Raw genomic sequence first — 1,074,732 nt, 5'->3', positions numbered from 1 at the left:
GTGGTGGAGAAGCTGGCTGTTCACATGCAGAACATTGAGTCTGGACCCAAATTGCTCACCATGTACTAAGCTAAAATCAAAATGGATCAAAGTTTTAAATGTTAAAACAGAAACATTACATCTTCTGGAACATAAAATAGGTAAAACTTTTAAGTCATAGGCATAAGCAAGGACTTTCTGAACAGAACCCCAATTGTACAAGAAATAGTACCAAGAATCAACAAATGGGATCACAGCAAATTAAAAACCTTCTGCACAGCAAAGAAAAAACCCCACAAAGTGAATAGACAACACTCAGAATGGGGTAAAATTTTTCCCAGCTATTCCTTAGACAGAGGACTAATATCTAGAATATATAAAGAACTCAAAAAGTAGGACCCAAAAAAAAATAAAAGGCTCAATGAAAAACTGGGCAAATGAAATGAATAGACACTCTTCAGAAGAAGTACAAATGGCCAATAAATACATAAGAAATGCTCAACGTTGCTGGCCATTAGAGAAATGCAACTTAAAATAATAGTGAGAGTCCATCTTCCTTAAGAAGAATGGCCATCATCAAGAGATAAAATATCAAATGAGGCCACGGGGAAAAAAGACCCTTCTATATTTGCTGATGGGACCATAAACTAGTATAACCACTATGGAAGTCAGTCTGGAGATTCTTCACAAAAGTAAAACTAGAAATTCCATTTGACCCAGGTATTCCCCTCCTGGGTATCTTCCCAAAAGAGTTAAGACATCACATTACAGTGATCCATACATAACCATGTTTATAGCAGCACAATTCCTAATAGCCATATCTTGGAAGCAGCCTTATGTCCATCAACAGGTGAATGGATCAAAATATGTGGTATTTACACACAATATACAGTAGAGTACAGATAGAGTGCTACTCTACAATAAAGAAGGATAAATTTGAATGTTTGTAGGAAAATAGATGCACCTTGAGATTATGTTATGTGAACTAAATGAGATGTACAAGCTTAAAAATTCCATGGTTTCTCTTATATGAGAAGCCAAAAATCTAAGTAAAAAGCAAGATAAAATGTAGATAATAGAAAGCAGAGAGATGGATCATTTCCAAGGGGAAACTGACCAAGATATGGAGGGAGGATCGGGTAGGTGAATGGCCGCAGATGAAAAAGGATTAAGATGTGTTGTGTTGCATGGACCAACTCCCCACAGGGGTGTGATCATTATGCACTGTAACATGTACCAATAAAAAACTGACAATAAATAGATAAGCTATTTTATCATAGTTTATTTATAAACCTCAATCTAAGGCATTTTGTTATGGTGGCAGGGAATAGAGTAAGACACATCAAGAGGGAAAATGAGCCTTTTGGAAAAATAAAACAGCCAATATTCTTCACATAAGTGATACTGACATGAAGAGACAATGCATATGCATAGAGAGAAAAAGACATTGGCCTAAGAAATGGAAAGCCAATTTCCACTCTTTCTGCCCCTGCTCAGCTATAAAACTGAATTTCTTGCAGGCTCTTTTTTCTGGTGGAATTATTTACAATTTCAGATTATTATCCGCTAAAGCAAGTAAGGGTTATTTCAGAAGGAATCATTGAGAAATCTGCTTTCTACATCAACCAATACTTTGGAAGTCTTGTCATGTACTGAGAACAGATGCTAATCTGGCCCGCTGGCTGTTTCAGGTCTGTGGTGGGTTATACACCCACTAGGCCACCGCACCTGCACTTGCTGCTTTAGTGTGCCACTGTTTACCGCAAGGAAGCATAAGCCATCCCAGCTCCAGTTACACACTGAAACCAGGACTCAGATACCATTTCCTTCTCTGATGAAAAGATGATGAATGTGGTGTAAAAAATGGCAAGAGAATGCCCATTCCTAATGGGGAATCTTGACAATCCATTAATAATCGATTTTTCATGGATTTTCCATTTGTTTTCCTCCAAAAAAATATGACTATGGCTTTTTCCACCAAAATTCAAAAATTTGTCACTTCTAGTACTCTTCTATTCGTATAATGTATCTTTTGTCAAACTGCTTGGCGCTGCCTAAAATAAAGGATGAAAGAAATAACTTTTAGAAGATCTTAGTAGAGTTTGCCAAAAGGAAATTCCTATCAAAGAAACTGTCTCTTTCCTTCTTCTATTTATTTATTTGTTGCTCTGCTCTTATAAATACTAAGTGGCAGGCTTCGCTGATCTCACAATAGCTCCAACGAAGAAGTTTAAGGCAATTCCTGAGCTAGGCTTTGTCTCGTTGCCAGTTCTGAAGGCCCACCATGTGCAGAGGTGCTCTAAACTGACCACTGATGCAGAGAGCCTGAAGGACACATCCAGCTGAGCATGCGTAGCTGCACTTCAGCCAAAGTGCTCATTTACGCTTTCTGAACATAGTACCACTAAGCAAAAAGACAGTATATTCCAAGTCCACATAGGTAATTGTGTCTCGTATTCAGGAGACTGACATTTGCTAGGGTTTTCTGGTGGCCTTTGCTGTGACGCTGACTATAAACAAGGAGACGGACCTCAGCAAAATGTTCTGAGACTGTAAGTGGCTATAAAACAAGAAGATCCCCAGCTAAGGACGTGGGAAAAGAAACAGGAGCTGTTAATGTTTTTCGTGGCGAGTCAGAGATGGGGTTGGTTATTGTGCTGTGTGCATAGATTTGTCTAAGAAGTCAATTGTGGTGAAGCCTACTTCAAAATAAGCTCAGTGTGCTGGAACAAACCCAGTGCAGTGACACCCCACCCCTGACCTACTGACAGAGACAGACTTCAACCCAAGACTTCAACTATGCTAAGAAGGAGCTATTTTTGAAGATTAGAAGCAGGTAGGACTCACTCAGTTCAGCTGATGCTAAAATGTATATCAAATATTATGGTGTCTTCAAAATGTAAACATAGAATTATCATAGGAGTCAACAATTCCATTTCCAGATATACACCCTAGTATCTGTGCATCCTCATCCATGGCAGCAACATTCACAATAGCCAAAGGCTGGAAGCAACCTAAACATTCATCAGCAGGTGAATGAATAAGTTAAGTGTGTGTGTGTGAGTGTGTGTGTGAGAGAGAGTGTGTGTGTGTGTCACTGGTATATTTCATGCGCACAATACGGAATATTTTTGAGCCTAAACGGGAATGGAATTCTGACACATGCTACAATGTAGATGAACCTTGAAGACATTGTGCCCAGTGAAATAATTCAGTCACAAAAGGACAAGTGCCATTGATTCCACTTTCAGGACAGGCAAGGAAGATAGTCACAGAATGGAGGCTGCCAGTGGCTGGGAGAGAGAGGGTGTTTTAGGTGTTTTAGGTAGGGTTCGGCAGTCATGTCGTGAGAGTTGCAGCCTGGGAGGACGAGGTGGCTCTGGACCGGGTGGACGGCGGTAATGGTGTGCAACCACGTCAGCGTAATGACCGTCGCTTTCGTCGCTGCACTGTATACTTGGAAGTGGTTCAAAGGGACAGTGTACGCGGTGTCCATTTCACCACAATTTTTTTAAATTGCATGGAGTTGTAAATGCTAGCCACATTTTAAATCTTTAAAATCCAGCTAGGTATCAAAGTTCCCCTAACTGTAGAAACATAACCCCTTTCACGATTGAGAGGACAACCCTGATATTCCTGACTACAAATGTTAGAAGGTTGCCACAGCTTGCACCTGGATGTTCCCCAAAGGCACTCACAGGTGGAGGTTTTGGACGTGGTGGCATCTGAGGTGTGCAAATGTGGGTTGTGTGATAACTGGATTAGCCCGCTCACTGGGGTGGGGCAGGTCTGGGCAGGTAACGGGAGGGCCCACCTGGGCGTGGGAGGCACCGTCCAATGGGCTAGTATTCTGGATGGGCTCAAAGCCTCACTGCTCTGCCTGTCCTGTCAGACTGCTTCTCCTTGCCAGGGCCTCTGCCACGCTGCCCTGCCTTGGAGCCAGCCAGCTATGGATTGAAAAACCTCTACAAGCTGTGAGCTAAAGTTCGCCTTTCCTCCTTTAACTTTGGGTGGTGGGTATTTCATCTCAGCAATGAGAAAGTGACCAAGACAAATACTATCACATTCCCCAAGAAAACAAGTAGAAAAAGTGAAACAATTTTCATTTGCATTTGGAAAAATTTAAACAAAACGAAGCTGGAAGGGATCTTAAAACTCTTCCCTTTTACACAAAATCGCCAGATGATTAAGAAACTTTTCCCAGTTTCACATAGCTCAAAATACATTCAGATTCTTAGCTAGTGCTCATTAAGGCAAAATCTATTTTATAAATATTTCATCCTCCATAGGAACAAGCTGAGTGGTAAAGTTCACTCTACTGAGATGGCCAATGCATTTCACATGAAGTCTAGCTGAATAGATAAAACAGCACAAGGCTCTTTGCACTTTGAGTGTTGGTGGGCAGCAAGGGGACAGAGCACAGCTTGGGCGATAAGAGGTCTCCTCCTCAGCACACTGCCCTGGGAATTATGTTCACTGGAGTCCAACACTCTTATTGTGTTCTATTCTCATCTCTCTTTTTCCCCACACATGTGGATTACTCATTATTCCACGGTTTCTCAAAAGCCTGAAAGTTACTCTCTGCTGCGGGAAGGAGCTGATTAACCGTGGGCATGTCAAGAGCTAGAGGAAGGAAGAATCGATCTGATTTACAGTGTGACCCATGGACACCAGTTTGACTTGAACTGAGGTAAATGTGTATACACCCTACAGCCCAGACAGGATGAGTGTTCGCTCATGAAGAAGAGGCTGTGGGTGTTTTGCTTGTAAAACACCTTCACCGCCCACCTAACAAACACACCCCAGCCTGCTTTCTTGTCTGTGTGGATAATCCCGTTCACATTTTATATCCCAGAGAAAGCCTGAGGGCCTTGCTACTTGACAAATATCACGATGACTCTGCTGGGCTAGGTCCCGCCACTATGGATGCCTGAGAGCTGCTGTCATAACTTTTCCAAGAAAGGAGCAGGTTTCCTTCTTGGTGATCTTTGACCTCATTTGTGACTGCTTCCTCCTTCCTTGGATGCTTGCTATTCCCGTGATCCCGAAGGGAAATGATTCATCTACTCAAAGGCAAACTTCCCAGGGAATCGGAGATCTGGCTGATTTATGTTTACTGCCTTTCCTTTATCTCCTTTTACTACTTTCCTGAGCGTGATTTTCTCGCTCCCCTGATTGGCCATGCCTCCCCTTCCAAAGAAATGCCCCCGAAACCCCACTTTCCTGGTGAGCACCTGTCAGTCCTAAAATTCCAAGCTAAGAGGAACCCTCCTCAGGAGGCCTTGCCAGGTCTTTTCCCCCTCTCCCTGGGTCGGCCACACACCTGAAACAGTACTGAAGATCTCCCAGTTCATTTTCGGTAAGTGCAGCTAGAGAGGCTGAGATTTAAACCTAGTTTGTATCCAGGCCCATTATCGCCCCCTCCCACATGCTGACTCTAGCTCCCACACCTCAGCCTCCCCTCCTGACCGTAAGGCCAGACAGCACCCCCAGCCACACAGAGAGATGTGAGGTGCGCTGCTTTAGGCCCCTAATAATAGCGTGCCAGTCTTTCACCACTGACTCTGTCCTCCCGCTGTCGCTGGAGGCCTAAGGTCTGGTGCAGGCCCGGAAGGAAAAGGCCTGGGCCCCTGCTCTCCATGAGGAGGAGACCAGGAACCCTTACGCAGAAGTGAACAGGGAGCCATCTGCACACTGCCGAGCTGCCGGGATTGTAGAAATGAAGCCCTGGGCTTGCTGGAGCACACCTGCAGTCCAAGCCTGCTGGGAGGCTGAGGCAGGAGGACCACAAGTCCAAGCCCAGCCTGGACAGCTTACTGAGACCCTGTTTCAAAGTTTTTAAATGTTTTTTAAATGTTTTAAAGGGGGGCTGGGGATGTGATTCAGTGCGAAGGCCCTAGGTTCACTCCCCAGTACTCAAAGAGCAAGTGGGGAGAGAATTTACGATGCATAGTTACAGTGAGTCAACTAAACGATACGTGGTAGGCGTCTCCAAATGCTTCTAAGACACCGCCGGATGTCACGTCACCGACACAGCTGGGCTGGCTTCCAGATGCGTCCTGTGACCTAAGCTCACGTCTTTTCCTCACGTGTGTGCTGCTCTGCTCGGGGCGGTAGGGAAGGCCTAAGCTCCCGTGGTCACACCCGACTTGCTCTGCTTATCAGCATCACAGGGACCCTCACTTCCCCCGTCCGCCTCCCCCAGGGCTCTGTCCCGAGGGCCCCTCGGTCCCCAGAGAGAGCTGTCTTCAGCAGTAAGGGGTGGGCAGGGACAGGGGTCTCCTGCTGCCTCTGTGATCTCCCGTCTGTCTGAGGCCTGTGGAGAGCCTTCCTGGTTTGTAGCTGCCCAGACCCTCTGTGCATCTCTGGGTAGTAACCATGCGGCATGGCCGACCACGCCACCGCCTGAGCTCTGTGCTCTCTGACCGGGCCGCCTCTGGTCCACACTTCTCCCCCTGCACCCACTGCCGTGGGAGGGCTGGGAGGGGAGGAACCACAAAAGGTGTCTCTCCACATCCTTGAGGCGAACTTCCAGAAGTGAAATCTGCCTCAGTTTAAACGAGACATTTAAATGAGGTGTGATTGAAATATTTGAATGTTTACACTTTTTAGAATTTATTACAGTCAAGGACACATTTCCCTTAACCCCCTCCAAATCCTCCCCTCTCCATGAGCACGTTCATCCCATGGTCCTCGCCACTTTCTAAAGCAGCTCTGGAGTTCTCCTTCCTGAGTGTCCAGTTGTGCTGTCCTGGCCACCTCAGTGTCCTGAAGTGACTCAAAGTGAGTGCCTCTCGAGGTCGTCTGGACTCAGGAAGAGCCAGCGTCCCCTGCTGTCCATGCTGACGAGCAGGCTGTGAGGACGCTCGGCGACGCTCCCGCTGGCGGCCCTCGGCAGCAGCATCCGCTGGAGTCCTTTACCAGATCTCGTAAGGACGCTCGTGAAAGGGCCTCAGAACTGCTTCAGAACGCGGCAAGAATGGCAGGCTAAGTGTGTTCAAGGTGAGGGTAGCGTTTGGAGGGGATTAGAGGCAATGTGTCTTTCACTATAATAAATTCTTTTACTCAAACACTCTATATGTCAATCATGCCTTTTACCTTTGATATGGAGCAGTGATGCTTTCTTTCTAAGACGGGTAAACTGAGTTACGCTTCTGCTAGCACTGTGGGAGGGGAGTCGGCCCCAGGCATTCTCGGGAGCTGTGATTAGTAATCGGCCTCCCTCCACGTTTCTCCTGACCAGGTGAGAGCCCTGCACTACCTGCCCCTTTCCTGGAGGCCTCGCTGGGGACAGCAGTGCAGAGAGCGCGGCGTGGCCCTGCCGGATGCCGACCACCTCCTCTTCCTGTTGCTCCGCCTCTCTGGGCCTTCACGTCCGTGCATGACTGCAAGCGCACCTGCGAGGCCTGAATTTTTACTCCACAGGTGGAGCGGCAGGTCCACCTCCTGGCCGTGGACAATGGGCCAAGGTCGTGTGTTACAACCAGGGGCGGGCTCTTCCCTCAGTCCTGGTGTTTCCCTTGCATTTTAAGGACAGTCGTCCTCCTTCCTCATTTACCCCAAGGGCAGGTGGAGATATTTTCTGCTTCTTATACCTGAGAAGAAACTACCGGGCAGATTCACCGTGACGGCGCCAGGCATCCTCTCAAGAGCCAGCCATCCGGGAGCACAGACCTCTGCTTTCTGCACCGCCCGCAAGAGCCTCAGCAGGAAGGAACGGCTGCGGGACAGACCTGGGCCAATCTGCCCGGCCCCGGTGGCTGCTCTACCACACTCCTGCGTCCCACTATCCAGCCCTCCTTGCTGCCACCAAAACAGCCCTCCAAATTCCCTTTCACCACCAATAGGGTGGTGTTTTGTGTCTGAACCTTGTTGGTACAGACATGTGGCCCGGGCAGCGGGAACCCCAGACTTTCACGTGTGACAGGGAGAAAAGGAGGGGCCTTGCTTCCTACCACACGCCTGTATGTTTAGGAGGCACCAGAAGGAGGTGCCAGAAGGAGGCTCAGCAGAGAGAAAATCTGGGTCCTATGGACACTCAGGGACTTCCCGAAACCGCTCACGCCTACAGTGTGGCCTTCCCGATTAATGCTAACGGACTCCCTTGTTTGAGTTATTCTGGTAAAGCTGGATTTTTGGTCACTCTCAGTGGAAAGAGCTGCTGCACAGAATTACCAACAGGATGCGAAGTGAGTCAGCACTGGGTGTGAGAAGGAAGGTTCAGGGGGGGGGTGAACGTCACCGAGAAGCCCTCAGCTTAAACCAGGTACAGTCTCAGTCGCTGATCACTACTGTATACTATGGCATAAGGTAAACAAAACAGGCCTCTGACCTCGAGACCGTTAGCAGAGAGGAGGTGGCCCTGTGGGAGGTCGTTTCCACAGGGGTAGGAGGCTCAACAGCACAGCGGGTCAGGCAGGCACAGGCCCCGGGCAGCAGGACCGGGGGCTCCAGGTGACACCCCTCTCCCAGGGCCAAGTGGAGGGCTTTCCAGACGGGCAGTGGGAGGTCGGGGGGCTGGGTGCTGACAGCGCAGTGGGCCCTGCGGGATGGACAGGAACACAACTGTGCGACAACACACTTGGAGCCCAGACACACACAAGGGGGGAGCTGGAATCACACTGGAAGGTGGAGAGCACCCAGAGTTTAACAACCACATGTCCACAGAGTCCAAGAAACAACACAATAACAAGCAACAGGGTAAAACTGAAGCAGCGCCTCTAGTAGATAACCACAAGAAAAGCGATGTTTAGAAAAGTAATCTGGCCAGTCCTTGGCATGGATTGGATGGTAAAATTCAGTTAGAAATGACTGCACTAGTGCAGGTGAGTGGTAATGAGCATGCTGAGAGGGTGGGGAGACCTGAACTTGAGGGCAGGGGCTGGGAAGGGACCGGGGACAGTTAGAGAAGGAAGGCCACTTGCATGGGCCTCCAATGTGAGAGTGAGCTCAAAGTGGATATCAGGAAATACTTTTTACCTCTGCTTACACGAAGGTCGTGGATGACACATTTCCCTCTACCTGCTTGTTAAATTTCTCCAGAGCAGGAGCTAGAGCTGGTTCTTTGTGTTTCTTTCGCAAGGTATTTAATCATTACTGCAGACTTCAATTAAATTGTCTCCATTTTGCTGAGTTATCTTCTTCAAATATGTGCCTAATGTTTAACTGGCAGAGTTATATTGTTTGCACTGTTATGTGAGTCAATAGGAAAATGAGTTCAGTGTGGAACTGGCCCAGGATAGAAAAGCCACAATGACTCCATTATTGTCTACTAAAGAACAGTAAGAAGATATTGGATCCCATCTACCTGCTGAAATCTCCCAAGGTGAAAAATGAGACTATTCTTTTCTGAAACATCTGGATACTTTAATTTAAAAGACTAAAGAGGAATAAGAAACAGAGCCTGTCCTCAAGAGGTGGAAATGAAGCAACCAGAGAAATGAGCACAGCAAGGTAACAATATAGATCATCCTCTTAACCTTAGGGCTCCAACATTTCCTAAAGCCAGGAAACGGAAAGGAAGAGACCGGTGGCTTAATTAGTAAAATGGTTTAATAAGTAAACTCTCGCGAGGCCCAATTGATAGTGGAACCATGCCTTTAAAACAGAAGGAGTGGTTTCTCTACCATTGACTGTGTGACTGACACCTAACACCAAGCCCGCGGCCCTGCTGCTTTGACCCAGAGCCTGGGTCTCCCAGCAGGCGTTCTGCCCCTGCTCGAGGCTCAGGGAGGGGTGGCCACTCCACTGCCGTTTCCATTCTACAGCTGATAAAGCAGTGGGCTCAAACCTCACCGACTAGGCTCAGGCAGAGGTCCAGACCCTGGAGACCTGGGCTGGGCGCTCCAGTTCCAAGCCCTGGACTTTGGGGACTCTGAAGCAGGAGGTCTGTGGGCCAGGTGTGCAAAATCACTTTTGAGGCTCCTGAGGCCACAAGGGACTGGGCTCAGGGTGCAAATCTGACACTGTGATGTGGCTCTGGTTGACATTAGTGTAAGAGAAAGATTCGTGGTGCCCCATGCAAAGGGAAAGCAGGAGGGTAGGAGAGATCCCCAACGGGAGGTGATATTTGGCCTGAAACTTAAAAGAGGGAAGGAGCTTTGCAGCTCAAAAGGGGCAAGAAGAGAAAGAAGAAGATCGAAAAGTGCGGGTATAGGCAGCAAAACATGAAACTACATGGACAGAGCCGAGGGGCTGGCTCACCCTGTACACTGGTGGTTCCCCAAGCACCGTGGCTGCTCCAGAAATCTCCTGGGTGCTAATTAAAGTACAGATTCCAGACCCACAGAATCCAGGCCCTTGAGAAGAGCCCTGGGTATCTGGACTTCGAGCATAGTCAAGAAGTTCCATACGAAGGTGAGAGCTAGGTAAATGTGCTGGCCCCCAAAAAGCAGAAACCAGCCAGGGAGAGGCATGGACGGCAGTTTGTAGAAATAAAGACAAAGTAGCCAGAGAAATGTCCCACAGGAAGGAGGTCGGAAGCAGGCTGAACCTTCAGGCCACTGCCGGGCGCTGGCTTAGTAGCTGTGATGTTTGCCTGGAGTTGAACACGCATTCTGTTCAATCAGCAGTTGGAAGGAAATCAAGGAACAAATCAGGAAAAAATTCAGGGAAGTCATTGCTCAGTAGGAACTACAAGAGCAGATGATGCTGCTTGAGGAAGTAAACACTGGCTTCTAAGGGACGAAGTAGAGAAAGAGGCACAGAATCATGAAGAAGACAGCAAGACGGGCTGTCTCCACGTAAATATGCGGGACGCGGAATTCACCTGCTAATTCCCCCTAATCCAAGCATCCAAGGCTATTTTTTAAAGGGCCAGTAGATGGCGCCATGGTTTTTGAAAATGATAAACATAAACACAACTACAGTAAATTTTTAAAAGCTTATCTTTTAAAAGGCTAAAACCAAATTACGGTACCAGAGTAATATCTGAGTCTTAGTGTGCAACACTCCTATCACTCAGAAATCTACACAGTCCTCTAGTTTTAACTTGTGACCAATATATTGCACAGTCTAACCAGAAATACAAGATGGTTCACACCGTTTCAAACCCACAAACATAAAAACGCTGAAGTATATCAATATGATTGTCAGGTAAGAAATGTTATTTGTTATAAAGCAGCTAGCTGTTTTCAGTGTGTATATAACTTTTGTGGGCTCTAGATAGCCCTTGCCTCCATTAAACATAAAAATATATAGTTATATGGTTATAGTTATGATTTCTGACTGCTTTGATATATACTCCAAGCTGGGTTAATTATTAAATGTCCTGGGCCGGGGATTTAGCTCAGTGGCACCATGCCTGCCTCGAAGCACAAGGTCCTGAGTTCGATCCCAGGTACCAAAAAAATTTTAAAAATTTAAAAAATAAATGTCTTTATTGTATTCTTTTTCCATAGAGATTTAAAATAAAATTCGACTGTATTGGAGGCCCCTGAAGTGTCATGGCCCTGCTCACTGTGCCTAGTGGATCAGTCCACAGAAAAGTAAGTCTGGCTATCTTAAGATACATAAGAAATGAAACTTAAAAGAGAAAAACTAGAACAGTACGAGTTTGAGAGAGAATATAGCCCAAGTTGTCTGTACCAAAATTCAAATACCTTTGAAGCTTCACATGTCCTTTTAAAATTGTATTCAAATATCACAGGAAAATATTTTTATGAGTTGCTTGTCATCAAGGAAAAAGAAGAAAATGTTTCTTACCTGATTCTCTGGGCCATGACTAAGTCACGGTTGGAGGGCCAATTTATCTCTGGGAAATTTCACTCAGAAGCCTACGCGAAGGGAAGCAGAATTGAGTGTGTACCGAGGGTACTGAGAGAGTACAGTTGTAAAGGAAGTAGAACGAATTTATGGGAAAGAATAATTTCATTCTGAGAGTTGTGGGTTTCTGCTTTTGTCAAGAGGGGAAAGACAGGAGCAGAAGAAAGCTGCCATTATTTTCTCCAGATCTAATCTGAAAAAGGAAGTATGCTGCTGAAATGTTTGAGGGCTCTAAAGTTTCAAGTAAGAGTCTACGTAGTACAACAGTAGCAACTTTAAACAGAATCCAAAATGCAAGGTTCAGAAAGCTGGCAATTCGTGGGGCTTGATGGTGAAGCAAGGAAGGAGCTGCTCTAAGAGACATAAGGTAGACAAAGCAGCTTTGGGTGTGTGGGGGCCATTGGGCAAGGCAGGAGCAGGAGCCTGTGTCCTAATGGGCAGCGCCTGTGAATGCCACCTTTGCTGCAGAAATTGCCTCAGTCGAACCTGTGTCCTGCAATATCTTCCCTAGACTTTGAGTGCAAGCATTTGATGGGGAATGTTTTAGATTTAATTTATCCTTGATGATTTTCACATTAAATAATTCACCACTTTCTACACTGTCAAAACAAAAAAGTCCTTCATTCAATGACATGATTTGCTTTGTAAAAATTTACCTCTAATTTTCTGTCAGTATCCGTGATTTGTAAAGATTGATGTGACTGTAGTGGGGAGATGTTCGTTTATATTTTTGATCCGCACCAAAGCCTTTTTCTAATCCTTGAAGCTACAAGGAATAAAGTATAGAAATAGCGGCTGTGTGGATTTCCAGCTGTAGTGATAATGAGCTAAAGTCAAACTGGGATTTATATAAACTGCAAGACAAATTGTTATTCGTCCTCCGAGACTTGGGGCACAGAGGTGGCGGTGGAGGAAGACTGCCCGAGCCTCCTGCATCCCTCTAGCCTGGGGGAGACAGGCAGGTACCACGGTCGACTCCGCGTAACTCGGAGAGGCTGCGTCTAGTTCAGCGTCCCCGAGAGACTCGAGAAGGGAGCTGCAGGCTGTCCACCAGCTCCTGTGCTCTCAGAGGAACGGGCCACCACTGGTGCCCACGCACAGCCTGCTAACTGCATGGGGCAGGGGCGGAGCTCTCGGGGAGCGGCCTGCGGGGAGGAGGGGCAGCAGGAGCGTTGCACGCACTGCACCACTCCCAGCTCTGGCTTCCCCGGGGACGTCCAGTCGGGGTCCTGTTTCCCCTTCTACCGCGTGGCTCACGCTGCTTGCACCGGAGCCCTGAAGGGGGCCGAGAGGGCGGCAGGGCAGGACTCCTCAGCTCTGCTCGCTGCCGTGTGTTAGCCGAGCAGCTGGAGGCACAGGACTCGGCTTCTCTGAGCCTCAGGTGCTCCATCTGTGAAATGGAGAGGATGCCCGCCCATAAGGCCTACATTGCAAATACCTGATGAAGACCGGACGAGATGGCCCGCACGTGAGTCTCAGCCCCTCGCAGTGGTGCAGAGCAAGAGCTCAGTCAGGTGCCAGCCACCTCCTCGCCACCCCAGGACACCGGCTCAGGAGGGGCCTCAAGGGCCACCCGAAGAGAGTTCGGGCCAAGGGTCCTTCCCGCTGCCCCAGCAAGAGGCAGCTTGAAGGTTAAACCTCTGTTTTTGACTCACAGAGGCCTCATGGCATTGAACAAAACATAAAAGTCAACAGCCGATTCCTGTGAAATCTGCTTGTGATTTGACGTCAGGGAACTGGCTCAGCTTCCGGGTAGAAATAAACAAATCTTCCTCTCTCAGCATAGGTGCCTACTTTTATTCTGTCCTACATTTTTACTCAATTCCTACTTTTCAGAAGTCTAAAAAAAAACTTCCCTGTGTAAACTGGCATTTTTCAGGCTCTGAGTAAATTGACATTTTAAAGATCTGGTTCTAAACAGCAAGGGTTTGTGTCATTCTTTCACTACTAAAACATCTTGATTTCCATTACAGGCTTTTATGACACAAAGGTCCCTTGGTTTAAAATTGACCCGTTTCCTTTAACACACCACTTTTCATTCCTCAGTGTGTTACTCCACTAGTATTTCTAATGCACTCTTAGTCAATATTTGACTCAAAAACCTTGTGAAGAATAGATTTAAGTTCTCCATCATTTTAGTGCTACATGTATTCTATCCTACATCAGATAAATGAAAAGATACCTGTTCTGACAATTGCATCGCTCTGTTTATTAAGTGAGGATGATGCATTTTACATGTGTCCGTTCAAGATGCTCCCAGACCAAACATCGGAGCAGGAGCAAGGCCTATTCTACAGTCAGTATCCAGCTCATATTCACCAGGACCACTTGGAGAATCTTATTAAATCCCTTATTTCAAGCCTCTGCTTTTATCCCTTAATATATGCTGCACACCACCTAGACCACCCTTTCCTGTATGTTCATCCTCTAAACTGTTCATTCTCCCTCTCAGTCTTACTAGCGTGGCAACATCAGCCATAAGTAAAAAATTGTAAAAGAATCTTCAGAAACACTGTGAGTATTCTTGCATAATCAAACAAACATTTTGGTTTATCCACCGACTCAGAAGGCATTCGCTGGATGCCGCCTGTGGGAGGCGTTAGCAGACGCTGCTGTTGGTGATGAATAAATACATGTGTCTTGCGCTCCTGGAGCTAACCGCTCCGGGGAGGAATCAGACCTGAGGAAAGCCCAAGTCAATGAACATGATTCTAATATACTCATTAAATACACAAGCAAAATATATAGTTACAAAGTACAATGAGCAAGAAGCAAAAAGAAAAATAAAGGGGACATATGCAATTGTAATAAGAAGGCACCCAACCTGCTGAGAGACCAACGGTGGCCGCGCCCAGATGAGGCATGCAATGTGAGGACCCCAGGATCGCAGGTCAGCTGGGGGCTCACCGGCCAGGCGCTTGGACGGCAAAGCGCTTGCCGCACTAGGAGGCTGGGAAAGCCCACTGTGGTGGCACTTAGAGAGCGACGGGAGAGCTGGGTAAGATGAACCTGATGTCATACTTCTGCGTTTAAATTCCCTTTTAGCCAGGCATGGTGGCAAACGCCTCCAATTCCAGGACTCTGCGCTAAGCCCAACAAAAGGAAACTTAAAAGGTGAACTTCTGTTTTTGAATTGTAGAGACTTAATGGCATCGAACAAGAAGTCAAAGTCAACAGCCTAGCAACTCAGTGAGAGCTGTCTCAATCTGCTTTTACAAAGGACTGTAGCTCTGAGTGAAGGCCCTGAGTTTCATCCCCAGCACTGCCAGTAAGAAAATTATCTTTAAAATCCAGCATAGCATATCTACTTTAGAAAACATATTGCTCTGGGGCCAGGGATTTAGCTCAGTGGTTCTGCCACCTGCCTGGCAAGCGCAAGGTCCTGAGTTCAATCCCTGGTACCAAAAAAATAAGAAAACATATTGCTCCATAATTTACAACGGAAATTTAAATTTCAGTTCCCAGCAAAAGTATACAAGTCAGCATCTTCCTAGTCTCCCCCCGTCATTTTCCATGCACTGCCCCAAGGCTCCACCGAGTTCCATCCCTGTTAAATAGTGGCCACCTCTTTGAACCAGAGGTACACAAAGCTCCTGGGGTGTTTTTCCTTCTTTATCCTTGCTCCATAAAAATGTCTTTCCCTGTATTTCAACATCCTGAGCAGATGATCTAGGTTGGCAGTCACTTCGCGTTACTAGTGTCTGGTCTATTGTGATTTTTAAAACTCCAAGCTCTGCCCGATTTTGTGTTGCTTTCTTTCCTGTCCAAGCACCAGGCAAATCTGGCCTGAGTGGCCAGAGGGACATGGGCAGCTGCTGCTCATGCAACCCTCCTTCCCTGTTCTCTGTCCTGGTGAGAACGGGCTTCTGAGACAGCCAAGGGCCAGACCTTGAAGAGCCTTCTACATCAATCTAAAGATTTGGGTCACCCAAGGCTTCACACTGAGCTATAGCTCCATCCCTTTTTGTGCTTTATTTTGAGAAAGGCTTTTGCTAAGTTACTAAGTTGCCCAGACTGGCCTTGAACTTAAATCCTCCTGCCTCAGCCTTCCAGAGTGCTGGGATGACAGGTGTGCACCACTAGGCCTGGCACTGTGTCTCCTTTCAAGGATAAAGCCTAAGATCTAGCTGGTCTATGACCACAGCATTCTGGGAGGCTGATGCAGGAGGATCATGAGTTTGAAACCAGCCTGGGCAATTTAGCAACTTGGTGAGACCTGCCTCAAAAATTTAAAAAGGCCTGGGATGTAGCTCAAGAGGAAAGCCCTGAATTCAATCCCCACTGGCACAGAGTAAATAAATAAATCATAGGAAATATTATGGAAGAATTGTACAAATAAGTTTTCCTTTCAGAATGGCCCCTCAGCCATCCACTGAACAGCGGATCGGCGAGGGATGAGGCAAGGGATTGGAAACAAGGAGAACACAAGCGTCTTTTAGGGAGGTTAGGACCTGCTTTCCCCCTCCAGGCTCTTTTCACGAACTTCTCTGAAATCCAACCTGGTCAATCTTGAAACTCCTGAAAACCCTCTTCTAAACTTGGCCACGCCTGCTCCACCATTCCTAGGACCTACAAAACAGTGTTTCTGCTTATTAACCTTGACCTGAGGGTATGGGGTACCCACATAGGGCTCACTCATCCTGGGGCTTCATCTGTGGCTGCAGAGTCGGGCGAAATCTGAAGGAAGGTGCTGGGCTTCTCGAGTCTGATTCCTTTCCATCTCAGTGTCAGGAAGCCAGGAAGCCAGCGGAGAGCTGCCTGGGGAGGCTTCTGGGTGCCCGAGGGGATGGGTGTGGGAGGGAGGAGGAAGCTCCCGAAGGCTGGCCTAAGCCTCTGAAGACCGAGAGACCGAAAGGCAGGGCTGGGACCAAAGGAGCTGGCTGTGCGCAGCCCTGCCCAGGACCTGCACTTCCCCGAGGATGGAAAAGGGGACCCAGGTGCGGACCTGGGGGCAGTAAGCTGCCTGGTGCCCCAGAGCTCAGCCTGTGGAAGACATGCCACACAGCGCAGGCTGAAGCGGGGGTGAAGGAGGACCCTGCTTGTTTAGAGGGAGCTGCAGTCCCAGGCCCTCCAGCAGGAGAGTCTCCCAGAGCCTGCACATGTCCTCTGTCCCCTCCGACTTGCCTTCTACCTGTGTCGCCTGGCCTTGACCAGGCGTGTGTGCAATTAATTTTTAACCAGTAGGATGAGCAGAAGTGACTTTGTGTGACTTCTGAGCCCAGTAAGAAAGGGCAGTACAGCTTTCTCTGTTTTGCCAAGGCACTAACTTCCCAAGCCCAGTTAGGCTGACTACCCGGAAGTCGCTGGCCACAAGGTGAGGCTTCAGTTTGACACTCCGACGACACTGCAGCCAACAAATGTCAAGCAGCAGAGCAGCAGTGAAGATCCCTCGGGAGGCCCCGGCCCTGCAGCCCTTCAGCCTCTAACTGAGCTGGTCTAACCAAGACCCCATGACCAGCAGACGTGAGCCATTGCTCTGTCCAGGTTCCCAGTCCACAGAACTGGGAGGAGCAGGACACATGTTTGTTGTATGCTCCTGGCTTTGTCATAATGTTTTACACAGCAAGAATAAGTACACAGAAATTTTGCAAAATATTGACTGGCCCAGATAATTCCTAGAATTACAGACTCTCCCTGGCTCTTTAGTTTTCCCTTGTGGATCTGTTATGGGTTGAATTATCCTCTCCTCTCCAAATTCACAAGGGGCCCCAGCCCTCAGCGCCTCAACAGGCAACCTTGTGTGGAAATAAATTCTTTATTGAAGGAATCGACTTAAGGTGCAGTCATTAGGATGGGCCCTAGTCCAGGATGACTGGTATCATTATGAAAAGAGGAAATCTGGAGAAAGACACCACACACACACACACACACACGCACACACACACGCACACACACAGAGGAAATATGGAGGCAGAAAGCCATTTAACATAAAGACAGCCATCTCCCAGCCAAAGAGAAAATCAAATCCTTTGCTCACAGCCCTGAAAAAGAATTGATCCTAGAAATTCCATCCAGCCCACCTATTCCCCTTCTAGGCATGTCCCCCAAAGAGTTAAAGACATCATATTGCAGTATCCATGCACACTCATATTTACAGCAGCACAATTCAGAACAGCTAAATCTTGAAAGCAGCCTACATGTCCATCAACAAAGGAACAGATAAAGACATATGGTATTTGCACACCATGGAGCACTACTTTGCAACAAAGAAGGATAAACTTGAGTCATTTGTAGGAAAATGCATGCACCTTGAGACCACAGTGTTAAGTGAAGTAATCAGACACAGGAGTTTAACTATCACATGGTTTCTCTTACATGAGAACCCAGAGTATAAATAAACTAAAGAGAGAAATAGAAGATAGATCCTAAGAAAAGGGGAGATCGATCTTTCACCAGTGGGAAGAGGACCAAGAGGCGGGGGAGGGAGGAGGGAGAGGCAGGGAAGGGGAGGGAAAAAGGACGAAGACGTGTTGTGTGCCTGCAGCAACTCTGCACCGTGAATGTAATCTTTATATACTGCAAACATGGACTATAATTTTTTTTCAAAAAAAGAACCAACCCTGCCAACAACTTGCTTTTAGACTTCTAGCCTCTAGAACTACAAAGCAATAAGTGTCTGTTATCTAAATCACTATGTTTAAGGTAATTTTTTACCAAACTTAGAAAACTAGCCGAGCATCCAAGCTCACAGCAGTGGGCAGGGAGAACTCCCAGGGCTGGGACAGATGGATGCTGGAGAGAGGCAGGTTTCAGGGACTCAGGGACACGTTGTTGGAACTGGACCAGTGCCTGAGTGTCATGTGCAGTCCTCCCACAGGTGGGCTGCTCACCTATTTATCTCTGCTGTGGTCAGGCAGCCCTGACTGCAGCCTGAGCGACCACTCCATCCTTCACCAGCAAGGTAACGACTCACTTCCTATGCCTAACCCATCTAGGGATTGTACAGATAGAAGCTGATGTATCTCAAACAGGATGACCCTTCACATGGTATCAAGACAGCTCTCTGTCTCCCCTGAGTAGTCTCTTCAATAGAAGAGACACTTCTCAGGAGAAATCATAAATAAAAGAAGTGACAGCCAGAGGGTTGGTTAGGAGCCATTAAAAATGAAATAAAGCCTTTAATATAGTTTAAAAAAAATAGAAGAGACACTCCCAGAGTCAGGCAGGTAGCTGGACGTCAGCAGGCAGAGGAGCCAAGAGGGGCTGCCGGCTGTGGTTAGGGAAAGACACGAAGACTCCCCTGCACGATACATTGGTAACAATCTGTTAGGTCTCAGACCTACAGGGATGAGAGCAGAGCACAGTGATGTTCTAGGGTTATACACGCTGTGTGTTCCTAGAGTGTGACGCTGGGTGTGAGCAGTGGGGATTCTCACACACTGCTGATGGGAGTAGAGTGGTACAGCTTTGCAAATTGCCTAGAAATGCCTACCGCACTGACTAGATGAATAGTATGACTCGGCAGGTCCACCCCTAGGTATGAACCCAATAGAAATATAAATGTATGCTTAGCAAAGGGCATGGGCAAAATTATTCATTGCAGCGCTATTGGTAATTGAAGCTTAGAAATGACACATGCTGGTTTTCCAGTTTTTTCTCAGCTCCAAAACTACCTTCCCGTACTCTGCTTTTTAATGCTGGGGCTGGGTTTCTGCAGTCCATTTTTCCACCTGGCCAGATAAATGTATGTTAGGTCCTACCCATGGGTGCTAAAGAGAGACCGGAGGACTCCAGGGGGACGGCAAAGTAGCTTCCTTCCTGTTCTCTCCTTGTTCCTATCAACCCCAGCCTAGCGGCCCTTCCCTCCAGCACTGCCGATCAGTTCTGGTTCCAGTTGATTGCCCACTCTCAGAACCAGCTCCTCAGACACGGGAGCGGCGTGCAGACCCCTCGGACACCCTGCTGCGAGGCCCTGGGCTGGCAGACCCTCCACGCTGCTGGGTTCTGAGGGCCTCAGTCTCTTCCCTTTGCCCACAGCCTGCAGGTGCTTCCTGTGGTTCTCTCTCTAGGGTCTTCAAGTCCTCTTCACCTTCTGGTCCTCTGACATCTACTCAACCAATTCATTACACTAAGTTCTCTCTTTAAAAACTGATATGTGTATAGTCCATCAATGGAATAGATTAAGCACAATATATCCTCAATGTGAAATACAGAGAGAGAGAGAGGACTGCTGTACCTACAATGTGCATGAGTCTCATAAACAATAACAGAAGCCAAACAGGAAAACCATGTATAAAGTACAATTCTATTAAAATAAAGCATAAAAACCAGTGCCACGAACCATGATTAGATGGTGCAGAGAAGCTGGACTGCGGTTTTTCTGGTGGGGACAGTGGCAGGCTTGCAACACAAGCAGCATTTGGGCAACATGAGGGGCTTTCAGTGCCTTGGCCCGGGATTCATGACCCTGGAGTGTCCCGTCTGTGGAACCTACTAAGTTTCACTATTAAAATATAATTGCTTTACTACATGCTTATCATGCCTGCATAAATGTATAAACAATAATAGCTGTCAGGGCCCGGGGATTTAGCTCAGTGGCACTGTGCCTTCCTCAAAAGTGCAAGGTCCTGAGTTCGATCCCCAGTACCAAAAATAGTAATAATAATAATAGCTGTCAGTTGTGAGCTAAAGTTTGCAGTCCAACTGGACATGGCTAGTAACTGCATGACATGGAACTATTTGTATACATTCAATAAAGTAGAGGAATTAAATGGTTTAAAATACAATATTACACATATATAAGCACAGTAATTTCCCTCTCTCTATATATATATTCTGTCTCTGTCTCTCTGTCTCTGTCTCTCTCTCTCTCTCTCTCTCTCTCTCTCTCCCCTCTCTCTGAGGCAGTGTCTTCCTATGCCACCAGACTCACCCCCACACACCCAGCACAATGCTCTCTTGACAATCTCCCTACTTACTGGATTATACTGGAGTCCACGCTCCCCCTACTTATTCTACAAATTACATGCACTAACTAAACATCAGTCCTGCCTATATAGCAGCCAAGCTGACCTCACCACTGTGGTTTTATTAAGATGTGAGAACACTGAGAAGGTTTAAAGAATGGGTTGTAAATGTCTTCTCAGAAAGCCTGCCAGTGTTCAGATCTCGATTTCTATCTTCCCTCTCAGAGGTCAGCCTTGCTTCCGTTAACAATTTACTCCATGCTCTCCATTGCTTTGACTGCACCTTTTCGTGTTCCTCTCCCACACTCCACCTTTGGAGACTAAACTGGTTCTCTTTCCAACTTCCCCATGCAAGTCATACTCCCAGGCTGGGCATGTGCAGATTTTGTTTTCTGGGCTTTTTGTTTTTTGGTTATTTTTTGGAACGCCTTTGGGATTCCGTGATGCAGCTGTGGACCGTGCGTGTTTCCTGCTGCTCTTCTTGGACACTAAGCACCAAGCATTGTTTGTCCCTTTCAATTTCAAGCCCTGACCCTCCCTGGTCTTCCTAGTTTTGCCCTTTCTTGAGATAAGAAATGTCTGAAAACTAGAATCCTTGCAAACTGAACACAGCTGTGAGGTAAGAGCCCGGGTGGAGGCACAGACTCAGGCCGGCACCTCGGGCAGCAAAGCAGGGTCTGGGGAAGCCCCCGCCCCACCACCCACTCATGTTGGGCTCTGCAGCAGGCCCAAGAGCCACTCACCAGCAGCCGATGCTACGGGGAAGTTCTCGGACCTCGCTCATAGTCCTGACGCTGCCACTTTCTATCTGAGCTGGACACATTAGGATTGCATTACTTACATAATGGACACATTATTTAATCTTTCTGATGCATTATTTAGGGAAAGTCAAATAAATCATGGAGACGATATGGGGATACGGGTCAAGGGGGAAAGGTACAGACCCCCAGGCAGCACACGTGAATTCAGCATATTTCTTTTGTTGGTTTTTTGTCTTTTGTTTTTTGAGACAAGGTCTCACTGTGTAGTCCAGATTGGCCTTGAACTCTCAGAGATCCTCCTGCCTCAGCCTCCCAAATTCTGGTATTACAGGTGTGCACCACACCCAGAATTTCATGTATTTCTATGTCTTCTTATTTTCTTAAGTCCCAAACTGTGAGGAAAAAAGGGAAAATTAAAAGGAGATAAAGCATAAGGAAAAAAGGAATAGACCTCAGCAGATGAGAAACACTCACCAAAGTTGGTGGAGAAGACAGGGCAGAAACAACTGAGTCAGCAATGGAAGTTCAGGGTCCGCTCGGGGTACTGGTGAAGCTGACCAATTTCTTCTCTGGGATTCGGAACCGGGATATACAGGCTCCCAGGGGAAGCCGGCCGGGCTCAACATGAAATCAGGGCCTCCTTGAAAGTCCATATTTTTGGGATGACAGAGCAGCCACCACATAGGGCAAGGGCGAAAAATTAACTCAGAGAAGCCCTGAACTCAGGAGACCAAAACACGGTACTTAAAGCTGAGACCTTCAAGCAACCTCTTTTCTACCCCGCTTTCGGGGCCTGAGCCCTCGTTGCTGTATGCCAGCGCCTCGCGTTTTCATTCCCTCCCCCACCCACATTTAAATATATTCAAAACACTGTGAGAGGCACGAGACAGACGCGTGTAACAGCTCGAGGAATCGGCAGGAGGCCCTAGCAGAGCTGGCGAACGCCGAGGTAGGGAGTTCTGAGGGCAGACGGTGCCGTGGACTGAGGCCCAGCAGCCCTGGGGTGGCACAGCCCACTGGGATCGCACACCCCACTGGGAACTGCACCCGCTATGCAGCTGCTGGGCTGTCCCGGGGCTGTCGCTCTGCGGCCTTCAGGACACCGGAGCCGGGCAGCGAACACCGACCACATCTCCCCAGGCTCCCTGTCCCGGCTCTGCATGCTGGTAGCTGAGAGGCACCAGGGGGTGAAGGCCGACAAGGTGGCTAGGCTGACAAGGTGGCTGGGCTGACAGAACATTCGCAGGCCTGGCTCGCAGTGGCCTCTGCCCACTCCAGGGCTCCCGCCCGCCCCAGGGAGTCTGCAATTGCCTGATCCTGGCTTTGAGCCGAGAATGAGTCCAGTGCCACTAACCGGACCCTGACGGAGGGAGGAAACCGGATCCCAGGTGTGACAAACTGACAGCCAGCAATAGGAGCACAGGCTTTGGAAATCTAGAACGACCAGGGAAATGCACTAGCCAAGTAAAGGTGATCATACTTGCAGAGCAGGTTAGGATAAGTACAAGTGAGGTCAATTTGTAAATCAACCTGCAGAAACCCCGAAAACATGACTTGGATTTGGCCTGAACTGTCTAACCTCCTTACAAGACTGAAGATAATGTTACATGGAGAAGCTTTAAACATACACACGATAATTCTCTTTTCTAAAAGTTTTCTTGTGTCAGGTTTGTAGCATTAACCTGGCCAAAGGAAGAAATATGTCTGAGTCTTTCAAAATATACCTTCCCGCCAGGTGTGGAAGCTGAGGCAAGAGGATTGCTGCAAGTGTGAGGCCAGCCTGGCCCTCACAGTGAGGAGTTCAAGACCAGCCTGGGCCTCACAGTGAGGAGTTCAAGACCAGCCTGGGCCTCACAGTGAGTCCAAGACCAGCCTGAACTTTGTAGCGAGACCCTGTCTCAGAAAACAAACAAAAAACGCAGCACATGCCTTCCATATTCCTCCACAGACCTCTGAAAACAAAATAAGCTATCAGTGTCTGTTAAGACGAAGATTTTTTTCATGGTGAGGATTTCTAAATTGTTTATTAGCATGTGTTTCCAGTACATAGTGATTACATCTATCACGGCGGGGGGGGGGGGGGGGCACAACATATCTTAGTTCTCCTTTCGTCCCCTTCCCCTCCTGTCCCTCCCTTCTCCAACACTTGTTCCTCTTCCCAGTTGAAAAGATCTCTCTACTTTCCATTACCTCTTTTATTTTGTTCTTTATTTATATCCTGGATTTATCGTATAAGAGAAACCATGTGACAGAAAGCTTGTATGTCTGATTTATTTCAGCTAACCATTATGGTCTGTTTACTTACAAACACCTCAAGTTTTTCCTTGTTTATGACCAAGTGATACTCCATTGTGTATAAATACCACATTTTCTTTACCCATTGATTCACCAAGTAGAATGTTTTGATGCTCTACTCTCCCTCAGATTTCCAGGAGTTTTTTGGAAAGCTTACATCTCTGCGACCGTGTCTGGTCTGCTTTAACTCCATGGCCACTCTGCCCGCTCCCTCCTGTCAGCCTGTGTGGATTCTCACAGGGGCCCACGCCTTGCTGGTCTCCAGCCCCCCTGGGGGCCCCATAACAGCACACTAGACACATGTTTTCACACGAGCTTTTTGGAGAAGTTGCTTCTGCTAAATTCTGGGGTAGAGAGGGCGCCTGCCATGGAGAAACAGAAACATCTAAAACAACAGTTCTGAGACACCTCCTCCTCCGATCCTTTCCACAACTTGCCTGACCAGCTCTTGTGGTGTTGCTCAGACTCCTGGGTTTCCTGGCCCTTGAGCACCTCCCCTCGGGGAGAGATGCAGGGCATGCTTTCTGCTACAGAAATGCGAGTCATCCCACACATCTCAGTGGCCTCTCAGGGCCTCCAGAATGCAGGCGGAGCAGGCGGGAGTGTGGCTGCGGGTCAGCCCAGCACATTGCAACACTTTCCCCATTTCTGGTCCTGGGGAAAGAGAGACTAATGGGGAGACTAATTCAACCTGTGTAACAAGTGGCTTTTTAGTTCCTTTCTGTGGTTGAAACTATTCACTGTATAGACAGATACCCCGCCTCTTGCTTATCCACTCACCAGCCATGGACACTGGGTTTTCGTACCTTTTGGTTATTATAAGTGCTATGCACATTCCAGTGCAAAGGGCTGTGTGATGCACATTTCCAGGTCTCTTGGCTGTGCACCAGGAGTGGAATTGCTGCACCGTATGGTGATTCTATATTTAATTTTCTGAGGAACTGCCAAATTGTTTTCCAAAACCATTGTGTCATCTTTGCATTCCCAACAGGAATGGATGAGATTTCCCATTTCTACACATCTTAACAAAAGCTTCATAAAGTCAGTCTTTTTTATTATGGGAAATAATATCTCGCTGTGACTAATGGCTAAAGATGCCGACCATCTGCACGACCTTGTTAGCCCTTTACACATCTACTTTGTGAAGTTCCTATTCAAACATTTCATACATTTTTAACTGGATAGCTTATCTTCTGATTGTTGAGTTGTAAGTATTCTTTACATAGTATGGATGCGAATTTTCACCAGTGCTATTACTTGCAAATATGTTCTCCCAATCTGTGGCTTTTTTTCCTCTAAAACTTGAGGGTTTTGGACTGAGGAAAAAAGTGTAATGGAATCAATATTATGTGAAAGGTACTTCATCTCATCTTTTAAATTCTTAAACACAAACTATACAGTTAATGAGCATTAATACAGACAAAAATTTGGAAGCTGGAATTCAAGTTTACTCTCCAGAAGATAAAGTGTAACACAAGAAAAGCCCTTTGATAACAATGTATTTTGATACAAGACTAGCGGTTTACAGCTGACTGGCTCAGTAGGGGAAGAACAGTCCTGATTTGTAGTATTTTCCAATTTTCATGATATAAATTGTCCCTCGTGGACAATCACAAGATGCTAGTTGTTTAAAAACTATCTCTTGAAGCACCCCTGTACCCCCAGTACTCCGGGAAGCTGAGGCAGGAGGACCGCAAGTTCAAAGCAGCCTGTGAAACTTGGCAAATTAGTGAGACCCTGTCTCAAAATGTAAAAATAAAAAGCAGCTGGGGATGTATAGCTCAGTGTGAAGGCTCTGGATTCAACCCACAGTACCACACAAAAAGAGGAGAAGGGTGGAGGGGAGGGGAGGGGAGGGACAGGAAAAACAACTCGGAAAATTCCTGAGTACTTGTCCATGAACTCCGGAGGCCCAGAGATACTAGCTCTAGTTCCTGTTAACCACGACTGGCAATAAGAAGCCTTGCACAGAAAAAAAAAAAAAAAGCACTGCTTTGGAGAAATTTGTAGATTAATAAGAAAGAAATCACTGCTCCTTCATATAAGAGTAAAAGAAAGATGAGTTTTTTAAAATCCAAGTCAATAGATTATTAAAATACACAGAAGAGAAGCCCTACAACAGACGAAATGAAATTACTCTCTGGAGCAGACGGCGGCAGGGTCCTGCGCAGCGACTCGCTGTCCCGGGCCTGGGCGTCCTTCCACGCGCTCCCGGCCTCCCCGCACCGATAGCCCTGAGCAGGGCCCCGCAGCGCCTTGGCCCCTCGGGGCATCTGCTGGAAGGAGCAGAAGGACAGTGCGACCGGAAGTGGTAGTTTTCTCGAGCGCTAAATCACTCTCTCTGCTTCTCAGCTGCCCGGGATCTGAGGGACAATCACACAAACCGTTCTTCATCTCTGTCCAGTGCCCGACGTCCCCAGCTGCAGGACTGGGCCTCAAGAGCTCCAATCAAGCCAGGCCAGGACCTTCCGTCGGTGGCGAACTGTGTGCTCTTTCCCAGAGAGTGAGTCGGGAGCCGCTGGTGGCCCTGAGACAGGTCATCTGGGATGAAGCTACCAAGGGGGTCCGGAGAACCCCGAGAAAGATCTAGGCCCTGGTGAAGCCCCTCGCAAATGGTTCTGCCTTCTCACACTTTAGACGCCCGAGCAAATGAATCCCTCTTCTCTAACCAGGTTAAATTCTGCTTTCTGCGGCACCAAGTGCACCCTGCTGGGCTCAAGTAAGTTCGGTGAGGTTTTAACCGTGAGGAGCCATTTGCTTCTGCTGACAAGTTGTGTCCTGCGCTTCAGCCACCTGCTCCGCTCCTGCAACCTGCTCTGCTCCTGCACCTCGGCCCTGCATCATTGCGCGCACGAAGCTGGAAAGACACCGGCCCTAGCACGCGGCTCCTGATGGGCTCCTCTGTCCTGCGGGCCCGGTGCCCCAGGTGTGGAAGGCTCACCCTCACTGTAACCTCGACGCCATCGGAGCACTGTGTCCGCTAATGACAGCCGACTCCAGAGCTCCGGCGCTCAGGTAAGCGAGAGCGACCCCTGCCTTGGAGCCGGCCAGCAGGACGCCCCTGTCGACAGAGCGAATCAGGCAGCTATGGTGACACTGTCCCACATCCTCTGGGGTGTTTCTGACAACTATTTGAATTCTTTTCAAAAATGCTATTGGCTACACCTGTCCCTAAAATACTAGTCTTTCCTCAGGTTTAAGTCCCACCTACAGTAGTAACCCCAATTTTAACTCCAGAGAAAGTAAGTGCTCTGCTCAAATGCACAGTGGCAAAATCAGGCACGGAATTCGACTTTCTAGAGTCTGGGAGTGTTTGGTCACTTCACGTAATGGCTTTCACTGAACAATCCAAAGTGCTTTATAGTTTGCCTCTGGAGGCAGCATTTTAAGCAAATATTGATGTGTAAATCCATTGTAAGAGGGATTAACCCAAAAAGCATCATCAAAGGGGGAAGCAAAGGAGTAAGAATGTTTTCTTGAAAATACAAATTCTTAGAACGGACAGCTATTTGGACTGTATGAACGAAATTAGATTGATTAATTTTGGTGTTTTGAGACAGTCTTGCCATGCAGTTCAGGCTGCTGTTGAACTCACTGTATGGCCCAGGCTGGTCTAAGCTCACCGCCATCCTCCTGCCTCAGCCTCCTGAGTGCTGAGATCACACATGTGTACCACCATACCCCGCTGAAACTAGATTTATTTCCTGCTCTTTATGGGAAGGACTGCAAACAATGAATAAAGGGAGTGATTAGTTCAACCTGGATTAAAGGTATAATAAAAGACATTTCCAATAATGAGAATTGTTCCTGGGCATAAGAGGTTGATGTGTGAGGTGTGAACTCCCATCTGTTAAAAAGTGCCGACCAGCGAGAGGGGCCTGTCTAGCAGGGGTGCTGGAGACACACATTCCTATTTGGACTCGATCAGATGCCTCTTACGATCTCAGATCCTTTTTAAAATCTAGAGCATGTCCAAAGTGAAATGCAATGAGTAAAATCATAATTAGTGCTTCACACACTGTTGTGTGCACAAGAATCACCAGGAAAGCAAGTTAAAACACACACATTCAGGCCCAGTTGCAGAGACTGCGGGCGGAAGTCCAAGGGCGGAACCAAGAATTCACTTTCTCATCAGCCCCAGGCACACTGACTCTGCCGATCAAGGGCCATGCTCGGAGCAGACCCAGAATCACAGTGGTCCATTAGGTGTTTGTGAAGAGATGAAGGAAAATTAAGAGGCTCTGGCAAGCAAAAAGGGAAATGAAAAGTAATGTGCATTTGGCTTCCATACAGGAAGTAAAACAGTGCAAGGACGGCTTCAGAGGAAAAGAATCCTCCAAACACAGCCACCTCCACCCCACAGTATGAAAACATTTGGAGAGGAAATTAACTGGTACATATGGCTGTGGGTGTTCATTTCCTTTAAACATTTGGTTAGGAAATTCCGAGGAGCTGATGCGATTTAAAAATCTCCCGTTTGCGATCAGGAGCTGCTCAGGCTCAGGTATTTCTCCTGCCATCTCTAGGGCCTTCCTTGGCAGCTCCCACAGCCCAGTAGCAAAATCCAGGTGACTTTTCAGTTAGGAGTAGAGGACTCGCTCTAGACAAATAGTACAGCTCAGTTTGCAAATATCTTAACCCTGGAAGTCAGAGCTGAAGTGACTGTCGTAGAAACACAAGCTCCCCAGTGCCAAGTTTAAAGGTAATCCTTGTCTAGCCTCCAAGGCTGTGTCAAAATGCACTCCCTTGTTAAGTCTGTCCTGATCCTGTCCACGGACCCTGGGCTCCAAACCTTCATCTCACTTTCAGCTCTTAAAATGCTGCTTCCTGAGCTGGTGTGGTGGCTGTAATCTCAGTGCTATGGGAGGCTGTGACAGGAGGATCACAAGTTTGAGCCCAGGGTGGGCAACTTAGTGACTTAACATGACCCTGTCTCAAAACCAAAAAGGACTGGGGCAGCTCATTGTGAAGGCCCTGGGTTCAACCCCCAGTACTGTAGAAAAAAGAAAAGGAAAGGACTTACTATATTCTCGTTCATAACTGCTACTTGTTCTATTAGTGTAGGTCCAATCACACAGTAGGTTGAACAAAAGAAGTATAAAGATTTTTTAAATTCTGACAAATATACTGAACCTATTGCAGGACTTAAGAGACTGGAGAGATCCCTGGGCAGCAGGAGGATTTTATTCCAGGGTTTTAGGTGAACACCAACTCAAGGGACTCAAGTCCAAAAGTTGAGCTCAGAACAAAGGACAGACTCCAGTTTTACACATTTGGTTGAAGGGGGGTGGTCTCTCTAGTGAGGAGAAACGGGTGAGTGGAGGGAAGCAAGATTACCGAAGCAAGACAAAGCAACTAAAAGCATTAATAATTTACCCTTGAAAGAAGACAGAGCCTTTCAAATCTTATGAGAAGCAGATGACATAAACTCTGTTTACAGGACATAGTTGCCAGTTTTATCCGCACCAGAACAAGGAGTTACAGCTATTGGGGGGGAGGTGGGGGAGCTGCCCAAGGCTGGGAAAAACATGTTTTCTTCTTTAAATCCTGCTTTAAACCAAGTATAGGAAAACTAGGGCTGAGGGAGAGTAGCCAAGGAAGAGCAAAGCCGAGAGGGGGCTCCCTCCCCAAGGTGGGGTTAGGGTCTCAGTGGAGAAAGAGAAGGTTCAGCCTGATACGGGAAACGAAAAGCTTCGCTGGTTTGCTTGCCAGGGTTGGTCTGGAGTCACCGGGAGGGCGGGCACCGGCCCTGCAGGGCACAGGGCACGGGGAGGCCACGGGGCGGCACAGAGAGGGAAGGCAGTGTCTTAGCGCGGCCCTGCAGCCCACACGAGGAGTCGAGGCGCCCGCCGGGAACCACGCTGTCCTTATACCCACCTGCCACCGCGTCCTGCAGCAGCAGCTGACAGCCTTCCAATGGTTCCTCCTGGAGCTTGGCATCGTGCTAGCTGTAAAGGAGAGATGCTCCTAGGAACTCTGCTGCCTCTGAACATATATTGAAGAGTGAATTTGAAGTCGAGAGGCAATAAACTGATAATTGACATGTTTGTATAATTACTGAATTATTGATTCTTTTAAGAGTAAGGATTGAGTTTCATCTTTTTAGTCTCCGTGGTGCTCAGGTATTATTATTTTTTATTATTATTTTGAGGCTTTTGAGACAGGGTCTTGCTATGTAGTCCAGGATGGCCTTGAACTCATTATGTACCCCAAGCTGACCTCAAACTCGAGGCCATCCTCCTGCCTCAGCCTTCTGAGTGCTGGGATTACAGGTGTGCACTGCCTTACTATGCTATGCTGCCGCTTCTTCTCCTTCTTCTTCATATTATTATTATAAACTATTCCTCAGTGAATATTGAGAATTCCAAGCTAACTTCTTAAAATAAAATTTTGCAGAAACTGAAAAGCTGATCCTAACATTCATGTGGAAATGTGAAGGGCTCAGAATATACAAAACAAGCTCAAGCTAAAGTACAAGGACTCACACTTCCTGATTTGAAAACTTACTACAAAGCTTCAGTAATCAAGACCCTGTGGTACTGACATAAAGACAGAAATATAGATAGGTGGACGAAAATTAAGTCCAGAGATATGTCGTTAACTTTATGGTTAATTAATTTTTTGTTTTTTCTCACTTGTATTGTTATTAGTACACGTCTGCAGTATATAACGAATACTTCCACTGTGGGAAATTAGAACATGGACAGAACACATCTTGAATATTTTTATTCCACCCCGCCCTGTGAACTGATTTTTACTGTAGGTGCCAAGATCATTCAATGGAGGAAAAAAATCTGTTCAATCAATGATGCCAAGACCACTGAATAACCATGAAAAGGAATCTGGACCCCACCTCACGGCAGGCAAGAGTGACTCTAGGCCGGTCGGGGCCTCTGGGGGCGTCGGGCGGCCGCAGGTCAGCCGGCGAGCACGGCCCAGCGCGGTCGGTCGGGCAGTAGGGCCGGGCCGTGTTCCAACAGGGGGAAGCGGCCGCCGCTCCCAGGCCCCGCCCCACCCCGCCGCCATGATGGAGCGGAAGTGAGGCTGCCGGCGCCGGCGTCTGGAGTCCCCCGCCACCCCGGTCAGCCGAGCGCGGACCCGGCCGCCCACGCGACCCTGAGCCTCCGCCGCAGCCGCCTTCCTCCGAGACTGAGCGGCGGAGAGCGGCCCCGGCAGATGGCGGACCGGCCGAGTGCGACCTCAGCGACGTGTGGCCTCGGGCCCCTCGAGAGGCGGAGGTGAACCGCAGCGACAAGTTCGTCTCCAGGTTCCAGGGGGACGCCCGGTCGTGATCGCGTCCAAGCCTTATGCTTTTGATCAGGTATTCCCGTCAAGCACATCCTAAAAACACGTGTACAACGGCTGTGCAAAGAAGGTTGTGAAAGATGTACCTGAAGGATAGGATGGAACAATATTTGCATACGGACAAACATCCGCTGGGAAGACACACACGATGGAGGGTAAGCTTCATGACCCAGAAGGCATGGGAATTATCCCAAGAATTGTGCAAGGTATTTTTAATTATATTTACTCCATGGATGAAAATTTGGAATTTCATATTAAGGTTTCATATTTTGAAATATATCTGGATAAGATAAGGGACCTATTACATGTTTCAGAGACCAGCCTTTCAGTTCATGAAGACAAAAACCAAGTTCCCTATGTAAAGGGTGCACGGAACATTTTGTATGTAGTCCAGATGAAGTTATGGATACCATAGATGAAGGAAAATCCAACAGACATGTGGCAGTTACAAACATAAATGAACATAGCTTAGGAGTCACAGTATATTTCTTATTAATGTAAAACAAAACACACAAACAGAACAAAAGCTGAGTGGAAAACTTTATCTGGTTGATTTAGCTGGTAGTAAAAAGGTTAGTTAAACTGGTGCTGAAGGTGCCGTGCTGGATGAAGCTAAGAACATAACAAGGCACTTTCTGCTCTTGGAAATGTCATTTCTGCTTTGGCTGAGGGTAGTACGTACATTCCATATTAAGATAGTAAAATGACAAGAATTCTTCAGAACTCATTAAGTGATAACTATAGGACCACTATTGTCATTTACTGCTCCCCATCATCATATCACAAGTCTGAAACAAATTCTACACTCCTGGGCTGGGGATTTAGCTCAGTGGTTCCGCTGCCTGCTGCTCAAGCACAAAGACCCGAGTTCGATCCCTGGTACAAAAAAAAAAATCTATACTCCTGTTTGGTCAAAGAGCCAAAACAATTAAGAATACAGTTTGTATCAATGTAGAGTTAACTGCAGAACAGTGGAAAAAGAAGTATGAAAAAGAGAAAGACAAAAATAAGACCCTGCAGAACACCAGTGGCTTGAAAATGAACTCAGTCGGTGGCGTAGGGGGACAGTGCCTGTACGTGCACAGTTTGACAGAGAGAAAGCCAGTTTGGAAGCTTTTACAGTGGATAAGGGTGTTACCCTCACCAATGATAATTGGAGTCACTGAAAGTTTTACTGATGGCAAGAGAAGAAAATGTGCAGAAGAAATTGCTAAATTGTACAAACAACTTGATGACGAGGATGAAGAAATTAACCAGCAGAGCCAACTGGTAGAGAAATTGAAGACACAAATATTGGATTCAGGAAGAGCTTCTGGCATCTACCAGAAGAGATCAAGACAATATGCAAGCTGAGCTGAACCCCCTTCAAGCAGAAAACGATGCTTCTAAAGAAGTAAAAAGTTTTACAGGCCTTAGAGGAACTTGCTGACAACTATGATCAGATGTCTCAGGAAGTTGAAGATAAAACTCAGCAATATGAATTGCTTAGTAATGAATTGAATCAGAAATCGGCAACTTTAGTGAGTGCTGAGCTTCAGAAACTTAAGGAAATGACCAACTACCAGAAAAACAGAGCAGCTGAGCTATCATGAAATCAACCAATAACAAATGCTGATGGCGTGTGGGGAAAGAGGAACCCTGCTCCACTGCTGGTGGGAGTGTAGACTGGTGCAACCACTGTGGAAATCAGTATGGAGATACCTCATAGAACTAGGACTGGAAGTCCCATTTGACCCAGCTATTCCCCTGCTGGGGATCTTCCCCAAAGAATTAAAAGAATCATACCACAGTGATATATATACACCCATGTTCATAGCAGCACAGTTTGTAATAGCTAAAACTTGGAAACAGCCCAAATGCCCATCAACTGGAGACTGGATAGAGAAAATGTAGTTTTTTATAAAATGGAATACTACTCAGCCATCAAAAATGAGAAATTAGAGACATTTATTGCTAAATGGATGCACATTGAGGCCATACTCTTAAGTGAAATAAATAGGACACACGTGTAAATACCAAATAGTTTCTCTAGTGTGAGAAACTGAAAGTGTAAATAAGGACTAAAAGGTATAATAGATAATGTGAAATAGGAAGAAAAGGGGCAAAGGGGAAGTGGGAGGGTTAGGGGAAAGGAAAGAAGGGAATGGAATTAATATGAGAAAATGAAAAAAAGGAAACAAAGTCTTTGTAAATAGGGAGGGATGGAGGGGTTGAAGGGAGGGCAGGGGAAGGGAGAAAAAATAAGAACCAAGAGAGTATGTAAAGGTGCAAATGATGTAAAGCAGCCTGAGGGAACTGGCATGATAGACGAAGAATTCACTGTCACCAGGCTATACACTAGCAAGATGAAGTCAGCAGTGAAAACAGTGGCGAAGCACTGCAAACAGCACATAGACTGAGAGCAACAAGAAGATGGAAGAAAATGAAAAAGAGCGGCATGCCACCTTCATATTTCTCAGCACGAAGCCAAAATCAAGTCGTTGACTGAGTATCTTCAAAATGTGGAGCAAAAGACAGCTGGAGGAGTCTGTCCATTCTCTCAGTGAAGAGCTAGTACAGCTTCAAGCACAAGAAAAGGTCCACAAAATGGAAAAGGAGCACTTAAATAAGGCTCAGACTGCAAATGAAGTTAAGCAAGCTGTTGAACAGCAGATCCAGAGTCAGGGAAACTCATCAAAAACAAATCAGCAGTTTGAGAGATGAAGTTGAGACAAAAGAAAAACTTATAACTGATCTTCAAGACCAAAATCAGAAAACGATGTTAGAGCAAGAATGTCTGAGAGTAGAACATGAGAAATTGAAAGCTACAGATCAAGAAAAGAGCAGAAAACTGCATGAACTTACGGTTATGCGGGACAGATGAGAGCAAGCACGACAAGACTTGAAGGGTTTGGAAGAGACAGTGCCCAAAGAGCTTCACACTTTGCACAGTCTACGCAAGGTCTTTGTTCAGGACTTGGCTACCAGAGTGAAAAAGAGTTCCCAGATTGATTCTGATGACCGTGGAGACAGTGCTGCTCAAAAGCAGAAAATCTCCTTTCTTGAAAATAATCTTGAACAACTCACTAAGGTGCACAAGCAGTTGGTACGTGACAATGCAGATCTTCGCTGTGAACTTCCTAAGTTAGAGAAGCAACTTCGAGCCACAGCTGAGGGAGTGAAAGCTTTGGAGTCAGCACTGAAAGAAGCCAAAGAAAATGCATCTCGTCACAAGCGCTATCAGCAAGAAGTAGACCGCATCAAGGAAGGAGTCTGGTCAAAGAACATGGCCAGAAGAGGGCATTCTGCACAGATTGCTACACATATTCATCCTGGGCAGCATCCAGCAGCTTCTCCAACTCATCCAAGTGCAGTTCGTGGAGGAGGCGCCTTTGTCCAGAACAGCCAGCTGGTAGCACTTTGAGGTGGTGCAGGCAAGCAAGTGTAAACGTGTGCATATTCACAGGTATTGAAAAAGAATTGAAGCATGAAGAGGACATAGCATCAAACAGTCATTCAGTGACTATAACCTCCATTCCCTTGGGATTATAGAATTGTAACTCTAAAAACTGTATAAATGACACCTGGCCTGTACAGCTATTTCCAACCGCTCTTGTAAACTCTGCTCTTCCCAAGGCAACTAGAGTGCAATTTAGGCATCTTGGAGGGAGAATGGCGGTTTACAGCTGTGGCCCTGTTTATTACATAGTTCATCTTTTGTGTCTTACATTTAGTCTTCACTGTGCCAAGCAGACTGTTCCTTATAGGACTGTGCTTTTTTGTATTTGCTTTTTGCTTATATGTTTTTTTTTAATTTCAGTTGAAATTACCTAGCCATTGCTGCTTCTTGTTTTTCTTTTCCTACTAAAATGTCTTCCTTTTTTTAGGGAAAATGGAACATTTAGATTAAATGTCTTAAATTTTACCACTTACAACACTACATGCCCACAAAGTATATTAGGTCAGTACTGTATTTTAAAATTGTTTGCAGTGAAATCAGGGTTGAAATGATTTGTATCGCCTCTGGCATTTGCTTCTGAAAACTGTTGTCTGAGCATGGAAACCTTGCAGCTGCCTGACGAGGTGTTTCAGACTGAGCAAGCAATCGTGTCTCCTGCAGTGCCTGTTGCCCAATTATTTGGGATGGGAAGATTTCACATATCAAAAGCAAGTCTCAGTTAAAGAGAGGACTTGGAAAAGGAATCGCATCTCTCTTCTTCCTATTCTGTACTTATCATAGTTGATGGAATGAAAATGCCCTGCTTCTTTCTGATGAGCCTCCTAGCTAATAGAGGAATTGGGCAGGTAGTAATTTGTCATTTTTAATATAGTAAAATTAAGATATTATGGAATTAAACATAACTTTATATTGTTAGATACCATATTGGCTGATATAAATGTATAGGCTTTGAAAATTGAGGAAAATTTGAAGAAACAGGACAGATACACAGTAAAGTTAAAAATACATAGGGTAAATTTTGATCTGAAATCTTTATGAGATGTTTTTAACCTGCTACACTAAATCATACACTATAATTTATCTTGCTTATTATAGAAATAATAAATGGTTTGCACGTCACAGGTAATCCTCTAATAAAGTATATTGTTGACCATTGCTCGTGATTTCCTAATTAGTACTGTGTGTGCCTATTTTGCCACTTCTTCCTCAGATGATTAGACTAAGTCAGCAGTTTATTTTCAACAACTATAAAAATAACAGGGAAACGATTTCAATATGTGCTTCATCAGTGGTGGAGGTGACCATAGCTCCGTAGCAGAAACTTGCAGACAGTGGGTTTATAGGGTCATTCAGTCAATTCAGAGACTTGGAAAGTTCTGTGTGAGAGTCTGGCTGGCAGAATTAACTTTTTTGAAAAAGTTTTATAAACAGATATTTGTATTAATAAATTGGAGCCATAGTCAGAAGACTCAGATAACAATTGGCTTATTTTTCTATTTGCTTAACTATTGTAATTTCCACTTTTATAATTTTAATTTGAAAGATAAATTTATTTATTTTTTTAACAGTCAGAAATTCTTGCTGTTGTAGTCTGCAGCCTTTAAAATGATTCTGTTGCTTTTAGGGTAATAAAAAAATAAACCTCCAGAAGTTGAAAGCATGGTGCAGCAAGATCGAAGTAATACAGTTAACAAGGAAAGTGCTACAGCCCCTTTATGATGATAGTTTCCTAAATGCAGAGACATTTGGCTGTATCCACATAGACATTTCTGGGTTTTTTTAATGAAAATTTGTTTCTTTGGCAATATTCATAAAGGAAATGATTTTGTTCCTCTTACCTGATTCTGTAGTTGTAAGATTTATCATGGGTATTGGTGCTGTGTAACAATGGATTGTAATGAGCATGTGATTCAGAATGCATGATGCTAAGTTTTTTAAATACATTAATGGTTCTTTTCTGTTTATAATTTCAAACTTTCATAAAGTATACCAAGAGTTTCATAAATTTGTTTTCAGTGAACTGCCCTTTTTGCTGAGGTAGGTCATTAAACACAGGATTTATTCTTATGAATGGAAATTTCTGATAATCTAGAATATTGACACATTTCAATTTGTGCTGTCTTTTTTTTTTTTTGGACTGGATATGTTAACGTTCCTCTGAATGGTATTGATAAGTAGTTCAGAAGAGAAATTCAGTGAAATAGAAGTAATATTTATTCATGGTGATCAGTTAATTGTTATTTGCTCAACTTAAAACTACTGTGCATAATTCTCAATTTTTTTGTAACTCTCAATTTTCCATGAGGTGACAATAGAGAGTCTGAGTATACCTGTGGATATGTTGGTTTATTTTCAGTGCTTGAAAATGTACTCAAAGGTAATTGGTTTGGGAAGATGCCATATAATTTTAAGTTATACATGCTGTAAATGTGTTTTATGTCTAAATAAAAAGGAAACATTTTTGAAATGTTAAAAAAGTGACTAGACAATAGATCTACCTGTAAAAATAAAGACTATAGAACTCCTAGAAGAAAAGAAAAGATAGGAGTGAATCTTCATGACTTTAGATTAGAAAATGGTTTATCAGTTATAATGTTAAAAGAACAATTTCCAAAATAAAAAACTCAATAAATTGGACTTCATCAAAATTCAAAACCTTTGTATCTCAGAGATTATCATCAAGAATGTGAAAACACCACCCACACAACCAGGGAACACATTTACATGCCTGAGGGACACATATCCAGGGTGTATAAGAAATTTTACAGATGAACAATAAAATACAATTTTCGAAATAGGCAAAGAACTTGAATGATATTTCTCTAAAGAAAATATACAAGTGATCAATCAGCACCTGTAAGGAGGTTCAATATCATTAGTCATTATAGAAATGTGTATCAAATCCGCAATGATCTACATCTTCCTATCCATTAAGATGGCTATAATATCATCAAAGAATATCAAGTATTGGAGAGGATGAGGAGTGGGAACCCCCTTGTGTTTCTGGTGGAAATATAAAGTGGTACAGTCCCTGTGCAAAACAGTCTGGTAGGTTCTAAAATGTTAACATAGAGTCACCATGAGATCCAGTAATTCCACACGTAGGTATTGACAAGAGAATTAAAAATGTATCTTCACACAGAAATTCATACATGAGTGTTCATAGCAGTATTATTCACAACAGCAAAGAAGTAGAAATAACTGAAATGTCCATTAACTTAAGGGTAGCTAAGCAAACCGTTATTCATCCATACACTCGAATGCCATTGGCATTCCATGCCCATGGCTTCCACACCCATGGGCTCAAGTAACTGCAGATCAACAGTATTAGGGAAACCTGGCTCTATGTTGAACATATGCAGCCTTTCTTCTGTCCTTGCTGCCTGATGATGAATGTGGGCTACAACCTCACACTTTGTTTCTCATAATCATTGTTTATATACCATGTACACTGTAGTAAGTATTATGAGTAATCAAGAAGCTTTAAGGTATGTAGGAGGAGGCACTTAGTTATACACATACAAATACTATGGCATTTCATATATGGAATTTGAGGTTCTGTGGATTTGGGGATCCAAGCAAGGGTGATCTTGAAACTAATGCCCTAAGGACACGGAGTGCTGAGTATACTTTAAGACCACCAAAAGCAACAAGGTGCTGAAACATGCTACAACACGGGTGAGTGTTGAGGTTATTCTAAGTAACAAGTCATATTCAAAGGACTGCATACTGTACAACTCCATTAATATTAAATGTTCAGAATAAACAAATCCCGACAGAGGGCTGAGTAGTGGTTCTCAGTAACTACAGGGAAGGAAGAATGAGAAATGACTGCTAATGGGAGGGCTCATGGGGAGGAAAACATGAAAATATTCTAGAAATAGATACAATGATGTATGCACAATACAGTGCATATACCAAAACCCCATGAGTTGTACATTTCAAAGTGGTGTTTTATAGTGCATGAATTATAGCTGAATAAGTTGTCTAAAATTGACAAATAGACTTGAATATTTACTTCCATTTTCTTCTTAACTTTCTAAGTGTAGAGTTATATCCAGCAAACTTGTATTAAAAAAAAAATTTTTTTCTTGGAACAATCTGGGAATATAGGAAACTTGAATGTAATCAATCATCTCTGACTTCAAGGCTGACACATTTTTTTTTTTGAAACAGAGTCTCCCCATACAGGCTGGTCTTAAATTCATGATCTTACTGCCTCAGCCTCCCAAGTGTTTATAGGTGTCCACCACCATGCCCGCCTGACACTTTCTTATATAAAAAAACTTACTTGTTGTCATGAATTTTTAAAACAAGTGAGATAACGTAGAAGCTATGGTGCAAAATAACCAATGGGGAAGAAGACATGAGAGCCACCTCATCTCTTCCAGGACTTCCAATTCCTCCTGTGAGATAGGAAAACTGATAGATGACCTCCAACATCTGCCTACTTGTCATTTACCCATAAATTTACCTTTAAAATAGAAATTTCAAAGACATTTAAATATTGATAAGAATTATTTTGGGACAGAGAATAGCTATTAAGTGTCAGTAGAACTATATTCATTATGTGCTTTTCTTTTTCTTCTGAGAAAGCCTGTGTCTCCATATCACTAGATTAAAATCTATAATTCTAACTGCCCGTGTGTATAAATTATTAATTAATTGAATTTTTATACATTGCTTGAAAGAATTCTTCACCCACTTACCAAGTTAGGCCTAAGTCTATACCTACTTGCACATACTTTGATTACACAGATTTCACTTTTCTCTGTGTAAAGTTAAAATACAGGCAGCTAAAAAAAAGCACAAACTACTTCTGTCAGCCCTCTCCCGGGACTCTGTTCCCTAGTTAGGCAATTACTTAGAAATGAGCAATTGCACTGTCTTTTTTCCTAACACTTATCATTTTAAAAGCTCATGGTGCTTTTCTTTAAGGAAACAACAGAGAATAAAGCCAACTGCCTTCAGCTGGCCAGGGCACTCTCGACAGGCATGGCAGAAACTCTCTGATCTATATTTAGACTGAAGCAGCTATTTCCACTCTTTGTCCCAGGAAACTGAAGGCTTTGCATTCTGAGAGTGTGTGATCTTCTGTTAGTCATTTTGAGAAATCTTTTCTACATTCCCACTTGAAAAAAAATGCATGAGTACTAAGAAAAGAGAAATAATCTAACTAAGAACAGGAAGAAAAGATAACCAGTAAGAAAGAATCAGAGCAAATCAAGACCAGGTCTTTTCTCTCCATCCACCTGCTCTCCACAGGGATCCAGTTGTTCAGGGCTGCTCACCACATTCATCTTGCTTTTCCAGGATGGTCTCACTGTGTCGCTGAATACCTAATTGACTCTGTTGTGTGTTTTACTAGTTAGCTAAATATTTGACTCTCCACCCTCCAAATTCATCTAAAATGGCGAGGGAAGAATATTACATGAACAGCTTCCTGTATGATGATTTCATAAACAAGGGTCTCAATAGAAGTCATTGAATTAAATTTATTTGTGAGATCATTCAGTTAAAACATAGGAGACAGTCATTCCTTCAGGTCAAAAACTGTTGAGGAGTCTGTTATCCTGGCTTAAAAGGGTCCCACTGCTTAGGGTTATCCTTTTCCCACCTAGAAATGGGCTCTCCTCTCTAGCACCTTCCCCTCCCTGGGGTTTTGTCAACGTTTCATATGCTTCAATTAAATAATCTTCACAGAAGAGCTTTAAATTAATAGAAGTATGTTAATTGTTAATTGTGAGAATGCAGTTGAAATCGATTTCCTCCTGTCTCTTACAGATGGGGTAATGAAAAGGACAATGGGACCAGGAACTTGTGAAGTACACAAGTGGAGTGGTGGCCCCTGTACTTAGGACAGGTGCTCTGCCACTTTCAAGGCTGTGACAGAAAATGTGGACCCACTTCCCGAATCACACACACTTGTCACACAGGGTCATCAAGTTAATCTTTCCATCACCAACCATCAATTTAACACTCTCCCTCTAGCAAACTACAGCCAGAAAATGAAGAAAATGTTGAGCAATTGTCCAGCATCTCCAACTATTCCCCTGTTTAGAACAAGAAAAACGAGTAATCTATTTTGGGATCTCCCAGTCCACAATTTACCAGATGGTTGCGGCTCTTCACCTATATAAACACAATTAAACAGGAAGAGCACGTGATATTTTACACAAACAGATATTTCTGAAGGTGATAGGGGTATTCACTATAATTATGTAAAGAGAATAGGACCATAGTCTATATAAGGAAAATATACAGAAACCTTTTTAGGTGAAACATTTCTGACAAGAATCTTTGTTCTCAGTCTATTTATAGAATGAAGCTTGACGAAACCTTGAGAGCATCTATTCTACCTTGGACTTATTGGTGAAGAAACTGAGCCCCACAGAATTTAACCTACTTTAAACTGAAATCTGAAAAGCAGAACAATTGTTGAATTTGATCATTGTTCTTTATGATACTGAACACTAGTTTTTTATGGAAAGAGGGAAATGGGACAGGGAAGAATCTTGGAGATGAGGAAGAGGGGGAGAAAAGAGGGGAAAGGGATTGCAAATGATCGACATGTGTTATGTTATACACAGGTACGAACTCCCCAAAATGAACATCAGTATATACGAAAAGAGATCAAAGGGAGTAAGCATGCGCCAGAATCACATAACCACACGTTTTCAAAATACAGGTTTCTGCCTATAAAAAGTAAAGAACTTTTATAATTGGAGCATGTTTGTAAAAGGCAAGTAAACTTGATTGATTAAAAATCTCTCATAGCTTATAATCAAGATCATGAGCTACAATATAAATAATCAATGCATCATTTTAGGGTATAAATTTAACTATGCTAAGTACATCATGGATTTTTTCCTGAAATTTCCACCATGAAGTGAGTGACTTAGTCCCGCTCTCTAGCCAAGGAAACAGAATTTAGAAACTTGACTGAGGATACAGTGCTGGTCAGTGACAGACTTGAAGTTAAAACCTAGTCTGGCTGCAGAGCTTGGGTTGAAATTCACAGCTGAAGCTCACACCTTTACTCAGCACATCCCACTTTGAACTTGTCTGGCCTCCTACCTATGTCCCTGCCATATCCAATAATGCCATATTTCCTGCTTTTCACATCAGATATCTCTCATTATTATCTCACCGTGGCTGAAGCAGTCACTTCCTGGTTTGTACAGGGGAAATGGCACGGCAACACTGCAGAAGCCACCTGTCTAAGGACAGTTCTGATTGGACCATGGCCTTGAATATGAAACAGCTGCCATTGTGAGGGCACTGACTCCACCTAAAAGAATTTTCAAAACAACCACCTAAAAAAGACAATCTGAATCTTCACATGTGATACTTAATGCCACCTGCATCAAGGTTTTTAAAATATAATTTGAAATATATATATGGGGGGGTTACCAGGGATTGAACTCAGGTCCTTGCATTTGCAGGGCAGGTAACAGCACCACTGAGCTAAATCCCCGGCCCTAAATACATGTATTTAATACACTTAATATAAAATTGTCGATAGCCTTCAGCATTGAGAAAATATTTTAGCACAACATGTAGTATTATTATCACTACATCAAAAGACACAACCTTGTATTACCCAAGCACTACTTTTTGTTCTGTTTGGGGGGGGGGGGCGTGTTTTTGGCAGTGCTGGGGATTTGAACCCAGAGTCTGGAGCAGGCTAAGCATGTGCTCCACCACCGAGCCACATTCCCAGGCCTAAGCACTATTTTGGAGAAAGTCATAGGCCTCTATGAATTTTTACATTTAAATGTTTTAACCTTGAAACTTAATACTTTAAGTCAGCATGCAAGATTTTCTTGGCAATACAAATTTGGAAAAGTAAAAAAAAAATGGGAAAGGATATTTTTACTAAATAACCAAAGTGAACTCACTTCACTAACACGTCAATAAAAATTGCTGAATCTGTGCCAATTTACATGCTCAGTGCCATACAGAGAACAGTTACCAAGTGTAAATAGACTGTAGGTTTCTGCCTGAAATTGCTGTCCGGTCCTTAGTGTGGATCGGCCAACTTAAGTCTGGGACAGGACAGGATAAAGATGTCCTTTCAGAATAGAAATCTGCAAAGATGCTAGACATGCTCCAAAACTTGTTTTGACATTTTCTCAACTACAAAATATTTATTCCTCTTAGTTGTTAAATGCTTTATATTCCATTAGATTTAGGTACCTGAGAACAAGGAGGATCTCTGAATTGAATGCACTTTGCTATCTAGCAAAAACACAACAATTTCTGGTGCACTCCTGCAATCCCAACACTTAGGAGGCTGAAGCAGGTGGATCACCCTGACTTCAAGGCCAGTCTGGGCTGCTTATTGAGTTTGAGGCCAGCCTGAACTATGTAGTAATACCCCGTCTCTCTCTCTCTCTCTCTCTCTCTCTCACACACACACACACACACACACACACGATGTAAACGTTAAATTAATATATTCTAACTAGTCTCTTCTTGGTGAGTTGAAAGCTATAAGCCTCAGAAAATATTTTAGAGAAAAACATGTATTTTGTGCTTTTTATTTAGAATATAACTAAGATCATGTAAATTGTAACACTAATGCAAACTATGATATTCATTTCCCTCCAGTTAAGGTGAAAAATCTTATAAACTTCTATGGGGAGGCCATTGGAGTTGTACCAAATTCTATAATCAAAATTAAAAGTAATAATCATTCGCATAAAATGTATCTGATGGCAAAGCAAAGCTGGAAATAGACTTGTCTTACAAAATCCATCAGAATAATCGGTCCTAAACCAAGGGCAACTTTTAACACAGATCTGAAATCCTATGAAATCCAAGGCAAACCTTGAAGGCTGTTCCAGGGTGCCGTCCGGGACCCCAGCGGGGCGCAGGGCAAGAGACTGCGCTTTCTGCAAAACCACCCACGCCGTGCTGTCCCGCACGGGGTCCGCCGTGGACTCGGCCGCCCTCTCAGCCACGCCAGCTCGGCCCCGGGCCCCAGCAGCCCCCGGACACCGCCGGCGCCAGGACAGCGGGGAGCCGCCCAGGCCCAGCGCTGCTGGACCCCCAGGCGCCGCGAGGCGGACAGAGCAGGACTCAGGCCCAGTCTGGAGCGCCAGGCAGGAGCCGGGCGAAGAAGTGAAGAAAGGGGAAGGATGCTGCTAGGAGACATGAATGTATTTTGGAGGACGAATTGTTACAGTGCAGTTTTGACAACAAATTTAACCCTTGAATGCAAATCTTTCCAAAATCTATTACACGTGGCTTTGGCGTCTTTAACGCGATTCTCAAAGGCACATGAGGGAAAACACTGTGCAGATTTACAAAGCCAGCCTGCGAGCAGCTCGGTCGACTCATAAGGATCAGGTGAGAAACATAAAATATAGAGAAAAGACTCCGATTTGCTAGGATATGAGCCGAGCCCAGAAATCTGAGCTTTTTTTTTTTTTTTTTTTTTTGGTACCAGGGCCTCAAACTCGGGCCCTTGTGCTTGTGAGGCAGGCAGCATCACCACTGAGCTAAATCCCCGACCCAAATCTGAGCTTTTCAAAACCCCTTTTGGTGACTGATTCACGGGCAGTGTCGGGAACCAAGCGTAAGAGGAAGAACATCTGCCTGAGCGTTAGAGCTCGGGTAACGTGACTTCTGACAGCCCTGCACGCGTTCAGCACGCAGTAACGAGCGTCTAATTTGTCCTCCTAACGGGCACTGCTGTGGTCCGTCCAGGCCGCGGCGGCAGAACACCAGAGAGGGCGCCTGTGAACAACACTAACTCGTTTCTCACAGCTCGGGGACTTGGAGGGCCAAGGCCAAAACACCAGAAGATCTGCGTCTGTTCAGAGCCCGTGTCCTCCCAGGGTGGAAGGGACAAGGGAGTTCTCTGGTGTCTCTTTGATAAGGACACTAATCTCATTCCGGGGGTCTCTGCCCTCACGACCTAATCACCCCCAGAGCGCCCACCTCCAAATGCTTCCCTCTGGAGATCAGGTTTCTCCATATGAATTTGGGGCGTACAAGCTTTCAGTCTGCAGCACACGTCTAATAATGCTCTTGACATCCAAAGGTGAATAAAACCTGGTTATCAGAATTTGCATCCACGTAGGGGAGCCAAATGCGTACTGATAGCGTGGTAAGGCCAATCTAATGATAGGATACAGAGGAAGTTTGCCCCGAAGAGGGAACGCTTAGCCTTTGCCTGGGCTTCGTGGTGGAACTGACAGCTGAGGGGAGTCCTAACAATTTAGTCAGTTTGGAGAGGGAATGAAAGGTGCAGGGGACGATGTTCCAAGTCCCCGCTCCACAGTATCATATAATAAATATTAGCGATCGATGGTAGAAAGTGCAGGAAAATGGACAGGAGTTTGCAGTGTCTCTTGCAGGCAGTGAAAGTACAAAGTCAGTGAGTCATCATCAGATTTGCGTTTCCATCTGATGATTCTGGCTGAATACATGGAATATATATTTAAGAAGAATAAGAAATGGTAGGAGAATTATTATAGGAATCCATGGAAGAATTTCAAGCAAGAGGTATTGAAGTTCTGCTAAAAGGCAGTGAAAACTGAAATGGAAAAGGGAAGACAAATGTGAGAGAAATGGAGACAAAAAGACAAAGCAATTGACAGGAAGGAAAGTGGAAGTAGATGGGGTGGGAAAGGTAAGGGAAAAGCCAGTGCGGTCAAGGACGATCCCCCCAGGTCATGTTAGGTCACTCCCTTCACAGGTGTCCTGAGGGAAACGTGGCACTGAGGTGGCTCTGAGAGCTTCCCATTCCAAAGCTTGTTCTTTGCTGGTGGTCTCAAAGCCTTTTAAAGTTTGCCCTTACACTAAGTGGCCCCAGGCTTCAGTTCAGACACTACTCTAAAGCGCTGTTCTTCTCTCCTGATGTTAACTTGTCACCTGTCACAGCCTGTCTGCCTGCACGACTCTTGAAGTGGGTTCAGGCATACATGGGAGGAGAGGAGTAACCACCCTCTCCTTTGCACTCATAGCACTTCCTGTCTAAGACCAGTGTGATTTCACCATCCCATGCTGCTTTATTCTGAGCTGTGTAAATGTGGCAGGTGTCCCTCAGGGTTTAAAAGAGAGAACAAGAAAGATCCCTTAATATTCTTCGTGCCTCTTCAAATAAATTGCCCCATATGGTGCCTTGCACACACAATTTAATACCTGGTATCTCATGCACCAAGTGCTGCAATTCTGGGTAGACTGAATATGCAGACTCCACGTGAGGACTGCAGAGCGCTGCTGTCCCCTAGTAGATGAATGATCATGCTTAGGCGGAAGGTAGGTGCTCAGCTGCTTGTCCCCAAGTGTGTTCTAGATAGATACGGTTACTAGGAAGCAGACAGGAAAGAGCAAATCATCCCTAAAGCAGGAAAAGTGGAAGCTAACTCAAGTACAATTTGAGAAAAGAGGCAACTTTAAAAGGAAATGAATATAAGCCATCATCTCCTTTTTTTATACGATGATTTTGGAAAATTTACATGACAAGTTTGTAATTCTCAATAGCCTACAAACTATGAAATCCTTTAGGAAATATTATGGTGTAATTTGGAGATCTATGTCTACTCTTTAATCTTGTTACATTCCCTGATAATTAAACTACACAAATAAGCGAGTTAAAGATGAAAGTGTGCTGCTGATGACAAATTAGGCCGTGAGGATATTCCTCATGATTTTGACCTTTGCTCAGCTGTGATTAAGTTTATGAGACCTATACTTCTTACTCGTATACCAACGTTTATTTTTCTAGAACACTGCCTTTTGTATCTATAAAAAGTTATGACAGGGCCGGGGGTGTAGCTCAGTGGTTCCACTGCCTGACTCGAAAGCACAAGGTCCCAAGTTCGATGCCGGTACCAATAAAAAGATTATGACAAAATTCAGTCATCAACAGAATTTTTTTCTAGTACATTGCCTTTTGAATCTATAAAAATTCATGACAAAACTCAATTAAATAGTTAAACTGTCACTATTATTCAGAAAAGTAAGTGATGGAGCTGAAGTGAGCTATTGGCCCCCTTTATTTATTGGCTAAAAACAGTCATTCACAGCTGCTAAACACAACATTCACATTTTATTCAGGAAAGTCAACTAATGTGGAAAGTTCAACTTGGGCAAGTTGAGAGCCAAGAACTGCCTGTAATTTAATTATTTAAGAAGACAGCAATTATAGGACTTCGATTTTGTATTTCAGTTACTTAATAGATATCTAATGGGTTTCCGAAGCAGAAAGAAATTCATTAGCATTCACAGATGGCCTAAAATTTATGTCTCTGGGTCTTCATGCCTCTCTACTCCTTACGTAAACTCTGTCCTACAATAATTCTGAAAAACACCTTGGCATCATACCCAAGTTGCTCCTTCTCTGGTGGATTAAAACTGGACTACCAGCCAGACCTGGTGGTGCACACCTATAATCTCTGCATTTGGGAGGCCGAGGCAGAAGAATTGCCATGAGTTCGAGACCAGCCTGGGCGACATAATGAAACCCTGTCAAAAAAAAACAACAACTTGACAACCATCTTTTTGCTGTTAGTTTACTTGATACAATATTGAACTTCTCCAAAGGCATTTTTATGAAGAAATTAATCAAAACAAAAGCTTTTAAAATAAGCATAGAAATGGGGTGAGTTTAACAGGGTGAAGGCTTTCAGCCCAATCCTCATCAAAACTAGGATACAGTGGGGTCAGCTCTAATATTGATCATGTGCCATTACGTACCTGACATTTCATAAAACACGGACGATGGTGAATTTTCCTTGCAGAAACTTATGGTCTAGCCGGAGAAAGGAACACACGAGTCATTCAGTGTGGTAAGTGCTAGAATAGTGTACAGATATGTTCCTAGTTTACTAACAGGCCTGGCAGGATACTTGATTCGACCCACTGATTTTTCTCTCTCCTCTTAGCCTTGACAGTATTTATCAGTGCGTTGTCACGTTTCTGAAACTCACTTTCTTTGTCTTTCTTATCTAGAGCAGAACTGGCAAGAGCATATGCCTTTGTACTTTTGTCCTGCTGTAACAAAATATTTGGGATGACATCATTAGAGAATAGTGGAGATTCATTTCCTGCAGCTCTCAAGGAGAGGAAGTTCAAGCTCCAGGCCCAGGCTCATCATCTAGAGAGGCCTGGTCTCAGCTCCCAAGATGGTACCTTGCCCTCCTTGTCCCACCCTGCAGAAGGGTTGGAAGGGCAAAAGAAGCAATGCATGGTGACCTCAGGTGGCAGAAGAGCACAAGAGAATCCATGCACTCCACCAGGCCCTTTTGTAAGGGCGCTAATCCCACCAGGAGCGATCTGCTCTCCGGGCTTAGTTGCCTCGAGGCCTCACTTCTTCATCCTGTCACACTGCTGCCACGTCACAGGATATGAACGCAACGTGGCAAATGGGGAGTGGGGGCGCCCTCAGACCACAGCAACCAGGCCGTGGCTCACGGCTCCTGTGGCATGGGTCCCTCTCCCGGTAAGCTCTCGCCAGCCTCTTTATATGCTATGCCAGGCAGCTCCTGCCAGTAACTGGCACAGAGATGAAACCCATCCGCCCCCCGGATCTCGCTCACATCCGCTAGAACCGTATTGGCAGATGCTATTTGGGGTCTGATTTCTTGCCCAGCTAGAAATACACACTCTTTCATTCCCATTTTAGTATTGTTCATTCCCTTTTAAGCCAACCACTAAGTTATTTCTACATGAAAAAACTCAAGATGCAAGCTCATTTGCAGAACAGAGATATAACTAAATTTTCCCTTATCCAGTGAAAAATCAAGCTAAGTTCACATTATCAGTTCTATTCACAAAATATTGATATTAACTAATAAGTTTTAAGTATGAACTTTGGTGCCAATCATACCTGGTATTTTGCAAACATGAATTGGAGAATTAGAGAGCCAGGATTGGAATTCGGGCAGATCAAGACTCTGTCTGTGCTACTTCTGCCTCTCCAACCCCTAAATGTCCAGGGAAAGAGTGGTCTTCTGCTCAGCAGCCCTTCTCGTCTTAAAATGCACAAAGAGTAACACACTTGCTCAGGAAATACAGCACAGGAATGCAAATATAGCGAGATATTAACTAGACAATCCAGGTGATTGCTCTGTGGATGTTCATTGTACTATTGCAACTTTTTGAAGGTGTGAAATTTCTCAAAATAAAACTTCGGAAGCAAAAGAGTGATAGGCCTACTTTTACCCATTAAAACGGGGTTATTTCACTACAGAGTCTTAAAATTATATATGTATTAGAATTATGATAGGAACGCTTATATGCACAGCAAAGCATTTTAAAAGATTCTCTTTTCTGCAATTAGGAGGATGGGGAAAATAAACTTTTGTAATTCAGTAATGAGTGACAAAGGACGCTGCATCATGAGAACATTGCTTCTGTTCTTTAGCTTTTAAGGATTGACCACTCCGATAACAACTTGACTAACTGGAAAAGGTGCAGAGGACAACAGCCGAGGTGCTCAGGTTAGATCTGGAAGCAAAGTCACACAGAAATCACAGAATTCTGAAGCAGGAAGAGATTTTTCAATTGTCTAATTCAACCTGCTCATTTCACTGAAGATGAATGTCCAGAGAAAGTTTAAATGAACTGCCCCAAACCTCTGCAGGCTGACAGTGACAGAACTGCTAATGTCTCCCGGATCCCACTTTAGAACCTGGATCATTCTGACTCTTTTAGTAAGTGATGAACGGCCAATCTGACGTGGCTGATGAGAGAAAAGGAGGGTGGCACTGCCTGGGAGGAGCGGCTCACGTCCCTGCAGAAGGCACAGGGCAGCAGCTCCGGCCGGAGCCACAGCTGAGACTGCCCATTTCTCCAGCCCACACTCAGCCGGGCTGACTCACTCTCGGGCTTGCTGAAGCGATCCTCTTGCAGTTCCAGCCTCACTTCATAGGCATCAGTCGCACAGATGAGGCTTTGCTTTTGCTGCTACACAAACCAAAGTTCCAGAACTGAGTCGCATGGGCCCTGACTGCCTGAGTGTTCTTCACCAGTCCTTGAACAATCATAGAAGCCACGGAGATGAAATGCATTTAGGTTTTTAATAAATGTCATATTCTTCACTCCTGGACCCAGGCATAGAATCATCTTCATTGAAGTCTCAGGCTGAGGGTAGGAGAAAGATGGATCAATTGTTTTTAAAAGCTGGGTACTGTTAATACAAGAAATAGGTACATCTTACTACCTCTCTGTGAGTAATAAATATGTTTTGCCTAAAAAAGGAGGAGGTACACATAACAATGTCAAAAATCCAACACCATGCACAAATAACAATTGAAAGAATAAAGTCTAAGAGATCACAGAAATCACTTTTAAGAAGTATGCTCAATGGATTTTTGGAGGTGAATCTGTTAACTATGCTTCAGGAATAAATTAGGGCTGGTAGACAGGAGGTACAAATACGGATTCAATTCGGATGGGAGGAAGATTCCCATGGTTGGGAGCTTCCAAGCACCGAGTGGGTGGTGACCATGTGTCAGAAATGGCAGAGGGACCGCAACGCTGGTGGAGTTTGCTCTAAACTGCCTCTTACACTCCAGCTCTTGGAGTCTAAGTTATGGAGAACAGCACGAATGAAAGAGCCAAACCCACTCAGCAACTCAATTATTCAGCAAAAGGTGATAGAATTTTCGGCTGTGAAGTTGAACCAACCAGACTTAGGTGGCATCAATCCCACTTTGTAAGGAAAATAGATACAGATCTTTAAAAATGATTTATTTTAAAATTACAGCAGTAAAATTAATTTTAAAGGAAAATATATAACTCATAATTACATTGTATAAAGGAATTTTTAAAATTTGACTTCCAAATTTGATCTCTATGTTCATACATGTTCACTTTTACCCTTTTTATCTGCCTTGCTCCTGGGATAAAGGGTAACTGAGTGACTATTATCAGTTTGCACCTTTTCACTTAATATTATGTTAAAATGTTTATCATAGAGATTCAAAATCTTCTTAACCATTGTAAGGTCTTACACATTTCTATTCCTGAACCATTTTGTTACTAGGGGACATGTAAGCTAATTTCAGTTGGTTGCTGTAATTAAATTTTGTTTTTAATGTATATGTATTTATGATGTACAACGGGATACTTTAATATGTGCATCCACTGTGGAGTGATTATGTTGAGCTACCAATCACACTCCACAGTTAGCAGTTTTTAAGTTGTGAGAACATTGTACATGTGCTCTCTGGCAAGTGCGAAGTAGACGATGCACTGCTATTAACTGTCATCAGCTATCATCACCACACCGTGCAACTGACTTGAAAAAGCTATTCCTCCTGTCTCACTAGAGCTTTGTATCCTTCAAGCTTTGTATCCCCATATTCAAAGGGGATGGTTATCTTTATGATTCAGAATTTTTATTGCAAAATAATGAAGAATGCTATCAACTTCAGAGCTACTAGCAAAGTGAATTTAACCATTTCCTCAAAATATCGTCCACGTTAGATTTTAGTCAACATTCAAAAAAAATTTTTTTCAAATACTTAGTGGTAGTTGATTGTTGTTTACATTTGCATTTTTTCCTCCACTAGTGAGTTTGAATATCCTTCTCAAAGCTTTTTCATGAATGTAGCTCTTAGTCTACACTCCCAGTGTAGGGAGAGAATTCAGTAGTGCATCTGGGTACAGAGGTCACAAGAAAGAAAGAACATAAAGCGGAGAGTATGAAAATTAATTCCAATGAAATTAATTTCCAAGCAAATTTCTCCTTCTCCCAACCAGTGTATACTCTGAGGAAGGCTATGGAAATTGAGAGGCCATGGGTTCAGCATCTTCCTGGTAGTTTCCTTAAACTGAGGGAGTAGGAATTCTCCAGTAAGTTCCTTCCCCTTTAAATTCACATATATTCTCCACAAGCCACAGCTGCATTAGTCAGCTTTCTTTCTCTGTGAGAAACTACCTGAGATAAGCAACTTATACAGAGGAAAGTTTGATTTTGGCTTACAGTTTCAGAGGCTTCTGTCCTTGGTCGGTTGACACTGTTGTTTGGGGACTGTGGTGAGGTAGAGTAGCATGTTGAGGAGTGTGTGTGGTGGGGAAAATCGGCTCACCTCATGGCAGCCAGCAAAGGGAAAGAGACAGACAGACAGACCAGAGTGCAGAATCCCTTTAATGGCACAGCAATGGCCTAACTTCTCTCCTCCAGACCTCAGCTCCAAAAGTTTCCACTGCTCCCTACCAGTAGCACAGGTTGGCAACTAAACCTTTAACACACAGGCTTCAGGGGCTACTTCAGACCCAAGCTATAGCAAGAAGATTTCCTGGAATTTCCATAAAGATTTCAAATATTTCCAAAATAATCCCCCATTCTGAAGGTTCTGCTAAATAGGAATAAAGCAAATGAAAATTGTATAAAAGTCAAAAATTAAAACATAGGGAGTGTATAACAAAATAATATCATTATAAGCCAAAAATAAAACACAAATGAAGCTTGAGGTAGTTTCCACAGATCACTGGATTTTTTTTCCTAAGGTTATATTTCTAAGTGAGTACAGTCGTCTGGTTCATTTTTCCATCTGGAAACATGTACACATGAAGTAAGGGTGGAAGCACAGTAAGAATAAGGCCAAAGGTACTGAGGAGGAATTAAATGCTTGTTCTCATGACAACCACATGAGACACACGAGTACCACCCAAGCCGTTTCTTAGACATTTATGAACTCCTGAGAAAACACAGGTACCTTCATTCCTAACTAAACTACATACAATGTGAGCCAGTGTGTTAAACCATCTCACGTTTCCCAGGGGAACATGGCGGCCGTGCTGTGTGCTCACATCACACAGTAGTGAGGGCAGCCACTCTCCCCTTGGAAGTGTTTGGTTCGGGGTAGAATCGGCATAGTGTCCTCCGTGTAAATGCTGTTATTAGCTGTGTTTGAGGAAGCAGTTCTCTAGATCACCAAGAAAAAAATCTGCGGCAACAAAACAATACCTGTTCCAAAAGGAACACAGCACAATAGACAGTACTAAAACAAGGAAAAAGAAAAAAGACTCCCGTTCTAGGTGGGGGTCAGAGGGTGTGGCCACTCCTGGGGAAAGCTCTTGGCTTCTGTCAAGACCAGCATATTAAAATTCGAAGACTCAGCCCAAGTTCTGTGGGTAGGAGCCCAGGTCTGAGCCAGTGCCCAGTGGTACCCAGTTATACACCCACGGCGACTACAGAACACACTTCTCAAAGGACCAAGACGCTTGATGCGACAAGAGGCCAGGCAGTGTATGCTAGGATGCAGGACTCTTTCAGAAGTGCTCTGAGTGAACACAGCTAGTGTTAGTAACCCTCCTTGCTTGTCTCCATGTGCTCTGTGCCTTCTGAAGCCTCATTTCTAAAAGACAAACTCTCTGCTGGTTGAGCATGTGCAGCGGTTTGACTTACCAAGTTACCATCAGCAAGTTAACAGACACATGCAAAAGAGGGAAAGCTGCAAAATGTGCCCTCAGCTCGCAGGGTTGGCAGCAAGGGGCTGGTGTTCTCTGAGCCACTATTCATAACCCTAAAGTTTTATTTTAAAAATAAGGTTTCTTCTAGAAGAACAATAGCCAAAACAAAATTTCAAAACTGTTGCCATTAGAAGAAAAGAATGAAGCCCATCGGGATGATGTGGGCCCCTATGGTGGCATCTGTTTCTCACTATACTGTGCTGTCCTTTAGAATTTGCTTCCTGTTGTTGGTCCACGTCTGCAGTACACAATGCTCCCATTTGTCACAGAGTCTGTACACGTCCATAACACGTCTTCATTCTTTTTGGCCCCTTCCCTCCTCTCCCTCCAGTCCTCCTCCCCATTTGCAAAAGCTCTTTCCATTTTTTCCTTCAATTCTTTTATTCCTTTAAATCCCTTTTCCCTTCCTTCTCTCCCCGTCCCTCCTTTCGGATTTTAAATGCTTTTAAGAAAGGAATTAAAAGTTTTGTTTTCTAATTTGTGATATCCTAAAGTATATTTTCCAGTCCCCAGGGAGACTGTAGGTGTGGGAGAAACTATTAGGGTTTGTGAGATGGTGTGTAACAGATTGTGTGTGTATGCAGAAGAGACCAGGTGTGAGCTGCAGACTGTGAGAGATCGTGTTTGTGATAGAGATCGTGCGTGTGCGTGCGTGTGTGTGTGAGACAGTGTGTGTGAGAGAAAGCTGCAGGGAGTCTCCGCACGACCGACCGGAAACAGGAAACTGGTCTTTAAACGAGCCTGGGAGCCTCCTATTTTAGTTCCTTGTCTGCATCTGAAAACATTTTAGCAAAAGTTCGCATAACTCGTATTCTTTTTCCTATCTTTTCACTTTCTGTCGACAGCCTGATATTTACAGATACAAAGGCCCATCATTTCTCAGTGCATGGATAAAAGACTCACACGCCCGTATCTTATTTAAATGCCCCAGGGCGGCGTGCAGCTCGGGCCCCACAGCGCCTGGCCCGCAAGCGCGGCCGGCTTGGATTCCGGTACGAAAATACATACATAGATAAAATAAAGCAAATATCCCTCCCCGACAAGAGAGGTGGGCTACAGAAGGGGACTGAGTCCGTGCGCTCCTGGCTGTTACAGAAACACACGCCAGCCGCCACCTCCCCACCCACGAGGCCAGCAGGGCGGGCGAGGGCGCACGCAGGGAGCACGGCGGGCGGAGAGGCGCAGGGCGGGCGGAGAGGCGCAGGGCGGGCGGAGAGGCGCAGGGCGGGCGGAGAGGCGCAGGGCGGGCGGGCGCGGGCGCGGGTGCACGCGCACACACACGCTCACACACGCGAGCCTGCACGCGACCAACGCTCTCGCGCACGTGCAGTCCAGCTGTCCACTCAGGCTCCTCTCAGTCTCCCCGTCTTACAGAATGTTTCAGAGCTTTTCACACACAGTGTCCCCCACGCACCCTGTCACGCCCACTCAATCCCTCCCGTAGACTCACACACTTGCCGCTGGCCCGCCCAGGCCCTCCCCCCACCGGGCCCCGCCCTCCTCCGCCCCCGCCCCGCCCCTCCCGCCCGTGCCCCTCCCCATCAGGCCCCGCCCAGTCCCCCGCGCCCGCCCCCTCTGCCCCCAGCCCAGGCCCCGCCCATCTGGCCCCGCCCAGGGGGTCCCGCCCTCCTCTCCCTCTGCCCCCCCCCCCGCCACCGCCCAGTCCCCGCCCCGCCGGTCCGGCCCCGCCCCGACGCCGCTGACAAGAGGGCGCGCTGGCTGCCCTGGGCTGCGGGCGCCTTGGAGGCTCCTGGCGGAGGCGGCGGCGGCGAGCTGGCGGTCCTGGGCGAAGGCCGCTGCCTCGCGCGTGGCGGCGGGGCCCTCCAGGGCATCGGGGCGGCGGGAGCCGGCGGCAGGATGTACTCCGCCGGGGAGCTGCTGCGGGACAACGGCGGCGGCGGGGAGCCCGACGAGGACGCGGCGGCGGAGGCGGCGGAGGCGGCGGGCGGGCGGGAGCAGGTGAGCGGTCCGCGCGGCCCTAGCGCCGCCAGCGGGCCGAGTCGGGCTCCGCAGGGCACAGGTGCGGGCGCAGCTGCTTCATCTGAGAAGTGAAAAAGCAGGAGGATAGCTTTCAGCCGGAAGCAGAGGGAAAGACGTCTCAACGGCCAGATAGGGGAAAGTCGGGTTTTACGCTCTCTGGGTTGATCTCACTAACTGGACTGCGAGGATGGTGTGACCAGGTATCTCCAAGGCGGCCAGCTGCGTGATAGAAAGCGTGAGTTGCACGCGCGCCGCATTCTCACCGGCAGGTACAGTGATGCGCCTGTCAGTAACAGACCGACCTTCAGAGCCGCAGTGAGCAGCGGGGGTTAAATGACTTCGCCTCTTCGCGCCCCTCCTAGGGGGACAACCAGTGCCTGTCGCTTTGTCCCTCTCCATCTGTGCCTTTGTCACATTTCACAAACTCCAGGATCGTCGCTACATGTACACTATAATTTCTATTCCTTCGGTGTGTTACTTAGGAAACAGAAATGACAGGGTGTAATGCGCAAAATGTGCCTAGCAGTTCTGCTCGTCGTATGTAATATAATTGTTCATCTGCGTGGCAGGGTAAGACACGGGGACTGAGGCAGATACTTGGCGGCTAGAGATCTTCCTGATTCCCTTCCTGGTGGGTTTCCCCACTAACTGTGCCATGCATGACTCAGTAGATGAAGGTCTTGGTTTCCTCTTATCTTAGTTGCTTAACTGGAAAAGTAAAGAAAACAGCTGCAAGAGCTCCCTTGGGGGCTGGGGTGCATTTGAACCTAAATTTCCAAAATAAATTTTCAAATGGCTGTCAGGGAGGATATAAAATACCTCCTTTAAGATTCTGTGGACTTCAGCAATATGAGGATATGGACCTCATCTGTAAGTATGATCTTACCAAAATTGTTACAGTACAGTGAGAAAGGATGAAGAAAATGAAACAAATACCTAGAATCTAGGGCATAGGTACAGATAGCCCTTGACATACCTGCTTCTTCATGTCACTGTAGCTCATGAAATTTCATTTTCCTGTACTCCCTTGAAAGTGTTATTTTTATCATGTTTTACCTCATGAATTCTTTAAGCCTATGGACACAATAAAATCACACCTGAAATATGCATTTCCTTATTACATCAAAACCAAAACAGAACTTCTTAATCAAGAAGTGAAAAATAAAATTGGTGCAGCGCAACCCACTGATGTGAGAAGTGAGGTTTTGTGATAAAAGCCACTGTTTTCACATCCTACATTGAGAATGTTTTTGGGCACTGCCTTGTAATGATGGTAGAGATAATTCTACACATACAAAGATATTTGAGAGACCATGAAATGAAGCTCATGACTATAAAACATTCCAAGGAGTCATTCTGGTTTTTCCTTGAGATGTTTCCTTGTTATGTTGTTTGTTTTATTGGTTGATGTAAAGACTCAAGGACTCCTATTGCAAATAGAATATTTTCACATTGCTTCCTAAGCTGGTGGTTTAGAACTTACAGTGAACTTTCCATAAAAACAATGATGTACACAGAAACAGAACCAAAACTAATTAGCTGGAAATGAGGCAGAGGCGTCTTCCTGCTGCCCTGTCTGCTGTGTGCACTGCCTTCCCCTGGTGGCCTCATGGATGTGAGCAGGAAATTGGAGGCAGCAGGGCTCCTTGTCTTGTACCCTGGGCTGAGCAGTTCCAGAGGCACCTGGCCTGGGCTCCTCAGCTCTGTGTCAGCACTCATTGTTTGTATCGGATCCCTTTCTGTGTCTCTTTCCTTCACAGAATTTCCTTTTCTGACAATTGTATGATGTAAGTTTCTTTGCTGGGCCCCTCTACCCACAGCCTTCCCTTCTACCCTCCTGTCTGAAAGGCCCTCTCCCTTCCCGCAGCCTGGAAGGCGTTTGCACAAGCTTGCACTACACCAAACCTACCTTTGGCTCATCTTTATTATAATACTAGACCAAATTGTATCCATATTTTGGTATTTCTTTCATGTAATGTGGAAATACTGGCATTAATACAGGTGTTTCATTAATAGCTAATACATTGTTTGCATCCTTCCACAATTTGTTCTTGGCTGTTTCTCTATTTGAGTAGAATCTGAGTGAATTTCCTGTCCCTCTGGCCTGAGCCTTTCGGGGGATGATTGACTGAGGAGGTCTGGTTAAAGTCAAGCAGCCCTGGGGAAGAGTCCAGGAGAGAAGGAGCAGTGGGGTTGGAATAGGAGCCAGGCCTCCAGTACAGATAAGCCAGGGAAAGAGTGCTCTCCCAAGCTCTCCAGGGAATGAGGGCAGCACATGCCTATGCCGTGTGCATGCTACTAATTTCATGCATGACTTATGACCCACATATGTTCGTGCTGGGGAATGCCAGGGTGCCCCTGCTGCATAGCAGGGGGCTGAGGATCGCTGGGCTTTTCCTCTGTGTCTGTAAGGTCAATGGCATCTGCTCAGATGAGACACAGTATAGTGTCTCTAGATTGACTTTAGAATCATTAATTCTAGTTTTTTGCGAGATGCTGGGGGTTTTTTGTTAGTGTATCTGTTTGTTTGTTTGTTTGAGACAGGCCTTTCTATGTAGTCCAGGCAGGCTTTGAACTCCAGGCTAGCCTCAAACTCACAGTCCTCCTGCCTCGACCTCCTGAGTGGAGGGAGTACAGGCATATACCACCATTTAAGACCTCTCTTTATGATTATAAGAGTAATGTGTGTACTTTGGAAAATTATAGCGATATATCCACACTTGATATTGTTGTATCTCCATCTCTGTGTATTTACATATATTTGTACATATATGTTAGTGTTTTGATATAAATAGAATTTTACATCTTCTTTCATATACTTTGAGTTATTTTCCAACATTACAAAACTATTGTAAAGACTATTTTTAGGGTATTTAACAGTGCATGTTTAAAATGCCTCAAATTCTTTTATAAATAATGCTGTATGAAAAATCTTTCCTTATAAATCCTCATACTACTACAGTACCTTCAAATAGATTCCTACAAGGGGAAGAACTGGGTCAGTGAACACACTCTATGGAGCCTCTTGAGACACCCCAGAGCACTGAGCTCAGGGACAGTCGGCCCATGGTCGTGTCCAGTACTGGTGTGAGGGCCCCACCTGGAAACCAGCCAGCGACCTGTTTGTGCCATGCCCACATACCTTCTCCTTCTGGGTTGGCAAATGCCTGATAGTACTGTTGAAGAGATTCACTACACCATGTATTTACTGGGCATTTCTATTTCTTTTAATTATATTCTTTGACATTAGAAGGATATTAATCCCTTATTTCACATTCATTATAAATCTTTCCTGCTTTTACTTTACAATTTTACTTAGGATGTTTTTGATATAGAAATGCTTTAACTTTTTATTAGTGAAAGGTATTTCTTTTTTGGTAATTTTGAATGCCAACGTATACACACAAATATATTCATATATAAAGTAGTTTTAAATTCTTTCTCATCCTATAATCATTTAAATAGCCACCTGTATTTTCTTCATGTGTGTGCATGTATTTTGCACTCTGTATTGCTAATCTATGTTTGAAAGAGCTGTTGTCTGCCACGCCAGGGACTAAACCCATCTGCACCTGCCGTGCACCTCCCACTGCGCCCCCTCTCCCACTATGTTTACCTGCTCAGAACAACTTTCTGAGTTGTATGAGGTACGGAGCTAGGTTTTCTCCATCACTGCATTATGCACTTTCTCCTCCACTTTATACTCTTACAGTGGTAGAGTAGTGTGTGTGTGTACACACACATATATGCATATACACTTCATACATAAACCCTAAAATCTGCAGTAAGTTTTTATAGGAATTTTTACCACATGTTTTTTTCTTTTTGCTACTGGTTTCTAGCTACTGACTTTTATGAATTTTTAAGTGCTTAGTTTTAACTTTCTTTCTGAATTCTTTTATTCTAAAACTAATAAATACTAATCTTTCTTATACTTGATTCCTTTCCAGTCCACAGATGTGAATGACTTTGCTTCCTTTTAAATTATAGTGCCTTCTTTGCATTTGCATTTGTTGCCTTTTGCAGTGCCTGGAATTTTCCAAATAACAGTGCTGGCTCCAGATACTTAGGTAAATAAATGAAGGAAACTCCAGGTAGCAGTGTTTACCAAAGCCCTACATGAGACAATCTGTATAGAGAAGGAGAGGGTGTGCTGTGTGTGCTTTGTGAGCTATCATTAGAAATATGGTTAGATTCTAGACCAAGAGTGCCTCGGTCTGCACTTATTTACTGAACTTCAGGTGAGTTATTTAGCCCTCCTTTGGGCTTCTGTTTCTTCATTTGTATAATGGGAATCATAATTATATCAACCTCATAGGATTTGGGGGAGATCACATGAGTTAATGATGCATGAAAACATCTTAGAGACGTCCCTACACAGCAGGTGTGTAAGTGTTGGCTTTAGACCTAGTTTTCAGCTAAAGTGCTAACCTAAAAGAAATATTAAAGTACAGTTTTTCAGATTTCCAACCTCTGTAGTTAGAAAGGAACCCTTAGCTCAAAGAAGGCAGAATAGAACTCTGTTCCCTTAATGTGCCTCGGTATCATTTCTTATTAAATGCAGATTTTTATGTAATTGGTCTGAAGCTTTGAAATTTTACATTGCTAACAAACTCCCAAGTGATGCCGATACTGTGCTCCCCATCTACGCATGGACAGGCAAGGGAATAAAGGGTGGTTGAGCAAAGGAACACACAAGTTCACCGGGCTTGCCATTCACCACAGTACAGATGGATCTAAAGAAGTTGCTGAGCTTGTTTTTCCCCCAGAAATGTGTATTTGAAGTCTTGGTAAGGTATAAGAAGCCAACAGGCCAAGTGATTGGCTCTAGGTCCTGCCACTAATTGTACCAAAGCAAACCAGAGCCCAGATCACCTAACTCCAAGGCCAGTTCTTTCACACGGGAAGAGAGCGTGTCATGGCACAGTGTCTGGCAAACGTGCTGCTCTCTGTAGACTGTGTGGCTCAAAACTCCCGCTCACCCACTTCCTTTCGCTTCCCTTAAGCCACGTGCAGCAGTGCCCTGCAGGTGCCTGGAGCTTAGGTAAGCTCTGCCCTCATTTAGTCTCATCTCCTTCTGAACAGCAGCCACCCCAGTCACTCGGGAGTAATGTGCACATGGCCGGTGCCTGCTGCCCGTGGCACGGGCTGCGCTCAGATCCTTACTGCTAAATGCCTGGTTTTCAGCTGGGAGCAGTTTTGCCCAGAACAAAATACTGTATCATCTGCTCCAAGATGTCAGTCAGTGCCAAAATGGGGGCCCCTGCTCAAAGTATATGAGTGTTGCAGTGCTGAGTTGTCAAGAGTGATCAATAGCTGTTCCAAAAGAGAGGTAAGGGTTGTGTATTTTCTTGAACTCTGCGTTGCTCGTAGCTGCTGTCCTGGGTTCCTTCCCCGCTTTCCCTTCTGCTCCTCTCCTTTCTGTCCCCGTCCCCGTTGAGGCTCTTTGTCTGGCTGCGCCCTACTCTCCCTCCCTTCGCAGCTGCCTCCTTTTCCCTGTCCACGCCCCCTCCCCACGTCCGGTCTCCCTCTTCTCTGGGGAAGGTCAGCCTTACTGAGAAACCCTGGCGACGCCTAGGGTGTGGCCGTTCCTGCTTGAATCCTGGCTTCCTGCTATCCTAGCTTGGTCCTGACCACTGAGTCACACACAAACAGTGTCTTCGTTTCTAACAGGTAGCAACACTCCACTTCTTAGAGCTTCTAGGGTTCAGTGCGATCTTGTATGCAAAACGCCTGGTGCGCAGTAGGCTCTCTAAACTTTAGCCCTTATTTCTTCCTCATTTCCTTTTCATCTTTTTACCTGGTTCTCTTTTTCCTAATCTCTGCAACTAGCCACATCATAGAACTCTATTTTTAGCACGTGTAATTTTCGGATTCCCAGAATAAGTAGTATCTATTTTTTGAGTAAAGTATTAAGATTTCCTAATCTAAAAAGCCAGATAAGTTAAGTGTTTTATAATTATCTTTAAAAGCCCTATCAATCTAAATTATGTTGTTTTTAACAATGTAGATCGTTGGCTGATTTTTTTACCCCTGTGGATCAATGATGTCTAATAGGAAAAGAACCCTCCTCTGTACACATTTTCCTCAATTCCAGAGAAGTGAGAACGCAAAATTGAGGGCAATCAGCAACACCATGACATCTTTCTCCCCAAGAGGCATAAGCAGAGGCTGCGTCTTCATTTCTGTCTCTTTTCACTTTAAGCCTCAGTCAGACTGTCCTTATTTTTTGTCTTTTTCTCTTATCTTGTAGTAGCAGCTGCCCATCTTGAAAACCCTTGTGAGTTCCTAAGATTTGTTTTATGATTCATTGTGTTTGTGTATGTTTAAGGGAGTTTCACTTGAGCAGAGAAACTGAATTTCCAGTTAACTTGATGCAGAACCCTGATCTAACTTTTTTTTTTTTTTTTGCATATCCAGGTTGTTTGTTTTGTTTTGTTTTTCCATCTAACCTCATTGGCAGCTGTGCCTAGTCTTGGCATAGGGTGAGGAAAAGGTTGACCTTTTTTATTACCGTTTTGTTATAGCTGCAATTATAGTTTATCAGAGTTCTAATCAAAAAGGAACACCTGGTGCAAATGTTTTGCACTTCATAGAAAATGAAGGACAGAATTATTAATATGTAAGCATAAGTATTATGCTTAAGAAAATTAAGTAAATTTCCATTTGGGTTTTTTGTTTCTTTATAATAAATGTTTTCTAATCTTTGTGTTCAAGAATTTCCCCATTCCTTTCAATTAATAACAAAAGACTTTTGTTGTTTATCTTCACAATCACAATTGTACTAGAAATGTGTACAGACCATCTACAGAGGCAGGGAGCTTAAGTTTGAGGCCTTGCACACTGAAAATTCCCTCAGTCTGGTTCAGAGTTCCTTATTCGATGGCTTTCAGAGGTAGCAACTTTTAGTAGAAGTTAAATTTTCACACACTAAAAAGGATAATCTTTTTTCTTGGCCTTTTTTGTTGCTGTTTTCTCATAGCAACTACTAAGGAAAGTTGTTTGATTTGACCACTTTGAATAGAGATGCTTACTTGTCATGAGGTAGCATCAGCATGGTGTCCTGCACACAGAAGGCAGTCAATAATGTCACTCAAGATATTTTTAAAAGAAAATAGATCTTAGGAAAATTACAAAACCATATTAATATGTTTAATGAATATCAATGAAAGTGAGTGCAAATTTTGAATATCTGTTTGTTTTATTACTATGTTTTGCAGTATGACTCACTATTTTTAAAATACTGAATACTATTAGTAAAAATGTAAATTTTAGTATTTTTTTGTTTATAATCACTTCAAAAACTAATTAAGCTTTGTCTGGTATTCTCATTGATTATTAGTTCAATGTAGGTTAATGGGAAATATGTAAAAATCAATGCTATAACTTTGAATTTAATGATAAATGACAAGTTGTAAATATGACAAAAGATTACAAATTACATAATACATAATGCTATTACATAAAGCTTTATATAGTTAGTAACATTTTATACTATGTTATTTTCATACAATTATGAAAATTGCAACTATATTTAGTGTCCAGTAAGTGAGAAAACATGTCCAGCCTTACTAGAAACAAAAGAAATACAAATTAAAACAATTAATGATTTTTCACCTATAAAATTATCAAAGATTTAAAAGATGAGCGATATGAGTTTAGAGAAATAGGACATAAAATAAGAATGTGCTGAAAGTTCAAAGTATAAATTTGTGTTCAGTCTTTCTGGAGGGAAATCTAGTATCCAACTGTGTGAACGTGGTAAATTTCAGTGTTAAAATTCAAACTCATCTTTAAAATCTCTTAACCACAAAGCCAGTGTTTACCCATGAAGTCAGTTTAGTAGTTTGAAAACAGGATAGGATAGGATGGCATAGGGGATAGGATAGGGGATAGGGTAGGGGATAGGATAGGATAGGATAGAGGAGAGGAGAGGAATTGCTAGAACACATCACACACAGCATGAGTATCATTTTGTGGAACTTAGGTTTATGTGCATTGGTCACATATAAAATATATTTTGTACTGTGATCACGGTCATGATCACTGCACTAGCATAGCCAGCTCAATTATGTCTCAGGGCCTCTGCCTGAAGTCTTCCCCAGACTTCACATCATCAGCTTAACATTGCTTTGTGAAAGATCCCAGCTCTGACTGTTCTATGAAAAGAACCTGCTGCTGCACACTCCTCTGTTTCACTGACCTGTTGTATTCCCTCATAACTTTTCTCACTACAGGGAATTATCTTATTGTTAACATGTTCATTCTGTGCCACTTCCCACTCCTCCCTCGCAGGCACACCCTAAGACAATGGCCATGAGAGTTCAGATGAAATTATTTGGTAAATGCTTCCAAAAATTATTTTGGCATTTCTGAGCTAGTATAGCATTGGTCCCAACTTCTCTCCAAAGACACTGATGGCATAATCTCAGTTGATGTTTTTGCCAAAGCAGTGTGTCTTCTCAGGCAAAATTACAGAAATTGGTCCTGGTAAAAGAGGGAGAAGTTCATGCTCTATATATAAGAGAGACGTACTCTCTTGCCAGAATCAACAGAAGAGAGGCTAGTAGTTAGCTGTGCATTGAGGGCCCTGTGAACCCAATGTCAAGGTTTAGGCAAGGATGGTAGTCATTGATATGCTCTATTCAAAACCACTGCAATCGAAAGAAGGTGAGAAGCTGTCAACTCTAAGATCTGGAAATACTAAATGGTATATATTTGGTCTAAGTTTGCAATTTTGTTTTTGCTTTTCTTGAACATAAGATGGTGAGAAACCCAGATAGTAAATGAAACTCAAAGTAGACAGCAAATGAAACCCAGAGCTACAATAAGGTAAAATTTAGATCTGCCATTTCACTTGTGTCAATGTTAAAGCATGATTTTCAAAGAGAAGAAACTGTGGCTCTCATTAAATGTGAAATATACACATAATAAAAATTTTATTTACCTCACCATTCATGGGAGAACCCAACACACATTACAGCCAATTCAAAGAAGAAAAATCAAAGAACCAAAATTGTTTATGGGGAAAAGATATGGTGAAATATATTTACAAATGGACATGAAACTGGCTTATTCCACAGCCAGAGAGGAAAGTTGACCTCCACTGTGACAGAATTTATTTTCATGTAGAGAATAATTTTGCATTGCTGCCAGTTATCTGTAATTTACTGACTTGTAAAGTAGCCTAAAGAGCACGAAAGCTGAACAGCTTTCTAGGTAATATACCATTTCCCATGGAGGCACCCAGTCCTGTTTTCTCTTATTCTAAGTCGAGTAATAGAGATGAACAGTTTCTAAAGTTTGCTGCACAGTGCAGACGGTGATGGAGGGCAAGAGCACTAGGTGTCTCCCTTGAGAGTCCTGTGCTGCTGTAAAACCCTACCCGGTCTTCCGCGGTGCTTTTGAGAGCACATATCTCGTGGGAAATGCATGATTTAGATACACGGAAAAAGCAAAGATTTCTTTTTAATGTTCCCTCTGTGAGGTTATATAATGAAAATTAACCTGACATGGAGGACATCCCTGAGAAGAAAATTTTGATGAGAACAAGATCACTGCCCCAAAGATTCCATATTTAACACAGAAGCCTCAACTGCTTGTTCGTGCCATCGCAGCATATTTTCTCCATGTTGAGGAGTCATTGGTTTCAGAGACACTTTTATGATTTTAAATTTTTTGTTCATATCAGTGCACGTTGGAAGGATGTAATGATTACATTCGTTGTGCACATAACACTTCTTAATTCCTTTCCCACCCCCTCCCCTCCCTCTCACTCTCCCCCTCCGGACAATTTTGCCTACAGAGTTTCACAGCATTTTGAACACGTTTACTTTAAGCTTTTAAATTTGAAGAAGGCAATGATGAAATGATTATTTAATTGACAATTAACAATTAGCATGACCTTTCTTGTCAATAAAAGTAATTCTCAATAAAACATTTGAGAATTATATGGACACAAAATTAAATTCTAAATGTTTTTCTTCATTATTGAATTCATTAATTATAATTTATTATTATAATTTATTTGACACTAATGTAATGAAAACAGCATAATGATTCTGCTATTTTCTGGATGATTCTACCATCTTTGGGGTTTAAATAATTACCTTTTATAAACTGAAGTCTTCTGATTCTCTATATTTGCTATTTTAAAACTTCAGTTGATCTGACAGCCTGGCCATATGATGAAAGTATTTTCTTTATATCATTTGGAATAGTAATTCCTTAACAAATGACAATAATCATTGTGTTACAGAAATGCTTCTGTATTTTTTATCCTTTCTAGCTAGCATATACTTTCTTAGTAGCTTTTCATCTGTTCATTCAGCAGTTTATTGGGCTCCTGCTATTTTCTAGCCCTTGCTGTAGGCTAGGATATAAAAAGTAAATAAAAATAGGCCCAAATTTCTCCCTCATTAATCTTGTCCTATAGTTGGAAGTGCATCAGTGGATTACAAATGCTGCTTAGATGCAAGGCAGAGGGCCAGGGAGTTAGCTCAGTGGCGCCTCACCTGCCTTGCAAGCACAACATCCTAAGTTCAATCCCTGGTACCAAAAAAGAGAAAAAGAAAAAAGCAAGGCAGAGAAGATGGGAGAGCCTATGAATAGGGCTGTCACTTTCCATGAAGTACTCATGGCAGGGCTCCCTGGGGTAAGACTTGAGCAGAGACCTGAAGGATGTGAGAATTACCTGCCGGGCTGTGCCCTACTTGTGTTTTGACTGTCTGAGGGAGAGGGCCAGGTTTGAGGCTCCGTGTTAGTCATTATTGTAACATATCTCTCCTCAATCTAGAGTCTCAATTCTTTCATCTAGTTCTCTCTGTATTTCATTACTCTTTTATTCATTTGTTCCTACTAAGCAAATCTTTCTGGAAATTCTTTTTGGAAAGTTCAAAGGAAAAAGTAAATAGTGAACTTATTCAGTGGGCAAATTTTATCTTTTAAAAAGTACATTTCTTAAGGAGGATTATATAATCATACCTTGTATGGAATTTGTTTAAATACTTTGCTTTCTTTTTAATACCCAGTTCAACTCCTTTGGCTAAGGGATTTGGAGATTTGATTACTTGATAGGACGGGTTAAGGATGAGAAAGAGGATGTAAGTTATTTTTAAGCAAAACCCATTTCCAAAAAAGGCATGTTCTGATAAACTGTAGAACTCTTTCCTGGAATGAGATCAGAATTTGCTGTCAGAGTATTCCTGCTTTCCAGTCCCAGCTGGCTGGTTCTGGGGCATCCTCTGGAGTCTAACAACACCCACATTACAGATCCCTCATGAGCACAAGTGCTTGGAATTCTGTATCTAATAAGTTCTCAAGCAAATGGCAAATAAGCAAAAATATGGAGAAAGTCACTGTAAAAGATCAAAGTAAAACTGAAAATTTTCCTGAAGAGATTAAAAATATTTCACTAATAATTTTCTCTTGTTTAAGTTATGATTTAGAAATTGAACATCTTCAGCATAGAAACTGTGTGTTAATAAAAGAGAGATAAAGTCTCCATCAAAAGAGTATAAAGTGATAGATCAGACAGAGCAAATGAGCCCGCATGAGCCCGCAGTCTCGGAGGGGAGGGCGCCAGCAGGAGGACAGGGCGAAGGCAGTGAGAATGCGGAGTGATTCCCAGTCACTGAGTCAGGGGACCCTGGAGAAAACTAGGCTTAGGTGAGATTGTAAATCTGATAACAGGGCTGTTGAATTTGGCCCTTATGTGGAACATCCACACAGAAATGTTGGATTTGTAGTTGAGCATACAAGTCTGGAAACCTGAAGAGCTGCTTGAGCTGAGAAATAATTATCAGAAAGACAAGAAAACTACGAAATTTTTATGAAAGTAAGGATCATTTTGACCAAAAAGGCACAGAGCAGAAGTGTATAAATATGGGGATTTGTGAGCATCCTTGTGTATTAAGCAGCTTAAGGGCAGAGAGCATGGGTTATTTAACATCTCAACAGCACTTACGTTGTCCATGGCACAAAATCAACTGTTATTTGCTGAATTCCACTAAATTGACTAGAGGGTTTGTTTTGCAAGCCCATGTGTTCCCTGAATCAGGCTAGTGAATTATCAGAGTTAAGTACAGTAATCAAAGATAAGCTTTACTGGGAGAGAATGTGACTCACACCTAGGACCAGTGTGGTTTCCTGAAAGCAAGCAGCCTTCAGTCAGCTGGCACACCAGCCTACTGTGTTCGGGCTTCCCCGCGTAAGGCACAGCGCTGTCCCAGAATGCAGGTGGAAAACTGCTGAGGAGAGGATCAGAGCCAGCGAGACAGCTACAGATTTCATTAGTCATGTTTCACTGTAGCACTGCTCGCCTACAATGAAAGCAACCAAGATACTCTCAGAAAATCAGATGGCTTTATAGAGAAGCTATTTTTCAAAGAATTCTTCCATAAGAAATGTCATAAACCCACATATTTTTATCTACAGGACTAGATTCCTACAGATTTTTTTAGTGCTGTAATGAAAAGCTGTTAACCGCCCCCCTTACTCCAAGTGATTGATAACTTCAAGGACATTTTATTTAATAAGAATTGCACAACAGTGGTTATTTAAGAACTACCAAGAAAAGCACCAGCCAAGTCACTGGCTTTGACAAAAAGATCAGTGTGTGAAACAGGAAGCTTTTACTGTGCAAGGCACAATGACCAACTCCCGACATTTGCTGTGTGAATGGCATTTTCATAGCTTCTTAAACATTTGTCAAATTCATCAGTACTGCAACTTTACTACAAGACACTCTCTGTAAGAAATTGATGAGAAATTGATTCGAAAGAAAATTTAATTCTAACACCGTTTGTGTATATTTTCATGCTTCCATTAGCCATATGAACATTAACTCTTCAAATATAATATAGAAAAGATAAACAGTATAAGTATAAACAAATAGAGTTTTCATACTTCCATAAGGCACACTTCCTTGGCCTAGCACAAACTTAAAACTCCTATCCCTAAATTTAATTTTAAAATAAAAATAATGTTCACAAAGTCATAAACATTTACGATTTTTTTCAATGGATTTTGATCAAATAACCAGAACAGCATCAACGACAGTCTCGGTGCCTGGGAGCCAGTCCTGGTCTAGGTTCTGTTGGTGCTTCTGATTTTGCAGCATCTTTGCTTTTCTTGGTTTCCTGCTTTTCTGTTTTGTTGTTTTTTGAGACAAGATTTCCCTATGTAGCCTTGGCTGGCCTGAACTCACAGGGATCCCCCTGGCTCAGCCTCCAGAGTACTGGGATTACACGTGTGCTTCTCCATGCCCAGCACATTTTTCTTCTTTTGCTTTAGCAATGAAAACGTGTATGTGTAAGATCCATTTCTGTACTTAACATATGAATGAGAGGATTCAGGATTAAAAATTAACCTTAAAAGGTGCTGCTGCCTGCCTTGCAGCGCAAGGTCCTAAGTTCGATCCCCAGTATTTAAAAAAAAAAAAAAATTAACCTTAAAAGAAATCGCAACGCTTCTGGGGAAAAGTTAAAAGTGAAGACATTATGAAACAAAACACTTGAGGAACTGGACGGACAGTTCCCGAGAGGCTCCTAGGGGATTTGGAAGTGTGGAAACAGTGCCAGCAATGCCAAGACCACATGCTTTTATAACAAGGCACCTGAGCAGTTTTTCCAGGGCATGCAGCAGCCTAGAAAAAGAAGAGGGGATCAGAAGCTGCTGAAGGGGCAGAGAAGAACATGTGACTCTGAATCTATAGCTCAAATGAGAAGCTCTGGATTCTGAGCCGCAAGGAGAAAATACAAACCGAAAGGGGTGAGCATATAGCCTAGAGGCTTTCAAAATTTGGAGCTGTTTCTTTCACAGTATAGATTGTCATGCGTTTGTCTTCTCTTTTTGTATATTCTGTGTCTTGCTGGCATTTCACAAATGAGAGACTTCTGCCCTTTTAAAAAGAAAAGATGACGAAGTCTTTTCAAACACTTTTGTAGGGTCAAGCAGGATGCTGGAGCGTGCTAAGCGGGGCAAACTCCCATTAGCTCTTTGGGAGAAGGATTTTCAGTATGAAAGTCCTCAGAGACTAACACCCAGCTCATCTCTCATTCTTCTTTCTCTGCCTTGAAGTGTCTATGTTCAGTCAAAAGTGTGTCATCCATGAAGGCAGCCTTTGTACAATCACTGGAGCACATTCTGCTCACATTAGAAGTTTGCTCTTCCTTGTTCAGTCATCAAGCTCATCACTACAAGGCAAGAGCATTTCAGAGAGTGGGAGGTGGGAGTTTCTGACCAAATAAGATACATCTTCTCCTTTCCCTGGATATAGTTAGAAAGCAGAAAATAATATCTGCCTTAGAAGTTTTCTATGTGTCTAGTCTTTATGCCAACTCCTCTTGTGTTTTTCTGAGAGAAAAGCCGAGATTAAAGTTTAGATCTTGATTTTGGGTTTTATTTTTAAGAAAAATATTTTAAATCCTGATGAAATTGTAAGCATGACAATTGAGTTTAGGCACTATATGGTTCAGCCAAATGTGGACCACAAAACCATTTTAAATTATTATTTTTATTGAGTAAAGTAAATCAGGTGTTTAAATTTCTGTCAGAAACTGATTATTGAGTAGGATATGAATACCACAAGATTGATTTTGTGTGTATTAAAAAGCACCATAGCCTTGTAGCACAGGTACCACAGCAGCTGTTTGCATCACTGAGAGCTCTAAGAGGTTCGCCATCACTGGCCTAGGGCTTAAGAACATTTAGAGGCCAACTGCCTAACTAAATCTGTCTTTCCTCTCTCAGCAGTTGTTATGTGGTCCTAACTAAATGGCGTGATATCTCCTCCTCAGTTCCCTGTTTGTCTAAATATCAGTGCACTTAAAGCAGTGCCCAGCACATACTAGTTAGTAAATTATACTTTCCATTAATACATGTGGTGTGAAATTCATTAGAAGATTCATTTAAATATTATCTGCTTGTTGTTTTCAAGACTTACATATTTCAGAGCATTTCTACAAAGGGCCAGCATTTGTGATGAAGAGGAATAAAAAGAAATGATTTTTTGTATGCCGAAGTAAAGGTGTTTTTGACAACCACAGAATCAGTTTGTGGTATATCAGTGCTGTAAACATCTATATAAAGAGTGCAGAAGTGGTTAAATGCACCATATTATTTTTCAAAACATCATCTAACTACATGTTTGAAAGCACTCCATTAATGTTTTTTGCCAGCTCCCCTAAATCATTTTTTGTCCAAATTGAACCAAAATGCCAAAGTATCTTGCAGCTCTTAAACACTTAATCACATTTTGGTGTCAAATGTACTTATTAGTATATAGATGCTAACACCCACCCTAGGGTGTTAGCTTCTTAAAGTTAAGATGTAATCATTTATCTAATACAGTGTTAGTACCAAGAAAATGTTTTATTAAATTAAATTGATTCTATAAATATTTTTAAGGCACAGAATTATAAATAAATGTATTGAATATGTGTGATAGCAAGGTAGTTTTATTTGCTTATATGTTAATATGTCTGTTTATTTTTATCCTTTGGGCTGCTGAGGAATTATGTGGGGAGTAGGAAGGAGAAGATGACTTTAATGCTCACAGAGCATTCTTGATTTAATCCTGACACTTCTGCGCTTTTCAAGAACTTTTCTAGATGATTATAAGTACTAATAGAAAGTATTTTAATTGTGCTACAAATTGTTTTAAATTACTGACTTGGGTGTAACATTTAATGTATTGAATGCAACTAAGGGAAAAATAGAGCCGTTCTGCACTTTAAATTTCCCATTAACTTTCCTTAAGCTTAATGAAAAAAAAATGAGTTAATTACTAGCAAAAGTACTTGGTCTTCGGAGTTTTCTGCTGAGCAAAAGAGAAAAATTGCCTATTTAATGGTATGTGCAAGAAATAATGAGGAAGGAGGGAAAGGAAGTCGTTGGTTTTATTCATTTACACTTTAAATACAAGTAAATATTTGAAGACTTTAAAAAGTCTGAGTAGAAGACCATGTGATTACATGAATCTTCAAAGGTCAAACTTTCCTACCCAGAGGTTGACCATCGTAGGACATATAAAGAACGATAAACGCCTCAGAGTCCTGAGGACCGACTTCAGCAAACCAATGTCAGTCAGCAGCCTCCTCAAGCTCAGCCTTCCAGAAAGTGCCCTTCGTCCACCTTCAGAGTAGCTAGTGTCCAGAGTAGCTAGTGTCCGGTAGGGCTTCAGGAACAGTGAAGTCAGGAATCCAGCAGGCTCACTCCCCAGAAAAGCAGCAACTAACTAGTGGAAATTATTAAGCAAAACATAATAAAACCATCTTTCAAAGCCTCTGGGATCATCCTAAATCCACATAGCAAAAGAAAAAACATTCATCCAAGAAAACCTACTGATCTCAGGATCAGTAGGATTGCCTGAGAGGACTGTCTTTATTTAAAAAGAGAATGGAAGACTCTGTGTCTAATTTTGTTGAAAAGATCTTGGTGAAGAGCAGCTACAAGGAGGCAGGTGACCCCATAATGCATCAAAACAGAGCAGCCAGATGATTTAAAGAGAGATTCAAGAAAAGAGTCAACCAACAAGAGTCCTCCTGGGTCACAGTCAGCGCTGAGGATCCAGAAAGCAGGGTTCATGTGCTGTTCTGTACCTACTCAGGAGCAATCATAGCAGGATGTGGGGTAGACTTGAGAGCTTTCCACATGCTGCATACCAGCTTGTCAACCCACAACAGAAGCCTCCATCCCCAAGGGCCTTGGCTAACCTGTGATCACCAAGCACAGACTGAGCTATAAGCCACTCTGGGTAGGGCCGCCTCTAGGAAGGCAGGCTTCCCGCTAATAGCACAGTCACCTCTGGCAGTGTGCAAAGCCATGCACGTGCCTGAAGCAGTACCCTCTCAGGAGCTGCCAAGGGGAAGCCTGTAAGATTCTAGTGCCATGTCTGAATAGCTAAAGAAATACAATCCATGAACTATGGTAGCAGTCTCCAGGCCACCCATGCATCCAGTGATAGAGTGAAAACCTGCCAGGGTTCAGGGGCTTAAGCATACCTCTGGACCAGTAAACGAGTTATGCTAAGCCAGGGCCATCTCTGCGTAAGTGAGCTGAAACAGAAAGGGGGGAAGTGTGAGGGAGAACACCGGAGACTGATACTCAGGGGAAATGAACTGCAGAATTAGCCCAGCCCAGTCCCTAAATAAATAATCTAACCACCCTTGGTGATGGTGGGGACTGGGAGGATCAATATCCAGTGCTGCTGAAATATACTGTCTAAAATATCTAGTTGTTAACTAGATATCAGATATGGAAACAGGAAAGTATGATTCATAAATAGGGGCCATAGATACTGCCTTTGACAGGGCCCATGTGATACACTTTGATACCAAAACTGCAGAGCAGCCATTATAAACCCCTTTTGTAAAAGCTGAAGGAAACCATGCTTAAAGAATGAAAGGGAAGTACGAGGACAGTGTCTCTCGTTGTTAAAAAGAATTTTTAAGAAATGGAAGGACAGTCCTGGAGTTGAAAAGTACAGTAACCCAAGTGAAAATTATTTCACCTGGTAGGAGAAACAGATCAGTGAATCTGAAGACAGCCCAGTAGAGGTGTACAACCTTAAGCGGAGAAAAAAGGAGAACACCTCAGAGTAATGTGAGGCATGACTAACCACATCAACACACAAATAATGGGACTATCATGGTGAAAATGTATGCACTGAAACACCCCAAAAATGTGCCACTCAGGAGGAGGGCAAGGCACCGGGCTATAGGAGGTGGAAATGACCAAGTTATGTCCATCTGTAAATCTGCCACAATGAAGCTCATTAATCTGTACAACCAGTATGCACTAATAAAAGATGTGAAAAAGAGAAAGGGTCAGAAAAATACAACATTTAAAATAAAATATATGACAGCTGAAAAACTCAAATTTGATGAAAAGAATTAAGCTATACATGTAAGAGATTCAACAAAATCCAAGTAGGATAAGCATGAGGAAATCCACGCCCAGACATGTCACAGTTAAAATGTTGATAGGCAGAAAATCTTGAAAGCCACAAGGGAAAAAAACAATTCATGACATGCAAGGGAACTCCAGTCAGTCTTATATGTGATTTGTCATCAGAAATGGTGAGCGAGGGATGTGAAGAGAGATTGACTGATTGATAGAGAAAAATAGAGATCACTAAGCTACAGTCCCATTGAAGTTGAAAATCCAAAGGAATAATTAAATAAGCCAGTTAAAGGGAGAAGGTGTAATGATTTGAGTTGGTTTTCATCTATTTCATGCATTCAAAACACCTCCATTCATAAACTAATATGCTGTCCAGTGCTGATTTCCCTTTTTCTTGGTATGTGCTATGGCATGAATGCTGTGTTGTGCCCCTGACCACCATGGGCTTATGTTTTTTGCACTGCTTGATAGCTAGGGAAGCCAACCTGGGTGAGGGAAGCCTCAGTTTTTTACTCTGGATTCTTGGTGCTGTCTGAATGTTTACAATAACCATTTATCCAAATATCCTTATGTAGTCTTTAAAAATAGCATTTAGAGGGCCAGGGATTTAGCTCAGTGGTGCCGCTGCCTGCCTTACAAGCACAAGGACCCAAGTTCTATTCCTGGTACCAAAAAAAAAAAAAAAAAAAAAACAGCATTTAGAGACAAGGCAGTGGCTGTCAGCCCCCAGTGCAGACTCAAAAGCAGACTTGGATCTCAGAGACCCTCATGAGAACCTATTTCTACTCCTAGTACTGTAACTCCTTCAGTCATTTCTGAGCATTGGCCTCATCACCTGTAGAACAAGGAAGTTGCATTCTGATCATTAAAACCTTTCCAGCCCTGCCATTTGATGATCAGAACTTTAAATCTGATACATGTTTTCTAAAAATTGGAATACTTGATTCCACTCTGTGAGAATTAATTGTGGAAGTTGCACCAGCTCAATAAGTAATTCAATAAAAAATAAAATGAAAACAGCATTTAGAAAGTTAAATCTAAAAGTTTCCACTTTCCTAATCCCCCTTGTTTAATATTAATACAGTTTCACATTAATCATTGCTAGTAATAATAGAACAAAATTAATGAAGAAATAGTGAACACTGTAGTTAAGCACAGAGATTTTGGAATTAATATTTATTAGAATAAATAGAGATTTAGTAGCATAATAAATGTAAAGTACTTAAAACAATACATAAAACATAGTGAACATTAGATTAATGGTAACTACTAGTATTGTTTTTATCATTGTCATCTTCTGTAATCAGAACTCTTGGTTCCCAGTGACAAAAATTCCCTCCTACCAGCTTTTACAAAATGGGAAGTTATTGGCTCTTCTTATTAACAGGACCATAAATAAATGTACTAGACGACTGCTCAAACTATATTGTTTTTATTTCTTGGCTTTATTTTATATTGACTTCATTCTTAGCAGGAACCCCCTCATATGAATAAAATGTCTGTATCTTACTAATTACAGTTTTTTTTTAAGTGTCTCTTTTTCAGTGGTTGCAGCAAAAGTCTTAAATACAGCCATCATCAAACTTTCTTAGGTGACATTCTCCTTCCCTAACTGTGCACGTGTCCAAAAGTATAGATCTTCTCCTTGGCCAGGGCTGGAGCTAGGCATAGACAACATCTTCAACCAACACCTGGACTAATAGCAAGTAGAGAATGGGTTCCTGAAAGGCAAGTCGAGGTGCTGCTACTAGAAGAAACTGGAGCAAGTTGTAGGCAGGCAAAAACTGCATAAGTAAGTGTTGTGATACTGCACACAAGAAAACCACTAGAGTGACTCATGAATCGTCCCCCTCTCTGGCCGGGCTGTTTATAGAAATGGCTTGTGCTCATCTACAAATGAATTCACAGAGCCTCCACCAAACTAATGTATGCAGAGTGTCCCGTGGGTAAGGAGGTAGCACAGAAAATGAGCCACCTCAATTTCTATGTAATTAAATTGCCACAACACTTGAGGAAAAATACAACTGAATTTAATTATCATGAGAAAAACGGTCACTAAGGTATTAATTATCCCAGGCAACATGGCACAGTAGAAAGAAGTAAAATCACAAGACATTAATTCTACCAAAATGCAGTAGTAATAATAGATGCCATGAGTGCTGATTGCATATATTCAGAGAGCTTTTATACATTTTCTGCTCTTGTCATCACAATAACTCTGTGAGGAAGTGGCATTCTCCTTCTATAGATGGGGAAACTGAGGGCCCACAGTTCCGACTTGCCCTATGTCATGCAGCTGATACACAGTGGCAGGATTAGATTCTGTCCTGTTTGCTCCCAAGCCCTGCATTTTTCCGTTAACAGGCTGTGTGACTTAACCTCTTTGCTCCTTGTTTTTAAAGGGCTTGGACTTAATTATCTTTAAGGATCCTTCTCAATCCCATGATTATTTAGAGATTCACCTTTTTGAGTGTCTTTTTAGAAGAATTTGAGTCAATCAGAACATCCTTCTTATGTATGTTTTTAATCCTGCACAACAAGGAATGGTATCCCTGTTTCGGTGAGAACACTTTTCGGGTGCCGGTAATGATGGGTGCCGTGCACCACGAGGGCAGCTGTCCACTGGGTGGATGTTCTTCTATGCGGGCCTCGCACACAGTGCACGCATTTGGCAGAGACACGAGTGACTGATGTCAGGATGAGAGGGAACTTCCCCTGCATCTCTGCTCCAGTGTGCCGTTAGTGTGAAGTGTTACGGGATTGATTTGGTTTTGACATTTGAATTTTAGTCACTACTTTCAAAGCTAAGAAAACATACTAATCTGCTGCAGATAGCTTTACTTTGATTATACAGGAGGAAAATGAAAATTGAGTAATTTTGCTACTTTGATAAACTTTCACTGTGAGGAAGATGTAAAGCAAAAATGATACTGATGTTCCGTTTCTGCATCAAGTGTTCTCTTTCTGTATAAAATGAAAATGTGTTGCCATAGCATTAATAATGTCAAAATGTTGCTATTTTGTTTGAAATTCCTCTGAAAACTAAGCAGCGTAAGACACATATTAGCCATTGGTACTATAATGAAACTGGAAGGATCACAGCTGAGGGTTAATGGTGTGGTCCCTGGAAAAAGAATGTCCAGTTCCATCACAGACCCTTCAGCTGCTCAGTGGAAATCGTCTTCCACCTCTAACTCCTTGGAAATTACGCCTTTCGTCTGCAGATGGAAGAAGTAATAGTGCCTCCCTCACAGGCTGGGGGAAGATCAAAGAGGCAGCACCTGTGGTCGGCCGTCCTGGACAGTGGGCACTCAGCCTTCAAAGCGTGCCAGACCATCGGTGGTGTTTCCGCCACTGCTGCTCCCTGAGGTGGCAAACATCTGAGAGTCAGGCGCCCGAGGCGCATCTGCTCCAATCAGTGTCTGCCTAAGATACAGGGTGTGAGCATCCAGCTGAGCAAGCGCATCTCACAGCCTATCAGTTAAGCTGGGATTTACAAATACTTGAAAAATTTACATCCGTGCTCAAAACAAATACTGATATTATGTTTAGGTTTTGTTTTTATCTTGGGGTTTTTGGCCTATTATAGAATATTTCTATTGTTCATTCAACATATATTTATTATATGCTTGCATGGGCCAGGCATAGTACCATATAATAAGTACTAATGTTATAATCTCTAAGACATGTCTGTTGTATTTAGTGGCCTTAATGGGTTCGAAGCTAGTGATGGGAAGTAGATATATAAATAAATTATTCTGTAATAAAACACTGTGGTAGGCAGAATAATCTCGCGAAAGTCATCCACATCCTGATCCTCAGAACCTGTGAATGTGATGCCTTAAATGGCAAAAGCAATTTGCTGATGTGATTAAGTTTAAGGACCTGAGAGAGGGAAAGCACCCTAGATTACCTAGGTGGGTCAAAGCTAATCACATACGTCCCTCAAAGCTGAAACCTTTCTCTCCTGTGGCCAGAGGGAAACGTTACCTGCTTAAGAACAGTCAGGTGCCACCATGCTGGCTTTGAAGACGGTGGAAGGGGTCTAGGAGCCAAGGAACATAGGCAGCCACAGGAACTGGGGAAGGTGAAAACAGTCTCTTTCCTGGAGCCTCCAGAAAGAAACCGTCCTGCTGACATAACTTCTAAAGTACAGAACCATAAAATAATCCGTTTGTATTGTTTTAAGCCAATATATTTGTAGCTAGTACCTTTGTAGAGCAAAACAACAGCAAAAATAGATATTACCCCTACCTCACGGGGCTTACAGTACTGTCAGCAGTAATCACACATTTGCATTAAATTATACTGCATTGGAAAAGCTTTATATGACGCTTTGAGCCAGAGCAAAGGTGTAAGCTGAGGCTGAAAGAACACGCCCCGACTAAGCAAAGGAGACTGAAGAGTGTTTTGGCAGAGAAAGCAGCGCGCGCACATGCTCGTGGCCTATTCAGGAAGCTGAGAGGACCCGCGGACTGAAGCAGAAAGACCAAGGAAGGCTGATGGCAGAATAAGGCCAGAAACTGATGGGAATCAAATGAAGCAGGGCCTCGTAGAGCATGTTCAGGATTTTAGCCTCAGTGCGGAAGGTGGTGGAGGTGGCGCGGGTGGGCGGCTGCCACGTGACACTGGGGTTCGGGGAGCTCGTGGATGTGTGTTGGAGCAAGCAGACCGAACAGTCAAGGCAAGGGTGTCAGGACTTTGTAATAGGGTTATAGTGATAGATAGAACAGGCCAGAACCTTAAGGAAATTAGAAGTAAAATAGATACGGTGATGAGCAGGACGCGGGAAAATGGAAGAGAAAAGGAATCGAGAATGCCTCAGATTTCCACCCTTCTCATCTGGCCATGGATGGAGCCATGACCCACTGAGCTAAGGAGCACTGAAAAACCACCTCTTTCTCACATCACCCAGGCAGTGTAGATGCTACTGTAAACAGGTCTAAAACTACTGAGTTGTGTGCTTTTCTGCATGAGATAGATCCAAAAAGCAAACACTGTTCCTTCTTGTGGACGTTCTGTGCTACTGTGTGCAGTCGGTCTTTCTAACCACATCCACTGCTCAAGACATAGTTGAATGCAATTTTCCCAGTTTCAGTTTGCTTGTAATGTTTCTTCTACTAAATCATCCCAACTTGTCATTCTGGTAACCTTAAAAAAACACACATAAATGTACACCAATTGATGAAAGGAAGGAGGATGAAACCCACTGATTGTACTCATATAGGTCTTTATCTCAACTTACCCAGCTCCCAGGCTCCAGCGGAGTGCTAGTGCTGCTGCTGGCAGACCTCAGATCCAGTTTCTAACTTTACAGGAACCTTGCAAGCTGCCTGTTAGTAACTTGAAATTGGCCACAGTGGGAATACTAATTCAGAAATTGGAAAGCACTAGAGAATTGGCAAATGCTACAAATCAGGGCCTTCCCACCACTCTTTGTACCCTTCAGAACTATAGTATTTAAGAAGATAGTTTAGATGCAGAAAATACAGTAATGAGATTGATGAAAACTCACTGATTTAAGAATACTACCCATTTTCTTTAACTCATTTTCCAATGTCATCTGAATTGTTTGAACCCTCTGTTCAGTTCATTACTAGGTATTTTTGATACTTCTACAGAATTTCCTTTGTGAAGATGCATTACTTGAAGGCATTCTTGTAGTGATTTTTCTACTTTATTAGCTCCGTTTAAGTACAGTAGTGTGGTGGCAAAATTTTAGTAAGAATTAAATCTAGTCAATAGGTTCATTTTCTCTACTTCTATGTGTAACTTCAGAAGAGGAGAAAGAAGCAGCAAGCTCCTGGTGATCTACCTCCATCTCAATCCCACCAGCTGCTGTAAGCAGTCATCAGCTGAGTACTGAAGGAGGGGCTGTGCAGAAAGCACTAAGATATTGGTTTGCAAAGGTGGTCACCAGCCCAGCGTCACAGCATCTCCTGAAAGTTGAGATAAAGGGAAATTGGAGAACTCGGCACCTCACCCCAGTCTTAGGCCAGCAGTCTGCTTTAACAGGCCCTCAAAGGGAGCCTAATGTAGGCTGAAGTTTAAAGACCACAAAGATAGCAACCACCAGAAGTGGCCCCCACTCCTAGGACTAGGGCAGCAAAGCAAAAGACAAAGCTTACTGAAACTGAGGAGACCGAGGAAAGGCCTCAGCGTGCAGAAACTCAGTGTGGAAACTTCTGAGAACAGCTCCTCTGTGTTCAGCAGATGCCAGGCTCTGAGTTCAGGGGAGGCACGCCAGGAGTAGGGAACCAGATATCACAGGAGGAGGAGCCCAGGGCTGCAGCTAGACTCTAAGGCAGCACATTGAGAAGGGGTCTGTGGACGCCGAGAACCTCCCGGAGCCATCAGCTGTCCCTGCGGGAAGGAACTGCTGCTACCAGAGCAAAGGACTGTTGGTCAGGGGTCGGGAAACCCACCCAAAGCCAAAAAGAGAGCAAAATCCCTACTTCCTTCTCCACCTGGGCAGCATCTCTGCTCCCTCTGTTGGCAGAGCCTGCCCGGGAGCCAGAAATATTTGCAAAAATCCCAAATGTGGAGATGTTTTTCACTACCATAATAAAAGACCTGAGACAGGCTCACTTTGTAAAGAGAAGAGGTTCTTTGAGCCCACAGTTTGGGATGATGAAGTCCAGGAGGCTTGGTGAGGGCTCCCCTTGGGCTGCCTGACCTCAGGGTGGATGGCATAGCAGGAGCTTGTGCTGGAGGAAGAGATGATGTGGGGAAGCCGGGTGGAAGGGCGCAGGCCTCCGTACCAGTGAGTACGCAGGAAACGCCTTAGTCCCTTTGAGGGTTACCCGGGGTGACTTACAGCTCTCACCCCCACACTGAGAACCTAGTGCCCAGCAGGTGCACCTGTGAAGGGGGGACTCGGAGTCCAAACTAGAGCTGGGCTTGAAGCTAAGAGACAGTGACTTAATAATTGGCATAATGGCTTTACATGATTAAGAGCAGAAGCAGTAAGCATCTGATATGTATAACTGGGTATACATGGACATTTTGTATGGCACTGACTTTTAGATAAGACTTTTGCCCTTATTGTACAAATTCTTTTGGTTTTTGGTTTTGGTTTTGTTTTTGGTACCAAGAATTGAACTCAGGACCTTGCACTAGCAAGGCAGGCACAGTGCCACTGAGCTAAATCCCTGGCCCTGTACACATTCTTTTAGAAACTGTTTGGCTGGGCCTAGTGGTTCACGCCTGTAGTCCCAGTGCTCAGGAGGAGGAGGAGGCAGGAAATCACCTTGAGTTCAAGGCCAGCCTAGGCTCTATAGTGAGTTCAAGGCTAGTCTGAACTACATGGTGAGATGCTGTCTCAAAAACCAATGACAAAAAAATAAATTAAAAAATAACTATTTGTTCTGATTAGACTAATAAGCATTTGGGACTTGGACAGCATCTGGACAGGAAGCTGGACAGGGCCCACCCGAAGTCTACTTCCCTGAGACTGACACTGAAAGATCACAGCAGTAATGACTGAGGATCGTGCCTAGTAACAAGACACTCTTCAGCAAGCCAAGGTGCTATTTATTCAAGTCCTAGTGCCAGAGGAATGGGCCACAAGGTTACTGGATGGCAGGCAGGGGCCCAGCTTCATGAAACCGGAGCAGCAGGAAAGGTGGTTCTGAACACATGGTCCCTGGCAAGAGAAGCACCAACGTGAGCCTTCATTTAGGCATCCATCTTTGTGCAATTCCAGGGTACTAGAATCAGAAAGAGTTAGCTGTTTTCTTCATTTGTAAATCAGTGTCTGGTAGTTGAGGGGTCAGTGGGTGTTGATTCCGCAGAAACCGACGCATCAGTGGTTCCCGTTCCACTCTCAGGAGGCGGTGCAGGAGCAGTGCTCTGGGTATCAGTCAGAAGCGCTCTCCCTTGGCATCAACAGGCGCCTGTCAAGTGCTGGGCAGAAGTATGCCCAAACGTTTGGAAGACAGGAAGAGCCATGTGAGACCTGGTACCTTTGAAGGCCTTTACGTACTCATTTTATGTTCTTTTCTATTTTCTTTTTCAAGGCTATTGAAGACTCACGAAACAACCCTGCCGAGCCTGTGGCAGATGATTACAAGAAGATGGGAACGCTCTTTGGTGAACTGAACAAAAGCCTCCTCGGCATGGGCTTCACAAGGATGTACTTCGGAGAGCGGATTGTGGAACCAGTCATAGTCATTTTCTTCTGGCTCATGCTGTGGTTCCTCGGCCTGCAAGCCCTGGGGCTGGTTGCTGTTCTGTGCCTTGTGATTATTTATGTGCAGCAGTAAGACGTGGCCACCTGAGTTGTTGGGCGTTCATTAACCAACCATGTGTGTGATGCATGCAGCTTTGCATTGTGGCTGTTTGAAGGACAGGAAAGTTTCACTTGTTTCAGATTGTGTGCAGCTGTTTTGTAATTAAATTTCTAAGTGATTGTTGTTTAAAACTAAACTAACTCTTAGTTATGACAAATTTGGATATATATTTTGAATATACACTAGCTTATTCAAAATTCTTGTTTCCCTCCTGTGATCCATGCCCGCCCCACACACCTCTGTTACATACCACTTCTTCATTAGCACTGCCAGACAGTGAGCAGGGAAAATAATCTATGAAGTTCAAATCAGGCAATACAGTTTTTATAAAGTGTTCCAAGCAAACATTTTAGAAGAAAAAGGAGGAAATGAGCTCAAAAGTTTTAATTGGAAAGCTGCACAACTCCCAACTTCATCAAGTGATCCTGCATTATTTCAGGAATGTTTGTATTGGGATTGTCCCTGCTCAGCCCAAACCAAGACAAACGAGAGTTTTCATACACTGCCTTACTTAGTGGCAAAGATGAACAAAGCTAGCACATTTGCTACAGATTGAAAAGACTATGCTTATTACTGCTGGACAAAGTTCTCAGGTTACTTTTTGTTAATAGTGTAATACCTGGGCCTGGAGTTTCTTCAGTTTATTATTTGATGTTTTATACGATTTTGGTGCTAATTACTTTTTGTGAGTTTTTTAAGTCTCAAAAGCCAAGTCCATCTTTGGCTGCACCCTATGGTAGGTAATACATGGTGTGTTGTATCCAACAAGTTGCACATTTTTCCTAGAGAGACATTTTCAGTGTATTTTTTTTCAAAATTTTATAATTTTATAGTTTTTTTATAACAGTTGTTCTAAGATTTAAAACAATATGTTTACTATCTTAACATGGATTTTTCTCTCTCCCCCCAAAAAAATTGATCTGTAATTTACAGTTATTCTAAGAAAAACTTCAGATCATTTTTCTTTGATATCTGTATTGGAAAGGACAGTACTATACCATAAAATCAGATCCCTAAATTTGAAACTTAACAGCCAATTGCAATATTCTTCCAAAGCTAAAGCCGAATCACCAAGCAGTTGGCTAGCCATGTTATAAATGTGTATTAACTTAGCAGTGTGAGATTTTATATTAAAATAAGCATTTCTTTAAATACATTTTGAAAATGAAATTTGGCTTTAGTGGTATTTTTGGTTTTGCTAGAGAACCTAGAATCTTTACACTTTGGAGAATAATGGAGTGGTAGTCAAGATAATTATCTAGAAATGTAAGGTAAGTAGGCGGTGGGCATTTTGATCTTTGGTGTTGCAGTAACTAAGCGTGTAGAGTGTTTGCTATTCTGTTATGTGAGGTTTCTATCCAGACCAGTTTTGAAAATGTCTTCTGTGGGTTCTTAGTGTCTTTCATTCTGAAGAAGAAAATGATAAAAAAGAAAACATTTCACTTGGATTTCTAAAATCAGATAACCCTAAACAAAAATACCAGTCAGGGGCAGCAGAAAGCATTTTACATTTGTATGAATATAGGCCTTTTAAAATTTGACTTCTAGGACCGGAGACTTAGCTCACTGGTTCTGGTGCCTGCCTCACAAGCACAAGGTCCTGAGTTGGATCTCTGGTATCAAATAAATAAATTAATTAAATTAAATTAAATTTGACTTCTAAAAACAAAAGACTTTGTACAATAGTGTTGTGTTTTTATTTGGTTTGCAATATTTTTAAAACAACCTTTATGAGCTCAGTGTAAGTGCAAGTTGTTTGGAAATGTGTTTCCATTTGTATACAGTAGAATTGCAAGGTTTTCAATAGAAGTGAGATTTTTGGATATCTGCATAAAATATTAATAAGTGTATTCTTTTCTAATGCTACCTGGAATTTTAATTTCCCTTGGGAATGCAAAAAAAAAGATACAGTATACATAATAATAGCTCTGGTTCCAGCAGTGCCTATTGTTGAAAATATTTTACAAGTGAGTCCCAATATTATTATTTAGTGTGCTGTCAGGACTGTACATCTGCACATTGGTGTTAATAGGGTATTATAAATTGTACAGAGAAATGAGGAATGTGTTGCTGCTCTCCTTTCTACATGTGTTGCTGGTTCGTGCAGTATGCCATCAAATCTTTTGGTGTGATATAGGAGAAAATTATGTTTACTTGAGGAAGATAAAATATTTTCTTTAATGAAATAGATTAGACTGTAGATTGTACTTTTGTCTTGAAATGAAACTTAATTTATTTGGTTCATGGTATAAGAAATTAGACTGAAAATTATTCTCAGTTATTTCAGTCTCAAATTTAAGCCAATCAGAGAAACTTAAACTGCTTATGAACAAGAAATAAAAGTTAGAATGCTCGGGTTATTAGATTATTAATGTATACATCCCCCTAGTGTTCTCTCAGTTCCGGATCTGGAAGAGGTCCAGATCTGCAAATAAACTGACCGTGCACGAGAAAACCAACTTTTGCTACCGGACAAACCCAGTGTCCTCTCGGGCTGGCTGCTGCATCTGAGGTGTTTCCCACACTGGCGGTCACTCAGCTCGAGCTCAGTCCCCCCGGGCACTGGCAGCCTGTCCTCGGCCAACTGTGTACACGTTTCCTTCCTTCAGTGGCATGAAGTTGGTAGCTTAAATTGGCTGTGGTGGGAGTAGTTACGCCACAAAAAACTGGCAAACCCTACAAGTCGGGCTGTTTTTTCCTGGAGAGATGCTTGTTAAAGACACATCACACCACTGGTGTGACGGAGTGAGGTGGGAGCCACTGTCCGCCTCTGCTCCTGTGCATAGGGAAGAAAAGGAAGAGACACCGCAGGAAAGGAAAGCACGTAAGGTAAACCCCACAGACCACCCCTCGCTCTCTGGGTCCTTCCCCACCTGGGGGTTAATGGGCCACGACTCCTGAAACGTCGAACCACGGTTAGGCACAGAAAACTTCTCAGGCTGTCACTGAGTCATGGTGCATAAAAGAGTGTCTGGGGTCCAAGCAAGGAGGAACTGACAGGAAAGAACCAGACCACAGAGCATAGCGTGAGTGAGCTCTGCTGTATGTAAGAAGCTTGAATGGGCAAAGCCAGGCATTAAGCAGTCAAGGGATGCTTGTAGATTACATTTTAAATTATTTTACAAATGTTTATTGATTTCAGGTTAGTTAAAATGTTTTTGGTACCAATGTATGGCTTCACAAGGTGAAGGAAGAAAACGAATCAAGTAAGACTTTCATATGTGTTAGGACCTTTAGTGCTAACTTGCTAAGAATGTAAGCTAGTGCAGAAATTCATCTTCAGGGTTAGTGGTGGACCTAGGGTCTTCTTAACCCCATATTTCTCTGTCCAACACTTAACAGCTGGCTGCTTGGGATCCAGTGCACAGCCTGCCCTTTCAGCACGGTGTTGCCCGTCTCTTGACTTCAGTGACTCTTCCCTCTCCGGGGAAGAGGCAGCTCCCCTGTCTGCCTCTCTGGCTCAAAGCACCGTACAATCAAAGACCTCTCTCTTCAGTGGCTGGGCCAGTGTTCGCGCTTGATTACCCTGTAGTGCCTCAAGTTCAACATCTCCAAGAGAAGAGCTCAGCACCCTCCTGCCAACTCTTTTCTTTCTGTGTTGCCCTTCTCAACTCGGGACGCAGTCTCTGAATTGCTCAAGTAGGAATGGAAGGTTGCATATTTAACTCCTGTCTCTCCTACACTGCCCACAAATGCCCAATTGTATAGCACCAAGTCCTGTCCATTTTGTTTCTGCCTCTCCTCATCCCCAGCATCAGCTCACCTGGGATGTTACCTCAGAACCCTGGATGTCCTTGCCTTCATTCCCACTATGTAACTACAGTAACATTTCTAAAACATGACCCTGACCATGACCTCTTCTAAGTGGCTTTTGCTGCCATTATGATAAAGCACTTGCTCCATAACATTTTTACAAGGCTCTTCAAGAACTGGTTGGACCAGGGTTTTAGCTCAGTGGTTCTGCCGCCTGCCTCACAAGTGCAAGGTTCTGAGTTCAATCCCCGGTACCAAAAAAAAAAAAAGAACTGGTTCTTTCATACTGAGTACTTTTATATTGCAAAGAAATGTTTTAGTTTTTTGAAAGAAACATGCTTTCCTCCTTTCAGAATGTTGTATATGTTGTACTTTCTTTAAGTCTTCCCCACCAGACTGGCCAACACCAACTTAGAGATCATGTCCTCCAGGAAAACTTCTGACTCCTTTAAATCCATCTTTGGACCTCATTATGTGCTTGGTTGTCCATTGTGTGGAGTCCTGTGCTTTCCCTATCAGTGTGTCTCACACTGTACTGTAGTAACTCATTTGTCAGCTCCTGTATTAGACGGTGGACTTCACAAGACCAGGGGACATGTCTGTCCGGTCCAGAATTGCGATCCTAGTGCCTGACACAACACTGGCACATAAGGGATGCTCAAAACAGTTTTCAGGTGAGTGAATCAACTTCCTTTACTCATGGTCTCTCTGTGGTCCATCAACCAAGAAGATCTAGACTTGGTTGTACTTTAGAGCCCTTGGATTCCAAAAGTATTGTGCATAAAGAGAGTGGTTTGAAGTATACATTACCATTTGTAAGGTTCGTTCACTTTTAATGGAAGGATTTGCTGCTTGCATCCATATGCCATATTACTACTACACACTTGCAATTGTAGGAGAAAATGTGTCTGTGTCCTGCTTGGTTGACTCACTATTGCTCCAAAAAGGATACTTTATATATGGTCACTGATGCTACTAAAATTTCATTTTTTGCAGTATTTTTCAATAGATCTTTCTCTACTAAATTTTAATTTTTTAAAAATCTCTGCCACGGAATTCTTACACGTCTAAGCTTGATATTTTAGGCTGCAGAATAAATTCACTTCCCAATAACCCAGATTGCACATACTAAGTACCATGTATATAAAGTACTTTGCTACTCTTTCTAATAAATGATGTCTTTTCCACCTCTGAGTGCCTCTGACTCTGGCAGTATGTCCTGCTAGCCAGTTCAGGGCTGCCATGTCAAGTTTGGAAATTGCCAGAGCAACAGCACTGAGGCCTGAGGTCGCACAATGTCTGTCTGTCTGTCTTTCTCCACTCCATGTGGGAGTAGGAAGCCAGGCCCAATGTGTCTGGCCTGTGAGCCAAAGCGAAGTGGGGAGGCCAGCATCTGCCTGCAAGCTGCACATCTTCTGTTATCTCGATTGTTACCTAGGTTGGAGCTGCTGCCTGACCTCAGAAGAAGCTCGAGAGGGTCCCGCAGTGTTCATTCAGACACTCAATTTCAACAGTAAAGTCCTATCATTTAACCTTTCATCACCTCAGTTAGAAATTTCTTTGCCAGTTTTCCAAAGCACCATAAAATATGGTAACTTTTATCAGCAGGCTGTGGATATTTTCTTTGATCCATTTTTGTTTGATATATTTTTGTTTAGTACATTTTGGTGGAAGATTCCCAATGGAAGAAAAGTCTACATATCATGTGCTTGTTAATCCCACAGTTGTTTTATAACAAAGCTGTGCAGTAAGTTTTTTCTGGGAGAGGAGGGATGTAAAGGCCTGAGTCTGAGGTCTTCCCATCACGCAGTGGCCTTCTGTGATCTGCCATGCTTGTGCTTAGTATGTTTTCCTGCTTTTAGGTGTGCAGTATTAAAATAGCCATGTTTTTATTGTTTAACGTATTTTCTGGTTTTGTTTTTTGGTTTTTGTTTAGTGCGGTACTGGGGATTGAACACAGGACCTTGCACTTTCAGGACAGGGGCAGTGCCACTGAGCTGCACCCCGGCCCACATATTTTCTGATTTTAAAGGCACAAGATTGTATGTTTAGATACCACATATCAGCAAAGGCTGATGAACAATTACAAATGGAAAACACAGCCCTGGACATTGGTTCGAAAGATGGCTTAAATTGGTCTTGCACAAACTACAGTGATAATTTTTCATATTAAGTGAAGTATTTGTTTAACATGAAGCCAGAGGCTTTCAACAATTTTCAGTTTCATTTGCCTTAAGAGAACTCCTGCACTAATATCCAGTGTACAGACACTTCTCCTTCTCGACGACAGCATGGCAGCACCTTGATAAACACACTTGTGTGCTGCCCTACAGGGCCCCTAGGCAACGGCCTGACACCCTTTGAGGTGCCTGCTGCCCATCTGCTGCTGCTGCCCGGCATCCAGCCCAGAAAGACCAAAAGTCAGCATTCGAGACAAGGAGTCTCCTGAAGACTGCCTTCCACACCACTGTATAGTTGAGAAACTGTGAATGGAACCATAGAGGTCCAGACCATCTGCGCATAAAACGAGGCGCATGAGCCCTGTGACTGAGCTTGCTCTAGGCTGAGCTCCCTGGCAGGCTGACCCAAGAGTCAGCCCTGGGGGACTCTGGGATCGCACTGCAGGAGGAGCGGGCTGGGCAGAGGGTCGGCACCCAGGGCCTGGAGGTGCTCTGAGCCTACCGTGAGACAAGCAGCTCCGAGCTGCCAAAAGCAGTTTGCAGAGGGGCCGATGGCCAGAGGCTGTCGTCCAGCAGCACTCCGGCTGCTATCAGAGTGGATTCTCCGGTTCTGAAGGGAGGATGTGAGAGCACAGCTGCATCTCCTGTAGCCTCTGTTCTCTTCTCACCTCAGCCTCAGGAGGGAGCCGGGCAGGGAGGGGAGGAAAAGATGAAGAGACTGGAGATCGTTATGTGCATGGGCCAACTCCCACAAGGACTGCAATCATTGTGCACTGCAAACACGGACTCACAGAAATATTCTTCTCAATGGAAACGACGAAGCCATAAAGTCATTCGAGCAGGCCGGGGTCTGTGTGGTGCCCGGCCCTCCTCTGGGAAGCAGGTGCCCAGTTGCGGTAAAGCATGGGTTGCCTGCCTGGTAGGTCCTGACGCTATTGGAACAGGTGACAATGACTCCTCTACTAAGGCTACTGCTTGAAGGAGCGGGAAGCATCTGTGACTACATAGGCACCACGCAGACCAGCACCGAGCCGATGAGGCCCTCAAACAGGCCCTCACCCGACAGGCCACACTGTCGTCATCCGAGCACATCCCGGGAGCTGGTGGGCCAAGCCTAGAGAGTTGGCTGTTTCTAGTGCTCTGCTGCGTGCTTCTGGACTCCTTTCTCAGTTTCCCAGCACAAATTTTAATCCTCAAACTTTTGGAGCAATTTGAAATGAAATTCGCAATAGCAGAGCAGAACTGGCTTATAAAGAAATCATGTCCTGGGCCCTGCACCCACATGCAACTGCAACAGATTCATGGCTTGGAAATTTGGCCCCAGTCATGACTTTCCTATTTATTTTTAGCACAAAGGATCTCAGCAGCCAGATTTGGTAAATCGGTAGGCGATTTAAAAGAGCTTTCTTTAGTCTTAGTCCAGAATGCATTCGGGACCCCTAAGAGTTATTCTAACCGCTATTTCACCCCTGGAACTTGAGGCATGGGTAAGATCAAGCAAGACAGTGGCCCCAGGCCAGGTATATACTGAAGCTACAGCTATGTTCAGGCACGATTTTCCCCTCTGCCTATAGGAAAGCATGACAATGTCCAAACAAGCTTTCAGGAAAACATCTCTTTCTGCCACATTCCAATGTAAGGTTGGCTCTGCCAGTTACTAGCTGTAGGATCTATACAAATCACACCTGTATCTCTAAATCCTTTGCCTCGCAAGTGGTAATTGTGACTGAATAAATCATTGCATATGTTATCACAGTGCCTTGCATATACAAACTTTCCCCAAAAGTCATTATTACTAAATATAAACATGCACAAAAAGAAGGATATGGTCTTCTCCCTATCCAGGGAAAGCTCACACACAAGAGCCGTAAAAACTTTGATTACTTGGTTGTTGCCAAAAGATAGGTAAATGTAAGGTAATTCTATAACAATTTTCTGTTTCCAATTTTTCATGTCTGAAATCTTTCTGAACCTGCCTTTTTTTTTTTTTTTTTTGGTGCCGGGGTCTGAAATCTTTCTGCATTCTCTTGTTAATTCCAACTCTTGATGCTTAATGAAATAAAATGATCCTAAAAATAAGAACTCAAAGAGTGAATGCACAGAACTGAATGTGCTCTGTGCGACCCACGTTATAAGTGCTTTGTTTTCTTCATGCACTTACCACAATACAGTGCATTTTCTGTCGCCCCCCCCTTTCCTTAGTAAAGCTGGGTGCAAAAACCACAATCAGCAATGCACACCCAATTCTGTGAGTTTGAACTTTTGCAAAATGAAGTCAATTCCGAAGACAGTTCTAACTTTTACTGCACTGCACGGGCCAAGAGTATCATGGTGCATTTATAGAATCACATGCTGCACTTTGCTTTGTTTTCAAAGTGAATCTTCAAACTAACCCATTCGTCCATTATGTTATATTTTCAATACACACTGAAAATATTTGACCAAATTAAATATAATTTTATCCAGTGTAACTCCTACTCAAAATGTATACTCAGGGATACATTCTGTACATAAGTAGGTTGCACATACTAAGTAAGGTGGTTAACATGTATTGAACACTATTTTCATAAGATCTCATCTTTAGTCTGTAAAAATATCTTAAACACTTATTATGACCCTAGTAGTCTTTCTCACCTGTAGCAAGCCTTTGATACCTTGGTCTGTCCTGGACTCCTCTTCCATATTTCCTTGCCTTTCAAGTAATTCTTCCTGCCTGGAGAGTGGAAGTTTCTCAAGATCCAATCTTATTTCAAATCAGATGTTTATGGATATGAGTTTTTATGAAAAGCTATAGCTTATCTTTAGTGCCATCTCTCAGAATATTTCAAAACTGGTTCTTCCACATTTTCTGTAACTCTCAGTTTATGTTTACAATATTTGTAAGATGTTCAGATGCTGCTGACCTTGGCCAAACACCCCTCTCCTCATGCGTTTCTTCCTGTTTGGAGCCCAAAAGACTCTGCAGTGTCCTGCCACTTGACCTTCAGTCACCTTCCTTCCAATGGAAGGACATGGAGCTTTTCCTTCCCTACCTTATTGCTGACACCAAGTCCTTCACATGGGCTTCCTTGCAGTCAGGCCTGCAAAGTCCCGAAGGCAAGAAAGAGGCATTGTTTTTGCAATAGGAGGAAGGCCTAGATAGAAAGGAAAAGCCGGGCTGTCACACTCTTAGATTACAGGTGCTTTCCTAGCACCACTTCCTGGTGCCGGGCAGGGCCCCCTCACCTCCACCTAATCAAGCAAGATGAACTGCCGCTGAAACCACTCTCTCGTCTTGGTGAGTCCTGTGTCTTCCTCAGTGACTGCCAGAAATGCTCACACCAGAAAAAGCTCACACCAGAAAAACGGGACCAGTGAGTTCACACCTCACAGTGCGCGTGTCCTTTGCCAGCTGGTCAAAGAGTGAGACGGCTACACCTCTGGCCTGAGGTCCTCTCTCTCCAGTGTTCACTGCTTTTGGGTCCTGGGCAGGCCTATGCCTCCCAGAACTATTGCCATGCAACCTAATCTTCAGGAGAGGCCCAAGGAATGGACTCAAGACACAGAGTTTTGAATAGATTTGGACATATAATCCTAGCAAACTGAAATAGAATTTGCTAGGAGATACCATCTGTTGACAATTTTTTTTTCAAATACAGAACAAGGGACATCAGTATGAGCTCATCTTTAGTTTAATAAAGATGCAAATGAATAAAGACAGAAATAGTTACAGATGTGAACATGTGCTAGGGGTGAATTTACGCACATCTTTCCAAGTAGAGCGGGCCTGGAAGCAGCAAAGTTTCAGCTGTGAGCCATCCAACAGTCCCAGACCTCTGACTCTAATACCAAGCTTCAGTACAAGGAGCCTCGCCCACCTCCAGGGAGAAATGGCTGCTTCCAGTTGGGCGAGAAATACGCAAAAAGAGCCTGGAGTATCTCGTGGTACTGGAGGGGAAGAAATGCTCAAATCTCTCTCTCTCTCTCTCTCTCTCACACACACACACAAACACACACACGCTCGTGTGCGGAGGTAATAAAAGCCAACTGAAAGAGCTCCCAACAACCAAAGCTAGAACAATCTGAGCAGCAACACACATAAAGTAGTACTGAACACAAAGTATTCACAGAAACAAATGATTGCACAAGTAAACAGGAAAGAGCAGGCAGATCTCCAAATCACAGCCCCACTCCCTGAGGGGGGTGCCCTTGCTTTCCAGGGGATACAGTGCGGGAGGAGCGGGCAGTCCTGCGGCTGGCTGTGCAGCCCAGAACCGCCCTGACCGAACCAGCGTGTGGTGAGCAGGAAGATAGCACTGCCCTTGATGGGTTCGTGCACAGCGCCTCGTGCCCCCGCCTCTCAGAAACTGGCCCCAGGGTCGGGGAGCAAAGCACCACCAGCCCTCCCCCCCCCCCCCCCCCCGCTGCCGCAGTCCTTCAGAGCCAGTCTGAGAAACTGCCCCAGACCAGTGAGGACAAAGAGGACGCAGGACTGCATGCAGTGTGGCTCCCGGCGCACAAGACGGTCAGGGAGCGCGTCGGCATTCTGGATAAAGCAAGGGCTTTAATGATCACCTATGGATGTGGTTCGGTATTAACAACGGCAGACACGAGTGTTAGATCTACAGGCGCCCCCTTGTCATCTTCGCTACCATTTCTGCAAATCTAAAGCTACTATAAAATTAAAACCTTGAAAGATAATCTCAGTGAATGCCATTTGAAACCTCACTCATGTCAGTAACTATATTATCCTCTGTCTATAAGTGTAATTTGTGTTATCAGACAGTAAGTTCCTAATGACTTCTATTTTCTCCCTCTTTTTTAGATAGTATTTTATAGCAGCAATATAAAATCCGCATGAATGCACTCGTGTTTGAAAAGTATTGATCTGCAACTTTCCATGTAAGCATTCGATGAATGTCCCAGGACGGGGACCTGCTCGGACCGGCAGGGAGCCAGCCCCCCACCCCCGCCCTGCCCCGAGTTCCGGGGACACCTCCCGGCCCAGGTGTCAGGGCGGAGAGGAGCCGGCGCCCTGGGATACCAGTGTCACGGGCCGGGCCGGGCCGGGAGAGAGCGGGTGCCTGGCACCTCCGAGTGTGCAGCCTCTGGCAGCAGCACCTGCGCCCTTCCGCTCGGAGAGCTTCCTGCTAGGAGGAAACATCTTGGCTGCGTCTCCGGGGCCGCATTCAGGCCTTGAGGGTCACAGCCACCCTGCGGCATGGTCCTCGGGAGCGGTGTGCGCCGACCAGGCGATGTGACAGGAGTCCGGTGCTCGCAGATGGGGGCAGGCCCGGGCGCTCCAGCCTGAGATGCTCCCCGGCTCTTTGTATTTTTATACCGAGACAGGGTCTTGCTAAGTTGCCCAGGTAGGACTTGAACTTATGATCCTCCTGCCTCAGCCTCCCCCGGTGCTGGTATTACACCCCCACTCTCCCAGAGCCACACTGGGCCTTGGCTTCCCTATTTATAAACATCAGTTGGATCCAACTCTCAGAAAAGTAAAACATGACTGGATAATTTTTAACACATATCTTGACTTTGGTTAATATTATTTATATTTATTATGTATTGTATTATTATATTTACATATTTTTATTTTCATATAATTTTTTCCAGACAGTAAAGTGTTAACAATGGTAATCTCTGACATACATTTTTACTCATTGTTTTTGCTTAATTTCTTTTCTAGAATGCAGCACATGTACACTAATAATAAAATCAGTTTTTCATGTATGCTGATTTTTCCATTCATTCAGTGAATAAAATTCCTCTATCTTCTACCTCTTACCTGCCTTGCAGAAGTTTCATTTTTTTAAAGAAGTCTATTTAATGAAATATATAAATCCATAAGAAGAAAGTTAACACACTGACTTTCTATTATTAAGTAAAATGCTTCTCAAAGTTTTCCATGAGTTGCTGGCCCTCAAGTTGGAAAATGCCGAAGTATTTTCACTTGTGACCATAAAAACTGCATGAGTGGGGGCTGGGGATTTAGCTCAGTGGTTTCGCCGCCTGCTGTGCAAGCGCAAGGGCCCGAGTTCGATCTCCGATACCAAAAAAAAAAAAAAAACTGCGTGAGTGGTCAGGCGCGATCCCAGAGGGCACCTCGGTGACGCCCGGCAGGGGGCGGCGAGGCCGGGCCTGCTGGACCCTGGGCTCCAGGCCGGTGTCTCTGCCGGCCGCTGGGGGAGCGAGCTGTCTTCCCACTGCCCGTCCCTTAGACTTAGTTTGCATAGTTCTCTGCTCCACGGTTTGCACACCAGGCGTCACTTATAAAAGCTTGAATTCTGGAATCCCTGAAAACACTTCAGAGAGCTCCTGGCCCTGCTGCTGCCCCACCACCCCCCAGCCAGAAGCCAGGAAGGAGAGGGACGCGCAGGCGCACCCGAGGCCGCTTCCCCCACGCCCTTTCAGGGCGCCTGCTGAGCAGTTCCGTTTGTTCTCTCCAGTTACCACCTATGCCTGTCTTAATCTAACCAAAGTTCCTGCTTCTTAAATTTTCATGCTCCTTCCCTGATACCTGGAGCGCCTTGCGGTCCTGCCCTGCGGGCCACCGTGTCATGGGCAGCTGGGCACTGGACGAAGGGCTTCGGAAGGCCATGCATCATCGCCCAACCGGGCCCACCCCGGACTGCTCACCCTCCTTTTGTGGAAACCTGCGTAGAAATTACTTAAACACTACCCAAAAAATTAAAAACAAGTTTAAATAAAGATCTTTCCGTTATTGCTGCTTTTTTCCAGTATTTTCTCAAAACAATGGTCAAAGTTAAACTTTCTCACACATAATCCGGGAAAGAACCCTTTGAGAAGCAGTTTGTGACTTTACTTGATATTTTGCTTCCTGCTTTGTTTTTTTTTGTTTGTTTGGTTTGGTTTGGTTTGGTTTGGTTTTGGGGTAGGTTGTGAAGGTCGCTTTTTCTACTGAATCACTCACTCCACAGACACTAAAACCCACTATTTGCAAAGCAGTGCAGGTATTGTGTGTTATGAGAAATGCAAGCTGGAAGGCCTGGTCCTCACTAGGACAGAGTTCATAATTCAGTCCAAAAAATCAGAAATAAACATATGAATTTTTTTTTTTTTTTGGTAACGGAGATAAAACTCAGGTTCTTGCACTTGTGAGGCAAGTGATAGAACCACTGAGCTAAATCCCTGGCCCAAGATATGAAAATTTTAGCACAAACCACAAGAAATAGTTTGGTTATAAGTCCCATTCTGTGGTGTGATATGATAAATAAATAAATAAATGTTTAAAATGATAAATAAAGAGATGTTAAAATAAATAGATGTTAAATGATAATACTTGAGCATCAAGTAGTATAGAATTAGTTATTAACAAGGTTGATTTTAGTGGACATTTTTATCCATCTGTGATTATTTCCTATCTCTTCTTAAAGGGAAATAAAACCCATCCCAAGGCTTCTGTGCCTACCTTGAGCCTGGAGAGGATGAAGCACAGCACTCTCTTGCTCCCCCCACTTCCCCTCCACCTGATAGCCACAGCTCCTCCTCGCCTACTTTCTGGTCACTTCCTGCACTTCTCTGGACAAGGGGACAAAGATCAGTGGAAGCCACCGTGGTCATCTCCCCTCTGTCAGCAGCTCGGCCACGTGTGGAGATGGTGCCCCAGACTCAAGGCAGGAAGTGGGGCATCTCCCGGGCTGGGTCCCACCTCCACTCGGAGGAGAGGAAGCTCACACAGCCCACTGAGGGAACTTTGACAGAACAGCTCAGCAGCAGCAGATGACCCCAGCAATCGGGTGCTTCCTTGAAGAACACTTCTTATCTCAGTGCCTCTGAAAGGGAGAGAAGAGCCCAGGGCTCCGAAGAGGTAATTATTTTTGGCACTATAGGTAATTTTTCTTTCAAAATTTCTTTTGCAGCTGCCCCAAGCACCTTGCAGCTGTCCATGGCTACATCAGATGCCCCACAGCAGCTCCAGGAGACAGCTGCTTTGGCTGTGTCAAGATTGGGTATCCCAGATGACTCCACCCCTCTGCAGCCACCCTCAGTCAGGCCAGAAAGAAGCCTCCCCCACCCTCACCCACCCTGACCCACGACTAAACAGAAAGTCTGACCCTGAGCATGTGTGAGCCAGCCTTTTTCTTCCATATGAGCAGCCTCCCCATCCACCCTGAGTGGCCAGTCCAGTTCCCCTTCATGCTCCAGCGTAAGTCCTAATGAAGCCTCTTTTGAAGGCATATTTTTGCCTGTTCATGATTTCTACCTCACATGGAACAGTCAGAGCTAGTACACTAAGAACTGGCAACACCAAGGCTATCTGCACTGGCGGCAGCAGCAGCCAGGCCTGGAAATACAGGGCAGCTAGCAGGTGAGGATGATGGCAAAGAACACAGAACTGGTGAACTCTTCCATCTCTTGCTGCCAGGAGATTTCCTGAGGCCTGCTGGTAGGAAGCTGCTGGAGCCAGCTGCCAGAAGAGTGGCGGAGGGCTGCTAACACTAGAGTTGACTCCTACTGGCACTTAGAGTCCAGAGATGTAAACATTAAAGAAGAGCTGCACTGTGTCAATTCATGATTTCTATCCAAATTTAGCAAAAGAACCCTCAGCCAATTGGTGACCTCTCTGTGTCCCTCTCTAGAAAGTGGCAAGCAAGTGTCAGACCAAAATCTGTTTCCACCTGCAGTTGCACAGGCAGAGCAGCACTGGGTCTTGTTTGCTAGGGCCGGTGGTGGTGAACCTATGGCACTCGTGCCACACAGCAGGTTGTTTGTATCACTGCAAGCTCTAAAAGGTCCGCCATCACTGCCCTAGGCTGTCCAAAGACAAAGGCTTTGAAAACTGAGTGAGCTTGTGGCTCTGTAGTAGGAGTTGCTACTTGCCCTCCTTAGAAACACTGACCTTCTTCTCCTACTATTTTTTTTTTTTGGTACTGGGAATCGAACTTGGGTCCTTGTGCTTGAGAGGCAGACTAAATCCCCAGTCCTCTTCTCCTACTATTAAAAATCAAAGTCTAGGGCTAGGGATTTAGCTCAGTGTTTCCTCCACCTGCCTCGCAAGCACAAGTACCCAAGTTCAATCCCCAGTACCAAAAAAAAAAAAAAAAAAAAAAAAATCAAAGTCTAGATGGCTGTTTCTGTACTAATGCTACCAAGAACTATTGTTCTCACTTGGACTAGAGAGGCAGAGTGCAAATTTTGTTTCTGGTCTCTGAGTGAGCTCAGAACTGTTTGTGTTCAAACAGCTGCATAAATGGGGGCAGAGTATGAATGACAAAATAGAACACACCTGGCTTAAAGGTCGGTGTCCCCGCTCCTTATTGCCTACTTGTTGATCTTCTCAATTATATTATCTGTTGAGGACTAACAATAATAAGACTCTTTATACCAATGCCCAGTTGTGCTGGCCATTTTCTGACTCTTTGACTTACTTGATGTATTCAAACAAAAATACAGAAATTATTCCTCCTTTTGTATATACTACCTGAACTCGACAAATTTGATATTTTCTAGTGCTTTTCAACCCCAAAGGACCCAGTCTTGATTTTCTACCACCATCCCTGACTTGAGTTTGCCAGGAGGGAGACAAAGAAGAGACCCTTTCACTTCAGAACCTACTGAGCCATGCAGTTCTGCTACCCGTTACTGTGCCAACAACAGCTGGAGACAGGTATAGGAGAAAGGATGCACCTCAAGACCACAATGTTAAGGCAGTGAATCAGACACACAAGCATAGTTTCTCTTATATGAGAAACCCAAAGTATAAACAAAGAGCAAAATAAAGAACAGATAATAAGAAATAGGGAGATCTTTTTCAAATGAGAAGGGGAATAGGAAATGGAGGGAGGGGAAAGGAAAAGCCATTTTTAAAAACAATTTAAGAAAAATGGAAATAGAGCTTTTTCAAATGAGAAGAACAAGATTTGGAGGGAGCAGGGAGGGATGGGAGGGAAAGGAGTCAAAAACAGTTAAAATGTGTTATGTACATGTGCCAATGCCCACGATAAATGCAATCATTACGTACTGCAAACACAGACTACTTTTAAAAGGCAGGCAAGGAAATACCGCCAGCTAGACTGTGTCTTCAGTCCGTGTCTACTGGCCCCGCCTGTCACTTGCTCTTTCACTTCACTTTGGATCAGTGGCATTAGGGTCTCACTCCCCTCACCTGGGAGCTTTCTTTCTCACCCTATCAATCTTTCTGGACCACAGTCATAACCTCTCAAGTTGAGAGGGACACTGGACACCATCAAGGCCAGCTGTGTCATTTCTTAAATAGCTCAGATTACGAAAATGACTCACCCCCATGAACACAGCTTCCTGCTCAGGGCCTGCGGTCACCACAACCCAGGTCTCTGGGTCATGTCCTAATTCCCTTTCTCCCTGCCACCTTCATATGATGGCTGAAGAAAATCACTAAAGAAAAATGCATGTGACTCAACAGTACGCTTTTGAAATTATTTAAATTTTTTACATTTCTTACTATGCATGATAAAAATTAAGCATATATTAAATATGATTATGCACTCTAAGAGATGATTTTGTTAATAACCAAACTATAAATATGAACAATTAAAAAGTACACTACATATTTATATTATATAGGTTTCCCTCTTTTAATCCAGAGAATGAGCCTCTAGTAATTTATTAAAGAAATTTTAATTTCTGATACCATGAGATGATCAGATATTATAAATTACAGGAAAGGGAAAGCTACAAAGAGAAAATTCATTTTGTAAATAATGGTCTTCTCTTTTTGAAAGAATGAAAGACTTGGAAGAAAAATGAAGGGAGAAAATGCTTCCTCACTTGAAGGTCCGACTCAACCTCGGGAAGATTTCAATGTATCAGCGGCCAGGGCTGGCTTGTAGCTCAGTGGTTAGAGTGTGTGCCCAGCATGTGTACAGCTCTGGGTTCAAATTTATTTATTAAAATGTTAGTGACAAATTCCAGAAATCTAAACTTATTGTCAATTCAAACAAAAATACAGAAATATTCCCACTTCTGTGTATTTTTAGAATATGACATTAAGAATGAAATCATTAAAAGTTAGGCCCCCACGAAGTGTTAATAATTCACAGTCAGGATGACGTCCACGCTGCTACCTGACAGAAATCCATCATTAACTAAGGCTTCATCAAGAAATTACTCCTTTTACCTAAAGAAATACAATTTCAAATACGTTCTCCAATTGCTACAGCAGGCCAAGATAGAGTGCTTGAAGCAGGTTTAAGGGAGCCAGGAAAGGTAAAACATTCTTTGTGTAACTACTGGAGTTGTTTTACAGAGAATGCTGTAAAAGAAAAGTTTCTCAGGAATGCCATCAATAAAAATTCAATACTGTTTGTTTTGTTTGTTTGTTTGTTTTTGAATGATCATGGAGTGAAGTCCAGCAGCATATCAGAGCCTCTCCAGGACCTGTAATCGAGACCCCTGGAAAACAACTTGGGGAAGAGGAAAGGAAGAAGAGCTCGGGGAATCAATAAAGAGCCAAGAGGAAAACTAGAAGTCACTGAGAGACTATGGAAAAGAATGAAGAAAAAAGAGCAAAGCATTTCTGGAAGTTAGCATCACCCCAGTAGCAAAACTGGGCAAGGACTTAACAAAAAAGAAAATTACAGGCCAACCGCCTTAATGAACATAGATGCAAAAACCCTCACCAAGATGCTATACACAGAATGCAACACATTATTTAAAATATCACACATCATGACCAAGTTGGTCTCATCACAGGGATCCAAGGATGGCTCAATATAGAGATCAATACGTGTGGCACATCATAGGGACAGAAATAAGGACAAAAATTACATGATCATCTCAATAGATGCAGAAAAAGCCTTGGTTAACAAACAACATCCATTCATGATTTTTAAAATATCACTGACCAAAAAAATGATATAGAAGGACCTTACTCCAAACTGATAAAAGTCATTTATGACAAAGCCACTACCACCATCATATTAAATGGGGGAAAACTGAAAGCTTTTCTTCTAAAATCAGGAACAAGACAAGTATGTCCGCTCTCACCAGGCCTATTCAGATACTGCTCAAAAGGTTAGCCAGAGCGACTAGGCAAGAGAAAGAAATAGAAGGGGTATGTATAGGAAAGGAAGAAGCCAAACCATCCTCATTCACAGAAGGCCCAAAAAGCTCCACCAAAGACTCCTAGAGCTAGGAAATAAATTCAGCAAAGTAACAGGATGCAAAATCAATATACAAAAATCAGTAGAATTCCTGTACACCAACAATAAACCCACCAAGAGAGAAATCGAGAAAGCAATCCTATTCTCAATAGTTTCCCAAAAATCAAATATCTAGGAATTAACCTAACCCAAGAAATGAAAGACCTTCAGGACAAAAGCTATAGTACTCTGACAGAGAGTGAAGAGGACATCAGAAAATGGAAAGACATTCCCTGTTCCTGGATAGGCAGAGCTAATACTGTCCAGATAGCCAGATTACCAAAACTGAAACACGTATTTAATGCAATCTCAATCAAAACAACAACAGCATTCTTCACGGAACTAAACAAAAAAGATCCCAAAATTCATATGGAACCAGAACCAATCCTGGATAACAAAAGCAGAATAGGAAGCATCCCAATCCCAGATTTCAAGTCATATCACAAAACTACAGTGACAAAAGCAGCACAGCACTGGCACAAAAATGATGTATTGATCAAAGGAACAGAATTTAGGATGCAGAAACAGCCCCGGGCACATTTAGCTCTCTGATGTAAAGCTACAAGCTAGTTAAAAGATCGCCTCTTTAACAAATGTGCTAAGGAAACTAGTTATCCACGTGCAGAAGAATGAATATGGAGCCATATCTCTCACCCTGCACTAAAATCAAATCACGATGGATTAAAGAGTTATATATAAAAATAGAAACACTGAGTCTGTTGGAAGAAAAAATGGTAAAATTCTTCAATACGTAGACAATTCTTGAATACAGACAAAGACATTCTGAATAGAGCCTCAACTGCACAAGAATTAACACCACCAACAAATAGGACTATATCAGAATATCACATTGAAAAGCTTCTGTACAGCAAAGGAAACAACTAACGGACTGAAGAGACAATCTACAGAATGGGAAAAAGGTTTTGCCAGCTATTCTTAGACAAAGGACTACGCTACAAAGAAGACCTGAAAAATAAGACCTGCCAAAATAAAAAGACCCAACCAAAAATGGCCATTGAAATGAATAGACTTCACAGGAAACACACAAATGGGCAATAGTGCATTAAAAAGTGCTCGCCATCGTTGGCCGTCAGAGAAATCCCAACTAAAACAACACTGAGAAGGCATCTTACTCAAGAAAGAATGGCTGCCACCATGAACTCAAAAAGCAACAAATGTTGTTGTGAGCCTGCGGGGGAAAAGGAACCCTTCTCCATTGTAGGAGACAATATAAACTCCTATAACCACTATGGAGATCACTATGGAGATTCCTCAGAAAACTGAAGCTAGAGATTCCATTGCCCCAGTTTTACCGCGTCTAGGTGTCTACCCAAAAGAGTCAAAGACGTTATATTACAGTTATCCCAACCCATGTTTATAGCACCACAATTCAGAATAGCCAAACCTTGGAAGCAGCCTACGTGCCCATCAATAGATGAATTAATAAGGAAAATTTGAGCTATATATAAAATTTATATATTAATTACTCAGCCATAAAGGAGGATACATTTGAATAATTTGTAGAGAAATGGATGCACTTGGAGACCATAATGTTAAATAAATTAAATCAGACACAAAAGGCTAAATATATCATAGTTCCTTTTATATAGGAAGTCCAAGGTATAAATAATTTAGAAGCAAAATAAAAGATAGGTTTAGGAAATGAGGAAATAGACTTTGTGGAGATGGGAGGGGATCTGGGGATGAGGATGATGGGAGGGAGGGGAGGAGAAATGGAAAGGATCGAGACGTGCAAGGTATGTGTGCCAATTCCCCCATGAAGGTATTTATTACGTATCTCAAACAAATACTAACTTTTTAAAAGGAAAGAAAAAAACCTCAATACTTAGTGATCTGAGAACCATACAAAGAGATTAGTATTAAGCAAAAAAAAAAAAAAAGCATCAGTAGAAGTCAAACAACACACATACAAAAAAAGAAATCAGGTTGGACAGAAAAATGGACCAGTATTTAAACTATTTACAATTTATTATTTGCACCAATACTTTAAGGAAGAGGAACTTCACCCACACATAGATGTGCATATACGTGTGTGTGTGTGTGTGTGTGTGTGTGTGTGTGTGTAACTCAAAGATTACATCAGGGGTTGCTTCTGAAGCACAGGAAGTAAGACTGAATATCCTTTTTCTTTTGTTCTCTCTGTGTTAGCTACCTCTAGAAAGAAATTATTTTAAACTGTATCAATAGGATATCTGAAAGGATTCATACCAACATGTTAATAGTGACTTATTCTGAACACTAGTTGTTTTTCTCTGCTCTTTTGTACTTTCATGTTTTTAAATTTTTCCTTTTTTCCATTAAGTTTATTGGTACATTTTAGGTATACACTGTGATCACATTCATCATTGGGAATTTATGACTGTTAACCTTATGATCACAAAAATAGGTACTTTAAAATTTCTATAACAACACAGAAAACATAATGAGTAATGAATAAATCAAAGTACATAAAATTAGTAGTATCAATATTCCCATGCATACTACTATTATTTGCTCTCTATAATTCTACCAAGTCAGCAATATAGACAACTGTGGTCTTCATTCAGTAGTTCTCAACTAACAGCTGGTGCTTTCTCTGTAATTCTATGTTTCAGAGGTCGCGCCAGGATTGTTCCAGACACTTGAAACAAGCAGTCCCAACTCCTGGATATGCGGGTGTCCAGGAAGTGCAGAACTGCATAATCAGCACTCTTAACATCAATACAACTAATTTCTACAAAATACCTACCAAGACTGAACCTATGTACGTGGGTGCAGCTAATAGAAGAATAATAGATAAATCAGAAGTTCATACACAAAGTATCTTTAAACTTTTATATTTCTATGATGTTTAGATTAATAGGAGACAGGAGAAAGTTTTAAATTATTTTCATTTGAAAATGTGCAAAAAGTACTTGAAATAATACTCAACATCATTAGTCATTAGGAAAGGAAAGTTAAAATCATGAGATACTAGTTTATACCCACTAGGATGCTACAATTGGTAACAGACAATAACATGCTGAGTTATGATAAAATTGAAACCTTCATACACTGCTGATAAGAATGTGAAGTCACGCAACAGCTATGGAAAACATTTGGTGGTTCCTCAAAGAGTTAAACAGAATTTCTGTATGACCCAGCAGTTGCACTTTGCCATATGAAAACACATGTCTACACAAAAAGTTGTGCAGGAACAGTCATAGCAGTATCATTCATGACCAGGCTAAAGTGGAAACAACGCTGAAGTCCATCAAGCTGATGAGTGGCCAAACAAAAAGAAGACTGGCTACATAATGGCTATTATTCAGCCAAAAAGAGGAACAAAGTACTGACACATGCTACAACATGGGTGAGCTGTGAGATATCAGGCTAACCAAAAGACATCAGACACAGAAAGTAACATTCCCTTTGACCTCATTTACAAGTGTACAAAGTGTCAGATTCACACAGTAGAGGGGTTCCAGGGACAGAGGCAAGAACAGAATGAAAATAACCCCTAACAGGTCTGATTTCTTTTAGGCAGGATGATGATATGCTAAATAGCAGCTAGATTGTATAATTTGAATTCTTTTTTTTTTTGGTACCAAGGATCGAACTCGGTTCCTTGAGCTTGTGCTTGTGCAGCAGTCGGTGAAACCACTGAGCTAAATCCCCAGAGCTAGATTGTATAATTTGAAGGCATTAATTTTATAGTATGTGAATTGTATTTCAGTGATTTTTTTAAAATGTCTTAATGATTTGCATGTCTAAAGTCAGTGTATCACTGGCCAGGGATTTAGCTCAGCAGCACAGAGCCTGCCTGGCAAGCATGAGGTCCTGAGTTTGATCCCTGGTACCTAAATAAATAACAAATAAAGTTGGGGTATTAAACTGGTCACATTAATTGAGCCATGGGCACAAGGATCACGTGGGCTATTCCTCGAGAGACCATGGCCTAATTACTGCTTATTAAACAGCATAAAAAACTAATATGCTGTCTTGACCACACTGAAGTCTGCTCAAGGAGATGCTTTTACTTACACTTTATTTTGGAATCTGTCACCGAAGGAGAGGTGGCAGGACACAGACATTTTTAAAAATGCTTTTTTCACAGACTTTCATGATAGTAGCATAGTGAGCCTGGCTGTTTTTGGACTTTTTATCATTGAACTTCTTCACAGTTCAATGAATATTTACTGTATTCAGTCGTTCTGAACACCAAATCAGACTCATTACACTAAGTGTCTGAGTTGACAAGAATGACTATCTCACCGCTAATACCCTGTAATACATCTCCCAGAGTGTGCCCACAAATCCCGCAATCCCTATACATTATTAGCTGCTGTAGCTCACACATTATTATGGCTACTCTTAATAGGAGAGCTATTTTTTAATGTTGAGCGTACACCGTACTTATTAAATTGTTAATTACTTAAGTATCCTATGGACAGACCCCAATGAAAAGATCTAAGTTCTATGGGGTTTTCTTCTAAATGATTTGGTTATTTGTTAGTCTAATGGCAAGAGGACAAGAAGATCACGGAATAACCATGCTCAACCCCTCATTTCTTGCTTCCTTCTCTACATTCATGGGCCACTCGTAATTTTAAGTAAAGTGTTGTTTCAATGATTGATTTAGCATTTCAGTAGGAAATGCTGTGCCAGTGAAGTCGACTCTATAACATGCACTCAACTGCTGCTGCATAACCATTCGCCCAGGCCCTGGAGGGGAAAAGGCCTTTATGGCCAGAGGCGTCGGGCCCTGGCCCGGTGCTCTCGCGAGATTTCTGGCGCCGCCAGCTTCCAGGGCGCGGCCTCGCGGGCTCACAGGGAGGCTGGTGGGCCCCTGTGGAGAACACCTTGGAGTACGATGGACTTGTATAACCCCAAGTGTGCTGTGACTTTAAGAGTGCTGTAACCTAAGTACAACACAATCGTAAGAGTGATGTGTAACCCTCAGACACGAAAGGAATGACAGCAGAGCCCTAAGTGGCAGGGAACTGATGAGGGTGCAGGCCGAACTGGACGGGGCGCACCCCGACTTGGGCAGAGTGGGCCCCAAGCTGGACAGCGTGGTAAGTCTGAACCAAGACCACGAACGCCCAGCTAGAACAGCAGAAAAGGAGCCGAAGACCCCCAGCAAGTCGACGATGCGTCCACCGACCAGTCGGCCAGTCGGTCTGCTGATCTGACCACCGACCGGGACGTCTGCGCCCCGACCCCGCCGGGAGGAGCAGCGCCGCCGGCCAGGACCGGACGAGACCCGAGGACGAGGCCGGCGGAGAGGCGGACGCCTAGCGCCGACTCCACGGCCCTCGTCTACGGACCGGACCGGACCTCGGACCCTGCGGGAGGAAACGTCGCGCTCCCACAAGGACTTGCGCAGCGCAGGGACAGGGACGTGGCGGTCGGCAGACTTTTACAGTGCGGTGACCGTACTGAAGCGAAGGAGGGTGACGTAAGGTAAGCGTGTGAACTGCCGTCCGAGTGCCAGTGCGAGTCCTCTTTACCCGCGGACCTGCTCGCGACAGCCCCCGAGCGCCGCCCGGAGCTGCTGCTTCCCCGGCTCCCCCGCGTGCGCGGCAGCCCGCAGGGGCTCCGAGGGGGCCCGGAGGGGCCCCGCCCCACTGCCCGCGTCCGCAGAGGGCAGAGCGGTCGTCGGCCGGCCTGAGCCGCCTTCCGGCCTCACCTCCTCCGGCCGCTCTGGACATCCGCGCCCCAGTCGGGGGCCTGGGAGAGAAGAGGCGTCCTGCGTGGGGCCCTGGGCCTGGGCCGGGAGCGAGAAGGGAGCGTGCGCTCGGTTCCGTGGCTCAGATGTGGGGATTTCTTTCTTTCAGCCTCGGAGCAGAAGATGGCTGATTCTTACTGCTCCACTCTAATTAAGGACGTAGGAGTACACTTCCCTCAGGCCCCAGATAACAACTGTTACCCTTACCGGAAGTGAAGATAATGCCAATCAAGAATTAATAATAGCAACGACACTAGACGGTTTAAATCAAGTCAGTGGGGCCTTGCACTAAAAAACTGTTAGCTGTGATCCGACTATAAACAAAAACTAAAATTAGCCTCAAGCACAAAGGACCCTTAAGGACGAATTAATGATGTCAGTTCACTCTTCAGCAAACCCCCTTCAGAAATGGTGGAGGAAGTTATGACACGGCCGGGGGTTTGGCTCAGTGGCACCGCGCCTGCCTCAAAGGCACGAGGTCCCGAGTTCCCGGTACTGGAAGAAAAAGAACGAAAGAAGTTATGATTTACCTTGAATTCACTCTAAAATGATATTTCTAAAAGCTGCACCTAAGACTTGAAAGATAATCATGAAAGACAAAACGCATCTCCCTAATCTTTGGAGGTCGAAGTCTAACATTTTAGGGATGAGAAGACTTAGGGCTCTTTGCCTACTAAATAACCCTAAATTAAATCCCTAAGCCCAAATCTGGTTTGTTGGGACATTGTGTCCCAGGCATGTTGGGGTATTGGAAGATAGATTTGAAATGGAAGACAGAGATGAGGGGCAAAAGGGTAAGTGAAAGACTTGGGAATTAAGAGAGCTAAGAACAAAGGAAACGCAGGGAAGACGAGTAGCGGGGTTGGGGTAGGAGGGAGAAGGATCATCTTAAAACAAATACAGTAACGAATGCATTTCCTTGAAAAAGAAAAGACCCAGGGAGTTTGTTGTTTTCCTTTGTTGCCTGCAGGTGGCAGCTCCTGCTAAATACAAGTACCTGATGTGCTGGCCAGGTTCCCTTTGTCACCCCGCCTCCTCTCCGACAATCCTGAGAAAGTGAAAAGAGGAAGAACCAAAGTTATATTTCACATTTCATCGCAGAATTAGAATAAGAATTTTTAGAAATAGCTTTAATCCCAAGAAAAATGGAAAACAAATAACTTCTGAGTATGTAATAGAAACAAAATAACAAACTCATCTTTATTTCTTCAGTGTGGCAGATCTCAATTACTTCTTGAGGTTCTGTATTCATTTAGTCTTGTTATTTTTGTAAGTTTTGAGTTGTCTGAACTCATTGGCTAGACTGTAAAAAATTGGGTGAACTGGACATAATGTTATATCAAATATATAAAAACAGTGATGCTTACACAAAGATCATTTTACATCGTTTAAAAGATAATGTATCTCCAAATAAGCATCAGGAGGGTGTATTTGAAGGACATATATTACATGCATTAATTCTCTTGTCTATGGAAGATAAGTAAAGAGATTAAGAATAGAAGATTAAAGAGAAAAATAGTAAAGTAGACTTAGAGGTATTACAAGTATTTCATGATTTCAGTTGATTTTGTAAATAGTATGTTTATTTCAATTTTGAACTGCTTACTGTTAGTATAAATAGAAATATGGTTTATTTTGTACAGTGATCTTTTGTACTTAAATTTTGTATATTTACTTAGTAGATATATTGGTGGATTTATTAAGATTTTCTATGTAACTGATCGTGTCATTTTTTTAAAAAGATAAGGAATGCGTGGCTATTTGAATACCTATTTTTTTTAACTGTATATCCTTTTCTTGGTACATTTTAGGTACACAATATAATGACATTCATCACTGGAAATTTGCACCTTCACATAATCTCTCTTGGTTCTTATTTTTTCCCCCTTCCCTGCTCTCCCTTCAACCCCTCCATCCCTCCCTATTTACAAAGACTTTGTTTCCTTTTTTCATTTTCTCATATTAATTCCATTCCCTTCTTTCCTTTCCCCTACCCCTCCCACTTCCTCTTCCCCTTTGCCCCTTTTCATCCTATTTCACATTATCTATTATACCTTTTAGTCCTTATTTATACTTTCAGTTTCTCACATTAGAGAAACTGTTCAGTATTTACACATGTGTGTCCTATTTATTTCACTTAAGAGTATCGCCTCAATGTGCATCCATTTAGCAGTAAATGTCTCTAATTTCTCATTTTTTATTGCATACCTATTATTTCTTTTTCTTGCCTTATTTCCCTAAGAGCTTCCAGATTAATAGAAGTGTTGATCAGGGACACCTTACCTAGCTCTTGATCTTAGCAGGAAAGTAATCACTCTTTAGGAACTGAGTATGACAGATAAAGGTATTTTAGAGACTTGCTTTATCAGGTTGAAAAAGTTCATCTCAATTCCTAGCTTGCTAAAATTTTTTATCATGCATGTGTGCTAAGATTCGTCAAATGCTTTTTTTCTTTATCTATTGAATCACACAATTTTTCCTTTTTACTAATATGGTAAATATTTTCTCCATGTTACTTTTCTCTACATTTTCCAGATTGTTTTTTCCTTTCTACTGGTGGCAAATTATACTGATTATTAACACAAACCAAATTTACATTCCTGTGATAATCTAACTTGGCTAATGTATTATCCTTTATTCATATTATTAGATTTGATAAGCTAATATTTTGCTGAGGACATTTATATCTATGCTTATGCGCCTTTTTATTCCTTCAAAGTCTTTGATCTATGAATCAAAATTATTCAGGTCTCACTTTTGTCCACAGGTCTCATTGCACATTTCCAATCACTTTCTGGCCGTTTTCATGTTGCTTTCCATTTGCCCCACAAAACCAAGATGTCTGAAACAGAAAGCATACAATTTGTGACATCCCAGATCCCATCTTATATCACAACAGAATGCACAGGCTAAAAAGTTACCACAGGAAACAGCATTGTGTAGAAAACATTACAGTATATTTCAAGTCACTAAAATAATCTATGTACCTCAAACTCTATAAAGTTGTCTATTTTTACAGGGTATTCTTTCCCCATGTCATTGAACAAACAAAAACTACCAACACAAAAACTACTAAGCTTCCTCTCCCTCCCTCTTTCTCTGTTTTTCTCTTTCTCTCCCTTTCTCCCTCCCATTTTGCAAAATGGCTAAAGAATCATCACAGAATATAATAATTGCCCACTATAAGTTGAACATATGATATTGTTATTCCTCAAAACATGAGCTCTTCAGAAATGGGGAGAGGTTAAATAAAATAAGCTTATTTTTAAAATGTTACTGATAATATTCTGTGTTCACCTAATTCCACAGAAAGACCATAACTACTTCTTAATTTCATCAGAGAGTAAAATATAAAGATAATTTTGGAAATGTTTTATTATTGTCTACAATGGTGAATTGCCACATAAGTGAAGAATAATGATCGATATGGGTATAAAACGAGAACCATCAGGTGTGGTGGTGTACGCCTGTAATTCGAGCACTCTTGGGAGGCTGACGCAGGAAGATCACCAAGTTCAAGCCCACCCTGGGCAGCTTAGTAATTCAGGGAGACTCTGTCTCAAAAAACAATTTTAAAAAAAAATACTGAGGATGTAGCTCAGTGCAAAGGTCCTGGCTTCAATCCCTAGTACCAGAGGGGGAAAAAGAGCAATGATCTATCGTATTAATCCACTTTATCCATAGCAGAAAGTATGTTCAAGCTTCCAGTTGAACTTATTTTGTTTTTACAGTAATGACCTGTTTTGTGCTTTTTGTTTGTTTCTTTCTTTTTCTTTTCTTCTTTTTATGGTCCTGGCCACTGAACCCAGCCAAGGCCTTGTGCCTGCTAGGCAAGCACTCAGCCAGGGCCAAAGCTGTCCTCGTTTACGGACCACTGTCCAGTGCCTCCCTCTGCACGCTCGTTCTTCGTGCATATCGAGCCAATCTCTGCCTATCAAGTGGCCTCTGGCATGGGGAAGAACGGTGCTCGAAGGCCTGTTCCTGGATGCCAGCACAGGGATCTCTCCTCTGAAACCAGACCAGACCTCTCGCCGGAAGTGAATGGCGCACTTGCGATACAGCTCCCCCCTGAGGCTGAACAGCAGCATCTCCTGCCACACCTCACAGCTCCAGGTGGAGGAGCCTGCATTTGGCGTCACCTGATGCTCACTGAGGTCTAGAATTTGATTCTTCATTCAAACTGTAAATATGTTTGGTTGTGCCGAAATACTTAAATAAGTGTTGGATACAAATATTGTTTGTGAAATGTAAATTTTTATATATACATTTTTTTAAAATGTATCACGAGTAGCTGGATATAAGGTCAACACTCAAAAAATAATAGCCTTCTTATACACAAATAGCAGACTCACTGAGAGAGAAATTCAGGAAACAATTCCTTTTACAATAGCATCCAAAAAAATGAGATATCTAGGAATCGACCTCACAAAGGAAACAAAAGACCTCTACACTGAAAACTACAGCACTCTGAAAAAACAGATCGAAGATGATATAAGAAAATCGAAAGACATCCCTTGTTCCTGGGTAAGAAGAACCAATATGGTGAAAATGGCCATACTTTCAAAATTACTATATAGATTTAATGCAATGCCAATTGAAATTCCAACAATATACTTCACAGAACTAGAGAAAACAATCCAAAATTCTTTTGCAACCAGAAAAGACCTAGAATAGCAAAAGGAATTGTAGGCAACAGAGACATGGCTGGGGGTATCACAATCCCCAACTTGAAACTATACTACAAAGCTACTGTGATAAAAAAAAAAAAAAAAACAGCATGGTACTGGCAAAGAAACAGACCCAAGGATCAGTGGAATAGATTAGAAGATGCAGAAACAACTTCAGACATACTCAACCACCTCATCTTTGACAAAGGAGCCAACCACCCTCATTGGAGGAAAGATAGCCTATTTAATAAATGGTGTTGGAAAAACTGGATTTCAACCTGCCAAAGATTAAAACTAGACCCATACCTATCACCATGCACTAAACTAAGATTGAAGTGGATTAAAGATCTAAATATTAAGACAGAAACACTAAACTTGCTGGAAGATTAGTTAGGTAGAACTCTTGAAGACATTGGCATAGGAAAAGACTTTATGAACAAAATCTCAGTAGCACAGGAACTAGCAGAAAGAATCAACAACTGGGATCTCATCTTATTAAAAAGCTTCTGCACTGCAAGAGAAACCACCAACAGAGCTAAGAGACAACCTACAATGTGGGCAGAAAATTTTAGCAGCTGTACCTCACACAAAGGTCTACTATCTAGAATGTGTAAAGAATTGAAAAAAATCAGACCCCCCCCCAAATTCAAAGACCCAATTCAAAAATGGGCATCTGAAATGAACAGATATTTCTCAGACAAAGAAGTAAAAGCAGCAAATAAATATATGAAAAAATGGTCAATATTACTGGTCATTCGAGAGATGCAGATGAAAACAAACCTGAGATTCCACCTCACCCCAGAAAGAATGGCTGCTATCAAGAAATCAACCTATAACAAACGCTGGTGGGGGTGTGGGGGAAAGGAACACTTCTCCATTGCTAGTGGGAGTGCAGACTGGTGCAACCACTGTGGAAGTCAGTATGGAGATACCTCAGAGAACTAGGGCCAGAGGTCCTATTTGACCCAGCTATTCCCCTGCTGGGTATCTTCCCCAACGAATTAAAAGAATCATACCACAGTGATACATATGCACCCATGTTCATAGCGGCACAGTTTGTAACAGCTAAAATTTGGAAACAGCCCAAGTGTCCATCAACTGGAAACTAGATAAAGAAGATGTGGTTTTTTTATAAAATGGAGTACTACTCATCCATAAAGAACAAGAAACTAGAGACATTCATAGCTAAATGGATGCATATTGAGGCCATCTTCTTAAGTGAAATAAATAGGACACACGTGTAAATACCAAATAGTTTCTCTAGCGTGAGAAACTGAAAGTGTAAATAAGGATTAAAATGATTAAAACAAATAATTGATAATTTGAAATATTAAAAGGTCCAACGGTGTGGGGGCGGGGGGAGGGGAAGGAGAAAGGAAAGAAGAGAAAGGAAAAATTATGAGAAAAGAAAAAAAAATGGAAATGAAATCTATGTAAATAGGGAAGGGTGGAGGGGGTGAAGGGCGCACAGGTAATGGGGAAAAAATAAGAACCAAGATACATCATGTACAGGTACAAGCACCCAATGATAAATGTAAACATATTGTATACCTAAAATGTACAAATAAATGAATTTTTTAAAAAATGTATCAGTTTGTACAAGGAGCAAAACATTATTTCAATACAGCTACTACCATTTTGTCTTCCATTGTGGACCTTACAGGAGGGTGACTACAGGTGACAACTAGCAGCGTATGTACATAGTGGTAAAGTTTTTTTGTACAGAGCCAGACAGGAATTATTTTAGGATTTGCAAGCCATGCAGCCTCTGACGCAGCTTCTCCGCCCGCTGTTGCAGGATGGAAGCAGCCAGTCTGCAGCGAAGGACCATTGCTCCACTCCAATAAAACCATCTGTGAGCACTGAGATTTAAGTTCTATTTCATTTGAATGGGCTGGGAAACACCCTTTTCCCCCCAGGATTTAAAAATGCAAAACCCAGTCTTAGCTTATGAGCGGAGGGTGGATAAGTGTGGGCCATGGTTGCAGCTGTTTGAAAGCTGGTCTCTTGCTGTGGCCTCTGCCCTGAGCTCTGCAGCCATGTCTTCAGCTTTGTCCTACTCATACTATATGAACTCCCCACTGCATCTCAGACCAAAGCCATTTACATCCTAACTCAGAACATACGTCGCACCCAGACCATCTGTCTGCTTGTCTCAAATCCACTATTTCTGTTCATGGTGCACCCACTCCCAGTCTTCAGATCTGAAATTCAGAACTCACTGTGGACTGAGCCAGTACCCTGTGACAAGTTCTGTGCCATTTCCACTTTGTCTTCGCTTGCAGGCCCACGCTCAGCATCTGAGTTTTGCCCTTCATTCTCCAGTCTACAGCGCTGCTATGGTCCTCTAATCAGTTTCCCTTCCCCAAGTACCCAGCACAGCTGCTATCTAATCCCACTGCCATTCTGGTTCTGCTGCCAGACTAAGCTCTCCAAAATGCTGCTCTCATTATGTCACTATATTATTTTCAAACTGGGTAACTCTGTTGCTTACCAAACATACTATAAACCTCCAACGGGCATTTGAAGGCATCCAAAACATCTCTAACAACAAGAACAATATTTTTAGAGACTGTGAGAGCCACGGAAATAAGGCTACACAAAACTTTGATAGGCTTTCTGGTGGTGATATTTCTGCACACTATGTCAAGGCTTTTCAAGTTGTCCACTTTAAACATAAGCAGCTTATTGTATGTTAATTATACCTCAATAAAATATGTATAAATTTGATGCTTTCCACCCTTATTTTAATTAAAATAATAAAATGAACTCCTATGTGGTCGATATCTAGGTTTAGAAAAAAATTACAAAAATAAATGTAAAGCTCTGTGATAGTACTATGAAGGAAATGTGGGAAACAGTCTAGTATGAATAGTCTTGAGTGACTTAGGGAAGTTAGAGAAGCCTTCCCTGAAAAAGTAGTGCCTAATCTGAAACCAATAACTGACTAATAATATTTTTAAATCAACACATATAGTATGGCTATACACCAGGTAATATTTTACAGGTAGTATTAGTCACTTTTTAATGGCTGGGACAAAATTCCTAACACCTGCAACTTAAAGGAAGTGAAATTCATTTTGGATCTCAGTTTCAGAGTGTTCAGTTCATGGTTGGTTAGCTCCAAGGCAGAAACAGCACAGTAGCTAGGTTTGGTAGAGCAAAAAATGCTCAACCAATGGCAGCGAGGAAGCAGAGAAAAAGAGGAGGAGCTGGGGATAAGAATTTAGCCTTCCAGGTCACACCTGCAGTAACTCATCTTTACTCAGCAGGACCCATCCCCTCAAAGCACATTTAACTATGAACTCATCAGTGGATTAATCCCCTGATGAGTAAAGCACTCCCGTGATCCAGTGACCTTCCAAAAGCCCCACCTCAGAACACATGAGACTTGGGGGGTGCACATTTTAGATCTAAACCAGAACAAATGTATTAACCCATTTCATGCTCAAAACACTACTTAAGGCGGGTTCTTCAATTATCCACATTAATGGTACCATTACTAAAGAAATGGGACACTGGCATGGAGATTATCTACATATTCAGTTGCAAATAAAGAAATTGGTTTTAGCTATCTGTTTAAATTTCCCTGAAGGTAGAACCTGAGATAAGGACTTACGTAAATTTATTTGGGAGTTGATACCATAAAGCTGGGTTGATGGAGGGTGCAGAATGTCATGAAGAAGGTGGAAAAGTCTATTTTAAAGTCAGTGATCAAGGATGGGCATGTATCTCAGTGCAAAACATGTGCTAAATTTGAATGAGATGCTGGCCTCAATCCCAATCTCAATTTCCAGTGCTGCAAAACTAAATTTAAAAATCAAGAATAAAATGTGTTATCACATCTCCACTGTGGATGATGGCTGCACCAGGACCTCCTGAGGAGTTTCTGGAATAATCCACCCAGAATTATCTGCCAGAAATTCAGAAGGAAGAAGTATTATTTGTCTGCTGCCTTCTCCCAAAGGATGAGCATTACCCCCCAAAGCAGTAACTGCACACTTTTGAGCTGTGTTGTAGGTGAGCAAATAGGTTCATGAACCACCAGAAAAGACCTTGGAAAGAGTGTTATTTTTCCCAGCACCCGGAAGGAAGCTCCCCCACTGCCATTCCACGCTCCTAGGGCAGAGAAGCTGAGCCAGTCCCAGCACCTGGAAGGAAGCTCCCCCACCGCCATTCTGTGCTCCTAGGGCAGAGAAGCTGAGCCAGTCCCAGCACCTGGAAGGAAGCTCCCCCACCGCCATTCTGTGCTCCTAGGGCAGAGAAGCTGAGGCAGTCCCAGCATCTGGAAGGAAGCTCCCCCCACCACCATTCCACGCTCCTAGGGCAGAGAAGGTGAGCCAGTCCCAGAACCCAGAAGGAAGCTCCCCTGCCACCGTTCCACGCTCCTTGGGCAGAGAAGGTGAGCTGCATGGGTGCCAGAAGCACTCCTCCCCCTCCCCCCGTGGAAGTGAGAAGACACATAAATAAGCCTCAAAAACAGACTTCCAGATCACCTACAACAACCCCAAAGGGAAATGAGATGGAACAATCTTATACTCAACCATCTGGGCTCTCTGAACTGGCAACAAAAGAGGATTTGGGAAAAATGAAATCAGAAATAATTACTCAGATAACAGCAAAGATTGTGCTCATAGTGCAAGACATGATTAATTAATCTAGAGAGGACACAGATAAAAAATAGAGGATCTGAGGAACATGATGGAATCCCAATATAGGAAACAAATGGAATCCATGAAACAGATGCAAACAGATTTCCAGGAGATTAAAAACTCCATCGAAAGTTTGTGCAGCAGAATGAACCAATGTGAGGATAGAATTTCAGATATAGAAGATAAGATTGCAATTAGTGACCAGGAAAAGAAAAATTGCTACAAAATTGTAAGGGACCATGAGAAATCAACCCAGCAGCTGCTAGATGATGCAAAGAAGAATAACATAAGATTGGAGTCAATGGAGAAACAGGAGAGAGTGCAGATGACATAAAAAAACTGTTCACAGAAGTGATGGCAGAAAACTTCCAAAGCAGGGGAAAAGAACTTGACATACAGATAAGTGAGGCATATAGGACTCCAGCTAGCCTTGATCAAAAAAATCTACACATAGGCATATAATAGTTAGGATTCCAGAAATCTAACAGAAGAATTCTACAAGCAGTGAGAGAAAAGAAACAAATCACATACAAAGGAAAGCCCATGAGAATCACAGCAGACTTCTCAACACAAACCCTCAAGGCAAGAAGAGCTTGGAGTGATGTATTCCAAGCCCTAAAGGAAAACAGCCTCCAACCCAGATTGATGTACCCTGCAAAACTATCTTTCAGAATTGATGGAGAAATAAGATACTTTCATGACAAAGAGCACCTCAGGAACTTCATGAATACCAAACCAGCACTCCAAAAAATTTTAGACAATACCCTAGGAAAAGACAGTGAGGATCACAACCCCAGGAAGCCCAGCAGAATGAATCCATTGGGCATGACAAATTAAAAGCAAAGAGAGAGAATCCAACAAAAAGAAAAAGTCATGACGAGGCTTTTAAAACTTTTAACTTCATCTCCCTAATGAGTGTATAAGTCAATCTTGTTATTGTACTGATCAGTATTTTTCTGATTCTAGAGTTGCACACCTTTCCTTGTGCTGTACTGGCCTTTTATCATCTTCTTGTGTCTACTTTTTAATTGGGTAGTCTATTAATGAGCTCTAAGAATTCTTTATATATTCTGGTCATAGGTTATATGCATTGTAAATATGGTCTGTTTAAGGACTACTTTTCATTTTAATGATGTCATTTAAAGTTCTAAATTTTGATAGAATCTCATTTATTATTATTTTTTTCTTTTATACATCATGTCTTTTGTATCCTAGGAAATTCTTGCCTACCCTAAATTCATAAACATTTTCCCTTATAATTTCTTCTTAAAGTTTTATACTATTAGTCTTTCATATTTAGGTTCATAGATCCCTTCAAGTTATTTTTATGTATGGAAATAAAGGGTTGAGGTTAATTTTTTATATACAGATACCAGGTGTTCTAGTGCCATTTGCTGAAAACACTATCTTTTCCTCTGCTCTTGAATTGAGTTTATGTTCTATAAAATGTTAATGTTAAATAATCTTTCAAAACTCACTGGACCATATATGTGTGGTTCTATTTCTAGATTCTGTTTTATTCCAACGATCTATATGTCTTTCCTTACACCAACACTGCCTTGATTACTGTAGCTTTAGAGGAAGACTTAAAATTAGGTACTAAACATCTTCCAACACTTTTTTTTTTTTTTACTTTTCTAGGTCCTTTGTATTCCTACATAACTTTTAAATTTCAATATCCAATTCTTCATTTATAGCAAGTATACATAGACCTGAATTTTTATATATACCTTGTGTTTTCTAATCCTGCTAAATTCAAATACAAGTTCTAGGGGCTCCTAGAGATTTCTTAGTATTTTCTCTGTAGATGATCATTTCGTCTACATATAAAGATTTTACTTCTACCTTGCCAATCCTATCCTAATTGCATCATTTTATTGCCAGACTATTTTGGTGGGGCCTATGTTTCAAAGTTTAATGGACAGACGAAGAGTAAGCATATCCGCCCTTGTTCCCCACCTTAGGGAGAAAGCATCTTCTCCATTCATATAAGGCATTTTCCCTGGAAGTATGGAGTACATGTCTTTAATCTGTTGAGAAGGTTCTGTTCTACTTCTTGTCTCCTGGCAGCTTTTACCATGAACAGCTGTAGAATTTAGTCCAATACTTTTTCTCCAACTACTGACAGGATCATATGGCTTTTTCTTTCTGCTTTAAATGTTTGATATAATTTATCAGTTAAAATGTATATGAGCTTGTTGTTGTCATATAGGTAGGTTTTCAAGCTAGGAATATACTTTCTTTAATAGATGCTATTCAAATTTTGTATTTCTTCCAGAGTCAGTTTCATTAATTTGTCTTCCAAAGATTTTTGTAGTATGCTTTCTATATCCTTTTAAATTCTGTAAAATCTATGGTAATGTCTTCTAGATCTTGATATTGTAATTTAAAAATGTATAATTGATATCGTGTAACAGGAAGAAAAGGTCTAAAGGAGCAGGGGAAGTGGGAGGGGTAGGGGAAAGGAAAGAAGGGAAAAGAAAAAATATGAGAAAAGGAAAAAAATGGAAACAAAATCTTTGGAAATAGGGAAGGGTGGAGGCGCTGTAGGGAGGGCAGAGGAAGAGGAAAAAATAAGAACCAAGATACTCATGTAATGGTACAATATCCCAATGATGAATGTAACTATTTTATACCTAAAATGTACCAATAAACTTCATGGGGGGGGGGGGGAAGTGGGGCAAATGGTCTTATAGTGTAAAGAATGAAATATTCTATATTTGTAAAGTAGTATCACCTCAGATCAAGAATCCCACCCTGCAGCAGGTTGGTGCTCAGGGAGCTTACCAGGGATGGGAGAGGGAGGAGTCGGATTGGCTGGGGATGGAGCTAAGCATTTGGGGCCGGGACTTTATGCTCCTGTCTGCCCGTCTTGGACATGGGAGGCCCTGGCAAAGGAGAGTGGCCATGGGCAAGGTGGCTCTTTTTGGTTAAAGGTAACTTCTGGAGAGGGACTTACCTGGGAATTGTCAGGTGCTGGGATTCCCAGAGGCAAGAGAATGAGGCCCTGAGGCCGAAGGGGGATGGCTGATTATCCACCATGAATGTATACAAAATATATAAGACGAACAGGACAAAGCAAGTGCTGGTGTATTGGAAAATGCCCTGGCTTCAAGATCTACACATCCCAATTCCCAGAACCAGTGACTTCCTTAACTGCCACAGCAGAGGGGACTTTGTACATATGGTTAAGAAGGACACTGAGATAAGGAGGTTGTTCTGGGTCATAGGTCAGGCTCAGTGAAAGCACTGAGGTCTTTATAATAGGAGGCGGGGGCCAGAGAGAGAGGTGCAGTAGCAGGAACCCAGTACACGAGTGCTCACCCAGCCCAGGTAAAGCGCTAAACACTAATAGCCTTTGAGCAGTTCTGTACCCCCCTCTCGATTCATGTCCCTTCTTCCTACCAAGGGAGACCAGAACTCTGAGTACCTTTTTTGTCGTTTCCTCAGTGCTCCTGTATATGTCCAAGGGCACATTGTTATGTGTTTTATCTTTCTCTGAAACTACCTTGCCACTCAGCACTGTTTTTGAGAGTCATTGAGCTGCCTGTGTAAAGCTGTGGCTTATTTGTTCTACTGCTGTTAGTACTCTAGCTTTAGAAGTATACATGTTTAGTCAACCTCCTGTTGATGGACATTATTTTACCTTCTCATACTTGATGTAACCTAGCAAAAGTTCTGAAAGGATAAGGACAAAACTGAGCAAAAGCATTTCAAAGTTCGATGTTCTTTTCTATTTACCTCACCTTTGTGGCAAATGAATCTCTCTCATTTTCATGACCTAATTCCAGTGGCAAATTCCTATGTGGAAGGGATTGTGATGCTAAGCATATATTTTATATTGTTCGGTACCTTGAATAATGCATTGCTTATGCTGGATAATTATGAAAGAACAGTAGCAACCCATTTATGTGCTGTTGCTGTGGGGAGGTTGGGACTTTTTGGTAAACCACGGAAAATCAACTGAGAACAGCTTAAGTAGAAAACATTAAAAAATTCCATATGTGGAAATTTAAATGGGAGTAGTTAGAACTTTCAGGTTAGGTCAGAAAGATGTCCTTAGGACTCTGCCTCCATGGCTCCCATTGTCTCTGCTTTCCTCACACCCAGAAGGGGAGAGCGCAGTGGAAATATGGTTATTATTTGGCCCTAAAGATCTACTTCATCTTGCACATCTTTTTTACAGAAAAAGAGAACATCTCCCTTCCTCCTAGTGCTGATATGTGGAACCTGTGTTGATTGGAAGATATTTTGATTGGCTTTGTTGGAGTTGTCGTGGTCCTGCCTGCTTCAAATATCCTGGAAATTTTAATATAAAAGGCAAGCATCCTCTAAAAGAAAGGACGCTAGGGAAAAAGTAAATCTCTTGCACCACATCATTCAAATCATCTTCCTACATTTAGTGTTTTTAAACAGGTTCCTCCCCTGTTCACGTCCGCTTCTGAAAAACTAGGGACACGTTACAGATTTCATCACCACAGCACCGCCAGGAGGCCTGTACATCTGGAGTAAGTGACAAAAGGGTGAAAGGACGGCGCGAAGTCACCCCACTGATCCTGGCATTGTCCAGCAGCACGAGCAGTGTCCGCGGTGCCGGTGGCCTCGCTGTGGCAGCCGAGTTGCCCTGTGGAGGCCGGACTCCCTCACCAGACCTACTTTTGCTGACAGGTAGCTGTAGTACTGATTGTTATTTCCCCTTCTGGAATGATTTTTGTTGTCCTCCATTTTCCAAGTCTTGCCTTATAATCTTACTTCCTGCTACAGACTGTTTGTTCTCCTCGATTTCATACTTTGAAACCTACCCTCCGTCATGTTGTTTGGTGGTGAAGCTCTTGGGTCACAAGAGTAGAGCCTGATGCACGGAATTAGTGCTTTACAAAAGTCAAGCCCCACTGGGATCCCTCACAGTGAGAAGCTGCCTTGACCAGTGCTCAGGTTTATATCTAGGTGTCTCCCAAGGGCCAGTGTGCTCAGGGGCAGAGTGTTGGAAGGTGACTGGGCCTCGGGCCATGGCTCAAGGTGGTGTTTGAGATGAGGCTGGTTGGAGGCGCGGTCACTCTGGGACATGACCGGTCGTGTGTCCCTTCCTGCTCCTCCCTTTCCTCTCTGCCTAGCGCTGCCATGATGAGAGCAGCTTTCCTCTGTGCCAGGCCCTTCTACCAGGCCACTGGAGATGAAGGACTGGAACTCGGGAAATGTGAGCCAGAACAAAGCCCTCTCTTTTAAGTTGTGTATGTTGGGTATTTGTCTCAGCCGTGAGGAAAGGAACTGAGACAAGCAGGAAGTCAGTGGAGCGTGGGAGTGAGCCACAGAATGTGGGGAGTGTCAACTTGATCTTGGAATTCCCAGACTCCGAACTCGGGGAATTTGATTCGATGGCATTCTGTTACAGCAGCCTGAATAGACTAAGATACTGTGAACTCCTTAAATCTTCCTGGTTTTGTTTTGCTTTATTTTTTTTATTGTGGAAAGAACACAGCACTGAAGTGTGCAATGCAGTGTTGTTATCTATAAACACAATGCTGTAGAACTCTAGAATTTATTCATTTTGCACAATGAGAATTTTAATTAGCAACTCTCAGTTTTCCCCTCCCCCTGGCTCCTGGCAACCACTATTCTATTCTTTGCTTCTAGGAGTTTGACTGTATGTATGTATGTATGTATGTATGTATTTATTTATTTATTTGGTACTGGGGATCGAACTTGTGTCCTTGCATTTGTGAGGCAGGCAGCAGAGCCACTGAGCTACATCCCTGGCCGAGTTTGACTGTTTTAATACCACACGTAAGTGCCGTGACTCGGAATGTGTCCTTCTGTGACCGGCTTATTTCACTTAGCATAATGTTCTCAAAGTTGATACCTGTTGTTGCCTACAACAACAACTTTGTAGGATTTCTTCTTATTTTAAAGCAGAATAATATTTCATTTATCTTTTACTATAATCAAAATTTTAAATGTTCATTGTAAGTTTTGAACACCCCCCCACACCAAACCTTTAAGGCAGTTTCTGTCAGTGTCCTCGTTGACCCTGGTCACCAATCTGGCACCATGTGACCTCTGGCTCTTCCCCAGGGTCAAACTCACCATGAAAGGGAAGCGTTCTGGATTGATTTGGGACACGGAGGTGGCCACAGCAGCACAACTGAAAACACTCATGAAAGAGGCCTCCGGAGCTGCTTCAAAAAGTGGTGAGAAAGATGGGTCAGTTTGAAGTGATTAATGACACTGTATCTTTTACTGCAGTAAACTTTAAACATTTTAAAATGTAATATATTTTTAGGCCACACCTTGTATATGTATGTTTTTAGATACTTTTTAAACTCCATTATCCACTCATGGACATATAGGTTGTTTCCGATCTTGGCTATGGTGGCTATGCTGCCATGGATAGAAGAGTGCTGACATCTCTTTAGTCTTTATGTCACTTCTTTTGGTGAATACTCAGGACTGGGATTACTAGGTTATATGATAATTTTATTTCTAATTTTCTGAGTAATTTCCAGACTATTTTCCATAGCAGATGCATCTTTTTATGTTCTTTCCAAAATTACCCAAGATTTCCAATTTCTTCACGTCCTCATGAGCACTTGTCTTTTATTTTTGGTACTGGGGATTGAACTCAGGACCTTGCACTTGCCAGGCAGGTGCTGTGCCACTGAGCTGCATCCCCAGCCCTTGTTGTCTGTTTTAAACTACCCATTCTACAAGGGTGAGGTGATACATCATCGTGCTTTTGATTTGCTTTTCCCTCGTGCTTAGTGATGTTGAATATCCCTTCATATATTTGTTGGCTGTGTGTGTTTTTTGAGAAACATCTGTCCAAGTCCTTTTCCTATTTTTCAAGCAAGTTTTTAGGATATTTGCTATTAAGTTGTAGAAGTTTCTTGAATGTTTTGGAAATTAACACTTATCATTGGGATTTGGAAAGAGATTGAATTTGTACATTTCTTAGGTAGCATGGACATTTTAATAATAGTAAGTCTTCCAGTTGATGACCATGGGATATCTTTACACTTATATCTTCTTTAATTTCTCTCATCAATGTTTTGTAGTTTTCAGCATACAGTCTTTTAGTTCCCTACTTATATTTGCTCTTATTTTATTATTTTTGATGCTATTGTAAGAGGGACTTTTTCTAATGACCATTTTCTGAGTCAGTGTAGGTGATGTGCTGGTCCTCCAAGTCACATCCTCTTAGTCCAACTCTGATCTCATTTGCTGCATCCTGTGCCGGCGCATGTGAGATATGATTGGAAAATTATCACAGTAAAAGACATATTGCTATGAATCCCCTTCGAAATCCTTCCTCTCACTTCAGACACTCATTGCATTGTTTTCATCACTTTCTGGAGCAGCTGTGGAGTCCTTTTTTCTGTGTTTTAGTTGTGCTGTCATGGCTGCCTCCTTTTTCTGAAACCATTCAAAACGTTTCTCTTTCATCATCATTTTGACTTTATGGAAGAATGTGTCACATGGTGTGAGATTCTGCAAAGGTGGGTGAGGACACACAGTAGTATTTTTCCAAACTTGCCTTTTCATTGCATGGCATGTTGCAGCAGCATTCACCGTAATTTTGATCATGCCTCATAATGACACTCAGGGAACAGAACTTCCAGAACTGCTTCAGAAAGTGATGAGAACAAAAGGATAAGTTTGTTCAAAGCAAGGGGGAGGATTTTGAGAGGGATAAATGGCAGTGTATCTTCTACTATAATACATTTTAAAAATTTAAACATTCACTGTATATGTTGCTCACACCTCATATTCTCTTTACCACATCCCTCAACATGAGTCATTAAAAAAAATAACACTCTCTTTTTTCCCCCATTAAGTTTATTGGTACATTTTAGGTATAAAATACAGTTACATACATCATTGGGATCTTGTACCATTACATGAGTATCTTGGTTCTTTTTTTTTTTTTTTACCCTTCCCCTGCCCTCCCTTCACCTCCTCCACCCTTCCCTATTTGCAAAGATTTTGTTTCCATTTTTTTCCTTTTTTCGTATTTTTCCCCCTTCTTTCTTTTCCCCTACCTCTCCCATTTCCCCTGCTCCTTTAGACCTTTACATCCTATTACACAATATCAATTATACATTTTTAAAATTAAAATATCAAGACCTAGGAGACATTACCACAGATTTTACAGAATTTAAAAGGATACAGAAAGCATATTTCAAAAATCTGTTTTGAAATAAATTTGACAACGTCTAAGAAGTACCTTGGAAGACAAATTAAAGAAACTAACTCTGGAGGAAACGTAAAATTTGAATAGCACCTATTGAAGAAAGTATATTCCTAGCTTGAAAACCTACCTATATGACAACAACAGGCTCATATACATTTTAAGTGATAAATTATATCAAACTTTTAAAGCAGAAGAAAGAAGGAACACTTCTCCCCTCATTTTAGGAAATCAAGATTGTGCTAATCCTAAAACTGGATAAAGATAATAGAAGAAAAAAGTATGAACATAGATAGAAATTTGTTTAACAAAACAAACTATTAGAAGTCAGATCTGGCAGAATGTAGAAAGTGGTTTTGTTATAGGGATGACAGTGTTGGTTCAGCATTGGAAGATCCACCCCCAAAAGTCATCATTTAACAGAGGAAAGGAAAAAACCATATGATCCTGTCGCTAGTTGGACAAAAAGTATTGGACTAAATTCCACAGCTGTTCATGGTAAAAGTTATCAGGAGACTAGAAGTAGAACAGAACCTTCTCAACAGATTAAAGACATGTACTCCATACTTCCAGTGAGAATGCCTTATATGAGTGGAGAAGATACAATGCTTTCACCTTAAGGTGAGGAACAAGGGCAGATATGCTTACTCTTCATCTGTCCATTAAACTTTGAAACATAGGCCCCACCAAAATAGTCTGGCAATAAAATGATGCAATTAGCATAGGATTGGCAAGGTAGAAGCAAAATCTTTACATGTAGATGAAATGATCATCTACAGAGAAAATACTAAGAAATCTCTAGGAGCCCCTAGAACTTGTATTTGAATTTAGCAGGATTAGAAAACCCAAGGTATATATAAGAATTCAGGTCTATGTATATTTGCTATAAATGAAGAATTGGATATTGAAATTTAAAAGTTATGTAGGAGTACAAGGGACCTAGAAAAGTTAAAAAAAAAAAAACAAAAACAAAAATAAAAAACAAAAGCAGTATTGGAAGACATTTAGTACTTAATTTTAAGACTTCTTCTAAAGCTACAGTAGTCAAGGCAGTGTTGGTGTAAGGAAAGACATATAGATCGTTGGAATAAAACAGAGAATCTAGAAATAGAACCACACTATATGGTCCAGTGAGTTTTGAAAGATTATTTAACATTAACATTTTATAGAATATAAACTCAATTCAAGAGCAGAGGAAAAGATAGTGTTTTCAGCAAATGGCACTAGAACACCTGGTATCTGTATATAAAAAATTAACCTCAACCCTTTATTTCCATACATAAAAATAACTTGAAGGGATCTATGAACCTAAATATGAAAGACTAATAGTATAAAACTTTAAGAAGAAATTATAAGGGAAAATGTTTATGAATTTAGGGTAGGCAAGAATTTCCTAGGATACAAAAGACATGATGTATAAAAGAAAAAAAAATAATGAGATTCTATCAAAATTTAGAACTTTAAATGACATCATTAAAATGAAAAGTAGTCCTTAAACAGACCATATTTACAATGCATATAACCTATGACCAGAATATATAAAGAATTCTTAGAGCTCATTAATAGACTACCCAATTAAAAAGTAGACACAAGAAGATGATAAAAGGCCAGTACAGCACAAGGAAAGGTGTGCAACTCTAGAATCAGAAAAATACTGATCAGTACAATAACAAGATTGACTTATACACTCATTAGGGAGATGAAGTTAAAAGTTTTAAAAGCCTCGTCATGACTTTTTCTTTTTGTTGGATTCTCTCTCTTTGCTTTTAATTTGTCACGCCCAATGGATTCATTCTGCTGGGCTTCCTGGGGTTGTGATCCTCACTGTCTTTTCCTAGGGTATTGTCTAAAATTTTTTGGAGTGCTGGTTTGGTATTCATGAAGTTCCTGAGGTGCTCTTTGTCATGAAAGTATCTTATTTCTCCATCAATTCTGAAAGATAGTTTTGCAGGGTACATCAATCTGGGTTGGAGGCTGTTTTCCTTTAGGGCTTGGAATACATCACTCCAAGCTCTTCTTGCCTTGAGGGTTTGCGTTGAGAAGTCTGCTGTGATTCTCATGGGCTTTCCTTTGTATGTGATTTGTTTCTTTTCTCTCACTGCTTGTAGAATTTTGTTCTTCTGTTGGGTTTCTAGAATCTTAACAATTATATGCCTATGTGTAGATTTTTTTTTTCATCAAGGCTATTTGGAGTCCTATATGCCTCACTTATCTGTATGTCAAGTTCTTTTCCCCTGCTTTGGAAGTTTTCTGCCATTACTTCTGTGAACAGTTTTTTTATGTCATCTGCACTCTCTCCTGTTTCTTCATTGACTCCAATCAGTCTTATGTTATTCTTTTTTGCATCGTCTAGCAGCCGCTGGATTGATTTCTCGTGATACCTTACAATTTTGTAGCAATTTTTCTTTTCCTGGTCATTAATTGCAATCTTATCTTCTATATCTGACATTCTGTCCTCACATTGGCTCATTCTGTTGTGTAGACTTTCGATGGAGTTTTTAATCTCCTGGAAATCTATTTGTATCTGTTTTATGGATTCCATTTGTTTCCTATATTGGGATTCCATCATGTTCCTCAGCTCCTCTATTTTTTTATCTGTGTCCTCTCTAGATTTATTAATTATGTCTTATACTATGGGCACAAACTCTGCTGTTATCAGAGAAACTATTTCTGATTTCATTTTTTCCAGATCCTCTTTTGTTGCTAGTTCAGGGAGTCCAGGTGGTTGAGTGTCAGAGTGTTCCATCTCATTTCCCTTTGGGGTTACTGTAGGTGATCTGGAAGTCTGGTTTTGAGACTTGTTTACGTGTCTTCTCATTTAGGCGGGAGTGGGGTGGGGGTGATGTTGGCACCTGCATAGCTCACCTCCTCTGGGCTGGGAGCAATGGAATGGCGACCCGGAAGCCCCTTCCTCTGGGCTGGGAGCAGTGGAATGGCAACCCAGAAGCCCCTTCCTCTGCACTGAGAGAAGTGGTCGCACTTCTTAAGAAGTAAAATTCACAAACATAAAAAGATGAAATAAAAACTGGAAGCCCAAAATGCTTGGTTTAAGGAATTAGCAGTAGAGTAGAGCCACCCCCAATGCTGAGGAGGTGAGCTGTGTGGGCACCAGCAGGAATTAGCAGTAGATTTTGAAAGGATTAGTGTGATCCAATGTTTCAAAATAATTTTCAATAAGGATTAGCAACTGAACCATTCAGGGAGGTCAGGGTTAACAGTGGTAAACTTGACTTTCAGGTTTAGTTCTATGCCTGCTTTTTAGCTTCTCTGAGTTGTAGTTTCTTTGTCTACTAATAAGATAATTGGTTGTCTAGGCCTAAAATCTTATAATGCGTCCACAAGAAATACTATTCATACCAAATAGAAAATCAGAGAAGTGAGAACTAAACAACTTGATTTTAGAAAAAATGCTGAACCATTTTTCTTTTAACTATCAGGCACTCGAGTGGTTCCCAGGCTCTGGAAAAAGCAAGGAGAGGCCCAGCATCCCACAGAGGACCAGGGGTCATTCAAAAATCTGCATTTGAAGATATTTTCTGCCCCATTGGTAAAACTCTAAACAGATACTGACTTCCATATTCTCCATTGTGTAAATTTCTAATATAAGTTAATGAATGATCAGCTGAATATATCTCCTTATTTACAGCTCCATTTAGGATAGTAATATTGTATCGTAGACCCATGAATGTACACATTCATGTCATGCCCTGTTTTAGAATAATATCTTTTGTGTCTGTCATTAGAAATAGTAAATAAAATATTCTATATTTCTATCATTGATCCCACAAAGGTGAGGTTTTGAATGGCTCAAGACAGTATTTTAAATGAACTGGCAAACATAGGCAGATGTTTTCTGCAACCATTGAGCCATTTGGTTTGGGGCTGACCCTAGGGACACACACCTAGACTACCACTGGCGTGTACACTGGGAGAAGGTGCACTGCGAAGTCCACACTCATGCATCACTAAGTGTGTACAGGGCAGGCAACCTCACACACTGTGTTTGACCTGGAACCCAACCTTGGCCTAAAACCCCAACACAACTTCAGAATGCACTACATACTCTGAACAAAAATAACCTATCCAAAGCCTCAAAACCAGTTGAAAGCCCAACAAATGAAACCTCCTCATAAGATCAGGAAAAGCACTACTTCACTCCTGCTCTTTAATTTCTCATGTCCAACCTGATGATAGTCCCCAGAACCATGAAGAAAAATTGATCTCGGAATCAGAGTTGGGCCCAAATCATTTCGCCACATGTTGGTTTTATGAACTTGGATGGTATCACCTCGCTCTTTCTACTTCAGTTGTCTCATCTGTAAATCTAATTTACCTCATTGAGAAAGAAACATAAACGTGTGTTGTGAAACTGCTTTAAAACTCAGAAGGGCTGTATCGTGTGCTTTTGTCCTTGGTGGGCTTGGTATTTGTGCTCGGGGTGATACCCTGATATCAGAGTCAAGACATTAGAAGAAAAAGGAAATGCTAGAACAATGGCAGGAATAGAGAAGGTAGGACAGCTTGCTCTCTTTCTATTCAATCAAGGACTCATAAGGCAACTACACTAGACATAATACTAGTATTGGGAAGGACTATCAAGTCTTCCCACCTTCGAGGCAGCCATCCTACTTACCTGGTGAACTAGCTCTTCTTCCTAAATTTTTAATTCATAAAATTGTCAATCCAATAAGAAAGTTAATGCCATTCTCATATATACCAAACAACAAAAAACATAAAATCATTAAATTTGTGTTCTCAAGATGTTTCTGATAATTATAGAAAAATACTAGGCACAAGTTCATGTCCTCTCTTCTTATTAATGATTCCAATCAAAGCCAGTAGTTAAAGGCATAATAGGCTTTGCGAATAAGGAAGAAAGAAGGGTGGCTAACTTGAAACACTGTACATGACACAAGGCTAGCTATCAGTAACCTCAATTCACATGCTAGGTCTTTTGTGAATGATTTCACTATGAATAAACCACTTTACCTGCTGAGACTTCTCCAAGTTACAAAAGCATTCATTATTCATTGGGTTTTTATTCAACAAATATTTCTTAATCATATACTAAATGCCAGGCATTGGGCTGGTAACTAGGGATTCAGTTATGAGCAAATATGGACACAGACCCTACTCTGAAGGAATTAACCCTAAACCTTGCTTCACTGGTTTATTGCCAGAATCCAATAAATTAATGTACTTAAAGTATTTTGTTATGATGGATTAAAGGTAGATTCCAAAGAGCCTCAGTGCCCACCACTCTTGTTCAATTGTTGAAGTATTCACAAAAGCATGGGGAGCTGCAAAACAAGCTTGCAGCCATCAGTCCTCAGCCCTAGTCAGTCTGACATTTTCCTGCATGTTTAAACTCATGTCTCTCTATGCCTTTCCAATCTTATTTTCTTCTATCTGTCATCAAGGTTTTTTTGTACTGGAAAAACTTTCAGGCCCGGCCAGGCCAAAGGTAGCCTCCGTGACTGTCTGAAAACTGCTTTCTCTGCTTCTCCACAGCTTTCTCAGGGCCAAAGTCCTAAGGAGATTATGATTTGCACAAATGTCCATTTGAAGGAGTGTCTGACTGCAATAGGTGGTCACAGCACTGGATAGGGACCCAGAGTGACACTGGGCAGTTGCTCAACAGGGGGCAGCCACTGCCAACAGCTGTACAGAGGGCCATGTTGGCCAGGGAGAGGTGTGTGATGGGAAAGAATGCATCGTGTCCACAGCAACCTGGCTTGCAGACCAGTAGGCTGGCAGGCATCTGCTAAACTCCTGGTGATACACACAGCCCTCCTCCTGCCAGGTGACGGACTCAGGCAAGATATAAACCAGTGCGTGGAACATTCCCTGGGACACTCGGAGGTAGTGCCTGGGAGGCAGGACTTGGCAGGTGGACAGGACCCAGCCAAGCAAAAGAGACACTAACCACAAGGGTGGCACAAGTTCCTGAAAACCTCTGTGTGTGCCAAGTATTAACCTTTCAGTTGCTGGAATTTAAAGATGTGGGAAGGGAAGTCCTAAGGAAAGTCTAGAGTGATTATGAGACGAGAGAGAAGAGCTCAACGCTTCCCAAGAGGTATTTCTCCATAGCTGTCTGGAAACCTGCATCTAGCACGTCTGCATCAGGCACCCTGTAGCTGCTCTGTGGATCTTTGCTCTGGCAATGGCTTCCCTTGAAGACCTTCCCCAGATGATCCCAACCTGCAGCCTCTCATTTCCCCTTCTCCAGTCCTCCTCACTCGGGCCCATGAGGGTCCCCTCCTCTACCCATGACCAAACAGGATGTCTGACACTGTTTATACATGAGCCTGAATTTTTTCATTTATAAGCAACCTCCCATACCCCTAGCAGGTTCTGTCCATGCGCTGTTCTTCCTTATGCTACAGCACAATAAAGCCAGTTTCAGATAGCATATTCTTGCCAATTCATGATGTCTATCTCAAATAGAAGATGCTAAGCCTTACACTCAGAGCTGGTAATACCAAAGGTTGCTAGTGCCAAATGCCACCAGCAGCCAGGGCTGGTAACACTGAAGGTGGCTAGTGGAGAGCAATGAGGAATAACTGGGAGCTGCTGTCTCTGGGGGCCAAAGAGTTCCTGAAGGTATATGCAGCAAGAATGGCCACTAGCACTGAAAGAGCTGATACCCACTAGTACTCAAAGTTTAGGGCTGTTACCACTAGAAAGATCTAATAGCTGCTGTCACTCAAAGATTAGGGCTCTTGACACTAAAAGAGCTGAGAGTACTTGTATTCAAAGGCCAGTGCATGAAAACTAGCAGAGCCAGGCTTTGTCAATTCATGATCTCTCTGCAAATTGACCAAGAACCCTCAGCTGACTGGTTACATCTTTGGACCCTGAGTGGAAACCTTCCCCTTGGAGGCCCAGAAGAAGAGTGTGGGCAATGGTCCCAGTTGTCAGAAGGCTCAAGAGCAAGCCCATGTCTGATTTCTATCCTACATGTGGCTATGAACTCATGCTGGCCAGTGACAGTTACATTACATGAGAAGGACACTCAGAGGACAAGGGGCCCCAGCTGTCCACCAACCTGCTTGAAAGTATTTCAATACCTTAAATACAGGAAATGTCACAGGTGTGCCGTTCCCTATGTAGAAGATGTAGGAGATGCCTTTACCTTTCTCTCACTGTTGAACAGTATTTTAGGTGTTGCTTTTTTTCAGCATCCTGAATGCATTGCTTCATGGTTGTCTGAGTTTTATTGTTGGTGCTGAGAAGTTTGTTCAGACGTGTTTCTTCCCTTGTATTCTTTTTAGACTCTTCTTTGTGACTTGCTCTTTAATTTTCATATAATGTATCTAGATGTGAATATCTTTTATTTCCATTAAAAATTATATTTTCTAGTTAAATTGTCATTATTTGCAGATGACATGATATTCTATGTAGAAGACCCCAAGAACTCCACCAAAAGACTTTTAGACTTAATAACCAAATTCAGTAGAGTAGCTCAATACAAGGTCCACACACAAAAATCAATAGCTTTCCTGTACCCAAACAACAGACTCACTGAAAGAGGAACTGGAGTAACAACTCCCTTCACAATAGCATCCAAAAAAATGAAATACTTAGGAATCGACCTAATAAAAGAAATTAAAGACCTCTACTCTGAAAGCTGTAGCACTCTGAAAAAAGTGATCGAAGAGGATATCAGAAAATGGAAAGATATCCATTGCTCCTGGATAGGAAGAACCAACATAGTGAAAACGGCCATACTTTCCAAACTGCTATACAGATTCAATGCAATCCTAATTGAAATCCCAGGGCCACAGGTTTAGCTGAGTGGTTCTGCCACCTGCCTCACAAGCACAAAGTACCCATTTCGATCCCAGGTACCAAAAAAAAATAAAATAAAATAGAAATTCCAACAGCATATTTCATAGACCTTGAGAAAACGATCCAAAAATTCATTTGGAATCAGAAGAGACCTAGAATAGCAAAAGCAATTCTAGGCAACAAAGACAAGGTAGGGGGTATCACAATCCCCAACTTGAAACTATACTACAAAGCCACTGTGATAAAAACAGCATGGTACTGGCAAAGAAACAGACTCAAGGATCAGTGGAACTGATTAGAAGATGCAGAAACAACTCCAGACATACTCAGCCACCTCATCTTTGACAAAGGAGCCAAACACCCTCACTGGAGGAAAGATGGCCTCTTTAATAAACGGTGCTGGAAAAATTCGGTTTCAACTTGCCAAAGATTAAAACTAGACCTATATCTCTCACCATGCAATAAACTAATATCAAAATGGATTAAAGATCTAAATATTAAAACAGAAAAATTAAACCTGCTGGAAGAGAGGTTAGGTAGAACTCTTGAAGACATTGGTATAGGAAAAGATTTCATGAACAAAACCTCAGTGGTACATGAACTAGAACAAAGAATCAACAAGTGGGATTTCTTCTTGTTAAAAAGCTTCTGCACAGCAAGAGAAACCACCAGCAGTGTGAAGAAACAACCTACAATGTGGGAAAAAAATTTTTTACCAGCCCTCCCTTAGACAAAGATCTACTATCTAGAATATATAAAGAACTTTTAAAAATAAAACCTTCCAAACTTAAAGACCCAATCCAAAAATGGGCATCTGAAATGAACACATTTCTTAAAGGAGTAGAAATAGCAAATAAATATATGAAAAAAATGTTCAACATCACTGGTCGTCTGAGAGATGCAAATTAAAACAACACTGAGATTTCACCTCATCCCAGAAAGAATGGCTGCTATCAAGAAATCAAATAATGGGCCGGGGATTTAGCTCAGTGGTTTCGCAGTCTGCTGCCCAAGTGCAAGTACCCAAGTTTAATCCCCGGTACAGAAAGAAAGAAAGAAAGAAAGAAAGAAAGAAAGAAAGAAAGAAAGAAAGAAAGAAAGAAAGAAAGAAAGAAAGAAAGAAAGAAAGAAAGAAAGAAAGAAAGAAAGAAAGAAAGAAGGAAGGAAGGAAGGAAGGAAGGAAGGAAGGAAGGAAGGAAGGAAGGAAGGAAGGAAGGAAGGAAGAAAGAAAGAAAGAAAGAAAGAAAGAAAGAAAGAAAGAAAGAAATCAACCAATAACAAATGCTGGCGGGGCTGTAGGGAAAAAGAAACACTTCTCTGCTGTTGGTGGGAGTGTAGACTGGTGCAACCACTGTGGAAATCAGTATGGAGATACTGCAAAGAACTAGGAGTGGAAGTCCTATTTGACCCAGCTATTCCCCTACTGGGTATCTTCTCAAAAGAATTAAAAGAATCATACCACAGTGATATATGTGCACCCATGTTTATAGCGGCACAGTTTGTAATAGCTAAAGCTTGGAAACAGCCCAAGTGCCCATCAACTGGAGATGGATAAAGAAAATGTGTTTTTTTAATAAAATAAAGTATTAACCATAAAGATTGGGAAATTAGAGACATTTATAGCTAAATGGATGCACGTTGAGGTGATACTCTTAAGTGAAATAAATAGGACACACGTGTAAATACTAGTTTCTCTGGTGTGAGAAACTGAAAGTGTAAATAAGGATCTAATGGAATAATAGATAATGTGAAATAGGAAGAAAAGGTCCAAAAAGGAAGGGGAAATGGGAGGGGTAGGGGAAAGAAACAAAGGGAATAGAATTAATACGAGAAAAGGAAAAAAGGAAACAAAGTCTTTGTAAATAGGGAAGGGTAGAGGGGTTGAAGGGAGGGCAGAGGAATGGGGCAAAAATAAGAACCAAGATGGATTATGTAAAGGTACAAATTTCTGCTGGGGATTTAGCTCAGTGGTTCTGCCACCTGCCTTGCAAGCACAAGGTCCCGAGTTCGATCCCTGGTACCAAAAAAAAAAAAGGGGTACAAATTTCCAATGATGAAAGTCATTATATTGTATACCTAAAATGTACCAATAAAATTAATTTTAAAATTATATTTTCTGAATCAGAAGATTCATATCTCATCATATACTGATACTTCAGATGTTCTTTCCTTGCGTATTTTCCCAAGCTTCTCCTTCAGAAGCATTCGCTTCTCCTTCAGAATTATTTTTATATCTGCCCATTCTATACCCCAGTCTATTAAGCTCTTTCATGATTTCATCTTTAGGTACTAAATCCTGGGTAACTTCTACAAGATTTTTTATTACTATGTAAGTTCTCTTTTTTATCTTTTAAAAATGTTTACTTGTATCAAGGTAAAATATGCAAGTAAATTTATCAAACAGACAACCAATTTATTTTTTATGGATTCCTTTATTTATGACTTTTGTACCACTAAACAACATGCTCTTGTTGCTGGTTTTTACTTTTCACATTTAGATATTGTGTCCATTTTTACTGTTATAATCTAAAACTCAATGGCTTAGAACAATGGCTTTGAACAATGTATTATTTTTCTCCATTGTATCAAGTAACAAGGTGGTTCTTCTGCTTCATAGGCTATCAGCTAAAATTCTGGACCACAAGGTCCACCTGCCCTCGCTTACATAGCTGGCAGCTTGTCCTCACTGCCAGCAGGGAGCTCAGCAGGAGCTGTCAGCTGATCCTGCCAGTTCTCCACCAGTTTCCAGCGTGGCAGCTGGACTCCCAGAGTCCGTCATGAGCACATAACATTCAGGATTGCTACATCTTCCTGATTAACATGCCATCTCATCACAAGGAAATATTCCCCTTGATCACTAGTCATGCTCCCTGAATGGACATCTAAGTGGCCTGATGTTAGTAAATCAAACCAGTTCTACGATTCTGATAAGTGTTCATATGGTGATTTCGCTTCCGCACTTACTTTTAAATCCATGTTTTTATATTAAAGGTGACTATCAGGCTGGGGGTGTAGCTCAGGAGTAGAGCACTTGCTTACTGTACATTAGGCCCTGGGTTTGATCCCTCACAATGAAAAAGAAAAGTGAATCTCTTGTGAACAACATATAACTGGGACTTGCTTTCTTAACCAGTTTGGAAAAAATCCCTACCTTTTCATTACTGTGCTTAGCTCATTTACATTTAAGGTAATTATATGACTGGTTTGGTCTGTTATCTTACAATTTGTTTTTCACTTGTGCCATCAGACCTTTCTTTTTATTATTCTTGTTTGGTGCTTTCTTTTGTGTTAACTTATTGTTTAGGTCCTTGCTTTTAATATTCCCTTTTATGTATTGTATTGGCTTTGAACAACAACTATTTGACGTGTGTGTGTGTGTGTGTGTGTGTGTGTGTCTGTGTGTGCCCTTTACTGTGTGTCTTTTAGCGCCAGATGCTTTCAACAGGGGGCAATATTGATCCCCAAGGGACATTTGGCAATATATGAAGAAATTTTTCACTGTTCTCACGGGAAAGGAAGGTGTAACTGGCATCTAGAGGAAAAGCCAGGGATGCTAATAAGCATCCTACAATCCTACAGGACAGTCACTCTTAACAAAGATTTATCTGGCCCAAAATGTCAACAATGATGAGATTAAGATACCCTGCTTTAGGGATTAATATATGCAACTTTAATTTACTATAGACCACCTTGAAATTACACTAAACCACTTCCCTACTAATAAAAGCTCACAAATATATATTAACATTTAACATCTCCCTTTTATTTTGTTTGTCATATTTTACTTCTATATCTCACGACTCCCACAATACAGTGCTATTTTTGCATTGTAAGACAAATTTTCCCTTTAAACCTTTAAAGAAAAAAATTGTGCTTTATATTTATCTATAGTCTAGTGTTCTGCATTTTTTCTTATAAATCTGAGTGTCCATCTGGTAATGTTTTCCTGCAGCCTGATAAGCTTCCGTTAGTATTTTTTGGTAGTAAAAATCTGTTGCACTAAATTCTCTCAGATTGTGTCTATCAGAAAATGTCCTTATTTTGCCTTAATTTTTGAAAGCTATGTTCCCTAGATTCTAGGTGACAGGGTGCTTTGGGGTTTTTTTGGGGGGGGGTCTTTTTTTTTTTCCTTCGTTTAAAGACTGTAGCCCATACATCTGAAATGAACAGACATTTCTCAGACATAGAAGTAGAAATAGCAAATAAATACATGAAAAAATGTTCAACATCACTGTCATTCGAGAGATGCAAATGAAAACAATGCTGAGATTCCACTTCACTCCAGAAAGAATGGCTGCTATCATGAAATCAACCAATAACAAATGCTGATGGCACTGTGGGGAAAGAGGAACCCTGCTCCACTGCTGGTGGGAGTGTAGACTGGTGCAACCACTGTGGAAATCAGTATGGAGATACCTCAAAGAACTAGGACTGGAAGTCCCATTTGACCCCGCTATTCCACTGCTGGGGATCTTCCCCAAAGAATTAAAAGAATCATACCACAGTGATATATGTGCGCCCATGTTCATGGCAGCACAGTTTGTGATAGCTAAAGCTTGGAAACAGCCCAAATGCCCATCAACTGGAGACTGGATAAAGAAAATGTGGGGTTTTTTTAATAAAATGGAGTACTACTCGGCCATAAAAAATGAGAAATTAGAGACATTTATAGCTAAGTGAATGCACATTGAGGCAATACTCTTAAGTGATATAAATAGGACACACATGTATAAATACTGAATAGTTTCTCTGGTGTGAGAAACTGAAAGTGTAAATAAGGACTAAAATGTATAATAGGTAGTGTGAAATAGGAAGAAAAGGGGCAAAGGGGAAGGAAGTGGGAGGGCTAGGGGAAAGGATAGAAGGGAATGGGATTAATATGAGAAAATGGAAAAATAGGAACAAAATCTTTCTTAATAGGGAGGAATGGAGGGGTTGAAGGGAGGGCTGGGCAAGGGTGAAAAATAAGAACCAAGTGAGACTATGTAAAGGTGCAAATTTCCAATGATGAATGTCATTAGATTGTATACCTAAAATGTACCGATGATTAGAATGAATAATCGATAATGCAAAATAGGAAGAAAAGATCCAAAGGGGTAGGGGTAGTGGGAAGGGCAGGGGAAAGGAAAGAAGGGAAAGGAAAAATGCTGAGAAATGGAAATAAAGTCTTTGTAAATAGGGAAGGGTGGAGGGGGTGAAGGGAGGGCTAGGAATGGGGAAAAAATAAGATGCATTATGTAAAGGTACAATTCCCAATGAGAAATGTAATTGTGTTGTATACCTAAAAGGTACCAATAAAAGAATTTAATTTTTTTAAAAAGACTGTAGCCCATAGAGATACTGTTCCATCATATATTGCAGTCTTTCTGATGAAAAGTCAGATAGCATTTTCTTTGCATGTATGGTATTAGCCCTAGGGTGCTGGCACACTGATGTTTTTTCCCACTCTTTTTCTCTCTGGGTCAATTTATATTGAATTTTCAAGTTCATTAATTCTTTAATTGCACTCTGCAATCCACTGTTGAGCCCAACTGCTACAATATTTATTGCTGATCTTGTACTTTTTACAAAAAAATTTTTTTTAGTTCTAAATGTATGTTTCTCTTTGATGTTTCTATTTCCTGAAATATTATGTATGTCCACCTATTACATTCATGCTTTATTTATGCTTGCATATGTTTATAATACTTTTGTTAAAATTCCTATCTATATATTCTACATTTACATATCTAAGTTTAATTTCGTTGACTGTATTTTCTCTTATGAGTCTATTTCTGCTTATTTCAACGCCCTTCAAAAAATTTACTTACAGACATTGTCTATAAAGCCACAATAAAGATAGAAATATAACTTTTGTTTTGTTTCCTTTTCATTATTCTCAAACTTTTCTCAGTTACGATGAGGGTGATTGCTCATATTCTTCCTATATTCATGTTGAATAGTCAAGCCACATTCTTTAAAGCTTTATCTGTAGTTAGTCTAATTACATAAATTAGACTCTTTCTGTCTCTCCCTCTCTCTCTATTTCAGAGGATGGTTGTACTACAGTTTCAGATTTTTTGTTTGTCTGTTGACTCCGTTTCAGGTTCAGCTTTTTTTTTTTTTTTTTTTGAGACAGGGTCTTGCTATATAGTTCTCGCCCTGAACTTGTGGTGATCTTGCCTCAGCCTCCCAAGGGCTGGGATTACAGGAGGGCACCATCCCACCCCACAAAGTCACCTTAATCTAGACTGAATCCAAGCACCATAAAAATGGAGAGATGCGCATTTTATCTGCTTTCCAGCGTATCTTCCATTATTATGCTTTCTTGGCAATATTTGGATGTGCCTGGTATGTGGAGAAGGTGACTAATTTATTTTCAAGTCTGGAGCTTATTCTGGTCATTTACTGCTCTATCACACATTACCCCAAACTTGGTAGTTTTACCATTTGAAATGAAGACATTTTAAGTGAAATAAAACAATAATGTTTGAAGCCAGGCATAGGGGCACCTGCTTGTAATTCCAACACTCAGGGCCTGAGGCAGAAGAATCTTGAGTTAGAAGCCAGCCTGGACTACATAGCAAGTTCAAGGCCAGCCTGAACTAAAATCAAGCACTTGATTATGCTCAGGGATACATGGAGTAGTCTGGAGGGAACTCAACAGCAAGAAGCAGGAATCATATGGTGGCAGTTGTGAGAACAAGCTCACTGGCTGGTGCTGAGTGTCCTGGAGGCCTGATCAGAAAACAGTCGCGCCATCTTGGCATGCAACCAAGTCTGCAAAATCATGTGTCCCAGGAGGGCTGAGCAGAAGCTTTATCACCTTTAGTTTTGCCACCTATCTTAGAATTATCACACCTTTATTCCTGCCAGTCACGGACTTCACCAAAGTCAAAGGAAGGATCAGACACCCTAACGCTTGATGGACAGAATGTTAACGTCACATCGTAGAAAAGTGAATACAGGAGACATTGTTGAGGCCATTTTTGGAACACTCAGTCTCCTACAGGCTTTGTCTAGATTCTAATGCATCCCACAAACCCACACTGTTGCCCAAATCTTGCTTGGTTTCTCCTCATCCCCATCTTTGGCAGCCAACCCTCTGGCTCCCATATATAAACCAGGCACCTACTACAAAGTAGAAAGTGCTAGGGCTTTCTATTCAATCGTGAATACATTTCCCTTTGAAAATCAGTTCATCTGGGCCTTCTGTGGTCCATTACTCCTCACTGATTTCATAGAAAAATATGATTTTAATTTTGTGGGGTTGTCTTGTTGCTACCATGTGTCTCATGTCCCACATAAGAGCTCAAAGCAGAAATTTCTCCATTGTTTAATTGCAATGCTTTGCTTTTCATTTCTATTAGCTTGGTCTTAATTGCCAGTTTGTTTCTTTGCTTTCTTTTTTATGACATTACTGTAAACATGCTGATTGCTTTACTCTATTTATGCTACAAAATTCATGTTATTTCATAGTTGTTCCATACTGTCAATAGTCATGGCATTTTGAAGTATGTGATTGCAGGCTCATCATCAGTGCAATTTAATATCCTGTGCAACTTAGATAGAGGATATCTCTTCCCCAAAAGCATTTGTTCTTCCCAAGAATCTCAAGGACATCACTGCATCCAAACCACTTTTTATGTTAATTTCTTGCCCAGGGTTCTGAGACTCTGAGGTTAATATAAATTCCACCTCCTCAACTGGAAAGAAAATAGGGTTTTTTTCCTCACCCAGATCATAGTATTATTAACAAACTTCCTTTTTTGCCTCTCTGTGCAGTGAGGAGCTTTTATTTATTTATTTATTTTCTGTCTCTCACCAGTCCCTTAAAGCTGAGTGAAATCCTCTAAAATGTTCTGGCTTTTATAGTGTTGTCTTCACTCCTTCCCTTGTGCGGGTCCCTGGCTTTGTCTCTGTCCCTAAGAGGATGCTACAACCTGTGCTACTTCTTACCCATGCTTTTTTGCCCTGATATTTGGCATCAGAACTGGGCCCTGCAGACTACCTTTCTTTTCTTTTCTTTCTGTACCAGGGATGGAACTCAGGGATGGTGCTTGGGAGGCTGGTGGCAGCACCACTGAGCTAAATCCCCAGCCCCTGAAGACTGCCTTTAACTGGTTGCTTCCTGTAAGGTACTGTAGGTATATTGTTAGGATCTTCCATAGAGGGTGCTGCAGGGATATTTTAATTATGGGAGAACTGGCATTCTTTTCCACTGTTTTGTTCACATGGTAGCAAGTGGTTCAGCAAGGAGTCCTGGGGTGCCCACCTCAGTGGCCCAAGGCCCTGCTTCAGTGATGAGCACCCTCCAGCCCATGGGGAGGGGGGTCAAACTAGGCATCTTCCATTATGGCCTTCTCCACTATCACAGTGGGAGAAAGCAGCTTTCTATGGCATCCATGCACTCAGTTCAGATGACTTCCTTGAAGGCTCTTCCTCTGTATTTCCAAGTTGTCCTTGTTCACTTTTGTTCAGTTTCAGGGATGGCAGCTGCTCCCTGCAGTAGCCACATCTGTTTGACCTTGGCATCTCCTGCTGACAGAAACCACCCGAACCTAATTCGTGATTCCTTTTGTTAAACTGTCCCTGTTGGAGTTGGTGATGTGGTTTCGACTTGGCATGGGAGATTTGGAGCAAACCCAGCCCATGGGTGCACTCCGTATCAATCCTGTAGCTGTTCCTAGTAACCTCCTTGTGAATGCGAATGTTAGGTTTCAGATTATCACTTCCTATACATCACGTGGGGTGATACTAGCCAACTAGAAACTCACCATGCCCAAATCCAGGAGAATGAGTTGCTGCAATTGAGCCAAGATTTACGTTATTTCTGTCTTTTATTATTCAACAAATGTTTGTGGCTATTTTCTTGGAAAACCACCCATATGGGCCATTTAGTTATATAAATGTGAAGTAAAAGACTATCAAGAAATAAATGGATTTGAGAACAGAAATTTAAAAAATTTGAAATATACATATATAATTTTCTACTCTGATTTTTTCACAAACTGTTCAGAAAATGCTTTCTATCTTTCAAAAAATATTTCTGACGGCCACATAAGAATATACCAGAAAATTTAACCATCCTTCCATTGTTAAGTATTTAGTTTGTTTCTGACTCTTGAAATATTTTCAAGTGATTTTTTTAGAATGAGTTTCCCTTCCTGCAGCAGTTTAGGTCAGCGCCATTTCACAGCAAATACTGAGGATTTGTAAATCTTTATTAACTTTACAAGTGAACGATGACTCATCCTTGTTTTGTGTTCTTTTGCTTGCTGAAGTCAATTTTTTAAATGTTTTAGTCATTTGTATTGAGTCTAAAGTTCATTCATATCCTTAACTGAGATCAGATTTACTTCTGAAATTTCTTTTTTTACTGAGATTTACTTTTCATAAAGGTTGTAAGAATGCCCATAGAAACACTCAATGAAGTCAAGTCTACAGCTTACTTAAATCAAGCTTTTTATTTAGTATCTCGAAAACTGTAGCACCTTATCACAACCCCTGCACTGACACTAACAGCCAAGACAGGCTTTCCACCACCTAAGGATCCCCTGCCCATGCTGTCTGCTCTCCACTTCTGTAATTCTATCATTTCTAAAATGTTACATAAATAGAATTATACAACATGTAAGCTTCTGAGGTGGGCTTTTTCATTCCCCATTACTTCCTTTGGATTCAAGGCGTATTAGCCAACAGAGTATTCCTTTTTATTGATGGGTAGTATTCCATTGGTCAGCGGTATGGAGGGACTGAAAGGGGGAAAGAAGTAGTCAGTATTTAGAAAATCAATCATTCACCGAGAGCAGAACACCGGCCAATATTATTCTATGTCCTTCATTACAAAAGACTCAAATGAGAATAGTTAAGTACCAATGCTAATGCCCAAACCCTGGTTGGTCTAGATTTCAAGAACCAAGAAAATGAGTAGTTCGAAGAACACTTTATTAATAACAATTTTTGAAAATACAATAATTTCATTAGGATTAATGAAAACAGGCTATTTTTCCCCCTTTGGTACCGGGGATCGAACTCTGGACCTTGCGCTTGCGAGGCAGGCGGCGGGTTTTTTCTTTTGAAGAGTTTGATTGGTCACCGAGCATCTTAACCACTGGGCTAGGCGTTTACTAAGCCGTGGCTGCCGAAAATCTGACATCTGAGGCCACTTGGGGAAGGGGCCGCACACCAGGACGCTTCCGTTCCTGTCCACAGCAGATGCCGACGAGGCCGGCTGTGCTCTTGCCCACTTTCCCGGGATCCCGGCCCTCCCCCGAAATGACTGAAGGCTTATTTGATCCAAACGAGGCCTGGCCAGCGATGCAGCATGAGTAAGTTTCTCCGGGGCGCGGGGAGCAGGGAGGCCGGCCGCTGCCCGCGGCCCCCGGCTCCTCCCACGCCACCCCGAGCCCGGCCGCAGAGCAGGCGCCGCTCACCTGCCTCGCCGTCCGGTCCCGGCCCCACCATAAGCCTCTCACCGGCTTTCGGTACAAAGTCCGAAGACCAAGCCTTGATCACTCGACTCCGGGTGTGCTCGGAATCGCAAGGCTGTAAACTGCCAGGAAAGACGGAAAACTCCTAGTCGGACCAAAGCCCAGCCACAGCAACACCCACACCCACACGCCAAGCGGGCTTTGAGGCCAAAGTTCTGGACCCAGAGCGGACGGAAGTGGCGTAGGACCGTTCCCCGGAAGAGGCGGGCCGTGGAGGCCGGTTGGCCAATCGGGGCCCGGGAGCGGCGCCGGCCTGCGCGCGTGGGAAGGCGGGCCTGGGCGAGGACTCGCGGGGTCGGGCCTCCCGCGGCGGCTGGAGGCGGTCGTTCGCGCGGGACCCGGCCGGCTCGGGACTGCCATGCGGACGGCGGCGGAGGCCCAGCCCCGCGGCCCGGCGCACGTCCCTCGAGCGGCGGCGGCCCGGCAACCGCTGGAGTAGCGCCGCCTTTGTTCGGAGCGCGCGTCCCTGCGGTGCCCGGCGCTCGGCCGGCGCCCGGTCCATGCGGCTGGGGGCCTGCGCGTGGGCTCCGAGCGGAGGCGGCGGCGCCGGGCGGCATGCGATGGGGAACTGCTGCTGGACGCAGTGCTGCGGGCTGCTCCGCAAGGAAGCGGGGCGGCTGCAGCGCGCAGGCGGGGGAGGGTAAGCCTGGCCGGGGCGCCGCCCGGGTGGGTCCCCCATGTCCCCCGGCGGCTGGGTGGGCATCCGAGAGCTGCGCCGACCCGGCCGTCCCACGAGTGGAGGGGCTTCGTGGAGGCCCTGATGGGGCCGGTCGCTGGGCCTGTCGGCTGGGCCGTGCCTGCCACCCCTGAGTAGCTCCCTGCGGGTACCTGACACGCGGGGAAGGTGTCGCGGGAGACGTCATCTCAGGAGGCTCGGCGGTAGGATGGGTTCTGCCACGAGCTGGACACACCCTGCCCCGAGCTTGGCTGTAATGTCCGGGCTCGCATTTATGCATTTTTGTCGTCCTTAGCCTTGACAGAGCAGGTGAGAGTCTGGCCCCAAAGTTGATTTTAAGCAGAAGACATTTGCTTGCTGGAGCAAAATAAGTCGCTACGCGCCAAGCCTTTGATATTACAGAAAGTTGCCAAATTAATGAATTTCCACTGGGCACTCGGAGTGCTGGTGCCCGTAACTAAAGTATGTCGTTCTTTCATATAATTTTTTTTTTTTTTTGGTCATTTGGAGAGGAGTATTCCATGCCATGATTGCTACCCCAGATTCTAGGGTAAAGCAAAGTCTAAACCTTATTTCTCTTGAGTAAAATTGATATGTACCAGGGTTTTTCTATCCACAGCATCTACAAAATAGTGAAGTTTCATAATTATTCCAGTTTTTGTTTCTTAGAGTATTGAGAAACTGGGGCAGATCCCTTTGGAGTTGGTTTTGTTGTTATTAAGTCTCTCCCAGGAATTCAGACCTGGAATTGAAAATCTGAACTAAGCCACTTTGTGTAAGGAGTAAGACCACTGGACTTTCTGAAGCATACTCTGAGTTTTCAGCATCTTTCACTTAAGCATAAGCTAACTGAAACCAAATGATTTATAATTTGAGTCTTTGGTGATGACAATCTTATATAATGTGATTCCCTATTCATTCATCAGACATTGTGTCGCCTCAGTGATCGTACCTGGAGTGGAAATGTAAGGACGTAGAGATTTTGTGCCTCCTTTAGTACTTGGTTTTCCCTGGTGTGTATCCTGTTACTAAAAGGGCATGGAAGCTGTTTTATTTTGTTATCACGTCATTCTCTAATTGGCTCGTGTTGTTTTTGCACCTCTGTGGTTACCCTGCCTAAGGACTAATGCAGCACAATCGTTGGCTTTATTATATACGTAGTTGCACGATAGGGTATTAAATTCTAACTCCTACAAAAAAGAGGTTCTATCTTCTAAATGAGTAAGCAAAAAAAATTGTTTGATGTTGAGCTACGTTATATGGTGTCGGGGGGGGGCGGTATTTCACAGTGATTTTTATAACCTGTTTCCTTAGAGTGTAGCATTGAAGTTGTGGAATCTACATCCTGAGCTTGGCAGCATAGGGAAGCTATGAGCCAAAGGCCAGAAAGACAGGGAAGTACCACCGAGGAAGTCAGGTGACCAGTGTGAGTTGTGGGTGTAGGTAGGTCATAGACACTTAATAGTTGGATCTCTACTGATTTTTAGCAAAATTTTTTTTTTTTGTGGTGGTACTGGGCCTTGAACCCAACCCTTCCACTGAGCAGCCCTTTTTTTTTTTTTTTTTTTGAGGCAGGGCCACACCAAGTCACTGATTGCCCAAGCTGAGCTTGAATTTACCATCCTCCTGCCTGCAGCTCCCAGAGACCTGGAATTACAGGCATTCACCGCCACACCAGGTTTGGCAAAACGCCTTGAACAAATCCTGTTGTTGGGTTGTGGCTGCTGTCATCTAAAACCACAGAATGATGATATCAGTCCTGTTTCTTTTAATCCATAAACAGATTTGACAGTTCGCTTACTGGAATCTTGTGATTACCTTATTGTTGAGTATTTCTGTAAGCGTGTAGAGACAGGTAGATATGGTTCTTATTTATACAGTAACACTATTAAACTTTGCCTCTCATCTTTGCTGGTTTTTTATGGCCTAGTGGTTTTGTCTTTCTAACTAATCATTCATCTAAGGGTGAAATGTTTGGGATTTTTCACAGAAGCTTGATTTGACTTCACCATAGTGACCACAGGTCGGAAAATAGGCATCCAGAGCTGCAGTAAGTGAACTTGAGCTGTATTTCACAGGGGTGCTTCATGACCCAAGACCTGGTTTTGTGCCCTTGCGGATTTCCCAAGAGTATTTCAAAATCAGATCACTCACTTTATACTATCCAGCTTCAAAACGAGAATTACCAAAAATACTAGAGAACTCTGGTCTATATTCTAGACTCTCTGTAGAGTAGTCAAAATATCAGTGTCAGTGTTGAGGTGTGTTGGAAGCCTTACTCCTAATAAAGTTATCTTGTGATTAAAACAAGGTTTTAAATGTCTTTAAGAAGTGAAATTCAGACATCCTGAAGTTATCTTCCTGTGAAGTTTAGCCTACCAACACATGCCAGAGGGCTCCATCTGCTGGTCGGTTCTATTTCTCTGGACAGTACTAGAAAACTTTCGTATAGCCTTTTACCATGTCCCTTAATTTTATTTTTCTCAAGCTAAAGACCCAGTTATATTTTGTTTTATTATATTTTATTTCCCATCTTTATAGTGATATATAATCTCACACAGGTTCCACTTAAGATGTACTTTTCTTTTTTTTTTTTTGGTACAGGGATCAAACTCGGGTCCTTGCGCTTGCAAGGCCTGCGGAACCACTAAGCTAAATCCCCAGCCCCTTTGTGCTGTATTCTTAATAAAAGTAGGATCATGTTTTGGTCCTTCTCAATATTTAACAGTTCGCCCTTTTGGCTCTAGCAGCAGAGTTTTGGGAACTATCCACAATGATTCACTTTTCCTTTCTGGCACAATGATTTTAACAAACCTGCCACCATTCCGTTACATCCTGTGTGCCAGCACTTTTGCAAGTACTTCGCATTATCTCATTTATTCTTTACCACGCTCCTGTGAAACATTAAGTACTTTTACGGATTCAGTATCTTCTATCCAAAATGCTTGGGATGAGAAATGCTCCGGAGTTTGGTTTTTTGGAGGGGGTCAGATTTGTAGTATTTACATAACTATGATGATATAATAGAGGTGGAAACCGAGTCACACCACAGAATTGATTTCTGTTTAAGGTATATCTTGTACCTATAGCCTGAAGGCTAACACACTTGCCTTTTAAGTGCAACTCTTTGTGTGAAGTCAAATGTGGGATTTCCCACTTTCGGTGTCCTGTTCGTGCCAAGAAAGTGTCAGATTTTGGATTTTTGGAGTAGGGATGTTCAACCTGTCCATTGAAAACTGAAGCTTAGAAAGTTTAACTCGCCCAGATAGCAGAGCTGGGATTGCAGCCCAGGTCCCTCTGAATTCAGAGCCTTTCTTCTTAAGCCCTAATAGCGCGTGGCCTTTCATTCAGTGGGCAGACACGGGGTTGCTGTCTCTCTCCACGCGCTCTCCTGCACTTTGTCACTAGAAGACCTAAGGAAGCCGTCGAAGCAGCTGGGCACTTCCTCTCTGAGGAGCTGTTCGAACGGCTCCTGTCCTCTGTGGCATCACATTGATCTCTTTCCCTCGTTCCTCTCCTGCCTGTTGAATGTGAAGTTTTGCTGTCTTTTCTGTTGTGTATTTTTTTCTTCACCACATACGCTACTTACCCCTGAAGAAAAATTTCATCCATTCCTATAATTTCAACCACTGCCAGTGCTAAATTTCCTCTTCCCACACAGTTGCCTACTGAAGAGATTCTTGCTTGTGGCCTGACCTGCCTCCTTGCACACAGTCGACCTGCCTCCTTCCTTTGTACTTCTTTCGGTCGTACACATCGCCTTTCTTACCACCGAGGTGGCCGTTCACAGACTTCTTCCTTTGGAGGGTCTCTGCCCTTCTCAGGTCTCTGGAGTTGGGCTTCCTAAAACCCGTGTTGGCTCATCACATTCCCTTGTGATACCTTTTTCCATCTTCTTCCTATTTCCTGCAGCTAAATCTGTCTTCCCTCCTGGGACAGCATAATTGCATGATACTCAGATGGATAGCATATCCATTTGAATCCTCAAGATTCTCCACAGTTCTGCCTTTGGCTGTCTATAATTTCACTCTTTTCTGTCCTTCAGAAAAACCATGTCAATACAAATCAATAAAAAAATTTAACCTGGAAGCTACTCTAATTTCAAAAATCTTAGCTCATTCATAAACCTTAGTATTTTAACTGTTTTTGTTAAGTCCTTACTCTTCAGTTAATAGTAGTATGGAGTTGAACCCTGAGGAGGCAGCTTCACCTTGTTTCATTGGTCTTATTCTCTGCCATTCTCTCACTTGCCACGCCTTCCATAGCCTGTATACCAAAAGAGCTGTATTTGTTCTCGTTGTCTTCAGATAGTGTTCCCACCCTGTGCCGTTATGGCTGATATTTTTCTTAAACTCACCACCTTCTGTGTTAAACTTGCTGCAGTCTCCTAAGATACTACTCTTTCCCTTAGAAAATAATATTTTCTACAGGCTTATCTCTGCTCTGTATCAAGGGTAGGCAGCCTCCTTTAGTCTTGGCAGGCTGTACAATCCTGTTGCTGCTTCTCAACTTTGCTGTTTTACTGTGAGCAGCCATGCACAGTGCGTCAGCAGTGGGTAGGGGCTGTTGCCAGTGGAACTCCGCTTACTGAATAGACACTGGGCCAGATTTGGGCTTGGAGCGCAGTCTGTACCTCGATAAGGGCTGAGAGCACCTGAGTGTGCTCTCTTTATCTCTGTTCCATCTCGGTGTCTCATGTTTGCTGAATGAATAGCCTGAAGATGTTATTTATGAACTTTTAGGATCTGCAAAGTAATGTTTTCTCTTGCCCTCCTTGTTTTAGATCTCAGTCCCCTAACTTTGGTGAAAATGCCACGTATTCCTGTACTTCAGCATACATTCTCCAGTACTATATTATGTTGACTTATCCCCCCCACTTTAAAGAGACTATTTAAGGTCAGGTTGAAAATATTTAAAGTAGTTTTTCATAATGTATGTTTCCAAAACACAGAATCAACTGTGTAAATAGTGAGAGATTCATTTGGGCTTTGTGCATGTTTTCCATCTTTGAAACATAGAATGTATAAGACCAGTCTCTTGGCATCTCAGGCAGGAAAGATTTAAATGGCCTACGGGTACCACGTGCTGTGCTTTCTGTATTATATCTCAGAGACTGCAGGGCTGTGCCCTGAACCTTACTCTGTTTCTGCCTTCATGCAGTCTTCTTCCTCGTGTAGTTTTGGGTGATGGTGTGAAAGCGTGCAGCTTTACCTGCTGCCGGTAACTGAAGGGCTCAGGCCTCTCTCTCATGCAGAGCTCTGAAATACATAATTGCCTACTCATTGTTTCCTTTTGGGTATCAGTTAACCTGAAATCATTTTGTAAAGCTGTGCTCATCTTCATTTCCTCCTCATGGGCTCTTTCTCCTTTGCTCTTTGTTAACAGTCCTCCCATTTTCCCAGCTTGGTTTGCTACCTCTGAGTGGTAAAAGACAGTAGGCGCCTAAGCTGTGAGCCTGACAGTGCTCCCTTCACTGGCCCTCAAAGCCCTGCAGAGTGTGCTTGTGAATGTCCCTCCATCTTTGCATCCTTGGCAGCCTTCCTGCCTCAGGACAGACCCTCTGTCTCCTGCATGCACACGTCCACCTTCTTGGTGGTAGTTATGTTTTCGCCTCTGACCTGAAGACTGAGGGAAGAACCACACACCTCACTTGGACTCACGCTTCTCCCCTCAGCTCTTGCCCCCTCTCCTGCCTTTCCCGTTGAACAGCTTGAGGTTGTCCGTGTCCTTCCTCCTGGCCCAGTCTTCCTGGTAAGCTAACGGTCACCGGCCCTGGTCCATGTGTTTCTCCCTGTCATTACATGTGGGAGTTCTTTGGAGCTTGCTCTCCTCACACACTACCCCTCGAGGAGCAGCCTGCCTGTGGATGCCGGCCTCCGAGCTGCCTTCGCCGGGCGTCCCAGCGCATCCTGAAGGCCAACGTCTGCCTGCTAGACAGCTTCTTCATCCACCACTTCTGCTGCCGCCCTCATCCAGGCTGTCCTCATTTGTTACCTGGATTTCCTGCGTCCTGCGTTACCATGTCCCCCCCTCATTTTCTGATCCTGCTTTATTGTCTCTCATCGTATTGACTGCTCCACACCTTGTAGACTGCCTGATGTCTGTCCCCACTTCGTACAGTTTAAATTCCATGAGGTCAGAGACTTTATTCCCCTATCCATAGTACTCCAGCAGCACTTGCCACAAAATAAGCGCTCAGTGGGTATTTGTTAATTAAGCAAACAGACTGCCAAGTGGGTCTCCCCATCTACTCCTGGCCTTGCCCATTGCATCCTGTATGCTAGAGACTAGATAGTCTTCATTGCAAATCTGTACCATCGGTTGTGGCTTAGAATTCATTTTAAAGGTTTACTTTACTTTTTGGATGAAGACTGAAATCTTTAGAATCTTTAATATGACTTTAAAGACCCTGCATTAGCTATTCATTGTCTTTTTTTGTCTTATCTATGTCACTCTTCCTTGAATCCATCCTTCCATTTGCACTTAGGTAACTCCTACTCACTCATCTTTTAGGTGCCAGTTTAAGAATTATTTCCTGCATAATTCTTCCCAAATCACCTTCAGTCCTCTGGAGGGTAAAAGCTCATCCCATCGTGGAACAATCTTCTTTTCTTTCAAATACTTTCTCAGGTTTAGTTATACAGACCTGAAGTACCATGATGATTTGGCTGATGACTCTTCTCTCCAAGGGAAAGAGTCCATACTGAGTTTTGCTTACTGTTAAATACACAGCTCCCATTTAGGGGCCTGGGATGTAGTAGGTGTTCAATAAATACTTGTTGGCTGAATTAATGAAGATAGTTTCTTGTATATGCGATGTTCTTTCCATTTCCCCTCTTCAGCGTCTTAACCCACTCTGTTCTCTCCTTGGAAGCCTGGAAAATTCCTCTTCAAGGTTATTTTGTATACCTTCCTCTAAGCACAGTTGTTAATTTATCTGGGTGTCTACTGTGTGACTGTGAGCCTCTTGAGTGTATGGATCAATTTTTATTCACTTTTGTAATTCAGATACATAGCTGTGCCTTTCATTCAGTAAACTAGGGAAAAGAGAGAAATAGAAGATTCAGTGTCCTGATGTATAGATGATGACAGTTTCCCAAAGAAACTGGTTAGTGATTTCAGGTGGTGCAGTCAGGTACAGATTACAGAAGATAAATGAGAAATAGAAGACCTTCTTATTGTTAGTTTTCCTCCAAACCAGGCTCTCCTTACAAGGCAATAACTCTTTAAAACATGTTCAGAGGAAAGAGGTGTCTCTCTTCCAAGGCATAAAATTAATTTTCTGAACATCCATTCTTTCTAAGTCTGTGTTCATAAAGAAAGAACTTATTAAACAATAGATATTATTACTTTACTCTTTCTACTGATATTGATCAAGGTCTCCACAGAAGTAGAACCAATAGGAGGTAGCTGTAGCCCTACAGAAAGTGTGATGCATGATAAGGATTGGCTCATGCAGTTGAAGCTTAGTCTCCCTGTCTACCATCTGTAAGTTGGAGACCCAGGAAAGCCAGTGGTGGTGAGTCCTGGCCCACGGGCAAGTGAAGACCAGGATCTCAGCTCCAGCAGCCAGGTGGAGAGAATTCACCTTTCTGTACTGTTTTTAGATGGTGTCCACCCGTAATCTCCTCCACTTAGTCCACCAATTCCAGTGCCAATCTGTTCCAGAAAAACCTGGCAGATGCACCAAAAATAGTTTTTAACCAGATGTCTGGGGATCTGGTGGCCCAGTCAAGTTGACACCTGAAATTTACCATGATACCACTTACGTGGACCCGATCCCTGGGAAATGTGTTGATTTTCCCCCTCAGATTTGAATGGTTAAAATTCTGTTCACATATTTAATACTAACTGAAAAGCAGTGTGTCCATCATCATCATCTTTGTAATAGTTTTGGCCAGGGATTTGACTTACAACCTTTCTACTCTTTGTTCAGCAAAAAAGCTGAGGGTCTCAGGAAGCTTTAGTTTTCAGACTTCGGAAGGCCTTACCTTGGTTGCTCATCAGTTATGTATGGTGCCAACCGGAAAATGCAGGGAAGGGCTTTCTTGCTGCATTCTAGCAGATACGACACAGGTCTCGGTACTTGAGAGGGCAGCTCCTTCTGCTGCTCCACTCCTCCCGAAGGGATCCACAGTGTTTGCCATCATCTCTGGTGACTCCAGAGCAGTGAACAGTGCTTGTATTCTGTAGGTTTATCCTGGTCCCAGGACAGCGATTCTTATTCATTGGAGTGATTATTCAAAATCGCCATTTTCATGCAGGTAGCTCTAGTTCACGCACTCATTTCTATTCGTGTAGTGTTTCATTTTGTGATGAAAATGGTCTTAATTAATTTATCCAGTTTATGTGTTCTCCTGTTGATTGGCGTGTCTGCGTTTTGCTGTTACTACTTTAGTTAACACTGCTCAGAGTTCCTTTCCGCACATTCCTTAATATATGTACCTAGGAGTGGAATCACAGGATCATGGCGTATGCATATCTTTAGATGCACTAAATAATGTCAAACTTTTTCTCATTATACCAGGTTATACTTTTACTAACAATGAATTTCCATTGTTTCCATAGAAGGTAATCCTAACACTCTTACTTCTGTGATAGCAATGAAAAATATCAGAAACTAGGACAAAATCAATAATAGGTGAATAAGACTGGGACAACTTAAAAAACTACTGAATAAATGAAGGGCAATACCATGGGAAGACAGAATCATGATGTTTAACATCCCCTGTTGCTATTGACTAGAAATTCCTTCAGCACAATTCCAGTTAAAATCCTAACAGGGTTTTCCTAGAACTTGACACACAATTCCACAAATTTGGAAGGTGTCTTAGTTACTTTTCTCATTGGTGAGACAAAACACCTAGCACCCAAAGTTAAAGGAGGAAAGGTTTATTTCAGCTCACAGTTTGTAGAGGCTTCAGTCCGTACAAGGCTGGTTCCAAGGCAGGGTGGCCTGGCAGAGGGGAAGCCAGGAGGCAGCAGTGAGCCTGCCTTCATTCTCTCCCTTTAGGTTCCATCCAGGCTCTAAGCTTGGTGCCACCACGCCCAGGGTGCACTTCCCTTGTCAATAAATTATTCAGCCACACCAGAACTATACTGATCCAACTAGGAGACTAATCCAGACAGATACACACACTCTTAATTCCATATTCACACACCCTAGATCCAGCCACTTTGAAATAACTCCCACCAGTAATCGCAGGGGACAACTAGAGAGAAGCCATAACAGAAGGTAATTTGTTCTGTGAAATAACAGTCTCTAATGACTTGAGCCCTGTCATACTGGCACAAAGATAAACAGTGGGTAAGCAGTGTGGCATACAGCAGGCAGTCTGAGGGGGGAGCTCAGTAATCATCATTTTCGACAAGGTGATCATTTCATGCCAAAGTAGGAGAATCATTGCTTTACTAAAACAGCTATCAGGACAAAAAGTCTGTTACTGAAGGTGGTGTAATGCATAGTGTTTAATTCAAGGACTCCTAGCCTTTTTTATCTTCCCTACCTCTACTACCAAAGGTGTACTGCAGTCTCCTACAAATAGTAACTTACTGTTGTAGTAAGTTTTGCTCAAGATTGGAGGATGGAAGCCTCCCTGGATTCCTGTTGCTATCCTCTCCTGCTGTTTGTGTGTATCGACAACATTCACACCTCCAGGAATCTGTGGTCTGTGTGAACTTGGAAGTTACCTAAGAGTTGTTATGTTGTCATTGCAAAATAGCTTTAGTCAAATATATTTGTAAAATATTTTGGACTAAAGCTACAGAAGGTAGAGAAAATGGTTTTTATCATCCTATTTTTATGGATAAGCAATTTACATAATAGAAAAATGTTAAGTTCCATATTCATTTACTCTACAGTTTTTGTGTGTGTAAACTTAGGGAGCTTTGTACAGTTTGACCCATTTATGTACACTGTAACAAAAGTTTTTAAAAAGTAGGATGGCCAATCTTTATTTTTAGATTCTTAAGCAGTTACAAGTATAACTGCAAGTAGTAGACTAGATTTTCTTTTAAATGTTGGCAGTTAGCTCCATTTAGTAAAATCTTTATGCGTAATACAGTCGTTATATGAATAATAAAGTAATAAATGTTTCTTGAGTAACCCTAAGTGACTTTTTCTTCTGACAGTGCACCCAAAGCACATGTCACAAGTAGTGATGCATGTGAGCTTCACACTTTGTGGGCTCCAGGCTGGCACTCTTATCAGCTGTAGAACTGTGATGGACTGGGATGAATTGAGAAAAAGCTAATAGTTATTTATCTGCATTTGACCATGGATAGATGCTGAAAAGAGCTCCGTTATTGGAGTTGGATGTTTTACATCTTTTGGCACCAAGTCTTCAAAGTCCAGTGTGAATCTGACACTTCATAGCCTTCACAGTTCTGACTGGCCACATTTCAAGTGCTTGCTAAGCGCACATGGCTAGTAACAAACATGCTAGACAGTGTAGACGTGTCTGACAGGATATAGGAGTACCATGAAAAGGAAGCTTACATAAAACACGTGTGAAAATGCAACTCACTTCCTGGCCCATTGTGGCTACTCAACAAATGTAGGTCTGGCTTTGTTCTCCATTATGCTAATAGCTTGTTATCCTTTGGATTTTGTAATATCATATGTAACTGGAAATTTTAAGTCAGTACAATACTGACTTCTTTAAATTGAAGAAAGCAAAATGTTGTTATTTTTCTAAAGTAACAATAATCAAGACTTTCCTTGAAAGTTGTTGGAAATTTACTTTTAATTAGTTGGTACCAAATTTCTGCTTTTGAACAATATCCCAGCTCTTTTTTCTTTTCTTTTTTTTTTTCCTTTTGCTTTTTAAAAATTGATGCTACAACTGTATACAACTATATACAACTGAAATGTCATCCTTGGAAAAAGATCTCAGCCAGCATCTGTGTACTATAATGAAACATTACAGGACTTGGGAGACTTGACTAAAACAAGCTCTAGGATTTTTCCACAGTGACTAGTTTTGCTGTCCCATTTAACCATAATAATTTTGTTCGGGCAGCCATACTTACGATTTCCCTATGTCCCAGGGTTTCACTGTCAGCCTTACTGGATCAAACATAGAAAATTGGGTGGTAGCTTAGTGATTTAAAGTAATACAGCTGTCTGGGAACTGTATAGTACTTGTATATGTAAGTAAACACATTCTTTTGCTGTGATCCAGAACACAGAAGGTGATTATAAAATCCTAAACTCCTCACTTTGGACACTGCCTGCCCCTGGGGCCAGACCTTGAACCAGGGACACCTCTGGTCTGCAGACACCCTGCCCACATTGTTCTCTGTTTTGCTGTTCTTCCGATTCCTTTTCTTACTATTATTAACTTTCTTCTATTGCTTTTGAGTCTTAAAACCTAGTAGCCATTCTTTTCTTTAAGGTAACTTAGCAGGTGGTTATGGTTTGTGTCTAGAGGCCCCCAAAGCCTCATGCAGATGAGGTGGGACTTCCTTTTTCAGAGGTAGTTGAATCTGGATGTGTGATGCTGGGGTTAAGGGCAGGTGATTACTAAACCACCACATGTGAGCGTTAGTTTGGCAATGCCCTCATCCCAGAAGTCTGAATAAGATGAAAGGGGCAGATAGATGCTGTTAACCTCTCATTCAGTGCCTTTGCTGCCTTGTGTGCACCATGTTGTTTCTTCTCTGCAGTGCCTGTCTGCCATCCATCCACCCTGCTTTGGAGCAGCTGATTATGGACTGAAACCTCTGTGAGCTCTCAGCCAAATAAACCCCTTCCCTCCAACTTTGGGTGTCGGGTATTTTGTTGCAGTAACAAGAGAAGAATAATTAACACACATGTCATCCATTAGGTGTTATTTATAGTTTTAATTTTTTTCCTTCTGCTTGCAACTTATTGGAAGATAACTCATTCAGTCTTCCTCTGTCCCCCAAGAGTAGACTTGTTCCATTCTTTCATAGAGATTAGAAGAAAATTCATAAAAACAATCAGCATCTGTCTATATTAGTAATAACAAGAAGCGAATGTATGGGGGCAAAATTGCTGATGTTGCCGTCTTTGTCTCCCACCAGCACTCCTTGGGACAGGAGGAGAAAGCCTGGGTTTGAAGCAAGGAAGAAAAGGGCTTTTCCTGACCCGGGATCAAGAAGTAGCCTCGGGATTAATTATAGGAAGCAGTGTTCAGGAGTTTTTAGTTGATGCTTCTGTTAATGTTGTAGAGTTGGAATTCTAATCAAGGACAGTCACCCAGGCACAGCTTTGTGTGAATGCCAAGACTGGCCACAGCTTTTGCAGGTGCTTTTCCTTGATTTAGAATTCTTTTCCTCCAGGTATCTCTGGCAGATTGCTTTGGGGCTTTTTTTTCCTGTTATTCTTTTCCTTTGGACTTTGAGATAAGGTCTCATTGTGTAGACCAGCCTGGCCTCGAACCCTGCTGCCGCAGCCTCTTCTGAATGCTGGGCTTACAGGCCTGCACTACCGCGCCCAGCTCTGATTGTGCTGACCAGAAAGGGCCCCCTGGGAGCCTGCGTAGCCCAGCCTCCCGGGCCAGTCCCCACAGCCCAGGCCTCGAGTCCGCTCACAGCGGTACTTGGAGACTTGGTCCGCTTGCTGCAGTCTGGCCGGCTCCTCAAATGCGCAGAGTTGTCAAAGCATAGCCCCGAGGCCGCGTTTAGTGCCATCTCTCCTTTGCTCTCCGGACTGCTCTGCCCACCCTTCCCCTACCGGGAGCCGAAGCGAGGGACCGCAGGCGCCAGGCTCCTTGCTCCGCAGTGGGCCCCGGCGGCCCGGAGGCACTGTCCGGAGCCTGCGGCGCTGAACACTCGGTAGGCTTTGTGCCCGGTACTGTGAAGGATTCTCGTCAGTTACTGGAAGTAGCTCCCCGAAATCTGAAATGCTTTAAACAGTCGGCTTTCTAATCACTTAAAATATGTATCACATAGAAAAATATGTGAAAAGCAATGGTTTTTATATGGCTGCAAGCTGACAAAGCATCCATGAGCAGATTTAATACGGGGCGCCCCTGTCCAGGAGATCCTGTGCCGCCGACGCCAGCAACATTTGCCTGAGTGGAGATAAACGTCTGTAGTTTACAGTGTTTCTCCACTTATTTTCACGTAAATCCAGGTTAAAGCTTTTCTGCTATAAAGGTAGCCCCTGAGTTTGCCAAACTGAATATTTAGCCTCTGGATATAATCGTAGCATTTGTGGTAGAAGCCGTTTGTGAGTAAGGTCGCAGGCTAATCTACTGTAAAAGGCCAGTTCGAGTCGCTCTCTGAACTTGGCCTGCTCCTCTGTTATCTTCCGTTATACCGTTTGCTGCTATTTGTTGTGTTGGCTGCTGCGGCTCTTAGGTCCTGCCTGTTGCCAGTGGTGGGTCAGAAGCCCGGAAGGCACCGTCTGTGTCAGGGGTTTGCTGTGTGGCGGCGCTGTGCAGTCTCCAGCTGCTCGGCCTCTGTGCAGACTGCTGGGGAGCGAGGGCCCGGCAGCCGCAGGCCCTGGAGAGCGAGGCTCGCCCGCTGTTCCCATCCACCCGGACCCCTGTCCGCCGGCAGACGCGGGAGGCTCAGGCGGCAGCGTGGTGGGCGTACGGAGGCACAGACGGGCCCCGGCAGCGCCCCGCGGCCTCGGCCGGGTTGCGGTGCTCAGCGGCGCGGCCCTCGGCGCTAGGCCTCACTTGCACTGGCGGCCACGGTTCAGGGTTCGCTCAGGAAGGCTGGACGGGGAGACAGACGCCGGGGCCGCGGTTCCTTCCGTAAAAGCCAAGTGTCCAGAGGCCAGGCGAGGCGCGGGTAAGACCCACCGCCCTACTGGAAAGCAGGAAAGAACCACCGTTTACTCTTCCGGTGTTAGCAGCGCGTACAGGATAATGCTGAATTACAAGTTAATTAGGACGTAAACAGCAGTTGCAGTTCGGCCGAATGGCAGTCCGCGCCCGCCCTCACGCGCTCACTGGAGGCGCCGCCGTGCCCCTGGAGTCCTGCCTAGTCGCTGCGGCGCCCCCCAGCCTGAAGCGCGCGGCGCGGCGCGGCCCTGCTTCGGTTCACGGCCTGCCAAGCCCGGGGGCCGAGGCGCCGTGTGGGGCTGCACCTGTCCTGCAGACCGTGGAAGGGTAGCGCGCAATCTGCTTTTCCCGGGGAGGGGAGAACCCGTGTTGGCGCTCAGCAGATGAACGTGGCCGCGGAAGAAGCAGCTCGCTCTCAGCACTGGCCTGCCACCCTCGCGCAGCGCGCAGCCCTCAGGCCTGGCCTGCCTGAGCGGAGGCTTGAGGCCCGCACCGCACGTTGCCTTACCTTGCCTTGCCTTACCTGACCTGACCTGACCTGACCTTACCTGGCCTGGCCCGCCCGCCTGCCCGCCTGCCGTAGCTGCCAGCGCTGGGAGAGGCCGGCGAGCAGACGCAGCAGGAGAGCCGCGCTACCGCAGTCTGTAGTAAGAGCAAGGCATTGGTTAGAATTAAAGTCAGGACTGGGCCCTGGCAGGAAAATTAGCAGGCTGTTTGCTTGACGTTATACACGTTGTTGTTCTCTTCTTTGTGAGGGTGTGGGAGAGAATAGAAGCCTTATGTAAATATATATGGATGGCCCCATTATCTTCACATATTGTGTATGTTTAGATTTTTGGTGTTTTGCATATGTGTAACAAAATTGAGGACATACTCTTATATATTATTTAACACTATTTTTAACGAGATAATTTTCTTGATACAGTAAAAATGGAATAAATTTTAAAATGTAATTCTATTTTGTTATAGGTAGCTATGTAAATTGATTTATTGACGGTTTAGTAAATATAAGTACCAAACACATAATGAAGTTTTAAAATCTAGACTATATTCAGAGATAGGTGTGGTTGTTCCTTTTTATAAATAGAAAGTACTATATATTAGAGAATTTAAAGTTGCCCTCAAAGAAATATTTTTATGCCGTCACGTTAATTCAGTTTTAAAGCTAGTTGTGACTTTTAAAGTTGTTTCACTGTTTTTCTCCCCAGATCCAAGTACTTTAGAACATGCTCTAGGGGTGAGCACTTGACTATAGAGGTGAGTCATGAGTTGGATGGGTTTAAAAGTAATTCTAGAAGCCGGGGATTTAGCTCAGTGGTTCCACCGCCTGCCTTGCAAGCGCAAGGTCCCGAGTTCAATCCCTGGTACCAAACACACAAAAAAAGTAATTCTAGAAGGCAGAGGGCCCTCCTTTAGAGGAGCTGAATTTAATAATTCTGAACACCTTAGATTTTTGTGTTTTCTAAACCTTTTGAATTCACATAAACAATATTAACTATAAAACATGTTTTTGTTTATTTCAAGTGGTTATTTATCAAGTTGTTTGTATTTAAAATACAGATATTTTAATGGTATGATTTAATAGTAATGATTTACCATAAGGTCATTTGACATAACAGCATTCATCACATCCTAATCAAATTTTCACATTTCTATCCCTAGGAAGACATTGTGTTTGGGCATAGTAAATACCATCTAGTAGACTTTGAGTAAATAATTATATGAATGAATGGGTAAATATAAACATTGAGAGAAATTTTTATTTGGGTATCTTTTTAGTCCCTATTTCTTAATTTTCCTCTTTACGATTATTAGTTTGTTCTGAACTCAACTGAAGTGGAAAATTCTGGTTTTGTGGGTTAAAATCCATGTATGAAATAGTCAATTCAGGTGAAAGTTTCAGTTATAATACAGTTTCTGCTTTATGTTGAACAGTGCCATAAATACAAATAGCGTACACTTGCCTTGGCTATTTTGTTGGACTGTTGAATATATCAAGCTAGCAGATGTATAAGAAGGCACTTAAGTACTATATCTTCTTAAAACAAAATGTACTATTTTAAGGTGAAAAAAGTAACAGTTATCTTGTTAGACAAATATCCCCTAACACTGTTTTCTTGTTGTTTCAGTTTGAGAATCTAGTAGAAAGTGATGAAGTAAGTATTTCCATTGTGATACAGAACTCGTGTTTGTTATTCTCATTAGTCATTGCATTAGTTCTAACAATTATTTTTTAAATTTTATTTTTAAAATTTTTTTACGTTTTTTCCTTCCATATCATTTCCTAATTTATCATTTTCTAATGTTTACTAATTTATATTTGCAAAGATTCAGAATTTTCTACTATATAGTGTAAGTTTTCAGAAGTTTTAAGGCCTTTTATAGAACTCAAGAAACTTCCAAAAGGGATACTTCTAACCTCTTCCCCTTAAGTAGGTAAAACATTTGAACTAACTAGAGTGGAGATGTTCTGAGACCATAGTTCGCATGGATTTCTGAGGAGTGGTTAATGCTTGCTCATTCTACAATCTATTTCTGGCTTTAGCCATCACTCTTAATGTTGATTTTCTGCATCTTATTTCATCTAAAACATAGAAATGTTAAAAGATGAGAAAAGGAACTCTTTAGAACCAGTGAAAGGTGTGTGCTTCTTACCCACAGACATAGTTGGGAGACCTTTAGTGTATATGCTAATCTCCAACTTCACCAAACAAATTGTGTGAGTGTTGCAGACTACTAGCCCTCCCTGACCTAAAGTGCTTAGGCCAAGAGCACTGCAAGCTTTGACTTTGTCTTTTTTTTTAAATTTTCTGGGAAAGAGGAAAATACATAAACACTTTTCTTTGAAAATTAAAGTACTCTTCAGCCTAGTGTTTCCCAGAGTATGTACAGAATATTAGTCTCAGAATATATGTCAGCATGTTGTGGGTTCTGGGAACTGTTGTTAAAATTATGTAACTTGTCCAACTCACCGTTTCCTAAATCAATTTGGGTATAAATCCTTGTAAAAAGCATACATATTTATTATTTGGTAGGTCATATTTGGGAAAGTCTCAGCCTTTTGTTTTCCCTATAAAATAACACCCAAAGTTTTATAAAACCTTCCCTTCTCCAAGATCACTTTCGTCTCCATGTCTTTCTCTTTAAAGTAAGCAAACACTGGACACATTTTGAAAGCTTCTGATGAGTAAGAGCTCTTTCAGCCTCCAGAGTAGTTAATCTCAGCATTAAAGGACTTGCGGTTTCGTGGGTTTTCCTAGGCTGTTTTTTTGTTAGTTAGGGTTCTTTTTTCTCTCCCCCCACCCCCAGTACCAGGGATTGAACTCAGGACCTTGCACTTGCAAGGCAGGTGCAACGCCACTGACCTAAATAAATCCCCAGCCCTAGGGTTCTCTTTTCTTTGTACTAGTTTTTACAGACCAGTCTTTTCATGTCTTAGTTCACATTTTGTGTGTGGTTTAGTTGAATGCCATTCTGTTCCATAGTGTTGTTTCCTAAATTAGTTTGGACCACTTAGGATTTTATTCCTGCTGTTAACTGAGCCGAGTGTGTTAGCGGTCCTGTTTTCTAGCCGTGTTTTATGTTCCTATACCGGGTTGGCTCGGTCACTCCGAACTCGGCCCGCGGTGCTACCTCCTGCCCATCGTACGGTGTGCTCCAGCCTAAGCTGCCCTGCTAATAGTAAACCAGGTTTTGCCGCTGAAAAACAGTACAATTTTAAAGATTTTTTTAAATTTCAAACTCGTAGTAATGAAAAAATAAGTCAGTAGAAAATATTTTTGTTTGAATGGGGATTTTATTGTTCTGCCTTAAAAATTCAGCTAGTGAAATTTCTTTAATTGTTTTCATTAATTTTTGTGCAGGGAGAGAGCCCAGGAAGCAGTCATAGGTAAGATTTAAAAAAACAAAAACTTGTATATAAACTGAACTTTCTAAGAATTCAGATTTTATCACTTGCTTTTCTAAGTTTTCAACTTTATCCCCCCTTCCCTCCTGATAACGTTCTAAAACTTGTTCTACTAATCCAAAGATTTTTGTCAACTAAAACCTTGAATAGTGTAAGTAGCCTTCTAATATGCTGTTAAAATTGCACGTCCTTCTTGTAATAGACACATTAGTCTTTAAATCAAAAGAGAATATTTCCATGTACTGTTCCATGTTTGAATTATGTCCCTTAATGTTTCAGGTTAGCAAATGCTTCTTAAACATCAGACACGGTTTCTACGTTAGAAGAGAGAACACTGTGGTCCTAGAAATAGATCCCAGAGATGCTATTCAATGTGAGGTGCTAAAAGCCATTAAAAAGCATTTCTAGAACACTGGAAACCCTAGCAGAGCCCTTGCCCAGAATATACAGGGAGAGGTTGTCCAAGGAGACACCTTGGTTAGCAGCCCGGGTGCTGAGGGTGAGGGGCTGACACCGGAGAGCGTCCGAGGCCCCAGTGTGGAGAGGGCAGGGCGAGCTATGTGGAGCTAGCTCGAAAGATGACAACAGGGTAGCACAGGCACTGGAGGGTGTGGGCCTCGTGCCGGCTGAGGCCCACACTGCGCTGCCGGGCTTCCTGGTACCTGCAGCGGAGGGGTCATGGGGATGCTCCAGGGGCAGGGTGAATGTCGTGGTGAGCGTGGTGCACTCACAGTGACACGTGTGGGCTCCACAAGGCCAGGACACTGACCGGCTGGTCCCCGGGAGGAAAGGGCAAGCCAGGGCCTGGAGGCCAGGGCTGCTGCAGGGCAAACAGTAGGAGGCTTCAGGGCCCCGACTAAGAGGCCGAGATGGGGCTCTAGAGATGGGAACTCTTCGGGATCAGGAGCTGGAACACGGCCAGTGGAATCAGCATCTCTTCAAACATGGCTGTGGCACAAAACAAAACTAAAACTAAAAAACCTGAGACAGTACTGGGGTTTTTAACTTACAGACCGGAAAGTTGTATTTTTTTTTTTTTTGGTACCAGGGATCGAACTCAGGACCTTGTGCTTGCAAGGCAGGCAGTGGAACCACTGCGCTAAATCCCCTGCCCTATAGTATATGCCTTTAACAATTATAGTGTCAAATCCAGTTAAGACAGTTTTGACAGTAAACTTGCAGAATTCCACTGGCTTTAGTGTTTTTTCTTTTTTCTTTTCCTTCCCTCCTTTTTTGTTCTTTTTTTTATCTCTAGGCCTCTTACAGAGGAAGAAATTGTTGACCTACGAGAGAGGCATTATGATTCTATTGCTGAAAAACAGAAAGATCTTGATAGGAAAATCCAGAAAGAGGTAAATGGTGTTATGATAGAGCCTGTTCTTTATAAGGGAGAGTTGTCATTAAATAGTGTATTATGTATAGTCATTGGGCCTATATTTAGATATATACAAATAAAAATGACTTCAAAGTAAAAAAAATTACTGCACCCCAGGATAATTTGGGGGGGGCGCTTAATTTATCAGAGATTCTATGTGCCAAAAAATTAAAATAGTACATTCTTTTAAGAATAATTTGTTAATTTGTAAGTATGGGGTACTAGCAAGACTAAAATAAATACTGTTTCACAATAAGTGGTATTTATTTTAAGTTTTTGTTTATCTTGGGTTTATTTCTTCTTGGTGGACCAAGTACTTCTAACAATCATAAATGTTATATTTACTTAGTGTGTGTATGGAAATACCCTGCAACTATAGTTTTGCTATCACTACACTAACTGGAATTAGTTATATGCATCATACATTTAAAAACAGTTATTTTAGTACCAGTTCGTAATTTCAAATGTCCTAACTGAAAGCCACACAATAGAAACTAAAATTATTCTAAAACAAATGTCAAAATATGATATTTAAGTTAAATTTGATAAGCAGTAACTGTCACTAAAGCAGCATGTTATAAATAACAAGAATTCAAATTTGAGCATAATTGTTCAGTAGTTTAATAGTAATAAAATTGAGGAGACGTGTGATAGTGCAGTTAGATGAAGAGACATGGATTTTGTGAAAGTTCAGTTTGTTTTAGGGACAGTAATATGACTGGCCTTAGTTTTAAAGATCTTTGTCTGAGGGGCGCCAAAGCCGTTAACCTGAGGAGGGTGGTAGGTGTTGGAATGATTGTTGAAAACGAAGGTCATTGCAAACTCCAGAGAAAGAAGCAGTGTATTTTTATAAATTCCATGCTGCTGTTTCAAAACTCAGTTTTCTTACTGTCTTTACCATCTGGGTCATTTTATAAAAGGAGCAGTTGAGACACAAAAACATCAATTCTGATATGCGTTGTAGCAATCAATTATTTTTTAATGATTTACTTTTTATTTTAATAATAAAAGACATTTCTGTTTTGAGCAGCTAGACAGGTTCTGGTTCTGTTAACCCTTATTGTTCTGTTCGTGCACAGTTAGCCTTACAAGAAGAGACGCTAAGACTAGAGGAAGAAGCTTTATACGCTGCACAGCGTGAAGCAGCCAGGGCAGCAAAGCAGCGAAAGCTCACGGAGGTGAGGGGGAGACCCCAGCACACCAGGGCTGCTTTTCTCCCTATTTTCTTGGACAGATCCCACTGGGGACTTTTTCTCTAGACTCAAGGGCTTCTTGCTTAACAGTGAATGTATTTATGCACTTATTCTTAGGTATTTTCAGGACTAATTCATCAATTTTTAACCACTGGAAATAACATAAAATTACATGCTTGATACAGAATCTCATTTAGTTTTAAAACAGAAGCTAATTCCTGTTTATCCACAGGTAAATTTTAGTGCCCTAAAATTCAGTATTCTTTTGGAAAATAAACATACTTTTAGAGGAAATATGTTTTAAAACTAGCCTTGAAATATACTTTTCAAAGTACTGAAGTTTTGAGGGGTTTTTTAAAGCAGCTCCTTGACTTGCTGGAATGTCTTGCACTGCACTTAGAATCAGAGGAGCAGTAGGTGTTTGCCCCGCGGGGCTGTTTTCTTTTCTTTTTTTTTTTTTTTTGTATTAAATGCTTTTATTGGTACATTGTAGGTATACAACACAATTACATTTCTCATTGGGAATTGTACCTTTACATGATGCATCTTGGTTCTTATTTTTTCCCCATTCCTAGCCCTCCCTTCACGCCCTCCACCCTTCCCTATTTACAAAGACTTTATTTGCATTTTTTCACTTCTCATCATTTTTCCTTTCCCTTCTTTCCTTTCCCCTGCCCCTCCCACTACCCCTACCCCTTTGGACCTTTTCTTCCTATTTTGCATTATCGACTATTCATTCTAATCATTGGTACATTTTAGGTATACAATATAATGACATTCATCATTGGAAATTTGCACCTTTACATAGTCTCTCTTGGTTCTTGTTTTTCACCCTTGCCCAGCCCTCCCTTCAACCCCTCCAGTCCTCCCTATTTACAAAGATTTTGTTCCTATTTTTCCGTTTTCTCATATTAATCCCACTCCCTTCTGTCCTTTCCCCTAGCCTTCCCACTTCCTTCCCCTTTGCCCCTTTTCTTCCTATTTCACATGACCTATTATACATTTAGTCCGCCTCCCGCGGGGCTGTTTTCACGCCTCGTCTTCACTCCTCTCTGTGGGTCTTGAGAGATCTTCGGCACACCATCAGGAGGGCAGCAGGCTTGCCGAGTCAGTCCTTGCCGTGTGGGAACCTGGCACTGGCACGGCGCCTGGCCGCTGTAAACCGGTGTCGGGCTCTGCTCTGCGAAGCCTCCCTGCCGCTTACCCTCACGGGGTCTCGGGTGGCAGCGTGTTTCATCTCTGCGCTGCAGAGCGGGCCAGGCACAGGTGAGCAGCTGTCCTGAGACCATGCAGCTGGTCCACAGCGGAGCAGTAGCTCCGGCCCTGCTTGGCCGGTCTGCCCGGTAGAGTTGGCTTCCGGCTCCACCTGCTGGATCGCGATGAGTGTTCACCAGAGCGTGCTGAAGTCCGGCACACGCGGAGGCTTAAAGGGACTGAAAAGTCACGTCTGTCGCGTTGCTATGTGACCTCTCTGTGCACTGCCCTTTCTCCCTCCCGGCTCCTGGGTGCATGTGTGCACACCTGTGTGCTGGCAGGGTGTTCAGCACAAATTCTATGGAGAAGTATCTTTATTTTAGTATGTTCTAAATAGGGGGAAAGTTTAAACATTAACTTTTGCCTTCTAAAACATGAAAATGGTTTTGTGGGGGGTTTGGGGTTATAACAGAGGCACTATTTCTACCATAATAAATTCTCTACTGCTGCCTGTTAGAGACTTAAGTGTCTTGAATGCCGCATCCACTTGGACGGTTTCCTGAGTTCTCACTTCCTGACTAAACCTTTGCTACAGGAGCATACAGTCTACACAGTACGCTCTTACACACAGGCACATGCACACACGTCCCAGTTCGTTTGTTTTCAATCCTGAGCCTGAATTTGCTAGGACGGTGACATAGCCATCTGTGAGCCCCGGAAGAAGAGACAGAGGCAAAAGCCATGCCTGAGAAACATAGCTAGTAACTGTCAGGGCTTCAACCTGACGGGGCTTCTCACTCCGTCGAGGCCTAAGAGACCGACTGCCACCATTTTTGGCTCAATCTTTGGTTCATTCCCTCTTATTTGACACTGCCTAGAAGGCAGGTACTACGTTAGCTGTTCCTCTCCTACCCCTCATCCTTCAAGTTACCAGGAAGTGCTTAGGTATGCTAAGAACGTTGAGGACACCAGATCGTATCTGTCTAAAAGTTACCTTTTTAAAACCCTATGAATAGCCTAAGCATTTTGGCTTAGACACTGATAAATGAAGAAAACTTCTGTCTATAAATCAGAGGATGTCAAAGTGAATAGTGATGAGTTGAAGGAAAAACTTCAACAGAATAACTTTTTGTTTTCAGAAACAAGAAAAGCTTTTCAACGTTGCATGCATGGTTTTTAAAAGTATAATTTTGCAGTACAGTGACTTTTATTTCATTGTGTTTCCAAAGCAAGGAAGGCGGAGAGTTGTGCATCAGTATCACCACCCCAGCAATGGTGACCATCCGAGGTAAATAACCCTGTGTGGTAGAAAATTTTGTTCACCTCGGGCTATCTAGAACTGTGTTCATGTTTCTGTGATCCCTGAAAGTCATTTCTTCTCCAAGGCTGGAGGTGTGGCTTCATGGAGAGGTGTGCTTAGCATGCACAAGGCCTTGGGCTCAATCGCCAGCACCAAACAAAACAAAAAATACACTTCTTCTTTAAGACACTGTCTTTAAATTCAGAAGTGATGGTTTATTTAAGTTGACTTCATTCTGTCTTTACGAGTGCTCACATCTTCCATGTAAAGCCACGCAGGAGCCAGTTGGCTGTGGGTAAAGTACATGTAACCTTAGCTGTTTGGTTCTCCTCAGTCTTGTGACAGATTAATGTGTGATTGTTTACTGGAAGAGACATTTCAGTGTCACGTTTCCTCATACAGCCAGCTCAAAGAACCACAGCTAAGCTTTAGGGTTTTGGGGGTTTTCGGGGAGGGGGTGTACCAAGGATTGAACTCGGGACCTTGCACTTGCCAGGCAGGCCTGGCACCACTAAGCTACATCCCTGGCCCAGCTTTAGAGTTTTGACTTCGGAATTAACCAAAATCTGAATACTTTCAGTTTTGTGCTGACACTAAGAAGCTGAAGAGCTGTTTTCATTAGATTATCCTAATTGTACAGCCGTTGTGAATCTGAGACAGGCCTTCAGACCAAAGACACTAACACATTCATTATGTTTCACTTACTACAATTATATTCTTAAAATTCGTTTTTATTACAGCTCAGGACCAGAAGATGACTTTGAATCTTGTATGAGAAATATAAAATCCCAGTATGAAGTTTTTCGAAGTAGTAGTAAGTCTTTTAAAGTATTCTCTGTGTTTTCAGTTTACTTTATGTCACATTAAAGAGAGAACTGGAGACCCTGGCTCTTTCTGTAGAACTTTTTCCCTCCTTTTGTATTGCCCAGCTAAGTTAATTAAGTACTTATATAGTGAGGCACAAGGACTGCCTCAGGCTGTTTTTATAGATCCCTGATAGGGAGTCAAGTACTCCTTTTTCCATTTCTAGGTCACAGCAAGGGAGGTGGGAGGAAGGAGTACAAAAATGTACTTACTTTACTTACTACAAATTCATTTATAAAGCTGAAATATTCAAGTTTCAAAAGTTGCAGCTGCTACCTCCTCTGCTGCTGGGTAGTGGAAGCATAGGAATGGTTCCTTTTGAAAATACCAGCCGCCTTTCATGTGTTTCATCCGTTTTAGTGTTTGTTCTTTGTCCTTTGTAATTGGCTAATAAAAGTATTACCTGGATCATCATATTTGAAAAGCTTATAATTCAATTAAATTTGCATGTTTATTCTTAGATGGCCAAAAAAGGCCTTTATACTGTTCCTACCAGAAACATACCAATGTAATGACTTCAGTAATTGTTTCTTTTGAAGTCAGAAAGCATAGTAATATTTGGAGAGATAGTTACTGCGAAAGAAAATAGCTTTGTGGTGAACAAGTAGCAGTAACAACATTTAATTATGTCTGGGGTGTGTTCTAGGACTCTCCTCAGATGCCACAGCACTGACACCAAATACAGAAAGCAGCAGTGACTTAATGACCAAGACAAGATCCACCAGTGGAAATGACGACAACACGTCCTTAGACCTGGAGTGGGAAGATGAGGAAGGTATTTTAGAATTCACACTTAGCTGAGAAGGCTAATCTGTGCGGATTTATGTAAATCTCCTGTATTTAAACGGAAATGAATGAAAAATAAACCTAAAAATTGTCCTACACTGTTAATTGTATTAGTAATTATCATTTGTTAATAAATTGTTTGACTTTTAATATTTCTGGAGAGTTAGAAAATAAATGTTAAGGTTTTTTTCTGATCCCCTCATGACATTACTCAATATGAGAGCATATTGCCTTGTGGGCAGAGGAAGCCAAAGTTGGTTACCTGGGTTCATCCTAAATGAGCAATTTTATTGTTAGTGATTTTGGTAGGACAAATGTCATTATTCAGATATGAGTTTTAATTTTAGCTGGTATGTCTTCCTAGCTATACATTACTTAAGTTTCTAAACCACAGTTTATTCATTGTGAGAAGGCAAGAATAAATCTACCTTAAAGGATAACTCTTCACTGTTATGTATATTTAGTGTCTAAAGTTGCTTGGCATATAATAACCAATTAAACAATATTTGACTGAATAAGAGAAAGAATATCGTGAAGATAGGCAGCCAGTACAGGGTGTTGCACTATTAAGTACGCGAAATTGTAGCTAATCTGTTTTGTTTTGCTTGGTGTTTTTAAGGCTGTTTTACAGAATGGGGCCCAGATTTTCATTGTCGTGATAAGAAATAGGAAATTGAACAAGGAAGATTATAGAATATAAAACTTTCAGAAAAATAATAAGCATTAAATATTTCATAGACTCCTGAGGTGGAGTGGCCCTTGGATGTCCTGTAGTCGTGCTCATTTGTTTATCAGGAAAGAAATGGATTCAGGGAACTTAGATGCCTTTATCAGAGAAATCCACTTTCTTCATTCTTCTCAGTTAAACACCGTTTTTCCAGTCCTGTACTTACTTCTTACATATTTGGGTCCCAGTCATCCATCTTAAATTTATTCTGATAAATTTTACTTTGGGCCAGGGATTTAGCCCAAAGGGGATTTAGGGGTTCCACCGCCTGCCTCACAAGCGCAAGGACCCGAGTTTGATCCCCGGTACCAAAAAATAAATAAAATTTTACTTTACCCCCAGTTGATTTATGTTCAGAATTAGATGTAGAACAGGTTCCTCTAAAAACATCTGGATTCTTATGGTACAGTTAGGGTACGATGAGGGCATGGGCTTTGCCACGAGACTAAAAGAATTAAATTCTCACTCCAGGGCTGGAATGCAGCTCAGCGATAGAGACTTCCTTCCTACACATGCACAAGGCCTCAGCTCGATGCCCAGCTCCACCAAGAAGGAAGAGAAGAGAAATTCTTACCCTGTACTTTAGAGCTCTGTGACATTGCACAGATCTCTGCCCCATTCCTCAGTCTAAAGTGGGTTAATGGAGCTACTGTAGTCACCAGGACCAAATCAGCTGGTGGATGTGAAGAGCGAGCAGTATTAATAGGAGCCCATGCATGCTGGGAAAGCCTGTGTTGTCATCACCAGGGTGACTATCATTCTCTGGGAACTGCGGTCAGTCATCATCTGGGTAGGGAAGGACTTTGGCAGACAAACCAATTCAGCCATAGAAGACTTAATAGCATTTGAAAACCTCAATCCACTCTGTTTGGTTCATGGCTCTTAAGAAATTTCACTGTGGCCTGTGTTCAGTGTTGCATCAAAACCACCCCTGGGTGAACGCTTACCTTTAATACATCAGAGCTGGACCCCAGCAGCTTCCCCAGAGGGCTCCTTAGGGCTCCAGGACAGAGTCTGAGAATAAAAAGCAGCAGCAACAGCTGCACTGTAACCTGAGAGGGCTTTTATGCAGCGTTTTGTCTTCACAGAGACCTCTCAAACTCTGTTCACATCCTAGGGATGAACAGAATGCTTCCTGTGCGGGAACGCTCCAAGACAGAGGAGGACATCCTTCGGGCCGCTCTGACATCCAGCAGCAGGAAGACCGGAAGTAACCCCACGTCCACCTCGGAGGACTCCAACGGGCTGGAGTGGGAGAACGACTTCGTCAGTGCCGAAGTGGATGACAATGGCAATTCCGAGTACTCCGGCTTCGTAAACCCTGTGTTCGAACTGTCCGATTCTGGCATAAAACAGTCGGACGCCCATCAGCAGATTCGATAGTGTAGAACTGTTTGAGCCTGTTCATCAGTTCTGACCAAAGGTTAAAAACCAACCAGAATGTAGCTGTGGTTGCTGAGCCTTGTGTCGGGGTGAGGAGCCGTGCTGTGAGTGTCCTTTTATGAGAAAGTGTAAGAGTGTAGGATAGATCCGAATTGCTTCAGAATTAAGTGCAATTTTATCATCTGCCTTCTGCATTGTAAGACCAATTTAATGTCATGTTATCAATTAAATTTCTATTAACTCTTTACAGCATCCCTGTTCACTCTTGTAGATTTTCTCATTTTAAAAATCTTTATTAATTTTACTTTGAATGCTTTCCCAAGCCTATTTCTCTATCTATTGTGAAAATCTGACAGTATTTTTTTGTGAATGCTCAGCAGATGTGAAGGGAGCGTGAGGAGGGATTGTCAGGTTCAGACTTAGGACAGTTTCCCTTTCCTACCAGTGTTTATTCTAGGACTTCTTAGAATTCTGTTCTCTAATAGGAAGCACAATTGATTTGAGTAGATGACCTAAGAAATGCTGAAGGATCACTTTCTTTCTCATTTGTTACATATGCTAGTATGATGATACCGATTCAGTCTGAACAAAATATCAAAAATAATAAGCTTTCAGAGTTTGAACATTTTAAGTCGGTAATAATAAATATTTTTAAAATCCATTTAGGATTTATACTTCTTTTATATGCAAATATATTGATTTTAAATTGATATATTAAGTTTTCAGGTGTCATTTTTTTACTTCTGTATTTCCAGTGAGTGATCTTAGAAAGATTTCACACAGAACATTATTCTCTGAATGACTTAAGAAAGGAAAATGTAAAAAGGTAATACGGGTATTTCAAAGTAAATAAAAGCCTTTCTGGTATGAAAGGCCCTGATTTATTACACTCTCCTTTGCCTTGGAGCACGAGGTGCTCTGAGGGGTGGAAGCAGCGTGTCACTACGTATAACTGCATTTTGTGATGGAAATTCAGCTCTCTTTGCCCTGAAGTTTACGCATCGATAGGAAAGTGGAAGATGTGAAACACCCTAACTGCTTTCCTTGATTTTGCTGAGGATTGAGTGTGAGTTTAGTTAGCCAACTCTTTCTGTTTTCCTTCTCTTGCAACAGTGACAGTGCATGTTCTCAAAAATACAGGACGGTCCAGAAATAAATGGTAATTTAAAGTTCTTGCTGTATTAAAAAATCACATGGACTTTCAATATTTGAACTGCTAGGCAATGACAACTGTAGTTTTATTTTGTCCTTTTTTTAATCTCATAGAAATAAATGACACTTTAATATGTAAATACAGTAACTAGCTAATGCTGTTATTTATGTCAACTTAAGTTGCAGCTGTGTCCCTGGAAACCCTTAAAGGTTCTCTGTCCACATTGCCTGTGTGATGCTTTCTAAGGTTTATATACATCAGATGTATATTTTTGGTTGGCATAAGCTACTATTGTAATTGTTTTTGGTTCATAAAGAATTTTCTGATGGAATGGTAACTTCTCAAGGACTGTGAATAAACACATTTTTACATTTAAAAATAAATTAGTTATTACTGGTTTAACTCTAAAAAATGCAGATATTGTAACTCCAGACTTCTTCTTTTATTAAGTCTGATGTGAAACCAAAGGAGTAAATCAGGAAAAGATGTTGGAACTAAACTTGAAAATGTGTTCTGTTTAGTGAGATACACCATGAAGGCTCTGCTTTAGGTTTATAAACTAGAACTATTTCTTCAGCAAACACTGGGTTGGGATTAGAGACGTTGCAGTGAAGTTACCGCCCGAGACCCCTGCTCTTCCGCTCGCCGTTCTGTGTAGAAAGACTCGGGCCAGCAGGCAGCCACTCCAGGCGGGCAGAGCTCACGCCGGCTGCTGGGGACCTGCTGGGGACCGGGAGGCCTCTCCCGCCGGACTGGCGCTCGGCCCCGGGGAGGGACGGAGGGCGGGCGGCCGAGGGGGGCGGCGCCGGAGGAGCAGGCCGGCAGGCGAAGGCCCTGCCAGTCTGGTGCGTTCCGTGCCTGCTGACCCGGTCAGAGCTGCGTTTCCAGAGGTGGCAGAGCGGGGTGCAGCACTCCCAGTGGGACGTGTGGGGCTCTGGCCACGGCGGCTGCAGAAATTGAGAGCAGATTTAGAGGCAGGCTCAACAGGGCTTTCACAGTCAGCTGAGGGTGGGACATCCGGCCCACTCAGGGGAGCTGCCCGGCGTTCATGGGCAGCCGCCTCTGCTGCACCCTCAGGCCGCCCGTGACTCAGTTACTCACTCCGGCTCGGGCCCAGATCCAGGCTGTGGTTCCTCCGGCTCCGAAGCTTCCCTCCCTACTAACCTTTCGCACTGTGTGGCCCCACATCAGGCTCATCGGGGACCCCTGAGGACAGGGGCTGCTGACCACATGCTGTCTGCTGGCTGCTGTCTGCGTGCACAGTGACTCCTGAGGGCCGGCCTCCCTCCTGGGCAGCTATGGAATTGACAGCCGCGGTAGCTGCCTCTCCACGCCCACCCTCGGCTTCCTTCCCACTGACTGGCTGCACTGGCACGGTCGGGTCTGAGACACTGGAGAAAGTCCCGCTGGGAAAGTCCGATGAGGGGCTTGGGAGGCATGGGAGGGAAGGTGTCAGGACGCAGGTATACTCTGCAGCCCAAAGGAGAGGGCCAGGTCCAAGCGTGGGAGTCAGAGGTAGGCCAGCGGCGCTTGGGGGTATATACCAGCTGAGCTCACCCCAAGGAGGTAGGCGGAGGACAGGGCTGACTTCTCTCATGATGGCCAGTGGGGCCTGGGAGCAGAGGCCGCCTGGAGAAGCAATACAAGGGCAACGGGGACCCAGAAAACGTGCAGTCATAGGCACCAGGAAAGAGCAGCCACCTCACCGGAGCTTTGAGAAGACGGTGGCTGGCTGGGCTGCAGCTGCAGGCGGGGGCGTGACGTCTGTGTAGAAGTTGGGTCAATATTGGTTCTGAGTGGTTTGGTTTTGGGGGGTGTTATTTGAGGGTTTTTTGTTTTATTTTGTTTTTTGCTTAAGGACACCAGAAGTGGTACTGCCACAAAAAGGCACGTTGGCCAACGTGGAGTTCCAGCGTTGCACTTCGCTGTGACTGTCCACCCTCAGAGGTGTCTGTTTTATTTGGGCTTTTGAGCAACGATTTCACTGACTGCTCAGCCGTCAGGAGCTGGTTTCTCCCAGGCCTCTCGACAGCCTTCCAGCTATGGCAGAGCTGGAGCCGCTCCTCCCACTGTCATTGCCACAGCTTGGCCGAGTTCCTGCTGGGAGCTGCAGCACAGTGACTCCACAGAGGGGGACAGCGATGAGTGACCAGACTTGGGGACAAGTCAGCGGGACAAGAAGCCCAGCGAGTCCAGCCACACTTCCTAGCGGTCACCCTCAGTCACCACCAGGAATGGAAACTCAGGGTTTCAGTCACGTCACACACAATGAAACAGGCCACACCTGCTATTGTGACAGAGGACAGTTAATACACGGGAGTAAACACGTGTGGAACTGAACTAGCTCAGGGGTCACGAGGATCCCTAATAGTAAGATTGTGGTGAATTTTTCTACAAGACATGCGTGTTATACACATGTGGATAAAATACATTATCTTAAAAGTGACACTTCAGCAAACACATGCTCCATCTCACCTCTGTTGAAACAGTACCACAGAAAAACCAATTCCCAAGGACAAAGGAGTCTTCCGGTGTACGTTTCTCGTGAAATGCTCACATCTTAGCCATGTTGGCTGCTGTCAAACACCAGTACTTCTGTTTGCCACCCCACTGTGGACATTCTCTGAGAAGGTGCTTTTCCTGTCCAAACGCTCGCTGACTGGGGCCGTCTCATAAGATGTGACCAGAGAGTGGACTGACTGCAAGGTGAGCGAGCATGGGACCCACCTGAGCCTTCCCCGGAGCTGCATCCTCTGACGGACCAAGAGCACGGACTCTGCATGCAGAACGGGCCACTGAGGGCAGAGCTGCAGGTGAGTGAACGGCGCCCAAAACCCTCATTCCTCCCTGTGTTGAGACACTTCCGCTGCCCTCAGCCACAGCCCTCGCACTGGGTGGCTATGGCGGAGATCTGGCTTGTGGTCAGTCCACTATTACCCATGGGGACCAGGCTATGAAGTGTTTCTGTCCTGTGGAGAACAAGGTTACTGTTCAGCAACCTTCTCCTTACTTCTCAAGTTTGAAACCTTTTCCGGGATGTACATTGGAGAAGTCATTATTCTGTGTGAACATGTATCACCTAACACACTGTTTGGGTTTGGTAGCAATGACACAGGAATTCCTTAATATTAAAACTTTGTAATTTAATCAGTAATCCAGCCTCAAAGACAAGAAACAGAAGTGAAAATTCTTCCAAAGTGTGACACTACCTACACATTAACATACATTCTCTTCTCTCACCAGCAGCCTCTAAGGAGAAACTCTGCCATAAGCAATTCTGACAAGCTGGGTGGTCTGGTTTGTAAACCCTCAAGCAGGAGGCTACCATGCTAGGAGGGACTATTAGTTTCCTAATCCTGCGTCAACAAACTGCTGCAGGTTCGTGGCACAAAACAACATACTGTATCATCTTAGACCCGGAACCCAGGCCTCCCTGACTGGAGTCTGGCAGACTCAGCCTCCTGTTGGGGCTCGGTCTCCCCCAGTGTCCCAAGGTCCTGGCACATTTTCCAGCTCGGAAGTGGCCCGCACTCTGGCCCCAGCCTCCCTCCTGTCTCCAGAGTCTGCGCAGCAGCTCAGTCTTCATCACGCTTCATGCTGACATCTCCTTCGGCCTCTCCCGCTTCAAAGACCATGGGCTTGGCTGGTCCACATCAGCCAGGGTGGCCGCTCAGTTTCAAGGTCGACTGAGGAGCAGCACTGAGCCCAGCACAGCCCTAATTCCCCTCTCTGGGAGACACTGCGCTGGGTGCTAGAGGTTGGCACAGGAACACCTGGATGCTGCTGGGGAGGCCAGCTATCCTCTGCCTACCCAGGAAGAGGCCAGGAGGCCAGACTTAGACCCAGAAGTGTCTGTCATCCAGGCCACTGTGCATAGGAATGAGCAGTCCCGGATGGGAGAGGGAGGCTGAGGGGCAGATGTCACACGTACAGCCTGGGAGCCCGATTGTCTGAATCAAGAAAAGGTAAAAGACCCGAGTTCGATCCCCAGTACCAAAAAAAGAAAAAAGAAAAGGCTGCCGGGCATGGTGACCCACACCCACGATCCCAGCTCTTGGGAGGTGGAGGCAGGAGGAGCACTACAAATTCCAGACCAGCCTGGGCTACACAGTGAGTTCAAAGCCAGCCTGCACTACACAGTGAGACCCTGTCTGCAAAAGCAAAACAAACAAGAAAATATATACATATAAAAGATTTACTGGGGCTAACATTCATTTGGTTAAGAGGCTGGGAAGTTTATTAACTTATTTTAGAAAGGTTGTTACCAAATTTTAGTTTGTTTGTTTGTTTGTTTCAAAAGAAGATGGATTTCTTATAGTAAGCAGAAAATTCAATTTACTTGGAAAATTATACAGGCAGCTTCACTGCTAGTGCTAGAACTCAACATAACTGAAGTATAATCATTCTTATTTATGTAGCAATCAGTAATATTCATTTTAACTTCACAAAAATTAGTTGAGTGAGAATCTTTTAAAGACAACTGTATTAGAAGCTAAACTTTTAGAAATATTTAAGCATGTATTATAAATATTCACATTTACTTACATAGAGCCCCATTAGAAACAGAGGGATAAGCAATTAAACTTTAACTTTATTATGTGCCTGGATGTTAAAAATTGAATTCATGAAATTTTAAAGTTATGTAAAACACAAAAATCAAATTTGGTAAGAAAATAATCCTAGTCAAAGTGGTTCTTTACAATGTTTAAGTATTAGTTTTAGGTACTGAAGAGAGCCTAGAAGAGATGTCAGTTTAGGGATAAGCTCTATCATTCCACAGTGAAAATTACGGACTTCTCAAGCAGTCTCCCAGTGAGCCGCTGTGATACAGAGCTGCAGGCGCCACCCCAGAGCGGCTCTGGAAACCAGGGGCTGCTCTGAGACAACACGAAGAGATGGGCGGGGACGGAGGCCGAATGCAGCAGCAGCAGAAGGCACAACCCTAACAACGCAGCTCCCGCCCCTTGCAGATGTGCGCGTCCTCGGAGACCAGCAATGCAACGGGCCGCCCGGCGGGCCACTCTCAGACTTCCTGCTCAGCGTGACAGACGCCAGCTCTCGACGTCGCCTCAGACCCCGGGCTCACCACTCATTTTCATCCATTTCTGTGGGGAAAGAGCTCTGCGTGGAGCCAGATGAGAAGTGGCCGTCCTCCGGCACGGGGCTCTGTGCTGGCCAGCTGATTTCTTGCAGGAGGGGTCTTGGGGAAGAAATAAACTGGGTTTCAAAAGACTCCAAGGACTCCCCATCTTCCTTCTCCAGCAGGAACTGGTACTCCCCGAACCGGACCATGCACCGGTAGGGCAGGTGCATCTTGTTGAGGTAGCCCAGCTCCTGGCTGTCCACAATCAAGCTGGTCTTCCTGCTCAGATTTTTAATCTCAAAGGAAAGAACGGAACTATTGAAGTGCTTAAACGGATGCAAAGAAAACTGCACTCTGGATGCCTGCTTGTCCTGGAAAATATAATGACAGGTGCTGGAATTGCGTCCAAATTTCACCACTTCACTGGAAGGGAGTTTCTCCCTCTTGGAAAAATTGATTGATTGAAAAATTCCCCTCTGCAACTGGCTGGGATGGTAAACAGTCAGCTGGAGACAAGTGACTGTCTCCTCCGTGTCAGCATCCTCAAAACTGGACATGATGTCCCGGAGAGCAGCCTGCGACAGCAGGCCACCAGTCAGCTCACACCCACACTGTGCGCTGAGAGCTTCGCTGCTGATATTTGGACGAAAATCTTCTGACAGGTGATTTGTTTAGACTTTAAGAAAACAATACGTAGAATATGTTCAATTAACTAATAAATGTGTGAAATTTTATACCAAGCCCTTTTCCTTACTTTTTTTTGCAGTACTGGGAACTGAACTAAGGGCCTTTGCACTGAGCTACATCCCAAGCATTTTAAATTTTTGTTTATCTTGAGATAGCGTCTTGCTAAGTCACTAAGTTGTCCAGGCTGGATAGAACTGGCCGTCCTCCTGCCTCGGCCTCCCAGGGGCTGGAATAATAGGTGTGTGCCACCACACCCAGGTTCTCTTAATCTAGCTCTAGTTGGAGCATAGAACCATATGGGTGACCTGGATGACAGCAAGGAATGATCACTGACAAGAGCAATGGAGGAAAGCAGCAGGAAGCCACAGTTCCTCTTCCATTTAAACACAGCAAACTGGGCCCAGGAAATAGGACAGTTACACCTTTAAAAGAAAATCAGGAAATAAAGAATCTCTTTGGCTCAACCTCACATAAAGAAAACCTACAGTTTATTAATCACCTTACAATGAGATTATCAGAAACTGCAAAACCTGGTTAAATAAGAAATTTAAAAGTTATAAACAAATAATTGCAGCATTTATCTTATATCCTTAGATTTCTAATCTGTGAATGATTTAAACTACTAAATGCTTTTAAACAGTTATCATATTCTATAATTTTTAAATTTAGACATTGCATTCTTTGAAAACATGCTTTAAAACTGGTAAATACCACAATCTGTACATCTGGCACTGCGGTGACTTGTTTTTGTCAGTGGTTTCTAGACACCCGGTGGCCATAACCACAAGCATCTCCGTCCAACTGCCGCTTGGCACAGCCCATGCCGGCCGGCCCAGGCGCCCCCTCTGCTTTGTGACAAGACCTCGGTGGAGCAGGCACAGCACTGTACTGGGGGAGAATTCGTTCCCAAGGTCTCTGTGAAGTTCTATGACACAGAGCTGCCCACTGAAAACGAATTTAGTTCTAAAACTGCAGGCATCTGATTGAAAACTTCAAACATTAAAAAGGATTTAAAAACCAGACTCTTCCCCCACCCTAGCCCTTTGTCTTTCTCTCCTACTACAAATGTTGCTTTAACCTTACAGAAAGTTTTGTCACACAAGCATTATGTACACACACACATACACACATTCTCTACAGAGAGAAAAATTTTCTTACACAAGTAAAAACATACTATATTTAGTTCCTCATTGTTCAGTTACTAGCGGATATGGATGTGCCCTCCATACCTGCATGTGAGTGGGCCTCACTCCTTAGTGCACACACAGAAGTGCCTTCATCCAGTGTGGCGTCACACCCGGACTGAGACCTGCTACCCTGTGCTTTGCTGTCCCTGAATGACTCTAACCGTACGATTCCATTACAGATGTTCATCCAGAACCACAGTCTCACATGAGGTTGATCTGTAGTCTTGTTTTTTGTTTGCCATCCATATTAGATGTTGGTATAAAAACTATGCTGGCTCAAACAGAGCAAAAAAATATTTTCTTTCCCTTTCTATGACTGCTGCTATTTACTTTTGGTTTGGTTTGGTTTGGTTTTTGTTTTGGTTTGGTTTTGGTACCAGGGATCAAACTCAGGTCCTTGCGCTTTTGAGGCAGGCAGCAGATATTTAATTTTAAAATACAAACTTTCCTTCTGTTTTACAAAGCTTTGCTGCTAAAAAAAAAAAAAAAAAACACTGTTTATTCAATTATTCAATGAATGGCAAAGCTAAGCAAAATTTCTTTTGTCTTGATTTGGAAATAGACTTTTATTTTTAATTTACATTCACTGTATATTCTTGGACATTATTAGATCATTTTGGACTACCTAAGAGACATCTCACTATAGAACAGTTACAGGAAAAGTGAGGGGATACTCCATAAATCTGTGCCAGGCATGGTCAAAATGACTATGAAACCAAACCAGCAAGAATTGACATACAATGGACAATCTGTGCAATGCTGTCATCTGAAGACACCTGAACAGTGATAATAAAGTCTCACCGTTCAAGAAGCAGGCAGCATAAAAGAGAATAATTATAATAAGCTCAGGATGATACAATCAGCAATCGACAAGAAAAGAATTGGCTGTTGGCAATTTCCACTTTTCTCCTAGGTTTTCCTGTTTGTTACAAAATTTTCCACAGTAAGCATGTGTTATACTTACAATAAAAAACCTAAAACAAGAACATTTGCTGTTAACAAGCAAAGAGCCTAAAAAGGAAGCAGAAGGACCTGTCAGCGGTCACCAGAGGGGTCTGGGCTATGCTGCCCACATTCTCGCTCATGCCCAGGGTCCAAAAGGGAACCAGACTAAAACCCAGGGTGCGCTCTGGACATGCAACAGCTATACCTGGGCTCGGGAGTTTATAATTTGATCTTTTAAGCAAATCCATCAGCCAGAAAATTGTCCCTATACAGATGCCTGCCACCCAGGAAAGATACATCACCCACTGTGCTGGGAAAAGCATAGCACTCTGGTTTGTAAATCAGGGGCTATGAGCATCCTGGTGTGAGTTAATTCTGAGGATTTGATGACCCAGGGTGTGATTTTAGTTCCCAACTGGGACTCCTTCCGACAAACACTGAAGTTAATCTTCATGTCACCATGAATGGGGAAGCAGCAGTTCAGCCTGGGGCGGAAGACGGACGCGTGAAGGACCTAGAAGGTGAGAGAGTAAATCGGGCCTCCTTCCCTTCCCTCTCTGGCTCATTGGTTACTGCACTCTGAAGTAACAGGAGCTGACAAGCGACTCTCCTGTCTTATGGGTAGGGAATGACGGCAGACACTCCCACTACTCACAGTACCCCTTTCATCCACCAGGCACCGTGCGAAGCTCTATACGATCTTTTATAATCTTCAAAGCAGCGTTCGAGCCACCACTTCACAGGTAAGGAGCGAAATCTCAAATGACGGCCACCATCACAGACACAGTGTCAAAACCAGGACCCAGACTTACATGTCCCCTCTCTCACTACTACAAGTACGCTGCTAAGCATCAGGCTTCTGTGAACATCACCCGTCCTTCAATCTATGTGCGGAAATCCAATCAAGGGCCTGGTACTCACTAGTAACTGTGGTGGGAAGGGGGAGAAGCCCGAAAGCTCAATAAACCAGGATCTTTGGCCTCAAGGCATTTGGATACTGATCTATTTGTTCCACAAAATTCCCAGCCTTCACAAAGTCCCTCTAAAAACTGGCCCGACTCCCTGGCATTTCAGCATGGTTAGTAGAAAAATAGAAGACAGAAACTAACAAATAGCTAAAATAATAAATGTGAGATCGGTGGATTTCAAAAACAAAAGCCACCCGTGTGCAGAGGTTCAAAAAGCCTCTTGAAAACTGTCGACCGTACACAGCACAGTGGTAAGAGGGGTGCCTCTGGGGGGAGCAGGGAGCAAGCTTTACTTGTACTGCGCACTCAATTGCTGAGGGATTTTACGCCAGGTGCATTAAGAACTACCGAACACTGAACAGTTAGCCTTTACACAATCGCACGTCACTGCGTCTTCCGTGGAGAGTTATAAAGTATCACTGGACGGGACTGATCCAACTCGCACGGCTGAAGCGCCGACGTCCTGAGGTGGGACGCGCGCGTACGGAGGGAAGCACAGCGGCGGGCGGCAGACGCGGAACGGACACAGGTCCGCAGCGGGGGCCGCGTCACCCGGCAGCCTCCGGGGTCAGGGCAGCAAACCCCGCTCCCGGCGCCGGGCGTCTGCAGGCGTCCACTTACCGGGGCTCGGGGCCCGGGGCCCGGGGCCCGCGCTTCCGACGCTCAGGGGACCAACGGTCGGGCGCGCGGATCCCTCCGGTGCAAACCCGGCCGCCGGCGGGGAAGCGGAGTGCGGAGAGGCCGGCGCCGGAGGCCGGGCCGGGCCGGGCACAGCTGCTGCGGGCTCGCTTCTAGTGTCGCCCCCGCCCGGTCCACCGCGCTGCCCCGGGACCGGAAAGCCCCAGAGGGCAGGGAGTCCTCCGCCCGGATCGGCGGGACGCGGGCGGCCTCGCCTCGGAGGCGTCGGGCAGGAGGCGCCCGGCTCTGCTCCTCGACCCCGCGCGGCCGGGCTCGGGACGCCGGTGTAGGGGAGGGGAGGGGCGGGGCGGGGCCGGGAGGGGAGGGGCGGGGCCGGGAGGGGCGGGGCGGGGCCGGGATCCGCCAAGCAACGCTGGACTAGGCGCGCTTGCCACCGTCGGACGAGTCTCTCAGCGTGACAAGCTTTTACACTTGAAGCACTCCCTGTGCTGCTGCACCGCCCCTTCAGGCTTGGGAACGTGCACGCTGATCCCCAGGCCGTGGCACAGACGCCCCCTTGTGCGGACTCTGCCCCTCCCAGAGCCCTGGGGGTCGCTTCCGGCCCGGAGCGAGCGGCGCAAACCTTGCTGCTTCCCCACCTGACACCTGGCGGCCAAGTGGCAGAGATGGAGGGGCGCGTCTGCTTGAAGGCAGATCCCCAGAAGTGTGGGATTGTGTTCGTTAATCATCAGCATTTATTATTTCAGGTCGGGAGCGAGACAGCCGGGTACCTTCCCGGCAAGGAACAGTAAAGCAGGTGGGAGATGAGACATTCGACCTGGTCATGCCAATAAAGTCTTGCAATCAAATAATGATATCAGAAATGGAATTTCCTCTCTTCAGCCTTGAAAACTAAATCAAATAAAATGCTTTATAAACTACAACGGATCAGGTAGGCGGGTGTTATTAATAACATCAATGGAGGGAACACAGTTGCTAAAATACGAGTCTGGAGATCGTTCTTTCTCGGTTTCTATGGGAGGGCGATCAGTCCTCGGACTGCCGAGAAAGGGGAACTTCGAGGGCGAAGAGCAAAGACAGCAGAGACCTGAGTCGTCTCAGAGCACGTGGGGGCGCAAGGCCAGTGCCTCAGAGTTGGCAGACGGGGCTCGGAGCTGGGCACACACAGTAACCGGAGGAGCAGCGGGTGGCGAGGCAGCAGTGGTCCTAGGACAGTGAGGCGCTCACAGGGTCTCTGGCACGAGGCTCTCTGAGGAGGACCAGAGGGAGAGCATTCTAGCAATAGTGGGTGGGATGGCTTCAGCTGGACAAGGACTTAGTCCCTCCTCAGGTGAGCCTTTCTTTTTTTTACTACCCGGTTCTCAAAGACCCAGGACGTCTTCAGCCGATGCACTCCTGCCAGTGAGCACCACAGCGCCCGGGAACCGTTGAGGGCTCAGCTGGGACCCAAGGCAAAAGGGAGCCGTGTTCGCGCCTGCCGTAGCTGGCTCGGGCAAGGCGCACCGGCCCTCAGACAGCTGTGGTCACACTTTAATTATGAAATGATTTCCCCCAAAACTGATGTAGAAATGCTCCCCACACATTCCCTCAGATGGTAAACTTGCTTGATTACTAAATGACTCAGAAGGAGACCTAAATAAGCTTTATTTCTATATTGCAATCTAATCTCAGTAACAGTTGCTTCCATCTGATAGCTGGTTAAAGATAAGGATCCTAAAACTGAAAATGGCCTGTGGGAACTGAGACACTGACAAGGCAGGAGAGCGCATGTGAGAAGTGTCCCTCCCCAGCGCTTGGGGGTTGGCAGCTGCCTGGTTAGCTGTCCCTGACCTGCTCATTTCCTCTGGAATAATTGGGTGTGGTGACTCCTGCATCTTGTCTGCCTGGGTTTTGGGGAAACTGACAGAAAGACTAGAAAATGTCAAAAAATTGAATAGGGCCAGAGCCACAGTGAAATGTGCCTATTTCTTTCTGTCATTTCAGTTTCTTGAATTTTCAGATCCCCAGGATGCGTTTCACAGGAGAAGAGATTTTAGATCACTCACATCTAAATGAGGCAAATAAAGGACCCTGTGCTTTATTGCCATTCCTGTTTGTATAGAGCCATTAAGAATGGCTATTTTTACTAAATGAAGAGGCCACCTTACAGATTTACAAATTTATTTTTACCAAGGTTAAAGTTTAAACACATTGAGCAATGCTAGCTTTCATGGAAAACTATGGACCTCATGCTTTGATCCTGAACATGTCTGTACTGGACAGGAACACGTAGGGCCTTATGCAAGGGACGGTTCCTAAGCAACTGGCCCAGCCCCTGCACAGTCGAGGCAGAGGGCGGGATGCACCGTGCCAGCCAGGCCGCGCCTTTAAACCCCTCTTCCTTGCAGTCTTCTTTTGGAAAGGAACAAAACACTTTTCTGTTGCTTCATCTTGGTTGTCATTTCAACAAACTCATCCATTGGTCCTGAAGGGGCCTCAAAGAGTGACACTTTCTCTGTTACTTAGAGCAGCGCACAGGCAGCCAATACCTCTTGGACCTCAGTGGTTCTGCTACCTTCCCAGGGAGTGAGTGAGGCCTGGGCTGACTGACTCCTCTTGGCACGGCTCTGAGTGACACCAGGCCCAAGAAGCACGGTCAAAACAACTCTTTCGGGAAATGGACACCCCAAAAGTTGGGCGTGGACTGTGTCCCAAGTCGGTACAGAAGAAAACAGCAGGCACGATCTCCTTGGCACAAAAAGGTGGGCTTTTCTGTTTGATCGTGATTGATCGATCATTTAAATTGAAAATAACATAAAATGGTGGGAAGGCATGGGGAAGACGGGAGGGCAGAGGTGGAAATTAAAATGGCCAGAATGTGATATGTTATGTGCCAGTTCCCCAAGATGAAGAGAATTACCATGTATCACAAACATATAGTAATTTTTAAAAACCAAACAGAAAAGAAAATGCCCACATTTCGAAACTTTTCTATCTACCTTTGAACAATCTGACATTTCCAAGCTGTACTGATGTTAAGAAATAAAATTTTGTCTCAGGTCTCCTATTGAGTTGACAGTGTCCCATCAGTAACTGTTCCCCCATCACCACCCCAACCCCATGATACGGGTTCCACATAATTTCTAATTAAGTTATCTGGTTTTGGGGACTACAAAAACAATTTTCCCTGGAAAGAAACTTAATAGTTTTCACATACTTTCTCTAGCTCACAATTAAGACTGTTTATTTAACTTAAAATCAAAAATAGAAGGTTGTTGGGCCGGGATTTAGCTCGGTGGTGCTACCACCTACCTCACAAGCACGAGGTCCTGAGTTTGATCCCAGGTACCAAAAGTATATATATATATGGAAGGTTGTTTGCAGCAATACAATCACACCACATAGAAAAACAAGACAGAGTTGTCTGTCCATGCTGCTTGCTGGTAACAGGGCTGGGTGACAGCCGCTTCTGCTCCCTGTACTCTGTGCCCCTGGACACACCCTGGCATGCCCTGTCCAGCCCATGGAGGCCCTGTGACTCAGCTCACGCTGCCCCACCTCTGTGGAAACTCTTGGAATCACCTGCTACCTCCCTCACCTGGCTCTTTGTCCATGAATCCCAAGAAGAGGGAGGGAAGAAGCCCCGGTGTTTGGATGGGAACCAAGGAAACTCAGTGCAGATTCTGCTTCCGGCCTGAAGCAAGCAACTGTAATGGAGCAGCTCAGACTGGTGGAGCAGAGCTGCAGGGTGCACTGCTGAAGGACAAAGCAAAGCGCAGGTGACAACGCTACCATTTGTGGCTGTAAGTGTGTAACCTTTCTGCAAGGAGAGCTAAGAAATGGGTCTGCTAAGATCCTGAGGTGACAGTAGTGGAGAGGTGGAAGGTGGTGTGGAGGAAACATTTCTCACTGTGCACTTTTCCAGACTGCTGGATTTTGTAACCATTCACACGTGCTTCTCAGTTGTGTGCGCGCGCACACACACACACACACACACACACACACACGGGAGGGGGGGTAATGGGAATTGAGCAGAAGGTTTTCACACTGGGTTACATTCCTAGTCCATCTTCCTTTCTTCTTTCTTTTTCTTTCTTCCATTCACTCTCTGTCTTTCTTTTTCATTTTGAGACACGGTCTCATCAAAGTGCCCAGGCTACACTCAAACATGCAATCCTCCAGCCTTAGCACATGGTCTAAACTTTTTTCTTTTAATTTTTATTAGTGAATCTTTGCAGTGCGTAATGATTACTAGAGAATAGGAGTTGGTACATGTACATAACATATCTTACTTCTTTTTCTGAATCTCTCTCTTCCCCTTCTTCCCCTCTCCCTCTATCTCTTGGTTCTCTTCCCATTTGAAAATTATCTGTTTCCTTTTGTCTATTACTTAGCTTTTATTTTGCTATTTAATTTATTTATAATTTGGGTTTCTCATATAAGAGAAACCATGCAATATGTAAGCCTTTGTGTCTGATTTATTTCACTTAACATTATGATCTCAAGGTGCATCCATTTTCCTACAAATGACAAATTATCCTTCTTTATGGCACAGTAATGCTCCACTGTGTTTAAAGATCATGTTTTCTTCACCCACTTGTCTGTTGATGGGCATTAGGCCACTTCCAAGATTTTGCTATTATGAGTTGTGCCACTGTAAACATGGGTGTGCATGTGTCGCTGTAATGTGATGCCTTTAACTCTTTCAGGAAGACACTAGAAGGGAAATAGCTGGGTTGGATGGAATTTCTAGTTTTAATTTTTTGAGGACTGTCCACACTGATTTCCATAGTGGTTGTACTAGTTCACATTGCCACCAACAATGTAAAGGGGCTGCTTTTTCCCCACAGCCTCGCCAGCACTTGTTATTATTTGATTTCTTGGTGATAGCCCTTCTTTGTGGGGTAAGAGGGGATCTCAATGTTGTTTAATTTTCATTTCTCTAAGGGCCAGATGTGTTGAACATTTTTCATGCTCATTTGTTGGCCATGTACTTCTGAGGAAGCAGGGTCTGCAGGTATGCAGGGAGGTCACCGCTGGGGCTGGAGTTCTCACCAGCGGGCTTTAGTTCGCTGAAGAAAGATGGCCCGGCTGGGTTGGGCTTTATTAGGTGACTTCTTAAAAGGACTGGGCCTCAGTGAAGTCACAGACATGCACTGCCTGATGCCCACGCTGCCCACAGAGGCCTCATACCAGGGAGCTTGGGTGCCAGCGAGGAACTGAGAACAGCTGGCAACAGCTAGAAGAGAATGGGGACCTCAGCCTTCCATCTGCGGTTCTGTCAGCAGCCTGGCCGGGTCCCTCAGCCTCAGTGACCTGCATAGCGCTCAGCTGTGGTGGCTCAGACTCTGACTGACAGCAACCTTGAAGCAGCTGTGCTGTATTGTTGCTCTAAATTCTGTAAGACGTACATACGTACTCTAGTTATGCCATCATTTATTTAAAATGCATCCTTGGGGGTGTGTGCTGAGGGTCGAACCCAGGCACTTCACAATGAACTGCGTCTCCAGCCCTTTTTTATTCTGAGACAGGATCTCACTACGTCACCAGGTTGTCCGGGCTGGGCTCGAATTTCCAGCCCTCCTGCCATAGCCTCCCGCAGTCCTGGGATCATCATGGTACATCTTTGTGGATATATATAATTAAATGGGTACTTTTTAAAGCCTTTTAAGCTACAAAACTTGTGACACTGCATTGCACAACAACAGAAAGCTAACATAGCTGCTTTTGTTAGAGGGTCCCTCTCTGTTATGAGGGCCCCCAGTGGATGCTGGCCCTGTTATGCCCTGTGAAAGCCAGAAATCATGTAAACAGGAAAGAAAAGAGTTTTTGAGAGAGTACATTATTTCTGTCCCTCAAGCCAAGTAACAGTCATGCTCATTGAATCTAAATTTCCTCAAATAGTACCCTTTGTCAGTGTAACTTTCAGTTTTAAAAAACTTTCTTAAATATTATATTTAAGTATTTACATTTTGTGCTTCTCCATTAATTTTTAAAATCTACAAATCACTGGCATTCTAATGTAATAGAATTTTGTGGTACTAATTAAGGAATCATAAAATATACATCCCTTAATTTGTAGCAAATCATTTCTTTCTCTCCTAAAATAAAACAGAAAACGCTGGCTGAGGGAAAGGCCTGTTCTCTATCTCCCCGGTCTGCTTCTCTGTTTGCTCTCACTGCGCCCTGAGGGAAGATGGTTCCGGAAGGCCCCAGCCATAGCCCCACTCCGTCCACCCGTGACACAGTCAGCCTACGCCTCCCACCTGGCCCTCATCCACCCTACCTGCTGTGCCCTCTCACCTCACAGCCAGCCTCCCCACGCAGTGCGTGCTCCGTCTAAACCCTTCCACTTTCCGTGCTGTCAGACAAATCTCCACACTCCCTGGAAGGAAGCACAGGGCCCTCACACCCGAGAGGTGCCTGCTTTTCCAGCTGATTTCTGCCCACTTCCCCAGGACCCGGCTGCAGGTGTGACTGAGGCCGTCGCCTCTGTGCACAGCCTGAGCCACAGCAGCCATGCTAGGCTCCCCACAGACTCACTTCCAACACACTGCTTCATGAACGAATGCTCTCTGTTTGTTCCGGTGTTTTATAATCCAGATTATAGCACCTAGAAAACCAAAACTAATATGACAGGAGAGCAGCTCTCAGTGCATCGTAAGGCGCTGCCTTCATGGGTGTGTATCTCCAGCACTTGTAGCAGGTGAAGCTGTTACTCAATTTCCTGCCCGAGGGACTCTTATCTGGGAAAACTGAAACTCAGCATAAGGTTATAAAGGCGACAGTTTATCTCGCTTTTCCTGCCCGAGGGCCTCAGGAAACCGTCCCGGAGACAGGCTTGCTGCTGTCCAGACAGAGAGGGCAAATGCCTGATTTACAGGCCTCCTCCTTCTTGCATTTCCTTTCAGTATCTTTTCCTCTTTTCCAAGGGTTCAATGCACTCATTAGGGCTCCCGAATGTTCAGTCTTCTCCCCACAAACACTTAATGTTTGACCTTTTTACACACCTACCCCCAAATAGAATTTTAAAATATGGCACAACTCACAGTGAATGCAATCACTGTACACTGCTAACATGTGCTAATAAAAAATTGATAAATGCATACTAAAAATACAAGTTCCTTTTCAACAATTAGAGATTTTCTTGTATTCCTTTATCTCATTAAATATTTATTCCCATTCTACTTCCTGCATGGGATATCCTCCTAATAGAAAATGGTTTGTATGCTTCGCAGTTTTTATCATATTTTATACAATAAAAACATATATAGAGAAATTATTTTTACCTCTTCTGATGATAGGCAGTATTAAAAGCTAAATTATACAAACATTATTCATTCATAACTAATTTAAAAGAAAAAAATCAGGCCGGGGATTTAGCTCAGTGGTTTTGCTGCCTGCTACGCAAGCACAAGGACCCAAGTTCGATCCCCAGTACCAAAAAGAAAAAAGAAAAAATATATTTGATGAATATGAAAAAGAATAAAACTATTATAAATGCATTTTTCAATAAGATTTAAGAAGTTTTAAAAAATTAGTTCAGCCAGGGATTTAGCTCAGTGGTTTCGCCGCCTGCTGCGCAAGCACAAGGACCCAAGTTCCATCCCTGGTACAAAATTAAAAAAATTAGTTCGCGGATGAATGTTATTTATAGTTAGGAAAAACAGTATTCCACAAAATGCATACAGAGAAGAGAGGAACTGCGGTTAGATATAAATAGAACCAAACAGAGCTTCCGTGTAGTTATTTGAGCTTATTCTCAGGTCCTGCATTGAGAACTGCACAGCGATCTCTCAAAGCCATTTCTGTGTCACCCAGCTGTCTCCACTTGATTCTTTCCTTCTGTTTTGCTGGAAGTAGAGTTGGAAACCATCCATCTTGGCAAAGGCTTTGTTACTCAGTTGTTAGAGTCATTCACTGTGTTTCTAGAGAGCTTATGAAAAGCTTTACCGAAACTTATCAAATGGCTACTGATGAAATCCGTTTCCCCTGGAGTAAAGGTCAACACCGCGAGCTCTGAAGGGATTGAGAAAGATGAAATATTGTCTTCCAAAGCATTTTCAGTAAAATGCAAATTGATACACATTAAAAGGTCGTCTCGTGTACTTTTGGTGCTTTTTGGTCAAAGCCTGGAGCAGTCAGGTTCTCCCCAGAAGGACAGATAGTGCCCATCATGTAACCCGTTTCGCCAGTCCTCAGCATCACACCAGGCCTCCTGCCAGGGTTCTCCTAACTTCACGTTCCAGCGCAATAAACTTGCAAACACACGTGTCTCTTCAAGCTCGCTCCTGCACTGAATTCCAAGGTAGAGCATGGAACCGAGCCTTAGCTTGGGTGTCTCCTTACAACAGATCAGAACATGTCATGTCTACTGCTCCTCCCAGACGACCCTTTCCTCACCTCTCAAGGGACTCTCCACGGAGAAGCAGTCCATGCGAGGCCACGTCCTTGCGCTTTCATTCTGAGCAGGGCCCTTGCTGGAGTTGCATTTCTCCCAGAATTCCCCGCACAGGCAGCTCCTGAGGGCGCACCCTGCCCTGCCTGCAGAGCTGCTGCAGTGCAAGTCTGGGACATGGATTGCACAACCCTGTTCTGACGCCAGGACAGGATCTGCCTTCTTTCAGATTCCCTGAAACCAGGCTGCTTATGAGAAACTCTGTATTTCAAGAGGTCCTTCCGGAATGAACTATTTTCAGAGTCAGGTTTGCTGGTCTGCAAGTATTTTTCGTGTTCTTCGAGATAAAAGTGAGTGTCAGCCTTCAAGTAAACATTTGCCGCAGACGTGGGTACAGAGGGTGAGGCCTCGTGCACGCTGAAATATTTCCTCAAGTCGTAGAATACTCATATCATCCTGTTTCCCCCTGTGGTCTTGTCTGCATTTAAATAACTGGAGTTCACCTCTGCCACAGGGAGGAGCAGGGGGCCAGGAAGGGGACAGAAACAGGAGGGAGGGGCTGCCTGCAGTAATCACTGTGAAGAGAAAAAGACGAACCATTTTTATAAGGCTTTAAAGCCCAGGTCCTTGAGTCACAGAGCTTGTCAAACCTGCTGATGAACATCTGACCTCATCTGGCACTGAATCCAGGTGCCTGATGAAAGCACAAAGGAGTTTTGGGATTACTTATGAGAAAGCCTAACCTTGGAACCTTTGCCAGAGTACACAGTCAGTGACCAGAGAACTAAAACTTTTGCAATGGTGTCGGTAATTCGGCAGGAAGCAGATGGATGAAACTGACACCTCATGTACAGGAAGAATGGTCAGCTGCTCTGGGTGTTGACAGCGTTGTGTAGAGAGAAAGCATCTAGAAAAGTCGAATTCCTTGTGTGTCTAGCTAGCAGAGGCCTTCCAGTAAGGTATTTTAGCATTTAAAATTAAGGCTCTAGTTTACTCTACAAAGCCACAAAATTAAACCTTTAAAACTGTTTGGGATTCCCAGGTGGGTAAGGGCGCAGACGAGGCAGGACCAGAAAAGAGGACTTCGTGTCTCAGGATTACAGCATTTCCGTTTGTTATATCCCCTCTAGGTCTTTCCTTCTCTCTACTTTTCTTTGCTTGCTTACTCAGTGCCTTAGATACTCTTACAAGAAGCAACGTCCACGTTTGGTTGGCTGATTCCTGGTCCTTAAAAACATTTTTAATTCCTTCCATGCACCTGCTGTTGTGTCCAAGTCTATACATGAGCTGTAGCATTGTTTCCATGTTTCTTTCTCCTCTGCTCAAACATGACTGACTTTAGAGTGAGTGTTAGCTACTGAACCATGACACCCACGTGACCCACGTCTAGGTGTGGAGCGCCAGCACAGGCGTGTGGAAGGTGTGTCCCCTCTGACAGGGAGGTGTCAGCAAACTCAGCACTGAGGTGACACCACAGACGGGACAAGGGCCATGTCAGGTCTTGTCGCCACTGGACAAGACGACGGACTTCTTTCTCCCCACTTCTCAGCCCCTTCAAACTCTAGCCTGCAGAGAAATGAAATACTTAAAATTAACCTAAAAATAAATTCCTCACCACTTCAAAGATTTTTAAGTCTGGGAGAATCCTTACATTCTTTTCCTAATAAGAACCAAGATTTTATAGCAGCGCTACCTGCATGAGGAAGCCAAAGATTAAAAAAAAATTAAGAATGTTAATAAATATGTAATGATGGATAACCTCATATAAAATAATATTGTGTGGTGAGCATGACAGACCTATTGAGCTCTGACAGTACCCCCACTAAGTGCTGTGGGTGGAAGCTTGGGGTAGAAATTGGAATTTTCCTTAAGAATAAATGTGTGCATTGATGTTATTTCTGGAATTCCGTGACTGCTTCCGTTCCAAAGACTTTCACTGGTCACTGTCTCTGGAACACTTTCTCCTGTGTTGTTTTTCCCATCCCTTAATCTACCTCAGTGAATGATGGCTTCTGGCATAAACAGTTCTTTGTAAATGATTTGCTTCCTTGAAATTTAACCACCTATAGGTTGAATGATTCTTACAGGAACTTACACTGAAGCTCTTGGTATAAACACGTTCCTTATTTTTGTTATTGTATATTTGTACATAATACATGGGGAAGTCTTGTCTCTTGGTATTAATGATGCAAGATGAGATTTGCTATATCTAAGGGTTCTGTGGGGTAGACAGACTTGATAGTAAGAACATTGTTTGGTGTTATCATTCAGACAGAGATTAGTACAAATTTCCTCAAGTACAGCACACGCACTACTGATTTTAGGTGACATGTTGAAATTTTACCTTTAGGTATCTGACTTGTATGCTTAGGTTAATGTGAATTAAAAATACAATTACCTCATAAAACCTCTGATTTTATGACTATTATTGCTTAGGAAGATGCTAAGTAAAAAGAAATCAAGCTAATTTAACATTGATTTTTAAGGAATCAAATACTGTTATAGGTAATATGCAAAAATAGCAAAAAATGTGAAGGTGGCATCTAAAAGGCAAAGTTCTGCTGCACTAACACACTGAGGAGTGGATATTGTCTAAGCTGATGCAATGTCTTTGCACTTCACCGGTCCTGGGTTTCAGAGCTCAACTGATAATACCATTTGTAGATCTACATAATATTAGCTAGATAAACAAGTGCTTCATCAAACTCCAGCCAGATCTGCAGTGCTTCACATCTCCTTATGAATTGACATAGAACTGAAGTGACACAGAAGATGGCCGATATTCTTAAAGATATAATCACAGAGCAGGTGAATTATCCCAGGATAGCACTAGCGTCCATTCTGATGTCCTGAATTAGGGGGTGGGGACCTCAAACACCTTCAAGACCCATTATGTATCAGGATTTGTGCCAATGGTCATTTCAAAGTGGCCATACTTGGTCATTCCATTTCTAGGAATCCATCACGGAAAGAAAATAATTCTAAACAGGAGAAAAATATCACATAGATGTTTGTCACGAAGGTATTTATAATAACTGCAAGCACTTTAACAAAGGAGAAAGTTCAAGCAGATTATAGCCCGCTCACAAAACATGTTGAAGTGAAGAACAGCAGTACTGACACTGGAAAAGCTAAGTGAAAAACAGGTTTAGTATCAATCACTGTACTTAAAACTTGTTCGCCAGGCATGATGGCACACACCTCTAATCCCAGCATTCTGGGAGGCTAAGGCAGGAGAATGGCAGGTTTGAGCCCAGCCTGGGAAACTTAGTGACTTAGAATCTCAAAATAAAAATATTTTTAAAAGGGATGGGGCTCAGAGCAAAGGCCCTGGGTTCAATCCCCAGCACAACAAAACAAAACAAAAACTTGTTACCACATACATAAAATGGTATCCATATAAATTCGGTGTTTTAAGAGTGGCTAGAGTGCTAAGCTGATGTTCTCTCTTTCTCTACTTATCTATTGGATGATATTCTTACACTAGGAGTTTATAAAACATAGTTATGTATTACTTTTGTGAAAAAGTTAATAGAATGCATCACATAAAACTATGTTGCTGTGCAGAACTATGACTGTGCCGACTCTGGGGGACCCTCGATCCTGTCCCTTTACCTGGCACACAACGGTCAGGCGAGAGAAAGAGGAGGCGACCTAGCCTCGGGCCGTGACCGCAGGTGCGGGAGTCGCAGCCACGGGAGGAAGCGAGGGTGAACACTACAGTGCACACCAGCCCCCCGCGCGTTTGCGCTGGGTCTGGAGTATCTGTGCACGCAGGGTGAGCTCTCTGGGGACGGCCCCGTCTCACCACGGAAGCTTTACCCGCGCCGCGTGCCCCGTGTGCGCAGCGGGAGAAACCGTGCCGCCGCTTCCGGGGCGGTGACATCTGCGGCCCCTGCAAGGGAGGCAGGTGTGGATTTCCCGTGGGAGGCACCGGTCAGCGCTCAGCGGGCCTCGACGCTGGACATTCCGGACTGGGGATTTTCGGACTAGGACGCTCAGCCTGCAGTGAGTTTTCTTGTGTTAACTCTCCCACAGCTGGGCTGCAGTCCACTTTCAGTCTGAAGGCAAACAAAGGCGGGGAGGAATGGAAACGCTACCGGCGTCGCTGCTTCCTGTCCTCAAGGCTTGGTGCCCGCGCGAGCCGCCCGCACGCCTCGTGGCTACCGCGTCCCCACGCGCGGGCACCGACACCCGCGAATGCCAAGAACAGCCGGCAGCGCCCGTCTGTCTGTCTTTATTGAGGGTCCGACTCTGTCCCACTTCCTTCCTGCTAGTGTGCACCGTGCAGCCGCGCCCTTCCGGGGCCAGAGCCGGGCCCGCTGGACCCTGGGTGTTTGCGCGCCGGCTCCGGCTCCGCCCCGCGCTCCGCCCCCGCCCGCTCTCCGAACTGCAGCGCCCGCCTCTCCTGTCCGCCCGCGTGGGCCTGGGCCGCGCTCCCTCTGACTCGGGCTCCGCACCCAGCTCCTCCGCATTCTCCTGCGGTTTCTCCACGTTCCTTTCTTTCTTGTACTGGGGCTGCTGCCCACCAAGGTGCATGCCGCCTCCTTTTACTTTTTCTTTTGTGACAGGGTCTCGATACATTGCCCAGGCTGGCCTCGAACCCGCAATCTTCCTGCCTCGGCCTTCGGAGTAGCTGATTCCAGGTGTGCGCCACCACCTGGGCGGCTTTCTTTTTCTGCCCCCTTCCACTGCCCGCTGCACACGTCCTTGGCCTCTCTGCTCACCTGGGCCGGGCCTGGGAGCTGCTCCTGCACCCAGAGCAGACCCCCGCGCCCCGGATCCGAACCCGCACCCGAGCGTCTTCAGAGCCAGGCTCCCTGCTCACACTGCCCGCGGCCTCAGGGCACGCGCGGTCCGGCCGAGCGTGCACTCCCCGCTTTCCCACACTGCCGCCCGCCTGGAGGCCCCAGGGCCGAACCCCGGGTCCCGTGCTCTGCCTGATCCGTCTCCAACCCGCACGCCTCTCGCCCGCCCCGCCGCGCCTGGCCTTCCTGCGGGCCGCACGTCCCCGCTCGGGTTCCCGGCTCCCTGGTCCGGCTGCACGCCTCAGACCTCCTTCCCACCCGTGTTCTCAGCCCCCGGGCCTCTCCTTCCTGGGGTGGCCTCTGGCTTCAAGATACAGCGTAAGCATCACTTCCCGGGGGAACTTGATCTGAACACTGCTCTCGGCCAAGGTGAACGGCCACTTCATCCTGCCCAGCTCGCACTTCCTAGGCCTCACAGCATTCCCCAGCACCCACACTTTTATTATGTTTGTTTGTTTTTGAGGCAGAATCTCACTATGTAATCCAGGCTGGCTTGAACTCATGGTGAACCTCCTGCCTCAGCCTCCTAAGTGCTGGGCTTACAGGTGTGTGCCACCATGCCCGGCTGCCCCAGAACTTAATGGGACGAACGTGATGATTTCTTCCTTGTCTCTGTGTATGTTTCTTTCTGAGGACCAGTCTGTATCTGTCATCTCTGGACTCCTGTGCATGGCACATTGTAGGTGGTCGATACAGATTTGCTAAATAGCTAAGATTTCACCACCTTCTACTCTTCTGCCCTATTTCTTTTCTTTAAAGGAGACTGACCACTGTTAAAACTCCCTAGCTCATTTAACATCATCTAGCAGCTGCTGGATCAATTTCTCATGGTCTCTTACTATTTTTAAGAAATCTCTCTTTTCATGGTCACTAACTACAATCCTGGCTTCCATATCTGATATTCTGTCTTCACATTAAGGCCATACTGTTAAGTGAAATAAATAGGACACACGTGTAAATACCGAATAGCTTCTCTAGTGTGAGAAACTGAAAGTGTAAATAAGGGCTAAAAGGTATAATAGATAATGTGAAATAGGAAGAAAAGGGGCAAAGGGGAGGGGAAAGGGGGAGGGAGAGGGGAAAGGAAAGAAGGGAATGGAATTAATATGAGAAAATGAAAAACTGGAAACAAAGTCTTCATAAATAGGGAGGGATCGAGGGGTTGAAGGGAGGGCAGGGGAAGGGGGAAAAATAAGAACCAAGATGCATCATGTGAAGGTACAAATCCCCAGCGATGAATGTCATCATATTGTATACCTAAAATGTACCAATTAACTTAATGAATAGTAATTTTTAAAACTCCCTAGCTCACGAAGGAAATCATCCTTCCCAAGGGCTAAGTTGAGGGCCGGGGATTTAGCCCAGTGGTTTCCCTGCCTGCTGCGCAAGCACAAGGACCTGAGTTTGATCCCCGGTACCAAAAAATAAAAAAATTTTTAAAAAACCAAGGGCTAAGTTAAAGAAAAAATTCATAAATTTATCGATGCAATTCTTTTTTTTTTTTGGCACCAGGGATCCAATTCGGGTCCTTGTGCTTGTGGGCAGGCGCCGGAACCACTGCGCTAAATCCCCAGCCCTGTCATGGAGTTCTTAAAGCAGCGGACATGGAGATCCATGGGGACTGGGCCTGCCGAGGTGGCTCGTGCCAGAGTCAGGACTAGAGCCAGGCCTCCTGAGCTGGGGAGTGGAGCCAGCCTGGCCTGGGATTCCGGCCTGGAGGTTACCGAGTAGGCAGGACCTACTGAGAGGTCCGAAAGACAAGGCAGCGGCCTTCCCCACCCTCTGTCCCCCCAGGCTCCATGGTGACAGCTAATGCTGTGGTCACCTCTGACCACGGAGGACATGTTGAAAGACGTGTGGACAGTGCCAAACCCGTTTGTAGTACTTTTCCTCTGCAAACTATGTGGTTAAGTTTCCTTAGAAATCGGGCCCTTTAGGAGCACGACAGTCACAGAGCAGTGGCAAGAGGACACGGTCACACCACGTGGATGTGGCCGGGCGCCCACGGTCCTGTGCCTTCTGAGGGCCAAGGCAAGGCCGGGCGGCGCGGTGACGCAGCGCCAGCGCACAGCAGGGCCCACAGACAGCGACCCTGAAGGACAGGCGGGCAGGCTGTGGAGCTCGGCCTCGTGGGGCGCATGGCAACTATGACACAAAGTATGTGCAAGACTTGTGCGACTTAGAACTGAGCAGTGCAGCCCGGCTCAGAACCGGCGCGCTGGGTCTGAGGGAGGTGCCGCCCTCCTGCACGCTAGAGCTCACAGCGCGTGACCGGGAGTCACAGTGAGACAGGCCGTGTGCCGAGGGCCCAGCAGCTCCGTGGCTCCCGCAGAGCCGCGCCCCTGTCTGTCTGGTCTCGCAGGGCGGGAAGAGTTGGGGGCGCCTCCCACGGGCGCCCCGCAGGCCCGGGCTCGCTCTCAGCACCCCCCGCGCAGCGCTGGGGCCTGGAGCCGCTACCTGAAGGCGGCCGCGTGGGGTGCGGAGGATGCCACCCTAGTGGGCCCATCTCCGGAGCGGGAGAAGAGGCCTCTGAAGTGCCAGGGCCGGGCTGTGACTGTCTCCCGTGCCCGGCACCTGGACCTCATCCGAGGGCCGCCCGGGCGGGTGGGAAGGGAGCCTTGCAGACTCACAGTCGGCCTAGGCTGGAGCAGAGGGCCTCGAGAGACTGCTGGGCCTGGGGCACGGCAGGGAGGAGGAGCCAGCGCCTCTCGGCCAGGACAGCCTGACGTGACTGCCTCTAATATCCGAAAGCAAGGGCCACTGGCACGGACACCTGGAAGGGCGCCCATCTGCTCTGCTTCTCGCTGGCACCGTGGAAGTCGGTACAGGACCCCTCAGCGAGCTGACCCAGAACTACCGCCCCAGCAGAACTCGGGGCACCTGCATGCTCATGCGCATTGTGCCACAGGTCACAGCCGCTGAGACACGGGGCCGGCCGAGGCACCCATCTGTGGATGAACGGATGAAGAAAATGTGGCATAGCAGCCACAAAGAGGAAAGAAATGACGACATGGCCGGAAAATGGGCGGGCCTGGAGAGCATCGAGGGAGGTGACGTGAGCCAGACTCAGAAAGACAAGTGCGACATCGTTTAGCTGATAGTGAGATCAGAAAAAGCCCGTGGGAGGAGCAAGACTATTCAAGAGGAAGGTAGCAAAGGGAGGGGGACAGGGCTGTGGGAGAACGGACGATCGAAACTGTTATATGCATGAATGAAAACGCCACGTTGAAACCAATGTTCTGTAAGATTGGTATGCACTGATAAAATATATTTTTAAAAGGAGTAGTAACAGAAGTTCAAGTAGAAACGATTCTTTTAAAGAACTTTACTAAAATGGCACTAATGCTGGTGAAAGTGAAATCAAGACTTTTCTTCAAGATGAAAGAAAGAAGGGTGTGTTTGCAAATGTACGGAAATGAGCTAAGGGAGGACAAGTTCATGAAGTAAGAGAGAAAGGAGAGAAGAAGTGCAGTAATGTCGCCTGTCTTACTCCCTGCCCACGTCACTGAGACACAGCACCCAACACCCGCCGCTCAAAGGAGGAGAGGTCTACTGTGGCTCCCAGTTTGTAGAGGACTCGGTCCACGGTAGGTGGAAGGGCCTGGAGGTGGAAAGCCACTCCCATCATTGTGGCCCGGAAGTGGGGTGGGAAGGGGGGAGCCGGGAGGGAGGCTAGTCCTGCTAGGCCGCACCTCAGGTGACTCTCTCTTCCCCTGATGAGTATAGCACCCCATGGTACATCATCCAGCCCCGTTCCAACACCCCACCTCGCTCACAGAAATCTTTTAGGGAGCACTGGTTGTAAACCATAGCATCCTCAAGCAAAGAGCAGTCTGGAGTTGCTGCACAGAGGGAGAGCTTGGTTTTAGAAGGGAGCGGGTAGGAAGGCAGCGTGGGTCCATCTGCTGTTGGGCGGGGTGAAGTGATGAGAGGGTGTGGTGTCCTCTCCTGGTTGCTGAGAACAATGGTAGAGCAGTATCTAGGAGCGGTCCTAATTGCCCAGGAAGCTAGGAAGACCTCACCCATGTACTCTGGAAGCCATACCCGTTTGTGCCTCTGACCGCCCCAGCGCTGAGGAGGTGAGCCACGTAGACACCAGCGGTGCACATACACACACACACACACACGCACACACACCCTGCTGAAATGAGAAGACACACAAACAAGTCTCAAAACCAGACTTCCACATCACCTACAGCAACCCCAAAGGGAAACGACATGGAACACTCTGGTACTCAACCACCTGGAGCCACTGAACTGGCAACAAAGGGGGATCTGGAAAAAATGAAATCAGAAATAATTACTCAGATAACAGCAGAGATTGTGCCCATAGTGCAAGACATGATTAATAAATCTAGAGAGGACACAGATAAAAAATAGAGGAGCTGAGGAACATGATGGAATCCCAACATAGGAAACAAATGGAATCCATAAAACAGATGCAAACAGATTTCCGGGAGGTTAAAAACTGCATTGAAAGGGTAGAGTAGGAAGAGAGAGAGAGTGTGGAAAGCCACCTACCAGAGTGAGAGGGGGTGGGCCCCAGGACTGTGTGACTGCAGGGCAGCATGAACAGCACCGTTCAGAAATTTGAGGTGAAATCTATTCTTAGGGTAATTTTCCCCCAGTATTTTCATCTGTGCAAAAGCTAGATTTCCTGTGTCATCGTTTTGCTAACCAAGTGTCACAGGGGGAAGAGAGACATGGGAGTGGAGAGGAGAGACGCTCAGGGTGAGCATCCGTGCAAAGGGGATAGGAGCAGAGGGTTTGAGTCCCAGGGGGAATTTAGGGTTGTTGGGTTTGGGGGACTAATGGAGGACAAGGTAGACAGAGAACAGGACCCGTGGATTGGGAACCACGGAAGAGAGGCTTGTGTTGGTGGTGACAACACAACTCTGGTGGACGCCGTGGGAATGAGTGGCTGGGGTGTGAGAGATTGCATCTGTGGCAAAAAGGGCTTCTGGGAGCTGAGCCTCCTGGATCACTCGTGATTACTGGAGTTGTGAGAATAGGGTGATTTGCAGAGAGAGACACTGACCCAGGAGCTAGATTGCCCGAGGAGCTGGCACTGGGTGATGTCATCTGCTGATGCGCGGTTCAAAGAGGCGCAGGCGGCTGAGGTGCTTGGAGGCCAGGAGGTGCTGGCCCAGCACCAGCCAAGGCTCTGGGCTGTGGGAGCGTGAGGCTCCCGGAGGGCTGGGGACAGCTGCAAGTGGAAGCCGCTGTGGAGTGACGTGCTGTCACGCTGGCACGGGACAAAGCAAGCTTGTTTAGCACAAGTGAATGTTTCAGGGGTCCCTGCTTTCCATGTGGCCCCAGAAGTGACAATAAAAAATTTTAAATTCATGAATGCAAAGTTCAGAACATCAAGAGTAAAGATTGATGGAAAACCAGACATGTTTCTCAGCAGAATCTCTTTACTTGTTACACAAGCAAATGGTCAGCTATCACCCCTGCCGGCGGTTTAGACTTCTCTCCTTAAGGCTGAAGAGCGTCAGAAGTCCGGGGAGGCCTGAAAGCCCTGGGCTCTTCAAGGGTGTGAAGAGCTGTGCCCGTGCACCCCGCTCTGCTGTCGTCTGGGCTCCTGAACGGGGGCTGCCTGTGCCCTGTCTGACGTCTCCGATGCCAGGCCCCATGCACCATGAGAACCAGGGCAGGGAATGTCCCTTGTCCTGTCTGTCCTTGTATTAAGCGTCGTCTGTGTTTAATGTCTTCTTCTGAACGAGAATGGACTGAAATACTATGAACACAGGTTTGGTAATACTTTACATAAACTTTTAAATTGTTTTTTTCCTAGTTACATAGTAATTCATAGTCATTATAGTAAACAAGAAAAGAAAGAGAAAATATTTTAAAATATCACTTAGAGGCAAACAACTCCAACATTTTGTTGTATTTTCTTCTGATTATTCTTTTTTTTTTCTTTCTTTTTTTTGGTACTGGGCATTGAACTCAGGACCTTGCGCTTGTGAGGCAGCTATGGTGCCACTAAGCTAAATCCCCAGCCCTCTTCTGATTATTCTTAAGTGATTTTTTTTAAATTGCAATAAAATATACATAACATAAACTATACCATCTTAACCATTCTTAATACATGTTTCAATGATGTTAAGTGCAACATTGTTGGGTCTCTATCACTACTACTGATCCATGAAACTCTTTGCATCTTGCAGAATTGAAGCTCTGTACCCAATAAACAATAACTTCCCATTTCTCCCTCCCCTGAGTCCCTGGAAATTACCAATCCACTTTCTGAGTCTATGAATTTGATTCCTTGAGATACTTCACATAAGGAGAGTCATTTTTGTAAAAGGCTTCTTCAATTTAGCTTAATGTCATCTATGTCCACCCATGTCATAGCATGTGTCAGTTTCCTTCTGTTTCAAGGCTAACATTCCATTACAAACACATAGCAATTTCCCTTATGTCTTCATCCACCAATGGACAGATACAGTGCTGCCACCTTTTGGCTCCTGCAACTGATGCTGCTGTGAATGTTATAGAAATATCTCTGAGTCCTTGATTTAAATTCTTTGGAGTGCGCATGCAGGAGTGGAACTGCTGAATGATATAGTGATTCTATCTCTAATTTTTGAGGAATTGCGTATTATTTTCCATAGTAGCTGCACCATTTCATTTTCTCACCAGTAACACAAAGATTCTAGTATCTCCACATCCTTCCCAACACCTGTCATTTTCTGTTGATAATGGCCATTCAAAGGGGTGTGAGGAAATCTTTCACTGTGCTTTTGATTTGTATTTCTATAATGATTAGTTACATTGAGAATTTTCCATGTTCTCTTCGGCCATTCGTATGTCTTCTTTAAAGAAATACATATTCAAATCCCTTGCCTATTTTTTAAAAAAGGTTTTTCTATTGTTAAAGAGTAGGCGCTCTTTATTTATTCTGGATACTAGTCCTTTTTCAGGTATGTGATTTGCAAATATTTGTGTAATTCTGTAGGTTTTATTTTCACTGTTGACAGTGTTCTTTGATGTACAGAATGTTGTCGTTTTCATGCAGTCTAATTTATCTTTTTTGATGCTTTTGGTATCATATTCACCAAATCATTGCCAAATCCAATATCATGAAACTCACATGTGTTCTTCTAAGAATTTTATAGTTTTGCCTTTTATATTTATGTCTTTCATCTGTTTTGAGTTATTTTTGTACATTGAATAAGAAAAGGGTCCAACTTCATTATTGTGTATGTGGCTATTCTGTTTCCCCAACACTGTTGAAAGACTGTGCTTTCCTCATTGAATGATCTTGGCATTTGACCACATTTATGGTGGTTCATTTCTAGGCTCTATTTTATTCCATTGGTTTATATATTTGTCTTTATGACAATATTACTGTTGTGATTGCCGTAGATTTGTGGTGAGTTTTTAAACTAGGAAGTGTTAGTTCTCCAAATTTGTTTCTCTTTTTCAAGTTTTCTTTAGCATTGAGGGTCTCTTGAGATACTTTAAGAATCTTAGGATGGATTTTTCTATTTCTGGGAAAAATACAGTGATGTGAATAATTTTTTACATAGTTGTCATCACACTGTATGAACAGTTTATATTCTGCTTTTCCTTACTTAACATTACTATATATGTATACCATTAAAAACAAAAAAATACTTTTTATTAAAGCATTTCATAAACATACTTTGCAATGACTACATAAAGAGAAATGGAAATATATAGAAAATTTGAAAACATTATGCCTCAGACCACATGGCCTGTGTATTCTTTAGATATTATGTAAACATGAAAAGAATCTGATTCAAGACATCTCAGAGTGCTAGAATGCAATATTTCTACTGAGTAGGAAGGAGAAAGCAGCAATTGGATTTGTTTAAAAGACTTGAAGTATATACTCATATCACTTTTGAGTAACAACCCTGGAGTTCATTTACCGACTCAACAAATATTTACGGGGCATACAGCTTTTTGAAGCCCTGGGACCTAAAGATTAATCACTAGGTCTTCGCCTGTGGGTAAAAGGAACAAATAGGAAAACGGGCTCCCACCCAAGTACCACCCAGGCCTGGCCCTGCTCAGCCTCCAGGATCAGGCAAGATCGGTGCGTTCAGGGTGGTATGGCCGTAGACACACACCTGCAAATGTGCCGAAAGCGTAAACAGGCTGCGAACCCCCTCCTTCTTACTCGATCTTCGCATCGGTCCTCGGAGGAGGTGCGTGGCCACTGGGCGACGAGGAAACCGAAGTCGGTTTCAGAAGAGCTGAGGTGCAGGTTGAAGGTGACACTGACAGTGCAGTGGGGCGCGGGTCCAAGGCCGGGCTTGTCTGCCTCCCCACTCCTGCCTCCTCCTTCCCCACGCTGCCTCCAGCGCTGGCAGCTTCCCCCAGGAGACGGGAGTGTATACAGCTGTCGGCATGTGAATAAAATACCGTGACAGCAATTGGTTCTTCCCCATGAGAGTGAAGAGATGCTCTGGAGAAACAGGTTTATAGCCTAGGACTAGAAAACTGAGGATCCTGTAGATACAGTGGAGAGATCATTCATTCTGCATTCATTCAGTTGTCCATTCACAAACCTGGCTTGAGCGTACAGTGCACATGACATGCTCAGATACAAAAGAGAAGGGGTGAGACCCATCTGCTGGGTGACACTCGAGTGAGTGGCTTTGGACACATCTGTCACATTCTGCCAGAGTAGAACACGGGGCACTGGAGACCCCACTCCAGTGTGCTGAGGACAGGTCTACACTGGCAGGCACCACAGGGGAGGCAGGTGTGCCGGCATGGCAGGTGGGACCCCATGCCAGGTTCAGGAGATGGATTTTACCCTCTGGGCCACAGCTGGCAGGAGGCCGCAAGTACAGAAGTGACACAGTCAGTTTGATACCTGGCGGTGATAAAGGATTTAGGGTGAAAACCGGGCAAGAGCAGGTGGCGGAAGACCAGGCAGAAGGGACGGTCCAACCCGGAGCGGAGGGAGCCTGGCACAGGCTGGGAGCAGCGGAACTGGAGAGCAAAGCTGTGCTTAAATGGTGAGGTTGGCCAGCTGCATCAGCTGCAGCGTGCAGGCTGAGGCCAGGGAGGCCGCAGGAGGACTACATAAGCAGAGGTGGGGCTCAGGAACACAGAGGCGCTGAATTGCTTTTTGCACATGAAAGACCCCTGGAGCATTTAACAAATATAGAAAGTTCTTTTGACTCATCCACATTTCTATTATCTACATAGCCACTCTAAAATTCTCTAATAGTATAATAGATTCCCCCGAATCAGCTTACATGTGCCCCACCTTGCTGTCTGCACTACTAGATTGGTTAGCAATCTCTTTCTCCGTAGAAAGCACAACTGTAAAAAAAAGAAAAGCAAGCCCAGCTGTAATTTTTACCACTGCTACATCGCAACACAGATGCTGAGACAGTGGGGTTAGTGAATTTTTCCTAAGATAAAGTTCAAGAAATTTAATGTTTTTACTAAAATGACGTTCAAAAAAGGTTAAAGATCGGGTGAATAGTTGGTATTGCTACTTTAATGTCTCACAAAATTTCTCTTTCCTCAGATCATTGCCAACACTTATAAATTATTCAGACCTCTTTTATTCTGTAGAGTGCCCAATTTGTTTTCGTTAATAAGTAAAGACACGCGTCTAGTCCAAAGTACTGCTTTCGTTGTACTGATATGTGCCGCCGGAAGAGGGCAGCAGTGAGGCGTGAGGAAGAAGAATTTATTTAACCAGCTCTGAAGCGCGTTAAAACCCAGGGACAGAAACGACGCCTACAGCTGTTGGTGAGGATTATCCTGACCCAATTAACCAGAATCGACTTGACACTACGCCACAAACATTGCCACAACATTTTCCGAACGTTTGTAGATAGGGAGGGGTAGAGGGGGTGAAGGGAGGGCAGGGAAGGGGAAAAAATAAGAACCAAAAGAGATTATGTAAACGTGCAACTTTCCAATGAGGAATGTCACCATATTGTATACCTTAAATGTACCAATATAATTAATAATAAAAAACATTTTCCGTAACAAAATGACCTATTTATAATGCAATTGGATAACACTTGTGGAGATTTTTAAGATTGGTGAGATTTGACACTAAAAAATATATTCTGAAAATTTTACATTTCAAGAGAAATGACGAGAGGATTATTCAAATTAATCATGTTGTTTCTACATGTCACACTTTTAGGCAGAGAATTTAACAGTTTATAGAAACAAAATTCACCTTTGAACACTACAGATTTACCAGAAAAGAAATGTTTCCAATTTATCAGGAGTGAGCAATGCTTAGGATTAAGCACCTAAGAGAGGTTTACCAAATTTATCCTACATAAACTTTTATAAATATTTAATAATATAAATAAATGCTGTGAATACTAGAATATGTGAGGAATTATTCCAAGTATTGAGACCATAGAAGAGAATAAGAGGCCATTTGTTGGGAAACATACACATTAAATAAAACTTCAGAGTTAATGTATTAGATATAATTAAGAAACACAGTTTACCATAGTGCCCCAAATCAATGAGTTTGGGCTGACCCTCCAAAACTGGAAATTAAGTGAAATTGAAAATAGGACTCAGTTCTTTTTTTGTTGTTTTTTTTGCATAAATTCTTTTTTTGGTACATTTTAGGTATACAACACATTTACATTTATCATTGGGTGCTTGGACCTGTACATGATGTATCTTGGTTCTTATTTTTTTCCCCATTACTTGTGCTCCCATCACCCCCTCCACCCTTCCCTATTAACAAAGACTTTGTTTCCATTTTTTCCTTTTCTTATAATTTTTCCTTTCCCTTCTTACCTTTCCCCTTCCCTTCCCTCTTCCCCTACTCCTTTGGACCTTTTCTTCCTATTTCAAATTATCAATTATTCATTGTGATCCTTTTAATTCTTATTTACACTTTCAGTTTCTCACACTAGAGAAACTATTCTGTATTTACACACATGTGTCCTATTTATTTCACTTAAGAGTATGCCCTCAATATGCATCCATTTAGCTATAAATATCTCTAGTTTCTCGTTCTTTATGGATGAGTAGTACTCCATTTTATTTTTTTAAAAACCCTCACATCTTCTTTATCCAGTCTCTAGTTGGTGAGCACTTGGGCTGCTTCCAAGCTTTAGCTATTACAAAGCTGTGCTGCTATAAACATGGGAGCACATATATCGCTGTGGTATGATTCTTTTAATTCTTTTAGGAAGATACCCAGCAGGGGAATAGCTGGGTCAAATGGGACCTCTAGTCCTAGTTCTTTGAGGAATCTCCATACAGTGGTTGCACCAGTCTGCACTCCCACCAACAATGGAGAAGGGTTCCTTTCTCCCCACACCCCCACCAGCATTTGTTACTGGTTGATTTCTTGACAGCAGCCATTCTTTCTGGGGTGAGGTGGAATCTCAGCATTGTTTTCATCTGCATCTCTCAAATGACCAGTGATGTTGAACATTGTTTCATACGTTTATTTGCTATTTCTACTTCTTTGTCTGAGATATGTCTGTTCATTTCAGGTTCCCATTTTTGAATTGGGTCTTTGAATTTGGGGGATCTGATTTTTTTCAGTTCTTTATATATTCTAGATAGTAGTCCTTTGTCTGAGGTACAGCTGCTAAAAATTTGTTCCCACATTGTAGGTTGTCTCTTAGCTCTGTTGGTAGTTTCTCTTGCAGTGCAGAATGTAATAAGATGAGATCCCAGTTGTTGATTCTTTGTGCTAGTTCCTGTGTTACTGAGGTTTTGTTCATACAGTCTTTTCTCATGCCAAAGTCTTAAAGAGTTCTACCTAACTTATCTTCCAGCAAGTTTAGTGTTTCTGTTTTAATATTTAGGTCTTTAATCCACTTCGATCTTAGTTTAGTGCATGGTGAATAGATATGGGTCTAGTTTTAATCTTTGACATGTTGAAATCCAGTTTTTCCAACACTATTAAATAGGCTATCTTTCCTCCAGTGAGGGTGGTTGGCTTCTTTATCAAAGATGAGGTGGGTGAGTACGTCTGAGTTGTTTCCGCATCTTCTAATCTATCCCACTGATCCTCAGGTCTGTTTCTTTGCCAATACCATGCTGTATTTATCACAGTAGCTTTGCAGTATAGTTTCAAGTTGAGGATTGTGATACCCCCTGCTTTGTCTCTGTTGCCTAGAATTGCTTTTGCTATTCTAGGTCTCTTATAGTTCCAAATGAATTTTTGGATTGTTTTCTCTAGTTCTGTGAAGTATATTGCTGGAATTTCAATCAGCATTGCATTAAATCTATATAGCAGTTTTGGAAGTATGGCCATTTTCACTATATTGGTTCTTCCTACCCAGGAACAAGGGATGTCTTTCCATTTTCTTAAATCCTCTTCAGTCTCTTTTTTCAGAGTGCTGTAATTTTCTTTATAAAGGTCTTTTGCTTCCTTTGTTAGATTAATTCCTAGATATTTCATTTTTTGGGATACTATTGTAAAAGGAATTGTTTCTCTAATTTCTATCTCAGTGAGTCTGTTATTTGTGTACAAGAAGGCTATTGCTTTTTGAGTGTTGACCTTGTATCCAGCTACTCTACTGAATCTGTAAATTAAGTCTAAAAACTCTTGGCAGAGTTTTTTGGGTCTTCTATGTAAAGTATCCTATAGTCAGCAAATAATGACAGTTTAACTTCTTCCTTTCCTATCTTTATTCATGTTATTTCTTTCTCTTTTCTAATTGCTGTGGCTAATGTTTCCAAAACTGTATTAAACAGGAGTAGTGATAGTGGGTATCCTTGATGTGTTCCTGATTTTAGCGTGAACATTTTCAGTTTTTGACCATTTAGTATGATGTTGGCTGTTGGTTTTTCATAGATAGCCTTAATCAGGTTGAGATAAAGACCTTCTATTCCAATTATCTGTAGGGTTTTTATCATGAATGGGTGTTGGATTTTGTCAAATGTCTTTTCTGCATCTATTGAGAAGATCATATGGTTTTTGTCCTTGACTCTGTTAATATAGTGTATTACATTTATTGATTCATGGATGTTGAACCATCCTTGCATCCCTGGGATAAATCTAGCTTGGTCAGGGTGTAAGATCTTCTTGATGACCCTCTGTATTGTTTGCCAGTATCTTGTGGAGGATTTTTGCATCTATGTTCATTAGGGAGATTGGCCTGTAGTTCTCTTTTTGGGTTGGGTCTTTCCCTGGTTTTGGAATCAAGGTAACACTTACTTCCAGGAATGAATTTGGAAGCGTTGCTTCCCTTTCAATTTCTTTGATGAGTTTAAAGAGTAATGGCATTAGTTCTTCTTTAAATGTCTTGTAAAATTCAGCAGTGAAGCCATTAGGACCTGGGCTTTTCTTTGTTGGTTAGTGTTTAATTCTGTTTTCAATTTTACTCATTGTAATTGGCATATTTAGAATTTCTATATCTTCTTCATTTAACTTTGGCAATTCGTATATGTCTAGGAATCCGTCCATTTCTTCTGTGTTTTCCATTTTATTAGAGTACAGGTTCTCAAAGTAGGTATTGATGATCCTCTGGATTTCTGCTGGATCTGTTGTGACTTTACCTTTTTCATTCTTAATGCATGGATTTGAGATTTTTCTTTCCTTTTTTTGATAAGGTTGACTAAAGGTTTATTGATTTTATTTATTCTTTCAAAACACCAACTCTTTGATTCATTGATTTTTGTATCATTTTCTTAGTCTCCATTGCATTGATTTCTGCTCTGATCTTTATAATTTCCTCTCTTGTGCGAGCTTTGGGTTTATCATGCTCTTATTTTTCTAGGAGCTTGAGGTTCAGCATTAGGTTGTTTATTTGAGCCCTTTCTGTTTTCCTAATATGGGCACTCACTGCTATGAATTTCCCTCATATAACTGCTTTCATTGTGTCCCATAAATTCCTCTATGTTGTACTGGCATTATCATTTACTTATAGAAACTGTCTAATTTCTTCTGTGACCCATTGGTTTTTCAGAAGAGTGTTATTCAATTTCCATGTGTTTGTGGGGGTTTTGTGGTTTCTTATGCTATTGATCTCCAATTATATTGCACTACGGTCTGATAATATACAGGGGGTAACTTCAATTCTTTTACATTTACTTAAACATGTCCTATGAGCTAGCATGTGGTCTATTTGCAGAATGACCCATGTGCAGCTGAAAAGAATGTGTATTCTGATTTTGTGGGGTGGTACACTCTGTAAACATCTATTAAACCCATTTGTTCAATAGCTTGGTTCAATTCTAGAATTTCATTGTTGATTTTTTGTCTAGATGATCTGTCTATTTGTGATAGTGGGGTATTGAGGTCCCCCACTACAATTGTGTTAGAGCTTACTTGGTTTTTCATGCCCATTAATATTTCTTTCATATAGTTGGGGTCATTTGTATTTGGTGCATATATATTTAGAATTGTCATCTCTTCCTCCTGGATTGTTCCCTTCACAAGGATGTAGTGACCATCTTTGTCTCTCTTAATTAGTTTTGGTTTGAAATCTACTTTGTCTGCAAATAAGATTGCTACCCCTGCTTTTTTCCGGGTTCCTGTCATGTGAACTGTTTTCCATCCTTTTACTTTCAGTCTATGAATTTTTTTTTAGTTAGTTGTGTTTCTTGTATATAGCATATTGCTGGATTTTGCTTCTTAATCCATTCTGCCAGTCTATTTCTTTTGATTGGTGAATTGAGGTCATTAACATTGATGGTTATAATTGATAGATATTGACTCATCCTTATCATGATGTTTTACTGTTGTTGGCTCTTTTATTTTTTATTTTTCCCCCTTTCCCTTTAGTTTCTAGCCTTGCCTGGTGGCTTCCCTCTCTTTGGCCTCATGGAGTTGTGACCTTCATTGTCTTTTTCTAGGATATTGTTTAGAATTGTCTGGAGTGCTGGTTTAGTGTTCATGAAATTTCTCAGGTGTTCTTTGTTGTGGAAGTATCTAATTTCCCCATCAATTTTGAAAGATAATTTTGCAGGATACAACGGTCTAGGTTGGAAGTTATTTTCTTTTAGGGCTTGAAATACTTCACTCCGGGCTCTCCTTGATTTGAGGGTTTGTATTGAAAAATCTGCCATGATTCTGATGGGCTTTCCTTTGTAGGTAATTTGTTTCTTTTCTCTAACTGCCTGTAGGATTTTGTTCTTCTGTTGGGTTTCTGGGATCTTGACTATTGTATGTCTAGGTCTAGATTTTTTTATTGTGGCTAGTTGGAGTTCTATATGCCTCACTTATCTGTATGTCCAATTCTCTACCTCTGTCTGGGAAGTTTTCTACTATTACTTCTGTGAACAGTTTTTTTAATGTCAATTATACTTTCTCCTGTTTGTTCGTGGACTCCTATCAGTCTTATGTTATTCTTCTTGGCATCATCTAGTAGCTGCTGGATTGATTTCTCATGGTCCCTTACTATTTTTAAGAAATCTCTGTTTTCATGGTCACTAACCACAATCCTGTCTTCCATATCTGATATTCTATCTTCACATTCCCTTAATCTACTGTGAATGCTTTCAATGGAGTTTTTAATCTCCTGGATATCTGTTTGAATCTGTTTCATGGATTCCATTTCTTTCTTATGTTGGGTGATCATGGTTTCCATTTCTTTCTTATGTTGGGCCTTCATGGATTCCAGCATGGTTCTGAGCTCATTGATTTTTTATTTGTTTATGTTCTAGAGCCTCTAATCATGTCTTTCACTCTGCTCACCATCTCTGTAGTTATCTGGGAAATTATTTCTGTTTTGAATTTTTCTAGAGCCTCATTCATCTGTTTTGTTACTTCCTGTGCTATCAGTTCAAGGTGTCCAGGTGGTTGATTACCATATTTTTCCACCTCATTTCTCCCAGGATTTGCCTTTTGTGGGGTGGAAGCCTGAGTTTGTGCCTTGCTTAAGTGTCTTCTCATTTTTGTTTTTGGTACTGTCCTTGGTTTAATTCCTGGCTTGATACTTCAATATTGCTTATTGTAAGTATCTTTGTTGCTTGTGTTTAGAACCCTTGTGGAATGATTGCTTTTCAGAGGTGTCTTTCAGATATAGCTGGTCTTTAGGTTTTGAGTCTCTAATGACTCTGAGGCTGTCTTATTTTCATTATACCAGGAAGGACAACTGATTAGATCAATCACAACACCTTAGTCCCAGTGATACAATCAGGAATACCATAGCATCAAACACAGCTTAGAAAAATGACAATTTGTGGTAGTTATTAATCTATCACCTTTAACTGTGTGAATTACATCAAAATCGAGGACCAACCCACCATATGTTTATAGTGAATAAACTCTTCATTATAACAACTCTACCCTTTGGGATGGGGAAATTAGAAGGAGTTGGGGAGGGAGGGGTAGATAGGTAGAAGGATCAGGAAAGGTTAGCAGGAAGGCCAGAAGACACAGGAAGATCATGCAAACTCTAAGAAACTGTTGAAAGCAAGAGGAAAAGACAGAATGAAAGAACAAAGATGTGAACAGAACTACCTAACAGCAATAAGGAGGCTGGATACTGTACTTACTTTTCTTTAAAACTAATGATAATCAAGAGAAGGAAAAAGAGAAGAAAAGAAAAATAAAGGAGAAATCCAAATTAGGTCCAGAACAGGAGCAAAAAGTAAGACGAAGAACAATGTGGGACAGCAAGAGAATGAGAGAGAGAGAGAGAGAGAGAGAGAGAGAGAGAGAGAGAGAGAGAGAGAGAGAGAGAGAGAGAGAGGGAGAGAGAGAGAGAGAGAGAGAAGAGAAAAGAAAAAGAAGAGAAAAATAAAAATTTGAAAAGAGTAGAAAAAATAAAAATTAAGAATTAAAAATAAGAGAATAAAAATTTTTTTGCAAATAGCAAAAAATAAAATTGAAAGGCCTCCTTCAGGGTGTGTCTGCTGTCACAATAGACAACGTGGGCAGCAGTGTGCAGATAGAAGTCAATGAGCCTCAGCAAGCCATTAGCAGACCTGTGAGATTCAGGCAGATTTCTAGCTGCAAGTCCCAAGTTGAGCTCCCTGTCCTCCTGCAGGGTTGAACTCTGCGAGGTTCTACCGCAGGTTCTAGCTGACTTCCCCCTGGAGATAGTCCAGGTTCTGATGGGAGCTGATGATCCCTCCAACCTACCAAGCACGGTAGTCTGCTATGCCTTTATTGCAGAGATTCTCCGCACTTGTCTACTGGGCTTCAGTTTTCATCGAGGAGCCTGAGAGAGGCCCTCTTCCTGTTGCTCACTTTTTCTCTATCTTGTGGAGCACAGGACAGTGGGCTTTATGACCCCCTGTGCCTCTGTAGTGTGGAACCAGGTGCAGCAGAGCCAGGAGGCTGGGGGCAGGGGGAGATCGGGCCCTGCAGGCGCTCACGCATCTGAGCTGGTCAAGTTGTGTGGAGCGTGGGGACAGAGCGGAGGCTCTGAGCCATGCTGGAGCCCTCAGGACTCAGTTCTTGATGCTCATTTACAGTGTTCATCTCCTCTAGCAATAAAGAACATGGATGTGGCAGAGTGCAGATCTGTGAGGTCAGCCCTGCCTGGGAGTTACACAGCAGTGCCTGGCTCTTGGCTTCACTGTGGCCGAGGGCCCAGGCCCGGCCAGCCCAGAGCCTGTCCTCCCTGCCACCCCAAACCCAGAAACTCGCCTGGACTCCAGATTCACCACTGCCCCGGGACTTGGGGGCTGCACTCCTAGGCAAGTGGGCCGCTGCCTACTGAGCCGAGCTTGAGTTTACAGGGCTGTTAGGACCTGGGCCTGGCCCAGGGCTCCGGGCCAGAAGGTGACCTCCCTCCAGCCCCATCTGCTTCCTGTGCACCATGCCCCAAGCAGCTCATCTGCCAGGCCCTACGCCACCGACTGTGGACTGAAGCTGAGCCAAAATGAATCTCTCTTTCCAGCCGCAGGTGTCAGGTGTTGTGTCCCAGCGACAAGAAAGGTGTCCGAGAACCGGTAATTCTTGTAAGTGTCTTAGATTTCCTTTTGTCTCCTTGACTTCCACTTCCGGGGCCTGGGCTCACCGAGCCCAAGTGCAGACGCCTGGCTGGTTCTGGCCTCACGGGGCTGCAGAAGGCTCGTGGGGTTGTCAGCGTTCTTGCCCACCCTTGATCCGACGTCTTTCCTTTCTGCATGGCACCTGTTGCAACGCAGGAGGCCCCTTCCCACCATGGCTTCCACCACCCTAATCTCCAGATTTGGATTTCCACCTCTTTGGTTTAGGGTACTGGCGTATCTATGGGGGACTCGGGTTTTTCTGAAAATCACTGGTATCCTTTTCTCCTCTCTTGCCTCATGGAAACAATATTCTGCCTTAAGTGCAAGCCTGCTTCTGTTTTCTTCTTTGTTTGTTTGATTTTTGGTTCCAGGGATCAAACTCAGGACCTTGGGCTTGCGAGGCAGGTGGGGTGCCGCTGAGCTAAATCCCAGCCCCTCCTTCTGTTTTCTAAGCCTTCCCTTTTCACCCCCTTTGGAGATTTTTTTTTTCATTATTTATACTCCTTCTCTTTCATCTTTTTTGTTTTGCCTCCTGACATCTTCTTGCCTGTGAACATGCTCGTGTGGAAGAGTCCTTAGGAAACCTTCATTTCTGTCGGGGCTGTTATTCCGTCCTGAATCCTCACCCTTCTGCTCCTGGCCTGACTCGCCCTGGGCCCGGGGTGACTGTCACTCTCGGCCAGGCTCGCAGCCCAGGCCCAGCTCTGCGTGTCCTCCCCACCGGTGGGGAATCTGCTCCTCCAGCTCAGCTGTGGCCCCCAGGCTGGGCCCTGGTTCCTCTCCAGCTCTCCCCTCCCGCGTCTCCGGCAGGGCTCTCTAACAGCCCTGGGTGTCCGGCCTCTGCACCGGCCACCCGGCCACCCCCGCCCCCATCCGGCCTCCAATGCCCCCCGCTTCCGAGCAAGCCTAACTTGGCTCCTCTTCCCCGAACACATTGTGTCAGTCACTTGTGGTCAAACAGCCCCGGAAGTCCCGGGGGAGCCCGGCCCATCTCAGTAGCCTCTGCGGCCCATAGCAGGTGCCCAGAAATTTTGATTGATTGACGTTACTAGAAGAAAAGTGCCACAAACCTTAATTCCAAAGAATTGGTACTATTTTTTTTGTACCAGGGATGGAACTCAGGACCTTGCGCTTTCAAGGCAGTCGCGGTGCCACTGAGCCAAACCACCAGCCCTAGAATTTGTGCTTTTCAAGAGCATAGACTTTACACAACCTTAGGAAAATTTAGAAAATGAAAAAATGTCAGGAGATATTTTATCCTCCTATTTCAGGCAAAATGGGCTTTTAGAGAATTACATACAATTTCACCCTGCATGGCGCTCATTTAGGAGTGACCGAGTTCCTGGAAAGTAAGAGCACTTAGTCAGGCTGTGGGCTTTTGTCCTACTCAAGCCAGCCTCCTCCTGCCTGCCGGGTCAGAGACGGGACTTCGGGACTCACGGACGCGGGCAGCCTGGCCACCACGCTGACGCAGCCCCTCCCGTGGGAGTGAGGGCAGGGAGTGGTCCAGGTTTCAGCCAGGAGCATGTAGCGCAGGGAATCCACTGCCTGACATCGAGGTTGCTGTCTGCCCCAGAAAGTTATTTCAGCACCATCGTCTGGCATTCCTGACCCAGCCCTCCAGAACTTGCGGAAATGCCCAGGTTCTATGGTACCCTCCCTCTCCCCAAACCATTCTACGAAGAAGGATGGTGGTTTCCTGCTACAGCAGAGGGGCTTAATAAGCATTCGTCCCAACAAGCCAGGCCTGGTGGCATACACCTGTGCTCACAGCACTTGGGAGGCTGAGGCAGGAAGATCACGAGGTTGAGTCCAGCCTGGGCAACTCGGAGAGGCCCTGTCTCAAAACAAAAATTTTTTAAAAGATGGGGTAAGAATGTAGCTCCGTGCAAAGGCTCTGGGTGCAGCCCCTAGTATACCTGTATATTTTTCCTCTTGCTTTTTTTTTGGTACCAGAGATCGAACTCAGGACCTTGCGCTTGCAAGGCAGGTGGCGGAACCACTGAGCTAAATCCCTGGCCCTGCCTGTATATTTTTGTTCTATCAAAATACTCCATTAATGAGAAGGGGGAATCGCTGAGAACCAAAAAAAAAAAGCCGAACAGAGTGAATCCCTTAAGAAAATTCCAGGCTTCAGAACTGACTAAGAGGAAGAATCAGAAGGATAATAAGACCTAAGACTTTGTAGATGACCTGGCTTTGTAACAGATAAAGCAGCCAATCACCTTACTGCATGGAAAGCGAGTCTAGGATTTACCATACAAAATAATCACTGACAAAGTCCACACAACCGGAGATGAGACTCGTTCTCAGTGAGCCAGTCCTGCAGTGACTGCAGCTCTTTGAATGCGTAGCCATTCACCACATGCTAAGCCCACTGAACAGTGCCAGGCCTCTTTGGGAACTTGTGCCAACCATCATTTATTCTCCCAGAATGGTAAGCTGCATGACAAAGTAGAGACTACTTACAAATTCTCTCAGCATTAAGCACTTCCTGAGAAATTTATAGCTAACTGAAATGTCATATCCTTTCAAGACTCCCTGGAAGAGAAGGCTTTAACTCAGAATACCTTGTCAGAGCACTAGATGTGAGAAACATGAGACACGTAGGACACTTGAGTTGAAAGTCCAGATGTCTGAGTAGAGTTTTCTTTTACGTTGTCGATGACAAGTCCTGCCTCCTGCACTATATTATATATTAGCCCAGGTGACCCTAAAAGGGGCTATTGGGCAGGGACGTAGCTCAGCGGTAGAGAACTTGGCTAGCTCGTGCAAGGTCCTGAGTTGGATTCCTGGCACCAAAATTAATAAATAAATAAGTGTGAGGTGCAGTGGCACAGAGTTTCATTACTGCATATCTCTACCTTGAGCCTCCACCCTTTTCTGATGCCTTCCAGTCTTCATGACTGCTCAGTGACACTGTTGTCCCTCTGCTGCTGTCAGAGTTGGAGCCTCACACATGTACACACATGATTCAGGGCCTTAGATAAATCTGAGCTTTTAAGATTTGACCTGAGCTACAAGATTTCACCTGAGCTACAAGATTTCTGGGGTCTCCAACAAAGGCCTTGTTTTCACGATCCCCCGCTCCATGCCCTTCCTGCTTTTCCAAGGAATTCCTCACAGGCTTCCTCCAGCCCGGCGAGGGTCATCTGAGTGCATGGTTCCTACTCACCACCTACACTCAGGCTCAGACTAGTGTCCCCAGATGGGCCACACAACTGAGAGCACTTCTATTGTAGTTTAGATCCAAAATGTCCTCATGAGTCCCATGAGCTCGGAAGGTGACTGGCTCATGGAGGCACTGTACTCGTCACTGGAGTCATCTGTTGATGAGTTCATAGTTGAATGTACTGTTAGGAGGTGGGGCCTGGTTGGCGGTGGTCACTGAGGATGCCAGAAGGGTGCATTCTTGTCCCCAGCTCCTCCCTTTGCTCCCTGCTTCCTGGCCATCATAAAGTGAGAAGCTCTCTGTCACGCCCACCCATGGACTGAACCCTCTGAAACCACAAGCCAAAATAAACCTCTCCTCGTTTAAGTTGCCAGTGTCTCACATTTGTCCCAGTGACAGAAAGTGACTAAGACACCTTCTCTACCTCCGAGGAAGTTCTTTGCCTTCCTGAGGCTCTCTCTTCTCCTATCTAAGTTTATGGAAACCATCATCGTTCCTTTTACTCTGAAAGTCATTACAGTAGAGGTGATTATTGTTTGTTTCACCAGTTGCTGTGCTTTGGATCTGAAATGCTCTCACACTCGCGTGCTGAAGGCTTGGTTCTCAGTTGGTGATGTCACTGGGAACTCATGAAAACTTCAGAGGTGGGAACTAGTTGGAAGAAGCAGGTCACAAGGATGTGATCTCGAAGGGGCAGGTGTGTCCCTGGCTCCTCCCATCCTCTCTCTTCTCTCTCCCTCTCTCTCCCTCATGATAATCTGCTTCACCACATCCAGAAGCAATGGAAAAAGGAGCCATGGACTGAAACCATGAGCCACATAAATCCTTCTGATGACAGAAGTAGCAAGCCATGTGATGGGCTAAGCTTTTCATTTTTTATTAGTACATGATTGCAGGACATAATGTTTACATTCTTTGTGTGGAGTTCATAAGTGTAAAATAAGACAGGTTAATTCTTTTTTCATCCCCTTCCCCCCAACTCTTGATCCCTTTCCCATTTAAGAAAGATCTATCTCCCTACTTCCTATTATCTATCTTTTATTTTCTTTTTATTTATACTTTGGATTTCTCATATAAGAGAAATGAAGAGATGTTTAGGTTTCGTGTCTGACTTATTTCATTTAACACTATGGTCTCAAGGTGCATCCATTTTCCTACAAATGACTCAAATTTATCCTTTTTTAAGGCAGAGTAGTATTCTATTGTGTGTGAATACCACATTTCTTTATCCATTCATCTGGCTAACTTATCTTTAAACTAACAATGCTGCAACTATATTCATTTTGCTGAAGGCTTGGATCAGGAGGTTGTACAAACCCATGAAAAGTGGATCAGATCAAGTTACAGAAAAGAATGAGGCAGAGCTTGATTGTTGAGGGGGAGATGAGGAAAGAGAAAGAGAACTTTCCATTTCCTGGTTCTAAGCCTAACAAAAACTGTATTTCCTGTCCTTGCCCAAAAGATAACCCTTTGTCCATCCAATAAGATGCTTTTCCTGTGAAAGCTAATCTGGTTGTGCACTATTCTTCTCAAGCAAATTAACCCAAGAATTTCTAACATGGGGAGCCTATCCCCTGTCCTTAAAGTCTCCTGGTCCCCCGGAGGCCAGGACCTCAAGAAAACCAGAAACCTTAGCGCCCTGTCTGAAGTCACTGAATCCCAACCGTGGTCACGCTTCCACTTCAAGTAAGTGAACCTCACCCTCTGGGGTCAGGGCAAGAGCAGAAACTCAGATTCAACTGAAAGTCAAAGGAGTTATCTCAAAAAGTAAAACCTGGTGGCCTTCTTAAAAAGACAATCCCTGAAGGGAAATAAGACAGGAACCCTCATTTGAGGCTTCTTTGCCGAGAGGGCCCAGACCCGCTGTGGATGTGAACCGGGACTGGTGACTGAACGTGGCTTTGCTTTGTGTCCCCTGGGGCTCAGATCCTGCAGGGCGTTTGTCAGCATCAGCTCCAGGAAGAGGGGGACAGGGCCCTGCTTCACCCAGGCTTCTGGGTGGCTCAGGGGGTTCCCCACGGTCTCAGCACTGTGCCCCTGACAGAGGACAGGGTCCCTCTGTCCTGCTCACGGAAACAGGAGGAAGATGTCCCCACTTGGGAGGGCTTCTGTACACCTCGGGGTGATGGCAGCAGGTAGTGGAAAGAGCCATGGGATTGAAAAACTTGTAGGAAAACAGGTACACCTTGGGAGCATGACGTGAGGTGAAATAAATCAGACACACAAGCTTCAACACCTCATGGTTTCTCTCACATGAGAAAACCAAATATAAATAAATGAAAGAGCAAAATAAATGATAGATAATTGGAAAAAAGTAAATAGATCTTTTGCAAATGCGAAGGGACCAACAGATGGAGGGAGAGAGAGGGAAGGGAGGAGAAAGAGATGAAAAAGAATTAAGATGTGCTGTGTACAACTCCACACAAGGAATGTGATCACTGCGATCGTGCACTAATAAAAATGAATGGGAAAAAGTCGTAAGCATCATTCTAGGTCTCAAAAATTGAAAAATAAAATGCTTGAATGCAGTAGGTGGGTTTGCCTCAAGCATAGCTGTCCAGGAGAGACAGGTGGTGTAGTTTGCACCCCAGCTCCATGGCTCTAACTCTGTGCCGTGGAGCTGCCTGATCGCTTGTAGCCTCAGCCCTCTTGTGAAATGACAGCGACACTTCATCAATCACCGTTGCAGGCCAGTGGGACAGTGAAGTGCTGGGTAAACGGTGTGTTTGCAGGGCTGTTGGTGCCTCTGTAATGCAGACATTCATGAGAAATGTGATGTTTCTATGTCAGTCAGAAGGAAAGGGAATTTGTTTAAAGCTGTGATATGGTGATAAACCATGTATTTGAATGGTTCCTCATGACTACGTGCAGTATAAATCCCTGAGTGGTGAGAAATGCGAAAGAAGAGTCTGGCACTAACAAGGCAGCAAATAGCTGTCGATTGTGGCCGCAGTCAGGAGCAACATAACGTCCCCAAGTGGGACGCCATGTGGATTGGCATCTGTGAGCTCTGGGGACCTTCAGAGCAGTCTGTAAGCTGTGTGGCCTCTACGCGGTGAGTGGGGGTGGGAGCGCGAAGAAGCACTGAGCGCCGAGAGGTGAGCCGTGGGCTTTGTTCCGCCAAGGACAGGGCTAAGGAGAACCGATGTGCTAGCGAAGGCCGCTCATGACAAGTGACGGATGGATGCTTTGAGGAGGCCCGGGCTCGCTGCTCCGCAGGGGCCATCATGCTGTCATCCTTAGCCCTGCGTGCTGTTGGGAGTGGACAGACTGCACTTGCTGCTGGTGGAAACCCTGGCTGCTGGCAGCAGTGTAAGAGAAAGGAGGATCGAGCGGGAAACATAAGTAGCTTTCTTGGCAGTCTAGCGACAGGCACAGCGATGCTATCCTGTCCGAAGACACACATGCAACACTGTAATTACCTGAAGGTGCCTGATGTCCGAGGTGTCTTTCTCTTTCTGTCAGATCGATGCTTGTATCCTCCCTCGCTTGCTTATTGAGTTTTTCATGCTCCCCAGTGCACCTCTTTAGGGACCACTCCCGATCTTTAATTGGCGCCGTTTCGCAGCCTCGCAGAGATCGCCACAGTGCCGTGCTGGGCACGAAGGACTCCCGAGGGAGCTCTTCAGCGCTTTGGTATAATTGCTGCACCCTACCCAGGAAATACGAGGTTTTTCTCCCTTAAAATTTACTTTTAGCACCAGCTTTACCATCCCAGGATTTGTGCAAGAATCGGGGTGACTTTCTGAGCCTGCATGTGCTGCTGCAGGCGCCTGTGAGGTTTTGTTGGTTCTTTCAGCTGTGAAAGAGCCCAGCAACTCACCCACTGTGATAGATGGGTGACCTTTTGCTGCTTTATAAAGCAGGGTCACTGTCCCAAAGAGCCTCTCAGCTGTGGGTCAAGTGTAGGGACGTCGCCAGGCTTCCACGGTGCCCCTGTGCTGTCATTTATCACCAGGCTGGATCGCTGTGCACATGCTGGACTCCCTACGAGTGTGAGCTTTTGGGGTCCAGAAACTGGTGTAGAGAAGAGATGTACAAAAGTGCTAGAGGCACGAGAAAGAATAAATATGTATCCTCGGGAAGAATAAGAAGCCAAGAAGGAGAAAGATCCATTTAGAAAAAGAAAGGGAACTATGAGCCCAGCACTTGTGGGAAATTGTGGCTATGTAAGACAGTGCTACTCCTAACGATCAGAAAGGAAACAAATAATAGTGTTGAGCCCAATCCATGCACGTGGTGTGATCAAAGAATACAGTGAATGTTCAAACTAAAAAAAAAAAAAATGTGACTGTAAAAGACATTGTAATTGGAATTGTAAGATTCCAAATTCAAATCTTCAGGGTAGATTTGAATTTAAAACACCACATCCTGGGTGTGGTGGTGCACGGTTGTAATCCCAGCTATCTGGGAGGCTGGGTAGGAGGATAACAAGTTTGATCCCAGTGAAGTAGAAAGATGCTTTCTCAAAATAAAAAAGGGGCAGGGTTGTATCTTAGTCTTAATGCCCAGGGTTCAATCCCCAGTACAGGAAGGAAAAGAAAGAGAGACAGAAGAAAAAGAGAGAGAGAGAGAACACCCATTAGTGAAAGGCAGACCCTGGAGTTCAGGAGTGGAGAATGCTGGGAAGCAGGCTCTTAAAGAGTCAGAATAAGAGCAGAACCCACTCCTCTAGACTGCTGCCCATGGAACTGACCGGGGATGACTGACACAGGACAACAACACTGTCAAGGACAGGAGGATGCACAGCCCCGAGTTACAGGATACGAGCTCCTGTGTGGCCGAGCTGCTAAGGGGAGTCACACCTTTCTCACCGAAGGCACACTCTGTTTACTCACGTATTTATTTATGGCCTGATAGAAATGTCTCAAAGTGACATGCAATTGGTAAAAATGTGTCTAAACCATCGTAGGAAAAGTTAAGATGAAAACCTGATTATAAACCATTTAGAAGAAGGCAGTGACCTCAAAACCTAGGTGAGCAGCACACCTGGAGGTACCTGCCAACCAAGGGAAAGAGAGGCGTGAGATCGCACTGTTCTCAACAGCCTTGGGGTTACCTGAAAAGGGTTCCCTGTGTTGCAACTGCAGACTCATCCTTGGAACTTAGTTCTAGAAAGAATGTACTGCATGGACACTTACATAAGAGAAAGAAGTTTTGTAAAAGCGTTCGTGTTGTACTGGTGGACTAAGCTACAGAGGCAATCCCCACCAGTATAACCTTTATAAAACACTGGGCGATGGGGAGGCAGAGGGGAGAGCGATGGCGTAAGTGTGCACCCTGCTGCACAAGGGACAGAAGCGCCAGCAGCAGCCCCCGGTTTGCATCTGACTGATTCACAGCCCACTCGATCTGGGGCTCTTGGTAAGCAGCAGAGCGCAGTGGAGAGTTCCGCTCTGCCTCTCCCCTGGATTCCACGCGCGGTCTGTCCTTCGGTGACACCGTGCTTGACGTGCATTATGGATTCCGAGCACGCGGCACTCCTGGAGATCAGCAGTCGGCCACCGGGCGCTCTGCAAGGCCAGCTGCACGACAGTGGACCCTGCGGGAAACGCCGGAGGCCCTGCAGCCAGAGCAGTGTTAGGGGCGACTCCGGAGGACCTAGACGTCCAGGAGTCTACAGAGCGTGTCGCCGGCAGAGGCCACGCAGGGAAGCCAGGTCCATGTGCAGGACAAATCGCCATTCTCGGGAGAAAGCCTGCTATCGAGCCCAGAGGGGCTCAGGACAAGCGGCTGGCAAAGGCAGGCCGTGCTGCCGGCCCAGGCCAGCGCTGTGAGCCGCTCAGACGCCTGAGCTGGGGACCCATGCGCTCGCGTGGTGGGCACCGCACCGGCTGGGTAAGGGCAGTTCAGGTGGCTGAGCCCGCGGGTGACATCGCCCTGCCACCACCGTCGCCTCGCTCTTGAAGCCCCCGCGGAGCTCGCGTGAGAGGGGCCCCGTGGCGCTGGCAGGCCCGCCTGCTTGCCCCCTGAGCGCTGAGCGTTCTCCGCTGCGCGAGCCTAGCGTGGGACACGAGCATCCGCACCCCACGGACTCATTCCCGTGGCCCACACAGCGTCACCAGCGAGCCCCTCGGCCAGCCCGCTCGGCACACCTTCCGTCTCTGTGGAGTCCGCACGGTGGCCTCTTTCCCGCGGGCAGGGCCCGAGCCCCTAGACGTCCCGGAGAAGTTTGGCGCTTTGAGAAAGCATCTGCCACCTGCCTTCCGTGGCCAGCAGCGAGGCGGCCGTATGCTGCCTCAGGTTACCTGTGGAGGGCGTTGAGCATAACCAGTCTTGAGTCCTTGCTTCCCTGACCGTTGAGAAGCCTCCCCGCGGGTGTCTGTGTGGGGCTGGGGAGAGGTGGCATCAGCAAATTAGGTGCCATGGGAGCTTGAGCCCCTCTCCGACGGATAGCTGCAAACCGGCTCTGGTACAGGAATATTTTCGCTACAGAAACTGGCCAGTGCTACTAACCAGAGCTTTTTTTTTTTCCTAGAGAACTGGCTGCTAAACATTTGTCAGCTCTAAGTCATCCTGTGGGTACTTTCATTAAGTTTATTAAAGAAAATGACGTCTTTAAAATGTTAAGGGTTCACTTGGTGGGCGGTTTTGCTTCCGGTCAGTTAAACCCGTCCCTCTGACCTGAACTCCGTCTGCATCGCGCTTCTCGTGGGCGTTGGCTCCTCACATTTCTGAGCCAGGGGAGGGCACAGCGCCGTCCTCCGCAGTCGGCAAGTTCTTCTCTGTCACCGGGTGGGGTATTGATAACAGTGCTCTGTCAGTCTTGCGAAACGAACTATAAACTTTCGTATTTTTCAATGCTATGCAGTAATCTAAATACACGTTCTAGAGGGCTTGGTAGAAATTAACTTTCACAGCATCTGAACCGGGCATCTCTCTTGGAAATAATAGGCAGATTTTACCATTTAGTCTTAATTAGATCTTATTTTTTTCTGCAGTTTTAATCATGCATCAAAATTGCGTTAGAAAATACATATTTTATGCAAATGGTTACTATTTTTGGACTGGATTTGTGTATAATAATCTACTATACTTCTAAAATCTTAGCCATAGTGATGTACTATCCCTTTTCTCATTTTGAAAGGACTCCTTCTGACTTTTTTCCATTAGATTTTTGGAAAATCATTTTACAATTCTTTTCAAACAATTCAATTTTTGACTTATCACCTGTTTTATAAATCATTTTTTTAAATTATGTTTATTTATTTCCTTTGACTTTCTGAGGTTGTTTGTTGCTTCCTTTTGACTTTTTTGAGATAAGTACAGTTGATACTTCTTCATTTTTATTATTGAAGATTACAAAGCTATGAATTTTCCTCTGAATATAGTTTTAGTTGCATCCTTTAAGTTTGAAAATGTATTGGAAAATGGCAAGGTAATTTCTGAGTGCTGTTGAAATTCTCAAGTGACTTGATTTTAAATTTTTATGAATAATTCATAATGATTTTATGCACTGTGACCAAATTTTTTCCTTTGGGGGATTTATGAATTGTGGTCAGTTCTGGGGTGTGGGCCTGCTATATTACGAATTTTCAAAAATACTCAACAGTAATGTGCACCTGAATATGTATTTATTTTGGATAAGATCTGATAGAGGTGCATTTGTCAAGTCATTCTGATTAATAAACTACTTCATGTTTGATTCTTAGGGAGTTCATATTCTTTTGTAGGAAGACTGTTTTTCGTGAAATGCCTTAAATAATTGTAAATACACGGCCTTCTTCTCCTGCCTGGTGTAGATTCAAAGAGTGGGCGGAAGGGGTTCGAGCGGGGAGCGCGGGCCGAGGCTGGGAGCAGCTACATTTCCAGCCGCAGCGAAGAGATCTGGGCGCCTGCGAGGGCGCCCCCTAGAGGCCGGGCTCCGGGACACCGAGAACAGCGCTCGCCGGAGGGAGATGAGCCTCCACGCAAGGGGCAGCACGCGAGCTCCGGCAGCTCCCAGAGCAGCGCCGCGGCGCAAGACCGCAGTTTTAATCGCTCACCTGCCGGAGGGAGCAGTCGCTTCGCTCGGAAAGCGGGTGAAACGCCTGTGCGGAGCGGACGGGGTGCTTCCTCGGGACGTGCGCCCCCTGGCAAACGAAGCGAACCGCGGTGGACCGTCCTTCGGCCGCGCGCCCTCGCAGAGCTCGGGCCTCCCCCTCGGGCGGGGCTCCGGGATGACCGCCCGGGGAGCGGAGCGGAGCGGAGCGGACCCAGCAGCGCCCAGCAGCAGGGCCTCCTCGGTGACGGAAGGACGGCGGCCTCCAGCCCGCTTCTGAGCTTCCGCAGAGCGAAGGAGGATTCACAGATCCGTGTGGCGCGAAAATGCAGGGTCTCTTGCTCTGAAATCATGGAAGAATTTATGTGGAACTTCAGGTAAAATAATGTAAACAGTAAGGTGGACACTTTCAGTAGCAGTTCTTCAGAGTATTTTCAAAATTACAAATAATTTATAAACAAGTTACTACATATGAGTTAGTTACCATAAACAAAACAAAATTAGTCTTATTTAAAAATAGCACTTTCTCTTTTTTAAACAAGCTAAGCATCATTAAGGGAGCATCAGTAGAATAAACTTCATTTATTTCCCTTTGTTTTTAACTCAAAAAGCCACTTACATTTTCTGCAATGAGCTAGTTGGCTGTATTTTGTTGGAATGAGAGGCCTGCATTATTAATCCGCCGCTTAGGTGGAATTGTCTTTGTCTGAGGGAAAGTAAGTGCCTGACGAATTACTGCATCTAAAAGTCTATGCCACCCTGGAAAAAGGAGGAACAGGAAGAGAAAGACCCGTGACATCACTGCATCTCCCTCCCCTGATAATCCAGGATCAGGCTCCCTAGACAGAAGACGTGGTCAGCACTTGATCCGAATCAAAGGACCAACACCGAATGGATCCAGTTCATTCTAATCTCCGCTGAAAAGATGGTGGAGAGACACTTGGGCAGAAGTGAACTCAGCACAATGTCTCCCCTTCAAGTGCGGCCCAGCTTTCTGAGCGTGGCCGTGGGTTTGGGCCTCCTCCTAATTCTCCTTGATGCAAACAGAAGGATTTCACAGCACAGAAAGCAGTGGTGTGTGAGGCTGGGTACTGCCAGCCACACAAGAGAACTCTGTTCAGGCCTTCAAAGTGACACAGCGCTGGCCCAGCCGCTGCTGTGGCTGCAGTAATACAGCCTGCAGCTCTGTAAAGAGGATTAGCCTGAGCGGGCTGGGAGCATTCAGGCTGGCTGTGCGTGGAGCTGACTATGCTAATGAAATGGTAATGTCTATGGCAAACATTGCGTAATATCGAAAACCCTCCAGACCCAGCTTTGTGTCCTGCACAGCGGGGACCCAAACTTTATCATATCAGATGAACAAGTGAAGAAGAAACAACCTTACGCTTTTTGTCTTACGCATCTGCTTTGATAAAAAGTGGGGTTAGATATGTGTGTGCACATATATTTAAACTCAATTAAATTTCAGTGGCAGTAGAGAATCCAAGTGTAGGTCTGTGAACTTCCTAGATCTGTGCCCAGCAATGAATATGAAATAATTCCTCTTTGTGTAAAATGATCTATGCATATATAATATCGATGTTTATACACACTCGGGATTACCAAGGGTTTATAAAGTGGATTTTCCTCCCATTTCACCCTAAAATTCCTTACTTGTGATTTTTCGCTTTTCGCTTGCACCGTGTTCTTCTGTTCAGTGTTGGGAAATGCTTAAATCCTCACTATTGTCTTCTCACAGTGTTTTGCTGCTTCCTAGGGAGCAGTATGACGAGTGACAGGTTCCTCAAGCTACGCAGGCACTTGCTTGGTGGTAAAGTGATTTCCACTTCAGGTGCACCGTGAGAGCATCTTTGCCATTGGGCAGGAGAATCTTGGAAGACGTGTGATTTCAATCCGTGTGAACTTGTGTAGCATCTTTGAATCCACGCACGTGGTTCCCAAAGACTGAAAGCCCCCTGAAAATTTTTGTCTCAATTGCTGGGAAATAAAGATCCCGGAAAACACATGGAACTGGAGTCTCTGGCCCAATTTCCAACGCGTGATCTTTCATTAGTTACTAGCATTTCACTACACTCAGCTGCGTGGCTCAGGCTCGGGGTCTTTGTTGGGCGCTGGTGTGTGTGTTTTCCATCTCGGCCTTGTATTGTTTGTCTCTGCAGACCCGGAGGGATGGCGATGCATATTCATGAACAGGCAATCTTGCAGCCCCCCCAGCTGACAAAGCCTGGCTGTTCCTCACAAGAGCCCACTGGGCGGTGTGGGGCTAGTGCGAACAGCAAGCCCTTCCTCTGCTAGTTAGGCCGGGCCTTCCTGACAATTTCCCCAATTGTCGCTTGTGACAAGGCTGCCATTAGGTGATGCCTTCTTTTGGCCATTTTCAGATAAAGATAATTTCCTTAACTTCCATTTTATTTAACGACAAGCAGTTTGGGAGAGAAAGGAAGTGCTTCGGCAGTTTACGGATTAGGGTTTTGTCACTTCAAAGACATCTTTGATCTAAAAATATGTGCTGTACCAAATTCATTATGTCTTCCCCTAAAGAGCTTTTAAATTTATTGATCTTCTCCTCAATTATTCTCCTTTTACGTCCCGTGTTGCTGTGTGGGATGTGGGGAAGGGCCCGAGGAGGCTGTGAGCCCTCAGCTGCCTGGTCACTTCTAAGGTCACTACATGAACGAACAACAGGTGCTTTTGTTCAGCCTGGGTTCTCTTCCGAGCCTGTGACAAAGGCCTCTCTGCTGTCTGTGGCTGACACGCTGACACTGGTGCCGGCGGTGAGACAAAACTATACTTGGATGGCCGCTCAATGAAGCAAAAGATTCAGTTTGTGCAGAACTTGTGCCTCCAACCATTTCTACCCTCCTCGAGGTGACCCCGGGTTTCTCCAGCGACACAGGAGCACCGGGCAGAAATGAGCGGCTGCTTTCTGGACCCACAGTTTGGCTTCTGCTAGAAGCAGTGTAATTTGTGCCGAGGCTTCGACTAAGCTCCTATCTTTGGATAGTGAGAGGATCAGGCGGAGTGTAAACCAAAGGACAGGAACCTGTGTGAGAAATTTCACTTAAAGGCACAGCGAGATGCACATGTAACAAGCTTGAACAATAGGGTCTCTGGCTTGAAGGTGCCTGCCCCTCTGTCCTCTCTTGGTGGCCAGGGTCTTGGGGACAAGGCTACATGGAATTACTGTGTTTTAAACAGCACCTAGGACAAAAGGGTGAATAGTTTACCCCTGAGCTGTACAATCAACCCCTGTCTTCTACAGCTTCAATATAATAATCAATTTCAGAAGCACAAGCTACCCCTTCCTATTCCTGCAACTGAGAAAAGAGGATTAGAACAAACAGCTTCGTTTCTTTTTTCTCGGTGTCAATGTATTGTCCTACTTGCCTCTCCCCAGTCTACTTCACAATTTAGAAATGTCCACATAGTTTTGATACTTAGTAAGTTCATTTGAAGAAATTTGTCTGTTTGTTGGGGTTCTAGGGATCGAATCTGGGGCCTCACCCATGCTAGACAAGTGCTCTGCCCCACAGCTGTACCCCGAGCCCAGAAATGTGTCATTTTGTTTGTTTTAGGAATATGTGATTTCTGGGCCTGGGATTTAGCTCAGTGGTTCTGCTACCTGCCTCACAAGCGCAAGGTCCTGAGTTTGATCCCCAGTACCAAAAAAAAAAAAAAAAGAAAGAAATATGTAATTTCTAAAGCATCACCTTAGGTTCCTGAATGCAGTGAAAGTCACTTCTTTTGGAAAATCAGCTTACTAAATTTCCAAACACCAGTGCAGTCTAGCACAACGTTAGCCTTTCACTTTGAAAAACGTACTGAGAGCCTCCGGGCCTTCCCCATGGGCCCTGCATCCTCCTCATGGCACTCAGGAAGGAGACGGCCCTCACAGCGCTGCCACGCATTTGCTGGGGTTAGCACTTGTCCTCTCTGAGAGGGAGTTCCGCATAGTTTTGCAGGGCTTCGAGGAAAGTTAGGCACAGAGAACTAGGCTAACTTGCCATCATTGTCTGGGATTCAGGGAAGGCAGAGCTGAGTTCAGACTCCGCTACTTTGGGCCCAAAGCCCTGATCCTAGTGTAGGCCTGGAAGATGCAGGACCAGGCCCGGCTATTCCTGTGCCCTGCCACCCCATCCCCTGTCCTGCCCCCTGCCACACGGCCCAGGCAAATGCCCTGAGAGGAGCAGAAAAGGAGCCGGGCTGCTGCTTTGGTCTCCAGTGTCCTCGCTGCCTGCAGGGAGGCAAGGACTGGCGGGCACAAGCAGACAGGTCGGTTTATGACTGCCGGTGCTGTGTCGTCTCAGGGAGCCTCCCTCACTGCTCCTCAGGACCTCTGAGGTCACTTCTCTCGGTGTGCTTTAACCAGGAAACCTGGACTCGTGATTTCCTGTGAAACCCACAAATGCCCCCTGGAGGGGAGCTGGGGCTTTGGGGGGACCTCTGAGTGTCTCACATCACCTGCTCTGTGACGTGTGTGCTCACCACAGAAGCCAGCAGACAGCAGCATCACTGCCTGCCCAGGGAGACCAAAGTAAACACTCGTCTCAAAGATGGGCACTGAAATATGATATCGGCTGCCAGAGAGGGCCGGCTCCTCCGGTCAAATGAGAAAAATCATATTATCCTCCCGGTGGTATACAAATCGCTTGTAAGCCACATTCCCCATTTGAATGGCCACAATGGAAGGCTAACCTCGCGGCTGCGGGCCAGCCTGATCCCATCTCCAAACACAAACACTCGGCTGGTTTTGGCTGGGGCTGCGCCCCGGCCCCCCATTAATTGGCTGAGACCACCAGAATTTGGCGGACACAGATGTCACTGATAGTTTTCCTAGGGAGCACATTCACGCCCATCTGTTGCAGCTAGAAGGCTGTTCCTAGATCCACAAGGCCTTCATTTAATTCTTGTCAGAAAGTAATGTAAATCCAGTTTACCTCAGAGGTCGCAGCCCAGATTTATGCCAATGAGCCCCCTGCAATTTACACACACTGTAGTTGTATAGGATGAAAAGAAAGCCTTTCATGTGGGTGCATATTAACAAGAAAGCCTGCCTCCAAGAGAGGCTTTCTGATTGAGCTTTCTCCTGATTTTAATACAGCCCTTGCCAGTTGGTATACCCAGCTGTAGAAAAGAGAAAAAAACCTAATCTTTAAACTAAAGTTTCTTCTTTTATAAGAGGCGAAAGAAAAAGGGAAAAACCCTAGCAGTGGCTCTGCCATGTCTTTAATTATCTGATAGGAACAGAACTCCCCCCACTTGGAGAAGTTAGGGTGTGACGAGAAAGCACGTCGGGCCTGAATGACAAGCAGCCTAAGCCCGGGGAGAATGTCAGCAATTATCTTTCAGTGTGCAAGTCTAGGTGGACTGGCTGGATCAGACTCCTGACTTGTCAGCTGTCTCTTTCTAGCACAGTTAGAGGAAACTGTGGAATTGGATCACTTTTATTTATTTATTTATTTATTTATTTATTTATTTATTTATTTATTTATTTTTGGTACCGGGGATCGAACTCAGGTCCTTGCACTTGCACAGCAGGGCCATGAAACCACTGAGCTAAATCCCTGGCCCAAATCACTTTTATTAAAACGAAGCTAAGGAGGAACGGGCCCATCAGTAAAATGGAACAGTGCATGTGTGTCTTTATTTTATTGGAAGTCTACGAGCATTTGAAAGGACCTCCATTGATCCTCTCCGTGTACTAGTACATTTGAAATACTCAGGGCTGTGTCAGTAGGCTAGAAAGCAAATGGTTTTGGAAACACCCGGGGGTCAAAGTCTTGTTGAGTCTGAGTAAGCCTTTCAGCCTGAGCTTGGACAAGTCCCTTCATCTCCACGGCCTGGACTTCGAGTCCCGAGTAGGGTGAAGCCCACACTGTGAAGCTTTTCATGGCACAGCCACCCTAAAAAACCAACGGCAGGGCCGGGGATTTAGCTCAGTGGTTCTGCCGCCTGCCTCACAAGCACAAGGTCCCGAGTTAGATCCCTGGTACCAAAAAGAAAAAACCGACAGCAGCGGCCAGCTCGGGGACCACGCTGCTGATCATCCATTCGTTCCTGTCTCTCCCCACACGGCCACTGTGGGCTCCAGTGCAGGAAACACCTTTCACAGGTGCGCACCATTTTTGCATTATGATGGCAAGGTGAGAGTTGCACTTAGAGAACCGGAGAGGGCTGTGGACACAACCAAACAGGAAAGAATGACGGCGCAGTCCTGCTGCTAACAAAAGGAAGGTTTTACTTAAAGTTATTAAAATGTTTATTGCGTTGGGAAAATCCACTGAGCTCGTAAATAAAGCCCTGCTTCTCAGCTGACTGTGTCGAGCCCCCCTGGGAGGACCTCTGCCGACTCCCCTCAGGGTCAACCTATAAATGCAGTCACCACTGAGATCCCTTTCTCCCCCTTCATTGGTCCCCCTGTCACCATACTGCAGTTCAAATAAGGTCAACATTAGGATTTTTTTCCTCCAAGAAAAGTGCAGTGGTTGTTATGTCAGTAATTAAAATTTGAGGAAAAAAAAAGCACCAGAGTTATTTCTTTAAATAGATGGGAATAGAATCACAAAATCTAGGGCCAGGGATTTAGCTCAGTGGTTCCGCCGCCTGCCTTGCAAGCTCAAGGACGCGAGTTTGATCCCTGGTACCAAATAAAAAAAAAAAAATCTACCAAGATAGTATGTCCTATTTTCAGAGCGATTATTAGTTTCTTCTTCACAAACCCATGACAGAGTGGCCGCACATGCAGCCACAGTGGATGGAAGTTGAAAAGCACATGTCCAACTCCTGGCACATAATTCTGGTGGGTTGCTGTTTGGACTCAACCAGTCACTGAGCTTTTGAAGACTTTGTCTTCAAATGAAGTCCATGTTCCTTCTGCCTTCCTCACTGGAACCTTAGCACAGTGAGATGATTAGCCTGGCTCTTGCATCTTCTTTGTCAGCAGGACTCATCGGTGCCTTTTCCTCCAGACAGCACAGTAGCTGAGGGGGACAGAACGAATGTTCCACTTGTCTGAATTCAAGTAAACTCATCTCCTGGGCCAGACTGCTGCTCCAGAATTTTTCACAAATTGAAATATATACTTAGGATTACTTGCCAAAGGATATTGTCTTTGAGTAGCTAAATCGTTTACTCTGATTCTCTGGGAGTCTTCAAAAGCCCCACATGTAGTATGCAATGAATACTCAAAACCCACTGAGACCATCGAGGAGCTCACAAATGCATCCTACTTTATTTTTCAAAATTCTGAGTTAGCTCTCAAAGCTAAGCACGAAGGAAAGGGTAGGAAATGAAGAAACATTTTTGCCAAGAGCAGGTTGTGTAAAAGCTAATGTGTTTCATTTGCCTATTTTGCTTTATTTAAAATTTTTTCTGTATCACTGTTAGTTGGTTACTGGCAAATATTCCTTCATTAGGCAAAAGCAAAGAATAGAAGGAACTCCAGGTCTCAGCTCGCCTTCTCCTTGCTAGAGAAAGGAGAAAATGAGAGTTCTTCCGCTTGAGGAGCTACCAAAGAAAGTAAGCAGAGTGGTTCAGAAACAATAAAGTTACCCTGAAATCAGGCGGTTGGCACTCTGAGCACCTTTGCTTCACGACCGGGCAGCATTTCCTTCGGAACAGGGTGCTCGTAGACAGTGTAGAGTCCTGAGCTGCTGGCACAGTGCCCCTCTCCAAATTGGACTGAGAAGAACAGGCCTGAGCTGCAGGTCTGGAGGCCTGGGTTTCCAGTCACGTCCTGGGCTGTTTAGCAGAGCTCCTCTGAGCCTCAGCCTTTGTCTACACCATGGGATGCTCACAAGCCACAGTACGAGCTGAGAAACAAAAATTGAAGGTGCTGTCTTTCCTTCATAGACCCACTTTGGGCTTGTTTGCCTTGAGATCACTCAGAAGCAGTAAAATTCTGCTCTGACCTCCTGTCCTAGAGCCCCCGGCTGTTGGGCCACACTTGGTGTCACTTGGTGTCAGGATGCTGATGTGGTGGGTGGGTGTGCAGCCCCAGGGAACACACTTCTGCCCTGTGCCCTTAGTGCCACAGATCCAAGCAGTTCCCCACCGAAGCCGCCGCCGCTTGGGACCCTGAGCCTGCCTTTGTCCCCCAGCCATGGGAGGTGCCCTGCCCAGAGCCAGGCTGGCTGCTGCATGCCTGCCCTGGGAGTCCGGGCCACGTGTGGACTGTGCGTGGCCCAGAGCTCAGGCTGCCAGGCCCCGGCCCAGAGGCCCACACCCGGCACCTTCGATATCCAAGTCTGAAATAAGAAAGGGCTTTGTGTGGGTCATGGAGCAGAAGGAGAGGGCTGGGCTCTGTGAGCTCTGCAGGCCCTGTGTGCACGTGAGGCCAGCCCGCCCTGGGGGGGAACAGCTGATTAAACCCCATGTGGTTGCCTGCAATTCCTTTTCTCTAAAGCAAAAGAAACCCACATCTTTCTCCCTGAAAATTTCCAACTGATCCTCATGTTTTACTCCCTCACTAACAAAATTTCTGTCTATGAATTGAATGTGCATCTGCAGAACTAGGCAGAGAATAATTTCATTATTTATATAGCTTTTTATGAGGAAAAAATTTCAACACCCAGAAGATTTTGCATAGCCAAGCAGTTTCCTGTCTCTAAAACATAAATTGGGAGGAAGGCAAGAAGAAAACCAAATCTAACTAGGGAAATGCAGGGAGAAATTGGGCTACTCTTTAAAAAACATTTTATTTCTTAAAAATTATATTTATAACTATAATTGATACCTACAAAGCACTTATTATCTGATGAGCAATCTTTTGTTTTGCATATATTCATTCAACTGATCCTTATAAATTCTACAAGATTGGCCCTATTATTACCCCTTTTATGCAGATGAGGAAACTAAGACATGATTTGCCTAATATTCCTTTGGCAGCAAATACAGCTAAAACTTATGCCTAGGAATCCTTACTGCAAAGTACATGCCTGATTTGTTTCTGTTTGATTGGTTTTTTGGGGGGGGGGGGGTTGGTACCAGGGATTGAACTCGGGTCCTTGCACTTGTGCAGCAGGCAGCGAAACCACTGAGCTAAATCCCTGGACCCTTTGATTGGTTTTCGGTTTAGGGGTTTTTGTTTTTTGAGACAGGGTCTTGCTATGTCGTCCAGGCTGGGCTGGAACTCAGAGCCAACCTCCTGCTTGGCCTCTGCAGTGCTGGGACTGCCCGCGTGCATCTCAGTTGCCTGTTAATGACTAGGACAGAGAAACCATCATTCTTCCTTTCTGCATTGTCATTTTCCTCTCTCTGTAGCTTTTGAGCCTTCTTCATCTCTTTTCTTCTTAGACTGCTCCTTGCTGGGCTCTCTCTCATGTCAACATCTACCAGGTTTTCTGCAAAGCTAACCATCCTGACTGTGGGGATACAGCTGCAGACCAGAAATGCTTTGTCTCAAATTAACCTTCATCCCCACATTTTCTGACCTCGCCAATGCTTTGCAGTGCTTCGCTGGCATGGCAGCTGTGCGTCAGAGTGCTCCACGCCGTTTCAGGGGGATGCCCTGCCGCCGGCCTCCCCTCTCCATCCCGCAGGACTGTGCCAAGAGAGGATGGACGCTCCGTGCTCCTCCGATTCTCCTCAACTGCTTCCTTCATGCAAAGCTGTCCTTGCTGAGCTTTTCTCCTGCTCACTGCACAGCGAAGAGGCCACGCAGACTCCCTGGTCTTCTCAGCGTGGTGGCTTTGTGAGGAGCCCCGCCCCTCTCCTGCACCTCTGCGGTCAGACTCAGACTTTGGGGGACAGATCTGTCTCCTGGGGAGAACACTGACAAAGCCCCTTTCCTGCCCCGTGCACGGCTCCTGGCGTCATGGTGGCTCAGGACTTGGGGACAATGTGGCGTGAGTATATGTGGGGTGCAGAAATGCAAAGAAAATGCTCTTGGAAGTGCCATTTGGAAGCCACCAGTGCAGGGCCCGGAGCCAGGACCAGATGGCAGGCTTGACTCACCTTGACCTGCACGTCGCTCCCCACGACACCCTGGGTCAGCTGGCTGATGGAGTGGGTAACTGTAGCCGGGAGCAGTGGCGGCGGCCCGCAATCATAGCCTTTCCCCCTTCCTCCTTCCTGAGGCCGCAGTAGCCCTCCGATGACCCGGAACACTCTTGGCGCACCTTCATGCAGGGCTGGGTTTGGTAAACACAGCTCCCGGAACCGGAGCGCCTGAGGCCCTGGGCATGGGTGACAGAGGCAGGGACAGCTCTGGCTCCAGTTTCAGATCCTCCCGCTTTGATGAGGTGTGGTCCTCAGCCAGACGGCTTCAGATGCAAGACACAGCAAAGAAATTAGTTTCACGTATACAACTTGCAAAAATCTAGTCTGCTTTCTTAGATTTTTAGAAAATCTAAACATACCTCTTCGTCTACATAAATGCTTAAAAGTTTGACTTTCTTGGGAATCAGGAGATTGGTAACAATGGCTCAATCCACCCGTCTCATCAAAGATTTCTGTACCCAAGCTAGCTCACAGATCCCCACACAAGAGGAGCAGCCCCTCCTCACCAACTCAACTCGCGCCTCTTGCCTCAGTTAAAACCGGCTTCCTCCCCTGCCCCCACCCCAGCTACTCCAAATCCTAGCGCCCAGTGAGGCACCCTGCTCCTGAAGGCTGTATCCGCAGCCAGGTGTGGTGGCACACGCCTGTTATCACAGCCCTCTGGGAGACTGAGGCAGGAGGATCACAAGTTCAAGCCCAGCCTGGGCAGCAGAGCCAGTTGGCAAGACCCTGTCTCAAAATTTAAAATAAATTTTTTAAAAGCTGGCGATATAGGGGCCGGGGATTTAGCTCAGTGGTTCTGCCGCCTGCCTGGCAAGCACAAGGTTCTGAGTTCGATCCCTGGTACCAAAAAAAAAAAAAAAAGCTGGTAATATAACTCAGTGCAAAGGCCCTGGGTTCAATCCCCAGTACTGAAAAAAGGAAAAAGAAAAGTAAAGGCTGCATCTCTTACCCTCTCTCAGCGAAGCCTTTGTTCCAACTCTAAGGCAGTAACTGATATTTATTACTCATCTGATGCTGCTAGGCTCTGCTTCTTTTTCTGTGCTTTTTCATTTCTTAATTAAATGTCGAATAGATATCAGGAAATTAGGAGACAGGAGCACTGACGTGGAATACAATGGAGGCGCGTTGACCGGTCGATGGATTTAAAGGGAAAGAGTGTGCTGCTTCCTTGGAAGCCTCCCATGCACCTCCTCCCCATTTTCTTCTTTCTTCCAAAAATCTACGGTTGTGGACTTAGCGCTTATCATTCCCCTTTCTTGCTTTTTAAAATGTTTTATTATTTTGGCTGGACAAATTTGTAGGGAATGTGCAGTGTGATATTGACACAACACACATTTAAGGCCTCACCTCCTTATCTTGGTAACTTTACCATACGTACTATGCCCAGTATGTTTGTCAGCATTTGTAAAGGTTATGCATGTGTTCATCTGCAACTTCCTTTGCTACTGCCAAGGCTCACCTGTGTTGTTACGTGTAACTGCAGTTTATTCGTTTGTTTGCTTATTCTATTCCAGTGTATGAACTTTCTAATCAACATTAGCACTTAAGAAATTGTAGGTTGTTTCCTCGTTTGCTTGTTCCAGCAGCAGCGTTCTGGCGCATGCCCAGGACGGGTCTGATCTGGCTCTGACCAGAGCACAGGCCCCAGAGTGAGCGCTGCTCACCATGTGTGGGCACCATTGACTGGACTCCAGAGTGCCGACTCAGGGTTCCACGACAGGAGGGCAGGAACAAACAACCTGACCGCTCTTGACAAAGCCCAATTTAAAAATTTTTTCTAATCAAGAAGCTATAGTTTCTCTTACGGTATGAGCTTGTATTTCTGGGTTACTGAGGTAGACACTTTTCATATGTTTACTGGCAATTCCTGTTTCCTCTTGTGTGACATTTCTGTTCAAGTCTTTTGCCCATTCTTTTTCTATTGTGTTTTCTCTCATTGATTTATAGGAATTCTTTATATAATCTGGATGGAAAGTTTTCTGTCACTTACCAAAGTTACAAATACTTTCTTCCATTTTAAGATTTGTCTTTTCACTTGCTTTATGGTGTTTTACAAATCAGAAGTTTGTTTTTTTAATTGATTAAATATACAATCTTTTATGAGTAGCCATCTTTTTTGCCAATGTTTAAAATTTTCTCTAAAGTTGATAAGAGCATTCTCTTTTACATTTGATCTTAAACAAAAGGCTGAGAAGCTACAGAACATGCTCTTAGTTATGTCTTTTAGAGATTGTGTAGTTTCATTTTTTACATGTAATTTTCGTATTGATTTTTAAAAACAGGCCAATTATCTCAATACTGTATACAGAGCTCTGTGATAAACCAATCGCCCACATCTAGGTGTCTCTTGTTGGACTCCGTATCTTATTTATAAGGTTGATTTGTCTCAGCACCAATAGCTTTCATATAATTTTATAAAATGTTATATTAATTATTGACATTTGGAATAGTACTCTCCTTTTCTCCCTTGACATTTTTTTCTCCAGAGTGTTTTGATTATTCTTGATTTTCACTCTTCCATATAGATTTTAGAATCAGCATGTTAGGTGGTTACACACAAAGACACATAGACACAGCTGTTAAGATTTTGATTAGGGTTGTATTAAAGTTATAATTATTTTAGGGAAAATTTTTTATCTTAATAATATCATAAGTTTTCCACATCACAAACATAGGATGTCTCTTCTTGTATTTAGGTTAACTTTAATGTCCACTATCCCTCTAAATGTCTTGCACATTTATTATAAAAATTAATTATTCTTAAGTTCTTCATATACATGTGACTTTTATTATACCTTTAATACCTTTGTTATACCTAAAATATTATACATATTTTACACCATTGTTGTTCATGCTTATTAAATTACATTTCTAATTATTTATTCCTTAACATATTGCCAACGATTTGATTTTTGGTTTGTTGATTGATTGGTAAAAATTTATTGCAAAAATTGTATGTTCCCAGTGTTTTCTTTATAAGAAAGATTTTAAACTATTGTTTAAATTTCTTTAACATTATAGAATAGTACAGTTTTCTATTTCTTCTTGACCTTTTTATGTTTTATAGAAATTACTCTTTTTTTGTTTTTAAATTTATCAATATACAGTGCTTCCAATATTTTATTGGAAGTGCTCTCGTCGAATTTTCTTTTTTTTTTTTTTTTTTGGTACCAGGGATTGAACTCGGGTCCTTGCACTTGCACAGCAGGCAGCAAAACCACTGAGCTAAATCCCCAGCCCTTCGTCAAATTTTCATACCTATTTCTATTTATTTGTTCTCTGTCTCTCAATCAATTTGCCAGAAGTTTATTTTGTTTGCTCTTTTGAAAGTGAACATTTTATTTTGTTGATCTTCCTGTTGAATGTTTGTTCTTTTATTTCATCAATTTTTGCTCTTTATTTATTTTCTTCTACTTCCTTTTAGTTTATTTTTCTATTCATTTCCTTACTTCTATTACATGAGTTTAACTTAATGTTCCATTACCCTTTACTTCTTTATTTTGTTTTTTTGTTTTTGGGGGTGTTTTTTTGAGAAGTATGTTTCTAACTTCCCATGTACATGGGGTTTTATTCTAGTCACTTTTTATTTATTACCAACTTCATTGCTTTTAGTCATGCAGTGCACTCTATATGATACTAATCCTCTGAAATGTTGAGATTTTACTTTATAGTACAGAAGATATTAGACTGTTTAAATATTCCCGGTCCACTTGAAAATAATGTATATTCTTCAGTTGTTGAGAGTGTTGTTTTAGAAATCTGTATGAGATCAAGTTTGTTACTTGGTTGATCCATCGAGTCCTTACTGAATTTTTTGTTTGCTTTGTGTATTAATTTCGAAGAGAATGTGTCATTGTTCTCCCACTGTGATTATACATTACCACATTTTCTTTCTGGCTTTGTGTCTGTTCTTTGTGGGGGTCACTGTGTTGCCCAGACTGCCCACGCTCGTGGGCTCAGCAGCACCTTCCACCCCAGCCACCAGAGGAGCTGGGGTAGCAGGACAGTGGCTTGTGCCACCACACTTGGCTATTTCCAGTTGTTTGGGTCTTTTGGTTGTCTTTGTCCATGCTGAAAAGTGAGATGCCCTGCTTACCCCAGCTCCTTCCATTTCTGCTTCATGTGCAGTGAAGTTGTACTGCTGGCTGCACACAAGGTAAGAGTTGTTGTGCCTTCCTGGTGAATGGAGCCATGTGGCATAAGGAAGTGATCTTTTCTAGCAATACGTTTTGCCTTAATGCCTACTTGTCTGATATTAATGTAGCTACCCTGGTGTTCTCTTCCCCTTCCCTTCTGGCCTCCCTTTCCTTCTCTTCCTCTTCCTTGCTTTTGAGGCATACAGGGTTGAACCCAGGAAGGAATGAGCTACGTCTCCGGGCCTTTCTTCTTTATTTTTTTGACAGGGCCCCCCAAGTTGCCCTGGCTAGCCTTGAACTTCAAATTCTCCTATCTTGGCCCCTAGTAGCTGGATTGCAGGTGTGTGCCACCAAGCCTGGAGATGTACACTGGCTTTCTTTCAGTTATTTTTCAAATGTATCTTTCCTATCTTTCTATATTTTTCTGTATTCTTTTTTTCACAGACATAATACTTTCAGACCATTATCTTATGCTTCAGCAAATTCTGTGCAGCTATTTTTAGTGCAATGCATCTCCATCTTTTACTTGTGACAGTTACCAGTAGTTCATTTATGTTTATTGGAAATACTGATACATTCGGAGTTATTTCTACCATCTTGCTTTGGCCTTTACATTTATCCTGACTCTTCCTTGTTATTTTTTCATTTTCATATTGCCCCCTTTGGAAACATTTTCTTTCTTTTAGTTTTTCCTTCTACTAGTCAAAGTTACGTGTTTTAATCTCATTTTTTAAAGGATTATCACAGAAATCTTATGACAGTTCAAATTAATATCTCTCCTCCAGTTGGACAATTTAAAGGTTTTAAATCACTTTAATTTCAGTCACTCTCTTCATGATTTATATGCTGATTGTTTATGTATGTGTATTGTCTTCTATTTTTCAGTTTATTTCTTAAACTGACAAAATTTGCATGTATTTCTAGTGTTCAATATGCTGATTGAAGAATGTAAATATGGTGGCATAGCTTGATCGAGCTAATGAACATATACTACCTTATATTTGAGAACACATATAAATCTGTTTAGAATTTTTCAAGCACTGTTATTAACTATAGTGATCATGCTGTATAGCATGAGCTCATTCCTCCAGTCTAACTGAAATTCTGCAGCCTTTGACCAACACTCCAACCCTTCCCCCACCAGCCCCTGGGGATCTGCTACCCTCTGTGCTCCTAGGGGTTCAACTTTTTTTTTTTTAACATTTGCAAAGGTATTTATTGAGAAATAGTAAAGATGTGCATATTTTCACAAGCTTTTAATATTAATTTACATTTCTTTAAATTAGGTAGGCCCCAATAATCTATACTTTACTAAAACATAACAGAATCCCTTGACTTTGACTGTGAGATTTCCACAACGCTACCATAGTTGGGCGTCAAAACCCAACTTTGGCTCATGATGCTTATGTTTGTTTTAAAAGAAATACTAAATGCCATATTCATGGAGAATGTAGGTGTGTCATAAACAAATGTGCTTTACAAAAACAACTTCATAGTGGAGCATGCTATTGACATCATTTTGAATCTTAGCCCACCAAAGACTAAAGGAAAAAAAAAACATTTTTAGAGACAGTTGTTCCTATTTCTTTGTGAATAAACTGTATGATTCTAAAATATTTTTGCCTCTGAATCTGATTTATACATTTTCAGGGATATAGTGGGGGTTCAACTTTTGAGATTCCACACATAAGCGAGATCATGTGGTATGTGTCTTTCTGTATCTGGCTTATTTCACTCAGCATAATGTTCTTTAAGTTTATCTGTGTGATTACAAATGACAGGATTCCTCTTTTTTATTTATTTTATGAAAATAAAGCAAAATTTCATAATCAAATAAATACCCCTTTCAGGTCCTTTTCTTTTCCCTGACCCACTCCCTCGTGGAGATGCTCATTGTCCAGGGAAAAAGACTAAACACAGATGCCCAAAGAAATGGGGGTTTGAAAAAATCTATTGATTCGCTTCTCCTTAATGATGGCTGATTTGTCAACTGTAACTTTGCCACTCAACTAAATTCTAGCTCACCAATGGAACTGAAAAATTATTGTGTCAAAATCAAACACAGAGTATGTGAACACATGACTGTTTGCTATGCATATCCATGTGTCCTTTGAGTATATGGTTCTAATCTGGGGTATCTAATGTCATTTTAGAGTTATTTGCATTTTTTGGTGCTATTGAGCTACATTCTGAGCCCTTTTGCTATATTTTATTTTGAAACACAGTCTTGCTTAGTTGCCTGGGTTGAAATTAACCTTGTGATCCTCTTGCCTTAAGCTTCCAAAGGGCTGGGATTACAGTTATGTGCCACCAGGTCTAAGTTTCATTGCTTTCCTTAATCCCTTTCTATTTGACTTTTACGAAAACAATATGAGATGTTAAAATAGAAAAAAATACAGCATAGTTTACAAAAATACTTAAAGAGACAGAAGCATCTTAACAATTGCTGTAATTACTCCTCCCCACCCGAGAAACACGGATAAGAAGAGTGAGTCTCAGAATGGACTCCTGGGGGTAACAGACAGTTAACTAAAAAACAGGAAGTGCAATTCGGCAAGAGATCTCTGTTGCACACTATTATGTGCATTATTAGCTTCTAGGCTTTTTGTTACCGGGTACTATCACTTCTGAAATCCTTTATAGAAACAGAGCAGGTAAAATTTAATCTGTCAGCATAAGGAAGATTACTTTTTTGTCGATTTTATTTATTCAATGTCAGAAACAGTGACTTGCTCGCAGAATGCTAGTTCAGGGGAGCAAACATTGAAATTGAAAATGACTCTTTCATAAATGAATTTGATCAGAATTTCCAGCAGGACTGTTGCCGGGAGGGAAGTTTCCTGGGCTCCAGCCTGTGCCTAACAATGAACCAGGGAGGGCTGGACAGATGGTTGGATTCCGAAGTGTTTCTCATGTTACAGTATTTTCTTCCTATTGTCTCCTTTGAATTCTACAGCAAAAAGGAAAAATGCTATAAGTTTCAAAATGTATCAAAAGGATCTTCCCTACATTTTGAGAAGTCACAAGTACTAAACATAAGTTACCTTGGAAATCTCACCTTCCTTTTTTAGACATGATTTCTTGGTTAAAATACGATTGCTTTCTGTAGATAATATGACTTATCTTCCTTACTGTCTTATAGCTAGAAATACAAAACAGGAGATGAGTGGATGTATTTGTCTTTTACTAGAAGACCTCCCGTGTGTCCATTGTCTATGTCTGGTGGTAACACCCCCCATTCAGTTTCGAGCTTTGTTGGGGCAGAAACCTGGGACTCATTCTTAACACTTCTTACATCTGCCCAACACCAGCGCTGCCTTTGCTTCCTAAACAGCTCTCGAATCTGTCTAGTTTTCTGCATTGCTGATGCCATCATGCCGGTCCAGCCCTCGCCTCAGTCATTGCTATCATTACCCAACTGATCTAGCTGCAGTTAGCTCTGCAATTCATCTGCAGCACAGTGCTCTTCCCAGTGCAAACCTGCCATGGTCCTTCTGCTACTAGTAGTTGCCTATCACTTTAGGGCCAAGACAGACCCCTTCCTTACACCCACAGCCCTGCCTGGCCCCTTGCTTACCTTCCAGCCTCACCTGCTGTCCACTGTCTCCTCGAATTGCTAGTGTGGCCAGCCTGCCCTCTTCCTTTCGCCCTAGATTTCCTCTTCAAGTGCACTTCCTCTTTCAGAGCTTAGCCTGGCATCACGCCCTCAGGGAGCCTCCCTTGACCTGCCCCAGCTTTACGCAAAAATCAGAGTCAAGTCCTGTTGTTTGCCCGCCAAGGACCTTGTGCTGTGTTACTCTTGCACAGCACCTGGACAAAAGAAAGGGATTTCTGATCTGTGCATCAGAAATAAGGGTTTATGTGAGAAAACAGAGCAGAAAAGTATTTTTGTTTAATAATCAACTTCTTAAAATGCAAGTCAATATTTTTAAACCAGAGAAAAATATACATACAGATTTTATTCTTAAGAGTTCTCAAAAGAGCTGGGATTTTGAATATCAGAAATTCTTCAGCAAATATAACCTAATCTACCTAGGCCGAGAGTGAGTGTGTAACTTAAGAGACAGAGCATCTTAACAACTGCTCGACTACTCCTCCCAACCCGAGAAACACAGGTAAGAAAAGTGAATCTCAGAATTGACTTTCAGGGTGCTCACAGTTGCTATAGAACAGGAAGTGGAATTTGTCAAAAGATCTCTGTTGCACACTACTATGTGCATTTACTTCTTGTTTCTAAGTCTTTTTGTTACCATGTACTATCGCTTCTTAAATCCTTTACAGAAACAGAGCAGTTAAAACTTAATCTGTTGGCGTAAGGAAGATTACTTTTTTGTCTGACTTTTTTTTTGGTACCAAGGATCAAACTCAGGACCTTGTGCTTGTGAGGCAGGCGGCAGCACCACTGAGCTAAATCCCTGGCCCTGATTTTATTTTTTATTCACAAATTATAATCATATATTTATGTTGCGCAAGTTGGTGTTTTGATACAGATATGTGTTGTAGAATGGCTATATCAAATTAGTTGGTGTAAGTAATACCTCATATACTTATTTTCATGGTGGGAGCACTAAATATCCACTTCTGGCAATTTTCAAGTGCACAATATGCTGTCATGACCTGTCGTCACCATGCTGTAAACAGATCTCTTGAACTTACTCATCCTATCTAAAGGAAATTTGTATCCTCTGCCCAGAATCTCCTTCACCCCTCCACTGTTCAGCCTCAGGTCTTCTGCTCCTCACTTCTATAAATTCAACAAAAAGCTACTTTCTACCTTAAGGTAGCACCAGTAAAACATTACTATAAGCCTTTAGACAAAGGGATGATGTGCTATTAAAGTGAAATCATAATGCAGTTTTGTGTCTTTGTGCATGAGCAGCTCTTTGTTATTTCCTTGTTTTACCCCTCTTTCTGGATGAAGTCATTTGAAAAGGGTCTCAAGAAAGAGAGTTCTCTCTTTGCTTTAAGACTTGAAGAAAAATGAGCTCCCAACTTGCTAGTAGCTCACATCAAGCAAAGCTGATGTTTACCTCCTCAATCACCAGATGCATCTCTTGACCTATGTATTAACCTTCTGCTTTAGCCAATCTCTCCCCTCTCTCAAGGAATGGTGAGAGTAGCATAGTTCCCTGGCCTCTGGCCCATCCTCACACACTGCTTAGCCCTCTTCTTAGCTCGCTCATGTTCAGAGGGATGGGCATGTTCTCCTGTAGTCTTTGCAACAGCAAGATGAACATGAAAGTTGACCAGCCCTTGCTGCTTAGTTCTTTCCATAGCTAGTCAGGCTAGTGGCCAGCTTGCAACATGAAACACTCTTATGCACACTTGAGTAAAAAGGGACGTTGGAAACCAGTTATCCCAACAACCCAATTTGTACAGGATTCATATTTACATAAATCTCTCAGCTAGGCATGGAGGTGCACACCTGTAATCCCAGCTCTCTGGAAGGCAGAGACAGAAGGATTATAAGTTCAAAACTTAATGAGAACCTATCTCAAAATAAAAAATTTTAAAAGAGCTGGAATATAGCTCAGTGTTAAGGCTCTGGGTTCATCCCCAATACCAGAAAGAAAATGAAGGAAGAAAGGCAAGAAAGAAAGAAAATCTATCAATTGTTCACATGTTAAATAGCATAAGCAGATCCATCCATCTGTATGATAGATCTAGGAAATTGGGCTTTCTGCAATAGTATTTCTCATTTTTCTTGGCAATGTGCCTGACAGCAAGGGCTAAATTTGGCATCTGTCATTGCCTTTCTGGGCCCAAATTATACCATGCAAAACATCAGGAAGAATTCTGCATGAGGGGATCAGCAGCGGGTTATGGGAGTGGGTGGTACACTTCACATCACCACACGCCTGTATGTGAACATTAGCACTGTTGGCCAGATGCTTGCTGTAAACTTCCAGAAAGGCAGAAAGTGCGGGGCTGCTGGGATCTGGAGGCGCTGAGGAGAAGGATGCAGGAAGTGCATAAATCATGGGCAGATTCACTTCATTTGGCGCCGCGTGGCTCCCCGGCTCACTGTGGGTGACAGGGCCTGTGCTGGGGCCAACCCTTCTGCACACGATGCCTGCAAGGTCCTGCCCATCGAAACCAGGCCCTGGACTCACTTCACACCCTGCCTAATAATGTCCTCAGGCTGTGATGTGTTTTCATGTGTCCCCTATTATCCCTCCCTGCTTGAGTCTTACAGATAATTGATGATGCTTCAGTTAATCATCTTCCTCCCTCTTTTGTTCACCAGGTAGCTTGGCCTTCGAGGGGCTCCTTTCTTGAGGATCGACGTCTCCTCATGGGTAATTGATCACCACAGACCCAGGGACCCTCGATTCACCGTCGAGGGAGGGTAGTCGTCATGAATAATCAGAAAGCTGTCGCTGTGCTCCTGCAAGAGTGCGAGCGAGCGCTGGATCAGCTCTTGGTGACCGCGCCAGATGTGTCTGAGGAGGACATGAGGGAGGACGAGTGATGCCGCGGTGAGGATGGGATGCTCGCAGCAGGGTCAGCCTGCAGCCCACGCCTCTGTCCCTGCCTGGGCCACACGTTCTCTTCTCTGCCCTATTCTTCTTCTCCTGGCAGATGACCACCGAGAGACGGGGAGATTTCTGGGGCATGAATGGGACCTGGGCTGTGGGCAGACGGGCCGGGGTGGACCCTCACTTTGTTGCAGTGAATTGCTGTCAGTTCCAATTTCAGGCTTCAGTAAACATGAGGCTACAAGAAACAGTTTAGTCCAACAGGAACAAAGGTCTGAGTTGGCCGGTGACATAAATTTCAATTATTAAAAATGGCAGCAGCTTCTCCACGGTGGCGCAGACTTTTTCCGAGCAGGGGTTTTGGGCTTCATCAATTTCCACAGACGCTTACGCTTTCCATAGCTGTGTCATCTCGCCGGCGCGGTCACTCTCTTCTGCACTGCCCAGAGGCCTCGTGCCATTCCCTGAGAGAGATCCACGCGTCCCCAAGTCCTCACCACGCGCTGACCAGCGCCTAGGGGTGGCTCTGCCCCTTTCATAGTTTGTGCCGTGTGTGGATGTAGACCAGTCATGGATGGGATGTTTCAATCACAAAATGTGGAAAGTTAGAAACAGTTCTTATTTCTCCTTTAACTGGTTTTGGAGAGGCAACACTCCATCTCTGAAACGGATTTTCCCTCTGTTTCTCTAAGTATGTTTCCTTTACACATTTTCATTTCTCTTCATCTTTGCAGTGCTGTCATTTGATACAAAGTAAGAGCTCCCCATAAATCGCCTATTTCTCATCTCTTCTGTTCATTACTCCCCAGGAAGGTTCTGGGGGGTCTTCTGCCCTCCTTCTGTACATAGGCACACACACTTTCAGACACTTAGGTGTTGGTGGAAGTCTTGATTATCTGTAACCTTTTCATTTTTGCTCCTCTCATGAAATCACCCACATCCAGTCAGTTCACCGCTTCCGTCTGCAAGCTTCCTTTCCCTCCTGCCAGGACCCCTGGGCAGGGTGTGGCTCGCCAGCCCCACGTGCGTGTGGCCCCAGGTCTTGGGTGCTGGCGATGTCAGCCCCATGTGGGAGCACAGGGACACGGCCACTGCCCCATGAGCTCTGCTGCTGCCCCTGCTTCCCCCGGAACTGTGCTGCCCCGGGGTGTTCCCACTCGAGTTTTCTCTTGTGACATCACAGCCGGTCTCGCAGCCCAAATTCCTTTAAGCTTTGTGATTTTGCTGGAGAAGACTGCACCCCGATCAGGTAGCATTTTCCTCTTTTTCTTCCCAAGTACCACAGAATAGGAGAGAGGATCGGTTTAGTCCCAGATAAGACAAATCGAGACTGTAAAATACCTGAGTTGGCCACAGCCCTTCAGGTCAGCTGCGTGGGGAAGTAAGGGATCCAAGAGGGAGAGGGGCTATGGCTGAGTCCGGGCTCGATCCTGTAAAGCAAAGGGAGTGGAATCCTCTGCAGAGCAGGAACTGTGGGTGCTCGAGCACAGGGGGCTTCTGAGGGTCCCTGGCCCCAAGAGAAAGGCCTTGGCACAGGGTCACTAGTGGGCAGGGTGAGCCTGCAGACTTGGGGCAAATGCTGTTTTACTCCTCTCCTCCTCCTGCGCCTCTCAGCCCTGTCCTTCTCCCTCCAAAGTCAGCACGGGTGACCCCGCAACATCCAGAGCTGGAGACAGACAGACAGACAGACAGAGCTCCGTCTGGACAGCCTGCGGTGGAGGCATCTTTTCTTTCAGTGTGCACTGTGGGATTGGCCATGGTCCAGTGGGACCTTGTAGGTGGTGTGCAAGAGGCAAAAGTGAGTTGGGAAGCAGCAGCATTCTCCATTATCGTAAAGAAACGTGAGAAAATCAGAACACTCCACCCCAAGTACAATGCAATTCTGGAAACCTGGAAGTCGCTTTTCTGTTGTCCTGTGATTGCTCATATTCGTGCATGACAGAGTTTGAATAATTTACCAAAGGGAGACTCTTTGGAGGGCGAAAGGGGGCGCTGTGCCAAGTGCACTGGATCTCATGGGACCGCCCTGCAAATGGCGTCCTGCTCTTAGCTCTTCAGAAATGCTGGACGTAATTTTCTCTGCACAAATCCTGGATACACCCTGAGAAGGTGACACCGTCAGTGGAGTAAAACAGCCGAGTGTTCCAGCGGAATGTGACCACACTAGTCCCTAACCCTGAGCTCTGCTCTCTTTGGAGGATGCTGCTGCAGAAGTTCTCAGCTGCTGCATTGGGATGACGATCTCAGTGTGCTGCTGTAAATCATCCCTAGTAATCACCATGCGTGACTCGTCGGCATGGCCCATGAGATATCCCTTCAGTGCCCAAGAGAAACAGCCTTATCTTGAAGCCAAGTTCACAGAAAGTCATGGAGGACCAAGACAGAGTTAGATCTTTCTTCCTTCTTTTCTCTTATTTTTGGTTCTCTCTGCCATATCTTTTTTGCTCTATTTAGCATTTCTCACATGGACATTAAGACTGATCATGTCTTCCATCCATCATGAGATGTGGAACTTCAGGCCACTTCCAACCAGTGAGACAGACATCTAGCTACACCAGAGGTGCCGAGCCTGAGAGGAATTTGCTCCTGAGAGGCCGTGGCAGGCTGAAAAGAAGTGGCAGCATTTGGGCCAGACGTTGCTGGTGGTGGGTCTGAATTTGGTCACTAGGGTTTTGGGTAAGGGCAGTACAACCAATCAGAACAGGATGTGCAAAACTGAAGAATGGAGGAGTTTCATGCAGGGCAATGGACAGATCCATCTTGTTTTCAGGGAAAGAAGATCAGCAATATGGAAGATGGGGTAGATGGACTGAGACTAGAAGCAGTAATTCAGAAAAACATACTGGAAATGTAGAGGAGGAAATGAATTTCAGGAACCACAGGATTTGATAATCAGTTATATTCAAGAGGAGAGAGAGAGGAAGAAAGAGAAAAAATATCTAGACTGGCCCTGGGGTTTCAGATCCAGATGATGCAGTGAATTTTTTTTCTTTTTTTGGTACCGGGGATCAAACTCAGGTCCTTGGGCTTGTGGGGCAGGCGTCAGAACCACTGAGCTAAATTCCAGGCCCTGATGCAGTGAATTTTGCTTCCATTCATCAAGATACGCAAGAGAGAAGGGAAGTAGATCTAGAAAAGAGCTGACAAGTTTAGTCACGGGCAAACGCCGAAATTCGTAGCTGGTGATCATGTCTGCAGGTCTGCAGTCCCTTATTCAGAACCTAGGGATCCGACGTCCCTCAGCACTCAGACTTTTCCTGTGTTGGGAGGTGTCATGCTGCATGGACTGTGTGTCACACTCAGAAGGTTGGGCAGCATCAAAAGTGAACCTTAACATTTTTTTTTTGCAAACTTTTTAACAATCTCACTAAGAAATGTCATCAGGACTATAATGGCCCTAGTCAATTCAAGTCTGGTTTGGGTGTTAAATGTAAGAAAAAACCTTCCAGTGTCCACAGCTTTGGGGTTTCTGAAGTTTGGTATGGAACTGGTCTAAGTAGGTTTGGTGCCCGTCGAGCAATTTAACACAGTCACAGTTGTGCAACAGGGTCACTTCACAACTAAGCACCCTTGCACAGCTTCCTTGCGTTTCTGTGACTGGTTGTCTCTATTCAGATGCCATCCACAGGGAGGAGATGAGGACTCCCAGAAAAGCAGAACTAGGCTGAGCAAGCTGACTCTCCACACAAGACAGCTGCCACCAGCCCAGCATGCCATTCCTCCCTGGTCCGTTCTCGTTTTACAGGGAAAATAATATTTCCCCTATTCCCGTCTCTGATTCCTCATGCAGGGATAGTCACCGAAGTGCCTTCCTTCCTGCTAAAAACCTTTCTCAATGCCTGACTACCCCGATTTACCTGTAGGGCAGAGCAGACCAGGGCCGCCCCTGACAGATAGCCCCTTGCTATTATTCTCTGGGTCACAGCCAACGGCTCAGGGCAGCCAGCCCGAGGTGAGGACAAGTGTTTTTGCGTGGAGGTCTTCGTCATAATGTGGGGGCTCAGCGGCCTTTTCTTCCACTGCAATTTCCTTACCTGAACTCTGACCTTTTCAGCTTTACTCTCTAGAGAGGTAAGGACCCTGATCCAGGAGGCAAAGGAAATGAAGTGGCCCTTCGTGCCTGAAAAGTGGCAGTACAAACAAGCCCTGCGTCCAGAGGACAAAACAAACCTGCAGGACATGATTGGCGCCGAGCTGCTGCAGCTGCTGGTAGGAAGAGCCCCCTTGTCCCCTGACATCCCGAGGGAGGCGCTTAGCCCCTAAGTGGTCTCCTAGATTAAATTTCTCTGAAGCCCGGGGCGGCCCATCCCGGCAAGGGCAGCACCGCCACACTGACTAATGGGGGAGATCGCTGGCTGTCTGGTCTGGTGTTGGGAGGCCAGGCCCGGGGAAGCCACAGAGGGGTGCGTGGTGGGCCCAGCGTGAGCCTATCTCCCTGGAACCCTGACGTACCCTCTGGGGGCCAAAGAAGTCACTTTGACTCCACCAGGCCTGGTAGCATTCGTGTTTTGAAATGGCACTTTCTGAAAGTTGGGTATCTTAAAGGAATCAGTTCGCTACGCTTACCAGTGCGGCTTGTTGTCCAAACCTGAAGTGGGGTCTGCCCCTCCCTGGGTGCCACGGGATCCTGCCCCTCAATGCCTTGTGGTTAGGCTGTTCGGGAAGCATCAAGTCCAAGCCTCTGGCCGCCCCATTCCTCATTTAGCAGAGGTTAAGTTAACGGGCGCCTCACCCTGGGCAGGAGACAGCCTGGAAAATTCAGCAGAGGAAGCAGGCTGGGATGGGGGCTCCAGTTCAGGGGATGTCGCCAGGAGTACCATGAGGTGTGGCAGCATCGCTTCGCTCAGCATTGCCAAGGAAGCCTACTGGGCTTATGTGTATTTTTCTTATGTAAAAATGTGTTTGTCAGGAGCTGAGGCATGAACACAATGACAGCACCCTAAAATGTTTGCTTTAATGTGTTAAATGGACTTCTGTCTTTGCCTGTTGAAGCAAAGCTTGGAAAGACCCCTTAGTCTCTAGGCACACAACAGTAGCTTAGGGACTTGATAGCAACAGTGAAACCTCCATCTCTCTCATCCCCTAAAAAATAAACAAAAGAGGACTGGGAATTACAGGCCAAAGGGAGTAAATACTTGGGAAGAAGCAATGCTGAGCCAGAGGCCTGGGCTGGTATTAGTGCAGAAATAGAGTGTGGTGGTGCCTGCTTTAACCCAGCACTTGGGAGGCTAAGGCAGGAGGGTTGTGAGCTCAAGGCCTCAATCTGCTCCTGTCTCAAAAGAAAAAAAAAACAACTAACAGTAAAAACCCAGAGAAAAGCAAAACACAAGAAAAGAAATAGAAAGAAATAATAACTATAATTTGCGTATCACTATTGAGTTGATGAAGTGTTTGCTTTTGCATTATGTCATTTAACTATCCAAACAGCACCCAGGGACAAGCGCGCCCTTTCACAGTGAGATGAAGGTGCAGAAGGCCAGCAGACGCAGGATGGGGAGCAGACGCAGGACGGGGTCCCGTGACTCAGCTTCCTCTGCTGTTGCCGAGCGCCCTCAGGGCCGGCAGAGCTTAGCCTTGGTGCTCGTGAGAAGAACCGAGTTCCTTGGGTTTTGGTTAGTTGCGAAGTACATACTGTGGCCGGGCACCCGTGCAGGGGAAGGCGCATCTCGGCAGCGGCGGCCCCTGCCGTGAGACTTTCCTGCCCTGGACCAGTTACCTGCACTGGTCGATCCAGTGAAATGTCTGGGGCTGGGCCTGCACCGGCAGAGGCAGATTCCGCAGACGTGCGCGAATCGCTGCTCCCGAAGGACAGGGCCAGGAGCAGAGGCCAGGGCAGAACCAGGCTGGCGCCAGGGCAGAGGGCGGGAGGCCAGCCGCGGAAAGGAATGGGAGTGGGCGTGAGCGAGGAGGTAGCTGCCCCGCTGCTAGCCTCGTGCCCCAGCCAGATTCGTGGTGTGGAAATGGGCGCTGGGAATGAGGAAGGTGACGGGCTCAGGACCAGTCCATGGGCCGCCTTCGTCCCTAAGGTGATTGATTTTGTCTGGGAGCTTTCTGAACTCTGAGCTCGCTTTCCTTAGCCTCCCCAGCAAGCTATAAATTAAGCAACCTCACCTCCTAAGGCTTCTAGGATGCTTTCCTATGGTGCCCACCCCAGTGCAGAGTTGGTGGCCCACTCTGTTTTGTAAATACGGAGAACTAGAGCACCCGTGGGCCAGCCTCTCCCCAACTCCCGCTGCTTTTAACCCTTGGCTTGTTAAACGCACCCTGACCAGATTCTAGACTTTTTGTTTTTTGTCCCAGCTTCATTCTGAGGGTTTGCTGAAACTGGACGGTCATGTTTAGTAAGTGATGAATTGTGAGTCCATTCTTCCACAAAACAATAGTTGAAGGGCCCTGCGTTTGTCTTTTCAGTTCTTATGCTTTCCTGCAGTTTGTTTACTGTTTCTGTGATTTTTTTTCAACCTTGAAGCGAATCTTTCCCATAAAAAATGTCCTGTCCATTTTTTAAATGAGCACCACGCCTAGAATACACATACTGCATCTTTCAGTTAATTCCACAAATGACACACCAGAACTAAAACCACTTAAGAACAATCAAGTCTTTCCCGCAGCCCCTGAGCCATGAGGCTGGGGCATTTGGCGCGTTCCTCTCCCAGGCTGCATGCAGGGGAAATGCTTCTGCTCGCACTTGGCCGGCGCTCCCCCTCCACCCAGTCCTTTCTCCTCTGCAGTGTGGCCACAGACAGAAATTTATGGCAGGGCCAACCTCCTTTACACTCCACACAAAGCTGGCTGACTTGAGAGAGTTTGTCCGCGCTCTCCCAGAAAAAACACCTGCAGGACGCTCCCCGAGGAAGCCGGGAGATGGGAGATTAATGTGGCTGTAATAGCCGGGCAGTGTTTTGGGTATTATGCCCTCGCCCCAGGTAGATGGGTCTTTTCCGAGATGATACCAATTATTTACTGCTGAAACATCTGTTGATAACTGCAGCTGCCCTTGTGAAACAAAGCATATTTCGGGGTCACAGGCGACAGGGACCTAAAATCCTACCTCATGCTAGTTTGGGCCTATTCAGCAGCCCCCTGGGTTCCTCGGCTACCATCATCTTTAATGTCTCATCGTGCCCTGGAAAATACTTTGTAAACACCACACTGCCCGCCCGGGAGGCTTTGAAGTATTATTTCATCTTCATCGGTAATTTATATTCCAGCGCTATTGTGCTGTGGGAAAAAGAGGGGGACCTTTTTTGTTTTCCATTTAATTGTATATCGCCTGACACTTTGACCCGTATTATTAGTATTAGTCCCAAAAAGGATTTTCTCCCTCTCTTATTTAAAAATAAAATTTCAAGGGAAAGCAAGCGCTTTTTCAGCTCCTTTCACGCAAAACAATGTTTACACTCTGAGAGGGGAGATGAAAAGCCAGAGCAACTTTTTTCAAGCGCTGGGGAGGACGCTTCAGTCGGTGAAAGGGAACAGCGAGGCCCTTAGAAATATCGTCCGCAGACCTTTGATGGCTCTCTGAGAAAGGGTGGAAGGCATCAGCGCCGGGCTGGCTGCAGGGGCTGGGCTGCGGGGGCCTCTGCACCAACCTGCAGGCCCGGCCGCACTGTCGCCACGAGGTGCCACCTTGGGGAACTGCTTCTTCAGTAACTTCCACTCTTGTTTCTACACATTCCGAGGAAATGTGGCCAGGAAGAGAGGCGGTGCTTGGGCTGGCGGGTGGCAGCGCGGGCAGAACTGCTCCCTAGACTCCGAGTCTGAGCTCCCTGGGCAGGCCCGGGGTGCTGGCTGCCTGGGCCTGGCCCCAGTCTCTGGCCCAAGGGAGCCCCGGCCAGCGTGGCCCCGCCCCGTGTGGCGCTTCTTCAGCGAGGTGGAGATGCCGCTGAGCTGACGTTTGTGACTTGGCTCCAAAGGCAGTCTGAGGCGCCGGAAGCAGGCTCCGAGGGAGATGTTTTATCATTTCCTTTTCTACTTCTGGTCAGCTCTGTGTGACAAATGTTGAAAAGAACTGTCCTAAGAGTGATTTGGAGAGATACTAGGAAAAATTAGACCTTTCTTTTCTTCTGCTATCTTAGATGAAAAAAATAACTTTAGGGATGAATCTATTTTACGTTTAGCTTCCAAATAGTTTCTTTTTTTTTTTTTTGTAAGCTGTTTCTTCAACTACTCTGGGTTCTTTTAACTTAATATCTTTATTTTTGAACTAAATATATTCAAGGGGCTGGGCACGCTGGGACAAACTCGTAACCCCAGCACGTTGGGAAGCTGAGGCAGGAGGACTGGAACTGCAAGCCCAGCCTGGGCAACTCCATGAGACCTTGTTTCAGAGCGAAGGCCCTGAATTCAACAATCCCCAATCTCTCTCTCTCTGTCTCTCTCTCTCTCTCTCTCTCTCTCTCTCTCTCTCTCTCTCACACACACACACACACACACACACACACAGATATTAAAGGTACAAGAATCACAAATATGACAGTCACTGCAAAACTGTAGAAGACGGTTTTAGGGTCTAGTTTCACTAACCTGGGGGCTGACAGGGTAGAGAAGGGTCTCCAGCAGAAGAAACCAAAGTATGAGTTTATCAGAAGGGGAAAGGTCAAGTCAAGAAAAGACAGCTGGGTGCAGGGAGTGCAAGAGGCAGAGCTCTGAGGGTGGGACGTGACTCCCCACCGCAGCCGCTCCTGCTTGGAAGATGTTCAGCTTCCACACAGAGAAGGCACAAGTGAAGCCAACTTCTTCCACAAATGATTTTCTCAAGTAGGTTTTTCCTCTTTGGGACTTTTGTGACTGAAGCTGTTTCGTCAGTATAAAGAGTGTCGCTGTGTATCCGTCCATCCACGGGGTCACCTTGCTGAACGCACCCTGTCAGGAGGAAGAGGCAGCCCTGGCCAACACCTGCTCTTCAGGCCATTCCTTCCTTCGGTTCACTGGCTGATACCTGACGGGTGCTCAATGTGTGCTCTGCCCATCTTCACAGCTCTTTTTTTACACTGCATTTTATTAGCACATTTGCAGTGCAGTATCTGCACCCCCTGTGGGACTGCACATGTACACATCACTCTCACTTCCTTTCCCATCCCCTCCCTCCCCTCCCTCCCTCCATCTTATCCCTCCAAGAAAGACCTGTCTCCCTACTTCCTCTTACCTATCTGTTATTTTGCTCTTTATTTTTGCTCTGGGTTTCTTGTATGATATTTAAGCTCATGTGTCTGATTTATTTCACTTAACATTGTGGCATCAAGGTGCATCCATTCTCCTACAAATGACTCAGGTGTATCCTTCATGGTAGAGTAGTGCTCCATGTGTGTAAATGCCAGTTTCTTTATCCACTCATCTGTTGATAGACATGTAGGCTGCTTCCAAGAGTTAGCTATTATGAATTGTGCTGCTATAAACATGGGTGTGCATGGAACACAGTAATATGATGTCTTTAATTATTTTGAGAAGATACCTAGAAAGGGAATAGGTGGGTTGTATGGAATTGCTAGTTTTTGTTTTTTGAGGAATCTCCATACTGAATACGTAGTGGTTGGAGAAGGGTTCCAACAAAGGAGAAGGGTTCTAACAATGGAGAAGTGTTCTTTTTTACCCGGCAGTCTCTCCAGCATTTGTTATTATTCGATTTCTTGATGATGGGCATTCTTTCTGCAGTAAGGTGAAATCTCAGTGTTGTTTGAATTTGCATTCCTCAAATGGCCAGCAATGTCAAACATTTCTTCATGAATTTAATAGCCATTTGCACTTCATCCATGAAGTGTCTATTTATTTTGCTTGCCCACTTTTTGATTGCATCTTTGATTGGGGGGTCTTTTTTTTAGTTCTTTGTATGTTGTAGATATTAGTCCTCTGACTGGGGAATCACTGGCAAAATTCTGTAAGTTATCTTTTCATCCTGGTGGTTGTTTTTTTGTTGTGCCGAAGTTTTTTAATTTGCTGTAACACCTTTTGTTGATTCTTGGAATTATGTCTTGTGCAGCTGGGGGTTCTGATCAACAAGTCCTTGCCTATGCCAAGGACTTTAGGAGTTTTACCTGTGTTGTCTTCCAGCAGGTTAAGTGTTTCTTTCTGGTTTAACATTTAGTTCTTTGACACCTTTTAGAACATGGTGAGAGATATGGGTCTAGATTCAGTCAGTCTCCTGCATCTGGACAGCCAGTTTCCCAGCACTGTTTATAAAAGAGGCTGTCTCTCCTCCAGTGTGTGTTTCTGGCCCCTTTGTCGAAGATCGAATAGTTGAATGTACTTGGAGTTGTTTCTGAGTCCTATCTTCTGTTCCATTGATCCTCATGTCTGTTTTTGTGCCAGTACCAGGCCACTTTTAACACAGTAGCTTTGTAACATAATTTCAAGGTTGTGATGCCTCCTGCTTTGCTTTTGTAACCCAGGATTGCTTTTGCTATTCTGGGCCTCTTCTGGCTCTATATGAATTTTAGGATTGTTTTCTTCGGTTCTGTGAAGAATACTGTTGGAGCTTTTATTGGGACTGAATTAAATCTGTATATCAATTTTGGAAGTGTGGCCACTTTGACTGTATTGCTTCTGCCTATCCAGCAATTTTCACAACTCTTATGGTGTAATTATTCTTTTCATAGTTAAGAAAGTTAATGCTCAGAGAAATTAGATAATTTGCTCAAGGTCATAACTTGACTCTCTCTCTGTAGGGATCTCTCTGTCCCTTGCACTCAGGGAAGTCTTTCAGGGTTGTGCTGGCTCTAAAATGCTGGGCTCCCTCAGTTGATGTGACTCCAAAGGCCCTGACACTTTCCCTGGCTGATTCACAACCTCTCCTCCTCTCCATGAACTGAAAACTAAACTGTGGGATCAGAAAAGATCCTACTCCAGCCAAGTGACTGGAGAAAAGGTGCAAAAATTGTGAAATATTTTGAGTGGATTCTCTAGAGGCCAGGACACTGAGGGAATGGGGAGTTAGGAGAGGACACCTTCGTGGTACGGAGCTTGCCTGGCACGTGTGAGGCTCCAGTTCCGGCTGCCGCCACTGCAAACAAAAGGAAATATACTGCAGTGCACTTGGAAGTGCAGGGGGCAGGTGAGCTCCTTGTCAGAGGCAGAGTGAGCGGCATGTGGTGACCGCTGGGTGTGCAGTGGACGCCGAGGGCAGGTTCCCAGCTTCGGTCAGGAGGGCAGTGGTGCCCTTGCTCAGGCTGAGGCGCAGGAGGAGGGCCAGTTTCGCCATCCTGATTCCAACTCTTGGGTGTTTCGCAGACCCCCAACCTCAGGGCCATCTCCACCCACCTCCCCAATGTGGTCCTCTTCCCAGGGCCACTGAGTGGCAGAGCTGGCCATCTACCAGCACAAACTGGGAGCCTTGGGGCCCGTCTGCCACCCTCCTCTCTGTTGCCTGCCATGTCCACCCCATCACCCAACCCAGCTGGCTCTGGCTTTGCTTTCTAAGAATCTCTCCAGTTCTCTACCTCCACCAGCAGCCCCTGCCTCAATCTGTCCCTCTCTGCTGCAACAGAACACCTGAGGAAGAGTCACCTAAAACGAACAGAGCTTGAGGGGGCTCTTGGCTGTGGAGGCCGGGAAGGCAAGATCAAGATCATAACAAAGCTCCTCCCACCACGACCTTAACCATTCGAGGGGCCAAAGTCCTCGTCGTGCCCTAATCGCTGCTTAGGAGACACCTTGGCACTGGACATTAAGTTTGCAGTGCGTGAGCTCTAGGCTCAGCCCGCAGCACTGTCCCTGTCCAGGCTGCAGGCGTCTCTGCCCTGAGCTCCTGCCGCTGCTTTCTGAGGCATCTCCCACACCCACCCACCCAGCACAGCCCTCTGCGTCCTCTCCCCATGCCCAGAGTGACCTGTGCAGTCACCCACTTGTGTCCCCCAGTGAGCCCAGGGACACCTAGCTCTCTGATGAGGCTCACAGTCGCCCCCAGCAGCAGCCAGGCTGCCCGACCTGCCCCCTCCCTCCTGCCTGCGTCTTCATGCTCATGGCTGCTCCCCAAGGCACTGCTCAGTCCTCTCCTTGTCTGATTAATTTCTGCATGTCTCTCACATGTCAGCTGAGGTCTCCAGGGAAGCCTTCCCTGGTCTCTCGCCTACACTGAGCTCCCCTACTCCATGCCCTCCTGAGAAGCACCCCCTCCACAGAACTTCTCCAAGTCCGGGGCACATCCATTTGTGGAGCCTGTCTTCTCCCTCTCTCCTCCACTGACTCCAAGCTCCGTGAAGATAGGGGCCCCATCTGTGCTGACTTTTATATCCCTGATACTTAAAATATCAAAGCTTCAGTAGCTACTCTTTTTTTTTTTTGGTTCTTTTATTGGTACATTTTAGGTATACAATTCGTTTACATTTATCATGGGGTGTTTGTACCTGTACGTGATGTATCTTGGTTCTTATTTTTTCCCCATTCCCTGTGCGCCCTTCACCCCCTCCACCCTTCCCTATTTACATAGATTTCATTTCCATTGTTTTTTCTTTTCTCATAGTTTTTCCTTTCCCTCTTTTCCTTTCCCCTTCCCCTCCCTTCACTCCTCGTCTTTGGACCTTTTTTCCTATTTCAAATTATCAATTATTCATTTTAAATATTTTAATCCTTGTTTACACTCTCAGTTTCTCACACTAGAGAAACTATTCGGTATTTACACGCATGTGTCCTATTTATTTCACTTAAGAGGATGGCCTCAATATGCATCTATTTAGCTATAAATGACTATAGTTTTTCGTTCTTTATGGCTGAGTAGTACTCCATTTTATTTAAAAACCACATTTCCTTTATCCAGTTTCCAGTTGATGGGCACATGGGCTGTTTCCAATCTTTAGCTATTACAAACTGTGCCACGATGAACATGGGTGCACATACATCACTGTGGTATGATTCTTTTAATTCTTTTGGAAAGATACCCAGCAGGGGGATAGCTGGGTAAAATGGGACCTCTAGTCCTAGTTCTTTGAGGTATCTCCATACTGACTTCCACAGTGGTTGCACCAGTCTGCACTCCCACCAACAATGGAGAAGGGTTCCTTTCTCCCCATAACCCCACCAGCATTTGTTGTTGGTTGATTTCTTAATAGCAGCCATTCTTTCTGGGGTGAGGTGGAATCTCAGGTTTGTTTTCATCTGCATCTCTCGAATGACCAGTGATGTTGAACATTTTTTCATATATTTGTTTGCTGCTTTTACTTCTTTGTCTGAGAAATGTCTGTTCATTTCAGATGCCCATTTTTGAATTGGGTCTTTGAATTTGGGGGTTCTGATTTTTTTCAATTCTTTATATATTCTAGATAGTAGTCCTTTGTCTGAGTTACAGCTGCTAAAAATTTTTTCCCATATTGTAGGTTGTCTGTTAGCTCTGTTGGTAGTTTCTTTTGCAGTCCAGAAGCTTTTTAATAAGATGAGATCCCAGTTGTTGATTCTTTGTGCTAGTTCCTGTGTTACTGAGGTTTTGTTCATGAAGTCTTTTCCTATGCCAATGTCTTCAAGAGTTCTACCTAACTTATCTTTCAGCAAGTTTAGTGTTTCTGTTTTAATATTTAGATCTTTAAACCACTTCAATCTTAGTTTAGTGTATGGTGATAGGTATGGGTCTAGTTTTAATCTTTGGCAGGTTGAAATCCAGTTTTTCCAACACCATTTATTAAATAGGCTATCTTTCCTCCAATGATGATGGTTGGCTCCTTTGTCAAAGATGAGGTGGCTGAGTATGTCTGGAGTTGCTTCTGCATCTTCTAATCTATTCCACTGATCCTCAGGTGTGTTCTTTTGCCAGTACCATGCTGTTTTTATCACAGTAGCTTTGTAGTATAGTTTCAAGATGGGGATTGTGATACCCCCAGCCATGTCTCTGTTGCTTAGAATTGCTTTACCTATTCTAGGTCTCTTATGGTTCCAGATGAATTTTTGGATTGTTTTCTCTAGTTCTGTGAAGTATATTGTTGGAATTTCAATTGGCATTGCATTGAATCTATATAGTAGTTTTGAAAGTATGGCCATTTTCACTATATTGGTTCTTCCTACCCAAGAACAAGGGATGTCTTTCCATTTTCTTGTATCCTCTTCGATCTCTTTTTTCAGAGTTCTGTAGTTTTCAGTGTAGAGGTCTTTTGCTTCCTTTATTAGATTGATTCCTAGATATTTCATTTTTTTGGATGTTATTGTAAAAGGAATTGTTTCCCTAATTTCTCTCTCAGTGAGTCTGTTATTTGTGTACAAGAAGGCTATTGCTTTTTGAGTGTTGACCTTGTATCCAGCTACTCTACTGAGTCTGGCAATTAAGTCTAGAAGTCTTTTGGTGGAGTTTTTTGGGTCCTCTATGTAAAGTATAATATTGTCAGCAAATAATGACTATTTAACTTCTTCTTTTCCTATCTTTATTCCTTTTATTTCTTTCTCTTTTCTAATTGCTGTGGCTAATGTTTCCAAAACTGTATTGAACAGGAGTGGTGATAGTGGGCATCCTTGTCTTGTTCCTGATTTTAGCATGAAAGTTTTCAGTTTTTGACCATTTAGTATGATGTTGGCTGTTGGTTTTTCATAGATAGCCTTAATCAGGTTGAGATAAAGACCTTGTATTCCAATTTTCTGTAGGGTTTTTATCATGAATGGATACTGGATTTTGTCAAATGCTTTTTCTGCATCTATTGAGATGATCATATAGTTTTTGTCCTTGGCTCTGTTAATATGGTGTATTACATTTATTGATTTATGAATGTTGAACCATCCTTGCATCCCTGGGATAAATCTGACTTGATCAGAGTGTACGATCTTCTTGATGACCCTCTATATTCTGTTTGCCAGTATCTTGTGGAGGATTTTTGCATCTATGTTCATTAGGGAGATTGGCCTGTAGTTCTCTTTTTGGGTTGGGTCTTTCCCTGGTTTTAGAATCAAAGTAACACTTGCTTCCAGGAATGAATTTGGAAGTATTGCTTCCCTTTCAATTTCTTTGATGAGTTTAAAGAGTAATGGCATTAGTTCTTTTTTAAATGTCTTGTAAAATTCAGCAGTGAAGCCATCTGGACCTGGGCTTTTCTTTGTTGGTAAATATTTCATTACATTTTCAATTTCACTCATTGTAATTGGGGTGTTTAGAATTTCTATATCTTCTTGATTTAACTTTGGCAATTCATATGTATCTAGGAGTCTGCCCATTTCTTCTGTGTTTTCCATTTCATTGGAGTAGAGGTTCTCAAAGTAGGTATTGATGATCCTCTGGATTTCTGTTGGATCTGTGTGACTTCACCTTTTTCATTCTTAATTGCATGGATTTGAGACTTTTCTTTCCTTTTTTGATAAGGTTGGCTAAAGGTTTATCGATTTTATTTATTCTTTCAAAAAACCAACTCTTTGATTCACTGATTTTTTGTATTGTACTCTTAGTCTCCATTGCGTTGATTTCTGCCCTGATCTTTATAATTTCCTCTCTTGTACGAGCTTTGGATTCGTTATGCTCTTCTTTTTCTAGGAGCTTGAGGTTCTGGATTAGGTTTTTTATCTGAGTTTTCTCTGTTTTCCTAATATGGGCATTCACTGCAAGAATTTCTTGCGTAGAACTGCTTTCATTGTGTCCCATAGATTCCTGTATGTTGTACTGGCATTTTCATTTACTTGCAGAAACTGTTTAATTTCTTCTTTAATTACTTCTGTGACCCATTGGTTGTTCAAGAGGGTGTTATTCAGTTTCCATGTATTTGTTAGGGTTTTGTGGTTTCTTATGTTATTGATCTCCAATTTTATTGCACTATGGCCTGATAATATACAGGGGGTAACTTCAATTCTTTTACATTTACTTAAACATGTCCTATGGGCTAGCATGGTCTATTCTGGAGAATGACCCATGTGCAGCTGAAAAGAATGTGTATTCCGATTTTGTTCAGGTGGAACACTCTGTAAACATCTATTAAGTCCATTTGTTCAATAGCTTGGTTCAGTTCTAGAATTTCCTTGTTAACTTTTTGTCTAGATGATCTATTTGTGATAGTGGGGTATTGAGGTCCCCCACTACAATCGGGTTAGTGTTTATTTGGTTTTTCATGTCTATTAATATTTGTTTTGTATAGTTGGGGGCATTCGTATTTGGTGCATATATATTTAGGATTGTCATCTCTTCCTCTTGGATTGTTCCCTTCACAAGGATGTAGTGACCATCTTTGTCTCTCTTAATTAGTTTTGGTTTGAAATCTACTTTGTCTGCAAATAAGATTGCTACCCCTGCTTTCTTCTGGGTTCCTGTGGTGTGGAGAACTGTTTTCCATCCTTTTACTTTCAGTCTATGAGTTTCTTTTTGAGTTAGGTGTGTTTCTTGTATACAGCATATTATTGCATTTTCCTTTTTAATCCATTCTGCCAGTCTGTTTCTTTTGATTGGTGAATTGAGGCCATTAACATTGATGGTTATAATTGATAGATATTGGTTTATCCTTGCCATGATGTTTTACTTTTGTTTGCTCTTTTATTTCTTATGTTTTCCCCCTTTCCCTTTAGTGTCTTACCTTGCCTGGTGGCTTCCCTCTGTTGGGCCTCATGGAGTTGTGACCTTCATTGCTTTTTTCTAGGATATTGTTTAGAATTGCTTGTAGTGCTGGTTTGGTGTTGATGAAATTTCTCAGGTGTTCTTTGTCATGGAAGTATCTAATTTCCCCATCGATTTTGAAAGATAATTTTGCAGGATACAACAGTCTAGGTTGGAAGTTATTTTCTTTTAGGGCTTGAAATACTTCACTCCAGGCTCTCCTTGATTTGAGGGTTTGTGTTGAGAAGTCTGCTGTGATTCTGATGGGCTTTCCTCTGTAGGTGATTTGTTTCTTTTCTCTAACTGCCTGTAGGATTTTGTTCTTCTGTTGGGTTTCTGGGATCTTGACTATTATATGTCTAGATGTAGATTTTTTTGATCATGGCTAGTTGGAATTCTATATGCCTCACTTATCTGTATGTCCAATTCTCTACCTCTGTCTGGGAAGTTTCCCACTATTACTTCTGTGAACAGTTTTTTTTTTATGTCAATTGTGCTTTCTCCTGTTTTTTTATGGACTCCTATCAGTCTTATGTTATTCTTCTTTGCATCGTCTAGCAGTTGTTGGATTGATTTCTTGCGGTCCCTTACTATTTTTAAGAAATCTCTATTTTCATGTTCTCTAATCGTGATCCTGTCTTCTATATCTGATATTCTATCTTCAAATACCCTTAATCTACTGTAGATACTTTCAACGGAGTTTTTGATCTCCTTAATATCTGTTTGAATCTGTTTCACGGATTCCATCTCTTTTTTATGTTGGGCGATCATGGTTTCCATTTCTTTCTTATGCTGGGTATTCATGGCTTCCAGCATGTTTTTGACCTTATCTATTTTTTTATCTGTTTCTGTTCTAGATCCTCTAATCATGTCTTTCACTCTGCTCTCCATCTCTGTAGATAGCTGGGAGATTATTTCTGCTTTGAATTTTTCTAGAGCCTCATTCATCTGTTTTGTTACTTCCTGTGCTGTCAGTTCAGGGTATCCAGGGGGTTGGTTATGGGACTTTTCCATCTCATTTCCCCCAGGATTTACCCTTGGTGGGGTGGAAGTCTGAGTTTGTGCCTTGCTAAAATGTCTTCTCATTTTTGTTTTTGGTACTGTCCTTGGTTTAACTCCTGGGTTGATAGTTTGAAATTGCTTATTGTAGTTATCTTTGTTGCTTGTAAATAGAACCCTTACGGAATGATTGCTTCTCAGAGGTGTCTTCCAGATATAGCTGGTCTTCAAGTTTTGAGTCTCTAATGACTCTAAGGCTATTTCATTTTCCTTATACTAGAAAGGTTCATTGACTAGATCAATACCAACACCTTAGCCCAAGTGATACAATCAGCAACACCACTGCATCAAGTACATCTTCGAAAATGACATTTTGTGGTAGTTATTAATCTATCACCTTTAGCTGTGTGAATTAAATCAAGATCGAGGACCAACCCAACATATAGTGAATAAACCCTTCAATATAACAAGTTTACCCTTTGGGATGGGGAGTTAAAAGGGGTTGGGGAGGGAGGGAGAGATGGGAAGAAGGATAGGGGAAGGTTAGCAGTGTGGCCAGAGGACACAGGTGAGAAGGAAAAAGAGAATAATAGGAAAATAAAGAAGAACTCTGAATGAGGACCAAAACAGGGACAAAAAGGGAAGATGAACCATGTGGGAGAGCAAGAGAGTGAGTGTAAGAGAGAGAGAAAGGAAAGAGAAAAGAAAGAAGAAAAGAAAAGAAAAAAAAGGAGAGAAAAACAAATATTTGCAAAGAGTAGGGGAAAAAATTAAAGATAAGAGGAGCAAAAGAAAAGAAAAGAGAAAAAAGGCAAACTAATAATACTAATTTGGGGAATAAAAAATAACAATGAAAATGAAGGGCCTCTTTCAGGGTATGTCTCTGCTGTCACAATAGACAACATGGGTAGCAGTGTGCAGATATAAGTCAATGGGTCTCAGCAAGCTAGTTGCAGACCCATGAGATTCAGGCAGATTTCTGGCTGCAAGTCCCAAGTTGAGCTCCCTGTCCTCCTGTAGGGTTGAACTCTGCAGAGTTGTATTGCAGGTTCCAGCTGCCCTTCCCCTGAAGATAGTCCCGGTTCTGATGGGAGGTGAAGATGACTCCCACTTACCCAGTACAGTGGTCTGGTGATCTGGTGTCCTCTGCATCTTTGTAGTGTGGAACCAGGTGGCTGTACAGAGAAGAGACCGGGGGGGGGTAGTGGATTGCTACTGGGACCTGGGCTGTTTCGGCATGTTCCGCATGACTTGCATCCTTGCTACAACGTCCACAGACCTGCCTGTCTGCAGCGGGCTGATTCAGCATGTTCTGTGCAACTCAATAGCTACTCTTGAGTGAATAAATACTGGAGAACATTTATGTTTGATGTGCATGTGTAGTGGCATGGAAATGAGGTTGTCCTATGTGTGGCCCAGAGAGAAAACTGCCTGGACAGTGGCCAAGGGACATATTTGTCAGATTTCCTGTGGCTGAAAAAATACCTGACATTCATGACCTAATGGGGGTGAGATTTACTTGGCTCGTGGTTTCAGAGGATTCAGTCCATGGTTGGCTGCTCCAAACAGAAACTGGGCTGGTGGAGCAGAGCTGCTTAGTTCATGGTGACCAGAAAGCAATCCAGAGGAACAGCTCCAGCAAAAAAGTGGCCAGAGACCAGATACAGACCCCAGGGTCATGACCCACCCAGACCTAGAACACCACCAGATGCCATCAAAGGCAGGAACAGAATGAGGAACAGCTCATGTGGATCTTAAATGCTTCCATACAGATGTGAGCATGGCTCACACCTGTTCTCCAAAGAAATGAACCCCTGCATGTGTCCAGGAGAAGAGCCGGAAACACAGAGGCAGACGATGGCCCAAGCAAGATGGCCGCCCGCTTCCCTCCCCCACAGCCAGAGTTTCTTTCTCAAATCGCAATTCAAATCGTCATTTTCTCTGCATAAATTCAAGGAACAGGGGAAATCTCAATTAATTTTTTAAAAGCCAAACCAAAAAAATATATAAATTTCATGGAAGAACCTAATATAAATCCTGAGTGAGAAAATCTGCTAAATAAATCTGGATGGACAGTCTCATTAAGATGATGGGATTACTAGTTATTTGTACTTTGAGTCTTCACAATAAACACATTTTATAATAAATGAAGGAGAGAGTTAAGCAGTTGTCCTTAAATCTAGACAAGATCAAATGTTCAAAACTATAAGCTACTACAAGAGTAAGTATAAATACTGAAGAGCATATTATCCTAACAATGGAGAAGCTAAGGTCATTAATTAAGTGTCTCAGCCAATGTATCTTTTCTCCAAAGAAAGTAGGGACTCCAAACGCAATGTTCCAGTTTCTGAATCTTTCCTCTTCCCATTTCTCAGCCTGCTGCAAGCTATGCATTGTTGCTGTTTTTCTATTTTCAGAGACCCTCTCAGCATGTACCTGTGCACACACATGCATGTGCATAGAATTGGCACTGAGCACGAGGTGTTTCTCTCTCAAATGAGGGAGGGGAGCTTAGAGATCCTCTGTTTCCAACCCCTTGTTGGATGGGTGGGGAAATGGAAAGTCAGAGAGTAAGAAGCTGCTCTTGTCAGAAAGCCAGTCAGTGGGAAAGACAGGACCACAACCCTCAGATTCCCTAAGCCCAGCCTCGGTGTCCCCCCCAGTGGTGAAAGGCCACCCCTGAGTCTTTATGCCAGATGCTGACAGGACAGGGACACCTCTTCCTTCATCACATCGCTGTTCTCTGCTGCCCATGACCTGCCCCTCTACCCTTTCTCTAATATAACTTGAATTTTAATTCCAAAAAAATAGAAGTTTTTAAATTTTCTGTCATCCACATGTACAGCTTTGATTTCTCCTAGAGAACATTATCGTTCTTGTTTTGAAAAGGTGTCTGATAAAAGGCTCCAATTCCTCAGAAATAATTTCTTTTAATAAGGAAAATTTGGTGCCAAGAGAGTGGAGCCTTAAGGAGATGCATGCCGGCCCAGGGCCTGTGTGCTTCCAGACCTTGAGATGGAGCATGATTAAAATCACCAAGGGTTTAAACCCTGCTCTAAAACTCTGCCAAAAACTGTCCTTTTTAATACGGTACTTTCAAGTTTCAATGGAAGATAAATTAAAATGGTGGCTTGTCCTCAAAATCCTACCAAGGAGACTCTGGTTGCCACAGGATCAAGCATGCGAGTTATCCCTTTGATGAGGGCTCACCCTATAGCGTGAATCCGTGTCTCCTGTAATGAGAGAGTGGGCTGAGCCAAGTCAGGGGCTGATTCCACTCAGACTGGGCAGAGCTGCCCCACTCAGAGCCAGCTGGAAATGAACAGGTCAGAGTGCTGGAAGACAAAAGAAGCAACGACCTTCAGAAAATGTGTAATCCGGGGATGTGTTCACTCACTCTTGTCAGCAAACAAGAACAATATCACTCCCACGTTTCCAGTGTTTACGAGGAAGGCGCATAAGTGGCAACATCACCTGCCTGTGTCTGACGTTGTTTGAATTGGTTTGAACCCTATGGAAATGCCAGCTTTGGTTTGGGTTTGGATCGAAAGCTGTCCCCCAGGTCCTCCGTCCAGAGTTGGGCTTCTGTGGGGTAGATCTAAAACGTCCCTGGAAGCTGGGTGTGCACGGAGGTTGGGCTTTCTGAGGGCGAACGGCTCTGCCTTCATCACAGCTGGACCCAACCGTGAGGCCCTGACTTGGCGGCATCATTAGCAGCTGACAGAAACTTAGGAGGTGGGGCTCGCTGAAGGGGCACGAGGTGAGACCTTGGAGACTGTGTCTGTCCCTAACGGGGGTGCTTTTCCTGTGTCTGCTTCCTTGCTTTGCTCCACACACCAGGAGATTGTGCTTCCCACAGCCACACAGTGGTGGAGCCAGCCAACCATGGACAGAGACCTCCGAAACCATGAGCCAAACAGTTTCCTCCTGTAAGTCATTGGCACAGCATTGTGTGGCACCACACATCCCATCCTGGCAATTTCTGATGATTTGATACCAACGCTGTCTTGATGTTGACCCCACAGGGCAGGACTGATTTTGCTCACTTTGTAGATGAGGTGATTGCCCTAGAGCTTGAGAGATGCCAAGCCCTCCCTCAGGGCCTCGCTCCTCCAGCCACAGCATGGTGAGCTGGGCTCTAATGCCCACTCCCAGGGACCCATTCCCAGGCCACCCTTTCATCGTCGGCTGTCACCTCCCGCCTCACAAAACAAGCAAAAACATCTTTTAGCTCAATAATGTCACAGATTCTCAGAATTAATACTCCCTTTTGCAGGATGTGTTTCTATAGCTGAAAGATTTGTCATCTTCCCCTGATAGACTCAACGAAGTACTTGCCTTTAATTTTGTTTTGTTTTGCTCACCCCACTGATAAAAAGTTTTGTATGTGTGGCTTTTTTGTTTCTTGTTGTTGTCTGAGATGAGGGTCTCACTATGTCACCCATGGTGGTCTCAAACCCCTGAGCTCAAGTGATCCTCCCACTTCAGCCATCAGGCTGCAGGGATTACAGGCAGGCACCATGCACATAGCTGCACCAGTGAAAACTTTCCAGCAGCCCATCACACACACACACACACACACACACACACACACACACACACACATTTACATTCTTAACTATATGCATTCTTGTATAGGTTTACTATTGTATCTACATAAGCAGTATACTACACATATAATATGGACACACTGTGTACACATATTTATCTAATTATATGCATTACTGTTTGTAATCTATATTATATAGATTTCTATAGGATAGAAATTTAACAATAATGAAATAAAGATTAAATGAATATATATGTACTTATTTACACATATGTATTTAAAATACATGTATTTATTTACTTATATACACATACTGTGCTTGCTTCAGCAGTACATATACTTACATATACATACGTATTTATATATAAGTATATATCTACATATACTATTTAATTGTAGGTATGGACTATGGATTGTTATATAGATCTCTATGGGATGAAAATTTAAGAGTGAGATAAAGATTAAGTTGATGTTTTAAATAATTTTTAAGTATGTGCTATGGCATAGGAACTTTTTTGTTCAGGTTGGCATTCTGGTTGAATGGGTTTAATTAGTTTTAAATCTTTTGGCTTAGCACTACATTGGAAATGTGGCCAGTCAAGTTATTTCAGTATGAACGTGGTGTTAGTGGCTGTCATGGCTGAAAAATTACGTGTCAAACATGTGTGGATCCAAATGGAGGTGGTCAGGTGTGATTACTGAATCGTCTACTCATGTTTCAGTCCATCTACCACTTACAAGAAATCGCTTGTTGAAATACAGCCTGTAGATTTTCACCTTCCCTGGTGACAACTGCGTGTGTCTACAAGTTCATCAGAGAATTTTATTTTATTTTTAACAAAAGGTTAAAACCCCATCCAAACTCTTCATTTGGAAGATTGTTAGGTTATATTTTTACCCATTTGTGTGACTCTTGTTCATTCACATTATTTTTAGTACCAAAATCGCAAAGAGCAAAACCCTCAGTCCTCATTACACGAAGGTACTCTTCGGGGTACCTGTGGATAGCAGCACACCGTTGTCAGGCTACCTGTTCGATAGCACACCGTTGCCAGTCGTTTGCCATTGCAGAAAAGCCTGACAGATCTGGAGCACTTGTCTTTTTATAAAAGAAAAATGACTAAATTCTACATTTGCTCACTGTCAGGAACTTTGGCCCGGGGCTTTGCGGTCTTTCCTGCTCTCCTGTGAGCTGCTCCGCAGTCTCTGTAACTGCTGACGCCATAGCTGAGGTTAGGCTGCCGCTGCGCAGGAACTGCAGGCGCTGAAAGCCTTCCGGGCGTGGGTCCCGCGCTCAGCTCCCCACACGAGCAGCGCTGCTGCCCGTCCACTGCCTGAAATGTCAGTGGAGCATAGTGTCGTTCTCATTGCAAATTTCAGGTGAAGCTTTTTGAATTTTCTATTTTGAAATTTCAGAGGCTGGTAGCACAGAAGCACCTCTGCCGCTTCTCAAAATGAGAAGGCACTGCTAAGTGCCAGCCACCCCACCTGCATTTTTCTTTAATCTCCTCAGTGATCGGTGTAGGTGTTTTTATCCTAGTTACCAGGTGGAAATATTGGAATCTAAAAATTAAGTGACTCACTCAGAATCGCCTCGTGGCTCCAAGCAGCCCAAGCCCGTTCTTCACTTTCCCACAATGGCTCTGTCTGTAACTGATTTGAACAGCTTCATGAGGAGAGCCGGCTCCGCAGATTGGCTTCTCTTCCAGATATATGAGTAATCTGCCACATTTCGAGAGTTTTACTCACTCAGTTGTGGAACTGTTTATATTTATTCACTGTGTGACACCTGGGGCAAAATATATTCCTTTCATGATTACTGAAAGCTTCTTATCATGGGAGGAATGAATCCTTTCCACCGGCCTCGTGCCTGGAATTGAGACGTCTGGCCCTTCTGGGGCCACTGTCCGGCTGTAGAAGAGTTGGAGGTCAGACTCCTACATCTCTCCTAGTGGCTTCCTCATTTTATTACTTTGACCACAGGACTTTGACAACTTTTCTTCATTCACTGTATAAGGCCATACCTTTACCTAATATGCTTAAAACACACATAACTAGATCTCTTTATGACTCAAATGACCAATGCCAAAGATTCCAAATACTGGTCAGCAGGCTGAATGAATCAGAATAACCTGGGTTGTGTGTGTGTGTGTGTGTGTGTGTGCGCGCGCGTGCGCACATGTCAGGGGGCAACTACTTAAAAATATATATTGCCAAGTCCTGGATCTTTATTAAATTCAGGAATCTGCATTGATAAAATATCACTGTTAACACTAATGTACAACTTGTTTGAAGTACCACTACTCTATTCCTTCACTTTAATACCCATTTGTCATTGCTGGGGTGTAGCATGTGCAAGGCCCTGGGTTCAATCCTTGGCACTGGAAAAAACTTCACTATCTTACTTGTCATTAATAACATATTCATAATTGAACTGTATCTTCAGTAAATTATGGGAACTACTTATGAACCTTATTTTGAGTCTTTCTACCAAAACGAAGACTACTTTGTGAAACAAATAACCTTTCCATAACTTGACACTTCCTAGTTTAGTAGTCAAGACTTCTTTCATTTGAGGTTTTATAAAACAAGGCAATTCCTCGTTGACTGAGCACTGACTTCTGCTGGGCTTTTGTGAACACAACTCTCAGTTTATAAGACCCCATGTGACAAATCAGCACTTGTATTTCTCTCAGTCTGCCCAGCTGTTGAAATGCAACAGGCACATTGGGTTCCCGACCCTTTCAGTGATCAAGATTACTTAGGAACAAATGAAGAACCCCAGGGACCATAGGGCACAGACAGCTTTCTTTGAACGACAAGTCTGTTGCCATGCTGGTCAAAGTAGCAGCGATAGTCTGGAGGCATGTAGGTGGTGCAGGTAGAGGTTATGGAAGTCAATGGGAACAGACATCCAGAGTTTGAATCCCAGCGCTGCCCACTGTTAGCACTGTCAACACTTTGGTTTTCCTCCATCTCTGAGGCTGGTGACAACAGTACCTCCTTTATAGTTTGTGTGGGGGATTAAGTGAGTGGACAACAAGGCAGGTTTAGCACTGTGCCTGGCACTCAGAGAACGATGGTGATTACTACTGCATGAGCAAACAGACAAAAGGACATGGGTCAGGGTCGGATGGGATTGTCGGTCATGAGACAGGACAGACAGAGTGATCAAATAGAGTAATTGAGCCTCTAGTGGGATTTTGCTATTAGTTCATCAAAACTGACTATGATATATTCTCAAAATTATGGGTTAGATTGTAGAGGAGGCCACTCAAAGAATGCAGGCAACTGAACATTCCAAGTAGAGTGTTTGTGATCTGTGTGCTGTGAATGGCTTCCTGGGGCACCTGTGAGGCAAAGTCTGAGATTCCTTCACCTTGACCACTGGTTGTTGTGAGAATACTGTTCATGTAGGGTGGGCTTTGTTCCCAGGAAATACATCATCCTGCCATCAGCTACAAAGGTCTTCTGATTCCGTGTTAGATAAGAAAGGGTTCTGCCTTTGATTTGACTTCTACCCCTTTGAGCAGGGCATCTTCCTACGAGTCCAGGTCTGGGCTGGGAGAAGAGCGCATCACCTTCATCAGAAACCTTTTTCTCTGGAAGAACATCTTCTTGGACTCAGAGCCAGGGGGTTGACTCAGGTTAGAATCCTAAACTTGTGGACTAAATATTTCATTTTTATTTCCAGCTCTGATATTAGTCTATTTTACATTTTCTATTTCTCCCCATCCATCAGAAGGAATTTTCACCTTCAAAATGTTTATAGATCAGATAACACTGTCTTGATTATTAATGTATCTCCAAAGTTTATCTGATGCACGAGGAGATGCCCAACAAAGTCTTGATGAATGAATGAGTGAATGAATGAATGAATGGAATGATTTCCCATAAGATCATATGCCAAGCATCACTAGCTACAGTGCAAAGCTGAGGTGCAGTGTTTCCCCTATTGGCGGAGCATTGCCACAGGGAGTTCTCCCTTGATTTGGGGATCAGAGTTCATGGCCCCAGGGGAGTTAGTTCTGCCATCAGCAACGCTTGCATCAACTGATATGGACCTTTGGTTTGGGTTTCTTTTTTATAGTCATTTCCAATGGAGAGGCCCTCTAAGAAAGTATAGCTTTTCTGTAGATTTATAGGCATTTTCATAGTTAGAAAAGAAGAGCCAAGAGCCCTAATTTCTCAGGCTTCTCTGAAATTCCTTTTATAATACATATGGCCGTGACACTGGAATAACTCATAAGCATGTTAGGACTCTTTACCCAATGCTTAAAAAATATGCTTTTAAAGTGAGCTACTTTAGAAAACAAAACCCTTTCCATCTTTGGTGTTGCCTGCTTTGATCTTCTGTAATTACGCATATTTGATGTTTTACTCTCTGAAAAAAATTTGATCTGCCAAATGTGTTCACTTATGCCTCACATAAATCATTGTCTTAAAACTGACATATTATTGGTACAGCTCTATATAGGTAAAACAACTAATGAACTGAAAACTAATTTATTGTTTTCACAATTTACTCGTTTATCTTTACGACACCGAAGATAAAGTAGTTAATAAGACCAAGGACCTGGACACTGAAGTTCAAGGTAAATGAAAAACTTCCTGTGGGAAGACAGGAAATGAATACGCCTTATGTATAGAGAGCTGGACATAGCTATTATTATGGATAGATATGTCTGGTGTCATGTAAGTGATGTTATCAGATATACCTGAGGTTAAAATATTGTGTATGTGATGTCAATGATATGTATTCGGATATCTGATGAAACATGGGGGAGTAAGAAGGGCTCTCAAGACAGAAAGAGTAGTCATGGGACAGCGAGTGATGTCAGGTGTGTGCACACGGAAGTTCGTGAAGGCTGCTTCTAAGGGGTGACAGGGGCGAGGCCTGCAGGTGGAGACACACAGGTAGCCGGGGGGAGCTTTGCAGAGGGGAAACCTCAGGGAGAAAAGCTCAAAGGCTCGGCTTAACTGTCTGGAAGCTGATGGGAGGCTGCAGAACAGAAGGAAATGATGAGATGAGGAGGAAACAGGCCCGGGAAGCCGTCAACAGCAGGGTCGTGGAAGACCTGTCGGTGTGGTGATAGATTTGATTCCATTTTGAACGTGGTGGGAAGCCAGGTTGGAGTCAATGTCATCGCTGTGTGGGTCGTTGTGTGAGAGAGAGACCCAGGCAAAGGGACAGGTGGCAAGAAGCAGGACTCTGGCCAGCAGGCTGTTACTCGTATCCAGGCAGGGTGACGATGGCTCGGACCGAAGAGGTGGCTCCGGAGGAGACGCAGAGTGGTCAGGTCTTGCTGTGCATAAAGCTTTTGCTGAGGGTTTGGATGCTGCCTTTGAGAGGACAGGAGTCACAAGTGGGGCTCGAGCCTCTAAGGCTTCCTCCTAAACCAATGAGCAGATGTGAGGTCATTCTTGGCCTGCTGAGGAAAGTGCCAGGGAGAAGAGAGAGAGCTGTGCTTTTGGGTTTTTGATTTGGGGGGGGGGCTGGGGTTTCTTTCCTCCGGTACTGGGGATCAAACTCAGAACCTTGTGCTTGCCCAGCAGGTGTGGTGCTCTGAGCTTCATCCCGGCCCTTGAAAGAGCCATGTTTTGGCCAAGTTAAACTTGAGACCCCAGATCATAGCCGAGTTAGGCTGTGGTGGGCCGTGCCCCGTGCAAAGCTGCATCTCCTGAAAGAGACTCACTCGGGCAGATTTAAATTTGTTGTTTGTGGGCAGGGGCAGCTCAGTCAGTGTAGCCCAGAGAAGGGGCCTCAGACTCAGGACCCAGCATTCTGGGGCTGGGAACAGAGGATAAGCCAGCAAGCAGAGTAAGAAAAGTTGCCAGGGAAGCAGAGAATGCTGGGAGCAGGCACCGTGCCTGAAGCCACACGGAAAATACAGGAGAAACTGACTGGGCCAAACGACAACTTTGGATGAGATGAGGCTTCATATAGGGTCGTTAGATCCGGAGTGTTTGCAACCTGGAAGACTGGTTCCATGGAGAGAATGAAGGTTATGGAATTAACAGTGGAGGGGAGGAAGCAAAGGCATTGGGTTTAGAGAGCTCTTTTGCTCTTAGTATAAAGGACAGCAAAGAATGGGAGTTGGAAGGAGTTGGAAGGGTTCGGCCAAGAGAGGGATTTTTAAGATGGAAAATAGTCCAAAGTGTGTGTGCTGATGAGAACAGTCCATGAGATGGGAAACACATGGTGCTGGAGAGGAAGGTGGGGTTTGCAGCCGCGTGTGCTGAAGGGACAGAGTTGAGGAGGTGTGGGAGTGGAGGGGTTGCCCTGGGATTGGCCAGCAGGGCGACAGGAGGAACATGTGGGTTCCAGTGCAAAACACTTGGTACATGTGGGCAAAAGAACACGCGTAACCTCTTCTGATTGCCTCTTGTGGGGACAGGAGGACCCAGGTCATTCGCGGAGAGTCAGGAAAGGCAGCTGTTTGGCAGATTGAGAGGGAGGTGGGAATGGTGCTGAGCTCCTGCCAGTGCTGAGGGCCAATTCCAGCGCAGGTTCGTGAACTGAAAGTGCCGTAGCTCTGTGCTCTTCTCCAGCCAAATTCAGTTACTTAGATAGAAGCTCAGATTAGACAGAGAATTCTAGATAACTCTGGAATTTTAAGAGCCAATAAGTAGCACTGGTCTTGACTGTGTGTGTGTGTGTGTGTGTGTGTGTGTGTGTGTGAGAGAGAGAGAGAGAGAGAGAGAGAGAGATACTGGGCACTAAACACAGGGCTTTCACCCTGAGCTACATCTGCAGCTCTTTTTTATTTTTTTATTTTGAGACAAGATCTTGCTAAATTGTTAAGTAGCCCAGGCTGGGCTTGAAATTGCAAATCCTCCTGCCTCAGCCTCCCAGAGTGGTAGGAATACGGGCATGCACAGCAGTAACACTCATCTTGCCCCGTGTTTAGAACCAATTGACAAAGGCCAAAGCACAAGCTTTATCAGTGTAAACTGGTTCGGAGAGTATAGCTTCAGGTATTAAGACAGGTGAGCTGGAAAATTCCTCCCTGCAGACACATCTCACTGCTGACTGGCACCTTCCCTTGGGCAGAGCAAGCCAAGAGGCTCCCTGGGGCAGGAGGAAGACAGAGGAGGGCCTTAGCCCTTCTTCGGCACCCATCGGAAGGCCCCTTCTGCCTCATCAGGGAGAATCGAGTGAAGAGTGAGGAGGAGGCTGAAAGTCAGGGACCTTGGGAGCCCCAGCTCTGGCTGCTGATTGGAATTCCATGGGAATCATCCACATAAGCCCATGCTTGGGTCCAGCCCCTGAGATCCTGGTCCAACGGATCACCTGGGCTCCCGGAAGTCCTGGATGAGGCTAATGAGACCAAGGTTCCTCAGAGATGCTGGCTGGAATTTTCCAGACAGTTATGACAGAGCCAGAAAGAAAGGGGCAGAGGAGTCAATACCTGGAAGGGTGGTGGAACTGCTGGAGTTGAGCTATCGAGGAAGAAGATAAATCAAGAGATAAATACCAAAGAATTGACTGCTTGAATGAGATTCTGAGATGCCACAAAATGGCAAGATCTAAGGCATAACCAACCATGGTGGTGTCTGGTCCATTCCCTGTGGTTATGACTGAATACCACTGGCCAGGTAATTTTAAAGAGTAAACGTTTATTCAGCTCATGATTCTGAATCCAAGATCAAGGTACTGATCTGATGAGAGCCTCCCCAACTGTCTGCCGAACCCAAGTCAACACAGGAAGCCACACGGCAATATGGGAGGGCCTAGCTGCCTCTCTCCTGCTCTTCTCAAGTCGTGGTCCCATCAGACATCCCCGCGTTGCCCCTGGAGGTCACACCGCCAGTCAACGAATCAAGTTTCCACATTCTAATGCCTGAAAACGGGGTAAGATTCCAATTCAAGTTCTGGCAGGCGACATTCAAACACAGCGCTGCAGAACAGTCACTGAGGATAAAGAGGCCGCGGGCCAGAGGGACCGGTATGCTGGTGAGTCATCGCTGTGGGTGCTGAATCACCAGGATGGTGACAGGAATGGAGGTGGCCCTCGAACTTGGCCTCCAGAGAGAGTTAAGGCAGGCAGGTCCACAGATCCCCGAAGCCAAGAGGCTCGCCAGTGCCTTAGTTACATTCTCATTGCGCAGACAAAATACTCAACACCCACAGCTTACAGGAGAGGTTTATCTGGGCTCTCGTCTCAGTCCACAGCCGGCTGGCACCAAGGCAGAAGAGCGCTGCAGAGCAGAGCAGAGCAGAGGAGAGGAGAGTTGCTCACATGGTGGCGGACAGGAAGCAGAGTCAGGGGAGCCAGACAGGGAGATGCAGCCTTCTGGGTCGGGCCCACAGCCACCCACCTCTCCCAGCCAGGCCTCCCTCCTAACAGCAGTCAGCCATGAGCCCTGACACCTCCCAGAGGTCCTGCCTGGGCCCGCATGCGGCTGCAGGGCACGTCCAGCTCCACCACAACAACCAGGATCCTGGGCTGGCTAGGTGACCATTCCGATCCCCTTCTTTTCCCTTTCTCAGACCCAACTCCATCTACTGTAGATCTGAGAGAGGGAAGGAGAGAAAGCAGGGAGAGGTGACCCCAAATGTAGTCTGTAGATATTGGTATGGAGAAAAAGTTTACAGCTCTCTGCCACATAGGCTTGAATCTGCATTTTCCATTGTTAGAGTAAGGGAAAGACCACTAAACTGTTACTGGGTCCTGGGCATGGGCCTTGGAAAGTTTCATTTTTCTTTTCTCCTCCTTGCCACGTTCAGTGGGTGGAAACAAGAAGCCAACCAGGCTGCGTCTCCCTTCGGCCTGGAGGTGCCCAGTGTGCAGGGTTCGCTCTTACCTGCTCCTGCTGCTGACAAGTGACTGTGTGGGCAGCAGGCAGTTTTTGTTTGTTTATTTTGCTAATGCCTCACCTCAGGCTGTGCCCCTCCCCTTTGCCTCTTCCCCTTCCTTTTCCCAATCTTCTGATCTGCAGTGCAGCAATAATTTCCCTTCACACGGCTCCTGCCAGTTGCAGTGCCAGATGGCTTTGGTTCTGAGCCCGGAGCCGGCTCCCTCGAGAACAGCTGCCATTGTCACTGCTGTGAACACATCGTGGCTTTGAACCCAGAGCTGGGACCCAAACTTGATGCTCAGCGTCAGAAGGGCCAGCACTAATGCAGGGAACCATGAAGACAGCACACGCCTTTCCGCACTGCTGTGCGGCAAAAGCTCTTAGGAAGGGCTCTTTAGCATTTTTTTCAATCATCTGTGTATCGAAATCTCATTGTGAAGTTTAATTCCTTTACCACCTGACTCAGCTTCCAAGCCATGAAGTTCCCTTTGTGCCTGAAACTCAATTAGAATCCCATATTTCCCATCCTGGAAACAGATGTGAAAACACAACTACAGAGTGCACGCACGAGTGTGTGTGTGCGCGCGCACATGTGTGTGCATTTGTCAGTCTGTCTCTATAGAAATCGCACATCCAAATGTTTTCATTCAAACATGATCATGCAGCAAGAAAAATGCAGTTTGGGGGCTGTTCAGATAATCTTCCCCTGAAGTTAGCCATGGGGAATGCGGGAACAGAACTCCTGTCCATTTCTGATCATAAAATAGACTGTGCTCATCCCAGGAACACGAGAATTCGACTATTGTGGCACAACCTGAAAAGATCATATTTTGAGTCGTCTAAAATGGCAGGTCAGTCAAGGGCCTAAAAACCCAAACAAAAAGAATCTTGAATCAAATTCTGTGCAGATCAATATGCATTTCAAAGGCGCTGCCCATGTAGTCAGTAGGTTAGGGTTTTTGTGTTGTTTTCTTTTTCTTTCTTTTTGGGGGGATGGGAAGGCGGGGCTCTCTTTCATGTTAATCTAATTGTGCATAACCCAGGCACATTCTGCTATGTGGGGAGACTCTTTCTTCGTGTCCTTTCCATACCACACACTCTGGGCTCTTTCATTTCCCCCTTTCTGATGTCAGAGTGCGGCCCTGGCCTGCATTTCGGGGAGATTCCCAGAAGGGAGATGTATTCTGCTCTGCTGCTGAGGAATTTACTATCCGCTCACTTGGCAGCAAATGAAAGTGGGTATTAATTTCTCAGAGTGCTGGTGGAGACACGAGAGGGGGCTGCACCAGATCCGCACCCAAATCTGTGTACTTCACAGCGTGTGGCCATTTCAAAAGAGGGAGAGCAAAGAGAATGAAAGGGAAGAAAAGATTCTCCTGAGCTGACTTCTCTGCACTTAGCACCGGTAGGTTTTGGAGCGAGATGCGAGGTTTGAGCCCTGCACACAGTTAAATTACGCAGCTGCAGGACATCAGGTTTTCCAGAATAGGATGCTTCGTTTAGATTTTCCACAATGCTATTGAAGTGCTTATTTTCCTCCTGAAGAGACACAAACAGATGCAAACTTCTGTAAACACTTTAGAAATGAATTCAGTGAGTTTGGCCTCTCAGCAGTGCTCAATAGCTGACAGAAAAATGTCTAATTAGTGCAAGTGGAAATAATAGGGGCACTTGGATCCCTTCCATCCTCCTCCAAGTCTACTTTTCCAAGGAACTCAAAGGCGCTTTTGTCTGGCAGGTCACCCTCTCTCAGGCTTTTGTGCCCCAATCTATTAAGAGTAGAAGGAGGAAAAATAGATTAGGCAATGTTCTTGCTCAAATGTATGGTGTGTTCGTGCAGAGCGCAGGGAGGCGTGTTTGCAGCCGCTCTTCACAGGTGCCGGCGGGGCAGATTCCTGCGATGGTGACAGCCATAGTGACACACGTGTGGCAGAGCAGCTCCCTCGGAAGACAGCTGCCCTGCACTGTGCCCTATGCCTGCTCCTCTTCCCTTTCCTCTCTGTTTCCAGGAGCCTCGACCTTCAGAGTTGCTGGAGACAGGAAAGAGTTGAAAAGGGATGAGAGCTTTTGCCTCTTCTGAGACATACCCTAGATGGCTGCTGGCTCTGCTTTACTCTGCTGAAATCCAGCTGACATGCCTCTGCCTCTTGCTGACATTTTGCCAGACAAGAGCGGGAGTGAGCGGCTGATTTTTCCTATTTTCCCCCATGGTGTCCTTGTCATGAAGCCCATGATCCACCCAGCTCTGTGCTGAATATTTGACCTAGATTTCCTCAAATCCTGAAATAACACTGTAAATAGCTATACCCACATTTCACAGGTGAGGTCACTGAGACAGGGAGGGTAAGGAACTTGGTAACTGTGAATAAATAGTGAAGCTCGGGAACAGACGCAGATGAGATATGGTTTCATCTCAGAGATTGATTTATTTCCAAAAGTTTGATTTTGATTATTTTTTATATCTTTCATGTCTCTACTTTATATACCTAATTTTTACAATACCTCCTAGAACATAAAAAATAAAGTTATGGTAACTACTTGGGGATCACTTTCTATAGATTTATTTTCCCAGGCAACATGGACTTCTTTCATAACCAGGAATTTTTTACTCCATGACAGTATTGCAAAACTCTCATTTATTGGAGGGTGGACATTTGTGTGCCTGTAAACATTCTTGAGCCTTGCTCTGGGACTCAGTCAACCTAGGAAACAGTTTGATCCTGCTGAAGGTTGCTTCTAAACTTTGAGAGTCAGAACAGACAGTTTTACTAGGAGGCTCATTTGTGTTCCTGTGGCAGCAGTAGCTGGCCAGCACCCCATCCTAGGCCCTGGAAAAACAGGACTTTCACAGTGGCTGGGGAACCCTTGCAGCTCGAGGTCCAGCATAATTCCTCTGCTCCTTTCAGGTGATTCTTTCCCCTGCGTGGCTTCTCTCCATGCTGAGCTGACGAGGATTCTGCAGAAGACATAGTGTCACACTCTGCAGAGCCCGAACTTCTTGCTCTGTGTGCTCCATCCTTCTGTACTCTTCTGTCCTTCTGTACTCTGCTCTGTGAGCTCTGTCCTCCCAGCTCAGCAGCCTCGGGAGAGCCTCTCTGGACCTGGAAATCTTCCCAGCCCCAGAGCACTCACTCTCCAGGTGTGAGCTTTTACTAGTGAATTTCAAAGCCCTGGAATTAAGGCCACTCTTCACTGAAATGTTTTTATTTCTTTATTTTCTTAGAATTTTCTCATAGTTCTATTTTATCTCATGAAATTCTATTTTCATAGAATTTCTCATAGGGAAGAATATGGGGTCCTTAACCCCTCTGTCTAGACTCACTAGTGAGTTCAGCCTTCTCTCCAAAGCCTTCCTAGACTCCAGGTACCTTGATCAGACACAGGGGGAGAGGTGCAGGTCCCAACGATGGGAAGAAAAAGGAACCCCACCGACAGGGTTGTAGAGAGGCGCAAGCAAGCTCTATGGAGGTTCCTCAAACACTTAAAAATTAATTCTCAGATGATCCAGCAATTCCACCTCTGGGTATATACCCAAGGGAGTGGAAAGCAGGGTTTCAAAGAAGTATTTCCACACCTGTTTGCAAGACAGCATCATTCACAACAGCCAAGAAGCTGAAGTAGCCCAGAGATAACATCTTATTCCTCAACTTTTAAAAGACAGGAAATTCTGTCACCGGCTGCAGTACGAAAGGGCTGTGAAGGCATCGTGCTAAACAGAGTGGGCCAGTCACAGAAGATGAATGCAGTATGAGTCCCCGCATATGAGCTATCTAAAGTAATGAACTCACAGAAACAGGAGGTAGGGTGGGTTGTCAGAATTTGGGGTGGAAGCGATGTTCATGGGCATTGAGTTTCAAATTTGCAAGAAGAAAGAATTCTGGAGATCTGCCTCACTACAGTGTGAATATACTTAACAGGACTGAAATGTACACTTCAGAGTGACTAATGGAAAATTTAATGTGTTTCTGACCACAATTTTATATATACAGAGAGAACATGAGTGACTTGAACGCCTGCCTGGCTCTGCTCTCCTGATTCTGTAACTCTAGAAAGTCACTTCAACCTCTCAGCCTCAGCTTCCGTTTTTATTTAGAGTTTTGAGTGGGCTGTGGGTTATGGTGTGCTGTAGAAAGATGAGGATTCCCATCAGGGTTTTTGGAAGGATGCACTATATAATACTTCTTTCTTTCCTGGACTGTGAGCAAACTGAGAAGTAAAACTGAAGAGTTAGAGACACAAGAAATTAAACATTTCATTTAACCCAGTTAAAGAGAAAATTGGATGATAAAGGTTCAAACTAGGACCAGGAGATCTGTGAGGTGACTTCCAAAATTATGTCAACTTCCACACGCAGTAATTACTGAGTTACCAGAGCACCCCATACACGGTGGCTTACCAGGTAAGATGGGATATAGAAGAGCAGAAAAGACCCTGTGTCCTTTATACAGCTTGTTCCCAAGGGAAACAACGGGAGGCGCACAGCTACAGACTTACCAATCAGATCAGCCACCGCTCAAGCACAGGGTGAGCAAAGGGACGGGCCGGGAGCAAGTCCTGAGAGGAGACCCGGGATCCCCAACACCCGGCGTCTTTGTCCCAAAACGGGCAGCGACTGGATTGGAACGGCAAGTTCATGAAAATCACCACTCTCCGTACTTACTGCTCCGGTGTGCGTCTAAAACGTCCCCTCCAGGTCTCACGCGTTTGGAAGGGGCGGGACTGGGCACCATGCTCACCAACCGCCCGGTCCGAGGGCCCGGGAGGACGGGTCCTGTGCACCCTGAAAGCGGGGTCCCTCTCGCTGCTCCCCGCTTCTCGCCTCGTGGCCGTGGCTGCCCCCTGCCCAGGCCCTTCCGCCGCCTGCTGACCAGGCCTAAACTGAGCCGAAACAAGCCTCTCCTAGCCACCTCTCGGCCTTCGGGATGAGACCAAACGCAAAAGGAACCTCTGCGGTCAGGTATTATGTCAGGTATTGCGTCCCAGTGATGAGAAAGTGACCGAGACACTTAATAAACACACTGAGGGTGCGAGTCTTAGCGAGGTAAGAAATTCTCGTTTTTAAAAAAGGATTATCGTGGCGGCTACCGACAGGCACTCCCGGAAGAACACGCGAAAGTGTGAATTTATGCTGTGCGCTCGGTGCCGCGGATCATGAGGCGCGTGACACAGGCGCACGCGCACGCGCACGCACGCACACGCCGACAGCCACGCGCTGAGTGCCCGGACCTGCGAGGGCGTCCAGCGTAAGGCGCAGGCCAGGCCTGCTGAGGAGCACGGTGCTCTGGTCGGCCCGGTGAGACACCTGGGTGATTCTCTCAGGAGAGAAGAGGCGGGCGGTGGTGAGCAGCGTGAGGAGAGGAGGCCGAGAGGGCGGGGAGAGGCAGAGGCGGCCGCAGGCCCAGCCTGTAACGGGGACCCGCGAACACCCCCGGGGCCTCCTTCGGCGCCTGCCGCCCGGAGCCCGAGCGCCCCTGACCGCCCGCTCCCCGCAGGCCGCCCTGCGCTCCTCCATCACGGCCCGGGACTGCGCAGCGGCCGCGGCCGAAGCCTTCCTGCTGGACCGCGCGGCCTCCTGCGCGTGGCGCGGGCCCTGCACCGCCTGGAGCCCCGCACGCCCATCGCGCCGCAGCTGCTGATCCGCCAGGCGCGCGTCTCCGCCGGCGCAGGTGGGTGCGACGCCCGCCCCGCACTTGACCCCGAGCCGCCGCCCCGCGCCCTTCCACCCGCCTCGCTGCCAGCACAAAAGCCCTGGTATAAAGGGTTTCAGAGCCAAAAGCACTAGAGAAAATTGTGAAAGGGTGTGGAAAATACTAATTGGAGCCTTTGTCTTCTAACAAATCTGCCCTGCTGCTTCCGAACAGGGGTGTCTGAATTGCCATACCCCTGACCAAGAGCCCTTACAAAGCAGATTAGAATTCTCCTGCTCCTGCCCTGGCTCCCTTCTGCAGGGCCACTTGACGAGGCTGACAGTGGTGCTGACAGCCCACTGGCGGACACCGACGCGCTACCTGATTAGCTCCCAGAGTATCTTTTCTCCCCATGTCACTCTGAATGGAGCGAGCGAGAAAGGGGGCTGCCAGCCAGGCTGCAGGGGCCGCGGCGTGCTATCCGGAGTTATTTACTTAGCCGTGGCCATGAGACTGAGAAACGTGCAGCTTGCTGTGCAGGAACGATAGACCGCAGCCGAGAGAGAGCCAGTTGTCTCTCCTGGAAACAGAACTTTCTGACTGGCTTAGCTCCCTCTACTATTTTCATAACTCTGGTCTGGAAGAGGTTTAAATCTACTTCAATTCCTTTGAAAAGGAACTGTCCTGACTGCTGGATGCAGAAGGGACAAAGATAAAAGCACATGAAGAAAAGGGCCCAGGAGGCTACTCTTGAAAGCCCAAGTGCACTTACTTTCAAGTTCTCACAACTGCACAGAAATTCCGCCCCTGACTTGTTCTTGACTTTGCTAGGGTAACTACGGGAGCAGAGTTGGACTTAGGGAAGAATCTTCTCTCAAGTGCCCTTGGTAGCGTTTATGTTTGGGACATGAGGGAGCCAACACTTAGCAACCTCAGAGTGCTGTGTCCTGGCCATCGTGTGCCCAGGACCCTGAGGGAAGAGTAGGAAGCAGGTTCTGGTCTCCAGAACCACCTCACAGAACACCCAGAAGTGTCTCTCAATCCAGTCTTGTTGACAAGATCAACCCCAGCAGTGGTAGTTGGGACCGTGGTATCCAGGTATTCCAGACCAAGATAAAAGTAGGGATGAAGTCGGAAAGTGAAAACAAGATGGCAGCCTCCAGGGACAGAGAAGGAGGCCGCTGTGACTGACGTAGAGGGAGTAGCAGAGAGGGAAAGAACCTTTAGAGGTCATGCTGGGCTAGAGGCACTGGGGAGAAGGATGGTTACAAGAACAAATGGCAGAGTTCATTGTCTGTGGACAACAGCTGTCCATGGACAAGGCTCTTCCTGTGGGGTGGCAACCACAGTAAGCAAATCACTTTCCAAAAACCCCAGAGCTCTCCTGCGGCCGAGTCCCCCTGTGATGACTCTGAATCGTTCTGTTTGTGGACAACTCTACCTCAGAGGTACAGCTTTCACAGGCAGGAGACCAGCCTCTGTCACTCAAGCCCTGCTCCACAGGAGCGAATTGTCACACGTATGTATACACACACCTACATGCACACATATCTGAGTCTCATGGCCATTTCAGATACTCTAACAACTTCCCACTTAATGTCTCCTGAAAGCTTCCTTTCTTCTCCAGTTTTATATCTGACATAGTTACTGATTGTAAATTTTAAAATAGAAACATTTCCGACAGAGGTCAAGGTCCCTGTTGTGATGCAACAGTCATCAAGCGCGGGCTGCATGTGGAGATTCCAGTCCACCCCGAACTAACATCCTGGGCCTTGTCTTCACAGGGAAGCTCTCGAAAGCAGAGTATATCCTGAGCAGCCTCATCAGCAACAGCGGAGCGACAGGTCAGTGGCTGGAGTCTGACCCCTTGGGCCACCCGGTCCTGCACACCTGGTCTCATAGCGCAGTGCACTGATAGTGCACAGCAGCCGGGACAGGCACTGGTGGTGGGTGAAGGACCTGAGTGGAACATCCTACTTCTCTGTGTTTTTGTGTTCTCTGGTCCCAAAAACAACACAAAAGCAAGGCATTTAGTGCTTCTCTGCTCTGGGATAGATCATACACTATTCCCTAGTGGACGATGACTGAGGATGCCTCAGAAAGGGCTCAGAAGCAGCCTTTAGAAGAAGTGGGATTAATCAGGTGTGGTGACCTGTAATTGCAGCCCTCTGCAGGCTGAGGCAGGAGGATCCATGCAAGTTCAAGGCCAGCCTGGGCTACATAGCGAGACCCTGTCTCAAGAAACCAAACAAACAAATCAGGAATGGGAATAAAAGCCTAAAAGTCAGAGGAGCATGTACGGCTGTGTGTATTTAAGTGGTCTGGAAAATTAGTTTTATTTTGCTATGTAAGAACTGTAAAGCAGAGTTATTTTGAAATGGATTTTCTTTCACTATACAATCATACAAGAAAGGAAGCAGGTCCAAAGGGGTATTAAGTAGATCATTTAAGCCCTCAGCTGTCTTGTTGAAATTTCTGGGCATCTAAGTCAACAGGTTTTCCAAATGCTGAGCAGTTTCCAGGGGACTTGGAGCTCAGTATGGAGGGTGGAAGGTCCCATGCCCCTTGAGACTTCTGGGTGTTACCGGAAGGGAACCGTGTGGAACACAGCTGTCGGCTGGACACCCCTCCTCCACGGCCACCATCGCTAGGCTCCAACCCAAGAGGGGATCGAAAACTAAGTGAAGATTTAAATTTTAAAAGTTACTGCAGTAAAGGACACAGTGCCATGAATCCCCTCACAGTCCTCCCTCTCACTTCGATCACACTTGTCGCCACTTTCTGAAGCAGTTCCGGAAGTCCTCTCTGTGAGTGTCTTAAGACATCCAACCGAAAATACAGAGACAGCTGCTCCTGGTGCCCTCTTAGGGAAAGGCAGACTTGTAAAAACCATGGTGTCCTCACCCACTTTCTTCACCGGATCTGGCACCGTGTGACTCTGGCTCTTCCCCCAAAGTCAAAATGACCACGAAAGGAAGCATTTAAGTTGATTTGGGACATCGAGGCAGCCAGGACAGCGCAGCTAAAGACACTCCCAGGGCTCATGGCAATGTGTCTTTTACTGTAATAAAATTTTTTAAAATTTAAATACACGTGTTTTTATCACACCTTTACACACACTTGCCATCTTCACCCTATGCACACTCATACACAATTTAAGAGCTAGGAAGAAAACAGTGCCTGTGGCAAAAGAATCCGTGTGGGGTTGTAATTGAGTCGCACCCTCAGGCTGAGGCCTTCTTTGGCCTCTTCTGCCCTGCACTGGATAGGTTTGTTTCTCTGTAAAGGCTGGTCATCACAAGCTGTCCTAACTCGCCAGCGCTTTTCTCCCAACACCGTGATCCTGAGACCTGGAAGTCCCTGTGGGAGCTGCCCTCTCCTACCCTCTCGGTCTGTGCGCAGGGTCACCAGTTTTGCATCCAAGCCAATGGTGAGGGGGGTCCTGCCGTCTGTGAGGCAGCCCCGAGGAGGAGGCTACAGCAGGGACGTCAGCCGAGGGGCCGGAGGGGATGAGGATGCCAGGGCCTCGGCCTGGACCCAGCTCAGGGTAGCGATGCAAGGTCTCTCAGATCCAAGTCCCTGGGGTCTATGAAACAGGTTATCTTACCAGGCTGTTCCCGTAGGAAGTCTTTTAACACTGTTTTCTTCGCTTGTTGTAGGTACCTGGCGCTACCAAAAGGAAAGTGACAAGGTGCTGGTGCAGTCCGTCTGCATACAGATTAGAGGCCAAATTCTGCAAAAGCTTGGTACTGGCCCCACGCCTCCTCAGCAGGCCACAGATTTTACTGTAGAATTATTTTATTGTCTCTGGCAAAACTGTTGATCCTCACTTCCTTTAGAGTCCTTCTTGAAAAGAATGAAATTTAAGATCCCAGGAGCTAAGCTGGGGGTGGTGGTACCTGCCTGTAATCCCAGCTACTCGGGAAGCTGAGGCCAGAGGATTGTTGGAGGCCAGGAATTCAAGGCCAGCCTGGGCAGCATTCGGAGACACTGTTTGTTTGTTTGTTTGTTTGTTTTTAAGCAAAACATGACAGACATATTATGAATATTAATAAAACAAAATATTTTTCCTAGGGGCAGGGATTTAGCTCAGTGGTTCTGCTGTCTGCCTCCCAAGCGCAAGGTCCTGAGTTCGATCCCTGGTACCAAAAAAAAATTATGATTTTGGGGCTGGGGATTTAGCTCAGTGGTTCCAGCGCCTGCCTTGCAAGCACAAGGTCCCAAGTTCGATCCCCAATACCAAAAAAACCCAAACAAACAAAAATATTTTTCCTATGGGATTTTGTTAGAGAAATTTACAGTTGTATATTGTGGCTGTTAAGCAGTGTTCTCCCTATTTATTCCTAGCTTCTGGCACAGCTGAGCAAAATTTTGTATGACATGGTAACTCCCTGTTCTAAATCCAGCATACACCTCATGGGTTCATTTTTTGAGGTAATATGAATTTTTCAAGCAAAGTTTACAGACTCTAATTATGCTTTAAAGTACAAGCTAAATGGTTTAAATTTTTGTTACGTGCTGATATTAAACTCAAGGCCTCATGCATGTTAGAGCTCCAGCCCCAGCCCTAGGGTTGGAAAATGCTAACAGAAGATGCTAAGTACTGTCCTCTTAAATTATGGGAATAACTATATGTTATATGTTACATACAAAATATATAATAATTCTTACTGTCCCAAGTGAAGTAAATAACATTATCTGTATTAAACCGACTGGAAAGGTGAATGCTGTGTCAATCTAATGTAGCCCTGAGCTCTTCTAGTGGGATCAGGGACTCTTCTCCCAGTTCCCTCGAGTTCAGTCTCATGGTGCCATCCACCTCCCCTGCAGGCATGTGGTACGAAGCTGCAGAGCTGATATGGGCCTCGATCTCTGGATACATGATGCTTCCTCAGCCGGATAAAAAGGTTGCTCATCTGGCACTTCCTTCCCCTCTAGATGTGTCTTTGTGTGGTTCTCTCCTGTGGCACAACTCGCTGCACTGCATATCAGCTCCACCAGCTCTGTTTGCATGCTGTGTGATCACAGTAACTTTCTTCTGTCTGCTCCACTCACTGCTGTTAGACTGTTGGCACATAGTTAGCATTTCTGTAGTCATTTGCGTTTACATAGTTCCCTCTTCTTGTCTATTCTTCTATTTTATTGTACATTTAGCCTTTTGATTCCTTAGCAAAGTTGAAATGGACATGTTGCTTATATTTGTTTATAATCAATTTTCTTGAGTTGGGCAGGCAAAGACTCCAATTAATTGTTTGTGTAGCATCCTTAAGAAATTGAGAGGTGGGCGTGGTGGTGCACACCTGTAATCTCAGCACTCAGGAGGCTGAGGCAGAAGGATCACAGCAAGTTTGAGGCCAGCGTGCCATACATAATGAAGTCAAGGCCAACCTGAGCCATATAACAAGACCCTGTCTCAGAAAAGAAAAGAAATTGAGAAGCATCCTTTGCTTTTCTACTTGGCATTTTCATTCTGTGTAATTTGTAGGAATATTCTCCTAATACCTGAAGCCCCAGTTTATTTATTCCGTTTCCTGGAGCTGCGTCTGCTGCAGTCCCTTACAACATAGAGCGAAGTGTGAGTTCTCACTCTTGGCCCAATGGTCCATGCCTAGCACAGTGGACAGGCTCAAGCTGATACTCCAGGGAAGCCTGACAAACAATAGCTGTGTTTGCAGTCGGTCCACACTATGTTCAGGTGTGAGGAGCTTTCAGCCTCAGTGACATCCAGTCAAAGGTATCTCCAGTGTTACAGTAAGAGTGATAACAATGATAATAATAAGTGCAAACAATGCACAGAGAGGTGGCCGTGGCCTGGGGCAGAGCTCGCGCACTCAGCAGCCCAACCGTCTGTCTCCCTGCAGGGCCTCTCCGCATCACTGGGAATACTGGCAGACATCTTTGTTTCCATGAGCAAGAACGACTATGAAAAATTTAAAAGCCACCCACAGATCAGCCTGGTAACTGTCACTTGTCTAAAGCCCGGGTCGGAGGGCCACCGTGCAGGCAGCTGCCAGGCCGCTCAAGCCTCTGTTCTGGCACAGGGCCAGGGGCAGTCCGCACTCCTGGGTAGGTTGGGACAGAGCCCTGCACCCTCATCAGCTTCAGCACCCAGCACCCAGCCCAGGACCAGACTCCAGGTCACAAAATTCAGCATCCAAATGTAAGCTGTCTTGATAACAAAGGAGTGATGACTTTAAAATCCATCACCATCTGTTCAAATCAGCCCATTCGTCATTCGTCCCAGGCTCTCATCCTTAACAATAATTACTAATATTTAGGTGTCACCTGACAACTCAGAAATGTGTTTCCACAGAAACCTAATAGGTAGGTGAAATGTAATGCATCATTCCTGTTTTAGAGGTAAACTGGGGCCCAGAGAAACTAAGGAGTGTCGTACAACCAGAAGAGAGAACAGGCACAGAGCCCAGAGTCTGAGGGTTTGGAGCACTGGTGCTGATGTTGAGTTTCTCCAGCTGCACTGAAATGGAGATTTTTAGCAGCTCCCTCCATGTGGCAAGCTCTTTAACTGTCACCACAGTAGCCTACTCAGCCTGTGCAACTTAGTGTGATACGGGAGCACAGCCTGTTGGCTGCCTGTAATGTGAGGCTCAGTAAGATATTGTCTGTGTCTGTGTTCACTGCAGTTGTCCCTGGTGACTGGTTAAAACCGCCAACTACCCAGCACTCTACAGGCTGAGGCAGGAAGGTCACAGGCCAGCCTGAACTACATAGCAAGACCCTATCTCAAAACAAACAAAAATAAAATTGCAAACTCTCTCCCGTTCTGGACCTCCCTTGGCCTTTCTCCATTTATTTTTTTCTCAGAACACTGACCACCACCTGGAATTCTGTGCACTTGGCTTATTGCTGTGCTGCCCAGTCCCTTAGTTCACTGAAAAAGAAGTTTGAGCTGTTACCTGCTTCTTTGCTTGTAAGAGCCTTTTGGGTTTATGTTATGCACTGTGTAACTACTTTGAGATGATGGTACACGGTGTAATGGTAACTTATTATTTGGTTTTTAAATATGGGTTTTTTCATAAACTAAAAGGATAAAATGAAGGGCTTCCTGACACGGCCATGCAGAAAGCACCTGACCTGACTGCACAGTGGTCAGGGTTGCCTGAGCAGCGTGCTGCCGCCCTCTCTGAAGAGCCCCAACTTCTGTGCGTTCCCAGGGCCACAGCTGCCTGGCTGCTGTCAGGCCCCTCTCTGACCCCAGTTCTGAGAGGTGTGCAGTGCCGAGAGAACGGAAAGGCGCCCGCAGCCTGTGATTGTGTGTGAGTCTGATGCTCTGTCTCCTGTGTCCCAGGCCTTGCTCCAGGACTTCACCGGTTGCTGGCAGTGGCGGAGGCCTGCAAGCTGGCAGCAGCCTTCAGTGCCTACACACCCCTGTTCGTGCTCACGGCAGTGGTAAGGAGAGTCCCCGACCTTGGGCTCAGAACCAACAGGAAGAATGCGTGGGGGTAAAGCCACCCGTTATATATAAGGGACCTGAGCTTGTCCAGGTGCTGTCACCCATGGGGGTCCCAGAAGCGAGTCTCTGAGTGTGAGGGGTGACTGTCTTCGGTGGATTCAGCTCTGCAGATGGGCTTGAGAGCCCCAGCTCCTGTGTGGGCTGTCAGTAGCGGATGCTGTGTCTGTAAACAGCAGCCTTATTTCAGAGAGACTTGTGCGTATCCCATGCAGACTTTGCTGAAACTAACCCAGCAGGGCCGTAGATGTGCATCCCCATCAAAAGACAGCGGGGCTACTGCAGGATGGGAGCTAAAGCTCATTTCTTTCTTTTGAGACAGGGTCTCACTGTGTAGTCCAGGCTGGCCTTGAACTCACTATGTAGCCCAGGTCAGTCTGGAACTCACAGTAATCCTCCTGCCTCAGCCTCCCAAGTGCTGGGAATACAGGCCTGCACCACCACACCCAGCTAAAGCTTCTTTCTTACTCCTTTGTATCGCCATTTGCTTAAACAGTGGTGGGTTTTCCTTAGAATATATGCAGCATGTATTTATTTTCCTATAATATTTTAAATGATTGGGCCAGGGATTTAGCTCAGTGGCACAGCACCTGCCTGACAAGCCCAAGGTCCTGAGTTCTGTCCCTGGTACCAAAAAAGAAATTTTAAATGATTATCATCTAGAAATGGAAAATATGTCCTGGCTTGCCTCCCAGCCCAGTTCAGCATCTGATGTTGCTTTTGCTGTTTCCCCAGAACGTCCGCGGCACATGCTTGCTGTCATACAGCAGCTCCAGGGGCTGCCCTCCAGACCAGAGGAGCTCGTATCTGTATGAGGCCAAGGAGGCCTTCGAGATCGGCCTCCTGACCAAGAAGGACGTCGACGAGCCAGCCACGGGGAAGCAGGAGCTCCACAGCCTGCTGAAGGCAGCCTTCAGCCTCACCACCGTGCACCGGAGACTCCACGGGGACACGGACGCCGTGTGCGAGGCCAGCCGGCTCTGTCTTGAAGCTCTGGGGATGCTGTACAGGTTCGGCTCCTCCTCAGGGAGTCAGGATAGAGAGGCTCTGCCCCACGAAATCCTGTCTGGGATCAGCCTTGTGAAGGGTCACTTTCAGGTCCAGAGCTTCTCAAATTCGGACGACAGGTCCTACATTCCGGACAGCTTCAAGTGCAGCTTGGATGGACCTGTCCTGCATGGAAGAGTGGATTTCCAAAGCATCCTCACAGCCCACTCGCAGCACCACACCTCAGTGTGCGAGGTTTTTCAAAGCACCTGCAGAAACAGCAAGAATAAAGAGAAAAAAGTAAAAACAGAAGTCTGCATCACTGCCTTAAAAACAGAAACTATAACTCTGGACACCATGAGTGCCACTCAGTGTGAAGTGCGGCCTCCCGGAGGCCAGGGCACAGCCTCCTCCTGGATGGCAGAGAGTGGTGAGAAGCCAGGGTGGATGGGGAGGGTAGCCGGGGCTCACTCTGAGGCCTTCCCAGTTGCCCTGGATCAAGAGGTGGAGAAGGAGAGGGAGCCACCTGGTCACAGTGGCGATGTTTTGAACAAGTCACCGGGAGACAGCAGGAGCTCCTGGACCTGGGGTGCGCTGTCGCTGTCTGGGCTGAGCTCCTCTGCGAGCTGGGAGCAGCTGAACTATCCCAAGGAGCCCGGGTCAGCCAGCAGAGCAGAGGCCTTCATGGACGCCCCTTGGCCCTCCACTTCATTCGAGGAGCCCAAGAGGCATGTGGACAGCAGGGTCCTGTGCTTACTGTCTTCAGACCTCCCTGGTCCCTCCCTCCAGGCACCCCAGGGCAACAATGAAGCGCTTTCACCAGGTCAGGCACACAAAGCCCTGTACTCAGCTGCCTTCCCTCCCCACTGCACTCCCTATGCCTGGGTGGCCCCTGCTGCTGGGCTGTCTGGGTCGGCAAGGGCCCCCCAAAATGCTCCTACTCCCTCCATGCCCTCCTGTGCTTTTCTGTCTGACTCTGATCTGCACACAGACAGGGCCGCATGCCATCCCGTGGGAGAGGAAGCCTTTGAGATCCTTGATTTTGGAGAAACCAGCTGTGATGTCCCAGATGGGCTTGGGGCAGAAGCTGCAGAAGTCTGTGACTGGGGCGCAGGCCCCGCATGTGAAGATGTCCCCTCGTGGGTGGACCCCAAAGGAGAGACAGTAGAAGGCACCCACAATGCACCCTTGGGCAATCTCACCGCACTGGGTGGTTCACGGGGCAACAGTGCCAGGCTGCAGTGTGGCTCTTTCCTTCCCGGTTTTCTCTTTCAACATCTTGGCTCGGGCGAGGCTGGTGGCTCCATGGAAGAGCTGGGCATCAACCCTGATGCCCCCATGGAGGACAAAGGGGGCCACTTGCTTGGCAGTGCCCGGGTCCCCTCCACAGCTGAACCTGGCCCCAGCCCACCAGGTGCTCCGAGGCAGCCACTGGGGCAAAGGTTGGGGACCCCCAGCCCCCCTGCAGGCAGCAGCACCCCCTTCCAGGTCCTCAGCCAGGATTGTGCCACCACGGAGGAGGGAGATGCAGCTGGACACGCGCTCAGCTGCAGCCAGAACCTGGGCTCCTCACTGGCCTGGTGGCTGAAGTCGCCTGCACTCTCCTGCGGCTCCTCTGACCGGGAGAACTCCTGGTCCTTCCTGAATTCCAGCGGAAGCTCCGTGGAGTCCTGGCCAGGGATGACGCGGCAGGAGGTCATGGAGACTCGCACCCTGCAGCCCGCTGACCTGGAGAAGCTGCTGGCCGGCGTGGGCCACGGCTGGCTGCTGCAGAGGCTGGAGAACATGGGCGAGTTCAAGCCCAGCCAGCTGCACAGAGCTCACAGTAAGCATCCGCACTTGTGCCCCTGGGAGGAGCTTATGGGGTGGACCATCTGAAGCTTGTGAAACGTGCATTAGGGCTTGTGCCTAAGTTGTCCGTGAGTTCACAGGGAAAGGGAGCCTCCCTCTCCCCTCGTGGGGGGACTTTAATAGCTGCAAAGGAGAGACTCGAGTGTGCTGCCTCCCACAGTGGAGGTTTGCTGGTGCACCCCTGTGATCCCAGCACTCTGGGAGGCTGAGGCAGGAGAATCACAAGTTTGAGGCCAGCCTGGGCAATGTAATGAGTTAGTGAGACCCTGTCTCAAGAAAAACAGAATTGTAAAGGACTGGGGATGTAGCTCAGTGCAAAAGCCCTCAGTTTAAAAAGAAAGAAGGAGGGAGGGAGGGAAGATGAAAGGGGAAGAGGGGCAGAAAGGGTCAGGAACCCTGGAGGACTGGGCCACCACGATGTGGGCTTTAAAATAACTCAGGACATCAAGTCGTCCACTCCACATCTGTCCGCTTCGCTTCTCTGTAGGAACTAGCTGGTGTCTCTGTTTTCTCACTCAGATTCAGGGGAACAGCCCAGCCTAGTGAACTCTCACCCTTGTGGGCCGACTCTCACACTGTCCACCAAGCGGTTTCTTGGCAGCAGTGGACAGGTCAGGTGCCCGTAGCTCCATCAGTTTGGGTGCTGTGGCCAGATACCTGGAGCTGAGCAGACCACAGGCAGCAGGATCGGGTTCCCCTGGCTCTGGATGCTGGGATCCAAGCCAGGGTGCTGGCACCCCAGGGTCTAGGGAGGGCTGCCCTCTGGTCCGGGACAGCGCCTTTCCTCTGTCCTCACAGGCCGGGAGCAAACGCCCTCCTCCTTACGTTCACACCCTCAGGGCCTGACCCTCCTCAGAGCTGTGCCCCTAACACCACTGTCTGGGGTTAGCAGCTCCACACAGGAATTGGGGGGAGTACAGCTGCCGTCAACAGCTACCCCTTTCTTACACCTGAAGTTGCTCCCAAACAGGGAGCTGGGTGGGCCCTCGCAGTCAGGACAGCTAGCACAGCTTAAAGGGAGGAAGGAGCCAAACACAGTGGCCCCTGACTGAGGCAGGAGGATCACAAATTCAAGGCCAGTCTGAACAACTTAGGGAGACCCCATCTCAAAGTGAAAAGTAGAGGGATGGAGGTATAGTGCAGTGGTGGAGCGCTCCCGGGTTTGATCCCCAGTACTGCGTACAAAGTATATAAATAGTGGGGCAGCTGGAACTCGACAAAGGCCCTACTCTCGGTCCAGGGAATGGTGTCAGGGTGCCCTCCCACTACATAGAAGCGTCGCTTCCCAAGAGAAAATCTCCTGCAGAACGCGTCTCAGATAGTTCTTAATCTGGCACCAGCTGAGAAGGCCTCAGAGAGCTTTTTAAAACTTCTCATGCTTCGCCCTGGAGGTCCCCGACAAGTGGGCCCTGGGTGTGGGTCCACACAGGGAGTTTTAGGAGCTTCTCAGCAACTCCTGTAAAGCCACAGTTGAGAATTTCTGCCTCGAGGTCTGAGCTTTGGCTGCCACCTTGAAGTCGGGTGAAAGACAAATCAGGTTGTCACCTTGAAGATTCAAGTGACACGACGCGGTAGGTAATAGGGTTTCCCTACTGTCACCAGGTGGGGTCCTCCGGAGAGAAAGGGAGCTCACCCTCCCCTAGGGGTGGGTTCACTGCCTTCACCTGACAGGAGAAGCATTTCTGGCTGCCTGAGAGTGGCTCGGCGGGCGTGAGAGGAGTTCCGGAAGTCCATGCTTGGAACAGAGGGAGCTGCAGCGTGAGCTGGGGCCGGGCTGTGGTGCCTTCGCAGAGGCATCCTCTGACACAGGTGGTCTAAGTTTGGCCAAAAACATTCTCTGAACCCCTTGATTCTGTTTCTTCATCTTGAGCTCAGGCCACTGCCCTTAGGAGCTAGGTTAGATCTTGGCCTTACAGTGTTTTAAGGGACTGTGGTGTGGTGGTCCCTAGGAAAAGCAAATCTAAGAGGCGTAACCAACCCTAGGGAACAGAAATGAGCACAGAGGTAAGACATGAAATACGGATATGGATGACCTTGGGTCACTTTGTGTTCCTTAAATTGCAGTTTTCTTAAAAGTACAATTTTGTTGTTGTTGTTCTTTTGAGACAGGGTCTCACTATGTGGCCCAGGCTGGCCTCAAACTCACAGTGATCCTCCTGCCTCAGCTTTCCCAATGCTGGGATTACAGCCATGCGCCACCATGCCCTGCAAAAGTACAGTTTTAAAACTCTGATTTTCCTTGTCTCCTTCCTACCTGTCTTTATTTCTTCGATCCTACCTCACTACTACTCAGAGATGCTGCAAAATCAGAATCCTGTTTCTTAAAATTAGGTAATTGCTTTATTGTTACTCATTGTTATTGTGGCCAATTTGTGGGTGGAAAACCGCAGTAGAGGAAATGAGGCCAAAAGTTGGAGAAACAAAACAAGCCCACCCCACTTCTCTGTCTTTCCCTCAATTCACCACCCTCCCTATGTGTGAGCAAGCAGCACCCCTTGATTTCTGTCCCAGCTTCTCATGGAGTCCCCATCCTGATTGCCACCTCCCCACCCACAGTCATGCCTTCACCAGGCTGTGGATTATCCTAAGCATTTTGTTCCCAAGTCTTTATTCAAATTGCCTCATTATCACAGCCTGTGTTAAAGGAATGCTGGGTCATGTCCTGCAGTGACAGTGAATGAAACCGAGGACGAAGGAGGTAGGATGTAGGGACATCTATGTGAAAGATCCAAAGGCAAGAAAGTAGCGGTAAGAGGAAGTGAAGCTCCCGCTAGCTGGGAGAGGTTCTCAGTGGGGTACCCAGGAGGGCTCTTGGTCTGGGACTTCTGAGGGTGCTTGGGCTGTTGTGTAAGCAATATAAGCTCTGCCCTTTAGGAAAATACATACTTTTTAGGGCCAGTCTACCCAGTGTTCATGAAGGGCCTATGGTCCCTTGAGCCACTGGCCTGTCTTGTCATGCTCTGAGCAGGCCCCAGACACCTGAAAGACATCTGACACGTTTCTGTAAGATCCTGGAGGGGTGGGATGCCAAAGCCTCCATTTTGACCTTCCTGACTCCGCTTGGGGCCACTGTCCTATCACCTAATGGAATCCTGACTCCTGTCTCACTAATTCCCCTTACATCTAGACACAGGTAATTTTTGCTCACTGAATTTTAACTTGGATACCAAAGTGTTGTATTTCCTTTTTAGAGTTCATGTTGTTCTTCCTCCTTAGAAGTGCGCTTGCTTAAAACTGTTGGTGTTTGTTTGTTTGTTTGTTTTTGGTACCAGGGATTGAACTCGGGACCTTGCACTTTCGAGGCAGGCAGTGGAACCACTGAGCTAAATCCCCAGCCCTTTTTGTTTGTATTTTATTGTGTCTGTCTTTGTTTTGCACTGGGGATTGAACCCAGGGCCTTCCCATTGAGCTACATCTCCAGCCCTTTTATTTTTTATTTTGAGGCAGAGCCTTGCTAAGTTGCCCAGCCTGGGCTTAAACTTGCCATCCTCCTGCCTCATCCTCCCACACCACACACACACACACACACACACACACACACACACACACACCAGTAGCTGGAGTTATAGGCATGAACCACCACACCGAGATCTAAGCTTAATCCTTTGTCTTCTGAAACAAAAAAATTGTGAATTAACGACCACTTGTTCTAAAACAATTTCTTTCTGGCATTTGAGAACCTGCCCCAAGATGCTGGTAGACTGGAAACAGAGGCAGGCAGACCCAGGATTCCACAGAGTACAGCTAAGTGGGGACTTAATGACAGACAGAAGCACGGTTCTGGATGGCAGCAAGAGTGGATCTCCACAACATGGGTCAGAAGTGTGCACGCCTACAAGGTGATCAGTACAAAAGTGACTTCCTCCAGACTAGAATGTATCTGGTTTATCTCAAGCTACTGGCAAAAATACCAGATGTGCTCCTGGTACTGGCAGCAGCAGGCTCCAGTCACAAGCTGTACTGTCATACTAATGATTGTGCTCATTTGTAGTATGCTGGGAAACTGCAAAAAAAAATACTGACCAGTTAGTCAGCTGCCATCATGACAGCTACAGTTCAAGATGGTGTCTGTCAGGTTGGCTGAACCCATACACTGTTCTTTACTATAACAAAGTGTTACCTCAGTCTTGTACTTTATCACCTTTTTAACAGTAGTCCTAGAAGAGGCCAAAATTTGAGAAAATATATTAAAAAGTTGGAGATTTCAAATGAGGTATTTTAGGACTTGTGTAACTTCAACTTTATTCATGATTTGTGACATCTTTTTGAAAATTAGACCCATTTTCATTATATCTTTTTTTCTAGATGCTCTTCTGTTAAAATATTCCAAAAAGTCTGAACTGTGGACAGCCCAAGAAACTGCTGTGTATTCGGGGGACTACCTGAATGTGAAGAAGAAAGGAAAGCAGAGAAATGCCTTCTGGGTTCACTATCTTCACCAAGAAGAAACTCTGGGGAGGTATTTGAGAAAACTTCTGTGTTGGCACTGTAGAATGGGCTAATCTTATCTTCTCTAATGAATCATTCCTAAGATCCTAAAAGGGCTGGAGAAAATGGCCAAAATGTATGTTTTCAGACTGCTCCTCCACTTCCTCTTCATCTCTAGTTCACTAATGACAGTTACCACTTTTTGGAGACTCAGGTTATATCAGCCACCTTGCTGCATGCTTTAGATACATGATCCCAGATCCAACAGGGAGACATGCTTCACTCCATTTTACAGATAAGAAAAATGGGAGTTCTGGGCCATCTGGTAGGCCAAGGAATTTTAAGCATTCTTACTGAAAATGCTAGCAAAAAGGTTAGCTACACTATGAAAGCCATACTCTTAAGTAAGTTGATGAGCCTAGAAATGACAGGAAATCTTCTGAGGCCAGGGATGAAGCAGCCCCAGGATATAAGTGATCACCGAACTCTCAGGCACCCTCTGTGGAAGTGTGGGCAGGTGTGGTGAGGGAGCAGCTAGAGACAAAAGCTACACCTGGAAGGGAGGAGCTCAGAGACCTCATGGGAAATGCAGGGACTCAGGAATGGCTGCATCCTCTACAGAAAGGTGATCTTAAGAAAGCCCACCCCACTGAGCCCAGTGCCTGGGAAGGTTTCTGTTTGGCCTTAGTGCTTGATGAAAACTTTAAACAAAACCCCACTAGAAAAATTAGTGATGCCTAATTTTATACCACTTTTAAATTTTAATAGACCTATAAGCCAAAACTTTTTAAATTGACCCTGTACTTTACCCAAAACCAAATAATTTAAGAAATAAAGGAAAGAGGGAGAATGACTTTTTTTAAACAATAAAAATGTATTCCTTTAAAAGTTGATTGTTTTAATAATAGCAATAAGAATAATAGTAATAATGGTTTTAATAATAGTTTTAATAATAGTCAATATATGTCTGATCAGAAGATGATAGCCAAGCATGGTGAACACACCTGTAATCCTAACACTCGGGAGGCTGAGGCGGGAGGAGTGCTGCAAGTTCAAGGCCAGCCTGGTCTACAGAGTTTAAGGCCAGCCTGAATTACAGCGTGAGATTCTGTCTCAAAAAAGAGAAGAAGGAGAAAGGGGAGGAAATGAAGAAGGAGGAGAAGGAGAAGACAATAAAGCAAATAGAAGCAATAATTGAATAGAGTTCCGGAAATTTTCCAGAATTGTCAAAACACATTAATCTTCAAATGTACAAAACATAATGAATTCCAAGGAGGGTAGAAATGCAAACAAATAAGAAACTAGAAGAAAGGAAGGAAAGAAATCATAAACCCACTCCTAGGAACATAGTAGTCAAACTTCAGACTAGCAAAGACAAAGTCTTAAAGGTAGATGAAAATGATTAGCTACAACAAAATGTCCATTAGACTTACAGCTGATTTTTCAGTGGCAACAATAGAAGTCAGGAACAATGGAAGTCATGTACTTGAAGTGGAAGTCTTGTACTTTCCTGTCATGGAAGGCAAAATAAAGACCATTACAAATTAACAGAAAAATGACAGTGAGAGGTTACCACTCACAAACCCTTACCAAAGAAAAATGGTCCCAGGAAAATGGCACTACCTCAGAGAAGGAATGGTTCTCTGTTCTCACACCGATGAGGCAGGAGGTCCTCTAGCAGGGAACCCCCAGGGAATGCTTCAGTACCAGCCTCACAGGGTTTTTCCTTTGATACACACCTCTAGCCTTGGTCAACAAAAGCTAAATTGTGAATTGGCTCAAAGCTTTTGCAGGCCTCAGGGTCACTCCATAACAGCATTGCCAAAAGCACTGAGATGCTGCTCTTAGGATAGTGGTTCCTCTGTGGGCGCTACTTCCTGATGCCCTGTGGGCTCCCCCTCTGTAGCCTCCACTGTCAAGATTTCCTTGCTGATCCTCAGGGTCTGAATGGCTAAAATTACCCTCCCCAAATTCCGTTTCATGCTGGAAACAGTTCACTCTCACTGAGGTCTGTGACCCTTGACAATTCACAATTCCTTCCAGGCACATGTGAAATTATTCATAAATTCACAGCAGCTTATAGCAAGAATAAACTACAATAAAGTATAGTACTTACCATTGTCCATAATCCTTTACTGACTTTTATCTTCCCCCCTCAAGTGCACTGTAAGCCCTTGAAATATACAAATCACATCTCACACTTTCTTCAGCACACTCAGGACTAGCACATTGCTGTGCTTATAGGAAATGAGTATCCAAAGGAGCAAAGAGCTGACAGGTACAAGGCCACACTGCAGGAGGTGAAACAGCCCAGCGGAGATGTACTCCCCAGTACACCATGCTCATCTCCTTGGCTTACCGAAGAGGCCTGGAGAGCTGCCACGTGAAGTGGACATCTTCTCCTTGCAGTCTTGTCACTCTGGTCTGGTTAAGATGAGGTGTGTGTCATTGTTCAGGTAGCTCTTAAAAAATTATTTGAATCATGAGCTAAGTCAAGATAATACTGCTGATGTAAGGTAAAGAAAATAATATTTTTCAAGTATTTTTGCATATCTCTTTTTATCTCCTGTAGTATTAGCTTTCCCATTGCTGGGACAAAATACCCAACACCCACAACTTAAAGGGAGGGTTTATTTGGTTTATGGTCCCAGGAGGCTCAGTCCAAAGTTGACTGGCTCCAAGGCAGAAAGGACCTGGTGGAGGAAAACTGCTAAAGCCATGGCAGCCAGGAAGCAGACACCAAAGGGGGGCACTGGGGGCAAGAACACACCCTTCCAGGTCACATCTCGGTGACCACCTCACCCACCTGGCTGGCCCCACCTGCTGACAACACATTCAGCAGTGAACTCGGCACTGGATGAATCCACTGATGAGCAGAGCACCAGTCACCTTGCAAACACTTGAGACTTTGGGGGGCATCTTAGATCCAAGCCATAACACCTCTCTCTTGACTCTCTACTAAAGAAGGTGGCTCTTACGTCTTGTTGCACGGTCTTCGCCCTCATAGGTATGTTGGGAAGGAATACCGAGAGCAGAAGGGGCTCTGGCACCACTTCATTGATGTGGAGAGGCAGATGACTGCACAGCACTACGTGACAGAGTTTAACAAGAGACTGTATGAGCAGAAGATCCCGACACAGATATTCTACATCCCGTCCACAGTATTACTGGTAAGATCTTAAAAAGCAAGTGCCTGATTAAACGGCCTACAAACATGTTAGGGTAGATTTCTAGTGCCAGCCTGTCTCCCTCCACCACTGTTCTGGTAAAATCCAGTCATCTCAGTTCCCGGGCTCCCCATCCATTTCCTCAGCTTCGTCTTCGTAGATGCGCAAGAAACACAGCCCTCTGTCCCACAGCACATCATTTGGGTCTTGGACTCGCGTCATCAGTTGGCGCTGATGTTTGGTCCCATGTGGTCAAGTTAGCATTTTGGCAGAGTTTCCTTTTGTATTGCCTCTGCTCTTGCAGCGAGAGAAAGGACTATAAAGATATATCTTGGACAAACTGTTTTCCTAACATGATGCATAAATCCCATTTTACATCTGTTAGTCCTTACTCCTTGCAACCAAGTGATGCTAAGCTATGGCTTCAAAGCAGTCAGTAAGAATAAATAATTATCACTCTGCTTTCAAGTAATTCTAGTTGTTGGGAAGTTCTTGGCTTCAGCCCAAATCTACCTTGCTCTGTCTCCTACCCGTGGATCACAGCTCTTGTCTTGCCAGACCATTGAGATGGATCTTTCTTCACTAAATATGCCTTTCCTGAGTTTTCCCTTCCTTGGATCAAGAATATCCTACCTCTCCAAATATATTAGTTTTTTCCATTGGCCAGAGACATTTTTGACCTATTTTTTTCATTTATAATAACAATAGCTGTCATCCCGCTTGTACTTTCTTTATGTCAGGTATTCCTACACAGTTTACAGACTTTCACCCTAAGCTTTGCAGCAGCTCCACCAAGGGTCACACAGAGGGGCTTGGGCTAGTTTTCCAGCCTGGAGCCCAGGACACTCTCTACCCACAGGCCCTGGCACGTGAAGCTGGGCAGTCGCTTCAGGGCCCAAGCTTCCTATGGACAGTTTAGTAGATGAACAATAATAGCTTCAAGTTCTGTTTTATGCCACACACAACACTGAGCACTGACCTGGCATTTTCTCCTATAACCCTTTTAACAAATCTAAATATTGTTATTATTAACATTATGCCCATATTAGAGCCCAGGAGGTTAAAGTGTAGAGAAGGAGAGGTATGAGGTTCCTAAGTTAGGGAGCCTAGATTCCACCAGAGATCCACCCAACCCCGGAGGCTGAGACCCTAACCATTATGCCATCCTGCCTCCCATTCTATTTTTCAGATTTTAGAAGGCAACACAATAAAGGGATGTATCAGTGTAGAACCTTACATACTGGGAGAATTTGTAAAATTATCAAATAACACGAAACTGGTGAAAACAGAATACAAAGCAACAGAATATGGCTTAGCTTATGGCCATTTTTCTTATGAGTTTTCTAATCATAGAGATGTTGTGGTTGATTTACAAGGTATGTGAAACTAGGAATTATTTTTATATTAAATATTATATGTCAATGTAAATTCTCATAACTGGCTTCATTAATCGTTATTTAATAGATAGTTCAGTGTATAGGCCACTATTTGGAATTAATTGATTTTACTATACAAAGAGTAATCAAAATATACAGCAAATGTTTAATTTTTAAAAATTCATTACAGTTAAAGACATCGTCATGAACCTCCCACAAAATCCTCTCCCTCACTTTGCACACACTCATCCCACTGTTCTTGCCACTTTCTGAAGCAGCTCTAGAAGTCCTCTTTAGTGTCTTTATGAGGTGTGATCCAAAATGTGAATCCTGCTGCCCTTGCCATCCAGCAGAAAGGAAGCTCATAAAAACATGATGCCATGTCCTCATCCACCTTGGTCACGGGATCTGGCACCATGCGACTTCCGGCTCTTCCCCACAATCAAAATGACCATGAAAGCCAAACATTTTTAATCCATGCAGGACAAGGCAGCCACAGCAGCACTAAAGACACTCATGAAAGAGGAATTCAAGAAATCCTTCAGACAGTGGCAAGAATGATGGAATAAGTGTGTTCAAAGGAAGGGGAGTATTTTCATGGAGATTAATGGCAATGTGTGTTTTACTGTAATAAACTTTTAATTTAAATTTTCCTGTATTTTTGAAACATATTTCACATATAATGAATCATTCCTGAAAAAAAACAATGTCTGAAACTTCTCTAAGTGTCTAAAATGTCGTATAATCAGTGAGAAATGACTCATATTTTGCTGGGTTTAATTCCAGAGCAAATACACAATAACCATTTTTTTCTTCACCAAGTGGGCTTGAGTGATGTAACTTTCTTATTATTGGATGTTTTCCACAGGACAAAATTTTCCTTGCACATTTTCTTTTCTCTAGCCCTTTACACTTATTAAAAATGTGGCAGGGCATGGTGGTGCACACCTGGAATCCCAGCACTTCAGAGGCTGAGGCAGGAGAATTGCCACAAGTTCAAGGTCAGTCTGGGCTACATAGAGAGTTTAAGGCCAGCGTGAACCACATAGGAAGACTCTGTCTCAAAAACAAACAAATAAAAAATATGATGCTAAGTTTCAAAATTGGAATCATTATGAAATAGAAAGCTATGTCTACTGGAGTCTGACTTTTTAAAATTCTCTGTTAATACTTTAATTTTGTTTCAGTTTGTCTGGTATTATGCACATCAGAATTCTTTTTATTTTTTATTTTTTTTGGTACCAGGGATCGAACTCGGGTTCTTGTGCTTGTGCAACAGGCGGCAAAACCATTGAGCTAAATCCCCAGCCCCACATCAGAATTCTTATTAGCAAATATTCTACACTTCATATAAATGATAAACTATTTTTTTTTTTTTGGTGCCAGGGTCGAAGTCAGGACCTTGCACTTGCCAGGCAGATGCAGCACCACTGAGCTACATCCCCTGCCCTATATTTATTATTTTTAATAATGATTCCATGACCACCCCAAGACCTATCCCGTCTTCCACTCCCTGTCATGGTACCTGTTTACTTACTGTAGTTTGTTGACCGGTCTCCTTTTTGAGGATGTGTGCTCACCGAGTGCTCCCTGCCATGGCGCAGGGCCTGCGGCCTGTCTGGGTCCCCACTCGGTGAGTACCTGTTAAATGAACAAGGTAGATACACATCAATGCAGCAGGCATAGCTAAGCTTCTGAGTCATGGAAGAAATATATAGTACTGTGATCTTAAGAGTTATTCTACATCCTCTTTATTGCTCTCTTATGTCTTGAACATTGGTAATCTGGGTATGTCATATTTGACAAATGTAATTACCTAATGTTCAGTTCTCCTTTTTAAGCTAATAACTAAAATATGCAACCCAAGCCAAATCCTCAGCAGAAGCTTACTAAATGTAAACCTCAAGATGACTGAGTTTGGGCCAGGAATGCAGCTCAGTGGCACCATGTCTGCCTGTCAAGCACAAGGTCCTGAGTTTGATTCCTGGTACAAAAAATAAAATAAACAAGACAAGATGACCGAGTTTCTAAAGTACCTCTTCAAGACTTCGTGTGTGTATATGTGACTGGCACTGGTAAGGGGTTTAATTCTCAGCTCTTTTCATTTTTCTTTTAGGTTGGGTGACTGGTAATGGAAAGGGGCTCATCTACCTCACAGACCCTCAGATTCACTCTGTTGGTCAGAAAGATGTCACTACCAATTTTGGAAAGAGAGGCATCTTTTACTTCTTTAATAACCAACATGTGAAATGTAATGAAATATGCCATCGTCTTTCTTTGACTAGACCTTCAGTGGAGAAACCAGATAAGCTGTAGACAGTGGATGGATAGCATGACCACCTTTCTGCTCACTGGGATCAAGTTCTCGCCTTCCAGGGACATAGAACCTGGCAGTGTGGTCCTGCAGGGCTTGGGCAGGCCTTGGGGGAGAGGGGTTGAGGGGGCCACTTTCAGGCCTGCATTAAGTTGCCAGTACAAGATCCTGTGCTTCCCTTTCCCTCTAACACAGTGACCAGGAATGTGTCAGGAAGTAGCTGCTAATGAGCATCAGTCCTGCACTGAAGACAGGATGGAAAACAGCCCCAGTCACCCACAGTGGATCCAAAGCTCAGCTGAGAACTAAACCATTGTCTAAGCCATTGAGATGTTGGAGCTTTTGGTCATTATCTGTCAAGACTGAGAATAACACTGATTTTTCCTGTTGATTTAAGAGTTCTTCATATATTAAAGAATTCAGGGGTTTGTGATATGAATTCCAATTTTTGGTTTGTCTTTTGACATTTAGCTTTACATAAAGCTTTTATCAATGCCGAATGTTTTATGTAGTTGCATCCATCAGTCTTTTCTCATATGGCTTCTTGGCTGTTCTTTCCTGTACTCTGGGTTTCTTTCTTTTTAACTCTCCCACGAGTTCCTGTAGTGAACTCACACCTGTGAAGGGCGTGAGAGAAGACGGGCACACAGTCACGGCCACCACAGTCCCCCTGTGTTCACCCCGTGTGCCACACAGACTCGCTGCTCCACCCCACTCTAGGCAGAAGTTCTGAGGTCTCGCAGAGACATGTTCGAGAGGGAGGTGGGTGAGGCGAGGTGGTTCTGCCTCTGTGATTCCTCACTGGGGCCAGAGCTCGTGCTCACTAAATTCATTCTAAATCTCCACAGCCTTGACTATGACCTCAGGAGGTCTGGATGGCTTAGCAGGTGGTGGAGCTCCAACCTGCACAGACCAGAGGTCCGAGCACTGGTTAATTCCTTCCCCGTCTGGAGGTGCTGCCCCGACCCCTCACAAGTTGTAGCAAGGAGACCCACTTGGAGGTCCTGCGGTGGGGCTCCAGAGGCTGTCACTGCCAGCGCCCGCTCTGGGCCCACACTGCTCAGGGTGAAGCCGTGTCTCCCCAGCACGTCAGCCCACGACTAAGCTCAGGAAGGAGCTGGTCTCAGAAGGAGCTTGGTCTCTGAGCGGTGAGCAGCACAAAACCTTCCTGTCGAGGGGGTCAGGACATTCCGGAAGCTGCAGCAGTCGGCCTCCTCCTCTGTCCTGTGGACGGCACAGGGGTGGCGGAGTCTCCCTGCCCGCCCTCCTGTCCCCTGCCGACTGTCGTCAGCTCCAGCAACACACCCCGTTCACGTCTCACCCTTCCTGGTGTCCACTTCTCGAGGAACCCAAATAATACAAGTTTATTTTTTAATGAAAAATATGTAGTATTTTTACATATATTTTATATGTGATAGAATATATATATCCTACTAACAATAATGGAAAAAACAATCTCAGCAGATACAGAAAAATAATTTAATAAAACTCAAAATCAATTCCTGGTTTAAAAAGCTCTGAAAATTGGACATAAAAGAAAATTTTCTGAACCTGATAAAAGGCTTTTTAACTTTAACAGCAATATTATATTTTATAGTAAAGAAATTAAACTTTCCATCTAGAAGTGGAACAAGATAAGTTTACCCCCCGTCCAGAATCTATCAGACATTACAGAAGAATTCTAGCTGACACACAGACCAAACATCAGAACCACAAAGTCACAACTTTGGATCCCCAGTGAAATAAATGATTTGGGCAAAAATTCCTAACAGCTATGGAGAAAGCTTGAGCAGGACCTTTATAATGGAGGAGCCAAGCTGACAATACCGATGCCTCCATCAGTATTTCTTTTCTTTGTCTTTAAAGAAAGAAAGCATCTCTATTTGGAGACTCTTGTTCTTCATCTTATTGATACATATTCCTTCCACATAGTCATGGGGCTCCATAGAAGTTGACACAGCACTGGAGCATCCACCTCGCCCTCTGCACGCTCCACCCAACACACGTCCTGACAGCCACGGCGCCTGGCCTCCTGTGTCCTGCTCCTTTCCCCTGGCATGTGCTCTCCGGCCCCATCCACGTTGCTGCAAATGACAGGATTTCATCCTTCAGTGTGAGTGGACAGTACTCCACTGCATTATACGTTCAGTCTTGTCCCTGAAAGGGGGACAGTAAATCAGTGCTAAAATTAGGGAAGTAGTATCTTTTTTTCTTTTTGTTTAGTTTGTTGGGGGTTTTTTTGGTACCGGGGATAGAACTTGGGACCTTGCGCTTACGAGTCAGACAGCGGCACCACTGAGCTAAATCCCTGGCCCTGTTTAGTTTTTTTGAGACAAGGTTTCACTAGGTATCCTGGGCTGGTCTGAAACTTGTGGCAAACCTCCTGCTTCAGTCTTCCAGTTGCTGGGATTATAAGTATACACCACCATGCCACCTTTGTGAAGTAATATCTTTAAAATATTGATATTCAAGCCTGTCAGGGGTGGTAGCACACACCTGTAGTCCCAGCATTTGGGAGGCTGAGGCAGGACAATTGCTGTGAGTTCAAGGCCAGCCTGGACTACACAGTGAGACCTTGTCCCAAAAAGCTAAAAACACATAAAAATAAAAAATAAAATACTCAAGCCAAAGGAAATGAAAACTGGAAGAATTCAAAGAAGCTTGACTCTTTTGTGATAGCATTGAACCAGGGTGATGCATATGTGAGGATTCATTAAATCAGCCTTTTACATTTTATACATATTTTTAAATCTCCGTAACAATTTTTCTTAAATGTACGGTAATAGAAAGGAAAGAACACTAAGTGGAGTCTGAAAAATGAATAGCTAGAGATCACAAAAGTCAAGATTTGTGTCAAACAAAACTAATTAGGAAATAATATAGGAAGTTAATAGAGTAAAATCTCACAGGAAAATCAAGAAAAAACAGATTTTTTTAAACAAGGGATTGAATACAAACAAATTACTGACAGGAAAGAAAAAGCCATGAATTGACAGAGTAACCTTTTAGATGTTATAGAACAAAAATCAACAAATTCTAGGGGCCAGGGATTTAGCTCAGTGGTGCCACTGCCTGCCTTGCAAGCCCAAGGTCCCGAGTTTGATCCCCGGTACCATAAAAAAAAAAAAAATGAAAAAAAAGAAATCAACACATTCTAGTCCATGGGTCATACCCGTTGGGAAAAGTCATTTGTTCTTATAAAGTTTTATTAGAAGGTAGTCACTCAATTATGTACTACCTGTGGCTGCTTTTGTGTTTTAATAGCAGAATTCAGTAATTGTGACCTAGACCTTATGTCACAAAATGGAAAACATTTATTATTTGGATCTTTACAGAAAATGTTTGTCAACCCCTGTTGTGGATGAAGCCCGTAATAAAGGTCAAGATTTTACATTTCCTAAGGAATAGATAAGGTATGATCAAAATATATGGTGAATATTTAAATTTAAAATTACTACAGTGAAAATATATTGTTACAAATCCCCCTCAAAATCCTCCTCCTGGTTTTGAACATACTCATCCCATTGTCTTGCCATTTTCCTTTTTGTTTTGTTTTGTTTGTTTTTGAGGGTCTCGCTATGCAGTTCAGGCTAACTTTGAACTCACCATGTAGTCCAGGCTGGCCCCGAATTTGGAGCGATCGTCCTGCCTCAGCCTCCCCAGTGCTGGGATTGCAGGTGTGCACCCCCCCCCCCAATTTGCCACTTTCTCAAGCACCTCTGGAAGTTCTCTTTCAAGGGTGTCTTTTCCCGGCTGCCACAATGCCCTGAATCTATTCAAAACATTTACAGCAATTTTTGTCAAATAAAAACATTGCAGTGTGTCCTCATCCACCTTATTCAATACATCTGGCACCATATGACTTCCAGCTTTTCCCCAAAGTCAAAATGACCTTGAAAGGTAGATGTTTTGAATCAGTTCAGGACATCGAGGCGGCCACAGCAGAGCAACTGAAGACAGGTGCTGGCCTCAGCTTGCTGTTCCTCCTCTTGGAGCTACAGGGCTACGGCTGAGGCATCCGAAGATGGTCGGCTCCCAAACTCACCAAGTTGTCCCAGAATTCACCTAAGCAGAAAAAACACTGTATGAAAGTATTGGTGATGTTTTTTCCTACTGACTTTGCAGGAGCGAGTTTTATTTTCTTCTTTATCACTCATGATTTCTAAATTTTCTATAATTAGCACGTGCCACTTATCTCCAAAACTAAAAATTCAAATGGGAGCCTCCTCTCAGTGGGAGGCCCAGTCCAGGCTATGGGCCAGGGCTAAGCCCTCGCTGCTCCCTTCTCGCAGGTGACTCTAGACTCTGAGCTGCTCACCGTTCGGGTGTGTGGTCCACCCCGCCCTCCCATCACATGACGCCTCTGTCACCTGGCAATGGCCTCGCACCTACCAGAACAACCACACCCAATGGCTCCTCCTCCTTGAAGCCGCTTCGCAGCCAGCACTGTCTTCAAGAAATCTTCCCTCACCCTTTACCCCCTTCCCTCCCTCCACAGCCTGGGTGTGGTCCCCTTTTTGATCTCCCCAAATAACTGCCCAGGTGTCACACTGCACACTTGACATGGAGCTGGTATCCAGCTGCATCCCCTCAGCTATAGCGCAGGTGAGCTGTAATTATCTTTTCTGTTACTTACGTGTTGCTGCATGAGAAACTACTCCCAAAACATAGAGACTTAAAGTAATATTTATCCCGAGCAGATCAGAAACGGGGTGCCTGGGCTGGGCACGTCTTCGGAGGCTGCAGGCAGGCTGCGTCTGAAACCCTCCTGGAGCTGAGTACCCCGTCCTGCCTGCCTCACGTCCTTTGCTGGCTGGGGGTCAGAGGCACAGCTCCCCCCTGCAGGGGCCGTCCGGACAACCTGACAACCCGCTTCAACTAACGTCAGAAGTGCAAAGGAGCGAGAAGCCAAAGCCATGGGCGTTTACACCCTCGCTTGCCGAGCAACAGCTCATATTGGAGTCTCTAATTCACAGACCGAACCTCAGGCAGTGTCAGGACAGCAAGGGTCCCTGCAGCCTCCTGAGTGACCTGCGGGTTTCCCGTCCCTGCAGACACTGACCATGGTGTCCACTCCACAGTGGAGTCTTCCTGCATTTTTGCTTAAATAAGTAAATGTAGAACTATGAACGGGGCAGGCAGTGGTGGCAATCGTGTGCAGTCCAGATGCTAGGTGGGTGCTCGCTCCCTTAGACGCCGACTTGCGCAAAAGGGGAGAGGCCACAAGGGAAGAAAGTCTGAGCTCCTGGCCTTCCAGAACCCACTCTGCAACCAGGTAACATGGCAGATCCGCGCGGGCACAGGAGGGTGGGCAGTTGGAAGAAGAGTAGAACTTTCTCAGTCCCACCCCAATGTATAAACTCATCTTGCTTCCTCGGTTTACATTTTTCTAATTTTCTCCTCTGTTCTTTTGTGTGTGTGTGGTGCTGGAGACCGAACGCAGGGCTTTGTGCACGCTGGGCAAGTGCTCTGCCCCAGAGCCACATACCCAGCCCTCCTCTATTCTTTAATATGTATTTCTCATAGCAAAAGGGATATTGAGAAATTTTCATGCAGAAAAAGCCCATTGTCACTTTCCACTTGGAACAAAAGCATTCGTGTTTATTTTAATCTTTTGCTCATGGAGTGTGTACAGTAGTGAAGTGACAATATTTAAAGAGCCAAATTTCAGGAGCTGAGTTCAATGTAAGGAGCCTTAATCTTCATCCTTTGGGAGAGCAGAAATGTCAGGCTTTTGTGACCGTCTTTGTCAGCACTATTGTTTTGAAGACGAGGTTTGTTCTGAGCAGTTTGGGTCTGTAATGTCCTCTGCCTGCAGTTCGAAGAAACTAGGTGTCATGTGCGAGAAGCAAGAGAAAGTGGGAGAAAAAACGAAATCTCTTTATTATGGTGCGTAAACCTTCAGTGTGCAGGAGCCCTGCAGCTGCACAAGGAGAAAACCCATTCAAAACGATAATGGGAGTGTGAATAATCCTGTCTCCAACGCTGCTCCAGCTTTGTCAGGTGAACTTGAACCGGGCCATCAGATCTGTCCCGTCCCCACTGCACACCCTGTCTATCACCCCAGGGCATTCACCATCTTGACTGTTGTTTAAAGAGAACAAGCAATCCATCATGCAGCCAGGGAGTCACTTTCTCATAGAAAAGTCAAATCAGCATGCGACACTACTCAGCCCCAGTGCTTTGCAGATTAAAATGATACATGGCGACTCACGTGTTCCTAGGAAGATTAAGTCAGTTATCTTGTTCTGCTGCCCAGACAAAAGAATTCCCCTCCAGCAGTTAAGTGGGAGTTTTGCAGAAGCTCAAAACGCTGGGCTCAACCACACAGGGTTAAGACAGAGAATTTAATGAAGGAACAAAAAAGAGAATGTTATTTTCACAGAAGCCCCATTTTCCCTCCCTGTGTGAGTTGTACAAAGCAGCGTCCATCCCCAAAGGGAAGCTGTGAAGTCTTTGTATGCGTCTCTGCTGCTTGAGATGCCAACTTTATTACCGGAGATGGTCACACAATGTATTGTCTGACTGCCTGGGCAATTGATTTAAATATGTGAAATAAATGCGCAGCCGTTGGCCCTGGGGCGGCTCATCCAGTGGGTTGCAAAGCCTGCAGCTACAGTGTCAGCTATTAACACTGTTATTCCACTGTGGGATCTGCTCTGTAATAAAACCCCAAATGAGTCTCACACAGAAATGAGCTCCCCATGCAGCAGAGGAGGCAAACATTTATCATATGACGGGAAATATTCTTTTGGTAGAGTTGGATTTGTAACTACACTGCACTTGTCTTTAAAGGTAATTTTAAAAGAAAACAAAAATAAGTATTGAGGTGCTTCCTTTCAGACTAAGTAAGTAGTGCATTAGCTAAAACCAACATGAGAAAAATCCGTTGCTCTCTAAATATTTTTAAACAAAAAACAATTTTAAAGCTTGCTCTGTGTGTTTTGCATTTAAACCTCACCAGGAAATGGCACAGGTTAAAGGGAAAGGATTCTGTGCTTCCTTCCAGAGCATTTTAGGCAACACTGTGAGAAATTTCTTCAGCATTTACATTTTACCCATACGTGACCAGGCCAAGTTATTTTTAAAGTCCAGACACGATTTTTTTAGTCACAAGGATTTCACATTTTAAAAATGCCCTCTTTTTAAATTTTTACCCCAATCGTCAAGCATTATTTCCATCCACTGGCTAAGTGCGCTGTAAGAATAAGAGGCAAAGGTAGAGCCTGTGAGCCTCCTCTGCCAGGGACAGGCACCAGCTTTAATCTTCTTTTCCTCCGCAAAGCACCGAAAAGGAGCAGGACGATTGCGACACTTTGTCAGACGTTTGACATGGTCTTTCCGCGTAACAGAAGGGCACATGCGACTGGCTGTGCACGGCCTGTTCCCAGCACTACTTCAATAGGGAAATTCTCCCGGGACCAAGCACCTGGGCCGTGGGCCGTGTTCCTGGGCTGGACAGCGCACCGGGCCACCTGCAGCAGAGAGCACGGAAGGCGGACGACGGAGCCTCTGACCCGCTCTGTCGGCGTCCAGCCCGGGGCAGGCGCTGCAGCAGAGCCAGCCCGGCCGGCACTCAGGCCTGGGCAGTGGGCCCAGAGGCTGAGACCCTGCTCAGCGCCCTGAAGGGCGACTGAAGACCGGACGGGGACCTCAGCAGCCTGCCGCCGGAGAGGCCGGAGCCCAGCTCAGACTCGCCGGCACCCGGAGGCCGGAAAGGGCGATTCCACTCAGCACCCGCCGAAGATCAGTTTGTTCCACTGGACTCTTGGCGCCCGGTGGTTTGAGACGCAGGTCTTGAACTCCGGGTCAACAACTTGTTGTTTAGTGGCTGCACGGAGGCAGACAGCTCCAACGGCCCCAGGTGTCAAAGCCGGGGCTTTCCCAGTTGCAAATTAGACCCAAACGCAGCGCAGGGCTGGGCCTGTCTGGAAGTGTGAGGTCCTGAGTTCCATCCGCAGAACCAAAACCAAAACCAAAACAGAACAGTATCAATGAGAAAACAGAACGACAGAATTTTGAAGAAAAATCAAGACACAGCACAGGGTGACTTAAGTGCATTAGTCACTTGGTATATTTTAACCTTTTTACACTACCTGGATTTTTTAAAAATATGCTGAAATGTTATGCTCAAAGCATCCACCAACCAGTATGTGTCAAAAGTGCTTTAAAAAAATGACCTTAAAACACACTTGAGGAAAGTTAATGCCTCCTAAGTTTTAACAACCATCCTAGTTCTCGAGAAAATATTATTAGCTGGGCATGGTGGTGACACATTCCTATAACCCTAGCACTCTGGAGGCTGAGGCAGGAAGCTTACCATGAATTCAAGGCCAGCCTGGGCTACATAGTAAATTCAAGCCAGGCTGAACTACACAGTGAGACTCTGACTTAAATATATATATATATATTATTTCCAGGAAGCATTTTTATAGTTTGGTACAAGTAAGTCATGAGAGTGCTAAAGGGTAGATAAAATAGGCAAGGCTAAATGATTGCTTATTTACTCCAATGTTTTCTATTGCAAAGATTAATTATATTTTCAATTATGTTATGAATCACTTCCTTTCTTTCCCCACAAAACCATCTTAGGGGTTTTTTTTTTTAAGGCCTTAACAAAATTATATTTCTTCTGATGAGGGCTAAGACCCGGAGAGCCCCAGGCACCTGAGTCTAAATTCAGAGTATGATCTTTCAGGAAACACACCCACACTTCCCGAGGAAGCTGTTGAAACACACAGACGGAGTGGTGCTTGTCCTGGCGAGGCCACCTTGAGTGCACTGTGCACAGCACCAACTAGAGATGGCCTGCTCAACACGCACGGCGTGCACCCTGAAGAGACCAGCAGCGATGCCCGGAAGGTGGTTCCTAGGATGGATGTGCGGGTCCTGTGGCCTCCAGGGCTTTGTGTACCCTGGCTGTCAGAGTGTGCTGGGTGCCTCTGACCCGACACAAGCTCGGGGGACTCTACCGGGTCGCCCTGCAAAGGGACGACCATGTCGCCTCCCTGCCGGCTTGATAAGCACTCAAACATTCACGCGTCCTTCATGGCACCTTCCTTCGGGGAGGAAGTGAAGGGCAGTGCTTTGGTCCCCCCAACTAGGTGGCTGCGGCTGAGAAGATGTCACTAAGAGAAGTGCTTTGCTCCTGTCACAGTCCACAGAGCGCTCACTTACCGAGCCAGACGTGCCGGCCATGGGGTGGCAGTGTGGGGGGCCCCTGCCCTCACTTGTCTTCCGTGTTCTCAGCTGCTTCCTACACAGCCACCCCATCTCCTGCACCCTTCCTATTCGCTCCTTTCCCAGGTCTCCCCAGCCCCAATCTGAGAGGAACCACAGGGCTCCTGTCCCTCTGCAGGGGGTGTGGCCCCGCCCACTCTCTGGTCTCTTCTCCGGGTGGCAGCTCCGGGTGGCAGCTTCTGGAAGGCTGCGTACGGTCCTGTCCTCCAGCCTCGTGCAGGGCGTGAAAGCGAAGTCACACAGGGAAGAGTCTGGCTCTGCTGCTCACTAGCAGGTGGCGCTGAGCAAGGCACCTGGCCTCTTGAATCCTGGGGTTTCCGCGTGTAAAGAGGACCTGAAAGATCACCTTTGGGTGTTGCTGCAAGGATCAGGGATTACGGTTTCGAAGGGCTCAGTACAGCGGCGGGCTCACTTGGTGATCAATAAAGGACGGGGTTTCCCCTCTCTTCCGTGTGTGTGCGCGCGCGTGCGTGCGAACCAGGCTTCCGTGCACCCTAAGCCCAGGCTCCAGCCCCAGCCCCAAAGATGGGGCTTCTTGTCACTGTCACCCCATTCTCCCCCAAACAGTGTGGCTGAACTCACTGTCCAGCCCTCTCGGACCTGTGACAGCCAGGGCTGCTCAGCCGTGGAGACTCAGACTGCGCCAGACACGACGACAATGATGACAGCAGCAGCAATGATACCATAATAGGCTCCTCCTCATAACTGAGAAGCATCACCTTGAAATACGGCTTTCTCATTCTGTTTTATTTTTGCTTTTGTTTGCAGTACTGGGGATTGAACCCAAAGAACACTGAGCTACATTCCCAGAACGTTTTATGTTTTATTTTGAGACAGAGCCTCACTAAGTTACCCCAAGCTGACCTCATACTTGTGATTCTCCTGCCTCAGCCTCCAGAGTAGCTGGGATTATAGGCAGGTGCCACTACACCAAGCTATTTGTTGTAAAATCAGTAGGATCATCTGGATAGCCCTGAAAAATTCTCGGACATGATTTTCTTGCCCCTTGTCCTTGTAACCTCATCTCCAGGCCCTCCCAGGCCCGCCCAGCCTCGAGGGACTGCGACCTCCAGATGTGACATGCTCAACACTGGGCCGAGCTCTTCCCCCCTACCCTGGGGAACTCTGATTTGTCCTTCAAGGAGACCTTCTCTAACTGCCCGACTCCCAACCCCATTAGTACCCATGTGCATGCACACACACAGGCTCCGTTGCACGGGTGCAGACTCCAATAATAACTTGTTTCTGTCCCTCCCTCCCCCAGTAGATTATGACCATGTGAAAGCAGAGCACTGTGAGTTCATTCTGGCAGCACCAGGGCCTAGCCTGGCATTTCATGTTAATAAGGCCTTGCTGAATAAAAGAATTAAATCACTAAAAATCGCAAGATTAATTAAGAGTGTGGTTTTATGATTGGCCCATTGTGACATAGCACTTAGTGTAACACAGTATTTAACTGTGCCTGGGACATCTCACGCACGCGCTAAATGTTTGTGAACTGCATGAATGAACAATGGCAGGTGAAACATCTCTTAATTAGGTCCAGAGGGTCCCCTTTATTTGTCCAATCCAAATAAGAAAGGCGTTCTCAGAGCCTGAAAAGAGCCCTGCCGATCCCTGTGTCTCACAAAACTCATCTGAATGACAATGAGTGTGGAAAACGGATTTGCTTTGGGTGGACAGGGTTTTGGTTCTTTGGTTTTTGTTTGTTTGTTTGTCATTTGTTTTTGTTTTTAACTGGGTATGAAATGCTCGAGTGCTCCATTGCTTAGGGAGACTCATCCCACTCATCGTTAGTGATTTTTATTTTAGTGCTTATTTAATTAAAATTAAATCATTTGTGGTACATGAATTCAAATTGGAAAAAATAGTTACCAGTATTGTGTGATTGTTGATTTTATCATTTTTTATCCATCCACAAACCAGATAACCCTGGAGAAAGTGACTTCCATCTGTTCTTGGACTCATTCTATGTCTGCATGGCTAAAATGCATTAAAAATCCCATTTCTGAAGATGATTAGTGAGTATGACTAACCTACATCATATGTATTACTCACACTTTCAGAGAAAGCCTAAATTAGTACTAAAATAAGTGATAAAGAAGGCAAAATTTGTTGGTTCTGGCTCTGAAAGCAGGTGTTTTAAGTGTATTAAGAAGAGTATTGTTCAAGTTTCATGAATTAAAGAGTGTGATTCCTGTGTTACACAGGACAGCTAAGTACTGAGATGCCAAGGCTGTGGACACTTTATGGGTCTAAGAACGTAGGCAAGTGGTAGATGGCTCACCTGGCGCAGGCCCAGGGTTTGATCCTAGCAGTCCAACACGACCCACCACATTATAAAACCAAGCCAAATGTTTAATTTCCTGAGCCAAAATGTGTTCTCATTTACAGTTTTTTCATTAATCTAAGGATCATATCATATCATCTTCCATGACCATCAGCCAAGGGTTTAAAAAGATCAATAGTACCAGCATCAGAAGTTTTGCAAAACTTACGAAAAGCACATCCAAAGTGACTGATAGCTCCTGGCACAAGAGTAGATGTCCCATGAGTGCAGGGGTTGTTGTTGTTGTCATTGTACTTATTGGTCCACTATATTTTCATCTTCCTCCCCAAAGCAGAGCTGCAGTTAGCAATCTTAGTTATGTTTTCCTCCTGAGTTAAGCTCAGTCCCTAGATGAATGGAAATTGCTCACATTCTTGTTTCTTGGTGGAATCTACTTTTTGCTCAGTTATCTCCCCACTCATTCAGGTTTTGTTTCATGGTGTTTCCTCCATATTTTCCATGATCCAATCTCTACAGCACTCAACATCACGAGTTTTCCAATCTGACCATGAAAACATAGTTTTGCAAAAGCACCTGACACTGATAACACAGGCTCACAGAATAATTTACATCAATGCTATGGCACCACACAGTTCCAGAGAGCTTCACTGGCTTGAAATCAACATGTGTTGGTCAGCTACTGGTGCATAACAAATTACCATGAATGCAGCGCTGAAAGCATGACCTCAAAGTTCTATTGGTCAGGAACCTGGGATCTCTACTCAAGGTCTCACAGACTAAAATTTACATGGCAGCTGGCTGTGGGCCATCCTTTTCCAGTCTCATTCCTGTAGTTGGCAAAACTGAAGTCCTGTTATTAGCAGAATCCGAACTGTGGTCTCCATTTGTTCAGTGGCTGTTAGCCAGGGGTTGCTGTTGGTTACTTGCAGCCACTCTGTGATCCACAAAGCCCTTCCACCCTGAAAGCCAATAACAGTATCCTGAACCCTCCTCAGGCTTCAAATCTCTCTGCCTCCTCCTGCTCTAGCCAGAGAAAACATGTGCTGTAAACGAGCTTGGATTGAGTCATGCCCACCTGCACAGCGTCCAGATCTTAAAAGTCAACTGACTTTGGAAGATTTAACTACTTCTTCACAATCCCTTTTCAGCGGTACCTCTTCAAATAACCAAGAAATTAGAACTCTGGAAGTCTGTCTTTAGAATCAGGCAATTTGAGTGCAATTCTGATTCCAGCACACAGGTATTCATGCATGCTTCAAGGCTTTTAGTTGCAAAGAACACAGACTCCTTTAAGGTGTTAATTCAGATACATGAGCAGTGATAAAGGAAGTGGTTTCATGTGAAAATCCAAGGCAGGGGCCCATGTGGAAGGTGTAAGTGAATCTTTGCCATTAAAAAATTTGAGCTAATGTGGATGCACATTGAGGCCATACTCTTAAGTGAAATAAATAGGACACACATGTGTAAATACTGAATAGTTTCTCTGGTGTGAAAAACTAAAAGTGTAAATAAGAATGATAATGTATAATTGATATTGTGAAATAGGAAGAAAAGGTCTAAAGGAATAGGGGAAATGGGAGGGGAAGGGGAAAGGAAAGAAGGGCAAAGAAGAAATATGAGAAAAGGAAAAACACGGAAACAAAGTCTTTGTAAATAGGGATGGGTGGAGGGGGTGAACAGAGACAGGGTAATGGGGAAAAAATAAGAACCAAGGTACATCATGTTCAGGTACAAGATCCCAATGAGGAATGTAACTGTATTGTACACCTAAAGTGTACCAATAAACTAAATGGAAAAAAAAACTTGAGCTAGTCTCCTTGGATTTTCTGTCAGTGTTCTTCAAGTTCAGATTTCTCAAGTTCTGCTTCTTAGAATATAGAATGTCAGAAAACTGACTTCCACCCTAGTGATCAGAAAAAAGCTAGAAAATCTAAAAACGTTTCATGAACCCATTAGAAATCTGAGATTATAAAACAACCAAATAAACTAAATTTCAAAGAATTACAAGGCCCTTCAAAGAGAATAGAACACACAAACTCTTTGATTATTGCCAAAGGACAGAAGAAAGAGCTGACCACCCGACAGGCCAGTAAAAAGAAGTCTAAGGCTAGAGTATCAGTTTGAAATAACTGGGAATCCAAGATATCTGCAAGAGAATTTTCCCCTAATTCTAAAGCTGTTTTTCAACTGGGAGCTCATAAAAAAACAAGGGACAGAATAGACAAACAAGGGAGAGCCGTGGTAGCGCACAGAAGAAATGTACAGCTCAGGCCAGATTTAGCTCTGTGGTTCTGCTGCCTGCCTTGCAAGAGCAAGGACATGAGTTTGATCCCCCGTACCAAAAAAAAAAAAGAAATGTACAGCTGCCATCATGGAAAAGACATGAATGTCCACCTGAATTCTTCTTTTCTATAAAGCCAAACTTACCACATTGAGGGTAAAAGTTCTATTGTTTCTAGGGGATGACCACTGAATTTCAGAAGTATGTTTTTAATTTCCAAATATTGAATGATTTTCCAAATATTTTTTATCAATTTCTAATATAACTTGTGGTGAGAGAATATGCTTTGAATGATTTCAAATTTTATTACTTTATTGAGACTTGCTTTAAAAAGCACAATATGATCTATTTTGGTAAGTGGGATGAAAGCTCTTGCAAAGAATGTGTATTCCGCAATTGTTGGCCAGAGTGTTCTGTTAAGTGTTAAATTGATTGGTGGCATTTTTCAAATATTTTATATCCTTAGTGAACTTCTATCTGCTTTTCTATCAATCCTTAGAGTGTGGTTAGAATGTGGGTACTGAAGTCTCCAACAAACTGGATCTACTCCTGCTCATTATTCCTTTGAAACTCAGTGAAGTGTGTATATTTGGAATGTTGTGTCCTTCTGATGGATTTTCCGCACATCAATGTGAATTGCCATTATTATCTCTTTAATATTCCTTGCTCTGAAATATACTTACTAGTATATTACTGGGGTGATATATGCATAACTCAAACCCCCTTTTCTGTGTTTTGGATGCTTTGGCATGTAGACTTTGCTGTCCCTGAAGACAGTGGCCCTCTTAGGACAAGGCAAGTCCTAGAGGTAGCACACACTCACCCAAGGGTGTGCACTTCAAATGCAAAACAACCAGACTCTGGTCCCTACCTTCAGCCACCTCCTTCATCAACCCTCCCAAGCCCAGCCATTACTGCACTGATCCAATCCCCCAAGTCATGGTGCAAGGCAACTGGAGACATCCCTGATATCCCCGAGCCCACGGAATTACTAGGCCACAACATGTGCTTGCCTTACCTGCCTTTCCCACTGGGCCCCCAGTGATGGCTTTTCCCATGTGTCTTCCTTGCTCCCTCTGCCTCCTGACCATGGGGTATGGTAGGTGCCCTCCTCCTGGGGACTGTGAGCAACAAATCATCTCCTGCTCTGCTGGCCTAACTTCACCAGAACAATAGTACAAACCCACATTTGGAATAAAGTGTAACCATGTTAATACAGTATAGCCAACCCAGCTTGCCACCAATGTATTTCATTCATATATATATATATATATATATATATATATATATATATATATATTTGGATTTGGCTTTATTTTCCCTTCTGTGACAACTTCTACCTTTTAACTGCACTGTTGGATCATTTACATCTAGTAGGAGTATCAATAAGGTTGTGTTTAAATCTATCGTATTTACATGTCTCATTAGTTCTTTGTTCCTTTTTCCTCTTTTCCCTAAGCTTCTTTTGAATTAATTGTTTTTATTGATTCTATTTTATCTTCTTTTTTAACCTATTAGCTGTTCTTTATTTTTAAGCAGTTGCTTTAAGGTTTGCATTATACATTTTAGCCTACTTTCAGATACATCACATATTGTATAGAAAAGTGAAAAGAACATGTTTCATCTCCCTCCTCTTGCCCCTGGCCTTTGTACTATTATTGTTACATATTTTACTTTTGCGTGTATTATAAATCCATAATATATTGTTACTATTTTTGCCTTAAATAGTCAATTCTAGTCTTTTTTTTTCACAATTTACATGACTTTTATTTAATAAAACCACATATTTACAATTCAAAAAGTCCTTCTTTGATACACTTTACTAAACAAGATTAAAGGTTACTGTACAAGGGCCAGGGATTTAGCTCAGTGGTTTCGCCCCCTGCTGCGCAAGCGAAAGTACCCGAGTTCAATCCCCCGTACCAAAAAAAAAAAAAAAAAAGTTACTGTACAAGCAATTAAAACATGGTATCGGGCCAGGGATTTAGCTCAGTGGTTCCGCCGCCTGCCTCCTGTCTCACAAGCTCAAAGACCCGAGTTCGATCCCTGGTACCAAAACAAGAACAAAAACATGGTACGTCGGAAGTGTTATCAGGAGTTTTCTACCAGCAAACTATTCAAAAGTCAAACACTGAGCAGTTACAAAGTACCTTGGAGGTGCACACTGCTCCCAACTGAGGGCAAAGTGCAGGCCTGACCGGAAGTCCCAGGGTCACCAAGCAGGGGCAGGAAGTGGACCCGCGCTCCTCGGGGCAGCGTCTCTGCGTCTGTTTCCAGTTTGCCGTAAGGCGAGGACGCAGAGCGCACGGTGCCGCCCGGCCAGCAGCGCTCCGCGCACAGGGCGCGGGGACGCATCTGAGTCCTGCGATCCCTGAACAGGCCGCAAAGCCTGATCTGCGCTACAGGTGTGGTCGGTGCTGCAGACTGGCACAGGGTCCTGCTTAAAAGTTAGCGCTCGCCCACAGATTCGTGTCAGACGGCTGGACAGGACTCACTACGAGCAGGGCAGGGAGCGCGGGGAATCGTGTCCGGAACAGGTTGCCGGAGGCCGGCTGTGCCTCCTCCGCACGGGCTGAGGAGCCGTGCACAGTAAGGGAATATATCCATCTTCCAAAGGAGAGGAAGGAAGCCCACGGCACGGAACACAACTGCGTACCCCAGTGAGGAGGAGGCGCAGCTGGGCAGCCCATCTCCACGGGCCATGGCCCGGCTGCGTCCAACATCTGAGGTCAGGAATGGCAGGGTCTGAGGCCAGCGCGCCCTCCAGGCCGCCCAGTGCCGTGACGCCCAGCAGCCTCCTGGGAAACAAGCGAGGTGCAGGGGAGAGGAGACTCCAGGAGCAGGGACGCGGGGTGCGGTGGGATGGGGCTCGGGGATGACCGCGTCCCGGCCCCACTAGCGGCGGCGGGTGAAGAGACCTGTAAAGCCTGCCGCCCGCCGCCTGTCTTCCACCCCGCCGGTCCCCGTGCCTGCTGCAGGCCGCACTGTCAACAGCGGAGGAGCCGCGACGCGGCTGAGGAGAGTTGTGGCGTGAAGGCCACACGGCCACTTGCAAATGACGACCTTGACCCGGCCTCCTGCACCCCAGGACCAGCACCTTACCACACGGGCACCGTTTCCACAATACGGGCCTGACCTTGGGACTGGTGTGTGGAAAACCTCACTTCTGTGAATCTGGATAATCAAATTTCTTATACAGAGTCCTCAAAATACTCAAGGAAAAGCTAGAACAAAAAACAATTGCCAATAATTTAGAACAAGAAAGGGCTGGTGGCCTGGGGATTTAGCTCAGTGGTTCTGCCGCCTGCCTCGCAAGCGCAAGGTCCTGAGTTCGATCCCCGGAACCACACACAAAAAAGAAAGGGATGATGGTCCTAGAGGAGAACTTGCCAAGACTGACGACTGCCGGGTTGCCGTGGCCTCCGTCCTGACAGCAGCTTGAGAAGCGCATCAGTTCGAGCTACACTCCGGGGAAAGCGCGGCACTTGATGACAAGGGCAGAGGGGACATTCCGCTGGAGCAGGAGAGGCCTCCGCTTGACAGTGCTTCCAGGGCAGTACCTGCCACCCCGCGGGAGCAGGGAGCGAGATTCATCTTCTTCTGCCCTCCTCCTCCTCCAGGGGCCGCCCCTGGCTCTCGGCCCATCTTCTACGGCTTTCTCTGCATGCAGCTCCCCACTCCAACTTCCACCGTGGCCTGGGCCCCCCTTCCTGCTTACCTGACTCAAGGCCCCAGGCCACGGCCAAAGCAAGCTCAGGTGGACTCACGGTCATGCTGCCTTTGCTACGGAGGTTTTTGAATGTGATCTCCATCTCTGAAAAGATTATCTCAAAAATTACACCAGCACCTCCTTCCTTATCCAGCAACACCTCAGAGGCCTCCCAAGTGACATTGCTCATGCGCCATGGCTAAGAAAAACCGTAACATACTTTCCAGTAGTTGGCATCACAGCGCCACAATTTAATGAACTTTGCTGAAATAAAGGAGAGGGTGAGGTTGGCCACTGACCCATCTTCAGCCGAGCAGAAAGCACAGTGCTGGCCACAGCCGCTGCCAGGACACTGGTCCACTGAGCTGCTTAAGGCTAAGCCTGGCTTTAATTCTTTCAAAGCTCTTTAGTTTTGTTTGTTTAAGGCCAATTCCAGGGTCAGGACCAAACGTGACAAGAGCCCCTGTTCCTCTCTGCAGCCAAGTGTAGGTCTGGACGCACACGGTGCCGCTGGGACCTGCTTCCGGCAAGGGCGTGCACCTGCAGCCTCAGTGCCTGAGCAACGGGCTCCCCCTCTTCTCTTCCTGGCTGTCCTTCTGCAGCACAGCCAGCACCTGTGCCCACTTCTTGTTCCAATTCTGCATCTGGATGGTGGCGATGGCCATGAACACCTCATCCGCCAGCAGGTCCTCGGGCAGCTGGGTCAGGAACTGGGCAACATGCATGAAGTCTATCCTGGTCAGGACGTCTTTGAATGGCTTCAGGATGCCCAGGGATGTGAGGAAGAGGAACTCCTCCCCACCCCAGCAGAACACGTCCCAGATGTGGCAGGCCAGGTCCAGGGGCAGGGACTTGCAGTACAAGGTAAAGATCCAGTTGATTAGGTAGATGTCTGGAGTTGTTTTTCTTGAAATGAGCAAATAATTTTGGCAAATTTTCTTCAAAGGATACCTCAAATGCAGCAAAATAAGTCAACATCTAAAAAGCCCTATATCAAACATGGGCACCCTCTTCTTAGTGCCAACGGCCTTCTTGCCCTTGGCCCATCTGCACCCAGATGGCAGTAAACTCAATGCATGTTGCTAAGACTTTGCCTGCCTCAGTGGTCTCAGTTGTGCCTCGGTCTGACCTTACATTTGGTGGCCCATACAGGGAGGTCTGAGCTCCCTCCCCCGAACCCTGCTGAGAGCACTTTGAGGCCACCCCAGACATCCAACCTCTGGCCTCTTCCTGCCACAGCTCACTGCTAGTCCAGGTCCTCCTAGTCAATTCCGTTCTAAAGAGATTTTTAAACTAAAAGTATTTTCAATTTCATCAATTCTGGTGCTCATTTCTCCTTGTGAATTCAACTTTCTATCTGGCATCATTTTCTTCCTACCTGGAGAAGTCCTTTGACATTTCTTGAAATGCTGGTCTACTGCCAGTGAGTCCTCTCAGCTTTTACAAGTTCCTGTTCCTCTTTATTTGAACTTCATTTCTAAAATATATTTTTTACTTGGTATAGAATTGGAGGTGGGGATTTTTAAAAATATATCACAGTATATTAAATATATTCCATTGCCTTTTGTAATCACTTTCCAATGAGAAGTCTGCTGTCTTTCTTACCTCTATCCTCTATACTTTGAGTCTTTTTTCTTCACTACTTTTGATTTTATCTTTCATCATTCATTCTCAGGAAGTTGATTATGATGTGCCTTCATGCAATTGTTTTCATGGTGTTTTTTGTTCTCTTCAAATTTTTGGCCTACTGGAATCTGTGATTTTATAGTTTTCACCAAATTTGGAAATTTTAGAGTCTTTTAATTCTTTACTATTTTTTCTCTCCCCATACTTTTATGAGGACTCCAAATTATATGTATGTTGGCCTGCCTGATAATTATTTTACAGCTCACTACTACTTTCATTTTTGTCTGTATGTCTTAGTTTCTTCAAGTTCACTAATCTTTTTTCTGCAGCCTCTGATCAACTCCTAATCTTCTCTAGGTATTTTTGCCCTTCTAGATAATATATTTTTCACCACTTGAAGTTTTATTTGACATTTTGTAATACCCGTTTTTCTTCACTTCATGGTCATACTTTTTGTCTACCTTTTTAAATTTTTTTGTTCCAGTGCTGAGGATTGAATCCAGAGGCTCACATTTAGTAGGCAAGGGCTCTCCCACTGAACTCCATTCCCAACTCCCATTCTAAAGTTTCATAACAGGTTGTCTTAATACCCATGTCTAAATTTTACCATCAAATGTCATTCTAACTCTGTATTGTTTGATTTTTTTCTTTTCTTTGTGAGCCATATTTTCCTGCTTCTTTGACTCCTAGTAATTTTTTATTAGATGCTAAGCATTTTGTATTTTATGTTGCTTGGGTATTAGATTTTTAAAGATTTCTTTAAATATTTCAGGACTTAGTTCTAGGATGTAGTCTCTTGTAATCTTGTAATCTTATAGTTCCTTGGAATCTATTCAATGTTTTCAAGGATTGCTTGAGCCAGATCGAGGGCAGGTTTTAGTTTTGTGTTCATTTTAAATCATTTTTGAGCCACTCTATTCGATGTCCTAGCTTTAGTATGTTTTCCTCCTGTGGCATATGTGAGCACACACTTTTCCCACCCTTTATAAGCTCTGGGAGTAGGGGTTCTGCCCACTTATTTCTTATGATCTTCACACACACACACACACACACACACACACACACACACACACTTTGTTAGTTTCCTCTTGTGCATGTCCAAACTAGTCTTCAGCTTAAACTCCAAGAACTCCCTCTGCAGACCTTCAGAGCTTGCTTTCTCTTCTACAGCAATGTGCTTCACAAACCCCTGCCACTTCAGCTTCCCCAGCTCCAGATTCTGGCCCTTCACCTTAGCTGGATCGTCAGACTCTGTTCACTGTTCCTCCTCTTGGCTGTGTCATCTCTAAGGGATGAGCTAGCGTGTTCATAGGGCATCCCTCGTTTGTTTCTGCTCTTTTTCCTCTCATTGATTCGGTCTTGGGCTGCCTGCTGTCCAAAGGCTGAGAAGCAGCATTTCATATACTATACATGGCTCTCTGCATGCTTATGGCCAGATGGTAAATCTGGCTTCTATTCATTCCATCATAGCCAGAGCAAAATGTTCCTGCATGGGGCTTTTAAAAGCTTCTCCTTGAAAGTGAGAAATGTCATTTTCAGTCTTAATTTATGATTAAAATAAACAGGACAACCAAAATAATCTTAAAGGTAAGAGGAAATAAACTCTATTTTGAGTTTAAAAGGAGAAAAATGGTGTGATTTGCACACAGAATTGACTCCCTCTTTCCCTTAGACCATGTAGCATAAGTCTTCTTGTAGGAAAAAGACACCATCTAGCTTCATCCATAAAATCCAGTCCCATGCACAGTAAGTTTATAGAGCTGTATTTCTCTTGGAAATCACTGATATTTAGCAGGCTGATTATAGCTGAGGCTAGAAGCAGTTCAGCCCAGCGCACAGTCATGCTCCACCCCACCTGTTTGTATGGCCTTGGGCAAGTTACTGAACCTCCAGTTTCTTCCTGTGTGAAATGGAAGTAAAAATGACAATCACACTCAGATAGTTCATCCAAGAGTTAAATACATAATGCTGTTAAAGTTCTTTGTCTTATGCTTATCCAAGGAAAGAGCATAATAATCACATTTCATTTTATTTTTAATTTTTATTAGAATATTTTTGCAGAACATAGTAATCACATTCATCATGAAGCTGGTATGTGTGCATAACACATCTGAATTCTCTACACATCCCCATCCTCTTCCTTCCCTCCTGGCTGCATTTTTTCCCTTACTCTACCTCCTATCTCTTCCCATAGCTTTTTCTCCTATTATCTATCTTTTATTTTGCTCTTGATTTATATTTTTGGTTTCTCATGTAAGAGAAACCATGCAATAGTTAAGCATGTGCATCTGATTTATTTCACTTAATATTATGGTCTCAAGGTGCATCCATTTGCCTACAGGTGACTCAAGTTTATCCTTCTTTATGGCAGAGAAATCTTCCATTGTATATAAATATCTCATTTTTTATCCATTCATCTGTTAATGGATATATAGGTCACTTCTAAGATTTATCTATTGTGAACTCTGCTGCTATAAACATGACTGTGCATGGATCACTGTAATATGATGTCTTTAACTCTTTCAGGCAGATTCTTAGGAGCAGAAGAGCTGAGTTAAATGGAACTTCTTGTTTTAACTTCTTGAGAAATCTCCATTCTGATTTCCAAAGTGATTGTACTAGTTTACATTCCCACTGACAATGAAGAAGGGTTTATTTTCTCCACATGCTCTCAGTGTCTGTTGTTCCTTGATTTCTGATCATGGCCATTCTTTCTGGGGTAAGCTGAAATCTCAGTGTTGTTTTAATTTGCATTTCTCTAATGGCCAGCGATGTTGAACACATTTTCAGGTATTTGTTGGTCATTTGTAGTTCTCCTGCAGTGTGTGTTCATTTCAGTTTCTCATCTTTTTTTAAAAATTTTAATTACTTTTTATTGAAAACTGCACTGAATGCTAAATGTCCACCTTTACAGTAAACAAATACAGTAACAGTAACTCACACTAAAACAAAACATACTTCTGCATAGCCATTATTTTTCTGTTTGGGACAGTTTAAAGTTTTTCTTTTGTCACAAAAACAGGAATGTACCTATACAAAGGCTCAAAATAGGCCATCTTTTTAAACAAAAAGGCAATGATTCACAAAAGACTATGAATAGAACATGTAACTAGTTGATACAAATCTAATAGGATTTGTTAAAATCAGTCACATCTAATATCACATCTGAAATGTTCTTGTATAAAATATCATGTGAAGAAAAGAATTTATCAATGTCTAAAAAAGTAGGTTTGTCCATAGACAATCTGACAAGTAACCATAAAAAGTGTTTCCTGAGACATAAGGAAATGCAACATTATTCTTCTTGAACCCTTACAGTTCAAAACTTTCCACTCAATAAAACAGCTGAGGATCTGAAACTGAGAAAATATATTTGAGTACAAACAGCTTGTGAAAGTTAATAATTTTTTCTTTTTTGCATCATCAGAGGGTACTACTGAACTAACAACCAACTTGCGCGCTCAGTATGCAGTTCAGATGTGAGAGACACCACTCTGTGCAGGAGCCTGTGCTCTTCAGTCCTATTCGTGCAGATGTCTAACAGGCAGCTTTCTCCCCATCTTGTAGTAATTTAATCTTCCCATTAATAAAAAGAGGTAACAAGCCCCTGTAGACCAAAGGGACTAGAGTTGTAAGATGGGGATTTCCTCTTAACATGTTTTTATTTTGGGGTTTGGAACTCTTGATGCAACATTCTAGAGCAAGGTGCTCAGGACCTGCTGTGTCCAAGGGACTGATAAAGGAAAAAGCTCTATTTATTCTTTGTGATTTGATGCACAGATGAAAAACTTAACACACAGTAACAGAAGTTGGTCGTCAATAAGTCACGTCCTAGTCTTTCCGCGCTTCTGCAAGCAGACATCTTCAGTTTCCTAACTCTTGTAGGTTTAACACTGCAACATCAAGGATGTGTATGTCCAGGCTCAGTTAAAAAGACTGTCAAAGACTTTTCTTAGTTCATCCATTTTTCACTGTCTCTTGGTCCCAAGTTTATCCAAATGATTACCTTTCAGTATTCTCTGCTATTGCTCGTTGGGGTGCTCTCGATTATCCCCATGTTTTGTGGGTTGGTTGGGAGAGGGAGCTTGGGAAGGTTGCGCCGATGTGGGGAGGTTGTGAGTCACCGGGATGCCTCCAGGGACAATCCCTTGCTTGGCTGCAGAAGTCCTCCCGGGTCCACACCTACAATGCTTGGTGGATACCTGTATGCGGCACCATTGAGCTCAGGATGGATTGCTTGCTGGTCTATTACTGACCAAGGAGCTGAAGTGACGAAGAATTCCTTGTTGACACAGTTTCTTGAGCTTTCTGGGATGCGTCCTGTGATTGCTCAGTGGATCTCTGTGGCAGCTGCCTCCCTCATCTCCAGGGCTGCTTGTTCACTGTACCAGGCCGTGTGGGGAGTACAGATGAGATCTGGTGCGTGTTTCAGTGGACCCTGAGCAAAGCTAAAGGGCTCAGATTCGTGCCCATCAAGGGCCGCCCCTTGTATCCTGCCCTCTTTGAGGGCCTGGGCTAAGGCCTTCTCATCCACCAGGCCACCGCGGGCTGCGTTCACTAGGAATGCCCCTTGCCTCATCTGCTTTACAGTAAAGTCATTGATGAGGTGGTGGTTATGTTCACTGAGACTGCAGTGCAAGGAGACACAGTCACTCTGATACAGCAAATCCTGTAGGGTGTAGATCCTCTGCATGCCCAGGGATCGCTCTATGCCATCCTGCAAGTAGGGGTCCTAAAATATGACACAGAATCCAAAGGCCTTGGCTCGAACAGCAACCACCTGCCCTGTGCGATCAAAGCCGATGAGGCCCAGTGTCTCTCCATGGATTTGGGCTGCTCCTGAGGCCACCTCTCGAATCTGTTCCACGCTCTGTACCCTCGCCCCTTCCCGCAGTGCCTGGTACAGCCACGTGTTCCGCCGGTACAGATTGAGGATGTGGCAGATGGTGGAATCAGCCGTCTCTTCCACGGCTGCGGACGGGATGTGGCACACAGCGATCCCAGGCTCACCAGCAGCCTTGATGTCCACGTTGTCATAGCCGCTGCCAATCCGAACGATCACTCTCAGGGCCTTGAGCGTCTCCAAGTCCTCCCTGGTGAGGGTGATGGTGTGGTACATCATAGTACCCATGGCCTCGTTTAACACCTTTTCGTGGATCTCCTGTGTGGACTGCGCGTCACAGAAGGCCACAGTGGCCAGGTCCTTCACAATGGGCATCTCCACGGTGCAGTCTCTGCCCTCCAGCAGCGCCACCAGGGGCCGGGGGTGCAGGGGGCCGTTCATGATCTGGGGTCGGTTACCTTCACAAATTCTGTCCAGTCGCTGTCGCTTGACTTTGTGCTTATCCACAAGGGCCATTCTTTATTGAACTTTGCAACTCTCTGATTCAAAAGGCAAAGCAGTCCTCTAAGAACTTAAGGGAACTCACAGGAGTCTGCCTGCATTACGCCACTATGAACCCAGTGTTAATCTGTCCACAAACTCTGTGGTTCACATGATGGGTTGTCCATCTCTTTAAGGGGACACAGCTTCATTGGTTCAAAACCATTTAAGGTGATGAAACCCTCGTCTGGGGCCGCTGACGTCCATGGTGAAGGGCACCCACCCGGGAGGCAGAGGCGGTGGCAGTGGCTGGCAGCCCCCTCAGCGCGGCATGGCTCCCGGCTCTGTCCCTCGCTCCTTGGGCCACTCCCGAGCCACCTTAAAATGTAGTTTCTCATGTTTTAATTTGTTCTTTTGGGAAACTCTAATTTTTTTAATTCTACATATATTCTAGGTATTAGTCCTCTGATGGGTAGCTGGTATAAATTTTTTCCCATTGTTTTCTAGTTTACTTCAATAGAATTTTTAAAATAACTAAAAATCTAAAGCCAATGTAATTTTTATACTTAAAATAGTCTGTATTATATGATATTTACATCTGTCATGAAATAATAACAGTAGCACCCACTTATTAGGATGTGTTATGTGCCAAGGACTTTCCATGTATTTGTTCATTTAAGGAGACAAGGGCAAAATGAAGGAGCTTAACACAACACAGCTAATAAACAATGGAAGAGCAACGTTAACCTAAGTCAACTGCCTCACAAACTCAGGCAGGGAGCATTTGAAGTACTCAAATTTAACTTTTCTATTTTGTTGGGCAGAGAAGTGAACATACTGGGGACTCTCATGTATTGCAATGAAGATCAGAAGATAGTACTATTGCCTCTTAGCCTGTCCAAGCAACTGTGCTTACATGGAATATATTCTGAGCCAGGTGTGATGGCATACACTTGTAATCCCAGCATTCAGGAGGCTGAGGCAGGAGGTTTGCTGTGAGTTTTGAGGCCAACTTGCACTACATAGGGAGACCCTGTCTCCAAAAAAAGATTCTGAAGTAATTCCTACTATATTATTGCAAGTATGCTTTTCTGAGCCTCAGAATATTCTCAGTGCATGCTAAGGAAGACAAATGACTGGTTAAGGAGACCTGTTTACAATAACATCTACCTGTGATGGGGCTGGGGAAAAGGTTCACCTCAGCCAACCACTTTCTTCCTAGAGAAAGAAACGAACACTGAGACGAGTCTCGAATGAGTGTGCATATAAAGAAGAATTTAAACCAATTGTTCTTTATCTATAGAATTGTGTTTTTTTGTAGCAGGGATCAAACTCAGGTCCTTGCGCTTGCGCAGCGGGTGGTGAAACCACTGAGCTAAATCCCCGGCCCTACCTAGAATATTTTTTATTCATGATTATATACTCAAAGATTTACTGAGCTCCAACAATGAGGGGATTACAAATGCTAGAGTTAGCAGCATGAATAAAGTGTGTGTGCTCACACACACACGCATGCACACTTCTCCTAGAGTTTACCTTTTAATGATAGTATGCTTGTTGATGATAGTCTGAGAAATATAAAGAAGACTGGACATTATCAAAGTAATGTACATCACAACTGGAACAAAATCAAAAAATTGTAGGGCCAGGGATTTAACTCAGTGGCACCCTGCCTGCCTTGCAAGCACAAGGTCCTGAGTTCAATCCCTGGTATCAAAAAAATTAAATGTTAATATTAAAAAATTGTATATGTACTTAGTACATCGTCTCTGACTGAATTAATATCTTTCTAAAAGATTACAAGCTGAAAAAGGAGAAGAGGTTACTAATTGACTTGGATCTCTCAAAGTCTCTGTAGCATAAGAGAATATCAAACTTCCTTATTGAAAGATGGGTACTTCGGCAATAGCTCATAAAATTCAGCGATGAGTAACAGACTTCATCCTGTCTTTGAAAAACCAGTAAAAGTCTAAGTTGATGCTGACAGCCCACGGGCGTGGGGTGGGATGAAAACCTAGGACCCACACTGGGCTGTCCAGCTTCGCCTCCACACCTCACCCAGCAGCCGGCCGCAGACAGGCTCATTAGTGAGGGCTGACTTGCAAACAGTGTGCCCCTCGCCCGCCCTGGCCTCTTTGGCAGGGCTCCTACTTTCCTGCTCAGCAGCACAGATGCGGCTTTGAGCTGGCGGCGGCAGCTATTAGCAGCCAGCCTAGGGAGGGAAATTAATGAAGGGGACCTCGAATAAAAGACAGCTCAGGACAGGCAGACTAACTTGCTCTGAGCAGTAATTAACTTTTTTTTTTTTTAGCTCATGAAGGTAAATATGCCATCGGCCCTGGTCCAGTCTAACTCTTCTTTATTAAAAAAGAGCAGAGCTATTCATAGGGAGCTGAGAGTTAATCTGTTTTCCCCCAAGAACTATTTTAAATTACTGTGGGAGGCGTTTGTAGATCTGTGATGCCCAAGTCAAGAGACACCTTCAAAAATCAGGGAGCGGGAGGGGCATGAAGGGTATGAGCATCTGGAGAGCAGAAATCATGGTCCCCTGCTTAGAAGCCACTGAAAACCAGAGACATCCTTCCTAAAGATGTGCCTGTGCTCCCCACCTCGCCACTGACCTCTTCAAGTGGAACAGGAGGGAAAGCAAGATGGCAGAGAAGCCACAGCAAGGCCTAGACATCAGCTCGGGGACAATGTGGGTCCCTCCTCAAGCTCTTGGTTTTCACTTTCAAAGACAATTTAAAAGGCAACTTAAAATTACCTTTTCCGTGTACTGTTGAAAACCAATATGGATTCTTTGAAAAATAAAATATTTCTGAAAATAGAGGCAGAGGTTCAGCTCAGTGGTAGAGAATGAACTTCTATACCCACCACCAAAAAGAAAAAAATTGAAAATAACATCAACATAAAACTGTTAAATTTCGAGCTAGGTACATGCCTGCAATCCCAGCACTTGGGAGGCTGAGGCAGGAGGATCACCGTGACTCTGAGGCCAGCCTTTGCTAAGTAGAGTTTGTAAGCTGAACTACATAGCAAGACTCTGTCAAAAACAAAACAAACACCAACAACAACAAAAACACCAGTAAGTCTTTCCAAAACTGATTCTAGAAGAAATAATAAAGACACCGAACAGCAGAGCTAGAAGAAACTTTGGAAGTACCTAGTCCAACCCCGTAATGATGAATATTTGATCTAACCTAGGCCTACCAGACTGAGAGATCCCTTGGTCATCTTGAGCCACTCAGTACTGGAAAGATTCTAACCACAAATTCAGCCTCTTGAATCAGTCTAGTGCTCTGGCTTCCCCAAAATTTAAAGAAAAAAAAAAAAAGGAAAAGCTTCTCAAAATTCTACTAAACTAATTATCGTACCTCAGTTGAAGGTGTAATTAACCACACTGTCCCTTGCAGGCTCCAGTCTAACAGGGTCAAAGGAGATTATCACAGTGAATTTTGCTCTCGCTTCCTGAGAACCATCGACCCTCCAAACTGGCCTCCAGAGCTCTGGAACTACCCACACTGGAAAGGGTGGGACAAAGTGCAGTTACCCTCGGCCACAGACAAGGTGGCTTCACCAGGAGGCGCAGGGATCCAGATAAGCAGGATCCTCTTGCAAAATCGCCCTCGCTGACCCCAAACACTCAAGGTGCAGTGAGCACCCGCGTTGTTCACCATTTCCCTCAAGGAGCAGAAGCTGAGTGTGGTGAATGCTGGAACTTCATTCCTGCTTACTTCCGCACCGCTATCATGGAAAGCTAAAGTTTATTAAAATGAAGGAGAAAAGGAAGGACCAGAACCCTACACGTTGAAAACCTTAAAATGGCTTTCACTGTAAAAGGTATCTGGGGTAAATTCACAACAGACGGTAGAATGCAGTGTCCCGGAGCTGGGGGAGGAAGAAGTGGGCAGTATTGTTCAGTGGCTACAGAACTTCAATTTCGAGACCTGTTCTGCAACTATCTGAAGACTCCTCACACTACTAAACCGTATTGTACACTTTCAAATAATTACTACACTTTTAAAAATCACTTGTAAGAAAACTAGATTTTAGGGAATTAAAGGTTTTTTTGCATGGCCCAAAATTAAAATAAAAATGACTTTTATAACAATATTCAAACTCTTCAGCAGCAGGCCACAAAGTTTTGGTCAATGAGAAACACCCCTCCACGTGTCTCTCTTCCTCTCCTCGCTCCTCTCTTACAAATAGGCTGCACACTCAAATAAGTGCAACGCAGGAGCGGAAAAGACATTGAATGTTTCAACTTTTAAAGCTGTATCACAGTGAAAGACACATTGTCATTAATCCCCCTCACTGAACACACTTGTCCTGGAGTCCTTCCGGGGCACTGTGGCTGCGCTGCCCTCCGGGTCCGGAGTGTCTCAGGGCGCCGACCTCTCGTGCTCCTTCTGGCTTTGGGGAAGAGCGGGCGTCTGCAGGCGCTGCCGTCCTGTCGGAAGCCACTCGGCGTGGCATTCACCATAGTTTTGATCACATCTCAGGAAAGAGGGCTCCAGAGCTGCTTCAGAAGGCAGAATGATGGACTAAACACAGCGAGGAGTATTTTGAGGGGGATTCGTGGCAATGTGTCCTTTACTGTAACAGTTTTTTAAATTTACCACACATTTTGATCACACCGCACATACACCATGTTAATCTAATCGAGGCCGGCTGAGTTATAGTGCAGTAACGAACACCACCGAGTCGCAGCGGCTTTGCTCCTGATTCTTTCTCCCTCAGACAGCACCCACTGTGAGCGCAGGTCCCTGGGAAGGACTGGCCTTGTCAGGGTCGCCGGGAGACCCCACCAGCCGGCACAGGCCGGCCAAGTCGCGGGGGTCTGAGCATGCGCGGCGCTAGAACAGGCGGGGTCTGAGCATGCGCTGCGCTGGCACTGGCCGGACCCTGGGCAGGGCCCAGCTGCAGGCCCGCGCGTGGTGGATCCCACGGGATGGGGTGCGTGCGCCCGCCTCACGGAGCATCTAGACGGAGCGAAGGAACCGCATGCACCCCCGACCCAGCTAATCGCAGCCACTCGGGAGCCTGAGGAAGAAGGGCGAGCAACTTAGTGTCCTTGTCTGGAAATCAAGTTTAAAAGGGCTCCAGGGCATTGTGCTCTGGTTCACAAGGGTCGGTGCGGGAGGACTCAGGGGACGTCTGGGGGCCACGCCGCTGCCTGTTTCGTGTCTGGTTTTCTGTTAGTCTGTGTTGGCAGCACGTAGGACGACACTCCTCGTGGAGGCGGTCTGTGAGCAGAGCACGTCTTCCTCTCCTTAACCCTTCGCTTCTTTCCCTCTCTTGGTCCACTCCCCATTTGAGAAAGACCTACTTCCTGTTATCTTTTACTTTTCTCTTTATTTGTATTCTGGGTTTCTCATATACGAGAAATCATGCAGTATTGAAGCCTGTGTCTGATTACTTCACTTAACGCTGTGGTCTCAAGGTGCATCCATCTTCCTACAAATGACTCAAGTTTATCTTTCTTTATGGCAGAGTAGTACTCCATTGTATGGAAATGCCGTATTTTCTTTCTCATGTAGCCTGCTTCCAAGATTTAGATATTAGGAGTTGTACTAATATTGTTCTGAGATTCCTAATCTTTTCAAATGTTTAACAAATGAAATTCTACAATTTAAAAGTGCACCAAGAACACCAGCCAGCCGCAGAGCCACACTGATGAAACTCCCTCTGGTGCCTTCCGGAAGGCCTGGTAACATCTGGGTCGGTTTGTCCACATCTCGCTCATTGCCCTGGGATGAGGAACGGACCTGTTGGAGACAGCCACGCTTGCCCTGCTGTGATGTCCAAGGGAAGGCAGCAGACCACCTGCGGCCGTGAGCCAGAGCCCCTGCTGTGGGGACCCGCTCCAGGCTGCGTGTTGTTGCCGAGCGCCACACAGTGACCCTCAGATGCCCGAGCTGCACTGGCCAGCACCTTCGTCCAGCTTCACCTCTCGTGGGAACTCTCTTTGTCAGGGAAAAAACTCTGAAATGTTTAGAAAACTCTAGATATTAGAGAGCAGAATATTCTAAAATGCTGGAGCAGCTTTACTGAAGAACGGACGCACTTTTATATTATTTGCACGGAAAAAATAAGCCTCATTTTCAGCGTACCCTTCTTAATAACTTCTCAGACCAAAGATGTCAGATGGAGACTCTAGATCCAATGAAAATTACAGGGGCCAGCACCGAGAGGCTGAGGCAGGAGGACCGCCAAGTTTGAGCCCAGCCTGAGAAAATTAGCAAGATCCTGTCTCAAACTTTAAAAACAAAAGAAAAAAAAATCTTTTTGAGACAGGGTCTCACTCTGTAGTCCAGGCTGGCCTCAAACTTGTGTTGATTGACCTACCTCAGCTGCCTGAGTGCTGGGATTACAGGCATGTACCATCCAGCCTAGGAGATATATTTTTTAAAGGCTGGGGTTGGGGGATGTAGCTCAGTGAGAAGGTCCTGGGTTCAATCCCCAGGACTGCAAAATAAATGACTAGCCTCTCCTAATTCAAGAGAAGCACTGGGCTTGATTCAAGATCTTTGAGTGGTTATTGCTCTATCAGCAAAACCACCATTTCTCCCTCACCTGCTTCCAAGCAGTTGCCATGGTAATTCTGATAAGGCAAATGTGCTCGCTTCGGCAGCACATATACTGATAAGGCAAATGTTAACTTAGGTTCGATTTTTAAACAACCCAGTTTGATTATGTCCCAGGCATTGTGCCATGAAAGCAGGACGAGTGGCTGATGCTAACTGTTCCTCTATCGAGGACCTGGTAGGTTCAAGGTTGGACCTTACATGACATAATTTCCAAAACTGTCTCAAAGTTGGGCTGGAAGATAAATTGATCACATCCTCACGTTGAGTCCCATCTTGTATTCGTTTGCTTGGGCTGTTTCAACAGATATAAAAGCTTGAAAAGTTCAAAATCAAAATAAGGTTACCCAGGAGTTCTTCATTTCTAATCCCTGGGTGCCCAGCAAGATTTATGTATTGCTGGGAAGCAGCGGCCAGCCTGTGGGGTAACTCTGCTCGGATGAGTTAGACCATTCTTATGCCAAGGAAGGAGGCAATAAACCTCCTTTGGGGTCCAAGAGCGCCCCGGAGTCCGACAGTAGAGAGGAGCTTTGATGCCGAAACACAGCACACAAAGCGATCATAAACATGTTTGAAAAGGAAGAGGTCCTCTTCGTCACGTGGAATTAGCCTGTATGGCAAGCTGCTGCCATGGAAACCAGCCCTGAGTGCTGTCTACAACTTAAAGGTTCCTGTTTCCTTTTTCCGTGGGCTTTAGCACTTTTGTTTCTGCGGCCCACAGAGCAGATGAGAGGCCTTTGCTCTTTCTACCCCGTCGACGTGTCCTCCAGGGACGGGCAGAGGCGTGCGGAAGTGGAGGGTGAGAATGTGAGCACGGATGAAGAGAAACGGGCGGAAGAAAGGAAGGGAGGAGCAGGTGGGGAGCCTGGCACGCAACCTTGGCACAGCCAACGCCCTGAGGCTGCGCAGGGCGGGAACGCTCGGGGCAGGCCGCGGACAGCCTGCTCAGGCCCCGGGCGCCGCCGCGCTGCGGGCTCTTGGCTGCTGACATCTGCGGTTGGGGGCAGCAAGCACGGTGTTTGCCGCGCCCGCGACCCCGAAGTCCACCTTCTCCGCTTCCCGTGGTCAGAGCTGGGGAGCCAGGCAGCCCCGCCCCGCTCGCCGGAGCCCTGCGTCGTCGGGCAGACGCTAATGGCGAGAACGCCCGGGGCTTACGGAGAGGTCGCGGCGGCAAGGTGAAAGGGAGGAAGCGAGGGAGCGAGCTCAGGAGGCCTCCACCTCTGCCGTGCGAGCCGAGCCAGAGGGGCCCGGGCGACACCGCGTGCGCCTGTCCCGAGTCAGCCCGGTTTGCCCCCGACGCCGGGTGCCACCCCCACCCCCGGGCGAGGCGGAGGCGCCGCGGAGCCCAAGGCCCGCACGGGCCTGGCCGGAGCTGCGGGCCGGAGCCCGGGGGTCAGCAGGCTCACCGGCCACAGCCTGGGACCCGGGCCGCCTCGCCCTTCCTCTGCGTCCAGGCCACATCAAAGCACTGACTGCCAATACCTGTTTTCTTAAGAATAAAGAAAGTGGAGGAGGAGCTACTGATCACAAGGGTGGCCCTGGAGGGGCGGGGAACAGTAGCTCAGACCCCAGCGCGCTCTCTGGGCGGCGCAGCCCGCGGGGGGGATCGGACCGGTTCCCGAGAACTCTGTCACCGTCCAGACTTTCAAGCTCCCGGAGGCGCCGCGTGCTGACTCCGTCCGAGGACACGAACATTATTGGATCAAGTCAGGAGGAGTTCGAGGCCAGCCTGAGCCACATAGTTAAAAGGCGGCCTAAACTACAAAGTGAGACACAGGGAGAAGCGCACCCTGTGCCTCCAGGCTCAGTGCCCGGCCGTGGGGGTCATCAGGCTGGGCTCTGGGGAGGATGGACTGGGTCCTGGCTCTCCAGCGGCCATCAAGGCCCAGAACCCTCAGTCCCTATAGGCGGCCCGTGGTGCACACCTTAATCCCAACACTCTGGGAGGCTGAGGCAGGAGGATCTCAAGTTCAAGCCCAATCTGGGCAACTTAGTGACTTAGCAAGGCCCTGTCTCAAAATTAAAATTAACTAAGGAGAAGGCCAGCGATTTAGCTCAGTGGCACCATGCCTGCCTCATGAGTGCAAGCTCCTCAGTTCAATCACAGATACTGGGGAGAAAAAAAAAGGAAAAGGAAAGGATGAGGATGTACCTTAGTGCAAAGGCCTTGGGTTCAATCCGCAGTACTCCCCGCCCAAAAAATGTGGTGAAGGAAAAGTGAGCCGTAACAAGGCCTGAATACTTCCAAACAAATAAGTACAAGTGATGCTGACGCTCAGCCGGGCTGAGGCCCTGTGCAAAGAGGACAGGCAGTCTCTCCACCTTGGGCAGACGCACCAGGGGCTGGGAAGATCCACAGCGCTGCAGTGTGGAGCTGTCTGGGGCAGAGGTCACAGGGCTGTGGGAATACACATCAGAAGCCGCCAGGCTAGGACTGTGCTGCAGGCCCCAGGAAGCAACGGTCACAGCGAGGTCCCCATGGACTGGGGAGCAGTCTCAGCAGTCTGCTCCCCGGTGCCAGAGGACCCTGGGCTGGGGAGGGTGGGGTAGGAGGGAAGGAGACACCTAGGCCCAGGTGCGCTGAGAACCGCATTGCTCACCTCGCAGATGGCTGGACACCTAACTGGTACGTGTGCAAAGTTGGTGTGAAGTAAAGCGTCGGGTCTCAGATGGCAGACGGAGCCCCGCACATGACACATTGCTGCTGTCTATGGGACCACAGCTGTGTCTCTGACAATGCGGCCACATGTCTGGGCCCGGAGAAACCCTGCAGACAGGACTGGGAGTGCTGCTGGGCCAGGGGCTGACTTGTGAGCTGTAGTGCTCTCCTGAGCCAGATGTGGTGGTGCACACCTGTGATCTCAGCACTCGGGAGGCTGAGGCAGGAGGATGGCAAGTTCTAGGCCAGCCTGGACTACATGGACCCTATCACCAAAAAAATAGATAATAATTAAAACTAAGAATATTGGGCCATCCACCCATCCCTGCCTCTTCAGCTAAGCCATTTGGGTCATGTAATTATGGGATCAGCTCCCCTCACCCACTGGGGAGGTTTTCCACAGCAGGAAGAATGAGCATCCCGACTCTTCCCATAGGGGCCCAGGCATCACCAGAGCAGCACCAAGACTCTGATGTTTGCAGACTCTCAGAACACAATTGCCTTGCTTGCTGAATCGGCTTTTTAAACACTGAAAACATACATATGGATAAGAGATATATCACTTTCTCCCCATACCAGGTTCTCAGTTTGTTCTTAATTAGGAATAATAGCATAAGCTTTAAATTAGAAGGGATGTTCCAACAGGTCCCTCTAATGTGAAATGCATGAAAATAAAAAACAAAAACCTGGAGTTGGTTCTTCCTTTGACTAAAATGAACTCACTGAACTATTATGCACTTAGTATTTTCCAAACAGGTAGAGAAGAGGAGCAGTTTCAGACATTTCGGGAGAAAGCACCATTGCTTCTGCCGAAGGAGTGGAGCATTTAGCTCAAAGCAGGAGCAGATACGGCATTCACAGGGGGGGGGATTCCTTGAACCACCATTAAAAAAAAAACAAACAACACATGATTCTCTTAAGCATGTGTCCTCCCCTAAAGGATTTACATGCAGAATGGGGACTGCCTTCACTTGGTCACTATTAAGCCAAGGCCAAGCAGAGGTCACTCATCTCTGCACTGCAGGTGAAAGTGAGAGGTGCACAGTTCACTCCTCTTGAAGAAGTTCTGGCTGGGTAATTAGCAGAGATGAGAGGGCAGAGCCATTCACGTATACTGTCTATTCAAGCTCACTCTGGACATTTTCTTTTTTCCAGCAGGAGTTTGCTTTTCAAGCCAACTAGCTTGTTAAAATGGTGAATACAAAATCAGCTTCCAGTAATGAACATATAAGTGCTTGCACCTCACAGACCTGTGCATTGGAAGGGGCCTGTCAGGGTTCACTACCCAATCCCTTTGGGTTAAAGTTCGAAACCAAAAGGAGTGAAGTGTAAGAACCAAATTTCTATACATGCTACCAAGAAATTTCAACTGCGCGGTTTTTAAAAACGAAGTTTCTCCGAGCTTTGGCGCTTACTGTGACTTGACTGTCATTTAAATTCCTCCCCCCCGCCTTTTTTTTTTCCTCACATTTGTTGAATGATTTTTAAATCACTGAATAAATTGATTTCTTATAAAGTTTGTGCTTTGTATTGAGTGTTTCACTGTTATTTTAGATCTGGAGTCTCAAATAAGATTCAGCTTTTTGTCATTTCTTAGCCACACCAAACATTGCCCTCAAATACAAGCTTTCTATTTCACAGGGGGAGAAGATTTAGAAAACATAACTCATTCTGCATTAAAAATCACATCCGTAAGAAACGGTTACAACACAAAAAACTTATGAAAATTAGATATTTATTTATAGCTTAATCACAAGAACGATTTTCTTGTTCTTCAAGATGTAAATACATACTAGAATAAACTCTGTAGAATATACAAAAAATACATAATTCTCCCATGAAATTTTTCTTTATAATAAATAGAAGGAAACACGTGTGAGGCTGATCCTGGTAATTCTCCGTGTCTGGTCGGGTTTTCAGACTGCTGATTTTTTTTAATCTCTTGAAAGAATGGAGAGTTCCTCCTTCCCTAAAAGGTCGAGATAAATAATGCATGAAGCAATCCTCCCTCCTGATTTTTCCCTGTTCCTCCACTTTTTCCTTTTGATAGAGAGTTCAGCCTAAATTTCCACGCTTGCATTCAATCGTCACAAAGCCTACAAATTATACAATGACTTCTAACCTGGCCCTCTCACAAAACAAGTTTTTTTCCCCCTTATAAATCATAAGAGGCAGATGGCCCAATGGGGAAGAAAAAGGAAGGAGCAGGACCGGACAATGGGCATTGTGACGAATCTGGGAAAAGGAACAAAGTGCGCATCAAAGAGGGAAGTTTGGCTTGACAGGTGAGGTTCCCACGCCCGCGGCCCGCAGTGGAAGAAGCAGGTGCGGCGCTGCTCTGTGGATACCGCCCTTGCCCTGCAATCTTTCAGCTGCTGGGATGCGCTGCTTTCTAGCGACGTTACCATCTCTACGCCGGAGCGAGGTGAGGGGACCCGGCGCCAGTGGCGGGGCTCCCAGCGAGTCCCAAGCGGCGGGGACAGGGGGCAGCGTGAGTCCGCCCGCGCCACCCAGGGCCGGGAGCCCGGGCGGAGCCCCAGACCCCACTCCCCGGGCAGGGCCGGGCCGAGCCCCACAAGGCCGCCTGCCCGGAAGCAGGACGAGGCCCGGTGCTCGAGGACGGGCCCGCTAAGGCCCGACGCAGTCCCCGGCCAGGGGCAGGCGAGGCGCGCAGCGGTGCTGGGCGGCGGGCGGCGGCCAGTAGTCCAAGTCGGACCCAGCCGGGCTTCCGGGCGACAAAGTGCAGCTGTGAGGCGAGGTGGCGCTGGAGGACGGCGCGGAGGACGGCGCGGGGCTGGCGGCGCAGCTCCACGTGGGGGCGGGCGACGGGCTGTCCCCGTCGCCGCCAGGCGCGGCGCCCGCGACCTCGGGGAAGAGCGCCCCGGGCAGGCTGGCCCCGCAGTGCTCGGCCAGGCGCAGCGTCTCGGTGAGCGCCCAGATGTAGTTGTGCGCGAAGCGCAGCGTCTCGATCTTGGTGAGCTTGGCGTCCTCCGGGAAGGTGGGCAGCACCTCGCGCAGCGCGTCCAGCGCCGCGTTGAGGTTGTGCATACGGTTGCGCTCGCGGTTGTTGGCCTTCAGCCTGCGCGTCCTCTTGATACGCTGCGCCGTCTCCGCCGTCTTGGCGCCGCGCGAGGCCGCCCGGGCGCGCGGGGGCCGCCGCTTGCACTCGAGCCCCAGCCCCGGCGTCCGCGCCGGCCCGCAGCTCCCGTCCCCCGCCGCCCCAGCCCCGCCCCGCGCGGCCCGCTCCTCGTCCTCGTTCTCGTCCGCGCTGGACGACAGCGGGGTCAGGGCGGCCGAGGCCGGGGAGGCAGCGCCCAGCAGCACCAGCACGTCCTCCTCCTCCTTCAGCTCCAGGCTCTCGGACTTGACGAACATCCTGCGGAGGAGAGCAGGCGGGGGGCACGCGTGAGTCGTGCGTGGATGGGGACACGCGCGGGCCTAGGCTGCGCTCCGAGAGCTGGCGAGGAAGGGACGGAGAAGCCCGGCCAGGCGGCCCGCGGCGCAGCACCCCGCTTCGGGACGCGCCGCCAGGGAGCCGGTGCGGCGCTACGCGCAGGGCTGGCGGCCGATTTGGCTGGGGGAGGGCGAGGGGCGAGGCTGGGCCGCAGCGGGGACCCACCTGGCGCGCTCGTCCCCGCGCCCGGGCGCTGCAGCCGCGGCTCCGCAGGGAACCTGGGGCCACGGAGTCCGAGCGCCCGGTGTCGTGTGCGGCTGTGGCGGTGCGCGTCCGTCCGTCACTCGGCCCTGGCTCCTGGCACGCGACTCCCCGGCTCTCCAGTTAACGCGAAGCCGCTTGTGGTTCAGGGGCTGCGTGTCTGGCACACGACTCTCCTTAAAACCCCTTATATACCCCCCGGAAAACAATCGGCCCTGCCCCGGGGCTCCCACCCTCTCCCCGCCACCCGGGGCCGGCCCCTGCACCCCCGCCTCCCGCCCGGCTGATTCTTTTCATGGCATTATCATCATTCATTTCTTTCTCTTTCTCGGCTCCTTACCCCGCCCCGGGCTCCTCCCGCGCCATCCGCCCCTCCCCTTTATTCTTCCGCCTAAAACGGTTCCAAAGCGCTGCTCGCGGCTCCGCGATGCACCCGCGCCTCGGAGCGGCCGGGCGCGGCTCCGCTGTGGAGCAGTGGCCGCCGCTGGCCTTTGTGATTGGCGGCTCGCGCTCTGCTGGAGCGTGCCGCTAATTTATTAATGAATGGGGTCGCGAGGCGCAGCTGGCCAATCAGCGAGCGCGGGCTCCGGGAGGCCCGCGAGCCACGCGCGGCGGAGCCCGCTGCCTTTCAGCGGCTCATTAGGGGCCCGGCGGGGGCGCGGGAACCCGGCTGCAGCCACCGCCCCGCCGCGCACGCACCCACCCCGCTGGCTCCCGGCCGGGCGCGCCAGAGCTGGGATCAGTCAGCGGGGTCGCGTCCCGGGGACAGCATGAGCCGGCGGCGCTCAGCCTCGCGGGGCTGCGCCCACGTGACTAGCGGGGCGAGGGGCGCCCGGGCCGGGTTCTCTGACGGCGGTGACCCCGGAGGCGCTCGCCGGCCCCACCCGCGGCGGACCGGTTTCCCGCGCTGGCAGGTTCGGGGACGCGGCCCGGTGCCGACCCCAGCTTAGTGAGCAACGAGACAGCGGGCGGAGGCCGTGGTGGGGCGCTGTGGGGACGCGGCCCGGCCCCCCGACGCGCCGCCGGAGGCGGGAAACTGGCTCCGATTCGCTCGTCCGCCCGCCCCTCTTCCCACGCTCGCGCCCGTCCGCGGGCGGCTGCGCCTTCTCCCGGGACCCGAGCTGGGCGTCACGCGAGGGGCGGGACGGACCCGGGCTCGGGAGGCGCGGGCGGCCCGGCCCCCTGTGCCAATTCAGTGTGAGCGCGGCGCACTTGGAGTGTTAGGAGCCCCGAGAGGCGGGGAAGAAAGCGCCACCTTCCAGGCCGCTGGGCTGTAGGAATTTAAAGTAAGTTGCGCTTCAGAGAAGCTGGAAGTGAGTGGCTGGTGTTCGGACGTGATTTTAATTTGCCTAATGCTTCCTGCAAGCGGGACCAGAAGGCACCAAGTGAAAAATTAAAATGAGCTCTCCAACCTCCAGACTTCCCGGTGTCTTGAAATATTTTTGAAAACTACCATCTTTTCCCTTTTCCTTTGATTTGTTTCCATTTTTCTCTTTGTAAAACAAACTTTCCTTAAATTTAAAAGCATTATTTCCCCAGCCTGCCCCCCAGCCTTTCAGAATAGTTTGATTTCATTTGTTACAAGTGCCAAAATGAAAAAGAAGAACAGAAAGACACATTCAGGCTCCTCAGCACACCGTGTCTGCCCTTTTCCACTCTCCTTCGGGTCTCTGTGCAGAATCAGGACTTCATACAGGAGTTTAATGAAGCAAAAGATAGGTCAGTAATGAAAGGTGCTTGAGCTTTCCTTAACTTAGCTGCATGCACATACATGTTAGACGTGCCAGACCTCTCTTGGATTGCCCTATAAAACTTTCTTTCCCCCCCCCCCATACCAGGGATCGAACTCGGGTCCTTGCACTTGCAGGGCAGGTGGCGGAACCACTGAGCTACATCCCTGGCCCTGCATGCACATACAAGCACTGTTAATTGTCCAATTGAGACTATTTTATTTGTACATATTTGTGATATAGCTAGCAGTATTTTTTAGTCAATGATCACTCAGATCAAACCAGCAAATATTCTTCTCAAAGTCCCCCTAAACGGGAATCCCACAAGGGTACGCTGGACAGAAATTGAAGGAACATGTGGGAGTGGTGTAGGGTTTTTGTAAACTGAATGAATAAAGGCTGAGAACGCTAGATTCTGAGGAAAAACTCAGACTGATGAAAAGAAAGAATGGGTTGAGGGGAGGGGCCGTGGTGCGTCCATCTCTGGAGAGCTGCATATCTCCAAGGAGAGACAGGCCGGCAGATTAATGTAGAGAACACAGGGAGGGTTCTTTTAATGTTACTGGAAACATCTCTTTGGACAGGTTGCTTGAAATTCTTGGCTAGGCTAGGAAGTGCTGGGTAGGTTTAATGACAGATATGTTTGGGAGAAGAGCACAGCTGGAATCCAGCTAAGCCAAGGGCTTTGGAAACCTGGCAAGCTTAAGTTGCTCCAAATAACAGATCAGACTGGTTCAATGCTTAATGAATTGCTTTAGGTGCGTTTTATCAGTTCTTGGGTGTCCGACTCCTCAGTGTTTTATATTTTTCCAGGATTTTATGACTCATTGGAAGAGCATCTGACAGAAGCAATACCTGGTCTATATTCTGTGAGAAGTTAATAATGCACATATAACACTGTGGTGAAGCTTGGGGTTGTGTACATTTGATATCAGAATGTAGTTCGTTTAAATACCAAGTGGTCTGGGATTTGTAGAATTTTACTTTGAAAATAAGGACTCCTACTGTGGTAGGTGTTAGAGTATTATGCAAAGCACTATTTAAAATTTTCTAAGTCATTTGGAACTCGACGAGGTTTGGGTGTTTGTGCTGCTGCTTTAACACTTCTGGAAATGTGTCTATGAAAAATCATTTCAGAAAAAAAGAAGAAACAGGCCCAAAGATGAGCTAACAAACACCTGCCCACCAGAAGCCAACCGTTCATGCTCAGCTGCCTGGACAGCAAAATTCTATTTGTTCAGTATTTTGCTCAGTTTTGCTACAGAGAAAAAAAAGGAATTTCGATTTGCCAAGACGTGACCAACGCCAAATACCCTTAGCAGGACGCTTCTAGCACTCTTTTTAATAAATTGAAAAGGCACTTGTGTGGTCTCAAAGGCTGTCCGGACGAAGCGGGCTGAAATGTGGGGAGGCGGAGGGCGCCTGAATGGCCCGGGAGCGGCGGAGCTGTCCACCGCGTGAACTGTCCGGAGGGGTCAAACTGTTCACCTTCAGCCCCTCTTTCAGTGTGCAATCCTACTTACGAGAACAAAAGCTCAAAGTGGGCGGTTATCAAGAAATGGGAACACAATGATTTAAACCCATCCCCGGCCTTAGAAAGGAAGGGGGCCGGGCTCGTGTATGGAGGGAAGCTCGAAGTCAGGGGAGGGGCAGGGCTGGGGGTCTTTAGAAAGTCTTTGTTCCTTCTAAGAAGCTTGAACTTTGAGGCAACCCAGAAGCCCTAAACTTTAGGGTAGGGAGGCCATAAGCTACCTCCCGACCACACTTCGACCTCACAAGTGGCGAGGGGGGACAAATGGCCCAGCCCCACTCTTGCCGCAGGTGGATCCGGGGCGGCAGGGGCGGCCGGGCCCGCGCGCACCGAGCCGCATTCCGAGTGAGCGCTACTCCTCTGCCGGCCAGCAGCTCCCAGGAAGGCGCAGGGGGGCGAGAAAGTTTGCAAACCCTAACGTCTTTCCCCTGCACGCTTCCCGGCTCTTCGCAGTTGGCAGAACAGGGCTGGAAAGGGCTGCTACAGTCTCGGATTCGGTACTGGGTTGATGAGCGCCGCAAGGGAGCGTGAGTTCGGATTTGGGGGGTTCGCGGTCCCGGGAGCCAAGGATCCAAAGGAAATAATGGAATCTCACCCTCCGCCTTCGTGGGCCCCCAGCCACCACCGCCGCCTGGGGTTCTGGGCCCCGCCGGGATCCTGCCTGGGGAGGGTCGGGCACTGCGCCAGCGCCAGGCTTCCTGGAGACCACAGGCCGCCGGTGACGCCCGGGCAGGGCCGGGCCCATCCCAGGCCACGCCACGCGCTCGGGCCAAGCCGTCTCCCGCCCCGTGCCGCCTGCTGCCCGCATCCCTCCTTCCCACTGTGGGGTTCCTGCCACTGCCGGGGGCTTGCTGACTGCTCCCGCTCGGGTGAGGGGACAGATCGGGGAGCCGGGGCCCCACTAGGGAGGGCCCCTCCTCCCTAAGCCCTGCGCCTGCAAAAAGGGACATTGGCCATCCCGGGAAGAGCGCGCTAATCGCTGAACCGGGAGACAAACACGATTACCAGCTCGGAGCCCTGAGTCAGAAAGTCCCATAGACTTTAAGATGTTAATCCGCGGCATAATCCTTCCTTTGGCGTGTAGGGATAGCGCGGCCACAAGAGTTGTTTTGTTATTTATATTGGCGTTTAATAAAACTCAGCTAGGGCTGAAAGGCTGCCCCTCTCCTATGGTAATTAATTCCCCATTTCTGTGACCCGATTGTCCCGCCCGAGCGGCGGCCGCGCGCCCCGGCCCTCGAGCGCCAGCAGCGCGGCGAGCGCGTCCTTTTGATGTCATTCAAGGAGTTTTCCTTGGGCTTCTCCTGAACTTCAAGGACCCTTTTCTTTCCCCATTTCATGAAAAGCAGTGCGAGCCTGACCACCTCCGCAGGATTTAATGATTTGGTGAAAGGGCCCTTTGGGGTCTGGGTGAAGAGCGAGACAGAGGAAGCTTGGCAGCCTGCTCGCTGGCTCGCAGCGCCGTCCCCAACCCGGGGACACAGCAGTGATTCAGGGAGTGGATAAAGACCTTCAGAGCCGACTCCCCTCTCCCCACGAAGGAAAACAAAACAAGCCGAAACCCTTTTCGCTCGCCTCCGAAAATAAGTGCGTGTGGTTTGTTGCGGATACGCATGAAAAGGGTGAGGGGGTTAAGAAGTTCGACTCAAGCAGCGCTCTCTTCATAATTTGGGGGGATACTAGTTTACGACTCGAATTTATTCAGAGATTCCTCCCTCCTTCCGAAGTTCAAAATGTACTTCAGGAGCCCAGCGCTTTGACCAGCCCCGGAAAACACTGCCATGAACAACACAGACGCGTTTCTACCTGCGCCAGTATCCAAGTAAGTAGGCTTGGAAAAACAACAAAAAAGGATTTGAACGGAGAGTGGTGGCGCACGCCTGTGATCCCAGCCCTGGGGAGGCTGAGGCAGAAGGATCGCCCCGAGTTCGAGGCCAGCCTGCACTATGTAGCGAGAACCTGTCTCAAAAAACCAAGCACCTATCAGAAAACGATTAAGTGTTGTCAGCAGTAGAATAATGTACTACAAGGAATTGGGCCGAGGATACAGTTTATTTCCAGGAATTCAGAGGGTTGGGGGGGGGGTGAGACAAGGCCTCGCCATGTAGCCCAGGCTGGCCTCCATCTTCCAGCCAGAACCCAGTACTGGAGGTCGGCCTCCTAGGCCACGCGCGCCCCGCCGCGGCCCTGCCCTCCGGCCTCCCACGGCTTCTCCAGAAACTGTTCTGAGTTCAGCTACGCGCGAACCAGTGGCCCGGGAGGCTCGGGTCGGCCGAGGGACTGGGAAAGGCCGGACGCCGCGGCGCGCAGGCAGCGGCCCCGAGTCAGGGCTGCACCCGCGCGGGCCGCGTCGCCGCACGCAAGCGAGGGCTTCGTTCTGCTCCGGGAGCCCTACAGCACTGCCGGAGACCGGGGCCCGGCCGGCGTCCGGCCCCAGCGCCCCGCCGTCGAGCCGAGCCGGGCAGCGCGCCCGCGACCGACCTGCGCCTGCGCGGGCCTGAACCGCGACGCCCGGCTCCCGAGCCGCATGTCCGCCGCCGTCGGGCGCGGGCGCCCTCGCCTAGCGCTGTCTGAGGAGCTGAGTCTAGGGACAATCGTGTCTGGGCCTCAAGACTTTGGAGAGCCTCCTGACTCAGCCTTGGGCTCCAGAGCCGAAGTTCCCGGCCCGAGGCGCCTCCGCCTCTCACCAGGCTGGGGTCGGGGGAAGGCGCCCTCCTCGCGCCTGTCCCTCGCTTCTTCCGACGCGGCGCTGCCTGCGCGTCCCGCTCGGCGTCGCGTGCGCAGGACGTTGGCGACAGTGACGCAGACCCCGCCCCGCCCCGTGTTCTCCTCCCAGAGTGCACTGCGCTGCCGTCGCTCGTTGGACAGCGCGCGCCCTTGCGGGCCGGCGGTCCCTCGGGGCTTGTTCTGCGTCGTTGCAGCTGTCACGTCTAGAGCCAACCTGAGAACAGATATGGAACCGTGAGCATTTTTGCTGTGGTGAGTAGACTTCAGCACGGCCGCCGCCGTAAGTAATGTCGGGACTAACGCCGCAGTTGGGCAGGTGTTTGGCTTCCTGGACGCAGTTTGGTTCGACCCCAGACCCCAGACCGGCGGAAGGAAAGGCCCCGCGGGCCGGCCTGTGGCCGTTGGGGAGCTGTAATTTAAATTTCCTTCCGTGTGCCGATAGCGGAACATTAATCATCAGAAATTGTAGTTTTTTAAATGCCGGACATCTGGAAAGTGCCTTTGCTTTTGGAATCATTAAGTTTGGAAGGAAATTTCAGATCAGAAACATCTAAAGTGGGATCCTGGGTTACTCTGCTTTGCTTTTTAAATTTTTTAAAATTTTTATTAGTACATGTCTTCAGTGCGTAATGATTACATTCATAGTGGGGAGTTGGTGGGGGTTGCTCTTTTTTTTTTTTTCAGTTTCTAAATCCAATTTGTCCTTTTGAAAATAAACACATTTCCAAAATGATGTAAGTGTAACAATATGCCGCTCTTAGTTTAGAAATTAATATAACATTGAGGTTTTTTTTAAAAGACCAAGAAGAAATATTATAATAATATCCTATATCGACTTTCGCCTGTACACAATATGGCTAGCTGGTGTAAAGTAAGGCAAAAGAAAAAGACAGATAAAAATAAAATTATAAGTCTTCTTGGATAGTAAAGATCTAGATTATATTGTGCTTGAATTGAGAAAATCCAGATACAGATAATTGAAGTGGTATGTTGACTCCAAACCCCCAAAGTCAAAGTAATAGGTGTTCTTAAATATCAATTACTTTGACTTTGTAACCATTTTATTAAGCAATAACCATATAAAATTCATCGTTTTAAAGTATACAATTCAGTGTTTTTTAGTATATTCATAAACATTTGAAACCATCTTCAGTATATAACTTGAGAACACTTTCATTTTCCTGAAAAGAAACTACATACCCATTCCTCCCTCTCTCCAGATCCTGAAAACCACTAATTTTCTGTTTCCATAGATTTGTCTATCTTGAACATTTCATATAAATGGAATTATACAATATGTAGCTATCTGTGACTAGCCCCTTTCTCTTAACATAATGTTCATCCACATAAAAACATGTATCACTACTTTAATCCTTTCATCACTAAGTAATATTCTATTATATAGTTATACCATACCTTATACCATTCATCAGTTGATAGACATTTGGGTTATTTCTACTTTTTGGCTACAATGAATAATGCTGCTATGAATATGGTATGTACAAGTTTTTGAGTGGACATATTTGCAATTCTTTGAGGCACATACTTAGATATAGAATGGCTGAGTTATATGGCAACTCTTTGTTTAGCTTTCTGAAGGATGCCAGATTTTTCCAAAATGGTTGCATTTTCACCTTCCCACCAGCAAAGTCCATCCTCTTCAATCTGGGATTGAAAATTCCGTAGCCAAATACTTCAGTAAGGATGCTCCTTTGGCCAAATATGTTTCTTTCTTTCATATTGCCTTGAAGTTGTGTATCAAATTACTTTCTGACCACAGAAGCATTGGAATCAATAATCACAACTTTAACTTTTTTTGAAATAGTTTCTTCTTCCAAAGATTCAATCCTTTGTAGGAACTTCTTCACAGGTAAGTTCTCAGAAAACATGAACTTTGGTACTTGTCAAAATTAATTTTTCTTCAATGTTAAAATATCTAGGAAAACAGAATTCTGCTATCTCGATCAGTCTTTCAGCACTAAATGCTGACTCTGTGTCAGTGTACACAACAGTTCCTTCTAATCCTCCCATGCTGGTGGGTAATGTAGCCAATACACTCATCATTATACAAAACTGAGTTTTACCACAACCTGGTGGACCTGTAATCTCTGTGAGGGATCCACAAGCAACACCACCATGGGCTTCATCCAAAGTAGAGAGGGTCATAGATAAGAAAGCTGCCAAGCAATTAGCAGACCTTTGTGTCTATCCCATAGGCCATTTGCATCTGTGGGGCACAAGCCCTGCTGACCATACACAGAAGTTCATGGACACCTTGATAACTCAGGCCAGTCACCTTCATAACTTCCAGTGGGGAAAGACATAAAAAGTCCCGACAGGTAACAATCTGATGTCTGCTCAGACAGTCACACAGTTCTTGTGATAAACCCACTTGTCTTAGCTTCTTGTTACTCATGACTCCAGATCCAGCAAAGAAAAGAACCTGTACCTTGGTGCTTTGAACACAGCAAAAGAGACTTCCTGATGCTGATGCACGTCAGAGGCATGAGAGCTGGACCCCTCAGCTCAGCTCCGAAGCTGTCTCTGTGCTCTGGGATCTTCTGAGGCAGGCTACCCAGCAAGCACAGGCCCTGCTGGAGTTCCTGCTTGGGGAGGATGATGGCACTGGCCTCTGTCATTGGCCTCTGCAGAAGGCACTGGTGGGCCTTATTCAAAAGGCACTGCGGACTCTGCAGGGACCTGCCTCTGGGCCCCCAGGGGATGTGGGTGCCATCTGCAGAGCACTGCAGACTCTGTGTTGCCCTGCAGAGTCCCCTGGGGCTGAGTTGCGTCCGGGTTGCTCATTTTAAAACAACCCTTTAGCCTGCACTTGGGAGGCTGAAGCAGGATGAATTCAAGGCCAGCCTGGAATACATAGTGAATTCAAGGCCAGCTGAACCACATAGTGAGACCCTGTCTAAAAAATAAATAAGTAAATTAATAAACCATTTAAAACTTGAACTGTAAGCTTAAACATTGTTTACAGAAACAATACATAGAATAAACATACAATGTTTATTTCAATATTTTTCATAAATAGAAATTCCCAGCGAGCCTTCTTGATGCTATTATTTTCTGTATTCTGAATAAATCACACCTAGTTTTCAGTGCAGTTATTCCACATCCTAGGGGTTTGGTGCATTTCTAAAGAAAAACGGTCTGCAAATGTCTCAGAGGAATACATTCTCTCATTTAATAGCACTTGCTAACAGGAAACCCTTCTTTTCTAATCTTCCTTAAATGTGTCTCTTCCTGACCTGCCCAGTAGGGATGAGAACTTCCCACCTCTTTCCTTCCATGCTTGAAGATGTGGCATTTGTAGCTACTGTTTAAAAGACATAACCAGGACCCAGGAAATGTGCAATTGTGAGTTTCACCTTCTTACGTTTAGACTTTGGCTTTCCCTTCGATGGAGGTGGCTCCTTGCTTCCAGGGGGCCACAGGCACCTTAAGGGCTGTGTGTGTTGTAGTTCGCACGGGACATGACGATGGAGAACTGGAGAAAGGAAGGATTTGCAAGAAGATAATGGCATTCTTCTCAGCAAATTCTCATTTTTCTCCAGGGTTTTTATTTTTGAGGATTTGAAGGTTCGTTTTCTCTTGAAGAAAGAAAAAGACTAACCTCACAATGCAATATTGTGCAGAAAATTCAAGAGACATTTCCTAAAGGTTTTCATGGTAGAAGTCCACTAATAAATTCAGAAAAGGGGCCAGGGATTTAGCTCAGTGGTTTCACCGCCTAATGCGCAAGCACAAGGACCCGAGTTCGATCCCCAGTACCAAAAAAAAGAAAATTCAGAAAAAATAAAATGGTCTGGAATAAGAAATATAACTCAGGCTGGGGATTTAGCTCAGTGGTGCCACACTTGCCTTGTAAGCACAAGGTCCTGAGTTTAATCCCCAGTACAAAAACAAAACAACAACAAAAACTCCATGTCAGTAATAACCCAACCCAAACTCCTGTGTTAGTGTCCTACATAGAATGTCTCTCACCCAGTTTTTGTTTTTAATTTCCCTTCTGAGGAGAATCTAATATGCCACTAAAAACTGAAGAAAAATACAGTTTGCTTATTTGCATAAGCCTGAGTTTTGCTTCGGTCTCAGCATCTCAGGAAATGGGCACCGCTGGAGCCTCCGTTGCCCATTCTGGTGCTTGGTCCTTGTTTGTTCCGTGGCTCACAGCAGGCTAATTAAGAAACGGGCCCCACTGGAGTGACAGCCGGGGAGTTTTTAAATAATACTAAAAACACATGCCATCTTGGGACCATCAGTGGTAGATTTCATGGCTCCAGGAAGAACAATGATTTCATTTCTCTGGCCATGAGAATTTCTCTTTAATACAAGAAGAAATAGGGCCAGGGATTTAGCTCAGTGGTCCTGCCACCTGCCTCGAAAGCACAAGGTCCTGAGTTCAATCCCCAGTACAGAAAAAAAGACATAAAATACAAGAAGAAATAATGTCTAAGAGGAAATAAAGCCAGGCACGGTGGTGGACACCTGTAATCCCAGCACTTGGGAGGCTGAGGTAGAAGGATTGCTGCAAGTTTGAGGCCAGCCTGGAATACATAGTTCAAGGCCAGGCTGAACTACATAGTGAGACTTTGTCTCAAAAGAGGAGGGGGAGGAGGAGGAGGAGAAGGCAAAAGGGGAAATACAGAACCCCATTATTCCTCTTTCCCCTCCATCTGATGAGTGGTGAGTGCCGCGATGATATTTAGGTCAGTAAGGCTTTCTGGAGATGGGGACCAGCACCCTTCCTCCCCCCGTCTCGTCCATGGACACTGACTGAGCAGTGTGTGGTTTGTGGCTGTGCCAGGCCCGTGTCACACTGGCATTGGTGCTGTTGACACAATTGTCCTCTTGAGGGATGAGGCCCTCTGCAGTTTCATTCCTCTTCCCTGTAGTTCAGGCTGCCACAGGGGCAGAAAGGAAGCAGTGCTTTTCTAAAGTGCTCACAAAGACTTACTCCTGCCAAGTACCTGGTGAAAAGTCAGAGGATGTGGGAACTACTGTACTTCTACAGAGGAGAAACAAGCCCACCACCACCAAGCCCTGGGCCGGGTAGGAATTTTAGATATTTCACTTTGTCTTCACACAAATCCCAGGGAGGCTGTTTTAACTATTTTCCTTTTCATAAAAAGGAAACTGTTGCCCAAGATCACTTATCCAGGGAGGTCAGGGTCTTGCTGTACCCGGCCTGACAGTTTCCAAGCCTGTGCCATCTCCTATAGTGCTCTCTCTCAATCTCTGAAAGAGAAAAGATCCTCTGCAGCCTCATCAGTGTCTGCTGTCACTGTCGTTATAAAGATGTCCAAACACAGGTCTTTGTTTCAAGTAACTATGCAGAGGACGTAATACTGATCGTGCCCAAGGCGGGCTGGGAAGAGTTAACCCCACAGTTGGCTTGTTTTGAGAAGTGAGTCTGGCCAGAGCCGACATGCCGAGGTCAGAGTAACTGGCACCCAAATTCTGTTCCCACAGCTAAAACCTGACTAGGACAATGTTCTAATTACAACCATATATTTTGTATATTCTGTTCCTAATTTGAGAATGCTTTGTCTTGTCCTTAATGAGCCTTGTTTACATTAATTTCCGTAGAAAATGCGTGTAGCTTCCCTTTACTCCAATTGATTGCTAATTAAACTCAGTGCCTGGGACTGGCCAGCACCTTTGTCAGTTGCACCGGCATTGGTCATCCTGGCACCCCGCTTTCTCTCTCTTAGTTCTGTCTCAGGGTATTTTTTTTCCCTCAGGCCTGCATCGTATACTGGGCAGATGGGTACTAGAACCTAACTGCAGGGGTCTCCAGTGTAAGTAGGTTTTTATTTTTTTACTTTTCCCTCAAAGTGAGTTTTGTGCCCACCACCACCACCCCAGGTCCACTTCCCTGTTCTAGCCCTGCCCACGGATCTCTGTCTCTACAGCCTTACCTGGTCTTCAGAATTCCAGCCTTGCTCTGGTTCACATCTAAAATGTCCCCAAAATTCTCATATGTGTGGATTCACCCATTGATGAGTTCAGGGTTGAATGTGCTATTAGGAAGTTGGGTTTGGTTTGAGGTGATCCCCAGGAAAGGTTTGTTCCTGTCTCAATCCCCTCTTGTTCTCCTGGCTCTGCTTCACCAGCGCCCTTCACCATGCCATTTCTGCCTTGGAGAGCACCAGCCATGGACTGCACCCTCTGAAAACTGTGAGCCAAATTCTGTCCCAGCAATAAGCCTCTATTCCACACCTCATAGCTTGACTTAAGGAACCTAAGAGTGGACAAGACAAAGTTCCCGATAGCATCATGACCATGTTCTCAGTTTGTTCAGAGGGTGCATGCACATCCTGAGAGTGGGCACAGAGCCCACTTTCCTTACTCCAGCACACCCCAGGTTTCTACATCAGGAAAGCTCTGCCTTGCTCCATGTGGCCCTCGGGTGATGTGGAACTAGCCCTGCTCCACACCTGGGCTGCCCCATAGAACAAGCTGCATGCACTTGACAAAAGAATGAACTAGATGCTCTGAGACAGCACCCACTCACCAGAGAATCCATGCTCAGGGAATGCACTGACTTGAATCGCACCAAAGTAGTTCTGTCTCAGGAAGGCAAAAATACACCATAATGCAGCCAATAAAATGTTCTTGTTCTTTCTTTCTTTCTTTTCTTTTTTCTTTTTTTTTGGTACTGGGGATGGGACTCTGGTCCTTCCACTTTCGAGGCAGGCGCCGGAACCACTGAGCTAAATCCCCGGCCCTACCTGTTCTTTCCTAAAAGATGCTGGGTACCACAGAAACTCTAACTGTTGTTTAGGAAGTAACGTTCTTCTGGTTCTCTAGCCTTCAGGTTGACTGCTTCCTGATTTTTCACTAATTAGCAATACCCTCATTCAGATTTGCTTAATTAGAAAGAACAAGAGTAAGGAAAGGCAATGACTTAGAGACTAACAGGAAAGTTTTTTGAAATATCAACCTAACAGTCTTTTAGAACAAAAGGAACTCAGAGTCTTGCAGAGAATTTGGTCTATAATTTTCTTTTACTTTATAATCAAGTCATGCTAATGTAAACCAAAAACACAACTTGAACTAAACATGCATTTCACTCATGAGTAATTACAAAGCAGGCACTTCAACTCAGTGTTAATCTAATATTTTTTAAACAATTATTTTATTTCAAGGTCCGATATCTGTTTGAGTAAGTCACTGATTTCCAGTTCATTCTTATTTAATGTAAAAAATCTAATTAGTTTACAGCCATTTCACATCTGCCTTTCACTTTTTTTTCAATGATCAGAGATGGCTTTATAAAGTTTTTTCATGACTTCATTCTAAATACACAGAATAAAAAATGGTGTCAGCTCTCATTCATGAGACATGAACCAGATTCTCCTTATACTGTCTCAGAATTTAAAGATAAATTTCCCCAGAGGGTGTGCAGTGCATCATAACATGGCCTTTTTCAGAGGGTGGAAGGGGAAGGATAGCATATTAAATTGTACCATGACAGAAATGCAAGACTGTTACAATCTATAGAACTTATATACATTTCAATGACTTAGAAAGACAAAGCAATCATTTGTGACAAGCCTAAAAAGCTTGACATATTTAACATACTTAGGAACTTTTGGTGTGGCAGGAATTCTCTAATTGTACCATATGGGCCTTTTGAAAATAACAGAAGGCCTGTTTCTGGTAAGTTTGGGGCCAAACATCATATTCCAACCTAATGAAACACAAGATGGGTTTAACCGAAGTGGATGCCTCATCTTAACACATAGAGGAAAAGCATGTCAGTGCAAAACGGACTAAACTGGTTTCAGGACATCTTTAAAATTGACACACCGGTTGAACACTGCCATCCCTATAACAAAACCGCTTTCTACATCCTGCCAGATCTGACTTTGTTAAACGAATTTCTATGTTCATACTTTTTTCTTCTATTATCTTTATCCAGTTTTAGGATTAGCACAATGCTGAGTTCCTAAAATGAGGGGAGAAGTGTTCCTTCTTTTTTCTGCTTTGTTTGATATAATTTATCAGTTAAAATGTTTATGAGCCTGCTGTTGTCATATAGGTAGGTTTTCAAGCTAGGAATATACTTTCTTTAATAGGTGCTATTCAAATTTTCTATTTCCTCCAGAGTTGGTTTCATTAATTTGTCTTCCAAGGTACTTCTTAGAAGTTGTCAAATTTATTTCAAAACAGATTTTTGAAATATGCTTTCTGTATCCTTTTAAATTCTGTAAAATCTGTGGTAATGTCTCCTAGATCTTAATATTGTAATTTAAAAAATGTATAACTGATATTGTGTAACAGGAAGAAAAGGTCTAAAAGACCAGGGGAATTGGGAGGGGTAGGGGAAGGGAAAAAAGGGAAAAGAAAAAATATGAAAAGAGGAAAAAAAATGGAAACAAAGTCTTTGCAAATAGGGAAGGGTGGAGGGGGTGAAGGGAGGGCAAGGGAAGGGGAAAAATATAAGACACTCATGTAAAGGTACAAGATCCCAATGATGAATGTAACTGTATTTTATACCGAAAATGTACCAATAAACTTAATGGGGGGAAAAAATTGACACCAGTTGGAAAAGGGAATTTTCCTTCCTGATGTGGATTCCTCACAATTTAAGGCAAAATCCATCCACTACATCTGCTACAGTTAAAAATGGTTTTTTGCTTATTTAGTTTTCTTCTGTGAGTTCAACCACTGCTGAATTTGTTTGGCATAACTCTGTGCCATATAGTTAATAATAGGCAAGATGAAGTAATACACCATCACAACCACCAACTTCTCAAACACCCAGGACAGCCAGTTTTCCCCTGGGCACACCTGCCTTGCTTCTGTGGTGCAGCTTCTGCCTCTGGGCCTCAAGAAATTCCTGGAAGGGCTTCTGCAGAGATGGACTTATTCTGGAACAGCAGCAGTGAAAGCCACCATCTGCTCCATAATGTCTTTGCTGAATGTTACAATAACAAAGACTTTCTGGATATGCATTGTAATTATTGCTATTCCAATCAGGGTTCCACTAAAGAAGGTCCAAAAAGGTACAAGAAAATGTCCATGTTATTCCAGCAAGATCAAATAGAGGATTTGAGATAGAAGCACAGGCCAATATTCCAAAAAATCCAACTTCTTTCTGAGTCTCTGAACTGCCGGTTTAGCTCATGTGGGAAAGTCCTGTGCAGACTCTGCATGTTCCAGCATCCCTTCAAATTCCTGATACTCTTCAACATCAGGTTCAGCGCTTGAGAGGCGAGCTGCCCTGGCCATGAAATACGGAGGCAGCTCTCCAATTGCTGTACTGATACCCCACATGCAGGCCTCAATCCTAACTTCCGAGATGATACTCCACAAGGAAATGGTTCCTTCCATGCCCTCTTCATCTGGACAAATAATCTGATCAGAATAGGGTGGTTCAGGGAAATTAACTGAATTGCATTCATAAGCAACTAATGTAACAAACTGTGGGGGCCCAGATAAAGCAGAAAAGTGTGTATCCCTGTTCCAAGCCCCACAGGAGACAAAATTCCCAAGCCTATCCAGTAGTCATACAGAAGAAATTGTTTCTCTATATGCTGCACATACTGTTGATGTGTTCCTTCAAAATAATACAAGCACAGCACAATACAAGCAGCAGTAAGAAAGACACCACAATGCTTTGATTGTTTCGGAATCATGGAAAGAAATGCACGGAGACACAGAATTTGGGTAAAATAACAAAAGGCTTTACTTGCAAGCAGGCGGGACTGCCAGAAAACTGGTCTGGTCTGTTCTCCCCTCACCCCACGTTCTTTGTCCATCACCTTTTATGTTTTTGTCAGTCATTATCTCATCCCTAGTGGTCTTTGATAAGTAAATAAAGTTCCAATTCCTGTTTAATGGTTAGACACAGGTGGTTTTTGTCACTGATTACAGTCTTAAACACATGGCAGTTATGGCACATATATCACAAGTTTGTTCAAGGATTCCTACTTTGTTCTTCAGAGCTAGTATGGTAGTGGAGCTACAGATCAAAGGAGCTATATAACCTTCACTTTAAACAACAAAAGCAACAGGCTAAGGCAAGCTTTTAAAGGGATACACTACCTATTTTGCTTCCAGAACTACTTTAATAGCTAATCTACTAAACGTACTTTAAAACTTTTCCCTACCATTCCTCCCTTTGTCTACTTTGGGATAAATCTTCTATCCATAATATGTTCTATTTAACTTTTCTGTATTTCTTAATACTAGCATTTGATAGTGTTGAGCGGCAGCAATATGCTGCTATATAAATCTTGAGATCCATTGAATAACACAAGGACCAAGCATTAATACTAATATAATAACAAGAAGGAGACTCAGAAGAGGTCCTATCCAAGTTTTCCATCCTGCCCAAGTAAAATTAATCCCATAGGGTGGCTCTCCTATACCAAATTCCTCACCAAGAGCCTTGATCCAATCTTTCAGTTTGTCTAGTCATCCTTTTTTTTTTTATTGTACAAAAATAGTTTATTACAAAAGAAATCTAACCCACTTGCCTAATAATTTACATTGTTACCAGTGCCAGCCTAAGCCCGTCTCTCCTCATCCGTCTGGATAGAGGGTGCAGGGGAAGGAGTGTTCCCTGCTTCCACCAGCTCAAGGAGGGGACAGGAAATGAACATCTAGGTGGAGTTCCAGACCCAGGCCCAGTGCCTGAGGGTGCCAGAGTCCTTGGTTGGTGGGACAAGGCGGGGGCGATCTATGCACGGAAGAGGGGCTCAGGAGTAGGTGCACCTGCTTTGGTGCAAATCCTGGTCCTGAAGGTGGCGGGGAGCAGAGTGAGATCTTCACAGTTTCCGGAAGGGCAGACACTCCCCCCGCCCCAGTGCAGGGAGGCCCCTCCTCACGAGTCCGAGATCTGGCCCCCATCCTTCTCAGCTGCCTCCTGGAGCCGGGGAGGAGGGGACTGGCCGGCCAGGGCCTCGGAGAACCCCAGGAAAGGGCAGGAAGGCAGAGGGAGATGGGGGAGGAAGGAAGAAGCTGGGAGCCAGGTGGAATCCAGGCGGGTCGTTGGGGGGAGACTGGGAGGGCAAGGAGGATGGCGAGGCAGAAACAAGACCATTGGAGCTGAGGCGGCTGCTACTCTCGGGGGAGGTGGTGGCACTTCGATCCGGGGAGGGCTCGGTCTGTGTCGCAGAGGCAGCCCGGGTGGCCTTGCCCCTCAGGATGTCGATGACCCTGCGGCTGCGCGCCACCACGAGCGGCCTGTCGTTGTGACAGTTCTTGAGGCCGCTGTCGGCGCCGCTGCGAACCAGGGTGCGCACGGAGCGGCAGGAGCCCGTGGCCCGACACCGAGGGCAGCGCCGAGCTGTCCGAGTACATCTGCGCATTCACATTGGCGCCGTGCTGCAACAGCAGCTGCACCATGGTGAGGCTGTTTTCCACGGCGTGGATGAGCGGGGAACGGCCGCTCTTAATGTCCACAGCATCAATGTCCGCGCCGCCCTCTAGCAGAAGCAGCGCCACTTGGTGGCACCCGGTGTTCATGGCCACATGCAGGGCGGTGAGCCCGTCGTAGTTGCGGGTCTCCAGGTCCACGGAGCCAGGGGCCGCGCTGTCCAGCAGGGCCTGCAGGCAGGTCGGGTTGCGGTGCTCGCATGCCAGGTGGGCTGCCGTCTGGCCATGGCAATCCAGCGCCATGGGGCTGGCACCAGCCGACACCAGGAGCCGGACCAGACAGTAGCGTGATGATCACAGCCAGGTGGAGAGGGGTCTGCTGCAGGTTGTTATAGATGTCCTCCTCTCGGCCCCCGTGCTGGAAAAGCGTCACCAGCTGGTGGACAGCAGGCAGGTTGCCCTGCACCACAGCAATATGCAGAGGCGTGTCTCCGTCCTCATCTGCACGGGTGGCTGTGGAGATGTCTGCTGACGGGGTGTTCCATTGAGCACATCATGGGGTACAGGGGTGTAGGCAGGTTCAGCAGCGGAAAGGAGCCCACTGGCGGGGTGGGGTACAGGGGCAGCAAGGGTCCCGGGTAGTAGAGCGCCTCGGGCCTAGGCAGGCCATGGGGGTGTGGCGGGGCCCTGTGAGGGCTCCCGTAGGAGGTACTTGTGGAGAGGCAGCAAGGCGCCAGGCGCCAGGCGCTGCGGCCTTGGGCGGGGTGCGCAGGTCCACCCGGCCCGTCGGCCATGGCCCCCGCGGGGCATCGGGGCATGGGGGGGCCGCCTGGGACGGCAGCAGGGCACTGCGCCTGTCTAGTGATTCTTGTGCTACACCAGATTCATTAGCATAATAACATTCTTCACCAAGGAATAAGCAAGTCCCTCCTTTCTGGGCTGTTAGCAAATCGAGAGCATGCCTATTCTGTAGCACAACATTGGCTAAAGAATCTAACTGGGTTTCTAAGGGTTGAAGTGTGTCTCAGATTTCCTCAAGATCTTTTCTAATTTTTTTGTCCTAATGAAATATATGACTCCTTGTAGTCAAATAGGATCCCATAGGGCTGGCATATACATAGATATAGGATTACATTGACCTTGTTTATAAGTGTTACAATTACCGGTGGCTAGTCCAACAAGGGAGCTGTTGATCCAAACTTGTGTTTTCTCTTTGCAATATAATTTCTGATTAGAATAGCCCCCACAGTCAGAAGTTACCCCAGGTCCCCCATAATGTTCCTTTGGGCAGTCATCAAAGAACATCGTAAAAGGATAGCCCTCCAGTTCCCATTTTACCGTTTTAAAAGTTACATATTGTTCATCAAACTTTTCATCACTAGGCTTAAACACCTGCAGTTCGAAAACAAAGAAACTCAGACCAGTAGTGATCTGGCATAGCACAAGAGTCCATGTTGCCTTTCCCAGCGCTCCCATTCTTTATCCATGCGTTGACTCACCAGCCTCTGGAGTGGTGAGAGCAGGGCTTTGAGTGCATTGTCTTTCTTGGCTTTCAGCGTAAGCTTTATTGTTACCTTGTGCAATGAAGTCTTTGCCTTTCTGATGTCCTGAACAATGTATTACTGTGACTTTGCTAGGTTCCCACACTGCCTCTAGCAACTGTACAATTTCCTTTCTTTTTTTTTTTTTTTTTTTTGGTACTGGGGATCGAACTCGGGTCCTTGCGCTTACGCAGCAGGCGGCAAAACCACTAAGCTAAATCCCCAGCCCCTCCTTTCTATTCTTGATTTCCTTCCCTTCTGCTGTGAGAAGACCTTGCTTTCAATGAATCATGCCATAGAGCAAATGCATAATGAGAGTCTGTATATATATTTACCTTTTTACCCTTTGCCCATTGGAGTGCCTTTATGAGTTCCCAGAGCTCAGCCCATTGTGCTGACCAGCCAAAAGGAAGGGGCCCCAGCTAGGATCACCTCATCCTTTGTGGTTACTGCATATCCAACATGACAAACCCCATCTACCACGAAGCTGCTCCCATCTGTGAACAGAACGAGGTCAGCATTGGACAAGGGTGCTATTTGCAAGTCAGGGCAGCTGGAAAAGAGCTCATTGGTGACACTCAAGCAGTCATGATCGGGAGGGCCTGTCTCTGTGGGCAAAAAGGGTAGCAGGATTAATTTTTACAGGAATAAACCGCATGCGGGGGTTCTCACAAAGAAGGGCTTGGTACTGAGTAACCCAATTATTTGAGAGCCAACAATGCCCCCTTGTGTTCAGCAGTTCTAGGACCACGTGTGGAACCCGCACAGTCAGTTCCTGACCTAAAGTCAGCTTGTCTGCTTCTTGGATCAACAGAACTGAAGCTGCTAAGGCCCGAGGACAAGGAGACCATCCTTTTGCTACTGGATCTAAATTCTTAGACAAATATGCCACTGGTTGATTCCATGGGCCTACTTCTTGGGTCAACACTCCAAGGGCCACATGGTTTTTCTTAGTCACATATAGAGTAAAAGGCCGCTTTACATCTGGTATGCCTAGGACTGGGGCAGCTGCCAAAGTCAATTTTAATTTCTTAAAAGCTTCCTCCTGTTCTACAGTCTAATGCAGATGATTTTCCTCCTGGCCCTTTAGGGCTTTATAAAGGGGTTTAGTGGGCTGGGGATTTAGCTCAGTGGTTCCGGCACTTGCCTTGTAAGCACAAGGTCCCGAGTTTGATCCCCAGTACCAAAATAATAATAATAATAATAATAATAATAATAAAAAGGGGTTTAGAGATTTCTGCAAAACCTGGAATCCAAATTCTACAGAAGCCTGCTGCTCCAAGAAACTCTCTCAGCTGCTTCTTTGTTTGGGGTTCAGGGATGGCACTAATAACCTGTTTTCTTTCATTTCCTAGGCAATGCATGCCCTGTGTTATTTGAAATCCTAAATATTTAACATGCTGTACACAAATCTGGGCTTTCTCCCATGATACCTTATATCCAGTTTTCCTGTAAGTGCAACAACAACTTTTTGGTGCCTTCCCAGCACTGTTCTTGGGTTGAGCTGCATAACAGTAAGTCAGCCACATATTACAGTAGGACACAGCTATATTGTTCTGAGGGGAAGGCAAGGAAGTCCTTGGCTAGGGCTTCCCCAAAAATCATGGGCGTTTTTAAATCCCTGTGGCAATCTGGTCCAAGTAAACTGAGTCTTTTTCCCATCACTTGGGTCTTCCCATTCAAATGCAAAGATGGGTTGACTGAGGGGAGTGATGAGAAGGCAAAAGAAGGCATCTCTTAAGTCCAAACAAGTAAACCATGCTGCCTCCGGGGTTATCAGACCCAACACAGCATATGGGTCAGGGACCACTGGGTGCAGTGTTACTGCTCTGTCATTTACAGCCCATAGATCCTGCACTGGCCTAAAGTCCCCATCAGGTTTTTGAACTGGCAGCAAAGGGGTGTTCCAAGGTGACTTACATTCTCTTATAAGTCCAAATTCCTTAAATCTAATGATATGGGGCTTGATTCCAATTCGGGCTTGCCTGGACATCAGACACTGTTTTACAGCAATGGGGAGGAAACAGTTTTTAATTCTTGTGGAGCCTGGTAAACATCCACATTGTAACACTGCCATTCACCCTCTCTTTTAGTTGTTACCATCATGATGAGCTCTCTTCCTGGGTCTAAATGCAGAGATGCATTTCCTCGTCGGGTGAAAGTTACTGTAGCTCCCAATTTAGATAGTAAATCTCTTCCTAGTAAGGGGATAGGACACTCTGGCATATACAAGAATTCATGTTTCACTTTATGTCCTCCAATTTCACATGTCTTTTTGTAGCAGAACTGGTGTTTTTCTGAAATTCCAGTACCACTGATTACTTGGATGTGCTTTCCGGTCAGAGGGGTGACTGGAGCGGTTACTACTGAATGTTCTGCACCGCTCTCCACCCTAAAGGACATGTTCTGGCCCCCTATCTTTATATCAACCATACGCTCGTGGGGGCCTAGCTGCACTGAGCCCGGTCTGTGTCAGTCACTGTCCTCCACCACAGGCAACAAGGTGCCAGTATCCTTCCTTTCCTTCAAGTCCTGTTTTTTCTTTTCCTTGAGCCTTGGGCGCTTATTCTTATAATGTCCTTTCTCTTGACAATACGCACACTGGTCAGACTCTTAAGTCTTCACGCCTAAAGCCCTTCTTCTTTCCCTCCAGGTTCATTCCCTGTCTTTCTTTCTCTTTCTCTTCCTTGGCTCCCACAGCCACTGCTCTGTATCTGGCCCTCCTCTTACCTCGCTCATCTTCCTTCCTTGCTCACTCTCTCTCACCAACTCTCTGTTCACATACACTTTCCTAGCCAATTGCAACAATTATGTTATATTAATACCTTCCCGTTTCTTGCTTTTGAATTTTCCTTCTAATATCTGGAGCTGACTGGGTCACAAATGTCATATTGATTAACTGATGGTTATCAGGAACAGCAGGATCAAAAGGTGTATACATTCTATAAACTTTGCAGAGCCGCTCATAAAATCTCTCAGGGCTCTCATCAGGCTCCTGCTGTGTTTCTAGCACGTTAATCATATTTGTAGGCCTTTTACTCGCAACTCTTATCCCTGCCAGGAGGGCTATCCGATAATTGCTTAAGCTGTCCTGGCCTCCTGGGGTATTGGGGTTTCAATTGGACCGCTCGTTCACTGGAAATTGCTGTTAATGTCAAGCATCTGGATTTTGTGTGCCTGCTGGCATTCTAGGAACATTGGTCCTTTTAATTTCTCCTAAAACTCTCTGCATTTCTTTAAAGGTTAACAAAGTTTTACAAAGTTCTTTACAGTCCTCCCAATTAGGACAATGAGTAGTAAAGATGGAAGCAAATAATTGAAGCATTTTGGAGCGGTCTTGGCAGAGAATAAATGACTTTTTCTCTGGACCTAGCCTCCTTTGTCCCTTTTTTAAAGTCAAATCTCATATATGGCACCTTGATCTGACATATTTGTATCTTTTCCCAACAGTCTTTTTTTCTAACTCACTATAAAGGAGGAGGTCATATTGTAACCTGTTAGCTCTTAAGCTCTTTGAAGATGACCAATGTACACATATTATAGTAACATACTTAGAATTTAACCCTTTGATGACAAGTAATGTAAACATATTTAAACTTTTCATAACAAACTTGAAACCAACAAACATACATATTTTCTTGATAAATCACTTTCGCACATCTTTTGACATACCTAAGCCTTCTTGTCTAGTATATCCCTCTTTATCTTTCTAACAAGACAAACATGCAAAAAAAAAAATTTTCTCTGATTTACTACAGACCTTTTAGCTGTTAACATTTTAAAGTGTCCCCTTTTTTGTTCTCAGATTGTTACACTTTAAATTTGGTTGGCTGCCAATAGAACGGTAGTAACCTTGAGATTTTATTAGTGAAGTACAGAAAAGAGCAAGTTAACCCTATAATTACAATTGAAGAATTTGCAATGTACAATAAATATTTTAAGCACACTAAATATCAACTCAAACTGAAACACAGATACATTTATCAATTAGCTAAAATCTGTAACTTGATTTGTAAAATTTCTTTATGTCTAGCACAGTTATACTTTCTTTGGCTTTATTTTATGCTCTTCAGAGCTTTCTTAGCTGTTTTCAATCCATTGCTTATTTTTTCTTTTCAGTTTTTTTTTCCAATTTGAGTGTAAGCCCTGTTTGATCTTCTCTGAGTCTGACCACAGCACGCACCCTGTGGTGCACTAAAGTCAAGCAGTTCTCATGCTTTCTTCCCCACCTCCTCCATACCTGTGGATTTAGCAACACAAAAGGAGGGGGAAAGTCTAAATTCTCTTGGTCTGGATCTGAAAAGACTGGTTTATTTCCAGCATGGTCCTCGTTCTGATGGAGAACCAGGATATTGTTTTTTTGCTTCCAGGGTGCACATATGAAGCCAAGGAGGCATTCTGTGGCACAATTTGAGCCATAAATCAATATAGGGAAATTGATCTGGATGTTCCCATCCAGGGGCCGTGACTGTTAGCCAGACAGACCAGACAAGACCCTCACCTAGGGATCTCTCCGGTGGCCAAGCTGGGCAAAGCTTGGGCCATTCTAACTCACAAAAGGTTCTAAGTTTTGGGGGTTTCATCTTAATACCATAATCTCCAGTAAAACCTTTCTTAAAATTCTTAAGCATGCATTCCAAAACAGTAGGACGAGATGTTCCTGTCCCCACGATCGGCCAATCAGTGTTGGTGTGTGTATGGGTGCCCTTGTACGGAGACACAAGACAAACAAAGGAGGGGGATCACTCGCTCACCTGCCTGGCTGTGGGCCTCTTGGCCACTTTTAGGTCCATCCAGGCCAAGGTGGGCTGTCGCATAAGCTCACCGTTGTGCCTTTTTTATTTTTATTTTATTTATTTATGTATTTAGTACTGGGGATCAAACTCAGGTCCTTGCGCTTGCAAGGCAGGTGGCAGAACCATTGAGGTAAATCCCTGGCCCGTTGTGCCTTTTTAAAACACGAGCACAGAATCGAGGGGCAGACTGCACACAAATTCTGCAACTCAGGGAGGACTCTTTAAGCACAAGCGCCTCCTCCCTCTGTCTAGTTCCACAGCTCATTCCACTCGCTCTCCTATCCAGAACTCTTTCACTCACACATTCATTCAGAAGTTATCACATTCCCTCCCAGTGACCCCCTTAGCCTAACCAAAACAAATGAAAGAAGCAACCTCCCCAAATGGCAAAGCGCAAGGGCTGACTGGGCCCCTGCACTAATTTTGCCCAAAGTTCACAAAGTGAACCAAAACAAGTGGGAGGAGCTATCTTCCCAAATAGCAAAGCACAAGAGGGGAGTAGGACCCTGGGCTCTATTTACCCAAAGTTACAAAATACAAATTCACAAAGTGAAACCAAAGTAAAACCAAAAGTTAACAACTAGGGGGTTTCCTGGGGTTTCTCACCCACCAAAGGAAAGAGACAGATGAGACACCAACAGCAGCAACTCTCCTTCTGTCGTCCTCCATCTTGGATTTGGACAATCCGCAACCGGGCAAGCGGGTCTCTGTGTCTTGTTGAGCAGCCTAGGAAATTAGTCCCAGGGGCGCACCGTTCCCCTCAAGGAGGCAGAGAGCTGCTCCCTCTGGTGGGGTTCGGGCTGATGCCCAAAAGGGCCACTTCTTTCCCAATTCCTGGTCAGGGATCCAAATGTTTTGGAATCATGGAAAGAAATTCCACAGCACTCTCAAGTGTCTGGACAGGAACAGCCTCAGACACATGAAGAGTCACAAGAATCATCACCCATACATTATAAAATGCAAACATGGACTCATCACTTTTGAAAAAAATGACTTGAAACCTAACTCCGGTGGCCAAGAAGAGACTGTAAATTAAGAATGAAGATCTGGAGATTTGGGCAGCAAAGCTCAAGAATCCAGTTTAAACCTTGGTATTAGGAGACTGCCCAGGTCAGAGGGGACCCCGGCCAGCTACCCCTCACCTGAAGCTCCTCCTCACCGGAAGCTCCACCTCAACGGAAGCTCCACCTCACCGGAAGTTCCCCGCCACCTCCTTACCGGAAGCAGCTGTCAGGTGTCCCCTGTGATTTCACTGTTGGTCTCAGTACTTGAACAGCGCCTGCAGCTGTACCCAGTGACAGGTTTGGGACAACCCTAAGATTAGAAGCCACAGGTTTTAGGGCCGGGGATTTAGCTCAGTGGTTTCGCTGCCTGCTGCGCAAGTGCAAGGACCGGAGTTCGATCCCCGGTACCAAAAAAATAAAAATAAAAACAAACAAAAAGAAGACGGAGCAATATGTTAAAGACTTTCTCTGGGTAGTATACTTCCAGGTCATTTTGCTTGGGTTTTCTGTATTTTCAAAATTTTTAGTAGAATAAATTATCTTTACAATGATAATTTTAATCCACATACACAATACCCACCAATAACTACTATGCAAATGAGTAAATGCACAGGGAAAAGACTAGATGGAAATGAACCAAAAGGTGGCCTTTCGCCATTCATCCTTCCTTTGTTCATGCACTCAACAGGTACCTGGAGAGCACCTAGTACCATGCATGGTGCTGGGCACTGCCCACACCCAGATGTGGGGCACTATCTCCAGGGAATTTTTAGTATTTTCTTTCTTCTCTTTCATACTTTTCAAAAGTTTCATTGTGAATGTTTTTACTTTAAAGATGGTGGGGGAGTGTATTTATTTCCAAAAGATTCTGATATAGTTCAGAAAGGAGTTGTGTACCTGTTTTCACAGATAAGTTTTTATGATAGTCACATAATTTTAAAGTACATCATTCAGCTGGGAGTGGTAGTACACACCTGTAAATCCTAGCACTCGGGAGGTTGCAGGAGGATCGCAATTGAGTTCAAGACCACCCTGGGCTACATAGTTCAAGGCCAGCCTAGACTACATAGTAAGACCCTGTCTCAAAATTCCAAAATAAATAAATAAATAGCTGCTATTCTCCAGGAAGCTTTCCCCTGCCCCTTGTAAAATTCATTTCTTTTGCAAAATTCACATCTGCCTATCTTTTTGTTTAGTTTTGTTTTTTGCGGGGTTTTTTGGTACCAGGGATTGAACTCGGGTCCTTGTCCTTGAGGGGCAGGCAACAGAACCACTGAACTAAATCCCCGGCCCCACATCTGCCTGTCTTTTTTTTGTTTTGTTTTTTGTTTTCGTACCAGGGATAGAACTCAGGACCTTGCGCTTGCAAGGCAGGCAGCAGCACCACTGAGCAAAATCCTTGGCCCTGCCTATCTTAATATAAGTAATGCATACTTTTTGAAAAGCCAGTTTTTAAAATAAATTTATTTAGTACATTATTTAAATATCATAGGATAAAGGTGTTTTCCTATACCAAGTGTTTTGGAGTAATAAAAATATAAAAAATATACAATGTAAAGTAAATCTGAATTTACATAAATCAATTCCTAGACCATGTCATTTTGTGAATGAGATTTCTCTTTTTCCTTCTTTTTCTTCTGTTTTTCTTCTGCTTGTTTTTCAAAATAATCTTTGAGGAGACTATTCAGCTGTGGCTCACACTGGCTGGCATGCTGCACCCCATCTTCCCTCCCTGAAAAGACACAAACTGTGAGACAACTGTCCTTCACTGTACAGGGGTCCCCACATTATCACGTCGGTCTCCCCCGCCCCAGAGTGACAAATCCAGAGCAACTGCTGCCCAAGCCACCCCCAAGTCAGTCTTAATCCAAATGCGTGACATACTGCCCATCTTCAGTTCACCTTCACAGTGCTGGATCACACGCCCCCACAGGCCATTTCTCCTCAGACAGGCTAAATTTCCCACAATCAGCAGATGCCTCCGGCCTCGGGTCAATGCAACATTCACTCGTGTTTCTGAGTCAATGAACCCTACGTGTCTCGTCCTGACGCAGGACAGAATAATGATCTCCTTCTCTGCCCCCTGGAAAGCGTCCACTGTGGACACCTGCACAGTTTTCAAATCAGGGTGGCGAAAGTCCGCAGCACTGAGGGAGTGACAGAGCTGTGGAGGAAGAGGACAGAGGTCACCCAGTGCATGTGCCTCAAAGAACCTGGGCCTGTGACCTCATGGCCACTGCCATCATTACCTAACAGAGGGCCATTGTTCACTGCTGTCTCATGACTCTGCATACTGGGCTAGGTAGCTCCTAAATGATGAATGGCCAGGTGACAATATTAATTATGAAATAAAATCAAAAGTGATGATTTACTGATTGCTGGGGAACTCTTTTGAGTATGCTAATTTACAGCTGATAAGCTAAAATGAAAATGAAAAAATACTAAAAGAACAATACTAAGAGAACTGCTTAGAAGTGATTGGCTCGGGTGTACATTAGTATCTGGTATCCATCCTTGATTTACTGATAAAATGTAATAAAAATGAAAGAACGTTTTGGAAAACAGATTCAATCCCATCTTTCCCCAAACACAAAGCATACACCATATTTTCTTCCCTTTAATTTGTTTATTTGCATTTTTGCTCTAACAGCTGTAAACTGAATTTAATTAAGCCTTCTTAGGTTTACATTTAATTATGCAGAAAAAAAGCCAGACCAGGAAAAAAAAGTTTCTTTTTTAGTAATATATAGTCCCAAAAGTTTTTCAAGCACCAACCAAACTACTATGGATGTAATATCAAATATTGTAATCTATAATTTAATATGAGAAAATGTCTTAATCTGGGATGCAAACCTTGTACATCTGTGATTTGTATAACGTTATCACCCCAATCATTGAGCCCTCAATGCCACTTGCGATCAGTGATTGAATCAGCTTGAGTGTAAAGGAAGCTTCGGCCACATTATGAAAGCTGTTTTCTCTTCCAATCTGGAATGAAAACAGACCCTAAATTATATTTCCCAGAAAAGTTACAGAAGGACCAGGCAAATTCATTCAAACAACAACAATAAAATTAAACAGGATGCGAGGCCGCTCTGGCGACCATAACACTGCTGCTGTCACCTGCTCCTGGCCTATAACATTATAGAAACACAGGGTGGGCAGCCAGGCCACTAAGGGTCCCCTCTCCACTTCCGACACGCCGTCCCTCAGGTCTCCTCCGTAGAACAGATCATTAGCGATGGCACTGATGGTGGGGTGACAGCGGTACTGAGTTCTCAACGGGACTGGCTTGTGACCCTGAGAGTAAAACGCAAAGAAGTAAGCAACTAAAACATACCTTTTTTCTCTAGAAAAAGAAAAATATTTCAAAATTTAATTATTACTATAAATTAATTACAACCAAGATAAAATAGACGACAAAACCATTTTCAAAGAAATTACTAAAAAATATGTTCATGATACACTATTACATTATAAAACTACAAAATATAACATAGCAAATCTTTGGCTGATTAGCTAATAAGCTTGGCCCCTAACAGTATGCCTTTATAATCTATCTGGAATTGTCCTAATACTAAATTTTAAAAGATCTTTTAAAAAATCAGAAAGCATTACTGGTAACTTATTTATTAACTTTCTTCCCTGTGTAAAGTCATTTTTTTTGTTCTGAATCTTCAGAGAAGTTTCCAATTTCATTCAAGCATCCTAACATCCAAGATTCATCTGCTTTAGCAATCTTCTGGAATATGTTCTTTATTTGGGAAAAGTTCTATAGTGCTGTAAGAACAATGACTGGCTACAAGGAACTCTAATAGTAATACATACATGATTAAATGCAAGATGAATGATCACATGGATGAAATATCTTGCATACATTTTTGTACACTAATATGTATCTATAAATATATTATCCCATGTGCTTTTTAAATTCACATAAGTAGAATTTTACTGCAAGTATCCTGTTGTACTTTGTTTCTGTCAATATCTACTGTATTTTTGAGAATTATTTATATAAAGTTAATTCATCTTAAATATGGTATATTATTCTAGCCTTTATTTTCCCTTTTAAAATTCTGACAATTAAAAATGCACTTCACTTTTTAAATTTCTACAAAATACAATTAAGCCAGATATGGTGGCACATGCCCATAATCCCAGCACTTAGGAGGCTGAGACAGGAAGATTTTGAGGCCAGCCTGGGCTACATAGTGAGTTCAAGGCCAGCCTGGATTATACAGCCAGACCCTGCCTCAAAAAACATAAATAAATATCACATTTACAAAGATATCAAAAATAGATAAGTGATAAGGACAGAGCAGCATGCATTGTACATTACCATTTGTTCAAATGAGGGGAAGATATTGCATGTGTTTGTCTACACTGGCTTAAAATATTACTAGGAAGATGCTCCTGGGAGAACAGCACTGGGGCCAAAAGTAGACCCTTCAGTCTCCAGCTCGGCTCCTCTTGAATTTTGAACCATGACTATACTGCTACTCAAAAATGGTTTAAAGATTTGAATTTTTAATGAAGGTTTTTAAAAAGCTTCTGAAAAAGTCAGATTCAAAAGGGGCTGGATATTGACTCATCATGGGAAGGATAAGAAGTTTTTCAATTCCAATGAAAAGCTGAAGACCATGTAAAGATTGGTTCTCTAAAAAGCTGACTACAACTTAGCTCAGAACTCAGTGAAACCTAAAACCCAAGGAATGGGGAACTTGTGAATTAGGAAAGCACAATACAGTGGGATTTCACAATCCTCTCCCTAGTAGCTAAAGAAACAACAACAAAAATACTAAAAACAGGGCTGGGGAGTTAGCTCAGTGGTTCTGCTGCCTGCCTCACAAGTGCAAGGTCCTGAGTTCGATCCCCAGTACCAAAAAGCAAGAAAGAAAACTGGATATCTACCTGCAAAAGAATGAAGCTGGGCTCTGACCCTACAGCATATATACAAAAGTTAAAACACATCAAATACCTAAATTGAAGAGCTAAAATTACAAAACTCTTACAAGAAAACACTGAGGAAAATGTTACGGATTTGGCAACACTTTGGTGGGTATGACACCAAAAGCATAAGCAACACACACCAAAAAGTACAGATAAAAAGGATTTCATCAGTATTAAGAACTTTGGTGCATCCAGGGATATTACCAGGAAACTAAAGGAGCTCAGGGGTAGAGTGCTTATCTCACATGCATAGGATGCTGTGTTCAATCCCAGCACTCCCAAAAACAAGACAAAAGTGAGAAGACAACCCATGGAATGAAAATAACATTTTACAAATTATGTATCTGATAAAGAATTAATATCCAGAACATAGAAAGAACTCTTACACGTCAACAACAATGAAGCCAAGTGAAAAACAGGCAAAGGCTTGAATGGCATTTCTTCCAAGAAGATGCAAATGGCCAGAAGGCACACAGTGTTCAACATCATTATTTTCTAGGAAGACATGCAATAATACACTCATTAGCGTCACCACCGCAAAAATAAAAATAGAAGGGCCAGGGATTTAGCTCAGTGGAATTCTGCCTGCCTTGCAAGCACAAGGTCTTGAGTTTGATCCTGGTACCAAAAAAAATTAAAGCAGAAAATAACAAGTGTAGTGAGAATGGAGAGAGAGCAGAACCTTCATGCATTACTTTTGGGAATGTAAATGGTGTGGCTGCTACAGAAGCCTGGCGGTTCCTTAAAAGGTTAAACAGAATTACTGTGTGACCTAGGAATTAATTCTGAATCTATAGTCAAGATCTAAAAGCAGAGATTCAAACAGGTATTTGTCTACCAGTGATTATAACAGCATTATTCACAATAACCAAAAGGTAAAAACAATCCAAATATCTATATATTCTATAGAAATATACATAGGAGTGAAATTCTGACACATGCTACAACATGGACGAACTCTGAAAACATTCTGCTGAGTAAATAAGCCAGACACATAATAACATATATGGTTATGGTATTCACTTATACAAGGCATCTAGCATAGGTAAACCAGAGGTATCAGAGGCAGGAAGGAGGAATGGGGAATGACTTTAACTAGTACAAGCCTTCTGTTCAGAATGAATTAAAAGCTGTGGAAATAGATGGTGTTACTTGTACAACCCTGCAAATGTTCTTTAGGAAAAAATAAGTAATATAGTATAGATCTCAGATGGTGACTCTCAAAAATGTCATGCTAAGTAAAAGAATCCAGACACAAATTTTATGACTGCATTTATATGAAAATCCAGGATGGGGCCAGGGATTTAGCTCAGTGGTTTTGCCGCCTACTGCGCAAGTGCAAGGACCCGAGTTCGATCTCCAGTACCAAAAAAAGGAAAGAAAAGAAAACCCAGAATGGATAAATCCATAGGCAGAATGCAGACTGGGGTTGCTGAGAGCCAGAGAGAAGAGTGCCAGGGAAGAACTGCTAAGTGGTACAAGGGCTAACTTTTCAGGGAACTAGGCCAAGACAGTGGTTGCACAGCACTGTGAATGTACTAAATGCCACTGAATGTTCACTTTAGATAATGATTATTTGAATCTCATATGTTTTAAGATACATTAATAATTCCTTTTCCATGTCTAAAAATGTGAAGCAGTGCTCTGAACAGCTAACAGAAGCAACATAGGTTTCCTGGCTTTTAAAACAAAAGCAATATACTCCCTACCTGTTCATGAAGTACTGGTGAAAATTCTTTTCATAAAGCCCTGCTAAAACTGTAGTATTCTAGTTATCTTTAAGATGAGTACTGTCTTAAAAAATCCAGTTGTTAAGTGCTTAAGAACAAAGATTAAGTTTTCTGAGGTTTTCTCTCCCTACCACCCACACAGAATGTAAGCCACAAATGATGGCCCTGTAGGAACTCAGCAGTGCATACCATTAAGCAAAGCCGGTCAAAAAGAGTCTGTTCCAGTCCATTTTCATGAGCTGCCTCAGAACCCTGAATCGTAGGAGGCAGCTGTTTGGGGTCTCCAACAAGAATCAGCTTCTCACACTCAAACCTGAAGACAAAACTTCAAAAATTAAGTTAAGCAACGAAAAAAGGACATATTGATACCATTTATTGTGCTTTGCAAAATGTACTCAAAGACTTCAAATCCCATGAAGTGTCCTGAAAACAAACAAGGCTGGATAGTGCTGGTGAAAATCTTTCACGTAATTTTTTTCCACAAGAAACCCATTCAGTATCACCTCCCTCTGCATGGAATTAGGATTTCATGGAACACACATAGGAAACATTTATTTTTAAGATCCATAAAGTCTTTAGGAGAAGTTTGTAAATTCATTTGGCTTAAACTCTTGTTTTAAAGCTGGGGTAAATTAGGTTCTCAGGGACTAAATGTCTTTCTAAACACAAGTAAGACATAGCGGGGCGAAGTCCAAATGTTGTAGACAGACCTGCATCCAAACCTCAACTCTACCCTAAGCTGTGGCCACAGCGAGTCCTGCTGTCTTTCCATGCCTTTCTTTTCTTTCTCGTTCTTAGCATCAGCGGGTGAGAATCGATGGATGAAGCGTTTCGGCGTGGCAGGGGCTGTTGGCTCCCTCACCTCCACCCAGGGTCACTCACACACACACACACACACACACACACACACCAGCTCTCCTGGCTGCAGTGACCGACTCATCCTGCCTCATGCATGACTGCCCCAGTCTAAAAACGCTAAGCCCCCCCACAGAAGAGCTTCCCAAGTCCTGGGCAAACCTGCTCCCTCATGAACCGGGCGAGCAAGGCCTACTGCGTCCCACTCGGGGGTCTCGCACTGCCCGGCGCTGAGGACGGAATCCAGGGCCCCGCCTGCTGCACACTCTACCTCGGTGACCTCTCCCCAGGGCTGCTCAGGGGCTTCTGTTGGCAGGGACAGCTTAGAAATCCCAGCGTTTTCTAAAGTTTAGGAGGCAAATTTTAATTTTCAACTTTTTTCTTTATATATTTTATATTCTTTCATAATTTAAAAACGTTTTCAGAACCTGAATATTCAGATTGCATCAAAGTAAGGGAACTGAAGAAAAGTCTTCGTTGGAGCAAGCGCTCAAATTATGACTCAAGAGGAGGCTTTTGCCCAGCTGTGGAATCTTCGTGTCCCAGCTCTAGGGCTCCCACCGAGCTAAAGATTATGTGATTTAAATGTCTAAATAGTAATCTAACGGAATTCTCATGCACTTCCTTCAAAAAGTAACCCTCTCTATTACCAAAATACCAGTTTCAGTACTTGACTTGCTAAGATCTCTGGCAAGTCTGAAAAGCGCGGAGTCGGGACAGGCTTGAGACAGTTCGCGAACGCGGTACCGTGCGATGGCAAGCAGCGAGGTAGGCTCGGTCATCTGGCTGCACTCGTCCAGCACGACCACCGGGAAGGTCAGGCCGTCCATGCAGGGGAGCGAACAAGCTGCACAGGTCACACCCACCACGCGGACCTGCGGGACGGGAGGACGCAGAGGAAGCCGGCGGACCTCACGGCTCCGGACACAGAAACGCTTGGTCACCGAACCTCCATTTTCATTATCCCCACACACGAGCCAGACACCCTGCAACACGCTACGGGAAGCTCACTGCCAAGAGCAAATACAAGGTCCATTTTGATATTCAGTCGGGAAGTAGGCTAACGCTGACTTACGGAGCATCCGTGACGACGTGTATTAGTACAACGTGCAGGCGGGGAAGGAAGAACGCGGGAAGGAGCTGCCCTTGGCTTACATCCTCGCACACACCACTGTTGGGCTTATTTAAGAAGGGAAAGGTGGCTAATTCCAAGCAATGTAAATTAAAAATACACCTGGACCCTTTAATACACTGGAATCTTGTAAGTTTTTTTTTAAATTTTAATATGCTTTTAATGTCAACTTCTTTTTATTTTTTCTTTATTAAATTCTTTTATTGGTACATTGTAGGTATAGAACACAATTACATTTCTCATTGGGAATTGTACCTTTACATAATGCATCTTGGTTCTTATTTTTTTGTAAGTTTTAAATATTACAATAGAATGCCATTATTTTCCAAGCAAAAAGCCCCAAAAGCAAACATTTTACTGTAATCTCCAAAATTAAATACAAATAAGAAAAAAAATCTGTTATTTTGGGTGGGGCTGGGGTGAACGCTGGCCAGTGCTCTGCCCAAGCCTCGGCCCCACTATGAAGTCAGTGGATGCAGTCACGGCCTGGGGCCTGCTGGCTGTGCACACGCACCTACACACAGATGTGTGTAGGAACACATATTCCCTTCTATTAATCTGAATATAGTTATATTTTTTGTTAGCAAGGGCAATTCATACAAACTGATCATCTCTTTATCAAATGTGTTTGACAAAAATATGCTTTACAGGTCAAATATTGCCTCCAGATCCTATGAAACAAGAAAGTTCTCTAAGTACTTTATTTTCTTAATAAGAAATACATTCATCACACATAATACCTTTGTCAGTTAGGTTGTCCCTCATTCATTAAAAAGAAAATTAAAAATCCTACAGCCACATTTATTTAGAAATTCCACAGTATGTAAACATTCAGTTCTTTAAAAATATTCAATCCTTGGGCTGGGGATTTAGCTCAGTGGTTTCGCTGCCTGCTGCACAAGAGCAAGGACCCGAGTTCGATCCCCAGTACCAAAAGAAAATTTTTTAATTAAATAATAAAATATTCAATCCTTGTAGCTTACACATTGCTGTTGGTACCACTCTTAAATATCATGTGTTATCTAATTTCTGGCAACTATATCTAACAAAAACAACCTTAGAAAGAGAGCTGAAATTTATAAATCAAGAAATATTTTTAAACTGAAATACCTAATACGAAAACCTAAAGAACTAAATTTCTTCTTTAAAAAATTATATTACTTTTACTTTTTAGAATTTATTTTTATACTGCTGAGACACTTAATAAGAGAAGACTTTCTTTCTGACCTGGGAGTAGTAAATACTTAACTATGCTATATTTTTAAAATTCAGCTTTATTGTAAAGACTTGTCACTCTAAAACTGTGTCAGGTCTGATTCCTTGATTGGACTGGGAATTTTTTTTTAACATTCGTACAAACTTCTGCTTTGATTTCTTTAAGTTTAGGGGATGGATATAAATCATATATTATATATGTATGACACATATGTGACATGTTAACTATTTTTTAATAAATTTTACCTTATTTTATCCCATTCCCCCCAAGTTCCCTCCTTTCCCTATGTAAAGAAACTTTGTTTCCATTTTTTCCCTTCTATTTTCACTTTTTTTCTTGTCACTTCCTCCTCCCTTGTTCCCTTTCCCATTGAACAGTTTCTTCCCATTACCCAATTCCCAACGTGGGCTGGGAATTTGTTAGCAAAAAGCTTTTTAAAAATTTTTATAGAGTGCAGTACTATTCAGCCATAAAAAATGAGAAATTAGAGACATTTATTGCTAAATGGATGCACATTGAGGCGATACTCTTAAGTGAAATAAATAGAACACACATGTGTAAATACCAAAGAGTTTCTCTACTGTGAGAAACTGAAAGTATAAATAAGGACTAAAAGGTATAATAGGTCATGTGAAATAGGAAGAAAAGGGGCAAAGGGGAAGGGGAAGTGGGAGGGGTAGGGGAAAGGAAAGAGGGGAATGGAATTAATATGAGAAAATGGAAAACTGGAAACAAAGTCTTTGTAGATAGGGAGGGCAGGGAAGGGGGAAAAATAAGAACCAAGAGAGAGTATGTAAAGGTGCAAATTTCCAATGATGAATGTCATTATTCTGCATGCTTAAAATGTACCAATAATATTAATTTTTAAAAGAAGAAAAACCATTTTCTCACAATGAAAATATTTCTTCACAAATGAAATAGTTTTCATTTGTGAATAGGTGATGCCAATAAGCAACAGATTATTGTAAGTGGGTTTCATTTAGAGACTTGTCGAAGAACCATTCTTATACTGCATTTGTTCTTGCATACCATTATTGTGTCAGGTAAATGGATTACATGGTAAGTAGTTCACACACACGGCTAATCTGTACTCACTCAACATAGCCAATTGAAGCTCTTCCAGAGAAGATGGAACAGAGTTCCCTCTATGACTCAGATCACAGAAATCAGTCTAGCCCTCCAAGGACTTCTAGAGCCATGACCTGTTGTATACTGATTATTCCCAATTCCCCTCACTCCCCATGAGATTATTTCTGCACATTCACACAGTTTGCCTGTGATTCTTCAGTGATGTAGGGTAAGTGTGATGTTGGGCATGGCTGCATGAGCTGAAATAGCAAACAGAAGGTAGTGGAGATGATGCAAACCCAAGATTTCAATCATGTGGTCTGGCCTGTATTTGTGTACTTCTGCCATCTGTCAGGGGAAGATCACCATGAACAGGGAATTGTTCTAAGAGACTCGACCTTAACCTAAATCTGAGCCACAGTTGATCTGTGGAGTCACAGTTATTGTCTCATTTAAAGTACTGAGATTTCATCTGTTACACAGCATTATTTCAGCAATCGCTGACCAATGCAGGCTCCTGAGCAGGCCGGCTTCCCCAAGTCTCTGTCTCTCTCTCTCTTTTTTTTGGTACCAGGAATCGAACTCAGGATCTTGTGCTTGCCAGGCAGGTGCGGCACTGCTGAGCTACATCCCGGCTCTCCCCAAGTATCTTGCCAGACATTCACAGTTTCCGTATAGTTCAAAAAGACAACAACCATCGTTCTCTGTGCTCTCCTTCACTGCGGGAGGGAACCTCTGTGACTCATTCTCCCCTCCTTGCTGACACCCACTCTGGCTGGATGAGGAGCAGATCAAGAGGTGACACGCTCTGTGACCCTGTGTGACCACCCTGGCCCCAAGTGTCTGTGCCCCCAGATTCCTGCACACAGACAGCCGGGACGCTGCTTTCTGGGAAGCATCAAAGACAAATTCTACTTTGATAATATGCCCAGGATCAGAACTTCCTCTCTATTGCTCAAGCTTGCCAGAAATCTGCTCCAAGCCCCTCATTTCCCCTTCACACCTATACAGAGATATGCAAATTGGGAGGAGGAGAAAGAGTGACACAGGCATAGTGAGCAAGAATACTGTGCAGAGACCACACACACACTGGGAAGACGCCATCCATGCACGCACCTCGCTGTCTAAGCCGACACAATTGCTTTATGAAAGAAAATATTCCTCCACTGAGAAAAATGAGGAGGACCTGAGTAATGCACAAGTAGGAGCGCACACTCAGCCAGCGCCTCACCTGCCTCAGCAGGGCCCTGGTGGCGCCCAGCTTGTGCTGCTCCATGCTCCTCCTCACATGCACTCTCTCTGCTGGGGTCAGGTCCTCTTTCATGAATGCCTGGAGCTCCTTCAGTTGCTCCTTTTCATTCTCTGAGCCAGCATGCAGGCTAGGAAAGAAAAGGAGAGAATGGGGCCGGGCATTTAGCTCCGTGGTGCCTCAAAAGCACAAGGTCCCAAGTTCGATCCCCGGTACCAAAAAAAAAAGAGAGAGAGAATTACATAAAAGAATACTCCAGGGCTGAGGAGTTAGCTCAGTGGTGCCACTGCCTGCCTCGCAAGTGCAAGGTCCTGAGTTCAATCCCCAGTACAAAAAAACAAACAACAAAAAAGAATACTCCTCTCTATTTTATTCTCCATGAATCACAAAAGAGCAAAATACAGATTCCATTTTTTTTTTTCCAATACCAAGCATCAAACTCAGGACCTTGGGCTTGCGAAACAGATCTTTTTCTTTTTTTAACAGTAGCAAAGTTTATTTGAAAAAGTAAAAGTGAAGAGAAGGGGGAAACTGGCTCTGTAGAGAAATCTTGGGCCAAGGAAAAGAGGAAAAAGCAAGAGAAAAAAACAAGAGAAAAGCACACGCTGGAGGACACAGCGCGGGCTTCCCGAGGAAAGTCATGGTGGCCTACAGATTACATTTTCTAAGTCAGATTTTCTAAGATAAAGCACCCTCTTCTTACTCACTAGACTTAAGGGAAGAACTACACAAAATTATCATACTTCCCCATGTTTGAGAATTTGGCAGTCTTACCTATAAGGCAAAATTGGCTTGGCGATCTTCCTAATGCTCCCAACCCTGACAAACTTTTCAAATCCAAGACTGAGAAGCCTTCAAAGAAATCAAGATAAAATAGATCCTGTTTATTTATCAAATAGTTTCTTGTAATATTTATTAAAATTAATTTTATATAGTGGTACATTTAGAGTTACATAACTCAATGTGCAAGTTTTACACTCAAAGTAAATGCATTGTAGTTGCAAGATCATCTTTATATAACATATTTTATAGAGATTTTTAAATAATTTTTGGTAAATTGTACATATATTTATCCATGGTTTGTCTGGGATGTAGCTCAGGAGTTGAGCACTCACTTAATATTCATGAGGCTCTGAGTTAGATCTGAAAAAAAAACCCAAACCAAAACAAATACCCATGCTCCTCCCTTTCCCCTCAAGGAGAGTGTGCTGTCCTGCCCATTACAACAAGAATGCATTGTCTGCTCAAATGTACACAGAAACAGTCCTGCAGTGCACAGAAAGGCCTGAGTCCAGCCTCCAAAGACTGAGGTCCTTTTCAGAGATTTAAACATCAAGGAATCTTTTAAAAATGTTTCCAACTGGGCCGGGGATTTAGCTCAGCAGTACCACACCTGACTTGCAAACCCAAGGACCTGATTTTGATCCCAGTACTGAGAAAAAAAGTTTCCAATTGCCTCTTAGTAATCTGGACTTATCTACCATCTCCCTTCTAGATTTATGTTTGGTTTGGTTTGATTTTTTGAGGCAGGGTCTCACTTTGTAGTTCAGGCTGGCCTTGAACTCACTGTGTAGCCCAGGCTGCCCTTGAACTCATGGTGATCCTCCTGCCTCAGCTTCCTGAGTGCTGGCATTATAGGAGTGGGCCACTGTGCCCGGTTTAACTTCTGGATTTTTTTTGTGTTCTAAGAGTCTACTATTAAATCTTAATTTCAGGGCCAGAGATTTAGCTCAGTGGTTCTGCTGCCTGCCTCAAAAGCACAAGGTCCCAAGTTTGATTCCTGCTACCAAAAAAGAAAAAAATCTTCATTTCAGGCTAAACAATCCCAGGTTCTTTTCTGGTCAGTCCCCAGGCAACTCCTTGTTGTCCTGGATCAAAAAGCTGTCCTCAGCCACTCTTCCAAGTTTCCCCTAAGAGTGCAGGCAGCACAGCAGAGCCTTTCAGAAGGGCAGTTCTGCAGTATATATTAAGAAGCTTAAAGATGTCCTGATGTTGTATTCTTGGATCAGAACTTTTTCCTAAGGGAAATCAGGGATGGGAATAAAGACTTACATTTAAGGACCTTTGTCACAATACAACTTAAAATAGTAAAAACTTGGAAAGAACTTACTAATAAAAAATCTCCTAATTAAAGTATGGTACAAGTAAATCATTGACTATAATAGAATTATAAAAATTATGTTTTGTTGTTGTTGTTGTTGTTTTTTGAGACAGGGTCTCACTTTGTAGTTCAGGCTGGCTTTGAACTCACTTCATAGCCCAGACTAGCCTCAAACTCACAGCGATCCTCTTGCCTCAGCGTCCCAAGTGCTGATATTACAGACATGCGCCACCACACCCAGCTGAAAATTTTGTTTTCTAAGATTTAATACCATAGAGAAATCATTTGTGAGTTTAAAAAAAAGCAGGACAGAAAATACTATATATTACGGAATTCCAAGTTTAGAAACCAAAATGTAAAAGCTGCATATATTCTACATTATGTGAGTATAAAAGTTAATTTTTTAAAAGTCTAGATTTTTAAATTACAGAATACTTCTCCTCATAAAACAGTGTCAGCTGGGCATGGTGGTATATACCAGTATAACTCCAGAATTCTGGGAGGCTGAGGCAGGAGTATAGCAAGTTTGAGCCCAGTCTGTACGACTCAGTAACTTAGCAAGTCCCTGTCTCAAAATAAAAAATAAAATAGCATAAAATAAAATAAATATAAATAGGCAGAAGATGCACCTCTGTGCAAAGGACCCAGGTTCCATGTCCAATACCATAAACAAAATAGTAAAACAAGAAAGCTTGGTGTCATCTATGTTGAAATTCAGATAATTAAAGACTGAAATATTGGTAAAATAGGGCTGGGGATGCAGCTCAGTGGCACCGCGCCTGCGTCATAAGCACAAGGTCCTGAGTTTGATCCCCGGTACCGAAAATAAATAAATAATATTGGTAAAATACTGGATAATATTTTCTTTGTATTTTTCATAAAATCCTATGTAATCACAAATTATAATCTCTCTTGCCTTCTTTGGAGTCTTCTTACTGAAACCAGAAACATGACTTACATAGATTGCTCTGGTCTGTTTTTTTCATTTTATATTTTATGTTTTATTTTATATTTATATTCATTTTATTTTTTGTTCTGTTTTGGAAGCAAAACTTTTATTGGTACATTTTAGACATAGACAATGATAACATCCCTCATAGGGAATTTGCACCTATACTTGATATTCCCTGTGCATGCACACCGGCAGATGGCCAAGACGCTGGCCTCTAACTGTAGCTCTGGGATTTAATTTTAGATTCTTCTAAGACAGTAGATCCCAAACTCCTGGGTCAGAGACAAAGTTGCTAAGTTGCCCAGGCTGTGCTGGCATTTGTGATCCTCCTGCCTCGGCCTCCCAAGAGCTAGGCTCATAGGCATACACTGCCAATCCAGCTCACAGCCACTGTTGTAATCCCGAGCAGGAGCCAGGCCTTCCCGTCCTCCTGGAGAGAGGAGCCACCCAGCAGCCAGCACTTCGAGCTTTGGAGCAGCCCTGAGAAGTGCCCTGAAGCATGCGGGAACCTCCCTAGCACCTCAGCCCCGGATCTGGGCTGGACTGGGGTTTTGCTTGAGCATCCCATGTGGGTGCCAAACCGTAAGGCTTGGCGGCATCTGAACAGCAAGCAGCCTGTCACCACTTCCAGATGCCAGCTCCTAGGACCTGCAGAGACACCAGGCCAGTGACTCCCTCCCGACAGCTGCTCACTGCACCTGTCACACCTACCCCAGAAGCACTCTGTCCACAGCAACGTTGGTGGAGGAGGAAATGAGAAGCTTCCACGGCCGTACATTTCCTACAGCAGGAGTGTTGCTCTGTTCAAACAGGCGTACGAAGAACAAAACCACCACCGCCAGCAAATAGCTCTTGCCCGCACCAAAAACACCTGATTATTTGAAAAGAAGGGGAATCAAGGCATTGACTCAAAACATTTCTGAAAATACCAGGAGTTTTTCCTCCATGTATCCTACACTTGCCTTCATTTAGTTAATGAATGTATTTGAAACCCTGCGTGCCCACTACATGGTCAGCACAGGAATAGAGGAATACTCACAGTACTTCTCCCCTAAATAAGACCACAGTCACCTTAACAGGGACTGCACAGGTGAAGGGGTAAGAATGAAAACATGTGGTAAGTAACACTGTTCCGGGACCACAGATGGAAGAACGTCCATCTCTGCTTTGGTCAAGATGGGAATGCTTCCTGAAAGTGAGAGGTAGCAGAATATCTTTTAGAATAAGATATCCTCAGCCAGGCATGTTAGTACATGCTTATAATCCCAGCACTCTGGAGGCTGAGGCAGGAGGATCACCATGAGCTCTGTCTTAGTTACTTTTCTTGTTGCTGAGACAAAACACCCAACACCCAAAGTTAAAGGAGGAGAGATTTATTTAGCTCCCAGTTCATGGAAGTTTCAGTTCATAGTTGGCTGGCTCCAAGGCAGGGTGGTGTGGCAGAGGGGCATCGCAGAGCAGGCAGGCAGGCAGAAGGCAGAGACAACCCTCTTTCCGTCCCTTGTATTCTATCCAGGCTGCCTGTTCTTAGGGAGCAGCACTCACACCCTGCGAGGGCTTTCCCATTTCCACACCCAGAACTATGCTAAACTAACTGGTGGACTGATTTAGTAATTACACACCTTTGATCCCAGCATCACACACTCTAGATCCAGCCACCTCTGAAAAGCCCCACCTATGTCCACATGAGGCTTTGGGGGACATCTAGACACAGGCCATACAAGTTCAAAGGCAATCTGGGCTACATAGTGAGTTCAAGGTCAGCCTGAACTACATAGCAAGACCCTGTCTCAAAACAAACACAAAAAAACCTTAACGGGTTAGAGAACTCACTGAAGATTTTACGAACTAGGACTGACTTATCAGATTGTATTTTAGCAAAACTAGCTGGGTCACAATATGCAGAAAGGTAAAACTAAAGGTAGCTCCACTGCAGTGAGATAATCATAAAAATCCTAACAATAAAGAGGGGAGACTTTCCTCAGGGCCTCCCAGGCGCCAGACATCGCTGTGTGCGTCTGACCGGTCTGAGTCATTTAATCTCCGACCCTACGCGAAGACGCTGTTACCGTCCTCATTTTACAGCGCAGGAACAGGGGCTAAGAGCCAGGACGCCGCTGGGTGGAGGGGTGCTGGGGAGCTTCGGAGGCTGGGGGGCTGACGGGGAGAGAGCAGGATAAGGGAAAACAACAGTCCACAACGATTCCTAGGGCTCCGACTTGTCAACAAGGTAGGCGAGATGTGGCTCAACACGAGCAGTCAGCGCTGGGGTACAGATCTGCCAGGCAATGAGCCACAAAGGCAGGATCTCGGTGAGCACTACTTTAACCAGAGGAAACCAAGGTCCTTCCCTGCCCCAGGGCCAAAACCGTGTTCCTTGGAAAAGGTGTACAGGACATTAACAAAGTTGGTTACTAACTTAATTTCCTTCCTCTTTTTTTTGAGGCCGCATCTTCCCAGAGTGCTCTCCCAGCATCCTCCTGCCTCAGCCTCCCAGCGCTGGGATTACAGGCGTGCTCCTAGCCAATTTTCCGATCAGTTTCAGAGGGGACAGGGCAAGGGCAGAAAGGGGGTGATGAGAACAAGAAGGTTGGAACAGCTGCTCTATAAGGAGTCCCGGACCGGGAAGGGCGCCTCCAGGGTCGGTCCGGGGTGGGTCCGGGGGGCCCGCCGGGGCTGACCAGGTTCCCGGCAGGCTCCTCGCTCTGCTCACCACTGACGACGGTGACGGGCAGGGCGCCCGGCTCCTCGGCGCCTGCGCGCGCCGCCAGCATCCGGGCCACCCGAGCCAGCGCCGCCGCCTGGTCCGCGTTCAGCCTGTGCGCGCGGGCGGTCTCGTCCGCCATCCGCAGCGCGAGGCCCAGGCCGGGCAGCGCGCGCTCCGGGCGGAGGGGGGCCGGCGGGGTGGGGTGCCGCGCTGTCGGAGACGGAGACGCAGGCCTGGGGAGAGGCAGCAAAGCAGAGAAAGATGAGACCTGAGGGGCGGCGCGGGGAGAGGGAATCCGGGGAAACTTGCCCGGAAGTGAAGAGGAAACTGACCGAGAGAACATCGCTCCCGTTCGGGGGCCTACAGTAAGTGAATCGCCTTGTTTCCGTTTTTATAAAGTCTGAATCCACTTCAAACTGAATAAATAACAGAACCCGAGAGATATTTTTTGTTCAGAATTTCACGGTGGTCGTCCCAGCAGTGGGGAGGTTGAGGCAGGAAGAGCGCCGTGAGTTCGAGGCCAGCCTGGGCTACACACAGTGAGACCCTGTCTCAAACCTCCCCCTCAGAAAAGAATTTCACTGTGGTGAAAAAAACAGGGCACTGTAAGATAAATAATAAAACCCAAATTTGGAAACAGAGTTTTTCTATCAGTTTAACTAATATAAAGGGCCTCCGTGTTGAGAAATTATAGGTGAAATACAGGTAATGGCAAAAATAAAATTGATATAGTATTGACATATATGCTGATTAAAGCTGCGAGATGATTATTTTAAATGTTAAATCATGTGGTATAAAAATACAGAACGATAAAAAATGAACATTTGCATGATCCTTTAAAAGTTATCCTTTGATAAAGAGAAAAAAAATGCAACTTATTAGTCAAAACTACAACAAATAAATGAAAAATAATGGATATTCCCTTCATGTTTTATCTGTAAGATTTGCACCGGGCTTAAGCCCAAGGCTGGAGCACGCTGGACAACCGCTCCCTCTGAGGTCCACCCCAGCCCCGTTCTCTCTTTACAGTGAAATACTGACAGACCGCAGTCTCCTAGCCCGAAAGAGAAGGAAACACTGGCAAACTCCATGCAGGTGCGATCTTAAGATTTTCACGTTCCCTTCCAGTTACCATCTTTAACGAGACAACCCAGAGGAGCGACTTACATTGCTAACAGGTGGGGTGTGAGGGGCAGCGTTCCCGGGTGGAGGTGCTCCTGGAGGTTTTTCAGCATGGTCAGCTCGCTGCTGGCGTTACAGACCCACAGTGCGTGGACTACAACTAGAGGAGATGGGAAAATGAGTATCTGAGGTGGACCAGAGAAATGTTCTTGCAACTCAAGGCTCAGCTGCAGAATTGCATGAGCCAAGGTAACCTTTCAAGGCCTGCTGGAGACCTCGAAGTTTCCTGAATCATTCCTCAACCTGTCTGTCACCCTCTCCATGAGCACCACAAACAGCCCCATGAGCCAACCTGGACTTCTACTCGTCCTGGCTGGATGGCACCCATTTCTGAGTCTGAGCACGGAAGCCAGCATGGCAGCTGGCAACGCTCCATAGTCAACACACCACCTGCACTGTATGGCAGTGTCTGCATAATTTTTAAATATTTAATGCATTTCTTTTAGTTTATTAAAATATAGATAAAACAGAAAATTAGAATGCTGATATCAGGAAGGAAACAGCTGCAACAAATATGAAATAACCATATGAAAGCAACAAATGTTTACTTAGGCTTTGGTTAAACTCAAGCTGCTTTACTAGGTTTATTTAATTAAAAACTAAAAGATCAGAAGGACATATGACATATTAGAAATGTGTCATTAAATGCTGTGTCTTTAACAGAAATCAAAATGTATATAGAAGTCCACAGATTAGAGAACTAGATAGGGATTCAGCTTAATAATAACAGTTTCTTTGTTAAAAGAAAAATAAGGTGGACAGCTTGTCTTATTAAGAATTTCTCGCCAGGAAGGATGGTGGCACACGCCTGTAATCCCAGGACTCGGGAGGCTGAGGCAGGAGGCTCTCCATGTGTTCAAGGTCAGCCTGGGCTACATAGTGAGTTGAAGGAAAGCCTGGCATACATAGTGAGACCCTGCCTCAGAAAAACAAACACATCAGGGCCAGGGATGTAGCTCAGTAGCACTGCGCCTGCCTGGCAAGTGCAAGGTTCTGAGTTCGATCCCTGGTACCAAAAAAAAAAGTATACCCAAAACTGAAAATTTCCAAGACCTCTCAATGTAAAAATGAACTGTTTAATACACGTACCTTCAAATAAACCAGGAGAGTTAGAACTTGGTTAAGAAATCATCTGGAAAATCTAATTTATAGTGTTTAATCTTTGTTCCTTTCTTTTTGGCACTTGGGATTAAACTTGGGCCTTCCTTCACTCTACACTACACCTCCAGCCCTTTTTCCCCCTTCTTTTTTTTTTTTTTTTTTTTTTTTTTGGTACCGGGGATCGAACTCGGGTCCTTGTGCTTGCACAGCAGGTGGCGAAACCACTGAGCTAAATCCCCGGCCAGTGCTTATATTTTAAAAAGCCACAGGTATACTGTATAAAATTCAATTTTACAAAATACCTAAGTGATGGCTCAAGATTTCATAGTACTGTCGGCCCTGTGGGACATGAGCTGCAGAAGCTTTTCTGTGTTCAACTGTCGTGCCCGTTTCAGGGACACTGCGCACAGCAGAGCCCTGGCGGGCGCTCTCACTGAAAGAAACCAACAGCCCACCTGGTGCTCCAGCTCCCACACATGCCCAGCCCGCTGCTCTCCGGGAGCCAGGAGGACGGTCGTGTACACTCACCGTCGGTGGGCCAGCGGGATGGGAAGTAGCCTTTCAGAGGCAGGATCTCCACCTCGTTGGCAGAAGATGGGCCGAAGAAAGTGCTGCATCCAATGAACGTGTCTAGTTCAAAGTCCAGGGTTTTTGAAATCACCCAGAGATCACCTGAAAGGATAAACATTTCCCAGCTTTCCTGCAGGAGGAGCAACAAGTGAGCAACTGAATGCCGTTGGTGTGCAGCACGTACTGCCAGGCGCACAGCACTGGGGTGCTGGGGTCACGGCCGGGGCCTCGGCTCTGTCAGAAGCACAGAGGTCCCACTGAGCCACACCCCAGCCCCCACGGTGTTTTGTACATGTCGCCCTTCTGTTACGATCCCCACACTTGGCTGATCAGCGTGGCCTTGCCTGACAGTTACCCTGTCATGTTCAGATGCTGAGAACTGTTAAGATCTATTCCCTTTGCAGATTTCAATACACAACACTTTTGGGGGGGTTCCTGGGGATTGAACCTAGGGCCTTGTGCAGGTGAGGCAAGTACTGTGCCACTGAACTACATCCTAGCCCTTTTTATACTTATTTTGAGACAGGATCTTTCAAAGTTGCCTGGGCTGGGCTTGAACTTGTGATCTCCTGCCTCAGCCTCCCAAGTAGCTGGGAATACAGGTGTGTGTCAATATGCCCGGCATGAACCCATTATCAGTAGCTACAGTTACCTGCTCTACAGTACGTTACCAGAACTTCATCGTACCTGAAGAGTATTCTTCAACCCCCATTCCCTCCACCCTCTGGATCCAGCCACCACCATTCTGCTTCTCTGGACTCAACTACCTTAGGTTCACAGGTGTGAGGAGGCCTCGTGCTGAGTTCTGATTCGCATCTGCCTGACGATGGCGATGCCAAGCTCCTTCCCACAGACCTAGGCCCAGCCTCGCCTCCTCCTGGGGAAATGTTTATTGAGCTCTTTGCCATCTTCCAGCCAGGCGATCTGTTTTCTTGCGGAGCTGCCTGAGATCCTTGTAGAGCGTGGGCACTAGCTGCTTATCAGACACATGGTCTACAAATACTTCCTCCCTCCCCACAGGCTGTCCCTCACTCTCTTGGCTGCATCCTTTCCAGGGCACATGCTCTTAGTCTGATGAATCCCTTGTCTTTGTGTGTGTGTGCACAAGTGTGCATGTGTGTGTTGCTTCGAAATTGAGCAGACAATGAAAGATGTATTGATGACAAACTTACTACACTTTCCAGCTTATTTTCTATAACAAGTCAGAGTACAGTTGAATCAATATTCTTACTTATACGATGCCAAGAACTTAGTGTGACTTTTTAATAAAAAGGCCTTGGTATTCTTGTACTAAAAGTTTTTAAAAGCTCAAAAAAATTAAGATATGCTTTTAGAAATGATATAATTTATTAGACTATAGTTTATTATATATAGTACTACTAAACCATACTTCTAAAATTCTCTTAAATATAAAGAATTTACAAAGCTGTATATCTTTATTTGGCTGTATGTAATTGAATCATCAACTAACCTTTGCTATAGGTTGAAGAACTTTCCCTCCGACTCAGCTTAAGATATAGTTTGCTTTTGGGTTCACTGTGATATTCAGGATTTATAGTAGTAAACTTCTTTAGTTTGCCATACTGTTTTCTCTGAAAATCAAATCCTTTTCTGAAAACAGAATAAAAAATAAAAATAAACATGAATTTCAACCAGGCATGGTGGTGCACACCTATAATCCCAGCACTCTGGGAGGCTGAGACAGGAGGATGGCAAGTTTGAGTGCAGCCTGGGCAATTTAATGAGAGCCTGTCACAAAAGGGCTGGGAATGTAGCTCAGTGCAAAGGCCCTGGTTCAATCCCCGATAGGAAAAAAAATTTGGCTATGAAGGTACATTTCGTGCCTGTGCACTTGTGTGTGTTTGTGGGTGGATGGGTGCGCAGTACCACAGCTTCAACCCAGGGTCTCTCACGTGCTAGGCCAGCACAAGACTACTGAGCCACACCCAGTCCAGCCCTTTTTCCTTGATCTTGAGATGGGCTCGCCAACTGCCAGGCTGGCCTTGAACGCTCAATCCTCCTCCACCTCCCTGTGTGGGATTCTGGCCCTGTACTAATGCTCCCAGCCAGTTTTTAGAAACCTTTACAATACAGCAGGGAAAGGAAAAAAACAAATACATGTTTATATATTTTCATACATGTATACAAACTATAAATATATTCCATCAAAGAAAGAAAATGGAGCCGGGGATTTAGCTCAGTGGTTCCAGCACCTGCCTCGCAAGCATAAGGTCCCGAGTTCGGTCCCTGGTACCAAAAAAAAAAAAAAAAAGAAAGAAAGAAAATAACAACCCTCACAGAATTGCCTTAGTTTTACCTGGTCCTGCAACCTCAGCACCCTAGGAAGCTGAAGCAGGAGGGTTGGAGGTTCAAGCCCAGCCCAAGTAATTTATGGATTTAGCAAAGGCCTTGTCTCAAAAAGTTAAGAGGGGCAGGTATAGAGCTCAGTGTGAAGGCCCTGAATTCGATTCCCAGTGCCAAAGCGGGGCGGGGGGGGGGGTGTCATTAATCGTAAAAGAGAGAGCAGTAGGAAAAGTATCTAAAAGACAGAACATCTAGTTTCTACAACTGTGAGGTGAGAATGATAACTCACCCCCATTGTGTCCCTAGCCAGCGGGTTACTGTGCCAATTACTTGAGATGGCATAAAGTGCCGAGGAGACAGTGTGGCACCCGTAAGCTCCCACTGTGCAGTAATCACATCACTATGCCATGCTCACTCAGTCACCAGAAGTTATCCCATCTATAACACAGCAGCATCCCGTCCCACAGGCTACAGAGCTCAGCCCAGAACAGTCACCTACCTGCTACCTGCTAAAGGCGACCCCGTGGTTTGTTCAGTGGTTTCCCTTAGGGTTGGGAAGAAGAGCCCTGACCACACAGCAGAGCGGTTAGGAAGGCAACTGCCAGCCAGCCATCCTGAGACTGCTGAGCCACGACGCTTAGAGGGCCTCTGTTTCCTTATAGCAACTGGGAGATACCTGTCCTGTCTCCACCCCCTCCACACCTGCAGTAACTTGACTCGGGGCGCTGCCCTCTGGTGTAATCACAGGCAGTGACTGGGCACCATGACACACACCTGACCAAAAGCTGGCACTCCTCGTAGACCGGGACCTTCTGACTGCGCAAGTAGGAGCCGATGCCCTTCACACCACTCAAAACCACACTGGGTGGAGATGCTTCCTGTGTGGCCCGGCCTGGCATCACCTCCAGCCACTGCTCGGCTTTGGGTCTGTCGCATGCATAGAAGAGACAACCCTATGGTTGAACAGATATTAAAATTTAGGGCTGGGGTGCAGCTCAGTGGAGAGCACTTGCCTAGCAGGCATGAGGTCCTGGGCTCAATCCCTAGAAATGGAAAAAAACTAGAAGACTAAAAAAAAATTTAATGAGAAAATGTTTATAGCTTTTGTGTTGTCAAGACTTTCCATAAAGAGTGCTCGTCATTAATGCAGTCTAGTAAATTAGTACCAGACAACTGAATGTTGTTATGAATTTAATGAAATCTAAAACCACCTACTTTTCCATTATTTTTACTTTGTCAAAAGAGATTTCTTATTCTGAGAATGAAAGCTTTTGTGAAAATAACAGTAAGTTAAAATGTGTTGTTTCTCTGATTCACTGGAAAAAGTGTTCACTTAACAACTTGAAATCTAGCTAGAAACAACTCCAAGCAACACCTGCACATTTCTTTCTGTCCTTCTTCCTCACACAGCGCACAGGCACACACTTTTTAAAATAAAATTCAGTTAATGATCCATTTTCTGCTCTAGCCCTATACCAACATCCTGTGCACATGCAGCCATCTCATCAAATAATCTTGAAAACAACGTGACGTTTGGCTGTAGAAGCTTCACTGTCTAGCTAGGCTATTGCTTAGGAATGCTTGCTGACAACTAAATCTCTTCTGTGGTTTCTGACACAGGATCTTGGTATGTCGCCCAGGGTGGCCTTGAACTTGCGGTGATCCTGCCAAGTGCTGGGATTAGAGGCATGCAGCACCACGCTGGCTGACAACTGAATTTAAAGTCGCGTTTATATATTTGGTGAGAGACAGGGTTGCACAAGCATGGCAGGCGGGACAGTCTGAGTGGGCGCAGGGGTGCACGAGCTCCCTGGCCAGCGGCATTGTCACTCGGCAGGGCCTGTGTCGCTCTCAGTGAGGGCTGCCTGCTGGCCCAGCTGCAGCCTTCACTTGGCTTTCAGTTTCTGGTACCAGTCCGTGCTGCAGTCACAATGGCCCCACTCACTGTGGGGAGTGGGAGTCTGCCTGCACCCAGCCTGCTCCGCTCTCTTCTCCCAGGCTCGTCTCTCATTTTTCAGCCCGCCTTGCGGTGCACTGTAATGTGACACAGCTCTCCTGCCTTATCAGTTCCAATAGGACATAAGAGTTTCTTTTCTGTGTCTCTCTCTGTCCACTGCTATGCAATGAGCTCTTTTTTGTTACTGACTTTGGAGGTTTTTTGTTTTGCTTTTTGGTTAAGACATGGTCTCACTATGTATTACAGGCTGGCCCTGAACTTGCAGCGATCCTCCTGCCTCAGCCTCCTGAATGCTAGATTATAGGCATGGGCCACCATGCCTGCCTGTCCTCAATTTCTGTTTTTTGACAATTCTTTGCTCTCAGTACTGGAACTTGAGCTAGGGCTTCACGCATGTAAGGCAAGCGCCCTCCCACTGAGCTACACTCCAGCCTGTGAGCAACCTGAAGGCTGATCTGAACTCATGTTTTTGTGGCCTAGAACACAGAGCACTCTTTTCATAAAAGCAGAGTGTTCTTGCATATTAGCTAAGAGGGTGCTAACCCAGTCTCCCTCACTCAGCCTGCTACGAAGCAAGGGCAGATTACCCAGGACCAGGACCAGCACAAGCACGGGGCGGGCGGGAGGGAGGCAGGCGCCATACCTGACTCAGGCCATCCTTCCGAGCCGTGGCGAGTCTCGCCGGCTGCCTGTCCTGGCAGGATGGCAAGCCGTCTTCCAAGGTCCCCAGCTTCCCTTCTTTCAGTGATGTGGAAAGAGTGCTGTGCAGCCTCTGTGCCAACCCAAACAGCAGTATGTTCAGGTGTTCTACAGAGGAGAAGGGGAGGGAGAGAGAAAGTGATCGCGTTCGTATCTCATGCATGCTCTCTGCTGGCAGAGCGTCAGAGCAGTCCTCGAAGACTCAACCAGAACACAACACTTTTTTAAAGATGATTTTGCCCTTGAACCTCCAAACGTTGAGATCTAGTTATGCATCATTCTTAAAATTTTCCACTTAACAGTGTCATTTGTAACACTTCTATTTTAAGTTTGTTTCTTTGTTTGTTTTGGTACCGGGGATCAAACTCGGGTCCTTGTGCTTGTGCAGCAGGCAGCGAAACCACTGAGCTAAATCCCCAGCTGTAACACTTCTATTTTAAAAAATGAAAACAGGGCCGGGAATTTAGCTCAGTGGTTTTGCTGCCTGCTGCACAAGTGGAAGGACCCGGCTTCGATCCCCGGTACCAGTCATTCAATCAATAAATCAATAAAACAGCCAGGCACGGTGGCAAAGGCCTGTAATCTCAGCATTCTGTGAGGCAGAGGCAGAAGGATTAAAAGTTGGAGACCAGCATCTGAACAGTTACCATCAGAAACTAGAGCAAACATGGAAAATCCACCTCAAGCGGAGAATGTGGTACAAAAATTCGTAACATATCCCACTTTCCCATAGCCGTGCTACATTAGCAACAGCGGTAACAACACAGAAACCCAGCAGCCGTACCCGTGATGCAAGACGAGAAGGTCTGCCGATAGTGGGCGGCGGACGAGAACACCGCGGGCACCCGACTCCGCCTCCGGGGCAGAGGCGCGGATCTCAACCTCTGCCCACGGGGGAAGCGCAACTCAGAGCAGCTTATCTCCTGCAAAGGGAGGATTCGAGCCGAGCGCCTGGTAAAAGCTCCAGAAAGACCCCGCCCCTGACCGCGTACTGTCCCCCGATATCGAGATCGAGATCTTGCAGTGTGTTAAACTAACAACGAGCCAACCAGCAACACGGACTCGCAGTTAAAACTGCGAACAAAACAGCGGAAGAGGCGGCGGGAGCCGGAGTAGGGGCCGGACTGGCAGGCGCTGGGCCCACTGACCTCTAACCTTGGGGTCCAGCCGTGGCACAGCAGGGGACAGGGCTGCGGCCGGCCGGTCTGGGCTCAGCGAGCGGCGTGCAGCTGGAAGGGCCCGGAGGGCGGTCGCTCACCTGCAAGCCCTGCCCGGGGAGCGGGTCCTGCTGCGGGCTGCGGAGGGGCCCGGTCACCTGCACGTGCGCGCCGCCGCCCGGAGGGGCCTCGCTCGTCGGCCCCGCAGGCGGCCCAGGCGCGGTCCCGGACGTGGAGGAGCGCGGCAAGGGCTTCCGGCGTCTCGGCCAACTGCTCCTGCTCGGCGGGGATCTGTTCCCGGTCAGGGAGTCACCGCCGGGCGCTGCGCCCCGGGCCCGGGCCTCTGCTGGAGAGGGAGCTGCGCCTCGGACCTTAGGCGCCCAGCTCCGACTAGGAGAAGCCGTGGGAGCTTGGCCCTCGCTGGACGTGGGGCACCCGGTGGGCTCCTGCGGGGCACAGCTGACCCCAGACCAGGGCCGTGAGGGGTCTGGCGGTCCCTCGGCGGGAGGCAGAGGAGCACGGGGGACCGGGGCTTTGCTTTCTAATGAGAACCTTTGGAAGTCTCTGTTCTCCAGCGAACTAAATCTTTTCATTCCTGAAAGAAAACAGTGCAGACTCAATAAAAACTCAATGCAGACTCAATAAAAACAATGCAGACTCAATAAAAGAGCAGGCATGCCCCAGCTCTGGCAAACAGTGGGATTGCATATAACAGCAAGAGAACCGACTTGCCCTGCAAAAACAAAAACTGCATTGTATCTCCTTTCAAAACATTAATAGTTTTAAATTTCAAAAACCAAAAATTTCTGTTTGGTGTGGTGATGCACACCTATAAACCCAGGACTCAGGGGGCTGAGGCAGGAGGATCACTGTGAATTCAAGGTCAGCCTGGGCTGTCTCAAAAAACAAAATAAATAAATAAGGATTTTAAACCTTATTGATTTTCAAACTTCTAAAATGCTGATAAATTTGAAGGTTCTCTCTTTTTTCTTTTACTACTTAGCTATGTAAAGATTTATTCCAAATTGCTACGTTATATTTACGTAGCACCTAAGTTTTCAAAGCATTTTCAGGCCAGGAAAAGATGCATCATTCTCATTTTAAAAGTGAAATGACAGCGACCAGAGGTGACAGCTCTGGCAAGCAGCAGAGTCAGGCCAAAGACCCAGTCCAGTTTGTTGATATCATCTTTCTATTCCTTCTCCAGAGACTGAAGTTCATGGTTTGCTGATGACTATGTGACTGTTAACTCCCTTTACATACTTATTACATTCAAGAATCATGTCACCCTCAGTGCAAAGATTTTAGCTTTTTTGATCTTTTGGCATGTAGGAAGAATACATTTCTGGTAAGCTGGAGGAAGATACCGTCTGAGGAGTTTTCTAATTCTCTCTGTTAGCAGCTTTGGCATAGAGATCCCTGAAATGTAATAAGCCATAAATATCCATTGAATATATAAATGAACAAATAATGCTGCATGAAAACTATGCAAGCTTAAAATTTTTATCTGAAAATGCTATGGATTCCTATTCTATAATAATGCACCTTCCTGACAACATTTCTGTTTTGTGGTAAATAAACTCAGGAGATCCTTTAAGAAGTAGCAGAGCGGCAGGTGAACCAAATGTTTTCTATAAAGTGCTACATCGTAATTCTAATAATTTGATCAAGCAACACTGACAGAAAAGTTAAAGCTCCAATAAAGAAGTAAAAGATTCATAGCAAAACTGAAAATCACTTATTATTCTACAGCCATTTTACTTGTTTTAGGGTACCTACTCCTCCCATCCTGACTCTTTACACTCATTACACCATTTCCAACCCAATTACCTATTCTTATTAAAATTCTTTTCATTTTTATATCATTCAGCCACAACCACAACATATTACCTATAATCTCAGCCCTCACCCAAAATAACTTCGGAATCAAAGACACACCAGTGAGATTATAAGAAAAGAGAACAGAGAGGTCAGAAGACAGAATCCTGTAGCATGACTACTGCATTTATCAAAAAGCAGGAGATGACCTGTAAGGACAAACCAACAAGTAGGTGCATTGGGCAGCCTTCCCGCTGCTGGGACACAAGACACAATACCTGACACCCACAATTTAAAGGAGAGGTTTGTTTTGGCTCATGATTTCAGAGGATTCAGTCCGTGGCTGCCTGGCTGAAAGGCAGGAACATCATGGCGGAAGGGTGTGGCAGAGGAAAGCGGCTCTCACCCCATGGTACCCAGGGAACCGAGCAGAGGGGAAGAGAGGTGCGAGGAAGGCAGCGGTGGTTCCCAGGTCACACCCCCATGACCACTTCCTCCATCCTGGCCCAGCCAGCTTGGAGCTCCTCATGGGCAGGGTTAATCCCTGAGGAGGGGCGTCCTCACCATCCAATGCCTCCCCAGCAGTCTCTCAATCCAGTCAAGCTGACAGCTGAAACCCCGGGCACCATATGAGAACACTGAAGCTGAAGAGCAGAAATGACCCCAGAGTACAGAGGGGAAAGGCAGAGGTCAGACTCCGGGCCCTGAGGGTATGGCTGAGACCTCTGCTAGGGGCCATTCCTCAGGAAAATAGGACACCATGGGGGGGTTCGGGCTCTGGGGCAGCAGCCAAGAAGAGTACAGATGGGAGAACCCACTTTCAGAGGGATGGGAAGAGAAAGCTGGGAGATGGAGGAAGGAACTGGGAGTCAGAAGGACATTTCAGACCCAGAACAGCTGTCCACAAAAGTCAAAAGGTATGGGGAGGCTCGGAGGGAGGTGACCCAGAATCTGGGGCTAAGATCATCTCAGTGTGGTTCATCTCTAATTAAGAGTCACGCTGCCTAGATGGACAGATTAGAGCAGTGCCCTCACCACTACCCCCCAGCCAGGAAAGCGGTCACCAGGTAACGTTCTTGCTCTCAGGGACTCCTCAGAGACTTCTACCGTGAAGTCTTCGTGCCTTGAGTCCAAAGGGCGGAGTGTAGAGATCCTCTCTTCTGGGGAAGCCACCTATCCAGAAAGAGGAGACAAATCACAGAACTAACTCTTAGTGCCTTCTTTCCTTACTGTTTAAATGCATTCTAGTCATCTCTAGTTTTTAAAAAAATTATCTCAAGCCAAGTGCAATGTACATCCCTATAATCCCAGTTACTGAAGAAGCTGAGGCAGGAAGAACAAAAGTTCAAAGCCGCCTGAACAATTTAGCAAGACCCTGTCTCAGAGAATAAAAAGGGCTGGAGACATTGCCCTGGAGCAGTGTCCCAGGGTTAGACCCTACCCGCTAAATTATTTCAAACATACTATGCAGAGCTATGGTAACAGCAAAGAACTATAAAGCTTCTTTCAAAAGGACAGGATAGGGTAATTTCCCCAAAATCAACAAGAATAACGAAATATACAGAACGTAAGGCCTCTGTGTTTAACTGAAATGGGCCAAGTTTTCTCTGACTCATCGGAGCTCCGAAGGCCTCGTTCTTGAGATCAGCTTCCATCCTGCGGGCTTGGGCCAGGCCAGTCTCCATGTCTGCATCTGTGGGCCTCAGTTCTTGCTCATATAAGAACTCAGCAGTTTCTCCTCTGTCCTTAGTCTGGGTTCATTTACACTCGATCTGAATTCAAGATACTGCTCTCAAAGGATGACTTTTTAAGCATATCCCAGACCTGAACAGCCACACGATTCACCACTGTTCTCATCAGAACAGAATTTAAATTTGCTGGGGCTTCTTCCACAGTTTAATCATCTCAAACCATAACATGATGAGCACATTTAATATATATGTTTGCATATGCATAAAGGAATGACATTTGGAAGACTTCTCACCAAACTAAGTGGTTCTTTTTTTGAGGGGAGCCTAGCCTTGAACTCACTATGTAGCCCAGGCTAGCCTCAAACTCATGGCGATCCTCCTGCCTCAGCCTCCCAAGTGCTAGGATTATAGGTGTGTGCCACCACACCCCTCTCAGATTATTGTTCAAAGTTCAGAGACTACTATATGATGGCAACCTGTTGTACTTATTCCAAAATGCATTTATGTCTCTTGGAAGATCTAATCACTTTTCTTGAAAACATTTTAACAGACTCAAGATATATAACATAGGACCATAATTAATAGATGTGAAAAATTAGAAATAAAGCAAATGGACATGTTTCTTTTTCGGTGTAGAACAGTCTAATTTACTCTTCTGTAAGAAAACACAGGGAATAAGAAACAGAAACTCCATCTTTGATAAAACTAAGAAACAATGGCAAGGCGTGGTGGTGCACACCTGTAATCCTGGCACTCAGGCGCTGCAGCAGGAGATCACCTGCAGCAGGAGATCATCGTGAGTTCAAGGCCAACCTGGGCTACACAGTGAGTTTAAAACCAGCATGAACTACATAGTGAGATCCTGTCTCAAAAAAAGTTTAAAAAATTAGAAAAAAAAGAAACTAAGAAACAATAGTAACCACAAATAACAATGTAGCACTGACAGGATGGCAAAACAGTCTGTACTTGGCACCATGGAGGACATCAAACTGAGTTCCCACTACAGGAAAGCTCATATGAAACCAACGGCCCTGCCCTCCAATCATAAAAAGCGGAGAAACTGGAAGCCCCAAGCTCGCTTGAGGTTCTGAAAGCAGGTGCAATGGGCTGTTCTGAACCTACACATGCCACCAAATTCAAATCTCTGATAAAATATTCTTATTTTATATAGTCTGAGTTGAGATGTTATGCTTCCTGTCAGTTTACTCCTGTATTCCTTTTGTACGGAGACGTAACTATAGTCTCTATAAAATTTAGTACCAACACAGAGAAAGTGACTTGGCAAAATGCATCCCAGAAAACACTTTACCTGTGAGAGGTGGGTCTGGCCCCGCACACTGGCGAGCTCGGGCCGCAGGAAGCATCCGTTTGCCAGGAGGTCTTCGCACTCAGTGCTGTCTGGAAACAGACTGCATTGAGGCCGTGAGCTGGGGCTTCTGATCATCACGCCACTGCTAGCTGAGCCTGTCACTTGGTGGCCTAGAAACTCAACGGGCTGAAGGCAAATTATTAAAAATCACATAAATATACAGTGACAGATATATTCACAACGCACAGAGACAATAACACACAACTCAGCTTTGCATTAAATATTACTTAATGTAAATCATTACCAAAGGACTTATGCTGAAAACCAGGAAATACTCTTCTTATCCAAAAGTCATCTGTATGTGTGAGGCAGTTTTCACTATTAGTCAAGGCTGCTCTTGAACTCACTGTGTAGCCCTTGTACTCATGGCAATCCCCCTGCCTCAGCCTTTACTGGGATCACAGGTGTGCACCACCACACCCGGCTTCATCTTATTCAAGAATGAAGATTCTAAGCCACATTTGAAAGGAAAATCAAATCTACATGTCCTTTTATATAGAAATTTTATTGAAAATGTTTTTCTGAATTTAAAAGCATATAAATTTCAATGAAAACAAATCTCAGCCATGAAAGATTCTGTACATTTCTGCTCTTTTCACTGGGGACTATGGGTCCTCACAGGAAAGCAGATGCTACACAGAATGGGTGTGCTGGGTTTAAGAACAGAAGCAACCATTTCCACGCCGTGGTCTCTGCCACTTCCTGATGTATAGGATGGGACTACTTAGAGCTTGGGCAATGCATATTGCTACATTCCCAGTCTGAAGGACAAGTGATGGGGTAGACTATGCATGAAAGGCTATAAAGATCTGTAGTCCCAGCACTCTCGAGGGCTGCAGGACGACTCAAGCTGGGCAATTTAGTAAGAACCTGTCTCAAAATAAAACATAAAAAAGGACTGGGGATATAGCTCAGTGTGAAGGTCCTGGGTTCAATCCCCAGCACTGGGGGAAAAAAAAAAGCTTGGCTTGCCTCAGAACACTCATTAATTATATTCATGTGACTTTGTGTCCAACACCTATCACATCGTATGTATGGATGTATACTGCGTACGCCACAATATTAGCTCATTGATAGTACAGAGAGGTTCACAACCAAAAAGGAAGAGCTAGAAATTATTAGTTTCTCTTATTCATAAAACCAGGCTAACTTATTATGTTCCCTAATCTGCCCGTGAAAACACTAATACTTGTGTTAAACACACCCACAGACAGCAGGAGAGAAGGAGGGAAGGAGGGAGGGAGGGGGAGGAGGAGGGGGAGGGAGAGGGGGAGGGAGAGGGGGAGGGAGAGGGAGAGGGAGAGGGAGAGGGAGAGAGAGAGAAGTCAATGTTCTTCAGAAATTTTACCTTAGGATCACAGGTTTGTATTTCTGTTTGTTTGGGAATAGCAGCTTTAGAAGGAGTCTCTTCTTTGCTTCCCAAGGAAAAGAACTATACAGGATATCAGTTAGTTACCTAGTTATCTAGCTAGCTTACTAGAAGAGTTCTGCTGCTAGCTGATGATTTTAATGGGGAAACGCCTGCATAACTTAATGGTGAGTCTATTCTTCGAAAACATTGGTTGATAGGCATTTGGGCTGTTTCCAAGATTTAGCTATTACAAATTGTGCCACTATAAACATGGGTGTGCATATATCACTGTGGTATGATGCTTTTAATGCTTTGGGGAAGATACCAAAAAGGGGAATAGCTGGGTGAAGTAGAACCACTAGTTTTAGTTCTTTGAAGAATCTCCATTCTGATTTCCACAGTGGTTGCAGCCTACATTCCCACCAACAGTGAAGAAGGGTTCCTTTTTCTCCATTAGCCCCTTAGCATTTATAATTTGTGGATTTCTTTTTTTTTTTTTTTTTTGTACCTGGAAATGAACTCGGGACCTTGCAATTTTGAGGCAGGCACAGTGCCACTGAGCTAAATCCCTGGCCTTGGATTTCTTTTTTTTTTTTTTGGTACCAGGGATTGAACTCAGATGCGAGGCAGGCAGCAGAACCACTGAGCTAAATCCCCAGCCCTGAATTTCTTGATAACAGCCATCCTTTATGGAGTGAGATGAAATCTCAGCTTTGTTTTAATTTGCATCTCTCGAATGACCAGTGATGTTGAACATTTTTTCATATCTCTGTTTGCTATTTCTAATTCATCTGAGAAGTGTCTATTCATTTCAACTGCCCAGTTTTGGATTGGGTCTTTAAATTTGGGGGAGTCTGATTTTTTTAATTATTTCTTTATATATTCTAGATAATAGTCCTTTGTCTGAGGAACAGCTGGCAAAAATTTCTTCCCACACTGTGGGGTGTCTCTTAGCTCTGTTGGTGGATCCTCTTGTTGTGCAAAAGCTTTTTAATAAGATGAGATCCCAGTTGTTGATTCTTTGTGACAGTTTCTGTATGATCAGGGTTTTGTTCACAAAGTCTTTGCCTACACCAGTGTCTTCAAGAGTTGTACCTATTCCATCTTCCAGCAGATTTAGTGTTTCTGTTTTAATATTTAGATCTTTGATCCATTTTTATTTTAATTTAGTGCATGGTGAAAGATATGGGTCTAGTTTTAATCTTCAGCAAGTGGAAAGCCAGTTTTTCCAGCGCCATTTATTAAAAGGTGCTTTCTTCTAGTGAGGGTTTTAGCTCCTTTGTCAAAGATGAGGTGGCTGAGTGTGTCTGGAGTTGTTTCTGCATCTTCTAATCTGTTCCACTGATCCTCGGGTCTGTTTTTTTTCCAGTACCATGCTGTTTTAATCATAGTAGCTTTGTAGTATAATTTTTTTTTTTGGTACCGGGGATCAAACTCAGGCCCTTGCACGTGCGCAGAAGGCAGTGAAACCACTGAGCTAAATCCTCGGCCCCCGTAGTATAATTTCAATGCAGAAATTGTGATGCCCCCACCTTGTTTTTGTTGCCCAGAACTGCCTTTACTATTCTAGGTCTCTTCTGGTTCCAAATGAATTTCAGGATTGTTTTCTCTAATTCTGTAAGAAATGCTGTTGGAATTTTGATCAAGATTGCATTAAGTCAGATAACAGTTTTGGAAGTATGGCCATTTTTACTGTATTGGTTCTTCCTACCCAGGAACAAGGGGCATCTTTCCATTTTCTGATATCTTCTTCAATCTCCTTTTTCAAAGTACGGTAGTTTTCAATGTAGCACTCTTTTATTTCCTTTGTTAGATTGATTCCTAGGTATTTCATTTTTTTAGCTGCAATTGTGAAAGGTGTGGTTTCCCTAATTTCTCTCTGTGACTTTGTTATTTGTGTACAGGAAGGTTACTGATTTTTGAGTGTTGACTTTGTATCTAGCTACTCTACTGAATTTGGTTATTAAATCTAGAAGTCTTTTGTTGGCATTTTTGGGGTCTTCTATGTACAGTATCATGTCATTCACAAATAATGATAATTTAACTTCTTCCTTTCCTATCTTTATTCCCTTTATTTCTTTCTCTTCCCTAATTGCACTGGCTAATGTTTCCAGAACTATACTGAATAAGAGTGGTGACAATGGATGTCCTTTTCTTGTTCCTGATTTTAGAGTGAAATCAGAAGCTAATTTTTTTTGGTACCAGGGATCAAACTCACAGATGCTAAATTTTTAATTGAATCTTTTAGCACTAGAAAAAAATTGAGTACAAAATAAATCACTTACCAAAACCTAGTACTATCTTAATGTAGTCATTTCATTAAAAAATTGGTTTGATTCCATTACTATGTGAAATTTTTATATTTTTATACATTAGTTAGAAATAACTTTGCCAGATGCAGTGGAACACACCTATGATCTCAGCACTCACGAAGCTGAGCAAACAGGAGCACTGTGAGTTCAAGGCCAGCCTGGGCTACAAAGTGAAACCCCATCTCAAAAACAAAACAAACAGGGGCCAGGGATTTAGCTCAGTGGTTCCAGCGCCTGCCTCACAAGCACAAGGTCCCAAGCCCTGGTACCAAAACAAAACAAACAAACAAAAATTTTTAATTAATGAGAAGTTAAAGGAGAAAAAACTATAAACAGTATAATGAGCTCAGCGTGGTGGCACATGCCTGTAACCCCAGCACTTGGGAGACTGAGGCAGGAGGATCACCAAGAGTTCAAGGCCAGCCTGAGCTACACAGTGAGTTCAAAGCCAGCCTGAACATACCAAGATCCTGTCTCAAAAAAACAGAACAAGGGCCGGGATTTAGCTCAGTGGTTTCGCCGCCTGCTGCGCAAGCACAAGGACCCGAGTTTGATCCTCAGTACCAAAGAAAAAAAAAAAAAATTGTGTAATGAATCATCCAGTAGGTATAAAATATAACATGGGTAATACCAATTAATCATTTTTAATTCATCAAGTATTATATTAAGAAACCGTAATTTTAATATGAATTGGACAGGTCATAGAAAATGAATTCAACTATAGAAGCAGTTTTTGGTGTGTTTAAGAAATATGGATTCCTAGAATGCACAAGCTCCTATTCAATCCCCAGCACCACCATACAAAGAGAGAGAGAGAAAGAGAGAGAGAGAGAGAAAGGAAGGAGACAGATGTGGCACATGCCTGCTTTTCCAGCACCAAGGAGGCTGAGGTGGAAGGACTGAACCTGAGGTCATCCTGGTGTGCAATGCATGTAGATTATACAGCAAAACTTATCTCAAAAAATTAAAAAAACAGGGGCCGGGGATTTAGCTAAGTGGTTTCGCCACCTGCTGCACAAGCGCAAGGACCCGAGTTTGATCTCCGGTACCAAAAAGAAAATTAAAAAACAAAACAAACAAAAAAGAAATATGAAAAAAAATATTTTCTCATTAGACAGAAGTCAGTGTACTTATGTAGTTCTTTAAAGCACGTTTACTTTCTTTACTAACATAATATATAAGTACAGCTGCCAACCAAGCAGTTCTTAAAAATATTCAATTCATATTTTATAATTAAAATTTTTTAACAGTGAATATTAGAAATTAATTAGCAAAGTTCTTTCTCCACTGGAACAGCTTCTTGGCTGTGTGGCTAATTATATCTAGAGAAGTAAGGTAGAGGCATTAAGTGTATATTCAAAGAACACATGAAGTTCTGAAAGTTCTTGTCTTACCAACATTCAAGAAAGGGACGTTTCAGAAAGCTGTAGTAAGAAAGAGCCAACACAAAAACACAGATGTACTCCTTTTTAAATGCTAAAAACAGATTTAAATAATTTTTATTGTGGAAGATCATAAAATCTTTTTTATTGCTGTGGGAGTAGAACAGATTTTTTGAAATGTGGTACATTTATTTTATTTTATTTTATTTTTGGTACCAGGGATCGAACTCAGGACCTTGCAATTTCAAGGCAGGCGGCAGCAACACTGAGCTAAACCCCTGGCCCAGGTACATTTGTTTTAAATAGCAATTCATTCTGGAGAAAGAAATAGTGATAGTGTTTACTTACAGTCTACACTTTGTGATAACTGTCCTTGAAAAGTTAAAATTCTCTTCTTTCTTTTGTGTGTGTAATACTGGGGATTGAACTCGGGATCTTTGAACTGAGCCACATCCCCAAACTTTTATTTTTCTTTTTTAAGACTGGGTCTTAGTAAGTCACTAAGTTGCCCAGCCTGGATTCAAATTTGCAATCCTCCTGACTTAAGTCAAAATTCTAGTTTTTCAAGTGAAAAAAGGAAAAAGATTAAGAATGTGATCATTTGTGAGTTAAATTATTCAGGTGGTAATTGTTTTTGTTGTTGTTGTTTTTAGGTGGTAGGTGTTTAAGATTGTACCCATCTGATCTAGTTATATAAGGCTGAAAACTGGCAAGCCACCAAAACACAAATACTTCTGTTTAGTTGGCTCTGTTTTAGGTCAAAGAGCTGCATGTACAATTGTCAATGACAATTCAAAGATTTAATAATGCTTGCAAATTTGCAAAAATGACTTCATAATAAAAGATATATTATTTAATCACATCATATTGATCAGGCAAGACATTTATACAAAAGACAGCGGGTTCATCTAAACAAAGAGTGATCAACTGCAAATGAATCTGAAAACTGACAACACATAATACAAACTTAAAATATATGCCATACTTACATATACAAATAACTTCTGGCTATTTTACAATTTACAGTATAACTCAACTCACCAGTGGGGTCTGAAGAGGCTTAGTTGGTTCAACTTCATTTTCTTTCAGTATCTTAGAAATAGAACATTAATATACAGTAAACTAAAGACAATGATAATTTACAAAATAAATATACTTTAAGTAATATAAATATACTTTAAATAAATATAAATAAATTTTCAGGGTGTTTTTTGTTTTGGCTTTTTTGGTTTTTTAGTCAGGGCCTCGCTTTGTAGTTCAGGGCCCTGAACTCACTGTGTAGCCCAGGCTGGCTTCAAACTCATGGAGGTCCTCCTGCCTCAGCCTCCCAAGTGCTAGATTGCAGGCGTGGGCCACCATGGCCAGCTTATAATTTCTTGTTAATAGGAAACTATTGGTTACAAACGTAGGCTATCCATAGGACGGAGTGGGTAGTAACCTTTAAAAGGCATGTTTAGGAAGAGCTCTTAGGAATACAGATAACATACCATGATACTAAGGAGGTATCTAAGGGCCGGGATGTAGCTCAGTGGCACTGTGTCTGCCTCCCAAGAGCAAGGTCCTGAGTTTGATCTCCGGTACCAAAAAAAAAATTGGTTATGTAGATGTATACCAATAGACATCTCCTTAGTGCTATGTTTTTTTGTTTGTTTTTGGGTTTTTCTGGTACCAAGGATCAAACTCAGGACCTTGCACTTGGGAGGCAGGCACAGTGCCACTGGGCTACATCCCCAGCCCTACATAACCAATTTTTAAAGTAGTCACACACAGAAAAACCTAGGAATTTCCTAACAGTCATCTCTAGGAGGTAGTGTGAATTTTATATTTTCCTGTTTCTGTATTTAAAAAAACAAAATAAAAAAAATCAAGACTTTCTTTCCTTTTTTTACAGTACTGGAGAATTAACCCAGGGCCTTCACACTGAGCTACGCTCCAGCCCTTTTTCTTTTATTGCTTATTGTGAAACAGGGTCTCACTAAGTCACAAAATTGGCCCGGCTAAACTCCAACTTTCGATCCTCCTGCCTCAGCCTCCCAGCGCGCTGGGATTACAGGTGTGGGCCACCATGTTTAAAAAAGAAAAAATGAACCTGTAACATGGAGAAAGATATCAAATGAGGACAAATGAAACATTTCATTTTCTTCCACTCTTGTCTGCTAGAAGGAGCAGTGGCCTATAATAGGAAATTTGTCCCTCAAAATCAGCCAACTGCATCACCCCTGGAAATACTACTCAAGATGATTTATTCTAGATTTCCACCTCGATGTAATTAATACTGCTGCTTTTGAAACTGTAACCAAAGTACCCATCTGTGCAAAAAGCTGCTCTAGAATGTTTCTGGGGTTTGTAGGGGCTCCACAGAGGGCTCTAAAGCAACAGCATCTCTGGCCACCTGCTGGACACAAAAGGAGCTAAGGCAGGCAGGTCAATGCTGAGCAGGTCTCTGCCTTGCTTTCAATGCCGGTCATGCCCTGGTGTGCTGGACTTTCAGAGACTGCTGTGACAAAGTAATTCTGAGAAAATCATCGAAGAACAAGAGATACGATGGGGCCTCTAGGTGATTCCAGGGTTTGAGATGTGCACAGTGCCCAACACAGACACACTACACTAGGAGCTATGTTTATTTAAAAATAAAATGCTGTAATCTCAGCACCTGGGAGGCCAAGGCAGGATTGTGACTTCAAGGCCAGCCTGGGCTACAGAGCAGGACTCTGTCAATCAGTCAATCAAGAGGAAATGCTTACTAAGTTACCAGGACACAGTATCGTTTAATACCACTCTCTACTTAATAAATGGAACTGTTAGGTGTACTGTTTGACTAAGGGATGCAACAGAAAAATTACTACCACAAAATCATGCACCAAGACAGCTTGGGACTGCATCACAATTTTATTACAAATTATAGAATGTTTGCATCGAGATAAACTATTACAAAAATATATAAACACCTGCTGCAAGTCCTGGTTCACATGAGGAGTAAATGGTATCCTTATAAATGGTTTCCTAGCTGTAATGGAGAAAATGAAATAATCTTATTCATCATATGTACAGTGCTATAAAAATGTTTTAAACATTTCTAAAACTGAAAGACACAAGGAATATAACTCAAATTTTAAGATAAAACAAATTCTTAAAAATTGTTTGATCTTGATGGTGGATATTTAAGGATTCAAAAATATTTACAGATGCGAATGATGGAACACACCCGCAATTCCAGCACTCAGGAGGCTGAGGCAAGAGGGTCACCTAAGTTTGAGGCCAGCCTGGGCTACATAGCGAATGCTGTCTCAAAAAAAACAGGAGCCGGGATGTAGCTCAGCGGCACCACACCTGCCTGGCAGGTGCAAGGTCCTGAGTTTGATCCCTAGTACCAAAAAAAAAAAAATTAATTAAAAAAATACTTCGAAGGAAAGCCTTTTTGGTTACTTTCCAAGGTGACAATAGGAATGTTTCCTGTATTTTTCTTTCTTCAAATGAACTTAAAGAATAAATACTAAGCTGACAGCTAATCACCTATATTTAAAATGCTAAAAATGAAATACTCACCAATTGTTAGGAGCAAGAAAACCAACATAATTATACTCCTGCTGTGTGCAACCACAGAAAAGAAAATCCTATCTCATGCTATTTCCATAAAACCATCTGATTATGGCTTGGGGAAAAATTGTAATTTATTCATTCAATGATTATTCTCCTAGTATAGTGAGCCAGTACTAGGAAAGAGCAGTAAGAAAAAATAACATCCTAAAAACAGAAGGACACAGACAAATAATTAAACCTGACAGATTCAGATGGCGATGCCAGAAGGTATCATGAAGAGGGGTGATGCACTGGAAAGAGGAGTGCTGCGTAGGTCTCACGGCAAATAACAGCCAAGCTCCAAGCTCTCCATTAGGACATGACCTGATTGTATGTGTTCTGTTTAATGACCGCTTCCTTAAACCAGGCGTGATGGTGCACACCTGTAATCCCAGAAATGGGAGGCTGAGGCAGGAGGATCACCATGAGTTGGAGGCCAGCCTGGGCTACACAGTGAGGTCAAGCCCAGCCTGAACTACACAAGGAGACCCTGTCTCAAAGAAAAGAAAAAGAAAAAACTTGCAAGGAAGGGTAATGGAGATAGAGAGGTACAGATAAAAAGGTTAAGTGTTTGGGTGAACAAGCAAATGGGGAATGGAGCACACATGCTGACACGCCTGCAGGTCAGCCTGACTCACAGGACATCCAGGTGGAGCATCTATAGCTCAGTAGTAGCTGCTGAGTGCTTGCCTAGCATGCACCAGTCACTAGGTTCAATTCCCAGCACTGCAAGAAAAAATTCTTAAAAGTACATATTTAATATTCTATATTTACAGTCACAAGGCTAACTTTAAATATTATTCTAAAAATCATGTCTATCTGATGTGAAATTCAATTTTAGGCTACTGTTAAGGGGGGCATTAGTTTCCTGTTATATATCAGAATAAATAACAAATGGAGTTGGAACTTCATGTTATTGCTAGAAAGAGGGGGTTTTTTTTGGAATTTGATGTTATTTCTAGAGTTTTGAAAAGTACTTGATGCAAGTTGATTTTTTTCCTTTACTGCCTTCACTCCAAAATAAAATTCTAAGTTAACATTTCTAAGCAATATTCAATCATCTCAGAAAAATGCTTAAAAATTGGAGTTTTAAAATATCTTCTTGGGCTGGGGATTTAGCTCAGTGGTTTCACCGCCTGCTGCGCAAGCGCAGGGACCCGATAAAATAAGATATCTTCTCACATTCCAAAGTGGTGATTCTTCTCTAGCTTTGTATTAAACTCTACATTTATTATATTCCAATAGATTCAACTTTCTCAAGTCTCAAGAAAAGCAACTTAATCACTTTTAAAGAATTATATCAGAAAAGTCAGCCTCCATCACCCAGGGGTTCTCCTTGCTCCCTAAAGTCCACATTGTGTGTGTGTATGTAGTGGTGTGGGACTGACTGAACCCAGGCCTTCACTGAGCTACATTTCCAGCACTTTTTTTATCTTTTGCTTTGAGACAGGGTCTCACTAAATTGCCCAGACTGGGCTCGAACTTGCAATCCACCCCACCATTTTGATTACAGCCATGGGCCATTGTGGCTGCTAACGTCGCTATTTATAAAAACTAAGCTACCCACAGCGGACATCCCCAGCAAGGGAATACTCTGCTTGCTTGAGCTTCCACTTTACACCCATGTTTTGTGGACTACTTACTGTCTGGTTTTTCACGTTTTTGTGCCTTTTGTTGTGACTTTGGTATTTATAAGTACTACAAACTAACCAATTATGCTACTGGACCTCTTGATTTTGCTACTTAAAATGTTCACCAAGAATAATGCTATTTGGTAGGGCGTGGCAGTGCACACCTGTTATCCCAGCACTTGGGAGGCTGAGATGGGAGGATCCACCAAGTTCCAGGCTAGCCTGGGCTGCATAGTGAGTTCAAGCCCAGAGTGAACTGCAGAGCAAGACCCTGTTTCAAAAAGAAAAAAGAGAAGAGAAGAGAAAGAAAACAATAGTGCTACTTAAGTGTTCCTAAGTACAAGAAGGCTGATGTTTCTCATGGGAAACATGCATGTTGGTTTAAGTTTTGTTTAGGTTTCGGTTATAGTCCAGTCAACCATGAGTTCAACGCTATTGAGACAACTATATATTAAAGGTGTCTTTATTTATTTATTTATATTTTGGTTTTTTGAGATGGGGTCTCGCTATGTAGCCCAGGCTGGCCTCAAACTTTTGGTGATTCTCCTGCCTCAGTCCTGAGTGCGAGATTACAGGGGTGCGCCACCACACTCGGCTTAAAGAAGGCGTCTTTAAACAGAAACACACATAAAATAAGGATATGTATTGATGAAGTGACAAAGATGTCCCAAGTAGAGGCTTGCAGGAACCCAATCCTGTATTTCCCACAGGAGAATTGGCTCATGATTCGCTAGTACATAATCATAGCAAATGATGAGAATCAACGACAATTCTTCCTTCCAATCCTCAAAACTAAATTTTGTAATTTCTAAATCTTCATATTAAAATTTTAGAATCTTGGGCCAGGGATTTAGCTCAGTGGTTCTGGCGCCTGCCTTGCAAGCGCAAGGTCCCAAGTTCAATCCCCGGTACCAAAAAAAAAAAAAAATTTTAGAATCTTATATGGTATTATAGACCCACCCTTATTTTTCATTAAAGATTTTTAATTATTTTTAAGAAATTAAACTATTAAAAGTTATTATCAAAGTTAACTACATTTCAAAGAATCATTTTAGTAGGTACAGTGATTTATTTGTACTCACAAATGACTTGAGATTTTAGCTTTTCTGAGACTATTGTAAAGTACAAAATTCATTTACGTTCACATGTACAAGTATTTACTATTACATTCTTTAAAGGACAACTCTGTCGGCAATGTAAGGAAATCAAAAGACCAATGACGTACTAAAAGTATGTGCAACAAACACAAGGGGTAATATCTGCAATATCTAAAGAACTCTAGTAGATCAAGGAGAGCAAACAGTAGAACCCACTAAAAACCTGACAAGGTCAGACATGGCGGCACATGCCCATAGCCCATGTCCATAACCCCAGCACTCCAGGAGGCTGAGGCAGGAGGATCACAAGTTTTATCCCTGCCTGAGCAACTTAGCAATATCACAAGGCTGTCTCTAAATAAAAAACAGCAACAAAAAAGGGCTGGAAATGTAGTTCAGTGAGAAGGCCCAGGGATCAATCACCTGTATTGCAAAAATAAGGAACAAAACAAAAAACCTGGACCAAGGAGTAGAATAGACATTTAGGAAAAGGACAAAATGATGCTTAGCTACGTGGATATATAGTATCACTTACTGAAAAGCGATTCGCACTGTAAAGGTCTCCTCCCTAGCAGTGATGTTAGTGTGACAATTGGAAAGACATTTGGTAGATACCACAGAGCTGAGGAAGAAAATATGCCACTGTGTAGAGCCAAGCCCCTTTCATACTGGGGAATAGAGTGACACAATTATGGAGCCAGGCATGGTGACACACGCCCATGATCCCAGCACTTTGGGAGCCTGGGGCAGGAGGATTTCAACTTCAAGCCTAGCCTGGGCAACTTAGAGATTCATCAAGACCCTGTCTCAAAATAAAAACAGGGCTGGGATGCAGGGGCGGGAGGCTGAAATGTAGCTCAGGGCGAACGTCCTGGTTTCAGTTCCATGTATCACACACACAAAAAAATACAATTACAGAAGAGAGAAAAGAGAGGAAGACCTCCATGGCGCAGAAGTGTGAGCAAAGTGCAAATACAGAAAGGCTTATAGTTAAGTATCAGCGCTTGGGGTTAGGAACACTTGGCCTGCAGTTATATTCACTTCTATGTGCCAATATTGGTGTACATGGTACATGCATAGAACACTCTAGAATTCTCCAGGCAGAGACTATGGCTAACTCTGGGGAGTGGGCGAAGAGGCTGTGATAGGAGGGAGACTTGGTTTTCACCATTACACACCATTAGAATAGGTTTTACCAAGTACACGCACTACCTACTTAAACACTATGGAATTCTTTTGTTTGTTTTGTATTTTGGGATATTTCTTCTGTTTTTTTTTTTTTTTTTGGTACTGGGGATCAAACTTGGGTCCTTGTGCTTGCGCAGCAGGCAGTGAAACCACTGAGCTAAATCCCTGGCCCATTTTTTGCTTTTTTGAGACATGGTCTCACTGTGCTTCTCGCTGGCCTCGAACTCACCATGATCCTCCTGCCTCTGCCTCCCAAGTGCTGGGATCACAGCCATGCGCCACCACACCTGGCTGTTAAACACTATGGAATTTTTTAAATTGGCAGCCATGTAATTCTTTACTCAGCCTGAGCTTCAAAGAGAAAATCCAGAAGCCACATCTTTCTAACCTTCAGTTCTGCTCTCTGCCTCTTCTGCCTGCAGAGCTCTTCGCTGTGGAAAGGTAGTGTTTCCCTTTTTCAGCATTTCCAAGCTTTCCAAAGCAGTACTGGGTTCAGACAGTGACTTCAGAAGGGAAATGTTATTGACTATTCTGGAGAGACCTGAAGAGTTTCTAGGATTAGTCCAGAACTGACTGCTGTTTCTGGCAGTTTCTATGTGATCATGGTCATGAGACAGACTTGGACCCCTCCCCAAATCCTCACATTCAGGAATATAAGCTTCAGTGTCTCTGTAAAGAGGCTGCTTTGTTTCCCGATGGGTAGGCAAAGAATTGCAAACTCGGGAATTGGACTTAGCAAGTGCAACAGATTCCCAGTGATCCTGACTATCTAACCGCCGGATACTATTCTCATTGTCAGAGACTGGCAGGAAAACCTGTTTAGCATCTCTATCTAAGTCACTTCCCAAAGTAAAAGGTGGAGTTTGTATATGGGAAAGTAAGTCACTGTTTTGAGGAGTCTGATTAGTGACTATGTTTAAAAAGTCAGGAGTATGTAATTCTGCATCTGTTCCTTTAGATTTACTTGAGAGTGAAGCAAAATCATAGTGACTGCCAATGTTTTGGGTGGATCTGTTCGCATCTTCTTTGCTATCTACATCTCCGTCATCGCTCCCCACTGTGGACAGGTTGGAACCGCTTACAGCGTCGCTACAGTCCTCTGCTACTGCTTCTCCAGTGCTTCCCCCTTCACAAGGCCCCGTGTCCATACCCACACATGTTTTATCACAAAACTTTGATAGTGACTCTTTAACCGGACACTTCTCTATCCACTTGTCACCAACAGACGTTAGGCGTGGCAAATTTTCACTGCTAATTTCCTGACACCTTGGACCTTCGAATGGCTTTTGAATACATGCATTGCCATTTCCTGGAATCTCCCTTACCCAGACCCCTGCATCCTGGGAAATGCTGCTGCTTTCCTGTGTGTCCTCCTCCATATCACTGGTCTCAAAATTGCTCAGGTTAAAAGTTACCTCCCAAAGTGGCTGTGTCCTACTCCCTCCAGATTCCTGGACACTACCCAGACTCTCACTGGCAGTGGGGCTTTCTGAAACCTTGTCCACAGTGTCATGACTCAGAGCAGATTCAACCTGCAGATGTCTTGAGGCTGGCAGAGGCCACATTCCAAGCCGCCAGTCCTGCCCTGGGAGTCCCCATGTACTAACCCCCCTCACAGCTTCTCCAGTGCACCCTTGGTCATTTCCACTGAAAGGTGCTTTATTATTTTTGCAAATACCAGCTTCTGAGAGTAACGCACCCTTTCCTACACTGCTACAGCTCACCAGCAAGCTGCTGCTTCCACAGAATGAAGGAATTTCTAATTTTTCTTCCTGATTCCAACACTCATTATTATCCACTGGCTCGTCTTCAAGATGCTTTTTGCCCTTTTCAGCACATGTTCCAAAGGCCTGGATTTTTTGTACCAAAAGGCCTTCCAAATTCAAATTCACGTCATTTTCCTGCACTGCCAGTTGCCTCTCCACATCATCCCCCCCTGAGGCAGAAGCAGCTGCCCAGGAACTCAGCGGGGATAAATACTTGGCCCAGCGGCTTCTGCCTCCCATGGTGTTCTCCAGCTGCTCCTGGCATCCTGGGCCCTCCGTGCCTGTCACCTCAGCATGCCCTTCCAGGCTGGCTCCACCCGCCGGTGGGGTCCAAGTCTGCCAGAAGTGTCCTGGTGGCTCAGCCTCTCGGTTCTCATGCACGGCTGCTGGTGTGGATTTCAGAAGAGCTAAGATCTGCGCTTTGCTTCTGATGTGCTGCTGCGAGACTTGCGGGCGGGGAGGGGCTGAGCCATGTCCTCCCATGGGCTCTGTGGCCAGCACAGGGTCTGCACGCTGACATCCAGAGCCGAGAGGCGTGCAGAGACCCTCCTCCTGCCCTGGCACTGCCGGTCTCCCCTCAAAGGAGCTGGTCGGAAACCGGCCCCAGCTCTCTCCAGCTCGCACAGCGACAGTGCCTTCGGGGTCTGTCTGCATGTTATTTATCTCCTTCCGGCCCACAGCAGGAAACAAAGGCACCGAGCTATAGAATGGAGGAACAACAGTGCCAGCCTCAAATGATGCAGAGGATTCCTCGTCTTCTGTAACTACCATTTTCTTTGGGACTTGACGCAGTCCTCGAAAACCCTAAAAATATTAAAACAATTGTTAGCTATACCACTATCTATAAAGAAAAGATGAAATAAGGGCTGGGGATTTAGCTCAGTGGCACTGTGCCTGCCTCGCAAGCGAAAGGTCCTGAGTTCAAACCCTGGTACTGGAAAAAAAAGAAAGAAAAAATGAAATAAACTGGCTAAAAGAAAAGAAGAGGCCAGGGACTTAGCTCAGTGGCACCACATCTGCCTGCAAGCACAAGATCCTGAGTTCAATTCCTGGTACCAAAAAAAAAAAAAAAAAAAGAAGGAATACCTGTGCTTTGACTAAGATAAGTAGCAACAAATATTTGCTGAGTTAAAATATAAATATTTATGTTAGTAAGATTTTTCTCACTGGGATTTATTTCCTTTCTGTGCAAATGAAGTACTATTTGAATGGCAGGATACAGTAACTGCAAAATTCATTACTATTGAAACACTTTTATAAACATATATTGATATACTATTGCCCACAGAGAAACTTACAGTTGATTTCCGTTTTAAACCGGGGGGCTGACACCCACGAGACCAGCTGGAAGACACCAAGCCCCTGGAACCCCATCCTGGTGCTTCTTTAATGACTTCCTGTTGAACAGCTGGGCTTCCAGTGGCCTTTACCTCCTCAACTGTGATTAAGTAGCGATCACTTTCTAAGTCAGCTCCAGGTTTCACCTAAATTTTAAAAATAGATGTAATGGGGGCTGGATATTTAGCTCAGTGGTGTTGCCGCCTGCCTCGAAAGCGCAAGGTCCTGAGTTTGATCCCCATACCAAAAAGAAAAAAAAAATATGTAATGGGCTGGGGCATGGCTCAGTGGTCAAGCAATCGCCTAGAATGTGCCAGACCCTGGGTTTGATCCCAAGCACTGCAAAATACATACATACACACATACATGCTAACATCCTACACATCCAACTTCTTTGTTCTCTGAATGTCCACTAAGCCCACTAAAACTGGCAAGACATAACAGATGTTAATACATAACTGTAAAATGAATAAATCAGTAACTAAATTCCTCAATAATTTCTTAGGCTACCCTAGTTAACTATCAACAATCACAGAAAAGCATCATACAATTTTAATAGTTGGCTCACTTGTCCATTCAAGTGGAGCCCACAGGAGGCCCCTTGTTACATGCCTGGTAAAGTAGTAATAAATATTTCCTAAGTTAAAATAGAAACAATGGGGCCGGGGATTTAGCTCGGTGGTTCCGCCGCCTGCCTTGCAAGTGCAAGGATCCAAGTTTGATCCCCGGTACCAAATAAAATAAAATAAAATAGAAACACTCATTTGTAAGTAAGAATTTTCTAAGTGGGACAAACAGCAAACCATGCCTCTTCTCAGGGAATTTACTTAGAACCCATATGAGTAGATATCATTTTTCAAATTAGAGCGATTAGTTATCAATTATATCTTTATAAATTAAAATGAATTAGATATTCACAATTATCATATATTTAAGGCATTAAAAACCATAGTAGGTTAAATAATCACATTCAAAGAAAGCATTTTTTTTTGGAACTGGGGATCGAACTCAGGACCTTGCACTTGTGAGGCAGGCTCGATGCCACTGAGCAAAATCCCAGCCCAAGGAAAGCATCTGATCACTTTATTGAGCAAGTACAGGACTTGCTGCTGCCACCACCACCAGGGCCACTGATGGAGGCGTAAACAAGGTCATCAACCTAGTTTGGAAATACACAAAATCTCTATAGCTTAATCTTTTACTAATGAAACAGCTTAAGGTGAAATAATAATGGTAGCTACACCCAATTAAGCATCTACTGGAATAATGCCTTAGACCCTCTTCACAAAAATAAATGTAGAACCAGTATCCATATCATATGAAATTTCAAGATGAACTAAAAGCCATGGCCAAACATAACATAATGAAGATAAGAATGTGTATTTTAATGTATTTAGAATCACTGTACTAAACTGCCAGATACTCTACAGTTTTTTGTAATCTTCAGACCAATCCCATTAAGTCTGCCTAGAACTACATTTTACAGTTGAGAAGTTAGACATGGAGACGATAAATCAGCTAGGAGGTGTTTGGAAATGAATCCAAAATAGTTAAGTTTAATATCCTTATTCTTTCTCTCCTTCTCTTTCCTTTTTGCAGCAAGGGGAAAATGATAAATATCTGAGAGGAGATTTAAACAGGAATAATTCCACAAAGTATCTCCCAGTGTAGATCTCTGCCTATCAAAAAGTCACGTAACCAGGCACTCCGGTCCACACCTAGAGTCTTAGCTACTTGAGAGGGTGAGACAAGAGGGCCACTTGAGCCCTGGAGTTCAGGGCCAGTGTGGCCAACAGAGTAAGACTCCATCCCTTCAAAAAAAGACAAAAACAAAAAACTCATACAATAGAATCGAACTTGCCTGGTGGAACAGGCCTATAATCTCAGCACACTGGGAGACTGAGGCAGAAGGGTGGCAAATCGGAATCCAGCCTGGGCAATTTAGCAACTTAGTGAGACCTTGTCTCAAAATAAAACACAAAAAAGGGCTGGGACTCAGCTTAGTGGTGCAAATAAAAGACTCACTTCTTGGGTGTGAATCCCAGAACTATCCGCACAACCATACGAATGTAGGCAATTTACCAAACCTTTGTGTCCTGCAACCCTAGTTACGATAAATGTCCAACCAATACCAGTCATGCCAGACACGGCAGTGCATGCCAAAAGTCCCAGTACTCTGAGAGTCTGACGCAGGAGAACTGAAAGTTCAACCCCACCCTGGGCAATTTAGTGAATGAGCAAGACTTTGTTGTCTCAAAAACAAAAATAAAAAAGGTCTGGGGAATACAGTTCAGTGTTAAGGCCCTGGGTTCAGTTTTAATCCCCAGTGCCTCAAAAAAGAAAGTTATAATTATTAGTATTAGTACCTTGACAACACAATTAACAAATTACCCAAGAAATATTTAAAGAGACTTTTAAACAATAACCTAAAAAGAAGATAAACACATTGACATACCTCAAGGCACTTCAGAAAGAGATTTTCCAGGCAAGCTCCTCTGTCATCATGTAAAACTGCCTGTGTTAAAACAGAAGAAATGTTAAAAAAAAAAAAAAGGATATAGAATATAATTTTGCTTTTCTCAAACATCTCCAATAGCAAAGAAAAAGCTGTTCTGTAAGTAAATCACATAATAAAAGAATTTGCCACCTTGTTGAAGTTGGATTTGAAAGTGCACTCATTTCAAATGTTGATTATGCCTCTCTCTGCTCAGTCTGTGCAACACAGTGAGTTCAAAGCCAGCCTGAACTACATAAGGACACTTTGTCTCATACAACCAAAAAAAAAAAAAAATTTTTTAATAAAAAATAAACACTTAATAGGCTTACAGAAATTGAACTTGAAGGCTCAAGGCAAAACTAGTTTGTTGAAAGTTTTTTGCTGATTTAATAAATTCTCACTTAAAAAATAGTCATAAACAGCCTCCTTTACTGAAAAGCTCCCCTCAGTGATAACCCGTTACAGTTGGACAGTTAAGGACAGACCATGGGGATCTCTAGCAGCACAAGGAGGGACATGGATGTCACCTGTGTGTCCTACATGACATCATAAGCCCTTCTGTGATAAAGTTCTTTTTCTAAATTAGTAAAATTAAGAGAAATGTGGAAGCCAGGCATGGTGCAATTCTAGCCCTCGGGAGGCTGAGGCAGGAGGATCACCATGAGTTCAAAGCCAGCCTGGGCTAATACAAACAAACAAAAAGAGAGTGACATGGTTAGCACACAGGCTCTTGAGCTCTCGAGCCAAAGTGGCTCAGTTTGTCCCTGACCCTCCAACGTCCCAGCTCTGAGACACTGGGTGAGCTGCTTCTCCTCTCCGCACCTCAGTTTCCTCCTCAGGAAAATAAAATTCATTTCTCACTCATGGAAGAGCCATAGAGACTAAGTAAATTGAGACACTTGAAGCACGCCTGCCATGGAGTCAACACCTGGTTACATAGGTTGTCCTCCAAGCAAAAGAAATGCCACACTGGACTTTTATCAGCACAGTTAACCAAGCTATCCGCTACTTCAGGGAAACCTCTGAAAGCCTGTCTGTGCACCACGGCCACAGGGACGTATCTGATGTGGGATCAGCTGCAGGGTCCAGGACCACAGGCCACGCCTGCCCCTAGGTCAGTGCCCAGCCTGCCTGTACCTTGTTTCCTGAGGGGCAGAGCTTCAGAGTTCCGTCTTGCCACACTTTGGCCTTCTTTGTCTTTTGATGAGTGTATAAGACCTGATTTCCCAAAGCACAGAAGGAAACAACAGCTTCACTTTATAGATATTCAATGTTACATACTTTATATATCCTTCCTACATATAAAAATATTTACAACATCTCTCATCAAAATAAAAACATTGGTGGGCCAGGGATGTAGCTCAGCCTGTCAAGCACAAGGTCCTGAGTTCAAATCCCAGTACTGAAAAAAAATAAAAAGCATCAGTATTATGACAATAGCATGAATGAATGAGTGAGTGAATGTGTGCTCAGCTTGCGTGAGGCCCTCAGTTCAATGCTAAGCAGCAGGGAAAAACAAGCTGAAGTCAGACATGGTGGAACACTCTAAGAGACTGGGGCAGGGGGATCAAAAGTTCAAGCCCATTCTGGGCTACTCAGTGAGACCTCATCCTCACAAAAAGGGAAGGAAAAAAAAAAAAGGGAAGGATATAGCTCAGTAGCCCTGGGTTTAATCTCTAGTACCATAAAAAACAAATTAGCCACTTAGCTGGGTAGGTAGTAAAAGACATGGACAAAAGAAGAAGGACAGGTAAAATCTAAAGAGGGCTGGAGACGGAGCTTAGTGGTGGTGCACTTGCTTACTATGCGCAAGGCCTTCAGTCCCCAGCACCGCAGAAAAAAATAATCTAAAGAAGAAACCAAAAAGTTAACTGAGCACCACAAATAATTTTGAGCTTCCAAGCCATCAAATGCAAGGGAGCCAGGTGTGGCGGTGCACACCTGTCATCCCAGGACTCAGGAGGCTCACACAGGAGGACTACCACAAGTTCGAGGCCAGCTAGGGCTATATTTCTCTTATTTATTTTTAATTCTTTTTTATTTTATTACAGGGTCTCACTAAGTTGCCCGAGCTGGGCATGGATCTGTGATTGTCCTGCCTCAGCCTCCCAGAGTTCTGAGATTAACAATGTACACCACCATACTCAAGCTGTTTTAATCTCTAATATAACAAATATCAGTTAAGCTCTACACAGAAAAAAACTTCGGGGGTCCTAAATTTTTTTTTTTTTTTTTGGTACCGGGGAGCGAACTCGGGTCCTTGCACTTGCACAGCAGGTGGTGAAACCACTGAGCTAAATCCCCCACCCCTAAATATTTTTAAGAGTATGAAACGGTCCTAAGACCAAAGGTAGTGAGAATCACTATCCAGACAGAAGAGGCAAACAGATCTTCAAAGCAAAAAGGTGTTTCCTGGTCCCAAGTTACAAAGGGCCCTCAATAAATATGAGTCATATGTAAAAGACAGGGTTGCCAGATTGGGGCACATTTATGCAGGCAGACCACTCATTGCTTATCTGAAATTCAAACTTAATCCAGTGCTCTGCTTTTTGTTTTGAGGAGACATCAGAAAGCAAAAAAACCAAAAAAACCAAAAAAGGGGGAGGGAGGAGGCAGGCATAGCATAGCAGAGCACACCTGGAATCCCAGCATTCTGAGGCGGAGGTAGGAAATTCAGCAGTCAGGAAGATACCACAAAATGAAAAAGGCCTGGGGACACAGCTCAGAACAGAAACACTAGGCTCAATCTCCAGTACCAACAAAATCAACGGGGGACAACAGGGAAAATTAGTAAGACTTACAATAAATTCTTGGCTTTCCATTGTTTCTTCTGAAGTTGTAAACCAGTCAGGTCCAGAAAATCATCAGTGTTTATTCAAGTATTTATACCACCTAAAATTAAAGATGACAGAACATTCAATTCTGATAAAAAGAATATGTATCAGTTAGAAATTTTCCCAAGAAACACTTGACTAGAGACAGAGATCACAGCTGGAAGACTACCAAGGGAAACAGAGGTATAATTAAATCATCTGTCACGGATATTGTGGAAAAAGAGAAAACCAAGTAAAACTTGTAAACTAATTAGTGGACTGCAAACACTGTTCCAGGCACAATATGTATCAGAGTGAGAATGTTTGCTTCTGTGCTTGGCTCCTTACAAGCCAAATCCAATTTTTAGTTTTCAGGATTCTACAGTGCCCACAAGATGGCCCCCTTGTGTTTCAAATATCCCCTTACCTCCAGGTGTCAGCTAGCAGTGAAGAACTGGTTCCAGAATCCCCCTCACACATACACAATACCAAAATCTGCAGGTGCTTAAGTTTTTCATATAGAAGTATTCATTTTGCATATAATGCATACACACCCTCCTGTATACTCTAAATCAAGTCTAGATCACTAAAATACCTAATACAATGTGATATGTATATAGTTGCTATCCTTGATTGTTCAGGTATGACAAGAAAAAAAGTCTAAAGTGCTCAGTTCTACAGGCACAGAACTCAGAGACAGAGGCAGACTGTACATCTTTCTTTTCTTTTGTACTGGAGATTGAACCTAAGACCTTCACACTGAACTACATCTTCAACCCTTTATTTCTTTTTTTTTGGTTTTTTTTTGGTGGGGGCGCGTACCGGGGATCGAACCTGGGTCCTTGCGCTTTCAAGGCAGGCAGCAGAACCACTGAGCTAAATCCCTGGCCCGTATTTCTTTTTTTTGGTACCAGGGATCAAACTCGGGTCCTTGCACCTGCAAGGCAGGCAGTGGAACCACTGAGCTAAATCCCTGGCCCCAACCCTTCTTTATTTCTTGAGACAGGATCTCACTAAGTCACTAAACTGCCTGGTTCAGGCTCTAACTTGGGATCCTCCTCCCAGAGTGCTAGCATTGTAAGCATGTGCCACATGACTTCTGAACCAACACAAATTAGAGAGAAATGAACATTTTTAGGTTCTACTCCTCAGAAATCATAAAGCTCAGAGCTGGGGCCCAGTAGTCTGTGCTTTAACAAGCCCTTTAAGTGATGATGATGCATGTTCAAGTTTGAGAACATGGCCTTAAAAACCCAGAGGGATTCAATAAAACTGTCATTTGTGATTGTGGGCCCACTTCCTCCTTACACATACAAGATACACTACCTACATATGACTTGAAAATTAGATGTGTTTGTTCAGTTCTTACTAAATGCCAGACATTGTGCTAGGCTAAGATATTAAATGAACAAAATGCTGTCCCTGATCTCAAGGAATTTTCAGTAGAGCAGAGCAATGAACATTAACTACAATAAGATGCTGGGACTAAATACAGGCCAGAGACCCAACCTGGTCCAGGTAGGACAGGAACCCAGCTTCTTCAAGGGAGGAACACAGAAGCTGTATCATTCCCCAAGGGAAGATGGTCTGCCAAACTGGAAGCAGTATGTGCAGAGGCCCGCTCAGGAACCTCTGAATAGTCCAGGGACAGGGTGTATGTGTGTGTGTGTGTGTGTGTGTGTGTTTACGCTAGAAGTGCAAGGGCTGAGAGAGCAGGCTGAAGTCATTGGTAGTTGGATTCGGAAAACTTGCTATGTTCTGCTGAAAAGTCTGGACTGTCCATGAAGACAGTAAGTAGATGTGGAAAGATTTTAAGAATAACATGACAGGGCCAGGGATGCAGCTGAGGGGCACCGCGCCTGCCTGGAAAGCGCAAGGTCCTGAGTTTGATCCCTGGTACCAGAAAAAAAAACCATGATATAACCTGACCTAGATTTTACATATATCATGCTGGCTGCTGAATGTAGGTAGGACGAGATAAGAGGCAGGCAAATGAGATTGTATGCTTGCTCCAGGACAAGGGACACAGGTCACAGGGCAGGGCCCAGACACACAAAGTTGTCACCATCTGAAATATTACTGTCTACATCTTTCTTTCAGCCCATGGGAATCGCGAGATGCCTAAGAATGCCAAGAAGAGAACAGGGGTCCACAGAAACGTACCTCTGGTGCTTCCAGAGCAACTTGCTCCCCTCTTTAGAATGGGCTGGATATTTTGTGGATGTAGACGAGAATGTATATAACACAGACACAGTGCTTGGCATGTGGCAGTTATTAATATTAGATTCTTTAACATCAGATCATTTATTCAGTGCAACTATATGCTTGAAGTATTAAAATGCTGACATTACAATAGATACTATTTCTATATCCACTTAAGAAACTGAGGGGGCTGGGGATGTAGCTCAGCAGCACAGCACTTGCCAGGCAGGCGCAAAGTCCCGAGTTCGATCCCCAGTACCAAAAAAAACAGACACTGTTAATCATAACTAGGTATTTGGGATCCTTTTGTTGTTGAACAAGCAGGACTTTTCGAACCTAACTCTGAACCGCTACGTGATTCATCTAGAAAAGCTTCAGAATCACTGCGGTGACACTCTGTCCAGAAATCAAGCCAAATAACCGAAAGAAACTGCAAATCAGAACTGCAAGTCAGAGCGAGGGTGGGACCGCCGCCGCCTCACTGGTGCAAGCAACACAGTCCGGGGCCGGATTCTCGAAGAGCAGATTCCTGCGTTCCTGCGCACCAAATCGCTCACGTCTCCCTGCCTACCCACGCCTCCTCCGCTGAAAATTCGAGAAAAACCTCATTTCACCTCATACCACGGCACAAGGTCCATTCTCGAATTTCTCCCGCGAATGCGCGTGACATCGTCAGCCTGGGACAGCACCAGTTGAAGACCCAATAATGAGCCCGCCCCCTTCCGCCTCGGCCGGAACCGCCATTTCAACTCACCAATCAAATTCTTCGTTGGCGCCGAGCCTCCTCAGCCGCCGCCGAGCCTCCTCAGCCACCGTTCCCTTCGACGCCTCAACCCCAGAAGGCGGCACTGCTTTATGACGTCAGCGACGCACGCTGGGCCTCCGGGCGCGTCTTCCTGAAGGCGGGCAAGTGAACGGCGTCGCTCGGCGTATGACGCGAAATAACCACGACTCTAGGATCGAGAGACGGAAGGGGCTGAAGGGCGCAAGCTTCTGACCCTGTATTTCGGAAACTGAGCGGAGTAAGTGACAAGGGTCGCTGAGATTGGGCAAAGCCTGCATCCCTCCGAGGCCTGCTCTATGTTACCCCGCCCCATCCCAAGAGCCCGTTGGTGCGGCGGGACGTTCGCTCTGCGCACGCGCACTCGCCCTCGGCCACCCGTGTAGTCCGGCCTTCCGACAGTGGGGGCGCCCGAGCCTGTGGTTGGGGTTCGGGGCGCGCCCCGGCGGTGGGCGTTGTCAGTGCAGAAGTAGGAGTGGCTAGAGGAGCCGTGGACGTCAGAGACTGAGCCTGTTTCGCGGCTTGGGGTTCAGCTTTGGCAGCCAAAGGAGAGCGGGTGGGTGGACTTGTGTTCTGAAACGCAGGCATTTTCTTTCGGTCCTCGTCTTCGGAGCTTTGGGGTCCCAGAGTCGGCTCCAGGGTGGTAGCGCGCGCCTGTATTCCCAGCACTCGGGAGGCCAAGGCAGGAGGATCGAAACTGGCGATACTAAAAGAAAACCCACTTGTAGAAAAAAATCAACAAGTGTTTAGTGCGGTCGTTGATAAAGGTAGAAAAACATGGGGAGTAAATGAGGCAGTAAATGAGGAAAGAAGCTGGGACTTGGAAACTGAATAGGGTTTATCTGGCGGCCCAGCCGGCGAGGCTCCTTCCTGCGGACACCTGAAACAGTGTTTCTACTGGGAACAGTGTACTATACTGCAGCAGTGGTTTTCAACTTTTTTTTTTTTTTTGAAAGCCTGAAAAAAGTCATGGCTGAGCATCCTAAGAAAAAGTGCATGTTACAAAATGTGTACCTAACAACATCACGTGCACAATTTTGTAAGGAAAAATTGTTACTTAAAAAAAAATTCAGCCAGCAGTAGTGGCGCAGGCCTGTAATTTCAGCACTCAGGAGGATGAGGCAGGAGAATTGACACGAGTTCGAGGCCAGCCTGGGCTACATAGTTCAAAGCCCGCCTGAATTGCATAGCAAGACCCTGTCTCAAAACAAAAAATTCATGTCTTGTGTGTAGCACACTCTTCAAGGTTCTCTATACCTTTCATATTTTACAACTGTGTTTTTGTTTTTTTTGTTTGTTTTTTTGAGACAAAGTCTCTGTAGTTCAGGCTGGCCTTGAACTCAGTATGGAGTCCAGGCTGGCTTAGAACTCTTGGCTGTCTTCCTGCCTCAGCCTCCCGAGTACTGGGATTACAGGCATGTGCCAAAACACTGGGCACAACTGTGTAGCTTGTAGAAAACCATGAAGGTGAAAATTAGGTTTGTCCAGGACAGATGTAATTTCTTATTACCCTGATCATTCATGTCAACTTTTAGCATTATATATATTTATATGTGTGTGAGTGTATACAGTTTGCCAAAAAAGAGTACACACACTTCAGGAAAAGAAAAACTTGTATAAATATTTTAATACTAAATGTATTGAGACATCATGAAATTCATGCAAAGCTGCCTTTGGCCTCTGCATTTACAAGAGGTGCTCAAAGTGGTGGGCATTTCAGCTTCCAGACAATTATTAGTACAGTGAACCACTGCTTGGGTAACCTTGGTCATTGAGGTTGCTATACATGCATTTTTAATTTCTTCTCTTAAGGGCCAGCAGTGTAATGGTTTTTCTGATATACGACATCCTCTAGAGTCCCCATAGGAGGGTAACACCATCTATTGAAAAACCATCCTACTGCTGGGTGTGGTGGTACATGCCTGTAATCCTAGCACTTGGGAGGCTGAGGCAGGAGGATTGCCATGAGTTTGAGGCCAGCCTGGGCTACATAGTGAGACCCTGTCTTAAAAAAAAAGAAAAAGAAAAATCATCCTATTATTTTTCTTTTCCTAAAGTGTGTATACATTTTTTTGGCAGACTGGTATATGTTTGCGCGCAAACACTTTTTAAATTCTTTGAATTGGTTTGTAGCACTTAACAGGTTCCCTCATTAATTACATAAATAAAATCTTTGCCATATACTCTTTTTTTTTTTGGTACCAGGGATCGAACTCGGGTCCTTGCGCTTTCAAGGCGGATGGCGGAACCACTGAGCTAAATCCCCAGCCCAATGCTTAGTGTTTTGTTTGTTTGGTTTTTTTTAATGTTTTTTTTTTTTGGTACTGGGGATCGAACTCGGGTCCCTGTGTTTGCAAGGCAGCCGTCGGAACCACTGAGCTAAATCCCCAGCCCTACCATATACTCGTTTTGTATTTGCACAGGCATCATGAGTTTACCTTTTCTTATGGGGTGATTGCAGCATTGAAGATTAAACCCAGGGCCTGGCACATGCTAGACAAGCACTATACCACTGAGCTATACTCCCAAATCCTTTTTAAATTTTAATACAGAGTCTTCCTAAGTTGCCCAGGCTAGCCTTGAACTTGCTGTTCTCCTGCCTCAGCCTCCCAAGTAGCTGAGATTTCAGGCATCTGTTCTCACACTCCTCAGCTCTGTTACTTCATTAAAATGTGTCCTTTAACCGTTTTGTGGGTCAGACCTGCCATGGCGGTACATGCCTGTAATCCCAGCACCTGGGCAGCTTAGTGAGACCCTTTCTCAATGTTAAAAGTAAGAAAAGGGCTGGAGGGTACCTCAGTGTAAAGGCCCAGATTCAGTCTCCAGCACTGCCAAGACGAAACAGGACCATGCAGTGCACACAGTAACAAATCACTGGAGAGCCTACTAAAGGACAGACAGTGTGTGGTCAGGCACATGGCCCTTACCTGGCTAGTTTTGGCCAAGTTACTTAACCTTTGAGCCTTTGTTAAAAGAAGCTGAAAGGAACTAAGTAGTAGGATTGTAAGGATTTAGAACAATATATGTAAAGTAACTGATAGTGTTACACAGTAACTTTTATTCTGTTGAAAGCCATGTTTAAAAACTAGTTAGAAAAAAAATTTTTTTTAATTAAAACCCGTTAGATATTACTGGTTTATTTAACTATTGTTTTTCAATACATATTATATTGAGAAAAAGTGCTGAGGAGTTTATGTTGCATGTTTTGATATCAGCATCACAAAACTAGATAATTTTAGGCTATTGTTGATTTCCTCATGATGGTCTCCCTGGTTTCTACAGGGTGTTCTTTTATTTTGCTTTTTTCTCTTTTACTTGGCCCAAGCTTGCTCTGCAGAGCCAGTTTCTCCCTCACTCTTCACTTTTACTTTTTCAAATAAACTTTGCCACTGCTTTTTGGAAAAAAATAATAATTTTAGATTCATAAGCAGTTGTAAGAAATAAAAGGTTTCCCTGTCATACACTTGCAGATCTGTTATAAACCAGTTACACATAGGCATCTGTGAGGGCAGATGGCTTCTAGGTCAGTTTATATTCTAGTGTCTGTAGTTTGTGGAACACTGGAGATGAGAACCATTTCATCGTAGTTAGTGACAGGTTGGTAAATAATATGTGCCTCATTGACGAAGTTCTCTACGGCAACAATTTGAAATGCTTTAATTACACATTTCTTTGATTAATCCTCACAACAACTTTGTTTATAGGTGTGATTTTTAATGTACATTTTATGGATCATAGAGAGATAGGCTAACTCGCTCAAAATCTGTACAGCTAGTAAATAGCTGGTGCATTTAGCTTGGTAGAATACAGCATCCTTAAACAGTGTGAGCATGGTAGAAAGCACAGGCCTGGGTGGGAAAGGTAGTAAACTGAAATTGGAATGTGTGGAATGACAATACACATACCTGTTATCACGGGATCTTGAGAAAATACAACCCTTGAGGATCAAGACTAACAAAAGTATTTCCTGTAACTTCCTACTTTTATGCAGGCATTGTGTGGAGAAGCTAAACCATACCTCCTGTTGCTTTCTGCTTAATTCACATCTTCCTGTAAATCAAAGTTACCTATGATCATTCCCAACCTAAATACCCCAAACTACAAAAATAATTCTTGGGGAAAAGAATCTCTGGACTCAGATACAAGAATGCTAGGAAAAGTCTGGTTTCTGACAGAATTAGTGCTTTCTGAGTTTCCCTCCCTGGCTCTGTAGATGCTGGGCTTTGACAAGGAAGGAATTGGAGAGCAGGTAGCCTGCCACGTATAATTTACAGCCAGCACTGGGGACCTGGCCTAGTGATAATCACAGCATGTGTCTGTATCTTAATTATAGCCTCTGATCTTGCAAAAGATTTGAAATGCTTAACACTTTACAGGCCCTTTTTCTTCCCTTGCTGGTGAGATACAGGTAGTTTTAAATATAATTGTTTGATTATTCAACAAATACTGTTTAGTAGTGATCAAGTTAAAGTCCCTGCCCTTACAGTGTTCACATTCTAGTGAAGTAGATAGACAATAAAATTACAGTTCTGGGTAGTAATAAGAGAATATAAAACTTTAAAACATATAGTGGCTGAGTGGATGGGAGGGTTCAGGTTGGCAGGCAGGGAGCTTTTTTAGGTTTGATGAAAGAAAAAGCCTTTTTGAGAAAGTGATGTTCACAGGTGAATGAACAAGGAAGTGGTCTGTGCATATGTCATGGAAGGTCACAGGAGGAGAAAGACAAAGGCCATGAAATAGGAGTGGCCCGAGGGTGTCTGAGGAACTAGAGATGGTGCATTAGGGTTGGTATGTGCCTGCTGAAAAGGACTGTGGAAGATGAAATTAGAGAAACAGCCCTGGCCAGCTCTGTGGGTGCTACTTCTCTTGTAAGGTATTGGGACTTTATTCTGAATGCAATGAGAAATCTCGGAAGAGTTTGTGCAAGGGATCATCCTGGCTCTGAGCCAGGGGTAGTGGCGCATGCCTGTGATCCCAGCACTGGGGAGGCTGAGGCAGGAGGATGGCCACAAGTTTGAGGCGAGCCTCAGTTACATAATGAGTTCGGGGCCAGCCTGAACTACCTAGTGACACCCTGTCTCAAAAAACCAAGATAAATAACTATACTGTCTGGAGAACTGGCTCTAATGGAAGAAGAGTGGAGGCGGCCGACCAGTAAGGAAGATGGTGCAGTACCTCAAAACAAGACTGGGTGGTTGTGGTAGAAAGATGACAAGTCCTAGGATGGAGAATTTATTTTTAAAGGCAGAGCCAGTAGAAATGCTGCTGATTGACTGGAAAAGAGGGATTGAGGTGACCTTCGTGCTTGCAGCCTCAGCAGTTTTGTAGTTGTCTCAGATGAGGAAATCAAGGGGAAGGTGGTTTGTTGAAGTTAGAGTCCTGTTACGTTTGAGATACCCAGGACTGACAAGTGGCAACATCAGGTAGATGTGCAAATGTGCAGCGCAGACCTGGTAAGAAAATAGATCGCCTCATAGTGAGGAGCCAAAGAGCCAGGCGCCTCAGGAAGGGCAGTGCGGAGCTAGGCAGGCAGCCGGGCCCTGCTGCAGGAAGAGCCCGCCCTTGCTTCCTTGGTCCTCAGTTCTTTGTCATTTATGCAGGATTCTGTCATTGAGACGCAGGCCTCACAGGAGTCTTAGAAGGAATCATTGTGCTGCAGATGTTGAGAGAATTACAACATCAAGCGAGAGGGCAGCAGGGCCACACAGGCATCTGCCCAGAGTGCGAGTTCAGACACATTTTTATGCCCACTGCGGGAGTCCGGAGAACTGGGATGGTTGCGATGCTTGTCCACAAGTTGTAAAATATCTTCCTATCCGTTAGATGATCACTGTTTGCTCAGAGGCTTTAATCATGTAAGGAGCTTAGGAAAGAAAGTTTGAGAAAGATAAGTTCTTGTTTTTGTTTTTGGTTATCGGGGATCGAACTCGGGACCTTGTGCTTGCAAGGCAGGTGCCGGAACCACTGAGCTAAATCCCCGGCAAGAAAGATAAGTTCTTAATTTAAACCAGACTCCAGCCCAAGGCAGAAGGCTCTTTAATGGACACTTCCTTTCCTGCTATCAGTGGACTGCAGGCCATGGCTGCCAGGAATGCAGTGGGCCTTGTTCTGGAGAGCGGAAGAATGCAGCGTGAGACTTTCGGGTGTCCTCGTGCTCTGAGCACTAATGGGTGGTTATAGATGTACTGTACACTGGCATCTTTGGTAGCTGGTAACGTGTGCTGTTTAGCATCCACCTATGTGCGCGCACGCGCACACACACACACACACATCCTTCAGGCCTGCTGATGTCCACCTGCCATCCTTACAGGGTGCCTGTGCTGAGCCCAGCCAGACAGGCAGAGCACCATGTGGGGTGGGGAGGAACACATGTGCACACACACCACACACACACCATTCCCAAGGGAGGAGCTTTTCACCCAGGTGTTGGCTGAGGGACCAGCAAGACAGCAGTCCTGTGGTAGCTTCGCTGTGCTCTGCTCAGTGACAGCTGCACATTCTCTGGTTATTAGCTCCAATACAGCTGAGGTTTCTCTTACAGTATCATCTGCTAAGTGCTTCATGACTCCCACATCATCACAGATGGGACTTAGCTGATTGTCAGAAGCTGCTCTGAAAATGCCAAGTGCCCTTCCGTTGCCTGGACAATGCTGCATGTTTAGCTGGAGAGTATTCTGCGTGCTCTTTGCTGAGCGCCACTGGGCAGTACCAGTCCATCTCTGGTTCCTCATCCCAACAGCAGCTGGGAGAGGCTTAGCTCTTGGCAGGGCACCAAGCAGGAGGCTCAGTAGATGCAGCAGCTGCACCCAGCATTTCCCTGGCTCCACTGTGTCTGTCCCTCACCCCCACCCGCAGCAGGCATGTGTGACCTCCCTAGATAAGGGCTCAGAGGCCTGGGCCACCTTCACAGGTAAGGCCCCGCACAGAACCACATCCCTGAGTGTTTATTTTCCTCTTTTGAGACAGTCCCACTGGATCACTGAGTTGCCTAGGCTGGACTTTTGGACTTTAATGTGGCAGCCTCCTGGAGCCTCAGTTTCCTGGAGTGCTGGGATGATAGTGAGGATGATTTCATTGAGCTTAAATTCTAGAGAAAATAAAGAAGTGAACCAATTGTGTAGTAATATTGGGTGATAAATGCTAGGGAGAAAAATAAGGCAAAAGAGATGCCACGGACCTATCCAGAAATTTGCGTTTTTAAATCTGATTGTGGGAGGAGCTCCCTCATGAAGGCAACATTTGGACAACTTGAGGAACTTTGCAGGGTGAGTTTTCAGAACAGCAAGGAAGCAGCATGGCTGAAGGTGGGGCCGCAGAAAGGAGGACAAAACCTACAGAGTGATTGTGTATGTGTGTGTGCGCGCACGCGCGTGCGCCTGAGACCACTTGAAAATTAAACAGCCAGTTCCTCCACTTCTGGAAGGCAGAAGTTAACACATTAAAAATCAAAGTCAAGAATCATTTTATTGGTAAATCTAAAACTTTTTTTTTTTTTTTTGGTACCGGGGATCGAACTCTGAGTGTCTGAATCTTAAAACTCCATTTTAGTGAATGTAGATGAGTTAGAGGTGTAAAATTTATTCTACACTAGAACAATCTCGTTGTAGAGTTTAAAAGGCACAAAAAAAATTAAGGATATGATCCCTGACATAGGAAAAATAAAGACTGCACAAGTCCAGTAAAATTCTTTGTTGGAAATGCCTGGGAAATAGGCCCTGAAGAGCTCATCGTCCGATAGCCAGTGCCATCCATTTATGCTCAGCTACTCAGTAACTGGTTGGTGGGGGCCTGTTCACGTTTTGTCTAACTCAGGAATGGAAGCTGAAGGTGGAAATCAAGCCATGGAAGAAAGCAGTGAAAAGAAGGAAGTAGAAAAGAAGAAGCGCTCTAGAGTTAAGCAGGTGCTTGCAGATATTGCTAAGCAAGTGGACTTCTGGTTTGGGGATGCAAATCTTCACAAGGACAGATTTCTTCGAGAACAGATAGAAAAATCTAGAGATGGATGTAAGTTTACTTTTGTCTGCCTTTTAACTTAGGCACTTCTAAGGTAGCTACTCTACTGTAGTGTTTCGTATCTGACGGTGGGTTTTGACAAGAGTTCATGTTGAATTTTTTTTGGTACGGGGGATGAAACTCAGCACCTTGTGCTTGTGAGGCAGGTGGTGGAACCACTGAGCTAAATCCCCGGTCCCTGAATGATTTATATTTAATAATGAATACATACAGATGATACAGGGTTTTTTTTATTTTTTGGTATGGGGATCAAACTCATGACCTTACGCTTTCAAAGCAGTGGAGTGCCACTGAGCTAAACCCCTGGCCTATAGTTTTATACCAGCTCCTTAGCTGGGGGATTTTTCCTCAGGTTAAGGCTGTCATAAGCAACACATGAACTAAAGCAGCAGGAATGTCACCTAATCGCAACTTTCACCAGTACCCAACCTCGAAACAACCTGAGCTTCTAATGAGGAATTCTCATAATTTCACATTATATAGAGAGTAGAATACATTTTCTACATATATGGGGCAGGCGATTATGTGAGCTTAGAAATCACCTCTAATTCGACCCAACTTGCATTTTCCTCACTTTTTCATCTGTAGATGTTGATATCTCCCTTCTGGTATCTTTTAATAAAATGAAAAAGTTGACTACTGATGGAAAGTTAATAGCTAGAGCATTGAAGAGCTCAGCTATTGTTGAGGTAAGTTTACTGCTTAATTAGTATTTCATGAAATCAACTCTTGTCTATCCTTATTAACTTACGGAACACATTATTTAAAGTTGGACTTAGAAGGCACCAGAATCAGAAGGAAAAAGCCTCTTGGTGAAAGACCAAAGGATGAGGATGAGCGCACGGTGTATGTGGTGAGACCTTTTCCCCAGAAGCCCAGTCTTAATTAAAATGTGACACACAAACAAAATTAAGATAAATATTTATTGACATTCTGAGATTTAAATTTAGGCTTTTAGCTGTTCAAAAGCTTTGATACTAATAGTATTGCTTTGAATTTACTATAGGAATTACTTCCTAAAAATGTTAATCACAGCTGGATTGAAAAAGTGTTTGGGAAATGTGGCAATGTCGTTTATATAAGTATACCACATTATAAGTCTACTGGAGATCCGAAGGGATTTGCCTTTGTGGAATTTGAAACAAAAGAACAAGCAGCAAAAGCTATTGAGGTAGGTCCTTGAACCTAAAAAAAAAAAGGCCAAAAGAAAAAATTAGTAAGTATACATACATACATACAGCTTCTTATTATTTCAGTTTCTGAACAACCCACCAGAAGAAGCACCAAGAAAACCTGGCATATTTCCCAAGACGGTGAAAAACAAGCCCATCCCAGTCCTAAGAGTAGCTGGTGAGTACTTATTTAATATTGGAGATGTAATGCTTGTAATTGAAAGTACAGTCAACTTAGTTAACATTTTGTTACAGAAGAAAAGAAAAAGAAAAAGAAGAAGAAAGGGAGAATGAAGAAAGAAGACAATGTCCAGGAAAAGGGGTTGAGCATGGACACAAGCAGCGTGAGCATCTGTAAAGTGAAGGCCTCTAGGACCACATCTGAGGGCTCTGAAACGGAAAGTGCAGAACCCCAAAAGCAGCACACCAAAAAAAAGAAAAAACGGGACAGAGCCGAGGTGTCCAGCTTACCTGAAGGCAGACCCGAGAAGAGGAAGAGGAGCAGCTCTGCAGACGCCGCCGAAAGCCTGGCTCCCAAATCAAAAATCAAGAAAATAGCTCCGAAAAATGTTAAAAAAGAGGCTTCTGAAGTTTCCAAAGACAACAGAGGTAGGTAAACTCTTAAGGTCAGGATTGGATAGCACATGTTATTCTAACCACTGCAACAGCCTGAAACGTAACTGACTTTGTTAACTTTGCTAGATTTAGAATTCTCTACAGAAGAGGAAAAGGATACTGGAGACATACAAGGTTCTCTATTAAAAACCAAAAGGAAGCACAAGAAAAAACATAAAGAGAGACATAAAATGGGAGAAGAAGTTATACCATTGCGAGTCTTATCCAAGTGAGTACAGCATGAACCGGATCAAGGGAGTCGCCAGCACTCCGTCACCATTGCTAAAGTGCAATTCCAGTTCAAACTCAACAGAGTTGCATATTAGCAACAGTGGCAGCCTGCAGCCCGAGTTCCAGCTGGGTGGCTCCTCTGAAGAGCAGGGAGGGCCACCTCACTCAAACATGGAAGCACTTATTTGTCATGTCCAGCAAGTGCCTCCATGTTAGAGTGCGGAGAACCCTTATCAGATACCCAGGCGCAGCCCACCAAGTCCGCCTAAGTGCTTGGAAAAAGAAGACTTACCATCACCAAAACATGGAAGCACTTACTTTCTTAGTTCCAAAGCAAGTACATCCACGTTTAAGTGGTGGGGAGCCCGGTCTTAAGGAATACTTGGAATCGCTTACACCTGTAACGAAAGATAACCAGCAGCCCCTAAAAAACTACACGAAAGTAAGAGTGTGCCACTCAGGAGACACCTCCACTGAAACATGGAAGCACTTACTTTCCTTCACACAGCAGGTACCTCCATGTTAAAGCAGAGGGGGCCCCTTGGCCCTGAGCGAGCGAAGCAGCTTAGATGTCCGTCGAGGAAGCTGAACTCACCTCTACTAAAACATGGAAGCACTTACTACCGTTTGAAGGCACAGAAAGCGCCTCCATGTTAAAGTGGAAGGGAGTCCACTGCAGTGCTGCCCAGCCGGAGGGCGAGAGCTGAGGAGAAGTCCCCATCCCTTCCCGTCCCTTCCCCTCCCTTCCCAGCCACCTTCCAGAGTCGTGCTCGCCTCCAGGGTACAGGACCAGGACCCCAGCACTTGTATTTATACTGTTCCTAACCCTGAATTCCTTCTGCCTTTTTATCTCCCACAATCATTACAAGAGCCTTTTGTTATTTTAATGTATTAGCTCTCAGGGAAAGTATGATCTGGGTGTGTCTGGATACTTTTTTTTTCCTGAAGTATACAGATGTCAGTGTTAACCGCTAAAAACCATTTCCACAAGATATCCTCTTCTTAAAAAAAAACCTCTCTGCTTCTTTGGTGCACAGATTGGGGTGACAGTGAGACCCCCACTGGGCCGGAGCTGCATTGTGTTTCTATCTGGAGGCACTAGCTGTTTGAAGAAACGGCTCCATGTTAAATGTATGTAAATAGAGAAATTGCTTCCATGGGGTGTTTTTTTCTTCACAGAAATTCCTTTTCAAGTAAATTCTAAGGAATGTTATCTCTCAAATTGGAAGCTGTTTAACAAATAATCTTTAAATCTTAATCTCTCACTTTTCCCCAGAGATCACCGATTTGGTAAATGCTGCTAGTTAATTAAGGAATTAACTCTTAACATTTTACTTCTGTTAATTAAAATATTAAAAGCACACTCAGAAAAAAAAAAATAAAAGCACACTCAGGAAATCACTGGGAAATGCAAAGCATTAATCTGAAGGAAAGGCCAGAGAAACTACCTTTGCTTGTTCCTAGATGGATTTAGGACTAAAGCAATTTGAATGTATGTTAGTAAAAAAGAGAAAAGTTAGAATAAGTGGTCTAGGAGTCGAATTATAATAATTTACCTATCTTTATTTCATCATCTGTGTCAGTACTTCAGTGGGTCATTTTTTGCCTTACAGGAACGAATGGATGGATTTGAAAAAAGAATATTTGGCATTGCAAAAAGCCAGCATGGCTTCTTTAAAAAAGACAATATCCCAGATAAAATCAGAATCAGAAATGGAAACAGATAGTGGAGTACCTAGTAAGATTGCAGTGAAGAAGGAAGAAGGTAAAGATTCCCTGTGCCTGAACCTCTTACCTTTGGAGGGTGGGATGTGGGCCATCTGTGGAAGGTGCCTGCCTAGCATGGCCAAGGCTCCAGCTCCACCACAGAAAGAAAAAGATCATTTGAAGGGCCTGTTTTATACACTAACTGTTTGAATGTAACGCGAGTTTTCCTCTGTTCTTTTCATTATTAGATTTAATAATGAGCTTCTGATTTGTAGAAATAAAGACTGTAGTTGCTTACCTGTAATTTCATTCCATAATATGAACCACAAATAGTAAAAATGATGAATTGTTCACAATTAGGATACATCTTAAATTCTTATGAATTGTAAAAATAAATCTTCACATTTGGATAATATGTAGAATATCTTTAAATAATACTTGTTTCTATTTCTTAAGTAGAATTTTTGTTCCTTGGTTGGGAAAAAAGGGGGCATGTTTCAAGTTTCACAAATGCTCCTCTACTAGTAACACTTTGCATTCAAACTGCTGAAATTTTCTGCATTTTATTTCATGTTCAGTAAAATAAGCAGCGGGGCATGACAAATAACCTTCTTAATTCCTAGTTTTAAAATTAAACTTCAAATGAATGATTTAAAGTGGCTTGAGAGATCATTGTTGTAGACTAGGCCTCTGAGGCACCTTACATAGTTCCGTGTGGAGATTCACTCCTGCTCTTTCCTTTTCAAATCTGCAGCCAATGGTCCAGAGTGTCGCCCTCAGGAGAAGGTTAATCCACCAGGACCACAGTTTTTGAGTGGAGTCATTGTGAAGATCACTAGCCCAGAACCTCTACCTGGCAGGAAGCAACTCCGGGTAAAACTCTTTTTTCTTTAGCACCCTGCCCCTCCCCAGGTAGGTACTGGAGATTGAAATCAAGGCCTCTAACAATCGAGGCAAGCACTGAGCCACTGAGTGCTGCGCTCCTAGCATATTAGTCTCTTTTTCCTTTTATTTTCTTGCCTGTGTGAAAGTATTTTCAATGTGGGAAAGAAAACAAACCGAATTGGAATTTGTACCTCTGAAATTTGACTTGAAGTGAAACCTGAAGACTGATATTCATTCGACACACAGCCAACAATAAGTGAGCAGTTTAAATTCTTCTCTTACAGGAAGTTGGTTCTTGTACTTATTTCACTTGAATCACTTGTGATTAACTGCTGTGCAGTTGGACGGGGTATACACAGCAGTCTTTCTAACTTTAAGTGCAGATAATAGGAAAGTATTTACCTTTTTTTTTTATTCTAGAAACTTTCTTTTGTTTTCAAGGAAAATTGGGTTTAGAAAAATACTTGGCACCATTAATCAACATTAACAATTGGTCTAAAATTTTAAAATTATGATCATCTGATGTTTTCTGGATTGGTAGCAAACTGGATAATTTATGAACTTGTATTAATACTCTTAGCTTTCAATAGATTCCTAAATGACTGTTACCTAAAATAGTCAGAACTACTATTGAGAAATTTTGAAGAATGCATGTTTTTCACTTAATTTTATTTGTTTAATTTTATCTATTGATGAGTGAGAATAGTGCTGTTTCCTGAAAGAAATACAGGAAATTTTTTAGAAAATAGTCTTAATTTTTAAGAATTTCAGTGAAGTTTATTCAGTCCATGGTAATTGTTTAAAAAGTTTCCAACAGCTGCAGATAAGTGTTAAGCTGTATTTTTAAAAAACTAAGTTTTATGTGCATGTGCAAATCAATCACAGTTCTATAGAAAACTATAAATTGCTGCACATACTAATCTTTACTACCTTTTTTCACAATAAAGTTTATCTTCCACACCCTTTTATAGCAACATGGATAGTGATACTTTGCTCTTACTCATGAAATCATGTTCCTGTGTTGGAAGTACTTTTATTTACCCTTAACCTATAACTCATTTAGGTGAGACACTTTATTTTTTTAATTAATTTTATTGATACATTTTAAATATACATAGTAATAACATTCATCATGGGTAATTTGTACCTGTTCGTGATATATTTGGATTCTTTCCCATTCCTCTCCCCTCCCAAGACACTATTTTAAAACTATACAAAATGTTCCAATACTTACCTGGCAGTGGAGAAACCATGATCACAAAATGCTCCATAACACCAAACATTTTTAAAATATATTTATAATAACATTTAGTAAGTACCAAATGGTATGTTGTTTTGGTTTTGCGTGGACTCATAACTTAAAAAAAATTCAGGTGGTTTTTCCACAAAGAAGATCTCTAAGCATTGTTTATCTGCAGACTTATCCTTAAAATCCTGTAGCTGTCAGTCAGTAAGACATAAATTTTCTTTCTCTTTCCAGTACTGGTGAGGAATTTAGCCAACCCCAAACTCTCTTACTAGCCTATATTTCAGGATGACCACAATACAGAATTTAGGATAATAGGCTAAAAAATTTGGGAGATATAAGGAAATACTTAGCATATGTAAAGTCCTGAGTAGAATCCCCTGCACCAAAAAAAAAAGAACTTTTATTATTTAAATGGTAATTATATCAATTGCAAATTATTTGTGATTATCCTAGTCATTAAACAACTACATTCATCAAGTTAGTAGTTTACATTTTGCTAGAACAAAAACTGAGGTAGGACAGTAGTTAGGGCTGTCTGTGACTTGCCCTTGTAATTACCACACTAATTTGTCATTATAAGGGTTTTAAATTCTAAGGATTTTTAAATCAGGAGATTAGCTTGACATTCTAATGGATATTTAGTAAACATCTTTTGAATTGTAGTAATCTAATCAGTCTGAAAAATCAATTATAAAACTTTGCACTAGCAGTGAACCTAATTATTACAGATTGTTCATGTTTTCTGTCTAAATTTTGTACTATTAACACATGAGGCAATAAGAATTGGCAGGTGTATTCTCTTTTTAAAAATTTATTCAGGGGCCGGGGATTTAGCTCAGTGGTTTCGCTGCCTGCTGCACAAGCGCAAGGACCCGAGTTCATCCCCCGGTACCAAAAAAAAAAAAAAATTTATTCAGCAAACATTTACCTAGTGCCTTGTTTTGTGATAGTGTGCTAAGTGCTAAGATAAGTTAAATCAGCTCTGGCTTCTATAGATTTGCAGATCTTTTACTAAATCATCTTGTATTATTAACTAATAAATGTTTCTTACTCTATGAAGAAATATTTTCAGGTACTGCTCAATTCTTTGTATAACTCAAATATCCAGAAACCTAGTATTTACTAGTATTTAAAAGTAACCTATATTAATTGTGTTTTTAAAAGCTGGGTTAAAATGGGAAGGAAGATAAATAAGACCCTTTTTCCAATTGGAAATCTCCTGTACTGTATACTTCTTTAGCAGTCTGAATGCGAGTTGATGAACTAAGAGTTGGTGCGACATTCCTGCATAAATGCATTGAGTACCCTGCAGAACCTGCTGTGAAAAAAATGATTAAGAATGCAAGAATCTAGTTCATTTGCCCTCACAGCAGGCCTTCTAGGTAAAGCTTTTCCCTGGCTGGATGACACCACTGGTTTAGAAGAGCTTACTTCACTATTTTATCTAAAATTTAAGAGCTCTTGAGCTATGTCCTGGTGGAGACCTACTCAAGAACCCTAGGATCTTTGTAGGTTCAGTGAAACCTGTTTTTTGTGAGTTGATATAAAAAGTTGAATGATTGTTACACGTATTTTAAATCGTAAGTGATGTTTCACCGGTGAGTGAAAATAAACCTCCCCCAGTCCTGCTTTTCTTTGACTCTTATACTTTGCTAGCGACTCCCAGATTGACTGGGTGAGGGAGGGTGTGTACACCCCACTCTCAGTCTGTTGTCCTGAGTAGGGTACTCCTGTCCTAGTTCATATTCAAAGAGTGGAAATTAATTACGGTTGATATTAAATTGGTTCTCTTGGGCCGGGGATTTAGCTCAGTAGTTCCGCTGCCTGCCTGGCAAGCGCAAGGTCCCAAGTTCGATCCCTGGTACCAAAAAAAAAAACCCAAACAAACAAAAACTAAATAAATAAGTTGGTTCTCGTTTGTATCTACTTTTTAAAACATTTTGTGTTTTTAGAAGAAATTTTTAGTCACTATATAGTGGCTTATTCATATGACACATTCAGACACGACCATTGGAATAATTGTAGCTTTTTATGGAACACTTTTAATTACTGATTTTCAGTCTTAATACTTACCTTCAATGCAGGATACGCTAGCAGCCATCTCAGAAGTCGTGTATGTTGATCTGCTAGAAGGAGACACAGAATGTCATGCTAGGTTTAAAACCCCAGAGGCGGCCCAGGGCATAATGAACAGGCACACCGAGATTAAAAAGAAGCACAGCTGGGAACTGGAGGTCCTTACTGGTAAAGCGCCACAGAAATTTCTTTTTCCTTTCTAACAATGATTATTGTGGGTAATTGTTTTATATTTTCTGAGTATGGCTAATGGAACCTCCTGGGGGTTTTTTTTCCAACTACATTACTGAGATTTGAATCTTTTGCATATGCACCCTTATGTCCAGTCATCAGCACTTTGTTTGTTTTGAAGGTGATCATGAACAGAGATACTGGCAGAAGATTCTGGTAGACAGACAGGCCAAGCTCAATCAGCCTCGGGAAAAGAAGAGAGGCACCGAGAAGGTAGCAATTCATTTGTGGGTTTTGTGCCCTGAATGTTTTAGGTGGTAAAATGTCTTCTATAATCAGTAATAGATGATCATAAAATAAAATTGGTTTTGCTGTTACAGAGTACTGTGCTATACGGAGGAAATACCCATTCCTCTTGGTTCAAAAATACATAAAATCAGGAGGTTTTTTTCAACAAAGATGCATGATCTTAATTTAAGAGTTTTCCCTATTTTCCTTCTTTTTTTGTACCAGGGATCGAACTTGGGTCCTTGCGCTTGCCAGGCCAGCACCGGAATCACTGAGCTAAATCCCCGGCCCTTCTTTCTTTTTAACCAGTGATATATCTTAAATTTTCAGTCCTGATTTTGGGCTGTTTAGGGCTGTTATGTTTCGTAGTTTGGTGGCAAAAGATTGTAGAGAGATTTCTTTAATGATAAGAACCACAGTGTATTTAGAATGCAATTTATAAAGATAGGAGTTTCCACAGATAAGGTGGAGGCAATCTCATGCATAGTGCTTCCTGTAGCAGCGATAAACTTTGTTCCTTTTTCTCTAGGATAGTCAGCAAGTAATTTAAACTGCCTTCAATAATTTAAAACAAGCTTCTCTTTCAGTATTTTCATTATTGTGGCACTAATTTTTGTTGCTAGTTTACCTTTTTGAAATAAGTCTTTTTTTGTTTGTTGTTTTTTTTTGGTACCGGGGATCGAACTCGGGTCCTTCTGCTTGCAAGTCAGGCAGCAGAACCACTGAGCTAAATCCCTGGCCCAAATCATTATTTTTGTATAGGTTAGTGCAGTTTGAAGTCATTACAGCAAAGCAGAATAACCAGTAATTACCATCATCAAAGTTTAGAATTGTACTATAAAAGTCTGAGGAAAAGCCAAAATGATGCACATCCTTTCATGTTTGAAAGTCCTATTTCACATAGTCTGGGCTCATTGATTTGGGGTCTTTTTTTTTTTTTAACTTAAAAATCAGTGATTTTCCTCGGCCTCCTGTTGCCTGTGGAGGAATGTATGAAGATTTAGGGGAAGTTTCCTACTGGTTTTTGTTAGCTTTGCTTCCTTACATAAAGACTGAGGCTGCAGAGACAGAAGCCTCCTTCCTGTCTAAAAGCTCTGTCAGGCTGGAGGTGTTAATTTCAAACCCTGCTTGAGATTATTGAAATGTTAAAATCATTAATCCAGAATGACAATTGAAAGTTGTTTGTTACAAGAAAAATCTTATCCTTTGGTATGAAGTTTCATTTATATTGTACGTAGTTTTTTAAACTGGGAATTAATAATTATTAATCTCAGGTTGAAAAATTTAGAGAGACAAAGTATAATTTGAGTTAAAGAAATAACAGCTCCTGGAGAAGGTCATAAACTGAGTAGCTCTGGCACTTGTGGGCCATTTCTTACCCTTTCACTTACCTGGTGCACTGTCAAGATTGTGTTACCCAGACAGAATCAGTCAGCTCAGGCTAAGGGAGTAACTCCTTGGCTCCTGTTGTGAACTGAAATGAATGTTACCAGGAGGAAGTGCTGCATAGAGCTTGTTGGAAGAGTAGCCATAGCTAGTCTCTTCTCTTGATAATTAACTATTTTTTGTTCTTCCCCTACCACCACCACTGTGTTGAAGGTTAAACCTGAGTCTCAAATGCTGGGCAAGCACTCTGTCCCAGAGCTACTTCCCTGGCTTGAGGGTTTTGTTTGTTTTGTTTTGTTTTCTCTGTGCTGGGGATGCTGAGCTACATTGCCAGCCCTTTTTTTTTTAGATAAGATCTTGCTAAATTCCCCATATTGGCCTCTAAATTGTGATCCTTCTTTCTCAGCCTCCCAGAGAGCTGGGAGTACAGATGTGAGCCACCTTACCCCGGGATTTTTCTTTTCTTTTTTTTTTTTGGTACCGGGAATCAAACTCGGGACCTTGTACTTGCAAGGCAGGCAGCATCACCACTGAGCTAAATCCTGGGCCTACTTGGTAGTTTTAAATGAGCCTTTGTGTCAGCCACTGAGCTTGGAACTGGAGGCGTGTGATTGACAGCTCCCTTGCTTTATGAAGCTTACAGATAAGAAAAATGAGCCAGATAGGTTCCACCAACCAGGCTGCCTAGTGCATTCCTGCAGAAGTGGTCTCACAGCAGAGAGAAGGAGCAGGCGAGCCAGGAGGGCTTCCTAGGCAGGTTTTTAGAGTCATGAGAATAACGTGAGGGTTCTGCTGAAGTGTGGCACAAATACTATCCTGACATGACAGCTCGGGGTCACCACAGCAGTGTCGGCCAGTCCTCTTTGTTGTTCCTGTTGTTTTTAGTTTTCTTAGTACATAATAATGACATTTCTCATGGTCCATCCTTGAGTGAAAGAATTAGTAAAAAAAATCCTGGTCCCTAATTTTCATGCTATGGATTATGACCAAGCATTCTGCCAACGATTTCCTAAGCCCTGTGCACTTTATACTCTATTAAAAAGGGAAAGAGCAATGTGTAGATAAAGAAAATGTTTCTTTTCTGTGTAACAATCAAGCACAAGTAAATTAATGACAAAACCAGGAAGAGGAAGGAAAGACCTGCCTGGGGACTTGATTCCCAGCCCAGAACCTCACCGTGTGGCCTGCTGGTCCTGGCTTTTCCCCCTGGCCTGGTTATAAAGCCATGGGGCCTCCCTCCCCGCTGCCCAAGCTCTCCCCCTGCTGGATGCAGAGTGAGGCTTTTCTCTTCACTTTTTAAAATATTTGTATTTTTGTTTTTATCAAAAGTATTTAAGTGAATGCTCATTAGAATCTTTTATTTTTGGTACCTGGGATTGAACTCGGGATCTTGCACTTGCCACGCAGGCGCGGCAACACTGACCTACACCCCCAGCTCTGTTTCTATAGAAAAAAAGATTTGCATTTACTCTAAATAATGTTTTTAATTTTTCTATCAAGGAGGCTTCTGGAATATTTCAAACATTTTAATTGCTTTTCTTCACTTAATGTAATTTCAATTGTCTTCTTTAAAAATAACCAAGAATTTACGTATAAGGGTGTAATAAATAGCAGCTGGTCTTAATAGTAGGTCCTTGTGGTCATATGGGGAAGCGACTTTTAGTTTCTCTGAAATGTTAGTTGACACATAACAATGGCCATATTGATGGGGCGAGTGACACTGATCACTCCTGGATCGGGCCTTTGGACCGACTCCTCTCCTAGGGCCTGTTTGGCCTTGCCTTTTGCACTGTGGAGGCCTAAGCTTCCAGGGGCCTTGCCCACAGGGTGAACCGACCTCGTGATCAGCTTTGTGATAGTCTGGTGAGCTGTAGCTCCCTGCTGCGCGGTGGTGTGCTGGAGCTCCCCATGGGCCTCCCAGAAGTAGGTCTCCTGCACCCGACCCACACCCCAGCCCCACACAGCTCTGGAAGGTGATGTGGAAGTTACATCTTGAGGGGTCACATCCAGGTCCTGGGCGCAGGACCATCAAATACAGGTCCTCGGTCTTCTAGGAAAGGTCAACAAGTCACAGTGTGGATGGACTGTTTTGTTTGGTTTTTTTGGTAGCGGGTATCGAACTTGGGTCCTTGCGCTTGCTCAGCAGGTGGCGAAACCACTGAGCTAAGTCCCAGCCTGATGGACTGTTTTTAACTGAAAGGTCTTTAATACTTGCCTTTCCTGAGGGAAGGTGGGCTAGGGCTAGTTCAGAGTTGATTGACGTAGGCAGTATCTCATTTGTCTTCCTCTCTCTTAAAATATTTCATTCAAACTGATAGTTGTGAAGTTTTTGTAGTCGTAACTTTTGGGGGGGTATTGAATACATTCTGATTTATTTTTCTCTAGTTAATCACCAAAGCCGAAAAGATTAGACTGGAAAAGACTCAACAAGCAAGTAAACACATTCGATTTTCTGAATATGACTGAAGAGTACTGCTCACTGTCCACTGGGTCCTGATTAGTTCTCTGGACGTTGTTTTATTGTAGTAGCACCGTAATGAATGTGCATTGAATGAACATTTAAAATCTACATGTAATGAAAGGAAACACTTTGGCTACTCACTTGTAAATAAGACCTTTTTCTAGAGATCAGTCCATTATATACTACAGTTTTTCATTAAACACTTTATTTGTTGAAATTGTGTCAACCTCAAGTGATTTTGTAAATGCATTTTGTTTGTACAGGGTCTTACTCTGTAGTTCAGGCTGGCCTCCAATTCAGCAGTCCTCCTGCCTCAGTCTCCCAAGTGCTGAGATGACAGATGTGTGCCACCACACCCAGCTGTAAAAGCATTTTGAACATGATCGTTAGTTTGGTTGTATTCATGAAAGCAGTACCTGGTTGCAGGAATGAAATACATGGGATGAAGTCTAGAAGCCTGGCTGGCGACCTCCTGCTCCGGCCTGCGGCCCTGGAGCACCGCCAAACAGCTGTTTCTCATTAAGATGCTAGGTTTTAAACGTGGTATTCACCTTTCATAAAGAAACTGTTGATTTTGGCTAAACAAGATAAAACAACGAGGGCAGAGGGTGGCAGAGAGACTCTGGCCCTGGCTGCACAGAGCTGAGGCCTACTCTGTGGTCTGCTCAGGAAGGTGGCGGGGTGCACAGTGAGGGGCTCCAGAGCCAGCGGGACAGGGCCTGTGGGAGCCGGGGACATGTTTCCTGCACCCACCAGCCCTGCCCAGAAGCAGGACGTGGGGCCTTGATGTCCTGCGCCTCTGTGGACTGGAGCCCTGTGGTCGACCCGGGGCCACACCTGCAAGAGAGCCAAGACTGCCTGCTATGGAGAGGGAGGCCGGCAGGATGCTCGAGTAGGTGCAGAGCGTCAGGAATCCTGCTGCAGCAAGGTCTGCAGGGACACTGGAGGTGTGACCAAGTAAAATTAAAGTCTCCCCCTTAGCTCCCCTCTTTCATTACTGGGCATTGAACTCAGGGCTTTGGATCCCCAGGCTTTAGTTTGTTGGGGATTTCTGAGACTGGGCCTAGATATGTAGTTCAAGCTGTCCTGGAATTCAGCTGTCCTCCTGCCTCAGCCTCCTGAGTGCTGGGATTACAGATGTGCACCACCACACTCAGTTTATTGTTTATTTGGCGACAAGATCTCTGAATTTGGGGGCTGGGCTCTAATTTGGGATCCTCCTGCCTTGGCCTCTTCTAAGGTGCTGGAACCACAGGTGTGCACCACCCTGCCCAGCTATAGCTCTCCTCGGGGAACGCTTTTCTGGTTAAGAGTGTGTCATGGTTGTATCTAGATGTCCCCTAAGCCTCACGTGACCGGAGGTGGGGGTTTTTCAGAGGTGGCTGGATCGAGAGTGATGCTCATTGGTTTGGCATCTGCCCTAAGCGGGAGCCTGGGTAGAATATAAAGGGGCAAAAAGAAGATGCAAAGGTCACTTGGATTTGCTTCTTCACTGTTTGTTGCATTGCTGACTTCTGCCTGCCAGGAGCTGCTTCTCCTCTGCCAGGCCTCTCTGCCTTGGAGCCAGCTGGTTATGCACTGAAACGTCTACAAACTGAGCCAAAACAAGCCTTTCCGCCTTTAACTTTAGGTGTCAGGTATTTTGTCTTAGCGATGAGAAAATTAACTAAACTAGAGTGTAAAGTTTATATGTGTCAGTTACACATCTGTCCATGATTAAATATATGTTATTTAAATATGTAAAATCACAGCACTGAAACTGAACAAAAGTAACCTAACCCTTATAAATCAGGTAGTGTTTAAGACAGAGGAGAAGGGAAGGGAAAATAAAAAGAATTAAGATGTGTTACATAATACTTGTACCAACTCCCGGTGATGTATGTAATCACACACTGCAAACATAGTAATAAAAATTCTTGGGCCAGGGATTTAGCTCAGTGGTTCGGGCACCTGCCTCGAAAGCACAAGGACCTGAGTTCAATCCCCAGTACCAAAAAAAACAAAATTCTTTTAAAGTTTAGGGCCCAGCTCAGTGCTTCCGCTGCCCTGCGTCACAAGTGCAAAGTCCTGAGTTCAATCCCTGGTACCAAAAAAAAAAAAAAAGTTCTCTGATCTTTTATTAAACCTCTCTATATAGTTTTCAGTGTGTATCTTCTGTTTCAGTGAGAAATTGAAAAGATACTGTTAGTGCAGTTGATTTCTGTACTTCTTAAACTTTTATCTATTTTTTATTTTTTTGCCACCGGGGATCAAACTTGGGACCTTGCGCTTGCAAGGCGGGTGGCAGAACCACTGAGCCAAATCCCTGGCCCAAAGATCAAAGGACTTTAAACCACACAGACAGAGCCTGCTCGTGAACAGCAGCCCCCCAGAACCTCCTGCATGCCTCCTGCTCCTACCCGGGGGACCCCAGAACAAACGGCGGCCTCATATGTTTCCACACCACATTCTCTTGGGTCACTCATTATTTCTAAAGACAAACCCCTAAACCAGGTTTGGAGCTGCACAACTGTAATCTAGTACTCTGGGATGCAGAGGCAGGAGAAAAGCAAATTTGGGCCCAGCCTGGCAATTTAGACCCTGTCTCAAAAAAGAAAACAGGAGGGGGCTGAGCTTGTAGCTTGGGGTGAAGGCCCTGGGTTCAGTCCCAGGCTCTGGAAGTCTGCAGAGGGACTCACACAGGGACAGGATGTCAGTCACAGTGTCGTGACAGCCCACAGGGAGCAGTAGAGGAGATGTGGCCCTCAGGGCTAGGTGTAGCACGCTGGAGGCTGGGCTTAGCAGGCCCAAGGCCTCCGCTCAATCCCAGTACCCAAGAGAAAAAGAAAAGAAAATTTTCTCTCTTCAACCGGGCCCAGTGACGCATACCTGTCATCCTAGCTCTCTGGGAAGCTGAAACAAGAGGATCACCATGAGTTCAAGGCCAGCCCAGGCTACATAGTGAGACCCTGTCTCAAAAAAACAAAAGAAAATATACCTCTCTTGCTAAAGCATAAACATACACGTGCTGTTACATTCAACACATTTTAGTATAATACACAGGAAGTCATAGTTCTTTATTGGGGAAACAACTAAAGATGGAGACTTTCTTTGTGCTTGGGCATTCTGTCCTATTTGTGTGCTTTTGTAAACATGCATTATTTTTATCCAGTGAACTTTTAAAAGCTGAACAGAAGGATAAGAAATGCTTCCACGTGGCCATCATGTTTAGTAAGCGAACCCTTGTTGACGCCGCTGTGAGACACTGGTTTTGAACTTGTAGGGTTAGAAACTGCTTGAAAACTGCAAGAGGAAGTGGCAACCCACAAAGATCTGGTTCCCACTGGAATTGGGACATTCTGACAGTCACCAATTGGACTGATAATTAGTATGCATATCTATTACTCAGGAAATCCAAACAGTTTTTTTTTAAAGAAATGGAAGAAACAAACAAAAGAATGTTTGAGAGCTTTAGCTGCAATTACTAGGGAAACCAAGTCTGTTTGCCCTGTCTCTTGATGTTAAAAAAAGCCCAAAGGTTTGAAAAATAGTAAGACTGAAGGGATGAAGAAAACAAAATTACCTCCAGTTCTGATGAAAGTATAAAAATAACTTCACTTCCTAGCGAGAAATTATCTCCCTTATATTTCATAAATAACACAGTTTCATTGTGCAACAGAAAAATGGAAAGAAAGCCAAAATTTTAGGCGTGTATTATGCCATTCCATAACTTCCTGTGTTTACTGAACAGTGAGCATACTGGAAAGGTTTTCCTTCCAAAACATACTGTCTTCCTGTTCCCCCCCACACGACCACCAAGAAAATACAGAACACGAAAACAAGAGAGATGATTTCCTTCCCAAAGTCAGGGTTTGCTTTGGTGTGCGTGTTTTGGGGACGGGATGGAGCCCAGGGGTGCTCTATCACTGAGCCTTTTCTCTTTTTTTTCTTTTTTTGGTACTGCGGATCGAACTCAGGACCTTGCGCTTGTGAGGCAGGCAGCAGCACCGCTGAGCTAAATCCCCAGCCCGAGCCCTTTTCCATTTTTTATTTTGTGAGAGTCTCACCAAGTTTCCTGGGTTGGCTTCAGATATGTCACCCTCACGCCTCAGCCTGGTTAGTAGCTGAGACAGCAGACGTGTGCCACCACAGGAACCCAAATCAGGCTTTGTTTTTGTATATTTTTTGCTCTTTTGAGACAGTCTCACTATGTAGCCCAGGCTGGCTTTGAACTCGCGGTAATCTTCCTGTCTCAGCCTACTGAGTGCTGGAATCACGGCTGTGCGCCCCACGCCGGCTCTCCTTACTGCGGTTTCTAAGGCACTGTATACTTTCTCAGCACTCGGATGCGCCCCAGACAGACCCTAGCGCGAGCGTGTCAAGGAACTGGTTAAAAGCACTGTCCCACATCTGTCACCCCAGTGCTCGCGAGGCAGAGGCAGGCAGGAGGATCATGAGTTCAAGGCCAGCTTGAGACACTTTGAGACAGAGTGAGACTGTCTCAAAATACAAAAAAAATTACAAATTAAAGTGTTTTTTAAAAAATGAAAAATGGCTGGTGATGTAGCTGGTGAGAAGGGTCTGGGTTCAATCCCCAGGACCTGAAAAATCCCAGGAACATGATTTTGTCAGGTGCGAACTTTGAGCCCTCGGGATCCGGTTCCCAGTGGTCAGAGACCGGTAACCCACCGTCGGCGGCTGACCCGTCTCGGAGGCCAAGCGCCGTCCGGGTGGACGCGCGGAGTCTGCGTGAGTCGCGGCTTCGTCCAGCGCCTCCCAGGGCCTCACGCAGTCCCGGCGGGGCCGCTCTGGAACTGATTCGCCCCGCAGGGCTCCTGAGGGCCCGAGGGTCACTCAGTCGGCTGCTTGAGGCGAAGGGCAGGGGGCGCTGCCGAGGCCCCTCCCTGGCTCTCCTCCACCCGGCTTCCCCGGCTGCTTTTGCTGCCCTCCACCCCTTGAACTGCTTCTCCTCTGCCGTGCGCCTTGAGCCAGCGGATTGTGGGCGGCAGCCTCTGCTGACGGTGAGCTAAGTAAACATTTCCCCTTCCACTCTCGGTGTAACTTCCGGGAGGACGTGGCCTTCTGACGCAGCGCACAGCCCACCCGGGGTACGGAGACCACGCTCAGAGGCCACGCCTCCATGCTCCGGGTGCTGGGTTTAATTGCCAGGACAAAAAAAAATTTGTATTTTTTAAAAGATATTTTTAAGGAATTAAGAAATGTCATCTGCATGTATCAACATCTGATGGTTAATGGAGTCGTCATGTGCTACAAAAATTTTGTTTATCCAGGCTTGTGGGTGCATATCTGTAATCTGAGTTACTGTGGAGGCTGAGGCAGGAAGACTAAATACAGGGCCACCTTAGGAAACTGAACTGGAACCTGTCTCAACAGCATTATGTAGCATGCACAAGGCCCTGAGTTCATCCCCCAGCACCACCAATAAAATAAAATTTAAAAACCGAAATAAATAAAAAAAAATGAGGTGCATCTCTGTAATCCCAGCACTAGGGAGGCTGAGGCAGGAGGATCACAGGGAGTTCAAGGCCAGCCTGGGCTGCATAGTCAGACCCTGTCTCAAAAAAAAAAAAAATAGAACTCAGGGTTCATGTTAGACACTACAGTATAACAGTACTACATATCACATTTCCTCTTTTATTTGATAATTATTTATCCGGACTTTTTCAGGCTGTTTCAGCTTTGGTCTTGCTTCTGTGGGACGGTGCTGTGTGACGCATCTGGGGCTGTCTTTTGCGTTTTCATCGGTGTGTTCGCAGGCGAATGACATTCCTCATGTGTATGCACACAGCACACCTCCATTCCTTTCCATCTGCCACCACATCTCTTGGTCCCCTGCACTGCACAGAGATCTGCCTCCCTCCTTCCTGCTATCTACCTTTTATTTTTAGATACAGTTGTCTTAAGTGAAGCTGACAGCATTTGCAAAAATAAATAGCAAGCCAAGACTTCCCGGGTTTACCTGAGGTTAAGCAGCACCGGCTTCAGCACTAGAGCTGGTGGGCTCAGAAATGCAGTTCTCAGAGGCAGGAGGGCTACAAATTCGAGCCCAGCCTGCACAAAACCCCACACGCCAAGTAACATTTTCTCAGTACTGAGAGTTCTCCCTGCGCTGGTCACCACCCTCCCTTTAACTCTGTCCTGGGTCTTGCTAAGTTGCTGACTTCCCCAAGCAGAGCTCAGACTTAGGAGCCTTCTGCCTCAGACTCCTAGGGTACTGGGACTATAAGTTTGTAATGCCATACTCAGCTAAAAATTTTTTTTAAATTTTTTCGGGGGCCAGTTGAGATAGAGTCATGCTGTATGGTCCAAGCTGGCCTTGAACTCACTATGTAGCTCAGGCTGGCCTCAAACTAGTAACAATCCTCCTGCCTCAGCCTCCCCAGTGCTGGGATCACAGACATGCACCACCATACTGCCTAAAAACTTTTTTTGAAAAAGGGAGGGTGCTTGCATAGCATGCATAAGGCTATAGGTTCGATCCCCAGAGTGCACACACACACACACACATGCGCACACACGTATTTCAGAACTTGTTCTACATGTAGTTAAGACTTATTCAAGAAAACCTAAACTAATTTTGCATAATAGAATGTGGCACCTGCCTTGAAGGTGCAAGGTCCCAAGTCGATCCCCGGTACCCCCCCAAAAAAGTAATAGAATTCAGAATGTCAAGGGTGATTTTCTACCACAAATCATTTAGAACTATTTCACATTAAAAATACAAGCCTCAGGGCTGGAGATTTAGCTCAGTGGTTTTGCCGCCTCCTGTGCAAGCACAAGGACCGGAGTTCGATCCCTGGTACCAAAAGAAGAAAAAAGAATACAAGCCTCAGAAAAAAGATATAAAATTGCAAATAATTATTCTTATTTATAAAAATTCCTGCTTGGGGCCAGGGATTTAGCTCAGTGGCACTGCACCTGCCTCGCAAGCATAAGGTCCTGAGTTTGATTCCCCAGTACCAAGAAAAAGTAAAAAAGGAATTCCTGCTTCATCACAGTACTTAAAAGGCTGAGGGGGCCGGGGATTTAGCTCAGCAGCGCGGCTCCTGGCTTGCAAGTGCGAGGTCCGAGTGAGTTCCATCCCTGATACAAGAAAAAAAGATGAAGCTGGAGGACTGTGAGTGCAAGGTCAGCCTGTGAGATGCGTGTATGCCAATTTCCTAAGACAGACGTAAAGATGTACCACAAACATGCCAGTACAAAAGAGTTTTTAAAATCCCTGGTTTTATTTTTGCTTGTTTCCTTGTTTTTTTGTTTTGCTTTTTGTAACAGTGTCTTGCTGTGTAGCTCAGGCTGGCCTCCAACGCACAGCGGTCCTCCTGCCTCAGCCTCCCCAGTGCTGGGATGATGGGCATGGGGCACCATGTCTGGGAAAGCACCCCTGCTCTAAATGGCATGTACTTCTGTCAGAAGCAGCCAGGGTTTATTTCTGTACCAACGCCAGCTGGTGTCTGTTATTTCTCGCTGGCTGCTGTCGCGTCTCGGCTAGAGTCTGGGTCTGTGGCAGCTCTTCAGATGTGGCCTTGTGACTCCTGACTGCGCCCTTCCTCTGAGCAGGAGGGCAGGCGGCCGTGCAGCAGCACAGGCAGGGGCCCCGACCCACCTCTCACCTCCATGGTCACCCCACCTCTCCTCCGTGGTCATTTGTAGTTTTTTGTAAAAATGTGGAGTGACGCACACCTGTCATCCCTGCACTGGGGAGGCTGAGGCAGGAGGATCACTGCAAGTTAAAGGGCAGCCTGGGCTACATAGAGAGTTCAAGGCCAGCCTGGGCTCCACAGCGAGACCCTGTTTCAGACAAGGGAGCAGTGTGAGCAGGATGTTCTGCACCCAAGCAACAGGGGTCTGTCAGAGCAGAGGGGACTGAATCGTCTTTCCACGGCTCTGCCTGCAAGGGTTGAAGAGAAAGACGGAAGCTGTGGCAGAGACCAGCCCATTGAGCTAACAAGGACTGGGCGTGGGGCTGCACTGTCACCACAGACGGCAGGCGGTCTGGCGCAGCTGGCGAGGTGGGTGCAGCTGCTGGGACAGTTTGTCTGCAGATGCAGTCCCTCCATAAGTACCAGGTGGGGGGAAGCACAGTCTCAACACAGGAGTGGCTAAGACATCAGCCGAGGTGGCACACAGCTGCTCAGGAGCCTGAGGCAGGAGGGTCACTTACTCCAAGAGTCCCAGAGGAGCAGGGACAGTATAAGCAGGAGTGAGACTCCTGGTCCTGACTCCACACTTCTAGCACAGTGCACTGTACTGAAGCAAGCACAAGGCAGGATGCTTCACGCCTAATATCATCATGCTGCACTGGGCTGATCTCACTCAGTAGGCTGAGGCAGGCAATGGCAGGCAGTAAGCTGAGCACTCAGTAGGCTGAGGCAGGAGGATCGCCATGAGTTCAAGGTCAGCCTGGGCTACCTAGCGAGACCCTGTCTCAAAAAACCAACAAGTAAAATAAAACTGAACTCCTGCATTCAGTGCTGCGGAAAGTGCAAAGTAGCAGTGATCTAAAAGAAGAATCTAGACTGCACATCTGTAGCCCAGACCCCACCTGAGACAGGATGGGCCCTTGGTCTGGGTGAGGTGGGAGAGGGGACGGTGGGGCCTCAGGTTACACACGGCACCCTGGCCCAGGATCCTCCTGCGGGTTTCTGGCCTGCAGCAAGGAGGACACGAACTGGGCGAGGGCAGCAGAGACCTGGGGCGAATGAGGGAGGCAGGGTCTGCCACTGGGGTGAAGCCCTCGGAGCTGGCCTGCAGCTCTGCCCTTGAGGCCTCCCCCGCCGCCTCTTACGCTTTAGCTGGTGCAGGTGCAGGTGCAGGCATGAGGACAATGAAGCCCAAGGGTGATGTGAGGAGAAGCTGTCTTGGCGAGCACAGGCCCAGCACCCGGAGGGTGCAGAGCCAACTCCAAGGCAGTGGAGAGCACACCCCTGTGGTCCCAGCACTCAGGAGGCTGAGGCAGGAGGATTGCCAGTTGGAGGCCAGCCTGGGCGGCACAGTGACTCAAGCCCAGCCTAGACTGCATAGAGAGATGCTGTCTCTAAACCCAAACTTAAGTAACTCAATCAGTCCTCAGTCTGATTGAACACATTTTGTCAGATGAGACAGACACCATTAGGGTGCACATTTTCTGGGTGAGAGACAGCCAGGAGGCGAAACCTGTGCCGTCCGTAGGGAGACAGAGCCGTGGGTGAGGGAGCGCCTGGAGGGGCAGCTGTTCTGGACAGAGATTCACGTGTGAAACACACAGCAGGTTTCAAAGATCTAACACGCACGCACACGCACACACACAGTGGAAACTGTCTCATTAATAGCGGCCTGCATTATTGCATGTTGAAACATTTGGGATATATTGGCTTGAATGAAATGTTATTAAAACTAATTTTGCAGGTTTCCTTTTTCGGGGGGTGTGAGGATCACATGCTAGGTAAGGTCAGGTCTCACTAAGTAGTGAACTTTCCCCAGGCTGGGTTTGATCTTGCAGTCCTCCTGCTGCAGCATCCCAGAATGCTGGAATCCAGGAGTGGGCCACCATGCTTGGCACCTGTTTCTTTTAACTTTCTTTCACCTGGACAGGAGCAAACTTCATTTTTTTTTTTGGTACTGGGGGTCGAACTCAGAACTCAGGACCTTTTGCTTGCAAGCCAGGCGGAGCACCACTGAGCTAAATCCCCAGCCAGGAGCAAACTTCAGATCCCCTGTGTGTCTCACACTCTACTTCATCGCACGGAACTGATTTGTCCAAGTAGCTGAAGGTCACCGGGCCAGTGAGGGAGGCAGGATGGGAACCAAGCTGTCTCAGGATACCTACATTGTACATTTATGCCAACCAGCGCATCAAAATATTGTTGTCGTCTGCTTATTTATTTATTTTACAGGGGTTGAATCCAGGGCCTTCATCCTAAGCTGCATCCGCAACCTTTTTAATTTTTATCTATCTATTTATTTATTTGGTACCGGGTATTGAACTCGGGTCCTTGCGCTTGCGCAGCAGGTGGTGAAACCACTGAGCTAAATCCCTAGCCCTTAATTTTTTATTTTGAGACAGTCTTACTAAATTGCCTAGGCTAGCCTCAAATTCATGATCCTCCTGCCTCAGCCTCCCTAAGTGCTGGGATTACAGGAATAGTAAAATGTTTAATACTATAATCAGTTAAATACAATCTGTCAAAATATTTGTCACTTGGCATGTGAAGTACATCTAGGCACCTTGTGCACCAGATGTCTAGTAATTCTGGTGCAGAAAGGCTTGGCACTTTGTAAAACTTGGAAATTGTGGGACCTCTTATAGCTTTCAGAGCTGAGTTTAAAAGGAAATGAATACAGGGTCCTTATTATAAATATTTGAGGTGACTCAGAGAGGAGAATATTTTCACCAAGATCTTAAGAGTACTGTACTCGGGCTGGGATTTAGCTCAGTGGTTTCACCACCTGCTGCGCAAACTCAAGGACCCGAGTTCGATGCCCAGTACCGGAAAAAAAAAAAAAAAAAAAAGAGTACTGTACTCCTCTTCAAATTTTCAGCCAGGCCTAGTGGCCCACACTGTGATCCCAGCACTTGGGAAGCTGAGGCAGGAGGATCACTGTGAATTTGAGGTCATCCTGGGGTATATAGAGAGCTCAAAGGCAGCCTAGGTTAAATAGTAACACTCAAGGGTATTTAGCTCAGTGGTTTTGCCACCTGCTGCACAAGCACAAGGACCCAAGTTCGATCCCCGGTTCAAAAAAAAAAATAGTAATACTCAAGCTGGGCATGGTGGCACATGCCTGAAATCCCAGGACTCAGGAGGCTGAGGCAGAAGGATCGCTGTGAGTTTGAGGCCAGCGTAGGCCCCAAAGTGAGTTCAAGGCCAGCCTGAACCACATAGTGAGACCCTGTCTCAAAAACCAACAACAACAGAAAGAGTATTTGAGTTTTTAATTTTAAGAATTTAATTTTGTGCACAGTAGTGAAAGAAGGGAGAGAAAAGCCATGCTCTGTGGGGCTCACATCCCATCTTTGAGGGGGAGAGAGGAGAAATACATGAGGAAATAAATCTGCATTAGGCCAGGTTGTTACGAAGAGGAAACAAGCAGAGTCAGAAGGCCAAGGCGAAGGGGGTGGACTCTTTCGGGAGCAGGACTGGGAGGGCCTTCAGAGATGCTGGCATTTGCTAGGGACCTGATGGAGGGACGGATCCGCCAGGTTATTTTGAGATGAGTGTTCCGGAGGGCCAGCAGGTGCAAAGGTCCTAGGGCAGCCACCGCAGGAAGCTGACAGCTGGGGCATAGCGGTGTTGGGCATGGGGCTGCGTGGCCCACCGAGTGACCAGACTTCCTTCTGATTCACAGTCACTGAAGGTCTCGAGGCAGACGTGGCTGTGCACACTGGTAGTCCCAGCACTCTGGGAGGCTGAGGCAGGAGGGTTGCAAGTTGGACCCCAGCCTGGACAACTTAGACCCTGTCTCATAATAAAAATTAAAGAAAGGGCTGGGGCTGTAAGTCAGTGTGAAGGCCTGGGTTCAATCCCCAGTACTGGAAAAAAGAAGGAAGGAAACAAGGACGGGAGTTAGGGAGGGAGGAGGAGCTACTGGAGGTTTTAGAGAGGAGTAAATAATCCTGAGGCCCACGCTGCCTATGTATTGGAGGAATGGAAAATAAACACAGGCATCTGCCAGGGGAGGAGCCTACACCTTTGCTATGGGGCTCCCAGTTCCACAGTGAGGTAGGAAAGTAGAGGAAACTGCCACTCACCGTGCACCATTCTCCAGGTTTTACTCCGAAATTTTGGTTTGTTTTGTTGACAATGTTTTGCTTTGTTGTCTCTGCTCCTCTGGAACTCTTGGGTTTAGGTGACCCTTCTGCCTCAGCCACCAGGCCCGGCTGGACAGTATTGTCGCACTGCACTGGGGTCACCTGGCCTTCAAAGTGAGTTCTTCCAACAGCAGGGCAGGCTCCTAACAGTGCCCCGGGCCCATCCAACTGCCTGGAGAGCCAGGGTCACCTTGGGCTCGCTCCAGCCTTCAACTGTCCAAGGCCTGGATGGTGTCCCAGGGAGAGGCTGGAGCCGTGGCTGTGCTCACTGTTCTGTCCCAGGAGGTCGAGGGGAGCAGGGACGGAGTGAGCGAGTGCAACTTCCCACGCTTCCTGCTGAGGTGCGGGGCCTCAGTGCCTGGAGGGGGCCTGGGTGGGCCTCAAAGAGCCTGGCCCGACTCCCTCCCTCTCTTCTTCCTCCCATCCTCCGTGTGTGGGGTGTGTGTGTGTACTGCAGACTGAACCCAGGCCTTCACACTGAGCTATAGCACCAGGAGATGCTTGTATCGAAACACTTAAATATATAGTTTTTAGACTGGCCTTGAACTCATGCAACCCTCCTGCCTCAGCCTTCCAAGTGCTGGGATTAGAGGCGTGTGCCACCAGGTCCAACCAGAACAGTTAAAATACCTTGTCTGTGGCCATGGGTGCATGAATCTACACAAGGGACAAAGTTGTGTAGGGCTTAATGCACACACGCACACCCTCTCTACACACTTATGTGCAGGGCCAGACAAGTACAACACTGGGCACTTGTGGGTGGCTTGGGGGTTTTCCTAATGTCTGTGTCATTACTCCTTCTGTGACCTTGGGGATAACTGGTGAAGTGCACAGGAATCTTACTGCATTATTTCTTACAGTTGTGTGCAAGGTACAATTGTCTCTAAAAGCTGCAATTTAATAATTAAAAAGTCATATCAAGAATTGAGTTTCACGCCTGCTGCGCAAGTGCAAGGACCCAAGTTTGATCCCTGGTACCAAAAAAAGAACTAAGTTTCAGCCTACATCTACATAATCTGCAGAGATCTGCCACCGCGGGTTTCTGGTCTTCCCCGGACAGACTGGCAACCCACGAACCGATCAGCAGCCAGGGAGGGTTACCCCAAACTCCTCTAAGGTAGGAGGAATAAATATAGAACAATAAAAGGAATTTCTGCCCACAGCACATAGGCCAGTAAGCCTTGCCATCTGCTTTAATGCCGACTCACACTTAAAAGTACAGAAAACTCAAACGTGCTAGATTTTCATTCACCACTGAGATGCTCATAGAAGATGCCGTAGAAGACGAATTCAATTATATTCAACGAAAACAAATATGCTGATTCTTAGGCCATGACCCAGTGTCTACAGATGTTAATTGCAACGAGTCATTTGCTTTTAAGTGGGCAATTTCATTTTGGGAAATGTGTTTCAAAAGCATATACATGGGCACAGTTATTTTGTGGCTACTGTAGTCTTCTTAGAGAACGTTTATGGTTCTACTTGTATATGAAAACTGGCTAGAATGTTAATTGGATAATGTATATGTAAGAAATTAAAGTATGTGAACTGTAACTGCAGGCACATTTCAGAAAATTGTTTAATATTTTTGCCAAAACCTTTCTGTAGGACATGGGAGCCCCTCTATGTGAAGATGACTGTTTTAGATTTTAAAAGCCATGTCTGTTAAGAAAAACACACACACACAAAACCACCCAAATTTCTCATTTCTCATTCTGTATTCTTTATTCACCTTTTCAAGCTAATCTCTTTTGTTGCATAATCTGATTGTTAACTAGTCATGAACAGTAAATAAATGTCTGTTTAATAAAGAACTCTGACCAAGGCTACAAATGCCAGTTATGTTATTTTCAGTATTGTTGGTTATATTTAAATTTTCCTTATAATAAAGCACACTTTTATAATAAAATAAAATAAAAAAGAATTGAGTTTCGGGCCGGGGATTTAGCTCAGTGGTTCCACCACCTGCCTCGCAAGTGCAAGGTTCCGAGTTCGATCCCTGGTACCAAAAAAAAAAGAATTGAGTTTCATTATATCAACATAAGTTTATCATGTGATGTTTTAGTTAGTCTATATTTGCTACGTAAGTTTTGGTAGGCGTTAAATATTATATTACAGTTATAAGTGGTGCACAAACATGCCCTGCTATACAGGTAAGTAGAAAGAATCAAAACACCCTGTGCAGGCCAAGGCATGTGTGGTGCAGAGCTCCAAGTGTATTCACTAGACCTTCGAATATTTGTGCGCTGAGAGCTCCTGAAGGACAAATAAGAACCAGCTCACCAGGCATGGTGGTGCACTCCTGTCATCTCAGCACTCAGGAGTCTGAGGCAGGAGGATCACTGTGAGTTCAAGGCCAGTCTTCAAAACTGTAAGACCCTGTCTCAAAAAAGCAAACAACAACAAAAATCAAAGGACTTTTTCGTGGCAAAAAGGGTGTGGGTGTGCTTCAGAAATCAGGCCAGAGAGCTTCCTAACAGACTGGCTGTGAGAGAGAGGCAGCCCAGGGTGAGTATGTGGATGTGTTTCGTTGTTGTTGTTTGCTAGTTTGTTTTACAGTACTGGGACTGAACCCCAGTCACTTGCACTGAGCTACATCGCCAGTCCTTTCTTATTCTGAGATGAGGGCTCATGAAGTGCCCAGGTGGGGTTTGAACTTGGGATCCTCCTGCCTCAGCCTCCCACAGGCCTGGGCTGCCACATCCTGCTGACCACAGGTTGTTTCTGGAGCTCCCAGAAGGCTGGAGCTGCTGGTGTTGGCTGTAGAGGGAGAGGCACATGTCTGCACCTGTGCACCATGGGTCTGCAACGCCTGCTAGGTGTTCAGGGGAGGTGGAAGGGAGGCTGAGGCAGGAAGGTCTTAGGAGAAGGGAGTCATAGCAGTTGGGAGACCCCTGCAAGGGCCCGAGACAGGTAAACAGCCACCACACAAGCAGCTCTGGGAGCCGCCGAATGGTCTCTCACTTGCATGGCTTCCTGGTACCCGAATCACACCTTTCGGGGACTTTTCACTCTGTCCACTGTTGCAAGTGACAAGTGGCATCGAGATTTATAAAAATAGACATGGGAGCTGAGCGTGGTGGTGCACACCTGTAGTCCCAGCACTCAGGAGGCTGAGGCAGGAGGATCACTGCTTGTTTGAGGCCAGCCTGGGCTCCACAGTGGGACCTTGTCTCAAAAAAACAAAAAAAAGTAGTAAACATTGGAATATTTTCCTATTTACACTACTGCTTTATATCTTTACCCATATCTATCTTTATTTCTGTTATTTACCTGTTTATTTAAATTTTTAATTTTGTTCATATTTAATTTAATTTTGTTCATATGTACATTTCTTGTTAGTTTGAATTAAGTATCCATAATAGCTAAAACTAAAGACTCTGTGTTTGGATTCCTTTCTTTTTCTTTTCTTACTTTTGTGACTCCAAGTAGTTAGCTGGCCTTAGAGAGTGAGGACACTGCCCTGGAGTCTGCAGTGAAGCAAGGCTGTTGGGAAGTGCCTTTGTCCTGAGCCTGCATTTCTCGGTAGCTGCCGTCACATAAGTAAATACAGTGGTGCCTTGGTTCACGCACTTAATTCTTTCCATAATTCTGCTCACAAATCAAACTGGATGAGAACCAGCGGCTAAAATTTGCAGTCCTCCTGCCTCAGCCTCCTAGAGTGCTGGGATTCCAGGTGTGTATCACCTCACCTGACTTTGACTTTTATTTTCAATATTTTGTGGTTTTGGAGACAAACCCAGGCCTTGCAGGTCCTGGATGAGCTGCAGGCTTGTCCCTCCCCGCTTTTCTCTCTCCCTCCCCTTCCCCGTCCCTCTCCCCCTCTCCCCCTCCCCTCCACTTTTGACTCACCAGGATGTGCAGTTTACAGTGGAGCAGGAGCAAACACAGGGGTTCCTTTCTTCGTCCCTCCAACCTTTTCAAAGCTCAACAGAGACCCTGTCTGTCCACTCAGCACACACTCACTGCGCCAAGGCCCTGGCCTCCTCAGCCCTGGCCTCCCCCAGGGTAGGTGAGCCCCTGCTCCCCCAGGGTCGCTGTGGGCACGGGGTGGGTCCTTGGAAGCTGGAAGGGGAGCTGGTTCTGTGCCCCCGACTTCTGCTGGTTTCCGGGCTGCCTCTGGGGTCCCTCGATCACCCACCCCTTCCTCCCCACGTGCTTGTCTGCGTGGGTGCCTGAGAGGGTGGTCCCAGGGCTTGCATGAAGCCATGGCCTTGCGCCTGGTTTACCACTGAGCTATGTTCCAGTCCTTTAAAAGATAGCTTTATTGGGGAAGTTGGGTGTGGCGGCACATTTTGGGAGGCTGAAGCAGGAGGATCACAAGTGTGAGGCCAGTTTGGGCAGCTTAACAAGACCCCGTCTCGAAATACAGATTTTAAACGGGGAGGGGGACTAGCTCAGTGTGTAGGCCCTGAGTTCAGTCGTCAGTACCGAGAAACAGATTACGTCCAGCTAGGGGCCTGCTGAACTGTCCAGGCTGGCCTTGAACTTGTGGCCACGCTTTCAGCCTCCTGAGTGCCTGGACCATCCGGGCGTGCGCACCGCCCGGCGGAACCGCGGCCCAGAGCCTGGTCTGGTTGGGTGAGGGCCCTGCCAGCCTCCAGCAACCCGGACTTCACGGTTACACGGGCACCGGGCTCCTTACACCCGGGCCGCGGGTCTGACCTGCGCCCGGCGGGGAACGCAGGCTGGAAGGTCAGGGACCCGGGCTGACCCCTGGGCTTGGCAGGGAGGCAGCGCCGGAAATCGGGTCAGAAGGGAGGTGATGTGGGGCCTGGTGGTGCTGCCCCCATAATTCCAGCTCTGGAGGCCCGGGGCGGGGGGGAGTGCCGTGGTAGAGCGCACGTGACCCTGCTTTCTTCCCCGCACCCCAGAAAATGTTTAGAGGTCCAGACAGGGGGACAGAGAAGTGATCCTTGGGTGGCTGGGAACTGGATCGGGAAACAGGGGACCTGCCGGGGGAAGTGGAGGGTCTGTGGTAGAGGAAAGGTCTTTTCTTTTTTAATATTGTTTTCAGCACTGGAGCTTGAACCCAGGGCTGTGCCCTGAGCTGCACCCCCAGCCTCTTTATTTTGAAACAGGGTTTTGCTGAATTGCCCAGGCTGGGCATGGACTTGTGACCTTCCAGCCTCGGCCTTCGGTGGGTGTCGGGGTGCGTGTCGGGATGCGCGCGTATGCCTAGGTAAACCCTTTTCTTGGCTTTCCTTCTTTTTTGAGGCGGGTCTTGCTATAGCTGACCTTAAACGCTTGTGCTCAGCAGATCTTCCTGCCTCAGCCTCCCCAGCAGCGGGGACTATAAGCCACCACGCCAGACAATGCGCGGAGGCCACAGGAGAGGGGAGCTGACGATGCCCACGCAGAGGGACAGAGGAGTCACCAAGGGTGCCCTATAACCAGTGATTCCGCCTCAGTGGGGCAGGCAGCCCACGAGGAGACCCGAACCGGTCCCGCCCAGGCGGAGGTTCCCTGTGTTCGGCCTGGGAGCCCGGGCACACACCGGGTCCTTCTCCCCGTCCCGCCTGGGGCAGGGGCCGCGGTCTCGCGCTGGGGCGACGGGAGGGCGGAGCCGGCTCCGAGGCGCGCCACGCGCGAACGCGCACACGCGTGGGCCCGGACCAAGTGCGTGCGGGAGGCCCGGGGCGAGTGTGCAAGGCCTCGCGCGCACGCGTGCAAGGCTGCATGTTCACTACCGGAGTCAGCCGTGAGTGTGCGCACCGGGAGAGCGCGGCGCGGCGCGGCGCGGGGCGGGGCGGGGCGGGGCGGTTCCCACGCTGCCCGTGGACCCGCTCGGCGCCGCCTCCCTCCCCGTGTCCCCCGCGTCCCCGCGTCCCCGCGCCCGGAGCGCACGGACCGGCGCAGGCCCGGCGAGCATGGCCTCGCCCGGGGCCCCGGCAGCGGAGGGCGGCGCCCCCACCCCTCCGAGCCAGCTTCGGATCCGCCAGGTGGGTTCGGGCGGGGACCAGGCGCGCACACTCGGCTGCTGCGGGGCCCGGCCGTCCGCAGGCGGCGTCTCCCGGGGGTGCTGCCGCCGCTCGGTCTCCAACTTCTTCAGCGAGACCGGATTTGGGGCGGTGGACGCTGCTGAGGAGCAGGGTGCGCCCGGGTGGGAAGGGTGGACACCGGGGACCCCAGCGTTTACAAAAGCGTGGCAGTAAATCTTCAGGGCCACTTAACAAGGTGTTGGCCACTTTGGGATTTTTGTATGTGTGGCAGCGTTCTGTGAGGGGACCTTTTGTTTTCGGGCATTTGTGGAAGCAGTGGCTAAAAATCCGTGTGTGCGTGTTTTAATGGCACTGTGACCCGGGAAAGTGTTAGGGGTCCAGAAGGCTGATGTTAGGACGATGCAATTTTATTGCCCTTGAAGCTATTTTGTTTCCCTGAAGAATGTGACAGCAGGTGACAGAGCTGTATTTGTGAGTTACACACCTAAGGATGAACGGGATCGCTGTTTACAGTGTAAGAGGAATCACATCCTAGGAAAAATCACTTCTGTGTCTGGCTGCGCCCGTGTGTGCGTGTGCGTGTGCGTGCGCATTTAGATACCAACATTGAGCAAGTGAAATGTTAGCTTAAACACAGTGTGCCTGTGCTCTGCACGTCTCTGAATGAGATTTCCTTCTATATTTAGAGCACCCTCACTGCCCTTAGGAACGCTAGTGAAATAGTACAAGGGCGTGTGTGAAAGGACACTGCCCTTGCTGAAGACCTGGCGGCGGGCTGTGCCCCCCGTGCTGCGCAGCCCGGCCGTGACCTTGGTGGAGCCTCCGTCCTCAGTGCTGCATTGATTTGCACGCGGGTGGAGAGGGCTGTGGGCAGCCAGCCTGGTCACCTGGTCCCCATTCGTCAAGTCGGGCAGGGCACCTGGTTGAGGGTTTTGAGGAAATCGGACACAGCCCAGTGAAGAGCAGGCCGTGCCATCCTGAGGGGGAGGCACTGCACTTCAGCGGTCTGTGGTTCCTGGGGAAATGTTTTTCATGTTCTTTCTTTCTTTTTAAATTTTATTTTATTTATTTTTTGGAGGGGGGGGTTGACTGTCTTTTTTTTTTTTGGTACCGGGGATCGAACTCAGGTCCCTGTGCTTGGGCAGCAGGCGGCGGAAACACTGAGCTAAATCCCTGTCCTTCATTTTTTGGGTTTTTGAGACAGGGTCTCGATTTATAGTTCAGGCTGGCCCTGAACTCACTATGTAGCCCAGTCTGGCCTAGAACTCTTGGGAATCCTCCTGCCTCAGCCCCCTTAGTGTTGGGATCACAGGCATGTACCACCACGCCCGGCTTCCACATTCTTTAATAAGTTTTGGGTCAGTTCTAGTTTGAACTGAAATGAATTTGAAGTCTGAATTGTTTTCCGCTCTCTGAATCATTTTGGAAGGAAAAATAGAATCGAAAAAGCACATAAGTCAAAAGAAGTCAAAGATTTTAAAGGCATGACTAGGATTTTAGTGATAAATTTGCTGGTCATAATTTCAATTTTAAATAAAAGTATCTTAGAAACGTTTTTGTTGCATACAGATCTCAGTTTGAATTTATTTGCTCCATTCAAGTTTTCTTTTAGTTATTTAATATATTACTGGAATTATTACTTCAAACTATATATTATTTTTACAAGTTGATCTCTTAGACTAAGATATTTGTAGAACTTTGGGGAAAATGCTGATTAATATGAAGTATCTAGTACCTCTGCACAGTGTAGTTAAAATCTTTAAGTTTCCAAAAAATGAGCAGGTCAAAAAGAAATACCCTTCAGCTTCATTCTGAAAAGGGGAAAGAAACATTTATCCACACACTGTCTTCTTGTGACCTAAAATGTTAGATATTTTTGCATAACCCTTTAAGGAAAGTGATATCTTTATCTTATATCCCAGATTACTAAGGTACAGAGGAGCTTCAGCTACATTTTCAAACATGAAGGTCAAATTAGTTACCAAACTAGATAGATTTTCTAGGTGTTAGCCCTTGTTTATTCATTATTCCATTTCTAATTTTGTAAAAAAAAAAAAAAAAAAAAAAAAGGATTAAGAAATGATAGTTTTGCATCTGAGTTGTTTGTTTGGTTTTTTTGTTGCCGGGGATCAAACTCAGGACCTTGCACTTGCGAGGCAGGTGGCGGAACCACTGAGCTAAATCCCTGGTCACTTATTTTATTTTTTGAGACAGAGTCTTGCTGTGTAGTTCTGGCTGGCCTTAAAGTCACTATGTAGCCCAGGCTGGCCTAGAATTTGAGGTAATCTTCCTGCCTCAGCCTCCTGAGTGCTGAATGACAGGTGTGCACGACCATGCCTGACTGACATGGTTTTCATTACTCCAGTGCATCCAATGATGATAACTTGGTTCCTCATTCCACTCCGTGTTTACTAATACGCCTTTTTGATGCCATAGGTGCTAAGAGTGGAGACCCAGGCCCTGTTCTGAGCCCTTGCTGCCCGCGAGCCACTAGGTTTCCCTGCTTTTCCCACGGGGCTCTGGAGAAGCTGACCAGAGAACGTGGGGTCATGCAGAATCTCCTTGGACAGGCCAGAAAAGTTAGGCTGCATTTTCAAGTTTTTCAGTTTCTTCTATTGTTAATTCCATTCTTTTTTATTTTCATCAGGATGTTATATTTTGACTTTTCACATTCTGCCAACCATTTTTGCTCCAAGATAGGATAATTTAGCTCAGCCAGGGAAAGGATGGGAGAGAAGCACTAAGTGGATGTCATGTTATACAGACGTTGTCCGCTTACAATTTTTACATTTTTATTTATTTATTCATCTTTTGGTACCAGGGATCAAACTCACTTGTGCAGCAGGCAGCGGAAACACTGAGCTAAATCCCCAGCCTGTGTATAGGTTTTTGGGTGAACACAAGTTTTTATTTTTCTTGGGTATACATCTAAGAATAGAATTGCTGGATAATGCACTAAGCACGTGTGTAATTTAGGAAGAAAATATCAAACTATTGTCCAAAGTAGCTGTTCATTCTCCTTTTCTTTTCTTACTATGTCTCCCAGGCTGATCTTGAGCTCAATATGGAGGCCAGGCTGGCCTAAAACTCTTAAATCAGCCTCCCTAGTGCTGGGATTACAGGTGTGTGCCACCTCACTCAGCAAGAAAACAGTCCCTAAATTAGCAATGTTTAATATTAGCAATAAGAAAAGAATAAATGGGGCCTTTAAGCTTTCTTCACTACAAGCTTTGAAGACAAGCATGTTAGGTCTTTACAAAAAGTTACAGTAGGGGCTGGGGATTTAGCTCAATGGTCTCGCCGCCTGCTGCACAAGCGCAAGGACCCAAGTTCGATCCCTGGTACCAAAAAAAAAAAGTTATAGTGCATGGGCCGGGGAGTTAGCTCAGTGGCACCACACCTGCCTTGTAAGAGCAAGGTCCTGAGTTTGAACACCCGTACCAGAAAAAAAAAGTTACAGTGCAAGTAGATCTTGGTTCATTGAGAGCTAATTATGTCTTTCTACGCCGGAGTGGCCTTGGCTTCTGTGGCCTATGACCATAGCTTCATTCCCAGGTCTGTGTATCTGTCTCGTGGCTTTGAACACCACATTTGCTCATTCCTCCCTCCGCAGCTGGTCTGGGCTCAGGGACTCCAGGAGCCCGAGTAGTGCCCGGGAGGCTGGGCTGACTTGTGGCCGGCCGGGAGCCGGTCTCTGGCTTGCTCGTGGGTGGCATGGGTTAGCAGCCGAGGTCGGTCCCTGGGGCCCATGGTGAGCAGGCCTCATCAGACTCGGGTGTGAGATTTGGCTCTGGAGGTGACCAGAATGACTGGGGAGCGTGTCGGGGCTGGAGCGTTTGCCACTCGTGGGCGAGGCCTGGGTTCCCAGCATGGCCGAAAGCAGTTACTGCACAGAAGCATATGCCGTGTGCATGGATCCCTACGCAGAGCTCCCTGGCTTCCCTCGCGTGTCTGTTAGTCCTGGCCTTGGTCAGGCACGGCTTGAGTGGGTCTGAGGTGCCTCCCCGGTCCAGGTGGGGCCCTGGGCTCCCGTGAGCCTCCTGCAGCCAAGAGAGCTGGCCTGGCTTCACCTTTTCGGACACAGGGTCTCATTGTGTAGCCCGGGCTGGCCTTGACTTGCAGTGGTCCTTCTGCCTCATGTATTCAGTGGCTTTTCACCTATGCCCTGGGCAGGCAGGACCCGGAACTCACAGCTCCCTGGGCCCGATGGCCCAGCCGGTCTGTGTCTGGATTCCTCCCGTGTGGATCGGGGATCATCGGACTGTCTGATGTGTAACATCAGCTCCATTTGCGCACGGTGCACTTCACTCACCCCTGGCATGTGCTGAACACTTGATGTCTCTGTGACCAACGCTCAACAAACCCCGCCTTTCCCTGCCTGAGGACAGCGCTGTCCTGGGAATAAGCAAGGGAAATCAGAAAGGAGGCTCGGCTCTGACAGCTCCCTCAGCTGCTTCGTGACTGAGTAGCTTATTTCCTCTTGTGGACCTTGGTTTCCTAATCTGTAAATGGGAACGATAATCACACTGTCTTGCCAGGAATGGTGCTGCATGCCTGTCTTCTCAGCACTTGGGAGGCTGGGGCAGGGAGACTGCCCACAGTTCGATGCCAACCTGAACGACGTAGACAGACCCTGTCTCAAAAAGCAAAGCAAAGCAAAACAAGACAAATGAAAGTAATGTTCTGTTGGAGGAAGTCATGTTAGGGTTAGGGAAGCAGCTGAGATTTAACTTGGGTGTGGGGGAGTAGACAAAGCTCTGACGGATAGAGGTTGCCCTGAGACGTTTCAGGTCCAGAAGGAACAGCCTGAAGGACACAGGTGGGGACCTGGGGTGGTCACGAGGTCAGCCACCGAGCCCCACCGCTGCAGGGGCGAGGCCCGGAAGGTGACGGCCTCCCCGCCCCCGCCTGCGGGAGACAGCTCCTGCTCGCCGGTCTGCTGGGCACCGGCCTGTCCCCGCCACAGCCCCTCCACCTGGGCTCCCCCTCGCGCTCCTCACCTGGTTCTGGCTGCTGTTTTCACATTCTCACCCCCTGTAAAATGCCAGAAACCAGTTCTGTGACAGCCAAGAGGCAGCGCTGGCTCTCTGCACAAGTGACTTCTGGTCCCTTTCATTGTCGGTCTCGCTCTGAGCCCGGGCTGGGCCTCCACACCCACTCCTGTCACTTTACAGGGATGAAAGTCTGGACTATTCAGGTAAATTAAGAGCTCAAGGAGAAGGAAGTGCCGCTTTAGAATATGTGTGTTATTTGCCACTGTGTCACCTTTAGGAAACAAGATGCTTGGGTGTACGGAGCTCTAGGAAATCTCTGTGGCTGAACAGAGGAGGCGTGGGGTGCTGAGTTTGGATGTGAGCCCCAGCACTTGAGTGTGTGCCAGGTATTCACCCTTACAGTGTGTACTCGTTAAGTCAGTCGATTATAGCGTTTCATGGAGATGAACATCCTCGTCGCTCCCTTGGCAGAGGAGTTGGCTGCCCGAAGCCCACGGTGCACGTGCGTGTGCTGTCCGTCTTCGTGCACACGTCTGTTGTCCCTTCATTATGCCCTCGCCCTGTGAGTCAGACAGTAGCCCCTCCACCCACCCCTGTCTTCAGTTGCACTTTGTCAGATCAGGGTTGCTGGCTGTGGCCGAGGGAGCGGTCGTGAGTCCTCCTGACTAAGCAGAACCCAGCCTGGTGGTCCTGCTCCTTGGGAACACAGGCTCAGCCTGAGGAAAACAGAGGAGGCAGGCGGGTGGTGCACACTGGGTGTCCTGCACTCGGGGGGCCGAGGCAGGAAGATCACCGTGAATTCACAGCCAGCCTGGGCTACATGGTGAAACCTTGTCTCAACAAAACAAAACAAAACAAAACAAAAAACAAAAAAAAGGGAAAGAAATGGAAATCTGGGTTATTGTTAATTTCCACATCCAGAGTTTCTTTTTCCTTTAAATGAAATGAAGCAAATATTCTTTTGTTTTACCTGAGCAGTTCTAAAACAAGTTTTTTTGTGTGTGATCCTGGAAATTGAACATTGAACCCAGGACCTTTGCATTGATCTGTATCCCAAGCCCTTTCTCATTTTCTATTTTGAGACTGCATCTGACTAGTTAGTTGCCTAGGCTAGGCTCTAGTTTGCAGTCCTCCTTCCTCAGTCTCCCAGCTAGCTTTGTTGTTTCACATGTTGTGTTGCACTAAAGTAGTAACACTCCTAGAATCTTCTACATTACCTTAGTAGAAAGTATTGATTGCAACAGCTTCCTTTATAATGGGTACTTTGTTGCCAGAAGCTTTGTATTGAAAGCTGGACTCCTGGAAAGGCAATTTTTTGAATCCATTAACCTTTATTCAACTCTTACTGTATTAAGTGTAGGAGAATCATGTCATTTTCCTGGAATGTGATCTAATGTGCATTAGGTGTGTCTGATTTTTTTCTGATTGTACTAAACAATGATACATTGATTGTTTGATTTTTTTTTTTCTTTTGGTACTGAGGATTGAGCCCAGGGCCTTCACCTTGAGTTACATCTCCATCCCTTTGTAAAAATTTTTTAGTTTTGAGACAGTCTCCCTAAGCCACTCCATTGCCTAGGCTGGGCTCAAATTAGGCAGTCCTCCTGCCTCAGCCTGCCAGAGTGCTGGGAATACAATTGGGCCCCATCAGGCCCAGCTAAGAATGGTGCATTTATAATAAAACTGAAATCTTTCCTCATGTTTTATGAGTGCTGAGTTTCCCTGCTGGTGTCTCTTTTGCTTTAATATCATAATATTGTCCACCCTGCTTCATTTTCCAAAGGAGCAGGTCCAGGCTCCTTTCCAAAGGAGCCCTTTCCGGAGCTGAGCGTTGGCTGCTTGTTTCCTCAGCTCGCTCGATGCGCGTGTGGTGCTGACAGCCAAGGACCTGAAGGCAGCTTTGGGTGCTGCTCCGTGGTGTGAGCTTGTGGGCTTCAGGGCAGCATACTGCGAGAAAGCAGAAGGGGAGAGAGGGGAGAGGGAGTGAGCGAGGATGCAGAGCTCGGGTTTGTGGGCACAGAGGGAGAACAGTGGGGAGCAGGTCACTGGGCATGGACAGGCTCAGGCCAGGGGTGCAGGCTGGAGCGGTGTGGGGGACCGGAGGCTGCCCATCAGGCTTCTGCGGACTCCAGGGACAGGTCACTGTCCCAGGCCACTTTATACGGGAAAATGTGGACTTCACTAATTTGCACTACTGTGCTAAAAAATAGCCAGCTATCTGGATGTCGACAATACCCAACTGCCGACACACTCGTTGTTATTACCCAGGCAAGAAAGTCACCACATATCACTTGGATTCGTTAGGCTGCTTATAAAATTTATTTAGATACCATGAGCATTTATTTTAAGAAAATATACATTTATAAATATGAAAGTTAAAATATGCAAGAACACAAAGGCTGAGCCCGGCAGCTCAGCAACTCGGAGATCGTGTCTCAAAATGACAAATGAAAACAGAGCCGAGGTGTGGCTCAGGCCCAGGCCTCCTGCCTTGCCCTGCTCCACACCCTCCTGCCACCCCTCCTCAGCCCGGGTGGCTCCGGGAGCCTCCTCCACTGGCCTGGGCTCCCCAGACCCCACGAGCACCAGGACACAGCTCTGGAGCCCTCTGTCCCCTGTCCGATGGCACCTTTCCTGTTCATCACCACGTCAGGAAGTGTGAACGTGTTCTGCCTCTTTTCCCTCAATCCCGTTCCTTCCTGTTCTCCAGTCTCTGTGTCACCGAGAAGGTCCAGGCCCAGATCTGTCTCATCCAAGCTGCACTGTAATAGCAGTTTCAAACCTGGTGTGGTGGCGCACGCCTGTGATTCCGGCACTTGGGAGGCTGAGGCAGAAGGATCGCTTCGGGTTGGAGGCCAGCCTGGGCTGCACAGCGAGACCCTGTCTCAAAAAACTTAAAACAGCACCACCACTGAGATTCAACCTTACCCTAGAAAGAATGGCTATCATCAAGAAATGAGATATAACAAATGTTGGTGAGGCTGTGGGGAAAAAGGAGCCCTTTTATTTATATTGTCGTAGGAGTGTAAATTTATATAGCCACTATGGAATTCTGTATGGAGACTCCTCAAAAACTAAGACTAGAAGTTCCATTTGACCCAGCTGCTCCCCTTCTAGGTATCTTCCCAAAAGAGTTAGAGACATCATATTGCAGTGACTCCTGCACACCCGTTTATAGCAGCACAATTCATAATAGCTGAGTCTTGGAAGCAGCATGTATTTCCATCAACAGATGAGTGGGTAAAGAAAATGTATTTATACATGCCATGGAGTACTACTCTGCCATAAAGAAGGATAAACTTGAGACACTTGTAGGAGAATGGATGCACCTTGAGACCATAGTGTTAACAAATAAATCAGACACAAACTTGAATATCACATGGTTTCTCTTATATGAGAAACTCAAGGTACAAATGAAGAGCAAAATAAAAGAAATGGTAGGAAGTAGGGAGATGGAGCTCTTGCAGAAGCAAAGGGGTCCGAGAGATGGAGGAGGAGCGGGGAGGGAACATAGGAAGAATGAGGGTGTTAAACACTTGAGGCCAGGTGTAAAGGCTGGGCCTCCAGCGAGGCCGTGGGACAGGGTAGTCCCTTTTCAAGGTGGGGCCTTGCCCTTGAAGGGACAGTGAGCCCCAGCCACAGGCCCAGAACTGACCAGACTGTGCTGTCCTGGACTGATCCTGAAACCCTGAGCCCCAGGAAAGCCTTGCTCTTTTAAGTTGATTTGTTTTTTAGTGGTACTGAGGATTGAACCCAGGACCTTCATGCTGAACTGCAGCCTGGCACTCTCTTTTAATTTCCCTTTTTGCTTTTTGAGACAAGGCCTCCCTATGTACCCAGGCTGGCCTCCACCTCAGCGCAGGACACAGTCAGGTGCGGGCAGAGTGATGACAGCGGGGAGCCTGCTGTCGGCCACACCCTCTCCTCCTGGCCTCTTGCTGGCTGGGCACCTTGGCATTTCTCTTCTAAGATCTCAGTTGGACCTGGTGGCGCAGGCTTTTGACCTCAGGAGGCAGGAGGGTCTCAGCACATCCACGGCCAACCTGGGCTACACAGCGAGCCCCCATCTGAAAAGACTTCCAGGAACATCCCCTCCCTCTCCAAGTTTGCTTGTGATAACAGCAGATTGTTCCATTGGCTGTTTTCCCATGATTAAAAGGTGTTCGTGTTATTTGTAAAGCAGTGATAAAAAACACAGAGAAGGAACACAAATCCTCCTGTTTCCCCATCCCCAGTAACTGTGCCCCCGGGAGCCACTTGCCCCCCTTTTTTAAAAATTTTATTTTCTTGGTACATTTTAGATACACAATACATTCACCACTGGAAATTTGCACCTTTACATAATCTCTCTTGGTTCTTACTTTCCCCTCTTCCCCTGCCCTCCCTTCAACCCCTCCACCCCTCCCTATTTTTTTTTTTTGGTACTGAGGTTCTAACTCGGGTCCTTGCGCTTGCGCAGCAGAGAGCGAAACCACTGAGCTGAATTCCTGGCCCCACCCCTCCCTATTTACAAAGACTTTGTTTCCAGTTTTCCATTTTCTCATATTGATTCCATTCCCCTCTTTCCTTTCCCCTCTCCCTCCCCCTTTCCCCTCCCCTTTGCCCCTTGTCTTCCTATTTCACATTATCTACTATACCTTTTAGTCCTTATTTACGCCTTCAGTTTCTCACACTAGAGAAGCTATTCGGTATTCACACATGTGTGTCCGCTTTTCCTCCTGTGTGTGAGTCCGAGCTTCGCCCCGGGTTCCCTGTAGTTTGCCCACAGGTGCTAGGCTGGACCGCGGCTCTTGGGAGACGGTGCTTTCGCTGGTTGTGGCAGCTCCTCCGGCTGGGGAGCAGCACCCAGGGCCCTGGGCCCGGCCCAGTGACAGCCCGGCTGCCCGGGGTGGAGCAGATCAGCTCCCTTCCCAGCCCTGGACACTCCTGTCTCCACCATCGGAATTCAAGTCCTCAGGCCGGTGTGTAGTGCATGCCTATCACCCCAGCGCTTGGGAGGCTGAGGCAGGAGGGTCACAGGGTGGTGGAGGCCAGCCTGAGCTACACAGCGAGTTGAAGGGCCACAAAGAGAGAGCCCCTGTCTCAAAAAATAAAAGGTAAAAATTCTCTCTCTGCCCACCCTCCATGTTCCCAGGTTGGGTAGGGGTGGTCTCCTCCCCCTGCCCTTCAAGGGCTAGTCCTGATAAATGGATTTTGTGCCCACAGCTGTGTTAGTGTGAGTTACTTTAAACACCTTTAAATAGTTAAATAACTTTCAGTATTTTTCAGAAGAAAATAGCAAGAGAACCAGTGATTTATTTATTTTATTATTACTGTTTTTTGGTACTGGAGATTGAGCTCAGGACCTTGTGGTTGCCAGGCAGGCACAGCGCCACTGAGCTAAATCCCCGCTTGAGAACCAGTGATTTAATTCAGTTATGCTAAGAAGGAAAATATTTCTTACACCTTGTCAGTGTTTTCTAATTTGTATTCAAAGTAGGAATTCTTATCAATTGAATGATTTGTTTTTGAGGCAGGATCTCACTGTGGGCCCCAGGGTGGCCTCAGACTTGAAGCCGCCCTCCTGCCTCAGCCTCCTGAGTGGGAACCACTCCACCCAGCTAACCCTACTCACCTCATCCCAGTGCCTTGCAGGGGCCTGGCCTGCGGTGAGGAGAGGGCAGAGTGAGTCCTCTGACTCACTGCACGAATGAGTGCTAATTTTCACCCGCGTGAGCCCTTTTCCAGCAAGCAGAGTCCTGGCTGCAGGCTGCACTGTCAGCCTGTTCCACGTCTGGGTCCTCCCTGCTGGCCCACTCCCCGCTCCGGTGGGCATCTGTTTGTAGGCAGGGATCTGCTGTGTTGGGAAGAAGGTTCAAAGAGAGGCAGATGGAGCTGAAGAGGATGTGCTGATTCTCCTGGGGTCGTCGCCGTGCCACCCAGCTCAGAGCTCAGCTCTGTGGTCTCCTGCATGAGCTCATTGCTTATGCAGGGCTTTCTCTACCCATAGGGTTTCTCTGCTTAATTTTATTTATTTATTTTTTGGGTACCGGGGATTGAACTTGGGACTTTGCACTTTCGAGGCAGGTGGTGGCACTACTGAGCTAAATCACTAGCCCTCTTTGCTTAATTTTATTTCTGCTCTTTGAGACAGAGTCTCACCGTGTCGCCCAGTCTGGCCTTGAATACACCGAGAACCTCCTGCCTCAGCCTCCCGTGTGCTGCAATTGGAGGTGTGGTGTGCACCCTGCTCCAACAGAGGCTCCACCCCCAACCCCAGCACTGCATAGCTCCAAGTGGTGGGGACAGAGCCGGGTCAGCCCTAGAGGATCCTCACGGTGGCCCAGAGAGTCCTCTGTGGGAAGCATTTATGGCCAGATTCCGTTCCACAATTTATAACTGTAACTTATCTATTCTGCTTGGATTTCATTATACATCCTTTGAAATGTCTGGTTTATAAATGTTGAAAATTGGCATTGGATTAAAAACATTTATCAAAGCATTTTCCTGACTCACTCATACAAACAGTTTTGACGTAAAAATGTTCCAGGTACAGCCCAGTGTGGTGGCACAGGCCTGTCATACCAGCACTCTGGGAGGCTGAGGCAGGAGGATCACAAATTCAGACCCAGCCTGGGCAGTTTAGCAAGGCCCTGTCTCAAAATAAAAGTAATAAATGGGCTGGGAGAGGAGCTCAGTGCGAACAGCCTGGGTTCAAATCCGAGTACCAGGGAAAATGAATGTTCCAGTCATTAGCGGTTAACAACTTGGCCACTTAAGTGGGTTGCTGTTCAGACATAGGAAAAGCACGTGGAATGGAGTAGAGCACCGCACACCAGGGAGAGGCTCCGGAGGGTGGGCGCTGTGTGGGGGCAGTACCCCTCACACTGGTCCCCGAGGCCTTGTGGGTGGGGGCGTGTAGGGGTTGCAAACCCAGATGTGGCTGGGTCTACACTCATGGGCTGGGTTGGCCTGGTCACCGAGGGCCTCGTCTGTCTTGAGGAGGAGGAGTTTGGGCAGTGACCCTGGACAGTGGTGACTGTTAGCAGGTTTATAAGTGGAGAAGCAACACAATCAGATTCCTGCTGTTTACTTTAAAGTAAGGGGACGCTAACCAGGTGTGGCTGCACATGTGCAGTCCCTGCACTCTGGGAAACTGAGGCAGGAGGCTCTCAAGTGTGAGCTCAGCCTAGGCAACTTAGGGACTTAGGAAAACCATGTCTCAAAATATAATCTACAAAAACAGGCTGTGTGAAGGTCCTGGGTTCAATCTCCAGTACTGAAAAAAAACCACAGAATAAAATTTGCAACTAAAACTAATGAAAAGTTTCCCCTCAAAGTGTCACGGGAAATAGGAAATATGAAATATTATATCTCCCAATCTGTTAAATGTATGATACACTGAGTTCTTGTTCTCTAGAAATTGAAGAATGAGTCCTAGGAATGATGGAGGTTCAGAGCAGGAAGATATTTATTGATAGGCAAGCTCCTGAGGGGAGGAGGGGTCCCGAGGAGTTTTATAGGGTGAAGCCCACGCGGGTACAATGTGGGCCATAGCCACGAACATCCAATAAGGTTACAGGTACAGTCACTGAGGTAATGGTGTCCAGTTGGAAAGCAAGTCACGTACCAAGCATGAATGAAAAAACAAGGATTCTCCCAGGGGGCGGTGGGTCCAGAGGTCTCTGGTCACCCCCAGGGTGGTAAATGCCTATCTGTACTTCGTTAGCCCAGTTTTTTGAAGAAGTATGTGGATCTGGTCATCTTGTCTCCATCTTGAGGCCTGGTTTTCAGCTGATGTGGAGCTGTGGTGTGTTTCACCTTTGTCCTGGCCCTCTTGAGGACTTAGCCCTATCTGACTACCTATAATATTTCTACCTAGCTCATCTATCTATAATTATCCCCCCTCTGAAGTAGTATCCTGAACTGCTGTGAGGGGCAAGCGGTGATGACTGCTCAAGCTACTTCAGGTTGAAGGGGGTCATAGTTGTGGTTGGCAGTCAGGGAGACCCTTCAGAAGGTCTATCTAAAGGTCCTCGATAGTCATCACGTGTTTCCATCATGGGTGCCTATAGCTTTGAGTCTGGAGGAGACAAGGCCAGAAAGACAGTTAAGCATACATGGGGCAAACAATAAGATCAACAGGAATATTATGAGTATAGCCAACAGATGTTTTCACCAGGAAGAGCTAGTAATAGCCTTCCACAGAGAGGATAAGAAGAAGTCCCAGGGAACCTCAGAATCTGACATGGCCTTAACCTGTTGTTTAATATCTTGAACAGCCATCAAGATATTAGCAGAAGTATCAGGAATGTATACACAGCATTCAGCTTTTACAATTGTATAGGTACTTCCTTGTGCTGCTGTTAAGATATCTAGTGCCATTTAATTCTCGAGGACAACTTGTCTCATTAATTTTACATCTTCATTTAAAAGAGAGACCAGTTGAAGTATCATTTAATTCCATAATTCCTAGGAATCCCCTTAGCTGTTTTAGGGTCTTAGGCAGTGGGAAGGAAAGTATTGGTTTAATTCTTTCTTCCCCTAGTCTTTGGAGTCCCTTGGATATGATAAGCCTTAAATATTTTACCTCAAGACTACAAAGTTGTGCTTTAGATCTAGAAACCTTATAACCCCTGTCTGCTAGAAAATTTAGCAGAGCACTGATACCTTGGCTAGAGAGTTCTTCTGACTGGGCACATACCAGTATCTCATCCACATATTGTAAGACTGTGACCTGGGGAAACTCAAAACATGCCAGGTCATGGGAAAGCACTTGTCCAAAAGGGTGAGGACTGTCTCTGAATCCTTGAGGAAGTACAGTCCAAGTCAATTGAGAGGCCTGATCATGAGAAATTTTCAAACGAAAAAGAAACTGAGAATCTGAATGTAAAGGAATACAAAAGAAGGCATCTTTTAGATCTAACACTGAAAGCCAACAGGCATCTTCGGGGACCTGAGAGAGGAGTGTGTATGGGTTAGGTGCACTGGGTGGATCGGCACTGCTGCCTCATTTACCAATCTAAGATCTTGTACTAACCTCCATTCTCCATTGGACTTTTGGACTCCCAAGATTGGAGTGTTGCATGGGCTATTACAGGCTTTAAGTAAACATTGTGCTCTTAGGTTGTCAATTATAGGCAGTCATCCCTTTTTTTTTTTTTTCTTGGTACCAGGGATTGAACTCCAGTCCTTGCGCTTGCGAGGCAGGTGGCCAAACCACTGAGCTAAATCCCTGGCCCTAGTAATCCCTTTTTTAACCTCAGGCCTTAGAGGATATTGCCTCTGGTGAGGAAAAATAGTGGATCTTTCAGATGAATCTGTATCAGGGCAGCATTTATTGCCCTTCCTATTTTACCTTTAGTTGCCCACACTTCAGGATTTATTTCTGTTTCTACAAGAGGGAGGCAGTGTACCTGGCCTGGGTGCATGTAGATTATGGTATTTAAACAGGATAAGATCTCTCTCCCCAGGAGGGGTACAGGACTTTCAGGCATAATTAAAAAGGAATGGGTGAAGAGAAAGCCATCCTAGTTACAACCTAAGGGTTGAGTAAAATAGTGAGTTACCTCCTCTCCAGTGACTTCTTTTACTGATGTATGACAGCTGGAAGAAAGGCCAGGGTTGAAGAGAAGAACAGAGAGAGAGGTGCCAGTGTCCACCAATAGGCTTATTTTCTTTTCCCATGATTACCCGGGGCTCCCCTGTGGAGGTGGCAGTCTGGCCAGAGGGAGAAGGCAGAGAGTGCCCCGGGGCCCTTCAGTCTTGTTGGACCAACTGGCAGGATGGGTCTGAAGTCTGAGGCCTTCACCTCAGAGGGCAGGGCAACCTCCAGTGGTCACCTTTACAGTCAGAGCATGGCCCACGGGGCCTCTTGTTGCACTGCTTCTTGAGATGGCCTGGCTTTTTGTGGTGGTGGCAGGTGGGTTCAGTCATCCAGGTCTTCTCGGGGCCCCGAGAATCAGACCTAGAGCCTATTTCTCTTAGAGCTGCTGCTAAGGCTGCTGCCTTCTCTAGGTTCCTGTTTTCTTTCCCTGGTCTCCTCCTGCTCCCGGTTGTAAATACAGAAGAAGCAAGTTCTGGTAAAGTATTAAGTGAGTTGTCTGGAGAAAAAGCCATCTTTTGTAATTTTTCTGAACATTTGGGGCTGACTATGTAATAAGCTTATCCTTAGGAATAATCTGTCCTTCTGTTGATTCAGGAGCTAAGGATGTATGTTTTATCAATGCCTCTTGTAAGCGATCTAAAAAGGCAGAGGGTTTTCTTTTTCCGCCTGTTGAATAGTTGCCAATTTAAAATAATTAAGAGGCTTAAATCTTGTCCTTCTTAGACCTTCAAGAATACAGATCCAGAAATGTCTCCTATTATAATCTTCTGTCTGGTTGGTAGGCCAGTAGGGATCCTGTGTGGGGACTGTTTGGGCTCTGGTAGGGACCAGCTGCTCCCCAAGTTGTCTGTGTTCTGGCTCCCTAAAATTAATAATATGATATTTGTCTTCATAGGCAATGGCAGCTTGTAATGCTGCTTGTTTTTCATTAGCATTCAATGTGTGATTTAAAAGTAACATTACATCTTTCCAATCTAATTCATAGCTTTGGCTAAGTCCCCTAAAGACCTCAGTGTATTTATCTGGATCATCTGAAAACTTTCCTAGGTCTTGTTTGAACTGTTTGAGGTCACTGAGGGAAAAAGGCATATGGACACGGGCTTGCCTGAATCTGTGACTTACTTCTTGTAAGGGATATTGTCCTTGAGGGGTTTGTAGAGGTTTTAATTACAGCTGGCTTGGGAATTTCACCCTTAGATTCTAAAGGATAAGGGGGAGGGATATCAAGCTCTAAAGGGAAAGTGGGAAAAACTTTAAGTTTGGCTGTAGGTGGCACTTTCATTGGGATTACCTCAGAAACTGTCCTCAGGGTCCAAAAGGTGAGGGCAGAAAACCTCAGGTTTAGTGATAAGGGCTGGAGGAGTCTGGTCTTCCTGCAGCTTATATCTACACTTTGAACACAAATCAGGATTATCTCTCTCTCTTTCTTTTTTTTTTTTTTCCGGTACTGGGGATTGAACTTGGATCCTTGTGCTGGTGCAGCAGGTGGCGAAACTACTGAGCTAAATCCCCAGCCCATAACTATCTCTTAATGTAAAAAAGATCTGGACAAAGGCAATTCTGACCATTTTCCCTCTTTTTTACAGTATAATTCTAGTTGTAAAATGTCATCATAATTAATACTTCCCTTTGCATTCCATCTTGGCTCTAGAGGATAGGTAGGCCATGCAGAAGAATATTAGGCTGCTCTTCCTCAGTGCGTGAGGATCGAACTTCTGCCGGTGTTTAAGAATATATTAAAAAAAAAAAAAAAGAATATATTCCAAAGGAGTAAGGTATTTTGACTTGGCATTCCCCATATTCTGGAAAAAACAAACAGAAATAAGGCGTCCCTTTGATTCTGATTGATTCCTTAGGCTCCTAGAGCATCCTTGAGGATCACAGCTCCATGGCAGGTGGCTGCCGTCTGGAGAGAGCCCAGAAGGTAATTGGACTGGAGTAGTCCCCTTTACCAGTGCTCGATCTTACCTTCCCCAGGGAACTTGTGTTCTTACTCCCGTATGTATTTCAAAAGCCCAAGATACAATTGATTTTACTTGTAAAATCATGTCTTTTTGAAGGAAACATTATTAGCCAAACCAATAATCAAATGTTTTCTAAATCTTTGAGAGAGATTGAAGCAGGTAGATTAAAGGGCTACGCCTTTTTCCTGCAAAAGAGATCACTTTTAGAGATGGAAGCAGACAAAAGCCTCAGGGGATCTTCGCCCTTGAAGCAACCCTCGGAGGCAGCTGTGCTATCTGGTCACCTATGTAGCTTTCTCCAGCAGCAAGGCAAAGACTACACATTGTTCAGAGTTGACAGGGCACACTCATCAGGTCTCCACGAGCACGTGCAAGGAGAGAAAAGCTGGTTGAGATCTCTTTTATTCCCAGTTAGCAAAGCACAAATGCAAACTATTTCTCTGTTAGCTGTTCTAAGTGGTCTAGTAGTAAAGCAGCCAAAGTGTTCTAAAGTTAATTCCCAAAAGCTTCAGAGTTTTTAGCCTATTAAAGATTTGTCAAACAACCTCTACCGAGTTACAGTTTTCTATTTGCGTCTATCTTACTAGCAGAGAGAGAACAGTCTCATCCCATAGCTCAACTCTTAATGGAGGCTTGAGAAAGGGCCCTACCAGCATTGCTTCAGGTCACTCTGAGACAGAGGATATCTGATGATCACTGGAAGGTTACCCTTCACCTCCCTGAGGAGTCCAGCTAGGGGACAACAGTTATGTGGAGATTTTCCTACTGATTACCCATGTGGGCTATTGGGAGCCAGTTTCCACTGGGGGACCTTCAAGCACCTGCCAGAGAGTAGCCCTGGCCACGACCTCTCAGTTGTAGTCCAGTTTTCACTAGTTCCACACAATCAGAGAGCTGTCTCCGGAAAGGAAAATAGCTGCCTATCTTGTCAGCATTTAGTCTACAATTATTAGCCAAAGTATTTTTCTCATACATAAATGGTAAGAGCCAGACCTTGAAGAGAGAGAGAAGATCCTCCCTTAATCTAAATGTGTTTTGGTCCCTTAAGTGTTGTGCTTATGGAGATAGCTCCTGGTTTCACCCGAAGTCAGCTCTTTCCACGGGGTCTCAGGTGCAGTCTCCCGAGGAAGACTGTTGCCCAGAGCACTAAGCGGGGACATCGCTTTCATGTGCTCTCCTGGACGGACAAAACCTCGGTGTCTCAGGGCCCGGGATTTAGCTCAGTGGTTCCGCTACCTGTCTCGACAGCACAAGGTCCTGAGTTTCATCCCCGGTACCCCAAAAAACCAAAACAAAAACCCTCGATGTCTCATCTAACCCAGAGATGGAGTATATCTCCTGATCTAAAATGACTTCCCTGTCCCCACGGGGCCTTAGCCCGTCACAACTTCCTGTTCAAGCTTATTAACTTTTTGTTTTACTGACCGTAGAAATCAGAAATAAAAGTGGACAGTATAGGATTCCGTGTTTATGTAAATGTTACCCCAGAAGTTTTATTCTCTTGGCTCTGAGGTCAGGATTTATTGAAAATAAGATGCTGTATGGGTGGAATAGTTTTGCAACTAAGTGAAACTTCTTCATAATTCACAAGGTAAATTTAATCCAAATTGAAAATTTGCTCCAACTGCATTTATGTCAGTTTATTTTTGATGGTTATTAATATTTTAATTGGGTATCTTTTTTAAGTAAAAAAATAAATCATGGACATGTAAACTTGAAAAAAAAATGACTTCCCTATCTTCGGCATTGGCAAGAACACTCATTTTCTAAGGCCTTAACTTAAAGGTTCTTAGGAGAAAGACACTGAGTACTTCAGAGATCCTTTCTGACTTTACATGCCTCTCTAAAGGAGAGGATAAGATTGGCAGGAGAGACTGGAAATGAGACCAGGAGAGGAGGTCTTTCCTTCTCATGCTCTCGGTGAGTTATTGAGACAATTTGCCCCTGAGTCGTCACTCTCAGCCTGGAAAGGCCAGAGTGGGGAATCTCAAGAACTGAGACTGCCTCCCCACCAGTGAAGATCAGACCAGAAAGGAAACCGAGGCAGAGCTGGCTCAGCATTTTCTCTAGAGTACAGAGCAGGATTGGGCCAGACTGCTCAGTGAAACCTGTCCCCCAAGTCTTAAGAGGGGCTGCCAGCTAGTGCCTTATTAATTGACAGCTGGGGTCCCACATTTTATCAATAGGCATGTATATTTTTCAACTATAAGTTAGATTTTACAGAGACACCTATTTTTACTACATTTTCTAATTGTAATTATTGGTAAAGGCCATTGGATGATGATCTCACATGACTTTTCCTCAGCACTAACAAGTCAATCAAGCAATCAATATAGAACAGAAACAAAACCTTGTCTACAGAAGTAAAATGTCCTTTTAAAGAAACATCACCATCATTTTAACAAAATGACAATGTATAAGAACTCAAAGTACAAAGCATTTACAAGAGGCACAAGCAGCAACATACAAGAATGACAATTTTGGAGGCCAGGGATTTAGCTCAGTGGTATTGCTGCCTGCCTCGCAAGCACAAGGACCTGAGTTCAATCCCTGGTGTCAAAACAAACAAACAAAAAATGACAATAGTATAATTTAGCAATCAATAAAAGTAAATTCTTACCTCCTATTAATTATTATCTCAGTGAAACCTCCAATAATGTCATGGGAAATATGAAATATGAAATATTATATCTCCCAATCTGTTAAATGTATGATACGCCAAGTTCCTGTTCTCTAGAAATCGAAGAATGAGTCCTAGGAGCAATGGAGGTTAAAAGTAGGGAGGTTTTTTTTTTTTTTTGGCATACCGAGCATCGAACTCATGACCTTGCACTTTCAAGGCAGGCACAATGCCACTGAGCTAAATCCCTGGCCCAAAATTTCAGGATTTTCTTTCTTTCTTTCTTTCTCTTTCTTTCTTTCTTTCTTTCTTTTCTTTCTTTCTTTCTTTCTTTCTTTCTTTCTTTCTTTCTTCCTTCCTTCCTTCCTTCCTTCCTTCCTTCCTTCCTTCCTGTACTGGGGATTGAACTGAGGGCCTTAGATATGCTGGGCAGGCACTTTACTCCTGGGCTACACCCCCGGAAGATATTTATTGATAGAAAAGCTCCTGAGGGGAGGAGGGTCCCGAGTGGGCAGCCCAAGGACCCCACTTTACAGAGGAGTTTTATAGGGTGAAGCCCACGCGGGTACAACATGGGCCACAGCCATGAACATCCAATAAGATTACAAGGACAGTCACTCAGGTAACAGTGTCCAGTTGGAAAGCGAGTCACGTACCAAGCATGAATGAAAAAACAAGGATTCTCCCAAGGGGCGGTGGGTCCAGAGGTCTCTGATCACCCCCAGGGTGGTAAATGCCTATCTATACTTTGTTAGCCCAGTTTTTTGAAGAAGTATGTGGATCTGGTCATCTTGTCTCCATCTTGAGGCCTGATTTTCAGCTGATGTGGAGCTGTGGTGTGTTTCACCTTTGTCCTGGCCCTCTTGAGGACTTAGCCCTATCTGACTACCTATAATATTTCTACCTAGCTCATCTATCTATAATAAAAGATTCAAAATTCCAGCAATCCAGTAGCAGACTGTGGAAGACCACTGTCGTTATCCTGTCTCCTTCTGAGACCAAGCCCTAGTGCTGACTCTGATTGATCCTTTGCTTGAAGAGAGAAAGGAACTCAGATCTCGACTGACACAGGTGTCTGCAGACAGCGCCTCAAGACCCCGGACTCTGCCTTGATTTCTTACCTGGTGCCTTGGGCAAAATCGAGGAGGCTAAGGCAGGAGGATCTCTGGGAGTTTGAGGCCAGCCTGGGCTACATAGTGACTTCAAGCCCAGCCTGAACTGCATAGCAAGACCCTGTCACGCACACACACACAAATCCTGGTAGAAAGTAAAGAGACTGTGCTACCTTAATTTTAGCCTGTGTTCTCAGGTTACCCTACATGGTCATGGCACAAATTTGTGTTCCTACTTAGGGAACTGAGTGTATCAATTTCTGCAAATACTAATATTAAGTATTTATTCTTGGTTTTTTTGTTTGGTTTTGTTTTTATTGTTTCATAGCCCAGGCTGACGTCGAATTCTTGGCCATCCTCCTGCCTCAGCCTCTTGAGTGCTGGAATTACAGGCGTGCTGCACCATGTCCAGCTTTGTGTGTTTTGCTCTCTTATTGACTTGAAAGACTGCTTTCTTTGTTACATGTGATGGAGTAATTTTTTCCTAGCTGGAATTCTTGGGTTCCACTCATCAGACATCTCTTTATCTTGGAGATCCCCCCACTCCCCATACCAGGAATCAAACTCAGGACCTTGCATTGAGCTAAATCACTGGCCCTAGCCATGTCTTTCTTATATCATAAACAGCCAGTGGATCCAGGCTTTTCTCCCCCTGGGTGCCTTCACCTGAGTTACATCCTGCACCCCCCTCCCTGCTCTCTGGAGTCTCTCTTTGGAAGTCCCTAGTTAGGGTCCCTGGAGTGTGCCATGCAGGGCAGTGGGCAGGGCCTGAAGTCATTGAGCATCAAATATGCAAGCGCTAAAACAACTGGAAAAGCAGGTGCATTAACCCTGAGTGTAGGGAAGGGGAGGTAGGTAGCTCAGGAATAAAGTGCTGGCCCTATTGTGTATTTAAAGGAAACCAAGTAAGAGAACACTGTTTATCTTCAGTTAAGATCGGTGTGCTCTTGCCTATGGTGCAAATAACAAGAGTCTAAATAAAATGTTTCTTGGGTTACTGAGGTAGCAGAGTTAACCTGGGATGGGAGGCCCCTTTTGAATACTGACCTCCTGACGTAGTTCTGTAGATAAAGACCGGGTGTGCGTGGGCGCAGAGAAGATGCCCTCGCCTGGCTTCCTGTGTTTCGCGCTGTGGATGCCACAGGCTGCAGTTTTCACCTGCAGATTTGTAAAACAGGGTCACAGACTGAAAACGCTGATCTAATGGCATCTGCTCGTTTGCATAACTTCAAAATCGATCTGAACGGGGCATTATCTGAACTTCAGTAATAATTGCAAAAGCGTGATAGACGGCTAAAATTATTCTTTGATTTATTAGCTGACCCAGAAGGGACAAGCTTTGCGTTATATTTTGGTAGATCTTCACACATATTCTAATACCCTAGTTTGAAGCATTCGTGAGGGCTGTGAAGTTTACAGAACTAAAACCACTTTCAGTGTGAATTCTGTTATTTCGGGAATCCAGCCCTGTCAAACAATGGGGTCGAAGTTGCAGGGGCAGAGGGGCCTTTACATCCCCCGCCGAGAAGGGACAGCGGCTGCCGACCTCACCTCTGAAGGTGGGGCTTCCTCCTCGACTGAGACAGCAGAAAGAGTCTCACTCCCCCAGAGGGGCTACATTCTTCCTCAAAACTGCTGGGGATTTGCAAAGTGCGAAATTCTTTTGTATCTTTGAAACTAGGCAAATGAAAGGAACTTCTTTTAACCTGGCTTAGGTCCTGCCCAAGAGTGGCCCAAATAAGGAACAAACACATTCGCACCCCAAGGAAATGATAATTAGAAAACAAGCTGGGTCCCTAGCCTGGCCCGGCTTTAAATGTAAAAGCCGCCCTGGGATGCTGAGGAGCGGGGGCCAGGCGTTTGCATGTGAAAACCAACAGCTTCAGCTCAATGGCACGCTGAATCCTTTGTTCGGACGGCCACTGTCCCTGGAACCTGGAGGGAGAAGCCAGTGTTACGTGAAAGCACTGCATTCAAGAGTGGATTCCTGGATTTATTATTCTTATTGTTTGGTTCCGGGGATCAAACTCGGGACCTTCTGCTTGTGAGGCAGGTGACGGAACCACTGAGCTTAATCCTGGCCCTCACTGTGGAAAGTTAGATGTTAAGTCCTCACAATTAAGCAGACTGGTGCTGGTGTGATTTATTTTCGGTTCTTGAACTTCTGGTCCTGTGTGTTGGAATCCAGTTGTCTTCTCAAGGCTGGGGTGAAAAGGTGGAGACATGACAGGAAAGATGGAAAAATTTAAGTCACAAACTTGATTTTTTAAATTTGTGTTTTCATTCGTCCTCGTGTACAGTATATAATGGCCACATTCCTCATGGATAACTGGCCACAGTCCCTCCTAAGGAGTCTTACTTCTTTTTCCATCCCCTCTCTCCCGTCCAAATCAGACTTTAACCCCAAAGAGAATTACCATGAAATAAAAGGTAGCGATTTCCCGAGTACCTGGGAACTGCTTTGTTACCAGGGTATCCCAGCTCCATGCCGCAGTTGTTTTCTGGTTTTGAGAGTTCCCTGAAATGTCATCGTGCAGATATTTAAGATGCTTTAAATTGATTAAGACTTGGCTGTCAGCCTCCAGTAGGAGTCCTACATTGGCTGGGATCTGATAATAGCTGTTTTCATACTTAACACTTTCGTGAGCATCCTCCAAGTGATTCAGCATCTGCAGCATATCAGGAAAACGTGGTTAGTATCCTATGACCCTCTACCACGGAGCTACTTTGCCAGGTCCTAAGAGCTCTTTTTTTTTTTTTTCTCTCTATTTTTTTTTTTTTCCGGCACTGGGGATCAAACTCAGGACCTTGTGCTTGCCACGCAGGAACGGTGCCACTGAGCTAAATCCCAGGCCCTTTTGAAGAGCTCTTCTTGACAGCTCTTTTCCCCCCCTTACTGATGAATGAACCTGGGGCTTTTGCACTGAGCTACCTCCCCATCCCTTTTTAAAATTTTTTCTTTTGAGGGAAGGTTTTCAGTAAGTCTCAGAGTTGCCCAGGCTGAACTGAAACTCAAGATCCTCCTGCCTCAGCCTCCTAGAGTGCTGAGATTACACCTAACTAGAGATAACATTTCTCTTTGACCTTATTTCCTGTCTCTGCAAATACTGGGCCTGAGGTTTCTCACAGCATAATTGACCTGGATATGTTCTGCAGAATGGATGAATCCAAGATTCTCAAATATGTGATGTAGTCAAACATATGGTGAATGACTAAGTTAAAAAATTCTGCCGGGGATTTAGCTCAGTGGTTTTGCAGCCTGCTGCGCAAGCGCAAGGACCTGAGATCGATCCCTGGTACCAAAAACAAAACAAAACAAAACAAAACAATTCTTACAGTAAAAGACACATTGGCATTGCTGCCCCTCAAACCCTGCCCTTGCCTCCAGCTCACAGGAGGAGCTGCTTCAGAAAGCAGCAGGAAGGACCAGAGGGGCATGCTCAACTTGAGGGAGGATTTGGGGATTTTTTGTTTTGTTTTGTTTTGTTTTGTTTGAGACAGGATCTCTGTCTTCCAGGCTGGCCTCAAACTCTCGGCAGTCCTCCTGTATCATCCTCCAGAGTGCTGGGATGACAGGCTGTTATGATTAAAACATTAAACATTGGCTGTGCTGTGTGCATCACACCTTGTATCTGTTTTATGGTTTCCCCAAAGCAAGGCCATGAAGACCACTTGTCGCGAATGTTTTAAAACACACTCATGTTTTTAATGTGTGGATTCTTGCAAAGAACTGCAGGGGACCAGCATAGTGAGCAGTGGTTGCCTGTGGAGTTGTCCTTAAAATAGAGTCTCCTGGGGCTGGGTCAGCCCATGCTAGAGCCCTTGCCTGGCCTGCTGAGGGCTGTGGGTTTGATCCCAGCACAAAACAGGGAAAAGGACTGTTTTGTGATTATCTGACACATTATTTTCCCGCTTCCCTATCTGTTGACTTGGAAATGCAAGAGAGATGTCCCAGGCCAAATGTACCCACTGTGGTGACCATAAACTCGAAACTCATGGGCAGCCGCTGGGCCAGTGCCCGGCCCTTGCCTGGCCGGAACATCGTCTGTCAGGGTGTGGGGTTCTTCCCACTGTGACACCCGAACCTCTGGGGGCAAAGCCCAGGGAGATGGAAGAGCAGCTGCGGGAGGCAGCGCTTTGCAGCCCCGGCCCCCACTGCCCTGCGTTGTGTTTGGGTTTGGAGACAGTGAGAGAGACAGAGGGGACTGGAAAGCCTGAGCAGCAAAGACCCGGCCTGCGGCCTGGGTCGGCACCAGTCGCTGAGTGCTGCCGCTCAGTCCCTGGGGATCACTTGCAGTCGTGTAACACACGTGTGTGCTCAGAGACACATGTGCTTGTGAGTCTAAAAAGTGCATTACAAAAAGACACATTGCTTTTAATCCCCTCCAACACACACATCCCATGGTCCTCGCCACTTCCCACAGCAGCTCTGGAGTCCTCTTTCCTGAGTGCCTTTAGTGGTGCTGTACTGGCTGCCTCAGTGTCCCGATTCGATTCAAAATGTTTACTGCTCATGGTCACTGACTCTGAGGAGGAGCCAGAAGTCACACGGTGTCAGATCCATGACTAAGGTGGATGGGGACACACACGGCGTCCTGTTTACGAGCCTGCTTTTCTGTTGCATGGCATCGGCAGCAGCATTCACTGTGTTTTTGTTTCTTTGTTTTTGAGACCAGTTCTTGCTATGTAGCCCAGGCTGGCCTCCAAAGACACGCAGGAAAGAGGACTTCAGAGCTGCCTCAGAAAATGGCAGGAGAGATGGGGTAAGCGTGCTTGAAGCGAGGGAGGGTTTGAGGGGCTTCGCAGTGCTGTCGTTTACTATAATACCTTTAACACTTTAGTATTCACGGTGGTTTCTGAATGCTCCCTCCTCCTCGTGCTTGTGAGCGCCCACTAGTGGCCCGTCTGCCTGGCCCTCCTAGGTCTCCGGGCTCTGGGTCTGGCCCCAGCACCCCGGCCCGGGTCAGCGAGGACGTGAGCTCCCGCGCAGTGTATGGACGGACAGCCGGGCACAGGGCTCGGCCCAGCTGCGCTGGGACCCGCGGGCGGGAGAGGGTGAACCCAGCCCGCATCCTCGGGTCCACACCCTGGGAGAGCTCAGTCCCGGGCTCACTTCCTCCGCAGCTGCCTCTCCGATAGACAGGGCTGCGGCTCTGGGAGGCCGAGGCAGGAGGTGACAACAAACCAAAAAATAGGGGTTGAGGATGTGACGCGGCAGAGGCCGAAGTGCAGCCCCCGGACCGCAGGGAAACAAAGAGCTTGGCCTTGATATTTCTACACAGCGAGGCCTGCATTCCCTTCGAGAGCGCTCAGTCCAACGTGGACAGGCGCCTCTGCCAGGCCCTATCCAGCAGCGCCTGCCTCAGACCAGGGGCTGGGCTGGCTTCCCGGAAGGAGGCCTCAAGGGTTAGCGCTCAGGGCTGGGCTGAGGTGAGAGCCTTACTTCGGTCCTCCCTGTTTCTCTACCTTGGCCAGTCTTCTGTTAATAGATGGGCACAGGGCCGGGGATGTAGCTCAGTGGACTGAGCAAGCAGACATACAGAAAAAACAACCAGCAACAGAAAACCAACAAACAAAACAATTTCCTCCTTCCCGCTCTTTTTCCTTTTTCTTTTCTTCCTTTTTTTCTGTGCTGGATTGAACCCAGGTACGCACACTAAGCACCCCGTCATAAAAATGTTTTCTTGTTTGTTAAATAAACCACAGGAACATCAAATGCAGGCAAAGAAACATGTTTGTTGCATACTTTTGTAAGAGTTTAAAGCATTTAATGTTCGTGTTTAAAAGTCAATTTAAAAACATTTCGCGGAAAAGAATCAACTTCAGCCGCACGAATACTCTTATTCCTGGCGGCCTAACCTGTGTTTAATTCTCAGCACTTCACAATTGCTTCATGAAACTACAGTAGCTTCTTGATGCACCCGAGGTCCTAGCGCCCTCTTGTGGCAGAAATTTATTTTTAGAGGAAAGTTGTTTTGAAGGCGCCGTTACTCTCAGTTAATTCCCTGCATATTTCCTGTCGGGGAGAACACGCGCTGCTTCGGATGAGGACGGTGACTCCGGGGGCTATGGTGGAGCCCGTGATGGCTCGTGGAGTCATTTAAGGAACAGGCAAGCGGGGCGCAGTGCTCGCCCGGCACGTGGGGGTATAGGGAGCACCTCCCAAAAGTGGAAAGAAGAAGGACGTCGGAAAGAAGTTTGTGGTTTCCAGGCTGTCGTTTCCAGGCTGTCATTTCCAGAAGGTGTTGAGCAGCACACTTGGGAGCGGAAGCCCTTGAGGACTTTACCTAGGAAGCTGAGAGCGTCCGATCAAACGAGGGCAGCTGCAGTGGTGGCTCCATATCCTCCCTTTCTGGACAGTGAGCAGCACTGTTAGCTATGAGATTGTTACAGGGTGACTCCTTTCAGAGCGGCTCGCCAGTTAAACATTAGCGAGCTCTGGCAGCTCGCCTCTCCTTCTGGAGTTGGAGTCCAGGCTCTTCTCGTCTCAAAGAACTGAACAAAACGAGCAAAAAGCAGTGGCCAAATCTATTGGAAAAGGTAAAAGTGAAGAGTGAGGGAGAAGCTGGGTGTACAGTGTGAGCTCGGGCTGAGGAAAAGAGGAAAAGCCAGGCCAAAGGACACCCGTGGAGGCCGCCTGAGGTGGGCCTCGGCGGGAGCTCGGCGCGGGAGGCCGCTCTTTTTATACTGTCCAGGTCTCGCGGAAACCCGCGAGAGAGGTATGCATCCGGGTCCTGCAGCCTTGGGAGCCTGCTCTGCTTCCGGCGAGGAAAGAGGGTGGGTGCAGGTCGGCCAGGCCCTGGGTTCCGTCAGGGAGCCAGGTAAGTGCGCGGGTAGAGTAAGGGGTCCGCGTTGGGCCGCGGCGCGAGGACACAGGCCAGGCGGCCGGAGGATGGACGCCAGGGCGTCCAGGGTAAGTTGAGGCAGGCTAAGTCCAGGCAGCCGGCGCCCGCGTGCTGGGATGGCAGCCCTGGCTGTGGGGCGGCCCCAGGACCCCTGCTCATGTCTCAGGAGGCGTTTCAGGGCAAGCTTTGCCTCCTTTTTCTTTGTTGTGGTACTGGGCATTGAAGCCAGGGCCTTCACACCGAGCTTCAGCCCAGCCCCCCCTCCCCTTTTTAAAATGTTGAGACTGGGCCTCTCCAAGTTGTTCAGTTGCCCAGACTGGCCTGGGACTTGCCATCCTCCTGCCTCAGCCTCCCCGAGCACTGGGATGACAGGTGCGTGCTCCCGACAGAGCTGCTCTCAGCGCACTGACTATCTTCTCTGGGAGCTGCTTTCTGCCCCTGAGCGTGCTCCAGCCTCTGTCTTCACTGTCCGCGCCGTGCTCGGCCTGCTGACCAGGCCAGAATCCCCGGATTGGAGCCGTAGGAAGAGGCGCTGCGCTCCGCGGGCGGCCACGTCTCCTGGATCCCGGCTTCAGCCTCTTCCTCCGAGGCCCTGGTCACGAAGCCTCCCTCTGGGTCGTAACTAAACTGCCTCACCTGGTCCCGATGCAAGTGCAGTTATAGTGAGTCGCTCCATACAGCTCTGCCTGTAAGACCGTGGGCCTTACCAAACGCTCCGAGGAGCTGACTGCAGCGAAGAACACCCGGGAGGGAACACACCGGACAAGTTGGAAAGTAAAACAGACCTTTATTAGTCTGGCCAGACGGCACTCCCAAAGCAAAGTGCTTAGGGAGGCAACTGGCTCAGAATGCGGGGCTGTTTTTTATAGGGGGTTGAGGGGGAGGTTAACATGTAGATTTTAAGAGAAAAGAAACAAGGGTTAGTGGTCTACTGTCACGTACTGATGGTTGGCACACTAATGGTCACGACTGTCACGTACTGATGGTCAGCACACTAATGGTCACGACTGTCACGTACTGATGGTCGGTAGACACACACACACACACACACTAATGGTCACGACTGTCACGTACTGATGGTGGGTCCGGGAACGTCCGATCTCCGGGCAAACAAGGAGTTGAGTAATTTACCTTTAAAACTCTGTATCTGTTACAAATTTTATCTAGCTTCCCAGAACTAACAAGCTTCTTAATCATTAGCTCACATTTAATTGCAGTCAGGGCTACAAGAATTCTAAGATTACAAGGTTTTGTAGTCCCACAGCCCACCCCATCCCATGGATTACATTCCCTCTTTTCTTGAGACAGGTACTCACTAGGAAGCCCAGGCTGGCATGGAACTCATAGCTCTTCTCCTGCCTCAGCCTCCTGAGTGCTGGGATTACATGTGTGCGCCACCACACCCAGCTTTCCTTATTTTTTTTTTTTTGGTTTTGGAAGCACTTTTGAGGCCCCTCCTGCATGGTGTCTCGGCTGAGTCACTGTGTTTCGTGTAGGGGTGACCCCAGCCTGAGCATCATGTGGCCCGCGTGGGTTGGAGGACACGGGCGTCACACCCCAGCAATTACAGCAGTGCCACAGCTCGCAGGGCCTCGGACCTCGGGGCTGGTGCCGCCTACTCTCTGGTCATGCTTCTGTAATTTGTAGAAAGTGGCAGCAACTGGGGGATGCTGAGCCCTTGCTGTCCTGGCTGTGCTGGGCGATTTTGGGCCTGTCCAAATGTGTGTAAATACCACATTTTCTTTATCCATTCATCTGTTGATGGACATAGAAGCTGCTTCCAAGATTTAGCTGTTAGGAGTTGTGCTGTATAAACCTGAATATTCATGGATCACTGCAGTATGATGTCTTTAACTCTTTCAGGAAGACACCTAGAAAGGGAATAGCTGGGTCAAATGGAATTTCTAGTTTCAATTTTTTTGAGACAAGCACTTGCAATGTAGCTCAGGCTGACCTCGAACTCACAGTGATCTCCCTGCCTCAGCCTCCCAAGTGCTGGGATTACAGGCACATGCCACCACACCCAGCCCTAGTTTTAGTTTTTTGAGGAATCACCACACTGATTTCCGTAGTGGTTTTACCAGTTTACAGTCCCACCAACAATGGAGAAGGGTTCCTTTTCCCCTGTAACCTTGCCAGCATTTGTTGTTATTTGATTTCTTGATGATGGTTGTTCTTTGTAGAGTAAGAAAAAGAGCAAAAAGAGCTAATAGGAAGAAGAGAGATAGATCTTTCTCGGAGGGGAAGGACACCAAGAGAGAGGGAGGGAAAGGGGATGAGAAAAGGAATTGAGATGTGCATGTATGTGTACCAAAGGCAAACTCACAGTACTATTACAGAAGTTGTGCCGGGAGCAGGAAATGCAACTACTTTCAGAGAACATAAATCACATTTTTATTTTATTTTTCAATACATGCTAGCAGTTAGTTTCCTTTTTCAGAGGGCAGTGATGTAAATTGTGCATCAGGCAGGATATCAGAATGGAACCTAAACAGCTAAAGGTCTGAAGGATTTGACCCTTAGTATGCAGATGGCTGTTCTGAGTATGAAGTTTTCAGCACTAAGAATGACCAAGTTTACGTGGTCAGCATTGTTGTTAACTGTAAGAAGGGCTGTAGCAGAGGGTGACTATCATCTTAGATGCTTGGTATTTAACTGTGAGTCTCACAAAAGTAAGTACTTGGTAGCCTGGTTGGGGTGCTACATGCCTGTGATCCCAGCATTTTTGAGGCTGAGGCAGGAGGATCACAGCACATTTGAGGCCAGCCTGGGGTACATAGTGAGTTCTAGGCCAGCCTGAACTATGTAGCAGGACCCTGTCTCAAAAAGCAAAAGAGAACAAAAAACCCCTAAAACAAACAAAGGGGGCTGGGGATTTAGTTCAGTGGTTTCGCCGCCTGCTGCACAAGCGTGAGGACCTGAGTTCGATCCCTGGTACCAAACAAAAAAACAAGGTAGAGCCAAAGTGCCGAAACAGGAAAGTTTTGTCTGATACAAAAGAAGGGGTAAATTTTATTTGCACAATATTGTTTCTTTTATTGTTGTTTTGTTATAAAACTGACACCTATTATAGAATGTTTTGGAAAAGAGTGCATTATTTTTAAGCCTCCATCTGTTACCCCTTAAGTTGATTTCTTCTTTCTCTTTTTTGGCTGATATAAGCTCACAATTTTATTTTAAAATAAAAACACAAGAATGGTTTGCTTTAAGAAGAACTTTAATTTGTACTGCTAAAAACTTGAAAGTAAAAAAAGCAAAAGGATTTAAAAGTTTTATATCATGGGCTGGGGATGTAGCTCAGTGGTTCTGCCACCTGCCTTGAAAGCAGAAGGACCTGAGTTTGATCTCCGGTACAAAAAAAAAAAAAGTTTTATATCTTATGATGCCATTTATTAAATTTTTTGTCTAAGATATTAAAATGTCATAAATAACTAAAAATTAAAGTTTTAAGAGTAAGATAAAATTAGTACATGTGCTGCTGAAGCAAGCACAGGGGGTGAGATAAAATCAGTGATATGAAAGGTTGGAACAATGTTTATATTTTGTTCAAAGAATTTAATCATATTAAAAGTATGTTGGGTATCGAGTACTAATTTAGATGAGCTGTTGTGATTCTTATCATTTTTATACTAAGCATGAGAAATTATTTTAGAGTCTGGCTTATCATATTGCTGAATAACCAAATGATGGAGAGTCAGAGACTGAAGTGTGCTTTGAGATGGTTTTGTTTAATTCATAGTTCATAGGTGAGAACACCAAGCTTAGAGCTCAGTGACGAAATTTCCTCCACTGAGGAGCTGGCAGCTCTTAGCCCCGTGGTCAAATATTTATTTAGTTGGTTGCTTTTTTTTTTTTTGAAGCAAAACATCTATTTTAGACATACATTTTAGACATATGTACTGATAGCATTTGAAACATACATACTGATAGCATCAATCATAGGGAATTTGTACCTGTACACCTTGGTTCTTGTTTTTTCCATTCCCCTCCCCTCCCTTTAACCCTTCTTCCCCCCTTACTTATGAAGGTTGGTTGGTTTTTTTGAGACAGGATCTTCTGTATGCCCCAGCTGGCCTCAGACTCTCAGAGCTCCTCCTGGCTCAGCCTCCGAAATGTGGGGAGAACAGTATCACAGAACAGCACCCTGGGACACAGCTGCACCTGTCACCACCTGAGCTGTGCCTGTTGAAGTCCCTGGAAGGGGGGACAGGACGACCACGCTCTGCATACCCTGCTCCCAGCTGTGGCTCCAGTGTGCCCAGCAGTGCTGCTGGGTGCTAGGCAGCTTCAGTTGCAGAATCTCATTCTTTTCCAGGCTGAATAATATTCCGGTGTCAGCCTGTTCTTCTCTCAGGTGACGTGAGCCACAACCCTGGATGCTGTGCAACTGAACCCTCAGATATCTGTTCTAATCCCTGCTTCTGATTCTTTTTCTTGGTACTGGGGATTGAACCAGGGCTTTTGTGCTCAGCTATATCCCTAGCCCTTTATGTTTTATTTTGAGACTGGGTCTTGATAAATCGCTCATTGCCCAGATGGGGCTGAAATTGTGATCCTCCTGCCTCAGCCTCCTAGAGTGCTGCGATTGCAGAGTTGCTGTGTCCTGTGGGTGGCTTCTTTTTGCAAGTGGCTCCTATGTGTGCCAAGTTTAGTGAATCTTCAGCACCAGGGAATGTGGAGTGGGGAGCACACAGCCTGGGGCAGTTCCTGGCTGGGGTCCGGGCATGTGGTGGCTTGTTGTTGAATGAAGGTGGAGGAAGACGTTCATTCCACTTATGAGGAGATTTAATCTCCAACAGGAACCCACAACCAAACATTCACTCAGACAATGAACTTGAGTGTGTGGAGCACAGATTTCCAGATAGTGTGGAGTCAAGGCTGAGTGTGGTGGCCCACACCTGTGAGGCTGAGGTAGGAGGGTCGCTGTGAGTTCGAGGCCGGCCTGGGCTACATAGTGAGACCCTATCTCAGAAAAACCAACAGCATCAACAAAAAACAAGAAACAAGAGCAGCAGTTTTCCTAAGGAAATTGTTGATATTTTACATTATTTTTTGGCTTTTATGAGCACACTTGCAGTACATAATGATTACCTTCACTGTAGGGGATTGGTACCTGTACGTAGCACATTTCAATTTCCCTTCCCCCCTCCACCCCGCTTTATTTTTCCAGCATCAGGTTCATTTATTTATCTTGTAAGACCTTATGAAGTTAATTCTTTGATTTTTTTTTTTTTCCCCCAGAACCAGGGGTTGACCTTGCACTTGGCAGGCAGGCACTCAACCACTGAGCTAAGTCCTTGGCACTTATAAAGTTAATTCTTATATATGCAGACTGAAACCAGGCCAACAGGCCGTGAGAGGTACCTGTGCTAGAACCAAGGAAGCTTTTGGTGTGGAAAGTCAGGTTGAAGTTGGAGAAAGCTGCCAAGAGGTTTTAATGGGTGCTTTTATTGCCATCCTTTAGGGGGCCACTGTGGAGTGAATAATTTATGGGTCGGAGCGCTTTCCTGTGGGGTTGGGTCCAGAACAAAACCGGAAGCGCGGATCTGAGCTGATTCTGTGGGGTGGGTGGGGGGTGCTTGTGTGTTAGAGTCCAGAGCCCTTTTCTTTCTTCTTTCTTTCCTTCTCCCTCCCTCCCTCCCTCCTCCCACCCCTTTTGAGACAGGCTCGAACTCACAGCGATGCTTCTGCCTCAGCCTTGAAAATGCTGGGATTATAGGAATGCCCCACTATGCCCAGCTGCTCAGAGATTTTATAGAAAAATAATTAAAATTATCAAGTAAATAATGGAGTACAAATTTGGAATAAATTGGCTATTAAAAAAATTGATGTCCATGTACCAGCTCCTTACAGTGAATGTAATCTCTATGCACTGCAAACATGCACTAACAAAATGATTGAAAAAGAATTGAAACATTAGGGAAAATTTTTTTCCTGGGACAGGGCACCGCCCCTTGGGAGCCTCGTTCTGCATCTCTCAGACGGACCCCTCGGCTGCTTGCTGCTCTCTGTCCTTGTGAGTGTCTTCCTGGCACTGTCCTGGGCCGTCCTGGGTTCTTAGGGAGCCTGGGCTTGGTTCCTGGACACTTGTGACACAGGGGGAAGAGATGCTCCCAAACCTGCTAGGCATCTGAAACGTGAGTTTGTGTTCTCTAAAATTGAAGAATGAATTCTAGGAACAACAGAGGTCAAGAGTAGGAAAAAAATTTTTTTTTTTCTTAAATTCTTTTATTGGTGCATTTTAGGTATACAGTACATTTACATTTATCATTGGGTGCGTGTACCTGTACATGATGTATCTTGGTTCTTATTTTTTCCCCATTACCTGTGCACCCTTCACCCCCTCCACCCTTCCCTATTTACATAGACATCATTTCCATTTTTTTTTCTCTTTCACATAATTTTTCCTTTCCATTCTTCCCTTTCCCCATCTCCTCCCAACACCCCTACCCCTTTGGACCTTTTACTATTTCAAAGTATCAATTATTCATTATTAATCCTTTTAATCCTTATTTACACTTTCAGTTTCTCACGCTAGAGAAACTATTTGGTATTTACACACATGTGTGTTCTATTTCTTTCACTTAAGAGTATGGCCTCAATATGCATCCATTTTGCTATAAATGACTCTAGTTTCTCATTCTTTCTTTCTTTTTTTTTTTTTTTTTTGGTACCAGGGATCAAACTCGGGTTCTTGCGCTTGCAAGGCAAGCGACGGAACCACTGAGCTAAATCCCTGGCCCCTAGTTTCTCATTCTTTATGTCTGAGTAGTACTCCATTTTATAAAAACCCCACATCTTCTTTATCCAGTCTCCAGTTGATGGCCACTTGGGCTGTTTCCAAGCTTTAGCTGTTACAAACTGTGCCGCTATGAACATGGGTGCACATATATCACTGTGGTATGATTCTTTTAATTCTTTTGGGAAGATCCCCAGCAGGGGAATAGCTGGGTCAAATGGGACCTCCAGCCCTAGTTCTTTGAGGTATCTCCACCAGAGTAGGAAAAATTTATTGAGAGAAAGAAAGCTTCCAAGAGAGACAGAAGAGGGACTGGAAAGTGGGTTGCCTGCCCATCCCACTTTTCAAAGATGTTTTATACAGCAAAGCCATGTGGTGAGGCGGGTACAAAGTGGGACAAAGCTATAAGACCCAGTGGAAATTTACAAGGTGGGCATGAGGTGGGACAAAACCATGACCAACCAATAAGATTAGAAGTACAGTCACCCAGGTAATACTGATTAAATGGGGATCAAATGGGAAGACAAGGTACATACAAAGAATTTCCTGTTTAGAGTATCAGTCACTGCTATCTCTAGGGGAAGTAGTACCTCCTCTTTTTATAATGCTAACCAGTGAATGTGCTTCACTTGTTCTCCGTGTTGGCTACTTGTTGTGTTGGCTCCTGGAGGGCTGGCGCCTTGAGGGCTGGTGCCTTGAGGGAGGCCCTGTCTAACAGCCTGCAAAATATCTAAGTAACTCAGCTTTCTGCAGTACCTGCACTGTCACACTTGGAAAGGGTCCTTGCAGATGTGTTCATTGTCTGGAGATGGGGAGATTGGATTGCGATACTAGGCAGGCCTAGATCCTCTGTTTTTTGTTTTTTTGGTACCAGGGATCGAACTCAGGTCCTTGCGCTTTAGACCCTCTTTTTTTTTATTGTTTTGTGGTACTGGGGATTGAACCTAGGTGCCCTCTACCATGGAGCTGCATTCTCAGCCTTTTTCACTGTATATTTTGAGACCAGATCATGCTAAGTTGCCCAGGTGGGACTTGCACTTGCAGTCCTCCTGCCTCAGCCTCCTGGAGTACTGGACTTACAGGCTGGTACCCGTTATGAGAGACCTGCATGGGGCCTGTGAGACTTAGCGGAGTTGACTCGGATCTGGACGGGAAGGCTGTGCGAGTGGACAGAGGCTGGGGGTGCTGCTGTTGGGAAGGTGGCTGTGCTTGCATTCTGACCTGGGGAGCTGGCCTTGGACTTGTCTAGAGACAGAATAAAAGTCTCAGACATCACCGGAACCTGCTGGTATCACAAGCATACTGTTTGTGGGTTATCTGAATTGAAATCCAGTGAGGCAGGACTCCCTATGTTATAAAATTTTTTTTTGGTACCAGGGATCGAACTTGGGACCTTGCACTTGTAAGGGAGGCGGCAGCACCACTGAGCTAAATCCCCAGCCTAGGACTCCCTATGTTATTTGGTAACCTTACTTAGAGATCATGTCCTCACCTGCAGGAAATGGATAGTGGGGTGTATAAATAAGCGCCAGGATATATTCATAAATAGTTAAGAGGTATTTAGAATTTTTTATCAGTCCATGTTTGTGGTACATAGTGATTTTATTCACTGTGGGGAGCTGGTGCACACACATGCACATCTGAATCCTTTTTATATCTCCTCCCTTCCCATCTCCCTCCATGTCTTGGTCCCTTTCTCTTTGCAGAAGATCTGTCTCCCCACTTCCTATCATTTATCTTTTTTTTTTTTTTTTTTTTTTTTTGTGCTGGGGATTGAACTTGGATCCTTCTGCTTGCAAGGCAGGTGGTGGAACCACTGAGCTAAATCCCTGGCCCCCTATCATTTATCTTTTACTTTGCTCTTTACTTATACTTTGGGTTCTCATGTAAGAGAAACCATGTGATGTCCCAGCTTGTGTGTCTGATTTACTTCAGTTAACATTGTGGTCTCATGGCGCATCTATTTTCCTACAGACAACTCAAGTTTATCCTTCTTCATGGAAGAGTAGTGTCCCATGTATGTAAACACTACATTTTCTTTTTTTTTTTTTTTTGGTACCAGGGACTGAACTTAGGGCCTTGCACTTGAGAGGCAGCTGTGATGCCACTGAGCTAAATCCCCAGCCCCGACACCACATTTTCTTTATCCATTCATCTATTGAAGGACATGTAGGCTGCTTCCAAGATTTAGCTATTATGAATGGTGCTGCTGTGAACATGTGTGTGCATGGATCACTGTAATATGACGTCTTTGACTTTTGGGAAGATACCTAGAAAGGGAACAGCTGGGTCAAATGGAACTTCTAGTTTTAGGAGATTTTTTTTTTTCTTTTTGGTACCAGGGATTGAACTTGGGACCTTGTGCTTGCGAGGCAGGCGGCAAAACCACTGAGCTAAATCCCTGGCCCTTTTAGGGGATCTTTCTGTTTTGTTTTGGTTTCTTTTAGGGGGCAGGTTTGAGGCAAGGCCTTGCTGAGTAGCTCAGACGGGCCTGGAACTCACTGTGTGCGCAGGCTCCCCTCACTCGAGGTGCTCCTCTGGCCTCAGCCTCCTCAGTGCTTAGTTTTCGTTTCTGAGGAGTCTCCACACTGATTTCCACAGTGGTTGCAGCAGTTTACACTCCCACTGGGAATGTAGAAAGGTTCATCTCTCCCCTGCGTAGCCTGGCTAGCATTTGTTATCTGTTTTCTTGATCATGGCCATTCTTTCTGGAGAAAGGTGGAATCTCAGTGTTGTTTTAGTTTGTGTTTCTCTTGGGGCCAGCTGTGTTGGACTAAAAGTGCCTTTAATGTTGGAATTTCCAGATACACGTGAAGTGCTCTGCAGCCCGGGGGATCAGCCTCCCAGGACTGGCTTGTGGCGTCCCTCGGTGTCACAGCAGTATCTGTTCACACGGGGTGGGGCACCTGTGCTGCTGCTTGGCTCTGTGCTGTGTCCGTGGCAGACATGTCCTCTAGATCTGCAGATGTACATTCTCACCTGGGGAGACAGGCTCAGGCTCCCCACGCGGAGGCCATTGATGCCAACTGGCAAAGACAGGGTTGCCGAGACTCACCTGCCCAGGTGTCTGCACTGTAAGCGTGAGGACCAGGCTTCGTCCAGGAGGCCAGAGTCTGCTTTGAGGCGGGGCAGGATGGAGCCCGGTGTGCGTGCGGGTGGGCAGGGAGTCTGGCGTGAGCCAGCTGTGCAGATGGCGCCATCTCCCTGCATCTCTTGGTCCCTTTCCCTGCAGAAGGAGAAGGAGGAGGACAGCTCTCTGCCACCTCCGCTGGCAGCCACGGCACCAGGCCCAAGGAGGATCCCCTCCTCCCTGCACCTGCTGCTGACATTTGACAGGGAACTGTCCTTCCTCCACCGGGCTGCAGGGCTGGGGAGCTGGCTCACCCGAAGGTGACCGGTGCTGCAAGTGAATTGGCTCAGCCTGGGGGGGAGGCACAGAGTGCAGCCCTCTCCAAGCCTGCTCCTTCCTGAGGGGGAGTCAGGGCCCCACACTCACTCCCCCTTCCCTGAGCACACCGGCGTATTTGTAACAGGCTGCTCCCTGGTGCTCCTTGCTTGTGTGCTGTTTGCCCAGTGCCACCTTTTGACCCAAGATCTCTCTGTAAATGGAATAAAGTGTAATTTACTCTTTAAAAAAAAAAAGACCCCAGGTCAGATCACCTTGGCCCTGCTGTTTGTGGGCTGAGGGACTGGTAACACGCTATTTGTGGCTCCCAGACCACATACCCTGGAGCCCGCTGCTTAAATCTGGGTGCCCAGTGCCAGAGGAAGCCCAGCAGAGTGGAGCACAGGGCAACTCAGAGAGGGGAAATCAAGTCGCCCAGGATGGCCACGTGGGCTGGAGCCAGGGTATCCTCTGTCCTAGGGGATGGGACACCCCAGTGCTACTCTGGGAGCAGAGAGGAAAAAGGGTGAGCAGGGAGCTGGAAAGAGCAAAGTGAAGTTCAAGTCAGTGTGAGGAAGAAAGAAACCAGTGCTTGGAATATGAGCAGGCTGAGCACTGGTTGCCAGTGCTACAGAAACGATCATCCTTCCCGATTCAGTTTTGATCGAAACTCAGCAGAAACAAAAAGCAAAGAAAACAGGATTTTAGGGGATTGGGGGTAAATTCCAAAAATTACCTGGAAAAATAAATACCCAATAAGTCTTTGAAAATTGAAAAGAGAAGATTGGTTCATTACTATATAAAGCTGTCATGTGCCAGGCATGTGGGCCATGCCTGGAATCCCAGCACTTGGGAGGCTGAGGCAGGAGGAAGAAAGATATATGCATATAATATGTATAAAGGTATAGTGATTAAGCAAAAATGCCATTGGCACAAACGAGCCAATGGACTCAGTATGTTAATAATTTAATAGAAGACCAAAGAGGAGTAACAGCGGAGGAGAAATAGAGGGAATGCTTAATACATTTTCTAGGACAATTGATTCAGTAATTGAGCAAAGACAAAATATGTCTAAAAAAGCCTTTTAGGTAATTTATGTATTGAATTGTTTTAAAAATTAAACCTTAATAAGCTGGGTGTGGAGGCTGAGGCAGGAGGATTGCCACGAGTACGAGGCCAGTCTGGGCTACAAAGTGAGTACAGGGCCAGCCTGAACTACAAAGGGAGATCCTGCCTCAAAATACCAAAAAAAAAAAAAAAAAAAGCATAATAATTAGAAAAGCTAGAAGTGACTATTCAGAAACCCTTACATTTAGGGATAAATTTTCTGTTTTATTATAGAGTATTTTACTGTAAAACATTTCAAATATGAAAATAACTAAGAGAATAGTATTCAGATATCCATGTATTTCTTATTTAGGTTTACCAATTGTAGGTATGTGTATATATACACATTTTTTGTTTTGTTTTTGTTTTTTGAGACAGGCTCTTGCTATGGAGCCTAGGCTGGCCTCGAACTCATGGAGATCCTCCTGGCTCAGCCTCCCAAGTGCTGTGATTACAGACATGTACTGCTATGCTTAGCATGATTTATCATTTATATATAATATTTAAGTTGTCTTTTTTGTTTTGTACCAAGTGTGTAATGTTTTCCTCTGAGAAGAGGACAAGGATGCTTTTTTTTTTCAGCACTGAGGATCGAACTCGGGTCCTTGTGCTTGCGGAGCAGGTGGCGGAACCACTGAGCTAAATCCCCAGCCCAGACGAGGAAGCTTTTGACTGGGGATTTTTTTTTTTCGGTACCGGGGATCAAACTCAGGACCTTGTGCTTTCGAGGCAAGCACTGTGCCACTGAGCTAAATCCCCGGCCTTTGGGGAATTTAATACAAGATTCCCAAGGCACCTAATCTCCACCTAGTATCTGTTGGAAATGAGTCCTATAAAGAATAACACTGCTTGAGCCTCCTGTTCTAATCTATTTCTACCCACAGAGCCCCTCTGATATCAAAGGTGTGGTTTTTTTCACACTAAGAAATTTTCTACCCAGGTGTGGTGGTGTGCACCTGTAATCCCAGCCCTGGGAAGGGAGGCTGAGGCAGGAGGATCACCACGAGTTCAAGGCCAGCCTGGGCTACATAATGAGATCCTGTATCAAAAAACAAAAAAGAAAAAGAAGGAACTTTCCAAATCTCTGGAGACCTTAGTGTCCCATAACCCTTAGTTCACTGTGGAGATGTAGCTACCCAGAGTTAAGGCAGACACCCATGTGGGCGCGGAGCTCAGCCCCCAAGCTGACCCAGCCCCAAGTCTGGTCCTTGTGCTGGTCCTGCTCGCACAGCTCTGAGCCTGGCTGCTGCTCGTGCTCCTGGGGTGGTGATGGGCTGTGACAGTTCACAGGGCTCGGGGCACCCCCATGGCCACCCTAGCTGTGCTAGCTGCTCTGGTCACGTGCGGCAGTGTGGACACCAGGACTCTGGGAGGCGCGTGGCTTGGGCGGGTACTGGAGGTGCAGGCAGGAGCAGAGGGGTGGCCTGGGCGGGCTGGCCCACCTCGTGCAGGGCTGGCTCCTCACTCATCCATGGTGAGTCTGTCTGTGGCCGGCCCCAGAGCCCACCCCGGCCCCCCGGGGACTGCTTTGACCCCATTGGCTTATTACCAAGAGCATCGTGAAGGACACTGTGGGTAGCCAGGAACAGAGCATTTGTAACTCAGACAAAGACTGTAGGTGTTCCGGGCTAGAGTCGGGGGAAGACCACCCATACGCTTTTTAAAAAAAATTTATTTTTTAAATTTATATATTAATTGCTACATTTTAGGTATACAATACGTTTACATTTATCATGGGGTGCTTGTACCTGTACATGATGTATCTTGGTTCTTATTTTTCCCCCATTACCTGTGCACCCTTCACCTCCTCCACCCTTCCCTATTTACATAGACTTTGTTTCCATTTTTTTTCTTTCTCATAATTTTTCCTTTCCCTTCTTCCCTTTTCCCTTCCCCTTCCGCCACCCCTACCCCTTTGGACCTTTTCCTATTTCAAATTATCAATTATTTGTTTTAATCTTTTTCATCCTTATTTACACTTTCAGTTTCCCACACTAGAGAAACTATTCGGTATTTACACATGTGTGTCCTATTTATTTCACTTAAGAGTATGGCCTCAATGTGCATCCATTTAGCTATAAATGACTCTGGTTTCTCGTTCTTTATGGCTGAGTAGTACTCCCTTTTATAAAAAAAACACATCTTCTTTTTTTTTTTTTGGTATCAGGGATCGAACTTGGGTCCTTGTGCTTGCGCAGCAGGTGGCGAAACCACTGAGCTAAATCCCTGGCCCCTAAAACCACATCTTCTTTATCCAGTCTCCAGTTGATGGCCACTTGGGCTATTTCCAAGCTTTAGCTATCACAAACTGTGCCGCTATAAACATGGGTGCACATATATCACTGTGGTATGATTCTTTTAATTCTTTGGGGAGATCCCCAGCAGGGGACTATCTGGGTCAAATGGGACCTCTAGCCCTAGTTCTTTGAGGTATCTCCATACTGATTTCCACAGTGGTTGCACCAGTCTACACTCCCACCAGCAAGGGAGAAGGGTTCCTTTCTCCCCACACCCCCGCCAGCATTTGTCATTGGTTGATTTCTTGACAGCAGCCATTCTTTGTGGGGTGAGGTGAAATCTCAGTGTTGTTTTCATCTGCATCTCTCGAATGACCAGTGATGTTGAATTTTTCTTTTCTTTCTGAAGTTTTGTTCTTTTTGAGATGAGGTCTTGCTATGCTGCCCTGGTAGGCCTCAAACTCTTGCCTCAAGTGATCCTCCTGCCTCAGCCTCACTGCTGGGGTAACAGGCCCACACCACTGCACTTGGCATATCCCTTATATAGCAATGTCATAGTGGTTAATTTATCTTCATCATTTATAAGTGATTACAGCTGGTATGGACATGCGTGGTTTTTGGTGGATTTACAAACTAGTTAGAGGTACTTTGCTTCTACACAAATTCTGGAAATATAGTCAATAAATCAAACACAAAGAAGCAACACAATAAAAATAGAGAAAGTGAATTCTTTCTGCTAGGGAAGAAACATTTTTGGTCACTGCTGTCTTACTTGGCTATTGTTTTGCCTCATAAAGGTTTAATGGTTTTCATTGTTTTACTTTAACATTCACATTTATCACCATTTATCACAGTGGGTTAAGGCAGAGCACGGTTGTGTCAGCAACCTTCAGATTCAGCATCAGACAGAACATCTCATAAGGAGCTTTGAGCCGGGCCTGGTGGTGCATGCCTGTAATCCCAGAACTCAGGAGGCTGAGGCAGGAGGATTGCTGCAGGTTTGGGGTCAGCCTGGGCTACATAGTGAGACTCTGTCTCAAATAAAACAAAATAAGAAGCTTTGATAAGGTTCTTGTTGTCTCCTCTCTCCCCTCCCTTCTCTCTCTCTCTGTAGTGTAGGTTGACCCCAGGTTTTTGGCATGCTCAGCAAGCACTCCACCTCTGAGCTACATCCCCCATCCCGTAACTTTCTTGTCACAGAGGTAGAGTCAGAAGCCCTGTGAGAAATCCTCCCCCCTCTTCCTTCTGCTGCTCTCTTGACTGGGTAGTAGTAGGCGAAGTCAGTGGCCACTGCTGGATGGTTGTGTTAATGAATGGTCCCAGCCTCCCTGCTTAGCTGGCTGTCTAGGTCTGTCAGTGTGTTTGTGTTGGACTCTATGTGAGATACCTCACGATGGGATGACTGTATACTACAACCAAGCTCAGTGATGACTGGCTTAAAACACCAATATGTATGTTATCACTTGAAAAAAAATATATCTGGGCCCAATAGTCTATGCCTGTGATCCCAGTTACTGGGGATACGGAGGCAGGAGGATCACAGGTTCCAGGTCAGCCTGGGCAACTTAGTGAGACATTGTCTCAAAATAAAATCTAGACAGCTGTGGTGCCACATGCCTGTAATCTCAGTACTCAGGAGGCTGAGGCGGGAGGATCACTGCAAGTTTGAGGCCACCCTGAACTACATGGTGAGATCCTGTTTCAAAAAATTTTTTTTATTTGAAAAGGGCTAGGGGGCCGGGGATTTAGCTCAGTGGTTCTGCGGCCTGCCTCGCAGGTGCAAGGACCTGAGTTCAATCCCCGGTACCCCCCCCGCCCCCCCGCAAAAGGAGGGCTATTGATGTTAGCTCAGTGGTAGATGTGGGTTTGGCTCGGCATGCGTGGTTGTGCGCACCTGTAATCCTACTGCTCAGGAGGCTGAGGCAGGAGGATTGCTGTGAATTTGAGGCCAGCCTGGGGTACATATTGAGACCCTGTCTCCCTCTCCCCTTCAAAAAAGATCCAGGGTTGGAGCGGCTGACCTCTGTCACTTTCCATTCATCCGATGGTCATGGTCGGGCTGACACTCCAGGCTTTCTGTTCCAACATTCCCTCTGCTAGAAATCAGAGCGTCGGGCCCGCACGTGCACGCGTCTGCACGCAGCCCGCGCGGCCACCTGCTCGTCCGACGCGTGATGTCACCGCGGTCATGTGGCGCGGGGCGGCCCGCAGGCTGTGATGTAAGCGGGCGCCGGTTGCAGGGCCGGCTGCTCCCGCTCTCTCTCTGCCGGCGGCGAGGCGAGGCCAGGGCTCCGTGAGTGCGGTCGCTTTGTTCGGGCGGGCGGGCGCTGCGGAGGTGGAGGGTGGAGGGGCCGCCGGCTCGGAGCCTTTGTGATTCGCTCCCTGAGCCCCGGCCCCGGCCCCGGCCCCGGCCCGCCCCGGCCGGCGCCTGTGTTTCGGGCTCGCCGGCGGCTGGTGGTGTGGGGCGGCTCGGAGTGGCTCGGTGCTGGGCGACTTGGGCGGCGCCGACCCGGGCCGTGCTGTGCCCAGGGCCCCGCTCTGCGCGGGTGGACAGGGCTGGCCTTGCCAGTGCGTCGGGGCTGCTCCGGGTGCTGTCGCAGGACAGGTGCCGGGGCGAGGGACCTGCAGACTCTGCCTCCCCGCCGGTGGGTCCCCGGCTGCGGAGCCCAGTGCAGGAGCAGAGAAGGGGGAGACGCGATCTCCGCCCCCGCCGTGTGTGCCAGGGACAAGTGGCATAGCCCCGGGCCAGCCGGGATGCCGCCCGCGTCTTAGGTGTGGCCGAGACCAGCGAGGACCCGCCCGGCAGGCTGTGCGGGCCTCTTCGCGCAGCACGGCGCGCGGTGGGGAGGGGGGGCCACCGCCTCCCTGCAGCCTCGCACACGCATGGGGACAGGGTCGGGCGAGGTGGGGCGCACCTCTAAGATAATGGGGAGCCTCGAAGCCCGGTCTGGAAGCACTGAAATTTCTTTTTTTTCTTTTCATTTTTTAAAAAAAGGGATAAACCCTTTTCTTTTGAGTCACTGCACAGACTGTAGGCTTCCAGGCCAGAGACTGACTCCTGAAATATTTGGCATTGAAACAACTTTTGGGTGGGAAAGATGTGGGGATGCAGGTAGAGGAGGTGCGGGGAGGTCCGTTCCTTGCAGTAGAGGGAGGCTTCAGCCCCAGACTAACAGCAGGCAGAGCGGCCCACCCCGGGGCAGAAGCAGCTCGCGGAAATTGGGAGCCCCACCCCGCTCTGTCCTCCCTCCCTCCTGGAAAGGCCCTGTCCCTGCTTCTCTCTCTGGTGGCCTTGCAAGTCGGGGACCAGAGCCCACAGAGGCGCCCAACCCGGAGCCACACCCCCTTTTTTGGCCACATGCCAAAGATATGGCCCGGAAGGGAAGCCGCTGATGCTGGGGGCAGAGTCAGAGATCCCTCGTTGTAGACGCCTCCTGCTTCACCGGTAGAGAGGCTGGGGTATGGGGGCTTCGGAATAGTTAAAAAAATTAATATATTAATTCAGAGCATCGGAGCAGCATTATCTATGACCCGCCTCATTGGCACAGCCCTGCAGACATCTCTGTCTTCCATGTTAAGTGCGGCAGGCGCGTGGGTGCACACCCCACATTCCTACTTCCCCCGGGCTCTTCCAGCTGGGCACCTGGGGCCGCAGCAGACTGTAGGTGACAGGTCACCCTTGGGTTTTGTACAGACAAAAATGGATCAGGACCAGCACCCAGATCACCTGATTCCCAGCCCACTGTTCCTTCTGCCTGAAGGAACACTGTTTTCCTATAAAACTAGACATTTTTTCAATGTCAGGTTATTTTGCATTTTATTTACAGTTCTGTGCTAGATTCATGTTCCTCCCTGAAGAATGGCTTGTAAAAGACTGAAAAACCTTTGAAAAGAAAAACCTGGACATGGTGGTACACACCTGTTATCCCAGCACTTGGGAGGCTGAGACAGGAAGATTGCTGGCAGTTTGAGGCCAGTCGGAGTTACATAGTGAGACCCTGCTCAAAAATCCCCCCAAAACAAACAAAGGAGAGTAGCACGAATACATTTTTTTGGTGGTCTTGTGATGAGATTGCAAATACCCAGGCCTTAGAGCTTTCCAGCCTTGGCTTAGTAGGAACGAGGACCACTGTGATTATCACTAATAAGGGGACATTGTTCAGCTGTGGCAAGTTCCATAACCTAGGACCTTGGCAAGGCGTTCTATTTGATGGTTGTGAAACATAATGTTCTTTCTCCATGCAGTCTATTCATGGTGAAGTATTTAAAACCATTTCATTGATCTTTAAAACAAAGAAAAGAATACTAGGTGTGGTGGTGCACATCTGTAACCCAGCTATTCAGGAGGGTGAGGCAGGAGGATTGCAGTGAGTTTAAGGCCAGCCTGGACTACACAGACTACGTTTTATTTCTTACAATTTTTTGGTTCTTTTTGGTACCGGGGATCAAACTTGGGTCCTTGCACTTGCAAGGCAGGCAGTGGAACGGCTGAGCTAAATCCCTGGCCCCAATTTTTTGGTTTTTTGAAGCAGGGTCTCCCTTTGTAGTTAGGGCTGGTCCTGAACTCACTATGTAGCCCATGCTGGCCTTGAACTGGAAGCCATCCTCCTGCCTCAATCTCCCAAGTGTTGGGATTACAGGCGTGAACAACGATTCGCCCGGCTACATAGACTATGTTTAAAAAAAAAAATTGAAGTTTCAGAGTAATTTTTCTCTTGATTTTTGTTTTTTTTTTGGTACCGGGGATCGAACTTGGGACCTTGCACTTTTGAGGCAGGTGATGGCACCACTGAGCTAAATCCTCAGCCCTTTTCTCTCTTCATGTTAATGCTGCATCCCTGAGAAATTTAAAAAAAATACTTGTTGATTGAGTGATAGAACAACTATATAAAATACTGCATTGCCTACTTATAAGTGTAATGATATTTATTTTGGGGGTTTTTGGTGCTGGGGCTGAATCCAGTCTTGTACGTACTAAGCAGTTGCTGAACCGCTGAGCTACGCTCCCACCCCTCATGAGGTTTACCGGGAATCCAGTGTGAGGCTGCTCCATAATGTTGTCGGATGCCCATCTGTTAATTGTTCAGCCTCATTTTGGCCAGGGTGAAATTCACGCATTTGCCTGGAATCATTACAGACATGAATAAAAGTCACATTTATCTGTGTTGATGCCATTTCGAAAAGCAGTAAACACAAAATTAGAATGGGTGTTGTTAATTACGTTTTTGGGGAACTGTGAGTACAACTCAGGGCCCTCTGGTGAGATCCTCGATGTGGGTGGAATAATCAGTGTTTACTGCTCTGGCAAGGCCGACTTTTCCTCTGGACGTGAATCTCAACTGATACATTGGGAGAGACTGGTTCTAGTAGCTTCGAGTGGCTGCATGAGGGCAATCGGAACACTGCTGAGCAGTCTGAGCTCTAGCACAGGAACAGACAGCTGCATAGGAACAGACAGCTGCACAGGAACAGACAGCTGCACGGTGACATTTCTAAACAATGATTTCTTCAGGGGACCCTCCAAACCGTTTTATTAAGCTTCAGGCTATGGAGGGAGAAAAATCAGGAACAGGAATTAAGGCATTAACATTCTTCTTTTTTTTTTTTTTTTGGTACCGGGGATCGAACTCAGGACCTTGTGCTGTCGAGGCAGGCGCTGGAACCACTGAGCTAAATCCCTGGCCCGGTATTAACATTCTTAATATGGACAGATAGAAACTACCAAAGAAAAGATCTTTATTTTGTTTTTGACTTTTTGAAACAGTATGTTGCTGTGCAGTTCAGCCTGGTCTTTTTTTTTTTTTTTTTTGATACCGGGGATGGAACTCAGGACCTTGCACTTGCAAAGTAGATGTGGATGCCACTAAGTCAAAACCTTAGCTCAGTCTTGAACTCACTATTTAGCCCAAGCTGGCCTAGAATTTGAGGAGATCCTCTTGCTTCAGCCTCCTAAGTGCTGGGATTACAGGTGTGTGCCACCACGCCCAGCTAAATTAACACTTATTTTAAAAAGATATAACAGAGGAGGGCTGGGGAAAAAGAAAAGATATAACAGAGGAAATGCAAAATAAATAAGAAGGCAAACAAAGTTCAGTAGAGGCTCATCAACTCAGTGAATAGCTGCCGTAGCCATTGTAAATTTTTTTTTCCGGTACCAGGGATAGAACTCAGGACCTTGCGCTTGGCAAGGCAGGTGGCGGAACCACTGAGCTAAATCCTTGGCCCTGCCATTGTAAATTTTGCTCATTAAGTCTTGGGTCCTTCAGCTGATTCCATTTAGGCAGAAAGCACAGGCAGGCATCTCTTGGAGTAAACAAAGAAGCAGACTCATGCTAGTGTGTGCACAACCCTGCCGAGGCCTCTCCCATGTGGCGCTGGCCACCATTCTGGAGTCTTCTGAGACTGAAGCCATGGATCAGGTCCTTATGGGACTGAGTGGGTGTCAGCTGCCACTGTGCCCAGTTGGTGACTTGGCCACTTGCTGTGTGACAGCTGAGACCGCTCCTGGGGTGAGTGGAGCTGTGCATGAATTCTCTTTTTGGATCCTGGATATACACACAATCTGTTTTGAATTTCTGCAGTAATTTCCTAAGCCTAGTGTACACTCATGTCTCCCTGAGGAAATGGCACTGATATATTGTCTTTTGGGCCTGGGTTGGGGTAGAGGTCTTCTGGATGTTTTTTGTCCGTCTTGAGATGGAAAAGAATCCATGAAAGCTTTGCACCATAGCGACACTTGGAAATGTGGCTGCACCACTGTGTTGGCGACCATTTTGACAGGAAAGTAGCTGTGTGCGTACTGCTGTGGAAAGAGGGGCATCCTCTGGGGGGGGGGGTTCCACTCTACAGATGCAGGATCGGATGCAGATGTTACTGGATCTGCTCTCGCCTGCCCACCAGGCTCTGTGCTTTGTACTGGACTACACCCTTGATTTTATTTTACATTTTGAGCAACTATCTCAAGCAGTGATAATAGTAACAACGGTGGATGCTTCGGGGACAGGGGAAGGTTTCTCTTCTCTACCCTTTACTAGCTTCATGGCAGAGATACCCACAGCAAAACAGATTAGCAAAAGAAGAGCGTAAACCAACTTAGAATTACAAGTTCTGGGCCAGGGATTTAGCTCAGTGGTTCCGGCGCCTGCCTTGAAAGTGCAAGGTCCCGAGTTCGATCCCCGGTACCAAAAAAAAAAAAAGTATGAGAGGCTTTTTATTTGTGGGCCGGGGGCGGGTAGACTTCCTTTTTTTTTCGGAGACAAGGTATGTAGTCCATCCTGGTCTTAAACTCACTGTGTAGCCAGGCTGGCCTTGAACTCACTGCAATCCTCCTGCCTCAGCCTCCTGAATGCTGAGATCAAAGGCCATGTCCCATGAAGCTTTCACGTCAGTTTAACTCAGTACAATGATTGAGCACTTCCTAGAGGCAATCAGTGTAAAGAAGCTGATAAAAATATAAAGTAACTAAGTATCAAAAGCAATGGTATTACTGAAGTTTTGAGAAAGTACAGTATCACATTGTTATAATTTCATCCTTTGGCCTTGTGCTGTAACTGACCCCAGAGCCAGTGCATGCTGAGCACCCCCTCTGCTGTCACCCCTTCTCGGGTCTCCTCTCATCCCCTAACCTGGCTGGGCAGCTGCCTTTTGATGGTAGGCTTCTGCAGGGTCCTCAGGGAAAGGGCCCTGTGGGACCTTTGTCCCCTAGGGTAGGCATGGTGCTGTCTCAGGTTGCGGCTTGTTTGCAAGAGCAAGGCCACGAAGAGGACTTGCTCTTGCAAAGCCTAATCTCAAAGTAGGATTGTAAAAAAAAGTATTTTAGGAGAGTCCACTGTGGAGAGCAACACAGAGAACATGGGCTGCAAATTTTACTGTCTGCATCTTATTTTTTAGCAAATCAGTTTTCCCATGTCTTTTCATGCCAGTCATTCAGAACATTCTTTTGGGGGGGTCTTGTTTGGGACTTTAAAAAGTATACCTTTAGGGCTGGGGATTTAGCTCAGTGGTGCCATGCCTGCCTCTCAAGCACAAGGTCCTGAGTTCAATCCCTGGTACTGGAAAAAAAAAAGTATAACTTTAGCTGGGTTTGGTGGTGAATGCCTGTTATTCCAGCACTCTGGAGGCTGAGGCAGGAGGCTTGCCATGAGTTCAGGGCCAGCCTGGGCTACATAGTGAATTCAAAGCCAGCCAGGACTACATAGCGGGACCCTGTCTCAAAAGACTAAAACCAAAATGAAAACCAAAACCAAAACCAAAAACCATACCTTCAGCTGTTGTGTTCAAATGCTAATGAAAAAATAATCTTAGTGTTGGAATACTGATGCTCTAATTCATAATTTTCCCTCAGGGCATAATATCATTAGGTTTTATCATAAAGGAAACATTAAACCATTCCTGCTAGATAATGGAACTGAGTTGAAAGTAGATTTTGCATCATTTTGTGGCCACAAAAATATTTTATTCAGGGGCCAGGGATTTAGCTCAGTGGTTTTGCCGCCTGCTGCGCAAGCGCAAGGACCCGAGTTCGATCCCCGGTACCAAAAAAAAAAAATTTTTTTAAATTTTGTTTCTCCATTAGTACAAGCTGTGCGTATTAACATTTAGCTTCTGTGTTTAGATGAATTCTACATCTAAGTCACTTGTAGAATAATCCTGCAGAATTTAAAGGCCTCATCCTGATACTGTATGGTATTGAATTTCAGAATAAACCAAGTCCTGGTAGAACATTTGGCCCAGATGTTACTAAAAATAGTTGTCGCTCTAGAATTCCACACAGAATAACATTCCTCTTGCTCCTACTTGTTATGCACTCTTCCTCATTTTCCATTTGGGATTGAAAAGAAGAAATTCAGAACAAAACATTTTCAAAGCATAGACATTGTGGTTGCCTAAGCTTGGATCGGTTGAGTCAGGAAAATCTAAATTGTTGCTGGAGGGCCGGGGATTTAGCTCAGTGGTTCTGGCGCCTGCCTCGCAAGTGCAAGGTCCCGAGTTCGATCCTTGGTACCCACCCCCCCCAAATTGTTGCTGGATAGAGATGACGCTATACTCCTGTTCAGGCACGCATCTGTTTCAGTTATTCAAAATTTGAGTTGGGAAAAAAGGTAAAACCCCCTCCAGATACCAGCTGTCCCAGCATCTGTGAGTTGATTGGTACTTAGCTGAGACATGGAAGTTTGAGGACAGGAAGCAACCGGCAGTGGCTGAACTGTGTGGCAGGTGTCCCCCTGAGAGGAAAGTCCTGGGGTGCAGAACTAGCAAAGGTTTTAACTGGAATGAGGTAGAAGTGCCCTGAAATGTCACCCTCAGGCTGCGGGCCTCAGACTGCGGACCGGAAGGATGGCCGGGGCCTCTGACTTACAGGCATTGAGGGGATCTTGCAGTGGAAATGTGGGAGGACACCAATGCGAGATTAGCTTAAGCAGTGACTGGTAATCAGTGACAGTCAGTGATGGTTTTGGGTGAGATATGATGGGCCCAGGTGGCTGCACTCTTTTTCTTTTAGCAATGAGTTATTTCTTCAGTATGTAATAGACATACAGTCTCTAATACAGAAGGATAAATGCGTTTTGTCTCTGCCCTGGTGGTGCATTTCCCCTCCTGAGAGACAGTGGCCAGTTTTACTTCATTGTGTGTCTTCTGGTTATGTTCCACGGCGCTAAGGTGTGATTGAAAAATACAGTAAATGTTTAAATTTTAAAAAATGTCTGCTGTAAAGGCCATATTGCCATTAATTCCACTCAGAAATTCGCTCTCAGTTCCAGTACTTATCCAGCCTCGATAAACACATCAATATCTTGGCAGTCACAGGGTATATGAGATAACATGAAGGCGTGGTGCAGCAGCTTGCTGGTTAACACTTGAAAAAGTCCTTACCAGTTTGAGATTTGTGCTGAAATATTTCAGAGTGAGATGATATCTTGTTTCATATTTAAGATTTACTTTAAAATACATCGGAAGGAAAAGTGTGCATGGGAGGAAGCACGTGGGCCAAGATTTACAGGATGTTTGAGCTGGGTGCATGAGATCCAGGATATTTATTATTTTCTCTGTTATCGCATATGTTGGAAATACATTTGCTCTTCTGGTTCTCTCTCTCTCTCATTTCAGAATGAATCTTAGCAAGGTTGTAAGTTTGATCCCCATCACCACAAAGTAAAAAACACAAGAATCGTAGATACCATGTAGTTTTACCATGAATTTCAGTATGTATTTCTTTTCTTTGTTTTTTTTTCAGTACCGGGCATCGAACACAGGACCTTGTGCTTGCTAGGCAGGCTTGGTGCCACTGAGCTACATCCCTGGCCTCCGTATGTATTTCTGTGTTGGTTTTTTTTTTTTGGGTACCGGAGATCGAACTTGGGACCTTGCGCTTGTGAGGCAGGTGCTGGAACCACTGAGCTACATCCCCAGCCCCTCTGTATGTATTTCTAAGACAAGGGGAATTTAGAAATCAATGCAAAGGGGCTGGGGATGTAGCTCAGTGGTTTCCGTCGCCTGTCCTGCAAGTGCAAGGACCAGAGTTCGATCCCTGGTACCAAAAGAAAAAAAAAAAAATCAATACAAAGCCATGCATGGTGGCACACACCAGTATTTCTAGCACTTGAGAGGCTGAGGCAGGAGGGTTGAGAGTTTGAGGTCAGCCTAGACTATGTAGAAAGACCACTTCAAACAAAACAAAACAAAATATCACAACAGTGCCATTACTATATCTCTGAAAATTAACACTAATTCTTTTTTTTTGGTACCGGGTGTCGAACTTGGGACCTTGAGCTTGGGAGGCAGGTGGCGGCATCACTGAGCTAAATCCCTGGCCTAACACTTAATTCTTAATATAATATGATATCCAATCTATTTTTTCAGTTCTTCTGATTTTTTAAAAAAATGTCTTTTGTACTTGTTTTGTTTGACTTAGGAGTTGAATTGTGGTCCACACAGGGCATTTATTTCTCTCTTTTTGTCTTGAGTAATTCTCTTCCTTTGAGAAGCAGACATTGACCTGTCCGAGAGCCCAGGCCTGGTCCTGTGGAAGCTGCCTCTGGTGGGCTGCCTCTTCCCTCGATGCTGTTTGCTTTCTCCTGGCTGGGGTGTTGGGGGCTGACTGGACCTGGGCTGAGTGTGTCCAGCAGAACCCTCCCTCCCTGGCCTGTGGGTTCGTCCTGCCCATGCCCAGGAGGCCTGTTGGGTGAAGCTAGGGTTTGGGAGGTGGTCTGGTGGTGTTAGCCTGGGCTGTCCGTCCACCTGTCTGTTGCCTGATGTTTCTGGCATCCAGTGATCATTATTGCCTGAGTGCATTATTCCATTAAGAGCTGCGTAATGCTTTTCCAAATCTTCCATTTTTTTTTGCCTTTATTACTGGAAATTGTTTGATAAGCGCCCTCATCAACTGATTGGCCTGACATATTCTTTCCAAAGCCCAATAGCATTTTACTGTATTATAATTCAGTAGGTTTCTTTTGTAATTTGGGGGGTTTATTTAAATATTTTCTCCTTGTTATATTTCTTTACATGCATTAAGTATGTATAATGAATAATAAACTATGGTATTTTAGTATTTGTATTTTATTTATTTTTTATTGATTCATTTTAGACATACATAATGATCTCATTCATCACAGAGAAGTTGCACCTGTACATGATATATCTTGAATCTTCATTTTTCCTATTCCCCTCCCTCTTCCCTTCCTTATTTACAAAAGCTTTGTTTCCACTTTTTTCCTTCTATTCTCTTTTTTTCTTGTCCCTTCCTTTCTTTCTCTCTCCCTTGTTCCCCTTCTTGTTTGAACATTTTCATCCCATTTCCCAATTTCTATTACACATTTTGGTCCTTATTTACATTTTCTGTTTCTCACACCAGAGAAGCAATGTGGTATTTAAACATACATGTCCACTTTATCTCACTTAAGAGATATGAGATATCTCACTTAAGAGTATGGTCTCATTGGGGAGAGTCTCTTGGTGTAAATGGTGCATCCATTTAGCTAGAAAGGTCTGAAGCTCATCCTTCTCATGGCAGAGTAGTACTCCACTGTATAAAAACCCACATCTTTATCCATTTGTCAGTTGATAGGCGTTTGGGCTGTTTCCAAGATTTAGGTATTACAAACTGTGCCACTATAAACATGGGTGTTAGTTATATTTTAATAGAAAATAATTACTGGCCTTTTTTACTCTGTGGATGTTAATTTAGTATGAATGTAAGTGTCAATCAGGCAGGTCTATATTTTAACCCTTGGTCATTTACTTATTAATTACATGACCTTGGGTAAATTAAAAAAAAATTTATCCTTTAGAAACCTCATTCTCTTTATTCATATACTGGTAATAATATTGTGTGTTTCCTAGATTATTTCATTTATTTATTTTTTTGTTCTTTTGAGACAGGGTTTCACTATGTAGTCCAGGCTGTCCTTGAACTCACTGTGTAGCCCAGGCTGGCCTTGAACTTGCAGCAATCCTCCTGCCTCAGCCTCCCGAGTACTGGGATGACAGGCGTGTGCCACCAAGCCGGGCTGAATCTGTATTTTGAGCACTGGCTATTGCTCCTGCCTGTGGGACCAGTGTTCTCTTCCTGTGATCATCTTACTGAGCAGCTCTGGTGTCCGTCACCGCAGGGCCAGATGAGCCCTGAGGCCCTGCCCTTCTTTCCAGAGTGTAGATTTGTTTTTGTTTTTGCAGCACTGGGCATAGAGCCTAGGGCCTTTGCACCAAGCTGCATCCCAACCCTTTAAAAGCTTATTTTAGTTTTCCTTCTTCCCTTTTTTATTAAGTATGTGTTTGTGATACCCGATCAATCACTCATGGTGGGGAGTTGGCACATACATGCATCCCATTGTGAGGCTGTTCGCTTCCTCCTCCTCCCTCTCTGGTTTCCCCACCTCCAGATCCTTTCCCCACTCCACAAAGTCTGTCACCCTGTTTTCTAGCATCTATCCTTTATTTTGCTTTTTAATTTATTTATACTTTGAATTTCTGATATAAAAGAAACCATGACATATTTAAGTTATGTGTCTGATTTATTTCACTTAACATTATGATCTCAAGGTGCATCCATTTTCCTACAAATGACTCAAGTTTATCCTTCTTTATGGCAGAGTTGTACTCCATTGTGTATATAAAACACATTTTCTTTATCCATTCATCTGGTGATGGGTACATGGGCTGCTTCCAATGGAGATTTCTCAGAAAACTAAAAATAGGGATTCCACTTGACCTAGCTATTCCTCGTCTGGGAGTCTTCCTGAAGGACTTAAAGCCATCACATTACAGTGATACATGCATACCCATATTTATAGCAGCACAACTCATAGTAGCAAAATTTTTGTATTATTTATTTTGAGACGTGGTCTTGCTAAGTTGCCCAGGCTGGGCTTGAACTTGAGATTTTCCTGTTTCAGCCTCCCAGAGTGCTGGGATTACAGACATGCACCACCCCACCCAGCCTTGTTTTAGAGAAGAAGTGACTGCTCTATGCCCTTACCTCATGCCCCCCTTCACGGCAGAGCTGTGTCCCTGCCTCATGTAAAGACAGAGATGTCAGTGTTGGGAATCACATTGCCATGTCTCAGCCTGTAAACAAGCATCAGATACGAGAAGAAACAGTCATGGTGCAAGGTTAGAAGCTGATCAATGTTTTTGTTATTCTGGGCTGGACATCTAAAGGTTTTTGGGTTGCATGTGCGATAAATGTGGGCAGTTCTGAACAGATTTAACGAATGTCACTAGGGAAACATATGTTATGAATCTTGCTCCCAAAGGAAGAGTGGTTGACCTGTGATTTTGAGGACGAGGTGACGTCCTTCTGTATGGGCTGTGGCAGCAGAACCGGGCCTGAAGCAGACCTGGAGGTGTCTAGAGTTGAAGGAAGTCAGTGGCCTGAACTTTGTTCTTTGATTCTGGAGAAGAGGGATCAGGAGGTCCCCATTTCTTGGAAGTTGTGCTCAGCGGCCTGGTAACCTAGGCCTTTTCCTGGGCCCCAGTTTGGAGAATTTTACCCACAAGTCTCCATTCTACCAACCAGCTGACTTAGGTGGACACTCTATGCATGAGCCCTGTTACTCTGGCCTTGCTGGGCCCAAGCTTGGAGCTGCAGGGCTAGGCATGGTTTTTCCTGGTCTGCTGTGTTACCCACTGCAAATCCGGATCCAGATCAGTTTCATTAATCTGAATGAATTACATCCCATTAAACAAACATGTACTTTGTAGAAAAAATTCAGTATCTAACGAATGTTTGAATAAGAGACGAATGACCCTCATTCTAATGAGGACAGTGGCTGGGCCTGGTGGCTCATGCCTAGGATCCCAGCTGAGGCTGGGGCAGGAGGATCACTGTGAGTTTGAGGCCAGCCTGAACTACATAGCGAGACCCTGTTTCAAAAACAAACAAGGGCTGGGGATGTAGCTCAGTGACACTGTACCTGCCTTGAAAGCACGGGGTCCTGAGTTTGATCCCTGGTACCGAAAACATAACAAAACAAAAAGCAAACAACAATAACTAAGATAAAGGGAAGGTAAGGGTTAGAAAGCATATATGCCATAAAATTCTATGCATTTGAAGGAGGACAGATTTGGGGCTGTGTTTGATTTTCAATGTCTGTAGAATTCTGATGTTGGTCCCTTGTGTGAAACACACTGTCCCTGGAACCACGGTCAGCAAGCAGGAGAGGTGTTTGCTGTGTAACAGAAGCAGGAATGTACTCAGCTCACCTTTACACCAAACACACTGGTGCATTTAGAGGGATTTTGTTTTCGGTGTTGGGATCAAACGGAGGGCCTTGTGCATGCCAGGCAGCGCCCTACTGCTGAGCCACCCTCCAGCGTGGGAAATGTCTCATGTTGCCGTCCATGCTCCAGGACCCCTGCTCTTGTGATCTGTCTCATACAGAAGTGTGGCTGTTGGAAGGGCCGATCGTGGTTCATGAAATCTTGGTATGCTAATAAAATTGCAAAATGGCTCTCAAAGATTGTTTTTTTGTTCAAAATCTTTACTTAAAAAATTTATATGAGTATAAAATTTCACCAGCAGGTAAAGAGCAGGGTGTAAATGCAACATATGTCACTTAACTATTGGAATACATAAGTGATACCCAGCATAGCCCTCTGTTCTCTGATGCTAGGGCTCAAAGACTGGTGGCTGTTATCTAGGAGGTGTTTTACCCTTTCCTCTGCGTATCATGCAAGATGCAGCACAAGGGATGAAGGTAGTGAGACCCAGGGTGCCTGTCATCCTTAGGCTCCAGTGCAGGCTCCTTTCTGGTGAAGGAGATCGACTCTTGTGAGAATTTGTCAATACCAGTGATCCCAGAAGTGGTGGCTCCTGAGAATGGGTGAGAAGAGGATGCAGAGATTCCCGGGACAGGGACAGGGACAGGGACAGGGACAGGGACAGGGACAGGCATGGTGGCCATGGTCTGGGACAGCAGCTCGTCTGGGGGCTGCATCACATAGATCCCTGCTGCCGAGTCTTCGTACACACACACACACACATATACTCATACATATACATATGTGTATATGTGTATGTATTTTAGGGTCTGACTATGCAGTTCAAACTGGCCTTGAATTCACAGTGTAGCCCAGGCTGGCCTCAAACTTGCTGCAATCCTCCTGCCTCAGCCTCTCAAGTACTGGTATTACAGGAATGCGCCACCATGCCTGCATCAGGAGTCCTTTTTATTCTTAAAATAAATCCTACCAGAGCCCTCCAAGAGATAAAAAATAATGCAGAACTTCTTGAATGGCCTCTGCTCTCCTGTGTATTTGAAACTCCTGGCCCACTGGTTTCGGCCAGGTCATGCAGGGAGTGGGAGCAGCCTCCCCTCTGGCCCTCTGTCCAGCCCAGCTGGCCAGGGGCCAGCGCTGTCCCCCACCCCGGGCAGTGCAGGCTGTGTGTGCTTCTGTCCCGGCAGCCCCTGTGGTGCCCCTGCTGCTTGTGGGCAGGGCCTGGCCCAGGCCAGGGCTCTGGGGACGAGTGTGTTGGAGGCTGCATTTCCTCAGCAAAAAAGTGGATTGAGAGAGAATTCAGAGTCCTGGGGCCAGAGCCACACCCTCCACTGCCAGTTCTTATTTTAAATTCATTAAGTTTGGTGCATTTTAGGTATACGATATGATCACGTTCATCACTGGGGATTTGTACCTTTACATAATCCATCTTGGTTCTTATTTTTTTCCCCATTTCCCTGCCCTCCCTTCAACCCCTCTGCCTCTCCCTATTTATGAAGACATTGTTTCTATTTTTTCCCTTTCCACTGCCAATTCTTTCCTTCTCAAACATCCCATTTGTCATTTTTCTAATTTTTTTTGTATGAGGATCATGGGAAGAAATGGTTTTCCCCAGTCTGGTTTTTTTTTTTTTGTTCCTTTTTGTGGTAGTGGGGATTAAAGCCAGGACCTTTGCACTGAAGTACATCCCTAGCCCTTTTAAATTTTTCACTTTATTTACTTTTGAGACAGAGTCTCATTAAGTTGCTAGATAGCACAGGTTGATAGCAAACCTGCAGTCTTCCTGCCTCAGCCCTCCAGAGTGCTGGGATTACAGGTGTGCACTGCCAGGTTAGTCCTTCCCAGTATGTGTTTTTAAAGCAGCATTTCCTAGTGCTTCTATTACATAGGCTTTATCATATTTATATATGTATGTTCTGCTGCCTGCTGGGCTTTGCCTTCTTGAAGGTAGGAATCTTGACTTTCTCTCTCTGGTCTTTAGTTCCTGGTAAAAATAGATATTGAATAAATTCTGTAAAACAATTTCACTGGAGTGAAACGGATTTAGAATAGAAAAATGGAGGTCAGCTCATGCCCCTGGCTGTGGCACTCTGTGGAAGGGAGGGAAGGGGGCTCCATGGCGTCTGCTGCAGGGCAGCAAGGCAGGCCGGCTCTGGTTCTGAACATGCGTCAGGCAGCACCACCGGCCTGAGAAGCAGCTTGCGAAGCTGTGTTTCTGAGAGGTGTTTTGGTTTGGCATCAGTGGGACAGAAGGTCGCCTTATAGTCCCTGTGTGCTGAACCATGCGAAGGATTTACAGGGGCATTTGTGGGGAAGCCAGCATTTCGGCGGGGCACTGTGACAAAAAAGTGACAGGGAAGACAAATTGATGCATTCAGGCGTTCAGAGTTGACAACATAATCGGCTTTTTTTTTCCTAATAGAGGACATTTGGCTTTAGGTGTAGAGTGTGTATATGTGTAACAAAACCAAGCTAGACACCAACTCTCACCCCCAACAAATTCCTTTTTAATACTTATTTATTTTACTGGGCATTGAACCCAAGGCCTTCAAACTGAGCTACATTCTCAGCCCTTGTTTATTTTTTGTTTTGGGACAGGATCTCACTAAATTGCTTAATTAAGTTTAAACTTGTGATCCTCCTGCCTCAGCCTCCCAGAGTGCTGGAATTATAGATGTGCACCACCACATCTGACTTTTACTTCTCTGTTTCTTTTAGTGACATCAGTTAGCACCCTTTGTTGCATTCATGTTCGAAATCTTGATATTGTCTTCTATCTTGTCCCCTATAATTAATAGTTGCTTAAGCTCACTCAATTCTCTATTATAAATTCTTAACATCTTCTCCAGATTTTTGCTCCCCTTCCTTAGTTGACATCCATTCCCTTTCTAGGCTGGGTAACAAGCTGTGGTAGTTTATGCTTCTTAAGGAATAGCATGTGTCCAGCTGCAGATCTGTTTCCCCATTGCCACCTAGAAAGGTGTGGTTTTCTTTACAGTCTGGCTGCTGCTAGCTGGCTTTTCCATACCCGCCCTTTATTCCCTCTGCCAGTTGCTAATGGACTACAGAGTTGGTCCAGCAGTGTTACGGCAGATAGTTTCATATGTCAGCCCGAGTAATCAAAGTGATGGCCAGTGAGCTGGTCAAACGTTGTTTCTGGGTGTGTTTTGAGAGTGTTTCTGGAAGCAGTGAGCTGTGAAGCAGGAGACTGAGTAAAGAATATCTTCCCCCAAATATGGGTGGCAGCAGCCCAGGGCTGAGAGTGGAGAGCTGAAGAGGGTGGAGAAGGACGTTGATTGGAGCTAGGTCCAAGGTGTTCTTCCCTGGGACATTGGAGAGCCTGGTTCTCGAGCTTTTGGAACCCAAGATTAAAACCAGTGCCCCTCCGTCCCTGTTCTCATGTAGGGACTATGCAGTCAGCTCCCCTTGTTTTCTGGACTTGGACTTGGGGTAATGGTCTGCAGCTTAGAGATGTGGAATCATGAGACTTCTTGGTCTCGACGATCATATGAGTCAATGCCCATCGTAAATCCTGATGAGGTGTGATCAAAATAGATGGCGAGTGGTTAAATTTAAAAGATTACAGTACAAGATGGGGTGGTGGAAAGGAAGGAAGTGAAGGAAAAATACGAGAAAAGGAAAAAACAAACAAAAGTGTTTGTAATTAGGGAGGGGGGAGGGTAGGGAAGAGCAATGGGAAAAAACAAGAATCCAGACATAACGTGTACAGGTATAAGTTCCCAAGGATGAATGTGACCATAATGTACACCTAAAATGGACCAATAGATTAAATGGAAAAAAGACACATTGCCATCATTTGCCCTAAAATACCACCACTTCTTCAAACACTTATCCCATTCTTTTTTTTTTTTTCTTTCTTTCTTTCTTTCTTTCTTTTTTTTTTGGTACCGGGGATTGAACTCGGGTCCTTGCACTTGCGCAGCAGGCAGTGAAACCACTGAGCTAAATTCCCGGCCCTACTTATCCCATTCTTGCTACTTTCTGAAGCAGTTCTGGAAGTCCTCTTTTGTGGGTGTCTTTATAGGGTGTGATCAAAAACACAGTGAGTGCTGCTGCTGAGTGGCACCAGGGGAAAGGCAGCTCATAAAAACGTGACGTTGTGTCATTAATCACATTATTCACTGGATCTGACCCTGTGTGACTCTGACTTTTTTCCGAAGTCAAAATGACCACGAAAGGGAAACATTTTGAATTGATTCAGAACATGGAGGCAGCCAGAACAGCACAACTAAAGACACTCAGGAAACGGGACTCCAGAGCTGCTTCAGAAAATAGTAAGTACGATGGGATGAGTGTGTTCAAAGCGAGGGAAGTTAATGACAGTGTGTCTTTTACTGTAATACATTTAATTTAATTTAATTTAATTTTTTTGGATTTTTGAGGCAAGGTCTCCCTCTGTAGTTCAGGCTGGCCCTGAACTCACTGTATAGCCCAGGCTGTCCTTGAACTCAAAGCTATCCTCCTGCCTCAGCCTCCTGGGTGCTGGGCTGACAGGTGTGCACCACTACACCCAGAAACTGTAACACATTTTAAAAAATGTAAGCATTCACTTTATTTTTCACTTATATCTCATCTGTCCATTTCGCTATCCAGCTGGCTCCATTTCTCTGGAGAACCTCGGTTGTGAGAGGTTAGCTGCTCCTTTCTGTACAGGCCCCAGTTTCCTGACGTTGCCTGTGCTGGTCCTTGTGCTTGGATGTGTGAGGCACTTCTGTGACTCTCTTCTGCCATTCACCCCACTCCGACTTCTCTCTACTCAGTGTCAGGGGCAATAGTTCCATCACTGACTTCTGTGTTGCTGCTTCTCAAATCAACACCTCTCTGTGTGATTTCCTTGCCTGAAGGCCAGTCCTGGAGCCAAGGGACTGATGAGCAGCACTTGCACCCCATGCCGAGATCTGAGAAGGATCCTAGGAGGAAGACAGGTGGGGATCGGTGTGCCATCTTGATTACTCAGAGCTGAAACTGGAAAATGTGGCTATAGTTGTGGAAAATGAGCTTCCTAGTACTGAATCTGAACCTGGATGGGACGCTTACACATAACCAAGAGCAGGTGCCACCCAATCATAAAGAGGAGAGGATGGAGCCGTGCTGTCCCTGTCGGGCTTTGTTCCCAAGTCCCCAGTTAGCCTGCCGGAGCGTGGGGTGGGGTGGCTAGGAATCTTTATGCCATCCACCCTTCCCCTACTTGCCTCCTGTGACCACCAAGCTCATGACTTGATCGATGAAGAGCATTACAATAGCACAAGTTACTTAGTATGTTTGAGGTTAAATTTCTAGGCTAAGCTGTGACTATTTTAAGAAAAAGAACAAAAAGTGTCTACTATTTTCTGGTTTGAAATTTCTGTAAATGAATAGATGTTTACATGTACTTTATTTAAAAGCTTTCGATGCATGTTTTTGTTGTTGCTAATAAAGCCCTTTTCTTTGGTGACTCCCCAGTGAGAGAATTAGGAAGGAATTTTGACAGAAAGAAGAGAAAAACCACTCAAGATAACACATGGCCTTAATCAAGAAATTATCGGATGAAATTAGGCAGGAATTTGGAGAAGAGACAGATTGTCCTCTAGGCTTGTTGATTTTTCAAAAGAAAACATTTGTAATCTTTAAAGCCATGTGTGGACTTTGTCTTTGGAAAATGTTTCTTTTTACAGTGAATCAAATTTATTTTTGATATCTGTAAAGGGAAGTTTGAATTGATTTTGCACAAGAGCATAAAATGTATGAGGAAAAGTTCAATGGGCACTCTAGAAATAGCTACTACAATTTAATTTTTTAAAAGGAATTCTTAAAAGAAGAAGTGTTTGCCTTCCCTCTATCCCCACAATTATTAAGAAATGTTGAACTTGGCCGGGGATTTACCTCAGTGGTTGCACTGCCTGCCCTGCAAGCACAAGGACCCGAGTTCAATCCCCGGTACCCAAAAAAAAAAGAAATGTTGAACAATTTGATTTCCCAAGTTTTACTGTTCTTGAATTTCAGTATTAAAGGTTGTCATATGCACATTGGATAATCAGTTGAGTCTTCCATTTTCAGGAGCACATTGGACAGCTTGGAGTGGGGAAACATCTAGGAGAAATTAGAACTGGTTCTTAATTCATGGAGTTTGAGGGTCCTGGAGGAGGTGCCATTTCTAGGTGTGACCACAAGATGATACGGAAACACATGGAAGGGCCACTCATTTATTCACTCATTCAGCAAACAGTCACTTGGTAATTCCAACCACAGGCCGGGAATGCTGGTTGGGCACCACTGAGATGGAAGTGACTTAGTCAAGACTTCCTGTCATGAGGTAGCTAGATCCATCGGGACTCAGAGCAAGGGATAGATGCTTCTCGTGAGGGAGACGGTGCTGGCGGGGAAATGCCTCTGACGGACTTAGGGGTTGGAGGAACGTTTCTGGGACTCTGGCTGGCACACGTGTTGAAAGACCTTTCGGCCCCGTGGATAGTGCGAGATAAGCTAGGAGGGCAGCCTGCTGAGCACGCAGGCCACGTAAATCAGTCTGCTGTGGGGACACCATTTGTGAAAGACAGGAGCTCAGTCTTCAGGCTGCATGATGGAGCAGCTGTCTCATGAGGGAGGCAGGGCAGGGCTCTGGGTAGGCAGAGGGGTTCAGGCCTGAGAGCAGGGCAGGGCTTGATGGACTGGGACACGGGCATTAGAAGCAGTATTGAAGGACTCTGCAGTAGACACGACACCCAAGGGCTGGCCTGAGTACTGGCCAACCAGGGGGGTGAGCTGCTGGATATAGTGGTACACACCTGTGATCCCAGTTCTCAGGAGGCTGCGGCAGGAAGATTGCCTCGAGTTTGAGGCCAGCATGGGCCACGTAGTTCAAGACCAGCCTGAACTACACAGTGAGACCCTGTCTCAAACAAAACAAAGTAAAACCCTAAAAGAAGTGAGCCAGGCGAGGCAAGGGACTGGGAAGATCCTGCTGCAGACATGGGTCTCAGGGTTTGAGGAACAGCGTCAAATGGCATGGAACAGCAGCAGGGGCTTTCATTTTGATTATTTGTAGTTTTGCATCACTTTGTTTCTGACTGAGTGCTAGAGAGTTAGCGTGGGGACATACACGGTGAAATAGTGTTTAGTTTAATGTCTCCAAACATTAAACTCCCAATGGCACAATGCAAGTGTTGACTTTGTTTAGTTTCTTTTTTCCTTTTTTTATGGCACGGGGTTTGAGACAGGGTCTCATGTAGTTGAAGTTACCTTGAACTCACTGTGTAGCCCAGGCTGGCCTCAAACTCATGGTGATCTTCTTCCTCAGGCTCCTGTGTGCTGGGATGACAGGTGTGCGTGCGTCACCACACCTGGCTGATTGTGTTTAGTGTCAATCCTACAAAGACACATTGGCAGCTGCCAGTGTGGGCAATGGCAGTGTGGGCCTGCGCCACAAACCTAGGTTCCACCTTCAGTGTTGGGCTTGCCCACTCGCCTTTCCGTAGCCTCCTCTTTTGACAATGAGAGATTTATTAATGAGGTGGCCAGTATGTCTTATTTTTCTTTCCTCATGGGTTATAAATTAGCTGAGACTAAGGACTCAGGCAGAAGTATACCAAAATACTGTTAGTCTCAGAGCCTGTGGCTTGGATGAGTTGGAACAGTGACTTTCTTAATGCCCTCAGTCACCGTACTCCTGGTCATAGGTAAATTGCCCTGTTAGCAGAAGGACTCGTTTTGTGTCTTTTGTGAAAATTTGAAACAGGTACCTGGACTGGGCCCATCTTCCTGGAGAGATGGCCAGTGGTCTGGCCCAGCTCTGGATTCCTAGTGGGTTGTTTTTAACTCACTCTGAAGCCTAGGCTGCCCTTGAGCTCGTGGCAATCCTCCTGCTTCAGCCTCCTGAGTGCTGGGATTATAGATTTGCAGCACCACACCCAGTTTGGCCCTCTATTTTTTGAGCAGAGTTGTGTGGAATACAGACTTTTTCAAGATTGCATGCGTCACGTTACGGCAGGCATGCCTGTAATGGCAGGTGATATTTATCTAGTATTAATTCTCTGCCAGACACTGCCTCATTCCATCACTCTCAGAACTCTACACCTCTGCGCTTCACTGTAATACATTTTTGCATTTAATCTCTCACCGTCTGTTTTGATCACACCCTGTAGATTGTGAAGAGTTGGCTTCCTGAACTGATGACCTTTATTCCCTGAGAGATAAAAATAAAGAGGCCCAGTTTTAGGTGCCTGCTCCATTCCTTGGTTTCCATGGTGGTTATTTGCCCCTGGCTCCTTTTCACTGTGGAACAGCACAGGGACTGCTCTGTTTCGAGCAGGGTTTTGAGCAGGGGCGCCACTCTGTCTGGGGGAGGGGGGATCCAGCCGGCAAGTCTGCTCCCCACGCCCCCGGGGGAGAGCGCCCGGCGAGGGGCTCCGGGGCTCCGGGGCTCCGGCCAGGGTAGGATCTCAGCTGTGTGCTGCCCCTTCGCTTCCTCCTCTGTGCACTTTCTCTCCCACACAGACCTCTGGAGCCACATCTGCCGTTTAATGCAACCCAAGTTTTCCTGGAGGCTTTTTCTTTTTTCATCCTTTTCTTTTAAAATCGTTTTTATTTGGACACTAGAAAAGAATGGAGAATATTATTTAGCTGCACCCACCCTGCCCCTGACTGGAAAAGACACTCCAACCCTCTGGGTCTTAGATCAAGTACTGGGCAAAATGAAGTAGTTGGGGAAAATAGCTATTAATAACTTTAGATCTAAGATTGTAGCTGCATTTTAAAAAGCAGTACTTGCTAAATCAGGGCCTTGCTGCATTAGGTGAGTTGCTGGAGCACCAGGAGGTATCTAGAAGTTAGCATTTTAAAGCAGAAGGACTCCTTTAAACATTTGGGGCTTCTGAAGTCTTGCTTTTCAAGGTTGGGTGACTGGGGCTATTGTGATTTGGGGCTGCCAAAGGGTACAAAAAGAATTGCTTCACTGTTACTTTCTTGCCCTTTTCTAAGGGTGAGCAAACTTCCTTTGACTTGCACAAGTTTCCAGAGCTGCTTTCCTCAGGGAAGGTGGTGGAAGCTAAAAGGAGGAAAGCTTTTGGATGGAATTCAATGGGGGACTTGAAAGCCGGGCATAAATCTTAGAAGAGCTTTGCTTGCTGGGAGGCAGAGAATCAAGGCTGCCCTCCGCTGGGGGTTGGGGGGACTGTGAGGGTGCAAAGCAATTAAGCCAAAGTCTTGTACTCAAATAGCTTTTTATCAGCTGGGTGAGAAGCCACAGATTTAAAGAAAAGGGGTATTGTTTGTCAGAGACCTAATTAGCTGGGCTACCCTCAAGCTCTTGGGCCTCTATCTTGTTAGGGGAGGAAGGGTTGGAATTGCAGGATTTGGAGGCATTTGGACTTTCTACCTCCATTTCTGAGGAATATAGAATTCTTTCCAAAGGGGTGAATCTGACTCACTAGGATGTAGATTGAGAGCCATCCTCAACATGTGCTGACTCTGATTTACTGAGGGTGGTCCTAAATATCTTCTCCATGCCACGGTTATTAGTACAAGGATGGTTCAGCCTATTCTGGAAAGTAGACTCTGGAGTAGATAATACTTAAACTCTGCTGTACAAAAGCTCAGCCGGGCACTAAATGGATAATTGCTTTGAAGCAAGATACTTGAGCTTGTGTATAAAATAGGATATACCCAGGGATACTGAGAATGTTAAATTAAATTTATTGTCATTGTCACTGTCTTGAGGGACCTGAAAGCAGTTCTGACCCTAACATATGACGTTTTGAAATGAGGTTCTTTCATTTTGGCAATATTTTATCATAAACATGAATTGAGCTACTTCTTTGCTAAAAAACAAGCAAACAAACAAGAAAAACGATGAGTTGGATGGTCTGGGAGGGGGTCACAGTTGCATGGAAATACATGACTTTTTTTTTTTGTATCGGGGCTCGAACTGGGGACCTTGTGGTTTGAGGCAGGCGCTGGAACCACTGAGCTAAATCCCTGGCCCTCAGTGTTTTTCTTTATTGTTAAAGAACCAGCACTAAGTTGAAATTATGCTCAAAGATTCATATCTACACCATGCCACTTACGAACTGGGTGTTGGGACAAGTTGTTTAACTCTACCTTAGTTTCCTCATCTAAAAATGGTGCTGATCATAGCACTACTAGGTGAGTGTGAAGATGGAAGGAAGTTAAAGAAGCCAAAGGAAATACTGGATGTGCTCAAGGCCTGGTAAAAACTAGTGATCTTTCTTTTTCTCCACCACTGTCTGTAAACTTCTGAGCTTTCAATTTTTAAAAAATAGGATCAAAAACATTTTAGTGCAGTGGTATTTGACAGATTTAAGGGACAGAGCTTTTCCTAAAAGTAAATGTGTTTATTTCATAGCATCTCTTTATTACAGTTTTGATTTGATAAAGAAATAGAGATGGCTTGTCCAATGAGAACTATTCTAAGCTACTTTTTTCTTTCTCGGGTGGTACTGGGATCACACACTTTTAAACATGTCGATCTTCCTTGTGAAAGCTGGACTTCATTATTTCTGGAGGGTCCCTGGCCAAGGCAGTTCACAGCTTTGATTTTTGGAATGCTACAAGGGCTGCTGTATTCTAGAATCGTAGTTGTTTTTATGAGATTTATAAAGAGGAGGGGAGGGAGCACAGAAACAAAACTAGCAGGAAAAATATTTCTAGACTTTGGTTTCAGGCTAAATCCTTCGAAAAGAATTATTTCTCTTAAAAATGTATGGGAATAAAATGAGTGAGTCAAACACTCAAATGTGCAGATTTTATGGCTTTCGTTGTATTGTTAGATTAGTTTTTTCTTTGTAGTTACTTTATGTATTTGATTTAGAAAGCACTTTTAAGCCATTAGGCAAATGCTTTCCTATGAATAAAAAAGTTAAATGAAAGCTACTTTCTGTAGAGGATTCAGAAAACTCCAGCATATGCATGTTCCCCGAGTTACAGATTTTATACATAAACTTTTATAATGTATACCCTTCATGATGAAATAGAGTTTATGAAATCTATTAAATGCTTTGTTACCTCACAATCTGTTCTTATCTGTGTTTATGTTTTTTCTAGAACAAAGGGATAGGAAACTACCTTACTTTTTTCTCCTAAGCCTGCTGTATTTCATCGTTTAAAAAAATGATTTTTAAGGTAATTTAGTGTCCTGGATGGATGAGAAGTACAGTGAATTTGTACTGAAAAATGACACAGACCAGTGTACTCAACCCATAACTTCTAAGAGCGTCTACTGAGTTATGGGCTTGACGCTGAATGTGCAGAATGTGGCAGGCATTGCTGTGTGCAAAAGCCACGGGGCCATCGCGACAGCCACAGCGGCAGTGGACCTTCCCACCCCGTCCTTGGCACCTGTGCTGGCTTATTCCCTCTGTAGATGGCTTTGTATTTTTTAGCATGTTGCACACGTGGAATTGTAGCTCCTGTTTTCACCTGATTTCTGAGATCTTTCTAAGTAAGATGTTAAAATGCTAGTTGGTCTCTCAGTTCAACATTCCGCCCTTTCAACTGCTTTTAGTGAACGACCTCTCCCATTTCCTCCTGATCTTAAACATTCTTTGTATTTTCACATTCTCTCCTTAAAGCCCCCTCCTCTCTTTCACTGAGATAAATTAAGGCCCTTGGACCAAAACCCTATGTGTCCCATCTTCATCATCCCTTTGGTCTCAGGGAGGAGAAATCTACTTGGACTCTGTTCTCCCTCACTTCTTTCTCTGTGCTCTTTTCTCTGTCTTCTATCTTCTTTCTTTGTATTTTCTGCTTCTTTCCTGCACTGCCGTATTTTCCTCAGCCTATACATCTTTCTTATCCTAGGATAAAAATACCACCACCACCACCCAGAAGGCCATTTCAGTTTCAGTTTACTGCATGGTGAGAGATATGGGTCTCATTTTAATCTTCAGCAAATAGAAAGCCAATTTTCCCAGCACCATTTATTAAAGAGGCTATCTTTACTCCAGTAAGGGTGTTTGGCTCCTTTGTCGAAGATGAGGTGGCTGAGTGTGTCTGGAGTTGTTCCTGCATCTTTTAATCTGTTCCACTGGTCTTCAGGTCTGTTCTTTTGCCAGTGCCAGGCTGTTTCTATTACAGTAGCTTTGTAGTATAATTTCAAGTCAGGGATTGTGATGCCCCCTACCTTGCCTTTGTGCCCAGGATTGCCTTTGTTATTCTTGATCTCTTCTGAGTCCAAGTGAATTTTAGGATTGTTTTCTCTAATTCTTTAAGAGTTTAAACAGTAGTGGCAGTAGTTCCTCTCTAAATGTCTTGTAGATTTCAGCAGTGAAGCCATCATGACCTGGGTGTTTCTTAGTTGGTAAATTTTTAATTACGTTTTCAATTTCATTGATTGATACTGTGTTGTTAAGAATTTTGAGGTCTTCATTCAACTTTGGTAATTTATACGTATCTAGGAATCTGTCCATTTCTTCTGTATTTTCCATCTTAATGGTGTATAGGTTCTGAAAGTAGGTGTTGATGATCTTCTGGATTTCTGCTGGGTTTGTTGTAATTTCATCCTTTTCATTCCTAATTGCATGGATTTGGGCCTTTTCTTTCCTTTTTCTGATAAGGTTGGCGAAGGATTTGTCAATTTCGTTTATTCTTTCGAAGAACCAACTCTTGACTTCATTGATTTTTTATATCATTCTCTTGGTCTCCATTGGATTGACTTCTGCTCTGCTCTTTGTAATTTCCTCCCTTGTATGACCTTTGGGTTTGTCCTGCTCTTCTTTTTCTAGAAGCTTGAGCTTCAGCATCAGGTTGTTTAATTGAGCTCGCTCTGTTTTCCTAATATGAGTATTCACTGCTGTGAATTTCCCTCGTAAGACTGCTTTCATTGTGTCCCATAGATTCTGATATGTTGTATTGTCATTGTCATTTAATTGAAGGAACTGTCTGATTTCTTCCTTAATTTCCTCTGTGACCCATTGATTATTCAGAAATGTGTTGTTCAATTTCCACGTGTTTATGAAATTTTTGTGGTTTCTTTTTCTATTGATCTCCAATTTCATCGCACTATGGTCTGATAATATACAGGGGATAACGTCAGTTCCTTTGCACTTAGCTAAGTATGTTCTATGAGCGAGTATGTGGTCTGTTTTGAAGAACCAACCGTGTGCAGCAGAAAAGAATGTGTATTCTGATTTTGTGGGGTGAAACACTGTAAACGTCTGTTAAGTTGATTTGTTCAAGAGTTTGATTGATTTCTAGTATTTTGTTGCTTGTTTTTTGTCTAGTTGATCTATCTATTTGTGACAGTGGGATATTGAGGTCCCCCACTACTATTTTATTAGTGCTTATATGATTTTTCTTGTCCGTTAGTATTTGTTTTATATAGTTGGGCACACTAGTGTTTGGTGCGTAGATATTTATTTGATTGTCATCTCTTCCTCTTGGATTATTCCCTTTACAAGGATGTAGTGTCCTTCTTTGTCTCTCTTAATCAGTGTTGGTTTGAAATCCACTTGATCTGCAAAGAGGATAGCTACTCCTGCTTTTTTTCGGGTTCCTTTCGCATGGAGTATTGTTTTCCACCCTTTAACTTTCAGTCTGTGAGTTTCTTTTTGAATTAAGTGTGTTTCTTGTATGCAGTGTATTGTTGGATCTTGCTTCTTGACCCATTCTGCCAGTCTATTTCTTTTGATTGGTGAATTGAGACCATTAACATTGATGGTTATAACTGATACATATTGACTTATCATTGTCATGACTTTTTCTTTTTGTTAGATTCTCCCCCTTTACATTTAATTTCTTGTCATGCCCGATCAATTCATTCTGCTGAGCTTTCTGGGGTTGTGATCCTAATTGTCTTTTCGTAGCATTTTGTTTAAAATTTTTTGGAGTGCTGGTTTGGTATTCATGAAGTTCCTAAGGTGCTCTTTGTCATGAAAGTATCTTATTTCTCCATCAATTTTGAAAGATAGTTTTTCAGGGTACATCAATCTGGGTTGGAGGCTGTTTTCCTTTTGGGCTTGAAATACATCACTCCAAGCTCTTCTTGCCTTGAGGGTTTGCATTGAGAAGTCTGCTGTGATTCTGATGGGCTTTCCTTTGTATGTGATTGTTTCTTTTCTCTAACTGCTTGTAGAATTTTGTTCTTATATGCCTATGTGTAGATGTTTTTTGATCAAGGCTATTTGGTGTCCTGTATGCCTCACTTATCTGTATGTCAAATTCTTTCCCCCTGCTTGGGAAGTTTTCTGCCATTACTTCTGTGAACAGTTTTTTTACTGCCATATGTACTCTCTCCTGTTTCTTCATTGAGTCCAATCAGTCTTATGTTATTCTTCTTTGCATTGTCTAGCAGCTGCTGGATTGATTTCTCATGGTCCCTTACAATTTTATAGCAGTTTTTCTTTTTGTGGTCACTAATTGCAATCTTATCTTCTATATCTGAAATTCTGTCCTCACATTGGCTTATTCTGCTGCGTAGACTTTCAATGAAGGTTTTTTTTGTGTGTGTGTGTACCAGGGATCGAACTTGAGACATTGCCCTTTCAGGGCAGGCCCTTGAACCACTGAGCTAGATCCCTGGGCCCTCAGTGGAGTTTTTAATCTCCCAGAAATCTGTTTGCATCTGTTTTATGGATTCCATTTGTTTCCTATGTTGGGATTCCATCATGTTCCTCAGCTCCTCTATTTTTGAACCTGTGTCCTCTCTAGATTTATTAATCATGTCTTGCACTGTGGGCACAATCTCTGCTATTATCTGAGAAATTATTTCTGATTTCATTTTTTCCAGATCCTCTTTTTTGCTAGTTCAGGGAGTCCGGGTGATTGAGTATAAGAGTGTTTCATCTCATTTCCCTTTGGGGTTGCTGTAGGTGATCTGGAAGTTTGGTTGTGAGGCTTGTTTACCTGTTATCTCATTTCGACTGGGGGGGGGGGTTGTTCCTGGCACCTGTGTGGCTCACCTTCTCTGTGCTGGGAGCGGTGGTACGTTGGCCGGGAAGCCTCCTGCTCTGCACTGGGAGCTGTGGCATTTCAACCCGTAAGCCTCTTCCTCTGTGCTCTTAGTGGAGTTTTTTATTTCCTGGACACAAGTTTGATTTTGTTTGATAGATTCCATTTCTTTCCTATGTTGGGTGTTCATGGTTTCCATCATTTTCCTGGGGTCGTCTTTTTTTTTTTTTAATTTCTTTTAATTTTTTTCTTTGGTCGTCTTTTTTTTTTTTTTTTTTGTATGTGTACCTGCTCTAGAGTCACTAAGCATGTCTTTCATTCTGGTCACTATCTCTGTATTTATCTGATTAGTTATTTCTGCTTTTATTTTTTCTGTACAGCTTCGTTCATCTGCTTTCTTACTTCTGCTGTTATCACTTTAGAGTCCAGATGGGTGGCTTTTGAATTTTTCCACCTCATTGACCCATCTTGGGGAGGTTGCATCTGGTTTTGGTGTCTTCTCATTTTCTATGTTTTTTTAAAGTTTAATTCCTGGGTTGATGCTTCTAAATTGTTTATGGCAATTATCTCTGTTGCAAGTATTCAGAACCCTTAGGAATGACTACTTCTCAGAGGTGTCTTTCAGGTTTAGCTGGATTTTGGGTTTTGAGTCTGTTGCAAGAATCCTGCCTCTTGAATTTATTGGGAATAAGAAGTTTCTGCCTACTTGGCTCAGCAGCTCTTTCTTTGATGCTGACCTGTAGTTTTTTGGTTTTTTTTTAAGATCCATAGGCAATCTCAGTCTTGGTATACCAGGAAGAACAACTGGTCAGCACAGTTATATCACCTTGGCTAAAGTAGTACAATCACAATAACAACAGCATCAAATATAGGCTAGAAAATGACAAACTGAGATAACTGTTAATTTGCCACTTTATAGAACCAAATGTTAAAATGAACCTGAAAATTGTATGCAGTAAATAAGATCTTAATATGGCAATTTTACCCTTAGAGGAGAAGATTTAAAAGGGGTTGGAGGGAAAAATGGAGAAATAGATGAAGAGGAAGAGATTAGAAGCAAGACCAGAGGACAAAGGAAGATTTTATGAACTTTGGGAAACTAGTGAAAACAGGAGGGAAAGAGAAAGGAAGAAATAAAAACAAAAACAACAAAAAACCCAGAACAGAACAACAATAAATAAACTAGAAACCATGTTCAAACAATCAAGAAAAATGTAAAACAAGAGCAAGAACCCTAAATGAGGAAAGATGAAAAATAAAATAAAAGAAAAAAGAAAAAAAAGTCCAATTCAAGGTGTGTCTCTGCTGTCACTGCTCCCCGCCTGGGCAGACAGAGTCCAGAGCTGAATTGTTTCATCCCAGCAAGCCAGCTGCAGCTTTATGCTGGGGTAGTGGATAATCCCAGCCTGCCTGAATCTTAAGTTCCACTGAAGTTCAGGCTGGTTTCTGGCTGTGAAGCTGGAATTGGATTTAGTGAGCGTATGACAGTCCATGTTCCTCCTGCTGGCTTGCACTTGGCTCCCTGTTGACTCGAACTCTGCTCCCTGACTTCCTGCTGACTTGAACTTGGCATCCTTACTGAGACACCAGGAGCCACTAGATAAGAGTCAGCCCATAGTTCTCCCTCATCTCTCCTGGGGCGTGTCTGAACCTGAATAACTCACCAGCCACTGCAGTCCGCTGTGTCCACTGCTGTGTTCCACTGGTGCGTTTCTCCGTGCAGGCCTCTGGGATTGCCAGTAGTCACTATCCGTCTGCAAATTCGTCCCTCCATTCCCACTGCAAGCCTAGGCTCTGGGAGAAAGTGCTGCTTGCTACCTCCCTCGTTTTTGTTGAAGTCTCTCTCCTTGCTCTCCCTGTGGACTTGAATTTTTGCTTCAAATCCTTCCTGGGGCCCAGGGACCCACTTCCCTCTCTTTCTTCCTCATGCCGCTGTATTCCAGTGTCAGAACACCAAATCTCAGACAGGCTCTTTCTCTGCTGTTTACCACTCCACCATCTTCCCAGAAATCTCTTTTGGTCATTTTCATTCCTATACATTTTTGTCTCCCTTCCATACATTTCACTTGCTGTAAAATTATTTGTTGAGTGTGTGAATGACCATTCTTGTCTTCCTGCTTACTGGGTTCTCAGTCTTTACTATCTTATCCCTTTACTCCATACTAACGCCCTAGGTGGTCTCTCCAGGTTTGTGTGGGAAACTTATGACTTCAAAACCTGTATGTAAACGTAACCTCAAAATCTATATGTCTAGCTCTATTTCTAATTTTAGGCTTCTATTTAGTCATCAGTCTATCAGGTTGCTGCCTTTAGATATCTTTACCTACTGTCAAATTGAAACCTCCAATTCAAATTCAGTGTGTTCAAAACCAAACCCATTACTGTCTCCAACTATGAACTTGCTCTCTTGTTCTTATTTATTTATTTATTTATTTTGGTACCAGGTATCAAACTTGGGTCCTTGCCCTTGCACAGCAGGTGGAGAAACCACCGAGCTAAATCCCCGGCCCTCTTGTTCTTATTTTTAATGGTATTTTAGCCCACAAAAAGCTGTTGAGGACTCACTGAGGGAGAGATTATATTTTCTGACCAATATATGGAGCTCAGGGGAAAAAAGGTCAAGTTTGAAATAGAACTTCAACCATGAATATAGTTGGAAAGATAAAAATGAGAAGTTGCACGAAAGAGAAAATGCTACTGTGTTTTCTGGATGGGTTGGGTCTTCTGACTTCAAGGTGGCCTCCAGTAATTCCTGCCTCCTGCTACTTACATTCTTGCATGGCTCCAGTCTCCACCCCAACAAGTGGGGTCAACTCATGACCTACAGGACATTGCTGAGATGACGAACTCTGACTCCTGAGGCTCCTTCATAAGCAGTACCGTGGCTTCAGTTCTGTTCTCTCGATCACTAGCTTTGTGGTCAGCTGCCATGGTGTGGGATCCTTACTCATCTCTATGGAGAGGTCCAGGAGTAGAGGGACTGAGGCTTCTAGATGACAGGCCATGTGGGTGAATCTGGCTGAGGATCTTCTAGCCCAGGCAAGTCTTTAGGTCTGTTTTAGTACTGGCCTGTGAGTTAGCTCTGACTTCCTTAGAATCATTCAGCCCAGCCACTCCTGAATTTCTGGCCCATAGAGACTGAAAAATAATAAATCTTTGTTGTGCTAAGCCATTACATTTTGGAGAAATTTGTTACATAGCAATAGGTAACTAAGGCAGAGGCTTTTCATTGTACACATTTTTATGTGTATTGAGCTTTTGAGTCATAGGAGTGTATTCTCTATGTAAATAAACACTGTGAAGGGAGCTGGGAAAATGAAACCTCTGTGTAAATTCTTTCATGGTTTCCCATTATATTTTTATTTAGAACCAAATCCGAATTCTCTGTACTTAACCTGCCCAGTCTATGTGGTCCCCACCTCCCTCTTGTGTCTCCCGCCAGGATACACTTATTGTTGGTTCCTCTCGACTTCTGTGTTCTGACATTTGTGAATTCTAGAACACAGATGATTTATTTGAAGTAAAACTCCAGCTGAATATCCTAAAGCAGCTGTTTAACAAAAAACACATCTCCTGCATAATTCTGGCACAATGGGAAACACACACACACAGTTTTCTATAGTGATAATGTAAAATAAACAGTGCATATTTAGCACGTGCTTTGAAAATTTTAAATAAAAATTGAAACCACTGTTCTCAAGGTAATAAACATATCTTTTGTGGTTCAGGTTTCCCTGTGAGCCCTTTTATAATCCCTTTCTCCTGTCCAACCATGTCTCCAGACAGATTCTAGAACACTCTATGGTGACCAAAGGCTCCATGGACAGTGCTTGTGTAAGTCTCAGGAAGAATGCCCCGTGTTTTCTGCTGAAGTTAATATAGCAGTTGTTTACAGTCAGTGAGCCCTGGAACCTCTGTACATGAAAACAGTTATATCTATTGATAGCCACAGATGAGAGAGCTTGTGAGTTTTAGAGGTCTTCCTTCTGAGTGGCTGAGCGCAATCAGATTCATACCATGGCACAGGGACTGAAATAATAAATAGCAGATCTTCCTCTGCCCCTTGGAAAGTAGCTCCTGAGTGCAAGTAGAAGTTATTTTCCCAGGGTGAGAGATTGGTAGTCTTTGAAGAAGAGAATTTTTTTTTTTTGGTACCAGGATTGAACTTGGGACCTGGTGCTTGCAAGGCAGGTAGCAGAAACATGGAGCTAAATCCTTGGCCCGAAGAAGAGAATTTAAAAAAAAGTTTGATCCTTCCACTTAATTACCCCATCAAAAAAATTTTTTTTTTTTTGCTGTACCGGGGATCGAACTCAGGACCTTGGGCTTTCAAGGCAGGCATGTTGCCAATGAGCTAAATCCCCGGCCCTAGCCCATCAAATTTGACAAAAGTATCCTCTGTCTGTACCCCATCTTTCCTTTTCCTCTTCTCTCTGATTGTTTAGACCAGGGATCAGTAATTTCCCTGTAAATCCCACAGAGATTAATGGAATTAGGGAGGGTCTTATTTAGTCTTGTTCACCTTTACTTGGAGTCCTAGAAGTGAGGGGGAAATGGATAACGTAGGCTTTTCCTAAAGAATAGATCTAATTGTTTGTTTCTTGTTACAAAAGTTTATTGTTAAAAATTAATTGTACAAACCAGGCATGGTGTCACGTGCCTGTAATCCCAGCACTCTGGGAGGCTGAGGCAGGAGGATCATAAGTTGGAGCCCAGCCTGGGCAACTTAGTAACTAAGCATTTAAATGTCTCAAAATAAAAATTAAAAAAGGGGTGAGGAATATAGGTTAGTGCTGAGATCCTGGGTTTAATCCTCAGTACTACCAAAAAACAAAAGAAAACAAAAAATTGTGCAGAAATGATAAAAGATAAAAAGTAAAAATCATGACTCTGATTTTTTTTTCTGGCACCAGGGATTGAACTCAGGACCTTGAACTTATGAGGCAAGCACGGTGCCACTCAGCTAAATCCTCAGCCCTCACAACTCTGATTAATTACACAAATCTTAGTATTTTAGTAAAAAGAGAATCTCTTTCTTATGCATAAAAATGGAAATATGCTCTGCATTTTTGTTTTATTTTACTTATGAACATTTTATATTATGAATATGTGATCAAGTATCTTGTATAGCACAATTTTAATTATGTACCTAATGGCCTTGTTTACTGTTGTCTTATGAATATTTAACTATTTCAGTTGCAGTGAATGAAGAGATTTACCCCCAAGATTTTGACCCTTGAATTTAAAAGATGAAGTCTATATTTAGGGAAAAGTAAATAAAAGTAATGCCCAGCAGTGACAGGGCCAGGGTTGTCAATAAACGAAAGAGGAAAAATAAAACTTTAAGTTTGAAATACTTCTTTGTAGTTTGCAATGTATTTCATACCTTGAATTCTGAATGATCTAGGGTTTCTTTGAGCTTTCTGTACACCTGGATTTGGACAGCTTTGCTCATGTGTGTTGGTGGGAGACTGGTCTGGAGGAAGGAGTTTGGCAGCTGTGTGTGACACTGGGAGCATGGAGAACATGGGTGTAGGACCAGCACCAGATGTGTGGCGTCCAGTTGCAACCTTGGATGTAGGCAAAACGAATTGTCCAGATCAGAATTAAACCAGAGTACTGACTTGAAGGCCAACTTTGTGAAGATGACAAAAGTGAATCAGTTTGAGCTAGAAAACTATAAAAGATTAGGGAGAAATTAAACAAATATTGAAGGACTCTCTGTTCATATCACCTCATATTTCTCCACTACTTTTTTTCTTTTTGTTTTTTTGATACAGAGTCTCACTATGTAGTCCAGGCTGGCCTCGAAGCTCACAGGCCCTTGAACTCACTATGAAGCCCAGGCTGGCCTTGAACTTGTGGTGATCCTCCTGCCTCAGCCTCCTGAGTGCTGGGATTACAGGCATGCACCACCATCTCTGGCTCTCCACTACTTTAAAGAAGCTAAAATTTGTAATAGATTGTTCATTGAGGTCATGGCTTTTGCAAGGAAGAGGACTTGGAACCCCATATAGCAGGTGTACACTTAAAGAAGGACTCTTAGCATTTACTCAGTAAAATGGTGAGAAAGTGCACTTTTAATTAAGTCTAAATGTTTAATTAAGAATATATGTGTTGGGGCCGGGGATTTAGCTCAGTGGTTCTGCCGCCTGCCCTGCAAGCGCAAGGACCTGATTTTGATCCCCGGTACCAAAAAAAAAACAATATATGTGTTTATATAACAGATTCTCAATTCCAACAACATCAGTGTCCACCACCTGACAAATGGATAAAGGAAATGTGACACAATGGGATACTATTCATCCACAACACAAATGAGATCCTGTCATCTGTCACAACGTGAATGGAACGGGAGATCATCATTTTAAGTGGGAAAAGTCAGGCATGGACATGCAAGCACTGCATGATCTCATTCACATGTGGAATCTAGAAGAAACCCCCTTCTAGGAGTTGAGAATAAAATGGTGGTCACCAGAGGCCCAGTGAGGAGGGCTGGGAGGGATGGCATGGTGGCTGCTGGTGGGTACTGAGTTATACTCAGACAGAGCAGGAGGTCCTGGGCCACTCGTCCACAGGTGGGTGACTGCAGATAACAGTGAGATACTGTACTGGACATTTCAAAAGAGAAAACCAGCATCTTCAAGTAACTTTTCTCAAGTTATACAGGCTTATTAACTAAAGTCTGTCTTATTTTTTCTGGTACCAGGGATTGAACTGGGGACCTTGCACTTGTGAGGCAGGTGCAGTGCCACTGAGCTAAATCCCGGGCCTAAAGCCTATATTTTAACAAAAATCAAGATAACTTAATAACTTATTTTTACTTGTTACTTTCAAGATAGTCTTAGCTGTAGTTTTATATATTGCTATTTATATATGCTATACTGACAGCATTTATACACACCTAATAACTCACAGATTACAAAAGCTCATCTATATACATGGGGGGAGCAATTAATTGAATGTTTAATGGCATCATATTCTACAGCTAGAAGGAAACCTAGCGATCATGTAGTTATCAAAGATACTGAAAGTTAAAGGGAGTTGTTCACAGTATATGTAATTTTTTATATAACTGGTGAAAGCTTTTGCAAACAAAAATATATGAGGAAGGATCTTTGCATTACAGAAACAAGAGGTTGCTTTTAAAAAATGTAACTATTCAATCAAAACAGCTCTTTTTGGGGGACAAGTTGCGTAGCTTAAAACATTTCTAAATTGTTTTAATTTTGATGTTTTCTTTGAACCTTACAAAGGGGAAATCTGTTTTCTGACGTCTCCCTCTTTCCACTCTACCCTTAAAGAAACAACCTAGTCATGCTTGAAGAGATAAATCCACCCTTTGGTCCACTCGATTCTTCCAGGATGGCATCGGCACCATCTCTGCTTGCTGTGATTATGGTTAATCCATTGCCTACAACAGGACACAATTTTGGTCCAAGTTGGATGACAAAGTCTTTTCAGACAGAAAAAGCCGTTGTCAGCTGTTGTTTTGGTATCAACATGAATCATGCCAGGACAGCCAAACAAAGACAGGATGATGCAGGGTGGTCAACCTCAGTAATGCTGGTGGATTTTCTGTTGGGCTTGTTCGTGGTGATGGAGAAAAGAATTCGGAGCATAAGACCCACCTTCTGTTTGGCTCCTTTGTATGCATTTATCACCTGGTATCAAGTGGTGTCAGGACACCATGAGTTATAATCCCAGCTTCTCTGTGAGCGACATGTTTCTCTTTTCTTTCAAAATCTCAATTTTGAAAGTTTTCCTTAAGATGAGTTCCTTTCCAGTTTTTAAAGCTTGTTTGGTAGAAACTATTCCACTTTAGTAGTTCTTGAAGTGTATGAGGCTTATGCTGTTCAGTTGCTCATTCAGTGAGATCGCCTTGAAATTCACTTCCGTGTGTGTCCACACCTCTGCCTGGATCCCACTGAGTACAATGGAGACTGGTAACTCCTTAGAGAGGTGTGAGCGTAGACTACAATAAGCATTTATCTCAGCACTGTTTTAGATTCTTCACTTCAGGCTTTTTTTCTTTTGCTATTATATTTTATACAGTTTTTGTCCCCCGTCCCTTTGCTGGCTTCTCCATTTGTTTCTTTTTTCCTTTAAAAAAAAAAGTTGACCAATTATATCTACTTTCCAAAGTTAATGTGAGTGGCCTGGGAATGTAGCTCAGTGGCACAGTGCCTGCTTGGCAAGCGCAAGGTCCTGAGTTCAGTCCCCAGGGCCGGAAAAAACAACAACAAAAACAAAGTTAATGTGAGAAAGGAAAGCAAAACATGCTGCTCTGTGAGCAAAGCATGTTACCATCCAATAGGTTTATGCTTTAATTTTATCCTTGAAAAGAGCTGAGTTTACAGCCCTGATTTCATGCCTCAGCTGTGTGGGAATTGCTCAGTCCACAGGGTGCTGCTCAGTTACTTAACTGAAAGGAGTTTGCGATTAAGGAAGCCGGCCACCCTGTGATGTCAGCCAGTGCCTTGACTCCAAGGAGCCAGAGTTGCAGGCCCTGGGGGCTCTGAGTGCTCTTAGCTGAGTGCAGTTACAAACTTCTTTCTCCTCTTTGCAGCCTCTAAGAAAAATACATCATTCTTTGGCATCTTGCCTCTTTGCAGTCCAGCAGAGAGAGGCTGTGACTTACACAAAAGGCGAGGACACTCAAACAGGCTTAGGGAATGGGAAACTAGCGAGAGTTAGGGCTTGGAGGACAACTGGACCCCTTCCTCTCTCACCTTCTCTTCCTCTGAAGACAGCACAGGAGGTACAGACTCAAGATTACTTGCCAGACAGTTTTTGTTCTTTCACAATGAGAGAGAAGGCTCTGAGATTTCCTTTCCTGTTCCTTCAAGATGAGCCTTGAAATCTCGCTCCCTAGTTCTTAGTCCCTAGTTCTTGAAGAACCAGATTCTAGAATAAAAATAAGTATCCAAGACCACTTTGATGCTGCTACTTCCGCTGCCACGTGCAGCCACCTATAATGATTGGATCCTTGGGCCATCTAGTTCCCCGTGCTGTAACTGTGAAGGGTAAGGGTCGTAGTGGGAATGCATGATACATTTCCATTGGCCATGTCTTACTAGATACCTAGACAAAGACTACTTAAACCTTCTTAGAGCTTATTTTATAACAATAGAAAGATGATGTGCAGTACTAGGAAGATTGTCGATTGTCTTTTAAAGAATAAGTGAATGGGGCCCGGGATTTAGCACAGTGGTTCTGGTGCCTGCCTCGAAAGTGCAAGGTCCTGAGTTTGATCCCTGGTATCAAAAAAAAAGAATAAGCGAACATCTATCTTTTTGAGATGTTATGTTCAAGGTATAAAGTTACTGCTCCAGGTATTTTTTCTATGCAATCTAATATATGAGGCTAATTGAGTCACAAGAAGGTGATTCGCCTCATGTTTTGTAGCCATAGCAGATCATTATCTAAATCAAGGCCTGTTGGCTCCTTTTGTTTTTTCTTCTCTTCCAATTCCCTTTGTGTCTCAGAGAATACATTATAGAATTATTTGGCTGGATTGTAATGAATCTACAAAATTAATAATCTTGTGCCATTCTGTATTTCAGCTATGTCCAATCAACAGTTACACTTTTATTGAAAGTTGGCTGGCAATGTAATTTATTCTTCAAAATAGTCCTTTTGAGAGGGAAGGGGTGTGTTATGAATTATGCTGGAAAACAGTTTATACTATAATTATTTGAGGCAAATTGAGATGTATATATCCCCTAATTATTTCAAACAGCTAAACATAGTTTAGTTTAGTAGTTAGGAGTAGTGGCTTTGGACAGAGTGAAGTTTAAATGCTGATTCTGCTATTTTCCAGTTATATAACTTGTGAAAAATACTGTGCTTCAGGTTTCCTCATTTATAAAGCAGTGTTTTGGTTGGGTTCCAGTAGGACCCCGAAAAGGCACATGTACTGAAGACTTGGGAAGTAACTGGATCACAAAGGCTTTATCAGTGGGTTAATTCACTGATGAGATCATAACTTGATAGATAGCATTATTGGACAGGTGATGCAGACAGGAGGTGAGAGGGAGTGGACCATTGTGGAGTGGCCTTGAGAATCCTTCCTTTCAGTGTTCTCCTACTCTTTGCTCTTCCGGTTACCATGACGTGAGCAGTTCTCCCTCATAAGATGATATTTCTGCCTCTGCCCAGGCCTAAAAGCAATGGAGCCAGCTAATCATGCACTGAACCCTCAGAAATGATGAGCCAAAGAAGTCGTTCTTTTCTTTACATTGTTTTCTCTGGCATTTGGTTACAGTGACAGAAAGCTGACTATAGAGAGAACAGGAATAGCATTAGTGCCCATTTTATAGGGTTAATTGTATTTTTACACAAGGAACTACCTATATAGCATTAGAAAAGAGTACATGCTTGATAAGTATTTACTATTACACATTGATAAAATGACTCCTGTAGTTATGTTCTGAGGACATCCAAAGTCTCACGAGAAGATAAATACAATTTCATTTCTACAGTAGGCCTTTAGAATTAAAGACTTAGTTTTCTGAGAGTGTAACATATTAAATTCTTTTTTTTAAAGCAAAATATTTATTGGTACATTTTAGATACTGTAATGATAACATTCATCATAGGAAATTTGTGCCTGAACATGATACATCTTGTTGGTGCCTTTTTCCCATTTCTCCCCCACCTTTTGACCCCTCTCTCCATCTTTTTCCCCTCTGGTACCAGGAATCAAACTCAGGACTCTGTGCTTGCCAGGCTGGCATGGTGCCACTGTGTTACATCCCTGGCTTCCTCTCCTTATTTACAAAAGCTTTGTTTCCATTTTTAACTTCTGTTCTTTTTTTCTTGTTCCTTCTTTCCTTCCCTCCTCCCCCTCCCTTGGTTTTCTTCTCATTTGAACATTTTCTTCCTATTTCCTAATATCTTTTATACATTTTAGTCCTTACTTCCACTTTCAGTTTCTCACACCAGATAAACAATGTGGTATTTAAGCACACGTGCCTCATGTATCTCACTTAAGAGTATGGTCTCCTTCAACCCACAGTGTGGGAAAAAATCTTCACCTGCTTTTCCTCAGACAAAGGTCTACTATCTTGAATCTATAAAGAACTTAAAAAGATCAGACCTCCCAGATTTAAAGACCCAATCCGAAAATGGGCATCTGAAATGAACAGACATTTCTCACACAAAGAAGTAGAAATAGCAAATAAATACATGAAAAAATGTTCAACATCACTGGTCATTCGAGAGATGCAAATGAAAACAATGCTGAGATTCCATCTCATCCAGAAAGAATGGCTGCTATCATGAAATCAACCAGTAAGAAATGCTGGCGGGGCTGTGGGGAAAGAGGAAGTGTAGACTGGTGCAGCACTGTGGAAATCAGTATGGAGATACCTCAAAGAACTAGGGCTAGAGGTCCCATTTGACCCTGCTATTCCACTGCTGGGGATCTTCCCCAAAGAATTCAAAGAATCATACCACAGTGATATATGTGCACCCATGTTCATAGCAGCACAATTTGTGATAGCTAAAGCTTGGAAACAGCCCAAATGCCCATCAACTGGAGACTGGATAAAGAAAATGTGTTTTTTTAATAAAATGGAGTACTACTCAGCCATAAAAAACGAGAAATCAGAGACATAGCTACGTGGATGCACAGTGAGGTGATACTCTTTAAGTGAAATAAATAGGACACACATGTATAAATACCAAATAGTTTCTCTGGTGTGAGAAACTGAAAGTGTAAATAAGGACTAAAATGTATAATAGGTAATGTGAAATAGGAAGAAAAGGGGCAAAGGGGAAGGAAGTGGGAGGGCTAGGGGAAAGGACAGAAGGGAATGGGATTAATATGAGAAAATGGAAAAATAGGAACAAAATCTTTGTAAATAGGGAGGAATGAAGGGGTTGAAAGGAGGGCTGGGCAAGGGTGAAAAATAAGAACCAAGAGAGACTATGTAAAGGTGCAAATTTCCAATGATGAATGTCATTATATTGTATACCTAAAATGTACCAATGATTAGAATGAATAGTCGATAATGCAAAATAGGAAGAAAAGGTCCAAAGGGGTAGGGGTAGTGGGAGGGGCAGGGGAAAGGGAAGAAGGGAAAGGAAAAATGCTGAGAAATGGAAAAAATGGAAATAAAGTCTTTTCCACAGTGGTTGCACCAGTCTGCACTCCCACAGCCCCACTAGCATTTGTTATTGGTTGATTTTTTGATGACAGCCATTGTTTCTGGAGTGAGATGGAACCTTGATGTTGTTTTAATTTGCATCTCTTGAATGACCAGTGATGCTGAACATTTTTTTTTTTGGAACATTTTTAATATATTTGTTTGCTGTTTCTACTTCTTCATCTGAGAAGTGTCTGTTCATTTCAGCTGCCCATTTTTGGTTTGGGTTTATAAATTTGAGGATCTGATTGTTTTGTTTTGGGTTGTTTTTCTTTTTGGTACTGGGGATCGGACTTGGGTCCTTGCACTTGTGAGGCAGGTGGTGAAACCACTGAGCTGAATCCCCAGCCCTTTGTTTTGAATTCTTTATATATTCTAGATAGTAGTCCTTTGTCTGAGGAACAGCTGGCAAAAAATTTTTCCTACACCCTGGGTTGTCTTTTTGCTCAGTGGATTCTCTTGCTGGGCAAAAGCTTTTTAATAAGAGATTCTCAGTTATTGATTCTTTGTGACATTTCCTGTGCAATTGGGGCTTTGGTCACAAAGTCTTTGCTTACACCAATGTCTTCAAGAGTTCCACCTAGTCTATCTCCCAGCAGACTTAGTTTTAATATTTAGATCTTCGGGGCCGAGGATTTAGCTCAGTGGTTTTGCCGCCTGCTGTGCAAGCGCAAGGATCCGAGTTCCATCTTTGGTACCAAAAAAAAGATCTTTGATCCAGTTTTATTTTAGTTTAGTGCATGGTGAAAGATATGGGTCTAGTTTTAATCTTCAGCATTTGGAAAGCCAGTTTTTCCAGCACCATTTATTAAAGAGGCTATCTTTCCTCCAGTGAGAGTGTTTGGCTCCTTTGTCGAAGATGAGGTGGCTGAGTGTGTCTGGAGTTGTTCCTGCATCTTCTAATCTGTTCCACTGGTCTTCAGATCTGTTCTTTTGCCAGTGCCGTGCTGTTTTTATCACAGCAGCTTTGTAGTATAATTTCAAGTCAGGGATTGTGATGCCCCTCCTACCTTGCCTTTGTGCCCAGGATTGCCTTTGTTATTCTTGATCTCTTCTGAGTCCAAGTGAATTTTAGGATTGTTTTTCTAATTCGTTTTTTTTTCTTTTTTGGTACTGGGGATTGAACTCAGGACCTTGCGATTGCCAGGCAGGTGCAGCACTACTGAGCTACATCCCTGGGCCCTATTTTCTCTAATTCTGTGAGATAGCTGTTGGAATTTTGATCGGAATTGCATTAAATTTGTATAACAATTTTGGAAGTATGGCCATTTTTACTGTGTTGGTTCTTCCTACCCAGGAACAAGGGGTATCTTTCCATTTTCTGATATCCTCTTCGATCTCCATTTTTGAGAGTATTGTAGTTTTTCATGTAAAGGTCTTTTACTTCCTTTGTTAGATTGATTTCTGGGTGTTTCATTTTTTTAGCTGCTATTGTGAAAGGTGTTGTTTCCCTAATTTCTCTCTCAGTGAGTTTATTATTTGTGTACTGGAATGCTATTGATTTTTGAGTGTTAACTTTGTATCCAGCTACACTACTGAATTTTGTTATTAAATCTAGAAGACTTTGGTGGAGCTGTTGGGGTCTTCTGTGTAGAGTATCATGTCATCTACAAATAATGATAATTTAACTTCTTCCTTTCCTACCCTTATTCCTTTTATTTCTTTCTCTTGTCTAGTTGCTCTGGCTAATGTTTCCAGAACTATACTGAACAGGAGTTGTGATAGTGGACATCCTTGTCTTGTTCCTGATTTTAGAGTGAAAGCTTTCAGTTTTTGTCCATTTAGTATGATGTTGGCTGTTGGTTTGTCATAGATGGCTTTTATGAGATCGAGATAAAGACCATCTATTCCAATTTTCTGTAGGGTTTTTGTCAGGAATGGGTGTTGGACCTTGTCAAACACTTTTTCTGCATGTATTGTGAGGATTATATGTTTTTGTCCTTGGCTCTGTTACTATAGTGTATTACATTTACTGATTTGCATATGTTGAACCATCCCTGCATCCCTAGAATGAATCCTACTTGGTCACAGTGGATAAGCTTCTTGATAATTTGCTGCATTCTGTCTGCCAGTACCTTATTGAGGATTTTTGCATCAGTGTTCATTATGGAGATTGGCCTGTAGCCTTCTTTTTCGGTTGGATCCTTCTCTGGTTTTGGTATCAGGGTGGTGCTTGCTTCCAGGATGAGTTTGGGAGTAATGCTTCCCTTTCAGTTTCATCTCAGGGTTTGAGGAGTAGCGGCATTAGTTCTGCTCTCAATTTCCTGTAGAATCAGCAGTGAATCCATCAGGGCCTGGGCTTTGCTTTGTTGGTAGGTTTTTAATGACATCTTCAATTTCATTGGCTGATATTGGTTTATTTAAAATTTTTACATCTTCTTAAACCAGATTCTGTTTTGCTAATTCATATGTATCTAGGAATCTGCCCATTTCTTCTGTGTCTACCATCTCATTAGAACACAGGTTCTTGGGCTGGGGATTTAGCTCAGTGGTGCTGCTGCGTGCCTCGCAAGCACAAGGTCCTGAATTTGATCCCTGGTACCAAAAAAAAAAATTACAGGTTCTTGAAATAGGTATTGATGATCTTCTGTATTTCTGCAGGATCTGTTGTTCTGTTGTGATTTCACACTTTTCATTCCTAACTGCATGGATTTGAGTCCTTTCTTTTTTTGATAAGATTGGCTAAAGGTTTGTCAATTTTATTTAATCTCTCAAAGAATGAACTCTTCATTTCATTGATTCTTTGTATTTTACCTTAGTCTCCCTTGCAGTAATTTCAGCTATAATTTTTATAATTTTCCCCCTTGTACAAGCTTTGGGGCTTGACTTGCTCTTCCTTTCCTAGATACTTTAGATTCAATATTAGGTTGTTTGTTTGAGCTCATTCTGTTTGTTTGTTTTTTGGTACTGGGGATCGAACTAGGACCTTGCACTTGCGAGTCAGTCACGGTGCCACTGAGCTAAATCCCCGGTACTCTGTTTTTCTGATATGGGTATTCAGTGGTAAAAATTTCCCTTGTAGGGTGCTTTCATTGCATTCCATAAGTTCTGGTATGTTGTATTGTCATTATCATTTAATTGTAGAAACTGTCTAATTTCTTCTTTAATTTCATCTGTGACCCATTGGTTGCTCAGGAGGGTGTTTTTTAATTTCCATGTATTTATGAAGTTCTTGTGGTTTCTTTTGCCATTGATTTGCAATTTTATTGCAGTATGGTCTGACTATATGCATGGGGTAATTTCAATTAGCAATATTCGTGCCTCAGATACACCTCATTGGCTACGATACTGCCACTGTGCAAAGCTGTATGGAGTAATTTCAGTCCCTTTGCATTTACTTAAGCATGGTCTATGGGCTGGTTTGTGGTCTGTTTTGGAGAACATCCTGTATACACCTGAGAAGAATGTGTATTCTGATGTTGTGGGGTGGAACGCTCTGTAGACATCTATTAAGTCCTTTTCTAAAGTTTGGTTCATTTCCAATTTTTTTTTTGTCTAGATGATGTCTATTTATGACAGTGGGATATTGAGGCTCTCCATTATAATTGTATTAGTGCTTATTTGATTTTTCATGTCCACTAATATTTGTTTTATATAGTTGGTTACACTACTCTTTGGTACATGTATATTTATGGTTGTTATCTTGTCCTCTTGGATTGTTCCCTTTACAAGGGTTTTAGTAACCTTCTCTGTCTCTTAATCAGTCTTTACTTAAAATTTACTTTGTAGGGGCTGGGGATTTAGCTCAGTGGTACCACCACCTGCCTCACAAGTGCAAGGTCCTGAGTTCAATCCCTGGTACCAAAAAAAAAAAAATTCACTTTGTATGCAAGTACAATAGCTACCCCTGCTTTTCTCTGTGTTCCTGACACCTGGTGTGTTGCTTTCCATCCTTTGACTTTCAGTCTATGAATTTATTTATCGTTTTGGTACCCAGGATCGAACTCGGGTCCTTGCCCTTGGGAGGGAGGTGGCAGAACCACTGAGCTAAATCCCCGGCCCTATGAATTTATTTTTGAATGAAATGTGTTTCTTTCTTTTTTCTTTTTCTTTGAAAGAAAGAAATTTTGAAAGACAGTTTTGGAGGGTATATCAGTCTGGGTTGGAGGTTGTTTTCCTTTAGGGCTGGAAATACTTCACTCCAAGCTGTCCTTGACTTGAGGGTTTGTGTTGAGCAGTCTGCTGTGATTCTGATGGGCTTTTCTTTGTATGTGATTTGTTTCTTTCTCTAACAGCTTTTTCTTTTTGGTACTAGGGATTGAACTTGGGACCTTATGCTTGTGAGGCAGGTGGTGGAACTGAATCCCTGGCCCTCTAACAGCTTTTAATATTCTGTTCTCGTGTTGAATTTCTGAAATCTTGACTGTTAGGTCCCTTGGGGAAGATTTTTTTTTTTTTACTATGGCTAATTGGAATTCTATATGCCTGAGTTATATTTATGTCAAATTTTTTTGTCTGTTTGTGAAGTTTTCTCCCATTATTTCTTTGAACAGGTTTTTATGTCCTTTGTGCTATGTACTGCTTTTTCATTGATGCCAATCAATGTCATTATTTTTCTTTGCATCATCTAACAGCTGCTTCATTGTTTTTTTTTGTAGTGTCTTGATATTTTTAAGGAATCTGTTTTTTCATGATCGCTAATGGCAGTCCTGTGTTTCATATCTGATATTCTGTCTTCATATTGGGTCATTCTTCTTTGAATACTTTCAGTGGAATTTTTATTTCCTGGCCACCTGTTTGAATTTGTTTCATGGATTCCATTTCTTTCCTATGCTGGGCATTCATGGTTTTCATCATTTTCTTGAGCTCCTCTGTTTCTTTTTAATTTGTGTTTGTTCTAGAGTCACTAAACATGTCTTTTATTATGGTCAGCATGTCTGGAGTTTTCTGAGAAATTATTTTTGCTTTGATTTTTTTTTTTGTAGCATCTTATTCATCTGCTTTGTTACTTCTGCTGTTATCACTTCAGAGAGTCCAGGTTGGTGGCTTTCAGATTATTTTACTTCTTTGCCTCTTGGGTTTGCCTTTCATGAGCTACGTGTCAGGGGGGTGGGTTACATCTTGTTTAACTGTCTTTTCATTTTTTATTTTTTTAGTTCTGTTCCTTGCTTGATGCTTGTAAATTGCTTGTTGTAAGTAGCTTCATCACAAGTGTTCAGAACCCTTAGGAAATGAGTACTTCTCAGAGATTTCTTACAGGTGGAGCTGGATTTTGCCTGTTGAGTCTGTTGCTAGATCCTATCTCTTCAATTTATTGGGCATGAGAAGTTGCTGCCTATTTGGCCTAGCCCCTGTTTATTTGCCAGTTTCCTATAAAATTGTTTATGACCCTTAAGCAGTCTCAATTTTGGTATACCAGGAAGAACAACTGATTAGCACAATTATCTCACCTTGGCCAAAGTAGTACAATCAGCAATAACAATAGCATCAAATACAGCCTAGAAAATGACAAAGTGTGGCAACTATTAATTTGCCACCTTTAACCTTATGAACTGTGTTCATAGAACAAAATCTAAACTGAATCCAAAAGTTGTATGCAGTAAATAAGCCCTCAATATGGTGATTTTACCCTTAGGGGAGAAGATTTAAAATGGGATAGTGGGGAAAAAATAGAGAAATAAAAGAATAGGAAGAGAGAGATTAGAAGCAAAGGTGAAGGACAATAGAAGATCATGCAAACTTTGGGAAACTGGTAAAGAAACCGAGAGAGAGAGAGAAGGAAGAAGTAAAAAGTACAGAACACAACAACAACCAGAAAAAACCTAGAAACTGTGTTCACATTCATATGAAGACAAAAACAAAGAATCCAGAAAAAACAAAACAAAAACAAAAACCAGAAAAAAGGAGAGAGAAAAGTAGAAAATAGAGAAAAAAGAAAAAAACTGTGCAATTCAAGGTATGTCTCTGTTGTCACTGGTACGTAATGTGGGCAGACAGTCCAGATCCATACTGATCAGTCCCAGCAAGCCAGCCATTGATTTATGGTGGGTAGTGGATAATCCCAGCAAGCCTGTCCCTTTAATTCTGTTGAAGTTCAGGCTGGTTTCTGGCTATGGTGTTGGAACCAGATTTGTTGGGTCTGCAACCCTCTGTGTTCCTCCCACTGGGTCAACCTCAACTGTTCAAGTTGCCAGTGTCAGGTTGGCTCCCTGCCCTCCTGCTGACTTGAACTTGACATCATCACCGTGAGACTGGGAGCAGCTAGATGGAGTCGGCCCATGGCTCTTCTGAGTTCCAGGCTCAGTTGGCCCCACTCCCGGATGGCTGCTGGCCAATCACCTGGTCCCAGGGGACACCTGAACATTAATAACTCACCAGTCACCACAGTCCACTGTTTCCAGTGCTCTGTTACAGTGCTGTGTTTCTCTGCAGAGGCCTCTGGGGTCGTCAGTAGTGACAGTGTCTCTGCAGGTGTCAGCTGCCCTTCCCACACAATGAGTCCAGGCTCAGGGAGAGGGCACTGCCTGCCACCTCCCCCTCTCGCTGAAGTCTCTCTCTTTGCTCTCCCCATGGGAGTCAGTTCTCTGTTCAGATCATTCCTGGGTCCTGGTAGCCCACCTCTGTCCTCATGCCGCTATATTCTAGTGTCTGGACATCAAATCAAGAGAGGCTGTTTCTGTGCTGCTCACCACTCCACCATTTTCTCAGAGGTCTCTCAACATGGAATTCTTAGCAAATACTCCTTATTTAAGTGAATGAAATAAGCTGTGGCAGAGGAATGAGATGGAGGAGCATCCATTGTCCCAAGGGTAGTGTGTACTTCAAGGAGATACGAGAGAATAGAGGCCGGAGAGGCAGGCTTTGCTGGGATGGAAGAAACGAGTGGCGGAGTCTGGTGGAGTGTAGTTGTTGTAGACAGCTCGGGTCCACTGTAGGTCTAGATTCTAGGTGGAAAGAAGTGGTGGAATTGACAAGGCCCCTAGAAGATGCTGATTGCCCAGAGTTTATCAGCAGTGTGTGCTGGAGAAGGGAAAGGCTTTGGCACAGCAGGCTTATTGGCTAGTGGAGTTAGATCTCCTGTGTTAATCTTGGGCAGCTCCCTTGGTCAGGTGGCCTCGATTTCTTGCTGGTGAACTAGGAATGATAATATTTACTGGGTCTCTTACAAGGATTAGAATGATGGACATGTGTGTGTGCACACATAGTGTCTTGCTCATAGTAGAAACTCAACAAATGATAGCTTTATCATTAAAGATCACAGCATCTACTAGACTCAGAGTTTTGAACTTGAGAGCTTGAGAGCCCTTTGTGAATGTAAAACACTTGATAAAGATCCAGCACTTGCTCTGAACACTGGCACCAACCTAACCTCAAGCCCTGGGCTTTGTGTGTGCTGCTCTTAGGACAGAGAAGTGTCTTTTTAAAAAAAAATTTTTTTTTCCTGTACCAGAGATCGAACTCAGGACCTTGAGCTTTTGAGGCAGGCATGGTGCCACTGAACTAAATCCCTGGCCCCAGAGTAGTGTCTTATTCACAGCCATAATGACAGAGAGGAGATCAAAGTTGTGACTGATACATATGCTAAGAGGTGTTGAGGTTAAACTTCAGAGTACAACTGTTCTATTTGTTCCTGTATTAGTTCATCTTTTTGAGTCCTGAGGTCATAGAATATAGGAGTTTTAGTAGTTTTATGAATAATAATGATTTCTACAAAACCAGTTTGCCTCCACATTTTTTGCTACTTTAGTTGTTGGTCGGGTGTCTTCTTTTAGGATGAGGAAAGAGTAAATTTTCATGCATTTATCTATTTTAAAAATAACTTTATTTATTTATTTAGGTACCAGGGATCGAACTCAGGACCTTGCACGTGCGAGGCAGGTGCGGTGCCACTGAGCTAAATCCCCGCCCCCTTACTTATTGTTTAAAGTGAGTCCTTTATTTTAATTTGTTTGAATTTTTTTTTTTTTTTTGGATTTTGTTTGTGGTTTTTTTTTTTTTTGTACCGGGGATTGAACTTGGGTCTGTGTGCTTGCAAGGCAGGTGACAGAACCACGAGCTAAATCCCCAGCCTTGTTTGTGTTTTTAGACAAAGTTTTGCTGTGTAGCCCAGGCTGGCCTCAAACTCCCAGTCCTCTTGCCACCTCAGCCTCCCAAGTGCTGGGATTACAGGCATGCACCACCATGCCTGGCATGAATACTTTATTAAAACAGATAATAAAGACAGAAAATGGTTATTTCAACCATATTTTAGGTAATTAAACAATTAAAAATATATTTTAAAAAACCCATTCTGTTATTTAATTCTGATCTTATGAACGGTCTTGAGAATGTTAACTTTCTTTTTCTGATGTATAAGGGAGAATCACTGAGTGCTGCATCATATAATGATTAACTGGATTAATAGGATAAAGCTTAGATAGTGCTAAGAAAAATGTACTCTATATGCAGGGGTGAGATGTTAGTATTATTATCATGAATATGCATGACCTTAAATCTTAACTTACCACGAAGAACCTTAGGAAAAACTCGTGATAATGACCATTTATCAATCTATTTTGCACACATTCTCTGTTCTATAATGAACTTGCAAGTTTCTCATATCTTTATTTTAGAGATGACAGAAACCTCCAGAGAGGTTTCACTTATTCTGAGTTCTACAGCCTGGAAATGGCAAAATCAGGATTCAACTGTTGCCTTGTACAATTTCCACTGTGCCGTTGATGATGCACTCATGACTATGTAGGAGCATAATCACTTTCCTTCCTCCCTCCCCCCCCACCTCCCTTTCTTCTTCTCCTCCTTCTCCTTCTTCTTCTCTCTCTGTCTTTCCCTCTCCCTCTCCCTCCTCTCTCCTCTCTCTCTCCTTTCTCTCTCGAAAACCAGACCAAATCTGCCTGAGAAATTCAGTCTCAGAAGCAAGGAGGATGCCATGCATTCATTTTGGTAGAAACTCTCTATCTCTTAGGCTTTTCTTTGTAAGGAGATGAAAATTATTGACTGATGTAAAATTTTATATATGTATACAAGATATAGGTATGAAAGTGCTTTACAAATATGTGTGGACTCTGTCCTTGTACTATGTAAGAATTGACTGTAATAGGCTGGGTGTGGTGGCACATGCTGTAATCCCAGCACTTGGAAGGCTGAGGCAAGAGGATTGCTGCAAGTTTAAGGCCAGTCTGTGCTACAGGGTGAGTTCAAAGCCAGCCTGGGATACATAGTGAGACCCTGTCTCAAACACTGCCCTCCCTGTAATAGGGAAGCTATAGATCTGGAAACACAATATTATGAAGAACTGAACATTTTTCAAGGTGTGCTACAAAATGCTCTACAATTTCCTAAGAGTTAGATTTAGAAAACACAATAAAACTCAGAGATCTATGGATCCATGTCATTCATTCTCAGAGGCATGATTCTCCCTTGGATTGAGTAAATTCTGGAACTTGCTGCCTGAATTTTCCCAGCACCCTGGCTCTGCCAGCTCAGTTTCACAGCAGTGGAAACAAGAGAGGAGTGTTGTTTTTTGTTTGGCTTTTTTTTTTGAGACAGTGTCTCACTGTCTTTCAAGCTGGCCTTGAATTTACTATATAGCCCAGGCTGACCTTAAACTCATGACAGTCCTCCTTCCTCAGCCTCTCAGGTGCTGCGATTACAGGACTTCACCACGGCCAGTTTGAAGCATGCTATAGTACAGCAGACCTCATAGACATGACAGAGCTTCAAGGTCTGAAGACCCCCTTGGAGGGTCAGTGCTCTTTTCCCCTGTCTTTGCCTGTGACTCGGAAGTGATCAGATTTCTGGTAATCCTCTCACTGATGGCTGGGTTAATGGGCAGACATCACTGAGGCCACTGGGCTGCTTGTGAGCTCCATGCAGTAATGCAGTGCCTCTCCCAACAAAGTTGCTTAGAACTGCAGCATGAATGAGCTGGGCAGTGGCTTACGGGGAATTTTGTTATTCTTAATGGCTTTAAACATTTTTATAGTGGAAATTTTTATTGTGATAAGCACTAAACCACTTAGTGTTGTCGCTCCCGTACTCCATCTGCCTACATAATAATACAGATGGCACCAGAGAGGGGAACATTACCTTAATACCAGGGTGGATGACGTCAATACAGTACTTGGGGAGAACTCGCTATGCTTGCCAGAAAGCCTTTTTTCGGCCCTTTCCTAGACTTGGATGAGCGTGCCTATTTTCAGTTTAAAAGAAAAAACAATCTTTCAAAGCAGAATTTCCAAAAGGAATTTCCCCTCATTCGTGACAATCAGGATTACCGTCCCCAGCATTTGGCCCTGTTTTAGGTGCAGAATCCGTGGTTTGGTCTCAAGGGTGGCAGAACGGTACCACTGCCTGTCCTGCGGGGAGTTAGGCCATTTCCTTCACGCCACCTCGGTCACAGTTTCACCATGATGCTGTCCCAGAGCCGGCAGACGCGCATTTTCAGACGAGGGACGTCGTCGCCACAGGAGCCAGGAGGAGCACAGGCAACTGCAGTCCATGGGTTGGCTACTTGAAATTCTGCCTGATGCCCCCTAAAATTTGTCCCCAGTTTGTTGATTCTCCAAAATATTTATAAATCCCCAAATCAAAATGTGAAAAAGCAGCTTAAAATCATTCTTTTGTTTGACAGTAGTTTGAACACTGTCCAGCCCTGTGCGTGTGGTCGGAGCAAATGGATCCACGCTGTCTGTGGTTCGGGATGACGCTTGGGCCTCTGCCAGCCCCCGACTGTAGCTGGGAGCCCAGCGCGCTTGGCCTCTCAGGTGGCACAAAGGACACATTTGTTCCCATTCTCTCACCTCCCGGCTGAGTCTAGGAGAAGAACAGCAGCTCCCTTTGGGACCCTTGGAAGGGCAGCGGGGAGCTGGACTGGGAGCAAATCTCGGGCTAATTTATGTCCTCAGTTATTTAGGGCTGAGCTCTTAAGAGTGTTCTCAGCTGCAGGGGAGGGAGCTGCAGTGTGCTCTTATAAGTTGCATCTTCCATTCATGACAAAGACTGTGAGCACTCAGTTTCCAATCATCATTTCTGCTGTTGCCAGCCTAAGACCTTGGGGCTCCTCATGTACTCAGCCTTGTAGTCACGATCGTGACCACTGGACCCTCCCCCCTCAAAGCAGGGCTCCTCCAAGTGAGGTGTCCACCCTGGAGTCCTGAGACCAAGCCAGCGAGAGGATGCATGGTGCATGGCTCCAGCGAGAGGATGCATGATGACCTGGCCCCATGGACAGCTGGGCCGGTGGCATCGTGGGAAGAAAGCGCCTCCAAGTGGGATTCTGTTCATCCCTCCCTGGTCCCAGTGCTGCTTTCTGTCTCTTTTCTCACTGCAGACCTGACCTGTCTTACTTTTCTCAATGCTAGATGCCTTCTCTGAGAATCAGTCACTGAGGAAGCAATAAATCCTCATGTAGGCAAAAGTCAAACTGTCTCCAAGCCTTTGTGTGGCTGAGCTATTGTGAATTGTAGTGCTATAATCCTGATATGCATGGGTCACTATAATATGATGTCTGACTTTATTTGTTGAAACAGGGTTTCAGTGTGTTGCCCAGAATGGCCCCAAACTCCTGGGCTCGGCTGATCCTCCTGCCCCAGTGCCCCAAATAGCTGGGACTATAGGCGTAGGCTACACTGCACCTGACTCATTTGGTTACTTTGTTTCATCTATCTCCCACTTCATAATTTTTATTTTGTTTTGCTATCATATTTTAAAGTAGACACCAGATATTATATCATTTCATAATATTTTGTTATGCCTCTGATTGGTAAGACCATCCAAAGAAATACCCACAAGTCATTATTCTACTTCCTTTAAATAATTTAATAACAAGTATTATATTTAATACTCATGGTTCCCTTTAATTATGTGCTTTCCAACTAGATTGGAAGACAGTTAAATAGTGTTTTATATGTACCCCGTTCGAGTCATTTTAGGGGGCTTTAGTGCCATCACTCGAAGCCCTCTATGCAGTTCTCTATAAATCCACAGCCATTTGTTCCTACACTGTTTTAGTAGTTGTGCCTGGACGATGGTAGGGTAAGAGTGAGACACACATTCTAGGAAATGGGTAGGACAGGAGGAAAAGCAAATGTACCTTTGGTTCATGTTTAAATAATTGTTAAAATAAGGAGAAAAACTAGGTTGAAATTAGTAGGTCTTCATTTTCCTGGAGTTTTACATTCAGTTCAGAGAGGAAAGAAAGATTGAGATTTGGTGCTGAAAGTATTTCCTGGTTAATATTTTATTTGCTGCAAATAGTTTTCAGTGTTGTTTCTTTGCCAAACCTAAAGTAAAATCTCTGTGGTAAAAAAATAAAAATCAAGAGATTGTGAAATACTTGACAATGGAAAGCTCCACACAGTCAGAGACCAGGAGAATTAGGTCCAGTAGTAAATCAGAAGGAGTCCAAGGAAGAGCATTTTAAAAAGAGCTGAGTGCAAGACCCGGCATGTGAGAGAAAGAGAGACAGAGACAGACAGATGATTTGCTCAGAAAAGAATAAACACAAAGCAGAGGCTCAGGAACTGTTTTCCACTGCAGAGTGTGCTTGTGCCTCTGGCATCTCTGGAAACTGGGCTGGAATGGAAAGTGCTCACCGCGTGCTCTAGATGCCCTTAGGACTCTGCTGGGCCCTGGGATGGTGCTTGTCGTGTTGTGTCCGCGGCCTGTGAGTTGAGAATCCGGTCCTGTGAGTGCATCCACTGACACGGGCACTGTTAATCTGCTGCCATATGGTTGCCCTGTGCCTGGACTAGCTGAGCAGTTTTTGTGGATGTGTTTAATTGTTTGGCCCTGGAAGCTGTGCCCTTCTTTCCCTATGCTTGTTCCTCCCGTGGAGACTAACGATGCTTAGCTACTGTCCATTCTGAATTGGTCCCAAGTCCCTGAGAAAGCTGTGCACCACAGACAGTGAACCGTGGGGAGGAGGTTCTTTTCAGAGACATATTTTGCTAGCTGTGTGAGCCATGAGCACATACGCAGTTCCAGGGGATGTAAAACAGCGGCTGTGATTTAAGTTTCTGCGTAGCTATTTATAATCTGAGTGACTCCTAGTAAGAGTGTGACTGGGGACCCTACAGCTGTTGAAACTGTAATCTGTTTAAAACACTGATCCATGTTGCAATGTGTATTGATTACACTCCTTGTGTGGAGTTGGCATACATCCGTTTCACTGCTCTCCATCCCCTTCCTCTCCTCTCCCCCATCTCTTGCCCCCTTCCCATTTGAGAAAGATCTGTCTCCTTCCTATTGTCTCTTATTTTGCTCCTTACTTATAATTTGCTTTCTCATATAAGAGAAACCGTGCAGTATTTAGGCTTGTGTGTCTGATTTATCTCACGGTGCATCCATTCTCCTACAGATGACTCAAGTTTATCCTTCTTTATGGCAGAGTAGTGCTCCACTGTGTATAAATGCCACAATTTCTTTATCCATTCATCTGTTGATGGACAACTATAATCTTTTAATCTAGACATAAAGGGATGAAATAACATAAGGGCAAGAAAGACAGTTTGTGAAAAGTATAACACCTTTAAAAATTATACTGGGTGGAACTCAGGACTCAAGTTAAAATAAAATCATCCTTAGTAATGATTAATCACACAGAATAAATCTCCATTCTGTGTGAGATGAATAGGGACTCGAAGCTGTTGGGGGAATCTCTAACCCTTCAGAGTTTGAGTCCTTCATGCTCCATAAACATTCATGGGCTTGGGCCAGGGATGTATCTCAGTGATTCTGCTGCCTGGCTCTCAAGTGCAAGGTCTTGAGTTCGATCCCTGGTACCAAAAACAAAAACAAAAAAAATTCATGAGCTTAATTGACAGTGAATAACTGGTAAATTTCCAATATTCTTTCAAGAGTTGCAGAAAATAAAGTGGAAATATTATATTACTTTAATGGTTTGATGATTATCTGAGGCTAAATCACATTTCATGAGAATATACTATGAATAAAATCACAAGGAGTCAGCAAAATCTGATACAGTATATCCAGACTTTGGCATTATGATTTTATCCAATCTCCTTCTGTCAAGTAATATGTAAATAAACCAAATGATTTTTGAATTGACTCTTGCACATACAATGCCCAGGGAAGTTACTTAGCCTTTGTGGTGATTAGTTTTTGTATCCGTAAGAGAGTTAGCAATTCCTGTCTTACAAGATGTCATGAGGAATAAGTCTGGATTCTGTGTGAGATGGCCAGGACAGCTTCTGACACCGTGGGGCTGTGTGGTAAATGGCAGTTACAGAGGAGGAAGTGAAGACGGGCCATGTGCATCTCCATTTCTTAGCTTCTGTTGTTGACTGTTGGATGAAAAGGCTTTCCAGTCTTGTATGCTATGGTTAGGGTTACAGCTGATACTTCTGTGCAGACTTAGACTGACCATGAGAGCCTCAGGATTCTTTCTTATAAGGGTCATGAATGTCACCGTTGAAGGGGTACAAATGAACATGAAGAGATTTTAAAACTAACTTTGGATATTGTGCAATGGAAAGGCTGTCTTCATTTGCTTAGATTATGGTCTATGCATATTTTCTGGAATGCTAGAGGAAATACTAAAAAAGGGGTAGAGTATTTGTAAATATACCATGGCCAAAATCCATGAAGACAGTAAAAACAGGTTCCAAAATAAATTTATATAATTTGTACATATAAAAAGCAATTCTGGAATTTCTTGTGTGGCTTGGTTATCCCACTGCATTGTATTTTTTCTTTACACACTTCCTTTTTTATCTTTAATGAGAAGGCATAATGGGACACTCAGATACAATTCCTGAAGAAACTTTAATGAAGACATAATTTAAAGAGAAGTGAGTCAGATTAAAGAGCCATGGGGGTGATGAGTACCATGGAAGGACCATAGTCACCCTTAGGCTGGACTGGAGGCACCACCACCCAGCAAACTATGTTACCAGGGTACAATAGGGGCATCTGGTAGCAGCTGTGGTAACGGGTATGTGTCTACCACCAGAACCATGCTGGACAGGGTTCAGGGGACCAGGGAGAACCATCTCGTCCCTCTTCCAGCTGGCCAGGCCCACTGGGTTGAGGAGCTTGGGGGTGCATCTATAGAAATCAGCCCGAAAGAGAGCAGGACAGAGAAGGAAAAGATGCAGATGGGAAGGGATTTCTTGGGCAGGGATGCTAGAAAATAACTGGTAATGCAATTATTGATTTTTATTAAAAACTTTAAAAAGTGACTGGAGACATGAAGGTGGGATCAGGTGTGTGCATGTACAGAGGGAGGTACAGCGTGAGGTTTGTTCTGACTGCATGAACAAAAGGAGGCAGTGATCATTTATGTTGGAAAAGGTCTTCGGGTTAGAGAGATGGCTGACACTTTTCAGTGACAGCTTCAAGATTATCGGCAATTTACATTAGATTTAAAAGTCAATTTGAAGAGACTGTTTCCCAGTCATTCCAAGTGAAAAAGATACCTTATTATGAAAGGCTGGATCTTAAAGGGGAGAAAGGAGGACGATGGAAGACAAGGCGGCATAATGGGGAGGACATTGACTTAGTATTAGACAGACAGTGGCATGAATGCTGGGTAACCATTCATTGGTGTTGGGACCCAGCGTGACGTAGACTCTGGGCCTGTTCCTCATGGACTGGATGTGCATGATGTCTCATGGCTATTGTGATAGTAAATGAGTTAATCGATGTGAAATGCTTAAAATTTAGTCTCAGCAGACAAAGCCTGTTGTCAATAAATAATATGGACTGTTTTTTGAGACAGGGTCTTGTATGGAGTTCAGGCTGGCCTTGAACTCACTATGTAGTTGTGGCTGGCCTTGAACTCACAGTGATCCTGCTGCCTCAGCCTCCCAAGTGCCGGAATTATAGGCGTGCACCACCATGTCTGGCAATACCTACCAATTTTTGAGAGCCAGATGTATGGCAGGCACGTTCTACTTACTACCTTTAGTCCTTCAGGAGACTTCATTTCATGGAGAGAAATGATGCTCAGAGTTCACAGTTTGTGCAAGGCTTGTAGTTAGCAAGTGGCAAGGCCAGGCCACTTAGGCCCCAAAGCTAACGTTTTCTGTTAAAGCACAGTGCATGTTCTTCTTTTCTCTCAAATGGCAAACATGGTTAAAATAGCTTTCTGGGAAAACTCAGCATAGGATTGTGTAGTAAGTTTCCTTTGAAAATCTCCTTGGGGAAAGTATTGAGGTTGAGAAATAGAGGCTCCTAACACAGAGGTATGAAACATTTGAATGTCATGTGCCAAGCAGTGCAGTTTCCAAATGGGCCCACATGCTGTAGTCAGAGGCTGCCTGCCTTTGCAGCATGGCTCAGCGGTCATCTGAATCACCTTATCTCCTCCTGCCGTCTACAGCCTACCACTGTCTGCCCAATTTCATGGACTTGGTAATAACGGGGCACTCAGGAGGGATCCTGCACTTCCTTAGAGCTGTAAATCATTATGTACTCAGAGAAATAGAAAAATACTGGTCTATCAACTTTTAAAAGAAACGAAAACCAAAATAAAAGTGCAGAGATTAGCAGTAGTAATATACATCAGAGAGGAAGTATAATAAAATTTTGCTGACAATTGCAAGAAAAAAACATTAATATTACACAGGATATGTATGGACTAAACAAAGAAAATTGGATTTTTTTTGGGTTGAGGTGATAAAAGGAAGATTAAAATAAGAAATGGATGAGACAACTACTGTTGGTATGTCACTTCCTGTCAAGTCTACTTATGTACTGAATGTGATCCTAATTAAGTCTGATTAGACTTTAATCGCTAAACTCAACTAAGTGTGTGTGGGGAAATGGAAGGGTACCATGAAAAAACAAAAGAACAATGATGAACAATATATCCCACAGGAATCGGGACACACATAGGTCAGCAAAGATTAGTACTATGGATAAATGGAACTGAACAAGACAAAGACTTGTATTTGAAATATATTTATTGAAGTTTGAAAAAATTAAATTATCATTACTAAGATAACTCAGTAAATTAGGAATCAGGAGCTCAGGATACACATTTACAGACCTTAGAAGTCATCATGAACTCTAAACTGTACCATGTACAGTTTAAACTGTACAACATGGCATGTGCAGTGTGTTCGACATGCTAAGTGCAAGTGGATAGTCATATTAATACTAGGCCTGTGCTCCCAGGGTTACCAAGTACAGATTCACACTCACAGACTTAAAGGAGAAAAGCATGAATGCATAAGAGCAGCATTGAATTCATGTAGTGAAATGAGAGATTTTTGTTCTTTCTAAAGTTCTTTTAGTGTTTTTAGAATGGGTGGACAATTGAGATTTTAATACAGGGTATGTGAACATACAAGTGGAAGTATAGAGCAGTGGTGCCAAACCTGTGCTCAAATGCTGCAGCGGCACGTGGACCCTCTCTGTTGGCACGCAAGCCAAGGCGCCCCAGAAGCCAAGCATCAGGTATTCAGGTTTAATTGTAGTGCTGGCACTTTGCAATGCATCAGTGGGTTTTGGGTTGCAGTTTGGGCACTCAGTCTCTAAAAAGTTCATTGTCACTGGTATAGAATATGAGGTGTCAATTGAGTTTATTGGCTGCATGTTGCTTGGCATAATAAAACTGAGCCAATAAAAACAATTCTCAGCCAGGCATGGTGGTGCACGTCTGTAATTCCCGCACTCGGGAAGCTGAGACAGGAGGATTGGCACAAGTTCAAGCCAGACTGAGCGGCTATATAGTGAGTTCATGGCCAGCCAGAACTACATAGTAAGACCCTGTCTCAAAAAACAAAACCAAAAAACCCCAGAAGAAAACAGACAAAAAACCCAAACAGTTATCATAGGTGGACACAAAATTTTTTTCTTGTTCACAATTCTCGACCATCTGAAATGTAGCACTCTTGCTTAATAGACCCCTAAGGTTGACGGGAAATTCTCATATTGTCTTAAGTCTATTCCTCTTACATATTAATTTGGTATTTTTCATCTTTTCACACATTATGTTTTGCCTACTATTCTGAGCTGTTGAAATATTTAAATATTTTTGTGTTTTGTTCTTTTGCATTTATAATAGTGACGTTTACAGAAAGAATTCTGTCAGAGCACAATACACACTTATTTTTAGTTGAAATTTAAAAGCTGTTCTTAATGATCAATGTAAGTGATTTCAAACTTCTAATATTTCCTTTTTTGTTTTTTTCTTTTAGGTAAGTAATTGAACAGGAACATGAAGAGTTGATATTTCAAATGACAGCCATGTTGCAAAAGGTACTTTTGGTATTTTAGTGTTATTTTGAAGGAATCTTAGCAAAAGACACTGATGTTAGAATGTAACAGTGTTATTTTGGTGAAAAAAAATCTTGTGGAAACAGATTTAAGGACATGATAACATTAACAAGTTTTTAATTATAATGAATGTAATATATGATAATTTTTTTCTGTAATCTGGGAAATTATTATCAGCATTATTTGGGAATGGAAAGATAAATTGGTCTTTTTACCCCTCGAGATGTTCATTAGTGGGAAAAGTGGAGGAAAATAAATTTGAATGCAGTAGAATAAACACATTGAGATTGGTTCATCGAAGCCATCTGCTTCTCTAATAGCTACAGTTTTTTATGTGGTCCAGATAGTATCTTTAGAATTACTGTAAAATTCATCACTCCAAGGTTGTCAAAAAGATGATTTGGTACTGTGTAATTCCAATAGATTATAACCAGGAGAAGAATTCTCCAGAATTTTATGTAAAGGTGAAGGGGGAAGAGGGCAATGTTATATTTTAAGAGAGGTATAGAATATAAAAATTCTTAGTTCTGTATATATTGTTATGTGATTTGTAGAAATCTGTTTGTGTTTTAAGTCATAGTCTTATTTAAGAGACTCTTCTTCTGTATAAGTAAACTTTTAAGATATGGTAGACAGCATCTCTTCTGGTTACAGAGGAAATAATAACTTTACGTACTGCTGGACTGGTTCTGTGAGACCGTTAACATTGGCAATCACTGAAAGATCAGTGACATTTTGGGTGTAATGAGTCATATATTGTCCCTTTACAGTGAATTGATAACCCAAGGAACAGAAAACATACGGGAATACTGAAAGAGGACAAATCAACTCAATCCTCTTATATCACCACAAATTTTAAAGAATTGCTAATTTTGCTTAGAAATTTCAGAGAATGCAGAGTCTGAACATGTTTCTTGTTAATGGCGATGCAGAGGAAGAGAAGGCATGGAGGGTTTGAGTTTCTGAGAAGGGAGGAGGTGATGGAGTCCAGGCAGAGGGATCGCCCGGCCGGGGATGGACACTTCAGCAGAACTCGGAAATCACATCAGCTGTGTACCATGATGGGCAAGCTTGGAGAGGCTGAGGAGACATCAGATAGATTTTGTATTCTGTACAAAGGTGTGCACAGAGTAGTTAGGATTTGAGGAGAGAGGAAAGGCTTGAAATAGTATTTGTGGAAAGTAGAAGAAGGTTGCGATGAGGACAGTACTAGCCCAGCCAGGTACTAATGACCAGGGATTTGCAGTGTCACCAATCTCCTTGAATTTCTAAATGTATTCGGTACATGAATGTTGCTTTCTAAAAATCAGAAGTCAGAGATACTCTGCTTAAGGGAGAGAGTAAGAGAGATTTGACTGTTTTTTCCTAAAGTCCTCAGTTTTGGTGCTGTCTTTGATGCAGCAGTTTTGTGGGAAATTCAAGACTACTTTGACTTGGAAGAAAAGGTAACATTTGAAATCAGAAGCTACTGCCCTGCTCGCTTCCCACGAAGTTAAGTACCTCCAGTGACTCGGGAGGAAGTGACTGGGGGTCCATGAGGGATTGCTTCTTAGAACCTGCTAACTGCCTGGTTCTTTGCCTCCACAACCTCCTCTAAGTACTCTGGTGCTTCCACACCTCTGCAGGCCTCAGGCCAGTTGGGGATTCATGCTGCCAAAAGGTTTGAATATTGAGATCAGATGGGAAGATCTCAGGCTGCCTGAGGACTCCCTGTGGTGTCCCCAACTTTGGAATTACGGCCATTGGTGGGGGTGGGCTTTGCCTTTCGTTCAAGCTCTGTTTCCTGTGGACAAGGCTCTGGGTTCTGGCTGGTGTTCCTGACATCTACCCAGGCACATCCCTGAGCCACACAGTGAGGTCTCTGTCTACTGGAATGTGAAATCTTGTGCTAGTTGAATGGAAGCAGGTAGCAAAAGGAAAAAAAGACTGGGCTCGAACTGTGAATCTCTTGCCTCAGCCTCCCAAAGTGCTGCGATTACAGGCAGTGCACCACTACACCTGGCTAATGTTCTTTTTTGGGTAAATTGGAAAGATTATTTTCCCAACTAATATGAACCACAGCTGCCCCCTAATGATGCCCTTGGAGGGGGAGCAGATGAGGAGAGGGGCCTTTGCCTGATCAGTGACCAAGCTCACAGAAAAGATCTCGACCTCGGCAGTGTGCATCTAGCCTGTTTGTTTTGCTCTTATCAGCTAGGATTGCTCAGTGGTGCAGAGCAGACGTTGTTAAATACAGCTTTTAGAAATGCTTCTGTGCTCCTCACATGATAGTGTGAGTTGCAGGTCTTACAGGAAGGGGCTCGGGCTGGACAAGCTTCACTCAGCCCCGAAGGGAAGCCTCCGAGAAGGGTGCCGAGGTGTTTGCTGCAGGGGTCTGGGGAGCAAATGGGTCTTCTTGCATTGCTCAGCCTAGGGTCAGTGAGGGGGTCTGGTGGCCAGCAGAGCGAAAGTAAGCTCCACAAACGCTGGAAAGGAACCTGCAGAAGCACTGAATGCTCGGCGCAGATCCAAGGCCTGGAGATGTGCAAGCGTGCAGATGTCTGCACCGTGCCCTGGGGGAGCCCAGCAGCCGCCGAGAAGCTCGTCAATCCTTTGTCTTCCCTACCCCAGAAGGAAGGTGTTTGGAAGACGATTAGATGTTAAGAGGTTGTAGAGGCAATGTTGGAAGAATGTGGGGAGAACAAACCTACGTTTAGCTTTCTTTTCAGAAGTTTTTTTATGCCCATTTGTGTCCCTGAAATAATTGATCGTAATTGACAGACACCCAGGCCAAATGGTTTACCACTTGAAGTGAAGGCTTTTGTTATTTGCTCTGTAAATTACAAATCTGATTTCTGTGCCTTTTGCTTTTCTTGTGACATTGCCATACATTATAATATTATTAATCAATGCAATTAGTTTTTAGTTTGTTTTTTTTTTAATACTGGAAATCAAATCAGGAACTTGGGCTTGCCAGGCAGGTGTGTTGCCACTGAGCAAATGCAGTTGGTTTTTTTTTTTTTTTTTTGGGTACCGGGGATCCAACTCTTGTTGCTGATTAGATTATTTGCATTACAGAAAAGCCATGCAGGAGTATAAGATGAGTATATCTCTATAAAAATATTTTCTGAAAAACAGCAGCAGCATATGCAAAAATGTGCGATATACATCAATACTAATATACCATACATGTCTTATATATTTATGTGAATATATGTGCATGAGGTGGTGTTAGGATTTTTCAGACAGAATTATTATAGCAACTTCAAGCAGTTTAACAAGTGTCTTTTAAGTTCACATACACATATTTTAAGTATTTTATATTTTAAAATACAAAATAGGAGAAAGGATTTACTTACTTGAATTGTATGTAAAAATCTTGTTACATTTGGGATACTACAAAAGCCAATGGGCTTAAATAGAAAAATACTCACTTTTAAGAGTGGACCAGTGGGAAGAGAGTTGTTGAACAGGATGAACACACTATGTCCTGGGTCAGCATACGGCTGAATTAAAAAAGAAGAAAGGGGCCAAGCGTGGTGGCAAATGCCTGTAATCTCAGCATTTGGGAGGCTGAGGCAGGAGGATTGGTGCGATTCCAAGTCAGCTAGACTACATAATGAGTTTAAGACCAGCCTGAACTATATAGTGAGACCATATCTCAAAAAAAAAAGGAGTAGAACACATTATGTCCATTCCTGTCGTGAATATCTGTGTGTATTCACAGAAAATATTGAAAGGGTACTGAACTGTAAATGGCAGTTTGTTTGAGTAAATAGGACTGTAATTCTGGATGCATTTTCAATGAGCATGTATTATAATTAATCAATCTCTCTCACTTTTTTAAAGGAATGATATTATGGAAAGAATAGTCCTGACTTTGCTGTTGACTAACTGTGGAATCATTGATGAATAAATTAATTTGTTCAGTTTACACCAATATTATGAAAATCATTTGAAATTGTGGATGAAGAAGAGAAGATTAACTTAAAAAAAAAAGAACACAGGTGACTAGAATACAGCAGTTCCATTGAGAACATTGGGTCAAGCTCTTCTTCTTTAGACATGGTTGACTTCACAGATCTACAGGACTGAGGGTGTTAGGAGAGCAGCCCTAACATATAGCCCTTCTATTTGTAAATGTTGCTTCAAAAGGACTGAAATTAGGGAGCCACAGGACACACACATTGTAGAAAAGATTATATATTATGGAGTACAGAGTATATCATTAGTCATTGTTACTAAGTAGAAAAAAATTAGCAATTTAGATTTCTTTTTTCTCACAACATATGTAGAGTTCTGGACTGGTTCCACTACTTACTATGACTACCTTAAAATTCCAGATTGTCTATATCCTTCAGGAACATGGCTAATTTTAATTCTCATACAGTGTCAGGTATGCATAAGTTCTTATCCTTGTGCTTCCTAGAATATATAAAATGTGTGTGAGAAATGCTTGAGAGTAGGAGTGTTTCACATTTTGGATTCTTTTGGATTTTGAACATCTATCTTCAAGGTGGGACCCAAGTCTAAATACAACATTCATTTTTTTGGTGTAAGCATGCAGCCTTATTCTTTTTTTCAATTCTTATTTGTATTAGTCCATGTTTGCAGCACATAATGATTGCAGCCATCGTGGAGAGTTGGTGCTTGGACATACACATCTTCATCCTTTTTCTGTCCCCTTCCCATTTGCAAAAGCTCCAGCCCCGTTTCCTTAGGTCTCACATGTGCCCTATACACATGCTCTGAAGGTAATTTTGTACAATGCTTTGAATAATTTTGTGCATGAATCAGTTTCATGATGTGGAATTTTCCATCTGTGTCATCAAATCAGCATTCGAACACTTCCTGATTTTGGAGCATTTCAGATTTTAGAGTTTTGGGTCAGAGATGTCCAACCTGTGTTCCAGGTAAAAGCCCTTTGCCAAGTTTGTTGAGCTAGTATCTGAAGAGTGATTTCAACTTTGCTGCTCTTTGGCTTACATTTAGTTTGCATTTTATATTTACTTATTATTATTTTTTGGTACCAGGGATCCAACTTGGGACCTTGCGCTTGCGGGGCAGGTGGCAGAAGCACTGAGCTAAATCCCCAGCATCTATATTTACTTATTTAATTATCTTTAGTACAGTTGACAAAAATCATATGTAAAGTGTACGGCATCATGTTTTGAGGTACAAATGCATGTGAAATTATTACTACAATCAAGCTAATGTATCTATCACCTCACATATTTAGCAATTGTTAATTTTCTCTGCTTAGAAACAGTTTATAATAGCACAATTCAAAAATGCATGCTCTCAAAACGGAAAATGTCTTCAGCATCACACGCAGATTATAGCAGTTAAGTGAGCAGTGTTCTATGATCTCTTGCTATTTCTATACCTGAACACATTTTTAAAAGTAAAGAATTGGCAATGCCGTATATAATGCTTTGTAGGCATCTATTTTATGTAGCAGTGTAGTAGGCACCTTTTCACCTCAATTGAGATCAGTATCATGATCTTTGGATGATATAATTCTCAACTCTTTTTTCCATCCCTTCTCTTACCCTCCATTATATTCTCTTTCCTGCTTGCCTCCTTATTCCTTTCCTTTTGTCTAATAATTGTCTCCCTTCTATGTACTTTCATGTTATCTTTTTAGATTCCACATATTAGGGAGAAACAAGCAATATGTATTTGTCTTTCTGAGTCTGGCTTATTACACTTAACATGATGATCTCCAGTGACATTGTATTTTTACTTCCATTATTTTCTGCTTAATGAAATCTGCAGGAGACACACTGGAAAACTTGTAGGCTGTCAACTGGGTGAAAAATTGAATGAACAAAACTCCATTAACGAGATTAAAAGGGAGAATAAGAAAAGATGAAATACTAGCAAACATAAAATGTTACAGAAGCACCAATACAATACAAATTTAAAAATTTATATTTTGTGGAAACTAGCAGTATAGATATTAGATATGTGGGCCAAGAAGGGATTGGGGTGGGCACTGTCATTTTCGATGGGGAGACTTGCTTCAGTCAGTGCTGACCAGAGTTTGATGCACCAGAGAGCAAACCTGGAGCCAGAGACCTGGAGGACCCAGTTGAGGGCGCGGCAGAGTCCCCTGCAAGTCCTGTGGAGGATCTGCCCTGGGAAGGCCCAAGGCCAGTGGTGGAAGCCAGAAAGCCTGCGCCGGCGGGGTGAACGGTCTGTGCCAAGGGCTGAGATCTGCACTGGGGCCAGGAGGCGAAGGTGAGGATTGAAGCTCTCTCGAAGGAAGACAGCAGCCAGAGCTCCTTTGAAGAAAAACCACTGAAAAGCAGCTTCTTCAGGAAAATCAGCAGCATGCAACGTTCCCTTCTCACTCTCCTTTTACGCCATTCTGGCAGCAATCCTCAGGTGGGTCTTCCACGCCCAGAACCATGCTGACCCGGTCCAGCTGAGAGACCCTGCTCGAGCTGACCATTAATCAGTCTACCACAGAACATTAGATCATCAGCAATTAAACATATAGAGATTAATGGGTTAAACTACTCATGGTTGGTTCTAGATCCAAGCCCTCCCTATTCTTGACGGATTTTTGTGTAATTGTTTGGAAATGTGTTCTCGGCTGACCCTCGTGTGTATTTAGCTGAGTGATTGATTAATCTTGTGTGATGATCTTGTGTTTGCGTTCAAGATTCATATACATATTTGTATTTTGTCAGTGACCCAGAAGTGAACTGTCTCCTTCCAGCTGTAAATCTGTCTTAGTAAAGCACTTTACAAAATATCCTACCTTAGGTGTTAGGTCTCAGCATCTACCAAGAACCACTGGTTTTATCATGGGACTCTTGAGCAGAAAATTAATATTATTTTTAGTGTGGTAAAAAATGTAACAATAATATGTTTTAAAACAAAATATAGCACTATGTTTTTTCCTTATTGCCAGTGACACTAGAGAGAAGCTTAGAGGGGCTCTATATAATTTGCTTCATCAGGTCATTTAGATAAAAAGGAAGAAATTGATATATAAGTCGAATAGTCAGATAATTATTTGAGTTAGCTAGAAAAAGTTTGTTTCTGAAGTCAGTTAACTAAAAGAATACTTATTTAATTAACTGTCTTGCTCACAACGATGTCTTCTTGACCAGGAAATGTGGGCATGGCATCTAAGGACTGCACATACACAATACTCAATAGTTCCCAAAGTGTCCCCCTTTTTGATGAGTGTTATTAAGTGACATAAATTGGAAAAAAAGGAGAAACCTGCTATTGGGGCCCTATTAATCCCAAACATGCTTACTTTCTATGAGCATATGACCAAAATATCTGATATTCTGGTAAAAATATACTGCCTTGTAAGTCATTAATTTTCACTTCAGAGTTTTCAAGCAACATTCTACTGGTATAATATTTAGTGTAAGAAAAACTATCTAGTTGCCAGTTTTTGGAAGGAGAAGGAATATATTGTGATTTGCTTTCTATCCCTCCCATTTCCTCCCGTGAAAAAGGTGCTTGTATTTATTTATGTAATTTAATTAATTAATTAATTTTTTTTGTGCTGGGGATCGAAGAACTGGGGTCCTTCCGCTTGTGAAGCAGGAGGCAGAACCACTGAGCTAAATCCCCATCCTGGTGCTTGTATTTAAAATGGGAACTCCCAAAGGACAAAAGATGTATTTCAAGAAAAGTACCCTAGAAGACTAGGGTAATTGTTCAGGGGCAGAGTGTGTAGTATTCAGAAAGTCCTAGGTTCAATCTCTAGCACCACAAAAATAAAATAAAAGTAACATGGAAAATATTACACAGTTAAGAAAGCTGTATAGTGCATAGCTCATACTATGGTTTCTAGAAGACTCAATTTGTGAGCAGTCTAGTTTATTTTAATGTTAGCAAGAGCAAGTCAGTGTTTTGAGTAAAAGGGAAGGGCAGGGGTCAGGGATTTAGCTCTGTGGTTTTGCTGCCTGCTGTGCAAGCGCCAGGACTGGAGTTCGATCCCTGGGGAACCAAAAAAAGAAACATTAGTATAATGAAGGAAACATTCTCTCTATTCTTTTTCCCCACCTGCTGCACAAGTGCAAGGACCCGAGTTTGATCCCTGGTACAAAAAAAAAAAAAAAATAGAAGGGAAGGGCAGTAGAAATATGTGTTTACAAATTCAATAATTTCTAGAAATGACCACATCTAGTGAAAATGATATTGTAGAAAAAAAGAAAAGAAAGAAGAACACCATCCTGAAAATCCAGTAGAGTCTCTAAGCTTTTCTCAAAACCTATAATTTTCTAGTGTGATGTTAATCAATGATTGGAATAAAATACATTGCCTATGTCTAGGATGCCAGTATAACAGTACAATAACTAGTATTAGCTTGGGCTGGGTATTTAGCTCCGTGGCACCACGCCTGCCTTGCAAGTGCAAGGTCCTGAATTCGACCCCTGATAGCAAAAAAGAAAAAAAAAAAAGAACTAGTATTAGTTTGTGTGTTGAGAGTACTTTACAAGGTTCATATCTTTTGTTGATAGTCTCATTCTAGCTGTCCAAATTATTTCATAATATTAGAATAGTGCTATATTAAATAATGGTTGAATATTTAATATTTATATAAAAGCCCAGTAGTTGGCACTTCAGTATGCTTCTGTACTATTAAAATGAAGTTTATGGGGGCCAGGGATTTACCTCAGTAGTACCGCTGCCTGCCTCCCAAGTGTGAGGTCCTGAGTTCAATCCCTGGTACCCCCCCCCATGAAGTTTATCAAGAAGGGTTTTGACTTATATAGTTCTTTTCCTGTGGAATGGGGTAGAGAAAACTATCATTTTCACTTTCTAAGCAATGTAATTAGGACACTAAGAAAATAAGAGATTTATTCATTACATCATTAATGAAAGATTTTAACAGTAAATAAAATCTCCATCATTTTGAGAACAAAAGAGACAGAAAGAAAGGGAGAGGGAAAGAATGAGAATGTGAGACTTGCCAGTATATTATATGAGAACTTTTCCAAGTAAATATTAGTCCTATTTGCGTACTATATTTAAACATTGGAAAATAGATTTTACTTTGTCCCTTTTACAGACATATCCTAAATTTAGGGTTAGGGTTAGGGTTAGAGTTAGGGTTAGGAAAAAGTCCCAGCACATGGGTCTTCATGTTGGGAAGGATCAGCACCCGCTGTCTCCTAAGATTCAGAGCTGGAAGAGTCAGTCCTAGCTCAGAGATTTTAGATTCAGATCCTCCATCTCAGTCTTCGTTGTCGTCAAAGGTGAGAGCATGCTGTTTCTTGCCTGGGGCAGGGATCTGTTGGGCATACACAGGGGAACGTGGGAGTCTGAAGATGTGAATCCATTTTCAGAAAGCTCAGTGAAGAGGGTATAATAATGTTAATGGCAAGTGATGGCAGAGGCCCCTTGTCTGCTGGTCTCTTCTCAGTAATTACTGGAAAATACATCTGGACTCGTTTGCAGCTAAATTTAGGGTTTATATTTAAATTTAGGGTCTGCTTTTCTCTAAATTACAACTATAACTTCTACAGAATTAAATTGAGTTACAAGAAATTAATTTTGATTTCTCTGCTGGTTATTATTGTCCTTTCTATTTGCCTGTATATTTTTTTAGAACAGGGACTTTGTTTTCCTAACCTCAGAATCCTCAGCACCTTGAAGCTCAGGACAGGAACACAGTGAACACACTGGAATAAACAGATACATGGTAAATTCAAAAGTCAACTTGATCTAAAGAAATCTCCATCAGGAGCATAAGACCTAACAGGAAAATAAGGCTCAAGGAGATTTTCTTTAGGTCTTTTATTGTTAGGTCTTCAGATTTTCTTTATATACAGTAAGTTTCTAGGAAAAGTACAGAATGGAGTGTTTTGAATAATATTTGGAGTTTTAAAAACTACTAATGAGACTGTGAATTATTTTTGTTTGTGTTGGGGTTTGGTCTTGTGTGTGCTTTCGTGATGGAGATTTCACAGTTTTGTTTCTGGGCACAGGAGTTTATACTTAAGTGTAAGTATAAACAGTGAAACTTTTGCCTGTTAGCACAGAGTTTTGTACCAGGAACATTGAAAATGAACATGTGCAATTTTTTTCTTTCTTGTGTAACTTTTTGGTGTAAATTGTCTGAAATTCTACAATGAAAAAAACCAATGTGGAGTTTCAGTAATGTAAAAAGCTGTTGTTAAACTACATAGTAGCTATATTTGTTTTAGAGCTCAAACAGCACTTTTTAACTTGTGCATTCTGGATATTGTAATTCCTGATTTAGTGAGCCAGTTATAGGATTTTTGTGTTCTGATATGGCTCAGAAAAGGAAATGGGGCAACATACAACTTAATAATTTATGGTTATAAATGATAAAAGTCTGTCTTTTTTGGTTATTGAAAGTTAATGCACAGGTCATAAGAAACCTTTACTCTGTGTGTTGCCCACAGAAAGAAATGGCATTAGCAATAGTTTCAACTGTTTCCAACTTCACCCCTGCCCTGGTACTGGGGATTGAACCCTGGCTTTCACTCTAAGCTACATCCCCAGAAATTTTATTTAATTTTTTTTGAGATAGGGTCTTACTAAGTCACTAAGTTTTCTGGACTGGACTTGATCTTGCAATCCTCCTGCTTCAGACTCCCTGAGTGCTGGAATACCAAACATATGTTCCTATGTATTGTTACATAAAATTTGAACGGTAGTGCCAACATGAGTGGGGTATTCTGACTCTGTGGGTCAGTAAAATTATAGGAGAACTACATATTAACCAGAAGGCTTTTCCATAAGCATGCAACCAGAACAGGGGGAGATAATTATATAATTTAATTCAACCCAACATCGCCAGACACCGTCTGCCTAAAAAGGATTTTCTGGTCACCAGGATTGGAATGTGTCTTAGTCACATTCTTTTCTGAGACAAAATACCCAAAACCTACCACTTAAAAGGGGAGAGGTTTATTTTGGCTCACAGTTGCAGCCCATGGTCGGTTGGCTCCAAGGCACAAAGAGCAAGGTGGAAGGGCCTGGTGAAGGAGAGCTGCGTGCAGCATGGAGAGAATGAAGCAGGGAAAGGAGGAACAAGGGAGAGAGATAAATGCTTCCAGGTCATGAGCCCAGTGACTGGCTCTTCCCGACAGGGCCTACCTCGCACCAGCACATTCAGCTCTGCCACTGGTGAGTGCAGAGCTCCCATGATCCTCTCACCAACCTCTGAACACCTGAGGCCTTTTGGGGACATTGTAGATCTACATCTGAACAGCAGCTTGGAGAGCTAGGGCCTGTGTGTCACCTCCCCTACTTGGATTGGTACTGTCAACTTGATTATGATTCTCTTCTGATTCTTCCCTACCTCTAAGGCTTTGCCCTGTGCTTCCAGTGAGAACGTTCTTCTAACCAGTGACATATTCAAAAGGTAAATATGTTTACTTCCAGGGCCATTTCAGCCTGTTGGAGGTGGCTGCCTGGAGCAGTCTTGAGAAGAGCTCAGCTCTCCCCAGCTCTGCACAGGGGTGCCCTGAGGGATTGAGTTCTCCCTGGCCCAGGGAGAGTGGATGATGCTAGTTCTGTGCTTTTGCCATCCCTGTATGAATAATTCAGATTTTGTAGACCACCTGAAAGAGCATAAGCAGGAAAAGACATCATCAGATTTTCATCTAAGGAGGAGATGACCAGGCCCTCTGCCCAGATTTGTCATGCCAGTGTTGCTCAGAACTGTAGCTGTGTGAAGGTACCTGGGAACATGGCAGGCATCTCTCTTCCTATATCACTTTCACCATGGCTGCTGGACTTACTGTCTGAGTGAATATTATTTTTAAAGAGTAGAGAGAAACATTCAGAAAACTTGGCTTGGTTTAATCAAGTCTCCACCCCAATTATAAGGTGGGAGATGCTTAGTAGCAATAATGGAAAGATGAAGGTATCCTACCGTATGAGTGAAGTCTGGTCTGTCTGTGGCTTTTTATTCTGAGTTGTCTGGTGTTATTCAGGCCATCTCGCTAAGTGCTTTTAATGCTTACAATTGTGCTTTCACATCCACATCAGAAGATTTATCGTTTTGTTTGTAGCTTTATTTCACCAGTAAGTAGAATCAATTTGATAAAAGGTTGCTGTTTAATGGCCATACTCATTTTCATCAGCTTTGCTCTGGATGGGGTTGGATATCCTGAGCATAGCGTGAGTTCAGAGCTTGGCTCAATAAGAGGGTGAGGACAGTATCTTTCTTCTTTGTATATGTGTGTGTGTGTGTGTCTGTGTGTGTGCATTTGTACAGATGTGCGGTGCTGGGGATTGGACCCAAGACTGCTCACGCTAAGCGCAAGCTCTGCTATGGCATTACATCTCCCTCAACCTGTCCTTTTTTTTTTTTGGTACCGGGGATCGAACTTGGGTCCTTGTGCTTGCGCAGCAGGCGGCAAAACCACCGAGCTAAATCCCTGACCCAACCTATCTATTCTTGAAGGCAGCATCCTTAACAATTTTTGGAGTATATTTTATAAGGAACCAACAAATCAAATGATTTGCTTGAGTTTAGAAGCAAAATACTTAAATTTAACACTTAAGCCAGGCTTGTTTTAGCTATAAAGCCTATGTCATTATACCACACAGGGACATATATGAGAGAATATAATTTTTTAAATGCAACAAGTGGAATTTTTATTGTTGCTGCTTCAAAAAAATTTTGTAGGGTATAAATCAATCAATACTATTTTCTTGACTCAAAACCTCTTCACCTGAAGATGACACAAAGTCTAATAAATAAAATTAAGGCACCACAGTAACATTAATGACATTGTTTGCTATTTTCTTAGGATTTTGAATTTTTTCCTTAAATATTTTGCATGTTTTTGGCATTTCACCAGAGCTAATGGTTTTAGATCATAAATTATTTTTTGTATGCTTTAATTTTCACGTATTCTCAGTTTTTGAAGATTCATTGAAGTTTTTTTTAATGACAGTTTGTTTTTCTGTATTCCCATCTATTTATTTATTTGGTAGTTGTTTATTTAGCTACATCTGGAAATCAAGATTAGTGTTTGCATATCATTATTTCTGCATAATTATTTGAGTTTATATATGGCCAATCAGAGGTAGAAATATGCCATGCTTTAACCCCGCTTATTTTTATTTTCTCTTGTTTCTATTTTCTTCCATTTTTTTATTTAATAAATATTTATTTATCATTTTTGACATGCAAATACTCTTATAGGTCTGACTAAAGTGAAACTCTTGAGTTAGAAAAAATTTCTTGGCATACTGGATATGCACATTTATATTGTCCCTCAGCCTTAGCTACATACTGAAAATTGGCAGTGGCATTTTTTTTTTAATTCTTTTATTGGTACATTTTAGTTATACAATTTGTTTACATTTATCATTGGGTATTTGTACCTGTACATGATGTATCTTGGTTCTTATTTTTTTCCCCATTGTCAATGGCATCTTTTATATTAGAGGAATCTATGGGAGGGGGCAACAAAGAGTTGCTACAGCAATATGGAGCAGAAGGTAGCATTCAGTAATTCATTCTTTTAAAACAATACTGAAGGGGGCTGGGGATTTAGCTCAGTGGTTCTGGCGCCTGCCTTGCAAGCACAAGGTCCTGAGTTCGATCCCCGGTACCCCCCCCAAAAAAAATTCCTGGGACCGGGGATTTAGCTCAGTGGTTCCGCTGCCTGCCTTGCAAGCGGAAGGGTCTGAGTACGATCCCGGGTAACCCCCCCCAAAAAAGCAATACCGACATTATCTTTAGTCAGGTTTTATATTTTTATTTGTGTTACCTATGTTTAATTTATATAAAACAAGTGATATTTTAAATTAGAAACAGAATAAGCTCACTCATTGATAGTCATTAGTATTGATTGAAATGCAGCCTTTCAGAGCTGGGGATTTAGCTCAGTGGTTCTGCCTCCCACCTCGCGAGAGCAAGGTCCCTAGTTCAATCCCTGATACCAAAAAGAAAAAAAAAAAAAAGAAAGAAATGCAACCTTTCAGACAAGTAAATGGAAGAATTAGTTCACTTTATGAAGACTAGTAGAGGATAATTAATGTATATATTAATCTTAATATATATTTAATTATTTTCAGTGCACCTAAGTCCTAAGAGTGTGAGATGCATAGATCTTTTAGTAGTCTCTTTGTTTTTTCTAATACAAGTGGAATGAGTTCATCCCCAAATTTAATTCCTGTAGCAAAAATACAAGTAAAAAATTCATAAGACCTCATTTTATAGCTACTCCTCTAATAGAGAATACTCATTTGTTTACTTTAATTGTACTGTTTTGCCAATGTTGGGAAATACAGCATAACATGGCCAAGCCGATGTCCTAGGTGGGCAACACACGAGTGACCTTCACATGCATTACACTGTCTGCCATTAATGAAGATTGGACATCTTAATGAAAAATTATTTATTTTGTGTGGGCTAAAAAAAATCACTTTGATTAATGAGTTTGTTAGTTTTCCTGTACTTTTCCCTCATGCAACTACTAACAAAATGTATTTTGTTGGGCTGAGGATTTAGCTCAGTGGTTCCGCTGCCTGCCTTGCAAGTGCAAGGACCCAAGTTCAATCCCTGGTACTGAAAAAAAATGTATTTTATTTTAGAGTAGAATAATAAAATTACAGAATTTTAGATTTTCTAGAAAAGATCTTTGCAGACTATTGGGTTCAATGCCATTATTTTAAGTGGTATAGAGATCAAAGTTATCCCTGTCTCTTATTGGTGGCAAAATTAGGTATTTTATCTCTAAGACCAGATTGATGTTTGATCTTTTTTCCTTTTTTAGTATTTTTATTTTTATTACTTTATGTTTGCAGTACAAAATTATTACATTCATTGTGGGGAGTTGGCACATGTATGTAATGCCTTTGATTTATATGATATATACAAGTCAGTAAATTTTTATAAGGTGCAAGGTCATTGGTTCCATTTGTATGATTGGTTGGAGTTTGGCAGCCTATGTCCATCTTAGTATGGAATAGTCTTTTAGTCAAACACCTCCATCTGATCCCAAGACATTAAATGACATAAAGAAAACTCTTATTTGTTAACCTTTAGTAGGATGCCATCTCTGACCAGTAATCTTGGTGGAAGACCTCCAAAATGATATAGGGGAAGAGATGTAATTCCCAAACCTACTAGATATCTGAAACGCGAGTTTGTGTTCTCTAAAATCGAAGAATGAATTCTAGGAACAATGGAGGTTAAGAGTAGGAAAAATTTATTGGGAGAAAGAAAGCTTCTGCCTCAGAGAGACAGAAGGGGGACCAGAAAGTGGGTTGCCCCCAATCTGCATTTCTAATGTGGAGCACTATGTGTTGGCCACAGCTACTGACATCGTGCCCATCAGAATGTACTTTTGTGGCATTTGAGTGGGAAGTATGAATAAGTATGTTCTGCCTTCCTAGAGCCAAGCAAGACGTGTTCCCTGTTGAACGCATTTAATTGTGATGCTGAGGCAACAGGACCCATTTTATATTTTCTAAGATTTATGCTTTTGGAGCTGGGATGTAGCTCAGCAGGAGAGTGGATGCCCTGGGTTTAATCCCCAGCACCAGAAAAAATAAAATTCTGAGCAAGGTGCAGCAATCTTTAAGGATTTTTATAACATACTTTATTTTCAGCTATAAATAATATAGTCTGAACATTAGTATTTTAAATTCTCTTGGACATCTAGAGGGTCTGCCACATTAGTATAGTGTGTGGATTGGCACAGAGATAGTCTTTCTTTGCTTATTTTTTTCAAATATTGGGGACAGAGTTTGTGGTGCATCGAGGTTCTCTGTTCTCTGTTCTAGTCTTAACTCACTGAATTCTCATATTCTCGATGTAGATTTGCTATGATTCCTGTTATACCTCAATTTATATACCCACTCTTGAGGACCAAGGATGTCCTCTTTACCCCAGTTCCTGCTTTCTGTTTAATATTCCCTCAAATTCAAGGTATAAAATTGTTGAATTTTATGTTTAAAGCCAAATTTTAAAATAAACTTTGAGCTGGGAATGGTGGCACTTGGCACCCAGGAGGCTGAGTTCAAGGCCAGCCTGAATTGCTCTAAAATCCTGTCTCAAACCCAAACCAAGACAAAACAAAACACACAAAAAAGCTTTGAGTTGTATAGCTGAGGGATTTGTGCTTCATAAATATTCAGGGAATCACATTTACTTACATATATCATGTTATCAGAGTGTTTTTAATGGTGATTAATCCAAATAAACAATTCTGTGTATTATTTTCCTTCAGAGAAAATGTTTGGGACCAGGGTTCTTCAGTTTTTACAGCTATAAAAGTTGTATAACATGATGCAAAGTCAAGAGGAAAGCACTTCAAAGTTTGTGAAATAATAGTATTCTAGTTTTTATAAAATTTTTAACAGAGAATTTAAAATGCAGTTCTACTCCTTTGCAATTTCCTGTGTTTGCTCCTTTGTTAAATGTTTGTTACCATGGCAGCAAAGAAAAATGCATTGCTTGTTCATTGGCAGATGTCAAGTAGCAGGCTCTTCCATGAGCAGTGCTTTGAACGCGCACCGGTTCTACTGTGCTCACCGGTCCTTGATCACAGCTGTTGGGACCGAGTCTGGGACAGCAGCGCGGACAGAACTCTGATCTGAAAGCAAGGGGCGGTGGCTGGCACCAGACCCAGGGCTGCCAGCACTGTGGCCGGCAAAACTCACTGGCGCCTTTGGACTTGTGTCCGAGCTCAGAAATGAACGAGTAGGACTAGAGGATTTCTAGTCTGTCTCAGTTAAAGGATAAAGTTAATATGAAAATGAATGATGGTGAATTGTAGCACTATGCTACTCTATCTCAAGAGTGTCTGCAGACACCCGTCTCTAGAACTCCATCTTCCTTTAGCTGGAGATTGAGAGAGGGAAACTAGTTCTTTCCTTGGGAATTCTGAGCAGAGAAAGCAGTTTTGAAGCGGCTCTGTGGTGGGCTGCACCTGAGTTGTGCTCACAGCCTTCTGTGCCCCTCCTTTTCATGTGGCTCAGGGCCCTAGCTGAGCTCATGAGGCCACATTCAGTCAGTGCCTGGATTGCTTGGTGCCTGAATGGACCACGTCTAACATAAAATGATCAAGGACATTGACCAACAGTGGGTTCCTGACCCATTGATTTAAGGACATTGGGGTTGGGGTGGGGTTAGAACTTGATTTAAAGACACTAGCATGCATATTAGGTAATATGGTTCTTACAGGAATATTGCTCACCCTGATGTCCCAGTCAGACAGAGGAAGTCACTTATTTCCAGCAAAGGTTTCATACAGAGCTTACTTGAATATGAAAAGGAAGGCCTTGAAGTTTGATGCTGACTTAACGTATGAATCAGTTGAGACAGTTTGTCACCAGTGTTCTACTTTAAGTCAAAACTGGGAAAACGGGGTTTGTAGCTTAGTGGTGGAACACATGCTTAGCATGTTCAAGACTCCAGTTAGCCCCAGCACCGAAAGCAAACAAAAACCAAAACCCCAGGAAACCGCTGCCATGAAAAATGACTGACACTAACCCCAATTCCAGAAGGGGCACTGGACCTCCTATTAGGTTATCTCCTCTTTTTCGAGTGTTATAAATGCTAAATTGCTTTTATTGGTCCTTAAAAAACCCCAGAAAATATTTTAAGTAATGCTGAGGTTTTTTTTGTTAACCAACATACACTTCCACAATGGAGATGCAGCTTCATCAGTCAACTTAATGTAGTAGACACATTATTCTATTCTGAGGATTTTTGTATTTTGACATTTTGTAGCAATACATTCAAAGCCAGTTCTATTTAACACATAACATTTAACTAGAGATCAGTGAAATTGAATACATTTATATTTCAGTACTTTAAAAAATGGCTGTAAGACAGCTGGGCGTGGTGGTGCATAGCTGTAATTCCAGCACTCAGGAGGCAGAGGCAGGAGCATGGGTACAAGTTGGAGGCCTGCCTGAGCTGCACAGTGAGTTCAAGGCCGGCCTGAATTATGTAGCGACTGTTTCAACAACAATAACAACAACAACACCCAAAACTATAAGGGATCATTTTGGAAAATTGTTTAAAAATGTCTTTAGGGCTAGCATTCGTGAGGCCATGAGTTCAATCCTCCAGTACTGAAAAAAAAAGTCTTTAATGTTGTCACTTCATTGCCTTTTCAAATAGAACAGTGTAACAATTTCCCTGGCAGGGTCTGCGTTGTGCTACTCAACCTGCTAACTAGGATGGAATTATTTTTGAAGTGAGACTGATTATAAAGCTAATTGTGGCTATCTTGCTTGTTTTAAATGAACAGCTGTCTAATGAAAAAGCAAGCTCAAGTAATACATGAAGTTTGGGAAAAGTAACACAAGATATTTTTGAAAAGGAAAAAAAAAGGATCATCTTTTGCAAATGTGAATTAGATATTAAGCAGAAAAATTCATGAGTGCTCTAAAATTAGAATGTTCATTTTAAATACCCCGAAGGGCCAAGTGCTGAAATTTGAACAGGGAGAGGAACAAAAAGGGAACTAAAATATCACATGAAGCAATCTCTGGGGTAAAGTTGGGAAAGAAAGCATTGGTCACTTTTGCTATTTGGTTAAACTTTAGATACTGGGATAGGGAGGAAAGAAGAATTTGGAAAGGAATATAATAAAACACCCTAATTCTTGGAATTTGATTCAGACCAAAAGGAAATGATCTCTGAAATTCAGCACAGATTTAAAAATAATGATTCTTCCAGTTGGGAAACATTTTAGTCACACCTTTGTTTTTATGACACAAAAACAATTTTCTTAAGTCTTGTTGTTAAAAATAAAAGGGTGATATTTAAGAATGACTTTAATTAGAAGGTAAATATATATTCATATTTTAAAACTAAGGCCTGTTTAGATTTCTTAAACTATTTCCAGAAAATTTGAGTTGTGCATTAATAGATAACATTTCATCTTAGACAGCCAGCACGTCATCTGGCTTTAAGAAAGCTGACTTCTTATAATGGCTCTCAATTGAAAACTAAAATACTAAACCCTAAGGAAATTGTCAGATAAACTATGAAACATACATGAACTGGTATGTTACGTGGGCCTTCAAAAGTGTTTTTTCAGGCTAGGATATAGTTTGATGGTCAAGCACTTGTCCAGCATGGGAGAGGCCTAGAGTTCAAACCCCAGTGCCACAGAGAAACAGTTTTAAAAGAAATTTCAATGTTAACCACTTAGTAAATTAAAATTTTAGGATGCAGAATAACTTATCCAACATAGTCTCAAGTATATTATCCATATGCATAGACAAACTATATTTTTAGTCTTTTTAAAAATTTATTTATTTATTTTTTTTGGTATCTGGGATCGAACTCAGGACCTTGTGCTTGCGAGGCAGGCAGCGGAAACACTGAGCTAAATCTCCGGCCTGACAAACTATATTTTTAAAAGTTTATTGATAGCAAAGGTTATTGTAATTTACAACAGTGAGAAGGACCCAAGTTCGATCCCCGGTACCAAAAAAAAAAAAAAAAAAAAGATAGTGAATAGTATATGTTAAAAACCAGGATTTTCTTATTTTTTCTTTATCCATTCATCTTTTTGTTTTTCACTGTTAATTTTATTGGTACATTTTAGATCCACACAGTGATCACATTCGTTGTAGGGAATTTGTACCTGTACATGATATGTCCTGATTCTTCTTTTTTACTTATTCCCCTCCTCTTCCTTCAACCTCTCTTCCTCTCCTTATTTACAAAAGCTTTGTGTAGGCCAGAATTTAGCTCAGTGGTGCCACCTCCTGCCTTGAGAGCAAAAGATCATGAGTTCGATCCCTACTACCAAAAAAAAAAGTCCCCCAAAAACCTTCATGTTGTAAAAAAGTCTTGGGCTGGGGATTTAGCTCAGTGGTTCCGCCACCTGCCTCACAAGTGCAAGGTCCCGAGTTCAATCCCTGGTACCAAAAAAAAAAAAACCCACAAAAGCTTTATTTCCATTATTTTTAATCTTATTTTTATTTTTCCTTTCTTCTTTTCGTCCTCTACCCCTCCCTTGTTCCCTTTCCCATTTGAACATTTTCTTCCCATTGCCCAATATCTATTACAAATTTTGGTCTTTATTGACACTTTCAGTTTCTCACACCAGAGAAACAATGTGGTATTTACACATGTGTATCTGATTTATTTCACTTAAGAGTATGGTTTCAGGATCCATTTATCTCTAAATGCCTCAAGTTTATCCTTCTTCATAACAAAGTAGTATTCCATTGTGTTTAAAAACCACATCTTCTTTATCCATTGGTTGGTTGATGGATATTTGGGATGTTTCCAAGATTTAGCTATTACAGACTGTGCTGCTATAAACATAGGCATATATGGCTTTGGTGTGATGCTCTTAATTCAGGAAGATACCAAGAAGGAGAATAGCTCGGTCAAATGGAACCTCTAGTCCTAGTTTTTTGAAGAATCTCCACACTGTGGCAACCACAGTGGTTGCAACTCCCACCAACAACGGAGAAGGGTTCTTTTTCCCACAGCCCTGCCAGCATTTGTTATGGGTTAAGTTTTTGATAGCAGCCATTCTTTCTGGGGTGAGGTGGAATCTCAGTGTTGTTTTCATCTGCATCTCTGGAATGACCAGGGATGTTGGACTAAGTTTTTCTGAAATGTGTGAGGGCAAAGACTGCAAAAGTACCTAGTTCACCTTGAAACTGGGGTCAAAGGTGCAGTTTATCCTTTGAACATGGCAGTTGTTATCTTGGAAGAATGACATCTATTCATTTTCCATGATAAATAGCATAACAGTTTTAGAAACATATCTGCTTTCTCTTTTACACTAATACAGAAGATGTAACTGGCTAATATAGATCCCATTGACTATGCTCTGGAAGAAAAAGTGCTCTTGGTTGAAAGAAAAAACTTAAATCTGGTAGCTCTCTCATGCTGGGAAGATTGGCATAGGCCTGCCAGTCCCCAAGATAATGACAGTGATGACGTTAGAGGAGTTTTAAATCATGATATCAAGAGGTGTAAGTAATGTGTTGTAAATCAGAGAACACTGGGAGATTATTCAGAAGCTTTAGCTGGTACAGAATAGAAGAAGAGGTTTAGTTAAAGTTATACAGCATGAACTAGGTTTCTTTCCTGAACTTCCAGGGTAATACATCCACTCTTTCAGAGCTGACAGGCACTGTGGTCAGCTAAGGGGGAAAAGAGTGAGGAGCATTAAAAGAGAATAGAGACACTTTGCTTCCAGTAGAATATTTGCAAGGCAAGTTAGGGATTAGTACTTTGGACACACACACACACACACACACACAAATTTCAGAAGCAACTTGCTTGGGTCTTTTCAGTTGACAAACAGTGTGCCTGCCCTCTGGGCTTGGAGCAGAATTGTTTTCAATGCTCAGAGACTCAGAGTCTGCTCCTGGAGAGCCCGATTCAGAAGCTTTTCAGTAGTAGCAGTATTGTGATTGCACTTGCACAAAACCAGAAAGATAGCCTTCCCATCCCTGTGACCTGCAGCACAGATCGGGGATGCCTGGGCTCTGCTTGCTGTGAGAGGAGGCTAGAGTCTCCTCTTTAAAATTAGAATGATACTCCTAATACTCCTGTTCCTAATAGGACACATCCATTCCTTTTTTTTTTTTGGTACTGGGGATTGAACTCGGGTCCTTGTGCTTGCGTAGCAGGTGTTGAAACCACTGAACTAAATCCCTGGCCCAATTCCTTTCTTGAATTCTCCTCCAGAGGTTGATCTGAAAAGGTAGAAACCATTAGTGGCTGTCTGTTCACTGCATGCTAGGTGTCGTCTAGCAGGCCACCAGGAGTAGTTTGAGCTTGTCAGCAATACTTCATGCCTTCCTTTTGTTTCTCCCCCTTTCTTTTTGTGGTGCTAGGGATCAAACACGGGGGCATTCACATTTGAGGCAAGCACTGACCGCTGGGTTCCATCTCTGAGAAGCCCTACTGTGGTTTTCCTGAAAAATCTATCCTTGTGGATTTGTTGACAGAAGTATTTTACATCCATTGATTATATCATAATTATTCTCGTGTCTTCTGCTAAACTTCATTAAACTCATTCTAGACACATGCCTTGCTACCATGGCAACAAGCAAACTATGTTAAAGTTAGATGTAATTTGCACTTATTTTTTGATATGTTAGATGGAGACATCACTCTGTTCTGGAAGAAATTCAAAGGTATCCTCTTTTTCTTTCCAGAACCATAAGTGTTCTTATCCAGACAACAGAGGAAGACAAGGTGGTCCCCAGACACTCTCCGTACCCAGAGGAAGGTCCTGTGGTACCATTAACCTATAAAGTTTCAAGCATTTTCTGATATTCTAATAGTCCTTTAGGTTCATTTGCTTTAAAAAAAAGAAAGAAACTGCCAGGGATTTAGCTCAGTGGTTTCGGTGCCTGCTGCGCAAGCGCAAGGACCTGAGTTCGATCCCTGGTACAAAAAAAAAAAAAAGAAATTGACATGTACACCTTTGGGAGATATCAGAAAGAGAACTATTTACCAAAGAGCACAATAATCTATGAAGTTTGTTTATTTTATTTATTTATCGCTATCGGGGATCAAACTCAGGACCTTGTGCTTGCAGGGCAGGCTCGGTGCCACTGAGCTAAATCCCCAGCCTTGTTTATTGTTTTCATTGTTTCCTTTCCAGATTTAAGTGTTTATTGGTCCACGTGTGGAGTACGTAATGATTAAATTCCTCATGGAATGTTGCTACGTGGACATAACACATCTTAATTCTTTTCATGACCTCTTCCCCTCCTCTCTTGCCTTTTCCTCTATCAGTCCTCTTCCTGTTTGCGAAAGATCTAGCTCCTTATATCCTATTATCTGTCTTTTATTTTATCTTGATTTATAATTTGGGTGTCTTATGTAAGAGAAACCATGTTTTTTTGTTTGTTTTGGTACTGGGATTGAATTCTGGACCTTTCAGGACCTTTCGCTTGTGAGGCAGCAGGTGGCACCAGTGAGCTAAATCCCTGGCCCAACCATGTGATATTTAAGCTCATGTGTTCTAACTTTTTTTTTTTTTTAATTTTTTTTTTGGTACCGGGGATCGAACTCGGGACCTTGCGCTTGCGAGGCAGGCAATGGAACCATTGAGCTAAATCCTCGGCCCCTCATGTGTCTAACTTATTTCACTGAGCATTATGGCCTCAGAGTAAATCAATTTTCCTACACATGACTCAAGTGTATCCTTCTTCATGGTAGAATAGTACTCCAACATGTATAAATACCATAGCCTCCTGTCTGTTCTGTGTCAGTGGCATGCTGTTTTATCGCTGTAGTGTATAAGTAACTTCAAATCTGTGAGTGTGATGCCTGCTGTTTGCTTTTGTGGCCCAGGTTGCTTTTGCTGTTCTGAGTCTCTTCGGGTTATGTATGAATTTTAGGATTGTTTTCTTTAGTTCTGGGAGGACTGCTGTTGGTATTTTGATTGGAATTGCATTTTAAACAGTACAGATGTAGAGAAAAAAATACTTCTTTGTATGTAACACTAAAACTGTTGCTTATTTCATTTTATTTTATTTTTTTGTGGTTCTGGAGGCCTAACCCAATACCTGTGAGTTGCTTCTTTTAAAACTTGGTTTCAAAATAATTATAATTGACACAAGTGATAATTTTTCCTCCTATACTTATATAGTTAGGGCACATTTTAAATAGAAAGATAATATATTCTTATGTCATTTGCATTAATGGTTGACGATAAGAAATGGCATTATGGGATAATTCCATTGTCAACTATAAAATACCCTTTTTCTCAAAAGATCTAATACAGAGGATTTTTTTTTCACAACTTCATATTATTTATTTATTTATTTTTGCTTAAACTCTTTTATTGATAGTTTATTTATTTATTTTTTCCCCGTTAAGTTTATTGGTACATTTTTGGTATAAAATACAGTTACATTCATCATTGGGATCTTGTACCATTACATGAGTATCTTGGTTCTTTTTTCTTTTCCCCTTCCTTTGCCCTGACTTCAACCCCTCCACCCTTCCCTATTTGCAAAGACTTTGTTTCCATTTTTTTCCATTTCTCATGTTTTCTTTTCCCTTTTTTCCTTTCCCCTAACCCTCCCACTTCCCCTGCTCCTTTAGACTTTTCCTTCCTGTTACACAATATCAATTATACATTTTTTAAATTACAATGTCAAGATCTAGGAGACATTACCACAGATTTTACAGAATTTAAAAGGATATAGAAAGCATATTTCAAAAATCTGTTTTGAAATAAATTTGACAACTTCTAAGAAGTACCTTGGAAGACAAATTAATGAAACTAACTCTGGAGGAAATATAAAATTTGAATAGCACCTATTAAAGAAAGTATATTCCTAGCTTGAAAACCTACCTCTGTGACAACAGCAGGCTCATAAACATTTTAACTGATAAATTATATCAAACAATTAAAGCAGAAGAAAGAAGGAACACCTCTCCCCTCATTTTAGAAACTCAACATTGTGCTAATCCTAAAACTGGATAAAGATAATAGAAGGAAAATGTATGAACATAGACAGAAATTTGTTTAACAAAACAAACTATTAGAAGTCAGACCTGGCAGGATGTAGAAAGTGGTTTTGTTATAGGGATGGCAGTGTTGGTTCAGCATTGGAAGATCCACCCCCAAAAGTCATCATTTTAACAGAGGAAAGGAAAAAGCCATATGATCCTGTCACTAGTTGGAGAAAAAGTATTGGACTAAATTCTGCAGCTGTTCATGGTAAAAGCTATCAGGAGACTAGAAGTAGAACTGAACCTTCTCAACAGATTAAAGACATGTACTCCACGGGCCTTGGATTTAGCTCAGTGGTTCCGTCGCTTGCCTTGCAAGCGCAAAGACCCGAGTTTGATCCCTGGTACCAAAAAAAAAAAAAAAAAAAGTAAAGACATGTACTCCATACTTCCAACAAGAACGCCTTGTATGAATGGAGAAGATACAATGCTTTCTCCTTAAGGTGGGGAACAAGGGCAGATATGCTTACTCTTTATCTGTCTATTAAACTTTGAAACCTAGTCCCCACCAAAATAGTCTGGCAATAAAATGATACAATTAGGATAGGATTGGCAAAGTAGAAGCAAAATCTTTATATGTAGATGAAATGATCATCTACAGAGAAAATACTAAGAAATCTCTAGGAGCCCCTAGAACTTGTATTTGAATTTAGCAGGATTAGAAAACACAAGGTATATATAAAAATTCAGGTCTGTGTATACTTGCTATAAATGAAGAACTGGATATTGAAATTTAAAAGTTATGTAGGAGTACAAAAGACCTAGAAAAGTTAAAAACAAAAAAACAAAAACAGTGTTGGAAGATGTTTAGTACCTAATTTTAAGACTTCTTCTAAAGCTACAGTAATCAAGTCAATGTTAGTGTAAGGAAAGACATATAGATCATTTGAATAAAACAGAGAATCTAGAAATAGGACCACACATATATGGTCCACTGAGTTTTGAAAGATTATTTAACATTAACATTTTATAGAATATAAACTCAATTCAAGAGCCGAGGAAGCGATAGTGTTTTCAGCAAATGGCACTAGAATACCTGGTATCCATATATAAAAAATTAACCTCAACCCTTTATTTCCATACATGAAAATAACTTGAAGGGATCTATGAACCTAAATAAGAAAGCCTAAACGTATAAAACTTTAAGAAGAAATTATAAGGGAAAATATTTATGAATTCACAGTAGGCAAGAACTACCTAGTATACAAAAGACATGATGTATAAAAGAAAAAAATTGATAAATGAGATTCCATCAAAATTTAGAACTTTAAATGACATCATTAAAATGAAAAGTAGTCCTTAAACAGACCATATTTACCATGCATATAACCTATGAGCAGAATAGATAAAGAATTCTTAGAGCTCATTAATAGACAACCCAATTAAAAAGTAGACATAAGAAGATGATAAAAGGCCAATACAGCACAAGGAAAGGTGTGCAACTCTAGAATCAGAAAAATACTGATCGGTACAATAACAAGATTGGATTATACACTCATTAGGGAGATGAAGTTAAAAGTTTCAAAAGCCTCGTCATGACTTTTTCTTTTTGTTCGATTCTCTCTCTTTGCTTTTAATTTGTCACGCCCAATGGATTCATTCTGCTGGGCTTCCTGGGGTTGTGATCCTCATTGTCTTTTCCTAGGGTATTGTCTAAAATTTTTTGGAGTGCTGGTTTGGTATTCATGAAGTTCCTGACGTGCTCTTTGTCATGAAAGTATCTTATTTCTCCATCAATTCTGAAAGATAGTTTTGCAGGGTACATCAATCTGGGTTGGAGGCTGTTTTCCTTTAGGGCTTGGAATACATCACTCGAAGCTCTCCTTGCCTTGAGGGTTTGCGTTGAGAAGTCTGCTGTGATTCTCATGGGCTTTCCTTTGTATGTGATTTGTTTCTTTTCTCTCACTGCTTGTAGAATTCTTCTGTTAGATTTCTGGAATCCTAACTATTATATGCCTATGTGTAGATTTTTTTTGATCAAGGCTAGCTGGAGTCCTATATGCCTCCCTTATCTGTATGTCAAGTTCTTTTCCCCTGCTTGGGAAGTTTTCTGCCATCACTTCTGTGAACAGTTTTTTATGTCATCTGCACTCTCTCCTGTTTCTTCATTGACTCCAATCAGTCATATGTTATTCTTCTTTGCATCGTCTAGCAGCTGCTGGATTGATTTCTCGTGTTCCTTTACAATTTTAAAGCAATTTTTCTTTTCCTGGTCACTAATTGCAATCTTATCTTCTGTATGTGAAATTCTATCCTCACATTGGTTCATTCTGCTGTGCAGACTTCCGTTGCAGTTTTTAATCTCTTGGAAATCTGTTTGCATCTGTTTTATGGATTCCATTTGTTTCCTATGTTGGGATTCCATCATGTTCCTCAGATCCTCTTATTTTTTTATCTGTGTCCTCTCTAGATTTATTAATCATGTCTTGCACCATGAGCAAAATCTTTGCTGTTATCTGAGTAATTATTTCTGATTTCATTTTTCCCAGATCCTCTTTTGTTGCCAGTTCAGAGAGTCCAGGTGGTTGAGTATCAAGTGTTTCATCTCTTTTCCCTTTGGGGTTGGTGTAGGTGATCTGGAAGTCTGTTTTTGAGGCTTGTTTACGTGTCTTCTCATTTCCGGGGGGTGGGGGCGGGGAGCTTGGGATGGCGGCGGGGGAGCTTCCTTCTGGGTGCTGGGACTGGCCTATTGGTACATTTTAGTTATACAATACATTTACATTTATCATTGGGTGCTTGGACCTGTACATGATATATCTTGGTTCTTATTTTTTCCCCATTCCCTGTGTGCCCTTCCCTATTTACATAGACTTTGTTTCCATTTTTTCCTTTTCTTATAATTTTTCCTTTCCCTTATTTCCTTTCCCCTTCCCCTCCCACTTCCCCTACCCTGTGGAGGTTTTTGACAATAAAATTATGATGGCTTGAACTGTGTCCTCCCCCAAATTAAGATGTTGATGTTATTGCTTTTGGTACCTCAGAATGTGAGTTTACTTGGAGACAGTACTGGTAAAAAATAATGAAGTGGGCTGGGGATATAGCTCAGTACCGCCAAATCTGCCTTGCATGTGCAAGGTCCTGAGTTCGATCCCCAGTACCAAAAATCAAAAAAAAAAAAAAGGAGTAAGAATTATGTCATCAAGGTTTGTCCTAGTTTGGTGTGATGGGCATCCTTCTAAGGAGCAGAGATTGGGACTCAGCCGCTCAGGGGACAGAGGCTGCACGTGTTCAGAGAAGAGACCTCAAGCGGACACAGGAAGAAGACAGCCAGCTGCAGGCCCAGAAGGAAGCCCAAAGATGCCAGCCCTACAGACCTCCAGCTTCTTGCCTCTGCGATTTGACAAAGTAAGTTTGTGTCATGTAAGTCACCTGTGTCTACAGTTTCTTCCCTGCATTCAAGGTTGACTGGAGCAGCTGCACAGATTTAGGTCTGTAAGGTTAATTCTTACCTCCTAGTCAAAATTTATTTGGCTCCTTTCTTCAGTCCAAGAAGACTGGTTTTAGGAAGTCCCTGATTTAGTCTATAAATATGCGTTAGCTTAAGAACAATGGACACGCTGTTCCTTCCTGAGACATTTATGCCAACAAAGGTGTGCAGTCACACGTTGCCTTTAGGGCTGTGCCAGAATGAAGAGATGGAGAGAAATCTGCGGCAGAGAAGTCCCTGCAGTGGTTGAGTTGCTATGACAAAGCCTTGTCCCAATTTTGGGATTCATTGTGTTCTTACATTCACAGTGTCCACCACACTCACCTTCCCCTTTTGGCTTGTGTCGTGGCCAACTCAGCCCCAGGCAGCTGGCCATGCTTGCTGTTCAGCAAACAGACTTCTCTCCTCCACCTCCATGCCTGGTCTCCAGCGGATTCTGTGGTAAACGAGATCCAGGTTCCAAGGAGCCACTGTTCTCGGCCCAAAGTGAGGCTGCCCTGGGTGCGGCCTTCTTGCTCTCTGAGGACCACGGAGCACTTGATGCTCCTCTGCCAGGTGAGAACTGGCCCAGTGGCCTCTTCTCCCTGCTTCCAGAAAGCAGTCACTTACTCCGGTGCTAGAAGAACTCACCTCTAGCCAGTTCCCAAGGAGCAGAAACTGCCTAGAGAGGATTCGGTGAGAAGTCTCTGACTCGCTGGGAGCAATCTTGGAGTGCTTATCTTTCTTTTATTGTTTTATTGAACAGGGAACATTTTGCCTCTAGTCCCCTATTGGAGTTAGTAAATAGAATGTACTCAAAGGGCAAAGGGATAGAAGGGGGAACAAAATCTGATTAGAAACGAGAGCTCGTTTTCATAGTCATTCTCCTGCTTACTGAAACAGCCCACGCCTAGTGTCATCCAGGAGTGCTACCTGTGAATAGCAGGAAGGGGAGTGGGGTTGGGGTGCAGAGGAGGAAGGCTGGGTTGGGCAGGAAAGGGTGTGGAAAGAAAAGAGAAGCTAGAGCAATGGCCCCCAGCCAGTGTGCATCTGTAAGCTCAGCACTAAGGCTGAAGCAGGAGAATTGAGAATTTCGAGTCCTGCCAGAGCACTTAGCAAGGGGCTGTCTCAGAATAAAACATGGGAGGAGTGGGAGCATAGCTCAGTGATAGAGCAACCCTAGAATCAAAACCAGTGCTACAGAAAGAGAAAGAAAAAGAAGGAAGGAAGCAAGGAAGGAAAAGAAAGAAGAATGAAGGAAAAGATCCCACATAACAAAAGGACAACAGGCACCGGGCCTCCTGACATTTACGAATGTACAACATTCTAGGAGGGAAATGCAGTTAACCAACAATTAAGAAAAAGCAGAATTTGATCAGAGCACACGTGAAAGAGGACTAGAGGCCTCAAGACTCATGGGAGGTGGGATGAGCTGGAGGCTGCCACCTTTCTAAGTGCTTTCTGTCAGCACTGTCAGCAGCTCAGTGAAGAGCAGGGCTGGTGCAGTCTAGAAGGTGTGGTCCACAGCACCAAGGCTGTGGAGGCTGCAGACTGAGTGGTTGGACAAGAAGCCAGCACCCTGCAAAACCCGACTTTCTCTGCATCCCATGGACTCCAGGCATAAGGCTAAGGGCTCCAAGAAGCCAGATTTTTGCTGGAAGTTAAAGACAATGTACTTTTGACCAGGTACTGTTTATGTGCAACCCAAAGATGCTCAGCCTAATGAATTCCACAGGTTGGTCTTGATCCCTTTGTTAGAGAATCCTGGGATAATTCTTCGAACTGTGTGCTGTTCTGATTTATATCCCATCTTCATCTTTGCCTCTCTTAGCATACTTTTCTCTACTTGCATATAATTTCCATGCTCCAGGAGACGTAAGAGTGAATTAAGAGACATGAATCATGAACAAATAAACTGGAAAAAATATGTTTTGGATCTAAGTAGGGACATTTGAATATGGAGTGGGCATTACATGATATTAAGAAATTATTGATTTTGTTAGATGTCACGCTAGTTCGTAGTTAAGGAAGCAACTGTATTTCTATTTTAGAGATGCATACATTTGTGATGAAATGCTATGATGACTGGAATTTGCTTTACAATATCTTAGCAAAGGAGTGCTTGCTTCGGCAGCACATATACTAAAATATCTTAGCAAAGGATAATAAAATTAGGTGGTGCCAGTGCCCTAGCTTGTTAAATCTAGGGAATGTGAATGTGGATATTCATTTTATAAGTCTGTTTTTATGTATGTCTGTTTTTATTTTTTCAAAATAAAAAGTTAAATAGAAGCCAAATTAGAGATAAGTATTCTTTAACCCACACTCTGTAGCTTTGGCTATGTCATCTAACTCTTCCAGTTGTTGATTTTTCTAACTTAAAATATCAAGAAAACCCAAAACAAAACAGAACACCTCACACCTATTCTGAGGATCAAATTGACTATTTCACGTGAAAGACCTCTGAAAAATTCAGAAAATGATTTCCTAAACTAAGGTGCAAATCATTATATCAAAGTCATCACCAAACTTTGGCTTATCCTTGTGCAAATAATTTTTTTAATAAGCAGGTTGAAAAATTGTGATAGATCTCAAATCAGCTAGGATGCTGACCCCCTGGAAGCCCTATCCTATGAGCCGGAGGAGGACGCGGCTTCTGTGGAAGGGGGCACTCCGTCAGGGTTGGGAGTTGGAGCCTGCTGGTTCTTTCAATACTTCAAGAGTTTGGGAAGAAAGAATCACTGTAGTTCTGGAAGACAACCATGAGCAATTTCTGGGTGATAAAGAGGAAGGTCTGGGTTTAAATTTGGAAGAGTGTCTTACTGAGTTTTCTCCCTGTGAGGACGTGTGCAGCCTGTCCAGGAGCCTGTTCCCCGGTGGGTCAGACCCAGAGCCCAGAGCAGTCACCTGGCCGGCCATCTGTGGTGTCGCTGATGGGTCCCTGTGGGTGCAGATCCGTCCACTTCTCATTTGATCCGGCCCGTTACTCACTGTGTACAGTTTTTTCTTCTCCTGGTCTCCTCATTTCTCTCTACTTGATTTTTAGTCAACTTCCCTATTTTCCCGATAGTCCAGTAATTCAGTGGCGTTTACTGGGTTTCCTAATGCCATTTCTCCTTTCTGTCTTCTTTTCCCTCCTCAGTTGTTAATGTACTTGTTTCTTCCCATTTGTTCAGGATGTAGTTACAGAAAAACAATGTCAAATGAATTAATAATAAATAGCTGTTGGCCCTTCTCTGGGAGTCAGCAGTATATCTGGGTGCTAGAGACACCTCTCTGAATGAAGTCAGAAGAAATCCCTTGCTGTCCTAACCCTGACAGCAGAAGGAAAACATCCTGAATGTTCGTTCAGTAGGGATGAGCAGTGCAGGGGGAGATACCTGAGAGCAAAGGGAATGAAGCTGCACAGGGGCTGCTGGTGTGTCAGGGACGGTGGGGAGGCCTTGCACGTAGACCTTTCAGGGCTACCCAGGGAGCTGGGTATGATCGGAGGGCTTCTAGCTGAGACGTGATGTGACCCCAATCACACTTAAACCTGTTTCCTGTTCTGGGGATTTACCACTTTGGAAGTAAAAGTTGCAGCTGTGAGGAACACAGTATCATCTCTGGTCAATCTGAAGGGTCTACTCTGAGCATCTCCGTGGGAGAGCAACGTGGAAGCCAGGTCCCCAGCTTTGCGACCGTGTCTCTCAGTTCTGTCACTGCGGAGGCTCATGGTTAGAACTGCAGCAATAATGGCAAGTACCTTTTAGGATCTTCCTCAGTCCACCTGTGAAGAGTAGAAAGCCAGACACTGCCCTTGCTGAAGGATCTTAGCAATCATCACAGCAGAAGGCAATCTTTCCTGGGACTGTTGGTCTCAGAATGACTGCTGCTAAATTAATTGGTCATTGTTTCAACATGGCACCTGCTGGTGGCCTCGTTGTCACCTGGCAGGGCAGGTGGCGTCAACATCCTTTCTTCAAGAGCTTTGTTTTTCTGCCTATGAAATTTTGTTAATCCCAAGTTTACACACGAAGAGCTTTAGTATCCCGTGCACTAAATGGTAGATTTGTCTTTCGCTACTGGAAATCAGACCCAGGGGTGCCCTGGCACTGAGCTACACTCCAACCTTTTCTTTCTTTTGCTATTAAGGATTGAACTCAAGGCCTTCTTCTTGAGCTACATTCCCAAACCCTTTTTAAATTTTGAGACGGGTCTCAATAAGTTACTAAGTTGCTGAGAAGGGCCTCAAACATAGGATCCTTCTGCCTCAGCCATGGCTTCCCAAGTGTGTGCCACCACACTGAGCTAAATAGCAGATCTGACACAGAAAGAGTTTGTGTGATTTGAGAAGTAGGAATTATAGCAGTAGTAATAATTAACTCTTATTGAACACTTACTATATGCTATGGACTACTCTAAGCATTTTCTGTTTTCACTCATTTTATTCTTGCAAACCTATGAGGTAGTAGTATTATCCTTGTTTTATAGATTTGGGAGTCAGTAACTTTCCCAAGATGTTTGAATTGGTCAGAAAAGGCAGAATTCAGACTCAAACAGTCTGTAACCTACAGAGACCATGTTTCTGGCCACTGTACTAATAAAGCGTATTTATGCCCCATGGTCTTTCTGCTCAGCTAACCTGAACTTTGTTCTGAAGGGCCCTGCAGGACAGGAAAAGGTACAGGATGTCAACAGGTGACAGCAGTTCGTTCCTTGTATATGTCAGGCTCTGTGGGGGAGTAGCTTGGGGGACTCAAGATATATGGGTACGGTCTTGTCTTAAGTCACTTTCCCCATCCCTGGGACAAAATATCTGATGCCCACAATTAAGGGACAGGTGTGTTTTGGCTCATGTTTTTAGTCCATGGTTGGCTGGCTCCAGGGCAGGAAGGCCTGGTGGAAGAGAGCTGCTCACATCATGGCAGGCAGGAAGCAGTGAGCCAGGAAGGAGCTGGGGAGGAGATAAGCCCTTCCGGTGCCTCCCCCCACCACCGTGAGCCACGTCTTCCCACCTTCTCCTTGTACATTTAGTACAGAGTCCCCATGATGCAGTTGCCTTTCAGATGCTCACCTCTGAGGCATGAGGTTTAGAGGGACATCTACATAAAGCTCATGCCAAGTCTGGGCATCCCACAGTCTTGTGTCCTGGTCTCAATTTGGGCATTTTTAAGTAAGGTTAATTTGATTTCCTTGCCAGAGGCATTTCTATTTCTTCTTCTCCCATACTCTGAAGATACTTCTGTCCTTGAGTCTCCAACGGCCTCAGGCTCTGGAGTTTTAGGGCACAGAGGCCCCTGAAACAGTTGTGCAGTGGGTGTGGCTTATGAAATGAGGCATCCTTTGGAAAAGATGGGCGCTGGGCCTTCACAGTTGTCTGCTGGCCTTGAGCAAGCTGTTCCATGCCTCTCACTTGTCTCACTCAGCTGGAAGTGAGGGAGAGCCTAGTCCCACCTTATCTATTGGGCTATGATGGTGACTTTGTATTTTACAGTCCTGGGGACAGTCCATGATGCATGGTAAGCACTAAGCGAAAAAATAAATCAAATGCCTGCTGCGAAAGCACAAGGACCTGAGTTTGATCCCTGGTACCAACAAAACAAAATCTAAAATTTCAATTTGCTATGCTCCTAATAAAAAAAATCATGCATTTTAGCTAAAACATAAAAATCACTACCAAAATGTGTCCAAAATTGCTGGGAATGGTGGAGTGCGCCTGTAATCCCAGCTCTCAGGAAGCTGAGGCAGGAGGATTGCTGTGAGTTTGAGGCCAGCCTGGGGTACATAGTGAGTTCAAGGCCAGCCTAAACTACATAGTAAAACTGTCTCAACAAACAAACACAAACAAGAAGGTATAAAAATAGTACTTTCACAAACCTGAAGTCCTTTTGTCTTTACAGGACCCTGTTAAGTGGGTAACAATATATCCCTTGAAGTGCTTTTCAGGTCCGTAGGTAGCACTTGGGCAAGCTGCTGCAGGTCACTCATCTGAAGGTCAGTGTAAGGTGATCTGAAGCTAAGGACTTAGACTTCTCCTACAGTCTGCTTTTTCTATCATCTTCATACTTGTTAGGATTCCTAGGCCTTAGTGCGGAGGGGAGAGTCCATCCACTGCCCAGTGTGTATGTGTGTGTGTGTGTGTGTGTGTGTGTGTGTGTGTGTGTGGCTTGTTCAGATCATGTCCCAACTTGTCTATTACTTAAAAGTGGTAGTTTCCAGCAAATTCAGATACTTTTCTTATTTATCTTGTTGTATATATTTTTTGTTTTGCCGAAGGTGTATATATATATATATATTTGGTACCGGGGATCGAACTAGGGACCTTGGGCTTGCGAGGCAGACGGCGGAAGCATTGAGCTAAATGCCCGACCCCAAGGTGTATATTTTAATGGTCACTTACAAATCAAGTTAAAATCAAAGCCAAAGCAAACAAATCCTGTATTCGCCTAGAGAGAAGCGAAGGAAAATACTTTGTATTCTGGGCAACGAAACTGCCACCTAGTGGAGCTCTTGTAGATAGCAGAGAAAAGAGAAAAAGGCTGTAGGAAGGTGAGAGGTAGAGAATGCTGAAATCAGGGAGAAGGAAGAGACGTGAGACACAATCTGTTTCTCCCTTTAAATTCTCCTGCACACCTTTTTCTTGGTACACGTTTGCACTCCTTGTGCGCAGTCGCTACGTGCACATAACACATCTCGATTCCTTTCTCATCCCCTCCCTCCCCTCCCACCACCTCTTGACCCCTTTCCCATTTTAGAAAGATGCATTTTCCTACTTCCTGCTATCTTTTACTTTGTTCTTTATTTATACTTTAGGTTTCTCCTATAAGAGAAACCATGTGGTATTTAAGCTTGTGTGTCTGATTTATTTCACTTAGCGTTACGTCTTAAGGTACATCCATTTCCTACAGATGACTCAAGTTTGTCTTTCATGGTAGCGTAGTGCTCCACTGGGTATAAATACCACATTTTCTGTATCCATTTGTCTGTTGATGGACATGCAGGCTGCTTCCAAGATTTAGCTGTTTTGAATTGTGCTGCTGTGAACATGCGTGTGCGAGGGACACTGGATGTTTTAAGAGCTCATCCATGGAGTATTACACTGGTGTGTAAGCTCTGAAAAGGCAGGAATTTTTCTGTTTACCATTGCTTCTGTAAGACTTGGAACAATGTCTTCCACATTGTAGGAATAGAGTACATATTTATTGCATGAATTCACTCTGAAACGTCTTATTTTTAAAATTAAAAATATTCACATCTTGCTTTTGCTGGGGAATGTTACATAGTTCCTATGTGAAGACCAATTTGTCAAATTTTTGGAGGTTTATAATTCTTTATAGCTTTGTACCCTAGTACCTGTGGTAAGGTTAGTGTGCCAATATTTTGTGGAAAATTTAAATATTAAAAAAAACTATAATGGGGCCAGGGATTTAGCTCAGTGGTTCTGCTGCCTGACTCACAAGTGCAAGGTCCTGAGTTTGATCCCTGGTACCAAAACCAAAAACCAAAAACCAAAAAAAAAACTGTAATGGTTTCATGGCCTTTTGTTAAATTTTCTTTCCACTTAGAATGGGAAAACTAGCAGGTCCATTAATGAAGTCAGATTCAGAAGAGATTAAAATTTTAAAAAGTAGCAGGAACAACCCATTCTTTAAAATTAAAATTTTATTTTTCAATTGGACATTCATAAAAATACTCAGGACTCAAAACTTACAAAAGGCTCACGAGAACTCACCCTCCCTGATTCTGTCCTCTGCTGCTGACCCCTCTCTGAACCCCGAAATGTTCCTCCAGGGTTCTTCTCCAGACCCCTAGGCTTTTGCCTTTGTGAAATTATAGCCATATTATAAAGGAACATTATATAGCTTATACCTGTTGTTATGAAGAACAGGATTTTGTGGGAAGTGGAATTCTCTCACCTGGGATCTGGATGTAGCCCAGTGGTAGAGCAATTGCTTAGTGTGTGCAGAGCCCTGGGTTCAACCCCCAGCACTACCAAGGAAGAAAAAGAGAAGAATTAACTCAGCTACTATACTAACAAGAGGGCAGGTTTACAAATAGAAACAATTCCTTTCGGGATTCCCTTGGTTATTTTTAAATGGCAGCTCCATTGTTTTAAGTTAGTTTTACAGTAATTTTATATTTGTACATAAATTATTCACAGATTTCCCAGACTGACAGTTTTACCAGGGTGTGAACGTCTCTCAAGTGACCTTCTTTCCAGTACCTTAATAATTTGCTGCAATAATCACAGTGGAGAAGGGAAATATAATTATGGACATTTCATTTTCTCATCAGATGTTTATTTGGGAATCTAATACTTCTGTGCCTTAGGCATGTAATAAATGTTGCATGTTCTTTTCCTGTTTTCATCAAATGTTTATCTGTACTCAGGTCAATTTTTACCTACTTTCTTTATTTTGCTATTAAGAAAATGGTAAAGAGGAGTAAGAGACATTAATTTGACAAGTCATTTTTATTTCTTTAAAATTTTTTGGTACCAGGGGTTGAACTTGGGACCTTGTGCTTATGAGGCAGGAGGCGGAACCACTGAGCTAAATCCCCAGCCCTTAACAAGTCATTTTAAAATATTCTTCATGAATCTAAAACTCTGCTAGAGATTGTAGAAATCACCTAATTACTGAGAATGGTTGTGAGAGATTCCACCCTAGGGACATGCAAATAAAAGGAGTTGGGGACATTTAAAATTTGGATCTATCTGAAGACACACAGGAAAAATTGAATTATTTAAGAAAACGGCTGCTACTAGATCACTTTTCGGAGTTCTAACGAGAGAGGGACGTCGTTAGTGTCTTTAGGGACGTTTGTTAGCATGGGATGCTGGGGACCGCCGAGCCTTAGAACAGCCGGCACTATCCGAGGTGGGATGGCTGCTGCAGGACTTTATTTGGCATAAAGACTTCTGACCCAGAATTACAGTGTGGCTCAGTATGTACATTTAAGTAAAAGAATACCAAGTGAAGCAATTTATTGCAAATATTTTAACTTTTTCTTTATGGTAGAGAAACAGCATTGTTAGTTCAGACAGCTCCATGGGGTGTTGGCTCTGTCTTGGTGAAGCTCATGCCACAGAGTATTGGTCTGTTACCTGTGGAGCCCAGCCACTCGAGTACTTCCATTAGAACTCGAGATCAGTGGAGAACGACCGGTCATTTCCAGAGCCTCGTGTTGCAGTGGGTAAGATTTTGGCATTTCTTTAAAGGTTGGGAAAACACAGTGAAAAACTGGCAGAAGAGCTTGGCTACTTTCATGAAAGTTATTGAATGCATCTTTCCATCATTTATATTCCTTGTTTATATTACATTAAAACCATATGACCGAAGAATAGTTAATGATATGGAAACATATTCATGTATAACTATATGAGCCTGATTTGGTTAGAAGAAAACTCTATAATGTATATACCCTGGAAAGCAGGTGACAACATGGTGACAGTTTCTCAGTGTCTCAACTTCTTTATTTTTAAAGAAAGAGGACAGTGAGGGTATCTACTTCCTAGGGGTGTGATAAAGAGTAAACAAAATATAAAATGCTTAGAACAGTGGCTGGCACAAGTGAAAGATATTATTAATATATTTTTTTATTCCTATTCTTAAAATTGTTTTATAGATGAATCATTTTCTGTTTCCTTTATTTTCCTGACCTTTTGGAATTAACCTTAATTTTTAGAATGAATTCTTTAAAGGATGTATTACAATAATACTCCAGTTCAGAACCATTTGGTGAAATTTTGCTTCCATTCATGAACTCCTCTTTGGGTGGTGAACATGGTGGTGGCCACTTTCCCTGCACAAGCATGAATGTATCATTGTCCCCAGAATCGTGGAATGAATTGAGTTTGTGAAGCCAAGGACCACTGTATGTACTTCTAGGATTCTTCAGTTCTCACACTCTGGCATCCAGATGTAAGAGGGTGGATAGAATCCTCCCTTACCCTTTGAGGTGTACCCTGATGTTGTCACAGCTCTGTCTTGGGGCTTGTCTTCTTCAGTGAGCTGTAAGCTCCTGTTGGTGAGGCTGTATTGGACTTTCTGATTTGTGCTTAATGCCTTTCTTTTTCCGAGTCCCTGCTCAAGAAAGTATTGATTGAATGAATGAAAGATAAATAAATATTCAGAGCAGTGAATAGCCACTTAGTACACTATGGTTGAGTTGGATAAGTTGTCTTTTAATGATACCACCCAAATTTTGTAGATAAGAAAGCTGAGTGGACAAACAAGAAGGAAGTTGTGGGTCAGGGTTTGGACCCAGGTAATTTTACTAACATGAACTACTGCCTGCCATGGAAAAAAATGAGAGAAAGATCAGCGAAGTTAACCTACTTAGGGAGTTACACCAACGACATAGGAGTTTTTGGAAATATTTACTGGATTAAAAAATGGGGTTGTTTGTGTACACAGAGCAGTGCATTTCTTATAATTTTCCAAACAAATACTTTCATATACATTATATTAATTTTAATCTTATAGTTTCCTATCTCTTTGTATTCTCTTTTTCATAAAATTAAGAAAATATTTTTTCCACTTACATCTTATATACTATACATTTATATAGTTATATACATTTTTGGAAAAAGAAGCTTTTAAACTAAATGTAATCTAAAATATTATCAACAACAGAAAGCGTTAAATTACACACAGTTTTACTTGCTTGCTATATACGTGGCTAAACTGAATAAGCATCGATGGCTTGCTTCTAGCTTAGAACATGAAAGTTGTGGTTAACAAAATCTCGCTTTCACTCTTACTCCATTTTTATAGCCCTTAATCTTTCTCCTTCTTCCTCCAAATTTGTGAACAGGAGATGACAGAGTCTGTCTCAGAATGAGCTTCTATCTCTTGAGAATAACAGTGAGATTATTGTAGATATGTAAGTTAATTAGATATCTTGTTGTCCGGTAGACAGGGCCTCCCTTAAGGCACCAGCCCTCCAGAAGCCAATACAGCAAGGAACCAACATGGAGAACAATTGAAGCACGTTCACTGGTTAGCATTATAAAAAGGAAAAGAACTACTACTTTCCCCAGAGATAGATAGCGGATTGATATTCTAAATGGGAAATTCCTTGTATGTGACTTGTCTTTTCATTTGATCCCCATTTAATCAGTATTACCTGGGTGACTGAACTTGTGATCTTATTGGTTGGTCATGGTTTTGCCCCACCTCTTGCCCACCTTGTAAATTTCCACTGGGTCTTATAGTTTTGTCCCACTTTGTACCCGCCTCACCACATGGCTTTGCTGTATAAAACATCTTTGAAAAGTGGGATGGGCGGGCAACCCACTTTCCAGTCCCCCTTCAGTCTCTCTTAGGCAGAAGCTTTCTTTCTCTCAGTAAAGTTTTCCTACTCTTAACCTCTGTTGTTCCTAGAATTCATTCTTCAATTTTAGAGAACACGAACTTGCGTTTTGGATATCTAGTAGGATTGGGAGTTACATCTCTTCCCCCTATATCAAGACGAGGCTTCCACAGATGGCTGATTCTTGTTATCCTAGACCAGATGTGCCGATGTCCCAGATATAAAACTGGATTCTCTGTGAGAACTCTCTTCCAGTAGTCTGAAAGTCCTTGCTTTCCTTTTCCCTCTAACCTCCCTCCCTTTTTTCTCCCCTTCATTCTCTTCTTCTTTCCCTTCCCTTCCACTTCCTCCTTCCTTTCTTTGTTTCCTTTCTTTCTTCCCTTTTCTTCTAGTTGCAAATATAAATAGCCTCAATAATTTATTGTATTGGCTGAACAATTGCTGGGAAAAAAAGAGATATTAGGATTCCTGTTATTCTCCTCTTTATTTTCATTGGATTCTTATGAAGCACTGGAAGAAATCCTTAACTGGAAGTCAGATAATCTGGATTCCAGCTCTGGATTTGACTTCTGTAGGATTATGCTTCTTCGTCTTCAAAACAACAATTAGTTCAGGCATCTAAGGATACTCTAGCTCTAAACTTTTCTAATTTTATTGTATACAACAGATATGTGTGAATGTGTGTACAAGATAACATTGTCAGAATTAATGAACTTTCACAAAAATCCTAGCAAGATGGGGCCTACATTTTTCCTCCCTTCCCTTCTACCTCACTTTGCTGTAAACACGTGGAGGGTGGGGTAGAGGTGGAGGAAAGAATGTTGCTGTGAGAGACAGTAATTTAATTTGTCTCCTGACAGCCTTGGGTAGCAATTTTTAAATTAGGAACTCAGAGTTGGTATTCAGTAATAAGCTTTATGGATTCAAACCTAATTTATGTGTCAGATGTAATTTAGATGACTTTAGACCATTTGTAGGAAACGGGATGGGCTTTGGTGGCCTTTGGTTAGAGGAGCCTGGAATCTATTTTCCAGTGCACTAAATTTTTTTTTTTGTATTAAATTCTTTTATTGGTACATTGTAGGTATACAACACAATTACATTTCTCATTGGGAATTGTACCTTTATATAATGCATCTTGGTTCTTATTTTTTCCCCATTCCTAGCCCTCCCTTCACGCCCTCCACCCTTCCCTATTTACAAAGACTTTATTTCCATGTTTTCCATTTCTCATCATTTTTTGCTTTACCTTCTTTCCTTTCCCCTGTGCCTCCCACTACCCCTACCCCTTTGGACCTTTTCTTCCTATTTTACATTATTGATTATTCATTCTAGTAATTGGTACATTTTAGGTATACAATATAATGACATTCATCATTGGAAATTTGCACCTTTATATAGTCTCTCTTGGTTCTTGTTTTTCACCTTTGGCCAGCCCTCCCTTCAACCCCCCCAGCCCTCCCTATTTACAAAGATTTTGTTCCTATTTTTCCATTTTCTCATATTAATCCCATTCCCTTCTGTCCTTTCCCCTAGCCCTCCCACTTCCTTCCCCTTTGCCCCTTTTCTTCCTATTTCACATTACCTATTATACATTTAGTCCTTATTTACACTTTCAGTTTCTCACACCAGAGACGCTATTCGGTATTTATACTTGTGTGTCCTATTTATTTCACTTAAGAGTATCACCTCAATGTGCATCCACTTAGTTATAAATGTGTCTAATTTCTCATTTTTTATGGCTGAGTAGTACTACATTTTATAAAAAACCCACATTTTCTTTATCCAGTCTCTAGTCGACGGGCATTTGGGCTGTTTCCAAGTTTTAGCTATTACAAACTGTGCTGCTATGAACATGGGTGCACATATATCACTGTGGTATGATTCTTTGAATTCTTTGGGGAAGATCCCCAGCAGTGGAATAGTGGGGTCAAATGGGACTTCCAGTCCTAGCTCTTTGAGGTATTTCCATACTGATTTCCACAGTGCTTGCACCAGTCTACAGTCTCACCAGCAGTGGAGCAGGGTTCCTCTTTCCCCGCAGCCCTGCCAGCATTTGTTATTGGTTGATTTCATGATAGCAGCCATTCTTTCTGGAGTGAGGTGGAATCTCAGTGTTGTTTTCATTTGCATCTCTCAAATGACCAGTGATGTTGAACATTTTTTCATGTATTTATTTGCTATTTCTACTTCTTTGTCTGAGAAATGTCTGTTCATTTCAGATGCCCATTTTCGGATTGGGTCTTTAAATTTGGGAGGTCTGATCTTTTTAAGTTCTTTATAGATTCGAGATAGTAGACCTTTGTCTGAGGAAGAGCAAGTGAAGATTTTTTTCCCACATTGCGGGTTGTCTCTTCACACTGCTGGTGGTTTCTCTTGCTGTGCAGAAGCCTTTTAATAAGAAGAGATCCCATTTGTTGATTGTGCTAGTTCACGGGCAACTGAGGTTTTGTTCATAAAATCTTTTCCTACACTGATGTCTTCAAGGGTTCTACCTAATCTCTGTTCCAACTGGTTCAGAGTTTCTATTTTAATATTTAGATCTTTAATCCATTTTGATTTTAGTTTAGTGCATGGTGAGAGATATCGGTCTAGTTTTAATCTTTGGCAAGTTGAAGCCCAATTTTTCCAGCACCATTTATTAAAGAGGCTATCTTTCCTCCAGTGAGGGTGTTTGGCTCCTTTATCGAAGATGAGATGGCTGAGTGTGTCTGGCGTTGTTTCTGCATCTTCTAATCTGTTCCACTGGTCCTCAAGTCTGTTTGTGTGCCAGTACCATGCTGTTTTTATCACAGTAGCTTTGTAGTATACTTTCAGGTTGGGGATTGTGATACCCCCTGCCATGTCTCTGTTACCTAGAATTGATTTTGCTATTCTGGGTCTCTTCTTGTTCCAAATGAATTTTTGGATTGTTTTCTCAAGGTCTATGAAGTATGATGCTGGGATCTCAATTGGAATTGCATTAAATCTATATAGCAATTTTGGAAGTATGGTCATTTTCACTATATTATTCCTTCCTACCCAGGAGCAGGGGATGTCTGTCCATTTTCTGATATCATCTTCAATCTCTCTTTTCAGAGTGCCATAGTTTTCAGAGAAGAGGTCTTTGATTTCTTTCATTAGGATGATTCCTAGGTATTTCAGTTTTTTGGATGCTATTGTGAAAGGAATTATTTGCCCTATTTCTCTCTCAGTGAGTCTGTCATTGGTGTAGAGGAAAGCTATTGATTTTTGTGTGTTGACCTTGTAACCAGCTACTTGACTGAATTTGGTTATTAAGTCTAGAAGACTTTTGGTGGAGTTCTTGGGGTGTTCTATATAGAGTATCATGTCATCTGCAAATAATAACAATTTGACTTCTTCATTTCCTATCTTTATTCCTTTTATTTCTTTCTCTTGTCTAATTGCTGTGGCTAATGTTTCCAGAACTATATTGAAGAAGAGTGGTGATAGTGGACATCCTTGTCTTGTTCCTGATTTTAGTGTGAAGGATTTCAGTTTTTGACCATTTAGTATGATATTGGTTGTTGGATTTTCATAGATGGCTTCTATCAGTTTGAGGTAGAGACCATCTATTCCAATTTTTTGTAGGGTTTTTATCATAAGTGCATGTTGGATTTTGTCAAATGCTTTTTCTGCATCTATGGAGATAATCATATGGTTTTTGTCCTTGGCTCTATTGATATAGTGTATTACATTAATTGATTTTCGTATATTGAACCATCCCTGCATCCCTGGGATGAATCCCACTTGATCAGGATGTATGATCTTCTTGATGATCTTCTGCATTCTGTTTGCCAGTATCTTATTAAGGATTTTTCCATCTATGTTCATTAGTGAGATTGGCCTATAGTTCTCTTTTTCAGTTGGGTCTTTCTCTGCTTTGGGGATCAAGGTGATGGTTGCTTCCAGGAATGAATTTTGGAGTATTGCTTCCCTTTCAATTTCATTGAAGAGTTTAAACAGTAGTGGCAGCAGTTCCTCTCTAAATGTCTTGTAGAATTCAGCAGTGAAGCCATCAGGGCCTGGGCTTTTCTTAGTTGATAAGTTTTTAATTACATTTTCAATTTCATTGGTTGATATTGGGTTGTTCAGAATTTTTAGGTCTTCTTCGTTCAACTTTGGTAATTCATATGTATCTAGGAATCTGTCCATTTCTTCTGTGTTGTCCATCTTATTGGCGTATAGGTTCTGGAAATAGGTATTGATGATCCTCTGGATTTCTGCTGGGTTTGTTGTAATTTCACCCTTTTCATTCCTAATTGCATGGATTTGGGCCTTTTCTTTCCTTTTTCTGACAGGTTGGCTAAAGGTTTGTCAAATTTGTTGATTCTTTCGAAGAACCAACTCTTGGCTTCATTGATTTTTTTGTATTGTTCTCTTAGTCTCCATTGCATTGATTTCTGCTCTGATCTTTATAATTTCCTCCCTTGTATGAGCTTTGGGGTTGTCCTGCTCTTTTTCTAGAAGCTTGAGGTTCAGCATCAGGTTGTTTAATTGGGCTCATTCTGTTTTACTAATATGAGGATTCATTTCCCTCGTGAGACTGCTTTCATTGTGTCCCATAGATTCTGATATGTTGTATTGTCATTGTCATTTAATTGAAGGAACTGTATGATTTTTTCTTTAATTTCCTCAGTGACCCATTGGTTATTCAGAAGTGTGTTGTTCAATTTCCATGTGTTTATGAAATTTTTTGAGTTTCTTTTGCTATGGATCTCCAATTTCATCGCACTATGGTCTGATAATATACAGGGGATAACTTCAATTCCTTTGCACTTACTTAAACATGTTCTGTGTGTGAGTATGTGGTCTATTTTGGAGAATGACCCATGTGCAGCTGAGAAGAATGTGTATTCTGATTTTGTGGGCTGGAAGACTCTGCAAACATCTGTTAAGTTCATTTGTTCAAGAGTTCGATTGAGTTCTTGTATTTCATTACTTATTTTTAGTCTAGTTGATCTGTGTATTTGTGACAGTGGGGTGTTGAGGTCCCCCACTACAATTATATTAGTGCATATATGACTTTTCATGTCCATTAGTATTTGTTTTACATAGTTGGGTGCACTAGTGTTTGGTGCATAGATATTTATGATTGTCATCTCTTCCCCTTGTATTCTTCCCTTTACAAGGATATAGTGTCCTTCTTCATCTCTCTTAATCAGTGTTGGTTTGAAATCTACTTGATCTGCCAAGAGGATAGCTACTCCTGCTTTTTTTCGGGTTCCTGTGGCATGGAGTATTGTTTCCCACCCTTTAACTTTGAGTCTATGAGTTTCCTTTTGAATTAAGTGTGTTTCTTGTATGCAGCATATTGTTGGGTTTTGCTTCTTGACCCATTCTGCCAGTCTATTTCTTTTGATTGCTGAATTGAGACCATTAACATTGATGGTTATAACTGAAACATATTGACTTGTCATTGCCATGACTTTTTCTTTTTGTTGGGTTCTCCCCCTTTCCATTTAATTTCTTGTCATGCCAGATGGGTTCATTCTGCTTTGCTTCCTGGGGTTGTGATCCTCAATGTCTGTTCCTAGGATATTGTGTAAAATTCTTTGGAGTGCTGGTTTGGTATTCACGAAGTTCCTAAGGTGCTCTTGGTCATGAAAGTATCTTATTTCTCCATCACTTTTGAAAGATAGTTTTGCAGGGTACATCAATCTGGGTTGGAGGCTGTTTTCTTTTAGGGCTTGGAATATGTCACTCCAAGCTCTTCTTGCTTGATGGTTTGTGTTGAGAAGTCTGCTGTGATTCTGATGGGCTTTCCTTTATATGTGATTTGTTCCTATCTCTGACTGCATGTAGAACTTTGTTCTTCTGTTGTGTTTCTGGAATCTTAACAATTATATGCCTATGTGTAGATTTTTTTTGATCAAGGCTATTTGGAGTCCTATATGCCTCACTTATCTGTATGTCAAGCTCTTTTCCCTTGCTTGGGAAGTTTTCTGCCATTATTTCTGTGAAGAGATTTTTTTATGTCATCTCCACTCTCTCCTGTTTCTTCATTGAGCCCAATCAGTCTTATGTTATTCTTCTTTGCATCATCTAGCAGCTGCTGGATTGATTTCTCATGTTCCCTTTTAATTTTGAAGCAATTTTTCTTTTTCTGGTCACTAATTGCAATCTTATCTTCTATATCTGAAATTCTGTCCTCACATTGGCTCATTCTGCTGTGTAGACTTTCAATGGAGTTTTTCACGTCCTGGAAATCTATTTGCATCTGTTTTATGGATTCCATTTGTTTCTGATGTTGGGATTCCATCATGTTCCTGAGCTCCTTTCTAGATTTATTAATCACGTCTTGCACTAGGGGCACAATTTCTCCTGTTATCTGAGAAATTATTTCTGATTTCATTTTTTCCAGATCCCCTTTTGTTGCCAGTTCAGTGGGTCCAGGTGGTTGAGTATCAGAATGGTCCATCTCATTTCCCTTTGTGGTTGCTCTAGGTGATCTGGAAGTCTGGTTTTGAGACTTATTTACGTGTTTTCTCATTTTGACTGGGGCGGGGGGCTGTTAGCACCTGCACGGATTACCTCCTCCAAGCTAGGTGAGGTGGGACAGGGGTGGGGAGCAGCGGTAGGGATGGTGACCCAAAAGCCCTTTCCTATTGGCTGGGGGCAGCGGCAGGTTTGGTGGCCGGGAAGCCCCTTCTTCTGGGCCAGGAGCAGTGAGTGGGATGGTGGCTCAGAAGCCCCTCCGTCTGGGCCGGGAGTGGTGGGAGGGTTGGTGGCCTGGAAGCCCCTTCCTCTGGGCCAGGAGCAGCGGGACAGAAGGTGGCCCAAAAGCCCTTTCCGCTGGGCTGGGAGCAGCAGGAGGGATGGTGACTGGGAAGTCCCTTCCTCTGGACCAGGAGCAGTGGGACAACAGCTCAGAAGCCCCTACCTCTGGGCCGGGAACAGTGGGACTCAGTACCTTGGTCTGGTGGTCTGGTGTCCTCTGTGTCTTTGTAGTGTGGAACCAGGTCTGGTGGTCTGGTGTCCTCTGTGTCTTTGTAGTGTGGAACTAGATGGCTGCCTGTCTGCAGCGGGATGACTCGGTGTCTTCCGAGTGAGTCAGGACCTCGGCAGGGCATGCACAGACCTTCCTGTGCGCAGCGGGCTGATTCGGCGTGTTCTGTGTGACTCAGGACCTCGGTAGGGCATGGGCAGACCTGCCTGTCTGCAGCGGGGTGATTTTGCGTCTTCCTTGTGACTCAGGACCTCGGTAGGGTGTGCACAGACCTGCCTGTCTGCAGCGGGCTGATTCGGCGTATTCCATGCGACAAGAAAAGATGTCTTTAAGAGTCTATAAGCTTATAAATTCTAATTTTGTGTTTCATGTCCACCCCTCCCCATTCCCAATTGGAACCTTTGAATAATAGGTTGATCCCTGAGGAGGAGAGTTACTTGCATATGAGAATTGCAAAGTGGTTCCAAGGTTATAACTTAGCATGGAGAAAAGAAATGGGAAGGCACATTCTCAGAGTCAACAATTTGTTAATTAGAGATTTGTACAAATTACATAATATTTAAGCAAATGTGTATCAGTTAGAATGGGTGAAGCTATGCTGCAGTAACAAATAGCCCCCAAACTTAAAGCTCAAAATCCAAAGATTTCTCTTTTGCTCTAACCACTTATGCATCTAGGGTTCCTGGGGGCTCTGCTTTACATTGTCCTCAATCAGAGCAGAGCTGGCAGAGCTTTCTGTACAAGGAATGCTTCTACATGTTGTGGCAGTGGCAGTGACCATGGTGAAATATGCTCTAGTGTGAATGGCTCCCCCTTGGGAGTGATTAGTATTTCTTCTACTCATACTTTACTGGCCAGAGCAAGGGTAGAGAAAGGTATTCCAAAAGGAGCACCAGAACTACTCATATATTGCACCGATCACAACCAAAAAGAGTAACTGATATTTCTATTATTGAGTATCAAGATTTAGAAAGTAATAAATTAGTTAAGGAAGAATGGACATAGCAACTAATCACAAAAAATTAGTTAGCAATTGCTGGGTGAGTGCTACCATTTCTTTTATTATCGGGGATTGAACTCAGGACCTTTTGAATCAGGCAGCAGCACCACTGAGCTAAATCCCCGGCCCCGAGGGCTACCATTTCTGATGGTAAACATTTAGCAGTCACTCTTAAGAAGTGTGCCTGTGAATGCATCCCTGAAAATTTTTTTTTAAGATCTTTTGGGACAGGATCTTGCTCTAATTCAGGTTGGTCTTGAACTCACTGTGTAGCCCAGGCTGGTTTGAACTTGCAGCAATCCTGCCTTAGCCTCTCAAGTGCTAGGATTACAGGCGTGTGCCACCACACATAGCCTCATCCCTGAAAACTGAAACTGAAATTTTATTTTCTGAAAATTTCTATTATCACTACAAGGGAATATTTTCTTTGTATATGAGTATATTAGTCACTTTCTTGCTGCTGGGACCAAATACCTGACACTTGCAACTCAAAGCAGGAAATGATTTAGCTCATAGTTGCCTGTGGTCTAGCCATTGGTCGCTGACACCAAGGCAGAAACATCATGGTGGAAGGGCATGGGCAAGTAAAGCTGCTCACTTCATGGCGGCCAGGAAGCAGAGCACTAGGAAGAGCACCAGGGAGCGAGATAGCCTCCAGAGACACATGAGCAGTGAGCCAGATCCTCTACCTGGGCCCTACCTCCTAACAGTAAACTCAGCTGTGGGCATCATAATCCACTTCAGCCAGCTCTCTAGGAGCCTCTTAATCCAGTCAAGCTGACCAGTTAGCTGGCACAGTGGGTGAAATAATTCAATATGAGTATGTTAGCAGACATGGGAGCCCTCGTCCCAAGAATTCAACTTGACTCCAATTTGAGAAATAAAACCATGCAATCCTTACCATATGTGATGGTTGTATCTGAGCACCCAATTTACAGATCAGGAACTGAGATAAACTCACCTTTTCTAAGGTGGACAGATACAGAGTGACAGACCCTTGCCTGAAAGCCATATTTGCCTGATCCCCAGGCACTTTCAGTCACCCATCCATATCCTGGGCTACTCTGCAGCAGGACTGGGCACTGTGAAGACCGGAACACAGGGTGAGTCAGGAGACAGGGATGGGGGACAGAGTTACTGTAGTGGCTCAACTGGGCCCCAAGAGGATCACTGGCCTTGTCATGCTGCAACCATGCTTTTAACCCTAGCTGAACAAGAAGTGTTTTCAAATTCATGATTTTCTAGGATTTGGCTGCAGCAGCCCAGTCTTTGTTTCCTCTGGTCATAGAGGGGCTTTGTCTAAGGCTGGGGGACAGCAATCCTATCCCAGAAGTTGCCATCAGGGCCTTGCTGGGAAAGGAGCCCTTCCCTGGCAGAGACACCTCCCATTCCTGGATGTGGTGGGCCAGGATGGTCAGGCTTTCTGAGTCTAGAGCCCATCTAGGCTGCTGAAGTCAGGCCAGGGTGGAGGGGAAGCGCTGGAGGAGTCTGTTAACTTGAAGAGTGCTCCAATCTGATTGAGGCACAGCCAGCTACTGGACTGTTAATCAGATCACCACATTAGAGTGGTGGCCCTTCAGGAGGAATAGAAGGAAACAGGGTGACATTCTCTCTCAGTGAGATGCAGCTGGTTTGTCTAAGTTAGAAATAAATGAGGTCTATCTCGCAAACAGGAACATTAGCGTGGCAGGCCAGCTAATTTTGGAAGCTATAACTATAAAAATCTAAACTACTTTGAAAGTGAATGCTAATTGGTGTCAGATACTATGTCCTAAGCTGCTCACCCATACTGTCACTGGATCTTCACAACACCTAAGGAGGCAGGAATTATACTTCCATTTAGAGCTAAGCAGCCTGAAACCAGAAGAGACAATGTCGTTTCCCCTAAGTGATGAGGCTGGACATGGTGCTCCGTCTCAAACATCGGCTTTCTTTTGAAATACAGTTGCTCAGTGATGGTGTGCAGTGGACTGGCTCTTTCAAGTTCAAGAACAGCAACTTTCCTCAGTTTCCACTCAGCCCAGTTTCTAGGTGACCTTCAGTGAATGCTGGGAGGAGCCTGAGCAGAATCAGCAAAGCAGTTATTTTCCCTTGTGTGGTTCTCTCTTGGGATTTGGACCTGCATACTTGTTAAGTCCATTTTATCTTCACATAATATTTTATGCTCCTTGAGGGAAGGGACCATTACGAAACAGTTACTTAACCCCATTATTCTTAACATCGCCTTTCAATTAAGAGCTGATTTTATGAGTACACTTATTTTATGGGAGGCATTTTCTGTGGTTCATTGAGAGATGACAAAAGCCTCCCATTCTAATGAAAGCCTTCACTTCACAAGCCTGCTGTCATGTAGAGTGCTTACACTTTGATTTGAGTTACGCCACCATGCCGAGAATGAGTTCACCCTATTTCAGAATTTTAGAATATGGACAGGAGAAGCACCAGTATAATTTATTGCTTCCAGACACATGGACAGTAAGTATCTAGCATAGATGTAATACTGATGAAGTCTCAGATATTAATTTATGGCCTGGAAGAAGCAGGCACAGTATCTAGTAACTAGCCAGAGAGCGCGTGGGAAGTGACAGGAGCCCGAGGGCCAAGTTGGTGGGGTGGCTTGGGGCATGTGCAGGTTTTCACCATGGCCACGCCACCTTAAATACTCTCTTTGACACTGACTTCGAAACGCTTGGTGTATAGAGTTGGTGATGCCTAGCTTGGGGGGTCTTCTGAGAATGAAATGTGTGTAAAGCACCTGGACCTAGGTACATGTGCAGAGAACTGTGGTTGCTATTACAGTACTGTCAGGTTGTCTTCCTGTGACCATGAGTCTCATGCTGGTGCCATCTTGTCTTTGTCCCAGAGAGCACACTGTGGCAAACAGGACTGGTGATCGCCACGCAGTGAATGGCAAGACTTCCCATACCTGGGCCCATGAAGTTCTCTGAGTCCCTCCCTCACTAACGCTTGTCATTGTAGGTACTTTCCAGTGTGTACTTGCGGACCATGTTTGTCACTTTTCTTCACATTTTTCTGCCCATATCAGAAATCAGCTCGGGGAAAGATGGGGGATGGAGATGGAGAGACGTGCTCATGGGCGGGGGAATGGGAAATGGTCCCAGGAATGCAAAGGGGACCTGGTCTGTACCACCTGTTGCAAGGCCTGGGCGTGGACAGTTGAGAAGGCCATTCAGCAGGCTGGCAGCTCTTCCTGTCTATGTGCAAAAAGTCAGCACCTTGGGGAAGCCACATGTGATTCTATATAATATATACATCTATGTAAAATATATGTTCTATATTGTATATGTTCTATGTTTATAGAACATATAGCAATATATCCTATATTACATGTAATAAACATGTTATAAGTAAGGTGTACATATTATGTATGTTATATATATAAAATCTTGGAATTTGAGCATTTCTACTTTTTAGCTATGGTTCATTTGTGAGAATTGACATAAAATTTAATCTGTTTGGATTAAAGTTGAGTGTTTTGTTTTTTTGGTGTGTGTGTGGGTGTGTGTGTGTGTTTGAACAATGAAAATTAACTCTAATTTGTAAGTAAAGCTCTATAGGCCCTGACGAAGAAAGTGACAGACAGATCAATAAGCCAGAGTAGGATCTTGAAAGAAATCAGAAGATACGTGAAGAACTGCCTTGATTCAATGAAGGTTGCACACAGGAAGCAGCTTTTTCTCCCAGCATTTCATTCATTCCAACAAGTTTTATCCTGGCTCTTTTTAGCCATGGACATCATCTCACGTCATCCTGTCACTTTGTGGTCACTTTCATGTGATGAAATAGTATCGTTTATATATGTTTAAGAAGCCTAGGCCATGTGTACACAACTTAATCATCATATTCAATCCAAAGGTGTCTCCCCTTCCAGCTCAGATCCGATCAATGGTTGCCTCCAGTGACTGCGGAGTGAAGAGGCCTGTGGTTCCTCTTTTACACTTTTTGACCACATTCTCCTCGAGTTTTGGTCTTCTAGGGTTGAGAGAGGATGGTGAATGGAGAAATGGAGGTAAAGACATTTCATCCTATGGCTGCTAATGGTATTTGCCCAGCTACCAATGTCCTCTTCATTTCCATATCCAGACATTTCCTCATGTGAGCCCACTGGAGTCCTTGGAAGATCTCCCGTAGGATCTCTTAACTTTCAGAGCGAGTTCCCCTAGCCTGTGCCTCAGGAAGTACAACCACAGCCATTTCCTGTTGGAGTCCTTTAGTTCCAGCAGGAATCAGCTTTCCTGAGCAGTCAGTTAAGATGGAAGAAGCCCAGATAACCGCTCCAGTCCAGTCCCCTGGTTTCATCTTGAAAGAAGATGGTAACTTCTCTGCTGGGTAAAAACTTACAGACATTTCTGAAGTTGTTCTTTTGATCTTTCCTTTTCTTACATCATTTGACTTAGGAAAAAACACTACAGAGCTTCTCTCCAAAAATTGTTTTCAAAGAAATAGTCTTCTTGATCCAGGTGTGGTGGTGCACACCTGTATCTCCAGCACTGGGGAGGCTGATGTAGGAGGATCTTGAGTTCAACTCTAGCATGGAACATAGCAAGACTCTGTCTCAAAAAACAAACAAAATAAAACAAAACAACAGAAAGAAGTCTTCTTAATGAGTTGATAAGTTTCATTTTATATCCCTTTATGTTATATGTTCCCTGACCAACTTTTGTAATCTTTCACTTCCTCTGGAGATGATGAATGTATTACTTATTTCTTGGAATGTATGTGGTTGCTGCTGACCTGTTGCCTCAGTTTGGGGCTGTAGCTTTAAAATTCTTCTCGAAGAATTTTATTTTTTTTTTCCAATTGCAATAATCATTCTTTTGAGGAAAGATCTTGAGATCTCTTGCTAACCATTTGGAACAAAAGTAGTTGATGTCTATTTCAGTACCAGAAACCAAAATAAATTTGAAATGGATTAAATGCATTGAAATGGAAAATAAAGTTGCTGAAAGTACTGGAAAAAAGTGATGCTGTCTTCTTGGTCTGGAACAGGCCTTTCTAAATTTGATGTCAAAGCTAAAAAAACCACAAAGGAAAGGAATACCAAATTGGGGTATGTAAAAATTAAAACCTTTTGCATGCTATGCACAATTAACACAGTATAAGTCAGGGCCGGGGATGTAGCTCAGTGGTGCCATGCTTGCCTGGCAAGCTCAAGGTCCTGAGTTCAATCCCTGGTATGGGGGGGACCCACACAATATAAGACAAATTATTGGGCTGGGATGTAGCTCTATGGGAGAGTGTTTGCCTAGAGGTCCTGGATTTCATCCTAGCCTTGCAAAAAATAGGTGGAGGAGAGAGAGAGGAAGAGAGAGAGGAAGAAAAAACAGTGGGGAAATAATTTGTAGGGAAAGATTAATATTTTCATCATTAAGAAAATATAAATATAGAAAAATGAACAAAGGGTAGAAATAGGTAACTCAAAAAAAAGATGAAGCTGATCAATCAATTAATGTGTATGAAATACTTTTCTCTCTCCTCCCAAGTTTGTATATCCCTGATTCCTTTGTGCCCAGATCTTTATTCGAGAATGCCTCTCACCTTTGTCACTCCTGGAGCTCCTTACCTGCTCCTCTATTTGAATATGAGCTCTCAGATCATGGCAGAATCTTTATTATCATTGTTATTATTATTATTATTATACCCCAATGCATGTCCAGTGCTTGGCCCTAGTAGAGCCTCAAATGTTTATGGAATAAATGGGCAAATAAAGTAATCAACAGAATGCAGCATGGATAAAATAGTACATTCTCTCTCTTAGAGGTATAGATTACACAATATTTCTACAGGGAAATTTGATAATTGGAATAAAATTTTAAGATATGTACCTCTTTGGTCAAGCAATTTCATGTTTAGAAATTTAGCCTAAGGAAATAATTGGACAAGTATACAAAGGTACACTTAGTTAATAATACATTCTTTATGATAGTGAAAATTTACATAAATAAAGTTTATGTTAATAGGAAATCAATATTTTGTAAAACATTCAAACAACCAGATATTAGTCAGTTAAAATGATGCTATAAATCTGTATTAAGTAACATAGAAAGGTATTTGTGACACAGAAGGAAAAAATGAAATTATAAAAAAGTGTCCAATCTACTTCTTTTTTTGCAAAACATCTACAAGAATATTCAGTAAAATATTGAGTGTTGTAGAGTTGATCGTATGGGTCACTTCGATTCATACACACATGTTTATATCCTGAGCATATTACTTTGATAAATAGCTAGTAAAAAGAGCTTTTAAAAAGGTTTTAAAATATTATTTAATGAATCAAAAGAAAATAGATGAAGTAATTTCTTTGTAAATTCCTTTTTCTTCTAGTTTCTTTTTTCTTATTTCTAATTGCTGCCTCCTAGTGGATGAGGATTCATTTACTTTTTTTTACTATTTGAGACTTTTTCTAGAGGGTTTTAAAAATCCTCCAGTGGAGGGGCTGGGGATTTAGCTCAGTGGTTCCGCCACCTGCCTCGCAAATGCAAGGTCCCAAGTTCGAACCCTGGTACCAAAAAAAAAAAAAAAAAAAAAAAAAAAATCCACCAGTGGAATGCACCACCACCAGTGGAATAAGTAAATATTTAATACTAGTTCTCCAAAAGCAATGTATACATAAGAATAAATTCATAAATCTCTAATACATTTTACTTATACACAGGATGCACACAATTTATGAATAATAAAATAGGAAATATTCTTTTTAAAAATTATAGATGGTTAATTGATTATAACAAAATACTTTCATTGATTTTTGGCTGAACTCTTGTATCCATAGTTCATGATTTCACAGCGGAATCACATCCCCATCTACTTATCTGATGGGTGCCTGCTGTTTGGGTCTTTCTCACTGTTGTACAAATTATAACTGTTAAACCCCAAGCTCTTTCAGATGTAGTTCTGCATGGAGCCCTTCTGTGTAACACTTGTTATGCAAATATTCCCATCATGGGTGGCTTTGATCTACTAATGTGAAAACAGAGCATGGTTTGGGGACAGATAGATGGCTGTGTTTGGTGGAATCTTCACTCCAGAGATTTGACCAGAACCTCAGCAGCAAAAGCCATAGAACAGTGTAGCAAATATACTAAAATAAATATGACATAGTGAGCAGGCTCCACATACCACTAAATATAGTGGTTATCCTTGTTTCAGAGTTGTCTTTATTGTTCTGGGAAAATGCAGAACCTAGAAAGAGAACCGTTCTCTGAGTTTCTAATTTGTATCTGAGCAGCATATTATGGCAGGTTTTATTGTTATCTATGATAGGGAATATTAAGGAAGAGATTTTTCTGGTCCCCCCCCCATTAACTTCATTGGTACATTTTAGGTATACAATACAGTTACATTCATCATTGGGATCTTGTACCATTACATGAGTCTCTTGGTTCTTATTTTTTTCCCCCTTCCCTTGCCCTCCCTTCCCTATTTGCAACAACTTTGTTTCCATTTTTTTCCTCTTCTCATAGTTTTTCCTTTCCCTTTTTTTCCCTTCCCCTACCCCTCCCAATTCCCCTGCTCTTTTAGACCCAAGGAAGAGATTTTTCTTCCTTAACACCTTTTAAGCCTTTGAACATCTTGTTTAGAGAAAAAGAAGTGATAAGTGATATGAAAAAGAAGTGTAAATGATATGAAATGTGATTGAAATATACAATGTGTAAATTTAAAAAATTACAGTAAAAGACACAGTGTCATTGATCCTCTTCAAAATACTTCCTCTTGCTTTAAACACACTTATCCTATCATTTTTGCCACTTTCTGAAGCAGTTCTGGGAGTCCTCTGTCATGACAGTTTTTATGAGATGTGATAAAAATATATGGTGAAGGATGCTGCTGCACACCATCCAACGGAAAGGCATCATAAAAACATGACACCGTGTCCTCAACCACCGTAGTCACTGGGTGGGTCTGGCACTGTGTGACTTCTGGCTCTTCCCCAAAGTCAAAATGACCCCAAAAGGGAAAACTTTTGAATTGATTCAAGATATCAAGACAGACACTCAGGAAAGAAGACTTCCAGAACTACTTCAGAAATGGCAAGAATGGTGGGATAAATGTATATGAAGTGAAGGGGTGGATTTTGAGGGGGATTCATGAAAATATATCTTTTACTATAACAAAATTTAAAAATGTAAACAGTTATATTTTTAAATTATACTTTGTATATGTAAAGTTCTAAATTATGGAAAATTTTTTTTACCATACTTTCTAAATCGTATTTCTAAAGTATTACCATACTTTAATCCTGTACTCTCTAAATAAGTCCTCATGTAGTCTCATTTGCCCTCCTAACAAACCTGTGAGGCCGATCGTGCTATTCTGATTTTGCATGTTAGGAAGTGGCCCGCAGAAAAGTGAAATGCCTTGCCAGGGTTAGGAGAGTGGGGATGGTAATAGTAATCATGATAATAGTGGCAGCTGAAGCGTCTTTACATGATACTGGCTGAATGCCTGGGGTGTGCCAAGCATTACTATAAATACACTACAGGTGTCCTCATTGAACTATCAACAACCCTAGAAATCTCCACTTTTCAAAGAAGAAAACCGGGCCCTCTGGCTAAGATCACACAGCAAGTGGGGCGCCCGGGGCTGAAAGCTGGGTGTCTGATCTCGCGCCCCAGCCCCCGAGGTGCTCTGGTCTCCTGGCTCCCAACCCTGATCTGGCTTGTGTTCCTTCCACTCTGCACTCCACTCGGAGCAAGGAGCAAGAGCTGGAAACACAGCGCGAAGTCCGACCACCTCCTGGGAAAGCGCGATTTACAGTGGCGGGTTGGGACCGTGCTCCCGGGAGAACACCACTGCATACTACCCTTTCCTTAGACAAGATACCGATTTGCCTTTCACTTCTTAAAACTTCTGTTTTTACTGTTTTTCTGGGTTTTTTGGGGAATTTTTAGTGACTTTCTTTAAACAAGCAAAGAAGCTATGTTGAGTGCCCTTAAGTTTTTACTCATTACTGTGTGGCAGAAGCATTGCCCAGTAATACTAATTATACTGCTTGTAAAACTCGATCACTATTTCTGGCTCTTTTTCCCACTGCGGCCCCAGGACCTTTTCTTCTTTCCTTTCACCCTTCCTGCCTGCCCCGCTCACCCCGACCTTACCCAGTCTTTTCTCGTCCAACGTTTAATCTGTCTTAGTGAAATCTTGTCAGGTTTCAAAGGCGAAATCCACCATACTTGTTCTTTTTCCTTTCTTTTCTTTCCTTTTGAGGTGCTGAGGTTCAAACCCAGGACCTTGCACATGTTAGGGAAGGGCTCTACTACTGAGCTGCGTTATGCCTCTAGCCCCCTTTAGAAATTGTATATATTTAAAGTCTACAGAATAACGTTTTGATAAATTGCTCGTCAAGCAAACGAACACTTCCAGAATCTTGGAGATCATATATTTTACATTTCCATTTTTCAGGTAGATATGGGAGCATTTTTAGTGAGGAAGACTAGAACCCTAATCTTCTAATTCTCAGTTCCAAATTTTTTAAAACCACAAAATATTTTATATTGTAGAAAAAAAAATATATTTTTGGTACCAGGGATTGAACTCGGGACCTTGCGCTTGTGAGGCAGGCAGTGGAACTACTGAGCTAAATCCCCAGCCCCTAAAAAAATATTTTTAACAAAAGTGAATTTACTGTGATTGAGGGTTTAGCTCAAGTGGTAGAACCTTGCCTGGTAAGCATGAAGCTCTGAGTCCTATCCCCAGTATTGTAAGAAAAAAAGAATTTATTGTGTAGTTGAATATACAAGGAGTATTTAATTTACTCCAGGATATGCATAAAAATTGATTCAGTAGGATTCTGGTCTACATTGGCTTAAATGTTACTTATTGAAAATACATATGCTATATATAGTAATACGCCGGGCATAAAACATTAAATATATAGTTACTGATATTTATGTATTAATCTTTTGTAATTTGTAGGATTTGGGGAGGAGATAAAGGACAGATGTCTTTATTTGGGATAGTTTATATGGATGCTATCTTCTTCTTCTTTTTTTTTTGGTACCAGGGAGCTATCTTCTATTTAAAATAATTTTTTATAGAAAGTACACGCATTGATTCATTCATTTATTTAGGTGCTTATCAGTTGTCTACTGTGTGCCAATTACTGTACTTAGTGCAGGGAAATAATGGTAAGCAAAATGGATAAAAACTGTTAAAAATTTCCTTTTCTTCTCCTGCGTCCTCAAAAGCCATCTTATTTTGTCAGTCTTGGGCATCCTTAAGATACTCATTGGGATGAACTCTAAGTCACACCCCTCTGGGGTCCTATTGGAGAAACTGAAATCGGACAAAGAGAACAAGGTGGTAGAGACATCAAGTGCCCCTAGTATGCGTTTTTAAAAGAGGCCTTGTAAATCAGTTTTCGATCAATTATCTGCAATGTTGCCCTTGTCTTAAAGATGTAATATTTACTGTAGTCAATTTTGAGGTGTTCTTTTTTGAGTTGATGCTCCCTGAATAACATGTTATGATGTATTACTGCTAATACTTATATGAAGCCAAAAGTTTTACCCTACCCAACGATAATGATTACGTTACTGGGGGAGAAAAAGGAAGTTGAAATATAGAGTGAAACCCTAACCTAACCTGTAATGAAGTAGATTTTTGGGGGGAGAAAAAAGCTATATCATGTACTATCTTAATTTGTTAGTGACTAAGTCTCCCCTTGGTCCCCTGTACCCACTCCCCCCATATTCAGGGATGCTTCTTAGGGAGTTTAAACATTATTCTTGAGTCTCCAGTGTCTTTGTCAGCATTTGCTTAATTGCATTGGTACAAAGATGCAGAAGCGAAGGCTTGGGAAACTTACCTCGATGCTGTGCGATATCCACACACGGGGCAAAGGCTGACTTTCCAGGATTGGCGCTGCCTGTAGCGCAGCTGCTGCTTACACCGAGCCCATGCTTCTGCGGGGCTGCTGTGCGTGGTCGTGTGCGCTCAGGTTTTCATGTGTGTGAGTAGTAGTGCTCCTCCTGCGCGTGCTAGCAGGAAGAAGAAAGAGTGGAGGTGGAAAATAAATAATACTAGCTCAGAGAACATAGGAAAACTGGGATAAGAACTTTCAAATTTAGACTTACTTGTTGTGTTGGGCCCACAATAAATGCCTTTTCAGCCCAATTTTTGAGACTTCTTTCAAAGCTGCTCAGAGCTATCCACAGTGGCAATTACTTCAATAGCCAGGAGGCCAAGGCTTAGCCTGATTTAGTGTTTTGCAGCTGAAATAGCTGAAACCGAGAAAACAAAGTGCATCAGAGGAACCCTGGTGGGCCCAGCACTGTGGGGGTCTCCGGGGGTGACAAAGTGATGAGAATATTTAAGGTAACCAAGGTGGAGGCAAAAGGCTTTGGGCTACCAGGCCACACAGTGGGGCAAATAGTGTCCTCTGAGAGACTCACTTCTGAGAAAACACGCCTTAGGGACATAAAGCCTGCTGTCAGTTATCTCAGGAGGGGGTGCAGGGTGGGCAGACCGCCTTATCTCCTCTGTAAAGCTCCTTGTGGGGTGAGGGTGTCTACAGGGGTGACTGGGTGAGATGTCTGCAGAGCGGCTTCAAAACCGGAGACAGAGTGGCAGTCATATCTCTCTCTCTTTTTTTTTTTTTTTAAGTCTTTTGTTATCTCATTCTCAAGTCACTCAAAATGACAAAAAAAAAAAAAAAGGTGAACTTATTAGACACATACAAGGTTAATTTTTTAACTTATTTTTTCTGGCTACCACATATAATAACTGTCTTGTTTATTTTGTTATTTGTTTGTTTTTTAAAGAGTTAGAATCTGAAACTTGCTTTATTAAAAAAAAAAACCACCCCAAAACAAAACAGAAGATGTAGCTCAGAGGTAGAACTCTTGCCTGGCATGTGTGAGGGCCTGGGTTCAATCCTTATAGCACGGGGTGGGGGGTAAGGCAAGGTAGGGGGAGTCTATTGGTTCAAACTTTTGCTCATGTCACAGTGTCCCAAAATTAGATTGCCTTTTTTAACTGGAACTAAAATTAAATACATTTAAATGTAATTGAATAGTGTGTCCTTAAAATGTATTCTTGAAAATGGTGAATCAGTAATAATTCTTTTTAACATTAAAAATCTCACTCTAACATTGTTTTCTCCAGCTACAGTGTTTTTCCAGTAATGAAAGACCTGATGTTATTAGGTACTGGCTTGCCAAGTTTCCTCACGCACCTTCCCCCTTCTAACCTTCACAGCATCTTCACACAAACGCTTGTGCAAATCACCAGATTTTAAGGCATTTGCAGTACTTAACATCCATGTCAATCTTGGGTATCAATATTATCTTTAGGGTATGTCATACGTTCTTTATTTCATCTAAATTGCTTAAATAACTACTGTTATTTCAATAATGAGACAAATAGGCTACAGATAAAATTCCATAACAAGGGGTCGCTCCAGTGGAGAGTTCTGTCCCAAAGCTGTTTCCTTGTCCGGACTGAAAGCCCATGGGAGGTTATTTGTCTGATGTGGCTGGAGTGAATTCTGTTTAATGCAAGTGCCTTTTCCTGGATTCTGAAAATCAGCTTAGCAATAACAGCTCTCTGTTGAGAGCTACTTTGATTTTAAGTAGGGAACAGAGAACTTAACTGAGAAGTATTCCTTAGGTATATGAACAGCTATTTGTTGTCTCCATCTCAAAAAAAACCACCAAACAGAACCTTTCTTTATATGAAAATTACCAAAACAAAGCTACAAGCATAGTGATTCTAAATACTACAGGACAGAGAAAGGAAAAGCTTGTGTTTAATTAGTTCCTCCTTCTTTAGTGGGTTTAAATAAAGTGCATTGAAGCCTGGGCCTTGATTTAACCTTAGGTGTTACAGGTTGAGAATACCACTTACCTTTTGCAAACTGTGACTTTTTCTTTTTTTTTTGGTACTGGGGATCGAACTCGGGACCTTGGCCTTTCGAGGTAGGCGCCGAAATTGTGACTTCTATAGGGTTGAAAGCATGCTACATTTCCCCTTATTCGGCACAGGGCCGTTGGGCAGTGTGTCTGTGGTCAAGTTCTCCTTAGTAGTTTTGTCTCCCTTTTAACTTTGTGCGTGATTATTGTGCAGATTACCTTCAGGTGAAAATTGCTAGGAGAATTCTAATGATGAACACTGACTAAAGAGTTTGTGAGAAGTCAGAATAATCACAGCCACAAGGCCCTTTCAAATCTAATGCTGTTTGGGCCCCTCCAAACATTCACATTTAATTTCTCTGTGGTGGGCATTGGGCCTAGGAATTTTTCTAAAGCCTCTAAAGCGTTTACAATGTGCAGCCAGAGTTAAGAACCCCTAATCGAGTCTGTGGTCTTCAAACTTTGGCTCTCCCCAGATAATATGAATTTAAGGAAGCACACGCCTAAGCTTACTCCAAGCCTGAGTCAGAATCTATGAGGAGGGGACTCAGGCATTAATATTTTTAAAAGCCTTTAAGAATCACTGATTCATGGCAACAGGAGAATGACATGATTTCACCAATCTTAATTAGAATTAAACTTTAGCATGAAGTTACGAAGTGATAGAAAAGGAAATGGTTTACTCTGGGACTCTCCAGTAGGGTTACTGCTTATCCTTTTTGTGATAAAGTGTTCTTTTTATATCCTAGGCTTTTGTTTTCAACTAATAGATAATCATTTCCTTATGGTCTACTTTTTTTCATTATTTAATTTTTTAAAATACCGCTTAATAGTCAGTTATCTAAAATAAATGTTTATGTAAGCCTTGGCAAGGTCTCTCAGATTCAGCTCTGCCTCCAGTGTTCTGGTCAGTGACTCACTTTTCTGAGTGATCTGTCCCTTGTTCTGAAAACAATACGGAAAGGTTTTTGACTGAATTCTTTTCCTTCAAAGCCATGTGTGTTTCCAAAGATATGCTGTTTTTTCTTGGTTGGCTCTTTAAATTTTTAGTGACATCCATGAGACTAAAGCCATTTCCACCATTCTAGCCTATACTAGACAAGGCAAAGACATGCTTTTCCAGGAATTCAATCAATTCACAGATTTATTATTGCTTACCAGGCTCTGATGGTTAAAGTATCATAGTACCAAAAGTAAAGCTTTAGGATAAGTGGATTTGGGTAAGTTTTAGATTTTTATCATTCTTGATATTACAGATGTAACTTATTAGTTCAGTATTTTGATAATTAGAAATAATCCATGGTCCATACAGAGTAGCTCTTGGGGTGCAGTGGATGACCAGAGATGTGGGAAGTTGCATTTATTTCCAAAGTCAGTCATGTTTCTCTCCATGACATTCTTCAGAAAGCATTTGTTAAGTTTTTATTTCCTTCAAGGAAAAATACAGCTTAAAAATCTTTGTAAATATGAAAGCTGAATTGCATCAAGTTAAAATTCATAACATCTGACATTGATTTGAGATGCAAAGAGGAAATTTAACAAATGATGCTGACATACTGCTACAGTTTCATTTTTTGGTGACTCTTTACAATTTCTTTCTCTTATTTTGGTTGTCAACAGTTACATTTCCTGATGTAACCACTTCCATGACTGGAGATATAGCTTGGCAGAAGCTACATTATTTTATTATTCAGCCATATTCTTGAGCTCTTTAACCATGTTGTTTTCATTTTTACCATCATTTTATCTCTAGATGATTTTTCAGATCACATTCTGGCTGGTTACGATATTCTTGTTAAAGAAAACATTGTAATGATATATAAATACATGTTAGGAATTTTATAATAATACTTATTGCTTGATTTTACAAAACCATGGGAAAGATTTTAACAGCACTTTCAAATTTAAAAGCACTCAAATTCAATATATTTCAGTGGGTTATACCTTTCATAATGAGTATAAAACTTTAAAAAATCCAAATCTGTAAACATCCTCAATGACACTAGTTCAGTTTCTTGCATTGGGTGAGGCTCAGAATACTTGAGGAAGAAGCTGTGATGGTGTGTTTCCATGCACAGCATCCATGGTTGATTAAAATGACATCTTCAGGCTGGGCATAATGGCATCTGGCTGTAACCCCCGCACTCTGGGAGGCTGAGACAGGAGAATCAACTTGAATGTCTTAAAATGAAAAACAAAAAGGCTGTGAATACAGCTCAGTGAGAAGGCCCTGGTTCAGACTTCAATATCACACACACACACACACACACACACACACACAAGCACAAAGGTATTTTTGCTTTTTCTCAAAAGATTATATGGTTTGTGAAAAAATTAAGATATACCAACACAAGGAATGTAAACAGTGTGGACTGCAAACATGTACTAAAAAACAAGCTTAACCTAACTTTCGTTTTTGCAGTTTGAGCATAACATTTTAATATGTATTATTCATTGTAAAAGTAATTACTAGAAGAAAATTTAGAAAATTATTCACATTAGTTGTAGTAAATAGTTAATGTTTTGTTTTTAGTCCTTTAAAATATGTATATATCAATACATGTATGTATACTTTTACAGAGAAAATTCATAATTCTATTGAAATTTAATCTTCTAACTTACATAATCATTTCTTCATATTTTTAATTATTCTCAAAATAATTCCCTTGTTTGTTTTTTCTATCTTAAATAAGGTTAGGGTGAACATTTAGGTAACTAGAACAGAGTTTTAGAGAATTAAAGAAGCCCATATCGAGTATCACTGATACCTATAACTGTACGATCATGGATTGTCTACAAGATCGCCCAGGTAAGCCATTTCATAGCCAGTGTGAAGGTGTTCTGTAAACATTTTAATAATCTTAGTCAGTGGCATCTGACCGACAGTGCATTAATGCTAAACCCTTTATGAAATGTGAAGGTGTCACTGCTGACTGCTGCTGGCCGAATGGTGTGGTGTCATCTTCAGCCTAGGTGAGCTCTGGGAATAGACCTGAGATCAGGAGGAGAGGCTGGGCGGGGTGGCAGGGCGCATCACTGGGTCTTCTGGCATAAGAGCCATGTGGGGGTGTCTTGGAGATCCATTAAGCAATTCTGAGTGATAGGAGAGAAGTATATTCTCTAGAGGGAATTTTCTTACTTGAACCCCTGGTGACATAAGCACTTATTAACCTTAAAGGCAGAAATTGGGTGGCATCGTCCTGGGTTCCCCATAAAGAATCAAATGCCGAGCATCTGAATCTTCAAGGAAGGTAGATTTGTGAGTTCCTGCCCAACCTGTGGCTTCCGGCTTCCGCTGTCTCGCACAAAGCCTGGATTAACTCTGTGGCCTTCCTGGGGCTAGAAGCCAAAAACCAAGATTAGGCTAATCCATATCTTTCTTTTTTCAAATGAGCAAGCAAAGTGGTGCTAAAGGTGCTAAAAATTCGAAACTACCTTCCTGTGCCCCAGCTTCCTGACTTGGGTCTGCACGGCCTGGTGTGATAACTGCCCCTTCCCTTCCTCGGGTCCAGAGATTCAGAGTCCCTTCTCTTTGTTGGATGCGCAGAATACTGGCTCAGGTTACAAAAGTTGCTTATCATTATTTGAGTTTGGTCTTCTGTTATTTGTGAAAAAGTCTGCTGAAGTGATACGTACATTTCCAAAGGTGTGAAAAAAAAAATTATCAAGGTATAACAAAAATTTGTCGTAAGTCACAGATGTCAAAGGATTCAACATCTCCTTTTTTAAAAAAGTCTGTCAATCTGTATATTTTTCATGTTAAAAAATTTAACATCTGTGTCAATTTTTATTTTAGAGCCTTCATTTTTAGCTCTTTAATCACACTCAGACAGATCTTAAATGCAAACTCCTTTGTGTAGGAGGCAGAAACAGATAGCAGTTTGCTTATTTTAATATTTAATCATTTCCTATCTCAGCTGGAGGTGAATAGACAGACTTGTGGGTACATCAAGGAAAATCGAGAAATCCATTATCTCTCACAAAGAAAAACCTCTAACAGACACATTTCATATGCCATGCAGACAGCTTTCCCTTGGGGGTAGACTTCTCCTTGTAAGTATGCTTAGAAGGTGATTTTTACAATTACAAAAAAATCGTCACCATTTTTATTTTAGGGAGATTTGAGTGGTAAGTTTCAAAAACATTACATTATCTTTCAATTGATTATTCATTGAAGAACATTCTTATGAATCATTAATTATTTAGATGAGTGAAATTCACTGGGTTCAAAGAGGTAGTTATGCTCAGGTGTGTGGATCGTCTTAGCCCCAGGTTTTACTCTCAGATGCTGGGACTGTCAGGCTGGCACTCTGTCACTCACCAGCGACAGGGGTCTCTCTGTCATCTCTTCTAGGCCACACCCTTGGCTGACAGTGATGCCCACCCTAAAGAGCCAGCCTTTGGTGGAAGGATTGCTTATGTTTTAAAATTTTTTTTTCAGTATTGGGGATCGAACTAAGGACCTTGCGCTTTCGAGGCAGGCACAGCACCACTGAGCTAAATCACCAGCCCAAGAATTGCTTATGAAACCGTAGGCCTAATTCTTCCTTCCCCTTGTCACTGGTACATTTATCCTACCACTAAAATTAAGAACAGAGGAGTGGGAATATAGACAAATTTTGCAATGACAAATTCCCTACAGAATCAAATCATCCCTTTTTGTTTTTTCTCTTTATATTTTCTCTTCCCACATGTGACTGCTGTTGCCTATAGCAACTGCCATTATAACATTCACAGCAGTTTTTACTACCATAATGTCAGGGAATCCCAAATTAGAAATTACATGTCTTTTCCATACAGGAACACAATCTTTGATTATTTAATTAGCTTAGTATAAGGTTAAAGCATTAAATAATCCATTCCAGAGAGTTTCATAGTTTTACTCACCCTTTAGTAGCTCATTTCTCCACTAACACTGATCTTGATTGTTTATGGCATTTTAGCCTGGTCATAGGTCCCTGGAGAAACAGTCTTTGGGTGTCCTGGCCTCAGAGCTGGCCCCAATTTAGAACAGCCTTCTTCCTTAAAGGTCATTGCAGATCAGAATTACTTAGCCAGCACTTTGTATAGTCCAGGACCCATGCTGAAGGCCTTGCATGTGTTGTCCAGTCTTCTCCACAGTCTTGCAAGATAGGTGTGATCACTCACATCCTACTGACGAGGGAGCTGAGGGTCCAAGTGTTTGCCCAAAGCCTGACCATGGGTGAGTAGTGGAATTGGATCCTCCAGACACCAGAGCACTGGAGTTCTTTCCTGAATGCACACTAAGTGGTGAGAACTCCTTCAGTTCCACTTAGCTCCACAGCCCTTGGAAATCCTCCAGACATACTTTGACCTGGACATAGGAGTCTTATTCCTGAGTGGCCCTGATTGTAGGCATTCATGCAAGTGGGCCTAGTCCCAGGTTTTTCTACCCCTCCAAATTGCTTTTTATTTCTTACCTCCAAATCTCTCTTCAGTTCTTATCCTTTCAGCCTTCTCTTGAGTTCTTCTGCTGTTGGTTTTGCCTGCACTGTCATGTTGACACTTAGTCCTGATTCTACGAGAAGTTCAGGGCCTCTGAGAGGAGCTTTTAGGAGAAACGAGGAGCAGAGAGGGAAAGGAAAGAAGAGAGTGTGTTCTGAGTTAAGGCCAGTGCTGGAAGTGGTAGTTCCACTGAATGGTATGGAAGAGAAAAACTCAAGCAAACCTTATCTAGCCAGTTTAAAAAATATCTTAAGACATGTTGTTACAGAATATTTGTTCTTACATGTGACCCAGCATTTGCCTTGTAGAGTGAACCAATGTCCTCTTGTTTGTCATTGGTAGATGTGGACAGCAGTGTAGCTGTTACTTTCAGCAACATCTCCCCTTTTTTTTTGCAATGTGGGGGATCAAACTCAGAGCCTTGTGAAAGCAAGGCCAGTGCTCTACCATGGAGCCACATGCCCAGACCTGCATCCCCTTTATATTTGATGTTTTTATACTTCCTCATAGCTGAGCCCTCATGTGGTACTTCAGTATAGTCTCACTGATAAGTATGAGAGGCCAATATCTAATTCTAAATACGATGTTTGGTATAAGTCCATTTCATATCATTTTATTTAACAATACTGCTAAACTGTAACTGTAGATATATATGTAGCATATTTATATTATGCTTTTTAAAACAGTTGTGTGTGTGTGTATGTATGTGTTTCTCACCTCATTTTAATTTATTTCTACCAATGATTCAGCACAGCTTTTAACAAAAACACATACAACAAGTGCGGGCCTTTGGGAGATTTTGGTAGAAGAAGACAAAATTTCAGTTAGAAGGAATAAATTCAAGGGGTCCTTTGTAGAACACGGTGACTACAGGTAATAACAATGTAGTACACTTGATGCCTAAGAGAGTAGATATTAAGTTTTCTCACTACAAAATATGTTAATTAGTTTGATTTTGTGCCATTCCTCATTGTATACATACAAATGTATACAATTCTTATTTGTTAATTTAAAAATGTAAGACAAAATAGAACATAAATGAGAAATAAAATTTGCAATTATGGAAAACATCTTAAATAAAACTTTGAAAAAGAAACCTTCTAACTTAATACAATTTCAAATGAGCATTTCAGGGATTTCCTTTACCTGATTAATTTGTGATGGAACTTGTAAATGTTAAAAACTGGTTAAAAAATAAGTTGGATTTTTAATTGATGCGTAGTAATTGTGCAAATTTCTGGAGTCTAGTTTGGTGTTTGATACATATATACAGTGTACAATGATTAAATCAGGGTAACTAGCATATCCCTCACCTCAAATATTTATCATTTCTTTGTGTTGAAAACATTCAGAATAATCTTTTCCAACTATTTTGAAATATACAATAAATTATCATTAATGATGGTCTCCCTACTGTGCTGTAGATCACTAGAACTTATTCCTCTTATCAAACTGTATCTTTGTGCTCTGTAACAAGTCTTTATCCTCCCATCCCTCCCTTCCCAAGCTCTAGCAACCACTGTTCGCATCTTTTTTTCTGTGAGGTCAACTTATGCCTCCCTTCTGTGCCTGGCTTATTTCAATGAATCTAATGTCCCAGGCTCATCCATGTTGTTATAGATGACAAGATTTTATTCTTTTTTTTTTTAACTACAAAGGACATTTTATTTTTATTAGATTTATTGTAATGTATTATTGTTCAGTCAGAACAAATTGGTTAATGCCAAGCAGTGCCATAAATTCTGACCTTTGGGTATTTGCATTTCTGCTGGACAAAATCTCCCAGTTAACCTCTGTCCTAACTAATTTGTAGACAACAGTTAAATAGAAAGTCAAGTCTAGTTGCTGTACTAAAAGTCCACCTAATGATGTAATTTATTTCCAAATTTCAAATAATTTTTTTGAGAAATATTATGAAAACTATATCAAGAAACCAAGATCGGGGGGGAAATGGAATGTAATATGAAGGCGACAGGGCATATCTAATTGCTATGTTAGAAATTTGCATTTAGTTCCAAGTTTTCTAGCTGCCAGGGTGATTAGATGATATAAAAGGTTAAACAGTGTTATGGTTAGCAAAAAGAAATCAGTTCCTTGAAGGAAGGAAGTTTTCCTTAAGAAAAAGTCAGGGTTGTCCCAGGAGCTTCCTATTGGAAGTGAGGCGCCGGGGCTTGGAATCACTCACTTTGCAGTCCTTGACACAACCCTTTGCAGATGCAGGGACAGGTGCCTTGGGGCCCTTCCTTAGAGGACCTGTGATGCACACCTCAGACTTACATTAAAATCCACCTAGAAAGAGTAATTCCAGCAGAGCGATGGTGAGGTGGGAAGGGTGGGACATAAGATGTGTCTGACTTTGAGATCGGCTTATTTAACCACTTGCAGCCATGGTTCTCAAAGGGTGTGCTGGGTTACTCAAGGGCCCATGGCCCTTGTTATTACTCAGCCCAAGGAGCGCTAAGTGTAAGGGGGAGGAACAGTAAGGGGATGCTGATGATGTACTTAGTGGAGTGCTGGGTGCAGTGCCAGTCCAGTAATCTGTATGTGCTGTGGTCCCGATCGCATGATTACTGCATAAACTTTTCACTGCTTCTTAGACCTCCATGTGACTGAAATTAGGAGGAGAGAAGGGGCCTAGTGACAGTTATTTGGGAGCTTCCAGTGTGCAGCATTGTTTTTAGCTGGAGGAAGGTTAATGAGTGCAGTGGCCGTGATGGGAGGGCCCTACAACAGTGACCATCAAATGGTCTTCCAAAAGTGTCATCCCCCAGAAAATCTTTCGCCAGAAGAACGACCTCAGGCTCAGAGAGCTGAGGTGATTTCCTCTGGAATGTTCTTATTTTAAAAAGGAAGCAAGAGGATGCAGTTTGATTGTCACAAAACTCTAGCCAATAGTGTGTATATGGGGGCATTTTAAATTTCTTTTATAGTTGGAAAGCTAAGATGTACCAAGATATAAAAAAGTAACACTCAGTACAGTAAAAAAGCAGAGGTAAGTAAGCCAGGACTCGAGGGCTTCTGATGAGCTCGGTGCTTTTCCTCCTGCGCTGTATCTGTCTGTTTTCTTCTCATCAAATTTTACTGAGTTGCTTTTGATAAAGGCGTGCAGTAGACGTGGTCAGAGCAAGCCGATTAGTGGCTTCTCTGAAGCAAGTGTGTTCCTTGGGCTGCCAGTTGGGATACTGATTGAAATATTAAATAATGTGGATGCAGGGCCACCTCTGGCCATTTTCTCTTTAATCTAAATGGCCATTCTTTGGGTGATGGGCTGTATAATGTAGATGGTTTTCCATTAAGGAACTGGATTAAAACCAGAAACATTTCTTCGGGTCACTGCACTATTGTTAGGGTCAGTCACTGTCTATCTGACTAGATAGACAACTGAAAGTGAGAAGTGTTTCATTGCAGTCCTAGGTACCCCAACCACCCACAGCATTAGCTGTCACCCTCTAACAATCAAGGCATTAAAAGCCACAACAGTTACAGCTGTGTCTCACCCTGACCTTGTCACTTGATTCCCTGAGACATAAAAATTGTCTGCAGCTCAGTCAGCTTTTGATTGGCGGTGTCTTTGCAAAATAATTCCAGTCACGTATGGGAAAGCAACCAGAAGCCCCATCTGCCGAGCGTTTGTCTTTCTAAATTGGGTGCAGTGGGCAGTGCTGTGGGAAAGCAACACGCCTCTCTTCTGAAGATTTCCATGAACCTTCTTGTCTCTGGAGAATGTACCCAGGCACTGGTAAATTGTGTCATTTGTGGGAGCACAATGACAAGGGCTTAAATTGGGAAGCAATACAGATTTAGCAAGACAACATGTTCCATTAAAAGGAGGCCCTGCTAATTTCCTGTGTCCTTTAAAAACCGCAAAGGATCCAATCAAGAACGGCATCCGATGCCAGCCCAAAGGACTCACTCTCCTTTACAACTAAATTAACATTCTAGCTGGTGCTGCATGGAGGTCATGGCACAGTGTGAGCTGGAATTGGAAAATGCTTGAGCAGGGACAGAGGATGAAATAAAAAGAAGGAAGAGGGCTCAGAGGGACTCGGAGTTTGCTGAGTTGCTTCACTGTTCCCACTAGAAAGCAGCAGTGGCCATAATCCCCAGAATGTACCAGGATCCGCACCCAGTTTGTCTCCCTAATCCTTGTGGTAATCTGATTATTTCACTGTGTAGCTGAGGGCAGTGAAGTTGAGAAGATTAACAAATTGGCCTGTTTCCCGAGCTACTTTTCTGCAGAGAAAGAACTCATCTTCTAGAAATCTCTTTCTCCCTCTCCTCTGCCACTGTCCAGTTTAGCCCACATTCTTGCCTTGGGAAAAGCAGAAAAAGAAAAGAGGAAGTGAATGGAGGTTTGGGCAGTGCTTGTTCCAGATTGAGGAGGCTGGATGGGGAGAAGGCGGGAGTGGCACAGAGGAATTGCTCAGGCTATGTAGTCTGGGGTTTTCATGTTCTCATACGTTAGCTCCAGTTTCAAGATGATATGGTAAAATACTTAGAAGTCCAGTGGATTGGAAAATATGACCCATTCCAAGTCCAGTACCATTCATTGTTACGCATTGCGTTTCTTCGTTTCAAGCCAAGAAGCGCCCTTTTTCACCACTAAGGAAAACCTATTTACATGATATGAGGCACTTATCTGCCCAAGATTATGTTTTCATAAAGGAATCTGTATGTGCTTAGGAACTTCCATTTAGCTTCCTGTAAACTCTGAGTATGTTCTGTCGATGTTCATGTCCATTCCGTGGGCATTATCATTTTCCTGAGTTCATGCTGATTATTTTTTGTAGAATTAACTTTGTTCATTTATTTGTTTTATGGCTAGAGTGAATTCGAAGAGGCTATTGTTCTTTCAAATAAAACGATCTACTCATTGTGTTTAGATTGTCAAGTACAGTCAAGGTAAATATATGCCGGAAAGGAAATAACACTTCTGGATTCTAAAAAGATTCTTTGGAAAACACACAAAACTTGAAATAATTTTTCATTGTTTACTACATGCAGTATTATTAAACAGGAAGAAGTAAATCAAAGGAGAAGCTGATGGTTTTATTCCAGGTGATCTATGAATTATATGCAATTTCTTTTTTTGTTGTTGTTGAGTACTGGGGATTGAACTCTGGACCTTGTGCTTGAGAAGCAGGCAGCGGAACCACTGAGCTAAATTCCTGGCCCCTATATGCAATTTCTATCAGCCAGTCTAATTTTATCCCTTTTATCAATAATATACTGTAAGACCAGAAGCAAATAAACTCCTCTTCACAGTTTGCCTTCTGTTTTGCACAAAGCCCCAATTTAATGTGTACAATAATCAGCATGGTGTCATTAAGATACCAGATTCTTAGATTATCCCAATGCCTATTGCATTTTTTGTTTCTTTTCTCACATTCCTTTCCCTTCTTCCCCCCCTTCCTCTTCCGCCTATTGTATCTTTCAGGGAATTCTCAAAAAAAATGGCCAATGGTACCATGTGTGGATATATTGGGATGTGACTAATCTGTATCTGGCTTTAGTTATTCTCCAGAGTTTTTGTTATTTGGAAAGCCTCATCTACCTAAGTATTGATCTTCATATTTTAGATTTAATTGGTGTTTCTCAGTTTGAAAATTGGATAACATTTTTTTTTTTTTTTTTTGGTACCGGGGATCAAACTCAGACCTTGTGCTTGTGAGGCAGGCAGTGGCACCACTGAGCTAAATCTCTGGCCCCAACATTTCTGCATTTCATAGTCTCTTTCTGCACCTCATGTATGCTCTGTGCCTCCTCTCATTAGTGCCCAGGTGAGAAGCACGTTAGCAGTGTGAAGAGTCTACCAAAAATGGCCCTGGGCTCAGCCACTTCTCTTAAGAGCCACCTTCCGCATCTGCAATGTGGGGACAATTAGAATCCTACAGGGCTGCATATTCAGCAGTGGAGGAGAAGTTGCTGAACGCATGTTAAAATGAAATGTGGTCTGAGATTAGCAATGTAAGGTGGTATTCATGCTGGTATTGGCTTTTTATATCACATTTCAAACCAAAGAGAACTGCGATTCTCTTTCCTTTAGCAGAGTTCAGGAACCACAACTTCATGCTGACTACTTCACTGTGACCCTACTATAGACCCTGCCACTGCCTCTTTGATGTCTGTCTTAGAGGCTCCATCCCCAGCAGGGAACATAGCTAAGGATGCACCCCTGTCCCCCTGGACTCCATTCCGTGAAAACAGGGGAAAAGAATCGTAGTTGTCTTCATATTCCTAGCTTCGGGTGAGTGCTGCTGTTTATCACTGGCAAAGTCTTGTGACTCCCTGTTGAATTAGATTTAATCCAGAAGAGTAGAAGGCAGGAATTCTACATCCTGTTCTTTCACTTGGATTCTTTCTTAAGCAAAATGGAGAGGGTTGCCCTTCTGAAAGAATAGTTTGCACTGAGACAAATGTTTGCTGGTTTTTATGAAAGGAGCAAATAGTAGAACTAAATGGTGTTCATGTCCTGTGCGTCATCTTTATTATAATGTTAAAGAATCAGTGAGTTAATGTCAAATTACTTGGTGTGTTTCAACATGAAAAAGATTACTTTTTGATTTTTTTTTTTTTGGTACCGGGGATTGAACTCGGGACCTTGCGCTTGCGAGGCAGGTGCCGGAACCACTGAGCTACATCCCCGGCCCAGTTTTTGATTACTTATTGTGAACGTTTTCCTTTCTTAAAGAATATTGTTGAAATTAACAATAACAAAGTACATATTTTTCTTTTCAAAAAGGTACAAACTTGTTAGAAAGTACTTTGGAAAATTAAATTTAAGAAATGTTTTGTATTATTATTATTATTTTGTTTGAGACAGGGTCTCGCTATGCAGTTCAGGTAACTCACTACATAGCCCAGGATGGCCTCGATCTTCCTGCCTCAGTCGCCTAAATTCTGGGATTACAGGTGTGCACCACCATGCTCGGCTGTGTTAATGTTGGAGTAGAAAGCATTCGAAAAGTAAGATTCAGGTGAGGGTGTAGCTCAGTCGTAGTATGTCTGCCTAGTTGCCTGAGGCCCTGGGTTCCATCCCTAGCACAAGAAAGGAAGAAAGAAGAAAGAGAAAAGAAAGGACAAAGGAAGGAAGGAAAGAAGGAAGGGAAGGAAGAAGAAAAAAGATGAGTTTGACTAATTCAGTCTAATGTCTTTTTTGAATTACTTTCACTTAAAAATTTCTCTTACTCTGAATTCCCAAAGTAATTTTGTTTTAAAATGTTTTTAAATTTAAAAATCTTTAAAATTAAAAAAATTAAAAAATTTAAATTTAAAAAATCATAGATCTCCTGAACATAAAATTTACAATTTTAGCCAGTTTTAAATGCATGGGTAAGCGGATTAAATATTTTCACATTGTTAGGTAACCATCACCACCCATCAATCTCTAGAATTTTTTTCATCATTCCAAACTGAGACTTTGTACCCATTAAACAATTTCCTGCTCCTTTCTCAACCTCTGGCAACCACCATTTTATCTTTTGTCTCTGTGAATTTGACTACACCAGATACCTTCCATAAGTGGAATTACACAAGAATTTCCTTCCTTTGAAAGGCTGAATAACATCCTATTGTATGTGTATACCATGCTTTGTTTATCCATTCATTTACCTGTGGACACCTACATTGCTTCTGTGTGGATTAAAAACTTTCTAGTGATTTAAAGCTTCTGAGACTGGAATTTTATTTATTTTTTATTTTTCTGAGACTGGAATTTTAACAGCTTGAAAATACTTCCACCATTTTATTATACCAGGCCTCAGCCTGAAAGTATAAATATTGAAGATGTATCTAGAAGAATCTAGAAACAGGTGACCTCTGAGCCTCCTGTGATCAGTGAATCCCTATTAAAAGCTGCTTCCTGTAGGTGAGAAAAAAATGAAATAAAAACTGGCCAAATTGGATTCTAACCTAGCAAGAGTGTACTGTTTATATCTTTCCGTTGAGTAGTTCCAGGAAATCTCCATACTCTAGTTCCCATTTTGTGGCTCCTCTGGTGGGTTAAAGAAAGAGCAGAGATGAAAACACTATTTTGCAGCCTTTGCAGTAGAATTCTTCTTTTCAACCCTTGCTATTGATTGCAGAACTGCTTTATGCTCTGTTTGAATAGTGCAAGACTACAATGTATAAACCATAGCAGTTGAGGCTTCAGACCTATGCTGCATTTAACCCCCTGAAACAGGATGAATACAGTAATTATTTTCATTAACTCTGAGCAACATTTTGAGCCATCTTTAAGGCCAAGATTCATTTTCTTTTTTGGTCAGGGATCGAACTCGGGACCTTGTGCTTTCGAGGCAGGCGGCAGAACCACTGAGCTAAATCCCTGGCCCTAAATTCATTTTTATTATCTTGAAGAAAAACTATCCTGCAGAATTTTAAAATAATGTACATTGCCAGGCATGGTGGTACATGCCTAGAATCCCAGGACTCTGGGAGGGTGAGGCAGGAGGACTGAAAGTTCCAGCCTGGCCTAGGCAACTTAGCAAGACCTTTTCTCAAAATAAAAAATAAAAGGTGGCCAAGGATATAGCTTGGTGTGAAGGTTCTGGGTTCAATCCCTAGTACCAAAAAAAAGTGCATTTCTGAATATAATGAGTGTATTTTCTTACGCTGGGTATATCTCTCTTTATTTAACCTATACAGATGCTCTTTTATTTTCAAGTTCACATATATGTTATAAAATTGTTATTCATATAGTGATGGAAATGAGTGCTTCCTTAGCACCTGGGCACATTGAATGTCTACTATCTGGAGTGCATCTAATTCTAACGTTGTCAGGCAAAATGCACACATACACACACTTGCACACACGCACGCAGGCATGCACACGAATCGAGCTCCTTTTGAAACCTGCCCTACCATGCCTCCTCTCTCTGCATCCTGATGGGTGACCTGGGAGGCAAGCTGGAGAGTGAGTGGCTGCCTCTTCCTTCTCCTGTGCATCCAAGGCTCATCGCTGGTGCTTCAAGGGCTTTGACTGGGGCTGCCGTGTGCAGCTGAGTATTTTACTGAGAGAGATGGCAGTTAGTGAAGACAGAGTCTGGCTGACATAGTCTGTCTGTATTTCAACATTCTTGACAGAATAATAGGAATAATAACTTGATGCTCAACTGCTGAAAAGCAATTTTAACAATTCCAGGCAGTCTTTTGCTAGGACAGAGGCTCAACCAATATGGAATCCTAACCAAGGTTCTCCTACAGTGTGTTCATACTGCACTTGGAATTAGAAAAATCTCCTTACTTAATATTTACATCAACTGTAAAACCAATATAAGTAGCCTGGTTTTTCTTACGTGCAGGTGGTTTGAGTTGTGTCTTAGCTGTGGACTCAAGATCTGAAGTAGGATTTGCAGCCCGGCTCTTATTTCATAGGCCTTGGCTTTCTGTGTAAGGAATACAGATGACTGGGTATGTACAGCCACAGAAATTCATTGAATTGCTGTAGTGTAATTACTATTTCCATATAAAAATACTATTTTTACTTATTGTATTTTTGTGACAGGATTTCACTGTGTAGTTCATGCTGTCCTCAAATTTATGGCAATCCTGCCTCAGCCTCCTGAGTGGTGGAATTACATGCCCAGCTTTAAAATTATTATTTTAACTTTAGAAATTTATGGGGTAGTATGTGATAATTTGATACATTCATATAGCCTATAATGATCAAATTGGGTTAGTTAACATTTCCATCTCTTTAAACTTTTACACATTTAAAAAATTAACATATAATTGCATGTATTTATGGGCTACAGTGTGATATTTCAATATGTGCATATAGTATGTACTTACCATCTTGAGCCCATAAACATTTCCATCTCTTTCTCATCAGCTGTTGTTAGGAGCCTTCATCTTCCTCTCTTCTAGTTAATGATAAAATATAGAATGGGTTACAGTGAACTCTGGTCCCTGTGCTCTGTGGAACACAAGGACCTATGACTTCTATCTAACTGTATTAGTGGCTTACTATTTTCTGAAATCTGCTGCTAAATCCATTCATACTAGCAGCAGGAGAGACCTGGCCCACCCTGCCCCAGAGAGAAAGTTCAGATCATCTTGAATTTTGGCTCTCTATTATGTCCCTGATGTGTCATCTGTGTATTGCCATGTGTTGTTCACAATAGACCGAGCTCTAATCTTTTTACATGGCTCATGTTCCCTCTACCCTGTCCAACATTTTATTATCAACAAGTGAAAATATGCAGAAAAGTTGAAATAATTGTTTTGTGAACATTCATGTATACACCACTTAGGTTCTACAATTAAACTTTTATATAGTTAGTTTTAAAATATAAATGATAGCATCATTCAGAACTGGACTGTACCCTTGTATCTGCTGAGACTGAGAGAATTATTTATATTTCTAAGGTGTCTACTAAATTATACAGGGCTTCCCCTAAAATACCCACTTTGAAACCCAGCTGAGGTTTAGACATCCGTTTCTAGTACTAACTCACTGGATGTGTTAGCAAACACAATGTCCTTACGTCTGACAGATGAGAGCCTGCATTACAACAGTGACGCCCACTGTGCCCTGCCAGGAAGCGCGCTCCACGTCTATCTTAACCCAGTCTCAAGTCATTTCCTAAGGTGGAAATAGGTAGCGAGGGCAGAGAAACCTCTCTCCTAGGTGTGTCTTCCCCTCTGCTTTTCTTCCATGGTTTCTTCAGAAACAGAACTCTTCTCAAGTTTTAATCAAACATGTTCTTTTTCTCCATATTTGTAAAGTGGTTCTCATCTGAAGATGTGGGAGGGGATTCCACAGGGATCTGGTTGGTTTAATGTTATTTCCTTGAAGCTAATGGCCTCAGAGAACAACTTCCATACTTTAATGTAGAAATATAGATGCTTGCCTTTAGCCTCCGTCCTTGAGTTGTGTCGTGGACTCTCTGATAATGGACCTGGCTCTTCCCTGGACAGCAAGATGTGGGGTTGAAGATTCAGAGGCGCTAGGCTCTGATTGAAGAAACATACTCGGCCCACAGTAACAGAACTAGAGGGGTCAAGATCTAAGAAACTTGGGCTTAACTCTCCAATTTCTGTTACTAATTAAATTTTTTGTCTTTTGAGATATGGTCTTGCTGTGTAGCCCAGGCTGGCCTTGAACTTGTGGCCATTGGCCTGCCTAAGCCTCCGTAGTGCTGGGATTACAGGTGTGAGCTACCAGTTCTGTTAATGATTGAGCTGTACAATGCATTTAGAAAAATTATAGGCTGTAAAAATAAATAGCCAAGTGTTTTCTAGTTGAATATATCCTGTCTGTGTATATCATTGAAGTAATTTTAAGATTTAAAACATCTAAGATTCATCTTTAAGAATAGAAAAATGAAAGAATCTGAAGGGCTTACAATGCTAGTTTTATATGAAGGTGTGCACGTTGGTAACCCCCACACACATAAAACTGGCAAATTGTGAAAATTCAGATGAGTAGCAAGCAGAGGGCTTTTGTCATCTGCTTCTTGAGCCAGGACTTGGCCATGGAGGAGAAGCACATGGAAAACATGGCTTTTCGGCCCATGTACAGATGACGAGGCTCAGCTGTGCTCAGCCTCCTGCATTCAGATTTTGCCCGTGCTTGTGCACAGTAGCTGGACACTGGCACCATGGCCTGCACCCTGTTCATGCTCCACCGCTTTCGGGACATGCACGGGTCTCCAGCCCCATCTCCTTGTGGTCACACCAGGCTGGTATCTGCTGTCTTTCCTTCCTTCTTCCCTTCCCTTCTCCTTGGCCTCCCCCCCCCCTCGCCCCGTGTCTCTCTCTTTCTCTCTCTCTTTCTTTCTTTCCCTCCCTTCCTTCCCTTCCTTCCCTTCCTTCCCTTCCTTCCCTTCCATTCCTTTCTTCTTTCCCAGGAATTGAATTCAGGACCTCATACTTGCCATGTAGGCATTGTGCCCGAGCTGTGTCTCTGGCCCTGGTTTTCTTGAACTTTATCTGCTTCCTGCTTCCTCTGTGGGGACAGGGTATAGGTGCTGTGGAGTGGTGGGGAGCCAGCGATGGGCAGGGAGCCGGGGCTTGGGAAGGCCTCCCTGAGCTCAGCCTCTAGCAGGTTGGGTGCCAGATCAACACAGCCCTTTGTCCTTGTCCGCAGGAACCAGTCTGGCCCAGACTGGAGGGTGCCTTCTGCCCCAGCCCTCGGTCCTGTTAGATGGTGACAGGTGTTGGAGAAGGGAATGCCTGAGTAAGTGTGGCAGGACAAGGAAATGGCCAAGTGATTCTCAGACAGCAGTCCCTGGACACTGTGAGGGTTACCTGCTACCAGGAAGGACAAACTCAAGTTGTTGGATGCACCTTGAGACTTAATGCTAAGTGACATGAATCAGACGTGCAGGCTTGAACATCACATAGCTTCTCTTATATGAGAAACCCATATTGATTTCAAGAGCAAAATGAAAGATAATAGGAAGTTCGGAGACAGAGTGTTCTCCAGTGGGAAGGGGAGGGAAAAGGGAGGGAAAGGGATGAAGAAGTGGTATGCACATCACCAGCTCCACACAGGGAAGGTAAACATGTACTGCAAACATGGACTAATACAATAAATGATGTTTCTGTTGCTTTGGTAGCAATTATAACGTGCAGTTCTATTTTCCAACTTTCAGACATTAAACTGTGTAACACTTTTCAGGGATAAGTTATGTATAAAAATAAGGACTTTCCTATACACTATTTCAGACTCGGGGTGATGGTATTATTGTGTCAGAGCACAGGGATACAGGTGTTGGGGCAGGCATCAGACCAGAGCTAGCCGGTAAAAGGAGGAGCTGGTTCCAAAGCAGGTAACAGGCCTGCATCCTCCTCAGGGACCTCAAGAAGAGAAACCAGTGTCATAATAGCTGTGAGGGTGTGGCTGGTGTGGGAAGAGTCTTTTAGAAATTAAGGAAAAATATGGCCAGGCGTGGGGGTGCACACTTGTAATCCCAGCAGTAGGGAAGCTGAGGCAGGAAGATCACTGGGAGTTCAAGGTCAGCCTGGGCTACTCAGTGAGACCAAAACAAACAAACAAACAAAAAGCCAAAACAGAAATTAAGGAAAAGGTGCTGAGCATGTAGCTCTGTGTTAAAATGCTCACCTAGCAGTGAGGCCCTGGATTCATTGTCCAGCACCACAAAAATCAATCAATCATACTTGAAGCAGGTTAATTCATATAATATTTATTGAGTATCTAGTATGTGCCAGGAACTATTACAACAATTGGGAAAGCTTTAAACCAAACAGATCCTGGCAATAACATAGCAGACTTTTGACTGTGCTTTTCTGAGGACCACACTGTGTATCTTGCAGGATCCTGGGAGGGCGATACTCTTCTCCGCGCCCCCCGCCCGAGGCAGGGCTTTATCGGAGGGAATGAGCTGCTGGGCTGCCTTGAACAATGGTGAGACTCACAGGGGTGAGGCTTATATAGGACGGTGCAGTGGGGAGAGTATCATGAGAACTGAGCAACAGGATGCCAACTGATTGAAGGGGAGGATCACGTGGGCAGCAGGCTGGAGCAACAAGTTCGGTTCTGCTTCCTGCGGGAGTAGGTTTCACTTTTCCGAAGGGGCCATTTTGTCTGGTAGAGAACTCGGTCTTTCCAGACTTGGGAGGTGCTCTTTTTACGTAGGTAGGATTACCATCCTATGTTTGTCTCAGCCTCCACTTAGATGGAGGCAAGGGGCTGGGACATTGGTGGGAAGAAGGAAAGGCTGAGCTGAGAAGCGGCCCACATCTGTTCTCCAAGGAGAGCGTGCGTTGCGCCAATCCGCTGAGCCCCTTCCGCGTCCCAGTTTCAGGGACCGGAGTGGGGCAGTAGCTGAGAGAGCCGTGCCTGGCCACCTCGAGCCTGGCTTCAGTTCTTTGTCAAATATGACAGCTAAACCATGTGTGTTTTTTCTGATTTTCACTCTTACCTCATTGGAACCTTACAGTAATGTCTCCGTATGTTTTGTGTCGCTACCAGAGCCCTTGTGATGGGGTCCTTTACACTGAGCGGGAATTTATTCAACCGTCTCTTTAATAGGGAAGCTGCTTCTGTGACGACAAACCCGATCCCTGACAGTGGCATCATCATTCTCCAGGGAGGAGCCCTCGGGGCTCATCTCTTCCTGAAAGGTCCTGTCAGGGCCTTCCAAGACAGTTAAATCCCACCGTGCATCACAGGGGCAGCCTCAGCTCATGGGGCGGTCCTGTGGGTAGACCGGAAAGCTGGACGCCCTCCTCGTGCGTCCGAGCATGCAGCCAGCCTGCGGAAGGCGTTGGCCTTTGTTCCGCGTACTGCTTTCCCCAGAGGACTGTGGTGGCTCTGGCTGGCTTGCCCAAGCGGTGAAGATGTCTTGATGGGAGAGAAAGGCAGCTTGGTGCCAGCTCAGCCACTTGGGAATGCGGCAGATTGTCCAGCAGTCCCAGCCCAACAGGAATGATTCTGCTGCTTCTGGGTAGACACCAAGAGCTCTTAGGTTGTTTCCCTTCGAGCAGATAAACCCAACGCTGGGCTGAAGGCAATCCCAGGGGAGGCACAACAAGGCTATCACTCTTCCAAGTTAAAGAGTTAAAAATGTAGCAGGAAGTCCTGTAATGGACTGCGGCGGGGGCAATTCAGGTTCTAATGCCAGTGGAAAGGAGTTGTCAACACGAGTGTGGTGGGACATGCCCACTCGCTGTCCCTGCGCTGCTCCTCGATTAATGCTGCCTGATGCCGCCGCCTGCACCTTGGGACTGTTTGTTTTCATCCTTCCTGCAGCTAACTGACCCGGGGATGCACAGAAGCCTGCTGCCTCTGGAGGGCTCAGCAGTCTGCGTTATACTCAGCGCGCAGGGCATCTCTGGGTTATCCAGTGTTTAGGAACAGCACCGAGGGGCGAAAGTGGAATTAGTAGTTGGAGAGACCATTCTGCAGTTGTGCAGTGAGTCGTCAACGCCCAGCAGGGGGCATTCGTGAGCGATCTGGGGCTGACACAGCCCAGAGGGGAGTGGGGGTCAGAGCTGAAGACTGCATGGGGACGTGGCATGGTAGGAGGCACCCACCCAGACCTGGAGGGGTGATACCTGGTTTTAACCAGAGGAACATAAGGAATCACATACACGCAGACACCAGCTGTTCTCCACTTTGGATATTCATGACTGTATTCTTCAAAATGAAATTAAGAAAATGAGCCTTTAATCCCATAGCTCAGTAAGTACTGTATGGTTGAAATTACGATATCATAACAAACCAAATTAATAATTATCAAAATGATGCAGGCATTGAGAAAAAACTATACCTTTGAGGCCATTAAAATGCTGATATGATGAGAGTTTCTGGCTAATGAAACGTAAAAGTCCCTTCTGTCAGGTGTTAGATGACACCTTTGCTGAGTAACTATTCTGTAATTAAACGTAGATACTGCTTGCTTCTCTTCTGTACGTTTGATAAAGTGATCTAAGACTTATGCTTCTATGTTTGGGTCTATGAGAGAGAGAGAGAGAGAGAGAGAGAGAGAGAGAGACGGGGAGAGAGAGTGAGAGGAGAAAGAGAGAAAGACAGTGAGGCAGGGAGAGGAGAGGGGAGAGAGAGAGAGAGAGAGAGAGAGAGAGAGAGAGAGCGCGCCAGCGCATTTTCCCACCTCCAGGGCCCCCAGCATGAGCATGAGCGTCCATGTCTCACACTAGCCAGTTCAGAAAAGCAGCAGACAGCAGTCTGAGCGGGAGACCTAGAAGAGGGAGGACACACTGCTGGTTTGTTTGAGTTTTCCAGCCTCACCCTGCTTGTGTGGCTGCGTGGTGGTCGTCTGATGTGACTGCACACTTGGTGAAGTCCTGGGCTGTTCCTGCAAACTCTTAAGCCAGGTGCCTGAACCTCCGACTGATTCCACTTCCCTGGCTGGACCTTGGTGGGACAGTGGCCGTGGATAGGGTGCCTGGGGGCCTCTCAGCCTGGGCCCAGGAGTGGATTCCTCAGGTCCCTGCCTGGCATGGGAAAGCAGGGAAATCTCAGTTTAACAGGAAAGAAATCAGGCTACCCATTCATAGTTTATCTTCTTACTCTCTATCCATTCACATAGTGTTTTATGGATTAATTTGTTTTTCAGTAATGGGGATCGAACTCAGGACCTTGTGGTTGCCAGGCAGGCACAGTGCCACTGAGCTACATCCCTGGCCTTGATTAATTGATTGTACATCAGATACTGGTTCTTACCACAGCTTGCTTATTTATTTATTTATTTTGATAATTTACTCTAATCCTCAGGAAAGCAGACATTTTATTGTTATTGATCTATTGCTTTATATTGCTTAGGATCGCAGTGGTTGGCTGATGATATGTTTAAAACTGTTTTTTTTTCCCCTAGCACTGGGGGTTGAACCTAGAGCTTTCACACTCAGCTACACCCAGCCTTCTCTATTTTTTAAATTTTGGAACAGGGTCTCACTAATTTGTCCAGGTTGGACTCAAATTCTCAATCCTCCTCCCTCAGCTTCCCACAGTGCTGGGATTATAGGCATGCACTATAATTTAAAAACTGTTTTTATACCTGTAATCCCAGCACTCTGGGAGGCTGAGGTGGGAGGGTTGCAAGTTCAACCCCATCCTAGGCCACTTAATGATGGATAAATAAATAATAGAAAAATGAAAAAGGTCCAAGGCTGTAGCTCAGGGTGAAGACCCTGAGTTCAATTCCCAGGATCAAAAAACAAAACAAAACAAAAAACCCTTCTTTCATTGACTAGGACATGTAAACTAATGTGAAAATGATCTTGCTTCTGTATTTGCTTGCTTTTGTTTTTGGTAGTAGTAATGATCCTAAGCTGTAAATACTCAGTAACATAAGCTATACATACTTAAACATATTTAGTATGACTCTTATTTCCTTGGTTCTCAAGGGTTAATATACAACATTAATTTTTAAAATTCCTCACATAGCTGGGCAGTGTGACACAGGCCTGTACTCTCAGGTACTTGAAAAGCTGAGGCAGGAGGATGGGAAGCGTGAGGCCCATGTGGCCGCCTTAGGGAGTGTGTGATCAGAGTGTAGGGCCTGGGTCCAAGCCTCAGCCCTGCTCACAAGTATTATACTGTGTTCTCCTTGGAGCGCAGTGCACCTGTGAGAAGGTCATGTACATATCTTCATTCATGCTTTTTAACTGATACTCCGTGACAGAGAAAGATGTTTGAAAGTTTGGTGCCCTTTGATGTTGGCCACACTCATGTTCATCAGTTGCCCAGTAACAGACACACTGGTGGCCCCTGCGAACCCCCTTGAACTGATGTTGTGCCCCGTGGCTTTTCATCCTCTTCTTCACTGTCCCTGCCTCCAGGAGTAAGAGAGGTTTAGAGTCAGGCAGGGACAGCATTGCCTGGAGTCTGGAGAAAGAAATCCAGCTGTTGTGGCATTTCGGGTAGTGGCACAAGTGGCTTTCACCTGCCCCTGGAATCTTTGGGTGTGGCACTATTTCTGCCTCTAGGTTATTACTGTCTTAAATGTCTTCTCATTTTGGAATCAGATTTAAATGGCATTTGTGACTTCTTTCATACACCATTATGATCTGACTCAGTGTTCTGCAAAGTTGGAGGAGAGTGCATTTATTGTTCACCCCTTCTGTTATGGCCTGTGTCCAGATGTCTCCCTAAAGCCTCATGTGGTCATAGATGGGGCTTTTCAGAGGTGGCTGGATGTATGGTCTGTGATGCTGGGATTAAGTGTGTGATGTTGGAATTGAGGGTATGTGATTACTAAACTAGTACACTGATTGGTTTAGCATAGTTCTGGGTGTGGAAAATGGGAAGGCCCACCCTGGGTATGGGTGGCACCACCCAAAGGGTAGGTGGCTTGGAAGGGATAAAAGGGAGAGGCAGGTTGCTGCTGCTGCTTCTATACTTCCCTATTTTGCTGCCTTCTGCCTGCCCTGCCACACCGTGAACTGTTTCTCCTCTGTGATGCCCTCTGCCATGCCACCTCACCTTGGACTCAGCTGATTATGGACTGAAACCTCTACAAACTGTGAGCCAAAATAAACCTTTCCTCCTTTAGCTTTAGGTTTTGGGTATTTTGTCTCAGCAGTGAGAAAAGAAACTAAGATAGAAGGGAATGCATTTATTGTTCACCCCTCCCTTCAGTCATTTGTTCCTTCCATTCTTCAAACATTTCTCAAAGGCAAATCACTCAGAGTCAGGTGTTGAGCCAGGTGTTGGGGAGAGAAGTGAGAACAAGGCACAGACTCCTTTAAAAAAATCAATATATTTCAAGCAGAAAATTGTGAAATAATTAGAATCATTTTATTTATTGCATCTTTAGGGTATTCCCCTATATTTGAAGAGCAATCTCTTCTAATGATATTTGAAGTTGCCTGTGTTCAAGATTATGACTAAATACCACAATAGTGCAAAATTTAAATGTTAGATTTACTTTTGATTGTTATAGATACACACATTTTTACCATGTCTTCTGTGATGGTTAATGGTGGTTGTCAAGTGGACTAATTGAGGGATGGCAGGAAATTGGTACCCCGTGCTTCTTTCTGGGTGTGTCTTGAGATGTCCAGAGATGACTGACATGTGGCTTGGGCAAATGAGTGAGGAAGACTTGTGCTGAATGGGTGTGCCCTGTCCAGTAGGCTGGGGCCCAATGGAACAAAAAATAGAAGAAAGGGGAAGCATGGGGATTTAGCTCAGTGGTTTCGCCGCCTGCTGAGCAAGCAAAAGGACCCAAGTTTGATCCCCGGTACCAACAAAAAAAAAAAAAAAAAGGGGGGAAGCAATACTTGTGTGATACACTCTGCTTGAGCAGGTGCATGTTTTGCTGCTGCTGTCACCCATAGACATCACACTTTGGAGTCCTCAGCCTTTGAATGTGGACTTGCACGGGTGACCTCCAGGGAACTGCAGGCATCTGTCTTCGAGCTGGACCCGCATCCTTGTATCTCTTGTTTTGAGGCTCCCAGCTTCTTTGCCTGAGCAAGCCCTGCTTCCCCTGGCTCTCCATCCTGTGGATGCTACTGAGGGACTGTCCAGCCTCTGGTGCTGGGGGCCAGTCTCATAAACCCACTCATAATCATACATTCTTAAGTTCTGTGTCTCTGGACAGCCCTGACTGAGACAGATTTCTTCCTAAAAGCTTCTCTCTCCGGGATTGTATGAAAATCTTAGTACTTGTAGGTACATTTCAGTTCTATTGTTTAGTTTTATTGTCACAAATAGGAGCTTCAGACATCAGTTTTTAAAATGTGTGTTCATAGAAAGGGGCTGATGACAAACACGGCCTGATTGCTGCTTTTGATCACAAGGGGGAACTATGTTGCCCTGAAGTTCTTCCTGATGAGCTGTGTCTCACAGCTGAGTCAGATGTGCCCTTCAAGGGTTCTGTCAAAGATGGAAATCAGGACAGACACCAAACAAACTTCCACAGTGAATGTTCTGAAGTGACAGCCACATGCCCTGGCCACTAGAGAGCCGGAGCCCTGAGCCTCAGGCAGGAGTGGCAGCCTGGATAATTTCTGTTATTCTTGCCTTTTCTTGAGGAAGTGTGCAAGTCACAACCAGTCATTATATAGTCCTGTCCTACAGAATCTAAAGGTTGCTTAGCTTCCTTCATTCCACCCTATCACCCTGTTCACTTTCAGTACAAACCAGGGTGTCATTGCTAGTGCAGTCTCACGTGTGTGTGTGTGTGTGTGTGTGTGTGTGTGTGTGTGTGTGGTACCAGGTATGGAACTCAGGACCTTGCGCTCGCAAGGCAGGCATGGCAGCAAATCCCTGGCCCTTACTTTCTGTGTTCATGTCACACTTCATGTGTCACTCTCATGAACTCTTTTTCTGTGCTGTTTTGTAGTGGTGGGGATCAAACCTAGGGCTTCCCATATGCTAAGCAAAAGCTCTACCACTCTTTTGCCACCAGCCACCAGGACAGGGTGAGGAGGACCCCCCCACCCTGGGGCAGGTGCACCAGCTGCTGGCTGGGCTGAACAGAGCCGGGTGGGGCTGAGTGGGGCCGAGCAGTTGCAGCCTGATCGAGACCTGCTTGCTCTGGCTTGCTCCACCAGCTTGCCACCAGCTACCAGGACAGGCTACTTGGTTACACGCTGCAGAGGCACTGGGGGACATAAAAGCCATTGTCCTGAGTGCCAGAAGTGAACAACAGAGAGAGCGCCTGTCTCAGGCTTCCTGATGAAAACAAGCCCATTGAAAAAGTGAAGGGAATCTCTGCAATAAAGGCACACCAGACCACCATGATTAGTAATTTGGAGGGATCATCAGCTCCCATCAGAAACTGGACTTTCTTCAGGGGAAAAGCAGGTGAAATCTGCAGTAGAAACTCGCAGAGTGCAACCCTGCAGGAGGACAGGGAGCTCAGCTTGGTACTTGCAACCAAAAATCTGCCATTTGAATCTCACAGGTCTGGGACTGGCTTACTGAGACTCATTGACTTACAGCTGCACACTGCTGCCCATGTTGTCTGTTGTGACAGCACAGACACACCTTGAAGGAGGCCCTTTATTTTTTAAAGGTGATAGATTAATAAGTGCCACAAATTGTCATTCTCTAAGTGGTATTTGATGCTATGGTGTTGCTGATTGTATGACTTGGGCTAAGGTGTCGGGATTGATCTAAACAGTTTTCCTTCCTGGTATAATGAAAATGAGATAGCCTCGGAGTCATTAGAGACTCAAAACCAAAAGACCAGCTATATCTAGAAGATACCTCTGAGAAGCAATCATTCCATAAGGGTTTTAAATACATCAACAAAGATACTTACAATAAACTTCATAATATCAACCCAGGAACTAAACCAAGAACAGTACCAAAAACAAAAATATAGAAGGCATTTAAGCAAGTCACAAACCTAGACTTCCACCCACAAAAGGCAATTTCTAGGGGAAATGAGGTGCAAAAGTCTGATAATCAACCACCTGTCCACCCTGAACTGACAGCACAGGAAGTAACAAAACAGATGAATGAGGCTGTAGAAAAATTCAAAGCAGAAATAATCTCCCAGATAACTACAGACATGGTGAGCAGAGTGAAAGACATGATTAGAGGCTGTAGAATAGAAACTGATAAAAAGATAGACGAGCTCAGAAACATGTTGGAAGCCAGGAATGCCCAGCATAAGAAAGAAATGGAAACCATGATCACCCAACATAAGAAAGAAATGAAGTCCATGAAACAGATTCAAACAGATATTCAGGAGATTAAAAACTCCATTGAAAGCATGCAGAACAGATTAAGAGAATCTGAAAATAGAATATCAGATATAGAAGACAGGATTGTGGTGAAGGACCATGAAAACAGAGATTTCTTAAAAATAGTAAAGGACCATGAGAAATCAATTCAATAGCTGCTAGATGATGCAAAGAAGAATAACATAAGACTGTTAGGGGTCCACGAAAAAACAGGAGAAAGTACAATTGACATAAAAAACTGTTCACAGAAGTAATAGGAGAAAACTTCCCAGACAGAGGTGGAGAATTGGACATACAGATAAGTGAGGCACATAGAACTCCACCCAGTCATGATAAAAAAAATTCTACACCTAGACATATAATAGTCAAGATCCCAGAAACCCAACAGAAGAACAAAATCGTACAGGCAGTTAGAGAAAAGAAACAAATCACCTATAAAGGAAAGCCCATCAGAATCACAGCAGACTTCTCAACACAAACCCTCAAATCAAGGAGAGCCCAGAGTGAAGTATTTCAAGCCCTAAAAGAAAATAACTTCCAACCTAGACTGTTGTATCCTGCAAAATTTTCTTTCAAAATCAATGAGGAAATTAGATACTTCCATGACAAAGAACACCTGAGAAATTTCATGAATGCCAAACCAGCACTCCAAACAATTCTAAGCAATATCCTAGAAAAAGGCAACGAAGGTTACAACTCCATGAGGCTCAACAGAGGGAAGCCACCAGACAAGGTAAGAAACTAAAGGGAAAGGGGGAAAAAGAAATAAGAGCCAACAACAGTAAAACATCATGACAAGGATGAGTCAGTATCTATGAATTATAACTATCAATGTTAATGGCCTCAATTCACCCATCAAAAGAAGTAGACTGACAGAAAGGATTAAGAAGCAAAATCCAGCAATATGCTGTATACAAGAAACACACTGAACTCAAAAAGAAACTCATAGACTGAAAGTAAAAGGATGGAAAATGGCTCTCCATGCAATGGAAACCCAGAAAAAAGCAGGGGCAGCAATCTTATTTGCAGACAAAGTAGATTTCAAACCAAAACTAATTAAGAGAGACAAAGATGGTCATTACATCCTTGTGAAGGGAACAATTCAAGAGGAAGAGATGACAATTCTAAATACATATGCACCAAATATGAGTGCCCCCAACTATACAAAACAAATATTAATGGACATGAAAAACCAAATAAGCACTAATACGATTGTAGTGGGGGACCTCAATACCCCACTATCACAAATAGATAGATCATCTAGACAAAAAATTAACAACAAAATTCTAGAACTGAAGAAAGCTATTGAACAAATGGATTTAATAGATATTTACAGAGTGTTCCACCCCACAAAATCAGAATACACATTCTTTTCAGCTGCACACGGGTCATTCTCCAAAATAGACCACATGCTAGCTCACAGGATATGTCTAAGTCAATGTAAAAGAATTGAAATTACCCCCTGTATATTATCAGACCATAGTTCAATACAATTGGAGATCAATAACATGAGAAACTGTAAAACTCCCACAAACACCTAAAAATTGAATAACACACTCCTGAACAACCAATGGGTCACAGAGGAAATTAAAGAAGAAATTAGACAGTTTCTACAAGTAAATGATAATGCCAGTACAACATATAGGAATCTATGGGACACAATGAAAGCAGTTCTACATGAGAAATTCATAGCAGTGAATGCCCATATTAGGAAAACAGACAGAACTCAGATAAATAACCTAATGCAGAACCTCAAACTCCTAGAAAAAGAAGAGAATAACAAACCTAAAGCCCAGACAAGAGAGGAAATTATAAAGATCAGAGCAGAAATCAATGCAATGGAGACTAAGAAAGATACAAAAAATTAATGAATCAAAGAGTTGGTTTTTTGAAAGAATAAATAAAATTGATAAACCTTTAGCCAACCTTATCAAAAAAAGGAAAGAAAAGACTCAAATTCATGCAATTAAGAACAAAAAACGGGAAGACACAACAGAACCAGCAGAAATCCATTGTATCATCAATACCTACTTCGAGAACCTGTACTCTTAATAAAATGGAAAACACAGAAGAAATGGACAGATTCCTAGTTACATATGAATTGCCAAAGTTAAATGAAGAAGATATAGAAATTCTAAACACCCCAATTACAATGAGTGAAATTGAAAATGTAATAAAAAATTTATCAACAAAGAAAAGCCCAGGTCCTGATGGCTTCACTGCTGAATTGTACAAGACATTTAAAGAAGAACTAATGCCATTACTCTTTAAACTCATCAAGGAACTTGAAAGGGAAGCAAGGCTTCCAAACTCATTCCTGGAAGCAAGTGTGACTTTGATTCCAAAACGAGGGAAAGACCCAACCCAAAAAGAGAACTACAGGCCAATCTCCCTAATGAACATAGATGCAGAAATCCTCAACAAGATACTGGCAAACAGAATACAGAGTACAGAGTGTCATCAAGAAGATCATACAACCCGAGTCGGGGACTTAGCTCAGTGGTTCCAGCGCCTGCTTCGCAAGCGCAAGGTCCCGAGTTCGATCCCCGGTGCCAAAAAAAAAGATCATACAATCATACACCCTCACCAAGTCGGATTTATCCCAGGGATGCAAGGATGGTTCAACATTTCTAAATCAATAAATGTAATACACTATATTAACAGAGTCAAGGATAAGAACCATATGATCATCTCAATAGATGCAGAAAAGGCATTTGACAAAATCCAACACCCATTCATGATAAAAACTCTACAGAAAATTGGAATAGAAGGTCTTTATCTCAACCTGATTAAGGCTATCTATGAAAAACCAACAGCCAACATCATACTAAATGGTCAAAAGCTGAAAACTTTCATGCTACAATCAAGAGCAAGACAAGGATGCTCATTATCACCACTCCTGTTGAATATTATTCTGGAAACATTAGCCACAGCAATTGGAAAAGAGAAAGAAATAAAATGGATAAAGATAGGAAAGGAAGAAGTTAAACTGTCATTATTTGCTGATGATATGATACTTTACTTTACATAGAAGACCCAAAATACTCTGCCAAAAGACTTCTAGACTTAATTGACAGATTCAGTAGAGTAGCTGGATACAAGGTCAACACTCACAAAACAATAGCCTTCTTATGCACAAATAGCAGACTCACTAAGAGAGAAATTAGGGAAACAATTCCTTTTACAGTAGCCTCCAAAAAAATGAAATATCTAGGAATCAATCTAACAAGGGAAGCAAAAGACCTCTACACTGAAAACTACAGCACCCTGAAAAAGGAGATCGAGGGGGATATAAGAAAATGGAAAGACATCCCTTGTTCCTCGGTAGGAAGAATCAATATAGTGAAAATGGCCATACTTCCAAAACTGCTAAATAGATTTAATGCAATGCCAATTGAAATTCCAACAATATACTTCACAGAGCTAGAGAAAACAATCCAAAAATTCATTTGGAACCATAAGAGACCTAGAATAGCAAAAGCAATTCTGGGCAACAGAGACATGGCTGGGGGTATCACAATACCCAACTTGAAGCTATACTACAAAGCTACTGTGATAAAAACAGCATGGTACTGGTAAAGAAACAGACCCGAGGATCAGTGGAATAGATTAGAAGATGCAGAAACAACTCCAGACATACTCAGCCACCTCATCTTTGACAAAGGAGCCAACCACCCTCATTGGAGGAAAGATAGCCTATTTAATAAATGGTGGAAAAACTGGATTTCAACCTGTCAGATTAAAACTAGACCCATGTCTATCACCATGCACGAAACTAAGATCTAAGTGGATTAAAGATCTAAATATTAAGACAGAAACACTAAACTTGCTGGAAGATAAGTTAGGTAGAACTCTTGAAGATATTGGCATAGGAAAAGACTTTATGAACAAAACCTCAGTAGCACAGGAGCTAGCAGAAAGAATCAACAACTGGGACTTCATCTTATTAAAAAGCTTTTGCACTGCAAGAGAAACTACCAACAGAGCTAATAGAGAACCTACAATGTGGGAAAAATTTTTTAGCAGCTGTAACTCAGACAAAGGGCTACTATCTAGAATATATAAAGAACTGAAAAAAATCAGACCCCTCAAATTCAAAGACCCAATTTAAAAATGGGCATCTGAAATGAACAGACATTTCTCAGACAAAGAAGTAAAAGCAGCAAACAAATATATGAAAAAATGTTCAACATCGCTGGTCATTCGAGAGATGCAGATGAAAACAACACTGAGATTCCACCTCACACCAGAAAGAGTGGCTGCTATCAAGAAATCAACCAGTAACAAATTCTGGCAGGGGTGTGGAGATAAAGGAACCCTTCTCCATTATTGTTGGGAGTGCAGACTGGTGCAACCACTATAGAAATCAGTGTGGAGATACCTCAAAGAACTAGGACTAGAGGTCCCATTTGATCCAGCTATTCCCCGCTGGGTATTTTCCCAAAAGAATTAAAAGAGTCATACCACAGAGATATATGTGCACCCATGTTTATAGCGGCACAGTTTGTAATAGCTAAAGCTTGGAAGCAGCCCAAGTGCCCATCAACTGGAAACTGGATAAAGAAGATGTGGGTTTTTTGTTTTTTTTTTTATAAAATGGAGTACTACTCAGCCATAAAGAATGAGAAACTAGACTCATTTATACCTAAATGGATGCATATTGAGGCCATACTCTTAAGTGAAATGAATAGGACACACGTGTATAAATACCAAATAGTTTCTCTAGTGTGAGAAACTGAGAGAGTAAATAAGGACTAAAAGGATTAATACCTAATAATTGATACTTTGAAATAGGAAAAAGTCCGAAGGGGTAGGGGTGGTGGGAAGAGATGGGAAAGGAAAGAATGGAAAGGAAAAATTATGAGAAAAGAAAAAAAAAAAGGAAACAAAGTCTATGTAAATAGGGAAGGGTGGAGGGGTGAGGGCACACAGGTAATGGGGAAAAAATAAGAACCAAGATACATCATGTGCAGATACAAGCACCCAAAGATAAATGTAAACGTATTGTATACCTAAAATGTACCAATAAAGAATATAAGCAAAAAAAAAAAAAGCTCTCCCACTCAGCCCCATCCCCAGCCTAGAAATTTGGAGCTCACTGAGTATGGAAATCTTCTTGTGGAATTCTTTATATCTCCAATTATAATAGGAACAGAAAGGATAAAATACCTGTGTATAAACAAAACAAAAAAAGTGGGAGCTTTTATGAAAAAATTAAATACATATACATATATATATGTATATATATATCCTCAAGGTCTCCAAAGATGACTTGAACAAGAGAAAGGCATATAATGTTTCACATAGATAATTCAATATCACGTTTTTTTTTAAATAGGAGAACTTAACATGATCCTGAAAATAGTATTTCAGATTTTTTTTCATTTTTAATTTTTTAAAATAGATGTCTCTTTATGTAGTCCAGATTGGCTTTGAATTCATTAAGTAATCCAGTCATGCCTTGAAATATTCCTGCCTCAGCCTCCTGAATGCTGAGATTATAAGCATGTGCCACCATACCCAGCTTTCTTTATTTTTTTAAATTAGGCAAGAGGAGTTGAACATTCAAATGAAAAAATAATCGAAAATTTTTTTAAAAAGCTGAAAAAGAATAATGCATGGAAAAGAGAATTAGCCTAGCTAGATATTTTTAAGTATTATAAAACATAGAATATAGTATTAGAACATAAAAAGAAACAGATTAATGGAATAAAATGAAAGGTCAAGTTGTAGACTTGGGTGTATAATGAAGCTGGAGTAATAATGACTTATTTCAAGTCTTGAGAACCAGTACTTGGTACAGGATCTACTGATCCATTTTGAAAAAATATACCTTATGTTATACCTCAATAAATGGCTATGAATTAAAGATTTAACTGTGAAGAATTAGCTCATAAAAGAAATACTTTAATAACTGTTGGAGAATCTTTTTATAATCTTGGAACAGGGAAAAACTTCCTATAACATAAAGACAATTATCCACAAGATCAACAAATTCAACTGCATTGTAAAATAAGAATTTCTGCACATGCACATCAACAGAAAGAAGTTCAAGAAATAGTCAAAAATGAATGAGAAATATTTGCAATTCGTACCACTGACATGGGGCTAATTTAATTAATGTATAAAGAGCGTTCATGTTCAATAAGAAAAATACCAGTGAACCAATGAAAATTAGTAGAAGACATTAGGAGATACTTAGACAGAAATGAGAAAAGAGCCCTGACTTCACCCCTAAGTGTAGGAAAGTTCAAACATATGGAGATTAGCAAATATAAAAACTCTGGTAACAATTTTTGCTAGAAAAAGGAGAAAACAGTCTTTTCTCATAAATTATTGGTGGGAATGTGAGTACAGCTTTTATAGAGAACACTGTAATATCTACCAAGTGATAAACCCCTGATTCAGTGATTTTACACTGATTGGTTTAATTCAGATGTATTTGGGGTTTATGTTCATGTATTTCCTAGTTTAGAATAGAAAATAGAAATCAAATGAACTTCTTTTTAAAAACACTTCATTTTAGGGCCAGGAATTTAGCTCAGTGGTTTCTCTGCCTGCTGTGCAAGTTCAAGGACCCGAGTTCGATCCCTGGTATCAAAAAAATAAATAAATAAATAAAAATAAAACACTTCATTTTAACATTTTTTGCCTGAATGTTAACGTCTCTTGCTCCCTCTGTCTACTCCCTGTCAGTCCTTGGGTCTCCATACATTCGTTTCAATCAGGCAGGGTTTTGTCATGAATCTATTATGACCTGGACTTGGACATTCCTCTCTCATTTTTAAAAAATCACCAACAGTAGGAATTTTAGAAAAATGAAAGTGGCTACTCCCATTTTGAAACTCAAATACTAGCATTTAATTTAGCTTGACAAAGTAAATAGTCTCAAAAATTATCAACACGCCATCTATTGGTTTTCCAAAACACAGTGTTTGTTTTTTTAAAAAACAAAAGCTGTGGAGCTGGGCATAGTGGGGCACACCTGTGATCCCAGCACTCAGGAGGCTGAGGCAGGAGAATCACTGGGAGTTCGAGGCCAGCCTGGGCTACATAGTGAGTTCAGGGCCAGCCAGAACTACAGAGGGGGACCTTGTCTCAAAAAACCAACCAACCAACCAACCAACCAACCAACAAACAAAAAACAAGTGATGTCTTTGAGGGTGTATACTTGGATTAAACATTGTTTGTTTATTTTAGCTTATAAGAAACGAAGTGGGCCGGGGATTTAGCTCAGTGGGTCCACTGCCTGCTTTGCAAACTCAAGGTCCCGAGTTCAATCTCTGGTACCAAAAAAACCCCGAAAGAAACCAAGTATAAGGTGCAATAAATACATGGAGACACTCAGAGAGTTTGTGCTGCCGTTGGTGTGAATATTTTGACCTTCACTTGTCCTCTGGGTGCCAAGGAAGCTAGAAGCAAAGTTCTTACACACTCAGCCACAGCCACCCTCTGAGCAGCAGGTGTTTATGCCTGGCCCTGGCCACAGAGAGCCTGAGGCTGTCTGTCCTTGCTCAACACCTACCCCCAGAAACTCACCTGGTCTACAGCTCTCTCAAAACACCACTTTCCAAGACACAGGCATATGTTTTCCCAATATATTTTCTTAACAGTGTTTTGCTCTTCCCACCCCAGAAGCAAATCATTATTCAAAGAAAAGAAAGAGCTCTTGGAAGACCTTGATATGAGAAAGTGTTACTTAGAAGTGCTTCATACCTACTTACGCTTGGGTTCTGGAACAGAGAAGGTGCACACACAAGTTTATGGGTGGTGAGGAAGCAGGGGACCCTGAGCAGAGCATTGGGATTTCAAGACTGAGTAAGTCAGGTCGTGTTATACAAGCACAAACATAAGGAAAATTGAAACGGGATCTCAGTGGAGTACAAAGGAATTAGGAGGTAAGTATCCATACCATCTGCTTACTAAGCATCCCCTCTCCTTCCACCCCCATAGAATTTTCTGGTTTTCCCCCTTGAACTGATTTTGCATGGAAATCACCTCACACGGTAATGTCAGGATTCCCTGGTTGCACAGGACTGTCAGCACTGCGCACAGCCCTGTGTGCTGGCCCTGGGCAGCCTTTACAGCGAATGTCTTGCATTTGTAGTGAAGAAAAAGTCGCACGTGGTTATCGTCTGTTTGCTTCTGCAAGTGTTGGCCTAGAATTTCTCTCTGATCTTCTGATGGAAATGCTGGCTTAGCTTTGGTCTAGCCTGGAGTTTGTATGACAAGAAATTTAATTCTCATATTAGAAATAGTATTTATGACCCCTGGTTGGTTATAAACCACTTATAGACTAAAATTTTGAAATTTTCTTATATAACATTAAAATAGGAAAGTGATGGGAGAATTGAAATTCAGTTCAGTTAATGTTTGGTGTCATGTTGATCCTGATTGAACCCTTTGGTATTTGGAGTTTTCCTGTGAATTGAAGAGAAATGAGGTGATTCTTTCAAAGAAAAGCATAAATCATGTTTGGGGAAGTGATGATTTTCAACAGGGAAAATGATCATTTTCAATTTTGTGTCCACAGTGGGATACGCTGTTAATGCACAGGACAAGAGTGAGCAGCACCCTGCTGGCTGTGAGCACATGCGGCTCTGCGGTTCTGTGGCTTGTCTTGGTGGCGAGGGACGGGCCGGTCCAGCTGCCCCACAGATGCAGCCTGCTCATTAGGGAAAGGGCTCAGTGACCGGCACTAACAAGGACAGGCAGAGATAAAGCAGAAACCTTCAGCTGCTCTGCTGAGGGGACCTAGAGAAAGAATCCAGTCCCCCCCTCCCAGAGTGTTTAAATGACAGTGCCACACACCTGCCACAGAATACACAGAGGGCGGTCTGGACGTTGTCATTCCACTGGTCCCCAAGCAAAGAGTTAATTATAAACAGGCAGGTAAAGAAGAACACTGGTCCTTTGTTTTATTTTACTTTGTTTTTCTTTTTGAGCTGATTGTTTTCAAGATGCTACTGGAATTAGAGTCAGAAAGATGTGATGTCAAGTAGATTCTTGAAAATCATGGCAAGTCCATGCTATTCTTTGGTTCAAGTATATTTTAGAAACTAGAGTGCATAAAGCAGCTGATACTGGTGTTTTTGTTTTTTAGTACTGGGGTTGAACCCAAGGCCTTGCAAAAATGTTTTAATGCAAAAATCTTTTAATACTAGGGAAACATACTAGCATTTGAAAATGGTTTTAAATAGATGTATTTTAAAGTTTTCTGTGTTCATTTTGTGTTTCCTTATTCTCCAGATACATTTTATTTGAAATTCTTCAAAATTTATAGTGATGAGTCTAATTGTCAATCTGAAAAAGGCGCAATAAATACACACCAGAGTATGTATGTCTGCAAACACCAGGAAATGTAGAGTCACTTCACCTGAAAACGTGTCTAGAGGTTGCAGAAAAATATATTGAGAATGTTTTGAAAAAATGTGATTAATTTGTTTTTTAAAAGCATGCTTCTAGATGTCTTGAGCATCCTGTGGTCCTAGGTCCGTGACTATAGGGGTGCCCTACCAGGCCTGGCTCACCTGCTGTTTTTTTTTAATACCTTAGTTCAAAATAATCCTTTTGCCAAAGAGACACTTTTTTTTTTGTACCGGGGATCGAACTCAGGACCTTGTGCTTGCGAGGCAAGCGGCAGAACCACTGAGCTAAATTCCTGGCCCATTGACACATTTTTAGGTAGTATATTCTGTCACCCTTCATGTTCAGTTGTCACATGCAGACATTTTTGGTACAGATTTTTTGAGTAGATTTGATATTTTAAAGTAATTTATAAAAATTGGAGACCTCCCAAAAGGGCTCGCTAATTCTTTAGTTTAGCAGAAGGTAATTATTTTCATGGTATCCTATCAGTAGCTCAAACTTAGTAATTTTTAAAGGCAACAACAACAAAAATGTGCTTGTTTTATGCTTTAATTCCTTTCTACCCTCTCTTCTATGTAGAAACAGCATATGTAGATAAATTGGATTGCCTACTAATGAAATGCACCCATTTGGGATGAGGGAGGATATAATTTGTTTCTTTTCTATTTAAAAACACAATGGTTCAAGACCTGGGCTTATAGAAAAGCATCCTTTATTTAATGACAGAACCACGTTTACAGATTCCTGGGTTAAGTATCCTTTGTGAGCCTTCCCAGGCCTGACTGTGTATCTGACCTTCCTGAGTAAGATCTGCCCGGATTAATTTAGAACCTAGTCTGCCATGTGAGCAGGAGCTCTGTCCCGGGGAAGCTGTGGCTGATGCATGTGCTTGAGGCATATTTCTGCTGCATACTCTCCTAGTGCCGGTGACTCTCGAAGAGGGATGCCATTCTGATGAAAGTGCTAGTATCAAAATGTCAAATCATTGTGGCAGATGTGTAATTTTATCTCTATCTCTGTTAATCCCATCCAAACGAACATATGATTTATTGAGAAGCATGTAGAACTTGAGCTACCACAATATGAAATTCAGAAGGCTTCTGCCATGCCTTGTACATGCTTCACGTGCCAGATGGAACCCTTCATCCCCTGTCATGTGGAGCACATTTTGCTGTGTTTATTGGATGCACATATGATTGTTCAAGGCCTGGAAGCAGTGTTTATGAGCCAGCAGTCCACCGGCTCTCACAGGTCCTCATCTGTAGATGCCTGTCACCGAGATCTGCATATTTTAGAAATTGGAATGTCAACATTATTCTTCTTGGAGTAAATGAAGGGACTCGGTGTGAGTTGTGGCTGGTTGCTAAGAATATCTAATCAGGTTACATTGCTATGGCAACAGTGTGGCTAGGACTTTAAAGTTTCCCCGCAATCAGTTGGAATTCATCAGTGAAAGACATTGTTTATCTCGGGGGTATTTTAAAGTGATTCCATCAGGCATAAGGCAGGGATCCCACACTTTGGAAAGGACCTGAACCCCGTGAACTGCACATAGTTTATGGTTAGGTGGGTGTATGTAACCTACAGCATCAGTAGTTTGATTTCACAGGCTCTGCCTCGTTCAAGGTGATTTCCATCAACTCTTCCAGTGGTTCACAAAGTTCAGACCACCAGTCATCACAGACTGATTATTAGAAGGAAAAGTATTATTTTATATTTCTCCCATACAGCAGAACACTTGGGGAATCCAAAAAAAAAATTAGTGTTGGCATTTATCTCTTTCCCAAGGTGAATATTTCCTTATTTTTATCATTACTGTAGTATTGCATACTTATCTAAACTGCAGGCAGTCAAGAAAGCATAATGCAGGTAGTTAAAAATCTCCCAGAGTTAAGTGTTTTTAACATCTTACTGTAAATATTATGTATACCTCTAGTTGCTAAAGAGGTATAAAACACATGTGTTTTCTTGGTAGTGTATTTTTTTTTTGGTACTGGTTATTGAACTCAGGACCTTGTGTTTTTGAGGCAGGTGGCAGCACCACTGAGCTAAATCCCCTGCCCCTCTTGGTAGTGGTTTTTAAAGACAGCTTTATATGTTTAAACTGCTTTAATACTCTTTGTGTATGCTCTTTTTTTTGGTACTGGGGATCGAACTCGGGTGCTTGCGCTTGTGCAGCAGGCGGTGAAACCACTGAGCTAAATCCCCGGCCCTTGTGTATGCTCTTTATGGCTTTGAAACACTTTTTTTGCCCTCAAACATTCCCTCCACACATTGACAAGGTCAGGAGCTAAATCTCTGTCACCTAAGAACCTACTGAAAATTCAGTATTGTTGAACTCAGTGTTATGATTTAATACGTTCATAAAGCCATTCAAAATTTCAGTGTTATTAGCTTCTCTTTTTACTACCTGTGGTTTGTTCCCTTCCTTTTACTTAAGGAATATTGACAAATCTATAGGTTCTTAGGTGACCCTGAAATATATTCTATTTTCTATGAAAACTATGTGATCTAATGATTATTGTTTTGTAGGGTGCCAGTTCACCAAGGGAATTTAGAAGTATCATAAAAATTTTACCAACTTTCAGTTCTCAGTTGTGCATATTTTCTTTGAACCATCATGTGTTTTCACTTTGAGGAATTTTTGTTCATTTACTTCCTCGAGGGACAATAAATCTAGGTTTGACAACTAGGCTCTAGCACATTTGCAGATACATGATTCAGAAGAGGGATAACGACTAGGTTTGTAAAGCCACTATTGGCATAATCCACACACAGACTTTTACAGAAAAAAGATGTAGGATAATTAAATAGAATCATCAGAGAAAATTCTCTGCATGTGGGTTTGTTTTTTCCTGGTTTCCTAGAAGATGGCGAAGCCCTGGGGACAGCCAGGCAGCGGCTGGGGAGCCTTCCGGAGCCCTGGGTCTCACAGTGAGTGGGGTGCGGACTCTCTCGCGGCACGCACGGTTGTTCCGCTCAGCAAGGCGGGGCCCATGTGCCAAGGGGTGGCCCCGACAGAGTGGGCCAGCACTAAACGGTGCCGCATTTTGGCAGTTATGCTTCTCACCTTCAAAGCTCCCGCCCCCTCTTCTCCCTCCCGAGATGCCGTCCTTCGCTGTCACCGGGCTGTGGCCTCTCCCCTGACTGGGCCAGAAAGCTAATGAAGGCACTGACTGCACCGCCCACACCTCTCTCCGCTTCTTGTGACAAGCGCCGTGTCCAGTCTCCCAACGTAGGAGAAGCTGTACTGCAGAAAGATGGATCTGAGGTGGGGGTGTGGAAAGGAAGCGGATTCCGGCCTTTAGAGGCCAAGACACAGGACGAGAAGATGGAGAGACCGCCGCTGCCGCTGCTGCTGCCGCTGCCCCGGCCTCTGAGTGGGGCCTGAGGAGTGTGGGTGCCTGGACTGTTCTTCAAGTGCCTGTGGAGGGGCTGGGGACCCTGTCCCCACACCCCGTCCAGCAGGTGAAGGAGAGGCACTCTTATCTTTCTCACCACCCTCTTCACCTCAAGCAAGTACACCCCCAGAAATGTGGCGTACCACTTCTGAAGGATTTGTTGTTGTTGTTGTTGTTTTCTTTTTGAGACAGTGTCATTATGCATTCTAGGCCGGCCTTAAACTCACTAGATAGCCCAGGTTAGCCTCTAACTCATGGTGATCCTCCTGCCTCAGCCTCCCCAGTGCTGGGATTATAGGTGTGCACCACCAGAACTGGCAGTTTCTGCAAATTTTGTGGCCCTTCAGTGTATCAAAAGGCTTTGTTGCTAGTCTTTGACCTTTACACCAGGCTTTATCTTCCTGTTTTATTTGGCTAAATATTGAAATTATTTTGTGTTCCTTGAATATGTTCCCTATCTTAGTTTTTCTAAGCACATGTTTCACTTTCAAGAAATGTCTTGGATGTTTGGAGACTCTGACGCAGTTGCTTTTCTGTTTAGTAGTGACAATGTGAATTCTGCAAGAAAAAAAAAACTTTAAATAAAAAAAGGGCAAATCCCAGAAAGCAGCATGTGTAGTGTCATAGTCATTGATAAGAAAGTTCTGCAAGCCTGAAGCCTCTAGCCCTCCCATAAGTGAGAAAAGCTACACAAACCTTGCAGAAATGAGAACTATTGCACATTTTCTGCAGACTCTAATTTTTTTTTGGGGGGGTACTGGGGATTGAACTTGGGTCCTTGTGCTTGTGCAGCAGGCGGCGAAACCACTGAGCTAAATCCCTGGCCCCTGCAGACTCTAATTTAATCAGCTGTCTTTTCTGATCCATGCTGTAACTGTAAATCTTTCAGGAACCCAAGTTATTGGGATTCTGTCCAAACATTGGACTTGCATCCCTCATTGTCATGTAGGTTTTCCGTGGACTTTTAATGCACCAGTTGTTTCAAGTGCACTTGGAAATGAATTGGGAAACTTGGCCAGCGAAGGCTGAATTTGAGCTACAGCGCGCATGTTTTGTGGCAGTTCTCATTGGCTGGACACTCTGTGCTGGTGGTGTGAAGGGCTGAGAGGTCCATACCAATTGCTCAGAAAAGCTTTTCCTTCCTACCTGTATTTCAGTGTCGAATGACCCATAAGACCCGGTCCTCTGATATTGGAAACATTCATTTTCGGAATAATTGGATGTGGTGGGTGTAAGAGCAAAGGGCTGCTGGACTACCGAGACATTCCATCTTATGTGGACTTAATGGGATACAAAAAGGAAAAGTTCAAAGCCATATGAGTGAAAGCGATGGGAATTCATTGCAATTCTCGATTATATTATTTCCCTTGAAAATAGCAAGATGAAATGTTTAGTGCATTCGATTTCTAAAGAGCTTTAGTTGTCAGTCAGTTTCGATGTCTCTGTGTTCAAATTGACAAGACCATGTTCTGAGCTTGAGGCGACTGGCTGCAATTAATGATAGAAAGCACAGGCTACTTGACAGGAAGTCATTTTACAAAGCTAGTGCTTGTGACTAGGAGGAAATTTGAAATTAAGTCTATCAGAATGAGGGACAGGCTTTGCCAGATATTAGTCATTGACCACCCTTCAAAACACCTGCTCATAATTAAAATGCATGATTTTACTTCGACGCCAAATCTCCAAGGAGCCATTGTGTTAAGAATCAATGTCACAGGAGTAAGTGACACTCTCTTAGAAGAACTGGCATGAAAGGGAGATAGACGAAATCCTTCTTTACTATTTCACAGTGCATCAGTTCAGAATTTAGAGTTTACATGGAGGGTTAGCTTCCCCTGCACTTTGCCGAACATGGTGTGGGAGGTGAGTTCTCAGGGTCATGGTCAGGACCAACAGAAAGCAGAACTCTGAGGAATATGCCACATCTGCCCTGTCCCCAGGAACCTGACAATGTCCCGAGCTGCGTCTCAGACTTGGGATGTGCCCATATCACCTGAGGTCTTCCTTCCCAAAGGGCTAATTGTGAGGGTTGCCATCCTTTCCCCTTTCTGCAGTGCCTGGGGCTTGGACAGCCCAGACGGGCTTACTCTCTCTGAAAGGTTGCTGAGGCCCCAGTGGATCTGTTTCCTTTGTGAATTCCACAGTGCTCTGCCATCATCTATTACAGTTTCCATCTAAATTGACACATGCATCTCTTAAAATACTGGGCCCCTTCTCAAATTAACCAGTTGGACAGAATAAGTAAGCAACTTTTTTTTTCTTGCGTATTTATGATAGGATTTCAAACATTTTTACCTAAGGTAACAATTAGAAGCATGTGTGCAGTAATTTTTCGAGATACACGTACATGTATATACAGACAGGTTCTGTGTATGAAAAGGCTGGTTAATAATCTACAAGTTTTATAACACATACAATTAAAATAATTTGTGTTTCTCAGTAATATTTAAGTAAAACTACTTAGAAGTTCTACATTACTACACAAACAGTGTGAAACAGTGTGCTTTTTTACCACACATGTAAATAAAGTTATGAGCACACATTTCATATTTAAAGTTTTCCCCATGAATATAAAAGTTTTTCCAAGAAAGAAAGATGCTTACAGTTTTTTTGTTTGTTTTTTTGGTACCGGGGATTGAACTCAGGTCCTTGCACTTACGCAGCAGGTGGCGAAACCACTGAGCTAAATCCCTGGCCCTGCTTTCAGTTTAATGTTGTTATTTGCTATGGATTATATGGGCAAAAAAATTAGGTAAAATAAAACATCCACAAAATATTTCAGAAAAAAACTGTGTACTTTTTAAACTTATTTTTGACAATTGAATAAATATACAATTATTTTTGTTCATAATGAGTTTTTAAATTTTTCTTTGAAAGAGTAGATTCAGTCTTGAAAATAAATAAAAGGTATGTACTTTATGAACATAGGTAAACAATTATTTTGAGCATAAAAATTGCCATTTGTGAGCTGGTTATTTAGCTCAGTGGCACTGTGCCTGCCTTGCAGGCACAAAGTCCTGAGTTCAATCCCCGGTACTAGAAAGAAAAAAAAGCCATTTGTACATTGAAATACTATAATGGCATGCAGGAAAATTTCCGGACTTCCCAGAATGTGGTTTTGGACCCTTATTATGTTTTAGGGATGAAGCAACCTTTTTGTGTGTGTGTGTGTGTGGTTAGACACTCATCTAAAATCTTTGATAGCAGAATGTAGTGGTGCACACCTGTTATCCCAGAACTCAAGAGGTTGAGGCAGGAGGATTGCCATGAGTATAAGGCCAGCCTGAACTACAGAGTGAGATCTTGTCTAAAAAAAACCAAAAATAAATAAATCAGTAAAATCTTTAGTAGTCAAATTATTTTTTGATTTAATTCCAGAAAAATTGTGTGTAAATTTCTAAGTATACCCGAATGTGTTTATGTTGGGGTTTTTTATTACTAAACTAGACCTGGACTAGTAAGTCATTTGCTGTTATCTGACACATGTGGTGTCACTATGCATATAGACAGTGAGTGGATTTCAAAGAGGGGATGTTGCTTATTGCATGAAAGAGATATAGGTCTCGTTATGATTTAGAAGCCTGGGTAACTGGTTAGATTTTTATAATTAAATTGATCCTAACTGTGAAGACATTATTTTAAATGTTTATGATAGGCATTTCCTATTTTTACCATCTGTATTTTTAGTTTTTTGGTTTATTTTTTTTTGAGTCCCAAGCCACAGAAGTTTCTACATGTTTGCTTATGAAGTGGTTTATTTCCATCCTAGCACATTTTCAAAAGAAATTGTTCTATATCACAAATGTTACTGTCTGCACACCAAACTTACTGTATTCATGTTTTCAAATAAAACATAAAATAGCTACCACTTATTCAGTGTTCACCAGGGACCACTTTTTTCATATACATCTTTTTTACATGAAGAGTTAATTATATTTATCATATAAAATAAAAATCCAAATTAAATCTAGAATACTATGTGAAGTATAAATATCACCAAAGGACAACAGAATGAGTATATATAGAAAGATAATATTGTAAATGAAATGTGTATTTTATCTGTAGAACAAAAATAGAGTAAAATCAGAAGGGAGTAAACCTTTCATATAATAGTTAAAAAGTAAAATCAGACAAAAAATTAGGGAGGCTCAACCATCTTGAGAATGGGAAATCCTTTATCTGGCTGTCTTATATTTTTATAAACAAAGTTTAGGAAACTTCACCCAGCCTGGCTGAATGGCTGAATTAAAGAGTGAGTTTGAAAAAGCATGACCTATATAAACTCTATAGTTCATTTGCCTACTTATGGGACACAAAGCAATGGGTCTAGATTTAGGTCACTTGATTTAATATCTTTATGGGAGAAAGCAATCTAGAATATGTCCATCAGGTTTGTACTTGGTATTCTATTTAGGCAAGATTACAAACCCTAGAAATAAACTTAAAGTAGTTTTACAAACACAGAATAAAAATTCTACACAGAGAAATATGATGCTTTTTGTAATGTAAATATAAGATTGGATTTAGCCCAGCAAAGGAAGGGAAAGAACAGGAGAAAAAATCTGTTTCAAGCAAAATATGAGCCAGCCATTCACTGTGATTGTTCAAAAACTGTCCGTACCATATTGTCTGTAGTTTGTGTTATTTTTATGTTTGTGAATGGCCAAGATACTTGAAGAACTTTAAGGTAAACCTGAAGAATGTGAAAAGGTAATCCAAATAATAGAAAAGAAAGAAAAAGGAGATAATACATATTTAAGAAATTAGGATGAATAGTGTAGATAGTTTTAGGAATAGGAAGGGATTTCTTAACTGTAGGGATGTTGGTCATTTCCTTTTTATATGGAGATAGAGGAAAAATGGATGCAGTGAAAGCAAAGAGACATTTTGGTGAACTATCAGGGTGCTAAATATTAGAAGAAACAAAGAGAACAGTAAAATTGTTGTAGAAGGCTTCACTGAGGTAATGAGAAGTTGTTTTACCTTAAGATTTGAGATATGTACTCACTGGAAAAATACTAAGCAGATGACTTGCATTGTCTTCCAGATCTGTGACTGTAATTTGAAGTTTGCCAAAAAGTCTTTGAAATAGATTGTAAATTTAAATGTAGAATAAATGCAAAGAAGACCTGTATGACATTTTTATTTAGGATTCACTTACAGAGATGCATTAGACAAAGCTAATATTACAATTAATTTATTAATTGGCTCAATATATCTCTGTCTTTCTTTCTTGGAGATATTTATCTTTCTCTGAACTTTCCATTCATCTTGCCTTGAATTTATTTATTTTTAAGGGGAGAGAGATGCCTTGGGGACTGTTGTAGAATAAATGGGCAGATGGGATGATTTCTTGCTTATTAGTTAACGGGAATGATTTGACTTTACAATTCTTCCTAAGGCAGCTACTTAAAATGAAGTCTACTCAATCATGAAAATATAATTTACAATATAGATATTATTTCATTCCCTCTACTTCCCACACTATTTTTATTTTTTGGTACTCTTGCTAGATTTGGTGGCTTTGTGTTATCACTAGCAAAACCTTAAGTAGACCAGTGGTTTGTTCCTTTTGTTCTTTTGTTATCAGAACTGGGCAGATGTAACTGCAGGGTTCAGCAGGAGGTAGCTAAGAGAAGGCTCTCATTAAAGAAGAATTGGGAAATCCCATCTGAATACTCCTTCCTCCCATTATTTAGCAAACGGAGAACACCCAATAAAAAAAATAGCAAAATCGTTAATATCAAATGCCAGGGTATGCAAAACTGTGGTATCTCTAATGTGTGCTTCTCTTCTCTCTTTCTTTTTTTTCTTCTCTAAAATAAAACAGTTGTATTTATTCAAGTTAAGCCTAGTGTGCTTTGAGGTAAACACAGGTAGATGCAATTACTGTGTGACAGAGTTGTAGTTTAACTTCTCTATGAGCCCAATGAAATTGTTTAGAAATAAAAGGCTTCTCAAACTAAGGCATCTCAAAAGTCTGTGGCAGGAATGTTGATGCCATTACAAATGAATCTCAGTGTTGTTTTGACTCCTGATTACCAGTTCTCTTTACCATACCACTCTGGTGACATACACTATTTGAAAAAATATGCAATTTAAATTATAAGAGCTTTTGGAGGGAGAAAAATCTATAGATTATATTTTGAATTCATTGCTTCTGTTTTCTATGTTTTTAATTGGTTTCTAGATACACAAACCTGTCACAAGATGAATGTGTCCCAGACCTAGTGTACAAACTACATAGAGAGTCAAAGGGCTGGGTTCAATGCAAAAAATGTGAGGAAGGGGATACGGGATTTGCCTTGGTTAGGTCTCAATTGCTGTGAACCGTAAGGCTTCTCATGCATAACGGGAGAACCAAGGGCAACTGCCCATAGAGGGTTATGGTGTGAATTAAGGACCAGACTTAGGAAGGGGCATCTTGCAAATGTCAAGCAATACGGTACAGTTTGGCTTCTCACCTTCCGGGTGGAGCTTGAGATGGATTACAGAGGAGTGAAATACCAATTCTCTGTCTCTGAGTCCTTTTCCTAGTGCCAGCTCACCTTCATTCTCACCTTTACCCTTTTAATTGTTATTTTAAAGGGATTCCACGCTGACAATAGAGGCCCTTAGATTTCCCATTCTACTGCTGTTGGTGTTGTGCTGTAGAAGTAGAGTCTGCAGGGGCATTTGTATGGCCTCCCAGCCTCTCACTTAGCAATGAATACAGCTCTGACATGGCTATGAGGTGGCCCCAAAGCAGCTCCTTCTGTTTTCCAAGGACAGTAATACCAGTGAAAAATTGAATCTTTTCAGAGAGAAGGAAAGTGCTTTTTTGTCTTCTTTGTTTTATATTACCCAAACAGACAGCCACCCTGTAGTGTTCTCTGTCTGATAAGGTAGTGTCTAGCCAGTGATGGTGCCATAGGGTCACCGCCACTGGGGGCTGAGTTAGAATACTCACTCAGGTATTTGTGAGTAGGTCTTTTTTGAAATATCTGCTATCATCTTTCAGTTGAAACATTTTTTTCTACCCAGGAAAGCATAGAGTGGAATCAAATTTTGGAGTTAGTGAATTTTAGAGGAGGGTCCCAGTTGATACTCACTTTGCCATAAAACAGTGTCCACTGTTAGGAAAAGCACTGCACACTTGTGGAATCACAGTACTGCTTCTGTTTTAGCCCACATTGGGCCTTTCAAATTAGGTTGCACTTAAGAAGAACTGAAGTCCTTTTCCTATACTTAGAAAACTACTTATTATCTCATTTAAAATAATTGATACATAGAGGCACTAGAATATGATGTAGCCACCAGAGTGACATGGACTATCATCCCAATCTTGTATTACATGGGGTAAGTGTGTACTGAGCATGGCTGGGTGTGTACTAGGATTACAACCTTAGAAATCATAACTGTAGTTTGACTTTCATGTTTCAGAAATAAAGACACAGACTTGCCCATGGTCACTCACCCAATTTGTGATGGATTCCGAAAGGAGACTCTAAGGTCCATACCACTCACTTATCAGGCATACCCCAAACTCAAGGTCTGCCACGGATTATATGGGAATAGTGCTCCGAGGGAATTAAACCTAGGAAGCTAGAGAAATACTCAACAGAGGAAATACTGTGCCCACACTGCAAATGCTGACTGAGAGTTGTTTTATATACCTAGTTAAATTTTTTGGAGAGGAGAGATTTCCTTCTCTTACAAAAATTACTGACAACTCGAGAAACAAGTTTATGGGTTCAATTTTAAGTTCAGTCAGGTGAAAAGTGTCACCTTTATTCCTGCCCTCATTTAACATTATGAAGAATCCTTCCCAAGTATGTAACTCTTAATGATAAAAAGCAAATTAAGCAGGCATTTTCCATTTGTTCTAAGCAGGTTGACTTTGAGACATTAATAGTGCTGATTTGTCACTAGCTGTGACCGCTGTTTAGACAGTCTCTAGCTATCACCTGGCTCACTGATTCTGTCTACATGGCCTCACCCTGTGGCTGGGGAGCGTGGTGGTATGAAGTACAGGTAGAGTGTTCTGACCACCTCGAACACTGGGCCTGGGCTTTCTGGAGGAGTCCTGGCGCCACCAGCCAGGTCCCCAGATCTAGCACGTCATTCTGGGGCCGAACACCCATCTTTTCTCCGTGTGCTCCATTCTCCTGAGTTGACTGTGATGGCAACCTAGCTAACAGAATGGAATGAGTGATTTGGAAGGAAATACCTGAAAAGTTCGGCAGGGAGAAGCTGTGCTCCACAGGGAGATCTGGGACAAACAGTGCAACAGGAAAACCTTGGAGAGGGAAGAATTTGAGGATGGAGGCTGTGGCCAAACGGGAAATCTAGATAAATTTTAACTGGGTCACAAGTGTTCCTTCCATTGACCCAGAGAAGGAATCCACTGTTTCTTTATTTGTTCTTAATACTATATTTTATATCATCCAATATATCAGAAATACAATTTCAACATGTAATCAGTATTTTAAAATGTTGAGCTATTTTACTATTGTATTTTTGTTTAGTTTATAACCAGTTGGAGTTTTCCAATTAAGCTAATGATTAAGTGATTTTAATTTGTTTGCAATCTATTCAACTGATCAAGAAACACACACCATTTCTTGTGTGACTGGCATTATTGGAAAGAGACTATCGAGGAGAAAATACTGCAGCCAACAGAAGGGAACCTCCTGGGGGTGGTTTTAACCTTCCCAGGTTAAAGCAAAAGTGGGAACAGAGAGTTTTCCATGAGAAGAGAGCACCTTTTTGTGCATGTCCTTAAGGGCAAGCATCGTGTCTTAATTATCATTGTGTCTCTAGAATGGAGAACAGAACTTGCACTTAGCAAGTACACAATACTGTTTGGCAGTTTTTGTGGGAAAATGTAGAAAAATGCATGAAGTGTTTTATTTCTTTCTCCCTAGTGATATCTCTCTCCTCTCTCCCCCACTCCCAGCTTAGGTTACTGTGTATTTTGACATTGTCCCTGGAATATGAGATCCATTCTCCTGTGGAAGACGTTTTTACAAGGGCAGTTTAGGGTTGAGCAAATACGTTTGGGAGAAACAAAGGATTCTGCGGCTACCAGAACTCTTCAAGTCGTATCTGATAGAATTCCTAGGATTGACAGCTGCCTTTTAACTATTTTTAATGAGCTGTTCTATTATTCTAGATGCTGTGGGTCTGTGGAAGAGATAACCACAATGGCTTTCACTCAGAATAAAAAGATACTTGGTGGGGGTGGTTCAGTGCTGTAGCAGTTGCCCAGGATGCTCAAGGCCCTGGGTTTGATCTTCCCACCACCAGAAAAAAAGATTCTAATCCAAGGCTGTCTCTTTTTGGAGTTTGCCAGGGGGCGAGGGGATGTCGTGGGTTTATTCAGATGGGAGAAAAGAAAGTTGCAAGCAGTTAACTTGCTTGTGTGATTAATATAGATGAGAAGTAACATAGTGACCTAGACAGGAGCAAGTTTGTCATTGTTAGAAAAAGTTTCATGGTCAGTTTGAGACTTGATAGAGGTAAATTGTAGGGAGAAGGAAGAAAATAGGAATAGGTAATTTTAGAATTTTTCATTGGCCCCTTAGGATTTGATGCTGTGGTGCTTAGGGCAGAGTGTCAACCTGACTGGCTTCGGGGTGTGCCTCAGGCTGTGGCGAAGCACACTTCTGGGTGCATCTGGGTGGGGCACAGGTGTGGCTTTGGGGTGTGTATCTGGTCCCTTTCCCTCTCCTCACAGGCACTGTTCACCTGCTGTTTCTCAACTACCAGGAACTAAGCAGCTTTGCTCTGCCACTCCCTTCTGCCATGATGTCCCTGCCTTGGAGCCAGGTGACCGTGGACAGAATCCTCTGAGAGCATGAGCCAAAATAAAGCTCCGCTCCTTAAACTGTGGGTGTTGGGTATTGTGTCTAGCAATGGAAATGCTGACTAATATATATGCTTTTCCTCAAAGCTCTGGTAAGTTTCCTTAATAACAATTTAATCACACTGTATTTTGATTTATAGATGTCCCTTTATAGATCACCTTGAGTAAAACACTTGAAGACAGAGATGTATAGATGAATTTGAGCAATAGTTACCAATATTTGAGCTTCGTTCTGAGAATAGGAAGGAAGACTCAAAAATGTTTTATGAAGAGTAAAAGTGTAATGTCTGGAGGTTGGATTGGAGCAGAAAACTTGAAGGCAAGGAGACGAGAAATTCCTGTTGATTAAAACAGTTCAGATATGAGAGAAAAGGGGGTGGGGCAGTTGAGAATGGAGTAAATACATCAGATGTGTTTCCAAAGTAGACATGAAAGGCTGTGTTTACTGGATGCCAGAGGCAAGAAAGAGAAGGTGGAAAAGCGTATAAATGTTCAAGCTTTTTAATTTCTGTCCAAATTGATAGGTAACACTCCATAGTATTTATACAACTGCCAAAATTTCCAGGCCTAAATAATTCGTATCATTATTGTCAGCATTTGTGTGCTACTTCATTATTTCCAGTGTTATTTGTTGACTGTAGTCTCATGTGTCTCCAATGTCTATGTTTTCCAGCAGAAAAAGAAAAAGAAATTGAAAATGATGATAGCTACATGAGATTGTGTCTGATATTGAATCATGAATCATTTAATCAGCCCAGTATACCTTCTTTGAGCCATTTTGTTCCTCACTTTAAAATGTAGGATTCAAAGACTTAGCAGTCTAAAAAACAGTAGAAAATTATCTGGGAGAAAAATAAGAGAGTGATCTGACCATAGACTCAAAGAGAAACAGAGGGCTGAGGTGATAGGTCAGCGATAATGTGTTTGCCCAGCATGCACAAGGCCTTGGGTTTGAACCCCACATGAAAATGAGAGAAATAGAGGGAAAAGGAGAGGGAGAGGGAAAGGGAGAGGGAGAGGGGGGAGAGAGAGAGAGAGAGAGGAGAGAGATGGGGAGAAAAGAAAGGAAAAATGAGAGAGGGGAGAGAGAGAAGGAGAGAAATAGGAGAGAGACAGAGAGAAGAGGGAAATGGGAGGGAGGGAGGGAGAGAGAGGGAAGAGAAAGAAAAGAGAAAGAGAAGGGAGAGGGGGGAGACTGAGATCCAAGTAATTACTTGATTTGTAGTGAGCCACATTGTCAGTGAACTACAGCGTGGAAACTAAGACCCATGTATATTGACTTTCAAACCATTGCTTTTATTCTGTGCCATAGTAATTCTGCAGAATATGTGTAAAATTGTACAAATGTTATAACTAAGCTGTTATATGTCACTACACAGATGTGCATGTATGATTGCCGAGAATTTGAAGGAAAGCCTTTGTATCCTCCACTTAAATTTAAGCCATTACAAAGGGCAATTTAACATTTTACTCCACAACTGCAGAACAACCTGTATACTATATTTTGAAGCTTTCTGTTGAGGAAATCATTTTCTGTGGGCTTCTTCATTTCTGTATACCTAGCAAGCAGAGGCACTTTCTTTGTTCTAGACCAGTGGCGGTGAACCTACAGCACACGTGCCACAGCAGGCTGTTTGTTATCATCGAAAGCCCTAAAAGGTTCATCATCACTGTTCTAGACTATCTTTTCAAAGATGTTGGGAGAGTAGGTGGTCTTGGAAGACATGAAAAGCATAGTCACACATGCTTATTATCCAGTGTAATAAAGATAATTGCTCCCTGTAGAGCAAAGTGCGGACATGCTTACTGCCCACTACAAAAGATTCAGACTTCCTGAACTCAGGATTCCTCTCCAGTATACATACCACTGAGCCGCAGGCAACCATCTAGGACTGTACACATTACCTTTGGGAGGACTGGGAACAGAGGAAATTGCCACCAGTATGCTGATCCCAGTGCTGCTTGCAGTGGTGAGTGAAATACAGCCCTTTGTCTCTGACCCAGGAGTTTCCTGTCTTCTGCCATCATCCATGAAACTCTAGCAGGCTAACATATTAGCTTGTAAATTGCTATGGTCTGGATGAGAATCCCCTAAAGGACCAGGTGGTCCCGAGGCAGTAGTGTTGGGAGGTAGTGAGACTTCAGTTGGGGCCTCGGAGTGTCCTTAAGTCATGGGGAACATGAAGGAGATTGTAAGGCCCTGGTCTTTTCTCTTTCTTGGCTCTACACATGTTCCCTTGTCATGCCACCCCACCCCTTCACCAAAGGTCCAAAGCAGAGGGGCTACCTAATTTGGACTGCGGCCTCTAGAACAGTAAGCATTCTCTTTTTGATTTTATTGCCTTAGGTATTTTGTGATAGCAACACAAAGCTAATATAAAAGTAGGATAAGAGCCCAGATTCTTCGTAGTTCTTGATACTTTCTAGGTAGAAAGGTGTGTGGCCCTGAAAAGAATCTGATAATTGTTTAGGGCTAGATGAAAGTTGAAATGTAATAGCAAGGGTTATTTCTAAAGGGTTAGATAAAACAACTTGAGATCCACGTGTGCCATTGATGTCCTAGGGCACAACTAATTGGATTTGTGAAATAGTCCTTAGTTGCTCTCACCAATTTCAATCTGTATAGCATGAAATGCATTATTGTTGTTATATTTTAAATGTTTTGTAAATTGACAGGCAGGAAAGAGTTATTTTTTGGATACTTGTGCAGGATAAAATGACAAGAAGATATTATTTAGTAATTTGCTTAGTCAATGTAACCAAAATGGATAGATTGACCATACTTTGATTTCTAAATTGTACATGCATAATTTAATGAACTTCCTTAGAAGGATTGTTTTCCTACTTGAATTTGGATATTCCCTTTCTAAATTTGATTATCACATTATCAAGGCCCAAGGAACAATTTGTTCTTAATGATTAAGCAAATTAAATAATTAAAATAGATATTGTATTCTAGTTTTACTTCTAAGCGAGCGACATGAATGGGGCCTAAATAGAAAAGAACACCATCAAGACTGAATGTCAAAGCAAATTCATTCCTATAGTATAGGTTTTGTTAAAACCCAGAATGAATAATATTTACATAAATCAGCACTAAAGACTAAGTTTTGGACTATAGCAGCAGAGTGGCTAGCAGATTTATAATTAAACTTGCCTTCAACTCTATTATGTGTTTAATCTGTTTTAGTTACTTTCTTGTTGCTGAGACACACTGCCCATCACCCACAACTGTAAGGAGGAGGGGTTTATTTTGGCTCACAGTTTGTAGAGGCTTCAGTCCATGGTTGGGTCCAAGGCAGGGCAGCATGGCAGAGGGGCCTGGCAGAGGAGATCTGCTCCTGGCATGGCAGCAGGAAGCAGAGAGAGAGAGAGAGAGAGAGAGAGAGAGAGAGATCAGGGCGGAGGAGGGGACAGACCCTTCCAGGCCACGCCCCAGGGACCATCTCCTCCACCCAGGCTCCACCTCCCAACAGCACAATGAGCTATCAACTCATGATCAGTAATCCACTGATGAGTGTCAGGCCACCACGGCCCAATCCCCAATAGCCTCCCCAAAGCCCCACCTGTGAGCGCTGAGCCTTGGGGGGCATTTAGATATAAAACATTGCCGTCCAGTTTCTGGTACAGGGTTTGAAACTAACAATGAATATGCTCATACCACATGTATATCATTTTAGACATTACTCATTAGTTCTAAGCTATTATATACTTTTGCTACCTGTTAAGTTTTCTTCCTTTTCTTCTTTTTTTGTGTGTAGCAGAATTTAAGGATGTTAGGAAGTCATATAGATATGGTATTAACGAGAGTACAGGGATTATAGTAAAGATAAAGTGCACAAGAAGGTGTCCTTCAAATACAAGTGTGTTCCTGGGACTATATTAGAAGCAGTGGCCCTCATAAAGTATAATACAAGAAAGTCATCTTCAGAAGTTGGTGAAGAATTTGAGAGGAAGTAACGTGTAATTAATCATTCAAGAAAATAACATTGATTACCTTGTATTATTATTGCTTTCACTGTTTTGTATTTGAAAAATGTCTGCAGAATGCTGCAGTTCTGGCCAGCAGCCTGCTCGTCCAGGAAGGACCCTGGCTTGGGGTGCATCGCACTCAAAGCTGGCCTTTTCGCCTTTTTTTCTTGTGGGGTGCTTTGCTTGGTGGCTGTGAGCATTGCAGGACTTTTCTATGGTGCTGCTCCTGCCTGAGTGCCCCTGCAGGCCTTCCCACCACTCTAGCAGTGGAGGGGTACGCGTCTTCACCCCAAAGATTGAATGGGCCCTTGGCTGCCTTGACCAGTGCGAGACAGCAGAGCCATGATGGGCCAGCAGCTTCTGGTTAGCAAGTAAGGGCGTCGCTGTGGTGTGGACTCTCCAGCCCTCGCTGCGCCCTTGCTGCCACGTGAGTCGGAACGGAGCAGCCCATGAGCCCTTCCTCAATTGGTGACCCACAGACTTGTGAGCAAAATAAAGAATTTTTTCTTAAACCAAGTTTATGAGGAGATTCCTAACAGTGATCAATAATGGGTGCACCACACGTCTGAATTGGGTGGTAGATAAAAGTTAGGAAGTAGTTGGGAGTGGCAGTGCACTCCTGTGATCCCAGGTCTTTCAGAGGCTGGGGCAGGAGGATCAAAAGTTCCAGCCCAACCTGGGCAACTTAGCGAGATCCTATAACAAAAAATAAAAAGGTCTGGGGATCGTGCTCAGTGGGAAGACTCTGGGTTCAAATCCCAGTACTCCAAAATAAATAGATAGATAGAACTAATAGATAATAAACTCTTCATTTTGACCTTTTTTTTTTCCTAAATGAGGGGAAGGAAGGGTAGTGGTCAATGCTTAATAATTTATTTACAGGAGTGATAAGATAGCAAACTGACTTCCTTTACCTAACTATTATCATTTTATTTTGTTTTCAGCTTTAATATTCAGATTAGCATCATGTTTCCATCATGCTTGAGGTTCTCTGGCAAAGTGTAACTGTGACAACACAGGTTCATCTCCAAAGTCATCCTCTTTGCCTCCCCATTATGATTCTGTGTCACAGTAATCCCTCATCTAAATTCTGGATAGTATTTGACAGCATTTTGGGGGAAAAAGATCAATTGTCCTATAAGGCTCTTTCCTCTCTGCATCTCATGTCTGAAATGTTTCTTCCTGACAGCTGATGACTCATGCTTCTTTTTCACCCTGAACAGTTGCTGAGGTTGCAAGTTTGCTGAGGAGGTACTGAAGTTCATTTTAGCAGAAAGACACCTGCCAGACAGTGGTCACTGCATCAGAAGGGAGAAAACTTAGAACTCAGCTCGAGGTGCCTTGAGTGGAGAGTTGCACGATTAATATAACCTAGTAATGGGTTCTGGTTATCTTTTTTTTTGGTATTGGGGATTGAACTCAGGACCTTGCACTTACGAGGCAGGTGCGGTGGCACCACTGAGCTAAATCCCTGGGCCTAGGGTTCTGGTTTTCTTACTGGTTGAAAGCGAGGGGCTGGATGTGTTGGTCTGTTACCTCCCCACATTGTGATTGTGTTCTAGTGAGTGCACATCTTTTAAAATATGATTTACATTTATGTAAGATGTAAATGTGGAGGATTTGGGTTATTGCTATGTTGAGTTTTTAATCAGTGGGCAAACTTTCTTCCTAGATTAAAGAAAAAGTATTTGTCATAACATCTTTAAGATGGCTTAAGGCTAGAGAATGTTTGCAATAATAAAGTGAAGTTGCACTGTAGAAATGTGTCTGTCAAGGACACAACCTGTCCCCACCGCGGTTCTCTTGCACCTACAGGGAAACTCAGTTGTAACAATTATTTTAAGAATTAATATCACCAGAGACTTAAGTACACAGTAGTGTGTGCTGGTTAGCAATGCATCCTAAACATTTGACTTTGCCAGGAGTATGTACATGGTGAGCTCACACACATTTTACTGTTCTTCTATGAAATTCTACATTCAATCTAAAATATTGCTGCTAATATTTACATAAAATGAGACTCTCAGTCACTATGCTAGTTTTATTAATTTTGTGCTTCTGGCAAAGTAAGAGGATAAAATTATATGTTATGGGTTCCAAAAGCTCTTTTTAGGTTAAATGGTAAATTGTGCAACCAAATGCCTCACTAATAAGCCTTATGTCAGACTGGCAGAAAGTGAAAGAAAACAGGCCCCCTGACCAATTGTTTGCCCTTCTCAAATCCAGTGAACCACGTACTGAGCCTGTCCCTATCTACGCAGGACAGGATGCTCGTAACAAGGTCTTTCTTCCTTTATCATTCTCTGTGGGGAGACATGTTTAGTAGACAGACTCATTTTTCTCTGATCTGCTATGCCTTAAGCAAGAACTAAAGGATCCTTGGCTTCACAAAGACAGGCAAGATCTGACAGTCCAATCCCTCCATCCATTGAGCTGCTCTGGCATGAGACCTGCATCCTGGTCCTCTCTCCACCCCTTGTGTGGACCCTGGGCTGAGCCGCTAACCTTCTTATGGCCGTTTCTCTCCTTTGTTAAGTGGATGGAGGCTTTTCCTGGCTGGAGACTTTAATGAAGAGGAGGCCTCTTTCCCCTTGCTCTTGCTCTTTCCTCTTGGTTGCCTCCTCTGCCAGCTTCTTGCTCTCCTTTGGAACTGTGACTGTCACATTTAATGGTGACAAACTAACACACCTGTCCATTCCAGTGCCATCATCTCTCCCATATGGTACTGACTCTTACACATACCTCTTCATATCCATGGTCTGTTCAGCTCCCATTCAACAGCTTTTATAAAGAGCACCCCCACCCCCGATTTTATCATTTCATTTCTCTTGTAAGCCATTACATGGCCTGTAGATGTAGCTCAATGGTAGAACACTTGCCTACCACTGTGAGGCCCTGGTTTGATCCCCACCACCACCTCAAAAACTAAACCATTAAATAGCTTCATGTGACTTTTATGTGCATATTCCAAATCCTCCAATTCAGCCCCTTGGATCTTTACTGTTTAGTCTCCTACTTGCACCTCTAACCTGGTCTCATGGGTCACTCTCTATTCTACTTTCACTATGCTGCAGTCAGCACAAGGTTGCACTTTTCCCAAATGACATCTGTGACACCAGGCTGAGCAGTGTTCCTGGGTGCAGCCCCTGAAGTCTCCCTTGTTCTTCCTGAGAGATAAACTCAGTCTGTGGCCATGGAGTACTTGTCTGGGGTTAGAATGGGCTTATTCTATCCCGAAATCTGCTTCCCTAAATCCACAGTCGGTATGTTACATGGTTGCAAAACCTACTTTTCCTAGCCATATCACCTGGATCTAGCATTGTAGTTTTGAGGAATTTGTCTCCATAAACTTGCTACATGGACCACATATTATATAACAGTGATGGGGGTCTAACACATGATCTGTCACAGTTCGGGCTGCTGTAGTAAAAGACCATAGACTGGGTAGTGTAAACCACTTATCTCTCATGGTTCTGGAAGCTGGGAAGTCCAGCAGATCTGAGGTCTGGTGAGGGCGCACTTCCTAGTTGCTTTCCTCATTATCTCCACACACGGATCTGTGAGTTTCTCCTCATTGTACGCACATATGGCTGAAACAAAGCTCCTCTTCCTATTTCTTCTTACAAGGTTATTAAGCCCATTCACGAGGCTTCCACCCTCATGACCTGGTTACCTCTTGTGACTGTTAACTGTATTATGTTAATTTAACTGAGTTAAAGACTACCCAGTTAGCTGGTAAACTATTTCTAGGAGTGTCTGGGAGGCTGTTTCCAGAAGAGATTAGCATTTGAGTCAATAGACTGAGTAAAGAAAATCCTTCCTTGCCAATGAAAACAGGCAGTGTCCAATCCATTGAGGTCCCAGATAGAACAAAATGGTGGATAAAGGGTGAATTCTGTCTCCTGAACTGGGACATTTGTCTTATGCCCTCAGATATCACATGTTATTGCTTATGTTCAGATGTCCCCCAAGCCTCACTTGGCCAGAGGTGGGACTTTTTCAAAGGTGGCTGAATCTAGAGTGTGTGATTGATTCTTGATACAGTGCTAGAATTAAGGTGGTAGGATTAAAGGTGTGAGTGCTATCCACCCTAAGGGCAGGTAGCCTGGATACAATATAAGGGATAGAAAGAGGCTTGCTGCTAGTTACTTGTAGCTGGTCACTGCTGCTTTGCTACCTTCTCCCTGCCATGGACTGTTTCTCCTCTGTGACGCCCCTCTGCCATGCCACCCTGCCTTGGAGAAAGCCAAGTATGGACTGAAACTTCTATAAACTGTGAGCTAACTAAACCTTTCCTCCTTTAACTTTGGGTTTCTGGTATTGTGTCTCAGCAATGAGAAAAAGTAACTTAAGACATTACAAGTCCAGGTTCTCAAGCCTTTGGCCTCAGACTGAATTACACCACCAGTTTTCCTGTTTCTTGTTTGTAGACTGTTTCTGGCCTCTATAAGTGTATGAGCCAATTCCTGTGTGCATTTCTCTTCTCTATTTCTGTCTCCCCTTGGTTCTATTTCTCTGGAGAACCCTGACTAATATACCATCCCGAGGCATATTGCTTTCCCATAGGTGTGTGTGTGTGTGTTTGTGTGTGTGTGTGTGTGTGTGTGTATGTGTGTATGTGTTAGGGTTTCAACCTATGAACTGGGGGGTGACAAACATTCCATCCTTAAAGAGACCCATGGGAACAGTAGCGGTCTATACACAGGCGCACCTGGTGACACACTGAGGCCTTCCGTGGAGTCACTGCTACCAAACTGGCCAGGGCTACTACTCCCACAGGGATCTTGTCCCAGTTTTGCCGTTGCACGGACTCTTCCACTAGAGGGCACTCTCCCCTGTTGTTGCCTCTGCATAGGGTGGGTCGCTCTTCCCGACTCTCACCTTACACCTTCCTTTTGCACATGGATGAGTCATAAATCAAATGATTCCAGTTTGCAAGTCACTTCCTCTAAAAAATTTACCCTGTTCTTTCAGATTGGGTTGGGTGCCCTGGTTTTGTTTCTCCAGGCAGCTTCAGTGTCCCCTACCAGGAGGATCATTATACTTCCAGTCCTGTGGCTGCCCCTATCTGAAATTATGACCTTTTTTAAGGGCAAGAGTGATGTAGCTCATGCCAAAACCCCACCATCTAGCATGGAGCCAACCACTCAACAAATGCCTGCTGGGGAAAGAAAGGAGTAAGTGAATGAGGGAAAGGGAGGTTGTCGGTGAGAGGAGAGAGAGGAGCCTAGGAGGGAGAGGAGCTACTTCCTGCTGAAGTAGAGAGAACTGAGAGGAGGAAACCAACCTGCTCACTTGACTGGCCTGCAAGCCTGACTTTGGCTTCCAAGGAGGCGTGACATCATCGAGCCCTTCCAGGTCTTCTGTAGGGGGAGGGACAGTATTGAACAATTGTAGGGTGGACCCTGGAGGAGGGCAGCTCTGAGGTCTGAGCCCAGTTCTGTGCCCTTTCCCAAATATCAGGGGCTTTTCCTTGTTGAATTTTGGGAAGCTATGTTTTCTTTTTGTTTGCTGTATTTATATTTCATATCCTTCTCCAAGTATAAAGCAAAAGTCAAAAGAAGAATCATTAGCCTTAAAATGCTTTGTGTTTGCTACAAGACAGGGAAGGATTCTATGTCCCCTTTTTTGGTGGCCAAGAAGGGGGACCACATGGTCAGAGCAATGGCTTCTGGCAGCAGAAAGGAGGCAGAGGATTTACCCAGAAAGAGAGAGGGGCAGGAGGACCAGGAGGGGCATCGGCTGCTCTGGGATGGTGATCCGTAGACCCTTCAGGCATCCCTTTCTCCTAGCACCCCTAAGAAACGACACTCCTCTCCTGTCTCTTTAGATCCCTCTCTAATTTTTTGCAATTCCTTTACCAGTCTAGTGCCTTTAATCCAAGACATGTGACGTATTTCTGAAGGCTAGGAACTCTGATGCACTGAGAGTATCATTCACATAACAGGCCTCCTAACGTGGAACTGCGACTGTGTGCTTCCTAATACTACGAGTAGCTGTGGTGATTTTCCATCGGTTAACTGTTGTAACAAACAACACCATAATTTTAGTGACTGAACACTCATGGGAAAAAGTTACTTGTGTGCTTTGAGGTTAATAAATGCAGAAATAAGAAGGACTAGGTTATGAGTGCCTCTGTGTTTGGTCAGTGGCTGGGAAAATAGGAGAATTTCATTAGCTTGGTCTGAGAGTGGCATTCACTTCCGCCCACATCTACAGGGCAGGATGGAGTCCTGTGCCTGCCACCTTCAGCAAAGGAGGACAGAAAACGCCATTGCACTGGTTTCCATGTCAAAGTATCCCAAACTGGGTGGCTTAGAAAAACAGAACTTCTCTCAAAGTTGTGAAGGCTGGAAGTCTGAAATAAAAAAGTTGTCAGGGCCATGTTCCTGCTGCACTCTGGCGAAGGGCTCCTCCTTGCTGCTTTCTAAGTTTGAGTGTGGGTGGCGATCCCGGTAATCTTTTCCCTGCACAGCACCTGGAAACTCCAGTTTCCCCTGCTGCTCTCTCCACCACCTTTCCTGTGTGGATCGGTATGTGCAAGTCTCCCTTTTCTTTAAGGATACTAGCCATTGGGTTAGTGCCCACTCTAATTCATTATGACCTAATTTTGCCCAGACTACATCTGCAAAGAGCCAATGTCCAAATAAGGTCACATTTACAAGTACTAGGTTAGGATGTGAAGACTTGTTTTTTTCTTAAGGTACTGGGACTTGAGCCCAAGGCCTTTGCACTGAACTACATCTCCAACCCCTTTTTCTTTTTTATTTTGGGACGGTGTTTTGCTTAGGGCTCTAACTTGCAGTGCCTCTGCCTCAGCCTCCTAGACTGTTGGGGTTATAGCGTGTACCACCACACCCAGCCTAGGCTGTGAGGATATCTTTTGAGGATACATTTAGTGCACAACAGTGGTGTACCCGTGTGTCCAAAAGGAACAGAGAAATGGTTTGGTGAACCCCCCTCTAAACTCTGCCAAGTTAACATTTTCTGCCAGCACTGTGAGGGCTTCACAGAACTGGTCTTTGTAACATTCTGCAAAAAATGCATTTGTAGCACCAGACAGCTCTGACTCACAAAAGAACTATGGAAGATAACCTAGCTCTAAGATCTAATTGCTTATACTTCAAGGATCTGTACCCCACTCAAATATCTTAGGATTTAAAAAAGGAGTAAGTGGCCGGGAATTTAGCTCAGTGGTTTCGCTGCCTGCTACGCAAGTGCAAGGACCCGGGTTCGATCACTGGTACCAAAAAAACCAAAAACCAAACAAAAAAGGAGTATGTGTTAGATTTTGTAATACTATTCATGCTAATGGTCTAATAGAGTAGGCATATGAAAATTAGTATAACCCCCTATAAAATAGGCTTGACATAAAGCCAATAAGGCCTTCTTCGTGTTTCTGTGTGGATCGCCGTCGTCGGACTGGTTTCCACTCTTGGCGTTTTCCATTGCAGTCTTTGCTCATCTTACCACACTTCATGAAGTGGCTGCTTTTCATTGAGTCAGCTGCGGTTTAATAGAGGACAGTGGCCTTTAAATCAGATCTTGTTCGTCGCGTTACCTCGGGAAAGCCACCAAGCTGCTTTTTTCTCCTGTTTTCTCACCTGTGCTGTGATGAGTGTTAGCCTCCTTTCCGGCTATGAGAATCCCATAAAGTTGCTAATTATCCAGTGCTGGCTGCCTGCCCACTGTGCTTGGGTGTTATCAGTGACCGAAGAGACCTCTGTCCTCATGGAGCTTCTGTCCCAGGAGCCAAAATAGGACTTGGACATTATAAAATGTTTTACAGGTTTTGGGTATGATCATTATTGGTATCTTATATCTAGAAACTCCAGTTTCTCTAATATGTTTAAGAAATCTTATTTAAAATAACACATAGCTCCTAGATATTAGAAAACACACAAAATGAAAGAAAATCTAAGATTTGAAAAAAATGTATCCGTAGAAATTTAACCATAAATTTAAATTCATGATAAATATTGAAAATATTTGTTTATTGCATTTAAAGATAGTTCCCACTTCCCTGTTCGATACCAGGTACTGTATTGGGCTCCATGGGGATTCACGATAGATACCAATGGTTCCTGCCAGGAGCTCAGAATCACATCAGGAACTAAAAGCTGTGTCATTAGCATAGAAAGTGAAGAGCGCCTGGCAGAGAGGCACAGAGAGGTTGACTGAAAGCTTCAGAAGAAGAAAGAGATTGCCAGACTCCGGGAACATCTTCTCAGCATTCCGTAGCTGTGGAACATTTATCTTCTGATGTTATGATTGGCATAAAATCACTAACTCCTGTTTCATAATTTATCTCCTGGTTGGGATTTTTATTTTTTATGTTAATGTTGAGTGTTCACCTCTGTGGCTGATGTTATAGTGCTTGTACAGTACCTTCATTGTAAAGCAAGTATATATATATGAAACTTAATATTCCAGAATAACACTGCTGTGGTTCACGTTTGTGCCCCTCCAGAACTCCCACTGAAACTTAAACCCAGTGAGACGTACAGGGGGGACTTTAAGAGCTGGTAAGTCTCGGGGGATTAGTGACCTTATAACAGGGACTAGCAGGCCCTCTCCTTGCTCTTCCATTCCTCCCACCACTCAAGGACACAGTGTTTGAGGTGCTGCCTTGGAAGCAGAGAATGGGCCACACCAGAGACCTTGACCTTGAACGTCTAGGTCTCCAGAATTGTGAGAAATACATTTCTATTATTTATAAGTTACTCTCAGATATTTTGTTTTAGCAGCAAAAATGGACTAGGGCAGGCAGTAAGCGACTAGGAGGGTGTATCAGATCTTCAGTTAGCGGCTTAAATCCAAGTGCTTAGAGCCATGCACTGTGTAGTTGGATGTTTACAGCGAAGGCACGGAGGCTGTGTGAGCATAGTCAGAAGTTACTGATTCAAAGCTGTGACAACATGGAGTACCTTTATTTTCAATTTACATTGCAGAGGAGATAGGACCACCATGATTATGCTTCTAAATGGGCTGCCAGACCCGTGGACTGAACCGCACATTCTGACTTCAAATGAAAATGAAGGATCTTAGTAGCATTTTTTTTCCCTTAGATCTAGTGGCTACAGCAGTTTTGGAGATCACGTAGTTTCCTCAATGCCTTTGCCAATTTCAGGACCTTTGAGTGACCACTGTCCTCTCTAGAATATTATTCCTTCAGATAATTCCTTGGCTTGCACTATCAGCTCATTCAGATTTCCAGAGAGCATTTCCTGGCTCCGTGTATAAAATTGTGTCTGTCTCCCATTATTCCTTCTCTGACTGTCCCCTTATAGCATATACCACTAATAATTTTGTTTACCATCAAGTTCCTGTTAGAATTTAAGCACCATGATTACAAAAAACGTCCCCCCCCCCACCTCTATTTTTGCGGTACTGGGGATCAAACTCAGGACCTTGTGCTTATGAGGCAGTGCGATGCCACTGAGCTGCATCCCCAGCCCAAAATGTTTTTTGTTTTGTTCAGCACTGTGTCCCTGGGGAATAGGGGCAGTGCAGACCTACTGGCACATGTTCCTGAGAGCTAAGAGGAGAGTAGGGAAACACCAGACGTCGCGGGGATTTGGGTGCAGATAAAGATGAGAACTGGCGTTGGGCTTCTGGCAGCATCTGCGGAAGTTCCCTGCGGGTTTTGTCTGGGAATAAGGCATTCCTTGCGTCTGGCCTGGCCCGGCAGTCGCTGTGGCAATGGTGAGAGGACTGTGGCCGCACGCGTTTGCTCAGACGGGCCTGAGTGAAAGGGGGCAGCAGGACGGCGGCTTCGGGTGGGGAAGTGTAGGGTCCTGTGGCCAACAAGGCAGAGGGGAGGAGCAGTCAGAAAAGCAGGTGGCTTTGTGTTGTCCTCTCTGATGGAAAGGTGAGTTTCCGACTTTGCTAGTCATTTTCATGGAAGCAACAACTGTTTTTTCTTTTTTTGGTACTGGGGATCGAACTCGGGACCTTGCGCTTGTGAGGCAGGTGGTGGAACTATTGAGCTAAATCCCTGGCCCTGTGAGCAATAATTTAAAGCTAGACTTCTCTGAGTTGAAAACTGTGTATTTATATTTGCAATTATAATGATAGGATTAGCAATAGCAGCACATTTAGAGAGGTATCTTCAGTTCTCAAAATGCATTGATATACATTATCACGTTTAATGCTTACTCAATTTGTACATCTACGTATTCTGTGTATTCTACTTCTGCATTTGTTTTCTAGGAATAGGGGTGCGTGTTTAGCGTGTGTATATGTGTATTTGTACAAAACATGTGGGACTTTGATTGCGTCCACAAATATGGCCACCGTGATCCAGTAGGTGAAATTGGGCTTCCTGTTATATAAGCAAATATTTCTTTTCTATCAAGAATATTTCTGGAACTTTATGTTACAATATCATTTCGAATAGAGATGGTGTTTTTTTCAACAGTTCATAGAGAGAATTAGGTGCAGGAAATTCCAAGACAAATTATAAAATGTTTTAATTCCAGGACTTCCTTCTGTTTGTATTACTCATGGTGTCTTATTTATATCTTTAACAAACCTTGATTAATTGCTGCTCATGAACCATGCATCATGTTTGGTTCTGGGAAATTCAATGATCTCTCCCCACCCAAGCGCGCGTGTGCGCGCGTGCACACACACACACACACACACAGAGCTGGCTAACTGCACAGCTGTAGGATGGTATTACAGGTGCTCATGTCTAAGCTGCCCATAAAGAGGGGAGGTATAGGAGGAGGGAGTAGTCTGGGCTGCTTCCTGCTGGGGAAGCTGTTCTCCAGGCTTCATGGCAGAAGTCATCTTTGAATGGAGTTTTAAAAGATTACCATGTTTAATCAAAGGAATAACCTCCTAAAAATGTCACTCCCTTACATTCACTTGAGAGCATTAAGATGCACCCCTGAGGTCCAGGGACTCAGTGCCTGGTCCCACCCTCCCCTCCTTGAGCACCATGCCTGCTCAGTGAAGTACCTATGGGAAGGAAACCAAGTGCAGCTTGGTTTTGTGCGTGGGTTGAGAGCTGATGGAATCAACGGTGTGTAACACCAACCCAGCAGAGCCCCCAAATCATTCCTGGTCCCTGGCATTCTTTTTTCAAGGCTTTCTTCATTGTAGCCATCCCCTCTGGTAATTGGTTGAATCAGATCTAACAATGCAGTCAGATAAACAGTTGTGGCAGCTGCTGCCATGGCAACATCACCATCCTCTCCCTCCCAGCGCGCCCCTTCCCCACCCCTCCTCCTCCCGCTCTTCCCTCCAGTGCTCGCAGACTTGCCAGGGCTCTGTCCAGGCTGCGGGGTGGATGGCTCAAGCCCTTTCCTTCCCAAGCTGTACACAATGATGAGCGAGGATGCAGCTCAGAAAAGCGACAGTGGAGAGAAGTTCAATGGCAGCAGCCAGAGAAGGAAAAGACCCAAGAAGGTAGATTGCAGGAACTGGGAATGTCTGCATAAATATGTGTGTGTGTGTGTGTGTGTGTGTGTGTGTGTGTGTGTGATATCAGCAAGGCTATGGAAACCACCACGCATTAGGAGTAACTAGAGCTGGCGGGAGTGGCAAGCCTTGCTTTTTGAAGAAGCAGGTGCAAGCTGCTGCTCTCTGAGAACATTTAGAACGCCCTGGTTCATAATGGATCCATTGCCGGGTGCATGGAAAGATAAGGTGTGTTCCGAGGTTGGTTATTGAGGCTTGTGGCTGCCACCAGATGTTCCAGGTAGTGACTGGGTACAAAGTTGTTCATTTTGACAGTGAGTTTGACAGCGAGAATGTGGGGCAAGGAGAATTGTGTGGCCAAACGCAGATTTTTGCCCGATGCTTTTTCTGAGTGATGGTTTTGAGGTGGCTATACAGCCAGTGCTGGTTGGCTCCACGTTATGTGTATTCTTCCTAAGGAGAAAAGACTGTTGTGACAGGAGAAATAGGGTCCCCAGCGTGATAGTCCTGCGGTTCGCTTGGATCCTTTGCGGTGTTCCCAGACGTTAGGGAGATAGCTTTCAATGATTAAGATAAACAACTAAGGATTACATGGGTGGGGAGGGCGGGCACACAAAGCAGTCTGTCGGATTTTAGGGATTTCTTAATCAGGCACGCATTCCCACACCCTTGATTTTCATGGAAATGATACCGATGAGAAACAGTAAGCACAGATGCAAACTATCGGCCCCACCCAGCATGGCACTTCTTTCTTTATGGCCTGACTCCTGGTAAACTTGTCGCCTCCCCTGGCCTGAGCCCCACCTCTGAAAGAGAGGCTTTGTAAATAATTCTCCTAAAATCCATTTGGATCCTGGAGCTGTATATGGGCAGGGTATTTTGTGATTGTAATGTAAATGGTTTCTACTTCAGATGGTTTGGATATTGAATGAGCTGATTGCAAAAATAATATTCACAAACAAGTGACTGGTTTTTATTTTTCATGTGTTTCAAAATTACAGATCGCTTGTGTACTGAATGTCTCCTAATCTAAAAATAATCTAAATGATTTGAAATCTCTGATACTTAAAAGATTCCTGTATCAGCAAACAAGAGAGTAGTGTATTTTTATGGTGCCATGTAATTGAGTAAAAACAAGCATGCCCACATATGACATTTTAAAAATACTAGCATGAAGATAGTTATGCAATTTGATAAAAAGGAAATGGATAATTGTGGGCACGAGGGAGCATTGGTAGAATGCCCTTTTGTGTCCGAGCATTCTGGATCGCCCAGCGCTGGAATACATTTTCCTATACTATTACCTAATTGATCAGTATTTTAAAAAAAAGAAAGGAGAGAGAGAGAGAGAGAGAGAGAGAGAGAGAGAGAGAGACAGAAAGAAAAAAAGAATTCTGCTTTAATCCACATTATCATTTCAGTACCCTCTTAATTTCTCTCTGAGGTCCTTGTGCTACATTAGAAGCACTATACTCAGGTATGCAAAGGGAGGGGACATGCATCTCAAGGAGATTTCCAGCTCTGCCTGGTGATACTGGATTCATATAACTACATTCATCTAGAAGTATTAGAGAGCATAGAGATGGCAAAATTATCCCGTGTAGTAACTACAGTGTTTTTAAGCTCCACTTTCTCAGATGATTGTATTTTAGGAGTATATTCTTTTCCATATACAGCCAAAATGATAGCAGTTAATAGCAATGTTTGAATATGTGCCTGTGTCCTGTGCATACCATCAGAGTCAGACTAGATGAGCTGTTAAAGAACTGTGAAATACTGAGTGTTAAAAGTTTTTTCACCTAAAAGGAAGTGCTTTTCAAAAGGAACTAATTACACCATAGAGGACACACACACATCCACACACCTCAGCTTGTGAAGTCCCACATAAGTGGGTTCTCATCTCAGTTCTGCTGTTCAATACTGTGTGTTTGCAGAATGTCATGCCCAGGCACTCTTCTATTCAAAGGGGATAATTTCTATACATTTTGGTGATTTGTGAGGATTAGAAAGGATGGGCACAAGATTCCTTAACCAATATTTAAATACATAGCTGGTGGCAATAACTTTTTGGCATTGTTACTGTTTTCTTAAATGGATGTCACTTATTATAATAAGCCATTTAGTAGGAAAGTCTGTCCATACCTTTGAGAGAAGCCAAAATGGCAGAATACAATATTTGTACTTAAAAGATAATAGTTTATTTTTCAAAATGTCAAAAGTTATGTGCTATAATCAGAAACTTTTTATCTCATACAAATTTTTGAGATTTACACACATGTACCCTAGGAATTTAGGTCATGGTTCCACATCATTTTATGCAGCGGAGGACTTAAATTTTTGCGTGTAAAAAGTAGGCCATTAAATGTGCTTTGATGAGGAAATAATCAAGAGATGAGCCGCACCGCCAGCAGAAGACCTGAGGGAAGCAGGCACTAGAGCCCAGTCCAAGTGGCCTCCCTCAGCTGAGAGGTCTGTGTCCACTAGAGGTTCACGGCGAGCTGCTGTAGATTTCTGGGTAATCGCCCAGCAGTAGGGGCCCTAGGCTCACTGTGGCCTGGACACAGTTCTGCCGTGACCATAGCCCTCAGAAGCCCACCCCTGCTCTAGTAAATGTGTAGCAGGCGGGCTGTAGCCACTTGCTTTTTCCCTACCTCACAAAATGGGTTCTTCTGAGGGACAGAGCTGAAGGCTCTCCATCTACAATGGGGTAAATAAACTTGAAAAACAATTTGTTTGTCAGATGTTGGTGAGTGCCTTGGGGCTAGAAATTCTTCCAGCCTTTCTTAAGAATGGGTGTTTTGGCTTCATTAAGCGTGTCCATTCAGAGACCACCAGGATGCACATGTGGTTGAACTCGAGGGGTTTAGGACTCTTTGGGGCAAGGGGCACATGACGAGGGACCAGGGGACATCTTAGTAAGAGGTGCCAGAGATAATTCACTGGTCTTGGGCTTCTGTTCAGTGAATTGAGAGAGGGTCCAAGAAAGAGGGGTCATTCTCTGCAGGGGATGCTCTCAGGAGGCAGGGGCACCTCTGTGGCTGTGTGTCTGATGAGTCAGAGCCATAGGAGGGCAGGCGAGAGCAGTGCAAAACTGTGGCTGGTGAAGAAGCAGCAGTGTCTCATCTAGCAGGAGGAGGGGCACTTGGTGTCTTGCGGCTTGAACAATGTCTGTGTTTTGTCTGTGCTCGGATGGATGAGGGCACAGTGCTGTTCTGCCCTGCCCCCGTCGGGTCACAGTGTGGCCTTGTGTGATGCTGCCCCTCCCTGAGATGATTTATGTGCAGTGCGGGACACCATGGCTCAACTGGTCCCACAGGGGCAGCGCCGCTGCTCCCCTCTCTCTCCAGCGTGCACGCAGAGATGTTTTTGCTGAGAGAGAGATTGTTTAATATCAGACACTCGTTAGTGTCCAAGGAAAAGAAATTGTGGGCGGTAAAAGTGTTAATATTTCAAGAAGCCGTAGCCTGAAAGCTCGTTTATTTCATACAAACATGTGCTTCCCGAGGTGCAGATTGGCTTGGATGGGGAAGTGAGGGCAGAGGGAGGGCCGGGGCTGCCCCTGTCAGTTGGGCTCTGAACTGGTAAGAAGCTTTGGGGGCTGTGGACGCCTAGCAGTGTGAGAGGATTTTGAACCTGCTCTAAATCTGAGATAACTTGGTAAAAACTTACTCCACACAGTATTTTGGTGGATTAGATTAAAATAATACATATATACATACATTTGTTTCTTTATATTTGTATGTGTGTGGTACTAGGGTTTGAACCCAGGACCTTCCCACTGAACTACATCCCCAGCACTTTTTAATTTTTATTTTACTTTTGAGAGAGAGTCTCACTTAAGTCCCTCATTGCCCAGGCTGGGCTCAGACTTGTGATCATTTTGCCTCAGCCTCCCAGAGTGCTGGGACTAAAGATGTGGGCCACCATGGCCAGTTCCCAGGACCATATTTTTCCAATACTCATTTTCCCATTTTGTGCCAGTGGCACGGCAGCGCATCTATACTGGATGAGGCTGCAGGCGTCTTTGGTAATTTACATACATGAAAACGAAAAAGGCTGAGCATCAATTGCATGGGCCAGCAGCCATCTGAAAACTTTAGGCTTTACAAGTGCTTCTAAAACACAGAAAAAAAAATCAATGGCTGAGTAACTATTTCTTTCATTTGGTGAAATAACTACATAAAGATAAAAATGAAATGGAAGCACTATTATTTTTAACAGAATAGTAGGATAAAATGGTTTTGTAGGATATCTTGTGCTCAATGAAGATACTTGCATCTGAACCATTAAAATATTTGTGACTATTGCAAAATAGTTTAGTTTTATGTAAATTTTATTGCCGTGCAACTTGCCCTTCCTAAATAGAGAGATGAGAGACATTACCAGATGTATGGTTGAAATGTTCCACCACAGAAATGTGAATAAGAAACATATGAAAAGGTTTATTTTTTCATCAGCTTCAGGCAGTGTGGCCTTTTGCATGGAATCAGGTAACAGGTTCAGCCTTTGGATGTCCAAATGTCCTGTAGTCAAATCAGTTTTGAATTTGAGTTGGTGCCTTATCCAGTTCAATCAAGCCTAGAAATGTCTTCATGAATAATTCATCCTGAATAATGTCCCCATTTCTTCATTTTTCCAAATAAATTATACTTTACCCTTTAAAAAAAATCCATTTGTAACCCAAAATAGTATATTTTGCCTGATGACAGCAATTCCCATCACTGAAGGTATTTAAAATGACCATCTGTCATTTTCTTGGGTGGAAAAATCTCCTCGAACCTATATTCTGTGACTTTCTTTCAGTGTTTTTCTGTTTCTATTGACTCATCATTATTATATGGATTTTTCCCATTCATAATTTTGTATACTTGTAATAGCTCATTTATCCTGCTATATCCTGATCAGAGGAGTGTTCTGCTGATAACAACTACCAGAATCACCTGGACTGTCGAGTAAAGGAATTCAGTTCTTTGGACCCACTTCAGACCTACTGGATCAGAACACTGGTGATTTTTTATTTTGGTACCGGGGATTGAACCTCAGGTCCTTGTGCTTGCGCAGCAGGTGGCGAAACCACTGAACTAAATCCCCGGCCAACACTGGGGATTTTAATAGGCTCAGTTCTCTCTCGTATACGCTCAAATTTGGAGCCATTGCCTGAGAATGTGGTCAGCAGGCAAGAAGCTAGTTCTCTTAGAAGGATCTAATTATGGTTAGATGTGTTTCATTATTTCTTGGCTCTCACAGTTGGTGTCTGTTTAAGTCTAGAAGACAGCAATCTAAGAAAAGCATTTTTTCCTGTTACTCTTATGTCAGAATCCTAGAATTGCATTGCATGTGCTATCTCATTTAATCTTCAAAAGAGCTCTCACTGAGTATTATTGTCCCAGTTTCATGGACAAGGAACTTGAGACTAGAAGACTGTAGGGATAGTGCTAAAGAGATGATAGATGTTCCTCCTCCTACTCAACCAGAGATGTGCTTTGAACCATTTCTCCCAAGGAGAGCAGGTAGGTACAAGGGTTATCTGGCTATCGTTTAAGCTGTCCTAATCTCCTCCCCAGTTTTGAGTCTTATCTTCTAGCATTTGATCAGATTCTCTGAGATGCTCACTGTGGCCTATGGGAATAATACGTAAAGGCAGTTTCTTTCCTGATTATCTATAATATTCTCCCAAGAAGCACTCCTCTTTTCCCTCTTTTTGCTTCTGTAGTTTGTGATATATTGCTGTAGATGTTCCTGTTCGTCTATACAGACAACATATTGGACCTTGGAAATCCACAAAAAAGATGGATCAAAAAATAAACAGGTACGGTACTCTTTGGGGCTGGGGGTTTAGCTCAGTGGTTCCGCTGCCTGCCTCACAAGCACAAGGTCCCAAGTTCGATCCCCGGTACCAAATAAATAAATAAATAAGATAAACAGGTACCTTTGTATGGTTTAAGCACACTCAGTTAAGTCAGTGTAAGAAATTGATCCTACTTTTACAATTTTATGTATAGTCTCTTGAGACACTTTTTAAAATTAGGATGTTCTTAGTAATTGTTCTATCAACAGTTCTTTTTCATCAGCTATTTCTTGAATATTTGAGGTTTATTTTTCCTTCTTGATAAAAAAGTTTTTAAAGAGACATGATTGCATATTGAAATAGGCTTAACATTTTAAATCCATATTTGTTTCTGTCTTGCTGTGATTCAGAACATGCTAAATTATAAAGATCCTTACAGCTTTATTTCTTTACTGCTTATATTCTTTTCAATTCCTGTTAGTATTAGAAACAAAACCAATGCTTATTTTTATCTCACTGGACACTGGCAGGATTCATTACATCAAATAAAATTACCATTTCAATTTCCTTTTACTTGATAGGGAAGAGTTTGGATTACTACCAAGTAAGATAATCTTTTGATAGAAAAATTATAACTTTTTTATACACTTGAGGCAAATAAATATTACAGAGTATTTCTTTTTCTTTGAAATCATTAATATTTCCCAACCCTTGAGAAAGAGAGCCAATTTTCAAAAACTTGAAAGAGATGGCAAAATATGGTCTAGGTAATAATATAACTAAATCTAGAGAGCAAGATCTTAAATCATTGGATCTGGTTTTTATACATGTTTTTCTGTTAGCTCACAGACTACTATCGTCTTCTATGCACTAATTTGTTTTGTTTAATTCATGAAGTTTACTGGTTCATTTTAGGTGCACATTATGATCACATCCACCATTGGGGATTTGCACCTGTACACGCCATATCTTGGTTCTTGTTTTTTCTCTGTGCCCCTTCCCTTCCTTCCACCCCTTCACCCTCCCTATTTATAAAAACTTTTCCTGTTTTTGTTTGATACTGGGGATTGATCTCAGGACTTGTGTTTGTGAGGCAAGTGCAGCGCCACTGAGCTAAATCCCTGGCCCTTTGTTTCTGTTTTTTTCCTTCTTTTCTTATATTATTTTTTTCTTTCCATTTTTTCCTGTCCCTGCTACTTTTCCTTCCCCTTTAGACCTTTTCTTTCTATTTCACCTTATCTATTATACATTTGGTTCTCTTTTACACTTTCAGTTTCTCACACCAGAGAAACTATTCAGTATTTGCACATGTGTGTCCTATTTATTTCACCTAAGAGTATGGCCACAATGTGCACCCATTTAGCTATAAATGTCTCTAGTTTATCATTCTTTATGGCTGAGTAGTACTCCATTTTATAAAAAAACCACATCTTCTTTATCCAGTCACCAGTTGATGGACATTTGGGATGTTTCCAAGATTTAGCTATTACAAACTGTTTTGCTATAAACATGGGTGTGCATAACTAATTTGTGTTTGTACTCGTTAAAACAAAGATGTTGATTTCTAGCATTTACTTAATGAGCTTGGGTTTCTGAGAATAAGCCTAATTTATTGAGTTTAATTTAGGTTTCCTCCTAACACATGGGAAGTTCCCTCAATACAACAATTTGGTGTTGGTTTCCTGGGTGTATTGTGTTTTGTTAGATTCTAGGACACCACGGGGCTGAAAGGTGATGGTTGATGATGTCATGGAATTTATAATCTGAATAGACATTGTTATCCAAGAAAAGATTAATGAGCTCCAGAGAAATAGTATAAGTATTATGCAATACTGGTAAATTATAAGAAATAATATAAGCACTGTGTTTTGCAAAAAAAAAAGTTCTACAGGAGTCTGCAGCAGGCTAAGTGGTCAATGTGACTTGGTCAAAATGGTGAGTCCCATCAATGGTTGAGCGTAGCACGGAGCCCTGCATTATGGCTACCACTTGGGCTTGGAGGAAGAAGGCAATTTTTACCAGTGCAATCCTGGCCATTTAATTCTATGTCACTAAAGGTTAGAAATGGTTCTGGTGCAGAGTTGTGCGCTGTGTAAGTGAACTCTGATGTGCTGCCCTTTCTCTCTGAGCCTGGTTGATCCCAGGCTCATTGGACCCCATCTTGGTGTGGGGATTTCTGTGACCTACAGCATGTGTCTTCTTAAGCTTTTTAATGAAGCTTTGCCTTGTATGTATTCATGTTTGTAAATTATTTCTAGAATCAACAGTGAATTCCAGTAAATAAACCTACAAAATAGTAGGAACATTTTTTGAATTATCTAAATGATCAGCTTGCTGCTTTTACCTTATGCAATCCTGGCATGGGCAATAGAGGATGGTAATAGACTGTAACATACATACAAGAAGACATAGGATTTTGTATATTAGCTGAAAAAATAGTTTTTTCTTTTTTGGTTATTGTATATGCTATTATAAGACTATATTATTCTAACATTGCTAAATTAGCACTTTGAAGCATACTATGGAGTTTATTCTGGGTTTCTTCTTGGATTTTCCAATTTTTTTTTTTTTTTTGGTACTGGGAATCGAACTCGGGACCTTGCGCTTGTGAGGCAGGCACTGGAACCACTAAGCTAAATCTCTGGCCCCGGATTTTTCAATTCTTAACTGAGAAATTCCTGACTTTTCCCTTCTTTCTACTTCCCTGGTGGCCACAGTATTCTTTCTTCATGTTCACAGGGAGGCAGGTGACTCATGAGCGCTCATTTTACTCCTGTTTGCCTTTTACTTTTACTCACAATAGAAGGAGAATGATAGCCACTGCCTCTTCAGAGAGCATTCAGATTTAAGGAGAAAGAAGTAAGCGTGTTTTGAAAGTGTAGAACCAGAGCTAACTGTTAGAGTTTGTGTTGGTATTGAGAGTGTGAAGAAATTCAAAGTAAGTTGTGAACCATCCTAGAATATTTTACCAAGTGTTCATAAGCAGTACCTCTTTATAAATATTTTCCTGCAGTAATGTAGTAATTTACCATAGTGCTAATGTTTGCCTACATTTTAACAGTAAAATTTTCTATGTGGCAAATCGAACCAAATTAGGTGGTGATGTTCTAAATTTTATTTTTTTAATTAAATTATTTTTAAGTGATATATAAAAGTTATGTGTATTTTGAAGCACTACCTGATGTCTAAGTACCTGTATACACACTGCAATGTTCAAATCAGGTTAAGCATGTCTGTCTCCTGCAACATGTATCATTTCTTTAGGGTGGAACAAGGAGCCATCAATCGAAGTCTGGTGGAGGCCCATTTCCAGGTCCATTGATGACAGCTTCTCGCTGTGTTCTTACCTGGTGGAAGGCAGAAGGCACCTCTCTGGGGCCTCTTCTATAAGGGCTTTAAGGTCCTTAATCCTTCTCAGGACAGCTACGTCCTTGTGGTGTAATTACCCCCCAAGCTGCTGCCTGGTCATCCTGCATTGGTGATTAGGTTCCAACATAGCGCTTTTGGAGGGATACAAACGTTCAGACTACAGCAGTCAGCTTTCATTTCCTGACAGTTAATCAAACCCATATTAGATTGTGTACCGCCTGACATGATCGTATAGTCTGTTCTATACAGTTGACATAGTAAATAATGTGTGTTTTCTTAAATCAGTGAAGTTCAAAAGACTGGGTCTAAATAGGAATTTACTGTTATGTGCTTGTTGTTGCCATGAACTATAGGAAATATATTTAATACTTTTTAAATGTAATTTAGGCATAGCATGTTCTACCACACAGTATCATTTGAGTAAAAAAGTTGTTCAGATTGACTCTCTAAATAGCCAATAAGAATCAGCTCTGTTCAGCATAAAGAGCAGAATGTTCTCATAGGGGTGTAAAACATTCTTATAGGTCATTCTTCTGTCTTAATACATCGTCCTCAAAGCACAGAGTATAAAAATTGACAATACTTTCCACAGCTTGTGATTCATAGCAGTGACTGTGAAAAGACTTAATGTGAATTACCCATTTGTTTTTAGAATTTTAGACCATTCTATAAGACACATATGAATAGCATTAATAAAATGCCCATAAGTAATATATTACTGATCTCTGAGACTTAGAAATATGTCCATCTATTAAAGTTTTGGGGTGGGAGGTGACTGGATTTTGGTTTGTGTTGTTCAGCTTGTTAGGACAGAGCACTAATCTGGCCACCACTGCTGTCTTCCACAGAAGCCAGTTATCTTCATTTAGTCTCAAAGGCAGGGTCTTTGTTCTTTTTTGGGGGGGGTTGCCGGGGATCAAACTCACGACCTTGCGCTTGAGAGGCAGGAGCGGTGCCACTGAGCTACACCCCTGCCCCAGGTCTGTCTTCTTATCTGCACGGGACAGCTGACCAAAATGAGACAGCAGAGAATGGTGCCGCTCCCAGATGTGTGCAAACCCAGCCGCATCAGCAAAACAAACCCTTAAGACGGATAGTCTGTCAGCCTATGTTTAGGTGTCAGGATTGTTCCATAGTTACCTCCTAAACGTGAGAAAGAATTCTGGTCATTGTTTTGATAGCTTGTAATATATGAGGCGTAATGATTCCAATATAATAAAAGTAGGATGGCAGCCCTCTGTGGTTTTGTGATGAATTTCACCTTCATCAAACTTTTTGGTTTTGCTTTTGTTTTCTTTAGTTCCAGGAATTGAACTCAGGACCTTGAGCTTGCTAGGCAGGCACAGTGCCACTGAGCTAAATCCCTGGCATCCTTTGAATAAACTGTATTTTTTCCAATGAACTGAACAATTTAATGATAAAACATTTTCATTAGGAAGAAAATAGTTCACTCCATTGAAATAGTAGTTCCAATAATAGTAAAAAACAGCTTATGTTGAGAGTGTAGTGTGCACACATACTAGTCATTGTGCTCAGTTCCACATATATTGTCTGACTTTATAAGAATTCAATGAGTGAGTACTCAGTTATCCTCACATTAAAGATGAGGGCACTGATGTTTAGAAGGGTTAAAAAACTTCCCTGATGGCAGTCTCAAATCTGCCATCTGATACTGGGTGAATGTTATTTGATATTATCCTAGGTCAAACTGACTACTCTGCCTGACACCACACCCTTGTGCCATGTGAACGAAACAGTGTTTTACACAATTGAAAAGGGAGTAAGAATGAAGGAAATGGGGATTTTCTTTATGTCCAAAACCCACCTCACTAATACGCCTTCACTGATTGAATCTAAAAAGCTAATTTGATTTTTTTCCAAATATAGTTTAAAACAGAAGTATAAATCCAATAGGAAAATGTTTTCTGTGTAGTTGTTGACTGGAATCATGAGATGCTTTGAGAAGATTGAAGTCAGATATGAGTTCCCAGTCTTCCCTGCAGACACGGGAGAATGAGGCTTTATACTTTGATATTTCCATCTGCACTTCGGCTATTTTGGTCAATGGCTGACATTTTTAACACAGCCTCTCCACTATAAGGGGGAGTTTGTTAGTGAGTCCGTGTTACTTGTCCTAACTCAAAAGGTCACCAATCTATCATGTGCTCCCTAATCTTATTACACAGCAGGAACCTCTTTCCAGTTGTTAAAGAATCAGTAGGAGTGACTGGGCCCATTACATGGGGCAGTCAGACATTTGTCTAGTGGCCATGTAAGAGCCTGCACTTTAAACTATTTTTTGAGTGGTTTGGTCTGTGTGACCTTCAGTGGCTCTTATGCTTGATTTTCAAAGGTAGTGCCTGGGCACCAGTAAGAGGTTCCATGTCCTTGGACAGAATGCCTTGGTAAGACAAAGAATGTACTGTTGGAATCATTTTCTGAGTCACTGGTTGTCAGCCAATGGAGAAGGGAAATTCTTCCCCTTTATTGCTTTTTCCTAGTCATAATTTGAAGGGATGATTATTTTTATAAACTTCATTTATAATTTGCCCACCTGTGAAGACAATCAGCTGAATGGAAGTATTATTTCTCCTGCAAAGTAATTCATTTTTTCTCTTCAAAAAATCTATCAAGAGATACTTTGGGTAGGGTGCCTATGGAACAGTCAAGAATTGGGGAAAAACCAAACACACATACATGTTAGTCTGAGTTTCAGATATAATGCTATTGGAAATGGTTTATAAACATTTGAGTATTTTAAGAAATAGATTATTTTAATCATATTCTACTTTACATTAATCATATTCCACTTTATATTTGCCTGGATATTAGTGTGTCTTTATTATTGCTATTGCCATAGAAAGTTTATATAAAGAATTATCCTCATTCTCTTTTCTCATAGTTTTTCCTTTCCCTTCTTTCCTTTTCCCCTTCCCCTCCCTTCACTCCTTCGTCTTTGGACCTTTTTTCCTATTTCAAATTATCAATTATTCATTTTAATCATTTTAACCCTTATTTACACTATCAGTTTCTCACACTAGAGAAACTATTCGGTATTTACACACATGTGTGTCCTATTTATTTCACTTAAGAGTATGGCCTTGATATGCATCCATTTACCTGAAGATGTCTATGTAAATAGGGAAGAGTGGAGTGGGTGAAGGGCACACAGGGAATGGGGAAAAAATAAGAACCAAGACACATCATATACAGGTACAAACACCCAATGATAAATGTAAACATATTGTATACCTAAAATGTACCAATAAAAGAACTTAAGGAAAAAAAAAAGAATTATCCTCATTCTCAAACCTGAATGCCATGTCCTATATAGCTTTTAGATTTTTTTCTAAAGCAGGATCATTAATTTGGAGACAATAAATTGAATTTTAGAATATTCAAACAAGCTTCTTTCCCTCCTGGGAAAATTTGACTTTCCCACTGGTGTATGTCAGCATCTATGAGAGTGGTCTCATACTTCAGCCCAGAAATCTGGATCATAAGGAGACCCTTACAGTATGGCCCAATCTATGCTTCAAACGCCATACACATTTCAGTTTAAGACTTCAGAACAAAAGTAATACTAGTGTGCATTTTAGAATTTTTACTATGTGAAACAGTATTTCAAATTAATTATAAGCTAATCTATGACCAATAAGATTTGGACTCCTCATATTCTTTATATTTTCTTTCTGTACAGCTCTTTGTGTATTTCAGTAGGGACACATCTCACTCTTTTATAGTACATTTATATAAGGTATTTTCAGTACCCTTCTGTAACATCCAGATGAACTATATTTTAGGTAGAGATTATTGTAGATTTTATGAATTGCAGAAGTGAAAAACAGTTTTAAATAATTCAAAAAATTAGAATATGTGGCCCAACATGGATCTTTTGGAATTTTTTTTCCTTTTTGACTTTACCAGGCACCTGTGTATACGAGACAATTAAAATATTTTTTATACAAGTAATTACAGGGGTGAGTAATACTAAGGCAGATTGGCTAATGATATCTTTGAATATATTGGATACTTTTTGAATGTGAGCATAATAATACACTTCTGTTCAATGGCAACTGTCTAATAAACATTTATTATTTTTCCCATAATTATAAGGCTGTATGGCTCTGACATTTAATAATGGGATTAATATTTTGTCTTTTTTCTCAGTAGTACTAATTCAATTATTTTCCCTAGGCCTAATGTTATAACATTGTATTTATATTCTAATTCTATTTATATATCTTTTTCCATTTAAAAAAGAACTGCTTTTTGCCATAATCAGGAAACGTTTAGTATATTTTGTGTGGCTATTTTTTCAGGTAGAAGATAGAAGGCCAAATAAACTCGTAAAAGGCAACATATTTTCATGATAAATAGATTATTTTCATATGCTGGCAGTTATAGTTAGGTATTTTTTATACTTAATTTCAAAAATACTTGAACATAAATAATAAATATGGAATCCAAAGAGCTGAGTTATGGAAAATGATACTTCATGTCATACAAATATAATTTAAAATTCTAAAATCATAAAACAGAAAGGCATTTTCGGTAGACTTTGTACTAAGTTCTTGCTAATTTTCAGTTAAACACATTTGGATTTATTTAGGCTGCAAGGAGGAAAGTACTTCCTGCCTCCTCGGTCCATCTGACGGCTCAAACAGCACCATGCACTTGAAAAACTACCACTCAGCTTATTTTACAATGATAGCTTCTTATTTGGGGGATTAACTCAAAACATCAGACTGATGTTTTAAATTTTTCCATAAACAGAAGCATTTTCTTAGCAGAAATGTATAAATGGCTTTCCTGTTAGAAGTTATTGTTGAACATTTGTTTTTTTAATTTATATATTAATTGCTACATTTTAGGTATACAATACGTTTACATTTATCATTGGGTGCTTGTACCTGCACATGATGTATCTTGGTTCTTATTTTTTCCCCATTCCCTGTGCACCCTTCACCCCCATCACCCTTCCCTATTTACATAGACTTTGTTTCCATTTTTTTTTTCTCATAATTTTTCCTTTCCCTTCTCCCCTTTCCCCTTCCCCTCCTGCCACCCCTACCCCTTTGGACCTTTTCCTATTTCAAATTATCAATTATTCATTTTAATCATTTTCATCCTTATTTACACTTTCAGTTTCTCACACTAGAGAAACTATTCGGTATTTACACATGTGTGTACTATTTATTTCACTTAAGAGTATGGCCTCAATATGCATCCATTTAGCTATAAATGACTCTAGTTTCTCATTCTTTATGGATGAGTAGTACTCCATTTTATTAAAAAACCACATCTTCTTTATCCAGTCTCCAGTTGATGGGCACTTGGGCTGTTTCCAAGTTTTAGGTATTACAAACTGTGCCGCTATGAACATGGGTGCACATATATCACTGTGGTATGATTCTTTTAATTCTTTTGGGAAGATCCCTAGCAGTGGAATAGCGGGGTCAAGTGGGACCTCTAGTCCCATTGTTGAACATTTGAATGATGTGGTCCAGTTTAGTTGCTGAATTGCCTATACGCATTAAAGACCTCTATCACTTACCTTAAGAGATATTTTGTCTCATATGTGCTTTTTTTTTTTTTTTAGGAATTTGAAGGCTTTTTAAAAAAGACTTTGTAATAGTGTAAGTACACTTCACCGTGAGTCTAGTAGCAGAAAAGCTATTTTCCCTACCTCATCATTTCCCTGCGTAGACCCAGCTCCCCAAAGAGTACCGTGAGACTTTGTCCCGATGATGGGTTTTGTGCCTGTCTTAATCATGTTTCCTGCAAGCAGGTGCCAACTGTGCTGTGAGCACACACGAAACAGTGGGGTGCTTGGCGGGGTGCAGAGGATTAGGGGCAGCGGCTCTGTGCTCCACAGTCCCCAGTGCTACCTTTTGTTTCCACCATGCGTGACAACACGTCCCTCTCCTTCCCCACTTGCCAGCCCAGCTTGTCCGCTTTGCTCTAGGAGCTCAATTTGTGATGATGGGCTTGTCTTCAAAATTCCGGCCTCCCCTCATTTTGAGAAAAGCCAAACAGTTGTGCACATTACGGCATGGTATGGCTCAGTAAGACATAAATTTTAATTTTGACTTGAAGATCTTAGTCATGAAATGACAGTTTTCTTGTGTATCTGTAGAGCCTATAACTAACAAATAAAAAATTTTAGAGTTGAAATTTAAACAAATCGGGCACCTCTCAAATTCTATGGGAAACACACCAGTATCACCCAGCCAGTGTGTATAATAAAGGCAATGATATTTTCTTTTGCAAAATTTATATATATATATATGTATATGAACACACCTGTGTGCATGTGTATGTGTATGCACATGACTATAACATGTGACTCATACTAGTTTTCTTGGAGAGTATAAACTTGTAGAGCTGAATGTAGTTTGAAATTTTGAGATCCAACTGACTTATTTTATCCAAGGGCATGAGACCCAGGAAGTCAAGCACCTAGGTCCGAATCAGGTAAGTAGTTAGTGACACTCATGTCCCTTGACTCCCAGAACAGTGATCTTTCTTTCTACTGCTTGGATGTCATCGTAAAGTGGAAGCAAAGCCCTACGGAGCAGGAAGATCTGAGTGTTGATTTTGAGAGAGGTGTGGCTCTCGACATCCTCTGACCTGCTGTAGGAAGGACCCTGGGGATCAGCTTGATAGGAGGATGAACTATGCTTCTCAACACTGGATGACGTGTGGAGCACTCACCTGCAAGCTTATTTCCTGAAAGCAAAGTGCCTGCTATTTACTAATCAGTGCTTCGTATGGACTGGTCACACTGGTGCTCCCAAACCAGAGCTCTTGTTTGACTGGGATTTGTGGAAGGAGGGAGTCACTCTGCTGTTGTGCCCAGGTGATTAAGTGGCTTTACCTGGGGTCAGGTGTATGCTTGGTGACACTTTATGGTGTTCTTTAGTTAGAACTGGAAGACAAACTATAACAAGTATTGAACGAAATATTACGAGAAAATCTCATATGGCTTTGTTGAACAATTAACACTCATAACTCTTACAAAAGTGCTTGATTTTATTTAGCAGTGCCTGTGTAGCTGTACAGTATTCTTAGTTCCTTTCTACCTCGATTCAGATTGCACACACACATGTGCACACACACATATGCACACATGCATACATGTGTGCCTTCGACAGTTTCTGCTGCCTGACCTCAGTGGCTGCTGTACTCCTCCTGTGGGGATTTCAAGTTCAGTTACTGTTACTAATCTTGGGGGGGGGTTCCCCTTATTCATCCACACATCCATTAGTATTATACCGAGTACCTTTATCGGATCCTGTTTAATGTCTGGACACTGTGCAGTATAAAATATGAAAACAGAAGAAACATGTTCTTGGTTTCAGGAAGCTTGCAGTGCATGGAGGAGATGCACACATCAGTATATGGTCACTGTATTAGACGGAAGCCGCAGCAATGCAGACATGCATGACTTATTACAGGGGCACAGAAGAGGCCTCAGAGGAAGCAGGAGAGGCTGGGCAGGAACCCTCCGAGCTACAGTGCCCGAGTGAACTGAGCTCTAAAGGATGAGTAGGGGAAAGCCAGGCACAGGTGTGGCGGAACCTTTTCTGACAGAGGGTCCAGTGGGGCCGGCACAGGTCACACCGGGGAAGAAGAGCATGGCTTGTATCTTTGCACAAGTAACTGAGCTCTCTGCGCCTTAGTTTCCTCATCTGTAAAAATGAAGAAAAGTGGAGGATCTTCCCAGTCCAGTTTCTGTAAGAATGGTGTAAGGAGATATATGGAAAATGCTTAACCTAGGTTCTGGGAATAGTGAGCATTGTGTGAGTTTTCTGCTGCCGAATGCCAAAGTGAAAAGTAAGTAGGATGAGAAGGGCCGAGGCTGCAGGTGCGGGTGAAAGTGGCCTTACTGTGTCTTGGGTTAAAAGCTCTGATTTTAGGTTATGTAGTTGAAGAGGGGACTTGGAAAGGCTTTAAGAAATGGAGATGCAGGGACAGATTTATGTTTTCCTGTCACTGGAGACTGCAGAGAATGGAAAACCTGGAGATAGGTTTTGTTTAGCAGCTGGGGGACGTGATACAGGGATGAATGGAGATGAAGTAGGAGATAGGAGGAAGGGATAGATTCAACGACTCTGTCAGGAACGCTGAGTAGACATGGTGGTGATGTGGAGAAGGGAAGCAAGGGCCACGGTGTCTAGCCCTGGGGACAGGGTGGCTGGTGCTACTGGGCTTGAAGGAAGAGCAGGTGCAGGGAAGATGCTGGGTGCAGATGTTTACGTGAGGCCTTGAGGTTTCCCAACAGCTTCAGCAAGCATTGGACATATGACCTTGGAGGGCAGGGCAGGGCAGGGCAGGGCAGTTAGTGTTCTAGCACTCTTCAACATGGTGACATTGACATTGGGGGAGGTAATGAAATCCCCGATACGTAGAGGACACAGTATTGGAATGACCCCTAAGAGTTACAGGGACATCTAAGCAAAAGTATTTAAGATGAAGAGAAGCCGGATGCAATGATATAAACCTGTAATCCCAGCAGTGTGAGAGGCTGAGGCAGGAAGATCACAAGTTCAAGTCCCACCTGGGCAACTTATTGAGACTCTGTCTCAAAATAAAAAAATAAAAAGGGCTGAGGATGCCTGGGCGGGGCGGGGGGGGGGTTGTTGAGATGGAGACAAAGATGGTAAAGAGCTCCAAGGAGACAGGGAAAAGAACGGGCTCACTTTTGTCCCCAGGTGTGATTTCCCCACACACGAGTGGAGCTCCAGGCTCAGACTGGAGCAGGGATTCTCTCAGGCTGCACTTTATGCAGGTGGCCCTAAGCAGGAGGCTAAGGCAGCCTCGGGCTTCCTAGACGGCACCCAGGTTGCAGAGCCAAGGTGGAGCTGACTGGCTATGTGTTTCCCTCTGGCTCCAAGGACCTCACTTGCTCTCCAGTCTATACGGGCCACACAATCACTCTGTGATACCATGTTCTTCCTGTGCACACTGAAAAGAGTCAGTCTTTCCTGTTCCTGAGATGATTATTTCCAAAGCAAAACAAAACACACCTTTCTCCTTGTGACATTTTTATTTCTTTCCCTGGAAAGATGTGAAGTTGATACCCACTTCCTTGCAACAGATCACTGTTGCTGTGGTTAGCAGATACCATTCTTTAAGCTTTTCTCCTACTTGATGAAAGAATTGTAAAGCTGTACAAAAATTGAAGTAATGAGTTGTATCTTAATCATATGTGTTGCTTATCAGTGCTGATGAAAATTATATGAGAAAATTGACTTTGATATTTTTAAATGATCTGCATAACAAAGGTCCCTGGAGGACCTTTAAATGTATGTTAGCCTGGCTTTCTCTTACCATTCAAAATATTGTGAATGTCATGTAAGCTCATATCCAGAAACGTTTTAGAACATTTCAGCCTTATAATACATGATGAAAAACAAATAAAATATAATACCATTTTAGGGCCTAATTAGCTGTTTTGTGAAGCACTTGAATGTAATTCCCAGATTTCAGATACAGAGTTTGTAAGGGTAAAGAAAATGAGTAGGAATTACTCGTATGATTGTAGATTTGGATTACAGGGAGAATTGTAACATGGCTAAGAGTAAACAGTTGGTAACAATAAAGTTAATGTTACCACCATAGGGCTAAGGAAGCGTGCGAGGTACAGAGCCAAGTAGGAGATGCCACTGAACATGCGAGGAGAGCCGGGAATGGGAAGGAAGTGCAGGCGGCAGTGTGTGGTGTGAGCAGGTCACAGCAGACCCTGAGCTGCGAGAAGTGAGGTACAGCTGGAGGAAGCTGCAAGGAGAGAGCCAGCAAGGTCAGGGAGAAATGAAGAAAAGAACATTTATGCCCTCATTAGCCAGCAGTTTGTTGTCGAATAGCCTTGCCACCTAGAGACCAGAATTTAAAAATTTATTGGCATGAACCATCCAGTCAGCCACATTAGAGCAGGCTGTGTTCCAGGCCTCCAGCACAGGTGGCAATGGACAGTTGGCAAGAACAGCCGTGCACATGTGGGCTGAGAGGGAGGAAGTGGGCCCTGGGACAGATGAGTCACATCTTGAAAGAGACCAGTGTAGGTTCGAGAGCATCATGTATTGCAACCAACCTGGGAAAAGGCAGGGAATGCATTTGGGGCTGGGGATGTAACTCAGCAGCAGAGACTTGCCTAGTGTGAGCAAGACCTGGGTTTGATCCCCAGCAATGCGTGTGCAAGTGCACACACACACACACAAATCATACACCCACATATATACACACAGACACACACACGAACGAACGTAAGTAGGCATTTGGCCTTGGTCTTTGGCATAGGCATATGATATCTCAGCTTGAGTATTTTGCTACCAAATGAAATTGAATAGAATAGGAAAAGAGCTGCTCTTGTCTTCACTGCACATCATCTATTCTAAACTTTCCTGTCCTGTTTCTCTTTAACTTTGGTAGCACACGTGACTCACTGCTCTCTCTGATCTTGACTATCCAGTGATACTTCTGAGGCACCACTTCTGCCCTTGTTACAACTTCTCACTCTTCCTCCTTCCTACCTTTCCCCAGAGCAGCAAGACTCCATTCAGCCTGTGACCCTGCTGTGGAAGTGCTCCCTTCTTTGTCTTTGTGACCTCCTCTTTTCTTGCATCTTCTTGCCCAAGCATAGCTTTATGTCTTGCTGCAAACTGATATTATCTCCTTTGTTAACACTTGATTAGAACAATTCCCTATCCCATCCCAAGCCCTGTTAAGTTGCCCTGTGCAACCTGGCGTTTCTCCCCTCCACATCATTTACTCTGGGATTATTCATTCAATAGAGGTGTTTTACAGCATCTTTGAATGTTTTCTTCTAATTCTGACAGAAGATGTGAGTTGGGGTTTCAGTCCAAATAAATATATACTTAACAGTACTTTAATTTCCTGGGTTTTTCCCATTAGGCTAGAATAACTTTGACTGGAATATAGACCAAAAATTTATCCTGCGAGTCTTAGCAGGGCAATTTTGAAACCAAGCAACACGATTTCATTGGGTAGCAACCATTTCTGCTGGTCAGGCCATGGTGCATTTGCTTCCACCAGAGATTCAGCAACTCTGTTCCTTTGTGTGGCTTCCCTGACTTTGCTTGATGCTGCCACTGAATGCACTGGGTCTTTTGAAAACTCCTAAACACTAATTAAATTAATTTATGGTTGATGTCATTGACGTCCCTTTCTATCTTGGTCTTTTCTACCCAAGACAATAAGCCCACAAGACATTTGAAGTGCTTGTGTTTAGTTGCTTAGTGAGTCCTTAGTTGCCATAATAATATCAAATTTAATGACAGTAATGGTGATGAATATAGCGGACTTTCACACCCCAGAGAAGTTCTGAACCAAGAATGTCTAGTTAGATTTATTTAGAACAAAGTAACAGACAGCATAGAGCCCAAAGAATAAGACTGGGTTTATTGTAAATTGAGATGACAACCATCTAGTTTTATAGTCCTGAAATAATGACTATTTCTAATATATTCTGTACATGGCTTAATTACGTCACATTGATGTAGAGACAAAAATCTAAATTCAGTGGGGGCTGAAGCTTAAGTGTATGCCTTTCAGAGAGAATAGGGATGGTTTCCAACCCTAGTCAGCCAACAACAGAGGTCAGATGATAAACAGTATTAGGACCCATTGAGATGAAAGCCATGCTATATCTTGCTAGGGGACAATACAGAAATGCACACAGGTCCCCTCCTCAGGTCAGGAAATCACACAGCATGGTCACAAACATCTCCATGTGCTCTATCCCTCAGTCTCACTTGACTGTAGCTTACTCAGGCTGACTAGCAAATTCCTGTTTCTCCTCCTGGAACCAGCTCAGTTTGTCTCTTTCTGAAGCCAGCTCTCCTCTTTCCTTGATCATCTGACATGTTCCCTTTTCCCCACTCACCACCCTCCATCCTGGAGGGATCCCTTGCCTCCTTTGAGTGGTCATCATAGCAACTGGAATCTAGCCCAAGCTTCGATAGGTGCCCCCTTCCCTCTCCCTATTTGGAACAAAGTCATCACTCTAGGGCAAGTGAGATCAGACAGAAGGGCAAGCATCTTGAGTAGGTGTTTGGAAACCAAGCACACCCAGCACCTCTGCCATTGTCCTGTTAATATCAGGCCTGTGGAAGTCCCATTTGACCCCCCTATCCCACTGCTGGGGATCTTCCCCAAAGAATTAAAAGAATCATACCACAGTGATATATGTGTGCCCATGTTCTTAGTAGCACAGTTTGTGATAGATAAAACTTGGAAACAGTCCAAATGCTCATCAACTGGAGACTGGATAAAGAAAATGTGGTTTTTTTTTTTTTTTTAATAAAATGGAGTACTACTCAGCCATGAAAAACGAGAAATTAGAGACATTTATAGCTAAGTGGATGCACATTGAGGCCATACTCTTAAGTGAAATAAATAGGACACACATGTATAAATACCGAATAGTTTCTCTGGTGTGAGAAACTGAAAGTGTAAATAAGGACTAAATGTATAATAGGTCATGTGAAATAGGAAGAAAAGGGGCAAAGGGTAAGGAAGTGGGAGGGCTAGGGGAAAGGATAGAAGGGAGTGGGATTAATATGAGAAAATGGAAAAATAGGAACAAAATCTTTGTAAATAGGGAGGACTGGAGGGGTTGAAGGGAGGGCTGGGCAAGGGTGAAAACTAAGAACCAAGTGAGACTATGTAAAGGTGCAAATTTCCAATGATGAATGTCATTATATTGTATACCTAAAATGTACCAATGATTAGAATGAATAATCGATAATGCAAAATAGGAAGAAAAGGTCCAAAGGGGTAGGGGTAGTGGAAGGGGCAGGGGAAAGGAAAGAAGGGAAAGGAAAAATGATGAGAAATGGATAAAATGGAAATAAAGTCTTTGTAAATAGGGAAGGGTGGAGGGGGTGAAGGGAGGGCTAGGAATGGGGAAAAAATAAGAACCAAGATGCATCATGTAAAGGTACAATTCCCAATGAGAAGTGTAATTGTGTTGTATACCTACAATGTACCAATAAAAGAATTTAATTAAAAAGAAAATCAGGCCTGTGGGAAACTTGAAGGTGAGCTGCAATAGGAAAGAGGACCGACAGAATGTGGCTTTTGTAGCAGTCCCTAGGTGCTCAAGCCAGATCCCCTTTCCAGGATGTCTCCAGAGTGGAGTGATGAGTTAGATTCAGACATAAGAAGCCACATAGACAAACCCAAGTATCATCTACAATTGGATTCTCAGGGAAGATGATTTTTTGAGTGTTGGAGCAGAGTTCAGGTGCCAGCCTATTGACTTCCTGCCAGGTTAGCCTTTGTGGTGTCCAGAGAAAGTGAGCATGAGGTGTTCTCAGAGGTGGAAGGTGTCTGAGACTGTTTTCTTAGAGGTGAAGGTGGGGACTGGGTTCCAGAGCCTCTCGGGTCAGCCATCCAGGGTGGCATGGCATTGTTAAGGAGTAGCAAAACCTGTGCCGTGCTTAGCCCAAGATCAGCGAGCACTGTGACTCCCCTCCCCTCTGTTTTCCTTAAAGTAGCTTCTTCATCCTTTACGTCCATCTTGCTTTTCTTTTTCTTTTTTTTAAATGTATAACTTTATTATCATTCACTAAACACACACATATACAAAAATTAAAATTATTCAAAGAAAAACAATGCAAGGGGAAAAAACTATAATAATATTCAAATATAATAGAACTCAACCAAAGCAAAACTGTAAAGTACTTAAACATTTTTCCATATAATTAAAAGAAAAATCTCAAGCCATAACAAGACATCAGAAGATGTGAATTGTTTCAGAAAGATTTTCAAAACTAATATTGAACAAATAGTGGTCTGGAGAAAAAATTCTAATTAACTAGTAGACTCCACATAGGCCAAATTTTTTAAAATTTAAATTTCAGTGCAGTCATGTGATACGTGATGGAAATATAATCTGAGAAATATGTTATTAGGCAATTTCATCCGTGTGTATCGCAAAGTACCACACAGAGTGCCAACTTCTAAGTGCAAACTGAGAAGGTGTACGTCAGTCATCTGTGACGGTCCCTTGATATTATCCAAATACGCAGTTAAACACGAGATACGTGAGGCTACCACTGGCATAGCAGCACACTGTTTTACAGTAAACTCTTTTATAGCAGTAGGATTATGCTCTAAAGGATGAAAAGCACAGCATGTTATGATAAGTACCTAAAACAGTAACAGTCATCTATCACACTATCGAGTACTGTGTACTGTACATAGTTGTAGGTGCTTCTTTTGGAAACACGCCCTTCTCTCTTTTGATCTCAGTGACTCTTCCTTCCCAACCCACTGATGAGCTCCAGCCTAGTCTCTATCTACATCTCTTCCTATAGTTTTAAACACAATCTATGTATGGATTCTTTCCAGATTCCAGCCTGTAACTCTGATCTCTCCCCTATTCCTGTGCCCCCTACCCTTTTGAACCTTTTCTTCCTATTTCAAATTATCCATTATTCATTTTAATCATTTTAATCCTTAATAACACTTTCAGTTCCATCTTGCTTTTCTACTATGCAGAGTATGTGTTTAGACTAGTTATCAGATGCTGTCATTGTAGATATTCTCAAACTGTATCCCTTACAGAATTTATGACAGTTAGATCAGCTGATCTTCTTGATCGTGTCCCTGGGACTATCTTCTAATTCTTGGCATCTTGCAAAATTCTTGGCATATCAATAACTTAGTTGAGTTATTTTTAAATTAACGATTAAAGGAACTCTTACTGATAGAACACCTATACACTTTAGAGCTCTACTAAATAATGCTGAATACAAGAATAGATATTTCTGCATAGTGCAGCGAGGAGAATCCAGACTACCTGGATTGTTTGTGGAGTTCAGGTGAGACTTGGACTTCAGCCTGAATTGTGTAAATGGTTCCTTGAGTCCTCAGCCGAAGATAACAGGCCAGAGATAGAACACAGCAAGGAGAATGGCACTTTTTCCTACAGTCAGGGTTTAAACACCCTGCTTTCTTGTTTCAATGGCAAGAAAATCTCTTGGGTGCGTTGCCAGGAGTTTCTCCCTTACAAATTGGAAAGAAGGAAGAAAAGAAGGGAAGGAAGCAACCCTTACATGTGTTTTCTGCAAACAGCCTGGCTGTCCTGCTGCTCACCAACTGCTGCCACACCACAAAACACCTCTTTCCATGGTGCCCAGGCTGCCTGGACTCAGCATGCTGGAAGCTTCTGATTAATTCTGTTTGACAGCAGCAGAAAGTGTGCTCTATCTTGGATGCCAGCTGATTACTTCCAGTATGTTTGCTGCTGAAAATTCCATTAATGATCGGTAATATCTCTTCAACTTGAGAAGGGGAAAGTGCCTTTCTGAAGAAGCACAAGTAAATTGGACCCAGTCTTATGGAAAATCCTAATCTACAGGGAGAATATTTGATGGGAGAGCTGTTGAGGAAGTTGTCAGCAAATTCAAAATTTTTGCACAGATAGGATTTGGTTTGTGATTGACAATATGGCACTAGAGAATGTGTGGTGAAGAATAAAACATTTGATGTGCTTTCCTTTTCTTCCCAGACTACAAGTATGCAAAGCTTAAAAGTTCAATGTATGAACATATAGTAAGAATCTGCTGTATTCTAGACCCTCAGTAAATTCTGAATTTTATTGGGTGCACCATTATAAATGTTTCTGGATAAGACCTAGAGCAAGCTCTGGGAGCCTACCATCTAACATGGTGATTCCCGCTGTGGTTGCATATTACAATATGCAGGGGGACTTTAAACAACCTCTTTGGGAGTCCCTGTGACCCCCAAAATTCTGAATTAATTGGTCTGGAGTCAGACCCGTGGCCTCAGTATTTGGACATATGTCTCCTCATATGGGCAATGGCAACTAGATTTGAGAATGAACAACTGATATCAAATGAAGTGAAAAAGTAATAGTATATGGGGATCAATTCCTAGTAGAAATGCATATGACACTTTTAAAATTATTTATCTCTTTGAAAAATATGAGGACTTAAAAAGGAGGGGAAATTTTTACTGAGCCTGAAAAGAAAGACTTCATGAAAGAAGTAATATTGCAATGGACATTAAATGTGCAAAATCTGATAGGCAGAGGAGAGCACACAGGAAGAGAATCAAAGGACGGGAATGAATGGGAGCAGTTGTGTGAACCCTGGGTAACCTCTGTGTGATGAGGAAGAAGGGAGCATGTACATGGCTGGTGCCCTTATTAAAGCATTGGGAGGGTTGGTAATCTTGGCCAGCTCTTAAATGCTGTTATGAAGGGATGGGATATTTCACAGTTTTCCCCTCACGTTCCCAGTACTGCTGCTAAGATGCCAGGGCTGGAAGTGTCTAATGCATGATAGAGTTGACAGATTGAACAATGCACTTCAGTACCTTGCTTTCCAGAGTGTGTGATTCCCAGATCAGAAGCGTTGGTGACATCTGTAGTTTGTTGTAAAAGCCAGAGTGCAGAATCTTGGTCTCAGCCCAGACCCAAGAATCAGAACCTGCATTTTAACAAGACCTCCGTGTGCACACCAAAGTCTGAGAAGCACTATTTTAGCATCTGAACTAATACATTATTAGTTATATCATCAGTTGGGGGAAGCAGAGAAATAGTTGGACATACATTTCAATAAATTAAATTTCTACTTGACTGTGAATGTGAATTTTGAGTAGTATTGCTAGGCAATAATCTTTTAATCAAGTATCTTCTCATATCTTTCACTTTGTACATGCCTATATAGTAATGCACTAAAGTGTGATGGATACATTTAAATTCATGTGGCCTTGGCTTGGTCTTCCCATCCAGTTCTAAATCCCATGTCCAAAGAAGAGAAGCTTTTCACTGTAGATCCTGGTAATGTTTCCTGTACCCTTTCAAATGGGTATCTTCAGTAGCACCCTGAACACCCACTGTGTCCAGTGTTCTATGCACCTGCCATTCCACACTCAGGTTTGGGCAGCACGTGGAGGGGTACAAAAAAAGACAGGGGCCTGGGAAACTGTGGGTGTCAGAGGAAACCTGAGGGACCCAGGCCAACAGGCCAGACATGGCTCTTCAGCATCATCTACCTCTTTATTCGTATTAAACGAATAGCAGTCAGTTATGTTAGAGTCTGGCACACCTCTTGCCTATGAAAAGGCAGTGTATTCACGAATAACTGTCAGAACATTGATTGTCCCAAAAGGTATTAGATTTATTATACAGTTAACACCCTCAGGTTGATTCTTAGCAGCAGAAGCTAAAATGCTTTGGGTAAAAACTCATCTGCCTTTGTCAAACTTAGAATAACTGTTACTGTCAATCAAAACAGATATCCCAGACGCCACCAAGGGGAAGGCCCCAAAATCTTTACTGACAGGAGCAACCCAGAATATTTTGTTGGTTGTGCTAAGAATATTTTATTTTGGAAAAATAACATTGCTGTTTGGTATTATACTTTTAGGGTTTATAACTTTCTTTTAGTATCAGTATTACCTAAACCATAACAATCCATTTATTATCTAAACTTAGGAAACCACCTTATCAGGCCAGCTTTGTGAAGGAGAGGCTATTAGAAATATTTTTGTATGCACTGCAGATTTCATAGTTTAAATATTGACGTGCAGCCCATTAGATTTGGTTATTGATCATGTTGCGTTTTTATAAGATGTCATTCACTAGCTCTACAGATTTTATAAGAAAACTGTAATTATTTTCTGACTTTACTGGGGTTATTACTTTCCTTTGTTTTCTTTTTATTTTTCTTTTACTTTTTCTCGTCCTGGGGAATAAACCCAGGGCCTTAACACTGAGCTACATCTGCAGCCCTTTTTTGATTTTTGATTTTGAGACAAGGTCTCTCCAGGGATCACAGTTTAAGGGTCTGAGTTGCCCAGGCTGGGCTGCAAATTGTGATCCTCCTGCTTTAGCCTCCTAGAGTGCTAGTGTTACAGCCATGTGCCACCACGTGCATGGCCTTTTGTTTCTGTTTTGGTTTGAGACAGTGTCTTGCCATGCAGCCCAGGCTGGACTTGAACTCCTGATCTTCCTGCCTCAGTCTCCTGAGTGCTGAGGGTCCACACCTGTGACACCACACCTGACTAGGAAGCTTTTTCATAGCTACTTACTGTTAAGGAGAGGACAGAGGAGGGAAGAAGGGAGGATGGGAGGGGAAAAACAAGGACAAAAATTAGTGATATTCTAACTATTATGAGGTGATTCAGTGGACTGAGAGGTATTACATAAAAATTGTCCTGTTGTAAATCTACATGAGTCAGTGTCAGGAACTATTTTATCTTAGAAAGTGCAGTTTTTATAATGCTCAACTTAATGAATTCTTGTAAATGGGACTTGTTAGTGGCTGCATCACATTCTCATATAAGATGGAGAATTATATATATATAAAATTTAATATTCAGTCTGACAAATTTTGAAATATCTTTTGACAAGTAAAGTACAGTATACACTTGATTTGTTACTTAAGATACCATGAAATTTTCTATTTGAGGACTTATGATATGACCAAAGGATAAATAGCCTTTTTGTCCACCTCACTTTATCTTTTTTCCTAACTTAATTTTTCATCAGACAACAAGTGTTTTGTAACGTTTTAGCTTTTGTTATATTCCAAGTCAGTCCATGTAATCAATCATGGAGATTTTTGTTGGGGATTAATGATAATTTAATCTCATTTTTTGAATGTCTTTAAAAGTGAAATACAATTCAGAAATATTTGGATATTTTTGAGCATTGAACTAAAATATAAATGTACAACATAATATTTAAAGTTATAAGAATAAAGGATCCTTCTCGTACTTTACTGAGGCTTTCTTGAAAACAATTAGTATTGTAGTAAAAGTCATACAATCATAATATGCTCTTACCCAGTAATTCTGTACCTAGCCATTTGTGCTACAGAAGTAATTAGAAATGTGAACAATGATTTATGTAAATAAATGATTATCACCTTATTTATCAATGGTAAAATAAACGTAATTCTTAAACTGGAGGAACATAGGTAAACGTGTTTTGGTGAATCCTTACGTAGGAAAATTCAGCCAGCTAGATTATTTAACACAAGGCTATTTTCACTGTATCCTGTAACACAAAGAATAGGATACTATAAAGTCAATTTTGATAATGGTGAAAACTTGCACATAAATTGATTAGAAAATTGGGTGAAGAGTCATCAAAATTAACAGTGGTCATAGCTGAAATGTTGAATTGTCGGTGATTTTAATTTTTTCTTCATAATTTTCTGTGTAGTCCAAATATTTTCAGTGAGCTTGTGCTTTTATAATTCAATAAAAATGTTAAAGGAGTATAGCTTTAAATACTTGAGTTATTTTAAAGGTTGTTTTGCTTAAGAACATGTAGATGGATCAAATGAGCCTTTCATGTCCTTTCCATCCTAAGGACCATCTGCCTGGTCTTGTTAACCAGTAACCACTGATCCCATTAGTAGGGCAGAAAGAAACAGTGCCTCAGTGAGTTCTGTCTGTGTCCTGTGCAGAGCTGCCACCTTAAACTAATGGAGCTATTTATTGAGTTCAAGCTGTCCCCAAGGATGTTTATGCTCTGCTTTGCTTGTGTGAAAGTGTTGTTCACTTTTACCACTGGCCACTGAATCAAAGCCAGCAGCAACTGGCTGTCCAGCTGTTCCATGGAACAATCGCCTAGGACTGACCTTCTCAAGAGCTGGCTTACATAGAAAGCAGGCACCACTCAGGACAGTTTGCTGCTTTTGCTTCCGTATGTGACAAATATAGAAAGTAGAAAGATAAAACATGGAGGCCACATCATACTGGGTGTCCTTGACAAACTCACCGGGACATCAGTTTATCTATCTGTAAAGTAGGAATCATAATGGCTTTCTGTGAAGATCTCCTGTAACGCCCGAAAGAGGATGGTTAGTAAAGTGTGGTTGTAAAGTATTAGCTGTTGGATGGTCATGGTCACATGTCTCATGCGATTCCTTATTCTTTTCAAGTGCACAGTGAAGCCAGAGAGACAGGAAAGTGCCAGGAGTCTTCCTTTGCCGCTATGTGCCTTGGACTCTGTGCCACTCTGTAAAGTGATCTCAAAATGGCTGTCACTAGAGGGCCCAGTGCTGTTCATTGTCACCACTGAACGTGACCCCATGTGCCAGGGACATTTTGAGCTAATGAGCTTGATGTCATTGACAGGAGCAGCGCTTCCAGAAGGCAGAGTTGCTGAGGACTGCGGGTGACACTGTGCTCTCAGCAGATGGGGCACTGCTGGCCAGTCCTAGCAGGCGGGCCTGGGGATACAAGGTCAGGAGAAGCAGCTGTGAATGCCTAGTGACTTAGGCTACAGCCTGAACCATGATAGAGCATCTTAGAGTTAGTCATTCACATAGGAATAATGCAGGGTGTCTGAGATCTTTTCTTTTTAAATTCATACTTTATGTATAAAAGAGATTTCATTTTTCTGCTTTTCACAACTTTATTTCAACAACTGTGCCTACAGACATACACTCATAATGGTTGAGAGAATGCAATTTAACTTATCCTACACAATTTCAACCAAAAAGTTGGTACATGGTTTAAAATTTTAAAAAGGATTTGCAATCTGGTTTATTTTTATGTTTTACAAATGTATGACAGATCCATCCCATGCTGCTAAAAAAAGGCAGCAAAAACCTTGAGAAATATACCTTGGTTTGCCTCAGAAAAGTAACAAGTATTACACTGTAAAGTTTATAGAATTGGTGCAACAAAACATTGTTGTAATGTTACAATGCCAGTTTACAGAGTTCAGTAACTAATGGAGTGAGAGGGCGTGGGGGAAACCTATGCACACGCATGGAGCTGTAAAAGCTGTCCGTTTTACTAATATTGCATGTAGATTTTAAATCTACACAGAGATTTTAAATTTTTAAATGAGGACTTTACAGGCTTGTTTCAAAGATGGAAAGTTGCAGCTTATGTCATATAACCGATTTAATTTTAAAGAACAGAATTGGAGGGGTGGCTGGTGGAAGCCTAAAGAGGTTGCCTGGTTCCCAGACCTCTAGTAAAGATGTGGAAACCACCTTTTGGTCCTGATCCCCGGTCCCTGTACTCAAGGAGAGGTAGGACAGTAAATAACATTGGCATCTTTTCAGCGTAGCTGACTGACGGACTCTCGTGGGAATTGCTGAGTCTTGGATATCTCTGTTATAGATGCACTGTGGCAGCTCCGCTCTTCCCCGGGTATAGTCATGGCTTGCTGTTGTTGCTGCTCCCCTAAAACACCTGAGCTCTGAGCGGTTTTGGGTGTTGTTGGGTGCTTCTTTGTTTCCACCCATGTACTGTATGTCTGTCCCTAGAGCCATTCTCAGAATTGCTTCCCCATTGTTCTTTCAACTTTTAATTTCACCAACTTTAAATAGATTTACTTGGGACAGTACTGGGACAGTACTTTGCACTAAGCTGCATTCCCCAACCCTTTTGCATTTTTTATTTTCAGGTAGGGTCAGGTTAAGTCAATAAATTGCCCAGGTTGGGCTTGAACTTGTGATCCTTCTGCCTCAGCCCCCCAGAGTACTGGGATCGCAGGCACACACCACTGTAATTCACCATTGATTTTTTAAAATGCTTTGTTTTCTCTTCTAGATTTTAAGTTACCTGAGAACAGGGATGATAACTTATATGTCTTAGTTTTGTTTACATTTTGAATGTAATTGTAACTATTTCTTTTTTTTAGACTTCTGTAATTTATACTGACTTTCCTTCTCATTCACCTGGATCCTTGTGTGCAGACTGAAAGCAATCTGTTCAGAGGAAATAAACACTGAAACTTGGACTTGGGTTCTCCTAGGGCCATTCTTTTCCCTTTGTATGCCACACATTCTCCAATCCAAATAAAAATAATCAAACTTCATAAAAGATGAAAACATAAGGCACCTTACATTCTTACTGCCATGGTTGTGGCAGATGCATTGCTGACTGACCAGGCTGTGAGCCTCTGACCAAGCTTCAGAGAATCATTCCGTGCCCAGGACTGCTGGGCTCTGTGGCAGATCAGTCTGTATTGTCCTCATGAGGAAGAGATCTGTGTGTGGTTTGTTAAAGTGGAATTGGTTTGTTTCTCAGAGCAGTTTATCATTTCACAAGCAACCTCTCATTGTGATGTTGCTAGAAGACTTTCAAAATCAGGAATAAAAAAGTAGAGTGTAGCAGCTCTGGCCAGCCTTTTAGATGGGTCCGGGAGAACTGTTCTGTTGGTCCCATACACAGTCTGCTCGGCCTTCTGTCCAGAGAGCTTCAGGAATCGTCGTGAGGGAGTGGGTCTAGACTGCACTCTCTGTGAGGCGAGCATTTGAACCACAGTGCAAAGTCTTTTCTAAATGGAGCCCTGTCTAGTTTTTATACAATTATGAACTGCGAGTGACTAAACTACGCAGGCGAATCAGTTTCATGGCTTCATGCTTCCCGTGTCATGAGCTGAAGCCTGGAGTTACTGCTTGCTGGGTATCCTGCAGGGCTACCAGCATGCTTCCGGGGAAACAGCAAACCCTCTTCTCTTCTCTGAAGGGCCTGTTTGTCCCTGGCTTGGCCCCCTTACCAGTCTTCCCGTCGGGGTCTTGTTACCTGTCACTTGGTTGACACGCAGCCTAGAGCGTTTGTTTTCTTCTCTATCCCTTCCTTTGCGTCTGTAGAAATGCTTTTGGAATCAGGCTTTCTAGGGCAGAAAGGCAAAGGGGGTGGGTAAGAAGGAGAAACCAGGGGTGCTTTGGAGGAGCCAGGCAGAGGGGCGAGGGTGAGCTGGAGTAAAGAAGACCACGAGGGCCTCTGCGCGCTCAGCAGTTCCTGTGCAGAGAGAGCGAACCTGGGACTACAAGGGGCATCTTCACCTGTGAAATGCAAGGCAAGCAGTCCACACCCTTCTTGGAAACATTACCTCCAAAGTACATTATTCTTAGCCTTCAGAAATCTGTCTTTTAAAAATACATGTATTTTACAGAATTTGTACTTTAAAAACTATAATTATTTCATCAACTCAGATTACCCCTGCCCCCATGTACTTACCTGTTTTTGAGACAGTCTCGATGAATTTCCCAGACAGGACTTAAACTTGCAGTCCGCCTGCCTCAGTCTCTCAGAGCGTGGATCACAGGTGTGCCATCACGCCCATCTTGTCTTTTAATTAGTCCTGCTCATAAGATGTTACTGTACCTTTCTAGTGCCCTTTTCCTAACTCAGCATTGACAGCATAAGGAAGTGCCAATTCGCACTCATGGCCTTTGACTTTAAAGGAATCCCCCTCTGAACGGTTATTAGTTCATCCAAAGAACATGGCCCATCCGGCCTCACAGTCTTGATGCCAGCTAGAATGACTGGGCATTTTCTTCCAGTTAATGAAGTTGTGTTTAGATGAATTAATCCCGAATTTAACTCTCTTGATCCTAAAGTAATAAAAAGCTGCATGTTTCATAAAAAGAAAAATCTGTTTTTTAATATGAAAAGTTCATTATCAGTGACAATTCCTAGGGAAAATTTTGCTGGCCCTGTTCTCTTGCTTTCAAGATATTTAGATGATGTGACCATCGATTGTGCCTTAATTTGTTTATGGTTGCTATAACAGAATTCCACAGGCTGATCATTGATTGACCAAGGAAAGAAATTGATTTCTTAGGGTTCTGGAGGCTACTACAGGTTGGTGAGGACCTTCTTGCTCCCTGGCCTCATGGTGGAGGGGAAAGGGCAAGAGGGCAAACCAGCAAGTGGGGCGGGCTAACTTCTACAGTGAGCCCACTTGGGCAATAGCTAGCCCACCCCCCAGGAGACATTAACCCTTAATCCATGAAGGTGGGACCTGTGACCTTGTCGCCTCCCGCGCCTACTCCCCACGCTGCATGGGTGACCAAGTCTCCAAGACGTGAGTACTTCAAGAGGGTCAGATGGGGTCCACTTCCTGTGAGCACTCCAAGAACGGCCATGTTCCAGCCACATCAGATGGGGTCCACTTCCTGTGAGCACTCCAAGAACGGCCATGTTCCAGCCACATCAGATGGGGTCCACTTCCTGTGAGCACTCCAAGAGAGGCCATGTTCCAGCCACATCAGATGGGGTCCACTTCATGTGAGCACTCCAAGAACGGCCATATTCCAGCCACATCAGATGGGGTCCACTTCCTGTGAGCACTCCAAGAACGGCCATATTCCACCCACATCAGATGGGATCCACTTCCTGTGAGGAAACTGCTTAGGCTGCACATGGCAGATATGTAACGGGTGTTCATTTAGTCTTCAGATAATTTTACACGATAAGTGACATGTGTGTGCTCTTAATGGTGATAAAATTATACTTATCATTAAAAACAAAACTGACCACTTATGTCAAAGTTCAGCTTAGATGTTATTTTTTTACGAAAATTTTTTTACTTAAGCTCAATGATTGATTTTATACTTTCTCTTTTTTTGTTCCTTGAAAAATAAATACCTGCATTTTACTTAGCTTTACTTAACTGCTTGTATGTCCAACAATTAGTACAGAGGCAACCCATCCTAAGTACTCAAATAAATACTTGTTAAACATATAATACATGAAAACACATGACATACAAAATTTAAAAATTTCACATTGTCTTGAACTTGGGTTTCCATGGACTGTGTTTGACATCTATATATGCAGTAAAAGTATACAATAACTCAATTTCATTTGGTCCAAAAATGCCTTGCTTCTTTAGAATTATATTTATTTTCAGATTTTGTGAAAGATGTAAATTTTATTAATTTATTTAATGACAGTTTTGTACAGCTAATCATGCAAAATGGATAATTGTTAAAAGGTAATGAAATGTATTTAATTTTCTTTTTGTTCTTTTTTATTTAAACAAAGTTTTGCTAATGTAGTTCAGAATGGCCTTGAACTCACTATGTAGCCCAGGCTGACCTTGAACTTGCAGAACCCTCTTGCCTCAGTCTCCTGAGTAGAGGAATTACAGGTGGACCACCATGACCCGTATGAAACATATTTTGTTTTAATGCACAGTTTTCCCTTCCATTTTATCCACTGGCTTTTGAAAAACCAATTCAGCTTCAGTATTCAAAACGTACACGAGAATATCCCTCATGTATTGTGGATAATCGTCAGGTGAGAATATTATGTAAGTGAGAAGAGAGAGCATGCTTCATATATCCTGACCAAATACTTTGCATCTTGTGGATATTACAGAGCAGAATGCCTGTATAATTTATTTCTACTTTCCTCTTACATTGTATATATTTAGTGTTCGTTATTATGTTTTCCTAAAGAAAATAATGTATAAATTCTGATCTAAAAATCACACCATCTTGGTGAAAGTGGTCCTATTAAAACTAGCAAATATATCTGAAAGTTGCTTATAAATGTGAGAATGTATCTGGTAGCTTGGGCCCCCGCAGTCTGAGTTATCACCTGATATATCCATTTGGCCCTGTCTGGAGCATGCTGTATCTGTCTCGGTACTTTCTTAATTCCTTTCTAAGATTTGCTTCTGGTCCTCTGGGCTTCAGCACCATGCTTTTCCAGGTGCAGACACCTCATCAGTAGGAAAGGAGGATTACTATTTATTCCTCTCTACAGTCCCCTGGGCTGATCAAACTTAGGTGGATGCTGAAGTTCAAAATCCTAACATACCCTGGTACACGGGAGGTTATGAGTTTGAGTAACACAGCAAGATCCTGTCTCAGAAACAAACAGAAAAGAAAAAAAAACCAAAACCACAACATTAATGGATTGATTTATAGTGACATCAGAGCTTAAGCCAAATGAAAAAAAATCTCAATTTCCTATTAAAGAAACTAGCCAACTGCAAGTATTTACAATATTTTATTTGATGTATTTGTTATCAGTTTATCTGGGTTTATTTTCTTCTGGGAATGTTGCTAATGAATATTGAGTTTGTGTGCAGAGTTTAGATGCTGTAAGAGTTATGGCTCAGAGCAGCTGTAGCAAGTAAAATGGAAACATTACAGCTCAGCACAGGAAACATTAATTTTGCTCACATTAATCTGAGGGGGTGATGGCCAGGTAAGATAGGAGCTCTTCTGTCTGTGATGTGCCATTCTGTAGGGTTCCAGTTTATAGAGGCTTGACTTGGTAGAGACGCTGCTTTCTCTAACACGTGGCCTTGGAGGCCTTACTAGACTAGCAGTGGTCATCCAGCTGGCCAGCTGGGGAAGGGAGAATGTGGAAGATAGTGCTCCAAGAGACCCACTCCCTCTCTCCCTCCCTTCCTCTGTCCCTCCCTCTCACTACTCTTCCTCCTTCTCTTCTTTCTCTTCTCTTCCTTTCTCCTCTCCTCTCCTTTCCTCTCTTCTCTTCTTTTTGCCTTGCCGTCCCTTCCCTTCTCTTCCCCCCTTTCCTTTTTTCAGTACTGGGGATTGAATCCAAAGTCTTCACATTGAGCTCCATCTCCACCCCTTTTGATTATTATGTTTTTCAGTTCTGAGATAGGGTCTCACTCAATTCCCAGACTGGGCTCAAACTTGCAGTCTTCCTGCCTCAGCCTCCCAGAGGACTGGGATTACAGGGTTGTGCCACACACCCCACTAGTGCAGGTGATTTTTATAGGTCAAGCTTGAAAGGGGTGTGAATTTCATCTCCTTATGTTCTGTAAACTGTTGTACAATCAGGTCAAATGCAAAAAGGCTCAAGAATGGAGTCACCCATGGGATGTTCATTTACCAAAACAATTTGCTGTAAAGGGACAGCAGGAAGCTTTGGCGGACAGGTTGCTTCCCCTGCTATGGTAAGAGAGTGGCTGCTTTTGCTATATTCAAGCAACAAAGGAAAATTGTCCTTAGAGCCATGGTATTGCAAATAAGTTTAATGTTATAAAGATTGTGGTATGTAAACTTCCAGTGATGCCAGGGTACATCTCTGTGTATGTCCTTCCAGTATTTTACAAAGTAGCCCTAAGTGCTTAAAGTTCTTGATCCCCTCCACGATCCTTAGAGACAGGAAGAGCACGTATGATTAGCCGCTCTTTGCGTAAGGAATGTGAGTCTTGGTGTTTAGGTGACTTGCTTGAAACCCTTTGAATGGTAAGGTTAGATGAGAGAACTAAATCCTAGAATGTTCTTTTCGTTATTGCAATGATGGTATCTTTCTGGACCCTGGAAAGATCACTCGTTTAAATTTTCCCACTTGCACAATTCATAAATGACTGCTGAAGTGGGTGACATGAAAGTCACCAAGGTGACTGAAGAAACAGGTCAGCATCGCTGGTGCATTTATTTTGCTGGTGCAGCCATATCTTGTGTATTGGCATTTAAATGTTTATGGAGTAGAATTCCAAGAGCAGACAGGAAGTGTTTTTATTTGAATCCACAGGCACAAACCATCAAAACTGTAGCTTCAGCTTACATCTTTTTTTTAAAAAAAATATTATTTTATTGGTACATTTTAGGAATACAATATAATGACATTCATCACTGGAAATTTGCACCTTTACATAATCTCTCTTTGTTCTTATTTTTCCCTCTTCCCCTGCCCTCCCTTCAAGCCCTCCATCCCTCCCTATTTATGAGGACTTTCTTTCCATTTTTTCATTTTCTCATATTAATTCCATTCCCTTCTTGCCTTTCCCCTACCCCTCCCACTTCCCCTTCCTCTTTGCCCCTTTTCTTCCTATTTCACATTATCTATTATACCTTTTAGTCCTTATTTACACTTTCAGTTTCTCACACTAGAGAAACTCTTTGGTATTTACACGTGTGTCCTGTTTGTTTCACTTATGAGTATCACTTCAATGTGCATCCATTTAGCTATAAATGTTTCTAATTTCTCTTTTTTTATGGCTGAGTAGTACTTCATTTTATAAAAAAAAAAAACCCACATTTTCTTTATCCAGTCTCCAGTTGATGGGCATTTGGGCTGTTTCCAAGTTTTAGCTATTACAAATTGTGCTGCTATGAACATGGGTGCACATATATCACTGTGGTATGATTCTTTTAATTCTTTGGGGAAGATACCTAGCAGGGGAATAGCAGGGTCAAATGGGACCTCCAGTCCGAGTACTTTGAGGCAACTCCATACTGATTTCCACAGTGGTTGCACCAGTCTACACTCCCACCAGCAGTGGAGCAGGGTTCCTCTTTCCCCACAGCCCCACCAGCATTTGTTATTGGTTGATTTCTTGATAGCAGCCATTCTTTCTGGGGTGAGGTGGAATCTCAGCATTGTTTTCATTTGAATCCCTCAAATGATCAGTGATGTTGAGCATTTTTTCATGTGTGTTTATTTGCCGTTTCTACTTCTTTATCTGAGAAATATCTGTTTATTTCAGATGCCCATTTTCAGATTGGGTCTTTAAATTTGGGAGGTCTGGTTTTTTTAGTTTTTTATATATTCTAGATAGCAGACCTTTGTCTGAGGAACAGCTGGTAAAAATTTTTTCCCACATTGTGGGTTGTCTCTTCACACTGCTGGTGGTTTCTCTTGCTGTGCAGAAGCTTTTTAAAAAGAAGAAATCCCACTTGTTGATTGTTTCTGCTAGTTCACGGGCAACTGAGGTTTTGTTCATAAAATCTTTGCCTACACCAATGTCTTCAAGGGTTCTACCTAACCTCTGTTCCAGCTGGTTCAGTGTTTCTATTTTAATATTTAGATCTTTAATCCATTTCGATTTTAGTTTAGTGTATGGTGAGAGATATAGGTCTAGCTTTAATCTCTGGCAAGTTGAAACCCAATTTTTCCAGCACCATTTATTAAAGAGGCTATCTTTCCTCCAGTGAGGGTGTTTGGCTCCTTTATCGAAGATGAGGTGGCTGAGTGTGTCTGGCGTTGTTTCTGCATCTTTTAATCTGTTGCACTGGTCCTCAGCTCTGTTTCTTTGCCAGTACCATGCTCTTTTTTATCACAGTAGCTTTGTAGTATAGTTTCAAGTTGGGGATTATGATACCCCCTGCCATGTCTTTGTTACCTAGAATTGCTTTGGTTCCAAATGAATTTTTGGATTGTTTTCTCAAGGTCCATGAAATATGCTGCTGGGATTTCAATTGGGATTGGATTGAATCTATATAGCAGTTTTGGAAGCATGGCCATTTTCACAATATTGATCTTTCCTACCCAGGAGCAGGGGATGTCTTTCCATTTTCTGATATCATCTTCAATCTCTCTTTTCAGGGTGCTATAGTTTTCAGAGAAGAGGTCTTTGATTTCTTTTGTTAGGTTGATTCCTAGGTATTTCAGTTTTTTGGATGCTATTGTGAAAGGAATTGTTTGCCCTATTTCTGTCTCAGTCCGTCTGTCATTGGTGTAGAGGAAATCTATTGATTTTTGTGTGTTGACCTTGTATCCAGCTACTCTACTGAATTTGGTTATTAAGTCTAGAAGACTTTTGGTGGCATTCTTGGGGTCTTCTGTATAGAGTTATCATGTCATCTGCAAATAATGACAATTTGACTTCTTCATTTCCTATCTTTATTCCTTTTATTTCTTTCTCTTGTCTAATTGCCATGGCTAATGTTTCCAAAACTATACTGAACAGGAGTAGTGATAGTGGACATCCTTGTCCTGTTCTTGATTTTAGTGTGAAGGATTTCAGTTTTTGACCATTTAGTATGATATTGGCTGTTGGTTTTTCATAGATAGCTTTTATCAGATTGAGGTAGACACCATCTATTCCAATTTTTTGCAGGGTTTTTATCATAAATGCATGTTGGATTTTGTCAAATGCTTTTTCTGCATCTATTGAGATGATCATATGATTTTTGTCCTTGGCTCTATTGATATAGTATATTACATTGATCGATTTGCATATGTTGAACCATCCCTGCATCCCTGGGGTGAATCCCACTAGATCAGGGTGTATGATCTTCTTGATGATCTTCTGCATTCTAGTTGCCAGTATCTTATTAAGGATTTTTGCATCTATGTTCATTAGAGAGATTGGCCTATAGTTCTCTTTTTCAGTTGGGTCTTTCTCTGCTTTTGGGATCAAGGTGATGCTTGCTTCCAGGAATGAATTTGGGAGTATTGCTTCCCTTTCAATTTCATTGAAGAGTTTAAACAGTAGTGGCAGCAGTTCCTCTCTAAATGTCTTGTAGAATTCAGCAATGAAGCCATCAGGACCTGGGCTTTTCTTAGTTGATAAGTTTTTAATTACATTTTCAATTTCATTGATTGATATTGGGTTGTTTAAAATTTTTAGGTCTTCTTTGTTCAACTTAGATAATTCATACTTATCTAGGAATCTGTCCATTTCTTCTGTGTTGTCCATCTTATTGGTGTATAGGTTCTGAAAGTAGGTATTGATGATCCTCTGGATTTTTGCTGGGTTTGTTGTAATTTCACCCTTTTCATTCCTAGTTGCATGGATTTGGGCCTTTTCTTTCCTTTTTCTGATAAGGTTGGCTAAGGGTTTGTCAATTTTGTTTATTCTTTAAAAGAACCAAATCTTGGCTTCATTAATTTTTGTATTGTTCTCCTCCTCTCCACTGAATTGATTTCTGGTCTGCTCTTTATAATTTCCTCCCTTGTATGAGCTCTGGGGTTGTCCTGTTCTTCTTTTTCTAGAAGCTTGAGGTTCAGCATCAGGTTGTTTAATTGTGCTTGCTCTGTTTTCCTAATGTGAGTATTCACTGCTATGAATTACCCTCATAAGATTGCTTTCATTGTGTCCCATAGATTCTGATATTTTGTATTGTCATTGTCATTTAATTGGAGGAACTATCTGATTTCTTCTTTAATTTCCTCTGGGACCCATTGGTTATTCAGAATGCATTGTTCAATTTCCATGTGTTTATGAAATTTTTGTGGTTTCTTTTGCTATTGATCTCCAATTTCATCACACTATGGTCTGATAATATACAAGGGATAACTTCAATTCCTTTGCACTTACTGAAACATGTTCTATGAGCAAGTATGTGATCTGTTTTGGAGAACGACCTGTGTGCAGCTGAAAATAATGTGTATTCTGATTTTGCAGGGTAGAACACTGTAAACATCTGTTAAGTTCATTTGTTCAAGAGTTTGATTGAGTTGTAGTATGTCATTACTTAGTTTTTGTCTAGTTGATCTATCTATTTGTGACAGTGGGGTGTTGAGGTCCCCCACTACAATTGTATTAGTGCATATATGACTTTTCATGTCCATTAGTATTTGTTTTATATAGTTGGGCACACTAGTGTTTGATGCATAGATATTTATGATTGTGATCTCTTCCTGTTGAATTGTTCCCTTTACAAGCATGTAGTGTCCTTCTTTGTCTCTCATAATCAGTGTTGGTTTGAAATCCATTTGGTCTGCAAAGAGGAGAGATACTTCTGCTTTCTTTTGGGTTCCTGTTGCTTGGAGTATTGTTTTCCACCCTTTAACTTTCAGTCTATGAGTTTCTTTTTGAATTAAGTGTGTTTCTTGTATGCAGCATATTGTTGGATCTTGCTTCTGGACCCATTCTGCCAGTCTATTTCTTTCGATTGGTGAGTTGAGACCATTAACATTGATGGTTATAACTGATATGTATTGACTTATCATTGTCATGACTTTTTCTTTTTGCTGGATTCTCTCCCTTTGCGTTTAATTTCTTGTCGTGCCTGATGGATTCATTCTGCTGGGCTTCCTGGGGTTGTGATCCTAGTTGTCTTTTCATAGCATTTTGTTTAAAAATTTTTGGAGTGCTGGTTTTGTATTCATGAAGTTCCTAAGGTGCTCTTTGTCATGAAAGTATCTTATTTCTTCATCAATTTTGAAAGATAGTTTTGCAGGGTACATCAATCTGGGTTGGAGGCTGTTTTCCTTTAGGGCTTGGAATATGTCACTCCGTGCTCTTCTTGCCTTGAAGATTTGCATTGAGAAGTCTGCTGTGATTCTGATGGATTTTCCTTTGTATATGATTTGTTTCTTTTCTCTAATTGCTTGTAGAACTTTGTTCTTCTGTTGGGTTTCTGGAATCTTAACAATTATATGCCTATGTGTAGATTTTTTTTTTATCAAGGCTAATTGGGGTCCTGTGTGCCTCACTTATCTGTATGTGAAGTTCTTTTCCCCTACTTGGGACTTTTTTTTGCCATTACTTCTGTGAACAGTTTTTTTTTGCTACTGGGGATCGAACTCGGGTCCTTAGCTTGCAAGGCAGGCAGCGGAACCATATGAATAGTTTTTTTTGTGTTGTCTGCACTCTCCTGTTTCTTCATTGACTCCGACCAGTCTTATGTTATTCTTCTTTGCATCATCTAGCTGCTGCTGGATTGATTTCTCATGGTCCCTAACAGTTTTGAAGCAATTTTTCTTTTCCTAGTCACTAATTGCAATCTTATCTTCTATATCTGAAATTCTGTCCTTGCATCGGCTCATTCTGCTGTGTAGACTTTCAATGGAGTTTTTAATCTCCTAGAAATCTGTTTGCATCTGTTTTATGGATTCCATTTGTTTCCTATGTTGGGATTCCATCATGTTCCTCAGCTCCTCTCTAGATTTATTAATCATGTCTTGCACTATGAGCACAATCTCTGCTGTTATCTGAGAAATTATTTCTGATTTCATTTTTTCCTCTTTTGTTGCCCATTCAGGAAGTCCAGGTGGTTGAGTATCAGAGTGTTCCATCTCATTTCCCTTTGGGGTTGCTGTAGGTGATGTTGAAGTCTGGTTTTGAGACTTGTTTATGTGTCTTCTCATTTCGATATGAGGGCAGGGGGTGTGTGTTCCTGGCACCCATGTGGCTCACCTCCTCTGCACTGGGAGTGGTGATATGGCATCCTGGAATCCCCTACCTCTGCCCTGGGAGCGGTGGTACCTTCAGTGTACTTCTAAATGAACTTTTTCAAAGTGCTTTCATTTAGTATAGTTGGCTTTTCACCTCTTCATTCATTCCCTCATTGCTGAGAACTGTTTGGTACAGAGATAAAAGACAAAGTCACTTAAAAATACCACAATCCCATGAGAGAGTGAGCAGAACCTTTTGTAGTCTCATAAAGACAAGGCAAGAGGGGTGTTTGGGAGCCTCCAGGCCTACGAGTAGAGGCTGATTCCTATGGAGTGAGGAGGATTAATAGCAATATGTCTTTTACTGTAATAAATTTTTAAAAATTTACCATATTTTCCAGTAACATCTTCTGTATGTCCTAAAAGGAGATCCAATATTATGCATTTATTGGTCATTGATTAGAAGATTAATATAAATATAACAAATATAGAAGCTGCCTTAGACCACATTTAAGAACCACTGTGCTCCATGGATACAGACCCTGAACAAACTTTTAAATGTACCTGCCTCAGAAGTTGACAGAAGTCAGCTATAGCTGCAGAACTCCTTGTCTTTGTTTCTGTTTTCATTGGTTTTTGTTTTGATGTGATGAAACTGTGAAGTTAATGATAAAATGAACAAAGTTTTAACGAAGAATTTTGATCCTTATTTCAGCAAAATCGCATTTATGTTGTAGTTTTTAATACTCATCGGTGATTTTAGCTAGTTGCAATTCAACATAATTCCAACAGTCATCATCCATTTAACCAACAAAGGTTAATGAAGTATCTGGTCTCTTGCTGGCCTTGTTTGAGGTGCTGGAGTGCTTGCGAATGAAGCAAGCCCCTATCTGTTGTTCAAACCAGGGTGGTTAGGGTTCGGGTGCTTCGTCAGTGGTGACATTTGGTCAGGGGCCACAGCGCAGTGAGCGCATTGCTGCTTTAACTGTGGGGTAAGCACTTCCTGGCCGGCTGGACAAGGAGGAGCCTTGAGCGCTGTGGGCAACATAAAGAGGTCAGAGCTGAGATCAGAGGTATAATGTGGGGTGACAGGAAGACAGCGCTAACCCACACAGCCCTTAACATAAAGAAATGTGTATGGAAATGGGCAGATACAGGTATTGCAGTAAACTACAACCGATTGTGTTAGGTGCTGTTATAAAGAAAGGAACAAAGCAAAGTGGGCAGTGTAACTAACTGCATGATCAAGACCGTGCCCCTGAAATAGGATTTGAAGGAAAAAAAGGAGGAGAGGATTTTTCCAACAGGGACAGCAGCACATAACAAAGTCAAGGAGTTTTGGAACATTCTGCTGTATTTTGCATTTAGCAACATGTCTAGTGCAACTTAAAACAGAAGTAAAGATACATGTTGGAAAGTTATAGGAAATGAGAGTGGAAAATAGACTAGAAACCAAATTAGGTGGCCGAAGCAGGAGGACTGCAAGTTTGAGCCTAGCCAGGGTTATTTAGAGACTGAGGGAGACCCTGTCTCAAAATGGAAAAAAATACAAAGAAAGGGGCTGGAGAAGTACCTTAGTGCAAAACCAAAGGCTGTGGGTTTAACCCCCAGTACTGAAAAACAACAACCAGAGAAGAAAAAAATCTGTAAAGGCTTTAAGTTGATAAAGATTTTTTTTTTTTGGTACCGAGGATTGAACTCTGGTCCTTGTGCTTACACAGCAGGCAACGAAACCACTGAGCTAAATCTCTGGCCCTTAGTAAAGACTTTAAGTTAAAAAAATATTTAAATATTATAGCAAAGTATTCCATATTGTTTTCCTTTTTGATTTATTTTGTTTCATAGAAGTTTAAAATTCTAATCCATATTAAACTTATTTTTTGGTATTATTTTTGGCACTTCTTTAAGTGGGGAAAATGATTAACAATGAATTAAATCAAAACAAGGTGGCTTATCCATTTTTTCAGTGGAGGCAAACTGGAGAATTTCTAGGCTAATTTAATTTTTAGCTTTTGAGAAAAAATCATATCATTATCATTTAATAATTGTATCTTTTAAAATTGATCAGGAAATGATTAGCGTTTCCTACTTTCCTTACAGAGAAAGGCTTCCTACAAGTTCTTGAGTTAATCTCGAGCAAGATTTTTAGCAACTGTTTCTTGGTCATGTAATTTATCTTTCCAGGAGATAGCCTATATTTTGAATGATTGTTATTAGTGTTTAAAATTTATTCAATTTGTTGTCATGCATCTTGACTGAAAATTTTTAGAAATGAATTAAAAATGAATCCTAGTGATTGATCTTAAGTTTCCCCAAAGTCTTGCTTTAAGCTGTGAACCTGAAGATTTCAAACTGTTCTCATTCTCATGTTCATTCCCTCCTCCTCCTCCTCCTCCTCTCTCTCCTCTCATCTCTCTGTTCTCTCTCCTCCTCTCTCTCCTCTCCCTCTCTCTCTGCTCCTCCTCCTCCTCTTCCTCTTCCTCTTCCTCTTCCTCTTCCTCTTTCTCTTTCTCTTTCTCTTTCTCTCTCCTCCTTCTCCTCTCTCCTCTCTCTGTGCTAGGGATTGAACCCAGGGCCTTTGCACTGAGCTACATCCCCATATCTTCTTCTTGATTTTTAAATTTTGAGATCGGGCTAAATTGCCAAGGCTGGGCTTAAACTTTTGGTCCTCCTGCCTCAGCTTCCCAGAGTGCTGGGATTACGAGAGTGTACCACCAACCTGGCTTGTTTCACTTTTTTTGGTACTGGGGATCAAACTCTGGACCTTGCGCTTGTGAGGCAGGCATAGCACTCCTGAGCTAAATCCTTGGCCCCTTCGTTCACTTTTTGAGTACTGAATGCTTCTAGATTTCCTGTAAGCTCCATGCCCTCCATAAGAGATCTGGGCCTACTCCTGAGTATCCTTACCCGTTAGGGTTAGATAGGCTTCAGGCTGCAGAGGTACTCGGTCTGTTCTCCCTAGATGCCCCTCCCAAGGGCTGGGAGCACCCAAGTGACATGATGGTGACACACCAGGTGACACGATGCCATGGGAACCTCGGCTGTGGGGCTCCGCAGAGAGCAGGCAGCACTGGGAGGCCCCAGGTCCCTGAGTTTCCGTGGTGCCAGCCTGGCTGTGTGTCTTACAGTATTCATGTTCTCATGCAAAACGTTAGCATTACCCTTCCTTTTCCAGCATGATTCTACAGAGGAACTGATTATCTGCATACAGTGGAGATTGTGGGTCTCTCTGTCATCAACAATGGGCCTCACATACCTGCACCTTGACTGACGGCTCTGTGTGCCAGAGCTTATAAATTTGGGCGCACGAATCCTGTAATAAAATGCTATTTAGAAAAGAAGAACCTGTGTATCTCCAGAACACAGTGAGATGGAAGTCAGCTGACCTGAGCCAGAGGATAGGACCAGTGGTCGTGTACACTGAGCTTCCTCCAGCAGACCTGACATCTTACAGAGGGGAAACTGAGGCTGGTAGGAGCTGGGGAACGAGACTGTGGACGGAAAGGAGACAGTGAGCACAAAGACGCTTTGCATCAATAATTTATGGTTTATTACAATTATAAAAGATGCTAGGATGTACAGATGAAAGGAGCAAACCATACATTTTAAAAAGTAGATGAAGAACGATGAAAACATAATCTCTAGTTCATAGGGCATAGTATTTTTCTTTTAGACATACAAAAGCACTAATAGTTTTTCTTCCCTTTTTTTTTTGGTAGCATTAGGGATTGAACTCAGGGCTGCTTTACCACTGAGTTACATCCTCAGCCCTTTTTACTTTGTCCTTTAAAATGTTCAGACAAGGTCTTGCTAAGTCATCCTAGTGAGACTTGAACTTGAGACCCTCCTGCCTCATCCATCCTCCCTCAATGCTGGGATTTTAGGGACAGGCCACTGTGCCTGGCTGTGAATGGTTTTTTGAAATCCTATATAATGTGTTTTTAAAAAAATTGAGAGCTTTGTTGTGGTTTGTGTACGTAAAATCAAGAAATGAATAAAAGTTGCATAAACTCAAAGTCTCTATCCTTTGGGCAGTAGTGGAATCATCTAATAGAAGTAGAGTGGTTGTTGTAAAGCAGAAAAGCCCTTTAACTCAAAAAGCTTTCTCCCAAATGAGACTTTTCAATTAAATCTCCTCTTTCCAGAATCATTCTAACCTTGAATATATCCTTTATAAAGTTCCAAATCATTCATAAACTGCCTTTTTATGTCATAAATTACTTCTTTTAACTATCTCCTCTTCTAAAATATATATTTTTTTGGCTTCTCAAAATATTATTGTAGTATGCTAAAATGAGTTCTAAAACAGAAAATCTAAATGGTGGTATAAAACAGTTATCACCCCAAGATTTCCTTTTCTTAAAGTGTATGTGAGACTTTAGGACTTTTATTTAGGAATTAGGCTTGAGATATCTGTTATTAAATAATTCCAGTGTTGACCTTATAAAGATTAAAAACTTTGTTTTGTGAGTTTCAATCTTTTTCTTTTCCATACATATTTATTATATGTATTTTTATATATTTATTAAAACTTCCTCCTTTACCTTGAAATATGGGATTAAAAATACGTTAAACCACAGGCATGTCTATTTTGCTCACATTATGTTTTAAAAGTTGAGTTAGCTGCCAATTTATTATCGGAAGATTTTGTATAAAGGTCTGAAATTCTAACTTCTCTCTAGAGATAGGATGCCGGCAGTCCAGCATACCCACGCGAACACGCGGTTCGAAGCTGAACAGTCGCCCTCTTTGGGCGCGCGTCAACATCGGCCGGGAGTCCCCCAAGCGTCCCATGCTTACATAACCTGCTTGGCTGCGTTAGACGTTAGAATCCGAGCCAACCATAGGATGGTGGCTGAAAGGATCCAACCACCCCTGACGTTTGATAACCGAGGAAGACCAGGGGGCCCTCGTGGGTGTATCGGTGGTCCATCAGGGTCAAAGTAGGGAGATTCTCAGGAGGATTGGTATAAAAAATGATGGCTATACAAGTTCATCTTCCTTCTAATCAAGCTTTTGAAGCAGAGGTACAGACTGCACCTATCTTTGAGCTGTATCCTAACACCTGATTTTGGCAGTAAGACTTCGGCATGGCTTGCACCTGCTGCTTTAAATATGGAGCCTAGCAGCCATTGTCAGCATTGTATTGATACTGAGTCCAAAACACCCTGGAATTTTGACTATTCAGTATTCCAAAGAAAGGAAAAAAAAATAACATCAATCCCTGATTACCTTGAATTTTTAATTTTAGGCAAGCTAAATAGTAAGAAAATTCTTTGATCAAATTTCAGGTTGGCACAGTCTTTTTGAGAAGTTGTTTTTAATCAGCATTTTTTGGGTTAAAAATATGAATTATTTGTCATTATTACATTTGACAAAGTACACTTATTATTTTCATTCTAACTGACATTTGAATGTTGATTAAAAAGGAAAACTACCCGAATGACCGTAGTTGTACTTTCTACAGCAGAAAAATGAAATGAAGCAATACTACAGACATGAACAAACTCAGGATCTGACAGTATTAGCTAACATTATTGCACTTACTATGTGCCAACCCAATGATGGATGTCCCCACTTTTGGATGAGGACATTGAGCACAGGGAGGAAATGGAAGCTGTCTGAATTTGCTGAAAGCAGGGATTTGTTTCCTGGCAGTTATGTTTCCAGGTCTCTTTTCAATCACTGGTTTTCAGCACCTCTCAGACACGTATCACAGCTGCAAATGAATTTCACAAAGATGAAATTTCAGACACTGTAAGTATATGTAAGTATATGCAGGAGTTAAAGTTTAGTGGGCTTTGGGGACATTCTGGATGAAATTTAATGTCTTGTAATAATAGGTATTATAACAACAGGTAAAAACAAAATCACCATGAAGATTGGTGAATACTGTGAGTTTTCCTTATGAAACAAAATCATGTGTATCCATTCTATATATTGTTTTCCTCATCTGAGATTGTTTGAATTAAGCCAGAGTATGTTCTCAAAGTTATTTTTAAAACATGATACTGTGCAAAGATAAAAATGAGGGTGAGACTATTTGGTTTATTTAGAATGCCCTCTGACCCTAGAATTACAATCCGCACTCCATAGAAAATAGCAAATGTACATTACAGCACATTCGTTCTGGTGTTACAGAATTTCCAGGACTAGAGGTAAATGTAGGGGCCATGGAGCAGAGAGAGGTAACTTTGCAGATACCCGGCAGGAACACTGGGATGGGGCTTCACTAATGAAAATGTCCATGGACCCTCAAGGATGGTAGGAAATACAAGACCTGAGGCCTCTGCCCTGTGGACGCAGAAACCACGTTTACATAAACAGCTAACTCACATGCACGCTGGGGTTTGAGATGCACTAGGTGAGAGATGAGGTTCTGCCAGAGTTAGCTATTCGCCCTGGTAGTAATAAGTTGCTCACTGCGCTCTGTGGCCTTGGTCCTTGCCACCCACTTCATGCTGGCTCTGGGCAACTTCATTCTGCCATCTTCATTTAGTTGCCTACAAACTTGGGATAGTTGCTGCTTCATATTATTGTAAGGATTAAGTAAAGCAATGCACACGAAGTATATAGAGTATTGTATATACCTAGTATATGGTTAATAAATGTTTATAATTGTTATTATAATTATTGTTTCTGTATGTACTATATTATTTTATTAATTACATGTCAAGTGGCATAAAACTTTCTCCCACGATTTTTTATCATTGGAAATTTGCACCTTTACATAATCTCTCTCTTGGTTCTTACTTTTTCCCCCTTGCCCTGCCCTCCCTTCAACCCCTCCATCCCTCCCTATTTACAAAGACTTTGTTTCTAGTTTTTCATTTTCTCATATTGATTACATTCCCTTCTTTCCTTTCCCCTACACTTCCCACTTCTGCTTCCCATTTGCCCCTTTTCTTCCTATTTCACATTATCTACTATACCTTTTGGTCCTTATTTACACTTTCAGTTTCTCACACCAGAGAAACTATTGGTATTTACACGTGTGTCCTATTTATTTCACTTAGGAGTATGGCCTCAATGTGCATCCACTTAGCTATAAATGTCTCTAATTTCTCATTCTTTATGGCTGAGTAGTACTCCATTTTATTAAAAAACCACGTCTTCTTTATCCAGTCTCCAGTTGATGGGCACTTGGGCTGTTTCCAAGCTTTAGCTATCACAAACTGTGCCGCTATGAACATGGTGCACATATATCACTGTGGTATGATTCTTTTAATTCTTTGGGGAAGATCCCCAGCAGGGGAATAGCTCTCCCACAATTTTTTATGCAGACATATACATATGCTTTTAAAAATTGAATAGTTAAAAAGGAGATAACATTTCTAAGAGTTAAAGAACCCAGTGAAAAATGCTGGAGTGGAGATTAGACAAACTATACTCTGGTTTGAATTCTTTTGGCCTTGAGCTTGTCATTTAACTTCTTTGGATTCATGACTATTATATGAAAATGTGAGATGCTTTAAATAGGTTATAGTGCTGTTTTTCAGATGTATAGAACTGGAAATAACCAATTATTATGCACATATTAATCTATGAGAATTTGTGATAGGGTGTTCATGTGACTTGCTGTTTTGTGGAACTATATTGGGTACTTTGAGAAGCTTTGGAAAATCTTTTAGGTCACTCAATTACTGTTTTAACCACAAGCATATGCCCTAGTTGCCCATTTCTAATCCCAAGTTCATATTTTCTGTGAGAAGTAATTTCCTATTTGAAAATCTGTTCACCATATACTGGTGCTGACACATTTAGGAAAGCATCAGATGAGAGTCTGCTGTCTCGACTCTAAGTCACCTTTCTGTCTGGGTGAGGCAGGCACCTGCCAGAACTGCTGTAGGTGTCACAAGAGACAGTGACTGCTGTCCATTTAAAAATTCACTGAGATTGGTTTTTTCTCTTTTTCGGAAGTAGAGTGCAAGGCCAAGTATCACATCTGTGCTAATGAAGAACTTGGTGTCCGGAGCTCACTGTAATTCTTTGCTTGAAAATCTGCCCCAAGTTTGTGATGAACTTGCCTGGTGATTTTTGAGGACTGAAGTATATTATGAAACTCTTAGAAATGAATAGATCTCCGTGGACCTTCCTTAGGATGCTGCCTTTGTTTCTCTTTTTTAATGATGATCAGTCTTCCCAGTGAACATGCAGCCATCACACAGAAGAAACATTTAAATTGAGTTGGATGTTGAAGCAAATGTAAATTACAGTAGGCCATTTTTTCTATTTATTTTAGTATGTCTGCAAATCATATCCCCTTGAGGTTTGTGGTAAAGTAAAAAAAGTGAGAGGGAGGAAAGAAGGAAGGAAGAAAGCAGTTTTTTTCAAAAATGGGCCTGTGCTGTTTTGCTTAGGCCTCCGATTCATAAATAAATAAAGACATTTCTTATCAAGTCCTGTCTGGGACAAAGACTTGAAGTCATTAGAAGAAGCAGTCTAAAGGGAAACATGTTTATATAATAAGAGCTTAAAATGTGGACACTTATCTGAAGGCAAATCTTTGGCTACAGGTTCAAAACAGTTACTTCTAGCACTAAGAGGACCAGAAGAAATTTACAATTTACTGCCATAAAGAGGACAATTGCAGGGGATTCAGTAATTTTTATTAACAGTGGATTTAGTTATTTTTGTTGTATTTGCAGCTTTTAGCAGATGTGACTGCCATAGATATTTAATGTAGTGCATGATTTGATAAGTTTTGACATAGGTAAAAACCAGAAAGCCATCATCACAATCAAGATAAGAAACATATTTAGTTAGCTTGGTATCGATAGATGTGTTTAATGTCAACCAGATTCCCTTTCTTTTCTAGCAAAAGTTTACTCTTATGTTGAATATTTTTTTATGTTGGATTTTTTAAAGTACAGTCAGATTTGTGTGCATTTCTTTGTGTTTATTCAGAAAGTATTGTTTTTTGTAACTGTAGTTTAGGTTTTTTGTTTGGCTGGGTTTTCAGAGTTTGGGTGGGGCTGAAGTTCAGGCTGGAACCTGACTGGCCTCCAGTGGTGTTTTGGAAGAATAGCACCCTGTGAGATTGCAAGCAGCAGGAGAGAATCATAGACGACAATTAAGGTCACACACCACACTCTAATTGGCAGGGGCTGGAGAGACAGAAAGTAGGTCTTCTGTAATAGGAGGTGGTGTTCCCCCGTGTGGAGTAAGTATGGTGATGCCTCAGTGCTGGTATTGCTCAGGAAATTTTCACAAACAGCCAGGGTTCCACTAGATTTCATTTTCTAGAAGAGACTTGCTTCTTTCTGGCTGTGTTAATACATCAAAATATCTCTTTATTATATTACTTTTTCTCCTTTTGTGCTTTTTCATTTAGCCTTTGATTTGGGGTATATATTCCCAGAACTCTGAAATTATATGTATGAAAATTAAGGATATACATGAAATGGCCCTTTCAGTTTGAAGCCCTTTTAATGAGGATTTTGCATGACAAGAGAGGAGGTTGGTCTGTGATTGGCTTCAGGCACAAAGACAGGAAGAGTTCAAGTCTTGAACTGTTGCTTTGACATGCCCTTTCTCTGTATTTCTTTCTATTATTCTGTTGTCCTCAGTAGAGAGAAGATAAATCATATATGAAATGATTCAGACCAAGGAGTCTGTTAAAATAAATGAAGCAGATATGTATTTCTGTTTCTATTAATAACTGCTTCTGTAGAAAACCAAAGTTTTTAGTTTATGAATAGGAGAACCTCAGATAGTTGCATTGATCATGACTAGTTTGGAGTTAGACATGAAAATGTGCATCACCAAATTATTTCTCAGGTTTTTCTGCACATATTTTTTTCTTTTGCCTTCCAGCTAGTGCTATAAACTCTGAAATCTTTATTCCTTGCCTTAGTTTCTTGTTTAAATACATTTATCCTATACATCTCCCTGTCCATGCATGCTCATATTTATGTTTTACTATAGTTTTTATACATGTAGGTTAATAGTAGTTAACTGTAACTCAGGCCATGAAGGATGGAGACCACATGTGTCTTAGTACATTTTCTATTGCTACAACAAAATATCTGAAGATGGGTAATTTATAGAGAAAAGTGGTTTCCTCAGTTCACAATTTTAGAGGTTCAGAAAGTAGGTGCTGGGATCCACTTGTTTTGGTGAAGGTCTTGTGCTCCTTCACATATGACAGAAAGGTGGATGGGGGCGTGGGAACCTGTGGAGGAGATTATACGGTAAGAGAAGCAGCAAGAGAGCTAGCTAGGGAAACGCAACTCCCTTTGTAACAGCCTGCGCTGGTGCGTGGTAACGGATCCAGTCCCTTGAGAGCAAGACCTCCCTGGAGAGCTCTTTCATGACCTAATCACCTGGAAGGGGCTCCAGCACCTCCCACCAGTGCTACATTGGTGACCAAGCCTCAGTGTGAGTTTTAGAGACGACAAATCATATTTGATTCATAGCAACACTTGGAAGTTCAAGTTTTCTCAAGCCTCACATAGAAGTGAATATAAATAAAGTTAGCTCTCTTTTAGGATCCATATTCCCTCTCCTCGACAACCTACTGTCCCTGCCCGCACTCGCCATTCTCGTGTTTGAGCAGGCGTGGAGCCATCTCATTGGCTGCCAGTTGGTGTCTGAGCAGCTTTCTTTTCCCACCACTCCCACTGCTCTGTCTCCAGGTTCCACTGAGGTCCCAGCCACCCTGGTGGGGGCCGGGACAAAGATCCATGTTACCTGCTTAGAACTTCTCCTCTCCAAGGTGCTACACGGGCAGACATACCAAAAGGTGGGTAAATCAAAAGGCAACCATAGTAGTATAGTTTGTGTGCCACTGTCTTAACAATGTTTGTCCCAGTTCTTCCTGTAAAGTTTGGGAACTGACCAGGAGTTCAATGCCTGTGACGAGCTGGCCTTTTCTGTTTTATGAAGACCTTGTCACTGCGTGGATCTCCTTATGACATGCCCCTTTGTCCATTTGAACAAATTCTTTACAAAGGGATCCAGGTCTCTTCATCAGTTAGGATAGTTGATTAAGTAAACGATTGATCACTGGCACCAGCGAAGCCTCACAGTATCAGTGTTTTAAATGAGATATAAGTTCCCTTCTCTCACACCTGAACTATGTAAATCCAAGTGGAGGAGATCTGGGGCTGGAAAGGCCCCCTGAGGGGTCAGGAATCTAGGGTCCTCCTGTTTTGTTGCTCTAGATTATTGCCATGAAGCTTCTACCTCACAGCCTGAGCTGGTGGCTCAAGCTGTCTCATGTCTAGCAAAATGGACAAAGGAGGGGAAGGGAATTCATGCTTTGTCTTTAAGAACACTTACAAGATTTATGAGTAGTCTTTTAAAAAAAATTCTGCTGGTCATCACATCATTGAATGCCCCCATTTATCTTTGGGTGAGGTTAGGAAATGAAACCTTTGGTGACATCATGCAAAATATTCCTGATTTTTATTGTAGTATTATTACTTTCCAAAGGAAGAAAAGAGACTACCTGTTAAAGACTAATAAGCCCATGGGGTGGGATTTAGCTCAGTGGTTCCGCCACCTGCCTCGCAAGTACAAGGACCTGAGTTTGATCCCCGGTACCAAAAAAAAAAAAAAAAGACTAATAAGCCCAGTTTGGTACACTACTCATGCAGATGGGTTTCTGGAAGGCCTACCCTGCCAGTTCACTCAACTTGTGTCAATCTGGGTTGAAAATGAACCTAGGATCTTGTTATAGCTACTTATTAAATTTACTTTTTTGTACAGTAGCATGTTCTTTGGGCTAGATCAGTGTCAACTCTTTCTCAGGTTATCATGAACTATTTTATTTGGCCCTTTCCATGACAAAATTGTCACTTCTTCAATTCCGCCATCTGTCTAAGATTGTGTGTCATTTACAGAGTGGTCCAGTGCCACCCTTCCTTGTCACGTCACTGGATTTTCTTTAGTGAACACTCAGTCTCTCTCTGCCCAGCTTGACTAGTCTGCATCATGACCCTTCACTAATGTGCCAGACAGTGTATTTTGGTGACAAGTATTGATTCTCCCAAATTTGGCCCGCAGAAAGGTGTATGTGTACATTTATTTCTGATGAGACTCGCTACTAGAGTTAATAGAATCTGTGCAGATAATTTCTGTTTCTGAGAGGGTCCAATTGTATGCTGCATATGGTAGCTCTGAATGCTTCATAGCTATTGTAGCAAGAGTAATAGATTTTAGTATGTAAATTATGCCCAATTAGTATAGGCTAAAAGTGTGTTTTATAATTAAAGTTTACTATTTTCCTAAGTAAAAGGGAAAATAAATCAGGATTGATTAATGTTAGATCATTTTCAGAGCTACCTGCTTTTGTTCACATTTATTTCAGGAAGCACTGTGTGGATGAAAATCTTTCTGAACTTTGCCTAAGGATGACCATGTTTGAAAGGGGATTAGAAAATGTAGAAACGTATTTAGAGGGTCAGAAACCTGCAGATATTTGAGCACTGTCAATTATTTTAGTTTCTACAAAGCTAACTTCAAAGTTTGCATTAGTCGTTAGTTCAGAGAAAAAATAGTTATAGATGTTTCCTCTTTATGTACAAATGTATGATTTGGGTAAAATAAAATGGTGAGTAAATCTTAAAGTATCTTAGTAGTCAATAAATGCTATTCATATAATATTGGGCAAACCATGTTTCAGAGTTTTTATTTCCTTTCTATATTTCCTTATGAGGGAAATTTATATCATTGAGTGTATTTTTAGAAAAGAAGATCCAAAATCCAATAATCTATGCTTCTACTTCAGGAAACTAGAGAAAGAAGAGCAATACAAATCTAAAGCAAGTAGGAAAAAAAGAATAAATACAATTAGAAGAGATAACCAGTGCAATTGAAAATGAAACAGTAGGAAAATGATGAATGAAACCAAAAGCTGGTTGTTTCAAAAGCTCAATAAAATTGGTATACCTCTACTGGACTAACCAAGATGAGGAGAAGACACACATTAAAGAACCATTATCACTGATACGTCCCAAGGGCAATAAAAGGGCAATAAATAAATACATCACAGCGTAGATGAAGTGGCTCCAAAAACACAATCTGCCAAAACCACTGTGAAAAAAATGAATCAGTGATTACCTTTCCAATTAAGAAAACTCAAGGCCCAAGTAATTTCACTGACACATTGTAATAAACCTTTTAGGAAGAAACAACATCATTTCTTTACAATCTCACCAAAAAGAAAAGACAGAGAGAGGGAGCACTTCACAGTTAGTTCTGCAAGGCCACCATTCCCTAGTTCCCAATGAGATAAAAATAACAAGAAATATCTGTCATGAAAATAAATGTACAAATCTTCACAAAATATTAGCAAATGAATTAAGATTTATATATTATCACATGAGATTTATTCTGGACATAGAATAAATTTCTTTATTTCAACGTTTGAAAGTCAGTGTAACCATCACAACAATAGGTTGAAGAGGAAAAAAATCTTACGATTATATAAATAAGTGAGAAGAGATAGAAACTTTGGATTTGGAATAGATATGAGATTTAAAGCTATGGAAATAGATGCTGTGGGGGTTGGGGAATGACACAGAGAGAGAGACAGAGAGTGTGTGCATGTGTGTGGTGTGTAGAGTGAAAAGAAGAACTGTCTAGAGGACAGTGCTAGATATGGCTTCATTGAAAAGGAAACTGAGGCACAGCTGAAAAGACGGGAAGAGCAAGAGAATACTGAGTGCCAGAACTTAAGTAGTAGAGTTCCAAAAGAGGACTGGTGTTCAACTGTGTAGTGTTAAAAAGCCCACTGCTAAGAGGACCAACAAATCTACTAGGTTTGGCAGCACAGAGGTCACTAATACCTTTATAAGATTGTTTCCAGGTGTTTTGAACATACGAATAGACTGAACTGAATTTCTAGGACATGATTCTCTTTATTCTTTGAACCTTTGCATTGTTCCTGGGATGGACTTCATTTTCTGTTTTTCTCTACTCTCCTAAGTTATTTTTTTCTCTATCTGTGTAACTTTTCTGTTTTTGGTCAAAGAAAAATATGGCACAGAGAGGGATGCAGACGAGGAGAAGGAAGCAGCACAAAAGAAAAAGCCAGTGCATCATGGTGTTTAATTTGGCAGCTTCTTCACAGAACGGGTTTTCCTCTTTGTACTGACCTAATTTACTTATGTTCCCCTACTTAGAAAAATCATTGTACTTTTCATAAAATATTACCCACTTCATCAAGCCCACATAAATACTGTCCAATTTTGGTTTAATCCTGATATGATTAAACACAAATAGAGCTTTTAAAACTTGATTTGGTATAAAGTGTAGCATAAAATGAAGTGGGCCTCACTGTGGAATGTAAATATTGTGATATGGCTTTGTCAAGATGACTGGAAACTTTTCATCCTCTTTCACTTATTTTATTTTCTTAAACATTTTCCTATTAGAAAAGACTTGACATTAAATGCTAAGAAATAAATGCTTAGGTGGTCAGGAATTGAGGGCATTTAATAACTTTCATGGTACAAAACATCAACTATTTAAAAAATAATATGACCCTTGGGCTGGGGATTTAGGTCAGTGGTTCTGCTGCCTGCCTTGCAAGCACAAGGTCCCCAGTTCAATCCTCGATACCAAAAAAAAAAAAAAGAAAAGAAAAGAAAAGAAAAATAGTATTATCCAACACTGAAAATTTCTTTTAAGTAGAAAATGTATTTTGAAATAAAGGAAAACAATGTTAGTGATGTTTTAATGGCAATTTAAAAAGTACTCAAAAGTTGCTCTGGTATCTGTCAGTATGCATTTATTTTAAATGACTAAAATTTAGAATCCTGCTTAGCACTAAGCAAAATCCCTTTGAAATAATGCTTTAGTTTCTTGGAAGTGCATAGGATCTCTGGAAATGCATTACTGAATATTATTTGTGCCTTTAATGGTTCATCAACATTTAGGAGTACAAACTTTTATTGTCACTATTTTAAAAGTCAGATATATAAAACTGATATTGATATTAGATATGTTAATTAGATAATTAGATAATTGATATTATATATCTCCAGTCATTTTTCAGGAAATGAAATATCAGTGCACATCTGCATGTTTATTTAAATATAAAATAGGAGTAAGATGCTTAAGCCTATATTGATAATAAAAGTATGGTATTTGGTTTAAAAATATTGTAGTTTTTGACCTCTTTCTCCTCCATGCCTTCTCTTTTTTCCTTCAGAAGAAACTCTTGTGTTAGACAGTATTGTTTGAATTTCAGAAGGCATTGGGAACCTAGGATTTGATAGGTATCAGGCAACATTGGAAGCAGGTTGGATGCTAAGGCTCCTTTATCTACATTACCCTTCCCTAGCCTGTACCTTTTTTCACATGCAAGCTGAGAATATGTGTTAATCAGCCTTCTGTCATGATAATAAAACATTTGGGATAATCATTGTATGAAGGGGAAAAATTTATTTGGACTCATGTTACAGGAAGCTTCAGTCCATGATTAGTTGGTCTCCTTGGTTTGGGCTTGAGGTGGGGGACCACATCATAGTGGGGGTCCTGGCAAAGGAAAGCCTCCCACTGATGGGAAATGAACAAGTGAGAGAGGAAGGGGATGGAGTCCCAATTTCCCCCTGAGGGCATGCTTTCTGTGATCTATGGCCTTCCATTTAGGCCACTTCCGAGGAGCACCAAGGTGCAGCAGAGTATAACTCCCACTTAAGGATTCTGTTCCATAGGTGAAATGCTGCAGTCTCTTAAAAAATTGGTTGATTGATTGATTGCAATGCTGGGGCTTGAACTCCGGGCCTTCATGCTGAGCTATATCCCTTACTCTTTTAGCCCTCAAACTTGGGATTCTCCTGCCTCAGCCTCCCAGAGTGCTCTGGTTACGGGAACACACCTCCACACCTGGCTGGATGTTTGTTACTGATTTTGACCCAGTCATGTTGGGAATTCTGGGCTGGGAAATATGGAGACAATGAAAAGCAGTTACGTGGCTTACAAAAATTGTACAAAACCTCATTATCACAAAGAGATCTGATGCTCTCATTTGATGAAGAAAAAGGAATTATGGAGAACGTGTATTGGGGAAAAAAAACTGAATGAAAATGTGGGACCATAAAAAATGCAATTGAAGTGTGATTTAAAATTAGTGGAATTAAAAAATAATGGGAAAAGGACAAAGAATATAGCTTTGCTAACAAGTATAATATCTTGAGACTCCTCCTGGCAGGATCTAGTCACTGAAAAGGCACAGCAGAAAGAACTGGAGCGAGTATACTTGACAGTTGGGGTGACAAGGCTTTGGAAATGGTTCTTATCCAACCAGAGCGAGCAGGTCTGATGCACATGCTGGGGTGTCCCAGCACAGAGGCAAAGCTTGGATACGGACATTTGGGAGGAGCTGGGTTGTGATTGTTCAGGCAGATTTTGTCTGTGGGTCACACTGCAGAAGTCCTGGTGATGTGACCAACCCAGGTGGAATTAAATTTTGACATCAAAGCAGAAGCCCATTTTCTGAACTGAGATGCAAAAGTAAGTTGCTCCTGCATTTTGGAGAAATGGAAGAGAATCCCTTAGTCCTTTAGCTGAAGTGACTATCAAGTGTGAATAGAAAAGTTGGAGACTGAACCAGGCAAGACTTCTCCATTGGGAAGCAGCTGTGACAGAGGCAGTGAAGAGAGGAAAGAAAGATTTAATGCAAGACAGTTCCAAGTACCACAACTTAGGAAAATGGAATTTTGGAAACATTAGTTATGTGGAATAAGGTTAACAAAAAACTGACCCAAGATCACAAGAAACTATTTCTGGACATTCATTTTAAACCTTATTGTTACTTTTACACACACATGAAATAATTTTCCAATTAAATCTGAAATAAGAATGAAGATTTATTTGTGGAACAATTTTTGTATAGAGAGTCTCATTCTAGGACCTTATATGCTTCAGAAAGGCTGTATTTGTATGTACAATTTAGGAGATGAGTGTACTAGGGTAACTTTGCCGAGTTTAGAAATTTGTGTAGAAAACCTTGTCATGCTACATTATAGTGTGTATTAACCCCAGCAATGCATATTAGTGTACAGCCTCAGACTGTATAGACAAATATCTTTTAAAATGGGTTATATATATTTTAAACAAAGATGAGTTTATGAGAAATGCTAGGTAGGGATTTGACAACTGAGAATCTATAAATATCTTGCTTATGCTCAGATATGGTTTGCTTTGTCTCAATTTCTATTTTTATTCAGGAAAAACCTGGTCCCTTAATGTATAATTTGTGTTAGATTCTTACAGCTTAATGCAGTATCGCATGGTTTGACACAGAAAACACTTGCTTTCTCTGCTCTGCAAAATAGAAAAATATCCAGTAACTGAGATATATGTCTGTAGTGAGCTTTAGAGCAGTCTCTGGCCTGAGAACACCTGAGCTCCTCAAACCATACTGCTGCTGGATATCAGTATCTCATCCAGCAGAGGGCTGTCATTCTCCACTAATTTCTGTGAAAACACAGCACATTGCTTCAGTGGCTTGCAGACACTTTTCTTAGCGTGTTTTATAATGTGGGACTTGCTTTGAGTGGAAATGGGCCCCTTATCCAGAAGGCCCTGAGGTTTGGAGAATAATCAAACCCTCTGCTCTGATTTCTCTAAAAATACTCTTCCAAATTTAAAGTCAGCTCTTCTTGGGTAAAGCCGTAAATGTTTTTCTGTCTGTAAAAGTTCTGATGCTGACACTACAGAGAAAATATATAAGTAGAAGGATGCCAGAGATATAGATGTTTCTCTGACTGGATTTTATTTTCACTGTATTTGTAGTTCTGACCATCATGGGGTTGTAGGTGGTGTTTGTGCTTGTTTTGTTTGGGGGAAAAGTGATACTTTATCTCCAACCTTATGAGTGAAAAAGTCATTTTTTTGACCAATTTTCTTCATAATATTTCGTAGGCATGCCAGACTAACAGGCTAGTTGACTGTGAACTTCTATATTTATTCCTGTAACTGGGCCAGTTTCTGTCTCTTACTAAAGCTAGATTTGAGGGATCAGTTATGGGAATGAAAAAGTGTTCCATCTCCTGGCTGTTTATTTTTTGTTTGTTTGTTGGTTGGTACCGGGGATCGAACTAAGTACCTTGCACTTGTGAGGCAGCCAGTGGCACCACTGAGCTAAATCCCCCGCCCGACTGTTTACTTTTTTGCCTTGGTGATAAATCTATTTGTAAAAGGACTTATGACAGATTTCCCATTTGGAATGTTGCTGTTTGGTAGTCAAATGATGATTGCTCTTTGTTTTTCCATTCAAAACAAAGGCTTTGTGGGGTGACCCTTTATTTTGATTGAGGCCAGTCCTAGTCTTTGATACTGAAGTGATTATGAGGTGCTACACTGTTCTCAGGCCAAGAAGTTCACTTTCGCATGCACCCACGCTCCCCAATTTTCACAGCATTTCACGTTCACTAATCCTCATTCCTCAGTGTCGCAGTTTGTCTTAGACTTCATCATTCTGAAGGGTTTGAAGAGGTGTGAGCTTATTAGTGATGCCAACCATCCCAAGTGATCCGTGGTCTCTTCCCATACACACTATTTTTGGAGGGGGCAATTCTATCTTCTTAGCAGTCTCTCTCTTATGTTTCTGTCTTGTAAGTCTATTGCTCTTCCTTTTACACTTTTGTGTTTTTTTCAAAATAATTATAGAGGTTGCTACTTATTGAGCTCCTATCAGATGTTTTACATGTGTTACTTACTTGGTTCTATTAGGTGGACAGATAGTCCTATTTATGTAAAAGGAGATTGAAGCCCAGAAAGGCTAAGTAATACACACAACATGGGCCCAAGTTGGGATTCAAAACTTAAGCTGAAAATCCTCTACTGCTCAAAGAAGCTGTGCTTTATAATAGAACCAAATTTAATAAAGATCACTAATAAAAAAGATTGTTGAAGGGGAGAATCATATCATAAAAATGATACACATATACTTTAAATTTATTACTTCAACTTGAAACGTATACATTGGACATATTTTTGCCAATGATTTAATGTAAAATAAAAACATTTAAAAAAAAATCTTCCATTATTTGGGGTTAGCTTTGTGTTTTTTGAACAAATGATACCTACTTGTTGCTATTACCTCGTGTATATTGGCTAGTTTGATATCTATTAATTGCAGTCAGAATTTAAAGACACTTGTTTTCCCTCTGGTGGTTCTGGAGATCAAATGCAAGGCATTCTATTACTGGCCTACATTCTCAGCCCTTTGTATTTATTATATTTCATTTTGAGACAAAGTCTTACTAAGTTGTTCAGACCGACCTAGCACTGGTGATCCTCCTACTTCAGCCTCCCAAGTAGCTATGATTACAGGCATGTGACTCTGTGCCCAGCAAGACCCTTGTAAAATGATCTGAGTGTAAAATAGAGGTTTCCAAAGCTTTCCCCTTCCAAATCTTCACATTTGTTTCAGATACACCTGTAGGTTCAATAGTATTATTTCTAGGGACCCATATTTATCAAGTCCTTATGACACATTTATATTAATTATCATAAATAACCTTTCACTCATATTTCATTAGATGGTTGTATTTGTTAGCTCTCCATCTCTGTGAAAAAATATCTGAAAAAATCAACTTAAAGCTGGACAGATTTATCTTGGCTCATGGTTTCAGAGGGTTCAATCTGTGGTCAGTTGGCTCCATTAAATTTAGACTGGTGTAAGGCAGAAACATTGTGGAAGGGCATGGTGGAGCAAAGCTGCTCACCTCATGGTGGCCAAGAAGCAAAGAGAGTTTGCTTTTATAACGAGCCCATTAAACTATGAACCCATAAATGGATGAATCCATTCATGATCTCAGAGCCCTCATAATCTAGTCATCTCCAAAGCCCACTTCTGAACACTGCTGCAATGAGGACCAAGCCTTCGATGCATGAGCTTTTAAGGGACATTTAAGAATCAAATAATTATAAGATAGGCTTAAGTTACATAATTGGAGTAATAGGTGAAATTGATATAAACATTTCAAATGAATGCATTGGCTCTTGGTAAGCATACAATTTTATTAGTAGGGGAAAATGTACACATGATATAGAGTAGCTGATAAACTATATGCTCATAGAATACGCTAGGCATCAGTTTTTATTCATATAGGAGATGTGGACACTTGTTAAGGTTTGTTGACATAACTTCTACTCTGTTGTTAAATAAGAGAGAAAGAACTAACTCATTTTCTGTGAAGGCATGTAATTGAAAGCTGTGTATTTCAGAACTTGAAACAGAAAGGAGCTCTACCCATATTTTCACTTTACAAAGGTTAGGTTAAATATCACCCCAAGTGTCTGCAAAAGCCATCAAGTTTATTTTTCATATAAAATTTAGTTTATGAAAAATTCTATCATACTTTTTCCATTACCACTTACATATCTATTAGATTTTGGTGCTTTTTAAAAAAATTCTTGAAAGTTTAATGTTGCAATTGTCTCTTAAGATGTATTACATCATATACATGTATTGAAACATCATGCTGTAGCTCATAAACATGAAAAATTATGTGTTGATTGAAAACTAAATTTAAAAAATCAAAATCATATTTCTAGACTGCAAGGTGAATTCCCTCTTTCCAGGGGTTTCATCTTTACCATTGGATAAATCCCGAACTCCATAACATAGTTGGGGGGCTATCTTATAACTTGCTTTAAAATATAGTGAGGTAGTTAGATGATGGATGGATGGATGGATGGATCAATCAATGGACAGATAGAGGGATAGACAGATAAAAACAAGGGATGCTAGTTAATGGTTCATGTTCCTTAATCAGGAAGTCACTCCTGTTAGCATTGCAAAGACCCTATTCAAATGTTCACTCTCCAGAAATTATTATATCAAAGCCTGACTGTCCTATGGGAGGGAAATAACCTCCTGTCCCATTTTGGGAGGAGAATGGATGCGCCTTTTCTGTGCTGTCTTTGTCCTTTTGTCTGCTGCTGATTGGAAGTACATAATGCAAGATTTGAGGGACTGAGGGATTCTGAAAACAGAAGGCACCTGAATCCCTGAATCACTATATGATGGAAAGCTGCCCACCAACCTAGAACTTCAATGATGGAGTATCGTGGTGCAAGGCCTCAAATTAAAGTCCAGTATTATATGCTGCCTTAGCCTGGCATGGTGGCACATGCCTGCAATCCTAGCACTGAGGGAGGCTGAGGCAGGAACAATGCAAGTTCAAGATCTGCCTGGGCAACTTAGTGACTTAATGTAAGACCCCATCTCAAAAGAAAATTAAAAAGGGCTGGGAATGTGGTTCAGTATGAAGGCCCTGGCTTCAATACTGTGTGTGGAGGGATACGTATGTATGATTGAGCATATATATACTACTATTATTTAATAGTTACATTGCTCATTTGTTTATCATTTATACTCCTCTGTTCTTAAGCAAAGCGGTATGACTTGGTGGGAAGGTGGACTGGATCATGCAAGTCTGTACTGGAAGAGTTCAGGTTGCTGAACTTCCCAGCTGAACAGTAATATTTTGGGGAACAGAACTGTATCTTTTACTCTGTCCTTTGTTCATAGTTCCAAATATGAAATCTTTATAGCTCTGTTGCTCCTGCTGTATGCCCGGTAGTCTTTGAGAGCTGATCCCTATACTTGAAAAATTACTTAAGCAGATAATTTCAGGCCGCAGAAAGTGACTCCTTCAGATAAGATACACACTGACTTCAGCCAGACTTGGTGGTCACACCTGATTTGAGGATCTTCCTAAACCAAGGTCAAGCCTTGAGTCTTTTTAAAGTCTGGGCCCTGAAGGCCAGGTTATTAATCCACTGAAGGGATGGTCATTTATTTTCTACTCTTGGCCTAAGACTATTTCTTTCTGAGGTCTCAGGTGTTTGTGGAAAGATCTTGCTGTTGAATTTTGCACCTTGTATAAGCATTGGCCTTTGATTTCTGCCCTCTTACCCAAGAAACTTTTCAAACTGAGAGTTCAAATTTGCTAGGGAACTACACTAAGGAAACAAGCAGTTTTCTCATTTGTTTATTTTCCAGTGGTTCCATCTGCCTTCATTTTGCTTAGTGATTTCTTATTATCATGTTAACTATTTTTGGCTTTTAAGAAGTTCTTTGTATTTTATCCAGTATATTTAGTTTCCTCAGTAGCCAGTGAATGGCCTGGCTTCAGATAGTTGCAAACACTCATTGGGCACATACATGCTTAGTGTTTTGGTTATTAATTGGACTTAGCAGATATAAATACCATGTCATAGGAGAGGTTCAAATGTGCCTTTCCCTAAAAAATGTAGTCTCCAAAGAAGGCTTTTAAAAATTTTATATGTCAGGGCTGGGGATGTAGCTCAGTGGCACTGTGCCTGCCTTGTAAGCACAAGGTCCTGAGTTTGATCCCCGGTACCAAAAAAAATTTATATGTCAGTTTCTATATTTATGGAATATGAACTTGGAAGAAGAGGTATAAAAATTCTGGTCATGCCTAACTGGGAAAAAGAATGGCTAATGCAGATTTTATTTGTAGGTTAATCAACAGGGTGAAGAAATGAAAACAGATCATGGAAGCTCTTTCTGTATCCGTGGGAATGGGGAAAGGACTGTTTAATGTGATGTCATGCAGAAGAGTAATGATCCAGATGTTTATAACTTTATAAAAATTACCAAGTACCATGGATACAACAGTCATTTGCACCAAGTGCAAAATGGCCAAATGGTACCACTTCAATTTTCTGGTACCAACCATACTGCCACAAGGTGATTGTTTTTGAGTGGTTGTGTGATTGAAACATGTTTTTATAAGTCTTTTATGTTTATTGAGATATCTGCTGCCAAGAAATTCTACTGGGTATAGAAATGATTGTTGGAATTACTGAAAGTGTTAATATCCATGTTTTAATGATAAGAACTTTGGATTAGATAACTAGAGACCTTAGACACATATCATTCATGTGATGTTTGATTTTTGGCAGTTTTGCATCACATTTTACTCCAAGATTACATTTTATTTTCTTCCTATTGTTAATTTTGAAAAATAATGAAATGTTTTTGTTAATTATTTACTAGTCAAGAATACCCCATTGGACAGCTATAATTCATATGCTGTAAAAATATTGAATAATCCAATCATGCTAATATATATTTACTAGGTTTTAAGCACTACTGATTTACCTGTAGGTACAAAGTATTTTGAGAAAATTTAAGATATACACCTTGAATTTAGAGTCACATAAAAATAATGATTAAAAATAGTTTGGGCTAGTATATATTGTCAATGTTCTATTTTCAAAAAATTTATTAATCTACAGAAAAATCAAGAAATTATCTAAAATGGCACTTAACTATTTTAATCTGTCAGTGGGAGTGAGATGCTGAGTACATCTTACTTTTTGTTTAAGAGTATTTTTTGAGTTGTGTTATTATAAAATGTTGGTAAATGGAGGAAATTAAGAATTGTTATGAGCATGCCAGGTGATATGTTAATTGCTTGTAGTAATAATTTCACAATATATTTCAAAGCATGATGCTGTACCCTTTGAATATATATGCTTTTGTTTGTCAATTGTACTCAGTAAGAAACCTAAAACAAAGTTTTACCCCATATAGCAAAGACAATTTTTTTCTTTTGCAGTCTAACTAAAACATGTTTTATCAAACATTTATCCAAATAACATTTCTAATTGACACTATAAAAATATCCTCAACAATCTTCAGGACTAACAGGCTTGAGGCTGACTTTGCACATTTTTTCTCACAAATTCAGTGCTTTTTATTTGACCCTAAGTAAAAGGACTACAAAATTTACCCCAGAGCTATTAGGAAAAGAAAACCAAAAGAGTATATCATATGTGTTTTAAAACATAAGAGTAAATCTATAATAGTAGATAAAGTCAACTTCAGTGTTTCAGTGCTTTAATAGACTATGGGACTTTCTTATCAAAATCAGTAAACTTTTTGGAAAAAAATGTCTGAGCCAGAGGAAAAAACATAATTTACAGGAAGAGAGAAATCTCAAGAAGACCTTTGGAGACATTTGTAAGTGGTTTGAAACTGAAGACCAAATATTTGAAGGTTTCGGGATATATATACATATATATTTCTTTTTGGTACCGGGGGTCGAACCTGGGACCTTGCACTTGTGAGGCAGGTGGCGGCACCACTGAGCTAAATCCCCGCACATTTGAAGATTTCAAAGCAGTTTTTCATTCAAGATTTGAGTACTGGTACTTACAGTCAATGTAGATTGTAGAAAGTAGCTTAGATGTCCTAAGAATTCTGAAAATAATCACTTACAGTTAGATTTTCATCTCCATAGGAGTAAGGGCTTCAGCGTTTTTACACTATCTCCACATCTTTAAAACTGGTTCATCTCAGGCCTTGTGGATCTGTATTTGATTAAAAATGGCACCAGGGACAGAAGCCAAGCTGTACAGCAATGGGATGAAGACAGCAGGAAGTTTTTATTTTAAGCAAAGGATTTTTTTTTAAAGGCAAATTTTAAGATTAGCCCTTAAGCTTTCAATATAAGAGTTAAAAAGAAAGAGATTTTCGCCTCGTGGGGCTGTCCTCTTTTTTGAATGTACTCATCTCTTTAATTCCTGTCAAAGTATACACAGAAAGTTAATTTAACTAAAAGGCTGTAGCTGGCCATCGTGGCACACACACATAATCCCAGTCATTAAGAAGGTTGAGGTTAGAGGCTCACAAATTCGAGATTACCTGGGCAATTTAGCAAGACCCTGTCTCAAAATAAAATATATAAAGGGCTGGGGATGTAGCCCAGAGGTAGAGGCCCCTGGATTCAATCCCCAGCATCACAAGAAAAAGAAAAATGGAGAAGGTAAACGAGGAGGTGGAGGTAGAGAGAGGAAGAAGAAGAGGAAGGACAACAACCATGGTGATGCGATTTTATGTCAGAAGAGTTTGGCAGTGATCAGGTCCAGCCATTTACACAGGCAAACCCATTTTCCCAGCTGGGCTGGGCCCTCGTCTCTGTCCATCCTGGTTTATGCTTTGAAGTGAGGGAGTGACGTGGGCATGAGGCTGTGCGTAGAAATCCCTTCTCTTTTCCTTTTGAGCTGTGACTTTTTCAGCTTTCCCTTCCCTGTGGCATCCTCTCCCCTCCGCCCAGCCCAGGGCAGCCAACCCTCAGTGTCATAACAGAGGGAGGTCTGTGTGACAGAACAGGAACTATTTATGGCCTACGCTTTGTGCAGTTTTATCTCCTCTCCATAAACAGGCCTCCCTAGGGGAGCTTTTCACTCCTTGTCAGCTTGGCTTCCCATTGTCACTAGCTAGAAATTCTCTGAGACTTCAGAAACCTTCTGAGCCTGATTCTGAGGTGGGAAGGTCGGCCCTGGACCCTGCTCCTGCTTCTTTGCCCTCCACTCTGCAAGCAGCCTGTTTGGATGTGGAGTTGGAATGTCTCTGCCTCCTTTCCTCAGGAAGAAGTGGAAGGAGGTACAAATTCCCTATGATGAATGTGATCATTATGTATATCTGAAATGTACCAATACAATTTTTAAAAAAAGAAGTAGAAGGAAGACACCCTTTGGGCATTGTGCTTTTAAATCATCTCTTCACAGAAACACTGTTATCAAAAGCAAGTAGATGCATTATTTTATTTTATTTTATTTTATTTTTATTTTTATTGGTACCGGGGATTGAACTCCAGTCCTTGTGCTTGCGCAGCAGGCGGCGAAACCACTGAGCTAAATCCCCAGCCCTAGACCCATTATATTATTAGCAAGCTCTGCCTTAGTCATTTTGCAATATTAACATGGTTGTGGGGTTTGGTTCACAAATCAAGCAAACTGAGAGTGATTTACTATTGGACTCATTGATTGGACACAATTTTTCTTGCTCTGACCATCATTCATTCATCTCAGAAAACTCACAAAATCTCAAATGTGGATTAACAGCAAGAACTTGATTAGAGTGACCTTGACTCATAGCTCAAATCAACATATATAGTTTTCTTTTTCCAATGATGTGATGTTTTCATTGCTCTTCTAGTGTACCGCATCTTCCCACTCTGACAGTTGCTCTGTTCACTCACCCATGCGTGTCTCCTGGGAGGGGCCAGGCAGAGAGGGGATTAGGTTGCACAGGGCCCGCTGGATTGTGATCGACTGCTGCCCCGTCTGATGCCTGCTTTTGCGAGGGTTGGGTTCTGATCAATGGGAAGCTGGACAGTGAGGACAGCAAATGGCCATCTTTATCCTGGCTTTAAAGTGAGGCATGCCCTCAGCAAAGGACAGTCCCCACGCCGGCTGTCAACTTTCAGTGTGAGCGACAGTGAGCATCTACCTTTGAAGGCAGACACACGCTTTCCTGTTGATGGTCAAGATGCTTTGCCGGAGGAACAAACTTCTGTTCTAGAGTCAGCACTCAGCCTGTGAGATATGAAAGCTCTGCTACAGGCCTGAGCGGAAGACCCCTTAATGTGGTGTGGGCATCAGTTAAATGGCTGTGAGCTCCTGGGACTGGAACCTGGTGCCCTGTCTGTGCAGAGGTCAGCTGCTGAGTTGTGCTGCTCTCTCCTAGGAAAACGAATACTGATTGTTTTTCATTTCAGCTAGAAATTACAGTAAAGTTAGAGTGACATAAGTATGAGAAACAATGACTTTTAAAGATCGGTTTATCAGTTCAATATTGAATGAGTTCTCTCGTTGTAGAGAGACAAAGTTTTCACTGTCGGAATGTCTGATCTTCCCAGGTTTCTTTTTTTTTTTGGTACCGGGGATTGAACTCAGGACCTTGGGCTTGCGAGGCAGGCATGGTGCCACTGAGCTAAATTCCCAGGCCTCTCCCAAGGTTTCTTAAAAAGATGATGTGCTGCTAACCATCTTCTCTGGGAGCAATATGTTCGCTGGTTAGGAAAATGATAAATGACAATAGCACCCTCGAAAAGACTTGTGATCAGTCAATTTAGAAATATCCATACTAGTCGTCTGAGACTTCCTGTTCTGTGGTCTGAATAGTAGAGGTCTGGGGCCTGGGGTTCATTTTCCCATGGTGGGTTGATTTCAGAGTCCTGAACCTCGGTCCTCCTACCTGTCCCCAGGAAACCTGTCTGGAGTGAGTCATTTGCTGTCTAATGCCCTTGTCTATAAAAGCACAGTGCCTTTGTCTCTCTGTGTCTCATCTGAAGATACTACCAGGAAATGGAAGCAAAACAGTGTCATTACCGTACTTAAAGATTTGGCAAACTCTGTGCTTTGTGCAATATTTATGTCAGTCAAGCTCACAGCTAATCACTATCTAATTCATTACTTTTCTTTATGAGAAGAGCTCTCTTACTTGTTTGTACAAAAGTGGAGGGAGTCCTGGAAACTAAGACTCAGTTAACCATGTTTAAGAAATTTTCTTTACTTATTCAAATGGAGTTTAAATATATTAAAGTTTGCTGGTATTAGAGAACAAAATAAGGAAGTTGATACTGTTCCGTTTTATAAGTGGGTCTCTGTGGAGCTAATCAAGGGCTAATGAAATAAGCGACTTTTTTTTATTAGAGCTGCTCATTTCTTCTCTAGCTGTGCTTGGGACTTTTCTCTTTCCTACTGAGAACTCTGGAAGGGTAGAGAATATGAGTTGGGTCCCCAGGAACAGATTCTGCAGGGGCAGAAGGGAGGGCTTGTCCTGCAAGAACCTCAGTTGCCTGCGTCAACAGGAAGACCACTGGAGAAGGGTGGGCCTGGAGGACATCCACAACCCAAATGGGCCTGCTGGTTGTAAACACTGCTTAAAATCATTCAGAAGGAGAGGGACTGCGCATGGGACCAGAGCACCCTGCACTGCCGTCTTGCTGCCTCTCGGAGCCACCAGCCTCTGTGGGCTGATGATGGCTTTGACAGCACAACAGCTGACTTTCTTGCAGTGCTTTGGAGGCGGGTGGAGAAACGGTGGCATGAGTTAGAGCGGGCAGAAGCAAAGGTTAAGGAGCGGGAGGAACCCGCCATATGCACACGCCCTCCTCCCAGAAGCCTGAGTGAATGGCTTGGGGTATTTCTGCATAAATGAAGCCTCTGAGAGGGAGTTAGGAGGCTTCAGGTGATAATGAAGCTGATTTGGTATTTTTGTCATTTTGGAAGCTGAATTCTGAGTTGTTCAGGTCCCAGGGGAAGGGTGCTGCCAGTACAGCTGTTTCGCTGTCTTCTCTGTCTTCCCTTCTCCACCAGTGTGTCGTCACCAGTACAACGCTGGCCCAGTCCTAGTGACCATCCTCTCCTTGAACGAACGTTTTAATCCAGGGAAATGCTGGGTTTTCCCTATCACCATAGAATGTGCGGTACTTGCTTGTAGGATGTTAATCCTCTGCTTTCTACTCAAATTTAGTTTTAAAATGCAAATTATGTTACATAAGATGAAACATGGAAGGTCTACCTACACTATAAATAAGTAGTATTTTCCCTAACTATCCTGTTATCTGGATGTGGTATAGGAAGTGAGACTGTACTCTTCACTTAACTACAAAACTGTATTTTCCAGTAGCACACTTTCCATCTTATTAATTTTTTTCTCTAATAATAAGCTATAGGTAGAATTTGATTATTTTACTTTCAAGTATAATAGTCAAGAACTTTCTCCTAAAATGTGAAGATTTTGTGTGTAGAGGGGTATAGGACCACTGATCCACTTTGTCCCACAGTGTCTCCAGTTAAGAGTGAATCATTAAGAAGTGAGCATCATTCTTGGCCTCCTATGAGCCCTCGATAAAACCGAGGCACAACTCTGAAAACGTGGCAGTGCGTGTAACTGGAGTACCCAGAGAATTCCATCTTGTCGCGTTGACAAGTTGCATCCTCTGTCTCCTCTCCTGGCAGTTTCCTCCTCCAGGCGTAGACGGGAGCATTCAGAAAAAGCGGTCCGATTAGACTCCATCGGATTGCTTTTGCTGACCAGTACCGAGAGGACCTGTGCACAGGTCTCCAGCGGGCCGGGGCTCGGGGCTGGGCCTGCTCGCCCTTTCGGGGCCTCTAGCCCCGCCCCGTTCCCGGGACGACCCCGCTGCTCTGGGTCACCCCGCGCGCTCCTGACACCCTCCACCCCTAGCCGCCCAGCGCAGCTTCGCGTGGGGCTGTGCCCGCGACTCCCAGCTCCTTTCGCCGTTGCATCGCAGGTAACTCCCACCCTTGCACCGGCAGCTCTCCAGATGCGCCTTGGAGGAGGCAAGGGCTGCACGCGGAAAGGGCAGGGACGCGCGTGGCAGTGGCAGGCTGTAGGAGACTGCACCATTTTCCCCTGGCCCTGCGGAGAGGTGTGGTCGCGAGCTGGAGAAGCCGCCCACCCCTAGCAGCTTCGCAGAGGTGGCGTCTTCCTGGCTCGGGTCGGGAGGCAGACTGGCTGGAGTCCCCCGGACCTGAGCCTCCTTTGCGGATCTGTGTCTCAGGCCGGCGGCCGCGGTGTGCACCTCTGTGCTGCGCGTGTGCAGGTGTGCGCTGCCCCGGGACCCGGGGCCTCTGCGTGAGTTATGGGCGCTGCAGAGGCTGCACGGAGGTCCCCACCCAGCTCGGGGGCGCGGCGGATTATTCTGTGAGTGTTCTGGCTTCCAGCCATTCCTCCGGTGAGGATAAGCACATCTCCCTCGAGCTCTAAAACCATCTGAGTTGCTGGGGAGTGGAGACTATCTGCCGCAACTGCCTCTTGCTGATTTCCTCTGCAAAATGGCTCACGCCGCTGCTTCTATTAAAAAAGTTCGAGAGGCTGAACTGGATGAAAAGGAAAAAAATCTGGAGAGAGAAAGAAAAAAACAACGGAAAATCCCCAGAGACCGCATGGAAAGGAAAAGAAAGGTATGGGCAGCGTCGCTTTCACCCCTACCCCGGGCCTTCTGCAGGAGCTCAGAACTGGCAAGTTCGCCTCCCTACATGCATCCTCCCCTGCAGCATTTCCAAGCTCAGTTGCTGCCCGGAGCTCATGCCTACATTTGCTGCATTGGGAGGACATATGCCTGAGCTGGGGGAATTTCATTTGCTTTGACCAAGCCAAGCAAAATATGCCTTCACTTCATGTTTCTCTCCCTTTCCCCTTCCTCAGTTAAATCTGTTCAGTCCAGAAGCAGGTGCTTTATCCCTCCAGGCCACTCTGAGATGTGTCATAGAAGTGGGAAGGGGTTAATATATGGCTGGAGGTCGGGGTATTTTCCTTCTCCCTAGTCTACTACTACATCATTAGCCTCCTCGCTGACTGTGTATTTGATAGAGACATCTGGTTGACAATAAACCACGGGTTTTCTGTATTCTTTTCCTTCCTGAAGATGACATTGTTCTATGTGAAAAGCACCAAGAATGTTGGTGCAGTGAGCTGTGTTTCTGCGTTTGTAAAATTCTGTTTTCTAACATTAACCCTATTCATTTCTGAATATGGCAGTTAAATTAGTACATGTTAAACAAAGGAAGGAAATGTTGATTCCCTTTACATTAAACTGCAGAATTGTCAACTCTTTCTCTCCCTTGAAAATATTCTCCTTTAAGACATAAATAATCCTCTGAGTTGATGGTTCTGAGATGCTCATTAAGCCAGGGGTCTGGATCTTTAAAGGAAAAGTTCTCCGCAAATGATTTAATTAACAAAGTAGGGCACTGAGTAATTTCAGAAGATGATAAATGGCATATTACATTAACAGCATAAAAATAGTGGTTTGTACACAGGCTGTTGTTAAACATAGCTCTGGGATTAGGAAAGCACCAGGGATCCATATGCTTAGTAATCCATTTGCTCAATGGTGTGTTCTCTCTCTCTCTTTCTCCTTCCCTCTGTACACCCCCCCCCCCCAGTAGATATGTTTACCTTTGCATTTTAGAGATACTGTCTTTGCCTTATTTTTTGGAAAGATACTCAGACTCATGTTGAGTTGAGCTGCTACTGCATAAGGATTTGTTTTTCTATTTAATTCACTACTGGTTAGATCAAATGATTGTTACTATGCTACACATATAATATTAGCAGTATATAGTGATTTCCTTTCTGGGAAAAACTTTAATATTTGTTTGACCTTTAAAAGGCCTGGTTTCAAGGGTGCACTAATTGTCTTTTATAATATCAGAAGTCTTACTGGCCATTCTTATAGGGGTTGGTTTCCTTCTTGACAGCTTGTGTAGTTCTGTTTCTAATCCCCTAAGTAGGACATTGCTGCATAAAGCAACTTCCTGCGTTTATATCTTTTTTATCTTTTGATCTCCAAAACAATATGTTATTTCTTAGCCAATAGTGCCTATTCAGCATCCAGATGTGACCTAGCAACTTTGCTTAGTTGGAGTCCTGTGTGCACACCTGAACAATTTGCTCTTACTCTGCTTTGTTTCTGAGTTTAGTCTGAAGATATTCCCTTTCTATACCTTGTTAAAAGTGAAAAATTGTATCATTGAAATGGAAAAGTGCCAGTAGTTGTTGAGAAACTCATTTGCTGTGCTCTGCTGTGTTGCTTTAGCTGAAATTCAGCAGTGAAGGCAAGATCATTGGTCAGTCATGCCATGTGAAAGGATCATCCAGGCTTCAGAGTTAGGTACCATAAAGCTAGAACCAACGGAAATCGTGGGACTGAAGGTATAGGTAGTATTTGTCTCTGTTCCTCTTTTTTTTACACACACCCATTTCTCCTCCTCCCTTTCTTATTGTGGGTGCATGTGGTGTTACATGACATTTATACAGCAGGACAAATGCTTGCCTAAAGAATAAGTGTGTTTTTGAGCTAAAGCAAAATTTCGAGATAGACAAGCATCCCATCATCCCCCACATACCCATATACCCATCCGACCCAGTTTCCAAATTTAACTTGAGAGAAGAAAAACCTACCTCATTATTTGTTATTTTTTAAGGTGTATAGAATGATAGTTCATGAAAAGGGATGATTGCTAATTGTTGGCATTCTAGAACACCAGCTCCAGAACATAATTTTAAAACTATCATTTTTTTCATGACATTTTAGAACCAGAAGGGAGCACATCAAGTTGTGAGGATGATCGAGAGTATCATGGTGTATTGTTTTCCTGTCTATTTGTAAAGCCTCTTGCCAATGAATGTTTACTTAAAAATTCAGATGAGACCCACTCCAATGCAGATAAAAGTTAATTATGGAGTTTGAAAAACTACATACGCTGATTTATTTATTTATTTTTTGGCCAGAGTACACATACTGATTATTCAAGTGATGGAACTAAGCTGGCTTATACTTGTACTACTTTTTAGTATTCTTTTATAAACCCATTAATTAAAATAACATTTGTTTTATTTTGTATTTATTATTATATATTATGTGTATTATTTATTATTTTGTATTCCATAAAATATATCTATTTTAATGATCTGTAAACTTGAATCATGTTTTATGCCTGACTATAACCCCTATTCCATGTTGTCTGTGATGTAGTTTTATACTAGTAGTTTGTATACTAGGGGATCTAATATCAACCTCATTATAAGCAGAATTTATCTTAAAACAATAAGTTCAATTTTCCTTGGGCTATAATCTAGATATGTAATGTTGAAATATGGTATACACTAAGTGTCCATTGTCTCAGTGTTGTACAGTGTAGCAGTAGAGTGAAACCAAACTATAAGCAGATGGACCAAGGTTAGAATTAATTGAAATAAGCTAATTTATTTGTTTGTTCAAAAGAGTACATTGATTTGGTTTACACAGGAATAAGAAGATATTTCTGTTCTAATTATTAACTTCATATTAACTGAAGCCATTTCTTTGCATGTTCAATGTCTAGTTCCTATATGGAATATAGTAAATTTAAACTTGGGAAGGATGGCAAAAAGAATGGTTGAGAGAATTGCCAGAGTTCTCATAAACTGGTAAGCATTCTAGAAAGTAGGTTCAAGTATAATAAATATTCTTTCCACAACCATATACTATTTCTCAGCTTTACCATTTTAAATTTATTTTACTTTTTAATTCTTATTTTTATTAGTACATGTTTTCACTACATGATGATCACATTCCTCATGGGGAGTTGACACATGTCTATAACACACATTTACTCTTTTTGTATCCTCTTCCCTTCTCTCTCCCACTTCTGATTTTTTTTTTGGTACCGGAGATCGAACTCGGGTCCTTGTGCTTGTGAAGCAGGTGGCAAGACCACTGAGCTAAATCCCTGGCCCCACTTCTGATTTTTAAAATTTGGAATAAGTAATCATTAAGAAATAGGTAAAACCCCAAAATAATTGCATCTTTGAAGATAAATTATATATTTAAATAATCATCCTCATTTAAACTTAGGATCGCCATCAACATTCGAATAGATTTATTTATGCTCCATTTTGCAGGTTAGACAAACCATTCTTAAATCCATCCTGACTTTAATACTCATTAAAATCATATAAAAGACAATTTATATTTCCATTTTTAGCATCTTGATGCTTAAGAAATCCTTCCCATTATTTTCATTTATACTATTAAAAGTGACAGAATTTATATTTCCTGAAAAATATTTATGATAATTTATTAAGTACCAATTAGATCCCGTATCTGACATTTCCACACAGTGTACCATTTAACCTCAAGAGTAGTCCTATACATTACATATTATCTTCATTTCACAGAAGGGAAACAGACACACAAAGTTATGGAACTTCCTTAAATGTACACAACTAGTATGTGGCAGAGTTGGGATTTGAACTCTTAATCTGTTTGGCTCCAAAGTTCATTTCTGGGGAAAAAAGGGTATATAATTTCTTGATTTTGTACTAATGGTGAAGATTATAAATAGAATAATTAAATCCATTGATGTTTCAACTTACTTGCCTACAAAACGCTTTTCTATAGCTGAAAGAACTATAAGGACTGTGAGAATCAAATTAAATAATGCTTTTGAGGGGAAAGCATATAAATTTTGTGATTTTATTGTAATTGTATCAAACTATTTCCTGAGATTTCTTGGAAAATCAACAATTAGAAGTTAACATTTCCTCCTTAATTGTTGCTGACAATAATAAAGTGTTATGTCATTATTCTTTTGTATAATTTTATAAGGACTTCAAACTGTATAAGGTATTTATATTTATTATGACAAAAGATGATTCTGCATGACATTAAGTAGAAAAGCAATCTTTCTTTTACTCCCTTTTCACTGAATGTCACAGTGAAAGGTTCTGATCAACTCTGCTTTGCTTTACTTTTTTTATTCATTAATTTATTGGTACATTTTAAGCATACAACATAATGCCATTCATCATTGGAAATTTGCACCTTTACATAATCTCTCTTGGTTCTTATTTTTTCCCCCTTCCCCTGCCCTCCCTTCAAGCCCTCCATCTCTCCCTATTTACAAAGACTTTGTTTCCTTTTTTTCATTTTCTCATATTTATTCCTTTCCCCTCCCCCTCCCACTTCCCTAACTCTTTGGACCTTTCTTCCTATTTCACATTATCTATTATACATTTTGATCCTTATTTACACTTTCAGTTTCTCACACCAGAGAAACTATGTGGCATTTACACATGTGTGTCCTATTTATTTCACTTAAGATTATGGCCTCAATGTGCATCCATTTAGCTATAAATGTCTCTAGTTTCTCATTCTTTATGGCTGAGTAGTACTCCATTTTATAAAAAAACACATTTCCTTTATCCAATCTCCAGTTAATGGGCACTTGGGCTGTTTCCAAGTTTTAACTATTATAAACTGTGCCGCTATGAACATGGGTGTACATATATTGGTGTGATATATTCTTTTAATTCTTTTGGGAAGATACCCAGAAGGGGAATAGCTGGGTCAATCAAATGGCACCTCTAATCCTTGTTTTTAGAGGTATCTCCATACTGATTTCCACAGTGGTTGCACCAGTCTACACTCCCACCAATAGTGGAGAAGGGTTCCTTTCTCCTCACAACCCTGCCAGCATTTGTTACTGGTTGATTTCTTGACAGCAGCCATTCTTTCTGGGGTGAGGTGGAATCTCAGCATTGTTGTCATTTGCAACCCTTGAATGACCAGTGATTTTGAACATTTTTTTCATATGTTTATTTGCTGTTTCTACTTCTTTGTCTGAGAAATGTCTCTTCATTTCAGATGCCTGTTTTTGGATTGGGTCTTTAAATTTGGAAGGTCTGATTTTTTTAAGTTCTTTATATATTCTAGATAGTAGATCTTTGTCTGAGGAACAGCTGGTAAAAATTTTTTCCCACATTGTGGGTTGTCTCTTCACACTGTTGGTGGTTTCTCTTGCTGTGCAGAAGCTTTTTAATAAGATGAGATCCCTTGCTGGGGATTTAGCTCAGTGGTTTTGCTGCCTGCTGTGCAAGCGCAAGAACCCAAGTTCGATCCCTGGTACCAAAAGATGAGATCCCACTTGTTGATTGATTGTGCTAGTTCACATGCGACTGAGGTTTTGTTCATGAAATCTTTTCCTATGCCAATGTCTTCAAGACCTAACCTCTCTTCCAGCAGGTTTAGCGTTTCTGTTTTAATATTTGGATCTTTAATCCATTTTGATTTTAGTTTAGTGCATGGTGAGAGATAGGTCTAGTTTTAATCTTTTGCAAGTTGAAACCCAATTTTTCCAGCACTATTCATTAAAGAGGCTATCTTTGCTCCAGTGAGGGTGTTGGGCTGCTTTGTCACAGATGAGGTGGCTGAGTATATCTGGAGTTGTTTCTGCATCTTCTAATTTGTTCCAGTGCATCTTCTAATTTGTTCCAGGTCTGTTTCTTTGTCAGTATCATGCTGTTTGTATCACAGTAGCTTTGTAGTATAGTTTCAAGTTGGGGATTGTGATACCCCCTACCTTCTCTTTGTTGCCTAGAATTGCTTTTGCTATTCTAGGTCTCTTCTTGTTCCAAATGAATTGTTGGACTGTTTTCTCAAGGTCTGTGCAGTATGCTGTTGGAATTTCAATTGGGATTGCATTGAATCAGTGTAGCAGTTTTGGAAGCATGGCCATTTTCACTATATTTATTTTCCTACCCAGGAGCAAGGGATGTCTTTCCATTTTCTGATATCCTCTTTGATCTCTTTTTTCAGAGTCCTGTAGTTTTCAAAGTAGAGGTCTTTGATTTCTATTTTTAGGTTGATTCCTAGATATTTCATTTTTGGGGATGCCATTGTGAAAGGAGTTGTTTCTCCAGTTCCTCTTTCAGTGAGTCTGTTGTTCGTGTACAGGAAAGCTGTTGATTTTTGTGTGTTGACCTTGGATCCAGCTACTTCAGTGAATTTGGTTATTAAGTCTAGAAGACTTTTGGTGAAGTTCTTGGCATCTTCTATGTAGAGTATCATGTCATCTGCAAATGATGACAGTTTAACTCCTTCCTTTTCTATTTTTATTCCTTTTATTACTTTCTCTTGTCGAATTGTAGTGGCTAACGTTTCCAAAACTATATTGAACAGGAGTGGTGATAGTGGACATCCTTGTCTTGCTCCTGATTTTAGTGTGAAGAATTTCAGTTTTTAAACATTTACTCTGATATTGACTGTTGGTTTTTCATAGATGACTTTTATCAGGTTGAGATAGAGACTGTCTATTCCAGTTCTCTGTAGGGTTTTTTTTTTTTATATCATGAATGCGTGTTGAATTTTGTCAAATGCTTTTTCTGCATCTATTGAGAAGATCATATGGTTTTTGTCCTTGGCTCTGTTAATATAGTGTATTACATTTATTGATTTGCATATGTTGAACCATCCTTGCATCCCTGGGATGAATCCCACCTGGTCAGGGTGTATGATCTTCTTGATGATCTTCTGCATTCTATTTGCCAGTATTTTATTAAGGATTTTTGCATCTATGTTCGTTAGAGAGATTGACCTATAGTTCTCTTTTTTGGTTGGGTCTTTCTTTGCTTTTGGGATCCAGGTGATGCTTGCTTCCAGGAATGAATTTGGGAGTATTGCTTCCCTTTCAGTTTCACTGAAGAGTTTAAACAGTAATGGCAATAGTTCTTCTCTAAATCTCTTGTAGAATTCAGCAGTGAAGCCATCAGGACCTGGACTTCTCCTTGTTGGGGAGTTTTTAATTATATTTTCATTCCATTGATTGATATTGGGTTGTTTAGAATTTTTAGGTTTTCTTCATTCAACTTTGGTAATCCATATTTATTGAAAAATCTGTCCATTTCTTTTGTGTTTTTCATCTTATTGGCATATAGATTCTAAAAGTAGGTAGTGATGATCCTCTGGATTTCTGCTGGGTCCATTGTAATTTCATCCTTTTCATTCCTAATTGCATGGATTTAGGTCTTTCCTTTTTTTGATAAGATCAGGTAAGGGTTTGTTAATTTTGTTTATTCTTTGGAAAAACTAACTCTTTTCTTCATAGATTTTTTGTATTGTTCTTAGTCTCCATTGCATTGATTTCTGCTCTGATTTATAATTTCCTCCCTTGTATGCCCTTTGGGGTTGTCCTGCTCTTCTTTTTCTAGAAGCTTGAGGTTCAGCACCAGGTTGTTTATTTGAACTCACTCTGTTTTCCTAATATGAGTATTCATGGCTATGATTTTCCCTCATAAGACTGCTTTCATTGTGTCCCTTAGATTCCCATATGTTGTATTTGGCATTGTCATTTAATTGTAGAAACTGTCTGATTTCTTCTCCTGTGGCCCATTGGTTATTCAGAAGTGTGTTGTTCATTTCCCTGTGTTTATGAAATTCTTGTAGTATCTTTTGCTATTGATCTCCAGTTTCATTGCACTGTGGTCTGATAATATACAGGGGATAACTTCAATTCCTTTGCACTTACTGAAACATGTTCTATGAGTGAGTATGTGCTCTATTTTGGAGAACGACCATGTGCAGCAGAAAAGAACATGTATTCTGATTTTGTGGGGTGGAGCACTCTGTAAACATGTGTTACGTCCATTTGTTCAAGAGTTTGATTGAGTTGTAGTATTTCTTTTTTTTTTCTTTGTCTAGTTGATCTATTTGTGACAGTGGGCTATTGAGTTCACCTATTAGTACTGTATTAGTACTTACTTGATTTTTCATGTCTGTTAGTGTTTGTTTTATATAGTTGGGTGCACTAATATTTGGTGCATATATATTTATGATTGTCATCCCTTCCTTTTGGATTTTTTCTTTTACAAGGATGTAGTGTCCTTCTTTATCTCTCTTAATTAGTGTTGGTTTGAAATCTATTTGATCTGCAAATAAGATACCTACCCCTGCTTTTTTTCGGGTTCCTGTCTCATGGAGTATTGTTTTCCACCCTCTAACTTTCATTCTATGTGTTTCTTTTTGAATTATGTTTTGAATTATATGCAGCATATGGTTGGATCTTGCTTCTTGACTCATTCTGCCACTGTATTTCTTTTGATTGGTGAGTTGAGAGCATTAACATTGATGGTTATAACTGATAAGTATTGACCTTTTCTTTTTGTTGGATTCTTTCCCTTTGCATTTAATTTGTTGTCTTGCCCGATGGATTCATTTTGTTGGACTCCCTTGGCTTGTGATCCTCATTGTCTTTTTTTTGGGATATTGTTTAAAAGTTTTTGGAGTGCTGGATTCGTATTCATGAAGTTCCTAAGGTGCTGTTTGTCATGAAAGTATCTTATTTCTCCATCAATTTTGAAAGATAGTTTTGCAGGGTACATCAATCTGGATTGGAGGGTGTTTTCCTTTAGGGCTGGAAATATTTCACTCCAAGTTCTTCTTGCCTTGAGGGTTTGTGTTGAGAAATCTGCTGTGATTCTGATGGGTTTTCCTTTGTATGTGATTTGTTTCTTTTCTCTGCTTGTAGGATTTTTTTCCCCCCATTGGTTTTCTGGAATATTATCTATTATTTGCCTAGGTGTAGATTTTTTTGATCATGGCTAGTTGGAGTCCTATATGGCTCACTTACCTGTGTGTCAAGTTCTTTTTTCTCTTCTTGGGAAGTTTTCTGCCATTAGTTCTGTGAACAGTTTTTTGTTTTTTTTTTTTAAATGTCATTTGCACTCTCTCCTGTTTCTTCACTGATCAGTCTTATGTTATTCTTTGCATCATCTAGCAGCTGCTGGATTGATTTCTTGCGGTCCCTTACTATTTTTAAGTAATTTTTCTTTTCCTGGTCACTAATTATAATCCTGTCTTCTATATCTGAAATTCTGTCCTCACATGGGCTCATTCTGCTGCATAAACTTTCAATGGAGTTTACAATCTCCTGGATATATGTTTGCTTCTGTTTTATGCATTCCATTTGTTTCCTATGTTGGGATTCCATCATGTTCCTCAGCTCCTTTATTTTTTTTAATGTGTGTCTGCTCTAGCTTTATTAATTATGTCTTTCATTATGGACACAATCTCTGTTGTTATCTGAGAATTTACTTCTGATTTCATTTTTTTCAGATCCTGTTTTGTTGCCAGTTCAGGGAGTTCAGGTGGTTGAGTATCAGTGTTCCATCTGGTGGCACCTTGGGGCTGCCTTAGGTGATGTAGAAGTCTGGTTTTGAGACTTGTTTATGTGTGTTTTCATTTCAGCAGATGTAGCCTGCTGCACCTTTGTTGAAATGACTTTTTATTGGCCCAGTGGGCTTCAATTCTCAGCCAGCCTCAGAGAGTTCTCTCTGGTGCTCACCACTCCGTCAATTTCTGGGTACAGAGTGGTGGCCTTCTAGATCCCTGTGTTGTCCTGTTGTCCAGGCAGGGTCTGGCTGGGGCCTGTGCACAGTTGGGATGGTATCTGAGTGTGCCTTTGGCCAAGGGATGTGCACCTCGTTCGCTGGTGTCTTAGTGGGCTTCTAGCTGCGGTCTGCCTGCACTCACTGGTGGTATCTTGGCAGCCTTCTGGCTGTTGCTTGTGCACCTGCCCAGCTCTTTTTCAGGTGGGCACCCGCACTGCTCTGGTCCGTGTGGGCTTTTTGCTGGCATCTGTGTACACTTACTGATGGTATCTGGGCCTGCTTTGCTTTAATATATGTAGTTCTTACTGCAAAGATAGCAAGATGCGCTCTATGAGTGGTAGCAAACCCATGGCTTGTGTGCTGCAGTGGGCTATTTGTTATTATTGAGAAGTCTAAAAGGTTCACTATCACTGGTCTAGAGTAACCTTTGGGGAACACCCTACCATGTGATGCTTGTCCATTTTATTTAATTAGTGGCAATTAGAATACTTGTTGAGGTGTAATGGATGCCTCACCAAATCTTTGTATTTGTAAGTCAAGAGAGGAATGTTTTCTATAGCTTTTGAATTGCCTTATAAGAATGAGTTGTAAATTCATAATCCTTTCTTATCCATGATTGCTTCTCTTGGTTTCTGTCTCCTGTGGTCAACTATGGTGTGAGTACAGTCCAGAAGTATGGTTCGTGTTGTTAAATTGGGTACCATTCTGAGTAGTGTGATGAAATGTATCATCTCACTCTGTCCTGCCCAAGATGCAAGTCATCCCTTTGTACCTCATATCTACCTTGGATGCACTGCCTTCCCATTAGTTACTTTGTAGCCTTGTGATCAACATGAGACTGTTATGGTGTCACAGTTCTTGTGTTCTGATCATCCTTTTCCTATTTAATAATGGCCCCAAAATGCAAGTGTAGTGATGATCACAGTTCGGATATGCCATGCTTCCTTGGAAAAGGTGAAAATGCAAGAAGATGTTTTGAGAGATCATGTTCACATAACTTTGATTACAGTGTATTGTTGCAGTTGTTCTATTAGTTATTGGTAATCTCATACCTACTTTTGAAGTTATAGAACAGCTTACATAGTGTCTGGTACTATCCACAGTTTCGGGTACCCACTGGCATCTTGAAACATATCCCTGCCTCCAGATAATCTGAGGCCATTAGAAACATGAAATATAGTGAGAAGCCTGCCTGCTGTTCCTGTGGTTTGTGTAAACCCTGCTGTGTCAGAGAGAGTGGGTATGCTCACCATCACTCCTGTCCTTCAGCATTCTGCTCGGGCACCCCTGTGCAGGAAGCAGCAGTACTTCACAGAGATACACAGAGATTTCCAATCCAAGGCAGTGTGATTAAAAATATAAATTACAACAGAATAATATGGCCTAGGATAATGTATTACATTTAGAATTGTACAAACATGAAAAATTCCAATCATCTTTTTTTAGGACCTACGTCATATTATCTTTATGTAACTTTCAGGACCCTCTTCATCAATATATTGGTATTTCCAGTAACCACAGGAGCACAAAGTAGATTGGTAAATTCTTGAATCTGGAGAGATTCCTTTTTCATGTCCTCATGCTCACTTATAAGTGAATATTTAAAAGTTCTGTTGATTTTCTTTTCACATTTGAACCCAAATAAAAATGCTCAAGCTCAACTATTTAAAAAGCTTCTATAGTTTTAAAAATGCATTTTGTTCTGTTTTAACAGTTCTCCTAACCTCTTTTCATAGCTCAATTTACAAACCTTTTCTTGGCTGGAATAATTATCTTTATATAAGTGACTTACACTATTAATGGCACTCTTCCCAAGCACTGTAAATCTGAGTTTTTATTATTAGTTTTTAATTATAAAGAACCTCTTTCAGCCACTGAGTGGGAGACTAACTACTAGCTTAGGGTTACAGCTGTCAAATATGTGTGATAATGGCAAAAATAGTCCCGATTATATGGCTTGAGATAAGTTTTAAAGAAGACTTTTAAAAGAAAAAGAAAAATCTTAATTTGTAAAAGCTACTATGAGCTTAACTTACTTTTGGAATCTAAAGTTTTATACATAACCCAATTGAAATATTTCCTTTTCTGTTCTCCTAGTCTGAGTTCATCTAAATGTTTTTTGGGTTTTTTTTTTTTTGTACCAGGGATCAAACTCGGGTCCTTGTGCTTGCGCAGCAGGTGGCAGAACCACTGAGCTAAATCCCCAGCCCTCATCTAAATGTTTTAATTCTTTAAAAATCAAAATTAATTCACTGGTGACCTTTATTAGCAAACTTCTCTTTATTCACCTTATTCATCAATTGGGTAAAATTAATGATATTTACAACATATTTTGACACCAGAAAGAATCCTTAAGTTGTTTTCGAGAAGTAATATAGGAGCCAGTGAAAATACGAGGAAGTTACAAATTCTGTCCATACCATTATAGATGATGTTTTTATTTTTCCATTATGCCATTCTTTTTAATATCTACTTCTCAAAATAATTCCTTCACAAATAATAATTGTGTTTTAATCTCAGTGACAGAGACAGTAATACTAAAATAAAGAATAGTACAAGCTAGGTGCCCCCTGAATTTTGAAGGTCTTCATACATTGCTAGTGGAATCATCACCTATTCCAGTATGGCCCTTTTGCTCAAAGGTGAGTTGTGATTTCAAATGCTTATTGTGAAGATTTCCTCAGAATCATCTGGCTCTTTTGTAGTAAGTCAGAACCCTGGGATAGATAGGGACAGAAAGCAGACCATAATGTATATTTTTAACCCATACTCCTACTGAGTCTTAGACAGTGAAACTTTTACTTCTCATAGTTAGTATGAGAAATGAGAAACTGCCAAAGAGAAAATTTTTTCATGAGTAGATAGGAGACATTCTGTCAACATTCTGAAATTTTAATGTAGTTTACATATTAACCAGTTCATTTTGACCACAGAGAGGAGGAAGCTAACATTCAAGACATAAGTTGGAAGGCTTCCCAAGCTGTAGTTTGACTACCATTTCCCCAGGGGGATAATCTTCAGGAAGGACATTTGTGTGCTCCTGAATTTTATATAACTAAACTGAGTTTGGTATTTATCTGTACTGAGTTTTTGAAGGAAGATACTAAACTGTAGTTTAGAGTTGTCTTCAGCTGGTTCTGCTGTTTTGAACAAACTAAATATCCTAGGGATTTAATTGGTAACTCCATAGCCTTGGAGGCTACAAATGTTTAGCAATGTTAGCATTTCTCCAACTCCTAATACAAGCCAACAACGACCTTTTATCTCTTGTACTTGACTTTGGTCAATCTTTTCAAAATTATATAAAATGTAGCAACGAGGAAGGAATGAGCTAGTCATAGCTGAACTATCTTCAGATATTCCCTTGTGAAATTTCTATGTCAACTTTTTATAGTATCAAAGTCTTTGGTTGGTTGTTTTGTTATTGTTTTTGTTTTTTGCATGAATGGCCAACTACAGCTTCTAGGGTAGGTAGCCAGAAAGAGATTCCTTACTCAGTTTTACAGAATTCTGGAATGGTCTTTTTAGCACTGGACTCACTCCTTTCCTTAGCTCTGTTAGAAAAAACTATTTCATCTCACCCCTTAAGTCTTCATTTATATCCAACTTAGCTTTTTTTCTAGATACATCCTTATTTTGTACATTGTCACTGTGTTACTTACACCATGGAGAACACCTACCTCAGTAGAAAGCAGCAGAAGCAGGATTAAGGAGGACATGCCATGGTATAACAGTTAATCTTGGTTGTCAACTTGATTGGCTTGCAAGACCCCCAGAAGGTCTTGGTGTGTCTGGTGCGTCTCAGTAGTTCGTGGGCATGTGGCCCTGGGCACTGTATGGTGTCTGGCCCCATCCTCTCTCCCTCTGCCCCTGGGCTTTGCTTCCTGGCTGCCATAACCTTACAGCTTTGCTCCACCAAGTCCTTTCACCACAATGTTTCTGCTCAGAGCCAGCCCACTTCTGAAACTGTGAGCCAAAATAAAGTCTTCAACCTTTCAGTTGTATATATCAGGGATTTTGTCCCACCAGTGGAAAACTGACCAATCCCCAGGGTAAAATAATTACTATAAAGATACTGATCTAATCAATTTATTTGGTTGTGAGTAATAGCATTATATTACACACACGTTTTAAATATATTTTCTATTTTGCATGGAATTTTATTAATGGACAATTTTATTTCATTTGCTTATAATTTGTTCATTAAAAAGCTGAAATTAAAATTAACATTGACCTGTCTTTATATATTCACATGTGATTAATGATGGGTTTCCAGATTTTTTCAGGGGCACTATTTAATCTCTAGGTTATTTTTTCAAAAGTAAACATTGCAAACATAAATTCTAAGAATATATTTTCATATTAATATAAAGATCAACTATTACTACTGCATTATAATCCAATCTTAGTGTCTCACCTTTCCAAGACATTGACCAGAAATTGAGGTGAGTCTAAAATGATAAAGAAGAGAGAACACAATAGAAAGCTGTTTACTAATTTGTTAAGTCATAATTACCTAAAACTATCAGAAGCTACTAAAGCTCTATAAAAACAAATTCAAGAGATATATGCTTAAGATTCTATCTGTGACCTTGCATATAAATTGACCTGACTTCAGTTTTCAGAGCTATAAAATGATGAGGACTTGAGATCTGTTAGAATTATTTCTGTTGTTATATGATGCTATGTTATTTTTAGCTGTTTCTTTGCTTCCTTTCACTATGTATGAGATAGTTTTGTGGAATTTTTAAGTTTTTCTTATTTCAACATGAATTATTTTGTGCTATCATCTCAGACACAGTGTTCTCCCCTAAGGAACTCATAGAACCTGTGAGGTGATAGGAACTTTCACAAATAACAATAATAAAATATCATTTACTCCATTAAGATAGACCCAAGATTATCTATTTTTGTATATATGGTGTAAATATGATTTAATAGGGCTTACCTGGACGATGAAATAATGGAAGGAAATAGTTCTGGTTGTGGTACTTGAAATTTTCTGAAGGTTATTAAGGCAGTGTATATATAGAAAATGAAGTAATTATATGAAGCTGTGTGGTTGTTTTGTATTTCACATACTGATTTAAGTCATTTGAAGGAAGAAGGTTCTTGTGGTTCCCTTATTTTCTCCTAGGTACTAATACCAGTGCTTAGAAACCCACAAAGAAATATCGTCATGGTGTTGTTCATCATTTCACAGAAATCCAGTGACAGTAATGGTACCTGACTGAAAATCAGGTGCTACAATGTCAAGTGCTTCAGTAAACACTTGAAGAAAATTCATCAATTCCCAAGCCACTCAACCCTACATTGGTGGAAATAAAAAATCTCTTGAGTTCTTCTAGGAGTAGTAGTACCAACTTCTTCCTCATTTATGGCTTCCACCTCAAACTGGGCCAAAATGCTTAATTAAAGCATGTCACATCCTAAAATGACTGAAAGTAATAAAGTATAAGTGGACCAGGTTATCTGAAAGCAGCAACTCCTCTGAGAATAGAGGTCACTTGGGAAACGAGGAGCTTTAGTTCAGGGCGGTCACCTATGAACCCAGGGGCATCAGTGTGGGCTCCGAGGGACAGGACTCAGAGCTTGAGTATGGGCAGAGAGAAGAGCCATCTGTGAAAGGACAAGTCACCGTTAGTGGGGAGAAGGCAGGTGACAAAGGACCAGGGGCCGATGCCAGTCCCTAACCACAGACACTTATTGAAGCACATAAGGGGCTGTGTATGTAAAGTGAAGAACACATTCCCAGGCATTCGACACCCTTTTGCCTCTTATACAAGAAAGCACCACTAACAGCAGAAGAGCATTTGTGGCAGGACAATAAAAGAAATGTTTGCCATTGAAGGAAGGTTGATAATTAAGATGCAGTCCTTTTTCGTTAACGTAATTGGAATTCACATAACCTTCTGGGTGCGTTCTGGGTTTTCTGGAGTAAATTGGGTAAACAGTTTATTCACTCCAATCATCTTTAATATTCAGTAGAGCTTGCTTTTTAATCAGGAAACTCAAATAATTATACTTTTTAACTTTACTCACATTTTTCACTTAGAGCCAACCAGAGGCTTTTAATATTACAGTTGTTTTATTTCTCTTCCTTATCTTGGATAAAAATTTTCCATGCTTCATTTTTCATGAAGTATTTTCCATATTATTAGGTGTAACACAATATTGCAATACTGGGTCAAAAATTTCAATTGAATAACCACTGTGTATTTTAAATTGAGTATGGCAAAGATTATTGATTGAGTTAAAATTATTTTCTCTCAAATAATTTAAGATAGGTATTAAGATTAATATTAGTGGGAAAATTAGAGGCTAATACTACTATAATAGCTTTTTATGTTTGAATAGAGCTTGCCTTAGAGAATAGTTTGTTAGCTTTGGTGTAGAGAATTTCTCAGAGTTTGGTATCAAAGTTGGTGAGCTTGGCATGATCAAAGTGGAAGGGAGGTAGAGATGGAACAAAGTTGAAGAGCTTGCAAAGCAAGAAAGATGTAACTTAGTTCAATAAGGAAAAAACACCTATGGAAGGTTTTGTGATGAAGAAAGATGGTGGAAAGAGAGCTAGGAAGGTCAGCTGGGAGGCTGTCATAGCAATCGAAGGGAGATAAACAGAGCTTGGCACTCAGCTGAGAAGAGACAGAAAGGGGTGAATAAAAATGACTTTAATGGTATATGTTCCAGTGGTATTTAGATGGTAGTCGCCAGAGACTTATTTCATGTGCATGTCAGGGGAAAAATAAAAATACATTGCTTTATATATGGAGAGTTTGAGATGGTGGCAGGATGATGTTTATCTTATAAATTCAAAGACTTTTATATATGAAAGACCAACAAATAAAAATGTTCCATCTTCTTGTTTTGGTGTAGTAAAAAAAGAATATGAAAATTAATCTTGGAAGTCCTTAATTCAGGTCTCCCCTCCACCAAAAACTGGGTATCTTATCCTTGGCCTCAGCCTTCCTATCTGCATATCTGAGTTAATCATGATATTTATACACATATATGAGTAAAATTTATGTGGATGGATACATATCTCCATAAAAATATATATGAAAAAGTAGTTATAAAGACTAAAATGCAACACTGGTTTTGAAAGCTCAATGCATATGGTAATATTAGTTATATCAACAGATTCCCCCCTTTTTATGTAAGGAAAGGAGAAAGGGAAATATTTTTATGGCATGAAGGATTAAAAATGCCTATGAAAATATCGGTATGAATTCATTGTTGTTAATGGATAGACATGGTTGTGTGTGCAGAGGACCATATAGAGATGTGTGGATACAGGAATAGTTTTTCTGGCTGTATTCACTGGGGGTCCCTGGAAGCAGTGATGCCTCAGTAGCAGTGGCACATGGAGCCCGGTCTTGGTCTCTAAAGGTCATTTGCCAAAGGAAGGAGCCAGCGCTCCTGCAAATGGCTGAGTAGAGCAAGAAAGTGCTCAGAAAACGATGGGACATGGTGACCCCAAAGAAGTTTTGATGACTAAAGTGGAGAAATTTGAATGACACATAAATCCTAAAAGTGATGGATTATAACCCATAGATTGACACAAACATCCACAAGTCTGTCCTAATAGAAATAACCAATTGAATAACTGACTAAATAAGTGGAAATTCCAAAAACAAATCTAGAAAAATATATAAATTTTAACTAATATAAGGGTAAATAGAAGCCTAATTTCAGTTCAAATTACTGAGAGTTTTATTGTTTTCAACTACAGAAGTTGGCAAAAACCAATTTTGTCTAAATCATCATGGGGGGAAAACCCTGAGACACAACTGCCTTATCTAATTTGGAATGATTTTTGCTCTTCTTTGGACCTAGACACCTTCAGGAAAGATTGTGCTATAAAGTTGGCATTTTTAAAGGTTTTTTTAAAAGTTGGCATTTTTAAAGGTTTATTTTAAAGATATAAGAAAATTAGAATTACAAAACTGGATTGTTTGGGCATTTTGGGGGGTATTTTAAATGTATATCTACGTCTTCTACATAAAGTAATATTTGAGAAAATGGCATCTCCAGAGATCAGATGATATAACCAAAATATTATTTTGTTCATGATAATGCTGTTTTTCAAATATCAGAAGTTGGTCTTTATTCGTAATGAACATTGCTCTCTTGGTTTATAATCTCTTGGTTTATAATCAACCATCTTGGCATTTCTGACTTTACCATTTATTCCTGATTCCTTTTTGAGTAAGATAATAATTGAAAAGGTCCATTTTGGGGGAGAGGGGTTTAATGGGTGAAAGTAGATTTTTAAAAATTTGCTACTGATATTAAATATATATTTAAAATAACAACTGCAACATTTTTGAGCACCCTCCACCTCCCTGCTGCTTTACAAAATTATTTTATTTAATTTAAATTATGTAAATAACTGTCTATTCTTACACATCAGTTTTGTTACTAAAGTCGGTCATGAGTCTGTAGTATCCAAGTAGAGCCTGTTTCTGTGTAAAAAGGATCTCCTTTTGCTACTTTGAACTTGCACCATTAAGATTAGCTTTTCTTTTCTTTTTTATTAAATGCTTTTATTGGTACATTGTAGGTATACAACACAATTACATTTCTCATTGGGAATTGTACCTTTATATAATGCATCTTGGTTCTTATTTTTTCCCCATTCCTAGCCCTCCCTTCACCCCCTCCACCCTTCCCTATTTACAAAGACTTTATTTCCATTTTTTCCATTTCTCATCATTTTTCCTTTCCCTTCTTTCCTTTCCCCTGCCCCTCCCACTATCCCTACCCCTTTGGACCTTTTCTTCTTATTTTGCATTACTGATTATTCATTCTAATCATTGGTACATTTTAGGTATACAATATAATGACATTCATCATTGGAAATTTACACCTTTACATAGTCTCACTTGGCTCTTAGTTTTCACCCTTGCCCAGCCCTCCCTTCAACCCCTCCATTCCTCCCTATTTACAAAGATTTTGTTCCTATTTTTCCATTTTCTCATATTAATCCCATAGCTTTTCTTTTCTTTACTCTGCTCACTCCTGTAATAATTCCCATGAGGAGGCTGTTTAACATATGCACATTGTACCTCACTGCGAGTGAACCATTCCCTTGACCACTCCCAAAATTTGTACTCCATTTCTCATTTTAATTAACTTTGCCAGAGCATGACTTAACTCAGTACATTTTTTTCTTTCTTTTGTCTTTAATATTTCACTTGCCTATGTCAGTTTTTGCTGATAAAATATTTAGATATGTAATATCTAAATGCACAGTTATAATTAAATGTATAAAGACCCTACCCTCTCTAACAACTTGAGTAACACTCTCACACCCATCAGTAACCATGGCAGTGCCTGTATTGAAGTTGTATGTGTGTTCTCTACATAAACAACTCAATGGTATAATGGTAACTGGAGGTATTCATCTTAGAGAGCTTTACATATTTTCCCGTAGTCTGTGCACTTCAGAGTTTTAATGTTTAAGGCGAGAACTACATCCTGCTTGGAACTGCCCACTACCCTGATGCTATGAGATTTGGTAGATTATTCATGCACCTACTGACCACAGTAGATGGTCAGATTTCTTTCCTATATCACATCCCTGTTGCCTAAAAGACAGTAGCTGCCTTACTGATTCTGAACATCCAATTACTGTTTTGTGTTCTTAGGTTTATCATAGCTTTGTCTTCCTAATCAAATTTAAAAAGTGAAGTTTTGTTAGGCAGCCTATAGATTGTACCAACCATAAATAGGATCAGAACTTTAAGATTTTGTGAACAGCTAGTCTCAATTTTATAAATTAACAAGGACATTGAAGATGCTATGAAGGATGGAACAAAAATCTAGAGAAATATTTTTTTATCTTCCTTTGTATCATTAATAGTTAAATATTAATGTATACTATTTACATCTTAAAGTCACACAAATACTTGAACACTATAAAAATTTTCAATTAATGGTTTTGTAAATTATTAATTCTTCTGTATTTAATATAAATTTCCTAGTCATCAGCACATGAAACTTTCCTCTGGGATGCACGAAGTCTGCTATTAGTCTGGCAGCCCTCTCTCCTAACTCCTATTTGCTTTGTTTTTCTGTTTTCCATTACCCTTGATTCTTATTCACATTCTGCTTATTTGTGTTGTGTTTCAGTGCCCTAAATCATGGACAAATGCTGCAACTTTCCTTGGTCTATTTCTGATCTACTTTGATAAATGTCACATGGTATGTATATGTGCTGTGGCTCCGTAATATGGACCATCTGAGTATAAGCTGAATTGCAGAAATCTTATCTCATTCCTTATGACACATGCCAGTGTTGCAGCAACTTAACTAGGGTTTTCCCGCTGAAGGCTGCTTAAAAGCATGCACATCATTGGAATGCAGGAGGGAAACACGGACTGTAAGTGTGATGCTCGCTCATGCAGCCTTCGGTGATTGTGGCTTGGCTGTGTGTGTATTACACTCTCAAGTGAAGACCAACCTGCAAAACAGACTCCCAAGACACTTCTGTTACAACAAGCAGCGCATTGTGACTGAATTTAAACCCCTGATATTCCTGCACATTAAAACTCAGGAGCTCTAAATGGGATCTTTGTGATTTCACACACCTGGGAGAAGCAGTTTTTCTCTGCTTAAAAACACATTCACTTCCATAGAAAATTCAGGGCAGAAAACGCATCTGGCAAGATAATAGAGTGAAATAAATAGACAAAAGGCTGAAGGGCTCAAAGGCTTTTTTCTTTTCTTTCCTCTTTGAGACTAATTATTACTATAGAGTCTATAGGTCAGGAATTTGACCAGAGTAGGAAGTAGACTCCAAAAATTTCTTTTTCCTAAAAGAGGAAGAACGGAATATTATCCTTTGATATCCCAGCTATCAGACCATGCGCCACTCGGTAACTTTATCATAGGGTTGCTTGTGGAGGTATTTTTAATTCGTTCATTTTGGAGCAGATTTTTCTTTGAGAAAACCTGTGCTTGGAGTTCTTTTCTTAGGGTTTGATGGATGTACGTATTTATATTTTATTTTTTCTCAAAATGTTGTTTCATTTTTTATGTTATAATGTTTCTCCTTTTATTTTTGCCCCTGGATTTTTAGTATACTAGTTTTTAAGTTACAGCATTGCAGTTTTACTATAGAGTGTACTTGAGATGAGCCTTTTGTCTTTTGAGACGGGGTATCACTCACTATGTAGCTTAGGCTGTCCTTGAACTCACTATGTACCCCAGACTGGCCTTGAACTTGCAGCCTCCTGCCTCAGCCTCCCCACGGCTGGTGTTATAGACGTGTGCTACCATGCCTGGTGGTAATGATCATTTTAATGAGATTTAGCAGTGACACAGATCCTGCTAATAACTATCTGAAATTGAAGGAAAACTTTGTAAGTTAAAAAGTATTGAAATTTAAATTATGGAACTGTTTCAGAGTTCACAAGTAGCTGGGGACTTCGTGCCCTGGGACTGTAGTGTGAGGCACGTGAGAACATTTGGGATGCCTTGGATCTGTGAATGGGGTGAAGAAAGGGATCTGGAGTAGAGAGGGGACATAACTGTGACATAACTGTCACACCTCTGCCTCTCCCTCCTCATAGGAAAGAGTCCGCCTTGGAGTCTTCATTTCAGCACAGGAAATGCAGCAATGGGGATTTCTAGCAGCTGTTACTATTTGGGACCCAAGCAAGGAGGGGCTTACCATCTGCCTACTGGCGTGGGTCGAGGACCAAGCCTCAGTACTGGGGAAAAGAGTGTCCCAGGAAGGCCCATCCCCGCAGCCCCATCGTGGCAGCCCTCCAGCGGCCAGGGACCAGAAGTCGGCCATACAGGCTGCGTTCGTTGCTCAGACAAAATACCTGACACCTGAAGTTAGAGGGGAAGGGGTTTATTTGGCTTACAGTTCTAGAGGTTTCAGTCCATAATTGGCTGGATCCAAGGCAGGAATGACAAATAGGCATCACAGATGAGAAACAACATGGTGCCCACACACTAGCAAAGGCAACAAGAGGGTTTAACAGGGTCTCCCTGCCCCTTTTATCTTATTCAGGCTATTTAGGGTAGTAGCACTCATACCCTTAACCCTGGTGCCCTTGAGGTTAGCATTGCATCATGAATCAGTTCCAGCTTCGCATACTCTAGATCAAGCCTATGACCACATGTGGCTTTGTGGGGACATCTAGACCCAAACCATAACACAGGCCAAATGTAGGAGTAACGATCAGTCCTCTTCAGTGACAGCCTGAGGAGGAAAATGAAGTTGTTTGGGAGTGACTTAATTATCGGGTGTCTGTAACTCTAGGTGAGGGTGCAAGGACTTGTCCTAAGTGGTTGGTGAGATAGGTCGGGCGGAGGAACTGTTTTCTGAAGGTGACTTCACCGTGAGTCGTTAGATGGAAGCCTGGGAAGAAAGCAGGACCCTGTACCTTGAATCTGGGAGGAGTGGAGGTAGCGGATGGACTACATCAGGGACCCAGGCAGAAGGAACTTAGAAATAAGAGGGTGAGTGACAGAGACATGGAGTCAGTTTAACGTGTGGGCAGCCAGGGAGCTCTTGCCTCTAGTAGGCAAGGGATCCCCCACTTCTGGTTCATCTTACCTTTATTCATCCAAATGTGGGTACAACCAATCAAAGTAACACAAGATCATCTGCTTTCCTTTATCCATTAGTACACTCTGAGGCAAACAACTTACGTCAGCTCTCTTCACTGTTTCCTAGAACCTGCAAGATGCAGTCACCCGAGTGCAGCCTTCTCCTTTGGGCTCACAGAGGAGGCCAGTTGGGCCTCAGTTCTCCTCTGCTCTCCCACAATATGAAAAGGATGCAAGACTGAATTATTTGGGTGTTCATTGCTTCAGGATGTACAATTAGTACAATTAGACATATCTGAATTATTGCTAAGTGACAAAGCATGCTACTGAGTACTTTACTGGGTTGTTGACCATGAAAACAAACTTCTTTGAGTATCGACTGCAGGTTATAACTGTGATGTAGTTTTGCTTTTACACATGTGCTGTATTATTGTTGTCTGTGATCTAAAGTATGTTTAGCATTGAAAGACGTCTTAGTAGAAAAGGTACCTATGAAAAAATGAAAAACTGGAAGGAGAAAGAGAGCAAGTGTCATAGGTTAGAGGCAATGTCAGTGGAAATAGTGGCCATCCAGAGGTAACGACCGTGGAGAAGAGTAGATGGGACAGTAAGGGCAGGGATCTACTGAGATTTAACAGTGGGAGACAAGACAGCCAGTAATGGGAGCACACAGAGCAACTCTGTCAGTGGAAAACATGGAATGAAACTAAGTTCCTACTACAAAACATCCTCTCTTATAGACCCAGATGGCCAAGCCACAGAGCAGTGTGTGTACCCCCACTGTAAGAGTAATCCATTTGTGTTCTACATAGCAACCACGATGTGTTTCTGCCATTAGCAATGATTATTCTCCCTTTGTTTATGTCCATAGCCGTGGATATCTGGGAATATCCGTAGTGTGGACATAGTCTTATCCTGGCCGGTTAAACCATATTCTAGTTTGTGGCTACTATTCTTGTGAACTTTGGCATCCTGTTCTTTTCATTCCTCCTTATTTTCAGATCATTTCCAATGGATTCAGTGCCCAGACATTTCCTAACAAAATCAAGCATGTGAACAAAATAACCATACAAGAACTGACAGAACAGCAGTGGGGACAAAACAAAGCAACATTTAGTGATAATTGGATAAATTACTGCAGATTGGCATTTGCCAGAGATTCATTGAAGCATCTCTGTGTGTACATCAGTAATATTACACATTTGCCTCTTTTTATTTAAATGACATGTTTGGGGCTGGCATGTAGGGCTAAGTAAATATTTATGGGATAAATGAAATGTTTGTAGAAACCAGTCACATTTACATGTGTGGAGGAAGATATTCATTGTTCATTTATTCAGTAATCAATTATTAGTGCTTACGATATAGAGGCACTGTCAGGAGTACGAGAGACAAACAGACAAATACAACCTAATGTGTGTCCATTACGAGCCCATAGTGTGGTGAGGGAAGCCAAGCACTAAGAAAACAATTACAATACAGGGTAACAATTGAGTGACGGCTCTATGTCCATAGCAGCCGTTAACACTGTTGCCTGGGCAGGGCTTAGAAGAGTAGCACAAATGTTGAGAGAGGAGATAGGTCATTAGCTATTAGTCAAAATCCAGAAGAGATTATAAAAAGTCAAAGATGAGATTATGGATACCACAAAGAGGGGCAATCAAATCCATACCACATTAAAGAGCTTGGCTTTTATGATGAAGATTTTAGGGAGGGCTCTAAATATTTCTGAGCGTGGAAAGGTCTCTCTGGCTACAGTGTAGAGAATGGAAGGAAGTACAGCAAGGATAGAAACAGGAAACTATTTAGGTGACAGAGCAATTCCATCAGTAAATTAATTACTGACCTAAAACAGTGGCAAAGGGATGGAAAATGGAAGCTCTGCAGGACTGGATTGATGGGAAAGAGAACATTAAAAACTGCAAAAAGCTGGACATGGTGGCACACACCTATAATTCCAGCCCTCTAGGAGGCTAAGGGAGGAGGAGCTCAAGTTCTAGCTCAACCTGGACAATTTAGCAACTTAGCAAGACCTGTCTCAAAATAAAGAATAAGAAAGGGCTGAGGATGTAGCTCAGTGGGAACATCGTGAGTTCAATACCCAGTACCACCAAAACAACAGCACAACCTGGCAAGATTTCCAGCTTTGGCAGCAAGGCAGTTAGGGCCGCTGGTCCCTGAGTCAGAGAAGACTGGGCCAGGAGCAGATTTGAGGGGGACACTGGCTTACGGGAGATATTCTTTATTGACATAGGAAAGCATTGAGCAGGTTTAAACATTGAAGAACTAGTAGCAAGAAAAAACATTTTTCTGAAAAATATTCTTTCATGTTTTTGGAAGAGAAACCCTTCAAGTTTTAGAGATCTACAGTTTCTGATCCTATTTTCTTTCCTCCTTCCTTTCTTCCCTCCCATCCTTCATTCCCTTCCTTTCCCCCTTCTTCCTTCCTACTCCTTCCCTCCTCCTCCCTCTAGAGAAGATAAATTATATACTGACATCTCAGCAAGATTATAAACTTTTGACTCTAAAGATCAAACACATGCAAACATTAGCATAAGAGACTCTGATGCTAATGTATTTCATTATTATGCAGATGGAATTTTAAAGTTCAAAATGGATTCAATAGAAATGGACAGCCGGTAACATTTGAGCTCTGAGGACATCAGACCATACTAACATAGTTTTAGAAAATGAATTAACAATATTGATTTTATAATATTTTAATCATTATATTCCCAGAGTTTTTGATTGCCTTTAAAGTGATACTGTTTCCAAAAGAAAAGTAGGGCATAATTGAAAGCTTAAAAATAATTCTCCCACTGTCCAGGGAGAACAAATGATACATAATCAGGACATTTATTCCACTATGAATAATATATGAAGTATTATAAACTATTCTTTATACTGTAAGATGGATAGGGTAAATTTGCTCTAAAGAGATCTTAAAATAGAGCCCAAATGAATAATCAGTTGACAGATTCTTTTTGGTACTCTTGAGTTTTTGCAGTCTTTGAAGTAAATTGAATTTAGTCTATCATTCCATTATGGTAGTGCAACTGTTCTAGATTAAGCGCACACCCAACATGCAGTTTAAAAAAAGGACACTGTATTTTACAGTCACTCACTTAAGTAAAGGCAATAGAGCTGGATAAGCCTACTTGATTTATTGTTTTAACCTAGCAGGAAGGAATGTGATACTGCTTTTAGAGTAAATCAGGTATAATTGGTACTTCTAAGACAAATATTCCTATTTTCTCCAGTTTGAAACAGCATTAGATAAATAGTTTGAATTTGTTCTTGACTGACCAGTGCCTCACTGCTGCATGATAATGTAGTTTTATTATTTTTTAATTTAAATTTAAATTTTTCTAGTACTGTGAACTGAACTCAGGACCTTGCACTTGCCAGACAGACGTGTCTTCACTGAGCTACATGCTGGCTTTGATAATGTAATTTAAAATGTCTGTGTTTCCTGCTTAATTTCGAATGTTGTCAGCATGTATATATTTCATTGGTAAGTTAGTATTTTAAAATATTTTGAGATTGATAGATTAACATATATATTAAAACATTGAGTATATGCTTACAAGGAACTGGGATCTGTTTCATAGTTAAAACATTTTTTTTTGATAGTGACAAACATAAGAAAACAACCCCATGTTTTGTGTCATAGGCCAAAAAGTTTATGAAAAATTCTCTTTAACCCTCTAGGATAAATGTACAAACTGAGCTTATGAATTTTCAAAGGAAAATATTGGCCAAATATGAAGTGAAGGGAGAAATGAAAAACATAGAAATAATCAATAAAATTTTTTGCTGTTCTTACTAATGGATAATTCATTTCAGCTCAGTGATGGGGTTTATGATATGCCTCATAGAAAGACACTAATTGGAGAAGTTGATTATATCTTCTGGAACGGTCCTCTAATTTATCTTGTCTAGTACTCAGGCACTGTATTTTTTAGGAATATTTTTATTAGCACAGTTCATTTTTCCAGCATGCACTGATACTTTCATCCTGGGAGTTGATACATGTACATAACACATCTTAATTCTTTTTAAGCCCTATTCCAATCTCTTGGCCCCCTTCCCTTTTGCAAAAGTTCTCTCTGGTTCGTATCACCTGCCTTTTATTTTGTGCTGTCGTTATTTACACTTTGAGGTTAAAATCTGTGGGGCATGTCGCTCACATTCTTTGCGAGGGCAGGCACATGTCATAACGCATTGTGCTTCTTTTGTCTCCCTTCCCCTTGTTTCCCTCCCTGCTCCTCCATCACCAGATCCCCTCCATTTACCAGAAATTATCTCTCTCTTTCCTATTTTCTCTCCTTTCTTTAGCTTTTGAAAATTATTTATACTTTGGGTTTTTCATGTATGAGAAGTTATGCAATTTAAGCTTATGTGCCGAGTTCACTTAAAATTGTGGTCTCAAGGTGCATCCATGTTCCTACAGATGACAGAACTGTATCCTTGCATATGGCGGGGTACTGTTTTTGAGTCTGGTGGCCCTTGACAGTCCTCTTCGACAGGGTAGCAAGGAGCATGCAGAGGGGAGATGGCCTGCTTTCTCCCCAGCCTCCTACCAGCAGTGGCCTCATGTAAGAATGTTGCTTCTTTGGAAACCAGACTTTCCCTATTAACTGGTCAGCAGTTAATGCTAGTCACTGTTCATTTTAAGTTCATCTTAACTGAGTACTTTTCAGATTATCCCCGTCAGCTGCCTGCCTTAGTTCACAGATGGGAACTTAGAGGAAATGTTAATCCACTAAAATACTGGTTTAGGTATCAAAAAATAACTTTGAAAGTCTTACCTTTTGATTTTTATCACTTGCCCCTCTTCAAATAAACCTTGTCGGGAGTCTTCCTTTCATAGTTAAGCGTTTTTCTGAGTATTATGTATACACATTTTTCTGCAGAACATGTGGGAGTGTACAATGGCTAAATTGTTTTATTCATGTTGCATTTCAAACTCCCGCTCAATGTGACAGAACATAGAATTTGTCAAATGGCCCTTTTGGCTTTGGAACCCTACGCTTCTTTGTCCTCTGCTAAAGTCAGTGACATTTATGGAGTGCCCAGTTTGTGCCAGGCATCGTGAGGAGCAGCCTTTGGGAAACTTCACAAGTTGTTGGTTCTGTCTGTTAGGGAACATTGTCCTTGGTATGCCAAAAGTCAAGAGGCAGCAGTCCAGAATGAAAATAATTGCTGGACGGAATGTAAAATTGAGTTGGTTAATTGATGTTAATGGGCCCATGAATAGCTTAGCAATATTCATTTTGGTTAATTTGTATGAAGCATAAACAGTAAAAGTCATTTGTGCTGACCTCAATTAGAAAAGTCATGCCTCCTGTTAATATGAGGAATCGAGTGTAGGTCCATAAATTACACAGCTTTCCTGATCGATCAGTTATATAACAGATCCAATCAGTAAAAGTCATTATGAGTTTAACTTTTAGCCAAATACATTTCATTGAACATGCTCAAATTTGGAAAAAATAGCAAGCTGCCTGGGTTCTGCACAGAATGTTCCATTTTATTTCCATAGGTCAGTGATTCTCAAAGTCAGAACTTGTCCTTGGTTTCATGCCATTAGCTTGGCATGGGGAATTTTGCACACAGTAGGATAACAAAACAGTTCAATCAGATGAATATGTTTGACTGACCTAATCAGTCTTGAATTATGGCTGTAATGGTAAAAAAGTGGTATGGAGACAGATTTTAATCCAAGCACATTTTTTTAATTCAGCAAAAGTAACATAAAACTTCCATGTTAATGATGACCTGTGAAATACAAAGTGTTAACTAAATATCAAGTTAGGCCAGTTATTTTGCACATGATAATTTAGATTAAGAGAAACTCTAGATTGCTTTCTTCATTTGCATGTTAGGTATTCTCTTGAATAACCCTTGCCTGGAGGAGACAAAAAGAATTAAAAACCGTGATTCTGAGTGAAACTGTCTTTCTAATTTGCCGTTTCAAAGACTTGTGGCAAAATACTTTTTCAGGATTTTTAATATGATTGTACTTTCCCTTTACAAGTATATTAATCAAAATCTTCTGAGGAGAATAAGACCCCTACTAGCCTTATGTGGTTATTTGCAAATGTGTTGTCTTAGTTACTTTTCTTGTTGCTGAGACAAAACACCCAACATCCAAAGTTAAAGGAGGAAAGGTTTATTGTAGCTCACAGTTCATGGAGGTTTCAGCTCATAGTTGGGTGGCTCCAAGGCAGGGTGGTGTGGCAGAGAGGCATCCCAGAGCATGCAGGCAGGCAGAAGGCAGCACGCAGCAAGCAAGGGACAAGCTGACCAGCAGCAGAGTCTTTCTGTCCCTGTATGTCTTATCCAGGATACCTGCCTCTAGGGCCTGTAGCACTCACACCCAGGGTGTGGCACCCTTAATCCTACCCAGAACTATGCCAAACCAGTCAGTGGACTAATTTAGTAATCACACATCCTTGATCCCAGCACCATGCACTGTAGATCCAGCCACTTCTGAAAAAGCCCCACTTATGACCACATGAGGTTTTGAGGGGACATCTAGACACAGCTGTGACAGACGTGTCTTACCTAGTCTATAAATCTGTCCTGCAAAGTCAGTTGTGGAGAGTAAGATTATTTCCAGGAGAAAGTTCCTCTGCCATTATGGGTGTAGAAATCTGTGGCATGGTGTAGTTTATCAGTGAGGCTAATGTTTAGGAAAGGGAGAGAGAGAGCAAAGGGGTCCTTACCTTGAGGGAGAGCTCCTGGATACAGCAGAGTGTGTTGTGTTTCACAATGGTTCTTTTGTGTTCCTCACAAGTCTCCTGGGGAAATAAGAGCAAAGCAAAGGCAGTGCATAGAACCAGAGAGCATGGCACAGCATTCAGGTAGTTTATATTCTCCCCCATTCAGATGGTTGAAATGGCCATCTGTTTCCACCACCACCTCATGTGAGATACGTGTTCAGATTTTAATAAGTTCTGTGTCCTAGACACAAAACCTCCAGAGCAGGAAGGGATCTAGCAGTCATCTGTTATAGTGCCTTTGTTTTAAAAAAGAGAAAATTGAGCTCAAATTTGATAAAAGGTTACACAAACCCACACAGACACTGGTAAATTAGTGGTAGAACCAAATGCTAGGAGAACGATCACCTTGCTAAGAGAACTCAAAACTTCAAGAGCTGTGATCTAAAACTCAAGGTTAAATTATACAACTGGAACAGTTATTTCTTCTCCAGCTGATTGTAACCACTACTTCATACTTAAAAAGTGAAATTTAAAATAGCAGTGGGTGGTTTTCCTATTTACTGTTTCAGGGACCTGAAAAGTCATTTTCAGAGATTGCAGCTGAGAAGCTGGTGTTTGTTCCCAGGCCTTCGTCGCTTTCTCTTGTGATGGATGGGAAACAGCAATACAGACGAAATCAATGGCAAAATGCCTGGGAACTTTAAGAAGATATTGCAAATATGTCACATCATGGGAGCTTTGGATTTCACTTTTTAGGTCATTTATCAGGTTCATGTGTCTTGCTCTAAGTGTGGTCAAACATGCAAATATTTGCTTCTGAGTAATTTGCCATAATGACTTTGAGGCATTTTTTAATAACAGTGGTGACATTGTTCTGCACAGGCAGAAAGCAAACCCCTTGTCAGATGTCTGCCAAGGTCCAGCTGTCTATAGGCATATCATTAAGACATGGGTGCTGCACAGAGTTTGTTAGCCTTGGTTTCAGCTTGACAAACTGCTATGGATATGGTTTATCATGGCACCCAAGATTTTGTGACAAATCTGTCTGGCTCTTAGTATTATTTTCCCACTGGATTATAGAACTAAAAGTGTGTTATCTTCTGAAGTAATACTCTCTTCTGCTGACCACTGACACTTTTGGTTTTGATTGGGAAGTACTAGATCATTGGCAATGTTTGGAGGAATTATAAATAGGAAGCATTTCACTGGAAATTCTGTTTTCACAGCTATTGATAACTTCCGGGTTGAACATTTAAATTTGTTCAGTCAGAAAATAGGAAATTTCAGCATCAGAAGAGGACAGGGTTTATATTTATCTTTCCTTTGTCTATTCTTGTTCAGCATGGAGCTTCAGCGATGGGATTTGGGGACCACCATACGATATATTTTAGGGAGCCTTAATGATAGGGTTATAGATACTATATTCAACAAGCAGAACATTTCTCTATGGGAGAAAGAATGGGAAAATTTCCCTTGGATGAAAAACAGAGAGATAAGAAGATGAATAGCTAAATGAGTTCTCAGCATGTTACTTTCTTGGTTCTTGGTGAGTTTGTTCTTTCTTTTCTTTTTTCTCTCCTTCTCTTTCTTCCTCACCCCCTTTCTTTCATTTTTTTTTCCAGGAAAATTCATCCCAAACATTGATAATACTTTTCAAATACTAAAAGAGACGTTTATTGTACATCAGTAAATGAAATTAAAATTTGTCATGCTTAGAGATGCTTAAATTTTAAAAATTTGTTATTAATTTTTGTGTAAATAAGGAGAAATTTAGTTCAATGTAGTCCAGTGAAATATTGATATTATGAATTATATGGCTACTTGGGGCTGCATCTTATTCATTTATTTCACAGACATTGACTGTTTGTTTGCTTAGGTAGGTCTATGATGAGGCCAGTGAAGGAGGCCAGGCATAGCAGATAAAAAGAGGAAGATCTGATACTAGTCCCAACCTTAATTAGAAAGGTACTAGAATAGAGTAAGGGGCTGATATAGATGTGGTGCTGACTTCAGAGGAAAATGAAATTTAAGGTGAGCTTAGAAGGAGACACATGAACGTGGACTGGCTTGGTTGAAGGAGAGGCAAAATCAAAGTCATGGCCGAGGAAGAGGTAATGTATTAAAGAGACAGAGATGCCAGCGAACAATTCATGCAGTTAAAGCACAGAAAAACCATTTGTCTGATACCTAGGGACGTTTCTCCAGTCTGATATGCTTAAAAATACCTTTTTCTGTGTGTTCAGCACAGAATTTCAGATGTATGCTTTCGAATGAGATAGAGGGGCTGGAGAGAATTTTTAGCTTCCAGTGCTTGAAGGTGCATAATTCCACATTAAAGATTCTGTCAAATGTCGAACTTTTATGTTTTAAAAATGGCAGACATTCTAAAAGGGGGGTTGTGAGGGTAACTTGACAGCTGAAAAAATATTGGTTTATATTCTGAATAGAGTGGTTCATGTATATTCAAGAAGAAGCACCTATCATTTTAAGATTTTGTGTACTATGACCTCTGGGCTCCAAGAATCCTAGAGATGAAGACAGAAAAGATAAAAGCACGTCCTTCTGAAAAGATCTGTAAGCACATCATTAAACTTCATAGTGTACTTAATCCTTATAGAATGTGGTTGGTTCAGGTATGTGGAACTCTCAATGAGATATCAGCATATGTTGCATTGATTGTTTCATCAGGTTAAAATTATCTACGCAGCATGAAAGGCTTTGTTTAATACATCTCATCCCAATGGCTAATCTTGTTATTGGTGTGGAAGCATTGTCTTTAACTGTCCTTTCTCTTAAGGCTTTGTCATTTAAGATGCTTAGACTCTACTCCTCCTTAATATGAATGCAGAATGTGTAATATGGATGGAGAATGTGCTCCTCCATGGTTATCCTTAATTTTTTGTTTATTTATTTGTTTTTATCCTTAAGTTTTTTTCAAGTTAATTATCATAAACACAGATTAACAGCCTAACAGACCAAAAACATATAAAACTCATAAAACAATTATACTAAATCAAAGTACACTTTTGGCCATGCTGGATTACATTAACTTCTTTCCCTATTGCCTGTCTTTTAATTTGTACTTTATTTATATATTAGGTTTCTCATATAAGAGAAATCATGTGATATTTAAGCTGTGTGTCTGATTGACCTAACATTATGGTCTCAACGTGCATCCGTTTTCCTACAAATGACTCAAAATTATTCTTTATAGCAGAGTAATGCTCAATTCTATATAAATACCACATTTACTTCATTCACCTGTTGATGGGCAATAGGTCACTTCCAAGATTGAGCTAGTATGAGTTGTGCTGCTATAAACATGGGTATGCATGGATCACTGTAATGTGATGTCTTTAACTCTTTCAGGAAGACATCTAGAAGGAGAATAGCTGGGTTGAATGAAATTCCTAGTTTTAGTTTTTGAGGAATCTCCATACTGATTTCCACAGTGGTTGTACCAGTTTACACTCCACCCACAATGAAGAAGAGTTCCTTTTTTCCTGTAGCCTCTCCAGGATTTATTATTACTTGATTTCTTGAAAATAGCCATGTTTTCTGGAGTAAAATGGAACCTCAGTTAATAAAACAAAATGTTTTTTAAAGATTCCTTTGCTCATAGCTGAGGAGTAGAAATAATTTCACTGAATGCTGTGAGGCCTCTTAGAAACTGGAATGCAGGCTAGGACTTGTACAGTTACTAACATGCTTAGGCCCATTGACTCTGGACTGAGGAATGATTCAAAACCAAATTGGTAAAAAAGCAGCTTGAAGCCCTTTGGGAATAATTTGAACATGCCATTCTCAGTCTGAGGTTGTTAGGCTTTATGAACTCAAATCTGAGAATGCATTCTGGGAATGCTATTATCTTAAAAAGGGACACAACGTTTTTAGTTTTTTAAAAATAGTGATAGTGCTAGGTGTATGGCACAATGACAGACTACTTGCCTGGCATGTGTGAGGCCCTGAGTTTGATTCCAGCACCACAAAATACCCGTGCTATTACCACTATTACTATTACAACTGCAGCTACTACTACTATTCCTGTTTATCGAATATATAGTGATTAATTTCTAATATATAACATGTAAATGGATGATGTAAAAGTCTAAGTCTGGACTCTTAACGAGTAGCTTAAAACTATTTGGAAGAGAAGATATAAACACAAAACAAATAAAAATGATAGGACTAATATTCAAATAATTTTCCATACATATAAAGATTTATAGGGCACACCCATCGGGACATAAAGTAGTCCATAATAGTCCATAACAAAGCCTTGATTTTTATCATGGTTGGCTTCTTCAGCCTACTGTATGTTTCCAGTATTCCTTTTGTGGGAACAAAATTTATATGATTTCAAAGATTATATGGCATTGGAAACTATCTTGATTATTTTTTGTAAAGCTGAGAGGAGTATTTTCAAAATATTAAAAATTTGAAAAAATTATAAATGAATCAAATTGTTTGCTCGTACACGGCACCCTCATGGGTAATGGCAAATCATACCAAATTTATAAACAGCAAAACCTCCACACCAGGTTCCAGTGAGCCTTTCTGACTGGTGTGTTTCTGATGCATGTTAAATGCTAAGGGAATGCCTAATTGTTTTCTGTACATGATAATGAAAAAGATAGTGTATGCAAGCCCCGTGGTTACCAGTTGGTTTCTGCAGTTGTAAAATAACTTTTAGCTGTTATGCTAACCAAGCAAGATTATTAACAGATTTGATATTCTCTGTGAGTAGAGAGAGAGAAGGGAATCAAAGGATTGCAAGGAATGCATTGAGTAATGCACAATTCTCGTATGTACAGACATTTTACGTGGCAAGAACTGGAGCCCACGTGTGAGAGGGGTGTTTGCATAGTGAAAAACTAAACAACACCGCTCCCTCACCGGCTCCCCGCCCCCCCCGCCATTGACATGCATAGCTGGCCTGGTAGGTGTAAAAATAGCCTGGCAGGGCCTGAGCTGGAAATGGTCACTGAATGCAGCCCGCAGTTGCTGGGGTTTTGAGTTCTCTCTGACACCAGCCAGCCGGCAGATGGGGAGGTCTGACAGGGGGCGTGCAGGGGAGCAGAGCCCGGGAGCTCAGGTGCTTGTGGATGAGTTGTCCACGTTAGTGTCTCCCTGGGAGACCTGGCCAGAGCGCCGAGGGCCAGCCCGGGCCCACAGGCTGCAGGAACTGTAGCGCTGTGATGGGAAACACAGCTCTGTGCACCTCTTGCCACGCAGATAAGAGCGTCAGAGCCCAGGGACACACGCAGGAGTTAGACAAAACTCCAGACTACAGCGGCGGCGATAGTGAGGATGCTGGAGGACCCACAGCTCTGGTGAGTCGCAGTCTGCACACCAGAGGGAGGGAGGACGTAGGTGTGGGGATCAGCGTGGAGCTCATTGGTCAGATCGCTGACAAGACTGAAGGGACCGACCGCAGCTGGCACAGTGCCACGTGCAGGTGGCCTCTCTCTTGTCTGGCTGTGGGGTGACATTTGTGGGTGGGTGATTTCACTGTCTCGCTTTTTTTTTTGGTACCGGGGATCGAGCTCTGGTCCTTGCGCTTGCGCAGCAGGCAGCGAAACCACTGAGCTAAATCCCCGGCCCTGTCACTGTCTCTTTAACTGGATGTTTTGTCCAAACCTGAACATACATATTATCATTTTATAGAGTGACATTCTGTAATATTGCAGCAGTTCATGTCTAGGTTGCCTAATTCTTTTGCTTATTTATATATTCACAGGTAGTCCGTTTTTTACCAGATCACAGAGTACCTTTTCATCTCAGTTCCAGCTCTTTATAAAAGCATTTTACTTCTAATATTTGCCTGACTACATTGAGGGCCTTTAAATACCATTCTGATTGTGATGATAATAGTGAAAAGTCTTAAAAGTTGACCGATCAAATATTTAAGTTGACTTTTAGATTTTAATAATTCACTGGCATGATGTGTTCCTTAAAATGAGTACAAAGGCTTATTGTGTTTTTTAAAACTTGTTGACCAGGACTCTTTCTGATATAGTTTAATTTTCATACTTGCTGGAGGATCAGGTTTATCTTTCATTGCTCAGATTCAGGAACTTGACCTTGTTGCAAGTTATTTATTTCAAACAGACCATAATGCGTGGACAGGTGGGATTCCAGAGAAAGAAAGGCTGAGGGCTGTGTACTTGTCCTGTACTTGTCCGGGGTTTCCAGGAGTGACAAGAGTTTGTGAGGCTTGGAAGGTGGCCCACTGCTCTCCTGGGCTTTGCCGGGGATGAATTTCACAGTTGAAATTGTCAGCCCACACTGAAACCCACCGTGGAGCTTGTCAGTACAAACTACATGCAGAGTATGTGTGCACTGTCAGAGAGGAGGAGAAGGCACTGGAGAGGAAAATGGGGCCAGATTTCCGGGACGCAAAAAAGGAACCGGAAAGATAAAAGGGAGGCAATCTCCCTGGGGAAGAGAAGCCACTTGCCTTAGCAACCCTGTTTTTCTCTTTCTGGATCATAGTTTAAGCTACTCACATCCTCCAGAAGATCCTCTGAGGATATCTCATTGGAGTCACTTCTGATGTCTCTGAACTGAAGGGACAAAGAGGGGAATGAGTAGTCTGTGCTTACATACTACTGTTGCAGTGTATAAATTCTGGCCTGTTACAGTATATAAAGGTATATATATCCTTGCTGTTATAGTATATAAATATATTCTCTAAGAATTTCCTTGCTTAAAAGGAAGTTTGTGTTCCTAATTTTTTTTAGTAAGTTAGGATTTAGACAGTTCTTTAAAATGTTAGTTAATGATCCCTCCAGTATTTTCAAGTTGCGTAAGTGTACAGTGGACCCTTGACTTGAACTAGATCAGCTCCCGAGGGCTGGTTGTAACTCAAGTTGGTTGTAAGTCAAAACAGTCGAGATCCAGACGTTTACCTGGGTACATGCTATAGAAAACAAGAGGCAGATGAATCTTCCATTAACTTAATTAACCCAAGTTGTTTGTATGTCAAGCCAGTCATAACGTGAAGGCCCACTGTACTCCATTCCTTTACCTTTTAAAAATCATTTAGAAAAATGGGATGGTAAGAAATGAGAAGTGTTTTAAGAATTAAATATAAAAGTTTATCTTTAAAAGTAGGGAACGGGGAGGGGGGCTGGGGATTTAGCTCAGTGGTTTTGCTGCCTGCTGTGCAAGCACAAGGACCCGAGTTCGATCCCTGGTACTAAAAAATAAAAAATAAAAAAATCAAAGTAGGGAATGGAAGTGGTGGTATCTTGGTGAATTGAATAGTTTTTTTTTCATTAAAAAAGAGCACATGAAACATGATCTTGAGGCCCAAGGGCTAGAATGAGAAATTCATTACAGCTTCAGAGTTCAGATAACTAAAAACTTTAAAAAATATATTCAATGGCAATACCATTGCCTTGTTAAAATCCTTCTGTCTATAGTAATATAGAAACTCGCTCTTAAAAATATATATAATCTGATTTCTCTGAATTAATTAACAAACATACGGGCAGTTTATCATTGAATAAACTGTTCAACCAAAGATTTTACAAGCTGGAGTATAGCATGGTTGTGTTACCTAATGCATGGCAGACATGGAAAAAGACCTGGTTTCCACCTTGCGAAAAGTGATGTTCTGCTCAGAATCCCTCCATTTTGGTATATGGGGGCGGGGTTAACATCTGAGTACCCAAGAGGACTTAAGCAGTGTGTTTTTGTACAGCTTGAGTTTCTCGAACTTAAGAAATCGATCATGTTTCTTTACTTCTACATCAGTACTATTTGACTTGAAGTCACTCTTCTTCAAGCCATCTAGACATTACTTAACTGATACTTTCAGGCATTCACAGTAGTCAGAATTAATAACAAATAATTATTAAGAGCTTCATAACTTTTAATTATAATTTTTTTGGAGGGAAGAAACAGAAACAGATTTTGGCTTCTCCTTTTTCCTTCAGGAAATGAACAGAGTAACTTTATAGAGCTTGTTGTATTGTTGGACCAAAAGTTTCAAGTAAATAAAATTTCAATCATTATAATGAAAACTATAAATTTAAGAACTAAAGCTACTGAGCTTTATGCAAATTGGTACTTCATTCTTTTCTGTAAGTTTTAAACTTTTGAATAATCTGACTTTATTTGTACAGGTAAATGAGAATAGCAGAGAGGAACATACCAATCAGAAATTGTGTTAGAAATAAGTAAATAAAAATAATTTCTGCTTGAACAATATCACTGAATCTCCACTATCAAATTTTATGTATAGACTTTAAGAAAAGTAAACCAAATTAGACCAGAATAATTTGCATATGTGTTATATAACTAAACTCAGGAATTATGGGAAAGCAATTATAGAAATGAAGCTGAGTATTATTTTTGACAAGATGGTAAAATTTAAGTTTCAAAGGAATTTTTCCTTAAAATTATAGTGAGAAAAATGAAAAAGAAGTAGGAGCAAACACGTTAAAATTCTGTGGTTGGAAAAAATAGTATACTACATTTTGTTGTTGTTGTTGTTTTGGTATCAGGGATTGAACTCAGATCCTTGCACTTGCGAGGCAGGTGGCGGAACCACTGAGCTATATCCCCAACCCTATACTATATTTTCAATGTATATATTCTACACCGTAATGTTTAAATCCAGATTAGCATCCATCAAGTTCTATTAGTAAAGAGACAGAGGAGGAATGTTCTAGAACATGCGATGTAGAGAACAAAACAGCCATAAACAATACACAAACAAATGGGTCTGGCTTTATGTCCAAAGTTACTAAATCTTTCTATTACTAAATTTTTAGTTGCTTAATTTTTTTTTTTTTCTACTGGGGATTGAACTCGGGTCCTTCCGCTTGCCAGGCAGGTGGCAGAACCACTGAGCTAAATCCCCAGCCTGTAATTGCTAAATTTTTAAATTATTAAACTAATACATAATTTCAGTTACTCCTTTTTCTAGTTTGTAAAGAAATTAATGAGTTACCATGTCTATTAATTTAACAAAGAGAATTTAATCTTGGATAATAGTGTTATGACTGATAAACATTTGTGGGCAGCTGTAAATTGTTTTAATTATTTGGGAAGCAACTTGGAAATATATTGTAAATTTGGGTACAATTTTTATTTCTCGCTTTGCCAGTGCAACAAAGATTCTAGCAGGGAGGTGTTTGCATGGTGAAAAGAGGGGCAAACGTATGCCACCATAACACCGAAGAGCTGGGCTGGGCTAGTACCCCAAGCCTATCTTTCTTCTTCATTCCAGCCCTTGAAGGCTCTAGAGAGATCCTGCAGCAGACTTCTTGTTCCAAATCCAATGAGAAATGTCTCTTTCTGAATGAGAGGGTAACTCGCCTGCATACTCAGGGTTTTCCTCTGCCATGTGGTCCCCTCTTCACATTAATCCTTAAAGCACTCAAAGATACGCTGTTATCACAGTTGGCTTGGCAGCCTGGAAAAATGAGGAAATGTTTAGAGCAGGAGAGAGTCAAGAGTAAAACTCTGCTGTTTTAATTTTTAAATTTAGGATATGTCCTGGTAATTCCTCCCTGAGACCCGTTTCCATTCTCACATGTGCAGGTGGCTCCTGTGAGGACTGTAATTTTACTTGAGAAAGAAGTTGTGGCCTGGGTCTTAGGGGAGTTCTGTGTGGGACATGAATCAGCATGGCCTTGCGGGTCTAAGTATGCGGTGTGGTCGAAAATACTCTGAGTACTCCCCCTTGCTTATCCCATGGTTCTTGCCACTTTCTGAAGCAGTTCTGGAGTACTCTTTCCTGAGTGGCTTTAGTTGTGTTGTCCCCAGCTCTCTTTTTTTGGAACCACCGTCTCACTAAGTTGCTCAGGCTAGGCTTGAACTTGCTCAGCCTCCCAGAGTGCTGGGATAACAGGGGTCATACTTTCTTTATTGTATCAAACTAATTTGCTTGTTGCAAAGTAAGACCATAAATGAGGTGACTCTCACAAACATTACTTACATTAGCTATCCTGGCTGAGTTTTGCATTATCATCCTTCTTATCAGTTTACTCTCAGAGATTTTTATTTTCTTGCTTCATTTATTCTAGTAACTTTTCTCAATTGTACCAGGGAATTTCCTGTTCTTTACATCAGCTTTTTCGTTATCCTAAAACCCTGCTTAGTGCTTTAGCCCGTAAACAGTGAATGCTGTTGTTATTATAAAAAACAGCAAACTTTTTCTGCTAGGCTGATTCAGAAGGTATGAAGTCAATCAGTGACTAGTTATTTAGCCAGGCATAGTTATAGTGACAGCCAGGCAAAGTTCCTGTGGTAGAGGGAGACAGATATCAACGTGCTTGAGGAGAACAGGATGGCAACTAGGTATGACAGGGAGCCATAGACCAACCTTGTGAAAGATTGAATTCTGTTTTTAAATGACGTTTATCTTGTGAAAGAACTCAAAGTATAATGTAAACTTCCAGGGTCCTAGCCCGGACTTTGGAAAGATCTCCCCTCCCTGACCTCTCCCATCTTCTCCTCCCCCCCTTGCCCCTCCTCCCCCCTCCCCTCTCCCTGCCTTCTTGGTAGAGGATGGATTATGCTTGAAGTCAAAGAGGAAGACAGGAGACCAGTTAGCTGGCTCCAGAAACTGCTGAGGTGAACAACGCTGAAGGGTGTGGGTTAGGGGGTTAATAATGGAAGTAAGTGACCAGACCCTAAATTTAGCTTTGTTTCTATGGAAGGAAGTTGTTGGGGTTGGGAAAGAAAAAAATGAGAGTTTTAGTTGTGCAACTGGATACAAACAAGATAATGGAGAGGTGTATATGTGTGTGAAAGAGAAAGAGAAGATTCCTTCTTGACAAAGCATAGCAGTGTGTCAGGAGTTAGACTTTTCTTCAGTTTTGAATGCTAAAGTATAGAAATAAGAGTCTTTAAGTGGTATAGTAAGCATTATCTTGTGAAGCAGTTACATAGGAGGAAAATTTCTCCATTTAGTTTTGATATTAAATTCTAGTGAGAACAAAGACTGTAATGAAAATCATTTTCTAAAGCATTTTGAAGACTATGAAATGATATAAAACATGGTTATGTAACTTTTGCATGATTTATTTACAGGTAAAGATTGAAAGAAGTTGAGATAAGCTTTCTGTTTTCCTAGGAGCTTACAGCCTAGTTTTAGAAGCAAGACTTATGTGCATGTTATTAATGCACTGTAGTGGAACCAAGCAGCAACAGGAGGGATGAAATGAGTCCTTGTAGGATGCCCAAGACAGGGATGACCAGTGTAGGTCTCAGTGTTCTGGAAATGACTCCTGGACAGAGACATCCAGCCAGTACACCAAGAAGAGGTGTGCTACTTGCAGTTTGCAGTGCTTCTATTAGGTTAAAGAGGTAGTTGCTGCCATGAGCTCATCAGACAGTCCCTTCTACTGATGCCATCCAGACCTGTTTCCCCAGGATTCCTCAACCAGCTCTTATCCCTCAAATAAGCAAACAATAGTATAATGCCTACATTTCCAGGAACTGCCCCATTCCCTGGTGCTATAGCCAGCACCCATTGGAATTAATGGTACCAGGGCTGAGCTAGATGTTAAATATTTTCATTAATGTTAATGTTCTAGCTGCTAATGGAGAAGGTAGAACTTGAAGTAGATCTGGGAAGCAGGCTGCAGTCTGAGTTCCCATTTGGAAGAAAGAAAACTTTACATTCAGTAAGTATTTAATGAGCCAGACACTGGGCCTAACGAAGAGCAGTAAGGCATGCAGCCTTGGTTTGTAGGAGTATAGCTCAAAGATGGATCAAGCAAGAACCCTAATATCATGTCGCAGTTTCCTGAGAAAGCATGAGGTATTATGGAGCACCTGAGAATGACAGCTCAGTCTAAAGAATTAGAAAGGTCGAATCTTGGTGGATTATGGGCGGATCACTGTCAGGCTTGGAGCAGTAGTGACCTTGGAATGATCGAGGGAGATTCTCTAAATTCCCATGGCTGTAATACCCAGGTTCTATTGGATGTGTCTTGAACCCATAAAATTTGGTTGAAAAGCGTGGAATCAGATTATCAAAAACTTCATAATCCATGATTTAGAACTAGGACTCTATCCGGGTGAAAGATCACTGATCAAAGGCTGGGTTGGGAGACTCAATTAGGTTATGGTTTTTCATATCATAAGATCCATTTTTACGACATGCCTACCACCTAACAGGTAGTTGGTAAATGTCTGTCAAAAACATGAATAAATTCATGACTAGGAAAACCCAAGCCAGTAAATCTTAATTGTGGGCATTTTCCCACAGTGGATGACATGTCTTCATATGTACTGGAGGATATAAAAAGTATAAAGGTGATGGAAGGACAAAAAATTTGTAAAATCATTTTAAAGATCTTTGCGACTAAGTGTTTCTTATGGCCGGCTCAGAAAGGGATGGGCCCTTAGAGCAATTGCACACATTGCTGTTAGAAAATGTTAATGGTATAGAACATATTTACAATAGAAAAGTTAGATTTTTTGAGTTGTAATTCATTCTCTGTATCCAGTTGTCTAAAAGTGCAATAGTTGCATTTTTAAAAAATTGGTCAAAGATTATATTCTGATAAGAGGACTAATTATAAAGTAAATAATCAATATATAAAATATTCCAATTATATTTTTCTTACAAATTACATCTAAACCACGATGTATATTTATTTGACCTGTGTAATGATTTTTAAAAAACACTTCTGGTATATTGGATGAGATTAGTCCCAGTGTATATAGTGTCTTCCTCAAGTTCACTCGGATGGTGACAGATCTGAGAATTCACTGTAGAGAGAGCTCTCTTCCCCTCCCCATATTTTGCTTCCTTCCCACACAGACATCTGCTGTGACTTACTCACTTTCGGTTGCTGTTTTGGATTTAATGTCCCTTTAATTAAATTCATTATGCCACAAGAAATATCCATTTCTTTCCTGATCCCTTTATTTTCATTTAAGGGTTTATCTTTGAAATTCTGACCATATTATATCACATTTGATTGTCAAGATTTTAGGTGTTTGATTTTTTTCAAAGCTTATATTAATATCATGTTTATGTGGCCCTATGTGACTATAGTAAAAGTTTTTTGTATCTTTCTTTAATATTTGCTTCTGTTAGTCTGCTTTCTATAGCTATTACAAAATACCTGAGAAAAACAACTTAAAGTTGAGAGATTTATTTTGGCCTATGGTTTTAGGGGGTTCAGTCCACGGTTGGCTGGCTCTATTACTTTTTTTTCCCCATTACTTTTAAGCCTGTGGTGAGGCAGGCACATCATGGCAGAGAGGGTGGCAGAGGAAAGCAGCTCACTGCATGGTGAGGAAGCAGAGAGTGAGAAAAAGAGCCAAAGAGGAAGGGGCCAGGGACCAGATAGAGTCCCTGTGTCACAGCCCCATGACCCCCTGCCTTCACCTAGGCACCATCTCCTGTCTCCATCACTTCCCAGTGGTGCCATCAAATTAGGATCTCATCAGTGAATTAATCCACTGATGAAGTAAGAGCCCTTGCGATCTAATCATTTCACAATAGCCCATCAGGTGGCCTTTGGGAGACATTTTAGATTCAAACCATTACAGTTTAAAGAGGTAAAAATATTGCAAAGATTATCTCAAGCATAATTGTTTGAGCTAGTCAGTTATATCTAAGAGCCTTATGAGTGTCAGGTGTGGTTTTTTTCCAGGTATGTAATAATAGACATTATATGTTGAAATTGTTTTTGATGAATTATTCATGTTGCTGACATGTAGTTTAAGTCTAAGTTTGCTATTTTAATAACTTTTTGGATTGTTGCCTTTCGAAGGAAATTGGAACATATTTACTAAGACATCTAGTAGGGTAGCAATACATAGCAAAATTTGTGAAACCCTTTTTGAAAATTTGTAGTTCTTGTATATACATTTTTCCTCTAGTTACCAAAGGAAAAGAGCATTTTCTAGAAATAAAAGATATTCAACAATTTTCTGTTTAGAAGATGTATGGTTCACAAATGTCCACACATCTATAGTACATAGTTATTTTTTTAAGAATGGTTGATGATAGTCAAATTTTTTTGCGTTATTACATCATACATTTTGATGAATTATATGATTGTTGATGTAGGGATAAGTGTATTTGGGGTTATGGAGTAAATACATAGGATGCAGGGTCCAGTTCCTCTTTGGTGTCAGCACCCCTCAAAGAGTGTTCTGTGAATCACCACATCGGAGGAGTCACCAGGAATATTTCAGAATGCTGTGGATTTCAGAGCCCCACTGCAGACCTCCTGAATTAGAATCTCAGGGATGGGAGATGAGAGTATTTATTTAACAAGACAAAGCACAGTATCCCTAAGTAGACTAAAGTGTGACAGCCACTGCTTTATGTTGTGGAGGTTGACATTACTGAAGAGACACGATTCCTCACATTTTATTAAGGAATTTCTGACCAGATTTGTTCAACTTCTTGCCAACACTCTCTTTAGTGGAAATTAAAGAAACCAGGACCACTCAGGATATGTAGGAACAGGGCATGTTCTGCCAGCTATAGGCCCTCCTACAGTTCTTCCATCACCTTAAGTCACAAAGCATCAGTACTCTATTACAGTGGAGTTTAAACACAACATTTAGAATAAACTTAAATTCCACTTTCAAAAACTAATAATAACCATATACCTATATAGAGTCTGTGTTTTCATTGTTTAACCTTGTCAACCTCTGTCAGAAATCTGGGCACTGAGGTACTATAGGAAGTTGTTATGAAAATATGTCACCAAAGTAAAGAAAGTAGCATTTAATTTCACTGTTGGCCACCAGCCAGCTTGAATAGCAAGATTGTTCAGAATGCTCTGTTACTCTCTTAGAACTGGAGTCCAGTACAACGTCCTGGCTGACTGCCATAATCAGCCCAAAAGTCATGCAGCACATGAGAGATGGTTAGCAAAATTCTTCTGGCCTCATTAAAAGTTCTTAGTACAGAGGCAGCCACCTGAGTCCACACTACAAAGACGCAGAGGACACCAGACCACCAGACCAAGGTACTGAGTCCCGCTGTTCCCAGCCCAGAGGTAGGGGCTTCTGAGCCGCCATCCCACTGCTCCTGGTCCAGAGGAAGGGGCTTCCCGGCCACCATCCCTCCTGCTGCTCCCAACCCACAGGAAAGGGCTTTTGGGTCACCATCCCTACCGCTGCTCCCGGCTCCCGTCCCACCTCACCCAGCTCAGAGGAGGTAATCTGTGCAGGCGCTAACAGCCCCCCACCCCAGTCAAAATGAGAAAACACGTAAATAAGTCTCAAAACCAGACTTCCAGATCACCTAGAGCAACCACAAAGGGAAATGAGATGGACCATTCTGATACTCAACCACCTGGACCCACTGAACTGGCAACAAAAGGGGATCTGGAAAAAATGAAATCAGAAATAATTTCTCAGATAACAGGAGAAATTGTGCCCCTAGTGCAAGACATGATTAATAAATCTAGAGAGGAGCTCAGGAACATGATGGAATCCCAACATAGGAAACAAATGGAATCAATAAAACAGATGCAAATAGATTTCCAGGACATGAAAAACTCCACTGAAAGTCTACACAGCAGAATGAGCCAATGTGAGGACAGAATTTCAGATATAGAAGATAAGATTGCAATTAGTGACCAGGAAAAGAAAAATTGCTTCAAAATTATAAGGGAACATGAGAAATCAATCCAGCAGCTGCTAGATGATGCAAAGAAGAATAACATAAGATTGATTGGGCTCAATGAAGAAACAGGAGAGAGTGGAGATGACATAAAAAATCTCTTCACAGAAATAATGGCAGAAAGCTTCCCAAGCAGGGGAAAAGAGCTTGACATACAGATAAGTGAGGCATATAGGACTCCAACTAGCCTTGATCAAAAAAAATCTACACATAGGCATATAATTGTTAAGATTCCAGAAACACAAGAGAAGAACAAAGTTCTCCAAGCAGTCAGAGAAAAGAAGCAAATCACATACAAAGGAAAGCCCATCAGAATCACAGCAGACTTCTCAACACAAACCATCAAGCAAGAAGAGCTTGGAGTGACATATTCCAAGCCCTAAAAGAAAACAGCCTCCAACCCAGATTGATGTACCCTGCAAAACTATCTTTCAAAAGTGATGGAGAAATAAGATACTTTCATGACCAAGAGCACCTTAGGAAATTCATGAATACCAAACCAGCACTCCAAAGAATTTTACACAGTATCCTAGGAACAGACATTGAGGATCACAACCCCAGGGAGCAAAGCAGAATGAAACGATCTGGCATGACAAGAAATTAAATGTAAAGGGAGAGAACCCTACAAAAAGCAAAAGTCATGGCAATGACAAGTCAATATGTTTCAGTGATAACGATCAACATTAATGGTCTCAATTCACCAATCAAAAAAAATAGACTGGCAGAATGGGTCAAGAAGCAAAATCCAACAATATGCTGCATACAAGAAACACATTTAATTCAAAAGGAAACTCATAGACTGAAAGTTAAAGGGTGGAAAACAATACTCCATGCCACAGGAACCCAAAAAAAGCAGGAGTAGCTATCCTCTTTGCATATCAAGTAGATTTCAAACCAATGCTGATTAAGAGAGATGAAGAAGGACACTACATCCGTGTAAAGGGAACAATCCAAGAGGAAGAGATGACAATCATAAATATCTATGCACCAAACACTAGTGCACCCAACTATATAAAACAAATACTAACGGACATGAAAAGTCATATATGCACTAATACAATTGTAGTGGGGGACCTCAACACCCCACTGTCACAAATAGATAGATCAAGTAGACTAAAAATAAGTATTGAAATACTAGAACTCAATCGAACTCTTGAACCAATGAACTTAACAGATGTTTACAGAGTCTTCCACCCCACAAAATCAGAATACACATTCTTCTCAGCTGCACATGGGTCATTCTCCAAAATAGACCACATACTCACACATAGAACATGTTTAAGTAAGTGCAAAGGAATTGAAGTTATCCCCTGTATATTATCAGACCATAGTGGGATGAAATTGGAGATCCATAGCAAAAGAAACTGAAAAAATTTCATAAAAATGTGGAAATTGAACAACACACTTCTGAATAACCAATGGGTCACAGAGGAAATTAAAGAAATCATACAGTTCCTTCAATTAAATGACAATGACAATACAACATATCGGAATCTATAGGAGACAATGAAAGCAGTCTTACGAGGGAAATTCATAGCAGTGAATACGCTTATTAGGAAAATAGAACGAGCCCAATTAAACAACCTGATGCTGAACCTCAAGCTTCTAGAAAAAGAAGAGCAGGACAACCCCAAAGCTTATACAAGGGAGGAAATTATAAAGATCAGAGGAGAAATCAATGCAATGGCGACTAAGAGAACAATACAAAAAATCAATGAAGCCAAGAGTTGGTTCTTCAAAAGAATCAACAAAATTGACAAACCCTTAGCCAATCTTATCAGAAAAAGGAAAGAAAAGGGCCAAATCCATGCAATTAGGAATGAAAAGGGTGAAATTACAACAGACCCAGCAGAAATCCAGAGGATCATCAATACCTACTTCCAGAACCTATACGCCAATAAGATGGACAACACAGAAGAAATGGACAGATTCCTAGATACATATGAATTACCAAAGTTGAACAAAGAAGACCTAAAAATTCTGAACAACCCAATATCATCCAATGAAATTGAAAACATAATTAAAAACTTATCAACTAAGAAAAGCCCGGGCCCTGATGGCTTCACTGCTGAATTCTACAAGACATTTAGAGAGGAACTGCTGCCACTACTGTTTAAACTCTTCAATGAAATTGAAAGGGAAGCAATACTCCCAAATTCATTCCTGGAAGCAAGCATCACCTTGATCCCAAAAGCAGAGAAAGACCCAAATGAAAAAGAGAACTACAGGCCAATCTCACTAATGAACATAGATGGAAAAATCCTTAATAAGATAATGGCAAACAAAATGCAGAAGATCATCAAGAAGATCATACACCCTGATCAAGTGGGATTCATCCCAAGGATGCAGGGATGGTTCAATATACGCAAATCAATCAATGTAATACACTATATCAATAGAGCCAAGGACAAAAATCATATGATTATCTCCATAGATGCAGAAAAAGCATTTGACAAAATCCAACATGCATTTATGATAAAAACCCTACAAACAATCGGAATAGATGGTCTCCACTTCAAACTGATAGAAGCCATCTATGAAAAACCAACAGCCAATATCATACTAAATGGTCAAAAACTGAAATCCTTCACACTAAAATCAGGAACAAGACAAGGATGTCCACTATCACCACTCTTGTTCAATATAGTTCTGGAAACATTAGCCACAGCAATTAGACAAGAGAAAGAAATAAAAGGAGTAAAGATAGGAAATGAAGAAGTCAAATTGTCATTATTTGCAGATGACATGATACTCTATATAGAAGACCCCAAGAACTCCACCAAAAGTCTTCTAGACTTAATAACCAAATTCAGTCAAGTAGCTGGTTACAAGGTCAACACACAAAAATCAATAGCTTTCCTCTACACCAATGACAGACTCACTGAGAGAGAAATAGGGTAAATAATTCCTTTCACAATAACATCCAAAAAACTGAAATACCTAGGGATCATCTTAAGGAAAGAAACCAAAGACCTCTTCTCTGAAAACTATGGCACTCTGAAAAGAGAGATCGAAGATGATATCAGAAAATGGACAGACATCCCCTGCTCCTGGGTAGGAAGGATCAATATAGTGAAAACGGCCATACTTCCAAAACTGCTATATAGATTTAATGCAATTCCAATTGAGATCCCAGCAGCATACTTCACGAACCTTGAGAAAACAATCCAAAAATTCATTTGGAACAAGAAGAGACCCAGAATAGCAAAAGCAATTCTAGGTAACAGAGACATGGCAGGGGCTATCACAATCCCCAACCTGCAACTCTACTACAAAGCTACTATGATCAAAACAGCATGTTACTGGCACACAAACAGACTTGACTAGTGGAACAGATTAGAAGATGCAGAAACAATGCCAGATACACTCAGCTATCTCATCTTCAACAAAGGAGCCAAACACCCTCACTGGAGGAAAGATAGCCTCTTTAATAAATGATGCTGGAAAAATTGGGCTTCAACTTGCCAAAGATTAAAACTAGACCTATATCTCTCACCATGCACTCAACTAAAATCAAAATGGATTAAAGATCTAAATATTAAAATAGAAACCCTGAACCAGTTGGAACAGAGGTTAGGTAGAACCCTTGAAGACATCGGTGTAGGAAAATATTTTATGAACAAAACCTCAGTTGTCTGTGAACTAGCACAAACAATCCACAAGTGGGATCTCTTCTTATTAAAAGGCTTCTGCACAGCAAGAGAAATCACCAGCAGTGTGAAGAGACAACCCGCAATGTGGGAAAAAACCTTCACCTGCTCTTCCTCAGACAAAGGTCTACTATCTCAAATCTATACAGAACTTAAAAAGATCAGACCTCCCAAATTTAAAGACCCAATCCGAAAATGGGCATCTGAAATGAACAGACATTTCTCAGACAAAGAAGTAGAAATAGCAAATAAATACATGAAAAAATGTTCAACATCACTGGTCATTCGAGAGATGCAAATGAAAACAACGCTGAGATTCCACCTCACTCCAGAAAGAATGGCTGCTGTCATGAAATCAACCAATAACAAATGCTGGTGAGGGTGTGGGGAAAGAGGAACCCTGCTCCACTGCTGGTGGGAGTGTGGACTGGTGCAACCACTGTGGAAATCAGTATGGAGATACCTCAAAGAACTAGGGCTGGAAGCCCCATTTGACCCTGCTATTCCACTGCTGGGGATCTTCCCCAAAGAATTCAAAGAATCATACCACAGTGATATATGTGCGCCCATGTTCATAGCAACACAGTTTGTGATAGCTAAAACTTGGAAACAGCCCAAATGCCCAGCAACTGGAGACTGGATAAAGAAAATGTGGTTTTTTAAATAAAATGGAGTACTACTCAGCCATCAAAAATGAGAAATTAGAGACATTTATAGCTAAGTGGATGCACATTGAGGCAATACTCTTAAGTGAAATAAATAGGACACACATACATATGTGTGTATATACTGAATAGTTTCTCTGGTTTGAGAAACTGAAAGTGTAAATAAGGTCTAAATGTATAATAGGTAGTGGGAAATAGGAAGAAAAGGGGCAAAGGGATAGGAAGTGGGAGGGCTAGGGGAAATGATAGAAGGGAATGGGATTAATATGAGAAAATGGAAAATAGGAGCAAAATCTTTGTAAATAGGGAGGACTGGAGGGGTTGAAGGCAGGGCTGGGCAAGGGTGAAAACTAAGAACCAAGAGAGACTATATAAAGGTGCAAATTTCCAATGATGAATGTCATTATATTGTATACCTAAAATGTACCAATGATTAGAATGAATAATCAGTAATTTAAAATAGGAAGAAAAGGTCCAAAGGGGTAGGGGTAGTGGAAGGGGCAGGGGAAAGGAAAGAAGGGAAAGGAAAAATGCTGAGAAATGGATAAAATGGAAATAAAGTCTTTGTAAATAGGGAAGGGTGGAGGGTGTGAAGGGAGGGCTAGGAATGGGGAAAAAATAAGAACCAAGATGCATTATGTAGAGGTACAGTTCCCAATGAAAAATGTAATTGTGTTGTATACCTACAGTGTACCAATAAAAGAATTTAATACAAAATAAAAATGTTCTTAGTACATCAACTGTTAAAATAACTCTAGGGAAATTAAATTAATCAGAATTTATTTGAGCAGTGACCAATTCATGAGTTAAGCGGCACTCAGCACCAGACCCCCCTTCAGCAACATCATCAAGCAGTCATCATCGACAGAAAAAGGAAGTCACTTCCAGAAACAGTTTGGTGGGTTACAGCTTGATGGTTGCCTTGTTTGAGTAGGGTGTCGTAATGCATTTGTACATCTGGACAAAGTCTGATGATTGGCAGCTTGTGATTGGCTGAAGCACAGCTACAATGCTGTGATTGGCTTAGCAACTGGTGATAAGAGCATACCCAAGTTAAGTTGCAGTTTATTTATGTACTAAATTAGGTTGCAGTTTGAAGTACAGAGTACCATGAGAAATATCAAATGTCCAGTATTCTGTATCTTAAAAAATTGTATACACATCCAAAAATATCTGAAAAAGTATTAAATCAATGTCTTTCATGAAAATAAATTACTATATACATCCATGTCCCCCTCCTTCCCTCCCTCCCTCATTCCTTCCTCTCCCTTTCTGTCTGTTTCTTCTTCTGGTAAAACATATAGTTACAGATTAAATAACCAGTAATGATTGTATATATGCACTAATTAATTCTTTAAGAAAGCAAGCAGCAATCCACATGGACGTATCAACTGCCATTCCTGTTTGAAACGTGACTGCATGGTCACAGCAGCGTGCCCGAACCCAGCCATAGCCATTGTCAGCCATGTTATTGATGCTGGGCTGCTTACTAGCCGATCCTGGGCTTAACCACACTGGATCTGGCATTGAGACCAGATCTGTTGTACTTCAGATCACCAAATGACTTAAGGTGGAAACTAGGAAAGAAGTCACAAATAAGTGAATGTATAAATAAATGAAGAATAGGAATGTGTTACATGAGAGTCCACATTTTAATAATAGCTATTATATTGAGGCCCTGTTACCTACTAGTTTCTGTAGTGTCCTCTGTATAATATTTTCAGAATATAGAGGGTATAGCTCAGTGGTAGAGCATCTGACTGCAGAATATACATTTCATTTATTCCTGGCAATAGTTTTTTGAGAATAAAAATCTAAAAGTAGAAGTTTAAACTTTTTCTGTATAGAATATGCTTGAAAAAATTTGAAAAAAAACATGGCAGAATATTATCCTGTTTGTACAAAGATTTTAAAACTAAACACACATTTGAAACTCTCAAAAGACAAGAAAAACGTAAACAGACAAATCAAAGAAGAAAAATGTAGTGAACAATAAACATATGACTAAGTTTTCAAACTCTCAAAAATGGAAAGAGTCAAATCAAAGCTAGGATGATACACAAACCAGTTGAACAAAGGCTTGTGTTCACAACTGTGTCGAGATAGGCTCTTCTGCAACCATTCAAGGACCATATAGAAATATGTGCAGTGTGGGCCAGGAACCCACACCCTTGGACATGGTTACCTGCCTATAGGGATTTAGACAGTGGACATCATCGAGACAGAGACAAAGTAAGAGCACTGTTTATAATAATGAAAGTTAAAGGGACTAGTTCCAGACAAATGATTGGGGAGAACAAATAGCAATGATAGTCTGTCTACAAATAAACTGTTACATGAAATTCAGAATGTCTGTCAAAACATTTGAACAGTAAGAGCAGTAATTGTTTTGTAATGTTAGTATTTAAAAGTAAAAGACAGAATATTGTCTCAACATTGTAAAATCATTGTGTATACACATAAATAGTGTATATGTAGAAGATTTAGACGAAAACACATAAAAATAGGCAGTGTTGAATTTGGGCGGTGGAATTGTGTCTACCAGCTATAATATTTAGTTCATTTTTCAAATGTTCTTCTATGAAACTATGTGTGTGTGTGTGTTTATGCATATCCACATTATATCCATATACAAAGACACACATATTTACAATGGTCTTCCTATCCTATATAATAGAAAGGAGATTTTGTGATCAGAAAAGAAGTGAAGGGACATAGAAATTTATGCAATTTTAGACAAATATTATTAGGAAATATATTTCTATATTTTTTGTTTCATAAATTATCTTATTTAAGACATTGCATTTATTTAAATGTTTCAGTCGGTTTGGAGGAGAAGACATTCTGGGTACATTTTTACTACTTAACTTTTACAGAGAAAAGAAAATTTACTATTCTTATTTCTTAATGGTACAGTCAGCATTCAAACAGCAGGTGTGGTGATTAAGAACAGCTGAGCAAAGTTCTGAAGTGCTGGGAAGCAGTCCAGGGTTAATCCCACTCAGGGAAATCTGTCGGTGTGCCTGAGGAAGCGTCAGGGTGCTGTTTTAGAAACGGAGGAACAACTGTTGTCTTTGAAGCCTCCCATTGCTGTGGAGCTTGAAAATGTTTTTTCTTTGCATGTCAATAGCAATATTTGTGATTGTTTCATATGTTGTCCATAATATGGAATATCTTGAAATAATATAATTGTGTCTTTGAACACAATTGCTGTGATAGTAATGTTAAAGAAAAGAAGGCACTGCGATGGGGAGGTGTCGGTGCCACAGAATTCAGACTTCTGTCCCTGCCCTGAACCAGGAAAGGCGTTATGTACCCAGGGAGTGCAGAACATGAGAGCTGAGCCTGGAGTGAGGCTGCAGGAGCTCTACCCTGGGGCAGGAAATAGCAGCCTCACTTGTAAGTCAGTCAACAATGAAATAGTTTTCAGAACTTGCGGAGGGAGTTGGGGAGATGGTGATGAATGGTGGTCTCTCCACGCAGGCTAACTGGGGATCAACCTCAGCCTTGCCATCTATTACCCAGAATGCATGGACCAGTGGCTTCACCTCACTAAGCCTCCATTTCCTCATTTGGGAGGCTTAGATTATGAAGGAATTTGGCATAGAGTATTTCACATATAGTGGAAGGAAGGAGAAAGAAGTATAAAGAGTAAAAGGTATTCATTCTCTCAAGGTGCCCAGAGTCTGGTTGAATAGCCCAATATACTCACACAAAAGCAAACTGCATCTAGAGTCTGATGAGTAAATAGATGACTTCAGAGAAAAAGCAAATCTAGATGGCCTGTAGACTCCTAATGTGATGTGTTATGCAGTACAGTTCTATAAGAAAATACTTTAAGATTTTCAATAAGGAATCACTAAAACTGCATCAATATATGAGTCATGTAAAAACAATGAATACACATACTTGCTCAATATGCTTGTTGATAAGTTTATCTTAAAACAAAATATCCTGGGAATAATACAATAAACCTAATCAAAACACACCGTAATTCATGATCTTTCTTTTCTTTATTGGTACCTGGTATTGAACTCAGGACCTTGCGCTTGCAAGGCAGGCAGCACCACCACTGAGCTGAATTCCTGCCAGCTCTTGAAATAACCACCAAAGATGGTTTAGTTCAGGCTAAATCTTTGTAGTGATCACTTTATAAAATTAGTGCTAAATTAATAGTTGTGTATTGGAGGCTGGCTGATCAGACCCCTAATCACCTGACCAAGGGTATGGCGGATGGATTAAAAAAGACGACAAGATCTTAATGTATATATGGGGGGCCCAGGATGGTCAAAGCTCTTATCTGGCTAAGGCACCGTCTCTTGGAGTTTGCCACTATTTATTGATCATGTAGCTTCCAGAAGGGGTGAGGGGTGGTGTAGGAAACAGTGAGGTGGAGAAAACTGACATAAGCAGGGTCCTAGCAACAAGGGAACAAGATATTCTAGTAGGAACAGATCGTTGATTAATGGGAAATTTGTTTATTCCCATGGATTAATTTTTGCCTCTATAGGAGTTTTCTGTACTGGTCATGATGCCCTTAGCTGCACTATTGTCTTGCCATCCAAGACACAGCGTCATGGATTATTGAGACCTCCACTGCCACCAGTGGTGTGGGGAGTTGTTCCATTCCACACACCAACTGCTGGCTCTTCAGGCAAGCCATTGTGGGTTAATAGGCAAACTCAGACTTTTAATATGAAAAGCCAGTTTATGAATTTGTAGCTCACTCAGGGTGGTCTCCATCAGTTGTGTCTATGGAAATATACAGTCAGTGGAGAAACTCAGTTACTAAGATACCCCATGATTTTCATATGTGACGAAAACAAGCCAAACAAATATGGGAGCTCTAAAGTGGCAGAGGACCATAGCTGCCGAGACTCTGCGGGACTTAATGTGCACCTGTGTTCCACGTACTGCATGTTATGTGCTAGTTCCCATGCCACACTTTGCTCTCCCCAAATGGCATAATCTAAATATATCTTACATGGAATTCTAAACATCTCTCACACATGTTGCCCTTTAATTACTACTTGAGAAAATAACTTGACACATTCTTAGTCAAGGAAGAATAATGAGGCATCAGTGATTTCAATATTAAAGACAAATTTTGACATCTCAACTAAGTTAAACTTGGTGCATGAACAAGGTATTCTGGCTTCCGGTCTTCTGACCTACTGTCTTGTAAAAAACTATAACATTATCTTTTTCTATGTATAAAAAATTAAACTCTTGCTTTAGTAATTTTCTAAATTTAATTTTCGAGCAGTTAAAGATGGTGTCACTTGTAATTATATTACTAGTTGTCAGATTTACCTAAGAGTATAATAGATGATAAGTTTCTCCCCAAGGTTCTGTTATTGTCTTAGTCATCTTTACTGAATGATATATTTTGGCACTTGGCAATTCTGAAGATTATAAGACATGATTTCTGCTTTCAAGTGAGTTGAAATTTTTTTTCTGGAAATCAGATATACAGTCTCTGTTTCTGTCTCTTCTCTCCACACACACATACACAGAGTCATATCACACATTGATATTTGTATATAAATATAGAAATAGAATTAAATGTATGAGATCTCTATGAAATGAGGTATATTTTATATACATGCATAATAATTCTGAATGAAAAAAGCTTCCCTCTTTTATATTTTAGAAAAACATATCAGTGGTTTCTCTTATTTAGGTTAGTTCAGCTTATTCTAATGACTGAGAATATTGAAATGTGATTCTGTGTTTTACACTGAAAGTTACCGAGTGGTCAGCAATTCTTCTTTCTTGGGTAATTCATATAATAATTTCCTGTGCTCCACTGTGCTGGGCAGTAGAGCCAAAAAGCTGATCACTATATCATGGACTGTATCTACCTTCGAGTGCCAGACAGGTAGGCAATGGACATCTATCCAGATGGATTGGGGACCCTGCTAGAGCCATGCACAGTGTTCAGCACAAAGTTGTGCTTGTGACCAGTACTGCATCAGTCTTTATGAATGATTGAATGTGCATGGCACTGGGGACCCAGAGTAAAGGACTTGGTCAAACTTGAGGATAGTTTGGGGAGGGATGTCCTGAAAAATCTATCCTCCAAATCAAGAATTTGTCTTGAAAGCTGTCTCAGAAGAAGTTCAGCTATCTATTGAAATTCTGTAATCACTGCAAGGGTTTTTACTGATTGCATTCCAACAGAAGAATTTTGCAGTTTGTGTGGAGGGAGCAGGGAAAAGATGCAGTCCAAGCAACATGCGCTTGATTTGCTAATCTTTTTTCCACTGCCATGTGCTGTGTACTATAATTAATCAAGCGCATTCTTTTCTTAAGCCAGATTTTCACCCTACCTTTTACATTTCAATGTAAAATTACAAAAGCCTGATACCTGGCACAGAGCTAAATTGAATTGCTCAAACTGTTCAGGAAAATTGGAGTTCATAGCACGGTAAATTTAGACAGTGCAGCAGGACATGTCCATGGAGAATAAAGCAGCATCTCGGTGCTCTCGTCTCGTGGGGAAATGTCAGCTGCACATTATCGGTGTTCTGAGCTCATGTTCATTGGCATATGCACACACACACTCAGACATGTGTACACACACACACACACACACATGCAGAACAATTTCCATTTTATCAGCACTTCTTGCAGATCATGAAAGCCGTTGCTAGGTTGACAGCATTTCCTTCCAGAGGCATTGCTGCAGCTGCTTCATTGTTCCTAGGCTTTTCATGGACCAAGAAATGGTAAGGACTGAAGAAAATCCAGTATCTAGCAAATAAACAAAATTAAACAAAATCTGGGTTACTCCCAGATGTCACTTGTGACCTATAGCTGTAGTCCATGAGTCCCTGCCTGACTTTTTAGTCTTACATATTCAACTCCATACTATTTAGTGATAGCTCTCAAAATTTAATAAGCTCCAAAGCCAAAATGTTTTGTTCTTCAGTTTTAGGATATTCTGTTTCTCACAGTTCCTGATCTTGATTAAACATGTCACACATTATAAGTTTCCAAGTTTCTCAGTTTTATAGTCTTCTTTCCTATGTGACACACTCTTTGTTTTGCACATTATTTCTTAGACCTACTTATTCAGACTATTGCAGGGCTGGGGATTTAGCTCAGTGGTTCCGCCACTTGCCTTACAAGTGGGAAGCCCCGAGTTCGATCTCTGGTACCAAAAAAAGACTATTGCAGTAGTTTCAAATTGGCTTACAAACTCCATTTCCCCCCTCCAAATCCAAATGTTACCAGAATGATAATTTTAAAATTACATACTTACCTTGTCTTTTCCTGTACCTTCATCTACAAGGTAACAATCTTATGGTATTTAGACATTTATAATCTGAGTCCTACTTGACTTTTAGAATTTTATTTCTTTCCTGTTTGCAAGATGATCTGTATAGCTCACACATGCTAAATTACTCAGAGTTTTCTTCATTTATGCTCTTTCATGCCCATGGGACATTGTACCTGCCATCACCAGATCTTTAGCAAACACTATACTGCTATCCCTATTCTATAGCAGAATGTAAAAAGTAAAATAAAATATAGATCCTTAGATGGAATGGATCATCTTATTTCTTCTACACTCAATCCCTAGCATGTAACACATTTGACACACAGTAGGTGCTTCAAAAACAGTTGACTGACTCTAAAAAGCCATCTTACTGTTAAGGATTAAACTATTTTAACCATTTTTTATCAAAATAACTTATTTGGCTTATTTCCTCTTGTGCCAAATTGAAAGCTATGATCTTTCCAATATGTATGTATTACATAGGCACAAATACTGATCCTTCCAGGAATTTAATCATGTTAACTCAGAGTGCCAAATTGTGAAGTAATTTTCTTCTCATATAGTACACATAATACATATTGGTTTTTGTTTTAAATTTAACATTATATTTGTTCACCCTGCTGTGTACCACTGGGCTGGTGTGATGGGGGTCAAGAAGTAGATCCAAAATAATTTTATATATGAAATTTAGCATAATGTGGACTTAGTGGAATTGGAATCTGCCTTCTAAAGTTCATTGTTTGTTACCAGTGTCCATGTAGATTGTCACAAATGTGCAAGGGAACTGAGCATTGTGCATGGCCCTTTGAGATCCACATACTTTGGAGAATAGAGTAAATAAATATGTTCTCCAAAATTATATGCACATTAGAAGATGGGCTCATGACATCTTCCATATCACAATGAACTTAACAGTTTAATGAAAGGGTTTAGAGACACACAAATGATTTCTAATAAACATAATTATCATGCTGAAATTCCTGGCACCTAATAATTAGGAAACCCTTTTTTAAAAAAAGTAGGGTGGCATAAACAGAGTTCTTGAGTTGGTTATCACCAGGAAATTAAAATATTGTCTTGAGGCAATAAATGATATTAGAAAAAATTAATTTGAATTCCTTTGTCATTCTGGAGTAGTTATAAATATTGCAAAATGTACATATTCAAGAGTAGAAATAAAAATTTGAGTTGATTAATACCTTTACTTAGCTTTTTTAAAAAACAGGATAAATGATTTCAAAAGTATACTTAAACAAAGAGTCAGGTTGTTCTGATGTGTTGTTACTAAGCTGTAATGAAGTGGTAGCCCTAGAAAAATCAATCAGACTGGCAATTATAGGTTTCTACTAGACTGCTGTAAGCAAAAGATCTATGTTTCCACATGCATCTTAATGGAGCCACATAAAAACAACAGTGTAAGGAAGTGTATCATAATAGAAATTATATGCCTTATTTTTTAAAATGATGGTCTTATAAGCCTCGGGGAAATTTTCATTTCAAGAATTGATTTTTTGGTTCAATCGCCAATAACTCAATGGTAAAGAAGCAGTGTCCTTTTCAGTGTGTGCAGCCTGTAGGTTCTGGTCACCACCTCATCTGTGCTGTGTCACGAAGCTGTGTCATGAAGTGCCATCTGTTTCTGAGCAGATGGTCTCTGAAACTGGAGAATAATCAGACTGTGGGGATAGAAATGCTGCTACCTCAAGGGAGCAATAGTAAATTAACACTGTAGGATGCCCAGGAGAATAAAAATTGATGAAAGATACGTTTACTTGGCTGGGTTTGGTTTTTCCTGCCCTGATAGTCCTAAAAGCCTTAGAAACTTAAATTGAATTCAGGTCATTTTATTCCAATCCTTAAATTGTGCAATAGGATGAACTTTAATATATCATTTCCTCAAATATCTTGTGTTATATTAGCACCCCAATTAATTAGAGGATGAAAAAAATTTACAGAGATTTTAAAGAAATAATGAAATGAACAGCTGTTAACCAGTGATTTCAAAAGCTCTCTTTCTTTTTCCTAATGACCCAAATGATGTTATAGTTTGTTAATGTTCATTTCCAAAACCAACTCTTTCTATGATCAGTCATTACTCCAGAAGGAGATTCCTTTGGAAATCAATGTGCACGTATGAGCAGGTGATCAGCTGTCCCCTGTTTTGGTCTCTATTTTATTTGAGATCTGTAGAGTTAAGATGTGGGTGGAACAGCCTTCACAGAGATGTCTGGATAGTTGAAAATTAGAAATGAGGTTAGGTCTGAGATGCATATTGGATTTAAAATAATCTTTTTCTCAGTATCCACATCAGTAATGCCAGTTGGAGATCCTGAAGCAATAGAGAACAGTTTAGAAGTCAATTGAACATAGATGTGATGTGTATTATTATTGTGTACCCCTGAGTATCATTTTTATGGTTGATATATGAATTGCAGATTTCCTTGTTACTTTGACTACTGAAAATATTAGGGAATATTATAGGAAAATTATAATAGCATAGGCTTGTATTATATTTTGCTTGCCTTTGCATAGTCAGCACTTTGAATATAAAAATAAGTAGAACTTTAAAAATGTATCAGTTCAAGCAGTACTGTTAGGTTGCATATCCAACTTAACCAGAATGCTATGCCATTATATCACAAGAAACCAGTAAAACAGTGGAGAAATCATATTCTCCTAAATAATATGCCATTCTCTAGAAATATGATATATGCTCTTTGGGAAGGAATTATTAACTCTTGTCAAATAGATTAATGGTTAAAGAAATCATTAAGGTACTTACCTAACCAAATCAATCATGTAATGGAGACTTTCCAGGGAACTATATTTCCTGAAAAAGTCTGAAGCGTTAATTGCTGAGTTCTTTAAGTTTAAAGGTGAACTTCAGTTTTTTATTTACTTGGACGTCTGACCTATAGCTACAGAAAAATGTTCCACTTATTGCTCTGAATTTCTTAGAAATTTGGAAATTGTGAAATGACTCATACATATTTCTATCCACAAACTTAACCATTTTCCCGTTTAAATTTGAAAAATATTGACATGGAGTCAGTGATGGAACTTCTGAGCTTTAAACCATCATAATGCCTAGAAGAACTCAAGAAATCAAAATCAAATCTGCTGATCTTCGGCCTTATGAGAAATTGCTTAAATTTAAACTCACCATAAAGTTCAATAGGAAATGGATAGAATTATAAGCACCTATGAAAGTTTCCATCTATCTTTGTAAAAGTTCCCATTTTGGCAAAAGTTATGGTATGTCTCCTTTTCATACACATTTCTGATTATAGATGTGTTTTATGAAACCAAACTAATGTCAGCAAAACAAATTCATGTTTCAAGTCAAACTTCTGCCATACCATGAATGACAACTGGAGAATTCGTATTCCTTCTGCTTGATAGTTATTTAAAATATGTATGTATATATTTACATATATAAACAGACTAAAATTTCAAAATCATAGAGGGAATGTGGAATTCAAAAATTATCAGATATACATCAGAACTTTCTTTTCTGGTTTGAGTTTTTTCTTTATTATATGTATTCCAGGGCTGTGGATTTAACTCAGTGGTTTTGCCGCCTGCTGTGCAAGCGCAAGGACCCGAGTTCGATCCCCGGTACCAAAAAAAAAAAAAAAAAAAAAAAGAAAGAAATATTATATGTGTTCTTATGGCAGTAATTCTAATTCAGTGAAGGACATTCTTACAGTGTTCATATTTTTATTCAATTTACAGCTGAGTAAGTCTCATAAAAGTAAATGTCCAGAAAATTGTTAATGTATAAAATTGTCTCTGACAACTCTACTTACGTGTGTTACAGAAGATTTGATAACTGAGATCTCCAAACTGAGTCTGGTCTTCTTGGATTTGAAATAAGCATTTTGAAGATCAGGAGAGAACTGTTTGTATAATATGTATTAAACATAAGGAAATAAGAATAACCTTTACCAGTGCTAAGTGAAGAGTACAGTTCATATGCAATCAAATAGAGTTGTGTATTTTTATAATTGTGAATTCTCAGTGGGCATCAGAGAAACTAATTAAAAATGCTCCAGAATTTGACTTTAAGTAAACATCCTTTTGAGTTAAAGAACCAATTGTGTTGATTTCCTAAATTGTATGATACTTTCCATATATGCAAATACAGTTTTTATTAACAGTCTTGGACAGTATAAAGAAAATTTCATCCAGTGTAAGAAAAGGGTACTATTTCTGAATACTAATTTTTATATCTATTTATTCATTGGTGATTTTGTCATTGTATAAAGTAGGAATACCTTACTTATTTTTCAAAGTCACTACATTTTAAAAGTTTTTTTTCATTTACATACAGGTACATTCAGAAAAATGCATAGATTTAGAATTTTCATCTCAATATTCCTTTGAGTCTTCATCTTGATGTTCGTCACAGTATACCCTCACTTTAACACAATCAGAACTAGAAAGTAAGAGCACTAACTGGAAGTCCTTTCTGCCTCTTTCCAGAGACTATTATTGAAACTTCTAACAGTGTAGACTAGTTTTGCCATTTTTTCAACTTTAATAAATAGAATAAAGGGGTGTCCTTTTGTAGCCAGGTGTGGTGGCACACACCTGTAATCTTAGCACTCTGGGAGGCCGAGGCAGGAGGCTTGCAAGTTGGAGCATAGCATGGGCTACTGGGCAACTTTGTGAGACCTGGTCTCGAAATTAAAAGATAAAAAGTGCTGTGGATGTAGTTCAGTGTGAAGGCCCCAAGTTTAATCCCCAGGGCTGAAAAAAGTCCTTTTTTCTGTCTGACTTCTTTTGTGTTTGTGAGATTGTTCCATGCTGCATCTAGATATGCTTGATTTGTTCCTGTTCCCCCTGCTGTGTAATAGCCCAGTTTTATATTCTTTTAAAATATAAGAAGTATAGAAGAGATTCATGAACTTAGACATAATATTGGAAAATAACCCTAATGCTTTGGAAGGTATAGAATTGGTGTCAATAGGTGGTTATTTTGTGGATGGTATCTTGGGGAAACCATGGGTGGGTGAACTCCCTTATCTAGTTTGCTAGAGACCATGCTAACATGCAATACTAAGTTAACGGAAAAATATTGGTCTTTATACAAAATGAAATTTCAATTGATCTCATTTAACAAAAGGGTATTTACTTAAACTACTCAGGCAGAATCTGTTTAGATAAACTTAGATGTTGTTCTGACTCCAATACTCAATTTTCTGTCTTCATAACTATCTTAGCTAACATTTTTAAAGTTAAAATATAAACACTTACATTTATTTTACCTTCTCTTTTTAAATATAGGGTTCACTTTTATGTCTGATCCTATTTTCTTAACACGTGGGTCATGGATTAAGAGCACTGGGGAATTTGCATTAATTCTCTGAATATTGAGCACATGCCAGTAGTTTGCATTGACTGCAATCTATAGGCCTGTTGAATGACACTTGAAATGTAGATTAATCTGAGCGCCTTTCTGGATCACTCTGAAATTTTTGGTTTTGACAAAATAACAGTAACAATTTAAGCTACTGAAAGAGTGAATTAATTAAACCGTCCAGTTGTCCATATGGAAAGTATGATTTCTTTCCAATACAAGCATTCAGATCTCATGAAGAGGGTGCTGTAGAATCTTCATCACTGGAGAGACCATGCCCAATTCTTGGCCCCCTTTTGTCCTATTGCACTATGTACCTGTGAGTACTGTCAGGTACATTGTTCTGGTTAAGACCTGCTGGCACCTCATCCTGTCAGCAAGCATCAGATTTAAAGATCTCACGTATGCATCTGTGATTTGGTTCACTGTTGTTGTCTTGCATTTATCCTTTACAAGGAAGCCCACAAATGTACACCAAACTCAGTAAGTGTCCTCTGGGCTTGCAGTTAGGCTAAGTACCATTCAGTCACCAGCAAGTCTAGAAAGTATATTTCTTTTTTGATGAGGAAATTGAGACATATAAAGACCCACAATCATACAACGCATGATTTGCTGGATGTGGATTTTAACTTATCTAACATTCCTAAGAAGAGATGCCAAGACCTACGATACGAGAAGTGATTGTAAAAATGTCTCTTATCTTTCTGGATTTTCTCCTTGAGTTATTTTACTACATTTTATTTATCTTGTATTGTTATAAAAATGTAGACCTTGGGGTAGGGAGGTAAATGGTCCTCTTTTTCCCAAGGAATAACGCTTCCTAAGAAAAGAAGCAATTTCCTCAGATTCCACAAGGAACATATTTTTTACTTAACGGCAACTCAGGAAATACTTGTGGAGGGTCAACCTTCTGTCTGAGACTGGGAGGGGAGGAGTTCTGGTCACTTTGTTGAGGGTTGCAGACTGGCTGATCTGAGCTTTTAGCCAGTACCCCTCAAGCCTGAGCCCTGGATTGGTCTCTTTACTGTACAGAAAGCCTTTCAGCTGAGTGTGGGGCCACACCCCTGTGATCCCAACACTCTGGGAGGCTCAAGTGAGAGGACTGCAAGTTCCAATCCAGCCTGGGAAATTTAGCAAATTAGCAAAAACCTGTCTCAAATAAAAAAAAAAACAAAAACCAAAAGCCTGAGGATGTAGCTCAGTGTGAAGGCCCTGGTTTCAATCCCTAGTACTGCAAAAATAAACGAAAAACATTTAGTGTTATTTTTATTAGTGTTAATTTAAAGATTAAAACAATGCTACACAAACTTCTTAAATTCTTTTAAATTCTATTAAAAAGAAAGTTTTTACTAGTAATTAAATTTTACTAATAGCATTGAAATAATTGGCATCCATTTAATAAAATGAATAAAAAATCTAAAACTAAATCACAAATATTGGGTTTAACCTCAGAGGTCTGAGGTTCTTTTGGTACCGGGATGGAACTCAGGACCTTGTGCTTGCGAGGCAGGTGCGGTGCCACTGAGCTAAATCCCCGGCCCCTCAGAGGTCTGCATTTACCTTAATATTTTTCTGAATTTTAAGGACATGCCATTTGATAATCTTTTGAAGCTCTCTTTATTTACTTGGAGATGAAGTTAGTATAGTGAGAGAGATGGGTGCTCACTTCAATAAAGGCTAATGTGGAATTGAATTGAGTTAGCAGCTAAAACTGAGCAGGGTTTCACTGTGGACTCTCTGTGATCACTGCGAGCTGGACCACGCAGGCAGCACGGTGCCACAGGTGAATTTGCAGCCCTACCCTGCTACTGCTTGCTGTTCCTGCTCCTTTGGTTTGTTGTGTTTACTCCATCCTGCCATGAGTGGTGACCAGATTGTCTGATCATTCTTTTTCCTTTGCACTACAGCAAGACATTATGTGTGTTATGCATCTGAATGTCACCTGGGCACCACTTGTTAGGCACTGTATTAAAAGTACAAAGGCAGGGCCGGGGATTTAGCTCACTGGTTCTGCCACCTGCCTCACAAGCAGAAGGACCTGAGTTCAATCCCTGGTACCAAAAAAACCCAAACAAACAAAGGCACATGTCAAAATGGCCTGGTTGCACTCAGTTATAGGGCAGCCATCTAGATGACCTGGAATATGGTTTTATTTTCTTCTTAGGTTGTTACACAAATGCAAGAACATCTTAATACATTTCAGTAATATCCTATTAAGAAAAATGAAAGCATGTGTATATGTCACAGCATGCTAGTGGATTCCTGTGACTGTGCCCCTGAAGCCTTTGAGACAGAAAGTGGTCCATTTAATGTGCATTTCTCCTGTTCTTTCACGTCTACCCTGCTGTTTTGTTTTTCTAACATTCAGATATAAAGAAAAGGGTACAGAAGAGTGTCAAGACAAATCGTTATTTTTTAATTTAATTTAATTTAATTTTTCCCCCCATTAAGTTTATTGGTACATTTTAAGTATAAAATACATTTACATACATCACTAGGATCTTGTACCATTACATGAGTATCTTGGTTCTTATTTTTTTACCCTTCCCCTGCCCTCCCTTCACCCCCTCCACCCTTCCCTATTTGCAAAGATTTTGTTTCCATTTTTTTCCTTTTCTCATATTTTTTCTTTTCCCTTCTTTCATTTCCCTTACCCCTCCCACTTCCCTTGCTCCTTTAGACCTTTACATCCTATTACACAATATCAATTATACATTTTTAAAATTACAATATCAAGATCTAGGAGACATTACCACAGATTTTACTGAATTTAAAAGGATATAGAAAGCATATTTCAAAAATCTGTTTTGAAATAAATTTGACAACCTCTAAGAAGTACCTTGGAAGACAAATTAATGAAACTAACTCTGGAGGAAATATAACATTTGAATAGCACCTATTGAAGGAAGTATATTCCTAGCTTGAAAACCTACCTATATGACAACAACAGGCTCATATAAATTTTAACTGATGAATTATATCAAACAATTAAAGCAGAAAAAAGGAACAGTTCTCCCCTCATTTTAGGAAATCAACATTGTGTCAATCCGAAAACTGGATAAAGATAATAGAAGAAAAAAGGATGAACATAGATAGAAATTTGTTTAACAAAACAAACTATTAGAAGTCAGATCTAGCAGTATGTAGAAAGTGGTTTTATTATAGGGATGGCAGTGTTGGTTCAGCATTGGAAGATCCACCCCCAAAAGTCGTCATTTTAACAGAGGAAAGGCAAAAGCCATATGATCCTGTCACTAGTTGGAGAAAAAGTATCGGACTAAATTCCACAGCTATTCATGGTAAAAGCTATCAGGAGACTAGAAGTAGAACTGAACCTTCTCAACAGATTAAAGACATGTACTCCATACTTCCAGCGAGAATGCCTTTTATGAATGGAGAAGATACAATGCTTTCTCCTTAAGGTGGGGAACAAGGGCAGATAAGCTTACTCTTCATATGTCCATTAAACTTTAAAACATAGGCCCAAACCAAAATAGTCTGGCAATAAAATGACACAATTAGGATAGGATTGGCAAGGTAGAAGCAAAATCTTTATATGTAGATGAAATGATCATCTACAGAGAAAATACTAAGAAATCTCTAGGAGCCCCTAGAACTTGTATTTGAATTTTGCAGGATTAGAAAACACCAGGTATATATAAAAATTCAGGTCTATGTATACTTGCTATAAATGAAGACTTGGATATTGAAATTTAAAAGTTATGTAGGAGTACAAAGGACCTAGAAAAGTAAAAAAAAAAGTGTTGGAAGATGTTTAGTACCTAATTTTAAGTCTTCCTCTAAAGCTACATTAATCAAGGCAGTGTTGGTGTAAGGAAAGACATGTAGATCATTTGAATAAAATAGAGAATCTAGAAATAGAACCACACATATATGGTCCACTGAGTTTTGAAAGATTATTTAACATTAACATTTTATAGAATATAAACTCAATTCAAGAGCCGAGGAAAAGATAGTGTTTTCAGCAAATAGCATTAGAATACCTGGTATCCATATATAAAAAAATTAACCTGAACCCTTTATTTCCATACATGAAAATAACTTGAAGGGATCTATGAACCTAAATAAGAAAGCCTAAAAGTATAAAACTTTAAGAAGAAATTATAAGGGAAAATGTTTATGAATTTAGGGTAGGCAAGAACTTCCTAGGATACAAAAAACATGATGTATAAAAGAAAAAAATTGATAAATGAGATTCCATCAAAATTTAGAACTTTAAATGACATCGTTAAAATGAAAAGTAGTCCTTAAACAGACCATATTTACAATGCATACAACCTATGACCAGAATATATAAAGAACTCTTACAGCTCATTAATAGACAACCCAATTAAAAAGTAGACACAAGAAGATGATAAATAGCCAGTACAGCACAAGGAAAGGTGTGCAACTCTAGAATCAGAAAAGTACTAATAATGAACAATAACAAGATTGAATTATATACTCATTAAGGAGATGAAGTTAAAAGTTTTAAAAGCCTTGTAATGACTTTTTCTTTTTGTTGGATTCTCCCCCTTTGGTTTTAATTTGTCACACCCAATGGATTCATTCTGCTGGGTTTCCTGGGGTTGTGATCCTCATTGTCCTTTCCCAGGATATTGTCTAAAAGTTTTGGAGTGCTGGTTTGGTATTCATGAAGTTCCTAAGGTGCTCTTTATCATGAAAGTATCTTATTTCTCCATCAATTTTGAAAGATAGTTTTGCAGGGTACATCAATCTGGGTTGGAGGCTGTTTTCTTTTAGGCCTTGGAATATGTCACTCCAAGCTCTTCTTGCCTTGATGGTTTGCGTTGAGAAGTCTGCTGTGATTCTGATGAGCTTTCCTTTGTGTGTGATTTGTTTCTTTTCTCTCACTGCTTGTAGAATTTTGTTCTTCTGTTGGATTTCTGGAATTCTAACTATTATATGCCTATGTGTAGAATTTTTTTTGATCAAGGCTAGTTGGAGTCCTATATGCCTCACTTATCTGTATGTCAAATTCTTTTCCCCTGCTTGGGAAGTTTTCTGCCATCACTTCTGTGAACAGTTTTTTTATGTCATCTGCACTCTCTCCTGTTTCTTCCTTGACTCCAATCAGTCTGATGTTATTCTTCTTCACATTGTCTAGTCACTGCTGGATTGATTTCTCATGGTCCCTTACAATTTTAAAGCAATTTTTCTTTTCCTGATCACTAATTGCAATCTTATCTTCTATATCTGAATTTCTGTCTTCACATTGGTTCATTCCGCTGCGTAGACTTTTGATGGAGTTTTTAATCTCCTGGAAATCTGTTTGCATCTGTTTTATGGGTTCCATTGGTTTCTTATGTTGGGATTCCATCATGTTCCTCAGATCCTCTATTTTTTTTATCTGTGTCTTCTCTAGATTTATTAATCATGTCTTGCACTATGGGCACAATCTTTGCTGTTATCTGAGAAATTATTTCTGATTTCATTTTTTCCAGATCCTCTTTTGTTGCCAGTTCAGGGAGTCCAGGTGATTGCGTATCAGATTGTTCCATCTTGTTTCCCTTTGGGGTTGCTGTAGGTGATCCAGAAGTCTGTTTTTGAGGCTTGTTTACATGTCTTCTCATTTCCATGGGGTGGGGGTGGGGGTGCTTCTGGTGCCCATGCAGCTCACCTTCTCTGCCCTAGGAGCGTGGGATGGCAGTGGGGGAGCCTCTTCCCGGCTGCTGGGATTGGCTCACCTTCTCTGCCCTAGGAGCATGGAATGGTGGCGGGGAGCCTCTTCCTGGCTGCTGGGATTGGCTCACCTTCTCTCCAGGACAAATTGAAGAGCAAATTTTTCTTCCTCAGCTTGAGATGTCACACTAGGGTTGAAAAGGGAGCAGGCTTTAAGGACATCCATCTGTTGCTGATTAAAGTCGATGGCACTCAGCATTTGAATTCTTCATCCAGAGTCAGACTTCTCAGGCAGAGCAACCATTGGCTTTAGGGTTTGAGGGACATAAAGTAGCAAAGCAGAGGGAGAGATGAACCTCACATCTATCTAAGACTTTCTCCCAAAGGTTGCCATTGCTTCATTTCTTCTTTATTGCACCTATGTGTGTGAAATCTGGTTGAGCCAACAGTCTATTTTGAAAGCATACTTTTGCCCCACTGATACTTGCTTTGAAAACTCTTACTTTAGTCATAATCAGAGGGAAACAGAATGGTAAAAGTGATGCATTGCTGTGCCTGAGTCTGAATCCTCTTTCATCTCTATTGACTAGAGGTAACCAGACTAATTGCTGTTTATCCAAAGCTCTTGTGTCAAGAGTTTTAATCAGAGATTGACCTCATTGCAGGGCAGTGTGTTCATGTTTTTATGTGTAAGGGGGAGAAGAGTACAGATTTTCATGCAGGAATGAATATGCGTATGATCTTTAATATTGTCAATTTTATCTGTATGCAATTTTGAAACCTCATTTTAATTGTGTACAAGAAATCCACACTGTGTAACCATTTTGCAATATAATTTGGATTTAATACATTTTCTTACTTTGAGAAAAAATCCCTTAGGATTCTAGAAGACTCCAGTGTGCACCAAAGTCTGCTTTGACTTAACTGCTTTAGAGTTCCCCAGCAGGATGGCTGAGATACTACATTTCTATTGAGAACATTGCTGACATTCCAGTGATTAACTGTAATTCCTGGATTTTCACCCACTTTTTAAAAGTTTGATTCAGAAAAGAGAAACCCAGTTATGAAAACTTGTTGCTACTATCAAACAGCAAAAGCCATCTGCAATGTCATATCTAGTCCTTAAACAAGATTGAAAGAGAATTTTTGGTGGTGCAAGCCTATAGTTCCAGCACTCTGGAAGGCTGAGGCAGGAGGAGCACAAGTTCTATTCCAGCCCAGGCAATTTAGTGACTTAGCAAGACCCTGACTCAAAATATAAAGGTACAGGGTGGGGTGGGGATATATTTCAGTGCAAAGGCCTTAGGTTCAGTCTCCAGTACCATCAAATGTTCCGCTGGGTTCGCCTACTCTTCAGTGATGCCTATGGCCCCCACAGTCCGCCCTGTCCCCCCTAGACTTCTGCAGTGGTGACCCTTCATCTCTGTGGAGTTAGGCTTTCCCTCTAACTCTACTTGTGCATGACTATTTTGGGGGGGGGGTATTTTTTTTTTAAATTGGTACCAGGGATCGAACTCAGGACCTTGTGCTTGCGAGGCAGGCTGCAGCACCACTGAGCTAAATCCCCAGCCCTGCATGACTATTTTTTAAAATGGCAGCCATTGAGCATGTTGGTCTTATGCTGAGTTTGCAGAGAGACAGTCAATTGGCTTTTTCATGCTGGGTATACTTTACCATTGCTTTTCTTGTTCTCAAATGATTATGTTTCTGTGTGGTTTGTCTCAGTCAGATCTTAATTTTCTAGTTGCATCTATATGGGTAATCGATGTGAAGGTGGAGATGGCAGCCAAGAATTCCCTTTCCAGACAAGAGAGCTGTACCAAGTGCCTTGATTTCCAGAGCCGGTATTTAGACCCAGGGTACAGTTGTGGTTCTTCCAAGTGCAATGAACCTATACCTCCTTATGTGTCCCTGATGACATCTACTTTGATATTTTCGAAGAATGGGGGAAGAATAATAGAAAAGGCTTCCAAGTCCTGTGAACATGAATTAAATCTTGAATCGTTCACTAAAGAAATGTGTGATCTTGGAAACTTTCTAAGCCTGCCTTATTAAATAAGTATAGCAGTAGCTCTGCTGGTGTGATATTATTGTATTAATGATCTAATGCATTTGAGTCCTTTATCTCTATTCTTAGTCCATAGTAAGCACTCAGTAAACATTACCTATAATTATTTGCTTAATGTACAAATTGAAAGTACTTTGTAGGAACAACCTATAATATAATTTAGGGTGCCTCAATTTATTTTGGAAAAACCTGTTTATGAAGAAATAACATTTTCATATTTTATACCTGTGGCCTAAAGTATTTCATTTGTATTGTTTTATGGTAAAACTAAGATACCATGAGATGCTGGCATAACATAATGCATTTTATTACATTGACTTATAAATAGTGTGGCAAGTTTGGAAATCCTTCTGGAATTTAGCATTTGCTACAAACAGCAAAATAATTTCACAAAGCAGACATGTTCAGTGAGTCACCACGCAGTCACTGTGGCACTGCAGATCTTCCTGGGACACCGTGCCAGGGCACAGATTCCAGGAAGGGTGAGGTGTGAGGCATTGTAGGGGAGAGGGGAGGGAATGAGGGGTTCCATATTAATCATACCATGACACATTGCTGAAGACGCAGCGTGAATTCTAGATGTAGACATTTCAGTCACATCTTTCATCTCTTAATACATTTCTCTGATTGTAAACCTGTCGGCCACTGTGGTTTGGGTTCAACGTGAGGTAATTTAGTCCTAGAGTTTTCAGTCTTCCCATGTGGAAGCCATTTTAACAATGTGCACGTATTCCTTTATCTGAAACTCCCAGAGAAAATACTTCCATTTCCATATCTGTGCATCGCCATAAATCATGCTGGATCTGACAGAGTGTGCCCAGAGCCCCTGCCAAGTGCTGTCCTTGAGGGAGGGACACAGTGGCCCCCATGAAGGAAATGTTGAAGAGTCCTCAAACCTGGATCTCACTTCCGAATATGCCAGTGATATCCCTCTCCACACTACCATTATCTCTTTAGTCAGATTTTATGTCACAAGAAAAATTACAGCCGTTATGCAAGTATCTTGGACCCTAACAAAAATTTATCATCACAGTTAAGGTATAAAAGTCAGACTTTTTTTTAACCAAACAGAAGGGCAGAGTGATTTTAGCTGAATCTCTGGAACAGCTCTGCTCAGGACTTTTCATGGAGAGAGTTCAGCTGGTTCTCCCAGGATCAGATCTTTCTTTGGAGAATATGGGAAAACGAAAAACTTAAAAACAAACAAAACCCCTCAAAATGCCAGTGTTTCTCGGCAGTGATTATCTTTATCAAGAGCTCTTAGTCTGGTGTGGTTGCCTAGTTCACAGTTAATCATGTTTCCTCGAAATCACTGGCATCACAAAACTTTCTTCAGCCCCATTTACACCAGTGCTGTCCTCTTCACAACGTCCTCAGAGCTGGCTGTTTTTCTCTGATGATGAGGACTCTTAACTGGTAAGTGACCCATACTCAGGATTCTCCTGTAGATCCACCTTCAAACCAACAGTAAACAAAGAAGAAACTTAGTAGCTTTAATTTATTTTAGCCTTTTTGTCCCTTTTTGACTTGACACTAGGCTCAGGATAAAGTCACTAAAATCCTGATGCTGACAAAATGGGTAACAGTGGTGCTTGGGGTCATGTAAATTCATCTTCAAATGTAGTTGAAGATAATTATCAATGTAGTTGCAGTGATAATTATTTCAATTTTGATGATTCTTTTATATTCTTTAATCAGCGGAGCATTTTCCCATTGACTTTAATATCCTTAACTCTAGGAGTATCATGAGGTTGCTACCTTTATTCTGTGAATAATATTCAGTATTTAAAGTCAGTTTTGGGAATTTTTCCAAGTAGAGCTTTTCTGACATGCAGTGTAAACATTCTTGTCTTTCTGTATTTGACATGTTTTTATTCTATCAATAATTCAATCATGGTCTTTTCTTTTTCTTACAGTCTGATAGCAATGCAAGCTTTCTTCGAGCTGCCAGAGCGGGCAATCTGGACAAAGTTGTGGAATATCTGAAAGGGGGCATTGACATCAATACCTGCAACCAGGTAAGATATGAGCTGTACAATGAAGATGTAGTTCCAGAGCCCAAGGCTACTCTTCATTTTTACTGGATTTAATAAGATATAAGTGACCTGGCCTTATGCAGCTCCACTTGGCCCCTTACTAGTCTTTCAGGCATTAGATATTTGTATCTAGGGCTAATATCCAGGTGAAGTTGATAGGTAAAAACTTAACAAGTGAATATCTGTTTTGTCTGTGACATGATGTAGGCTACCTTTAGCTGGAATGTTGACCAAGAATGTTTTACTTCTCATTTATCATCAACTAGGAATCTAGATCTTGTTTTTTCCTTCTCTGCTATGTGCATGTTACTGAAGGGTGACTGATTATTAAAATTTGGGATAGAGAAATAAGAAAAATTAAATGTATCCCCCCTTTTATCTGTTTAGTTTAAAATATAGTTAGTAATGAGAAGGATCTGAAACTGCTATATTGGATTAAATGAAGTTTGGATTATTCATTCATCACATTCATACAATAAGGATTTTAGCGAACAGGATACATTTGAAAGTATTTTGAGAATTCTGAATATTTGAATTGAATGAGTTTTTGAATATTTTGAATATTATACATTTGCTTCCTAGAATATTGATATTTTGTGATTCTTTTACTAAGATTTTACCCTATTAATTAAAATGTCTAGAGGAGCCCCATATTCACTATAGTTAGTTAAATGTCATTGTTGTTGTTGGTGGTGGTAGTGGTGTTGGTGGTGTGTGTGTGTGTGTGTGTGTGTGTGTGTGTGTGTGTTAGACTTGCCTGGGCATAAATAATCCTGGCAAATTTTATGTTAGCAGAAATCATTATTTAACTCCAAATCAGCTATAGAATGTTTGGATTCTTTTACTGCATCCTAATGTATAGTCAGCCCATTTTCTTAAATTCATGCACCAATGAAATTAGTCTCTCAACCCTAACTTCTTAAAAACTGGCTCAGGTATCTTCTCATCTCAAAACTTAATTTCCTCCAAATTCTGCCTGCTTGTTTCCTCCCCATATATCAGTTCCAACCCAGCCTCTCCTCAGTTCCCTCTGGATGTTTTTTCCACTTCTAGACTCACATCAGCCCTCATCTCTTTGTGGTCCCTTGCCAAGGTGTCATAACAGCCTCCTTAACTAGGCTCTGTCTTGTCCACTCTGGTCAGTTCTCCTCACCATGCCTGAGGGATTTTGTGAAATAAAAATATGATTATGACACTTTTCACCTCCACCAAACTTCCTATTTCTGTGAATATCCGGAGACCATTGTATCATTGAGGCCGTTGTATCAAAGTCACCTGGAGGTCAAGGGTACAGAACTTCCCTTGCTCCTCCTGAGAGTCACTGGTGTGCGAAACACCCATCTTGTCTTTTAGGGCAGTGTGTCTCTTAGTCATGGAAGAGTACTGAGAGCTTCACCCTCTTGGCAAAGGCATTCTGCTGTGGTCCTGAGCATTCCTGCAGATACGTTTGGGGATAACAAAAGAACGGACAACTCTGGCACCATATTTAATCCGGGCCGTTTCTCAGGGTGGTGCACAAATTTCCAGGATTAGGCAACACCTCTCCCCAGACTGAAAGCAGGCTTGTGTCTGCTTCCCCCACATTCTCTGACCTCCTTTAACATGGCACACATGCACAGTCATACATCCTTGGTCCTTTGTGTCCACCCTGTTGGATTTCGTGGGAGGAGGGCATGGGAAACTGGCATTAGCAACAAACTCTTGACACTCAGCCACTACTTTTGCATTGTAAAGTCCTTGGTCTCTGACCCAGGAGACTTGTGAACTCTAAGCATCATACTTTTTGTAGTTCTTAAATAATGAACTATTAAGGGAAGATAAAGTTCCAATTCTTAACACTGAGCTATGGAATGCGGCCACATATCGTTATCTGAATGCATAAATCTTTGTATGCCATTCTTCATTTTATTTTCCACTATGCATCACTTTATCTGATATGTTTTCAATGTTCTTTGAACAAATAATTTGAATTTTAAACTGTATGAGTTACCTTAAGACAGAAAACATTGAAACTCCCATATGGATACAAGCAGTCACTCTATAAAATGCCTAAGAAGTTGAATACAAAACATTTTATAATTTTCAATGTTACCTTAGGTTTCTTTAAATACATTAAGTATACTCTCCAATTTCAATGTCAGTTCATTAACTTTCTAAAGTTGCAATATTCTCAGAAATAAGCAATGAAACTATTAGTTTTAGGCAAACATTCTGTTAAAAAAATACCAAGATAAAAGAAGGAATCCAAGAAAAATAAAGCCAGCATCATTTCAAACTGAATTTACCTCACTTTAAATTATAATAAACATATTAATTATGTGAAAGATCTTTTTTTGTAACTTCTGGTGTCTTTTTATTTTTTATTTATTTTTTGCTTTTGGGCACAGGCAGGTCTTCACAAATCTTAAGATCAAGTACACTTAAAAAGTACACTTTATAGACAAAGATCTTAGGGTTATTTTAAGAAAGAATAGTCTCTTAATGGTGTATACTCCATTCTTATGAGATTTATAGACCAACATAATATCTTGTGTTAGCTCAAGAAGTTTTAAACATTTTTTGGGGGTAGTGATCAGCCACCCATGAGCATGTCATCAAAAAGAGAAATATATTTGTTTTTCTAAAAAGGCAACATTATGTTATGAAATCTATGCAAAATTTAGAACCCACATGTTCAAGTTCAAGTTCCATCAATTTTTTTTTTAAGAATAGGAAAAATTTATTGAGAGAAAGATAGCTTGTAAGAGAGACAGAAGAGGGAGCAGAAAATGGGCTGCCCCAAGTTCCAGAGTTTTTGAGAAGTCATTTCAATTTAGAAAGTGGCATTTTTCTAATCTCTAAAACAGGGTAATAACAATATCCATGTGTTGCGATGTGATTTAAATTAGGAAATATGGAAGGGCTTTCTACAATTTATGTGTTCTGATTGCAATAACTATATCTGATTCACAAAGAATTAGAAAAATTAAAATTGAACTCTGCACAAACTATGAGATTAAATTTCCTCAATCATCCTGACCTACTAAGTGTATCAGAAGTTTTGGTTCTTTGTTGATATTCTTCAAGAAGGTATAGTAGAGCCAGAGGCCCTCCTGGACACCATCATTAAGGGTGCACGGGACCCAGCCAAAGGCCTGCCAGGACAGCAGCAGGGTGAGGGCATCCAGAAGGCCATCATTTTAAGCCAAGGAATTGGCACAGTGGTGAGCAGTAGAGAGAAGGCCTCTCCATAGCTTGTTGAGAATTGAGCCCCCTAGGAGAGCAAAGAGTCACCTCAATAAAGGTGCAGCAGACTACAGTGGTTGGTGAGTTGTTGGGGTCAACACCTCCTACCAGAACCAAACTTGTTTCGGGGGAAGGGGGACTCAAACCTGCAGAACTGTGCAGAGTTCAAACCTGAAGGAGATCAGGGAGCTCAGTTCCAGCCTTACAGCCATAAACCAGCCTGAACTTCAGTGGACTATGTATAACTGGTGCACTGAGATCAGTAGACACAGATCTGCATGCCACCCATGTTGTCTGCCTGGGACAACAGAGACATGCCTTGAAGGGGATATTTTTTCTTCTTTTCTTTTCTCCTCCTTCTTCATTTCTTACCTTTCTTGTTCCTTTTTTTTATCCTGTTTTTTCTCAATTATTCTTATTTTTATAGGAGCAAAATTACAGTTTCTGGTTTTTCTGTTGCTGCCAGTTAGTTCTGTTCTTGTTTTTGTTCCTTCCTTCTCTCTTTACCAGTTTCCCAAAGTTCACATGATCTTCCTGTATCCTCTAGCCTTACTTCTAATTTTTCCCTCTCCTTCTATTTCTCTACAAACCCCTTGCCCCCAACTCCTTCTAAATCTTTCCAGCGGGCAAACTTGCTGTATTGATGGGTTTATTTATTGCAAATATATTTCTGATTGGTTCTAGAATTTGATATATAACCACAAGTCTGGTTCATGTGGTCAAAGGTGGTAGATTAATAGTTGCCACAGTTTGTCACTTTCTAGTCTGTGTTTGATGCTATTGTTGATGCTGATTGTATTACTTTGGTCACAGTGATGTGGTTGTTCTAGTCAGTTGTCTTCTTGGTATACCAAGACTGAGATTGCCTAATAGCCATTATAGACTAAAAACCCAGAGGCCAACTAAACTTGAAAAACAATCTGAGAAGTAGCCATTCCCCAAGGGTTCTAAATACTAGCAATAAAGATACTTACAATAAACAATTTACAAGCAGCAACCCAGAAATTAAACCAAAAACATCATTAAAAACAACAACAAAGAATAGAAATGAGAAGAGATCTGAACAAGACTCAAAACCAGACTTGCAGATCACCAAAAGCAACTCCAAGAGGCAACCAGATGGAACAGTCTGAAACTCAACCACCTGGACTCCCTGAACTGGCAACAACAGAGGATCTGGAAGAAATAAAACCAGAAATAATTTCTCAGATGACAACAGAGATAGTGTCCATAGTGAAAGATATAATTAATAACTCCAGAGCAGACACAGATAAAAATATAGAGGAGCTCAGGAACATGATGGAATCCCAGCATAGGTAACAAATGGAATCCATAAAACAGATGCAAACAGATTTCCAGGAGATTGTAAACTCCACTGAAAGTTTATGCAGCAGAATGAGCCAATGAGAGGACAGAATGTCAGATATAGAAGACAGGATTGCAATTAGTGACCAGGAAAAGAAAGATTTCTTAAAAATAGCAAAGGACCCTGAGAAATCAATCCAGCAGCTGCTAGACGATGCAAAGAAGAATAACATCAGACTGATTGGAGTCAAGGAAGAAACAGGAGAGAGTGCGGATGACATAAAAAAACTGTTCACAGAAGTGATGGCAGAAAACTTCCCAAGCAGAGGAAAGGAACTTCACATACAGATAAGTGAGCCATATAGGACTCCACCTAGCCATGATAAAAAAAAAACAAAACCTACACAGAAGCATATAATAGTTAAGATTCCAGGAACCCAACAGAAGAACAAAATTCTACAAGCAGTTAGAGAAAAGAAACAAATCATATACAAAGGAAAGCCCATCAGAATCACAGCAGACTTCTCAACACAAACCCTCAAGGCAAGAAGAGCTTGGAGTGAAGTATTTCCAGCCCTAAAGGAAAACAGCCTCCAACCCAGATTGATGTACCCTGCAAAACTATCTTTCAAAATTGATGGAGAAATAAGATACTTTCATGACAAAGAGCACCTTAGGAGCTTCATGAACACCAAACCAGCACTCCAAAAAAGTTTAGACAATACCTTAGGAAAAGACAATGAGGATCACAACCCCAGGAAACCCAGCAGAATAAATCCATTGGGTGTGACGAATTAAACGCAAAGGGGGAGAATCCAACAACAGGAAAAGACCATGACAAGGATGAGTCAATCCATATCAGTTATAACTATCAATGTTAATGGTTTCAATTCACCAATCCAAAGAAATAGACTGGCAGATGGGTCAAGAAGCAAGATCCATCAGTATGCTCCATACAAGAAACACACTTAATTCAAAAAGAAACTCATAGACTGAAACTTAAAGGGTGGAAAACAGTACTCCATGCAACAGAAAACAGAAAAAAAGCAGGAGTAGCTATCCTCTTTGCATACCAAGTGGATTTCAAACCAACACTGATTAGAGAGACAAAGAAGGACACTACATTCTTGTAAAGGAAAAAACCCAAGAGGAAGAGATTGCAATCATAAATATATATGCACCAAATACTAGTGGACCCAACTATATGAAACAAATATTAATGGACATGAAAAATCAAATAAGCACTAATACAGTAGTAGTGGGCGAACCTCAGTACTCCAGTGTCACAAATAAACAGATCAACTAGACAAAAAAATCAACAAAATACTAGAACTCAACCAAACTTTTGAACAAATGGACTTAACAGATGTTTACAGAGTGTTCCACCACAGAAAATCAGAATATACATTCTTTTCCAGTAAACTTTATGAATTTAAAAAAAAGAAAGTATGGGCTGAGGATTTAGTTCAGTGGTTCTGGCGCCTGCCTCGCAAGCACAATGTACCGAGTTCGATTCCCGGTACCCCCCCCCCAAAAAAAGAGAGTATAGTCATTAGTTTGGGGAAATATAGTAGCTAAAATAATAATGAATTCGTTATGGTGTGTTAGGCTTTGTGTTGGGGACTTATCTCAGATATTTTATATGTTAGCTTAGACAAGATATTAGAAAGTGGGGGTCACAAGTGCAGAAACTGAGCCCTCAAATGGTTACACATATTCCCAGGTTCACCAATGTCTGTGTCCTGTGTCCATGTTTTATTTACTGCAGAGCACCTTTTTGTTGTTGTTTGTATTTTGCTTTTTGTTTTTTGAGACAGGGTCTCACTATGTAGTTCAGACTGGCCTTGAAATCACTATATAGCCCAGGCCTTGTACTCTCAGTGATCCTCCTGCCCCAGCCTCCTGAGTGTTGGGCTTTCAGGCTTGTGCCACTATGCCCGACACTGCAAGACACCTTCTTGAGTAGATGTTTGGAGCTGTCCTTCAACATATACAGTAGTGGTGTCCTTTATGTTGAAGCTCAAACCTATCATTGTTAATATGATAAAAATATACTTATCCCTAGATTAATATAACAGGTAGTTAAAAGAACTTCTGAGTCAAAGAGCACCCCACCAAATTTCTTCTGAAAGTCAAATAAAATGTAGCAGAAAATAATTTCCCAGTGCCCCAGAGGGCTGAATAGGCATCCATTCTGAGGGATCACTATTTCTAAATATGCAGTATTTGAAGTGAATGTGGCACATAAGGGGACAGAAGAAAACATATCCTCTATTTTGCTTCTAATCCTGAGTTTCTAGGGAGCATTATGACATGTAATATGGAAACTAGGACTTTTTGTACCCTGTTGTATTTCTCAATGAAAGACAATCTGGGCTGCACCATCTTTCCAAAAATATCGTGTGTTGGCATGCTAGGACTCCTTAAACTGAAATTTGAATCAGATTTCCTTTATAACATTGGTCATATAACTATCATGAGAATTTTGAAATTTAATCCAAAAATTCCTTTTGGTCTGTAATAATTTAAAGGATGTGGGACAAATTCATAAATTTGGCACAAGAAAATACCCTAAAAAAGTTCAAGTTTTCATTTTTCTTTTGTCAGTGATTATAAATCTAGTTGTTAACTTTTATTTTTTTTAAAGATTAGACCAGTAACCTATTTATTAGTTCTTCTTTGTTCAGAATAGAGAATACATCTTAGCATTCACTCTGTTTCTGAAGCTTGTAAATACTTTTCTGTCATTGCTATATAGTAACTATGAACGATCTAATACTACTACATACAGAGTTAATGTCCAGACATTCAATATACTCTATAACATTTTCATAAAAAATTTACAGCTGGTTTAAAAGTCAATAAAATCCCTAGAAGGTTCATATACCTTTTTCTCTTTTGGTACCAGGGATTGAACTCAGGACCTTGCGCCTGCAGGGCAGGTGGGGTGCCACTGAGCTACATCCCTGGCCCGGTTCATATACTTTTTATCATGTATAAACTTTATTGGTCTCACTGTGATGAGCTCAACATGAAGGGTTATTACTCAGTTTACTGAATGTAACCCTAGATATGGGATCAATGATTAATAGTTCTTAAAATGTCTTGATTTTTTCTCTTGACCTTTTACCACTGAGTTGTAAATGTGCAGAATTATCAGTTAAACCCTGTATTTTCTTTCTCAGAAACAGAAGGTGAAGTCAGAGCACCACTTATAAAACAATCTTTATGTCCCTAAAATACCAGGACATTAGCAGTAAGCAGGCACACTCAACAGTGACTTTAGCATATGCTCACATAATGACTAGGACCTTGCAGCAGTTCTGGAGTCACATTCAACAGGGGGTGCTGCAATCCAAACTCTCACACACCGTTTAATAGACACTGGACAAACAACTTCTCCAGGACTGAGTTTTCTCAATTGTACTCATCATAAGTACACTGAAGTCATAGGATGTTGTGTTACGATGATTAAATGAAATGTTTGCAAAATGCCCAACAGAACAAGTATTCATTATGGCAGCCCATATTAAAATAATGAATTTCTTGCTATTGCTTCCTAACTTAAGCTTTAACAAAAGTAGTGCTAATCCTCATGGGCAGGACAGAGCATTAAATGGTATTACCATAGCCTGTGTCATCAAATAGAAAAGATTAGGTTTACTAATAATTGGGGTAACAGTAACTATTTCTCTGTGTTGCATTAAACTAAAATGTTTTTCTGGAAGTAAAATCTTTTTTCACAAATGACACTTGGATCCATCTGGTTTGGACTTCTTAAAAATTGCCAAAAATAATTTTACTAGCCTGGGATTTTATAAAGGCAACAAAAAAGAATAAAAGAAAATTGAATTCATGGAATTACTGGAACATGCAATTACTGCAACATGGAATTAACTATATATAGCTTTTTAGTGAGTTAAATTAGGCACAAATATATGCATAAATAATATAGCTACATGTTTATTATTGGCCTCTCATTCAGGAGAAGCAGAGTGTCTTTACAAGGTGTGCTAAAAAATTTGGTGACCACAATTGCCAAGTTTCATACAAAGGAAAAGTAGGCTCACAAACACATTCTAGTGTGTTCTCACTCACCAGATCTGGTACCATGTGACTTCTGGCTCTTCCCCAAAGTTAAAATGCCTGTGAAAGGCAAACATTTTGAATCGATTTAAGACATCAAGACAGCCAGGACAGCATAATTGCAGACATTCAAGAAAGAGGACTTCTAGAACTGCTTCAGAAAGTGGCAGAAATGATGGGATAAGAAGTGTGTTTGAAGTTGGGGGGAAAATTTTGAGGGGGATTAATGGTAATGTGTCTTTTACTGTAATTAAAAAGCAATTTTAAACATTCATCATATTTTTTAACATACCTCAGATTCTAAGTACTAAGAGTTTTGAGCTTCAGCATTAATATTTATTCAATGTAAAGTAATTCCAGTAGAGACTTTCTATCAACTACCTGTATAGAGCTCTGAAAAGCTTTGACTGTGATTGAAGGTTCTGCAGCTATTTGAAATGTGACTTTTCTTTCCTCGTAGAAATTCTAAGGCTATCTTCCTGCAAATTATTTCTGTGGCTGCCTCCTTAAGTACTCTGCTACAGAAGGCTGGATTAGAACAGAACACTTTGTATTCTGGGAATTCTTTTGAACACTCTTCCTATTACCCAAAGTCATGGATTGCACTGCCTGATTCTGTGGCAGCCTCTCATCTCTACCCAACTAATTTCTACTATTGTCACAACAGCATTCTTTTCTGCCAGTCTTATCTGAGGCATAACATTTGTTCATCTATTTAGTCAAATATGTATTGTGTGTCCTGGGTTCAAAGCAGTGTCTTAGGTGCAGGGAATGGAGTTGTCCAAAGAGAAGCAAAAACCCTTCTCTTGTATAGCTTAAAGTATACAACCTAAGAGGAGAAAGACACAGCAGGGAAAAAAGTGAGAAACATAGAGATGAAAGGCCATGTATGTTATAGGAAAAATGCAGCAGAAGACAAGAGAGAATAGAAAGGAACTATGTGTCACTGTAGATAAGTGTCCAAAAACCCAAGGAGTAGAACATGGCAGTCATGTACTATCGAGGGGAGAACCCTTGAGAAGACTGGTGCAGTGACAGCCAGGAGCTCCTTCAAAGGAGCATGGTGGCCTCTCAGGGACAGCAGGGGAATGAAAGAGAGGAGCAGGAGGCAGCACTGGTCATGTAAGACCTGTAGGCTACTTAAGAGCTTTGGCATTAATTTTTAATGAGAAGTCATTAGAGAGTTTTAGGAAAGAAGTGGCATAAGCTGACTTAAGTTTTAATAGTAACACTCAGATGGAAAGGAAGCAAGGGAAGAGAGGAGGGAGCATGGCAACACTTTAGGGGAGAGGTGTGGTGTTTCACACCAGCACAATAGGCAGGAGAGATGGTGAGAAGTGGTTGAGTCCTGTATGCATTTTAAGGGCAGTGCCAATATAAATAAATTAAAGAGAAAATAAAGGAAGAAACAGGAAGGTAGAGTTTTTGGAGATGGGGAAGGGGATCAGAGAAGGGGGATAAAAGGACCAAAAGGGATCAAATCTATATATAATGTAATGTAGGATGAGAGCAGAAGAGGGGGTGTGGGAATGAAGGTTGAGGTTACATGGGAGAAGTGAGGGTGAGGGTTTATTAACTGTTGGAGAAGACTGTGTTGGTCAAGTTTAAAGGAATAATGAGTTTTGAACATGTTAAGTTTGATTTGTCTATGTGGTATCCCAGATAGCAGCAGGCAATTGTTTATATGAGTTTGATGTCCAGAAAAGAGGGCTTGACTGAGGATAGAAATTTCAGTGCACAGGTAGTACTCAAAACCTTGGAAGAGGATGAGGTTACCAAAAGAATGAATGTCTATGAAAAACAGAAGCAGTCCAAGGACTGACTTTTAAGGTACCCAAACTTTTAGAGGTCAAGAAGATGAAGATGCATTAAGGAAAATGAGGATATGTCTATAGATGTTGGAGGAAAACTTGAATTGTGTCTTGGAAGGCAAATTAAAAAATTATTTTCAGGAGAATAAAGTGATCACCCCTGTAAGATGGTGTTGCTCAAACAAGCTGAGGACTAAACAATAGCGTTAGCATGTGGTGGTAACTAGTGACTTGGTCAAAGCAAATTCAGCAGAGTGAAAGCCAGATGAGTGCTCATTCAGCAGTGGCCAAACTGAATACTCTGTCAAGGACTCTTACTACATAGACGGGAAGAGAACAAAAAAGGATGAGGAAGTGGGATCAAGAGAGATGATTTTTTTTTCCAATATGAAAAAAGTGATAACATTTTTGTTTCACTGATGGAAAAAAATCAACAAGGAAGGAAAAAATAATGAATGCTTTAGGAAAAAAGGGAGATTTCCTGGATGGTGTTGTTGAGTAGATGGTGGAGGGGTGGGGACTCATGTACAAGTTGGGTTTGGCCATTGCCTGAGCATGGTGGTCAGGGGGAAATGTTAGATGGGTAAAGAAATAGCAAGTAGCACGAGTGTGGTATGGGAGCTGGATGGAAGTGGAGTGGAAGTTCTCTTTTCATTGCTTCTCTTTTTTTAATGAAATAAGTCAAGGTCATTGGCTGCAAGGAAAGATGGGAAAGGAAGTGATAGACATTGAGAAGAGAAAAAATGTAACATAATAATGTAGTAGACAGCGATTAAGGTTAACGGCATGGTGACCAGGTATATCAAGTAGCTGCAGGGAGATCACAATCAGGAATTTAAAGTGCAAGTAGCACATGTGTGTGTGTGTGTGTGTGTGTGTGTTCTTTTGCAGTCATGTTTAGGTATAAGGTCACATGGAATGAAATCTGTAAACAGGGATGTGATTTAGCAATATTTTTAGCAAAGCTAGCAAAACACAAACGAATCAGGAATATGTACAAGGAAATGCATGACACATTATAAAGACCATGCGCACAATTCTGTGCTAAGAGTGGAGACAAGTAAACACTGTGAAAGAATGAGCGGACTGTAGGTATGGAGGTGAAAGGGATGTTGGAACTGGATGAGTAAGTTGGCAGTAGAGTAGGTGGTGGTCAGAAATTGAGATCTTGGAGGAAGGCTGAAACGAATGGAAATGGTGAAGGCTAGAGTATGACTATGGAAGTGAGTAGATGAGGACAAAAGGAAAAATCATTGGCAGAGAGGAATCTGAGAACCTGAAACTCAGAGGCTTTGGAAAATTCATGTATGAATATGATGGAGAACATGATGGTGAACTAGAAGCTAAAAATCTTCAAGGGGTAAGGGATGGTAGTGAGAGGATGCAGCCTAAGGACATCTGGAGGCGGAGGAGCAGTTTGGAAAAGGAGTGAGGAGAAAAGAACATAACACAGCTTTGGGAAGCACAGTGAACAGTAGGGACGTGGGAGCATAAATACCCGTCACTTGAGTAGCCTTCAGGAAAGCAGCGTCTTCCCATTTCAGGTACAGCAAGAGGCAGGAGGAATGTTCAGAGAAGAAGTTTACGCCAGAGAAATGTCGCTAATGAGTACAGTGATGTGTTCTGAGGGGCTCAGTGTAAAATGTCAGGAAATAAGAAGTGATAAGAGACAGAGTCAGAAAAGGGGTACCCAGAGACATATGGTAGCATTCGGAAGCACGAGAGTTGACCAGGTGATTGGCTTCAGTAGGGATAAGGGGCCCATGACAAATTTAGTCCAGATGGATCCAAGCAGATAGTGATGGAGAGGTTGTAGGCACTGTCTGCAGGAGGAAGTTGGGGAGACTTGCCAGGATCCTGTAGAGCTCTGAATTCTCACCTTGACTTCTGTTGGAGGCTAACAGTAGGGAGACCCTGCTTCCAATGTGTCCTTGGTACAGTGCTTCAGGGCTACCATAACGAAACACAGGTGGTGCATGAGACAGAGCTGTCACTCCTGCTTAGCCATCCTGACCTTGCTTATTTTCCTTGTGTCAGTAGAAATCACCCAGCCCTTTTGCAGTAGCTGAGGTTTTTACCCACTCATATTTTAGCACTGTTTCTTTGGCTGAAAAATTATTCCATACGGTCACTTTCTTCCCTCTGTAGATGTTTCCCAATCTTTACTGTCTATACCTCCTGGATCTGTCTCTGTCTCTCTTTCTCTGTCTCTCTCTGTGTTTGTATTTTGATGACTATAAAGGAAAACCAAATTCTTTGATCTCTGCTCTTTCAAGGCCTGGGGTAAGGAGCAGAAAAGAAAAAGAAATTCTTGTTTTCAAGCGGTAACTTCTCAAACTTGAAGGCTCCTATTCCTAGAATTTAAGGAAATCAGTGTGTTGAAGAGAACTTGGCATGTGTGCAAGGTTGTCATCGCTCAAATAAAGAAGCTCTTTTTGCAGGGTAGAGACTGAAATGAATCCCTGTACCTTAGTAGATGTGAAAAATCATTTCTGGGGTGAGTGAAGGATGCTTCTGTCCTTGGGAAGAGGTTTATTAGGAAATTTATGTATACTATTTCCTTTGAAGATTAAGGGAAGGCAAGTAATAGTGCCCATCAGAGGCAGAAAGAGAAAGAAGCGAATCACCAGGGAGTTGAGAATATAGTTACTCATCCAACACAACAACCAGATGTTTCTCAAAGTATTTATTTTTCATGTTCTCTCACAGTTACTAGTTTGGATACCAAACTAAGGATGGGCACTACAGCCCATTTTAGCAACTCTACTTTGAGTGAGGTTTTTGTGTCTGTGAAGTAGGCACTATTTTTTTTTGCACTTTATTAAATTCTTTTATTGGTACATTTTAGGTATACAACACAATTACATTTCTCATTGGGAACTGTACCTTTACATAATGCATCTTGGTTCTTATGTTTTCCCCATTCCTAGCCCTCCCTTCACACCCTCCACCCTTCCCTATTTACAAAGACTTTATTTCCATTTTTTCCATTTCTCATCATTTTTCCTTTCCCTTCTTTCCTTTCCCCTGCCCCTCCCACTACCCCTACCCCTTTGGATCTTTTCTTCCTATTTTGCATTATTGATTATTCATTCTAATCATTGGTACATTTTAGGTATACAATATAATGACATTCATCATTGGAAATTTGCACCTTTACATAGTCTCACTTGGTTCTTAGTTTTCACCCTTGCCCAGCCCTCCCTTCAACCCCTCCAGTCCTCCCTATTTACAAAGATTTTGTTCCTATTTTTCCATTTTCTCATATTAATCCCACTCCCTTCTATCCTTTCCCCTAGCCCTCCCACTTCCTTCCCCTTTGCCCCTTTTCTTCCTATTTCACATGACCTATTATACGTTTAGTCCTTATTTACACTTTCAGTTTCTCACACCAGAGAAACTATTCAGTATTTACACATGTGTGTCCTATTTATTTCACTTAAGAGTATTGCCTCAATGTGCATCCACTTAGCTATAAATGTCTCTAATTTCTCATTTTTTATGGCTGAGTAGTACTCCATTTTATTTAAAAAAACCACATTTTCTTTATCCAGTCTCCAGTTGATGAGCATTTGGACTGTTTCCAAGTTTTAGCTATCACAAACTGTGCTGCTACGAACATGGGTGCACATATATCAGTGTGGTATGATTCTTTTAATTCTTTGGGGAAGATCCCCAGCAGTGGAATAGCGGGGTCAAATGGGACTTCCAGTCCTAGTTCTTTGAGGTATCTCCATACTGATTTCCACAGTGGTTGCACCAGTCTACACTCCCACCAGCAGTGGAGCAGGGTTCCTCTTTCCCCACAGCCCCGCCAGCATTTGTTATTGGTTGATTTCATGACAGCAGCCATTCTTTCTGGAGTGAGGTGGAATCTCAGCGTTGTTTTCATTTGCATCTCTCGAATGACCAGTGATGTTGAACATTTTTTCATGTATTTATTTGCTATTTCTACTTCTTTGTCTGAGAAATGTCTGTTCATTTCAGATGCCCATTTTCGGATTGGGTCTTTAAATTTGGGAGGTCTGATCTTTTTAAGTTCTGTATAGATTCGAGATAGTAGACCTTTGTCTGAGGAAGAGCAGGTGAAGGTTTTTTCCCACATTGCGGGTTGTCTCTTCACACTGCTGGTGATTTCTCTTGCTGTGCAGAAGCCTTTTAATAAGAAGAGATCCCACTTGTGGATTGTTTGTGCTAGTTCACAGACAACTGAGGTTTTGTTCATAAAATATTTTCCTACACCGATGTCTTCAAGGGTTCTACCTAACCTCTGTTCCAATTGGTTCAGGGTTTCTATTTTAATATTTAGATCTTTAATCCATTTTGATTTTAGTTGAGTGCATGGTGAGAGATATAGGTCTAGTTTTAATCTTTGGCAAGTTGAAGCCCAATTTTTCCAGCATCATTTATTAAAGAGGCTATCTTTCCTCCAGTGAGGGTGTTTGGCTCCTTTGTTGAAGATGAGATAGCTGAGTGTATCTGGCATTGTTTCTGCATCTTCTAATCTGTTCCACTAGTCAAGTCTGTTTGTGTGCCAGTAACATGCTGTTTTGATCATAGTAGCTTTGTAGTAGAGTTGCAGGTTGGGGATTGTGATAGCCCCTGCCATGTCTCTGTTACCTAGAATTGCTTTTGCTATTCTGGGTCTCTTCTTGTTCCAAATGAATTTTTGGATTGTTTTCTCAAGGTTCGTGAAGTATGCTGCTGGGATCTCAATTGGAATTGCATTAAATCTATATAGCAGTTTTGGAAGTATGGCCGTTTTCACTATATTGATCCTTCCTACCCAGGAGCAGGGGATGTCTGTCCATTTTCTGATATCATCTTCAATCTCTCTTTTCAGAGTGCCATAGTTTTCAGAGAAGAGGTCTTTGGTTTCTTTCCTTAAGATGATTCCTAGGTATTTCAGTTTTTTGGATGTTATTGTGAAAGGAATTATTTACCCTATTTCTCTCTCAGTGAGTCTGTCATTGGTGTAGAGGAAAGCTATTGATTTTTGTGTGTTGACCTTGTAACCAGCTACTTGACTGAATTTGGTTATTAAGTCTAGAAGACTTTTGGTGGAGTTCTTGGGGTCTTCTATATAGAGTATCATGTCATCTGCAAATAATGACAATTTGACTTCTTCATTTCCTATCTTTACTCCTTTTATTTCTTTCTCTTGTCTAATTGCTGTGGCTAATGTTTCCAGAACTATATTGAACAAGAGTGGTGATAGTGGACATCCTTGTCTTGTTCCTGATTTTAGTGTGAAGGATTTCAGTTTTTGACCATTTAGTATGATATTGGCTGTTGGTTTTTCATAGATGGCTTCTATCAGTTTGAAGTGGAGACCATCTATTCCGATTGTTTGTAGGGTTTTTATCATAAATGCATGTTGGATTTTGTCAAATGCTTTTTCTGCATCTATGGAGATAATCATATGATTTTTGTCCTTGGCTCTATTGATATAGTGTATTACATTGATTGATTTGCATATATCGAAACATCCCTGCATCCCTGGGATGAATCCCACTTAAACAGGGTGTATGATCTTCTTGATGATCTTCTGCATTCTGTTTGCCATTATCTTATTAAGGATTTTTCCATCTATATTCATTAGTGAGATTGGCCTGTAGTTCTCCTTTTCGGTTGGGTCTTTATCTGCTTTGGGGATCAAGGTGTGATGCTTGCTTCCAGGAATGAATTTTGGAGTATTGCTTCCCTTTCAATTTCATTGAAGAGTTTAAACAGTAGTGGCAGCAGTTCCTCTCTAAATGTCTTGTAGAATTCAGCAGTGAAGCCATTAGGGCCCGGGCTTTTCTTAGTTGATAAGTTTTTAATTACATTTTCAATTTCATTGGTTGATATTGGGTTGTTCATAATTTTTAAGTCTTCTTTGTTGAACTTTGGTAATTCATATATATCTAAGAATCTGTCCATTTCTTCTGTGTTGTCCATCTTATTGGCGTATAGGTTCTGGAAGTAGGTATTGATGATCCTCTAGATTTCTGCTGGGTCTGTTGTAATTTCACCCTTTTCATTCCTAATTGCATGGATTTGGCCCTTTTCTTTCCTTTTTCTGACAAGGTTGGCTAAGGTTTGTCAATTTTGTTGATTCTTTCAAAGAACTAACTCTTGGCTTCATTGATTTTTTTGTATCGTCCTCTTAGACTCCATTGCATTGATTTCTCCTCTGATCTTTATAATTTCCTCCCTTGTATGAGCTCTGCCGTTGTCCTGTTCTTCTTTTTCTAGAAGCTTGAGGTTCAGCATCAGGTTGTTTAATTGGGCTCGTTCTATTTTCCTAATAAGCATATTCACTGCTATGAATTTCCCTTGTAAAACTGCTTTCATTGTCTCCTATAGATTCCGATATGTTGTATTGTCATTGTCATTTAATTGAAGGAACTGTCTGATTTCTTCTTTAATTTCCTCTGTGACCCATTGGTTATTCAGAAGTGTGTTGTTCATTTTCCACATATTTATGAAATTTTTTGAGTATCTTTTGCTATGGATCTCCAATTTCATCACACTATGGTCTGATAATATACAGGGGATAACTGCAATTCCTTTGCACTTACTTAAACATGTTCTGTGTGTGAGTATGTGGTGTATTTTTGAGAATGACCCATGTGCAGCTGAGAAGAATGTGTATTCTGATATTTTGGGGTGCAACACTCTGTAAACATCGGTTAAATTCATTTGTTCAAGAGTTCGATTGAGTTCTAGTATTTCATTATTTATTTTTAGTCTACTTGATCTATCTATTTGTGACAGTGGGGTGTTGAGGTCCACCACTACAATTGTATTAGTGCATATATGACTTTTCATGTCCGTTAGTGTTTGTTTTATATAGTTGGGTGCACTAGTGTTTGGTGCATAGATATTTATGATTGTCATCTCTTCCTCTTGGATTGTTCCCTTTACAAGGATGTAGTGTCCTTCTTGATCTCTCTTAATCAGTGTTGGTTTGAAATCTACTTGATCTGCAAAGAAGATAGCTACTCCTGCTTTTTTTTTGGTTCCTGTGGCATGGAGTATTGTTTTCCACCCTTTAACTTTCAGTCTATGAGTTTCCTTTTGAATTAAGAGTGTTTCTTGTATGCAGCATATTGTTGGATTTTGCTTCTTGACCCATTCTGCCAATCTATTTCTTTTGATTGTTGAATTGAGACCATTAACATTGATTGTTGTAACTGAAACATATTGACTTATCATTATCATGACTCTTTATTTTTGTTGGGTTCTCCCCCTTTACATTTAATTTCTTGTCATGCCAGATGGGTTCATTCTGCTATGCTTCCTGGGGTTGTGATCCTCAATGTCTGTTCCTAGGATATTGTGTAAAATTCTTTGGAGTGCTGGTTTGGTATTCACGAAGTTCCTAAGGTGCTCTTGGCCATGAAAGTATCTTATTTCTCCATCACTTTTGAAAGATAGTTTTGCAGGGCACATCAATCTGGGTTGGAGGCTGTTTTCTTTTAGGGCTTGGAATATGTCATTCCAAGCTCTTCTTGCCTTGATGGTTTGTGTTGAGAAGTCTACTGTGATTCTGATGGGCTTTCCTTTGTATGTGATTTGTTTCTTTTCTCTGACTGTTTGTAGAACTTTGTTCTTCTGTTGAGTTTCTGGAATCTTAATAATTATATGCCTATGTGTAGATTTTTTTTGATCAAGGCTATTTGGAATCCTATATGCCTCACTTATCTGTATGTCAAGCTCTTTTCCCCTGCTTGGGAAGTTTTCTGCCATTATTTCTGTGAAGAGATTTTTTTATGTCACCTCCACTCTCTCCTGTTTCTTCATTGAGCCCAATCAGTCTTATGTTATTCTTCTTTGCATCATCTAGCAGCTGCTGGATTGATTTCTCACGTTCCCTTTTAATTTTGAAGCAATTTTTCTTTTCCTGGTCACTAATTGCAATCTTATCTTCTATATCTGAAATTCTGTCCTCACATTGGCTCATTCTGCTGTGTAGACTTTCAATGGAGTTTTTCATGTCCTGGAAATCTATTTGCATCTGTTTTATGGATTCCATTTGTTTCCTATGTTGGGATTCCATCATATTCCTGAGCTCCTCTCTAGATTTATTAATCATGTCTTGCACTAGGGGCACAATTTCTCCTGTTATCTGAGAAATTATTTCTGATTTCATTTTTTCCAGATCCCCTTTTGTTGCCAGTTCAGTGGGTCCAGGTGGTTGAGTATCAGAGTGTTCCATCTCATTTCCTTTGGGGTTGCTGTAGGTGATCTGGCAGTCTGGTTTTGAGACTTATTTATGTGTTTTCTCATTTTGACTGTGGAGGGGGGCTGTTGGCACCTGCATGGATTACCTCCTCTGAGCTGGGTGAGGTGGGACAGGAGCCGGGAGCAGGGGTAGGGATGGTGACCCAAAAGCCCTTTCCTGTGGGCTGGGAGCAGCAGGAGGGATGGTGGCCAGGAAGTCCCTTCCTCTGGTCCAGGAGCAGTGGGATGGCGGCTCAGAAGCCCCTACCTCTGGGCCTGGAGCGGTGGGAGGTATGGTGGCCCGGAAGCCCCTTCCTCTGGGCCAGGAGCCGTGGGACAGAAGGTGGCCCAAAAGCCCTTTCCTGTGGGCTGGGAGTAGCGGGAGGGATGGTGGCTGGGAAGCCCCTTCCTCTGGACCAGGAGCAGTGGGACGGCGGCTCAGAAGCCCCTACCTCTGGGCCGGGAGCAAGGGACTCAGTACCATGGTCTGGTGGTCTGCTGTCCTCTGCGTGTTTGTAGTGTGGAACCAGGTGGCTGTACAGAGGAGCAGGGCGGGGCGGGGGGGTGTCATCCAGTGGATAGTTGCCGGGGCACGGGCTGATTCGCCATGTTCCGCACGACTTGGGACCTCAGTAGGGCGTGCACAGACCTGCCTGTCTGCAGTGGGCTGATTCGGTGTGTTCCACGCGACTCTGAAGTAGGCAGTATTCCTAGCAACCAGTTGCATTCACAGCTAAAAATTAAGCAATATGCAGAAAGGAATGTAAGTTCCATACACTGGGAATTTGGGTCATTAGCAAAACAGGAAGATTAAAGACTTTGAAAGGTTTTGAAATGTACTAGTATCCATGTGGTTAAATGTAAACATCATGAGGAAAGAGGCTAGCACTGACTAATGTGAACCAACTCACAGATAATTTGTACCTTAGAATTGAATCCTTTGCAGTGGAAAGAGTGTACTGTTGGAAGGAATAAGATCTAGAATTGACACATGCTAGGTATCTCATTAATAATTCATAAATGAATTTTGAATGAATATTGAACTAACCATTTAAATAATTCTGAATCTCATTATATACTTATGAGGTGGTAAATAATACCTATGATATCAAATAAAAATTACCTTTATTGCAAGCCTGCTAAATACTCACCACTCTGCTACACAACACAACATACACACACACTCATAAAATGTGAAATCTTCACAACATACTTCTCAACCTCAAAGGAAGACTGACTACTGGAGTCTTACATGATACATATAACAGCCTGTAATGTTGTACTGTATACCCTCTTAGGGGACCCAATTATGACTAGTGGTTATAGCTAGGTAGAATTTAAATAACAATGTGGGGCTAGCTACAAATGATGATTTTACTCAGGCTGGAGAAACTGGGTGGACAAATTCTGGACAAGTACTAACAAGTTCATCAGTTTTTATTTTTGGTAAAGATTTGTTAATCAAGGTAATCACTACTTCTTTCAGAGAAGTTGTAATCCTATGGGACCCAGTAAAGACTGTCATACTTAGAAGGTTCAAGTCATGCTTCCTTAAGCATTCACTCTGTTTTCCTGGTGGAAAAACTCTAATTTTTTCAGCTTCTGTTTACAAAACATCTCTTATGGCAGAATTTTTTTCTACTTAGAAAGAGAGACTTCTTTTGGACCACTAAGAGTATATCACTATGCCTCAGTTCGAGAATCCCTGCATTGAAATTTGAATATGGCTTTTAGTATGTTCCCTGAAATCAGCGTAATGTAAACATGACCAAGAACAAAAAATTGCTAGCTGATATCTGATTGGATGTGGTTACTCAGATAATCCAGGATATACTTCTATTAATGTTTTCTTAAATAGGCACTGAAGTGAAAATATAAAAATTAAATAATTCTCATGGAATTCTGAGATCCTTAAGCACGTATCCAAGGATCCCAGGTTGGCAAAGGCTATGTTATAACAGTGCTTCTCTCTGATCTAATTTCCTGCAATATATGCTGACAGCCACAAAGAACAAACTTCTGATTATGCTTTCAATGGCTAGAGATGGACATGTCAATATCTATCCATGCACTGACTACATTCACTGACATGATATAGAGTAACTGGAGGAGTTAAGCCATATCCTGGTTACCTTCATACTTTTCATACTATTCCTTAGCTCATCCATGATACAAACATTACTAAAGGCCCCTGTTTCTTGTGCCAAGTGCTATGTGAAGTACAGAGGCTACCAACATGACTAGGATTTGTTGCCTATGAGAAGCCTTGTTGGGAAGATAAACAGGAAACTTTATACAAATACAGTACGTTGGTGAAATTCTGTCATTTTTTGAGGATACAGTGACTAAGCTAATTTGTTTATCTCAGGCAAATTTGAAATTGATACTCAATGCAATTTATAGGAATTGCTTTTATAATGATAGTTAGGATGCTATTTGGACGACCACCAAAAGTTAAATTTCACTGTATAGTGGGTCCCTCTTCTCTCTTCCCATTTCCTTTTAGAATCCAGCATGCCAAATTTGCCTTATTTTTAATTCACATTCTAAAAAACATGGAGATTAGAAGTTGTTTTAATTCTCTAATAATGTTATAAGACAATTGTATGGACAGCTTGAAATGTGGACTTGGGTCCTACCACAATATTTAACATATGAAAAATATGCAATAAGTATTTTAATGTGAATTCTTGATACTTGGCTGTTATTTGTTTGATTTAAGGTATCCTTCACCTATATTCATTTGACGGCTTTGTAGCATGCTTTAATCTGAGCTTAGTGTTTTGTCCCAAAAAGTTTCTTCACTTGTTCCTCCTTAGAAACAGGGAAGAACACATGCTGGAAAGAGCTGTGTGGAGCTTTTTTGAGTACTGTTTTCTCCTCTTGCTTCCTTCCCTTTGTGACCCTAAGGCTCTCGCCTCTCTCAGTCCTGTCCACTCTGGGCCCCCGGAGACCCATCGGGCTGGCCCAGTAAAGAATTCTTTTTTTTTTTTTTATTTTAACGGAAAAAAGTTACTGGTTGATTCTAATACACACCCTTCTCCCTGCTTGCCGCCCTTGATAAATTCTGTTAAAGTTGGGAAATCCAAGTTTTTAATATCCTCCTTGAAAGTGGTTTGCTTGAAATAGTACGTATTATGGAGAGTATTATGCTCTCCTCAGTTGTCATCTGGTCTTGGAACACAGAATCCCCTTATGGGATTGTACGAGTTGCCTTCTCATTGCTGATACACAAAACTCAACACTCACAACTTAAAAGAGGGGTGGTTTATTTGGCTTACAATTTCCAGTGGATTGGGTCCTCCAGCTGGCAGGGCGCAAAGCAGAAACTGCCTGGTGGAGGAGCTTGGCGGTAGAAAGCTGCTCGACCCATGGCATCCAGGAAGCAGGGAGAGAAGGGAAGATCCACTAACAAGAATACACCCTTCCAGGTCACACCCTCAGAGACCTGTGTTTCCAACCAGGCCCCACCTTAGAACACATGAGATTTTGGGGGGACATTTTACATCCAGTCTGCAACATTCTACCCTTGGTTCCCCAAATGCTGTTGACCATGTCAATATGAAAAATGCGTTTGATATATCTCTAAGACTTGCCAAAGTATTAACAATTCCAGCATTGGAGAAAAGCCCAAGTCCAAAGTCTTCTCTGAGACTTGAGGTAAATCCTTAGCTGTGAGTCTCTGTAAAAATCAAAAGGAAAGTTAAATGCATCACACAATAGCACAGGGCACATTTCCATTTGAAGAGAGAAGTGAGTGGGCACAGAAAGGAGTCAGACCAAAACAAGACCAAAACCCAGGAGGGCAAACATTAAATCCTGAAGCTCCATTTCCAGCACCTGGGGCAGGTAGTGGTGGGATGTGAGCTCCTAAGCCTTTCAGCATTGGTGGTTGCAGTCCCCATGGCCTCTCTGTTGGCCTGACTCCACTCACTGTCTGCAGCTTTCCTCAGAGACCTTCTACATTCCCTGCATCTCCAACTTCCTGGGTCTCCACCACGCCTTCAGCTTTGCTGTCACCCTTTCATGATTTGAAATAGACTGATTGGCGAATGCTGATTTTATGACCCATTTATGCCTAATGATCTACAGTTTGAAACTGGTTTTAAAATTATTTTAGCTTAAAAATCATGGGTTTTGGAATCATATGTCCCTGAGTTTGCATTTTTTGCTCTTCTTCCTATTAGTGATAGGGACCTTTGAGGCAGAGCACTTGATTTCTGAGGACTTTATTGTCTATCACCTGTAAACTAGGGGGAAGGTGGAGTGAGATGGATGATGGGGAAATTATTAAAGCGTGTTATGGACAGGCACCAAACGTAAGTAAAATAAACACAAAAATTCAATGTAAATATAACATTGAGATATATGTAAAATGTAAAATAGTATAGTGATATTAATAGGATTAAATTTCTTAGTCTTCTATTCATCAGATATTTATTTTTCAGTTTCCATAACCTCTATATCCCTCTTGATCTTACTGAGCTTTTGAAGATCAATTTCTTCTCTCAGGCTGACTCACCATCATATTTAATGTCATTTTCTATATTTGAAGATTATATGATAGAAACATTTGATGGAGCTGGACTGGGGACAAATCAGTGACAAAAAAGGGAGCCACCAGCCACAGGTACTAGTGGGACTTCATTGCAGATGAAGTGATCTAGAAGTGGATTATACAGAGTGGTGTCTTCAGAGTATTCTTATTCTATGCCTTTCCCACATGAAGTGATCAATGACCTACCAAATTCCAAGTCTTGTTGCAAATACTCTTTCAATTGATATAAACTTAGGAAATATTTTTTGAAAAATTTATCATTTGAGAATTAAAAAGAAAGCTGTGAAGATTTAAGACTAATAAAACAAGTCACTTATAAAACAGATTTCCTCTTGGATCACATGGAGTTTGATTTACTTTATTACATCAGAAATCTTTAGAGACCAGCCAAGGAGACAGTCACGTCAGTTAAATTGTGTTTGGAAAAGATGGCACATTATTTGCTTTGCTATTCTTGATCCTCATAAAAATGGGATATATCCTTAATTCCATTAGAAAATGTATGTTCTTTTAGTTTAAAGAAGCCACTATGTAAGGGTGGGAATGGTTCAGATAGGTTATGAATGGATATAAGGAGTGAGGAAAATGTATAAATGGATAATTTTTGTCATTTATTGTATTCCTCCATTACACAGATGATTGTTTTTGCCACTATCATTTATTCTGGTGGAAGAGTGGGACTGTGTATAATATTTCATAATTATTTGTATCTGTGTATATGGGCATGTAGTTTCTCTTGAGGGGTTCCTAGTTTAAAGGACTCTCTGACACAAAAACCCCATTCCCAACAGTGATGGGAGTTGGGGGACCAAATTTCTTTATTACTGCCTTTTTTTCCCCATTAAGTTTATTGGTACATTTTAGGTATAAAATACAGTTACATTCATCACTGGGATCTTGTACCATTACATGAGTATCTTGGTTATTATTTTTTTCCCCTTCCCCTGCCCACCCTTCCCTATTTGCAAAGATTTTGTTTCTGTTTTTTTCCTTTTCTCATATTTTTTCCTTTCCCTTTTTTCCCTTCCCCTACCCCTCCCACTTCCCCTGCTCCTTTAGACCTTTTCTTCCTGTTACACGATATCAGTTATACATTTTTAAAATTACAATATCAAGACCTAGGAGACATTACCACAGATTTTACAGAATTTAAAAGGATATAGAAAGCATATTTCAAAAATCTGTTTTGAAATAAATTTGACAACTTCTAAGAAGTACCTTGGAAGACAAATTAATGAAACTAACTCTGGAGGAAATATAAAATTTGAATAGCACCTATTAAAGAAAGTATATTCCTAGCTTGAAAACCTACCTATATGACAACAGCAGGCTCATATACATTTTAACTGATAGTAAACAAACCACAAAAATGCCTTATAAAAATTTGATGGAAGTATTAAACAAAAAAGACTCTTTCAGATTGATTAGTGTGCACATAGTTGTTTCAAAGCAACATTATGACCTTATTTTTTGACTACCTGATAAATTTAGCCATTTTAATGTTGTATGGATTTAGCATTATTTTAATATTATAGTATCAAAATTGAAACCTTGCCTGGAACTCAAAGATTTACAATGCCCAGTATCTTATTCACAGTAAGAACTCAGTGAATACTTGTTGATTTTTTTAAAAAACTCAAGTTCATATTATTTTATCAACATTAAGTTACATAAAATCAATATCAAAAGTTTATTCTTGTTCAGAATGACTCTTGTTCAGAATGAAGTATACATGAAACCGATAGCTATTTAAGCTATTGCTAGAAATGAGTCTGTATCTTGATGTAGTGATGCTGATAGGGATGTAGATCATTGCTAGAAGTGAAACTATAGCTTGATTCTGCTTTGTCAAGTTGTAATGTGGATGTTCTCCTCTCATAAATTTATATTTCAGTGGGAATCTGTTAGCTATCTTTGCTAGATGGCACAAATCTGAATTTAGTACACATCAGTGTCATATCTTTGACCTCTAAACTTGGAGGCCTTATCAAGAATTCAAGGTTATCCTGGTTTTCTGACTGCTCAATCTAGTGGTCAGGACCAGCTGAAATTAAGAATGAATTATTATTATCATTATTGAAATTTAGTGCTACACTGTAAGAAAGAAGAATTCTAAAATCTTGGTATTTAGTACAGCTTTTTTTGAATTTAATTTCACTCATTTTTGGATAAGTAGTTTCCACAGTAAACTATGTAAAATAAATACTTCTCCAACATAAGCAATGATATTATTGTGCAAATAATTTCTATATTCTATTTCAATATTTAAAATAATTATGACTAACATTTTATAGAGTGACTTGGTTTTATATGATATGTACAGAAGAGTGTTTGAATTTGTATGGAAAATGGTCAAGTTTTCATTATCAATACTAGAATGTTATCTGTGTAAGTCAAATGGGATATGGAAGCTAGTAACTGGCACCATGTTCCAACTGCTGAGCTGTTACTTTGCTTTTATTTGTTTTGTTTAAGCTTTAGTTAGTACAGTGTGAGGTACAGATTACATTTCTTTAATGAAGGTGAAGGAACTAGTATTTACCCAGCAAAGTTTAGATTAATATGTAGTTCTAATATCTCTAAAACCTGTATTCTTTCCATTTCATCATTCTGCCTCCTAGTAATATTGCCTTGAGTGCATTTTATATCAGTTTTGAGAATTTATGAATCATCTCACTTTTTTTTGTTTTTTTGTTAGGCAGGCGCTAGAACCACTGAGCTAAATCCCCGGCCTTCATTTTTAATCTAAGGATAATTATGAAAGCAGGTTATAGTTTCCATGCTGACTGTAGCCAGTTACTAATCTCTTCAACCTCTGTTTTCTCATATGTATTAGAATGCCAGACATCTCAGATCCCTTCCGGTTTCAAAATCTCGTACAGCTGTGAATCACATATGTAAAGCAGTTAAAATAATGTTTAGCACATAACTGGTGCTCATAAATTTTTATCGATTTGTCTTCTATCATCATAATTTCCCATTGTCATTGTTACCATTGTTGATTTTAGATGATATGTTTTTTAAACTAATTTTATTTTTTATTTATTTATTTTTTTATGTTAAATTCTTTAATTGGTACATTTTAGGTATACAACACAATTACATTTCTCATTGGGAATTGTACCTTTACATAATGCATCTTCTTTCTTATTTTTTCCCCATTCCTAGCCCTCCCTTCACCCCCTCCACCCTTCCCTATTTACAAAGACTTTATTTCCATTTCTCAGAATTTTTCCTTTCCCTTCTTTCCTTTCCCCTGCCCCTCCCACTACTCCTACCCTTTGGATCTTTTCTTCCTATTTTGCATTATTGATTATTCATTCTAACCATTGGTACATTTTAGGTATACAATATAATGACATTCATCATTGGAAATTTGCACCTTTACATAGTCTCTCTTGGTTCTTATTTTTCACCCTTGCCCAGCCCTCCCTTCAACCCCTCAATTTCTCCCTATTAAGAAAGATTTTGTTCCTATTTTTCCATTTTCTCATATTAATCCCACTCCCTTCTATCCTTTCCCCTAACCCTCCCACTTCCTTCCCCTTTGCCCCTTTTCTTCCTATTTCATATTACATATTATACATTTTAGTCCTTATTTACACTTTCAGTTTCTCACACCAGAGAAACTATTCGGTATTTATGCATGTGTGTCCTATTTATTTCACTTAAGAGTATGGCCTCAATGTGCATCCACTTAGCTATAAATGTCTCTAATTTCTCATTTTTTTATGGCTGAGTAGTACTCCATTTTATAAAAAAACCACATTTTCTTTATCCAGTCTCCAGTTGATGGGCATTTGGGCTGTTTCCAAGTTTTAGCTATCACAAACTGTGCTGCAATGAACAAGGGTGCACATATATCACTGTGGTATGATTCTTTGAATTCTTTGGGGAAGATCCCCAGCAGTGGAATAGTGGGGTCAAATGGGACTTCCAGTCCTAGTTCTTTGAGGTATCTCCATACTGATTTCCACAGTGGTTGCACCAGTCTACACTCCCACCAGCAGTGGAGCAGGGTTCCTCTTTCCCCACAGCCCCGCCAGCATTTGTTATTGGTTGATTTCATGATAGCAGTCATTCTTTCTGGAGTGAGGTGGAATCTCAGTGTTGTTTTCATTTGCATCTCTCGAATGACCAGTGATGTTGAACATTTTTTCATGTATTTATTTGCTATTTCTACTTCTTTGTCTGAGAAATGCCTGTTCATTTCAGATGCCCATTTTCGGATTGGGTCTTTAAATTTGGGGGGTCTGATCTTTTTAAGTTCTTTATAGATTCGAGACAGTAGACCTTTGTCTGAGGAAAAGCAGGTGAAGATATTTTTCTACATTGTGGGTTGTCTCTTCACACTGCTGGTGGTTTCTCTTGCTGTGCAGAAGCTTTTTAATAAGAAGAGATCCCACTTGTTGATTGTTTCTGCTAGTTCATGGGCAACTGAAGTTTTGTTCATAAAATCTTTGCCTACACCAATGTCTTCAAGAGTTCTACCTAACCTCTGTTCCAACTGGTTCAGAGTTTCTATTTTAATATTTAGATCTTTAATCCATTTTGATTTTAGTTTAGTGCATGGTGAGAGATATAGGTCTAGTTTTAATCTTTGGCAAGTTGAAGCCCAGTTTTTCCAGCACCATTTATTAAAGAGGCTCTAGTGAGGGTGTTTGGCTCCTTTATCGAAGATGAGATGGCTGAGTGTGTCTGGCATTGTTTCTGCATCTTCTAATCTGTTCCACTGGTCCTCAAGTCTGTTTGTGTGCCAGTACCATGCTGTTTTTATCACAGTAGCTTTGTAGTATAGTTGTAGGTTGGATTTTAGATGATATTGCTCAAGACAGAGAGTTTAAGTCATTTGTCCAAATCCACACTGCTGTTTAGTAGCAGAACTAGGACAGATTGTATTTCTTTTCATTCTCAACACTACATTACTATTCCTGCAATGAAACATACTCTCTTAAGAGAAGGAAAGAAAGAAAGAAAGAAAGAAAGAAAGAAAAAAAGCAAAAAAAGCACATTCATTCCAGTAATATAGACTTTTAACATTTTTTTTTTTGCTTAAATTCTTTTATTAGTACATTTTAGGTATACAGTATGTTTACATTTATTATTGGGTGCTTGTATCTGTACATGATGTATCTTGGTTCTTATTTTTTCCCCATTCCCTGTGTGCCCTTCACCCCCTCCACCCCTCCCTATTTACATAGATTTTGTTTCCATTTTTTTCTTTTCTTATAATTTTTCCTTTCCCTTCTTTTCTTTCCCCTTCCCCTCCCATTTCCCCTACCCCTTTGGACCTTTTATTTCCCATGTTCTCTAATAAACTGCATGACAGCATGTGCTTTCCATGTTTTTTGGAAGTTCATTTTACTGCATATTCACCTATTTTCTTTCAGATTTGCTTAAGTGGAGTTATAACAAAAAAGTTTTCCTCTAGCATATGAAAGATATTAATTCATAGCTTAGTTTACTATTTTTTCAGGTTCAATTAATTCTTAGATTTTTTTTTCTCTTAAAATTAGTTTTTTTTTAAACCATATTAAATTTCCATCTAAGTTCTTTCCAAATTGTTATATAGTATTTTGCATCATTGAATAGCAGATTAGAATCATATGTAATAATAATCAAAGAATAATTAGAGTCTATAAATCCTGGGAGATAGAAGACTGAACCAAACTATGATTAGCACTTAGCGTAGTGCTATTTTGTTTTTTTTGTTTTTGTTTTTGTTTTTTTTGGTATCAGGGCTCAAACTAAGAACCTTGCGCTTGGGAAGCAGGCCGTGGCACCACTGAGGTAAATCCCTGGCCCCTGCACAGTGCTGTTTTGAAATACAAAAGGATTGAAAGGTTTTTACAATAAATTATTGGTGGCACAGATATGTATACATACTCACATGTATTGTGATTTTGACGTCATTAAAAATGAAACTCTAAGATACAATCAAAATCAAGTAAAAAGAACTCAGAAATTTTAAAAATGGAGCTGGTTAATTCAGATGGAAATTGAATTTATTCTGTGTTTCCTGGAAACCAACAAAAAAGGCAAACACATTAAGTTATGCATTTTTCTAAATTAAAGGTTAGAAAAGTGAAGCAAAGAGCCTTTTCTTATTACTAAGCTTTTCCTCTTAGTGAATTCAGCAGTAGTTAATGTAGAAAATCAATGTTAAATAGACACAAAGTCATAAACACTGCTGAAATGGACATCTCATACCAACCTAATGTAAAAAACAAATGTGTAGTAATACTTCATAATTCAGGGAAGGCATTTCTGTAGGGAATCGAGATAACATATTCCAGATACATTGCTTTCTGGTGATCTAACTGGATATCTATCCTGATAGTTATCTAGGGAATAAATAGTTAATGTCTGTAAAATATAAATTGTCTCAGAAGACTCTTTGGCCAGAATTCAGTGAGCTTGTGTTTAATTTTATAATGAATGCAGAATCTGGAAGTATTTTATGTTTCGATATGGAAAGGACTATGTTCCTCAAAACCACATGTGCAGAAGGCATTACTAGGAAAGGGTTAGGACTTGCCCTGGTTGCCAACTAAACATAAAGGGCTCCCCAGTTCTGCATGTCTGTCTTCTTCCCACCCCCTTACCAGAGTAAAAAAGAAAATATTTGACAGCAACAACAAAACACTCCTCAAAATGCGGGCCAGTATTATCAAGTGATAAAGATAGACTAAAAAAATTAGTGTACCTCCTATTGGAGGTTTGGTTTTTAGAAATGTGACCCGTAGAATTCACTAGACTGAGTTAATTGAAATATATTCTCAAGAAATCAGTTGTTTTGTACTGTTAAATGAGTTTTTACATTTTGTCTTTTCTCCTCCTCCTCGTCCTCCTCCACTTCTCTTTTTCTTTTCATTTTGGAGATGTTGGGCATAGCACTGGGCCTTGCACAGCTAAGCTGGGGTAGCATTCTACCGCTGAGACATAGTCCAGCCCTCTCGCCGTGCATTTTCAGGATAATTTGTTTGCTCTTATTCATAAGAAAAAACTGTTTCAGTCCAGATCATACTGAGTTGCTTTGTCTCATAACAATTACTCAACAAATGCCATTTCTAATTAAATTTATGTGTGGTTTAAAAAAAAAAACTGTAAACCAAGGATGGAGGAGGAGCTCATGGGTAGAGAGCCTAGCATGCCTGAAGCCCTGGGTTCAGTCTCCAGCAGCACTATTTAAAAAAAGAAAAAAATTGAAAACCAAGATGTCAGCAATAGGGAAAGCTGCTGGTCTTCTATTTCCTACAGGTAAAAGACATACATTTAGAAATATCATAACAGTTCCAATTGTGTGCATTTTAAAAGAGTCAGCATGGAAATTTATAGCAATTACAACTGGAATTTCACCCATCTGTGTCTGCAAAACTGCTCTAGTTTCTGTAGTGCAGTAAAACTGCAAAAACCTTGAAGACCTGTATATCCTCGATTCAATTTACATGGTTTGGATTTTGAACCGTTCTGTCATATAGAATATTTTAATCTTTTTCTGATTTTTTTGATAAAATAAACTATACTAGAGTGCTTTATAGTGGGCTCTTTTAGATCCAGAAAGAATGTTTCTTTTTTCCTCAAAATTTTCTTTTTAACTTAAAAACCCAGCTTTTATTTTTGGAAAGCTAGCAAAACATTGGGGGAAATATTTGATTGCCTCCCAGTGATGGAAAGGTTTCCTTTTGTTAACATGAGAAGGCTACATTTTAAATTCATGAAGAGAAAACCATAGAGTTAGCTGAGTAATTTGCCATTGGGTGCCTCCTAAGGATAACTTCTGAAATCGATTAATTTAACATATATTTGGACTTCATAAGTCTCAAGATTGTATCTGTTCTGGTCTATTTGAAGCCACAATCTTCTTTGTTATGTTAATTTAAAATTTTGTTCACATTTGTTGAAACATAAAAATAGGCAATCTGGTACTTGATAGCCTGGTATGCAGCAAATTAAACTTTTCAGATGATCTAATGCTTCAGTAAGAAGAGATTGAGATGTGAACCACAGAACCATAGAGAGCTGGTCATTCAAGGAGTTGAAGAGATGTTTTGCATCTTTTTAAACATTTTATTCCCTCTACCCCTATAGTCTGAGTCTGTAGGAAGTGGCATTCAGGGTAGCACTGTGGAGGAGACTATTCTCAAGTCTACAACAATTATTTTAAGCAATAAAGAACCGATGGTAAATTAATAATGCCTAATTCTTTATTAGGATTGTGAAGAAAGCCAAATATGTTGGTGCATACCTGTAATCTCAGCTACTTAGGGGCTGAGGTAGGAGGATACCAAGTTTGAGCCCAGCCTTAGTGAGGCTCTGTCTCAGAAATTATAAATAAATAAAAATAAAAGGGCGGGGATTTAACTCAGTCTGAAGGCCCCGAGATCAGCCCTCAGTACTGCAAACTAAACTAAACACTAAACAAGATTCCCTATAGGGTTATGCCACATACTACCCATATTATAGAACTTTAGGGTTAAGTAAAAATCAGATACTACTTTACCCCAGAGAAATTGCTGACTGAGGAGCCATTTCTTTTCCAGGTTGCATTTTTTAAAAATAAAACTGTCGTCACATCATCTCAAACCTTGGGTTCAAACAGTGACATTGCAGGTAGGTGTTCAATCATTGCCTCTCTGGGCAATACAGTTCTGTTGTAATTATTCGCTGATTTTCATAGCAAAATATTTTTACCATGACAAGATAGGAACACATAATATAAATATTAAAATTAAGGAACTGGGAAAGGAATTCCTGGCAAATATTGAGGCAAATATTATTCCTCCTCCTCTTCCAACTGATTGTAGCACCGAATCGGTTTTGGCGAATCTGTTTATAAGCCGAATCTGCTTGGGCGGTCAAAGGGCTCAGGGGAACACACTGTGGGATCCTCCTCTATCTTTGCCCAGCTGGTGATTTCAATGTGAACGGTCAACTTTTTTTTTTAATACTTAAGAAACATTGGCATCAGGTAAAACCATTCTTAAAATGTTAAAGTGACCTCGCTGGACAATTCTGATGAGGGAAACATGATTACCCACAAGGCCCTGCCGCTGAACTAAGAATTGCAGAAGAGCAAATAACCGAAATGATCACTCACTCCCCTGACTGTAGAAGGAAGTTTATAAAGTGGATCAACACAGAAAGTTGGAGGTGCAGAGGTTTCGGTCACTTGAGCATGCCAGCTGTTTGCCTCCCAAGTTAGAGGCTTACTGAATTCTATGGTCACAGCTCTGAGAGAGTGAGTCTGATGGTTCTAAGAGCGGGCCTCAAACATTTGGAAGAAATATCTCCAAACCAAAATCTCCAATCTCATTTAGATTAAAACCATGATGAGAAAAGCATATATCCTACAGAGACTATTATCTTTACATTTACTTATATTAAGTAGTTTGAATTATATATAAAATCAATCTTTACCAAAATATTTCCTCTAATCTCTTGTTAGATTCATTCATTCATTCAACAACATTTATCAGATAGATCCTGGGTCGCAGACCTTAGGGTAAGTGTGATTAGGTAAATCACTGGACTGTTTAGTATTGAAAGTCCTTTCAAACTCTTACATTCTAAAATCTTAGGTGGAGACAGAGGTCAGAGGTGAATAGAAGAAAGAGGGAACTTCTGATTACAGTTGTCTTCAAATGTAAAACTATTTAAATATTAATTTACTATGCCATCTAGAGAATTTCCAATGACCAAGACATTTGATTCTTACTGAAATAGCTAATCTATCCTTCAAAGCATTTACATAGGACATTATACATACAAGTAGTAAGATTTCTTCTTTAAACACATAGGCAAACCAATGAGATACTATGCAGAATATGTAGAATAAAGATTTCAGGGAAGTAAAAAGCTCTTAGTATTATTGCACTTAATTATCACTTTAAAATCTTTCCTACCCTATGGTCACATTTTATTATCTTGATTGTCCCAAGAATAGGTTTGCCATTGCTGTATAGATTACATATATTTGCATCTATTACCATCTATTATCAAAGAGACTGAATGTTGAGTAACTAGATCAGAAAACAACTTTCAAATGTAATGCTTTCCTTGATCTGGTAGTAAGACTGAAAAATAATTTTTTTTTAATAATTTGTGAATAGTTAACATGGTTAATATGAACTCAGGACTCATAAAATTCCATATTTTTCAGGTTTTTGTTATACTGTTGATTCACTTGTTAAATTTTCTAGGAATATAATAATAAATGTCAAAAGATCCTTACTTCTTAATATACTCAGTAAATGAACAAAAACCGTATGAGTATGTCCTGATAATACAACTGCATAGGTTATCCAAAATTAAATGCAAATAAGAAACCAGGACTACATTTTGTGAAGAAAATATACTACTTTATTTCAGTTAAACATAAAAGCTTGAATGCTTTCCATATCAAAATCATTAAGTATGACATGTTTGGTGACCACATATATGAAATTTATGATATAGCAGTTACATTTATATGGGATTCTACTTATAAAGTCTGTTTTCAAACTTCATCTCAGTTCATATATGTAAATATTATATTTAGAATATTTAAACTAGTTTTTTATTTTATGCTAGGTAATACAGTTTTATTCTTTTTGGTTTATTTAATTGACATATAGTAGTTGTACATATTTATGGAATGTGATGTGATTTTTTTTTTTTTTTTTTGGTACCGGGGATCGAACTTGGGACCTTGTGCTTGTGAGGCAGGCGGCAGAACCACTGAGCTAAATCCCCAGCCCATATTCTTTTAATTCTTTTGGGAAGATACCCAGCAGGGGAATAGCTGGGTCAAATGGGACCTCTAGTCCTAATTCTTTGAGGTATCTCCATACTGATTTCCACAGTGGTTGCACCAGTCTGCACTCCCACCAGCAATGGAGAAGGGTTCCTTTCTCCCCACAACCCCTCCAGCATTTGTTATTGGTTGATTTCTTGATAGCAGCCATTCTTTCTGGAGTGAAGTGGAATCTCAGCATTGTTTTCATTTGCATCCCTTGAATGACCAGTGATGTTGAACATTTTTTCATATGTTTATTTGCTATTTCTACTTCTTTGTCTGAGAAATGTCTGTTCATTTCAGATGCCCATTTTTGGGTTGGGTCTTTAAATTTGGGGGGTCTGATTTTTTAAAGTTTTTTATAGATTCGAGATAGTAGACCTTTATCCAAGGACAGCTGGTAAAAATTTTTTCCCACATTGTGAATTGTCTCTTCACATTGTTGTTGGTTTCTCTTGCTGTGCAGAAACTTTTAAATAAGAAGAGATCCCACTTGTTGATTGTTTGTGCTAGTTCATATGCGACTGAGGTTTTGTTCATGAAATCTTTTCCTACGCCAATGTCTTCAAGACCTAACCTCTCTTCCAGCAGGTTTAGTGTTTCTGCTTTAATATTTAGATCTTTAATCCATTTTGATTTTAGTTGAGTGCATGGTCAGAAATATAGGTCTAGTTTTAATCTTTTGCAAGTTGAAACCCAGTTTTTCCAGCACCATTCATTAAAGAGGCTCTCTTTGCTCCAGTGAGGGTGTTTGGCACCTTTGTCAAATATGAGGTGGTTGAGTGTCTGCAGTTTTTTCTGGATCTTCTAATTGCTTCCACTGACACTCAGGTCTATTTCTTTGCTGGTACTGTGCTGGGTTTTTTTTTTTTTTTTAACCACAGTGGCTTTGTAGTATAGCTTCAAGTTGGGGATTATGATACCCCCTACCTTCTCTTTGTTGCCTAGAATTGCTTTTGCTATTCTAGGTCTTTTCTTGTTCCAAATGAATTTTTGGATTGTTTTCTCAAGGTCTGTGAAGTATGCTGCTGGACTTTCAATTGGGATTGCATTGAATCTGTATAGCAGTTTGGGAAGCATGACCATTTTCACTATGTTGGTTCTTCCTACCCAGGAGCAAGGGATGTCTTTCCATTTTCTGATATCCTCTTTGATCTCTATTTTCAGAGTGGTGTAGTTTTCAAAGTAGATGTCTTTGATTTTCTTTTTTAGGTTGATTCCTAGGTATTTCATTTTTGGGATACTGTTGTGAAAGGAGTTGTTTCTCCAGTTCCTCATTCAGTGAGACTGTTGTTCATGTACAGGAAAACTATTGATTTTTGTGTGTTGACCTTGGATCCAGCTACTTGACTGAATTTGGTTATTAAGTCTAGAAGACTTTTGGTGGAGTTCTTGGGGTCTTCTATATAGACTATTCTGTCATCTGCAAATAGTGACAATTTAACTTCTTCGTTTCCTATCTTTATTTCTTTTATTACTTTCTCTTGTCGAATTGTAGTGGCTAGTGTTTCCAAAACTGTATTGAACAGGAGTGGTGATAGTGGACATTCTTGTCTAGTTCCTAATTTTAGTGTGAAGGATTTCAGTTTTTGACCATTTAGTATGATATTGGCTGTTGGTTTTTCATAGATGGCTTTTATCAGGTTGAAATAGAGACTGTCTATTCCAATTTTTTGTAGGGTCTTTATCATGAACGTGTGTTGGATTTCGTCAAATGCTTTTTCTGCATCTATTGAGATGGTCATATGGTTTTTGTCCTTGACTCTCTTAATATAATGATTTATTTATTGATTTGCATATGTTGAACCATCCCTGCATCCCTGGGATGAATCCCACTTGGTCAGGGTGTATCATCTTCTTGATGATCTTCTGCATTTTTTTTGCCAGTATCTTACTGAGGATTTTTGCGTCTATGTTCATTAGAGAGATTGGCCTATAGTTCTCTTTTTCAGTTGGGTCTTTCTCTGCTTTTGGGATCAAGGTGATGCTTGCTTCCAGGAATGAATGTGGGAGTATTGCTTCCCTTTCAATTTCACTGAAGAGTTTAAACAGTAGTGGGAATAGCTCCTCTTTAAATGTCTTGTAAAATTCAGCAGTGAAGCCATCAGGACCCAGACTTTTCTTCATTGGTAAATTTTCAATTACATTTTCAATTTCTTTGATTGATATTGGGTTGTTTAGAATTTTTAGGTCTTCTTCATTCAACATTGGTAGTTCATACGCATCTAGGAATCTGTCCATTTCTTCTATGTTTTCCATCTTATTGGCACATAGATTCTCAAAGTAGGTATTGATGCTCCTCTGGATTTCTGCTGGGTTTGTTGTAATTTCACTCTTTTCATTCCTAATTGCATGGATTTGGGCCTTTTCTTTCCTTTTTTTGGTAAGATTGGCTAAGGGTTTGTCCATTTCGTTTATTCTTTGGAAGCACTAACTCTTTTCTTCATAGATTTTTTTGTATTGTTGTCTTAGTCTTCATTGCATTGATTTCTGCTCTGATCTTTATAATCTCCTCCCTTGTATGAGCTTTGGGTTTGTCCTCCTCTTTTTCTAAAAGATTGAGGTTCAGTATCAGGTTGTTTAATTGAGCTCACTCTGTTTTCCTAATATGAGTTTTCACTGCTATGAATTTCCCTGGTAAGACTGTTTTCATCGTGTCCCATAGATCCCAATATGTTGTATTGACATTGTCATTTAATTGTAAAAACTCTGATTTCTTCTTTAATTTCCTCTCCTGTGACCCATTGGTTATTCAGAAGTGTATTGTTCAATTTCCCTGTGTTTATGAAATTCTTGCAGTTTCTTTTGCTATGGATCTCCAATTTCATCACACTATGGTTTGATAATATACAAGGGATAACTTCAGTTCCTTTGCATTTACTTAAACATGTTCAATGAGCGAGTATGTGATCTATTTTGGAGAATGACCTGTGTTCAGTGGAAAAGAATGTGTATTTTGATTTTGTGGGTTGGAACACTCTGTAAACATGTTAATTCCATTTCGTTCAAGTCTATGATTGAGTTGTAGTATTTTGCTGTTTTTGTTTTTTTGTCTAGTTGATCTATCTATATGTGACAGTGGGGTATTGTGTTCCCCCACTACTATCGTGTTAATGATTATTTGATTTTTCATATCCATTAGTATTTTTTAATATAGTTGGGTGCACTAGTGTTTGGTGCATAAATATTTATGATTGTCATCTCTTCCTCTTGGATTGTTCCCTTTACAAGGATGTAGTGTCCTTTTTTGTGTCTCTTAATCAGTGTTGGTTTGAATTCCACTTGGCCTACAAAGAGGATAGCTACTTCTGCTTTTTTTCGGGTTCCTATTGCATGAAGTATTGTTTTCCACCCTTTAACTTTCAGTCTATGAGTTTCTTTTTGAATTAAGTGTGTTTCTTCTATGGAGCATATTGCTGGATCTTGCTTCTTGACCCATTCTGCCACTCTGTTTCTTTTGATTGGTGAATTGAGACCATTAACATTTATGTTTATAACTCATACATATTGACTTATCCTTGTCATGACTTTTTCTTTTTGTTGGATTATCCCCCTTTGTGTTTAATTTCTTGTTGTACTTGATGGATTCATTTTGCTGGGCTTCTGGGGGTTGTGATCCTCATTGTCTTTTTCTAGGATGTTGTTTAAAATTTTTTGGAGTGCTGGTTTGGTATTCGTGAAGTTCCTAAGGTGCTCTTTGTCATGAAAGTATTCTATTTCTCCATCAATTTTGAAACATAATTTTGCAGGGTACATCAATCTGGGTTGGAAGTTGTTTTCCTTTAGGGGTTGAAATATGTTACCCCAAGCTCTTCTTGCCTTGAGGGTTTGTATTGAGAAGTCTTCTGTGATTCTGATGGGCTTTCCTCTGTATGTGATTTGTTTCTTTTCTCTCACTGCTTGTAGAATTTTGTTCTTCCATTGAGTTTCTGGAATCCTAAGTATTATATGCCTAGGTGTAGATTTTTTGAACATGGCTAGTTGGAGTCCTATATGCCTCACTTATCTGTATGTCAAGTTCTTTCCCCTGCTTGGGAAGTTTTCTGTGATCACATCTGTGAACAGTTTTTTTATGTTGTCTGCACTCTCTCCTGTTTCTTCACTGACTCTTATCAGACTTATGTTATTTTTCTTTACATTGTCTAGCAGCTGCTGGATTGATTTCTTGTGATCCTTTACTATTTTTAAGACGTTTTTTTCCTGGTCCCTAACTGCAATCCTATCTTCTATATCTGAAATTCTGTCCTCACATTGGCTCCTTCTGCTGTGTAAACCTTCATTGGAGTTTTTAATCTCCAGGAAATCTGTTTGCATCTGTTTTATGGATTCCATTTACTTCCTATGTTGAGATTCCGTCATGTTCCTCAGCTCCTCTATTTTTTATCTGTGTCCTCTCTAGATTTATTAATCATGTCTTGCACCATGGGCACAATCTCTGCTGTTATCTGAGAAATTATTTCTGATTTCATTTTTTCCAGATCCTCTTTTGTTGCCCGTTCAGGGAGTCCAGGTGGTTGAGTATCAGAGTGTTCCATCTGGTTGCACCTTGGGGCTACCTTAGGTGATGTAGAAGTCTGGTTTTGAGATGTGTTTATGTGTTTTCTCATTTCAGCAGATGCAGCCTGTTGTGCCTTTGTTGAAGTGACTTTTTACTTGCCCAGTGGGCTTCAATTCTCAGCCAGCCTCAGAGAGTTCTTCTCCCTGCTGCTCATCATTCTTCCAATTCCTGGGTTCAGAATGGTGGTCTTCTGGATCCCTGTGTTGCCCGGTTGTCCAGGCGGGATTCTGGCTGGGGCCTGTGCACACTTGGGATGGTATCTGGGTGTGCCTCTGGCCGGGACCTGCCCCTCATACCTGTTGTCTGGGATGGCCTTTGGCTGGGAGCTGTGCACCTGAGTTGGTGTTGTCTTAGGGGGCTTCTAGCTGTGGTCTGCCTGCATTTACCTTGGCCTCTGTGCCCATTTACCTCATTTACCATTTACCTGGGCCTCTGTGCCCAAGCTTCTGTGGTCAGGTCAGGCCCTGGCTGGATCTGCCTGCAGCTGGACCCCTTTGGTCTACACCATTGCTCGCAGGGATCTGGGTGCACTTACTGATGGTATTGGAGCGGGCCTGCGATGTGATATTTTAATACATGTGTACATTTTGTAATGTTTAACTGAGGTAACTATCATATTCATCACTTCACTTTGTATTTATCATTTCTTTGTTGTGAAAGCACTCAAAATCCTCTTTTCTAACTATTTAAAATAGACAATGCATTATTGTTTAATGTAGATACCCCGCTGTGCAAAAGAACACTGCAGTTTATTTCTTGTAACTGTCAATCCCACCAACTGACCAACCTCTCCTCCCCACTTAGTTATCCTCCCCAGCCTCTGATAACCATTATTCTACTCCCTGCCTGTATCAAGTCAACTTTTTCACATTCTACCTATGAGTGAAAACATGTGGTATTCTGAGCCTAGCATACTTCACTTAACATTATGTCCTGTAGGTTTGCCAATGTCAGCACAAATGAATGACAGGACTTCATTCTTTTTTATTGGGGAATAGTGTATATATTCATCCATTGATGAACACCCAGATTGTTTCTGTTTCTTAGCCATTGTGGATACTGCTATAATAAATATAGAGATGCAGGCATCTCTTCCATGTACTGATCTCATTCTGTTTGGATATACACCCTGTAGTGGGATTGGATCATATATGATAGTTCTATTTTATGTTTTTGGAGGAACCTCCATACTGTTTTCTATACTGGGTGTACTAACTTACATTCCCACCAACAGTATGTAAAGGTTCCCTTTTCCCTACATCCTCACCAAAACTTGTTAATTTTTTGTCTTCTTGATAATAGTCATCTGGTTTAGAATGAGGTAGTATTTTATTGTGATTTTGATTAGTGATGTCGAGCATTTATCATAAATCTGCTGTTCACTCATATGCCATTTTTTGAGAAATGTCTATTCACTATTTTGTTCTTTATACATTTTTCACTATACTTTTTATATACTACTTTTTCACTATTTAGTTCTTTATAAATTTTTGATATTAACTTTTTGTCAGATGTGTAGTTTGGAAATATTTTCTCCCATTCTGCAGGTTGCCACTTTACTCTGTTGACTTTGTTTCCTTTGCTGTGCAGAAGCCTTTTAGTATGATGTGATACCATCTGTCTACTTTTGCTTTTGATGCCTATGTTTTTGAGGACTTATCTAAAATATCTGTGCCAAGACCAATGTCATGAAGTGCTTCTTCTGTTTCCTTCTAGTAGTTTTATACTTTTTGTATTTAATCCATTTTAGTTGACTTTTGTAAGCATTGAAAGGTATGTGTGTAGCTACATTTTCCTTTATGTATCTAGTTCTATCCTATCTAGTTCTCATGACACTGTTGAAAAGTATGTCCTTTCTCAAATGTGTATTCTTGTCACCTTTGTTGACAATCAATTGGCTATAAATGTCATTTTTGGCCTGCTTAGTGTGTTCCGTATGTCTGTATACCTGTTTTTATGCTCTTTGGTTACTATAACTTTGTAATCTATTTGAAATCTGGTAGTGTGATGTCTCCAGCTTTGTTTTCTAAGATTGCTTTGGCTATTTTGGACTTCTTGTGATTTCATATGATTTTTAGAGGGTTTTAAAAATATTTCTGTGGAAAATGTCTGGTATTTTGATAGGGTGTACATTGAATTTGTAAATCATTTTAGGTAATATGGGCTAAGTGAGGTTTTTCAGTGTATGGTGAATAGTTTTCAAGGGATTTATAGTACTATCTGAGATCATAAATTAAAATTTTTTTTATTTAAAAAAAGACCACCAGTGACATAGCACTAAATGTATTTTTAATCATGGTGTTTTGTCATTGAAGAGTTATATTACCTTAAAAATTGTCCTATGTTTTAATCACTTTAGAAACATATTCCTCTGCCATTTGTTAAAAGTACAATTTATTTAAAGTTCTGTATGTTTCAGAAACTGGACATAATTTTAATTTTAGCGAGCACAATAAAAGATACAGAATTATCCTCTATATCTTCTCATGAGAAAAGTATTTAGATATTTCTTAAAGAAAAAAAATTTGTTGAAATGAAGTTGTCAAATTCATATTTTGAATAAATACCTTTTTTGCCTCTCTGAATCAAAAAACACTGTAAATGAGTCTCTGTGAACTGAATAGATTCAAGGTAATGCAGAAAGAAAAAGAAATAAAGAGAGAGTCAGAGTAGGTGTGCCCTTTCCTGTCCATGGCTGTGCTCTGAAACCTTGCTGTTCTTCTCTCAGAATGGACTCAATGCGCTCCATCTGGCGGCCAAGGAAGGCCACGTGGGCCTGGTGCAGGAGCTACTGGGAAGAGGCTCTGCTGTGGATTCTGCCACCAAGGTAACGTTCTTGCCGCCGCAAGTGGTTTTCCATAGAAAGGAGGAATTGACTGAAAGCTTCTTTTCTCAGGCATGCATTCCAGGGGTTTGCTGGACACCAAAATTCCTGCCACACAGGACTAAAACTGGAACCCCTCCACTAAACTTTGCAGAGTTTGAATTGTTTTAAGAACTTATGAGACAGGAGTCAGAAGAAATCTGTAAACCTAGTTTTTAATACATTATCTTTCTTCTTCTGATTCACAAAGACGACTAGATTAACATATTCCCTTGTAGATAACAGCAGCTAATTTCCTAAGGTCAATTCATTTTTAATTAACAAATTGATATAGTTACTTCTCAGTGAGAATGAATAATTAATTTTCATGCTTCACTTAAATTGATAAATCTTTCTAATGTGTTCATTGTACTTGGTATGAGAATATTTGAAATCTTTTATACTCTAATGGAAAAGAGCTTTTTGGTAATTGATTGAATTATTAGGTTAAGAATAAGATGTTACCACTATTAGGTGTGTTTGTAAGGAATTTAAACTTGTTTGTAAACACACTTGGTATAACTAGAAACTGTTGGTCTCTTGTTGATGTTCTTTTGCTATAATGTATTTGAATTTGTTTGAGATTTAATAAACAACGGACTTTTTTTTTTTTTTGGTACCAGAGATTGAACTCTGGTCCTTGCGCTTGCACAGCAGGTGGCAAAACCACTGAGCTAAATCCCCAGCCCAACAACAGACTTTTTAGAGAAATCACCAATACATTGGCTATAATACAGTAGCCAGCCAGTGCCAAGTCTGCTGGTCAGGGTTGGAGGGTCACAATATGTGGGAGAAGCAGAGGGAAGTTAGATACTCAAGCCTGTGGCTGGGGAATTAGTCTCATCCGGTGGACAAAAAGAGTTTGGGAATCATTAGAAATACAGCCTGTTAACCTGGATTTCTAACATCTTGATTCCTAATTACCAAAATGTGCAATTGGTCGTGCTTATAATATAATAAAGAGAAACTCTCATAGAAATTTAAAGACAAAAGCTAACAAACCACTCTCTGGAAATTCTAAATAAGTTAGAATATAAGTTCATTTTATGCTATAAATTCTTTGCTTTGAACATAAAGAGAGAATAAATATTTTAGTTAATGTTTCTCTTGAGCACATCAAATAAATGTTGAACAAGTGTGTGTAAAATATTGCTTTGAATGTAGATCAAATTCTTTGTCTCCTCTGAGTTGCCCACATTCACATAATATATTCATTAAGTTAACCACTTTTGTTTGCTTAAGTGTTTATTATTGTTCTTGTTTTTCTTTTCCTTTAAAATCTAGAACTAGAAACTGAACCTTATGCCTTAGAATTTACACATTTATTTTTAAATTTTTTGTTATTTTAATCATATCACATAGTTTTTAATCGATTGGCCTACATTTTATTTTCAAAAAGGTTTAAATAATTTTTCATTGGTAATTGGTTGTGAATGGTAAATTTGATGTAGCAAATGGTAAAAATCATTGGTAAGGTTATGATTGATATAAAATGTTTCTTCATTCCCAAAATATTTTCAGGAACAACCATATGGCTTTGTAGAAGGAAGCACAACTCTGAGCAAAGACCGCTTCTCTGTTGTTGAGAATTCCTAGGGTTTTTTGCAAAGTGAATTAAACTTGATGTTTCGGTAAACTTTTGTAAAGTTAATAGTCCCTTGCAGTAGGACTTCTGGTTCCTATGAATTCCATGAGATACTATCACTTATGCACATTCATGCATACATATCCCAGCTTTTTTGATTCATTAAGAACTCAGTCTTTCTATGTTCTTAACACTAGACCAGAATAATCAAAGATAATAAAAAGAAAGACATTATATGAGATGACCATTTCTTGATGGTTAAAAAAAAATCGCTTATTTTGTTGGCTGCTAGCTTCATGAAATGATATATTTGAATCAGTTGCAAAGTTTTAAAATGCCTGCACACTTTGATTTCTACAAAATTTGAAAACCTCTAACATTTTTTGTTTTGTTTCCTCAAAGCAGAAAGGCAATACTGCCCTTCATATAGCATCCTTGGCTGGGCAAGCAGAAGTTGTCAAAATCCTTGTTAAGGAAGGAGCCAATATTAATGCACAGTCTCAGGTAGGATTTAGATTTTCTGCATGCATTTAAATTAGAATGAATTTTTAAAGCTGACTTCATGGGTGTAGTGAGCTGCTGAAAAGATAAGTTTAGTACAAATGCTTCTTTTACTTATTTTAACCAGATTATTTTATTAACTCATGTAATTGAATTTCTTATTTTTTGAGATATTATAATCTGCTTTTTAATATACCTGAACACTTCACAAATGCAAGTCTGTCATCATTAAGTATTTAAAAAAGAACATTAAGTGATTTTTTTCAGAATAACAGTGACATCTGTGAAATATGAATTATTCATGCAAGTTCTGTGTTGCTCTATGAAAGTATTTTTTATCCTTAAATTTTAAAGATTCCCCAAACATTAGCATTATAGAAGGGAAAGCTGCTATAAAACAAGAATCATACAATTTTACACCCCAAATGTGGGCTTTACTAAAATGGTAAGGCATATGAGCAAATTCCACCCCATGCCCTTATTATACACATAATAATAAATAGGAAATGGAAATACATGGTCTTAATGAAATTAAGAAAATAATTAAAAACAATTATTTAATAAAAATTATACCATAAAGTTGACTCCTATTTTTTCCCTAGTACATAGGGGAAGAAAAATATTTTGCCCAAAGCTTTTCTCTTGATATCAATAATATGTATAAGAATTGAGGTCTACATCTTTCTAATAAAATCTATTCCTTTAGTATGCATGAGACCCTGGGTTTGATTGCTAGCACCAAAACAACAATAAAAACCATTCCTTCCAATTCTTCAGGTTTTTCTCTTTAGCCTTTTGTGTCACACAGGCTACAGCATGCAGATATTGGCAAATTCCGCCAGCTCTTTCCTGGCATTTTTTGGGATACGTTCATCCAGTTGCCTCTGTGATGAAATATCTGTCACCTGTCTTGTTCACTTCTTTATCACATACATGTAGCTCTTATTGTGTAGAGGTCCTAAGTTCCAGACCCAGAAACCCTAAAGGCAAAGATAGAATCAGCCTAACTTTCTTTCATTTTTTCATAAAGGAAAATCTGATGAAATTATGACAAGACATTATCCCTTTTCACCTTTGTAATACCGTACTGTTTTAATTAATCACATTTTCTTTCTATCATCCAAACCTTTCGTTAAATACACACCAGTATGTTGATGTGAATTAAAAATATACTTTAAAACCTTCATTAACTAAAAATTTTAAAATGTTGGTACTATTCGTAGAGAACACTTGTATGTTCTCTAAGGTATAGTAGGGTTTCACACTTGTTGACAAAGGGTTCTACAAAATCTACACCAGAATGAGAAATAGAAACTTGTGTTTAGAGCCACAGCCCATCCTTTCGCATTAGAGCAGAGAGTCTCAAACCTTATTTGGCATCGTGGTCACCTGCAGGGCTGCATGAAACACATTTTCAGGACCCACGCCAGAGCTTCTGAGGTGGAACCTGAGGATTTTTATTTTGCACAAGTTATCAGATAATGCTGACTCCAGAGGCTGGGAACCACAGTTGGAAAATGACTGCTTTATAAAATGCAAGAGAAAACTGTGTGTAAGATGTTGCAGTACGTTTACTAAGTGTAGCTTTAACTAAAGAGCTGAATCAATAGTGCACTTCCAAAGCATGGAAATAAAAGCTAGTTAAGCTCAATTGCTCATGAGTGGTTTCTCCTTTGACAGGAAATTCATATACACCTTGGTGCCATTAATATCTATAAAAAGAGCGAGGTTGTATTTCTCAAAATGATGACTTGAACATAGTGATGTCATAAAAGTTAACAAGTGGCAAAGTAAATGCAATGTTAAAAGCTATGATATCAGCTATTACATGGTGGTTACAGAAAATTTATATGCTTTGGAGACTACTGAAAGAGAATAAGTTAAACCATCATATCTTAATTTGCTTCCAGAGTCAATGATCCTTTTCTTTATTGTCATAATTATGCCAGATTATAAAAGGTGTTAAAAGATTTAGGTCTTCATTGAAATTAAAATAATCTTAACTTGTGCTATCTACCATTAGCTCAATTTAAGATTTACGTTGTAGGCAATCTTGACAGATTGCTTCAAGCTGATTTTTATATTGTGAGAAAGTTTTTGAGCGAGAAAAACTCATCAAATTTTAAAATGATTTTGCAAATGCCTAAATCATTTGAAAAGCCCTGTGATACTGTTTGCTGTATTGAATTTAGGTAATTATCACTATTAGTTGACAAAATTATTATGACATGAAATATTTTTAAATTCAGTGTTTGCAATTAAAATAGTTCTGTAAATTGGTTTATTATTTTGCTATTTTATGTGACTTAATTGTAGAATGTACAGTTTTAGGGCCATTGAGGGCTGATGTGAGTCTTTTCACATATTTGATTCCCCTCAGTCATATCTTATTTAGAAACAGACTTCTTCATGTGACAAACATTCAGTGTCCCTTGGATGGGTGGGGGCATGCTCATGGCAGGTGGACAGTCACTTTCTTCTGAGAACCACAAGAAGAATGTAGCAATCTCAGATACACAATATAAATTGTGAGTTTTATATTCAAATTATCCCTTCCTCTACATCTTTCTAAGAACAAAATATGAGGCACTGAAATGTAGAATAATCTGAAATTATACCAACGCTCGTGGCCGCATACTACTTTGCCTTGAACGAACATCTGAATTTCTTGGAAATGGGTCACTAAAGCTAGTAAGAAAGCAAAACCGCACTGAGAATTTCAAAGGAGTAAATATTCAGGAAAATTTTGCAGCTATGTTATGGAAAACACATTTATAGATTTCTGTGCATTCTCTGCATAAATTATGAGATACCTCTATATGTGTTAAAGAAAAAAATTATTCAGTGAAAGTTGTTAAACCACAGTAAGGAGGGCTGGGGATTTAGCTCAGTGGTTCCACCATCTGCCTCACAAGTGTAAGGTCCCAAGTTCAATCCCCAATACCAAAAAAAACCCACAGTAAGGAAGGCTAATTGAGGAGCACTGTGGTAGGTATGGAATTCACTACAACAGTGTCCTGCATTGAAGAGTGGGATTGGAGTAGACTCTGAGTGGAGAATGCGAAAGTGAGAATTCATGGCCAAGAAGCAGTACAGGGTTGGTGGGAAGAAAATCACTAAGAGGGAACATGAGGGCTAAGCAGATTCTGGCTAAACCAATTGCCTGGATTGAAGACAGGACAGGGTGATGAGACAGGACCTGGGGGATGGTGGAAGAGGAGAAACCTGCTTAGATACTGAGGAGGGGGCTCTCCTAAAACTATTTTACTAGGAAGTGAACAGATGGGCTTAGGAGAAGGTACAGAACTTTGACTAAAATTTGGCCAGGCAAGACATCTTGATCCTTTGTCACATGACCCAGGGCCAGTTTTGGTAAGCAGTGTCCTTAGTTCATGAGCAGCTCCAGAACACTGTCAGAATTGGTTTACATATTTTAATGAAATTATGTTTACTTAAGTTTCTGTGTTCCACAGTGTTAGCAGTGTGATCTCTCCTGAGCTATTTGTCAGTGTGATTTCAAGACTTACTGACTGTGTAGCTCTCTGGCTTGGTTCTTTGGTCTCCTGGAGTCAGAGTGTGGAAATTTCAATTAAGACCTCAGGGCAACTTGTCTTGGTTGGAGCTGAGAGACAAATGAGAGTGCACTGAAAAATTTTATTTCCTTTGAAAATAGTTGCTTACTTTCTAATAATAGAGGCACATTCATAAAACTTTTACTAGGTGTCATAACATCCTCTAAACAAGCCTACATAAGTGATGTTGGGATACTTTCCATTTGTCTATAAAAGACATTTCTTTGGTTACTTTTGTAGCCTACAAAATTATTAGACTCAGAGATAAGACTTAAAATATTGCTTTTAGCTGGGCATGGTGGTACATGCCTGTGATTCTGTACTTTGGGAAGCTGAGGCAGGATGATCACAAATTCCAGCCCCGAGTAGCAACATAGCAAGACCCTTTCTCAAAATAAAAAAAATTAAAAGTAAACTGGGGATATAGCTTAGTGTGAATGCCCTGGATTGAATCTCCAGTACCACAAAAAAGTTCCTATTCTATATTGTTATCAAAGAAATCATACTCTGAAAAAAATTTTTAAAAATGTTCTCAGTTATGAGTTCCTTTAAATACTTGAGGCAATTTTTGTTTACTTTTTGCCTATTAATATTTGCTTATCTCTGGCTTTTTAAAAAATGTATATCTATAATTTCTCCATGATGATAAACTTTGGAGCAGATTTTTCTTTCCTCACACTTCTTTATAGTTTCATGACTTTGCAAAGTACCTTGCAGATATATATGATTAGAAGCTGAACATATGCATGTGGACTCTTATGTGTAAAGACTGGCTTTGTTCCATAGCCCAATCACTCCTGGGATTAGACGTTAATATAGTAATTAATACAAGTAATACTGTTGCCAGCGAGGCACTGTCGCTCGTGTGTATACAGTCTCTGCTGAGCTGCATTTACTGTCATTACTGATGACAGACTGATGATACTCATATAGTTCCTTTCCTTTCCATTAATCTTACCCCAGACAACATTCCTTCTCCTGTCTCCTAAAACCATTCTCTCTTTCCTCCACATCTCAAAGAACAATTTAAAATGTTTTTCTTCTGATCCAAACCCAATTCAGATCCACATAAGCCAAATGTCCTGAAGTAGAATGTATATAAAAGTTTAAGGTTGCTGGGGATTTAGCTCAGTGGTTTCGCCACCTGCTGCGCGAGTGTGAGGACTCGAGTTCGATCCCTGGTACCAAAAACAAAAAAGTTTAAGGCAGAAAATTTTCGCCCAGTATTATTTAGAAACTGTGAATGCTGTAGCTCTACAAAATGCTCAAAACACAAAAGAGATTTTGGCTGTGGTGCTACAGAAATCTGGCTTTAGAATTTTCCTTTTTTAATTTTCTCTACTGAAAATATGATTTTTATATCACATATGATTTTTATTTCCTTTGGTTCTGTGTTATAGTCTCTAAATAAGCTTCAACAAAATTATGATCATTGGTCTAGAGCAAGGTTGTCCTAAACATGTCTATATACTTTTCTTTTATAGGAAGCTGGTTTATATTGCCTTTTTCCATGATAAAAAATAAGGTATTGGGCTAGGAGTATAGGTCAGTGGTAGAGTGCTTGTCTAGTGTGCACAAGGGCCTGGTCCAATCCCTGGGACCACAAATAAATAAATGAATGAATAAATTTAAAAAGTAACATGTGTCCTAGAATGTGCACTATGTTCAGACAGCAGGAGCTAAGCAAAATTATGGAGCAGGGATAATGTAGCTTTCTGTCATTTTTTTTTTTTTTTGCTTACATTCGTTACTGGTACATTTTAGGTATACAATACATTTACATTTATCTTTGGGTGCTTGTACCTGTACATGATGTATCTTGGTTCTCATTTTTCCCCCATTACCTGTGTGCCCTTCACCCCTAAACCCTTCCCTATTTACATAGACTTCATTTCCATTTTTTTTTCTTTTCTCATAATTTTTCCTTTCCATTCTTTCCTTTTCCCATCTCCTCCCACCACCCCTACCCCTTTGGACCTTTTCCTATTTCAAAGTATAAATTATTAGTTATTAATCCTTTTAATCCTTATTTACACTCTCAGTTTCTCACACTAGAGAAACTATTCAGTATTTACACATGTGTCCTCTTTCTTTCACTTAAGAGTATGGCCTCAATATGCATCCATTTAGTTATAAATGACTCTAGTTTCTCATTCTTTATGGCTGAGTAGTACTCCATTTTATAAAAAAACCACATCTTCTTTATCCAGTTTCCAGTTGATGGGCACTTGGGCTATTTCCAAGCTTCAGCTATTACAAACTGTGCCACTATAAACATGGATGCAAATATATCTCTGTGGTATGATTCTTTTAATTCTTTTGGGAAAATACCCAGCAGGGGAATAGCTGGGTCAAATGGGACCTCTAGTCCTAGTTCTTTGAGGTATCTCCATACTGACTTCCACAGTGATTGGACCAGTCTGCACTCCCACCAACAATGGAGAAGAATTCCTTTCTCCCCACACCCCTGCCAGCATTTGTTATTGGTTGATTTCTTGATAGCAGCCATTCTTTCTGGGGTGAGGTGGAATCTCAGTGTTGTTTTCAACTGGATCTCTCCAGTGACAAGTGATGTTGAACATTTTTTCATATGCTTATTTGTTGCTTTTAATTCTTTTTCTGAGAAATGTCTGTTCATTTCAGATGCCCATTTTTGAATTGGGTCTCTGAATTTGTGGGGTCTGATTTTTTTCAGTTCTTTATATATTCTAGATAGTAGTCCTTTGTCTGAGTTACAGCTGCTAAAATTTTTTCCCACATTGTAGGTTGTCTCTTAGCTCTGTTGGTGGTTCCTTTTGCAGTGCAAAAGCTTTTTAATAAGATGAGATCCCAGTTGTTGATTCTTTGCACCAGTTTCTGTGCTACTGAGGTTTTGTTCATAAAATCTTTGCCTACACCCATGTCTTTAAGAGTTCTACATAACCTCTGTTCCAGCCGGTTCAGCGTTTCTATTTTAACACTTAGATCTTTAATCCATTTCGATTTTAGTTTAGTGCACAGCAAGAGATATAGGTCTAGTTTTAATCTTTGGCAATTTGAACCCCAATTTTTCCAACACTATTTATTAAAGAGGCTATCTTTCCTCCAGTGAGGGTGTTTGGCTCCTTTATAGAAGATGAGGTGGCTGAGTGAGTCTGGCGTTGTTTCTGCATCTTCTAATCTGTTCCACTGGTCCTCAAGTCTGTTTCTTTGCCAGTACCATGCTGTTTTTATCACAGTAACTTTGTAATATAGCTGCAAGTTGGGCATTGTGTTACCCCCTGCCATGTCTCTGTTACCTAGAATTACTTTTGCTATTGTGGGTCTCTTCTTGTTCCAAATGAATTTTTGGATTGTTTTCTCAAGGTCTGTGAAGTATGCTGCTGGGATCTCAATTGGAATTGCATTGAATCTATATAGCAGTTTTGGAAGTATGGCCATTTTCACTATATTGATCCTTCCTACCCAGGAGCAGTGGATGTCTGTCCATTTTCTGATGTCATCTTCAATCTCTCTTTTCAGAGTGCCATAGTTTTCAGAGAAGAGGTCTTTGGTTTCTTAAGATGATTCCTAGGTATTTCAGTTTTTTGGATGTTATTGTGAAAGGAATTATTTGCCCTATTTCTCTCTCAGTGAGTCTGTCATTGGTGTAGAGGAAAGCTATTGATTTTTGTGTGTTGACCTTGTAACCAGCTACTTGACTGAATTTGGTTATTAAGTCTAGAAGACTTTTGGTGGAGTTCTTGGGGTCTTCTATATAGAGTATCATGTCATCTGCAAATAATGACAATTTGACTTCTTCATTACCTATCTTTATTCCTTTTATTTCTTTCTCTTGTCTAATTGCCATAGCTAATGTTTCCAAAACTATATTGAAGAAGAGTGGTGATAGTGGACATCCTGGTCTTGTTCCTGATTTTAGTGTGAAGAATTTCAGTTTTGGACCATTTAGTATGATATTGGCTGTTGGTTTTTCATAGATGGCTTCTATCAGTTTGAGGTAGAGACCATCTATTCCAATTTTTTGTAGGGTTTTAATCATAAATGCGTGTTGGATTTTGTCAAATGGTTTTTCTGCATCTATGGAGATAATCATATGATTTTTGTCCTTGGCTCTGTTGATATAGTGTGTTACATTGATTGATTTCCATATGTTGAACCATCCCTGCATCCCTGGGATGAATCTCACTTGATCAGGGTGTCCGATCTTCTTGATGATCTTCTGCATTCTATTTGCCAGTATCTTATTAAGGATTTTTGCATCTATGTTCATTAGTGAGATTGGCCTATAGTTCTCCTTTTCGGTTGGGTCTTTATCTGCTTTGGGGATCAAGGTGATGCTTGCTTCCAGGAATGAATTTTGGAGTATTGCTTCCCTTTCAATTTCACTGAAGAGTTTAAACAGTAGTGGCAGCAGTTCCTCTCTAAATGTCTTGTAGAATTCAGCAGTGAAGCCATCAGGGCCCGGGCTTTTCTTAGTTGATAAGTTTTTAATTACATTTTCAATTTCATTGGTTGATATTGAGTTGTTCAGAATTGTTAGGTCTTCTTTGTTCAAGTTTGGTAATTCATATGGAATCTGTCCATTTCTTCTGAGTTTTTCATCTTATTGGCATATAGGTTCTGAAAGTAGGTATTGGTGCTCCTCTGGATTTCTGCTGGGTCTGTTGTAGTTTCACCCTTTTCATTCCTAGTTGCATGGATTTGGGCCTTTTCTTTCCTTTTTCTGATAAGGTTGGCTAAGGGTTTGTCAATTTTGTTGATCCTTTCGAAGAACCAACTCTTGGCTTCATTGCTTTTTGTATCGTTCTCTTAGTCTCCATTGCATTGATTCCTCCTCTGATCTTTATAATTTCCTCCCTTATATGAGTTTTGGGTTTGTCCTGCTCTTCTTTTTCTAGAAGCTTGAGGTTCACCATCAGGTTGTTTAATTGGTCTCACTCTGTTTTCCTAATAAGCGTATTCACTGCTATGAATTTCCCTCATATGACTGTTTTCATTGTGTCCCATAGATTCTGATATGTTGTATTGTCATTGTCATTTAATTGAAGGAACTGTCTGATTTTTTCTTTAATTTCCTCTGTGACCTATTGGTTATTCAGAAGTGTGTTGTTCAATTTCCACGTGTTTATGAAATTTTTCCAGTTTCTTTTGCTATGGATCTCCAATTTCATCACACTATGGTCTGATAATATACAGGGGATAACTTCAGTTCCTTTGCACTTACTTAAACATGTTCTATGTGTGAGTATGTGGTCTATTTTGGAGAATGACCCATGTGCAGCTGAGAAGAATGTGTATTCTGATTTTGTGGGGTGGAAGACTCTGTAAACATGTATTAAGTTCATTTGTTCAAGAGTTCGATTGAGTTCTAGTATTTCATTACTTATTTTTTGTCTAGTTGATCTATCTATTTGTGGCAGTGGGGTATTGAAGTTCCCCACTACAATTGTATTAGTGCCTATATGACTTTTCATGACAATTAGCATTTGTTTTATATAGTTGGGCTCACTAGTGTTTGGTGCATAGATATTTATGATTGTCTTCTCTTCCTCTTGGATTGTTCCCTTTACACAGATGCAGTGTCCTTCTTTGTCTCTCTTAATCAGTATTGGTTTGAATCTACTTGATCTGCAAAGAAGATAGCTACTCCTGCTTTTTTTTGGGTCCTGTTGCTTGGAGTATTGTTTTCCACCTTTTAACTTTCAGTCTATGAGTTTCTTTTTGTTTTAAGTGTGTTTCTTGTGTGCAGCATATTGTTGGATTTTGCTTCTTGACCCATTCTGCCAGTCTATTTCTTTTGATTGATGAATTGAGACCATTAACATTGATGGTTATAACTGAAACATGTTGACTTATCATTGTCATGACTCTTTCTTTTTGTTGGGTTCTCCCCCTTTAGATTTAATTTCTTGTCATGCCAGATGGGTTCATTCTGCTTTGCTTCCTGGGGTTGTGATCCTCAATGTCTGTTCCTAGGATATTGTGTAAATTCTTTGGTGTGCTGGTTTGGTATTCACGAAGTTCCTAAGGTGCTCTTTGTCATGAAAGTATCTTATTTCTTCATCACTTTTGAAAGATAGTTTTGCAGGGTACATCAATCTGGGTTGGAGGCTGTTTTCTTTTAGGGCTTGGAATATGTCACTCCAAGCTCTTCTTGCCTTGATGGTTTGTGTTGAGAAGCCTGCTGTGATTCTGATGGGCTTTCCTTTGTGTGTGATTTGTTTCTTTTCTCTGACTGCTTGTAGAACTTTTTTCTTCTTTTGAGTTTCTGGAATCTTAACAATTATATGCCTTCGTGTAGATTTTTTTTGATCAAGGCTATTTGGAGTCCTACATGCCTCACTTATCTGTATGTCAAGTTCTTTTGTTGTGCTTGGGAAGTTTTCTGCCATTATTTCTGTGAAGAGTTTTTTATGTCATCTGCACTCTCTCCTGTTTGTTCTTTGCCTCCAGTCAGTCTTATGTTATTCTTCTTCACATTGTCTAGTCGCTGCTGGATTGATTTCTCATGTTCCCTTACAATTTTGAAGCAATTTTTCTTTTCCTGGTCACTAATTGCAATCTTGTCTTCTATATCTGAAATTCTGTCCTCACATTGGCTCATTCTGCTCTGTAGACTTTCAGTGGAGTTTTTCATGTCCTGGAAATCTATTTGCATCTGTTTTATGGATTCCATTTGTTTCCTATGTTGGGATTTCATCATGTTCTTGAGCTCCTCTCTAGATTTATTAATCATGTCTTGCACTATGAGCACAATCTCTGCTGTTATCTGAGAAATTATTTCTGATTTCATTTTTTCCAGATCCCCTTTTGTTGCCAGTTCAGTGGGTCCAGGTGGTTGAGTATCAGAGTGTTCTATCTCATTTCCCTTTGGGGTTGCTGTAGGTGATCTGGAAGTCTGGCTTTGAGACTTATTTACATGTCTTCTCATTTCGACCCGGGGGGGGGGTGTTGCTGTTGGCGCCCATGTGGCTCACTGCCTCTGAGCTGGGATAGGTGGGACAGTGGCTCAGAAGCCCCTTCCTCTGGGCCGGGAATGGTGGGATGGATGGTGGCCCAGAAGCCCCTTTCTCTGGTCCAGGAGTGGCAGGAAGGACGGCGGCCCTGAAGCCCCTTCCTCTGGGCCAGGAGCAGTGGGAAGGTGGCTCAGAAGCCCCTTCCTCGGGGCCGGGATCATCGGGATGGATGGCAGCTGGGAAGCCCCATCCTCTGGGCTGGTAATGGTGGGATGGATGGCGGCCTGGAAGCCCCTTTCTCTGGTCTGGGAGTGGCAGGACAGAAGGCAACCTGGAAGCCCCTTCCTCTGGGCCAGGAGCAGTGGGACGGTGGCTCAGAAGCCCCTCCTTTATGGGATATTATGTTAGTTATTACCCTATAGTGAGTTTCCCAAACTTAGTGGCTTAAAGCAACAGTAAGCATTGATTATCACCACAGATTCTGTCAACTAAAAGTTCACTGGTATATTAGATATGCGATTATGGTTTAGAGTCACACTCAAAGTTGTAGTGAAGATGTTGACCAGAGCTAAAGTCTTCTGAAGGTTTTTCTGGGGTTAAAGGATTTACTGCAAGTGGTTTTTGCACATGATTAGCAAGGTGATGCTAGTTGTTGGTGAAGATCTGGACTCCTTCTCCTGTGAGTTTCTCCAGAGGTTGTTTGAGGGTCATCAGGTCATGGTAGCTTACTTCCTCTGGAGAAGGTTGATCCAAAAGAGAGCGAGACTGAAAGGTGATGCTTTTAAACACTCTGACCATAGAAATCACATACTATCCATCCTACCATATCAGTGCCTTAGAAGCTAACTACTAAGATGTCTTACCCTTGAAAAGGGGAATTAGACTAATTTTTGCAGGGAAATGTGCCAAAGAATGTACAGTGATATATTAAAACCACTATAGCCATAAAAGGAATTTAGATTCTGTTCTACTTTATTCATCTGTTTTTTAAAAACATATTAAGAATCTACTATGTGGTAAGTCTTTTATAGGCACTAAATAAAGCCACTCAGAGTGACCCCTGTGTTGAGGCCTGAAAGCTGAGAAGGGCAGGACAAGACTTCCCAAGCAGCTCTGCCTCTGCTGAACCCACTTACCTCCTGTTCCCCTCCACGTCCATGCCTGGCCAGGCCACTTGGAAACCACGCCGTGGCTGGGTTCACAATTCCACGACTTTCCTTTCAGTTGGAACTGAAATGTTCAGTGAGGAAAACAGCGAAGTTTCTTTCAGCTATTGACATGTACTTGTTGAGCCTCACAATACAGGATTGAAAGTAAGACCAAATGAAATAATAACAAGTAGTTTACAGAGATATTAATTATACGGCATTTAAAGTTTTCATAATCCACTTCTCTGATTTCAGGGTAGTATATTTCAAGAATGTGATTTAGCTGTATCCAAGATTAGCTTTAGCTGGTTGATAATGTTATGATATATTTCAGCTTTCTATGTATCCACCTGGCTAAGAAATTTTTTTCTTTTAATTTTAAGACTTCTAAGAATGCTTTTCAAAATGTATTCTTGAATAAGATTTTACTCATGTTCAGTAATTCTTATTGCTGATTTTTATTCACTAGGGTCATCATTAGAGAACAGAGCTCCCCAAGTGAAAGATGGGTCTGTAGTAAAGATACTGTTACTTCCCTGAAAAACACCTTCTGAGAGAAGGGGAAATGGAACAAAAGAAAAGAACAATGAGGAGCATTTCATTTTCTCTACCTCTGACATCCTGGTCTAATTTAGACCCTAACTTCTCCAATCTGTGTGCTTGGGCTGGAGTATACCTTCCTCCTTATATCGTGCTTTGCTGTTGGCAGTTACAGTATATCCTGAGTTATAGATGATTCTATGTGGATCTACTCTGTGAATCTTATTGTATCACCTGTTGTTTAGGGCAAGAACAACAGGGCTTCTATGTCTACTTTGAGTTTTCATGCCTCAGCTCACACTGAGTCACTGCAGTGACATCTTTCAGATAGTTTCCTTTCACAGTTGAATTCTGTCCTTCTATGACCCCTCATAGCCAATGCATCATTTTACTTTTTTTTTTTAGTACCAGGGATCGAACTTGGGACCTTGAGCTTGCAAGGCAGGCACTGGAACCACTGAGCTAAATCCCCGGCCCTAATGCATCATTTTAAACAGTAAACTCGTTACCCATGTGTGCACTGCACTGTGGTCCAGGAGTCTGCTGTCTTGCTTGTGTCAGGTCTGGGCTGTGTTTCTCAGCAGCAGAGAGTTCATTTTTTGTCCCTAGATCACCAAAGCTGTACCCAGTGCCCAACAGGGAGAAGTTACAAAACACATTTTTGTTGACTAAATGTAAATGAATGGCAAATCAATAATAATTTCCTAAAGGTAGGGGAAGTGTTCAAATAATAACTAATTGCTAAATGCACCTACTGGTCGCAGAGAATGATTGTTAACAACTGGTAATGTTATCTTCATTTCCCACACCAACTATGTCAACCTGGGCTATGGGTATGTTTGACTTTTTATATCACAGAGAGAAACTACATATACTTTTCTATCTACGTGCAATGAAACTATGTTTTAAGAACATAGAGACTGAAACATTGGAAAGCACCTTGCTGCAAGTCCACAGAGTGATATACTGGGTGTGAAGCCATTTGTGTGTGAAGTTAGTGCTTTCCTACAGAGCTTACAATGCTGTTAATAGTGTCCACACTCTGTCCTAATTACCTAAGGAGTGTTTCACATTCTTCTGTGGGCTACTTCTTGTTAAATGGCAGTAGGTTAAGAAAGGATAATTTCTACATCTTTTGGATCTGTAGTGAATCTTTATTGCCTTATTCCACATTTTGAAATAGTTAACTCACTTTTTATTAATGCATATTAGTTATACAGAATAGTGGTTTTCATTTTGGCATATTTATCCATGCATGTGACTCACTTGGATCATTTCCATTTCCCCCTTGCCCTTCCGTCCATCTTCCTTACCCCTTCTACTTTTATGTCACCTCTCTTCCTTCCCTTCTTCCCTCCCCCATGCTCTGTCCTATCTATTCCACATATGAGAGAAAATGTTATATTTGGCTAACCAAGTCTGCCTTATTTCACTTAATGTGATGTTATACAGTTCCACTCATTTTCCTAAAAATGGCATAACTTTTGTCTTCTTTACAGCTGAATAATCTTCCATTGTTGGTATGTACCACATTTTCTTTATCCACTCATCAGTTGACAGGCACCTGTGCTGTCTCTATAGTTTAGTTATTGTGAATTGTGCTGCAGTAAACATGGGCATGCTGCTCTTTCTATAGTATGCTCACTTTAATTCTTGTAGGAATGTGCTGAGGAATATTTCTCATGTTTTACAACAGTAAACAGCTCCTCTATCTCATAACCAAAATGTTGTCTTGGCTCAAGTTTCCTTTGTCTTTTTATTTCTTTGTCTTTTATGTACTCTATTGGACATACTGCAAAAGCTGATGAAACTTCTGGTTCCAGTCTTGTCTCCTATGATCCCAGACCAAGGGATTTATCACCAGCATGAACTTTTCTACATCCTAGCCAAGTTGAAGACCTCTCGGCTGCAGGAGAAAGTCTCACTTCCATCACAAGAAAGTTATTCCTGAACAGGCAGCCCCAGTTCACTTATTCGCTGTAGGACTTGGGCCATATAACCTAAGCATTGGAGCCTCTGCTGCCTCAGTTTGAGGGGGGCTAATGATAACCAGTAAGACCACACTGTTCTAAGCATTAGAGGTAGAACTAGATCGTGTGTCCTCCAAACCCAGACACTACTTACTAATCGTCACTCTGGGATAGTGCATGTAAGTAAGCGTGGGAGTGAAGTGACCGCAAACTGAGCGTGCAGTCACTTTAATTTGAAGGGATGCATTCAAAGCATTTCCACAGCAGAAGCTTGGTCATTTACATTTTTATTGCTCTTCCTATTTACTCCTCCCTCTGCTGTGAGTGCTGGCATAGGAGGTTATGGCACAGGGAACACAAATGATGCTCATGATGTGCTGTAGCCAAGATTCTGAATGTCTGCCTTTCGCTGCCCTTTGCTCTTTTGTAATATATGTTGTAAGCCTTGATATTTTTCTCTACCACTTTATCTTCCTTTCCTCTACCATTTTAACCCATTTCAAACACTTTCAAGTCCTAGGAAAAGAGTGCAAAAGAGGAACACTTATATATTTTGAAGACTAGAAGCTACAGATCCAGCTGACACACTGTTAAATAAGTATGTCTTACGTTGATGAGTTTATCTTTGTAACAACCTGACAGATCCACATTTAGACATCTCAGGTCCCTGCAGCTCCACCCAGGCCAGTAGCAAGGGGAGAGCTGCTCCTGGGGACCTAGGGACCCTGGGGACCCTGGCCCACAGCCAGCCCATCTTCTCTGGCCATCCTTGGCTCCACCTCCACCTTAAGGGCATCAGATGTGGTGTTGTGGTCACCCAGCCCCACCCTGTTCAAGTTCTCTTTACTTCCTACTTCTACTTTCCATAGGAAACTGCTGGTGGCCTGTGTATTTGATTCCAACTGCTGCTGTAACAAATGCTACAAATTCAGTGGCTTAAAACAACACAAATTTATTCTCTCACGGTTTTGGAAATGTGTTTTACAGTGTTATAACTAAGTTGTTGCCACTACTTTTCCCTTCTGGGGCCTTCAGGGAAGAACTAATTTCCTTGCTGGAAGAGCTTCTAGAACTGCATTTTCTCAGATCACGGCTCCTTCCATCATATTTAAGGCCAATGATGAAGTAGTGAGGCAGGAGATTAGAGCTTGGCAAAGAGGCTGGACAGCAGGTATGACAATCACAGATAGCTCTTAAATCATGGCAGGATGCATGCGCAGGGCAGCTTTGAAGTTCTACGTGGGACAGCCTGGATTTGATGTCAAAGAAGATGTAAGGGCGGGGGATTTAGCTCAGTGGTTCCGCTGCCAGCCTTGCAATCGCAAGGTCCCGAGTTCGATCCCCGGTACCAAAAAAAGAGGATGTAAAAGATGGCAGCCATTGACTTCGCTGCCACTGCCCTCTTGTTCTTGCACTGGTGCTTCCTGTGTGCAGGGCGTATCTTCACTTTTTCTTCTTCTTTTACCTTTCCTTTTTACCTTTAAATTTAAACTTTCAGGTTCATTGATTGTCCTGACAAGTTCTTCAAATGGAACAAGAGCCTGGAACCACTGAACACCACACCATCTGACAACAGGGACATCTCCTCTCCTCTCTGACTTCATCTTCTAAAGACTCTTGTGATTGCATTGAGTCCACTTGGATAGTCTAGGATGATCTCCCATCTCAGGATCTTTAACTTAATCACATCTACAGGGCTCCTTTTGTTGTATAAGGTAGGATTTATAGGTTCCAGAGATTAGACATAGATATATCTGAGAGCCATTATTCACCTGACCAAAGGACACTTGGGAAGTTGATGAGGAAAAAGTCTAAGCAAGCACTAGGACCACACATCAAAATGGGGATTCTGGACAGCCTGGTGCCTGGGGTGTGGTTTGGAAGTTATGGAGCTGTGCGGTCACGGCAGGCACATCCCCTTCACCCGCAGGATTCTCTGCACTGCTTAACCAGAAGATGTCCCTCCATAGCTCAAGACCCAGGACCAGGGCCTTTGTAGGCAGAGCCCTAAGGACAGCAATCTTTTCCCTGTTGATCTGGCAGCCATTATCTGTTTCCCGTCCTCCCCGTTTGTCTGCAGGAGTCTACCAGAGGAAATATGTTAGCAAACTGTGGTACTCTATTCAAAGTTCTTTTTCTTTCATTGCATCCCTGCCTTTTTACTTGTCATGAAAGATCCCCATTCCACACCCACTCATTGTTTTTAATCACCTTCCCCTGGCTTTCCCTTCCTTTGAATCTCTAATTCCATCCTTCCGCCACCTCTTCAGTGTTCCTAAAATACCCAAGATTTCACCTGCTTGCTGTGTTTTTAAAAATATGCTATCCAGCTAGCAAGTGATTCCTGAGTCCTACAGTGTTCTTAATTCACTCCTCTTAAAATAACATTTCTTTTCGGGTTTTAAGTTTTCTTCCACTATTTGAAGCCTGAATGTTTTCTTTTATAATCGAATTTAAAATTACTTTCTTTGATCTACTTGTATATATCTTGTGTTTATATCTTGCTCTATCTTTGTCATTTTGTATAATCACACTTACTCATTAGAATATTTCAATGAAGTATCTCCAAAAATGATTTTTCTCTTCTTTTAAATTTTTAAAAATCTCTGAATACTTGCCTTTGTTTTTACTTATTCTCATTAATACATGGGAAATTTAAGGGAATTATCTATATTTAAGACTGACATGATTTTGAGAAAGTTGCTAGCTTTTGAGAGTTTATGAATTATTAATATTGTCTTTAAATATAAATTTTTTGTGGTACTTTTCTTACTGGAGTTTATGTATTTCTAAGGATTGCTGTAGTATGTGCTCTCTGAGGACATGTGTGTCTGTGTTATCACTGTTTCCTGGGAGACCACAGATGTGGGTGGCTGGATTTTAGTAAATAATTGAGTGAATGTGAGATGAATAATCAAGTTTCACAACAGCTTTAAAGAGTAATATAAAAATGTCCAGTACAAACCATGATGCTACAATCAGAACAGTGAAATATACACATTTTTCATTTTCAATCCAATTTACAATCTTTCCTAGTCTATTTTGGTATGAGTAGTAATTTATACCATGAACAGTATAACTACATTGTGCATATTGAGAAAATTGGTGATCTGTTTAGTTTATGAATTTATAAGTACAGAAGATATTATGTACATATCATTTTATATAGTTACTGTATATAGTGAGGACTCTATACTATAGAATTATATAGATATTAAGGTACTAAATATCTCAGTTTGACAGTGTTGAGTGATGGGAAATGTGATTCTGGTACTGAAATAAAAACACCATATGAGGGAAATATTCCTCTGCTATCCTTTTCTCTTCATTTCTTTAGGATTTGTGTGTAGGGATTGGTCCACTGTGTCCTGGAATTATAATGTAAATGTATGTATGGGAGCATGTTATACAGCTTCACCATTTTAAAGGTTTACTTCACAGTGTTCTCTTTCCTTGTTTTGTATTCTTCCCTGGTTTAAACTTTACAGATGATGGTGATGTCATCTTTTGTATTGTTTCTCTTTAGAATGGCTTCACTCCTTTATACATGGCAGCCCAGGAGAACCACATCGATGTTGTAAAATATTTGCTGGAGAATGGTGCTAATCAGAGCACTGCTACTGAGGTGAGACTCCGTAATTTGATCTTAATGCCCATGTTCTTAATACCAGTTGCCAAGGATCGCCATTATCTTGTCTAAAGTATACTAGGAAGGTTTACATCACTGTTATAATCCACAACTGTGTTCACAAATGAATGACTCAGGCTTGTGTATGCAGTTCAAGAAGTTTATGCCTTCATTTTAGATTCCTCACCATTTATTCTTACTTGAAATCATGCTTCTGTCATTTGGCATACTCTATAGCTCTTGATATTTTTATACCAGCCTAAAATTAGACTGCAGTAATTCCTACCCATCTCTTTTTTTTTTTTTTTTTTTTGGTACCTGGGATCGAACTCGGGTCCTTGCGCTTGTGGAGCAGCCGGTGAAACCACTGAGCTAAATCCCCGGCTCTCTACCCATCTCTTTTAATCAATATTTTATCTCATTGCAACCCAATACAATTCCTTAAAATAATAATTTCTAGCCATCAGAAATAATGCATGCGTATTAGTATTGATATAATGTCCCGAGGAATATGCCACTAAAAATGCCGTTCACATTAAAGCACAAATTACAACACAGTGTGTGACCATGATTATGACAACAGCTGAATAAAATGTTGAACATCGGTCCAGTTTCAAAGTGTTCAGGACATCTAGACATAAGGGGTTGGAGATAGCAGGAACTCACAACATCACGTTCTTTCCTACACATGTCCACCTCATAAGCACAACTTGCTTTGTATTTTCTGTCTCATGTTTGCTTAAGTGGATTCAGGAGCAAATCCAAAGATTTGCTTAGGCAGTGATTTTTAAGTGATGTTCCAGAAGCCATTGGGCTTGGAGCAAGTGCTTTTAGTCCACTTGAAGGCTGGGAATGAGTGATTTGGGAGAGAACAGAGTGAGAGGGAGCCCTGTTGAAACCCTTTCTCACCCCTTGCAACAGAGCTTGTAGTCGCTGTTTTCTCTACTCCATAATATATGTCTCCATTGACAAAAGTTTAGAATTCCAGGGCAGGAGTGAAACATGACTGATAAATGCTTGTGATTTTTAATGGTGAGTGTGGCTTGCTTTCCAAACAATGACATCCTTAACAAAAATAAACATGAACATGCTTCTACACTGCATTGGAGGGAGGGATCATTAAAATCTATTAATCTGTTTCCAGTCTTTTTTTTATTTTCTGAGACAGGGTCTTGCTATGTAGTTCAAGCTGGCCCTGAACTCACTTTGTCGCCCATGCGGGCCTCAAACTCATGGTGATCCTCCTGTCTCCGCCTCCTGAGTGCTGGGATTATAGGTGTGTGTCACCACATCCAGCTGTTTCCAGTATTTTGGGGAGAAGACTTTTGATTGAACTCATAGTGATCACTTTCTGACAGCTAATTTTCATTAGTTAAAGAAAAAAATTCTAATTTCCTGCTATACCTGGAAAACACAGTTGCCTGGTATGAAATTATTTCATCTATTCAATATACACAGATTTCACACTCTTGCCACATGAGTGCCATGTAATTTTTATGATTTGAGGCCTTTTTACTTTCCTGAGATACCAATTCTGTACATAAGTAGCATGTGAATACTTCAGGCAGTGCTTGGGCAACGAAGAGACTGTATCTCCTAGACATGCACCAGAATAAGAAAATCCTATTTGTTATATTCTCTTTCTTGAAAGCAGAATCATTTACCAGGGGAGACCTTTACACCCGAGTTCTTTTTTCAGTGAGTAGACTAATGTCTCCAGTGCATGGTTTGGGTAAACTCAGCTCCCTGACATTCTTAGCCAACTCATGGCTCCTTTGCTAGCCTTTCAACTCATGCCACCTTTGCAGCATTTCAGTCTGGTTCCCTTCATTGACATGGCACAGGTAGAGGCCATGTTACCCTGAGATCTGCAGAAACTTAAAACCTTCTCTGATTTCCACACAGAAATGCTACTTTTGCAGATAAATTATGTGTAGTTTTGAATCCAAGCTTCTACATGTGTATACCTTATTTGTTTTATTTCAATAATTGGTTAAGTAACCAAAATTGATTTTTCATGATTGGATGTATATAAACTTAATTCATTTAAGCCAAATCATTGATCCTAATTGTTATCAAGATCCACACACATAGACAAACCTTTGGACATTCCCTTTTAAGTGTATCATTCTGTGTAATACACACGTATATCTTTATTATAGAGGTATGTGGTTGTTTGCAATTTGATACTCTGTGGTGTATATCAAAATAGCTCTATTGTGAAAAGTTACTTATTAATCAAGACATTATAACTAGTTTAAAAATCAGATAATTATGTACTGACCTTTAACATGGATTTCCTTTTCATAGGCTTAGTTAAGGGACTTGAAGAAATCGTTCCAAATATTTTGCCTTCTCCCGTAAAATGCAGATTAGAATGAAATACACCTAGTGGAAACCCAGGGTTAAATTCTCTGAAGGGAGTTGTCAGTCCTTCTGGTACTATTTTTATGGATCTCTACTTTCTTTCTTCTTCCGGAATGTTGCCACAATTGAGGGCTAAAATCTTTTTAATGAGGTCCTATTCTGTGAGCAAACACTTCTTTAAGAAAAAAAAAATAAAGTTCACACTTTTAATATGAACTACTGCAGTGTTTCAGGGGTAGAATTAAATATGTATATGATAATGAGTGCTTTCCTCATTTAGTTTATGGAAAGCAAGATTCCAAAGGTAAGCTTGCATTTTTCTTCTGAACACACTGCATGCTTTACTCTTCCACTCTGTTAAGTAATGTGGTGTGTTTAAAATTCAAATCTTATCAAAAAGTAAAAATTAAATTCTTACTCTAGTTGTGCCTGCGTATATGATACAATACACTTGAGAAAAATTGTTTTCCCTCCAAAGTCTGAAGTTACCATTTAAATATTATTGTTGAAAATAAATTGAGTAGGTATGCTGTAGAAAATTACTCCTGTCTCTAGAATGCTCCCTTTAGAGGTACATCCAATAGCTGTCATCTCTTCTCTATAGGAATGGAAAGTTGTAGATTTGTTTTCAAAGTTTTGGAAATTAAAGAGATTTTTACACAAATAGAGCCTAGAACATATATATTTTTTCTACTTACTTTCCACCATTCTAGGAACTAAAAACTTGTTTCTAAAGGGAAAACATAGCTTTTCAAATTTTCTAAAGTGGTTATTTATTTACCCATGAAATTCTGTCTAACTGTTCTACAATGTCATTTATTTAGCTCTCCCTTTTGGAATCGAAAAGTTGATTTTTAATATTATAAATCATATGAAATTTTGTATCTAAATGATCTTAATAATTTAAAATTCAACTAAGTATAAAATTAATGATTTGCTTAATTTGCCAAAGTTTTAGTCGTATTATGTTCCAAAAATCCAAAACTGAACTGGTAACAGCCCATTCCACTTACAGTGATTACCGTTTTTTCCTAAACAATGTAGAAACATCAAGCAACTTGTATAGTTGATCACATATTTTATTTTTTTGTGTTGGTTACCATAGTTTTGATTCCCAGCTGATCTGACTTCCATTGTTTCTACCCTTCCACTTTTGCCTTTTACATCAACAGGCATTACTTAGGGTGTGCTCTCATTTCTATTTTCCAGTAATAAACATACATTTTGTTACACTCCTGTTTGGGAATGATCTCATTCTACATGTAGTATGTTTTGTTAGAATGAGGTATAGAATGTGTAGAATAGAAATTTTAAATGTATAAAATAGAAATTAATAAAGCATCCTGATTAAACTAGTCTATAGATTGTCAAATGACTGATTATAATTGTTTCTGATCTTCACAGTCACATTTGTTCCTCTTGCTTATCAGTCTTGATCATTACTTTAAAATGTAGAGCCACTATCTTCAGATGAATGGATAAAGAAAACATGATCTATATATACAACAGAGTACTACTCAGTCATAAAGAAGGATAAATTTGAGATTTGACCCTTGTAGGAAAATGGATAGATCTTGAGACCATAATGCCAAATGAAATAAATAATGAGCTTACAAGGCTAAATATTACATGGTTTATCTTATATGAGAAACCAAAAATATGTATATAATTTAAAGAGCAAAATGAAAGAGAGGTGATAGGAAACAGGGAAGTGGATTTTGCAGATGGGAAGGGGATCTGAGAAAGAGGCGAGAGGTGAACATGAAAGAGGGAAGGGGAAGCAGCAATGATCAAGGTGCAGTCTTTGCATTTAGTAATTCACCATGATTATATATTGCAGACATATACTTAGAATAGAAAATAGTTAAAAATAAAAAATGTAGAGGTTGCATTACTTGGAGCTGAATCCCAAGCACCCATGAGTGAATGAAAATGCTTCTCTCTTCTGTCCAGGATGGCTTCACGCCTCTTGCTGTGGCACTCCAGCAAGGACATAACCAGGCAGTGGCCATCCTCCTGGAGAATGACACCAAAGGCAAAGTAAGGCTGCCAGCCCTGCACATTGCAGCTCGGAAAGATGACACCAAATCTGCAGCGCTCCTGCTTCAGAATGATCACAACGCAGACGTCCAATCAAAGGTAAGAGCTGAATGCCTTTGAGGGAGGAGCTCTTAGCTGCCTGGGGGATGATCAAGAAGTAGGCCATGGTGATAATGCAAAATCACTTCCGGTCATGGAAAGAGACCTACTTCTTGCAGAGGTATTTCAGAAAGAAGGGGGCTGTCTGTTGGGTACAGTAACAGTACAGTTAGCATACAGAATGATTTCTTTAGTGGGTGAGGCTCAGCTATTGAATGATTTGCCTCTTTATTCTGTTTGTAGTCATATATAATAGTAAAAGAATTAGAAAGACAAAATTACATTGTGTAGTGTTTTAGGACTCCTTTCCCACAAGACTGGGTTTAGCATGTTGGAATAGGGCACCCAATGGCAATGAGTAGATTGACTGTGTCCTTCCTTTTTCACTGTGTAATATCTTCCCTCTTCTTCCCATACAACACTGCTTCAGATGATGGTGAATAGGACGACCGAGGTACAGTATTGTGGCTATACCAACATTTACCTTGTTTTTATTTATTTTAGGTTTTGCCCAGTTAGAATAAATGTGCATTAATTCGTACTAATGATTAAAAGTTTCATTAATGAGAAATTACTTAAAAACATTTACGATAATTAAAGAAAACTGGTAAATCAAATATATTTACTGCAATCTATATTTGAAGTATTGTTAAATCACTGAAACTTTTTAGTTTGTAAGAATAGAGCATGAAATAAAACACTTCTTTAACATGTACTTTAATGGGTGACCTTTATTTTTAATTTTTGCAAAGCATGGATATATTCTTATTTTCCTAATGAGAATTCTCAGGTTAGAGTTTAGGTAAATGAAGATTAGCGAAGTTTCTCTATTGCTGTGTTTTATCTTCTTATCAATGTTGCTGCTCCTTTTCTCTTTCTGTACACTTTTTTCTTTACCACATTGTTTGTCATCGATAATAACATTGAGCACATCATGCACCCGGCGGTTGATTTTTCTTGTAAGTCTTGAAATACTTCCCATTAACTCATTCTTCTCATAGTGAATGAGGTCACATCCATCAGTGAGAACATTAAGTTCAGAAGCCTTTCAGGATGGTTGTGTACACACGTTTGTGTGTATGGTCTCTCCTTGGCCACTGCTACATTAAACCACTAACACAAACATTATTGAAAGTATATTATGAAAACTAATCTATGCAACAAGGGAAGTGATTGTCATGTAGATTGATTTTTGCTTCAATGAAGGATTTATTTATTTTTTTGCAGTATTGTGGATTGAAACAAGAGCCTTTGCACTAAGCTACATGCCAGCCATTCTCTTTTATATCATTATTTTATTTTATGTATTTTTGAGACCGGGTCACTGTAAGACACTAAGTTGCCCAGACTGGGCTGGAATTTGCTGTCCTCATGCCTCAGCCTCCCAGGGTGCTGGGTTACAGGTGTTCGTCACCACATCAGGCACTGTGAGGGGTGCTTCCTTTGGTCACAGCCATGTGGACTTGAGGCTGTGGAGCTTTGAGCATTCACACTTAGTATTCACTGAGAGTGATGTATTTCTATAATTATTATTTTCTTGAACACTACTGAGTTGGCAATATATTAGAATTGTCTATATCACCAGTTTCATATCTATACAGGGAACCTAGAAAGTCACAACTTAACAGTTTGGTGAAATTGTTCAAGGAACACTGGGACCATATAAATTGATCTTCATTACTGGTTTTAATACCTTTCATCTTTGGATGCTCTTTGCTTATTGTTTATGATACATTTTTGAGTGCAATATTGGCTGTAAGCTTTGTGCTTTTAAGCTGAGATATGGATGGATTCAGGTGGAGTTATATTTGTCTGAAGACAATAGAGTATCAATGGAAAACCTTCATCTGTGATTCTGGGGAAGGGTACACTCTGCCTCCAGCCTCGCTGTTAATCAAGGAAGACTCCTTAGGGTTTGGTCAGCCTACTGTTTTTTGTTTGTTTTTGTTTTTTGCTACTGAGGATTGAACTCAGGATCTTGCACTTGCGAGGCAGGTGGTGGCCCCACTGGGCTGAATCCCCAGCCCAGGCCAGCCTACTGAATCACAGCCTCAGGCATGATCATGGATGATCCATAAAGATGTGTCAGATAATAAATTAGTTTGTTTTTGCAAATAAGAAAATGGAAGCATTGTCAGAGTGGACTTACGCCAGCCAAGTGTTAGTTTCACAACCTGAGGCATGACCAATCAGTTAGTTTTTGAAAATGGGAAAAATAACATCATTATACTTGAATAATTTGGAAATGATTCACCAACAATCGATGTTTTTTTTTCTGAAATAAAGCTGTAGCTGGCTTAAAGATATACCCTCACTCAGTATATATCCGAGTGACAGGAAATAGTAAGATAAAAATGAAAAGATTCAGTCAATTGTGTCCTAAAGAATACACATTTGACATTTTATAAAATAATAGCAGCTTGTGACTGATTTGTGTCTCTATTTTGACACAAATATTTAGCATCCCCTAGATGGCAAATTAAAAATATCTTGACCACAGTTGCGGGAATTGGAGTGATAGTTACTATTTTTATTTTGTGTCTGGCTTTCTTACAGTCAGAAATTATTTACAGCTAATGTTGCTCATAGCACAGAAAAATTTCCATCACCTAAGTTCTTATTTAGCTATATATCAAATAAATAGAAGAACAGTGATTATAGTTTAAAAATATTTCTTTAAAACATATGCTACACATTGAAGCTCATCTCTTGCGAAAAAGAATAGAAAATAACCCTAAACGAAGGATTTGATAGCCAATTAAGGCCCTCTACTTTTCCCATCCTCTTACTAAACAGTGAAAATTATAGAGGAAAATTATCACATCTTTTTCACACTTTAATAACATATGAATTGATGGATGTGTCACATCTATTGTGAAAATAACAAAAATTTCTTTGGTTTTAAGAGAAAGAAATGGACACTTTTCATTTAAGATTTTCAGACTTCTGTTTTAAATTTTGAGAGTAAACAGTTTTTTAAAGCCCCTATAATCAATTTAAACTGTTTGATTTAGTCACCTTTAATTTCATTGATAAAATTATTTAACATTCAAAATTAGATTAAGCTGAAGTTTTTTCTTTATTTCATATTCATATTGACACCAAATGTATTTTTTAATTTTTGTTTTTAAATTCTTTTTTCATTATAAAACATAGCATGACTAAGCAGCTGTAAAAGGGGATAGGAACATCATGGTAGTGTAGGATGTGAAATTAACTGTGCATCCTTTGTAAGAATTTTTCACCATATTTTCAGTTCCAAAAATAAAATGTCAACCAGTACTCTTTTTTAAAAAGAAGACCATAAACACTGGTTTTGAATCTTTCTCTGAAAAAATATTTTTTTATTCATGATTATGTTAATACTGTGCTGAAGCTTTATGTTTTTTAGTTATATTTTCTTTTTCTCCCATATGCTAAACCAACTCAAGAAACATGATTTTGTACAAACAAGTCGCAAATAGATGAAGAGTTATGGTAATGAAAAATAATGTTGCCAATATATTTAGGATTTTTAAAAACCTCTTTATGTAACTATTTACCACCTTATAACACTGAGATGTAAAGAGTCTCATTCAAGCATTTATGATCGGAATTGTGTTGCAGTCATATCAAGTAGACAGTGGCTATGTGATTTTCTTCATTAATCCAGCGGCTGCAGAGATGCAACGCCATGTTAACTGTCATCTCCTTGCTCCTGTAGAGTGGCTTCACCCCTTTGCACATAGCTGCGCACTACGGAAACGTCAACGTGGCTACCCTTCTCCTCAACCGGGGAGCTGCTGTGGACTTCACAGCCAGGGTATGGATTACAGCAGTTTCTCATCTCAGACAGCAGGAAGGAGGGTTCTAAGAAAGCAAAAATGAAAGGCAAAAAAAAAAAAAAAAAAAATGAACGCCAACAACTTTCTTAAAGGTTTTATTTTCCCCCTTTCTTGGATCTTACTAAAGATGTTAGATTTTTCCATGTATTTTTCTGCAAATCATAGGAAGTTTTCATGACCCAAGAAGAAAAAAAATAAGAATGTCGTAAGATTACACGCACACAAATTCTTTGCAATAGGTCAAAAGGCTGTTAATTTTGGCATCAGTTTGAGCAGTTATGTGCCATAAATCATGAGATCAGTTTCAAGTCAATAAACAATGTATAAACAGTTTTAAAACATGAAGCACAAATATATAGATATTATAACTTATAATGGTAAAGAGGGCATATAATTTGACAGGAAATTTTTTTGTTTAATGACTTGAGAGTTTACTCATTTAAAGAATCTTGCTAAAATACATAAAAAGACATCACATGGAGTGATATGTTAGTGGTTGCTTTTATTGGAAAGAATTCATTTACATTGTGGTTATAAAATTCATATACATAACTGTGTTTGAGTCAGTTAATGCAATATTTGAATATTCAGAAGTTATGACACAAAAATTCAGAGCATATTCTTGCTGTAATGGTGACACAGGATGGTCACAAAATAAATAAATATCATTACTATGTGTAGTGTTTTTGTCCTCAGATGTCTTCTGCCCTAAAACTATGTTGGGCTATTTTCAAGTTGTTTTTCTTACTGAACTTTTCTCAAGATTTTCCATTGTTCCATTTGGTACTGCTATGTATATTTGTAACCTATTTTTAAGCACAGAAAACATTGAGTCTCAAAGACTTTAAGTGCATGGATATTATAAAAAGGATGACTGTGTTAGGGATCTGTGGTAGGTAGAATTTGAGGTTTTGTTTTCTATTATGCAGTTCTTCCTTTGTCCCTTGACTGTAAAGTGTATATTCAATACATATATAGTAGTTACTGACTAACTTAGGAAGTTTCAGTCCATCTTTTATTCTCTAACAAAAGTGCATTGTGGTTTGTGTACTTCTTTGTCCCTTAAAAATAAAAAGTGTAGAAACTGTGGGTCAAATTACAATGTGGATCACAACCGCTTTTGTGCCCTTTAAACCAAAGTCTTGCCACCCTGCCCTGTCATGTCCAACTTGCTCTTTTTGGTCTTTCCTCCTCATGTAGAATGGAATCACTCCTCTGCATGTGGCTTCGAAAAGGGGCAACACAAACATGGTGAAGCTCTTACTGGATCGGGGTGGTCAGATTGATGCCAAGACCAGGGTGAGTGTCTCTGCTCTTTCAGTTTCCTACCTTCGGATTACTCCACATCCTCTTGGCAGGCACCTTTAAAACACTAGCCAATAAATACAGGCAGCGTGTTTTCCAGGACATGGCTTTCTTGTTTTTGATTTAAATCTCATACAGTATTTAAAAGTTTCATATCATAAAGTGAAATTAGTGCTTGTTCATAAATGTCCAGAGAAACAGAATGTGAGCCCTGCACTGTGATAGTCTTTCAAGTTTTATCTTATTGGTTTTCTGGGAACAAAAATCAAAGATTGGACTTACACTTCTGTCTTTTGTTTTGTTGTAAATACCAAAAACCCAAGTTTATCAGCTTATATTAGGCTATGAGAATGTGGATTTTACATAAAATACATGGCAAAAATCTTTTACTCCTATTTGATTCCTAAGACATTTTTCCTAGGGGGTTTACACTTGATATATTGTACCTTCACTTATGTCATCTTGGTAGAGATGGTTTTCTTTGTTAATTTCAAATTTCTTAAATAATTATTCTGTGTTTTCATATATTCCCATATGATAGGCAGTAGAGTACACTTATTAAAAGTGAAGATTCTAAAGGCAAAGCTGCCTGATTTCAAATCCTACTTCTATCATTTACTAAGCTGCATAGTATTAACAAGTTACTTACCTTCTCTGAATTTAAGCTAATCAGGTTCTGTGAAAATTAACTCTTAGCTCTATTACTTGCCTTTAAAAAATGCAGTGGGCAAGTTATTTTGCTACTCATAATTTTAAAATATTTTTACATTATATATGCATTACTTGCTTTAACATACAGCTAATATTTCAATGTCAAGTCTGTAGAGATTTACTTAATCAGAGGCTTCGGCAAAATTTTACACATTCTTGTAATATGAAAATGTTGGAATATGTGGCATAAAAAAATCCATGGAAGATGTTAGAAGGTGCTCCTTGTAATATTTTCTCTTTATTTAATTCTGGTATTTCATGTTCTCATAGTTCAAGTAATGAGGACCAAGTCTATTCCCCTTACACATCTCGAGGCTAGCTGCTGTATTTACTAAACCTTCTCATCTTGAAGCATCTAGGATCTACACCAGTCCCAGACTATAAATTCTGGTATTTGATGACCTCACTGCAGATTGCATTTTAAATCTCATTTTTCTAAGACATTGGTCCAGAGTGGTCATGTCTTATCATGTGGGAGTTCTGGAGTGGTTTCCTTTATCTATCAAGATCTTTGTTGCAGTGTCTAGTGTCTCTGTGTCAGAGTTTTATGTGGTTTTGCCCCTTCCCTCGCTGTGCTATGGGTAAGCAGAATTTGGAACAATACACACAATGCTTCATACTTTCCTTATTTATTCCTTTAATTTAAAGGAAAGAGTTTCTGCTCAGGACTATATTACTGTCATCATTAGTAACATAATGTTACATTACTAACATATTCCCTTCATCAAGTCTTTTTGTTTTTATGAAGAGTCTCTAGTAGTTGAGATTCCCAGTGGAAAGACAGCACTTTATAAATTCAAGAAGTTTTAATTTTTTTTATCTTGGCTAGTGTCTTAAGAATTCATATTGCTTTCATTATGCTTATCTGAAGTATTTCATTCATTACTTAGGTTGTTACTGATCATCACAATATTTCCTTAGTTCTTTAAAAAATTCCCTAGTTTATATACATTGCATATTCAATTAAAAAATCCAACTCTAAATAGGTAGTGTGTTTTCACCAAAAGACTCCTAAGAAATGAAAAGAAATAGATTCTTATGGTAGTTCTGCTAGTTACTTAATTGTCCTTGGGCAAGTTAACAATGAACTATAAGCCCTGGAAAGGGAGTATTTGGACCATATTTCATCCAGTGAAGCCCTAGATACAGCAAATAAATTGAATTTCATTCAAGGATTTAAAAAGAAAATATAGATTTTCTAATAGTGTACATTGTGGAGACATTGTGGTCTTTCACTGTTTTAGCAGATAGTTATTGAGTTTCTATTTGGAGCATGAAACTAGGCATACAATAGTGAACAAGCCAGGCTAGGTTTCTGCGATCACAGAAATGTAAATCACCAGTCCCCAAGGGATTAGGTTGGCAGTGTGCTGGTAAAATTTATTAATGGATTTTTCCAAAAAACAAGACAGAACCAAAAAGCCTTGATTTGTAGCTTTTGCCTTTCACAGTCTCCATGGTATAAATATTTCCACTATGGACAATCTATTCTAAATATCACTATGATCAGTTTAGAGCCACCAACATGGTATCAGGAAATGCAGACTTGGGAAGAGAGGCACAGAACCAGCTCTCTGTAGTTTGTCTGAGCGAACTGTACAGTACATGTCAGGATGAGGTACAGTACTGAAAGGTGTTGAGCATTTCCCCCCATGAGGGAAAGTACTCCCTTATCTTGTAGCAGTAGCATTTTAAAAGCATTGTCAGATTCTTTCCATTCTGGCTATAGCTAATAGAGCTATATCCCTTATACCAAAGGCAAAATCAAGTAGGAGGTAAATACTGAAATCAAGAACCATGGTCTGGCATTAGGAGACTAATTCTGGAATAATAGTGATTACTAATGAGCTATGGTTTGCTTTTTCTTTTGTCTCTTGAAAATATATTTAAAAATAGAAAAATGTTAAATGTGTTTTGACCTTATTTTGGATAATATAGTAGAGCTTCTATATATAGAATTTTAAAAAATAAATATTATTATTTGCTTGTCTTGCCAGAGTTTTCAATTTCCTCTAGCAGTCAAGTGAAGCACAAGTACAGTACTCTGAGTTTAGAATATCTGATCAAGAATTTTGCCTTACTCTTCTTATTGTTTTCTCAGTTATGAGATTATCATTATCTAGAGAAAAGCAAGATCTATAGAGGCTTTGGTGCAATTTAAAAAATCTGATGCACGGTTTCTCCCTGCCTTTCATAAATTTTTGATAAACATTGAGGCAGTTTACCTCTTGATGCTCTCCTCACTGATGAGAGTCTAATCTGAAATTCTGACACATTTTACTCAGAACCCTTTGCTCATATCTAAAAACCTCATTTTAATGTTAAAGCATAAATTTTGTAGCTAGTTAAAATAAAAGTATTAACTTGGGCTTTATTAAGGGCATTATTCTTTTTTGCTTTTAAACATTATTTAAATGTTCAGACACTTCATAGGAGGATTATGTTTAAAATATTGAAATGTATATTCAATGCAAACAATAAAAATATACAAAAACATTAAAGGATGATGAACAAAAACAAGATGCCAGTAAAAGAGATCATCCTTGCTGCTTGTTATTACATCTAATAATTAAAGTAATAACAATAAATAGCTACCAGTTGTCAAATACGTATGCTGTTTTGTGTACCCTGCTAAGTATTCTACAGATATCTCATTTCATCTTCTGAATGACTTAATATGTATGTTATTTTCTTATTGAGAAATATGGATGTCTTCATTTGAGAAGTGAGACTATCAAAAGGAAAAATGAATTTCCCCATAGTTAAATAACATGACCTAGGACACATAGCTAAGTTAGCATTTTTATGCTAATAACAGAACTTTAGAATCTATTTCTTAGAAGAGCACCATAAACAAAGAAGAGGAAAGGAAAATATAAGGAAAGAAATGGTTGTAAAAAACTAGTGTTTTGGTTACCAGCTAGATAAATGATGTTCCTCTAATGTTGATTGGTTGTCACTTTTTAGAATTACCCAGACTATTGTGTCTGGGTGAGTAAACTGATTCTAGTAATGAAAAAAAGGGAACACAAGGAATGGGGCTCTGGAGGGGGAAGTAATCTTGAAGCACAGGGTTAAGAATTCAAAGGTCCTGCAATACAAAACCTGAACAGTAATTTTTTAGCATTAACTTGATTTTGTACTTTGTAGAGAAGATTCCAATTCTAGTCAGATTTGAGTTTGATGTCATCATTTACATATCTTTCAAAAGAGCAGATGCAATTGCATCATTAAATGTAGGATTTGAAGTAATCTGATCCTTGTCATTCCTGTATGTATATTAAATGTTCTCTAGAAAAGTACTTTGGAGGTTTCAATGTGATCACACAATGAATGTTTCAAGTAATTCATAGAAAATGATGTTCTACCTTTTCTAAAAGTGATGTAAGGCAGCATCCCCTCCCTCATCTTTCGTATAAAGCTGTAAGTTAAGCAGAGCAAGAAAAATCACGCCCGGTTTTATATAGTGTGAAGCAGTCTGGAAGAGAGTGGCTCGTGGCCCTGATCTGTGATGTCCCCAGGGCCTGTGACCCCACACTCTGAACCATTTGTCTGGGGTGCTGCCATCCTCCATGGGTTTTCCAGACTAGATCGCAATGGAGTCCCCACTAAGAGTGTGTTTGAGAAACCATGCTACATCGAATTGTTATATAACTTACACAGCAACAACTGCTCTGTAGTTCCTCCTGGGTGCTACTATCAAGGTATGAAAGCATAATTATTTTAACCATTTTTGCCAGTGCATTTTGCTTTTTAGATTGCTGTCTAACAAATTTTTAAGAGTATTATGGCATCCCAACCATAGTAGCTAAATACTTTTTTTCTAGAAAGGCAGTCTTATGCTAATTCTCAGATATCTTAAACTGCAATTTAGTAATTAAATAACTTCACATTTGCTAAATAGATTTAACAAAGCAAAGAGCCATTATCAGACAAGGTCTTAGGCAAAAACAGATGGCACACTCAAATTTGATTATTTTATTAGGCTTTGTTAAAGGGTCTGTTATAATATTGTGGGGAGACTGTAGCAAAGGTACAAAAAAAGAGTGCATATCCCTTGAGCTTATAACCGCAGGGCTGAATACCAACCCTAGGCAGGAAAGGAGAGAAGCAGAAGAGGTCCCCCAAACTTGCAAGAATCACACAGAAAGGCTGCTTTGGTAACTTTTGGTAAAGATGTGCCACCAGATTAGGGCGAGCCCTCCAAGGGTCCCTTCTAGGCCTTGCTGCCTTTCCTGTTGGCCAAACCCAACCAGAAGCCAGAGGGCACAGAAGCCCAGTGATACAACCTGTCGGGATGCAGAGCTTTAGTGGAAGAGGCCGGAGCCTGGATCTGCAAGGGAAATGCAAGATGTCTAGCACAGAGAGCCTGAATATTGTGCCAGAAAGAATATTATAGCTTTGAGGAATTCTTTTTGTTAGGAGGAAAATGTAAAGCAGAAACACAAAAGATGGGCTAGAGCTCTCAGTTAAGTCAGAAGCTTCCAAAATCTTAACTGCTCACTGTACTTTGTTTTCTCTGCTTGCTGCCTACCCTTTCCACCTTTTTCACTGAGACAATCTTGACCTTAAATCACTAGGTTCACTTACATTTTCAAGGCTTCATTACTCTCTTCATGCTCATTGTTATTTTGCAATAATTTTTCCTCATATTTCCTACCAACTCTGCTTTTTGGCCATGCCAACCTTAAGGAAAATAAAATAAGGAAGACAGAGGGTATTTGGGGATTGATCTAGAATCAGAAACGACCCTAAAGTACTAAAATATAAGTAACATAACATACAGCAGTACTGTATTTTATTGGACAGTTTAATTTTATTTATCAGTGATAAACTTTATCTTTGGAAAATAATTACATGATTTCTAAATGTTGAAATGTGTGCTGGAAATCCTCCAGCCTGGACTACATAGTGAGCTCAAGGCCAGCCTGAATTACATAGCAAGACCCCATCTCAAAAACCAAAACAACAAAAAAAGGAAATATATGTTAGTAATCCTTATAGAATCTGAAAAACATAACTTGTCCTTTTTTTGCAAGCATTGTGGCATATTTTAGGAGAATTTATGAAAGTAGTGATAGTTTAAGAGATAATGTATGTGAGTAAGTTAGACTAAAAAAGATTTTTAGATAAAGGTTCTGTTAGGAGCAGAACCTAATAGTTTGATTACAAACTGAAAGCAGTAGAACTTAACGTAATTCGTGGCTTTGGTTCCAAATAAGTAGGGCTTTTAAAAATTTCAGCAAATGGCCTGCTTTTCCATCTTCTTCCATGCAAACTAGCAGAACTCAGTTTCACTCCGATCGATAAACTCCACCCGCGGAATCTCTTTCTTTCTTTGCTTCTGTTTTGTCCATTTTTCTGTCAGAATTTCTTTCTGTTTGTTTTCATTTTCACTTGTCATTTATATGGTTGCAATTCTATTACTGATCTATAGGATCATCAGGATCAAATTTAGGAAAGCCACTTTTTACAAAAAGCGGCATATGTGTGCGACACACAGTGTATTCATCTTAGGACCTGGCACACGTACCTACCACATCCTAACCACTTTGACGTCTTCTTCCCCCCACCCTCCTCTCTCCCACAAACCCACTCTTTGAGGTCCCAATGTTTGCAGTCTTGGTTTAAAAACAAAACTCAACGTGAACTGAAGCCAAATGCTGTCATTCTTTTGGCAGGATGGGTTGACACCACTTCACTGTGCTGCGCGAAGTGGGCATGACCAGGTGGTGGAGCTCCTGTTGGAACGGGGTGCTCCCCTATTGGCAAGGACTAAGGTGGGTACAGTGGGGGCCAAAGACTCTGGGAATCCCTGTTTGGTCATCTCTTTTATTCCTAAAGGTAAATCACCAGTCAAACATTTTCTCCTTGCTTAGTATGTCTGTGCTAGGAATAAGAAATACATATCAAACCATTTTAAAATTATTAAAATGAACACTTACATGAATTAAGGTGTGTTGAATGTATACCTCCAGGTTCTTCCAATATTTTTTTCCTGATACTCTTACTACAGATAAAAACTTGTGTGTGTGTGTGTGTGTGAATGCCATATATAAATTAGACTATTTCTTACATTCTGTTAGTTTAGATTTTTATAAGTATAAAACTTATAAAATTTTCTTTTAAAGTGGCAATAGAAGAGGAATCTTTTAGCGTATTGAATCTTTATCTCTTAGGCAGTACTTCTCAAAATACTTAACATTAGTGTTGGTTAATTACTTGACGTTTGGGATTAGTAGAGTTGATATGGAAAATATAAGTTAAGATTGACCACCTATAAGAACCATTAAACAAGCATGTTGTTCTTTATGGTATAATATATCTCGCAATTTTGCCTCATTTAATTAATATGCTCAAACTTAAGAAAAAACCTTTTCCATATAAATAAACCACATGGTAAGCTGGTTTGTTGGCAGTTGTCATTATCAAGAGTAGTTTTTAAAAGCTTTATTACTATGTAGATCCTCATTATCTAGTCTTACTTTGAGTTATCAGAAAATATCATGAAACACAAGTTGGTATTAACCACCCAGAGCTATTTAATGGAATATGCAAGAACTCATAGATCCTTAAATACAATACAAATTTAGACAAAGTACATTTCTTATATTTTCTTCCACATCTCTCACTCCTAAATAGTATTGGTATCTACCAGTGCTGTTATTAAGGTCAGCTGGCACAAGCATATATTTTTAAAATGTGTATTATTTATTCATTAGCTATTTAACTAAAATCACTTGGAAATGACCAGCCCACACATGTAAAATATATATAGAATGGGCCGGGGATTTAGCTCATTGGTTTCGCTGCCTGCTGCACAAGCGCAAGGACCGGAGTTCGATCCCTGGTACAAAATAAATATATATATATATATATATATATGAATGATGTTAACCCTGACACAGGTGCCCCAACAGTCATGAAAAGGTGGCTTCCAGTCAGAAATATAACAAGAGAAATAAATTACCTGCATTATGTTCAGTCTTATACCTATTCTGTCAATGTTATTAAAATGTTTTTAAAATGCAACGTTTTGTGGCAGTGAAGCAGAGATAATTATGGAAATTTTGTTGAAGAAACATTGAAATTTAAATGAGAATAAAATTTTAGACCAATCATGTTATAACCAATAGAAAACATGTACCAAACTGAAGATAGGGAGATATGCCCTTTCACAAATCATCAAACTCTGCAGAGTTTGCCTGTGATCGTCATATCATTAACGAAGACCATGCGTTACCTAGGGGGTGTTTTTAATGTTCTTCCTGTAAAATCAAGTATCATTCAGATGTGAAGACCCAGCATAAAATATCCATGAGTACATGATTCTATTCATTCATTTATTCATGTGGGCATCTCGCTGGCATAGATTTAGAAGATACAGTGTGCTAGGCAGGACACTGAGAGACTGTCTCTTTAGGAAGCATAGGATTTACTAGGCAAGCTACACAGAAGATAATTAGAAAAAGTAGAGGTAAAGCTATGGGCAGGAAGCTGAACTAATCAAGATGGAGGGAGATAAGACCAACAGCCGGGTAATGGAAGAGATACCTAACACCAGGTTGTTCTTCTTCCACAAAAACTTTTGAATTATCCATTATTTTCTCCTGGAAGCAACTGTTGCTCATTCTTTGAAAGTTCAGCTCTCAGCAAACTGAGTCTTCACCACCAACTATTTCAGATTCTCTGTAACTTTAATGATCTGGATGAGAGAGTAGAAGGTTCTCCTAGCTGGCCTCGCAGTGTGGTAGCTGTAAACCTTCTATAATTTCTGTTTCAACCTCCCACTCTCCAACCCTCCTTTCTCTGTTTCAGCTCACTCTCTTCAGAACCCTAGTTCCAGAAATTCTTCTCTGCTGCTGGGACTTTTAGTCCTAGTTTCAGTGTCTCTCATTCACCTTATGCCCTCACCTCTGCCCAGCATAAATTCTTCATTTATACCACTCTTTATGCATATTCATACTCACATTCTGCATTGCACTTTGGTTAAATCCAGCTTACATTCATGTGCCTCAACATAGCTACAGTGACTCAGCTCACTTGATGATCACTAACTTCAAGTCAGCCCATAATGCCACCTGCAGTTCAAATCATAATTTCCAAGTCTGTTTGTTCTTTCTCTTCAGCTACCTAACTAGTCTATACTTTACTTTTAAACTTCTTAGCCTTCTTTCCTGTTCTTCACTTTCCACAACACTGAGAAAATCAAAGCAATCAGGAAGGAAAATCCAGATTTCCACTTTCATATCCATTCAGTGGCATAAATCAGAACCCATACCGTCTTAAGTTCCTTCCTATTACTATCACCTGACACAAATTCTTACCCCTCCCTTCTCAAAGCATTTTCCTTGTCTTCTAGGACACTAAATTCTTCTGGTTTTCCTTCTGTTTTTCTGGCTCCCACTTTTTCCATCTGCTCTGTGAGTTCTTCCTTATCTCTCAGTTTTCTGAATGAGAGAACTTCTGGAGTTTCTCTCTCTCTCTGTCTCTCTCTCTCTCTCTCTCTCTCTCTCCCCCCCCCCTCCCCCCTCCCCGCCTCCCTCTCTCTCCCTCTCCCTCCCTCTCCCTGTCTCTCCCTCTCTCCTTCCCTCCTTACCACCTCCCCCAGTTTACTTACTATGAAATCTCATGCAGTTCCATCTCTAAGTAAGCATACATCCTGGTGGTGGCACATAGTACATATTTCTAGAATTCCATATGTTGATGTCAACTCACTATTACTGTGTGGATATCTACTGGACATCTTAAATTTAGTAAGTCCAAAATTAAGCATCTGATATTTTCCCCCACTCCTAACCCTAATTCCCCTGTAGTCGTTCTTATCTCAATTGATGGCCTTTCCATCCTTTTAGTTTTTCAGACCAAATACTTCATGTCTTATTCTTACTTTTCACAAACCCTGTTGCTTCCTCCTTCAGAATGTATCATTAAGTCAGCAGCTTGCCAACAATGACCACCACTTGGGTCCAGGTCACCATCCCATTTGGATGGCTGCACGAGGTCCCTCATTGACCTGCCTTCTTGTCCCTCCAGCCTAGTCTGTTCTTAACCCAACAGCCAGGGTAATTCCCTTGCCCTAGCCCTTCATCCAGCCTCATCTGTCCCCAAGTCAAATGCCAAGCACTGCTCTGACTTGAGAAGGCCCTGACCTCTTCGAATTCCTCTCCTCATGCTGCCGCCCAGTTTTCTTACCTGGAGCCACATTCTCCTCGGCTGGTATCACGTGTGTCCCAGCCTGACACAGTGTTTGCCTCCCTTCTGCCTCCTCTATCCCCGCCTCGGCTTTCGTCATGCCATCATTCACCTTCTCAGTAAGGCATTGTGGCCGCCTTAAAAACATTGCATTCATAACCACAAATTCTTTCGGACATTCCATGCTTTCATTTTTCTCTTTGGTGTTGATGACTTTCTATGATAATATGTATTTTAATTCTCAGTCTAAACACTGTCAAGGCCTGGATTTGTTTTACATTTAAAACATAATTAGTGTATGTTTGCAACACATACTAGTCCCATTCATTTTGAGGAACTGGTACATATATAAATCATATCTTAATCATTTTAGATTCCCTTACCCTTATCCCTTTCCCTGTCTTTAAAAGTCTACCTCCTGTTTCCTACTATCTCTGTTTTATTTTCCTTTATTTATACTTTGGATTTTCTTCTAAGAGAAGCCATGTGATATTAAACTTGCTGTGTCTGACTTACTTCACTTAGGGTTAGGGTCTCAAGTCCCATTCTTTCTCCTGCAAACAACACTGTCTCCCTCCAGTGCATAGACACCTTCTCATTAGCCTGCTTCTCTTTTCTAGGTTCATTTTATGGATTTCTAAACATGAAAGCAGTAATTGTAAATGAAGATTATTTCAGAAATAAAGAGGAACATTATTTAAGTCACTTGAACTCTACTATCCACAAACTGCCACATAAAGAGAGATAAACCCAAGTCATTTGTAGGGAAATGGATGCACCTTGAGACCACAATGTTAAGTGAAATAAATCAGACACGGGAGCTTAAATATCACATGGCTTTTTTTCTATGAGAACCCCAAAATATAAATAAAGAGCAAAATAGAAGGTGATGGGAAGTAAGGATCTTTCTTGAATGGGAAGGCGTCAAGACATGGAGGGAAGGAGAGAAGGGCAGGAAAGGGGATTGAAAAAAGGAATTAAGATGCGTCGCATACTCATACATGGCAACTCCATGCGAGGAATGTGATCATTATGTCCCGGAAACGTGTGCTAACAAAAGAAGAGATTTCAGTGTATTTGTTTTTAGCTGCTTTTTACTGTTGAACTCACTTTCCCTTTTGAGAATATTGAGCTGTGGGCTTTTTTCTGGCATCTTATTCAGATACAATTTCTATCTTTTTGACTGTAATGATTATCAAACTGTTTAATCATTTATGTAACAGTCATTTTTATAGAGACCATACTTGGATTGGTTGTTAAGAAAAAACAATGATCCAGTCTCTTGAATGGGTAAATGTTTTTCTAATTCATTTGATTTCCTAATTTTACATATATTTCTTTGAATTTTCTTTAGCCTTTTAAAAAAGGATGTCTTAGAGTGATGACTACCAGTGCCTTACCCTGTTGCCTTGTGTTTCTTAGAATTAAGGGTGCAGCTGTTTGGGGCATCATTATGGTGATTAATTTAGATCATTCCCACATTTAAAAGTCGTGAGATCACGACAAATGGTCCACCCGAGCTTCACTCTCTCTGGCTCTTCCCTCTCTCTGAGTCCACATTGTCTCATAGTATTATTTGAAAAGGGAATCATAGAATTTCATGATCAGAGATGACCGAATTTCACTTTCCCCTTTGAACCACCTTCTTGCTCCTCCTTCACCCAGCTTTCCTCTTTTATAAGCAAAGAAATGTCATTAGAGAGATTCATTGAATGTAACTGCTATGTGTAAAATCAAACACAAATAATTTAAGCATCAGCTATCACCAGTGTCTGTATATCTAATATTACCCTAACAATTGATTTTCCACACATATTATTCATTAATACAAAACATTAATTAATATGGGTTTGCCTAAGAGATGCATAATTATAAATATAAATTTCCTCTCTGCTTCCCTTCCCCTCAATCTGCTTTTAATCCAGACATTTAATGAAACATATTTTTTCTCCTGCCACAAACTGTGTTATAGACGGAGAACTGACTTTGCTGCATTTCAGAACCTGAAAAGAATAATTAAAAAGTGGCCTTGGTGTTGTTTTGTGCAGAATGGGCTGTCCCCGCTCCACATGGCTGCACAGGGAGACCACGTGGAGTGTGTGAAGCACCTGCTGCAGCACAAGGCACCTGTCGACGATGTCACCTTGGACTACCTGACGGCCCTCCACGTTGCTGCACACTGTGGCCACTACCGCGTCACCAAACTCCTTCTGGACAAGAGAGCCAATCCAAATGCGAGAGCCCTGGTAAACCTGGCCCAGTCCATTTCAGCTGAATAAAGCCCAAAACAAGCAGATCCACAGGGATTGACCAGTGGCACCTACACCAGCAATGTACATTGACAGACACACGGTTGATCTGGCCCCATTTGTCACTTCCCATGTATTGCTTGCCTACCTCCTGCCTCCATTATTTCCTGCTAAATGATAGTAAGCAAGGGCAGATGCAAGAGAGCACCAGAGTAACGTTTCTGAAACCAGAGAGTTGTGGACAGGTAGGTATAAAACTGTGGGCAGATCAGCGATTTATATGGAAAATAGAACCTGAAAAACAGGAAATTATAAAATCAGTTCTGTGTTCCTCTAGATGTGAGATACAGCAAGAATACAAGTATATTCTTGCCTGAATAGGTTGAACTGTATTAATTTCTTTGAGGAAAAAATAGATTTTAAGATGATGACTCCATTTGAGTATGGTAGATAGTATAAAATAGAAGCTTGTGAAGAGTCTACGTGGAGTTTCCTTATTGACCTGACTTCCCAACCATGGCTAATAGAAAAGCAACACCTGCTATATTATTGCTTTGGGAAGCATTTTATAGAAACTATTCCAGGAATTGCTCAAGAGAAAACTGCCTGGCTTAGTCCCCAGAGCAGCTTCTGTGTCTCCCAAGGTCTAATATCACGTAAATCTTCCTTATTTCACTTATATTCTAACAATAATCATTGGGAGTATTAGGCTTGTGCTAATTTATGTCACTTGTTTCCTAATTCTCAAACTAAAAGCAAATCCCCTTTCTTGTATGTTTACATGATTTATGTCAGTTAAAGTTCTTCTTCAATCAGTAGCTGAAAAAATATCACTAAAATCATCAAATACTTTTATTTGAAAATTTCCATTGCAATCCATTTAATAATTATCTGGGAAGCGAATATATTTTCAGGGTTATAGACAAATATGTGATGGTATTTTCTCACAGGAAATTGAAAATATTAATTTTAATTGGATAGTGATTAATAAGCTTATAAAAAAGCACAATTTAATAATTGCAGATATTTTAAGTACTATAGGTACATGTGGCTGTTTATATCTGGCTTATTATATAGCTTATAAATACTGGAAATGGAGAAAACTGTTTATCACTTCACTTTGAGAAGGAAAAAGCCATTAGCTTAAGTAAGACTAACTATATGCTTTTCTGAGAACTATTAATATATAAAAATATTGCCTAATTATCTGTCTCCCTTGGGACATACGAAATTGTTAACTGGCAGAACAGATATAACTCAATAAAAGATCATTATTTAAGTAAAAAGGTGACAAATATAATATATAACAATCAGGCATGGAGCTAAACTTTTACATAATTTCTCCAATTCCTGGACATTAGTCTTGTTTACCAAAGTTACAAAGTACCTTATAGACTCTCCACCTTCCTCTGGAGTTATCCTAGAAATTCTCCATGCTTTCCTCAAAAATATTTAAGAAAATATTTCACTTCTTTATAACAATGTATCTGATTGGCTTATATGTTGTAAAAACTTTCAATATAAAATTATAGCTTCATCAGCATAAATGATGATCTCTCCTAATTTGAAACCCTTCTGTCTAAAGAAAATAGTAGCAAAGCTGAAATCTTTATTATAGAGGCGATCATGTCCTTAGGTTTTGAAGATAACTGAACAATTCCTGTATGGCCTTCATCATACAGATACAGGCTTCTCATCAGTGCATCTTCAGTTCACCTGACCAATCAGTGTGCCCTAAAATATCTCAGAGCTTCTGAAATTCAGTTGCCCCTCCACTTTTCCTTCTCTGAAGAGTTATCTCGGGTATTTTCTTCCTCTAGTTTTCTTGATAAGCACACATAGAGCATTACACACAGAAGGCCAGTGCGCCCAGGAATACACCACCACATTTTCTTCCCAATCCAGCAATACATGCAGAGTTTGAAGAAGCGGTGACACAGTGTGACAATGTGACATGATTGCCTGCAACGTGCCAGCATGGAGTTGTGTGAGAATCGTTTCTGCATGTTTTTGACTAACTTGATTGTCTTTTGCACAGAACGGTTTTACTCCACTGCACATTGCCTGCAAGAAAAACCGCATCAAAGTCATGGAACTGCTGGTGAAATATGGGGCTTCAATCCAAGCTATCACAGAGGTAGAACACTGTTCCAGCTCATCACAAAGCGTTCCTTCTCTTATTCCTTCCTCCCTTTCCTTTCACCCACCTTCTGTCCTCTTCACTCGAGTTTTATTTATCTGAAGAAGCCCCAAAGCCTCGCGGGTGCAGAGGAGTAAAACTGCTGTCGCTTTGTTTCGCAGTCTGGCCTCACACCAATACATGTGGCTGCCTTCATGGGCCACTTGAACATTGTCCTCCTTCTGCTGCAGAACGGAGCCTCTCCAGATGTCACTAACATTGTGAGTATGGCTTGGGTCAGAATAACCACAGGGAGAGAGTGCCATGGAGCTGAGACTGGGTGTGTGCTGGTGTGTGTGTTTGTCATCAAAGCCAGCCTCCCGGCTTTGAGAAGGACCCTTGAGTTAACACACTACGAAATACTTCACCGAAAATAATTCAATAGGGTAAGAAATGTGTTAGGAATGAGAATGGGAGCTCTGCAATGAGACAGCTTAATCTTCCTCGTACAGATAGTTTGAACATGCATCTCAAATGCATTTATTAAAACAGATACATTTTTTAAATTCCTCTGAACATGCACGGATGACTGGCTGCAAAAAATTCTTCTGGGCTCCAGGTAAATTTCATTAAAATATCAAATTAGTTCCATTCCAATCTTACCAAAGATGAACCAGAAGCAGGGCATGGTGGAGCACTCCTATAATCCCAGCATATGGGAGGCTGAGACAGGAGGGTCATGTGTTTGAGACCAGCCTGGGCTGGATAGCAAGTTTAAGGCAAGTTGAGCCAGGTATGCTGGCGCATGCCTGTAATCCTTGTACTCCTGGAGGGTGAGGCTGGAGGATCACCAGTTCTAGCCCACCCTGGGCCACTTGGTAATTTAAGAAGCCCTTGTCTCAGAATAAAATATAAAAACTGGGGCTAGAGTTCAGTGTGAAGACACTGGGTTCAATCCCCACTACCACCGAGGAAGAAAAAATTAATGATGAACCAGAGATAGAACAGTATTAGGATTTTTACTTGCTATCCCATTCCTCCTCTTTTCAGTTACATACACTTTCCACATCTAAGCTCATTTTGATTTTAACTTTAATTTGACTTCATTGGCTGGAGTGGACGTGTGTCTTGGCTGAAGTAGTTATACCATGCATCCTGAAATGAACACTGATCTCCAGACAGTTTTCCTGCTGCTACTAAATACTGGACACCCCAGAGTTCTTCCCCCTAATCTATATTAGGATTTTTAAAATTTCTCATTTCTTTATATTTCTTAATTTTCTTTGGTCATCACGTCATGGCAAACTAGGTAGTGTCAGTTTTCTCCTGGTCAAGAGCGCTCCTTATACATGCACAGGCAGGAATTAGAAGCTCAGTATTAATATATTTTAAAACATAGGCAACAGAAATAATTCTAAATAAATATTAGTGAATATTATTACCCTAAATCTTAGTTGCAGAAGCCATATAATGACCATTATTGCTAAGTTTTGGTATCTTGTTCCATTTAAATTGCCCAATTTCCCTTTGTATTTGTATTTCCCCTTATATTCACATTTCTCTGTATTTTATACACTTTCTATGCTGAAATTTCTAATAACCCAGACAAAATCCATTGTAGAACTAAATTTATTTGAATTTAAATATTATTTAATACTCTTTTATTCAATAATTGGGACATCAAATCATTAAAGAAGTTAAAGTCTATATTCATGCTTCTCTAGTTATAACTTGTTAGTCTTAAGGTAATAAAATTATTTGCTAATCCTTAGTTACTAAGCACAAGAATAGTTTCATAACGTGCCTACTTGAGTTTAATTTCTAGTCATTTCTTAGAACTCTAAAAGAAACCGCCATCTTTTTGTTTAAGAAATGACCTCTCCCTCTCATTGAGATGTGAATAGGCTTATATATAGGCTAGAAACTTTCAAGAAAAATAATCTGTGTACTTGCCCACTTTTTACTTTTTTTCTTTTTTTCTACCTTCTTCCACCTTTATTTTCATCCCAATACCTATAGAATCACAAGAGCAATAGTGATACTAAATTATTTTATGTTACAATAATAACATATACAATGATATTCTATGGGGCGATTAATTAAAATGCCCTGAGTTAATCTTTTTGGGGGGAGTATTTCACAAAATCTTCAAAGAATAACCTACTTAAATGGTGGGATTCTGTGGTTGTTCTTGATTTGATTTTAGCTGACTAATTCCAAACTTTTGATGGTTATTTAGTTACAATATATTCCCTTCGGGGGGAAATTATATAGACCATGTAGATTTTCAAGGAAAAATAAATAAAACACTAATCAGAACAACACAGTCATACTCTTTCAGGTTCTTAATGATTCCAAAATTTGGGCATTTTAATTTTAATGCCCAATGGTTAGTCATACCAAAGTTCTTCATTTGTTTTATCTGATCATTTGTCTGTTATATTGTTTCTCTACAATCCCCTCAAAAGTAAATACCTGCCAATTTAGTCCTTTTCTCAACATGATTCCTAGGGGTTTTTTGTTTTGTTTTGTTACCTTTATTTTTTCAAAGGTGTTTCCTTCAGGGAGCAGATACCTACAGATAAAGTTACCTGATTTAAAAAAAAAACAAGACTTTCAGTTGAATTTGAATTTTAGATAAACATTGATTTTTTTAGTATGTTTCGTACAATAGCTGAGACATAATACAATAATTATTTGTTGCTTGGAATTCAAAGTCAACCAGACATTTTTATTTGTTGAATCTGCTAACTGTAGAAGTAAGGGAATTTAGCTTTCTCTAAGAGGGACAGCCCATGAACTTGTGTATTCTTAGAACATGAAGATGTAGCTTCTGGACCCAAACTCCTTGCAAGGTGATTAAGAAGCCATGTAAACACTCACTGCCTGCTTGCTGTGTCAGAGTTGATCATTTCCTGACCCCACGGTATCCCACCCTTTGTGTGTTGCCTGAAATCATGTTGCATTTTTGAATGCAATGCTGTCTTGTTGTGCTTTTGATGCTTTCCAACTTGATGCACCCAAGTGGAAGTCTGTGTAGCTGTGTGCAGAGTCAGTTTTCATGACAGAGAGCTGGAGCATGACGTTGAGTACCTGCTTTGGACATAGCATACCTGTTCTCTGGTCAATCTTGCTTTTGTCTGAAAAGTCACTCTAAGTGTGAAGTGGACCAGTCACTCAATCATGTTCCCTTTCCAAAAAGTGTACAAATGCACTCCAAAACCTGGAAAGTTGACCTGCTTCCTACAGTCCATCCCTCATCCAAAGGATTTATTGACACGCATGGGAGTAGGGAAGCAAGCACTTTCAGGACTATGGAAAGTCCAGTGCAGGGTGTTACCATTTTTGCTTCCTGCTATAATAAGGCAGTAGATTTCTGGCAAAGCTCACACTTTATATTATCTTCAGACATGTTCCCCAATCTTTAGGTAGCTTAACATAAAGAAAACAGGGCCGGGGATGTAGTTCAGTGTCGCTGTGCCTGCCTGGCAAGTGCAAGGACCTGAGTTTGATCCATGGGGTGGGGTGGGGTGGGGGAGTTTAAGAAAACAAGCCTGTTAAGACAGGGTACGTAATAACCAAGAAATGGAAGATGTTTAGTGAGATAATGTTCACTGCTTTTCATTTTCTTATTGATACTCATGCATAAACAATGATAACATAAATATAAAAAAGTCAGGAGAAATTACAATAAATGTCACCTATCCCAGAGTCCCTAAATAAGGATTGAACAAGACCACTGTAGTAGTGCAGAGACTATGTGTGCATGTATATGCAACTTTTCTTTGAATATAAAGTTTAATACTTTAGATTTATATGTAACTCAATTTCAAATGTGTAAAAATCAAAGAATAACTTAAGCATAGTGTAAAGATTTCTTAAATGTAGTGTAAAGATTTTTGAGATATTAAGACTAGTATTTGAAACATTTTTAGATTTTGAAAATTCCCTACTGATAAAACTTGGCTAATAAATACGTGAATTCACCATTCAGTAGGGCCTGTTAGTCTTCACTTCTCAAAAACAAATTTCCTTTATAAATAAAGGAATAAATAAATTACCTTAATTTCTTCCAAAATTAGTAAAACTGATATATTTTACTAGATCCAGAAATAAAGGTTTGAGTTTTTTTCCTTGAAGTAGTTCAACAATCTTAGGCTCATCCACTTAGAGATAGGTTTTAAGGATACAGAAAACAAGTTAGAAATCATGATCCATAGAAAAATCTTGAATAAAAAGAAAAATCTTGCCATATATTTAAAACCTGAAGACAAATATTCCTACTCCAATAATGTATCATTTCATAAAACAACATATTCCAGATACATTTACTCTACAAAGGTCAAATGTTGCCAACAGAAAATAAGGCCACTAGAGGAGGAGTCATCAGTGAAGAAGAGAAAAGGAGGGCAGATATTTAATGCTTCCACAATCTGACCATTTGACAGAATTTTCTCATAACTCCCAAGGGAATGGTCTCTGTAGTGGGGAAATGAGTTCAGAACGACCCTGAAGTTTGCCCTGAAGCTTCTAGATTTAAGGGTTTGTTGTGCCAAGGAAATGACATTATTCACAGGAGTTTGTCCAGAATATCCAGTGCCCACAAACAAATTTAGAATCACTTTTGTTGATTTGGAATGGCTTAGTTTATTGATCGAAATCCGTCTTATGCTCTGGAATAGTTACATCAAGTCAATCTGTAATGACTTTTATTCCAATATGTTGTTCTAATGGTAAAATCATTTGAATGAATGGGATCCTGCCCTTGGCTGTCATAGGTTTCCTAGTGAGCAGGTTGCCTTATGTCTAACTCTCGTCCTTAGTGTTTCCTGATGAGTATGTACTGTGTGGAGATACTGAAGGACTCAAGTGCTGCTCAGTGTCCTGACCTCAGTAGATGCTGCTGTTAACAGCTACCTCACTGTGTCTCCGTAGCTGTCCCAAACCACTGTCTATAATCACATGTGCTCATTAACATTCAGTAGGGTACTTCGTAGGCAAGTCAGATTTCTTTTGTGAACACTTACTATCTAGTTTCACAGTACAAAGACAAATCAGATGTAAAATAATCATTTATTTTAGAAATAAAATTAGAATTTTGGAAAGAAATCACTGATGTATGGTACAGGTGATAATGACTTTTTGCAATATTTTGACTTGATCTTCAGCAACTGAAATTTATGATTGAGATGGGATCAATTACAGATTTTAGGTTTGTAGAATAAAAGCTAATGTTATCACCAAAACCAGTGTCAGTTTTGTTAGCTTGAGAAGTTCAACCACAGGGTATCCTGGATGCTTGAGTAAGTTTACTAAGTTTGTCATGGACTGAAAGAAATAGAAAACATTTGTTTTTATTATTGTAAAGATAGAGAAGATACAAAAACTATGTATTTTTTCTAAACTCAATAATTATACCTTCTGGTAGATTTCTTAAATCCTTAGATGTATTGCTGAATTTCACACGAGGGACACCTTCATTCTTTACCATCCAGAGCACTGGGCTTATTCATGACTGGACAATCTTTGTTTCCCACAGCGTGGGGAGACAGCCCTGCATATGGCAGCCCGGGCTGGCCAGGTGGAAGTGGTCCGGTGCCTCCTGAGAAATGGCGCTCTTGTTGATGCCAGAGCCAGGGTAGGTGCTGCTGTGAGCTTCGCGTGGTCCCATATCTAAGGAGGGTATTCCCAAGGTCTTGGGGGCAAAAACACCAGTTTGATGACAGTTCAGACAAAAAAGAAAACTATGTGAGTGTATACAGTGAAAACTGCACCCAAATTCCAGAAGCATTTTAGCAACTAAGAATACAACATTGACTTAGATTTTAATAGTTTTTAACCTACAAAGGCACTGTCATGTATCTCTTTATTATAAACTTACCTGCCTTATAAAGTGCTGTATATATAGAAATGCATTTCTTAGCACTAAAAATATGTTTTAACAGTTGTTCCTTACAAGTTACTTAAGATCAAATTATCCTCAAAGTTTGAATGTTTTCCCTTAATCTGTTTCACTTTCCTCTTTTCTGTAATAAGGCCAACTTGTTATTGTCATTTTTACATAGTAGATGTTTTACCTTTCTACTGTTCTGAAACAGAAGAATTTTGGCACTGTAGATTCCATGGTCAGATTTGTTCTTTTAATAATCACTTCTGATTTTCTTTTCTCTTTACTTTTTTCTGAATTTCGTTTCTCACTCTCTTTTCTCACCTCTCTCTGAACGCTGAATAAACCAGTGCTTCTCCCAATGTCCTGTGTCTTCTATTTCCTGTTCCATGTTGTTTCATTAACATTTGTACTCCATTGTTGGGATTCTCATGGACTGTATAAACACCTTGTCTCCTTCTCCAGCACTTGGTAACTCTTCAGCTTGAGTCACACCATCATGGCTCCACTGGAGAAACAGGGTTATATGGAGTCTATCTGGAGTCATAAAAATTGCAGGTGTTTTAGGAAAATCATTGCATTTCTATAGATTTATCATTGAAATTTGGAGTTGGATACAGACACCTCAAAATTCCTTTCTCTAAATTCTTAACATTTTCTGGTTCCATGAATTTAATAGCCATTTTCTACTAATGAGTCCCATGGATCATTATGCTGAATTCAGTGGCTGATGGCTAGTCTCAGATCTCATCTGGCTTCCCATCTGTGGAAAGTAGTGTCATTTATATTCTTTGCTCATCATAGATTCATTATACTTTTATATATTTAGATCTTTTGTTATTCAACTGTATTTTCCCCTGCCATGGCATTTTTCTTGTTTCCTTCTAAGGTAACCTGGCATTCTGCTATTTAAAAGAATAGTTTTATAATCAACCAGTGCACTCCATGTATAATGAACAGTGCTATTTTTTTACCAGAAATTGCAACAGTGTTTCTGATAATTTGTGTAACCCATATTTAATAATAAAAGAACTTCCCATATCTCCTCTCTTAAAAGTCTTTAATATTTTTCTAATTTCAAATTTAATGTATTCTATTTCAATAGAAATTTACTCATTTTCATGTATCTATGCCAATTTTCTACATTGATTGGATCTATATTGGCCTTACACCTTTCTAGATACCATCTGAAACTTTCCTTAAAAGCACTACTAGCTGGGCCAGGGATTTAGCTCAGTGGTTTCGCCGCCTGCTATGCAAGTGCAAGGACCCAAGTTCGATCTCCGGTACCAAAAAAACCCGAAACAAACTACTAGCTAGACCCTCTGCTTTAAAATGCTGTAACTTTCACTCATTTATGTATTTATTTAACATGTAGATTCCTCCAATTCTATTTTTCTACTTCTCTTTGGCAATTCCATTTAGTCTTATAGTCTACATATATATACACAATTCTCTTAATTCTTCCTAATTTAAATATTAAGTTTTATATGTTAGCCTTTAATTATTTTAGTTCTACCACCTACCCTAAGAAATTCATTCTGTATAGCATCCTGTTACAAACAGGAAAAATATCACATCTTATAGAGCAGTGTTCCCTGAAGGTCACTGTATAACCCCCACTGAGGCCTCCTACTAATTACACATTGGAACTCAGCTCTGCATTTCTAACACTCACAGGTGACCAGTTTCCTTATGAAACTGAACAGCCAGGAGTTAGGGCTTTCCTTTCCCCTGTTCAGTTTAAGGTGCACCTGTAGCATGAGTTTTTGTTTTTGTTTGTTTTTTTTTTTTGGTACCAGGGATCAAACTCGGGTCCTTGTGCTTGCGCAGCAGGTGGTGAAACCACTGAGCTAAATCCCCAGCCCTAGCATGAGCTTTTGACTTTCATTTAATCTGCTAATGTTCCCCTGGAACTCTCTGACTTTGATTTTGCGCAGTGCTATATAAGTCATAAAGCGTCTTAACACAAACTGTCATATCTGATACTCAGAACTGTCCTGTGTTGGGCTGTGGTGGTCTAGGGTCCCAAATTCAAGATTGTGCTGACTTGGTTGTGATCAGACAGTTAAAATAAGAAAGAGGATTTTTCCCACAGTCTTGAATCTTTCTCCTCATTCTCTGTACTCAGAGGCAGTGATTCTTTCATGGTAAAGCAGCACTGGACAAGGTAGTAGAAGAGCTCTGATCCACTTCATTTCCTTATAGTCCATTTCAAATGTAAAGAGAGCCCTTCTCTCATCCAAGCAAATGGCTGATTTCTAATTAGTCACGTTTCATCCCTGAGCAGCTGACTAGGACTAGGATTTGGATCAGGCGTGGACCAATGCCAGTTGGTATGGTGCAGTCCATTTATGAGGAGGGGTGAGGTGACTGGCCAGCCCTCTGGAGCCCAGGGAGAGAGGGGTGTACACTTCCACCAAAGAGGGGTAGTTCTCAGAAGGAATTGGGCAGAAATATAAGCACATGTCCACTCTGTTTCACTTCTTGTTCCCCAGTGCACACACACACTTTTGAAAACTTCCTTCTTTTTAACCTGATACCGTTGCTTTAGAACTCTCCCCTGCTAAATTGGAGATATTAAAAACTTATTCCTGCTTACTACATTGAGCTCATGGTCAAGATCTCTGGATAGTCCATAGTTCTTCTCAAATGAAATTTGGAATAATACACCATGGTTATTATAACCAAGAGCTAAATCATAATTTTTATCTACTTCCAATATATAATAGAAATAAATTCTATAATCAGAATACTATTTCTAACTTAAAAGTGCATTCTCCATTCAGGCAAGGGTGTGGGGTTTATTTTTCTGGGCAGCATAAAGAACCAGGGTTACAGTGGCATACGTTTCTTGGTCACCAGACAGTGTGTTTGCTCCTCTCTGAGGAAGGCCCTTCTTGTCCATGTTCCCCATGGGCATACCCTGCAGGGCCACCAAGTCCTCCCGGGTGGGATCCCTCTTGCTTTAGGAGCTTTTGTGTTGGCACAAGGATGGGGCCTGGAGTGTGCTTTAGGAACTGAGCAACCACAAGGGCCCTAAGCTTCAAGTCACTTGAAACTTAGCTCATTAAGCTTTGCTTAGCTGACAGTAGACTTGGTTCCTGGGAACCCTGAAAACTAGTAACTACTGGCAGAAATTTAACCAAAATTTGAGCCTTTCCTCAGCCACTATTATTTCTGTCCATTTATGAAAGGACTTGGGGCTCATCCTGTCCTCTGACTTTGGTGGCCTTGGAGTAGAGGGACGTAGGAGGCTCCAACAGAAGAGCCGAGCTCACTGCTTTTGGCTCAGGCTGTTTCAGTCAGTGATGCTCTATGATGAGGAATTTTTGCTTTGCATGTTTGGAGGAGGTGTGAGGGATCAGACACCCCCAGTCCCTGCTTCCTCTCTTCCCATGAGTCCTCTGCACTTGGCCAATACTTTGCCTTGTGTTCCGCTAACTTTAGCTCTGGAAAGCACATTCAACTTTTGCAGTTCAATAGAGAAAGAAAAGTCAAAACATGAAAAGTTCTTATATCCCTGGTTATGCGTTAAAGATTTTCTGTTTTCTTTTTTCTTTTTTTGGTACCAGGGATCAAACTCCGGTCCTTGCGCTTGAGCAGCAGGCAGCGAAACCACTGAGCTAAATCCCCGGCCTGGTTAAAGATTTTCTTAACAAAATATGTATGTTCTTTTCTACTTTTAGATAGGACTATACCAAAAGTTGTAAAAAGTGGATGAGACAGCTTATTTCTTAATTTAGAGGAGGAAAGTACTTTAATGCTGTGGGGTCTGAGAACTAAAAGAATGCTTAGTAGATCCATCAACCAGTTAACGGTATCTACCCCCAGTCAAGAGATTGTCACTTCTCATCCGTGGGTTAAAGGGGCATCATTGCCCATCCCACCCCCATTGAAGAACACAATTTTAGACTGTGTTGCATTTTACACCCAACTCTGTCAAGTTCTGCAGGGCTGAAGTCTGAGAAAGAAAACCCAGCAACAACAGAAATTCACTATTGTTTGTCTCAAGGTCCTTGATTTTTGATGGATGTTATTTGTTTTGCTAACTACTTATTTTTATACATGCTCATTCTCTCCATTCCTATTGAGAGTCCTCTTGTCCCATTAATTTTCTCCATAGCTATCTTATCATATTATTTCTGTAAAGTATGTGGGCAAAGAAACATTGTCTTTAGAACCCAGTCCCTGAATTCAAGCCTTGTTTTAATAGCTTCATGACCTTGGAAAATTCTTGAGAACTTAGTAAATTCCTCTTAAACTCTTTATTTGGAAAATAGTCTAATCATACATTTTATGACTCCTTTCAGATCTAAGTTACATATATATCATATATGAAGGAAATGTGTACATTGCAAGTTTTTATAAAACTCCAATTCTATTACTAAATAATCATATTACTATTACTTACTTTTCACCACCCTGAATTTTATGCAGTGCTATTCTTCTTTCTGTAGTTGCTTCTTCTTTTTCTTATAACTTCAAAGTAGTACTTTTATTTGGACTAATCTATTTTATCTTTTTCCCCCCATTCATTCTTAGCCCTGGAAATGGGCCCAGCTTTTCCTTGCTCACTTTTATCATTGTACGCCTTTAGGCAGATCATAAGATATACCCCCTTTCATCACTAAGGTTACACTCAATTTACTTTTTACAAGAGGCAGTGGTTGGCCTGGTTCTCTTAGTGCTATTCCCAACTACACATGAGAATTGGGTGATTCCTTGAGCCTCCTCAAACATGTCCTTCCTGTCCTTCTCCCCAGCTATAGTCTCTGTTTTTTAAACTCAGAACTCTTGGCAAAAAGTTCATTCCATTTGCTTGTTGCCAAAGTTTCTTCTCCTCTTTGAAGTCTGGAACACTTCTCCCCTCATTTTACAAAATCAATATTGTGCTAATACTAAAACTGGATAAAGATGATAGAAGAAAAAAGTATAAATATAGATAAAAATTTATTTAACAAAGTAAACTGGTAGAAGTCGCATGTGGCAGTATGTAAAAAGTGGTTTTATTATAACGATGGCACTGGTGTTTCAGCATTGATGTAAGTCACAGGCCCATTTGCAGCACTTCCTGGAACAGCATCTTTAAAACCAATTTGCAGTATCTCCTTTATCCGTGGTTTCTCTGTGAAGAAAATTACCAGCATTTGTATCCCTGGCTGGCTGAGCAGAGTTAAGAACAAGGTTTTCCAGCTTCCCTGGGTCTTTTTCTCTTGATACAGTTCCCAGAATAAATCCTGCCTTTAAATGAAAGCCCTTGAAGAAGAATCTAAGTCTTAGGATTTCTGGACTTGATTTCTTTCTTTTTGAAAACTGTGAGTTAGTTTATATTTAAACATAAGTGAAGGCTGAAGTGTTAATGAGTTGAGATATGTTTTGAGTTGCCCAGAAAATGATGATCAAAAGTACTACTCATGAAAGTACTACTATTTAAAAATCTAAGGGAAATTTTGTGATTAAATAAGTCACCTATATAGCAAAACATAAATTAAGCCATAGTCAAAATGGTAATGATTTCCTTTTGAGTGGAGATTCTTAGGGATTCCAAGAAGGCGCTGGAGAAGATGGTGGTGAACCATATGAGCTTCTCATACTGTTGGCGAAGTTTGCTCTGTCTGGCACTAACTCTTGACTTGACTTGAGTTGTAGGAGGAACAGACACCTTTACATATTGCCTCCCGCCTGGGCAAGACAGAAATTGTTCAGCTGCTTCTCCAGCACATGGCTCATCCGGATGCGGCCACCACCAATGGGTACACACCGCTGCACATCTCTGCCCGGGAAGGCCAGGTCGATGTGGCATCAGTGCTCTTGGAAGCAGGAGCTGCGCACTCCTTAGCCACCAAGGTGAGGGGAGTGGTTGGCAGTGGCCTGGACCAAGAGGCCCAGCTGGGCCCTGCTCCGCTGCACAGTGTCTTTACTAAGCCTCTGATTTGCTTCCTTCTAGGAATATTCTAGATTCATTTCATAAATGATCATAAAGGGACTCTGAAAGTTTATGTAATGTCTTCAAAAAAAGATGCTGGATTCTATTCTTCTAATCAATCCCAGGGTGGGGTTTTTTTGTTTTGTTTTGGTTTGGTTTAGTACCAGTATCTAGGATTTTAACTAGTATGATTCCCATAAAGCAGTTCTACGTGTTCTTTCATTTCTACCATAAAATCTATAATGCATTCATTCTTGAGAGAAGAAAAGATTCTCAAGTACAATGACCTGGTATTGCCAGTGAGGAAGAAAATATCACAGTACATTGGCGGCGTGCTATGCAGAAACTCACTTCACTTAATCTTGTTTTCCCAGTCTTAGTTTTGGCCATCTCCTACTTGGTATCCTGTCCCCTTTCTGATCTTCAGTCTTTTCCAAGTACACTGCTGCCTACACGGAGCTGGACTGGAAACGGACACTTCATAAGTTGTTATTGGTCGCAAACAAAGAATATATTGCAACTCCAATTTTACTTATGTTCAGTTTTGTTGTGAGGCAGGATAATACTTTGTCCTCTTGATAGACTTTATTCAAAATTAAGTATTTAGAGGTGACTTCAGATAAAAGGTGACCACACTCAGCTCAGTGGAGCAAAAGGAATAGAACTAGGACAGAAGAACAGGAAAAGGAAGCAAATGAAATTCTAGATAGAACAAGGGCCTCTCTCACAGTTCAAAATAATTCCACAAATTCAATGATGATTCAGATTAATTAGAAGATCCTTTAAATTTGTTCATAACACATAGGTGTAAATACTGCATCCAAGCAGGATAATGTTTACTGGTGTAAACTGAGGCAGGGATGTGGTGTCTGCTCTTAGAAGTGGGAGCCACCCAGTAGCTGATCTTAGGGCTTAGTCAGTTGCCCATGACTGAAAAACATGTAAGAAATGGTTAATTATTCAGGTTCTGACACCTGATAAATTGAAAGAGTTTGCTGTAATTCCTTAAAGGAGAAATAAAATAGAAATTCAATAACTGAGCAACAAAAATATAACAATTGTAGTAAGAACCCAAGAGAAACTTGATTGTCATAGCAGATGAAGTTATAAACAGATAAAATTAAGATTATAAAAATATGGACATAGAGTATAGTTAGTTCCTTGTTTTCCAAATAGCTCTGGTGTTCAAAAATATACTGAATCCTAGTACATTAGGGTGTTGAAATAGAGGAAACTATGGAACAGTGTTTTAACAGAACTGACTGGTGCTGAACAGCAGGTGCGTCACTATCCTCAAAGCTGCTTAAGTGTTACAAATATCAAGGGATAGATGACATCTGGATGTGATAAACATGGAGGAAAAGGGCTGTGACTCAAAACATGCTTTCTAACCCTGCCTCTGGGATGCTATAGTATGCAGCTTTGTCTAACAAGAGCTTCCAGACTGATGAAGGACTGCTCACTATTCTAGTAGGACTTTAAGGAGGAATTGATCTGTCCTTCCTCCCCACGTGGTTTGCCTCCAAGAACTCTGTTCCATCTCTCACGAGCATCACCCAAATCACTGTGTGCACTGAATGTGGAAAGCAGAGTTTTACTAGCAACTGTGGAATATGTGGACTCATGCCAGGAGGAAGAAATCCTTCCTGTACTTGGCAGCAAAAGCTAGGAGATTCCCTCTCTTCCAAAAACTTATTAGTACCAAATGTTTAAAAGAAAAAAAACAGGCAGAAAGAAAATGTCATCTTCATTCAAAATAATTGACACCGTGGAAGGGGAACATTGGTTCCTGGAAGGTGTTCAGTGTTCAGAGAAGGGCATAAAGGGTCTGAGAAGCTATATGTTAGAGAGCTCAACACACCCATGTGTTGCCTGTGTTTTATGGATCCTGGTCAGTTTAGATTTCTCCCACTCCCACCCTAAAAGAGCATGTGGTTAAAATGTCTGGCCAAAAGGATGGATCTCGGGATCTCAGTCCAGGACTTATTTGTATTTACAACACGTTGCTAATTACAGAGTGTGGCTATTGTCCGGGCACACAGGATTCTGAGCATGTATATATTAACGTGGAGGATAGCTGTCTTGTAAAAGAGCTCTAAAGCATTAGTGTGTTTAAAAGTCTGGTGTTAATCAGCTTGACATCATGGACTGCATTTCACAAGAGGAGTTGGTTTTTTAGACAGTGTTGGTCTTCAGGAAAAAGGGCAAAAGTCAGGATGCAAAGAGCTTTTTAATAGTGAACGTATTTGTTCTGTAGCCCATTTATCTTGCTGTTTCTGCAAAAAATACGTAAACTGGATCACAAATAATTATTCTTTTTTTTTTACTCTGACTCCCAATATATCCTAAAATTTACTTAAAGAAATTTGAAGTTAAGGTGTTATAAAAAGTATAAGAAATAGAAAGCAGCTGTTGTCTCCATCTTATTAATTTTAGAAACAAGAAAAAAAAAAAAGAGGCTTTTTTATTCCACTCTCAGATCAGAGCCAGTTTTCTGACACTAGTGGTTATTATAAATCCCAAACCTATGCAGTCAGATTTCAGTAACCAAGATCTTAAAATGAAATTTCTGTTGTCTAGTCCATTAGCCAAACTTTCGAATGTTAAATCTCATTTTTTGTCATTGTTCTGTTCATGGCTAACAGATTTCAAGGTACCAGAATTTTTCTTAAATGGAAAAAGTTGGCAAAGTTATTTAATATGATAACAAATAAAGACTTTGTTAGGAGTGAGCAAAATAAATGCTAAATATTACCTTTCTTCTTCACTTTTTCAGAAGGGTTTTACCCCTCTGCATGTAGCAGCCAAGTACGGAAGCCTGGATGTGGCAAAACTTCTCTTGCAACGCCGCGCTGCCGCAGACTCTGCAGGGAAGGTAAGGTTTTTAGTAGCATGTTTTAATTTTATTTATGGAGCTAGTGGAGTGGATATGTCCAGAGATCTATGAAAATGTTTTTCTCATATGAGTAAATGCAATGAAACTGCCACTTAGACATGGTGGAGATAACTGTTTATGGTTTTCCACGTATACATGTATTCAGAAAGAATTTTGAGCTGTGCCCTAAATGTATGTTCTTGTCACGGCAGGGCCCATGACTTCTCTCTTTTAAGAGTAATCTCTGTGATGTCGATGTAGTGTTTGTTACATAGCATCCTACACCTTTCTTTGTTGTGACCATCAAGATGCACTTTGCCTATTGTAAGCTCATTTTCAATTTGAGTTGTATTTCTACCATGAATATTATTGTGCATTTATTTTGACTCTTTCTTTTCTATTGACTACATTAATTAATTAACACAAACTAAATCGGCACAGTTGCCATGCATCCTGGTAGCTTCAGGGCAGCTAAAGGTAATTTATTAATGCTGAAACTGAAACACACCCTTTACAGAATGGCCTTACCCCGCTCCATGTTGCTGCTCACTATGACAACCAGAAGGTGGCGCTGCTGTTACTGGAGAAGGGTGCTTCCCCTCACGCCACTGCCAAGGTGAGGACCCAGGAAGGATGTGCAGGCATAGGTGTAGCTGAAGTCTGCAAACACATGGGAATGGTTTCTTAAACATATGGTGGTGTAACTGCAGCTACCAACAGTCGTTCATAATAGTTTTGGGTATTGGCATCCTTTTTATTTCTACCAGTTGCTTGCTCAAAACCTTTTACAATTTTAGAAATAGCAGATATTTAGGGGATATGTCCATAAGCCAGCAAAGAGGAATCACATGGCCAGTATTCAGTGTCTTAGATACTGACTCAGGATGCTGAGAAACAAAACATAGTAAAGGTGTTACACGTTCTTCTTTCCCCTAAGACAGGATGTAATGGTAAACATACCCTTTTACACACTCATTCCTTCAGAGACTTCAAACTTTTCATTGTGCTATATGAAAGACTCTGGTTTCTTTGTCCTTTAAAGTGTTTCACCTGTGTTCATTGTAGCATGGATCCTTTTACATCTCTAGACTAACAGTGTGGTTTTGGTATTTATCCAGCACCAGCTCCCTAAACAGCTTCAACTAAAGTCTCACCTTATGGACCAGGTGTTTCTTGCCATTTGTGTTGCCTCTTTGTTATACTGAAAAAATAGCCACATGTCATATAATACATAATGTCATCATTACATCATGTCTCGTTTTGCAAATATATTTTGATAATATACTTAAAATTTTTTTGCCATGGACAAATATTCATGCTATATTAGATGAAATAATATAACTAGCCTTTAGGTAACAAACATGGTGCCTAGAACTTTCCATGTAGTATGCTATTATCGAATCCTGTAATAGTCTTGTGATATTTGTATTATAATGATCTCCATTTTTCAGATAAGAAAGTGAGATTTAAATAAGTTAATTTGCTCAAAGTTTCAGGAATACCAAGTATTAGAGCTAGAATTTGATCTCAGGCAGAGTGATTTTAGAGCCAACACTCCTAGTCATTACATTTATTCTACTTCCATTATATAAATATGTCCATATAAACTCACATGCCTAATTAAATTTGCATATTGTACATAATGATCAAATAAGATACAGTGTCAAAGTAAATTCTGTATAATACCATTATTTTAATGTAGAAACATGTTAGATATAACAAAATATTATAAACATATATAACTTTGCTTGCACAGATACATATAACTCTACATATATCCCTTTCTATTCATTACAATTTCCCTGCCCCCCAACAAACAGTCCTTTGACTGCTCTTTGCTTCTTTCTGTCCAAGTCTAGAGCCTTAAATTGGTCTTACTTGGGTGTGTGAGGGGAATTTTCATTTGGTTCTCAAGTTTTTTACAGTTTGTAGAATAGAGGGCTCTTCAGATATTGCAGGTTGTTTATCTATTCATCAAACCTCTTTCACTGTCAAAATCAACCCCTCTTTGATGATCTCTGGTGGTGTTAAAATGTCCCTGCCATTCTCCACAGAAGTCTTCACAAATGCCCTGACCCTGTGCCCACCTTGGTAGAGCATGTGCTGCAGGAATGGGGGAAGCTGGGACTGAAGAACCTCATTGGAGCAAAAAGGAGATGCTGAAAATTAGATGAGCCACAAAAATCTATGTCTTATTCAAGAGCCCAGGAATCCAAGAGTAGTATTCTCAACAGTTGGGGGACCTGGAACTTGTGGTCTGCCTCTGAACAGGCTTCCAGGGAGTGCTGCTGGGTTCACTGCAGCTGCTTAAAGGGAAGTATTAGTGGTGAAAAATGAGAGATGCTAATTTTCACTTGGAGAAATGGGAGTAGATTACGTAAATGGAAGACCATTTGAAGATCACAATTTGATGATGGCATAAAAAGGCATTTAGATTCTCAAAATTTATTTTTTTATTTTTTGGCACACTTTTCAGTTAGACTTAAGGAAATATGGCCTAATAATACCTCTTACCTCAGTCTTTTACACACACACACACACACACACACACAACACTTGATCATTCTGTTGTCTCTCCCTTCAATGTGTCACGTTAATGATAAACCCACTGTTTTTAATTTCTCTCATACATTTTCTCGTGCAATATTCTCCCAGGTTTGATAAAAGGAGAGAAAAGAATATATATTCCAGCCTGACACTTGTCCCAGTGTTTTTGGTTTTTAACTAGATGTTGGGTTTGCAGTTTGGATCTTGTAAGTGAAGAATGAGTTACTTTGACCCACTGGACAGACTCCCCCGTAAAGCCAGGGGCCACACTTTCCCACTTTTGGTAAGGGGTGAGTCCAGATTTAAGTAGACTGCTGGATTAATATAAAGCTATTTTGTTCTTTAATATCTTTTCCATCTCCGCAACCCTTTAAAGGCAAGTATCATGTTAGGCTTACCTTTCTGTTCTTCACTTGATTCACTGCCCAGTAACTAAGTAATACTCGCTCAGTCTGAAGCATATTAGGAAGGGTGCTGTGACAAGTTCACAAATATAATACCATTTTATTCTATGTGATTAAAACCATTTCTGAAGTTTAGTGTTCAATTCTGGGTACCACAATTCAAGAGTAGTATTGACAAACTATAGTCCGGTTGAACCAGGTCATCGTTAGTGGAACGAGGTCTAGAGATGCTGCTTCTAAAAGGAATAGTAGAAGGAATGGGCAATTTAGCTTGCAAAAGAGAAAACTAAAGAGAGAGAGAGATGAAATCTACAATCACATCCTTAAAGATGGTTATTTAAAAAAGGAACCTGCCTCTTATCTTCAGGAGAGGACCAATAATATAAGGAGATTTTGTGCCTGTATCTCTCTTACAGTAAAGTGGGGGCGTAGGCTGGAAAGATTAGGGGTGGTTGGATGGCACCTTGGGAGGGGTAAGAGTTTAGATTAACCACCAGCTTTGTTTATTGCATATTCTTATTTCCTTTAGAGAAACATTAGGGAACTTGTTAACATTCCTTTCTCCTTATCTACGAGTCCTTGCTTCATTCCAGAACGGTTACACTCCTCTCCATATTGCTGCCAAGAAGAACCAGATGCACATCGCATCCACACTGCTCAGCTATGGAGCTGAGACCAACATTGTGACAAGGCAAGGCGTAACTCCACTTCACCTGGCCTCACAAGAGGGGCACATGGACATGGTCACCTTGCTGCTGGACAAGGGAGCCAACATCCACATGTCAACCAAGGTACTCCATTCTTCCTCCTTGCTTCCACTAGACACTTTTGGATGGATGCAAACAGAAACTAATCTAAGATAATTTGGAGCAAAAATGAAAACAAGGACACAGGGATGTATTGTAGACCCCAAGCCAGGCAGGGAAGCAAGCCTCGTGAGGGACTGGAAAACCATGAGAAATAAGGGAGTCACTCTCTCAGACTCTAACTCCACAGCAATGTTTTTTCATCTTTTCTCTGTAAGTCACTTTCACTGACCTCTTTCTGTAGATGTGTTTCCTCAGGTTCTTGGTGCTAACCTCTGAAGAGGCTACCCTGTGTCTCCCAAGAGTCAACATCACTATAGTTTAAACAGCTAGCCCAGGCTGCTTTAGTTTCTGCTGTCCCTAATTCCAAATTCAAGAGAAGGGGTTTAGGGAGGGAAGGAGAGAGATAACGGTTTGATCTGGGGTTTTGTTCAAAGATGAATCAGATAGGCCTGCATGTATCACCCAAATTATCCTCCAGCCCAACTGAATGCCAGAGTTATTGGTGGTGGTAAGGGAGTACTCAGTAGAATATAGTCATGGGTATAAGGGAGAAATTATTCAAATCTAAAAATACTTTGATTTTTACAAGTGTGTATCTATTCATCTATTTGCATTCTATTTGTGTATCTAATTACATATACCCGTCTATCTGTTATATTCTACTGGAGGTAAATGCTGAGAAACTAAAACTTAGAACCTGTGTTTAGAAGTTAGTTTGTTATTTGAATCATGGTGTTCTGTGTAACAGGTGGTTTGGGTTTAGTGAAAATTAAGCTTCCTAGAATTTTCTGAAAGCAGACAAATACTTTGTTTTTTGACCATTGCGTTTATTGGTGTTTGTGAAGTAGTGAGTGTACATGGACCGACCCTAACAGCATTTGTAGGTAGTATGTGTAATGTCTTCCGTAGGAAGAGCTGTGACACAGGGGGATTGTCCTGAGCGCCTCAGTTGTGGGCTGGGTTTTCATCCCTGTGCATCCCTTACCTTCATACACTGATCTGCTTGTATCAAAACTCAGTAGATCCTTTTAAAAAGTACAATGTCCTAGTCCACTTTTTGTTCCAGTAACAAAATACCTGAGATGGGGAAGTTTATAAACAATAGAAATTTATTTGGCTCGTGGTTTTGGAGGGTGGGATGTCCAGGATCCTGGCACCAGCATCTGCTCAACATTTGATGAGGCTCTTCTTGCCCCTTCAGACGTGCCAAAGGGCATCCCATCGTCACACTGAACGAGTTAGCTCAGGTCACTTTCTGTTCTTATAAGGCAGTGGTGGCAAACCTATGGCATGCGTGCTGCACCAGCTGTTTGGGTTTTTTTTTTCATTAAGTTTATTGGTACATTTTAGGTATACATTATGATCACATTCATGGTTGGGAATTTGTACCTGTACATGATAGATCTTGGTTTTTGTTTTTCCCCATTGCTCTTTCCCCCATTCCTCCGCTCCACCCTTCCCTATTTACAAAAAGCTTTGTTTCTGTTTTTTCCTTCTTTTTTCATATTTTTTTCTTTCCCTTCTTTCCTTTCCCCTACTCCCTCTCCCTACTTCCATTTCCCCTTTGAACCCTTTCTTCCTATTTCACATTATTTACTATACATTTTCATCCTCATTTACACTTTCAGTTTCTCACACCAGAGAAACTGTTTGGTATTTGCATGTGTGTCCTATTTATTTCACTTGAGTATGTCCCCAATGTATATCCATTTAGCTATAAATGTCTGTAGTTTATCATTCTTTATGGCTGAGTAGTATTCCATTTTATATTTTAAAAAAACACATCTTCCATATCCTAGTCACCAGTTGATGGGCGCTTGGGCTGTTTCCAAGTTTTAGCTATTGCAAATTGTGCCGCTATAAACATGGGTGCACATATATTGCTGTGGTATGATTCTTTTAATTCTTTTGGGAAGATACCCAGCAGGGGAATAGCTGGGTCAAATGGGACTTCTAAGCCTAGGTTTTTGAGGAACCTCCACACTGATTTATTAATTCATAACTGCATTTTATTTGCATAGTCTAATAAACAAAAATAATTACCTGATGTGTATATACCAGACTTTTTTTTTTTTAAACAAAAAGTCTAGCCAGTTTATGGTACTTTATAAATGTTAGGGTTACTTTTTATAATTTAGCATCTAGATGAACAATCAAAAAAATAAGAGTATCCTCTCTGCTCGAAAGTTATTCTGAACTAATTTGTTGTAATTCTGTGCATTTTTAACATTGATATGAAATTTTATTGACAAAGATGTAGATTATTGTTGTGGTTGTGAAGTAACAGTAGTATTTGGTTGATCGATTATTTAAGTAAATAAATAGATGCAGCAGGAGGCCCAGCTAGTTTTGAAGTGAATGTTATCTGGAGGCTTATGAGCTGAGTTATTTAAATACCCAATATAGAAAATTGAAAACACAATTTTCTGAGGGTGTTGGTTGACTTAGAAAATTAGTCTTGCATGAAAAGTCATATTAATTTAGGGAGTTTGTCTCAGATATGAACAGATGTGATTCCTGGGGAAGGAAAGGCTCCGAGTTTTCCAGGAGTTTTTTCAAGACATGGTAATAGGTGCTGCCAAACGCAGTGTGTTTTCCTCTTCAAGTGAACTCCTTACGTTCATTGTCTCTCTAGAGTGGACTCACATCCTTACACCTTGCAGCCCAAGAAGATAAAGTCAGTGTTGCTGATATTCTCACCAAGCACGGGGCTGACCAGGATGCGCATACGAAGGTAAAGCTGGTCACTGTCAATGCTGTGACGATCCTGGATGAATCCCAGTGGGCCTCATTCAGATCAGCCCATGTCAGGTCCACCCTCCCCAAAAGCCATTCCAGAGTCTCACAAATTTATTGTACCCTGTTTTTGCTGGAATCAAATCCAAATGCAGAACGTGGTGTCAAGATCCTTTCCAAAAGACCAGTTTTACAGGATTAGCACACCCTTCCCTTTCATTGGTCCAGATGATTTGCTGGCGTCCTTCTGAGCTTGCTCAACTCCATGCTCTTGGTCTTGCCATGGCTTTTCCCTCTCTGTGCCACTAAATTCTACTCCTCCTTTAAGCCCACGTTAGCTATACTTTTCCTGTGTCTCTTCTTCATCCTCCTTGGAGTCTGTCCCCTTCTCTGTTTTCAAATCATATTGTATGTGAATCTCTTTTCAAGTACAGTCACACACATTTCTGATCTCCTTTGCTGATGTAAAGTCTCATATGGTCAGGGGTCTGCTTATTTGTATCCACAGTATACATATATAATCTGCTAAATAATTTTTATATAAGCAAACTGAATTTCCACCCTTCCTACAATAATTGAAATCCTACCTAATCCCTCTTCCCCTTTGATTATTACCCACTAAAGTAGTAATGCTTCTGCTTCATTATTTTATGATGTATTTGTTATTTACAGCTTGGTTACACTCCTTTAATTGTGGCCTGTCACTATGGAAATGTGAAAATGGTCAACTTTCTGCTGAAGCAGGGAGCCAATGTTAATGCAAAAACCAAGGTAAAATACTTGGATTCGTTTTTTCTTTCTGTAAGCAAATAGGTTCAGCCATCTGAACACTTCATCAGCTACCATAGCTACAATTATTTTTTAAGTTCTTTTAAAGTGATTTGGAAGAGGCCGTGTAATTTTATAATTGTTTGAGACTTTTCATTCAATGACCTTTGATAGCCAGGTCGGTTAGCTTCAAAAGGGCTTCTATAATAAAGTAGCTGACATTGGTTTAACAAGTTGCTGCAGAATATAATAGAGGCCCACTAGAACAATGGATGCTTGGGCAGATTTCCTTTACCTTGTTTCTGGGCTTTGGCCTCGTCCCCGTCCCAATCAGGCAGTCTAGCCTGCATACCTTCCATTTTTAGCAAACTGTGTCACTTTGGGAGCGTTACGCGTCCATGCTCAGTGGAGCAGACATGAGGAAGGCCTGCGCTGCAAGTTCACACCACAGCACAGAGCTCCTTCCATCACAGCAGCTTTTCTCAGAGGCACTTTAGGGGTCCCGTTTACCAAATCAGGTCAGCGCATGACCCCTGCAATTCAGTGCACTCAAATTGTAGAAGAAATCCATGCTATAACTGCTGTTGTTATTCATAACATAGTGATGTTATAGCTGCTCCAGGTTCTTTGATCCAAATAAATATTTGCATATTGCTTTTTAACTTCCCAGATTAGAAATTGCTAATGGCAGCTATGTGGGCTCAAGGCAGGTGGTGGGTGAGCACATTCAGAAGTTTCCAAAGCCATCACTCAGGATGCTACTAATTAGAAATCTATAAAAGTTTCATAAGTCAACATTTTTATAACCTCCTAGAAGTAGTAACAAAATTATCTCTACAAATAAGCATACTCACAAGCTAAATTGAAAGAAACTTATCTTGTAAATTGTAAATAATACTGTAACATTTAAGATTCAAATTCTTAATCTTACCCTAGCAAAAAGAGCTGCTGCCTAGTTTCTGAGCAGTTTTCGAGTTTTCATGAAATTTTACTTTGATACTTATTTAAAAGGTCTCAGATGATTTCTCAGACTTCATCTCCTAGCATCAGTTTTGCTGAGCCAGCTATAGGTGAGCATTCCTGGAAAGACATTTTTGTTGGAATGCAGATATTCTCCAGAGAGGTACAAAGGACCATGCAGTAGGACTTAGCAGCACTTGAAATGTTTACTGTATTTTTATTAAGCATTTGATTGTTGAAATGGTTATATTGAGATGGTTAATATACAGATATTGTTGTCTACACAGTGCCAGTGGCCTCCCTGGATATCCAAGGACATTTGATGGAGAGAAAAGTAGCATTTTTGTTTTGTTTTGTTGGTGAACTGTGTAGCTTTTACTGTCATATTTGGAACCACGTACTCAGGGGAGTTGATAGATACAGACCCCCAAAGGAAAACATTTAATAAGCCCTTCAGAATTTTTTCATATAGAGGGATATCCCTGGGGAAGGAATTACATTTTCTTCCTGACATTTCACGTGCAACTATAGTTACTACATGATTGTTTCATTCCTTTGAAAATGCATAGATATTGTGGAGAGAAACAGGGAGGGGAAAGAACATGCCATCCTTCTTCCAGGCCCTGGACTGAATTCTGCTTTGGGTTGGGCCAAGGTTTGCACCTACTGCATCATGCATGATTCACATGTCCTTGGGGCCCTTTCTCTGCAGTATGTATACAGTGTGTGTTTGAGTTGAAATACTACCTGGCATTAAATGAAGGATTTGGAGAAAAAAAAAAGAAATTCTTCCTCACCTTCTTAGAGTATTTAATACTTAGTGCCCATAAGCATATTGTATGTTTCTAATTAGTATTTATTTAATAGACTGTTTAAGGGAATATTTAAATTTTCTTGAAGACGCCCTCTTTATATCCAAACTGGAAATAATGTTCCTAGTGATTGAGGGGTTTAGTATGTTTTAAGTTTTCCATCACTTGTTTAGACTGAACTTGGTGATATGTTTCAATTCATATTCAATAAATGCTACTTTGCCATAAGAAAAAAAAAGAAAATGCATAGATATGAAGCGGGTGTGGTGGTGCACACCTGTAATCCCAGCATTCTGGGAGGCTGAGGCAGGAGGACCACAAGTTTGAGCCCAGCCTGGGCAATTTCACCACTTAGGGAGATCTTGTCTCAAAATAAAAAATAGAAAAGAGATGGGAATGGAACTCAGTTTCAAAGGCCCTCAGTTCAAACCCCAGTACTGCAATAAAAAAAAGAAATTGCGAGGGCTGGGGGTTTAGCTCAGTGGTCCTGGCACCTGCCTCGCAAGCGCAAGGTCCTGAGTTCAATCCCCGGTACTGAAAAAAAAAAGAAAATACAAATGTTCGTGTTGCCTTTACTCCTCAGTGACTCATAACTTGGTATAAAAGATTTAGAAACATATGGAGTTATTGGTTGCTTAAAACTAGAATGAAACCCTGTCACATTGGCATGAGGCAAACCAGACTTGGTGAATTAACTTTTGAAGAAGTTTTGAACTACAGTGTATAAAAGGAAATTTTGATTATAAAATACACTGCACAGGGGCTGGCGATTTAGCTCAGTGGTTCCACTGCCTGCCTCTCAAGCACAAGGTCCTGAGTTCGATCCCCAGTACCCCCCCCCCCCCAAATACACTGCACAGATTATGGAGCTCTCTAATGAAGGGACAACCAAATGTTTGGTGGCATTTTTGTATAATTTTTAAAGTAAAAAGTATTTTCATGGGTGATTTATTTGATCCTTGATCAAACTTGATATCTTATTGATTTCTGTTTTACAACTACAAAAACAGGGGAGTAGGAGCTTTGGGAACTGCTAACAATTGTGGATGAGTAGGGTCTGGAGTTCCTATCCAGATGGACCTGCAGGAGTGGGTTAGGGTTCAGTCCAATGTTCATGTAAAAGTTTTTGAGTTGCTCCAACTTTCCTGGCAAATGGCCTCACTCACCAGACCTGGGAGACATTTTCCTGGCCACAGAGTCCACTAGGGGCTCCATAGACTGTGACTACTAGGAGCAAGACTGTTAATTTATATACAGGTTATTTATGTACTTATAGGTAATCAATATCCATCTGTACTTATATGTATTAATTTATCATACATAATGTTAATTTATGTACTAAGTTATTTAGCACATAGCATGTGGTTAGTAAACACTTGTTAAATGAATTAACTTGGGTGATACTGAAGACATGAATGAAATTTGGTTATCACAATAGAAAGGAAGAATTTTGGGGAAAAGAAATATCACTTACTTTATGCTTCACAAATGTCCATGGATTCTTCCTGATTTGTGTCTCTGTAATAACTGTAGGCTTCTGAGAGCCTCTGTGATTGATATATTATATTTCCAGATTTCCTGGGCTCATTCCATTGTAGGGAGGTACAGCAGGCATTAGACTCCTTCCACAGTGAGCGAAGGGTGTGCCAGACTAGGGCCTCTTGGACAGAAGGACCCTTGCACGCAGGGACAGAGAGGCCATGGGGAATGCAGAGAAGAAGCAAGTGGTGCCCTTGTCCAGTATATAAATGATGGGTTCATGTCAGGATAAGAAAATATGCATGTGGGCCAGGGATTTAGCTCAGTGGTTTCGCTGCCTGCTGCGCAAGCGCAAGGACCTGAGTTCAATCCTTGGTACCAGAAAAAAAAAAGAAAATATGCATGTGATCATGAATCCACAAGGACACTGGCTAAAAGGGATATATACATCCGTATATCTAGATGATGGTGTATAGATTTACTCTGAATAACATGGGGTATGAATGGACCATCAGATTGTAAAGCCTACCACAGCTGTGTCTGAAAATTATAGATTAATTTTTATCCGGAGTGAGGCAAGTAGATTATAAAAGCAGTTTTGAGGCACACTTGTTGTCATAATCTACACAGGACCTGAACCTCGAATGATAGTGGAGAAATTACTTAGTTGCTATTTTCAATTTTGTCATCTCTGAAATGGGGAGAACAACATTCATTTATTCAATTATTTGTTCATTACCCTGTTAGCCATTCTTTATGAAGTATCTATGATGCAGTAGGCACCCTCATTTCAGGGTGCTAATGAAGACTAGAAGAGAAAACAACTTCAGGGCCCAGCAACTGGCACAGTAATGGCTGTTATTGCTGTTTTGTTTTACCTCCAAGGATTCCAGTATGACTTTTAAATGAATGCTAATACTCAACATCTTATATTATACCTAACCAACCCCTGCAGTTCTTAGCAAGACTGGCCTCACTAACCTTGCCAATGATTCCTCGGAAATCATAGACTACAGGGCTTTTATCTGTGTGGAAATTCAGACCAGAAGGTTAAAAACTAGTTTTTAAAGACATTTTTTTTTTTTTTTTTTTGGGCACTGGGGATCGAACTTGGGTCCTTGTGCTTGCGCAGCAGGCAGCGAAACCACTGAGCTAAATCCCTGACCCCTTTAAAGGCATATTTTTACTGAGAATGGGCCGCTTACTTCTGTAACATTTTTTCTCCAAATGCATGGATGTGTCCTTCTATACCCAAAGCCTTTCCTGGAAATGAATTTAAGGCTTTATTTAAGGATTTATTTTCATTGATTCAGAGACTGTAAAGCAAACCCAAAAATTAATTGCCAGGAAAGGAGGATAAGCAAGCAAGAGTTTGTGTGACCTTCTTCAGCCTTCTTTTAAAAACAAGTTTACTCTTTACTTCCTAACTATGGAAGAAACCAGAGATAATGTCCTTTTCCATTTTAAATCCCCTCTCTGCATACCCATTTTTAATGCTAATTGCTTACAAGATAATAATAGTTATGTTCAGAGAGGCTTTTTATCTCCTTGTTTCATAAGCTAGTCTCTACTTTGTTTAGGAGAGCAGAAGGTGTGAGGGAGGGTTTGCTGCTAAGAAATGGGTTGCTGGGAAAACTGGGCTCCAAATGAACAAAGCATCGTTGATGGTTTTGTTGCAAATAAGACCAGGAAGTGAAAACTGAAGGCTAACCTCATTTTCCTCTCCCCCTGCAAATCACTGCCACCTCCAACCCCAGAATGGCTACACGCCTTTGCACCAGGCTGCCCAGCAGGGCCACACGCACATCATCAACATCCTGCTGCAGCATGGAGCCAAGCCCAACGCCACCACTGCAGTAAGCCAGATGCACGCGTACCCCGGTCCCTCACTGTGCTCTGTCCTTCCTCTCTCTGGCCTGGGTGGCTTCTTGTCTGAACTAAGTTCTCATATGTGCAGGTTAAATAAGCTTCCAGACCCTGGAAAGCCCCCAATTTCTGGAAAAGCCTTCCCAGAAGTCCGTGTGGCTTCCTGAGAGTGCTTCCCCCAGGAGGGATACCAGTTGGCCTCGCTCAGTTGGCTCTCACGAGAGCAGAGCCCTGGGCTTGGGTGGCCGGAACATATACAGCTGGCTCTCAGATGTGAGCAGGAATTGCACCTCCCTCCCTGCTTTCTTAAGGGAGCAGCATTTCTGAGTTGCTGGATTAGACAAAGCTCCTTGGGATGTGAAGCAATTGAAATGTAAACGAAGCGGTCCAGTTAAACAAACCAGGATCTCAAGCGGCCTGAATTGCTGGCTTGTGTTACTGTGCTGCAGCCTGAGCTCCCACACAGCTGGAGCTAAATATGTCGCTGTGTGCTCAGGGGTAACCTCTCACCTGCAGAAGATGGCCCGACCTCTGGTGAGGAGTAAGTGTACCTGGGGCTCCCCAGAGCTTTTGGTGCCTCCATCTTCCATTCGGCGGCTGCTTTCCTAATCTCAGGACTATATTTGTAGATGTTTGACAACTTTAGGGTTAAACATCAAGTGCTTCTTATTAAAAAGAGCAGGCAGACTCAAGCTTGTTGTGTTACCATGGTGACCTGGGCTATAGTCTAAAGAAGTTACAAAGACAGATTTAGATGTAATGGTAAAAACTAGTGATTTTCCTAAGCTGTGCCTTGTTTTGGAAGGAAATGCTGGCTCATGCAGAGCCTTGGGTGATCTTATTGGCCCACATCGCCGTCCTCCCTCATTCCTCATTCTGCCCTCTTTCACTCTCCCGTCAGAATGGTAACACCGCCTTGGCCATCGCAAAGCGTCTGGGCTACATCTCCGTGGTCGACACGCTGAAGGTCGTGACTGAAGAGGTCACCACCACCACCACGGTGAGTACAGGGACAGGTCAGCTGCCGTGGTTTTCCAGCCATAATCTTTGCCACTCGCTGTGCTTAGAGCACTTCACATGGCACTTCTTTGGCTAAATGTGTTGTAGAGTGTATACAGAAGTGTGCAGAGCTGAACGCTTTACACAAAGAAAACAGGGTTGGGGGTTCTTTCAGTCAACATAATTTCAGGTAAAATGTGTGCACACAGTATTACAAGGTTCAGCATCTTTTTCTGTGACTTTTTCCTGGCTGTGACACCCACAGCTGACTACAGGGGTGCACACTCCCACCTCTGCAGGGACCTGCGGCTCCTGGCCCATGCTGTGAACGCTGGATCAAGCCACTCCCAGCGAGATCAACTCATCCAGCCTCGCTTGTCTTCTTTCTGATTATTATTTTTTACTTACAAAGAAAGTTGCCCGTGCTTACTAAGTAAACTGCCTGCATCATGAAGGACTATATATTTAAATTTCCCTGTTTGTTTTCACTGTCTTAATACAACTACTGAGTCCTTTTAGGAGAACAGTGGTGCTCGTTGGCCTTTGCTAGAGAATCTCAGGAAGGGTGAAGACCCTGCAGAGTGGACTCCTAATGTTCCTTCACCATTCACAAGCTGCCTGGAGGCTCCTAGCAGAAATTGGAAATGCTATTGCATTTGCATTTGTTTGCTTATTAACTCCTTAAGCAAGGACTCTAAGAACAACTCTTAATCTTTGTAAAGTAGAAAATTAGAACACAAGGAAAACAGAGGTTCTATAGAGATAATAAAAGCATAAACAAATTCTGAAGAGGGTTCTAGTAAATGCCCCAGGAATTTGGGAACACTTGGTTTTTTTGATACATGGGAGGGAGAGAAGGGAATTGTGTTCTCACTGCTGACAGCAAGTTCCCATTGACATCCATTGAGGTAGATGGAATATAGCTGGTTTAATGTGCAGTTTTAAATAGAGTGAACTATGATTTATTAATGAACTCCAAGATACAGGCTGAACTGAGATGAGAGAGAATAGAACTGTTTGCTTTCTCAAGTGGAATCTTAAAACTTGTAGCCAGTATAAATCATTTTTAATGATTTATAGCATAGCTGTAATAAATTATATAGAGGAAAAACAGTCTTTCCACTGCCTAGCACCATATTTATGGGTCATTATATGTAGCTGAATCTTTTCTTTTATGTTAAAATTCTGTTTTATTTAATTTTGTTAATTGACACATAAAAGTTGTCCATATTTATTAGGGTGCCTTGTGATGTTTTAATACCCATTGTGTAATGTTCAAGTCGGGGTAAACATATCTAGCTTCTCAAACATCTAGCATTTCTTTGTGGTGAAGACATTCAAAATTCTTTCTATATGACTGAATCTTCATTGCTTTTTCTTGCTATATGATTTTGTGTGTGTGTGTGTGTGTGTGTGTGTGTGTGTTTGTGTGTGTGCGGGGAATCAAACTCAGGGCCTTGAGCTTGCTAGGCAGGCACTGTGCCGCTGAGCTATGTCCCTGGCCTTGATTTATCATAGGAGGAAGATCTTCATTTTCAGGACCTATACGTGTATACCACTTCATTTAGTACCTTTAGAACAAGGTGTGCATCACAAATAAATGACAAGATTGGCTAAACATATCTGTTGTTAGAATTCTGCTTTTTTTTTTTTGGAGGGGGTCATCTTTATTACTTTTGCCACACTCTGGGAATCATGTATGTATATTTTTGACAATGTACCACTAGATGACAAGCATGCATTTCTTTCCCTATCTTGAACTTGCTTTTCTATTTTTTAATTAATTTATTTCTTCATTATTAATTGATGTAAAATATGTGCTGGGCTCTATGCTGTGTGCAGAAGGGTCATCAGAGTTTAAAACATGACTTACAATGTAGCCAGAGAGAATGAGATTTATACTTTGCAAGAGTATAAGTTCTTTCTTTACATCAACACTATAGAATTTACGTATTCAGTTTCAGAGAGTGCTCAGGTTTATAACTGTTACTTAGAGATAATAGCTTTAAACATAAAAGATCTGTATTTTAAAAGAAGAGTAATTAGCTTTCTGGAGTTTGTCTCTAAATATTCTAATTACTGTCTCTAAGCAAACTCTCGGATGTGCATAGAGGGGTCATTTCTTCTCTGCCTTTAGCTCTAGGGAGATGTGATAGCTCCTTTTTTGCATTCTTTGAGTTTTATTTCATTTTAATTTCCTGGTAACTGTTATTCTCCATACTCTGTAGCACAGCATTGTTTTAAAAAGACAACAACAAAAAACAAGGTGAGCAAACAAATATAACATAAAACACAATGGCATAGGGCCGGGCATTTAGCTCAGTGGTTTCGCTGCCTGCTGCACAAGCACCAGGATCCGAGTTCCATCCCCGGTACCAAAAACAAAACAAAATAAAGCAAAACACAACGGCATTTGTGCTTTTAGCTAAGATAATAAGGATCATTGTCCATATTAATTAAATAAGTCCCCCCTTTACCCAGGTGGGTACATTTAATGGTCCCATAGTTTGATATTGTTCTTCTGTATCTTTAGCTTCTCTGAATCAGCTTCTGATAGAGTTATGAGTTGATTATCTTCTGAAATGAAATTTGAGGATAATGACAGGAAGTGGGAATTTGGTTTTGTCTATTATGGGACTCTTCTTGCATCATACTTCCTTTCTTTAGGAAGAAATTTTTAATAATTTTTCCCACATAATTTCTTTCTCACATAACGTATTGTTATGATATTAAAATACTAATTAACAATTAGTATTAAGAATATTCCAGCCGTGGAGAGCTGAGCTTGAATTGAAATTTAGGTTGTTGGATTCCAAAGCCTGTGTTCCTTACTATTGTCCTAACTACTGATCATGGTTGTGTTGAAAAGTGTCTTCACAGAAGTTCTGTGAAAGAACTATTTTTACTTCATTTTCAACAAAAATCCCCAGTAAAACTGCCTTTTATTGGCTTTTGTAGGAGTATCATATTCAATACAATTTTCTAAATTCTACAGATTCACCAAAAACAGTTTGGAACTATTGACTTGTGACAGCGCGTAGCATGAGGCAACTTCATAATTAGGTAATATTAGTGAAATGAAAGTTGATGTTATTGCTGTTAAGAGTAATAGTTGAGTTAGAGCCACACACACGATGTGCTGTTTTTACATCCGCTGGGTTCCTATGCTGTCCTCTTTGAGCAGCCATGTGAGTTCTGACGATCAAAGAAAGTTCCCTTTGCTTTTCTTCTTTCCAGAGTTCTTTACCCCAAAGTATGAATAAGGCTTTGTGCAGTAAGCAGTGGAAGGCAGCAGTTTGTAAAGGAATCATTACCGCTGCAGACATTTCTAAGACATTTTTGAATCCTTGCTTGTTTCTTTAACCTTTACTTTTCTAACTTCACTCTGAGAGGCGCAGCAGGGAGGATGAGATAGTTTGGCATTCTGCTGAGGAAACAGTTGTGCTATGTTTGCCAGAATGGATGTCAGATGGCAGGGACACACTTCTGGCCAGTCTACTCAGGCAGTTTGAAAAGCTACTAGAGACAACACACCCTCTATTATTGATCAGCTGTCATCAACTATTTTCATTACTTGTATACAGTCTTCATGTTTTATGTTGCATATAGTCATTAGTAAGTGCAGTATAGGGCTGGGGATTTAGCTCAGTGGTTCCGGCGCCTGCCTCACGAGCGCAAGGTCCCGAGTTCGATCCCTGCTGCCAAAAAACAAAACAACCCCCCCCCCCAAAGTAAGTGCAGTATAAATGATGTAATAAATTACTAAAATATAAATATTAGATATAAATGATATTGTCATTTAAACATTGGGAAATTTATTACAAGCCATTAAGAAAGGATAAATAGTCTAAGTCCTAAATCTTATCTGATAATGTGTCTGTTACAGAGGGAATCATAAAAATGGCAATGCAACAAATTAATGTCATCTGACACTTTGAGCCATATAATGTAATATAGTATAGGTCCAAACTAGATAGCTAAATTGTTATTCTTATACAAACCACATCAAGAATACATATAGTACTATAATGCACATATATATAGATCATATTTATATAGTGTATATAGAAATCTATAATTTAATCTATATAACATTTATACATCCTATGTGCTTTCTTAGAGAGACATTATTCTGAGTTCAGAACCTTTTTAAGCTGTGTTTTTTTTTTTTTGGTACCTGGGATGGAACTCGGGTCCTTGTGCGGCAAAACCAATGAGCTAAATCCTCGGCCCCCTTTTTAAACTTTTGACATATTTTTGTCCAACCTGTTATAAGTGTCTCATCCACACCTAATTTGGGGTAGCAACTATTTTTGGTGACTCTTCTTCAGACAGACTTTCTAGAGTATATACTTACATTTTTATAGAAGAAATATTCACATAGTATTTGATTTAATTATGAAAGTTACTTTAACATGTATGATTGGTATGCATATGTTTGCAAACAAAAACCAGCTTAGATTGTAACTCCTGAGGTGGGAGCCCATGGTGTGGGCATCAGCAAGTGACACACTGGCCAAGGCCACTCACCATGCCATGTGGCTTGGTGGACATGTGGTATGAAGAAAGTGGTGCATTAGAGGGGGATTTGTTAAGTGCAGGTCAGTTAAGCACACTTTTTCATCCCAGATATTACTCACCATTTATAAAATATTATGTTATGGACTCATGATTTATTTTTTACATTTTTCCCCCTACTGTGATAAATTATAAAAACCCATTCATTGTCAAATTTAACCAAATCCTGTTAAACTTGTGCATAGTATAATATTCATTTAAACTTTGAAGGTCATTTCTAATTTTGACCATAGTATCTCAGATTCCGTAGCAGAAGGAGATGCACGTAATTGTTTAATTATAGCTGTGTGTTTTCCATGTGTTGTTCAGATGCAGATGCATAAAATCATATTTATGTTTCAGTAATCAAGCTTTCAAAGGATACTTTGTTTAAAAAGAAAATATATATATTTGTCTTATTACGTTACTCATGAGAGGGAAGATTTTTTTTGTCACCCATTAAACAAATAATTTACCGATGGCCTCTAAAGGTTATAGAGGTACCATATTGTGTGCAAATGCCTGCTGTATTTACTGCATTGCATATCAAGGGTATTTGAGTATTGAGACTGGAAAATATCCATGACCAAGATGACCACTGTGTGTCACTTTCCATCCTGCTTATAATAATTTGATAGCCTTCAATGACCAAACTAAAGCAAATTAGTTATTTCCACTCTTGTAAGTTCAAGACCATATATTTATATATTCTTATCATCAGCATCTGAAAATAGACACTGAGGCTGCCAGGCAGTGGTTTAAGAATTATCTTAATCAGTGGTTTTCAAATGCAGCACCATCCTCTTGGTTAAATATTAAGTGTTAGGGGCAAACACTCTGGAATATCTGTGCAAGAAAGTAGACTTTCTCATGGAATCCAGTACAGTAGACAGGTATTCACATTTCTGAGTCATTTTATGTACCTTTAGATACTCATTTATAAAGTTTCCAAGAGAGCCTGTACTACATAGTGAGACCCTGTTGGAAAAAACAAAAAACAAAACTAAACAAAAATACCTATAGACAGACTCTGTCCTTGGGGCTCATGATTCAATTGGTCTGTGATGGGACCCGAACAACAGTATTTTTTTTAAATTCCTCTAATAATATTAATATGTAGCTAGATTTGAGTATCATTGATGTAGAACATAAGTTGTAATTTGTCTATGTTAAACATATAGAGTTAAATTTACAATATTCAAATATAATCAAATGGTATATTTTAATAATTTTTCTTTTTCAGTACTGATAATTGAACCTAGGCCTTTACACTGAGCTGCATTTCTAGCCTTTTACTCCTTTTTTATTTTGTATTCTGAGATAGGTTCTCACTAAGTCACTAAGTTACCCAAGCTTGGATTGAACTGGCAATCCTCCTGCCTCAGCCTCCTAAAGTGCTGGGATTACAGACTTGGGCTATCACACCCAGCTTATAGTGGTCTTTTTAAGTTAATTCATTCAACAAATATTTATCTACCACTTAGTCTTCTCCAGATCTTTAGATTGTGCGGCATTTAGTTTGGTTTCCATGAATACAACACTGAAATTATTGTCACAAGAAATACACAGACGAGCTGAATTTTGTTACCCTGGGCTTCTGTCTTAACTTCATCTGGATACCGTAAGACTTTCTTCACATCCTCAGCTTCTTCCTTGTCTTTTTTTTTTTCAGTGCCAGAGATCAAATTCAGGACCTTGAGCTTGCAAGGCAGGCGTGGTGCCACTGAGCTAAATCCCTGGCCCTTTTCCTTGTCTTTTAATTAAGATGCCACCCAAGAAAATCTATTTAGTCATTTCATGGGTTTTAAATGTATTTTTTGCTTAATTTTGTGTCACTAGCTTTCCAGTCTATATTTGAGAAGCATGTGTTGAGTTTCAGGTTCATTGCCTGAAATGACTCTTGCGCCTGTGCAGCAGGCAGACATATAGGTGAGGCACACAGTGTTGTGTGTGAAGCTCTAGGAGTGTAGAGCAGCAGATGAACAGAGTTAGATGAGCTCACTGGGGCAGAGGGAGTGGTCAAGTGATGTTTCTCCAAGGCTGATGCTGCTAACATGAGGCTAGAGAGAAAATGAGGTTAGAGAAAGAATATGTGGAACAACTCTGAGGCATTCTAGAGCGTGACCTGTCTGTGGGGATACAAACCATCCCACGTAGGTGTAGCATGGAGTGAGAGATAGGACCTCCTACTGTCTCTCTTTGCTGTGTCACAGAGGTCTCCTTTATTTAGCTTTGTATTGAAGAAAATGCAAAGCAACCAAAGGGCAAATGCAATATCCCATTATCATTTAGATATCTCAACACTCACATATTATACATGTATATATTCATAACTATGGTGTTTAATTTGATCCTGACTTGAATTTCCTTTTGTAAGTATACTCAAAGTTCTGTACTGCTTTAGAAAGGAAAGAATTGGCGGAAGGGGCACGATAGCCTTTCAAGCAAGTCTTCAGTGCCCATGTAGCAAAGCTTACAAATCTAAACCGCTTCTTTATTGTACTTTAGTTCTTTAGTTGAAGATTTTAAAGTCCCCATAACTGCCAAATGATGTACTTAATATATTTTCAATACAGAAACATGAATTTGAGACTCAGTAGTCTTTCAGTGATATATATTTAAACTCTTGAGATTTGGATGTTTATCCTTTTATTTTTTACATGTGTTTTTTTTTAATTGAAATTGGCAAAAATCCTCCATATGTGTTATACTGAAGACCCCTGCAGTTAGGTTCCAATCCCCTGCCCAGTATACAAAGCAGGCCTGAGAAAAAATTCACTAAGAGACAGAACTAAGAGAGAAAATGGGGTTTCAGGACGACCAGTGCCCGTGCAACCCACAAAGGTGCTGGCCAGTCCCAGGCACTGACCATCATCTGGGGTAAAGGTGAGCCATGTACAGTTTCTATGGAAACTGATGTAAACCAGGCTCATAAAGGACAAGACAAAGCTGTTCCTCACATTAGGAACAGAATAGACAAAAATATATGGTTGTAATTAGAACATTGTCCTTCTAGTCTAAAGAATTTAATTCTGGGAATGTGATTTGGGTGTGAGTTACTCTGACCAAGGCTTCAGGCAGACTCACTTATCAAAACAAGCTGATTTGGGGGTTAACTCTGCACCTGCTTTGGCATAATCAATATTACAGCCCCCTGCACATTAGGTATTGTGAGTGTTTTGATATGCATGTACATTGTGGAATGACCAAATCACACTAATTAATGTAATACATCCACCCCTCACGCACTCCGTGTGTGTGTACATGTGTGTGGTGAGAACACTGAGAGACTGCTTTCAGCAGTTTATTACTGTTACAGTAACCACGTGGCACAGTGGTCTCTTGAGCTTGACCCTCCTGCCTCAGTGAACTTCTGTAACCTCTGAGTACCATCTCCTCAGTCCTCCTCGGCCCACTCAGCCCCTGGTGTCCACCATTCTCTCATCTATGAATTGGACTTTTTTGGCTTCTGTATATTAATGAGGTGATGTAGTGTTTGTCTTTCTGTGTCTGGCTTATTTCTTCTTTTTAAAAACTCATAGCGGTATCTGGAGATCAGCATGACTGGCATGAAGTGGGCCCTCACCATGTTTCCATGAGTGGACGAGTGAATAAAAAGTGCAGAGGTCTCTCATGTTTAAGATGAATTTGACTTTGGAATTACAATAAAATAAGCTATGCCAGGTCATACTTATGGATTGCTAGCATATGCCAATACTGTTATTGGAGTATACTATTTCATTAATCTTCAAAACTATTTTATGAAGTATTACTTTTTTTTTTCTCTGTGATACTAGGGATCGAGACTTTAGCCTCTACACTGAGCTACATCCCATCCCACTTTTAAAATTTTTAATTTTGAGATAAGTTCTCGCTAAGTTGGTAAGTTAGGTAAGTCCTCATAGCTGATGTGTAATGAAGCTAGAATTTGAACCAGGTACCAGACCAGACACTGCAAAACCCTGGTCTCCTAACCTTATGCTGCACATCAGGAATGAAGGCAATGGATAAAGGCAATCGATTTCCTCCCATTGGCTGTCTAACCCAAGTAGAGAGATGTTGCATTTTCTGTCCATGTGATTTATGTGGCTCATATTGATTACAGCTTCTTTTCCAATGGCTTTGCTTTTTTTTTTTTTTTTTTCAGTACCGGGGATCGAACTCAGGTCCTTGAGCTTGCGGGGCAGGTGGCGAAAACACTGAGCTAAATCCCCGGCCCCTCAGTGGCTTTGCTTTTAATAAATTGTATATATTCATTGCTGCTTTTTAAAGCTTTTCTGGAAAAATCACTTAGTTCATCTTAGGGAAGGCTTGAAAACATTAATCTGCTTTCTCAATGTGACTATTATCAATGCCATTGCTAAAGAATATATTTTTCGAATGGGAACTCAAGGTAATGGTCCTCTTCTTGTATAACTTCATTTGAGTCAAGGATCATTTATCTCCAGGAGAAACAAATGAGTTTTCATGAGAGGGAAAGTTTCTGAACGTGCGTGAGGCTAAGACAGGCTGGTTGGGCCTGGGAGTTTGCTGCTTCTATTGATACAGCCACCATGTGACCCTTTCAATCTTTTGTTTGACTTTGTTTTTAATTTTTATTTATTTTTTGGTACTGGGGATCAAACTCAGGTCTTTGCACTTGCAAGGCAGTCGGTGGAACCCCTGAGCTAAATCCCCGGCCCTTGATTTTGTTTTTAATTGAGCGTTAATGATTTTGTCTTTCCAGACTGTCACGGAGAAACACAAGCTAAATGTTCCCGAGACGATGACTGAGGTTCTTGATGTTTCTGATGAAGAGGGTAAGGTTTGATTCAGTCTTCTGTGACATCCGCAGTGCCATTGCACAAGAGCAAACCATCCTGTTCTCAGGACCAAGCTGCTGCTGTGCATGACAGCACCTCGACATTTAAGTCCCTTCGTTACTTTCATTTCAATATATTTACTTTTGCCATTGTTGTGGGTCACCTCTGATCCTCTTTCTCCTGTTATCTTTAATGTTTCCTAAGTAACAGGACTGGGAAAGGGGGAAGAAACCAGGAACTGGCCATATGCTAAAAGATTTACTTGGTAATAAGATTATTTTTTAATATATGTTTTTATTATGTCCAACAAAGTTTGTTTTTGGTGCTAGGATAAAATCCAAGGCTTCAAGCACACTGAGCAAATGCTCTACCACTCTGGGAAAAATGTTCTACAACTGAGCTGTATCTCTAACTCTTAAAATATTTTTTATTCAAATGCCCTTAAGGCATTAAAATTTTCTTCATCAATGATATTTTAAGAAGTCTCTGATTACTGATTAGCTCTAATGTACAGAATGTATATTAAATCCAGAGGAAAAGAGCCTTATAGAAAGCTTTAAAAATACCATAGTAACAAATGGTACAGATTCAACAGATGAGGTATGATTGAAAAATAGAGTGAATATTGTAATTTTTTTTAAAACAATTCATTACAGCAAAAGACATCTTACCATGAATCCCCCTCAAAATGTTTCCCCTCACTTTGAACACACTCATCCCATAATTGTTGCCACTTTCTGGAGCAGCTCTGGACTCCTCTTGTGACTGCCTTTAGTTGCACTGTTGTGGCTGCCTCAGTGTCCTGAATCGATTCAAATCATTTACTTTCATGCTCATTTTGACTTTGGGAAAGAGCCAGAAGTTGCATGCCAACCCTGCAAACAGGGTGGAAGAGAACACATGGTAATATTTTATGAACCTAGCTTTTCCTTGGATGGCATGAGGCAGCAGTAGTGACTGAATATTTGATAGCATTACAAAAAGACACTCGTGAAAGAGGAATCCAGAACTGCTCCAGAGAGTGGAGAGAATGATGGAATAAGTGTGTTCGAGGCCAGGAGGAGTATTGAGAATGATTAGTGGCAATGTGTCTTTTACTGTAACATTTTTTTACAATTTAAATATTCACCATGTATTTTGATTACCTCTTATAGGTAAGCAATTCTTTATGTTGGAAAAATGCAGCCTGTAGTTTAAGAGTGGATAAAAAAGAATTGTCTAATTCAGTGATTTTGAAGGTGAAGAAGGCTGCTTTTTTAACTGAGCTACCTGGGCCCAGGTATGAAGCATCACACAAGAGCTAGAGATCAGGCCCTCTACTTCAGCCAGAGTAGTTGACTTTTATTTCATTTATATTTTGAATTTCCATGTGATATTTCACTTGGATAAAAAAATCTGTTACTAAGAAAACGAGAAAGCAGTGTTTAAATGACCAAGTTTTATAGTGTAACTATTAATCAAATGCACACAATTAAAATTAGTGCCATATATATGTATGAAAAATGTGTATGTTTGAAAAATTGTTGCCATAAAAGATGTCACTAGGCCTAATACTAATTGCTTTTATGGAGAAATAGTAAAGGTAATTGTTTTAGGTTCTTTAACATAAAATCCTAAGGTAAACCCTTACATTGAGATGTTCTTATTTAGAACCAATTTGTTATATCACCTATTGGTAATAGGATTGAGTTGTCTCAACTTGTATAAGAGTTTATGATATGAGTAAAGAATGTTAGAACAATGTATTATTTTGAGTAAATGAAAAAGTATTTCCAAAGTCAGCAGTTCCAACTATGTGTTACAATTTTGAGTTCTGTCCTAATATTTGCCAGCTAATGTTCAGCATTCGTGGATGCACACCATATTTGATTTTGTGGAACCATCTTTTTTATCTTCACATGTAATTTGAACAGCCTTTAAACAGTTTGGTGACCACTTTATTGATGGGGAAGTACTTAGCGATTCAGGTACTATTAGAGGAACTTGTTGGAGTGAAGCTTTTGTTTGCTTTTATGTGTTTTTTACCTGCATAGAGACAGCTTGCTTAGTATTTAAATCTATGTGCCTGATACTAATGTGTCTTCTGAAATAGAATGTGTAATATGAGTGGGATTGTATATGTATACATTTGGATTTGTGAATGTGTTAATCTGGAAGTTTAAAGCCATAAATTCTTTATGTTAATGATTTTGCAACTATAATTAAGACTTATTAACATAATTAATTTATCTGATGAACACAGTATCAAAATTTTCCCCAAACTAATATCTTTCTATAGAGTATAAAGTTAGACAAAAAATAATTCTCTGCTAAATTGACACTGAACTACTATGGGCATGTTAATAAGTTACTAAGCTAATAACTAACACTGCCTCAGTTCATATTGTCTTTCTGTGATGAAGACACAGTTTAGATGTCATAAAAAATGTATTAAATTAGAATTGGGCATGATGACACACGTCTGTAGTTCAAGAGACCTTGTCTCTTAAACATACACACACGCACCCACGCACACACTAAGTAGAATGAATATATATATATATATATATATTTGTTATAATTGGTTTTTAAAGATAGTTAGGAAAAGGTAAATTAACCTTTAAAACTATTTAGGGTAAATTTGACATATAGGGGAAAAATGAGTATTATAAAGGTCTCCATATAAGAAGAAGTTTCCAGAATACATGTGGAACCGCTTTAAGGCAAATGTGTTACATTAATATCTAAATTTATAAATCAGCTAAATTAGGGATTAAGTAACTTTAAAATAGCTCTTTATTTACAAAATAACTGTTAAGGAATTCAATTAGCTAACGCATTTAAAGCATTTATTATTGGATTTATAGAAATTTCATTAATATGAAACAGCCTCTCAGAACTTCCTCTCAGACATTTTATTGCATAAAATGAGATCTGGTTATAGCATTATATAACCTTTTAAATTAAAGTTGTTACATGTTAAAAAAATTACTAGTGATAAGAACAGTTGATTGGAAAGGAATACTGACTAGTGATCAAGAATGTCTTTTTTGGTAAGAGAAATTTGACATTTTTAGAAATAGCCCAAACTTAATAACATTTTATTTCTAGTAACCAAGTTGAATAGTTTTTATATAAAGGATATTTTGAGTTGTGCAAATAATTTTTTATGCAAAGAATTAGTACATTGCCAGCCCTGTAATATTTGGTTCAGTTAAAATATTTTCATGGAACCTGCCGTTGTTGTGTGAACGCTGTATAGCCACTGCGTTTGGAAGGGATTAGCCAATTCCTGCTTTCTCTACACCATCTACTATTTTAACCAATGTGCTGAGATGCAAGAGTATTCCAGTAAAATATAGATGTCTTCTCAGGCTGACTGGGTATACATTAAAGCTATCAGTATTATCCTGCCATGAAGCCAATCAACAATTAATCAGTATAACATTACTATGTACAAAGCTCTATAAATGTATGGGGGATGCCTTTGAGAAACATGGATGGGGTGATAACGTATAAAATATTTATTCTTGGGCACTGTGACATCAGTTCTTTGTATCTACTTGGTAAGATCAGGCGATAAGAACCTGGTAGTGTCTCATGGACTTGCTGAAAGTGTAAGACCGAGGGCCTTACCAAACGCTCCGAGGAGCTGACTGCAGCGAAGAACACCCGGGAAGGAACACACCGGACCAGTTGGAAAGTAAAACAGACCTTTATTAGTCTGGCCAGACGGCACTCCCAAAGCAAAGTGCTTAGGGAGGCAACTGGCTCAGAGTCCGAGGCTGTTTTTGTAGGGGGTTGCAGGGGAAGTTAGCAAGCAGAACTTACAGAAAAGAGAAAAAATGTTGATGGTCAAAAGATTTTTGCAGATTGTCTTATAGATAGCTGTGTCTGGAACATCGGTTTCGGACAAACAAGGAGATGGGTAATTCACTTAGGAACTTTATGTTTGTTACAGACTTTATCTTGTGTCCCAGAACTAACAAGCATCTTTAACCATTAACTCACATTCAATCACAATTGGGGCTAGGGGAGTTTTATAATTACAAAGTTATGCAGTCCCACAAAAGATGAGACATTAATAAGAGGGTGACCCAGGTTTTAGGAAGTGGAGAAGGGACAGTGTGAAGATCCCAAGATAGGAAAATACAAGAGTGACACAGGGTGGCAGAATAATCCAGTCATTTGGTTTGATGTGTAAAAAACATGGCATTTAACTGTGAACTGTTTGAATTCTTAGCTGAATAGTCTGGAGGAATTTAAGATTTCAATTAATGATTGAAACAATTAAACCTGCTTTTACAAAGAGTAATCCAGCAGTGGTGCACAGAAAGAATGTATGGGGAAGAAAGTGGAGGGAAACATATCTAAGGGAAGAGAAAGCATTTACTGAATGTCTGCTGTGTCAGGTGCATTGTCTCACTTAATGCCCAAAGTGTCCCTGTGACAGCCACTGTGGACCCACTGCCGGATTTTTTTCAGATGAGGAAACGCGTTTCTAAGGGAAATTCAGATGCAGCAGTCTAAGACAATTAAAATATGGATGTGGAGTTTGGAGAAAGGTCTGCAATGGATGCAGATTTGTGTATAGATAGTATCTAAGGAGTTCCAAAGTCTTAATAATGCATGATACTATGGGACATTGGAAGAAGGGTCAGATGGAAATACCAACATACAAGACATGTGAAGGCTGAGAAGAAACACTCAAAGAGTTAGAGGTATGTCAGAAGAATTAAAGAGACTTGTTTTTTCAAAGAAAAAGTCACCTTTTGGCCCCTGATTGATTATTAAAATTAGCAAACATCTTTAATAGACTCAACTATGAAAGGAAGAGGCATCAGGATGTGAAATAAAGAAGGTCTAATTATTAGGGGAAGAAATTACTGTCTTTCAAAGATGGCAGTAAGGGTGATCTTTTATCTGCGGAAAGGGAAAGACTCCTCAGAGTCTTTGAGAGGGGAGGGAATGGTGCAGACCAAGACCTGGTATACAGGTATTTGAGAGAGGATGGAGGATGAGGCTCTAGTGGCAGGGATGGATTGCAGAAATTTCCTCACCTTTCAAAGGAGTTAAGATCAATAATGTCTTATTTGGGGGTCACATTAAAAACTTGTAAAGCTTTGAGTTGTATGAAGAATTTCCTAGAGGTGAACCAACTTGGGTAAATGTCTTCCCAAACTTTTTTTTAATCTTTGTACTCATTTCTGTAGATTCTACTCTCCATCTCTCATTGCTGATTTTTAATACTGAATAATATGCCTTATACGTAAATGTATGGAGAGAAATTTTGTAGGACACCAGCAACATCAGTTCTCAGACAGATGCCACTCCAGCTAATGACAATATTAAATTAGTATTTGGACATCAATACCAGCACTAGGAATTTTACTTCTTTGGGACATTTCTGAGACTTAATCAAGCCATCATGATGTATACCTAAAGACCACCATAATTGTCTTTAAAATTCTGAAGCCTCACTTTTAATAACAGTGAACATAATAGGTCTGTTAGGTAGCAGTCATCATAACAAAACCATCAAAATGCAAGGAATGAGAGAGAATGCAAAGGTCATTCACTGTCTTGTGAATTCAGTATAATCAGGGGTTTTAAATTTATGCCTTTACTTTCACCAGAGTGGCCAAAATTGATATAGTTGATTTAAAATGTACTTTGCAAATGACTTCCTTTCTGTCTTTTATCAAGATTTTATACACATAAGACAGAAGGCCAGGATCATGTGGTTTGCTTGCATATTCTGCAAGATACAACTACAAGGGTGTACTTTGTTGCTTCAGATTGGAGCTCTTCATTCTGTTCTCTTCCTCTCCCCTCTTTTATTTCCTTAACCATTATAAACTTTCTGCTTCCTACCAAGAAGAAATGACAAGAGGGAAAAATGGGTGGAATAAGAAAATTTGAAATGCAGTCCCTATTGTATTAAGGAGTTTTGAGGAATTTTGAAGAACTGAGAAACAAAAGCTGATTTGAGTTGCCTTTGTTCCCTATGACCATCCAGACGACTAAGAGATTGCATTAAGAACCGGCAGATTAGGTGAATCAAGTTGAAATTTGAAAGCAACTTGACACGGAGGAGGGACTGGACTCTAATTTGGGCAGTACTGGAAATTGGTGTCAGAAATCAAAGCTGAACTATATCAGATTCATGGGGTGGGGCAGTAGCTTGAGGGAAGGATAAAGAGAATGGAAGAATGAGAGCAGACAAGGGCACATTTGGCTTTTAAATAATCTTTTTAGCTTCTTGCTCAAGAGATTCATAATATACAGCCTGTATTATGTGACAAATTCTGCATTCAACCATTTCCAATACTTTTTCACAAGCAGGCATGACTCAGTCTTCCCAACGGATGGTAAAACTCTCTGCAAATAATGTAGGCTTATTCCTAAACCAGACTACACCTGTGTGTTGGTATAGCTACTCTTGGAATTCATCTTAGAATTTTTTTCACTTCATCCTAGTGATCTTTCTTAAACGTGTACATTTGATTAATCTTATAAAATATTGTAATTTCATTTAAAATACCTCATATTTGTCTTAGACTTGTTTAGCATGTTGCCTTTTGCATGAAGAGATTGTTAATGTATAAAACTGTTGAAACTACCCATGGAAGTCGAGTAGCCTACATATTGGACTAATTATTAAGTTAAACAATATAAGCTGCCAACCAACTATCAGGATAAAAATACAACGAATAAAGCAAATTAACAACTGTTAAAAGAAAAACAATTCAGGTGATTATTTCTTTTTGATGTGTATAGAAGATGGACCTGGTTTGGTCTAAGTTCTAGCACTTTGCTGACATCTGTGTGTCCTGTGTCTCCTGGTATGCTGTGTTTCACTGACAACAAGGCTGCTTGCGGATGCATTTCACAATTGAAGCATATTTTGTAGCTGATGCTGCATTCTACAAATAACGTTTTCATCTTCTGATTGTTTCAAGGGGATGACACAATGACCGGTGATGGGGGAGAATACCTTAGACCTGAGGATCTCAAGGAACTGGGCGATGACTCACTACCCAGCAGTCAGTTCCTGGATGGCATGAATTACCTGCGGTACAGCTTGGAGGGAGGACGGAGTGACAGGTATTCATGGAAACCTTATACTCCATGTCTGCCAGAAATATATGCAATGCATTCTTATGATTGTTAAAAAAGAGTAGACACAATTACTGAACACTTAATGAGCACCTCAGCACTCTCAGCAGTTAGCATGTTATCTTATTTAACTGTCTAACAACTTTCAGAAATGCCCACTTTGTAGAACAGGAAACTTAGGCCTGGAGAGATTAAACAACCTAGTAAAATCAAACAACTACTCAAACATAAGTGTATGATAAATAAGAGCTCTCTACCTTGTATGATGTGTGTGATTATCTGCCTTTTTTTTCTCTAGGCAGATTCAAAGGGCTCTTTTGCCTTATGTATGCTTTTTTTTTTCTTTTCTGGTACTAGGGTTCGAACTCGCTTGTGCAGCAGGCGGCGAAACCACTGAGCTAAGTCCCCAGCCCATTCATGCTTTTACTAAGTGATATCTGTGACATTTTTAACCTCCCTTTTTTTATTAGAACCATGATTTCTTTAAACAAAGCTATGTTATGAAGAGTAATTAAAATCAAACAACTTTAAAAGAAAACTTTACCTGTAATTGGCATTTCATTAAAAATTAAAAGAATAAAAAACCTTTGATACAAGAAGTAATCTGGGGAAAATCTGGATGAGCCCGGTTTTTAGCAGATTTGGGGAGGTTTATATACTATTCTAAAGGATCCGTTTAGGTCAAGCATATGCCTATCCAGGTAGTGGAATGTCTGTTGCTATTCAGGACTCTCATATGTATAGTTTTAAAATTGGCTCTACTGTAAACTATTATATGAATGTCCAGTGTTTTTATAATCTAAGAAGTAAATACTTTCAAGAGCCATCAATTTTAAATGGATAATGGATTTTTTTAGAAACAAGCTTTTCTTAGGCTTTTTCTTTGAGCACCAATTACACTCTCCTTTTAAAACAATCCAGTGTGGATATAGCAAGTGCATCTTGGGCCAAGTTTTGTGGTAAGTACAGGGGATGCCAGCATGACACAAATTAGCCTGCTAACTTTATATCCTAGGAGAGTGGTCACAGAGTGGCCACAGGGTGCCACTGGACCCTGAGGCTTGAGCTTCCAGGAGGAGAGAAGGCTCTACCCAGAATGAGTGATAGGTAATGATGGCAAGGAAAGGTGGGGAGGGCATGAGCAGAGGCCCGCAGTACGTATGAGAAGCAGAGGAGGCCAGAGTTGCTGGAGTGAACCTGCAAAGGGGGACAAATCATATTTGCATGGCGGAGGACTCCCACTGTCAGCGAGCCAAAGGATGAGCTTTAGCGGAGAGCTGGTAAAGGGCTAGAGCTCGTAGCATTGACTACCTGAGAGGCAGTTGTTACCAGAGGGCTGGAACCTTGGTGGCAGTCATGGAGAGAAATTCAGCAATGGAAAATTTAAGACATATGTAGGAGATGAAATGATTTGGAGATAGGTTTTATAGGTTGGTTGAAAATGAAGGAGGTTAAGCTGACTCACTGGTCTCAATGGCTAAAGGGTGGCTCTTGGAACCAGGATACAGAAGGCGGAGCCCCTCTGGAGAAGGGAGGACCAGTGTTCCATGTGTTGAGTTTTGACTCATTCGTAAATTTTGACCTTAAAACCTGAAATACTTAAAGGACCTCAAGTTTCAATAGAAGGAAAGGTTTATAGCTTTCCATGTGTTCATAATAATCTGCAAATAGGCATATTACTGTCACTCAAAAACCCTTTATTTTCATTGTGGTCACTTTTATTAAGAAAAAATTTCCTGATTCAGCCCTTTTGCATTTTTTCAAAGTACTCAGTTGAAGGACTTAGAGTATGCCTTATATAAAACAAGGGTAGATGCTTGATGTACTTCTACTTATAAAGGGAACAAGAAACAAATGAGGCATGGCAGGTTCTCTGCTCCATGTGTATATTTCTAGAGTACCAGATTTATACATGACCTCCAAAATACAACTACAGACTGCATCTCCTTTTCGTGATTTTCTTTGTTTTTTAATTTTGCATAAGCAATTCAATATAAGGCCCTCTTTTGGTAACTATTTTTCTTTTCATTATTTCTTTATTTGGTATGCTCTCAATAGTACCATGCCCAGGTAGGTATTACACAGCATGAAGACATGGCCTTCCTGGATACACCCACATTTTCCTGCTCATTGCTGTGTGTGTGTGTATGTGTCTGTGTGTGTCTGTTGGCAGGCTTATATTCTAGAATTATGGATTTATTCTCAAATTAGAATTTTTTTCACTAAATTGAATAACCATTTGAGAGAAAAGAGATGAATCTGTTACTAGAATGAAAATCGGCTACATGAGCAGGCCCAACTTTAACTGTGACAGTTCACCTTGTGGTTGACAAAATAGGAGCCTGGCTTCCCTCACCCTGACCACTCTATGGATAGTTGGAAAAGATAGGAGAAAGGTTCTGATGCCTAAAATGTATGTAGGTGCAGAAGAATAAAAATACAATTTAACGTCCGTTTAGCAAAAACAAAACCAACTTCTGGTCAGTTGGATTTTGTGTCCATTTTATTATTGCTTACTGATTTAAAATGCTGTCAGAATTCAATATAAAATATCAAATAACGATGAACCAGAGAAGCTTCTACATATATTAATACTAACACAATTTTTGGATATTCTTTTGGTCACGAGAGTTTGCAACTCCATATATAAATGCTGCAGTTTACTAGAATAGTAATTATCATAATTTTCAGTGAACTTATACTTTCATACTATCTAGTATAGTTCATAAAGCAATTTTTCCATAATGTAACAAGTATAAATTGAATCCAGAACAGCAGTTGGCACCTAGAGCTGAGAATCCCCTAGCTTACCAAGTGAAAATCGACACTTCTGTGGAGCTGTTGTTCTAAAAGTACTGAAAGGACAAGTGCCCTCGGACTTGATGAAGAAACAGCAGTCCTGTCCCAAAATGTTTCGGGTTTCTAGTTGCTCTTTTTCCTGTGATGCTATGGAATCTACTTGAATGAAATAAAATGGTTAAAATATTCCGACAGAGGAGACATTATTCTTCCTGAGAAAATAATAACCAGCAGAAAGGCCTGGAATAATTCAAGTCCCTTAATGAGCCTCTCTGATTTAAAATAAATTAGAAAATATGAACATTTATTAAAGAACCAGATAGCATTTCAGAAGGCAGTAAACAGTCACCCAAAGTACAATCTACAGAGAAAGACACCTAAACATATATTTCTGACTTACTCATTTTCCCACTCTCTCTGTCCAATTTTTATAACTATGTCTGCATATCCTACTATCTTTCCTTCTCTGCCCCAGTCACCTTTCTGTGGTTGTATATTATTTTGTTTCTTTCTTGACTTTATCCTCCCTCTATATTTCTTCCTGTTGGGGTTTTAGGAAAGACAAAAATATAACACCAGTATCTCTCTACCCCTCCCAGTTCAAAACCAAAAACAGGTACAGTATCAGGTAGATAGATCTCAAAAACCCTGCTTTGCCACTGACACTAATTGTAGAATGCTGCTGTACATTCATAGCCCAATGGGCTCTTTCGTGCCACATTCCTGGAACAGACAGACGTGTCCACCTAGTCATTATTGTTCCTTGAGAGTGGCAAATATGACCTAGTGCCTTCTTTCAAAGTTTAGACATTTACAGTGCTAGCAACCACATCACTAGGTTTATTGGGATATCTTCATTTACTGTTCAGTTTGTTCCCATTCAAGACAAATTTTCATTTACTCTTTGAGACCAGTGTTTCTACTAATCTAGTGCTTCATGTAACAGTCAATTCTACCTTATGACAGAGCCTCCACTTCTTAATAAGTATTTGTGTTTTTTTGTTTGTTTGTTTTGTTTTTGGTACCAGGGATCGAACTTGGGACCTTTTGCTTGCAAAGCAGGCAGCAGAACCACTGAACTAAATCCCCAGCCCCACCACTTCTTATAAGGAGGCATTTCTGGTCATACACCAGAATGCTTTTTGCTTTTTTTATATTGCTAATTCATATATATCAAGCACCTTTAAATGTGTAAAGCCATAATCTCAATCTTTGAATTCTAAAGTTGTGGATAGAGATTATATAATTAAAAACCCAAGCTCAACAGAAACTATGAGATTGGAGGACATGATTGACCTTATAGACAAGCCATACCACCTCAAGGGGTTGGCCCCTCTACTATCTTCCTTTCCTTGGCCAAATTCAAAACAAAATAAAGGAATAAAGAACATTAGAGCTTTTGATCTTGTGCTTCCTGGTACAAACATATCCAAGTGAATCCTTTCTATGTAAAGAAAAAAAAAGATGCATTCCGCCAATTAAGTTTTTGATGAGATTAAAGACCTAATAATTTAACCTCTGTCCCCTGCCTCACATTCAATATGAAGCAAGATTGATCACTATGGGCTGCAGGCTTTTTTTTTTTTGGTACTGGGGATCGAACTTGAGACCTTGCACTTGAGAGGCAGGCACTGGAACCACTGAGCTAAATCCCTGGCCCATGGGCTGCAGCCTTTTGAAGAAGGACAGTATAAAAGGCAGCTGCACAACTAGAAAAACAGCTATAACATAAGTTGCCTGCAATTGCTAGGGCTCCTACCTGTGTTGAGGAAGTCACTAAGGCAATGATGGCGTACCTCTTAGAGACTGAGTGCCAAACTGCAACCCAAAACCCACTCATTTATTATAAACTGCCAATGCTGCAATTAACACTGAATACTGAGGTTTTGGTTTAGAAAAAACAACTCATAAATTAACATTTTTATCTTAAAAGAAAAGCACAATAACATGCATGCCATAGGTTCACCACTGCACTAAAGCATCCAGGCTCCTCTGCCCAGGCTGTGGCAGGACTGAATTACCAAATTACATTTAGATTTCCTTTTATCACAAGCACACAGACTTATGGAGATATAAGTGCCTAGGGTCACATAATCAGCTCCCTCAATTCATGTCATTTATTCTCTAAGATTAAGGTTTGTAGACCTACATGAAAAATAAGACAGAAAAGGCCCTGAGTTACTAGGAATAATCTCTGAAGTGATGATTTCCTCAAGAACAATTGAAATTGGCTATGATGCCTCATAATGTTGATAGTAAAATTAGCTGTGTTTGCAAAATTAAAATAGTACTTACTAATAAACTTGCTATTTAGTCCAGAATTCTATAGGACTTCACTGGCCAAATACCTACCAGCTAAAAGCAAATGAAAGTGCTTCTATCAATATTATGAAAGATTGTGTATCCCCCCTGCCTCCAGGACTGTAGGCTAGTATTTTGAATGCAGATCTTTCAATCTTGGATAAATATATATAAAATATACCCTATCAATCTGTCTCTCATTTGTATGAAATGATTGAGAAGGAATGAAATTGCATTATGCAAAGATCAAGTTTTATCCATTACATAAGAGTATGCAATTCAGAACTTTGAAATTCAGATTTATGAAAAATGTTAAACATTTATTAGGAAGGCCAAAATCCCACTTTGAAGGCAAGCCTCTGTGTTGGTCAGTGTCCACTGGCAGTTTGTCTTTGTGCTGGCGAGTGTGGCTGTGTGCAGGCTGGTGCTTAGAAACCACTTCTTGTGCTGTCGCATCTCATCCCCACAGCAACCAGCACTCTGGTGCTTCACTGAGCACACACAGGACATGCAAAGGGGACAGTGTCCTCCTTTGAAATAGTATCGTCAGAGTCAAACCAGAAACAAACAAGAGGAACTTCCCTTCCTCAGGAAGCATGCCTCTGGCCCCCATCTGTCCCAAGCTGTACCTTCCAGGGGAGCGCCCCAGCACTGAGTCATCCACCACCATCCAGAGAGGAAGAGAAAGAGGCAGGAGGGACAATGGAAAATAATGAGTGAAAAGGAAACCTGCACTTTCATTTTGTGCTTCTCTCTGAGTGCTGTCTTCTTCCCCACTGATATTTTCCTCAGTTGCATAGAGATTAACACTGAACCCAGACTTAAGCCATCGATCCTGGAATTATTTCCTGTGTGAATTTCTTATTTTAGCAGTAAGTAAATGGCACTTGCTGCTTGCACACATTTCTGGGAAGAAAATGAATCAGATTAGGAGTATTACATTTTAACTCCTGGATTCCCTTGTGCCCTGGCCATTGAGTGTCAGGAACCATTCAAAAGAGGTGTGAGCTTAGCTGCTGGACCGGGATGTAGGGCAGCAGGAGCTCTGTGTCCCCTGGAAGTTGCACAGTCGCTAATAGCTCGCTTTTCTCATTCCCCGCTCTGCTCATCATTCACCCTTCCAACCCTCCTCCACTGTTGGTATATGGCCATGGCCTCCTGCCACCCTACCAGCCTCCGGTCCTTCAGTTCTGACAGGTCTCACACCCTGAGCCATACATCCTACCTGAGAGACAGCGCCATGGTGGACGATGCCATTGTCATCCCCAGTCACCAGGTATGTAACTTCTTCCCTTTCAGCTTCTTATACATTTTCTGATGTGGAAAATGTCCTGAGAAAACTTTTAATCTAATAAAGAAATCCTTAATTCAGTGGACAAGTTAGGATAAGAGATTTGAAGGTTTCCTAAAACATGAAAAATGTTCACTAGGTTTTTCAGTGAGAACTTTTTCTAAAATAATATGGTGCTTCTTTTTTTCCAGGTGTACTAAATTCTGTAGAGATTTTATATAAGGATTTTGTATTTTTAAAGTGAATTTCTATTAAAGGAAAAAGAAGATGTATTTATGGTATAAGATAATGGAACAGGTTAAAATTATCTTTCAGTATTTAAAATTGTTAGTTATTAAAAAGGCTTAAAAGATACTCTGGAATGTTTTTATTTTAGGTATGATTTTAAAAATTACTTTTGATAGATTGGATATAAGGAAATAGATGGACACCTACTCTCTTCAAAGACAATTATACTAGAATGATCTTATATTAATGATATAATTTAAAAAGGAATGCAGGCTGGTCATGGTGATGCATGTCTGTAATCCCAGCACTCTGGGAGTCCTGGCAAGCTTGAGCACAGCATGGGCAATTTAGTAAATTAGTGAAACCCTGTATCAAAATAAAAAGTAAAAAGAGGGCTGGGCATGTAGCTTTGTGTGAAAATGAATAAGGTTCAATCCCTGGTATATAGGAATTATGAAAGGAATGAATTATAAAACATTAGTTTGAAATGCTTTAGTCTTATACTTTTTAAGTGAAAAAATTTCTGGGAAATACCACCTTCTTGTGATGGTATTTTTTAGATTGTATTATAGTTTACTTGAACCAAAGTTGTGTTTTGGTTTTTTTTTAAACTTAAATCCAATGTTCTTTGTGTTTAGGTATCAACTCTAGCCAAGGAGGCAGAAAGAAATTCTTATCGTCTCAGCTGGGGCACTGAGAACTTGGACAACGTGGCTCTTTCTTCCAGCCCTATTCATTCAGGGTGAGTAAGTCAATATTATGTATCCAGATCAAGAGGTACAAGGAGATGGGAGTGAAAATAACAGCTTTGTCCTGTAGCTTTAGCTGATGGCTAGTGGAGGTGACCTTCGATCAAACTGGTAAATAATATTGTTTTTTCCAACATGGACTCTATCTACTGAAATAAAATAGCAAAAAGGGTTGAATTCAGCACAGAAACTTGACTATTGTTTTTAAATAACTAGTAGAAATGCATCAGAGAGCTTGCTAACTAACTAGAATCTACTGATGGCCTCCTTAACTGTTCATTTGCCATCCTTAAGACATCTTAAAAAGAGGGGCTGAATCAGATGCTTTCTAGAAAATTTCTATTTGCTAAGATTAACTGGTTTCTTCCCATTTTAATGCATGAAAAATAATATTTGCCAAAGTTGGAATCAAACAAATATGTAAATGAGTTCATATCCTTTTTGAAGTAGTAAATAAAAAGGGAGGTTTGAAGTGAGCTCCTCAGTTGTCTGCTTAGAGTCTTCTTGAAGTCATCCGGAGAGCATGTACCATAAGCAGCTCTGCCTATTTATTAATTCATGAAGCTGTGAGACTGGGACCCATATTTTCAAACACACTTAGGGTTGATCTTAATGTGTGAGAATTCAGTTCTGTATAATATAAATTCCTTAAGGAGTTTTAAATTGTAGCATCATTCCAGTTGTTTTTTTCTTTACATTTTAGTAGTTTCAATAATATAGTGACATCCTAAATATATATATATCACTATATTTTTTTATTTAGTTATTTCTTTTAAAGCCCTACCCATATTTTACCTAACAAAATGGAATACTTTGGTTTTAATTATTATTCCAAACTCTATCCAACTTATGGAAATATTTTGAGTAGTAGTTGACTCTTTCTTCCTTTTGTTTTGATAAAATAGTCTCCTTTTAGGAGAGTTTCCTAGATAATTTAGTTACACTTTTCTTAATCTAATTTTCTACTAAATAAATGCCACAGAACAGTGCCTTCTAGACATGAGCGCCCAAACTGCAATCCAAAACCCATTTATTTATTACAAAGTGCCAACACTGCAATTAAACCTGAATAGTAAGGTTTTAGTTTAAAAAAGAAAACTCATATAGTAACATCTTTTGTCTTACAAGAAAACCAAATAACATATATGCCATAGGTTCGTTACCACTGCCATAGAACATATAATTTAGTTATGTAGTTATTGAAAAGTCATACTATTTTCCTTGTTAAAGAAAGATAATTTTTGATTCAAGAGTTGTTCAGGGAAAATTTTAAAAATAAGCTTCATCCAAATTTACTTACACATTTGAAGTATAAAATGAGATAATTAGGGGCCGGAGATTTAGCTCAGTGGTTCTGCTGCCTGCCTCGCAAGTGCAAGAACCCGGGTTCGAGCCCCCGTACCAAAAAAAAAAAGAGATAATTAAAATCTCACAGTTATGTATTATTAAAACCCATAAGGTTGCAATCTGCTACTACGTTTTTCAACAGTGATAAGTAAGAAGGAAAAGAGTCCTGGACCTGGAAGATTGAAGGAAAATAGATGAGAATCTGGAACTCAAGGAAGTATTTTAATTCCCTAGCCACCTTCTAAAATGAAAGAGATTATTTAGGGTAAATATAATTGACTATTATTAGCTACATTTTAAAGAGTCAATGTTGTTGACTTTCCAAATAAATCACTTATATCTACCCTTAAAGGAATTCTTAAAGAACGTCTTAAATTACTGAGGGCAGTAAATACTCAGTTTAAGTACATCAATATCTGTAACAATTCTACCAAACTACATAATATCTGTACGTAATTATGTAACAGTGGTGGCTTTCTTATAATGAACCAAGAGCATCCAATTGTTAAAGATTAACCACTTAAAGATCTCTAAAAACCATAGTCTCCAATAAACTAATTTTTTCTATCAGTTTCAGTCACTTATCACTGACTCCGAGGAATTCTCAGTGCTGCCTGTACATTAGGATTGGCTGGGAGCCATAAAATATTCTAATGCCCATGCTTTATCCCAGACCAGTTATAGCTGAATCTCAGTTGTCAGGGCCCTGACATTAGTATTTTCTTTTCTTTTTTTTTGTTTTTGGTGCCAGGGATTGAACTCAGGATCTTACGTTTACAAGGCAGGTGGTGGAACCACTGAGCTAAATCCCCAGCCCCTGACATTAGTATTTTCCGCATCCTGATTATATAAATTATTAGAATGGAAAAACTTTGCCCAATAAAGTCTTGATTAGTGGAGAGACAATAATCAATGTATACTGAGTTCCCTCAAATGTTCTTTGTCTCTCCTTTCCCTTATGTAGTTACTCCTTATACATTTGTGGACATATTTGTGTATAGTTCCAGACATTAAGCCGGCTGCCGAGGAAAATAGCCCAGATATAGCTCCTACCTGTAAGAAATGCACTTATTATCTCGTTGTTTGAAGTTGGAAGTTGATCTGTGAAATAGACAGAAGCATGTGGTTAAGAGTATGCTTTGAGGGCCGGGGATTTGGCTCAGTGATTCTGCCCGACTTCCTCGAAAGCACAAGGCCCCGAGTTCGATCCCCAGTACCAAAAAAGAAAAAGTATGCTTTGGTATCAGGAGAATCAGAATCCAGATCCTGACTCTGACTCTCAGTATGTGATAGTGCAGCAAAGTGACATAAAATCTCTATAGAGTTTCGGTGCGATGAGAGTTGTGCTATTGATTCCACAGGAGAGTTCTAAAGATTTGATGCCTTTAAAATAATTAGCACTGGCCTAAAAAAAATAACGAGTCATTCGATCATAGCCTTTCATATTTAATACACATATTCCAGTTTTTTTACAAATTGGAGATGAGTTAAGCATAATGTATTCTGAACCCTCTGAATGGTAATACTAACATGACCTATAATACTAACAGTTGACTTATTATTTTTATTAGGTAATTTACCATCTATTAATGTCTCTATAATATTTGAATAAATGCAGTGCTGCAGTTGGTTCTAAAGAGATGGTTAATTATCCATGAAAACTCATTGATTCTGTGTTGTGATATTTGAAGGGTTCCATGATATTAAGGTGTATGAATAACTTTTATAATATCATATCAGGTAATGACGATTTCATGTAAATTTATTCACTATATACCAGGCTCCTGAGTAGTAGCTTTCTCAAGGAACTGATTTTTGTTTTTAATTAATTGAATGAATTCTTTTTTTTTTTCTGGTACTGGGAATTGAACTCAGGACCTTGCACTTGCCAGGCAGGCTCGGTGCCACTGAGCTAAATCCCTGGCCCTGGATGAATTCTTAAGTAACTTAATAATTGGCCCAAAATGTGAGGAAAAATTATTTTTTGATAGAGAATAATACTTATCTTTTTATGCATATGGCTCCGGTTTGTGTGCATTATGTTGTATTAAATTTAGTAAAGTTATTTTAGATTAACAAAAAATGTAGTCTTTACCAGTAATTAGTGTTCACAGGTTTCTTTCAATGCTACTCCATGTTCTTAAACACTAATGGCCATGACAGTGGGAGAATGGGAGAAAGGAGAATGGGTCTAACTATTGAAAACTCTCCAGTGGCCAATAGATCCAGCCAATATTTGACAAAGGAAAGACTGACGGTAATATTTTTATTGCTCTTTAAAGAGTTCCCTTACTGATTCACAATGAATCTAACCAACACTTATTTCCAGCACCTCCAGTCATGAACAAACCAACATAAGCTAGAGCAGGAGTTTTAATTTTATGATTCTCCTTCATTTTGTGATGAATTAGCAGATGTAAGACAAATTCCTACCAAAAGCTAATTTTATAACTGACTTTCAGTATTGCTGTTCCAAAAGTCTTTACTTTTATAATTTTGTAATTTTGACAGCCAAGTTCTATCATGATATTGCACTACAAGATAATCAAATCCCTAAAAAACTCAAAATTCCTCAGAACTCAAATCCCTAAGAAGGTAATATTTTAAGAATGTATGTCTCAGAAAGATCATATTGAGGGGCCTGGGATTTAGCTCAATTGTTCAGCCACCTGCTTCACAAGTGCAAGGTTCCGAGTTCAACCCCCTGTACCAAAAACAAACAAACAAACAAAAAAACATGTTGAGGGCCAGGGATGTAGCTCAGTGGCACCACATCTGCCTGGCAAACGCAAGGACCTGAATTCGATCCTCGTACCAAAAAACAAACAAAACAAACAAACAAACAAAAATGTTGAAGACAGTTTTGCTGTGAGCCCTACACTACAGTAAAAATAAATTCCATTCAAGATATATTGAAGATATTTGTTCAAACAATGGACTCTTTGGCAAAGAAGTCATCTGTTGCTCACTTGATAACAATAATGTTTAAGTCCTAGCACTTAATTTTTGTTGTTCATATATTTCCTAACACTCTAAGGTTCTTTTAGGTACCTAAAAGCAGTTTGTTTCGATAAAGAAAACTGTTTTATAAGTAGCAAAGCAACTGTTTTTACAAGATTGGATTTCTGACCTATTAAACATGCTTTTATATGCCATCGGGTGCTAAAAACACAGGGGAGACATATGAAAGCTTATGAGGGTTTGAAGGAAGAGTAGACCCATAGATAGAGAAAGGTGAGGGGTACGACTGCAGAATGGGATTGGACATTAGATCCAGTGAGGAAGATCACAATCCCCAAAGCAAGAAATGAGGTCTTGAAAGAAGTGCTAGGACTGTGTTTTCATAGCTTTTTGTTACCTACTAGTAATTAATACTACTTACTCTGCCTTACAGTTTATGCTGCTCTCTGTCATTGAAGTACACTTTAAATGACCCCTTTTCATCATTTAAAAATTATTAGAAATATGAATGAAAAGCTTTCGAGTCAAAACTGTGTCCAGCAATTCAAAGACTTCTTGTTTTTCATTATAATACCCCTTCATATTTTGCAGGTTCTTGGTTACTTAGACTTTTTCAAATGTCTCCACAAGCCAGTGTTGAATCAGGCTACAAATCCAGGGATTTGATGACATACCCAGTTTTCTAGCCAGGAATACCTACAAAGCCCCCATATTTTGTTCTTCTCTCAGCATTTGCAAAGAGCTATGCTCCATTTGAATCTCCAACCTCTTCTCCAATGAATATTATATTGGTGTATGAATTATATATATTTCAGTTGAAAGTCACTTCTGATTTCATTCTTTATATTTCACTTTATCCATTCCTTCTCTGTGCTAAAGTATCTATTCTGTTGCAGCCGCACCTCTCCATATCTTGATCGTGACAACAGCAGGTGAACTTCTACATAATTCCTTCTCTGAACATGTTGCCTATTCCTTCCCTACCCCGTCACCACCTCCTTCTGGATACACCCACCTCAGGATGCTTTAGTGTGGAAGATACCTAGCCAAAGAGATACCAAGGTTCTGGTCTCCAGATTGTGGGCATTGCTCACTTTTCCTCTCTGGGAAGTGAAAGGGGGCTATATTTAATGTTGGTGGAAATAAGATGGGGCTGTGCCAGATGAATATGAACTACCTGTCTCGGTCACAGGTCTTCACATCACAGCTTCTTTTGTGAGCAAAAGTGCTACATAGAACTAAAAAATGCTCACCTCAATTAGGCAAATTGGTTGCGCTATTTTAAAGTTTTATTAAAGGTTATGATTTTAAATGGCATTTAGTATTTTTTCCTTTCCTTTGTCTTATCTGACCATATTCTAGGTGAATGAAAGGCTGAAGATTTGTTAATAATCTGTTTCCTTGCTAGTACTCCTTTAAGGGCAACCTTTTGATATTTTAGTAATTGTGCTATAGAATGACTCTAATCAGCATTCTAAAAATAGTGGTTATTCTATGTTACTTAAGTAAAGTTATTTTTAGAGGCTCCTTTCAGACTGCTGACTATGGTGCTTTTATTCTATAGTCAATGATATATCAAGCTACAAAAAAAACTTTTGTATTTCCATTTTTGAAAAGTATTATATCCATCCTTTTGCCTTTTCTCAAATACCCACTAAATGTTATCTTTTTATAGAGGAATATAGGGACTAATAAATAATTTGGAGTGTGATTTTTTACAAATTTGAACCACCTTTTTCAAGACCATTTTCATCAACTTTTCAATTTATGGAAATTGGAGAATTAGGGAGAGACCGAGGGGATTCTGGAGAAGAGAGAGCTCCTGGTATAATTTTCTCACTTTTCCTTAGCAATGAAATTTAATCGGAGGCCCTCTTGCTATGTACATGTGGATCACTGAAGCACCCTGAAGATTTTATCCCCAGTTCTTTCACCCAGTAACTAACTGAATGCTGCATTCTCTTCCCTGTCCTCATCCCACGGTCCTGGGTGAATTAAAAGTAAAATTAAGTACCAGTAAATTTGGGGTGGAGGACATAGTCCTCAAAAGACCAAACCTTTGTTTTCTGTTGCTTTTCTGAGGCATGTATCTATTCAGCTAATCAAATTGTTATTTGTAGGCAAGTCATCTGCATAATAATAGAGGGTTGCTTTTGCTTTAATTCTTTTTAAATTGTGATAACATTATATCTCACAATTTAGACACCTTCAATAAGAATTTCTACTTTGCATGACTGCTGAATTTCATTTAGAGAGTTAGATAATTCAATAAAGCTGAAAGTGACCTGATACTATCATCAGTGTCTAGTGAGGTGTGTTACACATTTTCAGCAAAACACGTTGTAACCCTAGAGCAAAAATACTACAGGTTTCTTGGAGTAACAATAGTTTATCTCAGATCAGGAATTCTTCCAGAACGTTTGAAATGGACCATTTCAGTAGGCTTTCTAACCTAGCTAACCGTAAACTGAACATAGCATTTTAACTGTGGAAGGCGTCTTTCACTGAAGTCTCTCATTTTAAAGATGAGAAAACTAAAACTTAAAAATGTTAAGTGACTTGCCTGTGGTTACAGAAATAATTTATGACAGAGATAAACCTATGCCCAGGAAAGAATATGGTACCTTATCCTGTGCTCTGTGATAACAGTATTTTCATACCTTACTTAGTAGCATATTTCATAAACTATTAAAAACTATCATACCCATTAGACTGCCTAGCCCAGATCCAGGTTCATTGTAGGTTCCTAATTAAATGTTAGTTTTCCTAGTTTTAAGTGGTTACAATTTTTAAGACCTTCAAAATACACAAAACCCTCTGGCTATAGGAAAATAGATGATGGAAACAAGCAGTTATTGAATTCTATGTGCTTTACTCACACATTTTATTCTCACCACAACCCAGCCAGTCATGGGACTGTCCCTCATTTCCATCCTAAACCTCACAGCCTGCAGATCTGAACTTCAATGCATATAACATCTTCTAATACATATTTCATCACATGCTTTTATTTTCATTCTTCTGTTCTCCAAATGTTTGCAGGCATTATCATGTCCCATTTTTAATCTCTCCAAAACATGAGAATATCAGTTTTGTTTGGTCAGCTCTAATATGTGAACTGACTTGTTTCATGGTTCATACCTTCCAATCTTCCTCCTTTTCCTGTGGTATGTACAAGTAAATCACCTCTCTCAATTTGCTTTTCCTAGTTGTTTTATACATTCCAGAATCACTATCACCTAATTCTCCTACCTACCCAAAGAGAGTGGCTGTATTTTATGAAAATGTTCAATATCCAGTTTTATGTTATACACTTTTGGGATTAATTGATTAGCATATTGACCTTTACCAATAGACTTTTCATCAGCACCTAGAAATAAATTTGAGTCATTATTTTTCCTATTTAGTCTTAGTTAAAGAAAAAAGCTTCTTTTAGCCTGCAATTTCATGAGCTTAGCTTTTTTTTTTTTTTTTTTTAGTTTGCTTGGCAGTTACATTATTTGAGTCTGACTTGTTTAGAATATTTTCCTGGTTGACTTATAACATTTTCATTTACTTTCACTATTAATACTTAGTTCTTTCATGGCTTCTGATCCTATCATTTTTCTTGACTTCTTTCTATTTCACTTTCTTTTCTCTTCTCTCTTCTTCTAAAGAAAATTTCCTCACAAGAAATTGTTTTCTGTTGGTCTGTGTCACATTAGTTACTCAATAATAACATGAAGGCTTATTTTTTTAGAAATTTAATTTTCCCCTGAATTGTGCATATTGCCACTTGATTTTTCCAATATGAGTTACATCTGGCACAATACTGAAATATTACTTTCCTGGTCCATAGTGACAAGGAGATACTTACAGGTAAATTTATCTACTAGCAGCTTCCATCTGTGAGTTCTTTTAGTTTGATTTCTCTATTTTGGTCCTTCTCCATACAATTTTTACTCCTAATTAAATTACTTATTTTGTTAGATTCAAGCTCTTGGTGTTTACTTACTCCCATTTTCTACTAATCCTCTATCAAGGGAAATAAATATACCAAGTCTCTCATTTTGGAGCAGAAATAACCCTGTGGCAGGTGATTTAAAGTTAACAATAGTGGTTTCCACCAGCGTGGCTGCTTCTCAGTGTAGTGATTTGAAAGCATTCTGAGTGTAATTGCCCAGAGACCCAGGATTTAAATTGCCTCTTACATTGGCCTTCTCTGTTAGACATAAATATATACAACTTCTCATAACTTGCCTTTTCGCTCTTGCATTCACTCATTTACTCAGAAATTATTTGTTGACTACCTTCTATGTCTTCCTTGCACTCTGTGCTAGGCACTAGGGGACACAGGAGGAAATGAGGAAAACTTGCCATTTGGCTCTTAGGTGGCCCTTATAGGTCATATCCTCTTATAGGTTATATCTCATTGACCAGAAAATGATGAAACACATTACACATGGGCTTAGATGATGAGCTTCCTGGCAGCAGCTACTGTTCTTTCTGTATTTCTTTCTGTACCTTCAGTTTCTAATGGGGCATTGGCTCAGAGTAGGTCAGTAGCAATGGTTACATGAAAAGGGATATGGAAATGGAAATCATAAATCAAATAGAATAGAAAGAAGGTTCCAGTGACACAAAATCAGAGGAATCTAATGTGGACTTACTTAAACATTGCTACTGTTAAGAATATAGCCACTTCAGCTCATTCTTTAGAGACTGGACCACAAGAACTTACCTTCTTCTAGATGGAGAATTGGTACTGTGCAGGCTATGAGCTGTCACTGAACTAAATACAGTGAAAATATGGTAGCACATAAGTGTGGAAATTTCTTAAATGCCTCCAAAATGTATAGATACTATTCAAGATTAAGCAGATACATTGTAATAATTCCTTACTTATTTTAGTCCCTTTTCTGTTTACCCATGGTGATAGTAATCAAAAGATTTCTAGAAAGAGAGGAAGTATTAACTTTAATTATCAATGTGTCAAATATTGTAATGAATTTGAAAACAGTTGAAACTTAAGCTTTTTTTCTACTTTTTAGTGAAAATCAATGTAAATACCATACTCAAGAATAATAAAAAGGAAACCTTTATATTCATCTGGAATTTTTGCCAGTTCTTTTATTCTTTTGAGCAGCCATACATTTAAAAGTCAAATAAAAAAGAAATTTTTTAAAGAAATCAAAGATCAGTAATAAGAAAAGAGCCAGCATTTCCTCATTGTGTTTTGATAAGATCAGAAACATCAACACTTAGGTCCTGAATTATTGATCGTACTCAGCCCTCCCTGAACACTCAGACCCCCTGAACAGGGGCTGAATGGCAGGCCTGGCCTGGCTCCTGCATGTGGGTGCTGGGGTGCTCTTCCACGGTCTCATACTGCATGACATGCTTCAGACAGGCATCCTGGGCTCCTTCGCACCCGCGTTTCATAACTAGCAACAGGGTTTCTGTTTGACAGCATGCTTAATGAGATCTGTGTTCTGCTGTGGAGAGAATGCTAAGATATTTTTCTTCACTTGTCTAAAAATAACATAAATGTATTGTGCTTCTATCCTGCAACTAACTGTGATGAAACATGTTTCAAATGTTTTTTCTGTTGTTTTGAAGGCAATATCTAGGTGTTTTGAAGTTCTAAGTGAACCCAGGAAACATCTATATGTTGCTGTCCTTTTCATGTAACAACCTTGCAAATGCAATGAAAATGGGGAAGGTGGTGTAATTGTGTAAGAGTCTGCACACTGTATGTATCTTTGTGTGTGTGTGCAACAAGCAGATTGTCTTGTTTAATTTTTGCTCCTTGAGAAAGTGTCTAAGAGATTCTCATGAGTATTATAACTAACACAGTGACAATAATTCACACTAAGTTGACATGTGACCATCCTAAAGGGACTAGCTTCAAAGTTCAAACAACCTTTTTCTCTTGCCACACTGAGGCAAACTGAGTCACTTTATATTATAGTTCTCTCTGTCAAGAACAATTAGCTTAGCAGACAAAGCAAAAATAATAGAGATGCCTTTGTATTTCTAAATTATGATTTGCTATATTCAGTGTATAATAATTTGGGGAAAACTCATGCTGGGAAGAAATCTGCCTCCAACATGAGCTCAGGGTTCCTAACTCTAGAAATGACCCTTCAGAAACAGGGTTGAGTGTGCTCTGGTTGTTTCTAATACCCCTCCCCTCTTTGAATCAGTGAGAATATGGCAGAGAGATTTCTATTAAAAAAGTGAAAACATGCATTTTTAACCATCAAATTCATGCTACCTAAAAACATTGAGTTGTTTTGTTTTTCTTTTAGAATGTAATCCGTTAATAAATTTGCATCCTGGATAAGATGATGATACATTGGCATGGATTTGACCTTGGGAGCGGGCCTGTGAATTTTTTATTAAGTCATAGATTACATTAAAATGAACTGAACAAGGAATAACTTTGAAACATCAAGTTGAATTAATTTATTAAAACTAATTTAGTCTTTCTAATATACCCTTGCATTCTTTCAACATGTGAATTACTCAGGACATACATACAAGAAAGCAGAAGTTTTAGTATTTATAACAAAAGGAGGCATCAATATTTTTATGTAATTTTCCAGTTTCTTTAAAAATCAGTTCGATATATTAGTTTGCATTTCAGATTTAAAGTCAACATTTTGAACAAAAATTAGAATCCTTCTTTAGTAACACATGAAAATTGTGCAAAAATGTAAACAACATAACTAACAAATAATGACACTGGAATAAAATAACTTTTGAAAACAAGTGTTTTACCACCATGTGCTTAAATAAAAAGGAGATATTTTGAGAACACGACACTTAGGAAAGACATTAACTTCTCCAAGGTGTTTATGTGCTCGAATATTTCAAAATGTGTCTAATCTTCTATTTTAATTTTTAGTTTCCTGGTTAGTTTTATGGTGGATGCCCGAGGTGGTGCTATGCGAGGGTGCAGACACAACGGGCTTCGAATCATTATTCCACCTCGGAAATGCACAGCGCCCACGCGAGTCACCTGCCGACTGGTCAAGCGCCATCGACTGGCGACAATGCCCCCAATGGTGGAAGGAGAAGGCCTGGCCAGTCGCCTGATCGAAGTCGGACCTTCTGGTGCTCAGTTCCTTGGGTAAGAGTCTCTGATAAGCCTCACACTTAGTCACCGATGAGCTTGTGTCCTCTACATGAAATCTCTAGCGTGGAATAGAAAAAGGTAAGTGAAACACTTTTGAAAGAAGTTTGGTGCCTATGAAACTTTAAAATTTTATAAGTAGCACCTCAGTACTTGGCCCACTTTCATACCTCTTATATTAAGGCATGAATGAGTTAAACATTCAGGTTATTAGTCTTTCCCTTGAATGTGATAGTAGCTACAAGACTCCCAGTGTGAATTACCAAATTGTAGCCCATGGTAGGTTTTTTTTTTTCTCTTCTGAAACTTAAGTAGCAAAATATAAAGAAAAAAAATCACTGCTCTATTCCAAACATAAGTTTCAAGTCTCATGTAATTAGGAAACAGAATCATGTTCTTCATTTTGGAGGGCAGTGTTACCTTTATAGGATATTTTAAAACTTAGTCTATGTAATTTGTTTTTCTGTTATCAAAATTGCTACCTTGAGCTTTAAAATTATACTGGCTGTCTGTGTAGTCACAGTTTGTTTAAGACGAAAACATCAAGACTAACTTCTGCCAGGCTCATTTTGGCAATTTTGAGCAGAAATCACCACTTCTTTCGTTTGTTTGTATGGCTGCTGTTCTGTGAAGTAGCATCTCCATGTGTCAAGAATTGAATAGCTTGCCACCAAAACTGACAAAAGGTTGAAGCTTTGGAGGGGTACAAGTTTCAAATCATTTTGAAACAAATCAATTGTATTTAAGTCTTGTCATAAGAAGTCTGAATGCTTGAAAATCTGGGAGAAAATCTTATTAATCATGAACTCTTTTGCATTGTTAATGTCATACTGGGGAGAGGGCTTCTCACTTTAGAACTCAGGGAATGTTCTAAAGCCTGTAATTTAGAGCAAACAGTTCACGGATTGCTCCAAATTACTCTCACACCCAAAAAAGGAGTGTGTTGGCATTTCTTGATTATAGAAACCACCTCTCATGTCCTAGTCTCAGGCAGATCAGAGCTTTAGAAGAAGCCCGTGAAGTTCTGGGTTAATCAGAAAATGCCTTTATGGTTGGAGGAATCCCCAAGCATTCTTGTCATGTTCCATACCAGACCCTTTGCCCTCCTGCCCAGGTAGTTCTAGGCATTTTAATGATCTTCCATTCCATTGGGAATATCCATGAAAACATCTGGCCTCTGGACAGAGCAGAGTTTTTGTTATGTTCCAAACAGCTTTGTCTTTCCTGTGGAGCATTTTTTTTTTTTTTGTCTTTTTTGGCTAGTGCCCTGGCGGTGAACCTAACTAGGGACAGCCCTGACAGCCCTGTGCCCTCCCTGCACAGACTTGCCTCCATTGTCCACTCTAGGTGCTGGCACCATGCTCTTTGTGACCAATGGAGGGGACAGAACCAAACGCAGTGTGAACCCACAGTTCACCCTGAGGATCAGCTGGTGATGCTGGGGTTCTGTGGTAAACAACACCTGAAGCTTACCTATGTTCTTTCTTTCACTGCTGCTTTGGATATACTCAGTAAACTTCACCTGCCAACGGCTCCTCCCCCACTTAATGAGGGAGAAAGTTTGGTCAGCCGCATCCTTCAGCTGGGGCCTCCTGGAACCAAATTCCTTGGGTAGGAGTGACTTAAAACAAATTGATGGCTGCTGGCCCCCCATTCTTCTCCTTCTTCTGCAATATGATTTCTCTTTTTTGTCATTGTGCCCATGACATGTCCCTCTCTATGATTTAAACTCTGTATGACCTATCTTTAGTGGACCATTTCTGACCCTTGTGGTATGTGACTTTTATTTTGGAGTGATGTTTTTATATCTTTTTCCCTTCAAGTGCTGTGACCTTCATTTTTTTTGTTTAAAGCATGAGATCTGCCTAGTTGTACTATGTGCTAGTTACGGTGTTGTTATGATGAGTTTGGAGTCTGTATCAAAGCAACCTGGACTCAAAAATCTCTATATTCTGAGAATGAATTGTAGGAGGGTGCATGTTCTGGGTCCTGAGTATAATAGGCATTGGACACAACTGGTCTGTGTGCTGAAGCGCCCATACTGTATCCACATGCCTATTGTTTCCTTGGATGGAGAAAATACAAGCAAAATCCATGAGTGCATGGCTCATTAGCACAAATGGTCTCCCTTCCTCCCATCTCCTCATTTACGACACATTGAAACATGCAGCCTCTGAGCCATTCTCCCTCGTAAGCCATTTTGTCATTCTGCACCTTGTAGAAGATGTGTTTAGGAGATTGACATACATCACAGATATGCATGCACATTTCATTTGGTTAAATGTGTTAACCTTGCATTTATCAAAGGAGAAGTTCCAGAATGCCACATGCACTCACAGGGAAACATCATTTGGCTTAAGGTAGCAGCATGTATCTGAGGACCGGTGCCCCTGAGGTGGAGTGCTACTATGTGACCATCTGCTAGCCCAAGGGCCCTGGAGGATGGCCCACTATGTCCCCGTCCCCAAAAAGAGTAGAATTCCAGGTCACTTTGCAACAGACAGAGTAGAGGTGCTTGTCTAACTGTTGGTTGGCGCCTGTGGATACTAACTGTCTGCGTTGCTGTGTCAGGCCTGTGATCGTGGAGATCCCCCACTTTGCCGCCCTCCGAGGAAAGGAAAGGGAGCTGGTGGTCCTGCGCAGCGAGAACGGCGACAGCTGGAAGGAGCATTTCTGCGAATACACTGAAGACGAGCTGAATGAAATCCTGAATGGCATGGACGAAGGTACCTTCCAATGAAAGATTTTAAAAGCATGAAAATAATAATAGAGTGTTTCTTTCTGAGAGAGAGAGAGAGAGAGAGACAATGTGTGTGTGTCCCTTGTGGTATTTAACCACACCAGGTCACCTGCTGTGTTCCAGTGGTGATGAGTTGGAATGCATAGTACATTTACCTGTTCTTGCTTCTGTTGCATTCACAAAAAGAAAATCCTTTAAGATGGCAACCATATCATTTTAGTAAGAGGGTACAACATGCTTCCGTCTTCAGTGCAAACCTCTTAAAACCTAAAACTAGCAGTAGAACAGATACTGTTGCTGTGTGACAGGATGAACTGATACTGGGGAATAAACTGTGATTTTTTAAAAATGTCTACTTAAAAAATTAGATTTTCTTTTTTTGGTATCGGGGATCAAACTTGGGTCCTTGTGCTTGCGAGGCAAGCGGCAGAACCACTGAGCCAAATCCCTGACCCAAAAAATTAGATATTTAAGATACTGATAAAAAGTTCTAATCTATTCTGTTATGTCTCATAAATAGTTATGAGATAATACACTTTATCTTTCTAAGGAGGTAAAAATATTAATTTCATTCAATCTTCTATCTATAATTCAGACAGGGAGTTAACCAGGGTTGAGTTGCATATATACACATATCAAGTTAAGTTTTTTTTATTAGAACTTTAATTTCTATAAATCCCAAGTGTATCTTGGGCCAGTAAACCACGGATTGAAAGATCTCAGACTAGAGGGAAGTGGCTCATTCTTAAGCCTCCAGAGGGGACGCAGAGTGAAGTCCTAGTCCCACTCCAAGACACATTCCAGTTTAAGAAACTGCAAAAACTAGTGCAAGTTCTTTGGCTAAGTGCCAGAATCATACCAAGTTTTGTGATGAGCCGGACACCTTGGGATAAGTACAGCTTTTCAGCGAGTTTATCAGTCTGCCTGTAGTCGAGATGGCTGTAATTTCAGGGATGGCCCAGGGATAGTAGAGAGTAAACTGCTCACAACTCCTTTAATATTTGTTATTACATCCTAAGAATAGAGAGGGACAGGCTTACCTTATTCCCAAGGTGGAAGAGGAAAAATTATGCCCTCTAAGTGTGAAAGTCAGTATCTTCCAAGTATCTTTCCAAGATAGAAAGATCAGAATTCTTACATCAGTGATAAAGCTTATTCCCTGCAACATGTAGCTACTTCTCCTAGAACTATCTTCTTTGCAGCATTTAGTTCCAGGATATTTTCCCCTCAGATGGGTACCTGCCTTTGACGCTGACATGAGTACTGCATCTTGCCTGTGGATGAGGACAAATTCTTTTAAGTTTTCCATATGTAAAAAGTTCACTTTAAAACCAAAAAAGTCAGATTTCTTTATATTTGTGCATTTGGAAATGTATTCTTTTCTAAGCACCGTTTCCTTGAAAACAAAACCTAGCTGGAAAATAATTAGCCCTGAAAACTAGATATCAAAAGTGGCAGCCCCAGTCAGCCTATCCTTGCCTTACCTGCCTTACAGGGCAGCCACTGAGCAAGAGAACGGTGATGGCAGGGATGGCCAGGATAGGCTGATTGGGGCTGGCTTTTTTTTTCTAGTTTTCAAAGCTGATTAATTTCTAGTTAGGTCTAATTTTGGGGGAAAGAGGGTATATGCTAGTATTTGTCAGTACAGTTTTTTGTGTTTTTTAATACATTTTTGTTTATTTGTCATTAATTTATATAACTTTACAAGGCACCAGGCACTATTTCAAGCTCTTCATTCATTATCTTTATATTCTTTTTTTTTTTTTTTGGTACCAGGGATCGAACTTGGGTCCTCGCGCTTGCACAGCAGGCAGTGAAACCACTGAGCTAAATTCCTGGCTTCATTCATTATCTTAATAGTCTTTTTTTCTTTTGTACCAGGGATCAAACTTGGGACTTTGCACTTTCGAGGCAGGCAGCGGAACCACTGAGCTAAATCCCTGGCCCTCATCAGTTTTAATTATGTATATTCAGATCCTGGGGCTTCTGTCTTTTACTGTATTGTTATACTCAGTAGTCAGTAAGCACAGAATTAGCATTTCTCCCTCTGTGATGAATTGTAAATGATTTCTAAAAATGAAAAACTTTCCATAATCCCTTGAAGTGCAGTTTACATTTTCCATATTTTAAACCATTGCGATTTTTTTGTATTGTACTAAATAGCTACACCAGTGCAATTTATACAGTGCCCATGAGCCTGTTGGCTAGACTCCCTCCCGAAGGAAGTTCTTGCTCTATAAAGATGGCTCATTTTTTTCCTCAGTGTTGGACAGCCCAGAAGACCTGGAAAAGAAACGAATCTGCCGCATCATCACCCGTGACTTCCCACAGTACTTTGCAGTGGTGTCTCGCATCAAACAGGACAGCAACCTGATTGGCCCAGAGGGCGGCGTGCTGAGCAGCACCGTGGTCCCCCAGGTGCAGGCTGTGTTCCCAGAGGGTGCACTGACCAAGCGGATCCGTGTAGGCCTGCAGGTATGTCCATGTTACTGCCTGTGACTCTCACATGAGTTGTATTCTTGTGATTAAAAATCAGTTTTGCAAATGAAAACGAAAAGGTTAAAGTGTCAAATGATTCCTGAGTGAGCAAAAGCTACCATCGCATTGGAGACCACAGGTATAATAGTACTAAACTTGTGATTGTCATATTTGACTTCCACCAGAATGATTTGTGAGATAAAATGTAAATCTCTGGGTAAGATATTTGACATTAAATATAAGAATAGAGTTTAACATTTTTCTTTGCTTTGTCAAGGCCCAACCTATGCCCAGTGAGCTGGTTAAGAAGATCCTAGGCAACAAAGCTACCTTTAGCCCTATAGTCACTTTGGAACCTAGAAGAAGAAAATTCCACAAGCCAATTACCATGACCATTCCTGTCCCCAAAGCTTCAAGTGATGTCATGTTAAATGGCTTTGGGGGAGATGCACCAACCTTAAGATTACTATGCAGCATAACAGGTGAGTCGTGTATGACTGTGTTAGCAGAGACTTCTGCAAGAAGAAATGTAGATAATCGCAAAAATTAAATTATCTTGGTCATAAGATGCCTGCTGAGTTATATGCATTAATTCAGGAAAAGTATTTTTAATTCATTAGGGAAGTGAAAGCTGAAAAGGAATATTATTTCTGAAATAAACTATATATATCAAAGTATTAGATATTTTATATGCATTGTCATTTAATTCTTCACAGTAACCCTACGAGGAAACTTCAACACTCTGAATAAAAAAGAAATCAAGGTTGAGAGAAGTTCTGTAACTTGCCTGAGTTATACTAGAATATTTGGCTGACTTGATATTCAAACCCACTCCCATACACTGTCAAAGTCCAGGCTTCAAATTTTCATTGGAAAACTCAAGGTGGGGAAATACCACCTTGAATTATTATACTCAATAGTTCAGCCATACTGTTTTACCTAGGATCACTGATGTTTTGAACTAGCTATGGAAACACAAAATAAGACTTTTTAATGATTAACTGATTTTTGGCCTTTTCAATTGATCTTTGTAGTAGCTTACAGACAACTACCAAGCTCTCAAAAGACATTCCCAAAACATTGGTTGTCTCTTCGTAACAATAACCCTACAAACGGTGAGAGGAAAAGAAATTCATACCAATAACCTGTTTTAGGACTACCTGCTTTGGTAATTTCCCCGTTTTGGGGGGGCTGGGGACCCAGGGATTGAACTCAGGACCTTGCGCTTGCGAGGCAGGTACGGCGCTGCTGAGCTAAATCCCCGGCTCCAATAACTTACCCATTTTAATCATGATTATGTGGTGCTGGTATGCAGTAAATATTGACACTATCACTGATAGGAACAATAACCATTCTTGGTTAATTTTAATGTTATTTGAATTTTTTTTCAGTTTTCATTCAGATTGGCAGAAGTGTTCACCCTTATTTTGTTCTCCCTCTCTAATTCTTCCATCTTATGACTCTAATTTTTCTTCTTATTAAAGCATTTTTCATGCTTATGATAGAGAACCATTGAAATTATTCCGTAAGTTTAATAACATGGCAGAATGTTAAGCTGTCCAGACTGTGGTGAGTGTAGGGATCATTGCTTCACTCTTCATTCCTGTCGCACTTGCTCGTCTTCCCCATGGCTTGGCTCCAGGGCTATGTGATCAGCCCTTCTGTGACGCACTGCAGGATGACCTGGATGTGAACCCTGTGAGCCTACAGACGTCTGTGCCACACCCTGCACTCATGGTGCTGAAATGAAGACACCGTGTGGGCCTGGCCACCTTTGGACCTGTTTCTTCCAGGGCCTTGTCTCACATGGTCTCTCACTACACAATTCATTATTTAAAAATTAAAATTATTTTTTAAAACAATAAATTTAAGCGTTAATTTTAATAGCTAGGGGTTTAGATTTTTGTCTTTTGCTGTTTAGAGTTCTACCAAGAATACTTTTTTTTTTTGTGGTGCTGGAGATCGAACTCGGGACCTTGTGCTTGTAAGGCAGGCGTGGTACCACTGAGCTACATCCCTGGCCCAAGAGTGCATATTTTAAAGGTCAACTTGAGTAACCTTCTATAAGCTTTCTTTGCTAACCATTCCCTTCTTTAAGAAACTTGAGAGTCAAGACTTCCCTTCATCTCAGTGTGTGTTTGTCCTGCAACACTTTGGCTATTCTGTCTCTCCCTCTTATAAGGCAGGTCACCATTAGCCTTTCTGGTAATTTTCTATTTACAAAGGGATTCATTCCTCCATGAACTTTTCGTATTTTTCCAATATTTATTTGCCAACCTTCATTGTAAATTGAGAAGAAATTTCATGTTTTGAAAATAGTTGTGTAAAATAGGAAGTCCAAGAACAAGAGAGTATTTAGATGGGTCATGATTTTCATGAAGTATTCAGCTTCTTAGTTGGTCAGGGAATCTTCTAAAATAACCAATTAGATACAATTCAAAATTAACTTTAAATGCTACAATTGAAATAAATGCTTCAGGCAGAGAACTAATGCTTAGTAGAGTTATTTAAATAATTTCCCTTAAATTGAGTTTCTTGAGAAGTGGTGTTTGTCATTTTTAGCAGGTAGTTTTTCCACTTTGTTCTCAGTGTCATTTTGAGGGGTGGGGTGGGATTACCTTTGGGAACCCAGCCAGAACCACAGCCCAGAGTCTGAATCTCTGCCCAACTTTCTTCCACTACCCTGTTACTTCAGGCGGCACCACCCCTGCGCAGTGGGAAGACATCACAGGAACCACACCACTCACCTTTGTCAATGAATGTGTTTCCTTTACAACCAACGTGTCTGCCAGGTATGCTGAGGAGCAGGAAGAAGCCCACCGTGCTTCCCTGCCACAACTGTCATTTTGTTCTTCTGTTACTTTGTCTCTTAATTCTTTAAAAGTGATCTTTTTTGGTTCCATTTTAAATACGGTCTGGACCTGCCAGCAAATGCAGTAGTAACAATACAGTAACTAAATCCTACAGGTCATGAAAATCTAAGGAAAACAAGTGACTCCTTTGGTTGTATGATTTTGACTCTGGGTTTAGCAGCTAATGCTGATGTTTCCAGTCGTAAAGCCCTTAGGGATGAGAAATTTCCTGTTGCCAATAACATAGGCTGAATTACTTTTTCAACAGAATAACAAAAGCACAAAGCCCACCGTGGCTTGCCTAAATGGTCTAGAGATTTCAGGGGCTCTTATACATCCTAACACATTTGCATATTACCCATTCAGTTATTACACATCTTTAAAAAACTGATAATATCTACTTTTTTTGCACACATTAACTCAGTTTTTTAATATTAGTTCCCCTTTGTATGGTCTTTCATTAGGTAAGACTTCATCTTCATCTAAGCACTCACATCATCTTTAATTGGATATTACAATAATTTAATGACAAGTATAGCAAGAGACATTGTGTCCATTTTACAGATGACAAAACTGATGGCAAGAGTAGTTAAACCCTAAATTCCTATGGAGGTAGGAGGAAAGGTAAAAATGCATGAACAGTAAGTTAACAGCTCCCAGCAATGCCCCATGTTTATAGTTCCTCACTCGGAGGGCTCAGCAGGCAGCTACAGTTCTTTGCTTCAGTGTGTCCTGCCAACCATGCATCTGTGTCTGATGCCAGAAGGTGATGCGTCCTGCAGGAGAAGACAGACTAGAGGCACTAGAGATGGTGTCCTATAGTTAGAGAAGGCATCTGGGAAGAGGGCACTCTTGAGATGTATGTGGGAACCAAATAAATAGGCAGATAGAACGGGAACAGATGAATGTGAGCAGGGATGCAAAGGCAGAATGCCGGGGTGTTGAGGGACACCAACAACCATCCGTGTTGCCTATAGTTCAGAAATAATGCTGGGCTGTTGGATGACAACGCTATACATGGCTTTGTGGGGAAAAGAAGTGAGGCGTCACCACGAATATATACAAAGAGTATCTGTCAACTAAAACTACAAAAAACAAAGAGAACTTCAAGCACATTAAAATACTACAAAAAAAGTATTAAAAAGGTTATAGTAAAAATATGTTGTGAGATGATACATATAAACATAAATATATATAAGTAGATATTCAATATATAAAATGTTTAAATAAAACCAATAAAAATGCCACAAAATTTATTATTACATTAATAATTTAATTCCCAGAAAGTAAGAAACAGTAATTAAATATGCTAATTTGGAGTGTCTGTCAGGAGCCAGGAACCACACTAAATCTTACAAGCACTATGCTAATTGAAAATCCACAGAGACAGAGGAGAATGAAGCTCCCCACAGCCGTGGTGAGGGACACCAGGGGTTCTTGGTTAGTGGACAGAGCCTCTGTCCAAGATGGTGAGCGAGTTCCAGAAAGGGAGTGTGATGATTCCGTAACACTGTGAATGTGCTTAATGCCCCTGAATTGTACGCTTAAAATGGTTAAATGGCAACCTTTTGTTATTTTTCACAACTGAGGAAGCAGATGGATCAAGATATTGAGAGACTAAAAGGGTAAGGAAATCTCAGGACTGTTTAAAGTCTGTGGGAAATGAGTTTGGGGAAGGAAAGTAATCATTGGAGGAAGGTTTCCCAGCAAGCAGATATTGAAGAACTAGGGACCTTCACACTCAGCTACATCCCCAGTCCTTCTTATTTTTTATTTTTGCCCAGGGTAGGCTCAAACTTGTGATTCTCCTGCCTCAGCCTCCCAATGTGCTGGGATTATAGGCAGAAACCATGCATGTTTTTTAAATGGTTGCAGTGATGGAGCCAATCTTGTTGACTGGAGAGTTCCTTGGAAAAGAATGATGAAATGAAGAAAAGCTGGGTATATTTTGTTAAAAAGCTTCAGGAAATGAAACAAAGGAGAGGAATCAAGGAAAATAGGCATCCTTCTGTGAGGTCCCTGTCCTGAGGTCTGGTACTGAAGGCTAAAACTGCTGAAGGGTTCCAACACTGAAGATAAATTTAGACTGAATACACGTGAGAGTTTCTAAGGAAGAAAGCACAGGGAAATATTTAATAGTTAATCTTAAAAATGTTGCCCCCTCTCTCCTCCCTCCCTTCTCCTCCCATCCATCTTTTCTTCCCCTCCCTCTGTTTTCCTTTTACTGTCTCTCCCCTTTCTTTTCCAAGAAGAACTTGGTGACTATGTTGATTTTTACTTAAAAATGAACGAACTGATTTTTTTCAAGTGGCATACTTTAAACTTTAGTTAACTGACTTTATTTTTTTTAAAGGTTCTGGCTGATAGATTGTCGACAGATTCAGGAATCTGTTGCCTTTGCATCACAAGTATATAGAGAAATTATTTGTGTACCTTACATGGCCAAATTTGTAGTGTTTGCCAAATCCCATGACCCCATCGAAGCCAGGCTGAGATGTTTCTGCATGACTGATGACAAAGTGGATAAGACCCTGGAGCAACAAGAAAACTTTGCTGAGGTGGCCAGAAGCAGGGATGTAGAGGTACTGTGAGAGGAGTTTGGGTGTGCTGTGTCATGAAGCTTTTGTTATTAGATTGTATATCAAATAGAATTTCATAAACAGAGACGTAAAAAGAAAGACCCACCCACAGCTTGATCAGTTTGAAGATCAAGATCCAAAATTAGCCTTTTTTCACCAATTTGGACCTGTCCTGTAGGGATGATCTCAGTATATGTGAAGAGGTAAAAGAATTCCTTGAGAGATTATTTGGGCAAAAAACTGTGAGTTAATGATAAGCTCGAAATATATGACTACAGCAGCTTAAACGTTCTTTAGCTTTTCTAGTTGTTCTTATTATTTTTTGATTAGAAAGAAAACATTCCAGGAAGTACTTCCTTCTAAAGAAATGTTGAAGTAGGATAGCCAGTATTTTTCTACATTATTTTTTCTTATTTTAATTTTTATTATTTTACTCTTTCTTATTTTAGAATTTCCAAACTGTGTAGGTTTTTGGATATTGAAATCCAATAATCTGACCCATTGTGATGTCAAAAGCTACCCAAGTAGAATTTTACATTTAGGAATTAAATATATATTGGTTGTTGTGGGTAACCTGATCCAGGGTTAGAAATAACATTAAATGCCACCATGTATTTGAAGATATGGGCTGGTACATGGTTTGCCACAGATAAAACAGAATGTCAGTTGACAGTGATTATTATGCATATGTTTTTAAGTATTTAAAGTACCAACTAGTATTACTAGTTCTTGTTTGTATAAATAAATAATAAGTTATAATTGAAGCTATTTTATTCGGTTATTTTTCTCTGGTTTCATTCAGGTATTAGAAGGAAAACCCATCTATGTTGATTGTTTTGGTAACCTTGTGCCCTTAACTAAGAGTGGCCAACATCATATCTTCAGTTTTTTTGCCTTTAAAGAAAACAGACTTCCTCTCTTTGTTAAGGTAATGTATGCATGGAACTTTATCTGCTTTTATTCAAGAGCCAGAAAGAATTTGACCTCCTCTTGTAGTAGAGAATATTTGCTTTTCAGTTATTTCCAAGGATATTTTAAACCACATCTATAAAATTGTATATTCCTAGAAATCCAAATTTTTTTTTGAAGTTTAGAGTCCATCTTAATTTTTAGTTATAGACTATGAATAAGGAGGAAACAAGGTCAGGTTATGCCCAATTCATTCATTAGAAACTCTGAACATTCAATGTGAATGAAAATGCATTTTTCTAATACTTCTTTTAAATATTTATGTTTAGATTTTTCAAGTACATGTGAATCTCACAAGCATGGGGCCCAAAAGACTTCTGACAACTGTTTGTAATAAAATCTCTCCAAAAAACCAGTATATCACTTTTACTAAGAATTTCCCCCAGTTAAATCTGTAGACTTTATATACTTTCATAAGTTCACTGAACATTATGGAGACATACATGTTAGTGCACTATGAATTTGGAGCCTCTGTTTGGGAATATTAACCTAAGCTATGGACTTAGCAGTTACGTATATAAGTTTTATTTAAGATTCAAATTCAAAAGAGGTCCACAAGAGTGCAAATGAGTAGCTCTGTTTTCTAGCTGCTTGTTTTCTTCCCTGTGTTTCACGGTTTATTTCACTAACACAGAGGTCTTAATGTTCAATCCTCACAAGGTAGAGGCCAGTCTCCATCATTTTTTCCTGGACCGACTTCACGCTACAAATTCCCAACTGTTCATCAGCAATGATTCCTTTATTATTTTAACCCTCATGATTTTTCCAAGCATGTATCTGCAAACCCCTTCTTGTTTTCCTGAGATCTCTAAAGAATATTTGATTGTGCTGCTTGTCTCATTTTTTGCCTGATTATTGATAAAAGCTCCTGTAGATCACTACATTAAACAGTAACTGCTGAGGGCTCCTGGATCCGTTTAACACAGACAGCTGCAAAATTAAGCTCATATTTGACATTATTGATATGCAAAAGTCATCATTCAAACAACCCAATACAAAAGTGGGCAAAGGACCTAAACAGACATTTCTCCAAAGAAGATATACAAATGCCCAATGTCAGTACTTGCTTAAGAAAATACGAATAAAGATCACACTGACAAACTACTTCATACCTATTGAATAACTATTATTAAAATAAATAAATAAATTTGAGACAATTCTGAACCCCTTTGCAAGGCTGATAAAATTTTAAAGGAATTCAGTCACTGTGGAAAACAGTATGGTATTTCCTCAAAACATTAAATGTAAATTTAGCATATAATCCAGCAGTTTACTTCTAGGTATACACCCCAAATAACTGAAAGCAGACCCAAACAATTACTTATACACTCATGTCCTTACCAGCTTTATTCACAACACCCAAAATGTGGAAGCAATCCAAATGTCTATTGGCAGATAAATGGATAAACAAAATGTGATATAAATAAACAATGGAATATTATCCAGCCTTAAAAAAAGAATGAAATTGTCACAAGTGCTACAATATGGATTACTCTTACAGACATACACTTAGTTACTTTCTCATCATTGAGACACAATACTTGATACCCACAAAAAAGGAAGGAGAGATTTACTTTGGCTCACAGTTTATAGAGGGTTCAGTCCATAGTCAGCTGGCTCCAAAGCAGAGTATTGTGGAAGAGCAGCAAGGTAGAGAATTGCTCATGACATGGCAGCTGGAAGCAAAATGAGACAGAGAGAGAAAAAAAAAAGGAAAGAAGGAAGGCAATAGAGCCTTCCAGGCCATGCCCCAGGAACCCACCTCCTCCAACCAGGCTTTACCTCCCAATATCATATTTAGCTATAAACTCATGAGGGGACTAATACACTGATGAGTATCAACAACCTCATAAACCAAACACCTCCCAAAAGCTCCAACTATGAGTATAGGAGGCTTTGGGGGGTTATCTGGATATAAACCCAAATGTATACTAAATGAAATAAGCCACATATAAAAGGGCAATATTGTGTGGTTCACTTATATGCTATACCTAGGGTATAAAAGACAGAAAAGAGAAGAGTGGCTACAAGGGACAGAAGAATGGGTGGAGGGGTTAGGAAGCTATTATTTACTGCACACAGAGTTTCAGTTTGGGAAGATGAACAATTTTTGAGTAAAGATGGTTTATGATGAATGTACTTAATGGCCACTGAATTGTATACCTAAAAAATGGTTAAAGTGAAATTTTGTTATGAATATTTTACCAGATAAGAAAATGAAATGAAATTCTGATAGTGTAATATGATGAAACCTGAAAACATTATACTAAATAAAATAAATAGTAAATATATGACTCCATATATGTGAGGTAAGTATTTCTACCTAGGTGTATGCAGAGGAAAGAAAGTAGAATAGGGGTTATCAGGGGCTGAGGAATCGGGAGTTGCTGTTTAATGGGTACAGTTTCAGCTTCGGATGATCAAAAGTTCTGGATAATGGTGACGATGACACAACTTTATGAATGTGCTTCATGCTACTAAATTATACACTTACAATATTAAAATGATAGAGTCTATGTTCTATATGCATTTTATAGTTTTTAAAAAGCTGAATAAGATCTAGAAATCTAATGTACAAGGTGGCAACTATATTTAAAACATAATGTATATTCAAAATTCACCGAGAGAAGTCTTAAGTGAGAGACGCGAGTGCAGTTATCGGGGGTGGTGGGTGTATTAACTAGCTTGGCTGTAGTGACCCTTTCACAGTGTGCATGCATCGAACCACATCATATACCTTAAATCTGTGCCATTCTGTCAGTCAAAATTCAATAGCAAATGATTTTTTTTAAGTCATCCTAAATTATAATAGGAAAAGACAAAAGGAAAGGCCTTTGAATCTGTACTAAGTATTAACCAATGAGTTTCATTTTCCCCTGTTAAAGATGATGTAATCAACTAAATAGTGAATGTCAAACATGGGTGAAGCGTGAATGTCTTTCATTTCTTTGGGGGGGAGGGGATACCGGGGATCGAACTCCGGACCTTGTGCTTGCAAGGCAGGTGGTGGCACCACTGAGCTAAATCCCCCCATGTGAATCTTTCTTGTTCAAGGTCCGTGATACAACTCAGGAACCTTGCGGTCGACTATCATTTATGAAGGAGCCAAAATCCACAAGGGGCCTGGTGCATCAAGCTATTTGCAACTTAAACATTACCCTGCCAATTTATACAAAGGTACTGTAGAGTCTCCTGTGGATTTATAAAAGCAGGCAATATAGAGACCAGTTTAAAGCATTTAGACTCACTGAATGCAGGCACATAATAACAACCATTTTTGGTACTTTGTTACGTTTACAATTTTCCACTCAAGCCAAGAAAAAAATAGTTCCACCTTGTCATGTATTAACTGCACTTACTTAGTGGAAAACTTTGTAAATATATGTGGGACACTGAAGAGAGAAAAATGAGTTTAGATTTTATCACTTTGAACTAACCCTAAAAACAAAATAGTTGGCTTTTTCATTATTTTTACATGTTTTCCTAAGACCATTCTCATGTATTTGTCCCTTCCGAAATGTTAGAGTCCATTAGCTTCAGGTCATCACCAATGCACTGGTGGATCATATCCTATTAAATACAGAGCAAACTCCTATGATGTTTTATTTTTTTGCTATACCAATTTTTATTTATCTTATAACCTGTCCTGTTTTAGGAGTATTAAGTTTTCAATTTTATAAGAATATAATCAGTATTTTTTAAATCCTCATTTTTACAAAGAACAGATTTGAAATATTATTGAAAGAAAAAATGTATTAATTCTTGACCTAGTTTATCTATAGGCTTTACTTTCTTTTCAAACCTTCCCCTGTTAACATAATTCCTCACGTATACTGAATACATCAAAGAAGACCACTGAATTATTCAGGAGTGCAAGTAACTTCTCTAGAAGCCACGGACAGCACTGGATTGGTGGCTGTCAGAGGTCACTAGCAGGAGTGTGTATCCTACACGTTGGGGAGGGAGATGAGTGAGGTCCCAAACATCTGGAGAAGTAGATTATATGAGAAACCCAAAATATAAAGGAAGGTGAAGTGAAAGAGAGATAATAGGAAATAGAGAGACAAATCATTCCACAAAGCAGAGTTTTGTAGACTACTTGTACCCCACTATGGTTGTCAGATTTTCACTCTGACCTTGACGTTGCCATTCTGACCATCCGTGGAATCTGTGCTTGTGTAGTCTTGAGTTCTAGCATTCCTCAGCTTTAATTTATAACACAGATACTCATTTTACCCATATCACACATAAATAAATGTTCTTCAGGCTTTTTAGTAAGTTTTTAGGCATATAAAGTGGTGCTATAACCTTTGAAATTTGGTTGTCAAAGATTGGAGCTTAGAGTTGTGCTTAGTTAATTATTCTTGTAAACAAAAATCACCTACATAGAGTAAAGCTCGTAGCATCATGTAAGACACTGCCAGTACCTATTAAATGGTTAAAAAGGAAATGAAATATCTATATTTTTAAATATATGTTATTTCAAAAATTCAATATAGCAATAACTATTTCAACCCAAATGAGCATAGCCTAACTGGACTCCAGTGGTTGTGAAAGCACTCTGAGGTTTCATGCTGATTACTAGTGAGGCACCTGGTCCAGAATGGTAGCTAGAAAAACAACATCTGCATGCCACCTGTGTCATATACAAAGATGAATGCACTTTGACTGGCTGCAGTGAGTTTTCAGTTTGCTATAAAAGAAAGCATTTACTTTATTTTACATTTTCTTTCTGAATCCAGACATATCAGACAGTCTATGTTGGTCAAGGACAGTTTTCTATTTAGTAACTAAAACAAAAAGAAGAAAATGTCAAACATCTACACTTAAGATATTTTAGAATTTAGTAGCTCTTTATTATAATAAAACTTTTACATATTCCCAGTGTATTTAAAATGTGTTCTCCATATGCTTTCTTGTACCTTTTAACCTTTTCAACTACATAAGGACTGGGGTATCATGTCACTGTTTCTGTAGACTAATATGACTTGACTCATTAAATGTCAATACTTTGAAGCTGCTGGTGATATAGCATCTGAAATTAGTATATCTATAATGTTGCTTATTTCTGTCCCTTGAATCTATTGACTTCTGTCAGTGCTCTTTAATTTTTCTTCCTGCCTTCTATAAACTGTTAGTAAGGGAAAAAAGAATATGCTGAATGTATGCTGCCTGCTAATGTATGTCACAGGGTATTTTTGCTCTTTTCTTCTAAATACTCTATTCCTCCTTCTCTCTTTTTTCCCATCTTGCATGGCATCTTTGGGCATCCAGGAATCAGAGTCAGATCAAGAGCAGGAAGAAGAGGTAATTCTGTGATAGTGTCACCTGTTCATGGCTGTGTCCTCGTAACCGCTAATAAGAGAACATACTTAATCTGTTCATAGAGGGGTAGACAGCTGTTCTTAGTACCTCAGGGTGCAGAATTGTACTTAATGCTCTGAGCCTGTTTTCTTGTCCTCTAGAATCATCTCAGAGAATAGGAAAGTTTCTCTATAAATTTTAGCTCTTTATGCAGTAATACATATTTCTCTGCCAACTCTCAAAGGGTAAACCAGCAGTTTTCAAAAGTTAGATTGAAGACATCTGAATATCTTACAATAATACTAAGATATTATCTGCCCTTTTAGTTTTCATATCCTGACAAGCTCCAGATGACTTTTCTAGAGGTTCTGTAATATCTGTGATCACATTGGCACTCTGACCATCAGTGGAATGTGTGCTTGTGTGATCTTGATTCTAGCATTTCTCAGCTTTAATTTGTAATACACATTCTCATTTTACCCATATCACACATAAACAAATGTTTGGGCTTTTCAGTAAGGTTTTAGGCATATAAACTGGTGCTAAGATCAAAAAGTTTGAGAATCACTGAGGCAAAAGATTTTCAGAAGCATACAGTCCATCCTCTAGATTAGAATAACATTACAGTGGGGAGCTATGGTAGTCATGAACATTTCTCATAAATTGTGGTCCTTATGAAGAGGCCCACAGGCCATATAAACACAGATCTCTTGCTTACGCTAGAGGTGTGTGCTGCTGTCCCACAGATGAGAACACAGATCTTAGGTTACCTTGAATCAGTAGCCATTTGAATTATATGTTTCAATATTTAAAACAAAAACGTGAGGGCCCGGGATCTAGCCCAGTGGTTTCGCCGCCTGCTGCGCAAGCGCACGGACCCGAGTTTGATCCCTGGTACCAAAAAAATAAAATAAAATAAAACAAAAACTTGATCGTCTTCCTTATAAAGTTCTACAAATGCTTAAATATTATAACCGAAATGAAATGAATCATCAGGAAACTTGTTGTGTTTGCTTATGCATCTATCAGTTCCTATTTCTCAAACAACTGGGATTTTGAAGAACATGTAAATATTTTGAATATATAGGCTTCTATAATGTTATTTTGATACATTTGAAATACAAAAATACAAACAAAATGATAGTAAGTACCTTGTACCCACAATTAAAAGGCCTGAGTTTGGTCATGGAGCAGAAGGAGAGGGGTGGTTAGAGGCTCCCTGTTCTGTCATATATAGTCATGCACACCATTACTGATGACAAGACTGATATCACCCTCTCCCTGTGCTGCACAGTGTCATGTGCTCAGTTTCCTTCCTATGCTCTGCGACCCCTCAGCATAGCTGTTAAAAAGTGAGGCCTCCATACCTTCTTGAAAGATCAAGAAACGGTGACACCAGTCTTGCTATATGTTCACAAATTTTTCCATTCAATGTATGACTACTGAATATTGAATACTTCCAGAGCTGTTCAGGGCAATAGATCCCAGTCTGTATTCTTTTTAGGATTTGGAATGCTGGCTTGTTATTAATGGTAATGAAACTACTTTTGTAGAATTAATCCCCACCCCACCCCCCGCACGTTGTTTGTTATTCTTTTCTTTTGCTCTGCTAAGTTGACACTCATTAATACTGACTTCTCCCTTTTCCTGACCTTTTACCTAAGAATTATGTATTTCTCATGTCAAATACAGCCTGGGTCCTATCCCCCCAGGAATAACATGTTAAAAAGAATTTTCCACTTGTGGTTTCTAGAAAAGAGATTTTTTTCCCCAAAGTTAGGATAAGAATCACTGAGATTCCCAGGGTGGGGAAAAACTCTTTAGCCAATTATTTTGACCTTCCTCTAGGGAGTGATGTCACCCCATGTGTGTAATTATGAATAGGAGCTTGTTGTGCACAGCTGGGTCCATGAGCCTAGACACTATTTGTAACCATTCAATTTATGTATGTTTTCTTTCAGATCGATATGACATCAGAAAAAAGTAAGATTTTAAATGAAATTGAGTTTGTTTGAACGCTGGCTACAATAAAAGGAAGCATGACTTAAGATGCAAGCTAGTTGCCATTATTAACCACTATAATATTTTTATATTATCTTTATTAATCATTCATATATATTTATAAAAGCAGCTTGGCCAGTTAAATTACAAGTATACCTAATTTTTGAGCTAATTAGCTGTAAAAACGCAATGATTATTATCTAAGCATTCACTTTCTTTTGACATCCCTGTTAACCTTGGTATTGCTGTTGCGCTTGTTTAGAAAGACGCCCTACCGTTTTGTCCAGTTGTTAGCATAACATTGTCATCTCATTATTTTTTAAGCACTCACTTGACAGTATCGCTTTTTATATAAAGCAACAATGAGTTCTATAGAGATCTCCTGTTTTCTTTTTCTTTTTGTAAAGGTTCACCTGCAAAAGTGATACTGTCTAATAGTTCTTAGCTGAAGCTAACTCCCTCATCCCTCCCTTGCACTTCTTTCTTACTGCGGTGGAGTATAACCAAAGTCTGTAGGCTGAGATCTAATAACTTTCTGTGAAAACTTTCTGAAAAGAGAAAAAACCTAGGACTCAAAAATGCGAAATTTAAATCTTCCAGGATGAAATTACTAATCACAATAATGTGTTAATATCAGGCTAATTTTAAATAATGAGGCAAAAATCCTAAACCTGGTCAAATACAGAGAGAATTGGTTCTTATAGATTTGAAAGAACTATCCAAGAATTCTTTTCAGGTTTGTAATATTCAATTAACATTTAATTAATTGCCCTATTTCCAGTGACTCTGACTTCTTGTATGGAAACTCAGGTTGAGCTTTAAAGTTTTCTGCCTCTTATGCCCCAAATGGTTTAGAAAAAGAAATTCTAATTTTTTAATGTTATGGGATGTACTGTATTCTTCCCAAAAGAAGAAAATTCAGAGCCATGTTTAATATGGCTGTTTGTCCCTACATAATGATCTGTAGGCTTTTTCTTTTCAGTCCTAATACAGTGTGATCTCCTGCTACATTATTGGAATGGCTTTCACTGAAGCTTAGCCTCATGTGAAATCATTATTCAAGACTAAGATATATGAGAGGCTGGACAGATTTTCACTGGTTTATATAACTGAACAAATCTGTATTGATATTAATTATAAACTATTTTATATATACATAGTCACTCAACAAATACAAATTTTCTTGAGAGAAGGGCCTTTTGTTTTAATGACATTATCATTGCCTTCCTTGGTTACCCTGTTTAAAAGTGATTTTTTTTTCTCTCTTTCATCTTTAGAACTGTCTTCTTAAATGGCCCTTTGCTTTGTTCCTGGCACATGTGCTAGTATGATCTGTATGTCTGACTCAGTTGTTAAAAAAAAAAAGAAGAAAAAAAAGTTGCCATGTTGCTATACTGCCATGAGCTTTCTTGAATCACTCCTAGATGTTATGAATGTTTCACACATTTCAAATCCAGACTTGTCTGGTTTTATTTTCAAGAGGATCATGAGATAATGTTTATGTATGTAAAAAATAATCTTCAAAGAAAGGCTCCTTTGAAGGCACTCTTTCCTAAAATTTTTTGAGTAAATCTTAAAGATCTAGCTGAGATTTCCTTTGGCCATTAATGATTGCAGTTTCCTCAAATGCACTGCACGTCGCATCTTCTGTGCTGATGCGTAGGGAAGTAAATATGCTTCACCACAGTAATGTTTTACATATTCGTTCTAATTTCTCATCACCCTCATGCCCATGCTTTTCCACAAGGCCACCTCTCCCCACAGTTTTACTCCACCTTTGCTTTGCATGGAAATAACTTGGCTTACATAAACTGTGCGTGTGTCCTGTGTGACTGTCTTGACTTGGATTGCCATGCCTCATATTTTAACTCTGGACTCACATATGTGTTTGATCACAAGTGTTGTTGTTTCTGTTGTTTTCCTTTCCTTTCCTCTCTTTCCCTCCTTGGTCTGTCTGTTCCATGTCTAAACAAGGAGGTTGCTCCAAGGAAAGGACCATGCCAGTCCACAGCACAATACTGTGTGTTCCATTGTTAGGTGTGACTTTCCCTCGGATGAAATGCCAGTTTGCAGCTGATTCAGATATGTTTTCTGGCATCATTGCATATCGGCAGAACAAAACATGCTGAATTCTTAGATGTGTTTAAAAATGTATGTACATCATTGGACATTATTCTGAGTTTGCTATTACTGGCTTTCTCCCAGAGGAAATCAACTTTCTGCGATTTCTAGTGCCTTTTCCTTATTTGTTTTCCCCATAGTTGTTTGGTTTTTTTTTTTTCCAACATTGATCTGTAACATCTGAACAATCTTGAGATACCTGTGTGTAATATCACTGCGTTTTTCCTTTGTTGTGGTTTGTGGTGGTTTTTGTGTGTGTGTCTTGATTATCTGTGATAGCTTTGTCATATGTGTGGATGTGCTACAAGTGAGAAAATTAAGCAAGTTATTTCCTGCTCATTTTTCCTTTTCAGTTTTTTTCTGTTAGCCTTGCTTTGCTCTTGTGCCCTGAGGCCTTGTGGATCCACCATTCCCAGCCCATTCTGTTGCCCCTCCTACCACGACAGGAAAAGACGCTGTGTCCTTTCAGTCCTGATTACATTTGCCAATATCTTTTTTGATTTCCATTTTACTTTCAATGTTTTTCATTCATATCAAAGATGATGAGACAGAATCTACAGAAACATCTGTCCTGAAAAGTCACCTGGTTAATGAAGTTCCTGTCCTAGCAAGTCCGGACTTGCTCTCTGAAGTTTCTGAGATGAAACAAGACTTGATCAAAATGACCGCCATCTTGACCACAGATGTGTCTGATAAGGCAGGTTCCCTGAAAGTGAAGGAGCTGGTGAAGGTCGCTGAGGAAGAGCCAGGAGAGCCCTTTGAGATCGTTGAAAGAGTTAAAGAGGACTTAGAGAAGGTGAATGAGATCCTGAGAAGTGGAACATGCACAAGGGACAAAGGCAGCCAGCAGCGCTCTCAGGCCGAGAGAGAAGTAGAGGAAGAGGAGTGGGTTCTTGTTAGTGAGGAGGACGTAGCGGAGGCTAAGGAGGAAGCACCTTTAGAAATCTTAGAATTTCCATGTGTAGAAGTTAGACTAGAGAAAGAGACCAAAGTCAAAGCAGAGAAAGACTCAGCTGGACTCGTGAACTTCCTGGCTGAGGACCTCAATGCTTATGTGGCTCCTCAGGAAGAGAAGGCTGGGGAGGCCGGTGAGGCACCAGCTGCTAGTAGGAGCTCTGGGAAGGCGGGGAAGATTGCACCCCAAGAGGAGAAACTCAGCACTCAGAAGCAGCACAGACCAAGCCTGGGGATAACGAAGCCAGTGAGGAAGAAATTAAAAGAAAAGCAGAAACAAAAAGAGGAAGTTTTAACAGGGAGTGAAGAAAAAACAGAACTCAAAAAAGGTAGTTCTGAAGAGTCATTAAATGAAGACCCAGGTCTGGCCCCTGCTCCTCTTCCCACTGCAAAGGCCACCTCTCCTCTCATAGAAGAGACTCCCATTGGCTCCATAAAGGACAAAGTGAAGGCCCTCCAGAAGCGAGTGGAAGATGAGCAGAAAGGGCGAAGCAAGTTGCCCATCAGAGTCAAAGGCAAAGAAGACATGCCCAAAAAGGCCACTCCCAGGACGCATCCAGTAGTGTCGCCCTTGCTGAGGTCAGACAGGCATGCTCCAGCATCGCCATCCTCTAAAACAGAAAGACACTCTTCCCTTTCCTCCACTGCAAAAACAGAAAGGCACCCTCCAGTGTCACCATCAGGTAAAACTGAGAAACACTCACCTGTGTCGCCCTCTTCGAAAACTGGAAGACACTCACCTGTATTGATAGCAAGTAAACCAGAGAAGCACTCACCTGTGTCACCTTCGACCAAAACTGAAAGACACTCCCCTGTGTCATCTACAAAATCAGAACGACACCTACCTGTTTCGTCTTCGGTCAAAACCGACAAACGCCCACCCATTTCACCTTCTGGGAGAACCGAGAAACATCCTCCACTGTCACCTGGGAGGACAGAAAAGCGTTTGCCTGTTTCACCCTCTGGAAGAGCAGAGAAGCATCCACTTACCGGGAAAAACGACAAATACCTGCCTGTGTCACCAACTGGGAAAACAGAGAAGCAACCGCCTGTGTCCCCCACTTCTAAAACAGAGAGAATTGAGGAAACCATGTCTGTCCGGGAGTTGATGAAAGCTTTCCAATCAGGTCAGGACCCATCAAAACATAAAACTGGGCTCTTTGAGCACAAATCAGCAAAACAAAAGCAGACACAAGAAAAAGGTAAAACTCGGGTAGAAAAAGAAAAGGGGCAGATAGCCAGCCAGAGAGAAATGCAGAGAACAGAGAGTCAGACCATCAGACGAGGCCAGAGATTCATAGTGACAGGGCTTGCAGAATCCAGAAGAGGTGTCCGTGCCCCCTCCATAGGGTTTAGGAAAGAAGAGGCAGTTGGAGAGAAGGAGAAAACTCCCAGCCACAAAACCCCAGAGCCTGCTCAGTCAGTGTATGAAGAAGAAAGCCATGGAGAGAGAGAAATCCCCAAGGAAAAGGTGGCTGACGAACAGGAAGACATGGATCTGCAGATCAGCCCAGACAGGAAAACCTCCACAGACTTTTCTGACGTCATTAAACAAGAGTTAGAAGACAATGACAAATACCAACAATTTTGCCTGAGTGAAGAGACAGAGAAGGCACAGGTTCACCTAGACCAAGTCCTCACCAGCCCTTTCAGTACAGCCTTACCACTAGATTATATGAAGGATGAGTTCCTCCCCGTTTTGTCCCTCCAGAGCAGTGCTCTGGCTGACAGTTCTGAAAGCCTAAAGCAGGAAGGGATAGCAGGCTCACCATGTGGCAGCCTGATGGAGGGAACCCCACAGATTAGTTCAGAAGAAAGCTACAAGCATGAGGGCCTTGCCGAGACTCCCGAGACCAGCCCAGAAAGCCTTTCTTTCTCACCAAAGAAAAGTGAGGAGCAAATTGGGGAAATAAAGGAAACCACCAAATTAGAAACACCCCCAGAAATTCATTCAGAAAAAGAACCTCCTACAACCAAAGACATCATTGATGGTTCTGAAGATCAAGGTGTTGCAGTCCCTGAGGGCCCAGAGCCCTCTGCTGAGGCTTTTCAGAAGGATGCCTCCCCAGACTCTCCCAGAGACATATGCCCCAAACAAAAAGATGATTGCTCTGGCAGCCCTATCGTGCCATTAGCAGAAGAAACCTCTAGGACACTGGCTGAGAAAGTGTGCTCTGACGGAGGTCAGCTTACACTTGCTAGTTCAGCTTTTAGGACACAAACTGATAGTGAAACTCAGGAAAGCACAGCCACCCCAGATGTGGCAAAGCCTTCAACCCTGCCTGATGCTTCTGTGAAGACAGACCCAGAAACCAAGCCCAAGCCCCATGCAGCCATTAGGAGCCCCCAAGCATTAGAGCTTGCACTCCCCAGCCGAGACAGTGAGGCCCTCAGCCCCGCGGCTGACGAGTCATTGGCAGTGAGCCACAGAGACTCTCTGGAAGCCAGCCCCGTGCTAGAAGACGATTCCTCACACAAAACTCCTGACTCTCTGGAACCAAGTCCCCTGAAAGAATCTCCTTGCCGGGACTCTCTTGAAAGCAGCCCTGTTGAACCAAAGATGAAGGCAGGAATTCTCTCAAATCACTTTGCTCTTCCTGCCACTGTAGCCAAAACAGAACTCATTACAGAAGTGGCCTCCATGCGGTCCCGGCTACTCCGAGATCCTGATGGCAGTGCTGAGGACGATAGTCTTGAGCAGACGTCACTGATGGAGAGCTCAGGGAAGAGCCCCCTTTCCCCTGACACTCCCAGCTCTGAAGAAGTCAGCTATGAGGTCACACCCAAAGCTTCAGAGGCATGTACCCCCAAACCAGCTGTGATTCAGGAATGTACAGAGGAGGATGACTCCGAAAATGGGGAGAAAAAGAGGTTCACACCTGAAGAGGAAATGTTCAAAATGGTAACCAAAATTAAAATGTTTGATGAACTTGAACAAGAAGCAAAGCAGAAAAGGGACTACAGAAAAGAACCCAAGCAAGAGGAGTCTTCATCATCCTCTGACCCAGAGGCTGACTGCTCAGCAGATGTAGATGAACTGAAACAGATGAAGAGTGTGGAGGGTAAAAGTGATGTTCCCATGTTGGCAACTTCCGAGAGCAGAAAGGCTTCTTCCTCCTCAGAAAGTGAACCTGAATTGACTCAGCTGAAGAAAGGTGCTGACTCAGGCCTCTTACCCGAACCAGTTATTCAAGTGCAACCTCCTTCCCCACTTCCATCCAGCATAGACTCTAATTCTAGCCCAGAAGAAGCACACTTTCAGCCTATAGTTTCCAAACAATATACTTTCAAGATGAGTGAAGATACTCAGGAAGAGCTAGGTAATTCAGAAGAAGGAAAAGCCAGTGAATCCCATTCAGCTGAAGACAGTCATCCTTTTTCCACTGATGAAGCAGATAAGTCCTACAATGATCTAAACAAAGACACCAATCAACTAAAAATCTGTGATGGCCATGGGTGTGAGGCCATGAGTCCTAGCAGCTCAGCCTCTCCTGTCTCTTCAGGTTTCCAGAAGTCAGCTGATGATGTCAATGAGCAGCTCGTCAACCATAAGGAATCATTAGCTTCCCAGGACACTCATGAAAATGACACAGAAGGAGAAGAGCTCGATATTTCTGGAGTGGAATCTCCACAAGTAAGTTGCCCCAGTGAAAGTCCTTCTTCTTTGTCCTCTTTCACTCATTGTCCAGTATCTGAAGAAAAGGAATTAGATGGTGATATATCTTCTACTACAAAAATAGAGGAAACCAACAGTGACCCAACTTTGGAGAGCTCACCAAAGGACTGTTTCATACAAGACTCATGTATTATAACTCAAACAAATAGGTTGTCCATGGACATTCCAGAGTCACACCTAGTGGAGACTAATGAAATCTATGATCCTCATATCACAAGCCCTTATGAAAATGTTCCTTCTCAACCTTTTTTCTCTAGTGAAGAAGGCAAAACCCAAATAGATGCCAGTCACACCATGAGTTTTCACTCTTCTGAAGTGCATTCTGTTACCATCACATCCTCTGTAGCAGAGGTAGTAGTAACAAGCTCCTCTAGTAGAACTGTTTCAAGCAAAGAATCTAATTTTGAGAGTGAGAACCTTCAAGCAGAATCCAAACCAGAAAGTACAGTGTGGGGAATGCAGTCAGACAGCTCCTTCTCCTCTCCCCAGCCTACTATAGCAAATACACCAACAATCATTGGGGAACAAATAAGCAAAGTTATCATCACAAAAACAGATGTGGATTCAGATTCCTGGAGTGAAATTCGTGAAGATGATGAAGCCTTTGAGGCTCGGGTGAAAGAAGAAGAGCAGAAGATATTTGGCTTGATGGTAGACAGACAGTCACAGGGTACCACCCCTGATACCACACCTGCTAGGACTCCAACGGAAGAGGGGACCCCAACAAGTGAGCAAAATCCATTTCTCTTTCAGGAAGGAAAACTGTTTGAGATGACCCGCAGTGGTGCCATTGATATGACCAAAAGATCCTATGCAGATGAAAGCTTTCACTTTTTTCAAATTGATCAAGAATCCAGGGAAGAGACTTTCTCTGAAGACATGAAGGCAGGGACGACAGGAGCTGAGCCACAACTGGAGACAACAGCTGAGTCACTAGCACCTTCAGAATCAAAAGAAATGGCGGATGATGAAGCAGAATTACTTCCAGATGACCTAAGTGAGGATATAGAGGAAATACCCACTTCAGATACTCACCTTGATGCTCAAGTGGGGATTTCAGCTTCCTGTGAAACATCTACACTAGAGGCTACTGCTACAGGGGCTGAGGACCTCCCCATGCAAATGCCTGACACACCTTCTCCATCCAGTAGGAAGCAGGTACCTTGCCTTGACTCCCCAGAACCAGTTGTCCAAGTTCAGTTAGACTTTTCCACAGTCACCAGGTCTGTATATTCAGATCGGGATGAGCAGTCTCCTGATTCTTCCCCGGAGGAAGTGAAGTCCGTGATTGAAATCCCCACTGCACCCATGGAGAATGTGTCTTCTACTGAAAGCAAATCCAGAATCCTCGGAAGGACTATCCCCACTTCATCTGTGACACATCCATCTGTAGAGGATGAGTGTGCATTTTCTGAAGATTTTCCATCCAGTCTGGATGAGGAAAGTAAGGAGGATGATGCAAAACCGAAGTTCAAAATCCCCATCAAAGCACCCATCCAAAGAGTAGAAGAGCAGCTCCCACTTCTAGACTCATCTCTCCATAAGATAGGGGCACCTCAGGGACGGGATGTGACGAGCAGAGCTCCAGACAATAGAAGCAAATCCGAATCTGATGCTAGTCCTTTGGACTCCAAGACCAAATGGCCAGGGAAAGCCAGAAGTTACATTGAGACAGAGGCAGAGAGCAGAGAGAGGGCAGAGGAACTTGAGTCAGAATCAGAGGAAGGAGACACAAGACCAAAGATATTTGTATCCCGATTGCCAGTTAAGAGCAGAAGCACTACATCTTCCTCCAAGGGGGCTGTGAGCCCCACAAAAGAAAGTAAGGAGCATTTCTTTGACCTTTACAGAAACTCCATAGAATTCTTTGAGGAAATTAGTGATGAGGCTTCCAAGCTAGTGGATAGACTTACACTGTCGGAAAGAGAACAGGAATTAGCTTCAGATGATGAAAGTAGTAGTGCCCTGGAAGTTTCAGTTATTGAAAATCTGCCATCTGTTGAGACCGAGCACTCAGTTCCTGAGGACATCTTTGACACAAGGCCCATTTGGGATGAGTCCATTGAGACTCTGATTGAACGCATCCCTGATGAAAATGGCCATGACCATGCTGAAGGTATTTGCCAGCCTCTGGGATTCCCTGTGCTCCGCATGTCATAAATTTGATATAGATTTTGTTGTATGTCTGTTTTATTTGGTGATTTGTGCCTCATTTTCTTTAAGCTTTCTGTAGTGGTTAATGTGTTTGTGTAAGCCCTTTGTGTTTTGTGCTTTCTCTGTATACTCTTGTCTGTGAAAACAATCTCAAGATTGAGTAATGAGAATGCTTATGGAAAACATAAACATAGCCAGGCAGTGATGACCTTGCCTTTCTTTAGCTGCTGCACGTAAGGCCATGCAAGCTTTGAGTTTTGTTGTTCTGAAGTCCCAGGCTCAGCCTCAAATTAAGCACTTTTGCTCTTTTGCACATGACTATATGAGGTTTTGTTTTATATTATGAGGACTTGTTGCTTTCTCTGCTTATCGTTTCGCACTTGAAAATAATTTGTACTTACAATTTTGTAATTATTAGGAAGCCATTTGCTCAAGAAGATTTCTCATATCCTGAAATTCCAATTGTTGTGGATCTGTTTTTGATTCAGAAAGATTGGATTTCAGATTCCATTGGTAAACACTTTAAGCAAACAAATATAAGGTAAAAATATGCTTTTTGTTTACATGATAGATGAATTGAGACTGTACTCCAGTTAGATGCAGCAGACAACAAAAACTCAAACTTTGCACAGTTTAAGTTGACTGTGAGGGAATGATGGCTCTTCGAATTGTAAAGAAGAAAACCATAGATGGCTTTGAGAAGTAGCCTCTGGACTTCCAGTATCTCTACAATGAAGACTATTAGTCTTAAATTTGGGTTATAAAAAACTTCATGATTCCATGCTCTAAACTGCTTCCTATCAATCCATAAGAGTTAAGAGTGAATGGGAAAAATTAGTAGTTTGTGAGAGGATTATACCATTTAGTAGTAAACAGGCAGAATCATACATTATGTGCATACTCATGTAACACACATATACAAACGTGTGTGCTCTTATTTTCTCTTCTTCCAAGGTAATCAAGAACAAGGTACATGCTATTTCTGGACACACTAGAATAAACCCAGGATGGTCTCCCACCCACAATCAAGATCTCTTGTGAATTTCCAATGCGATTTCTTTCTGACATGACCCGGAAATGATCTCTACCTCCACAGACAGTAATAGGAGATCCTAACCAATGATTCCACTCCTTTGTCCCATTTAGGGTTACTCTAGTGTTTCATGAGCAAGATGAGTGTCTTCTGGAGGGCAGAATCCTCTCAGATAATTTAGAAATCCTAAGATGACTAGAAGTCCGAAATTCATATAATTGTATCCAGTAACTAGTCTTGATTAAAGAGATATGGAAGCAGATGGTTTTCATGGGTCATATTAGATTTATTCCTCATTCCACCCCAGAAATCAGGCAAACACACAATCTAATATTATCTAAACTGTAATAGCTAATATGTGCTACTATCAAATATTTGGACAGCTGACTCCATTCTTTGAATGGTCAAAACTGTGGTTCCTCTCCTGTTTAGACAACCTTTGGCCATTCTGTTTTTGACCTTCTGTAGATCCACAGGATGAGCAAGAGCAGATCGAGGAGAGGCTGGCTTATGTTGCTGATCACCTGGGCTTCAGCTGGACAGGTAAGAAAAGTGTGAACCAGTTTTCCAGCAAAACCTGCTTGGTTTAAATGATGGAGATGCATCAGCCAAGGGTCTTTAGGAATGAAAAAAGATTTTTCCCTTCATTTTGTTTGAGGAAGACTACATGGAATCATGAAAAGAATGATAAACTATAAACTAGAAAATCCAACCTCTGCATTAGCGACTGGTGGAGCCCAGAGCAAGCTCAGAGTGGGAGAGTGAGAAATAATCATCGTCTCTGAAATTTAGAGCAGCCTTAGATTTGAAGATTTTAAGAATACACCAATCTTCATCATCCCCCTTTGGTAGTTGTAAATACCTAAATTTGGGAGAGGTTAGTGTATTACAAGCCATTGTTAGACATAATTTTCATAACATGTAAATTGAGATTTAACCAGGGCTGCTGCTTTTAAATTCTTTAAATCAGATTTCTTCAGAAAATTTGTTTTGGGTGAATGTTGAATGTCAAAGATGTTTCATTAACTTTTTGAAAATTGGGAATGTTTAAGGATAGAAAGTATATATTAAATAATTTATAAAAAGAAAGTAAATTATAAAATCAATATGGTTTATTTACAAATTATGACTGGTAGATTTTATCTACTTGTAATTTACCATATTACAGCAAGATTGTAGTCTAGCTTTATTTTTTCTTTCTTTTTGTTTCTTTCTGTTCCTCATTCTTTCTAAGTCTGAGACCTGGTTTCTTTTCATATACTTGTGACTACTTTATTGAGACAAACAATATAAAGTTAAAATTCTTCAATTTATTAAAGATTTGAACAGGAATACATATTACTTTTAAAGATAATTGATAATTTAAAATAAATGACTGGAAACAAAAGGCAGAGTCATTTTTCTCACTTTTAATAATTTTAAAATAGTGGTCAGACTTATTTATTTGGAGGATTTATAGGAAGATAGGCTATTAAAATATCACTGGATATATTAGGTGCAAATTCAAACTCTACAACAGTACAGAATGATATAAAATGAAATAATATCTCTCACCTGCTTCTGGTCTTCTAGGCCCATACTTCAAAGCTAACATTTTTCTCAGGTGTTCGGAAAAAATATATAATGCCTATATATATGCCTAGAATATAAAAATAAGCAAAAACTTAAGCACAGATATATCTATTGCATTCTTTTAAATAGCTATTTAATTCTATTTTGAAGGTCATTGATAAAGTATCAATAGTCTTTATAAATAGATTTTAGACTATTCTTGTTAATGCCAATGAAATATCTTTGTGCATTGTTATATATTTGTGAATACATCTATAGGGTATATTCTTAGAAATAAAACTGTTGAGCCACAAAATTTTTTTTTTGGTACTGGGAATCGAACTCTGGACCCTATGCTTGCAAGGTAGGCAGCAGTATCACTGAGCTAAATCCCCGGCCCAAGGCACAAATATTTTTAATTTTAAAAGATATTGTTGGGCCGGGGATTTAGGTTCTACTGCCTGCCTCACAAGCACAAGGTCCCGAGTTCGATCTCTGGTACCAAAAAAAAAAAAAAAGATACTGTCAAGCGAGACATAGTGGCACATTCCTGTAATCCCAGCACTCAGGAGGCTGAGGGAGGAGGATCACTACAAGCTTGAGGCCATAGTGAATTCAAAGCCAGCTTGAATTACAGAGGGAAACCCTGTCTCAAAAAAATAAAAATGAAGATATTGTCAAATTGACAGCAGAAGTTACTTCTTTTACACACACACACACACACACACACACACACACACACACACTACAATGTATAAGCATCTACATAGAATGTCAATGGTAGAACCTAAAAGAAAACATTGCTTTTTCCCTAGGTCAATTAATGCTTCCCAGACCTTTTATTCCTGTGACATTTATCCTGACACCAAAATATACCCAGATACTTCTCCAATTACCCAGAAACAGGATTTTGTAGTATTTAAAATATCACCCATGGTGACCCAAAGTGGGAAATAGCCTATTTCTTCTGTTTTCAGTCATCTATTTTCTAGTATCTTGGCAAGAATTTAAGCAAGTATTTATGGTCTTGTCTGTATTTTGGAATCAAGTGGACCCAAATTATGCATATTTTATCATCACAGTTTCGCATTTGCTATTTCTACTATGGAAGTAATCAATTCTGTGCCCAATTTTAAGAGAAAGGTTCAGTAATCCTATACCTAATATTATATTAAGTGAAAGATCCATAATTAGTACTAGAAGAATAAAGGCGTGTGTGAGCCACTTCTGATGTGTAGAAATAAAAGAACTCAAACAGCAATACAAGAACACTTCACTTATGAAATCACAAACAAGGTGTAAAGACTCAAACCTTTGAAGGCCATGTGTTTACAAAGTAGTATTTTCTAGAGTTAGCAAGAGAACTGGACTTCACTGAGGAGCAAATTCATCAAATTCGAATCGAGAACCCCAACTCCCTTCAAGACCAGAGCCACGCACTATTGAAGTACTGGCTGGAAAGGGATGGGAAACATGCTACAGGTGAGTGTGGTACTCTGAGCAGAAGGTATTAAGCTAAAGGGAGAAATTGTTGTCTTGTTCAACAACCCAAATTTGTAAGACAATAAACTGAAGAAATGCTACCCATCAATTGGAAATACTCCCATCATTGAATGAGAACAAGCTGCTGTCATTTCTAAAACAAACACGAGCATGAAGTCTCACACTGTATGCCTGTGAGCAGTGTTAACCACTGGGAAATGATGCCAGCGCTAGTTGCTAACACGAATGTTACTGAATCTTAAATTTTTCTACATATTGATTAATGGACACAAGTGCTATATCTTTTTTTTTCCTTTTGCATTAGTAGGAATTGAACATAGAGGTATATCCTAGCTCTTTTTATTTTGTATTTTTTATTTTGAGACAGGGTCTTGCTAAATTGTTAAGTTCCCCAGGCTGGGCTGAAATTTGTGATCCTCCTGCCTCAGCCTTCCAGAGTTCTGAGATTACAAGCATGCACCACCGTGCCCAGCTTTGTCATTGTTTTATTGGTAGAGCCTTACCTTAAGTTCCCATTTTCTTTACTCCTAAATAACTTAAGTGGTGGGAAAATATCAAGTAGATTTTCGATGTATGTGATATTCTTACCACATGGACTATAATAGGATGACCACAGCTGCTTCTTGTCCCTCAGCTGGTCTAAATTTCCCACCTCCTTTAGTGTCACACTGAAGAGCTACCTTGAGATATATATACTTATCATTTTTTTCTCTATATATTTTATTTAGTAGCAGTGTCTGATTTAGCAAATATAAGCAGAAGGGCGCAAAATTTAAATTTCAGATAATCAACATAAACTATTTTAGCATAAATATTTAGCATGCAATATTTAGGATATACATATTTACATGAAAAGAGTATTTTTTTTTGTCTGAAATTCAGATTTGACTGGATCCCCTATACTTTATCTGACACCTCTACTTTTAGGGTTTGTATTCACTAAGTACCATCTTTTTATGCATGTCTGTCTGTATTTTGCCTTCTTTTTATAAAGGCCCTTAGTAAGGCTTTGGCTGCTTCCTAAACAGCGCTCACAAATTTAGTTTGGTAGCTGAATGAAAGATTTTGCAAAAGAGCATTTCTCAGCTGTAACCAGTGCTCCACCTCTAATACCTTAGATACCAGCCTCATCGAATGTCTCACCAAGATCAACCGAATGGACATCGTCCACCTCATGGAGACCAGCACAGAGCCGCTCCAGGAGCGCCTCAGCCACAGCTACGCAGAGATTGAGCAGACCATTACGCTGGACCATAGTGAAGGTCAGAGTCTGCTGAATGTGTGTCTTCCTTATGATGCTTGTAATGTTTATTCTACCTTGGTCACTGACTTCTGCGCTCATAACCAAGACTATATCACTACCAATCACTACACTACTTCCAAGCAGTACACTAATTGAAGCATTATACTTTTTCTTATTTTTCCACTAATAATTCTTCAGATGTTTTCTATGCTTTCTAGCCACTGACCCCACCACCTTTTCAGTATTAAAGTTTCTTTTTCATATATTCTCATTGCGTGCTCACTCTCTCTCTCTCATCTGTATGTTACACCTTCTCTTCTTCCTTCAAACTCCAGTACTCTCTTCTTCATATTCATTCCCAGCTTAAAGCCATACTTCATATTTCTTATAATTTCAAGCAAATGCCCATGTCCTTCTACCACAAAATCTAACAAGTGCATCTCAGGGCCTAAACTCTACTTTCCCTCCTGTTATTTTAAATGTCCTTGCTTTGCTAAAGCCACCATTTCTTTTGTCCTAGATTTCATCCCCTTTTACCCAATCAAGGACCTCACTCCTGCAAATATCCACTCAAGTATCCTACAACTTGACCAGGCCCAGTAGCACTAAAACGTACTTTAATAGGTCCCGCTTTTCAAACAAAATATGGTAAAATAACTGCTTTCATTCTCTATGCCCCCAAATTTCTACTCTGCTTCTCCATCCATTTTATAGGAAGCGTCTTCAGAAGAGTAGTCTGGGTTTCCTGTCTGCACTTGCTGTCTTCCTATTCACTTAAGATATGGCTCTTTAATCCATTCCAGCCCATGTTATACAATTCAGCAACTGCTTCCTTCTTACCAAATCCAAAGGGCACCTTTCAGTGTTCAAATGACCTCACCCCTCAGTAACAAAGAAATCATCTTTTCTTCTTAAACATTTTCTTTCTTTGCTCTCCAGACACCCTCTCACTTCCTTTCCTTTCTACTTTACTGGCTGTACTCCTCAGTCTCTTTTCAGTGGCCTCTTACTTCTCACAGATCTAAGTGACGATGTACATTAGTGTGCAGCATAAGTGCTAATCCCTCACTCTCTCTAGGCCCAGAAACTGATTCGCCTTACCATTCCCTGCACACCTCAAGCACTCTGCTGCTTCGAGGTCCTGGTGCCTTCTGTCCCTGCTGCCATGGAGTTTTCTTCTCTTAGATCCATCAAACATTTTTCTCCCGATTTCTTTAGGTCACCACTCAGGTAACACTTCTTAAGGGAAGCCTTCCCAGCTAGTCTATCTGAAATACTAGGCTGGTTGCCTTTTCTCCCAACAATAATAAACATATATCTTTAGAAGTAGAAATTCAGTAAAGAGAAAAATTTTTCTGCCTTGTTCATTGCTATGTACCCAGCATCTAAACAGCACCTACCACATAGTTGGTGCTTAATATATATCTGTTGAGTAAATAAATAAATAGATGAATGTCATTCACTCTTCTGCTAAAAATCCTTCAGTGATTCCTCATTGTCCTGGATATAGTGAGATTCTTTAGCCTGGCATAAGAGACTCTACATAAAAAGATCACTGGGCTGGGGATTTAGCTCAGTGGAACCACGCCTGCTTCTCAAGCACAAGATCCTGAGTTCAATCCCCAGCATGAAAAAAAAAAAAAATCACTGACTTGAAAGGTTTTGTGGTAAGGATTGAACAAATTAGTACTCACAAGGCACAGAGTGACTCTTCAGAATTTGTTAGGTATTTATTATTGATTCTTATGGACTCTCCCTTGAATGTGATACCATGGCCATCACAGTATTTATCTTTAGGTCTCCTCAGACATTGTGCCCTCTGCAGTTCCTTTCCAAATTCTTTAACACTGAGGATGGTGTCCCATGTCCACTCCCAGACATCTGTGGCCCCTCACCCTGCATTTGAACTGACCCCTCCTCTCCGGATGACCAGCATGTTGAAGGCAGGCACAGTGTTTTCATCTTTCTAACCTATGGGCCCATCTCAGGACATGGCACAGGACAGCTACTTACTAAACACGCATTTAACATAGGTGAGCTTCAATTAAAAACTCAATTGAGGGCCAGGGATTTAGCTCAGTGGCACCGCGCCTGTCTTGCAAGTACAAGGTCCTGAGTTCGATCCCCGGTAAAAAACAAAAAAACAAAACAAAACAAAACCCAATTGAAATTGTTATCCCACAGGGTTCTCAGTACTTCAGGAGGAGCTCTGTACCACGCAGCACAAGCAGAGAGAGGAGCAAGCTGTTTCCCAAGAGGATGGGGCTGGCGATCACCCTCCCATCGTCTCCGAGGAAGATATTTCTGTGGGTTACCCCACTTCCCAGGATTATGTCCCCCAAACTGAGGGGAACAGCTCAGCAGTGGCACTTTCTCCCCAGATGCACCGGGAGCAAGTTCAACAAGATTTCTCAGGGAAAATACAGGACCTGCCTGATGTTCAGCAGGAATACTTGTGAGTTCCAAATGTGGTTCCCAGGAAACAGCCCATGTTCCCAGAGGGTCAGGCATATACCAGCAGGGCCAGTTTTGTTTTGTTTTGTTTTGGTACCGGGAATCTAACTCTGGACCTTGCGCTTGTGAGGCAGGTGGCAGAACCACTGAGCTAAATCCCCGGCCCAGGGCCAGTTTTAAAGAACCTAAAAATGACCCCACCTATAGCGAATGACAGAGCTACAGGGAAAAGAGCCCTGATACACTTAATACACTTGAGAGATGTAATAGTGACAGTGTCATGTGGGCCAGTGATCATCAGTTCTGTGACCTTGGACAGCCCTTAAATTCTTGGAGTTTCCAATTCCGTATCTACAGTTATGATAATTATACAGACTTTACTCACTACATAGGGTAAAGGTCAAAAATATACCTGCACATGCATTGTTTGAACTGTAAAATTTCCTACAGACAAGACAGTTACAGGATTGCTGTACCTCCTTTCCTCCGTATATCTTCAAATACTCATTTCAGTGGGAAAGCTTCAAATACTCATTGTGCTGTGCCTGGTTTGGATTAGGAATAGCAATGGTATAGGTGTGGTGAGCCAGTATATTCCAACAGAGCTACCACGTTGCCTGCTATAAAAATATAAACGCAACAAAATTATCCTTGCAGAATAAAAGGGCACTAAAATGGAGTGGGATGGGGTTAGACTGGGTGTAAAGAGACATTTTCCAAATAGCTTCTAGCTGACAGAAGCTGTAGAGCACAGTTAAGCTCAGAATCTAAGCTTTGGGCTTTGTGAAAGCAAAGGAGAAAGAGTTGCTTCAATTACACTGGTCATCCTGAAGAAAAACAGATCAAGAGAAAGGCAAAAGTGTCCCTAACTGAAATCTGAGAATAGCGTCATAATACTGCATCTCAGAGTCTCCTTTGTCATCAAGTGAGCTTTGTTCTGTGGTCACGGGAACCCGAGAAGGGGCTTAAATGGGCACTGGGAGGATCTCTTCTCCTGAGCCATCCTCTCCATATCTCCCTGTAGGTCTTAGGAAGACCATAAAGAATGAGGGAAAGAGAAGAAAAGGGGAAAGATGAGAAGAAAAGGAAACTATCAGAAAGGCCCTTTAGGTGTTTAATATCAATGGTATGACAGAAAATTGCAATAAATACCAAAAAAAAGAGCAAAAAAGGCAAAGAATTTCCTTACTTAGAAATTGAGATTATGAAAGTTGCATTGGAACAACTCCAAACTCCATCAGTAAAAAATTTCAGTGTAACAGATCCTTCTGTTAAGTAATGGTTTTCCAAAGGTACTGTAAAAAATCTCTTTATATTTATAAGTATGGAAACTACATTCCTGTGGGGATTTATTTAATTCTGCCAAATTTTAATTCTTTCTTCAAAAGCATTATCTATAAATCTTTGTTATGCAAAACTCCACAAATCCTCAATATATTGTTAGAGTTATTAAAGAAAACATGAAATAGCTTACATGATTTGTAGAGGTTTGGAAACTAATCCATCTTAGGATAATTTCCGTCTTTAGAAGATGTTACTGTTTTTTTGTTTGTTTCTTTTGGTACTGGGGATCGAACTCGGGTCCTTGCGCTTGCGAGGCAGGCAGCAGAACCACTGAGCTAAATCCCCAGCCCAAGAAGATGTTACTGTTAATACAGTGCACACCAGTGAGCTGTAACTCTATACCATATATCACAGTGTTGTTTTTTCCAATCTCTCCCTTGGCTAAATTTGAACTATGACTATCATAAACTATGAAGATGAACTTCATCTTTCCTTTCGGTTCCCTGCTAGAGCAGGAGAAATGCAAATGGCCATGAAATATAATTTGGCTTTTTTGTTCCAGAGTGACAACCCCAGGTACAGAAAAGACAGAAGTACAGAAGGCCGCAGCAGTGCCAGACTCTCCCAGCAAGACCCCCAAGGAGGTCAGGACCCTTCCTGGGGAGGAGAGGCTGGACCTCCAGTCTCCAGTGTCCAGTGAGTGGGGAGGCTCCCCCATTGTGCAGGAACCCAAAGAGCCCCCTGAACCTAGGGGGGAAGGCTCCCCAGGGAAAACCAGCCTTGTGATCCTGGAGGACCAGCCACACACCTTTGAGAGACTCGACGGAGAGGCAGCTTTTGAAAAGGTGAGATTTTCCTGCCTCCATGTAACAAAGCTATAAACCCTCCTTTAGTTTCCATTTCTCCAATTTTTTTTTCCTTTAAAATAAAATCTTCCCAGATTAGTGAGCCTGGACTATAATCCTTTCAAAATAAGAGAGCTAGTGAATCTAAAAAAGGAATGGCACACAGTCCTGATTCCAGCTATTGAACCATGAGCCCTACTTTTATCACTGGGCATCTTTCTGCTAAGAAAAATGAAAATGTGGTGGTAAAACAATAATCTTTGTAAATTGGTAAATTGAAACATGAAGGCTAATGATAGAGATGAGCTGGCTCAGGTAGGTCTGCTGCCATGGGATATCCGAGCCAGAGTCTTAATATATGGTGTGATAAAAAATATACAGTTAATTTTTGAATTTTATAAAGTTTATTACAATAAAGGACACATTGTATTAACCCCCCTCAAAAATATTCCTCCTGACTTTAACACTTAACCCATTGTTTTTGTCACTTTCTGAAGCAGTGTCTTTTTTTTTTTTTTAATTAAATTCTTTTATTGGTACATTGTAGGTATACAACACAATTACATTTCTCATTGGGAATTGTACCTTAACATAATGCATCTTGGTTCTTATTTTTTCCCCATTCCTAGCCCTCCCTTCACGCCCTCCACCCTTAGCTATTTACAAAGACTTTATTTCCATTTTTTCCATTTCTCAGCATTTTTCCTTTCCCTTCTTTCCTTTCCCCTGCCCCTCCCACTACCCCTACCCCTTTGGACCTTTTCTTCCTATTTTGCATTATTGATTATTCATTTTAATCAATGGTACATTTTAGGTATACAATATAATGACATTCATCATTGGAAATTTGCACCTTTACGTAGTCTCTCTTAGTTCTTATTTTTCACCCTTGCCCAGCGCCCCCTTCAACCCCTCTATTCCTCCCTATTTACAAAGATTTTGTTCCTATTTTTCCATTTTCTCATATTAATCCCATTCCCTTCTATCCTTTCCCCTAGCCCTCCCACTTCCTTCCCCTTTGCCCCTTTTCTTCCTATCTGAAGCAGTGTCTTTACAAGGTATGATCAAAACTATAGTGAACGCCATTGCTGAGCACCATTCAAAGGAAAGGCAGCCTTGAAAAAAAAATTACCATGTGTCCTCATCCACCTTATTCATTGGATCTGGCACTATGTGACTATGACTCTTCCCCAAAGTTAAAATTACCATGAAAGGTCAACATTCTGAATCAACTCAGGACATCGAGGCAGCCAGGGCAGTGCAACTAAAGACATTCATGAAAGAAGACTTCCAGAACTGCTTCAGAAAATGGCAAAAACGATGGGATAATTGTGTTCAAAGTGAGGGGTAGGATTTTGAGGGGGAGTAATGACAATGTGACTTTTTCTATAATAAATATTTTTAAATTTAAACATTCACTGTATTTTTCAATCCCACCTGATAGATCTCTGAGCTGTCTCCTGAGGACCTCACAAACTATGGCTATCTGTTGGAGTTCACTCCCCAACGAACTTTCCTCCCTTGAGGGGGATAATTTCCAAATTAGATTTCCTTAGATTTATTTTACCAATAAGTTGTAAAAGGAACATTAAGCTGAATCTTATTGCTATTTTGAAATGACCAAATACCCAACAGTGACATGAGATTGCATTATAGCCTGTCACTAAGAGAATTTTAAAGGTGTGAAGAGAGGTTGGACCATCTTAAGAAAGGTATTTGAACCAGCACTTGATCCATGTAGTTCACATACCTCATGATTAATTGGGGAGCTTGATCTTTCTTCAAAACTCAAAAATCAGAGAGAGCTCCAAAGAGTAGGGAGGGCACAAGACTCAGCACTTTAAATAACTCTCATATACAAAGATTGATGAAAATCTGTTAGAATTAGACTTGCTGTAAATTACAGTAGGCATTATTTCCCTTTTTAAAAAGTCATAGGGTTTAAAGGCATTTTATATTTAAAGGTGTTTATAAAAATATTAATACAAGGCTTAGAATATAGATTTGTTATATGAAAGAAATGAAATCTTTTTGGGGACAAAAGTAATACAATGTATCCTTATGGTTAAGATCTACATTTGTTTTTATTTACTATAAGCGTAACATCTACTACCAGGATTTATCTAAAATCACAACTAAATCAAGAAAGATTCAGGCAGATGAGAACTGTCTCCTGATTTTGGCAGTTACCTTAAAGAATGAATTCATCCCACAAATGAATTTTTATTCCAAGTTTGTCTTTCCACAGAATTATTCATCTCAAGTTCTTAGCTTAAATGAATATGAGTAAAAATGATTCATATTTGCTATCTGGACTTAAAAGTTGCCAAATTTAGCCCAAGAATCCATAGGCTAAGTAAAATATAGTCTTAAAATAATTACCTGGATAATTCATATATTTAATCTGTTCTGTGCATATAAATAAGTTTTGATAAGTTATTCTACATACTACATATTTAATATAGGCTTGTTCTACTTATTCTTGATGAACTTCCAGTTATCTCTCATAAGCTCCACATTTTGACCCTTAACTTCTCGTGACCTTAACTTAGACATCCAATTTCAATTACTCTTCTTGCTGACCCTATCTTTAGGCAGTAGTTTCCTGATTTAATGTGTAATTTAGTTTAGATTTGGATATTTTTCTTTAACAGAGAAGAATGTCTACGTCTAACTTGGGTATTTTAAATTATGTTAAGCAAAATGACTTGTCTTTTCTCTTTTTAAAAAATATCATTCCATGAGGAGAAAGTGATTCTATATATATCACTCCTAGACATGTTCTAATATAAAATTATGTTCTCATCCTCATCTCTGGATTTGGGCCAAACCTATTAAATCTGATTGTTCTCACATCTCAACTTCTCTGCAAAATGAGGCTAATATTATTCATAGCCTACCTTTTTGGATGCTAGGGAGATGTACTACTGACTATGCAATTGTTACAGGAAATTTTGATTTCCTTTAGAAAGTTCTGCGATAGGCATGAGATATTCCTACACAGGTAAATTAAAATTCCAAGCCTAAACAATACTGTTAACAGCTCACAGCTGCACATTATGCTCTATTTACATTTAGTTTTTTATTAGGAGTTTGAGTACGAGGAATTGTGTAGACAAGACACTTCTTTGGACAGATTTTGACAGAGATGTTCTCTGACATCTCTTGGAATTTTTTTCATTCATTGAGCCAAACAACTGAATTATTTTTGAAGTTTCGGATCACTCTTATTTTAACCCCCACTTCTTTTTCCCTCAAAGCCTCCATGAATAGAACTTTGAGAACACAGTGTGCACTAAAGCTAGAAGCAGTAGTAAAGTTCTTCCTTAGCATGTTAAACAGAGCAATACTTCTATCCTTCCCCAGGAGCTAACAGAGGAATTAGGGGAGCTGGAGGCCAGCTCCGATGAGGAGGCGATGGTAACTACCAGGGTTGTCCGCCGACGAGTGATCATCCAGGTACCAGCTGCTGAATGACTGCACGCCAGGGACAGCTCTGCCCTTGTGCCTTTAGAGAGTGATTGACCTGGGGCAGTAAGGGCTTGGCATGTTCCTGAGGCAGTGCATGGCCACTGGAAAGCAGACCCCTTAACATTCCTCTTTTGTTCGTAAAGAAATGCAGTGGTAATGGTGGTTGCAGCCTACAACCAAGACAGTACCAACAAGGGAGAACAAGATTGGCTTCATCAGTTCCACCTTCTTCACCTTTGCTTATCTGTTTTCCTTGTTTGTTGGTCTAAGTTTTACCTAACTTTGATCACCTTCTCCTAAGCATGTTACCACCCACCTGATGCTTTTTATTAAACTATTTAACAGGATTTTGCATCTCAACAGTGCTTCTCCACATCACCTTTGGGTTTTCTAACGTTCCTCACATGATAAGCACTTGGAAGTAGTTCCTAGAATTGGTGCCAAGTACTGATGTGACCCTTTTGTCACAACTGTTTAGGGAGAGGACATGCCTGAGATACCGCCAGAAAGTGTCACCGAAGAAGAATACATTGATGAGCATGGGCACACCGTGGTGAAGAAGGTACTGTCTAGTGTCTCCTTTCACAGCTGCTTTCAGAGTTCCTGTTTAAAATGGATCAGTATGATAGTATTGAGACTCAACAATCAGATATATAAATATGTTTTAGGTTACCAGAAAAATCATCAGGCGGTACGTGTCCTCTGATGGCACAGAGAAAGAAGAGATCACGATGCAAGGGACACCACAGCAGCCTGTGAACATCGAAGGTGGAGACGGTTATTCCAAAGTGATAAAGCGTGTTGTACTGAAGAGTGACGCCGAGCAGTCAGAGGTGAGACTGCCTGATCTCCAAGTATTATTTCAGAGAGCAAAAGAGAACTTAGCAAGTTGGAAGAGCCTGCCTGTTCACGTGAACCTTGCAGTCTGCTCATAGCTACCCACTCATTTGTTTTTTTCATAATTTTGTGTAATTTGAAAGTAGCCATCAGGAAGCTTTTAGCCATTATTCTCACCGCTTGTTCAGTCTCATTTCTATTTTCTGTTTAATTCATGGTTGACCACAGCAAATATCCAAAAGTCAAATTCTTAAAGAATAAAATCCCAGTTGCTCGGTGGGCATATGTTATGAAGAGATTTTGGAGCTTGTCCTTGGTTGGCACATCGGCCTTCTGAAGTCAGACTTCTGCCTTTGGGGGTCACTAAAGTCAGGACCCAGAAACTCTTTGATTCACAGTTTATTTCTTTCTGTTTTATTTCCCAGTTTCAGGGACATGCTTACTTTTTTGATATATAATTTGTGAAATTCTCACCATTTTGCCTTCATTTATATCCTCAAAATCTTATTTTTAAAGACAGGAGAGCCTCGAGAAATCTACTTTCCAATTTCTCATACCTTTTGAGTTCCTCCTTTGGGGTTAACTATACCCTCATACTGCAAATGAAACCATTTATGCCTGGGAAAAGAGAGTTCAGGCATGGATTACCCTATCTGCATTGCACTGAGCTGTCAGTTCTTTCAAAACAGACTGACAGATTTTTATTCAAGTGACCAACTGGTTGATATAGGTGCTGTAGAGATACATGCATTACATAGACACCACTAATTGATTATATTTATTTTGTTGTAACTGCTTCACTTCTCCAAAATGCTTTTTTTTTTAGTTCACTAGGCAATATTATAATTGTTTTATTTTTTAGCATAGAAAAGTTCATCATTTGTTACATTTTGGCAGTCAGAAACTGCATTGTGTGTCCTTCATCCATTAGGTGACTTTGTCTGAACCCAGCATTCTGTCCAGTACCTCACAATTTCAGGCTGAACCAGTAGAAGGCCGTAGAGTCAGCAAAGTTGTTAAAACCACTGTGGTCTGTGGAGAGAGGATGGAGAAACATCTGGGGGATTCTAGTTTAGCCACTGACCTTCCTTCAGCCAAAGATGACTTTGACGAGGTATAGAAGCATCATTTTGTCTTTTTTGCCTTTTGACTTGTATTTTATATTTGCTTTTGAGTTTGAAAATTGTTTGTCATTATGTCATTTCATACACAAATGTATAGAATTGTGCATAATAATTAAAGAGAGCAGATTTCCTGTTTAATTTATACAGTGAAGTAATGTTTCTTCAATCTATGGTGTTCATTCATGTTCATTCATGCTCTTAAATATCCACATGATCAAGATTTACTTCTGGTAAATTAAGATCAGAATCTTTGGAGTCAGGGCATGATCCTGTATCTTATCTAAAAGTCCCAAAAGTGTTTTGCACTCCCAAATAATATGGAAAAAAATAAAGATGGTGCAAATTATCCTTCCTAGCTGATTCTCTCAATATTGCTGTGATAGTTTAAAAATTTACATGTTTTCTATATTTGTATATTTTAAAGTGATGTGTAGTTATTGAGTTCCAGTTCCCACCAATTAAGAAATGGGTTCACATAGCAGATTTGCAGACCCTTACTATAATTCCAAAATCCAAAAATTCTAAAAACCAAAACAAATTTTCTAAGTTAGTAGCAAGCTAATTTGGCTTAGCATAAACTGGCATGGAACTTGACATAACATTTTATATGAACTGGCGTGAAGTCTTGTTGTCTTAGAGTGAAATTACATATGTTTTGCTTTCTGATAGGAATTGAGTTTGGTTAAAGGATGTGGTCTCTACCTTCTCTGGGATATTAGGGTATCCAGGCTATTTCTAAAATCTCAATTCTGAACCACATCTGGTCCCAAGAGTTTTGATGAAGGGGGAATGGGCATGTGTAAACACTTGCAAAATAGTTTTTGCCATTGAAACATTTCAGAATTAAATGCTATAGGTGTATCCCCTACTAGACTCACAACATATATTGAGATCATATGTTGAGTATATGAATCATATATTGATCATGATCATATATTGAGTATATGAGTCTATTGAGAACACATATTGAGTATATGAATGTACTTGGATATTAAAACCAAATCTTATTTAAATACTTTTAGTCCTTCAGACTTGACAGCCAGCAACCTTGGATATTTAGAAGATGAATTCCTGGAGTTGTACACTGGACCTGGGTTGTTTTTGTTCCCAGTCAATATATTTACCATTAGAGAGTCCAGGGTAGGAAGGAGTACACTGCAATGGAGGAAATTAAAAGTCAGTTGGTATGGATGTCATTTAGCAGCTTTGTAAAGTAATATAACAAATCTCCCTTGCAAATGGGAAATTTTAAGAAACTTGTTTAATCAGAATACCTACGTATGCTACTGGGAGTACTTTTTATTTATCCTTTCACAGATATCTTTTCAAATTGGCTCTGAATTAGCAAAGTGGTAGATTGGTTTGAAGACTGGATTGTGATGAGTATTGTCTTTTCTTTTCTTTTTTCTTTTTTTTTTTAACCTCAGGCTTTGAGTTACACAGGTAGCCACATGAAAGTCCACCTCCCCAGTTTAGTAGAGAAGGAAATCCTGAAAGAGGATGGATCAATAATTAAAAGGTTTGGGTTAGCATGGGATGATGCATTGCCAACTAACACCATAAAAAAAATTCCCATTCTAGGAAAAGAAAGACAGCCCTGACACATGTAAAACTCTTCAGAAACTGCTGACCCCTGTATCATAAGGCTTTGATCCAATGGTAGCTTTGTTGGCATGTCATACTTGCAGTGTCCTGATGGATGGGGGTGTAAAAGAAATGCTCGGGCACAGTGGCAGTGAGATGACAGCTAACACAATCGGACTCCCTGGGTCTTTGTATGCCACCAATGTAGAAGCCCACCAGCTGGGAACCCATTGTGTTGGCAGACTGAAAGAGCAGAGAAGGAGGAGTCTAATCCATTGCTCATGAATTAACTTTGTGAGCAGCTACAGTCAGCTCCCTTTTAGCAAATCATTCCTTTGCATGGTACATGCTTTTTGTTTTTCACAAGCTGTTTCGTGGCTCTGCATGTGAGTGGCAAGTAGCATGAGCATGGTTTTGATGCCCAGGACCTGAATATACATAGAGAGTATGAAGCCAGGGGCTTTGGTAAAATAAGAAACCATTTAAAGCAGCTGCCAGCTCTCTTTCTCCATACAGAAGCGGGGAGGCAGAGATGTGCTTTGAGTTGCCCCTGCCTCCATCATGGGTTTGAGGTACCAATATGGGACCATTCACAAGGTCTGCTTCCCCCTGGTCCTCTAGCAATACTGTCAGAATTGGCACTAATAAAATGCTCAGCTTCTCAGTGAAAGGCATAATGGTAATCCGTCACTATTGTGCTTTTCATCTCATTGAAAAGAAGAGAAATATTGTCATTTATAATACTCTCCAGGCTATTTTGTTTGTTTTGAGGGTTTTTTGGAACCGGGGATCGACTCTCCAGGCTATGTTAAGCCTCTAAAACATAATAATTAGAACAGCAAAATTAAAGGTTCTGTCACATTTCGGCCTCCAATCAAATGTGAAAAACAGCAGCAGCTATGAATTTAAAAGAGTACAATTGCTATTTCAGAACTTTAAAAAATGAGACATGAATTTAGTATAAAATGCTTTTTATATTCTGGACTTTTAAGTCTTGTTTCTAGTTAGTCAGGTGAAACTACACAATCCCTGTGTGTTCTAACATCACAGGACCAATTTGGAGTAGAATAGATTTGGAGATCAGTTAATGCAAGGTTCTTTGTTATAGCTGTTGAATTTGAAGACAGTTTGATTGCATTCCCACAGTTAGTCTGTCATGGAACTCGGTGATGTGCCACACTGAAACTTATACATTGCCAAAGGCATTTTATCATATACATGTTCACATTCATAAGCATGCATCTGCGTACAAGGGGTGATCAAAACGTATGGTGAATATTTAAATTTTTTAAGTTATTGCAGAAAAAGACACATCACCATATTTCCTCTCTAAATACCCACCCTCGCTTCAAACATACTTATTCCATAATGCATGCCATTTTCTGAAGCTGTTCTGGAAGTTTTCTTTCATGAGTGTCTTTATGAGGTGTGATAAAAAATACTGCGAATGCTACTGCCAAGCACCATCCAACAGAAACACAGGGTCATAAAAACATGATGGTATGTGCTCGTTCACCTTATTTATTGGATCTAACATTGTATAACTTCTGGGTCTTCTTCGAAGTCAAAATGACCATCAAAGGGAACTGTTCAGAATCAAGTCAGGATATCAAGGCAGCCCTGGCAGTGCAACTAAAGGCACTCACGGAAGAGGACTTCCAGAATTGCTTCAGAAAGTGGCAAGAATGAGGGGCTGTGCTTGAAGTGAGGGGAGTTTTTGAGGAAGACTCATGGCAGCATGTGTTCCATTGTAGTACATTTTTAAAATTTAAGTATGCACCGTATTTTTCAACTATCCTCATAACCTACAGAAAAGACAGGAAATGCCCTACAATGGAGGCCCATCCCCTGACTCCACTGCTATAAGGCTTCTCCTAGCTCTTGGAAGAAATAGTCAGATATCTGCCTTTTTAGGAGAAAAGATAATGGGTGTTGCATATGTAGAAAAATGTAACCTGATTTTCACCACTGGAATCATATTTAACCATTTCATCGAAAGGAACCAATTTAACTTGCCAAAGTAATTCATGTTATATCAAAGAAGAGTGAGAGAACAGGAGAGGAGGGAGAAGGGAACAAAACTGGGAGCATTCAGGCTGAAGTGAGTCATTTTTTTTAAAACTCAGGTTGATCTTAATGAATACTTAGAGGTGTCAGGAGGTGGGCAGAACTTCTAGCTTCTGGACATTAGGAATCCATAAGGAAAATACTGAGCCAGTCTCCAGACACTGGTCATGTCCTACATCAGTTTCAGGGATGATGCAGGGCCCTGTGCTTATGGATTCTTGGCACCACTGCATGCTAACACTTATTTTTTTTTAATTTGGGTATTGCTTAAATTCTTGTAAAATTGAGTTTCCTTATTTGTTATAATAATTGTGCCTGGCACATAAAACACATTTATCAAATGTTTGTGGAATGAGTAATTATATTTACAAGGCAGACTGTAAGAAGAACGAAGAGTGAACAAACTAGGATATGATTATTTTCAAGTAGGGATACAGGAAATCAATAGTATGAAATATAGTTCTAAGTGAGAGCATCTTGCCAGGCATGGTGATACACACCCGTAATCTCAGCACTTCAGAGGCTGAGGCAGGAGGATCACCAAGAGTTCGGGGCAGCATGGACTGTGTAGTGAGTTCAAGTCCAGCCTGAACTCTGTCTCAAAAAGAAATCAATCAATGAATAAAGTTATAGCATCTTTTCTCAAGGAACCACCAGTCTGATGAGGGAGGCAAGCAAACAAAAGGCTGTTAAAAGGCAGCATGATGCCCAGAATGAGCAAAGTGTGGAGTACAGAGAATGCCTTTGTCTCTCAGGGGTTTTCTTCTATTTCTTCTTCCTCCTCCCCACCCAGATGAATCTTGAGGAGCCTCTTGGTCATCGTCACTTTCCTGTGTATGGTAGAATAATATGTCACTTTGTAAAGAAAGTGCCTCCTGGAGAAGTTCTCCCAGAATGTCACTCTGGGAAGCTTGGGTCAGGAGATGACTCTAAGGATGAAGTGGGCAACTAAGGTGGTGTAGAGTAAATTCAATTATATACTATTCATCTTTGCTTTTGATGAATCGGGGTCTTTGAGATCAATAAAACTTAATTTAAAAATGAATGATTATATGTGTTCTTTTTGAGAGAATCATATTGAAACATGGCTTCATTTATTTGAAACATTTCTTAAAGGTTTTTAAAAATTACTCCTTGTTCCAACATACACTTTTTTGGGGGGGTGTACTGGAGATTGAACCCAGGGCTTTCACACTGAGCTACATGCTCAGGCCCTTTTTTTATTTTGAGACAGTCTTGCTAATTCTCTAAGTTGCCCAGGCTGGGCTCAAACTTGCAGTCCTCCTGCCTCAGCCTCCCAGAGTGCTTGCAGTACAAGCATATGCCACCATACCCACCTCCAAAATATACTCTCAAAGTTTCATAAATCATTTCAGTTATGGTGGTCATAAGAAAGAGATGAACAGATCCCTGTAGCTGTTATACTGTTAGCTTGGTGTAGAACTATTTAGAAGTAAGACAGGGAGGATTTTAAGGTCACAGTTAACCTCACTTCTAGAGGCTGCCTTTTAGCAGTCAAGGAAGCATAATATGTGGGCCGGGGATTTAGCTCAGTGGTTTTGCCACCTGCTGCACAAGCGCAAGGACCCGAGTTCGATCCCCGGTATCAAAAAAAAAAAAAAAAAGCATAATTCTCTCCTGTCCACTCTTCTTCAGGACAACAATCAGTAAAGCCAAGACACAGAAGAGGGCTGTGGTGAAGGACTGGCATGGGAAACGTGTTGATCTGGAGCACCTGGAAGATGTACCAGAAGCATTAGGCCAGGACGACCTCCAGCATGACCTCGAGCAACTCCTTCGGCATTTCCACCAGGAGGACTTGAAGCAAAAGGCTACATGAGGGGCTTCCCAATTCTCACACCAGAAACCATGCATTCACACAATATGCAACTTCCCAGTTCCTTAGAGGAGTGATTTCACTGGCCCACTTAATGGGATCCCCTGACATTTCCACTGTTAGCAAATATACATCATTCTGTTTTAGTTTTTCCGCATTCTCTCTAATGATAAACTAATCTGTGACCAAAGATAGCATCCTTCCTTGTGGATGCTGCACCCACTCCTTGGTGTGTCTGTGTGAGCCTGGGACCTGGCCACCCTCACTGTTCTGTGTTCCTGCTCATGCTCACGGAAATCCATCGATTAGAAGAACTTCACCTGCAGACCTCTTTCAGTGACGACCCAGAGGACTCCTTCCTCAGGATACCCATGTACAATGTATATAGCTGAAATGCTCAGATGAACAATATGTTAAAATCAAACCACTGCCTACCATAACTACACTGGGAATCATGGAATAAAAGGTCTCTAGAAATTGCTGAACAATGGTTAATAAAGATATTGCTAACACAATCAAATGATTAAACAACACAGTTTGACGGTGAAAGAAGCACTGCAGAACTACCATGTCCTTAGGACTTCCAGAGTAGCCATTGCTCCTAAAGAAGAGTCAATAATCCTGAAGAACTGTCCTCACTACAAAGCTACTGCTGGTGCTGGCCAGCCATCATCTATGACTCTGGGGAAGGAGAAAAGGGAGCAGAAAGCAAAGAGATGGAGACAATGAGATATTTGGTTGCAAGAAGCTACTTCCTGTGGCATTCTAGCATCTTCAGGTCTTTTTGATTTTGGACATGTTGGCAGGGTATTTTAAAAGTTATAACTACTGTAGTTTTCCAGTTTCCCTTGCTGCTTTAGCAAACCATGCTGTCTTACTGGTGGTACTTTCTTCCGGCCACTGCACTGTACATAAATTCATTGGAAACAAGATTTACTTACTACAAAAAAAAAGTTAAATCCCGTCGCCCTGTCGGAGTGGTTTCTTTTTATCCCCGCCCCCCAGCTTTATATCTTCTCGAATACCTGCACGTGGCATTTAAGAATCAAACCCACAGCCCAAACTCCTCTTCTCATCACAGCAATGGTTTTCATTCTTTTTGCCCTGAGTGAAAACTTCACTTCCCAGCTAGATCTGTTTTTCAGCTTTCAGACAAGGTTGAGAAATCCTTTGAAAGTTTGGTTTTTGGTTAAAATTTTTGGTTTATTTATTTGAAATCCAACTCCCTTGGAAACTCTTAAGTGCATTTGTCCACTTCTCTGTTTGTTTCAAAGAAGGGACTGGAACAATCTGAAGTGATTTCCATGTCCTATTTCTTATTCCTCTAGTGGTTGAAGCTGTGTAGCATTTTAACATATATTATATATATTCATAAATATATTCATGTAAACAGTATACATTTTGAACCAGTTATTTGTTAAAAGTATATTCAATGAAGATGAAATTTTTTTAAAAGTCTATCCTCCAGGGATTGAACTTTTTCCAATTCTATCTGGTCTTTTCTTGTGCAAAAATGACTCATTGCTCCGAATGTCAACAGCCAATGTGACAAACCATGGCACTTCATTATTTAAAGTAACTTTGCCAAGAGAAAAAAATGTTCTGGTGGGGGGGGCCGGTTTCCCCTAAGCCAAATCTCCTAACCCTCCAACGCTAGCACTTCTGGCAGCTGGATGGGAATAGAGCGTTCTTTGGCACTGAAAAGAGAGAGGCCCCCATGGACCTTTGTGGCACTCACCAAGGCCCTCTGTCTCAGCCTCCACCTGGAACCCGACAAGCATTTCCGTGTGTAATTTGCAGTGCAGATGATGTCTGTGTAACAACATAATTGTTATTCACCTTCCTTTGATTTTTGATTTTTGCTGTGTTATCAGAAAAACTTGAATATGTGAGAAGAAGTGAATTTTCAGTTGATGAATCAGCATTTTGTTCCCATGGTGATAACGCTAATTGAATATATCTATGAGGGCATGTATTAGTTAACGGAAAAAAATACAACACTAACAATACATAGCTGCAATGTTGTACAATGGCTGATTTAATTCAATAAAATGTACAAGTGTTAAATGTGGCAACAGTGATTTGTTCTTTATCACAAATCTGTGCTCTTGGGAGAATGAGGGATAATTAAGGGAATGAGATAGACTTGGAGCCAGCAGAAGGACGCCAGTTCCCGTTTCTTTTGGTTTTCCTTGGTAACTGAATGTGTTATTCTCCCAGCAATGTACTAAGCAATCTGCCCCTGCCCTCTTATTGTTAGGGTTATGCAGTGGGGGAAATCAGGGGTCACTAATAAATGAAAAACAGGAATTTAGGGACTTGGGGTAGATGCTAACATGGAAACCGGGCATTGGCAGCTCAGCAAGACCACAGGACTTGACTATTTTGGTTCTTTCCCCTAACGCCATCAGTGTCACAAAATACCCGTCTGTGGGAACAGCATTTAGCCCTGGGTTGTTTTGTTTTCTTCTCTTTTATAATTAGATAATTGGAAAATGAATAAATATATTAGGTACATAAAGATAAGGTAGGAATATGCAAAATTGAAATCAGTAGTTTTGGAGTGTTTGACTAGCATTGTTTTTTTAAAAAAAATCCCTTTAATGCCACTATAATTTTTTTTGCAGTAAAAACTATAGAAAGAGTTTAGAAATTGAAGTTTTATTTAAATATTATCTAGCATGGAATAGGAAGCTAGCTGGACCTGTTTTATCTGCCTGATTGCTTAACAAGATCTTCTAAAATTAAAATACCAATTATACTTGATATTTTTCAAAGAAAACAGAGTCAAAATTATTTTTCCAAAGTGGGAGTGTGTATGTGACCATTGCCCTACTTGTTTGTTTAATGGATTGTGCTTTCTACTAAGGGGATCTCTAGGCTTGCATTGCCTGGGCTTTGAGGAAACAGATCAAAGAAACAGAATATACACTGTCTTCTCATGTTTAAGTATTTTCTGTAAAAACCACATCTTTAAAAATGAACTTCAATGATTCATATGTCCTTTTAGAGAAATATATTTAAAAGTGGGTAGAGGGTCCCTCCAGACCAAAGAAAGTTTATGCAAAACTCAGAAAACACTTGTATTAGTCATAAAGAGGTACAATTTATAGAGAAGCACATTGGATCAGACTTGAATATGAAATTAGGCTGCTTATAGAGTCATTCAATTTATGTCAGCATAAAGAGTCTGGGTATGGGTAAGTAGGTAGGCATAAGAATAAAGCAATAAAGACAACAAAATATATACTTAATAACCAAAACCCCTCCAAGATTCTCTTGAATAGTGAAATAAAGACCTGCTTGTTATTATTATGCATAAAAGAAAAGAAATTGAAAGTTGTTACCTTCAGTCACAGCTTCTGTTTAAAATCCACTCTCCTTCCTTCAGTTGAGGTTTCTATATCTCATGTAATGAAAACTAGGATTACAATCTTAGAATAAACCACACTGGTATATATGCACTACAACTTCATCTCACTGTAACAGTAGAACATTTTAAGAAAAAAAATTTTAAATCTGAAAAAAAAATGTCATTCCTAATTCCTCCATTCAAATCAAAACATTCCTGTTTGGTTCTACTTGGAGCTTCTAGAAAAAATGAAAGTATTTTCTTGCTTTCAGTTAGCTCCATGGTATGTAAATTATGCATAAGAATACACTGTAGGTGTTTTAGAAACTGAGCCACATAGCAGGATGCAAGCAGTGAGTAAGCAAGCAATGCTTTATCTATATTGGGGACCACTGTTATGGATGGTAGACAGATGTTTGACAGTGATGTTTGTAGAAATTCAGTAGATTCAACAGACTTGCTCACTGGAAATGTCCACTTGGCAAGTCCTTGAAATGTTTCATTGAGGGAATATGAAGGAATGGTTGCATGTGTGACTTTAGAGGAAGACCTGGTTTGGGATCAGACCAGCTGTGTCAGTACTTCTTGCGTGGCATTGTGAAAGTTCACCCTGGAAGACGATTTTCTTATCAGGAAGAGCCGGTAGCACTTGCTCAAATGGATGTCACTGTGTCAGATGTGTGGTGATCTCTTTGTCATTCCTTTGATCAAGAAATGCCACAGTGGCTGATGTGTCCTTAGTGTTCATTTGCTATGGGCCTGTATTATTGACCCTCCACTTCTTGGAGAAAGAGTAAGCTCAGAGTAGGTTTTGAAGGCCCTAACTTGCCCATCTAGGTTAGAAAATCTAGTTAATGATTCACAGGGACATTGTCAGTGTAAGTCCTTTTATTCTTTTCCCATTCTGAAGGAAGATTCTTCTGGGTCTCTTTTGCGATAGGTACTTGTAACTCACTTCTGGTTTCCATCCCTTTTCCAAACTTCCCATCCACTCTCTATTTTGGGTTGGTTTTTTTTCTTCTCCCTCAAAACTGACTACAGGGACCAGGGATTTAGCTCAGTGGTTTCATCACCTGCTGTGCAAGCGCAAGGACCCAAGTTTGATCCCTGGTACCCCAAAAAAGAAAAAAACAAACTGACTACAGAGTTGGATGAAAGCACCGAACTCCCAGACTGAGTGGTTGATCTGTGTCAGCACTCAAGCTGACCAGAGCCCAGGCGTGGCTGGAAGTGGACACGAACAACAGCTGCCCTCACACATGTACAGAAGCACAATGTCACCACAAAATACACTTTGTGCCCATTTTTCTGGATGCTGATCAGAACCCACCATTTAGGCCAAGATAGAGAATTTAAATAGGACTTGTATTACCTCAACTTCTGCATGAGAACTTTGTGTGAATTTTCTAAGTAACTCACAAATATGTGAACCTAAGAGAACTGCCTGAGCTGTACTTTCATTCCAAAGAATCAGAGGGACCATTTGGAGAGGTACAGTTCCAACAGTCCAGCTCATATTTAGATTGGTGTTCATTTCCTAAGGCTGCCACCACAAAATGCCACAGACTGTGTGGTTTAAACAACATCAATTTATGTACTCACAGTTCTGAAAGCCAAAAGTCCAAGGTTAAGGTGTTGGGGAATTGGTTTCCTCTGTGGCCTCTCTCTGGCTGATCTTGTAGATGGCCAAATTCCCACTGTGTCCTCTCTTGGTCTTTCCTCTGTGCACACATATCCTGGTGTGTCCATGTGTTCAAATTTCCTCTTTGTTTAGGTCACCAGTCAAACTGAATTAGGACCCACCCTCATGGTCTCATTTTAACTTAGCTCTAACTATAGCCACATTCTGAGTTCATGGGCTTTAGGGCTTCAATATATAAATTCACAGACACACAATTCAGCTCATAACAATTAAGTTTTGTCCCAAAACAAAAGCCCCCAGGCATCTATCTTATCAAGGAGGGATTTGATTCAAGTAATTAGAAATTCACACAAATGTTGGAAGGGCCAAAAAAAGAAATCAGAAATCCAACCTGCCAGTGATGGGCTCAGCTTCACATAGCAGCAAAGTACATGCTTCTTAGGGAAATGCCCAGTTGCACCTTAAAAAAAGAAAAAGAAAAATTCCATGTGCCTTCAGCCTAAATCTATGCACCTCTCCCCAGCTGCCCATAAAGAAATAATTATTTTCCTTCTCTTTCTCTTTCAAACCTTGGACAAACACATTTCACTGGCAGAGGTAAACACATAACTCCAGAGGAATTCCCAAAAAGACAGTTCTAAGAATTTTCCCTCCATATGTAAGAAAGAATAGAAATAGAGTAGAAAAGACACTGAGTTGGCAAGAGTGAACTAGAGGGGCTGAGCTGCAGAATAACAGTCTTTGCCCACCAAGTCCTCACCGTATTCTGGACATTGTGCTGAGTGCTCAGGTGCCCTGGGGACTGTACAAGCAGGGTGGATCACATTTAGGGTTTCTACTCTTGCCTTCAAAGTGCCTTAGCAGTTTTTGTAGTCTCCGCCACAATCCTATGAGGCTGATGCAGAAGGCAAAACTGAGGAGCAGAGGTTGAGTAACCCACCCAAGATCATGCAGCTAGAAATGGCAAAGCTGGGATGAGAAGTAAACAGCTCCAACAATAAACCAAATCCACTATCTACAGACACAGGCCCTACCCCTTAAATGTATAATATTGCTGAAAGACATAATAAACTTATAAATTCACAAAATAAAAAATTAATTTTTCTTGAGAAATGCCTTTTTTTCCCACAGAAACAGGTCCTGTTTAGTAATTTCTGTTTTTCTACAAAATTCATTCCTTGCTTCTCAAGCCTACTTTTCCTCCTCTACCTCATGCTTAGCAACAGCCTTCACTCTTTTACAAGGAAGTTGATGCCAATATGCAGGTATTACCTTGGTGCTATTTATTCAGACTTCTTCAAAGAAAGAGAACCAATTGATACATGTATAGACAAAGAGCTTTATTGCAAGGAATTGGCTCATGTGATGAGAGAAGCTAAGAAGCCTGAAGATCTGCAGTCAGCAAGGTGGGGTCCAAGGAGAGCTGATGGTGACGCCTGGTCCCAGGGCTGTCTTAAAACCCACGGATAGGAATGCTTCAGTCTGTCCCAAGGCAGGAAGACCCAGTATCCCAGCTTGCTGCCGTCAGGCAGAAAGAGTTTCCTCTTCCTCAGCTTTTTGGTTCCACTTGGCCCCACACCGATGAACTGACTGAATAAGCCCCACCCACACAAGGCAATGCCAGCTGCTTTACTCAGTTTACCCATTCAAATGTTAATCTCATCCAAAAATACCTTCAAAGACATACCCAAAGTAATATACATACCCAAATATCTGGCCACTCTGTTGGCCCAATCCAGTTAGCACATCAACTAGACCATCATATAGGCTTTTCCTAGTTCCACTTCCTAAATTATCCATGTGCACACACTATAATGTTGACTATTTTCACTGAGCATGCCCCTTGCTTCCTGAATATGTGATCCATATCCTTGCTGTGGACTGCATCTTTATGTATACACCAGGCCCTCCACCCCCACAATATGTTTGGACCTGTGTCCTTGTCTCAGGTGATCAAGTTTCACAGTCAGAGCCCTCAGGCTTGTGATTGTGCCCTCTTAAAGAGTCCCCAGAGAGCTAGCAAGTCACCCCTACTATGTTAGGACACAGCGGAGAGTTGCCATCTGTGAAGCTGAAGGTGAGTCCTCCCAAGACACTGAATTACCTACACCCTTAGCTCAGATTTCTCAGCCCACAGATCAATGTGAAATTAATGTCTGCTGATTTCAGGCAACCTGGTCTGTGGTGCTGAGTTACCATAGACCCATTGGACTAAGGTGTTGATTTTCGCCTCCCACATCTTCTGTGGTCTTGCTCAACCTATGGTGCTAATGGTCTCCATTCCTTTCCAGCTATGAGGAACTGGAAGGGAAAAGCAGATTTAGCCTCTGATCTTGGCTTTCTGCCTGATTAATGCCCTCTTCTTCCCCCTTTTTACATAGAGCTCCTCAGTTTGGCACTTCTCAATCCTTACACAGTCTGGCTTCAAAAAATCTAAACATTAAACATACTAGAAGCTATGGATATGAGCAGAGACCAGGGAAAACTAAAAGCCTGAAGCTTGGGTCACACACACAGAGTCCAACCAAGAAAATAATGCATAAATAGTCTGGACACAGAAAACAAGGGGCAGGGACTGTGGCAAAGTTAGGAGAGTGTCTTCAAAATACTCAACACCCACTAGTTAAAGGAGGGAAGATTTATTTCAGCTTACAGTTTATAGAGGTTTCAGTCCATAGTAGGCTGGCTCCAAGGCAAGGTGGCACGGCAGAGGGCATCACAGGAGAAACAGTTCATGGCAAGCAGGAAGAAGACAGCAAGCAGCAGCAACTCCAAGCCTGCCTCTCCCTTTTATCCCTTCCAGGCTACCAGCATTTTGAGTGGTGCCTTCCCATTTTCCACACACAGAACTATGCTAAACTAGACTAATTTAGTGACCACACACCTTTAATTCCAGCATCACATATCCAGCCACCTTCAAAAAGCACCACTTATGATGACATGAGGCTTTGGGGGGGACATCTAGATACAAGCCATAACAAAGCATGCCATATGCTATGCAATAGAGACATATAGAAACTTTCAAGAACTAATTAAGGAAGAAAAATGTAAAATTACAAACTATAAGAGCTATCTTTTGAAATAATCCCCACTAACAATCAAAAGGTAAAAGAAATATTCAATGATAAAAAGAGAGCAGGAGAGAGGAAACAACTACAAGAAAATACAACCTAGGCTGGGGATTTAACTCAGTGGTTCTGCCGCCTGCCTCACAAGTGCAAGGACCCGAGTTCTATCCCCAGGTACCAAAAAAAAAAAAAAAGACCTAATCTTAGGTAAATAAATGTAATAAAGGAGATGGTTTTAAAAATGGAAATTATTAAACTTTGTCAGAGGGGAAATAGTGAAATCTAATAATCATGGAAGAAATTGAGAAAGATTGAAGCCCACAAGAAAGTTTCAGCTCTTGGTATTGTCACAAATGGATTCCATGAAACTTTCAATTTCAGTCCATAGATAAGTCCAATAATACTAAAACTACCACAGAGCCCTGGATAGTTTTTTTTTTTTTTTTTTTTTTTTGGTACCAGGGATCGAACTCAGGTCCTTGTGCTTGTGCAGCAGGCAGCAAAAACACTGAGCTAAATCCCTGGCCCCACTTACATCAATCTTAATAGTAGAGAAAACCTTACCTCTTGCCACACCCACACACAAATGGTTTTCTTTTCCCTGCCTCAAACTAGTCCTCAGCATTGCCAGAGAGACCAGGCTTTTTGTGTTTGTAGCTAAATTGGTGGCTTAATGTCAGGAGCAATTCTACATAATTTGGGGGGAAAATCATTTCACAATTAAATTAAGATTAGGCCTAGTTTTCGTGCCTACAGGCTGGCTATGGCATGTTGAGACATAACTCCATTTTTCCCACCAATCACAGCCAAAACCTCAGTGGTTCTGTGATGCTGTGACACTTTGGGGAAGGATTACACCAGCTAAAGACATCCTGGTTTCTTGAGAATCAAGTAGTAAGAGAAAGGTCTCACCTGGGGAAGGACAAAGTCCTAATCAACATAAGTTCCTCATCAACCTAGGATCTTCATCAGCATAAATTCCTCGCTGCCCTAGGATTATCATCACCTTCTGAGTCATCCGTCACTCTCAGTTAACTGAATAAAGGTGTGGGAAGCTCAGGTGCCTTTGTCTTAGCTGCCCAGAGCAGCATTGATCAGACTCAACGCTCATGTTCTGCTCAAGTCTCATTTCCTGTCTTTATTCATTAATTTGCCCTGTGCTGTCATGGCTCACAGGAGACCAGGACTCACTGCAGGGGTTCTGGTAACATTGCTGTTCCCTACATTTGGTGCTCAATGTGTATGTGAACTGGATCCACAGGTGAACTTGCCTGTGAGACAAACTCGGAGTAAGAGACAGCACACGGATCTCCCAGGATGATTTTCAGACTTGGACAAGGGACACTGGTGGTAAGTGTGTCCACCTGGAGGCAGTCTTCTATTCTTGCTGGGTTGAAAATATGGGTCAATCTCTGTCATCAGAGTGGTGTAACTTTACAAAATTGTTTAAGTCTCTGTTAAAGCAAGCTATGTACCCAGTACCAAAAACTGCTGTGGTAAAGTTGCTAAAAGACATAGAAAGGTACATCCCATCTTTTTCTAAGGACAAAGCAATTAACATACAATGATGGGAATGTGTGGGAACTGTTTTCGGTGAGGCCTGGCATAGGGGTGATCATCTTTCCCTTCAAATGCTACCTACTTTGGCTCTAGTTTATTCTGCATTTAATTCCTCTCAGTCAGTTCAGGAGACTGTGGCTACCTCTCCCTCCTCCTGCCCTTCTGGTGGCACTCCCTGTTGTTCAGCTTCTTCCCATGTTTGCTTTCATCTCACCAAGGCTTCTGGTTCACCCCTCCCACAGGCTGTTTTGGCCCCATCCAAGGAGGATGCTTATTCACTAGTCCCACAGCCTCCTCAGATGCCAGGCAAAGGTCTCATTGCTCCTCTTCTAAAGCCCATTTGTGGGGCCAGCCCCTACCACCTTACCCTGAAAAAGGCTGTGACATCAGGCAAGGTGATTGGAGACTCTTTGTGGTTTCCCACTTCAATTTTGCCAGACCTCAACACTTTGGCTCTGATGAGCCATTTCCCAACATTTACATGGTATACACAATGACTGAAAATGTTTTAATTGTGGAAAAATGGGGCATCTCAGAAAAAAACTGTAAAATGAAAGTGGCTTTACAAGCTGACCTGAAGCCACCGGGTCAGGCATCCAAAGAAAATAAGTTACCACCTGGCCCTTGCTCTTGCTGCCAAAAAGGCATTCACTTGGCTAAAGGCTGCCCCTCCAAATATGATAAGGATGGCACATTGCTGCCAGGAAAATGGGAATTAGGCCTTTGCCCAGGCCTAGGAAACAATAGGAGATCAGAGCCAGGGGACTCCATTCCCTCTGAGTCTGCTGTACCCAGTTCAGACCCATGCATGAGTACTAAATCAGACGGCATGGGTGTCCAGAGGGACATTTCTTCCCTCATCAGGGGAACACTTGGGAGCTCAGGATTAGATCTTCCTCTTGCTCAGAAAGTTCACCTGCCAGGAGGTGAGAATCCCTTATCTGTCCCCACAGAAATTTATGGTCCCCCTGCTACTAAGAACAATTGGTTTGATACTTAGGAAATTCTAACTTTGAAAGGCATTAATGTTATTTCAGCTATTATTGATTCTGAATGTAACTGAATTGTGTGTTCCTGTTAGCTCCACAGGAATTTGAGTAATTGGAGGAGGTTATATTGCACAATTGTTGCTCTTGACTAAACCAAAACTAAATAACATTAGCTTTAAAAATTCCTGAGAACATCCTCAGCCAGAAATTCCTCAAGAACCCGTTTATTTCACCCAAGAGATTTCCAAAAACCAGCCTATGTGCAAAATTAAATAAAATGGCAAATTCTTTACAGGGCTGATAGACATGGGCGTGTATGTGTCTGTCATTGCCATGTGCTTTTAACCCTCATTTTGGGGGAACAAAACATCTAAAATATCTCTGGTAGTCTGTGGTGGCCCTCAACAAATTTCACAAAGCTCCATGCCTCTCCCTTATGAAGGGCCTGATGATCAGTTGGGACATATTTGTCCTTCTATTGCCCCCATACCTGTAAATTTATGGGCAGAGATTTATTGAAAGAAGAGAGTGTCATAATGACTACTTTGCCCCCTGAAACCTCACCAGTTCAACAAATGATGTCTAAAATGAGTTAGGGAAAAGGATTAGGCAAGCAACTTCAGGGCAGAATGAAGCCTATAAAACAGCAACAGAAAAATAATTGCTTTGGAATTGGATTTGATCAAATTTTTAGTTGGGGCTATTGAAGAAGTTTCTCTGCCCAAGGAAGCTTTGCCTTTACAATGGAAATCAAATAACCCCATTTAGGTGGATCAATGGACCCTCACACAGTAGAAACTAACCATTTTAGAGCAACTTATATTAGAACAACTTAACAAAGAACACTTAGAATCATCCATGAGCTCTTGGAACACGCCCGTCTTTATTATTCCTAAAAGCTCAGGCAAATGGTATTTGCTTCAGGACTTACGGGCAATTAATGTGAGCCTCATTCCAATGGGGGCAACTGCAACCTGGTTTACCAAACTCAGTAGCAATTCCCCAGAAGTGGCCACTTACAGATTTAAAAGACTGATTCTTCAACATTCCTTTGTGGCCAACTGACCAACCTCAATTTGCCTTTGATTGGATTAAGACTAAAATAGGGATAGCAACTTTTCAATTGAAGAATTTGTATGAAATATTACAGGAAGATTCTGATCTTAATTGCCATAAAAAATTAACTCCAGAGGCACAAAAAGAGTTACAATTAACGGGAACAAAGCATACATAACTTTCAGGTTTTTTGTGTAAGCTCTATCTGGTTAATTTGTTTGTGCTCAACAACCCCCATTCACCTACAGGTTTAATAGGACAGTGGTATGAGAAACAAGTCTTTCCCATGGAATGGTTGTTTTTTTTGTTTTCCCCATTAAGTTTATTGGTACATTTTCTGTATAAAATACAGTTACATTCATCATTGGGATCTTGTACCTTTACATGAGTCTCTTGGTTCTTATTTTTTTCCCCTTCCCTTGCCCTCCCTTCACCCCCTCCACCCTTCCCTATTTGCAAAGACCTTGTTTCCATTTTATTTCCTCTTCTCATATTTTTTCCTTTCCCTTTTTTCCCTTCCCCTACCCCTCCCAATTCTCCTGCTCTTTTAGACCTTTCCTTCCTGTTACACAATATCAGTTATACATTTTTAAAATTACAATATTAAGATCTAGGAGACATTACCACAGATTTTACAGAATTTAAAAGGATATAGAAAGCATATTACAAAAATCTTTTTTGAAATAAATTTGACAACTTCTAAGAAGTACTGTGGAAGACAAATTAACAAAACTAACTCCGGAGGAAATATAAAATTTGAATAGCACCTATTAAAGAAAATATATTCCTAGCTTGAAAACCCACCTATATGACAACAGCAGGATCATAAACATTTTAACTGATAAATTATATCAAACAATTAAAGCAGAAAAAAGAAGGAACACTTCTCCCCTCATTTTAGGAACTCAATATTGTGCTAATCCTAAAACTGGATAAAGGTAATAGAAAAAAAAAGTATGAACATAGATAGAAATTTGTTTAACAAAACAAACTATTGGAAGTCAGATCTGGCAGAATGTAGAAAGTGGTTTTGTTATAGGGATGGCAGTGTTGGTTCAGCATTGGAAGATCCACCCCCAAAAGTCATCATTTTAACAGAGGAAAGGAAAAAGCCATATGATCCTGTCACTAGTTGGAAAAAAAGTATTGGACTAAATTCTACAGCTGTTCATGGTAAAAGCTATCAGGAGACTAGAAGTAGAACAGAACCTTCTCAACAGATTAAACACATGTACTCCATACTTCCAGTGAGAACACCTTATATAAATGGAGAAGATACAATGCTTTCTCCTTAAGGTGGGGAACAAGGGCAGATATGCTTACTCTTTATCTGTCCATTAAACTTTGAAACCTAGTCCCCACCAAAATAGGCTGGCAATAAAATGGCTCAACTAGGATAGGATTAGCACAGCAGAAGCAAAATCTTTATATGTAGATGAAATGATCATCTACAGAGAAAATACTAAGAAATCTCTAGGAACCCCTAGAACTTGTACTTGAATTTAGCAGGATTAGAAAACGCAAGGTATATATAAAAATTCAGGTCTGTGTATACTTGTTATAAATGAAGAATTGGATATTGAAATTTAAAAGTTATGTAGGAGTACAAAGGACTTAGAAAAGTTAAAAACAAAAAAACCAAAAAAACAAAAACAGTGTTGGAAGACATTTAGTACCTAATTTTAAGAGTTCTTCTAAAGCTACAGTAATCAAGTCAATGTTAGTGTAAGGAAAGACATATAGATCATTTGAATAAAACAGAGAATCTAGAAATAGGACCACACATATATGGTCCACTGAGTTTTGAAAGATTATTTAACATTGACATTTTATAGAATATAAACTCAATTCAAGAGCCAAGGAAGAGATAGTGTTTTCAGCAAACGGCAATAAAACACCTGGTATCCATAAATAAAAAATTAACCTCAACCCTTTCTTTCCATACATGAAAATAACTTGAAGGGATCTATGAACCTAAATAAGAAAGCCTAAAAGTATAAAACTTTAAGAAGAAATTATAAGGGAAAATATTTATGAATTCAGGGTAGGCAAGAACTACCTAGGATACAAAAAACATGATGTATAAAAGAAAAAAATTGATAAATGAGATTCCATCAAAATTTAGAACTTCAAATGACATCATTAAAATGAAAAGTAGTCCTTGGCCCTACCGAGGTCCCGAGTCATGCAGAACACGCCGAATCAGCCCGCTGCAGACAGATAGGTCTGCGCATGCCCTACGGAGGTCCTGAGTTGCGGGGAACATGCCGAATCAGCCCACACCCCGGCAACGATCCACTGGACCCCTCCCCCCACTCCTCTGTACAGCCACCTGGTTCCACACTACAGAGACGCAGAGGACCCCGGACCACCAGACCATGGTACTGAGTTCTGATGTTCCCGGCCCAGAGGTAGGGGCTTCTGAGCCACCGTCCCACTGCTCCTGGTCCAGAGAAAGGGACTACCCAGCCACCATCCCTCCTGCTGCTCCCAGCCCAGAGGAAAGGGCTTTTGGGCCACCTTTTGTCCCGCTGCTCCTGGCCCAGAGGAAGGGGCTTCTGGACCACCATCCCACTGCTCCTGGACCAGAGGAAGGGGCTTCCTGGCCACCATCCCTCCCACTGCTCCCAGCCCACAGGAAAGGGCTTTTGGGCCACCATCCCTACCCCTGCTCCCGGCCCCTGTCCCACCTGTCCCAGCTCAGAGGAGGTAATCCGTGCAGGCGCCAACAGACCCCCCCAGTCGAAACGAGAAAACACATAAATAAGTCTCAAAATCAGACTTCCAGATCACCTACAGTAACCCCAAAGGGAAATGAGATGGAACACTCTGATACCCAACCACCTGGACCCACTGAACTGGCAACAAAAGGGGATCTGGAAAAAATGAAATCAGAAATAATTTCTCAGATAACAGGAGAAATTGTGCCCCTAGTGCAAGACATGATTAATAAATCTAGAGAGGAGCTCAGAACATGATGGAATCCCAACATAGGAAACAAATGGAATCCATAAAACAGATGCAAATAGATTTCCAGGACATGAAAAACTCCATTGAAAGTCTACACAGCAGAATGAGCCAATGTGAGGACAGAATTTCAGATATAGAAGATAAGATTGCAATTAGTGACCAGGAAAATAAAAATTGCTTCAAAATTATAAGGGAACATGAGAAATCAATCCAGCAGCTGCCAGATGATGCAAAGAAGAATAACATAAGACTGATTGGGCTCAATGAAGAAACAGGAGAGAGTGGAGATGACGTAAAAAAATCTCTTCACAGAAATAATGGCAGAAAACTTCCCAAGCAGGGGAAAAGAGCTTGACATACAGATAAGTGAGGCATATAGGACTCCAAATAGCCTTGATCAAAAAGAATCTACACATAGGCATATAATTGTTAAGATTCCAGAAACACAACAGAAGAACAAAGTTCTCCAAGCAGTCAGAGAAAAGAAACAAATCACATACAAAGGAAAGCCCATCAGAATCACAGCAGACTTCTCAACACAAACCATCAAGCAAGAAGAGCTTGGAGTGAAATATTCCAAGCCCTAAAAGAAAACAGCCTCCAACCCAGATTGATGTACCCTGCAAAACTATCTTTCAAAAGTGATGGAGAAATAAGATACTTTCATGACAAAGAGGACCTTAGGAACTTCATGAATACCAAACCAGCACTCCAAAGAACTTTACACAATATCCTAGGAACAGACATTGAGGATCACAACCCCAAGAAGCAAAACAGAATGAACCCATCTGGCATGACAAGAAATTGAATGTAAAGGGGGAGAACCCAACAAAAAGCAAAAGTCATGGCAACGACAAGTCAGTATGTTTCAGTTATAACCATCAATGTTAATGGTCTCAATTCACCAATCAAAAGAAATAGACTGGCAGAATGGGTCAAAAAGCAAAATCCAACAATACGCTGCATACAAGAAACACACTTAATTCCAAAGGAAACTCATAGACAGAAAGTTAAAGGGTGGAAAACAATACTCCATGTGATAGGAACCCGAAAAAAAGCAGAAGTAGCTGTCCTCTTTGTAGATCAAGTAGATTTCAAACCAACACTGATTAAGAGAGATGAAGAAGGACATTACATCCTTGTAAAGGGAAGAATCCAAGAGGAAGAGATGACAATCATAAATATCTATGCACCAAACACTAGTGCACCCAACTATATAAAACAAATACTAACGGACATGAAAAGTCATATATGCACTAATACAATTGTAGTGGGGGACCTCAACACCCCACTGTCACAAATAGATAGATCAACTAGACTAAAAATAAGTAATGAAATACTAGAACTCAATCGAACTCTTGAACCAATGAACTTAACAGATGTTTACAGAGTCTTCCACCCCACAAAATCAGAATACACATTCTTCTCAGCTGCACATGGGTCATTCTCAAAAATAGACCACATACTCACACACAGAACATGTTTTTGCCATCATTTCTGTGAAGTTTTTTTTATGTCATCTGCACTCTCTCCTCTTTCTTCATTGACTCCAATCAGTCTTATGTTATTCTTCTTTGCATTGTCTAGCTGCTACTTGATTGATTTCTCATGGTCCCTTACAATTTTAAAGCAATTTTTCTTTTCCTCCTCACTAATTTCAATCTTATCTTCTGTATGTGAAATTCTATCCTCACATTGATTCATTCTACTGTACAGACTTTCAATGGAGTTTTTAATCTCTTGAAAATCTGTTTGCATCTGTTTTATGGATTCCATTTGTTTCCTATGTTGGGATTCCATCACGTTCCTCAGATCCTCTATTTTTTTATGTGTGTCCTCTCTAGATTTATTAATCATGCCTTGCACCATGAGCAAAATCTTTGCTGTTATCTGAGTAATTATTTCTGATTTCATTTTTCCCAGATCCTCTTTTGTTGCCAGTTCAGAGAGTCCAGGTGGTTGAGTATCAGATTGTCCCATCTCATTTCCCTTTGGGGTTGCTGTAGGTGATCTGGAACTCTGTTTTTGAGGCTTGTTTATGTGTTTTCTCATCTCCATGAGGGGGAGGTGTGCTTCTGGTGCCCATGTCGGAGCTTCCTTGGAATGGTTGTTTTTAAACTAACCAATTAGTGAACTGTCTACAATTATATCTACAGCAAATTGCAAAAATAGTTTCCTTGGGATGTAATCATACTGGACCACTATTTGATACTGTCCTCATTTCATCATTATCACAATTGATAAGGCTCAAATGCAGACATTGGCAAGTAGCCTTTGCAGATTTAATTGGACAGATAAATAATCATTATCCTAGTGATCCTCTGTTTCAGTTTTTTGTGCAACATGAATTTATTCCTCCCAAGGTTGCTCAGTTTCATGCATTGCAAGGTGCTTCAGCTTATTTCACTGATGTCTCCTCTAAGAGCCAAGGAGCAATTCAAGCCCATTTAAATTTAGCTGTTTTTATACTTAAATTTCTAAATCCTGCAGTAAATTTCACACAACCACCTGCTATGCTCCATTGGCATACAGATGCCATGGGTAAGACCCAGAAACCACAAGTCCTTTGGAAAGATATCCTAACAGGTAAATGGAGTAGCCCTACTGCCTTGATAACTTGGAGGAGAGGTTTTGCTTGTGTACTGACAGATAAGGATGAAACCTGTGGTTGTCCTCCTGCAATGTACGACCATGGGTCATTCTGGTAGAACCACCAACATCTCCAAGAAAGGGCAATAGCACCCCCACTGAGAGTGATGAGTCAGTTGCACCTGATTGACCCACCTCACCTGTAACAACTCACAAATCCACTGTGAGGTTCTGGTAACTTAGCAGTTATTTTTTCCAGTACTGGGAATTGAACTCAGGACCTTGAGATTGCCAGGCAGGTGCAGTATCATTGAGCTACATCCTGGCCCTGGCTTGGCAGTTTGTAAGGTAATATCAGCTATGAAATTGTATGAATCCTATCTTAGAAAGGGGTAAAACTAAGCCAGGCAAGGTGGCACTTACCTATAATCCCAGCACTCTGGGAGGGTGAGGCAGGAGGATCACAAGTTTGAGTCCAGTCTGAGGAACTTAGTGACTTAGCAAAACCTTGTCTCAAAATTTAAAATAAATTTAAAAAGAGCTGGAGATATATAGCTCAGTGAGAAGCTCCTGGATTCAATCCCCAGCACCTCAAAAAAAAGTCAAACATAATACACTCATTAGATAGGTTGTGCTGTTTTGTTTTAGAAAGCATAAGAAGAGAACAAATGAATCTGCAACAATAGAGGATCCATTTGTCACACAATACACGAAGAATTTACTTTTAGGATGTAGCTTATGAATGATTTTTGTTTCAACCAAAACTTGTGTTTCACAGGAAATGACTTTTTGCCTTATAACCTGGATATTTATTTTCAATGAATTAAGAGCTCTAAGGACGGACACTGTCCCTTATGACAAAATTCAGCTTGTTAGTGGCAAACACTGGAACATCTTTACTTTAAGACAAGAAAGACCATTATTTTCAGTAATCTGGCACTGATGAGGAAGCATTGGTTAATGCAATTGGAAAAAACAAAGCATAAATGTGAGACAAGTAGGAGCAAACATTATTAATGTGCAAATGAAATGTTTATGAACCAGGAAAACCAGAGGGAGTCATCTGAAAAACATACTGTCAACAATTCGGTCACTCTATAAATACACACAAGCCTCCAAATTAAAAACAAAAATGGAGGGCCAGGGATTTAGCTCAGTGATTCTGCCAACTTTCTCAAAAGTGCAAGGTCCTGAGTTCGATCCCCAGTACCAAAAACAAACAAACAAACAAAAAAATAAAAATGGAAGACATAATATGTACAATTTACAATAGAGATTAAATGCCTAGTTAGAAATTTAACAAGAAATGTGCAAATTCTATTAAGAATGGCTAAAGGTTTAAGTGAAATACATGGCTGGACCTGCAGTACCATATATGTAAAATACTATACTTTAAAGACATCAATTCTTCCCTAATTTATTTCTTAATTTAATGTGATCATGATAAAATTGCTCATAGGATTTTAGGTTGATCATTTATATGTTTAATATGAATTAATCAAAAAGATTCTACAGGTTAATAAGGCATGCTGTAACCTGACCTGGTAGCCCTACTAGATATTAAAATTATTTTAAGCTCCTGTTTGTAAAACCATTTAGTACAAGTACAATAATAGACAGTGAGCAATGAAATGGAATGGAGAATCCAAAAAGAAACTGGTCCAAAATAAATGGAAATCTGACCCATGACAAACATAGCATTTCAACTCAACAAATAATAGAGCCACTCTATGCAGTGTTAGGTAAAATGACTAATAATTTGGAACAGGAGATAAAGAAGCTATATCTCTATTGGTTCCCCTATACTAACATAAACCCTAGTTAGCTCAAATATTCAAATGTAAGATTTCTTTTGAAAAGAAGCCATAAAAGTGATAAAAGAAAGCTGGAGCAAAATGTTCCTTACCGTTAGGGTTCTTCACCTTTAATTGACTGTGTAATACATTGTTTCCATCCTGAAAAATATTGTAAGCTAAATTAAAAGGTAAATACAGAGTCTGGCAAAAATTTATACTTCAAGAAAAGAAAAACTTGTATGAATATTTTGATACCAAATTTATTGCAATATCATGAAATTAATACAAGTTACTTCTGGCCTCTACAATTACAAGAGGCTTTTAAAGTGGTGGCCTTAGCTTCCAGACATTTATTAGTACAGTGAACTGCTGAAGTGTGTATACATTTTTTGGCAGACTTTGTAGAAAAGTATGAATTTACGGACTATCTAAAAAGATCACAAGTGCCAAAGCTTAATAGAAAAATAGGAAAAGATAGGAACAAGCTCCTCACATAGGTACACAAAAAAGTTCAAATGACCTCTTTACCCAGGAAAACATCCCATTCACACATATAATTAAATAAACCCTAAATTAAAACATAAGATGTTGTTTTTAACCTATCGCTTTGGAACCAAGTACAATTTTCATGAGACCAAGTCCCAGCCCAAGTGCGGAGAGAGAGGGCACTCATGTGCCTGTGTTGTGGAAACGATACACAAAGACAAGATCTTTTAGCTTCAGATCTGTGCAAAATCTTTTGGTTCAATGATGTTTGTTTCCTTAAGAAATTTATTCATAGTCTCCATGGGAAAGAATATTGTATCTTTTTTCATAACAGTAAAAAAACCTTAAAGCCATTTTCTGTCTATAATTGGTTGCACGTCAGCATGTAGCTGTTATTCCAGGATGTGCACTGATGAATAAGGAAGAGTCAGATGGGGTAGAGTTTGTAATTCTTTTTTTTTTTTTTATATGGAACGCTTCACGAATTTGCGTGTCATCCTTGCGCAGGGGCCATGCTAATCTTCTCTGTATCGTTCCAATTTTAGTATATGTGCTGCCGAAGCAAGCACATAGAGTTTGTAATTCTTATTAGTTAGGGTCGCAATATAAAATAGTGATATTCCTTTTGGAGAAATGGTGCATGCATGGGACATATCTTGATCATTTCTGAGCCCTTTACCCCACCTCTTACCTCTCTCCTCCCCGATTCCCTTCCCCATCTCCAAAAGTCTGCTTCTGTCTTCCTCACATCTCTCTTTCATTTTATGGTAAGTAGCAGTGTGAATGGTGACTCTATCGTCAGTTGTCCCCAGGTCTGTATGGGAAGAGAGGCTCACCAGGTACTAAGTAATTTCCCATGTGTTTCATTTCTTCCTTGCTCCCTTCATTCTTCTCTCCCTGCCTCACTTGCCATGTAGTCTTGGAGGTAGTATGACATAGTTATTATGCAGATGATTAAATCTGAGTGGAAACAGATCCTAGTATGAGGGATTGTTAATCCATAATCAACCCTTTAGTTTTAAACAAATGGACAGGTGAATTAAACAAGGGAAAACTTCATGAATATGCTATACCCCCCCAATAACATCCGTTATATGATTTGTTTGAAAAACAATGTTAGATACTGTGAGCATTAATATAATCAGCTAGGGGTTTCAGCTTTACTTCATGATAGACACAATGCATGGGGACTGGAACGTGCCTGGGGAGCCCTCTTCAAATTCATGGTTCTTTGGTCACTTTGGTTATTGCGCATACACAACTTTCCCTAATCGACCACTAGAGGGCAGCAGGCGCTCAGTCACCTGCCCAGGGTCGAGGATGCAGGCCTGGAGGGAAAGTCGCCTCCTGGCTCCAGGGCTCTCTGACCACAAGGTGTTGAGCGCTTCCAGGCTTGGTTCTACCTGGGAGAGTGGACGGGACCATGGACTAGATGACGCCGGTGCCTTCGCCAGTTGTTGCAGGCTGTGATTGTACCACGCAGCTGCATTCACGCGGCGACCCCTGAAGTGCACTATCTACCCTCAAGGGTGAGTGCAGCCGAGTCCTCGCAGTTGCTGCTGTGGACACCACAGGTCTCTGATCTCGGGAACAGACAGGTGCAGCCCCTTGCGGATGCACACACACCACACGCAGCACACAAAGCACACACAACACACTCCACACACACCTTACACAGCACACAACACACGCCACACCACACAACACATCGCATGCAACAGACAACACACATCACACACATGCACACACCACACACACATTGCACACAAGCACACACACACATTAAACACACACTGCGCACCACACACATCCTACAACAGACGTTCAAGTGTCCTACTGCATCCTGGCCTCACTGCCCCCGCCACACCCTGCTCAGATGCACAACTGCACCCTGAGTCCCCTCTTAGGTGAGAGCCTCCTTGGGGAGACCCAGCTGTGATCCTAAGGCTTCTTGACCTCACTGTTACACCAGGACCTTTCTCCTCAGTCGCTTCTCAGTATTCTGCAGCTCTACTTCAGCAACGTCTCACATAGTCAATCGATTTTTCTTTGTTTTCCCAACTAGATTTCATTTCTTTCACATCAGACACTGGGCTGGGCCATTGCCTTCTACCTGGGTGTGGAGCACACAGCTTGGGGTAAGTACATACAGGGAATACAGTCTGGCTGTACTCATTGGAATGCCTCTCTGCATTACAGATTTATACAATGCAGCTCTATGAGGTTTCTGTTGTGAATGGCAGTTTGACATAGAAAGTGCCATGCAACTCTGTTGCAAAGAAGGGCCTTGAGAATTCTGAAGGTTTCATTAATACTAATACAAATATTATGTTAGAAGCCTAACTGACTTTCCAGAATGGTTCTGCTGTTTCAATTGCAGTTCTCACAGTAAGATATTCACGAGTGTATTGGGCCTCATAGAAGTGAATGGACATGGATCACCTGAGGTAGAGTTTGTAACTGTAAGCAGCCAGAGCCCCCACTGTTTGGGTGTAAACTCCTTAGAGGGAATGCAGTCTGGCTATACTCAGTGGATATACCTCAGAGGTCTCAGATGCCCCTTAGACCATCACAGATAACTCCAGGTAAATCTTGCAGTGGAAGGTAAGAATGTTTCACTTCTGATTGATACGGGGTGATCCATTTCACCCTGTCTTCATTCTTAGAACAGCTAACTTTACTGTTGAAAAAATTGACAGCACTGTGTCAAGGCCCCTCAAAACCCCTCTACTCTTATGCCAGTTAAAAAACCAAATGTTTACTCATTTGTTTCTAGTCATTCCCACCTGTCCAATCCTGTGCCTTGGATATTTTCACAAAGCTCTCTGCCAGCCTCACTCTTCCAGGCTCTGCTCCCACCCCATTGTCAGCCTTCCCACCTACTGCTATACCCTCCTCCTACCCCACATCTTCTCCCTCCCTCAACCCACATGTTTGGGACATCTCAACCCCTCTGTCACTCAGCATCACCTGCCCCTCCACATCTCCCTCGTTCCTCCTGACCACATACTCCTTTCCTTCTTGGAAATCATTGGCTGTTTCCATCTCTAGATTCCAGGTTTTGCAATGCTCACAAACCCCTTTGTAAACTAACCCAAGGGGCCCCTCAATCCCTTTAGACCACAAGTCATTCCCCCACTCCTCATTCTTCCCTATTTCCATTAGACTGACCCAAATTCTGGGAGATATGTGCCTTGCTTTTGCGTGTCTTGTCATTTACTTCCTTCATTTAGTCTGCTTTAATCTTATATGGTCTCACCATATTTCCACCCTCAAATCCTATCTTAAATAGATAGAACATCTCTGTTTCCAGGGTGCTCTGTGTAACTTCTCCCCAGAAGAGACCAAATTGTTTTCCTTCCTTCTTACCCTCGTCCTGTTCAATAATTAAAAATAAAATTTTGAAAGACCTTAAACACCTCCTTTCCTCCTCCTGATTCCCTTTGAGCCAGTTAGCTTTCCTTTTCCTTCTCTCTGTCCAAGCCCTGCTATAGCACTCTAGCCACTCCCCGTGCTGTTCCCAATTACCTTTAAAAACCCTTCCAGTTAACTCATTCCCTGCTGACCCAGCACAATCTGTCCTCAGCCAGAGACCACGGTTCACTCCCCTCAGGCTTATTTGCTGGAATCCTTTCTGCTGTGGGCAGAACGTCTCCTGTCCCCACCCCCAAAATAACTACCCAGATTCAGACTTGACTCACTGGGGTCCCTGTCCCCAGATCAAATCACTAGAGGCGCTCTACTACTGGCTAGAGGAACTGTCCTCTACAGGCCCCTTACCCACTCCCCCTGAGACAAAATACACCTACTCCCTTTTTCCCCTTCTCAGCCTCTCCACATCTCCCTCGTAGACACCACCCCACTCACTCATGTACTGCCATTTCCTCTTCCTACTCACCCACATAACCCTGGCCTCCTATTCATTGCTGGCTTAGCTTCACCACCCCCACCCCCACCCCAGGATCAAGCCACCAGGCTCAGAAAACAGGCAAAAGGTGATCCTATCAAAGGTTAAGGAAATCTTTTCCAACGCTGGATGTCCTGGCTTCTCCCCATGTTAGAGCCCCTAGTCCCAATCTTCCTACTACTACTGTTTAGATCCTGTATAATCTGATTCTTAACAGATTTTATCCAGGAACGGATCCATGACATCCAGACAACTCCTCCTTACTGCCCACTTCACCACTGTCCCACGAGAGCCTCTAGCTGACCCCTGAGAAGGGCCAGAAGATTATCACACTCCTGATACCTCTGCTGCATCACTCCAGGACTGAACCACTCCCCCCACACACCCCTCTCCTCTCTCTCCCCACAGGATGCCCACGCAGTCCCCAGTCACGCTGGAAGAAGTCACAAGCAACTATGCCCCCTACCTTTTTTTCTTCTTCTTTATAACACAACAGGCAGGGATGACAGGTCCCCCAAGTTGGACCCCTGCCCAAGCAGACCCAGTACCGTACCTGCATCCACAGAAGCACAGACATAACAAGAAACCAGGACCGAGGATTTAGCTCAGTGGTTCTGCCACTTGCCTCATAAGTGCAAGGTCCTGAGTTTGATCCCAGGTACCAAAAAAAAAAAAAGGAAACCAGCAGCCGACCTGCAGCTCTCACCACCCAGCCCAAGGCCTATCACCCATGGGGCCCTAAAATTTTCCACCCTCTTGACCAGCGTCCCCTCCCCTACCTAAACTGCTCCATATCAACCATGAGCACCCTCCTCTCAGTGCCAACGGCCTTCCTGCCCTTGGCCCATCTGCACCCAGATGGCAGTAAACTCAATGCATGTTGCTGAGACTTTGCCTGCCTCGGTGGTCTCAATCATCCCTCAGTCTGACCTTACAGTTATTTAGGGTTATTTCTGTCTCTGCCAATCCTGTTGTTAATATTGTGTATGTGGACATTGCAGTTATACTTGGTTTTTACTTTATTACTGTGTCTGGTTCCCGCTATTTGTTACAGTTATGGTTATTCATTTCCCTATTCCTAAGTGGTTTTGAGGACTGAGCAGGTCAGGTCACTTCAGGTACTTGGAGTTGGTGCTCTGACACTGACCTACACTTCCAGCCCAGCTAAGAGACAGGAAACCTTGCTCCACTTACAACCCAGGCCCTTTTGAATTTCACCAAATATTTTAACTCAAAGAATAGGGATCAAAACCCCAGACAATTATTATAGTCTTTTGACAAACAGCCTAGGCTGAGCTAGTTACAGCAACTGGGCTTGTCAAAGGAAAATCATGAATTAAGCTGCCTTTGTAACCAATGGAGCTGTATTTGTGCCTCAGGTCAGCTCACAGCTGCTGCCCTTCCCACCAGATACCCTGGCTGTGAACTTTCCCTGGATCTGAGAGCTGCCAGGTAGGAGAGTCTTTTATTTTCTTTGCTCCAATAAACTCTGCCAAGTTTAACTAATCTAAGGATTTTTTCTTTTTAATATTAACAATAATAGGGCTGGGGATTTAGCTCAGTGGTGCTGTGTCTGCCTCATAAGGGCACGGTCCTGAGTTCAATTCCCAGTACTGAAAAAAAAACAGTAAGAAAGACACTGGAATTTTATCTCAATGTGATTAGGAGTTGGAGGCATTTCAGTGTTTATATTCTATATATGTAAGTAATCTACTAACGCTGGTTATGGTGGTGCCTGTAATGCCAGCTACTCAGGAGGCTGAGGCAGGAGGATCACAAGTTCAAGACCAGCCTAGATAACTTAGGGAGGATGGAGTGGAGATGTAGCTCATCTTGGAGTTATTCCCTGGTGCCACACATAAATACACACACATACACACATACACACCTAATATTGTCAATACATTTTGTATTATTGTTTGTGAAGCATATTATGTTTTTTAAGATTTTTGCCTTCAAAACAGTTAACAGTGATTTAAACAAAGATGAAAACAAAAATTCAATGGTTAGCATTTATTTATAAAAATAAATTTCAAGAAAACAAAGTTTATGTGATGCTCTAGCTTAAATTATACACAGACATCTCACTATTTGTTTTTAAAATTTGGGGGCCGGGGATTTAGCTCAGTAGTTCCAGCACCTGCCTCACAAGCTCAAGGTCCCAAGTTCAATCCCCAGTTACAAAAAAAAAAAATTGGAAAGAAAGTAATCTTAAAATAATAAGGTGCAGAAAACACGTTAATTTCAGTCTTGAGTTTTCAAGTCCCTCTCACTGATTTGGCACATAGAGAGAGAGAAGAGCTGGCAGGAGCCAAGGATCTCATGCCAGGCATCTCTGCCAAAGACATGATTTTGGTGGAAAAGAAGCATAATTCTGTGCACAAAGAAGAGTGGTGCTGACCTCCCTGGTGCCAGCAGGTACAGGCTGCAGAGGGAGGCAGCCCTACTTGGAGTTCTAAAGGGCTCTGGGTGGCTGCCTAGGTTAGGGACCTGTAGCCCATGGTGCTTTATGTCCTGAAGAAATTCCCCTAGAAGAGGGAACACAGAACACTGGCTCATGTCTCTCCTCAGCACGCGAGGAGCCTCCTTCACAACCTTGGCCTTGTCCAGGGCTCAGTCCCTGGGCAGGTTGGTCATGAGCACCCTCTGGCTTCACCAACTCCAATCCTCACCAACCCCAGGCCTTACCTTCCTGACAAGCCTTCCTTAAGTCTCCCTGAGACCTGAACAGCAGGAGCGTGGGGTCCAGCAGGTAAGGAGGAGTTTGGACATGTAGAGAGGGGCCAGGATGAACAGGGAGGCTGATGAGGAGAGAAAACCCCACAGTCGGGAACCAGGCTTGGGTTAGGATGAACGGCAGGGTTAGTGTTGGTGTTGGGTGTTGGATTAGAATTTAGGATTCAGGCTTGGGTTTAGGCTTTATGGATTAAGATAGGGTTAGGGTTACTTTTATGTAAGGTTTGTAACTAAGTGTTAATGTTGGCGTTTGTGTTATTCTTGGCATATGATTGGGGCTAGGATTTAGTGTATTGTTAGGTTCATCACTTACAATTAGGTTAGGGTTAATGCTCTGCCAGGAAGTCAATGGAGTTTTTATAGGATAATACAACCCTTAGGCCCATGTCACTTTCACCATTTGTCCTGTCTGGGAGAAAAATTCTTTTTCTGTTTGGAAGCAGTTTTCTTTTTCTTGAATTCACTATGAAACAGTTCATCATTGCCATTACTTTGACAAATGTAAAGAACAAATCCATTTTTGTTTGAATACATGTCTTCAGCTCTTCTGGATAGCTACCTAGGAATGAAAAAGTTGAGGAGAACAGTGAATCTATATTCAACTTTTCTGAGGAAATGCCAACTATTTTCATACACAGGCTGCACTATGTATAAGGGTTCCAGTTTCTCTGCATCCTTACCATCACTTGTTAGCTTAAATATACTGATAGGTGCTGTAGTGGGAGAGAAGGGGACCTCACTGTGGTTGTCATTTGCATTTCCTTAATGGCTGAGATGTTAAGCACGTTTATATTTAAATGGAGAAGTCATTTCACATTCTAGCATTCTGGTATTTCCCTCAATTGTCAGTTCTCAGTGCCAACATTCAGTGAGGCTGTAACTGGCACCACAAAATGAAACTTTAGGGCCGGGGATTTAGCTCAGTGGTTCTGCCACCTGCCTTGAAAGTGCAAGGTACTGAGTTTGATCCAGTAATTAAAAAAAAAGAAAAGAAAAAAAACTTTAAATTTAGATTTCTTTTAGAAATCAATGACTTCTGCAAACTTCCTCAGGCCTAGAATATAAGCTTTTTATCTGGTTTATTTCACTGATCATTATGGTCTCAAGATGCATCCATTTTTCCACAAATGAATCAAATTTATCTTTCTCTGGTTTTGTTTTGTTGAGAAAAGTTCTCACTATATGGTCCAGGCTGTCCTCAGACTTGCAACAATCCTCTTGCCTCAGCCTTCTGAGTGAAAATTCTCTTTCTTTATGGTGAGTAGTATTCCACATATCAGATTTCTTTTATCCACTCATCTATTGATGGGTATATAAGCCATTCCAAAATTTTAGGTATTATGAATGGTGTTGCTATAAACATGGGAATGTATGTGTCTCTGCAAGATGATGTCTTTATATTTCTCAGAAAGATACCCAGATGGGTTATACCTGAGTCAGATGAAATTTATGTTTTTAGTTTTTGGAGAAATTTCCAGAGTGGCTGTACTAGTTTTCATTCCCATCGACAATGTAAAAGAGTTCCCTTTCCCCCAAAACCTTGCCAGCATTTGCTATTTTTGAGTTCTTGATAATAGCCATGCCTAGTAGAATGAAATGGAACCTCATGTTTTGATTTCCATTTCTCTAATAGCCAAAGGTGTTGAACATATTTTTTCATGTACTTTATTGACCATTTGTGCTTCTACATTGACAACTATGCTTTCATTACAATTGCTCTTTTTAACTGGATCTTTCATTTTGGAGGGCCTATTTTTGTTGTTGTTGTTCTTCTTCTTCTTCTTTATTCTAGATATTAGTTCCTTATCCAAGGAAAAGCTGAAAAAGAATTTCCCACCATGGAGGTTGTCTTTTCAGTCTGTTGCTTTTCTCTTTGCTGTGCAAAAGCTTCTTAATTTGATATAATCCCATTTGTTGATTCTTAGCATTATTTTTTGTGCAATTGGAGTTCTGTCCAGAAAGTCTTGACCTATGTCTTTAAGAGCTTTACCTATTTTATCTTCCAGCAGATTCAGTGTTTCTGGTCTAATTCCTAGTTCTCCAATCCATTTTGACTTGATTTTAGTACAGGGTGTGTGAGATATGGGTCTGGATTTAACTTTCTGCATTGGGATCACCAGGTTTCCCAGCATCATTTATTGAAGAGGTTGCCTTTTTTCAAGTGTATTATTTTGGCCCCTTTTGTCCAAAATCAAGTAGTTGAAAGTGCCTGGGATCATTTCTTCATTCTAAATTCTATTGTGTTGATCAACATGTCTATTTTTGATGATGTTTTCATCGCTGTATCTTTGTCATATAACTTTAAATCTGTAATGCCTCCTGCATTGCTCTTGTTACTCAGGGGTACTTCAGTATCTCTAGCCTCTGTTGATTCCTTTTAAATCAAAGGAGTGTGATATATAGTTTTTAGAATAATACTGATAGTACATTGATTAGAATTGCATTAAATATGTATATCATTTGTGGAGAGTCACCATTTTGATACTATTGTTTATGCCAATCCAAAACCAGGATATCTTTCCAGTTTATGGTTTCTTCTTCAATCACTCCTTGTTTTTCAAACTATCATAGTTATTGTTGTAGAGGAATTTTACTTCCTTTGGCCAATTCCCAGGTGTGTGTGTGTGTGTGTGTGTGTGTGTGTGTGTGTGTGTATTTAAAGCTATCATGAATGGGATTGTTTCTTTATCTCTAAGTGTGTTCATGATTGGTGTACAGGAAACTATTGAATTGTACCCTGAACTATCTGCCATTATTATGTTTTCTTTGGTCTGAAATCTGTTCAGACATGTACACATTTTGGTTGGATTCTTAGTTATTGACATTAAGAATTATTTATGTATTTCAAATGCAAATTCATCCTCAGATATGTGTTTTATAGAGAAGTTATACAGTGTGTAACTTGTCTTTTTGATGTCTAAACAGGATTAGTCACATGGTAGAAAATTTAGTTTTATGAAGCCAACATGATTAATATGTTTAGTTTTGTGAAGAGGATTAGGACTTGAGGTTTAAAGTGAGGTTGAGAGTGAGGATTAGGGGTTAGAGTGTGAGCAAATTTGAGAATTTGGGTTAAGATTATGTTTTGGGTGGGGGCTTGAGTTTGGTTTGTATAGGAACAGGGTTGTAGTTAGAGTTAATAAATGGAAAAACTACACTGAAATTTTCTTTTATTTTTATCAGTTAAATACTATTCCAAGTATGTTGTGGTAAATTAAGAATTTACATTGTAAAACTTTAGGGCCTAGGATTTAGCTCAGTGGTTCTGCTGCCTGCCTTGCAAGGGCAAGTTCGCAAGTTCAATCCCTGGTACCAAAAAAAAAAAAAAAATTAGAGGAAATAATAAAACAGTCCAACAAAATATAGTGTATTATTTTGCCAATTCTGACAAAAATATTAAAGACTTGGCTTAAAATTTATGTTCCTAAAGGTCTGAGTGATAAAATTCAAGCTAAAGCTGCCTGTAGAATTTCTCTTGAGCCCTCTCTCTTTGATTTAAAGGTAGCTGACTCCCAGCCATCTCACACGGCCTTTCACATGTTCTCCACTGACGTGTCTTTCATAAGGACTCAAGTCAAACCTGATTAGAACAGGCACACATTCTTATTTCCCTGTTAATGTAATCTCACCAGTTGTCCCAATACAGGAATTCCTAGAAAAATTGTCAGGAGGCATATTCATCCATCACTCTACTTAAGTGGCAACAGTATCTCCTCCAGTCATCCAGAGCTGATGGCTAGTGTCAGTCTCTCAGACCTCAGCCTGGAAATATTGTCATCAGGGGGCTTCTAGTGCTGGAACCCATTCTACCCAAGGCTGCATTAGTCTTGAGGTGCATTCCTGGATTCCCTTAGCATCTCTAGTCTAGAAGGGGCCTGGGCATACTGACATAAGTGCAGCTGGTGGTAGGCATAACCAGGAAATGTGTTCATACTGGAGGACTTTTCTTTCAAACTTCACGTCCTTCCCTGATTTCATGGTACATAGTTTTCTGTAGGAAAAAAAAAAGAGATCAGAGTCCCCCTCCCTGCCAAAATACACTTGACATTAGATAGATATTTTGAGTAAAATAGATCATGTTGTTGGCATAGAGGATGGCATGGAGATGGAGTACAAATTACATAGTGTGAGGAGGGAGGGCTTACCCCAGAGGAGATAGTGTGAGTAGTGACCCTGCCAAGAGCTGAAGGAGCAGGGAGTAGAGAGGGTAAAATTCATGCATGCCCCCCAAGCTGCTCGAGAGCTTAATGGATCACAGTGCTATCCAGTTCTTGTAATGTAAAATGTTTCCATCTTGTCCTTCTATAAATATGACCACCTGTTTGCCCTTTTCTCAGTTATTTTGGCTGAATTTTTAATACAGAATTCAGTGTGAGATTAGGATGGAAAATCCTAACTTGATTTAGTTACAAATTTTTCTTATTGTGATTTCAGTTAGCAAATGTATCATGTAGAATAAGATATAAAACATTCATTAAACATGTATTTATCTCTGGAGTATCTCTGTAGGTGATGTTCTAGTCAAGGCACTTTTTTTTAAAGACCAGTTATGAACTTCATGATGTGTATATATAATTCCAAGCATCTGGGAACATCCAGGTGATCACATTCTTGATAATTGTCTGCAGGAGACCAGCTTCAAGCCATGCTGAGCAGGCTTTAAAATATTGAGTGGGCTTATAATTTGGCTGTTGATTAAAATTATGAGTCTGTCCTAGGCCTATGTGACTTGCTAGATGAGCCTTTGGCTCACATACAGAAGCAGAATTCCCTATGTCAACAGTCACATTTGAGATCTCAATGATTAATGAAATTGTGATGTCTCTGAAAGCAAGACGACACTACAACTGAGGATTTATGACCCTTGTGCAGCCATTCCCTCAGATCAAACGTTAGCTAAAGATAAAACAGGCGGCTCATTAACTATGACCTGTTGTTCAAAAGAATGCATTGTTCCCTCCTTTTACAAGCCTGGCTCATTAGTGCCTTAGTCTGCCCTTATGCCCCTGCTATGCTTTGTAATCAGTAAATACTGACAAGCCTGAGGCTCATGATCTTAGCCAAGATGAGCTAAGATCAGGTCCTGGCCTTCCATAAAAACAATATAAAAATTTCTCTTTGTATTATTATTCTTTCATCCTCCACTGTACCCTCAGTCAGGTGGTCAGGCAGCCTCCAAAAATTTCTCAGGGATTTGATATTGCTTGAGTGTATTTCCACAATTTATGTAGATCTGGCATTTAAAATCTTTGTAAGGATTCTTTCTTCTTCACTTCTAACACATAGAAACTTGTACTCAAATGAGATGACATTAAGTGTTCTTACATATGAAAGAATCAAATTATTTAAACTATCATGCTATAAAGTTATAATTTTAGCCAGGTGTGGTAGTGCACACCTGCAATCCCTGCACTATGAGGCTGAGGCAGGAGGATCACTTCAAAGTCGAGGCCAGCTTTTACTATATAGTGAGTCCAAGGTCAGCCTGAACTGCATAGTGAGACCCTGTCTCAAAAAAACCCCCAAAATTATAATTTTAATGATTCCAACAAAAGTCAATAGATTTAATTATTTTCTGGAGGTAAACAAGTCTATTTATATAGCCCATGAGTTAGACTATTTTCCATTACTATAACAGTGTACCTCAGACTGGATAATTTGTAATGAATAAAAATTTATTCAGCCTGGGGTTCTGGAGGTCCAAGGTCAAGGGCCCCCATCTGAGAGGACATCCATCTTTGGGGCTACTCTGCAGAATCTTGAGGCAGAAGTGCATACAAACATTGGGCCAAACTGGCTTTTCTGAGTTCCACTTTACAGATGACTGAGTAAACCATTAATCTATGGCTGAATTACTCCATTCATGACCTAACTGCATTTTAAAGACTCCCCCATTACAAAGTAATATTTCATAAAGGAAATTAAATTTCAACATGAGTTGTGATGTAGATGTTGAAACCATAATAGTTTATATAAAAAAAGTAAATGTAGCTATTGAAACCCTGAAATATAGTCAGTGTGGTCCAGCTAGCCCTAAAATATATTATAAACCCTCCATAATGAAAAGATTATGATGGTATTGATGCACCATTAGATAAACTAATGTTAAAAAAATCCTAGAGTTGGGCATGGTGGCACACACCTATATCCCCAGCACTTGAGAGACAGGCAGGAGGATTGCTGTGAGTTTAGGGCCAGCCTGAATTGCATGGCAAGACCCTGTCTCAAAAGAAAATTCCTAGAAATCAACCTATGTCCAAATATAAATGAATACATACATATATGTGGTGTATTACGTACTTCATCTCACTGTATTTAAGTCAGTAGTTAAAACCACAAATCAGAGGGCTAAGATTGTGTTTTAAAAGAAAATTGACTTGGGAAATTGATAGAAACTAGGAAAAAGTGAAAACTGGACTTGTCCTGCCATTACATATATAATTGAACAAAAATCAAAGCACTGAGAGATCTAGAAATTTAAAAAGTCACAAAATCTAGAAAGAAAGCATTGAGGGAAATGTCTTCCTATGATTTAAAATATATATAAGTATAGCCAGGGATTTATTTATTTTTTATTTATTTATTTATGTTTTGTATAAGATTCTTTTATTGGTACATTGTAGGTATACAACACAATTACATTTCTCATTGGGAATTATACCTTAACATAATGCATCTTGGTTCTTATTTTTTCCCCATTCCTAGCCCTCCACCCTCCCCTATTTACAAAGACTTTATTTGCATTTTTTCCATTTCTCATCATTTTTCCTTTCCCTTTTTTCCTTTCCCCTGTCCCTCCCACTACCCCTACCCCTTTGGACCTTTTCTTCCTATTTTACATTGTTGATTATTCATTCTAATCATTGGTACATTTTAGGTTTTTCAATATAATGACATTCATCATTGGACATTTGCACCTTTACATAGTCTCTCTTAGTTCTTATTTTTCACCCTTGCCCAGCCCTCCCTTCAACCCCTCCATTCCTGCCTATTTACAAAGATTTTGTTCCTATTTTTCCATTTTCTCATATTAATCCCATTCTCTTCTATCCTTTCCCCTAGCCCTCCCACTTCCTTCCCCTTTGCCCCTTTTCTTCCCATTTCACATGACCTATTATACATTTAGTCCTTATTTACACTTTCAGTTTCTCACACCAGAGAAACTATTCGGTATTTACACGTGTGTCCTATTTATTTCACTTAAGAGTATGGCCTCAATGTACATCCACTTAGCTATAAATGTCTCTAATTTCTCATTTTTTATGGCTGAGTAGTACTCCATTTTATAAAAAAAACCCCACATTTTCTTTATCCAATCTCCAGTTGATGGGCATTTGGGCTGTTTCCAAATTTTAGCTATTACAAACTGTGCTGCTATGAACATGGGTGCACATATATCACTGTGGTATGATTCTTTTAATTCTTTGGGGAAGATCCCCAGCAGTGGAATAGTGGGGTCAAATGGGACTTCCAGTCCTAATTCTTTGAGGTATCTCCATACTGATTTCCACAGTGCTTGCACCAGTCTACACTCCTACCAGCAGTGGAGCAGGGTTCCTCTTTCCCCACAGCCCTGCCAGCATTTCTTATTGGTTGATTTCATGATATCAGCCATTCTTTCTGGAATGAGGTGGAATCTCAGCCTTGTTTTCATTTGCATCTCTCGAATGACCAGTGATGTTGAACATTTTTTCATGTATTTATTTGCTATTTCTACTTCTTTGTCTGAGAAATGTCTGTTCATTTCAGATGCCCATTTTTCAATTGGGTCTTTAAATTTGGGAGTTCTGATCTTTTTAAGTTCTTTATAGATTCGAGATAGTAAACCTTTGTCTGAGGAAGAGCAGGTGAAGATTTTTTCCCACATTGTGGGTTGTCTCTTCACACTGCTGATGGTTCCTCTTGCTGTGCAGAAGCCTTTTAATAAGAAGAGATCCCACTTGTTGATTGTTTGTGCTAGTTCACAGGCAACTGAGGTTTTGTTCATAAAATCTTTTCCTACACCGATGTCTTCAAGGGTTCTACCTAATCTCTGTTCCAACTGGTTCAGAGTTTCTATTTTAATATTTAGATCTTTAATCCATTTTGATTTTAGTTTAGTGCATGGTGAAAGATAGAGGTTTAGTTTTAATCTTTGGCAAGTTGAAGCCCAATTTTTCCAGCACCATTTATTAAAGAGGCTATCTTTTCTCCAGTGAGGGTGTTTGGCTCCTTTATCGAAGATGAGATGGCTGAGTGAGTCTGGCGTTGTTTCTGCATCTTCTAATCTGTGCCACTGGTCCTCAAGTCTGTTTGTGTGCCAGTACCATGCTGTTTTTATCACAGTAGCTTTGTAGTATACTTTCAGGTTGGGGATTGTGATACCCCCTGCCATGTCTCTGTTACCTAGAATTGATTTTGCTATTCTGGGTCTCTTCTTGTTCCAAATGAATTTTTGGATTGTTTTCTCAAGGTCTGTGAAGTATGCTGCTGGGATCTCAATTGGAATTGCATTGACTCTATATAGCAGTTTTGGAAGTATGGCCATTTTCACTATATTAATCCTTCCTATACAGGAGCAGAGGATGTCAGTCCATTTTCTGATATCATCTTCAATCTCTCTTTTCAAAGTGCCATAGTTTTCAGAGAAGAGGTCTTTGATTTCTTTCATTAGGTTGATTCCTAGGTATTTCAGTTTTTTGGATGCTATTGTGAAAGGAATTATTTACCCTGTTTCTCTCTCAGTGAGTCTGTCATTGGTGTAGAGGAAAGCTATTGAGTTTTGTGTGTTGACCTTGTATCCAGCTACTTGACTGAATTTGGTTATTAAGTCTAGAAGACTTTTGGTGGAGTTCTTGGGGTCTTCTATATAGAGTATCATGTCATCTGCAAATAATGACAATTTGACTTCTTCATTTCCTATCTTCATTCCTTTTATTTCTTTCTCTTGTCTAATTGCTGTGGCTAATGTTTCCAAAACTATATTGAACAAGAGTGGTGATAGTGGACATCCTTGTCTTGTTCCTGATTTTAGTGTGAAGGATTTCAGTTTTTGACCATTTAGTATGATATTGGCTGTTGGTTTTTCATAGATGGCTTCTATCAGTTTGAGGTAGAAACCATCTATTCCGATTGTTTGTAGGGTTTTTATCATAAATGCATGTTGGATTTTGTGAAATGGTTTTTCTGCATCTATGGAGATAATCATATGATTTTTGTCCTTGGCTCTATTGATATAGTGTATTACATTGATTGATTTGCGTATATTGAACCATCCCTGCATCCCTGGGATGAATCCCACTTGATCAGGGTGTATGATCTTCTTGATGATCTTCTGCATTTTGTTTGCCATTATCCTATTAAGGATTTTTGCATCTATGTTCATTAGTGAGATTGGCCTATAGTTCTCTTTTTCAGTTGGGTCTTTCTGTGCTTTGGGGATCAAGGTGATGCTTGCTTCCAGGAATGAATTTGGGAGTATTGCTTCCCTTTCAATTTCATTGAAGAGTTTAAACAGTAGTGGCAGCAGTTCCTCTCTAAATGTCGTGTAGAATTCAGCAGTGAAGCCATTAGGGCCCGGGCTTTTCTTAGTTGATAAGTTTTTAATTACATTTTCAATTTCATTGGTTGATATTGGGTTGTTCAGAATTTTTAGGTCTTCTTCGTTCAACTTTGGTAATTCATATGTATCTAAGAATCTGTCCATTTCTTCTGTGTTGTCCATCCTATTGGCATATAGGTTCTGGAAATAGGTATTGATGATCCTCTGGATTTCTGCTGGGTCTGTTGTAATTTCACCCTTTTCATTCCTAATTGCATGGATTTGGGCCTTTTCTTTCCTTTTTCTGATAAGGTTGGCTAAAGGTTTCTCAATTTTGTTGATTCTTTCAAAGAACCAACTCTTGGCTTCATTGATTTTTTTGTATTGTTCTCTTAGTCTCCATTGCATTGATTTCTCCTCTGATCTTTATAATTTCCTCCCTTGTATGAGCTTTGGGGTTGTCCTGCTCTTCTTTTTCTAGAAGCTTGAGGTGTAGCATCAGGTCATTTAATTGGGCTCATTCTGTTTTCCTAATAAGTGTATCCACTGCTATGAATTTCCCTCATAAGACTGCTTTGTGTCCCATAGATTCTGATATGTTGTATTGTCATTGTCATTTAATTGGAGGAACTGTCTGATTTCTTCTTTAATTTCCTCTGTGACCCATTGGTTATTCAGAAGTGTGTTGTTCAATTTCCACATATTTATGAAATTCTTTGAGTTTTTTTTGCTATGGATCTCCAATTTCATCCCACTATGGTCTGATAATATACAGAGGATAACGTCAATTCCTTTGCACTTACTTAAACATGTTCTATGTGTGAGTATGTGGCCTATTTTGGAGAATGACCCATGTACAGCTGAGAAGAATGTGCATTCTGATTTTGTGGGGTGGAAGACTCTGTAAACATCTGTTAAGTTCATTGGTTCAAGAGTTCGATTGAGTTCTAGTATTTCAATACTCATTTTTAGTCTAGTTGATCTATCTTTTTGTGACAGTGGGGTGTTGAGGTCCCCCACTACAATTGTATTAGTGCATATATGACTTTTCATGTCCGTTAGTATTTGTTTTATATAGTTGGGTGCACTAGTGTTTGGTGCATAGATATTTACGATTGTCATCTCTTCCTCTTGGACTGTTCCCTTTACACGGATGTAGTGTCCTTCTTCGTCTCTCTTAATCAGCGTTGGTTTGAAATCTACTTGATCTGCAAAGAGGATAGCTACTCCTGCTTTTTTTCAGGTTCCTGTTGCATGGAGTATTGTTTTCCACCCTTTAACTTTCTGTCTATGAGTTTCCTTTTGAATTAAGTGTGTTTCTTGTATGCAGCGTATTGTTGGATTTTGCTTCTTGACCCATTCTGCCAGTCTATTTCTTTTGATTGGTGAATTGAGACCATTAACATTGATGGTTATAACTGAAACATATTGACTTGTCATTGCCATGACCTTTGCTTTTTGTTGGGTTCTCCCCCTTTACATTTAATTTCTTGTCACAAGACCACACCTGTGGAAGATGCCAGGGAGGAACCAAATCTTCATCTGTATAATTCCTCATTGTTCTTAGATTTCCACTGCCCCTCCAGGCTTTTGTTACACCTTGTTTATCCCAGTGTGAAGTACTGAACTCTATATTTCACTTGTTACATTTGTTTCCCCATGTACTGAATAAAAGGTGCTGCAAGCTAGGGGGATTTTAGTCTTTGTGGCCCAGAGCAGCACTGATCAGACCCAAAGCTCAGTTTCTTCTCAGTCTCATTTTTCTACCTTTCCTGTAATTCGCCTTGAGCTGCTGTGGCTCGCAGGAGACTAGGACTTACTGCAGAGGTTCTGCTAATGTCCCCTTCCCCTGTTCCCTACATTAGGAGTCCGCAATGTTTGATGTACTTCCATCCATGAAGTGGGGGCTGCAGGCAGGGGTGGGTGGGTGGGACAGACCTCTGACACCTCACAGCCTGCCCCTGTCCAAGCAGGCCCCTTACATACCCTGAGCGCGAGGGGGAGCACTGCCCATGAGAGGTCACGGCTGGTGCTGATGGCCAGGACGGGCACTGGGCTGCCTCTCTCACATGTGGTCTCCTCCCGAACATTAGCTGGACACATCTGCGGCCAGAGCCGAGCCAAGGTCAGAAAAGGCTCGGATTATGGTCCTTTCTGTGGCTAGAACTTCGGAAGGGGGAAAATGGCCATAGCTCATCCTCCCCTCTCCACTGTCTCCCTCCAAGGGGTCAGGACGGGAGACAGCTTCAGAATGGCACCTAGTTTCGTTGGGTTCTAATACCAAGGAAGTGAGGGCGTATCTTCAAAGTTCCACTACAGTTAGGGTGAGGAAGTGGCTTAGGACGAAGGGGCAAGTTGCAGTTTGGGTTGTGGTTTTTGTTGGGATTTGGTTGAGGTTTAGGAATACATTTAGGGTTATACTGTGGCTGAAGGTGGGAGATTCAGTGTTAGAAATTAGGCCTGCAGTTTACATTGTTGTTTATTTTTATTGTGCAGTTCACAATCACTTGAGGAGTGGCTACATGTACATAACAGAGCTTGACAGGCTGGGGATGTAGCTCAGTGGCACCATGCCTGCCTCACCAGCACGAGGTCCTGAGTTCAATCCCCGGTACCAAAAGAAAGAAAAACCAAAAAAACCAAAAAAACCAAAAAAACCAAAAAAACAACAACTCATAGTACAGCTTATATATATGACGAGTTTTAGATTTATATACAATTAAGATGGAAACTGAGTTCTTCTATTTCCTGTTATTAATGTTGTACATTAGTCTAGTACATCCTCTACAAGGAATGAGCAAATACTGATGTATAATTACTAAGATCCACCTTCACCACTTGCTCTCCACAACAATCTGCAGTCCCGTCCAGGCTGCCACAATGCATTTCATTGTTGCATCACTCAGACACCACTTGACTGATATTTCCACAATTTTTCCTTTTTCTGTTTTACATGAGGTGACAGTTTTGAGGATGACTGAGCTGATATCTTATAGAATGTCCCTCAATTTCAGTTTTCCTGATGTTTCCTTCCTGATTAGATGAGGGTTACACCTTTGGGTGCGTGGCTTTCTGCAGGTGTTCCATGTTCCTGACTGCACCCTCATCCTGGGTTCTCCAGTGCACCTTTGGCTTAACTCTCACAGCTGCATGCACTGCCCTCTCAGGGACACCCAGCCTGGCCTGCCAGGCCTTCTTTGGAAATTTGGGTGGAAGCCTTCCTGACTCAACTCTTGCGTTCTGCATACCTGTGAAAACAGCACCCTGTAGATGACACAAAGTTCTACCACTGGCTCCAAGCAGTCCTCCTTAGGCCTTTGTGCATCATGGCTGCAGAAGCATCCATGGGCCTGGATGGCTGAGCACCGTGAACTGAATGAATCCCAGGGAACCCGCCGAGGTGGCCCTTCTCAAGCAGGGTGCCCTGGGGCTCTCCTCTCAAAACAAAGTCTTTCCCTTTTGCAACTGTGAGCCTTGGAAAGGTTGGGCCTTGTGGGTTCCTTATATGTCTTCGGGGTATCTTTTCCATCGTCCTATTGTAAAGTACTTGATTTCTTTTTAATGCTAATCTTTGATCCACCAGGCTGTCCATTGCTCCATCTTGACAGGCCTTCCTTTGGGCAGGAGGGGGGGGAGGGTGGAACTGAAAAGTTTTTAAATGGGCTTTTGCTCCTCATTTTCAGCACAAACCTGGCTCAAAGTAGCAAGCAGCATCCATGCTACAGCCTGATATTTAGGCTACCTCGATATTTTCTCCATCAGATGAACGATTCTTCCACCCTTCGTATCAGTCTCACACAAATCTCAGGACATGAACACAATACAGTCCTATTTTCTGCTGGAGCACGACACACATGGCCTGGATCCAACGGCCACTGGCATCCTTCTTCTCAACTGAACCCTCCTAGGTCTGGCCTTTCTCATCTGCAATCTATCTGCACTCTGGTCTTCTGTGCTCGGACCAGAATCTTTCATCAAGCTCAGATTAGAGCATTCTAGGGCTGCTTCTCCAGCTGGCATCTCCAAACCTTTCCAAACTGCTGTGGACCACTTCCACAGGCCTCTGAACCAGCCGGTGAGGTACAGTCGCTGCAGTGACCAGCAGACTTCTTGTGCCAACATCTGTATCACCCACTTTCTTGTCCCTGAACACAATACTCAGCACTACACATTAAGGGAAGAGAGGTTTGTTTCAGCTCACATTTCAGTTCCTAGTTAGCTAGTTCCAGGATGGCAGGATGGCATGTCAGAGGTGCACATTGATAGAAATGCTGCTTGCCTGGTGGAGGCCAGGAGGCACATGGTAAAGTGTGGGCCAGGGAGCAAGATACACCCTCCCAGGTCACACCCGCGCTGACCCACCTCTTCCGACCAGGCCCACATCCTGACACCAAGCCTGGCGTAGCACCCCCATCACCCAGTCACCCTCTGGAAGCCCTCACCTCTGGGTGCAAGGGGCTTGAGGGTGACATCCAGATAGAATCCATAACCTGTAGTTTCCATAAGAGGATGCAATTTCTGATAAGTGATCTAGAAGTGTTATAAGAAATCTACGAAATATTTAGAGCACAAAACCTTACAATTTATTGAAGACAATTTTCTTTTCAGTAATGCACGTTATGATGGACAGAATGGGAGTTAGTACTGATGATGAGTCTTTATTTTAATGTTTTGCTCCAATGCCCTGTTTTGTTTGCAGTACTAGTTTGGTCCTTGAAGTGTTTATAACTGTGGAGTGAGCGCACAGATGGGTTTCTGAACTGTGTTTCTTTCCTCATTTCTCTTTTGGTCACTTGTACCTGCATCAGCAGTAGATATGAATTTCACAGAAGCATTGAGTAGTGATAATCAAGGATAGTGTGGCTATCAGGGCTATTTCAGCTTAGGTGATCTGAGACCGAATCAGGTGTGGATGTCAAGGATGTGTGTACGTGACATGTGTTTCACACCTAAATGTTTGAATTAGAAATGCAACAAAGAATGGAAGCTGGGACTTTATTGGGTGGGGATTTAGGCAACGTAATGTCTGAGGAAGAGGATGGGATGTGTACGTTTATGCCCAGGGACAGTTGGAACCCTGTAACAGACACTTTTTGTCACGCACAGTTGCAGGAACATCGCAGCTTATTTTGGGAGAACACCTCCACCTTCAACCCAAGACCTCCATTGCGTACATTTGGGAGGGGATTTTGGTTGGATTAAACCCAATGAGGATAGTCATTTCCATGGTTATACAGGTTGGTTATGAATAAATCCTTTACACAAACCCAATCAGAACAAATGTGAAGAATGTTATTTGAAATGATGGAAATGAGAGCCTTCTCATCTTGGGAAATCATCTGAGAGCTGCTACGGGCCGAGGGGAGCCTGGAATAGATAAGAGAAGGCATGCCTAAGAACCCAGAAGTGGAGCCAGGTCTGAGGAAGGAGAACAACACAGTGAATGCTGGAAGTTTTTTAATCCTTCCTGAAGTCAGATGTCAGAATTGAACAAACAAACCAGCTTTTCGTTACTTAAGGCTTTCAAATTTATTTCTTACTTTTAGCCTGAAATGTGGTTAAATGATATGGGTCCCAAATTCAGCCATAACAGATGAATGAATGAATTACGGGTGACATGATTAAAAAAATCACTTTAAAATTCATTCCAGTTGAAAAGGATGCGTATGCTGCTGTTGGGATGGGAGAGCCCAATGCCTGTTGTGCCTACGAGGAAGAAAAGGAGCAAGGTAAAGTGGGCTGACGAAGGCTGAAGAACCTCTGCTGGGACACTTGCTATGGCTGAAGAGAAAGGCTGAGGCAACGGATGGACACGGGTAGGAATGGCCAAAGACTTTTGCCATGGAGACGACCGGGCCCTGAGCAGACAGCAAGCAATATTGCCAGTGTCTTGAGATCAGCAAAGCAGCAGAGGTCTTGGGGCAGAAGGACTGCAGCTTGCAGACCAAGACAGCCCTACACACAAGAGTGAGGTCACAATGGACCGCCCTTGCTAGGTGGGGAAGAAATCCCACGAGGACAGGACATGACTGGGCGCTGTGTGGTGGCTGAGCAGCAGGGGAGTCAGGCCCTCCCAGAGACCGACCGAGCCTTTCTAGAGCTCGTGGAAGGATCAGGACCCCACGGGTCTTGCCAGGTCAGGAGCTCTAGTGTGGCTCAGGTGGGCCCACACCCTCAGGCTGAGGTGGGCACAGGTCCGGCCGGGAAGCTCCCGGGGCCTTGCGGAGAGCATCGGACACAGGCAGAGCCACTCCTGCACCCACACACCGTACTGTTTTTGATCACACACCTGGGACAGGGGCCTAGACCCGTCCAGGACTCAGCGCGGGCTCCCCCACCCCGTCTCCAGAACCTCCCCAAGAGCCAAGGTTGGGCCTGCCCCCGAGAGGTGTCACTCAGGTGCCGTGCAGGTGTCAAGGGCAGGACCTCGAGGGGAGTGACTTGGTCACGGAGACACGCTACCGGACGCACACAAGTTAAGCGAGGAGAGGTTTATCTCGGCTCGCACTTGGCAGAGGTTTCAGTCCCTAGTCAGCAGCTCAAAGGCAGCGCGGCATGGCAGAGGGGCCTGGCAGACAGAAAGCAGAGTCCAGGGAGCAGAGGCAGCGAGATGAAGGCTTCCAGGCCCTGAACCAGGCGATTTCTCTCAGCCCAGATCCCACCTCCTGACAACCCAGGTGTACCACGCCCATGAGGCAATCACCTCCCAGAGGCGGCTTGTGAGTGCGTGAGGCTCTGCGGACAGGTAGCTCTAAACTGTCCCCAAGGGAGAGGGATGGGAGGGCGACCTTGGGGGCAGGAGGAGGGGCGCCCATCCCTGCAGCTCAGCTTCCCAAGCTGGAGCTCTCTCCTCCTGGGACCAGAGCAGGCGGGGTGTGCAGTGACACCGAGCGGCCACCGGAGGGCAGCAGAGCCCTGCGCTGAGATCACGCGCTGAGATTGCCAGGGGCTCCAGCTCTGCCAGTATTGTATAAGGATGCCTAGCATAAAGAGAATATGTTCGTATATTCGTGCTTATTTCTACCACCTTATTCTGTCTTCCTCTCTGTCTTGCTTCCTCTAAGTAGGCTGGAAGCTTTTCGTTATTTCTTCAGAAGTAATTCACCTCACTGTTTGTTTTTCAGAGAGAGAGAGAGAGAGAGAGAGGGAGAGAGAGGGAGAGAGAGAGGGAGAGAGAGAGAGGGAGAGAGAGCGGGAGAGAGAGAGAGGGAGAGAGAGAGGGAGAGAGAGCGGGAGAGAGAGAGAGAGAGAGAGTGTGTGTGTAGGTCTGGCTCGGTGTCCGAGATCTGAGATTGCTGGGAAGCACCACCACACCTGACTTTTCCTTTTCTCTTGCAGTTAGGAGTGATGTATCTGGTCTCTGGTTTTTCCCGTAGTGACCTTAGATATCACACCCTGAACTTTTGCTTGTTAAATTTAGGTCTTTAAATTTCTTGATTAACTTTTGTTTGGAAGAGGTTTAGCTTCCAGGAAAACTGAGAGAATGCTGGCCTGGCACAGCTCCGAGTGAGGGCCGGGACCTGGGCTCCCCAGAGGGTGGAGCATCTCCAACAAGCACTCCTTACTCCTCTGCCTAGGAGGACCCTGCCCTTTCCCGGTTATCTGATGGTTTGTTCCTGGGGCCACAGTGACGCCCCGCTGGGACCATTGCCCCGAGGGCTTGGCTGGGCGCCTCGGGGGAGCTCTGCAGTGGCACAGGGGGGTCTCAAGTGAGCTGTTCACCGCCCTGGCGCTCTGCCTTCCTGTGGCCCGGGGCCTTCCGCGTCCTGCGACACGCTCCCTTCCTTCCTTGTCCCGAAGGCCTCTCGGGGACCCCGGTGGCTGCGCTGAGCTGACAGGGAGAGTGAATTCTGGGCCGCGCTGGTCCCGGCTTCCTCCCTTCCTGTTCGCCCGCGCTCTGAGCCGCTCTCCTGGCTCCCACACGGTCCTCTGCGTGGCAGTGTCCCCGCCGTCCTGGTCCGGGAGGGGGCCTGTAGGGGGGCCGCCTCTGCTGGGCTTCTGCGCCCCGGAAGCTCCTCGCTCCCCTGGGTGCCGAAGGGCAGAGGAGCATGCAGCGAGCCCGCGCGGTGACTTGGCCCCTGAGGTGCTGGATCCCAGGCTGTGCGGGTGGTCCCAGCCCGGCCCGGCTGGGCCCCAGGAAGCACCGGGTCCCGCCTGCGGAGGAGCCCCTTTCCGCCTCGCGGCCACACCAGTGTGGACACCGGCGAGCCCGGAGCTGGGGCTAGTCTAGTGCATGGTGACAGGTATGGGTCTAGTTTGAATCTTTGGCAGGTTGAAATCCAGTTGTTCCAGCACCAATTATTAAATAGGCTATCTTTCAGGGAGGAGGATTTCAGTGAAACTCAAAGAAGCTTAGGTCACATGACAGCACCCACCACACCACATGACCTAGGAGTCGAGGTCAGGGTCCCCATGACAAGGAGGCACTAGGGATCATGGAACATCTTAGAAAAGAACCTACAGTCCCAAGAGGTGACTGAGGAAAAGAGGCAGATTGTAGATGTCCAGAGGAAATCGCCAGTGCCCTCTTACCACTTAGCTTGGCCAGCGGGATCTAGTGCTCCACCACCCTGGCCCTGTCTCCAGCCCTCGTGCTGGGACCCCCAAAGCAGGAGGTGATCGTGCAGTTGGCCACGTGATGAAAATGTGTGGTAGTGGCCCCAACGGTGGGCGCCAGAGGTTCTTTGCCCTTTTTGTTTCTCCGGGTCCAGATGGAGCCCAGGCAGTCCCAGGGCACCACATTCTTGAACAGCTCCTGTGGAGGAAGACAGCATCACACGGGCAGAACCCACCCCAGAGAGTCGATGGCTTCAGCCATCCACAGGCAGGTGGCCGTGGCCTGAGCTGGACATCAGGAAGCTGCAGATATGGACAGAGACTTCTGCAAATAGCCGGTTTTCCTCCACTGCCCACTAGTGATGTCCAACTTATGACCTAGGACCTAGCACTGACATGAAAATCAGTGGCATTGTCCCCGTGCCCATCCTCCCAAACCTCCAGCAGGAGCAGGCATCCGAGTCCCGCTCATTCTGAGGTATTGTCTTCTTTCCAACCTCACCTGCCCTCTGCTCCTTTGCCCAGGTCAGTGGCACATTTCCTGGGACAGCTAGGACTGGGGGCTCTGTGTGGGTGTGTGCTGTAGACCCCATGAATCTCAAATGCCTACAAAGTGATAAGGCTGGCCAGGCCTCCTGGGATGACGGCAAGGTGACACGTGCTCCTGCCTGCACCTCAGGGCACACCCTCCTCGGCCAGTTGGTCGGACTCCCCACCCTGTTTCCCAATTGTCCAATCGCAGTTGACATCACAGTCACTGTGTGAAGCGGGCATGTGAGTGCCCTGTCTCTACTGTCGACCTCCACCCAAGGACAGGAGTGGCTTGGGGCTGAGAGACAAGTATAGGTGATGCAGTTGGTAGAAGAAGGAACTGTGATCTGGTAAACTGGGAATGTCAGGACTGAGGGGATCAGTGCGAGAAGGATGGGTGTCCCCCGCCCCCGCCCACCCCACAGAGCTCAGCTGCTCACCGCACCCATCAAGGTCAGCCGCTCTGCCAGCAGCTTGGGAGAGAAGGCTAAGAGCACCTTCTGCAAGGACCTGTCCTCGTCAGCGGCAGCAGACAGGCAGGAGTGCTGTGGAGCTGGCTTCTGCTTCTCTCCTGTCTCCAGAGGAGGCTCTTTCTCTGGTGCTGGCTCTGGCTGCAGAGCAGGCCCATGGTGTTCTGGACCTGCAGCCGGAGCTAGGAGGAGGAAAGCTCAGCAGTGTCAGTCACTTGCCAGTTCCCTGCGGAGCATAGAAAAGACATCCTGGCCATTTGGGGGATTCCAATGCCCAACCAAAAGCCATGAAAGCCTTCCGGACTGCTGTGGCCCTCACCATCTGTTTCGGCCTCGTAGGGCTCTAGATATTCCACCTGAGCAAGGGGAAGGCACAAGGGAGGCTCCATGTCCGCTCCAGGTGAGTTCACTTGCAAGCCGGCCCTTTTGACCTTGATTTGGGGAATGTCCAGTGGATGGTGCCATTCGGACCAGGTCTCCAAAATGGGAGAGGTGGTGCTGGGGAGAGACGAGTGAGCAGCAGAGTCAGAGGCCCGGGCTTTTCTTCCACCCTGCCTCTCTGAGACAGCGTCGTGTCTCGTGTGGTCCTCTGTGCCTCGGTGTAGAGGAAAGCTGACCCCACCCCAAGCCCTCTGTGACTGTCCTAGCCTTGGCTGACTTTGTCCCACTAGGCTAATGCTAACGTGGGTTTCCACTTCACACTGATGATCCTTTCTGAGCGAGGCAAGGAAAATCTCCATGCACCTGAGTGCTCAGCCCCAAGCCACTCCTGTCCTTGGGTTGAGGTCTAGAGTCGAGATAGGGCACTCACATGCCCGCTTCACACAGTGACTGTGATGTCAACTGCGATTGGACAATTGGGAAACAGGGCGGGGAGCCAGACCAACTGGCCGAGGAGGGTGTTCACTGAGGTGCAGGCAGGAGCACGTGTCACCTTGCCATCATCCCAGGAGACCGGGCCAGCCTTATCACTTTGTAGGCATTTGAGATTCATGGGGTCTACAGCACACACCCACACAGAGCCCCCAGTCCTAGCTGTCCCAGGAAATGTGCCACTGACCTGGGCAAAGGAGCAGAGGGCAGGTGAGGTTGGAAAGAAGACAATACCTCAGAATGAGCGGGACTCAGATGCCTGCTCCTGCTGGAGGTTTGGGAGGATGGGCACGGGGACAATGCCACTGATTTTCATGTCAGTGCTAGGTCCTAGGTCATAAGTTGGACATCACTAGTGGGCAGTGGAGGAAAACCGGCTATTTGCAGAAGTCTCTGTCCATATCTGCAGCTTCCTGATGTCCAGCTCAGGCCATGGCCACCTGCCTGTGGATGGCTGAAACCATCGACTCTCTGGGGTGGGTTCTGCCCATGTGATGCTGTCTTCCTCCACAGGAGCTGTTCAAGAATGTGGTGCCCTGGGACTGCCTGGGCTCCATCTGGACCCGGAGAAACAAAAAGGGCAAAGAACCTCTGGCGCCCACCGTTGGGGCCACTACCACACATTTTCATCACGTGGCCAACTGCACGATCACCTCCTGCTTTGGGGGTCCCAGCACGAGGGCTGGAGACAGGGCCAGGGTGGTGGAGCACTAGATCCCGCTGGCCAAGCTAAGTGGCAAGAGGGTGCTGGCAATTTCCTCTGGACATCTCCAATCTGCCTCTTTTCCTCAGTCACCTCTTGGGACTGTAGGTTCTTTTCTAAGATGTTCCATGATCCCTAGTGCCTCCTTGTCATGGGGACCCTGACCTCGACTCCTAGGTCATGTGATGTGGTGGGTGCTGTCATGTGATCTAAGCTTCTTTGAGTTTCACTGAAATCCTCCTCCCTGAAAGATAGCCTATTTAATAATTGGTGCTGGAACAACTGGATTTCAACCTGCCAAAGATTCAAACTAGACCCATACCTATCACCATGCACTAAACTAGCCCCAGCTCCGGGCTCACCGGTGTGCACACTCGCGTGGCCTCGAGGCGGAAAGGGGCTCCGCTGCCGCAGGCAGGACTCGGTGCTTCCTGGGTCCAAGCCAGGCCGGGCTGGAACCACCAGCACAGCCTGGGACCCAGCACCTCAGGGGCCAAGTCACCGCGCGGGCTCGCTGCATGCTCCTCTGCCCTTCAGCACCCAGGGGAGCGAGGAGCTTCCGGGGCGCAGAAGCCCAGCAGAGGCGGCCCCCCTACAGGCCCCCTCCCGGACCAGGACGGCGGGGACACTGCCACGCAGAGGACCGTGTGGGAGCCAGGAGAGCGGCTCAGAGCGCGGGCGAACAGGAAGGGAGGAAGCCGGGACCAGCGCGGCCCAGAATTCACTCTCCCTGTCAGCTCAGCGCAGCCACCGGGGTCCCCGAGAGGCCTTTGGAACAAGGAAGGAAGGGAGCGTGTCGCAGGACGCGGAAGGCCCCGGGCCACAGGAAGGCAGAGCGCCAGGGCGGTGAACAGCTCACTTGAGACCCCCCTGTGCCACTGCAGAGCTCCCCCGAGGCGCCCAGCTGAGCCCTCGGGGCAATGATCCCAGCGGGGCGTCACTGTGGCCCCAGGAACAAACCATCAGATAACCGGGAAAGGGCAGGGTCCTCCTAGGCAGAGGAGTAAGGAGTGCTTGTTGGACATGCTCCACCCTCTGGGGAGCCCAGGTCCCCGCCCTCACTCGGAGCTGTGCCAGGCCAGCATTCTCTCAGTTTTCCTGGAAGCTAAACCTCTTCCAAACAAAAGTTAATCAAGAAATTTAAAGACCTAAATTTAACAAGCAAAAGTTCAGGGTGTGATATCTAAGGTCACTACGGAAAAACCAGAGACCAGATACATCACTCTTAACTGCAAGAGAGAAGGAAATGTCAGGTGTGGTGGTGCTTCCCAGCAATCTCAGATCTGGGACACTGAGCAAGGCCTATACTCTCTCTCTGTCTCTCTCTCTCTCTCTCTCTGAAAAAGAAACAGTGAGGTGAATTACTTCTGAAGAAATAACGAAAAGCTTCCAGCCTACTTAGAGGAAGCAAGACAGAGAGGAAGACAGAATAAGGTGGTAGAAATAAGCACGAATATACGAACATATTCTCTTTATGCTAGGCATCCTCATACAATCCTGGCAGAGCTGAGGCCCCTGGCAACCTCAGCGCGAGATCTCAGCGCAGGGCTCTGCCGCCCTCGGGTGGCCGCTCGGTGTCACTGCACACCCCGCCTGCTCTGGTCCCAGGAGGAGAGAGCTCCAGCTTGGGAAGCTGACCTGCAGGGATGCGCGCCCCTCCTCCTGCCCCCAAGGTCGCCCTCCCATCCCTCTCCCTTGGGGGCAGTTTAGAGCTACCTGTCCGCAGAGCCTCACGCACTCACAAGCCGCCTCTGGGAGGTGATTGCCTCATGGGCGTGGTACACCTGGGTTGTCAGGAGGTGGGATCTGGGCTGAGAGAAATCGCCTGGTTCAGGGCCTGGAAGCCTTCATCTCGCTGCCTCTGCTCCCTGGACTCTGCTTTCTGTCTGCCATGCCGCGCTGCCTTTGAGCTGCTGACTAGGGACTGAAACCTCTGCCAAGTTCGAGCCGAGATAAACCTCTCCTCGCTTAACTTGTGTGCGTCCGGTAGCGTGTCTCCGTGACCAAGTCACTCCCCTCGAGGTCCTGCCCTTGACACCTGCATGGCATGTGAGTGACACCTCTCGGGGGCAGGTCCAACCTTGGCTCTTGGGGAGGTTCTGGAGATGCGGTGGGGCAGCCCCCGGTGAGTCCTGGACGGGTCTAGGCCCCTGCCCCAGGTGTGTGGTCAAAAACAGTACGGTGTGTGGGTGCAGGAGTGGCTCTGCCTGTGTCCAATGCTCTCCACAAGGCCCCGGGAGCTTCCCGGCCGGACCTGTGCCCACCTCAGCCTGAGGGTGTGGGCCCACCTGAGCCACACTAGAGCTCCTGACCTGGCAAGACCCGTGGGGTCCTGATCCTTCCACGAGCTCTAGAAAGGCTCGATCGGTCTCTGGGAGGGCCTGACTCCCCTGCTGCTCTGCCACCACACAGCACCCAGCCATGTCCTGTCCTCGTGGGATTTCTTCCCCACCTAGCAAGGGCGGTCCATTGTGACCTCACTTGTGTGTAGGGCTGTCTTGGTCTGCAAGCTGCAGTCCTTCTGCCCCAAGACCTCTGCTGCTTTGCTGATCTCAAGACACTGACAATATTGCTTGCTGTCTGCTCAGGGCCCAGTCGTCTCCATGGCAAAAGTCTTTGGCCATTCCTACCCGTGTCCATCTGTTGCCTCAGCCTTTCTCTTCAGCCATAGCAAGTGTCCCAGCAGAGGTTCTTCAGCCTTCGTCAGCCCACTTTACCTTGCTCCTTTTCTTCCTCGTAGGCACAACAGGCATTGGGCTCTCCCATCCCAACAGCAGCATATGCATCTTTTTCAACTGGAATGAATTTTAAAGTGATTTTTTTAATCATGTCACCCATAATTCATTCATTCATCTGTTATGGCTGAATTTCGGACCCACATCATTTAACCATATTTCAGGCTAAAAGTAAGAAATAAATTTGAAAGCCTTAAGTAACGAAAAGCTGGTTTGTTTGTTCAATTCTGACATCTGACTTCAGGAAGGATTAAAAAACTTCCAGCATTCACTGTGTTGTTCTCCTTCCTCAGACCTGGCTCCACTTCTGGGTTCTTAGGCATGCCTTCTCTTATCTATTCCAGGCTCCCCTCGGCCCGTAGCAGCTCTCAGATGATTTCCCAAGATGAGAAGGCTCTCATTTCCATCATTTCAAATAACATTCTTCACATTTGTTCTGATTGGGTTTGTGTAAAGGATTTATTCATAACCAACCTGTATAACCATGGAAATGACTGTCCTCATTGGGTTTAATCCAAACAAAATCCCCTCCCAAATGTACACAGTGGAGGTCTTGGGTTGAAGGTGGAGGTGTTCTCCCAAAAGAAGCTGCGATGTTCCCACAACTGTGCGTGACAAAAAGTGTCTGTTACAGGGTTCCAACTGTCCCTGGGCATAAATGTATACCTCCCATCCTCTTCCTTAGAGAATATGTTGTATAAATCCTCACCCAATACAGTCCCTTGGACTGTTCAATTATTAAAGTAGAAGAGGTGTCTGATTTGGGAGATATTTCTGAGAATCTCTGGGACCTCTTGGCTATATATGGACAAGGAGTAAATATAGACCCCTGAGATTTCTAGCTCGAAGTTCTGGATTGGTAGTAAGACTGCCAACTGGTAGAGGGAATTCCATAAGAGCAAGGCAGGTGTAATGGTAAAGAGATTGATATTTGACATGCTGTAATAAAAGACCCTATGGAGATTCCATGCGGAACAGGAACCCAAAAAATAAAAGGCCCTTAATTGCAATGAGGGAAAAAGTATCTTTATAGTGGAGAAATCTGGAAGACACCACCTCAACCCAATGATTCGTCAACACCAAGTCCTATGACATGCCTTCTGACACAACACAGCCACAGGTATGCAAACCTTATCACATATGAACTTCTACCTCCAATTCATAACCTGATTTTGAGATATCAGGAGATAACACTGAATAGATGGACACATTATACAAAACAACCATGCTGTCTTCTTAAAAAAGTCAATGCCAGACCTGGGGATTTAGCTCAGTTATAGAGCACTGGCCTAGCATGTATGAAGATCTGGGTTGGATCCCAAATACTAAAAAAAACCCCTCAAAATGTGAATGTCATTAAAGACAAACTGAAAAATTGATTATGGCAGCACAACTCATAAGAGAGAAATCTTCTAAGCAGCCTTTATGTCCATCAAGGCATGAATGGATATAGAAAATATGGTCTTTACACAAGTATTGTATTAATACTATGTCATATATAAGGATTATCTTGAAGCAAACTTGGTAGGAAATATGTAGGAAAATAGATGCACCTTGAGACCATAATGTTAAGTGAAATAAATAAGACACACAAGCTTAAATATGACATAGTTTCTCTTGTATAAGAAACCCAAAATATAAATAAAGAGGAAAATAAAATAAAAATCAGAGAGATAGATTTTTGCAAAAGGGAAGGGGACCAAGAGATGAATAGAGGAGAAAAAGGATGAAGGGAAAGGAATGGAAAAAGAATTAAAATGTGTTATGTACATTTACCAACTCCCCAAGAGGAATTCAATCATTATGTACTGCAATAATGTACTAATAAAACTTAATAAAGAAAAATGAAAAATGATACCATAGCAAATTGCAGTGTGTGGTCCTGGGTGGGGTCTTGGATCAGGCAGATTAAGTGACATAAAAAATCCCCACTATTGAAGTTCTCTTACAGCCTAGTTGAACTTGTAGGACTCTACGCATTGATGTCAAGGCATATTTTGCACCTCCTTCAGTACTACCTGCACATGCGCACTCTTAGGTACGTGCGCAACAATGGGCGTGCGTTGTAAGAACATCCGGGCATCACAGGTGTCGTAAGAACATCCTGGAACTTCCCAACTGGCGCACACTTGGCGACCGTAAGCAGTACCTTCCGGAGCGGCTGCGGTGCCTGACTGCGGCGGTGGAGCCTCAGTCTTTTGAGAGGTTTCTAAAACTGACGTATGTAAAAAATGTGATTCAGGCCCAGTCCTCCAGACCCCTCTGTACTGAACAAGATTTGCGGGCTTTGCCTCCTCACGTTTCTGTTCGTTCGTTTGGTTTGACTGTAGGTTGGAAGGGAGGGAAGTGGCTGGCTGCCATGGTGAACCGCTCTCCAGGTGGGGCAGCTTTCCGCAGATATGAGGGTCTAGCTGTACTGGGATGGTTCAGACTCAGAGCGGGGGAGGTTTTCCCCAAGACTATGTCCTAGCAGGCTTAGAAAAAGTAGGTAGAGCCACAGAGTAGACATCCAGTGTATGGGTTACTGGCATGTTTAAAAGATTCCAGAACAAACGGAAATGTTTTTAAAGTTGAGAGAAAACATTCAATGGTCGGTTTGAAAACACCTAGCCCTAGCCAAAGTAAAACTGACAAATCTATCCAGGACCAGGGTATAAGCAACCAATGTTTTAAATTTCGAAGGTAGGGGCCAGGGGTTAACGCAACAGTGCCGCACCTGCCTGGCAAGCGCAAGGTCCTGAGTTCAATTCTTGGTACCAAAAAAAAAAAAAAAAAAAAATCAATGGTAAAAAATGTCAAAGTTTCTCGGAAAGAATAAAAAAATTAAAAAGGAAAAATTATATAAGGCTTTGGTTGAGTGTCACAGGGTAGAGAACTCACAAGGCTCTCACTGTGCATGTGTGTGTAATAGTGTGTAATAGTTTTAAGGGGAAACCAATAATTATCAAGTCATGTATGAAATCCTCAATTAATTATTCAAGAGATAAGAAACTCCCTCCCTCTGATAAAATCAACTCATAGATGCACTACAAATATCTGAAAGATTAATAAAAATTTTTGAAGTAGTGGTGCATGGTAGAAGTCCTGATGGTGAGGATAACATTGAAATTAGGATGTAAGTCCAAAACGACAATTTTAAATGTTTTAAAAGCACTACAAATATTAAAAACCAGCAGTTTGCCATACTAATAAATGTCTGGAAGCGCACAGACACCACTTTGAGCACCTCTTGTAATGGTAGAGGCCAAAGGTAACTTACATTAATCTCACTATGTCTCAATAAATTGAGTATTAAAATATTTATATTTTTTTTCTGAAGTATGTATATATTATTTTTGGTGGACTATATGTGAAAACATGTTGTACACTTTAAATATGTATAATACAAACATGAGTGTTTGTAAGAACTTTTATTTGTGATTGAAACATTTTAACTATATGAAAGATTTAAAAATACACACGAATATGCAATTCCAGTATCTCAGTGACATAATTTCTCATTTGTTTGAAATCTTTTAATATTTTTATCCATATGAACATATTGCTAAGTTGATAAAACTATATTTTATGCACTTATACATTTTACAGATTTTGTAACAATAATTTGGAACTATGCCTCCTTTTTCACTTTTTTGTAGAATTTTTAAGAGCTGTGTTACATCCACTGTATTTGTATATTACATGTTTTACTTAATCATTTTCTTATTACTAGATGCCAGTGCTATTTTTTGAAATTATAAATAACTCTGCTCTGTGCCACACAGAGGGGTGCCTATAATCCTAGAATCAAGAGGCTGAGACAGGAGGATTTTGGAGAGTGCAGCGCCAGTCTGAGCGACATAGTAAGTATAAGGCCGTTTTAGATTACATCACAAGATCTTATCTCAAAAAACAAAGCAAAGAGGGCCAGAGATTTAGCTCAGTGGTTTTGCCACCTGCTGTGCAAGCACGAGGACCCGAGTTCGATCCCTGGTACCAAAACAAAACAAAACCAATCCAACTTCCCAGGTTAATTTGGGCAAGGGATTTAGCTCAGTGGTTTTGCCACCTGCTACACAAGCACAAGGACCCGAGTTCGATCACCAGTACCAAAAAGAAAAGAAAAAAAAGCAAAGAAACAAAAGCTAAGTCTGCTTTGAGTATATTTTTGTATATGGATTTTTCTCCTTTAAAATTTTCATACTTCTTTTATTCCAAGGTATACATATTCTTTTATTGTGTATCAAGTAATATTTTAGTATATTTGGTTTTTCCTTTTTAAAAATTATTGAATTGATATTAAATTCTAAAGTTGAAACTTAGAATTGGAGAAATAGAGCAATCCTAAATATAAATTTGGAATAGGGGGTTTACTAAGTCAAACAAGTTTATGATACTTGATAAGTATATTCAAAGTGTCTCCTTAAACTGTTTTGCCAGTAACATCAGCATGGGTGTGTGCTGCAGTTTTTCTATAGCTTTTCCAACATATGTATTTTCCTGATTTTTAATAGTTTTAATAGATGTCAATTATTTCCTTATTATTATATGACTTAATTTAACTAGTTTACTCTATGTGAAAAAGCTATAGATGTAAAGAGAACAAAAGACAAAATTTGAAGTCATTTAAAAAATCAGATACAAACACTTTGATGTTTAGTCGGTAACTTTGTGGAGAAAAAGTCAGAGTTCTTGGCTCTTATCTTTCCATATGTTACATCTGTTCCTCTGCCACATGCAAAACTGGAAGAATTCTGGACAACTGCTTTATAAAATCAAAGAAACTTTAGCTAGATGAACCATTAAGAATCATCTGGTTAGGGACCAGGGATTTAGCTCAGTGGTTCCACTGCCTGCCTTGCAAGCACAAGGTTCCAAGTTTGATCTCCAGTACAAAAAAAAAAAAAAAAAAAAAAGAATCATCTGGTTAAACCCTTCATTTTAATAAGATTAAATAAAAACCCATTGAGATTCAAATTATTCAAGATTTTTCAATTAGTAGGTGCCAGGG

The 1,074,732-nt window shown here is 42.1% G+C and overlaps 8 protein-coding genes, 7 long non-coding RNA genes, 1 other non-coding gene and 8 pseudogenes across 79 annotated transcripts in view; 12 read left to right on the top strand and 12 right to left on the bottom strand.

Annotated features, from left to right (window-relative positions):
- The first annotated feature begins 8,859 nt into the window (after window positions 1-8,859).
- Window positions 8,860-43,948, top strand: LOC147821893 (uncharacterized). The gene is made up of 3 exons (XR_015446465.1): window positions 8,860-9,432; window positions 11,379-11,465; window positions 40,759-43,948. It is a non-coding gene; the product is annotated as an uncharacterized LOC147821893 (long non-coding RNA).
- Window positions 26,688-37,783, top strand: LOC101709953 (kinesin-1 heavy chain-like; annotated as a pseudogene).
- A 59,957-nt stretch (window positions 43,949-103,905) lies between the features above and the next one.
- On the top strand, window positions 103,906-126,720 carry LOC110346254 (uncharacterized). The gene is made up of 5 exons (XR_002390181.2): window positions 103,906-105,623; window positions 118,335-118,468; window positions 118,552-118,816; window positions 120,221-120,336; window positions 125,771-126,720. It is a non-coding gene; the product is annotated as an uncharacterized LOC110346254 (long non-coding RNA).
- Window positions 126,721-139,555: 12,835 nt separating this feature from the next.
- On the bottom strand, window positions 139,556-190,537 carry Tifa (TRAF interacting protein with forkhead associated domain). 4 transcript variants are annotated; one of them, XR_015446373.1, is made up of 4 exons: window positions 190,416-190,537; window positions 178,406-188,366; window positions 140,540-174,673; window positions 139,556-139,858 (listed from the first exon to the last, which is right to left on the bottom strand). XR_015446373.1 is itself a non-coding variant. In XM_004867594.4 (3 exons), the coding sequence occupies exon 2, from the start codon at window positions 174,552-174,554 to the stop codon at window positions 173,997-173,999; it is 558 nt and encodes a 185-aa protein (XP_004867651.1). In that variant the 5' UTR covers window positions 174,555-174,673; window positions 178,406-178,757; the 3' UTR covers window positions 139,556-139,858; window positions 140,540-173,996. The 4 variants fall into 4 exon arrangements, 2 of the variants coding, with proteins under 2 accessions (XP_004867651.1, XP_087054842.1); XR_015446374.1 differs by lacking the exon at window positions 190,416-190,537 and having other exon boundaries at window positions 140,540-164,290; window positions 167,326-174,673; window positions 178,406-181,688; XM_004867594.4 differs by lacking the exon at window positions 190,416-190,537 and having other exon boundaries at window positions 178,406-178,757.
- On the top strand, window positions 140,409-169,297 carry Ap1ar (adaptor related protein complex 1 associated regulatory protein). Of its 5 annotated transcripts, none has more exons than XM_004867589.3 (10): window positions 140,409-140,434; window positions 156,241-156,289; window positions 157,162-157,188; window positions 158,896-158,921; window positions 160,195-160,291; window positions 161,394-161,492; window positions 163,931-163,989; window positions 164,742-164,815; window positions 165,512-165,640; window positions 167,496-169,297. In XM_004867589.3, the coding sequence occupies exons 1-10, from the start codon at window positions 140,424-140,426 to the stop codon at window positions 167,759-167,761; spliced, it is 837 nt and encodes a 278-aa protein (XP_004867646.2). In that variant the 5' UTR covers window positions 140,409-140,423; the 3' UTR covers window positions 167,762-169,297. The 5 variants fall into 5 exon arrangements, with proteins under 5 accessions (XP_004867646.2, XP_004867647.2, XP_021102234.1 ...); XM_004867590.4 differs by lacking the exon at window positions 140,409-140,434 and adding an exon at window positions 141,097-141,236; XM_021246575.2 differs by lacking the exon at window positions 140,409-140,434 and adding an exon at window positions 141,097-141,236 and having other exon boundaries at window positions 166,850-167,553.
- Window positions 190,538-190,679: 142 nt separating the features above from the next.
- On the top strand, window positions 190,680-259,528 carry LOC147821892 (alpha-protein kinase 1-like; annotated as a pseudogene). Its single transcript, XR_015446375.1, has 3 exons — window positions 190,680-190,808; window positions 241,036-241,267; window positions 245,322-259,528. The product of XR_015446375.1 is annotated as an alpha-protein kinase 1-like (transcript).
- LOC110346242 (uncharacterized) lies at window positions 237,281-241,168 on the bottom strand. Of its 2 annotated transcripts, none has more exons than XR_002390172.2 (4): window positions 240,983-241,168; window positions 238,366-238,624; window positions 237,833-237,930; window positions 237,281-237,738 (listed from the first exon to the last, which is right to left on the bottom strand). It is a non-coding gene; the product is annotated as an uncharacterized LOC110346242 (long non-coding RNA). The 2 variants fall into 2 exon arrangements; XR_002390173.2 differs by having other exon boundaries at window positions 238,366-238,598; window positions 240,983-241,166.
- A 9,019-nt stretch (window positions 259,529-268,547) lies between the features above and the next one.
- Window positions 268,548-284,553, top strand: LOC106007943 (alpha-protein kinase 1-like; annotated as a pseudogene). The gene is made up of 6 exons (XR_015446429.1): window positions 268,548-268,590; window positions 277,396-277,763; window positions 279,509-279,568; window positions 281,384-281,470; window positions 282,555-282,631; window positions 283,586-284,553. The product of XR_015446429.1 is annotated as an alpha-protein kinase 1-like (transcript).
- On the top strand, window positions 283,884-313,322 carry LOC101725390 (alpha-protein kinase 1). Of its 7 annotated transcripts, XR_015446372.1 has the most exons (9): window positions 283,884-284,048; window positions 285,034-285,134; window positions 285,931-288,007; window positions 292,339-292,492; window positions 295,469-295,631; window positions 301,251-301,431; window positions 302,654-302,731; window positions 303,611-303,923; window positions 304,019-313,322. XR_015446372.1 is itself a non-coding variant. In XM_087198711.1 (7 exons), exons 1-7 carry the CDS (start codon window positions 284,024-284,026, stop codon window positions 299,318-299,320), a joined length of 2,853 nt encoding a protein of 950 aa, XP_087054837.1. In that variant the 5' UTR covers window positions 283,884-284,023; the 3' UTR covers window positions 299,321-299,763. The 7 variants fall into 7 exon arrangements, 5 of the variants coding, with proteins under 5 accessions (XP_087054837.1, XP_087054836.1, XP_087054838.1 ...); XR_015446371.1 differs by lacking the exons at window positions 301,251-301,431; window positions 302,654-302,731; window positions 303,611-303,923; window positions 304,019-313,322 and adding exons at window positions 296,818-297,004; window positions 297,873-298,005; window positions 299,121-299,302; XM_087198711.1 differs by lacking the exons at window positions 301,251-301,431; window positions 302,654-302,731; window positions 303,611-303,923; window positions 304,019-313,322 and adding exons at window positions 297,873-298,005; window positions 299,121-299,763.
- An 8,961-nt stretch (window positions 313,323-322,283) lies between these two features.
- On the bottom strand, window positions 322,284-323,930 carry LOC147821891 (C-terminal-binding protein 2 pseudogene; annotated as a pseudogene).
- Window positions 323,931-335,451: 11,521 nt separating this feature from the next.
- Neurog2 (neurogenin 2) lies at window positions 335,452-336,604 on the bottom strand. Its single transcript, XM_004867633.3, has one exon. The coding sequence runs from the start codon at window positions 336,406-336,408 to the stop codon at window positions 335,662-335,664; it is 747 nt and encodes a 248-aa protein (XP_004867690.1). The 5' UTR covers window positions 336,409-336,604; the 3' UTR covers window positions 335,452-335,661.
- A 6,009-nt stretch (window positions 336,605-342,613) lies between these two features.
- Window positions 342,614-368,947, top strand: LOC147821890 (uncharacterized). Its single transcript, XR_015446435.1, has 2 exons — window positions 342,614-342,928; window positions 368,836-368,947. It is a non-coding gene; the product is annotated as an uncharacterized LOC147821890 (long non-coding RNA).
- LOC110346258 (DNA repair protein RAD51 homolog 2 pseudogene) lies at window positions 344,337-345,116 on the bottom strand (annotated as a pseudogene).
- LOC101711028 (vacuole membrane protein 1 pseudogene) lies at window positions 351,314-352,198 on the bottom strand (annotated as a pseudogene).
- On the bottom strand, window positions 353,086-356,741 carry LOC101726136 (B-cell lymphoma 3 protein pseudogene; annotated as a pseudogene).
- On the bottom strand, window positions 362,804-406,233 carry LOC101697094 (5'-3' DNA helicase ZGRF1). 3 transcript variants are annotated; one of them, XM_087198785.1, is made up of 21 exons: window positions 406,094-406,233; window positions 399,252-399,302; window positions 393,106-393,291; window positions 391,170-391,278; window positions 388,389-388,882; window positions 387,915-388,053; window positions 387,075-387,238; window positions 385,249-385,427; window positions 383,642-383,781; window positions 382,129-382,272; window positions 380,485-380,599; window positions 379,324-379,550; window positions 377,322-377,481; window positions 374,332-374,409; window positions 373,540-373,687; window positions 369,640-369,767; window positions 368,227-368,350; window positions 364,481-364,657; window positions 364,211-364,345; window positions 363,260-363,521; window positions 362,804-363,089 (listed from the first exon to the last, which is right to left on the bottom strand). In XM_087198785.1, exons 3-21 carry the CDS (start codon window positions 393,238-393,240, stop codon window positions 362,944-362,946), a joined length of 3,204 nt encoding a protein of 1,067 aa, XP_087054911.1. In that variant the 5' UTR covers window positions 393,241-393,291; window positions 399,252-399,302; window positions 406,094-406,233; the 3' UTR covers window positions 362,804-362,943. The 3 variants fall into 3 exon arrangements, with proteins under 3 accessions (XP_087054911.1, XP_087054910.1, XP_087054913.1); XM_087198784.1 differs by lacking the exon at window positions 406,094-406,233 and adding an exon at window positions 401,159-404,332; XM_087198787.1 differs by lacking the exons at window positions 393,106-393,291; window positions 399,252-399,302; window positions 406,094-406,233 and having other exon boundaries at window positions 391,141-391,368.
- LOC147821889 (uncharacterized) lies at window positions 379,523-381,549 on the top strand. The gene is made up of 2 exons (XR_015446434.1): window positions 379,523-379,682; window positions 380,347-381,549. It is a non-coding gene; the product is annotated as an uncharacterized LOC147821889 (long non-coding RNA).
- Window positions 405,778-417,047, bottom strand: LOC101711402 (5'-3' DNA helicase ZGRF1-like). The gene is made up of 6 exons (XM_013066610.3): window positions 416,936-417,047; window positions 414,108-414,198; window positions 412,444-412,524; window positions 411,265-411,324; window positions 408,770-408,955; window positions 405,778-408,275 (listed from the first exon to the last, which is right to left on the bottom strand). Exons 2-6 carry the CDS (start codon window positions 414,126-414,128, stop codon window positions 406,089-406,091), a joined length of 2,535 nt encoding a protein of 844 aa, XP_012922064.2. The 5' UTR covers window positions 414,129-414,198; window positions 416,936-417,047; the 3' UTR covers window positions 405,778-406,088.
- An 82-nt stretch (window positions 417,048-417,129) lies between these two features.
- On the top strand, window positions 417,130-437,573 carry Larp7 (La ribonucleoprotein 7, transcriptional regulator). 3 transcript variants are annotated; one of them, XM_004867599.4, is made up of 13 exons: window positions 417,130-417,343; window positions 424,915-425,106; window positions 425,704-425,804; window positions 425,885-425,968; window positions 426,122-426,286; window positions 426,372-426,465; window positions 426,546-426,896; window positions 426,990-427,131; window positions 428,747-428,898; window positions 429,595-429,713; window positions 433,059-433,218; window positions 433,403-433,494; window positions 437,281-437,573. In XM_004867599.4, exons 2-13 carry the CDS (start codon window positions 424,917-424,919, stop codon window positions 437,359-437,361), a joined length of 1,731 nt encoding a protein of 576 aa, XP_004867656.1. In that variant the 5' UTR covers window positions 417,130-417,343; window positions 424,915-424,916; the 3' UTR covers window positions 437,362-437,573. The 3 variants fall into 3 exon arrangements, with proteins under 3 accessions (XP_004867656.1, XP_087054914.1, XP_004867653.1); XM_004867596.4 differs by having other exon boundaries at window positions 417,141-417,343; window positions 426,543-426,896; XM_087198788.1 differs by lacking the exon at window positions 425,885-425,968 and having other exon boundaries at window positions 417,138-417,343; window positions 426,543-426,896.
- Window positions 437,574-454,935: 17,362 nt separating this feature from the next.
- Ank2 (ankyrin 2) lies at window positions 454,936-1,022,274 on the top strand. 44 transcript variants are annotated; one of them, XM_087198849.1, is made up of 52 exons: window positions 497,831-497,968; window positions 555,554-555,614; window positions 822,920-823,021; window positions 864,296-864,394; window positions 866,421-866,519; window positions 884,211-884,309; window positions 888,633-888,818; window positions 889,249-889,272; window positions 892,522-892,620; window positions 893,843-893,941; window positions 900,340-900,438; window positions 905,902-906,099; window positions 908,141-908,239; window positions 908,404-908,502; window positions 913,761-913,859; window positions 919,761-919,958; window positions 922,814-922,912; window positions 923,430-923,528; window positions 926,457-926,654; window positions 929,308-929,406; window positions 930,081-930,179; window positions 935,185-935,283; window positions 936,195-936,293; window positions 945,576-945,648; window positions 947,565-947,618; window positions 952,593-952,737; window positions 959,023-959,125; window positions 960,007-960,110; window positions 965,322-965,357; window positions 971,315-971,539; window positions 973,055-973,153; window positions 974,114-974,268; window positions 976,546-976,757; window positions 977,038-977,242; window positions 979,456-979,552; window positions 981,966-982,194; window positions 982,994-983,119; window positions 986,215-986,337; window positions 988,435-988,467; window positions 990,426-990,447; window positions 993,126-999,332; window positions 1,000,872-1,000,946; window positions 1,003,305-1,003,436; window positions 1,004,576-1,004,719; window positions 1,006,885-1,007,155; window positions 1,009,001-1,009,283; window positions 1,012,650-1,012,742; window positions 1,013,233-1,013,316; window positions 1,013,423-1,013,587; window positions 1,014,523-1,014,705; window positions 1,016,143-1,016,234; window positions 1,020,023-1,022,274. In XM_087198849.1, exons 2-52 carry the CDS (start codon window positions 555,594-555,596, stop codon window positions 1,020,204-1,020,206), a joined length of 12,366 nt encoding a protein of 4,121 aa, XP_087054975.1. In that variant the 5' UTR covers window positions 497,831-497,968; window positions 555,554-555,593; the 3' UTR covers window positions 1,020,207-1,022,274. The 44 variants fall into 44 exon arrangements, with proteins under 44 accessions (XP_087054969.1, XP_087054975.1, XP_087054974.1 ...); XM_087198848.1 differs by having other exon boundaries at window positions 866,418-866,519; XM_087198827.1 differs by lacking the exons at window positions 497,831-497,968; window positions 555,554-555,614 and adding an exon at window positions 679,509-680,180 and having other exon boundaries at window positions 866,418-866,519; window positions 1,006,885-1,007,006; window positions 1,007,082-1,007,155.
- Window positions 540,636-540,752, bottom strand: LOC147821888 (U4 spliceosomal RNA; annotated as a pseudogene).
- A 17,899-nt stretch (window positions 1,022,275-1,040,173) lies between the features above and the next one.
- On the bottom strand, window positions 1,040,174-1,040,280 carry LOC147821887 (U6 spliceosomal RNA). The gene has a single exon (XR_015446467.1). It is a non-coding gene; the product is annotated as a U6 spliceosomal RNA (small nuclear RNA).
- Window positions 1,040,281-1,061,218: 20,938 nt separating this feature from the next.
- On the bottom strand, window positions 1,061,219-1,065,318 carry LOC147821886 (uncharacterized). Its single transcript, XR_015446428.1, has 3 exons — window positions 1,064,933-1,065,318; window positions 1,064,407-1,064,629; window positions 1,061,219-1,061,580 (listed from the first exon to the last, which is right to left on the bottom strand). It is a non-coding gene; the product is annotated as an uncharacterized LOC147821886 (long non-coding RNA).
- A 6,566-nt stretch (window positions 1,065,319-1,071,884) lies between these two features.
- LOC147821885 (uncharacterized) overlaps window positions 1,071,885-1,074,732 on the top strand; it is a 20,514-nt gene continuing 17,666 nt past the window's right edge. The window contains exons 1-2 of the long non-coding RNA XR_015446387.1: window positions 1,071,885-1,071,962; window positions 1,073,507-1,073,584. This is a non-coding gene — a long non-coding RNA (uncharacterized LOC147821885). The remainder of the gene's footprint in view (window positions 1,071,963-1,073,506; window positions 1,073,585-1,074,732) is intronic.

Source organism: Heterocephalus glaber, unplaced genomic scaffold, assembly GCF_053883595.1.
Source record: "Heterocephalus glaber isolate CG9 unplaced genomic scaffold, H.glaber_assembly_v1.0 deba00001688, whole genome shotgun sequence".
NCBI classification, from domain to species: Eukaryota; Metazoa; Chordata; class Mammalia; order Rodentia; family Bathyergidae; genus Heterocephalus; species Heterocephalus glaber.
The sequence above is the reverse complement of the archived record's forward strand: the minus strand, read 5'-3'. Positions and strand labels throughout refer to the sequence as shown.

What these genes read in the sequence shown, in the direction of transcription:
- Ap1ar (XM_004867590.4), top strand. Translation starts at nt 141,097, where the DNA reads ATGCGGCTGGGGGCCTGCGCGTGGGCTCCGAGCGGAGGCGGCGGCGCC. An exon ending in ATCTAGTAGAAAGTGATGAA is followed by an intron (nt 157,189 to 158,895) that starts GTAAGTATTTCC and finishes ATTTTTGTGCAG; the next exon opens with GGAGAGAGCCCAGGAAGCAG. An exon ending in TGAAGTTTTTCGAAGTAGTA is followed by an intron (nt 164,816 to 165,511) that starts GTAAGTCTTTTA and finishes GGTGTGTTCTAG; the next exon opens with GACTCTCCTCAGATGCCACA.
- Tifa (XM_087198716.1), bottom strand. Translation starts at nt 174,554, where the DNA reads ATGTCCAGTTTTGAGGATGCTGACACGGAGGAGACAGTCACTTGTCTC.
- LOC101725390 (XM_087198710.1), top strand. Translation starts at nt 284,024, where the DNA reads ATGTGTTTCCACAGAAACCTAATAG. An exon ending in TGTTCGTGCTCACGGCAGTG is followed by an intron (nt 285,135 to 285,930) that starts GTAAGGAGAGTC and finishes CTGTTTCCCCAG; the next exon opens with AACGTCCGCGGCACATGCTT. An exon ending in TGTTGTGGTTGATTTACAAG is followed by an intron (nt 297,005 to 299,120) that starts GTATGTGAAACT and finishes TTTTTCTTTTAG; the next exon opens with GTTGGGTGACTGGTAATGGA.
- Neurog2 (XM_004867633.3), bottom strand. Translation starts at nt 336,408, where the DNA reads ATGTTCGTCAAGTCCGAGAGCCTGGAGCTGAAGGAGGAGGAGGACGTG.
- LOC101697094 (XM_087198785.1), bottom strand. Translation starts at nt 393,240, where the DNA reads ATGATCAGAAGCCCCAGCTCACGGCCTCAATGCAGTCTGTTTCCAGAC. An exon ending in TCCCCGGGCAGGGCTTGCAG is followed by an intron (nt 388,054 to 388,388) that starts GTGAGCGACCGC and finishes CTCCCTTTGCAG; the next exon opens with GAGATAAGCTGCTCTGAGTT. An exon ending in TCGCTGCTTGCCATCGCACG is followed by an intron (nt 368,351 to 369,639) that starts GTACCGCGTTCG and finishes TTTTGTCTTCAG; the next exon opens with GTTTGAGTGTGAGAAGCTGA.
- LOC101711402 (XM_013066610.3), bottom strand. Translation starts at nt 414,128, where the DNA reads ATGGAAAGCCAAGAATTTATT. An exon ending in TCTGCCCCTCAGGAAACAAG is followed by an intron (nt 411,325 to 412,443) that starts GTACAGGCAGGC and finishes GTTTTAACACAG; the next exon opens with GCAGTTTTACATGATGACAG. An exon ending in TCTTTCTGAAGTGCCTTGAG is followed by an intron (nt 408,956 to 411,264) that starts GTATGTCAATGT and finishes TTTAAAATTTAG; the next exon opens with GTGAAACCTGGAGCTGACTT.
- Larp7 (XM_004867596.4), top strand. Translation starts at nt 424,917, where the DNA reads ATGGAAGCTGAAGGTGGAAATCAAGCCATGGAAGAAAGCAGTGAAAAG. An exon ending in AAGCAGCAAAAGCTATTGAG is followed by an intron (nt 426,287 to 426,371) that starts GTAGGTCCTTGA and finishes TTATTATTTCAG; the next exon opens with TTTCTGAACAACCCACCAGA. An exon ending in CCATTGCGAGTCTTATCCAA is followed by an intron (nt 427,132 to 428,746) that starts GTGAGTACAGCA and finishes TTTGCCTTACAG; the next exon opens with GAACGAATGGATGGATTTGA.
- Ank2 (XM_021246591.2), top strand. Translation starts at nt 679,947, where the DNA reads ATGGCAACATCACCATCCTCTCCCTCCCAGCGCGCCCCTTCCCCACCC. An exon ending in AGATTGATGCCAAGACCAGG is followed by an intron (nt 893,942 to 900,339) that starts GTGAGTGTCTCT and finishes TTCTTTTGGCAG; the next exon opens with GATGGGTTGACACCACTTCA. An exon ending in ATGTTAATGCAAAAACCAAG is followed by an intron (nt 930,180 to 935,184) that starts GTAAAATACTTG and finishes CTCCAACCCCAG; the next exon opens with AATGGCTACACGCCTTTGCA.